This window comes from Zalophus californianus, chromosome 6 (genome assembly GCF_009762305.2).
Source record: "Zalophus californianus isolate mZalCal1 chromosome 6, mZalCal1.pri.v2, whole genome shotgun sequence".
In the NCBI taxonomy this organism is placed as follows: domain Eukaryota; kingdom Metazoa; phylum Chordata; class Mammalia; order Carnivora; family Otariidae; genus Zalophus; species Zalophus californianus.
This window is the reverse complement of record NC_045600.1, coordinates 142957300-144110732: the sequence shown is the minus strand read 5'-3', so window position 1 is coordinate 144110732 and position 1153433 is coordinate 142957300. Positions and strand designations below refer to the sequence as shown.

General features: G+C 45.2%; 8 protein-coding genes, 4 long non-coding RNA genes and 1 other non-coding gene across 32 annotated transcripts; 8 read left to right on the top strand and 5 right to left on the bottom strand.

Moving 5' to 3' along the window:
• The first annotated feature begins 66601 nt into the window (after positions 1–66601).
• On the top strand, positions 66602–70702 carry LOC113908655. The gene is made up of 3 exons (XR_003515570.2): positions 66602–66844; positions 70137–70236; positions 70526–70702. It is a non-coding gene; the product is annotated as an uncharacterized LOC113908655 (long non-coding RNA).
• Positions 70703–235121: 164419 nt separating this feature from the next.
• On the bottom strand, positions 235122–239389 carry MEX3B (mex-3 RNA binding family member B). Its single transcript, XM_027571367.2, has 2 exons — positions 238750–239389; positions 235122–237920 (listed from the first exon to the last, which is right to left on the bottom strand). Exons 1-2 carry the CDS (start codon positions 239042–239044, stop codon positions 236476–236478), a joined length of 1740 nt encoding a protein of 579 aa, XP_027427168.1. The 5' UTR covers positions 239045–239389; the 3' UTR covers positions 235122–236475.
• Positions 239390–241013: 1624 nt separating this feature from the next.
• On the top strand, positions 241014–242879 carry LOC113908808. Its single transcript, XR_003515596.1, has 3 exons — positions 241014–241132; positions 241686–241738; positions 242760–242879. It is a non-coding gene; the product is annotated as an uncharacterized LOC113908808 (long non-coding RNA).
• A 64463-nt stretch (positions 242880–307342) lies between these two features.
• Positions 307343–425987, bottom strand: EFL1 (elongation factor like GTPase 1). 4 transcript variants are annotated; one of them, XM_027571620.2, is made up of 20 exons: positions 425849–425987; positions 424980–425089; positions 422931–422998; positions 417860–417944; positions 407607–407740; positions 406295–406432; positions 404614–404828; positions 395551–395674; positions 394172–394248; positions 393341–393477; positions 392271–392393; positions 390225–390324; positions 384498–384649; positions 384083–384249; positions 378885–379023; positions 337453–337584; positions 335157–335304; positions 325063–326045; positions 315512–315696; positions 307343–307668 (listed from the first exon to the last, which is right to left on the bottom strand). In XM_027571620.2, the coding sequence occupies exons 2-20, from the start codon at positions 425068–425070 to the stop codon at positions 307480–307482; spliced, it is 3387 nt and encodes a 1128-aa protein (XP_027427421.1). In that variant the 5' UTR covers positions 425071–425089; positions 425849–425987; the 3' UTR covers positions 307343–307479. The 4 variants fall into 4 exon arrangements, with proteins under 4 accessions (XP_027427421.1, XP_027427422.1, XP_027427424.1 ...); XM_027571621.2 differs by having other exon boundaries at positions 425908–425984; XM_027571622.2 differs by lacking the exons at positions 307343–307668; positions 315512–315696 and adding an exon at positions 315730–316453.
• A 63-nt stretch (positions 425988–426050) lies between these two features.
• SAXO2 (stabilizer of axonemal microtubules 2) lies at positions 426051–444399 on the top strand. The gene is made up of 4 exons (XM_027571549.1): positions 426051–426184; positions 429803–429982; positions 435306–435508; positions 442489–444399. Exons 1-4 carry the CDS (start codon positions 426147–426149, stop codon positions 443430–443432), a joined length of 1365 nt encoding a protein of 454 aa, XP_027427350.1. The 5' UTR covers positions 426051–426146; the 3' UTR covers positions 443433–444399.
• Positions 444400–447827: 3428 nt separating this feature from the next.
• Positions 447828–447894, top strand: LOC113910780. Its single transcript, XR_003516266.1, has one exon. It is a non-coding gene; the product is annotated as a small nucleolar RNA SNORD49 (small nucleolar RNA).
• Positions 447895–453692: 5798 nt separating this feature from the next.
• On the bottom strand, positions 453693–822581 carry ADAMTSL3 (ADAMTS like 3). 4 transcript variants are annotated; one of them, XM_027571545.2, is made up of 30 exons: positions 822455–822581; positions 820923–821023; positions 757295–757414; positions 694346–694473; positions 661601–661646; positions 650785–651021; positions 639666–639792; positions 611550–611624; positions 604769–604926; positions 592638–592749; positions 587570–587708; positions 586457–586507; positions 585577–585781; positions 581602–581749; positions 579904–579988; positions 567071–567357; positions 556285–556414; positions 540788–540980; positions 540525–540704; positions 529343–529496; positions 515992–517063; positions 511022–511149; positions 508927–509055; positions 478627–478809; positions 476327–476443; positions 470438–470621; positions 466837–467041; positions 462226–462326; positions 456916–457147; positions 453693–455851 (listed from the first exon to the last, which is right to left on the bottom strand). In XM_027571545.2, the coding sequence occupies exons 2-30, from the start codon at positions 820989–820991 to the stop codon at positions 455813–455815; spliced, it is 5034 nt and encodes a 1677-aa protein (XP_027427346.2). In that variant the 5' UTR covers positions 820992–821023; positions 822455–822581; the 3' UTR covers positions 453693–455812. The 4 variants fall into 4 exon arrangements, with proteins under 4 accessions (XP_027427346.2, XP_027427344.2, XP_027427347.2 ...); XM_027571543.2 differs by lacking the exon at positions 453693–455851 and having other exon boundaries at positions 456686–457147; XM_027571546.2 differs by lacking the exons at positions 453693–455851; positions 476327–476443 and having other exon boundaries at positions 456686–457147.
• On the top strand, positions 821847–823283 carry LOC118357077 (translation initiation factor IF-2-like). The gene has a single exon (XM_035728078.1). The coding sequence runs from the start codon at positions 821847–821849 to the stop codon at positions 823281–823283; it is 1437 nt and encodes a 478-aa protein (XP_035583971.1).
• A 1235-nt stretch (positions 823284–824518) lies between these two features.
• LOC118357076 (60S ribosomal protein L32-like) lies at positions 824519–830880 on the top strand. Its single transcript, XM_035728077.1, has 2 exons — positions 824519–824547; positions 830490–830880. The coding sequence occupies exons 1-2, from the start codon at positions 824519–824521 to the stop codon at positions 830878–830880; spliced, it is 420 nt and encodes a 139-aa protein (XP_035583970.1).
• A 2664-nt stretch (positions 830881–833544) lies between these two features.
• On the bottom strand, positions 833545–988935 carry SH3GL3 (SH3 domain containing GRB2 like 3, endophilin A3). Of its 10 annotated transcripts, none has more exons than XR_004820148.1 (10): positions 988739–988935; positions 890677–890745; positions 884924–884996; positions 882285–882428; positions 879671–879804; positions 875881–876039; positions 867165–867268; positions 865904–866013; positions 834589–834763; positions 833545–833683 (listed from the first exon to the last, which is right to left on the bottom strand). XR_004820148.1 is itself a non-coding variant. In XM_027571930.2 (10 exons), the coding sequence occupies exons 3-10, from the start codon at positions 890683–890685 to the stop codon at positions 840697–840699; spliced, it is 939 nt and encodes a 312-aa protein (XP_027427731.1). In that variant the 5' UTR covers positions 890686–890745; positions 972951–973026; positions 988739–988913; the 3' UTR covers positions 840226–840696. The 10 variants fall into 10 exon arrangements, 5 of the variants coding, with proteins under 5 accessions (XP_027427730.1, XP_027427731.1, XP_027427728.1 ...); XR_004820149.1 differs by lacking the exon at positions 833545–833683 and adding an exon at positions 849139–849337 and having other exon boundaries at positions 834745–834763; XR_003515913.2 differs by lacking the exons at positions 833545–833683; positions 834589–834763 and adding exons at positions 839671–839802; positions 849139–849337.
• LOC113910093 lies at positions 988235–1095938 on the top strand. Of its 2 annotated transcripts, XR_003515917.2 has the most exons (4): positions 988235–988396; positions 1037381–1037613; positions 1081542–1081648; positions 1095772–1095938. It is a non-coding gene; the product is annotated as an uncharacterized LOC113910093 (long non-coding RNA). The 2 variants fall into 2 exon arrangements; XR_003515916.2 differs by lacking the exons at positions 1081542–1081648; positions 1095772–1095938 and adding an exon at positions 1052334–1052502.
• A 20009-nt stretch (positions 1095939–1115947) lies between these two features.
• Positions 1115948–1143032, top strand: BNC1 (basonuclin 1). Its single transcript, XM_027572213.2, has 5 exons — positions 1115948–1116087; positions 1131053–1131152; positions 1132507–1132742; positions 1134543–1136404; positions 1140837–1143032. Exons 1-5 carry the CDS (start codon positions 1116079–1116081, stop codon positions 1141516–1141518), a joined length of 2889 nt encoding a protein of 962 aa, XP_027428014.1. The 5' UTR covers positions 1115948–1116078; the 3' UTR covers positions 1141519–1143032.
• LOC113910248 lies at positions 1117170–1131020 on the bottom strand. 4 transcript variants are annotated; one of them, XR_003515979.2, is made up of 4 exons: positions 1130785–1131020; positions 1130013–1130306; positions 1125364–1125472; positions 1117170–1117967 (listed from the first exon to the last, which is right to left on the bottom strand). It is a non-coding gene; the product is annotated as an uncharacterized LOC113910248 (long non-coding RNA). The 4 variants fall into 4 exon arrangements; XR_003515981.2 differs by lacking the exon at positions 1117170–1117967 and adding an exon at positions 1123856–1124432; XR_003515980.2 differs by lacking the exons at positions 1117170–1117967; positions 1125364–1125472 and adding an exon at positions 1127230–1128094.
• Positions 1143033–1153433: the final 10401 nt, after the last annotated feature.

Sequence of the window (1153433 nt, the reverse complement as noted above, 5' to 3'; positions counted from 1 at the left end):
CTCCATTTCTTCCAGCTATTCTTGGAAGTCAGATTTGAATAATGAAATGGCACATCCATGAAAGGGCTTTTAGTTCGGTTTCTCGATCTCAGACAAGAAGATGCATCTGCCCCACAACTAGGCCCATCAGTTGAATAAAAGCAAGGTTTAAAATTGGCAGTGGGGATCTGGGATGTAAACAGGGTTAGAGGGGTTACAAGGAAGTTCAGGTGGTTGAGGGGATTGGGATGTGGTGCAGACGTGGTCTCTTTTTCATTTCTTGGCTTGGGTTCGAGTGGCTTTGGGTGGACCAGACAGGAGGGGTGACCCACTCCCAGTGTTAGAGATGTCCCCGCCCCCTTTTAGGCATCTGTCACATAAACCTTTGGGCTGCCTGCCTCTCTGCAGTGACGTAAGCTGAATTGTGTCACTCCCCAAATTCATGTGTCGGGGTCCTGACTCTGAGTAGCTCAGAATGTGAATTGTTTGGAAATAAGGTCATTACAGGTACAGTTCATTGAGATGAGGTCATACTGGAGTTGGACTCTTAATCCAATGCTGGGGCTCTTTATAAAAAGAGGAAATCTGGACACAGAGGCGCACGCAGGGAGAACGCCATGTGACAACGAGAGCAGGGGTCAGGCTGATGAGTCCACTAGCTAAGGAACCCCAGCAGAACCACAAGAGAAGATGGCCAAACGTGGCCAGCAAATTGCCAGAGGCTGAGAGAGAGAGAGAGAGGCACGGGGCAGAGTCTTCCTCATGCCCTCAGAAAAGACCACCTGTGCCCCCACCCGGACTGCCCGCCAGCTTCTGGTCGCCAAACTGTGAGCCAGGCTCCATTGGAGGCAGCCAGAGTGGGATGCTGTTACCACAGTCCTTGAGAGGCAGCGGGGAATCGAGGTGGTGGCCAAGTGACAGGTGATTCTTGCCAGAGTCATCCTCCAGCCTCCCCACCCCACCCAGCTGTTCCTCAGGAGGCTTCGACTCCCCGCTCAGCTCAGACACTTAAGCCTCCACCCCTTCCCCTCTCCAGCAGGTAGGAAGGAAGCTAGTTTACATTTCAGCAAGTCCCAGGGGAAGTTTTCCAGGAATTTTTGCTACACGGCTGGTGGTAAACTCCTTTAAAATGTCATGACATGTTGGGGGATGGAAGGCTGCCTACCTTGGTTCCTTCTACTCTGCACCTGGGGGACCTGGGGTCTCTACACCCCTCACAAGGAAGGCTGGTTCCAGTTGGATGCACATTAGCAGCATCTGGGAGCTTCAACCAACAAAACAAAACACCAGAATCTGGGGCCCCAGCCCAGAATCTCTGGTCAGGGGCGCTCGGCCATCATCCCCCAGGTGATCTCTTACCAGCCCAGGCTGAGAGCCTCCGGGCCAGAAGGAAGAGCGGAGCAGCCTGCAAGCCGAGGAGTGTGGGAGGGTGAGGACCCAGCATCGGACTCCCGCAGGACTCGGCGGTCATGTCACGGAAGGAGGGACATGGGGACCCCGAAGGGTTCTTCCACGCTGGGCAGTGACATAGTCACATTTGCATCGTTGAAAATTATGTTAGCAGCGACCCAGAGGATGTTTTGGAAAGAGGCGGTAAGGGAGGCATGGAGACCAGTGAGAGGCTCTTGTGTGGTCCAGGTTAGTGGCAGGGAGGACCATCACGGGAGCAGTGCCAAGGGGTCCTAGCCGCATGCACTTAAACTGAACGAACATGACAGCTTTGACCGGACTGTAGACAGAAGTTGGTTTGGAGATTGAGAGACGGTCGAGTCCAAAGTGAAGCCCCGTGTGTGTGTCTGGTGGTGACACTGGGATGGGTAGGGAGCCCGGGAAGCATCCCAGCTCTGTTCCAGGAGGAGGCTGGAACTCAAGGGAGCACACGAGGCTGAGGTGGACTTTTGGAGGCTGTCACCATTTCTTGAGAAGGGGTTGAGACCAACCTTGGGAGCACCAAGGTTTAAAGGGAGTAGGGGAATGAGCAACATCGGAGCCAAGGGCGTCACAAGACAACAGGAGGCGAAGGCAGGAGGCCTTGCTTGTCAGGGGCTGCAGAGGAGATGGCTTCCAGCAGAGCAACCACGGGGCTGGGAAGGAGTTTCGGTGGATCGGTGGGGAGGAGGAGGCAGAAGAGAAAGGATCAAGGAGCTGGGCGGTGGGGCATGCCAACCGAGAGGAGCTACTTTTATAACAGTAATGTGCCTAACACCTGTGTAGAGGGCTTAATTGTGGAAACATACACATAACAGAAAAGTCACCATTTTAATCGTCTTAAGGTACACGAATCCGTGGTATTTAGGACACTTACCATGTGGCACAATCACCACCACTAGTCCCAGAGCTAAAATAAACTTCCCAATAAATGTCCAGTCCCCAAAATAGACTCATTTCCCCCTTCTCCCCAGCCCCTGGCAATCGCCAGTCTTCTGTTTCTATGAATTTGCCTATTCTGAATATTCTGAATATTTCATACCAACGCGGTAGCATAGCTGATGTCTGTCACGTAGCATGAGAACTTCCCGTATCGTCAAGTCAATCCGTGTTGTAGTGTGTGTAAGTACTTCCTTTTTTATGAATGAATAACATTTCATTTTGTGGATGTACGACATTTTGCCTGTGCATTCATCAATCTGTGGGTAATTGGGTTGCTCTGCATAGAGTTTTAAAATTTACCAATTACCATCTCAGTCCAGGTTCTCTGAAAGGCAGATGCCCTAATGGGATTAAATATGCAAGGATTTCATCAGTTGAGTCACCTGTGAGGAAAAGTGGGGAAGGCTGGGGGCGGGGGCACCGTGCAAGCCTCTGACCCATTGGGGAGGGGAGGGGAGGGGAAGGGTGCATAGCGATGTCCTTGGCCCCAGCCAGTCCAAGGGAGACTCAGAGAGGCTGTCAGAGACTCTGCAAGCCAAAGTCAGATGTCCAGGACTTGTGTCCGCCATGAACGTTGGACCCTGGGAGCAATGGCTGGGCACAAACCAGCAGTGACTTCAGAGCCGGGCGGCTGAGGCCCTTGGCTGAGGTTGATAGTTGATATTATGATTACTATCCATATTGTAGAGCTCCAGAAAATAGAATCCTAGAGAGAGTCTTGGCCAATATCAATCAGCCTGGAAGTGGTAAAACTAATTATTTAGGTTTTTTTTTAATCTCTGTTTTCCCCAAAATATCTTCAAATATTTGTAGCATCTGACCCCTCATCTCTGTTCTCAGTCCTGTTGCCATTCTCAAGTCCTCTGGGTTCATCATCCAGACCATAGGTCTGAGAAGTCTTCCTGCCTTCACTGCTTTCCCACAGATGGCCCTCCACCTCCCTGCTTAAAACACTTTGATGGGTCTCTGTTCTTATAAAATGGAACCTAACTCTTTGGCACGATTTGCAAAACCCCCAGGCCTCATCTCCTGCTCCCGTTTCCAATGCTGTGAGCTCATCAGCTGTGTCTCCATATCCTTCAACATGCTCCGCAGCCGGCTGCACGGAGCCACCCTGTGTCCCCCAAAGGTCCCTGGCTCCCTCAGACCCCTCCTTGCCTTATGCTCTCTCTGCTCCTCACAAGTCCCCTCTCCATTCCTTTGATCTTAGAACTTCTACTCATCCTTCAAGACACAGTTGTTCTGATGTCCAGGTCAGAATTAGTGTTTCTTGGCAACACTCCACAAATGGGATGAGCATTTATAACTCTGCATTTAATTAATCGGCTGGCTGTTTGTCCCCAAGAATGTGGATTCCGGGAGGGCGGGGACTGAATCTGATTCATCTCCACTTTCCCTGCACAAACGGCAGCTCCTGGCACACAGTCACTGGTTAATCAATGTTTATAAGCCACCCAGTTAGATCAAGGAAACCCTATCACAGATCAAAGCCTTGCTTTTCAGTGGGTAGAACCTCACGATCTCTCACCTGAGCTTGGTGGTGGAAGCCAGTGTACTTAGCTTGTAAGGAGAGAAGTGTGTTGGAGTTGGAGGAAATCAAGGGGTAGATGACCTACCAACATCTCCCCAGCCCCCTCCCCAGTAATCTTGAGCCTTCAACTGGAGATTCAGAACATGGGAACAAAGGAAGTGGTTTTCTTCAATCACTCAAGACACATTTAAAAATAAAAAGAGCAAGTTCCCCTAATATCTCGTCAGTTCCTACCTGGAGTAGCCTGAGGGAATGGATTTCTGATTCTATGGAAAGCACAATGCTTGAAACATGCAAATGCCAGAAAAGGCTAAGGCTTTTAGTTTTGATCCATGGAAAGGAATGATAAACAGGAATAAGTTCTATTAATCTCACATCAAAGTGAATCGCAACTCCTCCTTCTCAATAGCAAATAGCATGGCCATTTCTTGACTTGTTTCGGTGGAGTCAGCCCAACGCTCTCTCTTTAAAAAAAAAAAAAAGGCAGAAATTTGATCTTACAGAGCACTCTGGCAGGAATATTAAACTGCTCTCCCCACTTCCTTTCCACAACTGGAATCAAAACTACCTTTCATCCCTCTGGTATGCAGAGCCCAGAGCCTCCTGTGCAGGATGAAGTCTGCTCAGAAACGAATGTGGTGCTGGGCAGGGTTGCAAGGAGCTCCAGGACAGTGAATGTGTGAGTTGGAGAAGCAGCCTATAAATTGGCGTGTCCCCCCCCCCCCCCCCGGCTCAGAGGAAGCAAAATCATAATTGGGTCACTCTCCTTCAAGACCTTCCTTCCAAGTACAAATGCATGGTGGGTGAGAAGCCCAGAGGACAAAGCCGGCAACCGGCAGGTCAGGAAGAGAAGGGAGTGGGGAGAGAAGCAGGGACCTAACCCCAGTTCAGATGCCCCTGCCCCCTGTCCGCCCCCTGTCTGCTCCCCGGCCGGCCACGGCCAGCCATGTTTCCCGTGCTCACCAGTTGCACGCGGAAAAGCTGGCTGGGTGGACAGAAAGGCCTTCCCTGCCCGGGAGCCCTTCAAACACCTGTGCCTGGAAAAGTAGGAGTCCTGCTGATGGGTCAGGTCTCAGGAAGCCACAGGAAGCCCCTTCTGAATTCCCTGCTGACTCCAGTCTGTTTCAAACTTCCTGCTCCTCGGAAGTGGGATGTGCTCTGCACCCAGGTGTTCCCTTTTCCACTTTTACTTTTTCCCATTTAAACAACCACGTCTTTACCCACAAACATCCCCGTCTACCTCTGGGACCTACTTCGGTCTGGGGTAGGTACCCAAACGGTGTTAAGCTGTGGGGCCATGAAAAGCCCCACTATGACCTCCTGAGGGGTCTCAGCTTCCTCAAAAACAAGACGCAGGGTCCCCAAAGTTGGAACACTTTGAAGTCAATCCTTACCTGGGGAGCTGTGGCCTCGCCACCAAGCTCAACTGCTCCTCCCGTGTCCTCCTTATGGGGCTCTGCTCCCGCATCCTGCCACCTGCTACCTTCAAACATGGTTTCTCCTGTTTCAGCCTGGACACAGCCGGCTCTATTGTTTCTCCTCAGCACAGATGTCTGCATTTTTCACAGAGGCTCTTCAAACACCAAGAGAGAATAAAATTAGAACAAGTACGGATGATGCAAAAAGGAAAAACCTCTATCACTTACAAGGCTGTCCTGGCCACCAGGTACAGAGTACATGCCATCCTCGTGTGATACATGGTAAGAATGAGAGATGTTAAGTACCGGGCTGCCCACCCCTCCTTCCTCTCTTCTCAGAATATCTACCCTCTTCGGGGCAAACTCTCTCCCTCTCCTCTTCAACGTGCAGTAAGACCTGCTATGGACTAGTGGTTCAAAGCATGGCTTCAGGTCAGAATTCCCTGGATTCTAATCCCAACTTTGCAACTTACCTTGGACAAGTCTCTGACCTCTCTGTGCCTAGTTCTACATCCCCAGAATAGGGGTGATCTTAAGAGTACCTCCGTCATTGGGGCGCCTGGGTGGCTTAGTCGTTAAGCATCTGCCTTCGGCTCAGGTCATGATCCAGGGTCCTGGGATCGAGCCCCGCATCAGGCTCCCTGCTCAGTAGGAAGCCTGTTTCTCCCTCTCCCGCTCCCCCTCCCCCTGCTTGTGTTCCCTCTCTCGCTGTCTCTGTCAAATAAATAAACAAAATCTTTAAAAAAAAAAAAAAAGAGTAGCTCCGTCATGGATTGCCTCCTAGTGTTGTGATGAGGAGTAAAAGTTTATATGAGTAAATGTTTGGAATATTAACAGCCATGGAGGAAGTGCTGTATGGCTATTTTGACCCTGGAGGGGACAGCCTATCATGGCACCCACCTCCTTGGTGACAGTTGATCACCTAGAGGGTGCACACGCCACTCATGTGGCTAATTAAGGTCTACCTCTTGTGTTTTTCTCAGTGGATCTGGGTCAGGAGAATCAGTCTCACTAGGGTTGGAGGGGGGCAACATTTTGAGATGTGAGGTGCAGGAGCTTTTTGCAAGGTGGGTTGAGTGCTGCTGGCAGAGCAAACTCAAGAAGAGGAAAAAGTTACAAGAGGAGCATCCCCAGCAGCCTGGTTGGGGATGTGAGTCTTCATGAAAACTAGTGGCTACCAATTCCATGCAAATGCCCAGGACACAATCAAGTCTTTTATTTTGGCAAATAAAGAAAATACCAAGCAAATTTACACTTAATTCATACTTAGCTCTAGGGGAAATGTCTATTAAACTTACAGTTATCCATAGTTACTACAGAGCATCGACTACAACAAGAAGAGTAGTTAGTGGGTGTTGTTCTGTTCACACATGGCTTTCTCATTGATATAATATACACAGAAGAATTAGATATGCACCCAAATCCCCAACTTCACAATGGTGTCAGTAATACAAACACACATCCTGCCAGTCTCTATATGTCTCTGTGTGTCTCGTGGGTGTGTGTATTTAGAATACTCTGGGAATGAGGAATCCTGGCTCCACCACTAATGTGTAAAGCCCGGGACAAATTCAGGATTTGAGAGCATCATTTAGCCTTTTTTTCTTTTTATAGTCACAGAACTCAACCAGTGCGGTGGAAAAAGCTTGCAAGTAGAAGGGCATGAGACACAAAGGCTTCTAAACCAGTTCTGCCTTATGCTTACACTCGCTATGTGACCTCAGACAAATTACTGCCCTAGATGGCCTCACCTTCAAAATAGGAATAATAACCTCTGTCCATCTTGTTGGGTTGGAAGGATCTGATGAATTAGTATATGCAAACTACATGTGCTTTATAAGTACGGGATGACACCATCACCATCATCACCACCACCACCACCACCATCATTTATTCTTGGCCATTGTGGTGGGCATCCCAATAAGTGGGATGGGTCTAAAGCAGAGTGTCTCAACCTGGGTACTACTGACATTCTGGGCTATTGTGGGGTCCTGTCCTGTGCATTATAAGATGTTTAGCACCAACCTGGTTCTGATGCCTGTAGGATTCCCTTCCAGTTGGGATAACCAAAAATGTCTCCGGACATTTCCAAGTATCCCTTCGGGGTAAAATCACCCCTGATCGGCAACCAGTGGCCTAAGGGGCAAGACCCGTCTTCCCATGAGATGAAAGAAGGAGAGAGGAAAGAGCGAAGCTCTTTGAGCAGTATGGTGACTACTGTTCTTTGAACATCTGAATAGGACTCCAACGAGACATCCGCACCTGTGTCCCATTGCTTCTGGAGTACCGTTTTGCTCCTTTTCCCAAACATTCTTCCTCTGAATTGGAAGTCATCAGCCTGCTAGTGTTTGACTCCAGATGTTTGTCCCAGAAAGCCCACCTTTTTTTACATTAACTCCCCCGCCCTTTGCATGGAGAGTGCACCATCCCCTTTAACCTCTGCTGATCTTCCCAGTAAACTGGAATGAGGAATCTGAGGATATTGTAGAGGGATGCCTGGCTTGGGGCAAGGCCATCGGTGGTAACTCTGGTATCCATTCACCTGGGAAGGATGCAACTCAGAGAGTAGCCAGGAGAACCCACCTTTTGTGTAATGCCACCCAGCAGCAGGTCACCACCCACCCTTCCCCAAAGCCACGTGGGGAAACTCAGCCCCGAGCACCATGGAGTGCTCCTTGATTTGTGTCCTGCTTGGTCCTCTCCCATGAGATGGGTGCCCTCTAAAAGAGGCCAGCCATGTCTTTGCCTCTGGGAGTGTTGTCAGTTGTGTTCCATCTTGTCTAGATTCCTAAAGCTGATGTTGCAGAGTTGCCCCTGCTCCTTGCGACCACGCTGGCCCAGCTGCAGAGGCCAGGTGCCCCTTGTTCCAGCCCCAGGAATGTTTACCTGATCTCACTCCTCAGCCTGGCTCTGGAGCCCCACCAGAGGCTGAGCCCTGTATGCCGTTCTAGCCCCTTGCCAGGGAGGGGAGACAGGGGCTCTGCAACACTTGAATAAGCATACAGGATTTGAGGGGCACCTGGGTGGCACACTCAGTTGAAGGTCTGACTCTTGGTTTCAACTCAGGTCGTGATCTCAGGGTCGTGAGATCGAGCCCCGTATCGGGCTCCATGCTCAGCGAGATGTCTGCTTGAGACTCTCTCTCCCTCTCCCTCGGCTTTTCCCCTCCCTGCCCCCCGGCTCTATCTCACTCTCTCAAATAAATAAATAAATCTTAAAAAAAAAAAAAAGAGGGATGCCTGGGTGGCTCAGTTGGTTAAGCGTCTGCCTTTGGCTCGGGTGGGATGGAGTCCCGCCTTGGGCTCCTTGCTCAGCAGGGAGCTGCTTCCCCCTCTGCCTTCTGCTCCCCAAGCTTGTGTGCGTGCGCTCTCTCTCTATATATATGACACATAAATAAATAAATAAAATCTTAAAAAAAAGAATAAAGGATTTGAAAAATTTAAGCACCCAGACACACAATTCCATCTCTCAACAAATCAGCCAGTTTCTTTTTTCTCTATTCCTGTCTAACCCTTGTTTAGACCCAAACATAGCTTGCACACTTACTAAGGTATAAATATAATGATGTGTCCTGCTTTTCTATAGTTAATATCATATCATAAGTATTTACCACTTTGCTTTAAAAATTACCATTTTAATGACCACCTAAGCTTCCATAGAGTGGTTATAAAATTCCTTAGTTAACCATTTTTCTGAGGTCTAGTCTTTTTCTTTTTTCCCTGTTAAAGTTAATTCCACAATTAACATTCAATATCTTCCAGAATTCAGAATTTTTTTTCTTCTAAATTATTTCCTTGGGACACATCCCCAGAAACAGAGTTGAGTTCAAGGATGCACATGTTTATATGACTTTGGTACAGCTGATTGCCCGAAGGGTTGTCCCAGTGACCTTGGCATGAGCAATGTCGGAGTAATTATTTTACCACATCCATGCCATTATTTGTACTTTTTAAAAATGGTATCAGATTATTTATCATTGTTTTTGCCAGCATCTCTTTGATTACCATTAAAGGCAAGCATTTCCCCAATGTGAATTTTGTAATTCCATCAAAGAGTTCGTGGAAGGGACAGAGGAGGGGATTTATGTCCTAAGTTCGGCTACAATCCACCCAAAATCCCACATTAAATGTACAAATGTTCTGTCCAAAGCCTTCCTTGGGCTCACCGCTATCCGTAGGTTTGTGGTTGCTGTGTTGCTCACCCTCTCACCTCATCCTCCCTTGCAATGCCTCCTTGCTGCCATCTTTCTCTTCTCGTGGAACCTCAAACCCCTCATGCTTTTACCTCCCAGAACAGCTCAGCTTTGCTCAAACCCATACAGGTGCAAACACCCCAAAGTTAAAGAACCAGCAGACATAGAAGACAGCGACCGTGTGTGAGGCTTCAGCTCAGCGCCCGTGGGGTTACCCCCTTCACAATAGAATTTATTGCTGATACTTCTGGACAAATAGGCAGCTGTCCAAGGAATTCTGGTGGAGAAAATGTTCTGTATCTCATCCTAAGCTTCCGTCACGGAAGATTACCTGAGTGTAATACGTCTTGGTCACACCCGGAGAACCGGTACCAGGCTTCTGAGAGATCTGACCATGCTTTCCTTCTTTGAGATAACAAAAACATCAACTATCACCATAGCATTAGCTAGCTCTTCTATAGCTCATCATACAGGCTAGGGGCGGTGCTAAGCATTTCACATTTATTAACCCACTTAACCGCCACTGGAAGCGTATGGATTAAGTATGAGAATTATGCCCAGTACACAGGTGAGGGAACTGAGGCACAAACCTCACCCAGAGCTGGAGTCCATTCCTAGACTCTCTGTGTGTCCGTGCGAGTTTTGCTGGACGCCGGGCCCAGGCGGTGGAGGAGCGTAGCACGTGGGGCCATGCAGCCCCTCCGACTTCTCGCTCGATCCACACCCGGGCTGGCTCTGTGGTCAGCTCCTCATGCAAGGCCATGTTCCAAAACACAGTGGGCTCCCATTCTGGGAGACAGGCTCCTCGAAACATGCTAACGTCCCGTTTCTCTCTGTTGGCCAGGGTTAAGATCAGAGTGAATGTGGTTGGATAATGGATCTTAGTCAATTCTGCACAGCAGTCGTGTTTTGCTGCTCCTAATGCACCCTTAAAAATCAATCCCATTGGCATTAATAGAATGTTCTCATTAAAAATATATGAGACATGCTGAGTGGCATATGAATGGAAAATAAACTTTATGAAATGAAGTCAGGGACTGTGCGGAGTCCATTCTTTCCTGACTTCTCTTTTTCTCCAAACTCTCAGGCCCTCACTCTGATGACTGCTGATTAATTACTAGTTATTTGTGCAAAATTAGCAGCATCACTGTCTAAGTGACAGCACTGTATATCAGAAAGGACAGTAGCCATGGGGTGGAATCTCAGCTGTACCACCTGGGGCAGGTCCCTCAGCATCTCTGAGCTTTGTGCTTCTCTGCTATGAAACGCAGATGGCCGAACCTCTCCTCACTGCCCTCCAGGCTCTCAGAAACCTGCATGAGGCCGTGGATGTCCCAGATCGGCCTCCACCCTCACTAACTTTGGGCTTTTCATAGGTGACACACCTGGGCGAACCGCAGTTTCCTTGTCAGTCATCTGTGGATGACAGAATGGGGTTGAGTGGGGGAATAAGGGAGGAATGGGTGTGGATGTAGTTTGCAAACCCGAGGGCGCTGTGTTTGCATAATAAATGTGTCCCCTCCTGGGAACTTGACAAATCAAAACTAACGACTAAGGAAAGGATGGAGATCCTCAGTTCTTATGGTATAGCTTTTTTTTTTTTTGCATCCTAAAGGTGGTGTGCTGGTTGCCCTACACCATTCTTTCCTCCCCCGTTGAGAGATTGTGGAGAGGCTCACCGTTTGTCCCCAAGGCGACTCAGAGGAGGACCCGCCTCAGGACGTTCCACCTCGATGGCCCAACGTTAAAGGTAAATTAGTGCAATGTGAGCATACCACATGAGTTTCTGGTGGCTTATTCATACCGCAGGGCCGTCCAAGCTAGCGTAAGCTCTGACATTTTGGGTCCTCTCTTGGAGGAGAAGAGAAGCAGGGCTGGGCCAGGAAAGCCTGAGGCATGATGGGGGTCTGATGAAATCCCCTCCCACAACAGCGCCTTTCTTGGAGGGGAAATAATGCTCCCCACATGCCCCGAAAGAAGGACAGGTCTTAATTCCCAGTGAATATGCTCCTTTACATGCAGAATGGAACTTGGCCTGACTCCAGGAGAGATGGCCAGGTCAGCACCAGGGTGCAGCAGGATTCAAGGGGCAGGAGGTGAAGGGAGAAATCCTAGACTGCACACTCATGGCGCAGGCAGCTGGAGGGGATGACGGAGAGCACGGCCTGGGGAACACGAAAGCCCTTCATGGGATGGGGAACCAGGTGAAGGCCTCCTTATGACGGGGTTTCCAATCGAAACATCACACAAGCAGCAGGTCTGATTGCATAGGAAAGTCAGCAAGGGGCTCTGTGAAGGGGTTTGCCCGTTGTGAGGATGTTCAGCCCACAGATTGCTCTGCAGAGGCCCAGCAGGTTATGAAAGAGCATCTCATGGTGCTCCTGCACATCCCCACTGGGTGAACCTCAAGCGCCTTGAACCTTCCTGTGAGTGGTCAGCCCAGGCCTCCAACGTGCAATGGCAGCTCATCCATGCAGAGCTCATTACCGCAACACACGAGGTGCTACACGAACACCATCCAGAGATTAATTGGCTGTTAAAATCCGATTGCTTGGAGCTCCCTGGTTGAAAGTTTGAAGAGGTTAATGCCATCAGTGGGCTGCTCTGATGGCACTTTTTATAGCCGACCCGGCTGAGGACGGGGTGCTCACAGGCGCCCCTGCCACCCAAAAGAGGTGATTTGCTGCACCAATTACAGACCATGTTTTTCTAAAGCTTACCTTGGTTCTGGGTTTTCCCAAGTTGTAATCACATGAAACTGCATGAGATATTTGATAAAACAACTGGTTGTAAACCACTTGCAATTTGGTGACTTCCAGAGCTTATCACACTGGATGCCTAAGGCAATTTTTTACATGAATGCATGTGATATTTTTTCCATCACTTTATAGGTTCATTTTGGAAGTTCGGCAAGCAAATGTTTTATTCATTAGTTCATCATTCATACTATTTTCCGCAACAATCTCTGTAACGCCATTTATCAACCTATAATGCACTACTCTAAAATCCCAACGTTTTCCTCGTACCTATGCAGAAACCAACAAGAAATAATGCATCCTGTCGTCAGATTTTGCAAAAGTACTAACATGTTTTGAAAACTTGACCAAACGGCCATTTTTACATAAAATTTATTTTAGAATTTAATATTTTGCTCAAAAGTAAAAGAAACCTTACTTATAACTTATTTTTCTTATATTTATGGCAAATTATTGGCTTAGAGAAGGTCAGAAGACAAGCTTTCTCAACCCACAAGTTTTACCACCTTAGTCTATATCCTGAAGAAAGGGCAAGTGGGCATACCAGAGAATTCATCAACTTTATGAAAAGGAAGAATCTATGCCAAAGAAACTGGGGAAAACCACAGTTAGAAACAAAAATATGACAAACTTTCCTGTTTCCTTGGTTTCTTATATGTTAATAATTTACCTTATTGTGTCTTACGCTACAGAATATTGCCAAATGGTATTATGGTGGAATAGTATTATGTAGTTACATTGCTACATCATTTTGAAACTAATAATTCAATGTTTAAAGGAAAAGACATTGAATGTCTAAATATAGGCATGATGGGCTCTTTGAAAGCCAAAAATGTGTTTTCCAGCTTTTCAAACTAGAAATGATATAGCCAGGGAAGCCTCTTTCACGGCTGGAGACGTGTACTCCATAACGAGAAGACTAATAAAACCGTGTTAAGCCAGCATGCTGAATGCCTGCTGGAGGAAGTCAGTCAACGAAATCATGGTGATGCTACTTTGTGGTAAGATCAATGATGACATTAACAAATTTGATTGTTTTTTTTTTAATTTTGTATAATGAAATATGTCGACATTTAGGAAAGCTGCATAACTCAATGAACCAATACTTTCCAAATTACCAATACATGACATTACAAAACCATGAGCAAACAATTCATTCAAAGAATAAGATAAACCAACAGGTCTTAATGTAACAGAAGACAAAAAGTTCATTGCTGTGATTTCAGACTCCACATAGCAAACGATTTTTAAGAAACCTCCACTTGTTGAATTTTGGCATATTATCAAAGAAGAATATCCACAATTGCCTGAAAAAGCTATGAAAATACTCTGCCCATTTCCAAGTACTTACCTGCGTGGGGTCAGGTTTTCTTCATAGGCTTTAACCCAGACAACATGTGGCTGTAGACAGCACACTGAGTCAGATGTAGGAATGACGCAGTGTTCAATAAGCTGGATGGTAGAGAGATTTGCAGCAATTGTTCTTAGAGCCAAAATTAGTGTTTGTTCTCTCACTTCTTGGGAGACTCCAATTCTCTCTGCCCCCAGATATCACCTCTACTGGTCCCCAGGGCTTGCCTAGCAGAATGACCCAAACCCCAGCTCCTGAGAAGTCCGAGCTCTCGGTAATCACACTTCTCGGGCTGGATGGCTGCACAGTTTGGTTCAAAGCCACAGTTGGCCAAGGCAGCACCTAGACGAACCCAAATGGATCCCATGAGTTTTACACCCCTTCCCCGACCCCTGCTACGTAACCAGGGCTGTACTGCCAAAGAGGGAAAAAAAGAGAGAGAGAGAAAGACACACAGAGAGACTTGTAAAAATGTAAACGAATACCTCTCTCCTTTCCAATAATTTGTTTTGGAAAACGTAGCCATTTTTTATAAAAATTATGTTGTTTATGTTAACAGGTGATGGTCACCTGGCATTTATTTTTAAATGATTTAGCAAATAAATACTTTAAATTGTTCCCAGTTTTAATCTCAAATAGGTGAATATCAGTAGGTATAACACACATAAAACAAGAATTCTTTGAAGTCCTCAATACTGTTCAAAAATGCAAGGGAGTCTGGAAACCAAAAATTTTAAGAACATTTGATCTGAAAGAGTAAACACATTAGAATAGTCAAGTTTTTGAAAAGGAAGAGTAAGAAAGAGGAATTTTTCCTTCTCGGATTTTAAACCACATTATAATATAAATTGGGGCACCTGGGTGGCTCACTGGCTCAGTGGGTTGAGCATCCAACTCTTGATTTCAGTTCAGTTCATGTGATCTCAAGGTCGTGGAATCGAGCCCCAAGAAGAGCTCCATGCTCAGTGGGGGGATCTGCTTGGGATTCTCTCTCTTCCTCTGTCCCTTCCCCCCGCTCCGCTCTCACTCTCTCTCTCTCTCAAATAAATAAATAAATATTTAAAAAAAATAAAAAATAATATAAAGCCACAGGTTGAGGCTGGCAACAGAAAACACATATTTGGTCCAGAATACATGTATAAATATCCAGTGAATGATAAAAGTAGCATTTCAAATCAGGGGATGGAAGTAAAGATTATGTAATAATTATTTATTATTTTTAAATCCTCTAAAGAGGTACAAGACAAAAATAAAATATAGAGAAAATATCTGTAATATGTTTTAAAAAATATTAATAATACAGTTCATTGTCAGGAGCTCCCAATAATTAATAAGCAAAAAGAGAATCACAGGATTAAGCAGATAATGGGCTAATTCACAAAATATGTTTTTCAAAGGCCTAATAAACACATGGAAAAATGTCTTTCTCATTAGCAACAAAGAAACAGAAGAGTTAAAATCAGATTTTTCATTTTTGTTGACTGTATTAGCAGAGAAATGTACTCTCTAGTCCTGGGAACAATTTGGGGGAAATAAGCACTTTGATCATTATACTCAGGACTTAATCGGTTCATTTTTTCTGGAGTAGTCTTGGTCAATCTGCAACAAATTACTTTAAAATGTGCCTATTTCTTGACCAGGAACTTTCATTTTGGAGAATTCACACTGCCGACGGAATCCAGCAAAGGCACAGAGACTGTGTAGAAGAATGTTCTTCAAACATTGTTTTTATTTTTTTTAAAGATTTTATTTATTTATTTGAGAGAGAGAGCGCACATGAGAGGGGGGAGGGTCAGAGGGAGAAGCAGACTCCCCACCGAGCAGGGAGCCCGACGCGGGACTCGATCCCGGGACTCCAGGATCATGACCTGAGCCGAAGGCAGTCGCTCAACCAACTGAGCCACCCAGGCGCCCCTAAACATTGTTTTTATTAGAGAGAAATTAAACCATCCTAATAATCTGTCATTAGCAAGGGGTCATGTCAATAAAACATGGTGTAACCTTACCATGACACACTGTGCAGTCACTAACAATGACAAGGACTTGGGGAAAGATGCCCGTGACAAATCACAGGCTGAAAATAGTGGATTATAAGTTAACATGTACAGTACGAACACTTGTGCGGGGGGCGTTGCCCGTATTCACCAGTATGTGGTCTTCCTCGTCTTCGGGGTGAGCAGAAAGTCCTATTTTTCAGTTTCACTGAAGTTAAGTGGAATCATAGGACCAGTTCTGGCCAAGAAAATGTGTGCAGAGAAGTGACTTGTTTCATTTCTGGGCTGAGGCAGTAAAAAGCTGATGCTGGTTGTCCAGTCCCCTTTCCCCTCCTGCAGCAACCAAGAAGGCCATGTGGGCCAGACAGTGTGGTCACAAGACGAGAGTCTCTGTTAGCTTGGCTCACAGAGTGGCTGAGTCGAACAGAGCCCCTGCCAATCTGTGTTGGAAAAGTATGAGGAATAAATCTTTGTTTTAATAAGCCACTGAGAATCCAGAGTTAATTTATTGCTGCAGCAAAACTTAGCCAAGATGAGTAATATGCTATTTTTTTTAAAATAAAATCACAACAAAAGGAATGTGTGGGGTGCTTGGTAAAATATCTGGAAAATTGTATTCCCAAAGTTAAATTGTGACTTTCTCTGGGTGATCTATTTTCATAGCTGTAATTTAATCTGCATTTTTTTCCTTGAACTTTCTACAGTACACATGTATAATCAGAAACACTGAAGCTGTTTCCATTTTGGAAAATGAAAAGTACATTGATAATATCTCAGGGAGAATTCTCTGGTCATTTGAGGGCTTACTTCTGTCTCCTCACATTCAGCTGTTATTAGGGGAAGATAAGAACCGCCAAGTCTGCGTTTCTCAATAAACAGGCATATCTGTTTTAGGCGACAGTGCGTTTTCCTTTTGGAAGGGGACCCAGAGGGGCCAGCGTGGAAATGAAACGTAAGATCGTCAAAGTAGGTGGATGTCAGGTGATCAGGCCCTGAACACAGAGCTACAGAAGGAAGGACCTTGAAAGGGACAGGGACCTGCCAAGATCTGTGAACCCAGCCGAGTAAGTTAAGGTTCTGTTTGCTCATGTTTGTTCACAGAATGTTATTCTGGGACAGAGGACCAGGAAAAGCCATATATATATATATATATATTTTTTTTTTTTTTTTTTTTTTTCAGGACAGGAAAGAAAGGCAGGGACATTGGTGCCATTTCATGAGGAACACTAACCCTTGCTCACGTGTCTGTGCTCCCGGTTCCTCTACACTTCCTATCACTTCATCTTGCTCGTGGCTTCTCACGGCCAAGGCAGGAAGAGCTGAGGAAGCTACGTCCCAGGAGAGCGAGGGCCTAGGACGCCCCTGTTCCCGGGCGCAGGACGGAGGCGGCGTTTGAGGGGAGGCTGGGAGAGGGGAGTCTGCGTGTCGTGTGTAGTTTACTCTCCCCCACGGACGGGCAGTTTTCAGTTTCTGGAATCTTTAGAATTTCCCAGTGTTAACCGTCTATACAGGCAACAGTTTTTGGACAGGAACAAACAATCAATTAACATCTAAGAGCCTTTGTAGGAGGCGGGAGCTGAGGCGACAGCCCCAAACCCATCCCGCTTTGCTTGTCTCCGAGATGCTGGAGCAGGACCTCTGCAGATCACATTTCTGCTCGGCCGACTGCTTCCAGCTGGGTCCGGCAGTCGGGGTGCTGGAGGGAGGCTGGAGGGAGGCCAGAGGGAGGCTGGGGGACGGGGAGGCTGACGGGAGGCTGACAGGAGGCTGGGGGGAGGCTGGCGGGATGGAGGAATGAGACAGTTTGGAAGAGCGAGGCAGGCTGTCAGGTAAGACACAGGACACCCAGATACATTTCAATTTCAGCTCAATAACCGGTCATTGTTAACTACAAGGAGGTGCCCGATCTTGCATGAGCAATCCATCCTAAAAAAAAATTCTCTGTCGCTGATCTGCAATTGGAACTTGGGCATTCTGTGTTTTTGTTTGTGAAATCTGACAACCCTCAGAGGAAGCATGCATTAGTCCCTGCTCCTCCCCGGATTCTTCTTCACCCCGACAGCTGCAGGGCGTTCCAGGAGAAGCGGCTGAACTCGCTGCCCAGTTTGTCCAGCCCTTGTTCGCAGAACCAGCCAATTTCACACCCTCAGTGATGCCAACACCCACTGGCCAGTGTCCCCTCATCCGAAGTCTGGGTGCCAGTGCCGCAGACCCTCCTTCAAGTCCAGAGACACTGGCCCCAGCCAGGCAGTGCCCCCTTGCAGAAACCTGCTTTAACTCTGAGAAAATTTCCACTTCTTTCCTCTGTCCCCGTCGCCTTAGGGATGGCAGTTGCTACTTCTTAAGACATGCATATTTTACTTTGGCCTTTTCAGTTCTTCAGTAACTAATGAGCAATTCTTCATAGTAAATTTTCTCTGTTAAAATGAGTGGTGTGCTTTTTCTTTGGATTGGGCTTGCCTGATGCATCCGCTCTGTAGCTAATCGTGGTGCACGTATAGCGAGGGACAGGGGAAGTCGAATAGTGGCGGTGTTGTTGTCAGGTAGGGGGGAAGGTGGGCGGTTGTCTGGACTCTACTAGGGCTGGGGGAATGGGATGCCAGGGAACTAGCCTTGGAGGAAACCCGCTGTAGGGAGTATCATGCAGAAGGTCTATAGAACGGCCCAACCAGAGAGCAAGAATGACTGTATTGCAGGGGCTGGTACCAAAGTGAAGAGAAGTTGACACTAGAACGTGGCCCCGGATTCTACAAAGATGTAGACATGAACATGAATGGCAAGAAGGAGGAACACGAATGATCAGGGGTCCAAATGTGGACCTGGGGAGCATGCAAGAGCAAGCTTTCCCCCTTTCCGGCAGGAGCTACAGCAGCGAGCAGGAACGAGACCGGCATCGGAATCACCCAGAGCCCAAGTTCCATGGAAGCCCCGGGGGGCAGACGCAGCTAAGGAAAGCACTGGAATGCATAGACATTCCCAGGGGGCAAGGGGGAGCAGAGAACAAAGGAGGGGTCTGGGCGGCACAAGGTGGGGCACACAGCACTGGGAACGCTGACTTGGGTCAGCATCTGCCACACTGGGCTGCAGAGGGTTGTGGTAGGTTTCTTTCCTGTGCTTTTCAAAGACCAGCGGCAACAGGAAGGCCCACCATGTTACTCACTAGTCCCTTGTTGGTCAGTCCCCACGAGGAGGTAAAAAGGGGCCTGCCCGTAGCCTGGGGCAGGTGCTCATCCGCTCTCCTGCTGGCAGAGCGCCGCACCCTCCCAAGGCGGCGGTACTCACTTCCATTGCTGCTGTTAACAGGTTACCGCAAACTCAGTGGCTTAATCATCTTGTGGTTCTGGACGTCAGAATTCCAATGTGGCTCTTGCTGGCCCAAAATCAAGGTGTCGGCAGGACTGGGTTCCTTCTGGAAGATCTGGGGGACAATCTGCTCTCCTGCCTTTCTCTTCAGATCGCATAAACCTTTTGCCTTTTCCAGCTTCTAAAGGCTGCGCCTGTTCCCTGGCTCATCATGCACATCACTCTGACCCTCCGCTTCTGTGGTCACGTCTCAGACGCTCCTACTTCCCTTGTGACGTGGGCTCTCCCCAGTAATCCAGGCTAATCTCCCATCTCAAGACACGTAACTTTAGTCACGTATGCAAAATCCTCCGTTCAAGATAAGGTAACATATTCACAGGGTCCAGGAATTAGGGTGCAGACAACTTTGGGGGCCATTACTCTGCCTTCCGCAGGTGCCAGAACAGAGTTTCAAGTGTACCAGTCCCTTTGACTATTCGGGGTGGATGGGGTGCGGGGATGACTCACCTGTTTATAGTCCTAATGACCTCCAGTGGGGAGACTGCGGTCCCCTGTGGGTCTGTGCTGGGCGCCAGGAGGGGTGGCAATGAAGAAAGTGAGGACGGCTGGCTGAGGTCTCCACCGGCATGCTCGGAGCAGGTCACATGAACAGGGACAGTAGGGGCATCCTTCCCAGTGTAACCAGTTCCCCTGACCCACTGGACTGCACCCATCCGTTTTAGCCTCTAACCCTAGAGGACTCCAGGTAAGTAGCGAACGGAAGAGAAGGTGACAAGAGGAACAGGGACAAGCTGCAGGGAGGTGAGGCGGACAGAATGCCCTCGGGTGCTGCTGCCACCCGAGCCCTCACGAGATCTCGCCCCAGAGGACAGACGTCTTCCCGTAGAGGACCGGCCAGGATGGGAGCCAGTTGGCAGTACTGTACCCATAGAAGTTTTATTTGTGACTTAACAGCCAGGACTTCTGTTCCAGAGCACCTGCCAAGTTGGCCAGCAAGAGAGGTTTTCTGAATATGCGAGGCCAGAAAAAGCAACCTCAATTTGCTCACATGACCCCTCGTCTGACAGGTTTAAGAAACACCAGAAGTTAATTATCTGAACCTAATTTCCCAACTGGAGTAATAAAGAAACAGAGATGTTAGTTAGCGGTTCCTGTGCAGCATCTGGAACGAGAGGCCTGGAAGACAAACCCGTCCCCAGGCCAGGCCGGCCCTGGCCACCACTTCATCCGTGCGAGACTTCTAGGCACATGGCTCAGGAGGCAGGCCAACAGTTGCATAAGCAAAAAAGTACATAAAGTGGCCAAGTGGTCACCTTTCATAACACATCTCTGGCCTCCTGGGAGACATCTTATTGTCACTCATGGTAGGCTCTCCAGGTCTCTCTGGTACTTGACCTGTTACTGTGTCCCTCCCCTACTGGCACCGTGCTTGTCTCTGGAGCATTGCAAACACGGGAGGGAGCCGTCCCTGCCCCGGACCCACAGCCAGGGAGCCGGCGGGTGTGAGTTGTCAGGAGTCTGAAGCGAAGACGTCACATGTTGCAAAGAGCCGAGACAGTTCAAGGGGACTGGGGGAGCACAACTCTCCGTCGGGGGACAGGGGCTGTTTCCCAGAGCACGGAGAGTCTGTGCTGAGCCCCGAGGGACACAGAGGTGGAAGGAAGAACAAGGGGTAGACACGGCAGGGCTTTTTCTGGGGGGACAATTGGGTTACAATTTATAAGAGTTCATAAAGGGCAATGGAGAGGAAAAGGAAGCAAAGTGGAACAGCGTATATGATTCTTGCTTTCAGGAACCTGAAGTCTTAAATGCAAACATGTAGCAACAAAGCCATAAAACAATGGGCAGGGGAGGGGGTTAGGGAGGGACAGGTGTCAGGATCTGGGTTTGGAAGGAAGTATGTGGAGTGTGACTCCGATTTCTGGGCATGTTGGCAGCCTGAGCCCAGCTTTCGGGGCATCCCCAAAGTCTATGAATGGGCGATGGTTTTAAGACCCAAAAAGTTCCAGAAGGCTGACAGGTGCCTCGGGGCTCCATTGTCGTCAAAGGGAGGAACAGGGACAAGCTGCAGGGAGGTGAGGCGGACAGAACGCCCTCGGGTGCTGCTGCCACCTGAGCCCTCACCAGATCTCGCCCCAGAGGACAGACGTCCTAAGAACTGCTCTTGATTGCACTGACAGGGAGATAAGAAAGGCTCCTGAGTATCCGCCGCTGCGGAGTCAGGGGCACCCGGAGGCAGATGCTTTGCTTGGCTGGTTCCACGTTTTCTCCAGTGGCCTTCAGCGTGTCTTCCCAGACGGCAAGGCTGGAAAGCTAAAAGCAATCCCCATCTTCTCTTGCAGCCCGGGCTCCCCATGTACATCAAGCTGCAGATAAGGGCAAGAGCTGATCTGGAAACCAAGTCAAGTAGGAGCGACGCCGATGGGTAAGCGGGCAGGAGGACCAGGGAGGTGTCCATCCTGCTGCTATGGACAGTGACCACGGGGCCTGGGGGAGGGGGTCCCACGGGGGCTCTCACTGGGCAAGAACAGCAGCTCCCCTCAAGCCCTGTGCTACAGTGCGGCTTTAGGAATCTGCTCTGGACACTCCGTCTCCAGTCTGTTCCTTAAGCCCCTCCAGTATCTGGTAAGCTGTAGGATACCGTGAGACTTAGCTCTTTCTGCTTACAGGAGCTCTAGGAGATTCTGCTTTCTGCCACAGAATCCTAACTCAGAGGAGCTAGGAAGGTCTTGTGTTAGCAAAAGGCATCCCAGGTGTTGGCACCTGAGATCTCAAAGCAAGGCCGAATAATGGTCCCCAAAGATGCCCACACCCCAATCTTCAGAACCCATGAATATGTTACCTTGCACAGTAGGGCAAATCAAGGATCTTAATAGGGATTGTCCACGTGGGGACATGATGTCACCACAAGGTCCTCGTAAGAGAAGCACAGAAGGGTCAGAGTCAGAGAAGCTGTGATGACAGAGCAGGCGGGAAGGATGCAGGGCCAAGCCTCTAGAGACAGGGAGTCTCCAAGAGGTACCCGGCCCTGCTGACACCTTGATTTCAGCCCCATAAGACTCAGGACCTCCAGGACTATAGGTGGAAAAAATGTACTGCTCTAAACCACTACATGTGTGGCAATGAGTCCCAGTAGTGATGGAAATTCGTACAGTGTCATTAAGGACCCCCTGCCCCCACTGCCGTGGCTGCTGAGAAAAGCCAGAGTAACCCTACGGAGCAGTTCTTAGGTGACAGATGACCACCGACTGGGGGGCTTAAAACAATCAAAATGTATTCTCTCACCATTCCAGGGGGCAGAACTGGGAAATCCACACTCCTTCTGCAGGCTCGAGGGCAGAGTCTGTTTCTTGCTCTTCCAGCTCCTGGTGGCTCCTGGTGTTCCGGGCTTGTGGGCGCATCCCGCCAACCTCTGTCTCCACGGTCGTCTTGTTGTCCCCTCTTCTCTGTGTCTGTGTCAGGCTGACACTCCCCCTGCATCTCTCATGAGGTAGGACTGCTCCTAAGGATACGTGGGATTGTGTTCAGAGCCTACACAGATAATCTGGGATAAACACCTCCCTGAAGATCTTTCATTTAATCCCACCTTTGACCACATAAGGTGATAGTCATAGGTTCCAAGGATTGGGATGGGAACACCCATCCCACCACTGCCCCCTGGCAGGAGGCAGGTCCCCTCCTGGATCTACGAGAGGGTGGCCCGGTGACACTGGAGTGGATGGGCCCCCCAGGGGTCTGGCTCTGAGAATTCCTTCAAAGGCGGCCCTGGCTCTTCAGGGATCCCTCTGGGGCCCCCTCACTGTTGTCCAGCCCATGCCCTGTGGGGAATGTCGGGCAGGATGTCGGGCAGCAACAATGGGATTTTAGAAGAGAGAGAGCAGGGCTTGGGCTGTCTTGGCTACACCTCCCGCTGAAATCCTGAGAAATCCCTTTAATTCATAGTCAGGGCTCCTCAGAAGTCCAGCAGTGACCCACCTTGAACACTCAAGAAGTTCTAAGACTGAAAAGCTATCAACAGACCCGGAGAAACCGGATGGAGGTGACTTCCTGACACGTTCTCATGGAAACCAACCTCCAGGGGTGACGGAAACTCTCCAGCAGATTGGTGGGTGCCAGGGGCAGAGAGAAGGGGGGACAGGGGGTGACTGCCTGTGGGTACGGAGTTTCCCTTTGGGGTGACGACATGTTCTGGAACCAGATGGGGGTGATGGTTGCACGGCATCGTGAATGTACTAAATGCTTAAAATGGTTTAAATGGTCAATATTAGTTTAAGTGCATTTTATCACAATAAAATCCTCTCGTGGCTGGGTTGGAGCAAAACAGATCAATGGCCTTGACCTTCTGCATCCCTCTAGACACCACTCAAAAGTGGGGCTATATTAAGCATCCCCCGAGCCAGCCCAGTGTAAAGAGCCATTGCCTGGGGGAGCCTCGGACTGGGCACTGAGCAGCGGGCAAGGCTGCCCAGACCACCCGTCCGCAGGGGCAACACCTGCTGAAGGACCACGCCTCAATTCACGGAAGAACCCTTGAGTCCCAGAGGCTCACACCTTGATAATCCCCGTTCCTCTGCTCGCAGGGAGGCACTGCAAGTAAATAAGAAGGGACAGAAACAGGAAACACGTGTGTGTTGCCCCCCTAACTCTGCAGGGGGCTGTGGGGGTGGATGAGCTGCCAAGCAGCTGTTCTCCTCTTGCCGGTTCTCTGAGCAGCTACGGGGAGTGTCCGGGGACAACGGCCGTGCTCCCTGGTGCTCGGCTCGGCTGAGCAAGGTCTGCGGTGACAGTTGTGCCGACAACTCAGGAGCTGAGCCCGGGGCCGGGCCTTCTGCTCCTTGCTCAGTCCTCCCAGGCAGCCTTCCTTCTGCCCTTCGAGGGTGACCCAGCCTCCCATCCACTTTATAGGAACTAGAGCCTCAAGCAGTGAAGCGCTGTGTCTACGGACTCACGCAGAAAGAGTTCCAGAACCGGTCTGACTCCAGAGACTGCACTCTGAATATTGCAGGAGGATGAGATGCAGAGAGAGAGAATGGTTGCGCCTCATGCTGCCTTTAGGGAAAAAATAAAAGCCTTTGCTTTTTTTTTTTTTTTTTTAGACGATACAGCTCCTCTTGCTCCCGGCTAACCTGCGTGCAGGTGAGAGAGGGAAGGAAGTCTTGGGGAATGTGTCCTCCCCTCGCACGGCTGGAGAGACTTCAGAGCAACCAGACTCAGAAGGCCAAAGCCCAGTGCAGACTGTTATGTCGGAGGTCCCCAGGGTGTCGGGTCATTGTGCCCCAGGGTTTAGTGCTGGGGGGAGGGGGCCGGCCGGAGACCCCCAGAGGACCAGGAAACAAGGGAAGGACTTGAGAGGTGCCCAGCAGGAGGCTGCTATAAAAATAATAGTTTTTTTCTTTTTCTTTGGACTCTGGGAAGAGACACTTTTGGAACGTTTTATTAAAGTGATCATAAATCATAAATCACAAATCATAAGCGCACGGACTGATGAACTTTCACCAACAGGACACATTCATGGCGCCAGAAGCCCATGCAAGCAATGGCAGGGCCAGCACTGCAGACCTCACCTCTGCGCCCCTTTCCTGCGCGGTCCTCCTTCCCACGAGGGTCATCTGCCTTGCACCGCATCACCAGAGATGACTGTCGTCTGTGTTTGAACTGCCTGTGAATAGAATCACGCGCTAAATACTCGTGTGTGGCCCTCTTCCGCCCGGCACTACTTTTGGAAGCTTCGTCCATATTGCTGGGTGTGGTTTAGGTTTCGTTTATTCATTCTCGTCAAGGGATAGTATCTATTTCGTGTTGTGAATGGATCTACCCATTCTACTGCTGATGGACTTTTGGGTGTTTTCCACCCCGGGGGCGAGTATAAATACTGCTGCCATGAACATTCTTCTGTAAGTATTTTGGTAGAGTCTTGTATGCATTTTAGAAAATCGTATTTTAGTATCTAGTTTTAAGTGTACTTTTCTCCCAACTGCACGTCACAGCTTCATCTCCAAACCTATAGTGAGGTGTTCTGTATCTATATCATCTATATCTGCATCTGTAAAGTTCAAAACCTAGAGGCAGAGATGAAATAAAACTAAAATCCTAGATGTCCATCCCCAGTAGAACAGATAAGTGCACATTGGTACATTCCCCAAATGCAATTCGATGTTGCGTGATGGGATGTGGAAGGGGGCAGTTAAGGGTTGGGAAAATAAAGAGAATGAGACCTAACAACTCGGTTGCCCCTCCCTGAGACTCCCACGGCTATGGCCGCATCACCTGAGGGAATGAATGGGCGTCTCGGAGTTGCAGGCAGCTGCTGACAGCAGTTTCCGTGTATCGGCGGAGACGGTGCAGGTCCCCAGGTCCAAGCTCGACCACACTCCCTCAGAGTTTACCTGCGTGCATCCTTCTCTCCTTCACTCTGATTTTGTGGTTTGGTTACACAACCTTCCCCTTCCATGTAAACCACGTGTGATGTGTGCTGCTGAGGAAGTGTCCTCGGGGATAAGCAGAGACACATTTTCCGGAGCAGAGTGAGCCTGAGATAATCATGAAAAAGCCTAAGAGAACACATGCTTAAGTGCATCTGAGTGAACACAGGAGGGAGAGGAACAGAGACAGACAGACAGACAGACAGACAGGAGAGAGAGAGAGAGGGAGGCTATCCAATCAAACAGAGCTGGCAGATCTTGAAAATGAGAGGCAGACGGTTGTCTCCAAACCCTTAGAAAAGACTGAGTCATAGGCTTAGTGGGAGGTGCCAAGCGTGGCCGTCCCTGGACCTTGCAAGTGCAGAGGACCGGGAGGGAAATACCTGTGTGTATTTGTCAGCCTATTCCCGTTCCAACTTCTGCATTGGGGAAACTCGTGAAGCGCATGCAAGAATCCTGCAATATAAATGAGAGATTCTGTTTCCAAATCAAAAGCTGGGAGAGAGAGACACTATAGGGTTTGAAAAACAAAAGTTGAAAAATTCTCTCGGAGCATCTCCCAGCTCTGTGAAAACACACATTAATATTGATGCCTTTCCAAAAATAAATGTTTGTGAACAAAAATCTCTTCCCAAAGGAAGTCAGCCAAAATTGCTTCATTTCGGATAATTTTCCATATTTCCTCCAAAGTTTCCGTAACTCACTAAGATCCGTCGTGAGAAGGAAATAAAGAACATTGTTTCCCAGGAATACGTTTCAACAAAGACCTCCACTTGGAGACAGTGTGGGGACCACAGTGAGCTCGCTGGAGGTGTTTCGGTTGCTCTCACCAAGATCGGCATCACCGCGTGCGGCAGAACACCAACCGCAGAGAACACCTCCCACAGTGTCACATGCTCCCATCCCTTGCGGGGAAGACAGGTGATTCACTGCAAAGAACATCCTCATCTTTGACACCGGTGGGTTAAGAAGTTCTGAAGGTCAGCCTAAACTGAGTCTTCTCCAATGTAACCAGTGTATTTTTCTTTTCTTTTCTTTTCTTTTTTTTTTTTTTTTATGTTTGTCTTTAATCTGCTTCCCAGGCACCTTGCCTGAGATTTCCCCAGCATGTTTCATTGTACAGGAACTTCCGTCCGTGGGCTGTGGAGACCGTCGGGGACCAGCATGGGGACTGAATGGTCCCGCCATGGGGACAGCAAGATGATGAGCTAGAGCTGCAGAAGCCGCCGGCCTGATCCTGCTGCCCTAGAGATAGGATGAAGCACCTGCAAACCAAAAGCAAATAACATTCGAAATAGAACTGGAGCCACATGATATTAGAAATGAAACAGTTATACATCAATACCACTGAGATGTCACAGTGTCATCTAGAAGTCACGAGTCTGTGCAGACTGAAGGTGACCATTCACACCAAAGAGAGAAGGAAAAGCAACCTTCTCTTCATCATAATAGCACCGAGAGAATGTCGGCCACCGAGCGCCCGTACCGAGGCAGGTGCACATACTGGCTGCCTGATACAGCAAACCCACGTTCACGGCCGCCTGTGCCAGGCACTGTGGCTTGTGCTGGACGCCCGGAGGGGAACCATGCAGACCAAGCCGTGCCCTTGTGGGGAGACGGATCATAAGGGCGATGGAAACCCAACAGAGCGGGTTCGCGGGAGGCTCAGCGTTGGGTGGAGTCAGTGAGGTCCTTTCCAAGGGGGTGACATTTGAGGAGGGTAGGGCTGAAGCACGGGAAGGAGGAAGGAAGCTCTGGGTACAAGACTGACAATGGACACATGCTGACAATTCACGTGGTGATAAAACAAAAGGTATTTTTAAGGTTTCCATTTTGCCAGAATTCAAATACCTGCACATCGGAATAACAATAACCCTGTTAAGCCACCAAATTTTAAAAATTTGTATTACTCCGTGCTGGGGAAGAGGTAGGAAGTTGACATTTCCACGATGGCTTTTTTGGCAATACCTACCAAGATTCAAGAAAACTGTATCGTCTGGTCCCCGCATTCTACTTCTAGAAATTTAAACATGAAAAAAATACAGTCCCCATACGTAGTCTATGAGGACGTTTGGTGCTGGAGCACGGAGGGCCAGGGATTGCCACACATGCATAGACAACAGACTCAGTGAGGATACACTCAGGGCCACGGCTGGCATATTTGGAAGGGGGGTGGGGTCGAAAATGGCCCTTTTATTTCATTTTTTGTGTTATGATCTACTTCCCATTCTTCCTTCTTTAGAGTCTCCTATTTGTGAATAACCTCCCACCCCCCAACAAATGTTCAAGAAAAATTGGCCTGGACTCAGAGAGTCCGAGTAAGAACTTGGTTTGCACTACCCGACGTCTGAGCAGGCTAGCTGGGAAGGTCTAGCTGTACGTGCTAGGTGCTTCTGTGGACAGAGGGGCTTCAGTCGCGGGCAGTCGGAGGGCCCGAGGCGAGTGCCCCATTCTGTACGTCGTCATCCGACAGGCAGAAATCTCAGACTGATGGCAGTGAAGGGATGTTGCAGGGAAGTGATTATGTGACATGGGAATTTGGATTTATCAGAAAGGATTGGAGACATGAGGAGGGATTTGGTATAAGGAAGGAATGCCTCCTCCATCTGCCGGGGAAACTGTTGGAGTGTAAAGGTCAGAAAAAATATAGGAAACGTCCGGGGCTGCGGAGCCTGGGCCTGGGACCAGAGAGGCAAGCTTCATCGGGGATGTCCTCAACCCCAAGAACTGGCTCAGCTGCAGAGAACCAAGGCTTGGTGTTCGTGGACTGAAGAACACTTCGGCTGTGTCGAGCACTTACAAACCACGTGTTACTCCAAGTCCCATGGTTAATGACCTCAAAGGAAAGACAAATATTTGAATCATTCCTAAAAGGAAAGAAGCAAAACAATGAAGAAAATGAAAGAAAAAAAGAATGGCCCCTTGCTCTGACCATGTCTGATCTTGAAAAAAATCCCTTAACCTCTCTGGATCCCAATTTCTCCTCCTACACAACAGGTAGGGTAGCAGGTAGACTTTGCAGGCTGTAGGGGGAGGTTTTAGACTAACTCTCAGCAGGTGTAGACCAGAACTGCTGATGCCTTACTTTTGTCCCACAAACGAGCACCGAAGTTTCGTACACATGCGTTCATCTGAACGGGGGCTGAACTTGAGTGGAAAATTTATACCAGAGTCTTCCTGTCCTCACCACCCTTTGGTGATGTCCCATCCGAAGAAAAATAGAACTACAAGTGAGGGGGCAGGCCTGTGTACCAGCTGCCTTCTGGAGGGTGGGGAACCGCCCCTGGCTTTAGCAGCAGAGACGACTCGGATGCCTGGGTGGTGATTGGTAACAGTTCTGAAACACGGCTCTGTGTGTTGGAGCAGAAGCTCTAGGGTCATCTGGAGGTACCTGCTGCTCCCTCATCATTCGTCATTGGTTCCCAGGTCCCAGAGACTCGCACCTGATAGTGGGCCACTGAGACCGTGAGGGGGACATGGGGTGGGGGTGTGTGGCAGGTTAGAAGGACGGAGGGGGCGGGGCCCTGGAGATGGAGAAGTAGCTGGTCTGTACCTTGCAGGGGGAGGCGAAGCTGGGCTAGAAGGGAGGGGTGAATGAGGGAGGAACCAGGTTTGTTACTTCGACTGTGGGCAGAAGTGCAGCCGGCTCTAGAGAGGGCACCTCCGTTGAGAAATTAACATCTTTAGCGTGGATGCAAATGTTGCTGAAGGCAAAGATGGAGTAAGCATTTGGCGAAGAAGCTGGAATTTTGGTAGAAAATGTGCTCACAGAGACGGGAGTACCAGAGGGTCTGATGTAGAGGATTGGAAGGCTCTTCGGGGAAAGGTCAAGATAGGAAGCAGGAAGCAGGAGAGTGGGGGAAAGGTGAGCTAGGGGCTCAGATTTGGGATGGTGGCCAGGAACACATGGAATTAGCAAGCCTCATGGTCGTGAAAAGATTGGTGATTAAAATTTTATTTTGGAAGGATCTGAGCTTCTATGAACCATATCCTAGGTGCTGAAAACGTATTTATTCCGCGAATTTTCTCATCTGGACCTTTATAATAGTCTTTTAATGAAACTTTTAAATCTCCAGTTGTAACCTCTGGGCAAGTCCAGCCTCCATACTCTCACTAGAATTATCTTCCTAAAATATGGACCAAGGACCTGTCCCTCCCCTGTTGGAATACTTCATCAGCTCCCCAGCCTATTAGGGAAAAGATACAAATAACTTCAAACACGTCATTGAAAGCCCAGCACAATCTGACCTATCTGACGTCACCCACCCTGCCTGGCCCCCCATGTTCCCTCTCATCATGCCAGTCACACAGGGCTCCCCGCACTGGGGAGGGCTGGGATATGGGTGAGCATTCGGGTTCAAAGCCAGTTTGCATGCGTTGGGTTGGAACCCCAGTGTCATGACATACGGAGACTGACCATCCCTTAGCCCTTCGCACATTCCTGAAGTGGAATGATAGTAGTGGGTCATCATGAGGGTTTAATAAGTTCTTGCAGGCCCCGTCCTTAGATCACGGGCTTGAACCGAGTATGTGCTCAATAGATGTTAGTGATTCTAGAACAAGTGTTCACCTTTCCCGTGATGCTGAACCATCCTCTTAGTAGGAAATGTTCCTCCTGCCTTCCCCATCTCAAAATCCCTTGTCTCCTCTCAAATCCCAGCTCAAATATCACTGCTTTGAAGCTTTTAGAGCTTTTTCCTTTTCCTATTTTCCAAGTTAAAATTAATCACTGACTTCGTGCTCCCATGAGATTTATCCAGACCCAATTAGAGCAATAACAGCATTTTATTTAAATGAACTGCTTCATGCAGCTTTACCTAGAGCAAACCAAGAGCGGGCCTCCCCCTCCACTAAGGGCCACGTGCAGATTTGAACTCCGCAGCGTTTGATACTCAAGCAGTGAGAAGGCAATGTGCATATTGCTTTCATTCACCTGCACGCCCCGCGTGTCTAAATACAGTGCTCAGCCCTTAGCACGTGCTCAGTAAAGGTCTTTTGGGTCCAGTAGAATGGAATGGAGTAGGAATGAAGGGAATTGAATACAGTTATGTTTCGAGGGTAGAGAGACACCCACCACCCAGAGCCCTGAATGCAAGTAACATTATCACAAGGTTTAACTATTTTGAAGGAAAACTCTAAACCGAACCACTACTAATATGAACAACTAACATGCATTTTAATGAGCAACAGAGAGCTTACAATATCCCACTGCACTAGCCAGCAATATGTCCCTTTTCTTGCCAGTAATAATTTCAATGGGGAAAGTATCCGCAAGTATTTCTAGCTCGCTTTAATGTTATTAAAAGTACCAGTGTAACCTAGCAACCACCAAGACACAGATATTAAAACAGACACTTTATAATATATTCCAGTACTTTGCCATCCATTTAGCATAAATGTCTGCATTCTAATAATTCCTGATTTCTTACTTGTAAGAATAATTTTATGCCATTTCCCTTACTATCTGTTTCAAGGCCCTAGGCCCTCCCTGTTTTGACTGATCTACTCAGATGTGATGTGTGCCGAAGAACGAGTTAGTTAAAAAAAGAAAAAGAAAAAAAAAGTAAGGAAGCAAAGAGCACCTTGAAGGCAGGGCAGGTTATGTGAAGGAATACTTGACTGGGTCGCAAGGTGTGACTTGGACTTCCTCTTTCTAAACCCCAACAGTTTGCTTTGTTAGCAGTGCAAAGGCATCGTTTTGGCTGCAAATTCATTGTCTCGTTGTGCAAAGAGTCACAGAGACCCTGGTGTAAAATGCCGTAGGTCAATGTAGATTTTGGTGTGGGGATCTTCCATGCAACTGATCCATGAGACACAAATAACAGAATCCTAGAACTGAGGCTCAGAAGAAGTCTTGAGAGCCACCTCTGCCACACTCCCACATGCCTCTGACAAGCAGGCACCCATGCTGCTCTAAAGCTTTGGCCATAGACCACACCGGCAGGGTTCTGTGCTACCAAAAGGAGCCTGAGACCCAGACTAAGGGTGGGCGGGGAGGACATGGAAGCCCCATTTTTGGGAAAAGCTTGGCTGTGAGTGTAAGAAAGTACACCGAGCCATCATCAAGATCCTTTTGAAGCTCCACAGGGATGGTAGTAGATAGCTGCGGTCTTCCATGGTGAAAGAAGATGGGGAGATCGATGGTACTAGAGAAAGGACACACAAATGTGTGTATAAAGCCTGGAAGGTGCAAAGCAGGGGTGACTGTAGTCAGTGAAGCTCACACAGGTCAAAAGGAGTAAGAATATCTCTTGCTAGGTACTGAGAGGAGAGGAACACACCTGTTAGAACTACTAAATGGATCGAGTAAAGTTACAGGGTACAAAACCAGTATAAACATCAGCTGCATTTCTACATACTGATAACAAATAATCAGAAATAGAAATTACAAAAACAATATCATCTACAAATGCATCAAACTTAGGGATAAGTTTCACCAAGGAGGTGAAAGACCTGTACGTTGAAAACTCTAAGACATTGGTGAACGAAATGAAAGAAGACACACGTAAATGGAAAGAGATTCCATGCTCACGTGCCGGGAGAGTGAAAATTGTTAAAGCATCCACACTGCTCAAAGCCATCTACAGATTCAGTGAGACACCCATCAAAATTTCAATGGCATTCTTCATGGAAACGGAAGAAATAATCCTAAGGTTTGTATGGAACCAGAAAAGACCCACTACCGAAAGCAATCTTGAGAAAGAAGAACAGAGCTGGAGGGGTCACAATCCAGATTTCAAGATATACAAAAAAGCTATGATAATCAAAACAGTATGGCACGGGCATTAAAAACAGACACATAGATTAATGGAATAAAATAAAGAGCATAGAAAGAATCCCATGCGTATAAACAGGAGTGGGGAGGGGCATAAAATAGCTGAAGATGAAGGTACATTTCTAAGTTTTTTTGTTTGTTTGTTTACTTGATCTTGATGAAGCTATTCCTCCCTGCCAGGCACTGTCCAAGGAACTGGGGATACAACACAATTCCCTGTGCCGAGTGGCAAGGAGAAGGTCAGAAATGGAAAATCGCATTTGCAATGAGAAGTAAAGCCAAGTGTGAAAGCAGGAGATCAAGAGGAGGGATCATCTGTGCCTCAGTCACAAGGATTTCCAAGAGGAAGTGGCATGTAGTTGTGATAAGGAGGACAGATGGTTGACGTTATCAGTAAGTAGGCTGCAGGCGTTTTCTGACCACATTTTTTTCTTTGCAAAACGAAGAAGGATCAAACTGAGGAAGCACACATAAGCTCGAGCGGACGAGGAACAGCCGAGAGTGCGATCTGGTCGCTAAAGCAGTCAGACAACATCTCTGGCATCTTCTGCCTCAGCACAGAGTCCCTTCCTTGCTCCATTCCAGAGGTCATGTTTTAAGAGCATGTTCTGATAGAGGACAACTTCCAGAAGAAGGTGAGCAGGTGGAGGGCCTACAAGGAGTGTCTCAGAAAGTGTGGTGAGCTCGGTGGAGCAACAGGTGTGGAGATGAAGCTTGACGGTGGCCGAGTGAGGGTACGAGTCCTTCTCACAAACCTTCCAGGGACACGTTAGTGGGGGGTGGCTCCATCAGTTTCCCAGTGTTTTTCCAAATTAAGTCAAGGGGTAACTGTCCCTCCCACCCCTGCTGCTGCAGGAGCCCTGGCCCCTGGACGTGGGCAAAGGCCCCATTTAAATACAGTGAAGAGTCCCAGGCTCTGCTTGTCTCCTCTCACTCTTGAGCTCTACCTCCTTCTTCGAACCCCGTGTCCTACCCTGTCCCGTCGGCTCTGCAGCTGTCCAGCTGGGCTGCAGGAGGAGATGGAATGGGGAGCAGCAGCTGGGCCGAAAGTGAGAATCTGGCAGAGAGAGCACGGGATCAAGATTCCCTCCAGAATGAGAAAGCCATTTGGCTACCTACCTCACTGTCCTCTCCTCCCCTGCCTCATGACTGAGAACAAATGGGACCCTGACTGTTTCCTGGAAAAAATGCCGCCTGCCAAACCCAGCACCATCTGTCGTATGCCCCAAGATCGGTTCCACCGTGCTGATAGCGCTGGCTCACGTCCTGGATGGCGGGTGTTGCCTAAATGCCTAGGCTATGAGGGAGGTGGGAGTGGAAGGGAGGTACGACCCAACGGGTAGGCAACTCATACTGGATGCGACCAAAGCCATCATAAATTGGGGGGGGGGGTGGCATCTAGAAGGATCTCACATCTGTTGAGCAAACACGAAGGAAAATCAACAGAAAACGCTAGCACAGAATAGAACCAAGGGCCCGGTGCTTCACAGAGATGATCTCGACACCGGTACACGTTGGCACTGAGTTCAGGAGATCGTGGAACGACTGTTGTAAAGACCTGGGGGTGTTTGCGGCTCGTCTTCCCCAGCCTGTGGTGCCTCAGCTTCCGTTCCAGAGCCAGAGGCGGGGTGAATAATTCGCAAGCACCCGAGGAAGCAGGTGGCATCTTCCACCACGGTCCTAAGACCCCCACTCGGCTTCTCCTAGACGATATCGTGCAGGAGGGACACAGATGTGTCACTGTGAGTCCTCCTGCCTCACGTTCTCTCATTGTCAGGGCTGCCGCCCCCTGCAGACAGATCGGGGAGGAATGAATCCTGCAAGGCTTTGACCATTTGGCTGCGAGCTTGAGCCTCAGCCGAGGATCGAGCGGTGTTTCCTGCTGGACTTGTCAACCAGTGGGTTGATTTGGCCTGTAACGTGGGACCCATCGTCCTTGATGTTGGGGAGCCAAGACGCCTGCGGAGGAGGGCAGGTAAAAAGGCGGGGAACATTTGAAGACCCTGGAAAAGCACCCTCCACCTTCTCTAAACCAGAATTCTCTAGAGCTGTCACTGTTAGACGAGCTGAGCCTGAATCAGAGTCGCCCGGGGGGTGTGTTGCACCATCGACTGCCAGGGGCCTGCTCGGCGGTGCGCCTGAGAATCCACGTTTCTGGTGAGCTACCAGGTGGGCCTGATGATGCCACCCCTAGCAAAATGGGCTGCCCTGGCCTGGCTCCTGGGCTGGAGGCAGAACTGGGACCAATGCGCTATTTCACTTTGGGTTCCCCTGAGACAAAGAAGGGTTCGTGGGCAAGCAGGGTAACAGGTGGTCCCTGCCACAGTGGTGGGGGGTCGGGAAGTGAGCCGAGGAAGGGGAGGAATCCACAGAGGGCACCCAGTGAGGCCACTGACCCCATTGGGCGTCTAAATCTTCCTCTTGCGGGAGAACTAGGAAACCAGGTGGCACATGTCTCCGCATTACTCCTCTTTGGGAGAGAAGCTAGGGAGAGGGGCAGGCAGGAACTCCCCCAAGCCACTAACTGAGGGCTGCTCTGGGACTGGGAGGTCCTTAGCACATTCATCCTGCCATCGGGGTGGCTGACAGACTCTGCCCAGCTTGTCTGATGGGATCCCAACAGGACGCCGGCAGCACAGGCTGCAGAGAGAACCAGGCAGGTGGCTGCCGGCAGCACGACCAACAACCCTCCCTGCCATCTCGCTAGTCCGCCGTCCACGGACCTGCCTCCAGAGCCCGTGCATCCTCTCCAGCAGAAACTGGCCACCCCTCTGTCAGCAGGACCAACATCTCTCCTGGATGGTAGGTGAATCTCAGAGGGTTAAGGGAACACTGAGGGTGTTGTCAGGGAGAGGGCATCTTTCAGGGCCCCCCTCGAGGAGAGGGTCCTGATGACACCTCCTACAGACCACTTCCCATCACCCATGTCATGGCGTTAGCTCAGACCCTGACAGTTCCTCACCTGTAAGTGTCACCTTAGCACCCTAACTTACGGATCAGGTCCTTGCCTGAGGCTTCAATCATCTCCTGGTCTCTTTTGCTAAAATCCTTAATAGGACATCCCGTCCATCAAACCACTCTCTCTCTTCCCAACCCTACACCCTCCTCTGTTCCTAACCCTACATCTTCCCCTGTCCCCGCAGAAGCCAAAGCCATCATCGCATGTGGAGCTCCTTAAAGTGCTACAAATAAAAAACATTGTTTTACACTCAGGAGTCTTTGCAAATTCTGTTCTCCTTTCCTAAGGCATGCATCCTTACTTTCCCACCTCCCAGCATTTACTCTGCTGGAATGCAAAGCTTTGGAACAACGCGCCGGATCACGCTCTATTTCCTGGGCTGAGACCCCAGTGTTTTTAGTGCTTATTAAACGCTCGGTTCTTTGCTTTTCCCAGGTCTGGCAGTGGGGAGCACCTTCTAGCCTTCCTTCTTGACAGTGCCACCTAGTGCCACAGCGAGGTAGCACCATTGCTGGGGTGGCCTCCCCCTCCACTTGTGAGCTGCTCAGGTTGGGGGCTCGCCACTGGCACTGGCCATGTTGGGGACCGCTGATTTCATACAGACAGCCCCGCTCCCCCTGCTCCTTTCTATTTTTATTGGAGAAGGAGGGGAAAAAAAACGGCATCATTGGTGTTTTATAATTGGAAACATGACCTATATATTCTTGGCTGCCCCAACCTTTCTTAGAAGGGGGGGAAAAAGTGAAATTTAATTTCGGGAACTAGGGCTTTTCTAATCTGTGTACTCGGCATTCCTGCCTCCAGGTTAATTAAGGACAATGAGATGTGGCCGACAGAAAACAATGTGGGAAGGAGGCAGAGAAGTTAGAAGTACAAAGCTTCCAAGAGGAAACCGAAGAACATGATCCGTGCCTACAGCAGTACCCGGAGCTTTAAATAGCTGCATTGATTAACTTGGGATTTCTGTCATCGGAACACAGCCTTGGGAAAGGGGAGCTGCTGGTGGCCCTGGGAAGCCAATCTAGCTGCTCTGTCCTGGCCCGTGAGATATGGAGATCCCGGTCAGCGCCTCCTTCAGATGCCCGTGAGCAGGTAACTTAGAATCCAAGTGGAAGGACCCAGCCTCCCAGCTTCTGCATGGCTCTGGATCCGAGAAAAGTCCAGGCCCCAGATAAGTGAGACCCCCTGACCCTTCCCCCTTCCCCACCTCTCTCCCCTGTTCCCATCTTGATGTTGTTGTCTCATAGGCCTCTTGGGCGCTCATCATCTGCTCCTATTTGTCTTCAGTGTGGACGCTCAGCCTTACCCAATCCCTGAGCCAGGGAGAGACTCTGGCCTGGCACCCCCAGAGGGGGTCTGTCCCAGCCCAGGTCCCAGCATCCCTCACATCAGCTCCTGGTGCTGGGGATTCACCAAGCGAAAACTTTCCTCTGCGCCCCCGTGTATCGACTTCCAGGCATTCGCCCTGGTCAGACGGGAGCCAGTCCCGACCAATCGGAGGCATGATCCTCACAAAATGCCTGCCACTCCCAGTCCGTGAAAGACACTGAGGCAGAAGGGGCCAGATCTGGCCACCATGAACACGGCGTCCTCTGCCATCACTGACTGCTTTCAGATTCTTACAGGTTCCAGCTCCAGCCTTGGGACTTAGCACCTCAGTGGTCTCGGAAATGTCACTCCCTAGGTTTGCATCTGTCTCTACAATCATCCACCCTCCTGCCGCCGTGGTGGCGTAGATCCGCGACCTTAGCTACAAGGTAACCCACTGGAGAAAGGGAGGGACAAAATGGGTGGTTTGGAATGACAATCCTTCCTGCATGCCCGGCAGGTTCCCAATTCCATACTCTGATCACAGGACCCCTCTAACGTGGGAACTGTCCTCCCTAACTTCCAGTAATTCTTTTGGAACCTCCAGCCAAGTGCTCCACCCGGTCCTCCACAGCCCACGGAGGTGCGGCACGTGACTGGGAGTGGGCTTATCAGGCACGGTTCTCCCTGGACAACGTCACCCCAAAAGAGCCAATCCAAAACATTTGCAAATTGGGGACAACTGGCTACTGTTTCTTCTTTGCCTGTGGATTGAGGATTCTCAGGATTACAGACACAAGGCTGTTGATGAGCATTTTCTCAGCCCCATGGAGAAAGATGAGTGAAAATGAGAGCCAGCTCAGACAAGGCAGAGACACAGAGGGGAGGAAAGGACCCCCCTCTTCATTTTCACAGATCTACCCCATTTCTCCCATATATTTCCCAGCGAACCCACCACAACCACCACACGCTCCCACTCCTACCACCCAATTTGTTTCTGGCCAAGCCAGTTTGAAGTCGTTTTTATCACTTGAATCTAAAAGTGTCCCGAGTCGTACTCCTTGCGAATCCTTTGCTCTCTCGGTGTCGGAAACACATATACCATTACTTTTCAAAGCCTCCGTTCCCTTCATGGCACAGGACTTGCGTTTTTTGGACTTTCTGTCGGCCTCCATGTGCCTTGGGTTCTTCCAGCCCTTTTAGGTTTCCTCGGCCTAGTGACAAACACCAAACACACTCACACTCCCAAGAAATATAGTCCCAAGGCCGTATCCAACTGTGCTATCTTTATGCGGGGGCAGTGTCCAAGCACACAGGGAAATGGAAGGATGGGGCACCCCAAGCCCCAACACTGCCAAAGAGAAATGAAGCCCGCCTTCCCAGAGAGTGTCTGAACCCAACATAGACCTCCAGAAAACAAATAGTCCGGTAGACTAATCAACGTGATTAATCCCGAATGGGCTGTGGAAATGTTCGGATGGACTGAGCTGTGTGTCTAGCCTAAGGAAAGTTGCAAGGGTGTCTTACGCACGGACGTTGTTTATGCCAGCTATGAAATCCCACTGCCCCTGCTTTTTGAAAGCTCCTAATGCCATAGGTTGTGAGAGGCTCATGCCATTTTCACACCCTAAAATAAACTCCCAAATACAATAACTTCACACCTTCATTATTCTGCAGATAACCACATCCAGTTTATACATGTCATTTGGCAAAGCCACGAAGACCAAGGGGGAAAAAAATGCCCCTAAAGAATAATCTTTTCTAAGCCAATCCTGGAAAAAAAATCTTAGTGCTTTTTGGAATACAACATACAAAATGCAATTTCATTTTTCCATTTTTTTTCCCCCAGGTTTCAAGTGGCAGAAGCAATCTGATGGGCTTATAGGTTCCGTATGTAGGTCACTGGCACATTTGCATGTCCTCCCAAGAGTCATTTTCCATGGGATTTTTGCTCGGGGAGTGAACATATCTAAAATTGAAACTCTCTTTGGTGAGGCTGGTATTCGAGTGGGAAAAAATAGAGAACGGCTCCCAAGGCGTGCTAACAATGTTGGTTCTGTTTCAAAGTGTGCTCAGTCTGGTGAAAATGACAGGGATGGCCACCTAACCTGCCTAAGTATCAAGCAGCCAAAACTGTATTTGGAAAAAAAAAAAAAAAAAAGATGGTGGTGTCATTTGTAATTCACATGTGCCCTTTCTAGATTTATGCCCAAAGGCATCTTGTCATCCATTGTTTGGCCAGTGCCTCTTGGAGACATTTTTCTGTGATTATTTCCATGCCTTTCCACAGCAGCATCTGGTGCTCGGATGGTGATGCCCAAGAAGAGAATTATCGAGGATGCATATCCAGAAAGTCATGGAATCTGAGTTCTCAAAATGAGAAGTGACAAAAGCCAAGGAAGGACATGGGATGATGTGTTTCCAATTCTGTATTTAGAAATATATTCATCTACTCAGTTACTGAAGCTGTGACAGAAACTGCTTTTCGATTTGCCTTTGAGCTTCGCTCTGCTACCATCCAACAGAGGGTTAACTGGATAAATTTCACTGACTGTTCCCTCAACGAGCAGGTTGTCCTAACACAATCTACGGAGGAGGTTGACAGAGTCTGACGTGCTTGCTCTATGTCTTCCATCTGGTTTGTTTTCCTGACCCGGCAGAGGAGAGCCAGGGACCGGGGCAGCATGGTGACCTTCAGGAGGAGCTCCAGGCACTCCTTCCTCCCAGTCCTCCGCTGGTTCCCTCCCTCTCCGTAGAAGAGACGCCATCACGGTCAAAAACTCTGTTGTTTCCAGCTACTAATAGCTGGTGAAGCCAAGAATAGAGATAGATTATCTCTGCTAAACACAGCATAGCACCATCTTGCCCTCCTTGATCCCAGACGTGGTCACCCAGGACGTGGGAACACCCCCTCCCCCACCGTATCAGGATGCAGGTGGAGCCCAGGGGGACAGAATCTGGATGTGGTGGCGGAATTCAGTGCTCTGCTTTCCTTCAGCTGCCCCGCGAGCCCTGGGAGTGGCGAGCTGAGAGGAGAGCCTGGGGAAATGCTCCCGTGGCATTTTTCTTGGCTCTAGCTGAGGCCTAAAGTTAGAGGAGGGCGCATCAGCCCAGCCCAGCCCACCTCAGTAGGGCGAGCCCCAGGCCATTGTGAGGTGCCGGCCCCTGAGCTACCGGCCACCCCTGGGCCTGGCCTGATGCAGGGGGGCAGATCCTGCATAGCTGCTCCCCGGGGTCTCAACGGACAAATTCCACCAGTCTCCGATCATAGAGCCATTTACTCAACAAAGCATTCCTGGGCCCTGTGACGGGTGCTGGGGAAACAATGGCGATCAAGGAACGACCCTGCTGTAAGGTAGCACATAGCGTAGCGCGGACAGAGCCGTCTGACAGACACTTAGGTTCCAGGGTGACCCACACAAGCACCGCCCAGAGACACCCCACGTAATGAGGCAGCCGCTCCTGGCCACACAAACAAGACTCCGAGGATGGGCTGAGGGGCGAGCAGGAGCCCACAGTGTGGGAGGAGCTAGACGAGCAGTACATTTTTGAAAATACAAGGCAGGTAAGAAAGAGAGTTTTTCCAGGGAAGAATTATTGGCTATTTCTGTACGGCTGGAGCACAAGACCCAGCAGAAGACAACAGGAGGTGAAAAAGATTGGCCGGGCCTTTATCGTGGAGGTCCTCGTACATCACTCACTCATTCATTCAGCACGTATTTCTTGCACACATTCTTGGCGCCCGGCACTGCTCTAGGCGCTGGGAATGCAGCAGTGAGCAAAGCGCACTGGTCCTGATTTCCTGCCGTGCTCGGTCTAGCGAGCAAGCAAATGACCAGACGAGGCCAGCCCTGTGAAAAGCAGTCACGCTCGACAGGGAGGTAGGAGAGATGGAGTGTGCTACTTTACATGCATGTGCAGGGAGCCCTGAATGGCAACTGGACAGAGAGCTGAAGGAAGTGACCAAGCGGTCCCGGGGTCAGGGCAGTCACAGATCTCGAATGCGCACTCGGTACCCCCGGGCCGCATCATCGCAAGTTGCTGGGCGGATGCTCGATTCATGCTTCACAGCTATCCTTCTAGATCCTTCCCAGCCCCAGGAGCCCCGTACGAGCTGACCTGCTGTTCCTCAAAGCAGATGACATCACTTTCCCTCAGCGCAGAGTAAGCAGAGGCCCCTGGACCCAGCCTCTGTCCTCTGTCCCTACAACTACAGTCCCTTCTGTTCACCCAGCTGACATCCACCGAACTCACTCAGCTGCTGGATGAAGACAACTGACCCAAGCGTTTGGTGAACTTATCCCAACTCCTTATTTATCAACAATGCTCTTAACCACTTCAACACTGACTGTGAACAGCTGTAAGAATGCTCATTCTTTATTCCTGATAATGAAATGCAATTTTCTATTAAATATTTCATTAGCAGAGGGGCACCTGAGTGGCTCAGATGGTTAAGCGTCTGCCTTTGGCTCAGGTCATGGTCCCAGGGTCCTGGGATCGAGCCCCACATCGGGCTCCTGGCTCAGCGGGGAGCCTGCTTCTCCCTCTGCCTCTCTCCCTGCTCGTGCTCTCTCTCTCTCTCTCTCTCTCTGTATTTCTGTGTCTCAAATGAATAAATAAAATCTTTAAAAAATATATTTCATTAGCAGAAACCCACGAGGCAGCATTTTGTGGGAGAACTTTTCAGTTGATACTTTTAGAACCAATTTGAAATCCTTCTTAATGTCCTGTTGCTGTTTTTACAAATGTTTTAGCATTTTTAGGATTTTTCATCCTTCTTTCACAATTCCACACTTACCGTTTAACAGATGCGGAATCTGAGGTACAAACGTACAGCCCACGACAGTCGTTTCCCTGAAAATTCACATTCTTTCCCCCCTGATTTGAGTATTGTCTGATTTTTCTGCAAACTATTAACAAGTCAACACATCCAAATTGTTCCTTATTGAAATGAAAATGTAAACATTTAGCAACATGTTTGCAGTTAATTCTGATTTCTTTAACATTTGTTTCATTTAGTTCATCCTTAAAAATTTAATTGCTAGGAATATATACAAGGCTGATTTAAGGGATTAGCAAAACGATACTCATGCGTGAAGCTTTTAGAAAGAGAAAAATGGGGCGCCTGGGTGGCTCAGTTGGTTAAGCGACTGCCTTCGGCTCGGGTCATGATCCTGGGGTCCTGGGATCGAGCCCCACATCGGGCTCCCCCTGCTCTGTGGGGAGCCTGCTTCTCCCTCTGCCTGCCACTCCCCCTGCTTGTGCTCACTCTCTCTCTGTCTCTGTCAAATAAATAAATAAAATCTTTAAAAAAAGAAAGAAAAATGCATTCAAACACATCAGAAAGCAATCAGAAGTAACAAAGGAAATCCTATTACATTTACAATACAGAAGTTTAAGTTACAGAAAAATAGTACTTTATATGGAAAATGTTCATCTGTAGTGATTTCTCTTTGGCCAAACTTTTAGAAATTTAGAATTTGCTTGACAGTTTCTTAAGCAGGGGTAGGGGGGAGAACAATTTTAGATTAGTTCCCAATGAGAAAATGTTATTATATAATCAGTACCCCAAAATGAACATTTCTGCCAGAGCTATTAAAACAGTTACATTAAGGCTTCTAAACTGCAAATCTACAATTGGTAAGCACGATAAGCTGAGTGAGTTGGTTTTTTGATGAATTGAATCCTGACTAATTGGATCTTTGAGAATTAACTTTTGGCCATATAGCCTGACTTTGAAAGAGCCAGTGCCTCTCACCCTGGGGAGTCTGTCTCCATAACCCACTTCCCGCGGGCAGTTGGTCTCTGGGCTGGTTGGGTTCTTTTCTGTCCACTCCTACTGGTACTTCCAATTAGATCATAAATCTTAGCCAAATCCATAGCCCTTGAAGGATCTGTGGCTTCGGCTTCCCTGTTAAGACAGGATGTGACTGGGATCATGAGCTGCACCAACATCTTAGCTACCGTGGAGTTCCCTCCCATTAATGCTCCCATATATCACTCTGCTGCGATCAGGACCTCTTCTTTCTGTCATCTTATAATGCAGAGGAAGCCTCGGGACGTCGGTTGAAACACTGACTTCTATCTTCGAGTGGGTCACGAGCCCAGACACCATCCCTCTCCTATCAAGTGCCTAATACTCTTGATACCTCCTCAATCCTGGCATTTTTGTTTTGAGCACAATTATTCTTCACTTTACCTTGAGACTGTCATCCCAGGTTCACAAAGGAGAACCAGAGGATTTCCCTGAAATTACAAAAACTCTCTCTGCCATCAGCTTAGGAGAAGGACAACATAAGGTAGAGAAAAAGGCACTGAGCTAACAGCCAGGAGACCCAGCCCCACCCACATGCTGCTCATTGCGGACACTGATGCACACAGTTCCACTTCTTGGAACCTCAGCATTTAGCACCGTCCAGCCAGGGGTGGGAGCTAAGTGGTCCCTGCAGCCTCTTTTGGTGGGAACTCTTTGGGATTCTCATAAACATAGAACTTCTGTCCATATCCAGAAAAATGAGGCATCCACCCCATAAACCACTCTTAGCTGAATCATTGACAATCCAGTTATCTCACAAAATCCTGTATTTGGATTTTGGACTAATTAACAAAGATCCCTCTCCCAGAAAATCCACACTTTGAGAACTGAGATAGCAAAGCCAAGGAGAAGGTGTCAGCCATCTGCAGTCCCATAAGGCTCCATCCCAGATTCTGTTCTGTTGTAAACAAATCAAGCCCCCCCCCCCGCCGTCCCGTGCTCTGTCTTCTTTTATAACACAGAGACAATTATACTCATCCTCTGTATTAGAAAAGGAAAATATGTTTACCAACGTATTAAAGCTCAAGTAGTCCTTCTCTCCTCACATAGAAGGGTCTCTCAGTCTCAGGACTACTGACAATTTGGGTTAGATAATCCTTAGCCATGCAGGACTGTCCCATGTGTAGGCTGTTCGGCAGCATCCTGGGCTCCACCCGCTAGATGCAGGACGAACCCCACCCCCCAGGTATGACAATCTCCAGATTTGTCGAATAGAACCTGGGGGCAAAACAACCCTACCTGTGAACCAACCAGTTAGGTGGTAAAACTAAGATATAAATCTAAAATGTAGATAAATGATTTAGTAGATTGTGTTAGTGATCTACAGATGCTAATGTCGTTTGATGTCTGGAAATTAAGAATCTTCAGGCCAGAGAACAGCACACTGACTAAGCAGACTCAGGAAGGAGATGAACCTCGCTTTGAATCCTGCTTCCCAACCTAGGAGCTGAGAGAGCTTGGGCAGACAACATGACTCCTCTGAGCTTCCATTTCCTCACCTGTAGGATGCAGTTGTTGGGAGGATTAAACGTGAGCATTTAGGTACTTACCATAATGGTGACTTTTGATAGCACAGCGACACCTACTGACAAAGTTTTGTGTTGCCACTCAGCTCTGCTAGAACTTTTTTATTTTTTTAATCCAGGTTAGTCAGTGTTCTATTAGTTTCAGGTGTACCATATAGTGATTCAACAATTCTGCACATTACTCAGTGCTCATCATGACAAGTGCCCTCCTTAATCCCCATCACCTATTTCACCTATATTCCCCCCACGCCCCTCCCCTCCGGTGACCATCAGTACGTTCTCTGTTAAGAGTCTGCTTTGGGATTCTCTCTCTCTCTTTTTTTCTTGTTTGTTCATTTATTTTTCTTTCTTAAATTCCACATATGAGTAAAATGAGCACCTATCGTGTGTGTATACCAGGTACTATGCTGAGTGCTGGAGCTATAAAAACAAAGCAAACCAAATCCTTTCCCTCAAGTTTCCCATTCACTACTGGGGAAGGCAAGACAGTTGATTGCTAGTCTCAATGCAATCGAGTCAGTGTGCTATACATATGCAGGGCACAACAGTCCAGAGTCAGAGGAGTATCTCAAGGAGCCCTACAGAGAGTCACAGTCTATTGGGGTAAGAGAAATGAGACCACAAACGACCTAAACAGTACACTTTGTACTGAGCAGAGATATATGAGGAGAGGCTAACATTGCCCCAGAGAATCACAGAATGGCTTTTCAGGGGAGGTGATAGGTAATGTAACACGGCCTCTAAGAATAAACTGTTTAGAGATTACTGTAATGTTATTTTTGATATTTCTTGGAAATGTTAAGAAAGATGAGAAAACAATATCTACCAATGATGAGGTATTATTATTTTTTGAGTATAGTTGACACACAATGTTATATTAATTTCAAGTGTACTATGTAGCGATTTGACAAGTTTATACATAATGTTATGTTCACCACAAATATAGCTATAATCTGTCCCAATTCATCATTATTACAATATCATTGACCAAATTCCTTAAACTCTGCTTTTTATTATCATGACTTATTCATTCCATACCCGGAAGACTGTACCTTCCACTCCCCTTCACCCCTTTTGCCTAAACCCCCACCCTCCCTCCCCTCTGGCAACCATCAGTTTATTCTCTGTATTTTAGTTCTGATTCTGCTTTTTATTTTTTTAGATTCCATTTATGAGTGAAATCATATGGTCTTTGTCTTTCTCAGTCTGACTTATTTCATTTAGCATTACACTCTAGCTCCAACCATGTTGTTGCAAATGGCAAGATCTCATTCTTTTTTATGGCTGATATTCCATTACATGCATTATACCTACATATATATGTATATATGTACACACCATATATGTGTATATGTGTGTGTGTATATAATATATATTATATATACGATATATAATATCACATCTTCCTTATCCACTCACCTATTGATGGACACTTGGATTGCTTCCATGGCTTGGCTATTGTAGACAATACTGCTATACACATTGGGGTGCATACATCCCTTCAAATTAGTATTTTCATATTCTTTGGGTAAATACCTAGTAGTGCAATTACTGGATTGTAGAGTTGTTCTATTTTTGATTTTTTAAGGAATACCCAGACTGTTGCCCATGGTGACTGCACCAGTTTGCATTCCCACCAGCACTGCACGAGGGTTCCTTTTTCTCCACATCCCTGACAATACTTGTTGTTTGTTGTGGTTTTTGATTTTAGCCATTCTGACAGGTGTGAGGTGATATCTCATCATGGTTTTGATTTGCATTTCCGTGATAATGAATGATATTGAGCATCTTTTCATGTGTCTGTTGACTATCTGTATGTCTTCTTTGGAAGAATGTCTATTCCACCCATCTTAATTGGATTACTTGTTTTTTGTGTGTATGTTGGCTTATATGAATTCTTTATGTATTTTGGATATTGACCCCTTATTGGATATATCGTTCGTGAATATATTCTCCCATTCAATAGGTTGTCTTTTTGTTTTGTTGATACAAAATCTTTTTGTTTTGATGTAGTCCCAAAAGTTTATTTTTGCTTTTGTTTCCTTTGTCTCAGGAGACATATCTAGAAAAATGTTGCTAAGGCCAATGTCAGAGAAGTTGCCACCTGTGCTCTCTTCTAGGATTTTAACATTTCTTACACAACCAGGTTAGTGGTGATAAACTCCTTTATCTTTTGTTTGTCTGGGAAACTCTATCTCTCCTTCAAATCTGAATAATAACCTTGCCTGGTAAAATATTCTTGGTTGTAGGTTTTTACCTTTTGGCTCTTTGAATATATCACATCACTCCTTTCTGGCCTGCAAAGTTTCTGCTGAAAAACCAGCTGTAAGCTTTATCAGTTTTTCCCTCTAGGTAACTTTTTGTTTTTCTCCTGTTGCTTTCAGGATTCTCTCTTTATCTTTAACATTTGACATTTTAATTATTATGTGCTGTGGTGTGGACCTCCTTGGGTTCCTCTTGTTTGGAACTCTCTGTGCTTCTTGGACTTGGATGTCTATTTCCCTCCATAGTTAGGGATGTTTTCAGCTGTTTTTTCCTTAAATAAGTTTTCTACACCTCTCTCTCTTCTTCTTCTGGGGCCCTTATAATGCTAATGTTTGTTCATTTGATGTTGTCCAAAGATTTATTAATCCATCTTCAGTTTTTAAAAATTCTTTTCTCTTTGTGCTCTTCAGCTTGTATGCTTTCTATTACCTTGTCTTCCAGATTGTTGGTACGTTCTTCTGCCTCCTCTAATCTACTATTGATTCCCCCTAGTGTGTGTTTCACTTCAGTTATTGTATTCTTCAGCTTTGATCGATTGTTTTTAATATTTTCTATCTCTTTATTGAAAGTCTCACTGAGTTCTATTCTTTCTCCAGCCTGGAGAGTATCTTTACAAGCATTACTTTAAATTCTTTACCAGGTATATTGCTTTTCTCTGTTTCATTTCATTCATTTCCTGAGGTTTTTTTCTTGTTCTTTGTTTTGGAGACTATTCCTCTGTCTTCCCATTTTGCTTGACTTTCTGCATTTGTTTCTATGGACTAAGGGACACGGCTAGTTCTCCCAAAGTTGAAGGAGTGGTCTTGTGTATGGTGTCCCCTGTGTAGATGGTGTGTGCTTGCTGACTTCTGTTGGCTGGCTGCAACTGTGGCTGTAGAGGCTAGTTACTCTTTTAAATCATGCCTTTTTACAGAAAGAATGGAGGAAAATATAATAATAAAAGAAAAAAGAAAGTAAGAAAAGAAAAGAAGGGGGAAAAAAGAGAACAAGAAAGAAAAGAAAAATCCAAGAAGAAAAAACTAAAAACAAGACAGGACAAATTTTAAAAGTAAATAAAACAGTAAACATTAAAAAACAAAACAAGGGGCGCCTGGGTGGTTCAGCTGGTTAAGTGTCTGCCTTCAGCTCAGGTCATGATCCCGGGGTCCTGACATTGAGTCCTGCATCAGGCTTCCTGCTCAATGGGGAGTCTGCTTCTCCCTCTGCCTCTGCCCCCTCCCCTCTCATGCTCTCTCTCTAATAAATAAATAAAATATTTTTAAATAAAATAAAATAAAAACAAAACACAAAACCACAGCTTAACCGGGGCTGATATGGGCTTCAGGACCCTGGGCCCGCTGGAGTCATGAGCTCACCAAGGTGATTGAACCCAGCATTATGGTGTCCAGACCCTGCTCCAGTCCAGGTTTCCAGGCGGGGTGAGAACCTACACCCTGTGGTTCTCCAGTGCCTCTGACCTGCAGAGCATTCCTGTAACTCCTCTGTTCTAGTTCTAGAGTTCTAGTGTTGTCTCTTTATATGCTAGCTGTTCCTTTAAACCGTGGGGTTTTTTCTGTGCCCAGGGACAGAGGGATCTGTCCCCAGTCCCTCAGTACCATCCTTACTGCCATTGGCAGCTTCAGGGTGGAAGTTCCCTACGTGTCTCTGGCTGTTCTCTTGCCACTATCTGTCTTTGGTTGTCCAGTAGCTGTTCAGTCAGCCCTCAGTTCTTCTTCAGGAAGAATTGTTCTGCTAATAAGTGCAATTTGGTGTGTTCTGTGGAGGAGGTGAGTTCAGAGTCTTCCGATGCCGCCATCTTGAACTGGAACCAATGATGGAGTGTTATGATTAGGGCTCATGGGGATATGGAGTCACATGGGGAGTCACTTTGTCACTGTGCAAACATTCTCTGTTCCAAAGTGTCTGGGTTTGAGACATACTCTGGTATCGTAAAGACCTGATAAGACAAAGCAGCACTATCAGGATAATGATCAAAGCTTAAGTGACCAGCCTTTTTCAGAGTTCACTTGTACTTAGACTTTCTAGAGAAGTAAGAACAGGTTGCCTCATCCTGCCATTCTTTCATTCAGAGCGCCTCTACTGGACGATGTTGGTCTCAAGTCACCTCAAAGATGTTGACCTTCTTCATGCCTACCTGTTGTCTTTAGCTCTGCACTGACTTGTGGCACAATCAGCTGTGGCCAGCATCATGGGGTTGGTTTCAGTCAAGGCATATGGCACAGGCCAAGGTAATAAAGGAAATAAAAATGTGCTTCGGATCACTGTATGGCAGAAACTTCGAAGTATATTGGCCAGACCAGTACCTCAATTTACATGCTAGTTTTGTAGTAGTTTGTAACATGTTCCTTGTGTAATAAATGACCACCAGTTGAGTGGATCAGCACAATGGAAATTTGTTCTCTCATATTCTGGAGAATTCTAATATCAAGGTGTCAGTGGACCATCTTCTCTTCAGTGAGGAAGAACCTGCCCTTGATTCTTCCTAGCTTCTGGTGGCTCCTGGAAATCACTGGCATCCTTGGCTAGTACAGTGATATCACTCCACATTCTACTTGCATCTTCACACTGTCCCCTTGTGTGTCTATGTTTCTTCTCTTCCCGTAAAGACACCAGTCACTAGATGTAGGGCCCACCCTCGCCCAGTATCTCATCTCAATCCTTAACTGGTAATATCTGCCAAGACCCTATTTGCAAATAAGATTACATTCTGAGGTTCAGGGCAGATATGAATATTTGGAGGATAGTATTTCAACCCATTACAAGCTGTAGGATTATCAGCTATTGTTGCCCAACTATCCTTTCAACCTTTGATGCAAGTGTGAATTTATTAAGAAGTTGGCTGGTCTTTTTCAAAAGAAAAAAGTAAAGAAGCTGCTTTGAAGGGTCGAGGGGAAGTCTTCACAGTCATGCATATAAATCTGGAAGAGCCGTGGTTCATCTTGGCTTGAAGGACAAGCTAGATTTCTGAAGGGGAATGTGGGCAGGGATGGACCATTTTGCAAAAAGGGAACAACATCAGCCAAGGTGAAAAAGCAGATTTAGCCATCCAGGAAATAAGGGAGAAGCAAGAACACTATCCTTAAATGTGAGCCTTTTGGTTAGGTGAACAAGGAGTTATTTGGAGTGTCATGACTTTTTTTAAGATTTTGTTTATTTATTTGACAGAGAGAGAGCACATACAAGCAGGGGGGGCTACAGAGGGAGAGGGAGAAGCAGGCCCCCCTTGAGCAGGGAACCTGATGCAGGACTCGATCCCAAGACCCTGAGATCATGACCTGAGCCGAAGGCATACGCTTAACCAACTGATCCACCCAGGTGCCCTGGGGGTCATGACTTTTTAAAAAAATATATTACCATTCTTTGTAGATTTTGTATATTGCAAATATCCTCCCCAGAGTTATGAACTGTATTTTAACTTTTCTATCAATATCTTCTAACAAAGAGAAACACTAAATGTTAGTACAGAAGAAAGTTTCTGTCTTCTCCTTTATTGTCTGTGCTTTTCTCTCACTCAAGAATCCCTTTCAACTCCAATATCAGAAATATTTTACTGCATTTATTATTGACTTTTTTTATACACTTAGGTCTCTATCATTCACCCTATCATTGATTTTTCTTTAAGGTATGAGGTAAGGACCTGACTTCATTGATTTGGAGGAGTTGACGTTGTACAAATGAATATGGCATGGCTCTTTAACCAAATCATCTCCGCTGGCTTATCAAGTATTTCCTAACAGTTTCTTGTCATGCGTGGACAAGAAGATATACAAGAATGTTCACTGCAATATTTTTCATACTAGTCAACGAAATGTCCCTTAAGAATAAAATGAGCAAATAACTTTCAGTGTATTTATACAGCCATGAATATAACTGCATGGGAGCACACATATCAGCAAGGGATATCTGAAAATTACCGTGTTGAGAGAAAATAAAAAGTTTGAGGATGATATTTTTTTTAAAGATTTATTTATTTATTTGAAAGAGAGAGAATGAGAGAGAGAGAGAGCACATGAGAGGGGGGAGGGTCAGAGGGAGAAGCAGACGCCCCGACGAGCAGGGAGCCCGATGCGGGACTCGATCCCGGGACTCCAGGATCATGACCTGAGCCGAAGGCAGTCGCTTAACCAACTGAGCCACCCAGGCGCCCGAGGATGATATTTTTTAAAACCACTTAATATATGTACTGGCATAAAATGCGCAAAAGAATTCCATATGTTTAATATGTAGTAATAGCATAGAAACTTCCCTGAGAATGATAGACTCCATTATGGAGTGACCGTTGGGCAGCAAGAAAAGGAACAGAATCAAGGAGGTGAACATGGGGCACGGGGCATTCAGCTTCATTTCTAGCTGCAAAGGTTTTCATTTAAAAACAGACCAGCAACAAAAACGGGTGGCGATACGGCGTGTTGTCCTAGAACCGAGTAGTACGTAACTGAGTGGGGAGTACTTGGGTGTTCATTACAGCGTGGTCTATCCAGTGATTGTCAAACTTTCTGACTGTGACCCACCGTAAGGAAACAATTATTTTACACTGTGTTACATGCACATACATGTGCATGCACACACACACGGAACTGAAACCAGATTTCTATGAAAAAAGTTTACATTTACTAAATTGATGCACTCTTCCATTTCCATCTCCTTTATTCCGTTTCTTTTCTTAAAAAAAAAAATACCACCTGCGCTTGAAAAGCCCTGGCTTATAGTTTTGCATGGTTGAAATATTTTAAAATTAAGAAATATCAGTCCTGACAACTATTTTAATTGGATGAAAGGACCGTTCACCTGAAAGGAGTACTGCTCGTGCACTCTCAACATTCAGGGCATGCTTGGTCAGAAAACAGTGATGTGCCATGGTTTCCAAAGTCTGCTTAGCCACGAAGCCCTTTTGACAAATTCAATGCAAAGAAAGTAAAAACGTGTTACCCTGAGTAACAGTGCCAGGCTCTTCCTCAGGGAGGGAACAGTGGTTCTTGGAAAACTAATGCATGCCTGGAGTGGAAGGTGAGCCTCTAAGGCCCGGCTCCAAGCTTCGAAGGCAGACAGGATGCTCCGCACAACTGAGGGGGAGAATTTGGAACTGCCAGCAAGTCCTGCAGGGATGGGGTGAGGAGCAGGGTTGGGAAGGCAGCAGGGAACCCCAAGATGGCAGAGAACTGTGATGGGCAGGACGTGCCCGCCGCCCTGGAACCATTCTCCAGAAAAGTCTGTTAAGTTCATGAATGTCTGGTATATCGGAAATGGTTGTTGTTATAGAAGCCAAAGGGCCTTTGTCATACCAGGGCTGACTTGGCATGGCAGAGTAGCCCAAGAGAACTCCAAATCCCAAGAGACAATGGAGGCCAAAGGAACATCAGCCTCCCTTGGACTGAACAGAAATCGGAAGAAAGGTTTGGGTTTCCACTGGGTGACAAAGGGAGGGATCCAACACCATTTCAAAACCAAAGGGCAGGGAATTCTGTGGACGGATATTAGGTCATGGTGGCATCTCAATACATAAAACAGATAAAAACGGGGTTGCTCGACTGAAGTAGGCAGGGGTGAGGGATATGGGGGTCAAGGGAATGGGGGATGGGGGGACATTCAGTGGAGCCTGTGCCCTCAACCTCCCTCTGCAACTGTGGGACCTCTGGAAAATGCCGTGTGCAGCCCATTTTATAGATTAGGAAACAGAGGCCCAGAGCAGTAAAGTCACTAGCCCAAGGTGACCCAATTAAGAAAGCAGTCTGGTCTCCCGGCACCCAGTTCAGACTCTGTCCATGACCACGTGGCACTTGTTTGGGTGACTTACTTCAGCACGTTAATTGGGTAGAACCAATAAGATCAGAGCCTTGAGAGAGTAAAACACAGGGCATCTCATTTGGGCATCGGTACGTAGGAGTTGGAAAGGAGTGAGGAATGGGACGTCCTATGGGGAGAAACTGAATGACATGCACGGCAAGGAACAAAAAAATCCAAACAGGCAGGCAAGTCTTAGCTTCTAAAGAATTTGCACAGGGCTGAACTGTCCGCGTGAGGAAGGTCGGTGGGAGCGTGTCAGGCTCAGGCAGCGAGTGTCCCTGTAAGGCTTCAGGACAAATGGCCTCCTCTCAGCTTCTCCTAATGAGCCCATGGGAGGATTTACGGTTGTTAAAGAAACTGCTGAAACAGATCAAAAGATATATATTGTGCCAAGACACCAACAATTTGCCTCGGTTTAATTTCCACCTTGTGCCTTCCTGCCTGTTTTTATCAGGCCCACGGTGAAGCCTCTCGAAGAGAGCAAAGCCAAGGGACAATGGCTTCTACGCCCTTCCCAGCTGCTTCCCCCCCCCCCCCCCCCGACTGCCTGAAAGGAGAGCGGCATGCAGAGCAGACAGCTCCCAGGAGGCACACTCGTCATCCGGCTTTTGGGTGGTTTTTTGCAGACTCCGAGCTCCGAAGGTTACAGTGGGCTCGGGTGAGAGCGGAGCCGGGAACAAGGGCAGGGAAGCGGAGTCCGCTCTTGCGGGCACAATGTCACAGCCTGGTGTTATAAGCAGTCACAGCCACACCTCAAGCACACACGTCTCTAAGGAGAGCGGGCACATGTGCACGGCCAGAGGCTGAGTTCGAATTCTGGGTGGCGCAGCCGTTAAGAGATCCTCCAGACGCCGCATGGAGGTGTGCCCCGCGTGCCCCGTCCACGGGAGAGAGCATCCCACGGAGTCATTTGTCACCGTGCACCTTTACGCCCGGCCCCGCTCCGGACAGTCCCGACAGAGTCTGGCCCCTGGCACTGCATTCTGAAAACCACCGAACCCTATTGTGTCTGTCAGCCTCAGCCGGGGGAGCGAGTCGAATCTGGCAGATCAGCCAAAGGTTCATGAGGTGAGGGTGCCCCAAAAGCCACCTGCTCCCGAACCCCAGGCTTCAGCCAGAAGGATTCTGAGCAGGCAGACTAGGCTATGAAAAAGCACTCTCTGGGAGAAGCAGGTTTCCTACGGAGTCCTCTGTGTGTCATCCCAGGGGAAGCCCGGGGCCGGAACAGTGAGGAACCAAGCTACTCTTGGCTCAGGTCACCACTCTCGGTGGTGGACACTGGCGCGGGGACAGTGACAGTGGTCCGGCAGCCTTCCCCTCCACTGCTGGACCTTTTCCAGCTCTCTTCTTCACGTGGAAAAGCCAGCAGAATGGTCTTGAGGCAGAAGGGTGTGACAGGGAGCTCCCTGACCTGTGTCCACAAGCCCTGAGGAGGTCTCTGCCAGACTGCCCTCCCCACAGTGACCATGGTCATGCCACACTTTGTCTCCTCATGATCCCATCACGGAGCCCGGGATGGTCCTGTCCTCCCCTTGCGTGAAAGTATCGCTCAAGATGAGGGGTGTGTGGGTTTCCCAGCTCGCTACCATGTGTGCCCGCAGTCACCGATCCTCTTCTGACCAAAGCCAAGGCGAAGGTGGCAGGTGGCGGGTGGCTCCGAGGTTTAAACAGAGCTGGGCAAACCCCAGGCCCCCAGAATCCTTGGGCTCCATTTTTAAAATTATTTCCCTATTTCTTTCTTCATATTCTCTTTTGAAAGAAACACACTGTCGAATTGTAGTCTCTTCTTTTTTTCTTTCCAAGTTTTTGTTTAAATTTCAGTTCGCTAACGTAGAGTGGAATACTAGTTCAAGTAAAGAACGTTGTAACTCATCACCAACATACAACACCCAGCGCTCATCAGGACAAGCTCCCCTTGAATCCCCATTTCACGTGCTCCCCTGCCCACCTCCCCAACTTATGGTCAACATGTTAATATTGGTAGGAAAAGCTCTCCATCATTACTCCTTTTGTCTTCTTACCAGTTTACTTTGTCAGTTGAACTTTGTAATCATGCAACAGTATCCCCCAAGTTGACCTTTCAGATTTCCATGGGTGACACGAAGAATTTATAAATTTATCTGGGGACTATGGACATAGAGAGCATAGTCTTTCCAATTGTTCATCAAGTATTCCTTCCAATTGATGAGTCATTTTTTTATGTCCTTTGTTACAGCTTTGTTGTTCTCTTTAAATAAATGCTGCATATTTCTTATTTAATTTATTCCTGGGTGTATTTTTTTTTTTTTTACTGTTGTTATTTTGAATGAGAATTTCTCCTTTATATATCCAAACTGGTTGTTTTCAGTCCACAGGGAAGTTATCAATTACTGTATTTTTATGTTAAAAGTAGCCCCCTTATTAATTCTTTTATTTCAGATACATTTTCACTTTATTTACTTGGGTCTTCCCAGAGATAGAAAACATCATCTATAAATAATAATTTTGCCTCCCCCTCTTCAATGTCTCTGTCCCTTCTTACATTTGGACTTCCCTAGCAGCAAATATACCCATAAAAATATTGAATAACAGGGGCGCCCGGGTGGCTCAGTCGTTGAGCATCTGCCTTCGGCTCAGGGCATGATCCCAGGGTCCTGGGACGGAGCCCCGCATCAGGTTCCCTGCTCAGTGGGGAGCCTGCTTCTCCCTCTCCCACTCCCCCTGCTTGTGTTCCCTCTCTCGCTGTGTCTCTCTCTGTCAAATAAATAAATAAAATCTTTAAAAAAATTATTGAATAACAGCGTTGATAGCAATATTTTTCACCAGCATTTAAGAAATGTTACTATGCTTAGAACATGCTAAACTCTGCAAAGCATTTACATGCTGTTGGGGACGGAATGTCGGTGTTCCCCAAAAATCGTATGTTGAAATCCTAACTCCAATGTGATGGCATTGGGGGCGGGGCCTTTGGGACCTGACTGACTAGGTCATGAGGGTGGAGCTTGAGTTAATGAGGATTATGATCTACTAAAAGAGACCCCAGAGAGCTCTCACCCTTTCCACCACGTGAGGACCAGTGAGAAAATGGCCAGCTATGAACCAAGAAATGGACCCTCACCAGACACTGGATCTATTGGTGCCTTGACTTGGACTTCCCAGCCTCCAGAACTTGAGAAATAAATATTGTTATTTGAGCCACACAATCTATGGTGTTTTTGTTGTAGCAGCCTGGACAGGCTAAGACACATACCTTATTTTATTTATCCTTCAAAATAGCATTACAAAGTAGGAGAAGATACTGAGCCTCCTATTCTCAGTATTTCCATCAGCAAAATGGGAGTAACAGCATTCCCACACCACAGGGTTATTGTAGAGACTGATGGTCTACAAGATCCTAGTCTAATTTCTCACACAGCAAGCTTCTGTGATGATAGCTGTTAACTCAACATCATGAACTACTGTTATTTTATCATTTTAGCAATGGAACAAGAGAATGAGACTTGGAGAAATTGAGATCCACCCAGCTAGGAGGTGCTAGAATTAAGACCTAGACCCCTATCCGTTTAATTCTCAGATCTATGCTTTTGCCCCTTACTTTTCCTCATTTGAAGGAACTTTTCTTGTGTTTCGAGGTTAAGGACGATAGGCAAATTACCTTTCAACTTCTAGTCAATGAAAAACATTTTGTGAGGAATTATTACCAAATTTGTATCAGGGGCACTTCCAGGTATTAAAATGATCAGATAGTTTTTCTCTTCTAATCTACTAACGAATTAATTTTATGGTGTTATTTCCTCACATTGAACCATCCTTGCATTTCTGAAATCAACTCCACTTAGCGATGGTCATACTACTCTTTTAACATAGCAGTGGAAGGCTAAATTTAATTCACACCCATTGATTTATTTTCCAATGTAAGACAAGTCCCTCACTTTTTTTTTTGCTTTTAGATTTCAAGTACTTTGTTTAAGACATGTCTCTCAGAAACAGCATATAATGGAATTGCATTTTTATTGATTTAAGGTATTTTATATTTAACACAAGTATTTAACCCAATTACATTTTGTGGGTGGCCTTACTTCTGCCAACCCTATTTCCTTATTTCTGCCCTTGCTTGTTGTTTCCTGTGCCATATTTTTCACTGATTTTTCCTCATGTGGCAATTTAGAAAGAAGTTATAAAACCTCACAAGCACTTATATTTTGGTTTTTCTTTCAATATACTTAATATAGCATGACATTCTGTTCCTTTCATGCCATGACTTCTATATGCTTGAGTTCTTTGTTTTGATTTATCTCACAATGGCCTGGTGTGTATCTTTAAGTAAAGATTTGGGGGAAGACTATGAGGATGGTATATTTTTTTTTAAGAGCTGACAAGTCTGAAAACGTCTTTTGCCTGTACTCATAAATTTAGCTGTGAATAGAATTTTTGGATCATGGCATTTTAAATTCAAAAGTCTATCTTTCTCACCTCACTGTTTTCTGTCTTTGACTTAGGGTCACCTCTCACTTTATTTACATCTCTGCTGTAGCAATTCCTACGTTATATGATGACATATCTCTTTGTGTGATACCACGCTACTAGAAAATGAGCTCTCAAGGACTACGACTTTATCTTACGGATCTTTGGTTCTCTAAGACCTATCACCACACCCAGGACATGGTAGGTTCTTAACAAAGGTTACTTTAATTGAGGGATATGAAAGTGAATGTGCTTCACCAATTATAATGTTCTGCATAAATAAAAAGGCAAGACCATCATCAAAGCTCTTCAGTATCCATGAAGATTACAGGGCATTATGTTTAAAAGCCTTTCTATTTAGGTTAATATTATTTTAATTCTGTTTGCTGATTAATTGATTTTGTAGGTAAGAGTATGGCTGACACTAATGGTAGAATCTAGAAAAGGAAATTTCTGCCTCCCAGGGCTTTGTGGGTAAAGGCTGTGACTTCTCAATCAGAGATTTGATCATTGGGAATAACCATTTAATGAAGACAAATTGGTTAGATTTGAAAATAGCCTGGAAGAGAAGCAACAATAAAAGAAAGCTGCCATCCCGTTACAATGGGTTCAGTCACCAGAAAAGCTCGAACATCCTAACGCCGGCACAGGACAGGTGAGCATGTACCTGGGACAGGTACCTGGGACAGCCATGCGTCTTTCCTAAGGTAGTACAGCAGGGTGCACAGACAAGTTTCAGAGTTTGACAAACTTAGACATGAATGTCACCTAACTGTTTGGGGATTATACCATGTATCAAGATTCTACCCTCAGGTTTCCTCAAATGTAAGATTGTAATAATGCACCTATCTCTTAGAAGTCTTATTAGATTGAACTATTGTAAGGTATTTAAAGGACGAAGCATGGGACCTGAAAAAATTGTTATGTGCACAATTAATATAAATCCCATTCCCTTGTCACATATGCACGGGTCTTAAATAGGGACACCAATTAATGAGTAATTCAAGTTTAGGAGTTGTTCAGCGGTCATGAAGGGTATTTTGCATGGCCATTTGTCACTAATACCTACTCAGTGAGCAGCAAAGCATTACTGTTTAGGGCTTGGCATAGTGCCATAAAATTGTAGATATTTAGTAGAATTACTTTTTTAAAATATCATCTTTGCTATTTGGTTTTTTAAAGCATGTTGGAAGAACTCCATACCTCAGATTGGTCCCAGACTCCAAAAGACCTAGATAAGCTTCAGTTTCGATAAAGTTGATTTCAGAACGAGCATTGAACGGCCCCCTTTTCTAAACTCATTGCTGGAACAAGAGCAAAATATTGGGTAAAATGTTCTTTTGGTGTTACAAGATGTAAAAGAAGGGGGGCCCTAAAATATGCAAATAACATCCACATAAATTTTCGAAAAAAAACTAATTGTTGAGTGAGTAGCCCAACTGGCAAAAAAAAAAAAAAAGCCCCAAAATAAAGAATGCCAAAACAGACAATATTGTTCAACACTGATGGTGTAGAGCAAATAAGTCAGGAAAACTTGTAGTGATCTCTAAATAATTGTTAACGTGACAATGGAACTTAGTGTAAATGCCAAAAAGCATCTCCAGAAAAAAAGGGTGATCATTTAAATATCAGTAATATTTACTAGATTTATATTCTTTGTTTGATTATTTGACTTAATATGAATAATAAATATATTGAATAGTCTAAAGTCTTAGATATCCCCCCAAAAAAACATACAAACAAAACAAGCAGTTATACAAAGGGCAAGGATGAAGTGACTGTGATACATTTCTCCCCAAAAAAGCAATAAATTTTTTTCATTCTTGTTTTTGATAGAAAGATATCAACTCAATATATTTTTATCTTAAAGTAACTAGAGTAGAGTAAAAAGAAATTGTATATTTTGGGAAATCTAGAAGGAAAAAAGATCAATAAAATTTGAACAAAATACTCACGTAAGACGTAGGGAAAGCCATAGTAAAGAAATCAAGGAAACAAAAATAAAAAATGTCAAACAATTAAAATCAAGCCCGTCTATGACCACAGTAAGTAGGAACATACTGAGTGCAATTAAGAAGTCAACATCTCTAATATTGAGTCAAATAAGAAAGTTCAACTTTGCTGTTTGGAAGAGACAATTTTATTTCTAATAACATATATCAGATAAAAGCAAAAGGATTAGTGAAAAGGTACCAGGAAACATTAAAAAGGAAAGCAATATTATTATCAAACTAAGAAAAATTCTAAACAAATAACATTTCATAACGATAAACGTAAACCACAATGAATGCATAATAACTAAGAAATTTGATGCTTCATATAATGAAACTACATAAAGCCATGAAACTACATAAAGCCAATCTACTAGATGATGATGCTTCATATAATGAAACTACATAAAGCCATGAAACTACATAAAGCCATGAAACTACATAAAGCCAATCTACTAGAAATAGAAGAACAAGCTTACAGAATAACAACCACAGAGGAAGAGTTTCATCCACATCTCTTGTATTTGAAGGTCAAGTTGACCAAACTCAGTTGATGATAGAGAATATTCTGATAACAAAACCAACGAACTTCTTCAATAGCCACAAATGCTTGAACTCTGGCATCCCAACCCAGAATACATATTCATCTCGAATATTTTTAGCATATTTACAAAAATCCATTTCATGTCAGAACTCAAAAACCCAACAATTGCAAAGAACAAAAATTACACATCACGTTGTTTTGTGACAATTTTTAAAATCCCTCTTTGAACAAAGAGGTTGAGAACAAAAGCGTATCCAAAGAAAGCTGCACGCTTGGGGATTTAAAAATACTTTTTAAAATTTAAAAAGTTTAAAATATGTTTTAACTTTGATATAAAAAAGGAAATAATGGCCCCACTCTGAAATGATGCTTTTCCTAATCACAAGAAGCACCTCATGGGCTAGCAGCCGCCGGGCGGGCCTCCCGCTGTTCCACACTCTCCCCGGGGACCAGAGGGCGGAGGTCTCTCCCACCAACACCCCATCGCCACCTGTGTTCCCACTTTTCCCTCCCTGCCTGCTTGGGGTCTCCAGGGTAGGAAGGCAAAGGACATGTTTTCTTCTCAACACTTACTGAAATTACTTTGACATTTTCTCCCCCCCCAGTTCAGAGTCTTTATTTTGGAAGCTTGGCTCTTGATGTATTCTTTCAAAACTCTTGTTTGGACCCTCCAGCCGAACAGTGCCTCTTTCATTTTCCACCTTTTACTGTTATCCCTTTCCTGAGGCTGCAGGCTTTAAATGCCATAGCCATGAATGAACTGAGTCCCAGAAGGGCAAGAGTAAAAGGAAATTTTAGAGAAAGCTGAGGTAAAAATGACAATATAAAATATAATTTTTATTTTGCAATATAAGTATAATCTTGTTTAAAAAAAAAAGAATTTTACCTGCCACATCACATACCCATGAAAACTAGGTCAATCTTCACTTAGGAATATGGATGTAAATCTTTAAGTAAAATTTAACAAATAAAATCCAGAACTATGTTTAAAAAAAAAAAAACAGATTTGCCAGAAACTGGCAAAATGTTGGTAATTGTTGAAGTTAGGCATGAGAGTTCATTATGTTCATCTCCCTACTTTTGTTTTTTTTAAGATTTTATTTATTTATTTTTGAGAGAGAGAGAGAGAGGGAGAGAGAATGATCGGGGGAGGGGCAGAGGGACAAGCAAACTCCCCGCTGAGCAGGGAGCCCAACAGGGACTCTAGATCCCAGGACCCTGGGATCATGACCTGAGCTGAAGGCAGACGCTTAACCAACTGAGCCACCCAGGTGCACCTACTTTTGTTTGTTTTTGAAAATTCCTGTAATAAAATGATTTTTTAAGCAAACTTGCACATCATGTCAAAGTAGACTTTATTCCATCACATTCAAAAATAGTTCAATATTAGGAAATCTATTTCTACAGTTTATCATCACATCAAAGCAAGGGGGAAAATTTGATAATATTAAATATCCATTCCTGAAAAAAGCTTTTAGTCAACTAGGAAAAATGTGATATTGTGTCAAAATGATTTTAAGGAAATATTTCAAGCTAGCAGATGTCTTATTTACAAATAGTTGCAAGCGCTTATATAGGATTTATGACATGCCAGTCTCTACTCAAGTACTTTACATATATGAATGCATCTGATTTTCCCAATATCTCTGTGAGAAACATACCATTGCCGTTCCCACTTTGCAGGTGCTGGAACCAAGAACAGAGGGGTTAAGTAACTTGCCTGAGTTCACCCAACTAATCAGTAGAGGTGCAAACACATAGTTTGGTTCCAGAATCGGTCTCCCCACTAGTGTTTGGTGCCTCTCTAGGATATGTTCACGTATGGTGAAACTCAGAAGAATTTATCATCTGTACTGGGACCACATCTAAGTTGTCATGATCATCACAGCTATTCAATATTGATCTGAAAGCTCTAGTAACTCCATAACATGAGGAAAAAAACGAAAAAGAAATGTATAAATATTACAAAGAAACTGACCAAATTACTGTATTTGAAAATTTAAAAAAAAAATTAAAAAAATAATTACCAAATTACCCTTATTTGAAAATTAAAAAAAAAATAATTGCTCTAGGAAATTTAAGATAATTCACGGGAAAACTATTAAAACACATAGGTATATACGAAATAAATAACACACCCAAGAAAGTTTTTTTCCTCTACTCCAGAAATATTTAGTTAGAAAACAGTGAAAAATAGATTCCCTTTGGAAAAGCAAGAAAAAATCTAAAATGCCTAGAAGTAAACATAACAATATGTATAAACATAACAATATGTATGCCGTGCCTGAATGAAGAAAAACACAGATTTTTATTTAATAACATACAATTAGACTTTAAAAATTAAGACATATTCCATATCCCTGGATGTGAAGTTTCCACATGGCAAAGATATTAATTTCCAAAAATCAATTGGTAACGATGATACAATCCCAATTATAACCCCAATGCTATGATCTAAATTGCTTCCTCCCAAAATTCATAACTTGAAGTCTTAACAAGGAAAAGATTCCCCCTCTCTCTGCCTCTGTGTGCAAGCCAGAAAGAGGGTCCTTATAGGAACCAACCATTTTGGACTTGATCTTGGATATGCAGCCTCCAGAACTGTAAGAGAATAAATTTCTGTGTTTAAATCAGCCAGTGTGTTCTGTAGTGTTCTGTTATGGTGGTCCAAGCTGACTCATACACCCAATAAAGGTTTTGGGGGATTTTGGGGGTAAATATTTAATAAAATTGTTCTAAGTTCATCCAAAAGACTAACCTCTTAAAAGTAATATTCTAGAAAAGCAACATTTGGCAAATCTCATCATATAGCCAATTCCACCAAAAGCCATCAATGGGTGTTAACACTAGTGGGTGAAAGTTTGATGAGTTATGGGATATTTATTGAATTTCAAAAGATCTCCCCACGTGATGCTTATTAATTACAAAGGGGAAATAACAACTTCATAGTGGAGAAACCAGGCAAACCCACCTTCACTAAGTTACCTAAGTATAATCAGTAGTAATAGGACCAATGGATCTGATGTGTCACCCAATACGAGAAGAACACAGCCTCCCTTCTGTGATATTCTTGCCCCAGGCTACATACTCTGAGTCTCATCGTGAGGAAACACCCGATAAATCCCAACAGAAGGTCAATCTGCAACATGGTTGGCCTGCTCTTTTCAAAAAAGTGAAGTTCATGAAAGGCAAGGAAATATTGAGAAATGACTCAAAAGAAATAAAGAAGACCAAGGAGAGAGGACACCTGAATGCCGTGCGTGATCTGAGATTTTCTTTTGCTATAAAACACATTATTGGGCAATTGACAACATTTGAACAAAGTCTATAGTTTAGCTAGTATTATGGGCTCAGCGTTGCTCTCCCAACTCTGGCCATCATGCATTGGTTGCATAAGGGAATTCCCTTATTTTCAGGAAAATACACATGCAAGTACTCAGGGCAAAGGGCTTCCTGTCTATAACTTACGCTCAGTGAAGCAGAAAAATGGTGGGTGTGTGTGTGTGTGTGTGTGTGCGCGCCTAAGAAGAAGGCCCAAGAATTGAGATTCAATCTCGAAATCACAAACCCTCAAGATTTCAGGATTAGAAAAGGACAGTAAAACTGCTTCGTGGATTCTTTCAGCAATGTTTCCAACAAGGGGCACTCAGAGTATGTGTGCCCCTAACATACAAACACTGACAGGCAGCCATTAATAATGAAAATATGTATAATTAATTAAATGCTGTCATGACAGGTGCTATGCTAAGCCCTTTGCACACATTACCTCACTGTACTCCAACAACAACCTCAAGAGTTAGACTCTGTGATTTCCAGTTTAAAGAAATAGAAACAAGGGATGCCTGGGTGGCTCAGTCAGTTAAGCGTCTGCCTTTGGCTCAGGTCATGATCTCCAGGTCCTGGGATCGAACCCCGCATTGGGCTTTCTGCTTAGTGGGGAGTCTGCTTCTCACTCTCTCTCTCTCTCAAATAAATAAAATCTTGAAAAAAAAGAAAAGAAATAGAAAAAAAACCCAAAGAGGTGAAGAAATTTGTCCGAGATCCCAGAGCTAGCCAGGTGGGAGAACCAGACCCTCCGTGTTGTCATTGTATTAAAGCTTCACCAGGATTCTCTCTGTGCCCGCTAGCCACAGCTCTTCTCCCCGGGGCACCTCTAATCACGGTTGGCACACAGTGCAGGAAGACCCTGGTCACAGGCGGGGGCCAGATCACAGAGGAGCTAGAAGTTTGGAGGACACTGAAGCTTTGGATAGAGAAAGAAAATCCAAGGGAAGTGTATCACGAATGAAATGATCTGAAGGAAAGGGAAGGGTGTCCATCTGGGAGGTGGAAGTCGAATGAGAGGCTGGCCTCTGAGAGGGAAGGCCGGTGCCCCCGTGGGGGTGTCCAGGAGTCCCAGTCCCTGTGAACAGTGTTGTCAACTCACAGAAGTGGGCCCAGCAATCACAGGAAAAAGACCCCCCAGTTTCTCAGAGAATCAAGACTTGGGAGAAAAGTATCGTAACCTGGAAGCACGCTGTGGGGTGAGAAGCACAGAGATTCACTGAATGCCTGTGCACTCTGGGCACATAGTGCAAGCTCTCTGAACTTCAGTTTCTCTAGCTCTACAATGCGGATAGTGATTATTACTTCTGAGCACTGGCTAAAGATCAAATAGTTAACATGTAAAATGTTCAGCACGCAGTAGGTACCTATGAATATTAGCTGTTTTCCTTCTTCCTTCCTACGACGAAAGAAGAGCATCTCCAAGGGCCTCCAAGAGGACATCGCATTGGGAAGGAATTCCTACAAGCATGGAGGAAGGGGATAGATCATTTGAGCCCCATCAAGCTACAGAACAACAGCAGGCCTTCAGCCGGATGAAGGCTCCGGAGGCTGACCACACAGCCAGCCCGGCATCCAGGCCGTCCTTGCTACCTTCAGTCAAGGAGCGCCCTTCTCTCCCCTGCGCTCGGCCACGTGCTTCCCGCTTTGCTTTGCTTTATTATTTTTTGTGAGTTTGCATCACGTCCCACCTAGCCCAGAACCGGTCCTGCCCCGGGAAGCCTTGGCTGTGAATCCTGATCATGGCTATCAGAACTGGAGCAGCCTCACTACACAAATAGGAAAACCGAAGCCCTTCAGGGGGAGGGTCTAGCCAGAGGTCGTAGGGACCGGACACAGACACGGTGACTTCGGGACTCCCTCCAGGAGAGGGGGTAACTTCGGAGGGTAAAGTCCAAGCTTCCCATCGGTCACAGAGTGGGGACCGAGAAAAAGTTCCCAGGAGGAGAACATCAGGATCTGCAGGCGAGCTGACCCCTGGAGAGAGGCAGACTCGCATACCACACGTGGGATGTAGTCTAAGCCCAGCACGGAGAGCCCACGGGCCGGGGACTCGGTTATTCACCGTGGTTCTCCTCCAGTCATACTGTGTCGTGCTGCCAAACTATGCTGGGCTTCCTGTTCCAGTTTTGGAGAATGTCTCCTGGCTCTTTCAAACTAATTTCCAACCAGGAAGCTCCTTCCTCTTTCCAGAGAACAGAACAAGGCACATGCCAAAAAATGAACGGCAAACAGAAAAGGGTAAAGAAATGGCAAAGACAAGAAGGTGGATCCCTTAGTCCTTACGTTATTCATTAAGCATTTAGGTGGTGCTCCCCCATGGAGCCACGTGTACTGTGGGTGCGGGCCACAGACCCGCAGCACCAGCGTTTCTGGGGGAAGTTTTAGGGCCTGGGTGCAGCCCTCCTGCCTATGATGTCTCATGATGAGGCTGGGCGTCTGTGTTTTAACAGCTCTCCAGGGGATTCTGTGCCCCCCGAAGTTTGAGACCACTGCAGCAGAGGACGTAAGGCAGTGCCAAGAGAACTCTGTGGAAAATCCACCCAACAGAAGGACAGGCTCGACTGCAGCATGGCTTTGGAAAGGTCAGCCCAGGAGGCGGGCTGGATATGCTCTCCCCTGTGCCTCCACCCCGATAAAAAAAGATATAAAGAAAAGTAGGCAATTGTCATGCCTTGCATGTAAATTGCCTTCTATGGCAGGCTTTCTTTTTTTTAATTAGGTAGGTTATGTCTTGTGAATTCATTTTCAATTATTTCGAAATGAGCTTGATCCAGTTATTTCCAGAGTGCTAAATGCAGCAACTGTAGATGTTCTCATACAATCGTGGTCAAGGGACTCTGCCTTCTGTACCCACATAGTTGTCGCAGTACTGAACCTCCCCGGGCAAATCCGCAAATTGCCAAAGTCGGAGGCGAGTTGAAGATGCGGTGAACACATCCGTATATCATAAAACCTGTGTGTCCCAAGTGAGAAACCCAGTCGATACTGAGTCTTTAAAATAGCCTTTAATTCTGCCAAAAGAATAAGCATGCCTAATTGCATGTCCAATTCAGGTAATTGTTACAACTTGCCCATTATAAATCACTATTCTGTAGCATAAAAATCATCATTAAAAAGCCTCCAGGTTTTCAAAAAATCAGCACTCTATGTGTGACCTGATAGAAGGACTATAAAAGTTGACAGAGAGGTGAGACAAGATGCCATCAGTGAGGTAGAAAAGAAACAGAGGTAGCCGAGCTGGTGCTCCTCGTGTGTCCTGGGGGAGCAGGACGTCCTCTGCTGCAGTGGTCTCAAACTTCGGGGGGCACAGAAGCCCCTGGAGAGCTGTTAAAACACAGACGCCCAGGCCTGATTCTTTTGTGGTCCTCGAGTTGCACTTTGCAATGAATTGGGATCGAGTTAAGCAATGTTTGTAAAAAGCTTTGATGAAGCCTCTACTGCTCTATAGCCATTAGGAAATTTCAACTGTTGATTATTTTGCAGGAAGCTAAGAGTCTAGCCTTTCCAGAAAAAGGGAGGATGGGAAGGGAACGTGGTTGGATGTGAAGTTCTAGAGTCTCAGGGCATGGAGCTGCCTCACATGGATCAACTCTTGACTTTGCAGGGAGCTGACTGAGAGGCGGCAAGACGAAGTGGCTCGCCTGAGGTCGCAAAGACTGAGGAAGCAGTGACCCACCCCCCACTCCCCGTGCAGGTATGCACCCCCCCCCCCATGGGCACCTGCGGAGCGACAGGTAACACATTTGAGAGTTTTAATTTCAGGGTCAGAGCACATTGCTGCCTTACCTTTTCAGCAACACTCGTGGCCCAAAAGATAATTTTCCAGATAAATGAGTCTAGCCCTTTTTAAGCACCAGATTTTGAAGCACTTTGGGGATGAAAATGTTTCTAAAATAAGCTAATCTCCCACACCACTTTCCGAAACAGAGAATGCTGACTAGTAAGTCCGCGAGGCAGAATTGCAGCCCCCGAGAGGTGTCTCTATCCTAATGCGTCAGCGTGCCCCCCGTGGCCTCCAGGGGCTTTGCAGAGTAAGTTAAGGCTCTGGAGAGGGAAGGTTATCCTGGATGACGTGGGTGGGCCCCGCGTCATCTCACCAGGGCCCCCACAAGCCGGAGGCAGGAGGCTCAGGGCGGGAGGAGGAGGGGCTGACAGCCACAGCAGATGGAGTGATGATGGGGCAGGACATCTCGAGAGGAAGTTCTGTCCACGCCGGGAGGTCACATGTGAAAGGGAGGTTTCCGAGGCAGAGCGAGAGTTGCCTGGAAGATCCGTCAAGGCTGAGGAAGCGAGGTGTGAAAAGGCACTGTTTGGGGGAAGTGTGGGACTGACCCCAGGACTCAGCCCAGTGACCAGTGGGGCCGCGTGAAGAAGAGCAAGGTGCCCGTCAAAACCCCGCGTGGGGTCCGCTCACGCTCACGCTCACAGAGCAACTTGGTAACGAGGGACTGTGTTCCAACAGCCACCGGCAAACGGGAGAGTCTGATTACCGGATCTGATTTTGAAGTGGTCCGTGTGCCATGTGGTAGAGGACAGATTGAAGAGGGGGGTGGAGCAGCGGGTGGGCCATGTGGAAGAGTGACGATGGTGAAAGCGTGGTGGCCCTGCGGAGGGAGAGTGGGGGCAGAGTTGAGTGATCCCAAGACAGCACCATCCCCAGGCCTGTGACTGAGTGGGTGTGGAGACGGGGGAGAGACGGTGGATCAAGAACACCTCCGGGCCCCTCGTTGCAACAGCTCACCAGAGAGGAACGACGTCATTTGCAAACAGGCAATGCTGTACCTGAAGAAGGTTGGTCCTCTGGGAGGGAGGATGGGCTCTGGCCACACTGCGTTTAAAAGTTCCACATCCATCAGAATGGTAATGGATGAGTAAGATGGTCTAGGCTCCTGATGGCATGCTCTGCAGCGTTTATAAAGAGGGAATTCTATGGAAAGATGAGGAATATTCTCCAACTATATAGTTAAATGGGGGGGGGAGTATAGCTCAGAGAGGACAGTGTGCCACCATTTTGGTTTTGAAAAATGTGTGTGTGTGCACTTGGTCACTGATATAAGGACAGAAACTGGAGAATATAAAATAAACTAGTAGTAGGGACTATCTCTAGGGGAGACATTGGAGGTTCCGGGGGGGGGGACAGGAAGCATTTTCATTGTATAATTTTGTGCCTCTTAACTGTTTTGACATGTGCACATATTAGCTATTCATTTAAATTGAATTTCAAATAAACACATAAATAGATGCAAAATGTGTATCTTCCTAAAAGAATGGAGGGCATGAGGTAAAGCCAGGAAAGCAAATAGAAGACAAAGGAGTGACAATATCACACAAATTAGAATTCCTGACGAAGACTTTTAAGCAGATAAAAGAGGTTATTTTATGCTGACGAAAGATACTGTGCAGAATTAATAGATAATTACCCTGAAACTTTATGTACTAAATATCATAGCCTGAAGCATATGGAATTTTAAAACTCAAAAATATGAAGATAAATTGGCAAAACTAAAATCACAAAGGGCAATCTAAATATAGCTCTTTTTAACTGATAGAGAATAAAAACACAGGAAATAAAGAAATCAAACGGTTGAAGTTAAAGTATTATTTACAGAAAATAAGGAACTTTGTAACTTACACTCTATTCCTCACTTTCAAATAAATATGGAACGTTTACAAAAGAAAAAAAGAAAGAAAGAAATTATCTGCTAGGGCAAAATGAAATCTACAAGAAATTCCCCAAAGTAAAAACTATACAGGATTCATTCCCTCCCCATAATGCAGCAAAATTAGCAATTAATATTTGGAAAGCAACCATTTGGAAATTTAAAAACCATCTCTGAGAGAAACCTAAATTGTAATCACATGTTGTTTAGAAAGAAACAGCAGTGACATAGAGAAACATTGCTTATCAAACCCAGTGGGGCATGACTAAGATTGTACTCAGCACATCAATAGCCTTAAAAGATTTCGTTATTTAAAAGAAGGAAATAATGACAAAATGAATAAACCCAAATCAAACTCAGAAAGCTCAATGAAAGCAAGAAAAAAATCCAAGTGTCCACATGCAACACACACACACACACACACACACACACACACACACACACACACACGGGTGAGGGGGTTGGGGAGTTCCGTGTTTACACAGCTGGTAAAACTTTTAACAGTATTGGTTAATCACCAATATACTTTAGTATGTTGATGCTCTGGAATTTTTTACGTCCAGACAGACTGTTTAACTTCCTACAACTCCATTGAGAAGCACAGCGATGGTGTCCTCTTACCCTAGAGATGAAAATATAATTTGGGATAATTTTTACAGAGATACATTTGTAAAGACTTAGAATTTAATTGCTAATTTGACTTCTGGGTAATTGTTCAGAAGGCATAATCCTAGAGATGTGATAAAGGATCTCCGCAAGAATGATTTTGACTGGGAAGGTCGGAAAACTTCCAACGTGCAACAATGGGAGACCAATGATTCGATTTCTGAATCATCACACGGTTGTGTCCTATGTAACCCCTTAAATCCGTGTGGAGGATTCATTTATGGTTAGGTGGGGACAGCGGCTCAGAAACATGACACGCAGAGCCCCATTTTTGTAAAATGCCTCGGCTACTCTGAAAAATAAAACTTCCCTGAAAAAAACAGAGATTCCCAAGTACAGTCACCGGTGACATTAGGAGACCTGGTTCCTGGTTCTAACTCTACTTTAGCGCCGTGACTTCCCTGCACTCACAATCAGGGGGAAATCGTCTCCTCGGGTACAACATGACTTGGGAAAAATTACTTTCCCCCCTGGGCCTGTCTCCTCATCTGAAGGGATTGATTAAAATGATCCCTTCCAGGCCGAAAATACGACTCTTTTATTCGAGGCGTTCACGATAATAAAATCCTCTTGGGTACGTCGTGTAAATTCAGATCTAAGGCCCTGCATTCCGTGAGTGACTGTTTTGTGCAAGTCCCCAGGGCAGGGACGGGACCCAGGGCCCTGGGGGGACTCCCCGAATCCCCTCAGTAAACCGACTGCCACCTTGCAGCAAAGGCAGAAAGCGAAGAATGCCAATGTGCCAAGCCACCTCCATGCTAGTGAGTTTTATCCTGCAGACAAAGCCGGGACAAAATAAGAGTTCGGCTCATTTCATGTCACAGTTTTAAGGGCCCCTGTTGGTTCCCCTCCTCAACTTTCAGGTTATTTTCATCCTGCCCACAGCTAATGATTGCGGCTTCCCAGGGTACACGGTGCGAGACCTGCGCCGGGATCTGTTCCCTTCACCAGCAATGTCCTATCGCTCTCTAAGAATAAGCATTTCTAGAATCTTAATTAAAGCTCCTAAGACGCAAAACACATTGGATTGTTTTTTTCTGTTTTCCTTTCCCTTCCTTTTTTTTTTTCCCTCCATTTCCTCACTTCTTGGCTCACGATTCAGTTTTCAGTTTCCAGTGCCTCCACGTCGTGTTGTACCCGAGGAGACGATTTCCCCCTGATTGTGAGTGTGGGGAAGTCACGGCGCCTCCTCCCGCGGGGGCAGCAGAGACATTCCTTCCCCCAGGCCCCTCGCTCACTGCGGGTGGGGAACTGGGCGTTGGAGGCGGGGCGCTGGGCCCCACCTGCGGCATGGGACCACGCACGAGTCACTGCTACCCCAGCCTCAATTTTGCATCTGTTATAAAACCCAGAAAGGAGGTGAAGAGGGAGGGAAGTTGCTCCCCAGTCGCCAGCTGGAAATGCCCGGTCTGGTAAGGGCTGTCCCTGCAGACTTGTCTGCGGGTCACTCGTTTACATGGTAGCACAGCTCTGTCACATTAGGAGACCTGGTTCCTGGTACCAAGTGTACATGAAGCAGCTACTGTGAACGGAACCTCCGCTTGTCCCTGGACATGTGACACAAGTGTGCACCTCCATCAGAGCCCGACGGATGTGAGGTCCCATGAACCTTCTTCCTTCCAGGCCTGGGGAAGTGAAGTGAAGTGAAGACTCATCCCCCCGCCACAATCCTACCCCAGACAGAAGCAATGCCTCAGCACCTTGCGTACAACTCTCTTCCAGGACTCAATATGCCTTCTTATAATGATGTATTTCAGTGTCCATCATTGGCAACCAACCTTGTGCTCGCTGAAGGCAAGAAGCCTGGGCCCTGAGGTTAGACCTGCTGCGCTCGGTGCAGACGAACAAATGAGCCAGGTAGGAATGCAGGACATGCGTGATCTGGGTGGTGTCTCCAACCTGTAGGGCTCCCCCGTGAGAAGCGCAGCACTCAGTGGGAGGGACAGGCCTCGGGCTGGGAGCAGACAGCGTGGTTTTGTGGGAGAGACAGAGTTAGGCGGAGCTCACTCTGAGGCTGAGGCCGGGAGAGGCGCTCAGGGAGGGATCTGCCTCTCCTAGTGTCCGCCCCCCCCAGCCGGAGTTTAGCTGGAACAGTATCAGAGGTGGGTGTAGCCAAGATGCAACCCAGGTCTCCTTTCTCCCCAAGATATAGGCAAATTCTTATGGAACTTCAAATCATGAGGCTTGTGGAAGATGGAAAACACTCGTTGGGAAACTCAGGAGGTTCCAACGCCAGGACCACCTCCCCCTCCCGATGCCGGCTACACATGCCCTGCCTAGGTTTGTCACCATGTTGACCCAGACATGACACGGCTCCCCCCCATGTGAGACCACAGCTGCCCCCCACCAGGCACAGGACCACAGGTGAAGGTGGCCGAGGATCTGGGGGCGGGGCGACACAAGTGATGTGCTCGGTGACACGGGAACCCCGGAGCGCGCTGTAAGATCTCCCACTCTGCCCCTTCTCCGAAGCCTCTGTCAGGCCCACGGGGACACCAAGCCACGTCTAACTCTGCACACGTCTTTCCTCACCGCTCGTCCTGGCTCCTTCCACGAGGCCTCACTCCCTCCTCGTGGGTCCTCCCGCTCTCTCCCACACTAAGCCTCCAGCCCCCCGGAAGCTGGGTCCAGAAAGCAGCCGTTCCCTCTCCTTCCTTCTGTGGTTTGAGCCACTGCCGGCCTCCCGGCGGCCCATCACAGACATTCCTGAGCAAAGGAAGAAGTGTGCGGCCTGCCGTCCTTCGTGTTCAATGGCACCTGCCAGAAGGCAGCCTCCTGGCCGGGGCGAGAGCCAGCCAAGGGCACGGTCCACACAGTGCTCATCTCAGAAGGCTTGGACATCGGCGTCGGGAGCATGTTCACCGGGCAGTTCGGCGGAGGACACCGAATGGCACAATGCAGGGTCTTTTCCTTCAGTCTCCCTGAGATATCTGGAAGCGTGACAGGGAGGCCATGAGGGCCCTCTTTTTCTAGGCTCTGTTATATTTCTTGAGGCCAGACCGGTGGGGTTGGGGGGAGCAAGGTTCCCTGAGACTGCTACAAGCAAGGGAAGACCGGAGGGAATTTAGAACAAAGTTGGCTTTCCTTTTTGCTTGTCTGTGGGAGTGAAAATAACATCTAAAAATCTCATCATGAGGCACTGGCTGAGCAGAAAAGCATCCCTTCCGCCTCAGGCCCAACTATGAGCCCAGCAGCAGCGCCACCGGGGTGGGGCGGGGGCGAGGGGCCTCAGTCCAGAGAACGGTGCACTTTGCACTTCACACCGGTGGGGGCTCTCTGCTCCGGGGCCTCGCACTTAAACATAGACTTCTGCATGAGCCACTCCACCTCGTTTTTGTTTTAATCCATTTTCTAAGCTAATGTAGTGTTTTCAGTATGATTCCACAGTGTCTTGGCATAGGAGAGACCATGATGTCATATTTGAACTATTCATTATGATTCTAATATGTGAGGGGAAATGGCCAATTCTTCTCTGGCTCTGTGTGTGATGACAATATGAACATTCTCTATCCAGTTAAGAGCAAATCAAGATGCAAAAGACCTATCATTTCCCAAAGAGGGCTGTAGCCGACAGCCCTCATAAATTAGGAGTTGCTTCCTTGGAGGTTATATAAACTTGGTAATTATTTTTAGGAGTAGATAACTGTGATCTGATTGAGGGGCCCTACCGACAGAAAAGAGGGAAAGAGACAACCAAAGAGGAAAATTGAATACGGCTTGGGCACGTTGATTCTGTGTTTATTCTCAGAAGGGAGGGAGGAGAGAAGAGAGGGGCCAGAGGAACGGAGAGGAAGCTACCTTCCATGTGGGCTCTTTCACAAATGGGTCCCTCGAGTCATAGACATTCGGTTCTGGAAGAAACTGAGGCACAGAGATGCGAGGTAACTTAGCCCAATCTCGCCAGTGAGTTACGCCAGAATGAGGGTGAGGAAGCGTGTCTTCCAGGGTCCCATCCAGTGCATGAGTCCTTGGAGCTGTGTGTCTCAGGAGTGCATCAACCGGGGTTGGCCTGCCTAGTTTCTACTGGAACTTCTGTAAGAGAGCTGCCTTTTGGAGATCAGTTCAGGCTTGGGCTTTCTGCCACCACCTAACACAACCCCAGGAGAGAATTAGTCCTCAGGAGCAGTGAGGGGCTGAGAAGGGTTTCGGAATGCAGGATCAGAAGGTCAGGCTCCGAGCTCAGACCTCCCTGCCCTTTGCTCAGTGAGGCTCGGGCCCCTCCTCAAGATGAATGAGCCCATCACACCTGCCCAGTCTGCCCCACAGAGTTAAGGGTGGGTCGAGCAAGATGAGGAAGGGAGAAATGCTCATCAGTTGTAAAGCATAAAATAAGCAAGCGCTGTGATTAGGAGGATCATGATGGTGGAGATCTTCCAAAAGAATGTAAGAGTAAGAGCCCACAGACTTTCCGGTCTTCTGTGCTTGAGGCTCTGCTCCCGAGGGAAGAAGGGGGCCGGGGACCAAATGCTCTCCCACAAGGGAGACAAAGGACCCAGGAACGTGGATGGGGCAACATTCTCAGCCGGGATGCCAGGAACTTCCCTGAGGTGGATGCTGCCTGCTCCATGCCCAGCTTCGGGGCGGTCAAACTCCAGAAACCACATGCACGGTGCGACCCCAGCTCACTCAAGTTCAAAATCACCACAAAAGGCAAAACCACATAGCGTCAGCTTTTACCTTGCCAGTCTCAGCTGAACAGATGTCACACATCTAACTCATTTTCTTAGGGCTGGAACGGGCTGGGGTCTCCCTAGTGGGGCCCCGGTTGCAATAGTTAGCTGGTATTTTGGCCTATGTTGTCCAAAAACGTACACGTCTTCAAAGACTGGAATCATAGCCAGGCAGTTTAGATGCTCAGAGTCCCAGCCCCTGGAGACTAGATGGGCAGAGAGGGCAGGAAGTCACTTTTCTCATCCCGTGGACTCAGGGAAGGAACTCATTCAGGAGAAGGATGGGCAAAGTTCCCTCCAGCACTTAGAGTCTCTCTGTCTCTTCCATCTCCTCCCAAGGTTATAACTAAGTTAGCATGTGGGAGGTGCCTTGTCTGAACAAACGCTGGAGCTCTGGACCAGTCTCAGCAGATCTCTCCCCCCACCGTGCTTACCACTGAGGTCCCTCAGGCCCCAGAACGTGCACCACAAACAGGCTCAGTCAGTGGGGCCAGGCCTAGTCGGGTGGAGCACCTGACTGGCCTCGCTTGGGATCCTGTTCACCTTTGTGGACAGGGCCCCCCCGAGAGCCAGCGGGGAGCCTCCCACCTCAGACCCTGAAAGGGTCCCGAGACAGAGCTCATGTCGTACTCTCGGCAAAGGACCAAGAACCGTGTATTGGAAATAACTCCAGTCCGAGGCCCCTTCTCCTCTTTCCTTGGCCCTGCAGACATATGTTATCTAGCCTGGGGAAGATTCCTCACCTTTCCAGGGTCTGTAAATTGGGAAGATTGGCCTAGATGAGCTCCAAGCACCTCTCCTCTCTGACACCCTACCTGGACCAATGATGATGTGCTGATATACAGTGTCACCAGACGCTTTCCACAGACACTCAGGGCTGGACACACCCATCTCTAGTAACACAGCGCTCAGGCTCCAGAACTTCCTTAAAGCATCACTCTGCAGCCCCAGATTAAAAAATACAGGAATGAGACATGGCTGCCTCCGAAGTCCAAAGTGGGGGGTTTGGGGTGCTGCGTCACTATTGAATGCCGGGCCCCTGGTTTATTTTAGTTAACAAGTACTTAGGCAGCACCGATGTTGCCCGACATTGTTCTAAGCGCTTTGTAAACAGTAATTCTCTTGGTCCTGGTTGCAGCCTTATTATGCCCACTTTCCTGACAAGAAAGCCAAGGCACAAAGAAATGAAGAAACTTGCCTAGGAGCATACTGCTAATAAGTAAGGGCTCCTTCACATACTTGCTCAGGGTTTAACATGATTAGCGTTCCCACCAACGGGGAGAGGGATGGGAACCAAAATCTCCAGGGAGGAGCGTTAAGAAGGCTGGGAAGTAGGCCCAGGCTTTATGACCCTCAAGCTCATGCTTTCCCCACTTCCATAGCATTTCGCACAGTACTGGCTGCCAGAAGACATTAATAGGTATTTTGCCAAGACGTGAAAAGGAGATGTAGGTGGGGCTTGAAGTTTAGCAGGTCCCTTTGCTGTAAGTTTTTTCAGAGCCTTTACTCTGAATAATACTATTAATCAATTAATCAATCATTGATTATTATCTATTTAATCATCAATTATTTTTATTTGTTATTATATAACTGCTAATCAATTATTCATTATGTAACAATAATGACTATACAATTATTAATTAACATTTATTAGTGTTATCAATTAATTAACAGTCAGTAATAATTAGTATAATGAATTCATTATTATTAATGCTACTAAGACTTTTTAACCTAATAATCATTGTGAATCTCCCAGGGAGGTGATAGAATGCAACTTCTGTCAGACATGTTTGACAATGGGGCCCTTTTCTCGAGGAGTACCCCAAGGGATGAAAGCCCTAACAAACACACTTTGGAGACACCAGCGGAATACGGCAGAAAGTTGACATGTACGCGTTACAACCTCGGATGTGACTACCCACTTCCTCCCCTTCCGAACTCAGGCATTACATGACCCTCCCCTTTCCTAAGCACGTCTAACTCACCCCTTGGTGTTATGTGTGAACACACCTGCCTCCCCTCCACTACTAGGGGATAAACTCCTTAAGATAGAGCCCTCTCTGGTTTATCTGTGATCTTCACAGTGATGAGCACAGTGTCTTGCTCATAGTTGAATGAACGAATGAATGAATGAATGAACGAACGAAATGTTCATTCCATTTTAAAATCATTTCCATATGAGAACACCAGAAACCTGCATCCCAAGAAAAGAAAGAAAACTAAAACTGAGAGCATCCTTGGGGAGTTGGATTTCTAGGGTGGCAATGCGGTGAAAACTAGGCTGGTTCTCCCAAGAGAGTTAGCTCTCTGGTAACAGAAACGGGAGAGAGAGAAGAGCAAAAGCAGCTGCAAGATTACCCAACTTTTAGAGCCAGAGGGACATTGAAGACATACCTGCCTGAGTCTGATGTTTTATAGGTGGGGAAACAGAGGCACAGAGTGATGTCCTCCAAGGCCAAAAACTATCATCCCCAGAATTTAATAATGCTATCAAGGCTGTAAATCCAAAGAATCATGCAAAATTGACCTCCTGAAATTAGTTCTAAGGAAATGGCATTATCGGTAGGCAGGGAAAAAATCAATTTCTTATTAGATTCTCTTCCTATTTGGAAATAGGATGGGGCCATCTAATGTGGAAGGGCCAAGGGGCGATTGTCCTGTCAGTCCTGAACTGAGCTCCCAGCACCCTCCCCTCCCCCACCCCTTCTCCCAGAGCTCGGATCCAGGCTGTCTAACCGGACAGTGGCCCCTGAATGCTAAACCCTGGGTTTCTACGCCTCACACCAAGTCTGCAAAGCATAACGTTCACAGTGGAGAAAGTGCAATTTCCGCGGCTTGCCCATCAGCGGGCCTGCTCAACGCATCCTTTTTCATCAATCTTGGTAACAGTTGAAGTAAAACTCGTGTTTTTTTATGCAGGTCTAAAATAAATGAGCAGCAGCTGATTTCCTCGGCCTGGTACAAAACTGCAGCCATGAAAGATGAAAAGGAACAAAGCCATTGGGCCAGGAGTTTTTTTGTGGTTTCCTGTGAAATATCATGTTCCCTCCACATGTCCTGGAGTTCTCGCAGTGCTTACTGCAAGAAACCTCAGTCAGACGCGGGCTGCCGCTCAAATCTGGGGCCTTGTCTAAACCCTACACACGAGGGAGCTCGGGGGACAGCTCTCTTCGAGTTCTTCTAAGGTCAACGGTATTTGTTTGTAGATAGGAATGTCTGCTGAGAACAGGCTACAAACAAGTGGGAATTCCCACACTCTGTTCTCTGGAAAAAGCCATAAATGCTGCAGTAGCTCCATCAAATTTAACAATTTATTGCAACACCTATCGGAACAATTTGGGCACACTTTTATGGCTCAGTGGAGGGTTGACCTACATGGGCAGATATGGACCAAAATAGAGAGAAGGGCCACATGGGGAAAAAAAAAAAACCTAGATCTCTATAAGCAAGAACAAATGGCAAGTAGAATTTCTAATGTCTCCGTATAGGAGAGGCACGGTCTGCATTTTATTAAATACTTTTATCTATATTAAATCCGTTCATTCATCTTATCTTATTCAATCCTCACAAGGCTGGCGGTGGTAGTTAATGGTAGTTGCCCCGAGGTACAGCTGCTAAGACTCAGGGAAGTTAAAGAAAGCACCCAAGGTCACCCTGGGGCTGACAGAGTCAGGTTTAGGGCAAGACTGGACTTCTTCCTCTGTCCGATCAATCCACACAACTCTGGGTAGAGCCTCCTGACTTGCACACAACACTGATGGGATCCCGCCACACTTAAACATGCCATTCGGGTGCCCTGCCAGAGACAGAGACAAAATTCTCCCTTAGGGATCCCATCATCGGAGGAGCTATTCCTGGCTTGGCGGGCTTGCTGCTGCGGCGTGTGGGAGCGACCGCCAGGGGCACCATGGTCACCGGAGTAGAACCACAGGACAGAGGCAGGCAGGTCCTGCGGTACACGGTTCCATTCAAGTGCATTGTAAACAACTCTGTTTTAATAGCAGAGCGTGGCTATTATTAACCTCTATTGCTCTGTCCAGACGTGGAATCAAAATTTAGAGAAAAACAGCAACATGCAATTTAATCATTTCCATATTAATATCCAGCTACCAGCAACTGGCATTCAGTCCATCCTTGACCGTCTCCCACACTAAACTAGAACACAGTCGTGCAGGGTGGCACCTGTCAGGGACGTAGGCACAGCTCTGGCGGTGGCCCCGTTTCTTGGCCACTGCCATCCTGCCCGGCTCCATCCCAGGTGGTGAAAGCCTTTTGCCCTGACAGCCCCAGCACAGCCCATGCCCTGAGCCAGACTCGACTGAGTGTTTGGGAGCCTTGCTGTGTCCTTGGATGTGGACTGCCAAGAGTTTTGCTGCTGTGGATCCATGCGAGCAGGCATGTGCCCGCGCGTGCGCACGCGCACACACACACACACACGCACACACACACACACACACACACACACTTCAAAGGAGTGAGACCACAATATATGGGGAATCAAATAGGTCATGAAAACAGGACCCCAGTTTCTTCCCCAGGATGAATGGGAAATGAAACAATTCTAAAGAGACCAGAGCAGAGACTTTACTTCCGCTGGATGGAAAGCCTGGGTTAGCTAAGCTTCTGATCGGGGACTGTCCGTAAGTGAGTCTTAGCATAACCACATTTCAAAGAATATAAGACACTCTAGCTTGAACTAAATATCATTATTTGATATATCAGTTTAAGGAAAAAAAAAAAAACACTTCCAATTAAGCTATGACATGCCTTCAATGTTAAGAGACATCCTAATTTCAGAATTCTGAAATGTGGGGGGAAAAAGTCTTAGAAGTGATAAAATAGCCCATGCTTATTTTGTAGATGGGGTACAGAAGGAGGGAAGGAGGAGGCCCAGCAAGGGGAGCTGATTTACTCAAGGTCACACACTCATATGAACTTGGGATGCAAATCCAATTGTATCCGATTCCAATGTCAGGAGTCTTTCTACGTGCTCTACCCACTGACTTCAACCTTTCAGACAACAAGGCCTTCTAGTACCAACCAGAGTCCTTAGGGCCTTGTGCATTCCAGAGCTGACCACCAACATGGGGACCAGCATCGCGGCAGGGCCATTAACCCTGGACCATGCCTGGGTTTGCCGCCTCCTGGCTGCCTGTTCGCTGAGGTCTCACTACACCTACTGCTTGAAGTCCCCAGCAAGTCTGCGTTCTAAAGCAGCAATGCCAGGGGGATAGATGCTGGAGGTTTTGGTTTTGTTTTTCTGACACAACAGACCAGAATTCTCAATAGAGGAGCATTCTTGGTATTTGGGGCCAGATAATTCTTTGTTGTGGGGGCCTGTCCTGTGCAACTGTAGGAGGTTCAGCAACATCCCTGTCGTCTGCCCGCCAGACGTCAGTAGCAGTCCCCACATGGTGACAACCAAAAGTGTCTTCAGACATTACCCAACGTCCCCGGGGAAGGGGTGGAAGGCAAAAGCACCCCCCCCCTTGAGAATCACCACCGTAGACCTTTATTAGTCTACTTAATCAGTCTCTTCTTGATTTAAAATATTTTTCCAGGCATCTCTTTGGCATCCTCATTAGCTTTCAGAGTACTACCTTGCCTCTGGCCCCATCACAAATGGGAAAGAGAAAGGAAGGGAACAGTAGATTCCAAGTGTGCTATAAATCCATGTGCCCATATTTTCTAGGAAAACAGAACAAGGGCAGTGTTAAAAAAGAAAAAAGTTCTTCTCTCTTCCCATCAAGTATTTTGTCAACAGCACATTATTGGGTAAGTCGATGGGTTGTAACCCACTTGGGAAGGGTTGACCTGCAGCTTTCACAGCGTGACACTAACAGCTTCTAAACACAATCTAGCTTTTATTTCTTGAACGTAATCTTCGCGAACGCAATTAGGCACACATAACCAGTTTTTAAAGTGGAAGACAGGGATTTGCCAACGAGGTACCCTCCCAGTTACGTGGATTTGAGTTCAAATGTGTCTCCTCCCTTCCATTTCTACCTTCAGTAACTCAACTGGTCTACCCGGCACTGAGATCTAAGTCTAAACTGAAGCCAGAGTCCTAGTGGCTTGATTTAGAGTCTAGGGAGTTAATTCTCTTAGGATAAGATTTGAGATATCCGCCCAGTTCTCATTTCCTGCCTTTTAAGTGAATCTCTGAAGCATGGATTTAGGGATAAGTCTAAATAGTCTTTGGATAGTTTTAATGATTATTAGTTTGTATTATCTTTTTCATCAACTGCCGAGAGGCACATGGAATGTTGTTAAAACTCTACGGTAAGGCTAAACTCGCGCGTGAGATGTTGGAGACAAGGATGCAGCCAGAAAATAGAGGCTTACCCCGGCTTTGCATATATTGTATTTTTGTCTGTGGCTATGCAAATTACCCCACAAAATTATAAAGAAAGTACAGCTGAGGTCCAGGAAAGTAAGAAAATAAATATGTAGTGTGGGAAGAGTGTTTTTATTAAGCAGAAAAAAAATAAGTTCTTGACCCATTTATTCCTTCATTCATCCATCGATTATTCATTATAAAAATATTTATTAAGCTGCTACTTTGGGCCAGGCAGGAACAGAGGAGATAATAGAAGCAATTCAGACAGGATGTCAGAAAGCATATGTCAAGCTGGGGAAACAGACAAATAAGAGGCACTATTGAGTCGAGCGATCATTGCAATGTGAAAAATAGACACAGTGTTGTGCGTTAAGAAGTATTCATCTTCCAGGGGAAATGAGGAAGGGCAGGGAGGTCCCGTGGAGGCAGCGATTTTTAGGTTGAAACTGGAAGGGAGAGTAACTCCTACCATCACAGCTCAGTGATCAGGAGGATGTAGAGCATTCCATGCAGAGAGGACTTCAAGCCAGAGATAGTTGGAGGTTGACAGGAACGGAGATACATGCTAACATTATGTCTTCATCTTTTAAATACAGGAAGCTTGAGGTTCAGAGCAGACATGGCCCTGTATGTCACCAGCAGAGCTAGAACCTAACTATCAGCTCAACTCTCTTGATTCAACCTCCAGGGTTTGCCTCCACGCAGCCCGAACGACTAGCTAGCTGATTCCTTCTGATGCAAGCATTGCTGCTTTCATTTAACCATTTAGACAACCTCTGTGTGTTCCTGATGATAAAAAATGGAATGGGACCAGTCTTAGACTCTGCCTCCAAGGACCTTGTAGCAAGTCATTATAATAAAATACAATATAAAATATAAAAATAATTTTGCTAAGTCCAAGAAGAGGGGTGTGACACCACACGCTGGAGGGCACGTGGAGCAGAAGAGACCCTCATTCGTTACTGGTGGGAATGCAAAATGGTGCAGCAATTTGGTGCTCCTTCGTATTTACCTAAAGGAGTTGAAAACTTCAGTCCACACAAAAACATGCACACAGGTGTTTATAGCAGCTTTATTCATAATCACCGAAACTTGGAAGCAACCAAGATGTCCTTCTGTAGGTGAGCAGATAAATACACTGTGGTCCATCCAGACAACGGAATATCATTCAGCACTAAAAAAGAAATAAGTAGCAAGCCATGAAAAGACACGGAGAAACCTTAAATGCATATTACTAAGTGAGAGAGGCCAGTCCGAAAAGGCCACATACTGTATGACTCCACCTACATGACATTCTGGAAAAGACAAATCTGTGGAGACAGTTAAAAGATCGTCAGTTGACAGAGATGAGAGGGATAAACAGAGCACGGAAGATTTGAGCAATGAAACGTTTCTGTAGGACACGATCGTATTGGACACACATCACTGTGCATCTGTGAAAACTCATAGAATGTATGTCAGTGAGACTGAGCCCCTGTGTGAACTGTGGACTCGGGTGATAATGATGTACCAGGGCAGGCTCATCGCTGTAACAAAAGTCCCACTCTGGTGGGGGTGTTGATGTTGGGGGAGCCTGTGGGGGAGGGGAGGGTGTATCTGGGGAAATCCTGTACTTTCTGTTCAATTTCACTGTGGATCTTAAACAGCCCCCAAAAGAAAGTCTGCTTTAAAAAATTAAAAATAAAAGAGATGTGCACATGTGAAGAGCACATTTGAAGGGAGTTGAGAAAGTATATTCGTTATGAGGGAACAAGCTACTGGAATGAGGAGATCCCCAAAACTCAGTGGCTTAGAGAACAGTAAAATTTCATTCTCTCACTTAGCGCTTGCAGATGAGCACTTCTGGCGGCTCTGCCCCCGCAGCCACACCTCCCCAGGCGTCTTGTCACTCACAGGGCCCAAGGTGCTTAGAGTCATCCGTCCTCGTCCCTCCCTCCAGAAGTGAGACAGCACCTTCGCTCACATGCAGCCAGAGAGACGGAGCAAGAGGCCTCACCTGGGTGCAAAAGGGGTTCTGGGGAGTGCAGCCCTGGCCTGGACAGCCATGGGCCCAGCTGTACACCTGCCACAAGGGAAAAGAGAAAGTGGAATTTGGAGGATAGTTTGTGATCTCCAGCACCAAAGGGGGTGCAATGACATAAAACATAAATGTGGTAGCTCTCTACTCCCCAGAGATCTTGCACTGTTAGATAACCCCAAACCAAGCCCCACAGTCTCCGAAGCATCTCCTAGTCATGATTTCCCGAGCACGGCATGCTACCTGGAGTGGCAGGCCAACCCGTTACCCCTCTGGGCTGTGTCTGCCCAGACCCGGAAAGGCAGTTGTGTTCGGAGTCAGACGGAGGCAAGACAGAGAGAGCCTCAGAGATCATGGAGCCCATTGGTTGGACTCTTCAGAAAGGGAAACTGACCCCCAGAGAAGCTAAGTAGCCCGTCCAAGTCACCTCCATGTATAGGCAGGAAAGAGGAACGCTCCTTCTACACCCGACAATGAGCTTCTGTTTTTTCCTTACCTGTCTCCCTCAGGGAGTCATGGAGTAAAATCCCTGAGAAGGAAGGTCAGTTTGTCCCCAAAGGTAGCTAAAGCATCGTGTGTGATACTTCAGAAGGTTGGGCTTTCCGTCGCCAACCAGTGGGCGGTGCCTAGCGAGCCGAGTGAAGGGCAGGGAAGATTGCCGCGTCCCACAATCACAAACCAGATCTCTCCAAACTTTGTCATTCCCTCCCACCTCAAGGACTTTGCAATCTCCACACCCCTCTGATGGTCTCTCCTTGAATTCACTTAATTTTTTCTTAGTCAAATACAATGATTCTAAAAAGAAACTATACATCCCTCCTGCCATAAGTGGAAACCGGTATCATTTCTCTTAAATGGAAAGTAAATATGAAAATAAATAACCATTCGTTTAAAAAGATACTCACCTGTGTACTGCTTAGAATGGTCTCGCCTGTCATCAGTGGGACACACAGAGGGAAATGTGTCCTACACCGTAGGATGAAGCAAATATTATCTGTTCAGCTTGAAGAACGTGTAGGGATGTGAAAGCCTGGGCTCACCTTTGCCAGGCTGGAGGAATTTCTGAAGACTGAGGAGCTGTGTCACCATGGGGTACACACAACATGCACGTCTTAGAAAGGTGACAGATCCCCATTTCTAGGACGTCTGGCCTTGGCCAAGACCTGTTGCAAACATGCCCTGGAGCCTGAGTTCCATGGGGGAGAGTCCAGGTCCCAAATGCAAGGCCAACATCTGGGAGTTCATTTGTCTAATCCCCGTGCGTTCAATGACTGGGCGGAAACAAGTGTAACGAAGAGGGGTGGGTGGTGTTGCAGTAAAGCAACATCCGGCTCCAGCATTTGTCTTAGGGGGACAGCTGGGTTCACCTGGGGAAAAAGTCTTGGTAAATGTTTGGAGTCGAAGATGATTGAGGGGTCCGAGTGGACCCTCAACTGCCCGGGGGAAGGAAAGCCATGCTTAGTGATCCAGAGAGGGAAGCAGAGGAGAAGGGAGGAGTAGAGCCAGAGAGGAGGAAGGTGAGGAGCACATGAAGAACCCCCTCCCTGCCGTTACCCACCCCAAAGTGACCCAGAGACCGCTATGAACCTGCCACCTGCAGCCTGTGGTCCTTCTGAGGCCACCTCCTTGCATGGGGCAGGCTGAGAGCTTTCAGGACACCTGTCCCTAGCTTCCGGTGATTTCCTGAATGCCCCTGGAGTGACTGATGCCTGTCCAGGCACAGTGGGGACAAGGTGCCTGCCGGGGCTCAGGGAGGGTGGTTGCCGCGTGTTCCCGCAGAATCAAGCTGTGTTTCCTTTCACACCTCCTCCTGTATTCCTTAAACTCCGTACCTACCTCAGTGTCCTAGTTGTAAAATGGGTACAATAATATTGTGCTCTCTTTTCCTATATTAGATAGGAAATGTGAACTGTCTAATAAGAACTTCCTGAATTTCTTTCCCCTTGCCCCTCAAGCAACACGTCTACCCCCATCTTTATTGTTTCCCTGTGTCACGAAACAGTGAGCTGCCCTGGCCTGGGCTGATGGGGTCCCCTGGCCTCTGACCCATGTCTCCTCTCCTCCTCCCCTTCCTCCTCCCCCCTCCTCCCTCCCCCCTCCTCCCCCTCTGTCTTCCCTCCTTCCTCCCCCTCCTCCCCCCTCCTTCCTCCCCCTCCTCCCTCGGCCCTCCTCCCCCGGCCCTCCTCCCCCTCTGTTTTCCCTCTCCTCCCCCTCCTCCCACTCCCCCTCCTTCCTCCCCCTCCTCCTCCCCCCTCCTCCCCCCTCTCCTGCCCCTCCTTTCCTTCATGACTGTCGGCAGCCACACCACCACCATCACCACCAATCTCATTTGCCTTCTCTCCTTTCAGCTTTCACTCCAACAAGCCCCTCCCCCCTCTTGCTCTTATCTTCAGCTGACTCTCTACTGACTCCTTCACATTCCCCATAAATACGCGGGGTTACTTCCCATGCCCAGGGAAACACCTTCCCTCAAGCCCGCCCTTTCCCTGTGGCTACTCCTCAGCCTCCCTGCCTCCCTCCACTACCAAATTCGTACCAGAGTAGCGCACAGACTGCAGCCCCCTGCTCTCCCCCTGTCACTGGTGGACCCCCTGCAGTGGGGACAGAGCCCTGACAGCTCCGGACGGTCTGACGACCACTCGTCTCATCCCTCCGCAGCACCCATCGGTCACACCAAGGGCATGCGTGGAGGCTTCCTGTGGCCACGCACCATCAGTCCTTGCGCTAATGCTTCATGTGCATTTGGATCAATGTCTCCCAAGCTGTGAATCAAACTCAAGCTCTCTTTCGGAGCTGTGGACCAGTCCGGTGGGATAGGCACCCCAAATTCATCCAGACCCCGACAGACCTCCTTGGTGAAATCCCATGGCTGGAGGTCTCCCGCCTACCCCTCTGGAGCCATCGGTGACCCTTCTCACCCTCCCCCTGCTCGGAGCTTCCACAGGCTCCGTGCCTCTGCCTTCCAACTGTCTGGCCAGGGGAGGGCCCTGGCAGAAAACTGGAGAGAGAGGAGAGAGGGAAAGGTGCTGATTCCTCAGCTGCCTTCTGCTGGGGCCACCTGGGTGGGCTGTGTCCAGTTGTCTCTGTCCCTCTACGGAGGGTCCCGGCTCCCGCCAGAAAGACCTTCCCAGCAGACCACCCCATGGATTCCAGCAACTTCTCCCTTCACCCATCTCCTTCAGGCCTGAGGAGGTCACAGCTCCACTGATGTAGCCCCAGGACAGTGCACGGCCCCTGGGCCTCTGTCTACACCTCCCAAAGAGCCTCTCTGCCTGTCTTCTCACACTGGCCAGAGTGAGCGTGTCGACTCTTCCACCAAAATGATGTGTGACACATGCCTCCCCCATTCTCTGTTCCATTCAGTGGAGGGAAACCAAGACTGACCCTTTACCTTTTACCCTTCCCCCTTACGCCTCCCACCAGGAAGCCTAGGCCCTTTCCCCTCAGAGACACGGCCCCCGGACCCAGACGCCCTTCTGAATGCCTGTTCTCCCTTAGCTCACCGCTCCACACTTCGGTCCTCCCTCCCACATCAGCACAGAGGTGTTTCTAAAATGGCAGTCTGACCATTTCAGTCCCGTGTAAAAACGTCCCCACGGTCTGGGGGTTGAAGACAGAAACTACAGTCTCTGCAGGGGTTTGTACAAAGACAAGTCTCTTTGAAAACTGTAAGCAAATGACTGCCGGGAGGTTTGGAGAATTTCTACCCCAGCACATATGCACCCTTACCTAGAGACACATGCAGTGATGTTTCCCCAAATGTCTCCATGTCATTATGCAGTGGTTTCATGTGCCTAGGCACATCCGATCTCTAACATCTAGCCCCGATCATAACAGCATCTTTCATCTTTCCCAGGTCTGTGAGCGAAAATACGTAACAAATCTAAAACAGAGGGAAAATGTTTGCATCCTATCCAACAAATAAAAAACACACTTAATTTTGCTGAGCAAGTGACAATGGCCGTAAAGCAATGCAGCTTAAAGTGTCCAATAATCCTATTTGACTCTGCTTGGAGTGAAGCTTTCATTTTGTGATAATTTTGGTGCAAACCTCCGATGAATAATGCACACCAGAAAATAAGTAACCCCCAGGCCTGGTTCAGATGCCAGTGGCCACGGAGCACTACAGCAAGGGTGTGAGGCTGTGAGGCTGCCACTTCTCAGCAGGATGGAACGACATCAACCAATTAGGAAGAAGACTCCTGAGCCACTTTGTTCTCCACAGAGCAAACAGAGCTGAAGGTTTTAATTCCCTGGGAGCCAGAATCTTCCACGACAGAGCCTCGCATAATTTCTTATTTAGGGAGGTTTAAAGAGATTTGCACTGGGGTATTTAATCCAAAACCCTGGAACTGTCCCAGCAGTGGGTATAGATTAGAGGACAGTTGACTTCACACATTGATATTCAAAATAGAAAGTTGCTATTCTTCAAAAGTGGCAGAGAGATGGGTGAGTGACAGCATCCAACACCAGCTGTGAGGGGCAGGGACCTCCCTCTCTCACAACCTTTGGGATTCTGCAGCTCTTGGCAAGGCGGTTAACAGAGGACTCCCCCCACCCCCGCCCACCCCTCAGCTGCTGGATGCCCAGCACTTTGCAAAATCAACCACAGACCTTTCAGGAAAGTCCCTCTATTGTGTCCCTCCCTCCCTCTTCTCTCTAGCACTCTCTCTCTCTGGGCTACCTTTCCTGTTCTGTTTCATTGGATTTTCATGCCGCAGACTAGGGATGTTTGCACTTGGCAGTGAGCCGACAGTCATAAAATCCAAGAAGGCTTGTTTATTTATAAGAATTCTGCAGTTGGGGTAAGTTCAGTAGAATGTTTCAATTTAAAGTAAGCAAGAACCATTGGGTAATCCATCACCAATTTACATTTTCCATTGAGAGGACACCATTTATCACTATCTGCAGATAGCCACACATTCCCTCTCAGTGTTTGCCAAGTCAAATCCCCAGCCAGTGAATGCTAGACAGCCCTGAAAGGAAGTGAATACATAAATCAAATTTGGAGGTTTTGTAGACAACATGCAGAGAGCTATAGGAGATGCCCATGGAACTTGGAAAGAAGGTGACCCCTGATGTCCAAAGTTAGAAGAATAGACTCCATGCTTTTTATACAGCCCCAAACAGAAGTGTTTCACTGCCAAGAGACATTCTGTAAGGTGTAGTGGATGAGACCTTAGAAAGCCCACGTCTAAGCTGTGCTCACGGAGGGTGGTGTCAAGGAGGCAGGAATAATTGATATCAAAGGAGGCTGGCAATATGCTCTGTTGTAGGAACATGGTGTGAACAGAGGAGAACGGACAGCATCCAGATGAAAAGGGGGCCCAAAGAACAACAGGGTGTGAGTCGCTCCAAGAGCACAAATCCTGGCTTCTGTTTGAGAGACCAATAGATGAAAATCCAGTTATAGAAACCCCAGCTAAGTAATGTGCCGCATAACTGGTGCGTGTCTGGACAGCCAGATAGCTCAGTCTCATCCCTCTTGCTTCTCTGTATCAACTCTGAAAAAGTGATGGCTTCTGTTTTCACTCCATAATCCCCACCCACCCACCTCATCCAAATCTACCCACCATAAATCCACACTACCTAATTGTGGAGGTACACAATCTATCCAAAATCTATCCCTCACAATGGGATAGATCATGGCCAAGTACTTACAACAGAATGGAGAAGAAAAGCAGAGGCATGGCCAATGCCTAGACTCACCTTGGCACTGGAATAGAACACATCACAATATTAACAGGAGTAATCCCAGGCACAACTCTGATTGTTCTCTTCATGTTCCAAATATTACTGTGACAGTTAGTGAGAAAAATCACAATATTTAAAAGCATGGCAAGCAAAAAATAATAAAATAAAGGTCCAGGAAGCAGTTTAAAAGGGGGTTGGCATTTAGTGGTACAGGAGGAAAAATCCTATGATGACAGATGGGTAGAGCCCAGAAGCAAGGTATCCCAAAAGATGTTCAAGTATGTGCAAAATTAAATATCAACAGATATAGGTCTCAGTCAATGGACTTAGGGTTGAGCATAGCCCTAATTCAGAGGAGGAAAAGTGAAAGAGACAAGGCAAGACCCTAGTTCTAATTAGTCATGGAGATACAAAGCAGGAGTCCTGAATAGGAAACAGAAAAAGATTTTGAGATGAAATAATGGTAGTGAGAACTAAGATATTCAAAGATAAGGGGAAGAAAACACTGGGCACCCAATGTGGGATGCCAGGTCCTGATGAGTAATGGCAGTGATAGAAGATGTGTCATTTGTGTAGGGAAGGAAAACTAATTTCCTCCCTCCCCTTCTGAATTCTTGGCTGAGATCTCTGTAATAAAAGATGAACAAGAGACAAACAGAAGTCTATTGATATGTATGCCTCCTGCACACATGGGAGACACCCACGGACAAATGAGTAACTCAAAGCGGCAGCTGAGAACTCTGGCTTTTATAACATCTTCACCCAAGACCGGTACATCTGTGGAGAAGCGACAGGAAAAAGGAAAGCAGTTTTAGGCTTCCAAGTGTGGAGATACAGGCTGGTGAGCAAAATTTATTATGTGGATTCCTCTGGTGCCATCTCCAGGCTGATAGGGTCTGTAGTTGTCGCTGGTGATTAACTTTTATCTTTCCTGATTGAGAGGAGAGGAGAGACACCTTCATCAATTTATGTCCTGCTTCAAGGAAAACAGGAAGAGGGCAGGGAACTTTTCTTTTATCTGCTTCTTCTCAATTACCCTCAGTTCAAAATAATCCTTATGCCAAAGTGGCATATTTTGGGGTGGCATATGTGCTACCCTTCATCTGCCTTAATGATTTCAGTTAATTTTTATGTAACAAGCAACCACAAAATCTCAGTGGCATAGAAAAGTATGTATCTATGTAACTCACATATGTGGATCAACCAAAAGTCAACTGATGTAGTCTGGTCTCAGCCAGGTGGCTCTCCTGGTCTCAGTAAGCCCCCTCACACAAGTGCAGATCAGCTGGGGATTATTAATGTAGGCTCAGCTCAGCTGGGGTGTTGGGCTGGTATTGCTCTACGCCACATGTTCTCCTCTCCTCACCAGTGGGCTAGCCCAGGCTTGTTCTGCTTATAGTGAAAGAGACATACCAGAAAGCAAGCCCACTGCAAAAGTGCATTTTAAATGTTTGGCACAGCAAGCCCACTAACATGCCACTGGCTCAGAAAAGTGACAGCCACACCCAGCATGAAATGGGCAGAGAAGCACACTTCACCCCTGGAGACGGAGAGGAGGGGGCAGCCATGGGAGACATGAATATCTCTGAACAGCAATCCACTAGCCCACAGGTTTCCAAACACAATAAATTCAGAAACTAGGAGAAATGAACGGGAAGACGCAGAAGGCCCAAGAACATGGCCAGGTCTGATTATCGCCACTTTGTCAGACAAACCACAGGTTCCCAACCTGTCCTCCAAGACAATAGCAGACACAAGTCAGGTTTTGATACTTATTTTTTCTTCCCACAGCTGAGGCCACATGAGCCCCATCTGCACATTCAGCTCTGCCCTGCAGGCTTGCCGCAGAGAGAATTTACAAGCTAGCCTCCCTCTCACAATTTGAACCTCCATGGTAATCCTATGAGGCACACTGCTCAGCTGTCACTGTCCAAATGGTTGGCCCATTTCCCAGAAATGATTATTCTTTAAGTGTGGAGTAGGGATACATTTTTTTTTAAATCAATTAAAGGTCAAGTATGAATAGAAACCAACATAAGGACTTGGGACCAGGATGACAGTGATTAGTGCTGGAGAAGTACTTCAACACACTTGTTCAACTCAAAACACTTCCTGGTGATAAAGTAGAGAAATAGGTGAGCCAGATGATGTCACTCAGGTCAAAATGAAACAAAAATCTGCATGGCCCAGAAGTGAAACACAATCCCAAAGTAATGAACCGGAATGGGGGAACTTCAAGGTCTGGGACCCAAAGGAAGAGGGAGGTGTCTGAGAGCTCAGCCCCCGTGGGGGTGACAGGGATAAAACCTGCCATAAGAAATGAGATAAGAAAGAGTCAAGGGACTGTGTGAAGTGAAGGGCTCCCCACCACACTCCAAAGGAGGCTGGAAAAAGTGGCAAGTGGCTTTACCCCCAAAGCTGTTATTGCCTAGGACGTAGTAGAGTCACAGAGGTCTGGGCACAATGAAGAGAGACAGAAATGCCTGGCTATGTGTCTGGGTCTGTGGTATCCTCCATAACACAACCAACCTGGAGCCTCCTTGAAGCCAATATGAGATGGTGTTATGCCAGGAGCCAAGGGGTCCAGGGAGATGGGGATCATGGAGGGCAGCAGAAACACATCAAGACCATTCAACAGATAGAAGGAAAGTGTGAACCATACAAATGAGACCAAACTAAAACTAAATTACTTCTCAGGATTAGCTTTCAAAACAAGGAACAACAAAACTGAAGGGCCAAGAAGAACATCCACATCAGAGCACAACCTGGTGCAGTTTGGGGGCCCTGGCAGAGTGAGAGGGCACCCACCTGAGGGGTGGGGTCAGCCCAGCACCATGTGTGAGAACAGAGAACGGAGGGACAGAAACAAAGAGAACACCTGGGTAGGGAACAGGTTCCTGGTGGTGGTGGGAGGCTAGCTACACACAGAGGCATTCGTCAAGTAAGTACATATGTCGAGGATTAATGGGAGCCCGGTTTCTCACATCGGGAAAGGAACTTGTAAGTATGAGAGGAGAAAAAACTATAATGAGTAACACTGTGTGTTAACTGTACTTTAAATAAATAAACAAACAAATGAGTGAATAAAATGGAAAAAAAAACCTGGAAGAAATCCTCTAATGTTGTTTGGGGTTGGAATTGAAGGTGTAGGTGTGAACTCATGCTTTTCAATGCATGTAAATAGGCAGAGAAATAAATACAAATGTAAATGCTTACAGATCCATAGATCTGTAGATCTATATCTGCATCTAGAACCCCTACCTGAAACCCCAGGAGCCAAGTTTCCTTGGAGAAATGACTGGTTTCATGACCAAGGCAGGAGAGATACCATGAGCCTGGAGCATGTTGTTATGCTAGGAAGTAGGACGTACTCACTGAATGGCACAGGACCCAGGTTGAAGGGGCTCCTACTGCCCCATGATGACAACCTTTGGGCATCACAATAAGCAACAATAGTAATGATTACAACCAACTGAATAAAATAAAAAGCCGTGAGCCTATGCCGATATAAATGTGTCATTGAATGAACTGAGTTTGCAAAGCAATGAAGCATAGCTTCCAAGGACCACCCCTCAGAATACTTATGAATTACAAAGAGTAAAAGAATAACTTTTCAGTCTAAAATTCCAGCTGCCACCACCTTTATTAAGTGACTAAAGTAAACATCATCAGCCATGGGATGGATTCCAGTGGGGCACCGCCTGATAGGATGCAGTGAAGTGAGCACTGCGTAACTGTTACCACATTCCTATCCAAAGAGCACAACCTGAGTCTCATGAAGAAACTTTACATAAGTGCAAATGTGTCAGGAAATGCTGAGGACCTGCTCCAGAGGAAACTAAGGAGGCATAACAAGTAAACATACAACATAATTCTGGACTGGAATCTTTTATTATAAGGGAGCTAAATGAGATAATTGATGGAACCGTAGGGAATCTGATGATTGGATTGTAGGAATGGCTATTTCCTGTGATGTAAATGTCCTGATTTTTGTAGCTGTCCTGTGTACTGACCTGTGTCATTACCACCGTTTTGTCTTTTCTAGATTGTTCTGTAATTGGCACCATGCATATGGAGCCTTTTCAAAGTGGCTTCTTCCACTTCATAATATGCATTTAAGGTTTCTCTGTGTCTTTTTGTGGCTTGATAGCTCCTTTTTTTCTCTATTTTTTATTTTTATTGTTATTTTTTCATTTGGTTATGTATTTTTATTGTTGGCTTTTTTCCCCAAGCTTTACTGAAATCAGTGGTTGGCAGGGGTTTGAGGGGAGGGGAGATTGAGTGAGGGAGTGCAGAGGGTTTTTAAGGGCAGTAAAATTGATCAATGTGATACTATAATAGCAGACACATGTCATTACACATTTGTCCAAATCCACAGAATGCACAACACTATGCGTGAGCCCTAGCGGTAGGCTCTATGGGCTTGGGTGATAAAGACGTTTCAACGTAGTTTCATCATTTGTAGCAAATGTACCCGCTGGTGGGGAATGCTTGTAGTAGGGAAGGCTGTGGTGTATGGGAACAGAGACTATGTGGGAAATCTCTATAGTTCTGCTCAGTTTTGCCGTGAACCTGAAAATGCTCTGAAAAATAAAGTCTATTTTTTTAAAAGACAAATATTTCCAGACCAGTTTAAAAAAAAAATTATGTGCTGCTTCTAAGGGACTTTAAAATACAGTTACAAAAGGTTAAAAGTAAAGGATATAAAAACATAAAGCATGCAAATATTAGCCCATATGAGGCTCTCACAGCTATATTAATATCAGACCACGTAGACTTTAAGGCAGGAAGCATGATTAGAAATAAAGAGGGAGCATTCCATAATGAGAAAAGAATCAACCCACCAGAAAGATTTTACCATTTACATGCACCAAGTAAAAGGGCCTCAAAACATATGAGGCAAAAAAGAATCCTAAACCCCAACATCATTTATAAGATTATACCTTTCAAACAAGTGGGGGAAAAAATCAAAGAAAGTAACACAACTACATTTGATCAATTAACTAAATAGCAATATTTTTTTTTCAAGCAACACAGCTTTCCAAATCTGTATTGCCTTTGGCAATGTTCCTTGGTTTTATTTCTGGCCTAGCAGTCTTTAAAGTTATGCTTGCTGTAACTCATGGCCATCTAGCTATATTTTGACAATAGAGGCTTTTGGAGTATTTCATTCACTGTGGAGCTAGAAGCAGAAGCCCCCTTCACAGCTCTTGTCACAGCTAAAATTTCACATTCCTACTGTGATTATTTGATTAGTATCTGTGTTTCCCACTGCCCCTGTAAATTCCATCAGAGCTGAAGACCATGCTGGCTTTTGCTCACTGGTGTCTGTGCCTAGCACCATGATCAGCATGTAATATAAAAAATGTGATCTTGCAGAATTCAGAGCGCTGTGAATTCTGCAAGACTGTTGAATCACAGATCTGTACCTCTGAAACAAATAATACAATATACGTTAAAAAAGAAGAAGAAGAAGAAAAGAAGAAGAAGAAGAAGAAGAAGAAGAAGATAGCAGGAGGGAAGAATGAAGGGGAGTAAGTCGGAGGGGGAGACGAACCATGAGAGACGATGGACTCTGAAAAACAAACTGAGGGTTCTAGAGGGGAGGTGGGTGGGGGGATGGGTTAGCCCGGTGATGGGTATTAAAGAGGGCACATTCTGCATGGAGCACTGGGTGTTATTTGCAAACAGTGAATCATGGAACACTACATCAAAAACTAATGATGTAGTGTATGGGGATTAACATAACAAAAATTAAAAAAATAAATAAATAAAAAATGTGATCTTTGCCTTCAAGAAATTTAGCAGAGAAGGCAGTTATTAAACAAAGAATAATACAAAGTAAACTAAATCTACATAGGCTGAGTGATACAAAGAAGATCTACAGCTTGCCAGGAAGTGCCTAGAAAGGGAGAAGACCCAGTCCTGAAGATCAAAGTTGACTGGTATCTAAATGGAACAGCTCTCAGGGGCACAACTCATGCCTAAGACGCTGCATTCTGCTGAGGATAAACCAAGCACAGGCCACGTTTAGGAGTCAAACCCTCCATTACCCTGGTGGGATGGGACCACTTTGCCTCAAGCCCAAGGAGGCCAAACTTCCATGGCCCATGCCCGGGTCGTGCCTCGCCATGTCAAAACTGGATTAGCAGTCTAGCCTTTGGAACCACTCTCCTGTAAGAGCAGTCATACACAGACAGGAGTTTTCCACAAGTTGAAAAGGGCTTTTTGGCATTTGAAGTTTCATAGTTCTCTGAGTTGGCCAATTTTAATATTTACAGGTTTTGAAATCTGACTGGGGTTGAACCTCCACTCTACCATTTCCTGTGTAATTTTGGTCAAATTGCTTAAGTCCCAAAGCTTTGGGTTCCCTTCTGAAAAATGGAATGAGAATGGCACGTTGACTCATGAAGACTAAATGAGACAAGATGGGTCACGTGCTCAAAAGGGCTCATACCCTCCTGCTCAGCACCGGCCCCAGGTTTCCAGCACGTGGAAACACCTGCTACTTGTCACATGGATGAGTGCCTTGTAGTTCCATAGGCCTCCATGAATATATTCTGAGCTTTGATTCTCCTATCCACTCTCATTAGATATAAAGACATCTCTTACATATCTGTAAGACTGTATCTCTTACGGTCTTCAATATTTATCCCTGTAAACTCCCATGAAGTATAACCATATGCAGACCTTTTACCATTCAGAGCTTTGTCCATAATGCCTCAATGTATGAGGCCAGGAGGGACGGGAGAGGAGGTACACCATGCATAATCTGCTCTCCAAGTCCAAGAAGGCAGAATGTGAGCAATTATTTCATCCGGCTTCATAAAGTTCACCCAGGCAACATCATCAGTTGTATTTCACAGACTTGGATTCTCATTTCAAGTAGGAAAAAAAACAGTAGAGTACAGCATGGTGACGTAGTTAACAGCCCTGTATTAATGTACTTGAAAGTTGCTAAGAGAGTAGATTCTAAATGTTCTCATCATTTTTTAAAAAGGTAATTAATTAAGTGAGGTGACAGAGGTGTTAACTAATCTTATTGTAGTCACTGTTTCACAATATGTGTCAAATCATCACAGTGTACATACACCTCAAACCTAAACTTACACTATATATCAATTATATCTCCATAATCCTGGGGGGACAGTAGTAAAGACAGGATGATAATCCTAAAATACCAGTTCATGGTAGCTCATCAATTATTGAAGGAAGTTAGAAAGCACATATGGATTGAAGGATGGATGGATGGATGGATGGATGCACAGGTGGATGATGGATGGGTGAGTAGATGCACGGGTGGATGGATGGATGGATGGATGGATTGACAGATGGATGGACGGATGCATGGGTGGATGGATGGATGGATGGATGGATGGATGCATGGGTGGATGGATGGATGGATGGATGGATGGATGGGTGGATAGATGGTTGGGGATGGATGAGGTTGGAAAATATTTACAGATAAAAACAAATTTTTCCGTGTGAAAATGATGCACTTAGGCCTATACTGGGGGAGGCTTACAAAACGTATAATACAGATTAGGGACTCAGGAGTTTAGGATCTCGAGAATAAGGAAAAAAAAAAAAAACCTGGCCAGCGGTTTGCACTGCCACTGCCTGCCTGTGCTGCAAGACCATTTCTACGGAGCAGCGTGTTGTTGCAGTAACAGACAGTTTGTCCAAGCACTAAGGAGAAATGACCTCTAGAAACACGTCACTGACCTGCACAAGAAGGCCAACTGTGTCTCCTTTCATTCAGAGTGGATGGGGGAGGAAATCAGGAGAAATGACTTCAAAGAGTATTACAAAGTGACAACTCACCCTACATGATCAGGTACCACATAGGAAACATAATTCATGACCTCCGTGTGTGTGAAATGGAAGTCAGGAGGTGACACCAGCCATCTCTCTATGTGATATAATAGTTCAAATACCTCGATCCTTCTTACGGGACAGACATTTCCCACACATTCCTGCGGCACAGGACTGTGGAGAAGCAAATCCTTTAAAACCATTTGGGGATTGTGGGTACATCAGATGCCTGTGTGCAAGCAATATCTTAAAATGTGAAGTTCAGCAATGAGATAAACCCATCAGAACAGGTTCAACAAAGACCACAGCCTATTTATCCATGCTTAAATTATTTTGACACCTTGGTGAAATACCCATACATCTCTTTTCCAAGTGCCTACGATTCTAAATAACACTAATGTTAAAGAAAGAAAATACACTCTGTGGTTCTTCCCTCTTCCACGCCCCGCCCCACTAGCGCAGGGTTGTAACCACAGTGGTCTATCCACCCTGCCCCCACAAACATCATACATACATTCGCACACCCAAACATGCCCAAATAATCTGGGGAAACCCTGGAAATTTCACACACATATTTACAGAATATCCCATATGTCACCATGTGCCATCTGCTGAGTGTACCCAGATGCACCAGCACCCATGAAGAAGAACGTTTGCTCCCCGCCGACTGTGCTGCATGCTTGTATCTGTTTATGCCCCAGTGTCTTGTGGAGTTTGGATTGAACCAGCACTCCACATGCCACCCAGCACTCCGTTGAGTGAATCCAGCAGAGGCTGGGGGACAAGTCTAAGTAAAAATACAGCAGGCTTGACTCAGAATGGTCCTTCCTCAGTGACGACTCAGTTTTTGTTACTTGGCCAAGACTGTCCTCTTTCTTTAAATCTGATTCTCTTCCCTTAGGGTGCATTCTGTGCCAGGGGCCTCCTCGATGCCTCACGCCCATCAGTTCGCCCTGGCCCACCCTGTAGTCCCTGGACCAACAGCGGCGTGTTTGAACCCTAGTGATGGGCACGCCACTGAGGCTCAAAGTGGGACTTACTATCCATTGTCAGCGTCATCTTCAACACTTGCTTTAAAATTAGGAAAGAAAAAAATAATAATGAATTGTTTGGGGCTGCACTCTTAGTCCTGAAGGTATTTAAAAAATACCTCTTGTGGAAAGAACAAATGTTTCTGAAACCCAAAATAGACAAATTGCACTGGCCTACTTTTCAACAAGTCCTAGCAAGACCCCCACCATAAAAACTTCCAGTTCTATTTTGGTCTTAACCAAACTAGGAAAGTGTTGAGGTTTGGTTTGCAATTTTCCACTGGTCAAAGGAGACCACTTTCTTAAATCACAGCCTTGAGGCATTGGCACCTATATGACTGTCCTGTGCTCCGAGTCCTCCCATCACCCACCCCCACCCCACCCCCAGAGAAGAAGGGTTGCAAGTGATCCCTCTGCCCGTGGCTAATAAATTTATCATCGAAAAGAAAAGTATCTTTGTTGGTAGGATCAATGGCTTTCCTAATGAAAAGCACATTTCCATACATGTTCCTAACAAGGTCTCACAGAGGGCCTGTGAACGCCTCAGCCGCAGCCTGCGCCTCTTTCAAAGCTAACTGCTTCCAGGTGCTCGGAGAACAGGACTCGGGCTTAGTGAGCCATTTGCAACCTAGTGCCTGAGTGTCTTTGTTCTTGCAAGTGTAAAGTTTCTCTCATTCTCCATTTTATGGCCAGAGGTTTCTGGGTTGCGTAACACCCAATAAGAGAGCACCAAAGGGCTTAGTTTTATTGTTTTGTGTTTTCCTGACTATATGTTTTATTCAGCTAATGTGTGCCGGAGAGGCAGGGAGTAACAGCTCAATTATACCACCACGCTCTTCCTCTTCTCCAAGAGCCCAGCGACCCAGCACACTTTTATGACATCCACATGCAGATGGTAAGAAAAGGAAGGAACAAAAGAGGAGGCAAGGCGCTCTGGTGTAAGGGTGCAAGCTGGAACTGCTCCCTTCCCTAGTGATCCTTCAAGGCCAAGAGCTCTCCAAAGACTAGCAATTTGTTCCCACAGTGGTCATGGTGTAAGCCACCCGGTCCCTTCCTGGGGGCAGAATGCCACTGCTTTTTGGAGAAGAGCCAGGGGAAGGCTTCTCCCCATTTAGAGGACTGGGGGCCCTCGGATTGCAACATGAGCGTCCCCCAAACCCTGAGCCATTCATCCACACTTGCAATTCAGTGACATTTCAGCCAAGTGGGGAGGAGCTCAGGCACAGCCCCTTAGATTTTGCTTTAATAATGTTCGTGACATTTTATTTTTATTTTTATTTTTTGAATAAAAATATTTTATTTTTTTAATTTTATTTTATTATGTTATGTTAGTCACCATACAATACATCATTAGTTTTTGATGTAGTGATCCATGATTCGTTGTCTTCGTATAACACCCAGTATTTGTGACATTATAAAGTAATTTATAAGAGGTCATATAACCAAAGCTTTAGAATCAGAGAGCGAGCGACCAGAGTTCAAATCCACGCTCTGCCACTTCCTCTCTCTGTGAACTTAACAAATCACTCAATTTTTCTCAGCATCAGTTTCTTCAACTGGAAAATGGGAATAATGTTACCCGCCTCGGGGTTGCTGCGAGTATTTAATGGGATAATTAGAAAGCACGTAGCAGATCACTGAATGCACATCAACTGGTAGCAGGTTTCCTTTTGTACAGTTACAAGTCAAGTGCACTCAATTTTTGTAGTTTGCTGGTTGTCATTTGTTGCATGAAAAACGTTTTGGTGGTTTTATACATCTTCATACCATGATATTCACTGAGTAGAAATACCATAATGTTTTAGGAATTTCCTTGCTGTTAAAGATTTCCCCAATATCTATGTAAATAATGCACAAATGTATCTATTTCTGCATAAGTTTGTCAGCATTAATGACTATGTCCTTAAAATAGATCAATAGATGAGGACTTACAACAATAGCCAAACTGTGGAAAGAGCCAAGATGTCCGTCGACAGATGAATGGATAAAGAAGCAGTGGTATATATACACAATGGAATATTATGCAGCCATCAAAAGGAATGAGATCTTGCCATTTGCAACGACGTGGATGGAACTGGAGGGTGTTATGCTGAGTGAAATAAGTCAATCAGAGAAAGACATGTATCATATGACCTCACTGATAGGAGGAATTCTTAATCTTAGGAAACAAACTGAGGGTTGCGGGAGTGGTGGGGGGTGGGAGGGATGGGGTGGCCGGGTGACAGACATTGGGGAGGGTATGTGCTACGGTGAGCGCTGTGAATTGTGCAGGACTGTTGAATCACAGATCTGTACTTCTGAAACAAATAATGCAATATATGTTAAGAAAAAAAAAGAAGAAGAAGAAGATAGCAGGAGGGGAAGAATGAAGGGGAGTAGATCGGAGGTGGAGACGAACCATGAGAGACGATGGACTCTGAAAAACAAACTGAGGGTTCTAGAGGGGAGGGGTGGGGGGATGGGTTAGCCTGGTGATGGGTATTAAAGAGGGCACGTTCTGCGTGGAGCACTGGGTGTTATGCACAAACAATGAATCATGGAACACTGCATCAAGAACTAATGATGTCATGTACGGTGATTAACATAACAATAAAAAATTATTAAAAAAATAGATGAGAACTTACAGGATCAAAAGATAGGAACATTTTTAAGACTCAATACTATTGCTCAATTATTTCCCAAAAAGTTCCCCTTACATTTCCCAGCGACACTAATAAAGTCTCATATTGCCCATCAGAAATGGGAAGAACTATTCCAAATTTGACTTCTTTAATGAAAGATTCATATTTGGGTATAAAGTTCACATTCCCCTCTCCATAGCAAAGAAATGGGAAATAATGGTAAATATGCAGCTAACAAGAATTACCAAGAAAATTGGAAGAAAGTTGAAATTGAGTTGTCTGAATATTTTCTTAATTCTCCACACTGCATTTCCAAACACAATCTCAGTGGCACAAAACTATTGTTTTCTACCTTTTACAGTCCATATGTTTTTGTCCTAAAGTAGAAAGAGTTAAAAGCTAAGACATCCAGCCACTTTGTGGAGTCTTTAGTACTCAGTAGGTAGAACGCTGTGCCCAATTAGTGAATTCTGAGCAACTCGAAGGTTGTGTAGGACACTGTCTTCCATGGGGCCCTTAGTGTAAGGCTAGCACCTCTGTGCAGGAGGGTTTATAGATGACCCATCTCCACATTCTTATTTTTGCAAGTGAGCAAACTGGAAGGAAAAAAATGCAAGGAATCTCACCAGTTAGCCAGCTAGTAAGGGGAGAACTAGGGCCACCCACAAGCAAAGCTTGAGCCATGCTGTCTCTCTCGACAATGAGCATCCACATTACCACCAGATGGTAAAGCATTCCTAGAGTTGGCCCAGTTCTCAAATCTAGTAATACCTAAAGGACACATCTTGGTGAGAACTGAGAAATGGGCCCTAGTGAAGAAAAGCAGGAAACCATTAGTCCACATGTTAGGATAATATATGACTCAGTTGTGTTTAACCAACAGGTGTTCAGCACAGAAGTTGAGCGAGTTAACCAAAGTCCCATGTTCAGGGGCCTGCTCAACACTCTCTTCGTTTACCCCACATTAGACCCCCTGCCTCCTCCATGCAGATAAGAGATGGAAAGGACTGTTTTCCAATGGAGTGAAGACCCTCAGGCCATCCCTGCCAGGCAAACTCTTGCTGCACAAAGCCAGGAAGGACAGGCTCTGCTGTCTGTGATGGCTCAGTGGTCTAGCAGACCCATAGCCAAATTGAGCCGGCAGCCTGTTTTCATATGGCCTGTGAGCTAAAAACGATTTTTACCTTTTTTTGAATCGTTGGTTAAAAAAACAAAACAGAAGAATATGCAACACAGACCATATGGCCCACAAAGCCTAAAATACTTATTATCTGGCCCTTCACAGAAAAACTTTGCCAACCCCGCTCTATATGACATCTCAGTACTGATTTATCAAGCATACTTTCAAGGCTCTGACTATATTTTTACGCCCAAAATTCTCCCTTGTCTGTCAGAACACCTCTTCTCAAATATTGTAAAGGGTGATATTTGGAAACAGCATGTCCGGTGAGAGGAGTGCTGCTTTCAGAGTCAAAGGGGCCTGAGCTTGAAGCAGCGCCTCCATCATCTGTGAGGTGTTAGACCTTTGGGGAGATTGCTTTACTTGTGGGAATCATGATTATTTCACCTTCAAAGTGGGGGAAATATCAGTGACCACCTCACAGGGCTCTACGGAGGAGCCAATGAAATTTTCTATATATAGTTAAATAACAAAAATAAGCTGAGTACATTTGAAGATCTGATTGGCTTTATTCAGTGCCTATGAATTGGGTAACATCCCTTCTAGTTAGGAGAAAAGAGCTCTGATGAGCCAGACAAAATGAAAGGTTTTTAAAGGTGGGGGCGGGGTGCACCTGGGTGGCTCAGTTGGTTAAGCATCTGCCTTTAGCTTAGGTCATGATCGCAGGGTCCTGGGATCGAGCCCCCACATTTGGGTCCCTGCTCAGTGGGGAGTCTGCTTCTCCCTCGCCCTCTGCCCCTCCCCACCATTTGTGTTCTCTCATGAATAAATAAAATCTTCAATATAAGTAAATAAATAAATAAAGGCAGAGAGGAGATAGGACACAGAAATCATAAACCAAAAAAAAAAAAAAAGAAATATTTTGGACAAGGTCACCTTCTTTTAGGAGACAAAAGTGTCTATTAGGTGGATTACCTCATGGATGCTAACCAGGAAATTCTAGACTGACTGGTTAATATTACATTCCTGGGGAAGGTGGAAACGGCAATTAGGTTAGATGGTAAATTTTGGTTTGGTCATGTGGGGCTTAGCACAAGTGACTCTATTTTGGGCCCATTGTTTCTTTTTAACTATACATATTGTTTATATATATGGTTTTATAACTGTATATGTCTATACATATACATACACACATATATATACGTTATAACCTAGAAGTTATATTATATTTATATTAAAATAATACTTATATTTACATATATATTTTAATATATATCATATATATATAAAGCTTTTTATAACCTATAAAGACCTACACAGATAAAGAAAGGTATTTTTACTCATAATATTGAATCCAAAATGACATTTTTTTTACATGTTCCCATTTTTTAAAATATGTCTTTGAGTATTTTTTAATTGAGGTATAATTGACATACAGCCCTATAGTAGTTTCAGCTGTACAACATAATGCTTCAATATTTGTATATGTTGCAAAATGATCACCCCAATAATCTAATTAACATCCATCACCATACATAGTTACAGTGTTTTTTCTTATGACGAGAACTTTTAAGATCTACTCTCTTAGCAAATATGCAATACAGCATTAACTGTAGTCGCTATGAGATATTACATTACATCCTCATGACTTATTTATTTAATCACTGCAAATTTGCACCTTTTGACCCCCTTCACTCATTTCTTTCACCCCTTTCTTTATTAAAGTAATAAAAAGCCTACTCATTTTTATTTTCACATCACCTATAATGACTTATCCTTGGAACTGAAAACGTGTAAGGAAGGCAAAGTTACCAAAGGGTGCATATTTTGGCAAAACTCAAACATATCCCTACGGTGTTGAGCCCATGGACAAATTAAAGGTAACCGTGGCAAGGGGGGGAGAGTAGAGAGAGAGAGACTACAAAGTCCCTGGGATAATTACCACTTACTGATTCACCAACTCATGTAACAAATGAGCTTTGTATCTCGTAGAATTAAATTAGGCTCTAAACAATGACTAGCACGTAGGGATTTGTTCTTTTCTTATAACAAGAACTGACAGAAGATGGCCACTCGGGCCCTTGTGTGTGTTCCAGCTCTGTTACCTGTGGCCATCTGCCTTTCATGCGCACGGTCACAGGATGGCTATCTCCAACATCTGCATCACATTCATGGAAAGGCAGAGGGCACAAAGCCAAGGTTCCTGCCAGCTGAGCTTTCCCTTTTAAAAAGAAGCCCACCCTGGGATCTCAGAATACATCACATGCACTCCTGCTTCTAGGAAGGAGATGTACTTGTCCCTGTTCCTCCTGCTAAGTACAACAAAAAACCTTGGACATTGTATTTAAAATAAATATAAGAGGACTCTGAAACATGAACAGAAGAAGACAGACCAGCTGGGGACCTCAGGACTCCAGGAACAAAACAGTGGTGAGGTCCCTGGGTTTTCTTTTCACCTTATGTAGTCCAGATTTGGAGCCAAAGAGGTTGGCAACGAGGAAACTCCAAAAGGCACAGACAGTAAAGCTCCAAGAAAGCCTTTTCTCTCTTGACAAAGAATCGGGGAAGTGGGAGCTTAGAAAAACAGAAATCTTTTAGACAGCAACCTCTCTCCTCCAGCCAAATACCACAGAAAAATCGGTGCACCTCCCCACAGGGTTGTAACAAGGCGTCCCAACACACACACACACACACACACACACACACACACACACACACACACTTGTACACACACACACACACTCCAGATGGTGTCAGAGACAGCCAAGTGAGGAGCCGTAAACCGTCATGATGACTGGTCGTGCACTCCAACTCCAAGGTGTCAGAGGGGACCAGGTGGGGACCCAAAACTGCCATGCTCGTCTGACAGTAAGGAGGAGCCCTCCACAACCAAGGGGTGTCATCAGAGGTAGTGGGGGACCCCGAACCCCTTCCTTCACCTGACTGTAACAAGAAGTCCCCCCATCCCTGTCAGAATGGTGTCGAGAAAAGACAACCGAAGCAGAATTAAATAAGACCCGAAGCCTTGTACCGTGGTTATACAAAAATGTCCAGGCCTCCATCACAAGTCATTTGTCATACCAACACCCAGGAATATCTCCACATGAATTTAAGAAAAGCAAAAACAAAAACAGACAATCAAGATGTGTCAACTCTGACATGAAAGAGATTTTAGGATTATCTGACAGAGTATATTTTTTATTTTTTTTAATTTTTTTTAAGATTTTATTCATTTATTTGACAGAGCACAAGCAGAGGGAGCTCAGGCAGAGGGAGAAGCAGTCCCCCCACTGAGTAGGGATCATGATGCAGAACTCAATCCCAGGACCCTGGGATCATGACCTAAGCCAAAGGCAGATGCTTAATCAACTGAGCCACCCAGGCGCCCCCGACAGAGAACTTAAAGCATGATAAAAATGTTTCGACAAGTATTTAGGAACACACTTGAAACAGATGAAAAATAGAAAATGGCAGCAAAGAAATGGAAAGTCCCAGCAGAAGACATCTCCCCAGCCAGAGCAGGTCGCGCGGTGAACCCTGGCACAAGGGTGGCTGAGAAGACATTTGAGCTCCACAGCATCCTGCGCAGAGGGCAGGGAGGGAAAACAGAGTTTGTGAGTGGTTGGGAACAAGCAATCTATAGTGTCTTCTAGAAACTTCTTGCATAATATGTTTGCAGCCTACTGCTTTACTCACCAGAGTTAGCTTTTTCTATGTATTTTTGGCCCCTTCCTTTTGGTGCCTGTTGTGTAAGTGCGAGCATGTGGCCCTAATCCCTTGTGAGGACGACAATAAGTAAACGAATGATTCCTTCAAGACTGAGTGGTGATTGATGATTATCGATAAGTGGTGTCTGGAGAGAAAGACTGTGAAGATTGGAAGACTTCTACTTGCACACTGGTATTTTAATTATTGATTTTAAGTGAGCTGTAAACAGGTTAATATTTCAGGGGAAATATAAAAAGGTTTTTTGAAATCGCTGTAATATGCTGTGTGTTTTCCATGACAGTAGATGCCATAACAAACCTCCTTTTTCCAAAGTGACTTTGAAACACATGCACTCAAACAAGTTAATGTTCCCCCGACTGAATGTTTTTGCCGGGAACGACATCACAAGCCAACGTGGATGGAGAAGGAGGGACCACCGAGGCAGAGGCCAGAAGCTTTCCACTGTGGGAGATATGCACGATGGCAGCTCATTAAAACAAAACAAATGGGGCCCCTGGGTGGCTCAGTCATTAAGCATCTGCCTTCAGCTCAGGTCATGATCCCAGGGCCCTGGGATTGAGCCCCATGTCGGGCTCCCTGCTCAGCAGGAAGCCTGCTTCTCCCTCTGGTTGTACTCTCTTTCTCTTTGTCTGTCTCTGTCTCTTAAATGAATAAATAAAAATCTTTAAAACAAAACAAACAAAAAGGTGCTCTGCATGACTAATAGTTAACCAAAGGAGTGGGGGCTGGGTGGCGAATGAGAACACAGCTGAATATTTCTAAGAACCGAAGGTGCCCCATGGTTCAAGGCTAAAGCCCCAGTTACATGGTGTGACATTCTGTTCCAGGAGCAGAGTGAGGTAGGGCTTAGTGCAAGAAGGCTGCTCATTAAAAAAAAAAAAAAAAAAAAAATCTAAAATAATAAAGGATGCAGTGAAAATCGTTCACTGATGACATATCTTATTAGGTCCTGTGTTAATGTGTCTTCAAAAGTTTTATTCCAAGAAAGATGCATTTCTAATATATGGTGCTTGTAATGCATGAGGTGGGGCAGACAGGTGCTGCAGAGGGAAAGGTCCATAAAGGAGGGAAATCAGGCAAGAGTTTTTCTGTGGAAAAGAAAAGAAAACTAGAAAGACAGGTAGTGGAGAGAGACTTCTAGAAGGGGAAGTAACAGGGTTGGACGCGGGTGACCAGGCTCCGAGTCCAGGGGCATTCCCGTCTGCCTCTGGTCTTCCAGAGTCTGGCCATACCATGTGGGTGGGAAAGGCCAGAGCAACCAGTCTGTTCCCTGCTTGGGTGGTAATGCTGAGAGCCAAGGAGAGCTGGGGGCCTGCGTGCGAGTCCCAGAAACAACCGCCAGCGCCAGAAGCATTAATAGGAATAGTCTAAGGACTCTCGTGTGAATGAACAGGTTCCAACCGTCTTCTTTCAAGATTTAAATGCCCCGGAGAAAGCACCTAAGCAGCCTTGTGCGGGTCAGGTTCCCACCTGCTCCCTAGGGCTCCTGCTTTTACAATCCCACTATGGATAAGAAAAACTAGAGGAGTGCTGGCCAAAGATGAGGCCACTGATGCCGACAGGTATGTGGTACTCCAGCAGAAGTCTCAGATGGGTGGGTCAGTTCTGGGAAAGCTCAAATCCCAAAGTGTTTATTGGTCAGCGGGGTTAGAAATGAAGAGTAGAGGGAGCAGGGACCGATCCCCCTCAGGGACAGGCGGAAGCAGGTGCTGTGTGCTTTCTGGGCACCCCATCTCCTGTCCTTATAACAACCCAGTGAGTAGAGTACTAACATTTACCCCTTTTACAGATGAGGAAAGTGAGCTTCAGCGCAGTCAAGGGATGTCCCTAAGACCACACAAGAGTAAAGAAAGGAGGAAGGGCGAAGCCAGAAAGCTAGCTCTCCTGCCCGAGTCCTGGAGTTCACAAGTCCAAGAGCAAACGCGCAAACCCAAGTGTACATTCACCCCCACAGTCCCTCAGGCTGCCTGGAGCCACTATTTCTAGGTAGGATTTCTTCTCAGAGAACAGAAGTGCTTCTGCTGCTAAATGCACAACAAACAAAACTTTGTTCAAACCTCTGATGTAGGTAAACAGACCAGAGATTTCCAGATTCTAGCCCGTGAAGACGTGTGAGACATCGTTGAGAGAGTCAACAGTGTATGGCTGAAATGTATGGGCAGAAAAACTTCTCGGACAATAAATACAGTAACAGAAAATGGTTCCAGCAAGCATTTAATGCCATCACGGCAGAAGAAAAAAATATGCAATTGGTTAAACTTCCATGTTAATTCCTTACAGTTTGGTCATTGCTACAGTGTCATTGGGCATAGTTCAGCTTTTGGTCCTGAGCTTGGTAATGTGTATCATTTAAAGTCAAAACTTTTAAAGACAGGGTCAAAATTAGAGCTAGTTTTAATAAAAAGCCTGGAAACTATTACATGTCATCTTGATGCTTTAAACTATATATTTAATGTTTTAGTTCTTGTATCAATTATTGGTATGAAATGTTATTTTATATTTCATATATAGGTATATGAAATATATTTATAATATAAATATAAATAAATACATATTATAAATATATAATATAAATATGAAATATATTTATATATAAAAAATAGTGTTATTTGGCACTTTTCTTCAACTCAGTGCACCCAAACTATATTCTTTAGTCCTCGCATTAATTGGAACTATCCCACCATATCTGATTCTATGCGCAGGAGCTCTATTCTCTTAACAATGACAGTATTCAATTTAAAAGTCTCTACTATATTATTGCATATGCTGTAATTTGTGCCCGAAAGCTTTTGTTAATATTTCTACAAACTGTGATTCTTTTATGTGGGTTTCATCATACCACAGATCTCTAAAAGCTGAAGTATATGTCGTTGTCTCCCTCCCTTTATTAAACAATTCAGCTTTCAGAGTTAGTGTTTCTCACTTCGTGTGACACAGAGTGGTCCACACACAGCCTCAGGGGGAAGGGGCATGGGGAACCACAGGTCTGTGACCCTTGCATTTTCCTTCTGGAGTCTCTGTGACCATTTCTAAATATATGATGCAGAAGAGGACACATGACTGAGGACCAGGGACCCAGGCCCGAGAAAACCATCCCCGTGGCTGTGCTCCTAAGGCCTCAGTCACTTCCTCTGTGAAATGGGGATAATGATTCTCAACTACATGGTTAAGAAAAATGTTGAAGCATGTTCGGCAGGATTCTTCACAGGTGACAAGGCAATGTGACATGCTTGCTCTTATACAAAGGATTAGATAATCCTTTGGAGAGGTAGCTAAGAACATAGGTTCACACTCTGCCTCCACTTTTAACAGCATCGTGACTTTGGGCAAGTTACTTAGCTGTTTTCAACCTCTACTTCTGCATTTCTGAAATGAAGATTATAATAATGTACACATTTTGTTAGAGAATTAGGTGGGTAAAGACTAGAAAGGACGTCCAGGAACACGTGGTGCAGGCTAAGTGCTCAACTGAAGGTCAACTATCACCACCATTGTTTTTATACCTGTTGTGCTCCTAGGGATGAGGTGCTGAGTGGCAGATGCCACGGTGGCCGCATTGGATTTCCATCCCACCCCGCTCCTCATAGGTCTCCCGAGTCAAAGTCTGAAAGCTAAAAACACCTCCCAGACTCTGTTAGGCTAGAGTCCTACATGGTTTTGGCCACACCATCCAGATGAATTTACAAGTGGGGAGAGAGGCAAGGTTCAAGGTGCTCATTTTCCCAGGGCCAAGTTAAGCAGAAGAGTGTCATTCCAGAGCAGGAAGCTGTGGTAGAAACTTCTAGACTGGGCAGCTTCCTGACCAGGTAGAGGAGGACTCTCCCTTGTTGGTTCAGTTCAGTGGTGTGGTTTTTGGAGATGTTCCAAGAAGCTCAAATCTCTTCCATGCTCCCTCTGATGTTGTGAACTATATCTTGTTTTTCTAGACCAAGTGGAGAGGACTCTGTTGTCTGCAACTGAGAGGCTCATCAATGTGGAGGGTCCAAGTCACATGCCCTAAGTCATTAGCATAAACCATAGAACACAAGGTTTACAACTCCAGTGTTAGTGCTCATTCTACCATGTCACAGGAAGAAGAAAATCACCCAACTTCATCTAAATACCTTGATTAAGTCTATAAAACATGATTATGTCTCTAAAACCTGGGAACTGTACTAGGTCCTCGGAAGGAGTCTGAGTTCATTTGTAACTGAAGGAATCATCCTCAAGGAACTTGTAATCAGCGGAAGAGACCAAACAGAAGCAAATAATGTGTGATGTAAGTGTTTTCGTAAAAACAAATATTGTACAGAAGCAACAGGACGGAGAAAGCAACTATCTCCGGAAACAACAGTGTGAGTTTCTCAGGCGAGGAGGCCAGAGTGGGTGGCTGAAGATGCAGTAATTGTAGGCAAGGGAGGAGCATTTGCAGGGGCGCAAAGGGCACGCCCATTCATGGCATTTTCAGGATTGTTTTAATATTCAGATAAAAACAAATATAACTTTATTTCACAATTGGGTTCCTTTAGAATCATTTTACTCCATAGCTGTTTTGAACCCTCTTGGTTGGGGTATTTATTCCAGGGGACTCAAACAATTAACATAGAAACCCTAGGCTATGAATTAGCCAAATAAATGCATACGGCTATGAAGTGCTTAGGCTTATTTAATCACATTAATATGACTCTTGTTCCCTTTGAACACCAGAGGCCATTGTGAACCCTACTTGTGAAGAGATTATGTTCAGCCCACGAGTATTCCTGAGTTCTTACGATGTGCCATGTGCTGTGCTGGACCAGGAACACAAGATCTTTGCACCGGACAGACAGACATCCTAAGATGGATGCGGAAGGAGCATTTTAAGTTTTCTTAAATATCCATTCACCATTAATAGGAAGAAAACATGAGTAACTTCCCCTCCACATTCCTTTGCTTGTGCCCAGGTCTTTGGACAGCTATTATTCCAAATAACCCTCATATAACCCTCCTATCATCCCCAGCTCCTGGGGTAAACATTTCAATGGCTAACAGGCTGCTCATCCTTCCTTGTCTAACGTCTTCTCTACTTGCCCCCAACTCTTAAGCATCTCTCAAAAGTTTCCTTTGGTTTCCCTGCCCTACTGCTTACACCCATCTCTTACTTAAGATCTCAGAGAATCCCACAGCTTGTTGTGGTGGAAATAATAAAGAAATGGGAGTCGGGAGTTCTGGACCTGATACCCCCACTCTGGGACCCATAACCCCAAGTGGAGATGACCTGCCATATCCCTCTGGTGCCAACAACTTGGATGCTTGTGCCTTTTCAGGCCAAGGAAGTTTCTCTTAGATGCAGATATGATTATGTTTGTTGAAGATAATTGAGATGGAGCATGAGAGATAGAATATTTGTTTCTTAAACTTGTTCATAACCAAGTGAGATTGGAGTTCCTCTACCTCTCATCTAAGGAATTTAGGGGGAAAGTGGAAAAAAAAACCAGACACATTCTGAAAATTTTCATTACAGTAGCATCTGGTGGTCAACTAGATGGAATAAATTATATGTGCAACTCCTATAGAATAAACAACAAAAAAATTTTGATAACTATGAGTAACAAAACATAAATGTAATTTTATAATTTGGCCAGCTGGCTTTTACAGGCTTCTGTCATTATCTTGAGAAGTAGAACATTTTTCAGATCTAAAGCTGGAAAACACAGGCTGATATTAAATTACATGTACAATCTGGACATCATGATTTCCAGGGACTGATGAGGACAGGGAAGTGGTCAGAAAATCTGGTTCTGCTTCTGGTTCTGGTTCCTGATGCCTTCCTACTCAGTGAATAATTTCAGGTAAGCCACCCAAAGACTTTAAATTCATGTCAACCCTAATTACAGGGCCTTCGTGGGGCTCAGCAGAGACCATGAGAATGAGAGCATACTGTAAGCTGTAAAGCTCTGTACTTCCTTGGGAATTTCCTATTGTCCAACAATCCTGAACCTTCATGTTTTCTCATGTACTTAAAAGGAACCTTAAAACATGACTTCCCATTGTTCCAGATATCGAGCTAGGTGCTTTAAATACATTTTAATTCTTACAACAACCCTCCTCTTCCCCATCTTACAGGTGAGGAAACAGAGATTCAGAGAGACAAAGTAAGTTGTCCAGCTTCCCACTAGTCAGTAAAAGCAGAGCCATGACTCCAACCCAGACCTAGCTGACTCTAGAACAACTAGAGGTTGTTTGGTCTATGAAGATACCTTCATAGGATATTCAACAGAATAAAACATGAGGATTCTTGATCAATTTCCAAGCAGTAAAGAAAGCAAGAGCTATTATTTATCTACAAGTGGTGCAGCTTTCTGGCATCTTCCCAGACTGCACGTTCCCATCATCTTCTCAACTCATACAGAAAGTCACCGTTATTTCCACTTGGGCTCGGGTATCGTGGGTGCTACTCTTGCTGGGTATCACAGGGAGACTGCAATATTATGGCCTCTTAAGAATGCTCTCCCCATTCCCATGCCTGGTCTGTCACACTGGTTTGGGATCTTCAGATCCCTAGGTTTTTCCCACATGAGACATCTCCCACAAGCACAGACTTGGCAGAGTGGTACGTAGTTGGTAAGTAGGTGGAGAGAGTCAAGAATGGTCAGACTGAACAAAGAGAAGCCAGGGAAAGCCAAGGGCTAACATAACCAGGCTTCCTCCTTAACAAGTATGTCCCCAGGCTGTCCCCATATCCCAGGTCCTAGAGAGGATAAAAATTATACTCCGTACCAGTCTCTGCTCTCGGGGGGTTTACCCTCAAGTACTAGAGGTAAGACAGATATGTGATTGCTCTTTAAATAATGCAGCAGATTTCTGGGTAGGTAATACATCTCATTTCTATAGAAGTGAATACATGGTTTTAAAGGTGTGGTAAACAGAAGATGAAATTTGCTTTATAAACTGCTAAACAGCAGCTTGCATGGGCCAGGGAGTTGGACTGACACACATATTTATGCCTGGTTCAAAATCCAGGGCAAGGATTTACAGCTGCTCTTACAGATTCGAGTGTGGTGTAAGTCCAGTACCACGTCCCATTCATACCACAGAAAGCAGGCAGCTGTAGCCAGGGGGAAATCCAGCCTTCATAACTTTCAGTGTTGCTAATTCTTTCCCAGAATGCTAGGAGTCTATATAGGTTTGAGCGGAGAGAAAAGAGAAAAAAAATCTTATTTCTAGAATCATAGTGTCCTTGGCCCTATTGGAATGTTTGTAGGGAATATGATAGAATGCCTACTGGCGACTCTCATTGCACAGGTGAGTAAACTGAGGCTGTTGGAGAACAGATGGCTTGTCAAAGTCACACAGCTAAAGGTGAGGGCTAGAACATTCTGATTTCAAGTGGCCTGAAAGCAGTTTCTGTCAAATGGAAGAGAGAGTCAAATGGAAGAGAGAGTTCGTATTTGGTCTTACCCTTTTAATGATCGGCAGCAGCAGGAGAGCTAAGCCAGCCAGGAGAGACTCCTAACCATGAAAGCGCACTTGGAAGTTTGCCTGAGCAAAGAAGACAGTCACAGTATTAATGAGATCTGAGGCTCTTCCTGCCACTGAGATTCCATCACTGAAGGTGGGTTTGGCTGAGCAGGCAGTGGAGAGAGGATGAACATGGTGGGTCAGGAGGCTGGATTTCCATGTTACACGGAGGCAGAGCATTCAGAAAGCCTGTCCCCTGCCCCCTGAAAAGGCAGACCAGGTGCCTCCCGATCCCACAGAAGAGGATGGAAGACAGCGCAGGAGCGGTTTGTGTCGGTTGTTACTTGCTGAATTTGGCAAGGTCTTACAGGAAAGAGCGACACTCAGGAATGATGTGGCTGGTTTTTAGGCACAAATGAAAGAGAACAGAAAGATGTCAGGTATTTGCAACAGTGAGCAGTGAAAAAGCCAAATCCTTCTAGACCCTGCGCAGCACAAGATGGGGACTGGAAAAGCCTTTGAGTGGCAAAAACAAAACAAAACAAAACAAAAAACCCGGTGAAAGGTGTCAGGGGACTCGAGTGGCCCCAGGCACCGATGGCACTAAGGGTGTGTCCTTCTTGAGTGTGGCTTTCCATAGAAGGGAGGTAGCTGCCTGACGCAGAGTGTGTAGGGACAGGGGAGCAAGGAAACCAAGACTGAAATTGAGGGGAGGGGGGTTGGTAGCACATAGCACTGAATGAAAATAAAGAAATCAGAAGTCTTCCAAGTTCTAAAGGGAATTATAAATTGCTAAAGAAACTCCATTAAAAAAAAAAAGGGTTCTGACTGTTCACCATAATGCTTGTGCTTGGGGGGGGGGGGGGAGGGCGGGTGAAGGGCAGCAGAAGCTGTATAGCTCCCAAAGAAGGCATTCGCCTGCACACTCCCTTCCCGCACGGTCAAGGAAAAGTCTTCTGGGGAGGCAGCCAGGGGCCAGGGGTGGCAAGGCTCTAGCAGCCTTTCCCAACTGGGTCCCCCTCCAGGACAGAATTAAGCCCAGAAGCCCCAGAGCAGACCTTGTGAGCACTGAATTAACTCCTTCCCCACAAATGTAGAATAGTTCTAGGTACTTACCAACCTTAGGAGAATAGGAGTAGCCACTCAAATCATTTTCTATCTGGCTTTATTCTCTCATGGAACCCCAGTTGAGAAAGGATTCCAGGGAGTTCCTTCTAGAAAACCAAACTGCTGTCTCATTAGGAAACTTTCTCCAAGGCCAAGGCAGGAGGCTTCAGGATTCCATGGCCGAGAGGGACCAGAAGCTGCTATGTGGAAAATGAGCATTCCTGAATCACACTGATGGGTGTGGACATGCACTCAACACTTTCTGGGGGTTAATTTAAAAGGCCTTTAAAAATGCACATCGTTTTTACCCCAGCCTTCCCACTTTTAGAATTGCATCTGCAGGAGATAATTGCAGATTCCTGCAAAGATGTTCACTGAAATTTTCGTCATGGAGTCAATTTCTTTCCGTGGGAACTTGGATATGCAAGAAGTATCAGTATCACTTTATAACTTTCAAATTAAAATGAAGAGAACAGCATCCACACCCAATCATGCCAGGAAGGTGGGAAATTAATCTTGGCTGTTTGGGGAGATTCCTCTCCCCAGAGTCTCCAGTCAAAGGAATCAGGAATCTTACATTGAGCCCAGTCTTGGTGGAGATGGAGGGTTTCTTTGTCCAAGCTGGCAGAGCCTCTTCTGGTCATGCCCCTCTGCTTCCAAGCCTTGCTGGGGGATGGGGGCACTTGCCAAGGCGGAGAGCCCCCTGCCCAATGCCAGCCCCCCAGCCACCATTCCCTAGCCAGGCACACATTCTGTGCCCCCCCCCATTTATAAACCCCAGCTCCTCCCCAGACAAAGCCACTTTGCATAATCCCCTCAATGAAGTGAAACTTACCCAAACAAAAGCATCTTCACGCCCGCCCCTGCCGCTAAGGAGCTCAGGCTTTTGGTTTCCCTTTAAAAAAGAGGGAGAGCGAAAACCGAAAATCCAACCCAGGGAGAAGGGGTACAAAGAACCCGCACCCCTTCATATTCTTCTACAAAGGGGAAACAAAACGTCAAATTTTCTTTGTCACTACTCCGCACCCGGAGGACAGCAGAGCTATTGGGGGAAAAACTGAACCATTTGCAACGCGAGGGCATTCGGTTCATTACAGTCTATCCAGTGTAAGGAATACCATGCGTGGAGGCAAACACGGATATAGAAGCTTTAACTACAGGAAAATGTTATTAAAAAACAGGCTTTTTTTTTAAAGGGGTAGGAAAGTTGAAACCCAGGTGGCACGGAAGTGCTTAAACACTGTCCCCACTTCTATAAACCCAAAGTCTGAGGGTACGTGTGTGGATGAAGAGCCAAGCTGCGTAAAGCCGTGCCATGTGCAATACGCATGTCTCCTGTCCTTTCGCTTGCGTGTCTGTCCTACCGTCTTTATAACCACATGTGGGGTGTGCGTGACCAAGCGTTTGGAAAGACGCTGGGTGCCTCCGCGGCCCCCCTCTCCCCTTCCCCGCCTGGTTAGGCTCTGGCAGCTACTCTCAGCCCACTAACTGCGACCCCGCAAGAGCAGGGCCCACGTCCCGTGAATCATCCTTGAAAACATTCTTTAGGGGCCTTAAAGGCATTGTTGGGCCTTCCGTCCGTCAGTTAGTATTGAGGATGGGCCTGAGTCTGGGCTTCCCGCGGACGGAAGGGTGGGCGGGCAGCAAAGGCTCCATCGGAGAGGAGGACCTGGACCTGGACGGGGGAGGAGGTGCGGAGGGAGACAGGGGCTCGCTTCTCCCAAAAGAAGCAGTGAAATACGTGGAAGGGCCGGGGCTTGGATCCTGGCGCGTACACCATAAATAAATAAAGGCCTGATTCATAGTGTCGAGTTGTGCTGCGGCTTTTTTAAAGGAGGGTCAGGTTGGACATCTAGTGTCTCTGTGTCCCCGAATTCATCTCGCTCTGCGTTAACCTGTGACTCCTCAGGGGGCATCAAGGGATCTTTAGTGCCAAACCAAAGGAAAGGTCTCTGAAGTACGGTCCCGGGAAATGAAGGTTGGAAGGGCACCCCGGGGCCTCAGATGGACTCCGCCACCGACGAGCCCCAGGGGCTTTGGGTGAGACATCAGCCTTCCACGTCTACCCCGGACGTGAAGAGGTCCAGGCCGGGCTGCACCATGCCTGTCAGGGTCAGCGGCAGGAAGCCCTGAAAGTGCCCAGATCTCCAGGAACCCCCAAGGGGACACTAGGGCCGCTCCTGTCTGTGTGTGGGTACGATTTCTCTTCTATCGTTTGGTGAGTGCTTTTCCTCCGCGGAGCAGCCGCAGAGAAACTCAATATGGCGCGGGAGGGGCGCCTCAGGCCAGGCCGGGACGCCCCCCAGGACCCTGCCGGGGTCAGCCCCGTGCGGCTCCACCAACTGTCTCCTCAGAAAGGTTAGCACCTGCTGTTTGGGTGTTAAACATGGGTTCCTGAGAAGGACAGCAAAAAATGAGAATGGAGAGAGGGAGAGAAGGGAGAAGAAGGGGGAGGAGCGAGCGAGCCCGCGGTCTTCGGCAACGAGAGAACACCGGGCTGTCATGACTTCCATGGGTCCCTTCACCGTAAAGAAATCTCAAAAATTGTATTTTACAACTGCATTGATATAAACACAAATATAATCTAGCCTTGATTATATTCATTGCCTTTCTTATAAGTTTAAATGAAATTAAGACATTTCTAAGGGCCCCTAGAAGCATCCCGGTTCCAGACACTGGGCCTGCTCCGGCCGGATGGGGAAGGCGACCGCGAGCCCCCCTGCCTCTGCTGGGTATCCACGGCGGGCTCCTTCTGGAACAGGCTCAGGCCTGCTCTGACCTCAAGCTTGGTGCAAATGTCCTAAAAGAGGGATCTAGTTTTTCAAAATCAGAGGGATGAAAAGTTAGACATAGCGTTCTGTAGGAATTTTTAGGGTCTCAATGGAAGAACATGATCACAGAAACAGTAAATAAACTCGAATTACACGTTCCCTCTTCTTCGCGGCTCGATCCCTTCACCATCATAAAGAGAAAAGTAGGCAAATAAATAAATCATAGTTTGGAAGAAATTAGCAGATCGTTATTGTGTGATTTTGCTTGGTTTCAGCAAAGTGTGGTTGACATTCTTTCTATGGGGAATAGGCAATTAGTGCACAGCGGAGACCAGAGGGAGAGGCTCATGATAAAAATAAAATAAACATGTGACCCAGGCACCATGAGGGAAGCAGCCCAGCCGCATATCGTCACAGTCGGGGCTTTCTTCAATGGCGTGTGCTCATTCCATGTCTAACACACCAAGCGAGCTAGAGGTCTCAGAAAAGCCCCCTTCAAGAACTAGGGGCCGACCATGGAAGATCAAAATTAAGGAGAAACCTGGCGAAAGAAAGGGGCAAAGCAAGAGCAGGGATGGATGGGGCCATTGGAATGTCAGGGTGGACCCGGGAGCTCGGTCCCCATGGTGTGCGTTACTTGGGCCAAAGGAGAGCATGGACAGTCTTCTGAAGGAAGTGGACGCAGGATATACAACTCCCCGGCCTCTGCTGGGGGGGGGGGGGCAGGGGCTGACGAGCATCGCCAGGGGGGCCCTGGAACAGGTGGGCTTTTAGCATGACCCAAGGTCGCCAGGTGACCTTGGGCGAGTCACGTCAGCTCCCAGTGCCTCTGTTTCCAAACCTGTAAATTTCAATTCAAATAACGACATGCTTTTCCGGGTTTTCGTGGAGATAAAGTGACAGCATGTGTGGACACTACCCACTTAGAATAGGAACTCACTGATGGTTTGCCATTATTAGTCATGAATCTTAATATATCACGGTCAGGACTTTTAGGCAGCTCCAGGGACGACTATGGAGACATGATGTGGCAGGGTTAAGTCTTGGCTATGAGGGGCTCCCTCTGAAGAGCCGTGTTTTTAAGATTTAGGGGATTCAAAGGAGAATGGGATTGGTGAAGACCCATTAGGTTTAGTGACTGTTCTGTCCCTGTCTCTCTCTGTGTCACACACACACACGTGCACATGCATACACACATGTGCTTCAGCACACACATTCACATGCATGCACGTGCACACATGGATAAGCACACACGCACACACATGCATGCACACACATGCACACATGTGCTTCAGCACACACATTCACGTGCATCACGTGCACACATGGATAAGCACACACACATGCATGCACACACAATCACATGCACATATGTGCACACATGCACACATGGCTAAGCACACACGAACACACATGCATGCACACACGTGCCTCAGCACACACATTCACATGCATACACACGCACACATGGATAAGCACACACGTACACACATGCATGCACACACATGCACACATGTAAGTATACACATGCACACATACGTGTGTGTGCACATACTCACACGGGCACGCACATGCACACACAGGCACACACATGCACAATTACTTCATGCAAGTTCTTCTTTGCTTCATTCAGGAGACACAACCTCATGTAACCCCTATGTAGATATAACCACTCACTACTGGCTCTCCCCGTTCTGGAAGCCTTCCCAGAACCCACGGCCTTCTGCACTGACACCATGCCCACCAACCCCACGCCCTTCCCTCAGTCCTGAGGACCCTCCAGCCAGCTCTGAGCTCCAGAGCAGTGACTCTGTGCACACGTGAGTAAAAAGAAACTGAAGACCTGGCTCAGCTCAGGGCGGGCGTGCAGCTGGGTAGGAGAGGGACACTCTGAACAATCTTCAGGACCCCTGTGACAGGCCAAGGCAGCATCCTCAGAAGCCAGCCCTGCTGAGTTACTGCTGTCCCCCCCAACATGTCTAACCTCCACACCCCTCCAGGAGCTGTGACGAGATAAAACAGCATTCATGGGTCTCTCTGCCACCATCCGTACTAGATTTGCCTCCTAGGTGCCAACCTGTGGGGGTTCACACAAGTTTACAGCTAGATGTTTAATTTCGTCTTAGAAAAAAATAGCAATTTCTTTTTTCTTTTTTTAAAGTTAGCCACCTTTTTATTTTTCCCTTCATCACCTTCCCAGGGCTGGCCCTTAACCCTGCTTTTCCACACTCTTTTCATTGTGAGGCTCCCACTAAAACCTGTGAGGCTCCCACTAAAACCTGTGAGGCTCCCACTAAAAGTCGACTGCATGCTTACTGTGTGCTAGGCATCATGCTAAGCATGTAATAGGCATTATATTTCTTATGGCATTTACACATGATGAAAACCAGGCTCAGAGAGGTTAAGTTACTTGCCCCATGTCACACAGCAGGTATTATTTTACCCAAAACTCAAGGCTGTCTGACCGCAGAGCCCATGCTTGGGAGTACCAACCCTATGCTAGTTGGTAAGAGTCAAGGCAGGAAATGTAGAAACAGGTGTGCTGTTGACCAAGTCCATAAATATAAATAAAGCACACACTAGGTTAATTTAAATAAATGAAGGTGTATCATGATAGGACTAACTTACACCAGGTTTACCACAGAACAGCCTCACAGAGCCCAGGCAAATCGCATGCTGATACAGACACCAGATGCAAGCCACGCAGGCAGGCTTGGCTCTCCGAGCTTAGCCTGATGGAGTCTTCAGTCTGAAAATGAACAAGCAGGTCCATGGCTGAAAAGGCCATGGCATCAGATAAAGGTAAGTGTGATGGGCAAAACTTGGGATGTGGGCAAACTTTGAGAATTGGTATCATCTGATAAACAGGGCTGGGCTCAGTGTCTCAAGTGCGGTAGAACTCTGGACTGCAGGGCGTCCATCTGGGGTCCATGGGAAGCCCGGGTTTGGGCTGCAGTCCAGGCACCGGTGAGGCTGGGTGAAACCTGAAGATCCCCGGTATTGGGGCAGGGGTGTTCTAGACTCGAGCATGGCTCTGCTCTTCTCTGTGAGGGAGCAGCTGGGGAGCATTTCCAGAGGACCATGGTCCACACCAGCCACCGGTCTCCCTTGCTCCCCTCTCCTTGTCTGGCCAGTGGCACCATCTTTTTTTTTTTTCCTTTGTGTACACATTTAGTTTTATTGCAACAAAGCAACTTGTACACTTTTAACGTTTAAAACTGAGCATCATCTTTCCTTTCCAGTGAAACAAAAAGAAAATTTAAAAATAAACAGGAACAAAATTACAATAGAGAATGTCAATTCCAAATAAGATCCTACAGGTTCTGCTGATTCTCCCATCGAGTGGCAGGGCTCAAGTCATCATTAGGAGAGAGTTTTATTTTAAAACTGTCATCTTAAACTGCAAGGATGTCCATTAAACATCACAATTAAACACGCCAAAGGAGAAGCCATGTTGTCAAAATGCCCACTTAACCCACCCAAACATCTCAAACCCACCCTTTGCTGCCCTTCTATAACCCCATTTTTTAAAGTTTTTTTTCTTTTTTTTTTAAACAAGAGAAAGTAGACGGGTACATGTTGGTAAATGCTAACTGTCCATATTCACATAGAGACACAGTGTGATCTCTGAGTCCAATATACAGAGAAAGGAGGAAAAAAGCTAGACTTCTGTGCACTACTACACAGGGGCCTAGCACCCTCCAGCTTCCAGCAGAGCCAAGGGAGCAGAAGGTTTTTCTTTTTTCCCGCAGAGCGCGGTGGTGGTGATTCCATAAAGTTTTTGTTGAGACAGGAAGGGATAAAAATGAATTTGGAACAGAAAGGGGTAGAGATTCTTTTCCCACTGTATTCTGCTCAAGGTATTTCCCCCCAAAATAAGTTGAGAACCATGGTATAAAGGGAGAGAAAAGAGACTTCAAAAAACAGGGCGAATGAGCACAAGAGGAGAAAAAAAAAAAAAGACAGCAACTTGCTGACTGAAGAAAATTAAAAAAAGGAAGGTTGGAATCCATCAGTGTTCCATTAGTCTTCTTCACCTTCATCCTCATCTCCTTCTTCATCAATGTCTTCCAATCCTTCTTCTTCTTCATCATCATCATCTTCTTCTTCTTCTTCCCCTTCTTCATCATCCGTATCGGGAACCAAGTAGTAGGAGGGGAGGCGGCGGCGGGCGGGCAGGCGGCTCGGCTCCCTCACTCACACTCCGCGGTCCGACTGGCTGCTCGCTCTCCCCAGTGGCACCATCTTAAGCTACGTTCCACCCCACCCCCACCCCCAGCCCCAGGGCACCAGCAAACCCTCAGTTCTCAGGAGAGGCCAAAGGGACCAGTCCATCCCTGGGGCTCCCACCTATCAGTTTTCTCCCAAGACTCTTTAACCAGTCTTTAAAAGGTTTGCACTTGTCCTCTTTCAAGGGTATGACTGTAAGAAGCCCTTCCTCTCTTTCCCCAATTCCTTTCTATGGAACACTGACCCCAGCGAACCTCAGGCCTCCTGGCTCCATGACCTGCGGTGGCCTCCATGGTCTTGGCTCAAATCTCTCCAGCCTTTGGGAGGGAGGCTTTCCCTCTCCCCTGAATGTCTGGGATTCTCCATTGCGACTGGACATGGCTTCCCCACAGCCTCTTGAGACAGACAAGCAGCTGTATACGGTCCCCAAGTGACTTCCAGTCTGTGGACCACACTTGGAGTCAGAGATCCTGGGCTCTGGGCCCTGGCCCTGCCCCACAGGTTGGGATCCCACGCACCCTCTGTCCTCAGTTTCCATCTGTACGGTCCAGGAGCTCAAGGAGACTGCATACTGCTCCAGCTGCCACAGGGCCCTGCAGAGCTCCTGGGGCTCCGAGGGACTTCGCCCCCTCCCCAGCCTTCTGTGTCGGTTTTTACTGCCTCTGATTTCATTTGAAGAAGGGTCTCTACCATGTTAGAGTTTGAAAGCCACCGGACCATCTGGCCACTCGCGCCCCTTCCAGCTGTGGCTGCCCATCCTTCTGCGACAACTCCTTCCAATCAGTAATTGCTGGCACCAGGTGTGGGGGCCCCGCGGGCGCAGGCTGGCTCAGACTGGTTTCCCTGTGGCCCCCCGCCAGGAGCCCGCACAACCTCCGCACTGTTGGGGCAGTGTCCCCGAGGGACACTCTGGTCAGCGCTCCAGACGATGGACAACAGCTGGCCAGATGCTGGTGGCAATTTCATGCTCCTGGTGGCTCATCCTTTCCCCCGCCCCCCTCCAGTCACCCAGGCCACGGAGCCAAGGCCAACCTCCTTATGGCGCATGGAGCCTCGGCAAAGCTCGAGAAGCCAGGAGGCTTCCCGAGGCTGCCAGAAATAGCCACTGCAGCCCAGGGAGGGAGGGGGGAGCCTGGACCAGCATCCAGCTCGCAGCTTCAGCCTCACATGGCCTGACAGCTCCAGGAACACGCTGACCATGGCCAGAGTCACTCCCTGTTGTCCTCAGCCTGGTTCAGGCTGGAAGTCTGGCTGAGGACAGCGGTGTCTGCTGGTGGCTTCTCTCCTGTGGGGGGGGGGGGGAAGGCTCCGGCTCAGCTTCAGATTCTACCTGCTCACTTGCTTGGCCTCAAGCAGACCTGCATTCCGACGAGATGCATGTGAGTCTTGGTTCTCTGGCTTACTGACTAGAGGGCTGTGAGACTTCGCTCAGTCTCTTGAGTTCCGTTCCCTCATCTGTAAAGTGGAGGGCAGAGCACCCACCTCACTGGGCTGCTTGAGGATCTCCTGAGCCCCTGTTGGAGCACAGCACGATGCCTGCGCTCGGTATTGCTTTCTTATCCCTACACTTGTTAATGAGATATGAGCCTCTGGTGCTGTTGAAAACTGCAGTCTCTTCTCACGTGCATGCTTGGGAAGAATCTATCACTGAAATGTTTATCACAGAATGCAGGCGACCTCATGACCCAGTCCACCTACAATTCCATGTCTGTCCCGTACGAGCTGAATAACCTTGATCAATCTTTAAATTGAAGGAATTGGGGTAGGTCCAGGGTTCTCAAACCTCAGCAGGTGTCAGCTTTGAAACATAGATTTCTGGGCCCCACCCACAGAGCTTTTAATTCAGAAGGTCTGAGTTGGAGCCTGGGAATCTACATTTCTGAGAAGGTCCCAGGTGCTGCCAAAGCTGCTGGTCGAGGACATATTTTAAATACTGACTCTTCATGTCCTTTCCAATTCAAGTGTTTTATGTTTTATATATTTATATTTCCTCCAATTATATTTTAAATATTTCTATTTTATGCTTTTTTTAGGATTTTATGTTCTAAGTCAACCTGAGGTCTTGACCAAGGTGGGTTTCCAGGAAAGCACCATAATAGAATGGTGAAGCGCTGACAATGCAAGTTCAAGAGCTTTTGGAATCCTGGCCGCTTGTAGAGGTATGTATGTGTGCCCGTGGAAAAATGACTCACCCTCTTGCTACAGTGTTCTAATCTGTAAAATGGGGATAATAATTGTACCCTACCTTACGTAATTTGGGGTGGAGAGTGGTGGTTGTCCGCTTGGACCCCTACCACAGGACATCTGTTTTGTGCCCCACCCCACAATATGGATCATAAGTGGTCAAAGCCAGTTACATTCTCTTTCTCCAGAAACTGCTGGGGAGGAAGGGGGCAGGACACAATTCTGTAGAGAGCCTGCTGGGGACTTCTGGGGAAGACGATCATCCCCCGTCAGTGACGAGAACTTCTCAGACGAAAGTTCTATTTTCCTGTCCCTTTATGCTCTTCTGCTTGGGATGCTGTCCTGTGGAGATGTATCCTGGAGCTGCTGCAGCCACTCTGCAGTCATGAGGCCATCCACCACTGACTCACTGAAGACGGTAGAATGGAAAGACAGAAAGGACCCGGGTTCTTGAGGGGGTCTTTCAGTTACTGAGCCAACTCTCGGTCCATTAATCTCCAGACTCTTGTTCGTAAGAGGCCACACTGATGAGCACTTACTACATTCACTATGTGGTAGATACGATGTTCTATCGGATGATACATCTGAGGCAGATGGTTGCACAGTGCCTGATCATAGTATATACTCAGTAAATGTTAGTTCTTGGAAATTATAAAAAAAAAAATCCCAATTTTTTCCTGTGGGTAATATCCTCTTTCATTTTCAGTAAAATCTCTAGGTCAAGGGAGATTTTTTGAGAGACAGCGTACATTCACTCTCTACCACTTTTGCCCTGGAGGACATTCATTATACAAGATGCATATAGAGTCCTGTCCTTAAAGATATTACACTCTAAGGAGGGAAAACAAACTAACATTCCAGGGGACAAGTTGAGTCCTATAATTTATTAGGCACAGTATTAAGAGAAGCAGTGTAGGTATTTTTAAATTTTGATTCATAAATAAAAGTAATATAGGTAAGTGGCTTAAAAACTTTAACACTACGGAAAAATATAAAATGAAAAGTATGAGTGTTTTTTTGCTACACTTCTCTGACATTGTTTATAATTTCTTATATATTTGATCAGGAAAAAAATGACGCATGTACCAACATTTCACCCTACAGACGATTATGAGTTTTATTGAGATTTAATTCACATGTCCTACAATTCATCCATTTAAAATATACAATTCAAAATATACTCGCAGAATTGTGCAACTTAGGCTGCAATTTTAGAATGTTTTCATTGCCCCCCCCCAAAAAAACCCACACCCATAGCGGTTACCCTGCAGACTCCCTCTCCACAGCCCCTGGCAACCACTTACCTACATTCTGTCTCTGTGGATGTGCCTACTACGGATCTTTCATATAAACGGAATCATACAATATGTGGCCTTTTGTGTCTGGCTTCCTTCACTGAACATGTTTTCGAGATTCATCCAGCTCGCAGCATGTACCCGTACTTCGTTCCTTTTTATTGCTGAATGATATTCCAGTTGATGCACATTTGGATTATTTCCATCCAGGGCTGTTATGAATAATCCTGTAATGAGCATTCAAACCCACAAGCTTTTTTAAAAATTTCAGAAAGGGTTCAATCTTACTTTTCTTCACAGTTCATTTGTCACTTAAAAATCCACTTCAGAGATCCTTATATACAGATTGCTGGGTAGAAAAATAAGTGCATTGTAAATTTGATAAATGCAATGAGGAGATGGGGTTTGTAGGGGGGAGAAGCCACCTTTTATTTTGAATGAGGCAAATTTATAGAAAAGACAGCTGGGGCGCTTGAGTGGCTCAGTCAGTTCAGCATCTGCCTTCGGCTCAGGTGATGATCCCCGGGGTTCTGGGTTTGAACCCCACATCCGGGTCTCCCTCTCTCACTCCTCCGGCTTGTGCTCTCTCTCTCTCTCTCTCTGACAAATAAATAAAATCTGAAAGAACAAGGAAGGAAGGAACAACTGAGAATGGATGATGGTATAGATAAGGTTAAATGCTATTATCACCCACTTTTGCAAATATGGTAGGTAGCTTCTCTTGATATCCCTGGCCTCACTTCTTAACAAAAAAAATAAATAAAACGAAAAAATTGAACAAAACAAAGCAAAGCAAACCAAACCAAACAAAAAACCACCGACGATCAGTGACTGTCAGATGACGTGGAATTGACAGGTGCACCTGCAAGCCTCTGGCAGTGCTGGCCCCAAGCTCACGGCACAGCCGTCTCCGCCCACCACCCCTCGTCGCCCTCTGCCATCCTCCTTTCTCCCCAGCCCCTCTCTCCCCAGCCCCTCTCTCCCCAGCCCAGTCCTCCATCCGTCCTCCAGATCTCACATGCCTAGTGCTTGGGTACCGCCTGTTTTCTTTATGAACGAGTCCACGATGTTTCCCCGGTGTGTTGCTCTTTCACCACCGTGCAGCCAGGAATGCTGGGCGAGGCGTCAGGCTGAGGAGAGCTGGTAAGAAAAGGGAAGGGCAAGGCCCTATATTTCCCCATTGTTACCTGTTAGTAAGGTAACTGGAATGGTAGCCTGCTCATCTTGCCCACCCTCGGGCAAACCTCAGGCAAAATAGTGCAGGATCTTCTTACTGCCTACTTTAGCACCCCATCGCTGTGTTTTTCCTAAGTCTGAATTGGTTGCTATATTTGTAAGAATTCATTACTGAACTATTCCACCTGGCGACCCAATCAGACTGGCAGCAGAGGAAGGCTGATTTTACAAAAACCCATCTGTCCTCATTAATCTGGGTAATGACGTGCAGAACCCCAGCCCGATACCCTGGAAGTCAGCATGAGGGTCCCTGTGCAGGAGACAGTGGGAGGGTGACACGGCTGTATACTGCCTCCCTCTTTGATCTGCAAGAGCCACATCAGAGCAATGACAGCCCGAGGTCCAAACACAGCCCAGCAGACAAATCATTAGCTGGTGTCACAGGGGACAGGACCAGTTCCTGTCGAAATTCAAGTTTGGCCCTGTCTCCAAACACACAGGGGACTTAAGCACTCCTTCCCCTCCTCCACCATTGCCATCTACCACCCTCTCTGAGACTTGAAAAAATCCTCTAGCTTTTTTAAAATGCAGTTTTAGAACATCGTGGAGGTTTGGAAATAAAAAATACAGATTCATGTGCTGCAAGCTTTGTCATCATCCTCACCGACCAGCCCCTATCCAGAATCTAAATCCCGAAATTATCCCATGGGCTGACAGGATTAGGGTCTAGCTGGCATGCACACCTGCCATGTGCTCACTTGCAGGTGAGCTGGCGCTACTTCTTCCCAATACCTAAGATGCTCCCTGCACAGCTCTCCTGCACCACCTGAGCCCCCATCCACCACCAACCCAGACTTGGAACTGTGAAGGGCAAACCCGGATGGTTTCAGTGGGAGCAGCTGATCGTCTGGAGTAAGGGTTCATGCTAATATCTAAATGTCCAGATGCCCGATGGACTCTCTTCTTGAAGGTCCCATGGGTCATTGACTCCACTTGTCTAGAACTGAACTCATTCTTTCCTCTCCCATCATCCAAATGAAGTTCTCCTCCCTTTACATTCTGGAACCACTCCCCTCAGTTCATTTTCTCCGAACTGGAGCGTCCCACTCTGCTTCTCCCTTTCCTGTAAGGGAGACCACTGGATGGGCTTCCAAGCTATGACGGCGACCTGGCAATTTCCCTCCCTATATCAATCCCTACCAAGTTCCGCCCTTCATCCATCGAATTAGCCCGCATACTTTTTTCTCTTGTACCCACTATTAGTTACTGCTGTCTCCAACCTCCAGTACAATAAAACAAAACAAACGAAACAAGAAATAAGATATTAAAATACATTAATATTGGAAAGGAAGAGGAAAAACGTCATGATTCTCATATGATAGGATTGCTTCCTCTAAGTCCAAAGCCAACCACTTAGCCATTCCGCTAGGAAGAGAGTTCAGCAATACCCCAGACACAGGACAAAGAAACAAAAAATTCTGTATCTGTCCCATAAACGGGCAAAAACCAAGTAGAAAATATAACAAAGTCATTGCCTCCCCAAAAGCAACAAAAATATAAATATTTAGGAATTACTATCACACAAGAAGCACACAAGACTCAGATGAAAACTGCAACACTTTGAAGAAACAAAAGAATACTATGTTATTCTTAGATAGGAAGAAGCAGTGCAAAGACGATAATTTATCCCCTGAATTAATCCATGAGTTCAATTTAATCCCAATAAAAATCACCACCAAAATTTATCACAGAATTGGGGTTGTTTGACAATTCTGCGAAAGGTCATATAAGTCTAAAATTCATAGTGAAGAACAAATATGCATGAATAATGAAGAAAGTCCTGAAAATAAGAACAATTTGGCAGATGTAATTCTATTAGAATCTGAAATATGTTACAAAGTTAGAGTAATGTGTGTCTTTTTGTGACTGCAGCAAAATACAAAGAGATTAGAGGAACAAAATGATGACTCCAGAGACGCAACAATATAGAAACTTAGTTTATGACATTTACCGGAGAGCGAAGGGGTTAGAGATGGCAGACGAAATCATTGATGCCATATGGAAAAACATACGGATTCAACCTTACCTCATATTACACATAAGACTAAAGATAGAGCAATAAATCAAGTGCAAAAATCAAAGCTCTAAAAGAAAAGATACAAGAATATTTGTGTACTCTTAGGATGGGGAAAGCCTTCTTCAGAAGACAAAGCAATCCGTAAGCCATAACATATAAGGCTAATTTAGCCACTATAAAAATTAAAACTTCATATAAAAAAACACAGCTAACAAAGTTATGAGATAATTTACATACTGGAAGAAAAAAAGTTGCAACAGGAGAGTGTAGGGGGCATGGTATGAGCTAGGAGCTGAGGCAGACCATGGAGGACCTCAAGGGCCATCTTGTGGAATTTTGACTGAGGAGAATTGGACAACCAATTCTACTGGACACAGAGGGTTACACACCAGATGGTGACATGCCTGGGACTTACATTCAGAAAGATCATTCTGCTACAGGATGGAGAGTGGATGGGAGTTCAGCTGTGGTGGATGTGGGCAGACCAATTACAAAGGCTTCTAGCACAGTGGTCCAGGCATGAAGTGATGACCAGGATTGGGATGGAAATGGACAGGAATGGATACCTTGGAGAGACATGCAAGAGCCAAGGGAACAGCTCATGGCCATGGACTGTCATGGGCTCAGAGGTGAGGGAGACAGGAGTGTCAGGAATTACTGATAGGTGTCAAGCTTATGTAATTGGAATGGTGGTGGGTCCTGCAGGGAGACAGGAAACAGAAGGAGATGCTTGGAAGAAAAGCCAAAGTTTCAGTTTTGGATGAGTTAGCTTAGGAGAGGTTCGAGACCTCAGTGCCAAGCATCTGTGTCCCACGGGTCCTGGTTCCCAGGGCAATAGGAAAATAGGACAACAGTGTGGAGAGGTGAAGATGTGGGATCTGGGGGTGGGGGGGGCGGAGTGCACAGGGGAAAGGGGACGCTCACACCAGGAGTGGCACACCTCTTCTTCCCCCACACGGAGATACTTCGGGTCCCTCTGACTGAATCCGTGGAGAGTCTCAGGACCTAGGGGAGTCTGCAGTCAGGACGGGCTACCCGGATCCCAGGTCGTACCAGCATGAAAATCATGACAGTGGGATTCCAAGTAAACGTTTCATTCTTCTTCTTGCTCATAACTTCCAGATTTTGTCTAATATTCTTGTATTATTTCATTAGGAGGCTAAAGAATCAAGATAGATGAATTTTTTAGAAAATATGCCTTCCAGAGGAAAAAAGATGGGAAAGTGAAGATGGGAGATGATTATTTTTCTTTTTGAATCTCTTTAATGCTTACAGTGTTTTAAAGAATGGTAACATTTGGGAGGAAACACAGAGTGGAGACCACCAGTGCCTTGGGGCGTGGGGCGTGCATGATTCTGCAGGGACAGGAGAGGGGGAGGGAGAAAGAGCCCCAGGAGGGGCAGGACAGAAAAAAACCACTAACACACACTTTAAAACTAGTGACAAACCATAGGGGGTTTCTCACCTCAAAGTAAGTGAGAATGTCATTTCTTAACAAAAATATCTTCTAAAAAAAAATTGCAGTGTTGCTCCTGTTCTGTTTATCAGAATCACCCAATGCTGTTTCCAGTTTGGAGTCCTTCATATTTAAACTTAACAAAGTCGTTGAAATTAAGTAAAATTCTTCCTTTCCTCTGCCAATTATTTTTTTTTTACCTGTACCTAGTAATATAAATGCTCAAAAAGTATTTGTTATTGACTGACTAACTCTGATTCTTGGCACTGTGGGATTTGAACAGAAATGCCCCAACACTTCCTCAAGTGTATCCAGGGTTACTGGTCCAGCACAGGCTGCCCCAGGTCAGTTCTGCTGAGAGCCAGATTCCCTCCAGGTAGAGATTTGTGCCTTTTGCTCCTTTCCAACCCTTCCTTGTCCCTCTGAAATCCCTCTCGGTGGTGCTCTGAGCTTCATTTCAGGGTGTGAGTGAGCAGATTCTCTGACATCTGCTTCCTGAATGTGAGTCTGGTGCCTCATTTCCATCTCCAGCAGTCTAAAATTAGATGACATCACTGGGAAGACATTCATCCCAAGAAAAACCATCCATCCAGCAACATGGACTCAACTCCAGCTACCGTTCTTAGAAACAGCATCCAACCTGGACGAAAGGCGGGGAGGGGCAAGGATCGCCCTGGGAACTGGGGCACGTAAGTGGTTCAGGGTACCACCCTTCCCCAGAAGGGAGCCTGGGACCTTTGTCACAAGGAAGTTCCCTTCCACCTTCACAGAGCCCGAGTCCTGTCCAAATTTGGGTTTAGAGACCTTAATGTTCACAACAGAGCAAAATACAAAATCTGAAGCTGCGTTAGTACCTTCTCTCTAATTAGAAACTGCAAGAAAGCAGCCCATTGTAACAACATTAGAAACATCCTTTCTCTGACCCACATGAACAATACATACAGATGTGTGTGTCTATGTCCATGTGCAGCTCTAGCTATAGATATAAACATACATCAACTGAGTAAAGAAACCAGTCTCATTTGCTTTTTTCTCTCTAATCAAGATGCATTTTTTGGAGCCTGCATTCAATTCCAATTAAGGGATGCTTTTAGACCTTTTATAGAGGAACAACTATATTTAACATCACCATTCCCTCTAAATAGTAATTGGATTTTACAAGGTATGAAGCTTTTAAAGGTACCTTGAGTCTCCAAACCTTCTCTATGCCACTCCTGAGCCAAGTTGGCTGAGCTCAAAGTACAAATGCCCCAGCAGGAGCTTCCCAGGAACCAAAGAACCTGCATTCTACCTCTGAGGGTAGAAACCAGAACCATGCACAGAGGCTTTTGGCTCATTTGCACCTCCAAGGGAGTAAGCAATTCCTTTAAAAAAAAAAAAAGTAATTTGAGGTAATTGGCTCACTGACTTTTTTAAGAATTCAGAATTAGGCTTTAAACATGATGACTGTAAAGAAGAGGGAGGACAAATATGCATTCAGAAACATGTTTTATATATATATATTATATATATATATTCTGTTGGAAATATATATATATATTCTGCTGGAAAAAACATCAGCTAGAAAAAAAAAAGGACTTTTGCAGTATCCATTGAGATTAAGCATGTTTTTCATCTCAGTCTGCTTTTATGGCAACAAATCAAAATTTTCCCAATGTCACAAAACAGTGATGCCAACTTCAAATAAGTCAGAATGAAACTAATGTGTCAACAGGATGTATTAAAAAAAAAATAATAACCCTTCAGGCATCCTCTTCTCCTGGAATGAATGAGCCTGCCCTTATTACAACCTAGACATCTGCTAGCACCCTCATCATTTTCCTCCACATGGTATTCAAACTTGATGGACAAAAAGCATCAAAATAGGTTTACTGGAGCCTCAGAAGATGGCAGAGTAGGAAGTACCAGGGATCTGTCTCTCCACCTAGACAATTGCACTGGCAGACTCTGTCAGAACTATTTTGGAATTCTGGAATTCATTGATGTCTTGCAACTTCCAGAGGAAGGTTTAGACAGTAATATGTGGTTAGTTTCTGCCAGTTTCAGCTCTTAGTTCACCAGCAGTGCCCAGCCCCACCCCAGCCCCATGGCAGGCACCTATGCACCTGTTCCTGCAGCGGTTGGCATGAAGTGTGTGTGAGTCAGAGTGGACAATAAGGACCTTGTCCTGAAAAAAATCAGGTATCTATGTTCTGATCACTGATTGCCTCTTCTGATCATGGAGGTGCAGACACAGAAGCAGGCAACCATTTTTACATTCCCGCCAGTCATTGTTGCAAGCTCCTCCCCCTGCAGTTGAAGTGACTTCCAGGGGATTTAAAAGGCTGGCATACTTTTTCCCCATTCAGTTTTCTCTTTTTCCCCTTTAGGAAACTGGCATTCAAGAACAGGTCATTCAAAAGCAACTGCATATACAGAGGAAACTCACTGTACATGACCAGGGAAAGGTTTAGGCTAGAAAAGACCCAAGAAGACCTTGAGTTTATACATCAGGCTGATCCTTAGCACAGAACCCACAACAATCGAAAAATAAACTGAAAAAAAGACCAAAAACCCCCAGAAAATTCTGGGGAAGAGAAAGTATTTAACTGACTTTCAGACTTACCACAATATCAGATCTAAATGTCCAGTTTTCAACAAAAAATCAAAAGGCATACCAAGAAAAAAAAAAAGGAAATTATGGTCCACTCAAAGGAAAAAAATAAACCATCAGAAACTGTTTCAGAGAGAGGTGCCTAGTGCCTCAGTTAGTTAAGCATCCAACTCTTGGTTTCAGCTCAGCTCATGACCTCAGGGTCATGAGATTGAGCTCTGCTTCAGGCTCTGTGCTCAGTGCAAAGTCTCCTTGAGATTCTCTCTCCTCTTCCTCTCCCTCTGCCCTTCCCCCGCACCACTCATGCATGCATGCATGTACACTCTCTCTAAAATAAATAAAACCTAAAAAACAAAGAAACCATTTCAGAGAAAGACCAGATGACTCACCAAGCAGACAAAGATTTAAAACAACTATCTTAGAGAACAACAGGAAAATGTGGAGCGAATTAAGAAAATTATGTATGAACAAAATGCAAATATTAATAGAAATAGAAAATCTACAAGGAAATGAAAAAGAAATTCTAGAAAGCCTAGAGCTGAAAAGTACAATAACTGAAATGAAATACTCACTAGAGGTATTCAAAGGCAGAGTGAGTAGGCAGAAGAAAGAATCAGTGAACTTAGAACAATTGAAATTATTGAGTCTGAGGAACAGAAAGAGAAAGGATTGGAGAAAAGGAAACAGAATATAAGGGACCTATAGGACACCATCAAGTAGACCAGCATATTCATTGCAGGAGTCCCAGAAGGAGATGAGAGCGAAAAGGGTAGAGAGATTATTTGAAAATAATGGCCAAAAACTTCCCAAGTTTCATTGAAGACATGAATACAAAATCAAGAAGTTCAGTAAATTCCAAGTAGGATAAATCAAAGAGACCCACATCAAGACATACTATAATCAAACTATCAAAAGACAAAAACGAAATGAAAATCTTGAAAGCAGCAAGAGAGAAGTAACTCATCACATACAAGGGATACTGTATAAGATTATGAGCAGATTTCTCATCAGAAATTTTGGAGGTAGAAGACAGCGAGCCAATGTTTTCCAAGTGCTAAAAGGAAAAAAATAGCCAACCAAGAATCTTATCTGGCAAAATTTCCTTCAAAAGCGAGGGAGAAATTAAGACATTCACACCTAACTACCAAAAACTGAAAGAGTTTGGTACCACTAAGTCTGTCCTGCAAGAAATACTAAAGGTAGTTCATCAGGTTGAAATCAAAGGACACTAGATAATAACTTGAAGTCATATGAAGAAATAAAGATTTTAGTAGAGGTAAATACATGGGCAATGATAAAAACTAGTATTGTTGTAACAATGATTTGTAACTTTAGTTTTTGTTTTCTATGTGATTTAAGACATATTAAACAAATTATTAGTTTGTGTTTTTGGACACAATTTATAGACATGTGACTTTATGACATCAATAACTCAAAGGGGTTAGGATGGATCTTAGAGGAGCTGAGCTTTTGTATGTCACTGAAGTTAAGCTGGTATAAATTCAAGTTAGAGTGCTATAACTTTAGGATGTTAACTATACTCCTCCCCACTGTAACCACAAAAAACCTAGTTATAGAATACACACAAAAGGAAATGATAAGAGAACTAAAATGTTTCACTATAAAAAAATCAACTAAGAAGACAAAAATGCAAGGGGAAGGACAAAAAAGTGATAAGGCATACAGAAGCAAATAGCGAAATGACAAAAGTCTCTCCTTATTACTAACTACTTTAAATGTAAATGGGTTAAACTCTCTAATCAAAAGGCAGAGATTGGCAGAACGAATGAAAAAAGCAAGATCCAGCTAGATGTTGTCTATAAGAGACTCATTTTAGGTCTAAAGACACAAACAGGTTGGAAATGAAAGGATGGAAAAAGATACTCCATGCAGATAATAACCTAAAGAAAGCAGAGATAGCGATACTAACATGACACATAATAGACTTTAAATCAAAAAAGGTGCCAAGAAACAGTGACAGACATTATATATCAATAGAAGTTTCAATATAGTGAAACAATGCAACAGTTATTTACACACTAGTAACAGACCATCAAAATATTTGAAGAAAAAATGGACAGAATCAAAGGGAGAAACAAACAGTTTTACAGTAACCATTGGAGATTTCAATGCCTCACTCACAATAATGGACAGAACAACCAGACAGAAGTAAGGAAACAGAGGACTTACATAATACAGCAAACCAGCTATGTCTAACAGACATGTGCACAACACTCCACCCAAGAGCAACACAAACATTCTTCTCAGGTGCACATGGGACATTCTCCAGGATAGGTCATATGTCAAGCCACAAAATAAGTCTCAATAGGGTTAGACATTATACAAAGTCTTTTCTCCAACCACAATAAGATGAACTTAAAAATCAATAACAGAAGACAACTGGAAAATCCACAGATTTGTGCAAATTAAACAACACACTCTTAATCAACAAATGGATCAAAGAAGAAATCACAAGGGAGGATAGAAAACTCACAAGGTTAGAAATAGAATTACCATATGATGCAGCAATTCCACTTCTGGATGTGCACCCAAAAGAATTGAAAGCGGGGTCTCGAAGAGTTGTTTGCACACCGTGTTCCTAGCAGCATTTTTCACGAGAGCCAAAAGATGGAAGCCACTCAAGTGTACACCAACAGATGAGTGGATAAACAAAATATGGTACATACATACAATAGAATATTTTCAACCTTAAAAAGGAAGGAAATTCTGACACATACTACAACATGGATGAACCTTGAGGATATTATGCTAAGTGAAATAACTCAGTCACAAAAAAACAAATACTGTATGATTCCATTTATCAGAAGTACACAGAGTCATCAAATGCACACAGACAGTAAGTAGGATGGTGATTGCCAACGTCTGGGGGAGAAGGAGTGGGGAGTTATTGTTTAATGGGTGTAGAGTTTCAGTCTGGTTGCATGACAATCTGAATGTATTTAATTCCACTGAACAGCACATTTAAAAACAGGTAAGATGGCAAAATTTTTGTTACACGTACTTTACCACAATAAAAAAAAAATGGTGTTGGCCAAACTCACAGAGCTTATGAACCTAATTCCATACTCTCCCACAATTCCATTTTCTCCTCATCTACATTTAGTCTTAGGCTGGATTTCATTACCTAGAAGTATTGCACCTGAAAGACATTCCCCCCTCCCGTTTTACCAAGGTCCATTCTCTGTGGAATGCATTGTTCAGGGGCTAAGAGAACTGGCTCTTGGAGCTGGGTTGCCTTGGTTTGAATCCCAGCTCTGCAACTCACTAGCTGGATGATGTTAAGTAACTTATTTATCTTCTCTGTGCCCTCAATTTCCTATTTGTAAAATGGAGATCATAACAGTCCTTATCTAAGAGAGTAGTTTTAAGGATTAAATGTTGAACTGTATGAATTCCCAGCGCATGTTAGGTGCTCCATTGTGACCATCATTCCATTAAAACAAGCATTTTCTAGGAAATCAATCAGGCCCCATGGATTCTATATTCTTTTGTTTTCCACTGTACTATTTGTTTCCTAGTCTTTTAAGTGGTCTCCCTTCTCCAGTCTTGGATCTTTCCAACCCATTTTCCATCTCCAAGCTAAGGGAATTTTTCCGAAAGACACATCTGACCATGCCTCTCCCCTGCCTAAAGATCTAGCCCCTGCCAGCTCCCTGAACATTCTTCTACACTCCAGTTGCACTGAACTGCTTGTGGTTCCCTGAGTTTGCTTTTGTCATTTCATACTGTGGTGTTTTGTCCACACAGCTCCCCCTCCTGGGAAGTCCTTCCATGCTTGGTCCACCTGGAAAACCCATTCATCTTTTCAAGCACAGCTTTACAGTCACTTTTCCGTGAAGTGTTCCCTTGGCCTCTTGGCATTGGATCACAGCAACCGTAACACTTGAGTGCACTTACTTGTCTCCATCTGGCAGGAGCTGATGCTTATTCCACCTCATGTTGCCGGCACCCAGCAAGATCCTGGCTCAGGACAAACAAACAATATGGAACGAATGGACCTACTGTGCATCAGCAGGCAAGGAGAAGTAAGTCATGATACATCTGCTCTCAAGGAACTTGGAGTTATTAAGGTTAGAGGTAATGCCAGCCAATAGTTCAGGAGAGACTCCAACCAATGTGCAGTTAAATGTTTCATAAGGGGTGCAGATGAAGTCTCACCTTCAAAATGAGGTCATCACTTGCAGAGATTTTAGAAACATTAAAAGAGCAGCCAGTATCTATTGAGCACAACAATTGCCTGTCAAGGACCATGATAATTGTGTTAAAGGCATTATGTCATTTAAGCCTCATTAATTTATTAAATCATCAGTTTGCGCAGGTAGAAATCAGATACTTATATTGCACATAATTGAGTTTATACCAGGAAGTTCCCAGTTACTCCATTCATTTTCTGCTCATGTAAGTATCTGTCAATTTGTATTTATTGACCCTGTCACAGAAGGAATGCAAAGAGGCGGGAAAAAAAATAGTTAAAATAACCTTTGATCCCTCAACAAGACAATGGTTTCAAAAACTAAGCTTTAAATAAATAAAACAGGAGGAAAAAGAATCTTAACTCCAAACATTTATTTACTTATCAGAGGCAAGCACAGCAAACTTACAGACCATATAGCGTTTTACCATAAACTGTGGAACGCAGATATGAAATCAGAGAAATCTCTGCCACAAGGAGAGCGGGGAATTCCACTCCTTCTCGCCCGTGGAATGTGGGAAGGAGAGAGATGCGTCAAGAGGTGAGTCATGGATGCTGGTGAACTCACCAACTTCTAGGATGAAACCTGGAGGCAGAGGGCCAAAGTCTTTAGATGGGTTTTAAAGAATTCAAGAATACTGTGCCTAGTGGTCCATTTCCCTGAACATAGCTTGAGGAAAGTTGCAGCACTAGAAAAAGCCCTACATTTTGCTGGACAACACACCTTAAATGGCATAGAATGGGAATGCAGCCCTGAGCAGGGCAGCCATAATTTCCCAACCATGAAGGGGATCTGGAAGTTCCGTGTGCCTCAGAGAAGTTCCCAGGGGGATCCTGGACAGAAAGACTGCAAAAAATGAGCCTTGGGGTCAATGAAAAATGGCCCAGACCATAGTCTTCAGCTTTGGGTACTCATGCAAATTTTCAGAGTTCCACAGGACCGACCCAGCACATCTGAGTGGACATTATGCCGTGATCCAGGTAGAGGACAAGGCCAGCCACCCAGCAGAGGAATCAGTCAGGACACAAGAGTCAGCAAAAGGTCCTGCACTCACATAGACACAAAATGACCCCTCACTTCCCCAGGGCCATCAGATTTGTAACACCCTCACTGTAAGGCGGCCCAAATCTTTGGGGGACAAGTAAGAGGAGAGAGACAAAATCTGAATGACTGCTCACTTTCCAAAAAGGATTAGTCCATTCATTCTAAAAATACTAAGTTCCTACCCCATGTAAATCAATGCCATAGACACTGGAAATACAGCAGTGAACCACATAGGCAAAAATCCTGCACTCACAGATCTTGCATTCTATTAGATAAGACATACATATCACGGAGCACCTGGGTGGCTCAGTCAGTTAAGCGTGACTCCTGATTTCAGCTCAGGTCATGATCTCAGGGTTGTGAGATCAAGCCCCACTTTGGGCTCCATGCTGGGCATGGAGCCGGCTTAAAATTCTCTCCCTTCTCTCCCTCTGACCCTCCCCTCCCAGCTCATTCTTTCTCTCTCTCTCTCTCTCAAAAAAAAAAAAAAAAGAATACAAATAAACAGGACAATACATCTTATAACAGAGGGGCATGCTGAACTTAGATGCTAAGGAAGAGCTTGGGGAGTGTGTTGTTGCTGTTTCACGTAGAGTGATCAAGGAAGACCTCAATGATAAGGTGGAAAATGAGGAGAGATCTGATATTTTAAGTAGTGAGTCACAAGAATGCTTGAGAGAAGGCTCCAGATAGAGGAGACAGCAGGTGCAAAGGTCCTGCACTAAGAATATGTTATGGGTGTTTAAAAAAAAATCAAGGAGGCCAGTTGTGTCTAGAACAAGCAGGGCAAGAAAAACAGTGGTCAGAAAAGAGCAAGGGGCCAAATTGTATAGGCCTTATGAGCTTTCATAAGAACTTTGGGTTTTATTCTGAGAGAAAAGTGAAGGAATTGATAGGTTTTGAGCAGAGGACTGACGTGATCTGACTTGTATTGTGAACGAATCACCTCTTGGCTAAGGAACAAAGAGGTTATAACTTCCTAACTAATAGAAGGGAAGGAATGGGAAAAAAAACAGATAAAGAAAGATGGTAAATATGTAATAAAGTGATTGATATGATTAAATGCACACCTCAGTAAATCGCAAACAGTATAAATGGACTAAACTCAGGAAGGAAGGATAAAATAATTCAGCTGCAGGTTATTTAAAAGACATATGTCTTAAACATGAGGACACGGAAATTTGAAAATAAAAGATGAAAAAAAGACAAAAGAAGAAAAGGTTAACCAAAAAAAGATTGACAAAACTGACTTCAAAACTAAAAGCTGCACTAAAGATTAAGAAAACCATAGATGATTGAAGATTCTGTTCATCCGTAAGATATTCAAACTCTGGTGCCCTCAGTGCTTTGCAGATGCATGGAATCCCCTAGAGGAGCAAACATCCGTGCTAAAGGCTCGGGGAACCCCATCAATGACATTACAAGGGAGAAGACCAAAGCACCGTAGAAGACGACCAGGAATATAAGGGAAGGGACAAAGATTATTGACTAAAAACATCCAACTATCATGGCTCTTCATAGGCGACATCCAAAACTAAAGATACAGTAAGATTGAAAGTAAAAAGATGACACTTAGAATAGCACCTAAAAATATAAGAACATAGGAACAATACTAGCAAAAGTTGGACAAGTCCTGGATGGGATAAATTGCAAGGCTTTAACGGAAGGTTTTTCCTAAAACTTAATGATTGCAGAAAAACCCCATATTCTTGAATAGGAAGACAACATTTTAAGTATCAGTTCTCCCCCAAATTATCCATAAAGTCAATGCAACACACAACCGAAATCCAAGCAGATTTTTTAAATAAGTTGACAGCTGATTCTAAAACTTACATGGAAAAGTTAAAGATCAAAGAAGAGGCAAAACACAACTGAAGAAGAAGCTGAAGCCAACAGGCTTGTGTCAAGATGTGTTATTAACCTGAGTAACTAATACAGTAGGGAATCAGTCAGAGTAGTCACGTAAATGAGGAGAAAATCCTAGAGAGTCTAGAGATAGATCCACATCTATGTGAAACTTACTATAAGACCAAGTTGGCATTGCCTATCAGGAGAAAAAAAGAGGTGTACTTTTCAAAGAATGGTGCAGAGACAACTGGTATCCATGCGGGAAAAAAAAAAATCAAATTGGATACTCACACCACATCATACATAAAAATCAACTCCAAGTGGACTAAAAAAAAAAAATTCCAGGTGATTATGAAAGGAAAACTATAAAACTTTCAGAAGACAGCATATATGATTACCTCTGGGACTTGAGGATAAATACGGATTTCTTAAAATATAAAACTCACAAATAGAAGCATAAAATATTTAAAATTCAGCTACGTTAAAATTAAGGACTTCTATTTTCTATGTGACTGAAATTTTCTATAACAAGATATTTTTAATGTAAGAACTTCTACTAATCAAAAAACACAATAAAGATAGCAAAAAATGCCATGAATTAAATGAAACCTTTAATTTAGTTAAATTATGAAGGATTAATATACAAAACACATAAAGAGCTTTCCTGAACCAATTAATAAAAACACAAACAATCCAAGAGAAAATGAGTAAAAAGAGTAATGTCAGAAAGAGAAAATGCTAGTGGACCATAAGCATATGTTCAACTCCATTAGTTTCATTAGGCATTAGGGAAATGATGATTGAAACCACAATGAGAAACCTTCTCATGGCCATCCAACTGGTGAAAATTGAAAAGTTGAACAATATAAACTGTTGGGGAGGATACAATGCAACTAACAGAATCTAAATCCACTCCTGGTAGAAGAGAAAATTACTGTAAACACTTTGGTAAACAGTTTGGCATCCTCTAATAAAGTTAAACATGTATGTATCCTGTGACCCACACATTCGTCTGCCATGACCATATATTGAGTAATCCTTACACATATACATCAGATCGTTCTCAACAGCAACTGTTTACAGCAAGGCTTTTTTATTTTCTGTAAAGGGCCAAATGATAAATATTTTATTCTTCATAGTCCATCCAGCAACTATTCAACCCTGCCAGAGTAGCAGCAAACCAATCATTAGATAATACGTAAACAAATGAACACAGCTGCATTCTAATCGAATGTTTTTGATGGACACTGATTTTTTTTAAGATTTTGGTTATTTATTTTGAGAGAGAGAGAGAGAGCATGACCAGAGGGGAGAGGGAGAAGCAGACTCCCCACTGAGCAGGGACCCCCCCATGCGGGACTCCATCCCATGACTCTAGAACCATGACCTGAGCCAAAAGCAGATGCTTAACCGACTGAGCCACCCAGGCACCCGATGCTGAATTTCTAATTTTGTATATTCACGTGCCATGAAATACTATACTTGTTTTGATTTTTTCTTGCTGTTTAAAAATAAAAAACTCTTTTTATGTTGAAGGCCCCACAGAATCAGGTGGATTTGACCCACAGGATACATTTTTCCCTGCCTTTGGCTATAATGTAAAAAACTTTAAAAAAGGAAAAGAAAAAGAGAAATAGAGGTGTCCATCAACAGACAAATAGCAGAATACGTTGCAACATATACACAACAGATGGGGAAATACCTCTGTGGAAGGAAGGAGAGGAGGCTGGAAGAAGTCGGGAAGAGCCAGACTGCAGTGAAGGAATGGGCCAGAAGTCTGGGTGGAGGCACCCCAGAATGCCATGCAGGCATGAAAAGGAGCTTCAGGGAGTCCTTGAGCCAGAGTTGGCCCACAGAGGCCCTGTCTCCCAGCCCAGGTCTACCTTGGTACCCTTACCTGAGGTCGATCCTTGGTGTGGGCAGTGAGTCATTGCTGGTGAGCAGCATGTGGGAAGTGGCCTTGGCACTAACACTCTTGAATTTCAGACCCCACCAGCGAAGCCCTGGGTCGGTTATGTTCCCTGCAGAAAGACACCCAAGGCACTGTCATGGCCACCATTATCACACAAAGCACACATCCCACTCACGTGAAGTTCTAAAACAGGTGAGACTAAACACTGTTTGGTTTGTCCATTTACACATAGGGACTGAAACACAAAGATAGACAAAAGAGTGATCAACATAAACTCAGGATAGTGATTTGCCCCCCACTCCGCGCAGGGGGTTGGTGAGTAAGTGGGGAATTACTCAGCATTAGGGCCACTGGACTGGATGGAGGGCATACGGGTTTACACTTTATTATTAGTCACTAACTGCCCACGGATGTTTTATTTATTCTTTTGTATGTATGACATGTTGCCCAATAATTTTTATCGAAAAACATATTTCGCATATTGAAGTAGTGGTGTGTGTACATATTCAACCACGCCGCGAGGATAAAGGCTCTCCACTTGGCTGCTGTCAGCTTTATAGATCATGAATGTCAAGCCACCTGGCTCGATACCTCAGAGCTCTTTCCCTCCCTTCCCTCCTGGAAGTCTTCAGCACCAGTCTGCATCTGGTCAAGTTCTTCTAGAAGATGGTTCCTCTGTTTTTACTGAGGTCAGTCAATGGAATTACATCACTGCTGTTCAGAGGGGTCTGGAAGAGCAGTCTGCCCTACTTTCTCTTTCCTCTCATTCCTGGAGAAGGGGCAGCACAAAGGTTCATTCATTTCTGCCCCTTTCTTGATCAGTACTCACAGGTGAGAGGGAACCCGTCAACAATAGACCAGGCTCTACCGGTAAAATGCTCCATGTCACTCTAAAATTCAGGAGCATATCCTGTACTCACACCATGCTTTATATTCCCCACCAGCTTAGTTCATTCTAATTATCACTAAGTGACTCTGCATTGGAGTAGTAGTTAAGACTCTTGGCTTAAAAGAGGATTTGAGATAGAAACTTGATAATGTCGAGGAGAAATTTTCCATTCCTACTTCATTATTATTCTTTGGTAATTGAATTTAAATTTTAACAAATGCCATTTTGGTGACTCTTGATATTTTTCTTTGGACCTATGGATATATATTATAGTAAAATTTTTCTAACATCAAATCATTATTGCATTCCAGGAACATTGTTAACTGGGTCTTGAATTCATCTTAATTTAACAGAATGCTGGTCTCAATTTGCTAGTGTTACATTCTGGACTTCTTGCCTATTTTCGTAACTCAAATTGGACCATAATTTTTTGTGGGTAGAGGGAGCGGGTCATGTCCATTCTGTTACCAGAGCTATTAACAAATGAATAAGGGAAATTTCCATGTATTTCCTTTCTCTGTTTCTTATACATTCAAACAAATCTAACCATTAAACAAAATTAACCATCTACACCAGGTGCCCACATCCTTCTTTAAGGGTAAGTTTTGGCATCTCTGGAAATCAGTCCTCGATTATTCTCTCTTTCAAAAGTTTCCCCTTCTAATGTAAATTTTTATGGCTATATTTTCCTTAAAATTAGTCTATATTTTAAAATGTTCAAATTTATTTCCTTAATTACACAGAAAAATTCTCTATATTTTTTATTTCTCCCTTCACAAAAAACATTAAAGAGAGATCAGATTAATTTCTTTATAACCTCCATTGTTTATTGACTTTTAATTGTTAATCTGGGGCTAATATTATTCTTTCCCCCTGCTTCCATGAGATTTAATCTGCCTTTCCTTTCCTAACCTGGATCCCATCTTTGAGAGCGTCCCTCATCCTCAAACCCAACAGTTACTCTGTTTTTGAGCCATCGTTCTCTCCCCATTCCTGCTTTCATGGTGTCTCTACAGCAGATATGGGGGACTCTCGTTTTTACTGTTTTCTAGGATGTTTGAAATCACAAATTTAGGTTCAGTATTTTTTTTAGTGGACTTCAGTTATTTCCCATGTGATTGAAGTTTGCAATCACAGAAAATGAACTATATAATTTCCCCCCTTTGAAATGTATTAAGACTTTCTTTGTGATCTAATTGCGTTTTGTAGTTGTTCAATGCACTCTTACCAAAGGGCACTCAACTATGAGTAAGGTATAAATTTCAGTTTGGTCTACGTAATTACACTTAGTAATGTTGTTATCCAGATTCTTTGTACTCTCACCTAGCTGGAGCTGCTGGGTCTTTCAGAGGTGTAAGAAACTATGGCGAAGTCGCTCTCCTCTGCTGGCCTTTCTAAGTTTTCTTCTTGACTACCTTATACAAAAATATCTTGTCATGTATGTCAATGACATGCTACTCATCACAGGCATATTCTGACCCTTATGTTCATAGGGTGCCCTGTACTTTTTGTCAAAATAAAATGATCTCCATCAATTGTAAATGCTTTTGTACTTTTAATTCTTAATTACATAGTCCTAACATAGGAGGCTTTTATTCAAGGTTTTTGCTTTTTGGTTTCTTTGTTTACCTGAACAAAGAATTTAAGATTTATTAGCTCAAGATTTTTCTTTTAATCTTCCTATTTTTCTTTTTTTTCCTTTTTCCCTTTCTTCTGATAGTCTTTTACGAATGACATATAATAAGATTTTGTTTGCTATCTTTTCATCCCAGACTAAGATTAATGTTCTGTTTGACTACCTTAATGTTCTTATGTGTGTTGTCATGGATAATATGTTTTTTTTATTTATTTTTTTTAAAGATTGTATTTATTTATTTGAGAGAGAGAGAATGAGAGATAGAGAGCACGAGAGGGAAGAGAGTCAGAGGGAGAAGCAGACTCCCCGCCGAGCAGGGAGCCCAATGTGGGACTCGATCCCGGGACTCCAGGATCATGACCTGAGCCGAAGGCAGTCGCTTAACCAACTGAGCCACCCAGGTGCCCTTGGATAATACGTTTGATCTTAATTATGTTCATCTTGTTTCATGCTTTTGGGATTTGAGAGAATTTTTTATTGTTCTTTTTGTTGTTGTTGTTATACTTTCATTTACTTCTGCCTTCTGTGGTGATATTAACATTGGTCGTTTTTAAAACTTAGACTAGTGAGTACCCTGAAGTCTTATAAAAGTCTTACTTGAAAACATATTACTGTCATGATCAAAATCAAAAATAAAATCTCTTTGTCCTGCTCCTGTGTGAGATGAACACCCAGTGCACACTTCTTTGTCCCTGTTGCCTACCTTCTTCCCAGTTTTGTTACCTTATATTTGGGATTTTCAGAAACGTGTTATAATTAAATCATAACTTTTACATCATATTCGCTCTGTTTTCCTGCACTTAGCTTACAAAGTATACATAAGACAAAAACAATTCCATCTTTCTCCTTTAATTCTCCAAGTTGGTCCTTCCGTACTGGAAGAACCCCACTTTTACTCATTTTGAACCATTTCTTGGCCACCTTAACTGCTCTGTGGAGTCATAGTCCTCAAAAAGAATGTGTAGGTATTTTACATTATGGCCCTTCCAGTCTCCCTCCCCTTTCCCCAAAAAGAGAAAAGATAAGGTCTCACGGATGCCCTTCATATATGAAAACTTTTGCTGATATAAAATTTGGAGGCTAAAAGGTTTTCGTTTCAAAACACTAATGTGGAAAAGTCTATGGCAAGCCTGAATATAAATAGAATCAACTTCTTTTTATGTTCTTACTCCCTACCTAGATGGAATATACAAAGGCGCCACCACACAGGATGTGCTGGTCTTTCCTTTGTTTAATTGTACCGAATGTGTGCTTCTTCAGGTTCAGATGCTTTCTTGCACCTGTTCATTTCTGCTGCTTTCCCTCCCCGTGGCCATGCTCTTCTGCAGGGGTCCTGTTACCCACCTGTGGTTCCCCTTGCCACATCGTGCTCCATGCCATCCTCACTGCTCTCTTTCTTTCTTTGTGCTCTTTTCCAAACTTTGAGAGCTTTTCTCAATCCGATTCAGTATCACTTTCCAAATGGTTCTAGCCATTGAAAACAATTGCAAACAAAATCTCAGATGCCCAAATTATAAAGAATTATTTTAAAGGAAAAAAAGGATCAAAATTAGCTGCTCTGGTTGGTGTGAGCCTAGAGGGCCCTGGGCCACATGCCTTATCACCTGTTGACCCCCCCATGCCAGCAGCTGGGACACTCCCTGGTGGCTGTAGCATGCGCGGTTTGAAAAACACCGATCTGCATTTCTCATGAAATTTTCTGTAGTGTTAGCTTGCTTCCCTACTACCTTCGCTGTTGGTTTTGATTCAACGACTTCATTTTTAATGCAAAACACTACATTTTGTATATTAGGTTCATTCTAAACGTCCCAAGGCTGTGTACCCGACTCCTTCGTATACCTATAACCTTACAAAGCTTACATTCCACCTTTAACTGGCAACACAGGCCAAAAATTTTAAAAGAAGTCAGATCTATTAACATTTGGAGCAGTTTCAATAGCACATTTGGCATTCATTGATGGTAGGTCTCTTTGAAAAGCCGAAAGAGTAAAGAAGGAACCTAATTTATCATTTTCTTTTCGCTAACAAAGGCTAAATATACATTTAAAAAACAAATTTTGAACTCCTGAAAACATCTGTCTTGGGGTGGGAGGGGTGCAGGATGTAGATTCAGCCCCAGGAACCACATAAATTGAAAAGGAATGCAATATTCTGTGCACTTTTTGTTGGTTTTTGCATCCAGATCTGTTATAACCATTTTAAAAAGTAATTAAATTCCAGTTTTCTTAAAAGCTTTCCTTATCACAATAATCTCCCTTTTCATGAAAGCCTATTGCGTTCTCATCTCATCTGTGACTTCCTGAAGTTTATTGTGCTCAAGTCAGACATTTTCTAAAAGTTTTCTGCTCTTTCCCATAATAAATTTTTTCCAAAGTACACTGTTCCTCAGACTCTTGAGTCCCTGGTTCTCTCTCTTCTTCACTCAATCCTTTGATCGGGGGGAGATCTCAAGCTTGATATTTGTTCATAAAAAGTGCGTGTGGTTTGGTTTAGTCTCCACCCCCATCTATCTGCCTCCATGGAGCTTCACATCTCAGCCCATTCCCAGCCAACTCTCCTGTGAGCTGCAATTTACCCAACCTAAGGAAGGATCTGCCCGGTCAGCTTTCTGGTCTCAAGTGGCACATAACTTATTTCCTCATCCAAGACACAGAACGAAGAACAGAACCTTCTGTTTGCACTAATCCCACAATTTCCCAGTTGCCGAACTCATGTTTCTCCATTAGTATATTGGGATTGTAGTCCAAGAGTGGGTTGGGAGAGAGAGAGGCTATAATGGACAAAGAATTTCCTGTGACCTCTTTTCCCCTATATGGCCTTACTCTGTTCCTTGGAGCTTCCTCTCAGTTCTGTGAAGTAGACATTTCTCTTGGCTTCTAGTAAGCCATTAAATAATATTTCTGGTTCCCAGCTTTGGTGGAAATCTGAATCTCCTTCTATATTTTCACAATTATGTCAGAGGGAAGGTGGGGGAGGGTAAATGGAGAGTGTCTAGTTTCCTGCCATCATAACCCACAAACTAGCATGGTAACTCAAGTACACGAGGCCACCGATCCAGCCTGCAATATTCCCGAAATCATTCGGAACGATTGCTAGTATCCAGAGTGAAATTTGACCCGTTAGCATGAAGAAGGCGGTGGAGGACTTGTGTGTATATTTGTGCATGGAATGTAGACACGTGCATGTGTATACATGACATGGGGTGCTAAACCAATCAAGGGATGGACACATATAAAGTTAAAACGGAAACAGAAAAATGTAACAGAATTTAAAATCGGAGAGTTTGTATACTAATTTCTGGAATTTCCTCATGGCAACAGTTAAATGTCATTTATTTTATCTCCCCTCTGGACTCCAATCTACTTGGTGCATGGCCTCGCCAGGGGTTTTTGAGGGTTAGCTACTCGGTATCCACTCCCATCCTAACAGTACCCAATTTTAGCTAAGCTCTTGACATCTTTACAAAGCCCTTGTACTTTGGGGGAAGTTGACCCCACACTCGGTGCCCTGGGTGGATCCTGATTGGTCTAATCCTGTAAGAGCCCTACTACCTCCCACAGGGCTAATTCAGATAAGTGGCCTAAACCAACTGCATCTGGCTTTCCCTAGCCTCAGCAACTGGTCTAAACTTAGCAGACAACCCAGTGAGATGAGAGGAGGTTTGCGGAGAAATTCTAGGAAAGAGATGCTTTTTCCTAAGGTCACCAATATCAAACCTGGAACGGTGACCACAACTTAGCAAACATGAAGAAGTCACCCCAAAGCTAAACACGACACTGCATAAAGCTGAACAGAAACAAGAAAAGCGGCTGGGTCCTTGAGAAACTGTAGTGACTAAAGTAATCCCATCCTCAGATCACCCTACCCTGAAAATCTTCCATTCATGAACCATAAACCATGGCTTGATATAGTTCAAGCCAGTTTGAGTTGGTTTTTTCATTATCTCCAAACAAAGAATCCCAACGAACTCAGGGGCTGGGGGTCATGTTCCCTTCTATATCTCTTACCTCAAACCTGATGTCGCCTGTTCTGCTCTCTCGGTTTCCCAAACAGTTAGCCTTACAGGAAGCAAACGCCCAAATGGTTCAGAGAAGCCAGTGGTGGAAGTCAGCACTGGTTATCTGTCATCTGTGCTGGGCTGAACCAGGCCACTGACCCCGCTCAGAGGACAGCCTCATGAACAATGAAATCGTGGTGGGTTTTTATTTTATGGCACAAATGTCATCATCAGTTGAGACCATAGTCACTCTGAGAGCAAGAGCACCTGCTTTACTTTGGACAGCTGTCAAAAGTTCTCTCCAGAGCATCATTGGTGGGAAATTGGGTTGTCTCATAGAAAATGAGTTAAGTGATCTGATAAGTGAAAAGTTCCTGAGTGGACACTGCATTCCAAATGTTCTATGAAAGATGGCGCAGGAAACATGGCCTTCTGGAAAATCACTGAACCCTGCCTAACTATATAAATATCCCCTCTTGCAATGCCCACAGTAACCTAATAAAAGTTCATTGAGTTAATTGTCCACAAAGTGTAGGCCTTATCACACAGGTGTTGTGAGAAGAAAAGAACAAGAAATGGTCAACTCCATCAGAAGTAACACAAACTGGTGAAGTGACCACCAAGGATGACCTCATGGTAGATCACAGGAGACACATGGTCAGAAAACTTGGTTCAAGCCATGGTCTCGCTTGACCATTTTCTAGCTGGTGTGGTTGTGGATGGTAATTTCTATTCTTCCTCCATGCTGTGGTTTCCAAAGAACCATAGGGAATTTGAGAGGAAGTTTCAATGGCAGCATGAGTTAGACTCAGTTCTAGGCTCTGGGTGACAGACAGGGTGAATACAGCCCTGAAGGGAACTCTCCTTCAGAAGAAATGAGCATTCAGAAACTTCCTGGTGATAGGGAAATTTCAATGAACAGCACTTTGCTTTTCCATACACCTTGCCCAACTAGATTCCTATTAAGATAACAAATGGGAAACAAATTTAAGGAGATGAGTATTGTAAACACGCGGAACCGTGACCGTTCAGTGTTTTGTGATAGAGGCTATTACAACTACTCGGGAAAACATAGTATTAGGTCCTGACCTCAAATCATTCTTCAAAATAAATTACAGATTTACTTTACATTATACAAAATACCTTATAATAAATTAAATGAACAAATAGGAGAAAATATAGACATATATTTTTCTACTCCTATAACGGATAAATGCTACTTTATACATAAGAGAAAATGAAGATTTGCTAAGAGAGAAAAGACTGATAAGCACCAGTATGTTTAAAAAGAACTGTTATATTTCATCTATGAAATTTTTTAACTTTTAAATAGCTCTAAACTTGGGATTGATGACATCATGAAATCATTTTCAGACATGTAGTCATTTCGAAGTACTTCTCACTCCTTACACATGCCCAGATTTGGTTATAACTATTCATAACTGTCGTTGCTTCCACAGAGTCTGTTCACTATTTGTACTATGTGCCCAAGTAGTATAATGGAAGGTAGAAAAAAGTTACCAAATTTTCAAAGCACAGTAAGGCTGGCATGACCAGTCAACACACCCAGCAGGCCTGTAGTTGAGGGGTGTTGAACATTGGAGACCTCCTACGGACTTTATTTAGGGTGCCCGGTGGCTCAGTTGGGTAAGCCTCTCAACTCTTGATTTCGGCTCAGGTCATGATCTTAGGGTTGTGAGATCAAACACTGCCTTGAGCTCTGCGCTCAGCATGGAGTCTACTTAAGATTCTCTCTCCCTTTCTCTCTGCCCCCCACACATTCTCTCTCTCTCTGTCTCTCTTTTCTCCCTAAAAATAAATAAATAAAAGCAATTAATAACCAAACTGAAGTTCTCTCTTTAAGAAAGCTTCTCTCTCTCCCTGTCCCTCTGCCCCCCTCTCTTGCCTCTCTAAAATAATAATAATAATAAATAAAAAGAATTGCTTAACTTCAGTGATGTGATTCATTTAAAGAAAACATAAAGTCATGAGTTAATTCAAATAAAAGTGACAACATAAAAACTTGCAGATTCAGCAGAGGGTAGATAACAACTTTGAAGAAAATCATAAAGATATTTGTGGTGCATGTTTTTCTTTTTTTTAACTGTAACATCACCAATCGGCTTTGATGGTACAGAGGATGACACTGTGTGGGAAACCACAGATATCAATGAAAACCTTTAGAGTCTTGTAAAAAATACAACTTTCAAAACTGACACTAAGAAGAAATAGAAAATTAGGATATTCTTGTATCTATGAAAGAAATTGAATCCGTAATTTTAAACCCTCCCACAAAGAAAACTCCAAACTCAGCTTCAACAATAAATTCTTCCAAATAATTTTTAAAGAACTATTTGACACGAACTTTTCCAGAGAATAAGAAAAAGCGGGAATATTTTCCATCTCTTTTATTCTCTATCCAGGATATCTTTGGTTCCAAACCCTTAAAATATATATGCATATCTATATCTATATCAAGAAAAGTCTAGTCCACTCTCCCTCATGAATATACATCAAAAGTTAAAATTAAAAAAATCAAAAACAAAATATTAGCAAATCAAATCCAGTGATATATTAGAAAGAAAATTAATAAGGATCAACCAGACTGGATTTATTTCAAGAATGCAACTTGGTTTAACATTTAAAACTCAATCACCAGATTAACATAAATATGAAGAAAACCATTTTTCTCAAATAAATGGAAAAAAACACATTCGGGAAATTAATCACGCATTCATGACTTAAAAAAAATGATAGCAAATTGGGAACAAAAAGAAACTTTTTAAATATGATAAAAGGAACCTACAAAATAAATATACAGTAAACATAACTAATGGTGAAATATGGAAATGCACGTACCTAAGTTTGGGAATGAGATAGATGCCACCATCACAACTTTTATTCAACATTGCTTTGGATATCCTAGTTAATACAAATAAACAAAGCAAGAAAAAATAAATAGAAGTTCAAAGCATTGGAGAATATTTGGAAATAATTATCACTATGCACACATGATGTAACATCCAAATAATCTGCAGCTAAGAAGTGAAAGACTTTTTTTTAATTTTTTTATTGTTATGTTAATCACCATATATTACATCATTTGTTTTGGTGTAGTGTTCCATGATTCATTGTTTGTTCATAACACCCAGTGCTCCACGCAGAACGTGCCCTCTTTAATACCCATCACCGGGCTAACCCATCCCCCCACCCCCTCCCCTCTAGAACCCTCAGTTTGTTTTTCAGAGTCCATCGTCTCTCATGGTTCATCTCCCCCTCTGACTTACTCCCCTTCATTCTTCCTCTCCTGCTATCTTCTTCTTCTTCTTTTTTTTTTTCTTAAAATATGTTGCGTTATTTGTTTCAGAAGTACAGATCTGTGATTCAACAGTCTTGCACAATTCACAGCGCTCACCATAGCACATATCTTCCCCAATGTCTATCACCCAGCCACCCCATCCCTCCCACCCCCACCACTCCAGCAACCCTCAGTTTATTCCTGAGATTAAGAATTCCTCATATCAGTGAGGTCATATGATACATGTCTTTCTCTGATTGACTTATTAAGAAGTGAAAGACTTTTATACAGAAAACAATAAAATGTTACTGAGCGGAATTTTGGAAAGACCTAATTAATTGGAGGAATACACCATGTCCACCGATTTGAAGACTCAATATTATAAGGATGTCAGTTCACCTAAATTTAGCTGTAGAGTCAATGGTCAATGTAGTCTTAAGCAACTTCTTGCAGATCTTGTAGAAATTGATGAGCTGCTTCTAAAATCTGCATGGACCTGCAGAAGGGTCACCAACATCAAACTTAAAGACAAAAAACAATTTTAAATGAGTTGCACTTCCAGATAGGATAACTTGTTATAAAGCTCCAATAATTAAGGCTGTGTGTGCTGGCACAAAACTAGACAAAAGAACTAATGGAACTGGATTGAGAGTCCAGAAATACATATATATGTTCACATAAATTACGACAAAAAGACAATCTTGGAACACATTGAGGAAAGGGTGATGTTTTTCAATAAATGGTGCCAAGTCAATACACTATCCAGAAAAATAAAGAATATCTGAATTCCTAACATTTACCATAAAGAAAAATCAATTCTACAGGGATCATGGACCCAAATGTAATAGGTAGAACAATAAAGCTTCTAGATAGTAGCATAGAAGAACACAAGCTCCACAGACAGCCCACCATTAAAAAAAAAAAAAAAACATAAAGAAAAAGAAGGATAATTGAACTTCATTAAATTAAGAATTCCTATTTATCAAAAGACACTGTTAAAGAGTGAGAGTCAAGTCAATGAGTGGGAGAAGAGGGATTTTAGCCAGCATATATAAAGAACACTTATATATCGATTTTAAAAGAGAGAGACAACAGTCCACCCCAGACAACAGTCTTGAACAGGAACACCAGAGTGCCTACTACATGACTCCATTTATAATAAACTCAAAAAGAGGCAAAACCAAAATGTACAGTGAGAGAAGTCAGAATGGTGTTTGCCTTGAGAGGTAGATCATGATGAAGGCACAAGAAAGGTGTCTGGGCTGCAGCTAATGTTCTATTTCTGATCTGGGTGCTGGTTACACAATGGCTTGCCCAAATTGGTCCAGGAAGTGGAAGAAGGATTTCAAACCCGCGTATACCCGACTTCAATGTCCTGTCAATTATATTCTTTTAATACATGGGTCTATGTCGTGGTGATAAGGAGGTCGACTTCAAAATGGGTATGAGTAGGAAAATGTTCAAATGATCTCTCCTTTATTTTTTTATACATTTTTTATTATGTTCAGTTAGCCAACATATAGTACACCGTTTTTTTAAATTTTTTATTATGTTAATCACCATACATTACATCATTAGTTTTTGATGTAGTGTTCAACGATTCATTAGTTGAGTACAACACCCAGCGTTCTCCTTTTATCATCCTTTTGGTGAGCGAAATCACAGAACCATGATTGGGAACCCACTGCCACCTAGTGGCACCTTGCCCTAATTGCAGGATCAGCTATTTTGGACATGACCCCACCTCCAAGTGTGCCAATTCAAAACAGAAAGATGACAGCAAAAAGTTGTTCAGTCTCCCGGCACACACCCAGTAATTCTTCCTCAAGCAATGATTTATAGAAACCAATCATCTTTCTCATATCACTTCATCCTAGTAATATAAATATTCCATATTCCATCTTTATGCAATACTCGTAAAAATAATAAGAATGTTACCTACCAATTGTTGGACAGTTACTACATGCCAGACATTGCTGTATCAGTCTTTTTGCATGGATACATGTCATTAACTTGTCATAGCAATTCAATGAGGAGTCTACTACTAGGATACCCATTTTAGAAATGGGTAAACTGAGACATGCTGAGATTTCCCAGGGGTCAACAGAGATACTAAATAATCAAGTTGGGATTGTAATCCAAGTGTGTAGGATTCCAGATGTCCTGCTCTCCTATTTCCCAAGCATGCAAATTGGACGTTTTTTCTCCTCGGAGTAGGGAATCCAGAGATGAGTATTCCAGGGCTCAAGGACCATGAGCAAATCACTTTACTTCTCAGGGACTCTGTTTTCTTATCTGCGAATGAAAAGTCTTGCCCAGATGATCTCTGAGGCTTCTTCCAACCCCATCACCTAATAGCTCCTGAACACAGAAGAAAGGCATTAGTCTAAGTCACTTGCAATATGTTTTTGCAGTTTGGTACAACTATTTTTAGACCATCACAGAATAAGAGCTCATTTCATGGAGCCAGTCACAAATTTCTCACAATCTTTGGGGGAAATCCAGGCTTGAGGGATTCTAGTGCTTAATGAGATGATGTAATGCAGGAAAATATATAGCTGCAAGAAAATTTTATTAGTGTGAGTAAATGTACATTTTCAAGTGAATTACAAGACCTTAAGAAGTAAATGTATATGCCCCGTGGGGAAGATCACCTAAGACTCTAAAACAGAGCATGTAGTGTTCATTTTCAGGCATTCTGAGAACCTCTGCAGATGTGAATAAAAAGGAAATTTGTGCAGAAACTTTAACCCTAGAAAGAAAAACAAATGACCTCAGAAAAATATCTTCAATTAAGCAAATGGAGGACACCCTGTGACAGGTGCAATTGTCAGATAAAGGGGCTTTATAATGCAACATGAGTTAATATATTCATTGGGCACAAATACATTTATAAACCTGTTGATGTGAAATATCTACAGGATTAGCAATGTTTAAGACTAATACATGAAACTGGTCTGGCATTCAAATGGTGAGACATGAACCCTCCAGTTCAACATGCCTATTTTTCAAAAAAAAGCACGTTGGTTCATGCAAATACAAGAAGTAACATTCCGGGTCACATAAATTTCTTGAAGTGTTTCTAAATTGTCACATACCTATAATAGGTTCAACGCATGCATCATAGCAGAATTCAATCCCAGGATGTCGACTTCAGAATTTACAACTGTGACAGACTGTTAGTGAATGGGAAATGTGGTTCTTTCCATTATGATTTCAATAGCTAACCTCAGATGAATAAAATAATAGAGGTAAGGCATTGCACAATGAGAAAGGTGCCCCAGGGAGATGCTCTTTTGTCCTGCCTTACTGTATCCCTGCAGAGGTGCTCCTGCTATTTTTCAGTCGTTAAACAGAAATTTACCAGTGTGTAAGATACGAATAAATTCAGAGACTAAACATCTTAGGGAATACCACTCACCGATGCCTTCAAAACTAACAGAGAAATTAAGGGACCACAGCCTTGACGGGACTAAAGCAACAGACTCATCCCCCACCTCGTTCCTGGCATGCAAAGGGCCATACGGACACATTCACAGAGGAAGGGGCAGGAGGGCAGAGAAGGCAAAACTGTGCATGCGTCCGACAGACCCAAGTGTTGATGCCTCCAAATGCGGCCTGAGGGCTCCTCTGCCCAATGCTCCTCTGCCCAATGCTCCTCTGCCCAATGCTCCTCTGCCCAATGCTCCTCTGCCCGTTTTAATCCTGCTAATTACCTTCTCAAGCCGTCCTCCAAAGCCAAGTTCCAGGTTTGCTTTCCCCAGGAAGTCATTTTGACTCTAGTAGCCCACGGGGATCTCCCCTTTCTCTGAACGTCTGCAGGATTTGCAATGGGAAGTACACGGTTTGTTCCTCGAACACAAAATGCCCCGATTTCAAAGGAAATCTGATTATTTTGCAAGACATTGCTCTTCATGCACAAGAAATATTTTGCATTTCTGGTGTGTCTTTTCCTAGACACAGAGCATGGATCTTGACTTCCAAGCTGCTGAGCAGGTTTGGGGGTGGTAGGGACGGATGGAGACTGTGCTGAGTTTGAATCCGAGCGCCCTCACTTACAAGTCATTAATTTTTCTGAGACGCAACTTTTTTGTCTGAAAAAACCAATGGGATGAGGATATCTCTACTGCAAACACAGTATGGCAACTGAATGAGACAAGTCATGTGAATGCACTCAGTATGGCATACAGCAAACTTTAGGCCTTCCACACGCGCTTGATTCCTTCCTCTATTGGAACCTAAAATGCAGGGAGGGGGGTGAAGGCAAAATAACCCCCCTCCCTCCAAGATGTAACGCTATCAAATTCTAAAACAAATAGCCTGGTATTTAAATAACTCATTGGAAGATGACTTTGAAAAAGTCAAGCTTTTTGTGTGAAACCTTTGTTTTGCAGGGTCAACCCTCAGTCCATAAAAACCCTGTAATCGGGGAGAGAGCAGGATGGTGTTCTATGAAGGCAAAATAGAGGTGCCATGACCCCACAGAGTCAAGGACTTACCAGAACAGTGCAATTCTCTTATAAGCCAAGATCCTTGACAGCCACACTGTCTCTCTGTAATTATTTATAAAATGCCTGCAGATCATGATGGTGCTTCAGCCTTCCCTGTATCCCTGGTGGCCCTTCCCTGCCATGCGGGGTCCCCCTTGCAGCAGGCACGGCACGGGGCCGTCAGACAAGACATTGCACGGAACTCTCAGGGTCCTACATCAGAGAACTCACTCACCAAGGCAGCTTCCACTGGCCCTGTTTGCACAGTTCCTGGGACAGAGATCTAAACTTGCATAGGCAAAGTAAGACTAATAAAACAGGGTCGGTAGAGGTAGTGTGCATCACAACAGAGATGGACCGAGTGGAGTCTGGAGACTGCACTTTCTCCACACGTCTGGATTCTGCTTCTCCCTGGACAGGGACCTCACCTTCTCCTTCTCCAGGTGGCCTTCCTCCTGTGCCCCCTCCAGCTACCATCTGGCTTCCCTTTCTTCCTTGGTGGTCAGATTCCTCGACAAGTTCGTCCCCGCAAGATGGCTCCGTGTTCTCCTCTCCCACTCCCTCCCCTAACCACCCCAGACTCGTCCTACCACTGCATTCCGAAAATGCTCTCCTTCCGGTCACCGACAACCTCCGACTTGTCCACCCTAACCGCATTTTTAGTCTTGGGCCTCTTGGGCTGCTCTCTTTCTCCTTCCGTGGCAGCCCCTTCTTGGAGTCTTTGCTTGGCTCCCTTTCCTCTAATCCAACTCTTAAATTTTGTTCTTTCCCAAGGTTACATCCTCAGCTCTCTTCCATTCCCACCCAATTGTCTTGGGTTGACACAGTCACATTCTTAGCTTTAATGACCACCTTTAAGTGATGACTCTATTTCCAACCCAGATCTTTCCTTTGAATTCCAGATCTCTAACTCTATTTTTTCCCCAGTGTCCAAAGGCACCTGGAAATCTACGTGTCCAAACTGAACTCAGCATCTTCCCCCATTCTCCTAAAGCTTGTTCCCCGTTTTTTCTGAATGGCACCATTCTTCCCTCCTGGTCCCCAGCTAGACACCTGATAACCACCCTCAGCAACCAATCCAGTTAGCCCCCGGGTCCTATTCATCTCTAGCTTATATTCGACAATGCCTTAGCTTATATTTGACAATACCAAAAGCCCTTGTCCTTTTCCCCTGAAGCACCAGAGAAATAGCCTCTAAATGATGGTGCTCGTCTCCAGTCTCCCCTTCCCATCTCTTTTCAGTCCAATCTCAAAACTCCTTCAAGCATGCACTCTCTAAAATATAACATAACTGTGATCGTGTTACTCACCCACCTTCGCTTAAAGTGCTACCAATTGTCCTCAGCATCATGTGTAGGAGAAAAACATCTGTCATGATCTGGCCCATGCCGCCTCCCCCAGCCTCCTCCCCCTCCTGAGCTCTCACCATCTGGGGCCTCACCGGCTCTGCAGGGCTGTCTGTCCAGCTAGGGCCCGCACTCCCACCTCTGCAACGTGGCCTGAGATGCTTCCCTTGACCAGGTGTTTTCCTCCTTGTTTGCCTAGAATGTTCCTACTTATCCTTCAGATCTCACGCTAAAGATTGTATTAGTGTCCTGGGGTTGCCACGACACAGTACCACTAACCGGCTGGCTCCAACACATGAAATTGATGGTCTCTCATTTCTAGAGGCTGGAAGTCCAAAGTCAAGGGGTTGGCAGGAATGGAATGGGGGAGTCTGGTTCCTCTGTCCTCGCCTTTGGCAGCCTCTGCTCTTCCCTGGTTTGAAGATAGCAGTCTGTGTCCTCACGTGCTCTTCCCCGATGCATGTGTCTCTCTGTGTCCCCTACTATAAGGGCACGGTCATATTGGATCAGGGCCCACCCCTGGTGACCTTAACTTGTCGTTTTCACCTGAAAATGTGCAAAGACCTTCTTTCCAAATCAGGTCATATTCACAGGCTCTGAGGGTTAGGACTGCAACATATTTTGGGGAGACATGATTCAACCCACAATAGCCATTATTATGTCAAATACCCTTTCTTCTTTCCGCTTAGAATTTTACCCCATAAGCACTTCCCCCACAAAGCTTTAGGCACTCCTTCACCCAATAATTAACAGGCCAAAACTGAGAAGAAGACCAGGATCCAGAGAGGTGATCCAGCCCCACTGGCCACTTGCCCTTGTGGAGAAACAGAACTATTCATTTCGGGACCTTCTGGGCCAAGGGCCAAGGGACAGAAGTGACAGCCAAGGGCCACCAGACATGAAGAGCCTGCTGGAGCCCTTCCACACCCCACATTGTACCACAGTGATGAGAAACGACAGCTACGGGGTAAGAGTGAAGCAGAAGGGCACTGGACTCCCCACGCCCAGCCCAGCAATGCATGGAGGGTGGCTTTGGTTCTGAACCGCAAAGGGAGGGAGGAAAATCTATTCCCAAGAAACAGTAAACTGATGTTAGATGCCACACAGAATTGTAGCCCAGATCTGCATCACCAAAGCCAGCTGGAAGCACCTATGCATCCAAGAAGCACATGGACATGGTGCCAAAAATGAAATGACTGGTGGATGAAAGACAGCATCTTTAGAATGAAAAACAATTCAAATCAAAACCATGTAATATTGATACAAACACAATGCCTTTTTTTTTTAAGAAAGCAAGTGGATGGAAAACTCTTTCGGGTTTTTGGCTTAACACCTTTAAAACTGATATTCTAACATATCATGTTTGTTATTAAAATCATACATAATGAAAATTCTTCGTTCCTCTGACATCTGGTTAAATTTCTTCACTTCCTTTTTGCTCTTTTTTTTTTTTTTTTAATAAAACCGCTTGGGCTTTTTGGGGGCAGGAGGTGTTAAGGGCATTGTTGGAGAGAATTTTATTGCCTCAAATCCGGAGATGGTGAAAACACGAGAAAGCTCCGACTTTTCACAACATGACAGTCAAAACAATTCTCAGGGGTGAGTCTGACCATGGAGGAGCCAGGTGCTGCGTCCATGGCCTCGGAACGTTTAAAACCCCTTCCTCAGCTGGACATGACAGTACAGGGTCATCCTCTCTTATAAGAAGGCAGGGGTTCAGTGAGATAGCAGGATGGCGGTCAAATCAAATGAGGCATTTCCGAGCTTGAAAGGCCTTAGAAATCAGGGTTCTGCGGAAGCTTAAGCAGCTCCTTCTTTCTGTATGTAGGGTGTGCGAACCTGCTAGCGAGCTGTTTGCCCAGGTGGGTGGAGCCAGGGCGGACAGCTCACGGGACAGCTCAGGAAGTGGGTCCAGTGCTCGGACAAGGGTTGAGGCAGGTCTTAAGCTCTGGGGTCCCCAAAGGGGATAAGCCTCTCCTGAGCACACTCAGGCTGAGTATTTTGCTGAGCACTAGCTGAGAGAAAGAAAAACATCCTTACCTCCTCAAAAATTCAGACCCGCACAGATCTAGAAGTAGCGTGTCAGAAACTAAATGGCTACATTTATATATATATATGTGTATATATATATATATATATATATATAGCTAGCAAAGACTTTGTAAGTGAAAAAAAATTGGAGCTATTGCAGGTAAAAAGCTCAAAAGCTGAGTCTAGAGCCCAGGTATAAGGACGCACCGTTCTGACACAGGACGTGTGGCCTATGGAAAGGGGTAACGGGTGGGAGCGGTGTGGGAGTGAATCAGAACCAAGACGATTCAGAGAAATGAGAAGACAGAGGGGGGCCCAGGAGGGGCCTAGGCCCCTGCCCACTGTTCCCTACAGATATTCTGCACTTCAGACCCGCCAGTGCAGGAGATGAGCTGTGGTGAAGACAGGTGCACCTAGCCTCGCTCTGAAGGCGCCAGGCAGGTAAGCATGGGTAAGCACGGGTAAACCCATCCTCCCTCAATGAGGCTCATTCCTTCCTGCGTCTCCCCATGGGGCACCTCCGCCGCTCTGGGTCTCCACGTCCTCATTTATACAACCAACGGGCTGGACGATATTGCTTGCGTGGTCCCTTCCGCAGGCCATTTGCTCGAGCTTCCAAACTGGGCCTCATCGGGCTACGGTCAAATGTTGGCCGAGCTGTGTCCCTTCTGGAGGCTCTAGAGGAGGATCCTTTCCTTCCCTTTACCAGCTTCCAGAAGGCCCCCCTGTAGTCCTTACTCTTCGTCCTTCTTCCAGCAACGCTGGGCTGGGTCCTTCTCACACGGCCGTTGCTTGGATTCTCTCCTTGCATTTCCTTTCCCATTTCTGTGGATTCTTATGCTTACTTCGGGCCCACCCCGATAATCCAGGATAATCTGCCTGTCATAAGGTCATCTGATTCCATTAGGGTCACCTTAATTCTAACCTTAATTCCCTTTTGCCACTTAACCCATTACATCACAGATTCTGGGGATTAGAACACAGGCATCTTTGGGAGACAGGGCGGTGGGGGGGGGGTCATTATTCTGCCTACCACACCAATAACACTAAATTCTGTTTCTATGATAATCACCTTCCCTGTGCCTTACCTCCCCTTAACCTACCTAGGGCCCGAGAGGCGAGTGCCATTGGAATAAGGGATAAATACTTGGACTTCTGAACACCCTGATCATGGTAAAGCCGAGAAAGGGGCCCATGAGCTACTTGTTAACATGTTTCGTTTACGGCACCCCATTTGTTATCCCTTCCGTAGGAGAAAACCAAGATTCGGGTCATTTAATGAACATGGCTAGTCAGCGGTGCAGGAGGAATTCAAATCACCTTTCCCGTGCATCACCTCCCTGTAACCTACCTAGCGCCATCAGGACGGACCAGAGTTTACGCTCTTTTGCCTACGTTAGTCCTTTCGCAACCGACCAGCCCTTGACCTACGCGTGTTCCTGATGATTTTTCAAAATATAAATAAGGGAATGTTATGGCTGAATACATACTCCATTCAAAAGACTGTCCTCTCTTCCAGGCTTTCGATCTTCCTGACTTCTGGTTTTAAAATGATTTCTGGTTCGGAGAATGCTGGCTACGGAAAACAAGGTTTTCTGGGGTCCTAGGGACCTGATCTTTGGTGTCGGCGCCACTGCCTACTGACCCGCCCTGAGCCTGTCTGCCTCCCTCTGAAATGAGGACGATCGGGTGGGTCTCCGAGCTGTTCCAGGGGCTGAGGTAAGACACAGGGCCCAGCGCGGCGCCTCGGATGGCTGCTGGTGGGAACTGGCTCAGGCTGCTACCTTTGCAGAGCCAGCCAATCACCGGCCTCCCTCCCTCACTTGACACAAATGCCTCCCGCCTCCCACTCCCAGGCCTCCTCCTGGTCTTGACCTGCCGGTGGCTCACCCAGCATCGTCACCCAGCGTCTCAGACTCACCACATCCCAAGCGGAACCCTCCTCTGCCCCCAACTCTGCTTTTCTCGACTGTTCTTTGTTTCTATGCAGGACACACATCCAACTTCCCGGCGCCCAGGCCAGTAACTTAGGAGACTTCTTTGACTCGCTTTTTCCCCCTAAAGGACCAGTCCCTGCCTCGGTGACACCTCATTCTTCCACCCCACACAGGTGGGATGCCCATGGCCGCCCGTCCCCTGCTTCTCCGCCCCGGTTACGATGCTGGAGCTCTCTTCAGTCCCCTCCCCTGTTCCAGATGCCTCCCGAGTGACGTCCAGACTCCTTTGTCTCATCCTCAAATGCCTTGCAAGCTCACAGTAGCTTTCCTGGGCTCCTCTCTTTCTTACCCCTTCTTACCACATCCTGAACTCCAGCCGAATTACCAAAGGTCTGCTCTCTGCCTCACCGCCCCCACCGTGGCTGCCTGGCTCCCTCTCCTGCCTATGCTCCTCCTTCCACAAAATCGCCCTGGGTCTTGAGAAGACATCCCCGGAGGATGCTCCCTGCCCGGGCCCTTGCAACCTCCAGGAGAGTCCCACCTATAAAGAAGCTTTCCTTTCTTGTCAGCCAGAAGACTGCTCAGTTTAGTCATTGGTGTCCATCAGTCATCAGCATAAAGCTGGATGACTATGATACGTTACTTTGAATGTCATCCTCAAAGCTCTATTTGAAATACAAATATGTAAACTGTAAAATGGGTTTAGTTATGTATTCATGAAGAACAGATGCTCCCTTGTGCCTGGCAACCCAGCGCCGTGGTACCTGGCTCTTCTCAAGAGAGTTAGGACCACACCCACTTATTCTGTAAAACGGGAGGCCCAGTGGCTCACTCAGTGGCAGCTACTTCTCCAGCACCCACCAAGATCCAGTGACAAAAGTATCACCTCTTCCCTGACTCGATGAGAAAGAGCCAGTTTCCTGGGGCTCCCCTGGGCCGGGGAATCACCACCAGGATCCTCCTCTTTCTTCCCCACCAGGATGAGGGAAGACAGGAGGTGGCATTAAGTTTCTCCCATATGCACAGCACCACACTGTGAGTCTGTGTTTTCTCTGGGGACCTGCTGATTTAGAGGAAAAAGAAGCAATGTCTAGCTCCCCTCCTCAATCTAGAAAGCGAGTCCTTAACGAGGTGGCAAGTCCTTCCCTTTCTGCCACCCCATGTGCTCACAGCTCCATCTCCATCAGGCACCAGTAAGGGGGCCTGGTTTTAGAAACCTCTCCCATGTCCCTTTTCTCAGCCAGCTCTCCTGCTGCCCCTTCCAGTCCGGTATCCATGGAGCCGAGGAGGCACTGAAATTCTGGGTGCCGCCCCGGGCACACCCCATCACAGCCTCCAGGAGCAGGGCCAGGCATCTGTGCTTTGTATGTCCTGGGGCTGCCTGATTTCTAAGTTGGCATGAGGACAAGAGTCCCATAACCATGTCTTGAATTACAATATTAACTCCCCTCCTGAGTGACTTCTAGCCCCTCTCCCTTGAGGATGCTTGACCCCTAACACTGACACTCACGTACCCAGAATCCTCCCCATGCTTGTGATGGTCACAGACTCACCCCTTCCCTGGAGCTGCCCCACCAGACATTTGAAGCCTCCACTAGAGATTATAGTGCACGACCAGCTCAGTTCCCCTGAAGCTTGAGGAATTCCAGAATCCTCTTCATGTGGCTTGCCTGATGGGAACGGGCAACATTATCATGTCTTATAAGGCTCCGTGCATTAGCAAACGAAATGAACTCTGCTCTACCTTGAGAACTAAGTTGACGTGGACAAAGAGACATTAGTTGTTGAGACCAAATTCAATAAACTAAATTCATAAATCAAAACAAAGCCTTTAGATCCTTTCGCTCTATTTTTCTCAAGTTATTTCTTTACTATTGTATTTCAGACTCCTACTTCTGACGCCCCTCCTTCGCTGCAGATCAATCTGTTCATTTTTTTTTTTTAAACTCTACCTGCATCTATTAAATGCCAGGAATGATGGCTCTGAACCAATAAATGCCTCTTACCCTGTCATTCATTTCTATAAGGAAATCGGCTGTAAATTGAGTTTGCTTCACACCCCATACCTCGTTCCATTCAGCTGCCTCTGTTTTTCCTGATGTAAATACTTTGCAAAAAAAACTAAAAGAGTCTCAAATCTTTTGCTACTTGACTTTAGTATTATTAGCAGCTTATCAAAGAATTCCCAACTTTCTCCATGTGCTCTTTTTAAATACTTCGTCTTCTTATTCAGTGTGATTATATTTCGCCTTGGGAACAAAACCTTTGATACACTGGCTCACACCCATCTTCGGGGGTATGGATGTGCTGGTGAGAAACAGTCATAGTGGGAAGCCTGCCGTTCACCCTCTCCTGGTTGCATCCTCAGCACTGGGAGGAGGACACCAAATATCTTAGGATTCTGGCGTAAGCATCAGCAGGACATTCCTGGGGCCCCCTGGGGAAGGCTGCTCATTTTTTAGCTCAGGGTGGAGAATGGCCACTTGGTGCCATTAAAGCAGGGACATGCTGCCCAGAAAAAAACGTAGGCACCAGAAAAATGTGACCAAGAGGGAAGGACTAAAATTCTTCGAGCTGCTGTGATATGCTGAGCATCTCCTGCTTCACCTTCCAACACCAAGAGAAAAACAGGAGAGAACAAATCTCAAACTTGCAGTTTGCCAGAAAAGTTATTATTGCCCAAGTCTGTGCGAAATGAAGACCCTCACATCCCAAAGGCCCGTTAGCTCCACCTTTATGTTCTAGAGGGTGGGTGAGGCCCAGGGACGTGCTGGTGCTCGCAGGGAGATGATGAAGAAGGTGCGGGGCATGGGGTGAGAGTCACGTCAAAGTGAAGGAGGGCTGGAGGTTAGGGACGCACGTTGGCTGCCTAGCACTGCATGAAAAAGGGCCCTGGAACTCAGGGACCACAAACAGCAATCTTTATAGTGTGGCAGGTTCTGTTCGCCAGGAATCTGGACGTCAGCAGGGATTTCATTACCTGAGGGCTTGACTGGTTCTCATGCTCACTCAGGAGCTGTCCGCGGGCATGAATGGTTGGGGGCTCAGGAACAGAGCGAGGGCAGAGAATTTTGCGGTGCGCATTACTTGGCCATAAAAACACGATTTTTACATTCTCATACCCTTGCTTGCAAACATTTCGCCGTGTCAGAGTGTCCACTCCTTCAGACGCATTTATAATCGCATGTAACTCCAGCGATCCATGCTTCTGCCTTGGTGCAGGCTTGCAAATCACCTTACGTCTGGGTGCTCAAAGCCAAGGAGCAACTGTATCAACTTACTGGAAAGGTCTTACAGGTCATGAGCATTCGGGAGGGTAGGGAGGTGCCCAAAGCTAAGTTCACTGCCCTCAGACTGACCCTAAGCCTGCACCGGCTGGAGCAAATCCAACACAACGTGTCAAAGGTGTGTGTGCTTTTACCTATGGGTCCTGTGTATTAAATTCAGATAATTTTGTAGCAAGAGATAGCTTTGTCCCTGCAAAGGCTCCCTAACTCCATCGCAGATAAAAATAAGCAAAGCTGCTGACAGCCTTCAGTGGCAGCATATGATTTGGTCTCTGAGACGTACAAAGTGTTTTAATTAAAGGTTGTCTAAAAATACAGAACGTTTCCACAACCACATCTGCCATTAACTCTTTTGACATTCTGGCGGCATGAAGCCCCAGAACATTCTTGACATATTAAAAAGACTGCAAGCGTGCCTGCACACTGCACCCACAAACCAAACCAATGGCCGTTGGCAACCGCAAGAGTCACCGGGCGCCGCGCGGCCCGCTGCAATTTGTTCCTACAACTGGGGAGGCAGGCTCGGAGATTGGGAGGCATTTTGCTGAATGACTTTACGAGAGGGGAAGTGACGACGTCGGTGCCCACAAGGCCAGTCCGGGGAAAATGGCCTTTTATTCCAGTCGGTCACCAACTATTCCTGTGACTTGGAAGAAGTCAATCCGCCGCTGTGGTCCCCAGGTTGTTAGATCAATAATAATAACAATGGGTATGGAGCAAAACAATGTGGCCCGAGGAGTGTGCAAAGTGCTTTGCACGGAGGATACACCTGAACCCCACTTGTTCCCGTAAGACAGATCCTGTGATCATCTGGCTCATTTACACCTTATCTGTTGACGGATAAATCCGTCCTCTGAGAGGTGATGAAGGGTCGTGGGAAAGAGCATCTACGTGGAAGGAGAGGTCCAGAAGCTAGCTGTGTCCTTTACCAGCTGAGCGATCTCAAGTTGACCGCTTAGCCTCTCTGTGCCTCAGTTTTTCCCACCTGGAAAATGTGGGTCATAGCAGTAGCTACCTGACAGGCTTGTTACTATGAATTGAATAAGGTGGGTAGCTTGGTACATAGTAAGTGTGGTCAAATAATCTGGTCTGGTTTGAACCAGACCTTTCCTGGAAAAAAAGAGGGGGGCTGGGGAGTTAGATTCCTGATTAGTCAGGGAGAGGGAAGGAAAAAAAAGTGCTTCATGAATGGCCTCTGTCCAGATGCGTCTCTAGAGCCTCCCACCGGAGGCAGAAAGGGGCAAAGAGCCTCAGGGCTGTCGCAGCAAAGGCGAGATACCTGGAGGACAGAGCAGAGCCTCCCGCAGAATCAGCTGCTGCTGGAGACACTTCACTGAATGGTAGCAAAACCTGCCAAGTGTACTGTAACGAAGGCCACGTTCACTGTAGGGCAGAAGTCAGCATAATTCATGCAGAATTCCAAGCTGCTGGTACCAATTAGGCCCAGTCATGAGACGCCCTTCCTCTTTCCCTGTAATCTCTGCAGCAACCTTGTAAATAATCCCTCAAGCCCCATGAGCCGAAATCCAGCTTTTTCTCCTGACCCGCAGATGGAAGCATCGATGCATGAATAAAATCTTTGTGCTTTTATTCCTTCTACACCTCAAATACTCTTCCCTACAAATGAGAGGCTGCCACATATATTCTCGGGGCTGCTGAGGGTAGCATAGGAGTTCTACTCTTTGAGACAGTAGGTTGAAAAGTCTCCACACACAGGAACTCACCTCATCTATCTTTGCAGAAATAACCAAAGATGAAGCTTTCATGTTTCAGAATGTAGGGAGCGAAGTGAGAAGTGTTGGTTATTGAGGGAAGAAAGGTTCAAGTGGATGATGAGAGAAAGAGCCCCTGGCAGCTGGGGGGGTCATGAGTAGAAAGAATGTCTGTGAGGAACAGGATACTGTTCAGGGAATTGAAAGGGAGGGGAGCAAGAGATGCGACGTCAAGGAGAATTTTCGGCTGAGCCTCGGTTCATGGGAGCGGTTGCCGCATTTGTGGGGGATGCTCAGAGAGGGAGCCAGGGGAGAGGATTTTTAAGAAGTGTTGCTGGGCTTTAATCATGCCTCCCTCCTGTCCTGCCCTCGGAGATTTTTCAAGAGACTAATTCAAAACTGGCAGTGACTTTCAATGTTACTATTCTGAGGGACTTTTAATTCTTTTAATCGATACTATACCAAGATGCAGCCACAGAGAGCCCCGGTTACACTGAGGTTATGTGTACAAAACACACCAGCTTCAGGGGAACATTGACCCCAGGATTTTTTAGTTCTGAGAACACAAGATCCAGGCAAATGTTGGTTAAGCAATAGTGTTTGTGCCACATGCCCATAAGAAAAATGCTCCTTTTCGACTCTGAGGTGCCCACGACCAACATTAGGAATGGCCTGGAAGGCGGACTGCGCGGGTAAAATGTCAGGGTGGGCACGAATCTCCTGCATTTGTCAGGAAGCAGCTGGCTTCCAGCAAACCTACGTGGGTCCAGACCCACCTGGCTCTCTTCAGTTACTGTTATTATAGATCTCTTATACCCGGAGGCCGGGAAAAGACAACTACCCATCAGACAATAAGACAAGGTCACTTACCAGACACAAGAGCGTGCTGTGATTTTAAGTCACCGGGAAGGTGCTGCCCCAGGGACCATGCATTTCTTCCATCACTCAAGGAAGGATCGAATGAGGTAGCTTTCCTCTCCTTCACAGCATTTCTTCAGCTCCCCTGCACTCTCAAACCCCCTACACTGGTTTGGGGGCCCATCATTCCAACAATGACGTCCACAAACCCTGCTGATGCTGGGTCTTCCTCTAAAAGGCTCTGCAGCAGGTTTCAGGACGGGTGACACTCGTCACCTGCACCCTTGGGTTTCCATGAGGCCACTCGGCCTTCAGTGCCTGTCCCGGTGCGCTGGCTGTGCCTTCCGTCCCACTGGACAGGCCTCCATGCCTCTGCGTTTCATTTTTTTCTCCAGGACTCAATGCTGGGCTCTCTACTTATGACCCTGTGTCCCTCCCTGAGTGGTCACATCAGTGCCCAAGGCTCCGCTACCATCGAAACTGTCAGGGCTTCCCCCAGAGCTCAGAAGAGCCTGTCTGATTGCAACATTGTAAATCTGCACTCGCGTATCTCAGAGATCATTCACATGCAGTGTGCCCCAAACTGGACACGTTATCTCCCCTTCAAACGTTCCTCCTCTCAGTAAATACCCCAAATAACAGAATGAGAGCAAACACACGCTCTCTCCCACGCCCTCGGCACCGCGCTACACATATAATAAATGACGTCTGTCAGTCTCTTACTTTGCAGAGGAATTCTAAGGGTTGGTACCTCATTAGCCGTATTTCACAAATAAAGAAACTAAGGAACTGAGAAGTTAGATTATTCCACCGTGAGTAAGTGGTGGAGCCTCCGTCTACATGGTTGTCCCACCAGAAACGGGGGACACATCACCCCCCCCCTCACCGAGAAGCCCCGGGCCAACTCATCAGCCAGTTCTGCATATTTTTGCTTCTAAATAGGTGTTTCTTTTCTCCAGTCTCTATCTTTGCGACCACCTGCCACGATTCCTCGCTGACTTGCCTGAGATTGCCTGTCCCTCCTCCTCTCCCACCTCCTGCTCATCTCCAACACGTTCCCCACACGGCAGCCAAAATGACACTTTTAAAATCCCCTCACCTAAGCCTTTAATATCCGCCCACTGCTTTTAGACTCAAGACCGAATTCCTAATGAGCCCCTGCAACGCTCCTCCAGGTCTGTGGCGCGCTACCCCCCGCCAGCCCTCCCTTCCTGTCCTGAGGGCTGCAGTCACCCTGTTCTATCAGGTTCTCGGCATCCTGCTTCCTCCTTCTTTTACCCAGGCTCTTCCCTGTGCCTGGAAGGTTCTTTACCCCCTCCCTACCCTACCTAGTCAACACCCACCCATTCTTCAGATCTGAGACCAAATTCACTGTTTTCGAGAAAATTCCCTGCCCCAGAGCCCTGTGTTCTCTTCTTCACGGCACGAATCTCGCTTGGGCATCTGATTCATGGTTTGATCGATGTCTGTGTCCCTCACTGGTCAGCAAGGTCCTTGAAGACAACAATCAACGTCTGTTCTGTTCACCACTGCGTCCTCCTGTGACCAGCGCAAAGCCTGGCAAGTAACTGGCACTCGTGGATGTGTGTTGGGTGGAAGGATGAATGGAGAGATGGGTGGATGGATGGATGGATGGATGGTTGGATGGTTGAATGGTTAGATGGCTGGATGGCTGGCTGGCTGGCTGGATGGTTGGATGGTGGATGGACAGATGGACGGACGATGGACACATGGATGGACGGACAGATGGATGACTGAATGAAAAGGGACAATCGAAAGCCCAACCTACCTGCACCTGTTTTTTTGTTCTCCACATTTATCTAAAAGATGATCTTTTTTTTTTCTTTGCACACTCAGCCATGTCTTCAGCATGCTGCGTGGGTGTTAAGTACCAGAAGTCAAGTGATTCCTATAAACCTAAAAAGAGGCCAGCTGCCAGACTCATGAGAACAATGAATAAAACTGGAGAGGAAAGCAGAGTTCTAATCTCAGCAGGAGACAGTGCAGAGGGTGTGAACCCAACGTCTGGAGACGTGCCTCCACTCACAGCTCTGTCACACATTAGCCATGTGACCCTGGAGAAGTCTCTTTGCTTTCTTAGTTTCTCCAAATGCTATTAAAAAAAAAAAAGTCAGAGATACGATGCTGTCTTTATCTCTCAGGGTCCTTACCGGCTTATTAATGACTCTCAGCTTATTTCAATTATAGTATTTGAATTCTTCACATAGAGGAGGATTTCACATAGGATACAAAAGGGAGGTTTAAAATTAGAAAATCCATATAAGAACTAAGTATGGCTTTGAAATTTCATTTGGCATTGTTTCCAGACCAGGTACTAGCAGTGTTTTGCTGCATTTTAAATAGCAATTTAAATGTTCTGCTTTTATTCACTATGGTCATTTATTTGCTGCTCTGTAGGACTTGAGATGAACATTGAAGAAGTCATGTTTATTTCATTAGTAGAATTATTAATTTCTCCTTATCATGAATGCTGCCAAGGAAAGTCATTTTATGCACTGTAGTTCAGGGCTGCAGCGTATCATCTATGTGTCAATCATCAGAACACATTTTCTTTGGGAAAAAAGTAAACTCTAAGCACAACAAATTGAGCTTCATCTTCTTTTTATAATAACTGAATTCTATTTGTGCACTTTCCAGACATTAGCTCTGAAAGGGAAGAAAAGCAAGCTTCAGATCTGTTAAGTCTAATTAAGGTAAGTACAGTGGATGCGATGGAGTGAGACCCAGACCACCAGGACATGTCAGGACATTTTCTGTCGAAGTGTAAATAAACACGTCCACTTTGCCATTAATAACAGCAATGGAAGGGCACTAAAAAGCTTGGCTGACATGAATAAAGATGAAGTTATGAATACTTAATGACCAAATGCCCCAGTTAAGACAGACAGACCTGGAATAGTGGGTCCAAGTGCATGTGAATTTCCAGCCGGTGAGGGAAGAACCTGTAAGTTTCACAGTAATGCTGAGCTTCAAATGTGTGAGTTCCATAAACTCATTCTCCAGCAAGACTTTTAGGTTTATTTTAGATTTGGTATTTTAAATGTAGGAGGGAAGCGATGCTTATGAATGGTAGATACAGTGTTCCTTTGTCAGGGGGTGGGTGAATATGGTTGACGAGAAGCCAAGTTGGAGATTTAAATAAACACAATCCTCTTTTATATAAGGGTTAACTCAAGAAGTACAGTTTTTCAAACCTATGTAAGTGTTTATATCCAGAAAGTAAATAAGGGTTTTTATCTAAGGGGGAGAAAAAGAGATGCAGGTGGTAACCACATTTTGGTTAGGGCTCCGGCAAGCTTGCAGGTTGGGGAACGATTTTATAAGCATTAGCTGGGAGCTCCTGGGCAAGTCGCTTCCCCTCTCTGAAATTGGTTTTCCTAGCTATGCACTTTATGCTGAGATGGAAGTCCTCCAAAGTCCCTTTAGCTGGAATATTCTAGGATGCTATAAAATCATCCTCATAATTTCAAAGAAGCATGAGTTGAGTTTTTTTCTGTGCCTGAATTTTCATAAATGAAAATTTGCCTTCTGATTTGTCCATGGGCACCTTGTAAGTTTGGTGGCTGAATGTCATTCCAGACCACTTGATCAACCATATGGCGTTCAATCATTAATTCAAACATTTATTGAGCGCCATATATCTTGTGGTTAGCAAGTGTCGGGAGCTACCTAACTAAAAACAAAGCCATGGGATGAATGCGCTCATTTGAACTTGGTCCCCGGGGAGGCCCTCTCTGTCCAGCAGGTGCTTCCATCAACTATCTCTACTTCACGGTTTTCTAACTGTATTGGTGTTCTGTTTCCAGTATTAATCTATGTACTTAAAATAAGTTTTATATCTGTCTATGCCTTTTTTATCATACCAGACTGGACAGATTTTCAACAAACTTAAGAGAGAATTTTGGGAATGGTCAACTGCACATTATGGAGTACCTGGCATCCTTGAAATGTACTTGAATGGCCTGTAAGTATGTCTGAGAGATAGGTCCTCTCCTGAGCCAGCCAAACCTGAGATTTAATAGGACGTCCTAGTACCTGCCACTTGGGAAACAAATACTGGTTTCAAGTATTGGTTCCAAACTTCAGGAATTGATTTACAATGAAGCTCTTTCTCAGTGAGTAGCTCCATGTATCCTGATACAGGCAAGGTATAGCAGCAATTTACTTATTTTAAAATGATGGATGATTCTGGGGTGGCTGGGTGGCTCAGACGGTTAAGCGTCTGCCTTCAGCTCAGGTCATGATCCCAGGGTCCTGGGATTGAGCCCCACATCGGGGTCCTGGCTCAGCGGGGAGCCTGCTTCTCCCTCTGCCTCTCTCCCTGCCTCTCTCCTTGCTCATGCTCTCTCTCTCTCTCTCTCTCTCTCTCTCTTTTTCTGTATCTCTGTGTCTCAAATGAATAAATAAGTAAATAAAAATGATGGATGATTCTCCCACATAACACTGGAGGAGTCAAGTAATACGAAAGTGATTTACTTAACTCCATATGTATTCTATATTTATATAATTATAAAGCAAACATTTGTATGGGTGTTATGTACAAAGCAGAGGATTAGCAATGCACTAAATATGATCCCTACCCTTCAGCATTTAAGCTAATTAGGAGAGGGAAGATATCGACATAAATAAGTACTATAGACATTCAGTTTCATTCAGAGTAATGATAGCTTTGCCCCTTCAATCTCTTTGAAATCACCCAAAACAGCAAAGAAAATATAAACATAAAGGCAAAGTCCAGAGTAACAGGAAGAAACCAAAACATGCACATCTCAGACAGAAGCCCTTAAAACATAATCCTCCTAAATAATGACTTGACTAGATGCTCTCATCTGAAATGATGAGTCAAGTGCAGGAGCCAGTTCAAGGCACCCTTCTGGATTTAGGACAAAAAAGAAGCTAAGAAGGCACGAAGAAATCAGTAATCGCACAGACACACACCCGTGGGGATGCAAACGCACACACATCCACACACGCAACATATTTGCAGGAAGTAGCTTATTGTGGAAGAATAGTGAAGGAAAAATCATCTGCATTGAAAGCAGCCTACTTCTGCCAGGCTCTGGTGACCAGGTAAAAGTCTGAATCCTAAATGAACTCATTCACATGTACAAACCTGAGAAATGAGGAACTAGGGAGAGTTCCCACTAGCCTGAAACCGTCCTCGGTCCTCCCCCACTGAAATTTTCTGAAAATAGATGGTCCAGGAAAAAAAAATTCCTCATATTCAAAATTGAGTAGGAATTTTTTAAAAATTTATACAGAGATGCCCCAAAAAGTGAGTAAAAAAACAAGGACGTTAAATGACAAAAAAAAAAAAAAAAATGCTCACTTGAAAAAAATGTTGCCGTAAGCAGGTGATAATTGTGATCCAGGATATGGTCATGAATTTTCAGAACTTAAACAATCAAAACTATCAAACAAGAGCACAAAGTAGGAACAAAGAACTAGAAAAGCCATGAGAAAATAATACAAGGAAATAATATTGTAACTGGCAGAACTCAGAAAAGAAGTAAAACAGAGAAAGAAAATCATGACCTAAACGAAGATTATACGGGAAGCGGCAGAAGGGAGAAAAGAAACTGCTGGAAACACAGTAATGCATGTAAAGCACAACAGTGAGAAAAACATTCAGTTGGAAATGAAAACAATCAAAAATTTAAAACAATATTTTCATTTTAACTGAAAAACAGACAAGTCATATGCTATATAGTTAAAATTGTCACAGAAGCAGAAAACTTAAATAAGGGGCAACATTAAAAGTAAATCTAAAAATATAAACAGAAAAAGCCTTGAATCTACTACAACTGGAAGGGCGTGTTGTTTCCTCAGCCAGAGAAGGGGCTTGGGGACAGGAGTCAAGTGATACAAAATGAACATCGATACATACTCTGGTAAAATTGCTTGACTTTATAGACAAATCATTATTTTGCCCAACCTGATAAAAAGATCAAGTCACCTATTAGGGAGAAAGGAAAAAAATCAGGTGGCCTCAGATTTCCCTACAGCAATACTCAACCTAAGAGGAACACTAGTAAAATAATACCTATGAAGTTCTCAAAGAATGCAATGTGGGGCAAGGAAGTGAAACACAGCCAAGCTGTCATTCACATATAAAAGTTATAGATGAATTTATTTCCTATGAGACCTTTCTGAGGAAGCTACTAGAAGAGACAAGTGACAAATGGAGAAACTACATTGAAATAACAGGTATTGGACATTTAATCCACTTAACTGTTGGACTACAACTAAAGAAAATACAGAGATTAGGGGCGCCTGGGTGGCTCAGATGGTTAAGCATCTGCCTTCGGCTCAGGTCATGATCCCAGGGTCCTGGGATCGAGTCCCGCATCGGGCTCCCTGCTCAGCAGGGAGTCTGCTTCTCCCTCTGCCTCTGCCTCTGCCTCTGCCTCTCTCTCTCTCTCTCTCTCTCTCTCTCTCTCTGACTTTCATGAATAAATAAATAAAACATTAAAAAAGAAAAGAAAAGAAAAGATTATGGCTCCATAAGCAAAGGTAAATGGTATACACCCTGACAATATAAAAGATAATAAAACAATGAGATTTGGAGAAGAGGAAAAGAAAGGAAGTTATAGACTATACTAATTTCTTCATCAGTTATAAGCTGGAAAATCAAAAAATAGGGCACCTGGGTGGCTCAGTTGGTTAGGCAACTACCTTCGGCTCAGGTCATGATCCTGGAGTCCCGGGATCGAGTCCCGTGTCGGGCTCCCTGCTCAGCAGGGAGTCTGCTTCTCCCTCTGACCATCTTCCCTCTCGTGCTCTCTCTCTACCATTCTTTCTCTCTCTCTCTCAATAAATAAATAAAAATCTTTAAAAAAAAACAAAAAATAGAACTAATAGAGTTATAAGTATAAAAGCAATAAAAGCCAACACTATGAAAAAGAATATAATCCAATAAAATAAATGAAGAAGAGGATGGAAAAGATGGAAGAAATACACTGGTTTCAATATTGCGCATAGAAACAGAAAATTGAAGATTATCACTGGAAAGTAACAACTAGAGAACACAAGTATAGAACTTCCAAATTATGAGGAAAAAATACAAACACAGAACAAAAACAATAACTATAAATAATATACCCACAGAGCTTATATAGGAAAAGACTTTTTTCAAAAAGCATTAAAAACAGAAATTAATATGTAATATTATGACAGAACAAGTCAAAGTCTGCCTATCTGTCATATTAGTAATGGTGTGGTGAAATATACTTATTCAAAGAAAAAAATCCAAACAAGTACTTGCATAATGGTTAAAAAGAACAAAGCACTCTCACAATTCCAGCCCCTCTTTTTGCAAAAATTGACAAACTGACCCTAAAATTGATATGGGAATGCAAGGGACCCAGAATAGCCAAACCAATCTTGAAAAAAGTAATTAAAGGACTCACAGTTTCTGATCTCAACATTTATTATAATCAACAGAGTATGATACTGGCATAAAGGTAGAAATAAAGATCAATGAAATAAAACTGACAGTTCAGAAATTGCCTGCCACTGATCAGTTTTATGGTCAATTGATTTTTGGAAAGGGTGCCAAGACAATTCAATGAGGAAAGACTAATCTTTTCAACAAATGATGCTGGGACCAAGTGTATATCCACATGCAAATAAATGAAGTTAGACCCCTACCTCACACCATATACAAAAATTAACTGCAAATGGGCCAGACCCAAATGTAAGAGTTAAAACAACAAACACTCTGAGAAAAAACATAGGAGTAAATCTTTGTGACCTCGGATTAAGCAATGGTTTCTTAGATATGACACCAAAAGCACAAGAAACAAACGAAAAATAAATAAATTTGACTTCATCAAAGGGGGAAGACATTGTGCTTCACAGGACAACATCAAGAAAGTGAAAAGGTAATCCACAGAATGGGAGAAAGTATTTGCAAATGTTTGTAAACATCTGTTAAGGGACTTGTATCAAGAATTTATGAGGAACTTTTAACAACTAAATGATAAAAAGACAACCCACATTTTTAAATGGGCAAATGATTTGAGATTTGAATAGATATTTCTTCAAAGAAGATCTACAAATGGCCCATAAGCACATGAAAAGATGCTCTGCATCATTAGGCATTGGAGAAATGCAAATCAAAGCCACAATGAGAAACCACTTCATGCCCACTGGGATGGTTTTAATCAAAAAGATTGACAATAACAACTGTTGGCAAGGACGTGGGGAAATTGGAACCCTCTTAACATTGCTGGTGGGAATGTAAAATGGGGCAGCCACTTTGAAAAAGAGTTTGGCAGTTCCTCAAAAAGTTAAATATAGAGTTATCATTTGACCTAGCAGTTCTACTCCTAGGTATGTATCCCAGAGAAACAAAAACGTATGTCCTATCAAAACTTGTACAGAAATGTTAATAGTGGCATTATTCCTAAAAGTCAACAAGTGGAAATTACTCAAATTCCCATCACCTGATGAACTGATAAACAAGTTGTGCCATATCCACATGGTGGACTATTATCCAGACATACAAACAAATGAAGAACTTATAGGCATAACAACGTGGATAAACCTTGAAAACATTATGGTGAATGAAAGAAACTCGACACAAAAAGCCACATGTTGTGGGATTCTATTTCTATGAAATATCCAGAACAGGCAAATCCAGAGAGACAGAAAGAGTATTCATCATTGCTGGGGCCTGGGAGGAGGAAGGAATAGGGAGTGAGTGCTGAAAGGAATAGGGGTTCTTTTGGGGGTGATGAAAATATTCTGAAAGTAGAGCATGTCGATGGTTGCCCAACTCGGTGACTATACATGAAGCCACTGGATTGAACACGTGGAAAGAGTAAGCTCTATGGTAGGGAAGGCATCCAACTTTTCATTCTATGCTCTTGTGCTTTTTGGTGTTTGCACTATGTGCAGATATTACAACTGTTAAAATAGTAAGAATTCAATAACTCATTATAAGGAAGAGTGTAATCCCCAGCATATAGGAGAGATCGACAAAACGTTACCCACAAAAAGATGGCAGGGGAGGATTCAAGGTGAAAAGGTAACTCAATATAAGCCTGCAAAGATTTGCTGACTTCATTTGATGAGAGTCAAGGACATTTTAAAAGGACAGAAGAACTAATAGAGCAAAGGGGTAAAGATTCCCTGGGCTGTATTTGTGTCAGGTCGAAGTGTGGGACGTTATAGATGAGGCAGGTCTTGGAAAAGTAAGCATGTCAATTGTCACTACTAAAAATTGCAATGACATTTAACAACTGCTCTATTACTCACTTAAATAAGGAAGGAAAAGAATAGGCAAAACTGGGGCACCTGGGTGGCTCAGTTGGTTAAGCAACTGCCTTCAGCTCAGATCATGATCCTGGAGTCCCGGGATTGAGTCCCACATCGGGCTCCCTGCTCAGCAGGGAGTCTGCTTCTCCCTCTGACCCTCACAATCTCTCTATCTCATTCTCTCTCTCAAATAAATAAATAAAATCTTCAAAAAAAAAAAAAAGAATAGGCAAAACTATGTACCAAGCATTGTCTTTAATGTGTAAGCGTACTATATTGAACATCAAAAGTAATGATTATCCTTGTTCAATGCTTTCTATCACATGTTACATTTCAGAGAAAAGCTGTAAATATGAAACCAGAGGCCTCTGATTCTCTCCCAATTCCTCCCTTCCTCCTTGTCCAGCCTCCTTGCCTTCCATACTTTTGATCTACCTGAAAGAAGGAAGGAAGGAAGGAAAGAAAGAAGAAAGGAAGGAAGAAACTTCCAAAGCCCATATGTGTGGGAAGACCTCAGAACTCAGCACCATTCCCCCTGCATCAGAGTGTAACTACTGGTCAAGGCCTTAGCAGAGTTCTGGGGCACCAAGGGCTGAGAGACAACAGCAAATTCATCCAGAGCTGCTGCCTCCATCCATCAGCAGGTGTAGACAACATAACCATTGCAGAAAGTGTCACGCAATCCTCTTACCATCATTTTCATTACGCATGCTATCACACTTGGGAGCATTAAGATTTTCTGCCAAGGGCTGAAACGGGACCTTAGAGGTGCATTCTTGCACTCCCGAATCCAAGACTGTACAATTTACATCTGTTAAAATGTTCATGTCCTTCGATCCATCATTCCTATGCTAGATATTTTGTCTTAGAAAAATATTGGTGTCTGTGTAAAATAATTCATATATGAAGATGTCTGTTGCACCATTGTTTGCACAAAACCAGAAAAAACTAAATGCCCATTACTATGGAGATGATTAGCCAAGTTGTGATGCATCCATATTATGAAGAACAACATGGCATTTAAAAAGAATGATCTGGGGCACCTGGGTGGTTCAGTTGGTTAAGCGACTGCCTTCGGCTCAAGTCATGATCCCAGAGTCCTGGGATCAAGCCCTGCATGGGGTTCCTTGCTCAGCAGGGAGTCTGCTTCTCCCTCTGCCTGCCGCTCCCCCTGCTTGTGCTCTCTCTCGCTCTCTCTGACGAATAAATAAATAAAATCTTTTTTAAAAATAAAATAAAATAAATAAAAAGAATGATCTGGATCTACATATACTCACACGGAAATCTTTCCAAGACATATCAACAAAGGAAAAAAATCAAGCCTCAGAAACATGTGTACAGTGAGATGTTTATTCAAAACATCTCTATACATATAAGACTCTATAGATATAAGAATATAAATGTACCAGAAAAGGAATGAAAGAATTCATATCCCATTGATAATGGTTGCCAAGGGTAAAGAGATTGGGAAAATAATTGAAATTTAAGTATTTGATTTCTTCTTTATTGTTTGAGTTTTTTTTTTTACAACCAAATAGCTTTCTGTATTATTTGTGTCATAAAAAACAATAGTAACCCACTGACTTTGCAAAAAATTTTTAAAAAGACAAAATACACAAGGAAGACATTTAAATTAATCCTCTTGCTCTGAAATATCTACAATTAATATTTGAATACGTTTTCTTCCAGCATCCCGTGGACCTTTTTATTATAAAGTGTTCAAGGGATTTAAAACTTCAAAATGCCCAGCACAGAGCATAAGCTGACAATGGAGGGCAAGGGTTGTAGCCTCAAGTTACATTTCTATTAAAAACCAACCCAACGCTGCATGTGCACAGCCATTACAAGGAAGTTTTAAAAACCGATATCAAAGAAAATAAGAGAAGTGAAATGCCCCAAGACCCAAAACAGACTCTACCGTGGGCTTTTGATTGCTGCAGCCTCTACATCATACATTTTAAAATATCCTGCAATTGTGTTGGGTCGCTTTTATAATTCAAATAGATCTTGATCATCTTTTGAGTTCTTTGAGGAGCCAAATGTTTTAAAAATGAAATCTTACACCTGTTTATAATAGTTCTCATCTGCACTATAACCTCTACAAAGAAACACATACAATTCCTCAACACCCCAAACCACGGTCTAACAAACATGCCTGTGCTGGGATATGAGAGAGGTCTCTAACAACCACGAGGCCAAGGGAGGTGAGCTGAGAAAAATACCACCGCACCTCAGAGGAAAGCCAGTGATAAATCCTGCTTTATAACTGTTCCCGCCTGGGAAACACAGATGGGATGTCTTACTTCTCTCACTGTTTGCTTCAAAGAGACAAGGCCTATACCAAACTCATAATTAGGCAGTGCTATGGGGGCATTTTCTTGGTGACTACTGGAGTGTGAGCACCATCACCACCCAACCTGGTATGGAGGAGTCCCCATGAGTAGCACTTCCTGGGGAAAGACAGAGAAATCCCGGAACTAGATGCTGGGTGTTGTGTTTCTTAATTCCTCTACTAGTTCAGCATATCAGAGAGTAGACGTCATTGTGTTTCAACAGAGGAGAGTTGAAACAGGCAAAGGGGAAGGAGGTGAAATAAAGGGAAAAAAAACATAGAAGAAGAGTAAAAATCCTTGTTGGAGAGAGTAAATGCAAAAATTGATGGTGCAGAAAATGGAATCAATATAGTGGAAAAAAACTAGAGAGTTATGCTCAGACTTAAAAGAAAGGGATGGACAGACTAAAATGATACTAAAATGATAATAGATAAAATGATGTACAGAAGATAGTGGAACAATGCTCTGACATATACATGATTGAGATTCCTGAATAACACACCACACTAAATAAGAAAATAATTACCGAAAACATAGTAAGAGAAAGTTTCTATTAGATCAGTCATTCTCAAAACGTGGTCTGCAGACTTTTGGGGGTCCCAGGACACTTTCAAACTTGAAACAATTTTCATAATAATAATGACATTATTTGCTCCTTTTCAGGGAGTTGTTATTTGCATTGACTGCACAAGAGCAATGGTGGGTAAAACTCTAATGCCCAAGCTTCAGAAAGCACCAGAGCAGTGGAATCAAACTAAATTACTAGCCATCATATTCTTTTCCCCTATGCATTTGTTTTTTTTTTTTTTAATGCCAGTTTCATTTAAGAATGTCTTTGCTCCAACAGTACAAGTAGTAACATTATGAAATCCTGGCCCTTCTATATTCTGAGCATTACACTATGGTAATGAGCCTCCAAGACATCCCAGTGGTGTGCACCTCCCAGTTCACACCCTCATCTAGTCTCCCCCATCGAATAGGGACCATTTTGTAACCAAAAGTATATGGCAGAAATAACGGTATGTAACTTCCAAAGCTAAGTCATGAAGATATATTGCCTTCCTCCTTGCTGTCCTAGATCCCTCCCTCTGGGGAGGCAGCGGCCATGTTGTGAAGACACACAAGAAGCCCTCTAGACTGGTCCTCATGGAGAGAAATTGAAGTCTACTGCCAGTAACCAGCATTGACCAGCCAGGCATGTGAGTGAGCCATCTTGGAAATGGATCTTTCCACCCCAGTCAAGCTTCAGATGATGCAGTCCCAGCCAACATCTCGACTGCAACTTCATGAGAGCATCTGAGCCAGAATCACCAAGTGAGGCTTGTCCTAGACTCCTGACCCATAGCGACTGTGTGAGATAATAAATGTTTATGTTTGTGTTCAGCCGCTAAGTCTGCGGATAATTTGCTATACCCTCATAGACAGGCAGGAAGCCCCGTGCCACCTGGAGAAACACAATGAATGCTCCAAGAGAGTTGCTGGCTGCGCTAGTCACTTCTTTTCACAGAATAGCATTTTTACTGAATAAGTAACTGATACATTAGAGTTACTCAGAAGCAGGCACGTGGCAGACTTGTTCTCAAAAATGAGCAAAGAGAACCTATCACTTCCAGGACAACTGACAGCATTGGTTGCCAGTGATAAAATTTGGACTTCTAGACGGAAATTCGAGTTTTGAGAGATTTATATCTGCCACTGTGAGTCTGACAGTTTGCTGACACATTAAGTCTTTTCTGATGAGATAGTAGCCAACTAATTAATGTGATTTTTTAATATGGTATAATGAAATGTGTCCGCATTTGGAAGATCTATAATACTCAGCAAATTAACATTTTCCAAATGACCAATGCATGATATCACAAACGATCCATTTGAAATGCAAGATAGACCAGCGGGTTTTAATGTAACCAGGGATGAAGAGCTCATTGATATAGTTTCAGAGTCCACATTGGCGCTCACCTTTAAGGAACTACCACTTGCCAAGTTTTGCCATAGTATCAAAGAAAATATCCATAAATAACCAAAAAGTCTCTAAAACTACTCCTCTCTTCACCAACTACATAACCATGTGTCACTGGATTTTCTTCACCTACTTCAATAGAAACAACATAATGCAGCAAAGTGGGTGAAGAAGCAAATCTGAGAATTTACCTGATTTTTAGTTACTCCCACTTAAAGAGATTTGCAAAAATACAAGGCAATGCCTCTCTTCTCATTGAATTTCATTTCGTTCTTGAAAATATAGATAGTCTTCATAAAAGTGTGCTGTTTACGCCAAGATTGAATGAGTTTATGATTATATTTTGGATTAATGAATATTTTTTAATTCTCAGTTTTTTAATTTGTAATATGGCAAATGATTGATAAATATATACCGCATGAACAAAAGTTTGCAGGAGAAGGTCCTCAGAAATTGTTAAATCTGAGACCAAAAAAGTTTGAGAACTGCATTACATATGGAAGAAGACGTGTGTGCCTGGTTGAAGGGGTTGCCTTTCTGTGATTCAGAATCAGTTGGGTCATGCCGTGGGATCACAGTGGCTTACAGCAAGAAAGGTTTATTTCTTGCTCGCACTGGGGGTTCCTGATGACACAGCAGCTACGTAGGAAACTTCCAGTCATCATGACTGATGGAAAGGAGGGCCTGGCAAAGCATGAGTGGGTCTCACAACTCCCGCCTGGAAGGAACACATGTCCTTGAGTGAGGCAAGTCATAAGGACGCACCTGACCTGAAGAAAGGCAGACACTTCTTCCTGCATGGGCACCAAGTACAAGAGTTGTGATAGAGTATATGACCCCACATCCCAGACAAAAGTCCAATGAAGGGATCGACACCCTACATATATGGCTTTAACATCAGGAATAAAGAAAATCAGGCCAGTACACATGCAGAGAGAGAAAAGGTTACCTAAAAAAGGAAATAAAGTCACTCTGGCTTCAATCTTTTCTGCAACTCTGAATGCCAAAAGACAATGGATTAAAAACCACAGAGATGTAAGGATTAAACGATGTGACCCAAGAATTATCTTGGTCAGGTTTCAAGGCAACAGAAACCCCTCTGAGATGTTTAAGGGCTCCGAAATCCACCACCCTTGACTGCAAATCTCAAAGGCATTTTCCAGCTGACTGAGAAAGGAGCAATAGGAAGAGCCGAGAAATGGGAAAACCATGTTGTAAATGAAATGGTGGTGAACCCGAAAACCACTTAAACGGAGAAGAGACTAAACGCTTATCATAAATCTGGTCATAAAATGGAAGGCAAATAACAAAATTATTCTTGCAGAGGAAGTACTGTATAAGAAGTAAAACTTTAATAATATCAATCAAGATCTAAAATTTCAGATAATAGAAACAAAGATTAGCAAGTGGGAATATGATGAAGTAAAGTTTTTAAATTTCTATTTCTGAAACCAGATATTACTTCCTTTTTGAGTCTGGTATTTGGTGAAGCATAGGCTGAGAGTTTCTAAAAATTTAATCTTAATTAGTCAGAGAAACCAAAATTACAGATATAAATGCAGATATTCATAGATCTATAACTATATATTTTTTCAAATGATATAAAAAGATAAAAATAATAAAGCCATTTATAAGGAAACAAAAGAAAAGTTTTAAAACAGTAAAAAAGGGGGGGAGGGCCAGATATGATCAATTATGATGATGTTTGAAACTCAGCCAAGCTCTTCCCATTAGAGTGATTCTCTAATGGGAAATTAAACGTGCTGTTTATAAAAGGCATTCCTAAAATACGGTAGAAAAAATTAAAAGGGAAATAAGGAGCAAAGTATATCAAGCAAAAACAAAGTCAAGGTATCAATTTACTCTACACAAAATAAAGTTCAAGAAAATAAAAAAACACAACAGACTACAGAGATGGTTATTTTATCCTGATAAAAATCACAATTTACAATGAAAAAGTAACCACAATGAATTTTTATGTGTTGAATAACCTTGTGTCCACGTACCTGTAGGAAGTATAAAGTAAGAGGAAAAACGAATACAAACGGAAAAATGACGGAAAGACCAGGGTCAGACCGTGATGAATCAGGAAGGTACAAACTAAATAAGGACAGAGAAACAGTAGTACAATTTTTAAATTAATATATAAAAGAACAGGAGAATTTGATACTTGGACTCCATCTTATCTAAAATTCATGAAACATAAAATTGATCATATCACTGGCCCGAAAAATAAGTTCAGTAAATTTCAAACAGCAGGAGTTACATGGGCCGGGAGGCGGAGCAAGATGGCGGAGGAGTAGGAGACCTAGATTTTGTCTGGTCTCAGGAATACAGCTGAATAGGGATCAAACCATTCTGAACACCTACGAACTCAACAGGAGATCGAACAGGAGAGTAGCAACAACTCTCTGAACAGAGAAGCGACCACTTACTGGAAGGTAGGACGTGCGGAGAAGTGAATCCGAGGCGATATTCGGGAGGATAGACGGCGGGGGAGGGGCCTCCGCCGGCCGCTTCTGGCAAGTGCTAGAGCTGCGGAGCACAAAATCGGACCTTTTAAAAGTTGGCTCGGCGGAGGGACGTCGCTGCAGTGGCTAAGCGGGGGGTGGAATCCTCCCGGGACAGTGTGGTCTCAGGACCCTCGGGGTCACAGAGAGACCGGGGGTGCCTGAGTGCGGCAGAGCTCCCAGGTATCAGAGCAGGGAAGCCGGCTGCAGAGACGGAGCAGAGTCGCGGGCTCTCAGCTCGGGGTGGCCATAAACTGTGATCCGCGGCCCAGTCGGGGCACGGCTCCCCCAGCAGGGACCCAACAAGCAGCAGATCCGGGGAGACTCCCCTTCCTTCCCGGGGAGGAGCGGTGCGGGAACACACTGCAGGGATCTGCTGGGTTTGGAGACTCCGAGCGGGGTCGGGTGCCAGAGATAGAAACGCTCGGTCACAGGCCAGGTGAGCACGGAGTGCGGCCAGAGACCGGGGACACGGGAGTGACTGCTTTTCTCTGGGTGCGCACTGAGGAGTGGGGCCCCGAGTTCTCGGCTCCTCCGGGCAGAGACTGGGAGGCCGCCATTTTCGCCCTGGTCCTCCAAAGCTGTACCGAGAGCTTGCAGGGAACAAAAGCTCCTGAGAGCAAACCCGAGCAGCTTCCTTAGCCCGGACCGACAAGGGCGGGGCAATTCCGCCTCCGGCAAAGGCATTTGGAAACCACAGCAACAGGCCCCTCCCCCAGAAGATCAGCACAAACAGCCAGCAAGCCAAGACCAAGTTGATCGATCAAGGAGAATAGGAGAACTCCAGCGCTAGGGGAATACTGCACATAGATTCATGCCTTCTTTTTTTTTTTTTTTTTTTTTTTTTTTTTTTTTTTACCATGATTCATTATTTCATCAAAGTTAATTTTTGTTGACTTTTTTTATTTTTCTTTTTCCCTTTTTCAACCAACATCTTATAAATCCCTTTTTTTTAAAAAAAAAACATTTTTTATTTTTTTTTCATTTTTAGAGTCATATTTTATCCCTTCATAGTAGTTATCCTTGTTTTTGGCATATATATATAAGTTGTTCTCTCTTTAAAATTTTGAGGTACAGTTTCTTCTAACAGATCAAAATATACCCTAAACCACTAGTGTATGGCTTTGTTCTAGTCTCCTGCCTGATCACATTCTCTCCCTTTTTCCTTTTTTTTTTTCCTTAAATCTTCTTTCTTTTTTCAAACAACTTATCTTACCAAGTCCTTTTATAAAATCTTTTATAATTTTCATCTTTACAGTCATCTTCCATCCCTTCATTGTATCAACCCTTATTTTGTACATATATGTCTTTCTTCCTTTAAAATTTTAGGAGGCACTTTTTCTAACAGACCAAAAGACGCCCAAAATCTAGTGTGTGGCACTGATCTATGCACTAGCCTGATCATATTTGATCATATTCTGCCTTTTTTGAATTGTTTTGTTTTTGTTTTTATCTTTTTTTCTTTTTTTTTTTCTTTTTCTCTTTCTTTTTTCTTTCTTTCCCTTTCTTTTCCCCTGGTTTCAGGTCTTTTCTGATTTGCATACAGTATATTTGCTGGGGACGTTGTAAACCTGTTAGCTTTTTGTTCTCTCATTCATCTATTCTCCTCTGGACAAAATGACAAGACGAAAGAAATCACCTCAGCAAAAAGAACAAGAGGTAGTACCGTCAGCCAGGGACCTACTCAATACGGACATTAGTACGATGTCGGACCTAGAGTTCAGAATCATGACTTTAAAGATACTAGCTGGGCTTGAAAAAAGCGTGGAAGTTATTAGAGAAACCCTTTCTGGAGAAATAAAAGAACTAAAATCTAACCAAATCGAAATCAAAAAGGCTATTGATGAGGTGCAATCAAAAATGGGGGCACTAAATGCTAGGATAAATGAGGCAGAAGAGAGAATCAGTGATATAGAAGACCAAATGATGGAAAATAAAGAGGCTGAGAAAAAGAGAGAGAAACAACTACAGGATCACGAGGGCAGAATTCGAGAGATAAGTGATACGATAAGACGAAACAACATTAGAATAATTGGGATCCCAGAAGAAGAAGAGAGAGAGAGAGGGGCAGAAGGTATATTGGAGCAAATTATAGCAGAGAACTTCCCTAATGTGAGGAAGGAAACAGGCATTAAAATCCAGGAGGCACAGAGAACCCCTCTCAAAATCAATAAAAATAGGTCAACACCCCGACATCTAATAGTAAAACTTACGAGTCTCAGAGACAAAGAGAAAATCCTGAAAGCAGCTCGGGAGAAGAGATATGTAACCTACAATGGTAGAAACATTAGATTGGCAACAGACCTATCCACAGAGACCTGGCAGGCCAGAAAGGACTGGCAAGATATCTTCAGAGCACTAAACGAGAAAAATATGCAGCCAAGAATACTATATCCAGCTAGGCTATCATTGAAAATAGAAGGAGAGATAAAAAGCTTCCAGAACAAACAAAAACTAAAGGAATTTGCAAACACGAAACCAGCCCTCCAAGAAATATTGAGAGGGGTCCTCTAAGCAAAGAGAGAACCTAAAAGCAGCAAAGAACAGAAACGAACACAGACAACAGACAGTTAACAGTCACCTTACAGGTAATACAATGGCACTAAATTCATACCTTTCAATAGTTACCCTGAATGTAAATGGGCTAAATGCCCCAATCAAAAGACACAGGCTATCAGATTGGATTAAAAAACAAGACCCATCAATATGCTGTCTACAAGAGACTCATTTTACACCCAAAGACACCCCCAGATTGAAAGTGAGGGGGTGGAAGACCATTTACCATGCTAATGGACACCAAAAGAAAGCTGGGGTGGCAATCCTTATATCAGACAAACTAGATTTTAAAACAAAGACTGTAATAAGAGATGAGGAAGGACACTATATCCTACTTAAAGGGTCTATCCAACAAGAAGATCTAACAATTGTAAATATCTATGCCCCGAACATGGGAGCGGCCAATTATATAAGGCAATTAATAACAAAAGCAAAGAAACACATTGACAACAATACAATAATAGTGGGGGACTTTAACACCCCCCTGACTGAAATGGACAGATCATCTAAGCAAAAGATCAACAAGGAAATAAAGACTTTAAATGACACACTGGACCAAATGGACTTCACAGACATATTCAGAACATTCCATCCCAAAGCAAAGGAATACACATTCTTCTCTAGTGCCCATGGAACATTCTCCAGAATTGATCACATCCTAGGTCACAAATCAGGTCTCAATCGGTACCAAAAGATTGGGATCATTCCCTGCATATTTTCAGACCACAATGCTTTGAAACTAGAACTCAACCACAAGAGGAAAGTCGGAAAGAACTCAAATACATGGAGGCTAAAGAGCATCCTACTAAAGAATGAATGGGTCAACCAAGAAATTAAAGAAGAATTAAAAAAATTCATGGAAACCAATGAAAATGAAAACACAACTGTTCAAAATCTTTGGGATACAGCAAAAGCAGTCCTGAGAGGAAAGTATATAGCAATACAAGCCTTTCTCAAGAAACAAGAAAGGTCTCAAATACACAACCTAACCCTACACCTAAAGGAGCTGGAGAAAGAACAGCAAAGAAAGCCTAAACCCAGCAGGAGAAGAGAAATCATAAAGATCAGAGCAGAAATCAATGAACTAGAAATCAAAAGAACAGTAGAACAGATCAACGAAACTAGGAGCTGGTTCTTTGAAAGAATTAACAAGATTGATAAACCCCTGGCCAGACTGATCAAAAAGAAAAGAGAAATGACCCAAATCAACAAAATCATGAATGAAAGAGGAGAGATCACAACCAACACCAAAGAAATACAAACAATTATAAGAACATATTATGAGCAACTCTATGCCAGCAAATTAGATAACCTGGAAGAAATGGGTGCATTCCTAGAGATGTATCAACTACCAAAATTGAACCAGGAAGAAATAGAAAACCTGAACAGACCTATAACCACTAAGGAAATTGAAACAGTCATCAAAAATCTCCCAAGAAACAAAAGCCCAGGGCCAGATGGCTTCCCAGGGGAATTCTATCAGACATTTAAAGAAGAATTAATACCTATTCTTCTGAAATTGTTCCAAAAAATAGAAATGGAAGGGAAACTTCCAAACTCATTTTATGAGGCCAGCATTACCTTGATCCCAAAACCAGACAAAGACCCCATCAAAAAAGAGAATTACAGACCAATATCCTTGATGAACATGGATGCAAAAATTCTCACCAAAATACTAGCCAATAGGATCCAACAGTACATTAAAAGGATTATTCACCACGACCAAGTGGGATTTATTCCTGGGCTGCAAGGCTGGTTCAACATCCGCAAATCAATCAACGTGATACAATACATTAACAAAAGAAAGAACAAGAATCATATGATCCTCTCAATAGATGCAGAAAAAGCATTTGACAAAGTACAACATCCTTTCTTGATCAAAACTCTTCAGAGTATAGGGATAGAGGGTACATACCTCAATATCATAAAAGCCATCTATGAAAAACCTACAGCGAATATCATTCTCAATGGGGAAAGGCTGAGAGCTTTTCCCCTAAGGTCAGGAACGCGGCAGGGATGTCCACTCTCACCACTGCTATTCAACATAGTATTAGAAGTCCTAGCCACAGCAATCAGACAACAAAAAGAAATCAAAGGCATCCAAATCGGCAAAGAGGAAGTCAAACTCTCACTCTTTGCAGATGATATGATACTGTATGTGGAAAACCCAAAAGACTCCACCCCAAAACTGCTAGAACTCATACAGGAATTCAGTAAAGTAGCAGGATATAAAATCAATGCACAGAAATCAGTGGCATTCATATACACCAACAACAAGACAGAAGAGAGACAAATCAAGGAGTCGATCCCATTTACAATTGCACCCAAAACCATTAGATACCTAGGAATAAATCTAACCAAAGAGGCAAAGGATCTGTACACAGAAAACTATAAAATACTCAGGAAAGAAATTGAAGAAGACACAAAGAAATGGAAAAACGTTCCATGCTCATGGATTGGGAGAATCAACATTGTGAAGATGTCAATGCTACCTAGAGCAATCTACACATTCAATGCAATCCCCATCAAAATACCATCCACTTTTTTCAAAGAAATGGAACAAATAATCCTAAAATTTGTATGGAACCAGAAGAGACCCAGAATAGCCAGAGGAATACTGAAAAAGAAAAGCAAAGCTGGCGGCATCACAATTCCGGACTTCCAGCTCTATTACAAAGCTGTCATCATCAAGACAGTATGGTACTGGCACAAAAACAGACACATAGATCAATGGAACAGAATCGAGAGCCCAGAAATGGACCCTCAACTCTATGGTCAACTTATTTTTGACAAAGCAGGAAAGAATGTCCAATGGCAAAAAGACAGTCTCTTCAACAAATGGTGTTGGGAAAATTGGACAGCCACATGCAGAAGAATGAAACTGGACCATTTCCTTACACCACACACAAAAATAGACTCCAAATGGTTGAAAGACCTAAACGTGAGACAGGAGTCCATCCAAATCCTAAAGGAGAACACAGGTAGCAACCTTTTCGACCTTAGCCGCAGCAACTTCTTCCTAGAAACATCGCCAAAGGCACGGGAAGCCAGGGCAAAAATGAACTATTGGGATTTTATCAAGATAAAAAGCTTCTGCACAGCAAAAGAAACAGTCCACAAAACCAAAAGACAACCGACAGAATGGGAGAAAATATTTGCAAATGACATATCAGATAAAGGGCTAGTATCCAAAATTTATAAAGAACTTATCAAACTCAACACCCAAAGAACAAATAATCCAATCAAGAAATGGGCAGAAGACATGAACAGACATTTCTCCAAAGAAGACATCCAAATGGCCAACAGGCACATGAAAAAGTGCTCAACATCGCTTGGCATCAGGGAAATCCAAATCAAAACCTCAATGAGATACCACCTCACACCCGTCAGAATGGCTAAAATGAACAAGTCAGGGAACGACAGATGTTGGCGGGGATGTGGAGAAAGGGGAACCCTCCTACACTGTTGGTGGGAATGCAAGCTGGTGCAACCCCTCTGGAAAACAGTATGGAGGTTCCTCAAACAGTTGAAATTAGAGCTACCGTTCGATCCAGCAATTGCACTACTGGGTATTTACCACAAAGATACAAATGTAGGGACCCGAAGGGGTACGTGTACCCCAATGTTTATAGCAGCAATGTCCACCATAGCCAAACTGTGGAAAGAGCCAAGATGCCCATCGACAGATGAATGGATAAAGAAGAAGTGGTATATATACACAATGGAATATTATGCAGCCATCAAAAGGAATGAGATCTTGCCATTTGCAACGACGTGGATGGAACTGGAGGGTGTTATGCTGAGTGAAATAAGTCAATCAGAGAAAGACATGTATCACATGACCTCACTGATATGAGGAATTCTTAATCTCAGGAAAGAAACTGAGTGTTACTGGAGTGGTGGGGGGTGGGAGGGATGGGGTGGCTGGGTGATAGACATTGGGGAGGGTATGTGCTACGGTGAGCGCTGTGAATTGTGCAAGACTGTTGAATCACAGATCTGTACTTCTGAAACAAATAACGCAACATATTTTCAGAAAAAAGAAAAAGAAGATAACAGGAGAGGAAGAAAAGGGGAGTATGTCAGAGGGGGAAACGAACCATGAGAGATGATGGACTCTGAAAAACAAACTGAGGGTTCTAGAGGGGAGGGGGGTGGGGGGATGGGTTAGCCTGGTGATGGGTATTGAGGAGGGCACGTTCTGCATGGAGCACTGGGTGTTATGAACAAACAATGAATCATGGAACACTGCACCAAAAACTAATGATGTAATATATGGTGATTAACATAACAATAAAAAATTAAAAAAAAAAAAAAAAAAAAAGAGGAGTTACATGGGCCATATTTGCATATAAAGCTTCCATGAGATTAAAAATTAATTTTTAAAAAGGGGGAAATTTGACTGAGTGCCATGTAAAAAAGAATATCAAGGTATTATTAAAAGAAGAAATCAAGAATGGCTTATATTTTAGAAAATCAATTAATATAATTCATAATATCAGTAGTTCATAAAGAAAAATGAATCTCTTATTTTTTAAATGTGGAACTTGATAAAAATAAAATTACACTTCTGACATCAAAAATATATATATATTCTTAGCTAATTGAGAAAAGGAACATGGTTTATTCACATTATTTTTTAAATGCCTACTTTAATGAAAGAAAAAAATATCACCACTTATGGCAAAACTCTAGAAAAGTGAGGACCAAGACAAGCATATGCATTTCCCCCCGCAAAGAGATTGCCTATTCAACTAGCCAAAAAAGTATATAAAAAATTAAATATAATTGTTATATGAGAAAGCAATTCCACCTCTAGATATGTACCCGAAAGAATGCAAGAGAGAGTCAAACTGATCCTGTCACCAATTTCTCACTAAGGCCAAAAGGTAGAAACAACCTAAGTGTTTATAAATCAACCGATGAATGGCTAAACGAAATGCTCTCTACAGACACTGGAACACGATTCAGCCATAGAAAGGAATGAAATTCTCACCTATCCACAACACAGGTGAAGCTTGAAAACATGCAGAATAAAGTACACCAGACACTAAAGGTCAAAAATCGTGTGAGCAACTATATGACCTCAGAGGTTACCAGCTGTGGGCGGGAAGGAGAAATGGGGACTTTTTGTTTAGCACTTCTGTCTGGGATAACGAAAAAGTTCTGGAAATGTATGGTGATGGTGGTCTCACAACACAGTGAATCTACTCAGTGTCACTGAGTTATACACCTAAATAGGGTTTAAATGGCAAATTTTATGTTATGTATATTATACCACAATAACAAATGCAAAGAGAAATTAAATCTAGAAAAAGAAAAATATAATCACTGCCTATAGCTTAAGCTATTATAATGGTATACCTGGAAAATAAAGAAAAATAAACTGAAAAATTACTAGAATACACTAGAGTTTAATAAAGAGACTAATTACAAAATAAATAAACAAAATCTAATAATTTCCCATATACCAATACTTACAAATTTACATATAAAGTATAATTTATAGTACTTATAAAATGTATTAAAAGTAAAGATTCCAGTTTTAAGAAAAAGTTAAAAATATAAAATACTTAGGAAAAAAAACCTAAAACATCTTGTAAGAAGAAAGTTATAAGCTTTATTGAATGACTTAAAAAGAACATCTGAAAAATGGACAGACATATCATGTCCCCAAATGGGAGGGCTTGATATTGTAAACATGTCGATTATCACCAAATTAATCAAGAAGTATACCTAGGGGCATCTGGATGGCTCAGTCGGTTAAGCATCTGCCTTCGGCTCAGGTCATGATCCCAGGGTCCTGGGATCGAGTCCTGGGATCGAGTCCTGCATCTGGTTCCTTGCCCAGTGGGGAGCCTGCTTCTCCCTCAGCCTCTGCTCTTGTTCTCGCTCTCTCTTGAATAAATAAATCTTTAGGAAAAAAAAAAAAAAAGAAGTACAACTAAATCTCTATCAGAACTTTTCACTTAAAAAAAATTCACAAATGCATCTGGAAGAATAAACATATTAAAATCACTAAGAAAAGAAAAGGTAACAACAATCTAAAATATGTTACTAGTACTGAGATGTGCCCATTGGCCGATTCATTTCACATGTATGTAATAAAAAGCACCCAGCACACACTATGTGCCCTGTGCTAAGACACAGTGATGAACAAGACAGACAAGGTCCCTGCCCTCATGGGCCAGTGGGCAGAGGGCATTTAGCAAATCTGGCGAGAATACACTTAACTCTTTTCCCTCCACCTGTCCTAGGTTCACTGGTTGTGGCTCTGCTACTCAGACTGCAGAAAGACAAACTGACAAGAGAAAAACAGCGTGTTAACCCGTGCATCCTGCACACTCTAAGTGGGTGAACTCAGTGCCGAGGAGCTTGGAGGGGTGGTCACAACGTGAGGTTTATATGGCATTTTAACAAAGAATAATAAATTGGCAGAAAAGTGGCAAGATAAAGGAAAAGGGGTCTAGGCATTTAGGGGCAGCACACTGTGGGAAGGTAGACATATGGGGAAAACTAATAGAAAGTGAGCGTTGCTTCTGCTTCGGTGAGGTATGGGCTGGGCTGATAGGTGTCTGGAGTCCTGGGGAGCTCTGCCCTTCCCGGGACAGGAAAGGGAGACACCTTTGCAAACTCACTCCCCACTTTGAGGCAAGGAGGGGGAAAAAAGCTTTTCTTGTGTCTGCTTCTTCTCAGTTGCCTTCGGCTCAAAATAACCTTCATGCTGAAGTAGATACTTGGGTGGCGGATTTTGACGCCGAGGGGAAGGTGGGGAGAGTTGCAGTGAACCCCGTGAAGGAGAGAAGCAGGATAAAATGCGCGGAGCTGACCCAAAGGGGATCATCCCCCAGGAAAGACAGTCAGGGACCCGGAAGGTCGATCATGTAACAGCGGAGACTTAGAGTGGGGAGTTAGCTGCGAGGAAAGCCTGCTGAGAGCGTTCCCCCAGAGGGAACAGTTCCCCCAGAGGGAACAGTGTGCACAAAGGTCCTGAAACAGGAGGGTTCAGGGGCGTTTGCGCGGCAGCTGGCCAGAGGAGGGGGGATGGAGAGCTGTCCACGGAGGATTGGTCAGCAAGAGATTTTAGCAAGAGATTCTCTTTGGGTAAGGAGTGTATTTTACCATGGTAAGGTACTTCGGTAAGGATTTTATTTTATTTGGATGAAAAGGACAGATTTGAAAGACGAGGTGGCACGATCAAACGCATACCCAGAAAGCATCAGTCTAGCTGCTGTGTGAAGAATGTGGGGGCACAGGGAATACTTGGGGTACTCAGGTGACACAGGAAGAAGCCAGTGATGGCTTGTCCAACCCAGGTGACAGAGGGGATGGAGAAAATTAACTTGTGGTATGGGACAGGAGAAAGTTCTCCAGAACAGACCTGAACATACACAGAAACTGACTACATGATAAATAATAGTGTTTCAAATCAGTGAAGAAAGAATAAATTACACAACAAATAATTTCGAGAGGGTAAGCTCTTCCTTTGGGTAAAAATTCAGTCACGACCCTACCTCCAGTCTTACACCAAAATGAATTTGACATAATTGAAAATGTCAGCGGGATGCGTGGCTTCGCCATTGCTTTAGGGAGGGGGACAAATGTATCACCGGAATTTTCAGTCCTTTAGAACAACACGCAAGACTTTGAATTTGTGAAATCGCGAAAGGAAAGGGACCAGACAAGAAAATGAAAATTGCCACCTTGTCGTCTTTCCCTGGGCTCCTTTTGGCTCTTTCTCAGATTCTCCTTTCTTTCGATGACTTAGACAGCATTGAGGGATGCTAACCAGCTGTTTGGGAGAATGTCCCTCAATTTTGATTTGTCTGTTACTCTCATGACTAGACTGGGATTCTTGTTTGGGGAGGAAGAGCACGGAGGTGAAGGGCTACTTGCAACATATCGAATCATGGCATCCTGTCAACGTGACTTCTCATGCTCACCAGGGATCACCTGGCTGAGGTCCTGTTTGTCAGGTTTCCCCACTGTGAAGTCCCTCCTTCTCCCTGGCTCCGGGCGGTCCTCTTGGGAAGGAAGTGACTCCATGCAGCCTGTGCGTAGGGAGTGGGGAGTTAGGCTCCACCTCCGTGGTTGCCCAGGGTCCCACATCATTTGTTTGGAATTCCTCTGCGTGGGAGATCTGTCTACTCTCCTCCATGTATTTATTTATCCAATCATTATTTATATCAGTACGGACTTGTGGATATTTATTTTATACTTGGGCTTCTAATCTAAATACTACTTTATTTATTTAGTTGCTCAAATTGTTCCCTCTTTGGCCACTGGGAGCTCTTCCATGGTCTCTGGGACCTTTGACACTTTCCATCGCTTTCTTTTTTGAGCACTTCCTTACTCACGGGCACTGCAAGAGGCTTCCAGGCTCATCTTCTATATTTCCTGTGCCAGACCTAAAATCAGTCACTTCCCCAAGGATCCTTGGTCCCTGTAGTTGGAGAACTGAATTCAAAACCAAGATCCAGATACCAGGTGTTAATTACTTTTTTTACAAATCTGATATGATTCAGTGCTGTCAAGGATGTGTTAAGAAAAAAAAAAAGACAACTGGCACTTTCATCCATTACTGATGAAGGAGCAAATGATACAATTTTTCTGGGAAAGTAAATTTTCAATGTGTATACAGCCTTAAGACTTTTTACACAAATTTTGATATTGTTTTCTCACATTTGACGCTCTATCTTAAGTGCAAAGATTTTCTGCCATATTATGTATGATAGCACAATATTAGAAAAGCCAAAGAACGTGGAAATGATGAAATAAAAGAATAAGAATAAATTATTCGTATATGATGACTAGGGAAATAAATAGATACATACGCACACGGGTCTTGTGGGGGAATGGTTTTCATGTGAACAAGAAACAGTAACATTGTGTGTGTGTGTGTGTGTGTGTGTTTGTATTGAAATATATAATTTGTTTATAAGGAAACATCTTTTAAAATGGAAGGAAAATTTCTAAAATATTAGTAGTGATGGCACCTGAATGACAGGATTATGTCATTTTTATTCTGTTTCTTCATATTTTTTCTCTTTTTCCAATATTCTTTTAAAAGCTCGTACTTATAAAAAACTGAACATAAAGTGTTTTTATCACCTTAAATAGCTATGTAAAGTGGACGTCTAAGCGATTCCTGTTGGCTGTTTGGGTTTCGTGGACGAGTGGTTTTCATCTTCACCGAGTGACGCCATGGTTTTTTGGCAGTAGGTTCCTCATCAGCAAGAGGGGAGGAGGGCCTTACAGGGAGATGAATGTACTGTCCCCAAATCACACAGCAGATTTTTAGCAATACTTGAACTGCACACAGCAAGGGACTCTGGTGTGAGACTGGACTAAAGGCCAGGTGCCAGAACCCTCTGGATTGATTTGCTCTGTCCCTGTTCTCTTGGCCATGCTAACTCCTGAGAAACACACCTTCCTGCGTCATTGGGAGGACCAGGGAAAAGAGCCGACAAGCCTCAAAGTAGCACGGGGAGCAGAGCATGTTGAGATTACAAAGTCAAGCGAACTTGGCTTTCGGATGTTGGCGAGGCGGGTAATTAATTCACGCGGGACTTAGAGTTCTGGATTTGTTTTTCTCTTAGGCGAATCTGGGTTTGTTTTGGTGGAGAAGTCACTAATAATTTTGTGTTGTCTTCCCCAGCTACAGAGCTAGGTCACGTGACTCAAAGTTTTACCAAAAGCAGCACTTTTATTCTGTAAAGTTGCCAAGGCAACACCAACTGCTTATGGCATCATGTGACGGAGGGGACACAGACTGATTTTAGAAGCCTAAAATTATCACTCAATCTGCTCACCAAAATCCTGAAACAGCCAAGATGGCCCCAAGCCCAAGGAAAAGCTTCATAAATACTGCCCTGTATAAATGATGATGCTGATGAATTATGTATTGTTCTCTGAAGTCTGGTACCACAGCTTCAAATCACATACTAAAAACATACTCAAGACCAACATATGCTGGACATGCAGGACACACCTGCTAATCTGTTACCCATTACAGTTTCCCCAATACCACAAGGGATAAAAATAATTTTTTAGTTTTTGTTAAATGGACTTGAAAAATTAAAACCTATTTTTATTTAAGTTAATTATATCTCAAATAGTTCTCATTCAAGATATGCTGAAGATGAAGAATAAGAATGATACTTTTCGACTGGAATATATAATTACATAGTAAGTGAGAATATATATATATGTATGTATGTATATACACACAGTAATTGTTTCAACATTTTTATGATAATAAACAACAGTACATGGACCCTGATAGGAGTCTAAATTGTAGAGTTTCCCAGAGAGAATGAATTACATGGACAGATTCCAGAGAGGTATAACCTAATTCTAAATTGATCATTTGTCAGGCATTTAGAGGCAGGGAAACTGGTCTCAACCTCTCCTCATCCCCTCTTAGAGAACAGATAAATTAGAACAGAAAGTAAAAACCGGACTCACTGCAAAATGCAATACTTGATCATATCATGTTACCCAAGCTTTACACTTTTTGTTCTCAAACCACTCACTTTGAAATTAGATGGTTGCATTGAAGGGTATGCTTTTGCTGACAAAACGGGTAAGATTATTGTTGAGGGAAAATATACAGAGGATAGATATTTCTTGTAAACAGAAAGACTCCTTGGCTCTTTATATTTAATTTTGCAAAGACGAATAATTGACCACTCACTGTGTGCAAGAGCGTGCTGGGCTCTATGGGGAATGACAAGATGAACACAATATCCTTTCCTCCAAGAATATGAGATAAAGGGACAAATAAGTAGACCAAGATAAAAAGAAGTAAAACTGAAAGCAACAGGACTATTGGATTGCAGGAAAGGCGAAGTTCTCTCTGGCAGGAAGGACCAGGAGGGCTTCATGGAGAAAGTCATATTTGGAACTGAGCTTGCAGGATGAGGAAGACTTTAAATTGAGTGGGGAATAGCATGCCGAGGCAGAGACGCAGGTGGGCGAAAGTGGAGGAAGTAAGTGAGGAGCTCGGGTGGAAAGCAAAGAGGAAAAATACATTCAGGAAGTTGTTGGAAGAGAGTCTAAGGGTAAAACAGAGGTGGGACCAGGTCCTGGAGGAAGCTGAGCATCATTCTGAGGTTCTGGACTTTATTCTGAGAACAAACACAAGTGCTGATGACTTGGGGGTGCAAGACTGACGTGTACACTAAGAAGACTAATTTGGAGACTGTCCGCTGAAGGAAGGCAAACCCAGAGGAGTGGGAGTCGTGTTTTGGGGCTCGTAGAAGTCATGTAGGTGGGAGGCACTGGGGATGGGGACTGGGTAAGTGGATGAGGAGGCAGATGGCCTTAAGATGCACGTGGGGGGTGCCTGGCGGGACCTGTGGCCCGCTGGGTGCATGGGGGAGGAAGGGGGTGCTCGTAGACAACACCAGTGCGTGTTCTAGGAAGACAAGCAGCTCCCTGACCTCCCTTCCAGCTGGAGTCTGGCTTTGTCTCTTGAGCTTCTTCTCCTTCCCTCCCTTCTATGGAGGGTTGTGTGAGCATGTGTGCCCAGTGTGCATGTCCCTGCGTCTGTCTGATCAGAGCCAGAAGGAGAGAAAGAGACGCAGATGTGGGAAGGCTAGGTCATTGTCAGAGAGTCTAGAAGAGAATCTAGATCATGGCGGGCGCCCGAGAGAATCGGGGACAGAAAGTGAATACAAAAGCGGGCGTCCCAACTTTGATCCCTTTAATGCATGACAGAATGAAGAACCGATTCATTTTAAATGATTTTTTCCCTGATGATGTTTAAATCCTGGAGGCCAGACTCCAGAATTGAAACCTAGGGATCACGGCTCCAAGAGGGCTGCACGCATCACGGACCGTGGTTGGTTTGGTTTGGTTCTGAGGATGGCAAGGAAGGAAGAGATTTTCAATTTAATTCATTACTTTTCCTGTTAAAGGTAAAGGCCTAAGTACCAACGTCCAGGAGGCATCATCATCGTGAAGTGACTGCCCTGTGATCCGTGACTGTTGTCGAAATGGGCTTGTTCACTCGCCACTAACCGCAGGTGGCTTCAGTAAATACAGTGAATAAGTAAAAATTCAGATCCTCAGTGTAGCTGCAAGAGTAGCTCTTAGAATATTTTAATCTGCTATAAACTGTGCGTGTGCATTATAACATCACACCTGCATCTAAGTCCAGATTATGAAGATACACACAGTACTTTGTAAGTCATCTTATCAAACAATTAAATTAGATTTTTGGTGCCCAATTTAACCAAACTTCTCTGAGTGATCATTTAAACTGTATGAATGTGAGGTTTGATAGGTATGTGTCATTTTAAAGGTAATTCAATTTCACTTTGGAGAATTTTTAAAAATATGGAAAGGTAGAAAAAAGCTATCTTTTGCCCAACCCCCAAGTAACAACTGTTTCCATGTTGATACAGTTTTTTTAATGTTTTCTTCTCCACATAGATTTCCTGGTCGTTTTATATAGCCCAAATTATAGTTTATGTGTAAATTTGTATCACTTAATACGAGTATTTCCAGGTCATTATAAAATCTCCATAGTTATTATTTTCACAGGTAAATAACATTCCATCAGATCAGTATGCCATGATTATTTAATTATTCCTCTATCATTGAAACTTCAGGTACCTGATACTTTTGCTAAAAGAGGAACATCTCGTTGTATATTTTTTTCCTGCTTAGGTTTTTCCCTTGAAATGTGTTCTCAGAAGCAGGATTGCTCATTTAAGCGTAATTGTATTTTAATCAGAATAGCCTCACCCGATGTATAAATTCAGCATCTCCCATTTCTCACAGGGAGAAGAACAAACAGTCGTGGCATTTCACGTGGCAAGCTTGCAAAGAGAGCATGCTTTTCTCTTTTTCTGGTTTTCTGTCAGGCACACAGGGTCAAAAAGCAGGAAGGGTAAACTAAGGCTGGTGTCAGATGAACTGTCCCACTGGAGAGGTGATTAGACACTACAGAGAAGTATGTGAAGCCCACTTACTTGTTCCCCGTCCTTGGGCCCTGACTCTGGGTCTCTGGTCCCTCCACCCAGGTGTGATGGACACTTGCTAACGCCTGTCTGAAACGCGGCATCAGCCTCCCCTGTCTGGGGCTCTGGGTCCTGCCCCTCAGAGCCCCAGAATCATGGAGAAAAGCCATAGCGCCTAGACTCTGATCTAATGACAACATCACTATGGGTCTCTCCCCGACAAAACACATTCTACAGTTCACTTAAACAAAGTCGGTTCTCTTGGTTGAAGATTTTCTCAGGTCTTGGTGGTGCTCTCTTACTCTGTGAACTCCCAAATGGGAAATAAAGTACATAGCATTTTCCAAACTTAGTTGCCTACAAAAGCCTTTTTCCAAGGACTTCTTTTTTTTAAATTTTATTTTATTATGTTATGTTAATCACCATACATTACATCATTAGTTTTTGATGTAGTGTTCCATGATTCATTGTTTGTGTGTAACACCCAGTGCTCCATTCAGTACGTGCCCTAAGATGTGGTGTGTATATACACACACACACACACACACATATATATATATATACACACACAATGGAATATCATGCAGCCATCAAAAAACCCCCACAAAATCTTGCCATTCGCAATGACGTGGATGGAACTGGAAGGTATTATGCTGAATGAAATAAGTCAATCAGAGAAAGACATGTATCATATGACCTCACCGATATGAGGAATTCTTAATCTCAGGAAACAAACCGAGGGTTGCTGGAGTGGTGGGGGGTGGGAGGGATGGGGTGGCTGGGTGATAGACATTGGGGAGCGTATGTGCTATGGTGAGCGCTGTGAATTGTGCAAGACTGTTGAATCACAGACCTGTACCTCTGAAACAAATAATGCAATATATGTTAAGAAAAAAGAAAAAGAAGATAGCCGGAGGGGAAGAATGAAGAGGGGGAAACTGGAGGGGGAGACTAACCGTGAGAGACGATGGACTCTGAAAAACAAACTGAGGGTTCTAGAGGGGAGGGGGTGGGGGGATGGGGTGGCTGGGTGATAGACATTGGGGAGGGTATGTGCTACGGTGAGCGCTGTGAATTCCAAGGACTTCTTAAAGGTCTACTGATGGATGGTAAAAATGTTAGGAAACAATACTATGAAATGTGCCTCACATTACTGCTTCCTCCCTCCGTACCCAACCTCCTCCGCCCAGACATTCCTCTGAAATGTGGGACGTCACCCTCCAGCAAAGCACGGTGTTAGCACTTTTGAAAATAAGTGAGGAGGTGGTCACTGCTCCCCGCATTTTATATCCCTTGTGTAAATACAAATTAACCAATTTCTTGTCTTCAAACCACTTTTCTAACAGTGTCTTTGTTCAATAATTTGTGCTCTAGAAAACATATATGTACTTAGGAAGATTATATGGCGTGCACCATGAGCAGCGTATCTTTACATTGAGCTGGCTGAACTCACCTCGAGATCATCAACCATTCATTATGGGGCGGGGGGGGGGGGTGGGGGGTGTGGCGAGTAAAGAAAGGAAACCACATGTTAAACATCCCTGGACGCAAAACTCCAGAATAATCTGGGTTTAGGCTAAAATATAGACTTCAGGGATTGGGATGAAAATGAGAACCTGAGGACATACAGCAGTTTTAATACCGTATTTAGTAGGTTAGTATTCAGAAGCTAGGTTGTACACCGCCTTGGCAGGCAGTAAACATATTTCTTCTTTGGGAAACCAGGTCATAATTGTCCAACATGGATAAAATAAAAGTGTTCGCTGAGCATCTCTCTTAGACTTTCTGCTTAATTAAAGAACATACTATATTCAAATATTTCTGAGACACTACAAATACCATCTTGCGTAAGATGTAAACTTTCCTGGTTACACATCATGGAAATGAACTTTTGACTCAGATCATCCCCAGCTATGGCCAATGTGTTTAGGGTAAATCTTCATTTACAGAAAGAGCCATAATTTTGAGCCGAAATTATGTATAGAAGTCGTCACTCCAATTTGCCTAGTTTTGCTGGAAACTCTACATGAAATATGAGGCTGTGGACTAGGAGCTAGAGCTTTGCCTCTTCTGCCGGCATGACACCCACAACAAGGCAGCCGTAGACAATGGCCTCAGACACCAGCTTTCCAGGGTCTGGATGGAGCCAAGATGTGTGTGCATGCCTAGTACCAAGTGGAGTCCAGCCTCCTCCCAAAATTGGAACCCTCTGTATACAAAACACACTGGCTTCCAGGAACTAATTGATAGAAAGCTTAAGCATTCAGTGAAATAATACAAACAACTATAGCTTGAAAAGTAGGGTAGCCAAAGCTCCAGACTATAGATCATAATGTATTCAAATGAGTCAACCCAGAGCTCCAGCTCTTGGACTCTAGAGAATGAGACAGGTTTCTATATGCTAGGACGTCACTGCTGACAAGTAAAGAAACAGAAGGAGTGTGAATGACCTGCAAAACAGAGCCCAAGAGGACTTGGATCCAGGGAGGACTTCCCAGGAATCCAGGCCTTCCTAGGAGACAGTCTGCTTCTCTCTCTCTCTTTTCAGAGCCATCTTAACCACAAGTCCTCTGGCTAACTACCTCACCCTGCTGCTCCGTCCTTAACATCAGCTACATTCTGAGTGCAACCACGGTTGGCTTTTGACCACCATGGATTCTAGCCAGGGGGTTCCTGAAGACACCAGGGGTTGTCAGAGACAAGCTTTCCCACTCTCTGACCATAAATTGATGGTTTCACTACTCTCACTGAGCTGCCCAGGCTCAGAACCTAGGAGTCGATTCCAGAATTCCCATGTCCCTCCTCCCCAAATATAATTACTCATCCAACTTTGAAACTCTCTGTACTGTCCTCCATTCCCCCCAACACACACCACTTAGTACACTCCTGAGTTTTCTTGAAAATGTGTCTTGTCACACTAGACGCTGAGATTCATGAGGGTCAGGGCTACATCTACTTCCTATTCCTAACTCTGTCCCCGGTTATCGTGCCTGGCTCACAGTCGATGCCTGGGCATGTTTGGTGGAGGGAATATGACCCAGCCAGTTGCTCTGTTCCATGTGTTTCTTCCCTTGCTTTATATCCTTGCCAACGCCATCATCTTTCAACTAAGACTCAATAATACAATGATTAAATTTTGGATAGTGAATGCTGTGAAGAAAATAATGTGTAATAAGAAGACTGAGGCAGGCCATGATATCACAGACAAAACAAAGATGTCTCTGAGCAGAGGTACAAATGATGAGGAGAGAACTATGTGACTGCCTGGGAGGCAGGGGAAACATTCCAGAGGGAAACAAAAGTGAAGGTAAAGGCCCTGAGTTAGGAATAATGGCATCCTGCTTGAGGGAGAGCGAGAGGACCAACACAGCTAGAGCACCATTAACCTGGAGAAGAAAAGCTGGAGATGAGGTTGAAGAAGTAGCAGGGACTAGATCATGCCCTAGGTACGTCAAGAAATGTGGATCTTATTCACGTGCAATGGGAAACCATAGCATGGATTTAACTAAGGCATTTAAGTCACCTAAATTAAGTCATTTAAGTCAAAAAATCATGCTGAATGCTGTGTGCAGAGTGGGTTGAAGGGGGACAAGAACAGACAAAAGAGACCTGTGCAAGCATTTACGCAGAAATGTAGGAAAGAGATGGTTGCGGATTGTTCTTGGGGAGAAGTTGAGGGAATAAGTAGTGGTTAGATACCATATATATTTCAAAGACAGAACCAAAAGAATGTGCTACTGGGGTGCCTGGGTGGCTCAGTCAGTTAAGTGTCTGCCTTCGGCTCAGGTCATGATCCCAGGGTCCCGGGATCGAGCCCCACATCGGGCTCCCTGCTCCGCGGGAAGCCTGCTTCTCCCTCTCCCACTGCCCCTGCTTGTGTTCCCTCTCTCGCTGTCTTTCTCTCTGTCCAATAAATAAATAAAATCTTAAAAAAAAAAAAAAAGAATGTGCTGGTAGATTGGATGTGGCTGATGAGGAAATCTGAGGAGCCAGGGAGGCACCTGGGCCCTGGATCTTGGGTGAATGGTGAGCTGGGGGAGGAGCAAGTTTGCAAGGTGGAGACAGAAGTCACAGGAAGAGAATTTGTTGGGGTTAAAGTGAAAATATCACGTGAGCAATTGGTATGCAGCTAGAGCTTAAACAAGAGGACTGGGATGGGGACATCAGTTTGGGAGTCAATCGTATGTAGAATGTATCCAGATCTGTAGGATGGGTGAGTTCAATGAGCCATGTGTTTTACTGTCATGAGCTTCCCTTTGGCCAGGAGCCATGCAAGTACATAATGCCCTAATGAGATTGTCTCAACACCTTCAAACATTTGACTTTTACATCTACCTCATGACCCTTAAGGGGATCATTAAACTTTAAGGACTACGTAGAGAAAACAGGGGGAGAAGTGAAAGGCAGAAGAAGTTCAGGAACTCACTTGGCCCCCAGGGAGGCAACACCAGAACACACCGTCTACACCAAGAAATGGTAACAAAAGTCAGGGAAACTCTCCAGCAAGTGTGACTCCAAGTTGTTTCAGCAGCAGCAACAAGAGCAATGAACAAAGGCTGGAGATGTGGAGCCAGAGGTGAGTCAAGCACATCCCCCCAGAGCCTCTGCCTCCACCAATCTCTTAGTCTAGGGATAGCTGGTCTCCAGAGACCTCCTCCATTCAGACCCTTGGGGACATTTATCAGCAGAATGGTTTTCTTCAAGCACAGCCAGCCCTGGGAGGCCCCAGTACAAGAACTCCAACGAGGGTGCTGGCAAGCTCAGCTCCAGGTTTGGCCATGCCCTTCCCCCCAAAGGGCACGCTTCTTTATCTGCAGACCCCTTTGGGTGACCTCTATGTCTGTACCTACTGCTCCCTACCGTGAGACTTCAATCCCAAGTTAGGGCTGACCAACTGGATGAGAACCATCATAGCATGGGGACATTTCTGAATTCACAGAAGAGTCAACCCACTGAAATGTCCTGCTGATCCCTAAGGGGAACCATGAAAAACTGAAGAAAACAGTTTGTTTGTGTAATTCATTCACACTGCTGCCCCAAATTATAAGTTATTCTTTTTTTTTTTTTTTTCGCTGTAGATCGGTGTTTCTCAGTCTTTAACATCAGAATCGTCTGAAGGGCTTGTTAGAACAAGGACTGAGCCCCACCTCCAGAGTCTCTGGTCTGCTAGGTGTGAATCGAGACCCAAGAATTTGCATTCCTAACAAGTCCCCAGGTGATGCTGTTGTTGCTGACGTGTGGTCCGTGTTTTGAGAACCACTACCGTGGAATATTCCATTGTGCAACCATCCCGCAATTTATTTACACTTTCTACTGCCTGTGGACATCTGGGTTGTTTTCACTTCGGGGCCACTATAAATAATGATTCTGTGAATCTTCTTGTCCACCACATTTGTTCACATATGTAACGCGTTTCTGTTGGGTCCCTAGGAATTGCTGGGTCATACCACATGTGTGTGTTCAGCGTTAGGAGATACTGCCAAGTTTTCCAAAGTAGTTGTAACTAATTTACACTCTCAGGAGCAATAAATATTTGCGAGTTCTTGTAATGCACAGCATTCCCACCAACATTTAGGCTTGCGAAGCTTTTAAGTCTCTGCCAATCTGTTGACTGTGTATGTGGTTTTCATTGTGGTTTTAATTTTCCTTTCCCTGATGACTAATGAGGTGGAGGCCTTTTAATATGTTTATTGGGCATTAGGTTTTCTTTTTAGATGAAGTGCCTCATCAAGATTTTGCCCGTTTTTCTAACTGATTTGAATGAGTTCTTTATACATTTTAGATACTAGCTCTTTGTCACATGTGTTGCAAACATTTTCTTCCATTGTGCAGCTTGTCTTTAATCTTGATGGTGCCTTCTTGTGAATAGCATCTCTTGATTTTCATGGCGTCTGTTTTATGGAGTCTCAAACTATCTGCGGTGAAAGACCCCCCCTCCCAATCAACGGGGGACTGATACTTTTAGAAATTACAACATGATGATTCCATAAACATATAATTTTTTAAAAGCACTCGAAAAACTTTAAGCATTTTTATGATCAAGAAATGTGTTCAGGAGACCCTCCCCTCATCCCTAAGCCTCACCCAATCTTCTGAGGATTTTGTATGCAAGAATGAAGCGAGACTTGGGAATCAGAGTTTTGTACTTATCAATTGACCCTTAAACAGAACACCATCCAAGTGCCAAGCTTTTTATCATTCAGTAAAAGTCACAATAGACATCTTAGCCTACTTACTCCCAAATATTCCTGCACCCATTCTTTTTTTTTTTTTAAGATTTTATTTATTTATTTGACGGAGAGAAAGAGCTAGCACACACAAGTAGGGGGAGCGGCAGGTAAAGGGAGAAACGGGCTCCCTGCTCATGACCTGAGCAGAAGGCAGAGGCTTCACAACTAAGCCACCCAGGCACCGCCTCCCCACCCCCCCACCCCCGCACCCCTGCACCCATTCTTGACCTTCACTGTATTTCTGTCCTCATTCATGAGCCTCCAGTCTCCTTGAAGCGCAGAGATGGTTAAAGTCCTGGATGTGATTAAGTCATCTGTACACATGATATATAGTGATAAAAAAATTATTATGGTTTTAAAATCATGTCCCCCCCAAAATTTTTAATTAAAAATAAATTTAAAAAATTAAAATAATTATGGTTTTAAAATCATGCCCCCCAAAATTCAAAAAAAATAATAAATTTAAAAAATGAAAATAAAATAAAATCATGTCCAATGTCCCCAGAAATTTTTTTAAATCAGAGTCCTAATGTCAAGTAGACTAGCTGGGTGGCATGCTCATAATATAGTTTGATTGTAGCAAAACATTTAAAAGCTTTCCTATAGGATATAATGATAGATAAAATGGTACAGTGAGAACAGGAAGATTACACCATTAAGTCCTAGAAAAGGGAATGTTTGAGCAATATTATTATATAAAAGAAATTAAAAGGTAAAGACTGATTTAATTGATATGATCCTTATTTTCTTCTCTGTGAAGAAGACTTTTTTTTTAAAAGATTTTATTTATTTATTTGACAGAGAGCGAGAGAGGGAACACAAACAGGGGGAGTGAGAGAGGGAGAAGCAGGCTTCCCGCGGAGCAGGGAGCCCGATGCGGGGCTCGATCCCAGGACCCTGGGATCATGACCTGAGCCAAAGGCAGACGCTTAAGGACTGTGCCACCCAGGCGCCCCTCTGTGAAGAAGACTGAAAAAATAATTATGTGGTTCCCGCCTGTCACTGTTTCTGTGCCTATCCATCTCGGATTGTGAGCCACTTAAGAGCAGGAGTTAGATCTCCTTGTTCATCTCTGCAGTGGGTTTTTTTGTAGAAATCTTTAACAGATTTAAAAAGTTTCCTTTCATTCCTAATTTGTTAAAAGTTTACCGTAAATGAATGCTTGTGTACATGTTTTTCCTACACCTCTTGAAATGATCGTGTGGTTTTCTGCTTGAATCAGGAACCATGGCCGCATGTTCCAATAGACTTTCTCTTCTGAGGCTCTTGAGGTGCATCCGGTTTGTCATGATGTAGCATCACGTCTACACATAGCTGGATTCCGCTTGCTAATGCTTTGTTCGTCAGTTCACGAGCAAAACTGGCCAGAAGTTTTCTTCTCTCTTACTGTCCTTGTCCTGTTTCGATATCAGTGTTACACTTGCTTCATTAAACAAGTGGGAGGAAATTCCTTTTTTTTTTTCTATTTTATGGAGTATTTTATGTGAGTCTAAAACTGTATATCCCTCCAATTTTAGGATATGTGCTGCTAAAGCGAGCACTAAAACTGTATATCCCTGAATTATTTATTAGAACCTGCCTCTAAAGACTCTAGACTCAAGGGCGCCTGGGTGGTCCAGTCAGGTAGGTGTCTGCCTTCGGCTCAGGTCATGATCCCAGGGTCCTGGGATGGAGCCCCACATCAGGCTCCCTGCTCGGTGGGCTGCTTCTCCCTCTCCTTCTGCCCCTTCACCCCACTTATGCTCTCTCTCACTCTTTCAAATAAATTAAAAAAAAAAAAAAACCTGTTTAAAAAAAAAAGACTCTAGACTCCGGTATTTCTTTTTGGGAAAACTTTAACTACAAATTACTTTCTTTAATGATTACAGTGAAAACCGTGCCTTCTGTTTTTCTTGAGTCAACTTGGATAAGTTATATTTTTCTAGGAATCTGTCCATTGATACCTAAGTTCTAAAAAAATGGGGCACAGGGTGCCTGGGTGGCTCAGTCGTTAAGTGTCTGCCTTCGGCTCAGGTCATGATCCCAGGGTCCTGGGATTGGGACCCGCATCGGGCTCCCTGCTCGGCGGAGAGCCTGCTTCTGCCTCTCCCACTCCCCCCTGCTTGTGTTCCCTCTCTCGCTGTGTCTCTCTCTGCCAAATAAATAAATAAATTAATCTTTAAAAAAATAAATTAATTAAAAAATGGGGCACAAAGTTATCTGTAATAGTGTCTCATTACGTGTTAATCTCTGCAGCGTGTACAACTCTGTTCCTTTCTCTCTCTGGTATGCTTTATTTGAGCTTTCTTATTTTCTTCATAAATACTGCCAAGGCTTTATCCATATTATTAATCTTTTCAAACAATGAACTCTGCCTTTGTTTACTCTCTTTATTGTCCCCCTTCCTCTTCTATTTAAATAATTTTTATCCTACCGTTAACATTTTCTTTCAGGGGGGTTATTTTGTTTTTATTTTTTTAATTTACTTAGAATCACTCAAGTCATTACTTAGGCCTTTCTTCTGTTCTTGCAGAAATAATTAAGGCTTTACGTTTCCCTCTACCAAATTTAGCTGCAAGTCAAGTTCACTTATTCTGCCTTTTTGTTCTTGGCCAACCCCAAATACATTCGATTTTCCATTATGATTTCCTCTTTGACCTCTGAATTCCTTAGAAGTGTTTTGAATTTCCAAATGGATGACATTTTTTAGTGCTTTTTCGATACTGATTTTTGAATTTAATTTTTGTTAACGTCCAAGAATGCGAGCTTATGGTGCCCATCCTTAAAAATGTGCTGGCTCTTATACGCAACCAATGAATCGTTGAACACTACATCAGAAACAAATGATGTACTATATGTTGGCTAACTGAACATAATAATAAAAAATAAATAAATAAATTTTTTAAAAATGTGCTGGCTTTTATGATCTAGTATCACATTGTCCAATACGTAACCACTAGCCACAATGGCTATTTAAATATAAATCCATTACAATTGAATAAAATTTAAAATCCGGTTTCTTTAATGCACTGGCCATATTTCTGTTGCTCAGTGGCCACCACACCAGACTGCAAATACGGAACACTTCCATCACTGCATGAAGTTGTGTTGGATGGCTCTGGCATGGTGTGGGCTTAGTTCTTCTAAAGAGGCCGTGTGTGCTTGAGAAGAGTGTGACTGGTGCAGTTGTGGGATACAGGTTCTTCCACACACAAATCCGATCGTGTTGTACCGACTACTGGAGAAGTGTGCTAAAATCTCCCATGATGGTGGCGAGTTTGTTTACTGCTCCATGAAGTTCTGTCAAGTTTCATTTTACATACTTTGAGGTTATATCATTACAGGCATGCAAGATCAGAATTGTGACATCTTCCTTGTGACTTGCATGATTTAATTTTCAGGTGTTGATCTTCTGTGTCTCCAGTGACATTTTTTACCTGAATATCTATTTGGTCTGATATGGTTACACCTGGATATGGTTTGTCTAATAGAGCTGTCCCTTTATATGGTTCATGTTTACCTGGGGTATCTTTTCCCATTCCTTTACTTTTCAACTGTGTACTTTACTTTCACTGTGTCTTTTAAGCAAATAATGACTGATCTGTTCTTTTTAAGTCCCGGGTGACAATATTTATCTTATAACTGGATGGTTTATGTCATTAACATACATTGAAATTAATGATAGATTAGATTTATTTCTACCATTTTATTTTGTGTGCTTTATACTTTTCTTGCCCTTTCACTTTCTTTGATTTATGTATTATTATTTTTCCTTTCTTGCTGTGTTGTAGAATAGTCAAGTTGCTTTCTTCTTTACTATGTTGAAGGTTTTGCACTCAGTGCCTACCTTGTGGTGGTTTCTCTAGAACTTGTAACATCCACATGTACCTTAGTAAAATCTTATGTTAATCAGTATCCCACGTCTTGAAGAGATTATATTTTTACTCTGATTAATCCCATCCTGACCAATGCAGTTTATGTCCAGTACTTTGGGTTTCACCTTGTCTTTATTTAAATCAGGTGTTATTTTAGTTAAATGGTTAATGATTGTTTTGCCCTGATCATTCTTAATTCCTACATTTTCTTGTCTTTGGGCTTCCGAAGAGTTCTACTTTCTTGTTAATTTAGCATTTGAAGGGTTTTTATGTACATGTGTGAGCTGACAGGAGTCACTCATTTAATGAAGATCTTTTTTATTAAAGCCTAGGGGCTCATGATTTGGGGAGCCTTCCTTGTAGCTTGAAAGAGACATTTCAACCCAAGAGAATATTTATGGAGACTGTGAATGAGCACAGTTCAAGAAGTTTTAGAGACACCCCTGGAAAATTCATCACAAACATGTGCACAGCCCTCCAAGTGTGAGTAAGACTTGTCACCTGCATTACTTCCTGAGGAAAGTATAATGATAACCTGCAGTATTCAGATGAAGAAAATGTGTCTTAGATTACGGATGATCCCCAAAGCTTGAGAGAAAGATCTGGAACATGAATCCAGATCTTCTGGCTGTGAACCCTTCGGGCTGTGCTCCACCCCTCCACTCGCTTGTCCATCATAGGTTGTTGAGACCAGAGTTGGAGATCCTCCAGCAGTCGTGTCCGTTTAATGTTGACAGCAAAGAGGGGAGATCTCTGCCATGGGGAGTGAGGGATGGATGAGTAGAAACTGAAGAGAGAGTAACACGTTGGAGTTTGTTTTGTTTTGTTCAAAACACTGTGATTATTCTCCTAATGTCCAATCGTAAGTGCTTGCTCTCGCTTGATTGCTGTCCAAATCTCCAGATGTCTTGTAAGACAGATGCTCCAGCATGTCAAACATTTGGCCCCTTTAAGATGACAACGTATGGTTCCTGAAACACTCAATTACCAAAAATAATTGTGCTGTACTTAATAAATCCTCAGTGATGCAGCAAGCATGTGGGCAAGGCAGTATGGTAGATGTCATACAGCAAGAATAATGACAACAGATGTGCTACTACCGAGTCCTCTCTGGGACAGCCACTCCCGTTTCCTACTCCCTGTTTCAAGATTAAAAAGTGGAGCTCATTAATGAATGGTCTGGCCTTACAGGAAAAAATATACATTCTATGATCTCGCCAAGTGCCCCTGCCAGAGTTCCCAAGACAACCCCTGTCCACCCTTGGAATTCCAGGCTCTTCTGTATACTTTAGTCATCATGGACTCTTCGGAAGGCTTCACTTTCCCTCCAGCTCTCTCCTGCCATGTCAAGAGTCTTTAACTCTCATTTTAAAAATGGCATCAGATTGACAAATGTTTAATTCTAGAACCCCTTTCTATCCCTCATCCGTGTAACTGTGTGACTCTCCTGCATCACCTTACATCTCATCCAAAAGAAGGAAGTCACTGACCCTGGTGACTTCCTCAGGGCTGCCCAGAGCCTCTGGCTTTATGCTACAGCAGAGGCCCGAGCTTCTTCTGTCTGCCCTGTAAGCCAACTCAGCCCCAAAGACCACACATTCCTGAGACCCAAGTAGTCTCCCATCCCTTGCTTCTTCCAGTTTCAGGGCTTTCCTGCTTTGACCACTGCTGGAACCTCATCTTCTAGGTTCAAATCTCAGAGGCAGTCAGGCAGCCCTAAGAGAGCCACTGAAGAGAATTCGACCATGTGCCATGTCTGTGTCTACCATGAGCTTCCAGCAAAGACTCCCCCATCCAGGGAGCTATCCCCTCCTAGAGCCCGCATTGCCATGGTGGTTCCCAGGTCTAGAAAGACTGAGTGAGCAAGGAGAGATATCCTGATCCAGCTTCTCCATGAGCAAGTAACAGGTGTGGTTTCCTCTGCTCTGACCCATCATAGTCTTTTTTTTTTTTTTTTTAATCCTCAGCAAACTGGATTCAGTTTTGGGTCTCCAACCTCTGGGTTCCTCTGCCTTAGACACTATGGACAACCATTAATACAAGTGGAAACGACTGGTGATCACCATCTCATGTTTCTCTGTGTGACACCCATGCAGCATTCCCAAGAAAAAGGTGTTCGAATCCTATAAAACTGGAAGTGGTCTCTGAAACACAGAATGATGTTTAACAGGCTTGGCAAAAATCTCACAATGAGGTCTTCCAGAATCGAACTCTGAGTCTCCCCGACTCAACTCTTCTCTCTTCTTTTACTCACTAGAGCCAGAGGCAGCTTGAAGCTGCAGAGTACTGAGTGTGGGAGCCCCCGCTGGGACTGAGGCATAGTTGGGAAAAAGACAAAGTAGAAAAGAAAGCACTAGCCACAGAGAATTTGCTCATAGATGGGGGGGTGCTTGATCCCCCTGCATATTGCTCATCAGCCTTCATCTTTAACTCTGCCCCACTCTCTTTGAGTACCTCATCTCCAGTTCCATTAAGAAAACTGCCTCCTGCCACCCAACCACCAATGACATTATTTCCTCACCCATCACTCATCCTTACTGCATTTCATTCTTCCTGATCATCACTATTCTCCACGCTGGTGCCTTTGAGATCACCCCCTCCACCTCCTTGGAAACAGTCTTCATCAGTCTTTACCTCCCTGCCCTATATCTGAAATCTCTCTCTCCCAGCACTTTCCCTTCGGTAAATAAGCATGCTTGTCTCCCCCATTCTTTTTCAAAATCCCTACCTTAACCCTGTGTGGTAGACAGAATAATGCCCCCTCTGCCCCGAACACGTCCATATTCTAATCCCAGGAACCCATGAACATGTTATGTTACGTGGCAAAAGAGACTTTGCAGGCGTGATTAAGTGAAGTATCTCGAGATAGGGAATTCATCTGGATTATCTGGGTGGGCCCAGAGTAAATCGTAAGGGTCCTTATAAGAGGAATGCAGAAGGATCAGAGCAAGAGAAGGAGATATGACAATAAAACACAGGTCAGAGGGATGCCATTGGTGGAAGGGGAGCATGAGCCCAGGAATACAAACAATCTCTACCAGGTTAGGGGCAAGGAAGAGATTCTCTAGAATCTTCAAAAGGAGTGAAGTCCTGCCAACAGCTTGATTTTAGCCTATGAGAACTATTTTCCAACTTCTAACCTCCACAACTATAAGATAATAATTTTTTGGTTGTTTTCAGTCACTAAGTTTCTGCAATTTGCTACAGCAGCAATGGGAAGCTTATACACCCTGCATCCTCCTTTAGCTAACCTTCAAGACGTTCTTCTCTCTCATCCAAACTGGCTCCCCTTCTTTTCCCATTAACCCCTCAAATCACTGTAATCTCTTCTCAGAGAGAAACACCCGAGGTATTTTCCCACCAATTCCCATTCTGGAACATTCCCGTATCTAGAACATAGTCTCTTTGTCTCCGTCTCAGAGCACTGGCTCTAACTCAAGAAGATAATCCTTAAGATCTTCTGTAAAACAAAACCTGTTGCCTCAGACCCTGGTTGCCTTGAACATTGTTTGCTCATGCATAAGAAATTCTCCACTACTTTAGTGGGTCTTCTCTTCTCTGTGGTTGAAAATATTTTCCGTCTGTGTGGATTTCTTGGAAGAAAGGGTAACATGGAAACACCTAATTAAGGGTATTTTACTCATTGTTTGTATCCCTTCAAATTCCCCCATGCCCTCTGTCAGCTCTGGCCCCTCACCCTGGTCCCGCCACTCCACCACACCTTCCCCCCAGACAAGACTGCCTTTCTGGAGCCCTCCTCTAGCTGGTCTCCCATTGCCCGTTGGAATCCTGCCCCTCTCCAAACTCACAGCATGGCTCCCTTCATCCTCCTGAGGACTTCAACCAGCAGGTGAGGTCTTGGCTCCCCTCCCTTCTTCAGACCTGTCCTGGTGTCTAAGGTCAGCTGTTCTGTCTTTCCCCTGTGCACCTGCTCCCGGGCCCCACACCATCAGTGCCATCTGCATGGGTGAGGAAGATGGTACACTGAAATGTCTTTAATGTCACTGAATGGAAACTACTATCAAGAAGACCCAAATCCACTCTCTACTGTCTGCTCTGTGGATGGAAGGGTCTGGGTGAGTTTTCCCTAGGCAGGTCCCTCTGTTGAGGAGAGCTGGCTACCTCATGTCTCTGCCTCGGCAAAGTTGTCCCGTTTGGCCTACTTTCTTCTTGCACACATCTCTTGTGGCATCTAGTTTTCTCAGCTTGGCTGATGTGTGAAGCTACCACATCTCAGACTTTTTTCTGTTTGAACTCCCAAGTTCTGAGACAAAGTGTCTTGACTCCAGCTCTTCCTTGAAGGAGACTCGGCCGCTGAAACTGTCCTACACCCCACACCAGCATCCTCCAGGATGGCCTTCGTGTGTGAAACACACAGCAGCCGGCCACCCGGCAGAAGCCCCGGGGTCTCTGCCTGGGCCTCTCTTCCTTTTCCTTCCTTATGGACAAGCTCACGTATTTCAGCCACTACCTCCTCCTCAAAAGGCCTGATGCGATTGACAAAGAACCGCAACCAACAAACAAGAGCAAGCTTTCGAGGATAAAATTCTGACTGCCAAAATGCGTTTTTAAATTCTTAGTGGAAGGGTGGGAAGATAAAAGTGGGAAACCCTCCTAGACAGATGCATCGAGTCGAGAAGGTCAAAAAATCGACATATAAATTTCAGAAAGATGTACTAGCACAGGGAGAATCCTATTCAAAATTGAAAGAAAACTTCTGCAGCTAAAGAGAACACTGACCTTCAGATTAAAAGACACCCTCGAAGAGCTGGATGCTGGAGAAAGGATTCAAACCCAGACACATCCCCGTGAGGTTTCAGAACCTCAGAATGAAGCAGACGGTCCTTAAACTCCCAGACGCTAGAGAAGGAAAAGCAGGTCACTTAAAAAGAAACAAAAATTGAACAGGATCCTCCTCAGTGATCCTGGATGACCTATGACAACAGAACACCCTGTTCTCTGGATGAAACAGTGCCTTCCAGAAGCTCAAGTAACTGAGGGGTCAGAAGAAATGAGATTCAGGAAACAGTCGCTGCAACCCAGCAGAGCAAGGAGGCGCTATCCCCTGTGACACTAAGGCACCAGACCTGGAAGGCAGCCGTTGCCGAGGCCAACAGGCTGGCTGAAACTCAGCAACATAATCAAGTCAGGGGTCTCACATCCAGCCCCAGAGTAGCGATTGCTCGCATAGGACAGAGAGGCACCAAAGATGGTGGTGGTAGAGAAACGCCATCCCCGCTCCCAGGGGTCACAGTCTAGGCCAAAGGAAACAAGCTAGGGTGGGCCCCAGCCTCCCATCCAGATACATAGTGTAACCGTCCCCTGGCTCCATGACAGAGCTGCAGCTCCTTGGCAGCGTGGTGAAGCCACATGTGACTCAGTTGCCCCACGACTGGGAGTCCAGTAGGAAAAGGGGATTCGAGGAACGACACTCCCATTCCACCCCATGGCCCATCCTTCTGCTTTCCAAACCAGCTTGCTTGCTTGCGTCCTCCAGCACCCCTGCCCCCCTGAAGGGCAGCCACAGGCAAGAGATCAGTGCCACCACTTTGGTCTGGGCCCCTCTGGACTGGGCTGGGCTGGGCAGAATTTCCCCCAGAGCCTGGCCTGTGGGCGGCCTCTTGACTGAGGCAGACGCCCCCCTATTTGCTATCCTTTTTGATTTCTGATCAAAACAGAATGGAGGTGTGGCAAAATGGAGAAAGTAACTCGATATGTGTATATGATAAAACTGCCATTTTACCCCAAGTTAGAAGGAGCTGAGAGATTGAACAGAGAAAGAAAGAAAACTGGAAGTTAATTGCTACTTGACAACAGAATAAGGAACTGAGAGAATGCCTTGCATTCTTGATTATCAGTCCTCCCTGAATTACAAAATAAACAGGATAAAACCGTATTTTCTCTATGCGGACTGAAGTGTGGCATTAAGAGGCTCTGGTAATTAAATTTAATTGGAGCCAGATTTATAAAACAGACTGTGGGCTGTTGGGGGCGAGGCCTGGGCACCATCCGCCTTCCTCTGTGCGTAAATGCTGGCTATTGTACTCGACACCGTGATATAGTATACGCAACAGAATTTAGAAATAATTGCCTCACAGAAGGATCAAAATGGGGTCTTCTACTGATAATTATAAGATTTTTGTAAGTAAATCACGGCCGGATGGACTTCTTTGTAAGGGACAGCATTCCACAGCAGGTTTGATATTTAAACGCTAGGGATAGTATTTTTGTTAGGACTCTTAGAAAATTAGGCATAAAAAGCTGTTTCCCCTCGCCAACCCAGCCCAAGGCCAGCACTCTGGATCCGTGCAAAGTCAAACTGCTTCTCTCTAAACGCATCCCCTGCCGGCTTTCAGACAGACCTCCCTCCAGGCAGACAGACGGCACTGTGTGGGAGAAGCTGGAGGCTGGTCCCATGGTCAAAAACAGCACTTTTGGAGCAGGGGGTGCCTTTCTGAGACGGCAGCAGGGAGCACGGACCAGAAGTAAAGACGGGGACAAGTTCCTGGTGACAGCGTTAAGTGCCAAGACCGTGTGGGAACAAAGGAGAAGGCAGTGGGGTCGAGGTGGCAGCTTGGGGAAGGAGAAAGGGAAGTAAGAGCAAAGGGAAAAGCAAGCACGTGGAGAGAAGCGTGCGAGGAGTGAAGCCGGCCAAGGCAATGGGGCCGCCAGTTACCCGTCACGCCCTGGTCAGAGCACGGGGAAAGATGGAGGAGCTGGTGTGCGGGGAGCGGAATGGACACTCAGCTCCCTGTTTCCAGCCCCAAGTATTCCTTGACACAGGGATGACGTCATATCCATTTTCACCCACATAGCGGCACTGTCAACATCTTGGACAGAACACAGTAAGACGGATCATTCCAGAACTACCATTTAACTGAGCAGTTCCTATGGGCCACGCCCTCTGCCCATGTTCTTATTTCATTGAGTCCTCATCAGTAGTTTGTGAGAAACAGATTGTTTGCCCTCCTGTTATGAATGGGAAAAATAAATCTGAGGGCAATGAAATCATTTTCTTCATGGCCCAACATGCAGTGACGTTTGTGCATCTGGAACGTCCTTGTCCTTAACAAGAATAAAACCCAAAGAATCGCACGGTGCTCTCAAAGTCTGCAAGCAGCCTAACAAATCTTATCTCGTTTGTTTTATAAACACTTACCTAGTGAAACAAGCAGGTCATTTATTAGTACTCTAGTCGGAAAAACGAATAAACTGGGTTGAAAATTGAAGTCACACAGCCTGGGAAAAGCGCCAGAACTGTGGCCACAGCCAGACCTCCTGAGTCCCCGACTGGTGAGTTTCCAAGCCCCTTCCAGGTTACGGGGAAGAGCTGGGATCTATTCTCGAATGGAAGCGAGGGGGATTCTCCAAGGAGCAAAGGAGCAACAACGAGTGGGGAAAAACATACATTTTCCCTTATTATTGTATTAGGTCAGGTAGCCTTGACCGATGGAACAGATAAACTCCCACATCTCAGCAGGGTAACAGAAGATTATTTCTCATATATAAAAAATAATTTATATATAATTTTATATGTGTTTAAGGTACATTTAGAACGTACATATATAAAGAAGATGTCAGAGTATAGATGTACGGAGGCAACTGTTTTGACAGAGCTCAACTCTCAGCGGCGAGAAGAGGATGCTCTGGCGAAGGGCTCCTCAGACAATTCCAGTTTCCGAGAAACCCTCTGCCCACCCCGGAAATGCCAGGCTCCCCAGCCTTGTACTTCTGGGCCTCGGGACTCTCCTGCTTGATCTTTAGGGGCACCCAGCCATCTGCCTGTCCTTCCTCCTCTTCTCCCAAGCAAGCCGTCTCTGGCACACCGAAGAGTTCAAAGTCGCCAGCCGACAGGTGACCGCACAGGGGTTTCCTTATGCTCGCTCCTCCCAGCCTCATTCGAAACCAGTGCCTTCCAAGATGGTCAGTCTCCTCAAGCTACTTTCATTCCATTCTCAAGGCCAAGGTCACTGACAAGGAAAGCTCCAGATTCCCCGGGGCATTGGACAACGATGGCCGGGGCGTTCTTTACCCACCTGCTAGGCTGAAGCCAACCCAAGGGGATACACGTCCCTACCCTTTCCTCTAAGTTCCAGATGGTTCCCTTGCCCCAGCACATAGCCAACCTCCCCTCTCCCTCATTCCTGCAGGCACAGCTTCCTTGTAGACACCACGTCTCAGAACTGATCAAGCCATCACCCCCAACGAGAAGTTCAGCCACATGTATGATCCACTTAATGTCTAAAGCCGGCCAAACCCACAAAATGTGCCCAGTCATCAGTAGCCCTTCCTCCCCCAGAAGCACCTTGGGGTTCCCTGTGGGGCAGTTTAGGGATGACCCCATCAGGGCAGAGCCCCGGGACTGATGAGGTCATCTGAGGAGGCTCCTTCTTTGCTGCGGCTCAGCTTGCTGATCCTGGGCTTTTGTGGTGACAAGCTGAGACCGTTCATGTGTCTCTGGAACTGGTCGGTAAGCTCCTCCCCCTCCGGGGCTCACCTTTGCCTCAGTGCCCAGAGGATGATCAGAACTGCAGCTGAAAGCAAAGGGCCACCGCAGTGAGCCTCCCACCCAGTCCCTGCTTCCGCTTGTCTGGCACCTGCAGCCTTGGGAAGCCAGCAAGAGAACCCGGATGGAGCCCAGCAGGAACCCCATGTGCAAAGAGGCATTCACCCTCTAGTTAATTAACTAATTCACCTGATCAGTCCACAAACATATGCCAATGCCTTCTCTCTGCCAGTTCCCTTGCTGGGAACTCACGGTCTCTCCTCCCGGACCTCATCCCAGGGGATTTTCCTACCAGGAGTCTCTCGGTCCATCCCCACACCATCTCTTTGAGCAAAGAGTCTGGAGGGCCCCTTCACAGTGTATTGGGCACCAGTCAGAGATTGAAATGGGAGTGGATTTTCTCCCCCAGAGGTATGGGTGAAGGAGATCTAAAAAACAATCCCCTTCAAGCCAAATGGCCTTGGACTCTATACATTCAAATTTCTTCATGAATCACGGGCTCTCCTCAACCCTTTGCATGGCTCTCAGGAGCCTGATTCTGCTCCCGGCTTGGAGGTTGCTAGGAGGGAAGGGGAGCACGGTGGTATTTAGACGAACGGACGAAAACTCATATGCTCTGCCCAGAAAAATGTCTCTGTGGCCGGGTGGCAATTCTTGGTCTTCGTATTGCAGGGAACTGGGTCAAAGGTCACACACACACACACACACACACACACACACACACACACACACACACTGCTGATGGGCCTGGTGCCTCTCCCCTCCCCGCCCACCTGCCCGTGACGCACAGGAGTCTCTCTTCCACGTAATAGTGAGGTTCATACCATGTGCCAAGCCCTATTTTCCAGATAAGGCTCTGGTCCCACCTCTCCTGTCCTGGGAATGGGTGTCCTTCTAAGGTCAGCTATTCTGAGCCTCCTGCCAGAGCACCTGCTCCTGGGGCCAGTCCTGCTGGGCAATCGGGAGTGGGGGGGGGGGGGCAGATTCAAAGGCCTCTGATGAGAAGCCTCGAAAATACCCCACTTCACTGGTTTCCCTTCCGGAGGTGAAGAGCCTTATCTTCAGTCTCAGTCTTGGAGCAGGGGCTTCCTTTTCTTCCTTGCACACCCCTTGCTCATTTGCATCCTGCCCAACTGTTTTTCCAGCCTGCACAGCTGCTGTCGGCTCACCCCACTGCTCTTGCAAGACTGGACATGTTTCTCTCTTTGCCTTCTCTTCCCTCATGGTAACAGACCAAGCAACAGAAGCCCCCGAGAGTAACCAGCCGGTCCAGCTGGGGTCACCGCCCGGGGCCTGTCCCCCTCCACTTACCCAGGGACAAAGCTCTGCCGGGTCAGGTTCCATCTCATCTTTAAGGGTTCCATTGGAACTGCCCCGGGGGATCTTGTGTTAATGTTGCCCATTGGAGAGCAAATTCTGTTCTGTCCTGCAAGCTCAAAGGCTTGGAGGGGGGAAGGGGGTCTGCAGTAGGGGAAAACATGGTCTCTGCTTCCCATCAACTGCCTCCTCCTTTTGGGTTTTCCACCAGCTTTCCCAAGGTCCCACAGGTCCAGCTGGTTGGCCTTGAAGAGGACCCCCTCCTCAGCTGCCCACCAGCCTGCCCTAGACCTGGTGGGATTCTTTGTTTGAAGGATCTAGCCAAGAATACCTCTCCTCTTCTACTGATGAAAACCATGAGGTCTCTGGATCCCCGCCTTATCTATAACTTAAGGAATTCTTAGCCAGGAGCAATTTTTACACATGCACACACACACACACACACACACACACACACACACACACACACACTCCCCACCAAGGAACATTGGCAATGTCTGGAGACATTCTTGGTTGTCAAACGGGGGTGGAGAGATGCTCCTGGCATCTGGTGGGCGGAGGCCAAGCATGCCACTAAACATCTCACAGGGCACAGGACCAGGACGGCCCCTCAACCAAGATGGCCTGTCCCAAGATGTCAATAGTGGCCAGTTTGAGAATCCTGGCCCTAAGGGTTTGGTATCAAGCGATCCTTAAGGTTCTTTCCAGCCTAACAGTCTCCAAAACCTATCAACTTCTTCCCATTCCCGTCCCAGAGATTTACCCATTTCAAGTTCTGAGTCCCAAGTGCTGGCAGTGACTATCCAATGGAGTGAGTAATTTCAAATAGACTAATAACAGTAATGCCTAACAAAAAATTTGTATTCACCTTAAAGATAACTCGTTTGTGTACACTGTGGCATATTTTTTATCTGTAGAGTACCTACCCATTTAATTTTTTTTTTTAAGTCTCTCCAATTTTTTTAGAGGACATGTTGGGGACACTTTTTTTCAAATATTTGTTTGTTGAATATTGGATGAAGAAGTCCCTGGAGACTTTGAAAAACAGTTTTTACCAAACCTTCATAATGCAGTTTTATCTCAATGGAGGAACATGTGATTTTTCCTTAGAATGATGTAGTTTAAGTGGAGGAAATATCGACCTCGTTAAAGGTAAGGCATTTTACATCAGCAAATGTATTTAAGGAACGAAAATGAATCTTATCTTTCCGTGAAGGTTTCTACAAGATTTCCCGATAGAGAGGTGTTCTCCTTGGCCCTGACAATGCCACGGCACGTTATCTACAGACTGGAAAGTCAGGAAATTGCCTTTCTCTACACATTTGCCTCTCTAGTCAAAATTCTTGAATTCAGATTAACCTCTAGAGTGAAGTCAAATCGTTGACATCTACTGTGTCTGAAAACTTGGAAGTCAGAAACCAGTTCCTCAGCCGAACGCAGGGCCCAGGGAACTGAAAGGGAAGAAGAGATCAGGAAAGTATGTGTGTGTGGCCATGGTGGCCTCGTCCAGGAGTGTGGCTGTGTCCGGGGAGGAGGGGCGGTGGCCGGACGGGGGGGCATCCAAGGTGGGGAGAAGGAGGAAGAGGGAAGGAAACAGCCGGAAGGGAAAGACAAGGAGGAGGGCGGGAGGGCTGCTCAAGCACATTATCGCGCCACGTGCGCCCCCTCATGCTATAACAGATTGCCACAGAATAGTTTAAAAATAACAAAATTTTATTATCTTATAGTTCTGGAGGTCAGATGTCCAAAATAGGTCTCACTGGACTACAGTCAAGGTGTCAGCAAGGCGGTGTTCCTTCTGAAGCCTCTAGAAAAGAATCTGTTTCCTTGCCTTTTTTAGCTCTTAGAGACCACCCACATTCCTTGGCTTAAGACGCCTTCCTCCATCTTCAAAGCCAGTGAGCGCACCCCTCCAGCTTCCCCTTCTGTCATCGGTCCTCCTCCGTTAACTCTCCTGCATCCTTATTTCCCCCAGAAGGACCCCTGTGATTACATTGGGCCCACCCAGGAAATCGAGGATGATCTCCCCTTCTCAGGGTCCTTAGCTTCGTCACATCTGCAAAGTCCCTTCTGCCACATAAGGATCACATAGTCAGAGGCTCCGGGGATTAGGTTGTGAACATCTTCAAGGAGCCACGTTTCTGTCCATTGCCCCCCAACGCTGAGTCTTTAGCCTGTGAAGCAGGTCCTACCATAGTGAAGAGGACCAGGTGGAACCCTCTGGAAGTGGAGCCCTCTGGAAATGCTCCCCTGGTAGTCCATGAGAAACAATATGAAATATGGTATCCAGGGAAAATTCCAGAGATTGGTGACATCTTTAATGATCTCGGGGATACAGCGTTGGAGACCTTATTGTACCTCAGTTCAATTTACCAGTATGGATCCTCCAAAAACCAGACGGACCCTAGGGCATAACTAGAGACTCCCACAAGCTCAGTTAAGTAGTAACCTCAGTTGCAACCGCCCTGCAGACCATGGAATTATTGCTAGGACAAACTAATAAAACTTTGGGTACAAAGTATGCTGCCACTGATTTGGCAAATTCATTTTTTTCTATTCCAACCAGAAAAGAAGATCTGAAACAGTTTGCATTCCTAAGCATCAGACAACAGTATTAATTTGCAGTTTGCCTTAGGGCGATGTTAACTCTCCTGCTCTCTATCGAAAGGTAGTCTAAAGAGATGTGAAGCCCCCGGACATCCCACAGAGCAGCACACTGATCCCTCGCATTGATGACATTGTGCTGATCAGTCAGGATGAACAGAGCTGGTGAGTACTCCAGAGGCCTTGGTAAGACACTTGCTGTCCAAAGGTGGGAAATAAATCCCACAAAGATTCAGGTACCTGTTCCTTTGATAAATTTTTAGGAGTCAAGATGTCAGGGAAATACTGGGATTTTACCTCCAAAGTAAAAGACAGATTGCTACACCTTGCATTGCCTACCCTAAAGAAGGAAGATTGGCCTTTCAGGGCTCCGCATCTAGAAGTACTGCTCTTATCCACATACTAGTTGACACAGAAGGCTGACAGCTTCAAGTGCAACCCAGGGCAGAAAAGAGATTTGTGCAGTCTTGTCACATGAGCCAGACAATCTGGCAGACCATGTGATGTTGGTGGTGTCCGGGGTAGCAGAGGGTGTGGTGTGGAGTTCATTGCAAAGGCCCATGGGAAAAATCATAAGCAGGTCCCGGGGTACTGAATCGAGGCCCCATCATCCACAGCAGAGACTTATGTGACTTTCAAGAAATAGCTCATGTTGTGTGATTAGGGCCTAGTAGAGACAGAATGCTTGATCATGGAGCATCAAATGAACATGTGTCCATAGATGTCCATTACGGGCTGGGTTCTCTAAGTCATAAAGTCAGATGGGCTCACTAGTCCATTGCTAATTGAAAACGATGAATCCAAGACTGATCTCACAGGACCAAAAGGCACACGAAAGCTGCAGGAATGGGAAGCCCAGATGCCCAAGCCACCCACCACAATTTTCTCAGCTCATGTGGGACCAACTGAAGGAGGAGAAAAGGTCTAAGCTTGGTTTACTGCTGGGTCAGCTTGGGATGTGGGTATAAGCTGAAAATAGAGAGGAGCTGCATTCTTGCCATATTCAGGGTGGTCCTGAAAGACAAGTGAGAGGGAGGAAATCTTCCCCGTGGATGAGCTGCCTACCTGGCAATCGACTTCGTGTGAAGGAGAAGTGGTCAAGAGGAAAACATCCAAACTCCCGAGCAAGGGCCAGTGGTCTGTGTAGCTGGTACGGGGCCCAAAAGGAAGAGACTGGAAGGTTGAAGACAAGGAAATCTGTGGTAGAGGCACGTAGAGGAATGTGGGAAATGGGCACAGTATGTGGTGAGTTTTTATCACCCATTACCACCCACCAGAAAGCATCCACCATGGAAGAGATGGTGACAACCAGCTAGACGAAATGACTTGGCCAGTTGGCTTTCACCAGCCTTTGTCATTGGCCACCCCAGAACTGGCCCCGTGGGCGCAGGAGTGGAGCAGCAGAGGCCACGCATGGTCCTGACGGCGTGGACTCTCACTGACCACGGCCAGTGTAGTCGCGGCCATGTCCGAATGTTCAGCCTGCATCCACGGAGTTCAGTGCTAAGCATAGGAAGCCTCACTACTCCTTGAGGAGACCAACAGGCACAGAGCGGCAAGTTGGCTATTGTGAACCCCTCCATCCTCAAAGGGATGACTGCTCATCCTCTCTCTAGGCCTCAGGTCCTATTTCCTGCCATAAACCAAGCCTTACTCAGCTCGGGTGGATCGATTAAAACTCCCTGCCTGATGACCTCAGCCTTCACCCTGACTTTGGCAAATTCCTGGCCCATCCAGTCTCAGCTCTTAAAGTAGCTCTATTGCCATTTGTCCCATATTTATCTCCCCCACCCCCCTTCATCCTTTATATTTTGTTCAAGATGACACTGTGCGCAGCTAAAAATATCTGATTTCCCGACCCCGGGAACAGTTCTGGCCAGTGAGAGAGAGAGTCCCTGAATGAAAGGGCAGACGCTCACCAGGAAAATGTCTCTTTATGGTCCCCTTTGCGCTTTCACTGGGCCTTCCCCTCTCTCTTCACGCAAGGACTACAGGAAAGAGGGCTGGGGAGGCAGCAGCTACCTCAGCATCCCGAGGCACCAAGCACACAACACCGTGGACAGAGCAGTGGTCCCTGGTTGTGTCTCTGAGCCAGCAGACCAGCCCTGACCCACCTATTCTGGAGCTGTCTAGATGTAAATCCAGTCAAACTGGGCTTCAGCCACTATGGGAAGTCTTAAAGTCTGAATTCTGTCCCCCGAAAAAATGTACGTGGTGGTCTTAACCCCCAGCATCTCACAACATGACTTGATTAGGAGACACAGGTCCTTACAGAGGTAATCAATGGGTGGGCCCCAGTCCAATATGACTGGTGTCCTTGTAAAAGGGGGAGAGTTGAACATAGAGACACACATAGAGGGAAGACACAGGGGCAGACAGCCACCTACACACCAAGGACAGAGAGCTGGAATGGGTTTTTCCTCCCAGCCCTCAGAAGGAACCAGCCCTGCTGGCACCTTGATTTCTGCCCTCGTACCTCCAGAACCCCAAGACAGTGAATTTCTGTTGTGTAAGCCACTCAGCGTGGGGGGCTTTGTCAACCCTAGCAGAGCGATACAAAAGGGTTTTCTGTAATTAAAAATGGACGTATATTCCCCTATGATGCAGCCAGGCAGCCTCTGGCTCCGCTCCTCCCCAGCACTTACCCCACACATGACCTCAGCAATCAGCTGCGGTCGTGCAACATTCGGAAAAATCTCCCCGCTCTGGATGACTGATTGGTCACTGAGCTATAGGGATGGCCACTAAGTGGTACTTAAATGTAAGGAGCCGGTAAGAACCGCCAGGGAGATCCTTAGAGGTCTTAGCAAGAGGCTGGGGTTTAGTTCCTCCCTGTTACTCGGGGCATCCAGTTCCTAACGGCTCAACCTGCAAAAGGACTGCCGGTGGCCATGAAGTTGTCAGAACCCGATCCCATAAGCACCACGTGGGGATGTGTTTTTGCATTCCTCTCGTCCTGTGCCTCCAACCCTGCAGACTTCCCTATTTTGAGAAGCTCCTAAGTTTGACTGATTATCTCTGGAGGTGGGTTTGGATGACACTCTACCCATTAAGGAAGGATTAATTGGGTTGCCCTGGAAGGGACTTCATTCTGGTTTCCAAATTTAATATATGGCCAAGTTCCACCAAGAACCTGCAAGGCCTGGCTCACTCACTCTCTTAGAGTGAGCTGCTTGGCAGCTCCCACCTTACTAAGCAGAGGGCAAGATATTTAGGCAATAAATTCAAAATCCCACCCCTTCCACCACTTACTCAGTCCCAAACTTCTCATAAATGTTTGAGTGAAATTTAAGGTGGTGTTTCTCCCTCCATGGAAAATATAGATTGGAGGTTTTCATTCATTTTGATCTCATCTTTGGAGTGGGGTTGCTGGGATCTGAGTGGCACGCACTCCTCGATGTATATTAATGAAGACTGAGCTCTTGAAATTAAACTTTTATGACAACAACACACTGATGTACATGCTCATACAAGAGAAGATCTAAAATACCGCTACTAATAATACATGGATCTTAAAAGCTTCCTGGTAACAATTGTTGGTCTTTGATATTTAATTAACATGAAGCCAGAGCCAGTGTAAGATATGCTGTTTAGCAAATCCTTACAGTAATAAAATAGTAATGCATGTATTTACTATTACTATATATACATCCTAGATGTCATTTGGATACAGTTAGCAATTCTTTTTTTGTTCTCATATGTCACATTCAGCGAGTCTGGGGGTCACATATGCTCCCATTAGATGTGCCTGCTTACACGTGACATTGTGAGCTGTTCTTACCTAAAGCACTTGGAACAGAGTCTAAATCAAGCTTCTCCATCATGCAGCATTTCTAGGGTATTTATTCCACGTGTTTTAACCTCGTTTCAACATGCTGCATTTCAGCGTTCTCCCCGAAAACACACGCTTCCTAGTTTTCACCCTTCCTCGTAATTCTCATCTGTTGATTATTTGCATCTCATACATTTACATGCTTAGTCTTCCATCCCATCTTTGGGTTCTCTTCTAAAGTGTTAAATTGTCTCTTCTGGCTTCCACAGCTTAGCCCTACTTCAGAAAACCTCCAGGCCAATTTTTAGAATCTACACTTCTACACTTCTTAAAAATCTTCAGCCTTTGACTCTGTAAATAAAAACAAGATTTTTATTGTAAAAACCACACTGATTCTCTGTGGTAAGTTTAAAGTCGTTGACGATTGTTTCACCTGAAACGTCAAATGTCTAAACTTAATTTCAGAAAAAAAAATGGAATCAATGAATGCTCAGCAATGTACTCATTCCTATAAACAGAATGTATGTCCCTGTCTCCTATGATTATCAGTATGTGTATAAACCAGCAAGGGAGGTTTTCAGATAATCTAACTGTATATTCATTGGTTAGAACAGTTATGTAGAAACCACACTCAGAAGAAAGCTGGGAAACATTTTTAAGCTACACACACACACACACACACACACACACACACGACTTTGAGTGAAATAAGCAAGCACATGGGGCTCTTTGGAGACAATCACCTCTTTCTAATGACTGTCTGGGCTCCACTTCCAAATGCATAGTTTGCCTAAGGATAGAAATGGACCTTGTAAGTATACATAATCAAGATAAACCTCACGCAGGTTGTTTCGAGTCGTACACAAACCATGTCCCCCTGCTGAAGAGCAGTTCTTTCCTTATTTGAAGTCATCCCCAGCCCAGGTGGCCCTTCCCTGGGGCTCTCCTCAGCTCTCCGGTGAGCCTGTGAATAGAGGTGGGGAAGGTCTGATTTCTCAGCACGGTCAGCATACAACTAGGCACACGCACGTACGAACGCTTTCTTTTTCCCAGATGGGCTTTTTCCCTATCTGCCCACCCCTGGTGGGAAGAATTCTGTGATAAAAATATATATAAAAGAGGGACATGACTTAGAACAACAGAGTTCATAGAGACAGGCAGGAGCACTACGGTCACGAGAAGCAGGCGAGGGAAGTAATAAGGAGTTTCCATGTGGGCAGGTGAAAAAGTTCTGGAGATGGACCTTACTGATGGTCGCATAACAGTGTGAATGTGCTTAATGCCACTGAACTGGACATTTACAAATGATTAAAATGGTAAGTTTGGGGCTATGTATATTTTACCACGGTTTGTGTTGTTGTTGTTGTTGTTGTTGTTAAACATATGAAAAGAGGGACATATTAGTAAAATCACACCTAGACATTATGCCGTGAGAAGCTGTCGATATTAGATCTGATTGTCTCGCGGATGCTCCTCTCTGTAGACTCAGACAGGCTTACACTCTCTCCTAAGCACAGTGCCAGTGTACCTCCCACAAGGAGGAGGTAGTAGTACTGCGAGGACTTGAAGCTTCTGCACGGCGAAGGGAAACAACCAACAAAACTACAGGGCAGCCTACAGGATGTCGCATCTGCACATGACAGATCCAAGAAAGGGTTAGTATCCAAAATATATAAAGAACTTACAAAACGTAACACCCCAAAAGCAAAGAACCCGATTAATACATGGGCAGAAGACACAAACAAACATTTCTCCAAAGAAGATATCCAGGTGGCCAACAGACTCATGAAAAAGTGCTCAACAGCCCTCATCATCAGGGAAATGCAAATCAAAAATGCAGTGAGATATCACACCTCCCACCAGTCAGAATGGCTAAAATCAACAACACAAGAAACAACAGGTGTTGGCGAGGATGCAGAGAAAGGGGAACCCTCCTACACTGTTGGTGGGAATGCAAACTGGGGCAGCCACTCTGGAAAACAGAACGGAGGTTCCTCAAAAAGTTAAAAATAGAGCTACCCTGTGATCCAGCAATTGCACTACTAGGTATTTACCCCAAAATACAAAAACACTTATTCAAAGGGATACATGCACCCCGATGTTTGTAGCAGCATTATCTACGATAGCCAAACTATGGGAGCAGACCGAGTGTCCATCGACAGACGAATGGATGAAGAAGATGTGGTATATATACACAAGGGAATATTACTCAGCCATAGAAAAGAATGGAATTTTGCCTTTTGCCATTTGCCATTTGCCATAGCACGGATGGAACTAGAGAGCATTATGCGCAGTGAAACAAGCCAGTCGGAGAAAGACAAATACCATTTGATTTCACACATATGTGGAATTTGAGAAACAAAACAAATGAGCAAAGGGGGGAAAAGAGAGAGAGACAAAACAAGAAATGGTCTCTTAAGTACAGGGAACACACGGCTGGTGACCAGAGGGGAGGGGGTGAGGCTGTGGGGAAAACAGGGGGTGGGGGTGAGGGAGGGCACCTGTGATGAGCACCGGGTGATGTGTGGAAGTGTTGAATTGTACTTGCACACCTGAACCGAATATGACATTGTGTGTTAACTATGCTGGAATTAAAGTGAATAAGTAAAAGTTAATCATTTGAGAAGAGAAAAAGAACCGCTATAGGAGAAAGAGCTAGAAAACTGCTAGAGAAAGAACTTTACATCCCTCCTCTAGGATGGAGATGAACCCATCACGAGAGGACAGCACTACAGAGAATACGGAGAAGACCACGGCAGAGGAGCACAGGGGAGCATAAGCCGGTGGGGGGAGACCCGCGCCCCCATCTGACGTGGTCTCTGTACCGAGTGAAGGCGACTCCGTGAGAAACGTCAGGAAGCGGAGTGCAGCCCTTGTACCCCGAGTCCCTGCAGCCCCACTCACCATAGTCCGGATGCAGAACAACCTCCGCGTCCACCGACAGATGAGTGGATAAAGAAAATGGAGAGTCTGTGTATACAACGGAATAGTATTTAGCCTTATAAAAGAAGGACATCCAGTCATCTGCAACAAAACAGACAGACCTGGGGGACATCATGCTAAGTGACATAAGCCAGACACAGAAGGACACATACTGCATGATCTCACATATAAGTGCAATCGGAAATAGTCAAGCTCATAGAAGCAGAGAGTAGACAGTGACTAGAAGGGGGAGGAGAGGGTCAAACGGTGCAGGAGCTCAGTCATGTAAGACAGGACTGTAAGCAGAGCGCTGTTAGCTAGCAATACCACGTCGTAGACTTCCAGTCTTGTGCAAGGTTGGATTTTATACTGTGTTCTTATTACTACTACTACAAATGGTACAGGCAGGAGGAGACCTTGGGACATGATGGATATGTTTATGGTCTTAATGGTGGTGATGGTTTCACAGGTATACACTTATCCCCAAACTCACTGAATTAAATACACTAAATATGTACGTAAAAATGCATATGTACTGCATTTTATGTCAATCATACCTCAATGAAATGGTTTCCTTTTTTTTTTTTTTTTTTTAACAGAGAAGAAGAGAGTGAGTGCAGGGGTGGGGGAACGGGCAGAGGGAGGGGGAGAGACAATCCCAAGCGGGCTCCACACTGAGCATGGAGCCCAACGCGGGGATCCATCCCACACCCTGAGATCATGACCCGGGCTGAAATTGAGAGTCAGAGGTTTAACCGCCTGAACCACCCAGGTGCGCCAGTAAAGTGGTTTCCGAAAAAAGTGTTCGACAGCCTCTTCTGCACTTCCCATTCATTTATGGTTTCTAATCCCCGCCCTACTCTTCCCCAGCAAGGCCTAAGGTGTTTGGAAAAACAACATGCCTTACCGCGACCTTCTCCAGCTAGCCAGTGGCCAGAGCCCATGACGGGGACTCTCCTGGGGTCCTCACCGCATCGGCCACACGCCAGCAGCAGGTGTGATGGAGCTTGGACGATCTGGGTGAGCGCTGAATAGAGAATGCACCGGCAGTGGGACCAGGCTGTCCAGAAAGCGAATGCACACAAGGAGGTCCCCCCACTCTGAGTCACTGGAGCTAAAGATGAGCGGGCCCAAAGCACAGGATTTCCTGAAAATCCGAAGCCCTCGAGCTGGGTAGCACGGAAGTGAGAACATTCGGGGTGTCATAGCCAGGATCTTCAAATTTCCGATGGGTTGGCTGTCAGGCAAAAGAGAAATTTGACTTGGTCTATAAAGTGAAAGCTGCTGGGAGAAGTTTGGACTTTTGGCTCTAGGCAAAGACCAACTTTCTCACAGGTGGACCTGCCCAGAGGCACAAGAAGGATGACTTCCATGGCCCCAAAACTCTTCCAGGAAACGGTGGGTGGAGGAGGCGACTCCAGCATTGGGGGAGGTACTGTTTCAACAAGACTACATTTCCGCTCCCTTCTTGCACCAGCTCCTGCTATGCCCAGAAGCCCCTCATTAATTATTTCCCTCCTTCCCAATCCAGCTGCTGTCTCCCTGGCCCAGAACCCTCACCACCTCCATCTTGGGTCATCTTGATCTTTCTTTCCCGTCCTGCCTACGACCAGCACTTACATCTTCCTAAAATAGCATGTTCCTTAAAAGGAGCCCCTCTGTGCAAAGGCCCATTCCCAAACACATCCCATGTAGATGTTTCTCTCTACCTTTCAAGTCCTCGAGAACCTCTCCCCACGGCCATGAGGCAATAAACGCTCTTCCAGTGGACCTTCCTTTCTCTGCCTCACCAGACTGCCACCTGGATCTTTGTTTTTTTAAAACAACGCATTTCCTAGGCAGAGGGGAAAGTCCAGGCAAAGGCTCAAATATGTAAAAACATGAGATGTATTCAGGAAACTGCAGGCAAAAGCATTTGCTCTAAAACTCTATGACCCTCCATTCAGTCGCCCCTCAAACATCTTCATTCCTCTATGCTGAATAACGGGGTGACCCAGCCTCCGAGACTTCGAGTCCCCACATCACCCTGGCCCTCCCCACTGCCTGGGGTCCCCTCTGCCACCACACTGTCAACTCTAGGAGGTGGAACCACACGAAATTGCCATTGTTGGGGCTCCAGAAGGTCCAACATCAGCGATTTCACATGACTCCGTCGAGCACGTTTGCAAGGCCCTTTCAAACTCTCTCCTCTCCTCTGGTTATCCCAGATGCTCTTCACAGTTCTCACACTGAGCCATCTGCCTCCTCCAGGATCAGGGCCATGGCTCCTCACCAGTGCCCCCGGCCTCTCCTGGCTCCGTCCCAGTCCATCCGGCTCATGGTTACCGGAAAGCAGTATGAAAACTGTATCCCCTAAATGCTTGCAAGACACACCCCAAAACTCCCAACCAGGCCTTCCAGGCCTTCTACAATCTACACGTGACCTGCTTTTGCAAACGTACCTTCTACTGTTCAGTTCAGCAGGAGCCTTCCCTGGAGGGGTCCTGGACCTCACCCAGCCCAGTGGCTCCCAAACCTGGCTTCCTGTCAGAATCCCAGGAGCTGCTACTTCATCAGTCTGTTGATCAATCAACCCGGCTTTATGGCCATTCATATACGGGCTTACAATGCCTAGCACTTCAAAATATTTTTAAATTAGGAGACTATTCTTTTGAACAGTTTTAGGTTCACAGCAAAGTTTAGCAAGAAGGTACAGGGAGTTAGGGGTTCCTGGCTGGCTAAGTCAGTAAAGCCCACGGTTCTCAACCTCGGGTTTGAGTTTGAGCCCCACATTGGGTGTAGAGATGCCTTAAAAAATAAAGTCTTTAGAGGCACCTGAGTGGCTCAGTCGGTTAAGCGTCTGCCTTCGGCTCAGGTCATGATCCCAGGGTCCTGGGATCGAGCCCCGCATCGGGCTCCCTGCTCAGCAGTGAGTCTGTTTCTTCCTCTCCCTCTGCCCCTCTGCCTGTTTGTGCACTCACTCGCTCTCTCTCTCAAATAAATAAAATAATTTTTGAAAATAAAAAATAAAGACTTTAAAGAAGAAAATATCCAGAGAGCCTCTCACATACGCCCTCCCTCACACACACACACAGCTTCCCCTCTATCGATATCCCACATCAGTGTGATGTCTTACAGTCAATGAACCGACACCGACACATCATCAACTAAAGAAAAATATTTTTGAATGGATAATACTTATTGTTTAAAGAGATGCAAACACTACAAAAGGATATACAGCCCCTGATTCCTGATCCCCGTTCTCCCTCCTCAGAGATATAGTCTCCATATACAAAATCACACTTGCATGTATGTCTCCATATACGATTTCAATATAAATGTCACATACTATATGTATGATAATGCATCTTAATTTTTTCTCTTAATAATATATATTGGAGATTGTTTAACATCAGTGCACATTAAAAGGCTTCCTTCTTTTCCACAGCAACCTGCAGGGTTGTCCAAGGTATGTATTTACATCTTGAACTAATCACCCCCTACTGATGCACGTAGGGACTTTGTTCAACTGCAGACTCCCAGGCTCCTCACAAAGGTATTGATTTGCAAGGGGTGGATCCGGGAGTTGTTATCTTATACGACTTTTCCATGTTCCTCTCATGTAGGCATCTCAAGGGACAAAGCAGTTTACAGAACAGGAAGTGCGGAGGAAGGAGCCCATCCGGGAGGTCCCCCATGTAGGTGTGGCTGTGATAAGTAACCCCAAATATCAGAGTCCTGCCTGTAGGGAGCTTCCCAGCGATGATTTTCTTGCAGGGCCGTGCCCTGCTATTGAAGTGCCTCCTGAGTTATAAAGGAATGTTAAGGCAATGCCATCATGGTTTTAATGCGGAATGGGTTTTACTGAACTCTAAGTCCCTGGGTGGTAGGGTGAGGTATTTTCAGTAAGCGGTATATTAAATGTACTCATAACACATTGGAGTCACTTCTGGATATTCTGTAAAAGCAGATTTCCACCTATCTGCTCAGGGTGCAGTTAGCAAGATCTTGGTTTCCAGACATCTCTAGTCTCTACTTCAACAATGACTCCCTGTCGGGCAGGGCATTTAAGCTCTGTCTCCTGGGCTGTCGAAGGAGGACGATAGGGGAGTCCGGGTGGCTCAGTCCTTAAGCGTCTGCCTTCGGCTCAGGTCATGATCCCGGGGTCCCGGGATCGAGCCCCGCGTCGGGCTCCCTGCTCGGACAGGGAGCCTGCTTCTCCCTCTCCCGCTCCCCCTGCTCATGTTCCCTCTCCCACTCCCCCTGCTTGTGTTCCCTCTCCCACTCCCCCTGCTTGTGTTCCCTCTCCCACTCCCCCTGCTTGTGTTCCCTCTCTCGCTGTGTCTCTCTCTGTCAAATAAATAAATAAAATCTTAAAAAAAAAAAAGGAGGACAATAATGATATCCACATTATCTACCTCCTCAGGGGATTGCCGTGAGGTCATTTAAATAAAAGCATTTTGGAAAGTGTAACGTCTCCCGTACAAAATAAAATAATGGCATTGTATCATTTTTAAAGATACATTTTCCATCAAAATGTTTCAGTGTGGAAGATTCAGCCCAGGCAAAACTAACACCACACATGCATCCCACTTTGAATTTTTCACATTATTTTTGACCTATGAAAATAATGTAATTATATGGTAGAGAAAACCCTAAAGATCATGAGGATAGAAAATGAAAAAAAAATCCATTTATCAAACATAGGGATTAATAGATAGTAACAGATAGCCCTTCCATAAGCCACACATTATCCTAAGTGCTCCTCTGGGCAACCCTTTGTTAATAGTAATAACATTACTATTATTTTCCCCATTTCATAGATGATAAAACTGAGGCATAGAGAAGTTCAGTCACTTTCCCAAGTTACACAGAGTGGCAGAGCCCGCGCTCTGTTGTCAGCCCCAAATATCCATCTTATTCTCCAAGGATGACCACTGTTCAACAGTTAATTGCCTATCTGTATAGTCTTCTATTTCTGCATCTCAAATTGCCCTAAAACTTGGACACTTAACACAAAGTGCATTTATCGTCTCACGGTTGCTGTGGTTCGGGAATCAGCGTTTGGCTTAGCCGGGAATCTCTGACAAGCTCTCTGCCAGGTTGTAGGAGACGTGCTGGCCAGAGCTGTGGTCTCGTCTCAAGAGTCAACCTAGGGAGTCTCTGCTTCCAAGCTCATTCTCATGGTTGTAGGCTGGTCTCAATTCCTGACAGGCTCCTGGGCCGAGAACCTCAGTTCCTCGTGGCCAGAGACTTCCCCGATGGGTTTCTCACCCCGCGGACCTCTCTCTCTCAGGGCTGCCTCGGGACGTGGCTCCATCTGGAGTGAACCATCTGAGAGTTTGGAGCCTACATAGAAGCCACGGTCTTTTTATAACCTAACTTCAGCAGTCACATCCCATCCCTTGTGCCGTTCTGTTCATTAGAAGCAGTCACATCCCATCCCGTGTTCTGTTCATCAGAAGCAAGTCACAAAGTCAAACCATTACTCGAGGGGAAGGACTATCCAGGGAGTGACCATCGGGAGGTGGGGATCACTGAGGACCGGCTGAAAGGCTGCCTATCACGGTAGCCTTGGAAACTTTTCTATGCATGCAAAACTTGGCTTTTTCAAAAAGCCTATCTTTTGCATTTTGCCTTTGCAGATATCAAGGTGGTCTTCCCATTTATTGTAACGTGTAGAATTCCACTATGCGCAGGCTATAGAACTGAATGAACAAATGCCCTGTTGATGGGCATGTAGGTTATTTCAAGTAAAACAGCCTTTTCGCACTAATTTTCCAAGTGTGGACTGAGTACCCTTGTGGGTGTTGGGGGCTCAGAGATGGAAGGGCGAGACTCCCGCCCTCTAGACATACTCAACCTAGTGGGGCAGAAAGACAAGTCAACACACAATTGTGTCATCGTGGAAGGAGGTACAGGGTGCCCTGAAGCCCAAAAGAGGGGCTCAGCATGTCTGACCCTTCCAGAAGGAAGTGAGCTACCTCTCTTCCCCCAGACGAGCAACTGAGTCACAGACCTGCTCTTTGTTTCACCCACACCTCCTGAAGACCTATGCTCCAGATGGAACGACACTCCAGACTCACGGGGTGAGCAGCCCCTCACCTCTCCTACCGGGTCAGGCCACGCCCAGATCCTACAAGCCCCCACCAATGCCCTAGAAAAGGAAGCCAATTTGAGAAAACAGACAAAGACCTTCACATTCTGGAAACCAAACAATTGCTTACAGTTTACTTTTCAGTCAGGTGTTTGGCATCTTTTTGTCACTGTCTAAATAAATTAGTTCTGGTGACGTTTTTATGGAGTTTTTTGTTTGTTTGTTTTTTTTTTTTTTTGGTGTACCTAGGAAGAATATGTTACAGAATTAGCTTAATGTTCACCATTCGATTGGTCACAAAACAGCCAAGAAAGCACAAGGCTTTGGGAAACACATGCCAGAAAGGTCCTTGTGCACAATACGGCGATCTTCGTGTTCTTGGTTCCCCTCAGCAGCATGCGCGTGTGGCCTGGAGTCGCGATGGCAGCCAGGCCCTGGCTCCATCTCTCAGATCAATTACACTTATCAATAAGAAAGAACCATCATCATTGCCATGCTTGACTACTGTGTGATGAATGAGTGCTCACTTTTTCTGAAAATAACCTCCCATAAAAGCCATTTTTCTGAAGCGGTCAAGATAGGAGCTTTGGATTCAGATAGGCCCAGGGTGGAATCCGAGTCCAGTGTTTACTGACTGTGTGGCCTTAGGTAGGTCATTTAACTGCTCAATAGCTCAGTCTCCTTGTCTTTGAAATGGGTTTACTCATACCCACCCTGTTGGGCTGAGTGGGCACAAGACAGCTCGATAAACTGTCACAATCGTGTAAGGGATGCCTAACTCCCCCTGCCCCACTTTCTCCTTCCTGGAAAGCAGCGGGGCTTTAACAGTGGGGGAGAGCCTTTAGCACCTTAAGCATCATCGGTGGTGGCAAGGTCAGGTTTTGACTGGATTCAGGGGAGGTGCGAAGGCAAAGAGTGGGCAACACTCAGCATTAGAAGGGCCCTTGTTCCCGAGCCGACAACGGAACGACCTTCTGAAGGTGAGAGTGATGGAAGCCAATACAAATTCTACCTCTTCCCACGCTACCTTGTCCCCATTAAGCTTTCAGGACAGCTACTACCAGCACCCCACTGGCCTGCAGGATCCAGACCCCCGGGGGGGGGGCAAATTTGTCCATACTCCCTGGAAAGACAAGCCTTCAGAGATAACATCTCTGGCTCACCTCACCTCTGAAAGCCACTGACGATAAGGAACCTTTTCCCAAGAGCCAACTGTGGCAGGATGAGGGGGACCGGGGAAGTAGGGAAAGGGGAAGAGCTGTTGGCACCAGATCCATGCCCAGAATTCTCCACAAAATGATTTCAGCCTCACCAGGCAGGAAGGGCACAAGCCGGAGTGAGAAAACCCAGGTTTGTGTTTGCACCGGACTGCATTTTGAGTATTTGCAAACTCAGGCCCAGTAGAACGTCAGGGGTGCCTCCCGCATGGCTCGTGGTAAGGAGCACGGGAGAGAATGGGAGAGAAGGTGCTGGGAACACTCCATGTGAGCAGTATCACTATTAATCGGGTGCAATCTACGCCTCTTTAGTGAATAGAGGAGTTCTTTAATTCTGCGCCGCCCCCTCCCCCCCCGCCGGCCCATGCATCAGCCGTGGCCTCCCCCACCATATTCCTGATATCGCTGGGGCTACCTGGGGAGTAGATAATCCCAGAACACGGCCGAGGGTCAATCTTTATGCATTTAAATGTCAGAAGAATATCACCAACTTCACTGCAGCGAACAAACAGCAGGGAAGATACATTTGCTTTGTCTACATCGGGGTTTCTCAAACCTTGGGCAGCATAATTCCTTGCTGTGCCTTGTAGGATGTTTAAGAGCATCCCTGGCCACTACCCCCTAGACACCAGGAGCACCAACCCCAGTTGTCATACCCAAAAATGTCCCCAGAGACTGCCTAAATTGGGGGGGTGCAAAGTCACCCCCAGTTGAATACTACTAGTGTACATAAAGAAATGAGTGCGGGGGTGGGGGAGATGTCAGTTCCCCGGCGTTTTGTTGCTGCAGAAAGATTTCGGAGGGGTATAAAAGCAGAAAGGGACGGTGGTGACAGTCTCAGGGCATGAATGCGTCATCTCTCACCTCTCCAGCAGGAGGGCTGTCACCTCCACAGCCCGTGGCCACCTCCACGCTTGTCATTTGGGGGATCTGGGGAATGGTACAGAAGGCGTGCCTTGGATCAAAAGCTAATGCCATCCAATACCACTAGCATTTTCTACGTCCTGTGCTGGTGACAAGGGTCTGCCCTGCGGGGAAAACCAGTGGTTTAAAAGAAAGAAGGCTCTTTCTCCTAAGAAACCGACGTTTATTAATAATACGTCCCCAAACCTCACGTCAACAAAGGGAACCTCTCACTGCAAAGACATACAGGCCATCCAAGGGGATGTCAGCAGCCTCAAGATCTGATCATTTTTTTTCCCCAGAGTAGCATATGGACCACAAGATCTCTCTCCGTGTAGGAGCCCATGAGAAACTCAAGTCAAGGCTTTTGTTTTTTGCTTGCCTTCTCTGTAATCATTCTGCTAAAGCAGAAAAGCAAAGTTACATTGCTAAAGAAGTTAAGTGTAAAAAGGATCTTGGTTCTGTTCTAAGCATTTCCGAATGGCTAACAGGAAAGGTGAAATTGGACTACAATATCGCGGCTCGCCAGGCCTCGGCCAACCTCCAGTCCTTGAGGGAGAAGAAAGGGGGTAAACACCGTCTGGGAACGCTCCAGAGTTGGAGATGATGCCAGAAATTTCCCAAGTTGGGCCACTCCTTTTTCCCTTCCCACCCCAAATTCCAGCCTCCTGCCTTTGCACGGCAGCATTTAAACCAAACAAATCAGGAGCTACGGTGTGACTAAATTTATGGACAAACAAAAATTAATACAAAAGGAAAAGAGGGACCACCACCAATATAGGTTGTAAGCCCACTGTTTGGACTCACCTGCTAAATGCTACCCATCAGCACAGATTAAAACAAAAGCCTGCCACATTCCGGGCAGACACTGCTCTCCAGGGGCAGCTCAGCTGGAAAGTTTGCTGGAAATTCAGTGGCATGCGCTGGTCATTTCTAAATACTCTCTAGAAGACAAGAGTTCAGGTCAAGTGAAAGCACGTGGCTCCATCACTTGACAAAACCCCACAGTCAGGGAACAGGTGTGGCCTGCCAAAAGCAAACAAAAACTTCCCTCAAACAACAACAAACAGTTAACACCCTCAGCCTGTCAACACCAATTAGCCAGCCCTCCCAGCAGAAGCCTCTTAAGACCGGATTCTGAAATCCAGCTAGGTCCTCTGCAAGCAGAAATGGTCATCGCGTGGCTTCCCCCAAGGAAGTGACCCTCAGTGGAAACTTAAACCAGCAGGCACAGCCCTTAGGCCCCCTCTACTCCTAAGGGGCCCCGCTGGGTGGGATCCTAACTTTGCTGGACCCCAGGCACTTTTCCTTTTCCTGGGTTTCTTCCTGCATAATAATGTTGATATTAGAATTGATTTTTGATATAATTTTAAATACTTTAATATTTTATTCTCTTAGTGTTTCAGGCAGACTTTAATTAATAGGTTCTTGTGGACCTGAAAAATTAAAACATTTCCTTTGAATAATTTCATTTCCTTTGGGTTTTCTTTCTTCTAATTTTAAGAGAAATTAAACATTTTCCAGCCCCCCTCCTGCCCCCCACCGGGAGGTTATCATGGGTCCTAGGCACTGGGCCCACTGTGTCTCAGGGAGAAGCCAGCCCTGATTCAGTAGGAATGTGCAATTTTTAAAAAATACTGTTACCCATGGTCTATACAACCACCTCAACACAACTCTGGCCTATCCTTGAAAGCCCATTCTATCGATAAAATACTGACATAAAATGCCTGGGACGTATATACATTTTCACTCGTCTCTTAAGAGTGACTTACACAGGTGGACTCCAAGGGGCTTAAAACAAAAAAACAAAAACAACTCAGCACACAAGATAGATTTTCTTCAATATTTTATTTATATAGAAATACTTAAAAAATGAAGTAGCACCATTACTTAAGTTTTACCTTTATTATGTAGAACTTTAAATGTCAGAAAAATAAAACTCTTGATACAATTTCAAATCTTGTCTCAGCAAATATAATATTAGTATTTGACCATGAGGTTAAAGGCCCTTTATCATAAAATAAAATATACTTTGTTTTTTAAACTTTGCTCAGTAAAGTACATTTAAGCTCAAGTAACATCACCTACATATACATAAACAAGTGGTAAACAAATGTATTAAAATAGAAATACTAAAACTATAGTGGCCCAACAGAATTTTTGTAGCTTGCACTGAATTCTATTTATACAAATGTTAGAAAGCATCAACAGTTCCTTTTGACATGTTTATACATTTCCGTGGTTTTTTTTGTAATAATATAGAATAAAATATGCTTTATATCACTGAATAGAAAATATGCTGGGTGAAGCATTTCTAGAAGATTTGTCTGAACCTATAAAATCTCCATCCCAACAGAATACTGTTCAAAACATTACACATTTTATGGTTTTGTAATTCCGTCACAACTGTGTGGTTATTAAAATAATACAGTGTTCTTTGCCATAAGGCCATACTAAAATAAAAAGATTTAACCCAGCTACAAAAAAGTTCACTGAACTTAAATTAAAATACTTGTAAACATCTTTGCAATATGAAATATAATTTTTCAAGTCAAAAAAGAATAAAATACTTCAATCTGTATTAATGCAATTTCTCTTTAAAACTTTTAAACGTTTTTAATATATAAGAGATATGTTACAGTTTGTTTAACTTTTTATAAAGCTGCAGTACCCTGGCCCTTCTGCAACATTCAAAAAGGATCCACTGTGTTCTATAATAAGCATCGTAGGAACCCAGCCACAAAGGGGAACACACTAAAACAGTCCACACATCCCATAAGCACTATTATTATCATCTTCATCATAATAATTATTGTTCATTTTTTTTCCTACTTTAAGAAAATGGAAAACTTGTGGGGTTTTCTTCTTTTGGAAGCTTCCTATGAAGTACAGTGTAAAAACTATCATTACTAGAATGTCGCCGTTCCTATTATTTATAGAGCATGCATTTCAGGTGGTTTCGGGGGTTTCCCAGGCTATAGTACTCTTGATGCAGGTATCCTGGCAAGTTCCTTTGTTTAAAAATTAAAATTAAAAAAAAAAAAAAACGAGCGGATACTACAGCTTTCCAAGCTCCTCTGGGATCTCAGAGTGTGAGCAGGGGTGGGGGAGGAGAAGGTGGAGCACCACGGCGTCCGGCGGGCGGGAGCGGGACTGGCGGGGGGGGGGGGGGGTGCTGAGGCTGGAGGGAAGGGGAGGGGGCCTCCCTGCCCCCGCGGGGTGCGCGCAGGCGCGCGCTGGCTTCAGGAAAAGATGCGGATGGCCTGAGTGACCGCGGTGTGGCAGACCGGGCACTCGGGCTCGCTCTTCTCGCAGATGCGGTTGGCGCACTCCATGCAGAAGAGGTTGTGGCCGCAGGGCACCAGCGCGGCGATCACTTCGCTCTCGAAGCACACGGAGCAGTCGCGGCTGCCCTTCCGCCGCAACCCCGACGACGACGACGACGAGCTGGAGGAGGAGCTGGACGACGACGAGGAGCCGGAGGTGTCCGACGGCTGCAGGCCGGGCAGCTGCGCCCCCAGCCCGTTGGCATAGGCGGCGTAGGTCAGGCCGCCTCCGCCCGGGTCGCTGCGCACCCGGCGAGCCAGGTGGTGCTCGCCCGCCCCCGGCGCCATGTGCAAGGGCGGGGACAGGCGCGGGCAGCTCGCGCCCGGGTGCAGCCGGCGGTGCACCAGCAGCCCCAGGTTGGCATTGGAGGGCGCGCCGGCGCCGGGGAACACCACCGAGGACGACGAGGCGGACGAAGACGCGGAGGACGAGCAGGAAGAGGACACGGGCGCTGCAGGTCCGCCTCCGGGTGAGCGCTCGAACTGAGCCCAGAGCAGCGGCGCCCCCGGCGGGGGAGCGGGAGCCGGGTCGAAGGTGGGCTGCAGCTCGGGACAGCCGTCGGGGGAAGGCACGGAAGCTTCCCCCGCCGCGTAGGTGTATCCGTTGCCGTTGTTGTTGTTGTTTCCGTTGTGGGCAAAGCTGAGCGCGGGGCTGGGGGGGCTGTAGTCCGCCAGGCGCGGGGTGGCTGCTGTGCTGCCGCTGGTCCCCCCGCCGAAGTAAGAGTCCGTGGAGGCGCTGCCAAGGGAGCTGGAGCTGTCGTTGCGGTAGCTAGAGAAGGGCTTGCGGCCGGGGGTGGGCGTGATGCTGGGGGTGGGCTTGCTCCAGAGGCTGCCTGGGCCGGACCCGCCGGACCCGTGATGCAGCTCAAAGCCCACATCCGTGCCGTTAGCGTGGAAGTCGTTCTCATCTGTGAGCTCGATGATACCGCCGGTGCGCAGGGCGATGTGCGCCTCGATCTCTTCGCGAGCTCGGTCTACGTTCTCAGGCATGCCGGTCACCTCGAACACCGGCTCCTTGTCGCGGCTGGGCGTCACGATGTACGTGTGCGTCTGTTGTTGGATGCGCTTGATCGTGGCGCCCTTGGGCCCCACCACGAGCCCCACCACGCGATAGGGCACCCGCACCTGGATAGTGGTCTGTCCGGGCAGGTTGGGCGGCCCGGGCACTGCGCCGTTGAGCGCCGTGTTCTTATTCCGCGAGGCGCGGATCATGGAGAAGTGCTCCGCGGCAGAGATGATCTCCCTCCGAGCCATGGCCACATCCTCCTTCCTGCCCGTCACAACAAAGACAGGCTCCTCCCCGCGAACCGGGGTCTTGATGTAAGTATTGGTCTTCGCCCGCAGCGCTTTGATTTTACAACCTGGGAGCCAGGGTGCAGGGGAGGGAGTGGGAGAGAGAGACAGACACGCCCATTATCCCGGGGTAACCGCGGAGACCTGGGACCTCCCGCGTCCAGGGCTGAGGGACGGCAGGACACGCTTTGGGCGGAAAGGGGGCGGCTCCCTCACTGACCCTGGGCCACGCCACGGGCTGGGAAGCGGGTTCCACCCGCGAGGCGCTCGAGGAACAGCCCATTGGCTGCCCAGCCCTCCCCCAGTGACTGCAGTCGTCCCGAGCAAACCCGAGAATCCCAGAAAAAGTCAGCCGGGGAGATGCCGCTAGGATCCAGCGGGGCGCGCCGTCCGCCCTGAAGACGCGGCGAAGGGGTTCGGGGAAGAGGGACGGAGCCGCGATCCCCCCAGAACTGGGGGACTGAGGGGAAGGGGGGGCAGTCCCGGGACCCATTGTTCCTCCTCTGGGCTCCATTCCGCTTTGCAGAAATCCAGAATCCTCCTCCCATCCGATGCTCACTCCTCCTCCTCCTCCCCCTCCCAAAGGACCGATCAAAGGCCCCCTCCCCCAAGCATCTTATATTTAAATTCTATTTCCCGGGGTGGGCTGGGTGGGGGGCGCTAGGGGAGAAGGCAGTGATTTTAGCAGGATAAAGTGCATCCCGCCGTGGCAGCGGCGCGGCTCCGGGAGACAGCCTGCCTGCACTTTCTTTGTCTGGGGCGCCGGCCCCTCGCGCGGCTCTTCCTCTCTCCTTAAGGCTCGCGGGCGCCGCGGATCCCGAACCCTCTCGCGCCCTCCCCGCGGGGCGGTGGTCCGAGACCCTCTCCCCTCCAGCTCCCCATCTCCGCCGGACCCACCTTGCCGCCCCACGATCTCGGCGACGTGTTCGGAACTGGGCACCGGCACGCACTCGGTCATGTTCACGCTCTTCTTGCGCGGCTCACTGTCGTACAGAGAGGCGCCCTCGTCACTGTCCAGCCCCAGCAGGGAGAGCTGATCGAGCGCGAGCTGCAGGGCTCTTTGGTCATCCAGGGTCTCTCCCCCGCCGCCGCCGCCGCCGCCGCCGCCGCCGCTGCCGCCGCCACCGCCGCCGCCTCCCCCTCCGCCGCCGCTGCCGTTGCGCTCCAGGTCTGCAAACAGGGAGCTGGGCATCGCTCGGCCGTGCGCGCCGCGCCCCCGCCGGCCCTCGGCTCGGCGGCGAGAAGCTGCGGCCACAAAGGCAGCCGGGAAGCGAGTGGTCAGGGGCGGGGAGGCCGGCAGGCTGCAGAGGGCTCCGTTGCTCCTTTCTCGGCGCCGGGAGGAGTGGGTCGCTCGGTGCGGTCCGCGCCGGGCAGTGGCTGCAGGAGCCCCCGCCTGGGTCCCCACCCCAGATCTGCCGCCGGGTGGGGTGGGGGCAGAGCTCGAGCGGCAGCCGCGCGTGCCCCCCGAGTGCCCGGCTGGCTGGCCACAATGCCGAGCGAGAAGCGAGCAGGCGAGCGACAGCAGCGTTTCTTTAAGGAGCCCCTCCCCGGCTCCTCCACTCCCTCCCTCCCGCCCGCCCGCCCTCACTCAGCGCTTTTTCCTCCTCTCCTCCCCGCCTCTTGACTGAGCCTCTGCAGCCAGACGGCTCCGGAGGGGGACGAGGGAGGCGCAACGTCACCGGCGGGAGCTGACACTACAATGCTACTGACACTATCGCTGGGGGAGGCGATTGGCGCGCGCCGGGCCGGGGGCGGGCGGAGGCCGCGGTCAGGGCGAGCCGAGAGCGAGCGCCCCCCACCCCCGCGCCCGCCGCAGCCCGCCCCGTCCTCCTCGCGGCCGCGCCCCTCCCCCGCCGCCGCTAACGCCTCTCTTTGTTGTCTAATGCGGGACCGGCAGGCTCGGGACACTCGCGCGTTACCTATCGGCCGAGGACAGTCTGTCCCCAGCTCTCCTCCCTCGCCTGATGGAGAAGAGAAAACGCGCCCAACTCTGAGGCCAGCGGCCCGGCTCTAAGAGAGCGGTCCTGAGAAAGTCCCGTTAGCGTCCCCAAATAAACCACTCCTAGAGCCCACGGGGCCACTGGGAGAAGGGTCTATTGTCTGCCCAACAGGGCGGTCCGAACCCTCGGACTGGGAAAAGCGGAACTCGAGGTCCCGGTGCGCACGGGCAAAGTGGCTCCTGGCGCGGACTGCCCACCTGCGCGGGAGCGCAGGAGACACAAAGGCATAGGCCCGCCCGCATCGCTCCTCGCGCGCGCGCGCGCGCGCCCACAGCTCTGCCCCTCTCGGGCAGCACTTTGTCCAACTGGCCCTGAAACTGCAGCGGGGCCAGCCAGAACCCCGCCGCAGCGCGGGCCTGGCCCACCCTGCGGCCAGCGACCTCCGCAATGTGCGGCGCGGGGGTCCTGCACAGGCCCCCGCGCGCCTGCCGAAACCCCGCGGGCGCTGACTCGTGCACGAGCGCCGCGCCGCCACCGCGGGGACGCCAGCCATGGCTCCGGCGGGCGGTGCGGGCGTGCGCGCGCCGCCGTCCCGTCCCTCCCCGCCCCGCGGTCGGGCATGCGCGGTGCGCGCGGGGAGCGGGCGGGCCCTTTAAGGCGGGCACGGCGCAGCGCGCGCCGGCCCCTCCCGCGGCCCCGCCCCGACGGGAGGTGTGCGCCCGCCGCCCCGCCGCTCTTTGTGCGCTTCTCCGGGTGGGGTTGGCGGCGGAGGGAGGGCGCGCCCGGACCGGCCGGCGGGGACGGCGAGCTGCGCCCCCTCCCGGATCTCCCGGAGCCGCCTACGAGCGCGCGAGAAGAAAGGAGGCTTTGAGGGCCGGGCCGGGGCACGCCGCCGCCCCGTCCCCCTGCGCTCGGCCCCGCGGCGCCGCCACCCGGTCCGATGCCCCCTCGGGCCCCGCGCGTGCTCCTCTCCTTTGTTCCCGGCGCCCCCGGGCTCGCCGCGCCCCCGCGCCCGGCCTGCCGGGCCGCTCCGCGAGGCGGCCGTGGCTGCGGTTTGCCGAGAGCGCCGGCGTCCGCCCGGCGGGACGCCCGCCCGGGACAATGGGGCCATGTGGCCGCCGCCGCGCGGACGGGCTCACTCGGGGGACCTGGAGGTTACGCGGGGTGAGCTCGGGGCGCGCAGGCAGAGGCTCCCTGGTGCTTGCTCCCTGCGTGACCCCGGGAAGAGAGCGAGCGCCCGGGCCTCGGTGTGCCCTGCGTGAAATGGGGGAAATCGTACCTGCCCTGGCCACCTCGTGGGTTCGGAGAATTGACTGTGACAGTAGACGCGAGCGCGCTCGGTAATCAGGCAGTTAGGCAAACGCCTTTACTTTGGAGAACAGGAAGGTGTTCCCTTCTTGCTCACCTGGAGCTGTCTTGGGGAAGAGGTGCTGATTATTTCCTTGGGGAAATGAGGCTTCGAAGCCACTTAGAGTGCTTATTTCCTCAGGATGTTTATGTCAGCTTCCCTGACTCTGGGTGTGTGTTTCTTCAAAGGGAATGATGGATGGGGTGGGGGAGGGTGCTATAAGTCCTCCGAGAGAGCCACCACCTAGAACTCCAGTGGAGAATTCTTGTGTTTTTTGACCTGGTTTATGGACTCAAGTCCCACTAATCTGTGAATGAGGAGGGAGTGCCTTGAGGTTGGAGGTTCTGGGAGGAGAGGGTCCTGGCTGGTCCAGGCGCCTCAGTCGGGGCCTGTAAATAAGGAGGGCAGGCAGGAAAAGCACTCCAAAGGCCTGGCCGTTGCATCTTGCCAACACAACAGGCTTGTTGCTGGCCTCTCCGCTCTGTTTCTAGGAATGTATTAGCCTCCCGATTGGGCCAACTGAGGTTTCTTTTTTCACATAACAGGATGGAAGTAAAGTTGTTGCCCAGGGGTCACTGCTGGGGAGGCCTGGACACAGGTAAATGGGGGCCTTCCTCCTGGGGTGGCTTGTGCTAGGGAACAGGACTGCACACACATCCTCCCCCTGCCATCTGCAGTGCTGGGGTTTCAGATGGGTTAAATCAGAAATTTGTTTAGAGGACTGCATGCTTCAGAGTCCCCGTGGTCCTCGGGTCAGTCCCAGGAAGGTGAAGGTGACACTTTGCTGAGGTGGCAGGTGTCTTTCTCCCCTACCGGATCATGAAGGCAGGAACTGTCCATAATTACACATACCTGGTGAAATCACACATTGAAGCCCACATGGAGGATGAGCTACAACTCTGGTCCTGGGACTTCTTGAAAAGCTGCTAACCCCCCAGGTGCCCATGACATTCCTTGTAGCCTGGGTCACACTCCATAGACCAGAATGCTTCGGGAAAACCGATGCAAAGATGGGATCGTTTTCTGAAGACACCCACAAGACTGAGGGCCCTCCCAAGAGTCTGGGCGGGAGGGTGGTGGTCATGGTAGCAGGTGGTCAGGTAGCACCTTTGACAGAGTGGATTCCCAGTCGAGCCCTGCTTCGGTGTTCCTGTCCTGTGTAGAGGCCAGTATCCAGCTTCCCTTCTACCTCAGGGGGTTGTTTTAGCAGAGGGATAATGATGGTGAAAGCGAACTCAGTGTAAATTACAAAGTACTATGCAAACGTGTGGGTAGATTGGTGCTTTACCTGCAGCCACTTCTTATCTTCTGGACCTGTACCCAGTGCTGACTGGTCAGGGTATTTTCTGACACTTGAATGCTATTATAAAAGTAACAATCTGGAAAAATTCTCAATGAATGGCTTTAATAAGCCTAGACGTGATAAAACTTGCAAAGTCCAGTTCTGTTTCTAAGTAGATAATACAACCCAACTCCATAGTTTTTGGCTAGACTTTCCCAGGCTCCTTTAGGACCCCAGCGCTTAACTACTTTTCCTGATATGGGACATGTTCCCTAAGGACTTACCCAATGTGGCCATATAATTATTATTATTATTATTATTATTATTATTATTTTAGCACTCACAACAGCCAAGTGAGCCTACCTCGTACTTGCTTCCAGAGGACTCGAACCGTTTTGCACACATCTTGCTTACTTCTGCAAACTGAAGAGCTGGCAAAAGCAGCTACAGTCCTCATGGGAAAACAAGCACACTTTCGGTCAACTCACTTCACATTACTGAGTACCTACGTACTTTATTATAAGCACCCGGGAAAGTGCTGATGATACAGAAATGAACACAGCGGAGGTGGGGAGGTCCTTTCCCCTGGAACCCTGTTCATGTCCAAAGCTGGTTAGGCAGCAGGGGATGACTACCCAGGCAGTAGTGAGTCTGCCTGGACTCCGGGGAAGGCTTCCCAGAGGCGGGGACGTTTGTGTTGTGCTTTCAGAAACGAGGTGGGAGAATTCATTGAGACTTGTACCTCGTGTGGCGCGTGGTATCTGGTAGGAACTCGATCAGTGTTTATTAAATGAATGAGCGAGCCAGGCTGAAAAGGCTCCAGGTATAATTTTCTTAAGTATGCATGTGAACAACCGTCTCTGGGAAGCAGCTCAAATGACTCCAGCCACAACTCCCTGACTTTGAGTAATCACAGGAGGTATTTATCAAGCACCCGGTGTGCGCCAGGCAGCTTACCAAATGCTTTACAACGCGCTATCCTGTGTAAGCCTCCAAACCACTGAAGTCAGTACTTCTCTTGGCCCCATTTTGCAGATGAAGGGAAGTTAAGTCGCTTGCCCAAACAGGCAGATTGGCCTTGAAGCAGGTGAAGCTCAAGCTTTTGGGCCCTTCCACGCAGGATCACATGTTTTAGTAACATTTTCAAGAGTAAAGTTTTTCTTCTTTCCCTTAAGGAGGACCCCAACACTGATGTGACCTTCAGGCCTAATAAATTTTAGTCACTGTTGCGCCCAAGGTCACACAGCTGATAAACGGTACCCAAGCCTGTGATCATAAGCACCCCAAGTTCCTTCCCACCTCTGGACTGTGGATTCCCCAGCTGGAAGCTGGAAGCTGGAAGCTGGAAGCGTTTCCGGCCCCAGGCCCACCGCAGGACTCTAATGATCACATGTGTGAGGGCCCAGCAAAGCATCTTGGTTTTTGATGTCCTGTTCAGTCTTTGTATTGTTAACGTATATGTCACATGGAACACATAAAACACACACGTTTTTAAGAATATTTTAATAATATGGGAAATGCTCTCCTTATGTTGAATGAACAAAAAAAGGAGCTAAGAGGTGTGTGTGTTACTAAACACTCAGGAAGCATCAGGAGAAGCAAATGAATTAGGCTGGAAAGCAATACATCAAAATCTTCACAATGGTTATTTAAGTAGTGGGCCCACATTTTATTTTCACTGTTCCCCGTGTTTCAAGTTCTGAACATACATCTTTATTCAATTAGTCTTTAAAAGTAATACATGCTTAGTTTAAAAGTTAAATAGTGTCAAAAGGCTTAGTAAAATAAAAGCACCCATACCTGCTGTAAGTAGAAGGAGGAAGGAAAAAGAAACCTAAAGCGAATCCTAGCACACATTTATATTTATTAAAGCTTTTGGAATTATGAGAGTAGAGAGGGAGGAAGTTTCATAAATTTTATAAAACGGGCCTTTAAAAGTCGCTTGACTTCTAAAATTTAGAAGTTTAAATTTTAAACTTCTAAAATTTAATCATTTACTTAATCACTAATAACCATTCTGCAGTATCAGAGAGGAATAAGAACAAAAAGTGATTTAAAAATCTCTCAGATACACAGGAATTCAAGGAGCCTGGAAGCTCACTGATCTTCGGGAAGGAGGTGCCTTTCTTCTTCTTACGCAGACATGAAAAAAATCAGTGGAATTGGGGCATATTTGCAGTTGAATCCCCCCCAATTTGCCCCAAACTCTCAGATGGAGCCCCTGCCTATGAACTGACAAAAGCCACAGGCTGCAAGAACCTCGGGATGTCCGCGCGGGTGTGGTCCCAGACCTCCATCTGGCAGGGAGCACGCTGAGGGCCAGAATAGGAAGTGGCTGAGCCGTTGGCAAATCCTCCTTGATGGTGAGTCTGGGCTGAGGATCCAGGGTCCCGACTTCCAAGGGAAGTGCTCATTCCCACTGATGTAAGGGGATGGGCGCTGCCCGTAATGAGCCACTGTGTGTGTCATGGGTCAGTGAGGGGGGGCGGGGGGCTCAGATTGGCTGCTGTCCAACCTAAAAGGCACACGACAACTGCCCCCCAAATCTAGGTAGTGGGGAATAAGGAAGGGGCAGTCATGCAAGGGTATCTAACGGACGGTGGTCTTACTTCCCTGGCTCCGGCCTCCTGTCCCTGAAATCAAACGACGCCTGGTGCCCCTTACAAAGTGATAGAGCAGAAGTATTTAAAGCTCCAATCTCTTTCAACATCTTGTATGGCCACACCCTCTCTGTTCCCGTAACTTTTTTAAAAAGTAAGAAATACCTTTGTAACCTAAAGAATTTGTGTTTTAAGCATCAACCTCTGAAAGTGAAGATGCTAATTAATGAAATACAGCTGTGATGTTGTCACGACTAACTCCAAACCACTAGCCTGTTTAACTTCACGATAAAAATTATTTCTTCCCTATGCGTTTCAGTTCAAAAAATAAATAATATTTATTTATTTATAATGTATTTATAAATATGATTTATAATAAAAAATAAAAAATTGTGTCAACTGAGCTGTTAATGTGTTAGCTAATAATAGAATCATTTTTGTTGCGCTAATAAAACAAAGCTACAATTTTATTAAAATTCTGCTGTCGTCACTGTAGTAACGTGTGTGTGCACCTATGTAGAGAAGACACATTGCCTCTGACAGGTAAGGAAATACCAGAGCAAGAATGCCTTTGAGGAAGCGTGATCACCAGTCAACCCAACTAAAGAACTCAAATAGAGGCCAGGATGTGAATTCCATATCTCAGAACAAAAGAAAGAAGGTGTGGTCTTCAGCAGGAAAAATTTTTTTTTAAAGATTTTATTTATTTATTCATGAGAGACACAGAGAGAGAGCGCGAGGGAGAGGCAGAGGGAGAAGCAGGCTCCCAAGGAGCAGGGAGCCCGACGCGGGACTCGATCCCAGGACCCTGGGATCATGACCTGAGCCGAAGGCAGACGCTTAACCATCTGAGCCACCCAGGCGCCCTTCAGCAGGAAAATTTTGAAGACACATTATAAGTGGAGAGTATAAGATCAAACAAGCAGCCATATCCAGAAAACAGATACTCACTGGTTGGTTAAGAACAGAGATGAGGGGGCGGCACGCCCCCCCTGGATAGAGGTGGGTTCTCAGGTAGGACTTCACCTTGTGGAGGTCCCGCCGTGGTCCCTGCCCCGTCTGAGAGCTGCTGGCCCTGCCTCATTTTTGAGACCTTGAGCATATATGTGTCTTTGCTTCCTGTGCTCAGCTTCCTCGTCTATAAAATGGGTGCTTCCATCACCTGCGTCCCTGGGCTGATGTGCAGAGTGACGCACGGCACGTACGGTCACCTGCGCCGCTCATGCAACGGACAAGAAGCTCTCCGGAAAAGAAGACAAGGGGCAGCCCTTGCCCTCTGCTGTGTTCAGCCGTACTGGGCAGCTGTAAGAAATAAAAACCGCGCACCCTGGCACCAGAAGAGAGCTAGATCATTGGAACGATCTTACAGGTTTAGAAACAAACCCAAATGGAAGGGTACTGATTCTGTGACAAAAGTAGAAATGCAAATGAATGGGGTCAGAAATCATCCCCAAGAGGATGCTGAGGTGACTGGCTTTTTGGAAACACTGTATTAAGTTGGACCTTTTCCTGCCTCACAGCATAGACTCAAGTAAGTTCCAGGGGGGTTAAGGAGTTCAGCTTGAAAAATGAAATCATAAAAGAACTAAATGGGAACAGGTGGCTGTTTTGAGTAGGAGAGTAGGAGATTTTTGAGTAGGAGAAAGGCTTTCTGAGCTTGACCCTAACAGTGGTAATCATTTAGGGAAAGACTCTTGTTGACAAAGAAACTGTACTGCAGGAAAAAATCCTACACAGGAGGCCTCCCCGGATGTGATGTACCAGTGGTGACCTTGGGGGATACACAGATAAGCCCCCGATATGTTTATTGTAAATAAAATATATTTATTTTAATTGTATTATAAAATCATATTAGTATATCAAACCTTGGAATTCACTGATACCGATGCAAGGAAGAAGCTGAAGTTGGTATGTAGTTCTTTATTTCTTTTATTTTTTTAATTTATTTTTAAAAGATCTTATTTATTTATTTGAGAGAGAGCATGAGCTGGGTGAGGGGCACAGGGAGAAGCAGACTCCCTGCTGAGCAGGTTGCCCGACGTGGGGCTCGATCCCAGGACCCCAGGATCATGACCTGAGGCAAAGGCAGACGCCCAACCGACTGAGCCACCCAGGCGCCACACTTTTTTTTTTTTTTTAATACCTTTATTGAGAAATAATCAAGATACAAAACCCTGGACATATTTAATGTTTACGATTTGATGGATTTGCACACAGGCACGTGCCTGTGAGCCCATTACCACAATCAAGGCGGTAGACCTACCCATCACCCTCAGAAGTTTCCTGGTGTCCCTTTTTCGTGTGTGTGATGAGAACACCGACATGAGAGCTGGTCTCTTAGGTTTCAAAGTATACAATTCGGTGGTGGTAACTACAGGGGTTCTGGGCTGTGGCGGAAATCTGGAACTTACTCATCGTGTGTAACTGACGCTTCAGGCCAATTGAACATCTCCCCATTGTCTCGTCCTCCTGGACCCCGGAACCACCACTCAACTCTGCTTCTGGGTCTGACCGTGCTCAGGTAAGTGGAGTCATGTGGTATTTGTTCCACTCCGTGTGGCGTCCTCCACGTTGTCACAAACACCAGGATTCCCTCCCTTTTGTAAGCCTGGCACCCTGTTTAATGTGTATACCACCGTCTCTCCATCCAGTCTTCTGTCTGTGGACGTTTGGTTGTGTCTGTATCTCAGCTATGGTGAATGACGCTGCCGTGAATACGGGGGTGCAGCCACGTCTTCGAGAACGTGACTGTGAGTTACACCCAGAAAGGGGACGGCTGGATCCCGTGGCAGCTCCACTCTGGGGCTCCACACTGTTTTCCACAGCAGCTGTACCTTTTATGTATCTGCCAACAGTGCACAAGGGTTCCGATTTCTCCACAGGACTGCCAACGCTTTGCTCTGTTTGGTTTGCTTTATAATAGCTGTCCCGACGGGTGCGAGGTGGGATCTCATTGTGCTTTAGATTTGCATTTCCCTGATGATGTGTGGCTGTGGAGCATCTTTTCGTGTGCCTCTTGGCCATGTGGATGTTCTTTGGAGAAATGTCTCTTCGAGTCATTTGCCCATTTTTTAATCTGGTCTTGGCAATGAAGTCACAAGACACCAAAAGCAGAGTCAACAAAAGCAAACAAGTGGGACTCCATCGAACTCAAAGCCTCTGCACAGCAAAGGAGTCATCCACAGAATGCGAAGGCCACCTGCAGAGTGGGAGAAGATCTTTGCAAACCACATATCTGATAAGGGATTACGATCCAAAATATTAGGAAGTTATACAACTCAATCCAAAAAAACAGACCCCAACATAGTAACTCCATTGAAAAATGGGCAAAGAACTTAAAAAAAACATTTCTCCCTCTTAATCGTTATGCTACAGGGCCAGCAGAATTTTAGAACCACACACACACACGCACACACACACACACACACACACACACACACACTAACATTTGCTCACATACTATATATCTAAATATTTAAAGCTTATAAGTCAAGGTACCAGGTGTTGTATAAAATATGTTCTGTCCTCCTACCCAGACAAAGAGACCTTCATAATGAGCTGGAAGGCCAGGTTAGAATGCAGAACCCTCAGCCGCCGTGGGGTTCTGCCCTGCACCTCGGCCAGGACCCATGCCTCCCACCCCCCCGCTTTCTGTCCTGTGCTCCGGGCTCCATCCCACACCAGGACGGGGTCTCGAGCACACGTGTGTAGATGCCCCAGCCCCGCCCACACCCTGCCCTGTGAACAGTCACTCCCTGAGACATACCTTGGGCCCAAGGGCACACACATTTTCGGTGGAAGACGTAAGGGACTGTCGGGAGAGGCCCACACAGACCCTAAGAACGGGCGGGTCCCACTGTGACCTCATATTCTGGGGCGAGGCACAGCCAGGGGGCAGCAAGAGTGGGCCCCTCAAAAGCATGGGGCCCAGGGCAGGAGCCTTTCTTGTCTGGCACATAAAATGACTCCAAAAAAAAAAAAATATATATATATATATATAACTATTTGGTCTCCTTGCTTCCGTTCCTGTTCCTTGCTCCCCCTGCCTGCCTTCCTCTCTTGCTTCCCTCCTTTCCTTCCCGCTCTACGCGAGCATTCGGAGAGCACCCTGGGTGCCAGGCACCGCCTGGGCCCGAGGGTTCAAGGGTAGTCGGGACAGATGCTCTCAGGTGGCATACAAGGTAATGAGGAGACTAGCATTGATCCCACACAAATACATGTCTAATTACAGACTGGGACAAGTGCACTGACAGATAAGCATGTGTTGATTTGTTGGCTGCCTTTGATTTAAGGTTTCCTGCTGAGACAGGGAGGAATGTAAATCTGTTTTTCTCTTAAAGCCAGGGGCCTTACATAGTTTCACAAACCTTCAGAATGGATGCATTTCATACAGCTACCCAGGGCTGGGTATGCTTCCGACACACATGTAAGCTCACTAAATCAACTCTACTGCTTAATGTCTGTAGTAAAACTTTACCCAAAATGTCAGAGGCACGCATTCCTGCAGGGTTACAAAGCCAACTGCCCAGTGATAGAAGGTAGGGGTTTCCCTAGGCAGCCCCCATGCCAAATTCTTATGGAAATGCAGAAGCGTCCTGTGGAAGAGGGTCTCCGAGCTCTTAGAGACCCATTTTCCCTCCTGATGTCCCTGCACCACGCACTAGAAGAAATGAGATGGGGTGAAGGATGCCTGTCCTTCCAATTACCCTACTCTAGATGATTCTAGGAAGTGAACCCTCACGGCGAGGGGGACGGGCAGCAGTCACCTTAAAGCTAGACAGAAGCTCGGCCCTTACTTTCATGCGACTGTTAAAATCCTCCACGTGTATTTTGGCAGAGAAGACCTAAAAACATGTTATTTTTAAACAGCTTTTGTATTGAGGGACAGAATCCTGGAAGGAAAATCCACTCGTGCCCTTAACATGGGCTATGTGTATTTCTGATCGCCTGTTGATCTCCTATCTTCTCGCCCATGGTTTGCATGGTTTCTGGTAAGGAATAAAGAAATCCCCATGAAATGTACCTTGGGAAAGGAACCATTATATCTTTACCATACTTGAGGGTCAGTTAGATAAACATTCCCCAAGAGGCAAGGCGGCTTATCTTCCCCTTCTCCTTCTCCCTTGCCCCAGACTGAACATGCCAGCTTTTTAAAAATTTTCATCTCCTGCAGAGGAAAATCTTATTTTTAAAATTGGTTTTATACACACACACACACACACACGTCTTCCTGCGCTTACTTTCCTTTCTCAGGTTTGGGGCAGGTGCACCAGGCTGTAGGGCGTCCGTGGGAACTGGCGCACACTGGGGTGGGCTTCTTGCCCCTCACTAGGGTGTCTTCTGTGGCCCGACAGTCTCTCAGGGTGCACGAGGGGCCGGCCTGGATCCTGTGAATGAGCTGACCCCCGCCCCCTGCCCTGTCCCCCAAGGATGGTTGTGTCCTGCTCTGGAATTTCCCACTGGGATGCGTTTCCTCGAAGTCACAAACCTCAAGGCAACTCTAGGTTTAGGGAGGTTTTTTGCCTGGGACTTGGCAGAATTGGGGCAGAAATCAGAGCTCAGAAAGGAACGAGGACATGGCTGAGGAAGGGAGACTGTCTTGTCTGCAGAGCGTCTTTGACCCTATGAGCCTGAGCAGGGAGTGAGGGCCGAGGAGGTAACCAGCTTGGTCCAGGCTAAGGCAGAGGGGGATAGAAACCCAAGTCCTCGTGAAGCTTCTGGAGTGTTCTAGGACTTAACCCCCAACCCACCACCACCACCGGCTCCACCGACCACCTGTCTTCCCATCATTGCATCCTCACTCAGCTCTCAGGACGAAGCACTTCCTCAGCCCGTGGCTTTGTTCCCACACCAGATGTGTACAACCTCCCGCAAGGCCTCTGTGTGCTCGTTCCTGGGACGAGGGTGCTACGCGGGCCCCCTTCACAGCGCTGTTGCTTTCTCCGGGCGCTCCCCCCCCCCTCCCCGCGCCTCGCACACGGAGAGAGCTCGGTCCACGCTGTCTCCCTCCCCACTCCTACCTCCCAACACAGCTCTCCACAGCTCCCTCCCCAGCGCCCTCTTTTAAACATTATTTTCCGCACCTAATCTTGCTCATCCTATTAGGGCTCCACACAGATGCCAGTCCCCAGGGAAGCCTCCCAAAACCAACCCCTTTTCAGCTTCCAGCCCAGAGTGAGGGTCTCCCATGCACACCCCTCTCCTTTAGCCCGATGTTGAGGTCCTTGGGGCGCTTTTTCCCTCCCCTGCTGAGCTGCACGTTTGTTTGGAAAATCCCAGTTGCACTGTCTTCTGTGTTACCTCAGAAAGGACTTAACCTCTGTGTTTCCATGTCCACCTTTGGAGAATGGGGCGATATCCATTTATCGCAGTATGTGCACGGAGTTTGCAGAGGGGCTACAGAAAACGCTACACGCAGGGCGCCTGGGGGGCTCTGTCTGCGGCTCAGGTCATAGTCCCAGGGTCCTGGGATCCAGCCCAACATCGGGCTCCCTGCTCGGCGGGAAGCCTGTTTCTCCCTCCGGATTCCCCTCCTGCTTCTGCTGTCTCTCTCTCTCTCTCTCTCTCTCTCTCTCTCAAATAAAGAAATTAGAACAAGTGCTACATGCAAACATGCAGCGCGGTCCCTGGTGCAAGGCTGCGGTGTCACATCGCAGATGCTCAGAAGGCGTGCGTGGGCACTGAAAGGGCAGCCAAGGTGTCACAGGGCCGAGCGGCGGGCCCCGGGAGGAGGTCTGAGGTGGTAGGTGCCCCGTGTTGCAGGGGTGAATGGAGCCAGCAGATGCGAGGGCCACAGAGAGCAGTGACTGTCCCCACTCATGGCAGGCGAGCTCACAGCCACACAGATGCCACTGTGCGCCTGGCCCCGCAGCCCGGAGGGGGGCCTCCGCAACTGCAGGCCCCACTGTTCCCGAGGGGCGGCATCTGCGGCCGGAGCCCCCACACCATATGTGCGGCCGCCCCAGCACGTGCCGGGTGGCTGCTCGAGGTACAGGCGCCGCTGTGTGCTGCCCCTGGCCCATCTGCAGGGGGCCCCTCTGCAGGGGGGGGCCTCTCCCAGGACTGGGCCAGCTGAGCTCCGAACAGACTCAAGACACACACACAGGGAAGGAACACCAGCCCCCGCAAGTCAGTCCCAAGGAGCTCCGTCCTCCAAGGGGCGCTCACGGCCTCCCTGCCCTGCGCCCTGTGTCTCAGAGAGAAACGGGCCTCGCGCCTGTTGTCTGGGGGGTTCATCTGTTCCAAGGTCAGCGGTCTTCTTTTTCTTTAGCTTTTCATGATTTCAAACTTGTAGGAACGGTAGAAAGAACATGCGTATGTTCTTTACCCAGATTGCTCTATTGTTCACATTTATGCCGTTTGCTTTATCGCGGTCTCTCCCTCTCTCTCTCCCCCATTTGTTTGTGTATATGTCACACACACACACACTTATTTTCTGAAACCGCTGAGAGTCAGCGAGCACGCCGCGGGCCCCCACCCTGGAACACCCCATCGCGCGCCCCCCCAGGACCGGGATCGTGTCTCACACACCCCCCTGCTGTGACCCACTCCGTGCCTTCCACGCGGACAACCTTTCATCCGGTCCACCTCCTACTCTGATGCTGTCCATCACAGTCAGCACCTTCTCTGTTCAAAGATGAAAGAATCAAAAAGATGAACGTCTCAGAGACTGAGTAGAGTCATATGTATTTTAAAATGCTCGTCTTTTGGAGTAAATTCTCAAGCGCCACCCCCCCCCCCCCGCCACACACACACAGCTGACCATGCTTTAAGCAGCCCACCTTGGTGTGCTTTATACGCTTTCATGTGTCCACCGTCTCGGTGAAGAACTCCTGCCGAGCCCCGTGTCTGCTGGGTAGGCCGTGTCCCAGGTGTTCTAGGAAGGGAGCCTCAGGGAACGAGGCGCACAAGGCGTGCAAAGCCGGATTCATTCTTTCAGCAGCTAGCCCTCGAGCCGTCCCCTGGGCTGGGCATCGAAGGTACAAACAGGAAAGCTGACCTCCGCCCCCCTTTGGTGTTACTTTGCAGGTAAGAGCTCAGACTTAGAGGTAGGACAAGCCTGGGTTCTATTTGCCAGACGAGAGCAGATTACTGAGCGCTGAGCCTCAGTTTCTTGAGCTGCGCAACGGGGGTCCTAGCGAAAGCCGAGAACAGCTGTCCCGCACCAGCCCTGTCCCTGCGCGGAAGCACTCACTAAGTGCCGACCAGCGTGCTTTTGGGGGGAGAGCAGGGAAGAATCCCCAGGTTGCTATAATGGTAGGCGAGGGCCCAAAGGACCCCCCGAGAGGAAGGCCATCTTGCAGGTGCAGTCAGAGGTGTCTTCGGAGCAGGCATTTGAACCCAGAGAGGAAGGCGACTTTTCCACTGATGGGTGGGAGTCTGGAGGCTGCAGGAGGGGGAGGGAGAGGAAGGGGAGGCAGTCCATATTCCTCGCAGAGGGAACTGCACGTGCGAGGCACAGGGAACCAAGAGGCTACAGATGCTTCGCGGTGCTGGCCTTGGAGCCAAGGGCTGGGCCAGGAGGAAGGGAGGCTGGAAGGTCCCGCAGACGCGCCGGCACAAGCGATGGGCAGAGATGCTTCCTTCAAACCACTGCCCGCTAAGAGAGCCAGCCACCCCTCGTCCTCCTCTGGTCACTGCGACCTGGGGCGTCAGCAGGTGCTAATGCCTCCCTTTAAGAGCCCAAGATAGCCAGACGCTTTTTCTGACTATAAAATTAATAATGCTCACCATCGATGGTTTGGAAAATATTTTTTAAGTCTCTTTTCACACTTTCAGTTAAGAAACTCTCCCTCCATAATAGCTTTGTTCTCTGGCCTGTCAAATTAATTAAAAGGCCGGTTAGCTGAGTATTCAGTCACAGGGCGCCGGGCAGGCCCCCCCTTCCCCCTCCCTTCCTATTACTTGTTAGCGCCAGAAGCCACCTGCAACGTCCCAGCACCCCTTCTCGCCCAGGGGGGACGTGTCCCGGTGTGGAATGCTGCGTGCTGGTTTCCCTAAAGGCGGCCCATTTTGGACGCAATGGATTTTGCTGAATGTACAACCCCTAGCTTTGAAATAAGATCCCATTCGCTGTGGTTCTTAAGCGGAAGCTAGGGGCAGGCAGCGGAACCACCAGGAGCCACCCCTCCCCTCTCCCCTCTCCCCTCTCCCCTCCGGCTTCTGGAGCATTGCAGGGACTGGGGGGCCGGGCCTGTGTTTGGGCCTCCAGCTCCCCAGGTGATGTTGGTTAAGAACCTCTCTGTCCCAGGGTGTTTGTTTCCTGCCTCACACTCAGTGGAGAGGGACCCCAGGGGGAGCTGGAGTCCCCTCATTAGAACTCCACTCACCCCAGCGTGCCTGTAAATAGCCCCATCCCCTGAAGCTCTTAAAACACAGCTGACTTCCAGAAAGTAAGTGCTGGTCCCTGCTCTGGCAGGAACAGATCTGCGGGGGAAGGGGCGCTCGCTCTCTAACCCAGCCTCCACCCTGGCTGGGGCAGCAGTGAGGGAAACCGGAAACGGCACCAAGCAGAGATCTGATGCTCCCGGGTTACCTGTCCCGTTCGCGTTCTCTCTTTAACAAAATCAGGCTTCTGTTTTTCTGGCTTAGAAAATGTTCTCTTACACAAGGGCTGACGAAGGGGCTGTGTTTCACCACACAAAGGGCTTTCCGCTGAGAGCTCCTAAGAGCAGAGTGGAGGCTCCCGGAGCGCGGGAAATCTGGTTCTGTTTATAACCTCGGGTTTTATACAAACTCTGGGAGAACACAGGTTACGCGGTGGGGGCGGGGGCAGCTGCTGCAGATGTGGCCTGAGGGCCCCCAACAGCGCACCTGGGTCAGGGCAGGGGTGCGGATTACGAGCCATGCGCACTCTGCCCAACCTCGAACACTCGAACATGGCCAGGCCTCCCTGGTGTACGTGCATATCTCTCCCTGCCCCTTTCTCCCGACGCTGTGAGAAATTAGGGTAAAATTCAACCCCTTCCTGAGAAGCACTGACTGTCTTCTTAAGCGGACTTAGAAGGAAAGCCATCATTCTCTCCCGGCCTGTTTCTGTGATGTTTGTTGTTTGTGGAACAGCACCCCGTTCAGTCCAGCTTGAAAACACACCCACACCCACACCCACCACAGGGAAGCGTGTTGGAAGGACCCAAGGGCAGGAAATACAGCCTGGTCTCGTGGGCAGGCTGCAGGGACAGACGGCGGCTCAGTCTGTCCGTCCCTCTGGGGCCGCCGGGTCCCTGGCCTTCTCTGCATTTCTGCTTCTTTCTCTCACACACCACCTCTCTCTGCTTCTGTTCATGTAGCTTCCCAGGCCAAATACCTGACGGAAGCTTCCAGAGTCTCTGAGTTTATTGTAGGGACAGTCTGGTTCAGTATGAGTCCCCTTAGCCGCCGCCAAGTGGGAGCAGGTCCAGCAGGGTCCCGGGGTCGGCCCCCCCAGCACGCACCCCCACCGTGTCACCGTGTCACCTCACCCCAACTCTGTGTTCCATAAACATGCACACTTCTCCGCTACCTCTGACTTCTCGGGCCACATGGCAAGCGTCGCTGGACAAATCTGCTGTTTCTGTCCCCCTGGCATCATCGACTGCTCTCCTCCTTCAAGCTCCAGAACCCCCGTTTGCCTTTTGGAAATAGCCCCCACCCCACACCGTCCGCCTGGTTCAGGTGAGGCTGCCACGTCCCACTCCGCCCACCTGTCTGGGCAGCGCATCACTGCGGGTCAAGTTCAGAGCACAAGCATGTGAGCCAAGGAGAGTCTCATCTAGAACTTTCTGCTGGGCCTGTCAGGAAAGGATTTTCCTCCTCCTGCTGGAGCTACCAGCGTAGGCCTGGAGCTGCCCATGGCCATCTTGGTTCGCCCCTAAAGTGAAGCCAGCACGGATAAAAAGCAGAGCCGAGAAACAGAAACAAATGATGGACAACGCGGTCTGAGGAATTCAATCTAAACACATCTGAAGCACGTGGACCCCCAAACTCCCTTTTCTGCTTAAGCCAATTTTGAGTTGCACTGAAGTTCACTTTCCCAGGAGTGACCCTGGCTGGGCACAGGGTGCCCCAGGAAGACCCTCCCGAGGGCTGAATTACTTGTAGAACCGCAACTCGTTGACTTCCTAATTTCTGAAAGCGCTTTGCACGGTGCACGTATGTGAGCAAATCTCCAGTTTGGGCTCTGCTCTGAGAATTCTGGCATCCGAGGCTCTTTTAAAGACTCAGACGTCAGGGATAATATAAATATGTCACTGGTGGGAATGAGAGTTTGGAAGGACAATGGACAGAACGTTAAGGACCTAGAGGATTCAACAAACAAAAAGAACACTTGCCGGCACATCAGCAGGTCAGGGGGCCTGTGCTGCAGCGGGAGCCCTTCCTCTCCGCCAGTGCGCAGCGGATCCTCTCACCAAGGCTGAGTGCGGCTGCACCAGTCCCTCCAGAGCACCCGCGCATCTTCCCTATTGCCCACGTGGGGCCCTGGGCCCAGGTCATCCAGCCAGTGTGCCCCCCGGCAGGACCAGCAGGTCTCGGGGTCACAGCCACTACCCCATGCCAATAAACCTCCCTTCCAAAGTCTGCAGTGCTAAGTGCCAGGATGAGGAGAGCACTGGAAAGCGTAGCTCATTCCCAGTCTGCTCCTCCTAAGTCCCAGCTCTGCTGCATCCTGTAATCTGACCCAGCCGGCATGCCCCCTGGGGGGACCCTGGGGGCATGACCTCAAGGTTCTCTGGCGCAGCAACCTCTCTTCTTAACAGCACTCTAGCAACCTGTTTAATTTGGGAAGTTGAAAAGCACCAAAGATGAACTACACAAAGATAACTCTAAGGAAATAAGCACCAGCCCCTCTTTGTCAGGGTTTTGAGGACCCGGGCAGCATTCTTAGCCTGGAATAACCAATCAGGATCAAGAGAGACTTAAACCATTTCTGGTGTTTGAGGACTCCAGTATGTTTTTTGGTACAAGGAAGAACATCCATATTAAATGTTTACATCAACGAACGATAGTACAATATTAATCATGCTGGTTCCCAACAATGATAGGATCTATGAAAAAAGCATCATAGTAGCTGGGGCGCCCCGGTGGCTCAGTTGGTTAAGCATCTGCCCTCGGCTCGGGTCATGACCCCAGGGTCCTGGGATCGTGCCCCGCACCGGGCTCCCTGCTCCGCGGGAAGCCTGCTTCTCCCTCTCCCACTCCCCCTGCTTGTGTTCCCTCTCTCGCTGTGTCTCTCTCTCTGTCAAATAAATAAATAAAATCTTAAAAAAAAAATTCGAAATTTCTTAGGTGAAAAATACATCTGCAGGATTTGGATGAGGCCAGGTGTTTCTTGTTCAATATCTCAAGCCCAGGATGATGTGTTAATTTGAAGGAAATGACATTGGACGTGTATCAAACTCAGTTGCTTTGATTGAGCAAGACACAACAGTTAAAAATAAGGATATCAGAGGGCAACTGGGTGGCTCCACCGTTAAGCGTCTGCCTTCGGCTCAGGTCACGATCCCGGGGTCCTGGGATCAAGCCCCTCATCGGGCTCCCTGCTCGGCGGGGAGCCTGCTTCTCCCTCTGCCTGAGCTCCCCCTGCTTGTGCTCTGTCTCTAATAAATAAATAAGATCTTTTTTTAAAAAAGCATCCTAGTACATTAGAAGCAATACAGGCCAGTCATGATACACAGGCACAGAAACGTGAGATGGACTTTTTTCCCGATCCTATTGGTGTATCTCTGTGACTACATTTATAGCCTCATTTGCAGATAACCCCAAGTCTAAATTTGAGGCTCCTCCTGAACGGTAGGCCAAGTCACAGGGCCCTCTCTCCCCATCCTGGGCCTCTGTCCTGGTCTGACATCCGCACTGAGCCCGGCTGTGGGGATCCCGGCTTCTGGAGGCCCGCGTGCTCCCTCCACGCCGGGGCCGTGGTTCACCGCAGGGGACCCCCCTACCCGGTCTGCAGGTACCAGGAGGGAACTCTTTTCTGCCCCACTCTGCAGACTGCAGGGACCGCTCTGCACATTGATTAACGGTTCCTGCTCCTACTGTTTCTACCCTCCTGCCAAATCCATGTGACACACTCTTTCCTTCGAAACTGCAGAGTGGCGAGCACCAGCCAGCTAACAGACACGGCGCGAAGGAGCTGAGCGGCCCCCCGGGAGCCCCCCGCCCCGCGAAGGAGACAGGCACAGAACGAGATCACTCCACCCAGTTCGATGGGGGCGGGGGGGTGGCGCTTTTCTTCAGTTTCTTGTTCGCTTACTTGCACTCTTCATCTCCCCACCAGACTCTAAGCTCCAAGAAGGTAGATGGTGTTTGTTTTGTTCTATCTCCTCCTCTCCCACAGCACAGAGTAGATGCCCAATAAATATCTGTTGACTTGACAGATACCTGGCGCGCTTTCCTATCCTGTTACTGCATGTGACATTTTCGGTGCTGTGGCAAGTATCAGTACAATTACATTATCTTTGTAAACGTCAGCTTCCGGGACATCATGGCGCGTCTCACTTTATTTCCTCTGTCAGTGTTTTCCAAATTTGACTGAAGATCAGAATTGCCTGAAGTGTCTTTCTGAAACACGGATTCCTGGGCAGCACCCCAGGCCCCTGAATCACAGTCTCCCACGGAGAGGGCCACGGTCGGCGTTAGTAACCACGCGGCAAGTGCGCGAGTGGGGACATTCCAAATTCTAACTAGTTTATCAGGGATTACTTCACCTGCTGCTAGTTAGGTGATTCTAGAAAGTCTGCTCTTCGGTGGACGGTATGATCTCCGGAGCGTGTAGGTCACGGGTGTATTACTGGGCCCCGTGCAGCACACGGCTTCCCCTCAGGCCTGCTGGCTTGGGCGGGGCGGGGCGGGGCACCTGCTGACCTCGGCCTCCACCGTGACCGCCCTCGCCACCCCCCCGGACTTCGCCGTCTTATAACTGACTCCGAATCTCCTCGCTTTATTTCGCGCTGTTTGATTCCTCCTGAGGCTGAACGTTTTCCTGTTCGTATACTAATCACATTTTCTCTTCGGGGAATTTTCTCACCCTGCTTTTTGCCTGTTTAATTCTTGGTCCCTTCAGGTTTCCTATCTAGTTTCTACGAATTCTCTATATACAAGATAGCAACTGCGTGTCTCTCGTATTTACTGCAAACACTTTTCCCCTCGAACACGAGAGCTACGCATGCACACCCTCTCTCTCTCCGGGAACATTGACCTGTCTGTGTGGGCTGGTGGCCTGGCCCGGAGCCACAGAGAGGGCGGTGGGAGTTGGCAGCAATAATGACATTGAAGGCCCGAGCCTCGAAGATCAAATAGGAAGAAAGTATGAAAGAGAAGAAGTACAACGACCCAAGGCCCCCACCATGCAGAAGTCGGGGCAGAGGGAGACCGGCCGGAGAGGCAGGAGTGAGGCCAGTGGCCTTGGGGGTCACAGACGCCAAGGGGGTAAGGTGCAAGGAAGACGGGGTTCCAGGAAGAGTTCGTGTCCTAGGGTGGGCGGCCTTGGCTTTTCCTTCTATTTGTTGCATGGTTCGCTTGGTGGGTTTCACATTTAACTGCTTCAATCTGTCTGGGATGTCTGTAGGGAAGCCGTGCAAGGTGCGCCTTGACCGCCTCCAGCCTCGAGACAAAGGGGCTCTAGCCTCCTCCTCTGGAGGTGCCATCCACTTTCTCCAGCCTCACAGACCAAGGGCTAGAGGGGGAAGACAGAATGGAAACTGTTGTTTCCCTCCATGTCATGAGGATGTGGTTTCCGGGACGGGCCCAGCTGTCTATCTCCCCCATCGGGATTAGAAGTTTGAGGTTTACTTTGGATGCTTAAAATTAAGGCGGAATTAGGGAGAAGAGCCTTGCCCAACCGCAGTAAACTATTTTTAAAATCACTTTCCATTACTTGTGATGCAAAGTTATGGCTTTGTAGTTATAGTTGAGGAAACTGAGTCGCAGCATCACATGAGTTGCCTGGAAATGTCATGACTAGGAAGAAGTGGAATTGGGAGAAAACCCCCACATCCACCCATTCTCCAGCGCCCCAGGCCTCCTGGAAGCCACAAGAGCAAGACTGAGGGACCTTGTCACTTCTCTCTAGCTTGAAGGGACATCTCTGGTCACGCATTTCAGGCATTGTCTCAGGGAGACACAGATCTGAGGCAGGAGAGAAGGTCTGACAGGCATTCGGCTCAGGTGCTCTCGCGGCTTTCTGAGTAAATATGTTCTGCTTTCTTGAATGAGACGGGGACTCCTCCAGGGGCGGATCCTCCTGTGGGGCAAGAGCGGGGCTCCGTTCATTCCAGCCAGGCCAGCGGCTTGCACACCGTCATCTGTTCCCTGACCTCGGACTCAGCAAGGCTGGCAGACTTTAGCCGGTATTGGGGTGCAATCCCCCACAGACAGAGCGAGAATATAGTTAAGGTAGAGCAAAGTGGGGGCAAGAAAAGATGCTTAGACAACAATTTGACATTTTAGAAAGACAAGGCATTGTCACGGAGGAAATTAACCTTGTTGAACTTGCGTGTACTTAGAGTTTGGTATGGTTTCGCATTTTGAATCACACAGCGGTGTGAGGTGGGAAGGGCACAGTCCTGTGGTAGCAGACTATGTCTCTGAATAGCTTCACCATCTCTGTCTTAACACATCCTCCTCTGGGGTATCAGGTTGGGTTTGCTGTTGTTTTTTTCCAGTGTCATCTATAATGCAGTGCCCATAGCTCTTTTATTCTGCTAAACGTTCCCCCTTTATTTTCTTCGGAGAGATTCTAAGGAGAGGATCAAAGCAGAGCAATACTCAGATCGGGCAACAGGGGCACCTGCAGCCCCCTTCTGGCTGCATCCTTCCCCGTAGGAGGAGGAGCCCCCAGGCCAACAGAACATGCCCACTTGGAGTCCACAACCCCCTTCCAGGGACGTGGGACCCCCACAAGTCCTGCCCAGTGGCCCCAGCTCATCTCCAGACCTGCTTCTGGATCTTTCCTCCTGACGCCCAGTCTCACCAGCAGTGGGCATGGATGTGGACCTGAGGGGCGGCCAAGGGGCGCTGGGGCAGCAAAGTTTGTGCCTGTGAGCCGGGCTGTCCGCACACAGCTGCGCGAGGTCCCTCCCCATGCCGGACAGACCCAGGAACCGGGAGAATGGGTGTGGGGCCAGCGCCCGGCACCCCCCATGATGTCACACTCCAATGTGGGACCTGGAGCTGTCCGAGCACCTGACACTTGAGCCTGGCCTTCTAGGTGCTGTGCCAGTATACGTGTCAAGGAAGGAGGACAGGTAAGGGTTCGTGACCTTAGTACTCTCAGCTCGTGAGGCACAGGTGAGGCTCCAGTCCTGCTCTTCCTGGGCACCGTGCGAGTCATCAGGAGTCCTGGATGAGGGGTTGTGACCGTGTTTACAGTCTCCTGCTGTGCCTGCGCGGCCATGCTGCCCTTCCCAACAACCGCACTGGTTTACAACCGGTGCGCGTGTGGGCTTCATCCCGCTCGCCCATCCTGCTCGCCCATCATGCTGCGGCTGCCAGCGTCCACTCGGTAGGAGTGGAGCGATCTGCCCACATTGTTTTACTCTGCACTCTTTGATCACCTGCGTGAGTGATAATAAAAACCACCATCTACTGAGCCCTCACTGTACGCGGGGCCCTAAGATAATACACTCTGCCCGCACTCCCTCATTTATTCCTCCCTGCAGTCCTTTGATCTCTCGGGACCCTAAAGGTCAGAGGAATAAAGGAACATGTCCAACACTGCAGGTAGTAATCAGTGCCGAGGACCTGTCCACATGGTTTCTTCTCCCGTCTCGGACCCTCCTTCCTGCCTCAACCGGCTCTGGCTCTACCTCCGTCCCTGGCGGTCACCGCTCTGCTCCAGTCGCTCCCAATGCGCTTGCTCTGGACGCTTCCCAGAAGCGGAATCCTACCCGCTGGGCCCCTCTGGGCCTGGCTCCTTCCACGGCCTCCCGTTCCTGAGGCTCCGCCGTGGTGGCAGCACCGTGTTCCCTTTATGGCGGCCACGGGCTACATTTTCGTGCTACGTGGTCTTCCGTCTGGACGGCCAAAAACGTTTCTTCTAAGTTACGACGCTTTTGATGAATTGCTAAAGGAGGAAGGGCAGAGGGTTGTCTGCAGGTGGTAGATGGCCCGCGTCCACCTAAACCGCTTTCTTCCCTGACTTCTGCGTTCTCGGTGATCGGAAAGCCGCTGGGCTACCGGAAAGCACGTTTCTATCCACCTTAGCTGGTTGGTTAACGGGCTTGTGGATGGTACCAAAACAGAGAAAAGTGTTTTTATGGTTTCCAGGAGTTAATGAAAAGCCACAAAGGGGGCAAAAGGGAGGCTTGTCTAGAGACGGAGCTTCCAGGTTCCTTCTAAAAATGAGCGCCAAGGTGCAGGATTTCAGAAATAACCACTGCACACATCGGTGGACACCACCTCTTTGGCGAAGTGTCTCCGAATGCCCTTCAGACGCGGAACTCTGCACACCTTCCCGAGGGCTACTTTGCGCACACCTTCTACGCCCACCAGACCCGTCTCCTTCCTGGTCCTTTGCCCCAGAGAGACAGCACGCTCTCTGCAGGTGCCGCAGGGCTGGGACCTCTGGGCTGCACGTCTTCAGCTCTGCACCTGGCCAGTGGAGCCAGCTCCGAGAATGTCTCCTGAGTAACAGGTGAGCGAGAGAGTAGGTGAGCAAACGAAGTGGAACCATAGCTCTGCGGTGCAGCACCACGCCGTCCAACCCCGTCGCTGCCGGCCACGCGTGGCCACTTACATTAACGCTCATCAACATGAAATGATTGATTAAAGGCCCAGCGCCTGTGTCACGCTGTCCACACCGCTGGTGCTCAGTAGCCACACGCGGCTGGTGGCCACCGCCCTGGACAACATACATTACAGAACATCCCTACCACCACAGAAAGTGCCCTTGGGCAGGCGGATCCAAACTCCTGTCTCTGTTACACACCCACCCACATGCAGACACAGAGGACCGCAGGGACGGGGAGGGTCATCTCACCCCGACGATTCAGCTGAGTCCCTGCCAGATGTGTAGGGCATCCAGATACGTAGCGGGAAAGAGAAGGTTCTGGAGAGAGTTTGTTCAGGGGATGCGTTTGTTCCTAGATACCTTCCACTCCCTCCTCGGAGCCCTGCTGGGGATCAAAACTCGGGGGGAGAGCCCACGGCCGTGATGTTAGGCCATTTCACGCCTTCCCCAGACGATCAGCCTTTCATCGTATTCCCATTACTCCGTGCTTTCGATTTGTGAGGGGAAAGCCCTATGTCTCACGTGATAAGTGCTCTTTATTTATTTAGGGCTGGGAAGGGGCCATAAGCAGACGGTCAGCGTGCAGCGAGCGATAACCACAAACACCTTCCTGGAGAGTCCGCGTGGCGCATGCACGTTCCCTGCCGATTCCAAAACACCCTTTGTCGGGCAGTGTTTGCACAGAGGTCTTCAAGTGTGCTGTGCTCCTGTCTCTGGAGCTTGAGCTCAAGCCCGGCTCATCAGTCACCCACGGAGGGTCCCCTCCTTTCGGGGGACACGTCTGACTCCAGCCCCTCAAGCCAGGGAGCACTGTGCTCAGACCTCCCCGTTCCTTTTTTGGAAACAATAAGCAATGATTACTGTGTGGGATGGGGAAATCCCTGGGGGCAATAACTGGATGTTTCATAAAAATTCATGGCAGCCCATGGTCTTCCTGGCAGCAGCTTCTGTGAATGGAAGTCTTCACAGGAAAAAGATCTTGGAATTCCACTCAACACAGATACCCCGGAAGCCAAGAATGGCCACAATCTTAGGCTGGAACCTCCATGTCAAGAGAGCGGCTCACTATGCTTTGGCACTGGGAAGAGCACACAGTAGGGGTGGGGGAACACGTTTGGGAGGCCTCGGGGGCCTTGGAGGGCCTCTAGGCCTGAGGAAGGTGGCAAAGATGGTGAGGAACCGTTGTCTTGGCTACAGAAACCATATTAGCTGAGATTTCTCTGGACAGAAGAACGAGGCTTCAAAATAAGCCATTGAGCTGAGATTATGATGAGGTGGATCTCACCCAAGATGGATGAAATCAGGCAACAAAAAAATGTATCCGGTACCAAAAAATGTATTTGTCCAAGTCAGTGCCCAAGCGTTTCTGATCTCCACAAGCTCGTTATAAGGCAACTGACATGACTAGAATATTGAAAATAAGATTGTAAATGCTCCTGAAGGGTAAGGGGTGAGTGGGAGTGACTAAGAGCGCACGCCGTGCCTGAGCTCGTCAGCTGCACCCAGACAACGCTGGACACCAGCGCTGCCCCCAGGGACCACCGTCAGAAGGGGTTCAGAGCGCGATGCGGACGCTATGTGCTGGGCGTGCCGCGTCTGGGCAAGAGCGCTGGGAACACTGATGGGTCTCTACAGATCTTTAAAGGGTCCCTCCTCGAGGAGAGAGCAGATAAACAATTTTACTTATACAGTTACTTGTTCTGAACAGGGAGCTGAGCAGAGAAAAGGGACGTTCCCACTCTTTTCTCATTACCCCGGGGGGCCGTGCTGGGGGTGAAAGCTGCTTATTAAACGTCAAGGTCAAGGGCGCTACTTGTAAGTGGTAGCACTGGGACTTAAACCTGCACCTGTTAGACACCCCAGTCCCCTTCCTCCAGGAAGTCCCCCCTGACGATGCCAGGAGCCCCCTGACCTCTGCCCTCGCTCTCAGATGTCATCTTTCCTCTCGGGGCCCTCCCTGGGACCTCTTCTCCCCACTGTCCACAGAACCCACACGCCCACGTGGTTCCAGTGATCATGTCTCCCCGCGGGCGAGTCCCACCTGACACACCTGACACCCGCCGACCCACTTGCCCAGCCCCATACCACCCCTTGACCCCGTGTGCCGCTGTGTGACCCGTTTCCCCTCTCGCTCTGGAGAACGACTGAACGAATCAACCAGTTATATCCTGGGCGCCTACTAGGCTCAGGGTGGGCTGGGGGTGTTCAGAAAACAACCCACACAAACAAAAAAATACCCAGAAATCGACATTTGATTGTTCAACAGTAGACTCTGCACAACCGGCTAGCACGGGGGGACAGTGAGGGTCGGCGGGGATCGGTGGGGGTCGGCGGAGGCCGGTGGGGGCCGGCGGGCATGTCCAGGGCGGTGTTCTGGAAGAGCCCGAGCGGCAGGCGACATGGGGAGGGCACTCCCGGCAGAGTCACTTTGGACACGGAGGGTGTAAAACTCCAGGCACGGGGCCTGCGCTGCTCAGACATGTCAGCACGTGGGGGTGGCTCAAAGGTGATGGCAAAGGTCAAACTGTCAGCTAACAATGAGCACGGGAGACGGACAGGGGTCGGCCCTCAGCACACGGCGCAAGCCCTCAGGCCTGTTCATGATTAAGCCTGGTTATTAGAGCAAGAGCGTGGACACTTTGGGGAGGGAATCTGGACAGTCGCGGTTGATCAGAGGTAGACGGGATGCCCTCTGATCCGGCAGTGCTCCCTAGGACGGTGCCCTACAGAAGCCCATCCTGCATCTCATCGCTCAGCACATTGTTAATTTGTTTTTTTAACAGTGGGACACTGGAGACATGCTAATGTTTTTTGATAAGGAATTATTTGACAAATTACCAAACATCCATACAATGGACTATGATAGAGGGGACAAAGGAATGCGTTAAACATACATGTGTCAACACGGAGAGACTGCACTTTCTTTAGCTGTAGACTAGGACATATACAGGACTGTCTCATGCTGCCTGTGCGTGTGTGTGTGTGTGTGTGTGTGTGTGTGTGTGTGTGTGTGTGTGTGTGTCTGCCCAGGGAAAGGTCGGAAAGTATATGCCTGGTTGTACATAAGGGTTGACCCTACACCTGGGAAGGTAGAGAGTGCTTCTGGATTGCTTAAAAGGTTCACAGCACACATGAAAACTTCTGTAATTTAAAACATTTTTTGAATGAAACTATTAGAAAGAAGACGTTGACCTATAATTAGATGAACTAAAATCTAATTAAATATCTGCTCCATTCCTTCTCCAAGGGCCCCCAACCAAAGGGACAGATGTGCAGGCAGGAACCATGCAGGTGAGGCCATGCACCTGGTGCTCCCGCTGCCGGCCTGCAGGGAGGGGCGAGCGGGGCGAGGTCCTGCCGCCCCAGCTAAAGGGGCCAATGCCCATCCTGGGGGACTTAGGAGCCCTGTCAGATCCGTGTCTTGTCCATTCGCAGACCGTGTCCATGTCAGTGACTGTTCTCACACACACGCATGCACATACATGCACATGTGCACACATGTCCCAGGCCTTCAGCAGGAGCCCCCTGTTTCTCCAGCCAGCATCATTCTGGGGGCCCTGCTTCTCACTTGTGCTGGAAGCTTCCATTCGATCCCTGCGCAGGAGCCCGCATCAGCATCAGTGTCCAGAGGGGCAGCGCGGTGGAAACGTACGACCACGCGTGCTGGAGCAGTGCTACGGACCTGAGCAAGTGCACACACGTCCTAACACCCCTGGCGTCAGTCACTGCCTGTCTTGACCCCGGAGAAACACCTGGGCCTCTCTCGACAACGCCTTCCTTGCAGCTTCTTCCTGAATGCACAGACGGGCCTCGCAGCATCGGCCTGGGGACTTAGTTGGCCCAGTCTGTGTCGGGAAGGCTGCGGTCTGCACGGGTGCTCCTCACGCCTGAGCCCAGGCCTCTCCTAACGGAGCCCTCACGGCGAAATGAGAGGGGTCAGCGGAAGCACACTGGACACCACACACCAGCTCCCCCAATTAGGAAATATCCACTTTAGTCTTTGTGTCCCTGCTTCATTCACTCTTAACTCTGCTCCTCCTGCGTCGATACCTCCTTTCCGTGTCATGGCCTCTTTCTAGATTCTTCTACACACTTGAATGGCTTTTAAGGAACAATTCAGCAAAACCTTTCAAAAGCAGACAAAGAGAAAAGGCCTCAAACCCTCACGGACTGAAGTCACCCATGGTGTCAGAACTTCGATCTGGTTCCAAAGTCACCCCAGCTGACGGGAGCTCAAAGGCTCGCTGACCATTCACTAGTCCCTGACGCTGACCCCCCAGAGCTGCTCCATGAACCTCCTCAGGACACACACCACCCTCTTGCGTGAGGTCACAAAACTCCACTTCTTCGGTAGGAGAAAATGCGGGGGACACCGGTTGAGCACAGAACACAGGATGTCAGAGCAGAGAGGGGAAGAACAAATCTCGGAGAACCTGGACATGTGGAAAGACCAGGAGACCAAAGCCCCAGAAAAGCCTGTGTGGAACGGCTGTAAGAACACCCCTCCAACGGGTCCCACAACACAGTGCCCACAAGTACTGATGGCACAAACACTTGCCTCCCCAACCCAGTGTCACTCACCTCCCTGCACATGAGCCCCTGGAATCTTGAGCTGTAGCTCTCATAGTTCACACCCTTTTAGAGCTCGCTCTGCAGCAAGCGGGTGTGTTTAAAATGTGGCCAAGGGTGGAAGTGAGTACAAAGGCTTCTGAGCAGCCCAAATGAAACCCTGTTCACCCACAAAAGCGTGTTACTCACCCATATTCAGAAGCAAGCCTCTCCAGCTCACTCAGAGCCTGTGTGCTCTTACTTAGCATGCAAATCTAACAAGACCAGATGTGCAGCTTCTAAACTAACAGCAGATCAGAGGTAACAAACTAGAAGTAGATAGAGGAACGTACCAATAAGCAACAGAAAGTGACACCTGACAGGCTGGAAGGTCCTACAGGGAAAGACAGTAAACAAGGAGTGGGTGCAAAATCTGGGCCATTACATTGGAAGACAAATAGCCTTACATCTTTCAAGGTCCTGAGCCTGAATACCAAGCCCCTCCCCTGTGCCAGGCTCTTTGCTAGTAAATTAGCTAGCCATTGCTTTTGGCCACTAGTTACAGGAACCCAAAATAAAACTGGTTGAACTAAGCGGGGGGAGGGAGGTGTTTTTCTTCCATATACCAAGAAACCCAGAGATAGGGAGTCAAAGACAGATGGCTCTTGATTTCCTTGGTAACCTTCGCCATTCTTAGCATGTGGCTTCTAGCCTCGGAGTCACTTCATGATCACAAGATGACTGCCGCAATTCCAGTCATCACATCCACATTCCAGTCAGCAGGGAGGAAGAAAGGCACACTTTGCACCTGAATCGACCTCTTTGAAACCGCTTTCATGGAAGCTTTACCCGATTTTGCTTATATCTCACCGACCATCCCAATGTGCAAGGAGAATGGGAAATGAAGCTTTCCACTATGGCTCCTGACAAACACAGAGTTTCGGGTAGTAAGGACGAAATGAGAAAGAGGTGTTGGGAAGATAAATGTCACAGCCGGGGGGCACCCGAGCGTTGCAGAGATTCAGACACAACTCCGCCTTCAAGGAGCCCAGGCTTCAGGAGGATCCTTTCCTTCCAAAATGGTTAAAATAATATGTCTTGAGACATAAACTTTCATCTTGATGAACAGACTCCATAATTTAGGGCAACATTTCCCCAGAAGATTCTAGACTGTGGAGAATTTTGCTGAGATTGTTTGTTTGCTTTAATTCCATAAGAATCACATTTCTGCCTATGAAATCCACTTGGGCCCTGCCCCTGTCCACCAGCATTTAGACTCCTCATAACTCTGTGGCAGGAGCCGGGAGAGGCTTTTGCTAACAGCAAATGGCCACAGAGTTCCTCAGGCAGGTAGACGCAGAAGGCCTGTACTTCCGTCTGTCCCCTCCCTACTCCGTCGGGCTGATCCCAGGATAATTCAGGTTGCGGGTATCATGGCTGCGATTCTTCTTCCATGGCACCTCTATCATGAGACAAATCTGCCACGAGAAGCGGAAAGCCCTCTGACCATGCATCATGTGGCGGCAATTCCAGACACAGGAGGGAGGCACTTTTAGATTTCATTTTGAGCAAATCTGATGTTTTCTTAGATAAAGCGAATGTGCTAAACTCCGATGGTTTTCTGCCTGTGGGGAGCAGGTGAATGTGAAGCTGGTTTCTTCCATTCCTGCGCTGGCCAGGGATGGGGATCTGCCCTGACTATGCTAGGAACCTCCTCCCTGAGCCGGGTCCGTGGGGGTGAGCGCTGCACTCCGGCACCTGCCACCTCTGCCTCAGCTCAGGCTCTACCTGCCCTCTCACATGCATAGGGCCGACCTGTAGGCTCAGCGACAGGTAGGAGTGCTGGGGTGGGGTGGCCCTGAGGGACTGGAGCCCCACAGGTGGCCTTGGGGACCGTGGAGCAGTGGGGGCTGGGGCACAGGAGGAGCACGTGCAGGGTCCAACCAGATGCGCGACAACCTCAAGAAGGAGTTGCACATCGATGCAGGTGCACCCGACCCTGCTGGCACTCACTCGGCATTAACTGAGAGCATTCCTTCTGCTGGGTGCCCACCAGGCACCATGACCTGTCCCCACCAAGTCCCTGCCCCCATGAAGTAGAAGGTACAAGGACGGCACTGGGGGAGTCCAAGGAGAAGCCCCCCCAAGTAGGATTGATGGGCACAGAAGTTTTTCTGGAAGAGGTTTGCCCAAACTGAGTTCCAAGGAGGGACAGGGAAAGCAGAGTGGGGAGCAGGGCTGGTGGGGCCCCCCGCGCTGGTCCAGGGCAGGTGCAAGTGAGGCGGGACAGGGCTGGCTGGGGAAGGCGACAGGCCGGGATGGTGGAGGCAGGATGCTCGGGCCCCCACGGGCTGTAGGCAAGGAAGGGCAGGGACCTACATGGCCGGGTGGAGGGCGGCTCGGAATGGGTGTTCCTGGCGGTCAGACGGCGGGTGGGCCAGGCAGGGGCAGAGGTCAGCCTGCTGGACATAAATCCAGAACCGCTGGGGAGGGATGGCCTGCTCTGGGGACTGGTGACCTCCTCCCAGCTTCACGTCCTGTTCGGAGAGAGTCTGACAGAGTGAGATGTTCGGTGCGTCAGCCATGGCACCTCCCTCTGATCGGCTCGAGCCTGGAGCAGGCTGTCCCTGTGACGATACGTGTGCAGTTCCCCCTCGAGAGCATCAAGTGCCACAAGAAGGGACGGGGACCCTCCAAGGGAGAGGGGCCTTTTCACGGAGTCACCACTGGCAACTGGGACGCGTCATTTGCAAACACATTCTTCAGAAACCCCTGACGGGTAAGTGCTAGGTAGAATTAGGGATCAGAGATGGAGAGGGGCTCGCGCAAGCTGACCCAGCCAATCGGCGACAGACGCGGAACCAGGCTCCAAGAGCGGCGAGGCAGGCTTGCCAGGTGGTTAGACAAAGACCAGTCAAGGCTCAGATCCCGGCCCCACTGCTCGCCAACCTCCCCGAGCCTCTGCTTTGTCATCTGTGGACGGAGGGTAAGTGATTCCACCTTCTCACAGGCACGTGGTGAGACTCGAGTGGGATCATGCAAACCCGCAACATACTTTACCCCGCGCCTGGCGCATGGAGCCACTCCGTGACTGTGCTTACTTAATAAAGCAACTAGTGGGCCCCGTCTCCTGGTGAATCTGAGAGCACGACATGAGCCCGTTGGTGGAACGTGGATTTCCACGGAGCGTTTTCCTTCCCCATGCCCAGCATCCAAAAAGCTGAGTTCATCCTCCCTCTGGAGCTAACTGCAAGCCAGGCTCTAATCCACCACTGGAGCGAGGGGGAGAATTCCTGCCCTCCTGCTGGACCTGACTTACACCTGGGACAGCATCCGACCCTCCAGGCAGAAGCAAGCCAGGTTCCGCCGTGCACCCGCTGGGCTCAGCCACAAGCGGCCACGCTCAGCCACTTTCTGCACCGCCTCCTCCAGGAGTCGGACCCTGTGGAGTCCGGCCCAGGGCCCATAGCCCTGGCCCCAGGCTGGGGCACAGGCCGGGCAGGTGGGAGGGGCCTGGTGACGGGGGTGGGGGGGCCAGCGTGTCTTTGGGCTCTGCCTTCTGCAGAGCCAGCGCCAAGGTGGGCAGAAGATCTGACTCAGCTCGGCTTCATCTGTGTCCTCGGTCACATGTTTGTGGTCCAGACCACAGGCCTCAGTGACAATGACGTTTGACCATGAGCAACACAGCACACAACCGCGCCATTCCAGTTCTGGGAGGGTCCCACAGTTCTTCAAATCGTGTTCATGTGGTGGCTACGGACCAGACACTCCTACTTCTAAGTTCAAATGCAGTCTTTTCTTAAAAAAAAAAAAAAAAAAAACTGCCACAATTCAAATTGAACTTTGTTTCTATAAAAAGGAAAAAAAAAAGTAGTACTTTTTCAAAAAACCATAGCCCAAACTGGAACATTTAAATATGAGACTGATACATAAATATGCATACCCTCTCATAAAAATAGAGCGGTTTAGGTTTGTGTTATTTTTTTCCCATTGTTGAATGTCATTGAAAACCCACCAAAAGCCGTCCTGCGGTGAGTAAAATCGGCTCCACGCTGGTCACACCTCCCCCCTGCTCACAGCAGACAATTTCTAACGGCGGCAGCGGGGGGCGGGGCAGTCAGACCTCAGAGCCACATACGGGGCCACGGTAGGTTGTCACAGAAGCTACCCACAGTCGTGCCTGCCCGTTATGTGGCGGGAGGTGCACTTCCAAACCCCCACGCACGCGGAACTGGAGGCTGGGTGCTGGCCTGTCGGTGCCAAGGGGCGCCCACAGCAGCGTCCTGCCGCGGGGAGCCAAGGGTGGGGGTCTGCGTCCACTCAGGGCCGCTCCAGGCGGAGGTGGGGGTCTGCACCACGCAGGGGAAGGCTTGGGCTCCTGTCCCGCGCCCCTCTGTGTGCGTCTCCCCAGCGCTCTGCCTGCCCAGGTCACTGTGCAGAGACCCGGATGGCCACCTGGCCCGGGGGGGGGGGGAGGTGCACAGGAGTGACTGAATGAACACATGCCACCCCCCCCCCCAGGAAGGGGCGGCGCAGTCACGGGCCAGTTGTGGCAAATAGCTGGACCCGCGTGGCCAGCTGAGGCATAGGACCAGGAATAGCCAAGAGTGGGGATGAAGAAAAAAAAGAAGAAGAAGAAGAGAGCATCTTGTGCCATAAAGACAGTGATGGAAGGCACAGCACGCCCACAGACGGGGTTTGTCAAAGGGCCAGGAGCCCAGCGACGGGAGCTGGAGAAACAAAATCAATAAGGGAGCACTGGATCATACACCGAAGTATAAAATAAGTCCCCCCGGGTCCATGCTGGTATAAATAGACAATCGAAGAGATTCATAAAGGAGAGAAGAGACAACTCTCCCACGCAGAACGCCAAGTAATTTCAGCAGGTTGTCTGCCCTCGAGCAGGCGGAGGGCTCTGCACCCCGAAGTGTGCGCTGTGCCCTTGCTTCCATCAAAGACCACGGGTGGGAAGAGAGGCAAGGGGGAGGGACCTCTTGGGTCGGGAGGAACTGGACCCAGTCTCCTCGGCCAGAGGATCCGGGCCAATGTCGCAGCCAACGTCCCGCTGACTGTGTGCACGGCGGCCCCTGCTGGGATCTGGTGAGAGTGGGGCTTCACCCCGGGGCCCCTCCTCCCCAAAACCCGGAGCCCTGCTCTAATCGTGGGCAACGCAGCAGAGAGGGTCCCCTGGAGGGGCGTCCCACAAAACACCTAACTCCCCAGGACAGCCACGCTCGTCGAAAACAAGGAGAGTCTGAGACCGCAGCACAGCCCAGAGGAGCCCGGGGAGACGGGACGCCTCAGGTCACGTGGGGCCCGCGTGGGACCTTGACCGTGAGGTAAAAACCGAGGACGTCTGAACAAACTGCGGACTTCAGTTTATGATAATGGACCGATATCGTTCCGTTAATTCTGACAAACATCCCCTACTGGTTAGGTGAAACAATGACAACATAGGAAAAATTTTGTAGGGGGACTGGGAGAGTACATGGAAACTCTCCATACCGTCCACTTGATTTTCCTGTAAAGATAAAACTGGTCTGTTTAAAAAAAAAAATGGAGCCCGTTAATTTAACAAAGGAGGAGGAGGAGCCAAGAGAATTCTTAGCGCATGCCTGCATACAGGGGAGCCCCGAGGGAGGGCGCGGTCAGTACCGGAGGTGGGGAGGCCCCGATGAGGGCCGCGGGGCATCCCCGCACACCCAGGTCTGTGGGGAGGTGGGCCGACTTCCAAGGGCGGCAGTCAGGGGAAGGAGCCCCTGTCAGCGACCGGGCTGTCCGGGTGCCTGGAATTCAACATCAGCACATGAAGTGGGGAATTCCGGGCTCGTTAAACCCAACTCTGTAAAGGAAGGCCATTTCTGTGCTATATATGAGCATGATAGCCTTCTAAGGAAGAGGCACCCTCTCCTATAAAGACCCCTTGTTCTGCCAAACACTTCTACGGCTTCGGCTATGTCAGAGATGAGTTCAGAAGGGGACGGAAGGGGGAGAGGGAGTGAAGAGAGAGGAGAGTGGGCTCCGTGGCAGAGGCCGAGGGCTACCTGGGGTGAAAGGGTGGCTGGGCCAAAAGGACTTTTCTAACAGGAATGTCAAAGGTGAGGCTGTAAGTTGTCTGCACGCAGCTCCGCGGCGAGAGCTCCTTGGTGACCCACCACTCGCCTGCAGAAGTTCTGCTGAAGCAATGGCCTGGGACATCCTGGGCTGCTTCACTGGCAGAGAAACAAGGCTGAGTGTCTGTCTGGCTATCACTCAAGCAGACATAAGGAAGCACCTGCAAGGCACGGGGCAGGAGACAAAAATACAGTCGATGTGGGAAGCTGGCTGTGGGAGCGACTCCCCCCCCCCCACCCCCCCGCGCAGAGATCTCGGAGAGAGTGGAGATTTCCATACATCCTTCCCGGGAGGGTCTGCGTGGAACAGGGACATGGGCCAGCATCTCCCGGGGATGCCAGGAGCCGGGAGATGCCAGCTGACATGTGGGCTGCAGAACTCTACTCAGCGCTGGAGAACTTGCAGAGGTGGCCTGGTCCCTGTGACCAGGAAGGCCGGTGTGCCACGTCCGAGCCAGTGTGCCCGGGGCCTTCCTGGGGGAGACAGGGGCCCAGAGCTTATAGACGGCAAGTTCTCAATCCAGAGCCGCACCTCCCAGGTCCTCGGCACACCCCTCGCTGGACAGCCAGACTCAAAGAACGTGCGGGCCGAGCACGCCGACAGACACAGAGCATGGTGCCGGGCCGTTCCCTCCATCTGGGTGTGTGTGTTTGCTCCACGGCTGACAATCAGCTCTCATGGGTAACAACGAGCACACCATTCACTAATTAGCACCCCCCGGGAAACATCTGTTTTTCTTCTTTCTGGTGGGTATTTGGAAATAGAAATCACTGTAGAGCTAAACTGAGTGAGTGCGTGTGTTGGCGGGTGGGGGAGTGGCGTGGCGGCGAGGCAGCCAAGAGCAGCTCAATTTAAAATCTCCCCCTCCACCCGCCTCTCACCGCCTGGCCCAGGACAACTGGCGCTGGGGTGGTTCCTGTTGTCGGGAGCCGCGGAAGGGCTGGGGTGCACGCTGATGCTCCCAAGCTGCGGCGAGGTGTATCTGGCGGCAGAGGGCTCTGGGAAAGAAGGAGCCTTAGAGCATCAGGGGTGGACTTGGAGGGGCCGACGGCCGGACAAGGAGGCCGAGGAGGATCCAGAGCCAGCCCTCAAGGTACAGTGGGAATGAAAGTGGACAGGGATTAGGGGAGAGGGTCCCCAGGGGGCAGAGAAAGGGGGCATTTGGGGTGCTCGGAGCCAAGCACAAACCCAGGTATGGTCTCACTGCCCCCAGCGTGCCCCGCGGGCCAGGATCTGGGTCACACTTGGAGCTCAGGCCCTTTCTCCTCTCCAGTAGAACACCCCCCGGACTCCCGCTCACGCATGTGCAGGACGCCTGGCCAGCACCCGGTCTGGCAGCCATGCAGTGGTCAGCAGGAGGGCCACGTTCAGGCCCACTGAGATCTCTCCTGAACCCTAATTCTGTCATCTCATCTGGCCCTCAGGGAAAATGAACTCTTTCCACTGACAGTCACAGAGAACCTCCACCACTAGAATAAGCGCTTATAGAAGTGCCCCCAACTTCCAACTCCCAAGCAAGGAGAGGCCCTGGGGTTGCACATTGCTGTGGATGCCAGCCACTGGCCGCCAGTCCCACAGCTCTGGGCAGGTCTCACTTAGCAAGGCTGCTCCCAGCCCCGTGTTCCTGACTGTCACCTGCACGCACAGTGCCCAGCCCAGCCCTGGCCCAGGGGGTCTCCACCAACCTGCACGCACAGTGCCCAGCCCTGGCCCAGGGGGTCTCCGCCAACCTGCATGCACAGTGCCCAGCCCTGGCCCAGGGGGTCTCCGCCAACCTGCACACACAGCGCCCAGCCCAGCCCTGACCTGGGGGTTCTCCACCAACCTGCACGCACGGCGCCCAGCCCTGGCCCAGGGGGTCTCCACCAACCTGCACGCACGGCGCCCAGTCCAGCCCTGGCCCGGGGGTCTCCACCAACCTGCATACACAGCGCCCAGCCCAGCCCTGGCCCAGGGGGTCTCCACCAACCTGCACACACAGCGCCCAGTCCAGCCCTGGCCCAGGGGGTCTCCACCAACCTGCACGCACAGTGCCCAGCCCTGGCCCAGGGGGTCTCCACCAACCTGCACGCACAGTGCCCAGCCCTGGCCCAGGGGGTCTCCGCCAACCTGCACACACAGCGCCCAGCCCAGCCCTGACCCGGGGGTTCTCCACCAACCTGCACGCACGGCGCCCAGTCCAGCCCTGGCCCGGGGGTCTCCACCAACCTGCATACACAGCGCCCAGCCCAGCCCTGGCCCAGGGGGTCTCCACCAACCTGCACACACAGCGCCCAGTCCAGCCCTGGCCCAGGGGGTCTCCACCAACCTGCACGCACGGCGCCCAGCCCTGGCCCAGGGGGTCTCCACCAACCTGCACGCACGGCGCCCAGTCCAGCCCTGGCCCGGGGGTCTCCACCAACCTGCATACACAGCGCCCAGCCCAGCCCTGGCCCAGGGGGTCTCCACCAACCTGCACACACAGCGCCCAGTCCAGCCCTGGCCCAGGGGGTCTCCACCAACCTGCACGCACAGTGCCCAGCCCTGACCCAGGGGGTCTCCACCAACCTGCACACACAGCACCCAGTCCAGCCCTGGCCCAGGGGGTCTCCGCCAACCTGCACACACAGCGCGCAGTGCTGGCCCAGGGGGTCTCCACCAATCTAACAGCTCAACGTGTTCATTACTCTTCCCAGGCCCTGGGTCAGGCTACTTTCTTGCCTTTCCCATCCTAAAAACACAAAACCCTAACGGACCATCAGAAATTGATGGCTAGGGTTCTGGTGCCCATTGCCACTCACTCCCCCCACCAAACCCAAGCACTTAATGTTTGGGTTGGGGTTGGCAATAAGGAAAGCTCAGGCACTAGGAATACAACTGCTGGTCTCTGACTACAGTATACACTATCTCTTATAAATAAGAGGTAACATGTAATGTGTAGTAATACAAACATATATGTAGCATATACTATATACTGTGTGATGTATAATATAGAACACACTATATGTATGTGTCTCAACACATAGCAATGGGTATTAGTATGATTACTATCATTTTAATACAGTCAAATATATTATACCACTTGTCTTTGCAAGACAAATCTTTCTATAACAAGAGGAATTCACTTCCTGTTGGGTCGATTACTGTGTGCTTCACTCACGGTGGGGAAGTTCTAAAGTTCTCATCCCGGGGCGGGGGTGGGGGGGAGAGAAGGAAATTCCCTTAGGTTTTCCCAACCCTCATGCCAATTACATTGCAAGACCCGGCTTGCACACGTGAGCCGTGGATGGCAGGCCAGGGGAAGGGGTGGCACACACAGACCGGTGAATCCAGGCCCACTGTGCTCTCTCACAGCCTGGCCCGGCCAGTGGGACGGATGCAAGGTCGTGGAGCCCACAGCCCACGGCGCCAGTCCTGCTCTCTGCCTCAAGCACCAGTCTCCCTTCCTGCCACCGCCTGAAGCTCCCTGTGTCTCCGAAATTTTCCAACACTGAGGAGTGAGGGCACTAGGCATTGCCGATTTCCTTCGATTTCAAAGGAAAATTTCCAGACATCCTCAGAAGCAAAAAAAAGAGGAGTTTTAGACATGATCCCAATCCTGTGGTTAGAAAAAGTATTGAAGAGTTAAGAACATAAGGAAAAAATTCTGACCGTTGAGTGTCCATCAGTCCTAGCGAGAGGGGGGAGAAAAGCAGCCGTGCCCGTGGAAACCAGCAGGCAGACTGCCCAGCCGGGAGTGCCCACGAAGGGGCCGGGCCCCGACATCCATTCCTGCTCTGAGCCTGAAGCGTCCAGGCTCTCCTTCCCCAGGACCCACATGTCCATATGGATGTACCCGCAGGCAGTCCATGTTAGCGCTGGGAACTACTAGGGACAAGTGTCCCTAGTTCCCCAAACACCCAGGGAAAGGGAGCCGAAGGGAGATGAGGAGAAAGACACCCAGCCATCGCTCATCCCTCACAGAGGCCAGTCCAATCCAGGGAGGACGTGCAGGGACCCAGGGGGGGCCCGCTACTGACCTTGACTCAGAAAGTCAATGGGAGCCCAGGGCTGAGGCGGGCAAGCGAATCTTCACCCCACGGAGCCTCGCCTGCTGTCCTGTAAACAGCTTTTTGTAGCATTTGCGCTATAAAGATCACCTATGTCCATAAATACACGTCTACAATATCATGCTTAAGGGCACTCTAGTGTATGGATGTGTCATATTCTATGTCATCAATCCCCTAATCCCAGACTTTTGGGATTTTTCTCTAGTTTTTCACCACAACATACAGTGTTGCCCAGTCTCATGAAAACACCTTTGTCCATTGGTCTATTTCCTTAGGACAAACTTCAGATGGAAATGTTGGATAGGCACACTGATAAGGCTAAATTTTATTTATTTATTTAAAGATTTTATTTATTTGAGAGAGAGAGAGAGAGAGAGAGAATGAGTGGGGGCAGAGGCAGAGGGAGAAGCAGGCTCCTCGCTGAGCAGGGAGCCCGACGCGGGGCCCCATCCCAGGACCCCGGGATCATGACCTGAGCCGGAGGCCGACGCTCAACCGACGGAGCCACCCGGGCGCCCGCGGCTAAATTGTAAAGACTGCTGTATTGCTACATCCTTTCCAGAAAAGGTGCAGCCTCTCTCAATCCCACCAAGTACACAGGAGAATGCCTGTTTCTCCCTATTCTCCCCAAATGAGATTTACCATTGCGAAATGCTCGCCAGAGCCTTTCAAGAGTCAGTAGATACATATCCTTTGATACATTAATTCCTCTTTCACACGTGTACAGTTACATGAACAAAGACAGGACGGAGCGGTGTGAATCACAAGCTGTGCGTGCTGTAGGGGCCTTGGAGCCGAGGGCTGAGTGGTATCCCCACCCAGCCTCGTGGGCCTGTCCTCCTGCCTCCTTGCATCGGCGTCTTAGGACCACTGTTCGTGTGACGGGTTTCCTAACAGCAGTGTTTCCCTGAAATCCCACAGCTACTCCTTGCCCATGGCTGCTTTCCCAGGACAACCACCCTTGGGGGCTTTGACCCCACTGTCCCTTAACCTGCCCGTCAGACCTGACGGCTGGCAACTGGATCTTTCCGAAAAGCAACTTTTAACAGCTCATACCATGGCTCAAAGCCAAAAAAGATTCTGAAGCCACCTTGCAGGCCGCCCAGCATGGGGCTCTCCCGTCCCCTAACCCTCACCCCGGCCCTCATCCCCCGTCCTCAAGGCCAGCATTTCACAAGGCATCATCTGGCTTGTGCATGAAACCACACCTGTAAACAGCCTCTGCCCTCCTCTTCCCCCTTCCCCCGCATGGAGACCCTGCTGCCCGCCTCCGTTTGGGGAGAGACCTGGAATATTCAGAGAACATGAGGATCTGATGCGGGGAGGAAAGGGGAGACACCAGAGATCCAGAAAAAAGCAGAGATCCAGCTATGGGTGGAACTGGCCTCCCTTTCCTTGAAGTGACCCAGAAGTGATCTTTGTCCGCTCGGCCCCATTTCAAATTTCATTTCCTCATTCTGTCGGAGAGTCCAACAACTAGGAACCCATGGAGAGGGATCACAGAAGTGCTACTTCCCAGCGGGGTAAGGTAGCCAGGAATGAAGTCAATGGTTCAATCAGCTTTCTCTCCTTCAAACCCTCGGCTGCCATCACGCGTGCTGGGTGCGTGTGTGATGGGAGGAAGGGCGAGGACTACCATGTGGTGTGGGGGAGGCCCAGGCAGTACCATGCGGGGGTGGGCGGGGTGGGGGTGAGCGGTGGGTAAGGTTAAGCCTCTGGGACAGAGGGAAGGAGCCCCAAAATGGAACAAGTGCACAGACAGGGAATCAAAAAAGATGTCAAAACGCATTTTGCTTCAACACTTGACTTGTCTGGGTCACATATGGATCCAGGGTGGAAAAGGAAATGCTTCTTGTGCTCCTCTTTTCTCTCTTTCCTCCCAGCCCTCACCCCATGCCTTTTCTTCCCCAGCTCTATTGAGATACTGTGGACATGTAATGCTGTGTAAGTTTATGGTGTACGATTTGATGAATCGATACACATGCATGTTGTAAAATGCTTACCACAATAAGGTGAGTCAGCACCTCCTTCACCTCACATAATTACCATTTGGTTGTTTCGGTGAGAACGTTTAAAATCTCTCTGCTCCTGTGAGTTCAGCTCTTCTAGATTCCACACATACATCCGATCATACAGTGTTTGTCTTCCTCTGACTTACCCCCCCGCCTTAGTACAATGCCCTCTACGTCCACCCCTGTCGACAAATGGCGGGATTTCTTCCTTCATGATATAATAATAATACATAGCATATCTCACACTTCTTTATCCATTCATCCCTAAATTTAGGGTGTTCCGTCTCTCGGCTGTTGCCAAGAGCACTGCAGTGAACATGGGAATGCACGCATTCTTTTTTTTTAATTTATTTTTTAAGAGATTCTTTTTTTTCTTTACATTTTTTATTGTTATGTTAATTCACCATACATTACATCATTAGTTTTGGATGTAGTGTTCCATGATTCATTGTTTGTGCATAACACCCAGAGCTCCATGCAGTACGTGCCCTCTTTAATACCCATCACCAGGCTAACCCATCCCCCACCCCCCTCCCCTCTAGAACCCTCAGTTTGTTTTTCAGTCCATCATCTCTCATGGTTCGTCTCCCCCTCCGATTTACTCCCCGTCATTCTTCCCCTCCTGCTATCTTTTTTTTTCTTAACATATATTGCATTATTTGTTTCAGAGGTACAGATCTGTGATTCAACAGTCTTGCACAATTCACAGCGCTCACCATAGCACATACCCTCCCCAATGTCTATCACCCAGCCACCCCATCCCTCCCAGCCCCCACCACTCCAGCAACCCTCAGTTTGTTCCTGAGATTAAGAATTCCTCATATCAGTGAGGTCATATGATACATGTCTTTCTCTGATTGACTTATTTCACTCAGCATAACACCCTCCAGTTCTATCCACGTCATTGCAAATGGCAATATCTCATTCCTTTTGATGGCTGCATAATATTCCATTGTGTGTGTATATATATATATATATATATATATATATATATATATGTATATGCCACATCTTCTTTATCCATTCATCTGTCAGTGGACATCTTGGCTCTTTCCACAGTTTGGCTATTGTGGACATTGCTGCTATAAACATCGGGGTGCACGTACCCCTTCGGATCCCTACATTTGTATCTGGGGTAAATACCCAGTAGTGCAATTGCTGGATCGTATGGTAGCTCTATTTTCAACTGTTTGAGGAACCTCCATACTGTTTTCCAGAGTGGTTGCACCAGTTTGCATTCCCACCAACAGTGTAGGAAGGTTCCCCTTTCTCCACAACCCCGCCAACACCTGTCGTTTCCTGACTTGTTAATTTTAGCCATTCTGACTGGTGTGAGGTGGTATCTCATGGAAGTTTTGATTTGGATTTCCCTGATGCCGAGCTATGTTAAGCACTTTTTCATGTGTCTGTTGGCCATTTGGATGTCTTCTTTGGAAAAATGTCTGTTCATGTCTTCTGCCCATTTCTTGATTGGATTATTTGTTCTTTGGGTGTTGAGTTGGATAAGTTCTTTATAGATTTTGGATACTAGCTCTTTATCTGATAGGTCATTTGCAAATATCTTCTCCCATTCTGTCGGTTGTCTTTTGATTTTATGGACTGTTTCTTTTGCTGTGCAAAAGCTTTTTATCTTGATGAAGTCCCAATAGTTCATTTCTGCCCTTGCTTCCCTTGCCTTTGGCGATGTTTCTAGGAAGAAGTTGCTGCGGTTGAGGTCGAAGAGGTTGCTGCCTGTGTTCTCCTTTAGGATTTTGATGGACTCCTGTCTCACATTGAGGTCTTTCAGCCATTTGGAGTCTATTTTTGTGTGTGGTGTAAGGAAATGGTCCAGTTTCCTTCTTCTGCATGTGGCTGTCCAATTTTCCCAACACCGTTTGTTGAAGAGACTGTCTTTTTTCCACTGGATGGAATGCACGCATTCTTTCAAGTTCGTGTTTTCATTTTCTTCAAATAAATACCCAGAAGTGGAATTGCTGGATCGTAGGGGAGTTCTATTTTAATTTCTTGAGGACCCTCCGTACTGTTTCTCGAGCTTGCATTCCCACCAGCAGTGTGACGGGATTCCTGTTCTCCTCATCCTCACCAACACCTGCTGTCTCGTTTTGATTCTAGCCACATCCTAATGGGTGCAAGGTGGTATCTCATGGTTTTGATTTGCTTTTCTCTGCTTAGTCTTGTTGAGCACCTTTTCACGTACTTGTCGATCACTTACATGTCTTCTTTGGGAAAATGTCTATTCAGATCCTTTACCCGTGTTTTAATCAGATTTTTATTTTTTTGCTATTGAGTTGTAGGAGTTCCTCAACTATTTTAGAAATTAACCTCTTATCAGAGAGATGGTTTACACACATTGTCCCCCATTTGGTAGGCTGCCTTTTCATTTTGTTGATAGTTTCCTTTGTTGTGTAGACACTTTTCAGTTTGATGTAGTCCCACTTACTTGTTTTTGCTTTCATTTCTTATGCTTTTTGTGTCATTTCCAAATCATCGTGGCCAAGACCAGTGTCAAGAAGCTTTCTTCCTATGTTTTCTTCTAGGAGTTTTATACTTTCACATCTTACATTTATTTATTTATGTCATAAAGATTTATTTGAGAGAGAGAGAGAGCACCTGCAACCAGGGGGAGGGGCAGAGGGAGAGGGAATCTCAAGCAGACTCCCTGCTGAGCATGGAGCCCAACACAGGGCTCAGTTCCAAGACTCTGAGATCGTGACCTGAACCAAAATCAAGAGTCAGGTGCTTAACCAATGGAGCCACCCAGGTGCCCCACACATCTTACATTTAATCCCTTAATCCATTTCAAGTTAATTTTTGTGAGTGGTATAGGACACCACATTAATAGAATGAAAGATAAAAATCATATGATCATCTCAATAGAAGCAGAAATAGCATTTGACAAAATTCAACATCTTTTCATGATAAATACTCTCAACAGAGTGGGTAGAGAAGGAACTCATCTAAACATATTAAAGGCCATATACAGCAAGCCCACGGTTAACATCACACTCAGTGGTGACGTGTTGAAAGCTCTCTAGAACAGGACAAGGATGTCTACTCTCATCACTCCTACTCAACACAGTACTGCAAGTCCTGGCCAGAGCAATATAAGCAAGAAAAAGAAATAAAAGGCATCTAAATCAGAAAGGAAGAAGGAAAATTGACTGTTTGTGGATGACATGATCTTACACGAAGAAAATACTAAAGACTCCACCAAATAGCTGTTAGAACTAATAAATTCAGTAAAGCTTCAGGATACAAAATCAACACACAAGAATCAGTTGTGTTTCTATATGCTAACAATGAACCACCTGAAAAAGAAATAAAGAAAACAATCCCACTTACAATAGCATCAAAAACAATAAAATAGGGCGCCTGGGTGGCTCAGTCGGTTGAGCATCTGCCTTTCTTAGGTCCTGATCCCAGGGACCTGGGATCAAGCTCCGCACCAGGCTCCCTGCTCAGTGGAGAGCCTGCTTCTCCCTCTCCCTCTGCTGTTCCCCCTGCTTGTGTGATCTCTCTGTCAAATAAATAAATAAAAAATTTTTAAAATACTTAGGAATAAATTTAACCAAGCAGTGAGAGATCTCTACACTAAACTCTGTAAGACACTGATGAAAGAAATTGAAGAAGACACAAATAAATGGAAAGATATCCAGTGCACATGGATTGGAAGAGTTAATATTGTTAAGTTACCCACACTACCCAAAGCAATCTATAGATCTGACATGCCCAAGGGCATTTTTCACACAGATGGAACAAGCCATCCTAAAACTCCTATGGAACCACAAAAGATCCTAAATACCCAAAGCATCTCAAGAAAGAACAAAGCTGGAGAGGCATCCCACTTTCTGATTTCAAATATGCTGCAAAGCTAGAGTCATCGAACAGGCTGGTACCGGCACAAAAACAGACAGCTAGATCCCTGGAACAGGAGAGAGAGCCCAGAAATAAATTCTTGCATATCTGGTCAACTAACACATGATAAAGGAACCAAGAACACTCAATGGGGAAGAGACAGTCTCTTCAATAAATGGCTCTAGGGAACTGGTTATCCACATGCAAAAGGACAAGATGGGACTCCTGTCTGGCTGCGCCCCCAGCAGAGAAAGGCAGCTGCAGAGATCAGCCCTGCAACCCTGGCTGGCCCTGCCCCTCGACCCCAGGGGGCGGAGGCACTGGTGTGGTCACCGCAGAACTCTCTCAAGACAAGCAAAGGAATTTTCCAGCCCATGACCAAGTGCTCTTTTCCCAAGTGGGGCGGTGTGTGTGTGGGGGGGTGACACGATGCTTTATGATGTGGAGAGTGAAGCCACAGATTTTTTTTTTTTTTTTTTTAACCATCGCTTCAAGCACTTGAATTTGTCCTCACCGGCACAAAAAGGGCTAGAGTCATTTGAATTCAGTTCTAAGGCTGCATTTCTGGAAGGGAAAACAGGGAGCCTTTTAGGAGAGTGGTCCCACTTTATTGCAGAAGAGGAACCTGGAGTGCAGAGCGTTGAAATGACCTGCCACAGGTTGCAGAGCCGGGAACACATGAAGCCCGGACCAGGTCCCAAGGCTCCTGACCCCGGAGTCCGTGGTCCTAGCCCTGCGCCAGCCTGGAAGGACCCCAGAACCGTGCCAACAACAGGGGCCCTGTGACTCTGCTGCCACTGTCCCCAGCTTCAGCCTCAGACCAGAAGAGCCCATGTCCCAGGAAGCCAAGGCAACTAAACTTGCAGGGACCCCCAAGGCTCTGCAATGCGAATGTGTAAATGTGTGTTTGTTTTCTCAGAAAGGATCCCCTCAAGTACGAGTTTCAGACCCCAGGAAACTTGATCCACCTCGGCTGACCAAAAGCATCTCCATTTCAACTTCAAAACCCCCTCTGACGGGACTGTCTTTGGCACGAGGGACACAGGAGCCCGAGCAAATATGGGCAGGGCTCTGCAGACAGAGGGAGCTTCCCCGGAGCAGCTCGAAGGACCCCTGACCTCTGAGCAGCCAGTGTGCAAACACGGCCTAGAAGGTCTCCTCCCTAAATCCCTTCCTTCCTAACTGGGGCGGGGCCGGGATGCTTTCCCACCTTCATTTAGGACTTCCCATAGACTCAGAACCCCATCTGCATGACCTGTGCCCCTGGTGACCTCCTCCCTCCAAGCCATGCGCTCACAGGACCAGAAGCTTCACAACAGAAGCTTCAGAAGAGTCAAACGGGCCACGGAAAGAGGGCCGGGGACGGGAGGGTTATATCGAAAGAGAGGAAGACATGTCTAAAGAGGTGGAGGTTGGAGGTCGCCGCGTGTTGTAGACACTAGGACTAATCAGGGGTGACTGGACATCCAAAAATAAGGCGGGAAGACTAACTGGTTTGGGGAAAATACTCAGGCACAGACTAGACAAGACGTGGTGAGTATACAGAATGGGTGGGGGGGGGTGTGGGAGGAATGACTTGGGTGGAAGGTGGCTCCGTGCACTGAGGTGGGAAATGCTGGAAGAGGAACCCAGTTTTGGGGGGGCGGCGCGCTGGGAGGAGGGGAGTGTGGAGTCCGTGTCGGACATTTCGACTTTGTGGGACTTCGGTAGGTACTGGGACGAAGTGCCTACTGGGTGAGGGCCCAGAGCAGTGCCTGCTGTGGACAGCAGGCCGGGTGGGGAAGCCCCCTTCAAGGCCGCCTGGAGAGCTCACCCAGGGACCCTTGGGGGAGTGGCCCTCGGGCTCCAGCAACCAGCGGGGTGAGGGGTCCCGGCCCACAGGGGAGTGTCAGCAGACCAGGCAGGTGAGAGCACCATGCTCTCAGGTGGAGGAGAGAGAGACATTTTAATCTGGGCCAGAGTTTTTTTAACATTTACAGGTGACTGGGAAGTTTTTAGATCTTCCTGAGATGACATCAAGGACCCGAAAGGAACGCACAGCTGCAGTTGGGATTTTTGTCTTTTTAAGGCAGTTCCAGGACCCCGCTGAGTTCAAAGGGCTCGATGAACCAGTTATGCCGTTATAGATGTTTACAGCGGACAGTTTTAGAAAACAACTCGTCTGCAGAAAGATGGAAATAAAAATCAAGCATGAGCCCCCCCACCGAAGAAAAAGTATTATTGATGTTTTGGGGGATACCATTCCAGTCTCTACTGTACCTCTTGTCGCTTGTAATCCTGATGTCATTTGAACTTGCAGAAAAGTCGCAACAACAGTGTGAGGAGCTCCCACATGCTCTCACCTTCTTCTGTCTCCGGGCACATGGAGACGGGTGTACAGACAGAATTGCTGGTATAATGTTAAATATATTCAGGTGATTGTGAATGTTAAGATAATGATTTCAGCAATATACTTCTGCATTATAGACAGAGGTTTATTTTCGGAACCATTTGAGAATAAGCTGGAGGTCCGCTTACCCCTGAATATTTCCATGTCTGTTTCCCAAGAGAACCACAGTACCAATACCAATACAAATATCTATCAGTATCCAGCCCACAGTCCATATTCAGATGACATCCATTGTCCTAATACTGTTCTGCACAGCAACTCGGTTTCCTGACTCAGCAGCCAGGCCAGGGGCCTTGGCACTTTTGAAGAACACAGGCCAGTTACTCTATAGGCTGTCCTGCACTCAGGGGTTACGTGATGTTTCCTCGCGGTTCAGGTTATGTATCTTGGGGTACAGACACCCCAGAAGGAATGTGTGTTCCCAGTACATCCTATCAGGATGCACAGGAAATGGGCTTATCCTATTCTCAGTGATGTTAACATTCATCACCGGGTGAAGGTCAGATGTTCTCGAGGAAAACTGGCATTACACTGGATATGCTGTATTATAAACTGCTTTTTCACTGAACAACCTATTACAAATGTTCAGTATATTGGGGCTCCTGGGTGGCTCAGTCGTTAAGCGTCTGCCTTCGGCTCAGGCCATGATCCCACGGTGCTGGGATCGAGCCCCGCATCGGGCTCCCTGCTCCGCGGGAAGCCTGCCTCTCCCTCTGCCACTCCCCCCTCCCCCGCTGGTGTTCCCTCTCTCGCTGTGTCTCTGTCAAATAAATAAATAAAATCTTAAAAAAAAAAAATGTTTGGTATATTTTAAATCTTCTTACAAGGCACCATTTTAACAGATACATAGTTGTTTTCCATTATATGCACATCATATTTACTTATTACAATTCCTATTTTTTGCCAAATTTTTGCTAACACTAGCAATATGATGCGTTACATTTTAAAAATTTTTATGTACATCAAAGATAAGTTCCTGAGGGTAAGTTCCTAGAACTGAAACTAACAATCAAGGGTTATACATACTTTTAAGGCTAAAAAGTGCCATTAAAAGGGCCTTGTCCTCAAAAGCATTTACACCCCTCGTCACAGCACAGCAACGTGCCCCCTCACTATCCCCCTCCCTACAGTAGTCCCAACAGAGGGTTTTGTCACTTTCCAAAATCCTCTCTTGCTCCAGTTTCTCCTTCTTTAGTTAGAAAATTTGAACTTTTTTCCATTTATTTTGGGCCATTTGTGCAACTTCTTTTCTTCAGCTTCCTAATCACACCCTTTGCTAGTTTTTCTGCTGAGTTTTCATCTTTTGTCATAATATGAGTTCTTGTTGTTAGTATTGTATGAACGATTTGTAAATTTGGTTTTGAGTTCTTGTTTTTTTTTTTTCCCCTTAGCATGTGTTTCTCTAAACTTCCAAACAGCGTTTCCATTACTCTATTTGTAAATAGAATACATTTGTACTCGTATTCATAATTTTTTTTTTTACACATTTGTAAATACAGTTGTAAGTCATCGCTCTGCTGGTGATTAATGTGTGGTGCTACGTCTTCTGGGTAAAAAGCAGGGCCTGGAAGCATTACCATCTGTGGTTAAGATCATCAGCTTCGGGGTCAGGCTGACCTGGTGTCAAGTCCTGTCTCCACGGGGTGACTCTGGGTGGGTCTTTCATTTTCTCATGTGTAAAGGAGGAGATAATAGCAGGGCTTGGGTGAAGATTATCTGAGAGAGTGTGTGAAGTGCCTGTTCCCTGGCGCTCAGCCAATGTGGGGCTTTGTGGCTGTTGGGTTACTGTAACCCAGACTCCTGAGGACCGCATCCAGGGCCTCGGAGTGTCCGGGACGGTATAGGAAGACAGTGAGCTGCTTCTGGGACGAGGAGTGTGGCCTTGACAGAGGTGCACGGGAGGGCCAGCACGGAGCCTTGTTCTGCCTCTGACGTTGGCCGGCCCCGAACCCTTCCAGGCTTGAAGTCAGAGCATCTGGGGGGATGAGCGGCTGTCTCTCAGGGTTCACCTTTCTATGCGGCACAGATGTCTGTCCCTTGGTGACATTCACCAGCTACTTACGGTCCGTGGGTGTACATCCGCCGGCCACTGGCTTGGAGTCTTAACCTGAGTCAGCCCCCGAGGGAATGACAGACTTAGGAAAGCACTGAGCCCAGCGCCTGGCACAGGGTACAGGTACACAGCCAATGCAAACCACTTCCTTTCCTCCTCCTCCCTCCACCCCTCCTCCCTCCCCCCTCCTCCCTGCACTCGCCGGGGACTGGAGACGACAGGGCGGATGACAGGGCGGATGGCGTGGAAGAAGCACGAGTTAGCAGCCTGGTGCCCGCTGTGGGGCGCCACGCAAGCTGGGAACCCCCGGAACTTCTCTCTCCTCCTCAAAAAATGAGTTTGGGGGACAACTTGCCCTCAGAGGGCCATTTCCCAAATCCAACATTCTGTAATTCTATCATATGGGGATTTCGCATAATTGCCTATCCCTGAAAGCTCACACTCTTGAGCTATCTGTCCGCCTATAGGAACCAGCACGGGAGACAGGCGCTGCCCGAGGAAGGAAAGCACCGGTGCGTTTGGGAGGCCTTCTGAGACCCTCTACCCCTCGGGACCTGACCTGCTTTGCAGGCGCCCCCCCCCCACCCGGGGCGAAGCGCCCCTGCCGAAGAAGCTCCCATCTGTCCGTGCCCCCTGGAAGCCCCTTGGCTTCTCGCTCAGCTGTACGAGCTAGTTCTTCCGCAGACCCCAGCTGCGCAGATTTCGGTAAAAGGACTGAATTCTTCCCAGCCTCACGAGGCAAATCTAAAGGAAACAATGTGAGACCTGCACAGACAAGAGCACGCTCAGCAGCACCACGGTGTCATCCCCCAGACGAATCGTAACATGTCAGAACTTGGGAAACGGCCCAGGAGTGGCCCACGCTCCCAATGGGGGCAATTTGGTCCTGTGGTCCAGCAGAGAAAAAAAACCCAAAGTTTCTAATTACCTAGCCACAGGCCTGTATTTTGATGTAAAAGAGAGGAAATAGCTAAGCTCTCTCCTAGTCGGAGGCACGCTAGAGTCAAGAGAAAAGCCTTGTGCCCAGACCACGGCTGGCTGCTGGCCGAGGCAGCCCCCCAGGTGCTGCTCCTCAGATGAACCTCCGGGAGCCGCCAGCCACCCCGTTCATCCTCTGCAGGGGCATAGGCAGCAATGTCCTCCTCAAAACGTACCCCCCCCTTGGGTGTCCTTTCCCACACACATCTGTTGTGGGAGGGAGGGCCCAGGGTCAGGAAGATCAAGTCACAATCCCTGCTTAGGCAGCAATAAACGAAATGACCGCTCATCCACACCAGGGCATTTCTCACCTGGTCTCCCATTCCCCCACCACTCCGTGCTTCCAGAGCCCCGACCCGTCCTTTATGCCCTCCGAGCGTCCCCTGTGGCCGTGAGGTCAGCGAAGAGCTCGTCCACTATTGGGCTGCAACAGCAGAATCAAGCTTCAATCCTCAGATTTTTAAGGAACCACTAATGTCCCATCTCAAGAATTTGTCAGAAGCCTCTCAACACGGGCAGCGTGGCCTGCGAGGATGCTTCCTAAGAATGGCATTTCTGCTTGGGAAATGCTTGGCTGTGTCTGTCTCCCTTAGTATCACTCTGAGCTGCAGGTGCTCCCCACTGAGCGGCAGGATTTGCCCAACTGCCCGGAAGGGAAGGGACGAAACTCTGTGGTATTTCCTGTCCATGTTGTGGGAGCAACTAGCACACTCCTCGCCCCCTGACAACACTCACAGAAACACACGTGCCCTGCTCCCAGCCTGCCCGGGGTTTACTAGTCATTCCGTTTGCTTTCAGGACGTATAGTCAGGAGGGTGGAGTACAGACAGTGCGGCCCAGTCAAGAGGCAAGGAAAAGAAATCTGGAAGAGGGAATGAAGGATCCTCTCTTGCTGGGGTTGGCTTGCGTCTCAAGACCATTGACACTTGATATAAGCATTCATTTGACTTTTGTCCTATCTCAACAATGACAAATCCTAAAAAAATAAATAAATAAAAACAAGTTTATCACAAAGTATAAAAAGAAAAAAAAAGCACTACCGTATGTGGCTCTGGTATCTCCCCGTCCCACAGCCTCATCACACCATCCCCATCCCTGGCCCTAATTCCGTTCCCTCCGCTGGGCCACCCCGGGGCTGCTCTCTCATGGCTCCTGAGCTCCTCTCCTGACAAAACACCATCCGGTCTTGAAGAGGGGAACCTGATCACCTGAACTGATGTGGAAAAGGGCAGAGAGTCTGTGTACAGAGAAAAAGAGGAGACTTGAAAGAGGGGGAGAAAGGGTGAGGGAGTCCAAGGCCAACCAGAGCTGGACTCCGAGACCAAGGAACAGACAGACACACAGGCACTCCGGGGCAGCCCGGCGATGGGAGAGCTGGGAAGAGCAGAGCTCACAGGCACAGGGGTCAGGGAGCTGTCCAGTGCTCCTCTGACCATCTGCAAAGGGCCCTAGGAAAGACCTGGACAGAGATTTCAACACTTGACCCCTCCCCCCAATATCCTTGTTTCTCGTTCAAGACCCTCATCATAAGCCACCTCCGGGAAGTCTACCACGGAACGTCCTGGTGACCTCCCGGTCTGAGCTCCTGTCCCATCTCAGGGCCTGGGGCCATCGTCTCTCGGGAGTGACCCCGGGTTTGGTGGGCTCAGGCTGAGGGAGGTTTTGTGAATCCTGGCCGGCTGCTGGGACAGAATGCCACAGATGGGGCAGCTCGGGTGACAGTGTGCCCCTTGGGATTCTGGAGGCCGGGAGGTCTAGCATCCAGGTGTCTGGTGAGGCCTGCTTCCCGGCTGTGTCCCCATATGGGGACCCTCCCCCATGAGCCCTCTGGAGTCTCTGTTAAAAGGGCACTAACCCCATTCCTGGGGGCTCCACCCTGGGGAACCCCATCTCCTCCCAAGGGCGCCGCCTCAGGGCCATCCCACCAGGAACTAGGTTTCAACCTAGGAATCTGGGGTACACAGCACGCTCCCTGCTGTCTACACAGGCGAGCTAACCTCGGTTCCCCTCCCGCCGTGGAGGCGGGAATAACAGGACTAACGGCTCACGTGCGCACCTGACTCAGTGCTCCCCGAACCCGCGCTGCAGGCGTGCGATGCCCCTTCTACAGATGGGGCACGAGCAGCTCAGGCAGGTTAAGTGCCCCAAGCCCATCCAGCTCGCAAGTGTCCACATCAGGATCCTGACGCTGAACTCTCCGCCCCCAGAGGCCAATTCCTAACCACTGCCTGGAGAACAGAGCCGCCCCGCATCCACGTCCCGGTGCGACAGAGGAAGATGCCCAGGTTCTCAGCGATGCAAGCGGTGGTCAGACCCCGAGCTTACGCCATCGCTGATTGGTGGAGCTGGAATAAGCGATCCCACCCCTTGGCTCCCCATTGGCTGGTTTGTCGCTGCACCCTCCTCTTCCGGTCCCACCCCGAGAGGCCGGCCCAAGGTTCGAGAGCTTTGATTGGATGGGCAGGGAGGGGCAGGGCCGTGTTGCCACACACGCCCACCCATGGGGGCGCGGCAGCCGGGAGCCCCGCCCCGTGGCGGCGGCAGGTGGGGAGGTTTGTCCTGCACTTTCCCCAGGTTCTGTGCTCGAAGTCCCGCATCGGGAGACCCCCTCAGCCCATGGATCACCCAAGCGGGGCCTGAACCTGAGCCGTTCCTGCCCTGACCTGTGGCCATCCAGTGAGAAACCAAGGGGTGGCCCAGCCGGCCCTGCAGCCGTCCGGCTCCGAGCATGCGGCCGCGGCCCTCCCAGGCTGGCCAGCAGGTGCTTGCACCCATCCGTCGTCGTCGGCCCCTGGGGACCCTGAAGCCGGAAGCTGCTCCGGGGCCCCTGCGGCGCCTCCAGGCCAGAGCTGGACTGGGCCTCCTGGGCCAAATCGCCCACCTTGCTTGGCACGACACGCAGCTGTCCTTAATTTCATCACGTGCATCCTGCTTCTGAGGCAGTGGGTTCTCGAAGTGGAGTCCCTGAGGACTTGTTGAGCATGCAGATCCCCTGGCCCCACCCCAGACTCACTGAATCAGGAACCCTGGGGCTGGGGCCACTCTGCGTTTTAATAAGTCCTACAGGTGATTCTGGGGAGGGGTCCAGTTTAAGAATTTCCAACACTGAACCTTACTTCCCTGGTCCAGCATGGGGCCGGCAGTCACGGGAATGAGGTATCCTCCCCAAGCTCTCAGCATCCAGAGCCTGGCCTAGCTGGAGGGAGTGGAGGCAGGGAGCTGATTGTCCGAAGGACACGTCTATGTAATCATCACCCTCCGAGGTAGAGTGGAGAATGCTGGGGCAACACTGCAAAGGTGTGAAGGAGGTGGTTAAAACCAGATGGAGAGGGGAGGGGAGAAAGCAGGCAGAGGGTGGAGACTGTTTCTAGAGATCACGCTCCAGCCCAGCCAGGCAGGTCCCTGCCTGGTTCACTCTGTGCTTCTAGAGCTCCCAAAGCAGCCGTCTTCAGGAACAGTGTCACCGGAACAAAGTGAGCACCGGGAAAAATTCCTGAGAGCAGTTTGCCCCAAAAGATCAATATTTAATTTCTAATGAGCAACTTTCGATGAGATCCTCAGTCTCACTGCTGCCCCATCACTCACCTACACCCACGCAGGCCTTCTGCTCCAGCCAGCGGCTGCATCCAGCTGATTTTATGGCCTTGATAACCTGGGCACCTGACCCACTACTGCATTAAGACAGAGGCCTTAAGACAGTGGTCGGCCTGGCAGGGCCCCAACCTGGGCAGTTTTGCCCTGCGGGAAATATTTGACAATGTCCGGAGACATTTTTGCTACTGGCATCTAGTGGGTAGAGACCAGGATGATGTCAAACATCCTACTGTGCATGGGATGGAGGGCCCCCTGCCCAACAAAAGTTAACTGCACACACACACACACACACACACACACACACACACCTGCACAGCACTCATCACCTACAATCTAAACTCTACGAATGATTTAGAGCCATGCACACCCTGGGCCGCCTGCCGTTCTGCTTTTGTCCCTCTCTCCCTCCAGTCTCTGAGCTGCAGTCCCTGTCCCAGTGACTCTCAAACCGGACTCTGCACCAGAGCCTCCTGGAGGACTTGTTCCAACACAGGTTCCTGGGCTCTGGCCCCAGTGTTTGAGTCTATAGGTCTGGACCTGGGCTGCAGAATTTGCATTTTTTTCCAGGCGATGCTGCTGCTGCTCCTCTCGGGACCACACTCCGAGAACTGCTATAGTACACCAACCTCTCTTCACCTCTGGTCCTGCCTGCAGGCTGCTGCTTCTGCCCTTGTGCACCCGTCAGGGTCCAGCTCGGTCGCCAGCCCTCCAAGCCTTCTCTGATGCCCAAGTGGAAAGAATGTTTCCGCCTTGGCCGCTCTCAGCTCTGTGGGTCTCTCTGCGGCTACTTTTTCCATTGACAGCTATTTTAATACATGCCTTGCCAGGCAGGAATGCTCAAAAGTTAGTCGTTGGAAGACAGTGTAATCAAAAAGATCATTTACAAAGATGTGGGCAGGATTAAGGGAAATTAACGAGGATGGTGAAGACCCCCAGGGCAACAGCTGCTGGAAGCCAGGACTACCCCAAGGCACAAGGCTGGAGTCAGGAGAGGGTCACTTGACCGGAACTATGGCCTTGGGAAGTGGAGCACACAGCTTCCATCCCTGCACTGAAATCCCAGGGTGTAGGGTCCATCTCATCTCAGAATCACCTCCTGGATCCAAGAGAAGCCCAGGCCTTGCCTAACATGGTAAGTTATTAATAAATATTTGGTGGATGAATCTTTCATCATTAGCTAGTGAGCATGTCTGGTGATTAATTTTCAGACGTTTTATGGAATTTAGCCGCTCAACGAAGTTTTGGAGAATATTCTAAGAATGTTCATAGCTCCGCAGGAAAACCGGCCAGTGGAGGCCCTCATGATGCGGCTGGGAAAACCAGCTCATCGTATTTCCCAGCTCTGTCCACCACTTTCTCACTTATGCATCACTTTACCTTCAAGACAGAGAATATGAAGGAGGGATGTATCAGGCCTGTGGAAGAAGGAGAATTTTCTCAGGTTTTCAAGCAATCAAAGAAAACACAAAGGAACTGAATTAACAGCAGAGATACTAATGTTTTATAAGTGAAGTACAACCAAACCAAATGTAAAGGGAGAAAATTGACTACAAAATATATTTGTTTGTTTGTTTGATGATTTTACTTATTTATTTATTTATTTAGAGAAAGAGAGAGAGAACGTGCAAGCACGGGGAGGGGCAGAGGGAGAGAATCTCAGGCAGACTCTGTGCTGAGCTCATGGAGTCCGACGTGGGGCTTCATCTAACCACCCAGAGATCCTGACCTGACCCGAAATCAAGAGTCAGACGCTTAACCCACTGAGCCACTGAGGCGCCCCAAAACATTTACATTAGAAGTGATGATGGGTTCAAATCTATGCAATTCTTGCAAATATGACCAGAAAACAACTAGAGCTTGAGAGAGAGAGAGAGAAGTGGTCTTTATTCTAACACGACCAGCTACCATTTACTGAGCACTTGCTATGTGCTAGGAGCTGTGCTAAGTGCTTTATATATTTTGTCTCATTTAATTCCCACAACTAGCGTGTGACCTACATACTCTTATGGTTTCCATTTTTACAGGGGTTAAAACTAAAGTACTGGGAGGCCACCTTAGTGTCCCAGGTTCTCATAGCTGGTAAAAGACAGAGTCAGAATTTAAATCCCGATCTGCCTAATTAAATCCAATTCCCACCAGCAAATAGTAAAAAGTCAAAACACTTGGATCAGGGACAGAGTAGAATCCCACTGAAGCCCTGGGCTGGTGTGCCTCGGGATACCGGACCCAGACGGGTAAGCACAGCCGTGACTGTTTGCTCCCAAGCTCGCTGACCTGACATGGCTGGGCCTAGAGGCGACAGATGTTGATTTGCAGATATTGAACAGGTGGAGAGTTTCAGAAGCAAGGTGGAGGACTTTAGCCTTGGTCCCTTCCCGGGCGGGGGTTCGGGGGGGGGGGGGGGGGGGAAGGCCTGGGGCCGGTGCGGGGGGAGGCGTCGTGTGCGCCCCTGCTGGCAACTGTGGGAACTGCAAGAGGCTTTCTGCCGTCTGCTGTCTTGCCTCCTTCTGGATGCGGAGCAGGAGTTGAGGGCTTCCTCTGTCCTCCCTTTGCTTGATGTCACCTCTGTGTTCTAGAGGAAGCAGCGTGCCGTGGCCCTGGGATCCCAGCTCTGCCGCTCACGCAATTCCTAACTCAGGCCAGCCACTGACACACTCCTTTCCCAGCTCTGCAAGCGCGAGCCGCGGCCCCCCAGCCCTACCCTGGAGCCCGCACAGCGAGTGCTCGGGAAGGGCCTCGCACTTAACAGGGACTCGCTAAGTATTTGGTTTTTACCTTTCCCTGATTTTTATCCTTCCAACAAATTAGCGGGGGAAACACTTCTGTCCGGTCTTCATTTTATAGGATAAGGCTCAGATTGTTTGGGGGATTAACCACTCACATTTCTCTTATAGGGCCACACGGCTGGAGCCAGCAAGAGCCCGGCAGGGGCAGGCAGGGCAATATGGCAGGGCTCCACCAGAGGGGAGCTGAGAGCCGGGATGCAGGGGCTGGGCCGGGTCTGCATCCAGGGAGGAAGAACCCACAGGCACACAGAGGCTCCGGGAGGCCCTTCCAGGCTCCGTCACTGCAAACTGACAGGGTCTAGGAGTTATGATCGGGCGTCACCAAACCGAAGACCCCAGAGGCAGAGATCTCGGTGAGGGCGAGCCCGGGATGGCTCTTCAGTTAAAGAGGAAGCAGTTCTACAGGGTCCAGAAGGAACCCTCTCAGAAGGGGGCATAAGAACAACTATTCATCAAATGTGCTGTTATAGTAAGGGTATTATTTGGGGCATTGTAAACCAATATACTCTCATCTGTGGTAATATCTAGTGCCAAACCCAGCAGGTGCAAGTCATGGCGTGTGTTCCGGGATGTGGGGAAAATCCCCCTAGATACCCTGTGGGGTTTAGGGCCTGGGCAGGGACAAGGAAACTCTTCCAGACAGGAAGAGGAAACAGAACTCCCACTATTTCCTCTCGATGGGCCAGGGAAGGGCAGGAGAAGCGGTGGGTAGGACCCATGTGTCCTCACTTCCCCAGGACGTGGTGGGAGTCGCTGGGAAATGGGCTGAGGCTAGTGCCCTGCCTTTGGGTCACGACTTTGGGAAGAGTCTTCCTCGCAGGGAGCTCTTCACATTGGCATGGAACAGTCACATCGAGTGGACAGAGAGGCTCAGTGTGGGAAGGGAGAGCCGAGGCCCGAGGTAGGGCTGCCCCGCTCTGCCTCGGCCAGCAGGAGACCAGAGAGCCAGCGCATAAGAACCTCAGGTTGAGATGCAGGGACCTGGCCTGGTAAGGGGTGGAGGGGACCCCCCCACAAAGGCCACAGAGGGCACATCTTAGGAGGGGTCAGGTGGAAGGTGTGTCTGACTCTCAGCAGCCATGCAGAACGGTGGAGAGCTGGGGTGGGGGCAAGTCAGCCATCAACACAGAAAACAAACTTCAAGTTGATCACCATTCCCGGCAGACAGAAGCCGAAGTAGCCCATGGACCAAGCATCCTCATCTATGCCTCTACCTTCCTGGCCGGTTCCCGCTCCCATCCTCCCTCAGAGCAGCCGCACTGGCCTCCCCACAGCTGCCATGCTGCCTCCAGCTGAGCCGCAGGGCCTTTGCACATCCCTCTCCTCCCCTCACTGGGCTCCGTAGCTCTTCCTGCTCAGTCACTTGCCCCCTTCCATACTCTCTTTTATAGCACTTGTCATTTTTATTCGCTTGCAACTTTACACTTATCTTGGGGTCTCCTTGCCTAACAACTGCCTCCCCCACACATTATAAGCAAACTAGAGGTATCACACCAATTTAGAGTCAAATACTTCAATTTGCGTCTCTAGAAAATAAGGACACTGCCCTGCTGAACGAAAATACTGTTACCACACCTCACAAGATGAACCCTAATTTATCACCTTATACTCAGGCTGCATTCAGATTTCCCCAAGAGTCTCCAGAATGTCTCCTGTGCTGGGTCCCCTGGGCCCAGGATCCAATGAAAGTGCTCACATGGAGCAGCGTGTTTTGAAAACCATCTCAAATGTCATAATTCAGACCATATGTTTACCAACGTGGAGCAGGGAGAGTGCCAGACGCCTCCCATTCACATCCCCGCAACCCCGGCCCCTTTTCAAAGCTGCCTTGCCCTGGACGGGCGTGTGTGTCCAGGAACGAGCAGCTCCATGGACCCCGCCCCCTGCCCCGGACGTTCCAGAAGCCCAAGGCAGCCGCACCGAGGGGCCACGGCTCACACTCGAGAGGAGCAGACCCATGAGCCACAGGGAAAGTATTTTCTTTCTCAAAAGGATGCCAAAGCCTGCCTGGGAAATCCTGCCCCCACCCAGGACGGCACTGCCCCCAGGCCGGTCCCGGGAGGCGGCTCCGGGGCGACCCTTGAAAAGCCATCCGCTTGGGCAGCAAAGTCCGTCCCGCGTTCTGGGCCACAGTGCGAACAGGCGTTGTGTCCCCACGCCGTGTGGGGGAAGGGCTGGGGCGTACCCATGAGCTGGAGGTGCCTGTGACAATTTTTTCCCTGTGTATCTTGATGGGCATTTTGTGGTTTTCACACTGTCTTGGGAGAAATAGGCCTGGGGTTCGTAGGACCCCACTGGGGGCCAGATACTCCTGTGAGCTGTCGGCTGTTGAGCGACAGGCCTGGCCCGTCCCCCCGGGATATGCCAGTGGTATCTGCAGACACTGCCAAGTGTCCCCCGGGTGCCAACACCATCCTCAGTGGAGAATGCCTCTTCTAGGTCTGACACAAGGGACTGGTTTGAAGAGCCAGGAAAGTTCCAGAACCAAGTGCGGGAGCTAAGAGTTTCGAGCTTTGGGAGAACCTCAAACCAGGCATTTCAGCGGTGCTCCGTGCTGGGCGGCGGGGGAAGGGGGGGGGGCGCCTGCTCACTGCTGGAGGGAGACACACGGCGGCCGCCCGGCCAGGACCACCCGGGCCCCGGGGTCCCTCCCTCTGTGCCCGAGCCTGGCCTCAGTGTCGCTAGGAAGCAACACTGTCGCCGAGAGGACCGATGGGGCATGTCCCTCCTAGAACTGCAGGACTGTGACTCCTTCCTGGAGGACCCCCCCACGGCACCCACTCCCCCGCTCTTCCCCCTTCCCTCTCCCACCTCGCCCCACCCTCGGTCTGGGCCTAGGCCTCTGCCCCCTCAACCCCCACGCTGACCTCAACTCGAACGGCCCCTACCATGCTTGTTGCTGTCACCCCCTTCCCTCAGGTCCCCAGAGGGCGGCATCACAGAGGCTGACATGAGACCCCAAGGGCCTGGCTCTGAATCTGGCCTTGGCTGATGCAGCTCCAGGCCCTCTCAGCTGGAAGCACAGGGGACACGGGAGATGTGCGAAAGCCCCAGCACGGTACCCGCAGGCACTCCCAGGGGGCCCGGTGGGATGTGCCCCCTCCTCCTCCCTGTTCCCCTGCCGGGGTGGTGAGGGCGGACAGCCCACTGAGGAGAAGGGGTGATGAGGCAGGCCTGCTCACTCTGCTGGGGGCGCAGGGGGATGCCCCCCGTGGCCTCCAGAGCAGAGGGCTCACCCGGCCTGGCCTGGCCCTGCCCAGGGGTCCCTTTCTCAGTAGAGGCTTTTCTGACCCTCAGGAGGTCAGGGCCTGGGGCCTAAAGTCTTTCCCTCAAAGGCACTTGCCCAAGATGGCTGGCACGCCTTCCTCCCCGGTCCGGGACGTTCCGTTTCACTCACCAGTGCCTCCCGAGCACCTGCCACGCACCTGGGACACGGCTGGACCTCAGTACCTGTTTCTTAGCTGAACGAATCTCACTCCCGATCCTTCATTCTCAGTGGACCACCTCCCTCTCCCTCTCTGCCCACAGCCCACGGCCCACCCCACACTGAAGAGTCCACGAGAGGCAGACTCACTCTCGGTCCCCTTCACCACACGCCCAGCCGAGCCCTCACGTCAGAAACGGGCACAGGTCCTGCAGGGTCGCCTGGCCAGCCTGGGAGCGCACCAGGCTTGGGGGAGGGGGGGGCGGGGCAGATGCAACTGGATTGGGTGAATTTCTTGGAAACGAATGTGTTTCTTGTGAAGTACATGAAATGTAACGTTCCTGTGCATCTCACTTGGTCTTCTTGGTCTGACTGAGTGCACCCAGCCTCTCTGGCTGTTCTGTGACCCGCCAGACCAGCAAGCGGGCGCCCCGCGGGGGGTGAGGTGGGGTGGGGGAGGGCAAAGTCTCGGGGGTCCGCCGGCCCGAGAGCCTGAGGCTCCGTTCCGCCACCAGTTAGCTGCTGACCTTTAGGAGCCTAAGCTCCGTGAGCCTTAGACTGGCATCTATAAATGGAGGTGTAACCAGTACATACCCCGTTCAATTAGGGGGTGGCCTGGCATGGTGTTCGGGAGCATGCGGCCTCGGGCCCGGGCTGGACCCCCAGCTCTGCCAGTTGTGGGGCCTGGGGCAGCTGGTTCATCTCTCTGCACCTAGGTTCCCTCACCTGGAAGACAAGTATCTGCCGCAGACAATCGTCACGAGGCGGGAGAACGCCTGGCACAGAGTAAATGATTAATGGTTCTGGAGGATTAGTTGTAAATTGCTTGGCACAGTGCCCAGCCCCTAAGGGGCCGTTACCGTAATGAGCTCCCTGGCTTGCCAGGGCGTTTGGAGTCAGCCTCTTGTGCCGTGCCTGGGAGTACAGCTCGTCCTCCACCTGCTCAGCCCCTTGATCTAGCTGTCTCAGCCACAGGTACCTCCAAAATCCGAGACAGCCGAGCTGAACAGCCAGTGTCTGCAGCAGGAATGATGGTTTTCGCCTCCAGTCTTCAAAGTCCAGCTGTGTAGATGGACATAAACAGAGAGAAACTAAGAGTGACATGATCGGCGATGCTGGACTGTCCTTGATTCCACGTGTGACCGTACGTTTCAGTCGACAATGAGACGTTGTGAGTAGGGGCAGGTTTGGCCGGATATTTTCCTATTTGGCAAAACGTGGTAGCGCTCTGGTCATGACCCACAGGGAAAGGAGGTGAGGCCTCCCCTGGGCCGCTCTGGATCCAAGCATCCGTGCCACCTACCGCCTCTCATCACCTCCATGACTCGGAGCACCGGAGAGCAGATTCCAGTTGTCAACCGTGAGCAGTAGGCACCCGAGAAGCTCACAGGGCCTTCCCGGATAGAAGAGCACTGCGATGAAGCATCTCAGGTCCCCCCGATTCAAACTGCCGGCATGCCAACATCTGTGTGATGTTCGAGCGAGGTCCTTCGCCAGTCTGCTCAGTTTCCGCATCGATCAGAAGGCACTATCTGGGAAGCACGGTGTTTAACTGGGCTAATCATGGAACGTGCTCGGATGGAGTCTGGCACACGGTAGGAGCTCAAAAACTAGTATTTCTTCTCCTAACTTCTGGTATTGTCGTAAAAATGCTGAATCATCTTGGGAAGGAGTAAGTATATTATGAACGAGACAGGCACCGATCTCGGAAAGAATCCCCACGATGCTCAGTAGCCTCAGTGCCGCCTGTGCAGAACCAGGAACAGTGTGAGGGCATCTGTGCTCTGAGACCCGTATTTCTGGCACATAAATAATGTAAAAACCCAGAGGGAAGGTGACCAAGGGTCGCTGCATCCAGTGAAAGAATTAGTAATCAGTGTGTGTGTGTGTGTGTGTGTGTGTGTGTGTGTGTGTGTGTCTGTGTGTCCCAGAGCCTGTAAGATTTGGAAAATGTACCATTTATATACAAGGGGAGCTGCAACCGGCCAGACCACTGCGGAGGAACAGAAGGACCCCAATCCCTCTGCTTGCCTGAGACTCTTGGCTCTTGGAAAGGGGCCCCCGATTTTTCCTTGAAGTTCCCTGGGAGCATCTCCAAGGTGGGGTGTCCACGGTATGGAAGTGACGCCACGCTCCTAGAGCCCAGTGTACTGAGCCTGAACGGCGTTCTGGGCAGCAGGGGAGAGGTGTCTTCGCTCTCTCCCACAACGCCCTTCGCATTAGGAGGGAGGGGGGTGCACTGCCCTCTTCCCCAGGGCCTGGGAGATCTAGCAAGGCAGCTTCTTCCGGGTTTACTCACAACCTGCAATGGGGTCATGGGAGGCTGGTCCAGGAGACACATTGGAAGAGCAGATCCTGGGTGGACTCAGAGCTGCTCCTTTCCTTGCCACGGTCTGGGGCGGTGGTCCCTAAGCCACAGAATGCGTGAGAAGCGCTAGAAAGACGGACGGGGCCACCCCCACGTTCTGATTTGGTAGGTCTCGGGTGGGCCTGGGAATTCGCATTTCTGACTTCTTCCCAGGGGAGGCTGCTGCTGGTCGGGGGCCCGCTCCAGGCCTTCGTTACCGAAGTAAAGTGTCTGCCCAGACCCTCCTTCTAGAACAGGAATCTTGGGGGCTGGGACATGTGCATCTAAGTCACCTCAGTTACCCCCCTGCTTGCAGATGCTGGGAGCTTGGTGACGAGTCAGCAGCCGGCTGGGGGCGGGGGACCTGGATATGGTGTGCACGTGTGCAATTCTGGGAAGCCGGCAAAGGGGCTGGGGTGTGCAGGGGGGACACGGGGCGTGCCGCCTGAGCGGGATCTACAGCTGTGGGTTCTCAGATGTGCTCTGCTGACCCCCTCGGAGTTGCGTGGAGTCTGCCAGGAGCTGCAGTGTGCTCCTGGGGTCAGGCTGGGGGCCTCTCTTCCTCCCTCCTGCCTGCCATCTGCCTGCTTTCACACTGGAACTTGCACACTGGGTTTCTTCTGGAGAGAGCACTCTGGTTAAAAGGAGGTCAGAAGACCCCAGGGCTGGGTGGACTCCACACGTGCGCACTTTAGGCCGAGCAGACCGTGCCCTTAGGTTTCCTTACAGAGAAGAGGTACACCCGGGAAGCAGAACAGGACCGAGGCTGTGCAGCCAGGCCTTGAGCGACCAGGCCTCAGGACGGGGCGTGCCGCCTGGCCATGTCAGGGTCCCAGGAGGCCCGAGGACCCTGCCTCAGAAGTTGGGCACAGAGCTCTGGTGGCTTCCCAGCCCCTCCACCTCCTACGGACTCTCAAGGGCTCCTGTCTTCCCCTCCGTGCCTCTCCCAGCTGGCTCCAATCTCCAGAGTCCCTTTCAAGTTCCAGAGAGACCCTACGTCCTTGACCTGCGGGTGCAGACACGGGGCTAGGAACGGCCCCACTCCCCAGACAGGTGCATCCTGGCCCTTTCCCTTAACAGACACTGTAGGGGGCGGGGGGTGGGGCGGGCGCACGCGCCCGGGGTTGCCCTGTCTGTGGGGTGCCCCGGCATCGGACTGGCCCCGCCTGAGGTCACGGCCGATCTAGTGCGTTCGACTCGGCCTTCGAGGTGCTCCGTACAGCGCCAACCACATCCCTCCCCAACACTCCCACTTCACAGCAGACGCCGAGCCACTCAAGCCCCTGGCAACCAGGCCACGGTGCCCCGAGTGACCGGCCAGGACGACCGAAGAAGCTGTTTCAGCTCCTAGAATTACCTTTTTCTGAGCATCAAAGGAATACCTGTGGGATTTGCAGCGGAAAACCTTGACAGAAAATCACAGCGCAGAAAGAAAAGGCCCTCTGTAATGAGGGCCACAGAGGGAAGAGACCGAGCAGGTCTGTCGCTGGGTCTCCAGGTTTTTTCTGAGCGCTAACAATGTACATGAACATCATAAATACGTGATCAAAGTGGATTCAGGCAAAGTAGAGAATCTTGGGATTTCATGCCCTTAAAGGTCTTCAAACGTCCAGGGGTGGCTGTCGGTGACCCCGCTGGTCTCTGGAGCCACTGCTGATGTAAGCAGGTCTTCACCATGGATGCTGGGATTCCTCCCTCTGGGGGCTGTCACACACACAGCCTCGTGCGGATGTTTCTGTGGGAGAAGTTTCTAGAAAGATGCCCGGGCTACATGTATGCCCACTGTACCTTCTAGCGCGGATTCCCAAACTGGGCGCGGCCATTTCTCAAAGCTACTTGTCCGGGTCAGTCCGCAGCGGCCAGGGGAGGGCTGTTTCCCTCTGGCGCCCCGTCTTCAAGCCTCACCTGGCTGCCGGCTGCGGACTCCATGCAAGCCGCCATCACCACGTCGTACCCCACGTAATGGCTGTGGTTGGGGGGGCGGGAGGGGGGTCTCCTCAGAAGCTCGGAGTATGAGGAGGCAGACCCAGCTATTTGTAGGGGATTCTAAGGGACGTTCTGGTGGAGAAACATATAAAAAGGCAGCAAACACAATTGGCTGAGTAACAGGAGGAGGTAATAATTTTGAGTCCACGGGTGACGGCCATTTGAACCCAGCCCAAAGCCAGGCCTCAGGGACACCTACCTGGTCCTGCGGTGAGCTGGGTGCCAGGGAGCTGATTTACTCAAGACTCCATAAAGCCCCGGGACATGAAGGCCCACTGCTTTGAGACCTTTCCAACAGGACGACACAAAGAGGGAAAGACAGAAGAAAATAAAGAAAATCCAGCTGTCTGGGGCCGGCAGGAGCATGGCCCCGTGAATGGCGGCGGCGGCGGTGGGCAGGGGCCTGGGGCCCCAGAGAACATGGGTCTGACTCTGGGCCTGAGCGAGACCGCCCCAGGAGCCCCCTGCAGTGTTGGCCAGGGGGAAGCTGCTGGTGAGCAGGGCCATCGGCCCAGGGCTCCCGTTGGGCAGGGAGGACAAGGGCTCCGTGAGGAAGGCTCTGTGCACATGACCTCAGGAATATCCACCTTTTCTGGGGGAAGGGAACCAGCTCTTAAAGAGAGAAGGCCCGGGACAGTCTCAGATGTCAGGGTGCTTCTGCCGGGTTCGGAGAATTATTTGACCAGTAAGCACCACATTTTCTGTATCCAACTCCATTCCAAATGCTAACCGCTATTTATTTGGAAGGGCTGAGTGGGGACGGGGGGTGGCAATTTTAAAAGCACCCCAAAGCTGCTGCAAACAGCTAAATGAATTCACCTCCAGGTGACATTCTCAAAACATGAAGTTGTTTTCATAAAAGAAAACGACTTTGGAAAAGGTAGCACATAAAAAGTGTGCATTGTCAGGGATTTGATGTGACGGGGAGAACAGAAAAAGTCCCCAGCTCTGAATTTTCTAGATACACTTAAAAAAAATAAAAGGGGAGTAAACATTCATAACTGGACCTCTTATAAGGTCACTTTTTTTTCCCCCTAGAATTAGGGCAAATAAAAAAAGAAACATCTAAATCTGATGTTCAAACAACTCTGTCGAGCATGATCCAACCCTCGCTCCTTAAAAGCACATTTATAAGTGCCCCAGATGCCCCGACTGGTTCCTCCCTTTCTTTGCTCCTGCTGGGCCTGAAAGGCCCAGAGCTCCTTCCTCCGTCCAGCAGTGTTCTGTCCAGAGTGAATGTGGATGCTCTTTCTCAAATCAAACAAACTTTTTGCTTGGTTCTATCCTATGACCTTTCATGTCCCAATCTTAAAATAACAGCATACACATGTGGAAAGACTTAAGAATTTTTTTTTTGAAATGATCATTAGGATTTTATTACATCATAAACTCAGCCTATAAATTTTCTACAACTAATCGCTGAAAAGAGAGCATGATTTTTTTCTTTGTATCTCTATTTTTAACTTTATTATTATTTTTAAGACTTAAGAACTTCTCTGTTATAAGGTGGAAGCTCATCTCAGCCAGACCCAGAGACCTGGCAGAGATATGCAAAGCCTACAGGCTAATGAAGTAATCCCCGAACCAAAAGCTTGCACCTTGAGGGGCTGAGGTAGGTGAGCCCAGGGAGGGACTTGGGTGGAGTATGACCGCCTGGCCCTCTGGAATTTCCTTAGGAATGCCAGGTCCAGAGGGTGGGGACGTGTGGGTTGGAAGAGACTCTATCCCCTCCTCACGATCAAGCCTCCTTCCAGCCCCAGGCCAGGAGTACCCAAGTAGGGAGAAGCCTGGACCCTTCATTTCGGCCCTTCTCGGGAAGCCCTCGCCCCCATGCCCAGCTCCTCTGGTAGGAACTACTCTGTCTCTCTCGAGTCTGCAGCACGGGGCTCCACTGGGAAGGCAGAGACACGGTCGGGGGGGCACCTTCCCATCTCATTCCCGGGTCACCAGGAGATGCTTAGTGTTGCAGGCTCTGGGTGCGGAACAGGACCAAAACAAAGGCTTGGTGCCCCCCCTGTTCTGGTTCCCATGCTTTGATTGGCCTTTTAGGATCTGATCTAAATTCTTGGCTTTTATCATTAATCTTATCTTTTTTTTTGGGGGGGGGTCTGGCTTGAAAGCTTAAAAATGCTCTTTGCTTTAAAAAAAAAAGGGGGGGGGGTTAATTTGACTGCTCCACAATGGAACACCTTCTAATTCCCAGATTCGATCGTCTATTCCCCTGGAGGGCTCTGGCTCTGGGACGAGCTGCCTGTGGCCGTGAGCCTTATTTGTTAGTTGTAAGACAGGAGAGGAGGGAGATTCCCCATCCGGGTCCCTATGCTCAGTTCCAAGTGCACAAGTTCACCTCATTTCTGAAATCAGTTATTTTTCTAAACTTACAAGCCATAAACTGAGCCATTATATGATTTTGAAACTTGGACACTGTTAGTAGCTTTCCCTACGAGGTTGGAGACACAGAATATAAATGTCATAAACATAAAGATGCCCTGAGTCCTTCCCTCTGCCACACTGAGGCTTCAGCTTCTACTGATGATCCCAACTCAAATCAGGCAACAATCCCTGGAGCCGGTTTGTGATGCCCTGGAGACAGGGCTGACCAAGGGGCGTACCTGAGTGAGAAATGGGACCATGGGCTGTGCACTTTGCTCTTCCCAGGCCCTACTGGATTTCCTTATTCCCACTCCATCCAACATGTGTGAGAATCAAGTAATTCTGTGTGTCTGTACGTGTGTGCGCGTGGGTGTGCACTCTTCTACACGTGTGTGTGTGTGTGTGTGTGTGTGTGTGTGTTTATACAGTGTCCCAAGGACCATAATGGGATCTGGGTATGTTGCTTCAGGTCTATGAAAACTCTGACCCAAGAAGCCTGTCCCTTCTCCCCTTCTCTCCCCTGGCCCGCTGGGGCCCCACGGTTGGCGGGGAAAACGCACTCTGCTGATTTCGTCTGAGCAGAAGGACGGCTGCCCCTGGACCTCCAGAAGTGAGGGTCCTGGTTTTGTGGCTCCCTACCCCCAGCCGTCCTCATGGCCGCCGAGGCCCATCTACAAATGAGGGTGAGAAACCAGTGCAACCACGAGAGTGAACAGGAAGAGGCGAACTCCCACCGCGGCAGGGTGTGGGCAAGGCGCTGGGACACGGACACAGCCGGACGGGGTTTCAGTGACTGGGGTCCCACCATGCATCGCACGGGGGCAGGGGGGCAGGCCAGATGACTCACATGGCGGCTTAACTTATCCCTTGGCCAGCCTCTCCCCGGGGACTTTACTGCTCATGACCGTCTCCCTCAAACACGGAGAAAGGAGGCGACCTGTCAGCGCGGCACGCCTCGGCGCCCACACCCGCACATCTGGCGGGGCCGACAGAACTGCAGAAAGAGCTCCGAGTCTTCCGGGTTGCGCCTCTTCTATTACACGCAGCGGGTGCTGATAAAGGGTAGGGTCTAAGAATACTCTTTACGGCACATCTGGCATCGTGAAGGATGTTATTTACAAATGCTATAAATCGACATGTCAGCTTTTCCTGCACTATCAAAGTTTTCAAGATAAGCCAGGACATGGAGTAACTCTCCTAAGTTAATTCAAACATCGGTACCTCTTAAGCTTAAACAGATAGTCAACTACCTGGTCACGTTTTCTTCAACGTCTGGGTCAATCAGACTCGCCCAGCTATTCCAGCGCTTGACCCTTAAAGATAAAATCTGTAACTTATATTAAGACCTAGTTTATTGACCTAGTTTATGGGGGAAAAAAAAAACATGGCATTTCGAAAACAAAGTCTGGCCTGATCATTTTATGTGTTTTGAAAAAGAATCCTTCCATTTAAGTAGCTATAAAAATTACTAGTCCAACATCGAAAATTACAAAATCTATTTTTGGCTGAATCGCATTTGCTCCTTATATGGAGAGCTCCCTGAAGGACGCAGCCGAGGAGATTTAAGAAAAATATTTGCAATAAAGGCAATGATCTCGTCACATGGGCTAATACCCTTTAAGACTAAGAGGAAGCAGCCAAGGAAATTGCAGAAATTATTTTTTTCTTCTAAAGAAAGGGTATAGGGCATAACTGTCCTTAACACCTAGTTGAACATGGGCAATGTGATTCCGGAGGGGATGTGAAGACAGAGGGTGAGGCCAGCAGCACCCGGACAGGACACTGTTTGGCCAGACGGACCAACCGGAAGAAGGTCGCTGTGACCGTGCCTGGGTCAAGCAGCTAAAAGGTAGGTGGTCTCTCGAGCATGTGGTCTCCTCCAAATGATGGAAGGATTCCACGCTGTGAGGCAGGCGCGAACCGTGAGCTACATTCACGTGGAGAATCCGGACAGCAGCGTGACGCCGGGCAGAGGTGTGGCTGCTCACCATGAAGGTTGCTGTCCCGGCAAGGCACCCAGCTCACTGCTAGGGGGTCACACACTGGGTGGGGACAAGTCTCTGCTGCGTCGTTTGTAACGTCTCCCCGCATACCAGAATCAATCAAAAAAACACTTTGGAAACATGTTCTCTGACACCCTCTTCAAAATATTTATAAGGATCAGCTTTATTGAAAGTGAACGCGCAGAGAGAAGGCGGCATGGAGGAGTCTCTCCAGGATCAAACCCTGGCACAGGAAGATAGGAACGCGCCGGCAGTGGAAGTTACTTGTTTTTGCTGAGGGTTCTCTGCTTTTCTGCGTGCTCCACGATCTTCTCCTCCACGTACAGACCCTTCCTCTTGCGCACCGCATTCATGTACTTCCGGGCCTGGTTCTCGGAATCAGCCTTTTCCCCGAAATGCAAGTACTCCTCCTCGGTGGTCGGCACCCAGAAGGGGTCGCTGGGAATGATCTTGGAAGAGAAGGGGACAGAACATGCTGGATCAGGCAACTGCCCTTTCATTTCAGGTGGTCTATCAGTCTTAGCTGAAGGATAACAGTGAAGCCATGAACAGCTTCCTAGAAATGGTAATGAGAATGAAGCCTCGCAGGAGGTGAGAACGAAGAGAAGCGGGATCAGCAGAGCTGGTAACACAACGCCCCAGAGCAGTCACTTCACACTAAGGAACTAGGGAAACTCTTCATTTTGAATAATGCCATAAAAAATCCCTTTCACTTGGATATATATCTGGGTACTGGTGTCTTTTCATCGGTTTTGCCTTTGTCCCAGCAAAGACTGACACGTGTAAGCCTATTCTTGACGACTCAGCCTTTTGCTCCAAAACTCAGAGCTGTGCCTGGTGAGCCGGACCGCTTGGCTCACATATTTTGCCCGGACGAGAGGCAGACGCAGGCACCTCCTTCCCTCTTTCCTCTGGGCCCACGGCTGTTCGCCACCCCGCCAGCGAGGAAGACGAGTCCAGGGGCGGGCACGCTGAGGACACTTTCCCTCTGAGGCTGCAGCTGGGGGGAGGGACGGAGAGGCCCGAGCTCGGGCGGGGGAAAGCAGCCAAGGTGGAGGGGGCTCCATCGCTCTGTGATGACCAGCAGCCAGGTCATGGTGTCCACGGAAGTGCTGACCTGGGACACGGACTCTCCTGACTTCCAGGACGGGACAGAAGGGTGGGGGGACAGTTTCCACTACGGACGGTTTCCCTCAGGCAGAGAAAGCTCCCCGAGCCCCACACGCGTAGCCTCTCTCTGCCTCCTCAGCCCAGAATCTGACTGGTGAGCGTGAGAGGTGGAAACAGACTTGGGGAGCGTGGCCTCTTCCTCCCCCTGAAGCTGCCCCCGGAGGCACACGGCCTGCCCTGTCCCTGTGTGCTCTTGACAGCGGCCACCCGCCCAGGGCTCCTGCCAGTCCAGCAGGTCTCCTTCTGGAGCGCGGTACCCGGCGCTCAGTACGGCCCACAGTCAACACCACATTCTCCACGGTCAGCTTCACCAGCAATGAAGGTGAGAGTCTGACATTAATGTGCCTGATGCTTTTTGTTGTTTTCTCTCGTTTCTCAGTTAGGGGAAGGGGGGGTGGTATTTATTAAGTGGCCTCAAATCCTACACTTTTCAATTTAAAATACAGAAATGAAAGAAAAATATATTTTAAAATAGTTACTCTTCCATTTACAGTTGTACCAAAAGCCCTAAATGACCTAGGAATAAACCTAACCAAAGAGGTAAAGGAGTTTCAAAAGATCTCATTTTGTGTGGGCCTCGGGCATGGCCTTCTGAGGTTTGCTCAGCTTGCTGGCCAATACTCTAGAAACTACAGAACACTTAGTGTAGAAGTGGAGGAAGACACAAAGAGATGAGAAAACGTTCCACGCTCATGGACTGGAAGAACAAATATTGTGAAAGGGTCTACGCTACCCAGAACAATCTACACATTCAATGCAATTCCTATTAAAATACCATCGACATTTTTCACAGAGCTGGAACAAATCATCCTAAAATTTGTATGGAACCAGAAAAGACCCCGAATAGCCAGAGGAATGTTGAAAAAGAAAAGCAAAGCTGGCGGCATCACAATTCCGGACTTCCAGCTCTATTACAAAGCTGTCATCATCAAGACAGTATGGTACTGGCACAGAAACAGACACATAGATCAATGGAACAGAATCGAGAGCCCAGAAATGGACCCTCAACTCTACGGTCAACTCATCTTTGACAAAGCAGGAAAGAATGTCCAATGGAAAAAAAGACAGTCTCTTCAACAAACGGTGTTGGGAAAAGTGGACAGCCACATGCACAAGAATGAAACTGGACCATTTCCTTACACCACACACAAAAATAGACTCCAAATGGTTGAAAGACCTAAACGTGAGACAGGAGTCCATCCAAATCCTAAAGGAGAACACAGGCAGCAACCTCTTCGACCCTGGCTGCAGCAACCCCTTGCTAGACACATCGCCAAAAGGCCAGGGAGGATGGAGAAGGCACTGCGGATCGGAGGCCCCCTCCCCCCTCCCTCCCCCACAACCACACAAGCCCCCTCCTCACGGGCAAGGGGAGGCAGCTGGGGAATGGAACAGTCACCTGGGCAGTCATCCACAAAGACTGTCTACACTGCAGAAGACTAGTTTTAAGCTGGTTACTGCTGCCCTCCCCTATCCCCCTGGACAATAAACCCATCACAGAATGTAAAGAAGCTATACATTCTTAGCAGGTCTGAGGAGCAGCGGCGAGTGAGTTGTTAATCCTGCTAAAAAAGTGACAGATTTTATAAATAGCAAGAAATGAGCTACTAGTTGAGAGACACTAGACTCAGACTGGCCAACTTAAGACCAGAGTCCTTCTTTCAAAATTATAAGACCAAAAGTTTCAAAAGATATCATTTTGTGTGGGCCTCAGGCATGGCCTTCTGAGGTTTGCTCAGCTTGCTGGCCAAGACTCCAGGGCCTTCTGCACTCACCTCCATCTGCTGGAGGCCTCCTCCGGAGACCTGCTCCAGACCACCCCTCCCGTGGGCTCAGGTGCCCACACTGTCCTGTGCCCTACAGAACAGCATCCTCAAGGCATCAGTTTGGAAGAAAAGATGCTGTTTTCTAACCGGTTTACCCAGAATTCATCTGCCCACGGTGAGAATGGTGTTTTGCAATCCCACAGCCTGAAGGGAATGGCATTTTCGAGTTCATGGGAAGGCAGGCACCCAAGAAGAAGAAGAAGAAAGAAAAGGGAAAAAGAGCCTGGAAGGAAAGAGCCTGGGGAGCTCCATGTCCGTCCCGTGCCCAGCTACCACCAGGATTACGGCTGGCAGGTGGGAAACACTTGCTGGGCGCTACTGTGATCCTAACAGAGTGCTCCTCACCGCGGGTGAACCCTGGTCCGCCCCGCGGGGTGGGCTCAGGGTCACGCAGCCAATCCCGAGCTCGCGCTGATACGCGTGTACCACGGCACTGGCTGGGATATTTTTCTTTCTGTGCCTGTTATTAGCTCCTTTTCTTCCTTTTTCATAGAAGGGGCAAAACATAGAAAGAGAAATTATGGGATTGCTGACTTCAAAGGTTTCCTCGTGGAAAATGCCTGTAATCTTATCTCCTCTATTTTTTGAAGCACTTTCTCTCAAAAGCTCTTGATTGTAAATTATATGGTATGATAGAACACAAATGAAAGAAAGTGCCTTGGAGTGAGAAGCCAGATCTCAACAACTGCGTTATTTCTAAACCTAGCTATGGGGGGAAAACCAAGACAGCCAGAAACGATCAGATCAATGACATTTAATTATAACATCGTTTTCAACTTTCAAAGATGTGACGCTTTTGGGAAGAGGACCAGGACAGGTGGCAGGGGATGACAGAGGACAGCACCAAATTCTTGACTGTGTTCTTCTTTAAAGTTATTAAGAGACTGTTAATAACAAACTAATGAAGCCAGAAAGTATTTAAAAAAAAAAACAACACTATTATTAAGTATGTAACCTTGCTGGCCTTTTTTTTTAATTGAGAAAGGAGACTGAAAAAAACCACTGTGGCTTTTCCACATTAACAAAAACTGCCCATTCGGTAAAAACTTGATGTTGTTATACTAGCTGTTCCTAAATACCCATTCTCAGATGGCACTGGCTGATAGGTGTTTCGGGAGGGCATCCTTAGGCTCGGGACGAGGGGGCTCACTTCTGTGAAGAGCCAGAGAGAAAACAGTTTAGACGGCAGGCCGCACGGCCTCTGGGGCAACCACTCTGCTCTGCGTGAAAGCTGCCACAGGGAACATGCACATGAGCAGGTAGGGCTACATGCCAGTGGATTTTATTTACCAAAGCAGGTCAGGGGCCATACTTTGCTGACTCCTGATCTAGTCAAAGACGACGTTTCCCAACCTCCTTGTTAGAGGAGAGCATGATCAAATGTGACCATAGACTGGTTACGGGCAATGGGACATGTGCGAAACCCCATTCGTGTCCCTGCAGGGAGGGAGCATACCTCCCTCTTCCTGGCTGCAATGCTGGGATACCGAGGTAAAGTCGGGGGCAGAAGCCACGTGCGGAGAAAGGCAACAAACCAGAGGAGCCTGGGCTCCTGCCCGTGAGCCCCCACCATCCCTGGCTGCTGCCCCAGATGCAAAAGAGACACTCTGCCTTATCTGAGCCACTTTACTCCAAGATCCTTTTCACAGAGCAGCCTACCTGCCTATTTGCAATTAGGAAATAATGAAAACTTGACAGATTGTTTTAAAATGCATTTTATAAATCCACTGTCAGGGTTAAGTCCGACTGTAAGGTGATGGTGTATTTCTCACAAACAACAGACTATATGAATTCAAACATACAATTCCTCCAATCATGATGCCATTACACCTGCTGTGAAGACCTGCTTTGGATCTTGTGTGCAGAGAACCCCAGGGATCACTAACAACACTCTCTGTTCTGATCAAACACAGGATAACCCGGTCTCGTCAACAGTGCAGGTCAAGGCCATCGTCCTGCGATGGACGACTCGTCATCTCTAACATATTCCGAAGTGTGAGCTGCAGGTTCTAGGGGTAGTCTTCCACAATGGCGGCACCGATGAAGAAAGTGTCGCTGCTTCAAAGTGGGATAAATTCCTTTTCGGTTCTAAATATCGTTTAGCCGCATTACCCTGTAATCACACGTCTGGTCCCTAAACCACGTGGCAGAGGACTGTCATGATGTGTTTCCTTAAGAACATCACGAAAACGTATTTACATTACAGACGTGGTTCCTCAGAAGTTGCTTTGATAAATCCATTCCTTCTATTTCTCACTGGTGTGTGTTCTTATGTACAAGCTGAGTGCCAAAAAACAAAACCGAAAAGGTCAAAGTGTGGATAAGGGGGAAATTACTACCCACTTCCGTTCGGAAATGAACCAATTAAGGTAAATGTTTTAGAGCTCCTGTTTTCTACATAATGAAATGAAGAAATGACATCTATTCAGATATAAACCGATAAAACCACCAAAACTTCATTTAGTTTCTAGACAAAGACACAAAATGCAAGAAAAATTTCACAGTAAATCTCTGTTAGGATGAAGACTGTATTGACAAAAAAAAAAAAAGGAACGTAAATGAGAACAACAGTAACTGTGGTTCCATCGAGCTTTAAGAATGTGAGTTCTTTTAAGGAGAAGCAGACTCACACGTGTGAGTCCTGGATTAGCAGCTTCACTTGTCTCAATTCAGGTGACAGGAACTGCCCAACTACAATCTGCCCCATCAAGTGTGTTTCTCTCAAGTGTCACCTTTCTTTACTCTGCTGATTGACTTGACGATAAAATTCATTTTAAAAAGGAGGGTCTCCCAAGGGGAACCCTCCTACACTGTTGGTGGGAATGCAAACTGGTACAGCCACTCTGGAAAACAGTATGGAGGGTCCTCAAAAAGTTAAAAAGAGAGATACCCTACGACCCAGCAATTGTACTACTGGCTATTTACCCCAAAGACACAGATGTAGTGATGCGAAGGGGCACCTGCACCCCAATGTTTATAGTAGCAATGTCCACAATAGCCAAACTGTGGAAAGAGCCTAGAAGTCCATGAACAGATGAATGGGTAAAGAAGATGTGGTTCGTATATACAATGGAATATTACTCACCATCAAAAAAAATGAAATCTTGCCATTTGCAACAACTTGGATGGAACTAGAGAGTATTATGCTGAGTGAAATAAGTCAATCAGAGAAAGACAAGAGTCATATGATCTCACTGATGTGAGGAATTTGAGAAACAAGACATAAGCGGATCTTAGGGGAAGGGAGGGAAAAATGAAACAAGACAAAAGCAGACAGGGAGACAAACCATAACAGACTCTTAATCTCAGGAAACAAACTGAGGGTTGCTGGAGTGGTGGGGGGTGGGAGGGATGGGGTGGCTGGGTGATGGACATTGGGGAAGGTATGTGCTATGGTGAGCGCTGTGAATTGTGCAAGACTGTTGAATCACAGACCTGTACCCCTGAAACTAATAATACATATGTTAATTAAAAAAAAAAAAAAAAGAGGTTCTCCCTCACTTACCACACTCCCCTTTGTGACCTGCGTTGAAACAGGACCCATCTGGCTGATGGAGGTGAGAGAAATAGGGGAGGGGGTTTGGCTGGAGCGGTGCTGAAGGAAGAGCCCGGGACGGGCCGCGGGGGCTGAGAGCAAGCCCAGGTGAGTGCACACCAACTATGGCCCACAGCATCGGCCACCAGGCCACCTACTCCACACGCTTTATCTGTGAAGTTATTTCTATTCCCCGTAAAGTGACAACAGAAACTGCTTTCTAACACCAGCCTTTCTACTTACATCCAGTAGTTAAAAAATTCTACTCCGGACCCGAGGCCGTGACTGGAAACCTAACAGCGGCTCCTGGCCTGTGACCTGCACTCGTCCCTCGCCGCTCCTCCCAGCAGCGCGAGCCTCTGGTCTCAGCTCTGCACGGGTCCCCCTTCAGGGACGCTTCAGGAAGCCTGCTCTGACCTCCCCACCCGCCCCGGGTTACTACTTTCCCTCAAGTGAAAAAAGCAATGTGTTCACGATCGACGTTCGCAGTGTCGATTATGGGTAAGGTTTGCTCTTCACCTAACTGTACCTACACTGACAGTGAGGTGTTCTCGTGAGCCACTTCATCCCACAACATGGGAAAGCCAGAGAAACCCTGAGCCCCCACAACGGGGACTGCAGATGAGGTGACGCAAAGGAACTGAAAGCTGTCCCTGGCAAGAAGCAGACCTGTCCCCTCTAAACACAAGTATTTCCCCCCCGGAAGAAAAGTTCCTGACAGTTTCACTTCCAAAAATGTCTGTGATTTTCCTTTAAAAATCTATCTTCGAGTGTTGGAGAGGATGTGGAGGAAGGGAAACCCTCTTACACTGCTGGTGGGAGTGCAAACTGGTACAGACACTCTGGAAAATAATATGGAGGGTCCTCAAGATGTTAAAAATAGAGCTACCCTATGACCCAGCAATTACACTACTAGATGTAGTGAAAAGAAGGGGCACCTGCACCCCCATGTTCATAGCAGTAATGTCCACAATAGCCAAACTGTGGAAAGAGCCGAGATGCCCTTCAACAGATGAATGGATAAAGAAGATGTGGCCCATATATATAATGGAATATTACTCAGCCATCAGAAAGGATGAATACCCAACTTTTACATCAACATGGATGGGACTGGAGGAGACTGTGCTAAGTGAAATAAGTCAAGCAGAGAAAGAAAGTTTCACTCATATGTGGAACGTGATAGTGCAGAGGACCACAGGTGAAGGGAGGGAAAACTGAATGGGAAGAAATCAGAGAGAGAGACGAACCATGAGAGACTCTGGGAAACAAACTGAGGGTCACAAAAGGGAGGGGGTGGGGGGATGGGGTGGCTGGGTGATGGGTATTAAGGAGGGCACGTGTGGTGATGAGCACTGGTGTTATACACAACTAATGAATCGTTGAACACTACCTCAAAAACTTATGATGTACCATATGCTGGCTGGCTGATTATAATAAAAAAATAAAAAAAAAGTTGCATTCTATACAGGAAAAAAAAATCTTTGAAAGGAAACATAGGATTGAATGTTCTGAGTCTTAAATTTTACATGCAGTAAAAAGAAAGAATGAATACATGCGTGTGTGTGTGTATTACAGGCCACCTGTGACCCAAGGATCATTCACTCTGGATGAAAAACAGCCGCACGCTTTCTCCTGCGCCATCGGCGGAGCAGAGCCCCAGGAAGGCGACCCGGCGCAGGAAGCCCTGTCTGCGCGGCCTGCTGTCGAGGGCAGGCAGCACATGGGGACCCGAGGGGCGGGGAAGGGGATCCGGGCTGTTACCTCCCAATGGCTGAACACCAGCTGCGGGCTGGCCAGACCACTCGTCCGCTTCCTGATCTCATCTGCAAAGCCGAAACTCTCGGCGACAGGCAGCACGGCCTTGATGGTGAACATGTCTGTTCCTTCTTTCATTTCTTCTTGAAGCACTCGGCCTTCTCTCTTTGACAAGACAGCATACACCCGACCTGCAAAGCCATACCGCTTTTCAATTCGTTGAGCTGCTACATGTCTAGAGCCACACAAAGACCTGATTACTCACGCCCCCGGAACAATCTACTAGTGAGTAACTTTGTTACCAACCAGCTGTGTTTACAAAAGCATGAACACTTTTTTTTTAAGTATTTAAAAGTACAACTATAAAAAGTTAGAGATATAAAGGTAACAAAAAGTGAAACCAGCCCAAGCGGCATGACCCAAAGGGCGATCCCCCCAACACGGCATGAGAAGGGGGAGACTTTGCAAAGAACCTTCTGATACAATGTCGCCCATGAGCAGTCTCTGGGCATGAAATCCAGTGAGATGAGTGTGACTGGGCTTTGTAAATATTAAAATATCTTAATAACTATGAGACGTTATTAATACGATGGTGATAGTGTAAGGCTACCTGGGCCTAGGAAGCAAGCAACTGGCACAGTGACATTTTTATTTCAAAAATGAAAACCACACACATAGAAATGCATGCTCATGTTTTTAAAAACTGCTAATATGTAAGTGGCAGAAGTATTTTATTTCCCTGAAAACAGATGGTCTTTGGCATCTTTAACGTCTGTTAACAATGTCTCCCGCCACATCACAGGAACACCAGCAAATCCTCTTGGCTAATACTTGTATTCCGTCCTTCGGCCCAAGGCTGCCTGATGCTCAGAAGGGAGAGGTCTTCCCCGGGGCTCCTGTAGGAGCACCTCGGGGCACAAGTCTTTCAACCGGTAAGCAGGACAGACTCTGCAAAGAACAGAGACCGAGCATCACACACAGCTGTGAGGAACCGGCTGGGGCCAGCAGACACTCTGATTAAAGCCTCCCATTTTACCTACCACTCAGAAAAAGTGGTTTTAAGGGTGTAACTGATCTGGGAACACCTTATCCTTAAAGGTTTACAACGCTGTGGCTGAGCAGGGTGGTTCTCTCCTCTGAGCACCAGCACAGGCCCTGGCTCTCCCTTCCTGGCTGCCAGGGGGATGACCCGGGGTGCCTGGCCCACCCAGAGCTACTTGTTTCCAACGAGAAACTGAGAACCCAGAGCCAGCCTTCTGACTGTGAACTTCTCCGACTGAGATTTCCCCCTGGTGGTGGGGATCAGGAAGGACCAAGGCAAACAAAAGGCAGGAAGCCCATTGTGTCCTGTGGCGGCCTTAGGAATAAAAAAAACCCTAAAAACGCTAATGGGTCTTTCTCATCTCCAGGTTTAGCTGAAAAATCAAACAAACCACAATTCTGTTAGTGCTGAACAGCACAGCCTTCCCCCTACTCTCCCCCACCAGCTCCCACACTTTCTGGCCCTTCCGTTTCCTGAGTGCTCAGATTCTCACTTCGTCAACACCTGGGCTCTACTGCTGGCCCGGGCTCAAGTGGAACTGCTCTGTTGACCTGTCACCGTCACTTTCAGATGGCAAATGTCCTTTTCCCATCCTCTCATGATTTCTGTGTAGCTGCAAAGCTACTGACCCATGCCGCTGACGGCTCTCCCCAGCGTCAGCATCACCCACCTCAGACCCCGGCCCTATTCAGGGACCGACGTCCCCCCACGACCACTCGCTGAGGCTCCGTTCGCTTCTCTGAACTCTCCCTGCGGAGACCTGATTCGTTTACCATTTGTGTGCATTCAACACGGAGGCCAGGCCCGAGGGGCTGAGACTGTCCCTACGCCCAGGCCCCCCACACTGTCACCCTCCAGCCCCACGCTGATCACAGAGCCAGGGCACCCCCACCGTGCAAATCCAGCACGCCTGAGATGAAACACCGTCCCGCCCGCTGTCCACACTAGAAGTCTGCGTTACGGAAACAGAAGAGAGGGTCAGAAGGGAACGGAAGGGTCACCAAGATCCACCAGAGAGAGACTGTGCTGGCCCTGCTCCAGCTCACCTCCTCCAGTGTGGTACAGGCCGTGTCAGGGCCCCCCTCCCCACTGGGCCACTTCCCAGCCCCAAATCTGCTCCCCTCTAGTTTTGTTAGCTCCAGTTTCTATCACACGGGACAGTGTTGCCCCTTTGGCTCAGACCAGCCTGCAAGCTCCTCGAGGACGGCTACCTGGCTTTCTCTTCTCCGCCCTGAACACCCTCCATCTTTCCGTGACAGGCCCTTCACTCCCTGTTCCATCCTGACCCTTTCCTATCTGCGCCACCATGACCTGCTCACCCGGCCCTTGGGCATGGGGTGCCCAGAACTGCACACACCAATCTGGGGACGGTATGGAAGCTTATGAGACAAGCACAAGGACAGTCTGTCTCCTAGAGGCCGTATGTATCTGCCTCAGATTCCCAGCAGGAGAGAAAACCGTACTACAAGAGCCAGCGTGTGTGAACAAGTAACCTTGACCCAGCCAGCTCATTCTAGGAAAAGCTTCAGGTGGTTTGCAGAAGTAAATACGAAACAGCAGGGGGGTGGCGAGGAGATCTACTGAGTGACTGGAGCGGAGACCGCAAGGTGTGGACCAGCAGGGATGAGCCCCGGCTGTGCTGCAGGGGCCCCAGCTCCTCCCCTTCCTTCGGGGATCACGCCGGCGGGATCGGATCAATAACTTCAATGGAGGCTGAATGTAATTAATCGTGTAATTTTGAGCCATGCAATTTTAATTCCACTAAAACTAAATCCTAAAACTGGGGCACAGTGATGGATCACCGAACAGAGGAAAACAGCCATAAATAGAACCTTCCAAATACACGTGGCTTTCATGACAAGTGCACCCAATGCCTCGACCCTCTAAACCCGCCACCGCTCTGAGATGTTATGGCAGCCACACCCGGGAGGCCTTGCAAGCATGTGGCCTCTGCGAATACTCCAACTCCCCTTCAGCACGACGTCGACTCCATTATACCTCAGTCATCTGTCCCTGTGTCCAAAGATCACGTGTGCCCCGCTGTACTGTGTGCGAGGCACCAAGAGGCAAGCACCCATCAGGGGAAAAATGGCAACAAAAAGGTTAATCAATAGGGGCGCCTGGGTGGCTCAGTCGTTAAGCGTCTGCCTTCGGCTCAGGTCAGGATCCCGGGGTCCTGGGATCGAGTCCCGCGTCGGGCTCCCTGCTCAGCGGGGGGTCTGCTTCTCCCTCTCCCCCTGCTCGTGATCTCTCTCTCTGTCTCAAATAAAAAAAAAAAATGTTTTAATAAAAAAAAGTTAATCGATGGAAACAGGTTGGTCAGGGCTGGTCTTTGAATGACTTCACCATAAACACCCCAGCCCAAATTCAAGGCCCTCTGGGGCTGCGGCAGTGACCCAGGACGTCCAGCTCCAGGACTGCCAGACCCGACAGCACACAGACTGAGCGTCCAGCCAAGCAGGAGCGCTCACCGCGGCGGCACACATCTGAGGTCCTCCCACTCCGCGCGTGCGCGCGCGGTCCTCCAACCCACAGCGCGCCTCGTCTCACTGCACAGTCACATCCTTTTCATGAGTTAAAGCCCGTTCAGAATCACCTGCTCCACTGAGTCTTCCATGGGATCCCGAGATCAAAACCATCTCTTCACCATCTGAACCTAATTTGCTCTTGGATGGCATTATACACTCTCCTATGTGTATTTTCTCCTTCTGTAACAGGGCAGGAAGACTGGTCTGTACGCTCCACAATCGTTCAAGCTGGACGTTTGGCAATTAAAGGTATGATTTTTTTTTTTTTTTCCAGAATTTAGGATAGGAAGCAGCTGTTCAGAGCAATGTTTTCTCTTACAGTAAACAAACAGGAAACAATGCGAACTTCCAATTTGGGGATGATGGGAAATAAATTATAGCATAACAAGTTGATGGGATGTTATGCAGAGGTTAAAATGAAATCCGTGAATACTAAGTAGCCAAATGGAAGCAGCTTATAAAATAAATGTAAAAAGCAAAACATCACACTCCTTCTACCATACGGTTACAGCTATGCAAAGTGTACTATTATAGACAAAGATTGTAAAACAAAGTGGAAAACAACACACTGATTTCCAAGGAGGAAGATTTTTCTTTTATCTTGTGGTTTCTGTTATTGCTGGTAACCCTTGTGGTGTAACTTCAGTGAAAACACACACGCCGGGAAATCGGTGGGCACTTCTGATTCTTATAAATCAGGTCACACTAACCCCTTTCCCTTTTGTTGCAGAGTGAGCCGACTGCTAAATCAAGCAGATGTGGTTGACAGGATGCAGATGGGCCTCCACCAAATGTGAGCTCCAGTGTGTTGTGGACACGGCGGGGAATGTGGGCTCTTCTACAGAGGAACTCAGCCCCGAGTCTGCAGGAAGTGCATGTCAACAAGTTGTCCCCCACCCGCAGCAAGATGGGTTAGCACCCTGACTGCAGCTCTGTGTCCTTATGATGGTCACCAGCAACCCACGGGTTCAGAAGGCATGATGATCACATCCAAAGTTGACAGGAGGCTGGAAGGCTAATTAACACTCTGGGACAGAGTCAAGACCACTAGGTAAGGACCCACATCCAACAAGACACAGGCTCCTGTGAGTAAATGCAAGGTCGCATGGTTGGCTTCACCCAACCCACCGTCCAGGGTTAGAGGTGACGCTGAGCAGAAGCTCCTATAAAACCAAGTGGGGACGAGTCCTCTAAGCCCCGTCGTGGTCTTCAGTGCTGGGCTACAGAGAGAGCCAATTCCACATTTAGCTGCTCTAACGCCAAATTATTCCATCCATCACAGCCCGTTTCAAAGAACTATCCCTTTCAAAAAGGCTACCCTGTTTCGAATTTTGCTAATCCCAATTTCTCAAAAAATTTCACTGGAAGACCATATCTGTTCACTGGATTCAACCGTGTTGCGCTTTCTGTTCCACATAATTAGGCTTTGTCACCTAACTCATCTCTCAAAGCAGGAATTATGCTTAACACAGTGTAGGCATCTATACACGTCCATACATTTTTGTTGAAATGAATTATGAGATGCTGAGGAAACGTAAAAAGAACCCAGCGTTTGGAAGAGAAGAGGTTTTTAGAAGTAAACAGTGACTTACTGAGACTGTTTCTGATATGTTAAGGCACGTATGTTCTCACAACGCGAGTGAGCATTTGTCTCTATGGGTAAAAACATAGGGAGGACTGCAGTAGCCGACGCGTGATTTAAAACTCTAGAGCTAGCAGAAAAAGTTCTTTTTCGTACGTGAAGTTGTTGCCAAAGATAAAAACCATGAGAAGCCAAGAATGAAAGAAGCTGCCAGGTTAGAAGAGGGAATATAAAGACAGACAGCTGAAAAACACAAACGAATTTCACTGTCCAAAGTTCAAAGTTATAGGCAAAGGCGCCTGGGTGGTTGAGTCGGTTGAGCGTCCGACTCTTGATTTTGGCTCAGGTCAGGATCTCAGGGTCGTGAGATCGAGTCCCACGTCGGGCTCTGCACTGAGCATGGAGTCTGCTTGAGATTCTCTCTCTTCCTCTCCCTGTGCCCCTCCGGCTCATGCTCTCTCTCAAGTAAATAAATAACATTTAAAAAAAAAAATCTAAAAAAAAAAAAGTTAAAGGCAACTTTCATGGGTAAAAAATGAGAACAGAACCACACCTTTAAGAAAGCAGAGTTTATAGGTGAAGAAGGCCTTTTCTTGGGATCATTTCCCTAGGTACAGTGATTCTGAGATGACTATTTTTCCGCAAAATGTCCTAAACGGATCATAAGTAATTCTATCCGTTTACAGAAGGATTTCTTGTTTTAATGGTCTGTGTAGAAAGAATTAAATTTTTAAAAGAGACTAAGGACACTCATTTTGCTAAATAAAAAAGACTTGAACTTGTCTTTTTACTTGTGCCCATTCCTGGAGAATTTAGAGCACCTGCCAGCAAAGCCTGGAAGATCCCTAAATATCTAGGCAGGGAAGCAAAAGGCCTTGGGAACAGAGAGTCTCCTCGTTTCTTGTTCCAGATGAAGGCGGTGATCCAGAAAGAAGAGGGAAAATACAGAAAGTCGGCAGCTGGCCGTACTGACCTTGGGTACTCGAACGTGGCCATCATTACCAAAGAACCTCTCAAAGCACTGAGAAAACGGACCTAAGAGGAGACTCTCACCTCTAAGCAGCTTCACACTGATGAGGACTTCATTCTAATTCAGGAGGAACAATTCCAGACCATATTGAAACACAGTTTCTTTGTAAGGTGGAGGGTGTGCGGCCAGTAGGCTGCAGAAATGATTAAGAAGGACGGCCAGTGGCCACAGTACAGAGGCCGTGCACTCACCAACCCACACACACAGGTACCACGTGGCGGGGTCAGAGGCCCAGCACCGCGCACTGGGCACCGGGAGCAGGCCAGGCAAAGACTGACTCTGCTCCTAAGAGAGGAGGACAAATAACCCCGACGATCGAGATCCGTAGCTCTTCCTACAAATGCCAGAACGGAGTGGGACGGCCAGGTGGAGAGAGCCAAAGGACAGGGTCACAGTGATATTTCGAGGGACTGTCCGAGGGCTGCCTGGTCACGTGCAGGGTCCTGGTGGTGATTTCCTAAAGGAAATGGGAAAGCGGGCACGGAGCACTGACTCAACAGGGATGACTCAACAGTCTGCCTGCAGTGTCGGGCTGATAAATGCCAACAGCTGATCCTGGCTTCATGTGGTACGTGGGACATTTGTCTTCTCAGAAAGCAAAGGACAAATGCCACTCCCAACGATAATGTAGGAGAGCCGGCAATTTGGGGAGGAGATGGGTTCCCATTACTCTCCCAGGAAGGCAGGAGAGGGAAGGACAGGCACAGATGTAGGGGGACCCCAGACTTTCGGAAGGATCATTTCAACCACATAAAGGAGAAAAAACAGAACAAGTTTTAGGAAAACAAACTCTAAGATAAAACTCCTTTCAGGAGTAACAAGAGTCTGAAATAACCACCACAAATGGTCCCAATGAGAGAAGGAGGAGGAGAGATCCTCCCCATCCCCAAAATACAACAGTAGCTCCAAAATAAACCTGTTCGGTCAAGAAGGGTATACTGCTGCGTCCTCATTCTGTTCTAATAGGACACGCACAGTGGACGGAAGAAGAAAAGGTGCATCAGGAGGGCGTCCGGGGTGTTAAGCTGAGCCTGCCAAAAAAAAAGGGCCAACTAACGACACCAGAAAGGGTCTTCTCCATTAGCTTCCAAGCAAGGATGAGACATGCCCACAATATGGAGAAACGTGTGCAGTGTCAATACAGAAGAGCTGGAAGGCAGGGCTTCCTAGTATGTGTGTCCTGCACTGTCCTCAGTGAGGAGAAACGGGGACAGCCTGTGGCGGGGGAATGAACACAGGAGAGAGAACACTCGAGTTCGAGAGAGCCAAGAAGCTGAGGAGCAGGTAGCTGGCCTCCTACACAGGGTCCGTCTCTGGGGCTGGAGTCGTATCTCACGGTCCTTAAGAAACTTGTCCTTTTGAGAAATTATGGATAATCTCTGCCAACAAATGAACTTCTGGGGGGATCAAAACCCTGGATTCTAGAAACTACAGACTCTGAAGCCATATGCTAATTTCCTGCAGAGTTTTAAGAAAATGTTAAAGATTTGTACATATTTATACAAGTATGATTTAGGCCTTTGGAAATGCGTGGACTTTCTAACACAACATCTTATCAACCTACACTTAGTTCTTCTTCTATATGGTTGGTACCTTGATCATCAGGGGAAATCTACAGATATGAAGGAGCTTAACTTCATCAAAACATTCAATTCACTGCTTACAGAGTTTCAGTTCTCACCAGACAAGAAAAGACACATAAAAAAATGAGAAAAGAATCAGTGTGTTAAGATTGTGGTACTGAGACTTCTTTTTCTTGGCATTAAAAAAAAACAAACAAAAAACAACCAAACCTTCCTGTACTATTGTGTTTCTGTATAAAAGCTAAGGGAAACAAGGAACTGTATAGATCTAGTTTACTTGTGTATAAATTTAGGAGTTCATGGGACTACGTAATTTCTATGGTCTAGTCAATCACCAAAATTTGGATTCTGCTTTCTGGGGAGGAAGTGGGAAAACATAACTTATTTTAAAAAAAGAAATGATGTTGATCCTGACTCCCTGTGAGTCAATGACAGGATGCAGTTGCTGCTTGAAGTGGGGTGCTGAGCAAGTAAAGTACGCCCTGAAGAACAGCAACAGAACAGCGGGAGGGCACAAAAGATCCCATCATGAAAACACAGCCGACGGCTCTGGAGAGTTTTCTGCTGGACATACACTAGAGAACAAACGTGCTCCTCAGGCATGTGCTGTGCCACAGCTTGTAGGGGGACGGATGGTGGCACACGTGGCCAGAAACCAGCAGGACACAAGACATTTGCCCAAGAGAGGCAACACGATGCCTCATCGTGAACAGGCTGTGAGCTGCCCATCAACAGAGGTATTCGGGTTGAGGTGGCATCTGTCAGGCTCTTCTTCATGGTTCCCTGATTCTAACTCCACCTCTGCCTTCGTGAATTATGAAAGTTTTTGGGGAAAGTGGAGAACATACAGGAATGGTCCTGATTGGTTTCCTCAAACTAATCTATGGATTCCATGAGCTGCGAATGATATGCTGCATCCAAATAAGGCTGAGACACACTGTACACTACAGGTCACCCCCGCAGATGTTCAAGCACGCAAGGCTCTGGGCGGTCCCGCATCACCACGTCCGCGTGGCTGTTTAGCCCAGCTATTTCCGAAACGCTGCCACGGACGCTCCGTCCCTACCCTAGGAGCCCTGCTCTGGAGGCAGGCCTGAATTTCTTTTGGGAAAAAAAACCCAACAATTTAGATATCTGCTTTTAGGCATAAATTGGCAAAAGAACCTTACGACTTCCTTCTTACAGGTGAAGAAAAGAAGTCTCAGTGAGAAGGATTACCTGTCAAAAGTCAAAACAGCTACTAAACGCCAGGGCTACGAGTCTCCAGGGATCCCAGAGGATCTCCTTCTCTCTGGAGACAGAAATCAAGAGTAGTATTTGCTGTAATGGTGAGTGACGAATAAAGCCCCCAATAATCTTCTTCTGCAGGGACCCAGAATTTACCGAAGCCCTTTTGTGTTAGGTGTGCAAGAATGTCACCGTCCTCTGATCATTTCCAGAAAGGCTCTGGTTACCTAGACCAATACGGTTACTCACTTGAGAAAGAGAATGCCACGCAGGTTTGGGTGGGAACACGTATGGGTGGTTTACACCTCACTTGCCAGATCTCTCATTACAGAAAAGAGTCTATTTGCTGCAAACGAAAAGACCTTTGGTAATCAAGTTGCGTCCCACCACCACCCCCCCGTCATGATTTTAATATTTAAGGCGCCTGGCTTTCAAAGATCTTAGTTCTTTAGTAAACTAGCTGATGACGTAGCTTCTGTAAAAAAATATTAAGTGCGCTTGAGTTTTCTGACTCCGAGACCTCACTGTCACCCCTGGCGTTTCTCACTGTCCTCGCCCTTCTTACCAAGAACATCACTGGTGGTCATGATGTCACACGTGTACATGGCTGCCATCAGACGCTGAGGTTTCACCTGCAGGGCGTAGCGACACGCCTCCTTCATGGTGGCGATGAGCTGTCCTGAGAAGGGTCCGTAGCAGTCAGTGAGCGAAGCCTCCCCTTTCTGGGAAGTCTTCTTCTCCAAGGGCTCAGAGCTGCCGTCTTGGAACCCCGGGTTTTCGCCTCCACCGGAACAAGCTTCCTCTTCCCCTTGTTCGTCCTGCACCACATCCCTTTGCTCTTCACTGTGTTTATCACTTGCCCCTTGTTCCTCAAATTTACTTAGGTCCCATTTTTCCAGAACAAAACAGACACCCATGAGAGGTTCCTCACACATGGGGCCAGAGAGGGTTGCTAGCTGGAAACCACTCACGATGCTGTTGCCCAAATCTCGGTATCTACTGGCCTCTTTTGAAGCTTTGATGGCTGGGCCTGTCCATACTGAGTCCTGAAAGTCTTCGCTTTTATTAACTAATATGTTGGGCCCGCATTTTCTTGGGCCAAATGACCAGATTTGGTCAACAGTGTTCCTCCATTTTCTCCCTGTTAGGTATTGCTCTAGTTTTCCTTTGAATTCGTAAATTTTCTCTTGGGTCTTCTGGTGGATCATCTGAGTATGTCTGTCCTCATTCAAAGAGGATGTCAACTGCTCCATAGAACGAATCAAATCACTGTTTTCTTCCAGAATCTGTGTGACTTCTTCCGGAAGGGGCAAGGCTCGAACACTGAGTGTGGCAAGCTTATTGGGGGTTGTTATGGTGATGAGCCCATCAGAGTCAACTTGGATTCCTTCAGGGATTTTGCTCTGATCTTCTTTTGTTTGGTGGATAACTGCAACTTTTTGTTGTTTGCCTATTTCTTCATTGACCATGTCGACTTTTGGGGGTTTTGTGATTGTTTCTCTGAATGGAATAATGGGTTCAGAAACACTGATTTGAATCTTTGCAAACCTACAGACAAATGCAAGAGAAATAACAAGGTTATAATAAATAACATCAAAACTCCCATACAGAAATGTCACACAACAGAGATTCTACAAAAACACAGAAACATAAAAGTGATTTTTCTAAGAAAGATCGGTACTGTACGTTATATCAGAATTCAAAGACCACTTTCATTTTGGTTTGAAAGGACCACCTCTAATAGGAACATACCTTCAGGGAGTTCTTTGCATATATAGGAATTTCACTGCTTTGTTCACGCTCAAAAAAACAAAATAAACCAACTATTTAGATAAAAATGTTTTGAGTGGAAAATAAGTATTTTAATAAGATCTGACATATGAATTCTTTAAAATACTATTTGCCAATTTAAGAACCTAGAGAAGACAAGCTCCATGATTATAACAAAGAATCAAGAACTTCAGGACATCTAGTCAAGTGCTGACAATGTATTTGGCTTCAATAATGAGGCTCACAGCGAGGCAAGGATGATGCAGGAGTGTGTCTGAGCTACACTTTCCAAAAGAACTTCCTGCTATGATGGAGATGTTCTGTATGCACTGTGATTGCTGGGCACCTGAAATGTGGCTAGTATAATGGGGAAGCTTTAATTATTTAATTAAATTTCAATAGGCACACATAGCGACTGAGCATGTGATATGTGGCTGGTGTGGCTCAGGAACTGAAGTTTTAATTTTACTTAACTTTAATGTGAAATAGCCACACGTGGCCCCTGGCTACTGTAATTGTACACGGGTTTTGAACCTCGGACCGTCCAGTACCATGTTTGGAAAGCCCCTTTTCCACATGTTATCAGGTTTAATTTCTTTTTTTTCTTTAGAAAAAAAATTTTAAAGATTTTACTTTTTATTTATTTGATAGAGAGAGAGAGAGAGAGAGAGTAGGGGGAGGAGCACAGGAAGAGGGACAGACTCCACACTGAGCACAATGTGGGGCTTGATCCAATGACACAGAGGTCATGACCTGAGCCGATACCAAGAGTTGGACACTTAACCGACTGAGCCACCAGGTACCCCTCAGGTTTAGTTTCATGCTGCATTTTCTTCCTAATGAATTATGAGTTCACAGAGGGCAGATCTGAGGAAATTGGTGTGGACTGATTGTGAGGACCAGGAAACCATGCAATCTTTCTCTTATTTTCTGTCTAGTTCACTCCCAGGTAATACCAAGGCTCTGGTCTGCTCCATGTCTGCCATTAGCAATGGGGATGGACACATGTCTGAATGTGGACATACAAGTATGTGTGTTCACATGTACACTTTATATGAGATTTTGGGACAGTGGAACAATGCTCTTCTCTGAGAAATGTTACTCAGTAAGGGCACCAAATACTAAAAGTTTCTGAAATGCTTACATTTGATTCTAGATTTGTTTCTGGTTTCTGTAGAACATTCTGTGGATCTGGACAGGTATTTGGTTTATTTGATTTTATTCTTTTTGATTAAATTTGAAAACTCAGTAACTACATGGTTTTCTAAAAAATAGCATGTTACCAAAACTGGTAAAATTGAACCTAATTGATTTTAGAATATGGCACCTGAACAGACCATAATGTGTGGAAGAAAATAACATGAATAAACATTATTTCCAAGAAAGGTTTTGGTTTTGCCAGTAAGTGTGTTCACTTTCAAGGATTAGCATATCTGAATGCTGTTTCAGTTCACTGCTATTATTGTTACAGAATATACAAGATGGATGTTTTCTTGACATTGTATTAATTTAAAATATACTCTGTGAGGGGTGCCTGAGTGGCTCAGTCAGTTAAGCAGCTGGCTCTTGATTTCAACTCAGGTCTGGATCTTAGGGTTGTGAGATCGAGCCCTGTGTTGGGCTTCGCATTAATAGTGGAGCCTGCTTGGGATTCTCTCTCTCCCTCTCTCTCTAAAAAAAAATCTAAAATAAATATAAAACAAATATATGCTTTGTGAAATAGGTGATGGGGATTAAGAATACACTTACCATGATGAGCACTGGGTAATGTATAGAACTGCTGAACTAACAATGCTGGAATTAAAAAAAAACTTAATAAAAAAAGCACTACTTTATTCAGGGTATTGTGACTAATCACAAAAGTGATCACTAAAGTCATCAGCGACATGCATTTGGTGCCCACTATGTACACGGGGACATGCCCTACACATTTTTATGTATTACAAAAATAGTAATAAAATATACTTTATTTAATACCTGAACTTGACAAAGACAGCATACACAGATAAACCTGCAGTTCAATCTTACTTAAGAATTCAGATATAAAATCTACAATTACAATGAGAAAAAAAGGATATATGTGTATTTTTTCTTTTTACTAGTCACTTATTACATATGAGACACTGTGCTAAGTGTTCTATACGCATTACATTTTTAGTATTATCCTCATTTTCTAGAGGAGAAAACCAGGTAAGAAAGATTAAGTCACACCCCCAAAGTCACAGAGTTCGTCAGCGGAGAAGCCAGGACTCAAATTTAGGTCTGACCTCAGAATCCATTCTTCTTCCGGTTATGCTATACTGAAAAATTAAACAGCACATCAAAGGAATACTTCACCGCAACACTAAGTAGCTTTTATTGCAGGGTATAAAAATTTATTTGTATTAAGAGATCTGTTAAAATAATATAGCACATTAAAAATGTCAAATAAAGTAATCCATCTATGTAACCATCTGTAAAACTGCTTAGCATTCAATAAAATTTAATACCCTTTCCTGATTTTTTAAAAAAGGAAAGCATTTAGAAATCTCAGAAGTAGGAAAATATTTTTAAATTATCGTTATTTTGAGAAAATATGCTCATATTCTTAGAAACTCAAGAAAATCACCTGCCGAGCTACTGAAATGATGAGTGAATACATCTACGACATCGGCCCCCTTTCCTCGAATTGTCAGGTAAAAAGGGCTGTGCGTCTTACCAGCCCTTCAACTTTCTGAGGGTCCCAAGAAGTTCCCTACAATAACCACTTACAAGAAGAATGAAAACCACTCCACGCCATGGAAGTGGGAATGTTCACATGACTGTCACACCTGCAAAGCACCTCGGGACCGAAGGCTATTCAAATCCCGGGAATGCAGAGCCTGCCATTACTTCCAGAGAATGCAGGAGGCTCAGACTCCCCCAGCAACCTCCCGTGGCTTCCTGCCATCCCTGAGCACCAGCACCGGGAAATCCTGCTGTCTCTGACCAGCCCTTCCACCCGTGAGACCTGGACATGAAGAACCTTGGCAGTCTCTCTGGCCGGGACACGACAGGCTGTCTCCTACCTCCCGCTCCCGCATGTAACGTAGTCCTGAACGTAACGTAGTCCTGAAGGTGTGTGACAGTTGGAAAGGAAGCTTACAGGTTAGAAGGCAGGTTCTCTTCCACGAGAGCTAAAAAAACCTCTAGAATTTCTAGAATACTCTTCATGTAGGTATAACTGTAAAATTTTATAGGATAGATGACAAAACAAAAATCAATTGACCCGTGACTGACCGCACAGTGAACACCCATGAAAGCAGCCACTCCAGTCAACACTACGAGCCCTCAGGAGGACCCATCAGGCCTTCCCCCAAGCCCACCCTGACTTTGACTGTAGTCCTTTCTTTAAAATTCTTATCCCCTAAACCTGTACCCCCTGCACGCTACAGCTCAGTCAGGTCTGCTTTTGTACTGTGTATATCAACCCCAACCAACCTTGTTTCTTCAGTTGGGTTCTTTGGCTCAGTATTATGTTGTGAGATTTCTCCATGTTTGAATGGCTAGCTTGTTCACTGAGGTTACTCTACAGAATTGCATGCTAAGACTATATCATAATTTATTTATTTATCCACTATACTGTTTGAGTTGTTTCCAGTTTGGGTCTATTAAAACGCCTGTTGCGATGAATATTCATGGCACACACTTGTTAAACTTTGTGTGAAGTATCTTTAGAAACGGGAGTAGATTTGCCAAGCCACAGAAAGTACAGGAAGTACCTACCCCCTACCTGAGTAGGTAGCATGGAATTGTATTCCAAAGCAGTTGCGCCAATTCCCATTCTCACTAGTTATGTAGGTGAATTCCTACTGCCTATCTCTGCCACCATCTGATACTGTCACTTTTAAATTTGAACCACTCTGGTGGATACATAGAGGTATCTCACTTTGGTTTTAATTTCCTTTCATTAATTAAAAGTTGAATATCTTTTCATATATTTATTAGTCTCAGGCTTCTGTTATGTAAAGCACCTGTCCAAATCTTCGTTCCATTTTCTAGGATTGTTGGCTCTCATTACTTGTAGGAATTCTTTATATATTGGAGCTTTAAGTCCTTTGTTTATTATACATTTTACAAATGTGCTCTCTGACCCCAATGCTTGCCTTCTTACTCTTCACAGTGTCTTCCAATGATTAAACTTGACTCTGTCATTCATGCTTTGAACACCCTATTTAAGAAGCTTTGCCCTATCCCGAGGTCTCAAAGATATTCTCCTCTATTATCTTCTAGGTACTTTCTGATTTTTGCCCTCCACACTTTACAATGCACCTGGAATAAATCGCTGAGTTCAGGATGAGGTAGAGGCTTTCAAGACAGAGGTCCGAGCTGCCAGAACCATCTGCAGAGAGGCCAGTCCTGCCCACTGTTCCACTGGCCCCCTTTACTTTTTTTTTTTAAAGATTTTATTTATTTATTCGAGGCAGAGGCAGGCTCTGTGTGGAGCAGGGAGCCCGATGCAGGACTCGATCCCAGGACCCTGGGATCATGACGTGAGCTGAAGGCAGATGCCTAACCGACTGAGCCACCCAGGCGCCCCGCTCCCCTTACTTCTGTGCTCTCTGCACGAGTCCACTCATCCGTCTATCCTTACGTCAACAGCACATAGCCAACTTCTGTAGCTTTAAAATAGGTTTTGATTTCCAGTGCAGTAAGAACTTCTACCTTGTTCTACTTTCTTAACGGGTTTTAGTCATTACTGGCCCTTTGCATTTCCACACAAATTTGCCGAGCTCTGCAAACATATAGTTAACAGGATTTTGACTGGGACTGCTCTGAATGTATAATCACTTTGGGAAAAGGTGACATCATTTTAATACTAAATTTTTTAAAGCAATACACAACACAACCTTCTTTTGTGTTTTATAGTTTTTGCACAGAGGGCCTATAAATGAATACATTTTATTCCTGGATATTTGATATTTTTGTTACTGTAAATGGTCACCTTAAAATAATTTTCATTTTATGTTTATTAATGGTATACAGAAATGAAATCCATTTTGCTTGCATATTAATCTTGAATAGAGCAACTCTGCTGAATTTACTTACTAAACAGTTTCCATAGATTCTTCTGGATTATTAGTCCACAATCATATCATGTGCAAAAGGTGATGGTATTAATTTTTCCTTTTCGAAAAACTAATTTTATTATTTTTTATTCTTTATAATGCTGCCCAAGACCAATAGTACAATGTTCCACAGAACCTGTAACAGGGGGTAGGCACCCTTGTCTTACTTCTGATCACAAAAGAAAGCTTTCAAAAATTTCACCCAGTGAGTACATGTTTGCTATAGTTATTCTGAAGATACTCTTTATCTGTTTAAGGAAATTCCCTTCTAGTCCTAGTTTGCTAAGAGTTTTGATCATGCATGAATACTGAATTTTATTAAATGCTTTTCCTTTGTCCACTGAGATGATTTCTCTCCTTTTCCTGTTAATCTGGTAAAGGTACATTGATATATTTTTTAATTTTTAAAATTTGTATTACGTTAGTCACCATACATCATTAGTTTTTGATGTAGTGATCCACGATTCATTGTTTTCATGTAACACCCAATGCTCCATGCAGTACGTGCCGCCCTCCTTAATACCCAACACCGGGCTAACCAATCTCCCCACCCCCCTCCCCTCTAAAACCCTCAGTTTGTTTCTCAGAATCCATAGTCTCTCATGGTTCATCTCCCCCTCCGATTTCCCTCCTTCATTTTTCCCTTCCTTCTCCTAATGATATATTTTTTTAAATATATCATTCCCTTCGTTTTTCCTTTCATTTTCATTCCTAGTCAGGCACGAACTGGGTCCTGATGGACCTGTCCACTATCCTCTCCCACACTTGGTCCAGCGGACTTCCCAGCTAACTGTCCATTCAAGTGGAATAGAGGATTCTTCCCTACGTGGGCTCCAGGTTTTCTCTCTGACATGGGACAGACAATATTGTGCTTGAACATGAGGTCATTTCTCTACTGCACCAGGCCACAATGCATTGGAAATTATTTTTGTTTTGTGTTGAAAGGGGAAGGTGTCCTCACTTTTAGAAACTAGAATTTTTAGGAAAAGCAAATAACAAGCACTTCAGAATTCATCAAGTATCTTATTAAAGCAGTATATATTTTTTGAAAAGCAAATAGATTTCTGCTTTTGTTAGCCTCATTCAATGTAAGTCTAAATTATTTTCAGGTATTTGGATAAGGGTATTTTCTAAAAAGGTTTACACAGAGTAGTTTCCAAAATAAACTGATTTATTAAAATATTTTAATGCCACATTAAGGGCATAATAAAAACTAATTTTATTATGAACTATAGTTTTTTTCTCCTGGGATAAAAAAGTACCCATAATGAAAGCCATTAGGAAAAAATGAAAAAGACTAAACAAAGATACAAATAAGCAGTAATCAATTAAAATCAATTTTAGGTTTATGGGAAAACATTATTTGAAATGTAATTCTAAGTGCCAAAAAGCATCTTTTTAAAGAGGAGTTAATGGCCTGAGAAATGTAAGGTTATTTAACATGGATTTTAATTGGCAGCAGAGTGTGACAAGAGAAAATAATTTAGTTCAAAGACCGAAAAACGAACATAACATTTCAATAGTTTTTTAAAAATCCTCTTGAGAGCTGTTATTATCTTAAAATATACCTTAAGATTTATCCAATTAGCATTATTCTCTAACCAATATTGTAACCTTCAGAAATTGTAAGAAATGGTATCAAACATTGAGGAAACGAAAGATCTGCCTTCCAGTTTTGTACTAATCATGCCTATAAAAACATTTAAAGGAGGAATAAGCCACATCATTTTAGGCTGAAGAACAGAGCTGAGAAAACTCCCCCTCTGGCAGGAGCTTCTACAACATCCCCAAGGATGGCACCGCAGGGCACCTGTTCTCATGCTATTCCATTATGAGCAGTAGTGCGAGGACCGTGGTGGGAGGCCCGTGGCGGGAGGCCCGTGGCACGAGTACTGTGGCGGGAGGACTGTGGCACGAGGACTGTGTGGGAGGACCGTGGCCGGAGGACTACGGAGGGAGGACTGCGGCGGAGGACAGTGGCATGAGTACTGCGGCGGGAGGACCGTTGCACGAGTATTGTGGCGGGAGGCCCGTGGCACGAGTACTGCGGCGGGAGGACCGTGGCATGAGTACTGCGGCGGGAGGACTGTGGCACGAGTACTGTGGTGGGAGGACTGTAGCACGAGGACTGTGTGGGAGGACTGTGGCCAGAGGACTACGGGGGGAGGACTGCGGCGGGAGGACCGTGTCATGAGTACTGCGGCGGGAGGACTGTAGCACGAGGACTGTGTGGGAGGACTGTGGCCAGAGGACTACGGGGGGAGGACTGCGGCGGGAGAACCGTGTCATGAGTACTGCGGCGGGAGGACTGTGGCACGAGTACTGTGGCGGGAGGACTGTAGCACGAGGACTGTGTGGGAGGACTGTGGCCGGAGGACTACGGGGGGAGGACTGTGGCGGGAGGAGCGTGTCATGAATACTGTGGCGGGAGGACCGTGGCATGAGTATTGTGGCACAAGTACTGTGGCAGTAGGACTGTGGCATGAGTACTGCGGCGGGAGGACCGTGGCATGAGTATTGTGGCACAAGTACTGCGGCAGTAGGACTGCGGCACGAGTACTGCGGTGGGAGTACTGTGGTATGAGTACTACGGAGGGAGGACTGTGGCACGAGTACTGCGGTGGGAGGACCGTGGCACGAGTACTGCGGTGGGAGGATTATGGCACGAGTACTGCGGCGGGAGGACTACGGCAGCAGTATCTTCACAGTAGTAATAGTTGGTCGGACCAGTACCAACGTGACTGACTCGTCATAAGGATTAAATGAGACAGTGTTTAACACAGTGACTGGCATGTAATAATAATTATGTTGATTATTTATAATTAATACAGTCCCCCAAAATTTTAAAAATAAGAGGAAGGAAGGCCATTACAAGGCAATTCATCAAAGAAGAAAAATGAATGGCCAAATAAACACAGAAAGAAATGTTTCAGTATCATTAGTTACAAACACAGAAAATGTGTTTATTCACAATGAACACCTGTTAGTTGTCTTCCAGACTGGGTAAATTTTTTTAAAATGATAATATACAGGGTTGGCTACATATGAGAAAAGAAGCATTTTCAAAGACCTTCTCCCACTTACAGAGTGAATTGTACCGGCCTTTCTTAAGGACGATATAGATCGTGAGCCTACAAAACACGCCAGCAATGTATGGCAGCTGGTGAGCCCGAAGCTTATGGTAACCAAATAACCAGAGCTGCTCCCATGCAGGCGTCCATGTACGCGGGACTACGCACAGCACAGGCTGCGGGTTTGTGGGCCCGACCGTCTCGGACATGATCTCCGTGTGGTAAGTGCCTCTTTTCATCCTTCTGTATTTTCCTAATTGCTATGATAAACACACATTAGCTTGGGAATAAAGAGAAATGTTACTGACAAAACATGATCTGGGATGCCTACTTTATGACAGGTCCCATCACCAGGATGGAGAAATGGAAAGATTTCCCGAAGGTGTACCTTGTGGAGACGACATGAGGAAGGACAGAAGTCAGTCCCAGTCGCTCTAAGCTCACAACATAGGACTCTGTTCTGTTGACATGCGTGTGCGTATGCTCACAGGAAGATACTCACATGTGAAGCTATTGTATGACTCAAGCTTGAAAATGTAAAATTATTCAAGTACAGAAGTAAAGTGTCAGTCATTAAAAACAATCTATGATCCAACAGCACAGTAACAGTTCATGCTTGAATTGAGGGCCTTTCATTTTTCTCCAAAAACTAGCCATGTATGTCCAGTGGAACTCAGAATCCACTGGACACACCGACCCCCCAGCCCCACCCCCGACTACCACCAACCTACCTGTCTTTCAAGTCATCCAGGCATCGCTGAAGGTGGACCTCCCCCGCCGTGACTAAAACGTGCTCTCCCGTTTCTTGAATTAAAATCTGGACACAGGGGTCAGCCTGGTTTAACAGCTTCATTCCTTTGACGAGCTGAGGCATTTCACCTAGGTTAACAAGATGAAGGCTGATTTTCATCTTGCTTAAAGATGAAAACCTGCTTAAAAATCTACCAAATGATCTGATAAAGATAAGAAATCAACATCTTTTAATAATATAAGAAAAATTGAGATCATGACAAATACTTACCATCGGGATTTCAAGGAAACCTTTGTATATAAACTGCTAACTGGATTTTAAAGTGGACCCTGTGATCTAGCAAAGGCAGCCCATGAAGCACACAGTACATCCACCCAGTGGCTCTCGGGGGCAGGAGCACTGGGAAGTCTGGGTCCAAGAGGGTGGCCACCCCAGCGGTCAGCATCCACGGCAGACACAGCATCCACGGAGAGAGGGGCTCCGCCCCACAGTAAGGAGGGGCACGAGGGACCAGGGCAGAGTAAACTCACAGTAACTACCCCTTGAGGGCTCACAGGAGTGAGCACAGCGTTAGAAGTACTCCCAGGCATTCTCAGTGTGCACTGAGATGGACCTTGTAGCAACAGCAAGAAGACAGAACAGTGCGTATAAAATTCAGACACGGACATGTGGGAACACGGGCTGCAGTAATACAGGCAAGAACACGCACGGTAAATCTAGCAAAAGCAATATATCTGGTGGGAAAAAGGAGCAATGCTCTTTTTAAAATTATGAAGAGAACTGGGTGCTCCTTCTCAATCATTTTAGTTTATTTTTTACAAAGTTCAGAACATTCTAATGAAAGAGACATGAGGAAAACTCTTGGCATCCAGATGGATCATCCTAAGTCATTCTATTATTGCATCGCCTCATTTAAGGAGAGGAAATCACCCTTACTGAGCGTCTGCTACGGGATGGGCCGGGGCTGGGCACCAGGTCCCTGTGCTCCTGCCACCACAACGCAGGGAAGTCACTTCGGCTGCCCATTAGGGCCAGTGGCACACAGCCGCCAGAGTTCAAAGACTATAAATTTCTATGAAAACATCATGGTCTGAATGATCAATTATTTCCTTACTCTCTGTTTTTTAAACATTTAGATCTAAATGGAATAGAGAAGAACTGAGTCCTACTAGAAAGGCCTAAGAATGAGCTACAGTTGCCAGACTCAAACGTCACAACTCCAATTAAACTTCCTTGTCCTGTACACACACGGGCCGGAGGCAGCTGACAGCGGCCAGAGCCAGGCCGGCAGTGGAAGAGAAGAGCAAACCAGGAGGGCCCAGAGAGGAAGCCGGCGTTAGAGAGAACAAGGTAAATCCATGCAGCCACCCCGCACTGTGGTCCACAATGGCGGCCCCGAAAGGACGCTCAGCTCCGGGTCCCCACGAAGATGGCTGCTCACCAGGACTGAGCCCAAAGGTCACAGAGGCGGTCCTCTGAGTGTCTGCTCTAGGAGCCCAGGGAGCCTCACTGCTAAGGCCATCTGGTGGAACATGAGGCCGAGACAGGCTTTCGGAAGGCCCCAGCTCTGGGGCGAGGAGGGGTATGCGTGTGCAAGGGCAACGGGACCGTCCTCCATTTTGGCAGAGAACTACCATCTGACAGCGTTTGTCCTCTGGGTCCCTGGGAGCACAGTCTGGAGATTCTGCACTGACCTGCCAGCGAGCACTGGGAACACGGGTTAGCGAGGTCACGGGGAGCTAAATACAAGGGTTACTGAGGACCGGTCAGGCAAATGGTGTACACCAAAGACGAAGCACTAGTTATTACATGATCTGCCATATGCGGGTGGGGCAGGGAATGCTTTCTAAACAGGCCAGAAATGCTCTGTGTCCAGATAATCTACACAGTTCAGGGAAGAGCATATGACAGATTCTGGAGCAAGAAGCGTGGGCCAAGATTCTGAAACAATTGCATAAAACATGAGCTTTGCTGAGGCACCACCCATGCCAGGGTTGTGGGGGTGCAGAGATGCCCTTGTCTCTGCCCTGAAGAAGGATCCAGGTTTCCCAGGGAGAAGGTGCCTAAATATACCATGCTCCTAAGGCAGAGGTCAGACTCCCTTTGGTGAGCGGGTGGCATGCAGGGCCTCATGGCGGGAAGATCACTCCTATTACACACCCGAATGAAAATCCACAGCACACTGTTGAAGCAAATAGTGAGGAACCAAGTACGAAATGCACACATTTACAAGGTGTCATGAACATCACAGGCTTTTAAAAACAAAGTTGTCTTACTTGGGTGTTTCGGTTCAACAGCAACCCTCACAATAGGGGTAGCCTCGAAGTTGAGCGGTATAAATGGCGGGCAAGATGGCATGCTACACAGGGTCGCCGACTTGAGCACGAAGTCTTGAAGGCCCCCTATACCTGCAGGAAGGAAAAGATCTGTGCGGTCAATAAAGGGTGATCAGTTTGGAAATGACATTAGGAAAATAAGACCATCAACCCAGCATATGGGTCAGGGAGGAGACACACTTAAAAATGTGGCAAGGAACGAGGCCGACCAGCACCCCTGGATGCTATTCAATTGCTGTTAAAAAGACAAGAATTCTGTGGGCTACTGTTTTCAAGATGCACAAATCACGTAGTTACATCAAACTCGGCTAACACATCCCTAACTTTGATCACAGAAGTGATCATGTCCAGATACATACATCTGAAAATACTAATTATTTCTAATTGTAGCTCTTAGTTTTTAAAATACATTAATTTGATGAAGATGAATCTCTACAGAAATAGTCTCTTTTCCCAAATACTTGCATAGGGCTCAAGGGCATTTAGAGACTTCAAGTTTGAGGCTGCTACAGGGTACCTGACCCAAGTCACCCTTCATACCACCCCAATTTTAGAAGAGGACATCGGCCCCCTTCCCACCCCCTCCCACCGCCCTCCCCACTTCAGGCTCCCGGAGATGGCTGCCTAAGACCCTCCAGGAGGGCATCGGTCTTTGAGCAGATGGGAGCACAGGAGAGCTAAAGGAGCGCGCTGAGCCTCACATCCACAGTAAGAGCAGACATCGTTCTAGAAGAAATCGAGTTACACACACAAGGCCATTTTTGTGCTTCTGGGCTAAGGTAAAGATTGGGAAGGGCACGGAAGGGCAGGCCATCCGCTGAAGGGGAAGAGGGCACAGGGGACAGGGGCGGGGACATTCGATCAGCATTCCAGTCTCCATTTTGAGCTCAGAAACGAAGGGAAGGAAGCAAGGAAAGGAAGCTGCTGTCTTTGGTTGACACCCTGATGTGAAGGGACCGGGGTGACGGATGCCACACAACCCAACGTTCTGCCTGGGAGGGGAACTGAAACAGAAGTTTCCGGCACGCAAGCTCAGGAGGCGGTGGCAAGGCCTCTTGGTGGACTGCACAGTGTGGACAGACCTCCATCGTCCCCTGCTGAACACCTCCAGAATTCACCACCTGATGCCTTAAGGGAGAGCTCCAAGCACAAGGAAATCTTCCTTCCATCACGTGGACACCGGTCTTCACCCCATGGCTACACATGCCCTGTCTGGCTCCCCAGAGGACCTCACAAGATGTGCCTCCACATTCACCGACCACCCTCGGGATTTTGAAGGTATCTGTCAGATCCTCTGAAGCCTTTTCTGCCTCACACTAAACATCATTAGCTCAACATGATTTCTAGACCTTTCTTGTGCAGGGGACCCTCCCCAGACTGAGGTTTCCAAGGTACTAAATTTAGTCCCTGTACATCTGTGTATTTATCTGGTCAAGGTGTAACTTTCTTTTCTTTCTTTTTAAAATTTATTTAATTAAATTAGTTTATTTATTTGTCAGAGAGAGAGAGAGACAGAGAAAGAGCACAAGTAGGGGCAAAGGGAGAAGCAGACTCCCCGCTGAGCAAGGAGCCCGATGCGGGACTCGATCCCAGGACCCTGGGATCATGACCTGAGCCGAAGGCAGACGCTTAACTGAGCCACCCAGGCATCCCAAGGTGTAACTTTCTTATCACTGTGCCTCTTGGCCCAGCACCCAGAAAGGTCTACACCGGCCCCAGCTTCTTGCTACCTCCCCCGACTGGTTAAACAACGATGGAACAGATCTGGGTCTGCCCCAGTTCCCACCAAGTCTACTGGGAATAACATCATCTCCCCTGAGGCCAGACCCTGCATTCCCGCTGGCCAGCGCACATGTCCTTCCTGCACACACGGCCTGTGGTCTTTAATGGAACGAGAGAGGCCAGGCCTTCCTCTGTATCACCAGGGATGTGGACTGCAGATGGTCAGCATATTGTGAAGGCTTGTCTGTCTGGATGTCTGGGCTGCACTCTGTTACTCAAATTACAAAATCTATTCTTGCTGCTTAGATATGTCCAGATTTATGAACATGACTATAATTCCCCAAAAAACAGAAAAGAGAAAAGTCAATACCACAGTATTCCTAGTCAAGATTAAGAATTTATAGAAGAAGCAATGTTCCAAAGATAGTAAAAAAATATCCACCACCTGTATTATGTGTCACCATTTTTACTTATTTTAAAATACAATCTTAAAATCTAGGAAAGGGACCATTAAGGTTATTTGGGCAAAGCACAAAAAAAAAAAAAAAAAGATTTAAAAATCACTTTGAGAATTTCTTGAAATACTACCAGATAATTATTGAGTGTACAACCTGATATTTATGCAAAAACACAGTTTAAAAGAAGCTTTTTGTTTTCAAATGATATCAAGTACAATTTTGAAAAAATAAAAGTATACCCAGAATCACACCATCCTAAGACTGTCACTGTTTTCATTTTGATGTATTTCCCTCTTGCCCTGCCCCCACAGGCACACATAATTTACCGTTACAATGTCCATACAATTTTTTTATCCTTTCTCTTTTACTTCTGTTGTTCTGGTCACAGTGATAGCAATTATGTAGGAACACTTTCTTCACAGAAAGGACATCTGCTAAGGCATTTTTCAACTGGGGCTCAGGGGGGTAAAGGACATGTTCCCTCAAGAGAATCATTTCAGAATTTCTGGGACAGAACAAGTAACAGTTCGGGAAAAAAAAAAATCAGAAATTAGCATGCCATCAATTTGGCTGAAGGACTAAAGAGAGGACAAGCTTTTTTTTGGGGGGGGTAATGTTTATCACAAAAAAGGCATATGATCTCAATACAAGAGAGAGGGAGAAAACAGGCTGAGGAAGCAGGAACATGGGGTACCACCCAGAAAGCTAGCTTGTTTCTATACGAACATCGGTAAGTATTGTCTGGTTGAAGAGAAATGATCCAAGTCCTCTCTGGTCCTAACTCTTCCCCCCACAAGCACACTTATATATGTGAGTGTGGAACTCTGGCTCCCAGGCTGGGGTGACAGGTAACCACACAAGAAACCGCTGAGCCCCCGCACCGTGTCCGCAGGCCCTCGCCGGGCCGGCCACCACCCCCTTCAAAGTCTTCTTCCTCAAAGAGCAGCATTGTACAAGCACTGTCAGGACCCAATTTTTTCCCAGGCTCTCTCTAATTCCCTTTAGAAAGTATTCCAGAAACAATATCAAGAAGCATCTTTTACGGTCTGAGACTGGAAATACGGAGGCTGAGAGATGGACGGGCCCTTTGCTGACAATGTTCTTCTACTCTGAGCAACTCCCCACATGCAAAGCTGAATGAGTCTAGGACAAGGTCACATGGGTGGGCAGGAAGACGGTGAAACTGTCACAGAATTCTAACACTGCTTCCTGTGGACCGAATGCACTGCCCATCTGGACAGAGAACAGCAATACTATCTTCAGGGAAGTCTGGATGCTGAAGTGCACTTTCATTGCTGGTATAAAAATGGTACTGGAATTAAAAAAAAGAAAAAACACTTTGTGGGGAAACATGTTAATGCTCTAGCTAGAATATGGTCTCCTAACCTCCACGGTTTCATTTCAAGCCAACTTTAACATTACTGCTCAAGAACCATCAACTTGTTCCTCTTAATCTGTTTAATCCACCTGAGTTAACAGCTTCCTTTAAATCACCGAAGTAAGTGCAAGTTATACAGCAAGGATGCCTACAGAGCCTCAGGCCTGTGAGAACAGTGAACATGACCTCAGAAGGGACATGAGGATTCAGACCCTTGAACAACAGACCCGCTGAGCCCTGAACAACACATGCTTTTGACCCTGCGCAGTTAAAAATCCGTGTGGGACTCTGACTTTCCCCCCAAACTTAAATACTCACAGCCTGCCATGGACCAGAAGCCTTACTGATAACATGAATAGCTGATTAGCACATATTTTGTGTGTTATATTCTACACTGCATTCTTACAATAGAGTGGGCCAGAGAAAAGGTCATTAAGAAAATCATAAAAGAAAATATATTTACAGTACTGTACTTCATTTACTGAAAAAAAATCCACATATAAGTGGACCCACAAAGTTCAAACACGTGTCGTTCTAGGATCAACTGGATAAAAAAAAAAAAAAAAAAAAATTAAGTACAGGTTTCCAGGGCGGTGCGAATCTAGGGAACCACTGGTTTTGGAAGACCATCTTCTAATCTAGGTTCGTCTGTCTTTGGATGCCAAAGAAGCCCATATCCTCTGCCTAAAGTTTCATGCCATTATTCTGTATCTTTCAGCGAAACTCAGATTCCTCTCCCTTTGACTCAGCTACAGAGATGGTATCACAGAGGATCCATGCACTTTATAACTTGTCACGGAGGTAGGTAGGCAGGTAGGTACATGAATATAAAATATGATCAAAGGCCTTTTCCAGGCCTCCTTGGCTAATGTAATAAATAGCTTCAAAGTGGACCAATATTGCTTAGCCAAGGTTTTCAGAGGATTGGTCAAGTTTCCCCAGGACGCTAAGCAAGTCTATTAAATCAACTGCCCTTTAGCTTCTTGGTGTTACGAGAGGCCCCTGGGAAAAATCTTACAACAGTGACATCACCGGGTCAGAATTTCTTCTTCTCGTAGGGACAGATGGAGCTGATAACCAGTTAATAATAGTTCTTCGGCAAGTTACATCAAGACCGGGGGACCTTATTCTCAGAGGAGACTACAGTAAGGAGAAAAAGGAATACCTGAGGAATAAAAATACCTTTTTTAGAGATGTGGAGGCTTGCTGTCTTTGTCTATATTAGAGAACAGGCAGAAGCGTGCCCTGCAGTGTCCTGCACCAGGGAGAAGTGATAACTGGGTGTCACAATGGAGTCTCAGTTTATGCCCCAAGAAACAATCCTGAGGGAGCCAGACCACCTCCACTCCTGCAGGAACAGACTGACACCATAGGGCCTGGCTCCCACCCTGGGGAATGACACGGGCAGGGAGGTCTAGGATTAAAGTAATGCAAGAAGGGGCGCCTGGTGACTCAGCCAGTTGGGCGTCTGCCTTCGGCTCAGGTCATGATCCCAGGGTCCTGGGATCAGGCCCCGCATCGGGCTCCCTGCTCGGCGGGGAGTCTGCTTCTCCCTCTCCCCCCACCCCACTCGTGTTTTCTCTGTCTTTAATAAATGAATAAAATCTTAAAATAGTGGAAGAAATTCCATCTCAGGCCTGGAAGTGGAACAGATCACTACATGCTGCCTGATACCCTATCTCTGAGCAAATAAAAAGGCAGTCAGTTAAAAAAAAAAAAAAAAAAAAAGCCCTTAAGTTATCTCTTGGTGTGTCAAACCGGGACGAAAAGGACCTCCAGAGGCTAGCCTAGGGGAAAGGAAGCGGCACGGAATTAATGCATTACAAAAGAATGTTTCCTACTGGAGCAGAAACCGAGTGGAAGGGCTGACGAGAAGGAAGGGGGTGGTGGGGAGAGGAACCCCAGCCTGGGCCCCAGCGTGTTCCGGGGGCTGGCGGCGTGCAGGGGGCCCGCGGCAGAGGGACAACAGCGAGGGGGGGGCGGTGCAGACAGGAGGCTGCCGGGGACACACACAGGGCCTTAGGGGACTCGAGCGCCACGTCGCGCCCGGACTTTCCATGGAGGGCGGTTGCGGGCGAACTAGACCCGAAGCGGAGCCAGCAGCCTTGGCAGTGACCCTGGAGCCGGGAAGCAGAGACGAGGCTAAGATCCAGATTTCAGATCCGGATTTCAGACGTGGACAGCTAAGCAGAGGATTACCTGTTCAAAGCATTTCTCTACCCTTCCTTCAGGTTCCTAAATGTCCCCGTCATTCGTGTACGTTCTTTATGGGATAAATATTGTGATTCATCATATTTTTCCCTCCAGACTCTAGTTTCTCTTTTCATTTTGTGCCTATTTTTTCTCTCTAGTACCTTTTCTGAGCCTTTTTTTGTTTGCGATCTAAGCTTAAAAGCTTAGAAAGTTATGCTTTCAAAAAACTAATGAATATTTATTCAACTTTCTGTACTTTTTTTGATGACTTTGTTTTAAGGGCAGGGGCACAAAGGCACTTCGTGAAGTTTTTTCAATGAACACGTGAACATGAGCACAGTTCTGTCCTCAAAGCTTAACATCTGGAGAGGGACAAAGGCAGATAAATAGTCAGTGACAAGACACTGTGACAAACATCACAAGGAGAGAAGCACGAGGTTTGTTCATGCGAGAGAGAAAGAAGCTGCCCGGGCGTGGGGGACAACTGTGCAGGTGTGGTGGGAGGCGACTCCAGCGTGGGGGACACGGCATCACTGGAGGCCCAGGGAGGGACCGGTCACCACTGCAGAGGCCCTGTGGGCAAGCAGGACTGCAGACCATTTTCAGCCCACTATTTCCACTTCTCGGGGACCCTGCCTGGTGTTTATGGTAGTTGTTGTTTTATTAATAAAGTTGGTGACCAATTCGGGGTTTTTTTTGGTATATGGTATGAACTGCTTAATTTTTTTTATATATGCTATTAACTGGTTAACTGTAAAGAAGGTTATAATAACTTCCTTTGAGGCATAAAATTCATATTCATAGATCCATGTATGAGCTTTGTATCCTGGCCCGCTGACCTACATTTATATTTTACATAGTAATACAGTTTTATGGGATGCTCCTCTGAGATACGTTTCAACTCAAATGGTTTAAGTAAAGCACAAAATGCCTAGTACAGTTTAAAACAACATTGGAAATGTTTTCAGGTTAAAAGAAAGAAAAGAGATACGACTTTACACAACCAGGAAGTTATAACCAGATTTCTTTTTATGTTTACACTCGAAATATTTCCAATTAAAGGCAGGAGGCAGAGTCACATCTGGATGAAATGGCAACTTCGTCACAGGCGCACAACAGATCCTGGTTGAAATGATCCAGGGAAGAAGACGGAGGACAACGTGGATGCACATGAGGCCAGAGAAGAGTGCCCCAAGCTCTGCGCTGCGGATCACATTAAAGACAAATAAGCAAGGGTCCGTTCCTAACTCCTTTCTTGGGAAAGTAACACAACTGAAGGAAAACAAATGTACAGACAGCGTAGCAACGGCGGTGTGCCTGATTACACGGCAGAGAAAACGCGCAAAGAGCCCAGAACCACGTATGTGGGAACCCGGATGTGACCGAGGGGCGGCACGGGGGTAAGGAGGGGCCACTGGGAGAACATCACTGAGAAATTAGCTAATGATATGGAAACGATAATATGCATACCTCTACCATGCAGCACGTAGAATAATGGACTTCACAGGGATCGAAGACCGGGGTGAAACATAAAAACTGAAAGCACAAATCACAAGATGACACACTGAAGACTGGTAACTATTACTGTATTATAAGAACTGCATCACAAAAATGCCCAAAATGAAAAGTTACCAAATGTTTTCAATGTTTAAAAGACAAAGGATTAGTAAGCATAATATATAAAGAACTAGTAGAAATCAATGAGAAAGACAACCCACTAGTAACACAGGTGAAGAACATCAGCAGTTCCAAGAGGTGACTGAAAGAAAAGGAAGCCCTGATCAGTCAGAAATCATATAAAAAAGAATCTTAATCTAAATAATAACAAGGTAAATGCAAATTAAGGCAAAGAGGTGGTATTTAACACCAGTACAAGTGGCGTTAAGTCTGAAGAGAACACGGGTTTGGTAAAGAGGTGCAGAAAAAGTAGGTCTTCTGCACTGGAGACAGAAATGATGGTCATGACCTCTTGGGAGAACAAGTGTAGACATTCGGCAAAGTACGCCTGGACTGTGCAACTTGCCAGTCTGGCTTCCTGTTGTATACCGCCCACAGTGCTGGCAACAGGCAAAGTGGTGCGCCCGCAGCATCCCACAAGCTGTGATACGACTCTAGGGGCACACATTTAGGTGATCAGGTCTCTCCTGGGGGCACTTCTGGCTGGGGTCTACTGCTGGCATTCAGAGGGCAGGGCCGGGGCCCAGGGGTCTTGCAATGTGTGCAAACGTCCCCCTCAAAGGATTCCCCAGGTCGCACAGCTTCTGAGTGTTCTGCTGGATAAACCTGTTTCTAATGACCTGAGCTTAAATCTAACTCCCTTTTAATTACAAAGTACCTTCTTCACAATTTAATATACATTGAGTTTTCAGGACTTCTGTTCTGAAAATGAGCTGTTCACCATGTTATCGACAGCCACTTGGGGCCTCTGAGTCATCAGTACCATATATCTGCATCAAGCCGCACCTGCTCCCGGTGATTGCGAGTTGCTGACTTGATGATGCCATCAGTAGGGTAAGCCGGAGCATTTGCATGCCGCAATGTACTAAATTTCATTGCTGATCACTTCTCTTTTATTTATCCTCCTATCAGAGCAAAGGGAACTGTATTGATGTTTTTGAAATTAGGTAAGCAGGTATTATTTTATCTTTGAATTTCATTTCTAGGTGGATGCTCATTACATTATATGCTATTTTTATGATCATAAAAAAATTTTTTTAACCAGAAGACTAAAAAAAAACCCCAAACCAGCCTTCAGTTGCTTCTGTGCCTTGAATGCTTGCATTGTTTCACCATACAGCAATAAACCCTGCAATTACCCTGCATATGTGTTACATCTGCATTAGCCAGTTGATGCCCTAGACACTGAAACTATGCTCTCACCCCTGGACCGCCGACTTGGATTTCCCTGGTGCCTGGTATCCGCTGAGGGAGTTTTGGATTCCTATCTGATGGGGAGCTGGAATGCTTCTTGAGGTTAATCAAGGTTCTGAGAGTGAGCCATCTGAATAGCCCTGGACTGAAAGCCCTGTTCCCTCTTAGTTCCACAAAGACCCTAATCTCCAGATCCCCTCACAGGCCATCCTGGCATTAGATGTGGGCCTGCGTCACCTGACCCCATCACTGTGTCCTCTACCAATCATGATGATCACTTTTCCAATGGTTAATATTTTCTTCAAAGTCAATTTAGTAATTACAGAATTTAGAGGGTCCTACAGTACCTTATAACCTCATATATCATGATTTATTTAAGAGTAGAGAGCAAAACAGTTGGTGAAGGAAAATTTCATATAATTCCTGTGCGTTTTAGATTTATGTCAACAAATATCTGTTGACCACTTAGGTTTACAGGTCTGTGCTGGCCACCATGGAGGGGATGGAAACGAAGACCAAGACCCTACATTCGGTTTTCTCGCATTTTGCTACTGTAAGTGCCCCTAGAGCATTCTGAAAGCTCACATTATTGCTGATAGTTTATTCAGTCCCTGAGCCTTGGAGTTTGAGATGTCTGAGACTACTGCCATGTGTCCACATCCTGATGAAGCATGGTTACTATGGCACAGGTACAACTCATTGATACCTGAAGAAAGGTAATGCCTAAGAAGAAAAGAAACAATACTAGAATGTTAACTAGATTTTAAGCAAACATAGGTCATCCTAATGCAAGCCAGTTACTTTTGCCAGTTCATGGAGCTTTCAAAGCCTTGTTCCCGTGGATAGATCACCTCATAGATGAATGAAAGAAGAATATATCACTTTAAATATTAGTGAGGCTTACATTATTGTAGTAGTGGGCTTTAATTTTATAATAAATGAAAGCAGTTGGTAGTACTGGTATGGTATCAACTCCCCTAATAAAGGACCAAGGAATCGGTACTAGAGACTGGATTGATGGGAGACTCAGCTTAAAAAGAAGTAAAAGCAAGTAAAGACAGGGCCCAAAACTGATACATCCATTCTCATTTGCTGCCCTCTTCTAAAATGACAGGTCAATAAAATCTCTACAGGGTAGCAGTTTTCATCACTGTAAGAAAGAACATCCTAAATGTCTAGCAATATGCTAAACACACTGCATCTGGCAATAAAATACCATACTACAAATCGAATTTTGAAGACTACTGAGACACAGATAAAGTAGAATATAAAATTCTATGCAGCAAAGATAATATGAATAGAAGAGAAATATAACTAAAAATGAAAATTGTAATAGTATCAGCACTGAAATTATGAATGATTATTTTAAAATAAAAAACATTGTAATTTTACCATGAAAAGTTATTAGACACAAGCTACAAGAACTTTGGAGGTGTTTTTTTGTTTTCTTAAGAGCTGTCATTACCAGAATCAAATGAACATAAACCCTATAAACTGATTTACAGCAGAGGGCACCGCTGTGCCATGAGGATCTGGTAATGACTCAGTCACTGGCATACCCGTGCTGGAAGAGACGATCCATCTGACTCCCACCTCATACCATCTTACAACCAATTTCAGATGGGTCACAAGTCTCAATCTCATAAACAGAACGAAAAAGCTTATAGAAGAATAACACAGAACTTCTTATGACTTTGGAGCAAGTGGATTTCTGAAATAGGACACAAAAAGCAGTAATCATAAAAAAAACTGGTAAGTATTACACTATATTAAAATTTAAAACTGTGGTTCAACAAAAGACACTGTTAGAGCACAGAAGGTAACTCCCCAAGTAGGAAGAAATATCTATAAATACAGCCAGCCAGGGACTTTAATGCAGAATATATAAAGAATGCATACAAATCAATACAAAAGGCAGAGAACCTTAAAAAAAGTGGACAAACACTTAACAGGCATTTCATAAGTGAGCAAAAATCAATGGTCAATAAATAAATGAAAAGGAATTTAAATTCACAAGTCATCAGGGAAACCAATATAAGACACTACTCCACAAACACACGAGAATGGCTCAGCAAGAAACAAAACAGTCATTGGCAAAGGTATGGAGCAACTGGAATCTCCAGCGAGCTCCTAGTGGAAGCAGAAGCTGGTACATTCACTAAGGTTGTACGTACGCCCACCCGACAACATAGCAACTTCCTTTCCAACAGAGGTGTGTTCAAATATTCAGGAAAAGACATGCATGGGAATAATCAAAGCAACGATATTCCTAACAGCCACACACTGGAACTGAACTCAACACCCGCCAACAGAAGAGCGGATATATACTGTTGTAGTCATGGTAAACACAACGAGAATGGACACGGGTGACTCTCATCGCCAGCGTGCCCGACACTCGAGGACATTCTCTACGATCTGGCTTCACGGGGCTTAACAACAGGTGAAATGAAATCTATGATGCGAGAAGCCAGGACGGCGACATCCTTGGGGGTGGGGGTGGCAGGGGCAGTAACTGGAGGGGCGCTTGGCTTCTGGGATGCTGGTTATGTTCCATTTCTAAATCTGGATGCTAGCACACTGGCACATGTGCAGTTTAGGGCCCTCTATCAAGCTGTGGCTTAAGATTTGCACACTTTTCTGTCTATGATGCATCCATAAAGATTTACTTTAAAATGTTAAATGACATAAATTACAGGCTACTCTAGGTGCTTCTGAGTCTTTTGCAGATGCCATAATTCAACTGATAAAGATAAACCATTTCAGAGCCTTCACAAAGGAACTGGCAGCCGGGAGAAAGAACACATGGCTTGTTGCCTTGTCCCTCTCTTCCCGCCACATCATCCAATGACAAATGAAATGAGTCTTCCGGTGCAACATCCTTACGCGGATTCTTCTGAACAGTCTGTCCTTGAGCAAATCACTTCCTTATTCCAATCAAAGCAGCCAGCCTCCTCCTGGCTGCAGGCATCTGTCTACCCTCTGGCTCCTGACACTGCGGTTCGTTCAGAGGTTGGTCCTTTTAGATTCCCATTGGTAGATGCTCAGAATGGCTTTGAAAACTATTCTTTGGTTTTTGGTCTGTTTCATTTTGGGGGGAAACAAAACATTCTTAGCAAACATCACACACTTCTCTACTGCTGCCTTTATCTATTCATAAAAAACATCCAATACATTACCCAAAGAATTTCTGAGCATCTCCTTCCGCTCTTACCAGCTACCAATGCTGAAATCTGGCCACCATTAGAGTTAAGATGATCTTACTTACATCATGGGAAGCATTTCTTTGGCTCTAAGAGAAACAGAAAAAGTGCTGCAAAAAGTAGGTCAACAAAATAACATGAGAGTCATTTCAAGTTATTTCCATCATATGGTCCACGGTGGCCTTGTGTATGGGGGTCTCTGGACAAAGACACCAGCAATACCACTGTGAGGTAAGACTATCACTTCTAACTGACCCTGAATAGGAGACCCACAAAAAGGGATGTCAGGAGAACCTCCTTTCGTCTACCAGAGCCCCTGGTGTGTTTTCTCAATCAACCACAAATGTCTTTCTGATTTATTTATTTTTTTAAAAGATTTTATTTATTTTTTGACAGAGAGAGAGAGACAGCGAGAGAGCGAACACAAGCGGGGGAGTGGGAGAGGGAGAAGCAGGCTCCCCACTGAGCAGAGAGCCCGATGCGGGGCTCGATCCCAGGACCCTGGGATCATGACCTGAGCCGAAGGCAGACGCTTAACAACTGAGCCATTTCTGATTTATTAACGGGCCCTGCCCCTAGTGAAACCTGTTACAAACCAGAAAATTCCAGTGCACCGCAATGCAGAAATGCTGGAGCATCTGTGATGCTCCAGCCTTCCTGGGACGGACTTACGCAAACCATTCTCAGGCCTTCCTGCCCATGAGCGGGGTCAGATTAGCCATAACCAGATCCCATTGGCAGGTTTCTGTTCCATTCATAAATGGCTCACTCTACAGAAACTCAACACCCGATTTTGTCCTGAATTTAATGGACTTTGATAAAACGATCTCCAGGTGACCAACAAGATTCGAGTTAATTTGTATTTCTGCATGTTGCATTCAAGTCCAGGAAAGCAATTTTTAAAGCCTCCGAATATCATTTCAGATATAGTTTGTGACTATTCTTGACCACGGGAAGGAAATGACATATTGCTTTATGTCAGCTTTTTGATGCCCATCCAGATCTAGCATCCTCCCTGACAACACAGAAAGTCACAAGGAATCACACAACACGCAGCCGTAGAAGCAGAAGGACCTCAGCAGCCTATGTGCTTCCAAACAACCCACTGCAGTGTGGAGCGTCGTCCATAGCATCCCGAGGATGGGGTGCTCACAGCAGCCCGCGTCCCTGCCGAGGAGCAGGACTTCTAGCTTGTTTGAGCGCATGCAGGAGTCCACGGCTTCATCATGAACACGCAGCTCGTGACACACACACAGCTGTTACACATGTGAGCGCGTGTAGGGTTCACGGCTTCATCATGAACATCCAGGGCATCACACACACACACACACACACACGCACACACACGGATGTTCCATTGCCTCCTCGTTTCGGGCTCTCCCTGGCTTCTCCTGTTGTATTCAGATCACATTCCTTCTTAGCAACGCCACTGCCTCTACTTTTCCCTTCTGGAGTAACACTAGCTTTTCCATACTGGACAGCTAGTTATCGCATCCTTCCCAGCACCTCTGTCTTCATAACCCCTCCTGGAAACATCCAATTCCCTCCATTCCTGGGCCCATTTCTGGGTGGCTTGTTCGTGTGAACAGGTGTTCAGCTTGTGTTGAGCACAGGTCCACCAGGAGCGAAGGGTCTGAGATGGCTTCTCTCCCATGAAGCACAGGCAGCTCACAAGGGAGCAGCTTCCCGCAAGGGTCACCCGTGTCCGAAGGATTATTCTGTCATGAAAGGCAAGGACCGAGTCCATCCAGAGGTGGCAGAAGAGGATGGCAAGCCACCTGAAGGCCTATTTTGCGGGTATGAAGGACAAGGAGCCAAGACGTGGTGCAAAGTGAGGCTTAACGAACAGAGCAGTCAGCCAGCCAAGGCCGGGCAGGCACACATGCGGGAGGGGGTCGGGCACCCACCCCTGCGTCCGTGCTGCAGCTCCCAGGCCTAGGGCAGCTGTAAAGGGCATGGGCCATAAAGGCACTGGGGAGGTCTGCGGGTGGAAAGGGTCAGCCGGCGGGAGAGAGGGCCTGGTGCGGCCATGTGAGCCCATGTCAGGTTGGCGGGGGAAGCCACAGCACCAAGTCCCGGCAATCTTACTGGAGCAGCTGAATTCGAAGTGAGGAGCGAAAAGGATCCATTCCTCAAATGCGGGGAGAAACAAAGGCTAATGACCACATTTTGTAATGATTTTGCCCCTAACATCAACTTTGTTTTCTTTAGTGACGCCAAGCGCTGCCTATGCCTGGGTGTGCGCCCGCTTCTTGGGGCACAGGGGGTGAAGATCGATTTGGCAGCGAGGCTTGTTGCTCTGCAGTGCTCACTGGTTCCTTCAGCAAGTTCGTGTCACCACGCTGCAAGGATCACGCCACCCACGAGGGCACCCTGCCCCGTGAGCAGTCACCGGCCCTGGTCCCTGCTCTCCCAAGCCGGTGGCGCTGACCCCCCGGATGGCAGCAGAGACCAGCTGAGGAGAGCAGGTCTGGTGAGGCACCCGCCCTCCCTAAATCTGATAGAAGGAGCTGGAAGACATGCAATCATAACAAAGGTTCTAAGGATGGTCCAGGAAAATTTATTCTGTGGCTCTGAGGCGCTGAATTTCTAGCCATTTTGAATATTATCACTGGGTTTACAATAGGCCCTGTGTTCTCTGTTTGTGAACAGGGTCAGTTGGCAGCTGGTTACATTTCTGAGGGAGTTAAAACAAAACCAAGCACAGGATTCCCTAAAAAGTGCAAAGCACCGGGAAGCCTGCCCAGAAGAATAATGTCAGGTTATCTTATGAGCCCAAGAGCAGAAGACTCCACCGGTGCGTATTATTAATGAAGGGCTCACCTTTCAGGGCAGCTAGAGCCAGCCGTGCCCCCTCCCCTGGGGCCTGGCTTACTTGCTGTGGGGCTGTGGCACTCCAGGACCACAGAGGTGAGGAGAGACAGGAAGCAGGACAGAACAGAGGCCAAGAAAAGTGACTCAGTCTTCTGGCTGTCATGAGAATCAGCAGTGAATAATTCTTTTTAATCCAGAGATTTGGCCTCTGATGTTGTTAGGAAAGTCATCGTTACAAACGTCTACCCTGGGAAGGCCGGCTGCTAGACCGCCACGTAGAAGGTCTGCAGCTGAGACCTACACACGGGATTCTGAGCAGCCAGTGTAACTCCTGGTACCCACGGGAGCAGAAGCTCGAGGAAGGTTCAAACCACGGCTGGTGACACACACTCACACCAATCTCACGGAGCGATGCAAGAGCATGAATTAGTTTCAAAAAAGTTACCGAACAGTGGGAAAGACAACATGCTGCCATCAGGTTGGTTGGGAACCCCTAGAGCTCATCCCCCGAGGAGGAGGGGTTAATTACCCCAGTGAGCCTCTCCTGAGAAGGAACTGTACTTCCACTGCTCTGAAGGCACACTTCACATTCAATCAGGGTGCAGCTAAACCCCCCGCAGAGCCAACCCCCATCAGAAACGAAGCCCACGTTCTGACATGGGGTGGGCAGTAACTGGCCAGGCCGTGGCCCATACACCCTCCCCCAAGGCCTCCTCCAGCCCTGCATGTCCATCCTGTGGTTTTGGGAATCCCACCCCCCCCACCCAGCCTTTTGGGAAAAAGGGAAGCTAAGTAGATTGTAAGGAAGAGAATGAATATTCTTAACTCCCTAATTCCTCAGAGGTTGACAGATACAGGATTTTTGGACAAAATGAGGTGAAACTATCTATTGCCAGAATATGTGTATCATGAAAACAAGGAAATGCGAGGTCTTCTCCGGTGAGGACTCTGGGTGGAGAGCGAGTTAGAGCGGGCTGGAGGAGTCCACCGCTGGACGAGAACGAGTTTGAGCGGACTGGAGGAGTCCACCGCTGGACGAGACCGAGTTAGAGCGGGCTGGAGGAGTCCACCGCTGGACGAGACCGAGTTAGAGCGGGCTGGGAGGAGTCCACCGCTGGACGAGAACGAGTTAGAGCGGGCTGGAGGAGTCCACCGCTGGACGAGACCGAGTTAGAGCGGGCTGGAGGAGTCCACCGCTGGACGAGACCGAGTTAGAGCGGGCTGGAGGAGTCCACCGCTGGACGAGACCGAGTTAGAGCGGGCTGGAGGAGTCCACCGCTGGACGAGACCGAGTTAGAGCGGGCTGGGAGGAGTCCACCGCTGGACGAGAACGAGTTAGAGCGGGCTGGAGGAGTCCACCGCTGGACGAGACCGAGTTAGAGCGGGCTGGAGGAGTCCACCGCTAGACGAGACCGAGTTAGAGCGGGCTGGAGGAGTCCACCGCTGGACGAGACCGAGTTAGAGCGGGCTGGAGGAGTCCACCGCTGGACGAGAACAAGTTAGAGTGGGCTGGAGGAGGAGTCCACCGCTGGACGAGACCGAGTTAGAGCGAGCTGGAGGAGGAGTCCACCGCTGGACGAGACCGAGTTAGAGCGGGCTGGAGGAGGAGTCCACCGCTGGACTGAAAAAGTCAGGAGACCCTTATGTCTCAGAAGGTGCTGACATGGAGCAGATGCTTCAGGGAGGAAAAGAAAACGGTCTCTAAGTTGGCCAGCACAGTGACCTCTGTCAGACAGAGCCAGTGTGAGTTCTGCTGCCGGGACGGACAGACTCCCAGACAGACGGACTCCCAGCACACGCCTGCCCCGCCCAGAAGATGTGGGACTCCCAGGAGTGCTGAGTGCTTGTCCCTGGTCTCCCAACCTAGACGGAGTTGGGACATCAGGCCACCTCGTTTCAGAAATAAAGACTCGAAGCTAAAATTACATGTGTACCTCACAGGGGAGGCCTAGGTAAAAAGTCAGGTGGATGAAAAGTGAGACAGGGACACGCTCTTGTTTCTGTGCGCCCCACACTGGGCGCCCACGAGGGGGTGTTCGTCAGAGAAGGCAGAGGCCAGAACTCTTCTCTACATGCCACCGTTCCGCTTGATTCACCACAATGTGTGTATTCTCAAATGAAAAGAGACAGAAATGAAGTAAAGAAAGTTAAAGAACAACAAAAAAATTTCAATTACCTAAGAAATTAGGGGGAAAAAAAAACAAAGGAAGAAGTACATCTTTGCCTATAAGTTTGAAAAACTTCTCTATGGCAAAAATAAAAGTTAAAAGGCAAACCAAAAATTATAAAAAATTATATAAAGTATATCTCGGAACAAAGATAAAGAGCCTCCACACATAAAAAGCTTTTTACTAATAAATAAGAAAATGAGTAAAATATAGCCAAATTTAAAAATGGAGCCACAGAAGCAATTCCAAAGAAGCAACCCAAGGGGCCAACTTACATGCAGTGTTTCACCTCACTGATCATAAAATACACGCAAATTTCATTTAAATTTGTGTGTTTAAATTTGCATTTTAATTCATTTAAATTTGCAAATTTAAATGAAAACACAGTACCATTCAGTACTGGGATATATGCAGGACTCTCTAACCTAATATTCTCAGAAGAATGGACAGTATTCTCTTAAACATCTCTATGCATATCACTCTATTCCCACGCTTTCCTAATGCACATTTGCTTTCCCCTCTCCTCCAGGAGGAATTTATCCTTAGACTGATCTCTTCAAAAACATCTGCTATATATCAATTCCAGTGTATTAGTATCATCCAATTTTCCTGGTTATTCATTTCCTCGGTGTAATCATTCGCTGATTTTTTTTTTTTTCCTCATGAAATAATAAAAGCAGAAGCTAGTTTTTTATACTCAGAGTTTCAGAACCACATCTCTAGGGTTTGGTATGTAGAATCTTACTTTTGTCAACTTCAGAATCCATGTCGGCACCCCCCCTTTCTACCGTCAGATAATATCCATAAAATGCAGGGCACTAGGCAATAGGGGGAAAGGCCATTAACAGAACACAAAAATATTCTAAAGCGCTATCCTGTATTGTCTGGCTCTCTAGCAAAGCCCAGCAGGAAAGTACATTCTCTTTACATAAGAAGTCAAAGGAAATTCTGCTTTAGCAGCTGAACAGCCAATCAGGCTGAACTGAACCATTTCCAATTATTAGACGATCCAGTTTCACTGCACTTTGCTATTGCCAGAGGCACCACACACTTACTTTTGGATCTTTTTTTGAGTATTTATTACCTTTAATTTTGATAATCTAGCTTGATTATAAATTATACAATTTATTTATTTGTATTTAAATTTTGTTAGTTGACGTACAGCGCGGTATTGGTTTCTGGAGTAGAATTCGGTGATTCATCACAACTGCCCTCCTTGATGCCCATCCCCCATCGAGCCCATCCCCTACCCACCTTCCTCACAATTTAGCTTCTAATAATGGCTGAGTTTAACAACTGGTTAGCAAAATTCACTTAACACTTGGCTCTCATGAGCCTGGCAGTTTCCTTTTTCCACATCTTGCAGGGCCTGTGACACATTTTCCAGACTTGAGCTTTCTCTTCCAACTTTCTGGAGGCTCCTGTTCTTGCAGAAGTGACCTTCAGGGTGCTTGCGTCGTCTTTGACGAGGGAGGCTCATGCTGCTCTTAGGTGCAAGGCCCTGCGGCCGACACCCCACAGTGCTGTGGGGCTAATCCCCCTAATTCAGGGGCTCACTGGGGTGCCCTTCTGAGCACTCCCCTGGGACCCCAGCCTGCAGTGATTTTAGCTACTTTCTAGAGCGATGCTGTTTACCGTTCCCTTCAACCCCGGGCTCCCCAATCACCCTACCCTTAGGATATTTCGTTGAACCTTCTTGTGTGAGCTATTTTTGATCTATTTTAAGTGCATTTCACAAATGCTCTCTGTGACGTGTCACCTTACTGAGGAAGTTAGCAGGGGGTGACAAACACCACTGCCACCACAGTGGTTCTGTACGGAGGATGCACTTGCCCGTGAGCAAAGGAGCAAACACCGTGATGCACATTTAAAAGTTCAAGTTTCACTTTTTGATTCCAAGAGTAGGGGAAAAAATACTGTAAAATGGGTGTAACTTCCACGGACATTGTTTAAAATGAAATTCAAGTGTTTAAAATCAAGAGATTACTATACCCTGTAGATGCACGTTTACACCTTTGCTCTAAAAGTGACTTGAGAGGTTGTATTTTAATATGTAACTGGTGAGAATTATTTTGAGTAAGTTTTATTAATTGTGATTTTTAGTTTACTTTACAATATAAAACGGCCTTGCAGTTTATATTTGGGGGACTTAATCAAGATTTGGCCTATAACCTAGAATCCAGTTTTTAAATTTAATTTTCACATAGGGAACAATGTTTTCCATGCACCTACTGAATTAAGTTGATGTTCTAACGAGGGAAAGAGATGGACCCAGAGGGAGAGAGAACTCATGAATCACAGCTTTCTCTTCTTGGAATATTCTGGGGACAGGAAAAGCAGCCTGATGCTGACCTAATCTTTTTCTCGTGGGTACCCCTGCTTTCCACTATGTGGATGTTCTGAAATATATATATACATATATATACATTTTTATCCTTGAACTTCTTGAGATTTCCGATGAGGATATTATGGGGGGGGTCTTCTCTCTCGCACTCCTGCCCCCAGCCCCTCAACTGTGTCTGCCCCTTAGGGAACAGTTGTTCCCTGGAACACAGTGTGTTCAACTCGAGGATGCAAGTCCCTGGACGCTCTCCTCCCATGACTTCTTTCTGGTGTGAAGACACACACGCACGCGCGCGGGCGCAAGTCCGCACACACGTCCATTTATACTAAACTCGCTGAGTCTATTTCCCATGTGGCAGCTTTTCACCCAGAGTCTGAGTTCTGTTAGAGTTTCTGGAGAGCCTTCTTCTCATTCACGGACTCGGGTCCCCTCCGCCCCGGATCTGCTCCTCCACGGCTCTGTTTTTAAAATCCTACAGCCAGACGTGTCATTTCCAGTAATGTTTCTGTTCTCAGTTCATGTGTTTTTCTTGAGTATCTGCTCTGGCTCTTATCAGTGCTGTATCCTCCAAATCTCACCTGGGATAATAATTCCTTTTTCTAAGTTCCCTCCAGTTTCTTAGAAGTCTGTTTCAGCCAATCCTATTGCGTTTGTGGGCCAAACCGGTCTTTTTCCTTTGAAATGCTCTTTCTATAAGTCCAGTGGTTCTTCCGTGTTCACTGCAGGAGAGGGAAGCGTCTGTTTTGTGAGTGGTGGGGAGCCATGCCAGAGTACTCTGGTTTCTGTTTGAATCTTCAGTCTTCACAAAAAGAGGAGGGAAGGTCGGAGACGTACTGTAAGTTTGCCATCTGGGTGATATAATCATCTATATAGTATAGAAAGGGTTGGCAACCGAAATCAGAGCAGGGGGTTTTACTTTGTCTCAAATAATACTTGTTTTTATGTCTTGAGTAATATAAGCAATAATACTGGTTTAATAGGGGTAAGTGTGCATGCATGGGCGCACCTGATCTTTAACATCTGTGGAATTTTTTTTTTTTTTTTTTTTAAGTAGGCTTCACACCGGGAGCCCAACTACAGGGCTTGAACTCACAGCCCTGAGATCAAGACCTGAGCTGAGATCAGGGGTTGGACGCTTAAGGGACTGAGCCACCCAGGCGCCCCAATGTCTGTGGAACATTTTAAAAAGGGACATTAGATCACAAGTAAAATCTGAATAAAGTCCCACAAAATATATACTGCACAGCTATTATTTTATTTTCTGATTCTCCTTGGATTTTTTCCATCTTAGTTTGCATCCCTACTACTGTGATTGAAAAAGGATTTTCTACAATGAAAATTATTTAAAATTCATTTCCACCACCTTAGGTATTTAAGGAAAACTGACAGTTTTTTTCACCCTGCATTCTCCCCCTGGCCACATCCAGAGCTTTCCTATACATATTACTCGTTTATTCACATCTCAGTCAATTATATATACTCATTGTAAAGAAGAAGAAAAACAACAACAGAATGGAAATCTTTGAGGTTGCTAATTTCTAAGATTACCTAAAGCACTGAAGTTTTCTTTTATGGAAAAGCAAGTTTAAAGTTTCATCATTCAAATGCAAGCCTATCTAAAACACCTGGAAATGATTTCAAAGTTTTCAAAGTCACTATTCTAATAGGTATTACTTCCAACCTAACCATTACTGGCCTTTGAAATATAGAAGCTAAGAGCAGACTGGGCAGATCAAATACTACAGATAAAAGCACTCTGAAAAGCGTACAGTGCTATAAAAACATAAGGTGGTAGTATTAAAAATGGATTTGGACATGAAATCCCAAACTCATTCATTTCAACGATTCCCTTAAACCTTGGACAAGGGCAGAGAACAGTGAGACTTTAGTCCAGACCCGGTTCTGCATCTCACTGGGGTCATGCCGGGCCAGTCAACTCCAGTCAAATTACACCCCGTCCCTACGTGATTAGAAACAAACAGGTTTTGGTCAAGTGCCCTGGGTTTTCAAACCCATCACACTCACTTTCTTGGAGGACTTTTGCAAATTACGTGATCAAATTTGAAAGTAACTTTTCAGGAGCTGCGTGTGGTCTTTCTGACAAAGAAGAGCTCTGTATTTGTGGCAAAGTGACAATTTCTGGCTGTAACTAATTCGATGGTGATAAAATCATCGCAAGGAAAATGGACGTGGAATACCAGCCGTAAGAAATCTCCAACTAACACACAACGTGTTAGCTGAAGGAAATTTATAGTATCACGCTCATCCACCCAGGAATACACAGCTGAGCGTCAGCCGAAGCTATGCAGGAAAGAGCTGCTGAAGGTAAAAAATAATGGGATTTTTTAGCATCTGCTGAGGAAAAAAAAAAAGGCTAGGCACGCTGCCTCTGAAAGTAACAAATGCAGTAAGTAAGACCAGGTGTGGAAACGTCCGGAACCTACTAAAATAATTAAAATACAAGCAGATGTACCATCCTGTGCTTTAGGAATTACAGAAACTAGAGCTATTCATAAATAATTACTAGCAATCATCGTGGTCAGATCCTGCTGCTCTGTGCCTAACAAGGGGCTTTCATATACATTTCCTTCTCTGGGTTTCACAACTCCATAAGGTGCGAAGTCCTCGTGTGAATCAATAAAGAAATTAATAACAGTAGTGAATGTGAAACTGTGTCAGAAGGGAATGTGGTAAATTATACACAACTGTAGTGCACAATCCCTCCTGACACTGAGGGTCAAGAACTATCTGCTGAACTGCACCAAAGTCATCACAGATTCAATGCCAAGTTCACAAAACAAAGGAAAGAGCCAAAAATTGTGTGTGTGTCTGTGTGTTGTATAAGGAAAACCTATGGAAGGATACATCCTAATTTGTTACCAATGGTAACATCAGAGGAGTGCCTGCAGACATGATGCTACTATGTTTTGACATTTCTGTATTATTCAGATATTTATATCAGCCCGTGCTACCTGTGAGATCCAAATAAGTGAAATCAAAATAAAACTGTATCAGTTAAATTTGCCAACAAATAATGGGTATTACTTTCAAAACAGGAAACAATTCAAATTTTACACACACACACACACACACACACACACTCACACACTCACACATTTTAATAAAAGTGAAAACACCCTTGGATTTGCTCTGGTTTGTGACCACTGGATCCTGAAAATGGAACAGTGAACTTAATGACCAAATATCCACACTTGCTGGAGGGAAAAAAAAAATACAGATTCAACTATCTGTACATTTACTGAGCAACAATCATCATGATTTAAACAGTTACGTAATGACTCAGGACTTAGAGACTATCTGTACTCAATTTATCTACAGCCTTCCTTCTGTACTCAATTATATCCCCTCCTAGCTTGGCAGATAAGCAACCCTCACACTTTGAACACAAAGTCAAAGATTACTGTACTTTCTCATTGTCAAGGTTCTTATTCAAGAGTCTACGTGCAGCATTATTACACATAAAAACAGCTGTGTCTGTCCATATTCTGCCTAAATCTGGAGGCACTCAGCTAGAGTAAGATTCAGCAAAACCTTTAAAAGAACTAATTTTTTTTTTTTTGGTGGTATAAAAATGCCTATCAAAGTACAAGGAATATTTTGCAAATTAAATTCTTTAAAAGGGTGTTCTTCCCTCCTCTGGCTCATAACTGATTAAGTGTTACCAAATACACTTAACTTTCAAATTAAGCCTCAAACCCATTCTTTAGAAATTACTTTACCAAGTAATTAGTGCCCAGATGTGACATACCCAGCCTGAAAAGGCTGTGGCTCAGTCACTTGAATATGCCCACAAAAATCTGTGGCCTCTTCCACTGTCTCCTTGCACGGCCTTCCAACTACCATCCCACGAGGCCTCCCCCACCCTCCTTGGCCTCGAGAAAAGCATTGGCACCCACACTCCTGGCATTCGCGGTAGCCAAACCAATCTGCTCTCCGCTTGGGCACTGGAAAGCTCCTTTGTCTTGGTATTTAGGAGCAGTGTAATCTCTGCAAATGAACTCTAACTGAGAACGAGTTTACTGAGGACTTCTTTGGGAGTCCCTAGGTAACAGAACAAGGTAAGTGGCATCTCTTCCACGGCCAGGTTTGGTCAGTGGTGTTGTGGGGCTCACTGGACCCTCAGCTGCAGCTCAACCCGGCTTCTTCATCCACGGGACCTTACACTAATCTCAGACCAGACTGAACTTCACCTTTCATTCCACGTGGCCAAACTGTTTCCCCCAAGATTCATTCCAGAAACTTTTCTTTAGCTCTTACCTAGTTCAGGGCATATTACCAGACACTGTCAGAGACAAAGATGAGGCAGGTGCCATCCTGAAAGAATTTATAGTCTCCGTCTTAAATTGGTGGGATATGACGAATAGCATTTTGGAGTTGACTCTTATGTTTAAAGACTAATTTGAAAAACATAAAAGTCGGGGCGCCTGCTGGCTCAGTCGCTAAGCGTCTGCCTTCGGCTCAGGTCATGATCTCAGGGTCCTGGGATCGAGCCCCGCGTCGGGCTCTGCAGGGAGCCAGCTTCTCCCTCTGCCTCTGCCTTTCTCTCTCTCTGCCTCTCATGAATAAATAAAAAAAATTAAAAAAAAAAATCTTTAAAAAATAAAAACATAGGGCGCCTGGGTGGCTCAGTCGGTTGAGCGACTGCCTTCGGCTCAGGTCATGATCCTGGAGTCCCGGGATTGAGTCCCACATCGGGCTCCCTGCTCAGCGGGGAGTCTGCTTCTCCCTCTGACCCTCCCCTCTCTTGTGCTCTCTGTCTCTCTCTCTCTCCAATAAATAAATAAAATCTTTAAAAAAAATAAAATAAAATAAATAAAAAATAAAAACATAAAAGGCAATGATTTATGGAATTAAAAATAGAATATGCCTTCCAAAACATTAAGGAATCCAACAATACACAAAAGTATAGTAAAAAAAATGCACAAAAGACACAAAAGTATCGTAAAAAAAAATGCACAAAAGAAACATTAAGATCAAAGCATAAAATAATCAAGAACAAATACTTCAGTCATAACTAGAGTGGACCACAGAATTCAGCTTCCAAACTAGGATTTTCAGGAGTGAAAGAGGTCACAACACCTTCTTCAAGACAAAAGGCATAAACCAGGGCGCCCTGGACAAGCCACGCTGGGGGGTCTCAGTCAATATAAAAATAAACAGCTCACTCGACCAGGGAAGGGAGATGGAGTCATGGGCTCCAGCACTCACCTTTCCTGCCCACATCCCTCCCCACCACAGTCCTGCTTTCAGAATCTGAAAGTCAGAGAGGCATACAAAACAAAACGGAAAACAAAAAAGGATTCACACACACAAAAATATTCCGCGATGTTTGCAAAGAACAAAGCTACAGACTGGTTACATTTAGAACTAAATTTAAATTTGGTCATAATGTGAATTTTGCAAATAGTAGGCTTTTTTAAAGACACTTGTATATTTTAACACAGGGTTAACACACCTGGTTTCAGTTTTAAACTTGTCTAACCTCATAAAGGGAACTGTTTTCCAAATTTAGTATCTAAATAACTATGAATATATTAGACTTTTATGGGCCAAACAAATCCAGAAAACTCTCAGTTACTCAAAAAGTGAAGCTATTTTGAAAGATCTGAGTAAGATCAAGGTTCTATTCCTTGTAATCTCTTACAGCTAGGAGATTTCAGGCTGTGGATGTCACATCTGGGCAGACTCATGTATCTACATATGAAAGACACCCCACAACGCACGCGCATACACTCAGCCTAGTTGACCTCACATTCTGCACCTCTCAACTGACCTCGGCTCTTAGGACAAACCAATTTCTGAGAACACAGTGAACATCAGAAGCAACACAAAGAAGCAGACCAGACACATGGCTGGTGGCCACAGGCTGAAACTCAAGCACCCAGTAAGCTGGGCCCTCACACTTCCTTCCTCCCTCCCTCCCTTCCTCCCTTCCTCTCTCTCTCTCTCTTTCTTTCTTTCAAGATTTTATTTATTTATATTAGAGAGAGAGAGAGAGCACAAGCTGGGGGGGCGGCAGGCAGAGGGAGAGGGAGAAGCAGGGAGCCTGATGTGGGGCTCGATCCCAGGACCCTGAGATCATGACCTGAGCCAAAGGCAGACGCTTAACCGACTGAGCCACCCAGGCACCCCTCCATCCACTCTCCCTTTCTGATCTGTGGTACCTCAGTTTTCCCATATATACACCAGAAGGAATGCCAGCAAACCAAAGAATGACTGTAACAATATGTCCTAGGATTTCCAGACTCTCTTCTTCCACTGGCTCAAAATTCCATTCCATCCCTGTGCTTGGAAGGAGCACCTGGAGGGGAGTACACACGTGTCTGTCCACTCACCCACACCCACACTGTGCCCTGGAAATGCACCCCCTCTGGGTGACAGGCCCAAGAAACAAATGTTCTAAGACAGATGTATTAAAGCGGTATAGGAACTCAAAGGATGTATCTCCCGGAGCACCTGGAGAAGGCTTCAGAGAGGGGGGCATTTGAGCTGGGTTTCATGTCTGCACTCACCAGGCAGCACGGAGAAAAGGAACAGCAGGAGAGAAGACAGCCTGTGCTGACACGAGCAGGGAGCAAAGCCCTGCTGTGCACACTGCTGGTGGGAATGCACACCGTGCAGCCGCTGGGGAGAAACATGTAGAGTCCTCAAAGAACACGAATGGAGCTACCATCTGACTCGCTGGTCCTGCTTCTGGGTACATAGCCAGAGGAAATGAAAACAGGATCTCAAGGACGTATCTACACCCCCATGTTCACTGCAGCATTATTCACATTATAAGACATGGAAACAACCTAAGTGCCCATCAACGGGTGAACGGACAAAGAAGTTGTGGAAAGCGTGTGTGTGTGTGTGTGTGTGTGTGTGTGTGTGTGTGTGTGTGTGTGTGTGTGTGTGTGTGTGTGTGTGTGTGTGTGTGTGTGTGTGTGTGTGTGTGTGTGTGTGTGTATGTAATATTATAATGGGATAATAACAGAATATTATTCAGCTGTAAGAAAGAAGGAAACCCTGCCATTTGCCGTAACATGGATAAGATATGCTGAGATAAGTCAGACAGGGAAAGACAAACACTGCATGAATGAGCTCACTTATATACGGAATCTGAAAACGCCAAACTCAGAGACAGTAAAATGCTGGTTACCAGAGGCTGGGGGCTGGCAGAATCTAGGGGCGATGCTGTTGATGGGTACAGACTTGAAACTAGCGGATAAATATGCCCTGCAGATCTAATGCAAGTACCGTGATTCCAGAAACAAAATGGTATTATAAACTTCAAAACTACATGTTCCCACCACAGAAATGATTAATTATGTAATGTGATAAAGACATAAGCTAATGTTACAGTGGCAATCATGTTGCAATATATAAATAATTCAAACACAATGTACACCTTAAATTTAGACTATGTTATATGTTAATTATGTCTCAATAAAAATAAATTCTTAACAATCCTAATGTATTCAGGAGTGGTGAGAGCAGAAGCACAGGGTCTGAGGAGGGGGAAGCAGACAGACAGCGAAGGGTCTATGAGGCATGCACACAAAGCAAGTCTAGGCTGCTGGGAGGAAGTATAAGGGGCCACTAGAAAATACTGCTCCCTGGGGACGGGAGTCTCACTAGCTCACCTCTGTATACGGTGCCTCTTTCTAAACTAGGTAAAACTGACAAATTCTCATTGGTCAGCTTCTCTCTTCTCCCTTTTAGAGGAGCCAGGCTACTTCCCCTCCTGTCCTTCCCTACAGTTTTCTCCCTTATAAAAGGAAAGACTGGATCCCAGTTTCAAGTCTCCTCAACCAAGCTCAGAAAAGACTAAGTCTCTCTGAGTCTCAGATTCCTCTTTTATAAAAGGACTAGACTACAGAAGGATGAAGTTCAAGGACTCCACAGGCAGAATGTCACAAATCACAGCATTTTTGCATGGCCAAAATCAGAGGGAGGGAGGAGAACCTGGTGGAAGGATTTAAAATAATCTCAGCTACACAACTGTACAGGAAACAAAATCCAGCTAAAAAGGGGTGGCTGGGACAGTGTTATTTGTCCTAAGTCCAACTTCCCCGTCTCCATTTTCTCATCGGCAAAACAAAGATGATAAATTTACTACTTCCATAAGCAAACATAAATGAAATCTGGCATGCAGTAGGTGCTCAGTAAATGCTAGTTAAGTTGCTTGAGACATCGTTCATGTACATTTATAAATGGGGCATCTCTGTGTATCAATTACCAAAAGATATGCAAATATAAACTGTTTAGAAAATGAAATGACAGTGGTCATTTTGAAAAAACTGAAGGCTCGTGGCTTTGAAGAGAAACAACTATTCTGCAATAAATCTACTAATTGCTGCTTCTGTAGAAACCTGAAAGAAATAAAAGCCCTTATCTTACTCCCACCCCCAGGGGAGAGGGGCTTTGTCTTTGATTTTCAAAGCATATCTGATTTCTTGCTGCTTTTACAGAGTCAAATAGTAAGATGCATTTAGCTCCAACAGTGAAGGAAAAGCAACTCTTGCTTCAAATGTGCGCTGGAACTGGCAGACCCAAATCCTTTGAAATATGACCGTCAATGCATTCATGTGCCGAGCTGCTGTAAATTAACAAACAGTCATCTGGGAGACATAAAACAAAACCAGGGACGATATGCTGCTAATTGCACGGGAGATCAGGATATTAGTGAGGTTTTCTATTCTGCTTCATTGCCTACTAACCAGCATATATTTTCGTAATAATGCTTCTTCCAAGTAGAAACAACCTAAGGAGTCATAACTCAATTTGTAAAATGAAGAGGAAAAAAGGAGAAAAAAAATATACAACTGAAACGATGCCTTTGGTATCTGGAAGAGAGGTGGAAGGGCAAGAGAAAGAAAGCAAGAAAGCAAGAGTGAGCAGGCACCAAAATGAATTTCAGTGACAGCTATGAAATTGGTCCTCAGGCTCCAACAGCAAGCTGCAACTACAATCAACTTTGCTATTTTAATGACTCAGATATCTCTAAACCTCCATTAATAAAAAAATCCCTGCCCACCATGTGCAGGACCCGGGGCTGGGCAACAGCGCACCGTTTACAGCCCCCACACAGACACATGCCGCTTGTGTTCACACCCTTCAGTCCAACGCAGCACAGAACCTACTCCGCACGCACACACCCTTCACCCGACCGCTTGGTACTTTTTATAAACACAGTTAACAGTCACAAGTTTCGCATGCGGGCTCTGGCCGAGTAGGGGCTCAGGCGCGCGCTCAGACACCCGCCTTGTTCCTCTGGCCTAACGCAGGATGGAAATCCATGGAAAGGCTGCCCCCTTGTGCGTAGCTCGCTGCAGCTGCGGCCCCTGCTGGAGCCGGAACAACCAGCTCCGGTCCCAGGATGGATGGACGGCTTCGGGAGAGCAGACGTAACCCACTCAGCCTCAGCCAGATATCAACGCTGGTGTAAATAAGGGTCAGAGAAGGTGTCAATGCTTCTGACTTGGCTCAAGTCCGAGAAAGCCATTCTGGACCTCTTGGGGCCCAGTCCTTGTGCATCCAACCAGGATGAAGGCTGCCTTTTAAAGCGCTTGGTTATGATAAGAAGAGCTCTCGGGGGCCGGGGGGGGGGGGAGGTCCCTAACTTGTCTGCCAAATGGCACCTGGACCTCTGGCTTTCTGAATGTTACCTAGAGCAATCCACAGAGAGAGAGAGGAGAGCAAAGAGAATACTGCGCCCAGCAAAGCAACTGAAACGGATGGAAAACCCAGTTCTAGGACAGTGGGGATGGCTCATGGAAAAGCAGCTAAGAGAGAAGCAAAGGCCGTAAGACATCACCTGACACAACCTTATTTTATTTGGATACAGATCCATAGATTCGGGTCCATAGACATGGCCAACTTGCCAGAGGTCTCAACCAACAAACCCAGGGCTGTTTAGTTTGGGAGCAAAACTGTGAAAGCTCTATAAATAATTTGGAAGATTAATGTAAGCACCCAGCATGAAAAATCTAACCTAATACAGAGTCAGATGTATAGCAAACACGAAATGCGTGAATGTAAGAGAATGATTATAGTCTACGAAAATAAGCAAAGGTTTATCTTTTCAGAGCAAATAGTTCACTACACATCAAAAAAAAAAATGTATCTTATTTTTCTTTTGAGAGACTCTGGATCCTGAGAAAGAAAGACTTATCAGAGACCCTGATACCCCTTCCTCCCTTCCCCAAATCCCTCCAACCCAAACCTCAAGTGAAATGTCCAAAGAAAGGTAAAAAGTATGGAAAATCGATGTCAACACAGAAAAAGGTCTCATCCAAATGCTTGGTCCAATCCAAATCTAAACTTTGAAAAATGGAACTAGATTACAGGTCACCCAGGCATACTAGAATTAACTTGTGCCACTAGGAGAGAAACTCTTCTCCCCAGAAGTTAAACATAAGAGATACTGGACCTCAGCAATATCCAGAAGTCCCTGTTTCAGGTAAGACCCTGGGGCAGAAAGACTAATTCTGGCAACTGGCAGCTGGCTCAGTTTGAGACAAGTAGGCCTGGGGCCCACAACACAAGACCCTGTGTAAAAATGGAAAGGGCTTCTTATCTGAAGAGGCCAGTACTGATATGATTTTAATTGTTTATATGATTTGGTAATAAAGTTAGGAAACCGATACAATGCAGTGCTGGGTATAAATCACAGCCCCTTCCTTAGCTCCATGTTACTAGAAAAGGCTCAAGAGGACAAAGATGTCAATTCTCCCCAAATGAACTTATAAATTCACACAAATAAAATGAGTTCCTTTTATAGGAGCAGGTGTACTTACAGCTAGAAGATTGGAAGAAAACATTACACTGGTAACACCTACAATCATCAACCCTATGAATGTAATTTACCTATTTTTCTATATTATTGAGTTTTATAGTAAAAGTGATCATGATTCATTTTTAGATTTTATTTATTTGAGAGAGAGTGATTGAGAGAGAGAGAAAGCAGGGGCAGAGGGAGAAAGCAGACTCCCCGCTGAGGAGGGAGCGAGATGCGGGACTTGATCCCAGGACCCCGGGACCATGACCTCGGCTGAAGGGAGACGTTTAACCAACTGAGCCACTCAGGAGCCCCCATGATTCACTTTTGTAAATAAAATGTCTTAATATAAATATTTAATGTACTGGAATGAAATAAAATGATCTCAAGTTCACATGGAAGAATAAATGTCCAAGAACAGCCAAAAACTTATTGAAAAAAAGTGATAAAATGAGATTAACAAAGAGTCGTTGAAACCATCAAAACCAAACAACACAGAATGGCAAATACATCAGAACAGAAAACAGAGCCCAATAACAGACTACAGTATTAGTGGAAATTTAACGACAGAAGTGGCAGTAAAACTCAGGGGTAGGTAAGGTTTATTTCATAAACCATGCTGGCACATGACTGTGCATCTGGGAAAAAAAACCAAACCTGAGTATGTAGTTACAGGTAAGCTGTAGTCCCCTGCCCTAGAAGAGCTTAAATGAGCACACGGGATTTACAGAACATGAAACATCCAAAAAGCAATATAAGAAAGAGTACAAAGGATCTGGTAGAGAAGACGGTGAATGGAGAAGAAAGGCAGGAAAGTGTCAGCGGAGCCGAGTCTCTCAACATCACGCCTCTGAGAATACCACACAAATAACAAGTAGGGACAGACAAGCTCTCTAGACCATGAGGCAGTGGGGTCCTGCCCTGCCGGGGGAGCACCCTCAGCTCACAATCCAGGAAAGGATTCAAACAGCTCCTGGGGGCAACAGTGGCCTTACAGAGCGGAGGACAGTGCTATCCGCATGGCTGGACCAAGGCAAAGAGAAAGAGCTGAGACTCAGAATCTCTCTGCTTCTCTAACATCAAGCAGCCTCCTGCTTCTCAGCCCAGGATGTAGCAGTGAGCCTCCCAGATACCTGGGTCACACCGAGGGGAGGAAGAAGCGATTCATCTCAGTGTACTGCAGGAGAGAAACAAAGACCTTCCAAGTGATAACATCTCCTTGGCTCTGGGGTCCTGCAAGATCTTATCACATTAAAAAATAAAAAAGGTTACTGTCCTGATACCCTTTAATGAGAAATGTTCAGACCAAGAGGAGATTCTGCTCTCAGCCATGAAATTCCAGAATATTTATAATGAAAAGAAGATGTGTCTACTATTCTAAAGAAACGTCTTCCCCTTAAGGGATTCTTCTCTCAAACCAGCTGGTGTCAAGAGCTAGGATGGAAGAAGCTAAGTACCCAGCTACAAACGGACAGAAACTTCCTTCTCTAGCAAAAGGTAAAGTGACTCTCCTGCCCCATCTACAAAACTGGAAAAAGGCCACAGTCCTGTTTTATTCCAGGGCAGAACCCAGGTGCTTTCAGCTCCCGTGGCTCTTAATACAATTACAGAGGTCTAAGGAGTTCCCTGGCAGATGACAGCTTAAAAAATTCATATATTTCTTTTTATTTTAAGGAAACAAATTATACTGCAATCCTGTGGAATGCTTGGTATTTATGAATCACTATTTTTGTCAGAATATTATTTCAGAAGAATATATACTCATCTTAATAGTTAATAACTTCTTGAAAAAAAAAAAGAAATAAAGAATTCAAATCTTAACTGAATCTACCGCACACAGCTCATGGACAAAACATGGCCTGGCCTCTCAGGGAAGAATCAGTTCCTTCTGCGTTCTGTGTTCAAGCTTGCACACATGCTTCTCAGTAGAAAATTCTTGACCTCTCTCAACCTGCAAGACATAGCCTCTCCCCCTCCCAAACGCCTACATCTGGAGTCAGGCTCCGATCTAAAGCTGGGAGTGGAGCTCCAACATCAATGCTGACCATTCAGTAGCTTCAAGGATTCAGCCCTTCTGCCTTGCCTCTCTGGAAAACCAACTCCCTAACATCTCTGCTACCTGGAGCTTTCTCTTGGAGAAGCTAAGAGAAGCGTCGACTCTTTCTGAGTAACTAGGAATAAGACAGAGAGTAAAGAAGTAGTTTCAGTCACAGCCAGAACATCTAATTTCTTTTCTACATATCCTGCTGGAAGACATTTTTCAGATGGGCTTCACTACAACAAGGGAAGCACCAAAACGTTTATGATGGCCTACCTGGACTTTTTCATTAGATAAAAGAACTGCTTTAAATAAATGACAGATTAGAAAAATGTTCTTTAGGTCTTCATAATTAAGTGCTTCACTTAGGATTTATTTTCTTTATATGTGTGACTTTTGCCAGTCAATTAATATTTCCCATGGAAATCAATGGTAATAACCTCGTTACTTAATTAACATTTTTCCCTTTGATATTTTTAGAAACAAAATAAAGGCCACCATCCCAGAGCCTTCTGTTATCCTCATCTGCAAGATGGAACTAAGGATCAGAGAGGTTAAGCACCCCACCTAAGGCTACAAAGCTAAAAACTGCTCAGTGGAATGTAACCCAGAGTACCCTATCCCCAACCCATACACTTCCCATTTCGCAACTCAGTCCTCAGGGGACAAGTTCTATAAGGCAGCACCAATGACGTCAAGTAAAGATATTAACACCATCTTTCCTCCTAATTCAAAAATATATGAGAAGACATTCAAGATATGAAAAGCTCAAAAAGAAAAACAGAACAGACACTACAGGCCCACTAGTCATCTGAAGAAAGAAGACATTCCCCATATTAGGGTACTCCTCCCTCCTCAACCGAATCATCTCTCCAAGGAGCTACTACCTTGAACTTGCAGTTTACCTTTCCCTGCATTATTTATTATATATGGATCTGTCCCTCAACAATACACAGTATTTATGTGTTTTTAACCTCTATATAAATGCTTGGCAACTCGTTTGTTGTTTAAATCCACTGTATTTGTGAGCCTGACCCCAGCCAATACGTTCAGTGTTGTGGAGTCATTCACTTTCATTCGGGTATAATATTCTTCCTGAGTATGACTGCGCCATAATTTACCCATCCATTCTGCTGTCCATGGATATTTAGACAGTTACCAATTTTTTTTTTTTTTTTTGCCACCATAAACAGTGCTATTATGAACATCCTCGTACCTGTCTCCTTGTTTAGAGCAGACTTAAAAGCTTCTCTGATATATATACCTACAAGTGGAGCTGTTGCATCTCGGAGTCACATATTCAATTTAGGGGTATAAGAGAGCGTATTTTTCGGGCTTTGTGACAATCAGTTGATTGTCTACTGGAAAAAAATCAAATTTCACCTTGTCAACAAGAAGACTATAGTATCAATCATCAAGGACATCTTCCCAACCTTCATTAAACCATTTACAAAAGTCAAATGATTTCCCCATTCTGTCATGCATTAAAAATACCAAGAAGGTCAAATCTGCTATCTTGTCAGTGCCATTTAACAATAAAAAAAGGAAATGTCCTCTTTCAAGATGGTGGGGAAGAAAATCCCCATCAAATAATCCTTTGTTCTCGCATAATGTCTAGAGAGGCAATGAGCTTATTAACAGACAATTCTTAGGTTACAAACCTGTAATAATCTTCAAAAGAAGTTATATAGTTACAACCGGTTACTTCATTCGGTGAAAAAAGGATGAACAGTCACACCTTAACTGATGTAATAAGCATTTTGCGAAACCATATGCTAACAATTCCGTGTGAGGCCACAGACAAGTGGCCATAGGCCGGGTGGCGCTGTGAGGGCTGAAAGGACCCACAGCTTGCTGCATTTCTAATGTGCGGCTGCAGTCCTCTGGTTGGGAGGTACACAGAAAAACACAATGATAAAGAAAACAATGTATAAAACTCTAAAGAAATCCAGACAAGGTTATATGAAGATTCAGGCCATAAACACATTCATTTGAAAAATAGAAAAAAAGTGAACCAATTCTTCTAAACAAATAAGTGAAATAAAGCAATATATGATATATAGGAGGTAAGGCTTCTTAAGGATGCTAAATTAATGTATTAAGAACCTGTAATAGATGAGGAATCGATTAATGATAGAAGTAAAAATACAATGTAACAAACAACCAAGTAAGACTGATGAAGAGAAAAGGAAAAAAGAAAAAAACATTAACATAGAAACAAAGAAGGTGAAATAACATGGGTACAGAGGGAGACAAACCTCTCAGCTTGCTCTATAGATGATTACAACCTTCACAAGCCTCAGTTTTCCCATTTGTAAAATGCATCTGTTTCACTTGGCAGGGAGGAAATCAGATACTTACCCATAAATACACAGAAGTTCCCAGCACACAGTAAGCACTAACAGATGCTCATTTTTCATGTCATTATTATAATCAATATCGATACTAGTATCCATTCAAATGAACTAAATAACCAATCTGAAATGCATGATTCCCTACGACAGCATGAAGTACCAAAATCAACGTAAGGAAGAGTAAAAAAAAAAAAAAAAAAAAAAAAAAAAAAAAACAACTGAAAGGGAGAATAACAATTGATAAAACTAACAAATCACAACCTTGACAACCAACCAGGTAGAGTTGGTTTCATGGGTGTTAATATCAAATTGCTTAAGGACCAGAAAATTCTAGTGCCATTTAAACTGTCCCATAAAACAGAAACAGTGAAAACTGTCCCTAATTTGTTATTCATTTCACGTAGCCAGTGGAATGCTGTTACCTATAATTCATGAATATAAAATAAATATGTATATAAAAAATGCAGATCAGCCAAACTTATAAACACATTACATAAAAAGCCACCAACAAATTGAATTCATTGCTCTATTAACATACTGAAATACATTCAACAGTTGCTTACTCCAGGAATATGTGACTCATTGATATTAAGAAATGTGTTACTGAGATTCATGGCATAAAATGGCTCAAAAAAGAAAGAACATCTATTGCCTGAAAGGTATGGAAAAGACCATTTGATAAAAGTCAACATCTATCTGCATTTAAAAAATTAATCTAGTAAATAGAATCAGTCGTTGTAGTCACTGTATTGTTATAAAGACCACGCAGATCAAATCTCCTATATAATCCAGAATAACGTCTGTAAGAATTCCTACAACGTCAGGAATGAGACCCCACTACTGCACCACCATTTAACACTGTCCTGGGAGTTACAGCAAATGTACTGAAACAAAAAGCTCTAAATATAAGAGAAGAGATCATCTCTAGGGGAAATACGTACAGGTTAGAAAACACAGGAAACATGATTATTTTTGTATTAAATATATACTACTCAGCTGTATACTTAAACATGGTTAAGATGGTAAATTTTACATTATTATATTTTGTACCACAATTTAAGAAACAATATGCTCATATGTGCATATAAAGAGAGTGGTGGTCACCCCTACGGGAAGAGAGAACTCTTACTCAGCCTATCCTGCATTTCTCAAATGTACCTATATTATGGCCTACACGATACTGAAAATTATCTTTTAAAGAGTACTTAAAACATAACAGCATTCATAAAGAAGAACTATAACATCAAAATAAAATAGACAAACTTACATAATAAAGAACAAAGCAAGAAAACAGAAACTGAGAATTGAGAAAGACAATAAACCAGATCGAAAGAATCAAACATTTTCTGTCTCTAGCCCAGATGATTTTACAAGTGAACTGTTTCCAAACTTTCAAAGAGAAGGTAATTATCACAGCCTATAGAAATTTCCCTAGAACAGCACTGTCCCAGTATGGCAGCCACTAGGGACGCGTGGTTACTGAGCACTTGAAATGTGACTAGCGCATCTGACGGAGTCAACTTTTAATGCTGTTTGGTCCCAGCCTATGTAAATAAGCACATATGGCCAGTGGCTACCATTACACAGCCCAGCTCTCGAGGGTGGAAGAGAGGACGCTTCCCCATTTTGGAAATACCAAGAAAATAAAGGCCAACTTACTTAGTATCCAAGAGAAATCTGGACAAAATGCTAGTAAATAGAACCGATGGTGTACCACAAGAATGTGCAATGATTAAGTGCTGTTTTTTTTTTTTCTTTCCTTCTAGGGAATGGAAGGACAACTGAATAATCAGGAAATAATTAAATATAATCCATGATATCAATTACAGCAAGCAGAAATGCTCTATAACTTTGTCTTAGATGCTGGGAACACATAAATAAAATTCAGTATCTATCCTGGTTTAAAAAAAAAAGCAGCATACTTTGCTAGCATGACATATTAGAGATATGAACAACCGGCAGCAGTAAACCCGAAGCTAAAACAAGTGTTTTCATTAAAGTTAGGAAGGAACCAGACATAACAGAACAGCTGTAATGAGCACCTATCATATTTCTATAGGCAATTTAAAAATAAGAAACAAGGCACATTATAAGGACACAATAAAATCACTATCATCTGTAAAAAAAAATTATTAAAACCAGCTGAAAATTAATCCTAGGAATTGACTAATAAGGCTACTATTTACTGATTAAAATAGATTCCAAGTAAAATGTTGATAAGGTGTATTTTTAAAAGAAATTCATATGACATAATAAAAAAAACCTACAAAAAAAAAAGAGAAAAGAAATTCACTAGTAAGTGAATTCAATGTACCACTAAGACTTAAGAGTCACAAACTGTTGAGATTTCCTTGGCAACACAGAATCAAATCTGCGCGTAATGCCAAAGGTTCTGACTCCTCAAGTTCCCCACACGACTAAGGACAGACAGACGGGCAGACGGACACACACACACCCTTCATTCAATCTCCACTGACTTCCATCACCCAGCAACCCACCGTGGCAGAACTAAAACCAGCTCAGAAAAAAGCTAATTAATGTTATTTTCCTCCTGTTGTGAAAAGAGGAGTATCACGTTTCCTCTTATAATATGGCCTTGAAACGTTAAAGACTTAAACACATGGAAGAGTTCTGAAAGTGTATAAGAAAAGGCTAAAGATTTGGAATCCTAATTCAATTTCCCCTCACATTTTAATAGGAGCCTGTAGCAAACGTTTATTTTTAGAGACGTTCTTGGTAGGGGCTGAACAAAGGGCTATTGTGTGTTAAACACGGGGAGGTCTCTCTGGTCCCATCTATCGGAGCTTTTTAAACATCAGGTTGGAATTAAATGATTTTAAACTTTAAATCAACTATTTCCAGACCACAAACTCTATTCCACACTTATCAGTCAATGTAAGTTCTCCAAGTGAGTTATAACAGAGTTCAAATGTGAACTCTACATCTTCCAAGTGCCAATAAAGGAACTTTCCTTTGGACTTTGCCTATATGCACTGACTTGTTAAAAAAATGCCATAGAAGTTTTCATTTCCTTCTCCAACAGAAATTTTCATCTGCATTTGATCAATCCGACTCGGCATCATCACTGATGAAAAGCACATGGGTATCAGTCATATCATTCTCTATTATGTTCTTATTAAACAGGAATTACAACCTTTTCTCTAAATTAACAAGAGCAAAATAGACAGGATTTATAGGCCTGCCCTGATTGCTATAAACTCTGTTATGTCTTAATTTGTAATATGTGTCCTGTCATGGGCCTGCTAAAATAGAAGAGAAAACAAGAAATTATCTATGGTTCATGGTGTGGTCATTTTAAAACACGTTCAGAAGTTCTTTGACATGTCTTCCATCAAAAGGTGGAGTCCATCTCCTCCCTCCAAATACGGGCCGGTCGTGGTGACTCACTTCTGCTACGGAGTGAGGTCGGAGCCAGGGGAGGCTAGGTCCTAAAGCTGACAGAGTTTCTCCGGGCTCGTCCTCCTGGATGCTGCCCTGCAGAGCCCAGCACCGCACTGGGAGGACACCAAGCCGCCCTATGGGGAAGCCACGTGTTCAGGCCCCAGTCCCACCCCCAGCTAGCCAGCAGCAGCCTCCCCACGAGGAAGTGAAAGGAGCCTCCTCTAAGTCCGGCACCCAGGCCCGGCGCTCCCCAGCCGACACCACGAGGCACAGAGACCAGGTGTCCCCCCAAACCATGCCCAAACCGCAGACTCATGAAAAACTACAAGCCGTCTTTGTTTTAAGGCGCCAGGCTTCGGTGCTTTGTTACGCAGCAACAATAAGTGGAACGTGTACATCAATTCGACCGGATTCAGCCATCATCTTACTTTTTTTTAACTTCAAATCTCCCCAAGAAGACAAACCGACAAGCATACAAAACCCAGCTGGGCTGCGTGCCTGCTCTGGGGCAACTCACGGGGCAACCTGGTGGCGGGGGTGCCGTTCCCCCAGCCTGCTCCTCTCCGCTGCTGGAAACGCACTCCTAGCTTTGGGAAGTTCCTTATTAAACACCCGGCTTATGAAACTGCTGCTCCTGAGACAGGTGCTCCACGTTTTTAATCAACAAACAAGTGGAATTTGCCTGAAAGTGTTGTCCTGACTCTAGTGCTGGTAACGAGGTTCAAGATGTCCCCATGCAGCCACTTAAATGGGTTATCAACCCATCCAAGTAACCTTATCAGAAATTCACTGCCCCTCAATGGACACTAGAAAGGGAAATATCCTAATTACTTGAAATAACATTTTTTTCTCTAAGAAGCACAAGCCTGAAAAGTTAAACCTGGAAGGGACCTGAGAGATCCTCTAGTTTAGGATTTTTTTCTACCAGTGAAAAACTGACATAATCCATGAGAGACCTTCATGACACAAGTACTAAGAATTTTTACCTCGCTCCATCATCACTGAAATGTCAACCCACCATAATATGATGGCAACTTGAAACTTCAATTCCATTCATATCTTAAAACAAAATGTACAAAATATAATTTTGTGTACATTTTATAGCTATAGCAATAAAATGTCCTCCATATGATGCTATTTAATATTCCATCCTTAAAGTTTAGAATGTATGATAAATATAACAGTATGTGATAAATATAATAAAAGAAGTCCTGAGAGTCTTCGGGAGTCTTCCTTAAAAAAACAAAGAGTCTTCCTTAAAAAAAAATTTTAAAGTGGCTATTCTATTTTTACCACAAGAAATGTTAGCAATCACTGCTCTAGTCCAAATCATTTGGGGAAGCTGAAGTCCAGAAAGGTTACACAGCCAGCCCGAGGCCATACAACTAGTTAGTGGCAAAACTATGACCAGAATTTTGGTATACTTATGTTTTCCAGTCCTGCATGGGGCTCAATTGGATCTGGATTAATAAAAGGAAAACAATTATGTTAGTTTCAATTCAAAAGGCAAATCAAAGTGGTTGGCTGGATTCCCACCCCTTCAAGGTTACATTCGTAATCCTCCTCGTGGACTATCTTCCTCCTTAACATGAAGAAACAGAATCGCCAGCAGGGCCCCAGGCAGGGCCAGGCCTGGGCGGGAGGAACGCGGCTGGCAGTGTGGATCGGCCAGTTGAAGGCTCCTCACAACCCAGGATCCCTTGCCTTACCTGCAGAGGCCGTCCCTCGCCTCTCCTGCAACTAGGGCTGGCCATGTGACAGAAGTCACAAACAATGAGAATACAGAGAGAGACGTCACTAAGTGAGCATTTCTTCCCAAATGAAAACAGAAGTGCTGTGAGAAGCCCTTTGGCCCTTGTGCCCTCTTCTTGCCAGGACTGTGCGTGAGATTCCTGGAGGTCCCAAAGCTGTCGTGGTTCCCTGGGGGCAAAGGCCGTACGCTGAGCACTGCAAACAATCAGACAGAAGGAACCGGCCCCCTGAGGTCGCAGGAGAGCCATCACTCCAGCCCTGGACTATCTATCCTCCAGCTTCCTGTTGAGTGAAATTCAAAACTCCGCAGTTGGTTTTTGGTTACCTGCAGCTAAACACAACCTAACTCCTATGCAAAATAAATCTGGCTTTCCTCTTCCGTCCACTTAGTCCCGAAGTGGTGTGTCCATCTGTGTTGTTTCTAGACAGCTAAATTTGGTGAACAAACATTTCATCACCTGCACCATCACCCCAGCTCCTACCAAGCACCCCACCATTATTTTGAGATAGCAGTAAACGGAAATGAAGGCACACCTCTTTTCTCCAAGAGGAAGACAGCTTACAAAGGTCTCCTGCAGCAGATGGTGGGCAGAGGGCTGCCCTGGGTGGCAGATGAAAGACAGATGGTTTTCCTCCTTATAAACTGCAGAATCTCAGCCCTGGACAGCACGTGGAGATCCAGAAACCATTGCTTGTCAAGTCCCCAGCCTCTACCGGGGAAAGACTGCCAACACTGGTCTTAGTTGGAGGAAACAGGACAAAAACCTTTCACTCTACAAACGCCTTCTCTTTCACTTGAGGGTTGACCTTAGAGATGTTCTGCCTTACCTTCCATTTAAGAAACAAAGTGGACTGAGTCTGAGCAAAACAGTAATCTTATAACCAAAACTAGAGTATTTTCCATTCTTCACTCCCATGTCCTTCCTGATAAAGTATTTTGTTGGCTATGGCAGCTCAGAGTTCTATCAACTGTCAAGGTTCAATGGCATTTGTTAAAGGAATGGAAGAGAATGGGTAACAGTGATGAAAAGCTAGGAATTCTACTAATTCCATGGCTCTCCACCAAAAAATAAAAAATAAAAAGAATTATAAACTAAAAAAAAGAATGGATATCTGTGAGGGAGTGGCAAAATGCTTAGGCAAATTTCTTGGACTCAGGTTCACAAAATCCAAACAAATCATTAGCTGTTCTGGACCAGTAGTCTAGACCATTTCTCGAAAACATAAAGAGAATTCCCAGCCCAAGCAATCACCCAAGAAATAGCTTTAGAGCTGACAAACACCCTAAGGGTTCAGAAACCGGCAGTACAGGGGATACGGCATCCCATAGCACACACGGGGTTCCTGTGATGCTCCAAATGCAATTCCTCAATCTGAGACTTCCCGGGTTGCATTAAGGACCTCAAAAAGTGAATTCTGCACACAGAAGCAGAAGCCAATAAACATTATGGGGTTGACAAACAGTATTTATGGACGTAAGCTGATTACTACTGGTAAAGCAACATTCAATGGGTTAAAAATATTGGAAGAAATCACATCAGAATTCACATCAGAATAGTTTCCAGTAATTTAGAACCGAAGTGTCTCACTCATCAGACTTTTATGTGAGCAGGAATTCCCCTTCTTGCTCCCAACCAAATGGCACCCCCACTTAAAACAGAGCATTCGCAAATTACTTAAGCAGTGCTTTTTAAAACAGAACTACTGTAACTCACAGCAAGTTACCGATCCACATGCTAATTGCTCAAAGGTGGTATGTTAAAATCTAAGGACACCAGAAAAAAAATAACCACACTAAAAGAGATCAAAGTCATTTCCTTCTAAGAGTTCATGTGTTGGGTGAGCTCTGAGAACAGAGTGCAGGTATGGAGATATGGGGCACAGTGCCGCCTTACCTAGCACATTTCCTGGAGGTACCTCCTCTAGGCCTTCCAGCTCCCTGCCCATCAGAAGATACAGGTTTTCTAGGGTGCAGCACGCCATGTGGGGGACCGGGGGAAGGTCATCGAGTGGAGCGGAGAAGCCTAATGGCACCTGGGCAAAGAAAAATGGTTGAAGAGAAGTTAGGAGGCATTAACTACAGACATTACTTAGAATCTATACAGTTATTCCTATTCAGAGGTGAGATGGTACAGTCACACTTCATGTAAACCTGAAATATGGAAATTTGAAATGGTATGAAATAAAATATGAAGTAGTGAAACTTCTCAAATACTGAAAAACTGTCAAGAATTCAACAGTCATAAGCTTTTTTATTCTAAGATTTTATTTATTTGAGAGAGAGAGAATGAGAGAGAGAGAGAGAGAGAGAGCATGAGAGGGGGGAGGGTCAGAGGGAGAAGCAGACTCCCCGCTGAGCAGTGAGCCCAATGCGGGACTCGATCCCGGGACTCCAGGATCATGACCTGAGCCGCAGGCAGTCGCTTAACCAACTGAGCCACCCAGGCGCCCCAACAGTCATAAGCTTTATGGCTCAGGAATACGAATCCGCTGTGACCTGTACCACCATATTAGCCAATAAACACACCCCCCCACGGCCTCCTGCCAGTATTTATGTGAACCACGCCACACACCAGTTCTGGTGACAACTGTGCTATGATTATTACTATCCTCACTTCAAATTGTTTCAATCTTATTATAATGCCCTTGGAGCTTTCAGCAAGAACAGGTGCTAGTGTTGAGCTACACATAAAAATGACTTTGGAAGAGTAGTCAGATGTGATAAAAATGCCATGAAAATGGCCAAGCCACAGCTATTATATGCTTATGTTGGTAATCTGGAAGGGAGCACGCTGTGAAATGCTGGGGACACTGATGAGAAGACCGAACACAAACACGGCAAAAATTTGCTGCCAGGATAACAGGTTTATGAGCTCATCTCCTGTCGTATTCATTCTTACAGACATACCGTCTCAAAGTATGTACGTTTTGCCAAGAATTATTCAAGATGTTGAAAAGTATTCACGGTATTTCCTTGAATTATTCAGCAACCTCCATATAAATGCAAGTGCCCTGAAAACTTGTTTTTGGTGCCCCTGGGTCCAAGGCACTACGGTACCACTATCTGTGAAGTGGGAAAAACGTGAAGTTACAGCACATATAAACATAACTAACATCATGGAGCGAGTGACCAAAAAGCACTAGAGGCAAGTAAATTCATGAAAGCCCAGAGGAGGGAGAAGCTACTGTGTTGGGGTAGACTTGGAAACCCCATGAGAACGTTGGCCTTGCAGGCACATGCCACATTTAAATGTGCATGTTCTGACTCAGAGCCAACTCCGCAGGGGTAGCTCTAAAGACACACTGGGAAGACATACAAAACAGAAGGATGAAACAGGGAGAAACAGAATTATCCACAGATAATATGATCACCCACTCAAACCACACGTAAACTATAATTAGTTAAGACAATTTAGCAAGGTAGCTAGACACAAGGACAGTAACACAACAGTTAGCTGTCTATATCAGCAAGAGAAAAAAATATTTTTTTGAACAGTAACTTTTGGAGTAGCAACAAAATATAAGATAGCTAGGAATAAGTCTAACAAAAGTGATTAAAATGGAGGAAATTATAAAACTTTAATGAAAAACACTAAAAATAACCTAAATAGATATGCCTAATAGTCTCATAGATCCTGTATTGCAAAATGTCGATTCACACTAAATACATGGGCTGATTTAAAGCAATCAGAGTCTCAATGGAGCTCTTCACGGAACCTGACAAGGGGACTAAAAACTTACATGGAAGAGTAAAGAGGAGTAAGCAAGGCACTCACCAAAAAAAAAAAAAAAGGTATAGGACATGGCCTTTTAAATATCAAAATATTTAGAAGGGAAGTCAGCACTGAATAGAGACAGTGATAGAGAACAGGAAAAATGAAGTCTAACAGTTGAGGAACAGACCAATTCACATATGAAATTTGATTTATGACAGAGCCGGCAGAGCAGTGGGCAGAAATGGGAGTATTCACTGAATGGTGTTGGAACAGTTGGAACAACCGGTATTTGTATGGGGGACAAAAATAAGATTGGATCCCTTCTTCGTATCATATATAAACATTGAATTAAACATTTAAACATAGAAAGGCAAAACTTTAAACTTTAGAAGAAAACATAGGTGAAAATTTTGCCTTTGAAACAGTCATAATTTTAATTTTCTTAAATGAGATACAAAAGGCAAAACCCATAATGGAAAAGACTGATAAATTCAACTACATTAATATTAAGAATTTCTGTACATTAAAAGATACTAAATAGAAAATGTGACAAGTCCCAAACTAGAGAATAATCTGCAAAACTTAAAAGTGACAAGGAATTAGTATCCAGGTTATACAAAGAACATCTAAAAACCCGTATCAAAAAATATGTGTAGGGCGCCTGGGTGGCTCAGTCGGTTAAGCGACTGCCTTCGGCTCAGGTCACGATCCTGGAGTCCCAGGATCGAGTCCCACATCGGGCTCCCTGCTCAGCAGGGAGTCTGCTTCTTCCTCTGACCCTCTTCCGTCTCGTGTTCTCTATCTCTCATTCTCTCTCTCTCAAAATAAATAAATAAAATCTTTAAAAAAAAAAAAATGTGTATATAATACAAGTGAAAAATAGGCAAATGACCCAAAGATATCATCACAGGAAAAGACATGAATGACCAATAAGCATATTAAAAGAGTAATAAGGAAAAAGTAAAATAAAACCTCTTGAAAAGACCATACCATATGCATCTGATTGGCAAAAATTAAAATCCTGACCATAACAAATTCTGGTGAGGCTGCAGAACACTGGAATTGTTAGGCACCCCTGCTGGGAGTGTAAATGAACAACTACTTTGGAGGACAGTCTGGAATTGACCAGGTAAGCCGAAGATACACATACTCTATTACCCAGACAATTTCACTAAGGGTGGATTACCTAGAATTTCGTGCAAACGTGCACAAGGAAATATGTACAAAAATATTCAAGATATCATTGTTTAGATTAGCAGAAAATGAAAGGACCCAAATACATAATAACAGGAAAATGGAAAAATAAAATGTTTGTTTATATAATGGAATACTATGCAGCAACAAACAATGAAAGCACAGAAATAGACATCAATGTGGATTAATCTCACAACGTTAGGTAAAAACAGTGAGTTGTAGAAGAATAACTACAGGAAGATTCCATTAATACCAAGTTCAAAAATAATGCAGCCTTTCACAGTGCACATATAAGTGGTAAAACAGACTAAAGGTAGCCCCCTATAGCTTCTGCTTCCTGTTCATGCCTTCACGCAATCCCCTCCCCCTGGGTGTGAGGGGGACCCGTAGCTTACTTCTCATCAATGGCATACAGCAAAGGCGGCGGGATGTCACTCTCATGATTACGGAACATCACGCAAGACTGTCTTGCGAATACATTCAGCCTGGACCCTCTTGCTGGCTTGAAGGAGTGCAGCCAAGCTGGGAAAGTCCACAGGATAGGAAAGCGCAGGCTGCTTCTAGGAGCTGAGGGCAGCTGACAGCCGGAAAGAATGTGGAGCCCTCAGCCCCACAGGTACCAGGATATGAACCCTGCCAACAACCTAGGTGAACCTGGAGACAGATCCTTTCCCAAATGAGCCTCCAGAAGGCACACAACCTGGTCAACACTCTGGTTGCAGCTTTGTGAGACACCAGGCCAGACCGGCTAAGCCATGCTTGGGCTCCCCGCCCACAGAAACTGTGAGATGATACAATGTGTATCGTTGGCTAAATTTGTAGTGGTTGGTAATATGCAGCCACAGAAAAGTAACCTAAGGGATGAACACTCAAGTCCAGTAAGGTTTATGTCTGGGGTATGGTGTATGTAATATAGTCCCCTTATTTTTAAAGCAGGTTGGAATTAGGTTTTATGGGGCCCCGACCTCTGGAGTACAGAGTCATCTGTGCCATCAATTCATTTCATCGCTGCTCCTCGAGTCTTGACACACGAGAAGTGATTTCAACCTCTAGGCCCACGAGAGCAAAGATACACTATGTAAAGAAGACAAATCGGAACGCTCGTGGAATTTATAACGCCCAATAAATCAGTACTACATTAAGTAACAATTTCTTACTCATCTTGACAGTTGAGAGAAAAAGGAAAAAAATTAGCCACCATTTGACCCTTCCCGATAAATAACAAACTATCAGCCATGTCTGAACCGAGGTGTTAAGATGTGCATAACTGGGTTTATACATGCCATCACAGCCCCCATAAAATAGAGCCCCAGGCACAACTGCGGTGCTCCCGCCTGCCGAAGCAGAACACGCCACCCCGCGGGGCAGCGGGGCCACCACCCAGCAGCGTGATCTCCGAGGATTAAACTGCTAAAACTGGTGGAATAAGCATTCAAGGCAAGTTGATGGCGGGCCCTCTCCAACGCCGCCCCGTCACTTGCCGCCAAATCCAGTAGCTTCTCTGGTTTCCCTTCAAGGAGAGGAGCTTGTGCTCTCCTCGGGACACAGCATGTCCAAGTTCTTACTCACAGCTCCTTGCTGATTGTGACTCACTCTCTGGACTTCTGGCACCTCCGTCATCCAACGACCGTTGTAACGTAACTATTACGTATATACCTTGCTTATGAACCTACGTGCTGAGGGAGCGGGAGCCTGTGGTTTCTTTCTTGCCCTTTGGCTCAGGTGTATTTAGATGCTGGCTGTTCACCTGCTTCCAGACCTTCCTGATCAATTTCTGGGATCCATCTACCATGCAACTAGGCCTGTCACCTGCTCTCTGCCCAGGCCTTTGGCCTGTGCCACCCAGTTTTTGGATCTCCGTGTTTCCTGAAGATCTGCCACTGCCCTGGCTCCAGCATGGCAGCTCTTCCTACCAGTTCTTTTCTCTGGCCCTCAAAAGCCTTGTAATTGGTTAGATAAGGCCTGAAAACTGAGTTCATATCCTGGTTTAGTTTTCCAAAACCCTACTAAGTGAGATAAATTTACCAAATGTCCCCAAAGCAACATAAGAGGAGATACATGGAATCATCTGAATGTGCCTATCTAGAGACAAAATAAATCTACCAATAAGGTAAATCTCAACCAATCTGAAAAGATGTAAGAACCTTGGAACGATATACTAATGTTTTACTTCCAATTCTTACCCGCCGCAAAAACTCAACAGGACTGTATTTGGGCCCCAGGACAAAAATTTTCTTTCCTCTTCGAGCCACACCACTGAACACGCGAGCAAATGCAATAAAAGACTCTTGGTTGTTTCCTTCCTGGGGCACAGATTTAAGGGTCATACTCTCCACCTGATGCTCATCACCTGCCAGAAACAAAAGGATAATGAGTGCCAACAACGCTCTCTCTAATCCAGGACGCGCCTAGAAATAAAGGGAACAGTGAATACGATCCATTTGGCCCAGTTTTAGGGAAGAAACACCAAGAACGACGGAATACTGATAAAAGCTACACTTAAAGGCAAGCTCAAGAGCTAGAGGAAGAGTGTCCTAAGTTAAGTAAATGCCCAATAAATCAGTACTGTGCGCCAAAACCCATTTAGGAAAGCTGTACCTTTGGGCTCTTCTCCCTTTGGGCTTGTGTCAAGGGCACTCCCGTCCTGGGGGGGTTCCGTGCGTGCCTGCCCCTGCGTTGCTGCGCGCTTCTCCGCATGCCTCTGTCTTGCACGCTCTCGCCTCTGAGCAATTTCTTCCTGAGTGAGAGGTCTACAGGAGGTCACAGATATGTTAACTTCTGGCAACACCAAGCATCTCTCAGTCGTTGGAGCAGGGAAACGTCAACGATTAACGTGGCTGGATAAGGAGGACGGGTCCCAGGTCCCTTCCAGGCGAAAGGTCTCTGCCAGCTCTCCCCCTAGCTGTGGCGGCAGAAGAGAAGGCCTCTCAGGCTTTCTCTAGAACGCTCTGTCCCCAGCTATTCGGAGCTTCTGGAGCGGCATGAGAGAGCCCATGTCCCCACACAGAGCCATCTACAAAAGCATGGAGCCTTTCTGGAATGCCCACATTCCTTCTGGGTGAGGCGACCAGAAGGGAAGGGAGGGAAACGAATGGCTGATACCAGGGCTCAGAGCACCCCCGTGGAGAAGCAAGCGTTAAGACCCCAATAGGAAATGGAGGTTTTCTCCACAAGCACAAAAATATATCTGCATGAAGAACCGGGGTCCAAGAGGAAGGGTTCACGGTCAGGCTGAATGATGGCGACTCAGCGGGACTAAAAGGTCACATGGTGTTAGACCCCAGCACCACTACAGAAAAGGCAGAGTGTGGGTGTGTCTGTGTGTTTGCTGGGGGGTTAGTCTTGGTTGGAGTGGGGTAGGGGATTCAGCCGTTCTTCCTAAAGAGTTATCCTCAAGTCTAACAGGCCACAAAAAAGGCACAGCTTTAATAACAAAAGTCTTGACAAAACGGGAGCGCTAAGTTGAATAAAAATGGGCATTCTGTTTGGGAGTTTAAGTTTGGAAGGCAGAAACCACGCAGGTATATTAATTCCCAGGATGTGGCTCCTTTCCCACGTGTAGGCCTTCCTAAACCCACCAGCATGCACAACCCCAACACCAAGCAAGACCAACGGCTGCCCTGACGTCAGCAGCACTGGGGCATCGCAGCCCGGCAACTCTGGGACCGAGCATCAGGATACTCAGGCGAATTCTCTGGTCCTAATTCTATGCTCCAGCTCTGGAAGCTGAGCTCCTCGGTCTGGTCCTGTCGCCCTGTGCCTCCCTCCTGCTGTCCCTCACCTTTGGCACTATCATTTCTGCTTTTCTCCCTGATCTCTGACTTGACACCTGACAAGTAACCTCATCCCCACTGTGCCATGCGGGGCTGTGTCCCAGGACACAGGAACCTGAGAGACTGATCTTTGAGAACAGCTTGGCCAGGTGCCGTGAGGCAACCCACACTGCTGGCGCTGGAGGTGCCCACTTCCCCTGCAAGAGACCAGCTCCCCTCTCCTGGAAGCTCCAAGCATTAGAGGCCCTTTCAAGTATGGGATGAAATCTGCTTCCTTGAAATTTCTTGCCACAGCTGCAGGCTGTGCTCTGGATCAACAGCCAACAAATCCACTTCTCCCTCTCCTTGCGATAGCCTGCGCTCGGGCCCTTCCCCTCACCCTGCTCTGCTCCAGGCCCAACACTCCAGCTGCCCCTTCAATCAACCCCGTGTATCTATAGACTTTAAACCCGCTTACCAGAATATCTGCAAAGTGCAAGTTAAACTATAAATGCAGGATGTAATATTATCATTAGAACAGGGAGGGAAAAAAAAATGAGACACTTGTTTGCACATGAAGAGAAAGTCTCTTTCAATGGGCTTATCACTAGGATCTTGACATGGTCTTAATCACTTTACATAATTATAGTACAGACTTACTACAACAGTTAAATGAAATAGATGCTATCATCCCTATTTTACAATGAGAAAGCAGAGGCTTAGGAAATTTAACCTCACCTAAAGTCACTGGAAAATAAATGGAGGAGCCAAAACTCAAATCCAGATCTGACTCCAAACCTAATGCTCATTATCCCTAGGATGTCTCCCACTGAGAAGGAATTAAAGATGATAAAATCATCATCACATTAAGTAAATCATTTTAACTTTGGTTAAGAAAGATACATATTTATTCACATAAATTACATCCTCATTCCGCCTAAATTCATGACATGGTCTGGAATAAGTTAGCATTTATATTCATCAAGTTAGCATGAACCGTAACAAGGCTTGCTGCCCGTCCAGCACTCATCCACCCATCCAAGGGATGCCGCGCCTGTGCCTGGCACTGCTGTGGGCTGGGGGTGGTGGCACAGGGAAAGGGAGCAGACAGCCAGACAGAAACCACAAGGATTTATATGAGGTACCCACTGCGTACCCTGCGTTTGTGGAGAATAAAGAGGACTGATCTACAAGAAAACAGAGCTCTACCAGCCAAGGCACCGCTGTGGGTGATGAGTCCTTCAGGCTGTAGTTGAACTAACACTTCCTGCACCAGAGACGAAGGGGACCAGAGGTGAGTGTGTTGACTGGAAGGCTGGGGAAGTGAATGAGGAGGGGAAGGAGAAGAGGCAAGGACGCACATCCATCCAGCCTCTGGATTCCAGGCGGAGTGCTCACGCGCTGCTCGGTGTGGAACAGGCCGGAAGCCTGCCCACAGCCTGCCATCAGAGGCAGCAGGGATGGTGCGAAGCGACAGACCCAGAAAAGCGGCTTCTGTGTGAAGACCGCATCTTGTTCCTAGAAGGAGCTCGTTCTCAAGAAGGAAGCAAAAGCAACGCACGGACCCGGGGACGCAGTGGGAGAGACCTGCCTGAAAACTCAATAAAATGTTCCCTAACAGGCAGTTAGACCAAGTACATACTCCTAAGGATCTGTGATAAACTACAACTGAGAACAGCAAAAACAAAGGCCCCGAATCTAAAACGTGGGATGGCTGCTGGCCTAGATTTAGGGGTGGGCGCTGAAAAGCCACACCGGGTGGAACTTCCCAGAACACTTGGTGAGAAGCCGAGGAGCAGCAGCTGTTCCACACTGGCCGGTGTCCGCTCACCAGCCGTACAAAATGGTGAAAGAAACCACTTACTATGTTTTGGGGGTCAAACCCAACTCCACCAGGAAGAACTGGCCCTGGGGCACCACCCTGATACCCTGACATGAACCCAAATGAAGAAGTTTAAACAGATTTCTCAAGCTCACAAAGTGCTCTCTGATGCAGAGAAAAGGGACAGAGGGGGAGAATATGACAAAGCAGGAGAGGCAAGTAAAGAAGGCGGAGCTGGTGGAGGTGCTGTTCCCCCAGGGACATCTCTGCAATGCCTTTTGGAGGACGAGGAAGGGAGCAGAGAGAAAGGAGCGGTAAAAATGTTGTGCATCAGCTCTCAGTAACCTTAGAGGGCTGACACAACGGTGCAACAGGAAAACGAGCTCTGCCGAAGAGCAAACACGAGGGCAGGGGAGGTAAGGCGGAGCGGCGGCGTGCTGTCCCGAGGGCAGAGGCACTGGACTGCAAGGAAGAATTCCTAAGGTGGAACCTGGAGTGGCTCAGCAAATTCGGTCTGTGTGCAGAGTGCCAGGGCCAGGGGGACGGGTCAGTGCCAAAGACAGATGGAAAAGCTGCAATGGAAGATTCTAGAAGTGCGCACTGACCAAGTTATGAAAGGTGGTCAAAAGAAAACATTCCAGGTGAAGGGGACCAAGAAGCAGGAGCGCAGCCAGGAGACACTACCGCTGTTTCTGTTAGTATCCAAAGGACCGTGCCGATTTTACTCAGCGAGGAGGCCTTGCCGTGTGTGTGGACATACAGCTGGCTGACACACTGTGCACTTTCAAGGCCAGTCTCTGCTCCTGACGACCGAACCCCAGACATCACCCCTCACCCAGGCCATACCGTCAAGCACGGACATGTCCCGTGTGTGCTAAATGAAGTCATGCCTGTTCATTGTAGACCACGTGGAAAGGGTCGCCTAGTCACTGGATTTAAGGTAAACTGTCCTGAGAATGGCTTTCTTTCTCCTGATAAATACTCTTTGCTGGAAAAACCCCTACCTGAGAGGAAGGAGGTAGATGAGACTGAAGAAATGGGGCAGCCAGACTCAGTGGCCTTGTTGCCACTGCTACAATGACACACGCGCGTCATCCTGGGACGGTGCTCAGTGTCAGAACTCTCAATGGGGCCGCGGAATAACCCTCACTGCTGGCCCTTTATATGCAGTGGCTGCATGAAGGACTGTAATCAGAGCTCCCGACTCACTACTCTGCTCTTATCTGACAGAGAGAGAGAAAGAGAGAGAGAGAGACAGAGAGCGCACAAGCAGGGGGAGTGGCAGAGGGAAAGCAGGCTTCCCGAGCAGGGAGCCCGATGCGGGGCTGATCCCAGGACTCCGGGATCATAACCTGAGCCGAAGGCAGACGCTTAATGACTGAGCCACCCAGGCGCCCCTCCCTACTGCTTTTGTTTCAATATTCAACGACAGCGCTGTTTTCAAAGTTAAATGAAGAGTAAACTCAAATGTAAAAGCTGGAAAAATGAAAAGAGAAAAAGAAAGACAAGCCACACTGGATGAGCAAGGCCAGGTTCCACGCAGTGAACGGACAAGTCCCGGGTTTGAACATGGTGGCCTCCTTCCAGCTCCATGACCTGGAGCCCCTAACTTACCTTTTCCATCACAGGTAAAACGGAAACCCTGACTACTTCCCACTCGGGAAGTGCTGTCAGATCTCAACGGCCCATGGACACTGAGATACGAATACTGTCTGAGCTCCGCGGATGGCAGCCAGTGGTCAGTGTCACCACTGTTATTCTTTGTAAGACAGAAGAATAAGATTTAAGATGCCCCCGAGGTACCGGACATTCTTTTTTTTTAAAGATTTTATTTATTTATTTATTTGAGAGAGAGAATGACAGAGAGGAGAGAGAGAGAGCATGAGAGGGGGAGGGTCAGAGGGAGAAGCAGACTCCCCGCTGAGCAGAGAGCCCGATGTGGGACTCGATCCTGGGACTCCAGGATCATGACCTGAGCCGAAGGCAGTCGCTTAACCAACCGAGCCACCCAGGCGCCTGGTACCGGACATTCTTAAGAAGTACTATTTACATTATTTCTCTCGGGTTACTCAAAAAATCCTTACGAAGAACATCCAGAGTAGATGTGGGTCCTACAGAAGAGGAGCTTCGAGGCACCCACATCAAGTTTTCGCTCCAGACACCAAGATCCCAGTGTAGGATGGACGGCACACGGATTGGCAAAGCCAGAGCCCGGAGCAGGGGGACCAGCCAGGAGGCTGCAGCTGTAATTCCTGCAGGAACCGATCAGGATCTGAACGGGGAGGTAGTGGAGCCGAGGAGGGGAACACACATGGAAAACCCAAATGATGGAGAAGAGATTCTCTGAGACACAGGAAACGTGAGAAATAACCCATCTCCCAGAGGCACCAGGCCCCACCCCGACCCACACCCATCAGCAGACACACTCACATGGTCCTAAGTCTCCACTGAGGTCGGCAAGGCAGGCTTGGAAAAGAACGTGCCGTATGCTCAATACAAATGAACTGTGGCTACTCCTATTACTCTTCTCCTTGAATTTACATCAACTCAAATCAATCGCCCTGGAGCTGATTTCAACAACTCTCTCCCCCAGAGGGGTCACAGGAAGACTGCGCCGTGCACACGGGGGTGCCCCATACCCATCCCGGTGTGAGGAGAAAACCGTCTGCACACTCCCACCCACACCGCTTCTGCACCGCCACCAAACGCACACCATTTCCCTGGCCCGGCCCAACCTCCCCCTATCCTTACCTGGGCTTATTCTGGGGCAGGGCCTTGGCATCGACGGCGAACATTTTGGAAACAAAGATAATAACTGGAGCAGTGTCCTCGCTTCCACATTTCATGAAAGCTACACAAATAGGAAGGAAAAAGGTCACTCGCTTTTCCCATGACCAGAAAGGCAGACTTCTAAAACACAAGATGTTTAGAACACGGCGTCACCTCAATGCATAAGCGGCCTATAATCTTTTACAACAATAAAATTCTCTTTAGAAAAGTATAAAATCGCTAGAACACAGTAGAGCAAGAGCAAGCAGAACTGGCCGAAATGGGGAAAGAAAGGCAAAATGAGCAGGGCAGGGGGAGGGCTGGGTGCTGAAGCCGCCAACGGGGCTACCCCCCCCCCATAAGCCCTCAGAGATCCTGCCCAATATCCACAGCAGAAGGGGTAAAACTGAGAAATGCTAAGTCAACAGTCAACAAGGCAGCTTATTAATAAAATACATACAAGTGACACAAGTTAGAAAACAGACAAGGATACCTCATCATGCCAGTAACAAAATACTTAGAAATAAAGACTCAATATTATAAAGATGTCAATTTTCCCTAAATCTATATATACTAACACAATTTCACATCAACATGTTGGCATTTTTCTTCATCTTCCTGGAGGTATATACAAAACCAGTGATGAGTGTTTTTGGGTTGTTTGTTTTTTTTTTTTTCTTAAAAAATCACCCCCCCACCAAAATAATGTGCACATAAATGAAAGAATTCAACAGTAACATTGAAACAAGAGCAACACAGCAGGAAGTCAGAAGCAAGGGCACAGCAGATGTCTTGCCAGGGACGTGGGTACAAGGGGTGAGGAGCAGCGTGGCCTGCCCGGACTCCCTGTCCTGGGACCACTCTGGCTGCACAAGGGAGCGAGCACCAAGGGAAACAGAGAGCAGAGGTGGGCACTGGGTGAAAAGCTGTACTGACACTCAGGTGAGAGACCATGGTGGCTTGGCCCCAGGACACAGAAGTAGAAATGCTGGGAAGAAGCCGAATTCTGCACAGATTTCGAGGCGAGAACACGAGGATGTACAAATGGATTGGACGCAGGGGTGTGAGTGAACAGGAGCGCCACGGACGACTCCGAGCTTTCTGGAGTGAGCAAATGAAAGGACGGAGTCTCCTCTGACTGAGCTGGGAAGAACCAGGAGAAGCAGGTTGAGGGAGAAGGGAAGAAGCCTGGCGGGGGGGTATCTTAGGGCTCGCGTGCTTCTCAGAGACCCGAGCAGGGGGAGGGGCGGCGGGTACCCGAGGCTGGAGCTGAGCGGGGCAGACAGGCTCAGAGACACGGGTGTGGGAGTCATGAGCAGACTGCTGCCGCGGCAAGCCTTGAGGTGGGTGACATGGCCAGGGGAGGGAATGCAGGCCCTGCTCGGGTCCGCCCACAGTGACAAGGAGACGAGAGGGAGAGAGGGACGAGCAACAGACACGAGGAGTGCGCAGCCAGAAGAGGAGCCGGGGGAGCGCAGGAAGGAGCGGCCGGCTGTGGCCAACGCTAGTGACAGGTCTAGTCGATGATTTAACAAAGGACAGTCAACAGGGGCCCTGGGAACTGCAGACAAGTGGTTTTGGGGATGGAGGTTGCAAATTCAACAGAACGGGAGGAAAAGCGGAGACGGTAAGTACATGCAGATAGATGAAGTTCTTGGAGGCTTGTAGAGCCTGGAGTGGGCGGTTCCCCTCTTGTGGGGAGCAGTGGGCGGCCCAGCCCCGGAACCCCCTTCCACGGTCCCCAGGGACCCGGCCATGGTGCTGACACAGCAGCTCACGGACACATTCTTGGCTGTGCAGGGGCTGGGACACAAGGTCACTGGGGGCTTCTGAGACGAGATCAGGGCAGAAGGCAGGGGGCTCAGAGCCTCTGGTCTCCCACCCCAGTGGCGAACAAAACGGCTCTAGCAACACTAAAACTCTGGCGAAATGGCCTTTTGTAAACTGGCATTTGGCAAACTGGTCTAGAACAGCCTTGACTTAGGATGGTCCAAACTACGGCCCCTGCCGAGGTCCCCTTCACCTCACCTGCTTTCAGGGCCTGGGTTTCGGGCGGAAGAGAGTCAAACGTCTGCGATCCTGTGCACATCAGTCTCTCCACCCTCTCGGCTGTCATATCCAGGGGGCTGGGAAGCTTCTGACACACCATCGCTGACGTCTGCTGTTAAGGACTCACAACCTCGAACACGTGCCCTCCAGCAAGGCAACAGATTCCCAGCGCACACAAAATACCGAGGTGACAGTGTCGGTCTCTACAGAAAACACCCAGGCTGGGAAACACTATGCACCACATCTCACAATACAGACATGCTTTCAGGGAGTTCAGGGACTCGCTGGAGCCCAGGAAGGACCCCTACCACGGTGTTCTGGGACACTGATGGCCCAGGGCACAAGAGAGCACGGCACCGCTTAGTAGCTTGGCCTCCTGAGACCCTCAAGTGCTACCACTTTTTCCCACAGTTCTGGTCTATCTAAACTCCTATAAAACGACCATCAGCCACTAGCAAGGATACCAAGACGTCCCCTACCAGAGCCCGTGTCACCGCAGGGCTGAGATGCCACAGCGGGCCCACACCCAGGACACTGTGCCCACAGCCCTCCACGTGGGGACTGCGTGGGACACGCACGTCAATGAAAAGAAGACAGTTTAAATGCGCCTATAAAATTATCTAAATGTGAACCATCTCAGATCAAGTCCTCTGGGAACCACTAAGATGATAGGAAATATCAATCAGCTAAGAAAATATGGCACTGAAATGAAACCCTGATCCAACATAACCATCTAAATTATCGACTTACACGTAAATCTTAGTAAAATAAAATCTTTTGTTTTCACAGACTATTGAACAAAAATAAAAAGATGCCTCTTCTTTCTTGAAGGAACATGTATCTGAATTGGTATCAGTAAGAGCACAAATGAGTATCAGAATGTTCATTTGTAAAAGCAGTGAGTACAGTTTCAGAGTAGCATACTAACTAACCACAGAAAACTGACTTCGGGTGGAAATGTGTTCTCTCCAAAGGATTTCCTGATTGCCAGTAACATGCTGTTTCCTCCTGCTTTGTCTGAACTGTTACTGCATCAAGACAAAGGATACCCAGTACAGCATGGGAGATGGGCAGCCACTGGCTACAGATGGCATTGATCTGAACTTTAGGGTCTGAATGTCGTGCCTCCCGGGCTCCAATTTTCAATCCTAAGGAAGTCACTATTTTATCAATTTTTTCTCTGTCCCTGTAGTAAGCATACAAGGGGGGGGGAGGTCACACACAGACAGGAAGGGGCAGATGGGAGAAGGAGCTCCACATTTTTCGACACACTTCCTCCCAATGTACCTCCTCTACAAGAAAATGAACATGTTTGGGGGGGGGCTCCCACCAGGGTCTGCACTCCCTCCCTTTCTGGGGCCCCAGGGGGGCCCAGGGCTCCCAGGGGGGCACCATCCCAGGCCCCTGAGGCGAGTTGCGGTGACCGGTGAAGCAGCCTGACCTATGAGTGCTCACAGTCATAACTCCAACTCTGGAAGAACTTTGAAAGTAAATTTACTGAAGCAAACTTTCTTTTCCACTTGTATCAGGCAAGGGTGTTCCCAAGTTCCCCATTAATGATACTGGATATCCAACACCCTTTCTACTGCAAGTACCGTTTTATTTAAGCTGGGTCTGTAAAAACAAAGATCCGGTGCTTCTATCCATCCATCTGTCCCCTCCTGTGGGCACTCTAAAACCCTCAGTGCTGTCCCTCCTGCTACCCTTGACCGAGGTTACACACACTGCTTTCCACTGTTTCCAGGCCCTGCGATCAACTGGCCTGCAAAGGCTCTGCTCACTTCCTGGGTCTGTCTCCGCTTTCTGAAGCGTGACTCATCACACGGGAAGGTGAGGCAGATTATACCACCCAAAGACAAACAATTTTATGGCAGTCTTACTTTTTCAAAACAGCATCATACAAACTCCATATATTCTCCAGGATCAGCTGCACAAATAAAGGTTTCCTTCCTTTTGCCTGTAAAACAGAACATGTGCACTTAACTTTCTGAATATTTAACAGGTACCTTACATATTCACCCTTGACGTGTTTTGTGAACAGTATGTCTCATTTCCTACCAGAAAATGTTTACTGAACAGTAAAGTCGTGGGAAATGGTTGTAACGAATTCGCTCAACAGCCAATAAGGTGCATTTGGTAACAAACCACTGCTGTCTTCCTCTAGAGGCCAGGGGTTGTGACAAATGAGACCAACTGCAGGGCATGTCGCTGCAACTGCCCCACGTCTCCCATCAAAGGAGTACACGACACCCAGGCTGAGCGCTAAGAAGTCACGCTGCGTGTACAGGTCCCTTCCGCAGACTTCTTCTAAACAATGTTCTTAAACGTGAAAACCGTTCACCTTCAAGGAAGAGGATAGTAAAAAACAGAAAAAAACTACCATTTCTCTGACCAAACCATACACAAAGTAACAGCACCTTGAGAAGGAAACCGTCGCACGCACGTGAGACGGGATACACACAGGCGCCCCCTTTCCAACCATCGCCTGGTTACAGGTGGAAGAAGGGGATACAGGCCACAGAGCTGGGAAGTGGTGGAGCCACGATGCACACACACACTCGGGACTCTCAGCCCGGCTCTTTGCCACCTCACTACACTGGCTCCTTCTTAAGGAGCTTTTTGAAAGGCTTTTAATGGCAAGGGAAGATGCTCACGACATGATGTCAAGCAAAAAAACAGTTATGTTAGTATATAAACAGTATAAGCTCAACTGAGGGATGGATCCTAAAAGAATGAAAAAAATTAAAACCACAGCATCAGCTGTGTTGGCTTTTTTTTTCTTATGGCTTTATATTTACAAATATTTTCTAAAAGGAATCTATATGCTCCTCCATGAGAATAAATTTATAAAATCCTGAATTTTACATTAAAAAAAACAACAGGAGCAGGCCTGGTGACCAGCATTCAGTGAGAGAAGCCTGAGCTGAGCCTAGGAACACAGCGTGCTCGGAAAGAGCCATCTCTTTACAGTGAAAGGGTGTGACACAAAAGCAGGATGCAAACATGTGTCTTCAAGTGCACAGGGTCTGAGATTTTTGCTCCTCTTAAAAAAAGTAGAAACAAACAAAAAGCAGTTCCTTGTTCCCTTATTTAAAGAACTCCATTTAAGCAATACTTGGAAGTAAGACACATGACCGTGAACCCTCACGAACTGAGCCACTTTAACCAAAGCCAAATTACATCTATTAAACGTGCTACAGTACAGTCTGAATGGGGCAGGAATGTGAGCGACACACAAAAGGGACATATGCCACATCACCTGATCCACCTTCATGATCTTCTTGGCCTTCATACTGATGTAATAATCTCCCCACAAGGTTTTCAAAAGAACTTCCTTTTTGATGCCAATTTTTTGACTGTAGATTTTGGCAAAGTGCTCAACTCTGAAAGAAAAGCAAGTGTTGGTGTTACGAGTAACAGCAGTAAGTATGAGTGTTTCTGTGTCAGGTACCGTTCAGAGTGCTCTGAATGCACTACTAGACACCCTCATTTCAACCATCCGAAGGGCTGGCACTCATTACCTCCCCATGATCCAGAAAAAGCTACACACACCAAGATATTACGTAGGTAATATGTGAGGCTGGGACCAAACCCAAGCAGTCCGGCTCCGGAGCCCGTGTTCTTGTCCGATGGCTCTACGTTCCTACAGATTAGAATCCATGCTATCGCTCCCTTCCTTAACTCTGCATGTGCAAAACGAGGCAAGGGGAACAAGGGCCAAGGAGATGCAGGCTCCAACTGCCCTACACAACTCGCCAGCAAGAAACTTCGTTTCGGCCTGTCAGGGCTATAGGGGCCTGGTGCTCACAAAGGAAAAAAACGCCAGAGCCAGAGCCTGCCAGAAAAAGGTTTCTTAGCCTCCTGGATTCCACAGGAAACATACGCACACTTGGAGAGAAACCAGTTAGCACCAGTCTGCTCTACCACAAACCCCAGCCACAGGACAACAGGTCACCTGACACATTGGCATGGGGCAGGTAGCATCTGTGCCGTCAGGACCTAGGACCCAGGAAAACCTCCTTTCGCAGGGATGAGCACATTTCATGTAAGGCGTGAGTCCACCTCTCAAAAGTACCAGCATCTGGAAGATGCCTGCTATTTTGTCCACTGCACAGATGCCAAAGGTAACGTACTCTGGACAAGTTTTTACCTATCAGTCGGCAAGTGCGGTATGGCCCGAATCCAGGGTTAACTACGACCCCGTCCGATGAGCTGATATTCTCACAGCAACAAAGCCTGGTGGGAGCAAGAGGAAGCTAGAGCCCTGCAAGTTCATTGCTGTGGTCGGAAGCAGAGAAGTGAACAGCAGGCTGCAACTCAGCACCAAAGCAGGCACCACAGAAAGTGCTGGAGGTAAGTATCCAGCGTCCCCTCTCACTGAGGACGAAGGGAGAGAACACACCCAACCAGGAATCAAAGTCCAAATTCTGCAGTCACAGGCTACTGGCATTCCAGGGCCGGCCTCGAGAGGCCAGGACCTCAGAGCGACTCGCTGTCATCAGCTGTATTTCCCCATTTGATCCCACAATGATTTGTTCAGGTGGGTTTGTTTTTTTTAATTTTCCAAAATTTTAGTTTCTATTGTAATTTTGTTTATATTTATTATACATACAAATTATGTATGCTTCCTACATACATTACATTATGATTAACTTATAACTGTCACAGTTTTGAAGGAGGGGATCCCTTCTCTTGCACAAATTCTCAGCTCAGTCCGCAGACCGACAGCTTCTGCCTTGGAGGGCTGACAGGAGCACGACCGCTCTCCCTCCCACTCCACAGGCTACTCCACAAGTCAGGTCCGTGGCCGGTTGTGCACAGTGCCCATGCCTCAAGGAAGAAACAGACTCTTGCTGCCTGATCCAGGAACCAGTAAAGAGAGCCGGGCCTCCTCCCAGGCTTCTTGCGGTGAAGCATGCCCAGAGCAAGGCACAGAAGCTCCTTCCAGATGCAAGTCAGCAGACCGCATCTCCCTGCCGGCTTCTACTTCTAAACCCCTGGTTCTGCCAGGCACGGTGCCATCCTCCATGCAGACTTGCAGATCCATTCCAGGACCTATGGGAGGGGGACAACAGAGGGCAGGCACTGTGGCCGGAGGTCCAGGCACATTCTCCAACCCAACCTTATCTGTGAGGCCTCACCTCCACCTGGATGCTTGTGAGGGCCCCAGTGAATACAGCAGACGCTTTGAGTGACATATGGTTAAGTTGGGTCTATTCTTACATGGCTAAAACTGAGGGTAATGACCGAGTGATTAGCACATCAAACTTCCAATATTTTCATATTTTGTATTTTTTGAAATTGCATTTTTTTGCCTGATATAAGACCAATTTTTTGTATATCCTTCACTGGCACTTAAATTCTGACTTTAATTATACTGTTCAGATGGTTTATGTTTTTATATGACCTGTTAACAATCTGACTGATATAAAATCTTCCCCCAACCATACAGATTTCTACTTATACTTCTATTTTTGCCTCATGCACTTTGTTATGATCACTGATACAGAGTTAATCTCTGTCCATTATCCATTAACAAGGATTCTTATACCACAATATATTTCTAAAGAATCTGCATTGTGGGGCACCTGGGTGGCTCAGTTGGTTAAGCGACTGCCTTCGGCTCGGGTCATGATCCTGGAGTCCCGGGATCAAGTCCCGCATCGGGCTCCCTGCTCAGCGGGGAGTCCTGCTTCTCCCTCTGACCTTCGCCCTCTCATGTGCTCTCTCTCATTCTCGCTCTCAAATAAATAAAATCTTTTTAAAAAAAAATAAATAAATAAAAAATAAAAAATAAAAAATCTGCATTGTTCATCAATACTGACAAACTGACTTTCTTTTTGCTCACATTTGACTGACATATTGAGCCAAAGCTTTGGTACTTACCCTCCAGCTATTATGCTTTCTGTTTATCTTCTCAGGTAGCAAACCTTTGGATTTTTTTTTTTTTTTAATGGAATTTTGTATCGTAACTGTTCTGGAAATGTGGATTTCTAGAATGATTTTCTGCTCATGCTTCCAAGACTTTTTTAAATGTTGATTTGTGGTACCCAGACTTTTGTATTTTCTTGGTCTTATACAACACTGTGTCAGATACATGTCCTGTTTTTAATGATAAGTGGTAAATTTAGAGGTTTCTACACTCAAACCTCTATCAGAATCATAAGTGATAGGCACAGAAATCTTCCAAAATCTTGGTTTTTACCCTTTCCATTCTTTTTCATCCCAGAGTTCCCATAAAACTTGCCTAACATCAACCCTTCCCCCCGCTATTGCTTCATGCTTTTTGTCTGTCATTAGTTAGTTGTAATTTTAAAACTATGACAATTTCTCCGTTCTTGGATTCTGTTTTAATTCACTTCCTCCACAGAGTACCTTCAAACGGGATTCTCAGAAAGACCTGCAGACCTACTGACCCATCCATCCTGGCCTATCTTCCTGAAGGACAATGTGGCCAAGGGGAGGTGATGGGGTATCCTTGTGCGTCCAAGCCGCCCAGCGGGCCGCCGTGAACAGCAGGAGCCGAAAACACTGGTGTACAAAGACAAACGGACCTGCTCTAGGGAGGACTCCTGGCCCTGTTTTATAGGGTTGGGAACTCAGCTGCACTTATCTACAACCGAGCTGGACTCTGACCTATCCGAGTCAGCAGATTCTCCTGGATTCACATCTGCAACAGGACAGACTGAGGCCGTATACCCCGGTTCAGCCTCATGTCACACTCCTTCAACCTGTCCCCCGGTGAGAGTTTCAACCATCCTCCAAATTCTGAAATGTGCTCCTTTCCCACCTTTTGGGACACAGGAGTTGCCCCCTTTCCCTAGTCACGACCCATCAGAGGGAGGCCGGCAGAAATACACCTCTGGCGCTTTCATTCCACCAGCTCCCATAAATGAACGTGTCCACTTGTCGACAACAGGCACTGTTTGGCAGGATCCTAAATGCGACCCTGCTTAACCCAGGGCATTCACTCACTGACAGCATATCAAAGTGTCCAGGGTTGTGAGGATCCCGAAACCATCTGTGCAAGCCTCTCCCCATCCCTTCTCCTTCCACAATAAACTGACACCAATTTCTGAGATTCAGACTAAAAATCGCCCGGAACGTTCAATGATTTCTAGAAATCATTCCCGGCAAAGAATAAGCCCCCCACCCTGTGGCTCACGAGCAAAATGCTGACAGGTTAGGAAACTAACAGGCCTGACCGAGTCATATGACAGAATGAATCACTGTACTTTGTAGCTCAAAGAAATTCTCAGAAATCATCTAAGCCCAACATTCTTAGTGTTCGGGTGAGGACACTGAGGCCCAAAATGGTGCCCATGGCCTCATAAGCCGTGCGGAAAAAGGGCACATTCTCTGCCGGTTGGTAGTTTCTATTTTTGTTATATGTCCACTCTCTGAATTTCAGTAGGACCTTCACGGGCACCCAGTGGACGATAGTCTCTATAACTGATGACAAACCAACAAGGAGAAACCACGCTATTATAATTTATTATCCTGTCAAGGCAAAATCTGTCCGGTCCAAAGGGAGTGAAGGTCAAGCTCCTTTAAAAAAAGGAGGGCCGAACAGCTAAGACTGCTTGGGCCCCGCAGGCCATGCACGCTGCTCAATTTCTGATCCCGTCTTCTCTCCTGTTTGCAAACTGACAAATGTTTCTTGAACAGGCTCTGTTTGCCCCTGGCGCATTATGTCTGGTTCTGCTACCCCTGCTCTATATGCAAGACTCAGCCCACGGCCACGGCCAAGTGAATGCCGCCGTAGTCCCACAGCTGTTCGTCCGAGCTCCAGACATTTTTCACTAAGTAATAATTCTTTAATTGTATTTGGGTTTTCTGATTTTACAAGTCAGTAATGGTTGTGTTCAGAAACATAAATCAAATGCCCATCACATTCTAAACCCGGACGTCACAGTCCATGGCCCACATGTACATATCCAGAAGGGCGCCACCAGAAGAAACAAGGGTCCCTGGATCCCAGAGTAGAAGCCCCACAGTCAGAAAGCATAAACTTCAGTGTCAAGTGGACCTTAAACGCAGTATCAGCTCCTCTGCTTCATGGCTGAGTGATGTTAAACAGCTGCTGAATGTCTCTGAGCCTTGGATAATTCATAAGAGTATCTATTTAAAAGGACTGTCTTAAGAACTCAATGAAATAATTTAAGCAAAGCAACCAGCTTAACATTTAGCATGGGTACACCCGAATAAAGTTAGTTTCTCTCCATACTATCTTCTGCTAGTGCAGACAGTAAAAGTTAATAGAAATGTATTTGCTCACATATGCACAAATAACCTCCAGAGTATACAAGAAACGGCCAGGATGCACTAGTTTCCTGTAGGGAAATGAATTGAAAACCCAAGAGACAGGGTGGGAGACTTTTCATGGTCTCCCATGGATACATTTTTGTACCTTTTGAATTTTAAATTTATTCAAAGAATAAAGTTCTAAACAAATCATTTTACATAAAATCTACAAAGAGATGCAAGACTGGTTCAACATTCAAAAAGCAATCAATGTAATCCACTATACTAACAAGTTAATGAAGAAAAAACCTATGATTATATTAACCGATGCAGAAAACGCATTTGACAAAATTTGACACCCCTCCATAAAAATGACTCTGAGAAAAAAAGGAATACAGGGGAACTTCCTCAAATTGATAAAGAACATTGAAAAATAACCTACAGCTAACCTTATACTTAATGGTGAAAGACTCAGTACTTTCCCTCTAAGATCAGAACAAGGCCAGGATGTCCACTCTCCCTGCTCTTTAACAGTCCTGGAAGCTCCTGGCAGAGCAATAAGTCAAGAAGAGGAAAAAAAGTGGCAAAGTAAAGGAGGGATACAGTAGCCCCTGTCAGCAGGTGGCATGACTGACTTGTAGAAAATGCCAAGGAATCCACAAAGAACTCTAGTAAGTGAATTCAGCAAGGTCACAGTATACAAGATCGACATACAAAAACCAATTAACTGTATTTCCAAAAGGTAGAATGAATATGTGAGCACCAAGATTAAAAATATAATACCATTTCTAATTGATCAGAAACAATGAAAAATTAGGTGCAAGTCCAATATAATACGTACAGGGCTTTATGTTGAAAACTACAAAATGTTAATGAAAGAAATCAAAGAAGATCTTTAAAAAATTGAGAAACACAGTGTTCATGGATTAGAGAGGTACAATGTAGCAAAGATGTCAATTCTCAAATTGATACAGAAGTTTCCCCAATGCTTTTTCAGTAAAAACCCTAGCAACATTTTTTTTGCAGATATAGACAAAGATTATTATAAAATGTACATAGAGGGGTGCCGGGTGGCTCAGTTGGTTGAGCGTCTGCCTTCGGCTCAGGTCATGATCCCAGGGTCCTGGGACCGAGCCCCGCGTCAGGCTCCTTCCTCAGCAGGAAGCCTGCTTCTCCCTCTCCCTCTGCTGCTCCCCCTGCTTGTGTTCTATCTTTGTCAAATAAATAAATAAAATCTTAAAAATAAAATAAAATAAAATGTACATAGAGACGGACAGACCCTTGAACAGCTTAAATAATCTCCAAAAAGAGGAATGTGGGCTGAAAACAATCTACCCACTCTCAAGACTTGTTAGATACTTATAGTAATCAAGACTGTGTGGTACTGGTGGAAAGACAGCCACACAGATCGAGGAAATAGAAATAGAACACTCAGAAATAGATCCACACAGGTATCCAACTGATGTCCCAACGGATTTTGACAAAGGTACACAAGCAATCCAGTGGGGGAGGTATAATGGTGCTGGAGTAACTGGACATCTGTAGCCCAAAAAAGAACCTTGACCCAAGTCTCTCATTGTATACAGAAAATTAACTCAGAATGGATCACAGACTTAAATGTAGAAAGTAAAACTATTAAACTTTTAGAAAAAACTATGAGAGAAAATCACCAGGAGAGAAAATACTAGCCATACGGGATTCTTAGATTTGACTTTAAAGGCATAATTTATAGGGGCGCCTGGGTGGTGCAGTCGGTTAAGCGCCTGACTCTTGGTTTCAGCTCAGGTGATCTCATGGGTAGTGAGATGGAGCCCCGCACTGGGAATCTGTGCTCCGCCCGAAGTCGGCTTGAGTTTCTCTCTCTCTCCCTCTGCTCCTCCCCCCCCAAAGGCTCTCTCTCTGAAGTAAAAATAAATAAAGCCACCCAAATTCTGCTCTATGAAAGACATTGTTAAAGGATGAAACATCAAACTATAGACTAAAAGAAACTATTTATAAAACACATATGAGACAAAGGACTAGAACCTAGAAGGTAAAAAGAACTCTCAAAATTCAACAGTAAAAAAACCAAACAATACAATTAGAAAATGGGCAAAGGACTACACAGCAAAGGAGATCATCAACAAAATGAAAAGGCAATTTATGGGATGGGAGAAAATATTTCCAAAACCTATATCTGAAAAGGGATTAATAACTAAAATATATAAAGGGCTCATACAACTCAACAGCAAAAAAAAAAAAAAAAACAAAAAAACAAAGAATGCAATTAAAAATGGGCAGAGGAACTGAAGAGACATTTGTCCAAAGAAGATGTACACATGGCCCATAGACGCATGAGATGCTCAACATCACTCAGCATCAGGGAAATGCCAATCCAGCCATAACCAGATATCACCCTACATTTGTCAGAATGGCCACTATCAAAAAGACAAGGACTAACAAGTGTTGGCGAGGATGTGGCCACAGACAACCCTCGTGCCCCGCTGTGGGATGGAATTGGTGCAGCCAGGGATGGAAAAGGGTATGGAGGCTCCCTGAAAAATGAAGAATACAACTACCATAGGATTGGGTAATTCCACTTCTGGGTATTTATCCGGGGGGGAAAAAAAAAAGAACTTGAAAAGATATATGTAACCCCCGGTTCACTGCAACATCATTTACAATAGCTAAGACATGGAAGCAACCTAAGTGTCCATCAAGAGATGAACGGACAAAGATGTGTACCATATATAATATATCCTATCACATATATACATATATCATATGCATATCATATAATCATATATATAATCTGTGGAATCAAAAAACAAAAAAACAAAACCAACACAAGAGCCTCACAGATACAGGGAACAGTGGTTGCCAGAAGCAGAGGTGGGGGACGAAATGGGTGAAGGGAGTCAAAAGGTACACACTGACTTACAAAATAAGTTAACTCAGAGGATGTCATGTACAGCACATCACAGAACAGTTAAATACAGTACAGTATATTTGAAAGCTGCTCAGAGGGTAAATCTTCGAAGTCCTTATTACAGGAAACAAACTTGTTCTGTACCAGCATATGGAAAACTACACTTAGCATGGTGGTCATTTCACAGTCTATATAAATGAAGAATTATTCTGTTCTACACTTGAAACTAATACAATGTTCCATGCTATTCCTACCTCAGTGAAAAATGAAAGAGAAAAGGAAAGAAAATGAGGCAAGGACACGAAGAGACGTCTCACCCGAGGACACACAGGGCAAATGGGCACAGGAAACGATGTTCCACAGTGCTAGCGGTCAGGAAAATGCAATTAAGACCACAACAGCGTAACAATACACACCTGTCGGAATGGCTAAAAGAAAGCGACACCACTACATAGCAGTGATGATGTGGAGAGACTAGATCACCCCCACATTGCGGGTGGGGATGTATAATGGCGCCTCTTCTGGAAAACCAACACACTAAACCTACGACTGCCAAATGACCCAGGAGGCACACTCCCACGCACTCATCCTGGAGAAATGAGAACTTATGTTCACAGAAAAACCTGTACGTGGATGTTTGTGGTAGCGTCATTCACAACAGCCCCAAACTGGGAAAACCCCGGATGTTGTTCAAGCTCGAACAGCACCCACCCCAGGGAATACTGCTCAGCCACAGAAAGGAACCAACAGCTGATACATGCAACAACTGAGTTACTTCTCTAGAGAATTCCACTGCCTGAAAACAAGCCAATCCAGAAAAGGTTACATAATGTGTGATTCTGTTTTTATAACATTGTCAAGATGACAAATTATGCAAACGGAGGACACCTGTGACTCCAGGGGTTAAGGGGGAGCAGGGTGGCTATATTAGGGAAGGATCTTCGCTGGGATGGACAGTATCAATGTCAATATTCTGGCCGTGATATTGTGCTCCAGCTTTGCAAGATGTTACCGCTGGGGGGTACTGGGCAAACGGTACAAGAGAACTCTATTCTTTCTTACAACTCTGTATCAATCAATCATTATCTCAACAATAAAAAGTTTCATTAAAGAAATCATTTGTATACACAGTCCATGCGAAGAGATCGAAGGAGATCCGAACAGACTTACCCAAAGCCCCACCCATCTATTGCACTCGTAAACACCACATTGCCCTGATCCGGAGAGAAGTAGAGGTGAGAATCATCCGTGTCCTCCAAGCCAGTGCTCCAGTCATACACTTGCTCTCCTGGGTCAGTATTTGGATTCACTTGGGATTCAGTCTCTCTCTCTGCTCTTTCTTCTAGGACTTTGGAAGTAAAAAGAGTTCCTGTGAGTGCATTAATCTAGGAGAGAGGGTAAAATGGCAGAGCGTCACTAGATGTTTAGTACACTGTGGTGGGAGATGCGCTGTCTAGAATCATCAGTCAGTTTGGGCTCCATGGATGGAGGTGATATTTACAACAATAATTAACAGACATGTTATCAACCCATTCCTTCCAAACCCAGCAAGACTAAATTGTATGGCTTCTGTGAGGTCGTTTTGTGACCCGAGGGAGTGGCATCCAAACACGGGGCCTGGCGTCACTAGGAACTCACGACTCCACGATCCTAGTTCAGAGCCTGAGCCCGCTCCCTTGCCAGTTCTCACACCTGGACTTGTCACCACTCTCCTCGGGCCCTTTTCCTGCCTCAGCTATTTCCCTCCCAAGTGACCTTATTTCCTACCACAGAGAGAAGATGGAACCTATTATTCAGAAACCCTGCAAGCTCCCGGGATTCCAACCGATCAGCCCGGATCTGTCTGCAAACACCGCTGGTCCCTCTCCTTCTGCCTCCCTGGTGCCCTTCTTTGTCTGGCTCTATAGGGAACTAGATCCATCGATCGATCCACGCTTTCTCGCTGCTCTACTTTGATCCCTTCCTCCCTTTGGCAAATAACTATTCTCAACTGGTCTCATCAGTGGTAACCCCCTGTCCTGAAGAAAGTCCAGACCTCCACACGTGACACACGATGTTCCCCGTAATGGAAGCCCTATATTCCCTCCTACTCCCTCCTCCTGCTTCCCATGACCCCATTCTTCAGCGACAGCAAGTCACACGTACCTCTTTGAATGAAACATCCTACTATGCTTTTTCCTGCACTTACTTTGCATATCTTATTCCTTCTCTCCTAAATGCCCCGGCCATAACTCCCGACCTTTTTCCATCTCGAGGCTTCTGTCCCATGACTCTTCCTAACTCTCCTCTCTCTGACCCGGTCTGGGTGAGGCAGCCCTCATTCACGTTCTCCAACCACACCCGCGCCTTCTCGCTGCTCTCAAGGGTCCCTTTAAAGGTCTCCCCACCACACTTCGACATCTTTGAAGACAGGGACTCTGACCTATCGGGACATTCACACTCCCCAGCACACAGTGGACATCCCAGAATTCATTTATTCAACATATAGTTATGTAAATGTCTGCTGGGCAAATACATAAATGGTTGGGCAAAATGTCATCTAAAGGCAGGTCATAAAAAAAAAAAAACCAAGAGCCTCCTAATATTGCTGCACTTTAGAACAAACTCTAAGCTTGTTGCAAGAGTGCTTCAAAACCTACTACCCAAGCTTTGTAGTCAAGGATGCTTCCGGTGGACGGAGGGGACTCCTGAGGGGATGCCAGCCCCACTGTCCCTGCTGTAGTACGTGATGACTCCAACACACGGCAATCCTACATCCTAAAGATGCGAATTTCTGTGGCAACTTAACAGCTTCCTTACAACTCTTCTTGGAGCCCCGATTTTTAAAACACTGAAGTAAAGAATGAGATACCTGCTCTAAAATATTCTTGAGGTGAGAATAGGCTTCCTGCGGGGTGAATTTCAGTTCCACTATCAAGCGATCTATCTTATTGATCACCAAAACTGGACGGATGTTTTCAAGCCAGGCTTGTCGCAGAACGGCTTGTGTCTGAAAACAGGGAAATGTAAAACTCACAATTTGAAATAAAGCACATGAGAAAATCCCAATTCGTAATCCGCTCATTTCCATACTCTTGTATCACAACAGCTGCTCCCCCAAACACTCATGAAGTCTACATCACAGAAGGAAAGAACAACAGACAAGAAACTGCCCTTGCCTTTATGGAACTGACTATTTAAGAAGGATAAATAAAATTGTGCAGCGTCTACTGAATAATGAGAAAAAAAACAAATGCTCATGTTGCCAAAACACAGGCCAGAAAACCAGAGCATCCCCAGGAAGGCCCCACGTGCAACTTGCTGCCCCACCCCCACAGTTAACCTCTGTTCTGCTCTTCCGGAGTCAGGTGTACTAAGGACGCTTATCTTGTCAGGACAGAGACTAAGGCTGTGCTTCCTGGGCTGGGGGACCGATGCCCTCAGGGGAAACCAGAAGGGAGGTGGCAGGACAGTTACAGCACAACCTCTTGGAATTATCAAATTCTGTCCATTTGAGTAATTTAAAGCTTTTCTCATTCTTTTTAAAAAATACTACAACAAACAAGGGTATGTTAAGAAGTGGGATACAAAGGTGACATTTTTTGAGATAAAACATAAGGCCTCCAAACAAGTCCTTATAAGAACCGAGCTTGGAGAGCCACTCCAAGGTCCACGCCCAGCACATCACCCTGGTGAACTTTTCCACCTTTGGAGCAAAGGAGAAACACTAGCCTGAGGGCACAGAGGAGAGAGAGAGAGAAGGGGTGGGGGGCAGGAGTGGGTGTGTAGGTGGACAGAGGCGTGAGCGTAGCCTGAGAAGCCAACAGAAAAGAATTTCCCGTAGGGATGAACTGGCTCAGTATCGTGCCATCAACCACTTCCCCCAGTTCAGAATCCTCCCCAAATTCAGCATCTCCCCAACTCTGGCCGAGTCCCACTCTGAGAGGGCATCACAGATGCTTCCAGGTTCTTAAAGGTAAAGTCATCCTCGCCAAGATCCCTTCTGGGCGTGGGTGACTTAATGCCATCACAGACTGGAACATTATGGAATGAAACGTAAAACCAACTTTCTGACTGTCGGGGAACCATCTAAAATGGCACAGAGCCATCAGCGGCCAGTCCCTCCTGTTTTCCCCGCCTTCTTTATTTGACCTGTTACGTATTTCCACATTACGACCTATTACCTGTGGACAGACTCCTTCCACGGCATCAACCACGATGATGCACCCATCACAAATGCGGACAGCTGTGGAGACTTCCGAGGAGAAGTCCACATGTCCTGGAGAGTCTATCAGATTAATCAGGTACTCCTCGTTATCTAAAATGGAATTTGAAAACACACATTTTCAGTTGTGCAGGTACATGACATTCTCCCGGAGGTGTTCTAGAATAAGAAAGGTGCTAAGAAATGACTGAATAAAGCTAAAGAAGCCAAAAAGCTCAATCAACAGCTGTCGTTCCAACTTAGGAATTCCCACTGATGGAACTATTGATTCCAAGGAACATCTATAGAAAACATTGAGGATTTTATTATTCCCAAAGTTACCACTTCCTAAGAGCTTACTGTGAGCCAGGCACTGTGCTAAACACTTTTCATGTGCTAATCACACATGTCTTCCTGAATCCATACAGTAACCCTACAAGATAAATGTTACTATTTCACTCTATAGATTCCAAGTGGAGACTAAAAGAAACCAATACCAGGGCATAAAAGCTGTTCACAGGGGGCCAAAACGGGAAATGCCAATTTAAAAAGACACAAAGCACTTGGCCACTACTGTCCTACAAGCTCTCGGAGAGCGGGGTGTGAACCTGAGATTTAGATTCAATTTTCCAAAAATTTAAGGAGGAGTTACTATGTGCCAAGCAATGTGCTCTGTGCTCACACACAGATTGCACCTCCTTCCAGCCTCTTGACAAACAGGAGTATTGAGCTTTTAGTAGGATGATAACTCATGCAGAGTTGTCCCAAGCACTGAAAGCCCCACATCCCATCAAACCCCAAAGTCAGTCCCACATCCCATTAACTCCTAGGTCAGTCCCAGACAAGCCAGAACAATGAGCCACCCTAGGTTACAAAGACTTCACGCTGGAACATAATGAAAGAAACCATGCAGAAGAATAGTAATTCATTAGATGTCTACACTCATTCCCCATTTGCTAAACCTGATACGGTTCTTTTTTTTTTTTAAGATTTTTTATTTGAGAGAGAGAGCAAGCAAACAAGAACATGAGTAGGGGGAGATGGGCAAAGGCAGAGAGAGAAGCAGGCTTCCCGCCGAGCAGGGAGCCCAATGCGGGGCTCGATCCCAGGACCCTGGGATCATGACCTGAATTGGAGGCAGGCGCTTAACTGACTGAGCCACCCGGGCGTCGCCACAGTTCTCTTTTAAAGGCAAAGCAACCACCGAACACGCTCAGACTCCCCCACATACTTTACTTCTGCTCTTCCTCCTAACTCAGTGTTTTTCTACTTCCGTGTGCTGAAGAGCTACTCCAGGGCCCGAGGGCTGGATATTACACACGTTGCAGGCCATTTAGAGGATTTGCCCAGTGCCCTGAACCAGCTGACGACTTGCCTCACTCCCTAGCTGACAGTGATACTGAGCAAGCACCACATATTTGTGGACTCCGCCTGGCACCACGCTAAGCATTTTGCAGACACTGGGTCGTGTTTACTAGCAACCACCCTTTACAGTTGTTAGTACCATTAGCACAATTTCACAGAGCAGAAAAACTAGGGCACAGAAAAGTTAAATATCTTCCTTGAGTACATCTAACCAGAACCTGACTCCAAGGTAAACTGCCTAAGATCAAACAATTCAAAACGGTAGAGTAGAAGTTCAAACCCAATCTAACTCCAAAGACATACCTTTGACCACACCACTCAAGATGGCATCAAGTTCATCCCATGTGCTGAGAGTCCACTTGGGGTGAATTTCTAAACAACTAGGTTAAGGATTCAAAAGTGCACCAGGGCTCAGTGGGAGAGAGTGCCACCAATGAGTGATGGGCTGCTTCTTACACACCACCAACCTGTCCCAGGTCTTCTCGTGCAAGTTGAGTTACAAGGAATCCTGGCTCTGCTGCACCCACCGGGGAAGGCTCCAACCAGACAGAGGACTGTGGACATCTCCAAAGAAAACCAAAGACGTCAAAGACCCAGGGCCCTGGGACGGTGGCCCCTGGGCCTCAGTGGAGCTTTTTATTGTCAGGGCTCACAGCACCCTTTGGGATAAGCCCAAGCTCTCTACCAAATAAGGCAAAGGAAAATGAGCAGCACTAGCAGGGTCTAAGGTCCTATCAGCTCCCATCACGTAAAACAGAAGCTGTGAGATTCCTAAAATCTCTCCACATTTTCCTAGCCTAACCCTTCATAGATAAACATGCCCCCAAAGGGAAGAGATGTATGCAATGTCACACAAGGAGCCAGCCAGAAACACACCCAGGTCGGTCTAATGACCTTAGTCACTTCCTATAGAGGTCCTAGATTCCTTTATACTTTGCAGCTGGGGAAACAACACTTGCTCGCTCATTTGGATGAAGTCCAAGTGTGGAGAACTGTAAGCGCTCTCCCACCCTGCCTGACAACAGCCAGGCCTGAGACAGAACTTCCAGAGCCTGTGTCTGCTGTCAGGTCCCTTACAGAATTTAAAAATGCATCCACAGAGAAACTCCGGGCTTCCTACATAACAGTGCTCTTGCCTTTTACTGGGGTTACAGACCTTTTAGATGACATTCAGAAAAACAAATACACCTACCTACCAATCCACCTATCTATCTATCCACCTACCTACCCTCCCCTAATTATGCACCCAATTCCAGACCCCTTGAAATTTATTCAAGGACAGCAAGTTCAGATCCCAAAGACAACAGAAAGCTAGAGATATATCAAGTGTTTTCACCTGCAAATAGGCAACATAAAAAATAAGACTGCGTGACCAAAAACCTTTGGGAAATGCGGGGCGGGGGGGGGCGGGGTTCGGGGTGAGGAAGAGGCTCAGAACACACGTATGTACTAAAGGCTCAGAGAAGCTCTGTAATAAAGAAGCCTGACTTCTCAAATGTACCTGACGAGAGAAAGGCTTTGGGCCGTGGTCACCCACACAGCTGAGAAGCACAGAGCTCAGCACACAACCGGTCTCTGACTTTCAATGACTTTTTTTATCTTCACTCTTTCCAAGTAACTTCAAAACTAAATTTCAAAGGTAGGGAAAAGAAGTCCAATATCCATCAGAGGAAAAAAAAAAAAAAAAGCCCATAAACCCAACTCTTCTGCTGTCTTCAGCCACGCCGTGCCTCTTTAAGACTTGTTTCCCTGAATGCCATCTACCACCGTTTGTGTGTGTGAGCATCAAACACACACACACAAATAAAAAAAACAAAAAAAAAAACAAAATAAATGGGTGTGGGGCTGATCACGTTAGATATTATGACTCCTGTTAAAGGAAATTTTCACTTCTAGGCATGCTAAATGACTTTTCTGATTTGCCACACGGTCCTAAAGGCGCATATGGACTGACTCCTGCTAGCGCATTAAGCCATACTTCCCAGGCATTCCAAAACACACCTCTTCATTTCAGGGACTGCTCTAATCGGCAGAGCGCCAATCCATTTTATTTTTTTTTCCCATGTTCCAGGAGCCTGAGGAAAAGAAAAAGCTGGAAGTCCTGAAGTTAATCATGGCAGGTATCTTGCAGACAGTTTCTGCTCACGGGGAGTTATGGGAAAATCGTCCCTCCCATGCCCGTGAGTCCTCCAGGCTTAGGGTGCCACGGGTAATTGCCTCACGGAAGGTGCACATCTGTCACCAGTGCCTGCCAAGGTCTCCTTTGTGAAGAGGAAAACTTCACAAGGTCATGTTCAATTTCCGAAACACGGAAGACGTTCGCTAGCACACACACACAAAGCTGATGGGAGACAACGTGCCTTCAAACAAAGGGAGATGTCCATCCACTCGTGGACGAAGATCCGCACCTCATGTGAGTGTCTCTTCTGTTTTGGCATGTTAGGAGAACACTATATCTCACGACAATGGTATCAGGAACACGGACAAAACCCAAGCCACGTGAGAACACGTTCCCTGGCACATGACTTACAGAACATGCAACACTTATGGACAAAAGTTAGGCCCCAACTAAATGGTAACCACAGGAGTTGTCACAGGAAGTTTCCACAGGAAATACCACTATCATCCCTTTCTATTTTAAAGTAGTATGTAAGATTATAGTAAATCAACTGATATGGTTCATTATTTCAGGGAACTGAAATAATGATACATTTTATCTCCTATTTGCCAACACAGGTAACGGGTCTCTGCAGGGGAACCGAGTGGGTCTTCGTGAGAAGGCTGTTACAAGAGGAGGTTGTGGGCGGTTGATCCTGATGGTAGGAATGTCAGGAGTGAGGTGGTCTAGAGAGGAGTGAGACAATGGCCTACAACCAACCATGAACAGCAAACAAATGAAGTTTTCTTGCTGCATGGCCCCGTCCCGAAGTCCTCTCCAGACCCTCGCCCCGACGTGAAACAAAGGAGACCACACGTGGGCCACCTCTGACTACGGCTGACCTCACCGGCTTGTGGTTTTTCTCGGCGTGCCCATCCATGCCAGCCACTTGGTACTGGGGCCACACCCTGAACTCTGACATCGCTAGGAACCTCGCCACCTTTGAAATCCTGCTGCGTGGGTAGGAAATCTAGCAATTACATGACTACACTGTCTTGACCTTTCTACTTACTGGCATTTTTGCCTGTAAGGATAAAATAAGAACCAGAATAAAGAAGCCTTGTCTAAAAAAAAAAAGGGTTGATGTTCATTTCTTGGAACCTACGTCTTCCAAACCTTGGCAACCTGCTTAGAATCTGTTTACTTCAACCCCGAGGGAAAGTCAGAGACTGAGGGCTATCTTTCATTCAATTTCATACGGGCTGTACGTGTCACTACCGGAAGGCACAGGTGCCACTGTCAGAGCCGCTGCAAGAGTGAACGCAGCATGCCCCGACCAAGACGGGGCAGGGGGACGTGGAGCTGGAAGGATGAATGAGCATCTGTTTTCACAATGAGACAGACTGGAGTGAGCAGCCTTAAAAGCTAATGGTCAAGTTGTCAGTGAAGATACAGGAGAGAAGAAACTCAGCAGGAGCCAAGTCCCGAGCACACGTCTGTCAGTAGCCCTGAGGACCAGCCAAGACCCCAGCCCAGGAAAAGGAAGAAGTGTAGCGCTAGCTCTGTCCATGGTTACAGCTCTGCTCGGAGAAATGACAGAAGGCAAAGAAACTGAGGCCCTCGGAGGGACTGGCAGTGACATGACCGATCCGGGCGGTCAGAGGCGGGCAGTGAATGCAGGATGCGGACGGGGCTCAAGGAGCGGGAGAACTTGATGAAGTCCAAGAATGGGTACTTCACCCCACAGGTGAGAGAGTAGGAGGATCGAAGACTCTGGGGAAGGGAGTAGTCCAACCTGAGATGTCAAAGACGGGCAGTTCCAGACGATGCTGACAACCAGAAAGGAGCCGTGACAGAGAGCGGGTGAAGAAGTGGAGATCTACCCACTGCCACTGTTGAGAGGCCACGTCGGTGGAGGGTTCGTTGTCAGGAATGGTAAAACCTACCTTGGCAGATTTGGGTAAGAAGGAAAATTACGGGTCAGGCGCTAACGTCGCTAATGGGTTTGCACCATCCTCGGGAGCTGATGACGACAAGAAAGAGGCTAACAGGCCGTATGAATCTCAAAAGAAAGGGGGGTTTTAAAACAGGGCTGGAAGAATGAAGCTTTGAAGTAGAAGCAGGGGATGAAGAGAATGGCAACCCCATGTCTTAACCCAGAGACGGATGGAGCAAGGCAGAATGAGTCCAAGGAGAGCAGTGTCCTGGGAAAACAGCCAGGCCAGCAGCGGAGGAGAGAACATCAACAAAAAGACGCTGAGGATGGAGAGATGCTTGTTTACCTTGGAACCTTTGCAGAGTACATTTTGGGAAGGAAGGGAATAGCAGGAGGTTGAGGGAGGGTCTTAACATCACAGAGAAACATGGGGAAGAGACGGCTAGGGAGGCTCCCATCTTGGGTGGTGACCAAGAACAGCCCGGATGTGGGCAATGCTGGCTGCAAGATGTCTCTAAGCAGCCCCAGCAATCCCTCGTGGACAGGAGAGAGGCACGCTTCAGGAGCCATCGGCCATGGTCTGGGCTGACCGACCTCCAGGAGACTGCTGGTCCCAGTGAACAAGCTGGAAACGGAATCATCTGGTTCCCAGGACCACTGCCACACGCTAACGCCTCTCTCTGTGGGAAAGTTTCTGAAACTCCCTGAACTCCACTGTGTGTGCGTAAAAGGAGAGTAGTATCCATGTCTCAGGGTTGCTGTGAGGAGTACCCGTGAAATCATGTGTACGAGGCACTCGGCTTAGAACCAAACCAACATGCACCCATTTTCTTACACCCAGCATCAACAGAATGCTTCACAGAGAAAAGCGTTATCTTAAGAGAAAGAAGTCTGACCTTTAGCCAAGTAAGGGACAGACGATGGAACCACCACCCCGCCCCCCGACTCCTAGCCTGTCCCATAAATAGGACAATAATTGGGACCGTGGGTTACTGTTCACATTTCCAGAGGGAAAAGGAAGCTACCGCATCTCAGTAAGAAAGGCTTTCCAGCACATGCTGGCCTGGTGTGAATGTGGGTGGCACGACTCGGTCTCCCACTGACCCGTCTCTGCACATTAAGACCAGAGAGCCTGCAGAGAGCCTGTCCTTGGCCTCCAAGCTCCACTCGGTGGCCTTGTGGATGAACGCTGAGTGTCTCACTGAACCGGGCTGTTAGCTGGCCTGTGAGCCTCACATCACAAACCGGAAGCCTCTAAGTTAAAGCCTGCTGCAATTCTTCCATGGGGGGTTTCACAAATTTGTAAAGAAGTTGCCAACAGCTTAAAAATTGGAGGATTTTACCAAAAGCCCGAAGCCAACTTTTCTTGAAAAAGCAGATTCCCACATAACATCAGTCAGCTGGAGCAGAATGGCATCTACCCCGACCTGGGGGTATTGGGGTGTATTTCAGGGGTGGATACAATTAATTCACTGTCTAGCCTGCCTTGCTCAGGTAGAGGTATTGATACCAACACCACGTCAAAAACTAATAATATACGACTTAATGGTCACATGTGACCGGTGCTGTAAGAAGTAGTTAATGATTTGGGGAAAAATTAAGTTAGACACTTACCTCACAGCTTGTGTGCATGCGCACGCACACACATAAAATTATGGCTGGATCAGATGTAAAAACCGAAAACACAATGTGGTAAAACTAGGGGTGGTTTTTATTTCATTCTTGTGTTTTACTGCATATTCTATAATATGCTGAATTTTCTATAATACATACAAATTTGTAAATGAATTTAGAATTTTTAAAAAGATGAAGTAGAATGAACATTTCAGAAGTTCTGCAACAGTAATATTTATTCACAGGTATAAAGAATGGCTACACAGTAGAAATGGCAGCAATATGCCCTGAGACTATTCGAAGAATACTCTATGAATTTCAAATTATTTGACCCATTTAAAGACATTTCTCTCATCTTTATCTGAATTCTGGGCTAAAGGATTCAAAGGAATTACATACCCTTAGGATTTTTTTATAGAATGTACAATGTATAGTATTTCCTAACTCTTGAAATGACTAGATAAATGGATGGTATCCCTGCGGGAAGGACAAAGGGAGGTAAGAAATAGGGAAATAACAAGGTTTAACAACATGGTCCCAACATTTGTAGCAAATTTTGGTCACAATTGTAAAGATGAGAGGCTCCATTTTCTCAAGGAAGAACCGGGTCCCTGGAAAATGTGAAGTATCACCTTCTACAATATAACTGGGTTTTCCACACCATTTCAATAACATACCTGGGTTTTGTAAGCATGTTTACTTTAAACTAGGAAAATGCCCTCTCTTTTAATCCAAATAAGGATTTGAAAAAAACTTTTGGAAGCCAGTTAAATCAAGAGTCAGAACCAGAGCAGACTGAATTAACATTGAGTGCAAAGATTCTTACCACAGAGGTTATTTGGAAGGGGGCAGGAAGGAGGGGAAGACACAGGGAAATAAAAATCACCTGTGGAGTTTCTTCAACCAACAGGCTTCCCTTCCCCGGGAGGAGGTCCCCTTCAGACTGCCCCACCTTCACAGCAGGAATACCCTCTCGCAGAGAATCCGTACTGAGATACAGACGAGAATGCTGTCTTATCTTGGAGGCGCTCGGACAGCATGTGCCTCACTCAGCACCTCCAACTTCTATCCCCATTTTGTACGTAGGGAAAAGAAGACTCTGCACCAATCATCAGGTGTAGCAACTGCCTACGCCCAAGCCCCCTCTAGGCAGTCATGCGCACAGAGAGACACATTTGATCCTCTATGACTCCACTCCAATCACCACTCAACACGCTAGGAGGCGACCGTCCAACCCAAGGGTGGCCAATCCATAGGTGCAACCTCTGCCAGGGCCCAGCATAAAAAGATAAGCTAGGACACATCTTGCTCCTGAGACTGTGTGATCAGAAACACAAGACAAAGCAGCAGTAAGCAATGGAAATAGGGTGAAAAAACAGAAGTTGAGATGAGAGGTCAGGGCAAAGTGAGTTTGTGAAGATGGGGACACTAAGAGTAGGCAAAAGCTACGAAAGAGAGAAAAGGCTTACGGGGTAACAGAGACAAAGACAGAGGATGAGACCCAGGGATGATAAGAGTGGAGTTCCAGAGAGAAGACCCGTTAACTTGTACTAATGGTCTCTAGGGCCACCTTGGATCCAGAATCAACACCCGGCTTCAATTTCTATGAGATGTCACTCGATGTTCCTGTTTTTTTGGTTTTCATGAATACTGTCTCCAATATCGTGATACTCATAATCTTTCAATAAGCCATCCCACCTCAGCACAAGCGAGCTAAAGTCTTGGTTCTGTGCAGTCAAGAAAGCATATCTAAAACAACCTGAGAGCGAGATGCCCAAGGTCAGGGGTCAACAAAGCAGAGGTTAGACCATTCAATCCCCAGGGTCCTATAGCCATTCTACTACAACACCACGCCAGGGAGACAAGTGAATTGGAATGGGTGTTATGTGATATAAAGTAAACCTTAATAAAATGTTTAAAAAGGGGTTGGCAGAACTGGAGACCAAATTCAGAGGCAACAACTAAAACAGACATCTAGAGGAATCGTCAAATAAAAACAGACTAAAGAGTGTGGAGAGGAAGGTACAAATCTCTTGAAGTCTATAAAAAATAAGGGGAGATAGTAAATAAACTGACCCATGCCACACAACGAGGACATACCCTTTAAAATGAGAGGTAGTTTTAAAAAGATAAGGCATTACTTTAAATATTAAACATTAGGAATTCATTGAGAATACCTAAGAGCTTCAAAACTGGTTTAGTACAAAAATATTTTGCAGACTGACGTTAAAGGGACTAGAGCTGCGCCTCAGGCAGAAGGCCCCCTGGTGCCAGGGCCGGACACAGGGCACTGGGAAAGATGAGCCACAGATCAGTCGCATAGGGAAATGAAACACATCTTTATTATTTTCTTCTAATTATAAAAAGGCACATTTTGTGTAAAGTTTCCAAAGAGTACAAAAATAAATATTTTAGAAAATGTAAGTTTCATATAACTCAGCCCCTGGAGATAACGGATGTTAAGGTTTTAGTGTGCATCCTTCCAGACATCTCTGTCTACACACATAGTATTTTATTACCAAAACACACTCTTACCGTACAAGCATTTACTCTGCGACTTGCTTTTTGTCTCAACATATTTTTCCTATATTATCACATATAGATCCAACAGGTGTTTGAAGAGCCGTATGCTTATCACGGGAAGGAAGTATCAGTGCACTTGACCATTTTCCAAAGACAGACATAAAGGTTGTTGGCATTTTTTTTAACTAATACAAACTTTCTGGTGAACATCACTGAATATATATCTCACATACTTGTAAGACTATTTCTGTCACGTAAATTCCTGTAAGTATTACCGTGGAATGACATCCTGACTTGGGGAAAGCAAGCTGTAATGATTATGGCAACCCAATTAAGAAAGATTCTAAATCCAACACTGAGGCCATAGGACAGATTAAGGATCCAGCCAGGAGATGGAACACTAAGGCTGAGCCAGCAAAGTCCTGAGACTCTTGACCGTCCTTGTGAAGAAATCCATACAATCGCCTGGGTGGATGGGGGGCAGGTGTGAACTGCCCGTTCTTCTGCCCTCAAGCCAGTCAGAGGTCCCCATCTGCATCCAAGTCTGGACAGCCTGTCTCTGACAACAGATCATCTGGAGGCCAGGATGAAATGTGTGGAATGTAAAGCAAAGAAACTGAGGCATACAATTAATTCAGAAAGAGAAAGAAGGACACTGAAGATACAAAACTATTTTTTCTTTAAAACACAGATTTACCTTTCGCATAATGTAGTGAAATGGCACTGGATTTCATAGTGATCCCTCGAACCTGTTCATCTTCTCTGCTGTCCATGTACCTTAACTGTAAAAATGCAACAAAAGCATCCTTACTTCCCAATGAATTAAAAAGTCAACATTAAAATGGACCGAGTTGGACTTTTGCTTTAAACACACAATTTTTAAACTAAAAGCCCTCTGTATTTGTTACAAGTGGGGAAGGATTGGAGAACTTTCTGAATGTATTCCAATACCACACACCCTCCCCAGAGTGCTGCTCATTCACATGTGGGCCGTGAATGACTGGGTACTCCGTGAACAAGTCACAGGAAGTAGCATGCGGAGGAATCCCTTCTGCACATCCAGAACAGAGCCTGTCTTTCCCTACTCCTAGGCTATTCGACAAAGTCCCAGCAAAGATTGAAACAGAAGGTGTCTAGAAGCATGAGGAGCCTTCACTCCTTTCCCCAAATCATCAGATTTTAAACACGTTTTTTAAAAAAAAGAACGGTATGGTGGAAGGTATTTCTAATGTGACCAGTTAGCTGATGGCTTTTATCAGTGTTTATATCACAAACAATGGCCCACACCTCGTTCTCTGGGCTCCGCAGCGCATCGGCACTGACTGAGCCACCATTCCCCTGCACCCCCTCGGCCCTGCACGCCTCACTAACTTCCTTCCTTCCTCTCCAGGACCGCCGTCGCTTGCCCTGCCTTACTTCTCTCCACTGTGTCTCCTTTGAAAAATTCTTCACCTTTACATTGACTCACTTCTTTCATTCAAATGTTGCGGGAATAACTTACTGACCTGGGACTGCCACATTCACTCATCCCACATCAACTTAATCTGCCGACAGCCTTCCATTCCCGCAGCTCTGGCAAAACCAAACTCCTAAAAGCTACAGCGACCTCTGGCCAAACACAATCATCCTAACCTTCCATCTTCCTGATTTCAGTGTGGCATCAGACAGACATAGCTTCTGACCCTTGCGTGCGGGTGTGGACACACGCACGTGTGAGATTCTTCTAGGAGTCTGCAATCTCCTAGCTCCCTTCCTAGCTCTCCTGAGATGGTACTGCTGGTTCCCCTTCACCTCTCTGACCTCTGAGGCCTTCCTCCAAAGTCTTCGTCGCTGGTCATTCTTCTACATGTGTTTTTAAGCACTGAGTTGATACAAAACATATATACAGCAAAAAGAATAATACAGTGAACACCTGTGTGGGTGCCATCCTATTTAAGAAAGAAAAAGATTTATGTTACTTTTGACGTCCCCCTGTGCCCCTGGCTCAGAGGTAACTACTATCCTAAATTTTACCTTGTTCATTCACTTGCTTTCGTTGTAAGTTTTAAAAATGAGTGTACCACCAAGCAATATGTCATTTAGAGTTGCAGGTTTTAGGCTCTATACGAATGGAATCATACTCTACATACATACATACATACACACACACACACACACACATATATGGTACCGTCACTTTGTCTCTGCTCAATATCATATTCCTGAGATTTGTCCAATAGGATATTGATGGGCAGACATAGTCATCATTCACTCATTTCCATTACTGTAGGATTCCACTACACAAAGCCACCACACCTTATTCATCCATGCTGTTTGTGATGGGAAAGGTGGATGGATTCTAGTTTTTTAAACTATCACTGAGCTGTCATTAACAGATGAATGTCTGTCTCTTGGTAGACTACCTAGAAGTGGAATTTCTGAGATATTAAATGCACACATCTTCAATGTTACTAGCTATTTCCACATTGTTTTCCGAAGAGACTGAACTGTCCCACGCTTTGAAGAGTGAATTAGAGCCTCTCCTGCCAGACCTCAGCAACACCTGAAATGGTCAGGCAATTTTTCAAATCAGATGGATGATAATATTTTTCTAACTTACATCTCTCCAATTATCAGTGGGGTTGAGGAACCTTCTATGAGTTTACCCTGAGTTTCCTGTTCAAGATGTTCGTCCATCTTTTTAATGGTTGTGTTATAGATTTATTCTGTTTTGGATAAGAGTTATTTATAATCGCTGAATATTAGCCCTTAGTCAATTATGTGTCATTATTTCCCCCAGTTACCAGGCTTGTCTTTTCACTTTCTTTATGGTGTCTCCTGAAAAATAGATGTTCTTAGTTTTAATGTAGTTGAGTTGATCAAACTTACATAATGGTATGTACTTCTTTGTCTTATATAAGAAATCTTCTCTTAAGGTCATAGAAGTATTGTCCTGTATTATTTTCTACAAATTTTATAATTTTGCCTCTCACATATAAGTATTTTAATTACGTGCTACTGGTTTTTGTGTGCAGTGTTAGGTAGAGGTCCAACTTTATTTATTTTCCATATAGATAACCAACTGTCCAAGGACAACGCATAGAGAGGCTCATCTTTTCCCTACAGATCAGAAATGCCAGCTCTGTGATAAATCAGGATCCCTGTTTCTAGGCCTGCTATTCTGGGCCATGTCAATTTTATCCCTCAGCCAACTGCAAACCACAAGCTATCGTAGATTCATAGTAAGTCCTGCCATCCGGTAAGACACATTGCACACCCTACTCTTCTTCAGACATGTCTTTACAGACAAGTCATTACTGGCCCTTTGTTCTGCATGATTTTAGAATCAGCATATCAAATTCAAATTTTAAAAAACTTGAAATTTTTTACAAGAACTGCTTACAGGTCAACATGAAAGAAAACTGTCATTTTAAAAATACTGAGTCCAGCAATCTGTGAGCATGTACTTACGTTTTCCCCAATATCTCACAGGGACATGTTTTGTGCTATATAAGTGCTCTATTATATGTTCTGCTTATTGCTCATGTATACTCTTTTCAATGGCTTTTGTATCCTGAAGGCTGCTAAATTCTTATTAATATCCTAGCAATTTATCTGTATACTCTTCTGCGTTTTCTACAAAGTCATACCACCCTTTCTAAAACTCCTATTTTTCTTTTTCGCTTTGTGGTTGCCGCAGAACCTCCAGGGCAGTGACAGCAGAAGCGGGAACACAATGAGCAGAAGGGGGAAGGAGCTGCCCTTGCCTTATTCCTGAATATAAATGCAAAAATGTCAACACTGCATCATTACGGGTGCAGGATTTTTTGTAAATACTCCATATCACAGTGCAGAAATTCCCTTCTATGCCTACTTCGCTAAGAGGTATTATCAAAAAGGAGGCTGAATTCTCTTTTCTGCATCTACTGAAATGATCATGACATTCCTACCTTTAATCTGTTAACATGATGAAATGACATATTAAACCAATCTTAAATTCTTTGCGATAAACTCTATTTAGCTATGAAAAACTAGCTCTTTATACAATTCCAGATTCTGCTTCTTAATAATGGCTCTAACTTTTGCATCTCCCATCACACGGCTGTTATGGCATTGTCCCGTCCTGTATTATTACTCTCGCCCACTTCGGGAATCAAGGTGGGGGGCTGGAGAGTACTCCCTGCTTCCTCCCCGCTGTGTTCTGGAATGGATGAGCAGAACTGAGAACATTTGTTCCCTGAATGTGTGCTAGAACAAGAGAGTTAAACCATCTGGACCTTGTGGAAAGATTTTTGCCAACAAATTCCATTTCTGGAATGCCTATTTTCTCTCTCTTCCTGACCCCACCGTGGTGGGTCCCAGCTCCCCATCTCTAAGCCTGTTGCTGGGCTGCTGCCCATCTTGTCCCACCCCCACCTTCCCATCCCTGCAGCACTTTCTCCCCTAGCAGGCTGCACTTCTCCTCGCCTTTCTTCTTGATCAATTTCGCTAGATATTTATCACTCATGTTAAAAGATGACCAGAAATTGTCTGTATTGCTAATATTTTTTAATAGAATTATCTTTCTGGAGAAATTTTAAGTTCAAAGAACAACTGATCGGAGAGTACAGAGGCTCTCAACCACCACCCCCAACACACTCACAAGCAGTTTCCCTGTTATTCACACCTTGTGTTAGTGCGAGTGCAGTACACTTTACACTTAATGAACCCCTATCAATGCATCTTTATGAACTGAAGTCCCTAGTTCACGTTAGGGCTCACTCTTTACATGTGTAATGACCTGTGTCCACCTTTACCGTATCATAGGTATTGGTTATAACAATCTTTTCCAAGAACTGACTTCAGCTTCATTGATCTTTTTTATAAAATATTTGTTTTCTACTTCGCTAACGTGTGCTTCATTATTTCCATCTACTTACTTTAGGGCTATTGCACTTTTCAAACTTCTCAGGTAGAGAAAACACAAGCGGTTCCTTATTTCACTCAGTCTGGTTTCCTCGGTCCCTCTGCGTGGCACCTCAGGTCAGTCCTCACGCCACCTGCCTCCAATGTGCGAGTCTGAAACCAGTCTCCTATAGCTACTTTCCTATTCATTTCTGCTTCTCTACCTCCTCTCCTCTCCGTTCCCAGTCACCTGACAAATTCTGCTGATTGTGTCCTAAATTCATTAAGGGAAGGGACATCTCCATTTCTCTATTGCCAGTAACTTATTCCACATCCTTTCACTCAGAGCTGGAAACACATCTCTTTAACTGCATTTCCTAAAACACTGTTTTCCATCATGACACTCAAGACTTTGGAAGTCCTCCTTTGGTACTCAAGTTAGCCTTCAAGTTCGTCTATGATCCAGTACCCTCTCTCCACCAGCGCGTTTTCCTCTCCCAGTAGTCTCTAGGCAAATGTTCCACTCAAATCAAGCATAACACACAACTTAACCTTGATCCCCATTATCCATCTTATGCCCCCACCTGACAGTTTCTCCACCTTCTCTTCAAACCACATAACCCATCCCCATGAAGAATCTCGTCCTCTGTGGAATGTTCCACAATTGTGCCAGGCTATCACTGGACTTGTCGCAAAAACTCATTTTTGCATTTGTAACATATTCATATAAAGCAATGTAAAAATAACTTTTTCTCAACATCTATTTTTTTTTTGCTAACTAGATAAGCAGCTTCTTAGACACATAAACTGCACTTTACACTCTTTTAGGATCACTAAGAACACATGACATTGTAGACAGCTAATACTTACCGAAAGGCAACAAGTATTCATCAAATAGAACTTACCTTACCCGCCAGGCGGCTGGAGATGACCCCATTGCTAGACAGAAGACAGTCAGTCAGAGTAGTTTTTCCTGTTAAAATAACAATTTTCATTCAAATCTATTTTTTTTCTAAACAGGAAGGGAGATATACCGCACCTACAGAGTTAACTTCTGACTATGAGAACTGGTTTTGCAAAGATTTCCTATTTACCTATACAGAGTGAAGCAAGACCTAATGAGCATTTAGACTTCTGAACAGAATACCATCTGGAAGGACACAGACTCTGCTGCTCAAAGTGCTGTAATTTCTATTTCCACCCCGAGGGATCTCATCACCCTCACCTGAAAAGTTGTCAAGTGACTTCCCCCCGCCCCCAGGATAGTTGTTTTTTGTTTTTTTTTTTAAACAGAGGCATCATGTATAGAGTCAAATGCAGACTCCTAGGTAATGAGATAAACCAACATGCCAATGAAAAGACAGAACATCTGATAAACGATACATAGTTAGTAAAATCTGTTCTACAAGAATTTGACTTAGTTCATCATAATTATTAATCATCTGATATCTGAAATAGTGACCATGCTATTAACTTACACTCTTGATAGCTTAGAATGACAAAAGGAGAGCAAAGCACTCATTTTTGTCTCTGAATGGCATACTGGGTAAAACACCACCGAAAAACAGAACATAATCTTCTGCCATATTTCCTCAAGTACAGCCCTGGCTGGTATTTGCCAGTTAAACTGTCTTAAGAAAAACTTAGCAAAGAAATTCAGGAGATTTACCCTTAGCTCCTACTGTGAGGGCATCAGCTACACTGCAGCTACTCCCAAAGTTACCTAGAATCCAAACATAAAGCTAGAGAGCTACTATGTAATAAAAAAGTCTTTGTAGACTCAAGTACACACTCACAGTTTCACACAAGGTTTTATGGAGTCTACACGATTTGGAGTGGCAGATAAGTTTGTTTAAAGAGTGCTGCTTTTACAGTTACTGCAGCTGGGCTGAAGTAGCAAAAGGAGGGTCTTTTCTTTAAGACAAGTAAGTCTAGAACACTCTGGGAACTTCAGCAAAGCCATGGAATCTGTAATAGTACAAACCAGAAGGCAATCATGGGGGCACTGAAGAGCTGTAATAATGTGCTGTCCACTTGGCATGGACATCTTGTGTGTCCGCACAATCCTAGGGCGACACTTCCCTACGATCCAGTGGAGTAGAACTCATTATCACTACGGCAAGCATGTACCCCCTGGAGTGTTAAGTGCCCAGAAAGCGCGATCTTTCTGCACTCTGGCTGCATCCCTAGGACCAGACACCATGTGATTTAATTCACAAAGCAAAAGAACAAATACTTTTGCCAAACCTGTCCTCAAAATGTGAGCAGTCATTATAAAAACTCAAGGGGGGCAGAGGGTCAGTGATGGATCTGTACATACCACTCCCTCTCCGCTGGCTTCACCGACACAGTGATCTACCACTTCTCCTTCTCCCAGTTCCCACACCACTGCCCTCAGCTACTACCTCCGGGGCAATAGCCCCCTCACTAACCTCCTATCTGCCTTTCAGTGCACATGAACACGTCCACCAGACTGATCTTTCTAACGTGCTGATTACAACAGCCCTGCTTTGTTTTGTTCTCCCAGTGGCTCCCTACTACCTCATAATAAATATTAATGATCATCTTCACAATAAAGCGTGTACTAGCCAAGGGCTTCTCATTATCACCCTGATCCACGCTCAGCGGGGAGTCTACCTGAGATTCCCTCTCTCCCTCTGCCCCTACCCTTGCTCTGCACTCGCTCGCTCGAGCTGTCTCTCAAATCAATCAATAAAATCTTAAAAAATAATAAAGTTAAAAACAATGATATACACTATATAGAAGAACGCTAATCACTAGGTAGCTGTGGTCATTTCAAATGCTTTATGGCGAGCGTCTCTAACATTAAACTTCTAAAGACATACTTGCTTCTTAGCAAGCATGTCTCAACTTCCACAGCTTGGCTTTGCTGACACATGTGGAGACACACCCCCTTAACTACTGAAAATAACCCATTTAGAAAGGCTTCTTACCATGGTCAACGTGAGCCAAAACGCAGATGTTCCTGATGTTAGCAGTGTTTTTCTGCAGGTGAATCATCTTATCCAAACTATTGAGCACCATGATCCCTTATTTCCTGTGACTAAAAATTAGGTACGTGTCACACATGGCACACGCGCTAAAGATCAGGGCCTAACATCTTTTTCCCCCCGTAACGTGGGGAGCTGACAGGACGTGTCAGGTCCCTTAAGCTAAGAACCCAGGGAATGTCTGTTGAAGGGGACACACCCACCCGGGCCCAAGTCCCGTCTGAGCAGTGGAGCAGATACCACAGCACGCCTGTATCATGCAGCTCGCTCACCCTCCGGGACCCGACGGCCGCGAGGCATCCCGCAGCTCGCCGGGGCGGGAACACCGGTAACTGCCACCAGACAGGCCTTAACCGGGCAATTGTCTGCCGTGTAAGAAGGGTCGTCCGCAGGACGGAGGGAAGACGCTGACACCTCCCCCTTCCGCTCCTCGATCTTTCCCCACTGCCCTGACGCTGGCACTGTCGCTCGCGCTCACTCAAGACCAAACTCCCGGCTCCACCACCGCCCACCGCGCCAGAATAAAGTTCCGGCTCACATGCTCCCTAACCAAGCAGGTGCGCTACGGCGCTTTGGAAAGGAAGGAAAGCACCCACTGCACAGTCCCTTCCCCTCCCTGGGGCCCCGCATTCGCTGTCTCCAGGACACAGGCGGCGGTCCCCGGCCCCCGGGTGGACCCGACGGCTCCGGGCGGCGGCCGCTCCCAGCCCGAGCTCGCCCCGGCACCTCCGGCCCGCCGGCGACCCGAGTCCCCGCTGCCGCCCGGAGCCCTCCGAGGAGGACGCCAGCCGCCAGCGTGGACCCGCACTCACCGGCTGGGGCCGCCCCGCCCGTCCAGCTCAGTCCCACTCGGCCCCGGTCAGCCACTTGCCGGGCCACGCTGCACGCGTCGCAGGCGCCCACTTCCCTGCGGTCCCGGACGCGCGCGCGCCGGGGGGGCGGGGCTGGCGGCCGCACGACCTCTGACCCGCGCGCGTCTCTGACGCGCCGGAAGCCGGCGCTGCGTCGGTCTCCCGGGCGCCCGAGGTTGCCATGACGACCGCCGGCGCGGCGACCCCGCGAAGCCGCAGGTGCTGAGGGCCGGCTGGGCGGCCGCAGACCGCCGAGAACATGAGGAGCTGGTGTCTGTGTCAGATCTGCACCTGCGGGTAAGGGACGGCCAGCGTGGCGGCGGGCCGGGCGCGGGGTGGCCGGAGCCCCGTCGTGGTCGCCCCCGAGGTGAAGGGACACGGACGCTCGCTCCGCAACACCCCCTACCCCCTCACTTCCCGGCTGCCGGGCTCGACATTTCGTGCTCTTAGACTCCCTGGCCAGGTGCAAAGTGAGCGCCGTCCCGCCGGGCGGAGGATACGAGCGCAGTAGCGGCCGGTCCTCAGGCTGCCCGGGAGTGGGATCGGATCCCACTGGGAGAGTGGATGCCCCCAACACCTCAGGGAAAGAGGAAGGCATAGGAATAACGACGCTGTGCAAATCCATGAGCTTTCAACCCGTGCTACGCTTTCTTCCACCTGCAGCTGTCCATCCAAGCCCGACCGTGTCCCCGGTCCTCTCCGGGCAGTGCCCCCGCTGTGCATGCAAGCCCGACCGTGTCCCCGGTCCCCTCCGGGCAGTGCCCCCGCTGTCCATCCAAGCCCGACCGTGTCCCCGGTCCCCTCCGGGCAGTGCCCCCGCTGTCCATCCAAGCCCGACCGTGTCCCCGGTCCCCTCCGGGCAGTGCCCCCGCTGTCCATCCAAGCCCGACCGTGTCCCCGGTCCCCTCCGGGCAGTGCCCCCGCTGTCCATCCAAGCCCGACCGTGTCCCCGGTCCCCTCCGGGCAGTGCCCCCGCTGTCCATCCAAGCCCGACCGTGTCCCCGGTCCCCTCCGGGCAGTGCCCCCGCTGTCCATCCAAGCCCGACCGTGTCCCCGGTCCTCTCCGGGCAGTGCCCCCGCTGTGCATGCAAGCCCGACCGTGTCCCCGGTCCCCTCCGGGCAGTGCCCCCGCTGTCCATCCAAGCCCGACCGTGTCCCCGGTCCCCTCCGGGCAGTGCCCCCGCTGTCCATCCAAGCCCGACCGTGTCCCCGGTCCCCTCCGGGCAGTGCCCCCGCTGTGCATGCAAGCCCGACCGTGTCCCCGGTCCCCTCCGGGCAGTGCCCCCGCTGTCCATCCAAGCCCGACCGTGTCCCCGGTCCCCTCCGGGCAGTGCCCCCGCTGTCCATCCAAGCCCGACCGTGTCCCCGGTCCCCTCCGGGCAGTGCCCCCGCTGTCCATCCAAGCCCGACCGTGTCCCCGGTCCCCTCCGGGCAGTGCCCCCGCTGTCCATCCAAGCCCGACCGTGTCCCCGGTCCCCTCCGGGCAGTGCCCCCGCTGTCCATCCAAGCCCGACCGTGTCCCCGGTCCCCTCCGGGCAGTGCCCCCGCTGTCCATCCAAGCCCGACCGTGTCCCCGGTCCTCTCCGGGCAGTGCCCCCGCTGTGCATGCAAGCCCGACCGTGTCCCCGGTCCCCTCCGGGCAGTGCCCCCGCTGTCCATCCAAGCCCGACCGTGTCCCCGGTCCCCTCCGGGCAGTGCCCCCGCTGTGCATCCAAGCCCGACCGTGTCCCCGGTCCCCTCCGGGCAGTGCCCCCGCTGTGCATGCAAGCCCGACCGTGTCCCCGGTCCCCTCCGGGCAGTGCCCCCGCTGTCCATCCAAGCCCGACCGTGTCCCCGGTCCCCTCCGGGCAGTGCCCCCGCTGTCCATCCAAGCCCGACCGTGTCCCCGGTCCCCTCCGGGCAGTGCCCCCGCTGTCCATCCAAGCCCGACCGTGTCCCCGGTCCCCTCCGGGCAGTGCCCCCGCTGTCCATCCAAGCCCGACCGTGTCCCCGGTCCCCTCCGGGCAGTGCCCCCTTAGGGATCTGCCTGACTGAGAAGGGAGTAGCCTCCACCCTGAAACCCAGAATTGGTCTGTGAGTCCTGCCTAACAACTTCCCACCCCCTGTAAACACAGTCTTCTCTCTCAGCTTCATTGTTGGCCCAGGGATTAAATCACTGCTAAATAAATATTAGGAGCATGTCGATTCCACGGAATGAATGACCATGTAACAGTGGGAAGTGAGTGGAATGGTATCAGTCAAATCTGTCATGTTTATGTTAGGATCTGAAAGTTGGCCATTTAAGCAGATAAATCAAGATGTTCAAAGCTCAAAGAAAAATTAAAAAACAGATGTAGCCTCCAGAAAAACTAAGAAGCAGAGATCATCAGAAAGTTGTTTCTAGAGACAAGAAACGTTGGGACAGGAGACTTTGGCTTTCCTTTATAAGCTTTTCGGTATTTGTTTTGTTACAATGTGAATGTATGTCTTTGCTGGAAAATAAAACAGAACAACGAGAAATTTCAAAGCTTCGACTTGATTCTTGTAACTTAGTGCACCCATATCAGAACCTCCATGCATGACCTATGTACCTGCCCCTGATTTTCCCAAGAGACCATGTGTGGTACTAAGTCAACTTCAGCACTTTCCCAAAGCCTCCATTGTCAGCCAATAATCCCAAATCTCTCAACTCCTCTGATTTTGAATTTTCCTGAATAGCCTTTGAAACCACCTCTTCACTCTTCTCTGCGTTACAGTGCTTCCTGCTGTCCAGCAACCTCCAAGCAGAGCAGCTGATCTCTCTTACGTTCTTCCTGGGGGTTCACGGAGTCCAGATATCCTAGCCGGTTCTGATTTCATCTACAGAGCATATGCGTTTTCCTCAAATTCAGCTTTCCTTGGGCTTGTATTATTAGCCCTCGCACATAGCCCGGGTCCCCAGATGACATCGGACCCGAGAAACTGACCTCATATTTCAGCATTGTGGGATGTTACTTTTTTGTTGTTTGCTTGGGTTTTTCTGTCTGTTTTGTTAAGGGCTTTTTTCTGATTATGAAATGAATATACAGGAGGCATGGTATGAAAATGCAAGGCAAAAAACATAGAATATAGTGAAAATCCCTCATAATCCTAGTCCCCACAAATAAAAATGTTCCTTAAGACTTGTTTTACAAGTCCTTTAAAAGGGAAGAGAGAGAAACAGAGCCTACCATACATACTCTTCTACAACCCGCTTTTTCAGTGTTTACAATTTCTGCATCTTGCAGTCGCCACACCTAGAGATCAACCCCATTCTCTGTAACCACTGTGTGCTATCAGCTTATGTGATATATTGGTCAGGGTTCTTCGTTATGGAGTTAAGGAGTGGTTCCGAGGCCTACCGCTCGGCTGCAGATTCCCAGTTGTTGGCAGGGAACCACTCCTTACCGCCAAGGTCAGGGAGCTGCCAGTCAGGAAGCCACCTTGCAAACCTGAATGCTGCCTGACAACTGCTGGCTCCAGCCTCTCGGTGCCTCTCCCACGATCCTGCCAGCAACAGGGCTGGGCTCTGCCTCTCTCCCTAGGTAGTGCTCTCTGATTCCGAGTATCATGTGAACATCCAGCAGGTGAAAGCTAAATTGAGTGTGGAACCTGCCTGAAAGGGGCCTGGTAGATGTGCCTGTGAGCTTTTTCAGCTTCTTAGTATAAGGAGACCCACTAAATCTTTGTCAGAGGAAAACCAGAGTTTCCACCATAGAGGATATATCATAATTTTCTCTTGTTTTGGTAAACACCATTGCAGAATAAACAGAAGGTGTTTTGTGTTTGTTTTTTAGTAAGGTTGCTTTTAAATTTAGAGATTCTATGTTTTTTGAAGGTCTCTCTGATGAAGATGCAATTATCATAAAATATTTTTGGAAGTCAAAATAATCTTTCAGTTTATTTGTGTTTGCACAGGCGACATCACTGTCCACATGGAACCACAAGGATTTATGAAAATTCTGGTGTATCTTGCCCCACCACTGAATATTTGGAAAAATATCCTACCTATGGCAATGTTCTTCCACCTCAGAGTCTGAAACCCAAGCAAGAATTTCGAGCATGCCGTGGTAAAATGGAAGGAATAACAACATTTAAGTAAATATTAAGAAACTAACTGCTTTACTTACTTCTCTTCCAACTCTTCTGGTCTTAATAAAGTTTTTTAACTATTTAAAGTGAACTATTAAGTTGATCGAAGTTGAACCAATTCAGGAAGCAAGGAACTAGTTGAATCACAGCTTGAGAAAAACAGAAAGATGAAAATTAAGTTAGAATGACAGAAACTAAGAAAGAAAAGGGGAAATAAAAAGTTTTACTGATTTTTTTTTTAACCACTTAAAATCTCTTATGTCTGTCTGCTTTCCACTGTCACCTCCAACTAGAGGAATACAGGACCTTCCTGTTTTTTCTGTATCTACTCTAGTTTTTACATCTCTGATCTGTTTCCTATACTTTAGCCTGCAGAGATGATCTTTTTAAAATGCAGTTCTAATCCTATCACCTCGTTGCTTAAAATACTTATACTTTCCCCACTGTATTTAATATACACTAAAATCCCTCCATGGTTTGGTCCCTAATTCCTTCTCTAATTTATTTTCAATGTACTTTTTAATGCTCACATCCCATAGGACATTTCTCATTTCTTTTTTTTTTTTTTTTGAAGATTTTATTTATTTGACAGAGAGAGAGGGAGAGAGGGAATACAAGCAGGGGGAGTGGGAGAGGGACAAGCAGGGGGAGTGGGAGAGGGAGAAGCAGGCCTCCAGGCTGAGCGGGGAGCCCAGTGCAGGGCTCGATCCCAGGACCCTGGGACCATGACCTGAGCCGAAGGCAGACGCTTAACAACTGAGCCACCCAGGCGCCCCTGGACATTTCTCATTTCTTGAAAATATCAGGATTCCCTTGTCACAGAGCCTTCCAGTATACTATTTTACTTACTTGGAAATTTCTCTCCCTTTTACCCCAGTTAATTCCTGTGTAACCTATAGATCTCAACTCAGTTATCACTCCGAGAGCCTCTGACACGTGTGTATCCAGTTCTCAGGCTGGGTAAAAATCCCCTATGTAAGCCCTCAGAGCATCTTCCTGTTATTTATCATAGATCCATTTCAGAGGCCCGTGCAAGCAGGGATTGTGTCTATTCTTATTTTGGCATTCTATTTCCAGAAACCTAGCATGATGCCTGCTAGCATGTAGGAGGCACTCAATATTTATTCAGGGGATGATAGACCAAAAAAAAAAAAAAAAAAAAAAAATTCCTCCTAAGCCTTAACTCCTCATTTAGGCTTAGCTTTAAAAAAAAAAAAAAATGTATCTTTGTCAATGGGTTAATTCTTTTCTTTATTCTCTTAATGTGCATACCATACTCAATGTACAATCTTAGATGTTAAGTATAAAAGGATCTATAAATAGAGGTTTCTGCTTTCAAGGAATGCCTCAGATTTCTATAATTTGGGTTTTTAAAAATGCTCTACAATTTAATTTGCTGTGTTATCCATTTTCATATCATTTTAGATAGAGCTCGTTCTACTTGCATGAACAAAGGTTGAAACCTTCAAACTTTGAGTCCAATACTTCTACCTTTAACATTTCAGGCAACCCTTGCAGTAATAGAGCTCAGTGACTCTCTTGACTTTTGTGGGTGTGTGGCTCTTCCACAGATTTGAAAATCTTCCATAGTCCTCAGACTTGGTATGCTTTAGAATCATCCAGAAGGGTTAAAATTGCAGATTCCAGAGTTCCACCTAAAACAGTCAATAGATAATGGAGTGGATCCCAGGAATCTGCATTTTAACCACCATTGCTGGTCATTCTGTTGCCATAGATTCAATGAAATGGGTCAAGTACTGCACTGATCCCTGGGCGTGACGTGGGACGTAAAGAAGGACTGTGCCCCACTGTGGCTTTTACAGCCTTGTGGGAATGGCAGTTGAAAAGCAGAAACACGGATAAATAAACAAGATACAGATTAAAGCAAATGAGATGAAGACATTGAACGACTGAGAGCAAATGGGAGTGGTTGCTCTTTTTTCTTCGCCTTAGCGTTCATTCTTCCTCGATGCCTTAATAATTCAGAGTGGAGATTTGAAATAAATTCCACAATATGCATTTTGTTGAATAAAGATTTTGCATTTAACTAGTTCTGAATGTTAAAATTGGGGAAGTATATCCTGCCATATCTTTCTTTAAAAAGGCAATTGCTTTTCAATTCTGGGTTTGTCAGTTGACTTGTTCAAGTATCCCTATATAGTAAAAAAAAAAAACAAAAAAACAAAAACAAAACACAAACCCAAAAAACAACCAGCCAACCAAACACACAAAAAACAGGAAGAAAAAGATGTCCCAACTCCCAAAAGGTCAGAATATGCCAGTAAAACTAAAATTTCCATTTCTCAAATCACATCTCAAATTACATCTTTACATCATTACTACACTAAGTAAAACACTGCATCTTTTCTTTGTATTTTGACTGGGGAACTAGCAGTATTTCCAAGAGCCTTATGCCGGGGGTTTAGAACCCTTCCTTCACTCCCTCATGTCAACTGTATTGACTAAGCAGCAAAAAGCCGATGTACCTGTACAGAGAATAAAGGGTCATCCTATACTTTTCTAGAATAGAGGACGAGACTGTAAAAAGCAGATGTCTGGACGTGCTTAAGACTTTGGACCCTTTATAGCAGGACGGTTGCCGTACAGTCCGAGGACTGCCAGAGTCGGCGAGGAGTCTGCCCTGGAAGTATGCTTATGGACATGTCCTATGTTTGGGGACATATCCAACGACTAAGAGTGTATTTACCCATTATCACTTCTCCATAGAAAGCTGCTTTGGGTTTGGAGGTACACTTTCTAACATTTAACTAATCTAACTAGAGAAACTAAGACTTCAAGCCTTTCTCTCTGTCCTCTCCCCGATTCTTCCACTCCCTGATTGCATTTTAGCCTATGTCCCTCTAGCTGGTATTTGGGAAGAGCAAGGAACAACTCAGATGTCTTGAGAATAAGAGGTATGTGATTGCTACTATTTATCTGTTAAGTAATACTTAGTAAGCGCTTGGTAGGTGTCAGGCACTGGGGTATAGCGGTGAGCGGAAACAGTCGCCATCTCTGTGCCCACAGATGCTGCCGTCCAGTGAAGGCGGCAGCGCACCGCTCAGAATAAGTACAAGATCGCAGCAGGGATACAGTCCGTGAGGGACAGGCACAAGGGGCCTTGAGAGCCAGAATAAGAGGTTTGATTTTATCAGGGAAATGAGAAGAATGAGTGAAATCCTGAAGGATGTGAAGCAATTCAGTGGATGAAGTAGGTAAGGAAATGCAGTGCAGACAGAGCAGCATGCAGCCGGCAGGAGCAGGGAGAGGAGGCGAGCAGGAGGCGAGCAAGATCAAGTTTCTTCTAGCGGCTGGTGAAGGAGCCACGTGGGGCCTCTGGGCCACGTGTGCTGTTTTCTGCGTCCTTAGAGCAGTAAGAGGCCACTGACGGTTTCGTTTCTTTCTCATTTGTCTGCCTGCTTGCTTGTTTTCTGAGGGGGTGTAAAAGGGGGCTAATTAAGGAGGAGGCTAGACAGCTCAGGGCAGGAATGACTTGATCAAATTTACATGTGAAAGGATCGCTTTGGGTGCCACGTGAGGAAAGGCGGGGAGAAGCTAGAATGAGGGGAGGAAGATACAGGAGTTTAGGAATTGTTGAATTGATTTGAATAAGCTATCGTGGGAGCTTGGACCTGTTGCGGTAATGACAGGAGATCTGAGAGAGAGTTAGGAGGTGGAAATGACAGGAGTTGATGAAGCAGCAGCCGCAGGAGGGAGCTGCGGTGAGAAGGGTGAGGGCTGGGTCTCCGCTGCTAAAGGATGGTATGCTCTTCACTACGATGGGGCGCCAGCGAACAGACCAGATCTGTTGGGGGCATGTTAAGTCTTGAGGTCCCGTTGGCAATACAGGTCGGGAGCTCAGAGAAGGGTCTGAGCTGAGCTATAAATTGGTGGGTCATTTCTATTTCAGTGGTAATTGAAGCTGTGGGAGTAGGGCTGTCTTCAGGGGTGAGCACCGCAGGAGAAGAGGGACGTGTGCGGGCCCCAGTGTTGAGAAACCCCCAGCATTTAATGGCCGAGGAGAGGGGGGACGAAGCTGCATCAGAGACCGAGGAGAAACCAGCAGGAAGGCAGGAGGAGAGAGTCTCCTGGAGACAGAGGGAGTGGGCCATGATGCCCATCAAGTAAGAGGAGGACTACAGACTCCGTCACAGAGAAGCCACTGTGACCCGTCGGGCAGTGCTGGAGCCCGGCTTGACGGGGGTGGATGGGAGTGAGGAAGAGGAGCCAACAAGCCTAAGAAATTGTATCATGAGTAGAAGGGATTCGGTGAGGTTTTGGGGTTTTGGAGCTTATGGACATAAATAGAAAATAGTGATTAATACAAGATGGCTTACACCAATAAAGCGAGTGACACTGTCCGTAGAGTTCAGAAGAAAAAAAGCAGTTTTGAAGATGTGTAGTCATAATAGTAATGGCTGACATGTTGCCCTTACTGTGTACCAAGCTCTCTCACACGTGTGCGTGCGTGTGTGCATGTATGTGCACCAGTCCTTGAGACAACCCTATGAGCTAGATGACATGATTGTCCTAGTTTATATATAAGGAAACTAGGGCCTGGACAGGGCAACTAAGCTGCCCAAGGTCACACATCCAATGCATGACAGAGCCAGGATTTGGACCCAGGCAGTCTGGTCACTCTGGCTCTGTCATCTGCACCCCACCAGACAGCCCCAGTGTCTACAGCACCATTTCTGCCACAGAATGTTATATAATGCCCAGGGTGGCTAGACTGCGATATGCGGCTCTCATCCACGACAAGGGCGTCTCGGGATCCAAAGACGAGTAAGAATCACATCCATACTATGAATGTGATTTATGACTGAAGGCCAGAGTTTAGACATTAATTATTTATTTAACTGGTTCTTTATAATAAGCAGGAAGACAGCATGATTTCCGTAAGAGGAAAGCACGCCCAAAGAGCTTAGTCTTTAAGTAGGATGCCTAAGGATTTTGACAAAGTAGACCCACGGGATATATTTAAAATTTTTTCTTAGACTCATTAAATCTTTCACATAAGATTTCCTTCCAGGTTAGAAAAAAAATCAGTTACTTAAAGATTTTATTTATGTAAGATCCAATCAACTGAAGATCCACATCATAATGATGTTTGAAAACTAGAATTTTTGACATATTGCTTAAGATGTTAGTCACTGGGTAGGACATAAAAGAATTAAATTATTTCTCTCAAGTAGTTTATTAACTATCACCATTTTAATATCTTCTTAGACTTTTCAACTGAAATAAACCTTGAAAATTTCAATACTGCATTAGAAAAATTAGAAATAAAGGAACCTGTGAGGCTATGTTTCAAACTTCTATATTTCAGATCGGATTATCGTCCTTACGAGATAGTCAAACAGCCTCGCCATGTACCAGAAGAATACAAACCAAAACAGGGGGAGATTGATCTTGACACTACCTACAAACGAGACTTTAATTCTTACAAAGTGCAGCCTGTGGCCATAGTCCGGCCTTTGGAGAGACAACAAGTTAAACAAGGGAAGGTGGACACTGTCCCAACCTATAAAGGTAACTTGCCATTTCAAAAATGAAGGAGCCAAAAAATTAAAGCTCACTTCCATCCAACATCAAATCGTAATTTGGTGTGTTGCCAAACTTAGCTCCCATGGCTTAGGAAAACTTGTTTGCCTTTGGTCAAAGTAGTACTACATAGTGGAAAAAAAAGACCATTTGCCTGATTGAGCGTTCAAATTTAGCCACTTAATTCATTTTCTCTACCTAAAAACATATACAGCTGACCTAAAACAATGTGGTTTGAACTGTGTGGACCCACGTATGTGTAGATTCTTTTTGATAAATACAGTCCAGTCCTGTAAATGTGTTTTCTCTTCCTTATGATTTTCTTTTCTCTAGCTTACACTATTGTAAGAATACAGCATGTGATACATAGAACATACAAAATATATGTTGACTGTTATGCTATTTTTAAGGTTTCTGGTCAACAATAGGCCATTTGGTAGTTTTGGGAAGTAAAAATTATGTACAGATTTTTGACTGCACAGAGGTGCAGTGCCCCTAACCTCTGTGTTGTTCAAAGGGTCAACCATAAAAACAAAGGATGTCACTGAACAATCATTATGTCACACTTGGCACATCATGCCACATTTAGTTGGCACCATTCCTTTCTTTCCATTCCAGAATGAGTTGAAACTCTACTGAGTGTACTGGAGTCAAAGAAGGTCAAATAAATAGCAACCCTCTTTACCATTTAAGTTCTGAACCAACTGATAAAGCAAAAGAGTTAGCAAGTGGAGAACCAAATACTCCCTTTCTAGTGATAAAGAGGCTAGGGTAAAGGATAAAGCAGATGCTTCCCGATACTGAACTCAGAAAAAAAACAGGCTTATCCACCCAGTGACAGTGTTGGACCACCACTTAGGAGACCAGCTCCTCTAGGACTTCCAGCATGGAAGAAGTGTGAGAATACCTTCTCCCTGTTGGCAACTGACTTGGACAAGTAAGGGGCTGGACAGTGTATGGCTAGTTTCTTTCCAAAAATCAACCTGATTTTAAAATACTCTATTGCTTTTGGGGAGTGGAGTCGTTTTTTAAAAGGCTATCTTGTTACTGCGTATCATTTCTATATTATTTTTTGTTAATAATATAATTGCATATTTAAGTTTATATCCTTTTTATTATGTGATATGGCTGAGTGGTTTGTCCTCATATAAAACCCTTTTGTAAAAGTGATGTCACCCACAATAAAAGCAGCAGTTTAAAGTTTAAATAGACAATAGCTGAACACATATGTATTCTTCAAATACCATAAGTAAATATATGTTTACCAGTACGCTATGATCTATAAGTAGGGAGGTCAGGAGCACTGTACTTTCATCTTTTTGGCTGTGAGCATGTAAGATGCTACACAAGGACCAAAGTTTTAAGACAATGCGTATGGTAAACAAGTATACTGTCATAATGCAATATAGCATATAGCAATCACAGATCTGTATCTACTGGTATGCAGAGGTCATATACTACCATAACAATTTTACATAAAATATATTTGGTGAAAACAACGGGGTCTTTTAACAACCATAGTAGGAATTTCTTTTCTTTTTTGTCCTACAAGATCTATCAAAAAGTATCAGTAATATTGATAGTCCCCCATGCTGTGACGATTACACATCACACACACACACACACACACACACACACACACACACACACACACACACACACACACACTAGTTCTAGCTTCTCATTACCTGGGTTTCCTGTAGCTTTCCGTACTTCCACCCCCATAATCCAATGTTGAGGATTCCTGGGACCCCTCTGGTTTTCTCGCTTCTGACCTTTCCTAGTGAGGAAAGGTTATCTTTGTATTTCCAGGTGTGGGAGCATGAGGCAATAAATACTAAGGGCCAAGGCAGTCCTCATTCTGTGTGATGACTGTACTGCAGGTTTTGTAGATAACTATTTACGGACAGGTCTGTAGCTGATGAGAAATCGCAATGAGAAGAGACTCTCTCACTATCCACCGAGAATCAGAGAACCAAGGAAAGACAGAGAGGGGATATGATAAAGAAAAAGGAAGAGAAAACCCTGTAGGGCTGTGACGAGAAGGGTAACATCTAGATTCCAGAGACGCAGTTCTATGAGACAGGTTACTCTTAGACAGAAATGTATCTGCTCCCAGCAGCCTCAGGTTAGAAAGTCATTTATACTGAAATGTAGATGATTAAAATAGGCCAGCACTGGACTTGGTACATGTCTTAAGGATTACTCTGTTCTGTGCTAGGCACTGTAGGGAATACAGAGATCTGAACTGAGCGTGGTTGTTAACAGATACTTTATGGTTGAGGAGAAAAAGCAATAGTAGCAGAAAAAATTAAATAGCCATACGAGAAATAAATAATATGTGTTATCACTAGGGAGGAGGATAATTCACTAGAAAATTAATGGAACAAGTCATGTTTCACAAATTTAGACTGAGCAAGACTGAGCAAAATTCAGGCCAGCCTGGGAACGTATTGGAGAGCAGTAAGTACTGATCTATAGGAAAGGGAGGGACATCACAAAAACGAGGATGAAATAAGCACAAACACATAGAGCCAGAAAAATAAAGGGGTTGTTCTGTAAACATCAGAGGATTTCAGGAAGTGAGAGATTGGGGTGTAATTCTATATATGTAGGTAAAGATCAGATTGTGAAGCATCAATTACCAGACTGAGGTCCTTAATAGTTTTCTCGTAGCTGCTAAAAACGCTTCAGTTCTGTCTCCAGGAAGGATATAGTAAATGGCAGAAGGCCATTATTTCCACTGCAATAGCTAAAAATATGTATACATTTTTAAAGTGTAAAACATCTCTTTAATGGCATTGGACAGCTGTGGAAGCAAATAGCTAAAATTGCAGAGATGGAGGAGGCCTTCCTGGGTGAGCTAAGAGAACCAACTGTTTACTTCCCCGGGAGCATTTGTCACACCTTGGCCTAGGCTGAAAACGGAGCTTGGCATAAGCAGAGAGACTCTACTGGGTGAAGGGAAACCAGTGAAGCACCTGATATGTGGATTGGTATAACAAATTGGAATCCATTAGTCCTCCAGATGTATGGCTGGTTTTCCTTGTGGGATGTTTGCTGAATGTGTAGGGGGTATGATGGGCTAGGAGACTGGGCCAGAAAGATCCCACAGCTGTACTTGGGAGTAAGTGCTTAGGAGATAAAGTCCCACAGAAAGAGGGCTGTACCACAAACATACCACAATTCTTGTCCTTGTAACTGGAGGAGGATTATGTCTAACTAAAAATGCCTCTGAGCACCAGCCTAGCTCAATTCCTGATTGGATTAGGGTGATTTGCCTAAATTGGAAAGACCAAGCTTTCTCCTGTTGAAAATAACATTGATTTTATTGTCTATGGTTTACTTATACATGACACCCAGCATTTGGTAAAATATGGGACCTATGAAGAGTCAGGAAATATCTGGAGAAATGATGGTCAAGAAATTTCCAAATCTGATGAATGGGTCAGGCCACAGATTTAAGAAACTTAACAAATCCCGAAATAGATAAATACAAAGAATACCACACTTAGGCAACTATCACCAAACTTCCAAAAACCAAGTGAAGGTGAATTCTCAAAAGTAGTAAGAGAAAAACTACACATTACTTATGAAAAGAAAAATTAGAAATATACCTAACTTTTCACCTAAAGCCATGGAACCCAGAAGATAATGCAATGACATCTTTAAAGTGTTGAAAGGGAAAGAAAAAAAAAAAAAAAAAAAACCAAACTCCTAGAAATTCAAACCCAATGAATCCCAGAATTTTATGTCTAGTGAAAATATCCTTCAAAAAATAGGGCAAAATAAAAATGTTTCCAGGAACAAACAAACAAAAACCCCAGAGATTTTGTTAGTAACCAACCCATACTACAAAAAGTAGTAAAGGAAGTTCTTCAGGTTGAAAGAAAATGATTCCAGAGGGCAGCATGAAATGCAAGAAGGAATGAAGCACACAGAAAGGGTAACTTTGTCGATAAATATAAGAGAATATTGACTTCTTAAAGTCACAATAATAATTATGTATTTTTACATAAATATAGAAGTAAAATATAATAGCACAAAAGACAGGAGGGGGTAAATGGAATTACACTGTTGAAAGTTTCTTCCACTGCTCTAGAGTGGTAAAAATATCAATTTAAGTTCAAGTAGGCCAAAAAGATCCCCTAATAAGTAAAAAATGTCTTTTTATTCTAAAAATAGGGAAAGTTTTAATTAAAATGCTAACAGAGAAAATGGAGTAATAAACATACCCTGTATCCAAAAGAAGGCAGAAAATAAGGGGTAAGGGAACAAAGAACATGTGGGAACAGTCAAAAGCAAATAGCAATACAGTCAACTTAAACTCAACTAGATCATTCATTACATTAAATATAAATGAACTAAAAATTTCAATAAAACTCCAACACTGATTATTCAGTTGAAGCATACAAAGTTTCAATTTACCTCTTGAAATAGAGATGTCAAGTAGGAAGATATATATCTGGGTTTGGTGTTCGAACGGAAGTCTGGAATGGAGATTCAACCTCTGGAAGTCATCAGCTTATAGGCAGTATTACTATCATGGGAGTTGTTTGATGATATGTAGATTGAGAAAGAAATGCCCGTGATGGAGCCCCCTGGCTTTATAAAAGTTGCCTCCAAGTCCTCGGTGCCATGATGCCACAGGGAACAGGTTACAAGGTACCAAGGAAGAGAACCAACATGTGCACCTCAGGGCTTTTGTCCTCAAAAGAGGAACCTAGAACAGCTCACTTTATAAGGATGGGGACGGAGCTCTGCATGCAGACGTTCATGGTGAGCAAACACATGCAGACACCTCCTGGGGTTAAAGCTGTTCAGAAGATAACATACTTGCTAACTAGATTTTAGTGGTTAGAAACTGTGGTTAGAAGTCAAAAGAATGAGCAGAGGAAATGGAATTGCCTTTATCTAACCAGGACAATACCACAGTTGCCAGATGGCCAGACTGCATTGTTAGATGTGCATGACATTATGTTTGCCTCTTCTAGAAGTGTCATAAGACACTAAAAACAGATGATATGAATAAAGATGATGATGTTTTAAAGGTATCACTAGAATGTTATTAATAAGTATTCCAGAATGAACAAATAATCAATATTCCAGGCATATGAGCATAGGCATGTGTATAAAAGGAAAATCAATTTTCTGCAGTTATCTGGAACCGATATTCACGGTAACGTGTGCTGTCAAAACTTGTGTCTCAGTCTCCAAATTTTTGCTTCCTCTTTGAAAACCAAAGCTGGCTTGATAAGGGAGAATTACTCTCTTCTATTTATTTTCTCTCATGAAATTAATATTTTTCCTCAGTTGTTTTGGCAGCAAGGTGGAACTTTAGGCCTTTAATAGCACCCTGTGATTTCCTTTTAGTTTCTGAAAATAGTATTATAATTTTATACTTCAGGTTGCAAATAACAGAGATTCCTTCACGGTGCCTCAAGCAAAAGAGAGTTCGTGGTAAAGGCTTCCTCTGTACTGGTGGTAGTGGAAAGCTGTCGGGGTCAGAGGAAGCTTGAGGGAAGAGTTACTCCCCCCGCCTCCCTCTCTGCAAGAGCCCCATGGTTTCTCTTACAGCATCTAGTCTGATTGCTATTCCACTACCTGGGCTCCTCTGCCTATTTATATCACTTCTTTTACCCGACAGGTGGATTTTTGAAGTCTTCACCTTACCGCAGCTCTCCAATTCCACTTCATGGCATCCTTTTAGATTCATCTCCTGCTTTTATCTGGCTCCATATTTTCAAATTTGGGTTCACAAGAACAAGAATGGCTTACCCAGCTCATCTCTTCTTGCCAGGCTGTTTCATCTGCCTCTACTGGCCTAAAGACTGTCTGCTTTGGGGCCAGGCATCCACTCTCATCCAAACATCAGTAGCTTGATGAGGTAGAGGTAACCCTTTGGTCCACAACTTGGCCATTGGGGCAGAAATGTCTGTGAATGAGGAACTGTTCTCTCCAAAGGAGGTGTCCACATAAAAAGCATTTGAGTTTTGGCCTTTCCAATAGACATTACGTGGACTTTAGTCTAGTCTCTAATACATTATCTTGCATAACTTCTGTCTTTTGTAAATTAATCTTGGCTATACATCTTTTTGGGTGAAGTCAATTCCACAGTATTTCTTAGCTTTCTACCTTTCTCATCTAGAAATAAAAAAACTAAATAACCCTTGGTTGAAATATAAGTACTTCAGTTTTCCATCCACAGTCTAGGTATGCCACAAGAAGCAGAATGAAGGTATTTAACCGTAAATCTCAGACTTAGCTCTGAAGTTCCCTTCTAAATTCTACATACAAGTTCTGGTATGTTTTGAAAGCACTCAGTTCAGGCCTCTGGCCTCTAGATGGCACTCTGTCTTTTGGTGATACCTTGAAGTCCATTTTCTGAGAAGCTAAAGTTAAGGCAATCATCTTTCTGAGACAGTACAAGTTACTCTGTATGTTTGCTCAGGGAGTCCGGCAGGCTTTCCCACAGTATAGTGGAGTTGAAATTCTCCTTTGAGGAGTCCCTCCAAGGCAAAGAATAATACCCGCATCACTGTGCCCACACATCAGGGCCTTTGATTTTATGTTACTCCCTAGATTTTATGGTTTACTTTAGCATTTCATGAGTTATGGTGAAAATCCCAACCAGTTCTTGGAAAACACAATCATAATCTCCTAAACTCGGTCTTTACCCAAAACACAGGCTTTCAAAAACTATCAACAATCCAAGCTCAGATATTCCATTCCCTTGTGGTGTATTCAGGTAAATCTAGAAGTACAAAGTTATATGTACTAAAGTGGGCAGAGGAAGGTGGATATGAAGAAAACACAAATCAGGGGAAGCTGAGCAAATTCAGACTTGATTAATGCTCAGATTTCTGAAGGAAATGGGAGGACGTCTGGCAATGAGAGAAGTCAGTCATGATTTTTAGAAGAAGGTGGTTTTCTTCAGTATTTTAAATGCTCTCTTTTTTATTTTCAAGATGATTATAGAGCCTGGGACACTCAGAAAATTGACCTTTATAAGCCTGAACAAACTTATCATCCCCCCACTGTGAAATTTGGAAATTCAACTACATTTCAGGATGACTATGTTCCTCAGGAGATAAAGCCTAGGCAAAGCTTTAAACCCAGCCCTGTAGTCAAACGTTCTACAGTCCCTTTTAATGGTGAGACAAGCCATCGCCTTGATTATGTACCTTATCAGCTAGAACTCAAGTTTGCAAGGCCAAAAGAAGTGTACAAGCCAACCAACCAACCCTTTGAGGATCTCACAACTCACCGATACGACTTTCAGGGTCTTGTTGGCGAAACTGCAAAAATCTGCAGACCTCCATACACCAGAGTGACCCAAAATGCTCATTTTGAAGGAAGCACGGAATTCCGTGAAAGCTTTCAACCTTGGGAAATCCCACCACCCAAAGTCAAGAAAGCACAAGAATATGTCCCGCCTACAGGTACCATGCAGCTGAGCAGCACAAGCCATCTCGACTATGTTCCCTATCAGACCAGACGTGTCAGTCCCATCAGGCCAGTTGATCAAAGAAGAAATAACAATTTTCCTTTTCAAGGAAAAAGCACCACAAAGGAAGATTTTCCAGCCTGGGAATGCTGTCGTCAAGGTCTTATTAAGCAGCAGCAGCAGATTCCCAACCCATCTGGAAAATTTGATGGTTGGAGCACTTTCAGGTCTCACTACGTGCCACATGAGCTGATCCCGACGGAGAGCTGCAAACCAGTACATGCTCTGTTTAAGAGTTCGGCTCCATTCGATGACACAACCATGTACTCTACAGAGTACACACCAAAGAAACAGGAAATCTGCCCGGCTAGCTATCCTTCTCCTCCAGGGTATATCTTTGAAAGTACAAATTCTCAAGGCCATAAATTCTTCCGCAAGGTTACGCCCACAGTGGAGGCCTTCTAATCATCAAATCATGTTTAAAATGAAGCTAACAGATATTGGTTTTCTAAGGGCAAAGGCAGGCTTTTTTAGGGGGGGGAGGGGAAGAGGGAGAGAGAGACTCTTAAACAGGTTCCAAGTCCAGCACAGAGCCCGATGTGGGGTTTGATCTCACAATCCTGAGATCATGACCTGAGTTGAAATCAAGAATTGGACGCTTGACCGACTGGGCCACCCAGGCGCCCCAAAGCCAATTTTTTATAATCAAAATAACTTATGGGAGAGCTAAAACAAATCATTTTTAAATCTGTAAAAATTGATTTGGAAAATTAATTATAGGAAATAAGGGCCTTAAAATCCATTTTGTATTGATCCTTTACCAAGATTGTTCTTTAAGATGCTGTTCTGAACGCTGAATCATGGACATTCCCATCTGAACTACTTTAATTCCCAACCTACTCTTTGGTTGCTTCTCTCCAATCTCTTATCATTTATACCTATGTTTTTAATTATGGCAACTACACAGTTACTTACCTACCAGTTGTCATGTATCAGGTGCCTTAGGACTGTCTAGCATGTGTCTGAAAATGATGCATGGATTCCTCATCCAAGACAATGGTCTTCATTTCCTCAGACTTCAGAGCATCTACGCAGTGCACTGTGGTTGGTGGTGCTGAGGGCAGTTGCACTGCTCCTCACCACGTTCACGTTCATAAGAGGAACTATGGTGTGACAAGCAAAGGCTCTGTGGGCTGGGAATCAAGGCTCTGAGTTTGGGTTCCAATGATATCACCCTAGGCCAACGATTTGAGTCTTTGAGCCCCAGTGTCTTCATTTGTAAAAGGACACTTGCTCTGCTCAGTTCACAAATATTGTTTTGAGCATCAGATCATATGATTCATTGTAACCTGAAAACAAAAGTGCTAAACAAATGTCAGGGATTCTTAATAAGTCCCTTAATCTCGTTTTGTACCTGTTTTCTCCTTTTTCAAATTAGGGTAATTAACCTACTCAATACTCATTTTCTGGCCTGAGGCAAGAATTGTAAAATGACCGATTTTGCTTTGAGCTTATGAGTAGTAGTTCGATTCCTGAGAAGAGTCTTGTCCTCCACAACCACAAGCACCTGAGAGCTCGCTACAGAGAATGGGAGCTTGGATTCAGAGAAGAACGTGGTTGGAAAGACAGTACTTACAGGAAGGAAAAAGGTATTGTTACAGTAGTTTTAGGAATGACCGACAGTTCTGAAGAATCTTCAGGGTAACCCTGGGTAAGGATGCACCTAATGGCCACGCCCAGAGTTTCAGAAGCAGGGGCAGGCTCCTGGTGGGGCATAATTGTGTCCTTCTCTAGTGTGAGCTAAGTGCTAAGAGGCGGTGGGAAGAATGATGCCAGGAAGTGAAGTAGGAAGAACACGTTGCATTTATAAATGCTGAAAATGTCCTAATGAATCAAACTCCTATTGTTTCTTTTTCTTTAATAAATGATTGCATTATGGGGAGTAGCTTGTTTTTATTTACATTTGTATTAGTGAAAATTATGATGTGTAGAATTTTATATCCATGCAACACTAATAAAGCATTGATAAAATGAATGAATTTTCATGAAATAATTTCTGTACCAAATTTTCTCTGGAAAAGGGAGCTTTTTGTTTTTTAATTTTTTAGTGTTATGTTAATCACCATACATTACATCATTAGTTTCTGATGTAGGGTTCCATGATTCATTGTTTGTGCATAACACCCAGGGCTCCACGCAGAACGTGCCCTCCTTAATACCCATCACCAGGCTAACCCATCCCCCCACCCCCCCTCCCCTCTAGAACCCTGTTTGTTTTTCAGAGTCCATCGTCTCTCATGGTCCATCTCCCCCTCCGATTTCCCCCCCTTCATTCTTCCCCTCCTGCTATCTTCTTCTTCTTCTTCTTTTTTCTTAACATATATTGCATTATTTGTTTCAGAAGTACAGATCCGTGATTCATCAGTCTTGCACAATTCACAGCGCTCACCATACACATACCCTCCCCAGTGTCTGTCACCCAGCCACCCCATCCCTCCCACCCCCCACCACTCCAGCAACCCTCAGTTTGTTTCCTGAGATTAAGAATTCCTCATATCACTGAGGTCATATGATACATGTCTTTCTCTGATTGACTTATTTCACTCAGCATAACACCCTCCAGTTCCATCCACGTCGTTGCAAATGGCAAGATCTCATTCCTTTTGATGGCTGCATAATATTCCATTGTGTATATATACCACATCTTCTTTATCCATTCATCTGCCGATGGACATCTTGGCTCTTTCCACAGTTTGGCTAGTGTGGACACTGCTGCTATAAACATTGGGGTGCACGTCCCCTTTCGGATCCCTACATTTGTATCTTTGGGGTAAATACCCAGTAGTGCAATTGCTGGATCGTATGGTAGCTCTATTTTCAACTTTTTGAGGAACCTCCATACTGTTTTCCAGAGTGGCTGCACCAGCTTGCATTCCCACCAACAGTGTAGGAGGGTTCTGGAAAAGGGAGCTTTTTAACTAAAGTCTTATCTAGGTTAACGTGTATATAACTAGATACTCTTATATTTTCAATAGAAAACATTATTGTATACTCAAAAGGAAACAGTAGGGAGTATGGTAATGCTCTCAACCTGGCCCATTTTCTGAGGCTGGACATTCAAATCCCTCTGCAATCTGATGCGGGTAGTCTCCTCCCTAGACAAAGGTTACCCGTAGTAAGATGTATCCTGGGGTTTCCCGAGGCAATGTGACTTGAGCTGAAGGCACAAAGATGAATAATGGTGTGTCCCTAAAACACTCAATATAACAGGTGTGACTAAGAGACTGGAACAGGGTGTACATGGCCCACTTAGCCTGGGAGTTCAGGAAAAGCTTCCTTAAGGAGAGGACAGTTGAACTGAATCTTGAGGGGTAAGTAGGAACTTGCCAGATCAAGGAAAGCAGGGAGGTGGGAACAACATGAACACAGGTACAGAGGGATCTGTAGCTCTGGGCAACACTTAGAGAGTTCCAGATGTGGTGGAAAGCCAGCACGCCCTGATTCATGGCCTTTTCAGGTCTCTTGGAATATGTACTGTGCAGGAACACACACACACACACACACACACACACACACGGCCTTTTCAGGTCTCTTGGAATATGTACTGTGCAGGAACACACACACACACACACACACACCACTGTAGCAGCCCTGGAACATATATGTACTGTGCAGGAACACACACACACACACACACACACACACACACACACACACACACACACACACACACACACACACACACACACCACTGTAGCAGCCCTGGAACCCAGTACTGTTTAAAAACCTGCCAGATTCTAGAAGGAATTTTCACTAAGCCAAACTGGGCTGAATCCGATGAAGAAAGGAGGATAATTCAGAGGGGAAAGGCAGGAGGAAACTCCCCGCCTCCCCGCCCCATCCCATGTCCACCTGTCTCTCTGCGTATCCTTGTAGAAAATAAGCCCCACAGACTCAGAAACTAGAAAGAAAGGCTTTGTGGTTTATAAAAACTGCACGGGCAATGCTAAGAGTGAACCCTGAGGCAAACTAGGGACTTTGGACGATTCGGATGTGCCGGTCGTAGATTCACAGATTGTAACAGACGTGCCGCTCCGGTGGGGGCTGCGCCCGGTGCAGGGTGCTGCGCATGGTGGGGGGCCCGCACCCGGTGGGGGGGGCTGCATCCGGGGAGGGGGGGCCAGCGCGTGTCGGGAGGCAGAGGGCACAGGGCAGCTCTGTACCTGCAAGTCCATTTCGATGTGAACCTAAACCGTTCTAAGAAGAAGACTATTAACAAAAACTGGAGGGCAGGAAGAGAGGAGGGGCGCGTTCACCCGTCAGAGGTCGGGAACCCGCTGCCACAGCTTAGTACATCAGATTTACAGACTCTATTTTGTATGAAACCACTACCTAAGGCGCTGCCTGAAGGGAGGAGCCTCCTAATACAAAGGCTAGAGGAGCCGCCTGCCCAGCCCTCCGGGAGGGAGAAGGTGAACCTTGTAATCCTAAATTAGCAAACTTCAAGAAGGCTGTTGCAAAAGAGGGCTGATAATATGCTTCTGAAGGCGTCACCGTGGCCAACAAAACATGAGGAATCTTTCATTCTCTTAAGGCTTCAGCTGTTTTCCCTCTCCACTCAATGCTGTCTTATGGGGATGTGCAGATTTTCACCCTGTGTCACCCCTCCCCAAGCTACCCAGGAACACAGCACGCGGTTTGATAGCTGCTCTGGGGGGGGGGGGGGAGGCGGGCCTGTCGCCACCACCTCCAACATCCCCAGCGATGCTCCTCTATTTGTAGCCTTTACGGAACTATCACAGTTCACAAGGACAGGGGGCTGGCAGAGGCTTAGTCCCAGCAAATATTTAAAGATGCTGAGTCCATGATTAAATCACGAATAGGAAGTGCCCTCAGCAGTGATAACTGACGATGAACCTGGCTGATGGCAAAAAGAAGGAAGGAAGGAAGGAAGGAAGGAGGGAGGGAAGAAAAGATGCTGAGTGTAGAAGAGCAGTGGGGACGGCATCTTCTAAAACTAGCCTATGTGACCTTGCACAGATTATTTCCCCTCTCTGAACCTGTTTCTTCATCTACAAAATAGACTTCAAAGGATGTGTATCTGGAATATTTAAAGAATATTTAAAACTCAAGAACAGGGAAAAAACAGGGTAAAAATCTATCCAGGTACTTCACCGAAGAATGTATCTATAGATGGTGTATTAGTTTGCTAGGGCTCCAATGACAAAGTACCCCAGGCTGGGGGGCTTAGACCACAGTACGCTCCCGCGGCTCTGGAGGCTGGAAGTCTGAGATCAAGGTGTCGGCAAAGTCGGCTCCTTCTGAGGGCTGGGAGGGAGAACCTGTTCTCTTCCTCTCTTCCAGCTTCTGGAGTTTTGCCAGCAATCTCCTGTTGCCCGGCTCATACATTTCTGCCGTTGCCTTCACATGGGATGCGCCCTGTGTGCAAGCATCTGTGTCCAAATCTCCCCTTTTAATATGCCTGCCAGCCATGCTGGAGTTCACAGCCATGGGACTTGCCCTAAGCTACCCTAGGGATCCCATCCTAACTGGATTATCTGCAAAGGCCCTATTTCCAAATAAGGTCATATTCTGGGAGTTAGAAACTTTTTGAAGGGGGGACATAATTCAACCCACAAGAGATGGAAATAAGCGCGCAAAAAGGTAATATCATTAGTCATTAGGGAAATTCAAATTAAAACTACAATGAGACATCACAACATACCTATCAGAATGGCTATTTAAAAAATTTTTTTGTTATGTTAATCCCCATATATCATTAGTTTTGGATGTAGTGTTCCATGATTCATTGTTTGTGCATAACACCCAGTGCTCCACGCAGAACGTGACCTCTTTAATACCCATCACCAGGCTAAGCCATCCCCCCACCCCCCCCTCCCCTCTAGAACCCTCAGTTTGTTTCTCAGAGTCCATCGTCTCTCATGGTTCGTCTCCCCCTCCGATGTCCCCCCTTCATTCTCCCCCTCCTGCTATCTTTTTTTTTTTTCTTAACATATATTGCATTATTTGTTTCAGAGGTACAGATCTGTGATTCAACACTCTTGCACAGTTCACAGCGCTCACCATACACATACCCTCCCCAATGTCTATCACCCAGCCACCCCATCCCTCCCACCCCCCACCACTCCAGCAACCCTCAGTTTGTTTCCTGAGGTTAAGAACTCCTCATATCCGTGAGGTCATCTGATACATACAAAAGATAACACACACACACAAACCTGACCATCCAGGCAGTTTGGAAAATTGCTTGACAGTTTGTAAGGGTAAACGTACACATACATCTCACAAGGCCACAGAGAAACAGGACGAGGGAATTTTAGGGGGGGATGGAAGGGTTGTGTAGGAAACTGTGTTGGTAAGCAACTCTCTGGACTTGTCGTAACTCTTAGAACCGGAAACCACAGGGTCAATTTTACTGCCCGTAACATTACAGACACCATCCCCCAGGACGCGGGGAGAACCCGGGAAGCAATGCAGACCGTGACGGCGAGTCTAAGCGTACTACCAGTGAGTCACATAACCACACAGAGGAGGCTGGGAGGAGAGGGAGGACCCAAGTAATTTTGGGAAAGAGTGTTCTGACTGAACTCTCTAAAGCTATAGATAAAAAGCATCTTACACAAACGCTGTAATCCAGCTGCTAAATTGTTTTTCTGTCACAGGGTTATGGGAAACCGAGAAAATGTATGGTAGATCAGGAGAGCCAGGCTTCTCACTGTCACAGAAAGAAGCTACAAATAAGAAAAAGGTATTGACTATAGTAAGGACCCTACGGTGTGGATTGACGTGAGGTTTCAGGATGAATTCACAGATGCAGAAATAAATAGATGTGTGTGTGTGCATGCATGGGTCGGTATACATGCAATCAATCTAAGAAGCCTCCCAATGGGCAAAGCTGGAATGATCTGAGCAACAAAATAATGACAGTTTGGATTTTAACTCAAAGTGTGTATATATATATATGTTTGGATTTTAACTCAAACAAAGTATATATATATATATATATATATATATGTATATGTGTGTGTGTGTGTATATATATATATATCCTGGAGTCCATACTGCTATAAATAAATAAATGGGAGAGAAGACGCAACTCTTCCTTACAGGATTCCAATTAGCAAAAGTACAAGGAATGAAGAAAACAGAAACTCACCGTTGGAACATCATCATGATAATTATTGTAGGCACACCCCAGAGGATGCTATAAAATTAGGGGACAAAATTTTAAGGAGAAACAGAATATTTGCACAGTCTCTAAGTATTGCCTCCAAAATACGTATATATTAATTACTAAGAGGAAAATACTAACTTAGAGAAGCAACCTGGCAGAAGCCACCTTAACCAAGGATCAAGGTAAACACCACCAGTAAGAGGACATACTGACACCATGTTCCCCCTGGTATTGCTCAGTCAGAAGGGCAACAATGCCTAACCTTACTCTAATCGTGAGAAAATATCAGATCATCTCAAAGAGAGGGACACTCAAAAAATCCCTGGCCAGTGTCGTGGTCAAAATTGCCATGGTCGTGAAAGACAAGAAAATTGAAGCATCACAGTTTGGAGCCTTCAAGAGGCATGGTATTGCGGGACCCTGGGCAGAACAAAGGACAATAGGGGGAAAATGGTGAAATCCCAATAAAGTCTGCAGTTAATAGGGTTGTACCAATGTCGATTTCTTGTTGTTGTTGTTTTTTTAAGTTTTTATTTAAATTCCAGTTCACATACAGTGTAATCTTAGTTTCAGGTGTACAACACTTCCATACCTCACCCAGTGCTCATCAGAACAAGTGCCCTCCTTCATCCCCAGCACCTGTTTCCCCCATCCCCCACCCACCTCCCCTCTGGTCACCAGCCCTGTGTTCTCTAGCGTTAAGAGTCTGTTTCTGGGCTTGCCTCCCGCTCTCCCTCTTTTTTTGTCCTTTGCTCACTTGTTTGTTTCTTAAATTCCACATATGAGTGAGATCATACGGTATTTGGCTTTCTCTGATTGGCATTTCACTTAGCATAATACTCTCTAGCTCCATCCATGTTATTGCAAGTGGCAGGATTTCATTCTTTATTTATGGCTGAATAATATTCCATTATATATATATATATATATGATACACCTTCTTTATCCATTCATCAGTCCATGGACACTTGGGCTGTTTCCATAATTTGGCTATTGTAGATAACGGTACTATAAACATTGGGGTGATGTGCCCCCTTTGAATCAGTATTTCTGTATTCTTTGGGTAAATACCTAGTAGTACATTTGCTGGATCATAGGATAGTTCTAATTTTAACTTTCTGAGGAACCTTTGTGCTATTTTCCATGGTGGCTGCACCAGTTGCATTCCCACCAGCAGTGCAAAAGTGTTCCCCTTTCTCTACACCCTCGCCAGCATTTATTGTTTCTTGTGTTGCTGATTTTAGCCATTCTGACCGCTGTGAAGTGTGATATCTCACTGTAGTTTTGATTTGCATCTCCCTGATGATGAGTGATGTTGAGCATATTTTCATGTGTCTGTTGGCTATCTGGATGTCTTCTCTGGAGAAATGTCTGTTCGTTTCTTCTGACCATTTTGTAATTGCACTATTCATTTTTGGGGTGTTGAGTTTTTATAAGTTCTTTATATATTTTGGATACTAACCCTTTATCAGATATGTCATAGGCAAATATCTTCTCCTATTGCACAGGTTGCCTTTTAGTTTTGTTGATTATTTCCTTCGCTGTGCAAAAACTTTTTATTTTGATGAAGTCCCATTAATTTATTTTTGCTTTTGTTTCCCTTACCTCAGGAGACAGATCTAGAAAGAAGTTGCTATGGCCAACATCGAAGAAGTTACTGCCTATGTTCTCTTCTAGGATTTTAATAGTTTTAGGTGTCTTATTTAGGTCTTTAATCCATTTTCAGTTTATTTTTGTGTCTGGTGTAAGAAAGTGGTCCAGTTTCACTCTTCTGCATGTGGCTGTCCAGTTTTCCCAACACCATTTATTGAAGAGACTCTCTTTTTTCCATTGGATATTCTTTCCTACTTTGTGGAAGATGAGTTGGCCACAGAGTCGAGGGTCCAATTCTGGGTTTTCTGTTCTGTTTCATTAATCTATGTGTCTATTCTTGTGCCAGTAGTAACTTCTGAGTTTTAATCACTGTATTTGGCTACGTAACATGTTAAGGTTAAGTTAGGTGAAGGGTATACCAGAATTCCCTGTGGTGCTTTTGTAACTCTTCCATATATCTTAGTCACCTCAGTATAAGCAGCTTAAAAAAATAGTTTGACTTGTTCTGCCTGGCTCATTAGGTTTGTCTTTTCAAATCTAGCCATCCATCCACCATCTATCGATAAATTTACTTATAATTTTTGAGGTCCCATTCTGCACAGCTGACAATATGTTAGATGCCAGGGACTGGATGATGCTCACGCCTTGGCAGAGCTCCGGGTCCAGTAAAGAGCTGCAGAATGCCACCCACAGCTTGACAAGGGGAACCGTCCTGAACTGAGGAGCCGTGCTGGAATCCCTGCCCTGAGGAAACCTTTCCTCTCTTTGTACTTGGGAATTAGGGCTTGTTGCAAACTTCTCCTATCCTTTGTTATTACGAAGAAAAGCCTGGGGATAATCTCTCCTTATATTTTCCTAGAATGACTTTTTCACCTTTTTCCTAGTTGATATGTAAGAAATAGAGTATTTGGGTATTTACTCCATCACACTGTACACGAGAGGACCCAAGCCTTACATTAGTGCCTAGAGAGGAGAATCTGGATTTTTCAGTATTCTTGCATAGTTACTGAAGATCATGAAGTATTTCAGACTGCCAAGAAAATAGTGGGGAGTTCCTAGGGAAATTTCTCCAAGTTAGAAATGACATCTCCCATATTTCCCCTCTCTCGGCAATGTTCTCCACTCCTTGTAACCCACGTAGGCCTTAGTTTGAGAGAGGGGGAGAGAGAGAGAGAGAGAGAGAGAGAGGAGAGAGAGAACAAAAGGGAAGAAAAAAGAGAAAAGAGGAAGGAGGGAGGGAGGGAAGGGAAAGAAAGAGAGAGAAAGAGAAAGAAAAGGAAGGGAGGGAGGCAGGGAGGGAAGGTAAAACTACACTTTTAGACACATCTGAGGCGTTCGACTGCTTATCTCCCATGTGGCTCACCCTCATGAGGTTAACAGTCTCACAAGGAACTGTACAATGATTGATTTTTTTTCAACAAATGACCTTAGAAACTCCAAGGCCCAAGACAAACGGAGGGGAATCTCAAGTTCAATGACATGGAAGTTGTCTGTAAAGACTCGCTGTCAATCTTGAAGCATTATACACATGGTTGGAACACAGAGGAAGGGCTTACTCACCAACTGCTGCCAAAACGTCTTTAGGCGCAGACATCTCAAGGCAGGCCCTAAACTCCTCCTGAGGGCCCCAGCTAGTACCTCCTGCTCTCCTACTAGGACCTGCTTCTACGCCTGTCTCAGGCTGTCCATCTGGGACTCCCTTCCAGCCCCTCTGTCCTTGACATTAACTACAGTCCCCAGGGTGTAAACGACCGGGACAGGGGAGTCAGAGGGAATCTCTGAGTGATCTGCCCTGAACCTCCTCTCCCACACATCACAGGACAGGCCAGCGAGCCATCAGGTCTGCTCCTGGCCTCCCAAGGAGGCAGCCAAGGTGACAGTGGCCCAGGCTTCCAGCAATGACACAAATAAGCCACCCACATTCATGCGGATGCCACTAAATAATCAAAGTAAATTTATTTCTGAATGACTTAAGGGTCATGAAAGAAACATTAACTCTTATATTATAGAAACAGTAGTAAAATACAGTACACAGGAATGTCACTTGAACAATACCAAGACGAAAGTACAATAGCAAATGAAAGATAGCGACTTGAACTTTAAACACAGAGGTGAAGCAATTTAATAGGAAATTTTGTTGATAAGAAAAAAAAATATATGTCCCACGTCTTTATTACATACTGTACAAAATAAAATATTGCACCTTTAAGTCATATAATAAATATATACAAAGACTAGTTTACAAATGATCTTTCTTTTAATTTAAAAACCTTCCACAATCAAGTGTGACTGATGATTAACACCCCACGGGCTGTGTGTGCCCTTCACGTCCCCCTCCGTCCCGGCCACCAAACCCTCCGCGTACAGTAGTGCTCATTGTCAGTGTCAGTGAGGCTGAAGTTAGAACATGACAGCTGGTGCTCAGAACATATGGCGGAGAGACTCAGACAAATCCAAAGCCCCAACGTGCTGTTTGCTTCTTCGTGATCAGGGACTTGGTCCAGCACCACCTGCTTCAGGTGCTGCCGTGGCCAACGGGCTGTCGGCAGCATGTGCGCAGGCAGCTAGAATGCTGACCGAGGAAGGATGGCCGCATCCTTGGGTCGTGTGCCATTGAAAGTCATAACCAGTGGGATGTTAGGGGAAGGACTCCAGAACCGAATGAGCGTCAGAACGTCACAATTTCACGCAAGCCCCAGACTCCTTCAGCAGAAACAATTCACTCCCAATTTACCCTCCACCCGGACACGGCACCATCACCAGCACTGACCCCAGTCTGAATGTGACCCAACGCAACCCAACTTGGCCTTCTCGCTAACCGCCAACATCAACTCTCGCCTTAACCCTAACATAACCTTCCACTCTCCCCTCACCCGGTCCTAAAACTAAAGTGAACCCTAAACTTACTCACCAAATCCTAACTCTGACCCCCGGCCCTCCTGTAACTTCTAGCCTAACCCACATTCACTTTGGATTTACCGACAAATCGGTCTGAATTAAAACAATTATTCACGGTAAACAATTCTTTTCAACCACCATGTTTCCTATTTAGATGACTTTCTCATAATCTTCAGGATTATAAGAAACAAAAATCCTGAAACAAAATATCCTCAGGAGTACTATTTTATGCGTAAATTAGGTCTAACAAGGCTTCGATTTTCTGCGTGTGTGCAAGAGAATAGGGCTTAGGAAAATTTCATTCACAGCTCTTAAGAGAAAGCTTTGAATACACTTCAAAATCAGTAGAAAAGGTGGACTTTCCCTCTCCTTTGATTTCCGAAACGCCTCATCTGGTCACAGGTAGATCCCCATGGTTGTGAAAATGGCAGCAACATGTAGTTTGTGCCTTGCCCCCAGGTGCTGTAAGAGCAAGAACAAGATGCCACCGCCCCCCTCCTCGCCCCCAGGGTCCTCGGATCAGTCAGTGCAGTGACCCCGTCCAGAACGATGGCCTCTTCTCCACAGACCAGACTTAAGGACCCATAAAAATGCACTAGCGCCCTTCACACCATCTTAACAACTACTGGCCAGAGCTTCTAAAGTGTAGCTGCCTTACAAACCTGTTGAAACCCCAAAACTCGAGAGAAGAGGAAGTCATCGGCGGCTGCGTGTCCCTCGTGTCTTCAGGGCGTCCTACCCTCCGCGGGTCTACCTGTCACAGGACAAGCAGCCTGTGACAACACACTGGGGATCTGGGCGGTTTCCTGATTAGAAGGACATGGGGAGGGTGCCAAGGGCAAGGGCACGCCTGCTACCGTGTTTCTGATGGTCCCGGAATAGACCACCTCAAAGAGCTGGGATTGAAAATGGGCCACGGGGAAGGCAATAGGACGACGTCCCACCAGCGGTGAGTTGGCACCGACCCCCGGAGGCGGGATCTAGAGTTCTAAGAGAAATCACACGTTTCTGAACCAGCTACGTGGGGGAAGAGAGCTTCTACACGTTTTGGCTCTGTCTTCACAGCAGCGTTACGACCCCCGGCCACAGGCTTACCCTTCTTGACAAGACTGGCAGCACCTCTGTTTGTAGAGATCTAGCGAACACAAACTGAGATGCTTTACAAACATACAGTAGTGAGCCGTGTCTGAGCAGTGTCCTGCCAAAAAGAAAAAAAAAAAAAACAGACATCCATCGAACACACAGCTCATTAGAGACAGAGTTAAAAAACATTAAAAAATAAAAAGAAAAAAAACCTTTGAGTTTATGACAAGCCTACACTGCAATCCCAGAGTGAGCTGCAGAAACTGGGCTTGGATTTGTGGCCCAGGGAATACAGTCGGGGGCACCGGGACAGCGCCGGGTGGGGACGGCTGGCAGCTGTACTTGTGGGCAGCCCAGCATCACCGAGAGAGCTCTTCAATCACTACGTCTTACACCTGAAACTGTTGCAATGTTGTGCGTCAGCCGGACTCAAATAAAAAAACATTGACAAGCAACCCCACTAGGCTTGGGTTAGAGGCACGGCCCTGCCCCTGAGCCAGAAGCACCCGGGGCTCACTTCTCAGCCAGGCCAAGTGGCCTCGCCCTGCTCTCCGGGGCCCACACTCCTCCTCGCAGTGCTGGGGCGAGGACCCCTTGGAAAACTGGTAAAAGCGACGGACCTGCTCCCTAGCAAAATATATTTATGATGAAGTTTTGTAAAAATAAGATAACAATTATAATATACATAAACATATAAAATATATGTGTATATGAACATATAGATTATAATTAATATATATATATCATAATAATAATATAAACACCTATGTCAAAGTTTTATTAAGGAGGGCATGTGGGGTGATGAGCCCGGGGTGTTTTACGCAACTCGTGAACCGCTGAACACTACATCAAAAACTAATGATGGACTATATGCTGGCTAATTGGACATAATAATAAATTTAAAAAAATAGTAACAGGAAAAACAGAAAAGAATCCCTATCGCAGCAGACGAGACCTCCCTCTGGGCAGAAGGGGACTCCGTCATGGTCAGTGCCGCCGACACCCAGCTGATTCTACTGTTCTTCTCGAAAGAATGCTGAGGCCCACCCACAGCGAGGCTGCTCATCTCCTAACGTCCCAGGATGTCACCTGCGTCCCGAATGGCCGGTCAGCCATGACACCAGCAAGGTGAGCGCCCCCGGGGTCTGGCTGGGGCAGGGCTGCCGCCAGTGACGGTACCTGCGAGGGGTACGTACTGTCACAGGAAGGCCCAAGGCAGTGCCGCCAGGAAGCCGGTTTCTTTTTCGGCACACAGTGTCTCTCCACCACGGGTCTGCAGCTCCTCGTGCGGACACAGTCGACTTTCCGAGACTGGAAGCCCCGGCCGCAGGCTGCCGTGCAGGGCCTCCAGGGGCCTGTGCGCCAACACGTGTCACAAGCCCCCGACGAGCAGTTCCTCCTCAAGGTGGGTCTGAAAGAGAAAAAAAGGAAAAAACAAGGGAAAAAACAAACAGTGGAAAACGGGAGAAGCAGGGTGTCACTTCTTGCTGGCATGAGCCTTCCAGCAAACTCTGTTTTCGATACTCTAAAGTCTTCCCGATTAGGACCCTATTCGTCAGGTGTGTGATGTGCACGGCGCGTGGTTGGTGGCGCAGTCATGACAAGGACAGGCAAGCAAACCACATGTTTCCACTCACTTTCCACATCGAGTCAAGACATGCACCCCGAAGGATGCACTGTCCTGATAAGCTGAAGCAGGTCAGTTTAGGCAAGGAAGAGAGGAATAGCTCACAATCAGCCACTTCAGATTTGCTAACAAACATTCAGTCGTGTTTATCGAAGCACCCGGGGTAGATTCGGGTATGAGAGTAAACGTGTGTGCGAGTGAGCTCATCTGCTAAGGGACGGCACTCTAACAGAGTTAGGCCACACCATGACTCACAGTCAGAGTCAATAAAGACTGTTTGGGGACAGGGATCTATCTCTGGTTCCTCACCCTTTCAAACAGAACAGAGTTCTGACTTTGCGCCCTCTGACTTTGGAAGATATCTAGCCTGGAGGAGAGAGCCAGCTTGGTGGACCCACTTTGGGGTAAATGCCCTTGTTCCCTGTGGCAGGGGCCCTGGGAGATATCTCCGTACTGCCCGGGACTGTCTCCCACCGCACAGGCGGCTGAGAGCCCTAGCTTCACCAAGCTGCTTCAATAACTGTCTTTCTTCCAGGAATTTGGAAGTTGCCGGAACAAGACCTGTCAACATGAAGGCTGGAGCAGTGCTGGCCATACTCTGCCACATGGGCCAGAGAACGAGAAAAAAAAATTCAGGAAAATAACAAAGAAGGAAGCAAAACAGAGAGAACTGCAGAGACCAGAGGGAACCCCCCCCCCCCCCCCCGTGACTTCTCATTTCTTGGTCACAGTCCTTCCTGCGGTCTGATGGCATTCTCCCTTTGGATTCTCGGGGCATTTTTGTATTCCTGTAAGAGGCTCCTTACCAGCACACATGATCTATAAGGAGTGTAGGAACACCCCTGGAAATACAGTAAGCTGGAGAAAACGGTGATAACCTGACCTGCTCCAGGGAGAAGTTATCACAAACAGTTGGAAGCAGTACTCTGAGTAGCCAGTAGGGGGAGACTCCATCAAAAGGTTTATTTGAACAACAGGGTCACACCAAACTATAGGATTTTACAAAGAAGAGGAGGGTAGCTTATTAATTACAGGGCTTTTGTTTTCCCCAGTGGGTATGAATCCTAGCGGCCAAAAGTGTAGTTGCTTGGGACAACCGAGCATAGACCCAGTACTCCTCAGCCACCCCCCCCCATGCAGAGATGAGCTCTTTCTACTGAAGAAAAACAAAAATGGAATATTCACAGAATACACAAAAAATGTATTTTAAAAGGATACCAAATTGTTGTGCACAAGTGTTGGGTGGTCCTGTCTTAATAAGAAATCACACCCACCTTTTATGCATGTCATTCCGAGTCAACTTTGTTTCCAGCCCAAAGGACCCTAACTAACACGGCTACCTTCTGCTCTGATGGAAGGCAGGGCCAGTGGGAAGTCAGAAGGAGCCCCAGAGCTTATGAAAGAGGAGAGGACACAGGGAGCTAGAGACCAAGGCCGCAGCTGCAGATCCAGAGGCTGGTCATTGAGGACCTAGTGAAAGAAATGTCGGTTGGTCCAGCACAGAGCATCCCACGTCCTCCTGGCCAGGGACAGGGCTGGGACGGGGACACCGCAGCTAGGGGGACACAGTCTGGACACTGGCACTATGCACACATGTGCATGCCTGGCTCACATGCTCTCCCATCTAAAACATGAAAGCGGATATGGTGCCAAAAAGCACAAAGTCCCTGTTTCTACCAGTCTTCCCCAATGTCTCATCGCTGTTCAGTCGAGCTCCTCTTTTCTACCTCAGACCACCCCTTTCCCCATCAGCCAGATGCAACCACGGACTCCAGCGGACAGATTCCGAGCCTGACCGGCATCCCAAGGGCCCTGCAGCTTTAAAGAGATGCAGATGGCCAGGCTCCACTCCCAGAGATACCCGTTCATGCAGTCCCAGGCAAGGCCCGAGAATCCCAGAAAATTGTGAGGAATCACCGCTTTGGAAGCAAACTCCCTGTGTCTTGGAAGCGCCGCCTCGGGGCCCCGAGCTGTATGCGCGCTGTGCTCCTCGGCTAATTCACACCCCCTCCGTCACTCTTCCACGCCCCCCCAGGCCCCTCCCAGGGAATCTTCCTTCTTCTATTTCTTTTAAACATTTCGATGTTTTCAGTTCATCTCCTTTTCTTTTTTTTTTAAAGATTTTATTTATTGATTTGAGCGAGAGCTGGAACACAAGCGGGGGGCAGGGGCAGAGGCGGAGGGAGAAGCAGGCTCCCCGCCGAGCAGGGAGCCCGAGGTGGGGCTCGATCCCAGGGCCCTGGGACCATGACCTGAGCCGAAGGCAGATGCTTAACAAACTGAGCCACCCAGGCGCCCCCACATCTCTTTCTCTAAAGCCCCGTTTGGCCATCTACTGAGCCTCCTGAGAGACCCTTCCATGCTTCTATCCTCTCCACTATATTTCTGCTTCTTGTTTTCACTGCCAGTGGTTGGAAAGCACGTGGCACGTCCAGTGTGGGTCCTGAAGGAAGGACACCGTGGCTGGGACGCCAAGAGTGAGGGGGTATGAGGTTTGGGATGCGGCTGTGAAGGGAGGGAAGAGGGGCACCTGGGTGGCTCAGTCAGTTGAGTGTGTGAATCTTGATTTCAGCTGAGGTGGTGGTCTTGGGGTTGGTTGTGGGATCGAGCCCTGTGTCTGGCTCCTCGCTCAACAGGGAGTCTGTTTGAGATTCTCTCTCCCTCTGCCTCTCCCTCTCCCCCATGGTTTCCCTCTCTCTCTAATCTCTCTTCTCCAAAAATAAATAAATAAATTCTTTAAAAAATAAATAAATAAAGGGAGGGAAGTGTTGACCGTGCGGTGTTTTCTAGGTCACGTTACAGACTTTGGTCACCCTTCTTCCAAAGAGCAAGGGAGGTTTCTAAAGTGGTGGTGGTGGTATAATCAGATTTGATTTTGGAAAGGACCGCTCAGGCTGGGATGGCTTGGCGATAGGCAATCGTGGTAGAGATGGAAAAAAAGTAGATGGGTTTGAGAAAATATTACAAGGAGCCAAAAGGGATATAAAAAGTTATCAGAGGGGCACCTGGGTGGCTCAGTCGGTTGAGCGTCTGGCTCTCGATTTGGGCTCAGGTCATGAGATCAGGGCCGTGAGACTGAACCCTGTGTTGGGCTCCACGCTGAGTGGGGAATCTGCTTAGTATTCTCTCTCACCCTCTGTCTCCGCCCCTCCCCTCTGCTTGCGAGCACGTGCATGTGCTCTCTGTCTTTCTCACTCTCTCTAAAAAAAACAAGTAATCAGAAAAGTACAAATTACAATAGGATGTAATTTTTCACACAGGAGATGGGCAAAATTTTTAAAGACTGAAAACCCATATAATGTTCATGAAAAGGCTAAATGTCCATCAGCAATGGAATGAGGTAATCGTGTTAAATACAACAATGAAAAAGAGCAAAGTGAATCTTAGGTACTAAGATGGGGAAAAAGTCTATAATGTATTGATAAGGACAAAAAGCAAGTTTTGGAAAAGTACATCAGGTATGTTAAAAAAGAAGGCTCGGTCTGACCCTCTTCCCTCTCGTGCTCTCTATCTCTCATTCTCTCTCTCTCAAATAAATAAATAAAATCTTAAAAAAAAAAAAAAAAAAGAAGGCTCGGTCCACGTACGCATTTGCGGCGGAAGTCTATCTCTGAGAATGCAAAGTGAAACATCTGGGGTGATCCGTATGCGTCTGTGTGTGGTCTCTACCCTCTCAGCAAAAGACAAAACTAGGCTGTCTGTGGAGAAGGAGGGCAGCAGTTCCATTTTCCACTTGAGGAAAATAGTTCTGGCTTGAGTTGTGTTGTGGGGAATAGGAAACACAGAAGACTCTACATTGCCAAACCCTACGGAAGGCTCAAAATGGAAACTGAACCAACTGTCAGGGTCATCTCGTTTTCTCTGGCAACACTCGGGGTGGGGAGGAGGGAAAGGGAGCCATGTTTCGAACATCTTCTATGACCCAGGTTGCTTAGGTGCTTTCACACTAAGCCAACTACTCGAAAGCTCCCAACCATAATGTTATGTGGACGGTAATACCCCGTTTTGCAGATCAGGGGGCTGGCTAGCCTGGGTCACACAGGAAGAGTGTGGGAGAATTCCACATTCCCTCATTAGTGTGCTTTCTGGCTCTCTCCCCGCATCCCGCTGGCTGGGGCGCGCTCCTCTGGGACGGTGGAGTCGCCAGGCCGAAGGAGCCCGGGTCTCGGGGTGACCTCATGGAACAACACTCCTCTACCCCAAACCGAGCACCGGCACTGACTTGTACACAAGAGAAAAGCAAACTCTTTTTGAGTTTAAGCCCCTTTGCAAGGTAAAAGCTTGTTTCTAGGGGCGCCTGGGGGGCTCAGTCGTCGAGCGTCTGCCTTCAGCTCTGGTCATGATCCCAGGGTCCTGGGATCGAGCCCCGCATCGGGCTCCCTGCTCCGCTGCGAGTTTGCTTCTCCCTCTCCTTCTATGCTCTCTCTCTCTCAAGTAAATAAATAAAATCTTAAAACACACACACACACACACACACACACACACACACACACACACACACAGTTTCTAGACAGAGGAATACAGCAATCCACTGAAAACATTAGGAAGATTTAATCTGTAAACTTAAATATCATTAGGCTTGACCAGCTTTGCGTATAGAGGGAAAAATATCTGTCCTCAGTGCTACTCTTTTTTTGTCTTTGGGGTGTCCCTCTCTAAATATGTTAAATGTCCAAATAATTTGTAATTATAATAGTGCATATTAATTAATATTTCAGTACAATGTATACTGTCGAGGATGGTACTATAAGAAATCACTGGATAGGAACTGTCAGTTGTGAAAGGCAGGGGACGGGAGAAGTCATTCCACTTTCAGGCAGCCCCCGACTGAGGCAAGAGAGGGTTCTGGGCCGAGTCAGTACCTCCTTCTGTCATCGCAGCGGGGGTCAGAGCTGTTGCGATGCTGGCAAACCGCATGCTGCTGCTGCATCCTCCCAGTGCGACCCAGGCAACGAGCCGGACACTGGAACAGAAGCGCAAAGCGGCATAAACAACCTGCGAGCTCGCGGGTGCTGCGCTACCAAGGTCATGCACTGTGGGGGGGTGCCGGTGGTCCCCAGGGCAAGTCGGGGAGGACGGGAGTGCAGCTCTGACGACAGACAGCCCTCCCTCAGGGCCAGGAAGGTACCTGAGCATCTTCCTCCTCCTCCTCCTCCTCCCCCGGCCCCCCCCCGAGACTTAGACCATCTCTGGGGAAAAGGGAAAAGAACGGCGCCAGTCTGTAACTGACAGGGCTTCGGTCCAGAACCGACATTGCTTAAAACCATAAGCAACTGCCAACTTTGGGTTTTCCTGCTCTGAGCAAAAGTGGAGGCCTGGGAGTTAAGGTGAGTTCAATTATAGAAAAAAATCTTTTTCTGACATGGGGTTCTTATATTTTCATGGAGTCATAATACATACTAATTTTTCCTTATCCTCTGTTTAATGCTTGAAAAGGCCTTTCCCATCACACTGGTTCTATTTTCATTCACCTTCCCGGTCACGTCCTTCGTAGCACAAAAGCTTTTAATTTTTACATTGCCCAATGTATCTGTTGTTGTAGCTTGTGCTTTTGGTGTCACATCTAAAAAACCATTTCCTAACCCGAGGCATGACGATTTATGTCTACATTTCTTCCAAGAGCTTTATAGTTTTAGCTCTTAAATTTAGGTCTTTGATCCACTATGAGTTAATTTTTTGCATATGGCCTAAGCTAGGGTCCAACTCCATTTTTCTGTGTGGGTGGATATCCAGTTGTCCAGCACCATTTGTCAAAGAGATTATTCTTTCTCCAATGAGTGGTCTTCTCACCCTTGTATGAAACCAACTGACACAGATCTAGAAATTTCTCTCTCGACCTTAAATTCTATTCCAGCGACCTATATGTCTACCCCCTGTCAGCACCACGCTGTCTTAGTTACTACAGCTCTGTAGTAAGTTTGGAAACCAACAAGTTGGAGCCCTCCAGCCTTGTTCTTTTTTCAAGATTGATTTGGTCATTCTGGGTCCTTTATATCTCCATATGAACTTTAGGACCAGCTTGTCAGTTTCTGCAGAGAATCCAGCTGGGATTTTTACAGGGATTGTGCTGAATCTGTAGCTCGATTAGGAAAGCGTGATCAGCTTAACGTTAAGTGTTCTGATCCATAAATATGGGATGTCTTTCCATTCATTTAGACCTTCTCTAATTTCCTTAAAAACCTATTGTAGTTTAACACTGTTTTTTTTTTAAACCATTCTTCTGTTATGGTTAAATACCATTGAACTTTAAACCCACTTAACACGGGTCTGTCCTCTCATTTCACTGCATGACTCAGGGCTACTCCTGCACTAACACTATATTATTTTACTTACCTCAGATAACACCAGCTAAAGAAGGTCTGTCCACCCCTCTAGAAGTTGTCTCTCCTAAAAATTTCCTGTGTTCATCTGTTCTCCCATATGAATGTCAGAATTACCTTAAGTTCCAAAAAAAAGAATTCTGCCGCAGTCTTTGTTGGAATTCCGTTACGTGTTTCAGTTCATTTAGGGAAGCAGACATCTTTACAGCACGGAGAGTACCTTTATTTGTCCTACTTTTTCCTTTACGTGTTTCAACAATGTGTTCTATTTCTCTTTACGGGTTCTGTTTTGGTTAATTTTATGTGTCAGCTTGGCTAGGCCATGGTGTGCCCAGATACTTGGCCAAGCAGTATTCCAAGTGCTTCTGGGAGGATGTTTCTGGAAGAGATTAACATTTAAATCCCTACCCGAGGGAAAGCAGATTGTTCCCTCTAATGTGGGTGGGCCTCACCCAATCAGTTGATGGGCTGAATAGGCCCCCAAAAAGGAAGAGGGCAGTCCTCCCCAAGTAAAAGGGAATTCCTCCTGACTGACTGTCTTTGAACCGGGATATTGGCTTTTTCCTGCTTTTGGACTTGAACTGAAACACTGGCTCTTCCTGGGTCTGTAGCCTGTTGGCTTCTGAGCTGGAATGACACACTCAGCCGTCCTGGAACTTCCAGCTTCCTGACTCACCCTGCAGCTCTTGGGACTTGTCAACCTCCATAACTGCATTAACTCATTAACTCATGCACACACACACACACACACACACACACACACACACACACACACACACCCCACACCCTATTTGGTTCTGTTTCCCTGGAGGACCCTGGCTAAGGCAGATATATAGCTTTTGGTCCTGAGAAAGGGGTGCTACTATAACAAATATCTAAAACTGTGGCTCTGGAACTGGGTGATGGGTAGAGGTTGGAAGAGTTTTGAGGTACATGCCAGGAAAAGCTAGACTACCTTGAAGGGCACGTTGTTAGAAATGCGAACATTTAAGAGGACTCTGATGAGGTTTCAGGTGGAAGTAAGGAACACGCTTACTGGGAACTGTAGGAAAGGCGATCGCCATTCTCAAATGGCAAAAACTTGGGGCACTTGGGTGGCTCAGTCGGTTGAGCTTCCAGCTCTTGGTTTCAGCTCAGATCATGATCTCGGGGTCATGAGATCGAGCCCCAAGTTGGGCTCTGTGCTCACTGGGGAGTCTGCTTGAGCTTCCCTCTCCCTCTGCTCCCCCTGCCCCACTCATGCTCTTCCTCTCTCTAATAAATAAATAAATCTCAAAAAAAATAAAATGGCAAAAACTTGGCCGAACTGTGTTCTAGTGTTTTTTTGGGCGACAGAACTTGCAAGTGATGAAACTGCATATTTCACTGGGGACATTTCTAAGCCGAGTGTTCAGGGTACCACCTGGCTTCCCCTTAGGGCTTCCAGCAGAATGTGAGTGGACAGATAAACTGCAGGAATCATTAAACAAAAAGGAATCATAACTGGAGGATTCGGAAAATTCTCAGTCCATCCATATTTCAAAGAATGAGAAAGTATGTTCTGGAAGGAACACGAACGGCGTGGCTGGACAATCACTCCATAAGGAGATTCCCCATGGAGTTAACCAGCCATCCCAGCGGAAGCCAGGAACAGAGACAGGGCTGTGCCAGGAGAGACACTGGAGGGACCCAGTTAAGGAAGGCTTTAGAAACTGTGGATTCTACAGGACGGGATAAAGCCGTTCAGCTGCAAACGCGCTTTATCCTTCAGGAAGGGGGAAGAACGACCCCGGATTCAGAGCTCACCAGGGATGCCACTCCCAGGACAGGCCCCGGGGGAGGGGGAGGCTGTTTCCTCGATTTCCGTGGGCCCCGCCGTCCCTGCCTAGTGCCTCAGGGGCAGGGCCACTCCAGAGAGCCACGTGGGGAAGGCTGCTGTCTAGGGCCATGGGGGCAAGCCGCTGGCCTGGTGGGTCTGGAGGGCAGAGTGTCAGGCCGAAGACGATTATTCTCCAAGTGTGAGGATCTAATGGAATTAGTCCTGCTAGATTTTGGACTTGACTGGGACCCACCGCCCATTTCCTCTTCTGATTTCTCTGGTTTGGAAAGGGAACGTCTGTCCTCTGCTTGTCACATCACTGTATTTTGGAAGTATGCAACTTGTCTGCCTTCACAGGTTCGCAGGGAGAGAGGAGTTCTGCATCAGGACGGCTCACTTCTTACCCATTCCTAATTTAGATGACATGCGGTGAGACTTCGGATTTGAATTGAGGACAGAGTGGGTCAAGACTTCTAAGGGTATTGGGATGGGATGAATGTACTTTGTACACAGGAAGGACATGAATTCAGGGGAGGGGGGCAGATGGCGGAATGTTATGGACCAAACTGTGTCCCCTCAAAATTTGTATGTGGTAGCCCTAACCCCCAGTGTGACTGTATTTGGGGACAGGTTCTATAAGGAGGTATTAACAGTGAAATGAAGTCCTAAGGGTGAGGCCTTAAGCTGCTAGGAATAGTGTCCTTACAAGAAGAGGAAGAGACACCAGAAGTCTCTCTCTCTCTCTCTCTCAATCTCTCTCTCTGCACAGAGAAGAGCCCATGTGAGGACCCAGTGAGAAGGCAGCTGTCTTTAAGAGGGAAAGTGAGGTCTTACAAAACCAACCCTGACAGAACCTTGACCTTGGACTTCCAGCCTCCAGAATGGTGAGAAAATAAACTTTTGCTCTCCGCGGCACCCAGTCTGTGGTATTTTGTTATGGGGCAGCCCTAGTTGACTAATGAGGTTCCTAGACATTTCTTTAAACTGTTTTTTCCCAAATATTTTTTATTTATAAGGTTGTTCAAGGTGGCCTTTGGGATACGGGCTACGAGACTTTTGTGCGCATAATTACTAATGCTCTTCTGCCCCTTTTCTCGAAGTCTGGTCTTACTCGTTCTGCCCCAGACCAGCCAATCTTGGAACTTCTGTCACTGAGCTACTCTATTCAAAGACTCCAACTTTGGTTTACCTTTAGATTGGAAGACAGAGACACCGTGATTTCCAAATCTAATTCCTTGAGGTCAGACACATCCATTCACTTCAGAGATCAATCAGATGTTTCCCCCAAAATTAAAAAAAAAACAAAAACATGTATGATTACATTACTGTCAAAGCACTAGATTTGTCCACTGTACCTGGCCTCCTGGCTCAACGACCCACTGGCCACAAGGATGACCGGAACATGGCCTTCTTCCCAGAGGCCTCTCTCTGGGAGCACACGCTCTTGGAGACATCACCTGCACGGTGCCGTTGGCTTTGGCGCGTTTGCAGGTCACTTGCCGACTGTGGAACCCTTCACCGCAAGACACAGAGCACTCAGACCACGCGCTCGTGAACCACCTGGGAATAAAAACTACAGCAGCTTAGTGAGGACTGGAATGTCAGCCCCTGCAGGGAGTGTCTTGAACATCGATCCTAACATTGTGTCCCTCTGGGGGCCGTCACATGTCTCGAGGGGAATGAACCGCAGCGCCAAAACTCCAGGCTCTCTTCTCAGATTTCCTTTTTGTTCAGGGGAGTGACAGAATTACCCGGGAGAGACAAGGAACACAGGGGTGGGGTCGGGCCATCTGCAAGGATATGAGAGCTGGCACTTGCGGGCCCCAGAGAGCACAGCTAGGGGAAAATTAGGTGGAAATTTCAAAAAGGTGGATTGCAGCTCACTGAAGCCGAAGGGAAGAAAACATTTTTAAAGCACCTATGTGGGCGCCTGGGTGGCTCAGTTGGTTAAGTGACTGCCTTTGGCTCAGGTCATGATCCTGGAGTCCCGGGATCGAGTCCCACATCGGGCTCCCTGCTCAGCGGGGAGTCTGCTTCTCCCTCGGACCCTACCCCTTCTTGGGCTCTCTCTATCTCACTCTCTCTCTCTCTCTCTCAAATAAATAAATCTTTAAAAAAAAAAATAAAGCACCTATGTGCTATTTGCTCTGGGAGATATTTACATGTTATTCCCATTCTTTGTAGGGAAGAAACCAATGTCCAAAGGGGTAAATACGTCGGTTACGGTCACATAACCACAAGCCAACAGAGCTGGGGTGGACACTGGGTTTATCTGACCCTAAGTTCCCACTTTCAAGACAGAGAACACTTGGAGCTGGACACCTTTGGGATACCGAGTGCTCTATCACGGAGGATGTTCAAGCTCTGCTGGGATCCTACCGAGCAGGGGCTCCTAACCTGAGCTCTAGGGTGCTCCAAGAGACCGCAGACCTGGACGGGCAAAGAATTACCTCTTCGTTGTCACTGAGCTACAAGTGAAATGTAGTGTTCCTTTAGTTATAAAAATGTCAGCCACAAAATACAGTAGTATTAGCACTGTCTGTGATTTTGTTACCAATGGAAAGCATAGATATTTTTACATGACCTTACAATTGTGGCAGGCATCTCAAAAAGTTATTTATATTTATCACCACTTCAAAATTAATGTACTGCTCGATATTAGTGCATTAGCAGAGAGGCAGATCTATTACCGTATCATCATTTTTCAAATGATGATGCTGTATTTCAGTGTTACTGGTTTCATGATCGAATGTATTCTATTTTACAGATTTAAAACCCTCATCCTGAGAAGGGATCCCCAGGCTTCTCCAGACAACCAGAGGCATCCACAGCATACAGAGATGAAGGACCCTCAGTGCAAGAGCCCTAGGGTTACAAGACCTCAAGGTGTCTCTCAAAGGTGTGACAGTAGATGGCCGCTTATCCTAGGCACGTGCACAGCTGGAGAATATGTAATAAACACGGCGGCTGATACCTTTGTTTCCATTTTGTAAGAATCAAGAATTGGCATAACCAACTCCCCCGAGTTACTGTAGCATCATTTCGCTGCTTCTTGAGGGACAGATGACTCGGCGCAAGACCTTCCTCCGAAGCACAGGATGGGTACCGAGAGACACGTCAGCCACCGACGGCCACAGCCCTGCGAGAACATGCTCCCAGGTATCTGCTTTGTTTGCCAGTGTGACCCTGTCTCCCACTCCTCTCCAAGGCCCAGATCAGCAGATTAGTGTGGGCATTTGAGCGAGGGCAGCGAACTCTCTAATGAAGTATCCAGCTCACAGTCGTGCTCCAGAAATGCTACTGTTATTATTATTTTTTCTTTTCTTTTCTTTTACTGGGGATTATGGTGCCATTTGGTCAGTTACCTGCTAGGGATTCTGTGATTCAATCATTCATTCATTCACTCCACACATATCTGTGGAGGGTGCATAATGGGGGCAGACATTGTGCTAAGTGCTGGGAATAAAGTGTTCTGCAAACAGCTGTGGATTTACCCTCCTGGGCTGGACAGTCTAGTGTGAGACACACCATGGTAAGAGCTATGAACACGAATGATAACAAAATATGAAACACATACAGCACAGGGGCCTGGCTGAGCTTGGAGGGGAAGGTTAGGGATGGTTTCCCTGAAAAGAAATGAACAGAAATAACTGAGTGGAAAGAGAGGGGAACAGTGTTCTAGGCAGAGGGAACAGTGTGTGCAAAGACTCTGAGCTGGGAGAAAGACACATCTCAGAGACAAAAAGACAGCATGGAGTGGAGATCAGATAACCAGGCTGGGACAGAACAGCAGCCTGCGGCACAAGCACAGAGGGACTTCTGTCCTCTCGCTCCAGTATGCAGTCAGGCAGCAAATACTCACTGAGCCCTAGTGTGTGTTAGGCATTGGTTTAGACACCAGGGTGAACAAAATGAGTGAGACAGACATGCTCCCAGCGCTAGGGATTTTTGGCTTTTGTCCTAAGAACCACGAGAAGTGTTTGAAGGGTTTGAAACAAAGAGGCATCTCGGCCAATTTGTGCTTTAAAGACGATTCTGTTTATACATGGGACGAGCACTCACTCTAGGGAGGGAGACAGGAATCAGGAGGATCCCGGAGCCATCCACACGAGGAACCTAATGGCGTGAGCTCCCGGGGGAACGGAGGAACTGGGCAAGAACGGAGGGAAGTGAGAGAAACAGGGGCGTCTGGGATGCAGTCACTGGCTCTGGAGGCCTGGGGGCGGACCAGGTTTGGTGGAGATCCTGGGTTTGATTTTGGACATTTTTTTTTTTAAAGATTTTATTTATTTAATTGACAGAGAGACAGAGAGAGACAGCGAGAGAGGGAACACAAGCAGGGGGAGCGGGAGAGGGAGAAGCAGGCTTCCCGCCGAGCAGGGAGCCCGATGCGGGGCTCGATCCCAGGACCCTGGCATCATGACCTGAGCCGAAGGCAGTTGCTTAACCAACTGAGCCACCCAGGCGCCCCTGATTTTGGACATTTTTAAATTATTGATTTCTATCTATTACCTAGAAAGGTTATGAATGGTTTTGACCTCTGGGGTGGAATCCAAGGAATGGCATTTTGAACAGGACCTCCAGTGATGCTGGCCCACTGCGCTATCTCGAGGCAAACCCACAGGACCAGCTCTACTAAGGACCAGATAGCCCCATGAGTGTAGGAAACAGATGTGGGCAGCGGTCAAGAGTGGAGGCTCTGAACACAGATCATCTCGATTTGAATTCTGGCCCTCGTAACTGGGTGGCTTCAGGGTGCTTTCCCACCTGTGAAATAGGAAGCTAACAACACGTACCTCCAAGGTGATGGTGAAGTGGTCCACGTAAGCGCTTAGCAGAATGCCCGATGCAGAGTACATGCTAAACACATCACAGTGATTGCCCTGGGAAATCCAAATTACCATGCCTTCTAACCCAAGCAAAAACCTGGTACTGATACAGAGTGACTGCACATACCTGGAGGGGCAGTCCTGGATGTTACAGGGCTGAAACCCAGCCAGCGGCTTCGGGAGGTTTTGGCAAAGGGCCTCACTCACTTCCTGCCCGTTGGCCATCACACACCGGGGTCTCTGGACGCGGGCTCCCAAGTGGCCGCAGGTGGCAGAACAATGCGTCCAGTTACCGAGCTCCCAAAAAGGCTCTGCAGAAAGGAAATGAAATGTCATGACAGCCCTGAATGAGATATGATGATGGGGCTGTGGGAGGGACATGGCCACAGACCACCAGGAGCTGTTTTCCGGTTGGCTGCCCAACTGCTTCTTTGAGAAGCACTTGGAGAGTACGCTGTCACCTAGTGGAAGGCCTCCTTTACATTTCACGTTTCCTCCACTGACTTATTGTCCTCACTGGTAGGAATGGTGGCCAGCTTGGGGCCCTTGGACCACAGCCTGGGAGAGGTGCTATTGGAGGCCAGCTGGACTTGCCAGAAAAATCCCAGAAAGAGGGAGGAGGTGCTCCGTGCAGCGGGCTGGCTCCTCGGCATTCTCCAAGCAGGGCCAAGAGGACGAGAGAGGAGGATGTCTCCGGGGGATGCTCTCACCGGTTCTATTTCTCAAATGTGGGCCAGGCGGAGAAATAAAAGACCATTTAGCAGGGACCAGGGATTAAGTAGTCAGGTTAAAAATGAATTTCATTCCATTCTTACTTTTCCATTAATTCTTATCTAAACTTCAGCTTACTCCTGGAACTGCATAAATAATTTGTCACGGAGACATCTGGAAGGGTAAAAATGAGAGTTTCCTTTAGCAAAGTTGAAGCTGACCACCTCCAGTAATTATGGCTTTTTAATTTTAGTCTTCATTCCAAACAGCCCTTCCCTTCCTTTTTGACACTTGGTAAAAAGATGAGGTACAATACAATGATGACAGATTTGTGTGTGACCACAGAAGGTGCCAGATTTTCCCGTCACAATCACAAGTAATTGATAGCTACCAGCTGTGTCCACAGACTCCCTCACAGAGCAGAGCAATGTCTTTAACTTATTGTTTTCCAGATTTTCCTTCTGATTTTTGAATTTTTGTCTTAAGTTGCATATGGCATCCTCTGCAAAGTAGAACTGTACATATTTTTAGTTGGGCCCCCAGGATTACAGTTTATTTGAAACAATTTTTTAAAATAGCTGGGTTTATGGACAACTTCCCAGGTGAGGGGTACTGAATTTTAGATACTTGGCCATCAGCTTTTCCCCTAATCCTTATGGCCATCCTGTGAATTAGACCAGTTTTATTTGCAGAAGTGGGAAAAAGCTAAGTGACTTGCTCAAGGTCCTTCATCTAGAACCCAAGACTGTCAAACTCCACATCTAACTCCTTCTATGATGCCATACTTCACAAAGACACCTTGACACTCCAAGGCAGAAAACACACACATTTCTTTAAAAACATGTGTGGTTTTTGTTTTAACTGAGGTGCCATTCACATACAATAAAATGTTCAGAAATCCGGTGTGCAGTTTTATGAGTTTTCACACTTGTATGTACTTTTGTAACCATGATCCACAGCAAGATATAAAACACTTCATCTCCCAAAAAGTTTCCTCCTAATCTAATTAAAGATCAACTTTAATCTTTAATTAAATTATTTTAATCAATTATTTTAATCAATTCCCCTCCCCCACCCAGGCAATTCCTTGTTCATTTCCATCAGTACCCACGATTAGTGTCACCTGCTCTTGGCTTTCATTCACGTACTCCTTTGCACTTGCTTCACATAACATTTTTGAGATTCGCCGGTATTGCTGTGCATAGCCCATTCTCTTTTATTGCTGAATAATATTCCATCATATGAATATACCATAGTTCATCTATTCTCCTTTTGGTGGCCATTAGGAAGTGAAGGCTGCTATGAACATTCTTGTACAAATATTTTTGTGAACAAGTTTTCACTTTTCTTGGGTAAATACCTGTGAGTGGAATTGCTGGGTCAAAGGTAGGCGCATGCTTAGCCTTCTTAGAAACTACCACACAGTTTTCCAGAGTGGTTGTACCAGATTACACTCTTACCACCAATGCATATGGGTTCCAGTAGCTTCACATCCTTAACCAAATCTGGCGTTGTCAGTCTTAGTTTTCACCATTCTAGTAAGTGTGGAATCCTATCTCTTTGTGGGTTTAATTGTCATTTCCCTGATGCCATCTGTATATCTTCTTTTGTGAACCGTCTGTGCAAGTGTTTTGCCTGTTTTGTGGGGGCGGGGGAGGGGAGACTTCGTTGTTGACTTGTAAGAGTTCTTTATATACTCTAGATATAAGTTCCTCAACAGACATATGTTCAGCCAATCTTCTTCCCAGCCTATGGGTAACCATCCATTTGCTCTCTGTATTTAAGAGTATGTTTTATCTTTTTTCTTTTTTTGTTAATTTGTTCCTTGAATTACATATGTGTGTGAGATCATATGGTATTTGTCTTTCTCTGTCTGACTTATTTCACTTAGCATTATACCCTCTAGGTCCATCCACGCTGTTGCAAATGGCGAGATTTCATTCTTTTTTATGGCTGAGTAATATTCCATTGTGTGTGTGTGTGTGTGTGTGTGTGTGTGTGTGTGTGTGTGTGTGTGTGTGTGTATCACATCTTCTTTATCCATTCATCTATTGATGGACACTTGGGTTGCTTCCATATCCTGGCTATTGTAAATAATGCTGGTATAAACATAGAGGTGCATATTTCTTTTCAAACCGTATTTTCATTTTCTTTGGATGAATACCCAATAATGGAATTACTGGACCATACGGTAGTTCTATTTTTAAAGTTTTTGAGGAAGCTCCATGGTGTTTTCCATGGTGGCTGTACCAATTTACCAATATTCCCACCAATAGTACACAAAAGTTTCTTTTTCTCCACATCCTCGCCAATACTTGCTATTTCTTGTCTTTTTGAGTCTAGCCATTCTGACAGGTGTGCAGTGATACCTCATTGTGGTTTCCATTTCCCTAATGATGAGTGATGTTGAGAATCTTTTCATGTGTCTGTTGGCCATCTGTATGTCTTCCTTGGAAAAATGTCTGCTCAGGTCCTCTGCCCATTTTAATCAGGTTATTTGTTATTTTGGTGCTGAGTTGTGTAAGTTCTTTATATATTTTGCATATTAACCCTTTATCAGATATGTCATCTGCGAATATCTTCTCCCATTCAGTAGGTTGTCTTTTTGTTTTGTTGATTGTTTCCTTCACTGTGCAGATGCTTTTCATTTTGATGTAGTCCTAATAGTTTATTTTTGATTTTGTTTCCCTTGCCCGAGGATACATATCTTGAAAAATGTTTCTACAGGCAGTGTCAGAGAGACAACTGCCTGTGCTCTCTTCTAGGATTTTTATGGTTTCAGGTTTCACAATTAGGTCTTTAATACATTTTGAGTTCATTTTTGTGTATAGGATAAGAACGTGGGAGAGTTTCATTCTTTGCATTGTATGATCCTGGCACAAAAACAGACAGCTGGATCAACAGAACGGAACAGAAAACCCAGAAATAAATCCATGCTTCTATGGTCAATTATCTTATGACAAAGGAAACCAGAATATACAATGGGGAAAAGACAGTCTCTTCAACCAATGGTGCTGGGGAAACAGGAATAAACTCTAGTCTTTACCTTGACCTTCAAAGTTCTGAATGATATGGTCCTTAGCCACCTTCCAACTTCATTTCATACCCCCCCCCCCATCTCTCCCCCGTGGTGCTCCCATCACATGAATTTTCTTTGTGTTTCTTGACCACATTAGGCTTGTTCCCACTTGATGGTCCTTGCATTCACTATTCCCTCTGCCAGAAATGCTCCTTCCTCATCCTTGTGCATGGATGGCTCTATCTCATTGTTTAGGTCTGGGCTCAACTATCACCTCCTTAGATGGCTTGTCCTGACTTTCTTCTCCAAAGTGGCCGCATGCACTCACTGTGCTATCACCCTATTTCGTTTCCTTCATAGCACTTACCACGGGGAAATATATGTTTGTTTCCTTGTTTATTGTCCATCTCTCCTGCTGGAATGCCAAGTCCATGAGGGTGGGGAGCTCTTCTGTCCTGCCCACTGCTGGGACAGGGCATGTTATAGATTAGGTACTCAAGAAGTATTTGTTCAATTAATAAAGGAGTCTCTTTGAAATGCTAAGGTAGGGATCCATTGAAGGTTTGGCATATTCCAGAATGTGTACACGTGTATGCGCAGGTGTGTGTGTGTGTGTGTGTGTGTGTGTGTGTGTGTGTGTGTAGGAGGTGGTCAAACAAGAAAGGTAGTGTTGATAAACCAAATGTTTAAATATTCCAAAGGCTTCAACTTTTCCAGCAGTTTCAGCCTCATGAATATCCAATTTTTAAATTAATTGATTTGAGGGAGTTCCTTGATTTCATGTTCCCTTCCACATGGAACTCCTATCTGCCTTTGCACATCTGTTTCTCTGCCTGGAATGTTCTTCTTCCTCTTCCCAGAACACACATCACGGCCCACGTGAAAACGGGGTTGCCTTCTCCAGAGAGAGGTGGGCCCTTTCCTTAGTGCTGCCAGTGGACTTGGTCATCCTTCTATACCAGCACTTGCCGTCCGGCTTCAAAATACCTGTTTACATGACTGCCTCTCTGTAGAGACTATGAGCTTCCCAAGGGCTAGCTCACCTCTGTACCCCCAGCCTGGCAAAAGTAAGCACTGGGCAAACACTTGGTGGACGTTGCCATAGACTGAATGTTTGTGTCTCTCCAAAATTCGTATGTCAAATCCTAACATTCAATGAAATGGTCTTAGGAGGCGGGGCCCTCAGGGGGTGAGGAGGTCATGAAGGTGGAGCCCCCATGAATGCAAGTGGGCCCTCACCAGACGCCTGATCTGCTGGTGCCCAGATCTTGGGCTTTGCAGCCTCCAGAACTGAGGGCAATACATGTATGTTGTTGCTAAGCCACCCAGTCTATGCTTTTTGTTATAGTAGCCCAAACAGACTAAGACAAAGGCTGAATGAATGGATAATAGTGCATTTTATAATGGTAGTGTTATGTCTGACAGAGGAGAAGAAATACATAAATACTCCTGGAGAATGAAGTCATAAATAACATGAGCTGGACTGTTTGATTGGTGGCCCAACACTATTTTCCTCTTCTATGCTCTCCCTACATCTGAGAAGGTGGGAGCCTAGAATTTCTAGAATCCCTACCTGCAGAGTTTTCCTTTGGGATATGTTCTGCAAAGGAGAGGTATTTGCTCAAGATTTAAAAGGTCGAAATGATGTAGCCAGTATTGTTCCTGTATAGGAGGTATAATAAAGCATGAAATCTAATAGGAGCTTCTCTGCATCCTTCTGTGACTTACTCACTTTTGAGCTACAAGAATCTGAGGTCATCAGTACCTTTTCCCTGTGATTCCAGCATTTCTGATTTTCTTAACTCTACCTCTCTCCCTTGGCCTCCTAAAGAGTTTTGCTAGCTTGAAAAACTTAGATTAGGTTCTCCTGACCAAACAGCAATGCATAACAAAGTTAATAAGTATAGGGGAAAAAACTTAGGAAAAGAGAAAAATGAAAGAATTGGTTCCAGAACTCAGCAAATCTTCCCTCTGTGAATATTTGCCAAGTTGGCAATAGTTTTAAAACTGGAAAACCAATCCCTGTTTTATCACAAATAATGATGCACATTTGGGATATGGGCTCTGCAGGCTTCCTCAGGAGTGATTTCTTTTTCAAAAATGTTTCAATATGGAAGGAACAAGTTGAACCACAGAAGACCGAGGGCAAGGGAAAAGCTGGCCAAATGCCTAGGAATAATTTTACTTATTGAGAAGTGTAAAACATGGAGTCTTGTAGCTAAATAAATCCTTTTCCCTGCACATGCCTCACAAATGGCAAATCCCTAAAAAGTCAGAATCTCTGACCTGGAGGTCGGGGTTCTCCTGTTGGGTCATTGCTGTTGGTTCCAGCGTTGGATGCCTGGAGCATATGATTTTTATAGTCCTTGGGAAATATGCTTTTACTGTCCAAACGTCTTTGTTCTGAGAAAAAAAAGAAAAAAGAAAAAAGGAGCCCTTGTTTTCCAGTTAAACAATCTCTAATTCTTGTCCCAGCTTGGGTGTTCTTAAAGAAGGCAACTACTAGGAAGTCAGCTCTTTCCAAAGAAATGCTCTGTCCTGGATGCTCAGGCTCACACAGATCTGGGAGTTACATGTGGGTTTGGGTGTGTGGGTGCTAGAGGGGTCTAGTTAGAGCAACTCTGCTAACATGTGGTATCTGTGCATGTTTTCAGAGTTTATACCTTAATAAGATGGGAAAAAACAGATTCACCAAAATTCCAGAAGGGATGGAGGAGGCCGCTGAGAACAGTAGAGCTCTTCCACTCAACAGGAGCCTTGGCAGCAGGAGAATGAGTGAGGTTTCACAGAGGACCTCATGTGGTGGGGAGTGTGGGCTTTCAGGAAGACCGTGAAGCTCTAAGAGCAGTGTGGTGGAAGAATGCCGTGCATTGTGTCATGTAAGACATTCTTGATTCCTCAATTTAAGCAAAGTCATGAGCTGCTTAGTGGGAGGTACTCCCGAGAGAAGAGGTGTGCGGGGCGAGGCTGAGATGGTCATGCAGCTTCAGGAGTGGAGACGAGCAGAAGCAAGGAATAAGGCTGGCACTTCTCAGAGCATGGGGAAGGCATTCAAGAATCAGACAGGCTTGGCCAAGCCCGTGAGTTGAAAATCTTCCATTCCAAGATCCTAGAAGACCACGGGGGCTCTTTGGGAAGGGCCACACGGAGGTACGGCAGAGCCTTCCTGATCAGCACTGATGGTCCAGGAGGGGTAGTATGAAGAACGCTCAAAGAGAAGGCTATATACTTGGGCTCCAGGAAAACTTTCTGTGAGTTTTAGGTCTCCTCATTCATGCAGTGGGATTAAAAATGACTGCCCCAACCCTGTGCTCTTGTAAATATCAGAGGAGTTAATGAACACTGAAGTGTTTTGTGCATGACAACTGTTCTAACTCCCCACATTGGCATCTCCCACCTGTGCATGTCCCTGGGCATCTCTAACTGCCAACAAGAAAAGCCATGGAGAAGGCTCTTTTCCATCATCCTCTTGATTCCGCAGTGGATGCTATAATAACCTCATACCAGGTCTGGCAACAACTCAATTTCATTCATTTGTGAAACACTTATTTAACACTGATTACACCTGTGTTAGGTGCCTGAGCTATAAAGAAGAATAACAAATGATCCCTAATGTCCATGTGATTGACTTCTGTCATCAACTCTCAATTGGTTCCAAACCCTGATGGGAAAGAGGAGTATCATTTACTGAGTCCTAAAACCTCAACAATTTAAAGCCCATTTTGATGACAAAAATTTGTTAACTCCAGAAATTATCCCTACAGATAGCAGAAACAGCAGAAGCAGCTTGTCATCCTGGGCCAAGGGGCACACTGTAATGAGCTTCTCCAAATGACATTACTGACCCAACTCTAAGGTGTCTTAAGACTCAATTGATTAGTATTTATTGAGTACCTACTGTGTGCCTTATACTGTATTATATCTTCAGGACTGCAAAAAAAAAAAAATTCACACATGGTCTCTATAATTAAAGGACCTGCAATTAAGCTGAGGAAACATAAGTAAAAGAGGAAACAATCGGAGAGCAATGTGTGTTTGGACTTAATCAGACACCAGGTGGTTCGACCAGAGAAAAGAGGTCAAATGAAATCCAGGGGGTTCCCACAGGAGAGAGGAATTCTTCTGTAAGAGACAAAAGTTGGCCCTACATTTCTCTTCTTTGGAGAGCAGTGTGCCTGGAGGTGATACTTCCATGGAAACAGCATGTGGGCGGGGGAGTCTGTTGGATCACAGGGCAGGAAACCATGTTCACTAGAACAGAGCTCACTGCTAGCTTGGACTGGGGGTCGGGGTCAGCAGATAAGCAAATACAGAGGCAGAACATGAAGGGTCTTGATTCTGAGCAGAAGACCATATGCCAGTGTAGGTTCTTGGGCAGAGAAGTATTAGCAAGAAAATCACAGCCTTCTCAGAGAAGACCTGGGTAGGACGAAATGCCAGCTTTAGTGCTCGTTTCTATGTGGAAGGCACGGTTAAAACCATCCAATGTCCATCTTGTTTACTCCTCGGCTCCAGGATTGACAGAACGGGGGCCTGCTTTGTGCACATTACAGGAAGCACTTGAACCCGAAGAATTTGACACTTACCCAGCAGGTGCAGCACAGACGTTGCCACTGCCTTTCCAAGAGCATTGGAAGCTGTGCAGACATAGGTTCCTTCATGTTCAAGGGAAACATTCTGCAACAACAGGGATCCATTGAAAAGCAAGGAAACATTGTCACTCAGAGATCCTCCTCTCTTCAACCAAGTTATATTAGGCTGAGGGACACCTTTGGAATAAAAACAAATATGACAAAGGCAAATTCCTTTAAGAATAGGGCCACAGAACCATATGACAAATACCATTTAGCATCCTGACCACAAGTTAGCGAATGGGCTTAATTACATATAATAGGACAGATGGCTACTTCTGTTTCCATAGATCCTCTACGGCAGGTAGGGGATTCCATCAAAGCAAAGGGCTTTGGTCTATGATGCACCTGCCTGGGGTATGTATGTAAGTCAAGAGGAGCCAAAGAGGGTGGGGTAGCTCCATATCAGAAAAAAAGAAGAAACACAAAGCTGAGTGGGGGGAGCAGGGCAGTGGTTGGAAAGGAGGAGCTGGAAGCAGAGACAGAGAGAAATGCCCAGTGCCGAGTTATCACAAAGAAGTCTCCGGAAAGCAGAACTATCTAAGGCAAATCTTTAAGTTACTTGCTGCGCATGGGCAACAAAATGTCCCTCCTTCAGAAAAAGTATTAAATATTTAGGGGAAAAAAAAACTTGTTCATTGCTAGTTTAGTAAAAGAAGATAATTTCAGGGAACACGAAGTGTTGAGTTTCCAGTCTGGGTTGATGTAGCGAGGTGCAGAGACCACAAGCAACACCTCTGGACACAGGGTGGAGCACGAGAAACAAAGAATTTCTCCCCTGCCCCGATCTTGAGAAGTCTTAGCATCTTGCTGGGATATGAAATGCAAAACTCAGAGGAACGTCTCTTGGTTCTGAAGAGCTGGGGCAGCCTCAGATGATCCTGAGATCCAGCTACAGGTAAGTGGTTTTGGCGACGTGCTCTCCCCTCAGTGCTCTGCTTGGAGAGAATGTGCAGGCGTGGTGAGGCTTTCTGCCAAAACCAGGTGTCACCGCTATCAACACAACATTTTCAATGCCCCTTATCATAGGCAAAACGCCTGCCCCACGAAGGTCTGGTTAGCTCCAGCTTACAGCCGAGGAAGACAGCCAAGTCAACGCTAGGCTGGAACCTAAATACCCAGACAAGTGCTAATCACATGTACATATGCCTTTCTAGTCACTTCTACAAACACGTACACACAGAGGGGTCAAACTTTCCTAAGGTTGCCAGCTAGTAAACATCGGAGCCAAGATTCACACCCACACGGTTTATCCCAGAACTGACCTCCTAACCACAGTGTAGGTAGGTCTTGCATATTTCTTGATAAACTTATTCCTACATACCTTATAGTGTTTATTGCCAAAGTCAGCAGACTTTTAAAAATATATTTTATGGTTGTTTATTGCTAACAATAAAACTATTGGGAAGCTATGAATACTTGCACATTTCTCTTGTATTGCCATCTTACTGAACTTCATTACATCTGACCCTTGAACAATGTGGGGGCTAAGCATGCCGACTCCTCTCCCCCACACAGTCAGAATTCCATATGTAAGTTTTGACTCCCCCCAAACTTAACTACTAACAGCCTGCTGTTCAACAGAAGTCTTACCAATAGCATAAACAGTCACCTACACGTATTTTGTGTGTTATATGTATTATACGCTGTATTCTTACACTAAAGTCAGCTAGAGAAAAAATGTTATTAAGAAAACCATAAGGAAGAGAAAATGCATTTACAGGACTGTACTTATAAAACAAATCCACTTAAAGGTGGGCCTAGATAGTTCAAGCTTGTGTCATTCAAGGTCAACTGTATTTTGAATAGTTTTCAATTGATTTTTTTTTTTCAAAGGTACAAAACCAGATGTGCCTGGATGGCTCAGCCAGTTAAGCATCTAACTCTTCATTTCAGCTCAGGTCATGATCTCAGAGTCGTGAGATCGAGCCCTGTGTTGGGCTCTGCACTGGGCATGGAGCCTGCTTAAGGTTTTCTCTCTCTCCCCCCACCTCTGCACTTTCCCTGATGCTCATGCTCCCTAAACAAACAAACAAACAAAAAAAAAATACATACATACATAAAAATTTAAAAAATAAAAGGCAAACAATCATATCTACACATAGTGATAATTTTATCTCTTCTTTTCAAATATTTATACCTATTATTTCTAATTATTGCATAGCATTGACTAATGTCTTTAAAACAGTGCTGAATAAGGACAGTTACAAGAAACTTATCTGTCTTATTTCCAACTTTAAAGGGAATATTACTAAAGCTCCCTCCCTGAAGCATGATATTTGCTTTTGGTTTCTGATAGTTGTTGTCAAATCAAAGAAATTTCCTTTTATTTCTAGCTTACATGGAAATTTCTAAGTCCCTGAGTTGATACTGAGTGTATTTTAATTTTCTGATTTTAAAATTAAAATATTTAAAGCTATTAATTTTCTTTTGAATACAGCTTTGGCTATATATCTTGTATTTTGACATGCAATCCAATTATCACCATTAATTAGTTCATTCAAAAAATGTTTCTGAAGTGCCTACTCTATGTGATGCTCAATGCTGGGACTAAGGATCTGATGGTGAACTAAGTTCCTCAAGAAATTTAACAGAAAAAGAAACTTAATTTTAAGGTAGGGCTTTGAGGGAAATAGGTGATTGCAATAAAAGGAGATGAGGGCTTATGATAAAGGTGAACACTGGATGCCATCACATAGAAGCTGCATTTAACACAGACTGAAGAGATGGAGAGCCCCACATGAAGGAACACCTCAGCTTATACCTTAGGACAAGGAGGAACATGTCAAGGGAAGGGGACAGCAGTGGTGGGGAGACAGTTTTAGGCCCAAGGAAGAGTGGGCATTAAGTCTTAGACACAAAGTAAAACAGAGTGCCTTTGGGGAATCATGGAAGTTTATTATGACGAGCTTAAAGTACATGGAGGAGAAGTGAGGAAAGATGTGATGAGAGGCGAGAAGATGTCCATCAAATGCAAATTTATTATCCATAGTAAGGAATTTGGTTGAATTTATTTTAAGGAAAATGGGAAACAATGTAATTATTTTAAATGATCTGAAAATATCAGATTGGTGCTTTAGAAGTATCAGCCTGCGTGACTCAGTCAGTTAAGCATCCGACTCTTGATTTTGGCTCAGGTCATGATCTCAGCGTTGTGAGATCAAGCCCTGCATTGGGCTCCACGCTGGGTGTGGAGCCTGCTTAAGATTCTCTCTCTCTCTCTTCTCCTGCCCCTCCTCCCTGCTTGCACTCTAACTCCCTCTCTTAAAGAAAGAAAGAAAGAAAGAAAGAAAGAAAGAAAGAAAGAAAGAAAGAAAGAAAGAGAAAGGAAGGAAAGAGAAGAAAGAAAGAAAGAAGGAGGAAGGAAGGAAGGAAAGAAAGAAAGAAGGAAGGAAGAAAAAAAGAAAGAAAGAAGAAAGGAAAGAAAGAAAGAAAGAAAGAAGAACAAAGGAAGGAAGGAAGGAAAGAAGGAAAGAAAGAAAGAAAGAAGAAAGAAGGAAGGAAGGAAGGAAAGAAAGAAGGAAGAAAGGAAGGAAGGAAGGAAGGAAGGAAAGAAAGAAGGAAGGAAGAAAAAAAGAAAGAAAGAAGAACAAAGGAAGGAAGGAAGGAAAGAAAGAAAGAAAAAGAAAGAAGGAAGGAAGAAAAGAAAGAAGAAAGAAAGAAAGAAAGAAGGAAGGAAGGAAAGAAGGAAAGCAGGAAAGAAAGAAAGAAAGAAAGAAAGAAAGAAAGAAAGAAAGACAGAAAGAAAGAAAGAAAGAAAGAAAGAAAGAAAAAGAAGAAAGGAAGGAAGGAAGGAAGGAAGGAAGGAAAGAAAGAAAGAGAAAGAAAGAAAGAAAGAAAGAAAGAAAGAAAAAGAAAGAAAGAAGAAAGGAAGGAAGGAAGAAAGAGAAAGAGAGAGAGAGGGAGGGAGGATGGAAGGAAGGAAGGAAAATTAATTAATTAGTTAGTTTCAGCCTGGATGTGATGTAAGACAAGGAAGACAGGGACATGGGTCAGGAGGACCAGTTGGGTGGTTACAAAAGCAACTGAGGTGAGACACAAAGGTGGGACAGTGGAGGCAGGAGCAGTGGGTCTAGAGAGACACAGGAGGAAAAAACCAACAGGACACAGTGATTGACTTTACATGGGGAAGTGAAGGAGAGAAGGACTTAAGGATGACATGCAGATAGATGGTGGTGCCATTAACGGAAACAGGGAAAACCCAGAGGAAGAGCAGATCTGCACGGAGGACGTGAGAAATGACTGTAAGTGTGTTGAGACAGAGGTAGCTAAATGACATCCAAAATCAACTGCCTGGATTTGGAACCCAGGAGAAATGTCTAAACTGGAGATACAAGTATTAACATAGAAATGATGATTGAAATCATGAAATTAAATGAGGTGATTACAGGGGAATGCATGGAATGAGCACAGCGGAGGGTTCAGGATAAAATCTGTGGGACAAAAGGATTTTCGGCATAGTTGGTAACCGCATCTGATTTCCTCTTTGATTCGCATCCCACTTGGGAAGGAATTTTAAAATTTTCAACTTGTTGGTAATTTTAATCACCTGACCTTTTGCAAGGGAGTTGTGCCTTTAGTGCATTGTAATCAGAAAATGCAGTCCAAACAACTTCTGTTTCTTGAAATTTATAAGGTATATTTGTGGCCTAATATGCAATTGCTTTTTTTGGTAAATGTTCTGTGCATACTTGAAAAGAAGGTATATTATTTCTTTTTAGGGTATAAAGTTCAAATACTTACAATAATTAAGTCTTACTATATTCTTTTAGTATGTGTCCTTATTAACTTGCTTCTCCTTGAGTTCTCCTGTCCAGAAAAAAGTGCTCCAGTCTACTATGTTTATCAATTTTTCCTTGTGTTTTTCCGATTTTTGTTTTTATGTATTATAGCTTATCTAGCAATGACAGTTCATGTTGATGACAGTTTACTGTGGATTTTTTTTAATAGGTGTCTTTTTATCCTTTTTTAGGGTCTTTAAACCCTGTCTTGCCTGATTTTACTTTTGTGACTGCTAGTTATTCTGTTTTCTTCTGCTTAATACATTTTTGTACAATTTTTACAATTTTCTGTATAACTCTATTTTGGAAGTGTCTCTTGTAATAGTGTATCATTAGGTTTTATTTGGAAACCCAATCTAAGGGCCTTTGCTTTTAACAGCAATGTTAACCCTATTAATATTTAGTGTGATTACAGATATGTCTGGGTTTACCTTGTCATTGTTCTATACCTTCTGATTTTATGGGCCTCTGACTTTTGGTTCTCCTTTCTTTGTTCCCTTTTGTCTTGTAAAGTAGAAATTAAATGCTGTATTTTAAGTTCCAATAATGTTACAATTTACTTAAAAAAATAACCTAGTTGACAGCAATTTAGCAAAATCTTCCAAAATTATAATTGTATTTACCCTCTAAAGAGTAATCCCCTTTCCTAGGAATTAATGCTATCAACACACCTGCATACAAATGTTCTATTTATGCAGTTATATAAAAGCAAAAGATTGAAAACAAGTCACATATCCAACAATATTAACTTAGAGTATATCAATGCAATGAAATATTGATGATGAACTCAAATTACTGAAAGAAAAAAGTGGCCAACCAATAATATACCTAGCAAAACTGTCCTTTAGAATTGAAAGAGGAATAAAGACTTTTCCAGATAAACAAAAGCTGAGTGAGTTCATCATCATCAGACCAGCCTCACAAGAAATGCTAGAGAGTTCTGCAAGTTGAAATGAAAGAGCAGAAAACAATAACACAAAAGCATATGAAAGTATAAAACTCATCAGAAAAGGTAAATATGGGCCTTTGACTTCTTATGGGCCTTTTATGGGCCTCTGACTTTTGGTTCTCCTTTCTTTGTTCCCTTTTGTCTTGTAAAGTAGAAATTAAATGCTGTATTTTAAGTTCCAATGATGTTACAATTTACTTAAAAAATAAACTAGTTGACAGCAATTTAGCAAAATCAAAATAAGTACAGAATACTATAATACTGTAATGGAGCTGTATAAATCACTTTTAACTCTAGTATAAAAGTTAGAAGACAAAGGAGTAAGATATAAATATGAAAATTTGTTAATGGATACTCAATGTAAAAACGTGTGAAGTGTGACATAGTAACATAAAGTGGGAAGACAGGTACAAAGTGTAGAGTTTTTGTATTAGATTGAAGTTATGTTATCACCTTAAAATAGTCAATTATAAATATTAGATGATTTATGTAACCCCACAGTAACCACACAAAAAATACCTATAGTAGATATGCAAAAGAAAAGAAAAAAAAAAAAAAAACCCAAAGCATGTCGCTGTTAGAAAAATCAACAAATCACAAAAGAAGATGGAAAGAGAGGAAAAGAGACAAAAGGACCACAAATAAGATAGAAAAAAATTAACAAAGTGGCAATACTAAATTCTTACCTATCAATAATTACTTTAAACATAAATGCATTAAGCTCTTCAATCAAAAAAGACAGAGTGGCTGAATTGATTTAAAGAAAAGCTCCAACTATATGCTGCCTACAAAGACTCTCTTTAGAATTACAGACATACACAGACTGAGAGTGAAGGGATGGGAAAATATATTCCATGCAAATGGTAACCAAATGAGAGCAGGGGTATCTGTACTTACATTGGACAAAATAACATCAAGTCAAAAACTGTTACAAGATATAAAGATGGTATATATTGATAACAGAGTCAATTCTTCAGGAAGATATAACAATCATAAATATATATGCACTTAATATCAGAGCACCTCAATATATAAAGTAAACATTGATAGATCTATAAAGAGAAACAGATAGCAATACAATAATAGTAGGGGACTTCAATATCCCACTTTCAACAATGGATAGTATGTCCACACAGAAAATTAATAAGGAAACAGTGGACCTGAACTACACTATTAACCAAAGAGACCTAACAGACAGACATAGAACATTCCACCCACCGGTAGCATAATATACATTCTTCTCAAGCCCAGATGAAACACTCTCCAAGACAGATCACATATTAGGCCACAAAACAAGTCTTAACAAATTTAAGAAGGCTGAAACCACACCAAGTATCTTTTCTAACCACAATGGAATAAAACTAGGAATCTGTACCAAAAGGAAAATTAGAAAATTCAGATATGTGGAAATTAACCAAGACACCCTTGAGCAACCATTGAGTCAAAGAAGAAATCAGAAGGGAAATTAGAAAATACCTAATACAAATGAAAATGAACATACAACATAGCAAACCTGTGGGATACAACAAAAGCAGTACTAGAAAGGAAGTTTATGGCAATAAATGCCAATGTTACAAAAGAAGGAAGATCTCAGACAACCTTTAGCCTTCAAGGAACTAGAAAGAGATGAACAAACTAACCCCCAAATTAGAAGGAAGGTGAAAAAAAAAAGATTAGAATACAAATAAGCAAAATAAGGAATAGAAAACCAATAGAAAATGTTAACATAAATAAGAGCTGGTTTTTTTTGAAAAGATAAACTAAACTGACAAACCTTTATCTAAGCTCACTAAAAAATCATTAAGAGGATTCAAATAAATAAAGAGACATTCAGTCTGATAACACAGAGGGCACCTGGGTGGCTCAGTCAGTTAAGCATATACCTTTCGGCTCAGGTCGTGATCTCAGGGTCCTGGGATCGAGTCCTGCATCTGGCTCCCTGTCCATCAAGGAGTTTGCTTCGCCCTTACCAAACTCTGCCCCTCCCCCTGCTTGTGCGCTCTCTCTCTCTCTCTCTCTCTCAAATAAATAAATAAAATCTTAAAAAAAAAAAAAAGACTGATGACGCAGAAACCAAAAGGATCACAAGAGACTATTCTGGATAATTACACACCAAATCTAGAAGAAATGGATGTATTTACAGAAACATACAAACTACCAAGACTGAATCATAAAGAAACAGAAAAGTTCAACAGATGTGAATAATGTACAAGAAAATTGAATCAGTAATCCAAAACCTTCCAACAAACCAAAGTCTTGGACCAGATGACTTCACTGGTGAATTATACCAAACTTTTAAAGAAGAATTAATACAATCCTTCCTAAATTCTTCCAAAGCATTTAAGAGGAAGAAATAACTTCTAAACTCATTTTACGAGGTCAGCATTGCTCTGATACCAAAGCTGGAAAAAAAAACACTATAAGAAAAGAGAACTACAGGTCAACATCTCTGATGAACACAAATGCAAAAATACTCGAAAAAAATACTAGCAAACTGAATTCAACAACACATGAAAAGGATCATCTAACATCACCAACTGGGATTTATCCCTGGGACACATGTGAATTAATTAATGTGACAGACCACATTAACAGAATGAAGGATAAAAACCACATGATCATTTCAAAATATTTTATATATATATATATATATATATATAATAAAATGGATTAAAGACAAACATAAGACTTGATACTATAAAACTCTGAGAAGAAAACACAGGAGAAAAACTCCTTGACATTGGTCTGGCAATGATTTCCTGGATCACCAGAAGCATAATCAACAGAAACAAAAATAGACAAGTGGGACTAAATCAAACTAAAAAGTTTCTGCACGGCAAAGGAAACAAAATATAAAGGCAACCTACAGAATCCGAGAAAATATTTGTAAGCCATTTATCTAATAAGAGGTCAATACCCAGAATATAGAAGGAACTCCTACAGCTCAATGGCAAATAAACAAATAATCCAATTTTAAGATGGGCAAAGGACTTGAACAGACATTTCTCCAAAGGCATAAAGGCAGACAACAGGTGTGTGAGAAGATGCTCCACCTCACTCGGCATCAGGGCAATCAGAAGCACAAGGAGGTAGAACCTCACACTGGTTACGATGGCTATGATTGAAAACACAAAAGATGACAAGTGCTGGTGAGATTGTGCAGAAACTGGAACCCTCCTACCCTGTTGGTAGAAATGTAAAATAGTACAGCTGTTTTGGAAAGTAGTATGGAGGTTCCTCAAAAAATTGAAAAAAAATTTGAACTACCATGTGATCCAGCAATCCCACTTCTGGATGCAGTATATATCCAACAGAATTGAAACTGGATCCCAAACGGTCTCTGCGCTCCCACATTCACTGTGGCATTGTTCCAATAGCCAAGATAAGAAAACAACCCGAATATGTATTGACAGGTGAATGGATGAAGAAAACATGGTAGATACATACAGTGGACTACTCTACAGCCTTAAAAAAGGACATTCTGCCATTTGTGACAATATGGATGAACCTAGAAAACATGCTAACTGTAACAAGCCAGTCACAGAAGGGCAAATACAACATGCTTCCTCTCAAATGACAAAAATAGTCAGGTTCACAGAAGCGGAGAGAATGGTGGTTACCATGGGCCGGGGGGAAGGAGAAATGGAGAAGCATGGTTCAATTGTATTAAGTTTCAGCTAATACAGGGTGAATGTGTTCTAGAGATCTGCCATACAGCAGAGCACCTATTGTCAATACTGAATTACGTACCTAAAAGTGTGTTGAGAGTAGATCTCATGTTAAGTGTTCTTACCACAAAAAAAGGGGTACACAGGGTAAATTTTGGAGGTGATGGATATGTGTATTACCTTGACTGTGAGGACTGTTAATGAGTGTATGCATGTATCCAACCTCATCAAATTATATATATTAAATATATGCAATTTTTTGAATCTCATATTTCAACGACACTGTTTAGAAAAAAAGAGATGTTCTCAGCTGAAAAATACAAGGTATAGAATGGTATGTTGAATATACTAACTTTTATATAAGAAAGAGAAAAATAAGTATTCATGCTTGCACAGAGAATCTCTGCAAGGATATGTAAGAATCTAATGAGGGTGTTTACCTGGGTGTGCGGGGTACAGGTGCACGGGGAGGGTGAACAGGGGAGTGGGAACAGGGGACTTTCCATTGTATGAGGTCCTCTGAATGCCTTACCTGCCTCCAAATTTTAAAAAGTTAGTTAAAAAACACAAGTGACATCTCCTAGATCCCCGATTCTCCTTCTAGGATAAGGAAAGGTGAAGTCTTCCTTCCCACATCTTTCTCCCACCCTTTTTTCTTTTCCTCTGACATAAAATGGGATTTGGAATTCAGGTCATTTTACATTATTACTTTTCATTATATATCTTCTTTAAAAGATTTTTTTTTTGAGATTTGCAATCTATTTCTAAGTCACTAAAATAAACTCTTAGATTCTGTATTTAAATTGATCCAAATGTTTTATTATGATTGCTTTCATACTGCAATGTCTCTGTGATCATAATTAAGATGCATTTCTTGCTTGACAAGGCAGCATTTGGGGAGTATTTTCCCCCACAAAAGTAGGTCAGTGGGTAGGATGGATTAGGAATACTTGAGTGGGCAAGAACCTTTTCTCTTCTCCTCACCAAGCAGCAGCTCAGCTTCCAACAGAATTGGAGTGTTGCAATGCACTTTCCTGCACACTGCTCATGCCACCCGTGGTCACCTGGGCTTTCACACTGTGATCGAGTCTGAGGCAAGCGGATTTTTTATTGTCTTTTAAGTAATCTGTTGTTGTTTCCTTTTTTCTTTTTGGATTCCTGCAGGATTTATTCATGATCAAAATTTTCAAAACTTTTGCCAGGATATGATCAGGAGATAGTATTACCTGCTCATCAATTTTGCCTGGAACACTCCGGGGCATCCCGTCTGTAAACTAGTCGCTGTTCCATTCAGTAAAACTTTCTCCTCTTCTCTCTCTCTCCTCTCTCTTTAAGTTCTGTGTCTGCTCCGTTTGCTCCATTCTCTTGCTCAGGATCACCATTTAGGTGGTTAATCTCTCCCCTCCATGTCCATCACGCAGGTGTCATTGTTTTTAGCTCTCTGCTCTTTTCCTCGGCATTCTGCAAGCAATTCTGAGCTTGCTCCTTTCCTTTTATTTTGAGTGTTTTATTTTCTGCTTCTAATATTGGCTTTATTTCTCATTGTTTTTTAAAACTCTTTCCAGCGCTATTTTTATTTCTACCTCTCTTCTACCTGGTTTTCCCCCAGCTTTACTGAAATATAATGGACATATAACATTGTGCACATAGGGCGTGCAACATGTTGGTATGAGGCACTTGTATGTTGCAAAATGACTGCCACCATCACCTTCATTACCTAACACCCAAATCATGTCACATGTTACCATTTCTTTTTTTGAGGTAAGTACATTTAAGATCTACTCTCTTAGCAACTTTCAGTTAAATTAACAAACAAATTAACAGTTTGGTTTTTTTTTTTATCTTTGTTTTCCTCTTTCTTTTCTAGAGTTCTGGGGAGACACAACACATACACTACCTAACATTTACTCTTTTGATACAGTGGATGCTCTTCATGTGCCTCTTGAGTGTTCAACATCATTTTTTGCTGCAGCATTTTTGCTGCATAATCAGAGTTCTAATGAGCAGAAATTCCTCGTGGACTCATCCAGTTCCAAATGGACACTTTGGCTCCCAGTGCTGTTGATGTTTTGCATCTTTTGCACACCTTATTATTATTTCAAATGTAACATGAGGAGGGGCAGATTTTCTGCCTAAAGACCACAGTAGTGAATTTGTGGTTTCCTGAAGGTCTTAGACCATATTGCTCAAAACTAACAAGAGTAAGGGCAAGAGACTGCGTTACACTATCTCTTGGGGTCCCCCTCAGCTGTAAGATATGCGTGAGATCAATTCATTCATTCATCCACTCACCCTTCCCTTTATGTATTTGTTCAACTCATGTTTTTTATGTGCCTTCCATGACCAGAACTCTTTTAGAGCATCATTCCTGCATTCATCTCAGGCCTCCCCAGTAGGCTGTGAGGACAGCATCTGGCAGCAAAAATAAATATATGAATATTTGACAAATGCATAAATGAGTTGAACAAGGGAATGGATCTACTAGAAGAAAATCATTATATCTCAATGATACCTCAGCATGACTTTTTGGTTATTCATGGCAATGTCCTCTTCCAAACAGAGAAGGTAATAAAATACAGACTCTGTGGTGAAATATTCATACCTTCATACATAATTATTTTGGGATCCATGGTAATTTAATGAAGGGCTGTATTAGCTAGGAAGAAAATAACCTCCTTCAGTATTTTGATTAAAAAATGAAAATCATTTCAAACATCTCTTTAAACACTTCACCAGCCTCCATATATGATATGTGAATTTAAATTATTTACTAAATCAAGGAGATTCCTTTAAGAGCTCCTATTGAGTAAATCGTAAGTGACTAAGCATTTTTGAAAGCAATACATAAGTTTGAAAACATTATTTTTTTTTAAAGATTTTATTTATCTGACAGAGAGAGAGAGACATAGCAAGAGAGGGAACACAAGCAGGGGGAGTGGGAGAGGGAGAAGCAGGCTTCCCGCCGAGCAGGGAGCCCGATGCGGGGCTCGATCCCAGGACCCTGGGACCATGACCTGAGCCACCCAGGCGCCCCTGAAAACATTATAATTCAAGGATCTTAACTGATTCAGACTTACCTCCTATAATTAGTCTAAATAAATGGGGTTTTTCTCAAGTTTTAAAACCTCTTCCAGAGAGAGACCCTGAAATATTTCAGATGCATTGGCTTCTTCGTTAGGCCTCCACGGTAAAAAGCATGTAAGCAACAATGCCGTCAATTCTAATTTGAAAGGTTTACTTAAGTCCTTTAGCCAGGCTGAGCAAGCCACGTGGGGCTCTCATTCAGAGGGAAGGTCCAGCAGGTGCCTTGGCCCAGAAGCAGGCTCTTCACATGGAGTCCAGTAACCTCAGCTGGGTCCACAGATGAAGTCAAGGTTCCATGACCTTTTCGCTAACTCTAGCTGACATTCAGCATTTCCATCAACTATGAGCATAAGCAACAAACCAAGGTGGCAGTATTTTTGACTCTGCTGCTAGTGGAAACCACAGATAAATATTTCCATTTCACATGACCATCATTACGGATATCTCAAAATACCTTTTATGCCTCCACTACTTCAAAATTTATGGTGGTTATTGGACCTGATGCTAGATTTTGAATTGAGGGCATTATTGGAAAGAAGCACTTCTATTATTAGATCACACTTTTGATTTATTAACATTTTCATATCTGGATTTTGATAACTGGTTTTCTTTATAATATGATGTATTTTATTTTCTGCATTTGAAAATACTCTTCTGAGAAGCAGCCCCATAGGCTTCCTCAGCACACTCCTGCTACTTTGGAGGAGCACGAAAGAACACTGGGGTCGCAGAGATGGTAGTGAGGGAGGTGCAGTAGGAGACAAGGGCAGAGGAGAGGCAGGTGGGGAGGGGGCTCAGATCACAGCCCTGCAGGTCACTGGGAAGATTTGGCTTTTATTCTACAGACTTTGAGGAATGACATGAGGTCTTCTGAAGAACTGCTTTGATAGCCTGAACAGATCGCAGGGCACAAGGGCAGAGATGGGGGGACCAGGGAGGAGGCTGTTGTCACAATCCACCCGAGACATGATGGTGGCATGGACCGGTGCGGTAGCAATGGAAGTGGTGAGACATGGTCAGATTCTGGATATATTTTGAAGGCGGAAGTATTTCGAAGAATCTGACAGAGGAATGGGGGGGGGCTGACAGAGGGGTGTGTAAGAGAGAAACACAGATCAAAAATGGCCCAAGCACCTGAAATAATGGCATCGCCATTCTCTAAGATAAGAAAGTCTATGAGAGCAGCCCATTTGGGAGCAAAACTCAGGAGTTCAGTTTAAATTTGTTAGGTGTGAAACATCTGATAGTCATAGGGAGAAGCTGGGGAGGCACTTGGATCTGTTCACCTAGAGCTTAGAGGAGAGGTCTGGGCTGGAAATACCAGCTTGGGAGTTGCCGGCATATCGATGACATTTGAATCCTGGAGCACAGATGAGGCTCACAAGGGACTGAGGACCGCTAGAGAACGGAAACTGTCTGGGACCGGCCCTGGGGCACTCCACCATACAGACCGGAGAGGTGAGGCGAAGCCAGACCGGGGGGCTGGAAAGGAACAGGTGACAGCGGGAGCAGAGAAGAAAGTATTTCCAGGAGGAGGGAATAAGCAATTGTCAAAACACAATCACTGTCAGCCAACAACAGGTGCTGGTGAGGACGTGGAGAAAGAGGAACCCTCGTGCCCTGTGGGTGGGAAGGCAGACTGGGGCAGCCACTGCGGAAAACAGGATGGAAGTCCCTCAAAAAATTAAAAATAGAACTGCCATAGGATCCAGCAATTCCACTACTGGGAATTTACCCAAAGAATATGAAAACACTAATTCAAAGGGCTACATGCACCCCGATGTTTCTAGCAGCATTGTCTACAACAGCCAAATTATGGAAGCAGTCCAAGTGGCCATCAATAGATGAATGGATAAAGAGGTAATGTACATATGATTATTACTCAGCCATAGAAAAGAATGAAATCTTGCCATTTGCAACAACTTGGACGGAGCTAGAGAGTATTATGCTAAGTGAATAAGTCAGGCAGAGAAAGAAAAATACCATGTGATTTCACTTATATGTGTTTAAGAAACAAATGAATAAAGATTAAAAAAGAGAGAGAGAGACAAACCAAAAAGCAGACCCTTAACTAGAGAACAAGCTGGTGGTCGCCGGAGGGGAGGTGGGTAGGGGGCTCGGGGGGAGATAGGTGAAGGGAATGAAGAGCACACTGGTCACGATGAGCACCAAGTAATGTATAGAATTGTTGAGTCACTATATTGTACACCTGAGATTAATACAACACTTAAAAAAACAAAACTGATGGTCCTCCTGGACCTGCGCTGTCAGCATGGCCCCCACATGTCTCAAACCCTGCACGTCCCAGACCAATGCCATCACCACCACCCCCAACATTACAGGGCCCCCTCCAGCCGGCGGTCACCCACCTCGGAGCCTCAGAGCCACTCCTGGCTCCTGCCTTCTTCTTCTCCACGGGTAATTTGCCACCAAGTTTGTAAAAGTCATTTCTAATGTAGAACTCCCTTGGGTCCTGTCTGCTCTTCCCCGTGGCCACCATAATTCTTCCCTTAATTACTGAAACAACCTCTCGGCTGGCTTCCCTCCTTCCAAACCACCTCTTCGTGTGAGGTCAGAGGGAGCAAAGCACTGGCCCCTGCCCCCCTTCAGAAGCACATGGCCCTGGCAGTGCCCGCCTGGGCCGCCTGGCTCTAACCACACTCCCGGCCCCACCTCCCGCCCCTCCGGCCACGTCCCTCCTGCCACGGTCTGCACACCGCAGTCAGCTCAGTGTCCTGTCAACAAGCCCGCGCAGCCCGCCCTCTGTCCTTACTCATGTACCCACTCGGATAGAGTGTTCCCACCTTCTCATCTGGGTCCAGTCCTCTTCATGGAAAGCGCCTCTGCCACTGAGTTGCTTGTATTCCCCTCCCAGGTTCTACAGAGTCTTATTCAGACACTGTTGTGTTTGCCACATTGTATCGTGGTCAGTACAACAGCTTTCTGGGACACAGCAGGTGTTCCGCAAGTCGGCTGAGTTGAAAGTATTCATGGCTCTCGAGTGGATGTGTATGTCCCTCCCCTGTTCCCCACTACCAAATCCGTATGTGGAAGCCCTCACCCCCAGTGTGATGATATTTGGACCTAGGACTTTTGGAAGGTAATTAGGTTCAAAGGAGGTCATGAGGGTGGGGCCCTCGTGATGGGATTAGTGCCCTTTATAAGAAGAGGAAGCAACCAGAACCCCTCTCCTCTTCCCCCTCCCCCCTTTCCATCATGTGCAGAAGCAGTGAGAAGATGCTCTTTGTGAGCCAGGGAGGGACCCTCACCAGACATCAAGGCTTCTGGCACCTTGATCTTGGACTTCCTAACCACCGTAACTGTGAGAAAGAGATGGCTGTGGTTAAAGCCCCCTATCCATGGTCTTTTATCAGCCTGAGCCTTATCAGAGGAGGATTTGGCTTTGGGGGTGTGGCCTGTTATGGGACTCACCTGCCCTCAGGGCCTCGTGGTACACATTTTTGTTTAAAAAGAAAAAAAAGCTCCCCAACATGATTGTTTTTAGTCCATTTTGGTCACTAGTTATTCTGAGGCACAGGTTATGTCCTAGATGCTTTAAGTCCCCTGTGCCTTTGCTTATATCACTTTGTGTAGGGGACAACATAAATGCTACTCAGACCACCCTCCTCCCCCCACCCCAAACCCCCTACCCTTTCAATTAGTCACGAATTTATTCATCGAGTGAGTGTCCTGTAAGTGCCTACTGTGTGCCAGTACCCTGCCGGGTCCTGGGATCTTAGCCTCGCTGAAGGCTGAGCATCAGCTTCTTCTGCCTTTAGGCTTTCAGGGAGGGTAAGACTTCCCTCAGGAGGCAGTCTCTTTCCCTCATGAGCTTCCTCTGGGCTGAGACAAGCATCCATACCTCAGGAGCCCCCACGCAGTGCCTTACACACAGCAGGCTTGTTGAAGTAAATTCAATAGAACCTACAGGTTGGAGAAATGGTTTTGTTCTATACAACTCCGGCTGTCTTCTAAAGAGGTTGGATGTTTTTCCTTCAGGACATCTTGCAAGATTTTGATGCATGCGTTTGTAGGCAAGAGCCACATAACAGGGAGGAAGAATGTGAAGTTCCTACGGCAATCCTAGGGGTTGGAGTAAGTAGAGGGAGGATGGGAGAGAGAACAGGGAGCAGAGGAGTCAGGTGATGGGATGCCTTTCCCACGAGCCCTCAATCTCCAGCCTTGCTTTAAAAAGTTGCCAAATGCCTGGTACTAATGGATGTCTTGCTATGAGTAGAGACCAGTCAAGGAACTGAGTTTTGTATCCCAGTTGACCGAGGGCAGGAGAGACAGCATATGAGGTCAGTGCAAGAGGCAGTCAGAGGCAGAGCGCCCAGGCCAAGGTAAGCCCCCAAGAACTGTCAGAAGTCAGTTCCAGAAGCCTTCCGAATTCCCAATATCTGGAACTGACAGGGGTCAGAGATAACTCCACTTAAATCTCAACCTCAGAGTGGCAAGGGTATGACAGTGAGTTTATACACATGGTGACATTCCACATATACCAGAAAGTTCAGAGAAGAAAACAGAACTTGGCAAGTTTGGAGATGCGAAAGGAGACAGGAAGGTCTCCGGTGTGGAGGGAGGAGGAGGGAAGGTCTCCACCGCAACTCGGCACCTAGAAGCATCATTACACGTGCGAACATTTTCTCAGAACAGAAGAAGCCAGAGGAATTCGGATGGGATTCTTCACACTGCTGTTCTTTATGGCCTTTCAAAATAACAAGTGTTTGCTCTGCTGGAACAGCCACACGATGTCAGAAATAGTTTAAACTTATTTATCTAACCTCAAAGACAGGCTATTTCCCCCAAGACACGGAGCTCTGAAATAGCCAACGTTCTGTTTCCACAATGCTGGAATAGTTTTTGGAAGGCAAATGTGGAAAAAAAAAAGTTCAGATCTGGAGGGCTGTAAAGCATGTGTTGCAGAAAGCCTGCACTTCTGGGTGTCTTTAAAATAATCACTGTTTAGAAACAGATATCCTTCATCCTTGAAAGGCCCATGAAACATTCCATACTGCAGAATCCTTGGATGATTCCAGACTGCTCTAAAAGCCTGGATTTTTTTTTTATTTTTTTATTGTTATGTTAATCACCATACATTACATCATTAGTTTTTTTTTTTGGTGCAGTGTTCCATGATTCATTGTTTGTTCATAACACCCAGTGCCCCACGCAGAACGTGCCCTCCTCAATACCCATCACCAGGCTAACCCATTCCCCCTACCCCCCTCCCCTCTAGAACCCTCACTTTGTTTTTCAGAGTCCATCGTCTCTCATGGTTCGTCTCCCCCTCTGACATACTCCCCCAAAAGGCTGGATTTTTATATCAGTGTGTCGCATATATTATCCCTGTATGTTTTTGTTCATTTCTTTGTTTCCTCCAGCTACTCAACACTCATACAATATTCTGTATTTTTTTTTCCACACACATGACAATTGAAAGTTGAAGCTACCATTAGTTACCTCCAGGAGCTCTGAAGAAATGGTGGTGTCAATTTATAGGATAAGAGGCAAATTGAACACGGTGTAGACAAACCACAAGGGGAGTCATTACTAACAAATGAAACAAACAAGAGCTCACAGTTGCAGTGTCAGAGGAAAAAAAGAAAACCTCACCATTACCAGCACAAAGAGTATATACTGTCCTTGAAAGTGGGGTCAGTCTTCACAAGGTAGTAAATGTTGTACGAAATGTTCCCATTCTGAGTTAACTACATACCCTTCTGTTCTTTCTGGCAATATCTACTCTATGCTTTTTGGATATAAAGACCATCCATCTATGATGCCATATCTAGAACTTCCTCCAAGTATGAGGCTACGGCTTTTACCAACCACAGAACTCTCTTGAATAGCTGCTGAAGTACTTTCTCTTTTCTAACACAATGATGTTAACAGATTGACATAATCAGGTCCCCAAGCAATTTGATCTGAGGAATTAGAAACACTCTGGGTCACAGCATCTATCCCCAATTCCATATTTAAGAGTCTTTCCCCAGAGGCTTTTAAAATGTTTCTTCTGACAGGGAGCAATGTTGTCAACAAGTCTTCTCCTGGTGTGGTCATCCCTGACTTCTGCTTTGCTTGGGACTGGACACTTCTCATCACATCTCATGAGAGCTACACAGTCCACTGCTGGATATTATCCTCCAGGGCCTTGTTCATAGGCTATAAAGGGCCCATGAGAGTTAGGCCACATATGACCTCTACACCAAAACCCTCCAGTGGTTCCTTGAAGAATAAGACTCAAAGTCAGAGCTGGTGCAAATCAAGCATAGTGATGCATGCTGAAGCTATACAAGTGGCATATACCATTCACTCCCGTACGTAGAATTCTGGAACAACAGCTCAAATGAGGACAACCTTGGACTTTCTGGAGACCCTTTCTGATCAACAGCAATTTTGATAACTGATCAATGTAACATGGGGATTCAGATGAACAAATAGCTATGATACGGTCCTCAAAGGCTACACTGGAAAGTATTGTCTATTTGGAAGTCATGCACCATGGCCTTCAAGTTGGTCCTGCTGCTGTCACCAGCAAACCCAAACCAACAGTGGGGCCCCTGAGGTGACATCCCAAGGCTGGGCTGACTCCACACAAGGCTCCCTTTCCACCTCCCTCAAGGTTCTGGCTCTTTGCTTGTTTTTCCAAGCTGCCCCCACTTACCCTATAAAATGGCTCCTTTCTCCTTAGGAATGGTTGGGAGTAAGATTCTGTTTTCCTAGCTCCAAAGCTTATACTCTTCTGGGAGGATAAAGGCAAAAAAGCCCTTTCAATTTATGGGTACCAAAGGCGAACAAGCACTCATCCTCCAGCCTTGGGGACCTCACTGTTTCCCAAACTGTGTAATGCTAAGATTTTCTATGTGCTCTTCTCTCTTCTGCAGATTATTTGCTATTCTCTTTTACCACTTGGAAAATTTCTGCTCATTCTTTTTTTTTTTTTTAAGCTTTTATTTATTTGAGAGACAGAGAGAATGAGTGGTGGGGAATGGCAGAGGGAGAGGGAGAAGCAGACTCCCTGCTGAGCAAGAAGCCCAACGCAGGGCTCAACTGAAGGACCTGGAGATCATGACCTGAGCTGAAGGCAGACACTTCACCGACTGAGCCACCCAGGGGCCCCAGTTTCTGCTCATTCTTAAAGATCCATTGTAGGCCCTCTCTTCCCTGACCCTGTCTGATGCTGAAGCTGACTCCTTCTCTGTGGACCTTTGGACACTGAGGGCTCAGCTATTGACAGGCCTGACTCCACCTTCAGAATGAGCCCAGAGCGTGGATGCAGGCCCTGCCACGTAGCCACCTTGCCCTTTACTCCTTGTTACCCACTGTTTCCTGAGGATGTCTCTCATTTTGAAATAACATTTGCGATAGGTCCCAGGAGACTCTTTGGCCACACTTACTGGCTAATGCATTGGTTCTTAACTTTGGATACACATCAGAATTGCCTTGGGGACTTAAAAAACACAACAACATTCTCAGGCCATACTACAGATAAATTAAGTCAGATTCTCTGGGGTAGGGTGGGTGGGGTGGGAGGTAATATCCAGGCCTGTCCATAATAAAATGACTTTAGTATACCATGTGTCAGTCACGAAAATGAATACATGGCTGTTGCATTATCAAATACATAACCAGGGTGAACAAATGTAAAGATAAATGAAATCAATGAAAAGATTAAAAAAAAAAAAAACAACACAAAAAAGAGAGAGGCACCTAAGCCCGGATGTTAATACAGATACTGAAATTCTATTCAGGTCCCATGGTATTTTCCCCACAAGAAGTATTTTTTTCCGTCACCGGGTCCTGAATGCTTTGTGTAGACTATACCAAGAAGCCCTCATGCTTTTTTATTTCTGGGAGCTGAATTCCAACAAGATTTTCTCTCTCTCAGTCGGCACCCTGTGCGGGCCCCATGGGCCCTACTCTAGGAAGGCACAGTTGGGGCAAAGGAGTGAGAGCAGATGGATGGGTCGCTGGAGGGCTTTCACGAATTCCATGTGTTTTATACAATAGGTATTCCTCCAGCCCCCACAGCTAACCTGTGCCCTCTGTCACTGTCTGCGGGTCTCACAGCATGCACAGTGAGAAGCTGAGACTCCTGGGGGACAGAGAGCAAGGGAGAGCCTTTCTTAGTGCATAAGTAGGTGGGGTAAGTAGGTTGGATGTTGGCTCCTGCTGGCTTTTAAGAAAAGCCTCCCAACTGTTTACTGGCAAATCTCATACAGGTCTGGAAAACTCAGCCCTAGCCACTCTGGCTCATGCTCCCACAGTCTTCTGAGGAACCAGGAGAACACGGGGCCAGCCTAGAGCCACCACACAGGGGCTCATGGAATTGAAGCAACTTATTTCTTTAGAAACCTGGGCTTCAAGAGAATACCTGAAGTCTGAAAGCAAAGAGGATGAACCAACCCAGTTCCTGCCTCCTGGATCACCTCAGGTCTGTCGTACACAGATCAACAGGCTCCAACAGGACCAAGTCAGGGCCATTTTATTGACCTTAAAATTTAGGTGGCTTTAATGGGTCTTCACGTCAGAAATGTGGTAATGAAAAAAAGCCAGGAGGTGAAAGCTATTTTAAATCTGAAATAAGATATAATTGTAGCAAGGTTATATGTTATTTTGGGACCAGAAACTTGCCAACGGATCATAGGCACTACTCCAGTGTTCCAATCGGTGACTCTCAAACACTGTTAGTAGTAGAACCAATTTAGGAGAAAGTCCAATTTACAACACTATAAAACATGGAGGTCTTCTAGTTGAACTGTACGTTGGGGGAGAGGGTAGGTAAGAGAGAAAGGTAAGATTGGTGTCCTTGACAGGCTCCATGGAATCTACAGTTTGAAAACCACTGGCTGATCTGCTGGTCTACCGATGGTAGACAGAAGAAAGGTTGTTTGTGGACCGGGAAGGAGTTGGGCCCAGGAGGTGGGATCACGTGATAAGAGGCCTTATGGGTCAGCCTGTCTTCATCATGTGAAAGAGTGAAGATTAACGTGAGGCTGGAGGTCTGTGAGGTCTGGGGGACGCAGAGACACAGTGCTGGGGCTGAAGACAGAAGTGGGGTGTAGACACTTGAGGATGAAAACAGTGTTGTTGATAACAGGACCAAACCACAACAGCTGTGGTCTGGAGGCTTGAAGACGCGGCATGACTCAGTATCTGCAGACATACACACCCAAGCGTGAGGCTTTTCACAAGAAGTATGAAATTTGATAGGTTCTAGAATAGCCCTGTTTTTCATCTTACATATTCAGCTACCTTATTCTAACATTTCTCGCTCCTTCCTGATTGTGTGGAGACTCATGTTTTCTCCACATGGGAAACTGACGTGGATTAAAGAGGACAAAATCAGCGCTCAAGGAGCGCTGGGAATAGAGCTTCAGCAGGTCGTCAAAGAACAGAAAACGGTTTTACAAATGAGTCTTTTTAATCCCCTAACTCAGTAATCCAAATCTGAACACAACGAGGTCTGGGGCAAGCCTATCAAGGTTTAGGTGAGGGAGTGGGGAGTCATTACCAGACAGCCCACGATTTGCCACGTCCCTCCCCGTCGCTGCAGTAACAGCGAGAGCCCGTGTCTGGGTGGGACCTCCGTCAGCCCGGGCGCTGACCCAGCTCGCTCAGGCAGACCCCTGACCTAACCCTGGCCGGCCTCCTCATGTACTCTCCCTGGACCCTCCATCTCACACCATGGGGCACTTCTGCAGGCGACGGTGGGGCCTGCTTGTTGCCTATACCTGAGCCTCTGACCCTTGTCCCCAAGCTGTGGTACTTCCTAATTCCCCCATCAGGCCTCTATTTTGACACCCTGCTCTCTGGTTAGCACTCTGGGGTTCCCATTCCTCTGTCTCGATACCAGATTCTGTCCCTCTGGTGTCTTTCCATGTGTCTCCCCGTGTTCGACTCAATTGTTATCTGCCAACACTCTGGGCTGACCTGGGGACACCTATGTCCCAGATCTTCAATTAACGACACATCGGTTGCTAAATGCCAGATAGGCCTTCTCTCCCTCTTGGACAGAACAGAAGCATTTAACATCTTGAGTAACTGGTCCAACAATCCAATCAATGACTGTAATACAATTCCACTGATTTCAATTTATGGCTCTCTGTAGTTTCTTTCCCCTCTAATATTTCATCCACCCTGTAGGCAGAATGCTCTTTCTAAAACACAGATCAGCTCACACCACTACCCTGCTTAAAATTTTTCTTGCCTTCCCAATGCCAATGAAATGAAGTCCAAGGGTTTTAGCCTGACATTAAATGCCCTTCACAATCTGGTCCCAACTTATACTTCCAAAGCCCCCCTTCCCACTCTCCTTCACACACTCTGTTTTAAGTCACACGGATCTGACTGTGGTTTTGCAAATAAGCCAGGAGCTTTTGCATTTCTGTGCTTTTGCATATTATGCTGTTTCTTCTGCTTCAAATGGCTTCCTTTTTGTTCCAAGTGGCCTAGTTGTAACATCATCTGTCCTGTAAACCTCTAATCCTTCAGAAGCCTTAACTATTCTCTCGTAGGTATCTGATGCACTTCATAAACACTTAGATTTCTGCATCTGTTATATCATAGTTTCCTTGTCTGTAAAGCTGCAAATTACCAGGTCTTATTCATCTCTGTACTAAAGAACTAGATTGGGTTTAGCAGATGCTTAGTGAATGCTTGCTGAACGGATGGAAAAATGCATGGAATTTTCAATCACCCATGATTGATTGTTTGGTTGAATATGGCATTAAGAGAGGAGGATGCTGGGAAGATTTCTGTATCACAGGCAGAAGTAGGAAAAACAAGGGATGGGTAGCCTTCTTGAGCAGGAGAAAAGGTTTTAAATATATTTAAAAAGAATTTTAGCAAGTTTAAAGATTGTATATGGTTTAAGCAAGAGGTAAGCATAATATAGAAGAGGGAATACATTTCAAAAAGCGCAGGTTGAGAAAGATAAATTAGTTTTAATATGGTCCAAAGCAACAAAATATTTAGTTCACAAAATAGGAACAAGCAGATGATCCCCAGGTTTTCTTTTTAAGTATTCTGAAAATTATATGCAAAATTTTGTGGGTAAATGTATTTTTCTGGAGCAATGGTTCTTTTTTTTTTGGAGAGGATCAAAGAAATTTGTGATTTAAAGATGTTACATCACTACCATCGAACTCCACACTACATATAAACTGATGGTTGATGGGGGAAAATAATTGTCAGAGAGATGAGCTATGTATAGGAATTTAACCACAAAATTTTGCTGCACCACAAAAATGTTCTTAAAATCCTCCCCTATAAGGGAAATTATTAAACCCAGTTAAAAAAAAAAAAAAGGAGCCAGTAATTCCATTAGCCATCAACAAAACTTTAGGTATACTCCACAGCATTTTAATCCTAAAAAAAAAAAAATCCCATGATTAAGAAAATACTTTTAAATTTATGTCATACGTTCTGACAACCATCTCTTAGACATGAAAGGCTTTCCTTCCCTCTACGCATGTTGCAGAGCACCAAGCACCCCACCGCCCCCTGGGCACACTGGCTTCCTGCCACCTGCTTGTCCATACTCGGTGGGGGGTTAATCCTGTAACTTCTACCTACTTGTTTCCCTATCCTTTCCTATCGCTGGGCAGCATAACAGTGAGAGGGATGGAGGGCTTAAACCCACACCACTGGCAAGTTTCACTTTCTAGAAGGTAATTTGTGATATGCATTTTGAGTTCTAGAAATTGTAATGCCTTATGTTATAAAAATATTGAGTGACCTGTGGCCCAGTCACTCCAATCCTGTTAATCTGTTTTAAAAAACTAATCTCAACAACACAAAGAAGTTATATGCACAAAAATGTTCCTTACACCGCTAGACGTAACTGTAAAGAGAATAAGCAGCTTAAGTTTCCCTAAATAAGAGAATGGCTTAGTCGTGCTACATTCATAGAATTTGTACGGCAATTAAATGATATTTATGATTTTTTTTTTTAGCACCATGAGAAAATTCTTTGACTTAATGAGAAAAGGTTACAGGAATGTGAAAAAGTAGAAACGCTGGTTGTGTCTTGGTGATATTTTGGGACTTTCTTTGCTTCTTAATACTTTGCTATGCTTTCTAATGATTTTACAATGAGATGGGTTACTTTTTATAATGAGACAAGAAAACAGAAAAAAAAAGGCGAGGCCTTCAGAGCAGAAGGAGTGCTGGCTCCAGCCCTTCCATGGACTGGGTTCGTCACTTTGGTCAGGTCTCCCCTCTCTGGGTCTTGTTTTCAAAACATAACGGTGGGACGCATGGATTTCAAAGGTCGCTCAGTATGCAACTCCCAAGACCAACACCTGGATGGTTTCCATCCAAGGCCATCCAAGTTGCTTCAAATCACCCTCTGGATTTACTGCCCTCCAGTTAACTCGTGTTTCCTTAAACATCAGCTTTTAAATCAAGGAAAGACGTTTTTCAAATCATCAAATTCCAGTTTCACCACATCACAGATTCTTACATTCTTTGGTTCCTTCCTTTTCATCATAACTCTAGTGTCTGAGTCATAATATAGGTAAATGGGTTTTTCATGGGCTGGTGTTCCAGCTCCAAGTAACTCCTTGATAGGGACATCATATCTACCTTTTTTTTTTTTTCCATTAAACATTTTTTTTTCATTGAAGTAGGGTTGATATATAATATTAAGTTAGTTTCAGGTGTATATCATAAGGATTCAACAATTATACACATTATGAAATGCTCACTACAATAAACGCATTATATTATTGACCATATATCCTGTGCTGTACTTCTCATCCCCACGACCTCTTTACTTTATAACTGGAACTTTGCACCTATTCACCCCCTTCAACCATGTCAACTGTCCCCCCGTCCATTTCCCCTTTGGCTATCTAGAGAGAGATTTTCTTTCTGGGTTCCCTCTCAGTCTCCCTGATATTGGGTGAAAACACTTGTTGGCACTCAGTTCTAACCCAGACTGGGCAGATATCTTAGCTCAAGCATTTTTCCTACTTTTACTTCCATTTGTCCCAGACTCCTACAAGAGACCAGGTGGCCAGCATAGAATTTTAGGGCTGGTCATCAGCCTCTAATCCCTTACTCTGGAACAAAAACCCTGGGCGAAGGTGAATCTGTGACAGGCCCAATGTCTCACAGCGAGGCAGAGGCAAGGGCTGGGAGGGGAACTGGAAAAAAAAAAAAAAAAGCAGTATAACAGGTAACCACAGGTCTACCACGCAAAATTAGTGCCCATTCACACTGGACTCTATTTGCTTTAGTTCTTGGTTAAGCACTAAAGTATCACAGCTAGGCTAACATTCCTTCCCCACACTTCTCCTTTTCTCCCGGGCGTCTGGGAGTACCAACCATCCTGCCACCGGGGTCCATCCTTCCCGTGAATATCTGCGTATTTTTGCCATCGACTTACACACTGATAAATAGTATCGATGACTGCCTTGTAGGTTTTAAAACCTTGTAGCATTATCCTCTTGTGGGTATTCGGATTGCAGATTGCGATTTTAATGAGATACAATTTATGTACTGTACAATTCACCCTTCCAAGGGTACAATTCGGTGATTTCTTTTCTTTTTTTTTTTTTAAAGATTTTATTTATCTATTTGATAGAGACACAGCGAGAGAGGGAACACAAGCAGGGGGAGTGGGAGAGGGAGAAGCAGGCTTCCCGCCGAGCAGGGAGCTGATTTCTTTAGCCCACTCATAAAGCCGTGCAACCATCCCTACTCTGTAATTCATAACGTTCTCATCCCCCCCAAAGACATGTATGCCCGTTAGTCATCCCGCCCGTTTTCCAGGCTCTTAGTCACCGGCAGCCTCTTATCTGTCTCTGCGGATTTGTCTGTCCTAGACATTTCATGGAAATTTAATTACACAATATGTGATCTGTTGTGTCTGGCTTCTTTCACTAACTGTAATTTTTCAAGATCCATCCGTGTTTTAGCATGGATCAGTTCTTCATTCCTTTTTATGGCCAAAGAAAATTCCATTGCACGGATATGCTACATTTTGTTTATCCACTCATCAGTGACGGGCTCGGAAGTCATTCCTACTCTTTGCCATGGGCCTCTCTGCACACGTTTTTGTGGGGATGTGTGTTCTCATTTGTCTGGGGCATATACACTTAGAAGTGGAATTGCTGGCTTTCACTTTTGGGGGAACCGTCAGACTGTTTTCCAAAGCAACTGCACAATCTTAGATTCCTACCCGCATGGCAAGAGGGTTCTGTCTTCTCTACTTTCTCCACACTTCTATTACCTGTCTTTCTGATTACAGGTGTCACAGTGTAGAAAGTGGCATCTCATTACTGGACATTGTGTACAACTGCTGAATCGCTAAACTCTACCTTTGAAACTAATAATACACTATACGTTAACCAACTGATTTTAATAAAATTTAAAAAAAGAAAAGAAAGTGGCATCTCACTGGGGTTCTGACTTACATTTCCCTGATGACTAAGGATGTTGAGCATCTTTTTATGGGCATATTGGTCATTTGTACATTTTTTAGAGAGATTCCACTCAGATCATTTGTCTGTTTTAAATGAGGTTGTCTTTTTATTGCTGAGTTCTAAGAGTTCCTTTTATATTTTGGACACTCTTCCCAAATGTATGATTTGCCGGAAATTTTCACTCATTCTGTGGGTTTTCCTTATACTTCCCTGACAGTGTCCTTTGCAGAACAAAAGTTTTTCAGTTTGAAGAAGCCCATTCATCCACTTGTTCTTTTTGGTGCTTATGCCCCAGCTAAGAAATTACTGCTTGGGGCACCTGGGTGGCTCAGTCAGTTAAGTGTCAAACTTGATTTCGACTCAGGTCATGGTCTCAGGGTCATGAGATCGAGCCCCACATCAGGCTCCATGATGAGCGTGGAGCCTGCTTAAGATTCTCTCTCTCCTTCTCCCTCTGCCCCTCTTCCTGCTAGCATTCATGCTCTCTCTCTCAAATAAATAAAATTTTTTAAAGACATATGGGGTGCCTGGGTGGCTCAGTAGGTTAAGCATCTGCCTTTGGCTCAGGTCATGATCCCAGAGTCCTGGGATCGAGTCCCGCATCAGGCTCCTTGCTCAGCGGGGAGTCTGCTTCTCCCTCTGCCTACTGCTCCCCCTGCTTGTGCTCTCTCTGTCTCTCTGACAAATAAAATCTTAAAAAAAAAGAAAATTATAAAATAAATGATGTTCTTACTAAGCATTAACACTAAAAAAAAAACAACCCACTATTAAGATTTATCAGTCATTTCTCTCAGATGAGCTTTCCCTTCTTACCAGAAGGTGGCAGAGAGGATGCAGCTTAAACTCTTCTTCCCGCATTTTTAAAAGAAAAAAAAAAATTTTTTAAAGAGCAAAGCAAAAAATTCTTGCAACTGAAAACTTCTAACTTTTAAACATACAGATTTGCAGGTTCTATCATGTAATACAGTTATGAGAAATATCACCTAAGAGAGACCAGAGACAATCACTTTTGATACCCACACGAATTAAATAAAACATATTTGGCCATACCAAAAAACTATGAATCTGTCTAAAAGGTATGAATAGATGAGCTCATTATAGTTACTGGAAAATATTTTAAGGGCAACTGAAAAATAAAAGACAAATTTATACATGCCGCCAATTCACAGAAATAATCTCCATGTGCAATATGAAAATATAATTTTATGACGCTCGTTCGAGTCTCTACCACCTTCGTCTATAAGTGAAGGGCTGGATTAGATGAAACCCAAAGTCCCTCCTTTCACTAACGTTAGTGGTACATTTCCCACTGCCGAGACGAGGGCAGGAAGGTCCCATACGAGCTAGTGACAGAACCGTCTCTGAGACCCATTTTCTGACCCTTCCCCAACTTCCCCATCTGTCTTTAAGAAGACAGATCTCCAGAAAAAGCTACATTCGTATGGCCTTTGCCCATAAGAAAACACAGTCCAGGTTTATTTAAAATGGCACATAAACTCAAAATGAGACGGGTTTGAGAAGAAAGGGTCCTGCTGAATCCCTGGGGAGCTAGTCCACAGGGGACGGCCGCCAGGTAAGCAAACAGCCAATGGGGCCGCGTCTGGCAGGAGGAAGGAGGGAGCAAGGAGGCAGAGGGCCCCCAACACCGAGCTCCCTTCAGGCCCCCAGGGAGCAGCGGTGGGGGGGTGGGCACAAGGGGCTGCCAGAGTCAGAGGGAGGTCAGAGATGGCCCGCGTGCTCACGGGGCCTGGCGCACAGAATAAAACCCAGACGCGTTTAATGGTCTTTGCTGGAGGCTTCCCTCACAAAAGCAGTTGCCACCGAATCCAGCCGCTGACTTATGACGGCAAATAATACACTACAATCCTTTCAAGGGCTCATCCCCCCACCCCCCAGAATGCCTGATTTTAAACTCTTGTGGAAGTAAGAAATGTAGAAATAATGTTAAAAGTTGGGGTTTCTCTTCATAGAAGTCAGATCTATTTTGCAGAATCCTCTGCAGGTGTAGGGCTCTAGAAACCCTAGCCCTTTGTGGCTTGGCAGCTGCAAAGTTCCGTTCTGCTTTTCTCCTCGGCGTGGCCCGGGAATGTGGGCCCCGTTCTGTAATGGTAGGTAGCGCTTTGCCAGAAAACTCACATACTTGTGGGTGGAGTCAGTTGGGAGGCTGGAGGGATTTTGCAAGTCTGTGAAGGCCAAACACTGCAGGGACTTCCAAGGGGTGAAAAATAATACCTTGGGGGTTAGCAAATTTCCACTGCTCGTGGAGCCAAAGGTGCAGCTCTGGAAACATGGCAAGAAACGGACCATTACAGGGAGTGAGTGCCTGGAAGGTGGATGGAGGTGTCCTGGGCTCTCTTCGCTACATGTGCGGTCACTGTGTCACTGAGAGCAGCGTGAGGGCTCCCCGGGTCACCCTGCTCACCCAGGCCACGGCCAAGGTAAGATCCATCCAAGTGGCTGCAACTTACAGGGGCCCCATTAGCTGGAAACCAGGGAGACTCAGACGTCCCGGAAGTGAATCAATGCACGGTAAATCACGGGTATACGCTCTGTCCCCTTAAAATAGATCTTAATTGTGAAGAGGTCCCAAGGCTCCCTGAGAAACTGATCAAAGTTAATCACACAGCACCCCTGACCCCATAAAATGGACATGTGTGCAGGCTATAATGTTGATCTCAGTTTAGAGATGCGTGGGCCCAGGTTAAGGCAGAAGAATCGGAGCAAGAATGGCCTGACATTAAGGCAAGGTCGGACTGAAAGTGTTATTTCTATTAAAGAAAGCAGTCAGTTAGAAAGAAGGCTTCTCTGCCATGGCGAACAAAGCGGAACGAGCCACTGAGGCACAGACTGGTTATGCTTGGCTTAGGACAGTCCAGGATAGAGACAGTGTGGGCTGGGAGACCTCGAGATTCCCACCTCCAGACCTGGTTTTGCCTAGCACAGGCTTTGCCCAGCTGCAGGACACCTCCAACAGTTTCCAGCAAACCCCCTCGCTGACGCTCTGCTCACCAGGCAACCACAGGACTAGAAGTTGGCTTGTTGTGTAGGTCTGCCCACAGCAACAGTGTCCTGGTCACGCCTGAGCACGCCAGCGTGCGAGGCAGTCATAGTCCTCACGGGAAATGGAGACATGGGCATTTTGTTTTACACCCTGGTCCCTTGAATTGGTCTCACCCTTGAGAGACAGATCCACTCACACTTGAGTGAGACTCAAGATTGTTAAGCCAGTCAGGCTGAGGTCTAAGATGCCAAACTGAGAGCTGCCATCTCTTGCAACACTGGGCTGGCCCATGCTCCCTGCTCCCTGCCCCCTCCCCCGCAGAAACACCCAGACTTGCCTTTTACAGGACATCGGATTGTCACATCGGCTTGCAGGGCTGCCCCCACGACGCCTCCAACCACGACCGACAGATGGCTGTGTTCCAGTCTGCTGATATTTCTTTCGATAGACAAGATGGCAGGCGCCTCTTCATTGAAAGGGAGCAGGAAACTCTGTTAGGTTCAGGCTTTTGCGCTGGTAAACCATGCCACATCTGGTAAACTTGGTAGAGCTCACTAAGAGCAGGGGCAGAGTCGGGCTCTCTCTGTCTCCCTCATGGTGCCCCATTAGGACCGGCACATACACGGCCCGGGGGGTGCTTAGTGCCCAGATGGACAGGCGGACAGACGGATGGATGAATGCATTCAAAGAGATACCCATGGGGTGTGCTGCAACAACCATAGATAGGCTATGAGGTTGTTCTGGTTTATAACCACAACTGAGGATAAATCCCTCTTTGATAAATTGAAAAAGAAGGAATTCAGAAGTTCGTAAGAAGCCAAGAAGGCAGGGCAGGGTATCCCCTGGATGAACTAAAGCGGGGTCCAATACACCAGGGGCTTGGGACCCGCTGACTCTTTCTCTGGAAGGAACACTCGAAACAAACCTGCCTAAAACTTGCATGGAAAAATAATAATAGCAACAAAGTCACAGAGAATCAAGAACCTAATCAAGGGCTTTTTATTTCCCTGGATTTTGAGAAACGTAGACTTTCAACAGATTCATTCGTTAACTCACTCAGGAAATATACTCTGTGCCTGAGATGAACGACAGGAATACAAAGTTGGAAAACAGCCATTCTTGCCCTCAAGCAACTCCGGTTGGTGGGAGACACCAAACCACAGGGGCTGGTGGCTGCTGAGACAGAAGGAGGTGCTGGTTGCCCAGAGGTCGCTCAATAGCACGTGAGCGTCAAGGAAGGCCACATCCCGGAAAGGGTGCTGATAGGACATCCCTCTACGGAGGATGGAGGACGACCTCCATAATGGCCTTCCCTACTCCACCATTAGCACCTGAGCTGCTGGAGGGTGAGGGCTGTTTTATCACCTATGCATAGTGCATGCAAAACGAATGCATTTCAGTGGACTCTTTGGTATCCACGTATTCAGGGGCTAGAGGACGTGCTGTACCAGCTCTCTCAGGAGTCTGGATTGTCCTGGATGGGCTTAAGGGGAGACTCGTGAGCCCCAAGGGGGCCTGCCATTCCTCCCAGGAATTCCCGAACCTTGGGACTGACATTTTCTGGGAGGGGGCTGATGCTCACAGGAGGGTCGACGCACAGAAAATCAAGGCCTGGAGGCCCTACCTTGGGAATGCAGCCAGGGGAGGAGCTCAAGCCATACAGGTTCAAGAGCTTTTAAAAATCACCTGGTCCAACCTTCTCAATGTGCAGATAGATATGAGGTACCCGCCACCAAGGTCAATGCTCAGTTGTCCCGAATGCTGGATTCTCATCCTTGGTATTGCTCCCCTCCTCTTAGTCTCCGTGAGCCACAGATCCCAGAAACCACAGAGCAAAGAGCTGGAGGAGGGAGCTCTTGGTTTGCTTTTAACCCCAGAACAGGAGCTTGCCACAAGGAAGCAAGGAAGCGTTGCTTACCACCTAAAAGCATTCCTTCATAATTAAGCACATTTTCATGTTAAAATGACACCACCTCCCTCCTGGGAAGAAAGGCACTAATTTACAGTCACAACCTCCTAAGAGTGTGATAGGTATGCCTTTGGAGGTAGACAGCCCTCTTTAGAGGATAATTATTCTCTCGCATTGGCGGGTGGCACTTAAAAAAACGAGAAGCCTATACTATCCATGCTGCCGGGGAAACTGTCTCATTAATTCCCGGTTCTCGGAAGGTGAGCTCTAAGGCAGATGTTTTCAAGATCTGGTCCACAGGCCAGCAGCATCGGTATGACTTGGGACCATGTTAAAAATGCAAACTCTTGGACTCCGATCCCAGACCTACTGAGTCAGAAGCTCCAGGAATGGGGTCTAGAAATCTGTGTTCTGACCACCCCCTTACCCTCGGGTGTTCCTGCTGCTTCACGCTGACATTTGGGAACTGCTGCTCTAGGGAACCCCAAACCAGGCATTCCGGGGTTTCAACAACGGGCATTACCTGCGTAGAGCACAGGAGAACTCTCCACGTCTGAACCGAGATGGTTAGCTACAGAGCATCCATACGTTCCTTGTTCCTTCTTTGTAGGGTTCCGTATTTGCATTTTTCCCATTCCGGCCAAGATTATCCTGTAGAACAGTTAGAAAGGGGTGAATTCACGTGACGTACTTCACTGCTCTGGGTCCACAGCATGTCTCAGGGAAAAGAAGACTGCAAAATTAGACCCTGGGTTGGCAAGGATCCCGCCCATAAGACTGGAGGGTGGAAAAGTCTTCCTCCTGCGCTTGAGCTCAGAGACATGGTAGCTGGACAGTGCTTGGAGAGCCAGTCTTCCTGCCTCACTTTGCATGAGAAGAGACTTTTCTGGATGGACTCAATGCTTACTCTACCACATTTTCAAAAAGACAAACAAGCAAGCATCAGCTGGCAGGATGTTAACCCCTCATTTTGTGTCCAAATCCTTCCTCACGAACAGCAGGTATGGATGTTTCTTTCAGTTTGGATTTTCACACCGGAAGTGAGCGGGTCGTTAGTTAATGCTGCTTGACTCTAGCTGTTAGCTCACCATGACTGTACAAAAAAGTCACTGGGGCAACAGTGCTAAGGCTGTGTTATACTGGACTTGGAGCAGGCTGTTCCGAATCGGGGCTGACCTGTATGAGTGCCATATGGTTTCCCCATTACTGATCGCCATAAACACCTGCAGGTAAATAGCACAAGAACCAGAGTTGTTCAGGTGTATCCTGACGGATGAGGTCATTATTCAGGGAAGAGGAAAGGATGCTTGTTCTGCTTTTCTTTTAATTTTTTCTTAACGATCTGAAGCTGCTTCTCGATCACCTGGACCAGTGGTCCGTATACTGTTTTCTTCCCTGCCGCCTCCTGCTTTCCAGATCTTAGCCATACGGACTATTCTGACCGCTAAATGCTGTGTGTTTCTTCATGAACTGAGCTGGGGCCACTTCTCCATTTCCTGTCACTTCATGTTGCTCACCCTACGCTCTAGCCGTAATGAGCCTCTAACAGTTTCCAGAACATTCTATGATCTTTCATCACCCCGAGCGTTTGCATATGTTGTTCACTGTATTTGCAATGCCCCCCCCCATTCTGGCAAACTCTGACTTACCCACTGAATCCTGGATCAAATATAATTTTCCCTGTAAAGCCTTCCCCAGTACTCCTAGAGGTATCTTCTCCCCCTCTGGGCTCCTTCTGCTCTGGTTCATATATTTATTTGATGAAATATCTATTTCTTCCCACCAGATTGTGATCTTTTCAAAAGCAGGGACCAAATCTTATTCACAGCTGTGCGTCGACTGTGCCTAACACAGTGCATTCTGTATAGAAAGTTCTCAGAAACCTCCAGCGACTAAACGTACGAACGGTCAGAATACAACAGAATCATGGTGCAGCGTGTGTGTGCCAGCAGGACGCAAGCCCCTGTGCAACACACATAGGAAATACACAAAAGTGGGCAGAAATACAGCTGCGGAATTGCCCGGACCAAAAACAGGAGTACGACAGACCTAGCTATTAGCAGGGTCAGCCTCCACGCTAACACCTGGCGTCTAAAATCTAAAACCCCTAATAAGGAATAGCTGATTAAGAACAAGAATAGAACGAGTAACTGCATTTGAAAAATAAATACACTAAAACGTTTTCTTCAATTATTTCATATACATGTTTATATGATTTAGCAATCCTCTAGCAATCTCTTTGTTCTGTAGGTCTCAACAGCACAGAGAGAAATCACGTGAACCTTACTTCTGAAGGAGCCGTCCCGGAATCTAGCCTGGGTCAGTCCCTGGGCTGGAGAACAGCAGGTAGGGTCCCATAAGGGATGTGACCTCGGTCTCTGCTGGACGACTTTATTCTTGACAAAGCTGATGTTTCCACAGCCATCAGCCCCAGGGAATCCACCCACAGTCCGCCCTTCCTGGCTGAGATTTCTTACCCAGCTAGCATCCAAACGCCTACACCCCTACACGCTTTCTTCTCACTGGATAGAAGCTCTCAGAAACGTAATTCCATTTCGGAGTTACTTTGACTGAAAAGACATGTGAGATTCAGAAAAAATGTATCTAAAGGTGAGAACATTTGTTTCATCAAGGAAATGAAATGTAAGAGGAACAAATTAATTAGGTAAGTTTGAGGAAGAAAACGGAAATAAGAGTGGATCTTATTTTTTTTTTATTAACAACTTAAAAACTTTTAACAGCCATATGGGACTGCTTCGGTATCAAACAGCTGATCCCTAAAGTATGCAGAAACACATTTGGACCGGATGTACCGTGTCAAAACCTTTCTTCATATGACCTCCAGGAGTCTCAGGCTTAGAAGCTAATGTTAATTCCATGCGATCAAGTCAAACTATTTGAAATCAACTCTGTAACAAACATTTACTTAAACTGGCCATGCTCTACCACACCCCTGCCCTACAGATCCAACCACAGGTGAAGTGATCACTTCAACTTGTTCAGCCTCTGCTTCTTATAAAATGAAAATTGCTGAGCCGTCCTCAAAGGGCGGTCCAGGGACCCCCAAAGGTTCGGGAGGTCAAAGCAATTTTCATAATAATGCTAAGCCATTATTTGCCTTTCTTGCTGTGTTGACCTTTACACGGATAGCAAAAGCATTGGCAGGTACAATTCTGGGGTCCACGTGTACCAGGAGTCCCCATGTTCTTGGCCACCACGCACTTGCCACAGAAACAAAAATGCATTTCCCTTACGAATGTCCTTACTGAGGCATGAGATTTAACCGGTTTTACTAAATCTCAACCCTTAAATATGTATATGTTTAATATTCTGTATATAGAACAGGAAGTAAACACAAAGTGCTACATGTCTGATTTGCTAGCTGAACGAGCTGGTTTTGTTTTGTTTTGTTTTTCAGGGAATACGATTTTTACTTGAAAGAACGGCTAACAAATTATAATCATTCAGATTGGGGTATATGGCAGCAATTTTTTAAAAAACTTAACTAAAAGGAGCTGGCCCATTCAAGGAAAACAACAGACGGTGTTTAATTTTCAAAAACTTCCACGCAAAAATTAAAATTTTGGAAAATTAGTATCCTCCATTGTGAGCTTCACAGCTATGTGTGTTCTTTACATCGTCTAAGGAAACGGGCCAACACTGGGGAGATCGGTGTAACTCGGGGAGCTAATACTTTCCAAATGACCAGTGTGTGATATTATAAAACCATGTGTAGATAAAAGAGCCATTGAAAGTGCAAGATAAGGCAATATTTCGCTGTAAGGGAGTACCAAAATTTCATCAATATGGCTTTAAAGTCCACATTCCAGCTGACCTTTCAGAAGTTACCACTGGGCCAGGTTTAGTGTAGTCGTAAAGAATAGCCATGATTAACCGAAAAGGCTATGAAAATGTCCCTCTTTTTCCAACTCCCATAGCTGGATGAGGCCAAATTTTCTCTATCAACTTTAGTTAAAACAACATATCACACCAGATTTAACGGAGAAGCATTTATGAGAATCCAGCTGTGTTTCATTACGCCAGACATTAAGGAGATTTGCAAAGATATAAAACAGTGCCATTGTTATCAGTAATTTTCCCTAAATATTGCTTCTTCAAAAATTGTTATTTATGAAACATGTGATGGGCTTATTGTTATTTCTAAATGGATTCATAAATAGATATGTTAAGTGTTTTATGTTTTAATTTCTAATATGGTAAGTATTGATAGCTATAACTCACATTAATGAAAGCTCTTTAGGCTTCTCAGGGAAGATTTTAAAGTTTTTTGGTTCAAAAGGGTCCTAAGGCCAAAAGTTTTGCGAACTGCTAAGCTAGTTGATCTGGAAGGTTTATTCCACTGGGAAAACAACTTTACACTCTTCTGTTCAGAGTTCCGGGGCCAAAAATGAAAAAGTTAAGTTTGTTCTACCTTTTCACTCTAAGGTACAGCCTAATAATTTATTATAAAAAATTGGAGTTTTACCTAGATTTCTTCTGCCGTTTCACATATTAGGCTCAAATGCACTAAAAGACATGATAAAAATAAAATTTGCATTTTTAAAGTACAATATGGTCTGCAAAGCAATATAACATCTGCTGTTCTGTTTCTCTTAACAATCCCTAGAGGCAGCTTGAGCTCTCTGAATGCAAACTAAAAGAAAGCAAAGAATCTCCAGTCCTGTGTGTACAAACAGCAAGATTTAAGAGACTGAAGAATGCAAAAATGAATTAATATTTGTTAGTCCCTATTTTATGTGAAATGAATGAAATGTGCTATCTTTGTACTGACATGGAGATCATAGTAAAAATATGACTTAATATCGTGTTGTGAACATCTCAAAAACTTTGATCCTTATTTTTGGATTTTATGACATAACACACTGCATGATACAGAAAAGTGCTTCAGATACTCAATCTTTCTACTAAGGCTGTTATTTGTGTGATATCCAAACATCCCTGGCGGTGTTCAGGAAATATGGTCCCTGGTTCCGGATGGCCGTGAATTAGTCTTGGGATTCTGTCTCTCAGTGACCTCATCAGAAAACTATTAATCTCTGCCCTGCCAACTCTCGGGGCCAACGTGAGCTCCAAAGAGATACCACATCTCCCAGGTACAGAAGGGCACCGTAAATAAATTCTGATTTGGGATTACTGCAAGGATGATTACTTTTTTGAGGCCTTATATGGATTTTGTTTTTAAATAATGTTAAGTGCTCGGCAAAGAGAGAGGCTATACATGCTTAAACTCAGTCTGACTGTACCCAGTCTCGGTAATGAAGGGGATGGTAGGGTAGGGTTTAATTTTTAAAATTCCAGTGCATATCTGAAAAACACATCCCAGTTTTTTTTGTTTTTTTTTTTTAGTCTCTTTCCTAAAGAATCCTGTTGGAAACACATTCTCAGGAGAAGGAATTTGAAAGTCTTTTCAAGAAAACTGGAATGCCCATTAAGAAGGTATGACACAGTGAACACTATTCTCCTTTTACTTACTTTTCTGAGGGTTGCAACAAGGCCCCATCCTTGGTCCATGTATACGTGGCCTGACTGGGGGTAACGAGCTCACACAGTATGTTGATGACCTCTGTCCTTTCTGTAATGTACACTGTATTTCCAATCCTTGAATTTATTGTTTTATTAAAGGAAATCGAGGTGGGCTGGCTTTGCCTCATGAGAACAGGTCTCTTCGGCTTGAAGGTCAGCTTGCCTGAGTTCTCCACATCCGAGATTTGAGGCATCCTTCTCGTTTCCCCCCTCAGCCGTGCGGGGGGAGGCACCCCTTCCTGGACGCCCCTCCACGGCTCGCGGGCTGGCTGCACCTTGGTTAACTCGGCCACCAGCTGATAGATCACCTGGGACGCGAGGTCATCACTGACCTCTCCGGTTTCCATGAGCTGACTCATGTTTCTCATCAGCTCATCAAACTGGGCCATATCCATGCTATATGCTCCGTGTTTAACTGCTGCTTCAAACTGCTTGTTCTTCAACTCCCAGAAGTTGGTGTTGCCTGCAGAATTCCTGCATGGGCCCAACAGAGCCCTCAAGAAAGGCTGCTTAGCAGTTTGGCCGTCCTCCGGAGAAAGCTCATTTTTGTTACCCCATAGCTGCCTCATTTTCTGCCACGTGGCTCCCAAGCTATTGGCTTCCTTGGGGTCCATCCCCGGATACTCCCGCACGTGCTCCCCGAGCACTGGGGGCGCAATGAGCCGGTTGTCTGTGCCGATGAGCTTGAGAACTGCGGTTTCCTGCGCAGAGCCGGCCACGCAGCGGTACGTGCCGATATCCGGGGCCGCGAGGCTGTGGATTTTTAGGGAGCCCGACTTGGTGATGCCAAGCCGTTTGGAGTTCTGCAGACAATGGCCATCCTTCTCCCACTGGATCAGGGATTTCTGGAATCGTCGTACTGGGCATTTGATAATCACCGATGTGTTGGGCAGCAAATAGGCTCTGCTACCCACGGTCAGGTTAATGCGCTTCTCTTCCCTCGTCTGAATGTAGACCCTCTGGACACCGAGGATCTGGGGCCCCTGCTCCCCAGGTTTTGTCTTTGGCTCTGGTTTGATTTCTGCAGGCGGAAAAAAGAAAGAAAATACAAACAAATATCTCAATAATATAAGCTTTCTGACAGTAGTCTTCCAAGGCTGATGCAAGTCAACAAATGTGTATTTTTTTCCTCTTTTAAAACAGCTGACAGTATATACAATGGAATATTACTCAGCCACCAGGAAGGATGAATACCTGCCATTTACATCAACGTGGAATAAATCAGAGAAAAACAATTCTCATATGGTTTCACTCATGTGGAATATAAGAAATCGCACAGAGGATCATAGGGGAAGGGAGGGGGAACTGGGAAGAAATCAGAGAGGGAGCGAAACCATGAGAGACTCTGGACCTCCGGGAAACAAACAGAGGGTGGTGGAAAGGGAGCTGGGTGGGGGGATGGGGCGACTGGGGGATGGGCATGAAGGAGGGCACGTGAAGTGATGAGCGCTGGGTGTTACAGGCAACTGATGAATCACTGAACACTACATCTGCAATTAATGATGTACTGTATGGTGGCTAGTTGAATTTAAATTAAAAAAAGGAAAAAAAAACAGCTGACAATGAAAAGATAAATAACGGTATGCCATATATCCACAGACTGAGGTAAATTTCACAACTATCTAGTACTTTCGCAGTGAAGAATGGAAATTTGAATGAGTGGCATACAATGTATAAATTATTTTGCAAAGCCCTGGCTTGGGGAGATGTGAGGTGAAGGGTTTGTATTAGTAAGGGGGTGTCTGATATTTCAGACCTCCACCACCCACGTTCGAACCATTGCCTAACCATAACATGTCTGTACTGTGGGATAGAGGCCCCAAATATCAGCTACCTCCTTACTGATACGGCTCGGCCAGAGGCACATCAGCCCTGCAGGAGAAAGCAGCAGTGGGGAAGTGAGCGAATGCAGCTGAAGGATCTGGAGGTGAGGACAAGGGGGCTAAAGGCAGCAGATAACTGGAGCAAGTCAGTCAGAGCAGCAGGGCCTGAAGAAGTGTGTGAGCTCGGAAGAAAAGGGAGAACAGGCACTTCGAAGCCAGACAAACCTGAGGTTGGATCTTAGCTCTGCCCCTCGGACAAGTCACCTGATCTCTCTGAGCCTCAGTTTTCCCACCTAGGAAATTCGGGTGATGCTAGTGACTTCATCAGGGGAGTGTGAAAGTTTGGTGGGACGTTTATACCAAATGCATGGCATAGTAGTGGGTACATGATACGTTCTCATGCACGACCTCAGTGACCCCGAGTGCTGACAGAGGGCAGTCCGAGAGAGAGTGAGAGAAGTGAGAGATGGGGCTGGCTCTAGCTTGTTCCTGGACGTGGGCTCTAGTGAATGGCCTCGGCCCAAAGAGGATACACCTTAGGTCTCTCCTTTGGAAGAGGAACCTGCCGGAAGGTCTTGCTGTGTTCCGGGGTGATTCTGAAGGGAGGGAGGCACAGTGTGGGTGGAAACCTGGTTCCTCTTTGATGATACCCTTAGGTCCATAGGGACATGGAGGACCTAGAAGCAGCAGGGCGTGAGAGAAGAGAGACTGGACTCCTGTGGAACGTATTGCTAGATTCAGAAGGTCATGGGCTCAGGGGCCTCATTACCTTGGAGGATCCCGGTTACAGGTCCTCTGGGTTGAAGCACTTCCAGGGACACACTAGGAGAAGAAGCAGACTGAGTCTCCACTTAGACGGCCCTCTCAGACCCGAGGCAGTAGCTATGGTGGGTCTACTGATACCCTGTTTTTCCAGAATAACTCCTGGCATCCTCTTGGGTGGCTCATGAGCCCCACAGGGTCTAGCTGCTTGCTGGGGTGCGGTGGTACCAGTGCATTCAGGAAAACAACAGGGGTGAACCCATAATTTCTACGGTAGATGTTCTTAGTGAAGGACACGCATAATGAGTTTGTGTGCAGATCCCACAGAGGTTTGATTGGTAGGTCAGGACTATTGTCCTGGGTTCTGCCCTTGGATGTTCCTCGGCTCACCTCTAAGTGGAGCTGGACGACCTGCCACACACAACGCGCTTCCCTGTTAAACACAGTCTCTGCGGAGGATGCCAAGCTCACCCCCGCCAGCCGAGGCATACAGATTTTCTTTCAGTTGGCAGCATAGGATGTGGAACGTACTGTTGCACGTTCAAAAGCAGGAAGAAAATGTATGAATTCGTTGGTAAATGCACAGTTTATCCATTATTATAGGCAGAGATGCCATCCGAAATACTTAGCAATGTGCACAGCAAGGGTGTGCAGACAGAGGCTATTTACCAACCATTTGGGAAGTATGTCCATATTTTTTTTTTCTTTTTGAGAGAGAGAGAAAGAGAGAGAGAATCTTAAGCAGGCTCCGCACTGATGCAGGGCTCTATCTCACAACCCTGAGATCATGACCTGAGCTGAAATCAAGAGTCGGATGCTTAACCGATGAGCCGGCCAGGCGCCCCAAGTATGTCCATATGTTAACAACCAGTAAGTGGAGGTTCAATATAAACTAAAGTCTCAAATTTCGCTGCCTGTTAGAAGCACCTGTATTATTATTTGTTCATCTCAATGCCCTAGGACCCATCCCCAGAAACTGTGACCTAAGGGGTACAGCCTGGGCACTGAAATTTGGTTAAGATCACCGGGTGCCTGCAATATGCAGCAAAGTTTGAGAACCCCTGCCCCCGAGCGTACCTCTGGATTCAACCAAGTCAGCAGAGAAAGGCATTCCTGACCCCATTTCCTTTACTGAAAGGCAACATGATGGGATGTCGCCGATCAAGAGAGAAGACAGAGTAAGAAATCAGCATCTGTGTTCCCTGTGCAAACCCTACCAAAGTCTGTACAGCACGTAGTGTCTTCTGGAAGAAGACGGAAGGAGGGTTTCTTTCTGGCCTCAGCCTCAGGGATCGTCATACCCTGAGTAATTAGCTCGTCTCCTATGCATGCCAAACTGTGTCTCTGACCAGGCTGCTGCTTCAAGATCGCTGTCACGTTGGCAAGTTTAGAGCCTAATCTGTGCCCACAGACAAGAGGAGTGTACAACTCAAGACAGAATCATGTATTCGCCTCATTCGTTTTCCTTTCTCGTTCCTTACCTACTTCTAATTTTACTCACCTGGTTGCATCTCGTGAATGCTTCTAAGTGGCCGATCACTGTCACAAGGCAGGGTATGTGTGCCTGCATGTACATGTACACACGTGAGCACAGTGTCTACACAGATGTGTGCACATCTCCCTATACAGAGTTCTCACGGTTATTTATAAGGATCTATTTGAACACCCTGTCTGGTCATTGGTCCCTCGGTGTCCGACAATGGAAAGATGGATAACTTCAAATCACAACACCAACTGGGCCAAACTCAGGTTTTTGAAATCGTGCAACTGAGGCATGTGAAGAGACAGGCTCTTTCAGGGTAGCCATGATGCGAAGGATGAGGTTCATAGCTGGAGTGTTCCTGCACTTAACCGGGATGTGGAAGCCCACGTGGGCAATGCAGTACACCAGTCTAGCTGAATGGTTCAGGCTGGGGATGATCTGAGGCCGGTATAGGCCCACACAGCATCCCGATGACCCAGAAGCAGCCACGGATGTGGGTTCTAATTAACTTAAGTCCACTGGTAGCCAGATGTTCCTCAGTTAAGCCCGAGGCTTAAACTAGATGGGGCCCTGACTCGATCCAAGGCAGCCTGGAAAGTCTAAAGGTGATGGGAAGTATTCAGCCTTGGTGAGGAAGCTGCCCAAGGGGCTGGGTGAGCCACATGCGAGGCCATCTGCTCCCTCTGGCTGCATGCCCATTCGTTGGAAGGTCAGCCCTGTGACCCCGGCTGGCTCGGTTCCCAACCCTGCTTTCACAAGTGCTCATGCTGGGTACAGAGCAGGTGAGCTAGCAGGTGTGCCTGGGGAGTGATCTGTGATTCAGGCTCTGCCAGGCTGCCAGGTTCCACAGCGTGGACCAATTCTTCTCTTGGGACTCCTGTGGGCTCCTTTGGAGAAGTGCCCGGAGCATGACACCATTGGACACAGTTCTTAGGCAAGAACTGGTCTGGTTTCGGGTGACTGCCTCCTTCTGCCCCTAGACAATGCCCCCAGACTACAACAGTGGCTAAGCCTGATCAGGGAGGGCATCATCTACCGTGCAGAGTGTGGTCAAGTCCCTATGGCATCCTCCTGAAGGGGCCACGGGCCCGTGCAAGGGTACCGACCCATCCCTCCACCTCTCCCGCTGTGCTGGATGTGAGAAATGCCACATCGTCTGGCTTTTCTAGAAAACGCAAAGATCTCTCTTCTAGAGATCTTCCTTCTGGGCCTCTGGGCCAGCCTGCCCTACCCAACAGAGGCCAGCCCTGGGCACCTGGGGCTGTTTACTGCGATTGCATCTCAGCTCCTTGCTTGTTCGTGTCTTGCCTTAATTCCAGTCCTGTCCCTGCCATACCTCTAAGCCTTGGTGCCAGGCCAGCTTTCTGCCCCATGCCATCTGGGCTGCATATTTACACTTGGTCTCACCAGCATGGGCCTCCAGCCACGCCCGAACGGGCTTCAGCGGCGATGCGGCCGCTAAGCCTTCCTAGAATCCGGCTGCACCCGGCTGCAATGCCAGCGCCATCAGAACCCACCCCTGAGTGTGGCTGCTGGGCTGGCGCTGGCCCCCAAGCCCTCCTCTGGCACTGAAGAGCCGGCAAGCTCATCTGGAGCTCAGTCAAGACTGGGCACGTTGGACTCTCTCCAGATTCCTCTGAGGGTGGAAGCACGGGCGGGAGCCAAGGGTGGGGGCAGGGGTGCTGCGGGTAGGACTCGCTAAATGAGCTGTGATGTCCCGGCCGCCCCAGGGAAGCCGGCTACCGTAAATGCCACATCAGCCTGACAATGGCTTCTGTTTATTGCCTCTCTCGGGCACTGGGCACTTTCCAACCGAACGCCGCTGGGCTTCTACTTGCAGCTCCCTGCTAAACGCTCTCTGGGAAAGGCCACCCGTGGTCCGTCCCCCCTGGTGACAAATACAAAGTCTCCCTTCCGAGTTCTTACATGGCCATTCTAGGACATGTGGCACCTTTAAGCACTCACTTCCCGAAGAAGTCCCTCTGCTCAAGTGTGTTACCCCTCACCGGGTCCCTTCCAGCCACTGCCCACTGACGCTGCTCAGCACGTCGTTGCTGCCCCCCTGCGCTCGGCTACTTTCTCTTTGTGCTCTGACCTTCTCCTCGGATGACCTTGCAGGTGTAATGAGCAGCTCAGAGCTGTCTAGCTTATCTGGTCTACTTGATCTGCTCTGGTCTATCAGTTCTGGTCTATTAGTCTAGTTTATCTAGCCTAGTTTATCTGGTCTAGTTTACCCGGTCTAGTTTATGAAGTCTAATTTATCTGTCTAGTTTACCTAGTCTAGTTTAGTCGAATTTATCAAGTCTAGTTTATCTAGTCTAGTTTATCTGCCTAGTTTATCTGCCTAGTTTATCTAGTCTAGTTTATCTGTCTAGATAATCTGGCCTAGTTTATCTGTCTAGATTATCTGGTCTAGTTTATCATTCTAGTTTACCTGGTCTAGTTTATCTGTGTACTTTATCTGGTCTAGTTTATCAGGTCTAGTTTACCTGGTCCAGTTTATCCGGTCTAGTTTATCTAATCTAGTTTATCTGTCTAGATTATCTGGTCTAGTTTATCTGGTCCAGTTTATCTGGCCTAGATTATCTAGTCTAGTTTATCTGTCTAGATTATCTGGTCTAGTTTATCTTATCTAGTTAATCTGGTCTAGTTGATCTTATCTAGTTTATCTGGTCCAGTTTATCTGGTCTAGTTTACCTGGTCTAGTCTATCTTGTCTAGTTTTCCTGGTCAAGTTTACCAGGTCAAGTTTATCTGTCTAGTTTATTTGATCCAGTTTATCTAGTCCACTTTACCTGGTCCAGTTTATCTGGCCTAGTTTATCTAGTCTAGTTTATCTGTCTCGTTTATTAAGTCTAATTTATCTGTCTAGTTTATCTAGTTTATCTGATCTGATCAAATTTATCAAGTCTAGTTTATCTATGTAGTTTATCTAGTCTAGTTTATCTGTCTAGTTTATCTAGTCTACTTTAACTGCCTAGTTTATCTAGTCTGTTTATCTGTCTAGTTTACCTGGCCTACTTTACCTGGACTAGTTTATCATTCTAGTTTATCTGTCTAGATTATCTGGACTAGTTTATCAGGTCGAGTTTATCTAGTCTAGTTTATCTGTCTAGCCTGGACCTCCCTCTGGGGCTCCAGACCTAATTATCCACTGCTTATCTGAAATCTCTTCTTGGCACTTCAAGTTTAAAATATTATAATCTAAACACATTATGTCTGCCTCCCACCCCATCCCAAGTACCCTCCTCTTCCTGTATTCCCTGAATTAATGGCATCACTTTCTCCCAATTACCCCAAGCCAGAAAGTAGAAAGCCATCATGATTCCTCCCTGTCCAGCGGTGTGCTGGCCCTACCTCTCACTGGCTCTCAGGTCAGTGAGATTGTGAGTACCCATCCCCAACTGTGCCTTCAACCATGTCGCATGGGTCACCTGAAGCTGGCCATCACGGGGGTACTTGCACCACAGAAATCAGCAAAGATGACACATAGTAGCTACCCTCCCTCCGCACCACCCCTCTGCCCCAGAACTGGTTGTTAAACACTTACAAGCACCGCCGACCCTGCCCGTCAGCTCCCAGCTCCAGGTACTTAGGCGGGATATCCGAAACACTGTGAGAACCCACCGCCATGCTCTCTCACCTAGATATTGCCACAGCCCCTTACCCAGACTCCCAGCCTGCACCCTTGCATTTATCCAATATATCTGTATAGCTGTCAGAGCAAATACACCAAAATAAAATCTGACTGTGTCATCTCCTTCTTGGATAAAATCTAAACCCCTTAGAGACGATGGACTCTGAGACACAAACTGAGGGTTCTAGAGGGGAGGGGGTGGGGGGATGGGTTAGCCTGCTGATGGGTATTAAAGAGGGCACGTTCTGCGTGGAGCACTGGGGGTTATGCACAAACAAGGAACCATGGAACACTGCATCACAAACTAATGATGTCATGTATGGGGATTAACATAACAATAAAAAATTAAAGGGAAAAAAATAAAATCTAAACCCCTTAACATGGAGTCCTAATATCCTCTACAACTAAATTCTCAAGCTTTCTCTTTTGTCATAAACTTGAACCTATGTCCTAATCCTGTGGTATTTCTGGCGGTTTCCCCGGATATAGGACTCCATTTGACACCCTCTACCTTTGTCCACACTGCCCTCTTCTCCCAGATTCCCGTGTTCTCCTCCACGTGAGCCTGGAGAATGGACACTTATCTTCCAGAACTCTGCCCAGGGCATCCTCCTCTGAAACTTTTCCTGACCTCCCCCTCCCCAGTGGCATCGGCCACTGCCTTCTGCATCCTATCATGGCACCCATGGCACTTACTATTCTCGTTTGTTTATATGATTCTCTCCCTTTGAACTCTGAGATCTTAGAAAGAAGAGAATGCATCTTTTCCGTTTTTGTATCATAACACCTAAAACACAGTAGCACTTGATGAATGACTGCAGAAAGAATTAATAAGGAAATAGCATCATCTGACACTGAAAACTATGTAGGTCTAGGAAGAGAGATTGTCTCTACCCTTAGGGCACAGCATAGCGCCTGATAGAGAGTAAAGTCTCACTCCTTACTGACTGGATAAATGAATGAATGACTCAAGTGTATGCCCTTGGATGCTGCAGGACAAATGATACCATCCCAAGAGGGGTGCTGCCAGGGTGGGCCTGTGCCTCCCCGGGTTTCCAAGGGCTGCAGCTATGTTGGGTGGGGGGGTGTCACTGGAAGCTGAGAAGCTACAGGGAGAGTGGAGGCAGGGGGGCTATATTCTCTCCTGAAGTCCAAGGTGTGTGTAGGAGGTGGGAGAGCTAACGAGGCAGATACGGGGTTGGAACCAAGAGGGAGATCAAGAGCCGCAGAGAAGTAAGTGTGTTCAAGATAACCCTGGCAAGGGGACGAGGCATATCTTTTCTTGACATTTCAATCACATAGGGCATGCCTGGGTGCCTCCCCTCCCTCAGCCATCTTGATCTCAGCACTTTGACAAAAAATAATAATTCTTCACCAAAACTCAGGAAACCTAAAAGCCTAGGGCTATAATTTTAAAAAATCTAAAATCAAACACTACATTTCTGTTATTATTTATTTTTCTTCAGATCCCTAATTAGAAACCACGACAGGTAGGGATGCCTGGGCAGCAGAGTCGGTTGAGTGTCCAACTCTTGGTTTAGGCTCAGGTCTGATCTCAGGGTCATGAGATCAAGGCCTACGTCGGACTCCACACTCAGCATGGAGTCTGCTTGTGCTTCTCTCCCTCTCCCTCTGCCTTTCCCCCGTGCGTTCACTTGCTCTCTCTCTCTCAAATACATCTTAAAAATAAACAAAAAGCCAAGACAGATAGACTTCTAACAGCAATATGAGGACAATCCAAGTGTGACATATTTGAAAAGCATTTCTATGGGTATAAGTCGTTGTGATAAGCACTTCTGGGGCCTATGTGGAGAAAAGTCCAGGGCTACTGTGAACCTACCCCATACAAGCTCCCGCCCTCGTGGGACACAAGATGCAGCACAAGTTGCTCTAGGCCATTTTATTCTATCTTAAAGCTATAATAGGAATTAAAAGGATGGCATTAAAAATAACTAATATTTTTGAGGCTTTAGCACAGGACTGGGATTGTTTCTAAGCACTTTATAGGTATTATTTCTCAGAACAATTCTATGAGGTAGATTCAATGACTATTCCCATTTTACAGAGGAGAAAATTGAGGCTGGCAGAGCTTAAGTAACTTGCCCGATGTCACAGGATGAGGGATTGGAACTGGGATTGTCACTCAAGTGAGCGAGCTTAACCACAAGGTTATATTACCTTCCAGAGACTAATACAGCTAAGAAAGATTATTGGGGAAAGCAGGGTTAGTGCTGGTCTTTCAGGAATAAGAAGAACGTCAGTCACTAGACATGGCGGGAGAAAGACTTCAAGCAGGGGTCAACGTCTGCCGTGGGCGAAGGCAGGGAATGGAGGAGAGACTCAGGCAGGGGCAGAACTGGACCCTGAGGTGCTCAAGACATCTCAGCCGCCTGCCCTCCACCCCACTCCGCATCAAAATCGTCGAAATGAAGACCAGCAAAATTCACTCCTCCAAAGAGGATGGGTTTTACTTAAACCTGAGGCACCAGTTAGAACACTTATCTAGAAGTGGAGGCTTGAGAGCACAAGATCACAGCACAAGTGGACTTGGTCTTTCTTGTGTTCAGACCCCCTTCAATAATGCAGGGGTCAGGCGCACAATGAAGACCATACATTTCCAGTCTGGAGAGCAGATGGGGCAGGCAGAAGTGAGGTGAAGGGGAAAGGAAAGCCAGAGGACATGCTATATAGGCCTTGATAGTCCCAGTGGAATAAAAGACAAGTGCACCAACAGAGAAAGGGAGTCACTGGGTGTTATTTGCAAACAATGAATCGTGGAACACTACATCAAAAACTAATGATGTACTGCATGGCGACTAACATAACATAATAAAATTAAATTAAAAAAAAAACGACAGAGAAAGGGAATCAGAGCTACTATGGGATAGACAGCTACTATGGTGAATTTTTAGAGGATTCTTAGGAAATAGGGAAAAACAAATACCCAGGTAAAGCAGATAGCATGAATACGAAGGACGTCTAATCAGCATGGTGATATTATTTCCTTCAGTGAATCCTAGTAGCTCGGGCCAGGGAACCAAAAGCCAAACGAATATCACCTGAAAAGTCGTACCAGGATTGAAGTGAGCAGGTGATCAAGGCAGGGGTTGAAGGAAGGGCAAGAATATCTACAGCGAGGCTTTCACCAAACAAGAGGAGCAAGATGGGGGTGGGGGAGCGAGAGCAGGAAGCTACTTCTGAGGGCCACGTCTGAGCAAGTGTAAGGGGGGACCATGCCAGGGTGACGGGGCAGGGAAGTCAACGATGGTAGGAGATAGGGATATCGGGATGTTAGAAAGTTCAAGGACATGGATGTTGGTTGTCGGCAAGAAGAACGGGCCTGGTGGTAGTGTGTGCTGGAAAAAGGCAGCTGGTGTCTGTAGGTCTGCACGTGATGCACTAGAAGGTGTACGGAGGGCAGTGTTAGCACTGAATGCATGACAGTGGTGGGGACGTGGTGTGAGACAGCAGGGCTCCGGAGGATGGGTGAATGCCACGTGTGTCACTTGGCTCTGTGATATGGCAGTGGGGAGAAGAGGAAGCCACGTCACAGTGCAAAGGGAGCAGCCACATTTCAGCAAGCGAAGGCCACTGAGCAAAGGTGATGGTGTGAGCCAGGCTACAGCGGGAATGGAGGCCCAGCTCGGCGTGATATGGCAGGGCTGGGAGTAGGCGTTCCCCTCTCTTCTCTGCTTCCATGACCCACACGTTTGGCAAGCTACGGAATGGGGTGCGGAAAGAAGAAATATTACTGGCTTTTTTCTTGTTTTTTTTTTTTTTTTTTTTGCACTCCCTAAAGCTTATACTTTTACTCTATTCTCCGCTGCATGCTGTAATAGTTTATAATTTCATCTGCACCATGTTGCATACTCTAACAACCACGATGTATTTCTGTACGCTATTCTGTGATTATTTTAGAGGAAGTTCCAGTACTCCTTTAATCTCACTCTCCTCGAAGGCAGTTTATCACATTTTTTTCTGATAAAAATCAGACAGATAAGCATTTTGAAGCATGACATGGTGCCATATGCCACAGACATTCTTGAATTCCAGGACACAAGGAAACTTGGAATCTCACATTTTTGGAATCTCAAGATTTTGGAAATGTGTTCTAGAAGAATTCCGAGGGAAAAAAGTTGATGTTGTCCATAAATGAGCATAAAGAGGCGGCTAAGAGCATGGACTCAGGCATCAGACAGACCTGTGGTCAAACAGACCAAGGTGTCCAACTGGCAGCTACGGAACTTTGGTCAAATCTCGTACATTCTCTAAGTCTTGGGTTTCTTGTCTCTAAATGAGGATAATATCTGTCTCACAGATTGCTGGGCACTGAAGGACCTAAAGCATGCAAGGAGCTCCACACAATAAATGCAATAAATAGCCCAAAAAATGCTACTGCTTTTTTTTAAACTTATAACTGTTTTTTTTTTTCTTTGTTTTATGAGCTTCTCCAGGGAAGTTTTTGGTAAATTTGGACTTTATATCTCAGGTTTTTTTTTTCCTTAAGCAGCATTAACATAATAGTTCATTTTCTGATTTTTGTTTACTTACCATAAGCTCAGGAGAGTACCTGAGGTACTTAATAGGTGAATTCACTTTACGACGAATAATTAAAGACTGTGAACAAGAAAGCTGGAGACAGGCCCAGAGGCTGTGCAATCCTAGTACGCCTTTCCCCTATCTCCGAACCCCACCTCCCCCCACTACTCTGCTGCCCTATTTTCTTTCTTTTTTTTTTTAAGATTTTATTTATTTATTTGAGAGACAGAGATTGAGTACAAGCGGGGTAGAGGGAGAGGGAGAAGCAGACTCCCTGCTGAGCAGCGAGCCCTCCATGGGGCTCAATCCCAGGACCCCAGGATCATGATGTGAGCAGACACTTAACCGACTGACCCACCCAGGTGCCCCTCTGCTGCCTTATTTTCATGTGTTGTCACCCACCCTCCTACATGAAACACACGTGTGTATGTGCAAACATATATTCTGTTATGTATACTGAAAATACAGAGGAGTCCAACATGCATATTAGCTTCTGGATATAATGAAGTCATACTATTAACTCTTTATACTAAGTTTGTTATTTAGAATTAATTGAAGAAGTGCCCAAACTACCATTTAAAAAAAAAAAAACAATGATAATTTATGTTTTCATCCTTGCTGGTTTTAGATTATACACAAGAACAGATACCTGAATACTTAAAAATACTTAGCTCTTCTACTCTTACTGGAATGGATCCAAATGCATCACTGGCGAAGTAAACTGGAAAGTAGTCCAGCTTCACTTCTACAAGAAATACTCCTGAATTGTTAGTGGAAGAAATCGTGGCCACGTGAAGGATAGAAGGAAGTATAAGTGCAAGTGAGGAAGACTAACAGATGCATTTGTTAAGTTGGGTGGACATTTCTTAACATTGACTTTCCTCCGAACGGTATCTTGTATTCAACATTATACCGGTGGTTGCTTCAAACGATTCTGGGTTCTTCTTGAACTACTTTACCTACAGATTAGGAACGTGCTGCTTTATGGGAAACACAGCCATCAGGACGAGAGGGACAGAATGAACATACCCGATAAGCATGGTCTGTACATACTTACTATCGCACGCGGGCATCTGGCAAGATCTTACAAGAGGCGGCCCTGGAAGGTCTCGGCACATCATCTCACTGAGGGGAACACGCTGGCCTTTGGCCGTCAGCCTCTGACACACCTGCTTTCTTCGCTGGGTTCCAACACCGCAACTGACAGAACACTGCAACGAGAATTGTGCACCCGTCACATGGAGCGTCCGCAGACAACGCGGCCAACAGCCAGGGCTCCGGCGGCACCAGAGCGGTCCCACGTGTGGCTGCGCCAGTACGTGAGCCATTTCCTAGTCTTGAACCCCTATTTCTTATTGATAATTTATTTCTTTAATTCAAGTACACATGACAAACAGTGTTACATTAGCTTCAGGTGTAGAACACAGTGATTGGCCAAGTCTCTGCGGTACTCGGTGCTCACTGCAGTCAGACCCATCACCACACAACATCATTACGGTATTACTGACTGTATCCCCCACACTGTGCTTTTCATCCCCGTGACTTGTTTTTTTTTTTTTACTTATCTTTTATAATACAGGGAGTTCCCTCCCTTCCTTCCTCCTCTCTGAGACAGTAATTAATTTCCATTAATTTACTGTCATGGGGATTTTTTGACAGTGTAATTGATATCTGATTTATTTTTTAGCTGTTTATTTATACAGTAAGATGATTGCGCTAAAGAAAAAGAAAAAAGATACACACCCATGACCAAGACTTCAAGAAACAGAAAAGTATTAAAGGAAAGTTTTTTAAAAACCACTCAAATTACATAAAATAACACTAGTATTTGATCATCAGTGGCTGCATAACATTGATAGTTGATAATCATTGTGTGTACATGCAATTTTAATTTTAAAATGTAATGCAGTTTTATTAGGTATATTAGAAAAAAGGGAACTAAAGTAGAATTAAAGGAGCTGTTGAAGATCTGAGGCTTTTTTTTCTGCCATAACAATTCCCTAAAGAACCCTGTTACGTTAATGAAGAAAATTGAAGAAACCAACAGGAGATTTATTATTTTTTTTATTATTTTTTTAATTTTTAAAATTTTTTGTTATGTTAATCACCATACATTACATCATTAGTTTTGGATGTAGTGTTCCATGATTCATTGTTTGTGCATAACACCCAGTGCTCCACGCAGAACGTGCCCTCTTTAATACCCATCACCAGGCTAACCCATCCCCCCACCCGCCTCCCCTCTAGAACCCTCAGTTTGTTTTTCAGAGTCCATCGTCTCTCATGGTTCGTCTCCACCTCTAGTTCCCCCCCTTCATGCTCCCCCTCCTGCTATCTTTTTTTTTCTCTTAACATATATTGCATTATTTGTTTCAGAGGTACAGATGCTAAGAAGGACGAGCACATGAGACCATTCAGTTCTCCCACCCCTGCCCCAAAACCTCCAGTTAGCCTCCATGATACCATTTAGGTGATGCTGGGATTTCTAATATTTATGGTCTGTTCTGAGATGTGATTGCTGATTAGTCTTAACCCTGTACATGAATGAACTCATTACTCATTTTCCATCTTTTTCATCAGTGTCTGTGTTTACGCTGAGTCATCTTGGCCCTGCAGGTTTTTGGCGATGGGTTTACAGACACGTATTCTCTGACCACCTCTCTATTGCTTTTTTTTTTCATTTTATTTTTTTATTTTTAATTTTTTATTTAAATTCAATTTAATTAACATATAGTGTATTATTAATTTCAAAGGTAGAGTTCAGAGATTCAGCAGTCTTACATAACACCCAGTGCTCATTACATCCTGTGCCCTCCCCAGTGCCCATCACCCGGTTACCCCAACCTCCCACCCACCTTCTCTCTAGCAACGCTGTTTCCTATGATTAAGAGTCTCTTATAGTTTGTCTCCCTCTCTGATTTCATCTTGTTTTATTTTTCACTCACTTCCCCTATGCTCTTCTGTTTCTTAAATTCCACATATGACTGAGATCATATGGTAATTGTCTGACTGACTTATTTTGCTTAGCATAATCCCTCTAGTGCCATCCATGTCATTGCAAATGATAAGATTTCATTTTTTGATAGCTGAGTAATATTCCATTGCGTATATATACCACCCCTTCTTTCCTCCATTCAGTGGACATCTGGGTTCTTTCCATAGTTTGGCTATTGTGGACACTGCCGCTATAAACATTGGGGTGCAGGTGCCCCTTTGGATCACTATGTTTGTATTCTTCGGATAAATACCCAGCAGTACAGTTGCTGGGTCATAGGGTAGCTCTAATTTCAACTGTTTGAGGAACCTCCATACTGTTTTCCAGAGGGGCTGCAGCAGCTCGCATTCCCACCAGCAGTGTAGGAGGGTTCCCCTTTCTCTGCATCCTCGCCAACATCTGTTGTTTCTTGTGTTGTTGATTTTAGACATTCTGACAGGTGTGAGGTGGGATCTCTCTGTGGTTTTGATTTGTCATTTTCCTGATGCCTTCCTACACGAAGAACACCAAGAAGAGCAGATACTTGGGTCAGACTTTCTTTCCCTTTGAACCATGTGGACCCTGTTCCACTGTCTTCGTGGATGCTACCGTGAAGATGCGCGTGGCCAAACAGGCAGTTTCTGCTGTGTATCTGTTTGCCCTTTCTGCCCAGAGATCTGCAGGCTCTTTCTTTACCCATGAAGTCCTGCACCGCAGGCAAGACTATGTCGCACTGGGTCATATTTTCTTGGTACGTGGTATGCTGTTATGATGTAGAGACCAAAGCTTTTATCAAAGAAAGTTTTTATTATTATTTGTTATTCATAAATTCCCCTTTATTATCTCTGAATATTTTTCTCTTTCATTTTCTGTGCCATCTGTTCTGTCCTTTCACAAACACCAGTGCGCTCAGGTCGATCTCCTCTGTCTCCCACAGCCGTCACCGCCTCTGAAGAGCAGCGCGCATCTGTGCTCTTTTCCTACACAGTAGGTGCAGGCTTCCAGCCTGCACACAACTCCATCTTCTGTTTTTTCTTTAATTTTGTTGTTGTTTGTAATCTATGGTTTTTTTGTTTTGTTTGTTTGTTTGTTTGCCTCTGACTGTTCCAGTTGTCTTCTCCTTTTGTTGACTTACAATCTCTTTTCGAGCTCAAACCTCATTTTGAAGCTACTTTCCCATCAGACACCATGACCACACTTTCCTCGGGAATACGAGCCTATTTGTTGGAACTGTTCCCTGGGTAGTAGCTCTGTGATGTTACTGTCACTCCTCTGACTCTTGCTTGCTCTTCCCTTCCCTGCAACCCGGCTTCCTCCTTCTCCTTCTCTGTGGCCCCGTCCACCTGGTGTTGCTGCAGAGGTTTTCTGCTAGAACTCCGAGTACAGCTGTATGCGAACAGCATGGGCAGGGGTGAGCTAGGGCACCTCACAGCTCTTGTGTGCAACCCTCCGGCACCACATTTTTGTGTCTGTTGCCCACGTCTGTTTGGCTCTTGGCATCCGAGGGGCCGGTGTGACTCAGAGAAGAGCCTCTTCCAAAACTGGCTCCCTGGGGACTAATGCAGCAACTGCTGTCCCTTCTTCCCCCCCACTTCATCCCTGGCAGCCTTCCTTGGCTAGGAGGCCTGTGGGTGCCATGTCTCCTTCGGCACCACCTGCCCCATGGCTCTGCGGGGACATTCTCGGGGCAGCTCACGGTCTAGCCCTCGTCTGCCCTCTGTAACCAGAGGACCATGGATGGGCCTTGGTGGACTGTCGCCCATCGTCCGAGGGAGATCTACTCTGCACTCAGCGCCGGATGGATACTTGCCAGCTCCCAGCCTTCGCTCTCACTTTGGCCTGGATTTTATGGTCTTTGGCAGGTGTGTTCCATGATTTATAGTTTGGGATTCTGGCCATTTCATTGTTTACTGAAGACAGAGTGTTCCCTCTCTTCCATTCTTCTTGTGGGTTTTTTGTTGGGTTTCAAAGGAAAGGAATGGAATTTTTTAAAAAAATCTTTATTGTCGTCTTTAACAGAAAGCCCTAAACTACTCATATTTTTCAGGACAGAGAAAAGCTCTGGGTAAGCTTTTGAACAAATAACTTCAAATTACCATTTACCAAATTATGGTTTATGTTTTTTAACCAAGTCAAAGCATCATCTAGGAGTTTCCCATGTAATAATTAATCAACTCCTTTTTTCATTTTAAAGATGTATTTATTTATTTATTAGAGAGAGAGAGGGAAGGGGAGGGGCAGAGGGAGAGAGAGAGAATCTCAAGCAGATTCCCTGCTGAGCGCAGAGCCCAACATGGGGCTCTATCCCAGAACCTGGAGATCATGACCTGAGCCAAAATTAAGAGTCAGCCACGCAACCAAGCCACCCAGGCGTCCCAAAAATTAACGTCAACTTTTTAACTTTGCTTCATATAACAGTGAGTTACATAATTGCCACTCTCCACTCATAAGCCATTTCTAATGATAAATATATGATTTTTTTCTCCCCATGATGGATGGCAGCATCATTTGTAAACCCCTTCTCTGGATGGAGGTCTTACATGACCTTGTGTCACCTAAGTTTAAAGTTAGGGTGCCATTAGAGAATGTTCCCACCTCAGAAAGAAAGGAAATGACCAAATCAGTGCCATTAATTACAATTCACAAAGCAGCAACCTTATCCAACATGTCTACTATTTATTCTACAGAAATCTGGTTGATTCCTTTGGAAGAGCTCAGGGGAACAAGATACCCTAAGTTTTTGCAACTTTGCAACAATTTGTCTGTGACCTTTACACTTGAAGGTCACCTTGGCAGGGTATAATATCCTTGGCTCACATTTTCCTTCTTGTAGTATATTAAATATCTTGTTCCATTGCTTTCTAGTATGAAGTGGTCTTGTAGAGTAGTCTGATGCTAATCCAATTTTCTTGCCCTAGTAAGTGACTGGGTCTTTTTGCATACCCAAACACATTCCTTTATCTTTAAAATCCAGTACTTTAGCAGAAGATGTCTCGATATTGGCCATGGTGGGTCCATTCTCCCAGGGCTGTGGTGTGCCCTTTCAATATTGTGAATTGTGTTACATGGTGATTTTATTTACAGTCTCGTTCCACTGTTTTGGTTTTCTTTTCTTGGGACTCTAATAATACTTATACGTTGAACTTTTTTTTCTCTTTCGTATCTCTTATTTTTACTTAAATTCCTTCTATTATTCTTTATTTTCAATTTCCTCCTTTCTTTCATTTCTCTTATTACACTTCTTTCTAGTTTCCTCTCCACTTGCGAAGTTTTCCTGTAAGCTGTCTGGTTCTCTCCTGAACCATATCAGCTCCTTCTGCTCACATCCCCATTATCTATTCAACCTCATTTCTGGGCTTTTCTGTTTCCGATTTGTCTCTATGTCTTTCTTCATTTCTTTTAGCTCATTTCAAAAGAGTAAGTTATATATTCATCTGCCAACTTTTCATGACATTGCTATGTTATTGACACTTTTATCTTAAAGTTTCTTTGTATGGGGCTTGCTGATGCTCCTATTTAAATAACTTATTTTTTCCTGAACTTTTAGGAAAGTGTAAGGAGGTGGCAGTGTTTCAAGCTGTCTTCACTGTTCCTTCTTCTGATGTTGAGAAGAAGTATTAAACAGTTACGCCACAGTCCTGAGATTCATATCTTCTGGACTCTTCCGCTCCCAGGGTCTGAGCATCCCTTCCCTTCCCCTCCGTGTCCTTTCTCAGCTTGGATTATGGTTGTGGCAGGTCAGCCGGGGATTCCTTCAGCTATTATGGATGTGCATTCCCCTGGTGTTCTCCAGTCTTCTTAAGGCCCCCATGGGTCCGCATGATCTTCCTCATACTCAACCATGGCCTGGGACCCAGCATCCTCTCTCGGCGTCACCGATGGGTCTCAGACCCCGAGGTAGAAATGTATCATTGACTTCTGTGTTCCCTGGCTCTTGGCCTGCTCTTACCTTCTTTCTGTTGGCCTAGCTGCTAAACTTACAGCTTCTGCCCAGTTTCCTCTATGGCGCATGATTTGGCCTCACCCACATGTATCACTTGTGTTAAAGTGGCTATCTGTGTTTTTTCTTTCCTCTGGCAATCCTAATTGCTCCTTTTGCGTGTTTTTTTAATCGAAGGATAGTTGACAGACAATATGATATTCGTTTCAGATGTACAACAGAGTAATTAGACAACTCTACATACATTACCAAATGCTCCCCGCAATACGTGGAGTCACCTTCTGTCACCACAAAAAGTCATTATGATATTATTGACACTATTCCCTGTGCTGTGCTTTTCATCCTTGTGACTTAATTGACTTTGTAACTGGAAGTTTGTCACTCTTCATTCCCTTCACCATGAAGGATCTGGGGATATTCCACAACCAGTCGCCATCGTGATTTCGCTTCACTGAAAGCCTCCTACTTTCAAAGGAACTGCTAGTGACAACATACGCTCATATATCCCGGTATTCATTTTTCCATGGCTTCAACTACTGCTTAAATGCTGACGCTTCCCAAAATTAACTTTAGTGCAGATCTCTCCTGAGCTGTAATTCCTTACTGATGCCTTGATAGGCCCTCAAACTACACACACCTCAAAATAGACTCATTCTGTCTCCCTTTCAAGTCACCTCCCAAATGTGTTTTTCCTTCCCCAATTCATTTTAAAAAAGAATGCCTGCTCTATCCATTGACCACACTCCGCTTTTTTGCTTCTTTCTTATGAGTTCAGTCACCAAATCTGCCCGCAACATCTGCTAACCATCGCCCACTACTATCTACCATTCTCTACCCAGCTGCTTCCTTATTTTCCTTGGTTATATTCCAAACTCCTCTAAAAAGCTCTCCCAGGCTTTGGTTCCTCCCCTCATAACACACCGTTCACACAGAACCGTGTGCCTAAAAATGCTGCATTTCACTTCCCTATTCAGAAAACTTCCTCAGTGTCCTCAGCCACTGCAGGGACCTGAAGTCCTTCCCGGTCTGACTGATGGAGAGGACTCCATCTCATCCTTCTGCTTCTCTACTGCATCCTCATCTGCAGCTGCGGAAGACTGACAAGCTCGCCCCCTATGCCTGTGTGTGTGCTCCTGTCACTGCCTGGACACCCTTGGTCTCCTTTCCACCCAGCCTGCACTCAACCCTGAGGACCCAACTCTACGGCTGCATCTTCTGCAGCATTTCCCTGCGACCCACGCAGATGCAGACGTCTCCCCTCGATTTCCACTCAGTTCTGTAGACGGGAGCCCTTTAATGGGCTTGTTACATAATTTTTTGTGTCTGCCTCATTAAACTGTGAGCTCACTGAAGATCAAATTCTTGGCTGACTTGGGTCCTGAGGGCCTGGGGTAGTCAACACAGCAGTGTTTGGGCAGTGTCTGCTGGTGACATGACTGAGCACATGGGGCTGTGGCAACAGGCATGTTCAGTTTAGAAGAAGCTTTTAGAAGTCTCTTTATTTTAGTCAACAAGTGTTTACCGAGCACCAAGTGGGATATATAGATGCAGAGATGGTCCTTCCCCTGTGGCAGTTTTAATCTAGTCAAGAAAATAAGGCATATCCGTGTGTGTGTGTGTGTGTACTATTTTAAATAAGTGGAAACAGGGGCACCTGGTTGGCTCAGTCAGTTGAGCGTCTGCCTTTGGCTCGGGTCATGATCCCAGAGTCCTGGGATCGAGCCCCACATCGCTCCCTGCTCAGCGGAGAACCTGCTTCTCCCTCTCCCTCTGCCTGCCGCTCAGCCTACTTGTGCTCTCTCTCTATCTCTCTGTCAAATAAATAAATAAAATCTTTTAAAAAAATAAGTGGAAACAGAGAGAAGTGCATGGACTTGTATACACTGGGTATATTTCAGATGAGTCAAAATGTACGAGTAAACTGTCATCTGGAGTCTAAAAAGACATTATTATTCAAGTAGAAGAGTGGTTATCTACAGAATTATTAATATTAAGAAATTCATAATTAATACTACATAATAAAAAGTAAAAGGAAGATTTTAGAATAAACCTGGAGAGCTGGAATACTCTTTTATTCATAGAAGGAATACCTAATGCATTTGGATCAATCACCTTGGATCAAGACCAAACTAACCCTGCAGGATAATGATTGATAGAATGGATTTTCAGCTAGAGATATTTCCTAGCTTTACCAACCATCAGTTATGAAGATAAAACTAAAAAACACCTTAGAGAAGCCCAACCGAGATTCAGACTTTGTGAAAAGGAGTCCAGACATTGGAACTTCCTGAGATCATTTCCATTGTAAGTAACCATCAATACGCTGAAACTGTCTTATCGATAGGATTGTGTGTGTGTGTGTGTGTGTGTGTGTGTGTGTGTGTGACCCTTTCATACAGTGGTGTGCTGGTAAACACTTCACAAATTCTTGGGGAGAGAGCACTGACTATATTTGCCAACTTCTGTGGTGTGAATGCTCCCATCATGGCTGATTTCAAGCTATTAACCTGATGTCACTGAGCATGAGGTAGGAGATCACAGTTGGTTCTTGCAAGCTGGTACGGATGGGCTCCAACATACTATCATTTTCATGAGTCATTTAGTAAGCCTATTGAAAATCAGAATGCCATATTTATAAATCCATGTGTCCAGGACATATCTTGAGCTGTTCTTTGTAAGAATTTCTTATTAAAGAGATCTTCTCCTTTTTACTTAGCATATGGATAAATTTCAAGAATTGAAGAGTTAGCAGGTGTCAGAAACTGAACACGGGAGCTGAGGAAGTCAGAGATGATCATAAGTGTTGGAAAAATGGTGGTGTACTGACAGAGACAGGGAGTGAGGTGGGGAGCCAGTTGGGAATGAAGAGGTTGTCTCTTTGCTTTCCCCGGTTGAAGACGCATCCTATTTGGAGAGCTGGGGGCACTGTATTGAACAGAAGTTAGACATTGTTCCTGCAGATAGAGAATTATCTATAGAAGTCAGAGAAGAGGTCAGGACACAGAGGCAGCTATGGAGGAAAAATGCAGTGATACACATCAAATACCTGGTCAGATATTGAGTTTTTTGGAGATCTGGAGGAAGACAAACCAATTGACAAGATGTAGTTAAGTAAATAGGAAAAATAAAAAACATCAAGAAACATCGTGAAGGAGAATGGTGAAGGTAGACAAAATGGTCAACTACTCCATCAAAGCCAAGAGAGTAAAGAATGAGGAGCGAGGGAAGCCTGGGTGGCTCAGTCATTAAGCATCTGCCTTCGGCTCAGCTCATGATCCCAGGGTCCTGGGATCGAGCCCTGCATCGGGCTCCCTGCTCTGCAGGAAGCCTGCTTCTCCCTCTCCCACTCCTCCTGCTTGTGTTCCCGCTCTTGTGTGTCTCTCTCTGTCAAATAAATAAAATCTTAAAAAAAAAAAAGAATGAGGAACAATTTTACTGGATTTCCATCAGGGAACAGGGCTACAAAACAGGCTGAAAGGGGTCTGTGGATCACAGAAATCCACCATTTGGGAAGACTGCCCCATATGCGTCAATGCTCCCTTCTTAGAACTTGAAATGCAGTGTAAGAATCAAAGGCTTCTTCTTGCCCAAAACTCAGTTCAGATCTAAAAACTAATGAGCCAATGAATGAACAAAGCCCAAACATGCCATGAATAGAGCTAGTGTCGGGAAGGGGGACTATTCCAGCTGCAGGCTGAGAGGTCTGGCTCGGTGAAAACTGGGAATTCTGGCACGGCTCCTCAGCCTCTCTCTGTCCAGGGTTAGTGGCCAGTTGTAACGCAGAGAGGCCTGATCCAGAACCACAAGATGGATGGCTGCCCCCAAGCGAGCCAGCCTGGGGCAGAAGGACTAGTGTGGCAGAAACCTTTGGAGAGGGTGGCAGTGTGGCATCAGAACCTCTGCCAGAACAAAGCAATTCTGCAATGAAAGGAAATTTCAACAAATAGGGGAAAAGCTGAACCCAGTAGGAAACCCAGTGTGTGTGCCTGACTGGACCTGAGTCTGCATGTTGGCTTTTAGTTTCACAGGCTGAGGCTGGCTCTGCCTTCCTGAGCGTGCATGCACGCCCACCCTGCCTCCTGGACGAAGGTTTTCTAGAGATGCAGCTTTGGCTGGGAATGGGGAAGATGTCTTGACTGTGCTTGGGCTGATCTCTCGGGGGTGACCACCAGATTGCTCAGTGGTAGCCTAGGAAACCAACTTGCCTGAGTTCCAACCCAGCTCACATGGGCAACCTTCTCTTCTGTCTCCTCTTGTTTCTCCTTGCAAAAAGCCTTTTTTTTTTTTTTAAAGGTTTATTTATTTATTTTAGGGAGAGAGAGAGAGAGAGAGAGAGCACAACTGGAAGGGGCAGAGGGAGAGAGAGAATCTCAAGTAGACTCCCCACTGAGCATGGAGCCCAACACAGGGCTCGATCTCACAACCCTGAGATCATGACCTGAGCAGAAACTGACAGTTGGATGCTTAACCGACTGAGCCACCCAGGCTCCCCGACCCGCAAAAATGCTCCTAATTAATGATTTGCTTGTCCTTGTTAGCAGGCTTGAGCTTTTCTAAAGATCATCACTTCAACAACACTTTGCATTTCCCCTGACTTTGCAAAGAATCTTGGGGAAGAATATTTACCTGTTCAGAGCTTGGGAGAGCTCCAGGACCTGTCAGCGATCTCATGGCCACTGGCCACAAGGATACTCTGAGCCAGACAGGAAAACCAGACACATACTCAGGAAGTAGCTTCCCACTGAAGTACAGTAAAAAATTGGGTCATTGTGAGTTAAAGCTGGGAAATGCTTCATGATTTTAGGGGATGAAAGATTTCACAGAAGAGGGAAGCTCAGACCTGGATCCAGGATTTGAGAGCAAGGACAAGAGTGAAGACACAAAGGTAAGCTGGGGCAGACATGGTTAACAGTGTTACTTTGATGATACATAGTCAGCAACTGCAAATTCATCGTTCACAGAAAGAATGGAGAGGGCCGGAAGCACCATCACTCTCCACTCTAAAAGGCCAGTGAGAAGACATGGCCATGACGTCTGCTTCCAGAGCCCTTGTAGGACTGTAGGATGAGATGAGCACAGCGGGGTTTGACCATGCCCAGCACTGAATGCAGGGCTCGGGGAAGTCCAGGAATGCCAGAAAGCGCCCTTTCCTATTTGTCGAGATGATTTCTGATGTCAGCTTGCCTCTCTACCCCCACTGGGGACCCCCAGGTTATATACCCCAACCACATGCTTCTGGATCATCTTGCGGAGGACATATTTAGAGTCTGAAGCAAAGACGGGGCAAAAAAGAGGAGGAACCATGAGGTGGGCAATGGCCCTTACCTTTGACCAGTCTCCCACAGTGATATGTGGAGGGCAGTCTGTCCTGGCACAGGACTTATGGGAAGATGCCTTGGGTCCTTGGCACAATTCATCAGAGAGATTCAAAAAGCTGCCATCAGTTAACAGCTGCCGACAGGTGACTCTTCGATTGTGAGTTCCCCCTCCACACGTCCTGGAACACTGAGAAGGTGGAAGGAGGGGGATCAGGGCTCTTGCAGCCACGAGTGTGGCGGGCAATGGGGGCCCCAGGCCTGCCATATTACCTGCTGCCATTCTTCAATGTGCCAGCTAGGAGGGCAGTCAAACTGATTGCACGCTTGTAGGGCATGTGGCTTCTCGTCTCCACATTCCTCAGCGGGGGCCGGGGACTCCCCAGAGTGCAGGCAGTATACCTCTCGGGTCTGGATTCCCACACCACAGGTAGCTGAGCAGGGGCCCCAAGAGCCGGTATGCCACCTGTACCAAAACACAACAGGGCAAGTCGAAGTGTCCCATGAGACCTCGTGCAACGGTCAGAGCATACACAATTTCAAGTTCTCGGGACGTCCAGACTTCTCACTCCATGTGCAGACCCGAGAGCCACAGCATCCCCACTACTAGATGCGATGAAAATACAAAACGTAATGTTTAAAGAAATGTTGATAAGTGTTTAAAGGTTCTACCCATTTGGGAAAGCCCAGAGTACAAAAGAAGCAGATTTCTCCCCATTCTAGCATACCACCATCTATCCATAATAAAGGCTTGGGTTTTGTTTTGAATAGAGCCCCAAGGCAAGCATGATTTATATGGGTGTCAAAAGAAATTTTAAATGCTTAGAAGCACACTTCAGGAAATTTTCAGGGCACCTGGATTCATTATTTGGAATATCCCTAAGAAAATTCTTCTCTGTTAGGATTGGATTTATAACACGTGTATATATAATGTGATTCCTTTCCAATAAGATCTTGGAAAAATCAGGTTTTCTCATGAAACATCTGTAAAAATGAAAAACCAGGGCAAGCTGCTTTTGATACATATTTCCAAATTGCATTCAAGGAAGATTCTCTCAATTCACACTCCCAGCAGAAGCATGTGAGAGCGCCTGGCTTCCTACCCCTATACCAATACTGGACCATATCCCTGCCCATCTGATGGGTGCAAATTTGTACATTATAGTTATCTTAATTTGTGGGTATGTAATTAGTGAACATGGATTTCTAACCAGTTACTGTAGAGCTATATCATGAGGAAACAAGTTTAAAATGCTTAAAATTGACACAAAAGGATGTTTGCTCCAAGACAGTTTGTAATAGCAAAAAAAAAAGAATTAAATTTTACAAAATGGAAGGAAATAATCAAAATGTTCTACAATAAAGGGTAAAATAAATAATTGTATATTCATACAGTATAATGCTAGCAGCCATTAAAAAACAAAGTAGAAGTATAGTTACTGACACAAATAAATTTGGTATTTTTTATTAGAAAACATAAAAAATACCTTATGATATTGTTTTATGCATTTATAAATGCAGAAAAAAGGTCTGCATAATTACACATCCAAATGTTAACAGTGATGATCTCTAAATGATAGGATTTTTATTTTCTTCATTCTTGCCAGTATTTTCCCCTGATTTTTCTTAAAATAAACACTCATTATTAGAAAAAGTTAGTTCTTTGAAAAAAAAATAGTGTTAGTCTCAAGGTGATTTTCAGCTTTTCTGATTTCTTATTTTCCATAATAAACATGTTTTGCTTGTGCAAATAAGAGGAAAAATAAAAAATGAAAAATATTTGAGACAAATATAATGGGACAAAAATACTAAAATTTTTACTTATGAAGACAAAGGTTCACAATGAGGATATAATAATCATACAAGTATGAAGACTGAGCAAAAAGCATAAATACGTATGAAGTACAGCTCTTAGATATAAGAAAAATGGAAGGATAAGTAATAAAAATTTCTAAAGGTTATAAAATACTTCTCTAAGCCCCTGGTATATAAAGAAGGCAAACCTTAATAAGAATAGAGAAAATTGGGGCACCTGGGCGGGCTCAGTTGGTTAAGGGTCAGGTCATGATCTCAGGATCATGAGGTGAAGCCCCACGTCGGGCTCTGCAGTCAATGGGGATTCGCTCTCTCCCTCTCCCTCTGTCTCTACTCCCTCCTGTGTTTTTTTTCTCTCTCTCAAATAAATAAATCTTTAAAAAAATAATGTAGAAAACTAACGCATTTGAACAGCTTGATTAAATAAATAACTTTTTAGGAAATTACAGAAGTTCTATTCAAGAAAGGGACTAGATCCTGTTAACTTTGTGGTTGAGTTCCCACAAATTTCCAAGAAACAGGTGAATTCCCCATGTCATTTTAAAAGTTCCAAAGTGAAAAAGAAGATTAAAATATTTTAATGCATCATGAAGGTAGGAAAAACCTTGAGCACAAAATCTGACAAATATATATAAAAAGTTTTTTGCATATAATTATATAGTCTAAACCCTAAATAAAAGAGAAGTATAAATCCTAAGTAAAACAGAAGCAAGTTAATCAAAGGATTAAAATACTACATAGTATAAGCTATGGACTGAATGGTTATATCCCTCCCCAAATTATTATTATGTTGAGGTCCTAATCTCCAGTGTGATGGTATTTGGAGACTGGGACTTTAGGAGGTAATTAGGGTTAGATAAGGTCGTGAAGGTAGGACCCTCATGATGGGATTAGTGCCCTTATCAGAAAAGAAACCAGAGAGCTTGCTCTCTCTTTCTGCCAATAAGAGGACACAGAGAGAAGGCAGCTGTCTGCAAGCCAGAAAGAGAGCTCTCATCAGAAACTGCGCCCTCCTGGCACCTTGATCTTGGACTCTTCAGCCTCCAGAACTGTAAGAAAATAAATTTTGTTGCTTTATCTACCCAATCTATGATATTTTGTTATCACCAGTTGAGCTGATTAATAAGGTATGTTTTCTGACCATGGTGGAACTGTATTAGGACAATCACCAAATATTTAAAAGTTATGCAATAATCATCTAAATTACTCATGGGTCAAAGGAGAAACCACAATGGAAATAAACAGCTCTTCTTAAATGCAGGTTACTAAAAATATGAAGTGCGAAAATCTGTGGAATGCAGTTAAAGCCATGATTATAAGGAAATCAATAGCCTTAAATGAATTTTTTTACAATATTTTTTACAATATCTACAATGTGTAAAAAGAAATGCTGAAAATCATAATCTAAGTATCCATTTCAAGCAGTTAAAAAATACAGTAAATTAAACCAAAAAAAGTAGAAAAGAGGAACAAAATATATGAGAACAGATATGAATGAACCCAAAAATAAAACAAAAGTTGCCTCTTCAAAAGACTAATAAAATTGATAAATTCATGGTGATTTATGAAGAACAAAAAATATGAACCATAAATTACCACATCAAGAATTAAAGAGAGAATCTCAAAGGCATTAAAAATAAAGAGTTTAGGGGCCCCTGGGTGGCTCAGTCGTTACGCGTCTGCCTTCGGCTCAGGTCATGATCCCAGGGTCTTGGGATCGAGCCCCGCATCGGGTTCCCTGCTCTGCGGGAAGCCTGCTTCGCTTCTCCCTCTCCCTCTCCCCCTGCTTGTGTTCTCTCTCTCACTGTGTCTCTGTCAAATAAATAAATAAAATCTTAAAAAAAAAAAAATAAAGAGTTTATGTGTGTGATAAAAATCACTATATGTCAATAAATTTAAAAATTTACATAGACTGAAAATATTCCTAAAAAAACCAACTTATCAAAACTAACACATAAATGTAGAAAAATCTGACTAGTCCTATATCTATTAAATTAAATTTGTAATTTAAAATATTTATTTTTATTTTTTTAAGATTTTATTTATTTATTTGATAGAGAGAGACACAGCGAGAGAGGGAACACAAGCAGGGGGAGTGAGAGAGGGAGAAGCAGGCTTCCCGCCGAGCAGGGAGCCCGATGTGGGGCTCGATCCCAGGACCCTGGGATCATGACCTGAGCCGAAGGCAGACACTTAATGACTGAGCCACCCAGGCATCTCTTGAGCCTACTTATTGAGCCAAACTATCATATAATATTCTGGGAGGGGTTCTGCAATATTTCACCTGGGAGGAGAGCCTAAAGGAAATAATATGAAACCTAGTTATGATTTGAGGATGTTGGGGAGAGGTATTCATTCAAGTAAGCAGAAAACCCCCAGATAGGAACATATAACTCCCATTCAATATAAGCTTGCAAATCAAAGGGTCCAAGGAGAGAGAAAAAAAAAAATAATGACATGAAGATAGCAAACACACAACATATGAGAGAATTCTCCCCTGAAGAAATAGAAATAACAACAGCACTACTTGTATAGCATGTTCTATTTCCCACATTTGGTTTTAATATAATACTCACATTATCTTCATAATGTCTGAAAAAAATCTGTAACATAACTATGTGGGTTTTTTTATTCTTAGGGACTAATAGTGATCCAGGAAATAGCAGATTGGGTGCATGTGCTTACTTCTGTTCCCTTCCATCCACCCCCCCCAAAAAAAATTACCCAATAAAAAGACAGGAAAGGGATAAAGGTGGTATTAAACAAAGGCATATAACCACAAAAACAAAGAGACTGTGAGAGATGCAGTTGATTTTATAAGCTGGAGAGAAGATGGAAAGTGATGTTTAATTTAGCAGCCTGGAGAAATCTGGAAACTAAGCTAAGAGTTTGGAAAGTCCAAAAGCAAGACGCCATGAAACAATCAGACACAACATATTTCTAAAAGTGGGGTATAGCTGAAGTTAAAATAGACTCACTGAAAGTCTATATTAACCTGAAATCCTTTTGTGTCTCTTAGGCATGCAGGAGATTTATTCTCCCACACCCAGCAGAAAACTGAGGGGTTACTTAAGGACTTAAGGAATAGCAAAAAGTGGGAGACTGTACTAGGAATGGGGATTAAGTGAGGGTCTATGTATTGTCAGGTGAGACCGCCAGACTTCTTCCCCGACTTGGCTGAGAGAAAACACTTCCAATCAGACTTGCATCCCTTTCCCACTCTCAAACAAAAGGTTGGAGAACTCCTCACCAGAAATGTTAACTAGCTTGAGAGCAAAAAAACAAATTCAGGTCTCCCTGTGAAACAGCCCATCCAGATCACTCTAGAGTGAAACCTACCACTCAACAAATTCTGTCCATATACACAGGGCTTCCAATCTGCTTTTGGGTACACTATTCTTAAACGAGTAGATAGTCAAGGAACATAAAATATTTAATGAAAACACCTAAGAAAAAAAGAAACAAAAACAGGTATATGGGAGAAAACAGACACACTGCAAGGTACCAAAGAGAATAGAATAAAACTAATATAAAATAAAATAAAATTTCATAATTCATATTCTCAAGAAACAGAAGGTATTGTATTCATGAGATGAAAACAGGATGTTATTAAGAAAGGTACTAGGAACCTACAGAGAACCAAAAAAGACTCTTGTAAATTAAAAATGACTAAATAAAAATGTAACAAATCAGTTGAAAAACAGAAGTAAAGAAAACTCTCAAAAAGTTAGGGATAAAAGAAATGCAAAATAGGGTCAGTTCAGAATGTTGAACATTATACATGGGAGGTTCATTTAAAAAGCAGAAAAGAATAACTCAAGAAAATTTCCCAAAATGGAAAGAAGTGTTTGGATTTTAAAGCCCCTCCCTATTTCCCAGCACAAAAGATAAAAATGAACTAAACCAAAGCATGTAACGTTGTTCCACTGTCTTCCAGAGGGAACAAAACAAGTTTGTATAGAGGATGAGGGATCTAGGTGGCAAAGCAATTCTCAACAATGGCACTGAAAGTTAGAATTTGGTGACTGGAGCAATACTTTAAAAATGCTTTTTGGGGGGAAAATGATATGGAACCTTGAAATCTATACAAGACAAAACATCAAAGTGGAATAAAACATTTCCAGATATTCAAGAGCAAAAAATTTAATCCCCAGTTTTCTTGGGAAGCTCTTGGACTTATGTGCTACAACACTGGGGTTCAGGTGCCCTTTCAGGTCACTACATTTGTATCTTTGGGGTAAATACCCAGTAGTGCAATTGCTGGGTCATAGGGTAGCTCTATCTTCAACTTCTTGAGGACGCTCCATACTGTTTTCCAGAGTGGCTGCAACAGCTTGCATTCTTAAAGGGCCTATTTCATTAGTAGCTCTAGAGTTAATCAAAATCATTTCCATTTCACAAATAATCTAACAGGCTTAAAGACTCTAATCACCACCCTCCCCCCAAACTTTACCAGGCTTTGTTGTCCGATATTTATTTCTTTTTTCACACCCATAAATCAGATATCATTATTGATTTACACAGTCAGTGACTTTCTTTTAGATTAAGTATCTTTACAATGTACTTTGCTCATCATTCATTCTTATATTCATGTATCTTTCTTCCAGGATCAGTTTCCTGCTTAATGAATATGCTCTTCTTAAAAATTATCTTTAGTGAGAGTTTGGTGATAATAAAGTCTCCTGGTTTTGTTCACCTAGAACGTCTAATGCAAGAGTAGTTACCATTTTTTGACTACTATGTTCTAAGCTCTTTTGTAAGTAATTTACATATATAATATGTATATTTATATATTTATATCATATGTATATAGGTATATACTACTGCAATGTGAAAATATCCTGTTTCACTAAGTATGTAATACTAGGCTGACAGTTATTTCCTTTGAACGATTTCAAGATAATATCCCTTATTGCCAATGAGAAGAAAACTCTTAATTTTGCGGCTACTTTTCCTCTTGTAGATCTTTTCTCTCTGGTTGTTTTTGAGATATTTTCTTTGCCTTTGGAGTTCTCAGACTCAACTATCATGTGTTTAAGTGTTTATTTCTTTTTATTTTTCCTGCTTGGGATTTGTTGTGGCTCCAGATTCTTAGGATTCATATTTTTCATTAATTATGAAATATTCTCAGTCATCTCTTTGAGTATTACCTCTGTTTTTTTCTTCAGCTCCATTTAGATATATTTTACACCCTCTCAATATTTCCTCTGTCTCTTTTACCTCTGGGTGTGTATTTTACATACCTCGTTTGCTCTCTGTGCTTTATTCTGGATAATTTCTTCAGATCTCTCTTCCAGTTCACCTGTTTACCCCGGTCCATAACTTTGAAGTTTCGATGATTATTTTTTTAACTTCCTGATATTCTATTAGGTTAAACCATATGAAATTGCTAATAAGGGACCTTTTTGATTGATAAAATTGGAAATTCCATATAGTGCAACCTAATATTTGGTTCATTAAAAAAAAAAATCTTCCAGGTATTTTTGATAGTTTGTTATTCCTAGGTTAGGTTTTCAATTCCCTGTCTTATATCTTTAAATATTTTAAATAAACTTACTTTATATTCGTACCTGATAATTCCAATATCTGAGGCCCTGTATATCTGATTTGGGTTTTCTCCCCCACTGATTCTCACACATTGTTTCTTCATGAATTTTTCTTTTTAATTTGTTGTTGTTGTTGTTGTTGTGAGATCACTAATTAGGTCTTTGTGGGAATTTTAAGTTTGGAGGAGAAGACACATTCTTCCACAAAGGGTGTGCATTAACTCTTGTCAAGAGCAATGTGAATTAATTTTTCAGATCGCACTGTCAGAGTGAATATGAACCTCATTCCTACATAAAGGGCTATTTGTGGCTTTTAAATTCTCAGAGGAGTCTTTTTTTATCAAGGTATGACTGATATGTAAACAGTTGTATATATTAAATGTGTACAACTCAATGAGTTTGGGAATAAGTCCACCTGTGAAACCATCCACACCATCAAGGCCATAAACACATCCATTCTCTCCCAAAGTCTCCCTCCACCCCTATTCTTATTCTTATTCTTTAGCATCATCATCGTTATCATTATTATTATTCTGGGTGTGGTAAGAACACCTAACATAAGATCTACCCTCTTACCAAATTTGAAGTATACAAAAACACAGTATTGTTGTTAGCTATAAGCATTATGCTATACAGTAGATCTCCAGAACTGAACTCATCTTGTATAACTGTAACGTTGCACCCTTTGACCATCACCTCCCACTTCCCCTCCTCCCGGCCCCTAGCAGCCATCTTTCTACTCTCTGCTCCTGTAAATTTGACTACTTTAGAGTCCACATATAAGTGAGATCACACAGCATTTTTCTGTGTCTGGCTTCTTTCACTTAGCATAATGCAGGGGAGGCTTTTTTAATTCCTTCCACTCAGAGGCAAAGCCAAGACAGATAAATTTCCTTGAGATCTGCTTTTTTGGGGTGGGTATTTTTTCCAATTTGTCTTTTCACTGAGGTAGATCCTGGCTTCATATGGGAATCTCCATTCCATTCCTTATTTCCTGGAGTTCCGAGGACTTGTTTGTTTCCAGAAAGAAACTGTTAAAGCCAAAGGACTAGATTAGTGGGATTGCCAAATGTCCCCCATGGAAGCACTAACTTTAACACAAGTTCACCACGCTAGATTCACGCTATATAGCTCTTCCTTTCTTTCTGCCTTCCTTCCTTTTCTCTTTCTTTCTTTTTCTTTCTTTGTTTCTCTCACTTCTGAGGATTTATCTTACTTTCTAACAAGCTTAGTTTTACATTTCAAGTTGTTTTAGACATATTTTACTCAGTATTTTAGAATCTTTTAATATAAGGGCCTTCAGTATATCTAGTCCACCACTTGGCTAAAAATGGACATTCAACATTCACATACTCAAAATGATATTTTAGCAAGTTTCGCTCTAGGTTGATCATGATTTCCCCGTAGTACTCTAAAGATAGAATTTCTTTGCTTTTGGGGAACTTCAGTTGTTAATAAGTTGTTAGTAGTTGATATGTCTTTCAGGTCTTGTAGCTCTTAGGATTTTCTTATCATCTCTGACTTTCTGCAGTTTTGTTTTATGTATCTAAGTGGGATGTGTTTTCATTTATTTTTCTTGATACTAGGAGTAGACATTTTTTTAAGTTTTAGCAAACAATTCATTTGATATCTTGTTTCTCTGCCATTACCTCCATATTTCTTACTTTTCTTCTCTTTTCCCCAAATCTTCAACTTTCTGTGCTTTCATTCTTTTGACTTCCTCAGCACAACCTTCAAGGTAACAATTCTTTCTTCAAGTGTCTGTAGTTTACTTATTTTTCACTGGCTTTTAAAATTTCTAAGTTGTATAATTGGTTCTTTTTAAGACTCACCTATTGGGACTATATTTCTGCCTCCGTTTCGTAATTTCCAGTTCTTTACATGGATAGTATTTGCCAATTTATATCACCAACGATCTCAGTAACACAGTCTTTTCTCAGACTGCTCTTGTATTTTGATTTCATCTGGAATGAATTCAGCTTTCAACTGCTGACTCTGTTGACTATCTTCATTAGTATTAGGTTTGTTCATGTGCTCTGGAGTTTCATTTTGCGGGCTCCATTTGGTTTCTCTCTCCCCACCTCCCTTTGTCCTTTTCTCTGACTCTTCACCCTCCCTGTCTACAGTGTTGTTTGCTTCCATCTAGCCCTCCAGTGCCTCCAGTCCAGAACCAAGTCTCATATGGACAGCATGGCACAAGAGCACTCTAAGGACACTGACGATCCAGTCACCGAGCCAACGTGCAATTTGGGGCTGTATCGTTGTGTCTGTCCTCCGTCTCCCCAGGCAAGTAGGCTCATCTACACAATGGCTTCGCGTTGTGATCGGCAGCAGCTCTTTCCTGCTTCCATTCCAAGGAGCAATGAGTATGGGTCCTCTCTAAGCAGTCAAAAGGACGATGTTCAGGCCCTACCCTCTACGGAACTGAACTCTCATGTGCCCTGACTGCTTTGGGGCCTCAAGTCCACAAGAACCACAGGTCTGTTTCCACTCACCACTTCACACTTCCTTTCCTTTCCTGGCCCAGATAGTTCTTTGCATGATATTGCCTTGGGTATGCTGTTTTAATTCCCCTGCTCTTATACGGCATCTACCATTGATCTGTATTTGGAGCAGAATGTAAAATTAAAACACCAGCCTAATTGGAAGCCTACTAATTAGTTAGATTGTAACTGATTATATCTAAGTTTCCAGTAGCTTTTGAGGTGAGGGAAATCACCAACAGTAGAAATATACATCATATTTTGATGGTAATCGAGCTATATGGATAAATAATTAAAAGGATGCTGTTTCACTATCAATTCAGCTTAAATATATAATTTATTTGGAGTGACTTCTGGATAATCACCTTTCAAGAAAGCATATAGCTAGAAGAATCCATCAGAGGCACAAGGGACTGGAAATGAAACCACTGTTATTCAAGAAATGGGGAACTGTTTCTTCTTAACAGACAAAAGACTACAGAATTTTTTAAAATTCAAGAACTGGGTAACAAGTAGGTAGAGAAACACATCACTCTTGCCTCTTGCTTTCTGACTTCCCTCCCTAGCAGTGCTGACTACTGTCAGAGAAGAAAGCTCTCCTCAGACGAGTGGGGCCATTATGTAACCCTGCATGTTTCTACAAGCTGCTGGCTCTCTCCTGGAAAAAGCAAACTCCATAAATAGCAGACACTCAGCAGTTATAGCATAGACCAGGGGGGAGTAACCCCATAAGAGCAAATAAACATATAACACCCCACCTTGGAGAGTCCAGGCTAATACATCAAATGCATTTGCCTTTGGGTAAATAAAGATCAATTGACTGTCCAACCCAATCTCAGTGGTAAGTTTCACCCTGGGGTGATATTTTACTGCTATTGCCCTTGGAGTCAGTAAATATTTGTGTGGAAAATATTATGCAACACCCTGTTCCTGTTATTCCTACACCACTGGTTTCTAGAACCTAAAACATTTTTGTAAACTTACCTTTACTTTGGCACCAACCCTTTGTCTCAGCTGGGTTTTTTCCAATATAATTCTCAACCTTTGAAAAGTTTATTAAATTTGCAATTTTGAAACGAGGAAGAGTATTTCCCTTCACATAAAAACAGACTCTTAATTTTGCAAAGTGGCCAAGACATAGTGCATGCTCTATTATTCCTAGCTTGGAAGGAAGCTCTGTGGGCAGGACGGTGTTGGAGAAGATAATGTGCAATCATTCTTGCTGAGGCCCAGCGATCCCAGGACAGGGATGCTGCTGTACCCGGGACAGGTCGGCACGCTTCCCTCAGCCGCCTTAAGAAACAGGGTCCAGACTTGCTACTAAATCTTGCTCCGGTTTGGTGAGCAAAGGAAGGGCAGCACTGCAGACTGAACTCAACCCTGCCATGGCCTCCTGGGCAGGTCAAGGGAAGGCTACTGTTCTTAGAACTGAAATGACCCTGAGCATTTGCAACTACTCATGAGTAGACAGGAGGATCCCCGCAGAAAGACTGGGCATAGTTCTGAAGACATGAGTAAAAAACTGCAACTCGAAAGCACCCTTTAACAGCAAAAGGTTGGAGTTGATAGGAACTTGCTGGCCACAAAGTCCAGCATTTTCTGTCATTACTCAGATGAAGAGGCCCAGAGGGCTAAGGCACCTGCCTGAAATTCCTGGAGGGGTCAGAGCTGGGGCGCCACCCCATGCCCCTGACCCACTCCCAGTCCTCTCTCAACTACGAAGAGTTCCCCTCTATCAAGGGTCTCAGCATAGGGTCCTATTTCACATTCTGTTGGACTTCATTATACCACTAAGAAGTGATCGCTTTTCGGGGAGAGATTTAACTTGTCTTATGGTAGAAAAGGGCTCCAGACAGCAGGCATGGTATGTGCAAAGTCCCAAAGGCATGAATGAACATGAGAGTGGGTCACGGTGGAAATTTATCATGGCTGCAGGGCACGTTCCTCATGGCATGTGCATGCACGCATGTGCATGCACGTGCGTGTGCACGTGCCTGTGCAGAGGGTCGTAGTGACAGGAGATGTGGTTCAGGAACCTAAAAGCAGGGGCACAAAGGACTTTATAGGCTGTTACAGTCTGAACTATTTCCCCACGAAAGTTGGTGAAGCCCTGACTCCTAGTACCTATAAATGTGATCTTATTTGGAAACAGGGCCTTTGCAGATGATCAATTTAGATGAGGTCATTAGAAAGGGCCCCAATCCTGGAGATGAACCATGAGACACTGTGGACTCTGAAACACCCCACTGAGGGCTCTAGAAGGGAGGGGTTGGGAGGATGGGTTAGCCTGGTGATGGGTATTAAAGAGGGCACATTCTGCGTGGGGCACTGGGTGTTATGCGCAAACAATGAATCATGGAACACTACATCAAAAACTAATGATGTAATGTATGGTGATTAACATAACGTAATAAAAAAAATAAAAAAATAAAGAACAGCAAAAAAAAAAAAAAAAAAGAAAGAAAGAAAGAAAGGGCCCCAATCCAATATAAATGGTATCCTTACAAAAAGGGAACATTTGGACAAAGGGGCAAACAGAAGGAAGACAACATGGAAACATGGGGAGAACAGCATCCACAAGCCATGGAACGCCTACCAACAGCTGGGAAAGAGACCTGGACCAGGTTCTCGCTCCCTGTCTCAGAAGGAGCCAACCCTTCCCCGCCCCTTGATCTCAGACTCCCAGCCTCCAGAACAGAGACAATAAACTTCTATTGTTGAAGCCACCTGGTACTTTGTGACAGCAGGCCCAGGAAACTCACACGCATGCTAGAGTAAGGAACATGGATTGTGATCCACAGGTAAGGAAAGTTACTGGAGGGTTTTATGTGAGAGCTTCACACGGTCACCGCAATTTAGGAAGCTCTCTGTAGGACATACCTGTGCATATGGATCAGAGCAAGGAAACACAAGGGGTGGGCGTTTATTTAGCAACTGTCGAAACAGTTCATACAAAATACCTCTCCGTTCAGGTCGCAGCAGTTAGGAATGGCTGGGGCAGATTGCTAAGAGGTTGAGAGACAAAGCGTCACAAATCGCGAACATGTGATCAGAAGAGAAATGAAACCAGAAAAAGCCACAGTGCAAAGCCACTCGAAGAAGGGACTCAGATTCTATTATGAATAAAATAAATAGTGGAGAAATGTATGATTTGGACTTCATCTTAAAAAGTTAAAGGGCACCTGGGTGGCTCAGTTGGTTAAGCGACTGCCTTCGGCTCAGGTCATGATCCTGGAGTCCCGGGATGGAGTTTCGCATGGGGCTCCCTGCTCAGCAGAGAGTCTGCTTCTCCCTCTGGCCCTCACCCCTCTCATGCTCTCTCTCTCAAGTAAATAAATATAATCTTGAAAAAAAAAAGAATGCCTTAAAAAATTAAACTAAAAATGATGAAATCGAGTTATTTACCTTACACTGAACATAATGTAGGTGGTAATGGCGACTGGGTGTGCTCATTCTTGGAGTGAAGAAAGAATGGATTGTTTTGCATTTTCTCTCTCTCTCTCTTTTTTTTTTTCTGAAAAAATTATATGATGACCCACTACGGCTGTCTTCACTTTCAGGGCTAGATCAGAACAGGGTTGTTTTTGCAAAAGCAAAGCCGAGTTTCTCCATTGTCCTCGGCCCCCTCAGTCCCCTGCTGGGCAAATTCCTCTCACTTGAAGCACACTTTGTGTTGGCACCTGTGTCCATTTTCCGTTTAAGTGCCACTTGTGCCCATGTCCTCATTTGTCAATGACTTGGGCTAGAAAGAAAAGACACAACTGGGTGAAGACTAGCTTTCTGTTGATAGGGAATAAGATTTGAAACTAGAAATAAAGCACACTCCCAATTTAGGGGTGACAGTTTCTTCTTTTCAGTCCTCTTTGTTTATGGCTACAGAACTACATGCTTAGCCAAACTGTAGTCACCATTTAGAGTTTGTATAAATTCCAAACCATCTCATTTATAGTCCGCTTTCTAGAAAGAGAGTGCCGGCTAGTGTCGAGAAAGGGGAGGTGGTGCATGATTCCCACTTCATGGGAAAACATGTTGGGAGAGTAAACTATGTTTCCCCTTGCTGTGTTTCCCCTTGTCCCTCACCCCGGTTCAGACAGGTAGCCATCTGCTCCCATCTACAAAGCCTCAGGGGCGGGGTATGTCAGGGAAGAAAAATAGAAACCCTGGCTTTTCCAAAAATATCTTGAGTCAGTGGTTCTAGTATTAGAATAAGAAACAACTGAGAAACCCAGATAAGTATTTAGATTACGAGGGCTTGCTTGTACACTTAACGGAACTGCCATTTCTCCAAAGATAAAAGGGACACACCAAGTAGCTATACACTCAGCATTACACCCGTATGATCGATGCTTTTGGAAAGTTCTGGACACACTTGACAAAGCGGGCAGCCTAAGCCGAGGTTAGATCAAACCTCCCTAAAAACCCCTCCTGTATGTCTCTTCTGTAATCTTGGATCATTCTGGAATGCAGTAAGCATGTGGGGGGGGGGGGTGGGGCAGGGAGGGAAGTAGATTTCCCTGTGCTGTTCCCAGGCCTAGGTCCTAACTGCTGCTCAGCGGAGCCCAGCAAGACGGCTCTAATGCAAGTCAAGAAGTCCCTGGGATCTCCTGAGCCTATAACTGAAGTCAGCAATGTGGTCATGGATATAAAACACTGTGCCTGCCTCATTGGAGGGGGTGCCCTCACCAAGGTGAAGCGCACATTGGAGCCGGTCTCCACCAGAGACTGTGCGGGTTGGAGAAGCAGACTCGGAAGAAAAGGGCCCATCTGCAGGATGGGGAGGGTGGATTCCGAGGGTGGATGAGCTTATTCCACACCCACCCCCACCTCCCTCAGACCACCAGGGCAGGACTTTTTACATCATGGCCAACATATTTCACAGAATCAAAATCAGAAGGGTCGAGAGAATTCCAGAACCAAACTTATTTCCTGAATAAACATAAAATACACCTGTCCTTACTCCAGTATGGCCGGAGGGACACAATAATCTTCCTCAGTGACTTAGGAGTCCCAGATGTTGCGAACTTGACTTTAGAGAATAAAGGTACCTCGTTAGATGGGCTATGTGACTACCAAGAGGCAATTAAGAGATTCTGACAAAGAGAGAGGGGAGCAGACTGGGAATGAGAGCTATATTTTTGGCAACTGATTCGCGATGGAAGTGTGATCAAGACAACAAAGGTAAAGGAGTGAAGAAAGAAAAAATTGGCGGTTGGATTCTGGAGGCTCTTAGGTTAGAAACCAACGAAGCTGAGTCATAATCCTCTGCAGGCAGCAACGCCCAGGGATAGAAGAATGTGGGGAAAATCTACGCTCCCTTCCAATAAAATTCCCCAGGATCTTAAAAGGACTTAAGCAAGGAAGCTGATTAACTTTTAGGGACAACCTTTCAGACCAAGAAGACCAAAAATAAGTCGGCCTCATCTATTCATGCGGGCCTGTAACACTGCACCCCTCAGTCTGAGACCTAAGGCAAGTCAGTGGGAAGCGTGATAATACACAGTGTGTATGTAACAAGTAGGACATCCGCTCAATCATTCAACAAATATGGACTGAGCACCAACTGCGTACTCGTGCTAACTCTACCTCTGATCCTGTGCTCTCTGATGTGGCCTGAGGCAAAGAAGTGCCCTTGAGGAGATAGGAGAAAGAGAACAGAACTGCAGACCCTGTGGTTTTGCAAGCACAGACCAGCTGATGTTCATTCACAAGAGCCAGGGTAAACGGGATTCCTTCTCAACACGCAGTATCTGCGCACCCAGCAGGAATCTGGCTGGAGCATAATGTGAATGGAGAAGAGAGAATGCCTACCTAAGCTAGGTGGTTTACCTTGGGTGGAGGCACAAGCCTCTATGCACATGTGGGCCTCTCTGCAGGAGAGGGTGTTACCATTCGACACAGCATCCTGGGAGCACGGGATGGCACATACCTGGGTGGGCAGGGCTCCATGTTGCAAGACTGGCTCATTGCTGGAGGACGGTGGACCATATCACACAAGGTATCACTGACTGTCTGCTGGGTCTGGGTGTGCAAGCACACTGCTATGGCTTCTTGATGGCCTGGAGGTTGGAGAGAGAAAAAAATGCAAATGACGTAGAATAACTTACTGTGGGGGAAAAAACAGGGTCTCGGAACTCCTTAAGCCACCGTCCTTTGACTCTACTGCTTGGCTACAGGCTGATTTCAGGGTGCACATGGGAGCAAACCACTTTGCATTTTTCAAAGTCTTCCCATTTTTAATATTCTCCCCACTGCCCTCCCTGCCCAAATGCACTTACACTGAAACACGAGAAAGCACCCCGACTCCCCATCTACTTTCAGGCGTACCTACATTCCAAAGCACTCAAAGTCCCCTCAGCTGAACCATCAAAGTGTTCCTCCCAAACATATACCATAGTTTCCCAAGAGGAATTTTCCTATCAGCTGCTAAAGAGTAACATTTTTTTCTATGTCACCGCATATGTGTTAATTTTGACGTGGAACCCTTATTAAAATTTTCATTATGGTGTGAGTTGCTGTTCACTATTACTGTAATTAGTAATATTTCCACTGCTAGCCAAAACAACAGCAATACCTCCCATTGGCGGAGGGCTTTGGCATGTACAAAGTGCTTTCAACTGTACCATCTGGGCCCACCATAACCTTGCGAGGTCCGAAGAATGGTACTATCCTCTCCATTTTATTAATTTAATAATGAGGACACTGAGGTTTAGAGAGAAATTAAGACAGCAAGAAAAGGGGTAGATTCAAAACTAAAAATTAGATTTCCTATCTCCTAAGCCAGAGCTCTGTTTTTGTCCTGCAGGGATCCCAAAATGCAATACAGTCAACCAGCTTCCCAAAGCAGGGACTGCTTCTTGGGCAAATAGAAACGCTTCCATGGGCTAATCTTTCCTTTGTCTGGCCCCAAAGCCCACATCTCAACCACTATTCTTCATCTATTGAGACAAAAAGAATTATTGGCAAATCAGAACTGAACAAAATATAAATCAAACTCTGGATGAAAAAAATCACATAAAAATTGTAACAGCAACTTGACTCTGCTATTCGAAATATGCAAATGTATTCAGTTTCATGCAAGAATGTGTGTTCCATTATGTTAGAAGACTGTGGTTCTTTTTCCAAATGCCATGTTTCAATTCATCCATTTTATGATATTTTACAGAATGCAGAATAGGCCAAAAGGATATATAAAATATACATTGGTGATGTTCAGTTCTTTCCACTAAATTTTCTCCTGCTTTCTTCAGTTGAATTCTTATGTTCCTGGCCATGGTAGGATGCAGTCTTCAATCTCCATGGATCTCCCATGAACTTTTTTTTTTTTTAAATAAATACTGGCTAACTTGAGATACGAAGGGGACACGGCTACCGTTGAATTACCAGTTCCCATTTGCAAATGTCAGACTTCCTTACGGACTTCATAGGGGCCCAGATGCTCATTTTCTAGCACGGCTGTGTTTCTTTTTCATCAAAGTCCAGTTATCTTTCACATGTATTTTTAATTTGTAATCAAAATTCTGTAGAAAATATACACAGAGACTATTCTGGAATGTTTTCTGGGGACACAGTGGGTAGGTCTTAAAGGTCTAAAGTGATCTCATTTAACCATTTGGATGAAGTGCTAAAACACTCGTGAGAAATTCTCTGTCTTAAAGCAAGCATAGTCAAAGGAATGTAAAAAATTAATAGATGGCTTAGGATACTTATTGGGGTAAAATGTATTTTCTAAAGATGGGCACAACAATATCTTCCACCGCACATACTCAACCTATGAGAAGAATTTAACACTTTTCACTTCCAGAGGCTTGACAAAACCTTTATCTTCAAAAGTAGAAGTAAAAAATGTAAGTTTACTTCATCTTATACTTAGCAAAATTTGGGTGATAATTGTGATGCATTTAGGAGCTATAAAATAAAGGAAGCATTAAAATTTCAGTATAATTTTTCTAATCAATTCCTTTGGTAGCATGAGGCAACATCCCTCAATCCACATTTGACTTCTACAATGTCATAATAAGAGGGTCTTTTGGGGGACAGAAATAATATTCAAAGCCTTCACCAAGAAATGAATTAATGATTGGGGGGGGGAAGGACTCAAAAAAGGGAAGCAGAGCCAATTAACACGTTTCCTTTTGTTGGCTTAAGGTTGGCATGAGTTGGGTTTCTTGCATGCAAGTCCTGAGTAATTCAACATGCCAAATAACATCACACACACACACACACACACACACACACACACACACACACACACACACACACACACACGCACCCAGTAAGAAATACCTGGAGCAATGAAGAACATCTAGCCAGAGCCTTTAAAGTGCTCTGTCCAGTATTTAATACATCAAGTTGTAAAATCAATATGAAAAAATAAATTGAATAAGAAAAGTATGTTGATTTAATAACCGAAGAGCCTTGGGCCCTAGAAAGAGACATTAATATGCTCTTGGAGCACCAATGGAACATTAACAAAAACTCATCCTCTATTAGTCCTTAAAGTAAACTGCAATAAGTTCCAAAAGCCAGAAATCCTGCAGGTCACATTCTCTGACCACAACAGAGTCCAACTGTAAACAAATTATAAACAATTACATCCCCAAGTCTAACCATTAGACTATTCCACAAGCCATTACCTATATAACTGCTTGCTCAGAAAGACTGAATGGATCCCACATTATTTGTGGCCAGAAAAAAAGAGAAGAGAGAGGCTTAAAGCAACCCAAGACCAGATGAACAATGCGTAATAATAATATCAATACTGTCCTGAAGTGGATGGCTTTTTTTTCCCCAAGAAAACCTAAATTAGGGAAATTACTTGGAAATTAAGATCTTGAATACAACAATAAGCAGGAGGGGTGGGGCTTGAAAATTATGTCAAAGATCCAGCCACGATGCTCTCCCCTAAATCCTGCCCCCAAAAGGGGAAAACAAGAATGGGTAGGAACCAATGCTTTCAAACTTTTTAAAAAGATAATATCCATGATATGAACTGTTTCTTAAAATGTGTTATTTATTGATTTGAGAGACAGAGCATGCATGAGCGGGTGTGGGGGAGGAGGGGCAGGGGGAGAAGGGCAGAGAGAAGCAGGCTCCCCGCTAAGCAGGGAGCCCGACATGGGGCTTGGTCCCAGGACTCTGAGATCATGACCTGAGCTTAAATCAAGAGTCAGATGCTTAACCGACGGAGCCACCCAGGCGCCCCATGATATAAACTATTTAAGACTGTTGAAAGGTGTGGAAAACTCCAGTCATGTTACAAAACTACCATAACCCTGATAATGAAATCTACAGAAGAAGAAACAACCATATCGACTTCATACCGTGCTGCCTTGTACAATGCGATATCACAGATACAAGCCCAGGGCCATATTGCAAAGAACAGTTAATCCATTTTCCTTTCTCTCAGCTGATAAGCCACTATGAATGAGAGGATGCTGCTCTCAAATCCCAGGTCATGAAAAAGAGGGAAAGCATGATATGCTCTGGGTCGGGAGAAGTGCCAAAGAACAGCATCATTCTTAGAGTTCAAATGCAAGGGTTACAGCACTGCAGACAGGTGAGTGCTTTTTAGCACCCAGTTGAAGACACAGCTGGTAAAGATTAAGGACTGTTGAAACCATTTGGCCGCATGAAGGGCATCATAAACATTGCTGGAGCCTGAGAGGAAGTGACCAATTATATCAAGAGTGGCTAGAAGAAATTACAGCTAGAGACCTGTCATGACTCGGAGAGATCTGAAGACAACACAACAGCGATTGCTAACCTTCCGTGTCGGGAACACATCTCCGTGGGGAGTATGCTAACATGATCCCACGGTGGACCTCGGTTTCGGTCCCACTTCCCCCTTTGTAGGAAGGCATGCTCGGAGTCCGCCACGTGAAATGGAAGAGGCCTACGTGCAGCAATATCATTCACACGTCACGAAATCCAATACTAGCATATTGTAGTCAGCTGTTTAAGAAGAGAATATTACACCGTGACCTCAAACATCTCTGCATTCACTCCCCAAATCACTCACACACAAATATTCATGCATGTGTACACACACACACACACACACACACACACACACACGAAACAACCAGGAACTTCCTGCCGTCACGCATACAGACCCACGGCCTCTCACACGCATCCTGGCCTTTTCCCGGCCTATTTTTATTAGGAGCAGCCTCTTCCACAGCTGAAGACCAATCTCTACCACTGTGTGTTGGCTTTCACTCCTTTCCACCTTCCCAGGAAATCTGTTGATTACTTTAGCTTTTGATTTCATTCCGGAGCTTTCTCACTTCCTTGTAAATGTACCCAAGCCACTCAGTCATTGAACAACACAACACACACACACAACCCATAATACCTTCTAGCCTCTTCCCTCTCTCTCTCTTCTTTATCACAGACAAATTGTGCCACAAAAATATCTATTCATCTCCACGTTGTCACCTGTCACTCCTTCCTCCATCCTTTCAAACCTGACATCCATATCTAACACTCCAATGGATGGACTCTTCAAGTCATCAGTGGCCACCCATTCTCTTCCTGGAGATTCTCATCCATCCATGCCCCGGCTTCAATTCTCTCCATACACAGATGATTCATAAATGTGTATTTCCAGCCTAGATCTTTGCACTTTGCCTCAGGTTCACACGTGCAACGGCCTACTTAGCATCTCTATTTGGAAGTCCAGAGGCATGTTAAAGTTACTACAACCAGACCTGAACTCGTGATTTCCTTGTGCCCAACTGGATCTCCAGTGAACACTCATCATCTCAGGATAGAATCCAGGACTCAGACTGGCCACCTCACTCCCGCTCACGCCCCCTCCACCCATAGGCTTTCACCTTCTACACATTTCTCCAAGGCATCTGCTATACTCCATCTCCAGCATCCTTACCACTGAAGGCCCAGCCCTCGCCTGGATGAGACAATGACTTCTCAAGACGTCCTCCCTTACATCTGCTCTTATCCCTTCCACACCTTTTTTTTTTTTTCAATACAGCTGGGCTCCCCTTTTTGAAATAAATAAAAGTTTGATCATGTAACTCGCACTTTGATTCTTTGAATGGCTTCCCCCCTGGATCTTGGGATAAAGAACCAAGTCAGCTTTGCCTGTAAGGCATTAGTCGGCCCCTGCCTTCCTCTCTAGCGTCAGCTCACCATCTTCCTGAGTACTCCAGCCGCACCTGCCTTCTTCATTCGCGAGATGGACCATGCACCTGGTACCCAAGGGCTTTGTACCTGCTCTTCCTTCTGCTGGGAATTCTCTCTGTGACCCGCCCCCCCCAATCCCCTCCTTTGCTGAATTAATTCCTCAACTTTCAGATTTAAGTTCAAGAGCAATCATTTTTAGGGAAGCTTCCCCTTACTTCCCGAACTAGGTCAATTTCCTCCTATTATATGCCTTGAGAGCACCATGTATCTCTTTTGCTATAACCAGCTGTGATTTACATATATGTGTGTGATTATGAGATCAGTGCATTTCCCTCACCAAGTGTGAGTCACTATCACTCAACCCAGTGCCTACAGCAAAGAAACATGCAACAAATTTGTACAATGTTTTTGAACGAAACAACAGAGAGATTCCTGCTACTATCAGGACAAAGGCAAGGTTGGCATTGCCCACATTCCTTATTATTGTGTTTGTGATTCTAGATGATGCAATGAGATATAAAACTTACATAAGATAAATAAATGTGAAAGGAAAAAATGAAACCATCATTAATTATAGATGATTATTTTACTTAGAGAATTCGTAAGAATGGACTTAAAAATGAGTAGATGTTTTAAGGGGCTCAGAAAATCAAATTTTTAAAAGAGAAAAAATGGGAGCATTATAAGAAGAACGCCCTATTATTATTCTATGATAAAATAATCATCCCACTAACACTTATTATAGACCACGTGCCAAGCACTGTGATTAAGCACTTCTCCTACATCATCTTGTTAAATAAGCACATTCAATCCTTCCGTTGACCCTCGTGAAGTAGGGATGGCTCTTCTCATTTGACAAAAATGAGCCCCTACAAACTTATGTAAGTGGCCCGAAGAGAGTGAAGAGAGTGGCAGAGCTAGGGTTCAAAGTGCGGTCAGGCTTCAAAATCCACGCATCTGCTACTAGCTTGCGCTACTAGAAAATACCAAGGTAAAAATGAAAGGTCGTAAGTGCAACAAATAAAATAAAATACAAAGAAACTCCGGTGAGGACTGTTTAGGATGCAGTAAATTACAGAACCTTAGCAGGGGGTCTTGGAAAGGTAAGGGTATCTTCCAGGATGTCTGTGTGTACAGGCATGCGCATGCACGTGCACACATGTGCCCCCTGGAAGCTGGAAATTCAATATGTCTGCATTCTTCATGCTTTCGGGAATTAAAAAAGAATTCTCTGTTGCCACTCCAGTATGAAAGCAGACCTAGGAAAGGTTCTCAAGTATCAGCCATTACAACGAATAGATTTATTTTGATTTTCTGTATGATGTGAAGATAAGTTAGAAGATACAAATACACAGATTATCAGGGCACGACCAAAGGTTTATCTTTTCAGAAATCTGTAATTTGTATATATTATTTTTCTATCAGAAACAGGAATGTTGGGGAAATAACTAGGTGCCTGGGGAAATTCTATTTTCCTGTGGTATTCAGTTACAGCAGACCAGGGTGAGGGTTAAAATCGACATTCATAACTACACATAAGTGGACTCATAGAGGCTGAGCCTCCAAAAGCACATTAAAATGGATCACAGAGAGGCAAGTATCCCTGCGTGTAAGTAGTACCATCAAGACAGTAAAGGCAAATAACCAAAGCTGTGGTCCACCAAGTCAAGGATGGTGTCCTATTCATTTTATATCCTAATACTGAGCTCAGAACCCAGAGCCATGGAGTCTAGGACAGAGCAGACATGCAGTTCCCTGCCTTTAGAGAGGATTTTGGTTTCAAGCATTAGGCCTTCAGTTTTACAGAATTTAGTGATCCATTTAAAAGGAAAATTTAAGCTTGAGCCCACAAAGTTAAAAACATTACTTTTTGCCAAGTTAGAAAGCTTATTGTAGGCACTTCAACCAACTCTCTCTAAAGGGTGAGAATTATTTTCTGTTTTGGACTGTGTGACAGCCTCTGAGCCTCAGTTTCCCTAACTGTAAAATTTGGGTTCATGGATATCCAAGGTTCATTTAAATGATATTATTCTAGGATTAAACAATATAATAATACACCTTCACAAGGCTAAATTGCTGTTTAACTCGCTATTGAAAGATTTCCAAGTTGATCTCTGTTAAAATTTGTAAAATGGGTTCCAGATTCACAAGAGGATGTCAGAAAGTAAATGGGCACCTTCCCATCAACCATCTGAATGGTGAATTGCACTTCTGACATGTTCAAGGCAGTTCCCCTTCTCACAGCACACCCAAAGGGCCACAACGCCAATAAGGATAAACTCAATTAGCGAAGTTTCACAAAACTTGTATGTTTTAAATGGATTAAAAACTCATTCTACTACTCCGAGGTAGATACCCAAGAGAAATGGAAAAAAATATGCCCATATAAAAATATAACACCTGAATGATCATAGCAGTACTACTCACAACACCTAACACATGCAAATAATCCAAACTTCCAACTGATGAATGGATAAATAAAATGTGGTATATCCATACAATGGAATAGTATTCAACATAAAAAGGAATGAAGTACTGATTCACGCTACACCATGGATGAACTTCACCTGGAAACATTACACTAAGTGAAAGAATACAGTGACAAAGGACCACCTATTATGTGATTCCATTTATATGAAATGGCCAGAATAGACAGAAAGTAGATTAGTGGGCTGCCAGGGGCTGCCACTGGTCGGGAAAATGGGGGTTTGAGGAAAAATGGGGAATGACTGCTTAAGGGTACAGGATTCTTTGGGGGGTAAGTGTTCTAACATTGATTGTGATGATGGCTGCACAACTTTGTGAATATACTAAAATCCACCAAAGTGTATAGTTCAAATACATAAATTGTATGGTATGTGAATTACATTTCAATAAAGCTATTACCAAAAAAAAAAACAAAAGAAAAAGAAAGTCATTCCCATGGGTTCAGCTATCCTGGAGGTGGACTCTAGGGCCACCTTGGTACACAATACAATAGCAGATTCTAACATTTTTGACATCAAGCTTCAAAGATGAGGTCTATTAGACTCTGCCAACTGAATCAGAATTAACCTGGTCATCTTTCCTTGGGCAACTCCAACTGCTCTGTTAGTTCCAAGGACCTAACATGTCATGCTTTCCCAAATCGAGGGGGAATTTTCCAGTCAGGGAAAGAACTAAAATCAAGGATGACAGAGTACTAGACAAAATAGCAATTCTACCAAAGTCAACATTCAAAAGCTTGAGGGGTGCCTGGGTGACTCGGTTAAGTGTCTGACTCTTGATTTTGGCTCAGGTCGGGATTTCAGGATGTGAGGTCAGGGTCTGCATTGGGCTCTGTGCTCAGTTTAGAGTCTGCTTGAGATTCTCTCCCTCTGCCCCTCTCCCAGGATCTCTCTCTCTCTCTCTCACTCTCTCCAAAATAAATAAAAAACCTTTAAAAAAAAAAAAAAAGCTTGAGATTAACAGATTTGAGGATGCACAAGCAATAGTAGGATTTGTTTCTGCTCTCATAATAAAAGACAAAGCTCCAGGCTTCTGGTGAAACTGCAGGAATGCGGTAGTTTAGAAGTGGTACAGACAGCTGACACTTCACAGTAATGTAGTAGAAAGTTCCAGACATCTATAATCACAGCTGAATAGGGGACCATTTCTCATCACAGCAACTAGCTCTAGAGGGATTCTCCAGAATCATCAAGAAAGTATCAGTTTCTGTTATCGCCAAGGGCATGTCAAAAGGGGAAGGGAGGGAAAAATAAAACAAGATGAAATCAGGGAGGGAGACAAACCATAAGAGACTCTTAACTCTAGGAAACAAACTGAGGGTTGCTGGAGGGGAGGGGGGTGGGAGGGATGGGGTAACTGGGCGATGGGCATTAAGGAGGGCCTGTGATGGAATGAGCACTGGCTGTTAATGCAACTGATCAAACACGAAACTCCACCTCTAAAACTAATAATACAATATATGCTAATTAATTGAATTTTATTTATTTATTTTTATTATGTTCAGCTAGCCACCGTATAGTACATCATTGGTTTTTGATGTAGTGTCCAACGATTCATTAGTTGCGTACGTATAACACCCAGTGCTCAACACAACACGTGCCCTCCTTAATACCCATCACCCGGCTACCCCGTCCATTGATTGAATTTTAATTAAAAAAAAAAAAAAAATTCAGGTTTCCAAGCTACAACATGGGCAGTGTCCAGGGTCCTGAACTCAGAGGGCACAGGAGTGAAGTTCCGGGCCGCAGCACAGCTGCAGCTGAGATTATGCGCCCTGGCAGCAAATTAGGGTCCTGGGGAATAAGAAAATCTCACTTCCTGGCTAGCTGGGTAGGCTTCTAAAAACCAGGGCGAAGCAAGTAAGAGAGCAGAGAGAATGCGGGAGTAGGTAAGGGTTCTTTTCTTAAATTCTAGGTGCATAAGTCCATATGAAAGGCAGCAGTTGCTTTGCTGAAGCCTGGGGTAAAGCATATGTCACTCCACCTGGGTCAACTGCAGGCCAGCAATGTTAGAGAACAGGTGCCTGTGTCAGGACAGGTGGGTCTCGAGGTTGAATTAGGACAGGAGAAAGACAAATACCATCAGGTCTTAGAGACCAGATGGGAAGGACTGGGAATTTACTTAAGAGCCTGGGGGACAAAGGGTGAGGGGCTCAGGCACAGTGATGGGACCTTGAGCTCCAAGACCTGATAGGGAGGTCCAAGTACTGGGCTCAGGACCACCAAGAGGAGTGGAGCATGCACTTGACCCAGCTGCGTTCTAAGGCAGCAGCTCCTTGTATTCTTCCCACCGCTGTCTGGGACTGAAGTCAGCACACATTTAGTCACCAAGTTTTGCCACAACCACCGGAGTCCATGGGTAGGGTGTCAGGAGCCCTGGAGTCCTGATCGGATGGGCCCCCTTCACATCAGCAGAAGATCTAGCTTTCCAATTATTTCTATTTCCTTCCAAAAAAGAGAGCCCTGGAGAATGACTATCTGGACTCCAGCTCTCTACTCATCCACTCCCTTTTGGATTCCGGAATGCTTAATAATCCTGGGGCCAACTTCTACCCTACTGAGGCCCCGTGACCATATTAGCACTTCCTAATCCTAACAGGTCCACTGCCTATGCACGTGACTCCACATGTATACACGTAAACCGTAGTCATCAGTGTGTTCTAGCCCAACGTGCGGGTATGAGCCTGACTATATTCTGAGGATGACTCTTGACAGAGTGCCATCAGATGATCTCACTTTGTAACACTGATTTATGGGCAAGACTGCCTCGACTTACCTGTTCTGCGTTTCCCTATTTATTCCATATTACTCAGCGGCCTCTTTCCCCATCTCATTTATTCAGATGCTAGGCCAAAGGAATGTACTAAATTTTTGGCCATGATATTATCCCACTATCCTTTATCTTCCTAGAAAATAATCATAATGGACAAGAAAGAAAGAAATGGCAAGGTTTTCAGTTATCCAAATGATGTCACCTCCTTTAGACTTTTCTAACTTGTGTATTTGGCTTGAATGATTTAGTGATTTCTCAAACCATTAGCAGCACAAGATGAGACTGTCCCCCGAGCTAGAATCAAGTACCTCCCAAGCATGTGGCCGTGCAAGGGGTGAACCCAGCATACTCCCAGTGGTAAGTCATCCTGCTGTCCTCCTGGAGAGAGACGTCCAGCTCGCGGGAGGCAGGGCCCTCGCTGCATGGCTTGAGGAGGCAAGGCCGCTCGGTGGGCAGCTCGGGGCCTTCACACTCTTCCTCAGGCAGCTCAGTCTCCGTCTGCGTGAACGTGAGGAGCACGCGACACTTCACCTCTCGGACCTGGACGCCCGGCCCGCATGTGGTGCTGCAGGCTGACCAGGGCTCCGGAATGAACCTATGGAAAATCGGGGCGGGGAGAGGACACGCAACCATTACATTTGGGCCACAGAGGAGTGACAAGAATTCTCTGAAGCGAAAAAGTAACTTTATTCAGAGGGAATTCAGAACATTTGAAATGCCATATTTTTACTGATGCTCAATTATGTCACCAACAAATTTTCAAATCTTATTAACAACAGAATTTTCCCTAGAGATATACTGAACGTTTGCAACCATTTTATAACTCAAGTTCTGTGCTAGGACCTTTGCATGATATCATTAAAACTAGGGGGCGCCTGGGTGGCTCAGCTGGTTAAGCGTCCGACTCTTGATTTCGGCTCAGGCCGTGATCTCAGGGTCGTGAGATTGAGTCCCGCACCTGGCTGCAGAGACTTAGCTTAGTCTACTTCTCTCTCTCTCCCTCTCCCTCTGCCCCTCCTGGCACACTGTCTCTCATTCTCTCTCTCTCTCAAATAAATAAATCTTTAAAAACATATATAATTGATTTTTTTAATTTGGTAATAAAGAAATTCCATGGTGAAAATTTCTAATCTGATTTCTTTTATAATATGGAGATTTTTCACCAATTTTTATTTATCTAATCTTTATCAGGCTTACCCTTTAACTGGCAGGGTTTTATTCAACCCTCAATATTTAGGCGCTAAGCTACAGGACAACAAATGTTTTTGGCAGAAAACATAGATGAAGCTTACATATTCTTTTCTATTTACATAAATACACTGAACATCTTCTTGAAAATACCTTAGGTATTCCACAATCTAGCTGAATAAAGTATTTATTTCTGATCCTGAATTATTATCCACTGAATCAGAGGTTGTCCACCTACAGTCTACAGGTCAATTCCAGCCCACCTATTTCTCTACAGCCTACTAGCTAAGAATGATTTTGATGGTTTTAAATGGATCGCGTGGGGTGGGAAAAAAGGGTAACATTTTTGTGAATGGCATAAATTCTGTTTGCTTTTGTGCTACATGGCAGAGCTGGGTATCTGCAACAGAGACTGTTTGGCCAGCAAAGCCTAAAATATTTAATGTCGGGGCCTTTGCAGAAGATGTTTGCTGATTCCTGCACTGAATTTAAAAGCATAGATTCAGGAAGGACACAGGTATTCGAGATATCCTGAAGCAACACTTACATCATGAGACACTCCCAAGTGCGAGACAAGGAAGAGCTCAGTAATAGAATAAGTCTGGGGAACTGTGGGTGCTGTCCTGTTAAATGGGTTAATTTACTACAAAACCCTCCCGAAGACTATATGATATATGAACGCACACCATAAACGCTATGAGGGAATATGGTGTGCATCATTTCCTACGCTTAAGTGGATACAGACCCCTATGCACAGGGTAATGTACTAAGTCACTTCAGAAAATGATTAAGATGTAGTTCCAAGGCTTAATGTTCAAAATCTCAGAAAGATAGGGTAATAAGGGTCTCTCCGAGTCCTCCAATCTTCTCTCCACAGACAACACATCATCACAGTTGTCCGAAACAGTACATTCCACTCAGCAGAATACAACACCATTGCTATGCATGAGCCCAGGAAAGAACTACCAGTAAACCCCCCAAATTTTGTTTATTGTGTTGAAAACTGTTAGCGGAAAACTCCTTCTCTCCCTCTCCTAGCCCTCCTATGCCAGGAGGGGGCTTGCCCGACCTCCCAGGATGGAGGAGTTACTGGAATAATATTTGCACAATGCTCTTTTCTTCCCTTGATGTTTTCCCCAGTAGAACCAGAAAGCATCCAACTCTTGATTTCGGCTCAGGTCATGATCTCAGGGTCGTGGGATCAAGCCCCGAGTTGGGCTCTGTGCTGGGCGTGGAACCTGCTTAAGAGTCTCCCTCTCCCTCTGCCCTTCCCCTAAAATAAATAAATAAATCTTTAAAAAAAATTTAAGACAAGGAATCCATACAATGTAATAATATGAGGTCAATTAAAAGAAGGAGGTAGGTATGGGGCACCTGGATGGCGTAGTCGGTTGAGCGTCTGACTCTTGGTCTCAGCTCAGGGCATGATCTCAGGGTCGTGAGATCGAGCCCTGCATCGGGCTCCACACTCAACAGGGAGTCTGCTTGAGATTCTCTCTCTCCCTCTCTCTCTGTCTCTCTCTGTCCCTACAAGCCTGATGAGGGAGAGGGAGACTCCTAAGCAGGCTCCACGTGCTCGCTCTCTCTCTCCACTCACTCGCTCTCTAAAATAAAGTATTTTTTAAGGGTGCGGGTCTATATTAATTGAGCAGGAATGGCCTCCTCTTAGAGACAGTTAAATGAAGTAAGTACGGGGTAGTTCATATACTATGATCTTCTGTCTAAATACACTCAGGTATACATAGGCATAGGTAGTGTATATATTATATAATTGTGTATCTATAGCACAAACGTCTACATACGTTGGTTCCTGTATGATTCCTCTTTTCCGGAAGTGATTCCATGTGTCAGGGTCTAGAGTGTAAAGGGGGGGCTTCCACTTCTTATTTGTAGCTTGAAAAGGTTTGAATTTTCTAACCTTGTGTGTACTGTACTTTTACGGTCACTACTTTTCTCCTTTCCCTTCTCCTTAGGAATAAAAACTTAAAATTTGGGATTTTGCTTTAATGAGAAGTAGGTTTTTTTCATTCAGGCTGGACTCCTGGGTCTCCTGTGATCCAGAACCCTGACAGAATACGGGGCAGGAAAGAGGGCTCACCTCATTTCCCAACAGGGCAAAAGATGGTTTGCGTCCAGTGCTTTCCTAAGGCGACTGGGATGTTTCAAGTTGGTTTTCAGAGGTCCTTTTAAGCGTCCTCTTAAAAAACAGATCTGAGGGCTGTCCAGATTAGCCATGAGTGATTTCAGAGGGAAAAAGAAAAGCTATGGTAACTCAAACTTTAGGCATAAACTAGCAGATTTTCTTCTGCGGATTTAAAAAAATTTTCAAATTTATTATTGCTTATTTATTTATTTTAAAGATTTGATTTATTCATTTGACAGAGAGAGGGAGAACACAAGCACAGTAAGGGGCAGTGGGAGAGGGAGAAGCAGGCTCCCCACTGAGCAGGGAGCCTGATGTGGGGCTCAATCCCAGGACCCTGGGATCATGAAGTCAGATGCTTAACTGACTGAGCCACCCAGGGGCTCCTATTATTGTTTAAACAAAAGATATTACAGTGTTCATACAGTTCTGAGTCTTGTTTTGTTTTTCCCTCACAGAAAAAAAATTTTAAGGATAGAAAAAGGAAGAGAGCCGCATGAAAACATCTGAAGCACCATGTCTGCACAAAACACAACCAGAGAAACAGAGCACGTTCCCTACATCTGCGCTTGGCAGAAGAACTTAGAATAGCACCTCCCTACCATGAGAGTTTAGACACAAGATGATAAAACGACAGAATAAAATGGGAAACTAGGGAGCTAAAGATATAAACTGTGAAGCTTAAGGACATGATTCCTAGTCTCATCGGGAATTCAGAACCTGGAAAACACAGAAGAATCAAGGCTGATGATCAGATTGATGACACAGGCAGGACTTGACAGTGCTGAGAGAGAGAAGAGAAGCTTCTGGAGCAATCGGAGGGGTGAAAGGGAAGGACAGGCTGCAGAGAGGACTGTCTGGGGTGATGGAAGTGCTCAGTATCATGCCCAAGGCTGCGGCCGTAGGGCTCTTTCCACCTCTTAAAAGCTCATCCTTTAAATAGACATGGTTTACTGTATGTAAATCACACCTCTCCAAAACGGACTTTTTAAATTTTTAAATTTTTATTTTTTTAAAGATTTATTTATTTATTTGAGAGAGAGAGAGAGCATGAGCACGGGGAGGGGCAGAAGGAGAGGGAGAGAATCTCAAGCAGACTCTGCACTGAGTGTGGAGCTGGACGTGGGACTCGATCTCACAACCCTGAGATCATGACCTGAGCCAAAATCAAAAGTCAGACACTTAACTGACTGAGCCACCCAGACGCCCCCAAAATGGACTTTTTAAAATGGCCGTTTTTAGAGACAAAGTGAGAGAGAATCTAAAGAATCTGATACTGAAGTTACCTGGATTCTTCAAGTAGGGGTTCCAATCCATGACAAACAGAAAAAGTGTTCAAAAATAAAATATGTGAAAAAGGATTAAAAACTGCCTAAAACACAGCTTGGAAAGGCACAGTGTCTTCCAGGAAAAAAAGTGATAAAAAATGATTATCATAAAAACCTAGAGTGTTAGGCAGAATAGTGGCCACCCCAAAGACGCTCACACCCTAGTCCCCAGGATTTATGAATATGTTGTATTGCATGACACAAGAAATTTTGCAGATGTGGTTAAGGTTATGGACCTCAAGATAAGGAGACTGCCCTAGCAGGATAATCTAATCACACAAGGCCTTAAAAACAGAGAAGCCTCTCTGGCTGGAGTCTGAGAGATGCAGGAAAAGAGCAAGAGAGATTCAGAGCGTGAAGGGCACTCAACCCACCATTGCTGGCTCGGAGATGGAAGGGCCCAGGAGCCAAGGAATGCAGGCAGCCTCTGGAAGTTGCGAACAACTCCTGGAGCCAGCAAGGAAGTGGAGGTTTCAATTCCACGACTGCATGGAACTGAATTCTGCCAACTACCCGAATGAGCCTGGAAGCACATCCTCCCCCAGGGACCCCAGAGAGGCGCTCAGGCTCTTGATTTTGGCTCGGTGGGACCCAATGCAGGGGAACGGGCAACAATCTGCTGGGCTCTTCACCTCTAGAATTGATCTGGCAAATGTGTATTAAACCACTTGGTTTGCAGTGAATTTTCACAGCAGCCAAAGCAATTTAAAAGGTTTGAATTTTCTAACCTGGCTAACACTTTTTTAAAAAAATCAGGAACTTTGAAATAGGTTGGTAATAAAGCAAGCTATGTCAACACACTCATTTTGAAGATGGAGACATCAATAGAAATGGGATGTTTAGGGACGCCTGGGTGTCTCAGTCAGTTAACTGTCTGCCTTCAGCTCAGGTCATGGTCCCAGGGTCCTGGGATCGAGCCCCACATCGGGCTCTCAGCTCATCGGGGAGTCTGCTTCTCTCTCTCTCTCTCTCTCTCCCCTTCCCCCTGCTTGTGCTCACAGTCTCTCTCTCTCTTTTATATATCTTTAATATATTATAAATAAATGAAATCTGAAGTATAAGGAATAACAAAACAGGATAAGAAAAGGTAAAAGACCAGTAAAAATTTTTGGGAAGAAGAGATGAAGTTATTCTTTGATGATGACTTGATAACTATGGGAAACAGTAAAGTTAATTGAAGATCTTTAGAAAAAAAAAATCAGAGTTCAATAAAATAGTCCCTACCTATCTATCTATCCTAAAATTACCACGTTTCCCAGAATTCAGCCAACACTCACCACGCTAAGAACGGTACATGTATTATTTGAATATAATTTTCACAACCTTTTGAACAAGTACCGTTTTTTCCCAACATTACAGATGAAAAAACAACTGAAGCTTGAAACATGTAAGAAAATTGAGTTGGTGAATAAAAAGTTTGTAAGAAAGTACAGGCCACTTGATTAAAACCACAAAATACGATAGGGGGTTCTAACCGCAGAGACCGGAATAACCAGCGAGAACAGCACATGCCTCCGAATGGAAAGATTCCAAGTTGTAAAATGTTTGTTTCCCCCCCCTTAATTATTTTAGCAAATGAATACGGTTCTGATCCAATTTTGGGGAGGCTGGAAACAGACAAGACAACTCTCAAGTTGTTATGGGAGGTTAGGTGAGGACAGTCAGGAGCATGTTTAAAAGGAATAACAATTATACTGCCCATGCACAGTCTGAGAGAAAAAAAGGACTAAAAAGTTACAGTAACTCCAATACTACGGGGCTGGCAATGGGGTACCTGTTTGCACAGTGAAGGCACTGTGAAATCAGAGTGGGCAGGACAAATTATTGTCGGATAGTGCTGGGCAACTCGTTAATTATTGGGGAGAGACACCACATATCACATTCCCCATGGATCAAAGTTACATGTACACCATGAAAACATGAAAAGTATAGTTGACCCTTGAACTGCTCAGGGTTTTGGGGCACCGACCCCCTCCTCATTCCCTGCCCACAGTCAGAAAACCACGTGTAACTTCTGACTCCCCGAACTCATAACCAACAGCCTACTGTTGCCTTGCCCATAACGTACACAGTCTTCACACCTATTTTGTATGTTATACTTCTGACATACTGTCTTCTTACAATAAAGTAAGCTGGAGAGAAGAAATGTTAAGAAAATCATAAGGAAGAGAGAATACATTTATAGCGCCACACTGCAGAAATCCACGTGTAAGTGGACCCACCGCAGTTCAAACCCGTGTTGCTCAAGAGTCAACTGTATTAGAAAGCAGGATTTTTTTAAAAAACAAAAAGGTCGTTTCCCCATGTTGATGAATGTGTGGGAAAGAGGGTGGGCTCCGGGACTGCCATAGACAGGCAAACACACACTGACTTTTTGGAATGAAATTTGACCATAGAAATTCGATGCCTTTGATGTGCTTATCTTCCGTACCAGAAATTCCACCCCAGCAGATATGTCCTATCTAGACAGAGATGTGCAATTTGAGACTGGCTGCAGTTTTTGTTTTTGTTTTTTTTTTATCATAGTTAATGATCAGCAACAAGTTGCAGAGAGCCAGAAAGATCTTTCTAAAATGTAATCATGATGACATCACTTGTTAAAACCCTCCCACTGCCTCCACATGAAGTCCAAGCTCCTTAGTGAACCACGAAGACCTCCAAGACATGCTTTTGTTTCCAGCCACATCCTTGCTGCCTCACGCTCTAGCCTCCAGGCCCCTCTCCACACTCAGTATGTCAGCAGCCAGGCATGGCCACGTGGACCAGTTGGCTGGCATGCAATCCCAAATACTTGACATTTTGCTCGCCTGACACCCGTGTACATCTCAAGACCTTAGTTCATGCACCATCTCTCCCAAGAAGCTCTCCCTGACCCCTAAACCTCACAGTACGGTAATATAACAACTAAATTCTCTTGTCTACCTTATTAGACCAACCTAAGGATGGGCAAAGCTTGAATTCAAGTCACTTAACATTAAACTGGAGCTCCTTCTAGAATCACATGCCAGAGAATCACTGTCCACCACTTAACAGCTCTGAAATGCTGGACAATGCCCTAATCTTTCTGTGCCTTGGTATCTTCACCCCTAAAGTGAGGTTAATGATAACACCTCCTCATGGGGTGTTGGAATCAAATTGGTGGAATTAAATGAGTCAATCCACATAGACCCTGGCACAAATGAAATTCTCAATATTAGCTGTTAGGACCACCGTGAGAAAAACAGATGTCTGGAAGAAGACATGATTTGGTTTTAGCAAATACAGCTTCCAAAAAAATAGCAGGGAAGAAAACATCCAAAGTGCTCTAACCCTGTCCTGTTTCCTTGGTTTTCACATACGAAAAATGGGAAAAGGGCAACACAGCTGCAGAAACATCTCGCACCCCAAAGAAACGAGGACGTCTCCAGGGAAGATCTTTTAAAAACGACGGATGCACCGTATCAACCGTCAACACATTCCACAGCTGGAAGCTTTGAAAGGTCAACACTGCAGTTCTCTTGGCATAGCTTTATAAGCTATAATTTTTATTTTCCTAATTGAAAAAAAAAAAAAAAAGCTTTTGAACATCCGCTCCCTGCGTAAATTCAGAGCTCAGGCCATGGTAAACCACAGAGGCAGAAATATTTATCTTCTCCAGGCAGGTTTGGCAGGCTTTCCTCGAGGGATCTGAAATATAGCTACGTTCCCCCTTCTCCATCATTGTCAACAAGCAAGCATCCCCAAACCACAAAAGACAGCGGTTACAGAAGGATGAACTGGAAGCTGAGGTATGTTGCGGTTTTGTTTGGAAATCGAGGGAATGAAGAGAGTCAGAAGTGGTGGGAGGAAACTATAAACTTCACACTAGGCAGCCAGGAACAGGCCAGCATCCGCCAGCAGCGTGAATTACAAAGGAAAATTGCACAGAGACCACAGAAGGAGAGGGGGAGGGAAGAAGCAGGGAGGAGGCAGCCTCGAGGGCCGAGGGCCGGGAACAGGTGCAGGGGGCTCCGGCTCCCATCCTGGAGAGAAAGGGGTGGTGTCTTCCAGGAGGAAAGGGCGTATTGGCTTTGCTTGGAGATTAAGGAGAGGAGGAAACCAGCAGCAGCAAAGGCAGGTGGGCTGACAGAAAGAGCAGGTTTGGAATGAATACAGGGCCTGAACCCACTGGAGCTCACATGATATTGCCCCTTCCAATTCAATACAATGAACAGGATTTTCAGACTGTGAAAGGGATCCTACAGACGGCCCGATCCAGTGGTTCCCAAACTTGGATGCACCTTCCCAAGTCACCTGGGATACTTGCTAAAAATGCAGGCGACAAATTCCTAGAGATGGAAAGCAGAAGAGGGGGGCAGGGGGCTAGCGGGAGGGGCGGGGGGGCACTGGGGAGCTAGTGCTTCACGGGGACAGAGTCTCTGCTGGGGAAGATGAAGCAGCTCCGGAGGGGGGGCAGCGCTGGCTGCCCAACCAGGTCAGCGCACTTCATGCCACGGAACCGTACCCTTAAAAATGGTTAAAACGGTCATTTTTGAAAACGCAGCACATCTGACATACAACAGTCTATCAGTCTCAGGGGCACACCAGAGCGAGCTGGTAGTTTTAGACATTACGAAATGATCCCCACGATAGGTGCGTCGTCACCATCTGTCACCATGGAAAGTGATGAAATATTGACGGTAGTCCCTATGCTGCACTTTTCATCCCCGTGATTGATTTATTTTATAACTGGAAGCCTGTACTTCTTCATCCCCCTGCACCTATTCTGTTATGGATATTGTACCACAAAACAATAAACAAATAAAAGGTATCTGGCAGAGTCAAAAAAAAAAAAATGCTAGGGACGAAGCACGCCCTCCCCCACCCACCCAGAGTCTGCCCCTGGGGCCCAGAGATCTGCATTTCAGGAGTGCCACAGGTGATTCTGATGGAAGTGACCTGAAGACCAGACTTTAAAATGGTATTGTGGTTATTAAAGAAGGAGGAGGAGAAGGAGGAGAATAGAAGAAGTGCTTCTTCCTTAGAGACACATCCTGTGAGGTTTACAGATGAAATGCTCTGCTGTCTGGAGTCTGGCTTCCGTGTTGGTGGCAGAGACGGAACGAGAGCGACCTGCTAACTGACAACTACTGAAGCCGGATGATGGATACATGGGGGTTCATTATACTGTCCTCTCCTCTTTTATATAAGCTTGAAATTTTCTATAATAAAAACAGCTTTTAAAAAGAAAAAAAAAAAAGCCTTCGCCAGGTGGCCCCCGTTCCCAACAGAGAAGGGAGCGTGACTGAAAGACTGGTGGGACAAGCAAGCCTCGGGGCGGAAGGGCAGAGCCTGAGGAGTGCTGCCGGCGGTATGGCAACAGCCTTGTGTGGGGACCCACGGCAGCTACACGTGCGCTGAGCACAGCAAAATGTAGAAACTTGCAGAATCACTGTGTCGTACGCCTGAAACCAAAGTGACATTGCGTCAGCTGTCCTCGGATAAAAACATTATTAATGGCGGGGGGGGGGCGGTGAGTGGCAGCCTCCTGTAGGGGACACACAACCAGCAGTTTACGGCAGCTGCAGCATCCCACTCAAGGCAAAGCAAGGAAGCGCTCAGGGAGGATGCTGGGAGCCCTGAAGGGTTGATGCCCCCCGCGAAGTCTGGTTGGCCTTGGGGGTGAGTGCAAATCTCTGGCTGATGGGGAACCATATTCTCAATGTTGGAAAGAAAGACTCAGATTTGTGCCTTAGCTAGACTTGTCCAGAAGCTGTGGGATGGGTGGGTTTGAGGGGACCGAGTGGGAAGCGAATCAGAAGGCTGTTTCTAGTGTCCCGGGAAGTGAGCTCAGGACCTGGACAGGATGGTAGTAGGAACAGAGCAAAGGAGCTGGAATGGAGACAGATTTTAGTGGATAGGATCAGCAGGACCAGTAGTTAGCTACATATAAGGGAAGAATGAGAGACAGGCAAGAATGACCCCAGACTTGTGGTTTGGGGAACTAGACAGCAACCCCATTAACCAAGAGAGGACATACAGGAGGAGTTGCAGTTACAATCTAGTTGTGTTCTGGGGACAGAAGATCCAAGTAGGATGCATCGTTCTAGACTGAGAACTCTATAACCTTCCTCGCGTGACAACTACACACTCCCTTCGGCTGTCTCAAATCTCCTTCTTTCCACGGGTTCCTTCCCTTACGGAATCACAGGAGATCACAGCGGGGAGAAGGTTCTGGTAGTATTGAGCCTAACACCCTTCCTGTACACTTGGGAGGTGTAGACATGTTAACTGACTTGTCTACAATCTTTACTATTTTTTAATATATTTAAGGCCATCCTGGGGCGCCTGGGTGGCTCACTTGGTTAAGCGACTGCCTTGGGCTCAGGTCATGATCCCAGGGTCCTGGGATGGGGCCCCACGTCGGACTCCCTCCTCAGCAGGGGACCTGTTTCTCCCTCTCCCTCTGCCGCTCTCCTGCTCTCTCTCTGCCAAATAAATAAATAAAATCTTAAAATATATATATAAGGCCATCCTAACTTCATATAAAAAATAACAAAAATCAAACATCCATAGAACCACTTCTTTCCATCAGCTTCCCTACCAATCTGTACTCCTTCTTTAGTACTCAAATACCCACTCCTTCTAATTGGGAATTCATGTCTTAAATCTCTGAAATGTTTACATCTCTATGATACTACTGGAATATATGATACTACTCTACAATTGGAATGATACTACTCTACAATTAACTGGAAAAGACTCTCTTGCCCATTTAGATAGCGTTTTCCCCGTCTGCATCATTTTTCCTTGACTTTCTAAGAGATCTGCACCCCTCCTTAAACTCTTTACGGCCTTCGTCTTTCCAACCACGGTCCTTCCTTGGGTCTCCTTCTCCCTCTGCTCACTACTCCTTCTCCTGCATCACCCACTTCTTGCAACACCACCCCCCTCCTCTAGGTCACCAAACTACAGTCATGAGCTCTCTCTTTAGTCAGTTACTCTGGGGTCATTCACCTCACAGCATCTACAGTTTCTTCTGGGTTCACTTCAAAGCCTGCCACTAGTCCATGTGGAAAAGTTCTGCGCATGTCCTAAGGGGGATACGCCAATTCTCTTGGCCTGTATCACCAGAGGCATGGTGCCTTCTCAAAGAGGAGTAATCCACATTCCCCTGGGGCTCACTGGGCTAGACTCCAGTTGGATGGGACATTGACAAATGAGCATGTTCTGAAACCAGCAATGAGGTTGGTAAGGGATCTAAAAGCAAAACATGAAAACCACTGGAAAAGGCTAAGAGTGATGAGCTTGGGAAAGACCACACTCTTGGGATCCAGCTTTCCTCAAATTTGTGAAAACCTGTCACATGGAATGAGGCATCGACATGGGTTTGTTTTTTTTTTTTTCTCTTTCAGAAAGCAGAAATTTGAAGGAGGTGTGTTTAGCTCAACCAAAGAAAAATCCTGCATATAAGTCAGGTTGTTCAACAGAAGAATGAGCTGTCTCTCAATGCAGGGAGCTCTGCATATCACCAAAGGAATTGACGAAGAATATGGCCAGTCTCCTGCCTGCTCTGAGCGGGAGACTGGCCATATTACCTTATTACCTTTGAGATCCCTTTTCCTACAACACTCTGTGAATGCTCTCTTGGTAAACAGCCTGTCAGCACCACAGACTTGACGTGTCTGACAGGGAATCGGCTGTCCTGTCCAATTACTTGAGTCTGTCATTGGTGCTGTCATTCTTCTAGACTCCTGGCTGAAAAATCTCAGAGCACCTTTGATTCCTTGCTCTCTTTAGGTCCCTATCCCTCTGCAACCAGAGGTTTCTTTGATTTGCTTTTGAATCTCAATTTCCACTGACACCATTACACTCTGGATTTGCCAAATCACATGTGGATAGAAGTCACTGGATTTTTGAGTTGGAATGGACCCTGGAGAGGTCAAGTCCAGCGTGCTTCATTTATAGGATGAGACATAGAAAGATTAAAGACTTGTCTAAGGTCACATAATTAAAAGTAGTGGTTCTAGGCTCCAAGATAAGTAGCGCCATATTCTTCCTATTGCTCCATGCCATAGCAGCTCTGGGATTTCTCCTTATAATTACTCAGGTCACCCTGATGCATTTCAATGAAACGGGTTTTATAGAGATTGGCCGTGTCTTAACCATGGGATGATTGACTGACTGATTGATTTTATATAATATTGTCATGGTCCTTGGTCAAATCATATGTGTTAATACAGATCTAGGAATTATCCCCAATCTCTTAATTGTAGCAGACCACTGGGTCTGCTTTGAGTTAACAAACACTGTTCTTTTATGTGCTTCTCACAAATACTGCCAAAGTGGGACTGCTGAATTGCGAAAGAGAGAAGAATTCTAGCCAGCTCAAGCTCTCTAGAGTCTGAGAATTCAGGTCATTTGGATTTGAAATGTATCACTGTACTCCAATGAGTACAAAAATTACATATATCATGTTAACTGGCTATGCCCTGATTACTCCCATAAAAGGTCCTGGACTCACGTTGGTTCTTCTGTTGCTATTCTGGTCTCTTCTAGTTCTTGTGCTTGTTTCAGCCAAGGTAACTTAGCTTCCACTGGACTTTTTTCTAAGAAAAAAGGAACATAAACAACAAGCTTAAGGGAGTTGGATACATGATCATTGTTTGCTGAATGTTTCATCAATAAAGCAGTCATACTTTGCAAATGCAAGCTGAGTCTTTTAGCACATGAAGCAGCTTCTGGGGTGAACCAGACATTTCTGTCATATATTTTTTTAATTAACACATTATCCAAATACAACCAGATGATCCCATAGCACAGTTGAACACGTTCTCCAAGCAAACATTAAAACGCCTTTTATTTTAAAAAATGCCTTTCATAAACCAAAACCTGTCTCTGTTGTTTACATATTAAAGCTCAACCATATCAGCTTGCTTTCTTACTTCAACCATATCAGCTTACTTTCTTCCATATCAGTTTGCTTTCTTTTGCCACAAATTCTTGTTGCCCATGAATAAAGAAATCACTAGAGAAAATCAAATAACATAAATGTTTGGAAAGTTGGGAGGAGGGGAATCTGTGTTCTGATTTACTTAAATTTTTATTGTTGTAGTTGCTGAGGGAGCTCATTACCAATTATAACCATCACGCAGGAGCAAGATGCATGCCCCTTTCTGTCCTTTTAAGCCTCCTAAGACATGAAGAAAGAAACACTAGTTATGAAATAAGAAAGGAAATCATTTTTGTACTGCTGTGGGGAAATCGCAGACACCAAGAATATGGCTATGAGAGCCCATCAAGTGCACCAGGAAGGAGAAAAGACTTCACTGGTGAAAGTTCTATAACTGGGATTTGTCCCTTCCACGGCAACCAGTGATTTTTCTGGAAGGCAGACACAGTAAATAAATATTTGTTCAGTGGCTCATTGTAAGGCTATTTGTATGGACAATGAACCCAGAAATAATGAAGGAGAATTTTACTATACTTTCTAAGATATGAAAAGACTTCTTGACCCTAACAGGTGAGAATAATCCCTCTTTCATTTCCAGAGAGGAAATAACTTGTCTAAGGGTTGGAAACAGCTCACTAAAATAGATGGCAATAATCCTGTGTAGAGAGGAACGTATATCTGAGAGATGATGTCAAGACTTCCTGTTCATGGATGCTACCCATTTCTGCTAATTCATGTGGAACAAATAGGAACAACAAAAACAAACTCTAAAAGCATCTCTCAGTCTAGACTGGGAGCTGAAAGTCTTTGTTCATTCCGTAGTAGGCAACAGGACACACGACGAAGAACACGTATAAAATACTGTCGGAACAAGGAACGAGAACCCTGGGGGAAATTTCCTGCTCCTCTTTCTCTTTATCCTTCTGCTTTTCTACCCCCATGTCGCCTTTTTCTCCTCCTGTTCACCCTACTTCTTTTTCTCCAAAACAGGGATTAGATCAAATTATTCTATGTCCACCAAGAAATGTTAGCATAAGCCCGGATGCATAGGAGCCACTCTATGTGCACTGAGTCAGTAGGAGCTCAGTTCACCCCACCCCCATCACTGAATCACATCGGTCCAGCTTCTTTACCCAGGTGGACGGGTCTATTGCCATCTGTGGGTGACACCAATTTTTAAGAAAGTAAGTTGAATGGAAATGCTTTAATATTCGAATGAGAGCCAGAAAACACCATTTGATTTCACTTCCACATGCACTACAAACTTACCTTTTGGTTTATAACATGGGATGGGAATGATACATTCTTCTTTGATGTGTAACTTCAGCTGCGGGTTGCAGCCCCCAACGTGCTGTCCACGGTGGTTGATACACAGAACGACGCGGTAACGTAACCCTCGGCCGCAAGTCACCGTGCACTTCAAAGAAGAAATGAGAAGCCCGTGAAATTCTTGCTCATGAACAGATCCACAAAGGTACTGACGACTCATGCCAAGGAGAGCCACTCATTGGAATGAATACTAAACACAAACGACCACCTGACAACCATGTAAAGAAAGGGGTAGAAGTTGATTTCCTGTGATTCTTATGTTTCAGGGCCCCTCCCTCGCAAGGCCTCCTTCCAATTCTCAATTTGAAAAGTATTTCAGTTGAGGTCACAGCACAAGAAAAACTGAAATGCCCTGAAATCTTTCTGCTCAAATATGAAAGAAACTTGATATAAGTTCTCAAATTTGATTAAAATTTTTTATGACATTATCCAAAACAACTTGTGAGAATGAAAAAGAAAAACTTTTTTAAACTGTCAATTCAAAACTCAAATTCTGATCAATCACGCTAGAGGATTATCTTTCTATTCTGTCTGTAGAAATCTATCTTACGAAACTGTGATCATATGAAGAGGTCGCCAAAGAGTATTCAGCCAAAATGGTTAGGAAAAAATACTACAGACATGTCAGGCAGTTAAAATTAATAAAATATTTTCCTGTCTTTTTATGAATTTTCATGTGAAGTCTCTGTTGTATTTTTTTTCTTGCATTATTTATCATGATTGGAAGCCACTTTTGCCGATGAATGGAGTCTTTTCATGTCATGAAAATCTAGGATATCTTTTCAATTTATCTACATATGTTGGTGAGTATATATGTGAATATGTATGTGGGTTTTTCTTATTAACAGACTTTATTTTTAGGACCATTTTATATTTACAGGAAAATTGAGCAGACAGACAGAGTTCTGATATGCCCCCACCCCTCCCTGCAGCTCCCCCTATTACTTACATCTTGCATTAGCGTGGTACAATTATTATAATTGACGAACCAATACTGATGCGTTATTATTAACTGAAGTCCAGAGTTCACATTAGGGTCATTGTCAATTTTTAAAAATTTGTGATTTCTTGCAATTTCTTTGATTATTCTAAACAAAAATTCACTTCGATACCCAATATGTTGCATTCTTTCTTCTTCAAGAGTCATTCCCAAAGTGTATAAACTTCAGGCCTCACCAATTCTGGATCCATCCGTGAGAGGGGCTGAGAACCCTTGGACATCCACTAAGGGACAGGCACTGCCCTGCAGGTGTTACCTCACTAACTGCCCCACACACCTGCAGCTCACTAGCATCCCTCCCATTTGACAGAGGAGCAAACAGCCCGCTATCAAAGGACCTTGCTCAAGGTCACAGAATTCCCAAGAGGCAGAGTGGTATTCCATCCCAGAGCCTCCTGTTGCCAAAACCATACCTTTGCCACTGATTCATCAAACTCAAAGATTCGTTCTTAAGCCTGTAGACGTTTTCTACATGATCTCAGACAAGTTTCACAGGATGCAGGGGCCTTTTCGACAAATTCACGTCTCCAGAAAAGGAATATCAGTAGAGAGCAAAGAGGTGGTCAGCAGAGGGGAGGGGAATGGGGGATGAGGGGAGGGGAATGAAGGAGGGAACTTACAATGGGCACTGAGTGAGGTACAGAAGTGTTGAGTCACTATATTGTACTCCTGAAACTAATACAGTGCTGTATGTTAACTATCCTGGAATTTAAAAAAATAAGGATTAAACAAAAAAAAAAAAGAACATCAGGAAACATCTGATTTCATCTTGCCACTCTTAGGACCACCGAACAAATATTCTAACGAACTGAGTGAGGTTTGAGACTAGACCCTATTTCTGGGAAACTGACTCGCCGACCCCAAGATTTATCGACTTGAAATATACGTGACACTGAGAGGCTGTTTCATCTCGGTCAAGAAAGAAAGAAAACTTCTGCCCCAAGGGAAAGAAGATGGTATGATTACAAGGTATAACTATATCAGAATTGGTCAGTCCAAAGAGTATTGTCTCCTTCTTCGTAGCCTCCTCAGGAAGCTGGACATTTACCCCAACAATGGGGTCAGTATTTACATTTCCAGAACTCCACTCTGGAACAGAATTTATCCTTAATGGAAGCTAATTCTTGTTACTGAGAATGTATTTGATTTTTGAAAAGAAATGAAAAGTATCAAGAGCCAAGAAAGGTAAATGGGATGATTTGGGTAACAACCCTCTATTTTGAAATTATGAGTGACGATAAAGTCATGATATTGAAGAGGGTGTGGGGTGGTGGATTAGGAGAAGGAAGGGAAAAATGAAGGCAGTGGGGAATAGGGGGGAGAGATGAACCATGAGAGACTATGGACTCTGAGAAACAAACAGGGTTTTGGGAGGGGGGAGACTGGTTAGCCCGGTGATGGGTATCAAGGAGGGCACGTACTACATGGAGCACTGGGCGTTATACGAAAACAATGGAGCGTGGATCACCACGTCAAAAACCAATGATGTATTATATGGTGACTAACATAACATAATAAAATTTAAAAAAATAATAAAAAAAGAAAAAAAAAGAAAGCTCTAAAGCCAACACAAAACATATGGATGAGACTTCTAAGAGCCGAAAACGAGCTCTGCAGATTAGAGAAGTAAAAATGTTGATTTCTGATGATAGATCACGACGTGATTTTTGGAACATAACTCAGGAGTTCAAGAACTGGATAATCCTTTTTTAAAGATTTTATTTATTTATTTGAGAGCGAGAGAGAGACAGCAGAAGCAGGGGGAGCGGCAGAGGAAGAGAGAGAAGCAGACTCCCTGCTGAGCAAGGAGTCCGATGCAGGACTCGATCCCAGGACCCTGAGATCATGACCTGAGCTGAGGGCAGATGCTTGACTGACTGAGCCCCCCAGGCGCCCCCCGAACAATCTCGCTATAATAAAATCCGCCCATCTCAGTCTACTTATTTATGTGAACAAGTTCTCCCGGTGTGTACATGCAAAACAAAACAAACCAAGAAATCTGCAGTAAAAATTAAGAATAAAATTACTGCTGAACCCATGTCTTATTCTGGTAACGGACTATTTTTTCAAGCCCCCGTCATTTTCTAGAAAGATTGCTTTCAATTGAAAATTTACTTTATATGTGTAAAACTGTTTACCAAAATTTAAAATCTATGTTGTTTTGATAATAACAACCCAGGGGAATATTTCTAATACTTAGAGCCTTATGGCGACAGGAAATTAAAATAAATTCATTCTCAAAGAAAATAAAATTAACTAATTTCAATCACTATACATATTTTCTTGGAGAAAAGTAGAATAGCGTAATCAATAAAAGACTATAAAGCATAAAGTTACATTATATTAGGATAAATTTCTATGGGGAGAGTGGATTGAAAGTTCAAGTTCAAGGGGCAAAAATGCAAACTATCCAAATTGTTCAAGAAGAGCTTCTCTATGTATTTTTTAAGGGAAAGATGGCAAGGGTAGAAATCAGTATGGCATTTACATTCTGCTGGACACATTTTTTTAGGTGTCGTAACACTTTTATTTTAAAAAATGCCTGCACTCACAACATATTAGAAATGACATTCTTTGATACTTTTTATTTAAACTTATACAAAAATTTTAGACGTTGGGGTGCCTGGGTGGCTCAGGTCATGATCTCAGGGTCATGGGATCAAACCCCGCAGCAGGCTCTGCACTCAGCCCGGAGTCTGCTTCTCCCTGTCCCTCTGCTCCTCCCCGCTCCTCTCAAATAAATGAATAAATAAAATCTTTAAAAAAATTTTAGATGTCAACCCAAATATATGGGAAGGGGTATATAACTTTGCAAACATCTTTTAGGGGGTATGTGAAAAAAGGATCGATAACACCCAGCCAGCGTTCATTAAAATCTGAGATTTAATGACAAGTGTCCTGTCCTCAAATCTTACCTGAGACCACTCCATGGCGATCCACTTGGGGCAGTCGAACAGGTTGCAGGTCTGCATGACCTTGGGTTTGGGCGCATACATGCACTTCCACTCCTCCACCTGCAGAATCTCCCCGTGCATGGACTCCTCCACACACACGAAGCTCCGTCTCTGAATCCCACCTCCGCAAGACACCGAGCACGCGGTCCAAGGATTATGTTCCCAGCTCAAAAGCAAACAAATAAAAACACATTATTTATGTGTCATTTGCTTGTCTGTTTCAAACTTGCAAAGGGGAGAGAGGCCAGCTGTGGTTCAGCGGAAAGCACGCAGGACTTGGAGTCATGAGACTTTCGTCGTGACTGCCACACAATCTATAGTCACAGGGTGCTTCACGCCTCTGTCCCTGAGGCTACTATCAGGAGGGAATGCGACATCTTCCCTCGTGCCCCTGCCCAGGGCCATTCTGAGAATCTCACTGGTTAACATAGAGAGTGTGAAAGCATTCTTTAAACCGTCTCTCCACTATAAATACTAACAGACAATACTACTAGAGAATCAAAGAAACTGAAGGTCAGAAAGTAGTCATCTGGGCATCAAAAGGGGATTCAAATCTCTGACCAACTGCAATGCCTGAGCTCCCTTTCTCATGGCCAGTCATCCAAGCTGTGCTTGATACCCCCAGTGACAGGAGACATCGCTGTTGGAGGGGGCGCATTCCACCTAATTCTTCGACAGATCTTCCTTACTATGGAGTTGAAGTCTGCTTTCCCTTAGCTCTCTGCAAAGAATCTAATATCTATCCCTCTTACATTTTAGATTATTGCTACACATAGGATACACTTCCTTGCAAACTACTTAGAGCAAACTGCGGAATGGAAAAGGCAAACACGTGACTCACCGAGGGAGAGGTTGGAAGTGGTCGTAGGGCATGATCTCTTTAAACCCGTCGCTACAAGTGAAATCATTGTGACAATGTCATTTCTCAATCAATTAACATATTTATTAATTTGACCACTATGGATTTGACGTCCCCAAAGACAGAGCTCTTTCACACTGAAAACTAAATACGCATGGGGTTGTAAACTCTTCCCAAAAACTCAGCCACCATCTTTTTGGTTTTCAGGAACATCTCTGGCACACGCCATCCCCAGGTCTATGAAAATTCAGAAACTAGTGGTATGTATTAGCCAAAGGAAAGAGTGTCTCTTAATTTAGATAAATCTATGTTTTTATCATCTAAAAATTTTTTTGATATAATGATATTAACACGCTATCATATTAGTAGAATCTTCAGAGAAACATTTTATTTCACAGAGTTTGTCCTTTGAAAAGGTCTCTATGAATAATTACGTTCACCTGGGATTACAGGAAATGGGCAGCTCAGTGATAGGAAATGAAATCTACTGAGAGCACTTCCTTTTCCACTAGCACACTTCTGCCGCAGCCAGCTGGCAGATGTCTGGGGGATTCTGGGACCTGATATTGTGCTGTTATTTTAAGATACTGTAGTAAAGCCAGGAAACTTCTCCAGGCAATCCAAGTCAGCAGGTACTAAATTATGCAATGGGACCGTTTATGCATAGCTTTTCTGCTTTGGCATTAAAACTTTTCACTTCCTTGCACAATGCATTATTTATACCGAATTTAACGTGAACACTTCAAAAGTCAAAACGTGGTCATGGGTGACCCAGTTTAAAAGTGAAAATGGTGAGTCAAGATATTTATGACTAGCAGATGGACAAGACCTCGTACTTGGACGAGGAGACCTTTCCTATTGGGTGTGCAGGATATACTCAAAGAGCGTCATGACGAAGAGCAAATCTCCGAGTGCAGGCACGCACCGCCAGACAGGAGAGCGCTGGACCACGTGAGCTGGGTGACAAATGCAGGTAAGGGCCACCAGCGTGTGTTCAAGGTCACGTGGTGCAAATGTCACTCTGCAAAGACTGATGGGTCTGGGCCACACTTGATTTGTTTCTTTAGAGTAAAAACTATGGGTGATGATGCAAACCTCGATGGGCAAGGGTCCATGCTGCATTCCTTCAGTTTGGGTTTTGGCTTCACGTTTTCCGGGTAGTAATGGCAGTAATGGTCAGGAACCACCCTCTTCAAGCGGATATCCACACACTCAGCAGAGTTGAGCTGATAACCTAACGGAAAGAGAAAAGGCAAGTCTGACTACTGCATGGCGGCGTTTTCACGTGGCAGTGATCCCTTGCCACGCCCCCTTTTCCCCCCCTTAAGAAACTTAACTCAGTGGTTCTCATCCCTGGCTACTCAATGGAACCACTGGGAGCTTCTGGCACACACCAATGCCTGGGTCCCTTTGTGATTCAATTAAGCCAGAAACGCTGTGGCTAGGTCCAGGAAATTGGCTTTTTTTTTTTTTCCCTAATGATCTTCAGGTTCTTCGAAGATGACTAAAATGTGTGGCCAAGATCGGGAATGATTACTTGAACTGATTGTGGAGGTCTTAGCACTTTTAACGAGAAAGTTACAGCAGCCTCCTTTTACAGAACGCCTGATCCTTGGGGCCGAAGGTCACTCACTGGCCCATGTCCTCACTGTGCCCCTGGCACCGAGCCAGACGCCCTCTTCTTTCCTCACGCTTCCCCTCTCTGCCCATCCTTTCCCCCATCTGGGTTCCCCCAGAGACACCTGTTCATCGGTTATATGTTCTTCAATATGCCTCTGCCTCGTGTAACGTTGTTTGTGTGTATCTGTTTTAACCAAATAGGTATTTAAAATCTTGTTCTATTTTCTGCTTCTCTCACTCAACATTACATTATTGAGAGCAACCCATGTGCCAGGTTGGTGCTTGCTCCCACCGCATAATATCCCGTTGCAAGCATATGCCACGTTTTACTCTCTTGCTGTCCTGGGGAACCCAGGGCACCTCTGAGGCCAACAGACCTCCTTAACTGGGGAAGTAAGCACCGTCTCTACAGGGAGGAACAAAACCCGTCCCCTCTACCGGCCCCTGCCTCAAAAGCCTTCAGAGGAAAAGTGATGAAGACTCACTTCCGATTCTATTAAATTCAAATTGCCGTCGCTGAGGAAAAGTGTACATTCCAAATGGGGGAGTGCTGTAAATTTAAAAAAACGCACAAAATGATGCTTCTATTTCCTGAAAGATCTGATTCCAGGTTTCCTGTCACTACATAAGTGTCATGTTAAGTTAAAAAAAAAAAAAAGGCAATTTTTCAAAACCAGAATGAGTTCTTCAGGAAAAAAATTAAAAAAGCCCAAAGCTAAGTTCTCAGCCTCAGCCAATTGGTCTAAAGCTCTAAAAATACATTTAGGGGCCTGATTGTCAAGAGGAATCTGATTTTATAAACCACTAGACAGCTTTCTGCAAGCCACGGCATGGATGTAAGCTGAGTGCAGAAGGACAGACTGGTATGCATTATAAAAAGCAAGGATGAAACCGCAAGAACGAAAATCCAAATGGAGTCAATAAAATGTTATTCGGTGCCAGTATCTGCCAGAGAGTCTACAATATCAGATGGCAGTGGCGATCCTGGAACTTTCTCCAGACTGATCTTAAGAGTCCCATATAGATGATTGCAGGCAAGACCAGGAAAGTCCGTCCGAGTACCTTCGGGAGCAGGGAACTCACCTGATTATCCAAAAACTCAGAAATGGCATTTACACAAATCATGTACACTCGATTACTAATATAATTAAATTCTGGTAATGCTTTCCTTGTGGGTTTTTATGTGTGTCTTTTTATTTCCTCCAACACAAGTAGAGAAGGAGATTACAGCTCCTTGAATCAAAGAAAAACCTTTGTTCTAAATGGAAACATACTTCTAGGAGACCAAAAAAAAAAGCATACAGGTGTTTATAATTTAAGGAGAGACAATTAATTTTCCTCTTTAATTTTATGGCAGTACCAAGATAACTAAAAGCAAAGGAAATACGGCAGATTGCCTTCCTATACTATGAACAAATGTGTTGAAATTCTGCCAGTGGGCACAAAATGGCAGGCTGCAAGGGGTCCCCCACAAGCAGTGTGAAGTCTCCCTTCTGTTCTGACAACCACTCTCTGGCGGGCGGTCTGACTGCTAGGTGCTCCCATTTACGGTTCCAGCCGGGCTGACTCTGTCTTTCCTTCAGCACCCAAGTATGAGACACACCTGTGTTCCTCCCAAGAATTTAACCAACCGAACTAAGCCGAATCCCATTATGAATGTCCCTCCCAGAGTGGAAAGCTTCTCTTTTCTCTTATGTGTCTACATGGGAAAGACTCTCTGAATAATGCGGTGAGAGTTAGCGAATACACTAAAAAGAAAGAAATGTTGGCTTTCCTGCTGATTAAGAATAAAAAGAGCCCCACCGGCTCTTTGCTTTTATGTTGGGGTCCATGAGAGACTCCGTCTGCCCTGGAGCCATGGCCCACCTGACTTTAAGGTGGTGGGATTCTGCTTCTGGATATATAATGCATATGTAAGGAGCTCTAGGTATGTCCCACTCACCCTTGAGAGCTTTCTACTATTAGCACTGAGTCATGTCTGTATCTCATAACACATCCCCAGGGAATGCCAGAAGGGGAGACAGCCAGAACGCTGTAGATTATGCAGAGGCATTTTTAACAAAATTCAGGTTTGCCTAGACTCTGACATAACAGGTGTTTCCCGAGCACCCACCAATGCCAGGCACCGTACTAGGCTCCTCGGCATGTGTCCTGTCATTTTGTCCCCCAACAATGCTGCGGGGGGCGGGGATCGTCCTGTTTTATGGATGAGCAGACTGAGGCTCAGAGCCAAGTAGTGGCAAAGCCAAGAAGGGAGTCCAGGTCCCGGAACCTGAGCTCTGGGACCACACCGCCTCTTGATGTAAATGTCCTCATGCAATTTTTAGAGAACACTTTTGGCCAAAATGAACCTGAGGCCCAGGTCTGGAGAGACTCACGGAATTGATGCAGATCACGGTCTTGATTCCAAATGCTGTTTGACCTCAGCGTTCAACGAGATCAAATGTGTTGTAAGAATTGCCTTGCGGTCACCGTTACAAGATCAGTGACCCAAAGCTCTGAAGGAGTTTCTGCCTGGGAGCAATGCTTATCATGTTCAACAAAACACGTTCTCACTTTCAGGGAGAATCAAGAATAGACTGAGGCCTGGCAGGGACTTAAAGATGATCTCCAGCATTTTGTTTCTGTCATATTTATTTTTGTGACTATGTTCAATTTATGGCAAAGACATCATAGTTTACCACTTTGAGGGCCTCATATTAGATCCTTTTTTGTGAATATGTTTAATTATTTAAAAGGTCCATTTAAAGAAAAAACTGGAAGTAAATAATAGTGTAGGCGTAACACAGATATGGCAAAAGCAGCAAGGTTAAAACAGCTACAGCTGATATCCAAAGACATTGCTTTAGGGAGCAGTGGTTCTTAAGCTTGAACATGTACCATAATCTCCTGGAGGGACAGGCCCCACTCACAGAGTTTTGGATTCAGTACGTCCAGGGTGGGGCCCAAGAATCTGCATCTCCAGCAAGTTCCCACGTGATGCGGCTGCTGGTCCAGGGAACCCACTTTGAGAACCACTGTTGTAGGATCATAATCTCGTGGTCTATTGCCCACGCCTGGTCCAAGAAGGACAAACCGGAAAGGTTAACTTTTTACCTTGTTTCTAGAGCCCCATTCAACCCCCAGACTATTTCTCTTCCATTCTCGGCAACACAAGCTCCTTCTGGGGTCTGGGCTACTCGGTGCTCCCCACGAAAGCACCTGCCTCCTGCTTTCATTGGGAGCCGAAATCGCAGGTTTCGGTCTGACATACATATGCACGGGAACCTGACCCTGGCTGAGGATAAAACTGAGGAGCCCTCCTTGATAAGCCTGTGGTTTAGAGGAGAAGAGGCAGCAGAAACCACACTCAGTTTTGTGGCTCTCTGAACAAGCTCATATTCAATAGTCCTGCAGGGAAGAAATGGTTTGGGGCTGGACTGACTTGGGCTGGGCTGCAGGAGGAGGATTTATTGTAGTCCTTCAAACACAACCCTACTGAGCCTGCATGCCCTGACCTGCTCCCGGGGTGGTAGACGGTTCTTGGGAGACACAAGGGCAGAGCCATCTAGAGCATGGGGCTCTGGCATCAGATGGACCTGAAGCCAGCTCCTAGCCGTGCTGTTTGCTCACTGAGCACACGGGAGTCCATTGTTTACCCTTTCTACGTTTCCACTGCTCATACATAAAAACAGTCCTGAAAAGAGATCTTTCTTAAGGTTGTTTGGAAGAATAAACATGAAGATGAGTGCCCCAGCCCATGGCTTGATACATGTGAATGCCCGGCACTGTTGTCTGGTGTTTTTAGGGGAAGTATCAGCATTAAGTCTCTCTAGCAATTCTAGTAACTGTGGTTCTTGGGTTGGCACTTATAGAACCATTTACCTTCAGTTTAAAACTTCAGTTCAATAAAAGAGAATTATCTCCACGGAGGCTCTGGTAGCCTCCTCATTTCCTCCAGATACTTTCTCCATGTTAAACAGACGATGATCCTCCACCTGAGCCTGCAAATATGTGTAGTACGTGTGTGGAGCCCTGGGTTACACTTGGCCCACAGCCTTCCTGAACCATCTGTGAAATCCTTGAACGAAGCAAACAGTAATCAGGACTTCCCCTCACCACTTAGCAGCTACCCTTTCTCTCTCTGCTAAGTTCTGCTCTGGCACCTGAGGGAGGACAGGAGAAATCTAAACATTAGAACCAACACATCCATGACCTCGGTCAGACTGGGCAAGTGACGTGGCCCCGCTGTTTTTCAGGTTCTCCATGAAAATTAAACATAATACATGATTTAAAGACAAAACAAGAAAGGCCAGAACTCATGTAAACACGTATCCAGCTGTTTGCTAGAAATAAAAGGTGTTTTCCAAATCCCGTTTTCATCTGTCTTCAGGAATAAAGCCAAACGCGCATTCGGGAACACCACCGCATTCCAGCCACTGAATAAGATGCCGTGTGATTACACATCCCCAATCACCACGCCAGTTGTAAAGTCAGCTTCAAAAAACACAAGTATGTCATTTCTAACTCTGAGCCCGAAGCATACACGCAGTCTGTGTCTCACCTCCTCCACATGTTACAGTGCAGGGAAAGAAGTCGGTTTGTCTCCACTGATGACTGATCGGCTGGTAGAAGAAGAACTGGACCACACTGTCCTTGGCCACTGTGTACCTGGTCTGGACAGAGAGAACTGCGATCACGTGTCTGCATACAAGGAGCCAGCGCTTCCCGCACCTTTCCAAAGGCGATGAATCTATTTCAGTGATGCAGACAATCACATACCGATCACAACAAACTGTGGCACATGAAGATTCCAAAAATTGTAACATGTGATAACATTTCATTAAGGTTTGTCATACATGGGGGCACAGAAGATCTTCAACCAGCCTCCCTGGAGTCATCTTTCCAGATGATTCCATGCCTGGGAGTGAGTTCTCACATGTGTCAGGTGGACTTGTTTGTTTGTGTAACTTCTTTTTTCTACCTGATACATCTGATTTTAATTTCCATGGGACCCGGTACTGAGCCAGTCTGGGTTTATTGGCAACATAGCACATAATTGGGATTCTTACACTTTCAGTAATAACATCTTGAAGTAAAGCCTTCCAAAAAGGTCTTCTGAAAGCACAACTGCAGAAACTCAAACATACACAATTACATGGTGTGTACACATGAGTGCTCCAGCATCGAACTAAGGAGGAGGGGCACCACTGCGTGTGAGCAGGCAGAGGGAAGAGGGGATGGACCCCCGAGGGACCACACTCAAGCAGCAAGTTCTCCCCCCCACTTCTCTCTTTTCTTCCCTCCTGACTGAACAAATGAATGACCTGATGGAAACTCCCAGAATGCAACCAAAAGAGAAAAAGAAAGAGGAAAAGAAGTTGAGTTCATGCAGGATCAATCCAGAAATGCCAACACACATACGGAGTTCAAGCTGGAGACACAGAGGAAATAATGAAGAGGTGATATTTGATGATATAATTGCTGAGAATTTCCTAGACCTTGCGAAAGACAGGAGTACTCAATTCAAAAATGTTCAGCAAGTTCTGAGCAGACATTTTTTACAAAGTACAACAGCCAGGATAAAGAAAAATCTTAAGTTATTGGAAAGGAAAAAATATGATTAACCTACAAAGCGGTGAGAATCAGATTGGCATCAGATTTCTCTCAGGAAACACTGGATGCAAAAAAGCACAATCATACCTTCAAAGTGATGAGGAACAATAACTTTTTATCTACAATAACAATTCCATGTTATTAACCAACAATCAAAGATCAATTATCAATCTATGAATGATCTATGATCAAATTATCATCATAGTCAGTGAAATAAAGATATTTTCAGACACAATATGATGGAAACTTGACCACTTGAGACCCTCACTGGAAAAAAAAAAAGAGAGAGAGAGAGAAACTAAAAGGTACTGAACAAGAACTAATGTAAAAGCAGAAGAAGGTAGTGGACGCAAGAAGCAGTAATGATGAAATCACTCAGTAAAGCTTATTCATAAATGTAAATACAAGTTGACTGAAAAATAATATTTTGATGTATCTGATCATAAAACAGTATAAAAACCCCAGCAGGAGATGTGTCGTTGGGGAGGAGAGGCAGGGACGGGCGGGAGGGTAGGAGCCAAGCTGTCACCGAGGCAGAGACACGTGCAAAGGGTTTTTCTCTGGCGATGAAAGAATGCCTCTGATGAGTCCTGCCGGTGAGAATAAGTGAAAACACTGCCTAAAATAGTTTTTTTAATGTATGTGAAGGCACCAGAGAACTACCATACTAGTGAGTATTTGCAGGGCCAAGATCCCAGACACAAAGGAAGCCCAGAGAGGTGAGCATAACATTTGGCACCACCTTTGGCACCACGTTGCTACTCAAGGCATTTTCCATCATGCAAGAGTGGTGACTGAGCGGCTGAGAAGCTGAGCAGACCTGTCATCAGACTCGTGTGGCTGAGAGCAAACCCTGGAGCTCAAGATCCACCAAAGCTGAGGCGGTACCAAAAAATGCCCCTGGCGCCCAACTGAGACCCCAAAAAGCTCTATCCTAGGAAAAAGTGCTAACTGGAAGTTGACCAATTTTCAAAGGGACTGAAGACCAGGTTCAGATCATTTCAATTCCTTGATGGCTGAAGGTAACTGGCTGCTAACCTATTCTACCAGAAGCAGAAATTAATCCAGTCTCAAATTTTATCTATAATCTTTCATCTACTATATATAGAAAAACTTAAAAATAACCAGGCACACAAAAAAGATAAAATTTAATAACAACCAAAAAAGGTGGAGTACTAGACTATAAATGGAATTACAGAACATCCAGGTATTGGCACCACCTGAAAGAAATTTAAACACCTGGGTATATCACCACTGCCCCCTGCAACTCTAGCTTTGGCTTCGGATGGTGTTTCACGATACTCCATACCAGTCCCAGGGTCTTAAAACATCAGGGTTAGCACATGGCTCGCTCCCAGGGTTCTGTTTTTTAGAGAGCCTGGGCTAAGATACGATGGTTAAAATGCTTAAGAAACTAAATGACAAGACAGAGAATTTCACTAGAAACAAAGAAGCTACAATAAAAATAAAGTGGCAGGGGCACCTGGGTGGTTCAGTTGGTTAAGCATCTGCCTTCAGGTCAGGTCATGATCCCAGAGTCCTGGGATCTAGCCCTGAGTCGGGCTCCCTGCCCCTCTCCCTCTCCCCTCCCCCTGCTCATGTGCATTTGCGCTCTCTCTTTCAAATAATAAAATAAATAAAATCTTTAATAAATAAATAAATAGATGAATAAATAAATGAATAAAATGGCAATTCTAGAAGTATGAAGCACAATAATTTAAATCAGTATCTCAGTGGATAGACTTGACTGTGGATTAGACTGGAGTTCAGCAAATATTTTCATAAAGAACCATATAGCAAACATCATAGTTTTCAGGCCATATTGTCCCCATGGCAGTTCTTTAATTGTCTAATATAGTGCAAACGCAGCCACAATCTGTAAACAAATGGTTGTGGCTATGTCCCAATAAAACTCCACTTACAAAAAGTAGGTCATTAACTTGCTGGCCAAGATCTGCTGGCCCCTGGATTACACACACTTGAAGAGAGAATCAGTAAATGGACAGAAAAGAAGGAAGTAGAAAGTAGACATGAGAGATAAAGGTATAAACATAGTCCCAGAAAAAGAGAACACAGAGAATGGGATAGAAACTGTATCTGCAGAGGCAATAAATGAGAATCTTCCAAAATTGGTGGTGGATATCAAGCCAGAGTTGTGAAGCATCAGGAACCTCAAGAAGAAGAAAGCCACTAATTACATCACAATCAAATTGATGAAAACCAAAACCAAAGAGAAAACACTTAAAAGCAGACAAAGAAAAAGACACATTACCATCTAAGGCATAAAAATAAGACTGACAGCTAACTTCTCTACAGAATTAATGGAAGCCAGAAGACACTGGAGAGCTACCTTAGAAATGCTGAAAGAAAATCGTTTCAGAATGGTAAAACAGTCACGTCACTAGAAGAGGTAATGACTCTAAATGTTAATGTACTTAACAACCTAGCCTCAAAGATAAATAATTCAAAATTAACAAGAATAGAAAAATATTAGACGAAAGTACAGTCACAGTGGCAGTTTTACCGTATCTCTTATGGTAACTACTAGAATGAGCAGACAAAAACCAGTAGGCTATTATTTTTAATAAAACCATTAATAACAACATGATCAATGTGACATATGAATACTGCCCAACAACAAGAGATGATGCATCATATCTTCTAATATTTGCTATGTTCTGAGCCACCAATTAAGTTTCAACAGATTTCAAAAAAATTGATATAATATAGAGTATGTTCTTTGACTACAGTGGAATTAAGCTATGAAATAATAATAAGATTACTGGAAAATTTCTACATACTTGGATAAAACACTTCTCAATATTCCATAAATCAAAGATTATACCGCTATGAAAATTACAACACAATTTAACTGAATGATGAGGGATATACCATAACTATGGACTGGAAAAATTAGTATTGGAAAGTTTTCAGTTCTCTCCAAACTGATAGAGAAATTCAATACAATTCCAATCAAAATCCAAAAGAATTTTATAAAAATTGACAGGCACACTTAAAAGTTTGATATGAAAATGCAAGGAGTCAAGAATATCAAAGATCATCTTCAAGAACAAAGGGGGAAAATTTACAGAAGTAAATATCTGTTTTAATGCTGCAGTAACTAAGTCACCAAGGATACTGCACAGACAGATCAATAAAACAAAAGAGAGTCCAGGAACAGACCCACACACATACGGTTTGGGTTTTAAGACAAATGGGGAAAGGACTGTCTTTTCCCCTAATGGTGCTGGGTCAATTGGATAGTCATGTGGAAAAAGAGAATGATTCTACTTCACAACATGTGCAAAAATCAACTCCAGGTAGATTGTAGCTCATAATATGACAGGTAAAACAATAAGTCTTCCAGAAGCAAACACAGAAGAATAGTTTCACGACCGTGAATGAGGCAGATTTCCTAGCATACAAATACAAATAGTCTAAGCATAAAATTAAAAACTGATAGCTTACACTACAACAACATTAAGAGCTTCTGTATGGGAAAACTGAAAACATATAACAGAGAAAAAAAAAGATTGAAAATAAAATGCATTAAGAACTGAGCTCTAGAAGCTAAAAATACAAAACCGAAATAAGTTCATGTGAAGATAAAGGAAAGAAACAAAAATAAAAATTTACATAAATTGAATAGTTTTTAAACTCTGAGTTAATCAGACAAAAATCTGGTTCTTAGATGCCTCAGAGACAAATCTTTGGATGATTTGAACAAAACAAATATTGGACAAGGAACCAACGGAAGAGACATAGTTACAGGTAAAATGATTTTTTATGATAAGGCAATACTATGATTACATTTGAAAAGTCTGAAAGAATTAGATGAACTGGATACTTCCCTAGCAAAATATAAATTTCACAACTGGTTCAAAATTAAAACCCTAAATAAATCAATAAGCCTAAGAGGGACTGAAATGGTTTGCTGAGTCCCACCCATTATCACCAAAAAAAAAAAAAAAAAACAAAAAAAGGAAAAAAAAGAGGAAGAGAAAGAAAGAAAAGGCATTAAACCCAGATGTTTTCCATAAAGAGATGACCTTATTGGAGCAGATGCATTTAATTGCTGACCAATATCCACTTCCCTTTCCCATCCTGCCAAAGGCTCACTTTTATTCCGGTGTTCATTCTTTCCCCATGTGTCTTCCATAACGCCTGACTGTCCCATGTGATCATGGCAGGCACAGCTGCCTCACCAGGTGTGGGCCCCAAGAGAATGAGAATGCATCTCTCACTCATACAACCGCAGAGAGTGTACCTGATCGGCAGTGCCCATCCCAGGTCCAGCTCTCTGTGGGCTGCTCCTGCCCAGGGGATCTGAAGCAGGCCATTTCCTCAGAGACACTGTGTCATACGATAGATGACTCTGGCTCAGGGCCTCCCCTGCAGCGTTGCTGAATTCTCTAGAACCGCTCTCCAATCTAAGACATTCCCAACCCAACTGGCCTTCCATCCCTCTCTCCTCCACTTGTGGTCAGAGCTTCCCTGCAGCTGGACGGCTCTCCAGGCCTCTCTCAGCTCCATCTTGCCTCTTCCTCGAGGGCATCCCGCTCCTAAATGTCTCACATATCTAATCCTGTCTTGGCATCTGCTTTTTGAAGCACCCAGAAGGACTAATGCCCAGGGAATGGTTTAGAGTGAGCATGTGACCCAAGTCTTGTCAACAAGAGGTGATAAAAGGTCTGCTGTGGAGCTCTTGAGAAAAAATTTTCCGGCTGGGAAGGTTCACAAGAAATAAAAATCTAATGGGCTTCTGGACATTGTCTTCTCTGCATGGTAGCCTTCTACTCCAAATGTAGGGCAATGACAAGCCAATTTACCTTTTTAGAAGTTGGCATATAACACTGCATCCCTTTGGGTAATGCTCTATCAGGTGGGGAAACAGCCAGCCTTTCAGCTGTCCCGTCCTTCAGACCGATCTCCTCCATGGTGGTTTTCCCCCTAGGACATGAGAGTCCAGAAAGGGGGTATGGCTTGGATCCGAGTGTGAAGGTCTTCATCCGGTCCTTGGGCCCACAGCTGTGTTCCTTGTCCCTCTAGCCACTGGAAGGACCGCAGGGAGCTTCAGAACCAGTGAACTCAGCCGTGTTCTTTGCTGGCCGGTGGAGGGTGGATTCCTTTGGTGACTGGCCCATTCCACATTCTGCTTGTGCTGCAGGTTCTCTGTGGTGTGCCTGTGACTCCTGCCTGCTCCCTGGCCTGACTTAGAGCTCCTTCCCCAGGGAGATCATATGCTTTCCTGTCCAAGCCAGGATGATTTTGAGAGTGAAAGGAAAGAATTAAGCCAGGGCCACAAGCATAAAATGGGTCCTCTATGAACAAACTAGGACATATGGAAACTCTACCTTTACCTCTCCGCTACAGGGTCATTTTGCCCCCACCATGTCAGCCCCTCCAAATTTGGCCAGCAAAGAGCACAGGGAATTTTCCAGATACCTTCCATGCCACGTGGGGGCTGAGGGAGCCTCCAGGGAGCTGAACTCACATTCAACCCATGGCTAAACATTTCAGGACATTAAAGCCAATTTCATTCTGAGATGGCTTCCTCAGGTTATTGCCTATGGAAGTAGATACCATACGGGGCATTTTCCTCTTGGAGTTCTAGATGAAAAGTGGAGCAAAAGCTCCTTTTCTGCCTTTGCTTTAAACCTAGTTTATATGATTCCCTGCTCTGGAGAGTGACCACTGTCATGACATGTGTCTCACTGCCTTGGCTCTTCCTATCTCCTTGCACATCCTTGCTGAGCTCCCTCACTACAGGGCACGCTCCTCCTGAACACACGGTGCTGAAGACACGAAGTCCACAGCGCAGCCTTATGGGGGAACGGGCATCCCCTCCATACTGGAGAAGAAACACTTAGACTTAGTCTCCGAGCTTGGCCCTTGACATCGATGGAGCTGAATCAATTTAGAAAAAGTCTTATTTCTCTCCATCAGTCTGATTCTCAAGACAAAAGTCTAAACTAAAGACGAAGAGGAGAAGGAGAATGGGGGAAGAAGAAGGAGAAGGAGATGGAGGAGAAGATGAAGATGGAGAAGGAGGAGGAGGAGGAGGAGATGGAGGAGAAGATGAAGATGGAGAAGGAGGAGGAGGAGAAGGAGATGGAGGAGAAGATGGAGATGGAGAAGGAGGAGGAGGAGATGGAGGAGAAGATGAAGATGGAGGAGAAGAAGGAGGAGAAGGAGGAGAAGATGAAGATGAAGAAGAAGAAGGAGGAGATGGAGGAGAAGATGAAGATGGAGAGGAAGAAGGAGATGGAGGAGAAGATGAAGATGGAGAAGAAGGAGGAGAAGGAGATGGAGGAGAAGATGAAGATGGAGAAGAAGGAGGAGAAGGAGATGGAGGAGAAGATGAAGATGGAGAAGAAGAAGGAGGAGGAGGAGATGGAGGAGAAGATGAAGATGGAGAAGAAGGAGGAGAAGGAGATGGAGGAGAAGATGAAGATGGAGAAGAAGAAGGAGGAGAAGGAGATGGAGGAGAAGATGAAGATGGAGAAGAAGGAGAAGAAGAAGATCCTACCTTAATAATCAAAAGTTGAACATAAATGTGTATATCCGGTTTACACATATAATTTAGCTGGGAATTCTGGTAACTACTAGAACAGTATTTGAACTGCTTTCACCAAGAAACTTCCCTCAACAGCCCACATGACAGCAAATATCAAGTGAGATTTCAAAAGTCTCTGCCTCTGTGGTTAGCGGCAAACGCTCAGGTTGAAGGGAACTCTGAGGCACGATGAAATAGGTCAATTTGCTTTTCTGTTAGGTACTCTTATGGGTTGAATTGTGCCCCCCCTCCAAAAGAAATGCTTACATTTTAACCCACGGTCCCTCAGAATATAATCTTAGTTAGAAATAGGGTCTTCGCAGATCCAGTCAAGGTAAGGTGAGGTCATTAGGGTGGGTCCAATCTAATAGGACTGGTGTCCTCAGAAAAAAGGGAAATTTGGTGCAGAGGCAGACGTGCACAGACAGAAGCCAGTGTCAAGGCTGAGGCAGAATGCCTGAGGACACAAGCAGCTGGGGGGCGAGGCATGAAACAGACTCTCCCTCAGCCCTCAGAAGGAACCAGTCCTGCCGACACCTTGATCTTGGACTTGCAGCGTCCAGAGCCGTGAGTCAGCAATTGTCTACGGTCTGTCGTTGAAGTCACCCAGCTGAGGGTGCCTTTACAGTGGCCTCGGGAAACTGATACAGGCACCAACCCTAAAAACCGGGTCTTGCTGTGTTCCTGTGAAGGTGTAAGTTCAGTCACCATCTGTACCACCTGGCAAGGCTACAGCCCGTTCTTTGAGATAAAGGAAAACAGGCAGATTCAAACCCTCGCATCCCTGGATCAGTGAGATGCGCTATGGTAACCGCCCAGAAAGAAAAGAGAGATTGTGTGAGGAGAGAACGTAACATGTACCTAGAGCTGAGGTTGAGGGAAACGGAAGGCAGAGGCTTGCCTCGCTGAACACAAGTGGAAAGACCAATCAGAAAACAGTTTCCTACAGACACACAAAATATCCGACCGGGAGAAAGATGAGAGACAACTGGAACACAAAGGAAGATTTCAGACCGTGAGGAAGAGGAACTTTATTCTCTCCCTGAAGATGGATATGTTGTGAAAGAGAGGGAAAGCTACCAGCAGAGTTAAAAATAGTGAACCATGGAAAGAGATGTCTTTACCAAAGCCATTTCATTTTATTCTCATGGGCATATACTTAAAATTGATATTCACAAGCATCTACTTGCAGATGCAGATGTTCAGTAAATTCTCACTGAACAGATAGTGTCTATCATACCCTCCAATCAACAGGGCATACGGCACGAGGGACTTGATCAAGACTCTCTACTGCTACCTGGTGGCAGCATACACACATTTAAAAAGAGAAATAAGAATACTTCAGGGGCTCTCACGCAAAATACCGTGACTCCATAGTGCTGTGACAGAGGTCATCCGTGAGAATAGATCATTCGGGAAAACAAGAATCTACAACGAGAAACCCACTGGGAAGAAAAAAAAATGCCATTTTCAAGAATGGTCCAATCATGAAAATATAGCTTCTGAAAAAGTTGGAGAAAAATTTTTGTCTCACTGGTGCAGTGAATTGCTAGGCTTTACAATCTGAACAATCACCATAAACAAATCTAACATCCCACTGATGTCTTCAGAAGTCATTCACGATGTCAGAAGACAGTGGTTTTCAACAGTGTGTTTATTAAAAGTCCATGAAGTAAGGTCTAATCTATGACCGAATGAAAGAGTGTGCCTCAGTATCCCTCGGGGCACCCATGACTGTGCTACGTTAGCACTGGGCAGGCAGACCTGGTCTCCGTTCTGCAGCCTCAGGTTGAAGGCAGGGGTCCCATTTTTAGACCAACTGCTTTTGGTTGATGAAAATGGAAAGAGATACAGCAAGACACATGGCTGACCATCATCAGTGACCTGACCGGCACTTTTAACCTCCCGCTCAAAGTACGGCCATGACTTGATTGTGTGATGAGCCACGAAGACGTGAGTGGAAGTGAAGGTCCCCACCTTAGCAACAACACAGGCTGGGTCATACTACAGAGCTCCCAGCAAAAAAAAAAAAAAAGAGAGAGAGAGAGAGAGAAAGAAAAATAACCGATGGAAAAGTATATTTCCTAGAAACCCACATTATTTGGACAAGCTTATAAGTCAGGGAAAAAACAACATCAGAGTCATTCTTGCTTCATCACAGTGTCTGATTTTGCCAAATTCTCTCCCACCAAGTGCACAGTACATTTGTGAAAGCAAACGGACGTAGGCACGAGAATCAGGCTTTAGTCCTGCGTGAGTCAGACAGTTGTATGGAACACCTTCTTTGATGGATATATATTTTTTAAAAACCTTTCAGTCAAGAGAGATTAAAAGCTTCCCGGGGGCTGAAGTGAAAGCCCAGGATTGTTTATTAAATCTGAGGAAACCAGAACCCACAGTGGAAAATAGAAGACAGTACTAATTCGGACTTGGGCAACATGCTCCTGGAATGTATTCTGTTCAGAGGTGAACACGTCATTTGGACAAGAAAGTGTACAATAATTTTTAAGTATGCAAGTGATATAGGAAACTGTATTCCTCTCTTTAAGAATTGTTTTAAGTATTGGAATATTCTAAATAAAGCTAAGATCACTCCCCCAAAGCACCAAACCCTTCTAAGAGAAGCATCGTTTTCTCATGTTTTCAGTTTGGGGTATATCCAAATCTTAAAAAAAATGTGTAAACACACACCTGCAGAAATATACAGTTTGTGTGTGTGTATGTGTGTGTGTGTGTGTGTTACTACTTGGAAATCAAATGGGAAAACCCTAAAAGGAACAAAACAAGTGAAGATCACATGCATAACAATGCACCAGAGAGAAAGAAGGAAAGACAGATGACAACTTTGGCTTCCCAAAGTCTTTTGCAATGCTATCATCCAAGAATAACACTAGGTAGATGCTTTAAGGGTCTGACACAGAAGTCACTTAAGTGTCTACGAATGGCAGGTAATGTCTGAATGACAACCTCAACATCTATGAACTGACACTCGTGCCTCCAATGTTAGGAAGACAATAGGGAGCGGTGTGGACCATGGCACATGAGACAGTGTGCCCCGATGGGAGGTAGCCAACTGCTACTATGACCACGGGTAAGCTAGTAGTCAGATCTTCCCATTTTTGATGAAAAGCAGGAAAAGAATCCCGGCATTTTTATGTTACAATCCTTGATTTTTAAAGGTTGACCATTTAAAACTCAAAATTTCAGCCCAACCATGCTGTGCAGCTCATCACTTGGCTGGCCACGCTGCAGGCTGAATTGGGAGCACGGGACAGGGGTCTGGGACCAGGAACATCCTTTGACAAACGAATATGTGGCACGCAGACAGTTCTTTTTGAAGGCATTGGGTCTTTGCACAGGTAAATCTATTCCTGGCAATAAGGGCTACTTGCTTTCCTCCATTTCCATTTGGAAGGAGTTTCCAAAAAGGGATGGGACAAAACGACCCACTGAAACACCTTTTCCTTTTCTTATGTCTGAAGTATTTTGAATTTTATCAAAACTTTCCCACTCTGTCACCTTGGAGATATATCGGCCACTACACTTCATGTCCACTGACTGAGGGAAAGACGGGATTCCCCCGGGGAGGGGACGTAGGCTCACGGTTACCCACAAGAGGTTCTTAGAAGGGTCCCTTGTGACAGTGGCCAACAAGAGCGCGGGATGAGACACAACTGAGGAAACAAGGAGGGGAAGGGCCGGGGCTCTGTCTTCTCTGCTGTGCTCTGCAGGGACAGAGAGCGCGTGCAGAGCGCACGGCACCGGCTTAAGATGGGGAGCATTTCACCACGGACCATCTTCACCGAACTCCGTCTAGAGGTTCAAAACTGAACACGACCAAGGGGCGCCTGGGTGGCTCAGTCGTTAAGCATCTGCCTTCCGCTCAGGTCATGATCCCAAGGTCCTGAGATCGAGCCCTGCGTCGGGGCTCCCTGCTCCGCGGAGAGCCTGCTTCTCCCTCTCCCACTCCCCCTGCTTCTGTTCCCTCTCTCACTGTCTCTCTCCCTGTCAAAAATTTAAAAAAAATCTGGGCGCCTGGGTGGCTCAGTTGGTTAAGCGACTGCCTTCGGCTCGGGTCATGATCCTGGAGTCCCGGGATCGAGTCCCGCATGGGGCTCCCTGCTCAGCAGGGAGTCTGCTTCTCCCTCTGACCCTCTTCCCTCTCGTGCTCTCTCTCTCTCTCTATCTCATTCTCTCTCTCAAATAAATAATATAAAAAAAATTTTTTTAAATCTTCCAAAAAATAAATAAATAAAACTGAACACGACCGAAGTCTACAAATGCGAAAACAATCTCGCCCCTGTAAAAGTGAAGTCTGTTTCTTAATTAGTGGGGTTGAGGAGCAGACACTGGAGAGAGATGAACAATGTTTAGGAACCCACTGCCACATCGGAAATATCAGTGATACAGGCTCAGTGCAGAAATAATTACTGATGACTTTCTCCAGAACACACTCAATGTTTTGGAAATTCAAGACATGCCGAGCTTCGGAGGCAGGACGCTGATGAAGAGGCTCATCCTACCTTGAAGATGAAATCAGCCATCAGAGGTCCTGGAATCTTAAAGGTCTGCCTCTCTGAGCCCCTCTGAAATTCAACTGTGGTGTTTTCTATGACGAAAACTCCCGGGCTATTAAAGCTGTGTTCTCTTTTGCTTCCTTGAAGTGTTTTTGATTCAATAACTAAAATTTAAAAAGAGAATTTAAATGACAGGGCTGTCTTAAAAGCATTCTATTCCAAAATATAATTCACTACATATATCAGTGTATGATATCACCATGATAACAAGATATCCACCTAGTTTACATTGACTCAGTTTGGTGGAATACATATGTAAGCTTTTTAGTTGTCCACAGCTAAAGTGGTTAGGTCCTAACTTCATTGGTTAGGTCCAATTAGGTCTATTCAACTCTCTGGAGCCCTTTCTACAATAAGGGGAAAGAGAAACTGTCTCTTTCTTCAGATTTTTTCATGATGCCGCTATTATTCAAGGTAAAGATATGTTACTCATTTTATCATCCATTGAGAAGATCTTAAACCCAGTCTTTTATTTAGACAAAATCACCATGAATTTTGAATTTGCTTTTTTAAAAATAAACTTTTTGCATTGAAATAATCAGAGATTCAGAGGAAGGTGCCAAAATAGTAGAGAGGTCCTATATACTGTTTATCCAGTTTTACCCAAAGGAATGGTTACATCTTATGTAACTAGAGTACAATATCAAGGCCAGGAAATTGCCATTGGTACAATGTGAGCATTTGTACCACATTCAACAGCATCTATCACACATCACCGCGATCGAGATAGAGAAATACTACATCACCGCAAAGATCTCTGTCCTGCATGTTATCGCTTTATTCACATTTGCTTTTATATGAACAGAAGGGCTTTTAGATCTCCTACAGAAAAAAGTCCACAGTTCAACCCCTACTTTATTTAAATGATTTTCCTTTCCTCCCTTTTTTTCCCTTTTATTTTGTAAATATCACCATCCTTAGTGGACCTGATCTGAGGTTGAGAGAGGAAATTTTTGTGTAAAAAAAACAAACAAGGCTAGGGGTTGAGGCACCTGCCTTTCTGACCCCAGCTCTATCTCTAAACCTTGGGTTTTCACTGCCTCATTTCTAAAATGTGGTGTCAGAGCAGACACTCCTACAGGTCTTCTACTCTGAAACCTACACTTGGATTTATGGATATTCAATGGTTCTTTGACCACCTTGAACAAAGGACACAACAGAACCCGAACCCCAGGAAAGCTGATAAAGCACAACAAAACCGTCTGGCACTGGGGGCTGCCATCTGCACGTGGCTATGCTTGGCTATTTTCCTTTGACTGCACTCTGCCCCTGGAGCATCTGCAGGAATCCAAGCGTCCTGGACAGACTGTGTAACAGGCATGAGGAGACATCCCTGATTATGCCTGACAGGCAGGCTGGGAACTTTTCTGGGAAAACTCAAAGGCTGGACATGAGCTCCTTGATCTGCAGGAGTCATTAACGGTCGAAGAATTCTGCTGGCTACTCTCAGGCACACAAAACCCCAACCATGTTGGCCCTGATCTCCATGACCGCAGATTTTTGGAAAGTGTGAGATTAAATTCATCTCCTAGTTCCAATGAAGATATAAAGCTGAGTGTTATAAAGTGAGCTGTCAGTAAAAATGAGATGGGGAGCTGCAGATGGTAAGAAGGCCCTCTCCTGGGTGGATTATCCCTCTAAAGGAAAGGAGGAGACGTAGCGAGCGTTCCAGCCGCATCATGACACAGAGTGAAGCTGGACAAAATCCACCCTGACAGAAGGCCTGCAAAACACTGAGCTCCTAGCCTGAGGTTCAGCCTGAAATGAGCTGACTAAATTCAAATAGTGTTCTGTGCTGGGGTTGTGATTGCCCGGCATTAGCCTTCTGGACCACAGTGTCCCGAGGGCCGTCGGGCTGCAGAGCTATGGCGGGATGTCAGAATCTGGGAGGAAGGGAAGACCAGTAGGACAGCCACCCTCTAAAACCAAAGGCCAGCATTTCTGTTAGTCTGGTCCTGGTGTTTTGTGTTTTGGTGTCAAGTCTATTCCATTACTTGGACAGCGTCCAAGCCTTTAGTGGCAAGGACATGAGAACATAAGAATTATCCAAGTCCAATACCCAATTATCCATATGCTTATGAGAAAATGTCTTCATTGCAATGATTTAAAAAAGCTTCCAGCTCTGTAGGTCACGAACACCCGTTGCATATATAGGAGGTGGAAGGCAGAGGCTCTGACCTCTCTTGTATAACAGAGTCAGAAGTGGGTGGATAAAGACAGGGGGAGTGATTTGATGAAGGTGGAGTTCATTGATACAAATGATTCTGACAACTGGACTGACAAAGCCAGTGTGATAAATCTCCGGGTGAGGCAGGGGCCAGTGGAGCTTTTCAAAAGTTGTCATTTTTTGCAGATGGTAAATTTGCTTCTCTTTAGTGCCTATGCCTCTTAAAATAAGTGACAGACAGGGTTGGTGAAAACCAACAATTTAGATGATGCATTGACTTACAAATACATTTTTAAGTTTCATTGCTTTCTAGCATTCCACTGTATTCGACTGCAGCCCTATGTTGTGTTAAAGTATAATTCATGGCTCGTGAGATCAGCACACAGGATCCTTGAGCTCTCAGAGCCTTCCCGGATCCCTCTGTGGTTTCTGCAGCAAGAGAGCTCCTGCTGGATGGAGAACCCCGGAAGCCCGTAAACACACCCACCACTACGGAAAGCAGAGGGTACGGGCCTTCATCCCCGCTATCCACTGCTGACTTCTTTCTCCTCCTTAGGCCCTCTTAAATCCCCCAAATCTTCACAACTCGAGTCTATAATGGTGCCTTTAAATATTCTGATCCATCCCAGTTGTTAATAAAATAAATGATAACTATAAAGACGATGGAGGTGTCTTGGTGCTTCTAGTGGAAGGAGGAGTGCCAGTCCAGGCTTCCTTCAGAAGAGGCAGCCTCCTGTTAACCATCCTGGAAAGGTCTCCTTACAATCTAAGGCCACAGAAGTATCGCTAGGTAAACACATAACACGCGTTCAGCACAGTGAAGTCACTTATAAATACACCAAACTGAGGCTTAGAGTCGAGTGATATTTAACGGTGCATGCACATGTGATCCAACATCCACATCCTTTGGGCAGTAGGCATCTATGTTTATATTTTTAGAGTTGACCCTTGAACAACATGGGTTTGAACTGGGCAGGTCCTCTGAGAGAGGGATTTTTTTTTTTCCCCTAAACACAGTCCAGTCTTGTAAATGTATCTCTCTTCCTTATGACCTTCTTAATCACATTTTCTTCTCTCTAGCTTACTTGATTTGAAGAATATTGTGTATAATACAAATAACATACAACATACGTGTCAACTGACTGTTTATGTTGTCAGTAAGGCTTCTGCTCAACAGTAGGCTGTTAGCAGTTAAGTTCTGGGATGGAGTCAGGACGCCTGCGTGGTTCAGTTGGTTAAGTGTCTGCCTCCGGCTCAGGTCATGATCCCAGGGTCCTGGGATCGAGCCCCATGTTGGGCTCCCCGCTCAGCGGAGAGTCTGCTTCCCCCTCTGCCCCTCCCCCTGCGCACACATACGCGCACGGTCTCCCTCTCAAATAAATAAATAAAATCTATTAAAAAAAGGTTTTGGGGGATTCAGAAGTTTCATACACATTCTCCACTGTGCAGGAATCAGCACCCCTAAGCCCCACATTGTTCAAGGGTCAACTGTATATGTCTGTATATGGTCATCAACAGGACTTTAGAGGACAAGAAAAACCCCAGAACAACAACAAAACGATTCTCCCTATCAATAAGGGAGTTTTCAGTTAATGGTGTCTTGGCTTCTCAAGTCTATTGCAATCAAACGCATTTAATCCTAATGTGTTGCTACAATAAAATCTCTTTTGCAGGAATCCTGTTAGGGCTTCAATTTTTGAAGTTTTAGGGAAATTTGGGACTAGGCAATTGGGATAATGCTGGGGCGAGGCGTGGGACAGGACTGGAAATTTAGGATCTACACCCCTCTAGGCAATATGTAAGATAGACATTCCATTCCACGGCAAAGAGACTGACATTAACATTACTGGGTGTTCTCGGTTCTTCATTATATAGCCTTTTGGAGGGTTGTAATTAATACAGATCTCAAAAGAATGATTTATTACAGCAAAGTAAGCTTTATTTCAGGAATATATCTTTGTTTCAAATAAAAAAATTAAGAAAACAGTTGTATAAATCAAGAAAATAAAACCATTTCTATATGTAGATATTCGGAAATGTTAACTAAACCCTTTGGAAATGAAGCCAGTTCTATTCATCAGCAGAGAAGGATAACTTTCGGGAACCCTTCCAGAGCCAACTCCAAGACGGTTGAGTGGAGAAATATTCCAAGCAACAGTCTGTCACCTTTGGAGAAATGGGAGCATTTTTGAGCCCTGTTCTTGGAACAGTGCCAGTTTTGAGTATAAAGTTATGTTTAATATGCCAGAACATATTTGCATGTAAATGAATATTTTGCCTTTAAGTATTCATCTTTGCTTATTCTGTTTAGTGTCTATGTATTTTGATTTTGGAACTTACAAACCTAGTTTTGGAGCTGAATTTTTGGGAATTGCCTTTAGCATCCTGAGAAAATTGGGCCCAGTCACTGAATATTTTTTTAAACATCTTTCTGATATGCCATAAAATTCACGTGCCATAAAATTCGCCCATTTATAACACAGTTTAACGATTTCAGTATATTCACAGAGTTGTGAAAAACATCACATCACCATGATCTAAGTTTAGAACATTTTTGTCATCCCCAAAAGAAACCCTATAGCCACTAGCAGTCATGCCCCCATCTCCCCACCAACCCGACTTCCCCCAGCCCCAGGCAACCACCAAGCTACTTTCTGTCCATAGATTTGCTTTTTCTGGACATGTCATATAAATGGAATCACATGTGGCCTTTTGCATCTGGCTTCTTTCACACAGCATCATGTTTTCAAGGACCATTCATGTGGTAGAATGTGTCGTGCTCCATTCTCTGCTTTAGCTAAATAATATTCTACATATGTCATATTTTATTTATCCATCCATCAGCTGATGGACATTTGGGTTGTTTTCACCTTATGGTTATCATGAATAACGCTACTAGTATGATTCAGCGCTTTGTATTTTTGAATCCCAAACTGTATGTTCCAATGTGATTCCCTCAAATGATTCACAAAATTTGGATCTGAATGTTTTTTACCTGTTTTCAAAAATCAAGGATAAAGGTTTACTCTCATCAAGAGCTATAGGCTTTAAGCCATTTTAAAATGCTGAGAAAATGTTTTGATGTTTCCTTACAGAGAAAGCCTTGAATACAGTGACCCTTACAGGACTGTAAACATTTTAGTTAAAAAAAAAATTGGTCACACCTTTTAGTCATAATTGATAAAATAAAGGGTAAAAGAAAATAAAAGACTTTCAAACAATGGTTCACCCTTACTGCCCCAAAGATATTCTCTTGCTTCTCTGATTGAGATTATAATGTACTACAGAATTTCTTGTTTTTTCAAGATTTTAATCTACATTATTGGTGATCTTAAACATTTTTACTTAAATGTTTTGACATAAACTTTTCTCAAAGAACATTTCTGGTTGGAATATTACTACTGAATTCAAAATGTACAAATACACACACACACACACACACACACACACACACACACACACACACACACTTAAAAGCTACCAAAAACATGATGCTTGTGGCCCAGAGAAAATTTTACAAGTCAAAAATCTAGGATGGTGGCTCAGAAAAAAAAGGGGGGTGGGCAATCTGTGTAGCACTTTGATCCATTGGACCTTGATTTGTGTAGCTTTAAAATAGTTATAAGTACTGTTTTGCACTTTTATGGAAAGAGATGGCTGAACTCAGTAAGGTTCTTCAAGGCCAGGGAACCAGTCCTGGCAAAGACACATTCACCTATGAAAAAGACTAAGAAAGTCCTGTCTCTGGCCACAGGGAGACCTTGGGAAAGAAACAGACAAACTCCGCTATTTCCTGTTCTGTTAGGTCCTAAGAGATCAAAAAACAAAGAGGAGATGCCACCTGACTTTGGCCAAAGAAACAATATTTAGTGTCAATCTTCTATCATTTCAAACTCCGTATTCTGGGAAACCAGTGCTTATTTTCGCTGCCCCTGGACCTGAAGTTGCGATGTGTTGGTAACAAAGCTTATACTTTTCGGGCGCCCGGGTGGCTCAGTCGTTAAGCGTCTGCCTTCGGCTCAGGTCATGATCCCAGAGTCCTGGGATCGAGTCCCACATCGGGCTCCCTGCTCAGCGGGAAGCCTGCTTCTCCCTCTCCCACTCCCCCTGCTTGTGTTCCTGCTCTCACTGTCTCTCTCTGTCAAATAAATAAATAAAATCTTTAAAAAAAAAAAAACAAAGCTTATACTTTTCAGCTATAATCACTGATACGGTTCTGTGTTTTAAAAAAATTTATTTTTGTCCCAAACTTTTGAAATCTCCAGAAAACTCTTGAATACTATTCTACTCTCCCCATAAAAATAGTTTATTTCCCATACAACTTGATTTCCTCTCCCACAGGGAGACTAATCCCAAACCGGTATATTTCCAAACACTGGGGCATGAGAACAGAAAAATTCAGGGTATTGATCATTCCCTAGTGATACAGATGATTTCACGATGGTTGGCAAAATCCTTGAGATATTTTCCTACCTACCCATTAACACAAAGAAAGATTTTTCTTGTTGGCTAAATAAACTATCAGGAAATAAAAACATGTCAGGATTAAATTGTACTTACAAAGATGCGCTGGTCCTTTCACTGTAATTCTTACACTCCGACTTCCCAGAGGGACAGCAATTACATTTTCTTCCCCTAAGAAAGAATGCGCGACAAATGTAGTGAAACTTATGCCCGAAAGGCCTATCAACATAAGCAAGTCAATCAGAACGGAAGCATTTGCAAAGGGTTCTTTACCTACACTTCACCTCAGAGTCAAGAAATCTCTGGAAAGCACCTACTGTGTGTATAAGGCATATTCATACTACTCATAATTTCACTTAAAAGCATTTTTAAAAAAAATTAAAGAAAAGTTTAAAATGAATTCCCTGGCCTACCATCTCAATTGCCTTCCTCCCCCAGCCCTCAACTGCATGCTTTGATGGGGAGTTGGGGGGGGGCCCTCAAACTAGGGCCCCGGGGCCAAGTCTGGCCACACCCATTCACTTAAGGCTGCTTTACCCTACCCAAAGGTAGAGTTGAGTAGTTGTAACCAAGACAACAGGGCTCAGAAAGCCTAATCTATTTACTATCTAGTCCTACACAGAAAAATGTTTGACGATCCCTGGCCTAGATCATTATCTTGGGGCAATCCTAGTCTTCAGAGAGGTTTTTCCTTTCCTGCTTTTACAAGTTCTGAAATTAATTTTCATGGCTGCATAATAATCTAGACTCATATATAAAATTTTACCCCAGTAGTCCCCAATTTGAACATTAAGCCTGTTACTAAATGGTATTAGCATATTATCAATGATATGAATTACTTCAAGCAGATGTTTTTGTTTAACTTAGAACAAATTTTCTGGATAAATTCTGGGGCGAAATTGTTGGATCAAAGGATGTTAGTATGTTTGCTGACTTGTTTATAAGTTTTTATTAGATAAAAATATGTTTATTATTGAAAATTTAAAAATGCAAATAAGCAAGAAGATAAAATAAAACTATTTCTAATCCTGCTGCCCAGAGAGCATCACTTCTAACATTCAGATAAATATTCTTTCCAAATTTTCCGTTTGTTCCTAACATACATACATGCAAAATACCTGCATACATGCAAAATATATACATGCATACATACATGCAAAAAAACAAAACAATGGACACTATTTAAATGTCCACCATTATAGGAGAGCTGAAACAAACAATTATATTTCTGTACTAAAGAATACCCTATGTCTGGTAAAAGTAATGATAAGAAGCTATAGGACTTGAGCGCCTGGGTGGCTCAGTTGGTTAAGCAACTGCCTTCGGCTCAGGTCATGATCCTGGAGTCCCAGGATCAAGTCCCGCATCGGGCTCCCTGCTCCACAGGGGGGCTGCTTCTCCCTCTGACCCTCCCCCCTCTCATGTGCTCTCTCTCTCTCTCTCATTCTCTCTCTCAAATAAATAAAATCTTTATAAAAAAAAAAAGAAGCTATAGGACTTGATGTGAAAAGAAAGCCAACATACATACTGATGAATAAAAAAGGAAGTTAAAAAGCGATATATATGGGCAATGATTTCTTGGATATGATACCAAAAAGCACAGTTAACACATGAAAAAATAAATTACCTAGACTACATCATAATTAAACTTTTGTGCATCATAGGATACGATCAACAGAGTAAAAAAGCAACCCATGAAATGGGAGAAAATATTTACAAATCACGTATCAGATAAAGGGTTAATATCCAGAACATATAAAGAACTTGTATAACTCAACAATAATAGCAACAACCAACCAACCCAAAGTAAAAATGAGCAAAGGACTTGAACAGACATTTCTCTCAACAGAATATACAAATGGTCAATAAGTGCATAAAAACATGCTCAACATCACTAGTTTTTAGGGAAATGCAAATAAAACCATAATGAGATCCCACTTCACATCTATTAGGATGGCCATTATCAAAAAAACAAAACAAAAAATAATCCTCAGGATGAGGAGAAATTGGAATGCTTGTGAACCACTGGTGGGAATATAAAATAGTTCAACCACTATGGAAAACAATTCCTCAAAATATTATATACAGAATTACCATATGATTCAGCAATTCCACATCTGGGTTTATACCCAAAAGAATTGAAAGCAGAGATTCAAAGAGATATTTGTATACCCGTGTTCATAGCATTATTTACAATAGTCAAAAGGTGGAAACAACCCAAGTGTCCATCAACAGATGAGTGGAAAGCTATCATGTGGGACATATATACAATGGAACATTATTAAGCCTTAAAAAGGGGAAATTCTGACACATGCTATGCAATAGGGATGAACCACAAAGATGTTATGCTAAGTGAAATAAGTCAGTCACAAAAGGGTAAATACTGTGTAATTTCATTTGTATGAACAGTCAAGTTCATAGAGACAGAAAGTAGAGTGGTGGTTGCCAGGGCTTGGGGTAGGAGACAATGGAGAGTTCTTGTTTGTTTAGTGGGTACAGATTTCAGCTTTGCAAGATGAAAAAACCTGGAGACAGACTGTGGTAATGGTTGCATATCAATGTGAATGTATTTAATGCTGCTGAACTATACACTGATTAACATGGTAAATTGTATGTTACGCATATTTTACCACATTAAAAAAATGCATGAGGCATAAACTCATTATAAAGTACGTGTTTAATATTGCATTTTCATGTGTATGTTATTTATAGCTGTATTTATATTATATTATATTATATATATTTATATTGCTATAAATATATACATGTATATAATACTTCATATTGTGTGTAAATGCATTGAATAACATTATATACACATAATAATATGAAAATGCATAGCAGTATGCAAATGCCTATCAGTAAATAACAGAGTGGGATTTTAATTATTTAATCCTTTAAATTCATGGAAGAGTTTTCACCAAATCTTTGACAGCAGTTACCTCTTAGAAAAGAAATGAAAGTTCTAGGAATGAGTGAAGAAGAACATAGTTCTGTATTTTTTGTTTGGTATAGTGACAATGTACTGATGAGTTACTTTTCAAATACAATGTTCAAAAGCTAAAAACATTTTTTACAAAAGAAGATAGAAAATGAAAAAAAAAAAAAAAAAAGGATCAGGGCCCAAAAGTTTTACTGGATGAGTTTTGCTAAATCTTAAGTAACATGTAAGCACATAAAAAGAAGACTGAAAGGTTCTCAGAAATGTACAATTAAAATAACTCAGATACCCAAACCAAACACAGAGAGCACAAAAATTAACAGATGAACCACATCTTAATTATGACTATGGATATATAAAAATAATAAATAAAATACAGCAAATTAATTCCAGAATTCTATCATAAGAATTATACATCATGAGTAAACAGAATATATTCTAAAAGTGAATTACTGACAACATAAAACTTGTTAATGTAACTGGTTATATTAACAGATCAAAGAAGGTAAACATTATGATCATTTAAATGAAAAAGGTGTCTGATACAATTCAGTATACATTATGATAAGATTCCTATTAAAGCCAGGGATAGAAAGAAACATCCCCAATTTGATAAAGAGTAAGAAGCCATGAGCACACTTCATGGTGAAACTCAATGATAGAATTACTTCCACCACAGTAACAAAGCAAGCATTATCATCATCATCTTTTCCATGCTCTTCTGGAGATCCTTATGCTATTCAATGTAATTAGAAAATAAATAACTTATAGGAATATATGTTAGAAAGAAAAAATTTTAAATACCATTATTTGTAATTGTCAAGTAAAACTTCAAGAAGAAAAAATCTATTACAGGCCAATAACCCTGATGAATATAGATGCAAAAATTCTCAGTTAAATAGTAGCAAACCAAATTCAATAGCACATTAAAATGATCATTCACCATAATCAAGTGGGATTTACTTCCTGGGATGCAAGAATGGTTCAACATATACAAATCAATCAATGTGATACATCACATTAATAGAATGAAAGAAAATCCTATGATTATCTCTATAAAAACAGAAAAAGCATTTGACAAACTTCAACATCCACTCATGATAAAAACTCTTAGCAAATTAGGCATAGAACAAATGTATCTCAACATAATAAAGGTAATATATAACAAGCTCATAGCCAGCATCATAGTGAATGGTGAAAGGTTGAAAGCTTTTCCTCTAAGATCAGGAACAGAAAAAGATGCCCATTCTCACCACTTCTATTCAACACAGTACTGGAAGACCTATCTAGAGCAATAAGGCAAGAAAAAGAAATAAAAGATGCCAGAATTGGAAAAGAAGTAGTAAAAATGTCTCTATTTGCAAATGACATGATTTTCTATAAAGCTGACCCTTGAACAATGCAGAGGTTAGGGGCATCAACCACTCATGCCATCAAAAATCTGCATGTAACTTCCCCCAAAACTTAACTGCTAATAGCCTACTATTGACCAGAAGCCTTACAGATAACACAATGAATACATATTTTATATGTTATATGTATTATACACTGTATTCTTACAATAAAGTAAGCTGATGAATACATATTTTATTTTATATGTTATATGTATTATACACCGTATTCTTACAATAAAGTAAGCTGATGAATACATATTTTATATGTTGTATGTATTATACACTGTATTTTTACAATAAAGTAAGCTAAAGAAAAGAAAATGTTTTCAAGAAAGTCATAGGGAAAAGAAAATACATTTACAGTACTGGATTGTATTTATCAAAAATAAAAATCCACATATAAGTAGACCCATGCAGTTCAAACTCATTGTTGTTCAAGAGTCAACTGTATAGAAAATCCTAGAGTTAACATAAGATTAACATACAAATATCAGCAGCATTTCTATACACTAACAATAAATCTTTTGGGAAAAAAAGTAAAGAAATTGATCCCATTTACAATAGCATCAAAACAATACTTAGGGACAAATCTAATGAAGGAGGTGAAAGATCTCTACTCTGAAAACTGCAAGACAGTGATGAAGGAAATTGAAGAAGATACATACAAATATAAACGTATCTTATGATATCTTATGTTCATGGTTTGGAAGAATTAATATTGTTAAAATATCAATACTACCGAAGGCCATCTATAAATTTGATGGAATCCCTATTAAGTTTCTAATAACATTTTTCACAGAAGTAGAAAAATACTCTTAAAATTTACATGGAACTACAAAAGACTCCAAATAGACAAAGAAATCCTGAGAAGGAATAACAAAGCAGGAGGCATCAAACTTCTTGTTTTCAAGCTATACTTGAAAAGCTACAGTTATTAAAACATGTGGAATGTTGGGGCACCTGGGCAGCACAGTCAGCTGAGTGTCCAACTGGCAGTTTCAACTCAGGTTGTGATCTCAGGGTCATGAGATCCAGCCCCCGCCCACCTTTCCCATCAGGCTCTGTGCTCAGACTCTCTTTCCCTCTGCCCCTCCCCCATCGAGCTCGCTCGCTCCCTCTCTCTCAAATAAGTAAATCTTTTTTTTTAAAGTGTAGTATGTCATAACAAAAACAAAAAAATAGACCAATGGAAAAGTATCAAGAGCCCAGAAATAAATCCAAGCACATACAGTCAACTAATATTTGACAAGGGAGCCAAGAATACTCAAAGGAGAAAAAACAGTCTCTTCAATAAATATGCTGGAATAATTGGATTCTCACATGTAAAAGAATAAAACTGGACCCATATCTTACACCACTCACAAAAATTAACTTGAAATAGCTTAAAGACTTAAATGTAAATATCTGAAACCATGTAACTCCTAGAAGAAAACATAGGAATACAATCTCTTTGACATGGGTCTTGGTAATGATTTTTTTGATATAACACCTAAAGCTCAAGCAACAAAATAAAAGATAAACAAATGGGACTACATCAAACTAAAAAGTTTTTTTGCACGGCAAAAGAAACCACCAACAAAGTGAAAAGACAACCTATGGAATGGAAAAAAATATATGCAAAGCATGTATCTGATAAGGGGTTAATATCCAAAATTTAGAACAAACTCATACAACTCAATAGCAAAACAAACAAAAACCCCAATTTAAAATGGGCAAAGGACCTGCATAGTCATATAGCCAAAGAAGATATACCAAAGGCCGATAGGTACATGAAAAGATTCACAACATTACGAGCCATTAGGGAAATGCAAATTAGAACTACAATGAGATATCACCTCATGCACGTTAGAATGGCCATAATCAAAAAGACAAGAGATAACAAATGGTGGCATGGATTTGGATAGAAGGAAACTTTTGTGCACTGTTGATGGGATTATAAATTGGAACACCCACTGTGGAAAACAGTATGGAGTATCTCCAAAAAACGAAAACTAGAGCAATTCTATGATCTAGCAATTCCACTTCAGGGAATATAACCAAAGGAAATGAAAATACTAACAAAAAGATGTCTGCACCTGCATGTTCATAGGCATTATTTACAATAGCCAAGACATGGAAACAACCTAAGAGTCCATCAATGAATGAAAAGATATAAGTTGTGGTATATATGTATACAATAGAATATTATTCAGCCATTAAAAACTGAGAAAATCCTACCATCTGCAAGAACATGGATGGACCTCAAAGGCATTATGCTAAGAAAAATAAGTCAGCTGTAGAAAAACAAAAACTGTATGATTTCACTCATATGTGGAATATAAAAACAAAACAAAACAAAAACAAACTCATAGAAAAACAAATCAGACCAGTGGTTACCAGAGGCAGAGCGTGGGGGAAGAAGATGTTGGAAGAAAGTGATTGAAAGGTACAAATTTCCAGTTATAAGACAAAAAGCCTAGGGATGTAATGTACAACAGGATGACTACAGCTAACAGTGATGTATAATATATAGGAGAAATTTTCTCATCACAAGGATAATTTTTTTTCCTTATTCTTTCTCTTCTTTCTTTTCTTTTAATTGTATCTATATGAGAAGATGGATGTTAGCTGAACCTACTATGGTACTCATTTCACAATATATGTAAGTCAAACCATCGTATTTTATGCCTAAAACCTATACAGTGATGTTCGTCATTTATTTTTCAATAAAACTAGGGGAAAAAACTATAAACTCCAAAAAAAGTTCAGTAAGTATTCTGATATTAAATAAACTGCTTTTGTGCATTCTAACTAATATTTAATTGTATACTTTAACTGTATTTTATAACTAACATATATCATACTTACATAAATGTTAATATATTAATATACAATATCACATATATATACATACACTCTAATATTTATTCTTAGTCTATCGCCTGAAAATCCAATAAATATTAACCAACTCAAAAAGAATGAACATTCTTGCATCCATGTGGTGCCTCCAAATACCATTTCCCACTAAAAAGAACCAGGGCTCCTTTAAGGAAATGGTTCAATCCAGGTCTGGGTCAGAAAAGGAACTAGCTAATCTTAGAATTTTGCTATGGAATAATAAAAGGGAGCTCTCAAAGATATGAATCATGTGCACTGAACTGAAGTTATGTGAAAGGACTTCAGAGTCAACATAAAGAGTATCCAATTGGGCAAAAATGTGACAATTTGAACATTAATAAGAATAATAACTGCAAAGAAGTGAATCACATGAAATATGTTTAAATCCTTAAGTCCTTAATAACACTGGAAAAAAAATCACTGGTCACATTCTGAGGATGCTACAAACCAGCTCATTGTTTTGAAAACTGATAAATAAAGACAAAAGAATAATGCATTTACCATGCCTTTCTACACAAATTGTACTTCAGGGAAACCAAACAGTTGATGAGGTGAAGTTTTTCTTTACAGAAGTACCCAAGCTGATAAGTGAAGGACTGATATATTATCATCATTTAAACATTAAGTATCCATAGCTATAGCATCACAGTAAGACAGAAAGCCATACATTATGTATCTCCTAATATGATGCATTAGGAAGTACATAACACCTACTTTAAAGTATTCTTACCGAAACAAACAAACAAACAAACACACACATCTGATTATGATCAAGCTTTCATATCTAACAACCCACTAATAGGAAATGTAGGGTACAAAGGAAAATACTAAACCACATCATGGAAATGTAACGAGAAAAATATAGATTATGGGAAAATCTGTAAGACAAATGAGCAGCTTCCTTAACAAATAAATATCAAGGGGGAAAAAGGACATACTTATAATTAAAAACAAATTAAGAAACATAATTAAGGATAAAAAGAGAGGAGGACGTACTTATAATTTAAAAAAAGAGTTAAGAGACATAACATACAAATGCAACATACAAATCTTATTTAGAGACTAACTTGAATAAGCAAGCAAAACTGACGGAGTAAGGAACTCTGAAAACCACTCCTTCATGAAAACATGCACACACAAAAATGGCCAGAATCAACATTTTCAAAATTCTGGAAATTAACTAAGGCTTGCAGCAATCTGGGCAGAATTTATTCAAGAAAAACACTGGGTAAGAACAACAAATTTTATGGCATTTTAAATTGCCTAGTCCCATATCCCCCATTCTCAGCCTCCACTGTAACCTTGAAAACCAACATCCCATAGTCATTGTGAAAATCAGCAGCCTGGAAGATGCTGCAGGGGTGGATTATGGTTGGAGCTCCTTCAAAGCTCCAATTCTCAACTGTCTTTATTTGACCTGAACGATGGTTCCTTGGAAGACCTCACTCACAAAGCTGTCTTTATTTTGCCTACCTAGGAGCTTGCCCAGTACAAACAGCCTTCTCCCGAGGGGCACTTGTCCAAAACAATCAGAGGCAGTTGTTTAACATTGAGGCTGCCCAAGGTGGTAGATAACAGTTGAAGAAAACAAGCTATCCAAAAAGCTTAAAAGGAAAAGCTGGAGAATAGAGATGTCCACAGGGGGCTTTGAAAAGTGCCAACACACCCCTGGGAATCTAGAAGGCCACACATATGTGGAGGGCTGTGTGCATGCTCAGGGCTGTGTCCATACTCAGAGAAGACATGAGAAGGCCCTAAATTCTCACCTCTGGCTGACCCTGAGACTCTGCAACAAGCAGGAAGTGAAGGCTATAAGAGAGTTGTCAACTGCCTGGTTGAGTGTTGAACTGTGCCTTAACACACACACAGAGCCCCTTAGTAAAGACTTATTGATTTTAGACATTTTAAGTCATTAGCTGACCACTAAACCAACTGAGCAGAGACTTTAGTAGTTACACGTGACAAAGAATACAGACTTTACAAAATTGGTTAAAAAAATTACTTAACACACAGGAGCAACAAACAATAACAAACTCTGGTTGTCGGGGGAGAATTTGACTTCCAGATATGCAACATTATATTTAAAATGCCCAATTTTCAACAAAAAGTTACAAGACCTACAAAAGAACAAGAAAGTATGGCCCATACATGGGAACAATAAAAGCAACCAACAGAAACTGTCTCTGAGTAAGCCCAGAGTTGGAATTTTAGACAAAAGCTTTAAATAAACTACACTAAATATGCTCAAAGAACTAAAGGAAACCATATTTAATCTGAACAAGTAAACTATAAGATAATATTTATGAGATGATCTCAGAAAAATGAACACAGACTGGATATTTGATGACATTAAGGGATTATTGTTAATTTTTAGATGTAATAAGGGCTTTGTGATTATGTTTTTAAAAAGAGTCTTTATTTAGAATAAAGGTCTAAGATTTAAACTTATACTCTAGGCAAATATACACAAAAATAAAACAGGAATCATACATGATTGCCACGCAAAGTTTAACTCAAGGCGAAAATACACTAAATAAAGGAAGATCACTTCATAATAATCTAGGGAATAATTCAGCTATCATGACCTTCATATATGCTTTAGATAAATGGTACTAAAACACATGAAGCAAAACTATCAGAGGGAAAGGAAAAATGGGAGAAAATGTCTATTATTAATAAGACAATAATAATAATATCCTTTCAATTCTTGAAGGATATATGAGAAGGTATTTCATAGAAAATTAAAAATAACTCATAAACATAAGAAAATGCTCAGAGTCATGGAAAATTAATAAAAATACACTTAAAAGTTTTAATCTATCCTTTTAGCAAATTATAAAGACTGACAATATCCCACATTGGAAAAACTGAAGAAAACAGTTGTTAGAACTACGAGTGGGAGTGTAATTGGCAACACGTTTGTGAAAGGCAATTTGGCAATATCAACCAAAAATTGTATTGTGCATCCCAATTGATTCTGCAACTGCCTTTCCCAGAACTTTTCCTACAGAAAAAAAATCTTATAATTGTGCAGATAGATGTTTAACATACTTTACATACATAAAATCACAACTCTTTACAATGTTCACTGCAGCATTTTTGAAATAATAATGGGCATTGGAAACCACATAAACATTTATGAATGGAGGGTTTGTTAAATATATGTTGACATATCCATCAGAAAGACTGAGGCAGTCTACGTATACCAACATAGAAGTAGGTCCACGATATAGTGTGAGGTGACAAAAATGATGAAGGGTCGTTAATATAGCATGTATATTCATAGACACATACACCATCATGTCACTAATGCTTCTCTGAGGTTTAGGAATATGAATGATTTTTGTGTTGTTCCTTATGAATTTTCTGTATTTTCCAAATTTTATATAATAAAAATGTATTGATTTTATTCTACAATGTTATTTTTAAAATTTGCTCAGTTAATTGTCCAATGGCTTCAGATTTTAAGACAGCATTTATAATATTAGAGGGTGACAAGGATCTCCAAGTAGAGTCAGAGTGACTGCAATTCTTAAAAAGCTGAGGCTGGCCAACACGTTAAGGACAGTAACCAAAAATATGCACTTCACTGGTATTATTTAAGGTAGAAGAGTAAAAAATATTATATTGATGAATGACACAGAGTACAGACAACTTGTTGACTTTTTATTTGTGTCTGACTTCTCTGTCAAGAAATACTTCTATTTAAAAGTACTAAAAACTTACCAAATCACTGCTGTACACCTAAAACTAATATAACATTGTATGTTAACTACACTAAATTAAAAAAATTAATAATAAATACCAAAGTAGCACATTATAATTATCTGAAAATTTGCTTCCAAAACCTTGTTCAGAACTCTCTAATAAAATTCTGGTGATGACTACTGTTAACACTGCTATATGGTACATTTAAAAGTGGCTAAGAGAATAGATTCTAAAAATTTCCTTGGTATAATTCACTAGTTATTCCTGATTTAAAAAAAAAAAAAACAACTCTGTAAATAAAAGAAAACAAATGTTTGTTACATGATTTTAAAATGCCAGTAAAGGGACGCCTGGGTGGCTCAGTCAGTTAAGCATCTGACTCTTGATCTCAGCTCAGGTCTCAATCTTGGGGTTGTGAGTTCAATGCTGCATCAGGCTCCATGCCAGTGTGGAGCCTACTTAAAAAAGAATGCCAGTAATATGATTAATATATTTTATGCTTAAATATTAGAAATACTGCTACTTAAATAGGGAAATTAGGAATGTTAATTACCATCATTTGATTTAGGATCTTTAGGAAGACTAGCCAAAGTAACTGGGCAAGAAAAAAAAATAGTCTAAGCATTAGAAATCAGGAGGAAATTAATACATGCATACCTCATTTTATTGCCCTTTGCGGATACTGCTTTTTTTTTTTCTTTTTTCTCCCTTCCTTCCTTCCTTCTTTCCAAATTAAAGGTTTGTGGCACCCTGCATCCAGCAAGTCTATTGGCACCATTTATCCAACAGTATTTGCTCACTTGTGTGTCACATTTTGGTAATTCTCACAATATTTTAAACTTTCTCATTATTATTATTATATTTGTTATGGTAATCTGTGATCAATGATTATGACTCACTAAAGGCTCAAATAATGGTTAACATTTTTAGCAATAAAATATTTTTTAAATTAAGGTATATACATTTTTTAGATATAATGCTATTGCATACTTCATAAACTACAGTATAGTGTAAACATAACTTTGAAATGCACTGAGAAACTGAAAAGTCATTTGACTCACTTTATTGTGACATTCACTTTATTGCAGTGATCTGGAGCTGAACCTCCAATATCTCCTAGGTGTGCCTATGTTCAAAAGTTAGTAGCTTTCAGAAATACCAACAATAATCAGAAAACATAATGGAAGAAAATATCCCATTTGCAATGGCAAGAAAAAAAGATGGAATACCTTGGAATAAACTTTTTAAGAATGAGCATGAGCTACAAAAAGAAAACTTTAAATGTCTTTCTAGACATAAAAATGCTTTGAGAAAATGAAAAGGCAAAGATTAATTCATTTGACATAAAACTTAAAATTGTTGAAGACAGAAAAAATTACAATTATAGACAGTTTCCTTAATATACAAAAAGTGTTTACAAGTGAATAAGAAAAAAAAAAACACACAAATTTTCAAGAAAATTGGCCAAATGCTTGAAAAATAGTTCAAAGGAAAAAGAATTAAAATGACAAGAAGCTTATGAAAAGATGCCCAACTCACTGGTAATCACAGAAATGCAGGTTGAAAACAAGATACATTTCATTTTTTTCTATTAGTAAAAATCATAATGCTCTCATAAATTTTAATTTGTGAAGATAGCAGTAAATGTTATTGGAGGAAAAATTACCAGTATCTTTGAAAAATAAAAACATATAATCAAAGATAAACATGTATAAATGTGAACAAGCATAGCAAAACTAAGAAAAAACCCTAAATGTTCATTAATATGGGTCTGGTTAAATAAATCATGGCATGTTTTTCTAGGTCAACATTTTAAGAAGATAAAGTAGACTTTTGAGAATGAAGAGGCCACAAAGCTCAGTGATAAAATTAAGTTGTGACAAAAATTATATGTAATTATCAATTCTGTTACAGCCCTCAAATGCATAAATGTGTGGAAGGTCTGTGTTATGTTATGCACTGACACTACAGCCCAAGCTTGTAAAGATTTTGAAAGAGTGCTAAGCCCAAGTGATGTGTCCAAATAGGTTTTCATCAGCTCGGGAAAGCATTCCAATGCACATGCATTTTCAAAACAAATTTGTATTATGTATATGACATGCTACATGTTTACTGCAGAAAATTTAGAATATCCAGGCAAAGAAAATAAGCAAGTCATGAATGAATCACAATGCCAGTATGTTATCCTATTAGTGTGTTTTCTTCTTGGGGTGGGGGAAATGATTGAGTATGTATAATATATATTAATAATTTATAATGGTAACATTAAGGATTTTTAAAAAAAATACAAAAAGGCACAGAAGGATAGAAAGTAGAAGGTAAAAGTTATCCCCTATGACTTCACAAACTTCAAACCAATTCCATTTAGAGGTATAATTATTGATAGTTGCTTATATTACAGATATTTGCTGTGTGTGTGTGTGTGTGTGTGTGTGTGTGTGTCTGTGTGTCTGTTTCAACCATCACCCATTGACGGTTACACAGTCAAGTGAAACGTCTCAGACCAGAACCCATGGCATTTGATTTTAGACAGAATGCTCAAATCTGGGAACAAATGTTCTTCTGTGTAAAAGGCAACGAATTCCCAGCTGTCCATAGTATTAACCTTGGAGAGAAATGGACATTGTAGGGCAGCTGGGCAAGGCGTGGAATGAGGGGCAACCTATAAGGGACCACCGTAAAGGATTTAATGTCCTTAGAATTATAGGAAAAGAAACCTATACGACACCGCGTTAAATGTCTTCTCCTCCTAAAGTGCAATCCCCTCCTGTTTCTGTAACTCTCCCATACAGTTTGATATGTCAAGTCTCCCTGATACTTTTATAGGGCGGTACCTCCCACAAGCACCTGGAGAACTTGTTAAAACACAGATTCCCGCCCCGCCCATAGACATCCTAACCCAGAAGTTCAGGGTGGACCCCAAGAATCTGCCGATCCTAGCAGCCTCCCAGGAGGTGCTGATTCTGCGTGCTTGTGAGTCCTGCTTTGCATAGCACTGATTCTGGGAGCGCATAGGGAGGGAAAACTCCGGGTCATAATGACAGTAAGGGACGACGGCTCCACAGTCAACAAACTTGTCAGCATTTCCTCACCGCCCTGCGGGAAATGGCAGAGCTCTGCCTCTGACCAGAAATGCAGTGAGAACTCTAGCAAGACAGAGGATTTTGAGGTGGGAGGGACCAGCAGTACTAAAGTCTCTACAGCAGTAAAAACTGTTACTGGGTTTTGTAAAAGCATTTTATTAAGTAGTGGGCACAGAAGGCTATTGTTTAAAAAAAAAAAAATGATGCTGAAGGAGTAGAGAGACAGGAAGTACGTACAGTTTGTCCAAACTCTGTCGGTAAAGGTAGGGAGAAGATTAGGGTGGCAGCTAAAGATGTGGAGAATTTAAAATACATATATTTTAATATATAATTCACACACAAGTCTTAAAATTATACTTCCTTGATATCACTCATCGTCAGGGAAGCGCAAATTAAAACCACAGTGAGGTACCACCTCACACCTGTCAGAATGGCTAAAATCAAAAACAGCAAATAACAAGGGTTAGGGACGACATGGAGAAACGGGAACCCTCACGCCCTGTGGGTGGGAATGCAAACTGGTGCAGCCACTGTGGAAAACAGTAGGGAGATTCCTTAAAAAATTAAGGGTAGAACTACCATATAATCCACTAATTCCACTACTGGGTATTTACCCAAAGAAAATGAAAATACTAATTCGAAAAGATATATACACTCCTAGGTTTACTGCAGCTTTATTTAGAATAGCCAAGATATGGAAGCAACCTAAGTGTCCACTGGCTGATGGAAGGATAAAGAAGATGTGAGATATATATATATATGTTTACATATATATATATATATACATATGATACACATACACACACACATACACACACACACACTGGAATATATTTCCACCATGAAAAAGAATGAAATCTTGCCATTTGCAACAACACGGATGGAGCTAGAGAGTATTATGCTAAGCAAAGTAAGTCAGAGAAAGACAAATACTATATGATCTGACTCATATGTGGGATTTAAGAAACAAATGAACAAACAAAGAAAAAAAAAGAGACCAAGACAACCAACCAACCAACTCAGACTCTAAAATACAGAGAACACACCGGCAGTCAGCAGAGGGGAGGTGGGTGGGGGGTGGGTGAAAGAGGTGAAGGGGATGGAGAGTACACTTACGGTGATGAGCACTGAGAAATGTATGGAATTGTTGAACCACTATATCGTACACCTGTAGCTAATATAACACTGTATGTTAATTACACTTAGATAAAAAAAAAATTATACTTGTATTTAAGATGGAAGAAATCTGGGATCTCTTCTAACCCTGATGGGAAAGGAAGAGAGGGAGAGATGGAGAAGAGGGGATGATGGGTGGAGTGGGATCTCTGAGGAAGCAGAGGGGCTGGAGTCCAGGACACAGATGGGGAGATTAATTAGCCTTGGAAAGGAAGACACACACTTGTGCCTCTGCAACAGGAGGGAGAAAGGAATGGCTGCGAGCAGCCTCAGGGCGAGGTCTCTTCTGGTGGTGTCTGTTTCACTGAGATTTTTTTTCACAATCTTCTTTGGAGTCTAGCACAGAATCAGTTTTTATAAATGGTCCATAGCTGCTTAAAAAGACAGTATATTCCCTCAAAATACAATGTTCAGTCATATCTGTTAATGTAACAATAATTATACTGTGCAGACCCTACATGTAATTTTTACTGACTTAAATGTATCAAAGTTTCTCACAGCAGTTTTACTTCTCGCCATTTTTCTTATACTTTTTTTCTTTATATATTTCGATGCAATGGTATTTGCATGCAAATTTTTAAGACTGATTTCTTCATCATCGATGGATATAAAATACTCATCTTTGTTTTTGGTGTTTTTTTTTTCTTTTTGCCTGAAATTCCACTAGCTTTGATATAAATACTACTATCATGCTTTGTCTGTCTTGTCAATTACAATGGGCCACTTTTAAATCCCAAATAGCCTCCTGGTCAATTCCCCTTCAGTCTGGAGCTACCCAGAACTAGAGACCCTGATGGACGGAGGAACCAGTTGTAAATATCATGGGAACAGTGTGCTACTTGGCCTCCAGGACAAGCTAAGTATAGACCACTTAAAGTCTCCTATCTCAAGTTTGCAAAAGAGGCCACCAATCAGATCTGACTCTGAGGCTGCTTTAAGATATACTTTCTAATGGTGTAGACTCCAGTGGCTGAGAACATAGCACCTGGAGGAAAGGCTCCTTCTCTGTCCCATTCTACAGTGTTGATGGCAACAGGTCCCTGTCCTTGAAAACTCAGATTTGAGGGTGGTGGTGGTGGGTATTGGTTCCGGCTGAACACTTTCGGTGTTTCAACTATTCCAAAACTTTTTAGTTGAAATTTGGGGTAAGAGATCTCTGATACTGCTACTCACTGGGCCATTCTCCAGGGACTTCTTCTTGTCACATGTTAAACGTCATCTGCATTACTGTTACTCTACAGACTACCTGAAAATGCAATATGGATGGGTGACTAAGATCATAGATGCTGGAGCCAGACAACCTGGCTTGGAATACCAGCACTGCCCCTTACAATTGCTGTGTGACCTTGGGAAAGTTTCTTACCTTCTCTGAGCCTCAGTTACATCTGTAAAATGAGGATAATAGGTATACTTGTTTCAAGGGGGTCTTGAGAGGGTTCAAATGAGGTAATATATGCACAGGGCTTAGATGGGAACTTAACCACCAGTAGGGCTGGGTTAGTGTAAGTTATTCAAACCTCACTGAGCACCTGCTATGCCCCCAAGAATGATGCCAGGTAACTTCAGATAAATCCCACCTCCTTTATTCTAATAAAAACCCTTTCCTACAAGTAAGAAAACTGGATTTTTTTTTCACATTTAAATGACTTTCCCAAGATCACAGAGTTCCAAGGCAGTAGAGTCGAGGCTAGAACCAAAAGCTACACTCTTAACCTTAACTTCTACTGTGAGACCGGGTCATAACCGTGTAAACCCAAACTCACTCAACAGAAGAACGTTCATTACAGACTTCCATTTTATGGGTTTCACTTGTTTGATTTTGCAATCATGGGGCTGACATAAGGATCCATTAAGTTTGCTTCCACGGACTTCCCTCCCACACATAAATGCTCAAATCCAGCTGTTCCATCATATTTTTTCTATGTCTCATTTCCTGCTGCAGATCACAGTTTTGCTAAGTAGCAAGATGTACAGGAAGTAAACTGTCCACACAATATTAACTAATCAATAAACATCAGTTTCAGCCCAAAAGGACTGTAATTTATATCAGATTGTTTATTTTCACTATAATGTCCAACTAGAACTACACCAACCTAAATATATCCATTCCATGGTATTACAAGAAAAGAGAAGCTTTACTCTCCCTTTGACAGGCTCATTCCCACTCTCCCATTACTGGTTTTTGTTTTTCAATTTTTAAAATTTGGTCGGTTGGGTTTTTTTGCTGAATAAAACTTTCCGTCAAGCATTTTCCACATTACTTTCTTGACCCTGCATTTACTTTTCCTTTCTGTTCTTTAGGTGAAAACACACACACACACACACACACACACACACACACACACACACACACACACACACACTCCCTGCCCCCCACTCTCCATTCCCAAGGAACAAGGGAGTGGTTTTTTTTTTTTATTTTTTTAAAGCTTTTATTTATTTCTTTGACAGAGAGAGACACAGCGAGACAGGGAACACAAGCAGGGGGAGTGGGAGAGGGAGAAGCAGGCCTCCAGCCGAGCAGAGAGCCTGATGCGGGGCTCGACCCCAGGACCCCGGGATCATGACCTGAGCTGAAGGCAGATGCCTAATGACTAAGCCACCCAGACGCCCCCCCAAGGAGTGTTTTTAAAAAGAAAGGAAGGTTATCTCAATAAATGCTAATGTGAACAATAATAACAACCTTATGGAAACACTGGAAAGAACACTGATTTTCCTTTAAAATGAGACAGTGGCTGTGAAAGCATTTTGTAAGCTGAGAAACAACAGTGTTTGTGAATGTGCTCATGTGCTCATCACCGCTTCATGTCATTTACGCCAGAAGGAGGTGGTCTGTGGGACACTGTGCAGAGTGGGGGGCTGATGACTTTTCAAAGTTGAGTACTCAGTTTTGATCAAGTTCACCTGTCGCTCTGTGCATAGAGGAGGGGACTGTGGGAGGCGAGGGAAGGGAAAGTCAGTGTATGGAGACACCCGTCCCGCAGCTGGAGGACTGTCCATGCTGCCTTCCGTAGCCAGAGGTGGGACAAATGACACACGCCAATGAGCAAAGACAGGGAAAGTCAAACTCAGAAATTGACAGCCACTTCTTAAAAGTAGAGAAGGGACACGCCAGGGATTTGATTTGGTGAGAGCAACCAGCTGCAAGCTGAAAACTGGTTTCCATACCTACACCTGCCCTGCTACAACATCCCACGGTCCTGCCCTGAGCTAATTCCACACTATATCATGGGAATCAATTATTGCTGAATCCGCATCTGAGCATCCCCAGCCATCAGCTCTTGGGTCTATTCAGAAGCATCTGCTCCCAACCTGGAGCTCTGTTTCTTTACTGGCCTAAAATGCCTTTACCTCAAAAGAGCATGGTAACAGGCAGGGTGCCTAAGAATGTACACTTCCATGCTCATTTCCAGGACTGGCTTTGAACAGCATACAGTAGGGGGGCTTTGTTACACACAAGCAGCAAGAGAGAACTTTCTGTCCAGATGTTCCCCAGCATTGTAGTGTAACTTGCTTCTCTGCCCTTTATACTGCATCTCCGAAATCAAGAGCCCAGTGAGGATTAAATGTCCATTGGCCTTCTGACTCTATAGTGGGAAGTAGGGGTTCAGAATATGTCACCCCGGATATGCCACTTTGGCATACTGATTGTTTTGAATTAAAAGTACTTGAGAAATAGCAGGTGCAATAGCAAGGACACTCTGTCCCTCCTTTGTCCACTTGAAAGCAGAAGATAAATCCCCATACCAGGGAGCATAGAAGGCATCTTTATCACCAGACACAGGAATTTAGAGCCGAGGAGGCTTCATGAACAAGCCTTATTACTACTTCACCATTTACCACCCACAGCCCAAACCCCTTGTCTTGTCAATTCTTCACAAATTTATCATTTCTTTGTTTGAAAGGTATAAAAGCTTCCTGCTTTGGCCACTTCTTTGAGTCTCATCTCTGGGGGGCTCCCATACATACGTACATCATTCAATTTCTTTTCTCCTGTTAATCTGTCTTTTTCTTACTGGGGGCTGTCAGCCAAGAACCTAGAAAGGTAGAGGGAAAATGACCTTTCCTCCACTACAGGGCCATCAGAGGCTGAAAAGCAGAGGTATTCACCAAAGGCACATATCAGAGTCACCTGGAAAATTTGGTGACAGATTTATCCCCCAAAATTCTAGGGTAGGGCTTGAGGACTAGAACAGAGAACAAGCCCTCCAGGTGGTCCTGATGTGCATGCTGGATTTGGGACCACGGGGCCAGGCTCTGAGAGGGGGAACCATGGGCAGGTGGGTTGAGGTAGCCCTTGCACAACTTCTGGTTCCATTTTTTGCTACCTTTGCTCTGACCCCATCTCTCTAGGTCTCCATGGACACTTCACCTCTTGCTCATCTTGGAAGACAGCTCAGGAGGGTGGTGCAGCACATGGACTCTGAAGTCAGATCAGCTTGAGCACTTACTTGCCGTAAGGCTTTGAATGAGGCATTTCATTTCAGGGAGCCCCTTTGTCACTGTCCCGTTTGTCAAAGGGGAGGCCATAATAGGACCTACTCTGTAGGGTTATGGTGAAGAGTCAATCACATCATACGTAAAAGCACTCAGCACAGTGCCTGGTACATATGCACAGAGCCTAGGGATGCCACTGTTATTACCATCCTGATTATTATTATCGTTAAGAATCCCCAAGCTCTCATCTGGTTAGTAGATGTCAGGTCTCCTGGGTGACTCCAGGTGGGACAGGGCTTGGCTGCCAATAGACTGCTTCTGCTTTTAATTCACATGGGCATCTGGTCTAAGTGGGTTCTTCAGTCCTGTTCCAATCAAGCCAATACACCTTTACAGAGAACATACCAGGTGTCAGGTATTGGGCCAGGTGTGAAAGGCCCTTGATGAGTTCACATGCTCTTGAGGGGGTCAGCGTACAAACAAAACCCCTCCCATGCAGGTGGCGATGGTAGCATGTAGAAGATACCCAAGCAGTGGTTCATGGGAGATAAGAGGAGACTTCACACCAACTCACTTTTCTGGCACATAAAAAATTTCCCAGGCCCTTTAAGAATAAAGGTAAGCCACCTCTGTTAAGCATTTTCATTAAAGCATCAGAAAAGGTCTTTATATAAGATCCTGGTCTTATTTCTCTGACCTCCATACAATCCCAAGATCTGTGTTTTTCAAAACAAGAAATAAATTACAGATATACTTAATAAGCTTTCAGAGCTAGAAGAGGTTTTGGAAATCATCCATGCTAACACTCTTAGTATACAGATGAAAAAGCCAAGGCCCCTGTGATCCCACCTAAGATCACAGATAGTTAGTGGCCAAGCTGAGGTTATTACCCCAGTCTCTGGCTTCCAGTGCAATTCTGTTGCACAACATGATTTAGTCCCAGTGAAACCATAATAGGAAGCCGAATCATCTCTAGCAAAGGCCTGTATTCATTCGTTCAGCATCTACTGAGCTCCTGTGACATGCTCTATAAAGGCCAAGCAGGAAGTAAACAGAAAAGAGAAGAGTCAACTGTGGATTAGTAGACTGGGCGGAGAAAGCCTCCTTGAGGAGGTGACCCTTGAGCTTGAGGTGGAGAAAGACGCAACCGTGTTAAGAGCTGAGGGAGGTGAGGGAGGTGTATGCCAGGTCTAGGGATTGGTCAGTGCAAAAGCCCATGGGGGGAGGGGGAAGGGCACTCGGCACTCTAGAATCTTCCAGATAGTGAGACTGGAGCCTAGTGCATGAGGGCCAAAATGGCGCACACGACATAACTAGAGCCAGCCATGACCAAGACTTTGAAGGTCATGGAAAGGGTATGGATTTTAGCATAAGTATAAAGGCAACTCATGAATGAGGTTTTAAGCTGGGGAGTTAATGGTCAGTCTGGCTACTCTGTGAAAAACAGACTCCACGGCACTCCCTCTTAATGGAGCCAGCACGTCATTTTGCTCAAGTGTGAGCGAGCTAGGAAGAGAAGGAACACGGGGCCCTAGATGTTCAGCATCAGGATCTTTCCTCTACGTTGTGCTCTCTCTCACTGAATTAAACAGGGGGAAATTTCTCATTAAAATTAACAGGGTGTTGGACTTGAATATTCCTTGGCCACACAGACTTCTGGTACAGGAATATAATTGATCAGAGATCTGCCCTTGAAGGAAGAACGGGGAGGCAGAGAGAGATGATGGGAGCAGACAGTCTATGTACCACGTTACAGCTGATGCAGTCTTCCCTGTTACGGAAGGAGTTCAGGGTATGGACTATTTTTGGAAGTGACAGTCAAAGGAAAAATGGCCTGTGTATGAAGAGAAAATGTCACAATAATAACCCTCCAGGCCCAGGATTCTATTTCTGTCAGGAGTACTGAGCGAGGGATGTTTGGTAAGAGGGTGTGGTCATCTTAAAATGTCAAAGTCCAGTGAAATGCTGGGGTTCCGGGTCGGCCTTGGGCATCCCTGTATGAACAGGCTTAGTTGCTACCAGGTAAAAATGCACAAAGAGCCCAGAGCAGACCAGCTGAGCTTGTTTATTCGCCTTATGCATGTGCACCCTTATGTGGATAAGGCCAAAATAGTGGGGGCACCCGGCTGGCTCAGTTGGTTAAGTGTCCAACTCTTGATCTCAGCTCAGGTCTTGATCTCAGGGTCGTAAATTCAAGCCCCACATTGGGCTCCACACTGGGTGTGGCATCTACTTAAAAATATGTATATAAAGGACAAACCTGGAAACACAGTAGAGTCCCTAAGTGCCAAATCAAGACTCCACGTAGATGTGCTTGCTTCTTTGTTGCTGTGTTTAGAGTTTTCTCTCTTTAAAAATCGAGTGGCCTCTACTTCCCTGTTCCAACACCAAAGCTATTTATGCCATTGTTGGTTCAGTCTCTCCCCCTCTCCTGCAGAACAGGAAATTTGTGTGTTTTATCTGGATTAATTTCAGATTTTTCTCATAGCAAAATTTGGCTCCCAGCACTAGGACCTTGAACCTGCCTGGCTGCCTGGTGGAACTGATAATCCGGGAGCAACCCTGAGCACTTTATCCAGAGCCAGGCTGTGCCAATGGCGTCCCGTGGCCATGGCCTGCCTCAGCGTGAGCCCCAAGGCAGGCAGGAATGATTGCTTGGCAAGGTGAGGACGTAGGAGCTTTGTGGACTCTGCAGGCCCGGTGATGCGCACTCGGGGAGAGAGACATGGCTTGGTTTCCCACATTTCTTTCACACAAAGCATGATTATAGGGAAGTGCTTCCATATGGCCCACGGAAAATCCCAGCCAACAACGGCTGTGGCGAGCCAGTTTCAGAGCAGTAACAGACATGAAGGGGCTGTACTGAAAATCCAGGATGAGAAGCAGCGTGTTTTCAACGCAGGCAGGATCTGCTAATGTCAGCCGGAGCCCAAGCACATACATACGGGGCCTGGTGACGACGGGCCAGCAGTCCCCCTCTCACCATGTCACCTCACCTGCCGGACGCTGCCATCGCCCTTTCTTCGTGGAAATTAATCAAAAGGATTAGATTTTTAGGGGTTTGTGACCTGGAATGTCCTGAACTGGCACAGGGGTCTGAGACGCCCTCAAAAAAATCAGAATGGCAAATTTGGGCCTTATGGGTACTATGTATTTCCAGGAAAATGGAGGGAAAATGCAAAATTTTCAATAGATTCTCAAAAGGACCTATAATCCAAAAAGTGAAAATCAACGTGTGTGTGTGTGAGAGAGAGAGACACATGGAGAGAATCTGATCTACCTTTCCAGGAGCACAAAACTGTGAAATACAACCAGGCCCCTTCCAGCCAACACCCGACCCCAACCGTCCCTTCCCATTTCAGGGCCTCCTCAGCACACTTCCCCAGAAAGACTGGTTTCTTGACCCAATTTCACTCAGCTTCTCCCCTGGTTCAATTAGAAGTATCTCCATTTCTAATCTCTGTTGGACCCTGACAAGATGACGTTTATTTCTGATGAGACTTCCAGGCTTTTTAAAGCCAACACTAACTCTAGGCGCATCCCCAACACCCAAGCTGGTGATTATGTTCCCCCTTCTGGTCTTCTCATCCAAAAGCCGACCTGAATTAACTCTTTACAGTCCAGCCTGACTCTTCACGGTCTTCCCTGGAGCTGCAACTTTCCTCCACCGTTAGTTTCTCCCCTAATTCACTCTTCCTTGACACCTCTGACAAGGTTTTCCTCCATACTCTCTTAAAAACAAGACCCAGATTGACAGACTGTTGACTTAGACTTCTGTTTACAAATATCCACATTGACATGGAATGTATGTAAAAGGTGCGACACCCTTCAGTACCATACCAAAGGATCCATACCTTATTAATCCTGACAATACCTCTACAAAGGCAGTACTATTGCTGTTTCCAGCATCAGTGAGAAAACCAAAATACACATAGAAGTTAAAAAAAAAAAAAAAAAGAACTTGCTCTGCTTACATAGCCGTAAGCAACAGACCCCATATTTCAACCCTGGCCCCAGAGCCCAATTTCTTAGCCACTTTCCTATAGTGCCTTTCCTAATTGGTTATGAGAGATGTTTCTTAACATCTCTGGTCCTCAGTCTCCTCATCTCTCAAATGGGCTTGACAAGAGCAAAACTACAATGGAAGGGGGTTGGTGGAATTAAGTGATACTCTGTGCCTGAAGAGAACTCTGGGAATGGTTAAGCACTGTATCGATGTTAGTAATACCAGAGAGGGTGGAATGCTGTATACTTGCTTCCCCACCTCCTTAGAAGCCAGCATGTGCATGCCATGTCAATCCCCTGTTCTGGGTGAAGAGGCGGAACTCCCCGGGGAGGACTTCCCTTCCTGAATAAAGGGTAGAGCATTCAAGGAATGTCTTCGGCACCACCATCTTTATCGTCTGGGTATCGATGGGTGCAAATGTTTTAACAGTGACTTTGGAACTGCAGAGAGGAAAGCCATCTTCTAAGGATGATCAAGGAGAGAGAGAGGGGAGCCCGGGTCCTTAAAGACATAGCAGAACAGCTTCCCCAACCTTGACTGCCTCCTGCAGACTGCCCCGCATTTGTAAGTTGAACTTTCCATGATTTGTAGTGGAATGCATCCCTCACTGGTGCACCACCGCTTAAGGCCAGCTCCTTCACGAACAAACCTCTAAGAATTCCTGGTTTCCAATCTCAGGTAGCCCTCGCAGCGATTCCTCTACCTTTTCCTGTGTTTGATGAGTTCCTTCCCCTCCTTTCTTTGATGGGGACACTCTCAAGTCTCTGAGAGCCCTCACACTTACACAGCTGACTCTTACGTCTTAATGAATAGTACATACACACACAAAAAGCCAATATGCTGGAACACTGCTCATTTCTCACTGTGTTCTCCATGGTGCCCGTAGAGTCATCCAGCTGCTGACATGGTGTGGGTGTGTAGCCTCCTTCTGTCCCAGACCAATCTTTCCTTCCACCTAGTCTCACCTTCTGCTCCCTCCTCAACCCGCTGCAATCAGGCTTTGGCTTCAGCCTGAAATTCATGGAGACCACTCCTGTCAAGGTCACAGATGGGTCTTCAAGTTGCCAAAGAGTACATTCTGGACTCTTATTCCAATCTGTACCACAGCAGCAGTTCGCATGGTTGATCATTACCCCCTTTTTGGAATTACTCACTCCTCTGGCTTCCATGCCCCTGCTTTTGCTAAGTTCTGCGTTTACCTACTCTTTTCATTTCCTCTCATTCAGATTCCCTTAAATTTCTCCACTGGCTAAATGCCTTGATTTTGGATGCTCCCCACGATGCATTTCTGGGCCTCCTGATATATTCTACACACTCTCTTTGGGTGGACCTACCTAACTTAGCTTACCACCAATAAGGGGATTTTGCCACCAGCCAAAAATGAACTGCCATATTTCAGATCCAACCTTCAACCACAAACAAAATATAATCAACATCTGTTTAAAGGTATCAGAAAGGTACCAAGACATTTAATACTTAGGGAGGGCAAATTTCCCAAGAGAAGGAAAAATCCAAGGAGCTGAGCCCTGAACTTTGGTATGGGACCCCTCTTCGTGAACCCCTCACCCAAGGGAACAGCAAACATATCCACTCTGCCACTCAAGTTGGAGTGCTGGCATCATCCTCTTTCTTGGCTCTCGTGGTCTTCATCCCAAGCATTATCAAACTCTGCAGGTTCTACCCACCAGAGATCTCTCTGATCTGTTCTTTCCTCTACCTCTCCCACCACGCTCCCTAGACTAGGGCCTCACGATTTCAAACACCTTTGAGTATTTTTTTAAAAAGCTTCCCCTTTGGACTCCTTGCCTCCAGGCTCACCTCACAGGGAGTCTAGCCTCCACCTGCTGCCAGAATTATTTTACTAAAACACAGACAGAACCACGTCAATCCCCTGCCTGGACTTGCATGAGTGACTCCACTTAACATGATGTGTGCAGCACAACAATGAGGGCATCCATGGTTGCCTGCAGAATGCCATCTGTCTCATCCTCCACCCTATCCAGGGTGGAAAAGGATTCAGGCCCGAATGACATGTTAATAGTTTCTCAAAGATGCCAGGACTTTCCTTTAGTGTCACACCATGAACTTCGTGTTTCCTCCACCTGGAAAACCCTCCCCACCCTCTACCCCTCCCATGGTGCTCTCCCCATTTGGAGAGAATAAGTAAAATCCCTATTTCATAAGTTACGTCAAGATAAATTCAAATGGGGGCGCCTGGGTGACTCAGTCATTAAGCATCTGCCTTCGGCTCAGGTCATGATCTCGGGGTCCTGGGATCGAGCCCCGCATCGGGCTCCCTGCTCAGCAGGAAGCCTGCTTCTCCCTCTCCCACTCCCCCTGCTTGTGTTCCCTCTCTCGCTGTGTCTCTCTCTGTCAAATAAATAAATAAAATCTTTTAAAAAAGAAGATAAATTCAAATGAACAGATTTTAAAGGAGGAAAACAAAACCATAAAAGTGCTGACAGAAAACACACAGGAATAATTTTTTCCCTTTCAGGCAGGGGGCCGCCAACTACAACCTGAGGGTCAAATTCAGCCTACTGCCTATTTCTGTAAATAAAGTCTGGGTTGTTTTTTTTTTTTTTAATTTCTGTATGCCTTATATTTTTCCCCTCCATTACTACATTCTTTTGAGTTTAACTCACTTTTTATAAGCCTTTTGATTCCATTCTCATTTCTTTTTCTGTATATTTTGGATATATATTTATATACTTCTTTTAGATGTTTAGATATTGCTTATTTAAATACCATACAGATCACAGTTAATCTCTTGAATTTATAACAAGTCTAGTTTTTTTGGTCAGAATTAAAATATATATATATATATATACATATATATATATATATTTTTTACTTTAAAAAATGGAAAAAGGAAAGCTTCAAAACCAGAGTGTGCTATTTTGTTATGAATGTCTCATGTGCATTCTAAGTACTGAAAAGCAAGCCTTTTTCCCAAAGGACAATGTTACTCGGACAGATGGACTGTAATTACAAAAGAAGGCTTTGAAACATAAAGGTGCTCGTGACAACTAGCAGAGAGAGGAAGTCCTGGCGAGGACACAGAGCAGTGAGCAGGTGCTTGGGGAAGGCTCCAGGAGGTGAAGGATGTGGCCCCAGGTCTGCGGTCAATGTCTAGCTGACCACCTGGACGCCAAAGGGGGTTAGAACACCCCTGGCAGGATTCAAGAAGAGGGCATCCCTGCAGCCTCCAGAAAAGCCACAGTTGTGGCTCCCGAGTGGGTGGGTGTGCCCCTCCAGACTCCAGCCAGGTCCCCTCGGGAGGACTTGCTTGCTGACACGTAGTAAGAAGCCTCGGCTAACAGCACCCACAACAGGGGAGGTCCAGTATGACCAGCCACGCTTGCATGAGGTATTTTTGGAAGGGTCCTTGCTACCACTTTGAGGTTTGAGGTCCCTCAGATGCACACCACCCATGCAGCTCTGCTTCACAGCATCACAGGCGTGGCCTTCGCCCTCCATGCTCTCACTTGCTTCTGCACCAGCTTGCTCTGGCAGAACCTCTTCTCCCCCGGGATGCTCACTAAGGAAGTGATAACATAACAGACTCGCCCGTGGGTCACCAGCCGCACCTCCTTCAGTCAGTAACAGGTGACAGACGCCTCTCAACCTCTGGCCCCTTCCCATCATGGCTGCTCGCTGCCACGGTCGCCTTTGGGACTTGGGGTACCTCTTGTCACCACTCCCCAGTTTCCGTGGCTGACGTCCACAGCAAGTCTAGCTTGAATGGATACAGCTGTACATAAAATTTTATTGGAACACAGTGATGCCCATTGTTCTCAAGTCATCTGTAGGTGCCTTGGTGCTGCAAGAGCAGTGCTGAATCGTTGAAACTGGAAATTTATGTCCTGTAAGGCCCTAAAATACTTACTCTCTCGCCCTTTACCCAAAATGTTTACTGACCCCCAAATCAAAGGATTAAAAAAGGCAGATAACCACTAAAAGAGAAAAATGAAAATTTCTGAGCATATGAAACTTAGAAACCAACGACCCTAAAAACACAAACAATATTGAAAGTCAAGTACCAAACAGAGATCCATGTTTAAAAGACGTATCACCAAAAAATGGAAAAGTAAAAGTAAAATAAAATAGTATAACAGACAAAAGGTTAACACTCAGGATGTAATAGAAGCTCACAACGGTGGGGAAAAGACCAACGTCCACACAGAAAAACGAGTAAGTGACTTCAGTAGCTGACTGAAAGATGAGAAGGTAGAGAGGGGCAAGAATTACATGACAAGATGTTCTACCTTGTTAGCAAGCAAGGGAGGCAACTAAAAAGTTATGATTTCATGCTTTACCTTAAAAAAATGGCAAATATTTTTTAAAAACTCGTCATACTCTGTATCGGTCACGATTCAAAGAAACAGGTGGTCTTGGAAAAAACAATGGAACCAAAAATGTGACAGACACATGGAAGAAATCTGACTTTTGGAAAACTGGCCCACAGTGCTTTGCCACGAGAAAAGCTGAGCGTCGGGAAGCCAGTACTCCGGGACCAGCGGGGTGTGGAGCACGGTCTGCCCGGTGGGGGGCAGGGGGGGTCCATATCACAGTGGGGTTCAAACCTACTTTTTTCCGGAGAAACGTGCGACTTCGATTGTCCCCGCACAAGCCTGCAGGTGGAGCTGTCACCAGCACAGACGCCGCAGTTGTCCTCCTGGGCGCTGCTCCCCAGGTGCCGGTCACAGCCCACAACCTGCGGACAGAAGCAGGTGTCAGGAGCCCAGAAGGGCCGAGGCTGCAGGCTGCAGGGCCCTCGGGCAGCCCCCCCCACCCCCACCCCCGGAGGGTGTGAGCCTGCTCCAGTTCACCACATGCCTCTCTTTTGTGCAGACAGTTTCACTCTATGAGTGACAGAAAGCCTCACAGTGCCTGGCTGAGAGGACTCTCACCATGGCCCCAGGCTCCTTAAAACAGAGGAACTGAAGCTGTCCCTCCCTTTACATTTTTATTTCTGTTTTCATGTGTAGTCATATATTTTTGTGTATATGAAATGAACGGAGCATTACAGATACTCTTTGCTCTGCCCCCTCTCTCCCCACGCCTCCTCTCTCCTCGGGCCCCTCTGCTGGAGTCGAGGAATATCCTTCTGGGCCACGGTTTTACCTTCAACATTTTTTATTTTTTAATTTAAATACAACTTAGTTAACATTTAGTTTATTATTAGTTTCAGGGGTAGAATATAGTGATTCATCAGTTGCATATAACACCCAGTGCTCATCACATCACGTGCCCCCCTTAATGCCCATCACCCGTTACCCCATCCCCCCATCTCCTCCCCTCCAACGACCCTCAGTTTGTTCCCTAGAGTTAAGAGTCTTGGGGCGCCTGGGTGGCTCAGTCGTTAAGTGCTGCCTTCAGCTCAGGTCATGATCTCAGGGTCCTGGGATCGAGCCCCGCATGAGGCTCCCTGCTCAGTGGGGAGCCTGCTTCTCCCTCTCCCACTCCCCCTGCTTGTGTGCCTTCCCTCGCTGTGTCTCTCTCTGTCAAATAAATAAATTAAATAAATAAATAAAATCTTTAAAAAAAAAAAAAGAGTCTCTTACGGTTTGCCTCCCTCTGTTTCCATCTTATTTTATTTTTCTTTGCCTTCCCCTATGTTCATCTGTTTTGTTTCCTAAATTCCACATATGAGTGAAATCATATGGTATTTGTCTTTCTCTAACTGACTTATTTCACTTCACATAATACACTCTGGTTCATCCATGTCATTGCAAATGGCAAGATTTCATTCTTTTTGATGGCTGAGTCATATTCCTCTGTGTGTGTGTGTGTGTGTGTGTGTGTGTGTGTGTGTGTGTGTTGCCTCTTCTTTATCCATTCATCTGTCGATGGACATCTGGGCTCTTTGTAAACCATTTCTGAAATGCGGAGAGGAATGAATGGGAGAGATGTCTCATAGCATACGCCTAAACTGCTACCTTTCAGTCCTTTGTGAGTTATTTTTGTGAGTTACCTGTGTGTGCATATGTGTGTGCGTCTTTACCAGATGGTGAGCTTCCGTCTATGAGGACAAGGGCTAGGCACATTTCTTTTTACTGTACAAATACATCTTCTATATGATGCGTGCCCACTCACCATATTAACTGGTGAGAGAGTTTATCTCTACCTCCCTGTATCACTCAACTTTATTTGCATTTCTATACCTGGTGTTTAAGTGCAGGGACTCTGGAGGCAGGCAGCCTCTCTGCTTGGCCCTTCCAACGTTTTCAAGATGGCAGATGGCCAACAGTTCAAACTCTCAGAGATCCATCTTCCTCAAGACTAACACACCGATAATAATATATACTTCACATAGGGTCTAGTAAGGATAAAATGAGAAAATGTATGTAAAAACTCTTAGTACAGGGATTAGAACATGATAAAGGGCTCAGTAAAAAAGGCCCCTTCTATCATCTCTGTTTTTCATTTTGTTCTCACTCCTGGGCACAGCCCCTACATCTCAGTGCGGGTTGCTGCGGAATCACTGCATCCAAGGTGTTGAAGAGAGAATAAAACTGGAGGGAGTTGAAACCACACCTACAGACTATTCTTTCCGAAATTTTGGTGCTGAAGGGAAGGAGAAAGACCAAATAAAAGCTTCAGGGAGAGGCAGGGAAAGTTCCAAAGAAGTTTAAGGAAAAGCCCGTGATTAAAGATATTTTTAAGTTCACAAAGGGCTGTCATGAAGAAAGGGTTTACATTTTTTCCTTGTATTTCCAAATGGTGAAAACTACAGGTTTAAGCATAAGTTTAGTTCAATATCAGAAAGTTGGAAAAGTCAGAGTTATCCAACAACGAGTATTCAACCATGAGCTAGGTAGGAGACTTCCTGGCGGGAAAACCGGGGCGGGATTACATTCTCTGAGGAGTCGCTAAATCCAAAGACTTGTGAGATCTTTTCATCCTGATTATATAATTTTATAAAGGTGATAATGAAATACTACCACTAATAGTTTATTTTTACTGAATGCCCACCATGTGTCTGGCATTATGCCAAGCACATCACACACTTCATTGAATCTTCACAGCAACCTGAGGACACAGGTGATATCTTCTGTCTCTATTTTACAAATAAGGCACTTGAATGTCAGTGAGGCTAAATGACTCTCCAGCATCACACAGCTAGTAAATGGTGTCAGTAATAGCCGGGAAAACCCAGGTCGGCTGACACCAGAATCTTAACACCATGCTACACCTTCCTCACCTTTAGTAGCAGCAGACGGACCGCAAAGAACTGAGTCACACAGGCAATTATATCAATATTTACAAGTACATGTGGAACAAATTAAGAGTGATTGATTTTGGAAACACACTTGCATGGTTGGGATTCAATCAATGAGTAACTTGTGTTCATGCAACTTTCTCCAAGGGGAGTAATTCTACCATTAAGTTATAGAAACCCTGTTCCCGAGCCAAGCTCTGTCCTCACAATTCATGTCCCTGAGCGCTCTGCATTTCATGAGAATGAGAATCACCCTCTATCTGGTCATCCAGAAAGGGTGTGGGTTTAGGAGCTAGGATGGGCTTGTTTTGAAGAACGTTTAGGGCCTTGTAAGACATTAGGCAAGCAAACACCTCCCTCAGCACTTAATTTGTTTCAGAATTTTGTTCCAAGTGACAGTTCATCCAAATCTTACAGCCAAAAAAAAAACAGTGAAAACATCACAGAAAAACAATATCTGAGAAGAAGCTCTGGTTGCCTTGTGATTCATAGGGTCTAAGTCAGAACTACCCTTGAAACTGAGGGACTACTGAATTTGGGCTCTCAGATCTCATCGTAATTCATAATAAGCAACTTTTGAAAAGCTGCCTGAGGTGTTTTCAACCTCTGTGACATCTCCTGAAGTCAAGATTTCTAATTGTAATGATTTAAAAAACCACTAATCGATAGAACATGTCAATAAATTTATTAACAACTATTGAGTAACCAATTTTTATATAGGCAGGCGCTACGGGGTATAATTTAACAAGACAAGGCTCATATCCTACAGTGCAGTTAATGAGACAAGTCACACAAGATATCAGACTTAAACAAATATTTAAAATACATAAGCAGTGCTTTTGGGAATAAATACTCCTACGTAAATCATCACTTCAGCTAAGGACCATTTCACCATTTCTATATACGAATTCCTAATTGGCTAAAAGAACATAGTATTTAAATAAGTGGAATCGGGATGCCTGGGTGGCTCAGTCAGTTAAGCATCTGCCTTTGGCTCAGGTCATGATCCCGGGGTCCTGGGATCAAGCCCTGCATCAGGTGCCCTGCTCAGTGGGGAGTCTGCTCTCCCTCTCCCTCTGACCCTCCCCTGGCTCATGCACTCTCGTGCTCTCTCCCTCTCTCACTCTCTCTCTCAAGTAAATAAATAAAATCTTTAAAGAAATAAATAAATGTCATCACTCCATGTTAAGCCACATATCTTTCTAGGTAAGTCTAATTTAATCCTTCTAGAACCAATTTTTTGAGTCAACTTCTGTTGGAGATTCTTGAAAACTGGATTCTACCGTAGAAAAAACTCTAGGTTCCTGCCTTGAAAATCAGAGTATATGGAGCTCTGGTGGTCATTAGAGATGTTCTAAAATACGGAGCTTCTCCTCTCAGCCTGTGGAAGGACTCTATGTCCCCATCCCCTTCTAATTAAGTGTGGTCTTGACTGTCTTGGGCCAATGAAATAGGAGTCTAAGTGCTGGTGTAAGAAGCTTCCCCGTAAGAAGCTTTAAGGATCAGCGTAGGAGTCAGGAACTCCCCTTCTTACCACTGTTATGTAAACCATGTTCAAATAAAACCTCTCTCAGTCTGATCTCTTGACATTCAAAGAGCAGAGACCCCTGCTGACAAACGGTGGGCAAGTCGCATTAGCAAGAAGTAACCTTTAATTGTTTTAAGCCACTGAGCTGTGGCGGTTGTCAGTTACTGCAGGAAAGCCTGGCCGGTGTCAGAAAGAGCACAATTTAACCCACGAACAAGGCAAGGTCATTAACAGCAAGGTGTTATTTTCAATGGGACATTTCACGTCAAAATCCAGACTTCTGGCTTCTGTTGACAAACAGAAACTCTGATGTGTTTATGCGTAGATGCCCGCTTCACAATGAACAGATACATATTCTCCAGGCCCCAACAGCCCTCGTGCTCAGCATGACCACACCCGAGCACTTTCTGTCTCTGAGAGTCTGTCTGGGCATGACGGTGCTGTGTGCGCAGGACCCACCTAGCATCCTGGCTGTCCTTTGCCAGAACCGCATCTCACTTCCTGTTCCAAACTTCAACCGCACTTCGGGCGACACGGAAAGTACAAGTATCATCGGTATGGTGCAGTGGTTAGGAAAACAGATTCTAGGGTCCGGTTGCCTGGGTCCAAACTCCAGCTACCCCCCTTTCTAGCTGTGCAATGCAGGAGAACTCCTTAGCCTCTTCCAAACTCATTTCCAAGTGGGGATGATGACGGTACCTACCTCACACATAGGAGTAGCTAACATAGCCAAGTGCTTTAGACAATGCCTGACACTCACTAAACACTCAGTGGATGTTCGTTGCTGTTCATTTTACTCTAACTACAAAGTGGCTTCTTCATCTAACCTGCTGTCAGGGAATTCAATAAGCATGAACAATAAATCAGACTTTGCTCTGAAGACGTGCTTCCAACCAGGCCCTGTTTCTCATAAAAATCAGACCTGCAAAGCAGAAGCAAATTTCATTCAGTGAGTGTCAACGTCTTATTCTGCCCGCCGTGCTCAGATTCACAAAAAGTTGTCCCCAGGAGCCCGGTGACTGCTCATTTAAGTGAGCAGACCATAAACACACTTGCAAAAATGTTGTGTGGTCTGTGCCAAGTGAACATCAGGGCTCAGTTCGCTCATCCAGAGGCAAGCAGCGAGAATCCCACAGTTAATTCTCTCCCATCCTACTGACCACTGATGGCCACGGCCACATTTTACAAGACGGGGAATGTGCGTGAACATTATCCTGTTGAAGGAAAAATCTGAATTCTCCTGGGTGCCCCGGTCATTTCTGAAGAAACGGCATACAATTCCTTTCACCCAAATAGCCTTGCCGAAAGAGCACTCAGCTTTTGGCAGCCAGGGTATCACCTGTTACTGCCCAAAGAATGGGCTTACCCATCAGCATCATGAAAACATGATAGAAAGCACACTTTTTTAAAATGAATGAATTCAGTACATTTTCCCTGCAAGCCCCATCAAGCCTTGGAAACTACTGGAGCCAACTCGGCCTCTGAGATCACGAATATGAAGAGGGGCCTGTGGTCACAAGCACAAGAAGGAACCAGGAAAAGGGAGCCAGTGCTGACTGCAGGCCTCCGGTGTGACAGTGACTGGGCTGGACTCATGGAATGTCGTTCGCGAAAGAACAAGTTTAAAATAGAACCTACCAGGAGAACAATACCTCTTTTTTTTTTTTACCTACCGGAAAGACCAAGGCTGAGAGATGGTAGGAATGAATACCACAGGAAATGAGTACATCCATGTACACCAAATGAGTGTCCGCTCCAACCATGTCACTGAGACAGCTCAAGCTGAGATCGCCGGTGGGATTTGTTTGGGCCAAATGAGGCAAGCCTATTTCCCTTCTTATCTCTCCTGATCCCTCCGAAGTATCGGACACTGCTGACTTTTCTTCTTAAACACTCACCCACACTTAACTTGGTTTTCTCTTACTTTGCTATTCTATAGAAGTTCTGCCCCATCAAGTGCACCCCTTCCAAAACTTGCTCCTAAAATGGCGGGGCCAGGACTCTGTCATTGGAAATCTGCTCTTCTTATTCAGTCTTTCCAAGGCCATCTATTAGCTTTAACCATGTGACGACCCCCAGATCTATGTGTCTCATTTAGAATTCTCTCCTAAGCTCTAAATGTGTGTATCAACTTTGATATTCACAGGTACATCAAGCTCACCATCTTTTCCCCCATATACTCGGTCCTCACCCAGTATTTTCTGTCTTGAGGAATCACCTCATTACCTACTTAGTCATCATGTCAGAAATCCAGGATTCATTCTGAACTTCTTTCTCACTCCCCACATCCAATAACAATCCAGTCCGAAAAGATCTTCTTCATTAACCTCTATAATTTGTCATCCCGTCTCCACCCAGCCTACCCTGTATACCCTAAACTCTTGTTAACCCACCCCTGACCTTCTATTGTTTGGCCAGACCCTGTCCTCTCCAAATAATCTGCCACATTGCCACTTGAGTGATCTTTCTAAAGACAATCCCAACTGACCTATTCCTTGTAAGATTCTTCAGTGACTCCTATTGCAACTTTCAGAATGTTAATGATTGGTTTCCACCTATGCCTGTAACCTCAACTTCTAGCATTATCCCACAGGTATTTTTCACCTCAATTCTACAGAGTCACAGATCCTTAAATACATCTACTGTTACATCTCTTCACCAGTGCTATTCACTCTGCTTGTGATTCCCTTTCTCATCCTAGTTTCTGTAACTACTACTCAACTTTTCAAAACCTCAAATGTCAAAACATTACCTTGTCCAGAATATTCTTCTTCAGCCCAAACTAAATTATTTTTAATAATAATTCTTTTTAATTATGCAAGCAACACATACTCCTTGTCAAAAACTTGGAAAACAAAAAAGCATGATTCCACTGACAAGTGATTCGCTTTTATTATCCTTTAGAGGAAGAGCCCAAAAGTGAACTGGTATAAAGAGAAACCACTAGCAACATATGAAACGGAAGAATGAAGTAGTAAGCCTTGACCTTTGGGAAGACTAGTCAATAGCAAGCATCAAATAAGATGGTTCAAGAGTAGGAGAGAAAGGAAGAGAGACTGGCTAGGCCACAAAGGGAGATTGGCTAGTCTAGTCTTGGGGTAAAAAGGTGAAAGTGAAAGGGGAAAAAAACAGTAAAATATGAGAGATACGATGGAGGTAGCAGGATACAGGGCATATGTGAGCAAATACATTGATGACAGTATGAATTCAGGAAGGTGACACTGAGAATTCTGGTGCCAGAAATAGAAATGAATAGGAATAGCAGTTGGAATAACTCGTGGATCTGGGAAGAACAATACTAATTTATTTGAGGCAGAGAAAGGAGCATGCTGAATTGGCAAAATTTGTGGAATCTCCCAGAATGGACATCAAACTGAGCAATAAATGCAGGACCAGAGGCTGAGATAAAATAAAAGAGGGACCAAAATATGTGAATAACCTCTGCATTTGCAAGTGGATAAGACTCATTTGTTCAACCAGTTTTTACTGAGGACCCTCTACGGGGCCAGACATGGTAGGCATTTGGGGGTATGGTAGTGAGCAATATGTGTGATTCCTGTCCTTAAAGAACTTACATTCCAGTGTGGGAGAATGTCATAATCAAATTATCACACAAATAAATATGTAATTATGAAATACTATCAGTGCAGTTTAAAAGGTAGTATAACATAACCAGGAGGACTAATTTAGGTAGAGTAATCCCAGAAGACCTCTTAAGGAAGTGATATTAAGCTGAGAGCATAAAGACAGTAAGAGTAGCTAAGAGCATTAGGTAGAAGGCAGCAGGGACAGTATGTGTAAGAGCTTTCTGGCACTTTGCAGAACTGGAAAAACAGCACAAAAGGGGGAAGAGTGAAATCTCTGAGGAGAGGTCAGCAGAAGCTCCCCAAATCAAAAATCGAAAAGAAAAAAAGACTGGACAAAACAAAACAAAACAAAACGAAAGAACATCCAAGAACTGTGGGACAACTACAAAAGGTGTGGCCTGAGTGTAGTGGGAATACCAGAAGAAGAAAGAGAGAAAGGAACAGAAGTATTTCAAGCAATAATGACTGAGAATCTCCCCCCAATTAATATCAGACACAAGTCCATAGGACCAGGAGGCTCAAAGAAGACCAAGAAAGGTAAATGCCAAAAAGACCACATGTAGGCATATCATATTCAAATTGCAAAAAATCAAAGATAAAAAAAATCTGGAAAGAAGCCAGAGGAATAAAACACCTTACCTATAGAGGAGCAAAGACAAGAATTACATCTGACTTCTCCTTAGGAAACATGCAAGCAAGAAGACAGTGGAGTGAAATATTTAAAGTGCTGAGAGAAAAAAAGCCACCAGCCCAGAATTCTGTACTCTATGAAATTCTCCTTCAAAAGTGAAAGAGAAATCAAGACTTTCTCAGGCAAACAAAAATTGAGGGAAGTTTTTTGCTAGTGGACCTAGTTCTTCAGAGTAGGAAAATGATATGGGTCAAAAATGTGGATCTATATAAAGAAAGGAAGTGCGCTGGAAAATGAATAAAGGAAAATAAAATAAAAACATTAATTTTTCTTATTCTTAATAGATCTAAAAGATTATAGTTTATCAAAATGATAGTAGTAACAATGTATTCAATTGTGTGTGCTTATATATGTGTATTTGTGTAAATATATGCTTACATACACTTACGCATAAGTGAAATAGATGATAGCAATGATACAAGGGTTATAGGGAGAAATCAGGATTTTGGTGTTACTTTTACTTTGCTGCTTGTATTTTCACTATACCCATGAAGCAGTATAGTGTTATTTGAAAGTAAATTTGGACTAGTTATAAATGTATACTGCAATCTGTAGGGCAAAAACAAAAAGTATAACTGATGTATTAAATAAGGAAAGAAAATGCAATCATATAAAATGCTCGATTAAAACTGCAAAAACCAGAACAGTGAACAAAAAAAAAAAAAAAAAAGGAATATAGAACAAGGGTAACAAATAGAAAACAGTAACAAATACGGTAAATAATCACTTTAAACATCACTGACCTAAATGTACCAATTAAAAGACAAAGATTGTCAGAGTGGATCAAAAAACAAGCTCCAATTATCCACTGTCTACAAGAATCCCTTTTTTAAAGGATAAGCAAAATGTGGTACATCCAGACAATGGAATATTAGTAATAAAAAGATATGAGCTACCAGGTTATGCAAAGACATGGAGGATACTTAAATGCATACTACTAAGTGAAAGAAGTCAATCTGAAAAGCATACATACTCTATGATTTCAACTATATGACATCCTGAAAAAGGTAAAACTATGGAGACAAGAAAAAGATCGGTGCTTGCCAGGGCTTACTTGGCGACGATGAATAGGCAAAACAGAGAGGACTCTCATGGCAGTGAAACTACTTTGTAAGATACTCTGCTGGTATAAACAGCCAACAAACATTTGTCAAAACCCACAGAATACACGTCACCAAGAGTAAACACAGACTTTGGGAGATAATGATGTGTCAATGTAGGTTCATTGATCAAAACAAATGTACCACTCTGGTGCAGGATTTTAATAGCAGACAAGTTTACACATATGAAGGGGCGGGGGATAGACTGGAATTCTCTGTACCTTCTACTCAATTTTGCCGTGAATCTAGAAAATTAAGTCTATTTTTTAAAAGGGTGGGGGTCCAGGAAGAGCCTGGAAAGGCAAGAAAGGATGGTGGATTTCACCATCAGTGCAATGATAAGTCATCGAGGGATTAGGTTTTAAAGCTATCACTTTGGCTGCTGTGTGGAAAATGGACCTGAGAGGAATAATGGTGGAAGCTGAGAGATCAGGAGAGGAGGCTAGCCATGCAGTTTAGGTCGGAGTTGATGAAGGCTTAGACCAAAAAAGAAGTCATGCAAACAGAAAAGAATGGGTGATTAAAAAAAAAAAAAAAGACTTTTGAATACAGAATAACAATGGATTAGATGAGTGTGTTGAAAGAGGAGAATCAAGAAGGACTCCAGAATTTTGCAGTGAGCAACTGGAGGCCATTTTCTAGATGAGCAGATGGAGGAAGGAGAAGCTACTTTGAAGAGCAAGATCATGGTTCACCTTCGACCGTGTGACATCTGAGATGGCTGGTAGTGCCCGACACTTGGTAGGTGGTTGGGGTGTTGCTCTTATTCATACTGTTTTTGTTATGAGCATAACAGGGTACGGAATACTAGACATAATTCTTTTAAAATATTTTTCTAGAGATTAAGGGAATGGGGGTGGAATCTCATAATTTCCCTGCCATCCCCCCCATACTATCTCAGCCTCCCGTCCCAGTGCCCTGAACTCTCATACCCACTGCAAGCTGGGGGAGGGCGTGGGGTTCTATGTCTCAGTTCCATGCATCACAGCTTTGCAAACTCCACCCTGAAAAATCCGCTGGAATGCACTCATGCTAATTTTTTAGTAAGTAAGTCACTGCTCCCAAAGACCCAAAACAATAAATTAATTTTAATAAAACAGTAAGTTGTTAAAAGGCTCAAAGAACCTATTGACGTTACCCTTCCAAAGTTGTGGTTCTCTAAATGGGGCCCTGGACCAGCAGCACCAGCATCTCTCATGAACTTGTTAGAAATGTAAATTATCAGGCTCCAGCCCAGATCTACTGGATCAGAAACTCTGGGGGTGGGGGCCCAGCCCCCTGTGTTTTAACAAGTCCTTCAGGTGATTCTGATGCCCTTTCAAGTTGGAGCACCAATGACCTAGACTAGGAATAAGATGTCCTCTACTGCAATCTTTTGAGTCTACCTGGACAAAGTTTACGATATTTTAAATAAATAAAACATAATTTGAAGGTGAGTGATACTCTCTACCATATTTTTTTACATGACAAGTATCAAAGGCAATATTTCATCCGCATAAAGAAGAAAGAGAGTCTCAGTAAGGAGAGTGGGCGTGGCACATGCTGGACCCGGGGGTATGGGAAGCAGGTGTGGCTTACCTGACAAATTCCACTGATGCACATGTCCAGGGAATCTGTGCTGCAGCGAGTTCCATCCAGGACCTTGGGTGCCAGCTCCACTACCAGGTTCTGTCCCCGTGCATGGCACTTGAGCGCACAGGGGGCCGCAGGATCGTTATACCGGGGAAGCCATTCATAATAACGCCCCTGATACTGGACGTCATTGTAGGCGGAGCACTGCTGGGCTCTGAAGTCCTCCGCGTCCGGAGGGCAGTCCTGCGAGCAGAGGAGAAGGGCCACACGCGCATCACTCAGGGAGATCAGCCACCCAAAGGCTGAACAAGTTTACAAGAGTCTCACGAGACCAGACCCCACCACCGGCCTCTCACCTTGGAGTCACCTCATTTCTCCACCCTATTTAAATGCTCTCTTTTAACCATCTTGCTTTTAATTCTTCCAGGGGACCCAGGTCTTTATAGGGGATATTAATTATCATCCATGCCTTCAAGAACCATTTCAATGGGAAGGATTACTTGCCCCCACTTTCACCCCAAATTCGCCGTGCTTTGTGAGAACCTGTGTTTGTTTCTTTGTTTCTGTTTCTGTGATTGTTAATTCATGTACCCTCCTTCCCTGGTTTGGGCTCCCAGCCACTGCTTTCCTGGAACCAAGTGCCTGCCTTCAACCCACTGGAGGATGTGGAAAGACAGAACGGAGCTCTTTCAAACTCCGTCTACCACAACAGCAAGGAAATTCTAAGTAAATGCTCTAGGGAGTTCTCATAATAATAGTAAAAAGTGTGCAAGTGTTGATGACTCAGAAATCTTTTTACTTAATTACTAATCCCTCCCATCTCATATTTCCAAAGCCAGATGCTGGCTGACAAAAGGTTACTTTATTCTTCAGAGTTGGGTAAAAACTTCCTAATTGATGGGAATTAATTAATTCTATACCAACTTCCCAATGAAAGAAAACAGACACAGAAAGGCAATAAATTATTTTGTATTTCTTTCTTATTACAAAAGTAATCAATGGTCCTTATAAAACCTTTGGGAAATAGTTTCTATAAAAAAAAAAAAGAATAAAAGACAAAGATTCATGTACCTAAATCTTTACACAAATCCTTGATGATTTCCCCAAAACGAATTTCTGGCAATAAACTTTCTGAGAAAAAGGGTGTGTTTCATGAGCTTTTCAAAATATTGCCAAATTGCCCTCCAGGAATTTCCCTCCTTATTATCACCAGGCTTCCTTAAGTTCCCTTTTTCTCAATCTCTCTTCTCACTTAACATTTTTCTATCATGTTAAATAGAATTTCATTAATTTACATTTCCTTTCATAGGTTTGATCGCTTTCACATATATTTGCTTTTTGTATTAAGTCTTCAAAAATTTCTTGTTTTCTGTCCTTCATTTATCTATTGGAATGTTTGCCTTTTTACTATTTTTAACAGATAAGACTATCAGCCTTCCTAATGAAGTTATTAACTCTTTGCCATCTGTACTGGAAATATTTTCCCCATTTGATTTTGGCTTGGTTGCTTTGCGAAGTCAAGAAGATTTATATTTCCAGGTAGTCAGCTCTATTAATATTTCCTTTTAAGGCTTCTTCCCTCATTAATAAGTTTAGAAATGCTTTTTCTACCCTGCCTAAGAACAAATAAATACTGAAATGTATTTTTCTATCTCTTTTAGAGTTTAGCAATTATATTTAACACTTTTTTTTAAGATTTTTATTTATTTATTTGACAGAGAGAGACACAGCGAGAGAGGGAACACAAGCAGGGGGAGTGGGAGAGGGAGAAGCAGGCTTCCTGCAGAGCAGGGAGCCCGATACGGGGCTTGATCCCAGGACCCCGGGCTCATGACCTGAGCCAAAGGCAGACGCCCAACGACTGAGCTACCCAGGTGCCCCTATTTAACACTCTGTTACACTGGGAATTTATTTTGATGTGTGCTGCAAGGTAGAAACCTAACATTATTTTTTCTACAAATAATTATTATTACATTATCAGCCAGAATCTTAAAATATAATTTCTTTCATTTCTCCCCTTTTTACTACTTAACTTTTGTATCTTGCTGTGTTTATGCTACTGGCCTTTATAATCTGCCTCAAATCCTTTTTGGAAGTAGGTAGGGAAGACATAAAATATAAGAAATAAACATCCCCCTGGGATTAGCTGTATTAGTTTGTGGTGAATTGTTCCAAAATCTTTAACTGCATCCACATTTTTCTTGTTTCAGAAAGATCAAACCTTAACCCAGGTCACACCTACGGAAGAAAGAGTTGAACTAAAGACTGAAACTGGTTGACGTTTCTCTCTTGAAATGAGGACTATTTTCCGTCCAGCCCCAGGGAGGATCATCAGTTGATAACATTGTATGGCGTCTTCATCCCTTAACCACGGCTAGTTTTCTCTGTAACTGACTCTTTGAACCCCAAGCCAAGGAGTGTAAAAGAGCAGAGTGAAAACAGCTTCCCTGACATTAGGCTCACTGATGTGGCCAGCATGCTCTAGGGACCGAAATTTCTTGCTGTCTGACCCCTGACTGCCTTAAACTCCAGAAACCAAAGATGTTTCACAAAATTAACAAGGTTTAATTAACAGACAGCCAAGGATGCCAGCCTACACTGAGTCCCTGCTGAAAGGGTGGCCAGGTTTGGACACAGGACCCGGCCTCCTTGGCTATAGCTGATTATCAGAGGCAAGCACCTGGTCCACACCAGGACAGTCTTTCCCAGGAATTTGGAATTGCAATAGAAGAGCTGAGGACTCCATCTGTCTGAGACTGAGCTAACCATCTCTTTCACGAGATGCCTGTTGAAGCAAAACAAGCCAGTTCTCACAGCAAAGATGAATGAATTAGACACGAAAGAAGGAACAATGACAAACCATGTATTTCAATAAGATTATGTAACTTGGGCTTCTCACTTTCTGATTCCTGGGTCCAGGCCCTCAAGGTGTGCTGATGCCCAAAGTCCATTAAATATCCACACATCAATCCAGTGAATCCCATTTTTCTTGAGCTATTTTGAGTGGGCTTCTGTTCCTGGGAAATGATGATCCCGATGAAGACACCCTTGTATCTGGACAATGCTTTCCTGTTTACAAGGGACATTCCCTTTGAGGTAGGTGGGTCAGAATTATTGTGACCCTCATTTTATAAACAGAGGAAACTGTGGTCCTCAAAGTCTTCAGTCACTAGCCCAAAGACACCCAGCTAGACTATGACAGAGCCAAGACTGATTCTCAAAGTAACAAATGTTCCATTATATGATACCACTTTCTAGTAATCTTGCAAGACATGGAGGGCTTACGTTAAGCACTTTCATTTACTTGGCATTCTTCCAGTGTCAACACTAAGCCTGTCTAGTCGGCTTCTGCTGGGTCCCCTGCGCTGGCTCAAGACAATCTAGGGATTCTTGTGTCTTAAACAGTTAGTTGACATTTAGGAAGCTTGAATACCAAACATTTTTCTGCTTCCCTTTCCCTGAGAAGCATTTCCTCGTATCAGTTAAGACAACACATTTGTTAAATACACTTTGTGGGCTTCGCCTAGGTTACCTGCTGTGGAGAACATAAAACAAGAATATAATCCACCACTTTCAGGTCAAGAGCCTGCTATCTTATTGGAGATGCAGCACCTACTGCATGAAATACACTGGCACAATGGGTTACTGTTTGTATTTATAGATTCACAAGGCTTTGCAGTGAAAGAAATAAAATTGTTGTCCAAGTGTTAAATTCAAAATTGATTAAGCGGCAGGGTGCCTGGGTGGCTCAGTCAGTTAAGCCTCTGACTCTTGACTTAAGCTCAGGTCAATGATCTCAGGGTCCTGGGATGGAGCCCAGCGTCCGGCTCCATGCTCAGCGGGGAGTCTGCTTGGAATTCTCTCTCACTCTCTCGGTACCTCCCCCTCCTGCATTCTGTCTCTAAAGTGAATAAATAAAAATCTAAAAAAAAAAAATGGATTAAGGGGTGTTAATAAGGAAAGAATAGATCCTAGATCAGGAAGACTGGACTTAGGAGGGGGCAGCCAGTCTGAAAAGCAGAGGAAGGAGGAGGCGGACAGAGGTCAGGGGAAGGAGGACACACTAGTACCCATTAAAGGACCATGCCGATGGACCATTTCCTTACACCACACACAAAAATAGACTCCAAATCGTTGAAAGACCTCAACGTGAGACAGGAGTCCATCAAAATCCTAAAGGAGAACACAGGTAGCAACCTTTTCGACCTTAGCCGCAGCAACTTCTTCCTAGAAACATCACCAAAGGCAAGGGAAGCAAGGGCAAAAATGAACTATTGGGATTTCATCAAGATAAAAAGCTTTTGCACAGCAAAAGAAACAGTCCACAAAACCAAAAGACAACCGACAGAATGGGAGAAGATATTTGCAAATGACAGATCAGATAAAGGGCTAGTATCCAAAATCTATAAAGAACTTCCCAAACTCAACACCCAAAGAACAAATAATCCAATCAAGAAATGGGCAGAAGACATGAACAGACATTTCTCCAAAGAAGACATCCAAATGGCCAACAGGCACATGAAAAAGTGCTCAACATCGCTCGGCATCAGGGAAATCCAAATCAAAACCTCAATGAGATACCACCTCACACCCGTCAGAATGGCTAAAATTAACAAGTCAGGGAACGACAGATGTTGGCGGGGATGCGGAGAAAGGGGAACCCTCCTACACTGTTGGTGGGAATGCAAGCTGGTGCAACCCCTCTGGAAAACAGTATGGAGGTTCCTCAAACAGTTGAAATTAGAGCTACCGTTCGATCCAGCAATTGCACTACTGGGTATTTACCCCAAAGATACAAATGTTGGGGCCCCAAGGGGTACGTGTACCCCAATGTTTATAGCAGCAATGTCCACCATAGCCAAACTGTGGAAAGAGCCAAGATGCCCATTGACAGATGAATGGATAAAGAAGAGGTGGTATATATACACAATGGAATATTATGCAGCCGTCAAAAGGAATGAGATCTTGCCATTTGCAACGACGTGGATGGAACTGGAGGGTGTTATGCTGAGTGAAATAAGTCAATCAGAGAAAGACATGTATCATATGACCTCACTGATATGAGGAATTCTTAATCTCAGGAAAGAAACTGAGTGTTACTGGAGTGGTTGGGGGTGGGAGGGAGGGGGTGGCTGGGTGATAGACATTGGGGAGGGTATGTGCTACGGTGAGCGCTGTGAATTGTGCAAGACTGTTGAATCACAGATCTGTACTTCTGAAGCAAATAACGCAACATATTTTAAGAAAAAAGAAAAAGAAGAAGATAACAGGAGAGAAAGAAAAGGGGAGTATGTCAGAGGGGGAGACGAACCATGAGAGACGATGGACTCTGAAAAACAAACTGAGGGTTCTAGAGGGGAGGAGGGTGGGAGGATGGGTTAGCCTGGTGATGGGTATTGAGGAGGGCACGTTCTGCGTGGAGCACTGGGTGTTATGAACAAACAATGAATCATGGAACACTGCACCAAAAACTAATGATGTAATATATGGTGATTAACATAACAATAAAAAATTAAAAAAAAAAAAAAGGACCATGCCGAAGACAGAGACCTTGTCTCCTTCCTCGAGCCATGAGGATACGCAAACCATTCTCACGGACAACTTAGGGAGAAAGGCCAGGACACGGAGATCACCTAATAAACAGAGCGTTTTTACGCATAAGAGAGACCATTAGCTAAGGGATGATGTATATAATAGGACTGAACCAAGCTTTTATATGGGTTATATATTCAGGTCATTCTTCCCAGATAACCAGCGAGTAGAGACTTAGGAGAAATATGATTTCTACTGTAAGCAAATTTAAAATTTTTACTTTATCTTCATATCCAAGTTGTACTATGCGTTAAATTTTGGGATCCTCTAATATAACCAGTGCCAAAATGTCTAGCATGAAAACAAGTTACTGAGAGTAGCCATTATAAGAAGACAGTTAGCAAATGGTGCCTCATGGAAAAGTGATGTTTCAGATGAGATTTAAGGGACGGACTGCTGTGGACAGTCCGTAGGACAACTGTAGGAAAGAACACAAAGAACAGAGACACAGCAGAAATGAAGTCAGTAGCGATGAGGGACAGGGACCAGGCATGGCCAGCAAAGGTGAAAGTTTGTGAGCTGACACAAGTCAGGGGAATTAAAAGCAACGAGGATCCACAGAGGGGACTGAAAGCGTGGCACTTCAGGAGGACCTCTGTGATGGCAGCATGGATTGGGGTAGGAACAGTGACAGTGGAAAGTAAAGAACACCTCCAAGAGGAAACTGCCAGAAACTAGCCATCCATAGGATCCATGGCATGAAGAGTCTTTCAAGGGTCACACCAAATGTTGTCTCTTCTGGAAAGCCATCAGGGACCCCACTGTGCAGAATTAACCATTGCTCCCTCTGTGCTCACATAAAAATATGTTCATGCTGCAAAAATACTCTGACCAAATCAGGATATACTTGTTTTTAAAGGTATTTTCCCTTTGCTCTCTTCCAGCCCTGCCTTTGATCCCATAAACCCTGGCATTAAAAAAATGAGTAGTCAGTGAATTCAAGTAGTAGAACTCCTTGCTGACAGGCATGGCTTCCCTTGGAAAGTCTCCACTTGCTCTGGGAGATGACTGATAAGGAAAATTCTTAACTGAGGCCTCAGGGGCCCGGCCCTGACCGTCAGGGTCTTTGCTGAGCGCTGACTGGAGGGTTATCTCTGAAGATGGCAGATACCATGGATGAGGGGCTGCTCCAGCCCAAAGCCCCATTTTCCCCAACAGAATGACCCCAGGGAGAGCTGTGGAAGCAAAGCCTGATGTCGCAGGGAGGGCAGTGTGGTCCTCATTGCCTGGCCGCGCCTCCCAGTCCTACACACCAGGAGGGGGATTTCTTCCTCTCTGCCCTCCGAATGTGTATCCCCATCACATCCACACTTCCTAACAAAAGGACATTCGATCCTTCCTTGAGTGCCTGGAGCCTATTTTTCTCAGGTATCTTCTGCTGAGGTGGGCAGAGATCAGAAATGGGGCGGTCAAGGTCTGTCTGCGTCAAGCCTGACCCTCCCGTTTCGGGGGCCCCCTCCCCCCACCTCGGGCCACTGGCATGGAAGGCCCATGGCCGTGGAGGACTTCCTTTCCGTGACTTCCCTTCTGTTGCCTCTCCTGTCCCTGACTTCGGTCCCTTGCCAACTGTGAATATTCAGAAGGTCTGTCCTAGAGCTCCTGGGGTTGGCGATTCTATAACGGTATCTGAAAGGGGGATGTCCCTGCAATTGCCCCCACGAGTCATGTGCTCATGAGTTGGGGGGGAGCAGCCATGTTTGGGACTACTATCTGTACTGTCATCAATCATCTAACAAAGCTCCAGACCTTTCAGGCTCCTTTCCAAGAGACAGTCTGGTGTAGCACAGTGGGTAGAAGCCTGCACTCCAGAGCCTGGAGCCCGACTACCTGGGGTCTAGTTCAGCTCTGTGCCCTCGGGCGCATTTCCTACATTTCCTCCTGTGTAAGAGCGGAAATAAGGGGCATCTGGGTGGCTCAGTCGGTTGAGCATCTGACTCTTGATTTTTGGCTCAAGTGATGATCTCAGGGTTGCGGGATCGAGCCCTGCATTGGGCTCTGCGCTCAGCACAGAGTCTGCTTGAGATTCTCTCTCTCTCTTCCTCTGCCCCTCCCCTGCTCTTTCAAATAAATAAATGTTTTTTAAAAAGTGGAAATAAAAATAATATCTACTTTGTAGAGATATTATGAGGATTAAATCAGTTTATTCACGGGTAGGCACTTAGAACAATGTCTAGCATTCAGGAAGCAGTGGATACATGTGATCTGTTGTTGTTATTATTATTATTATTATTATTATTATTACTGAGTTTGGTTAAGAGTTCAAAAGCTGGCACATACAGATACAAGCTCTGTGGTTTTGAGGCCGAGAGCCTGAGCCTTCAGATAATCATGTGGAGGAATAGAAAGAAGTAGAAGCGACCTCTGGGATGGGAGGGAATGGTAGTTCTCTGGGGTCCCCCAACAGTGACCTCTGTTCCTCCATGGAGCAGACTTCCCTGATCGCCACAACAGTGAGGTCCCTCGGGGGGGAACAGAGGATCTTGCAGCCCCATCGGATGGGCTCCCATGCCCCTGGAAATATAGGTGTAGGCATCTCTGAATACAAGGCAAATCTCCCTCATAAGAGTGCCTCATCTTGGAATCACTAAAGGCAACTTCCTTCAGGAGAGTGGGTGATGGGCCCCATTTCCGGGGAAAAGGGAAACCGCTGACTGTTAAGGGGGCATGGCCTGTCTCCCACGGGGACACTGAATGGCCATGAGAAGCAACAGCAGGGGTGCACTGAGGGGACCTCACGTCTCTCCCCAGTGGAGGGAGGTTGCAGACTGGTCCCGCCTCCTGCCCTCTGCACCACCCTGGGTAGCAGGGAGGGGGAGATCTCAAAAGGGTGATTCTAAACCCCAATTAATAAAGCAGGAAGCAACTCAAGAAAAGACGTGACTATCTTTGTACCCTAAGTTCATGTGGTTACATCCACTCAGGGTGCCTGACGTCCTGGGTATGTTTCTATGGTATATTCCCAGGAACACACTGTGTTCTCTCTCCTGGAAAGACCACCAGCCCTGCTGCACAGATCCACTCCAATCTGCGGGAGGGCTTGAGGATGCACAGCAGCAGGGCCTGGCACATGGAGGTGGAGGGGTTTCCCGAGTGCTACAGCTCTGAAAGACCTGCCATGACCCCTCTTATTTCCCTGAAAGAAATTTTGTTAAAAACTCTGAGTTTGCAATGGCAAGCATAGCGATTAATGCCACATTCTTATGAAATCTCTCTAAGGACCCCAACTCTGAGAGCTAGAAAGGGCAACTTTCATGTTGCGGTCCTCCCCACTGGTCACCACCTTCTAAACCTCTATGCCTCACCAGCCTAGAGGTGGTAAAGGTTTCTGCAGGATCCTCGAAGAGGGGACTTCACGTAGAGACAACAGGTCTTCCCAAGACCCACGGAGCCTCAGGGGCCTGGGATCTTCACTCAAGTGCACCCAAGTCCTAACCATTGCACCTAGTATGCGCTGATTTTAGTAGATTACATTGTATGCCTACACTGTATGACTCAACACTCCTAGACCCTCTTAACACTTGTGTTGAAGAAAGGTGCCTTTTTGGAATTAGGGAGAGCAGAAACACACACACACACACACACACACACACACACACACACACACACACACACACACACACACACACACACACACACACACACACATCCAAGAATGAAATCTCAAACGGCAACACTTTGATCTGGGCATTCCCCTAGATAGTTTCAGAGTCCTGCTGGCTAGGATACTGTTGTGTAATTTATTGTTGAATGGCTGCAAGGAATTTGTGGTAATTTGTTAAAGCAGCACTTTATAAAGAGGGAAAAAAAAACTAAAAACAAACAACAACAACAAAACAAAACAAAACAAAAATATGCACCCAGGCAAAATGTAGTAGATTAACCCTCAGGTTACTAATGCATTCATGTGCTTGCATGGGAAAACAAAGCCAGACTGTGTTTGTAACTAAATGTCTGATCTGCGCTCAAATCAATCTCTCTGCCTCCCGCACCCCCACCCGGACCTCAGCTCATTTAATTAAGCATCACGCACATGTGTCCCCCAAGTCCTCGGCCCTCCAGCCGGTCAGAGAACATGTGAAATCTATTTGCTTTGTGGCCCCAAATTCCTCCAAGGACATGGTGGATACCAATCTGTCTGCCCCAGGGCTGAGTGATATTGGAGTCTGAATGCCCAATAAATAGGTACCCACACTTCCCACTTGATTCTGAAACCAGTTGAGAGAGAAAGACAAACACTTCTGCTTCATCACTGATAAAAACAGACTGAAAACACGGCTGAGCCCTGTGGTCAGAAGGTCTGGCTCACACTATCCACTCACTGTTGCCCAGGCTTGGCAGGGCTGCCCTCCCGGGACAAGTCTGGCTCTGCGGGAATAAAGACCCTCAGACAGGACTTCTGTCTTATACCGGCCCAGAACAAGAGGGACAGAGCCCAAGTGAGTGAAACTTTTGAAATAAATTAATTACAACCAAGGGAGAAGAAATGGATTAAAAAAAAAATCTAAATCTCACTTAGATTTCCAGATTCTAATAATTTCCTTCTTATTCGCATCATTTTGATTTGGGTCTATATCACGAACAAGGGACATGTTTTAAGTGGAAAATAGGACGGATTCCTTCTGATATTTATTTTGCATTTTCAGATCTGTAAAGCAAAAGGTTTGAATTTTTTTAGTGCTCATCATTGTAGAACAAGAGAGAGGTTTACAAACCTGTCCCTACGTACAATTTCCTTGAATCACCAATAGAGCACTCTTAAACACATCTTGCAGTGGGCAGGACAGGTGGTTTGTGGCAGGAAAAACAGCAGTAGACCAGTTAAAGCCTGTGCTCTTCCTTTGTGACCGGTGGAAACCAATTTTATCCCAGGGCCCCTCATTTGCAAAAGAGAAATAACCACACCTCGTCTGCCTGTATCTCAGAGACAGTGTGGGGATCCGGTGACATACCGTGCGTAAAGCACTTTCAACTTTGAAGGCACTTACAGGTATCAGGTATTGTTTCTACGAATTCAGAAATTATTAAATATTTACCAAATCGGTTTATAAATGTGAAATGGCCTAAAAAGGTAGTACACAAGGAAGGTGTGAGATACACAAAATCTGTTGTCAAAAAAATGTTTCAATTTTCCTCAAAGGGTACCAAGGGGCCATTAGCTTTACAGTACACATAATCTTCCAACTTAACACATGAACATTATTAGATTATAGATTTTTATTGCAGAACTTACATGATTGCTGCAGGTCTTGTATCGAATATTCTGTCCTTCACAATTCCTAGGGAAGGGAGGGAGGGAGGAAGGAAGGAAGGAAGGGAGGGAGGGAGGGAGGGAGGGGGGAAGGAGGGAGGGAGGGAGGGAGGGGGAGGGGGGAGGGGGGAGGCGGGAAGAGAGGCAGGTCAATACAAGGTGATACTGATAAAACTATTATTAGTCCACGTTACCTCAGAGATTCAAAGCTTAAATTCTAAGAAATAACATTCAAGAATCAGGAGGGCAAAAATCTCATGAAAGTGTCACTTTAAATAGAGAGTGAATTCTTTAGTTGAATTATATGTAATGACATTACTTACGCGCAGTTTTTACCCTGGGAGCCATATAACCACTGAAATAAATGTATAACGTGTGTGCATACTTGTGGGTTTTTTTCTGTGAAAAAGAATAGGAAACTACGGGTAGACGCATTCATGCACCATGGCCCTCACTCCCTGAAGGAACCTAAGTTGGCTGGGCTCTCCATGACCTCCTTCTGTAATTGATACAACGGTCTCTGTTAGACATTTGCTTGAGGCAGCGCTTCTACAATTTATTCCAACTATTGGTCTTACTGAATGGAAGCTACAAAATAGTGTGCAGGTGACTTTCTGGGGAGGCTGGTGCTATAGGGTCTGAAGTCATCTACGGGCTTGAGAATCCTCCGGGAATGACCGCCACGAACCCTATCCTCCCCTCCCCGCCACTGGGTCTAGAACCCTGCCCCTCCTCCTCTAGGCAGATTCTTCCTTTGGATGCTTGAGATTCCATCTGCCAGGTACTTTCCTCCATCAGTGCTTGCTGCTTCATAGTTCATATTAACTCCTTAAAGTTAGCTGGCCTGCCCATGGTACCTTTCTCAACTTTTCAATTACACATTCTTACCTTTGGTTTTCCTGGTCAGTTCAATGGCAGATTTGCAGCAAAGAAAGCTAAACACAGGCTTAACCCAACATCTTGCATTGAAAGTCAGTTGATACTATTTCAATGTTTTAAAATATTTAGTCCTAGAAGAATAGAAATTTTTTTAATTTTTAAAAAAATTTTTTAAAGATTTTATTTATTTGAGAGAGAGAGAGGGAGAGATCACAAGCAGGGGGTAAGGGGCAGAGGGAGTGGGAGAAGCAGGCTCCCCACTGAGCAAGGAGCCTGATGCAGGTCTCTAACCCAGGACTCTGGGATCATGACCTGAGCCGAAGGCAGACGCTTAACCGACTGAGCCACCCAGGCGCCGCAAGAAAAGAAATTTTTAAGAAGTGAATCTGAGTGCGGGCACCTGAGTGCGACTGTACGTGGGTAGCTCAGTTGGTTAAGCATCCGATTCTTGATTTTGACTCAGGTCACGATCTCAGGGTCCTGAGATGGAGCCCTGTGCTGGGCTCACTGCTCAGCCGGGAGTCTGCTTGAGATTTTCTCTTTTACTCTCCCTCTGCCCCTCTCTAAAAAAAGAAAAGTGGATCTGAGTGGATCTGATTTTTGGCTGGTATGGTTTAAATAGGAGCCTCTATGAAATAACTGACAATCTATTTCAGTAATATGCAATTCATTGCACATATTTGCTGATGATTCCATTTTTATTGATTACAAAAAGAGTAAGCGAAAACTAATAATATGCCAAGAAGTACAAAGGAGACTAATCAATCTTTCAAAATCCCATCACCAAGACCTTCACTCTCAATATTTTGGCATTTAATGATCCAGCGTTTCTGCATGACTTACAGATGTGAAACCATACTACTAATTCAACTTCGTATTAGTTTTAATCTAATATAACAAGTAGTCCCCCCATTTTATTACTAATTCTTTGGAGAAATTGTTTTAATAACTATATAATAGTCCATTATACAGACATTACATTTTTTGTAGGTCTGAATTTAAATTTTAATTGTGATAAAATACACATAACATAAATTTACCATCTTAACCATTTTTAGATACACAATCCAGCATTAAGTATATCCACATTGCTGTAGAAACATGACATTTTATGGTTATTTATGCTGCCTCCATTTTCCCCATGCTTTTTAAATTTACATACAGTAAAATCCACTCTTTCGGGGGTGTACAATTTTATGAATTTTGACAGACCCATCCTCCACATGACCAATTTTCTTTTAACGGTGTGATTATTTTGTATTTTGTCATGTCTGACACTTTATGATGCTGCTTTCCGCTTTTTCTTTCTTTGCAATCATTCTCAAACTCAGACTTTTCCATTTTCATCTCATACCATACCTTCTTCCTGTCTGTTCAAATTGTAGCACATACCCCTAATGGGATTAAGGAGACAGGCATATGGGAGGAAGAACTTTGGGGGTGAAAACAAAAAACAAAACAAAACAAAAAAAACAGCATTACAGATAATGCTTTCCAAGCATTATCTGCTTGGAAATGATAGTTACATTTCTGAACTTAAAGGCAGACAAGGTATCCAATCAGTGGCCCCTGTTTAACACAATTGTCATGACTTGTGGATTAGAACATCTTCCCAGATGCTAGCGTAGTAATAGGTTGACCCAGTCTTAGCATTTTGTAACACTGCCTATTTCCTCTTCTTGTGTCTTGTCATAGGTACACGACTCTGAAATTTATTAAACTTTCGATGAGGCTACATCAAACTTGAAACATCCAAGAAGCACCAAACTGGGAGGCTGGCGGGGCAAACGGTATTAGGGTGGAGAAGTCTCTCTCTTGGTTGAGGGTTAGTGATGCTCTTCTCCTGGAAGACAGAGTTATGCCAGTGGACAAGGTCATGTACTTACACAACTTATTTCAGTGTGCTTTTATTTGAGGGGAAAAAAAAAAAGAAGAAAATAAATTACAGAAAAAGTGAAAGGGGTAACTTAAAGTACTCTGTTTAATTTTAGAAAGGCCCCAACTGAGGAAAGCAGCTAATAGGTTAGGGAAGTGATAACCAAAAGCTTTTGTACCACACTGACTTAGAACCCTAAAAGGCTTTTAATTCTACTGTCCAGAGAGCAGGCAAATTGCAAAGACACATGTTAAGACAGTATTTGAATTGAAATACTGATATACAAAAAACAAACAAAATGTAGAAACCTACAAAGAAAGACATTTTCTTTAAAAGTGTTCTGGAACTTCAGAAAAAAAAATGATTTCAGATGCATTGTTACCAACTGTGTAACTTTAGCTGTTTAAATGAAAAGCAAAACTACTTTTGTAGGGGCACCTGGGTGGTTCAGTCAGGTAAGCATCTGCCTTCAGCTCAGGTCATGATCCCAGGGTCCTGGGATCGAGCCCCACATCGGGCTCGATCCCAGGGTCCTGGGATCGAGCCCCACATCGGGCTCCCTGCTCGGCGGGGAGCCTGCTTCTCCCTCTCCTCCCTGCTTGTGTTCTCTCTCTTGCTGTCTCTGTCACTATCTGTCTCTCTCTCTCAAATAAATAAAATCTTTAAAAAAAAAAAAAAGAAAAGAAAATCTACTTTTGTAAAAAGAAATTTAAAACTAAAAGGAAAACATATCCTTGAACACAGTTTATGGCTGTGTCTCAGGTCTGCTGGTATAGACCACACAGTCATGGTCTACACCCCACTGCCATCTGCTATGCCCCGATTGTAAGCCTAGCATCCAGGAGGCACAAGCTTCTGTCTTAACTGATGAGCCTGGAAATCGAAACCTACGACATGAGGATATCTCCACGACCGATCCCACTACAAGTGCAGCAAAGTGATATGGAAAGAGCATTTTACTGCATGAACTCTCAAAATAGAAAGTACCATTCTGGACTCATTCCTTCTCCAGCAACTTCTTATGGTGAACCTACTAAGTACCAGTTCATACTATTGAGACTATCTCTCAATTCCCCTAACAAATCAGTAGTAAGATTTTTTTTTTTTTAACCCAACCATCTGGCCAAGATTTTTAACGTTCTACTTCACTTCAGCCCAACACACAGTAAACTCACTGACTGGTCTCTATTGATGTGGTATGCCTTGGTTACAATTTAGTATGAAAATGAATGACCACTTTATGAAACAGGCACAAAATGAAATTCAAGTTATTTTAAAGTTAAGGACACTGGAGTCCTAATTCCCCAAGCAGGAACCTGCCAGCTTATTCTGGAAATAATTCCTTTGGCCCGAAGCAACTGAGCTGCAGAAATAATTACTTCCAAGTTTTTAATTTCATTCTAATTATTATATGCAAAAGCTAATGGTTATCAGGAGTATATGAAAATTCAAGAACATCATTTCACAATTATGTATTTTCTATCCATTACAACATTCATAACACCCTGAAACTGGAGATTTTTGAAGCCATAAATTTATGAATATATAAAAAACATATGTTGATTCCACATGAGGATACATTAAAAACATTAATAAAATTTCCCTGGAGTTCACAGCAGCATAATTTATTACATTCATTTGATGATATATTGACTCAAATACTAGTGTCTTAAAGACTGAGAAGCATGTGTTTTGAAGAATAAAAATATATTAATTTTTTAAATAGTAGTTAACTTAAACCTGTTTCCCATGGTTGGCAGTTGACTAGTATATCGAGTTACAAATTCCTGCATGAGAGACATTCTGGCTGGGTTATGCTCTGCAGTGCAAAAGCACTGACTGTGAATTTAAATATAATCAAATCCTGAAATAACATTATCCGCAAAGAAATAAATGAGCAAAATAGCTGCATTCATCCCCTCCCCTAAATCATGAATTTAAATAAGCACCTTGATAAAAAGAGAAGGCACTGAAATGCTTTCAAAAGCTTTGGGATGGTGCTTTGTTTGATTTTATACGTAACCACCTCCATCTTCCTTCTTCAAGAGAAATGGGCCACAGAGCTCCGTATTTATGAATATTTAACAAGTCTCTAAGGCTCTCCTAGCATAAAGAGACCTGATAAGCTTTCCAAGGGAAGTCGGTTTCCTTCTTAAGAATCTCAGAGTACTTTCAAAATGACAGTAAAGTTCTTAATATGGGAGGGGGTCAGGAATGATTAAAGTTTGAGGCTGCCCAAAAGGTGGGGAGCAGGGATGAGCTGAACCATTAATGCAGCTGCTGCCCTTCTTTTGAATTAATCTAATTCAATTTTTATGCAGAGACATGATGTTACTGTCTCTGTTTCTCATCAGAGACACAGAGTGAGTGGAGGTGCCATAGGCCTGGCCCCATGCCAGGAACCAAACCGGAGACAGGACATATATCACCATACATTCATCTGACTAAAAATACAAGACATACTATTTTCTCATTTAATTTTTTTAATACTTGATTAGGATCTTTTCTAACCTGATATATTTGTTCAAATTAGCTGAGCTCAGGGAGTAAACAAATTTGGAGATTCTCAGGCCTAAGAGCAAATTTTAGAAGACAGGTTAAGATTTGTGCATAAACAGACTAAAAAACACTGAAGTCCTAAAAAACTGAAAAAAAAAAATTAAGCAAGTACTACTTCGGGATGAACATTTGAAATAGAGTAGCAATATGTATAACTGAATTGTTTTTGTGTTCTTACAAGTATTCTTTTATGAAATGTTTTAAGTCCACAAAAAAAGTAAAAATGACACAAACTACATATACCCACTAGAAAGCCTCATCATTTCTTAAAGTTTTCTTTGGAATTATTTTTAAGAAACCTATCATGACAAATAGGGTGCAAGTCCCCGGCCAAACCCCCTCAATCCTATTGCCTTGCCTCCCTCTGCAGAGGTAACTAAGTAGATGGTATCATAGGGTGCATGACCTTCCACAGCTTGATTTTTTAAATTTGTATCAACACTATGTTTTTGAGAACATCCATGTTGATAGACCCAACTTGAATTCATTTTGGTTCCATAGGAACCCAATGTATAAATACACCACCCTGTATTTATCAATTCTTTTTTTTAAAGATTTTATTTATTTATTTGAGAGAGAGAGAATGAGAGAGAGAGAGCACATGAGAGGGGGGAGGGTCAGAGGGAGAAGCAGGCTCCCTGCAGACTCCCCACCGAGCAGGGAGCCTGTTGTGGGACTCGATCCCGGGACTCCAGGATCATGACCTGAGCCGAAGGCAGTCGCTTAACCAACTGAGCCACCCAGGTGCCCTATCAATTCTTTTTTTTTTTTTTAAGATTTTATTTATTTGGCAGAGAGACAGTGAGACACAGAACACAAGCAGGGGGAGTGGGAGAGGGAGAAGCAGACTCCCCGTTGAGCAGGGAGCCCCACGAGTGGCTTGATCCCAGGACCCTGGGATCATGACCTGAGCCGAAGGCAGATGCTTAATGACTGAGCCACCCACGTGCCCCAATTCTTTTTCTTTTTTATTGGCCAATTTTCCTAAAGTTTATGAAGATTCTGCAATAAACAATCTTACACAATCCCCTTAGGTATATCTGCATGCATTTCTCTGGGATATATAGCTGGGAGGGACTGTTCTGCTGTGGGCACTTACACCTTCACTATGACTAGATGTTTACAAACTGCTCTCTAAAGCAAGAGTACCAATTTTCACCCCCATTCGTAGCGCAGGAAGGTTCTTATTTTCACACATGTAGGTCAATACTTGGCATTTTGAAATGTTTTAAGTTTCTCCCCAATCTGAAGAATATAAAATATCTCACTTCGTATTCTTTCATGTCTTTTTGTGAATGAGGTTAATATTGCCATTTGTTTTTGATTATGCAGGTTTCCCTTCTGTGGATTTCCTGTCCCTATTCCTTCTTCATTTTTCTACAAGTTTGTTTTTGCTTTTGTTTTTTGTTGTTGTTTTTGCTTTTGTTTTACTGGTATGTAGAAGTTACTTAGATATTTCAGATATTAAGCCCTTATGGTCTATATTCACTGTCAAGAGTCTCCCACTCTAGGCTTTTCTTTTGGTTTATAGTATATTTTTATGATATAAAATTGTGTAGTGGACTTGAATTTATCAATATTTTCCTTTAAATCTTGTATCTCTCAAATTGTGTAGTGGACTTGAATTTATCAATATTTTCCTTAAACTCTTTGTATCTTAGTTAAGGAATAATCCACTACCCAGAGATCATAAAGACATCTCTGGTATTTTCTTCTAAATGTTTTCAAGCTTTGCTTTTCATAAGTAGCCTTTAATGCACCTAGAATGTATTCCTTATGTGTATTGACATTTTCTAATATTTTCCATTTGGATATCAAAAATCATACCTGAGCCCCACATACTGAAGATCCACCCTTTCTCTAAAAAAATTTAGTGCCACCTCTAATATATTTCAAATGCTCATATATACATGTTTTTGTTTCTTGGATCTCCATTTTGCTACATTGGTCTCTTATTTGTCCCCATGCTACTGTGGTAGTTAAATTTCTTAAATTTCAGTGTCTGGGCAAGTTACCCATTTTGTTGTTTGAAAAACTGTTTTCATTACCTTTGCATTTCCATATGATTCTTAGAACTGGAATTACACTTAATTTAAAGATTAATTTGGTGGGAAATGTATTTTTATGATGTTGTGACTTCCTATTTATGTTCATAGTATATCTCACCATTTATTTAGGTGAGATTTTAAATCTTTCATAAAGGTCTTGTACAGCTACTGAATATTTTACAAGGCACCTCATATTTTGTTAGTAGTGTAAATGGCATCTTTATGAAATTTTGCTTTCTCAGTTCTTGCTACCATATAAGAATACAGTTGTTATCTGTGCATCAATCTTGTTTACAGTACTAGGACTCTTATTAGTCCTATTTTTTTATGTGTAGATATTCTTAGATTATATCTTAGACAATCAGGTAGTCTCTGAATCCTGAGAACTTTATTTTTTCCTTTCTAATTCTTATACTTTGTATTTCTTTTTCTCGCCTGATAATACTGACTTAGGGCCTCAAAAACAATAACAAATTTAAACAATGACAGCAGGCATTCTTATTTTATACCTAATATCAGAGAAAATGCATGATATTTTGCTATAGAGGATGGTATCTACTATAAATTAAAAGAGTACACCTCTATTTCTAGTTTGCTAAATTTTTCTTTTCAATTATGAAAAAAATGTATCAATGTAGATAACTGTAATTTGTCTCTCTTATGTCATCAGTGCTGTGCCTGATGGTGCTTACTCATGGCAAATATTTCCTTTTGTATTATGTATCTTAGGATTGCAACCTAATCTTAAATAAAGGATCTACTGGTAGGAATAGGAATCCCATAGAGCCTGCCTTGGTGGTGTGTCCCTCCACATCTTTCCTTACTGCCAGTAGCCTCAGAGCTCTCAAGGGTTACAAGACCACTTTTGATATTCATTTCTCAGCTCAAAGCTTCCACAATCATATGGGACATATACATTCAACTCAGTATGTACAATATATGTAAATCAATATACATGTACCTCAAACCCTTAGAACAGGTCCATTGTTCCCAAGTGGAAACTTTTTTTAATTCAGTGTTGAGACCAAGAATTTAAAATTTTCTACGCTGGTATGTGGTTTTGTTTTTGTTTTGTTTTATTTTGTTTTTTTGGTCCCAGTCCATCTGTTTAGGAAACACATGGACTTCAAAGGTCCTGCCTTTATATTATGGTTGGAGTTCCTATGCTGTGCCTCATATACACTCAAGACTTGATCTGTTGTGATTATGAAGGAATTAAAACTCAACAGCCCGAGTTCTGGATACCAAGAGATTCCCTCTCCATTCCCCAGACAGGCACAGAATCAGGTATGCACTTCTTGGTCTGGTATTCAGTTACCTCTTTGTTTTTTTGGCTCTGTGCATTCCCTTTAATTTCTTCTAGGTTCACCTATACTTTTTTATTAAGGCTTGTTAATGCTGTGGAGTTTTTTTTTTAATCCAATTAACATACAGTGTTAGATTAGTTTCAGATATACAATATAGTGATTCAACAATTCTATACATTACTCAATGCTCATCACGAGGAGTGTACTCTTGACCCCCTTTACATATTTCACCCCCCCCCCACCCTCCTCACCTCCAGCAACCACCAGTTTGTTCTCTGTATTTAAGAGTCTAGGGTTTGGGTTTGTTTTTTGTTTTTTGTTTTTTTTTTTTTTTTGGTCTCTTTTTTCTTTCTCTGTTTTGTTTCTTATATTCCATATATGAATGAAATCTTATGGTATTTGTCTTTCTCTGATTGCCTTATTTCACTTAGCATTATACCCTCTTGTCCCATCCATGTTGTTGCAAATGGCAATATTTCATTCTTTTTTACGGCTGAGTAACAGTCCATTGTGTACATATACCACAGCTTCTATAACCATTTGTCTATAGATGGACATTTGGGTTTTTTCCATATCTTGGCTATTGTAAATAATGCTACAACAAAGCGTGCATATTTCTTTTTGAATTTCTGTTTCCATTTTCTTTGGGTAAATACCAAGTATGGAATTACTAGATCACATGGTAATTCTATTTTTAAATTTTTGAGGAACCTCCATACTGTTTTCCACAGTGGCTGCACCAATTTGCATTCCCACATCAGCCATAGATATGTCTCCTCTGGCAAGGGAAATAAAAGCAAAATTAAACTAGTGGGACTGCAACAACAAAAAAAGCTTTTGCAGGCAAACCAAACCATCAACAAACCAAAACGGGGATCTACTTAATAATAGAAGATATTTGCAAATGATATATCCAATAAGAGGTTTATTCCAAAATATATAAAGAACTTATACAACTCAACACCAAAAAAGGAAATAATCCAATTAAAAATGGGCACAGGACCTGAATAGACATTTTTCCAGAGAAGACAAAGAGATGGCTGACACATTGAAAAGATGCTCGGAAGGGGGCGGAGCAAGATGGCGGAGGAGTAGGAGACCTGGATTTCGTCTGGTCTCAGGAATTCAGCTGAAGAGGGATCAAACCATTCTGAACACCTACGAACTCAACAGGAGACCAAAGAAGAGAGTAGCAACAACTCTCTGAACAGAGAAGCGACCACTTACTGGAAGGTAGGACGTGCGGAGAAGTGAATCCGAGGCGATATTCGGGAGGATAGACGGCGGGGGAGGGGGCCTCCGTCGGCCGCTTCTGGCAAGTGCTAGAGCCGCGGAGCACAAAATCGGACCTTTTAGAAGCCGGCTCCGCCGAGGGACGTCGCTCCAGTGGCTAAGTGGGGGGTGGAACCCTCGCGGGACAGTGTGGTCTCAGGACCCTCGGGGTCACAGAAAGACCAGGGGTGCCTGAGTGCGGCAGAGCTCCCAGGTATCGGAGCAGGGAAGCCGGCTGCAGAGACGGAGCCGAGGCGCGGGCTCTCAGCTCGGGGTTCCCATAAACTGTGATCTGCGGCCCAGTCGGGCCACTGCTCCTCCAGCAGGGACCCAACAAGCGGCAGAGCTGGGGAGACTCCCCTTCCTCCCCCGGGAGGAGCGGCATGGGAGCACACCGCAGGGATCTGCTGGGTTTGGAGACTCCACACGGGGTCGGGTGCCGGAGATAGAAACGCTCGGTCACAGGCCGGGTGAGCACGGAGTGCGGCCGGAGACCGGGGACACGGGAGTGACTGCTTTTCTCTGGGGGCGCACTGAGGAGCGGGGCCCCGAGTTCTCAGCTCCTCCGGGTGGAGATTGGGAGGCCACCATTTTCACCCTGGTCCTCCAAAGCTGTACCGAGAGCTTGCAGGGAACAAAACCTCCTGAGATCAAACCTGAGCAGCTTGCTTAGCCCGGACCGACAAGGGCGGGGCAATTCCGCCTCCGGCAAAGACATTTGGGAACCACGGCAACAGGCCCCTCCCCCAGAAGATCAGCACGAACAGCCAGCAAGGCAAGACCAAGGTTACTGAACAAGGAGAACGGGAGAACTCCAGCGCTAGGGGAATACTGCACATAGAATTCACGGCTTTTTTACCATGATTCATTAGTTTTTCAAAGTTAATATTTTTAACTGTTTTTTTTAATTTTTCTTTTTCCCTTTTTCAACCAACAACTTATCAATCCCTTTTTTAAAAAAAACACTTTATTTTTCATTTTTAGAGTCATATTTTATCCCTTCATAGTAGTTACCCTTATTTTTGGCATATATATATAAGTTGTTCTTTCTTTAAAATTTTGATATACACTTTCCTCTAACAGACCAAAATATACCCTAAATCACTAGTGTATGGCTTTGTTCTAGTCTCCTGCCTGATCACAGTCTCTCCCATTTTTTCCTTTTCTTTTTTTTTTTTTGAAATCTTCTTCTTTCTTCTTTCAAACAACTTCTTATCAATTCCGTTTATAAAACCTTTTATAATTTTCATCTTTACAGTCATCTTCCATCCCTTCATTGTATCAACCCTTATTTTGTACATATATAAGTCTTTCTTCCATTAAAATTTTAGGAGGCACTTTCTTCTAACAGACCAAAATACAACCAAAATCTAGTGTGTGGCACTGATCTATGCACTAGCCTGATCATATTTGATCATATTCTGTTTTTTATTTGTTTTGTTCTGTTTTTGTTTGTTTTTCTCTTTTTCTTTTTCTTTTTTTTTCTCTTTCTTTTTTCTTTCTTTCCCTTCCTTTTCCCCTGGTTTCAGGTCTTTTCTGATTTGTATAGAGTATATTTGCTGGGGACGTTGTTAACCTGTTAGCATTTTGTTCTCTCATTCATCCATTCTCCTCTGGACAAAATGACAAGACGAAAAAAATCACCTCAGCAAAAAGAACAAGAGGTAGTACCGTCAGCCAGGGACATTCTCAATATGGACATTAGTACAATGTCAGACCTAGAGTTCAGAATCATGACTTTAAAGATACTAGCTGGGCTTGAAAAAACAGTGGAAGTTATTAGAGAAACCCTTTCTGGAGAAATAAAAGAACTAAAATCTAACCAAGTCGAAATCAAAAAGGCTATTGATGAGGTGCAATCAAAAATGGGGGCACTAACTGCTAGGATAAATGAGGCAGAAGAGAGAATCACCAATATAGAAGACCAAATGATGGAGAATAAAGAGGCTGAGAAAAAGAGAGAGAAACAACTACAGGATCACGAGGGCAGAATTCGAGAGATAAGCGATACGATAAGACGAAACAAAATTAGAATAATTGGGATCCCAGAAGAAGAAGAAAGAGAGAGAGGGGCAGAAGGTATATTGGAGCAAATTATAGCAGAGAACTTCCCTAATGTGGGGAAGGAAACAGGCATCAAAATCCAGGAGGCACAGAGAACCCCTCTCAAAATCAATAAAAATAGGTCAACACCTTGACATCTAATAGTACAACTTATGAGTCTCAGAGACAAAGAGAAAATCCTGAAAGCACCTCGGGAGAAGACATATGGAACCTACAATGGTAGAAACACTAGATTGGCAACAGACCTATCCACAGAGACCTGGCAGGCCAGAAAGGACTGGCATGATATCTTCAGAGCACTAAACGAGAAAAATATGCACCCAAGAATACTATATCCAGCTAGGCTGTCCTTAAAAATACAAGGAGAGATCAAAAGCTTCCAGAACAAACAAAAACTAAAGGAATTTGCAGACACAAAACCAGCCCTAAAAGAAATATTGAAAGGGGTCCTCTAAGCAAAGAGAGAGCCTAAAAGCAGCATAGACCAGAAAGGAACACAGACAATATACAGTCACAGTCACCTTACAGGCAATACAATGACACTAAATTCATATCTTTCAATAGTTACCCTGAATGTAAATGGGCTAAATGCCCCAACCAAAAGACGCAGGCTATCAGACTGGATTAAAAAACAAGACCCATCAATACGCTGTCTGCAAGAGACTCATTTTAGACCCAAAGACACCCCCACACTGAAAGTGAGGGGGTAGAAAACAATTTACCATGCTAATGGACACCAAAAGAAAGCTGGGGTGGCAATTCTTCTATCAGACAAATTAGATTTTAAAACAAAGACTGTAATAAGAGATGAAGAAGGACACTATATCCTACTTAACGGGTCTATCCAACAAGAAGATCTAACAATTGTAAATATCTATGCCCCTAACGTGGGAGCAGCCAATTATATAAGGCAATTAATAACAAAAGCAAAGAAACACATTGACAACAATACAATAATAGTGGGGGAATTTAACACTCCCCTCACTGAAATGGACAGATCATCTAAGCAAAAGATCAACAAGGAAATAAAGACTTTAAACGACACACTGGACCAAATGGACTTCACAGACATATTCAGAACATTCCATCCCAAAGCAACAGAATACACATTCTTCTCTAGTGCCCGTGGAACATTCTCCAGAATTGATCACATCCTAGGTCACAAATCAGGTCTCAACCGATACCAAAAGATTGGGATTATTCCCTGCATATTTTCAGACCACAGTGCTTCGAAACCAGAACTGAATCACAAGAGGAAAGTCGGAAAGAACTCAAATCCATGGAGGCTAAAGAGCATCCTACGAAAGAATGAATGGGTCAACCAGGAAATTAAAGAAGAATTAAAAAAATTCATGGAAACCAATGAAAATGAAAACACAACTGTTCAAAATCTTTGGGATACAGCAAAGGCAGTCCTGAGAGGAAAGTATATAGCAATACAAGCCTTTCTCAAGAAACAAGAAAGGTCTCAAATACACAACCTAATCCTACACCTGAAGGATCCGGAGAAAAAACAGCAAATAAAGCCTAAACCCAGCAGGAGAAGACAAATAATAAAGATCAGAGCAGAAATCAATGAACTAGAAACCAAAAGCACAGTAGAACAGATCAACGAAACTAGGAGCTGGTTCTTTGAAAGAATTAACAAGATTGATAAACCCCTGGCCAGACTTATCAAAAAGAAAAGAGAAAGGACCCAAATCAACAAAATCATGAATGAAAGAGGAGAGATCACAACCAACACCAAAGAAATACAAACAATTATAAGAACATATTATGAGCAACTCTATGCCAGCAAATTGATAACCTGGAAGAAATGCGTGCATTCCTAGAGATGTATCAACTACCAAAACTGAACCAGGAAGAAATAGAAAACCTGAACAGACCTATAACCACTAAGGAAATCGAAGCAGTCATCAAAAATCTCCCAACAGACAAAAGCCCAGGACCAGATGGCTTCCCAGGGGAATTCTACCAAACATTTCAAGAATTAATAACTATTCTCCTGAAACTGCTCCAAAAAATAGAAATGGAAGGAAGATTTCCAAACTCATTTTATGAGGCCACCATTACCTTGATCCCCAAACCAGACAAAGACCCCATCAAAAAGGAGAATTACAGACCAATATCCTTGATGAACATGGATGCAAAAATTCTCACCAAAACACTAGCCAATAGGATCCAAAGGTACATTAAAAGGATTATTCACCATGACCAAGTGGGATTTATCCCTGGGCTGCAAGGTTGGTTCAACATCCTCAAATCAACCAACGTGATACAATACATTAACAAAAGAAAGAACAAGAGCAGATGCAGAAAAAGCATTTGACAAAGTACAGCATCCTTTCTTGATCATAACTCTTCAGAGTATAGGGATAGAGGGTACATACCTCAATATCATAAAAGCCATCTATGAAAAACCTACAGCCAATATCATTCTCGATGGGGAAAAGCTGAGAGCTTTTCCCCTAAGGTCAGGACCGTGGCAGGGATGTCCACTCTCACCACTGCTCTTCAACATAGTATTAGAAGTCCTAGTCACAGCAATCAGACAACAAAAAGAAATCAAAGGCATCCAAATCGGCAAAGAGGAAGTCAAACTCTCACTCTTTGCAGATGATAGGATACTGTATGTGGAAAACCCAAAAGATTCCACCCCAAAACTGCTAGAACTCCTACAGGAATTCAGTAAAGTGGCAGGCTATAAAATCAGTGCACAGAAATCAGTGGCATTCCTATACACCAACAACAAGAGAGAAGAGAGACAAATCAAGGAGTGAATCCCATTTACAATTGCACCCAAAACCATAAGATACCTAGGAATAAATTTAACCAAAGAGGCAAAGGATCTGTACTCAGAAAACTATAAAATACTCATGAAAGAAATTGAAGAAGACACAAAGAAATGGAAAAACGTTCCATGCTCATGGATTGGAAGAACAAACATTGTGAAGATGTCAATGCTACCTAGAGCAATCTACACATTCAAGGCAATCCCCATCACAATTCCACCCACTGTTTTCAAAGAAATGGAACAAATAATCCTAAAATTTGTATGGAACCAGAAAAGACCCCGAATAGCCAGAGGGATGTTGAAAAAGAAAAGCAAAGCTGGCGGCATCACAATTCCGGACTTCCAGCTCTATTACAAAGCTGTCATCATCAAGACAGTATGGTACTGGCACAAAAACAGACACATAGATCAATGGAACAGAGTAGAGAGCCCAGACATGAACCCTCTACTCTATGGTCAACTAATCTTTGACAAAGCAGGAAAGCATGTCCAATGGAATAAAGACGGTCTCTTCAACAAATGGTGTTCGGAAAATTGGACAGCCACATGCAGAAGAATGAAACTGGACCATTTCCTTACACCACACACAAAAATAGACTCCAAATGGTTGAAAGACCTAAACGTGAGACAGGAGTCCATCAAAATCCTAAAGGAGAACACAGGCAGCAACCTCTTCGACCTCAGCCGCAGCAACTTCTTCCTAGAAACATCGCCAAAGGCAACGGAAGCAAGGGCAAAAATGAACTATTGGGATTTCATCAAGATAAAAAGCTTTTGCACAGCAAAAGAAACAGTCCACAAAACCAAAAGACAACCGACAGAATGGGAGAAATTATTTGCAAATGACATATCTGATAAAGGGCTAGTATCCTAAATCTATAAAGAACTTATCAAACTCAAAACCCAAAGAACAAATAATCCAATCAAGAAATGGGCAGAAGACATGAACAGACATTTTTCCAAAGGAGACATCCAAATGGCCAACAGACACATGAAAAAGTGCTCAACATCGCTCGGCATCAGGGAAATCCAAATCAAAACCTCAATGAGATACCACCTCACACCAGTCAGAATGGCTAGAATTAAGTCAGGAAACGACAGATGTTGGCGGGGATGCGGAGAAAGGGGAACCCTCCTACACTGTTGGTGGCAATGCAAGCTGGTGCAACCCCTCTGGAAAACAGTATGGAGGTTCCTCAAACAGTTGAAAATAGAGCTACCACATGATCCAGCAATTGCACTACTGGGTATTTACCCCAAAGATACAAATGTAGGGATCCGAAGGGGTACGTGCACCCCGATGTTTATAGCAGCAATGTCCACAAGCCAAACTGTGGAAAGAGCCAAGATGTCCATCGACAGATGAATGGATAAAGAAGAAGTGGTATATATACACAATAGAATATTACGCAGCCATAAAAGGAATGAGATCTTGCCATTTGCAACGACATGGATGGAACTGGAGGGTGTTATGCTGAGTGAAATAAGTCAATCAGAGAAAGACATGTATCATATGACCTCGCTGATATGAGGAATTTTTAACCTCAGGAAACAAACTGAGGGTTGTTGGAGTGGTGGGGGGTGGGAGGGATGGGGTGGCTGGGTGATAGACATTGGGTAGGGTATGTGCTATGGTGAGCGCTGTGAATTGTGCAGGACTGTTGAATCACAGATCTGTACTTCTGAAACAAATAATGCAATATATGTTAAGAAAAAAAAAAAGAAGAAGATAACCGGAGGGGAAGAATGAAGGGGAGTAAGTCAGAGGGGGAGACGAACCATGAGAGACGATGGACTCTGAAAAACAAACTGAGGTTTCTAGAGGGGAGGGAGATGGGGGGATGGGTTAGCCTGGTGATGGGTATTAAAGAGGGCACGTTCTGCGTGGAGCACTGGGTGTTATGCACAAACAATGAATCATGGAACACTACATCCAAAACTAATGATGTAATGTATGGTGATTAACATAACAATAAAAAAATTTAAAAAGAAAGAAAAGATGCTCAACATGACTAATCATCAGGGAAATGCAAATTAAAGTCATAATGAGGTATCACTTTACACCTATCAGAATGGCTAAAATCAAAACACAAGAAATAGGTGTTGGCGAGGATGTGAAGATAAAGGAAGCTTCATGCACAGTTGGTGAGAAGACTTTATTTTTTAAAGCAGTTTAGGTTCACAGGGGAAGGTTCAGAGAGCTCCCATATGCTCCCTTCCCCCACACATGCATAGCCTCCCCCATTATCAACATCCCCAACAGAGTGGTACCTTTGTTACAATTGATGTATCTACAATGACACATCATGATCACCCAAAGTCCACAGATTACATTACTGTTAATTCTTGGTGTTGAACATCCAGTAGGTTTGAACAAATGTATAACAACATGTGTCCATCATTATAATATAATACAGAGTATTTTCACTGCCATAAAAATCCTCTGTGCCTTGCCTTTTCAGCCCTTCCCTACCCTAACACCTGACAACCACATTCTCTGGAGTTTTATCTTTTCCAAAATGTCATGTAGTTGGAATCACAGTGTACAGCCCTTTCAGATTGGTTTCTTTCACTTAGGGATGCATTTAAGGTTCCTCCATGTCTTTCCATGGATTAATAGCCATTTCTTTTTAGCGATAACTCATATTCCATTGTCTGGATGGACCACGGTTTATTTATCCATTCACCTACTAAGGACATCTTAGTTGCTTCCAAGACTTGGCAACTATGAATGAAGCTGCTGTAGACATCCATGTGCAGGTTTTTGTGTGGCTATTAGTTCTGGACTCCCTTGGGTAAATACCAAGGAGTGCCACTGCTGACTAGTGTGGTAAGAATGTTAAACATACTGCTAAACTATGTTCCAAGGTGGCTGCACCATTTTGCACTCCCACCAGCAATGAATGAGAGCTCCTGCTATTCCACATCCTCACCAGCATGTGGTGTGGTAAGGGTTCCAGATTTTTTACCTCTAATAGAAATGCAGTGGTAACTTGTTGTTTAATTTGCATTTCTCTGACAACATACGATGTGCAATGTCTTTCCATATGATCATTTGCCATCTCTATATCGTCTTTGGTGCAGTACCTGTAAAGGGCTTTGACCCATTTTTTAATTAGGCTGTCCATTTTCTTATCATTAAACTTTAATAGATCTTTGTATATTCCTTTATCAGATATGTCTTTTGCAAATATTTTCTCCCAGTCTGAGGTTTGTCTTCTCATTCTCTTGACATTGTCTTTTGCAGAGCGGAAGCTTTTAATTTTAATGAAGTGTCCTTGGTGGTGTATCTAAAAAGTCATTGTCATTGCCACACTCAAGGCCATCTGTGTTTTCTCCCACGTTATCTTCTAGACTTATATAGTTTCATGTTTTACATTTATGCCTATGATCCATTTTGAGTTAACTGTTATGAATCATGCAAATCTGGGTCTAAATTTTTTTTTTGGCATGTAAATGTGCTGTTGTTCCAGTACCCTATGTTGAAGAGACCATCTTTGCTCCATTGTGTTGCTTTTGCTCCTTTGTCAAAGATCAGGTGACTATATTCACGTGGGTCTATTTCTGGGCTCTCTATTCTATTCCATTGATCTATTTGTCTGTTCTTTCACCGATATCATATTGTCTTCATTACTGTAGCTTTATAGTAAGTCTAGATATCAAATAGTGTCAATCCTCCAACTGTGTCCTTCTTCAATCTTGTGTTGGCTATTCTGGGTCTGTCTCTCCACATAAATTTTAGAATCAGTTTGTCAATATCTTACAAAATAACTTGCTGGGCTTTTGACTGGGATTTCATTGAATTTATAGAACCAAGCTGGGAGGAACTGACATCTGGACAATATTGAGTCTTTCTGTCCATGGACATGGAATATCTCTTCATTCAGCTTTATTATTTTTAAAAAGTTTTATGTTCTACTTTACCTGGCATTTCTAGGTATTTTTTCCTAATTAATTTAAATCTTTTATTTAAAAATAATTATAAATCCCATGCATTTCTAAAAAAATAATGAAAAGAGATCCCATATACACTTGACGTTACTTCCCTCAATGGTAACATCTTGCAAAAGTAGAGTATGATGACAGAATCAGGATACTGACATTAATATGGTCAAAATACAGAACATTTTAATCACCACAAGGATCTCTCAAGTTAACCTTTTATAGCTGTACCTTCTTTCTTTCCACCCTCACCTCCACCTTAATACCTGGCAACTACGAATCTGTTCTCCAATTCTTTAATTTTTGTCATTTTAAGAATACTGTAGTTGGTAACATTTGGAGAATGGCTTTTTTACCTCTGCAATCTCTGTGTTGATTCATTCTGGTTGTTGCATATATCAGTGGTCTTTTCCTTTTATTGCTGTGTTGCACTCCATGGTACGGAAGTACCACAGTTTAACCATTCACTCACCAAAGGGCATCTGAGTTACCTTCACTTTTTGGATATTACGGGTAAAGCTGCTATAAAAATTCACATACAAGTTTTAGAGTAAACAAAATATTCATATCATTTCTCTGGTATAAATGCCCAGGAGTACAACTACCGGGTTGTATGTTTACTTTTTAAAGAAACTGTCTGTTTTTCAGAGTGACTATACCATTTTATATTCCCACCACCAATATATGAGTGATCTGGTCTCTCTGCATCCTTGCCTGCATTTCATATTGTCATGATTTTTTTTTAGCCAAGCTAAGTATGTAATGATATCTCATTGTGATATTAATTTGCACTTCCCTAATACACAGTGATGGTAAGCATCTTTTTTATGTGCTCATTTGCCATATATCTATCTTCTTTACTGAAGCATCTGTTTATGTCTTTTGTTCATTTTCTAACTGGATTATCTGGTTTTTAATTATTGATTTTTAAGATTTATTAATTTAGATACTAGTCCTTTGCCAGATATGTGGTTTGCAGATATATATTTTCCCATTGATCTATGTGTTCATCCCTCTGCCAATACCACAGCTTTGATTAGTAGCTATATATAATAAACCTTTATATCAGGTAGACTGATTCCTTCTACTCCATTATTTTTTTTTCAAGATTGTTTTAGCTATTCTAGGGTCTATGCCTTCCCATATAAATTTTAGAATAATATTGTTTTAGAATAATTATTTTAGAATAATCTACAAAAAAATACTGCTAGAATTTTGAGCGAAATTGGGTTTAACCTATAAATCAATCTGGGGAGAACTGAGCTCTTTCCCATGTTGACTCATCCAATCCATGAACACACTTGTCTCTATTAATTTAGATCTTTGATTTTTTCATCAGCACTTCGCAGTGCTCAGCATACAAGTTCTGTAAACGTTTTGTTAGATTTACACCTAAGTATTTAACTTCTTTTGAGTAATTATAAATAGTATTATGTTTTTAATTTCAGTTTCTATGTGCTCATCACTAACAAGAGAAATAAAACAAATTTGTGAATGTTTGTTTCGCATCCTGTGACCTTGCCAAACTCACTTTTTTAGTTCTAGGGGTTATTTTGTAGATTCCTTGGGATTTTCTACATTGAGAAATGTTCCACATTGACAAATAAGGACAGTTTCATTTCTTCTTTTGGATTGGTATGTCTTTTATTTTCTTGCCTTATTGCATTGGGTTGAACCAGAGTGGTAAAAATAGACCTATTACTGATCTTAAGGAGAAACCATAACTATATCATATATTTTTAACTATAGGTTTTCAGATATTTTTTATGAAGCTGAGGAAGTTCCCTTCCATTTCTATTTTTCTGAGAGTTCCTCATCATGAATCAGTGTTGACTTTTCTTAAAAACTTTTTATGCATCAATTGATATGATCCTATGAATTTTTTCTTCTTTAGCTTGATAACTGAGTAGATTTACAGTGACTGACTTTCAAATACTGAACCAGCCTTACATCCCTGAAATCAACCCCACTTGGTCAGAGTATATAACTCTTCTTATAGATTTCTGAATATTATTTGATAGCATTTTATTAATAATTTTTACATCTATATTTATGTGGAATATTGGTCTGTAGTTTTATTTTTGTATAGTTTTATCTGGTTTTGATATCAGACTAATACTATATTCATAAAATGAATAGGGAAGTATTCTCTCCTCTTCTGTTTTCCGGAAAAAAATTGTTTGGAATTGGCGCAAATTCTTCTTAAATACTTGGTAGAATTCACCAGTAAAACAATCTTGGCCTGAAGATTGTTTGGGGGTCAAGAGTTTTTATATTATGAATTCAATTTCCATAGTAGTTATGGAGCTACGTATCTTCTTCATATTAAGGATATGTTTGGATTTCATAGACCAAAGAAAGTAAGTCCAAAGACAGCAGTGGGGAATTTTTAAAAGCAATTCAGTTTGCTCTGCAGAATTCACAAAAGTCTCCAGAAGAGGCACATGAGATATTTCTGGAAATGGGATAAAGTTGGGGCCAAAAACAGTAAAACTGGTTGAAAGTCTGCCTAAGGAGCAGTTAGACTCCCAGCTCCCTTTCCTTACTTTGGCAAAACACTGCACATTATTATCTAAAGAGGGGAAGACAAAAAGTCTCCAGACTGAGAGATAACTTGGTTCAATTAAGGGCAAAGGTACCATACTGAAAATAGGGATTAAATAAAAAAATTCATATATTTAGAGCTGAGACCCCAGCTTTCAGCTCCACTTGGTTCCTAGACTGTTGGAATCAAAAGATCCTTGTCTGACAAGTCAGAGCAGCCCAAAATAAAACACCTAGGACATCATCAGGCAATGAGAAAGATGAACCACACCCCTACAATCAAGCTCACAACACTTTTTCTTAAATATGAATACACAAGGATCACCAGAAATCTTAGAAAAGTCTCTAACATGAGACGTAATGACAAACATGAAATCAAAAACAGTAATTTGGAAGGAACGAAGACTATGTGAGTAAAAGAAAACTTCCTCCTCAAAAAGTCTATTTATATGCTCGGAGATAAAAGAAAACATACTACATCCGGAGAACAGGGACAGAATGCTGTTGTTGTTGTTGTTGTTTAATTCAAGGAATAAAAAAAAATCTCAGAAAAGGTAAACAGAGAAATATATACATACAGTACTTAGCAAGCTAGAAAATAATAAGTTTAGGTAAATTTCCCAGAAAATAGGGCAAATGGACAAAGAGAAGAAAATAAAAAGTCTAATATCTGAATAATAAGAGTTTCAACAAAAGAGAATAGAGAAAAAATGAAGAGAAGAAATCATCAAAGAAATAACTCATGTCTTAAAGGAGTAAATTTTCATAGTGAGAGAGTCCATGGTGAGTATAATACAGTGGGTGAGAACAGACCCACACCAAGACATAGCATTATGAAATTTCAGAAAAATGGGAGCAGACAAATGCTTTTATAGACATCCAGAGAGGAGGAAAAAAGGATAGGAAATCAGAATGCCTTCAGATTTCACAATAACACCACTCTGTATTGGAAGACAGTGACACTTGAAGATAAATGCCTTTGAGTTTCTAAGGAAAAATCATTTCTACATAATTCTGTACCTGGAAAACCATCCTTCAACTTTGAGAGTAAAATAAAGACATTTTCAGATATCCAGGAAGCTCCTGAAAAATGTTCTCCATAAAACGAAGAGGAAGTTATGAGAAGAAAAAAAGAGAGGTGATTAGGGAACAGGAGGTCGAACCCAGGAGAGAGGTAAATGACATACACAGGATGGCAGTAAGATGAGACTCAGGATGCCCTGAGTTCCTAGCTAGAGAGCAGCTAGTTCAACGTAAGGCAGTTAGGAATTCTCCAGGAAAGAAGTCTAAGACACGACGAAAGAGAATGAAAATTAGAAAAATTTGTGAAAATTAGAATAGCTAATTTTTTTTGAATTAGTGATAAAATGTAGAAAACTAAGAAAGCAAGCAAACAAATGAAGAGCCTATTATGGATTCTAGAGGAAAGAAAAATATACTCAGGAAAGGAAAAACAATCATACTATATTACATGACTCAGCTGTGAGTAGTATAAGGATCACAGTCATAATAATTTAAACATTGAACAGTGGTCTAGCCAAAGTTGCATATGACCCTAGGATGAGGAACTAAAAGTAAGAGAGAGAGTATTTGCATGTGTGTATGTGTGCGCGCGTGCTAAAATCCTCATCTCCCAAAGTACGAATCTAATAGATAATGCTTACAACTGAACAATCAAGAAGTTGCAACATAAGCTTTAGAAATTTAGAATAAATACAAAAACAGTTACCCCTGGGGAATGAAATGATGGCAAGTAGGGGATCCAGAGACTTTTCACCTCCAGCCTCGTTGAGCTATTTGGCTCTTCAAACTATATACATGTACCTCTTTGAAAAAAAGAAAGAAACATGCAAAAACTTTTTTTAAAAATCCATATTCCCCAATTTAGCTTTCAATATTCTTCACAAAATGGCCAATGCTTACCTATCTCATGGACCTATACTATAGTCAAGCAGGCTTCTCTTTAATCAATGCCAGGATTTATTAATTCATTTACTTATTTATAAAATAAAATTTGCTAAATTTCCAACATATGTCAGTAGTAACATTGAACATAAGGAGATGAAAGACACAGTCTATGCCACCTAAATTTGGTCTCAGTCGTGGAAACAGAAAAATAAAAGAACACAGTGAAATAAACACTCTTATAAAAATATTCACAAGATCCCATGGAAACATGGAAGAGTTGCACATAACCTAGTAAAGGGTAAGAATTGCCAACAAGTGCTTAAAGGAAGAAATGAGGATTCAGAAGAGTTTTCAAGGTCAACTATGTGTCAACCAGAAAAAGGGGGAAAGGAAGCTGTAGTCAGAAGGAAGAGTTGATAGTGACCAAAAAATGCAAGTTGATAGTGAGCACACATTCAATTACCCATTCAATTAACACTGTTTGGGTGCAAATCACATGTTAGATACTATGTTAGACCTTGGAGTGGTGAAATCTTTGACCTTTTCCTAAAAGGACTCCTATTTTGCCAACAATTTTAAAAAGCACAAAAGAGGAACATCAAAGTTATACCAAGGTGTCAAGATAGGTTTCCTAAATGAGGGTGACCTTGCAAAATCAGTAAGAATTAGCCAGGTATCATACTAAGAAAAAAAAAAAAAAAGACCCAAAAGCACACAAGATACAATGCAGATGATTAAGACAGTAGACACAGAAAAGGGTCAGGTTTAATGTGAAGGAAAGAATGTAAGGTAAGAAATGTGCCATAGGAGCATTTTAAAACTTCATTAGAAGTCAGTAAATTGACCTCTCTCTCTCTCTCTCTCTCACACACACACACACACACACACACACACAAATTCAAGTAGCAAAGATCTTTAAAAATCACCCCCAAATATACAGAAAAAGACAAAAGAGATGAAAGTGATTGGAGAGAACACAATAGAACTGGAAGGCAGACAGAAGTAACTGATGTTCATGCAGGCCAAAACAAAGGGGCAAGGACCAACAGTGAATGACACAATAGAAGAAAAGTTTTCCTACAATAAATAAGAATCGAAATCTGCACAACAAAGTATAGCTACTATGTGTCAGGGACAAATAAATTTTTTAAAACACTGAGAGCTAGGGGCGCCTGGGTGGCTCAGTCGGTTAAGCGTCTGCCTTCAGCTCAGGTCATGATCCCAGGCTCCTGGGATCAAGCCCCGCATTGGGGCTCCCTGCTCAGCGGGAAGCCTGCTTCTCCCTCTCCCGCTCCCCCTGCTTGTGTTCCCTCTCTCGCTGTCTCTCTGTCAAATAAATAAATAAAATCTTTTAAAAAAAATAAATAAAAGACTGAGAGGTAGACACAACCTTATAAAATTCTTGACTTGATGAAAAAAATTAAGTCTTCTGTAGGCTGCCACACAGAACAAATAGGTTATCTACAAATGAACAAAAAAACCTCACCCTGGCCTAAGCGCTCTGTGAGCAGCCACAGTATATATACCGAACATGACGGACAAAGAACCTCTGGGTCTTGAGGAGGAAAATTTCTGTCTCAGGAATTTTATACCTAAATAAGCCACTCACTGTTTATGTGTGAAGGCAAGAGAAAGACATTTTCAGATATATAAGGACTCATAAAGTATAAGACCCACAGCTTTTTCCTGAAATTAAAAAGGCTATAAAGCCCTGCTGCTTGAAGTGTGGTCTATGGACAAGCAGCATTGACATCACCTGGGAATTTGTTAGAAATGAAAGTTCTTGGGCCCCACTCCAGACCTACTGAATCAAAGTTTATATTTTAACAAGATCCCTAGGTGATTCATAGGCACATTAAAATTCCAGAAGCACAGCTCAAACCATATCCCTGCCAACGAAGTGATGATTCAAAATGAAGAACTAAGAAGACTGATAATGAGCACTGAAATCATGTACGCACACATACACAACGAAGTTTCAACAAAGGTCTGAAATAGGATTATAAAAGAAAAGATACAAAGGAAAATGTGAGTATAAAATCTCAAACAATAATAAAACCTAAGAAGTGGAAATGAAGAGGAAAAGCATAAAATATTCATCATCTTGCATTGGAGCAATCAGAAGAAACTATTTTATTATTGGCATTGGCATTGATAGTTATAAAGTAATTATTAAAATATGGCTTTCAAACATCTTCAATTTAATCATCAGTTAAAAAAAACCCAGATCATATATATAATTTCCAAATTACCAGAGGTAAAATTTCAGAGAAAAACATAAAAGAAAAAAGATTTTAAATAGAAATAGTAATCTGAGCACATATATTGAACTCCTTCCCCCATACAAATGCATACTGAAATGATCAACCAGGTACGTTAATAAGTGGACCTCTCTATATCATACCTGGAAATCCAAAGAGGCTAGACACGACCCAGGAACTTTGAGATATAGTGTAAGCAAGTCTGAATTAAAGGGAGTGTATAAATATACTACTCACTGTACACACAAGGGAAGCCTGCCTTTGAAGTAAGCAAAAGAGATCAGTAGGAGAACCTACCAATACCCAGCCAATTAAAGTGGACAATGGAGCCACAATTCCCGGCAATTAATAGCATGGGGGTGGCTAGCATAAGACAAAAATGTAAAGGCATATAAGATCCCACTGCATGTGGGTCCCTGTGAAATCTCAGTGCCTACATGGGCTACGCTACTCTGGAAGGCTTACATACAGGATAGGTACTGCAGAAACTATCTCCAAATAGAGGAAAGCCACAATCATAGAAAAGAAATTCGTTTAGCAGAAAGGCAAATTCCTTCCCATGAATGCCTTCAATTGTGCTTCCTGTTGACCTCCCAGCATGGAGATACTGACCCAAAGCTGCAGTAGACCCAGAGCAGTGATTCTCACCCAGGCAGAGGGCATTTTTCCCATGGAGATCCAGAACTGAATTAACAAGGGACTTGATCAAATACTGACTCTAATCCAGACCCCTGGTATTTGGAGTATAAGGACTTGGAGATACACACACACACACACACACACACACACACACACACACACACACACACACGTACACATAGACTTTTTTTTAAAGGTTTATTTATTTATTAGAGAGAGAGAGAGCAGGAGGAGGGGGAGAGGGAGAGAGCATCTTAAGCAGACTCCATGCTGAGTCCAAAGCCCAACATGGAGCTTGATCTCATGATCTCAGGATCATGACCTGAGCTGAAACCAAGAGTCAGACACTTAACCAACCACACCACCCAAGCACCCCACATATATACATATTTTTTTTTTTTAAAAATTAGCTCTTATTGCTTAAATGGAAGCTTTGACCATCAACTGTTTGCAGCCAAGTCTTTCCTAATATATGTATTTTGGGCAATAAACTTCCTTGTAAGGATGGATTAAGGTACATCTTCCAAGTTTTGATATAGATGATCCCTCTTTATTTCTGATAATGCTTCCTTCCTTCATTTCTACTTTGACACCAGTATGGCTTCACCAATTTCCTTTTAATTAGTGTCACATGTTATAGCTTCTTCCTACACTTTTATTTTCAGGTGTTCTTACAGGTAACATTTGTCTCTAGTAAACAGCGTGTGATTTTTGTTTTATCCTCTAACAAATTGTATCTTTTAACTAGACTACATAGTCCATAAACATCTAATGTAACAACCGATATATCTGGGGGTTCAAATCTACCATCTTACCATTTCTTTTCTATTTTCACACTCACTCTACTTCCATTTCCTCTCCTTGAGTTTTCTCTTTCGTGAGTTATTAGGAATTAATTATTTTATCATTATTCTACTTCTCTCTATGATAGTTGGTTGTTAGTTATATAATTTTCTATTATGCTTTTAATGGTAACCCTAAAAATGACAACATCTATCCTTGACTTTGAAAAGTCAAATGTAAGTTAGTTACTTTTATGATTTTCTGGGCAATTCAAAAACCTTAGATCATTTTAACTCCACTTGCCCCCTTCCCAAATTTCATGTCATGGTTTCCTTCTCTTTTTAATTCTACATATACTTAAATCCCACAAAACTTACTATTATTGCTTTAAGTGGTTAATAGTCATTTACATTTCTGTTCTCAATTGCTCTTCATTTCCTCCCGCATTTCCATTCTCCATATGGGAACATCTTCCTTCTACCTGAAGAAATCCTGTTAAAATCTTTTAACACAATTCTGAAGTTTTTGTTTGTCTGAAAACATCTTTATTTCATCTTCACATGTGAAGGCTATTTTTCCTAGGTAGAGAATTCTATTGTAATAGTTATTTTCATTCAAGATGTTAAACAGGTTGTTTCATTATCTTCTAATGAGAATTTATCAGTCAACCTTATTTTTGCTCCTTTGAAGATATCTTTTCTCTGCAGCTTCTTTTAAGATTTTGCTATAATGTGTTTATGTACATTTATTCTGTTTGGGGTTTGCTGAGCTTCTTGAATTTGTGGCTTAACATCTCCAGAGCAGTAACTTTTAGAAGTTTTGGAAAATTCTTGGCTACTATCTCTTCAAATAGTGCTTCTACTCTATTCCCTATCTCTTTTCCTTTTAGGACTCCAATTGCACATGCTTTAGACTTTTTCACCTTATACCATATACCCTTTATTCCATTTCCTGTGTTTTTTTCCCTCTATAATTTAGCCAGGATAGTTCTGCAAACCTATACTCTCTTCTGCTATTTCTAATCTACTGTTAACAGCATCTATTTAGTTCTTCATTTTAGTTATCATAGGCTTCTGTTCTCAAATTTCCATTTCATTCTCTTTTATGGATTCCAGTTCTCTGGTAAAATCCTGTATTTTGTCATCTAGTCTTATAAACATATTTATTACAGGGTTTTTGTTTTGTTGTTGTTGTTTTTCACACACAGATCTAACAGCTCCAGTACCTGTTTCTATTGCCTGTTTTTTCTCTTGATCCTATCTCATGGTAAGACCGGTAACGTTTTATTAAATTATGAGCTTGATCTATGAAAATCTGTATAATCCCTGGTTGATGTCATCTTCCATCAGGGTATTTTAGGGTTTTCTTTTTTAAAGCTTCTTGGAGGCAGTTGAAATAGCAACACATTTTATCACTCAAACTAGGGTTGAGCTCATTCAAAACTGGGTTTCAGTCTTAATAACATCTAGTCTATTTAGGACTGTTGTTTTTTTTTTCCTTTCTCCTAGGGTATAGTCCTTCAGGAATACCAATGTAGCACCTGAGGTGTCTACCAGGGCTTTGAACACCAATTTTTATGTTCCAGGACCATGAGACTGTCAATAAATCTGCTTAGCTTCTCAACCTCTTTGTAACTGCTTTCTCCTTGGCCTCTCTGCCTTTCACTGCTTAAGAATCAGTGAATGCCTGGATGAAAAGCATAGCTCAGGTAAAATCACTTTTCTGCATATCGCTTCCTTCAGGGATCTTAGAATCTCACGTTCTAAGTCCATGACTATGTTTACTTCTCAATTTCTGGTTCCTAGTTGACCATCACTGAGCTGTTAATATCTTCAATCATTTTTATTAATCCAAAGAGAAGTGAGACAAATAAGAGCAAAAGAGTGGATTTTCATAAAGCTAAATGAATTCAATTTAAAGACAGGTTTTTAAATCTAAGAGTACATCCTACCTTTAGATGTTGAAATGACAAGATTCTGATTCTAATTCTTTTTTGAAAAGTCTGTGATGGTAGACCACAGTTGAATTTTGTTTGTTCATTTTTATTTTTGTCCTTATTTGACTAAATAATTGACAATCTATATTAATTCCAAATAGGCCTTTTTTTTTTAATTTTACTAGTGTGTGAAATTCAAAAGTCTAAGAATCAGATTCTTTACCCTGGCCCACAAATCCACCTTCTTCTTCAATATTGGCCCATTCTGCTGTCTCACTTGTCTGGGGTTCTCCTGGCATAAAAGCCTCTTTTCATTTCCTGCTCTAGCACCTTTATATATGCTTCTCCCACACTCTGAATTTTTTGTTCCATAACTCTCCCCTATAAGAACTATGAGAGCAGACTCTGTGTTAGTTTAATTCACAACTGTTAAACTCCTTGCATATATTAAGGCATCAAAAGGGTCTGGTGAGAAGATATTTGCAAATGACATATCAGATAAAGGGTTAGCATCCAAAATATATAAAGAACTTATACAACTCAACACCAAAAAACTCCCCAAATAATCCAATTAAAAATGGGCAGAAGACATGAAGAGACATTTCTCCAAAGAAGACCTACAGATGGCCAACAGACACATTAAAGATGCCCAATATCACTCATCATCATCAGGGAAATACAAATCAAAACCACAGTGAGATATCACATCATACCTGTCAGAATGGCTAAAATTAAAAACACAAAAAACAACAAATGTTGGCAAGGATGTGGGAAAAAAGGAACCCTCATGCACTGTTGGCAGGAATGCAAACTGGTAGAGCCACCATGGAAAACAGTATGATTTTTTTTTTAATTGAAAATAGAACTACCAAAAGATCCAGTAATTCCATAGTGGGTATTTACCCAAAGAAAATGAAAACACTAATTTAAAAAGATACATGCACCCCTATGTGTATAGCAGCATTATTTACAACAGCCAAATTATGGAAGCAGCCCAAGTGCCCACAACAGATGAATAGATAAAGAAGATGTGCTCACAATAGAGTATTAGCCGGCCATAAAAAAGAATGAAATCTTGCCATTTGCAACAACCTGGATGGATCTAGAGAGTATAATGCTAAGTGAAATAAGTTAGAGAAAAACAAATACCATTTAGGAGACAAAACAAACAAAGAAAACAAGAAACAAACCAAAAAAACAGACTCTTAAGTATAGAGAACAAACTGATGGTCACCAGAAAGGAGGTGGGTGGGGGCATGGGAGAAACAGGTGAAGGAGATTAAGAATACACTTATAATGATGAGCACGGAGTAGTGTACAGAATTGCTGAGTCACTACACTATACATCTGAAACTAATCTAACCTGTATGTTAACTATACTAGAAGATGACAGATGATAGAGATAGATAGATAGATAGATAGATAGATAGATAGATAGATAGATAGATAGATGGCTTTATTTTTAAAAGGGTCTGGTGCTGAAGACACCTCAGTAGAGAATTATAAAGAGGAAGGATTTCTGAAGATTTCTTTGAGAAATGTGTGCTATGAGCCTACTTTTCACTCTGCCCCACCAAGAAAGAAAAGGGATGAGGGCTTCAATCTGCTAACTCCAAATCAAGGGGATGAAATTTTAGGGACATGACTTAAAGAGTTCAATCCGTGTCTCCTGCAGTTGGTTGGTGGCTAGTTCATACCTGAGAAATTTAAGGGCAGAGAGTTTGGTCACAGTGCCTGTGTATGAAGAGTAGGTATTGCTGCAATGAATCCCAGCACTTCAAGAGTTTGTTTAGCAAAGTTCACAGGAGGGTTTCTGGTGAGCCAGAGGCGGGCCACATGCAAAACAGGCAGCATAGAGCTGTCTTAGGAACCTGCCAAGATGACCACTGAGGGGTGAGTAGACATCAACAGGGGGACACCTGGAGTATGCCTAGTTGTCCGAGAGTTAAGGAAAGAACGGTATTACCAAGACAGGATTGTGAACAGCACATTTCAAGGTCACTGCTGGCAAGACATGCCAAGGGACTGGGAGAAAAGAGGAAATAGTGCTTCAGAGAAATCCATCAAAGTGTTCACAACAGAAGGAGACAGCTTTAAACATCTGCCAAACCACAGAGCACCGAGACATGCTCACTAACATCAAGACAGACCTCCTCCTACTGCTGCTCTCCTCATGCCCATATTGCCCTTCCTGATTAGGTGCAGAACAGACAGAAGCACCTTAGCAACTTCCTTCCTTATCCGAAGTGTTTAATGATCAGCTGACCCCCAGTCAGGAAAGAGAAGATGCACATTCATACACACACTAAAATAGATCACTTAGCAAAATCATATTCCAGACAAAATCAAAGTTATTTTTTAATTAACAAAATAACCAATAAATATGTAAGCACTTTGGTTGCATGACAAAATGACAAAAGTGGTCATTCATGGTCTTCAATATATTCATCCAATTCTTTTTAACAAATATAAGTACATACTATTAAAAAAAAAGACAAACACAAATAAACCCCACTCCTTTTCCAACTGAACCCCACCACCGATTGCAAATTATTCAGACTCCTCAGATTTGGAGGCCACAGAGTGGTGCTAAAGTCCTACCTTCCGGACACCAGACTCTATGCTGGAAACTTCTCCCCCAAGTGACTGAAGAGCAGTGGGAAATATCTTATTCCACACATGAGAAGTCCCTCCCTGAACCTTGCCCACAGGCACACGGCCCTCCTACTGTAGGCTTCACTGGGATCAATACATGCCAGTACAGCATAATATCCTGTCATCCTTCCACACAGCATGACACACTTAGAGTAAGAGGGTCTTCATTTCCTCCCCAAGGTAACAATATAGGGGAAGCAGGTATACCAATTTTGTCTATGCAAGAATAATCCCTGGATTCAGTTGTGCAACCATTCACTTAGAGCCCAGTGCCCTGAGTTGAAACTCAGCCTGGGGTAATGTCACCAGCAGCGCCTCCAACAGCCTCCCCCTGCTGTCCTGCAGTGAACTAAGAGTCCTCCTTCTCAAGGCCACATCACAATCTCCCAACTGTCCCACCGCACACTGTCTCAAAGAAACTGGAGGATGTATGTGGTCACTCTTTAATATCCCATAAAACAGTGACACCAATGAATCCCAACATGAGCTAGACAAAATATGTTCTCCCTGAATTTCTGATCTATACCTTGACACTCTTCAGGAATAATCAACTTACCCTTTTGCTTTACAATATCCCAAATCTGAAGACAGCTGCCATGATCCTGGAGCCTTCCTTTTGTCCAGAACCAGGACATCAGGTTTCATCAACCTGGGGCTCTGTCTTACCTGACAGCAAAGGTAAATTCTTGGCTGGGATTTAAACTGCCCTATGAAGGATTACCTCAAATTGTCCCAAAAGCAATGACAGGTGTGAGCTTCTTACAAACTTATGGGTTTTTTAAGAAGCAGATCTTACATTTTAACACATTATTTAATATAAGCGTACCTAAGATGTGAAAACAGAACTTGCATTACCTTCTTAATCGATGGGTTGCTCAGAGAAAGTGAACAAGAAATGAACTCAAATTGAAATAATTCAAGGGTAGAACCCGGAAGACTTGAGCCATTATCCCTAGTCTTGACAATTTGGGGCAAGTGACTTAACATGCCAGTCTTCCCTCCTGCAAAGCTTAAAGTGTCTAGTGCCCCAGGCTCCTTTGAGCTGGGAGTCTCATGTGGATGGACTATGACCACACTCATGAAAATGGGGCCGTTACTATTTAAATATGGTAACTTGAGGATGACTAATATTTATATATAGCAGATGTCATATCACCATCCTAGTACCCTTCCAAAGCCTAGAAGCCAAGCTGTCTCCCCAGACCCACCCTTCAAAGGCACTGACATCCATGGAGAAGAGCAGGTAAAACCACCACTTACCTCCCAGTCAAGCACCTCCGAAGAGAGTACGATGCCCCTCCCCCGCAAGTCCTCGAGCAGTCGCTCCAGCTGCCCCAAGCATCCCAGTTGCTGTCTTTGTCTTCATCGGAACGAGTGTTTCTTGAGGTCTAGAATGAGAAAAAACACAATAAATTATAGACAAATTTGCAAGAACTATCCCCAAGCTTCTCCAGTTTTTCCAGAGTCTTATTCTAAACTGTTCACAGAGGAGAAGGTTGCCTACAGATGCTTTGCTTTGGATTGGCTACATTAAGCGCGCACGCACACACACACACAGTTTTATATGGAAACTAGTGTCACATAAGTACCCTTCCACTTTATGAAGGTTTTGTCCGGGCAGCTTCTAAGCTCAGTTTTAAATCTGAGATTTTATCATTCCAAAATTTAACTAGGCTAAGTTATGTTTTATAACCTATGCAGCAGGGTCCCAGCACGCACCTAAAACTTCTCACCACTGAAATCCTGGCTTGCCCTTCTGTCAGACAGATGGGCGCTAGCTCCAAGGAAATTATTTTGCATGAGATTTGTGGAATCTCCTGAAAAGGGCTCCATCCCAAGAAAACAAAGTAATTAAAGCCTTGGGGATCCAAGAAAATAGAGAAGGGTACACCAATTAAACCACCTAATTAATTTGATTTAATTAGTCTTCTGGAATGGCCACCATTGACTTATGTTGGGATACTTTAGGGAAAAGAGGAGGACAGGTATATGTTAAAAATATACAGACAGATATAGATGTAGATATGAGAAGAAATGATGTGTACTACTTACATAAAATTATAAAACTTCACTAAAGGGCCTAGAGTGGGAGAAACGTACATAGTCCTAAATGGGTAGACTCAAAACTATAAAATGTTAATTCTCTCCAAATTAACTTATAAATTTATAACAACTCCAATCAAACTCCCCAAGGGAATTTTTTTTGAACCCAACAAAATGATTCCAAAGTTCATCTGGTGGAGTGAAAGTCTACAAGAGCCAAGAAAAAAACTGTAAAAGAAGGGAAATTGGAGGGAAATTGCCTCAATTAAGGGTAGAGAGCTGGCATAGCGATAAACAGTGAAAATATACTAAATTAAAAAAAAAAAAAAGAGTCCAGAAATAGACCCAAGTATAAGGAGGTAGGATGGAACCACAAGTCAGTGTGATGAATGTTTTTAAAAACAAAACAAAAACCAGGGCACCTGGGTGGCTCAGTTGGTTAGGTGTCTGACTCCTGGTTTTGGCTCAGGTCATGATCTCAGAGTCATGAGATCGAGCCTCACGTCAGGGTCCATGCTCAGTGTAGAGTCTGCTTGAGAGTGTCTCTCTGCCTCTCCCCCCACCGAAATAAATAAATTTTTTAAAAAAATAGATGACTTTTTCACAAAATACACCAAAATGATTTCCAGATATATTAGAAATTTTTATTAAAAGCACTGAGACCATAAAATAGTAGAAAAATTATAGATTAACAGTCTATAGACTTGACATAGGCAAGACTGTCCTAGATAGGTCAACAAAGGTAGAAGCTATAAAGGAAAAGACTAGGAGATTTCCATTAAATTTCCATTTTATTTACATTAAAATAAAAACACACACAACATTTGCTATCTCTTCACCCTTTGGATAAAGGTGCAGGGATCTGAGTGTACACACAAAATGCATACCACAAGGACAAGCATTATGGGCTGGAAGGAGCAACCTGCCTCTGAGAACAGAGGATGTAGGCTAGGAGCAAATGTTGTCCATGACAGAAGGGATGCAAGCTGAATGTTGTAGAGCTCCTCCACCCTCATAAAAATTCTGAAGCCAATATGACAAAATGTTACATCTGATGAAGCCAAGGGGCCCTATAACAGATGTTAGTTTTATCCGAACTTGCATTTTTTTAAATATCTTTTTCAAAAATAATTTTTTTGAAGGAGGGGGTAAAAGACAATTCTTAGAGCACAGGGGAAATCTGCATCACTTTTCATACAGGTAACCATGTATGTGCATTTAGAAAGGAGGGAGTTAATTTAAAATGTTCACCATGGCAACTTCCAGGTTCAAGGACTCTGAGTGATTTTATCTTCTTTTGTTTTTGTTTCTCTGCACTTTGCAAAAAGAAAAAAATTTTAAAGAAAACACTTTAATTCTTGAATTAAATATTTGTAAGCAAGCAAACAAAGACCACATTCACACACAGAAAAGTTCAAGTCAGAGAGAATTTAACAGGGAAGCTGCAAGTCAGAGAACAGGAACGTTTATGAAGGAAACCCTAATACTAATAAAACCACAGAGAACGGCTGAACTAGATATTACACGGGCTTCCTTAAGCCCTTAGGCCATTTTACCTCATCCAACCAAAAAGATTTTTTTTTTAAATTAAGAGGGGGATCTGTAGAAAGTACTTTCAAAAGTGAAATGGAATAATGAACCAAGGAGGGATTTTTCAATCATTTCCACCCAAGACTCACCGGTCAATGGGTTTCATGGCTTCTTGCCAAACTACCTATTTATAGCACAGTGCATGGTCCTGCTTGAGGCAATACTGTAGGAACAGTCAAGCTAAAGGAAGGGATAAATATCTGGCAACTGATCAAATCTGTCATCAGGAATAAGGGCTAATTAAACCCATACTATTTACTGTTCTAATTAGATCACTGTTCAGTTCAATTTTCTACACGAAATGTCACCAAATGGAACTGCGTCCTGTCTATAACATAATATAAAATAAAGTTTTAATTCATAAAAAAACACACAAATTGCACTTTAATACATTCATCTGGACTTCTGGGTTGGTAAGTCCAAATCATTTAAGTAAATGTTTAAAATATACACAGCTGAAATTGATTTTTCATTTTGTCACCCGATCTACCGATAGGTTGAATGTGAGAAGTTGAAAAACATCATCATATATATTTTTAAATGAAAGTTGAGAGTTCTTTACAATATTGCTTTAATTTGTTTTTATTCCCACTATCCCATCTGTTCGGTTTATAGTTAGAGTCGGGTTTCTTTCCATAACTTCTCCACCTTTACTTACAAAAAAAAAAAGAATCTTGATTCTAAAATAACTAAAATAGGCATGTTATAAATGCAGGCATTTGGTTTCTCTGGTTGGGTTGGTGAGATATTTCCCCCCCTAAGAAAAGAGAGAAAATTGCATCTCAAGAGGGGCCCCTCGAGTTTTTCTCCTGCCCTTGACCGTGAAGATGAAGATGGGATTTTATTTTGAAACCCTGCTGCCGCCTTCTGCCAGCTGGTCTTCCCTGCCCCCTTCTCACGGACGCTTCTTTACCCAAAGACCAGCAGTAATATCCCCAACATGCACGGGTTCTTGCCTCTCCCCGCTGATGCCAGTAGCATGGAGCGAGGACAGACGGTCAGAGAAAAGCCCCGTGGTGGCAGAAGAAAGCACGACCAGGGCGATACTACACATGTATATTTGTACGTTCTTCCTGATGGTGACACAGCAGCGCCTTTCTGGACCACACCTCTTCCCAGAGCAGGGGACCGCCAGTCTCCATCAGCTTCTGCTAAGAACCCTGCCCTAGCTTGCCCTTCAACAGTCCCAGCTCGTCCATGAATATGTACTCTGAACACACTTAAGTTTGCACGTGTTTAATCTTAAAATGTAGTGTCAAGAATACAACACTGTATCTGAGAATAACACATACCACGCATTGCCCCACACTCCAGGGTTCTTCTGATAACATCTGAGTTTCCTCTTTCCCTCCCTCCTTCCTTTCCTCCCTTCCTCCCTTCTCTCCCTTCCTTCCTCCCTTCTTTCCTTCTCTCCCATCTTCCTTCCTTCCTTCCTTCCCTTCCTCGCTCCTCCCTCCCTCCCCCTCCCTCCTCCCTCTCTTTTTTCCTTCCTTCCTTCCTCCCTCCCTACCTTTTTTCTTTCCTTCTCTCCCTCCTTCCTTCCCTTCCTCCCTTCCTTCCCTTCCTCCCTTCCTTCCCTTCCTCCCTCCTCCCCTCCCTCCTCCCTCTTTTCTCCTCCCTCCCTCCCTCCCTTCCTCCCTCCCTTCCTTCCTCCCTCCCTCCCTTCCTCCCTCCCTTCTTCCCTTCTTCCCTTCCTTCCTCCCTCCCTCCCTCCCTCCCTTCCTCCCTCCCTCTCTTCCTCCCTTCCTCCCTCCCTCTCTTCCTCCCTTCCTCCCTCCCTCTCTCCCTCCCTTCCCTCCTTCCTTCCTTCTCAGGCACACCATTTCTTGGATCCCATCACGGAGGCCATATCACATAATGGTTGAAAGCTATGTGACCCTGGATACATTTCTTAACCTTTCTCAAACTCATCTATAAAATGGAGATGATAACCTTCACCACAGCAGGATTTAAATAAAATAACACATATATAACAAATCACACATCCTCTCAATAAATGTAATGAGTGAATGTCTCAGTACGTTCAACATAACATCTTTCCCAAAGCAGCGACAGTAGAGCCAGCTCTCTCCCGTTTTTACTTTATGCAAGACTTAACATGAATCACTACTGAATTTCCTCTTGTTGGTTTTGGCCCAGAGTGCTGGCCTGTTGAGATCCGTTTGAATCCCGATCCTGTCACCCGTCTATGAGCCACTTCGCTTGGCTTTGCAGCTTCCCTGTTCCCTGATAAACGTGCTGGACATAATTCCCGAATCTTACAGAATTCCATTAATGCATATTTCTGCTTTTATTTTTAAGTAGTAAGCAGACCATCATGCCAAATAAGCAGCCAACTAATCAGACCTGGAATCTGTGGACACAGTTTAGTGTTACAATCAAAATATGGAATAATGCCTATCACCATCATCAAATGCTAGGGGGCAGAAGAAGCTGAGGGGAGGGAAGGAACCAGCCATTCAGGGGCCCAGATCAAGCAGGTGGGGTCTATGTTCTTGAGCTGTGGGGTGGCAGGGAGCCTCCCAGGACAAGAGGTATTTGGCAGCCCCACTTTGGCCAGCCCCAGCCCTGAAATCCAGGGACAATAAAAGCTGGCTGATGGGTATCAGCTCGATGTCTGGCCCAAAGGTGACTCTGAAGAGCCAAATTCTAGGCTTGTCAGCTGGGTACAACTGAACCCAGTTCCCTCTTCATGAGCATCTCCATAAGCTGTCTTAATTATTTAAATTCCATGTTATTAGTACTTTATACGTTGTTATCTGAACCCTATTTATAGGTCTTCTCCCCCAAGTCTCAGTCAACCAACATCATGTCACGCCGTGACCTCGCCTCGGTGGGGAGGAAAATCTGAAGGAGCCGCTCGTGCACAAAGCATCTGCTACTGATGCACAGACCGAGCACTGCTTGCCTGTCCTTTTCCTACAGTCATTCTAACCTCAACAAACCCTCGAGCTGCGTCCCACCAGCCCCATTTGACAGGTGAGGAACCGTCACGTCAGGTGTGGGGGGAGCCTCTTTCTGTCTGACCCTGACAAGCCTGCGTGTTCTTCGCTGATGCCCTCCTGCACTTGTGACCAGGAATCCAGCAAAGCCAGCAGCCAACCTATCGTCACTGGCAGGGGGCAATTTGCATCTTGGATGGAATGCACCTGCTGCTGATTCACCTGACCACAACATTCTCCCGGCATCTCAAAGCGGACTTCTCCTTTTTCCTCTCTTTACATTGCAAGCAGAGCTACGCTTCTGTTTTTCAGGTGCATTTGGCTGTATCTAGGTTATTACACGAGGGATACCCATTCTTTGACTGATGCTCACGACCCAGACACATTTGTGAATTTCCCTACACAGGAACAAAAACCAAGGGCTTCTGAAGTTCACGAATTGGTGCCCCAGGGAGGACTGCCCTGGACGGGCTGCAAGACAGCCAGCAGCAGGTGACAGGCGCTGAAGGGACGTGGTGACAAACAATCAGCCGTCGGGCCTTGACAGCGACAGACACAGGGCCCCAGAGCAAGAAGACGCTGACACAGAAGCACCTGCCACCTGGTTAGGAGAGCCTCGTTAGGGATGCACCCTTTCCAAGGACACATCAGTTCTGCTGGAGGTGCAGGTGGGCCCTCACGCATCCCAAACAACCCCTCTCCTGAGATGCGATCGCAGGTGGGGTCTCACTCTTGGTTCATCTCTTTTTTGTAACCATGATGGAATCGGATGCTTTTCTAGTCTCTTCCCTTTGCTCATGTACAGTTCCCACTTTTATACAATGAACATGTACAGTTTATGCAATAAAACACCCAATAAAAGTTCTTTTTTTTTTTAAGGAGAAAAAAAAACACTAAAAGAAAACCTATGGAAACACATTTAGAGAAGCAAAATGCACTTTTTGCTGTTTGGTTAAAACTACCAGCCTTAAAGATCTCTTAGGAAATCATATTTTCCTAAGTTAAGTTCTAGTTGGGGAATATTTTTGGATGAAAAATTCAAAAGAGATATTGTTTACTCATTATATAATAGGACTGGAAAAAGCCAAGAATATTGTAGGAATAAGTGTGTTCACAATCTCATAAAGACTCGAGGACTCCTTGCCTTTCTTGGATCCTCATGCATAAATCAAATCATAAAATATTTTCCTCGCAAGTTCTTAAATCTGTGACTTATAATGAATAGTACAGTTCTACCAGTCTTGCAAAAATGTTAGTAATTAAACACAGATTTCACATATAAGGTCACTTATTGGAAATGCTATATTAACAGCTCCATATGAAAAACAACCCAAAATAAAGTAAGTTCCACTGGGATATTACTTCCCAGACATCAAATAAATGTTCATTCCAGTGTTACCACAAAGGTTATTTAAGGAGATCACAAACGACCCAGACTTTGTTGACAGTAAATACATTATTTCAGGTTAATATGACCTTACAGCCTTTAACAACAAAAAATTTAAAAATATATGCATTTGGTAAATGACATAAAAATGTCACTCAAGCTGTCACACAAACTCAACAATCCAATTCAACCAGAATATATTAAATGCAGACATATCTACAGATGTGCGCAAGGCACTATTGAGAGATGCTCCAGACCGCTGGATCTTACCTCTCCCATGTCAGTTCATTGCTCCTCTACTGAAAAGTGTATACAGTAGTCCCCCTTATCCATGGGGGATACGCTCCAAGACCCCCAGTGGAAGCCTCAAACCACAAATAGTACTGAACCCTATATATATATATGATGTTTTTTCCTATACATACATACCTATGATAAAGTTTAATTTATACACTAGGCACAGTAAGAGATGAACAATGGGAAGCCTGGGTAGCTCAGTTGGTTAAGCGTCCAACTTTTGATTTTGGCTCAGGTCATGATCTCAGGGTCATGAGATCGAGCCCCATGGCAGGCTCCACGCTCAGTACGGAGTCTGCCTGAGATTCTCTCTCTCTCCCTCTCTCTCTGCCCCTTCCCCCACTCACGTGCTCTCTCTAAAATAAATAAAATCTTAAAAAAAAGGGAGAGATGAACAATAACTCATAATAAAATAGAATGATTATAACAATATATGGAACAGAAATTATGTGAATGCGGTTTCCCTCAAAATATCATGTTGTTCTCACCTCCCCGTCCTCTTGTGAGGATGTGTGATGGCACAAAGTCTATGTGAGGAGATAAAGTAAGTGAAGGACATGGTCATGTGACGGAGCATTAGCTTGCTAGTGACCTCCTGACATTGGGTCAGAAGGAGGATCGTCTCCCTCAGGACTGTGGTTGACCTCCAGTAACTGAAACCATGATAAGGAAGATGCCTGGCTATCCACAACTCATGACCCTGATGGTCAATGGCCTCCAGGATTTGGTTGACCCTCTCCAACAATGTGGTCCTGGTTATTTTACCGCCTTCTTAAAACCCTTTACAGATCCCTCAGGACACAGGTTCTATACCTCTTGGCTCTCTGTGACCTGTTCTGCCTCATTCTCCAGCTCCCTTTCTCCAGCTCGGGCTCACACTAACTACATTCCACATCCAAGCACATCATGGCTCAGACTGTTCCCCAAACACAAACACATCTGCCAAGCCCTGCTTCCCATGGCAAACTCCAGAGCGGCACAAAGACCCTCCTCCTGTGGCAGCGCTCTCTGCAGGAGACCAGCAAGTGGAGAGCCAGGCAGGCCCAGCTTCCTTGAGCCCGGGGTAGGTATAGTCCGGGAGAGCTTCTGAAGAAGACTCTTCCTCCTGGATTCTTCCTGCTGGTCCCAACACCTGGGAGGCTGCCCCCAGTTCGGGGATTCCTCACCTCATCTAGTGCCCTTCCTGAGTTAGCCAGGCATGGACTGACCTGATGATGTGCTTTCTACCTACTCATCCATACCCTCTATGCAAACTACTAATTTGGGGGTTAGCTGAACCTCTTGTTCTAGTAAAAGAAAAGTCTCCCACAATTGTTATGAAGATGTCCCAAATCATGGCAACTAAGGTTTTCTCCAAGTCCAGATGAAGGAACACCAACAAAACATTTCCAGACTTCTGAGAGTGAGGCCGACCTTCTGTATACATCAATCCAGTCCACTGTGTTAGGGAGGAGACCTAGGACCCAGTGGGACACAGAGGGAAGATTCAGATGGGGACCATTTAAGGAGCATTCTAAAAACACAAGATTGAGGGGGCGGAGCAAGATGGCGGAGGAGTAGGAGACCTGGATTTCATCTGGTCTCAGGAATTCAGCTGAATAGGGATCAAACCATTCTGAACACCTACAAACTCGACAGGAGATCGAAGAGAAGAATATCAACAACTCTCTGAACAGAAAAGCAACCACTTACTGGAAGGTAGGACGTGCGGAGAAGTGAATCCGGGGTGATATTCGGGAGGATAGACGGCAGGGGAGGGGGCCTCTGTCGGCTGCTTTTGGCAAGTGCTAGAGCCGCGGAGCACAAAATCAGAACTTTTAGAAGCCGGCTCCGCTGAGGGACGTCGCTCCAGTGGCTAAACGGGGGGTGGAACCCTCGCGGGACAGTGTGGTCTCAGGACTCTCGGGGTCACAGAAGGACCGGGGGTGCCTGAGTGCAGCAGAGCTCCCAGGGATCGGAGGGGGCTCGGGGTGGCCATAAACTGTGATCCGCGGCCCAGTCGGGCCACTGCTCCTCCAGCAGGGACCCAACAAGCGGCAGAGCCGGGGAGACTCCCCTCCCTCCCCCGGGAGGAGCGGCGCGGGAGCGCACCGCAGGGATCTGCTGGGTTTGGAGACTCCACACGGGGTCGGGTGCCAGAGATAGAAACGCTCGGTCACAGGCCGGGTGAGCGCGGAGTGCGGCCGGAGACCGGGGACATGGGAGTGACTGACTGCTTTTCTCTGGGGGCGCACTGAGGAGCGGGGCCCCGAGTTCTCGGCTCCTCTGGGTGGAGATTGGGAGGCCACCATTTTAACTCTCGTCCTCCAAAGCTGTACCGAGAGCTTGCAGGGAACAAAATCTCCTGAGAGCAAACCCGAGCAGGTTCCTTAGCCCAGACCTGCAAGGGCGGGGCACTTCCGCCTCCGGCAAAGACATTTGGGAACCACGGCAACAGGCCCCTCCCCCAGAAGATCAGCACGAACAGCCAGCAAGCCAAGACCAAGTTTACCCATCAATGAGAACGGGAGAACTCCAGCACTAGGGGAATACTGCACATAGAATTCACGGCTTTTTCACCATGATTCATTAGTTTTTCAAAGTTAATTTTTTAACTTTTTTTTTATTTTTCTTTTTCCCTTTTTCACCACCATCTTATCAATCCCTTTTTGAAAAAAAATTTTTATTTCTCATTTTTAGAGTCATTCTATCCCTTCATAATAGATACCCTTATTTTTGGCATACATATATATAAGTTGTTCTCTCTTAAAAATTTTGAGATACAGTTTCTTCTAACAGATCAAAATATACCCTAAATCACTAGTGGATGGCTTTGTTCTAGTCTCCTGCCTGATCACATTCTCTCCCTTTTTTTTTCTTTTTTTTTAAATCTTCTTCTTTCTTTTTCAAACAACTTATCTTCTCAATTCCTTTTATAAAATCTTTTATACTTTTCATCTTTACAGTCATCTTCCATCCCTTCATTGTATCAACCCTTATTTTGTACATATATAAGTCTTTCTTCCTTTAAAATTTTAGGAGATACTTTCTTCTAACAGACCAAAATACACCCAAAATCTAGTGTGTGGCACTGATCTATGCACTAGCTTACTAGCTTGATCATATTTGATCATATTATGTTTTTTATTTGTTTTGTTCTGCTTTTGTTTTTTTTATCTTTTTCTTTTTTTTTTCTCTTTCTTTTTTCTTTCCTTCCCTTTCTTTTCCCCTGGCTTCAGGTCTTTTCTGATTTGTTTAGAGTACATTTGCTGGGGACGTTGTTACCCTGTTAGCACTTTGTTCTCTCATTCATCTATTCTCCTCTGGAAAAAATGACAAGACGACAAAAATCACCTCAGCAAAAAGAACAAGAAGTAGTACCGTCTGCCAGGGACCTACTCAAGAGGGACATTAGCACGATGTCGAACCTAGAGTTCAGAATCACGATTTTAAAGATAATAGCTGGGCTTGAAAAAAGCATGGAAGTTATGAGAGAAACCCTTCCTAGAGAAATAAAAGAACTAAAATCTAACCAAATCGAAATCAAAAAGGCTATTAATGCAGTGCAATCAAAAATGGGGACACTAACTGCTAGGATGAATGAGTCAGAAGAGAGAATCGGCGATATAGAAGACCAAATGATGGAAAATAAAGAAGCTGAGAAAAAGAGAGATAAACAACTACTGGATCAAAAGGGCAGAATTCGAGAGATAAGCGATATGATAAAACGAAACAAAATTAGAATAATTGGGATCCCAGAAGAAGAAGGGAGAGAGGGGCAGAAGGTATATTGGAGCAAATTATAGCAGAGAACTTCCCTAATGTGGGGAAGAAAACAGGTATCAAAATGCAGGAGGCACAGAGAACCCCTCTCAAAATCAATAAAAATAGGTCAACACCCTGACCTCTAATAGTAAAACTTATGAGTCTAAGAGACAAAGAAAAAATCCTGAAAGCAGCTTGGGAGAAGAGATATGCAACCTATAATGGTAGAAACATTAGATTGGCAACAGACCTATCCACAGAGACCTGGCAGGCCAGAAAGAACTGGCATGATATCTTCAGAGCACTAAACGAGAAGAATATGCAGCCAAGAATACTATATCCAGCTAGGCTGTCCTTAAAAATAGAAGGAGAGATCAAAAGCTTCCAGGACAAACAAAAACTAAAGGAATTTGCAAACACAAAACCAGCCCTAAAAAAATATTGAAAGGGGTCCTCTAAGCAAAGAGAGTGTAAAAGCAGCATAGACCAGAAAGGAACACAGACAATATACAGTCACAGTCACCTTACAGGCAATACAATGGCACTAAATTCATATCTTTCAATAGTTACCCTGAATGTAAATGGGCTAAATGCCCCAATCAAAAGACACAGGCTATCAGATTGGATTAAAAAACAAGACCCAGGGCGCCTGGGTGGCTCAGTTGGTTAAGCCACTGCCTTCGGCTCAGGTCATGATCCTGGAGTCCTGGGATTGAGTCCCGCATCGGGCTCCCTGCTCGGCAGGGAGTCTGCTTCTCCCTCTGACCCTTTCCCCTCTCATGTGCTCTCTCTCTCTCATTCTTTCTCTCAAATAAATAAATAAAATCTTTAAATAAATAAATAAATGAATGAATAAAACAAGACCCATCGATATACTGTCTGCAAGAGACTCATTTTAGACCCAAGACACCCACAGATTGAAAGTGAGGGGGTGGAAAACCATTTACCATGCTAATGGACACCAAAAGAAAGCTGGGGGGGCAATCCTTATATCAGACAAATTAGATTTTAAAACAAAGACTGTAATAAGAGATGAGGAAGGACACTATATCCTAATTAAAGGGTCTATCCAACAAGAAGATCTAACAATTGTAAATATCTATGCCCCGAACATGGGAGCAGTCAATTATATAAGCCAATTAACAACAAAAGCAAAGAAACACATCAACAACAATACAATAATAGTGGGGGACTTTAACACCCCCCTAACTGAAATGGACAGATCATCTAAGCAAAAGATCGACAAGGAAATAAAGACTTTAAACGACACACTGGACCAAATGGACTTCACAGACATATTCAGAACATTCCATCCCAAAGCAACAGAATACACATTCTTCTCTAGTGCCCATGGAACATTCTCCAGAATAGATCACATCCTAGGTCACAAATCAGGTCTCAACCAGTACCAAAAGATTGGGATTATTCCCTGCATGTTTTCAGACCACAGTGCCTTGAAACTAGAACTCAATCACAAGAGGAAAGTCAGAAAGAACTCAAATCCATGGAGGCTAAAGAGCATCCTACGAAAGAATGAATGGGTCAACCAGGAAATTAAAGAAGAATTAAAAAAATTCATGGAAAGCAATGAAAATGAAAACACAACTGTTCAAAATCTTTGGGATACAGCAAAGGCAGTCCTGAGAGGAAAGTATATAGCAATACAAGCCTTTCTCAAGAAACAAGAAAGGTCTCAAATACACAACCTAACCCTACACCTGAAGGAGCTGGAGAAAGAACAGCAAATAAAGCCTAAACCCAGCAGGGGAAGACAAATAATAAAGATCAGAGCAGAAATCAATGAAATAGAAACCAAAAGCACAGTAGAACAGATTAACGAAACTAGGAGCTGGTTCTTTGAAAGAATTAACAAGATTGATAAACCCCTGGCCAGACTGATCAAAAAGAAAAGAGAAATGACCCAAATCAACAAAACCATGAATGAAAGAGGAGAGATCACAACCAACACCAAAGAAATACAAACAATTATAAGAACATATTATGAGCAACTCTATGCCAGCAAAATGATAACCTGGAAGAAATGCGTGCGTTCCTAGAGATGTATCAACTACCAAAACTGAACCAGGAAGAAATAGAAAACCTGAACAGACCTATAACCACTAAGGAAATTGAAGCAGTCATCAAAAATCTCCCAACAAACAAAAGCCCAGGACCAGATGGCTTCCCAGGGGAATTCTACCAAACATTTCAAGAAGAATTAATACCTATTCTTCTGAAACTGTTCCAAAAAATAGAAATGGAAGGAAAACTTCCAAACTCATTTTATGAGGCCACCATTACCTTGATCCCCAAACCAGACAAAGACCCCATCAAAAAGGAGAATTACAGACCAATATCCTTGATGAACATGGATGCAAAAATTCTCACCAAAATACTAGCCAATAGGATCCAACAGTACATTAAAAGGATTATTCACCATGGCCAAGTGGGATTTATCCCTGGGCTGCAAGGTTGGTTCAACATCCGCAAATCAATCAACGTGATACAATACATTAACAAAAGAAAGAACAAGAGTCATATGATCCTCTCAATAGATGCAGAAAAAGCATTTGACAAACTACAGCATCCTTTCTTGATCAAAACTCTTCAGAGTATAGGGATAGAGGGTACATACCTCAATATCATAAAAGCCATCTACGAAAAACCTACAGCCAATATCATTCTCGATGGGGAAAAGCTGAGAGCTTTCCCCCTAAGGTCAAGAACGCGGCAGGGATGTCCACTCTCACCACTGCTCTTCAACATAGTATTAGAAGTCCTAGTCACAGCAATCAGACAACAAAAAGAAATCAAAGGCATCCAAATCGGCAAAGAGGAAGTCAAACTCTCACTCTTTGCAGATGATATGATACTTTATGTGGAAAACCCAAAAGACTCCACCCCAAAACTGCTAGAACTCATACAGGAATTCAGTAAAGTGGCAGGATATAAAATCAATGCACAGAAATCAGTGGCATTCCTATACACCAACAACAAGACAGAAGAGAGACAAATTAAGGAGTGAATCCCATTTACAATTGCACCCAAAACCATAAAATGCCTAGGAATAAATATAACCAAAGAGGCAAAGGATCTGTACTCAGAAAACTATAAAATACTCATGAAAGAAATTGAAGAAGACACAAAGAAATGGGAAAATGTTCCCTGCTCATGGATTGGAAGAACAAACATTGTGATGTCAATGCTACCTAGAGCAATCTACACATTCAATGCAATCCCCATCAAAATACCATCCACTTTTTTCAAAGAAATGGAACAAATAATCCTAAAATTTGTATGGAACCAGAAAAGACCCCGAATAGCCAGAGAGATGTTGAAAAAGGAAAGCAAAGCTGGCGGCATCACAATTCCGGACTTCCAGCTCTATTAGAAAGCTGTCATCATCAAGATAGTATGGTACTGGCACAAAAACAGACACATAGATCAATGGAACAGAATAGAGAGCCCAGACATGGACCCTCTACTCTATGGTCAACTAATCTTTGACAAAGCAGGAAAGCATGTCCAATGGAATAAAGACGGTCTCTTCAACAAATGGTGTTGGGAAAATTGGACAGCCACATGCAGAAGAATGAAACTGGACCATTTCCTTACACCACACACAAAAATAGACTCCAAATGGTTGAAAGACCTAAACGTGAGACAGGAGTCCATCAAAATCCTAAAGGAGAACACAGGCAGCAACCTCTTCGACCTCAGCCACAGCAACTTCTTCCTAGAAACATCGCCAAAGGCAACGGAAGCAAGGGCAAAAATGAACTATTGGGATTTCATCAAGATAAAAAGCTTTTGCACAGCAAAAGAAACAGTCCACAAAACCAAAAGACAACCGACAGAATGGGAGAAAATATTTGCAAATGACATATCAGATAAAGGGCTAGTATCCAAAATCTATAAAGAACTTCCCAAACTCAACACCCAAAGAACAAATAATCCAATCAAGAAATGGGCAGAAGACATGAACAGACATTTGTCCAAAGAAGACATCCAAACGGCCAACAGACACATGAAAAAGTGCTCAACATCGCTCGGCATCAGGGAAATCCAAATCAAAACCTCCATGAGATACCACCTCACGCCAGTCAGAATGGCTAGAATTAACAAGTCAGGAAACGACAGATGTTGGCGGGGATGCGGAGAAAGGGGAACCCTCCTACACTGTTGGTGGCAATGCAAGTTAGTGCAGCCACTCTGGAAAACAGTCTGGAGGTTCCTCAAACAGTTGAAAATAGAGGTACCATACGATCCAGCAATTGCAGTACTGGGTATTTACCCCAAAGATACAAATGTAGGGATCCGAAGGGGTACGTGCACCCCGATGTTTATAGCAGCAATGTCCACAATAGCCAAACTGCAGAAAGAGCCAAGATGTCCTTCGACAGATGAATGGATAAAGAAGAGGTGGTATATATACACAACGGAATATTATGCAGCCATCAAAAGGAATGAGATCTTGCCATTTGCAACGACGTGGATGGAACTGGAGGGTGTTATGCTGAGTGAAATAAGTCAATCAGAGAAAGACATGTATCATATGACCTCACTGATAGGAGGAATTCTTAATCTCAGGAAACAAACTGTTGCTGGAGTGATGGGGGGTGGGAGGGATGGGGTGGCTGGGTGATAGACATTGGGGAGGGTATGTGCTATGGCGAGTGCTGTGAATTGTGCAAGACTGTTGAATCACAGATCTGTACCTCTGAAACAAATAATGCAATATATGTTAAGAAAAAAAAAGAAGATAGCAGGAGGGGGAGAATGAAGGGGGCGGAAATCAGAGGGGTGACCAACCATGAGAGACGATGGACTCTGAAAAACAAACTGAGGTTTCTAGAGGGGAGGGAGGTGGGGGGATGGGTTAGCCTGGTGATGGGTATTAAAGAGGGCACGTTCTGCGTGGAGCACTGGGTGTTATGCACAAACAATGAATCATGGAACACCACATCCAAAATTAATGATGTAATGTATGGTGATTAACATAACAATAAAAATTTTTTTAAAAAACACACGATTTACTAAGGAGCAGACAGGGCAAAGGGAAAGCACAGGGCTGACGCGGCCCTCTGCCCCCCGGCCCCAAGCTGGTACCAGGCAGGGTCTGTGAGTGCAATGATTCACACTGTCTGCCTGGGTTTTGCGTGCGAGATGGAGCAAGGGCAGCTTTGTGTAAAGGCTGCCTGACAGGCACCAAGGCCGTGGCTGAGAATTACAGCTCACATCAACCCTACAATGAGAGCCGCGGAAGCAAATACACTGCTCTCCTGCCTGTCTCCAACGCCCTGCAGTGCTCAGCGGAGCCAGGGGACATGGGAGAGTACTGACGCAGTCCGCACAGCCCGACTCCTAGGTGCAGCAACGACGTGGATGGAACTGGAGGGTGTTATGCTGAGCGAAATAAGTCAATCAGAGAAAGACATGTATCATATGACCTCACTGATAGGAGGAATTCTTAATCTCAGGAAACAAACTGAGGGTTGCTGGAGTGGTGGGGGGTGGGAGGGATGGGGTGGCTGGGTGATAGACATTGGGGAGGGTATGTGCTACGGTGAGCGCTGTGAATTGTATAAGACTGATGAATCACAGACCTGTACCTCTGAAGCAAATAATACATTACATGTAAAAAAAAAAAAAAAAAGAAGAAGAAGCTAACAGGAGGGGAAGAATGAAGGGGGGGAAATCAGAGGGGGAGACGAACCATGAGAGATGATGGACTCTGAAAAACAAACTGAGGGTTCTAGAGGGGAGGGGGGTGGGGGGATGTGTTGGCCTGGTGATGGGTATTAAAGAGGGCACGTTCTGCGTGGAGCACTGGGTGTTTTGCACAAACAAGGAATCATGGAACGCTACATCAAAAACTAATGATGTAATATATGGTGATTAACATAACAATAAAAAATTTAAACAATAAAATTTTCTAGTACCTTTAAAAGATTTAATAAAAAGGTAAAATTAAAAAAAAAAAAAAAAGACAGACGCTGAACAGACTGAGCCACCCAGGTGCCCCATAAAAGGTGTTTCTAGGGTTAAAGGAAGCTGGGAGATGCATGAAGAAATGAAGAGTCAAAATAGCAATGGCTAATGTGGGTAAATCTAAATAAAGAGCAACTACATAAAACAGCAATTACAATGGCTTTTGGGGTTTAAAATACGTATATGTAATTAAGCTATGTGACAACAATGGTGTATGAGTCAGAAGAGTGGTGGATAACATTCAATATCCTGAGATCCTTGCACCACCTAGGAAGAAGATAAAAGGACAAATTTATAACTGACTTTCATAAGTCAAGGATACATGTTTTGGTCTCTAGTGTTACCACGAAAAGAAGAGAAAAGAGTTATAATTTCCAAATTAATAGATGAGAAAACATACATTAAGGACACATATTCAGTCAATCCAAAAGAAAGCAAAATGGAGAGTAAAAACATAGATAAGAAGAATACAATTTAAAAGCCCATAGTAAAATGAAAGATTTAAGTGCAAATATATCAATAATTGCAATAAATCCAAATAGAATAAATGTGCCAATTAAAAGATCGTCAGGGTGAAATTTGAAAATTCAATTATATTCTGTTTAAAAGAGACATTCTTTATTTTTTTTTAAGAGGGGGGTGCAGAGGGAGAGGGAGAGAATCTTAAGCAGGCTCCTTCCCCGCAATCCCAGATTTCAAGATATACTACAAAGCTATAGTAATCGGAACAGCATGGTCCCAGCACAAAAGCACAAACATAGATCAATGAAACAGAATAGAGAGTCCAGAAATGAACCCACAATTATACAGTCAATTACTCTTTGACAAAGAAAAAAGAATATCTAATGCAAAAAAGACAGTCTCTTCAACAAATGGTTGGGAAAACTGGACAGCCTCATGCAAAAGAATGAAACTACACCACTTTATAACACCATACACAAAAGTAAACTAAAAATGGATTAAAGACCGGGATGCCTGGGTGGCTCAGTCGGTTAAGCGTCTGCCTTTGGCTCAGGTCATGATCCCAGGGTCCTGGGATGGAGTCACACATTGGGCTCCTTGCTCAGCAGGGAGCCTGCTTCCCCCTCTGCCGGCCGTTCCCCCTGCTCATTCTTTCTCCCCTCTCTGTCTGTCAAACAAATAAATAAAATCTTTTAAAAAATGGATTAAAGACCTAAATGTGAGACCTGAAACCATAAAATTCCTAGTAGAAAATATAGGAAATTTGTAATTTTAAACATACATATTTGAAAAGAAGAAAGTTGAAAAAAATCAATGATCTCAAATTATCTCAAGGCATTAGGAAAATGGCAGCAAATGAAACCCACAGAAAGTAGAAGGAAAATAATAAAGATGTGAACAGCAATTATGAATTAGAAAACAAAAATAGAAAAAAATAGGGTCAACAAATCGAAACACTGGTTTACTATAAAGACAAAATTGATAAAGTTCCTTGGCAAGACTATCGAAGAAAGAAGAGAAAGAAAAGTCACAACAATCAACCCCAAGAATGAAATGTGGAGCATCATTACAGAGCCTGAAGGCACTAAAAAAAAGAGGATGGACGATAATATATGCACACTAATATATTTCAAACTTTAGATGCAGGCCCAGCTCCCTTGCCTTGAGGCAAGACCAATTCTGCAAGGTGATGTATGCTCCAGAGCTCCCGGCAGACCAAGGCGGAGGCTGGGACTCTACCTGAAATCCCACTTTTGCTGTGCTCCTTCCTTTTCCCTTCCCTGTCTTGCTTTTCCCACTCCCTTATTAGACTCCACTAGAAATACTTCCCAAATAAATCACTTGGACATGAATCCTCATCTCAGCTCTGCTTCTCAGAACCCTATCCAAGGGCACCTGGGTGGCTCAATCGTTAAGCGTCTGCCTTCGGCTCAGGTCATGATCTCAGGGTCCTGGGATCGAGCCCCACATCAGGCTCCCTACTCGGCGGGAAGCCTGCTTCTCCCTCTCCCACTCCCCCTGCTTGTGTTCCTGCTCTCGCTCTCTCGCTCTGTCAAATTAATAAATAAAAATTAAAAATCTTAAAAAAAATGAATATTCTTTAAAAAAAAAAGAACCCTACCCAAGAGATTTCTTAAACTATATACATGTAAAATACTGATTAAAAAAATACTGTGACCCAAATATGGCAAACCATTAATATTAGTTAATTCTGGGTGGTGGGTACACATGAGTCTGTTATGTTAGTCTCTGCATTTTTTTTCTTCAGATTTTTGTTCCCTAATTGATGAAAAGGGGGGAACGCTCCTTAGAGGATGTCGATAGGGAGAAATTCTGAGGCATTCATGCAGTAAAAGCAAGTTGCCTGAAAGGGGAAAAGTCTGCCTTCTCCACAGCAACACTTCATGACAGAAGACCAGGGAAGCAATACTTACAGAATTAAAAAAAAAAAAAAAAAGTACCATCCAAGAAGATATTACACTCAGCCAAGACATATTCGAGAATAAAGGCACTTCATCAAAATTTAAAACTTTGATGCATCAAAGGACACTATTAACAGAGTAAAAAGATAATACACAGAAAGGGAGGAAATATTTATAAATTATATATCATATAAGGGATTGACATCCAGAATATATTAAGAACAGCTCAACAACCAAAAAAAAAAAAAAAAAAAAAAAAACCACCCAATTAAAAACTGGGCAAAAGGAAATAAGTCATTCAGAGAAAGACAATATATGATCTCGGGGCACCTGGGTGGCTCGGTCATTAAGCATCTGCCTTCGGCTCAGGTCATGATCTCAGGGTCCTGGGATCGAGCCCCACATCAGGCTCCCTACTCGGCTGGAAGCCTGCTTCTCCCTCTCCCACTCCCCCTGCTTGTGTTCCCTCTCTCACTGTGTCTCTCTCTGTCAAATAAATAAAATCTTTAAAAAAAATCGTATGATCTCACTCATATGGGGAATTTAAGAAACAAAACAAAGGATCATAGGGGAAGGGAGGGAAAAGTAAAACAAGACGGAATCAGAGAGGGAGACAAACCATAAGAGACTCTTAACCACACGAAACAAACTGAGGGTCGCTGGAGGGGAGGGGGTGGGGGCTGGGGTAACTGGATGATGGGCATTAAGGAGGGCACGTGATGGAATGAGCACTGGGTGTTATATAAGACTGATGAATCACCGAACTCCACCTCTGAAACCAATAATACACTATACGTTAATTAATTGAATTTAAATAAAAGATTTTAAAAATAAATAAAATAAAATAAATAAAAATTGGGCAAAGGACATGAATCAACATTTCTCCAAAGACGATATACAGATGGCCAATAAACACAAGAAAAGATGCTCAACGTCACTCATCATTAGGGAAAAAAGGAGAACCACAATGAGATACCACCTTGTACCCATAGAATGACTGGTATTTTTTTATAAAACCAGAAAAAGAAACAAACAAAAAAAAAGTTTGGAAGAGGATGTGGAAAAATGGGAACACTTGTACTTTGCTGGTGGGAAATCAGATAGAATTACCATGGGATCCAGCAATCCTATTTCTGGGTCTATATCCAGGAGAACTGAAAGCAGGGACTCAAACAGATATTTGTACTCCTGTGTCCATAGCAGCATTATTCAAAACAGCCAGAAGACAGAAACAACCCAGATGTCCATGGACGCACGACTGGGTAAACAAAACTTGATATATCTGTACAATGGAATATTATTTGGCCTTAAAAAGAAATGAAATTCCGGCACATGCTACAACATGGATGCAGCCTGAAGACCATTATACTTAGCGAAATAAGCCAGACCAAAAAAATAAATAAAAAAAAGACAAATACTGTATGATTCCACTTATGAAGTACGAATAGACAATTCATAGAGACAGAAAGTGGAATGGTGGTTGCCAGGGTCTGGGACGGGGAAGGAAAGAATGGGGAAATGTTTTTTTAATGGGGACAGGCTTCTAGTTTTATAAGATGAAAAAGTTCTGGGGATGGGGCTGGTTCCATAATGATGTGAATATACTTAAAGCCACTGCACTAGACACTTAAAAATGGTTGAGATGGTGAATTTTAGGTCATGTATATTTTATAATAAAATAGAAAGAATAAAGGCAACACTAACATTTTCAAGTGTTTTAAAAAAAAAAAAAAGCTCAGAAAATGGAGCCTTTCCTTAAAAAGTCGATGAAGAAATCTAGCCAAGAGATGATTCAAAATTTTAAAAAACAGGATAGTAGAAGTCATATAAAAGGAATGGTGGTGAGTCTTTAATCCACATAAATAAACAACAGGAACGTTAAGGTTGTACGACCGAACATATACTATATTAAACTAATAAAACTATAATAAAAATTGGGAGGTGAATGGAGGAAAGTCATAGGAAAGTTAAGTAATATGGTCTGAAATTTAATCATGAAGTTTTTAAACACAGTAACTCCAAAGTCCTCATGTTGCTCATAATCTCATTCTTAGGAATGTCTCTGAGGACATGATTTATCCTTCTGTGAAGCATTCAGCCCAGGTTTTGCACGTCCTTCACTTCATTTCTTTGTCATCTATTAAATTCACAGAAATTAAATATTTCTAATTTAAAATGGCATACATCATGTGATAGTGTTTCTAGAGAACTACACCAATTTATTTGTCCTATGCAAAATCCTATTTGTATATGTGCTTGAAAATGTCCAGAAATGCTATTTACCAAGTGCAAACACTAGTTATCTCCAGAAAGTGGGATAGGGGTGATTTGTAGTTTTCTTTGTAGATTTCTATACTGCTGGATTTTTTTTTAATACAAGCATAAATTTTTTTAATGTCAATTATTCTGATACATTAATAAATCCAACCTGCATCCAAAGAAGTTGTCCCATTGTGGCTTCAAAACCCAAGGCAATTCAGGGTCTTGATGGCGAGTGCTTGCCAAGCAGCCTGTACCAGGGGCTGGCATTCCTGTAAGCGGTATTTATGAAAACTGCCTCAGGGCATCTCAAGGCTGATGGAACAAAGGCCTGCAGTCAGATGTTACAGATTATTAACTTGCAGGTCCACACATTGCAACAAATGTTCTGGAACGTTACTTCTCTTCCCGGCAGCTTTGCCCCCAAGGGAACACCTGAATATTTTGGGGTATTGAAACTAAGGCAAGGAGGGTGCGAGGGGTGGGGGCCAGGGAGGCTGCTAAACAATCTTCGGTGCCCAGGACAGCCCCTTACCACACAGAATGATCTGACCCAAAATGCTAACAGTGGTGAGATAGAGAAATGCATTCTAGAAGAATGCATGTCCACACAACCAAGATTCTTTATGCTGGTAATGACTTACACTGGTTAAAGTGAAAAGAATTCTTTTATAAACAATGTAACAACAAAGCATCATTAAAATCCTCAACCTTTAGATAGTCTTACAATGCAAACAGCTTTACTTGCCCTCACCACAATGGAGCAAAGTACCCTGCATTTACATGATGCTTCTTACAATTTTTTTATTTTATTTTTTAAAGATTTTATTTATTTGACACAGAGAGAGTGTGAGAGAGTACAAGCAGAGGGAGGGGGAGTGGGAGAGGGAGAAGCAAGCTCCCGCCAAGCTCCCGCTGAGCAGGGAGCCAGACATGGGGCTTGATCCCAGGACCCTGGGATCATGACCTGAGCCAAAGGCAGACACTTAACCAACTGAGCCACCCAGGCGCCCCCTCCTTACTATTTTAAAGTAGGTCCGTGTAAGCTACTTTATATACTTTCTTGCCCTACATTAAGAACTGCAAAATAGTCTTCAGAAGCTCTTAATTTCAACATACCTCAAACCATATTCAAAGCATTCATATTTGACAATCCACAGTGGTCTTTTCTTTCCAAGGAAAAAATAAGCATAGATTTTCAAGTTTAATGATACCGTTTTAAAAAATTCTTTTTTGACTTTTCTCAGTGATTTCCTTCCATCCACGGTTAGCCATTTCACACAGAAAAACAGAGGTTTTGTGCCAACAACTCATCAAGAATATTACCCAGACCACATTTTAGGGGCATAGGCTTTAAACAAACTCCCACAAGAAATATTATTTGACAGCTACAAAAGTCAGTCATGAAAGAAGCCAGCATGTTGTTTTTATCTCACTCCTTCTGGGATTGGTGGCGGTCTGCATGCTCTGGGCCGCCCATGGGTGGCATGTTACCCCAGGTAAAGAGAGAAACCGGGACATTCTGCACATCCATGGCTGGAAGACCTGACAGCAAACTCATAATTCGTTGACTAAAAATGGCAGGAGCGTCTCCCTGGTTAAATGACAATGGCCTTGTGTAGGTCATTGCTAAATGGCTGATGTTCAGATCCACTTGAGTTTTCCAGAGTTAGCCAGGGTTTTTGCAGGTTTAGCAAGCTAAAGATTCACCAGGCCTGATTTAGTCACTGCCCTCAAGAAGATTAATCTAGTTACAAGAGAAAGGAAAACACATGATTTCAAGGGGATGCGAAGTGCTCAGAGAGAAAGGACAAAAACCCTCAGTGTGGGAAGTGAGGAGTGTTTCCTGAGAAGGTGTTACTTGAGCCGAATCTTGGTGGATGAGCAGGAGTTTATGAAACCCTACCAGTGAGCCAACCCGTGGAAGGAGCCGAGATACCCTTCAACAGATGAATGGATAAAGAAGAGGTGGTTCATATATACAGTGGAATATTGATCAGCCATCAGAAAGAATGAATAACTAGCATTTACATCGAGATGGACAGAACTGGAGGGTATTATGCTAAGTGAAATAAGTCAATCAGAGAAAGGTAATTCTCATATGGTTTCACTCATATGTGGAATATAAGAAAGAGTGCAGAGGATCATAGGGGAAGGGAGGGAAAACTGAATGGGAAAAAATCAGAGAGGGAGACAAACCATGAGAGACTCTTGACTCCAGGAACCAAACTGAGGGCTGCGGAAAGGGAGCTGGGTGCGGGAATGGGGCGACTGGGGGATGGGCATTAAGGAGGGCACGGGATGTGATGAGCGCTGGGTGTTATATGCAACTGATGAATCTTTGAACACTACACCAAAAACTAATGCTGTACTGTATGTTGGCTCATTGAATCTAAGTAAAATAATAAAAAAAAAGAAACCCTACCCGTGAACATCTAGGCAGAGTCTCTATAATTCATGCGGAAAGGAGGAGATATTTGTATAAATTCTAGTGGGTTGTACATAAAGTAATCAAAGGAATAGGGTCACTTGTAGAGATCTGTATCACGTAAGTTAGATTTTTATCTACCTCATAATATGATCGTAACCTTAACACCAGCCACATTGCAAGCACTTGCTGTGCACCCAGGTGGTTACTGGCTACTGCATTAGTGCAAATATAAAAAATTTCCATAATTACAGAAAGTTCTATTAGACATCAATGGTATAAATGACTGTTGGAAATATGGTCACAAAGTCAAACAAAGCCAAAAATTTTCTTGGAGAAGAAAACTTATATGTCTGTATGTGCACATACACACATACACATATGATACAACCTTACATTAAGTCAATCGTTTCTTTGATTTAATCATGTCTGTGATTAACTTAAAAATATCCAGTTGGATATGGGGGCGCCTGGTGGCTCAGTCGTTAAGCGTCTGCCTTCAGCTCAGGTCATGATCTCAGGGTCCTGGGATCGAGCCCCGCATCTGGCTCCCCGCTCAGCGGGAAGCCTGCTTCTCCCTCTCCCACTCCCCCTGCTTGTGTTCCCGCTCTTGCTGTGTCTCTTTCTGTCAAATAAATAAATAAAATCTTTAAAAAAAAAATCCAGTGGGTATTTTTAATAGAACTTAAACTTTCAAAATCTCCAGAGACAAGGAATTCAAGCAAAATATGGTCTGTAGAGAAAAGTACCAAAAAATAAAGAAATATACCAAAAATTGAGCCGTACCCAAAAAATATGAATGTGATAAAGGAATAAAGCAAAAAATAACAGAAAGGAGAGTAAGCATAAACAAAACAGAGCATTTTTCATTTCTTTATATTCTGTGTCGTGGATTCAGTTTTCACAACATTCTGTCCATCACACTATCAACATCCTGCTATTACATCATTTGTTTACATATTTGCCTTAACTTTTAAGCCTTTTTCATCTCATCTTGTTATATTCATATACTCAATGTTTTCTTCAATTTCATCATAGCCAAAGCAAATGTAATTTAAACCATATTTGTTTTCCTGCAATAAATTACCTTCTAAATATTCCTTTTTACCTCTTGTAGGATATAGTTGTATGTTAGGATACAGCATCTTTTCACATTTCTCGCGTTATTGTTGTTGGTTTTCATTCACTGTACAAGGAGAGATCTGTTCTAGGTTGGTGTTTGCTCCAAAATGTCGTAGGACAGACTCTTGTTGGGTAGATAGATTCTCGCTTCCCATGGGGACACTAGAGGCACAGTCCTTCCAACTAGGGTTGGCTGATGCTTGTGGAGCAGGTATTGAATCAAGACTGAGATTAGTACCAAAGAGACAATCTCACCTCTGCAATTTCTCCTCTGCATTTATTACAGTTGCTGCTTCTGAGAATGAGGTTTCCATGTGGAGTTTTCTATTCATACCAGTGAGTTTCCTGGCACAGCTGCTCACCTTCTTAGAAGGGACCCGAAATGTCAGGGAAAATCCACACGGGAGAAAAAGCACAAACGCCCAGAGCTTTATGTTTGGTGTGGCCCTGCTTATGCTTGATTTTGCCTGGGCGGAGCTTCCAAATATTGTTAACCCCCAGCGGCCCAGCCAACAAGGCTCCAAGCAGAACCACAGCTGTCCCCCTGCCGTTCGAGACTCAACTTCAAGTCCACTATAAATTTGCCTCTGCTTCTAAACTACTGGATGACCTCCAACACTTGGTTAAGTCAGCATATTGGGTTTTTTCCTTTTCCCATGATAATATAAAACGCCAAAATCTTAATGACCTTGAAATAAATATTCATCACCGACTCAAAGCTGCAACCCCACCTCACCTGGTCACCTGAGTCCACTGAGCTTTCATTCTCCAGAGCACACCTCCATGTCATTTCCTCAGAGGAACCTCCCTGACTTCAGCCTATAATTAGTCTCCGTCCTAACCTGCAGTTTTGCTTTCCACGGTTTCAGTGACCCCGCTCAACCGTGGTCCGGATGCAGGTGATCCTCAGAAGGTCAGTGGTAGCCTAATGCTATGTCCCCACGCCCACGTCCCCCACCTCACGTCATCTTATCAGGTCGGCACCGTATCATTTCATAAGGAGGGTGAGTGCCTAGTTGGAGAGGGAGAACACATTCACATAACTTTCATTACAGTATATTGTTTCATTGTATATTGTTACATTGTTCTATTTTATTATTGTTGTTGTCAGTTTCTTACTGTGCCTAATTTATACATTAGACTTCATCATAGGTATATATGTATAGGAAAATACATAGTAAAAATGGGGCTCAGTATAACCCTATGCAAGGTTTCAGGTGTCCACTGAGTCTTAGAATGTATACCCTATAGATAAGGGGCAGGGGGTCTACTGTATATAGCAAACCATGTGATTATCTGATTAATGTCTGTCTCATCAACTGGACTGCAAGCTCCACAAAATCTGGTATTTGATCTAGTTTTATCTTTATCTGCCAGTGTATCGCCAGCACTTAGCATAGTACCTGACATACAAAAGGCACTTAATAAAACTATTTACTAAATGAATGCGTGAATTAGTAATTTTGCTAATGAACAAACACATGCATAGAGTTAATACTTTCAATAATAAATGTGTATGGATAAAAATTCATGTTTTGAGATAATGAATCAAGAAATTAAAAATTCCTCCAACATGGAAAAAATTTCCCTATGGACCATTTTGAAAGCGAAGGGGGCCAGAGTCGTGATCTGTGAGTTTATCTTTTTTTATTGTCTTATCTTTATTCCCTAAATTAGCTTTTGATTCTGGTCACGACACCAAGCTATGCCACAGAGCCCACAAGGGAGAAAGAAACATATCCCACCCAAGTCCTCAACGAGTATGGGCTCACACTGGCTAGTTTCTTTATTGCCAGTGTTAATCCTCTTTTCATTACTATTTAAGCAGAAGCTTAGGTGAAGACATTCCACCTCTGTGCAATAAGGGAAGCTAATTCTGACTTCCGTGGAGCTGGGTTGAGTTACCGGATATGTTATAATTGATTAAGAAACAAACCCCTCAGGCTTGTGATAGCTGATACATGATTCTGGTTCAGCTTGAATCCATAATCCACTGGCTTCAAAATCTGTGTAGAAATGGGATCTGGAAGGCCATGAGTGTGGAAGAAGCAATTTGCCGACAATAGCCCAACCAAAGCTTCCAGAAGGCTGATTTTACACTAAACTAGCCTTCGGCACCTTTCTCAACACAATTAAGGAACACAAATTGATAGATAACTTTAATGTAGAATCAAAAGAGGTTAGAGCTGGAAAGGGACTTTCGGGCTTATCATTTTTACAGATGGTGAAACAGAAGCCCGGAAGCAAAGCTACACAGTCGATTCAGTGAAAGCGGGCTTGGATGAGAGCTCTACTTTCTGCTTGCAACCCAGGACTCTGGTCACTACCCCCAATCCCCGCCTTCACCAATGACTAGTCTACGGCCATTCCCACCTTCCACATGTTGCCACTACTGTGTACCCTACACATCTAAGCTGGATGTGTCCCTTTAAAACATAGTTTCACATCTGTCACACTCACCTACTGCTCAAACTATTTAGTCCATTCCTGACATCTACGGGACAAAGTTGGAAGTCTTTGGCTTGGCAGGCGAGACAACCCACCTTCTGCCTCCTCCCAGCACGCCCATCACCTCCTGCTGTTTCCATGCAGTGACAGCCACTACCACTGACCATCGTCCTGGCTACATATATGTTTGCTTATGCCCCTCTCGCTGTGGTGATGCATGGGGCGGGGGTGCCCAGAATCCCTGCCAATGAAGCTCCTGTTGCCCTCAGTTGCAAGACCTTGTTATCAAAGAGCTGTCAGCCATCAGCCTTTTCAGAAGTGAGATGCTGCAGAAAGGCATCTCTCTGGGATCATATCCAGATGCAGCCTCCATCCAACGACTAAGCCAAACGGAGGTATAAGGGCCCGGCCCTCTCAGTGCAACTTGGGACAACTGTAAAGGCTTCACTTGCTCCAGACCTCCTTGTGGGGTGGGTTGAGGCTGCATTTGGGTTGGCACTACAGCTCAACGTCCCCCTCTGCCTGTCTTCCCCCTCCTTCATCCCTCCCTTCCAACCTTCTCCACCATGGGTGCCCATCCCAAATAAACATCCTGCATGCTGAACTGTCTTCAGAGTCTGCTCCCCGGAAAACCCAGCAGGCAACACTCCCTGCCCCAAAATGCCTTCCTCCATTCTCTTTCACAGTCTGTTCCCCAGGCCACTCCTCTTCGGAAGTTCTGCAGCACATATAGACCATTTCACTTATTTTATATCAATATGAACCACCCACCCCATACTATTAATTACTTCATAGGTACATGGCGTCAAAAGCGTTCACTGTGCTTTACACCCATTTGTATCCACAAGACCTAGCACGGAAGTGGGTGATGCATGCACGGTAACAATGTTGATGCTAATGAAGATGTAACAAATTTCTAATGCACATAATCCATAGACTATAGCTCCCTGAGAGCAGAGGACTGCTCTCCCCCCAGGTTCTTTATAACAGGCACTGAAGAGAACAAAGGACAGTAGGTTTACTTTTGCCTTCTTAGCCATGGGAGAGTAGGTGAGGAGAGAAAGGAAAGCGGAAGAAATGTTTTGCTGAAGGGGAATGACATACAAGGAATGTTGGACAAGGTCTTTTCTCCACGCCTGAATGACTCCGGAAGACACTAAGCAGACACCTGTCGAGCGCTGCCACTCTGGGGCCAGCACATCTGCTTCTGCCAGACGCCATGGCTGCCCTTGTCCATCTAGAATGAGCCACATTGTGAAGCAGTAGCCACTTCTCCGCCCTTAAACAGCCAAGCCAAACCATTCCTTTTGTTTTCTTCTTATGGAAAACCATAGATGCTTGGGAGACATGGGTTTGTCTTATTGAAAACAAGACTGGATACAGTGACTCTTAGGAAGTAGACCAAAAATCAACAAAAACCCACCATGAGCAGTTAGAGCCATGGCTTGAATTCTGTGACATGTGAGCATGTTCTGAAGAGGAACAAGAAATCTCACCCTCCAGGGAAAACTCAAAAGCCGGATACCGCCCTCCAGCGAGGGGCACTCCACTTACTGCTCTGAATGGCAAGGGGCACGGCATCCAGCCCTCGTCCTACAGGTGCAGACAGATCTGGCTGGGTACCTGACGGGAAATCGAATGAGGGGGTAATGGAAAAACTTACTGAAAACACTTCTCTTGCCAGAGCAGACACCGTCCGAGGTGGGGACACAAGTACTGCCTTGAGGGGCCAGATAATGAAATGTTGTTTCAACACTCTTTCCAAGTGAGGAAAGAGGAAGTGAAAGATGAATGGCAGAACAAAAGCAAAACAGGAACAGGACACAAGGGGAGGGTCAAGGAAGCAGGAAACCTCAGGAATGGTTAGAACTGGCTCTCGGCGGAATGGATTTCAGGAGCTTGCAGCAAGAGGGCAGCCCAACACTTCCTTATATAATATGTAATTTCCAAATGACACCTAGACCACCACATTCTCTGGGCAGCGTCCTCCGAAACCCAATCTAACCTGTCACTTCTGTTAGCTTTGGACATTTTCTTGGTGTCCAAACAGATAAATAATGAGGCAGTTCCAGAGTCCTTTTATTTCCCCCCAGCAAATCTATGACAAAAATCTTTGCCTTACGTTCCCGCAAATTAATCATTCCATCAGAATGACAGAGAAGGAAATTTCCTATTCTACTTCACTTGGAGCAAAATGAGAAACTACTTCAAACCTGAGGTGTACTGTTTTCACCTAAAGCTAGCTTCGTCCTGCGACCGTCATTGTAAATACCATGCATGTTACCCAGTGTCCTTCATAAAATGACCCTGGCTTTCAGCTTAATAGTCAGGGGCGTCAGGGGCATGGGCTTAAGAATGAATTAGACCTAGGTTGATGTACTGTCGCCCAAGAATTGGTGATTTGGGTCCAATCATTTAGCCCGTGAAACCTGAACTTCTCCATGCGTACAACAAATGCAGGATTTGTGTCAGACACTAATACTTGACCCTTGACATCCATACCTTTCTTCTTTTTCGCCGACAGAATCCCAGGTGGTGACAGTCTTCTTCCCACTTTCCAGCCTCCCTTGCATTCTGGGTGGCCATGCGACCCAGTTCTGGTCAATGATACATAAGAAGATAATTGTTCTGCGTGCTCTGAGCAAACATTGCTTTTTTTTTTATTAATGGGACATATGTGGTTCTACCCCTCTTCTCTCACTCTTTCCTCCCAGGACCTTAGCATGGTCCGGGCAGCTGCAACAGCCAGCTCACAACGACAAGAGGATCAGCCAGTGCACTGAGTCCAGGCAACAGAAAGGCAAAGTGGATCTCTGATGGTGTCACCAAGCTATGGCACCAGCCCTATTTAAGTAACTATTGGTATGGCATTATGTTCTCCCAGCTAAAAATACTCACCTGATATAGAGGCTGTTGTGAAGATTAAAAAAGATTTTATTTTAAAGTCATTTGGTGAAGCACTGGCACCTCCTAGGTCTGTCCGACTCCAAAGCTTGCCCTCCTTCCATGACAGCAGGCTACCATAAAATTTACACTGATCTGTAACATATATTGCCCAATGGCATAACCCAAGTGTCACTCTATGTACTTTTTATTCATGTATTAATGCAAATACCTTTATATAATAAACAAACATACCCTTTTGACATTACACAAATGGCTTCTCTAGAAAGACCTATGTGGGGGGGGGGGGGGGGGCGCCTGGGTGGCTCAGTCGTTAAGCATCTGCCTTCGGCTCAGGTCATGATCCCAGAGTCCTGGGATGGAGCCCCACATAGGGCTCCCTGTTCCGCGGGAGGCCTGCTTCTCCCTCTCCCACTCCCCCTGCTTGTGTTCCCTCTCTCGCTGTCTCTCTGTCAAATAAATAAATAAAATCTTAAAGAAAGAAAGAAAGAAAGAAAGGCATACATGGGAAATCCCAAGCACTAAAGTCTTGCAGACAAACCACTCATTCTACCTCACACAAGGTGAGAATGGAGAAAATCATGGAATCGGAAGTATGTCAATTTGAACAAGAATATTTTGGGTGTCCTTGGCCAATATTAAGTCATGGATGTGGTTTAATCTTTCTTATATTGCAATGGTCCACTTTTCTAGGACAATTAGAGTGAACTGTGCCACATAAAATGAACTTTCCACATAAAGAAAGTTTGCCCCTTTAGGTATTATTTGCATTGAAGAAATATTTTCTTGTTAAATCTATTATTGTTATAAGCATCAATTATGACACTAGATTAAAATATAGCACTTTTAATATTCTCACTTGATCTCCTCATACAACTATTATAAAGCTGTCTATTATATCTTAAGGCACAATGTTAGACTCTAGTAACTCACACCTACCTTTTATTAGTTCCTCCACCTTCCCTGAATGGCATTTCATAATGTCAAAACCATTACAAATATAGATGCTTGTGCAGGGAAAAAAAAAAGAGTACACCACTCAAAAGGCAAGGGGAAAGCACATTTTTTAAAATATTTGTTAAAATCAAAAAGAAGTAATGTTAGATTCCTGTTTTTGCTCATTTAAATTCAAGGCAAATGGACACAACGGTAGAAGAAATAAAAATGGAATGATTAGGTAATCAATTCTTACCAAAAGGGAGTGGATACAGACGAAGCTAAAATATAAGGACAGTTGTAATATCACAGGAGATTTAAAATGAATATTAGTGGTAGCAAGCAGAAAATAAAGTACATAAATCTGAATCCCATAAGGAACAGGAAATATTAAAGCTTCTCTCAGAATGCAGAAGAAAAGGATAAGAAAATTAAAACAAGATAAGAAATAATACTTGTGGCAATCAAAGAACAGCGTCAACAAATAACCAGTGTTTTTTATTGTAACAGAAAGAAATTTTCTGAAGTCAGATCACACCGAGACTACAGAGATCCATTTCAGGCAAAATCATTGAAAAGAAATCCTCAAAATAACACATCCAGGCAAAATTTCTGCAAAGATTTATCTTATAAGCTTCCAGACAGGAAAAACATAAGTGATTACAAACTGAGAAAAATCATAGTTGCCAAGGATTATTTTATTGTTTTTATCTGTTATTCTACTTTGTTATTCCTAATTTTGTGTTTTAACATGAGGCTTCTTTTAATTTTTAATTTTAATTATTTTCCAAATAACTTATACTCACAGATCTTATTTCCTCCTTGCTCCAAAAATCATTGGCTTAGGAGACAGGCTTACATCAACTTAGAAATGGCTAGATCTACATAATTTCATCTTTTGTTATACACATCTAATTTTAATTGCACTGTGTTAGGAAATGAGGTATACATATCTCTTACTATGGAAAACTTACTGATTTTTCCTTGTGAACTAATATGTGGTAATTTTTTGGCGCTTTCTATGTTTTTTTTAAAGAAAATATGTTTTCTATTTGGAAAGCATTGAGTCCAATATAAATCCATTAGATCAACTGTGTTGAGTATATTTCAACTTTTATCTTGCTGATTTCACCTTTTAGTTCCAACAGTTTTGGAGTTTTCTTAAATGTTTGGATTGATCATAATTTCTTCGAATAATTATAATTCTGTCTCTTTCTTTATAGTCTTTATACCACTTATTGCCTTTTCTTTTCTTATTGCATTGGCTGAGTATTCTAACATAATACTTAAAATTATTGTATGATTCTATTATCCCCTTCTTCATTTCAATAGGATGTTTTAACACTAAGTATCATGCTGATTGATAATACTCATTAAGAAATGTTCCTTACAGTACCACTATGCTTAAAAATTTCTTTATTAGTATTCTACGTTGAATTTTGCCATAGGCCTTCATGACATAGTGAGGCAGTTCTACAATCTGCTAATGATTGAATTTTTAATCTGAAATGACTGCAGTTTAAACTATTCCTTCACCCTAAGAAAAATCACATGTGATTGTGATGTATTAACCTGAAAAGAGAAAAAAAGCTGCTAGATTCCATTAATTAATATTTTATTTAGGATTTCAGCATTTGGTTCATGAGATTGGAATATAATCTTCTTTCTCTGGATTATCTTTGATGTTTTGGTATCCATAACATACTAGCCTTTTAGAGAGCTTTCTAGCTTTTTCTAGGCTCTAGACAGTTTATATTATAGAAAAAAACATAGTCCCTTGAATGGTTGTTAGAATTCATGTGGAAAAATTTCTTGGCCTGATGTCTTTCTAAGTAATAGACAGCTGGTTGCTTTTTCAACCTTTTCTATAAATATTGGTCTATTTATGTTTTCTATTATTTATTTTAGAAATTTGGGTTTTATATTGAAATTATCTATTGTATCTAATTTTTCAATTTTGTTATTAATTATACATAGGAGAGGTTGTGTGGCCTATGGAGTTCACTGATAGTTTATCCTCTAGATTTGGGCTCCCTGTCTCCCCTAGTGGTCGCTGGCTTCCTGGAGCATGAGCCTAATTCTCTGGCCCATGTTTCACTTACTGCTACCTAGGAGAAAATATTATTACGATGTACTGATCAGCTCAAACAGGGCACACCCCACTCTTTTCCCACCCCCTTTTTATCTGTTAATTCTACCTTAGGACTTCCACAGAATGGCTTCCGTCACAGAATTTCTCTTGAATATATTCTGGGCTACAGTTTCCTACAGTCTATAGGAACTACCTTTTTATTTTAGTACTTCCTTAGAATTCCTAGTTTGTTGGTACGACTTCCTCTTCTTTTCCAGGGTTATCATTGAGTTCTTGTTCTTTACAAATCTTTGAGGTCATTTCATGACATTTGCAACATGTCATAAAGTGAATGCAAAATTATTAGCCACCATCTTGATCTAAAGTGTCATGTACTGTCTTAAATTTCTTGTAAAAATGCCTACTATTTCCTTTGACACGGGGGTCTAATATTTTAAATATAAACATATAATCATTAAATATTCTACATACTCCATGGTACAGCTAATCACTTGGGAGGACCTAAATGCCAAGACTGATGGAAAATCCAATGGAATACCAGCAGAATTTCTAAGGAATGGAAGAGCAGCTTTCCCCTATTTATGAACACTAGCTTATTACCGAGGATGGTATGTTGGATAAACCTGAGGAAAAGTTTTTGCCAATATTGCTAATGTGTGCCTTAGCAATACAGAGTATTACGTTTAGTCAACTTTGCTTCCTCCTGTCCTAAGGATGGCTATTGCAGATCAAGTCAAAATCAAGTATTTGTCCCTTGTTTTCGCCATATGCAGAGCTACCCCAAATCCCTTCTGCCCAGGGATTAGGTCAAGGTATGAGGGACTGAGGCACTTTCCAAATTCCCTGGTAACCCATTTCTAGGCAAAGATTCCCTCAAATTCTACAGTATGTGTCTTTAAGGTGAGCCTTCCCCTCTAGTCACCAGCAGGTTATGGAAAACCTAAACCCATCTAATTTATGAAGTAGCTGTTGTCACAAATATTGCTCAAGCAGCAAAACAAACCCATCTACTTTTAGTTATTGAGATGCCAAAAATAAATAAAAACATGTCTTAGCTTATTAAAAATCTCCCACTGACCACAAAAATGTCCTTATAAATACTTCTAAGATTCTTAAAGAAGCTTCTAGAACATAATCATTAAAGATATAAATCTGGTAAGAAAGGTTAAGGAAACCCATCATTGGAATTTTTTTTCAAAGCCAAGTATCCTGATCTTTGTGGACTACAGGCTACTTACTTATAAAAATCAGTAGCTTTTTCATCTTAAAATAAGCAATAGCTGGTTTTGCTCCTGAGAAACCCTGTTAGTTGATCATCTTATGGACCCTGTGAATTATGTAACTGATTGGTTTTCTCCCTCCAAGTCAGCTGCTGGAAAGCTCAGAATCGAACCTGCTCCCATCCTCTAGTAAGTACGTAGAGCTCTGTGGTGTGCATCTTTAGTGCAGTCTTATTCCCGGCTTCATCATGTGCCTTCCTCCTTGTCTTTGTCATCTTCACACGGTTTCTTTGTCAGATTTTCAAGCTCTTTACAGGCTACCTTGTTTAAAATGAGATATGACTTTTTTAAAAAATAAAAACTCCCATTCTGACATGTTTGCATAGCGAGGCTACCTCATAGAGTTTTAGTGTCCTTGAGATAGACTAGGGTAACTACAGCGAGAGCTCAGAACACAGCATAATCAGATCAGAAAACCAGTACTAGGAGTACAGGCTCCCCACCTTCTGGAGGTTTCCTAAGAGGAGCTGGATGACCTCATAGCAGAGATGCAACATCAAGCAGGACACCTCTTACCTTCCCCGCTAGCTGAAGAGTTTAGAAAAAAGATGTTTCCACCCTCTGCAGCCATCGTTCCCAAGGTGAGATAGGAATTACCTGGGGGCAGGCTGAGCCCGATGCTCCGTGGGGGTCTGAAAAGGAGACTCACTTCTCCTTCGCTCCAACGATGACCTGTGCCTGCATGGTTTAGAGGAGAAATGTTCTGCTTCCTTTATGCCTGGTGTCCGTATCTATAAACCATGAGACTATTTGCTGAGCATCTCCTCCGCCCCCCAAAAGGGCCCCACTTGTACCTGAGCTAGCAGGTGTAAGTCAGCAGAGACAGCTCATCACAAAAGGTGCTGCGATGCTAAAGAGTTACAGCTACTGGGTCATGGAACTCCAATATGACCAGCTCCAGGGACAGGAAACCAGGACTCCATCCCTTGCTTTCCTAGCTCTGTTCTGGTTATGCCCACACCAGCTTAGTGACAGTTTGAGGATGGAAAAAACATATATATATTTTTTAGAGATTAACAAAATGTCATTGTTTGAAATTATTCTTCTCAGCGTCATTAACTGTGGAATAAGTCTCTACAAATCCAGATTAGCATAATAGTGACTCAGTAAAAATCCTTACAATTGCCGTATTCACTCATATCCCCTAAACCCAAGAGGGAATTTTCTTTTTTTTTTTCCTTGCATGCAAACTGCAAAATATATGTCGAAGACTTTTTTCCCTCTAAAGAACCCACACAGATGCATCATAAATTGTTGCCATAAAAATTACTATCTGGACTTAATGTTATGAGTTCATACTTTGTATTTTATAGTTAAACTGTTTCAAGCTGTAGAGAATTATTATAAAACAAAAAAATTAACAATTTCTGTTTCAGAGACTCATTATTCCCTTTATGCTAGGAGGCTCAGCACACTTTCCTCTGGTTTGAATACCAGCCTTTAATTAAATGTCCGCCTGCAACGTCTATTCCTCATATACCATTCCAGATGTCTATCCAGCGGGAAGGAGTCCCTGGGCTGTTTTGTGGTTGATGTCCGAGTCACTTTCCTGCATTTGCTGGGCACTGAGCCAAATAAATGATCTAAAGCATTCAAAATAGATGCCAAAATTAATAAATTTTTACTCGTATGAAATTCAGGACCGTGCACCCTGTTTTATGAAGTATGAGTGCTGTCAACAAACAAGAGGGGATTTTTAAATAAAGTCATCCCCCTGTAAATTTAATCAACACCATTGCTCCCAACAGCAAGACAGCTTCCATCAGACAAAACTTGGCAAGTATGGCACTGTCGTTTGAAAGATTTGCACGAAAATGTGGTATATTACAGAGCAAATTATTTTCCAAGCCTCTAGACCCACAGACTTTTTCTGGTGAGTTAGAATGACATTAAACCCACCCATATAACGTGTGCAGCCCATAAAAATGCCAAAAGACAATGAACTTAGCACCGGTCCCAGAGCTGTAATCACGCTTAGAAGCCATGACTCAGTCTCTCCCACCACCATCCGTACCTAATCTGTGGACACCCGCCATGATACTCTCCTGTCACAGTGTCGTATTAACATTCGTTTTGTCCACTCATTGTCCCTGCTGGACTGTGGACCAGTTGGAAACAGAAACTGTCTTGTTACTCATTTTCCCCCCCGGAGAGCTGGTGTATAGTAGGTGCTCACCTTGCTTGACTGAATGAAAGATTCCGTTCATTTTTGTGTAGGAGGGTGTAAGGAGACATTTTACATTTCCCATTTCACTCTTGTGATTACACCCAGACGGTCAATTTAATGAAACACAGAAAAGGGAATGATGTGGCAGGTTGTAATAAATACCAGTTCAGGAATTCTTTACCAGTATGCTTCCCGATACAATGCAGTATTGTGCTCTTTCCAAGGGCCATAATTTATCCAGCCCGTTTTGACAGATTCTAATGAACCAAATGTCACCGACGACAATATCCATTACCTGTGCTCACTGTAGCCTGACAGGAATTGTATTCAGAGTGACACCATCTCCAAAGCTAAAGAAACATACCCCTTCCACACAAAGCAAGATAAACAGGCATGTGTGATGTTCTGATGAAAATCCAACCCTATATGAGAAGTAGAAAGATAATCTAGCCACAAACGAGGAAAGTTCAATAAATTCCATGAAATGTCAATGGAATACAAATGGCGGTTCTATGGAATATAATCCACCGGTTAAAACAGAGCTGAACGTTGTTTATACAACTTCTAATACAGTCCGAGAGTATTTCTTGTGATCCAAACTCATCAATAAATGTAGATAAATGCAGAAGCAATTCCCCTGGCATATATTGTGCCCATTATTATTCAAACAGGACAGAATTTTCTGGGAAAATCCATTTTTAAGGAATCACGTCGATCCCAACCTGTTCCTTTAAATCCCAGTTATACTCAGGTATGTTTTGATCTGACAAAGGAAGCATCTGTTAGATAAAATACAGTGATGACGCGTTTATCTGACACCATTAGGGAAATTAGTTATTTTCCAAGTAATAAAGGATGCTCCTCCCAAACATCATTTTTAGTTTAACTCTTTTTAAATGGAAAGCATACATGACAGCCTTTAGACAGAGGACCTGGACCATAATGTAACACCTTCTTGGTACTCGGGATCATTTCTGGGAACACCCATTATTGTAAAAGCAATGGGTAAGTTTGTTGTGGTTTTTTATTTTTTTTCTTGTTATGTTAATCACCATACATCATTAGTTTTTGATGTAGTGTTCCATGATTCATTGTTTGTGCATAACACCCAGTGCTCCACACAGAACGTGCCCTCTTTAATACCCATCACCAGGCTAACCCATCCCCCCACCCCCCTCCCCTCTAGAACCCTCAGTTTGTTTTTCAGAGTCCATCGTCTCTCATGGTTCGTCTAAGTTTGTTGTGTTTTTCAGTGTTCCCACCCACTAGGCTTCTGAGTCCCTGAGGCTAGTTTTGCTTTGCTCTGAAACTGCTGTGGTTTCTTTGACCCCCGTCTCCAAGCCAGCTTCTGACTGCCCTTTCTCCCTTCCTTCTTCCTTGCCACTTGGTGCGACCTGGGTACCACCCCACAGAGGATCCTCCAGTCTCAGTCTGTCTTGGTTCACCATTCCAGGCTTTGTAAGTCATTTCAAATTCAACCCTGCTGGCTTTACTCCTGGAGTCCCCACCTATAAACATCCCTTGTTTTGGCACATTGTAGGTGGCCAAGGCTCCTGGTCTTGTCCTCTAGCACCTCCTCTGGGCAATCGCTCATGAGCAACCCAGTACCTTCTATGAAGTTCCATGTCATCTTTATTTTTTTCAAAGATTTTATTTATTTATTTGAGAGAGAGGGAAAGAGAGTGAGCAGAGGGAGGGGCAAAAGGAGAGGGAGAAACAGACTCCCCACTGAACAGGGAGCCTGATGCAAGACTCCATCCCTGGACCCCAGGGATCACCTGAGCCGAAGACTCAGCATGGAGTCTGCTTGTGGATTCTCTCTGCCCATCGGCCCCTCCCCACCACGCTCTCTCTCTTTCTCTCAAATAAATAATCTAAAATAAAATAAAATAAGTATTTAGTCCTGGATGTCTACTCCACCATCCTTTCTATTTATTAAAATTGCCCCCAACCTTCATGGGGGTTGGTCACTTCTCCTGAGTCCTCATCACCACTTAGAGTATTTATCATGTTTATCGTGTTTTCGTGATCAACATATTAGATCCACACTTGTAGAAAATCTGAGAAATACATTTAAAAGAAAACGTAAAACATTCATAATTCCACAGTCCAAAGACAACCACTGATAACATTTTGAGGTGTTTCTTGATGTTTTCTTTCTGTCCACATACGAATAAAATCAGAGACTTGTATGATTTTATGAACTGATCTTTTAACTTATGGATATTATATTAACATTCCCCCATATTGTTTCAAAAGTGTAAATGCAATAAAAATTTGTAATATTCCATCTTAGAAATCCCATAATTTACTCAGGCATTTCTTTATAGTTTAAAATTTGGACTGTTTCTGGTTTTCATATATTATAAATAATGATGAGATTAATCAATTTTTTGCATAAAGCATTTTGTTTTGCTTAAATTTTCCCTTGAGAAATTCCCAAGAGAGAGAAGCGACCACTTACTGGAAGGTAGGACGTGCGGAGAAGTGAATCCGAGGCGATATTCGGGAGGATAGACGGCGGGGGAGGGGGCCTCCGTCGGCCGCTTCTGGCAAGTGCTAGAGCCGCGGAGCACAAAATCGGACCTTTTAAAAGTTGGCTCGGCGGAGGGACGTCGCTGCAGTGGCTAAGCGGGGGGTGGAATCCTCCCGGGACAGTGTGGTCTCAGGACCCTTGGGGTCACAGAGAGACCGGGGGTGCCTGAGTGCGGCAGAGCTCCCAGGGATCGGAGCGGGGAAGCCGGCTGCAGAGACGGAGCCGAGGCGCGGGCTCTCAGCTCGGGGTTGCCACAAACTGTGATCTGCGGCCCAGTCGGGGCACGGCTCCCCCAGCAGGGACCCAACAAGCAGCAGATCCGGGGAGACTCCCCTTCCTTCCCGGGGAGGAGCGGTGCGGGAGCGCACTGCAGGGATCTGCTGGGTTTGGAGACTCCGAGCGGGGTCGGGTGCCAGAGATAGAAATGCTCGGTCACAGGCCGGGTGAGCACGGAGTGCGGCCGGAGACCGGGGACACGGGAGTGACTGCTTTTCTCTGAGGGCACACCGAGGAGCGGGCCCCGAGTTCTCGGCTCCTCCGGGCGGAGACTGGGAGGCCGCCATTTTCGCCCTGGTCCTCCAAAGCTGTACCGAGAGCTTGCAGGGAACAAAAGCTCCTGAGAGCAAACTGGAGCAGCTTCCTTAGCCCGGACGGACAAGGGCGGGGCAATTCCGCCTCCGGCAAAGGCATTTGGAAACCACAGCAACAGGCCCCTCCCCCAGAAGATCAGCACAAACAGCCAGCAAGCCAAGACCAAGTTGATCGATCAAGGAGAATAGGAGAACTCCAGCGCTAGGGGAATACTGCACATAGATTCATGCCTTCTTTTTTTTTTTTTTTTTTTTTTTTTTTTACCATGATTCATTATTTCATCAAAGTTAATTTTTGTTGACTTTTTTTATTTTTCTTTTTCCCTTTTTCAACCAACATCTTATAAATCCCTTTTTTTAAAAAAAAAAAAAAACATTTTTTATTTTTTTTTCATTTTTAGAGTCATATTTTATCCCTTCATAGTAGTTATCCTTGTTTTTGGCATATATATATAAGTTGTTCTCTCTTTAAAATTTTGAGGTACAGTTTCTTCTAACAGATCAAAATATACCCTAAACCACTAGTGTATGGCTTTGTTCTAGTCTCCTGCCTGATCACATTCTCTCCCTTTTTCCTTTTTTTTTTCCTTAAATCTTCTTTCTTTTTTCAAACAACTTATCTTACCAAGTCCTTTTATAAAATCTTTTATAATTTTCATCTTTACAGTCATCTTCCATCCCTTCATTGTATCAACCCTTATTTTGTACATATATGTCTTTCTTCCTTTAAAATTTTAGGAGGCACTTTTTCTAACAGACCAAAATACGCCCAAAATCTAGTGTGTGGCACTGATCTATGCACTAGCCTGATCATATTTGATCATATTCTGCCTTTTTTGAATTGTTTTGTTTTTGTTTTTATCTTTTTTTTCTTTTTTTTTTTCTTTTTCTCTTTCTTTTTTCTTTCTTTCCCTTTCTTTTCCCCTGGTTTCAGGTCTTTTCTGATTTGCATACAGTATATTTGCTGGGGACGTTGTAAACCTGTTAGCCTTTTGTTCTCTCATTCATCTATTCTCCTCTGGACAAAATGACAAGACGAAAGAAATCACCTCAGCAAAAAGAACAAGAGGTAGTACCGTCAGCCAGGGACCTACTCAATACGGACATTAGTACGATGTCGGACCTAGAGTTCAGAATCATGACTTTAAAGATACTAGCTGGGCTTGAAAAAAGCGTGGAAGTTATTAGAGAAACCCTTTCTGGAGAAATAAAAGAACTAAAATCTAACCAAATCGAAATCAAAAAGGCTATTGATGAGGTGCAATCAAAAATGGGGGCACTAAATGCTAGGATAAATGAGGCAGAAGAGAGAATCAGTGATATAGAAGACCAAATGATGGAAAATAAAGAGGCTGAGAAAAAGAGAGAGAAACAACTACAGGATCACGAGGGCAGAATTCGAGAGATAAGTGATACGATAAGACGAAACAACATTAGAATAATTGGGATCCCAGAAGAAGAAGAGAGAGAGAGAGGGGCAGAAGGTATATTGGAGCAAATTATAGCAGAGAACTTCCCTAATGTGAGGAAGGAAACAGGCATTAAAATCCAGGAGGCACAGAGAACCCCTCTCAAAATCAATAAAAATAGGTCAACACCCCGACATCTAATAGTAAAACTTACGAGTCTCAGAGACAAAGAGAAAATCCTGAAAGCAGCTCGGGAGAAGAGATATGTAACCTACAATGGTAGAAACATTAGATTGGCAACAGACCTATCCACAGAGACCTGGCAGGCCAGAAAGGACTGGCATGATATCTTCAGAGCACTAAACGAGAAAAATATGCAGCCAAGAATACTATATCCAGCTAGGCTATCATTGAAAATAGAAGGAGAGATAAAAAGCTTCCAGAACAAACAAAAACTAAAGGAATTTGCAAACACGAAACCAGCCCTCCAAGAAATATTGAGAGGGGTCCTCTAAGCAAAGAGAGAACCTAAAAGCAGCAAAGAACAGAAACGAACACAGACAACAGACAGTTAACAGTCACCTTACAGGTAATACAATGGCACTAAATTCATACCTTTCAATAGTTACCCTGAATGTAAATGGGCTAAATGCCCCAATCAAAAGACACAGGCTATCAGATTGGATTAAAAAACAAGACCCATCAATATGCTGTCTACAAGAGACTCATTTTACACCCAAAGACACCCCCAGATTGAAAGTGAGGGGGTGGAAGACCATTTACCATGCTAATGGACACCAAAAGAAAGCTGGGGTGGCAATCCTTATATCAGACAAACTAGATTTTAAAACAAAGACTGTAATAAGAGATGAGGAAGGACACTATATCCTACTTAAAGGGTCTATCCAACAAGAAGATCTAACAATTGTAAATATCTATGCCCCGAACATGGGAGCGGCCAATTATATAAGGCAATTAATAACAAAAGCAAAGAAACACATTGACAACAATACAATAATAGTGGGGGACTTTAACACCCCCCTGACTGAAATGGACAGATCATCTAAGCAAAAGATCAACAAGGAAATAAAGACTTTAAATGACACACTGGACCAAATGGACTTCACAGACATATTCAGAACATTCCATCCCAAAGCAAAGGAATACACATTCTTCTCTAGTGCCCATGGAACATTCTCCAGAATTGATCACATCCTAGGTCACAAATCAGGTCTCAATCGGTACCAAAAGATTGGGATCATTCCCTGCATATTTTCAGACCACAATGCTTTGAAACTAGAACTCAACCACAAGAGGAAAGTCGGAAAGAACTCAAATACATGGAGGCTAAAGAGCATCCTACTAAAGAATGAATGGGTCAACCAAGAAATTAAAGAAGAATTAAAAAAAATCATGGAAACCAATGAAAATGAAAACACAACTGTTCAAAATCTTTGGGATACAGCAAAAGCAGTCCTGAGAGGAAAGTATATAGCAATACAAGCCTTTCTCAAGAAACAAGAAAGGTCTCAAATACACAACCTAACCCTACACCTAAAGGAGCTGGAGAAAGAACAGCAAAGAAAGCCTAAACCCAGCAGGAGAAGAGAAATCATAAAGATCAGAGCAGAAATCAATGAACTAGAAAGCAAAAGAACAGTAGAACAGATCAACGAAACTAGGAGCTGGTTCTTTGAAAGAATTAACAAGATTGATAAACCCCTGGCCAGACTGATCAAAAAGAAAAGAGAAATGACCCAAATCAACAAAATCATGAATGAAAGAGGAGAGATCACAAGCAACACCAAAGAAATACAAACAATTATAAGAACATATTATGAGCAACTCTATGCCAGCAAATTAGATAACCTGGAAGAAATGGGTGCATTCCTAGAGATGTATCAACTACCAAAATTGAACCAGGAAGAAATAGAAAACCTGAACAGACCTATAACCACTAAGGAAATTGAAACAGTCATCAAAAATCTCCCAAGAAACAAAAGCCCAGGGCCAGATGGCTTCCCAGGGGAATTCTATCAGACATTTAAAGAAGAATTAATACCTATTCTTCTGAAATTGTTCCAAAAAATAGAAATGGAAGGGAAACTTCCAAACTCATTTTATGAGGCCAGCATTACCTTGATCCCAAAACCAGACAAAGACCCCATCAAAAAAGAGAATTACAGACCAATATCCTTGATGAACATGGATGCAAAAATTCTCACCAAAATACTAGCCAATAGGATCCAACAGTACATTAAAAGGATTATTCACCACGACCAAGTGGGATTTATTCCTGGGCTGCAAGGCTGGTTCAACATCCGCAAATCAATCAACGTGATACAATACATTAACAAAAGAAAGAACAAGAATCATATGATCCTCTCAATAGATGCAGAAAAAGCATTTGACAAAGTACAACATCCTTTCTTGATCAAAACTCTTCAGAGTATAGGGATAGAGGGTACATACCTCAATATCATAAAAGCCATCTATGAAAAACCTACAGCGAATATCATTCTCAATGGGGAAAGGCTGAGAGCTTTTCCCCTAAGGTCAGGAACGCGGCAGGGATGTCCACTCTCACCACTGCTATTCAACATAGTATTAGAAGTCCTAGCCACAGCAATCAGACAACAAAAAGAAATCAAAGGCATCCAAATCGGCAAAGAGGAAGTCAAACTCTCACTCTTTGCAGATGATATGATACTGTATGTGGAAAACCCAAAAGACTCCACCCCAAAACTGCTAGAACTCATACAGGAATTCAGTAAAGTAGCAGGATATAAAATCAATGCACAGAAATCAGTGGCATTCCTATACACCAACAACAAGACAGAAGAGAGACAAATCAAGGAGTCGATCCCATTTACAATTGCACCCAAAACCATTAGATACCTAGGAATAAATCTAACCAAAGAGGCAAAGGATCTGTACACAGAAAACTATAAAATACTCAGGAAAGAAATTGAAGAAGACACAAAGAAATGGAAAAACGTTCCATGCTCATGGATTGGGAGAATCAACATTGTGAAGATGTCAATGCTACCTAGAGCAATCTACACATTCAATGCAATCCCCATCAAAATACCATCCACTTTTTTCAAAGAAATGGAACAAATAATCCTAAAATTTGTATGGAACCAGAAGAGACCCAGAATAGCCAGAGGAATACTGAAAAAGAAAAGCAAAGCTGGCGGCATCACAATTCCGGACTTCCAGCTCTATTACAAAGCTGTCATCATCAAGACAGTATGGTACTGGCACAAAAACAGACACATAGATCAATGGAACAGAATCGAGAGCCCAGAAATGGACCCTCAACTCTATGGTCAACTTATTTTTGACAAAGCAGGAAAGAATGTCCAATGGCAAAAAGACAGTCTCTTCAACAAATGGTGTTGGGAAAATTGGACAGCCACATGCAGAAGAATGAAACTGGACCATTTCCTTACACCACACACAAAAATAGACTCCAAATGGTTGAAAGACCTAAACGTGAGACAGGAGTCCATCCAAATCCTAAAGGAGAACACAGGTAGCAACCTTTTCGACCTTAGCCGCAGCAACTTCTTCCTAGAAACATTGCCAAAGGCACGGGAAGCCAGGGCAAAAATGAACTATTGGGATTTCATCAAGATAAAAAGCTTCTGCACAGCAAAAGAAACAGTCCACAAAACCAAAAGACAACCGACAGAATGGGAGAAAATATTTGCAAATGACATATCAGATAAAGGGCTAGTATCCAAAATTTATAAAGAACTTATCAAACTCAACACCCAAAGAACAAATAATCCAATCAAGAAATGGGCAGAAGACATGAACAGACATTTCTCCAAAGAAGACATCCAAATGGCCAACAGGCACATGAAAAAGTGCTCAACATCGCTTGGCATCAGGGAAATCCAAATCAAAACCTCAATGAGATACCACCTCACACCCGTCAGAATGGCTAAAATTAACAAGTCAGGGAACGACAGATGTTGGCGGGGATGTGGAGAAAGGGGAACCCTCCTACACTGTTGGTGGGAATGCAAGCTGGTGCAACCCCTCTGGAAAACAGTATGGAGGTTCCTCAAACAGTTGAAATTAGAGCTACCGTTCGATCCAGCAATTGCACTACTGGGTATTTACCCCAAAGATACAAATGTAGGGACCCGAAGGGGTACGTGTACCCCAATGTTTATAGCAGCAATGTCCACCATAGCCAAACTGTGGAAAGAGCCAAGATGCCCATCGACAGATGAATGGATAAAGAAGATGTGGTATATATACACAATGGAATATTATGCAGCCATCAAAAGGAATGAGATCTTGCCATTTGCAACGACGTGGATGGAACTGGAGGGTGTTATGCTGAGTGAAATAAGTCAATCAGAGAAAGACATGTATCACATGACCTCACTGATATGAGGAATTCTTAATCTCAGGAAAGAAACTGAGTGTTACTGGAGTGGTTGGGGGTGGGAGGGATGGGGTGGCTGGGTGATAGACATTGGGGAGGGTATGTGCTATGGTGAGCGCTGTGAATTGTGCAAGACTGTTGAATCACAGATCTGTACTTCTGAAACAAATAACGCAACATATTTTCAGAAAAAAGAAAAAGAAGATAACAGGAGAGGAAGAAAAGGGGAGTATGTCAGAGGGGGAAACGAACCATGAGAGATGATGGACTCTGAAAAACAAACTGAGGGTTCTAGAGGGGAGGAGGGTGGGGGGATGGGTTAGCCTGGTGATGGGTATTGAGGAGGGCACGTTCTGCATGGAGCACTGGGTGTTATGAACAAACAATGAATCATGGAACACTGCACCAAAAACTAATGATGTAATATATGGTGATTAACATAACAATAAAAAATTAAAAAAAAAAAAAAAAAAGAGAAATTCCCAAGAAAGACATTCTGCTGGATCAAAAAGTAAAGATATTTTTGAGGCTCTTAATACATGTTGCAAAACTTCTTATCAAAAGCCCTGTCCTTATGATTATTCAGGAGCACCTTATATACCTAATCTCTCCCACCACAAAAACCACCACTGGGTTTTCATACTTTCTTCTCTTTAAAGTAATGCTAGGGGTAAAAAATGCTATTTGGTCATTGTTTGAATTTACGTTTTATCAAGGATAAGCTGGATCTCTCCATAGAACTGCTAACCACTTGCTTTCCTAATGGAGGAAAAATTATTTTCCTTTAAAATATTCATCTACTATCTTTAATTTTTCTTGCCTATCTGGAAGTCTTTATTTTATATAGTGAGCATTTTAACATAAGTTCTATTATGTGTTATTTTTCTTTAACTTTCCATTTGAATGTTTTTCGACAAATATCCATTTTAAGTCTTCTAAGTAAGTAGTCCAACCCATCGATACATTTCATTTTTCATTCATTGTAAGTTTCTTATTGTAATTTTGAGAAATTTGAGAAACTTCTACTTTTATGACCTTTTTATATTTTTATGGTTTAATTTTTATTTAACTCTTCAATCCATCTGGAATTTATTTTGGCATATGGTAAAGGTTTAAATTAACTTTCTCTAAATAGTTAACCAATTGTTCCAATACCACTTGTTGAATATATTAAGTGCTTACATTTACTGAAAGTATTTGAGGTAATCTGTTCACTTCTCAACAGAGATTGTAGTTACATTATAACTTTGGAGATAGTCTCACTTTTGTTAGTTCCTACAGAGTGTGTAATTGTATTTTTCATTTCCATATTTGATCAATAATTGTTATAGAAGATTTTAACATTTCTAAATGTTTATAGTTTTTAGCTTAAAACATCTTCCCTAATGTTATTCATATTACTTAGACTCAGAGAGTGTGGCCTGTATTAATTTCCGTACCTAAATTTTTTCTATTTCTGCATTTCCTAAATTCTGAGATGCCACTTCTCATTTTTTTTTTTTCAATTTTTGAAATGAGAATGCAATGCATCTTACAATCAACATCCTTAGTGATAGTCTGGGATTTTTTTTTTTTTTTGCACAAGCTTTTGGTAAATCAAAGATGTCTTACCACATCTAATTTCCTCTCCTCTTCCGTCTCTCTCCTCTCTGTTTTGAGTACAAAGGTTAGCCCTCTGATATCTATACAACATAGCTACAGTCTCCTTCTCATAAAATTGATCTCCCTGTCCTTTCCCTGTATGACTGACCGGCTGATATTTGTTTTCTCTGCTTCGATTTCCTGCTGAATCCAGAATGCTTGATCCCTCCTGCATCTTGATTTCATTTGAAACGAGGCCTTTCCTTTGTGGGTCTTTGTTCACCTCAGGCCCCCTGAGAGTCTAAGCAGTTTCACAGGGGCAACATCTTCTAAAAAACAAGCAAGGGTCCTAGGTTTCTTAGTTTTTGTTTTGTTTTGTTTTGTTTTGTTTTAAGATTTTATTTATTTGACAGAGAGAAAGACAGCCAGAGAGGGAACACAAGCAGGGGGAGTGGGAGGGGGAGAAGCAGGCTTCCCGCGGAGCAGGGAGCCCGATGCGGGGCTCGATCCCAGGACCCTGGGATCATGACCTGAGCCGAAGGCAGACGCTTAACGACGGAGCCACCCAGGTGCCCCCGTTTCTTAGTTTTCTTGTAAATCTATTCTGCAGGAAGACAACCCTAAGAGTGTTTCGAGAATTGGAGGTCCCCTTCCCTCAAACCATAAAACCTTTTCGTAGGTTCTCTGATATCTCTTGTTTATACTTCTTTAAGAGGTTAATCTATCTGGAATTGGATAATAACTGAGTAGCTGAATTGGGGGTTGGGGAGGGGGATCTCTCAGAGACCCTTGGGGAAAGGGACCTTATTCACCTAAATCCTTTACTAAGGGATCTATGAGTCTGAATCGCCTGTGTATGCATATGGACAATGTGACGGTTGGGTCCAACCCCACTAAATGCTCATGAATGATAAGGCCCACCAGGTGTTTAATGATACTGCTGATCAGACGAACTCTGGTTGTTGGAAACGAGCTTTCCTATGGTGTGTGGCAAGAGTTGACCTAATACATGTAGCATATAGCCATTAAGACCACACATGGCAGACAAAGACAAAGCTGAATGTCAAGGCAACCTCCCAGCTATGCCAAACTGTTCCAATCCCAGGTCCGGTCCACTTTGCTGAATTGAAGAGTATATACGCTGCATCTAAATAAATTAAAACATTAAATATATATATATATATATATATATATAAATTGCTAACTAAACTGTACAGAAAAAAAATTGTCTATACTTATCTGAACCTAGGAAAGAACAAAGGTTTTCTACCATTAGTTTTTAGGCTTTTTTTCTTTTAAAGATTTTATTTATTTATTTGACAGAGAGAGAGAGAGAGAGAGCACAAGTAGGCAGAGTGGCAGGCAGATGGAGAGGGAGAAGCAGGCTCTCCGCTGGGCAGGGAGCCGGATGTGAGGCTCGATCCCAAGACCCCAGGATCATGACCTGAGCCGAAGGCAGATGCTTAACAGACTGAGCCACCCAGGCGCCCCAGTTTTTAGGCTCTTATTCTAATATTCTACAGTAAAATTTGGCAAGTTTAATGACGTATTTTTTTAATTAAAAAATACAAATGGAATACTTTAAGGCTGAAAACGGAGAAAAAACATGCTTTTAAAACATTTTAGCTAAAGGTTTACACTAAGTTCATGGCATTATAAATCCATGTCTTAAAATTGGCTGAATTTGGGACACTTACTTTATAAGAGCATTATCCTATAATGGGACAGGGAATTAAGCTGCTTTAAGTTAGAACACAAAATAGACTCAACTTGTAAAATATGCTAATGATAACACGGGTTTCACTGCCAATAGCAGGGCATGTTTTCTGTCATTAAAATATTTTAGTGCTTAACATAGCTATTCAGAATGTAATGCTCACTGACGCATTCTAACCTTTGTCAGTGCTGACAATCCAAAATACCTTTTGTCACCAACCTCTAAATCAGTACTTCTCAAACATGTTCTGGCATCAGAATGTGTGAAACATCATGGGATGCTTTTACAAGGCCCAATGGGATACTAATAAATTAAACTTTAATTTACTATACTTATAATTTGGGACAAAACTGAAAGCTAGTTCCTATCATATTTCAGTATGACAAAGAGATCAGGGGCCATTTAAGAAATATCTATAGAAGCATCTAATTGTGAAATGTTTTTCTATTTTTTTTCTTGAGAATTTAAGATCTTTTAAATTGTATTATTTAAAAGTGAACATGTTCTCCCTTGAGAAAGACCTGGGTTCGGTGAGGTCATTACCTCCTCCAGAGCTCAACTCCCTTACTAATAATGGAATGACACCACCTCGCAGGAACGTTGGGGTTTGTTTTCTTGTTGTTTGTTCAGTAATTGTTATTGTTTTTACTTTTTATTATGGAAATCTTCAAATGTAAATATAGACAGAATGGTATCATGAACGCCCAGCGTCACTCACTCGGCCCTACAATCAGCAACACAAGGCCAATTTTGACCCACCCACTACCCACCATGCTCCCCCAGTATTTCATGGCAAACGCAAAATATTGTGTCATTCCATCAGTAAATATTTTCATGTACATCTCTGAAAGATACCCTCTTTTTTAACACAATCACATTACTGTTTTCCCAGCTTAAAAATTAGCAACTGACAATAAAATGTTAATTTTCCGATTTTCTTATGTCATCAATGGTATTGTAATTCAGGTTAACTAGTTAGTTAGTTAGTTAGTTAGTTTCACTGAAGATCCAAATAAGACCCATATATTGCAAATGCTTGAGATGTCTTTTAAGTCTCATTTAATTATTTCAGTTCCCCAGCTTGTCCTTTCTTTCTTTTCCCCTTTACAATTTATTTGTTGAAGAAACTGGGTTGTTTGTCCTGTAAAGTTTCCCACCGTCTGGATTTTGGTGGTTGCAGAGCCATGACTTAATTGAACACATTTCTCTGAATACTGTATTCCTTGTAAATGGGTAGAAGGATCTGGAGCCTTGATTTTTTTTTGGAGGGGTGGGTAGGGACCACAGAGGGCAGGAGTACTCCATAGATGGTATTGTGTTCTTCATCAAGAGACACATAATGTTTAGTTGTCTCTCTTGTGATATTATTAGCAGCTGCTGCTATTCTATGCTTAGAACCATCATTTCACTGAGGGCTGCAAAATAGATGATATTCTCACTCTATCATCCTTTCCTTATTAGCTGGAGTATTTCTGTAAAGACAAATTTTCCTCATTTACCATTTGGTCACTCTGTGGTACAATTCATATAGAGAAGGCAAGATAAATATTTGGAGTTATTTCCCTTATTCATTTTCAATATCATGAGTTGATTTCTTAGCACCCACCAACATTAAGACATTTTAGTATCATTATTAATTTAAACATAGTTGATAAATTTAAATCCTTTGCAGTTTTTATTGTTATTGATGCCCAGATTGTCCCATTTTATGTTCATAAGAGTCTCTGCAAGTTGTCCCCTGAGCCCTTGTGATGAGGTTCTAGTAATCCAAAGTTAACCAAAGTTAATTACATGACGTTCCAGTCTAATTGTGCATATTTCTACCCCTGAGCCATTTTCCCATGAGTCCTGGGTTCCTTCTAAGTGGGAAATGATATTTAGAGACCATAATCTGGGCACGAGTGGTGCCGTTGCTGGTAAACTGGTCATTTGGTCACTGTTTTTAGTACTTTTCAGTGAGTGGGGCTAGAAAATACATACTATATTATTTTTATTTAAGATAAAATACCTCAGGGGTTCTTAACAGATACTTACAGTTCAACTTTAGGACTATTATGTTTTTCATTTCTCTTTCACATCTCTCTCTCGTTTCTCCCACACCAAGAATCTGGGTTCTCAAGAATACCAGAAATAAAAAAATGGATGATCACATTTTATTGTTCACTTGCTTTATCCCACATTACCCACAGAGCAGTCTCGGGTAGCATGACGAGTGCTGCCCCCTACAGTAAGATTACTGTAGAACATTTTATAATTTTATTTTTGGTTCTTTTTGTCCTCGGATATACCCGCATACAGTCAAACTAATATGTGTTAAAGTCACTTGGAATAATTCTTTTCTCTGTGTGGTTAATGCTACCAAATGAAAACACAGATTGTTTTTAGTTTTGTTACTTTTTATTTTTAGGGATTATACTTTTTAAATCTAATTTCATTCTATGATTTTATAAAATATTTGCAGGGTTCCAGAGTCAAATGAAAAATGTATGGGAAGAAGTTTGGCTCCCATCCTTCCCTGCTATACCTTATTCTCTCCCTTCCCATATATTAGCTCTTTGGGTTTTTTGTTTGGTTTGGTTTGGTTTGGTTTTTATCAACTCTTCACAAGTTTCATCTCAGGTAGTACAGGGGCCATGTTAATACTCTCTGTATTGTGAATTTTAGTATATGCACTCCTGCAGCAAACACAGAAGATTGTTTTGAGAAGCAACTGTAATTATAATGCCCATGCAATATGCACGTACATGGAGGTTACTTAAAGGACAGCTATCATCTTCGTCTTATTTGAAAAAGGAAGAGCCCCTTCTTCTCTGGTTTTCAAGATGGGAATTGCAGGAGGTACCCTGGAGACAATTCTATTTCACATTCTCACATCCCACACCCAGCACAGTGCCTGGCACACAACAGAGAGTCAGTCGCTATTTGCTGAGGTAACTACTGAATCAGAGCCTGAACACATAATTGCTCCTTTAGACGCTGCTGCTACCAGCTTGGATGTCAAACACCAAGACCTCAGGTCAAGGCATCTCATCTATTGTGGGAACAGTGTGTTCAGGATTAGGTTTGTAAATGGAGCACAGCTGTGCTTAATGCCTCTATTTAACACGTCGCTGCTCTATTCAATAGGTATATATTTCAGTGTGGCATAAACCTAATACAAAGGAAAAGCTTTGAGTCAAAAATCTTGTCTTTTCCTAATCAGAAAGGGAAGTCTGCTCAACCATTTTAAACTTTGCAGAATTGAAAACTTGTCAGCATTAACTCCCAGAGGAAAGGGCTCAAGAAAAGGCATCAGCTAAGTGGACTAGGAGTACTGTCCTTGGTGGCCTGCCATGTGGGAAGAGTGGAGAATTAGAAGCAGAGCAGCTGGTGTCCCCAAACAAACGATCTGATTCTCCAACCAAGCCTCTGGACTCACAGTGTTTGGAAGAAAGAAAGACTTTCCCCAGTTTCAGGTAGAGAGTAAAAAACAGAAATGAACACACATACACACAAGAAAAGAAATCAGGGTAGACTCTTTGTTATGACCAAGGAAAATTAACATTTTTGAAGAACTTATTTTACTCCTTCAGGAAAACTCAGAAATGAAGGTATCGTTAGAATTTCATCAAGTCGTCACCCCTGCAAACAGACCTTCTCTGCTCTGTGTCCACAGGAGACAGAGAAGTCACACAGGCTTGCTCCAGAATTGTTCTCAATTCAACAGAAGAAATAAGACATCCGTGTCAATAATTACAGATACAGATGAAACCGTGGGGCCACGAGCAAGGATGAGCTACTGTTCCCCCCAAGAGCAGGAAGTAACCACTCTAGGCTGAGGACCTCCCTGAGAGCTACCTGGAGGTGGATGGAGGAGATGCTACTGAAGCTGGGCATTGCAGGAACCACAGATGTTCAGTGGCGAGCTTAGCATGCCAAGGGGCTGGCACAGGCAAAGGTCTGGGAAAGGCAGGACATCCGTTTTGATCAGCGCACTGGGCACATGAAAAGAAATGGGGGATGAGAGAAGCCAGGTAGCCCAGGCCAAGCTGTGTAGGGACGTGAATGCTGTTCGGGGGTTGAGCTATCTCAGAGGAGGGAACATATGGGACCCACTTAAGGTTTCTGATAAGGGATGCAGCTTTCCGTAAGCCAATGTTCACTGTGCAACTACTATGTGCCAGCCTGTGAGTCAGATCTGAGAGTATGATGATAAAAAGACATAGCCCCTGCCCCTAAGGGGCTCAGAGCCTGTGGGGAGAGTCGGACGAGGAAATAATCACCGTGCTGGGGACCAAGGACAGGGAATCAGTGGAAGAACTTCCAAGGGGGTGAGGGAAGACTGAGGGGGAGAGTATTTAATTGGTTCAGCCCAGCTCTGGGAAGGGGGGTGTATGTTAGGTTACGCTCATTAATTTCTACATAACTCAAATCTGTTCATGTGAGCAGCCACATATTAACTTTCAGAAGCGAAAACCTGTCCAAAACAACTGTGCGTGTGCAGAGTGACAAAGAAATTGAAGCAGTTTCTGGGAAAAGGCAATATTAAAGGCCATCAGTCACTGTCCGGGACTATCACTGCTGACCCCAGGGACATGAGGCTCAGCAGAAAGTGCTCCAAACCTCAGATTCTGGACCATGTTTCCTTGGAACAGTTCATGATGCAGCAGCCCCACAGGCTTTGCTATTTGGAGAAATAAGTCACCCAGACTAGCACTAGAGATTCAAATTGACCAAGGGCCCTCTCTGACCACACCCACCTTCTTCTCTCCTCACTCCCTCCCTCGCCACCCAGGAAGGTCATGTTCTGCTCAGGAGGGAGGAAGTGATGTAAGAAAATAATTCCCAGGCACCTGGGTGGCTCAGTCGTTAAGCATCTGCCTTCGGCTCAGGTCATGATCCCGGGGTCCTGGGATCGAGCCCCACGTCGGGCTCCCTGCTCCGCGGGAAGCCCGCTTCTCCCTCTCCCACTCCCCCTGCCTGTGTTCCCTCTCTCGCTGTGTCTCTCTCTGTCAAATAAATAAATAAACTATTTAAAAAAAAAATAATGCTCTTGGGCGCCTGGGTGGCTCAGTCGTTAAGCGTCTGCCTCCGGCTCTCGTCATGATTCCAGGGTCCTGGGATCGAGCCCCGCGTCGGGCTCCCTGCTCCGCGGGAAGCCCGCTTCTCCCTCTCCCACTCCCCCTGCTTGTGTTCCCTCTCTCGCGGTGTCTCTCTCTGTCAAACAAATAAACAAACAAACAAACAAATAAATAAAAATAATTCCCGAGAAGCTAAAGGAAGGAGCCAGCCGGCAAGCAGACTGAGTCTCACCTGGGTAGGAAGTGAAGGTGAGGACGGCATCAGGGGACTTTCCTGACGAAGTAATAATTGAGCTGGAAGATAAACAAGGCTCAGCAGAAATGACATGGGAGGGGCAGGGGGTATAAGAAGCAGAGGGCGATGTTCCAAGAACCGGGACAGTTTGTGCAGAGCCTGCCGTTGGAGAAGAGCCACGTGAAAGGACATGCGAAAGCTTCATTAATAAAACCAGGCCTGGAAATCCACTGGAAGGCAGTGCCCAGAGGACATCCAAGTGGGGCACCCTGAACAGCTACACACGTGCCCCCTACTTGCCCTTGGAATGTCCTACCAAGCACGGTAGCCAGCAGCACCCCACCTCAGAGCTACCCAATCCCCTTCAGTCACCACAGCCCAAGAGTGGACAGTGAAGTCCAGGATGGAAATTTAGATGACCAACCGTCCCCGTTCACCTGGACCATCTCAGTCCTGACAAAACCAGGACGGATGGCCACCCTACAAAAGCTCCCATAAGGCTCATAATAACGGGGTTATAAAAGATAACTCAATATAGAGAGTAACACAACAGACCCTTTCAAGATACTTCTCCACCTGGCCCCAGGCATCCACACGGCAGCACCATTTTCCCACCATCCGAGCCCTCGAGGATGCCTTGGCTCCCCCAAGTCCAGATCCAAGAAAAATCCGGTCAGAGAGATAAAGCTCCACGTGGGAGCAGACGAAAGTGTCCACGGAATGACACAAGCCCCACAGAGCTCTAGTCCGTCACGAGCCTCCTTGCAAGCCATGCCTGCGCTTTTGTGATGTAGGCCAGAATTGGCCCAACAAAAGGAAACGTTTCCAAACTCCAAATAAGCCAATCAAAACATAATGCTTGAAATCCCTCATGATAGGGAATAAATTCCATTATTGCCTTTACACCCAGCCCTTCCAATTCCAGCTTGGACAGGACCAGCGATGTCTTTTCCTGCCTGACCTGGCTCTCTCTCCCCGGGCCAGCAAATCAACTCACCTTTGTTTTGTGGCTCTTTCAACCTCCGTTACTTCTGCTTCACAAAAGAAAGACAGGACATGGCTCCATCCAGCCTCCACCCGCCATTATTCCCCATCCTCGTGGCCATGCTGCAAGTCCAGTTCCCTGTCCTAAGCCCTGCACTTTCCCCAAGATGGCAGACACTCATGAAAGCACTCCCTTTGCTATGCCACAGTGGAATATAAGCCCTGGTGTGCGCTGCAGGGGAACACATGTTCGGTAGCAGAGAAGAGAGGTTGAGAGGTGAGCGCACTTGCTTTCATCCAAGGAGTGCGGATGACACAGTTAGGGTTGCTTGCAGTGACCTAGTCTCAAAGTGCTTGAAGATGGAGCATCTCTGAGCAGGGACTGGCCTGATGTCAGACAGAAGGGATGTCTGAGCACAGGCAGCAAGGGCTTTGTCAGGATGGGACCAGGCTCTGGGCACTCATGACTTGTAGGGGAAGCTGCATCAGGGACGGCTGATCTTCACCACCCTGTAGGCACCATTCAACTCACCCGGCGAAAGTGATTTAAAAAAAAATCACACAGTATCCCTGAAAAAGGAGTCCAGGAAGACAGCATTAGGAGAGGAAAGTGTCTGCATCCTTCAAAAGATGGATACTGAGTCTCCAATATCAGACCCTATTCTTTTATGCTTGAAAAATAGCTGATTTGCAGAAAGCTCAATGATAATGAAATTCAGAGTTTGCCTGTGCCAAAGCCGATCAGAACAGCACGTACTGCTGCATATACAATGGTCATGTATTTGCTCTGGGCCTGAACTGAGAACAGACTACACGTTATTCCACTTAACGTATTCTTGTCTTCTAACAGACCATGAGCTCGCTTTCTCATTAGATCGCTAAATCTTTGGAATATTTAAGGAGCATAACTACATTTGACCAAGATTACTCACTAACAAAGGAATGAGCTATTCAAGCTCAAATGGCGTGCTGCTTAAAAACATTATAAACACAGGCCAGAAACAACACAGAAACTCGCCTATCTGGAGAATACGTGAGCGCTCGTCTCAATCGGCGGGGGGGGTGGGGGGGAGCAGACAATACCCTATACGTTCAATGGCTATGTCCATCTTCCTCCACCAGAAATTTCAGAAGTTGGTATATACTTCCCAAGTTAAAAACTATTACATAAATAACTTGGAAATGTCAAGTGATATTTCTGAGGCCTGCCAACAGTTTAACCACAATGAAGCTCCTCGCCAAGATATTCATGAAAAGTTCAGAAGAAGTTACTTTGAGAAAGATGTACTCACAGCAAAGAGATTTCTTCTCCTTAGAAAAAAAATGCATAAATCAATAGTTACAATAAGGAAAGGGAAAATTAGGTTTGTCGTTAATAGTAGAAGAAAACAGACTTTTAAGAGAACTTTAGAAAATGAGACTACACAAAGACTTCATTATTAATATATGATTGTTACTACTAGTATTAAAAATTCATTCAAACATTTCTCTCATACTTTTCCTTGCCACAGATTAGATGTAAAAATGTCTTAACTGAGCTTAAGGGCAAAGAACAGACACTTGGCTTTGGTACCGCCTGGCTGTGTGATCTTGGGTAAGACCCTGTTCCTCTCTGGGGCTCAGATTCCTCACCTGAAAAAACAGAATCCCTGAACATCCTTCCAACTCTGACTTGCTACAATTCCAGATGCCTGTCAGGGCCACAGACCCAGTCCTCTGCCTCCCTGGCAATGGAAAGAGTAGAGAAAAAAACAAATTGGAGAGGCATTTGGAAAGGAGAAAGCACACAGATAGGCAGTCAGTGGCCCAGGGAAGGCAAGAGAAGAGTCAACTGTGACTCCAACCAGAGCGTCGTAATGCCTTGGGATTTTACAAAGACAGGATTTTATAAACATGGAATGAATCACGTAGGAGTCTGGATTTGACTTCAGGGACAGTAACTGCAATTCTTAAAAAGGACGCCTGTCTGAGGTGAGGCTGGGGCAGGGGGAGGTAGGTACTGGAAGAAGTCAGATTTTAATAAAAGCTAAACTGAGTAGGAGAAAGTAGCAGGAGACGATAAGAATTTGAACATCAAGTGGGCACTGAAAGCAACAGTAGACCCGAGTGCAGGTAACAGAGTTTCTAACTTGGAAAAAAACCTTGAATCCACTTAAACGTGGGCAGTAAGAGACAAAACGCATGCCAGATAAGGCAGGGGCTCCTTCTCTGGAGTCCAAGGGAGATAGAAGGTGACGGGGAGAAGGGATGATGGGTACCAACAGGTGTATGAGAACCTCTGCAACATGAAATCAAGGTGTTCTCTAACTGGCTGCAAGCTGACATCAGAATTTACCCTCGGTTAATTTTAGGAAAGTCAGAACCCACCACTAACCGAACACGCAGCCTTGTCCCGCATGCCTAAGTCCAAGTGATTAAAGTTTGGTTCTGCCTTTCGGTGTTCTGTAAGTCTAAAGCTGCTAAGGTAGACTTTATACCACCATGTACACAACAATGAACACGGGCGCTAATTTCTAAGTGTGCTTAACCTCCTTCTATCCCACTATGGCTGCCCCTAAGAGGAAGCGTATTCCAGCAAATCCACGTGGTCTGGGAAGACGCACCTTCCACATTTCCCTGCACCTAACAAACACCAAAAAAATAGAACACAAAAATAAAAGACTATTTGTGCAAAACAAGGAGTTTCACTAACATTTTTTTTTAAAGATTTTATTTATTTGAGAGAGAGAGCACGAGCTGGGGGTGGGGGTGCAGAGGGAGAGGGAGAAGCAGGCTCCCCACTGAGCAGGGAGCCCGAAGCGGGACTCGATCCCAGGACCCTGGGATCATGACCTGAGCCGAAGGCAGACGCTTAACCGACTGAGCCACCCAGACACCCTGAGTTTTGCTAACTTAAAAAAAAAAAGAAAGAAAGAAATGACTTCTAATCAAGAAAGGCTAAGCCTAGAACAGACTTTTACATCAGTCCCCATAATAAACTTCTGAGGCCCCAAGTTGAAAGCTTCAGTGAACTAGAGGTGGGGATGGAAAGACTCACCACCTTCTTTCCCAGAAAAAGACACAGGCCGAGAGTTGACTGCCTGCCCCCATAGGCTACGGAGCAAGAACAAACTGCAGAATTCAAGACTCTGCTTCCTAGAACTGGCCGACATTCAGCTGTTTGCTATGAACAGGTCCTCTGCGGGATCCACTCCAAAACCCACCATGAGAAAGGACAAAGCAATTTACCCCAGAGGCTGGCTGGCTATCAGGTCTTTGGACCACAAGCCCTTCTCTCGTTGTCCCAAACTAACACGTGTCTACTACCTTGTACGTCTGAAGCAACCAAATGTCAGGATGCTGCCCCTGTGGGGACACGTTCGCTAAACGGGAAGTCAGCACCATTTTAACTTGAGCTGCCATGTTCCACCCAGACTTTGAAAAAAACATCATTCCTAGTGCGACAGAGAATAGGAAATCCTTCCCTTGGGTCTACCAAGGTCTCCAAGACTCTGTTGACGCCAATGGTGGAAGCAGGATTTTTAGGAAAGGAGATAATCTTCTGGGTGATTCTCTTGAGAGAAGGAGCTAGGTGCCTGAGGTCAGAGTGCCATAGTCTTCGTTGTTTCAAACAACTGTCTGGGTGTCCTTGAGTTGGTCACTTGCACATGCAGAGTCTCTGGTTTTGTTTTGGTTTTTTTTTGACTCATAAAATGAGGCGTTTGGGCCAAGGTCTATACCAGCTGTAAAATTCTATGATTCTCTAAGTAACGGTTTACTGCATGGCTGGCAAGACTGCCTCGATCATCAGAATGATCCAATTAACACTCTGCAATGTAGGCTATTCCATCTGTAGTTTCAAAAAAAAAAAAAAAAAAAAAAAAAACACCAGACTGTTTCAGAGTGGGAGGCTTTCAGATCATGAAACCCGGTCACTTTGCTTTTCAAAACAAATGGAGAATCTGAGGTCCAAAGATGTTGAAAACCTTTGTTAAATTACAAGCTAATTAGTAGCAGAAGCAAGACGAAGGCTGTCTGACAGGTCCTGTTTGCACTGAGCCGTGCTGTTAACCCCGCCAGCTTCAGCCCTACCGTCGGCAGCAGCAGCTGCTTCGGCCCCTGCACCTTTTATGTGACTCGTTAAACCGCCTACATCACAACTGTGCTTTCCTGGCCTTGGGGTTATTAGTTTTCCAGACACCTAACCTAGGAGACATTGGAAGAGTGACCTGAAAGGTCTTCGCGAAAGTAGGCCAGGATAAAATACTCTAGAAAGTCCTACGAGCTCTGTTGAAGACAGCAAGTATCTCTCCTGCACCTGTTGGCTTCCGATTTTGCAGGCAGGAGAATCGTTGGCGGCCAGTCCCGAGCCTATAACTTCAGGAACCAGACGGCCCCCTCAACAGCACACTCTCTCTGTCTCTCTGGCTTCAGGTGGCTGCGCAAATCTGCAAAGGCCTCAGGTAGGTACCTGGCCCCGGGCGGCCACTCCCACAGACCTGGCCCTGTTTCTGGCCAGGCTGGGATCTGTGGATTCCAGCAGCCGCTGGAAGTGACAGGGCAACACCAGACAACTGTCCCCACTGCTCTCTGGATGTGGACTGCAGAGGGACAGCACTGAAAAACTTTTAGGGACACTCTGGGAACTTCCATGCGGGGAACAATGCCACATCCCACCCAGCCCGCTGCCTTGTCCAATCTCTCCGACATAACGCTGTCTGAGAGAGGCCAGACACCTATAGGTATGTGCGGTGCGACCCCATTTATGTAAAATCAAAGATATAAAGCACAACTAGGATAGTGACACAAGTCAGAAGGGGTGATACTTCTTCAGTGGGGACACAAGGAGCTTCCCAGGAGTTGGACATGCTCAGTTTCTTGATCTGGGTTTCTGTAGTCGGGTGATTCCAAACATAAAAAGGTATTTAAAAGTTCAGATATGTGTGTACTTTACTATACACATGCTAACGCTCCATAAAAAATTATTGTGTGAGGTCCCCGATGTCAGTGGAGAACACGCTTCTTCCTTTCCTTCAGCACAAGGATATCTGAGATTCTCTGAATGGGGTCTTTGTAAATCGTATGAGTCATAACAACAGCTAGATCACATGCTTACGTGCAGCAGGCCCTAGGCAGAGAGACTACACGAATGACCTCCTTTAATCCCTAAAGCATTTCCGGGTGGACACCATCCAGGTCTCCACCTCACACCGGAAGCATGAAGTCGCTTCAGGAAGTAAGGTGAAGCAGCGTGCCCAGCGTCACCCAGGAAGTCAAGCATCAGAACAGCGATTCAAAACCAACGCAGTCTGACTCCAGAGCTTGGGAGACAGAGAGAGAGAGAACACGAGCAGGGGGAGACGAAGGGCAGGAAGCAGGCTCCCCACTGAGCAGGGAGCCTGATGCGGGGCTCCATCCCAGGACCCTGGGACCATGACCTGAGCCGAAGGCAGACGCTTAACAACTGGAGCCACCCAGGCGTCCCCAGAGCCTCTGTTCTTAACTGATCTTCACATTTCGTTGTGTGCTGCAGGACCCGGGGATTTTTCAAGCTGGGTTTCCCTCTGCCTGAGAGGCTCCTGCCAGTACCACGTGGTCTGCACGCTCAGCATTAAGAGGAAAGAGGACCGAGGACTGGGGTGCCGGATTCTCTCTAGCGGAGCACGTTCTAGAGTTCGTTCAGGAGATACACCTAGTTGGGTACAAAGGCCTGTGTAGCCTGTTTTCTTTGCTTCTGCCAGTAGAAAGCAGGTGCTATTACTGACTTCCTATAGTCTGACCTGATTCCTTCCCCTTGAGAGAAACGCACAGTGGGGGCAACACACAATGTTTTCACATGCTGTTCGCTGGGGCTTTCTGGAACACCGTGTCTTAGGACAAGATTTCCACAGCGTGCCACACACTTTTAAGATCTGCTTTAGGCCTTTTGAAAAGGCTAAGGGGGCTTATTTTCCTCTTTTTCCAGCCTGCATATTGTTATTATATTAAACATAAATACAACGTATCCGTAGAACCTGGAGAAGGCATTAATCACTCTTTAATTAAACAGTACCTGGCTCATGATTTTCCAGACACCCTCTTTTATCCTCTACTGCCTTCTCAATTAGCTCCCTGAAGTTCTCACACAAAAACCTGTTGGATCATTGATTTCTCGATTAAAAGCCACCATAAATTACAGGCCCTATAAAAATCCACCGGGGAGAAGGGTAAAAAGCAACTTAATGATAGCTTAGACCCCATTAGCAGCCAGGCCCCAACGCCCATCGGAAGTGTTAACTGGGCTCCCCTACGTGAACGTGGGATGATCCCCTGCTGGCCCCTGCCCCCCACAGCAATGACTCACATACGCACTTTACAAGACACGTGGAAAACCGATTGCATGTTGAGATTTTTTGTTAAACAATCGGTCTCCTTTTACCACTGTTCCTGAGCACCTGGGTAGCTCCCTGCCCACAGCTGGGACCCGGGGTTCACAGCCTGCCCCTCACCCCAACCCCAGGTGCAGAGCCAAACGTCCCAAGTGCAGGCCATTCAGCAGCAGCCTGGCAGATGGAAATGAATGGGGCCTCCCCCCGAGCTGGGATGCAGGGTGCTGGGGTCAGACTGCCACTCCTGCCACCCTCGGCACCTGACTCGCCCTCCCTCGCGAGCCTGGTCACTCTCCCGCCTCGTGTTCAGCACTCTGCCTGCCCGGCCTGCTCCCCATTGTCACATCCCACATCTGTGCACGCTGCGACGGCAACCGTCCCAGAGCAGCTGCTGCCGAGAAGCACCACCCACTCCCTAACTAGCATGCTGCAATCAGGCCCGAACTTGCTATGTGGCCTTGACCACACAGAAGAGGACACCTCGGTCACTGGCCCATCTTGCTCTGCCCCATCGTGTGTCCCGAGAAGACATTCTCGCCCCGTTCCACATCTGCACCTGACCCTGCAGGTGCCAGGCTCTGCCAGGTCCACCCAAGGCCTCCATCACCTTCAGTCCCACCCGAACACCCCCTGAACTCCAGCCCCACTAGCTAGAAACCTCTGCATTTGGCAGAGTGGACATGCTCTGCTTCCAATGAGTGGTGAGTGATTTCAGAGACACGTACGACCCTTCACGCTGTTAAGGCGTCAACGTGAGCTGGGAGTGGAAGGGAGTCAGTCCTGAGTACCCAGCTTCCATGCCTCAGCCAAGCACAGCCTTGTTCTCAGCGAGCTGCCATGAAGGAACTGAAACACACACACACACACGTGCATGAGTGCGCGAGGAGGCACGCCTGCCCTGTTCCTTTCCGCAAAATGGGCAAAAAGATCAATGTTGGCACTGGTGAAAGAAAGGGAGTAAAGGCCAGGAGGGCAAAGAGAGGGAGGCTTAATCAGAAAACAGTACTCTTGGATAATTTCAGATAATAAATAAATAAATTTGGTGATCACTAAAATGAACGAATCTACCACAGATTTCCGATCAAAATAAGAAAAAGTGACTCAAGCCGACACCCCGACCCGAGCAATAACCACACACTGTGTAGGAAATGGTCTGTGCAAGCGTGGGCAGCCCAGAGGTCTTGGGATCCTTCCAGAGAGTCAATGGCTTATTGAACTAGTTGTGCCAAGGGGAAGAAAACATGATTATTTTGAAGCTGTTTTTGAGAAACCGTTTCCGGCCCACTGGTGGACGGCAAAGCCAAAGGGAGGCTCTTTCAGGAGGTTCTTACCTGGTCATCATAGCGGTATGTGAGGAACTGCTCCCCTGTTGTGTCTTCGAGAAAACTTCCCTGGGGGGAGAGTGCAAACTCAGGAAGGAAGTAGGCTCCGGGGGACTTCTCTGCTGTGGCCTGAAAGGTAAGGTCACCTGGTTACAAATAAGGCCCCGTGAGGACCCCCTGACAGGTAGTCCCTGAAGCAGGGTGATTCCCAGAGCACCCACCCGCTAACGGCTGTCCTCACCAGGGAAGTGACCTTGCTTAGTAAAGGCCAAGGTGAGACACACCAGGAGTCTCTGTGAGGCGCTGTTGGGCTAGGACACCCCACTGGTCCACCTCAAACTGGCGCACACATTATTGATTGCCTGACACCTGCCCCCTCCCCACTGCCCACAACCTTCCAGCGATTCAGCTACAGTACAGTTAACTTAAGGCCTGTTGTTGCAAATCCACTGTTTCTAGGACTCTCTTCCTTTCCCATCCTTCCCTCCTTCTTTCCTTCCTTCCTGTTTTTGTTTGGTGAAAGAGTGAGATACAAAATTTTTTCCGCACTTCAAAAGAAACGCATGTTCGCCGTAGAAAACTTTGAAGATACCGATGAACACAAAAGAAGATATAAATCACCCCATAAATCCCTCCAACCTATAATCACCACTTCTAATTGTTTCGGCATATTTCCTTTGAGACTTTTTTTTTCTCATAATGCTCTGGATGTTTATATAAAAATCCAAGATGAAATAAACATGGCTTTTACAGGAAGACTCCATTGGGTTCAAGGGAAGCCCATAAGCTAGCATCTGAATCATTAGATGTAAGCCCCGTTGTCAGGGTTAAGGGGAGTCAGGAAGGAGGACATCATTTCTTGGAGACTACGGGCGGGTCCAATGGCCCGGGGGACTTGCCGCCATCACTTGCCATCACCTCCAGCCCATCCAAGAAAAGGTGGAGTGTGCCGAGTGCTTATCATGATCCCCGCTTTGACTGGTTGACAAGGAGGAAAGAGATAAAGGAGATGGAGCCCCCACCCCGTGTACAGCCCCCCCTAGTCCGGGAACACAGATCAACAATTCTGCCTCCAACAGGATACCTCACTCCGCCTGCTTGGGAAGGAGTAAGAATCCAAGAAAGAGGCCACAGGTGCTACGCTGAGGAAAACACTCTGTGCAAACAGAAAGAGTGGGGAATAAAAGTACCCCTCAAATACCTCTGCTCCTCCAATGGTCACATTCTCAAACTGCAGCAGGAACTTTGGTTAAAGCAAAAGATCCATGTGAATGCTGCACTTTAAAAAGAGCAATCAGTAGGTGATAGCTTTGGGAAGGCACAGAGAACAGATAACTCTATGTTTTGGTTGGCACTAGACTGTTCCAAAAACTTCAGAAGTTTCTTATGAAATTTCATTCACACAAGGTTTTCAGCCCAGTGAGCAACAGGAGTCTTCCCAGAGCCATGCAGCCCCCCATCTCCCTTGCCTTCCTTCAGAGAGGCTTGCTAGAGTCTGGATTCCTCTGATCTGAAGTGAAGAAAACAGGACAATCACGCGCAAGAGTTCAGTGTGGTGAGCAGCGAGGCCTGCCTTGACACAGGCCTGTCACCTCACTGTGTTTGGGCAGGTTTTCTCTAGTATGCCGCCTTCTGTGGGGGCGGCTTTGCTCCATAAGTTACGGAGAGGGGGGGTCCCCTGCAGCTTGCCGCAGTGCCAGGGGGTCAAGAGTCTGGCAGGGAAGTCCGGCCAGGCCCCGTCAAAGGTGCAGAATGCGTCCATCACACCTGGCCAGCCGGCGCTCTGATGGTTGCTGAAGGCTATTGCCATAAGTTGCCTGGGAAGGAAAAGGGAGAGGAGCTAATACCACAGACCCCACAGAGACAACTGGCTCTCACATGTTTTAGTGCCGCTTTATGGATCTCAACATGAAACCCTAGAAAAAGCAAAAAATCTCCCCAGTGTTCATGTTTTCACTCCTTGGTGGTTATTTGCATAGGGGGGAAAAAATCACAGACTCTCTGGCTTGACTGTAGCTACAGCTGATCACCTTCCGCTTTCTGACCTGCTGTTCCAATGTGTAAATTTTAACAGGCTTAAAAAAAAAAAAAAAAAAAGTAAGACAGGAATGAAAATGTCCATGTGAAAGTATGAGGTGAACTTAATGATAAGATTTCTTACTTCTGTGTATATTTCCTAGGCAGTTTGAGTATGTATCAAAGTCCAGTTATTCTCACCAAAGACAAACACATCTAGGGAAACCTCAGGAAAATCCTACATGACCGCAAGACAACAATGGGTTTCATCTCAAGACAGTTCCTATAAACTGATCACCAACATGCCTAGCAAACGGTCCATAACATTTCATTGCTGTAGTTGTGATTTGCTTCTGTTGCTTTTAGAATTCGTAAAATCGCAATTTTAAATGCCTAAGGAGACTTGCCAGACACCACAGAGCAGAAGCCAGGCCTGGAGCCCATGAGCGACCATATGCAAAGACACAGATCCAGTTACAAAAGAGTGGGGGCTGGGAGCAGCCTAGGGTCGTCACCTGAAGACAGCTCCCTGAATACAGTGCTTTATATTTAGCTGACCACACATGCCACATGTATTTACTGAGCACCTACTATATGCCTGGAACCATTCTAAGAGCCATGGGTACGATGAGGAACAAGAAAGGTGAGGTCCTCAAATTTATGGAGGCTTCATTCTAATGGAGACCCAGAATAAGTAAATAAATTCGTAAACAAGAGAATTAAAGTTCTAAGTCATATAAAGGAAATCAATAGGGTGATATGGGGTAAGTTGAGTCTGCAGACAGGAGGGGTCAGTGAGGCTAATCCAGGTGGACGAGGAAGAGAGCAGAGAGAGAGGAGAATGGGAGGGGTAGGACATGCAGAGCACTGTGGGCCCAGGCAAGGGGTTAGAGAACCAGCAGGTATATCTCAAACCTTGACTGCTTCATGGAGAATGGGTCAGAAGGGGGCAGGAATGGAACCACAGAGACCAGCTGGAAGGCTATTGCACTAATCCAGGAGAGGAGGGACAATTCCTTGGACAAGGATGATGGTGGAGAAGGGGAGAACTGAACGGACGAGAAGCAGAACCTACAAGACTTGCTGATGGGTGAGAAGGGGTGAATCAAGGACAATTTCTGGGGTTTAGGCATGAGCAACAGGCTATAAAGGAAGGCCATGGATGGGCAGCCCTGGCAGGAAGAGAGGGCAGGGAGGCAATAATTCTGTTTGAGGCATGTGAAGTCTGAGATGCCTAGGAGACATCCATGCAGGGAGCTTGAGGCGGCCATCCATTTAATATGCAAGTCTGGAGCTCAGAAGGGCAGTCTAAGGCTGAAGACAGAGATTTTGGAAATCATCGTTGACATTTTCATACATACATACACTCACATGTTCACAGTCATCCCACCTGAAAGAACCCTCCCTAGAGAAAGAGTGTGACAAACTACAGGGCTTTGTCTGGGGCCCTCGATAATGCTAATGTCTGAAGGTAAGGAGAGAAGGAGCAAGCCCAAGAGGTTAAAACTGGTAATCACTTAGAGAAGAATAAACGAAAAAAGAGAAATACTGGGTCATGGAAGGATTCAGCATCAAAGAGAGGGGGCCGACTACCTTCAATGTCCCCGAGATATTGAATAAAAGGAGGCCGGAGAAGGGTCCACTGGGTGTGGCAACAAGGAGGTCATCGCTGACATCGACAAGATAGGTACAATGGAGTGGCAGGGAGCACGGTAATGGGTTTGGGGACCAGATGGGGGAAGACGAAGAGACCAGTAGAGGACACTTTGAACAAGGCAATGGTGAGAGGGAATATGGAAGTATGGGCAGAATTTTTAAAGATTGGAGAAATGGGAGCATGTGTGCTTGGTTATGGTAATCATCTAGCGGTAAGAGAGACCATGGAGGAGACGAGAGAGATAATCGCAGGAGTCGAGCCCTTGAGAAGACAGAGGAATGGGGTCCAAACTGCCCGCGGAGAGCCTGGCTTTCATAAAGATGATGGCCCTTAGTCCGTGTGTGTCTACACCACACCACACCCACCGGCAGACCCCTGACTTTGACCCTCCATCTTCCTTGTGCCTACTCCTAGACACCCCTCTCCAGGGTCCCAAGATCATCCACCTGTGTCCAGCACCCCACTTCCCAATTAAGCTTTCTTACCTCCCAGCTGGCTCTCTCCTGGGCCCCTCGGCAACGGCCCTACAGCCAGAAGAGCGGGCCGCCCGCATTTTCTCCCAAACCGCTGCCTTCTGCAGCAGGGTGGGACGGTCCTAAGCCTGCTGCGTGTGGACTCTTCTGAAGGTTCCTTTTGTCACACCACTGAACACTTCTCTGGGATCAGAGGATTCATGACTCTGTTTCCACACCATTAAAAACATCTACATTTAATTAGCTCCAGTGAGCTTGCTCTTCTCTGCTTAAATTCGGATGGGGGTAAAATGAGGCACGTTTGCCCTATGTCTGATTCCTGTCGCAGGCTTCTGCCTCTCCTCCCAGGCCCACTGAGGTGTTGCATTTCGGAGGAAGTTCCCTAAGGCTGAGAACAGCGTCTCTATCACGTCTGCCCGGCCCGCACCGCAGGCGTGTGGGCAATAAGGAAGGAAGACTGGTGGGCTGCACTACCTGACCTGGGCAGGACAGGGTGCTTCCGCAGCGACCCCACCTGTGCGGTTCTAGGTCACTAGTCCCTGGGCAACAGCAGGTTCTCTACCGTTAAACAATGAAGACTTTATACTTAGCTCTTTTTGTCAAAATCTTTACTCCTGAGTAAATTTCTGATCACTCAAGAGTTGATTCTAAAGCCCCGCTTGCAATCCAAGTCCTTTCCCTCGATAGCGGCAAGGGTGCACCAAGGTCACAGTGCACCACCATGGCTGTCTGAAATTTGAAAGTGCATGCTGTGGCATCCCACGATTATGAAAGCCCAGCACTTGAAAAGCCCCTCAGTCACCTAATCCGGTCTGTCTACCTCAAAATTCCTGCCAGATGCCCTACAGCCTCTACTTGAATACCTTTAGCGATGGGGAGCTCACTCCCTTAGAAGACAACGGGGATCTGTCAGAAACTAGCAAGTTCACAGACACCAAACTGGTCAGAAGTGGCCCACCGCTCCCCAGTTGAGGTCTGAGGTGCCCCAGCCGCCAGCACCGCTCTTCTAGCATCCTCTCCCACAGCCCCCCCGCCCCGCCCCTCCCTCCACAAACACATACATTCTAAGGTGAATTCCAGAGTCTGAGCCCAGTAAGCATCTGAGTCCCAGGATTACAGAATGCAAGAAACTTCAGAGACACTCGAATCCCCACCCCTCTCCTGGAGCAGGCATTTCTCCTGCAACACCTCCAACCGCCCAACAGAGGAGTCTTGAGAGGCCCTCTGGAGAGAAAGCTGGAGAAGAAGGCAATCAAGCTGTGAGGTGATATTTGTGAAAACGGTCTCATTTCATCTCATTTTGAGGTGGGTTCCGCTTGTCTCATTTCAAGACACAGGAGGGCAGGTGATTTGACCAGGGGCACGTGAGCTTCCAGCAGCTGAGTGCAAAGTCACCTCTGTTCCGTTCCCCTGCCTCCATCAGTGGGAAACAGTCTGAGAAGAACCGGGCCTTCCTTTGGGAGAACTGGCTGAGTTCACTGGTGGCTTCCGAAAGCAAGCGCCATGCCGGTAACAGGCCTCCGAGAACAAGCGCCGACATCCTCACCCAGATGGGAGCAGACTCCCTACGTGTCAGGGAGGTGGCGTGCTCGGCTCCTGGCAGGGTGAGGTGACCCAAGAGGTCAGGTCCTGGAGTAGCAAGAGTGGAAGGGAAGGCAGGGGGGAGGAAAGCTGGGCCAGGAAGTGTGCAATCTTCCCAGGGCACAGACCCAGGGCCCAGAGAGACGCTGCCAAAATGCATCATCCCCCCACCCCCACCCCCCAGCCCCTGTCCGCAGCTGCCGAGTCACCAGGGAAGGGGTCAGGAGGAATCCAAACGGCCCCTCCAGGGACCATGAATCTGAGACCTGGGGATGCAGCTGCATGTCCAGCTCCCGTTCCAGCTGAAGACTTTGACTCTGGCAGGAGGAAATAACCATATGATGCCAATTTGAGGACAAGATTTCAGTGTCCCAGGCCTCGATCTGTACCCCATAAGGATGGAGAATGCCTACCAGGACTGAGCAAAAGGCTTGGCTGATATAACGGAAGGAGAGAGAAACAGGGGCGAAGAGGGTGTCCCTATAGTAGAGAAGGGGGCCCCTTGTGCCTCGAAGGTCAGGCAGTGACCAGTTAAGAAAAAAATACAATGTGATCCCCACTGAAATTCAACAGGCCAGGTTACAGACTTCTCCCAGCTTGGTCTGAGCACACCCGTGGAGCACGCACCTCCCTCCAGAGTGTGAACGCAGCCAAACACCACCCTGCTAACCTCTACAGACTTGCGGTCAGTGAAGGCCACCCAGTCTTTTCTCCATGTGCCACCACAAAGCCATGTCTCTGCACGCTGAGAACGAGACTGCACTGAACCCCATCCTCTAGACCTGGCCCATCACTCCAGCCTGTCAAGACTTTGGATCCCAACTCTGTCTCCCAGTATACACATCACTGTCCGGTCACTGTATACATCAGCCCAAATTTGAGCAGCATGCCCTCTATCCGCATCCTTGCACCACCACGAATACTGAGCAGGAGCAGGGCTGAGACCTGGGTCCTTTACCAAGCCAAGAAGAGCCTGTCTCCAGGCTGACGGTGACTTTACCCAATCGCAGTCCCCTCATTTCAGATGTCCGCATGTTGGCCACTTGGGGATTCAAGAAACACCTTGCCAGATGCTTCACATCTGCAGTGACACAGACAAGGCATGAAGATGCGAGACAGAAGAACTGAGATCCCAAGAGATCTTAGTAGGTTGGGACAGAAGCTAAACGCATGAAGGCAAGGTCCAGAGGCACTAAGGAAGAACTCCTCCTCCTGACACCAGCGCTTAGCAGGCAACTGTTAAGGTTCCCATCTGGAACATTAATGCCCAGGAAGCCAATCTTGACTCATAGCAACCAAGATCCATAGGGGCGAATTCACTATATGGGTGCGAGGTTGGGACCACTCCTCCAAATGGTAATATTGGATGAGTCTAGAAGTGTGCCTCGCATGCAGAGCAGGCAGAACACACAGGTCCTGGGAACAGTCTGCAAGGACCATATTATCTGGAGGGTCCTGAGGGTCGTTCCTCCTGGCCTGGCTAGCACACAGAACCTTACAGTGTGCACTTGCCAGAGCCCATAGGGGAAAATCAAGTTAATCAATATTATTTAAAATCAGCATACCAACCACGTTTTTGCTCCCAAAAGTATGATGTGCATTTTGTCTCTTGAACCTGCAATGGTTGTTTAAGAATTAAAAAAAAAAAAAAAGCCCTTCCATTTGTTTTTTCAAGTAGGATGTCATCACTCCAAGACTTTTTACAATTTATATATGTGAAACCCATATGTATGTATAGCACACCCACACACATACACACACACACATATACTTTGGCAAGATTGGAAAAGTGGGCCAAAAGAAAATCAGTTTTCACGTTTTTTTTGTTAGTTTTTAAAAATTTATGCTAGGGATTTAAGATTTGTCTTCCCTATTTACCATCAACTAATTAATATGTTCTCTTGATACTGTTAGGTTGAAAGACTGAATATTTGGATAAATATCTAAGTATGCCTTGCCCAAAATACCATGTAGTTTCAAACTTCAGCTTCAACTCTGAGTCACATTTTCAAAAGAAATATGAGCGGCAGACCCTTCTGGATCCTTCCTAGAGCTGTGAGGTGGAGTGTGCCTTGTGGGCATGCATATTCAGAACGAGCTGTTCCACACAGAAGGTCCTTCCCTGAATTTGTCACATTAAGACTCTCTTTAGCAAACTGGAATTTGGATCCAATAAACTCATTCATAGTACTAGTCTGCCTGCCACTAAACATGTACTCTCTCTCTCATTTTCTCTCTTCCTCTCCTTCCCTCCCTTGTCCCCCTACACACACACACACACACACACACACACACACACACACACACACACACACACACACACTGGCGAACACATCTTTAATCAGCACCAAGAAGAACCAAGAGTCATGGGTGAAAAGACCTTGCTGGAACAGATTTCATCATTCAGTTTCCTGAAAAGAGAAAAGCTGAGAATGGAGTCGTAATACCTCCCTACATCTCTGAACCTTCTTCAGGGCTCAGCGCTGGGCTTTGTGCACGGAAGACATTCACCAATTCCCTTTCTTTCCCAGACAAAGCCGCATGGGTCGCCCCCGCCGCCCCCACAGAGCCCTGCATGACTGATGCCTGAATATTCTGTCCGCCACAGAGAGACCAAAACACTCTGGCTGAATATACCACACTGGCATTTCACAAGGGGGTTCTTTAAAAACTCCACTATTGCTCTGAATGGGGAGAGGAACGGAAGTCTTCCCCTGCCAATATACGCAATACAGATCCTTTTTTGCTGGACCCACCCCCCCCCAAAAAAATTTTACTTAAGAGTTCATTTTTCAAGACCTTGAAGTAAACTGACCCACTGGAACCAGCCTCAATTAGCAAAATGTCACATGGAAATAACTCTACCTTAAAATACCTCAGGGGAAAAACACTGAATATTGTATCCCCCGAACAGGGCTCTATTGGTAAAGAAAAAAACTAGATGGGTGGTCACCTCAAACCTGACTAGACGGCAAACTCACTAACCCAGGCTGTCCCTCTCCCCCCCAGTTCCTCCTCCTGGTCCGGTCCAACTGGGCAGGCAGCGCCCCAGAAGTCAGAAGTGGGGGCCCCCGGTTTCTGAGGACCCTGAGCTGCTGGTGAGGATGCTGTGAGCGGGAACCGTTCTGGGCCGTCTCTGCGACCTTCCCCCCACCACTCCGCGATGGGGCTTCAGGGCTCAGGGAGGAATACTCTCAGGCCCAGCGTGGGCACAGGAATCTGCACTTTGATCCGAAAGTGAAGGATGTATTTTTCCCACAGCCTCTGCACCACTAACACTCATGATTATCTCTCTGGCAGAGAAAAGACATCTTTGCTTTTTAAATCGAGTACAAACAAGCATTTTATTTTACCAAAGTGGTGGTGAGGGGAGATCCCCAGAGCCTGGTGTGTCCAAGCAACTCTTGGGTTTGTGGTACCTATCCGGTTACTCGGTCCACATGTGTTTATTAAGCACCTACTACACACCAAGGCTGTTTTTGACACGCAGAATTCAGCAGTCAACAAAACAGACTAGAATCCCTTTTCCCAAGGAGCTTACAGTCTTAACGAGGGGAAGCAGAAAATGAACAGAAGAGAGACGTAAAATGTATACTACATCACATGGGAAAAGAATTGGGAGAGGGGACAAATTGCAGTTCTAAACAGAGCGGTCAGCACGTGACATCATGAGCACTGGGCGTTATACACAACTAACGAATCATTGCACATTACATCAAAAACTAATGATGTATTATATTTTCGCTAACTGAATTTAAATTAAAAAAATAAAATAAACAGAGAGGTCAGGGTAGGCCCAGGTAGATCAAGGTGCCTTGTGGAATCACTTTTTTTTTTTCTTTTTCTGATTTTCCAAACTGACAAGTTGGAGCCTGCCATTTTTCTTGGATGTTTCGAAATGTCTGCATTGTCTGAGACCCCAGCTGGGATCCGCAGGGCTCTGGACCCATCTGCTCCTACCTACAGCAGCGGTGTGACCCTTTGCTCCTTGGCCCCGAGTGCCCCTCTGCCTTCACAGCCAACCAACTCCAGCCCGGCCAGGCCCCAGTGCTCCAGTGCTCCCCTCTGGTTGTTCCAACATCTCCTGCTCCCAGTGAGCCACAGCCCGACCTGCCCAGGCCCCAATAACACGAGCACAATAAAGGGTGCCGAAAACCCCACTCGTTGACAACTGATTACTTATGTGGGCATGCTCTCTCTCTGTTGTCAACCTCAGAGCCCATTCCTGGGTATCAAGCAAATCTGTGTGTGTACCTCATGCATGAATTTGCATTAACTCAGTAGCAAGAAAGAAATCAAGAAAGAAGAGAAGAAAGAGAAAGAAATAAAGTAAAGAAAAAGGGAAAGAAAAAAAAAAAAGCACTACCAGCTCTTCCTGATTTGGCAATGAGACACCACCCAACCTGACACAGTCCAGAAACACGCTGGGGACATATTCATGTTTATTCAAGATTTTTCTCACCCCCACAGCTTTATTTCTTTCAGGAAACAGCTCGTCTGTGTGGCTGAAATCATGCAGGCTTTCAAAATGCAGCCTTCCAAGAGAAGAAAAAGACAGAAATGTGCTGTTTGCACATACTCTGAAAAACATTTATATTCATCATAAGCCGGTTTGTTTTTCTAAGCTTAGCAGGGCAGGAAGTCTTCAGTACTAACACATCAGCAGAACTGCCAAATGTGCTGTGGGGATGCTCCTGCCTTTCGGAATTCTTAAACAAGCAAGACGATAGGAAGATAGTGATTTAGAGGCAGGGTGTCTTTGGTCCATGTGTATAAAGTGGCATCACGCTAATTTCCACAAACTACACAAAAACTGGAGGTTTTTCACATAAAATGCTAAGGACGTCTTGAAAACAAAAGGTGATGCTTTTATAAAATTAGGAGGCTAACGAGGCACCAGGGTGGCTAAGTCAGTTAAGCATCCGACTCTTGGTTTTGGCTCAGGTCGTGATCTCAGGGTCGTGAGATGGAGCCCCACGTTGGGCTCCACACTCAGAGGGGAGTCTGCTTGAGACTCTCTCCCTCTCTCTCTCTCTGCCCCTCTGCCTCTCCCCCTGCTCACATGTGCTCTGTTTCTCTCTCAAATAAATAAATCCTTTTTAAAAAATTAAGATGATAACATCCACCCCAGTGGTAACAGAGCCATACTGGAACCATAAATCAGCAGAAGAAATTATTACAAATGCATTACCTTTTGTTACAAAAGGAAAAGAGAGAGAGAGAGAGAAACTATAATCTTTGACCTAAGTGGGGTGTTGTTGAGATACAGGTTTATGTATTTAAGTTGATATATTTTAAGGTCCAGTTTGTTTCTTAATGATACATGGAGTGATAAGTCATTTCTTTTGAGTGCTTAAAACATCACCATACCATTCCATATTTGTTTGACATGAAAACACCACATCCTTCTCAGTCCTAAGTAAACATAGGATTAGTTTTACTAATGGCACCAGATACGTGGAGAATCACATTCATACACCAGCCACACTTGGAGACACTGGACACCTGTTATGATCGGTGATAGATGCTCAAGTTTAGAAAGGGGACTGGATTTGCAGCTGGGAGATCAGGCTCCAGCCCACCTCCACAGGAGACCGTGCAGTTCCTGGGACAGGCTTCCGGTCTCCAGGTCCTGCTCACCACATCGTTAAACAGGAGGACTGGCCTCAGTGAGCTCCAAAATTCCCCACAACTGGAGGAAAACCAGGCAAGGAGATGAAGGTGTGGTAATTTTGTTTGTTTACTGTATTTTGTAATTTATGAAAGGAATATTATTGGTATGACTTTAGAAAGCCTCCTGCACACACACACACACAAAATACCCAGCAGTCAAAGCAAAACTCTAGCATCCTTCTTAATGAGAGTCATTGCATTTTCTTAAACCAAAAGCAGGCCCAGGAGAGAAGAGCAGAGTGACTCCTTTAGTGACTCAAAGGCCCCTAAGATACAGCCTCATGAAGCCCAGCATTAAAAGAAAAACACAGAATAATTTCAGGATAAAAGAGTGAATGCTGTGGACACTAACCTTTTTCTCTGCGCCCCGCCGCCCCTGCCACTAGGGAGAGGGAGCTTACATAAGGTGCATTTGTGCCGTCCAAGACTCAGTTTCCTCACCTGTAAAATGGAGGTGAAAACCGTACACCTTCCCTAACTACTTAATAAAATAATGCAAATGGTGGTGCTCTTTAAATTGTTAGGAAGCTGCCCAGTGTCTATTACCACGATTGTTATTATCACAAAGTCCCCAAAACACGTTTTTAATGGAAGCATTAACACAAGCATGTCCCGAGTCCCTCCTCTTGTGCATGCACTGTGCTAGGCATCAGAGACCCCCACAAGGCACAGTCCATGCCCTTGGGAGCTCTCCGTCTTGGGCTGGGTGTGGGCTCAGAATGCTGTGGGAACATGTAAGAGGGACAAGGCGGAGGAGGAAGGAGGGAGGTCACAGAATGCATCGTGAACACAAGAGCCACCCCGCTGAGAGGCAAAGAACGAAGAGGAATTAGGATAATGGAGAGAAGAATGGGGGAACAGAGGCTTCTAGAATAACGCGGGCATGACAAACAGTGTGGACCAACCAGGAGACTGAAAAGAACAGGGCAGGTTGGATGTGGCCCTGTGTGGCTGGAGCACAGAAGAGGAGAGAAGCCGGAGGAAGCCGGAGGAAGCCGGAGGGGCAGGCGTGGGCTGGTGAAGGGGGTCTGGTGGCACAGATCCAGAAATCTGTGCTTTTCCTTGGGAAGCACTGGAGGGGTGTTAAGTAGACACGTGAGACTATGATTACGGAGACTGGATAGGAAGGGATGAGACAGAAGGCCAGGAGGCCAGCAGGCTACGATGATACCCAGCAGAGAACCAACGGTGGCCATGAGGACAAAGACGGGAATGAGCCCTAACAAGATAACGTATCTCAGAACTTAAGAAAACAATTACGCCAATGTGTTTCACATATTAGGGAGACATGAACATGTTTTAGAAACAAAAATCTAAATGATGAAAATGGACTCTTGGAAAAAAAAAAAAACGGAAAAACTCAATGGTCTTTAACCATTAAAAAAATAGATTCAGTATTTAACATTCTTCCCATGGAGGAAACAAGACATCTGGAAGGTTTTAGAGGTGAGCTCTACAAAACATTTGAAGTATAAATAATTCCAATCTTAACAACAAAAAAAATCTTTTAAAAAAGAGAAAAAGAGAAACCCTCGATAATTCATTTCATGAGATTATCACCTTGATAACAAAACCAGGCAAGAACGATGCAACAAAGAAATTACATCTCAACCTCACTCTTAAAATGAATGCAAAGTTCCTAAATAAAATATAAGCAAAATAAAGCTCACACTGTATAAAAAGAAACCATCCAGGGAAGGGCGGATCAATCAGTCGTGGCGTATTTGTGCCCTGGAACACAACAGAGCAGGAAAAAGGAATGATCTCAGCTTCACACATCGACAGAGATGAAATTTCAAACCACAACATGGAGCAGAATAGACACAGTATGATTTCATTTGTATACAATTCAGAAATGGTGCCACATAATCTGTGATTTAGAGATACAGACTCAAGAGGCTAGAGGCAATACAGACACAAAGTTCACTTTTTGCTGTGGTTACTTCTGAGCACACAGGAGGCTGTGACAGGAAAGGGACACACAAGTAGCTTCAGGGCTACTGATAATGTGGCATTTCATAAGCTCCATGGTGAGTACTGTTTATTACATCATTGTTCCTGGGCCATCTCCCGTGTGGTTGTGCAAGTCGGGTACTGCATACTGGCATATGGCCATCCTCCTTTAAAAATCATGTTATGGGAGGGCGCCTGGGTGGCTCAGTCGTTGGGCGTCGTCTGCCTTCGGCTCAGGTCATGATCCCAGGGTCCTGGGATCGAGCCCCGCATCGGGCTCCCTGCTCGGCGGGAAGCCTGCTTCTTCTCCCTCTCCCACTCCCCCTGCTTGTGTTCCCTCTCTTGCTGTGTCTCCCTCTTGTCAAATAAATAAAATCCTTTAAAAAAACTAAAAAAATAAAAACCATGTTATGCGGGCACCTGGGTGGCTCAGTCAGTTAAACAGCTGACTCTGGATTTTGGCTCAGGTCATGATCTCAGGGTCATGAGATCAAGCCCCATGTCACTCTCCATGCTCAGCAAGGAGTCTGCTTGAGATTCTCCCTCTCCCTCTGCCTCTGCTTCCCCCCCCCAAAAAACAACTCTTTTAAAAAATCATGTTATGAACTTAGAGTGGAAATCATTTCACAATACATGTAAGTCAAACCATGATGCTAAGCACCTTAAACCTATACAGTAATATGTCAGTTACATCTCAATAAAATTAGAAAAAAACATGTTATATAAATTGCCTTTATATATATTACCTATATTTATTATTTATAGATAATAAAAAAGTTTTAAGTTAGACTTTTCATATATGCATGTTTATATTTCCCACTTATATCAATGGGAAAGTGGTGACTCATTCAAGAAATTCTTCAGGACAACAGGTAAATTAGGAAGAAAAAAGGGCAAATTCAGATCCCTCCTCAATCAAGGCACCAAAATCAATTCCATGTGAAAACAAATATGAAGGCTAAAACATATATATATTATATTATACTATATTACACACAGTATAATACATGACATATCATATAGATATCACATATATATCCACTATTTTATAGAATCAAGAATCATGGAAGAAAAGTCTGCTATCCACCTGTCTTCCCATGTGAGTTACTTTTTCTTTCACCCAGAATTTGTGAACGTACATAGGCTAGCTGATGTAAGTAAATGTCTACAAATGTGGCTTCCTAAAAAGACTGTTTCTATTGACTTTCTTTCCGTGTGAGTGGGCCACACTTCCCTGTTGGTTTGTGTTGCACATTTTTTTGTTGAAAACTAGACATTTCAAAGACCAGAATGTGGCAACTCAGGAAAGCTTTCCATCTTGAACCTTAGAAGTCAGACACTTTACCAGAATATGGGTACGTCTCCGCTTGTGTCTTTTTGCACCGGTCCCGACTACGACCCTGACAGGCTCAGGCTGGTACTCATTCAAGGACGCTTTGTAGTCAGAGCTGCTTCACTGCAGCCTCCTCCCCAGCCACTCCTCTCCCTCCATCCCCTGCTGCTCCTGCTGCTGCTGTTTGCACACTAGGTGCCCCCCCCGCCCCCCATCTGCTCCCCGCGGCTCTCAGCACTTCCCTCGTGACCGGCACTTTGTGGTTCTCCACTGTGTTCCACGGTCTTCCGTCCCCTTGCATTGCTTTCAACTCCTCCACTGCATTTTTGCTCGGAAAGCCCCATTTCTTTTCAGCTTAAGAAAGCCGCTTGGGTGTGTGGTGGAAGCTCCTTGAGGACCCTTCCTGATTTGGGACTAAATGCGCCGTCTCTGTGCTCTCACGTACACGATGCTGCTCAAAGCTGCTCCGAGAGGCCACCATGTCAGCCACGGCAAGAAGCAGGCACGACCAAGGCCCCAGGAGGCCCCCAGAGAACCCGCTGGCTGTAAGCCCTCTCCTAGGACACCAGGAGAACTCCCCTCTGCCCCTAATCCCCATTCTCTTCCCAGACAGAGAAAAGCTCTGAGCCTTTATCCTAATGCACAGTCTCCATAGGAGCTGGTAGAGCCTGAATCCTCTCTCCAGACCGGCCTGCCTGTCAGCCCCAGAACCAACCCTTTACCAGAGGGGCGGCTGGCTTTAGATAGCTTTAGAGGGGAGAGTAGCATGAACCAATTCAATTTGCTATCACCATAGGACTGCATGACCTTAAATGATTCTGATATAGCAACTGTACAGAATAAAATAGATTTAATGCATATCAGATCTAGGTGTGGGAAAAATCTTCAGGAGCACATCAAAGGCAGAACCCATAAAAATATTTATAAAGTTAATACCAAAATTAAATTTTTAAATACAATTTAAAAGTAAATACCAAAAAATGAATAATCCAATTAACAAATGGGCAGAAGACATGAATAGACATTTTCCCAAAGAAGACATACGAATGACCAACAGACACATGAAAAGATGCTCAACATCACTCATCATCAGAGAAATACAAATCAAAACCACAAGGAGGTATCACTTCACACCTGTCAGAATGGCTAAAATCAACAACACAGGAAACAACAGGTGTTGGCAAGGATATGGAGAAAGGGGAACTCTCTTACACTGTTGGTGGGAATGCAAACTGGTGCAGCCGCTGTGGAAAACATTATGGAGGTTCCTCAAAAAGTTAAAAATACAACTACCCTACAACCCAGCAACTGCACTACTAGGTATTTACCCAAATATAAAAATACTAATTTGAAGGGATACATGCACCCTGATGTTTATAGCAGCATTATCTACAATAGTCAAATTATGGAAATAGCCCAAGTGTCCATCAATTGATGAATGGATAAAGAAAATGTGATATATATATATATATATCACAGACACACACACACTCTCTCTCTCTCAATGAAATATTACTTGGCCATCAAAAAGAATGAAATCTTGCCATCTGCAATGAAATGGATGGCACTAGACAGTATTATGCTCAGTGAAATAAGTCAGAGAAAGACAAATACCATATGATTTCACTCATATGTGGAATTTAAGAAATAAAACAAAGAAGCATAGAGGGAAAAAAAGAGGAAAATGAAGAAACAGACTCTTAACTATAAGGAACAAACTGCTGGTTACCAGAGGGGAGGTGGGTGGGGATGGGGAAAACAGGTGCTGGGGATGAGGAAGGGCACTTGTGCTGATGAGAGCCAGGTGTTGTATGGAAGTATCAGATCACTAACTGTACACCTGAAACTAATATTACCCTGTACGTGAACTAACTGGAATTTAAATAAAAACTTTTTAAAAATCCTTTCAAAGAAAAAAATTTTAAGTGAATAATAAAACATTAAAATATTTTAAACATAAGTAACACACAAAAGGTTACTAACTTCAGTGTATAATAATACTGTTTAAAAAATCAGCAAGAAGATGAGGAAGAGATTAATAGGAACACAGGCAAAGACATGAGTAGGAAACCCATAAAAGAAGACATGAACACAGCTATTAAACTTATGGATATCACTAGCAATAAAAAATAAATTTCAAACACTTATCAGATTGGCAAAGACTCTTTAAAATACTACCCACAGCCGGCAAGGGTCACAATTGAAACACACTGTAGCAAACTAGACTTTCAAATGTTTAAATTCAAATAAAGAACACACTGCAGGGAGGAGGAGCAAGACGGCGGAGGAGTAGGAGACCTGGATTTCGTCTGGTCTCAGGAATTCAGCTGAATAGGGATCAAACCATTCTGAACACCAACGAACTCAACAGGAGATCGAAGAAGAGAATAGCAACAACTCTCTGAACAGAAAAGCGACCACTTTCTGGAAGGTAGGACGTGCGGAGAAGTGAATCCGAGGCGATATTCGGGAGGATAGACGGCGGGGGAGGGGGCCTCCGTTGGCTGCTTTTGGCAAGTGCTAGAGCCGCGGAGCACAAAATCGGACCTTTTAGAAGCCGGCTCCGTGGAGGGACGTCGCTCCAGTGGCTAAGCAGGAGGTGGAACCGTCGCGGGACAGTGTGGTCTCCGGACCCTCGGGGTCACAGAAAGACCGGGGGTGCCTGAGTGCGGCAGAGCTCCCAGGTATCGGAGCGGGGAAGCCGGCTGCAGAGACGGAGCTGAGGCGCGGGCTCTCAGCTCGGGGTTGCCATAAACTGTGATCTGCGGCCAAGTTGGGCCACTACTCCTCCAGCAGGGACCCGACAAGCAGCAGAGCTGGGGAGACTCCCCTTCCTTCCCGGGGAAAAGCGGCGCAGAAAAGCACCACAGGGATCTGCTGGGTTTGGAGATTCCACACGCGGTCGGGTGCCAGAGATAGCAACGCTCGGTCACAGGCCGGGTGAGCACGGAGTGCGGCTGGAATCCGGGGAGACCGGAGTAACTGCTTTTCTCTGGGGGCGCACTGAGGAGCGGGGCCCCGAGTTCTCAGCTCCTCCGGGTGGAGATGGGGAGGCCATCATTTTTGCCCTGGTCCTCCAAAGCTGTACCGGGAGCTTGCAGGGAACAAAAGCTCCTGAGAGCAAACCCGAGCAGCTTCCTTAGCCCGGACCGACAAGGGCGGGGCAATTCCGCCTCCGGCAAAGACATTTGGGAACCACGGCAACAGGCCCCTCCCCCAGAAGATCACCACGAACAGTCAGCAAGCCAAGACCAAGTTCACCGATCAAGGAGAACGGGAGAACTCCAGCGCTAGGGGAATACTGCACATAGAATTTCATGGCTTTTTTTACCATGATTCATTAGTTCATCAAAGTTAATTTTTGTTAACTGTTTTTTATTTTTCTTTTTCCCTTTTTCAACCAACATCTTATCAATCCCTTTTTTAAAAAAAAAAACATTTTTTATTTTTCATTTTTAGAGTCATATTTTATCCCTTCATAGTAGATACCCTTATTTTTTGGCATATATATATAAGTTGTTCTCTCTTTAAAATTTTGAGATACAGTTTCTTCTAACAGATCAAAATATACCCCAAATCATTAGTGTAAGGCTTTGTTCTAGTCTCCTGCCTGATCACATTCTCTTCCTTTTTCCTTTTTTTTTCCTTCTTAAATCTTCTTTCTTTTTTCAAACAACTTCTTATCTTATCAAGTCCTTTTATAAAATCTTTTATAATTTTCATCTTTACAGTCATCTTCCATCCCTTCATTGTATCAACCCTTATGTTGTACATATATGTCTTTATTCCTTTAAAATTTTAGGAGGCACTTTTTTCTAACAGACCAAAATACGCCCAAAATCTAGTGTGTGGCACTGATCTATGCACTAGCCTGATCATATTTGATCATATTCTGCTTTTTTTGTATTGTTCTGTTTTTATCTTTTTTTCTTTTTTTTTTCTCTTTCTTTTTTCTTTCTTTCTTTTCCCCTGCTTTCAGGTCTTTTCTGATTTGTATACACTATATTTGCTGGAGACGTTGTAAACCTGTTAGCATTTTGTTCTCTCATTCATCTATTCTCCTCTGGACAAAATGACAAGACGAAAAAAATCACCTCACAAAAAGAACACGAGGTAGTGCCGTCAGCCAGGGACATACTCAATACGGGCATTAGTACGATGTCGGACCTAGAGTTCAGAATCATGACTTTAAAGATACTAGCTGGGCTTGAAAAAAGCGTGGAAGTTATTAGAGAAACCCTTTCTGGAGAAATAAAAGAAATAAAATCTAACCAAGTCGAAATCAAAAAGGCTATTGATGAGGTGCAATCAAAAAAGAGGGCCCTAACTGCTAGGATAAATGAGGCAAAAGAGAGAATCAGCGATATAGAAGACCAAATGATGGAAAATAAAGAGGCTGAGAAAAAGAGAGAAACAACTACAGGATCACGAGGGCAGAATTCGAGAGATAAGCGATACGATAAGACGAAACAACATTAGAATAATTGGGATCCCAGAAGAAGAAGAGACAGAGAGAGGGGCAGAAGGTATATTGGAGCAAAAAATAGCAGAGAACTTCCCTAATGTGAAGAAGGAAACAGACATCAAAATCCAGGAGGCACAGAGAACCCCTCTCAAAATCAATAATAATAGGTCAACGCTCCGACAACTAATACTAAAACTTACGAGTCTCAGAGACAAAGAGAAAATCCTGAAAGCAGCTCGGGAGAAGAGATATGTAACCTACAATGGTAGAAACATTAGATTGGCAACAGACCTATCCACAGAGACCTGGCAGGCCAGACAAGACTGGCAAGATATCTTCAGAGCACTAAACGAGAAAAATATGCAGCCAAGAATACTATATCAAGCTAGGCTGTCATTGAAAATAGAAGGAGAGATAAAAAGCTTCCAGAAAAAACAAAAACTAAAGGAATGTGCAAACACGAAAGCAGCCCTCCAAGAAATATTGAAAGGGGTCCTCTAAGCAAAGAGAGAGCCTAAAAGCAGCAAGATCAGAAAGGAACACAGACAAAATACAGTAACAGTCACCTTACAGGCAATACAATGGCACTAAATTCATGCCTTTCAATAGTTACCCTGAATGTAAATGGGCTAAATGCCCCAATCAAAAGACACAGGCTATCAGATTGGATTAAAAAACAAGACCCATCAATATGCTGTCTGCAAGAGACTCATTTTAGACCCAAAGACACAGCCAGATTGAAAGTGAGGGGGTGGAAAACCATTTACCATGCTAATGGACACCAAAAGAAAGCTGGGGTGGCAATCCTTATATCAGACAAACTAGATTTTAAAACAAAGACTGTAAGAAGAGATGAGGAAGGACACTCTATCCTACTTAAAGGGTCTATCCAACAAGAAGATCTAACAATTGTAAATATCTATGTCCCGAACATGGGAGCCACCAATTATATAAGCCAATTAATAACAAAAGCAAAGAAACACATTGACAACAATACAATAATAGTGGGGGACTTTAACACCCCCCTGATTGAAATGGACAGATCATCTAAGCAAAAGATCAACAAGGAAATAAAGACTTTAAACGACACACTGGACCAAATGGACTTCACAGACATATTCAGAACATTCCATCCCAAAGCAACAGAATACACATTCTTCTCTAGTGCCCATGGAACATTCTCCAGAATTGATCACATCCTAGGTCACAAATCAGGTCTCAACCAGTACCAAAAGATTGGGATCATTCCCTGCATATTTTCAGACCACAATGCTTTGAAACTAGAACTCAATCACAAGAGGAAAGTCGGAAAGAACTCAAGTACATGGAGGCTAAAGAGCATCCTACTAAAGAATGAATGGGTCAACCAGGAAATTAAAGAAGAATTAAAAAAATTCATGGAAACCAATGAAAATGAAAACAAAACTGTTCAAAATCTTTGGGATACAGCAAAGGCAGTCCTGAGAGGAAAGTATATAGCAATACAAGCCTTTCTCAACAAACAAGAAAGGTCTCAAATACACAACCTAACTCTACACCTAAAGGAGCTGGAGAAAGAACAGCAATAAAAGCCTAAACCCAGCAGGAGAAGAGAAATACTAAATATGAGAGCAGAAATCAATGAACTAGAAACCAAAAGAACAGTAGAACAGATCAACGAAACTAGGAGCTGGTTCTTTGAAAGAATTAACAAGATTGATAAACTCCTGGCCAGACTTATTAAAAAGAAAAGAGAAAGGACCCAAATCAACAAAATCATGAATGAAAGAGGAGAGATCACAACCAACACCAGAGAAATACAAACAATTATAAGAACATATTATGAGCAACTCTATGCCAGCAAATTAGATAACCTGGAAGAAATGGGTGCATTCCTAGAGATGTATCAACTACCAAAATTGAACCAGGAAGAAATAGAAAACCTGAACAGACCTATAACCACTAAGGAAATTGAAGCAGTCATCAAAAATCTCCCAAGAAACAAAAGCCCAGGGCCAGATGGCTTCCCAGGGGAATTCTATCAGACATTTCAAGAAGAATTAATACCTATTCTCCTGAAACTGTTCCAAAAAATAGAAATGGAAGGAAAACTTCCGAACTCATTTATGAGGCCAGCATTACCTTGATCCCAAAACCAGACAAACACCCCATCAAAAAGGAGAATACAGACCAATATCCTTGATGAACATGGATGCAAAAATTCTCACCAAAATACTAGCCAATAGGACCCAACAGTACATTCAAAGGATTCTTCACGACGACCAATTGGGATTTATCCCTGGGCTGCAAGGTTGGTTCAACATCCGCAAATCAATCAACGTGATAAAATACAGTAACAAAAGAAAGAACAAGAATCATATGATCCTCTCAATAGATGCAGAAAAAGCATTTGACAAAGTACAGCATCCTTTCTTGATCAAAACTCTTCAGAGTATAGGGATAGAGGGTACATACCTCAATATCATAAAAGCCATCTATGAAAAACCTACAGCCAATATCATTCTCAATGGGGGAAAGGCTGACAGCTTTTTCCCTAAGGTCAGGAACGCGGCAGGGATGTCCACTCTCACCACTGCTCTTCAACATAGTATTAGAAGTCCTAGCCACAGCAATCAGACAACAAAAAGAAATCAAAGGCATCCAAATCGGCAAAGAGGAAGTCAAACTCTCACTCTTTGCAGATGATATGATACTTTATGTGGAAAACCCAAAAGACTCCACCCCAAAACTGCTAGAACTCATACAGGAACTCAGTAAAGTAGCGGGATATAAAATCAATGCACAGAAATCAGTGGCATTCCTATACACCAACAACAAGAGAGAAGAGAGACAAATCAAGGAGTGAATCCCATTTACAATTGCACCCAAAACCATAAGATACCTAGGAATAAATCTAACCAAAGAGGCAAAGGATCTGTACTCAGAAAACTATAAAATACTCATGAAAGAAATTGAAGAGGACACAAAGAAATGGAAAAATGTTCCATGCTCATGGATTGGGAGAACCAACATTGTGAAAATGTCAATGCTACCTAGAGCAATCTTCACATTCAATGCAATCCCCATCAAAATACCATCCACTTTTTTCAAAGAAATGGAACAAATAATCCTAAAATTTCTATGGAACCAGAAGAGACCCCGAATAGCCAGAGGAATCTTGAAAAAGAAAAGCAAAGCTGGCGGCATCACAATTCCGGACTTCCAGCTCTATTACAAAGCTGTCATCATCAAGACAGTATGGTACTGGCACAAAAACAGACACATAGATCAATGGAACAGAATCGAGAGCCCAGAAATGGACCCTCAACTCTATGGTCAACTTATTTTTGATAAAGCAGGAAAGAATGTCCAATGGAAAAAAGACAGTCTCTTCAACAAATGGTGTTGGGAAAATTGGACAGCCACATGCAGAAGAATGAAACTGGACCATGTCCTTACACCACACACAAAAATAGACTCCAAATCGTTGAAAGACCTAAACGTGAGACAGGAGTCCATCAAAATCCTAAAGAAGAACACAGGTAGCAACCTCTTCGACCTCAGCCGCAGCACCTTCTTCCTAGAAACATCACCAAAGGCACGGGAAGCCAGGGCAAAAATGAACTATTGGGATTTCATCAAGATAAAAAGCTTTTGCACAGCAAAAGAAACAGTCCACAAAACCAAAAGACAACCGACAGAATGGGAGAAAATATTTGCAAATGACATATCAGATAAAGGGCTAGTATCCAAAATCTATAAAGAACTTATCAAACTCAACACCCAAAGAACAAATAATCCAATCAAGAAATGGGCAGAAGACATGAACAGACATTTTTCCAAAGAAGACATCCAAATGGCCAACAGGCACATGAAAAAGTGCTCAACATCGCTTGGCATCAGGGAAATCCAAATCAAAACCTCCATGAGATACCACCTCACACGAGTCAGAATGGCTAAAATTAACAAGTCAGGGAACGACAGATGTTGGCGGGGATATGGAGAAAGGGGAACACTCCTACACTGTTGGTGGGAATGCAAGTTAGTGCAGCCACTCTGGAAAACAGTCTGGAGGTTCCTCAAACAGTTGAAATTAGAGCTACCATACGATCCAGCAATTGCACTACTGGGTATTTACGACAAAGATACATATGTAGGGACCCGAAGAGGTACATGCACCCCAATGTTTATAGCAGCAATGTCCACAATAGCCAAACTGTGGAAAGAGCCAAGATGCCCATCAACAGATGAATGGATAAAGAAGAAGTGTTATATATACACAATGGAATATTATGCAGCCATCAAAAGGAATGAGATCTTGCCATTTGCAACGACGTGGATGGAACTGCAGGGTGTTATGCTGAGTGAAATAAGTCAATCAGAGAAAGACATGTATCATATGACCTCACTGATAGGAGGAATTCTTAATCTCAGGAAAGAAACTGAGGGTTACTGGAGTGGTTGGGGGTGGGAGGGATGGGGTGGCTAGGTGATGGACATTGGGGAGGGTATGTGCTACGGTGAGCGCTGTGAATTGTGCAAGACTGTTGAATCACAGATCTGTACTTCTGAAACAATGCAACATATTTTAAGAAAAAAGAAAAAGAAGAAGATAGCAGGAGAGGAAGAATGAAGGGGAGTAAGTCAGAGGGGGAGACGAACCATGAGAGATGATGGACTCCGAAAAACAAACTGAGGGTTCTAGAGGGGAGGAGGGTAGGGGGATGGGTTAGCCTGGTGATGGGTATTAAAGAGGGCACATTCTGCATGGAGCACTGGGTGTTATGAACAAACAATGAATCGTGGAACACTACATCAAAAACTAATGATGTAATATATGGTGATTAACATAACAATAAAAAATAAAAAAGGCTATAAATGACATGCAATCAAAAATGGAGGTTCTAACTCCTAGGATAAATGAGGCAGAAGAGAGAATTAGTGATATAGAAGACCAAATGATGGAAAATCAAAAAGAGAGATAAACAACTACTGGATCTCGAGGGCAGAATTCGAGGTAAGTGATACCATAAGAAGAAACAACATTAGAATAATTGGGATTCCAGAAGAAGAAGAAAGGGGGGGCAGAAGGTATACTGGAGCAAATTATAGCAGAGAACTTCCCTAATTTGGGGAAGGAAACAGGTATCAAAATCCAGGAGGCACAGAGAACCCCTCTCAAAATCAATAAAAATAGGTCAACACCCCGACATCTAATAGTAAAACTTACAAGTCTCAGAGACAAAGAGAAAATCCTGAAAGCAGCTCGGGAGAAGAGATCTGTAACCTACAATGGTAGAAACATTAGATTGGCAACAGACCTATCCACAGAGACCTGGCAGGCCAAAAAGGACTGGCATGATATCTTTAGAGCACTAAACGAGAAAAATATGCAGCCGAGAATACTATATCCAGCTAGGTTGTCATTGAAAATAGAAGGAGAGATAAAAAGCTTCCAGGACAAACAAAAACTAAAGGAATTGGCAAACACGAAACCAGCCCTCCAAGAAATATTGAAAGGGGTCCTCTAAGCAAAGAGAGAGCCTGAAAGCAGCAAAGATCAGAAAGGAACACAGACAACATACAGTAACAGTCACCTTACAGGCAATACAATGGCACTAAATTCATACCTTTCAATAGTTACCCTGAATGTAAATGGGCTCAATGCCCCAATCAAAAGACACAGGCTATCAAATTGGATAAAAAGAACAAGACCCATCGATATGCTGTCTGCAAGAGACTCATTTTAGACCCAAAGACACAGCCAGATTGAAAGTGAGGGGGTGGAAAACCATTTACCATGGTAATGGACACCAAAAGAAAGCTGGCGTGGCAATCCTTATATCAGACAAATTAGATTTTAAAACAGACTATAATAAGAAATGAGGAAGGACACTATATCCTACTTTAAGGGTCTATCCAACAAGAAGATCTAACAATTGTAAATACCTATGGCCCAACATGGGAGCAGGCAATTATATAAGCCAATTAATTAATAACAAAGGCAAAGAATCACATTGACAACAATACAATAATAGTGGGAGACTTTAACACCCCCCTCACTGAAATGGACAGATCATCTTAAAGACTTTAAATGACACACTGGACCAAATGGACTTCACAGACATATTCAGAACATTCCTTCCCAAAGCAACAGAATACACATTCTTCTCTAGTGCCCATGGAACATTCTCCAGAATAGATCACATCCTAGGTCACAAATCAGGTCTCAACGGGTACCAAAAGATTGGGATCCTTCTCTGCATATCTTCAGACCACAATGCTTTGAAACTAGAACTCAATCACAAGAGGAAAGTCAGAAAGAACTCAAATACATGGAGGCTAAAAAGCATCCTACGAAAGAATGAATGGGTCAACCAGGAAATTAAAGAGGAATTTAAACAATTCATGGAAACCAATGAAAATGAAAACACAACTGTTCAAAATCTTTGGGATGCAGCAAAGGCAGTCCTGAGTGGAAAGTATATGGTAATACAAGCCTTTCTCAAGAAACAAGAAAGGTCTCAAATACACAACCTAACCCTACACCTAAAGGAGCTGGAGAAAGAACACCAAATGAAGCCTAAATCCAGCAGGGGAAGAGAAATAATAAAGATCAGAGCAGAAATCAATGAACTAGAAACCAAAAGAACAGTAGAACAGATCAACGAAACTAGGAGCTGGTTCTTTGAAAGAATTCACAAGATTGATAAACCGCTGGCCAGACTGATCAAAAAGAAAAGAGAAATGACCCAAATAAATAAAATCATGAATGAAAGAGGAGAGATCACAACCAACACCAAAGAAATACAAACAATTATAAGAACGCCCCCAAATTACTAGAACTCATACAAGCAATTCAATAATGTGGCAGGATATAAAATCAATGCACAGAAATCAGTTGCTTTCTTATACACTACCAATGCAACTGTAGAAAGAGGAATTAAAGAAACGATCCCATTTACAATAGACCAAAAACCATAAGATACCTCGGAATAAAGCTAACCAAAGAGGTAAAGGATCTATACTCTAGGAACTACAGAACACTCATGAAAGAAATTGAAGAAGACACAACAAGATGGAAACATATTCCGTGCTCATGGATGGGAAGAATAAACATTGTTAAAATGTCTATGCTACCCAGAGCAATCTATACCTTCAATGCCATCCCGATCCAAATTCCAATGACATTTTTCAAAGTGCTAGAACAAACAATCCTAAAATTTGTATGGAATCAGAAAAGACCCCAAGAAATGTTGAAAAAGAAAAACAAAGCTGGGGGCATCACGCAGCCCGATTTCAAGTATATTACAAAGCAGTGATCACCAAGACAGCATGGTACTGGCACAAAAACAGACATATAGACCAATGGAACAGAATAGAGAACCCAGATATGGACCCTCAACTCTATGGTCAAATAATCTTCGACAAAGCAGGAAAAAATATGCAATGGATACAAGACAGTCTCTTCAATAAATGAAGAGATTAATTGATTGATTGACTGATTGACTGATTTATAAATGCTGGGAAAATTAGACAGCCCCATGCAGAAGAATGAAGCTCGACCATTCTCTAACACCATACACAAAGATAAAATGGATGAAAGACGTCAATGTGAGACAGGAATCCACAAAATCCTAGAGGAGAACATAGGCAGTAACCTCTTTGACATCGGCCACAGCAACTTCTTTCAAGATACATCTCCAAAAGCTAGTGAAACAAAAGCAAAAATGAACTTTTGGGACTTCATGAAGATAAAAAGCTTCTGCACAGCAAAGGAAACAGTCAACAAAACAAAGAGGCAACCCAGAGAATGGGAGAAGATGTTCGCAAATGACACTACAGATAAAGGGCTGGTATCCAAGATCTGTAAAGAACTTCTCAAACTCAACACCCAAAAAACAAATAATCAAGTCAAAAAATGGGCAGAAGATATGAAAAGACATTTCTCTGAAGACATACAAATGGCTAACAGACACATGAAAAAATGTTCATCATCATTAGCCATTAGGGAAATTCAAATCAAAACCACATTGAGATACCACCTTACACCAGTTAGAATGGCAAAAATGGACAGGGCAAGAAACAACAAATGTTGGAGAGGTTGTGGATAAAGGGGAACCCTCTTACACTGTTGGTGGGAATGCAAGTTGGTACAGCCACTTTGGAAAACAGTGTGGAGGTGCCTCCAAAAATTTAAAAATGGAGCTACCCTATGACCCAGCAATTGCACTCCTGGGTATTTACCCCAAAGATACAGATGTAGTGAAAAGAAGGGCCATATGCACCCCAATGTTCATAGCAGCAGTGTCCGTAATAGCCAGACTGTGGAAAGAGCCGAGATGCCCTTCAACAGATGAATGGATAAAGAAGATGTGGTCCATATATATAATGGAATATTACTCAGCCATCAGAAAGGATGAATACCCAACTTTTACATCAGCATGGATGGGACTGGAGGAGATTATGCTAAGTGAAATAAGTCAGGCAGAGAAAGTCAATTATCATATGGTTTCACTTATTTGTGGAACATAAGGAATAGCCTGGAGGACATTAGGAGAAGGAAGGGAAAAATGAAGGCGGGGGGAACCAGAGGGAGAAATGAACCATGAGAGACTGTGGATGCTGAGAAACAAACTGAGGGTTTTAGAGGGGAGGGGGTGGGGGGGATTGTTTAGCCCAGTGATGGGTATTAAGGAGGGCACGTGGGGGGGCGGAGCAAGATGGCGGAGGAGTAGGAGACCTAGATTTTGTCTGGTCTCAGGAATTCAGCTGAATAGGGATCAAACCATTCTGAACATCTACGAACTCAACAGGAGATCGAACAGGAGAGTAGCAACAACTCTCTGAACAGAGAAGCGACCACTTACTGGAAGGTAGGGCGTGCGGAGAAGTGAATCCGAGGCGATATTCGGGAGGATAGACGGCGGGGGAGGGGCCTCCGCCGGCCGCTTCTGGCAAGTGCTAGAGCCGCGGAGCACAAAATCGGACCTTTTAAAAGTTGGCTCGGCGGAGGGACGTCGCTGCAGTGGCTAAGCGGGGGGTGGAATCCTCCCGGGACAGTGTGGTCTCAGGACCCTTGGGGTCACAGAGAGACCGGGGGTGCCTGAGTGCGGCAGAGCTCCCAGGTATCGGAGCGGGGAAGCCGGCTGCAGAGACGGAGCAGAGTCGCGGGCTCTCAGCTCTGGGTTGCCACAAACTGTGATCTGCGGCCCAGTCGGGGCACGGCTCCCCCAGCAGGGACCCAACAAGCAGCAGATCCGGGGAGACTCCCCTTCCTTCCCGGGGAGGAGCGGTGCGGGAACGCACTGCAGGGATCTGCTGGGTTTGGAGACTCCGAGCGGGGTCGGGTGCCAGAGATAGCAACGCTTGATCACAGGCCGGGTGAGCACGGAGTGCGGCCAGAGACCGGGGACACGGGAGTGACTGCTTTTCTCTGGGGGCGCACTGAGGAGTGGGGCCCCGAGTTCTCGGCTCCTCCGGGCGGAGACTGGGAGGCCGCCATTTTCGCCCTGGTCCTCCAAAGCTGTACCGAGAGCTTGCAGGGAACAAAAGCTCCTGAGAGCAAACTGGAGCAGCTTCCTTAGCCCGGACCGACAAGGGCGGGGCAATTCCGCCTCCGGCAAAGACATTTGGAAACCACAGCAACAGGCCCCTCCCCCAGAAGATCAGCACAAACAGCCAGCAAGCCAAGACCAAGTTGATCGATCAAGGAGAATAGGCGAACTCCAGCGCTAGGGGAATACTGCACATAGGTTCATGGCTTCTTTTTTTTTTTTTTTTTTTACCATGATTCATTATTTCATCAAAGTTAATTTTTGTTGACTTTTTTTATTTTTCTTTTTCCCTTTTTCAACCAACATCTTATAAATCCCTTTTTTTAAAAAAAAAAAAAACATTTTTTATTTTTTTTTCATTTTTAGAGTCATATTTTATCCCTTCATAGTAGTTATCCTTGTTTTTGGCATATATATATAAGTTGTTCTCTCTTTAAAATTTTGAGGTACAGTTTCTTCTAACAGATCAAAATATACCCTAAACCACTAGTGTATGGCTTTGTTCTAGTCTCCTGCCTGATCACATTCTCTCCCTTTTTCCTTTTTTTTTTTTTCCTTAAATCTTCTTTCTTTTTTCAAACAACTTATCTTACCAAGTCCTTTTATAAAATCTTTTATAATTTTCATCTTTACAGTCATCTTCCATCCCTTCATTGTATCAACCCTTATTTTGTACATATATGTCTTTCTTCCTTTAAAATTTTAGGAGGCACTTTTTTCTAACAGACCAAAATACGCCCAAAATCTAGTGTGTGGCACTGATCTATGCACTAGCCTGATCATATTTGATCATATTCTGCCTTTTTTGAATTGTTTCGTTTTTGTTTTTATCTTTTTTTCTTTTTTTTTCTTTTTCTCTTTCTTTTTTCTTTCTTTCCCTTTCCTTTCCCCTGGTTTCAGGTCTTTTCTGATTTGTATACAGTATATTTGCTGGGGACGTTGTAAACCTGTTAGCCTTTTGTTCTCTCATTCATCTATTCTCCTCTGGACAAAATGACAAGACGAAAGAAATCACCTCAGCAAAAAGAACAAGAGGTAGTACCGTCTGCCAGGGACCTACTCAATACGGACATTAGTACGATGTCAGACCTAGAGTTCAGAATCATGACTTTAAAGATACTAGCTGGGCTTGAAAAAAGCGTGGAAGTTATTAGAGAAACCCTTTCTGGAGAAATAAAAGAACTAAAATCTAACCAAATCGAAATCAAAAAGGCTATTGATGAGGTGCAATCAAAAATGGGGGCACTGAATGCTAGGATAAATGAGGCAGAAGAGAGAATCAGCGATATAGAAGACCAAATGATGGAAAATAAAGAGGCTGAGAAAAAGAGAGAGAAACAACTACAGGATCACGAGGGCAGAATTCGAGAGATAAGTGATACGATAAGACGAAACAACATTAGAATAATTGGGATCCCAGAAGAAGAAGAGAGAGAGAGAGGGGCAGAAGGTATATTGGAGCAAATTATAGCAGAGAACTTCCCTAATGTGAGGAAGGAAACAGGCATCAAAATCCAGGAGGCACAGAGAACCCCTCTCAAAATCAATAAAAATAGGTCAACACCCCGACATCTAATAGTAAAACTTACGAGTCTCAGAGACAAAGAGAAAATCCTGAAAGCAGCTCGGGAGAAGAGATATGTAACCTACAATGGTAGAAACATTAGATTGGCAACAGACCTATCCACAGAGACCTGGCAGGCCAGAAAGGACTGGCAAGATATCTTCAGAGCACTAAACGAGAAAAATATGCAGCCAAGAATACTATATCCAGCTAGGCTATCATTGAAAATAGAAGGAGAGATAAAAAGCTTCCAGAACAAACAAAAACTAAAGGAATTTGCAAACACGAAACCAGCCCTCCAAGAAATATTGAGAGGGGTCCTCTAAGCAAAGAGAGAACCTAAAAGCAGCAAAGAGCAGAAACGAACACAGACAACAGACAGTTAACAGTCACCTTACAGGTAATACAATGGCACTAAATTCATACCTTTCAATAGTTACCCTGAATGTAAATGGGCTCAATGCCCCAATCAAAAGACACAGGCTATCAGATTGGATTAAAAAACAAGACCCATCCATATGCTGTCTGCAAGAGACTCATTTTACACCCAAAGACACCCCCAGATTGAAAGTGAGGGGGTGGAAAACCATTTACCATGCTAATGGACACCAAAAGAAAGCTGGGGTGGCAATCCTTATATCAGACAAACTAGATTTTAAAACAAAGACTGTAATAAGAGATGAGGAAGGACACTATATCCTACTTAAAGGGTCTATCCAACAAGAAGATCTAACAATTGTAAATATCTATGCCCCTAACATGGGAGCAGCCAATTATATAAGGCAATTAATAACAAAAGCAAAGAAACACATTGACAACAATACAATAATAGTGGGGGACTTTAACACCCCCCTGACTGAAATGGACAGATCATCTAAGCAAAAGATCAACAAGGAAATAAAGACTTTAAATGACACACTGGACCAAATGGACTTCACAGACATATTCAGAACATTCCATCCCAAAGCAACGGAATACACATTCTTCTCTAGTGCCCATGGAACATTCTCCAGAATTGATCACATCCTAGGTCACAAATCAGGTCTCAATCGGTACCAAAAGATTGGGATCATTCCCTGCATATTTTCAGACCACAATGCTTTGAAACTAGAACTCAACCACAAGAGGAAAGTCGGAAAGAACTCAAATACATGGAGGCTAAAGAGCATCCTACTAAAGAATGAATGGGTCAACCAAGAAATTAAAGAAGAATTAAAAAAATTCATGGAAACCAATGAAAATGAAAACACAACTGTTCAAAATCTTTGGGATACAGCAAAGGCAGTCCTGAGAGGAAAGTATGTAGCAATACAAGCCTTTCTCAAGAAACAAGAAAGGTCTCAAATACACAACCTAACCCTACACCTAAAGGAGCTGGAGAAAGAACAACAAAGAAAGCCTAAACCCAGCAGGAGAAGAGAAATCATAAAGATCAGAGCAGAAATCAATGAACTAGAAACCAAAAGAACAGTAGAACAGATCAACGAAACTAGGAGCTGGTTCTTTGAAAGAATTAACAAGATTGATAAACCCCTGGCCAGACTGATCAAAAAGAAAAGAGAAATGACCCAAATCAACAAAATCATGAATGAAAGAGGAGAGATCACAAGCAACACCAAAGAAATACAAACAATTATAAGAACATATTATGAGCAACTCTATGCCAGCAAATTAGATAACCTGGAAGAAATGGGTGCATTCCTAGAGAAGTATCAACTACCAAAATTGAACCAGGAAGAAATAGAAAACCTGAACAGACCTATAACCACTAAGGAAATTGAAACAGTCATAAAAAATCTCCCAAGAAACAAAAGCCCAGGGCCAGATGGCTTCCCAGGGGAATTCTATCAGACATTTCAAGAAGAATTAATACCTATTCTCCTGAAACTGTTCCAAAAAATAGAAATGGAAGGGAAACTTCCAAACTCATTTTATGAGGCCAGCATTACCTTGATCCCAAAACCAGACAAAGACCCCATCAAAAAAGAGAATTACAGACCAATATCCTTGATGAACATGGATGCAAAAATTCTCACCAAAATACTAGCCAATAGGATCCAACAGTACATTAAAAGGATTATTCACCACGACCAAGTGGGATTTATCCCTGGGCTGCAAGGCTGGTTCAACATCCGCAAATCAATCAACGTGATACAATACATTAACAAAAGAAAGAACAAGAATCATATGATCCTCTCAATAGATGCAGAAAAAGCATTTGACAAAGTACAACATCCTTTCTTGATCAAAACTCTTCAGAGTATAGGGATAGAGGGTACATACCTCAATATCATAAAAGCCATCTACGAAAAACCTACAGCGAATATCATTCTCAATGGGGAAAGGCTGAGAGCTTTTCCCCTAAGGTCAGGAACGCGGCAGGGATGTCCACTCTCACCACTGCTATTCAACATAGTATTAGAAGTCCTAGCCACAGCAATCAGACAACAAAAAGAAATCAAAGGCATCCAAATCGGCAAAGAGGAAGTCAAACTCTCACTCTTTGCAGATGATATGATACTGTATGTGGAAAACCCAAAAGACTCCACCCCAAAACTGCTAGAACTCATACAGGAATTCAGTAAAGTAGCAGGATATAAAATCAATGCACAGAAATCAGTGGCATTCCTATACACCAACAACAAGACAGAAGAGAGACAAATCAAGGAGTCGATCCCATTTACAATTGCACCCAAAACCATTAGATACCTAGGAATAAATCTAACCAAAGAGGCAAAGGATCTGTACTCAGAAAACTATAAAATACTGAGGAAAGAAATTGAAGAAGACACAAAGAAATGGAAAAACGTTCCATGCTCATGGATTGGGAGAATCAACATTGTGAAGATGTCAATGCTACCTAGAGCAATCTACACATTCAATGCAATCCCCATCAAAATACCATCCACTTTTTTCAAAGAAATGGAACAAATAATCCTAAAATTTGTATGGAACCAGAAGAGACCCAGAATAGCCAGAGGAATACTGAAAAAGAAAAGCAAAGCTGGCGGCATCACAATTCCGGACTTCCAGCTCTATTACAAAGCTGTCATCATCAAGACAGTATGGTACTGGCACAAAAACAGACACATAGATCAATGGAACAGAATTGAGAGCCCAGAAATGGACCCTCAACTCTATGGTCAACTTATATTTGACAAAGCAGGAAAGAATGTCCAATGGCAAAAAGACAGTCTCTTCAACAAATGGTGTTGGGAAAATTGGACAGCCACATGCAGAAGAATGAAACTGGACCATTTCCTTACACCACACACAAAAATAGACTCCAAATGGTTGAAAGACCTAAACGTGAGACAGGAGTCCATCCAAATCCTAAAGGAGAACACAGGTAGCAACCTTTTCGACCTTAGCCGCAGCAACTTCTTCCTAGAAACATCGCCAAAGGCACGGGAAGCCAGGGCAAAAATGAACTATTGGGATTTCATCAAGATAAAAAGCTTCTGCACAGCAAAAGAAACAGTCCACAAAACCAAAAGACAACCGACAGAATGGGAGAAAATATTTGCAAATGACATATCAGATAAAGGGCTAGTATCCAAAATCTATAAAGAACTTATCAAACTCAACACCCAAAGAACAAATAATCCAATCAAGAAATGGGCAGAAGACATGAACAGACATTTCTCCAAAGAAGACATCCAAATGGCCAACAGGCACATGAAAAAGTGCTCAACATCGCTTGGCATCAGGGAAATCCAAATCAAAACCTCCATGAGATACCACCTCACACCCGTCAGAATGGCTAAAATTAACAAGTCAGGGAACGACAGATGTTGGCGGGGATGTGGAGAAAGGGGAACCCTCCTACACTGTTGGTGGGAATGCAAGCTGGTGCGACCCCTCTGGAAAACAGTATGGAGGTTCCTCAAACAGTTGAAATTAGAGCTACCGTTCGATCCAGCAATAGCACTACTGGGTATTTACCACAAAGATACAAATGTAGGGACCCGAAGGGGTACGTGTACCCCAATGTTTATAGCAGCAATGTCCACCATAGCCAAACTGTGGAAAGAGCCAAGATGCCCATCGACAGATGAATGGATAAAGAAGATGTGGTATATATACACAATGGAATATTATGCAGCCATCAAAAGGAATGAGATCTTGCCATTTGCAACGACGTGGATGGAACTGGAGGGTGTTATGCTGAGTGAAATAAGTCAATCAGAGAAAGACATGTATCACATGACCTCACTGATATGAGGAATTCTTAATCTCAGGAAACAAACTGAGTGTTACTGGAGTGGTCGGGGGTGGGAGGGATGGGGTGGCTGGGTGATAGATATTGGGGAGGGTATGTGCTACGGTGAGCGCTGTGAATTGTGCAAGACTGTTGAATCACAGATCTGTACTTCTGAAACAAATAACGCAACATATTTTAAGAAAAAAGAAAAAGAAGAAGATAACAGAAGAGGAAGAAAAGGGGAGTATGTCAGAGGGGGAGACGAACCATGAGAGATGATGGACTCTGAAAAAGAAACTGAGGGTTCTAGAGGGGAGGGGGGTAGGGGGATGGGTTAGCCTGGTGATGGGTATTGAGGAGGGCACGTTCTGCATGGAGCACTGGGTGTTATGAACAAACAATGAATCATGGAACACTGCACCAAAAACTAATGATGTAATATATGGTGATTAACATAACAATAAAAATAAAAAAAATAAAAATAAAAAAAATAAAAAAAAATAAAAAAAAAATAAAATAAAAGGAAAGGAGGGCACGTACTGCAGGGAGCACTGGGTGTTATACAAAAACAATGGATCGTGGATCACCACATCAAAAACTAATGATGTATTGTATGGTGACTAACAATAAAATTTTTTAAAAAACAACAACAACAAAGAGGAGTCTTGTGAAAAAAAAAAAGATAAAAGAACATATTATGAGCAACTATAGGCCAGCAAATTAGATGATCTGGAAGAAATGGACGCATTCCTAGAGATCTATCAACTACCAAAACTAACCAGGAAGAAACAGAAAACCTGAACAGACCTATAACCACTAAGGAAATTGAAGCAGTCATCAAAAATCTCTCAACAAACAAAAGCCCAGGGCCAGATGGCTTCCCAGGGGAATTCTACCAAACATTTCAAGAAGAATAAATACCTATTCTTCTGAAACTGTTCCAAAAAATAAAAATGGAAGGAAAACTTCCAAACTCGTTTTATGAGGCCACCATTACCTTGATCCCCAAACCAGACAAAGACCCCATCAAAAAGGAGAATTACAGACCAATATTCTTGATGAACATGGATGCAAAAATTCTCACCAAAATACTAGCCAATAGGATCCAACAGTACATTCAAAGGATTATTCACCACGACCAAGTGGGATTTATCCCTGGGCTGCAAGGTTGGTTCAACATCCGCAAATCAATCAATGTGATACAATACATTAACAAAAGAAAGAACAAGAATCATATGATCCTCTCCATAGATGCAGAAAAAGCATTTGACAAAGTACAGCATCCTTTCTTGATCAAAACTCTTCAGAGTGTAGGGATAGAGGGTACATACCTCAACATCATAAAAGCCATCTATGAAAAACCTATAGCGAATATCATTCTCAATGGGGAAAAGCTGAGAGCTTTCCCCCTAAGGTCAGGAACGCGGCAGGGATGTCCACTCTCACCACTGCTCTTCAACATAGTATTAGAAGTCCTAGCCACAGCAATCAGACAACAAAAAGAAATCAAAGGCATCCAAATCGGCAAAGAGGAAGTCAAACTCTCACTCTTTGCAGATGATATGATACTTTATGTGGAAAACCCAAAAGACTCCACCCCAAAACTGCTAGAACTCATACAGGAATTCAGTAAAGTGGCAGGATATAAAATCAGTGCACAGAAATCAGTGGCATTCCTATACACCAACAACAAGACAGAAGAAAGAGAAATTAAGGAGTCGATCCCATTTACAATTGCACCCAAAACCATAAGATACCTAGGCATAAATCTAACCAAAGAGGCAAAGAATCTGTACTCAGAAAACTATAAAATACTCATGAAAGAAATTAAGGAAGACACAAAGAAATGGAAAAACATTCCATGGTCATGGATTGGAAGAACGAATATTGTGAAGCTGTCAATGCTACCTAGAGCAATCTACACATTCAATGCAATCCCTATCAAAACACCATCCACCTTTATCAAAGAAATGGCACAAATAATCCTAAAATTTGTATGGAACCAGAAAAGACCCCGAATAGCCAGAGGAATGTTGAAATAGAAAAGCAAAGCTGGCGGCATCACAATTCCAGACTTCAAGCTCTATTACAAAGCTGTCATCATTAAGACAGTATGGTACTGGCACAAAAACAGACACAAAGATCAATGGAACAGAATAGAGGGCCCAGAAATGGACCCTCAGCTCTATGGTCAACTCATCTTTGACAAAGCAGGAAAGAATGTCCAATGGAAAAAAGTCTCTTCAACAAATGGTGTTGGGAAAATTGGACAGCCACATGCAGAAGAATGAAACTGGACCATTTCCTTACACCACACACAAAAACAGACTCCAAATGGTTGAAAGACCTCCGTGTGAGACAGGAGTCCATCAAAATCCTAAAGGAGAACACAGGCAGCAACCTCTTCGACCTCAGCCACAGCAACTTCTTCATAGAAACATCGCCAAAGGCAAGGGAAGCAAGGGCACAAATGAACTATTGGGACCTCATCAAGATAAAAAGCTTTTGCACAGCAAAAGAAACAGTCCACAAAACCAAAAGACAACCGACAGAATGGTAGAAGATATTTGCAAATGACATATCAGATAAAGGGCTAGTATCCAAGATCTATAAAGAACTTAAACTCAACACCCAAAGAACAAATGATCCAATCAAGAAATGGGTAGAAAACATGAACAGACACTTTTCCAAAGAAGACATCCAAATGGCCAACAGACACATGGAAAAGTGCTCAACATCGCTCGGCAACAGGGAAATCCAAATCAAAACCTCAATGAGGTATCACCTCACACCAGTCAGAATGGCTAAAATTAACAAGTCAGGAAACAACAGATGTTGGCGGGGATGCAGAGAAAGGGGAACCCTCCAACACTGTTGGTGGGAATGCAAACTGGTGCAACCACTCTGGAAAACAGTATGGAGGTTCCTCAAAAAAAAAGTTGAAAATAGAGCTGCCCTACAATCCAGCAATTGCACTACTGTGTATTTACCCCAAAGGTACAAATGTAGGGATCCGAAGGGGAACGTGCCCTCCGATGTTTATAGCAGCAATTTCCACACTAGCCAAACTGTGGAAAGAGCCAAGACGTTCATCGACAGATGAATGGATAAAGAAGAGGTGGTATATATACACAATGGAATATTATGCAGCCATCAAAAGGAATGATCTTGCCATTCGCAATGACGTGGATGGAACTGGAGGGTATTATGCTGAGTGAAATAAGTCAATCAGAGAAAGACATGTATCATATGACCTCACTGATAGGAGGAATTCTTAATCTCAGGAAACAAACTGAGGGTTGCTGGAGTGGTGGGGGGTGGGAGGGATGGGGTGGCTGGGTGATAGACATTGGGGAGGGTATGTGCTATGGTGAGCGCTGTGAATTGTGTTAAGACTGTTGAATCACAGACCTGTACCTCTGAAACAAATAATATATTATATGTTAAAAAAAAAGAAAAAGAAGAAGATAGCAGGAGGGGAAGAATGAAGGGGGGGAAATCGGAGGGGGAGACGGACCATGAGAGACGATGGACTCTGAAAAACCATCTGAGGGTTCTAGAGGGGAGGGGGGTGGGGGGATGGGTTAGCCTGGTGACGGGTATTAAAGAAGGCACGATATGCATGGAGCACTAGGTGTTATACACAAATAATGAATCATGGAAGACTACATCAAAAACTAATGATGTAGTTTATGGTGATTAACACAACATAATAAAAAAGAAACCTTTCATCCAATTTAAAAAAAAAGAACACACTGCAAACTTCACTTTAAAAATCTGCCCCAAAAGTGCTGTCTCCCAAATATAATCTCAGAACAAATCCATGTTTAAAAGCTGAACTGGATAGGGGCGCCTGGGTGGCTCAGCTGGTTAGGCATCTGTCTTTGGCTCAGGTCATGATCCCGGGGTCCTGGAATCAGGCCCCGCATCAGGCTCCCTGCTCAGCGAGGAGACTGCTTCTCCCTCTGCCCCTCCCCCTGCTTGTGCTCTCTCTCTCTCTCTCTCTGTCAAATAAAATAAATAAAATCTTTAAACAGAAAAGCTGAACTGGATAAAACTACAATACCAGAGAGGATGCTGGGGACATAAAACACCTCAGCACAGCCGTGTATGCCTTCCTTCAGTACCGCTGAGCAGCAGGTCTATGCCAGACCACGTGGAGGCAACAACGACAGTGGTAAAAGTCCCAGACACAATTCTGCCCTCAAGGAATTTATATTCTCAAGAAAGTATCACAAGAACATTTCAGACCAATTTTACTAATTTTAAAATATGCAAATTATATGCTTGCTTGACCTCCCAATCTAAGAACTACCATTGAGGAATGGGGAAACATCACTCCAGACTACATAAATCATCACCTCCACCCTGGTTATCTCCCTGCAAGGAGAAGAGAACACAGAAAGTTAGCTGGGTGTGGTGTGCGCAATGCAGGAAAGATGGGACCCAAGGCATGCTGGTTCCCACCTCTTCCCAAGGAGTCCTGCTGTCCAATCCAGGAGCCACTGGGCAACGCGGCAACTGAGCATTCGAAACATGACCACAGCAGTCCCCCCAGGGGATGTCTGAAACCACAGATCGTACTAAACCCTAGACAGCCTATGTTTTCTCCTATCCATACCTGTCTACGATCAAGTTTGATGTATAAATCAGGCACAGTAAGAGATTGACAACCCAGAACCAGGAATAAAATAGAAACTGTAAAAATATACTATACTCAAAGTTAAGTGAATGTGGTCTCTCTGTCTCTCAAAATATCCTACTGCTCTGTATTAAGGCTTCTTCTTCTTGGGAGAATGCAAGATGACACAGAGGAGACTACATGAGGTGGGGGACGCAGGGACGGGGACATTGCGTCAGGCAGCTAGTGACCTTCTGAGGAAGCGTCAGAAGGAGGGTCACCTGCTTCAGGGCTGCAGGTGATCCCAGGTAACTGGAACTGTGGGAAAGGAAGCCGTGAATAAGGGGGACTACTGTGTTCTGAATTGAGTGTGGGAAATAAACACCTGACTTCAAATACTCCGTATGACAGAAGGCATGGTAAAGCACCTCAGTGAGAAATTTTTATACTGATTACATGTTGAAATGATAATACTTGGGAATTTGGGGTAAAATGAAATATATTGCTAAGACTGATCTTGTTTCTTTTCACTTCTTTTAACATGGGTCCAAGAAACTGTAAGGTGCCATCTGTGGCTCGTATTGCATTGCTATTGAACAACACGATACGGGGTTCTGGGGTAGTTCTTACTTCGCTGCAAGTTTTGAGAAGGAAGCCCCCTGGTCTAAAACAGGTGGGCGTCTCCAGTGCTCCGTATTCACCAAGATGCAGTCTTGGGGTCAAGACTAAGCACATGACAGGTTAAGGGGCTTCAGAAAGGAATAATCCAGGCCTCACAGCCCTGCAGACTCCATGCCTAAGGAGTCTCCACCCGCAGCTCAGTTATTGGCTCTGGTGAGAATGGCCATCAGTTGCAAATCAGCATGAAGGAGCTTAACTGCAAGAACACACCTCAAAAATCCCACATTCCAACGCCACAGTGAAGTCGAACCACTAGATTCAACGTGATTCTCAAACACGAAGTGAAGCAAGGGAGGTAAAGTACTATTATATGAGGGAGAAATCTTAAATGTTTTTCCAAACAGCAGAATGAGAAAACACAAATCAAAGAGGTAGAATAAATGGTCTCAGGCTGTCAAAGGCAAAGTCAGGTCTTCTGGATGTCTCAGGGCCAAGGCTGCTCCATAGGAGAGGCTCAAGTTTTGAATGTAATGGGGTGAATGTGGAAAAGGCCCCAGACTGGCAGGGACAAGGGACACTCTCCCGAACTCGGTGAGGGCCCAGGAGAAGCACAGAGTGCAGTGCTGGATGGACTGGGGGTCTGGCTGGATCGGACCAGAAGGCTTCAACAGGACCCATTCTCTACTTTTCACGTTATCTACTTGTCTCCCCAACTCAATATGAACGTCTTCCAAAGCAGAGAGTATGTCGTCAAATGAGTCCTCACAGTGTCCAGGGAGCTGCGCTAGACTGCGAGACCAAAGGGAAAGCAGACATAGACCCCAGGGAACGCGGGAGAAAAGTCAAATGTGAAGTCCAATGGGAGAGAAAAGACATGAATAGAAACAAGTTGGTTACCAGGTGGGACACAGTAAGGGAGAGCTTTATGGCAGGGAGAGGGCTGGGGAAGACTCTGAATGTTTTGCATCTTGAATTAAGAACAGGGGCAAGAGGAGAAAGGAATGAGCAGGGGAGGATGAGCAGAGGAAAGCATGAGCAATAGTTTGGCTTGACTAGGGCAAGGATACACAATCAGCCCACTGTTTGGAGGAAACAATGAGTCACGTACAAAGACGGCGAGAACTCAGAGATGTCTATCTTGAGGACCACAAATAGAAGGTCTGAGCAAGGATCTACTTACTTTCATTCTTCCCACTGATTTCCTCTTGGCTCAAAAGGATGACCGGTTTTATTGAGCCAATACCTGAATATGTGGCCTAAGTCCAAATATTTCCAAGTGAATTTCCTTGTACTCCCAAACCCCTGATAAATGAGGCAAGCTCTCAAGGCCTGCTTGGGATGTCTTCCTCTACCTCCACACCATGAAGGCAGTCTGGTCCACCTGACAACGGGCTGGGTAATGACCCAGTGAGAAAAGTGGATGGGAAGCAATCAGGATACATTTACATTTCTTTACAAGTTATAAACAACACATTTTTGTAACTAAAGAAATAAACATAGCTCACTTCTAAGAAAGCAAACAGTTTTAGGAAAGTCATTTGATGACATCTGCTCTCTGATGGAAAATTTAAGGAAAACAGCATGATTCAGGCCAAGCCAACAGAAAGCCAAATTAGCATTATTTAGACTACAGCACTATCATGCTTCCTTGTACAATAAACAAATACGGAATCTCTCTACCCTTTCACACCAATGTTCTCCAGCGACACCCCGAATGCTTCCTTCTTCCAACACACAGTCAGTAATCTCTTCCATACGTGGTGCCAACGGTAAGGAGGAGCTGTACTAGTAGGCTCCTCTGGCAGACCTAACATGTACGGAGGGAGAAGGGTAAAGTGGTTGGAATAGAAGAGCAAACAGTGAGGAAGCACAGAAAAAGAAGTAAAGGAAGATGTGCCTAAGGTAGTGGCAGGTACAGTGACTCAACCACTAGCCACTGGCACTGATGCCATAGGTTGTCCAGAGCAAGACATCAAGTGGACTAGAGGAGTGGGTCTAGTCCTAGTTCTGACCCTCACCTGTTCTGAGACCTTGGTTAGGTTGGTTTTGGGCTCCCCGATCGTTGGTGTTCTGTTCATCCTGCCCCTGAGTTTTTAAACACACCGGACCTACCACATATGACACCACAGGGAATGCAGAGAAGCCTGCTACAATGCTGAGCCCATCCCAAGAGCCACAGGGTCAAAATGTCAGCATTCGGGTAATGGAGGTGACCAAGTTCCCCTACCCAGAAACTGTCTAAAATTACCAAAGATAAACAGACCTTAGGAATATCAATACTTCTGAAGCATAGTCTTGAAATGATGCCAGTCATATGATATAAAGTCTAAGGATTTTTTTTTTTTATCAAGTATAGGCAGGACCACATAAAGAATAAGTCACTAAGGGCAGATTTTTAAATGTCCATTCTTAGGAAAGCGGTGCATAGGAACGTTATGGGAATAAGTAAGCAAAATTCTAGAATAACTTCTAGATGTGGAGGGTTTCCCAGCTGGAAACCATGACAAAGCACAGGGGAGGCAGGAACAACTTGAAGTCTCTAACCTTGCATCAAAGTCAAAGGTAGCAGGGAAAGCAAGGGGCCACATCAAAAGGAGTCTGTAGATAGGGCCATGATCCCAGTTCCCACAATCAGACCTTTATGGTGCTGGATGAATAAAGCTGCAATGAAAAAAAAAAAAAACCCATACGATCAAGAATGATATTTAAAGTATGTAACAACTAGTAAGTCAGAGGTACGAGCCAATCAGATGTCAGCTCTACCTACTGATATGGCCAGATTGGCAGGTACTTGCTTAACTCTTCCTACATCCGCTCCTCACAATCTTCAAGATGGATTTCTAGGGTACATGAGCAAACTAGGGGGGATCTATGGTAGCCATTAGTGCACATTCCCATCCCTTTGGAAGTTAGGTGTGGCCATGTGACTTATTTTGGCTAACAGAATGTAAGTGATTATGTGTCACTTCTATTCAGAAGCTTTAAAACTAGTTCCTGACTTGCCACATTTTCTATTTTCCTCTGCAATGTCAACCAGCAATGTTTCAGATAGCAACGGAACTGAGAAGAAATGTGACCAATATGCAATGAATGAGGAGAAAGTCTTCCATGTATTATGCTGCTGCAATTTTTTTGAATGTTACTGCAGCATGCTCTAGCCTATACTGACTGATACCAAGACAAATGTGCCTCACTGGTTTTGGGACTAATACATATGGTGACAGGGTCATTGCAAATGTTCATTCGAGGACAAGTGAATGGAATTAAACCAACTTGGAAACTACAAACATCTATAGCATAAAAAGAAATAACGTAACATGCAAGAGATAAATTTTCAGAAAAAAGTTTTATTCTAGGAAACAATTTTAGATAGCATTTGCTTTGAATATTTAAAGAAACTAAAGTAAATGTGAACTTTGAGAAACAAGAATAGGAAAGATGGGTTGGTAAAACAACAGTTTCAAATGAAAAAGAAGCCAGCATATGGAAATAATGTCTGAAAGCATTAGGTAGATTAAAGAGAGAAATTAATTATGGAAAATTGAGAGTCCGTGAAGTAGCAGACAAGCATGAGAATTGGGAAGGAAAAGAAAAATGCTAGAATTATAATAGAAGATGATAGGCAAGGAGAATAGACAAAGGAGATCCCATAAGGATAATTCATGTTCTTAAAGGAGACAACAGAAAAACTGGAACAGAAAAAGAAATGTAAAGATATACTGAAAGAAAACTCCCCAGTCCAAAGAAAATAGCTAAACCGTGTGGATCAAAATCAGAACCTAGTCATATCCTAGTGAAAATACTGAATTCCTCAAAGATAAAAAAAAAAATGCTGGATTATAAACAAAATGGTGTAGAGTCATGTGTCCCTACTCCCCCTGCTAAGTATAACTAAAAACCCTGGACATAATGAAGGAAACAATCATAACAAGCCTAGTGAAAATACTGAATTCCTCAAAGATCAAAAAAATGCTGGATTATAAACAAAACGTTGTAGACTCATGTGTCCCTACTCCCCCTGCTAAGTATAACTAAAAACCCTGGACATAATAAAGCAAACAGTCATAACAAGACTCAGAAAGGAGAAAAGAAGAGGTCTGATAGGCTAGGGACCTCAGGGCTTGAGGAACAAGATAGTAGTGCGTTCCCTGGGTTTTCCTTTTACGTTCCATATATTCTGGATAGCGTGCAGACAACTGCAACACAGAAAACCAGTAAGGAAAGACACCCACCCCGTAAAAGTCCCAGTAGAAGTTTATTCTCTCTAGTCAAAGGAGCAGGAGACAGCCCAGCAGGACAGAAATCCTTTTAACCATAACCACCTTGCCCTAGCCAAAGAGCATGGATAGACCCCCCCACCACCAGCAGTGCCAGCAAGGAATGAGTAGAATGAGTGGAGAGCCTGGCCTTCCACTTCTGGACTATCTCACTGGACAGTCTGGACATGCTACCTTCCCCTAGCTGACGGCCTGGTATCACCTGGTACAGACCAGGTGGGGATCCTGGACTCCCTTCCCTACCCCCCAGCAATAGTGGGCAGCCCAAGGTGACACTTCCCCCACTGATGCACATCACCTGCTGAGACCAAGTGGGGAGCCTGGACTCCCACCCCCCGCCCAGCAGGGGCAGGTGGCCTTCCTCCCCGTCCTAAGTAGAATGAGGGGGTGGGTCAGAGCTTAGAAGAGCTTAGATACCTTAGAAGGGTAGCTAGAGAAAGGGAATTTTTAAACTTGCATATAAAGTCCTAAGCAAACCCTTAACCTACCACAAATGAAACTGACCAGTATTAACAGTATAAAAGGTTTGGGACTTGAACCAGAGTGTGGAATATCACAGCACATAAATGAAGCAAACCAGAATACCACTGCAAGGGCTCTAAAAATTGAACTGTCATTATAATTATGGCCCACAAAAGCAGACAAGGACCTGCATGCTAAACTAAACAGGGTGACTATATGCTATAACAGAATATAGATTTAAGTAGATTCCAGAGTCTTATAATACCAAAAGTGTTTAGAATAAAAAAATTACTTGTTATACTAAGAACCAAACCAGGAAAATCACAACTTAAATGAGACAAGACAACCAACAGATGCCAACACTGAGATGACTCAGATGTCTGAATTATCTGACAAGGATATTAAAGCAGCCATCATAAAAATTCTTCAGTAACCAATTATGAATCCTCTTGAAACAAAATCACAAAAAAGAAATACAAGACATGACAAAGAAAGAAACAAATAGAAATTGCAGAACTGAAAATACAACAACTTAAATTTTAAACTCACCGGATGCAGTTTTTTAGCATATTGAGATGACAGAGCTTGAAGGAGAAGAGAAATAGTGTGGGGGGGGGGGAGTATATTTGAAGAAATAATGGCCAAAATTTTCCCAATTTGGGAAAAAGCATAAAGCCAAAGATCCATGAATCTGTATCCTTAAACAGAATAACCCCAAAGAAATACACAACAGGACACATAATCAAACATCTGAAATTTAAGGACAAACAAAAATTCAAAAATCAGCTAGAGAAAAACAATGCAGCGCCTACAGGGGAACAATCTGAAAGACAGTGGATTTCTCATCTGAAACCAAAGCAGTCAGAAGGAAGTAGCACATGTTTCAAGTGCTGAAAGATCAGTTAGACCAGAATTCTATACCCAGCAAAAATGCCCTTCAGGAATAAAAGGGAAATGAAAACATTCTCAGGTACAGGAAAATGAGGAATCTGTCACCAGAAGACCTGCCCTTAAAGAAAGGAAAAAAGAAGTGCTCCAGAGAGACGGAAAATGATAACAGAAAGAGGCTTGGGAATTTCAAGTAGGAAGAAAGAACCGAGTAATGGATAAAAATAGATAACGGAATAATGAGTTGTGTTTTTAAAAAAATTTTTTTTAAAAAATGTTAGACAGTTAAAACAAAAATTGTATCACCTGCTACGGCATTCGATGTACAAAAAGAACATATTTAAGACAGTTACCATATTAAAAGTGGGGAGGGGTAAAAGAACCTACATGGAGGTAAAGTTTCTATGTATCACTTGAGATATCACATATCATATGTGATAAGACAGAGCAATCACGATGTGGGGGGCAGGGAGAATCAAGAGACATTAAAAATCTCTATAAATAAATGAACATGGAGTTCTAAAAAATGTTCAAGTAGCCCACAGGAAGGCAAGAAAAGGGAAACAGAGGAAACAAAAAGAAAAAAAATAGCAGGCTAAAGTCCTAACATAACATATAATTGTAACATATCAATAATTACATTAAATGTAAATGATCAAAATACACCAAATACATCGGTATACCAGAGAAAGACTGGCAGAATGGACTAGAGACACACACACAGCTCAACTATATGCTCTCTATAAGAAACTCACTTCAGATATAATAGTATAGATCAGTTGAAAGTAAAAGAATACTAAAGTAAAGGGAAATTTTATATTATGTGAATATTATATTTAATGGCAGTTTTTAAAAAGGAGTGGCTACATTAATATCAGATAAACTCTAGAGCAAAGAAAAGTTCCAGGGACATAAAGGAACATTCCACTAAGCAAACACAGGAATTTTAAATGAGCATGCACCAAACAACAGAGCTTCAAAATACGTGAAGCAAGAACTGATAAAATTGAAAGGAAAAATGACAAATTCACAATTACAGTTGGGGATTTCAACACCCCTCCCTCAGCAATTGACTGAATAACTAGAGAGAAAATCAGCAAAGATAGAGAAGTAAACAATATCGTCAACCAACCAAACCTAATTGATTTTAAAGAACACTCCACCCAGCAACAGCAGAATAACATTCTTTTCACGTGCCAATGGAACAATCACCAAGAGAGGCCACATTCTGGGCCATAAAACAAACCTCAATAAAGCACACAGATTGAAAAGGAAGAAATAAAGCTATCCTTATTTGTAGATGACGTGACTGTTTAATCACCTCCAAGTCACCCCCCTGACAAGGGAGGGATTCTCCCTTGGGTTATAGGAATGGTCAGACACCTGACACCTGACGCTGAACTGATGAGACAGACAGCAGTTTATTAACCACATACTCCCAGCCCAGGAAAAGAGGGCACTGCATGCCATGCAGGGCCACATGGGGGTTTCACTTGGGAACAGAATAAACAAGCAAGGACAGAGGCGGGCAGGTAGTATCAAGACGTGGCCTCTGGTTCCTTAAGGAGGATGTGATTGGCTTGTTTGAATTCTGTAGTCTGGCAAGGAACTGAAACCCCCTTTCAGGTATAAGCAGGAACCTTGCCTGGTCCCCCAGATAAGGAAGGTTGTTTGGCTAGGGGACCATATCTATGGGAACAGAGTGGAGAAAGGAACCTGCAGTGAGGCCATTCTAGACCCTCCTGGTTTCACCAGACGTCAAGGCAGCCCACAATACTGGTCCTTAATTTTAGGCTTAATCCACATGGTCTATATACAGAATCCTAAGGAATACACACACACACACACACACACACACACACACACACACACACACACACCCTCCTAGAAATAATATATGAGTTTAGAGAGGCTACAGGGCACAAGAGCAATCCACAAAAATCAATTGTTTTCCTATGTATTAGCAACTAACATGTGGATAATGAAATGGAAACCCCAACACCATTTACAGCCATTCCAAAAAAGTACGAACTATTTAGGTACAAATCTAAGAGACATGTTCAAAATTTTACAAAACACTTACAAAAGAAGTCAAAATCTATGTAAACAATAAAAAGTCAGACCATGTTCATGGATTGGAAGACTCAACATAATTAAGATGTTAATCCTTCCTCAAACTGACCAATAGGTTTAACACAATTCCTATCAAAATTCCAGCAAGTGAGTTAAATAAGTCAATCAGAGAAAGACATGTATCATATGACCTCACTGATATGAGGAATTCTTAATCTCAGGAAACAAACTGAGGGTTGCTGGAGTGGTGGGGGGTGGGAGGGATGGGGTGGCTGGGTGACAGACATTGGGGAGGGTATGTGCTATGGTAAGCGCTGTGAATTGTGCAAGACTGTTGAATCACAGAGCTGTACCTCTGAAACAAATAATGCAATATATGTTAAGAAAAAAGAAGAGGGGCGCCTGGGTGGCTCATATGGTTAAGCGTCTGCCTTCGGCTCGGGTCATGATCCCAGCATCCTGGGATCGAGTCCCGCATCGGGCTCCCTGCTCCTTGGGAGCCTGCTTCTCCCTCTGCTTCTCTCTCTCTCTCTCATGAATAAATAAAAATCTTTAAAAAAAAAAAAAAGAAAAAATAAGAAGATAGCAGGAGGGGAAGAATGAAGGGGGGAAGTCGGAGGGGGAGACAAACCGTGAGACATGATGGACTCTGAAAAACAAACTGAGGGTTCTAGAGGGGAGGGGGTGGGGGGATGGATTAGCGTGGAGATGGGTATTAAAGAGGGCACGTTCTGCGTGGAGCACTGGGTGTTATGCACAAACAATGAATCATGGAACACTGCATCAAAAACTAACAATGTAATGTATGGTGACTAACATAACAATAAAGAATTTAAAGAAAAAGAACAACAACAAAAAAATTCCAGCAAGGTTTTTTTGTATATATAGACAAGCTTATCCAAAATTTATATGAAAATGCAAAGGAACTAGAATAACTTAAATAATCGTGATAAAGAAGAATAAAGTAGGAAGGAGCATTGTACTCAATTTCAATACTTGTTATATAGCTACAGTAACACAAGTAGTGTCTTATTGGTGGAGGGATAGACATATAGCTCAATGGAACAAAATATAGTCTGGAAGTAAACCCACACAGATATTCCCAATTGATTTCTGACAAAGGAGCAAAAGTAATTCAGCGGAAGAAGGAGAGTTTTTCCAACAAATGACGCGGGAGCCTTTGGATATCTATAGGCAAAAGTAAGCCTTAGCCTTAACCTCATACCTTATACAAAAATTAATTCAAAATGAAACACAAATTTAAACACAAAGTGTAAAAATATAAAACTTCTAGAAGAAAGCATGGGAGAAAATCTTCAGAACACAGAGCTGTGCGGAGTTCTTAGCCACACCACCAAACACCATGATCCACAAATGAAAAAAAGTGATAAACTGAACTTCATCAAAATTAAAAACTTTTGGTCTACAAAAGACCCTAATTAAGAGGCTTTTAAGAGATCAAGCTACAGACCAGGAGAAAATACTTGCAAACATACCCCACAGAGGGAATTCTAGCGTACCACAGAAGCTACAACTCCTTTGTATATAACTCAACTTACTACTAAAGAGAAAGCAGAGAAGAATCTCTGAATTCTAAATGCTGAACGCAGATTAGGACTACACATGCACTTCTACTGCCAACTCCGGTCTCGTAGTAATTTCCATTGAGCTCCTTCCTTCTTGATCTCATCAGGGATTGTCAGTCAGTAGATTGTTAATTGAATCTCGGAATGATGTGCTAATCCCACAGTCTTACATTAAAGAACAGAGCTCTGAGCTCAGTGAGTACTTCCACATGAGCTACAGAAAGATGCCCATGTCCTGGGTGCCATGTGTCTTTTGAAGGACAAGCTTCCCTTGGTTATTACTAGAATGGAAAAATCTGTTAATTCCCTCCAGGAAACCACTCAAGGGCTAGCCAAGGGAGAACTCTGGGAGCCAAGGCTGGCTTGAAACACCTGTGTCCTGGGGTGGGCACCAAAGTGGATCAGCAGGCAGCATAGAAAAAAATCAGAATGAGGCCAGAAAGGACAGAGACTCTGGCCTGTCACTCTCCAGGGATTCACCAACGCCCCACTGAGGAAGGACCGAGGGCTGCATCAGCACACCATCTGTGTTGCTGTGTGCACACACATGTGCATGAGCCTATTTATTAGTTTCATCAATTAGCTACGTAATAAACCATAGCTAGCTCATTCCACAGCATTGGGTTGGGCTCTTCCCTCCCCCCACCCCAAATCTTTCCATTGTCTGTTAAAGTGTCAGGTTGCTAAGTACGTTGCTAAGGACCTACCAGGCACCAGCAGTCAGCACCCAGGTACACAGTGGGCACGAGCCAGGTAAGCAGCCTCCTCACATCGGGGCCTGAACAGAACCCACCAGAGCATGGCCGCCTGCCACTCCACGCGTTCCTTCCCTACTCTGTGCACCGAAAGCTTTCCTGGCTCTCACAAGGGCAATTGCTAATGCATCCCAGAAAGTGTTTACAGAGTGTGCAGCATAAGTGCTCCACCCCCAAAGCAGTGAACATTGATGCCTGCCACATGCTGGACCTCCCAAGGATAGAAAGGAGGGTTTGAAGGTCAGCTCAAAGCCACTGGGCTTCCTCCAAGACGCAAGGCCACAAAGCCCAACCTGAAGCATGAGGCAAAGCATGAGACCTCGACCAGGGTCTGGGAAGGTCTTCTTTCATCAGAGGGCCATGGAGGAGGGAGTATTAAGGGCCATGGTTCCTGTGACCACTGCTCCATGGAAAGAAAGCTCTACATTTTACATGTAAAGTGTGCCTTGAAAGGAATTTGCTTTAACTAGCCACAGGGTATTGGACCTGCTTCAATCTGGCCATCCCACACATTTCCCCCTCTCTCCCCTCCCAACCCGAGCTTAGTATGACCAAAAGTTATTGCCAACAAATGGGCAACCTTCCTCCAGAAGGACAGCTATGCCCCTCACCCCTGGGCTGGCTTCTTACCATCAGTTCCTTCAATCTTCAGTCCCGGCAAATGGGCAATCATCCAAGCCAACAAACAGAAGCAAACAAGCAGAAGGCAGTCTTCACAAGCCCTACCTTCACCCCAGTGGAAAATTCTGACAGTGCTTTCTTCTTTCCAGACTCATCTGGAGTCCCAGAAGTCCAGATCCCACTGAGCAACCACAAGTTTTGCTCGTAATTTTATCCACACACACCCCTAACTTATGAGTACCTTATTTTTGGACTTTAACAGTATGGGCCCCTTTTTTTCATAAATTATAAACTCCTACTAGTTTATTCATTTTCTAACATAGCTTAATATGTACCCCTAAATGAGCTACATCAACCCTCAGAATTCCAGGCTCTGAAAACCAAGGTGGCCACTTCCATCTAGATTTAAGGGTGATGCAGTTTAAAATGAAACAGACAACATTTTTTAGTGAGTGTATGGTGACATGGGCAATCTCCCAGGGAAACTCATGGGAGTGTGAACTGGCACAAATGGGTAATTAAAATATTTGTGTACCAAAATGTTGAAGATTTCATTATGGATAATATTGGAAAAACTAAAAAAACAACCGGGAGGCCAAGATCATCAGCAAATGGGGAAGCAGAATTCAATTTTACCCAACAGCTGGACCCATTGTTCCTCTCAAGGAGAGAACTATCTCTGTTTATGAAAATAGCGAGACAAGCACTTGGAAGGGGGAACGGGGGGCTCCTGAAGACAAAGATCAGCAGGAGACAAGAAGAAAATAGGTCGACTGCTCCTCTCCAGGGCTCAGTAGGACTCAGTGTAGGGAGTGAGTTAACAGCAGATGAGAAGGATCAGAAGAAAGACAGGGGATAATAGAACAGCATCCCCTAATCCAGGGAATATAATTTATAGTCAACTACCCATGGAAATTTAGAAAAACGTCAAAATGTCAGCTATCCTTGCCACATTCGTGAAATTGAGCACTTCAAAAGTCAGCATTTCAAAACTTAAAATGTAAAGACTCTGTTCAGTGAAGAAAAAAGTCAGAAATGAAAGCAAAATTTTAAAAAATTTTGAAAAATGACAAAATACCTCCCTCTGCCCCACAACATTTTTAATTTTTGATGAAACAAAGTTTCTAGGGAAAGGTACATCACCAAAATTGATTAAAGACATAGGAGAAAACCTGAATAATCCAATAATCATATAGAAAGTAAAAAAAAAGCTGTCAGAGAATAGTCTCCCAAAAAAGGTTCTATGCCCCATTTACTAACAAGTTCTTTCACATCTTCAAGGAACAGGTTATTCCTGTGCTATTTAAGCTGACCCAGAAAAGAAAAGAAAATGATGGAAAATGCTCCAACACATTTTTTGAAGTTAACAAAAATCCTGATATAAAAACCTGAAAAATATAGTACTCACCAACATTACTTATGAATACAGATGTAGTAGTTTTCAACAAACTATTTGGAAACCAAATCCAGTTGAATATTAAAAAGATAATATATCATGGCCAAGTACGGTTAATGCTAGGAACACAAGGATAATTCAATATTAGGGATCCCATTAATATGATTCATTGTGTTAGTAGGTCAGGGAAGTCAAAGAATATGGTCATCTAGATCTCTCTGAAGAGCCCTGATAACCAAGCATGCTGGCTATTACAGCTTTATGTGTATACCACTGGCAACAGTCAGTTCAGCAGGGGAACATGACGCCCCAGGAGATCAGAGCTACTCTAGGTGATGGCCAGCCAGAATCTGGGAGCTGTGCTGGGAGTCTGTCTCATTTATCAACCCTCTCCCTCCAGCCAAGTATCACAGAATATGGAGGTCTATTAACCAGGGCAGTGTCTTCTCAAACTGTAAATATAGCCCATTAGTGGGTTATGAAATTAATCTATTGGGTTTTAACCAGCCATTTTTTTTCCATGGGATCAATTTGAATGGAATGGGTAAAAAAGCAATTATCGCAATGAATCCTTCATAGAAATGATAAGAATTGTTTCTTGAAACTTTTGTTCCAGTAACATGAATACATGTACACATATTGTAAAATGTACTTCTTCCTGGCTAGCTTTACATCGTTGAAGTGAAACTTTGCTACAATTTCCCAATTCAGTAATATTTGCTTCCGATGAGGGTGTAAGTGTAGTGATTAAAGGATGCTCTCCAGAGCTCTACTACCTTCACTGAAAAGCTTGGCATTGTGTCCACTGATTGATGAATGGATAAAGATGTCACACACACGCACACACATGCACGCACGCACTCCCTGGAATATTATTCAGCCATAAAAAAGAATGAATCTTTCCATTTGCAGTGACATGGACAGAGCTAGCGAGTATAATGCTAAGCAAAATAGGTCATTCAGATAAAGACAAATATCATATGATTTCACTCATATGTGGAATTTAAGAAACAAAACAAATGAACAAAGGGGGGGAGAGAGAGAGAGATGAACCAAGAAACAGACTTAAGTATAGAGAACAAACTGATGGCTACCAGTGGGGGGGCGGGGGGGTGGGGGGTGGAAGAAATAGGGGATGGGAATTAAGGAGGGCACCTGTCGTGATGAGCACTGGGTGATGTATGGAAGTGTTGAATCACTATATTGTACACCTGAAACTAATATCACACTGTATGTTAACTGGAGTTAAAATAAAAACTTTTAAAAAAAGAAAAGCCTGGATTTGCCAGATCAAATTAGAGTATTTGAAAATATTCACTCCTACCCCTACCCCCCCCACACACACAAACACATACCCACATAATCTCTATGGGAAGAGCACACTTGCCTACTCTAGTGATTTGGGGCTTGGCCTTTTAACTCTGCCCTGACTTCACAGTAGGTAAAGGTACTTCCCTACCCCCTGACCATGGCTTCAGCTATGTGAGTTGCTTTGGCCAATGGGATGTTAGCAAAAATGACTCAAGTAGAAGGCACAAGAAAGACCCTTGTGCATTTGGACCTATTCTCATGTGTGTCTGTTATCATCAAGAGAAGAACATACCCTGGCTAGTCGGCTAGCCTAACCAAGGAGGGTGAGAGACATATGGAGCAGAGCCCCATTACCAAAAAAAAAAAAAAAAAAAAAAAAATCCCTATCAGAACGGAACCCTCACAAGATCAATGAATACAATTTTAAAAATAGAAACATAAGCAAAAAATAAAAATAGAAACATAGGCAAATGTGGTCAATGAACATGTATAAACATGTATCACTAGATAAATTTCTCAAAACAACAGTCACAGATAAATGATCTCTCTTTCAAAAAGCTCAGGTGGAAATATAAAAGTATAAAGAAAACACTTGACAACAAAAAAGTGAGCTTAGAAAAAGAATGGCAAAAATTAAAAAATAAAAACATTACAAATTTGAAGCCCACACTAAAAAACCTTTCCTGAACACACAACACACACTTACGAAGAGAAAAAAACTGTTTACAACAAAATAATTTACATCACATCTAGATGAAAATTTAAGACAGAATAAAGAAGAAATCATGTTAGATATCATGGCAGACAAAGTGAGGACGTACAAGGGGAAAAAAATCAGTACTGGCCACAGAGTTCTCTTCAGTAATACTCAACGCCGAAAGGTCCAGAATCGATATTTACAAAGACCTCAGGAAAAAGGTGAGAAAAGTTTTCTTTAATTGTATCATTGAATTTTTTGTGCTTTGTTCTTTTTAAGAGATATTAACTATACGTACGTTGGATCCCCTCATCATTTTTCTATTATCATTTTTTTATTATTATTATGTTATGTTAATCACCATACATTACATCATTAGTTTTTGATGTAGTGTTCCATGATTCATTGTTTGTGCATAACACCCAGTGCTCCGTGCAGAACGTGCCCTCTTTAATACCCATCACCAGGCTAACCCATCCCCCCACCCCCCTCCCCTCTAGAACCCTCAGTTTGTTTCTCAGAGTCCATCGTCTCTCATGGTTCGTCTCCCCCTCCGATATCCCCCCCTTCATTCTTCCCCTCCTGCTATCTTCTTCTTTTTTTTTTTTTAATCATATAATGTATTATTTGTTTCAGAGGTACAGGTCTGTGATTCAACAGTCTTACACAATTCACAGGATGGAACTGGAGGATATCATTTATTTGTTTGTTTATATTTCATCTTGTAGAATACCCACTCTGTCTGGCACGTTCCCAGTTCCTTAGACATTGTGTCTGTGTCATTCCTCACAGGGCCAGCTGCTGCTGAAGAACAGCAGAAGGATGTGAGTACAAGACCGAATGAACTAGAGCAATCTGGCGCTTCAATTCTCCTTTGGCGTCTGGCTCATCCTCTTACTAACTAAGCTCTTTCCTTGTCTCTAGAGCAACATCTTTCTTTTATTGTCAACACTGGAAAGTCAATGAGGTCCACAGGAAGCCCCTTAACCCACAGCTCTTCGTTCTGGAAAGTACTGCTCCCTCTCCCCACCTTCTCCCCTTCACCTTCAGCAGCCTCTCTCTGCAGAAGGTCACCTTGAGCACCTAGACCAAAAAAACTGTGTCAACAATTTTCCCCTTCAACTTTGGGTTGCTTACCATTTTTGGTGTCAGGTAAGACCTCTTCGGGGACAATACCCACTTCTTTCGAGTCCCATCAGGGCCCCCAATTTCACTGTTCTTACCAGAAGTTTATTAGACAGGCACAATTTGTGACAGTCACCCTTAGGGAAATCTCTGTCCTGCTCCCAATCCAAGGAGACACATATCCACCTTCAGGATCCTCTCTCTCACATCTACGTTCAACAGTACTCAAAAAAAAAAATACTTCATAGTTTGTGTTGGGGGGCTAGTACCATTTCTTTATTTCACTGAAGATAAACTTGTTCTTTTTGTTGTTTGTCTTGTGTAGTTTTGAGCGAAAGAACTCTGGTAACTTCCCCATTATGCCAAATCCCTTTTTAAAAAAACAGGATTTTTGTTCTTGGAACTTGACCAAATCATTTGAAAGACCTTCTGGATTAGTCAAAACTATAATAATGAAGAGAGGTCTTGCCTTAATAGTTACTGAACACGCTACAAAGCTACAGGAAAGTAGCTTGTTTAAAAATATGGTATTAGCACAGGAAGAGACCAGCAGAATAAATAAATAAATACATTCTAAAATTAAAATGTTAATGATCTTTTAAAAAGACTAGAAGAAGACACATATAAGTATATATTTTCTCTCAGTATGATGTTATTTCTAAGCATGGGGCAGAGGCAAAGAGCTCTTAAATTAAGAGACTCCTAGAGTAGATGGCTTGAAAATTGTAAATGTCAGTGTATCCAAAACATAGATAAAAATAAAATATTCATGACAAAATGGGAAAATTATTTGCAACATATGAAAGACAAAAGGTTAATATTCTTTATATATAAAGAACAGAACACTTACAAATTAATAAAAAGTTCTCAATATAAAAAAATTGGCAAAAATAGGAATATAAAATCTGTTATACTATTTCTAATGTCTTAAGGAAACCTTACACAAAACCAGTAATAGAAATGGCCCAAAAGTATTTTTAAGAATCTCTCACTACTAAGACTTCCTTAAACCTTATATCGCCAACTACCGCAAAGTAAGCGTACACATTGAGAGAAGCTTTCTGAAAGAGAACCTGATAGTGTAAATTTAAGGTCCTAAAACTGCACACAGCTTTTGACCACCTCCCCAGATTATGTCTCAACTAATACATTTTCTAGAAATGTTTTCAAAGAAAATGATCACAAATGTGAGCAAGGACGGATATGCATGCATTTTTGTAGCAGCATTATTTGTAACAGCAAAAAACTGATCGACCTAAAGTTTTAGCAGTAAAGAATTACTTAATAAAAATGATGCAGTACTAGGAAGACCTTATATATTATTAGAGGAAAAATATTTAAGGACATATGGAAATATTCCTCACATTGTTAAATCTTTAAAAAATTATAATCAAAATACAGTATAATGACTTTTTTAAAGATGCATATATGTTAATATTCTAGGAAGAATATTAGGAATATATGTATACAACAAAATCCTAACAATTGGTAGAATTAAAGATTATTTTTGCATCTTTATCTTTCCATGCTTTCCACATTTTTTAATAAATATATTTTATGTTTTTAAAGCAGGAAAAACACACAATGGAAATTTGAAAAGAGAGTAAAGAGAATTTGAAGAGTCCTTTAATACTGTAAATGAGTTTTATTAATAAAATAGGTATTCTTCCTTTTTCTAAATTATTTTCAAAATAAAAGGCTACTATATTTATAAATGAAGACTTGGAGGACAAATGCATTTCTGAGTATTTGACCACAATAATTTATAGCATACATTGGCTGGAGCTGTTCAGTGATGACAAATTCCAGAAAGTAATGGCATAAAATACTTGGGAGAGGAAATTGCTTTATGCTTCCATGCTATTTATGGAAATTAGCATCTTTGTAAAAATAAACTGCAAGCAATCACAATCATAAACCTTGAAATGTGGTTTCTATAAGATGTTAGCTCCGGTGCTTTAAGATCCATTAGCAAGGCAGTGGGGGAACATGGCCCACTTTTCTGTTACGCAGCAATTACATATAAGTGGTTTTTTCCTCTTGTATCTTAAATCCTTTCTTTTCTCCTGGATGCTTCCCTGTGGAGTACATATATACTGAAATGTTCACCTTGCCCAGAACAACCTTGCTAATGACCCTGCTTCCGTCTCAAAGAGCATCACACATTTCCTTTCTCAGTGCCTCAGCTTCTGTAACCCACATCTTGCCCTGAAACTGCGCCTTCAAACATCACCATTTCACAAGATCAGGGTCAACTTTCACGTTCACTCGTCCCTAAAACTTGTTCAAAACCTGAAGGAATCTTCACTTCTTCCCTCTCTCTCATTCTCAACCCCACGGTAATCACTTGTCAGGATCTGCCTCCTCAGGTTCTAAAATGGTTTCCCTACTCACCCTCTTGCCTACGGCTAACTCCCACCCGTGCGCTCTTGTGAACTGAGTTGAAGGTCTCATTATTACCAGCCTGGACCAGGGCTAGCTGCCTTCCAAGTATCCTCTGCTCAAGGGCATCACCAGCGGTCCAGTGGAGATACCCTCATGGTGCCTCCCATCACCTCCTGAACACCCACAGGACTCCAGGCTGCCCCTTGAATAAAGTTCTCCTTATTATTGACTTACATAGCATGCTCGCTGAGGTCCTCTCCAGTATAACCACAAACTGCCTTTGCCCAACCTGATTTCATACCCCGTGCCGCCATGGACCTTACTCTTCAAACATATGGTATCCGTGGAAGCAGAGGGGTGGACACAGATTTAAGAAACGAGTTCTAAGATGGCACAAATACAAGTTAGTGACAGAATGGGTACAGGGCAGGGCAACAAAGAAGAATGCAGCTAGAGAGAGCCCAGGATTCTGGCTCAAATGACCAGGTGAGGGAGAATCTAAGCATTGAGATGGAGTTGGGGGCAGGGGGGATGACGACTTCCGTTTAGGAAGTATTGTGTTTGAGCCCCCACCCCCCATCGGGAGTAGCCCAGAGGAGGTGGCTAGTAGCTCCTGGATATGCTGATGTGCAGCTCTTGGAAGAGGCAGACAGAAGCCTATCAGAGATACGGGGCCTCTTCCATTTGGAGAGGTTTTTGAGTTTCGAAAAGAAAGAAAGGAAAACCAAAACAGACTTATCAAAATTGTGTTTTATTTCCAATGTTTATGTTTAGACGTTAGAGTAAAATAGAAGACATCTTTTTATCTTTTCAGTGTATGTAGAACCTTCCTGGAAGAGAACATTTCAAGGCGTGGATGACTATGAGATCTGGATCCCCCTGGTGATAAATCCCAGGCAGAAGCCGCTGGAAAGAAAACCAGAGGAGTGATGGGAGGTGCCTGGAGAGAGCGTGGGAAGAGAGAAAGAACAGGCCAAGTGCAGAACTCTGGAACTGAGCAGCTTTTTTAAAAAGCCAGAGATGGGAAGGTGAGAGAGGCAGAAAGAGAGAGGAGTCAGGTGTCACCTATGACAAACAAGGACAGGGCTCCCCTTCATCCTTCCACTGGATTTTCATGGGATCTACCCAGTGACTCCATCCTGCAGTTACAGACCTCAGGGGCAACTTGGTAATAAGGTGGACCCTGCCTCCAGGACAGGCTGAGGTCTTTCCACTCAGGCTCCTTCCTGAGCGTCCCACACAGTGTGGAATCTGCATCCAAAATCACTGTGGAGGGTGAGGTTACTCAGAGAGTACCTTTAAGACATAAAACCGAAAGCTCTGGAAGAACTCTACCTAGAGCAAAACTGGACGAAGAGAAAAAGGCCCACAAGGGTGTGTCAAATGTGTAGCAAAGCACAGCCAACTAAGGAAAAAGTTATTTTAAGGACTATTCAAATAAGTAACAAAGATGTGAGCATAAGATGTTCATTACAGGTGGCTGATGGCAAACACCAGTGAACGAACCATCCTAGAAACAACCGAAATGTCAAATGAAGAAATAATGTGCTTCAACAAATTATGGTATCATGGGATATCCATAAGAACAGTGAACATAGCCGTTTCACTCGTAACATATATACTGACATGTGAAGATATTCGCGATACACCGAAAACGATGTGTAGCAGTAACTGTAGCGTGATCCCATTTATCAGAACATAACACATGTATTTATATCATATTTATGCACAGAACAAGTCTGGAAGATTACACATGAAAACACTAATAGTTACTATCTGGGTGGGAGTAGCAAGGTCAATTTTCCATTTTGCTTCTCCTTCAATTAATCCAGATCTCCTCTTTTTCTACCATTGAAGTGTCTCTGTGCATAACTTACCCGCTAGTGGTCAGTGCTGCTAGACACGGAAGGTCAAGCTATGGCAAGGAGGTCAATCAGTTCACTGTCATTCTCCGAAACCTCTTGTCTAGCTGGGGGGCCAGCAGGAACAGGGTCACAGAGCTTGGCTGGGGAGTTCTGAAGATGGGGGATCACGCAGAGGAGAGTAAGGAGATGAGAAGCGGTTATACCAGGACCTCACCAGTGTGGCAGAACTCACTCTGTGACGAGGGACTACAAGTGTTGACCGCTGTCTAACCGCTGCTCACGCACGACCCAAGTCACTCGAGAGGACACCGACCTGGGCTGCCGTCTGAGTCCACCACCCGCCTTCTCCTACATCAGGAGAGTGGTTCTGAGGAGGTGGTGGATTTCTGCACCTCGTGACAACCGCCCACGCTTGGATTCTGCCTCCTGATATAAAGGGGATGGGGTGAAAGCTAAAAGGTCGGGACGAACGTCTGTGGTGTCAGAAGGGGGGAACCACTGCCGAGGCCAGAACCAACACCAGGACGAGAACTACGAAAACCAGCACCTGCACCAGGACGACAGCCACCCAGACAACACTGCCGTCAAGACCCGAGCCACCCAAATATCCAGAATCACCGAGACCAGAACCCCTCCCGATTCCAGAACTGAGGAAACCGGAACGATGGCTACAGACCGGAAATTACACCAAGACCAAAAACGATGCCAGAGAGAACCCCTGAGACCAGAACCACCAAGAACCACCTGAAACAGCAACCCTTAAAACTTCCGAGCAGAACCACTGAAATCGAATCACTGGGACCACAATTCCCAGCAACACTAGCCCTGGCCCTAAGCCTAGAGCTGGGGCGTCGAACTTTACGTCACAATACTCATCGGGCCCTTTGCCAGTGGGACCTTTCCCAGCGCCGAAACATTGGCCATCGGTGACGGAGAGGCGCCAAGCACCCCACATTCTAAAGAGAGTGACCAACATCAGGCAGACACCCGCCTCCGAGCAGGGAGTGGGGAACTGAAGGGGCCTGGCAGCCCGAGAGAGGAGGTGGCGTGGAGAATCCGATGCCTCCACTAGCCGCACAGCAAGGACGCGTGCATTTCCTTCGGATCGAGTGGACGACGCCAAAGGGAGTGGGGGCGTCTGTTTCTAACTGAAGTGTGGTTGACACACGATGCTACCGTCGTTTCGGCCGCACCACACGTGATGTGGCGAGTCTGTATGTGATGCTATGGATCAGGGTTTAAACCACCTTGCCGGTACCCCAGCCCACAGAGTTGCACACTGGGCAAGAGGAGCCCAGCTGCAACAGGCAGGCGGGGCTGCACCCCCTGCTCCAGCAAAGGGAGGTCCCTCAGAGCCCCCCGAGGAAGCCGCACATGCCACCTGAGGGCACGAGAGTCCGCCAGAGCCAGACGCACAGCGGCGTCCGCCAGAGAGAGGCATCCAGTTAAACAGGAAGCTCTCTGCTCTTGTCCCCGTTCCCTCTGCTGTTGCCAATGCCAGGACGGCTGGACCCGGAATAACTAAAAGGAAGAAGTGTCCCAGAGCCAGTCCTCACCGCTGGTTGAGGTGGGAAGAGAAGAGACCCCAGCACAACCCCGTTCCACATACCCGGAGCCCCGGGTCAGCCCTACACGACACAGAAGGGAGGGGAGATTTAAATCAAAGTGGGACATAAGCGAGAGCACGGAGGACCACAGGGGGAGGGAGGGAAGTCCGAAGGGGGAAAATCAGAGAGGGAGACAAACCATGAGAGACTCTGGACCCCAGGAAACAATCTGAGGGTTTCAGAGGGGAGGGGGCAACAGAGCGATGGGCATTGAGGAGGGCACGTGCTGTGATGAGCACTGGGTGATACATGCAACTGATGAATCCCTGAACACTACACCAAAAACTAATGATGGACTATACAGTGGCTAACTGAACATAATTAAAAACAAATAAATAAATCAAAGTGGGGAATCAAAATTTTAAACCGGACTGGACTTTTTTTTAAAGTGAAAAAAATGAAAGTGAATCCGCCCAGGATTTCGCTAAGGAAGGCAGCTGCCTTCTCGGGGAAGACCAGGGTCCCCAGGGAGAGGATCTGGAGCCACAGGGAGCTTCCAGGGCTCGTGACACAGGAAGGGTGAGGGAAAGAGCAAGCTCCTCCAGAAACGCTCAAGAACAAGCTAGAAAAACACAAGACTGCCGACCTCATGCTTTGCTCTGCAATCCATCACAGTTACTTGTGGTCAGTGAGTATAAGAGGTTAAGTTGTCTGCTGATGTATTAAAGGAAATCTAGCTTTTATTAAAGGAGTTGGCACACCCCCGCTCCCTGTGGCTCAGCCTCGTGCCTTTTAATTCTCTACCAGCCACCTAGTGGCAGCACGTACAAGGCAAGGGGAGAGAGACACTGAGGAACATCTGAAGGCGCCCAAACGCCAAAGTCCCAATATACCCCAGAGGGGCAGCTTTGAATCAAACCCAGGCTGATCCTAGGCAGACAACCACGTGTCCATCCCATGAGCAGGGTCTCAGGACTGACCGACCCTTCACTAGAACATTCTCCCACGACCCATGGGGAGACTGCCCTGGCCAATCCCCCTCACCTGCGGGAACTTCCCTGAGAAGATGGGGCCCCACCTCCTCCTCCGAGCTGGTGCAGCACCGTCTGTTCCGCTGATGCCTCCCGAGCGCCCCCTACGGTACCACAACAGAAACTACAGGCACCGCTCCAGTTTTAAACCACGATCAAGGCAGCGACCGCAGCGGAGAGCTCAAGTCCGTTGCATACGCCTTACGTGCAGACACTGTTTTGTTTTGTCTGCTCCTTTCTTCCACTTGCAGGGCATGAACTCCTCCAAACAATTCTATGAGGTAGCTCCCCCTCTCTACACATGCCGAAACCGATGCAGACGAGTTAGTGCGACAGGTCAGGAAGCAGGGGCGCTGGGATTCAAGCAGTGGGCAGTGTGGATGATAGTGTGGTCTGAACCCTCCTTTTACGATCTCCCGCGCACACTGCCCCATACAGGGAAAAAAAGCTGCCAGAGGCACACAGATATGGAAAAATCCAAAAGAGGTCACTGAGTGATTCAAGCTGGGCAAACACTGCCCTTGGCCAAAGGTCAACAGACTGCCTCAAAGCACATTTAAATTTTATAGGGTGCAAGAAGACAAAATGAAACGCGGAGCCTTGAAACCTCAGCCCCAGTTGACCAGCAATAAAGCCTGGTTCAGATCTGCTGATGGGACAGAAAAGCAAGTCTCCACCACCTGCCACCACACTGCACCTCACTGACTAGAGAAACCCTAAAATCACCCTGAAAATACTTAACAAAAGACATCTATTAGAATGTGCTTATGGAGCAGCGTCAATAAAATGGGATGATGGGGGAGAAACCGAACCTCGACAACCAGTTTTCATGAGCCACCGAAATCATGGGGCATTGGAGTTGGAAAAGGCTCAGAAACAGTGTCCAAGAAAGTGAACTGAGAGAGGCAGCCTGGTTAATCGATCCCATGGTGTGTGTCTTTATTCAAGTGTGCATCCTCACTGAACAGACATTAAAGCCCTTCCAGCCCATATGCCCAAGAAATTACGTCTGAAGAGAGGGGTTGCCTTGTTCTAATTCCCACAAGGGGCTGTCCTGGGCTAGCAGCAGCCCTGGCGACACGACACTAAGATGTGCTCCGCACCTTGAGACTGACCGAGGGCTAGAAACTGCTTGGCTAAATCCAGGCTGCAAACGCCTTTGTCTGGCTTTCAGTGCTTTCAAAACTGGGAGGTTTCATAGGAAATCTGGATGGTCCAGCTATCTTGACAAATTAGAAGATATGGCAATCCCGGGCTTGAGTTCCCACTTGGCAATGACCAGCTGGAGGTGAGTAGAGGCTGCTCTAACCACATAGAGCATGTGCCATCCACTTTGCTGCTGTCTCCACCACTCCCTATCGTCTCTCGGGCAATACTATCTTCACTCCTTTATTTCAGTCTGCCCTGTTGGCAAATAAGGATGCCAGAGATGAGCTGCCCCCTACCCAGGCTAGTGGGAAAGACAGCAGTCTAAAGAAAGGACTGCAAAATAGTGTGATATGTGTTGACGGAAGTAAACTCGGAATACTTACTTAGTTACTTAGTGGCTGAGCTAATGCCAGAACCTGGGCTCTGCCCCATTCATTGCGTCCTGGACTCTGGCAGCCTCACCTCTCCTGGGCACATGCAGATAGCCATTCTAGACTGAAAAGACAGGGTCCACCACATCCCCAAGTCATTGCTGGTACGTGGTATCCAAGGGGCATCCAGGCCCTGATCAGGACTCAGAGAGGGTCCAAGGAATTTGAATCATTCTTACAGCTAAGACAACCAGAAATACCGTTTGCTGGAGGTTAAGAGAGAAAATCAGATTCTCTTTGGTATAGGATTAACACAAATCATACCACATCTTAGGTGATCTACAATAATGTTCCTAAGCAAGCGGAGGGATGCCTGCCATTCTTCTTCTCCTCCATATTACCTGCAGGAGGGCAGAGTGCATGAAGACCATCCATATCAGCAGCCACCAGGAGCTCTGCCAGGAAGCCATGGGGTCCAGCCTCCTGGGGATCTCTCTTGAGCCTACAAAAGAAGAAAAAGTTGGTTTCCAACCTGCTCTGTGACCAGTGGCAGCACCCATTACTTAAGAGACCAATCAGAGGGAGGGATCCTGAGCCTCCCATAATGTCTTGAAAAGGTTTGTGTAGGTCCAGGATGTGGAGGGCAGATGGACCTGCCTCCCATGTGCAACCCACACCTCCAGCCCTTCAGAAGCTGAGACATCTCTGCACCAGCCACTTTCCAGCTCATGTGTCAGCAGCAGGGTGTGGCTACTGGCATCTTACTCAGGAAGCCAGCCTGGAGCCAAGGATTAGGGCACCTGCCAGCTTCTTCGACTTCAGGCAAAAATAAATCTAAGACCAACCAAGCCAGCCCAGAGAGGGGAAGGGACCTGCCTAAGGTCACACAGCAAGATGGTGACTGCTCTGGGACTGGAACGCATGTCTTGCGATAGTTCAAGGCTTTCCCCAGCAGATGACACCGTGTACTGTCCGAACCCCAGACCTGCAGCCGGAGGGGTCTGAGAGCTGAGTCTGGGGAGGTCCAGAGGGCACAGCCTCAGCGCCGGCCCAACACAACCTCCCAAAAGTAGGTGAGGGCGAACCACTGGAGGCCCCCGTGCGCCCAGGAGGGCCGCGGGGGGGGGGGGGGGGGGAGGGTTCTGCAGAGTTCTCCTGACAGCTTACGGGGAAATCAGTATGAGTCGAGACTGGAAAAGCCGAGGTCACACTCGCCTCTCGCTTCGCCTCGCGGGCGCCTTGGCGGAGCCGGTGTCCGGGGGCGGGTCGGTGGCTTCTCTCCATCTGGAGAAAGCATTAAGGGCCTGGCCTAATGCGATCCGCAAATGTGCTGCTGTTGCCGACCTGAGGCGGCGACTCTGGGCCGAAGGGAGGCGGCCGGTGCCGGGCCCCGGGACCGCGCGCCCCCCTCGCCGGCTCGCCCCGGCCGCCCCGGCGCACACCCCGCGGTCTGCCCGCCCGCTGCCCGCTGCCCGCCGCCCGGCGGTGGCTCCTGCGTCCGCGCGTCCCCGGCACCGTACGCTCGCTTTCCCCGCGGGCGCGTCGCCGCGGCCCCTGGCGCTCCAGGCTCCCGAGACCCACCGGCCAGGCGGCGGGACCTTCCGACGCTCACTGCTCCTGGCGGCTGTCAGTGCGTTTTCCGCCTGGGAAGCCCAACCCCGAAAGCCCCCACTCTCCGGGGTTCCCCCACAAGTGAGAGACACCCCCGCCCGCGGAGAGCCCCGCACGTCCCTCCCCGAATGCTCCAGGACCCCGCGGAGCGTGCGGACCCGAGGTCTCCGAGCCGCGGCGAGGGTCAGCGCCCGGGTCGTGGAAGACGCCGGACCAGCGAAGTAACCCCCTCCTGCTCGGCGGCCGCTGCCCCGAGTCTTACTCCCCCCGCCCCGGGGGGCCAGCCTTCCCGCGACCCCTGCGCGGAGCTCGCGACACCCACCTTGCGCCGTGGACGCGTCTGGGACGTGCAGCCCGGGCGGCGCGGGCCCGGCGCGCGCGGCGGAGAGGCGGGCGGGAGCGGCCCCGTCAACACCTCGTGCGGAATCCGGGACCAGAACGTTCCCCGACGCCGGCCTCCAGCCCGCGGCGCCGCAGTCGCTGCCGCCGCCGAGCAGTTAAATGGGGCTGGGACGGGGGCCGCCCCGCCTCTCCCGCCCCCTCCGGGCGCGGAGCGCAGCGCTGGCAGGGGCCCAGCGGCGGAGGGCGCGCGCCGCCACCTGCACCGCCCGGCAAGTGCACGGCGCGCCCGGCCGCCCGGCCGCCCTCCGCCCGAGCCGGGGGGCGCCGGGGCACGAGGGGAGCGCGTGAGGGGCCGGGCCCGGGCCGCTCGGAGCGCGCGGGGGCCTCGGCGACGGCGAGACGCGGCTGGAACGCTCCTCCGCCCGCTTCCTGGAAGCCACTCCTCGCCCTGGGCCGGCCGCCAGGCGTGGTGCCAAGAGCCGGGATTGCCGACGCCGCCACCGCCGGCAGGCGCGCTGGGGAGAGGCGGCCGCGGCCTCGCGAGCCAGCGCGGGGCGCCCCGCCTCAGTCGGAGCCGGGAGGAGGGCTGCCGTCGCCCCCCGCCGCCCCGAGCCTGCAGCCGCCCCCTCCCGGGCCGGACGCCGCCGCTGCTCGGGCTGGCCCAGCGGCCACACGGAGGGGTGCCCGGAGCCGCCGGTTCGTGCCCGCGGGCCTCAGGCGCCCGCGGCCGGTGCGGACCTAAGTGGAGTGCAGGGGGCGCCTCCAGGCCGGGTACCGGCAGCCACTTCGTGGGAGCTGGGCTTGTTTGAGCTGCGCGCACAATGGGGTGCCAGGCCCGAGGTTAAGGGTGAAGGGGTGTCAAGACCGGGGACAGGGATGACTTTCTTTGTGGACTTCTGGAAGTGAAGAGAATTTAGACGCAAAGTTTGTCCCTGGCTTTGGCCTAATCTCGGAGGTATAAAGGCAGGGGCCGGGGAATTGCTCAGAAAGGCTGCCCCCACCTTATGCCCCCACCTAAGTACGACCACAGGCATCATTTCCTTGGGTGCCGGTGTGTGCCAGCTAATCTTCACAACGCCCAGTGGCGTTGGTTAGGATCATTATTCCCATTTCACAGCGAGGAAGCTGAGGCCCAGGGAATAAGTACCTTGCACCCAGTGAGTTGCACAGCCCGGGATGAAGCCCGCCTCCTCCTCTCTCTAAAGTTCCTCTGCTGTTCATCCCCGAGGTCGCTCTCCTGCCTGTTCTGTAGTTGGTACATTCAGGTGGTGGTAGAGCAGAGGAGCTCGCCCTCCTCCCTGGTCTTACCTTCCCGGCCCTGGGGACGCCCCTGGCCAAGAGGAGGCTCTCCAGACTGTCTCCCCACTCCATGTGAAATGGCTAGAATCTCATGGGAAAAATGAGCAGAGCATACGCAGTGTGAAGGGGGCAGAAGAGCAGGGTGCAGGGGGAGACTACTCAGTCCAGGGTCGGGAGCGCTGGGCAGAACCACAAAGAATGCACCTACCTACAGTTCTCCATAGTTATGTTCTTACACAGTCAAGGGAACAATGACGTTGTGAATACTGAGCCTCTGAAATACAGAGTTAGGTCCCTGCCAGCCCCCGGTCCCGTCCGTCAACCAATCAAGACACAACTTCATTTTATCTGTGGTTCTCATTAAAACATACATTATCGCTTCATGGACATTGAACCCACCCACGGCCACCAGCAGTACAACTCCTGCCCTAACGCACCACATCCCGCCGAGGATATGCTAGCGAGCACTCCAGCACTGTTCTCCCGGGCCCTGTTAAACAGCGAAGTCACCAACAAAGAAGACAAAAATGTAGAAAGTGGTACTGCACAGACCCTAAAAGGACAACTTGTTTACAGTGTGAAAGCTGATGCCAGAAGGCAGAGGAGTGCCTCCCTGTTCCACCTTCGCTGGGAACGTGCGGAGCAGGTGATCCACAATTTCCACCCCTTTGCCAACTGACCATGAACTGCAAGTATTGATTTGCGAATTCCAAATAAATCTTTGCAAGGAGGTGAATTCACAAACATGGAAGCTGCAAGTAATGAGGACCGACCGTAGGTGCTTCTCATATCGGGGTAATAGTAGGGGGATAACAACAACATTTCAGAACATCCGTGGTGCACCAGGCACTGTTCCAGGCACTTCACACGTATTAACTCAGCCATCACACCAGCCTGTGGGGGAGGCGTTGTTTTTATTCCATTTTACCAATGAGGAGACTGATGTGGAGAGGTTGAACCGCACGTTCTTAGCAACTAGAATGTGCCAGTTTTCACGTCATTCATATTCCAAAACCAGCCCTGATGTTTCGTGGAGTCTATTGCAAGAAGCACATGAATATTCAAGATGAAATGGAGAATTCAAAGAGATATTATGCCCCATGCAGCTGGGGTGAGCTGAGCTGCCCGTGCCCGCAGTTCAGGAAGGCACCAAGAAGGCCTCTGGAGCAGAAGGTGTGCTGGGAACACTGGAGTCGCTCTGCTCCAGGTATTAATGCCCCCGCAGGACTTCCTGTCTCATTTTCCCCTGGGCACTCTTGATTCCAGAGCCGGCCTCCAGGGAGAGCCCCACGTCAAGTGTAGAGGCCAGGCTGAGCCTCTCTCTCCCACGGGCTACATCTCCTACCAGGCCAGCCCCTCAAGAAATAGTGGTCAGGAGTGAAAAAGAGAAGAGCAAACATTCCCAGCTCCCTGAGTGCAGTTCTGCCTTCCTGTTCCTCCAGCAGATCAAGCCATCCTGTTTGTGACTACAGCACTGTGAGTTAGGGTGACAAAGAGCCATGAAGGGCTGACTCCACCTAGGGAGGACCGGCAGGACCTCACAGGCCCTGTCCCCAGATTCTCACCTAACTACCCCCATTAGGACTCTGCTTCACCACTCTGCCCAAGTGTAGACCCAAAACCTTCCCTCAGTCACGCACCCACGCTCCCCTCTGCCCTGCACTCCCTCCACTCAGATCTGGCCAAAATGTTTAAACAAAAAAAAAATTTTTTTTAAAGATTTTATTTATTTATTCGACAGAGAGCACAAGCAGGCAGAGTGGCAGGCAGAGGGAGAGGGAGAAGCAGGCTTCCCGCCGAGCAGGGAGCCGGACGTGGGGCTCAATCCCAGGACCCCAGGATCATGACCCGAGCCGAAGGCAGCCGCTTAACCGACTGAGCCACCCAGGTGCCCCCATTGCCGAAGAAGTAGGAGAAGATGGGGGTGTGGGAAGAAGAGAAGGGAATGAACCCCCAAAAAGCCATCCTATTGGATTGGGCCACTGGGTGCAGAGATGCCCACCCAACCCATCTCTGAGGGCTCAGGCCCTAGACTACCTCTCCCCGCCCCAAGAGAATCCTCACCGCCTGAGGACAAGGGCAGCATCATCAACCCTGAGTGGTCTGAGAAACCGAGTTCCACTTCCTCCCAAGGATCCATCTTCCTGAGTTCCGGTTTCCATTACCAGTCACAGGATCTGCTTCTTCCCTGGAAGAGACTCAGGGATCCCCAGCTCTACTCCTAGCATAGCCTACTAACCCCAACGAGATAGGCAGACAAGCACAACAATGCAACATTTGTGTGAGAGGCGTGCACAGGGGAAGTTAATATCAATGGTGCTGGTGTGGGAGTAAGTGCATTTTACCCTAAGAGAGAGAGAGAGCATCCCTCCCGGGCATCAGCCGAATTTGTTCTTGATACAGAATTGTTCTTTCAGCTTGCAGGACTTCTGAGGTGGGTTTGGGAAGCACACCCAGGGAGATGACATTGGAGGCTTGGAGAAAAGTATTTGGGGGCAAATGCTATAGAAGTTGCCGTTGACTGTAATAGGCACCAATCATAGGCTGTCAGCCAAAGCCACCAGGAGATAAGAGGCAGGGACTGCTCGGTGAACACCGGGTCTGAGGGCTGTGAGGTTGTCGAGAGCATGCTCTTACAGGAAAAAAATGAAAGGGAGTAGAGAGCAGGACAGGAAACGGGGGAGAGCAGAGCAAACCTGGGGCCCAGGTGCAATCTCGCCTTTGCTTGATCCTTAGGGTCCCTGGAGTGGGAGCTTCACCACAGACTTGCCCAGTCTTAAGGCAACAGGCCTGGGTTGTGGTACCACATCAGTCAGTCCTCGCCTCCCCTAGAGTTGGGTGGTGGCGCGACATCCCAGGCAGCTCCCATAAACCAAAGACAGTGCTCCAGAGAAGCTCTCAGGCGTGAGCCCTTGGCAGACGTGCTCTCTTCAGCCGGGGGACGGGTGCACCTGCCAGTATTGGGGATCCGGACAGAGCGTCCACACTGACAGCATCGACTGCACATGATTTTTCAAGTCTCCTTAGCCCCATATGAGAAACACGCTCAGCTAGTGGTTATAGTTCTCCGCCTGTCCAGGGTGGGGCCCCTCTTTGGAATAGAAATTTGTTTTATTATAAAATGTGTTCAAGTCTTCTGCCTCCTCAGCAAAAAAAAAAAAAGCCCTTGGGAGGAGGGGTGACAGGAAGTGGTTCTACTTGGTGAGGGGCTCCGTGCTTTGGCACACCCTCATTCTTGGTGTCTCCTCTCATCCTGCACTGAGATCCCCAGAGAGCACCTCAGGGTGCCAGATTGGTGACTTCTTGGAGGGGCATGATTTCAAGTCAGGAGCTTAGGAATTAGGATTGCTGCAGCTCCAGAGCTCTGAGCCAATCAGAATCTCTGTCAGGATGAATGGATAAAGAAGATGTGGTGTATATATATATATATATATATATATATATATATATATATATATAATGGAATATTATGCAGCCATCAAAAGGAAGGAGATCTTGCCATTTGCAACGACGTGGGTGGAACTGGAGGGTGTTATGCTGAGTGAAATAAGTCAATCAGAGAAAGACATGTATCATGACCTCACTGATACGAGGAATTCTTAATCTCAGGAAACAAACTGAGGGTTGCTGAGTGGTGGGGGGTGGGAGGGATGGGGTGGCTGGATGATAGACATTGGGGAGCGTATGTGCTATGGTGAGCGCTGTGAATTGTGCAAGACTGTTGAATCACAGACCTGTACCTCTGAAACAAATAATGCAATACGTGTTACGAAAAAGAAAAAAGAAGAAGATAGCAGGAGGGGAAGAATGAGGGGGGGCATCGGAGGGGGAGACGAACCATGAGAGACGATGGACTCTGAAAAACAAACTGAGGGTCCTAGAGGGGAGAGGGATGGGAGGATGGGTTATCCTGGTGATGGGTATTAAAGAGGGCACGTTCTGCGTGGAGCACTGGGTGTTATATGCAAACAATGAATCATGGAACACTGCATCAAAAACTAATGATGTAATGTATGGTGATTAACAATAATAAAAAAATTTAAAGAAAAAAAGAATCTCTGTCAGGAGGGTGGGGTTGGACAGACTTTTCTGGAAAGCTTCAAATCCTTAGGGGTGTGATAAGGAGGGCGAGAGTCCCCTAAAGTGTTGGAAATGAACAGAGCTGGGATCTGATGACCTTCCATGCCTCAAACCAAGCCTGGTTCCCACATGGCCTCTAGGACTAGGAAGGTACTGACCTGACTTGGTTTTGTGTGTGATCTTATGCTCTGATAATCACACACACACACACACACACACACACACACACACACACACACACACACACACACACACACACACACGTCCAGAAAGACTCTACTGTGGAACAGGAGCAAAACACAGATGTCCTGGGATGAATGGATTTGCTAGTCCAGGGATGAATGGATTTGCTCCGCCCCTGACAACCCTTGTCCTCCCCCCAGAGGCGCAAGGTGAGCGGGGAACACTGAAACTATTATCAGGAAACACACTCCTGAGGTCCAGGATTGGCCACAAATTAGGGGATTTGGTGCAAGTCACTTCACCTCTCTGAGCATCAGCTTTCCCTGCTACATAGCAGGCAATAGATGCTTCCAGGGTAATGTCCAAAATTGTTTTTATACTCTGCTCATATAATATAGCAACAGCTTCCTAAACTATGACTTAGCCACATCAATCTGTGGCTCTAACCCCAACCAGAACAGAAAAGGCCTCTGAGTGTTCACCTGACATCAGATTTAAGCATATTATGTCTCAGCAAACACTTGGGTCTCACTCAAACTTTTGATTCTTTGTTTGCACATAGTTCCAACGTGTTTGTTCATCTGGCTTTCAAGAGTAACTTAGAGGCTCTAAATTTGAAAGGAAAAGAAAGCCTGCTAAGAAAAGGGATACTAACAGCAAAAAGTCACTATAGAAGAACAATAAAAGGCACAAGAGAAGTGGGAGAAAAAAACCCACCATAGTCTGGGACAGTTTTATTCCCCTCAGAAGGCCTGAGAAAATCACTATGTGATGCCACAGTACTGTGTTTGTGTTCACGTTCATGTTCACCAATCCAGATGATTTATGAGTGCATTTGTTAATCAGACTCTGCTTATGGATGTATCGAAGTACATGCTACATTTTAGAAAAACATTCACTCACAAAAGGGTTAAATTGAAGAAAAAGAAAACAAAACCAAGCACGATATATTCCTTTACCTCTTCACTCTTAGCTTTCTGAAAAATATCGCATCTAGAACGTCACCTCTGACAACTCTAGGAGACCAAGACTTTATTCTGGGATTGATCAATTTGCACAAAAAAGAACAGAGTGCTAAGTACTCTGTACACACTCTTTTTTTTTTCTGTACCCACTATTGTTTCAAATTGTGATAACAGTTTTCTTCCAAGTCGTCAAGAAGAACTTATTCCTTATGTCATATTGCACGTCACTTACCTTCCCCACAAAATGAGACCTGCCTGTTCAGTTGGCTTCCCCACATGTTCCTTACTCTGCCAGCTTGGCAATATTTGGGTTGGAAACACCTCTAAGAAATACTTGAAAAGTCTTTCTTCATATGTAAGTTCAACAAAAAACATTTCTACGTATTAAGTTTGCAAAACACACTTACTGTGGGATGGTTTTGATAGCCCATTAGGCACTTTTTTAAAGGTTTTATTTATTTATTTGACAGAGAGAGAGACAGTGAGAGAGGAAACATAAGCAGGGGCAGAGGGAGAGGGAGAAGCAAACTCCCTGCTGAGCAGAGAGCCCGACTCGAGGCTCGATCCCAGGACCCTGAGATCATGACCAGAGCCAAAGGCAGACGCTTAGCCAACTGAGCCATCCAGGTACCCCTCATCAGGTATTTTTATTCCTTCTTTACCAAGACGCAGGCAAAAATGTTACTAGGATGAGTGTGAAGAACCAATTTCCTTCAGATCCCACCATCCACAACCGGTCAGCTTCAGATCCGAAGAAAAATTCATTTCAATGCAGTGAAATGCCATGTATATTAAGTGACAATCTACTTTGTGCCAGGCATGGGCTAGGTCCTGGGAACCCAAGGGCATGATAAGATATTACTCCATCCCTGAAGGAGCAAATGAGATAGGGTATGAGAAATGTTCCCAGAGGTGTCAGAACAGAGAGCTATAAAAGAACTGGGTAGGATGGCAATTAATTCAGTCATGGGGGTGTTAGAGATTCTTAGGAGAAGTGATGTTCCAGTTGATAGCTAACGTTTACGAACAGGCACAGGATCTTCTTGTTTAAAATAAAATCGGAAATCTACTCTCCTTCTCTACTTTTCTCCAATGAAAACCAATCTACTATCCCAAATAGGCATTTTAGAATAATAAAAATGGCTGGGGTGGGGGTCAGATCTAGGAAAGAATAAGTAAATTCATCACATGCTCTAGAACAAATCCTATCTGACCATATAACACGCATGTGAGTTATGTGTGCATCTTAAGACTAATAAGGAATTGAGGGAACATTTAGAGTATCTGCAGTAGACATATCCTAACGGGCCCCCCCCCCCGCAGTGATCCTGTCTCCTGGTATTCACACCACTGTGTGATCCCCTCCCCTTGAGTGTGGACAGGACCTGTGACTTACTTCTAGCATTAAAATATGACAAAGGTCTCTCTTCCTTGATGCTGCGTGCAGAGGTGGCAGCCATCTCCTGCTTGGCATCATGGCCACCTCAGACCTCTGACGAAGCCCAAGATCATTAAAAAAAGGACCAAGAAGCTCATCCAGCACCAGTCAGACCCATATGTCAAAATTAAGCACCACTGGCAGAAACCCAAAGGCATTGACAATAGGGTACATAGAAGATTCGAGGGCCAGATCTTGATGCCCAACACTGGTTACAGGAGCAACAAGGAAACAGAGCACATGCCTCCCAGTGGTTTCCAGAAGTTCCTAGTCCACAGCATCAAGGAGCTTGAAGTGCTGCTGGTGTGCAACAAATCTTACTGTACAGAGATTGCTCACAGTGTCTCCCCCAAGAACCACAGAACCACTGTAGAAAGAGCAGCCCAGCTGGCCATCAGAGTCAGCAAGCCCAATGCCAGGCTGTGCAGCAAAAAAAAATGAATAGACAACTTGTGTGCCCATCATATTTGTGTTGATAAAACCATAAAACTACACACACACACACACACACACACACACACACACACACACACACACAAAGAATTTGACAAAGGCAATGGGACAGCACTTTTTTTATTATGTTATATAACACTGGAACTTCCCTCTTGCCAGGAGACTCCCTTGTTTGATATGATCAAGGGAGCCAATAATAGAGAGACCCATGTGGCAAGGCGCTAAGGACCTCCAGCAGAAAACCATCAAAAAACCTGAATTCTGCCATCAACCACATGAACTTGGCAGTGCATCCTTCCTCAGTCAAGCCTCAGATGAGACCTCAGCCCTGGCCGACCCTTTAACCGCAGTCTCGTGAAAGACTCTGAAACAGGGGATCCAGGTAAGCCCTGCCTACATTTCTGAAATACAGAAGCTGCAAGATACGTGTGTTGTTTTAGCCACCAGGTTTGTGATACTTTGTTACATAATAATAGATAATACAGGGTTGACAACTTTATTACAGTAAAAAATATAAAATAAAGAATTAAGGGGGTGCCTGGGTGGCTTAGTGGATTAAGCGTCTGACTCTTGATTTCAGCTCAGGTCATGATCTCAGGGTTGTGAGATCGAGTCCCACGTTGGGCTGGGTGTTGAGCCTGTTTAAGATTCTCTCTGTTCCTCTCCCTCTGCTCCCCCTCCACCACTCATGCTCTCTCTCCCTCTCTTAAAAAAAAAAAAAGAGAAAGAATTAAGAAATAGTTCATCTGTTACTTGTTCATCTCATTTCTCTCTTCCATACCAGCTGTGAAATGGGCTGGATATCACATCAGGTCCAGAACTAGAGATATGGATGCTCATTGACTTAGAACCAATCATCTAAACATAACTTCTTTTTATCACACAGGGAGATATGAAAATCTACATAAATAAACATTTTGATTTGATTTGAAAATCCAACTTAAAGGGATGGAACTTAGCTCTCATTTTAAGGATGCCAGTTAAAAGCCAGCTTCTAGAATACTGTTCCAGCTTTCAGAATCCTGAGGAAGAGGTTCCAGCCTAGCATTCCCATGCATTCCTCCACAAAAATAGGTCTGGGCAGGAATTATTCATGAAGAAGGTTTGGGTGTGAATTAAGATTTCCAGACAAAAAGGAAAACGTGCAAAGGCCCAAGGATGAAAGTCCCAATTTAACAACCACGTGCCTTTCAAATGTTTGGTGTGGCAGAGAAAATGTTGCACGTTCGCCACATCCCTTCCTATAGGCCTCCTCCTTGGAGGCTACAATTCCCAGCTTTCTGGCAGAGCCATGTGACTTATGCTGGCCAATGAAATAAGAGTGGAATTGCTGTGTAGCTCTTCCGAGTCAAGGCAGTGGAAAGCTCCCGCGGCTTCTCCAGTGCCTTTCTTCCCCTTGGGCAGTTAACACAGATGCTGTGTGTTGGCATGGTGAGCCACAAGTCAAAGGATCCCGGATTGCTGACCCATGAATTCATGGACGGATGGCTTGGAGAGTCAGCCACCCTACGCTGGGATTTGTATGAACAAGCAATTACCTTTTATCTGTTGAACCTCTGATGTTTTACAGTTATTTGTCGCTGTAGCATGAACCAGTCTATGCAGACGAATACATTTGGGGCACAAAGTGAAAATGGCATTTGCTCAAGTTCAATGGACAGAAAGTGGGCAGGGGTCAGGTTTGTGAAGGGCACACATGCTGCCATGCTATGGGGTTTTGGACTCTAAGCTCAAGGGCTTGCTTAGTATAATATCTGGCAGAGCCACGGCACGGTGAGATTGGAGTGATTACTCTGACTGTATGTTTAATAACCCAAGCGAGGGTCCTACCAGCATACCCCGGCACGAGCAGTCATGGACATAGGAGGAAATCGATGGATGTGACAGTTGTCAGAGAGAGAGGATTGGTATGACTTGGTGAATGACTTAAAAGGTAGGGGACCAGGGAGAGAGGAGTCAAGGCCAGCTCCCTGATTTTTGACGTGGACCCTGTGTCATCCACTAACATAGAGAACATAAGAGGCAGAGGAACATACTGGTTTCTGATTTTGATTTCTGCCTTTGTCTTCATCATTTGCTCGTATGGCTCGGAGGCTCAGGCTTGAAGCATGTTTTCTCAACTCTGTTCTTTTGCTCTTCCATTGTGAGCGTCAGCCTGAAAGGTATACGCAGAAGCCCCCGAGTCCTCCAAGGCAAGTGTGACATTCAATCCTAGCCTGGGTCCCTCGTTTACCATCAAAGCAAGAGTGGGACTTACACGGCATTCCCCATGAAATTGCTAAATGCTATTTCATTAAATATGTGCCAGAGCAGTGTACTTTTATTGTTGTTTTTGAAAACCAAGAAAGAAACCAAAAGACTGCATGAAATAAATGTTCCTCAGTTCATGTATGTAGTCAGGAAAACTGAGAACACAATGTCCTATGTTCTGCAAAGCATAAATAAAGAAATTGGAAAAGAAAATTAAAAAAGCAAAACAAAACAAAAACCCTGGTATTGACATGAAATTTCAGGTCAGGTAGAGACTTCTGATCCAAGAAGATGGTTTGAGCTCAATTTTTTTACTCAAACCACCTAACCATAACCACTAAATAGATATGACATAAAAGTCTACATTAGTACTGGAAACCGGGGAAGAAAATCATCCCCATAGCTGAGACACGGAGGGCTGATGACATACAGCAGTAGGCCTTGCTCTCCCAACAAGGGCCCTCATGACGAGGGAGAGAGCTACGCGCTGCCCACCTTCAATGTCGTCCTTCGGCTCTGCCGGGAAGGCAGGAAGACTGCTCTGGAAGTAAATGGGGTGACAAGCACAAAAGAAAAAGTAATGATGCAGGTTGGCAATATTGCTTTACCCCTCTGCCTTTAAAGATAGACTGATTCTGGAGCGCCTGGGTGGCTCAGTGGGTTAAGTATCTGCCTTTGGCTCAGGTCATGATCCCAGGGTCCTGGGATCGAGTCGGGCTCCCTGCCCAGCGGGGAATCTGCTTCTCCTTTTGCCCCTCCCCCCTGCTCATGCACGCTCTCTCTCTTGCTCTCTCTCTCTGTGTCACATCCTCGCTCTCTCTCTCAAATAAATAAATAAATAAATAAAATCTTTGAAAAAAAAAAGATGGACTGATTCTTTTTCTGCTCAATCAGCTGGGAGACTTCTCCTGGGTTTGGAAAGAATCAGAAGAATGTCTACTAATAAATTATATGCAGTGACCCAGAGAAGAAAGGATCCAGGGGGAGGGCAAAGGAGAGCAGTGTGCAGAGTTTGAGAGATGAGAAGACGTGGGGAGAGGTTGCTGGGGTGACCGGGGCTTTGGGGGAGAGAAAGAGCAGCTTGAAGAAGGCGGATGCACGTTGTCCAACACACTTCTGGATGTGAAACCATGCTGACGGGGAGCCTCAAGGCACAAGCACACGCTCCAGTTTTCTTTCCAGTAGTTGATTGGAAGTGGATTGTTGTCAACCCAGTGCCTGGAGCCAGGTTAGGGATGCTATCTGCCGGCCTTCTGCATGTGGGGGGGGGGGGGCGGGGTGGAGGGGTCTCCCCTGTGTGGTAGCTTCCTGACTGCCTCTTATCAGCCTCCTCCTTTAGCTTCCTCTTGGCTAGGTAGACCAGAGACCATGGTTTTAAAAAGTATTCAGTTTAAGGTTAAGCAAGAGGGGTCATCTTCCCAGCCAAGGTTCTGAGGGAACACTAACCCCTCCATCTTTGAAATCCCAAGAGTCACAGGGCCCCGGAGAAGGGTCATGTCCCGAGTTGCAGATGCACCAGGAGATCCAAGAGCGAGGCAGCCTTGTGTCCCCATCTCTCACCGTTCCTATGTCTCCGTGCCACAGTGATAAACGCATCCATATGGACTGGATAAATACGTAGCTGAAATAGGACAGAATGGTAGGAGAATAACCATCAGCTAGCTTAAAACTAGAAATAATACGGTAAGTGTGAGCGTGCAAGGAGCCTGTGAACAGCACCTGTTTCTCTGCCCAAATCTTGAGCAGCAAGCCAGAAGGGGAACGCATGGGCAGACCCCATCCCGCGGCTGCGGAGCATCTGTGCGCCCTCTGCAGGTGAGCTGCTCCCAGGAAGGGGAAGGGAGGGGCGTAGCTTATGTCTGCCCTGCCCCTCAGTCCCTTTTCCCAAACTCGCCCTCGGATTCTGCTTCCCTCTGGACCCAGGGCTCAGGAACTAGAGGACGTACAGAGGGTAGGAAAGTCACACTAACAGAGCTGCTTCTCGGTGGAGGAAATATCGAAGCAGAGAAGGAGGATCGGCCACCAGCCCCAACGCCGGCATTCCTGGGGGGTTCTTCTGTTAGTCTCTTGGGCTCAGCCCGTCTCAGAACACCACTGCCCGTCTTCATGAGGCCACTACTGTAATATCCCCATGGACAGGGCATATGTTCCCCTAGAGGACGTGAGTTAAAACAGTGCAAGAATTGAATTAACTCCAAGGCCACTCCATTAGCTTTCCGGGGCTGCTGTAACAATAATATGCTAACATAAATATGCCCCAAATCTGGATATAAAATTTCTTCCATTACCAAATTCCCAAGAGGAAATGACTATATTGTGCTCCGGTCCTGATGCTAGGCACGAGAGCTGCTGGTGACTCACCCCGGGCCCCTTGGTGGTTCTGAAAGTGTTATCGAGTCCCCCTCACAAAACCTGGGCTTTCCCCTGAAGACACAGTCAGCCTCCATGACGGTAGTCACGGCCAGTTCCTCATCTCCCTCGAAAAATGCAGATGCACAGGGATCCAGGTCTGCCTCCTGGGCAGATTTCCGGGGTCTGAGACCAGCATCTATTCCTGACCTTGTCCTTCTATGTTTTACCTGCCACATTTCCTAAAAACCCAACATTCCCATCAAATTTTGAATTTCACTCAGTGTATCACGTTCTATATCCCTTCCAATCGAGCTGAGTTGCCCTGCTAACCAGGTGAGTTACGAACTGTTGTTTGCCTGCAACACGGACACTTACGTGATGTAACCATAACACTGTCTGGCTTATAGGATTCTGTGGTTGTTTCAGAGAAATCTATGGAGGACCTAAGGAAAAGAATTCGTCAGACGAAGCGGTTGCCACGGACTTACCCTTGTAAGACTGCCCCCTGGAGGCAGCTGGGGGGATAGGTGGCCTGGCCGGACACCAGTAATCAGCTCCTTAAATCAAGTACTGATTTCTAAGTGCCTACGCTTCCATAGCAGAACGGACTTTTCCTATAGACCAAGGAATGACAAGAGGCAAATACCCAGGCATTTGCTCTCTCCAGGATGTTTTGGTTAGGCCAACAGCGTATTACAGGGTTTTTTGAGAGATCAAAAGTATAGCCAACATGAGGTGAGGTCGAAGCTGGTGTCCGGCCATTGGCACGTGCAGTGATGCCCGCGGCAGCTGTTGTTCCTCAGCTCAGACCCAGTGTTTTCATGAACACATGGGACTGAGGTCAGGCTGGCTCTCTCGGATTCACAAGACATCCCTGGAGCCCTAATCCACTTACCTGGGACCCATCCCGATCTACCATCCTCCTTCTCGAGCAGAAGTGCACTTCCGCGTAGGACACCGGAAACTAATCCAATTGCGCCTTTTCTCCCCATTTCCCTTCGATCCTACCTTTCTTAACATCCTAAATAGATGTCTAATCAATTTCTGATCTTGCCCCAGTGATGTGGACTTCAATATCCTGGACTAATCTATCACTCAGCACATCTTCGACGGCTTCGTTCTTATGTCTGGGGACGCGGTAACCTTGAGCAGATATTTAGAAGCCTCGGGACACAACCGTCCATGCCCATTGCCTATTTTCCTGTAGGTATGCAGCTCTAAACTACTGTTTCTTTTTCAGAAATGATCACTAGAACCTATTTGCTACAAATTAGGTTGTAAATGTCTTAGCCCTAGACCCCACATTTGCTCATGTCTCCGGGAAGATACCTTATTCAGTAGGCTATAATTCTAAGTCTCTTTGGTACCGGCCAAGGGCCGGTCCCTGATAATGACTAATGACGTTGAGTACCTTTTCAGGTGCTTATTGGGTATTTATATGCCCTCTTTTGTGAAGTGTCTCTTCAAATCTTTGGGCCATTTTTAACTGCTTATTATTGACTTGTGAGAATTCTTTACATAGTCTGAAAATAAGTCTATAGTCAGAGATAATATGTATTGGGACTATTTTCTTCCAGATATGTATTGTGAATACTTTCATCTGTGGTTTGTCTTTTTATTACTTTTTTAAATGGCGCTCTTAGATGAGCAGAAATTTAAAAAAAATTTTTTTTTTAAGTAGGCTCCATGCCCAGTGTGGAGCCCAATGCAGGGCTTGAACTCATAACCATGGATTAGGACCAGAGCCAAGATCAAGAGTCGGACATTTAACTGATTGAGCCACCCAGGCACCCCAGAAATTTTTTATTTTAATGAAGTCTAATTTATCAGTTTTGTTCTTGGGGTTAGTGCTTTATTCTGACCTAAGAAATTATGCCCACTTTCAGGTTATGAAGATATTTTCCTATGTCTTCTTCTTTTTTTAAAAGATTTATTTGAGAGAGAGAGAGAGAGAGAGAGAGAGAGAGAGAGCATGAGCAGGAGGAGGGGCAGAGAGAGAAGGAGAGAGAGAATCCCAGACTCCATGCCCAGCACAGAACCTGATGCAGGGCTCAATCCCATGACCCTGAGATCATGACCTGAGCTGAAACCCAGAGTCAGATGCTTAACCGACTGAGCCACCCAGGTGCCCTGAGAACAGAATTTTAACCATCTCTGTCCATTTATTAGATCTTCGATTTTTATATGCAAAGTCGTGTAGTTCTCAGTGTCAAGGTCTTGCATACCTTTTGTTCAAATACTTTCTTAGTATTTTGTACTTTCTGCTGCTCTTATAAATGACATTTTTTCATTATTAAACCTAACATTTAATAATTGCTTCCAGTAAATAGAAACATATTGATTTTTGTATGCTATCTCATGATCTTGATAAATTTGCAGTATACATATTATATATACTACTATATATGTTAATATATAAATATATATGTATTAGTTCTACATTTTTTGTAGATTAAGAATTTTTTACATATTCAATCTTGCTTTCTGCAGAAAAAAGAGTTTTATTTCTTGCTTTTCAATCTCTAGGCCATTTTTCTCCCTTGCTTTATTGTATGGTTATAAACTCATTTTAAAAACCGTTATAGGGCGCCTGGGTGGCTCAGTTGGTTAAGCGACTGCCTTCGGCTCAGGTCATGATCCTGGAGTCCTAGGATCGAGTCCCACATCGGGCTCCCTGCTCAGCAGGGAGTCTGCTTCTCCCTCTGACTCTCCTCCCTCTCATGCTGTCTCTCATTCTCTCTCTCAAATAAATAAATAAAATCTTTAAAAAAAACCGTTATAAAGGATATTTCTTATAAATACTCCATTTTCCCTTTTATATAGGTCTGTCTGGCCTTATGATAACATTGAGTCGTCTTTGAACCATGCTCATCTTCATTCCCCAGATAGAAATAAATACCTTTTCCCCATTCTCCCAGTTTCAATGAGGAGCGATTTTCTCCAAATAATCCTGGCTAGTTGAGTTACCGTGCTTGTGAATTTGGGTTAGGAACCGGGCCCAAGTATCAGAGCCCCTCCTCGGAAGCTGGCCTGCATGCGGGGAATGTGCATCCTTGACCGTTGGCAGCCACGGTTAAAGGCTCTGTCCCTCTAAGAGCAGGTGACGACAGTCCACCCCTCCCAGACTGGACTAGGTGAGTATGTCTGATCCCCTTGGGGCTCTGTTAGCAGATGCTTTTGCTCTCATCCTAAGCTACATATTCTGAATCAGCCTTTTATGACGCAGGTTACATACTGGCTCTTACCTGTTTTAACCCTTGAATAATGCCCCAATTTAGAACTCACAAGGGAAAGAGAGGAGCCATTTACTGAAACCTCACAAGACCCCCCACCCCGTCTATAACTGCAGTTACAGTTAGTGCAGTTACTGCAATTAGTTTATTTCCCAAACAAGATATGGAAGCATACTGCAGGCATTGGGAATGGCTCTGGACTTCTCTTTGACCAGTTTCAAATACGGCAGCTGGCGACGGAAAGCGGACGGAGTATAAAAAGCTACTTCGTGGGGCGCCTGGGTGGCTCAGATGGTTAAGCGTCTGCCTTCGGCTCAGGTCACGATGCCAGGGTCCTGGGATCGAGCCCCGCATCGGGCTCCCTGCTCGGCGGGAGGCCTGCCTCTCCCTCTCCCCCTCCCCCTGCTCGTGTTCCCTCTCTCGCTGTGTCTCTCTGTCAAATAAATAAAAAATCTTTAAAAAAAATAAAAAAATAAAAAGCTACTTCGTGAGTATGTGGGGGCAAACACATAGGATAAGAGGTAGCATGGGAGAGAGGTGAACACAGACACGGGAGGGAGACTCCCTAGGTCAGGAGCCCAGCTCTGGCATTTCGCGACCACGTGACCGTGGACGGATTACTCAGCCTTGCTGCATCTCAGTTCTCTTATCTGCAAAATGGGTTGTTATGAGGATTGAGTTTATTCATTTAAATGCTTACAGTAGCACCTGGCACATAGTAAGCACTCAATACATGTTAGTCATTAGTATTATTTTATTATGGACGCTATATATACAACTGCTTTAGAGGAGATGTCGGGGAAGGGAGCTGGTGGGAAAAGAAAGGAGGAAAAATGTCCAGCATGTTGTTGTGACTCTACTGATGTACCAAGGACCCAGAAGACTGAGAAGTCTGGTTTCGGTCACCTTAAACCAACCTGACCGCTGGGCATTTGTTACTAATGTCAGTGAAAAGCAAGGTCCCGCCAGGTGATCTCAGTGGGCACCTCAGCGGGCAGTGGGGTGCAGCTCAAACTCCGCCTCTCACACCACAGGCTCTTGGATCCTGGGCAAGCCGTCCGATGGGTCTCCGTCTCTGTGGAAGGAAAAAGGGTACCCGCCCCTATGAGTGCTGTGGCACCCCCCGGATCCAAGTACATGATGAGTGCATACTCCGAGCGAGGCCAGGGGCTGGCTCTCTGAACCCAAGCGGTCTTATTACCGTGCACTCAACCTGACTCCTGACCCTGCTCCCTCCTGAGCATGCCAACAGGACCTGCGTGAAATGCCTACCCAATAATGGGCAGCAGCAGAAGCTTGTGTTAAGCTCTCTTTAAATAAACCTGACAGTGCATGGAAGAGTCTTCTATCCCTGAATTGGAAGGAGGGTGTGCTGTGTTCGAATCAGGGAACAGTGAAGGCCCACTCTCAGACCTGCTGACTCAGGAAGAAGCATCCACACATCCACACTGGCGCTTAGAAGTCCATTCAACATCAAGAATAACCAAGGCTTTTTGCCAACATGGTATGGTGTGTCATATTTATTGGGCGATTCACAGTCAGCTAAAACATAAGGAAAGACCAGATGACATCAGAAATGTCAGGAAACAAAATATTTAGCATTTCTTAAGTTTCAAATTTTGCATTCCGTTGCCGCTGAGGAATATAAACGGGCAATTCATGGACATAACGGCAATTTATTTTTAGCAACAAGAAGCACATTCATTTATTCAACCGATGACTTTTAGGACAATAAGCAAAAAAAAAAAAAAGAAAGAAAAAGAAAAAAGAAAACTATAGTTTCATCATGTAGCTAAGACAGAAAATCATTTATACAAGTGAAACGGATACAAAATACATTATAAAGAGAACGCACGTACAAAAGTCATTAAGTTGGGTCCGAGAACAAGGATGTCACAGACACACTGAGACAACACCGGTGTGAATTCACTGCAGTTAGGAAGGTATGTCCGGAGTGTGAGTTACACATTTACTGAGGTAAAGGCACGATCACTTCAACATAATTAATGGGGAAGAACCCAGATTCCCCGTGTAGCAGCCCTTCGTACCAGTTTTCATCGATTTGATTGGTTAATGTAATGAGGTCCCCTTCTTTAAATCTGAGTTCTCCTTGGTTTTCTGGCTCAAAATCATAGAGACCACGACAGCAGGGCTGGTCCATGGGAACGTTAGAACCTGTCCACGTCAGATGGAGACAAAAAGTACGGGTCAACATGACACACTATCCCTGGAGGAGCGGGGAACCTGTCCACGTCAGATGGAGACAAAAAGTACGGGTCAACATGACACACTATCCCTGGAGGAGCGGGGAGCTGGAGAGGTCAGGAACAGCGGGCCCCCGCCTTCCTCCCCACAAGGCGGGCTGGACCCCGCTCCCCGGTGCTGGGCTCACGGTGTCTGCCCCAGCCTCCCCCAGCCAAAGGACACCCTCGCTGACTCCCTGGGCCCACGGCTTTTGGCTTTTCCCTTTGGTACTCCCTTCCTTCCGGAGGAGTCAGGCCCAGCCCACCTCCCTGAAAGCCCGGAGCCCGAGGGGGACACAGAATATTCCAAGGCCCAAGCCCCGCCCTCAGGGAGCTGCTGGTTTGTGTGCGGACACCGGACAATGCGTGTGCAACATTCCAAGGGCACAGATGAGGTGGAGAATCACTTAAATCACTTATATGGCTCAGAAGCTCAGAGCAGGGAGAAGCAGGAAAGGCCTGGGTGGTCGGGATGTCTTCCCGGAGCCGGTGACCAGGAGCTGGAATGAGGCAGGTGTGACACGGGAGATGGGCCAGCTAATCACAGCCCAGCCTCACGTGCTGGGCTTACTTACTCTATGAAGCCAGGCATTCTTGGAATAACGTTTTTCAAATAGTTATTTTTTAATTTCAAAGCTAAAACCTGGCAAGAGTAAGAAAGGGATGGAGGAGAGAAGGGAGGAAGGAGAGGGGGAAGGGAGGAGAAAAGTGTGCAAAACTGAGAAGTCAGATATAACCCACTAACCCAGAGCCAACCAATGTTAAATTAATGTTTTGGTGGACAAGCTTCCAGATGTCTTGGTGAACGCATCTGTGTATGTATTTACATAATATATTCTCATCAAAGAACATTCCTATACATATTATTGTGAATCTCTTTCCAGAATACTTTTAATTGCCCACCAGCCGTCAGCTCGCTCAGTATGACATAATTTCTTTAACCCACTTCCTATATCGCTGGATAGATAAGGTCCTTCCTTCCCTTCTCTCTCTCTCCCTCTCTCTCTCTCCTCTTCTTTTGCTTTTGTTCTCTTTAGGCTTTCCTAGAGAACTCTTTGAAAAACATCCTAATTCACGTTTATATACAAACATGCACAATCAGTACCTGAAGGTAAACTTCAGAAGGGGATTTACTATTCATAGGACACAAATTTTTCCAAGACTTTTAACTTTTACTGTCAATTTATTTGTCTATTGTTTTTTGCCTTAAAAGTTGTAGAAGCCCCTTAGAAAATGTCAAAAATATTTTTTATATTTATCATGTTTTCTTCCATTTGTTTTTGGAGCGTGTCCTGGGGATGGAGCAGGGAAGGGGGTTTCTGGCGCACATAGAAAACACATGCAGAAATTTTAATCAGCACAGTCAAGCTCATCCACCTAACCATCCCTATTTTCTCCTCCATATATATATATATGGAGAAGAAATATATATATATATGTGTGTATATATATATATATATATATATATATATATATATATATATATATATATTTTCAACTAAGTGCATCCCAGGAATGATTTAATTTTTTCATGTGAAAATTTTTACTCTTAATTCCATTGAGTTTTGGCAAACAGAGGCATTATTGATTTTTGACGATGCTGAAGCAGTTATCTCAAGACAACTTATCAAAGGATCCATTCTTCCTCCACTGACTTCAAATATTACTTCTATCTTCATCATATATTTAATGATCATGTTTACTTGGGTGTATTTCAGAATTTTCTATTTTTTCCACTGATGCATTTAGGTAACTGTAATGATGTATCATTTTAAATATTGTAGCTTTAAAGTAAGTGTTAATAATTCATAAGGTAAGTTCTTCACTTCCTATTCTCATGAAATCATTCCACCAGATAAGCTTCAGTATCAATGTATTGAGTTTCCCCCCATAAAAATCTCATTTGGGGGGCACCTGGCTGGCTCAATTGGTACAACATACAGCTCTTGATTTCGGGCGGTGAGTTTAAGCCCCACATTGGGCACAGAGATTACTTAAAAAAAAAAAAATCTCATTTTGGATCATATTTTTGATTTTAACTGGATCATATTTTTTTAATATTAAGATTAGTTTTATAATATTTTTTCCATAGATGTATTTATTTATTTGCGTAGGCAGGGGGAGAGGCAGAAGGAGAGAGAAAGTCCTCAAGCAGACTCCCCGCCTAGCGTGGAGCCTGACAAGGGGCTCGATCCCAGGACCCTGAGATCAGGACCTGAGCCGAAATCCAGAGTCAGCTGCTTAACTGCCTGAGCTACGCAGGCAGCCCTAGAATATTCTTAATGAGTGATGACCACCTCACCACTTACTCGTGGGTGATACCTTTATCCTAGAGCTAGACTGGGTTTGTTACCATTTAAGAATTTTGCATCTGTATTTTAAAAGTGAAATTACTCCCATTTTATATTCTGGTCAGGCTTTGATATCAGAGCATGTCAGCTTTATAAAATAGACCTTTTTTTCTATTTTCTAAAATCTTCGAGCTTGAAGATTTGAAAAAACTTGCCCCCAATTATCTTGGCTTATGGATTTCTGAATGTAGAATGCTTTCTCCGACAGTTTATGATAGTGACATAAGAGTGCCTGGGAAGGAGAGGGGGTCATCCCAGTCCAGGTCACCACAGCCTCTCACGGGGACAGGTGGCCTCAGTGGTTCTCATGATTCCAAGCCGAGGCAGGAGGATGAGGAGCCCGAGAGGCTACCCTGGCCAGGGGAGGTGATGCCCGACCCAGAGAGGTCAAGGGCATGGACCACTGGTGAGTTCAGAGCAGACACAAGTGTCCCAGGGAAGATGGAGCTGGAAGGAAGCCAAGCCCCACCCTACGAAGACCATGTACCCTGTCTACCCAGCAACCACCCCACGGGCAGAGGCCACCGCCAGAAGGCAGAACAGGCCATCCAGAAGGAGACCGGGGAGGCCTCCACACCACCCACAGCCAACTCTTCATGGCCCCATTTCTTTCGTCACGCCAGCAGAGCAAGGTCTGCAAAGGTGCGAGGCAGTGTCCCGGGGCAAGACCACGCCAGGTGCATGGTCCAAGTCCTTTAAGACGAGCTGCATCCCCACACAGGACTGAAATATCCGTGTACGTCATCTTACCTCTGCCATCCTATTTTATGCTTTCTGTTCCTACTGCCTTTTTCTGTGATTATGAAACATCCTTCTTTCTTTCTCTCTCCCGACTTTGAGAGTCGAAAGAAGTTCTGCTAAAGATTATGTTCCTCCCTCACCAAATCTTTCATGTCCCCGTAAAGAGAATATAAATTTGGGTGTTTCTCTGGTTGGTCAAGTGAGAAGCCCCTCCTGGGCAGCAAATCCCTGCGTGGGGCCCGTTTGTCTCTCTGACGGACGGGGAGGCCCTCCTTCAGTGCCAGCCCCGCTCCTGACCTTGCCAGCACTCTGTCCACACCCGGGTGGGAGTGGAAGCCAGGCACTCCTTCACTTGCGGGCTGTTTATCCGTGAAGTTCCCCAGTGGGGCTGAGATGGCCCCACTGTCTTCCTGTCACCGTGGCTCTCAACAGGGCGGCAGACTAAAAAGCCGGGGCCAATTAAATCAGAAGCTCTGGTGATGGGACCTGGGCCTCAGAATTCTTAAAATTTCTCAGGTCTCTCCAATGTCCAAGGGAGGGTGTAAATCACCCGCCGAACGGCCTTCCCTTCCCTCTGCTTTCTTCAGCCAGAGCTCGGGAATGTCGAGGAGTTTCAGCTGGTAGGGAAAGGAAGGAGACCCACCTCTCCCTCTCCGGGGAAGAAGCTCCTTCCCATGTGGTAACTTACAGGTAGGTGAGCCTTTTAGAACCTAAATTCACATGCACTATAGTCTCTAGAACGTATGTGATGTTTCTGGCATTTGGATGGCTCCTTCCATGACATACCTCCATCCCACCCCGACTTGGTATATTCCATTTGTGCTAATGATGGCCGTGGAAGGACTTCAACACGGAGGTCCAGTTCATTATCTTGAATTTGAACAGAACGACATCCAGTTGCTTCCGAGCACTGGGAAACTGAGTGTTTAGCATGCAGAACTTTTCATTTTCCTTTGGAAATGCAATGCCTAGCTGGGAGGGTTGGGGGTACTGAAAATCCATACCAACTTGGGCTGTTGAGTCAAAGTCAACTTTATTAACGAATACCTGTTTTAATGTGGTCTATAAAAGTGATTACTATCCTTTTAGCATGTCTTGCACTCCCAGCGCAGTGAAGAGGGAGATGGAGTCAGGTGCCAAACCACACAGTCATCTTGGAAAGCATTTCCATGAACGTGAAATATTAGTGCTATGAGGGTAATGGTGTTCTTCCATGGACCGTTCTCTTTTTGAAGAAGAGGCAGTGATACCTCCAAGAGGTCATAACAGCCCGGCCCCAGGACTAATGGCAAAGCCAGAACCAGACACCAGGGCTCCCAGCCTGGGATCTATCCTGCTGATGTCACCTCCTACATGATCTGTGATGCCACTAAGGGTTGCCAAGACATTTTATGGGCTATCACACTGACTACGGGTCTAACTACATCTATTCTTTCCTCCCATTGACTCTGCAAGCTACCTGCAGTGACTAAAATAAATGCTGAATGGCAGGCACGCACTCACCCTACCCACCAGCTACATGCACATCCGTGTGCACTCCCAGCACACACACTGAACAAATCAAGGAAAAGACACATTACTCACTTTGCACTTCATTTATTCTAGGCAAGGGACCACTGCCACATTGCCCACTTTGATTTTCTAAGAGCTGGAAAGCGACCAGCACTCATATCACACTCCATCAGCAAGTGAACCCAAAACATGGCGTCTCTCCCGAGAGGCGGTGGGGTGGCGTAATGATGCAGGCCAAAGTTCCTTGACTCAGGTAAGGCGTGAGCACCTGCCTCTCCGGCCACCTCTGCACGGCCCCCAGCACTGAACGCAGTTCCAACAACACAGGCCACCAGGTAAACCCGCACTGGCCAGAGCTCGGGCTGGCTGTCCTGAACTCTGCAATCAGGACGATATCCTGGAATAACACCCAGGATTGCATTTGTCAAGCTGGCTCATTTCTGCTGCCGGGGGCCTTCAGCCCAAGGAGCTGCGGCCTCCCTTACTTTAGGGAGAGAGGAGAGTCTGCACAAGAACAATGCAGTCAATGTTATAACTTCTAGGTTCCAAAATCATGCCGTTTCAGCTGCGAACTGGTGTCAAAGCCAAGGTTTACAGGCTTTCAGGCCCGTGCCAGAGCCAGGTAGGCTTTTAAGAGATTTAAGAGGCAGAGAGTGAGACAGACAGACAGGCTGACTTCTGGAGTCCAAGGAACCAGGATCTGAAGAACGCGGAGCATGGAAATTTTATTTCAAGCCGCGTAGAGGGAAGGGCTGTTTCCTGCCACCCGAGAAGACATACAAGCTCTTTCTAGAGGTGGGAAGGGGCTGGAGTGAGAAGAGGGTGGGCAAGAAGGTTGAAATGCTCCCCCGATTCCACCCCGGGGTAGGGGGGCGTTCTCAGGCCCCACTTCCCCCTGGAACTCTGGGAGTAGGCGGGTCCCCCAAGTGCTCTGAACCAACATGGTGGGGTGGTGTAATTATGCAGGGAGGGGCCTGAGGGAGCCACCCCTGGCTCCCCATGACCTGTGAACAAATCTCAAGTTCCCCGAGAAAGTGAGGAGGTGCTGGGGAGGGGGCAGCTGGACCAGAGATGGCCTGGGGGCAGGCACACAGGATGCAGAGACCCCACAAGCCAGAGCTAGAGGCTTGGACCACGGAGCCGGGCCTGGAGTGACAAGTTATCTCAGCTGTGTGAGCAGTTCAGACTCCTCGATTGCCACCGTGCCATCCGGGCAACGTCCCGACAGCCGGGCAACATCTTGGGGGAGAGGCGTGCAGAGGAGAGGGTCTGTGAGAAAGACCAACAGCCCTGACAGGGAGTCTCAATGGAACTGACTGGGTTTAAGTCTTAAATTGACCAAGTAATAAATGTATAGTCTACTTTCTCTTGAAAGAGACCGAGTTACCTTGAAATGGCAAGATTATGGTTTTTTTCCACCATTAGAAGAGATGGAAAAAAGATTAATTTTTTTTTCTTTTTCTTTTTTTTTTGGCCAACAGTAGAAATGGAAAAAAGATTAACTTGTTTCCGCCACTGGTCTAAATGGAGACTCATAAGCAAGTTCAGTTCACTTGAAGAGAAGTAAAGCTTCTGCCCCCCGAAGTGATCACGGAGGAAGTTTCCCTCTCCACAAGAGAGAAGAAGTCAGAGTCAGCATGGACGGAGCCCACAGAACCAGGCAGAACAGGCTGCATCTCCTCAGTGGGGTCTTGCACGCCAGACCAGACACAAACACCTGCATGGTGCCCGGGGGCCCAGTTTCCCACGATCGGAAGCCAGCACCTCCGCTGAAACCTTCCCGTAAGGAAAGATGGGTCCTACCCAGTGTCCCATCTTTGGGGACAACTCGTTCTTTTAGTCCCCTGGGGTCTTGCAGCTGTTGCCCCTTGACCGCCCGCGCACCTGGCTGGCCGATGAGGAGGCGCGTGCTGTCCGGTGTGACCCCACCCCCCCAGCCGCAGCCTGGGCCGCCCAGAAAGGACGCTGCCTCCACCCGCCCGCCCTAGCCGAGTGGCCCATGTTTATTTTCTCTTACTCCTGAGACCTGGCTTAACGTAACATGAGGGTGGAGGTGGGAAAAACACAGTCTTCCTTGTTAAAGCACCGAAACAAAGATTATTTTAACAGAGAAAAGGCAGTGTCCCTGTTGAATATTTATTATTCAAGTTCTGATCCACACCATTAGGAGAAAAAAAGAAACAAAGGAGACCAGAACACAAGAGTTTCAAGGGGGCTGGTTGAGTAAGTACTGCATCAGGAATGCACAGTGGGTAGGGAAATCATGTTCTCCCTAAAATATGCTTCCTTTCCCTCTTGGCAATAATGTGGCCCAGCTCCTAACAATATTGGGTCCCCTCTTACTATTTTTGCAACACTAAAATTCTGGGGAGTGCCCTCCCCACCCCACCTTCTGTTTCCCCAAGTCCCTGATGCAGAGGGCTACTCACTCATACAGAGATGCCTCACACATCTCATCCTGGTGGTGGCTCCATGGCCCTCAGCCCCCATCAGCAACAGGGATGACAACATAACCCTCAAAGCCAGGACAAAATTCTAAGTGCCTCACTGACATCAGTGGATTTACTTCGGTACCGTTATTCCCCCCAATTTGAGGGATGGAGAAATTAAGGCATATACAGGTTCAAAGCAGTTCAGCAACGAGGCTGAGACTTGACCTCCATCTGGGCCCAGAGTCTGCTCTTGATCTGAAAATCATTAGCTTGTGAGTTCATCCCCCCTCAGTTTCTGAGCCAACCCCAAGCCAGGGGTGGGGGTGAGGGTGGGGAGCGGGGTGTATCAGTTGGGCTTGGTGAGCCTGTGCATCCTCAGCTTGGCATGCTCTGGGAAGCTCCCAGGCCCTGGAATGCTCTTTGGGAGCATTCTCCCCTAAATCCTTCCCTGGTCCTCAAAGCTCTACCCAGGTCCCACATACTCTAGGCATGTCCTTTGGGTACTTATTCTCTGTCCTGTTTTCTTCTGCCTGAGCCCCTGTTTCAAAGTGAGCAGCTCAGGCTTCAATTAAAAAACAAACAAACAAACAACAACAACAAAAAAAACAAAGCAAATTACAGGAGTAGACTCGGGTGGTGCATCAGCCACCAGAGTAGATGTGGCATCTGATGGGCCTGGCGTTTCTGCAGCCCGGTCTACTCCTGTGCTCTCTCCCCCTTCCTTTGCCACACGCCGGGATCTGGGGGCCGGTTCTCCAGGGCTGGATTTCTCCTCCTGGCGCTGACTGCCGCGAACAGGGAGAGGCGGGGAGTGGTCGGCGCGACAGGGGGCATCCTTCTCTCGGTAGCATGAAAACATTGCCACTCTTTTGCTGGACTTGAACTTGGGTCCCTTTCAGACCCTCAAAGGAGCCCCCTGCTCACTCTTCTCTGCCGGCCCTGACTCTGGGGATTTCATTGCCTGGAGGGACCCGGGGCAGAGCATCCCCACTGAAAGGCAAGCTATGATGCCCCCTCACTCCCCCACTCCTGTTTTTTGGAAGGGAAAGGGGACAGAGTAGTGATTCATAAACTGTTGTCGACGTGCGTGCCTATCAGGGAACGAGGTATGGCGTCTGCAGAAGCTACTGACCTGAGGAGGCTCTTTGTCTTTTAGTAAATGCCCCAGACTGCTGTGCCTTTTGACTTTTTGTTCCTGCTGTTTTGTTTTTTTAGTCTTTCTCTTGCCTCCCTTGTCGCTGGGCTGCGACCTGTCACTTTTCTGCCGTCAGTGGGCCTTCCCGAAGCAGTCCCTCGGCCTTCCTAATCTGCTGCTTCCAGTCTGCTGTAGGCTAAGAAATCAGATATCCAGTTAGGTAACACGAACAGCCACCGTGGGGTGGGCTCTTGCTCGGTGGCAAGCACCGTGTGTGCCCAGCACCTCTGATCGACATGATCTTAGAATAACCCCGTGTGGTCAGGGTGATAATTCCTGTTCTCTCGAGGGGGAAACTGAGACCCAGAAGGAGGGAGTGAGAGCCAGGGCCTGGGCCTCCCTGCGACCCCACAGCCCACCTAATGGTGAGGCCGGCAGGTGACACCCATCTGGGCCGGGTAGGCTCACATTCTGCCCACTCCCCGCTCTGAAGTCTGAAAGTTCACGCCCCCGTGAGGCTGCCGAGGAGCAGAGAGGAAGTTTCCTGTTAACGGGTGGGGTTACCCCACCGGGAATGGGACCCAAGCCTCCCTCTGGAAGGAGACCTGGCTGTGCCTGCACCATAGGATGGCGGGGTAGTTCACCTCTTAACACACTGGGGCACAGAACGCATCCAAACTTTCCAATTTATTTCCGGTGCAGACTCCTCTCAGACACTCAATGAGTGCGTACTCCCTCCCAGCCAGGCACCCCGCTCAACCTATGAGATACCATCTTTTTTGAATTAGAATGAACATTTTTCGTTCAAATTGTAATTTCTCTTTTCCCAATCTAAAATCTCAAGCACTCGCAGAAAAATTCTTTGGAAGCTAAACACCTTCCCTTCAGCTGACCCAGACACAGAGCTGGTGCGGAATTGTGATAAACACCACGAAAACCATTTTGTTCACCACCTCTAACATGCTATTTTTGTCCACTGGTAATAAACTACATGGGAACTCCAGATCCCTGGTTTCTAACTCTGGATGAGGTCACCCCTGGGCCCTGATTTTCTTACCTGCAAATTGTATGCCTTAATCTGTGGTTAGTGCTACAGATTGAATATCTGCATCCCCTCCGAATTCGTACGTCGAAGCCCTAATCCCCAGGGCAGTGGCACGCGGGGCTCCGGGAAGGTGATTAGGTCATGAGGGTGACCCTCGTGAATGGAACAATGCTGCCACATCAGGACACAAGAAGATAGCCCTCCGAAAACCAGGAAGCAGACCCTCACCAGACACAGCATCTGGTGGCACTTTGATCTCGGGTCTCCCAGCCCCAGCACTGGGAGAAATAAGTGTTTGTTGGTCGAGCCCCCTGGTCTGTGGTATTCTGTTATAGCCGCCCAAGCTAACTACGACAAGTAAAGTAGCAAATTACTAAGAAAAGTCTAGCGGAAGTCTACAAACTGTCTTTCTAGAAACAGGAACACTTTATGTGTCCACAGGAGATGTGTTTTATTGAAATCCCTTGTCAGGGAAACTCAAGCTTCATCATTATACTGTAATCTATAAAAATAAGCATGTGTGATTTGTTTTACCCTGAATTCCAATCCTCCACAACTTACACAGGCTGCAGGAGATGGGTGTGAGCAGTAAGCTTTGCGCCCCCCCCTCCCCGCCTTGCACAGCCTTGCTTGTCCCAAGATGTTATCTCAAAAGCTTCCTGGGATCCCTAGGTCCCGTGTTTATGGGCTGTCTTTGGCGCTCCGAGTGAAGGGAGAGCAGAAGACACACGGTGGCCTTAATCAGAGGTGGCTTCCGGGCCAATGGCGTGGAGTTCAAGCTCACAGATGGGGTTTTTTTTTTTTTTTTAAGATTTTACTTATTTATTTGAAAGAGAGAATGAGATAGAGAGAGAGAGCATGAGAGGGGGGAGGGTCCGAGGGAGAAGCAGACTCCCCGCTGAGCAGGGAGCCCGATGCGGGACTCGATCCCAGGACTCCGGGATCATGACCTGAGCCGAAGGCAGTCGCTTAACCAACTGAGCCACCCAGGCGCCCTCACAGATGGGTTTTGTTTGGCCTGCTCCTTGCTCCATACAGTGTGGCTTGGTTACCAATATCTAAAAATCAGGAGATTGCACGTAAACAAATATATCATTTCTGGCTTCTCTTAAAACACCAGAAAGGCCGGCTCCTCTGGGCCCATATTCCTAGGCAACAAACAGCTGCACCTGACAGCCGGTGCCCCTTTGGACGGGGCAAGTATTCGGCACTTGGCTATAGACTCACCTCTTCCCTTTTGTGCACCTGTCGTGGAGGTCCGGTGACAGCCACCTGGTGCCAGGTCTGACCTGGCACTGCTCTCTTACGCTTCCCCAGTGTTTCTCAACCCCCTAATCTCACATTGGGGTTTACAGCTGGGGCCACACCCATGGGACAACTCCAGGGGGGTCATTCTTGTGGACTCAAACATAAAGTCCTCTGGGACTGTGCCCTATAACTGCCCTACGTGTTATCCCTGGAAACATCGACTTTTATACTATTTTTAAAAAACATAAGTATCTATATTAATATTTAGATGATGGCATTTCAAATTTTAGCCTAAAGACCAAATGCATCATCACTGCAGAGTATCAAAATTTTTAAATAGGCGGCATTTGAGATAATAAAATCATGCCATCATTTCAGCCATGTGGTATTAAAGTTCCCACTGCAAAATCAGAAGTTATGCCTTACGCTTTCCGAAAATTCTTTTTACAGACTGTTTAAAAGAATTACAGAAAGCCGGGACGCCTGGGTGGCTCAGTCGGTTAAGCGTCTGCCTTCGGCTCGGGTCATGATCCCAGGGTCCTGGGATCGAGTCCCAAGGAGCCCGCTTCTCCCTCTGCCTGCCTCTGTCTCTCTCTCTCTGATAAATAAATAAAATCTTCAAAAAAAAAAAAAAAAAAAGAATTACAGAAAGCCATTCCCGGCAGTGAGAAAGCCTTTCCCTCTAAAGCTTCCTTGGGATGAAAAATAAGAGAGGGACTCGTCCCCCTTCCTGAATTAGTGGCTGATGAGCAACGATAAGAATCATAGCTCACATTTCATCGATTTAAAGAAATATTTTTTTAAACAGAGAACATAAAAAATGTTCAATCTGTGCACTTCTCAAGTTTTTAAGTATGCTAAATACTCATAAAGTAGAACTGCAGCAGCCACAGCATTGAGAGGGGAAGAAACTTGCAATGTGTTCCGTCCAATCATTTCATTTAGGGACAAGTTCAAACCCGCCCAGAGAAGTTAAGAAACTCACCCAAAGTCACACAGCTAATGAGTACCAGATTCTGCGCTACACCGCAGGACTCCTGTTTCGTGGTTTCTCTCTTGTCAATAGCACTGACCGGCCCGCCGGCTGATAAGGTACAGAAATGCATACGGAGGGCGGGCTGGTGAGAGCAAAACAAACCAGAAAGCCATGGGAAGGAAAGAAGAAAAAGCAAGAAACCTGGCCACTGAGCAATCATTGCTGTCCCTGCTGAGTGAAAATTTTAATTTCCTCTTCGGAAATTTAGGTAAAAAAAAAAAAAATGCATATATTTCTATTTGCAAAGTGCTCATCTCCTTCAAGTTTCGAACTTCACACTTGACTTTTGAATAAATGTTTATTTCTAATGTAATCCCAGAGATTTTTGCTCTGACGAGGGGAACGACTCAGACTCTAGACATTATTTCCGAGCCCCCTTAGCAGTGTCAAGAACTTTATAAAAGTCTCTTTTACACCTGGAGGGAGTGAGAATGTCTTCATAGAAGCCATTTGAGAGATTTATTTTGCCTCGCTCTGAAATGCCCATAGCGTGCACTTGGAACCCACACGTGTTCACTACCCTCAGCCTTCCATATTTTCAAAGTCGACCGCAAGCTGGAGTGTATTAACCCTAAGTTGTAATTATATAAAGTGACACCCTCTTTAAGAACTTAAATGGGGGAAAAAAAAAACCTCATAAATAAAGGAGTTGATAAAAAATGCAAAGTATGCTTTTTCTAATTCCGTAAGTGACAATGAGGGGCCAGATGCCCATGAGCCGGTGCGGGGAAAACATGTGAGCCTAGGCTGCAAACTCCTCCACTATTTTCTTCAAAACCGAGGGTTTTCCGGGAACAACGCAGGCACACGTCTCAGTCTGGGGGACTTTTCTTGGCCCTGTCATCTCTTTGGGGACACGGGAGCAGCACATGCTGAGGAAGCGTGGTGACCCCACGCGCCTGGGCTTGGACGGGCTGTGCTTCCTCCAAGCCAGGGCTGAACTTGGTTCTGCCTGCAATCCATCATCTCAAGATGTGACCTCCACCACCGCCACCCCCTTCCCTGCTCCTGGCTCACTTTACTCTTTCTCTTCGGCAGCGAGAAGTGTATTATCAAAGATTCCATCTCAGTCCCACAATGGATTCTGCTTAATTGACCTGCATCCTTTCATCTCCCTCTTTTCTGTTTCTTTAGAAAGAAGGGATGAAGAAAATGTTCTTGGAATGCGTTCCTGGCACAGTCCCGTGAGCTTTGCTTTAAATTGTTAGTGAAATGCTTGACATTTTTCCTTTACTTTATAAACATTATGTGCAAATCAGTCAGAATCCTAATGGAAAGTAATTTCCCATTAATACAGGCTATAAAATGCCATTTTGTTTTGAAACCGTGCCCCAGAAACAAACAGTACAGGACCCCTTTACCCTCGCAAATTCCACCCACAAATCACCGCAGCCCGATGCTGGAGTCAGGGGCTAAAGCTACTGCCAAGGGCAATTTCAGAGAGGCCTCCTGGGAAGGACAGTGGTGGAGAGTCCAGCCATTGGACACAAAGCCTTCGGAAGAGCCGTCTTTTGCACATCTGTGATCTCTGGCTGACCATCGCTCTTCTAACAACTTAATCTGCCCAGGGACCTAGCTACTGGCCAAGGAGGAGGGGGCAAAAGCACTGACATGCACAGTCTGGATGGGAAAGCCAAAGAACTCACTGTCCTATCAGCATTTTAGATGCGGACTCCCTTTGCAACCACGTGCTGGCTACAGATTCCCTGCGATCAAGAATCTTGGAAATACATCATTCCCAATGCTCTTGGACATTTTAAATGTTCCCCAGTATTCCTTCTTAAGGATATAAAGTGTAAGATCCAGAAGGCAAAGGGTCCAGCTCTGCTACTTACGGCCTCTGTGGCCTTGAGAAAATCTCACTTAACCTCTATGAGCCTCCACTTACTCATCCGTAAAACGGGCGTAATAACCACATGAGAAATGTGTAGGAAGCCTTTAGTACATTAGCTGACCGGTAGTAAGTGCAACTGCTATATTACATTACAAAAATAACATTATTATTTGTTACTATTTTATTTTCTACTGTTACTACTTCCTTGCAACATTGTTATGGCCGTGAAATGAGATATATATATATATCATCATCAAATAATATATACCTGGCATATTTTTGGCACTCAAATGCTACGTCCTTATGCCCTTAAGAGATACTTTAGTTAAAACACTTCTTCACGGGCGCCTGGGTGGCTCAGTTGGTTGAGCGGCTGCCTTCGGCTCAGGTCATGATCCTGGAGTCCCGGGATCGAGTCCCGCATCGGGCTCCCTGCTCAGCAGGGAGTCTGCTTCTCCCTCGGACCCTCCCCCCATCTCATGTGCTTTCTCAAATAAATAAATAAAATCTTTAAAAAAAAAAAAAAAAAACACTTCTTCACTATTAATAGAGTGCCACACTTTCCACACTGCCAGTCTGAGAGGCCAAAGTTACTACCGTTACAGGTGGATGAGCACGCCCTTTGTCAAAGAAGAGCCGAGTTTTCCCTCGATGAGAGCATGGCAGCTTGGGAGCCGGACCCTCGGTTCCGGGGTCGGCTAGTGTGCTCCACTCAGATACAACAGAGTGCGGGGAGGGTGGGTGATGGGCTGCCTGGGGTTGGATGCATTTTCAAAGTTTTTACTTAGTTTGTCTTTCTATCCAGCTTCTTTCCAAACAGAAATTTTGAAGTGGCTTACAATAATACACATATTCAGAATATGGTGTTTCTGGACCAGAAGTCGAAAAGCAAAGCCACAAACACTAGGGAAACAATAGATTTTCATCTAAACAAGAGAACTTTTAAGAGTAAAAGGGGGGCATTATTAAAAACTAAACTAAAGCGACAGACACGGGACTGTCTTGGGGCAGTTCGCTTGCGCCTTTGCCAAGCAAATGAGCATACACAGTGGCCCTGACGTAAGGGGAGGAGAGGCGTGTGAGGCAGCTGCATGCATGTCAAAGGTCCCTGCGCTGGTCCTTCGCATCTGGCACTGAGCTTCCTGGGGGCCAGGAAAAACAGGGAACAAAATGTGGTGCACAGGGGCGCCTGGGTGGCTCAGTCGTTAAGCGTCTGCCTTCGGCTCAGGTCATGATCCCCAGGGCCCTGGGATCGAGCCCCACATCAGGCTCCCTGCTTGGTAGGAGGCCTGCTTCTCCCTCTCCCACTCCCCCTGCTGGTGTTCCCTCTCTCTCTCTCTGTCAAATAAATAAAATCTTAAAAAAAAATGTGGTGCACAATTTCTTTAAAGAAGGAAGTATACCTTTTCTTGAGGGCCATCAATTTTCCCATTATGAAATATACCTTTTATTCAGATATTAAAGAATATCTTGAAAACAGGAAAATATCACCCATAATCCTACTACCCTTTAACCTGGTCTACACGCAGATGTTGATTTGCAAAATTATCATCACACTATACTTACACCTTGGTGTCTTTCTTTTCCACTCAACCATCATACCACAAACATTTTTGTTTCTACATAATTTCCATGTGAATGCATTTGAAGAGCTGCATAATATCCCATTTGATGTACCATTATCTACTTAACCAGTATCCTACTATTGACAAATATATATAAACAAACACCGGTCATTAGGTTATTTTCACTTCTGACTTTTCATGTCTCTAGACAGCGCTGTAACAGATGGACAAATAGGCTATTGCTTAAATTACTTCCTTAGGATACATTTCTGGGAATGAAGCCACTGAGAATGCATAAATATTTTTATTAATTTCGATAGATACTGCTAAATTGATTTCCCAGTGAGTCACCCCAGGGCTCGGCAAACTATGTATGGCCTGAAGGCCAAATAAGGTTTTAATGGAACACAGCCTTGCCCATTCATTTTCAGATTGTCTGTGGCCGCTTCTAACTGAGTCACATGGCTACAATAGAGGCCCCAGAGCCCACGAAGCCTAAAGGATTTACCACTTGACCCCCGACAGAAGACATCTGCCAACTCCTAAGTTACCTTAATATGCATTCCCACTAGCAGTGTGGGCATGGGCGTGGGCCACACTCTAACGGAAACGAATTATGTGGGGCCCTACAGAGAGGTCAGTGCGAGACAGAACAGATGTTTTCTTCCTCAACAAACGTGTAGTAGATGTCTGCGGTAGAAGCCACAAGCTAACCACCAAAACCCAAGCTTGCTTTCTTCCCCAGGAATATGGACACAGGTAGGATGCGGCTCTCCAGCTTCCCTCCCGTCCCCAGCCTTTGCAGCCAGGTATGGCCATCACACTCTGCTCCTTCCAGGCTGGGAGTGGGAGTGATGTGAGCCACTTAGGGCTCATTTCCTAAAGAGGAATCTCCAGCCTGGGCTCCCACTCTTAATTTCTACCTGTTGAACCACTGTTTTTTGGAGTCTCTGTGGAACATTAACTACTCTTACCTAACACAACCTAGGGCCAGAGTGGGGTGTTCTCACCATCAAGTTTGGGGTGCTCACTTGGTGGGCAGCCAGTGATGAGGAAGCAGCAGGTATAACAGGCGTGAAAGCCGCTGACCCTCGTCAGGTCGTGGCAAAACATTTGGTGAAACTGTTGCCTATGATACCTTTGAAAGCATATTGCTTACCAGTAGCTCTAAAGAAAAAAGCTGGATAAAATAAAATGTTAGTGTACATGAGCCCTTCTTGGTGCATCCAGCAAATTATTATAAGAAAGACAAGAACTGCCTGGTTTGTAAGCAAAGATACAAGGGGAGAGAGAAAGATCAGAGGGGGGGTCCCAGCACGCTGAGAAAACCTAACCGCTTCTCTGTCCCAAAGAACGGAAGACAAGCCGGCTGTTATTCCAAATCATTCTGAGACTCTCTAAGCCAAATGAAAGACCCAGCTCTGCAGCAAAGATTAAAGGAAAGGCATCACCTCCCCACTCCCACTCACCTACTGATGGAGACGGCCTCGAGGGAGCCTCCGTACCGTAAGGAAGGCTAGGCAGGAAGAGGAAGAAAGAAGATGGACTTCAGAGCTCCATCTGAGGACGGGACCTGGGGTGCGGTTACCAGACCAGGCGCTGGAGATCGGAAGCGCAGTAGGTTTCTGAAGGCACCGTGTAAAAGGAAACACAAGCCTAACCTGAACACATCTGCATCCCTTCAGCCTTGACAGGGCCTCAAGGACCCCAGGCAACCGTTAAGGACAAGTCCCCCAGGGGGGCAGCTTTCCAAAGCCTACTTCCTCCAACGTGAAGTGAAGACACAGAAGATATGAAGGACTCCTGAGCAGGCAAATCTAGGGACCCCGGGGACAAAGGGCAAGGGAGGTCCCCTGCACCCTCCAGAGAGCAGAACCAGGGTCTAATCGAGGAGCCTCGATCATGGCCAAGGGGCCTTGCCATTCCTGTCCAGCAGAATTCCATCTCTCTACACACTAGCACCTGGCTGTGTGCTTCCCATTGGCCCTGCTATGGCTGCCCAACTAGAGACCGCATCCCCCAGCTCGGCCACCACCCATGGTCCTCTGATTCCGTTCTCATCCCTGCTTGTGAGACTATCACTTCCATCTTGCTGGCTTAAGAGGAAATGTCTAGCCTGGACCACTGTTCTTTCTCCCCTTCCTGCTGGCTGGCGTGGTGACGGCCAGGGCAACATGGAAGCCACATGATGAAGCTGGAAGAGCTGCCATCGGCCCAGGCCCGAGTGACTCCACGGACACTGGGAGCACCACCCATCGTGGACTGCTGCATGAGTGAGAAAATCCTATTTTGTTGAGCACTGGTTACACTTTGGGGTCTTTAAAAAAAAAAAAGACAGAAACTGGTATTAACCTAATACGATACAAAAGAACTCTCCAGGGTACTATGCCTGGGTGTGCTCTTGACAATATTTTAAGGAAGTCAGTTTTATTCAAATAACGGCAAAGATTTTTTTTTTGAGAGAGAAAAAGAGAGAGCAAATAACTTTAAATGAAATGTTACATCAAAGATGTAAATTGAAAACTAGTGCCACATGCCATAGAGACTGTAACCAGGAGACTAGTTATGATGGAAAATACACAATTTTTTTTTTTTTGAGAGAAAGAGCACGCGTGCGCGCAACTGGGGGAAGAGCAGAGGGAGAGGGAGAATCCTCAAGCAGACTCCACGTCCACTGTAGAGCCAGATGCAGGACTCAATCCCTCGACCCTGAGATCACCACCTGAGCCGAAATCAGAAGTCAGACACTTAACTGACTGAGCCACCCAGGCACCCCCAAAATAGACAATTTTATTAAATTCAAGCTGGGTACTCTTGCCTGCAAAAGGCTTTCAGGCCAAGGCCTATCTTCTCTGCTAAAATCTGACATTAAAAATATTCCAGTCCAAAACTGTGGCTTTACCTCCTTGAAATCAGAATGATGAAAAAATAATTGAGAAAAGAATAATTGTCCTATGATATAAGGTTCATTATGTCTATAGTCACTCGGCATCCAAAGCCACCTTGGGCAACAAACAGCAGAGAGACGCGTCCAGGGGGACACACACGCTGAAGGACCTGAGGGGGGTTCCTGCTGACACCACAGACTGAGTACAAGACTGCAGCCTTCCTTTCAATCTCGAATCACCATCAATTATAAAATAGGTATTTTTAAAATTTCCCAAGTGACATTGGGAAACAAGAATGAACACGCTGGCAGACCAGAAATCGTGAAGAATGTGAGAAATAGCTGGAAAGTGGATGCGGCAGATGGAAGAAATGAAGCCCAGAATGGTTCTCGAAGATGCTCCAGAAGCGGGCCCCGAGGACACCCAAAGCCTAGAGTTGGTATGGACTGGAAGCTGGATGACTGGCTGGCATTCTGGGAAAAGAACGGCCAGATGAGTCCTCCCATCCCAGGTCTCCACCAAGCACCGGGGAGCCCAGGCATCTGCCTCCAGGAAGGAGACATGAGGGCAGGGACCTGAACTACAAAGTCAGGGCAATGAGGACGCAAACACCCAGAAAACCAGAAACCAATGCACCTCCCTCAGCAGAGCATCGCTTATTCCCTCACAACCAGGGGAGGTGGGCAGTGGTAACAAGACACACACGTAGAAAGTATGATTAATATTCTTAGAGGGACATGAAGAATCTAATGACTTCTCAAACTGCACGTTAAAATTTAAAAATCCGACTATTGGTGTGATAAGCAGAGTAATAACCATCTCCCCACTCCCCACCCCAGATGTCCACACCCCAGAACCTGTGGATTCCTTCTTTATGTGGCAGAAGGGGATCTGCAGATGTGATTAAATTATAGATCTCGAGACGGAACGATAACTCTGAACGACGTGGGTGGGCCCAATTTTATCACCATGTAATCACAGGGGACCTTAGAAGAAGAAGGCAGGAGAGTGAGAGTCAGAGAAGGAGGTAGGACACTGCAAGCAGAAGTCAGACAGCTTGGAAGATGGTCCACTGCTGGCTTTGAACATGGGACGAGGGGCCACAAGCCAAAGAATGCAGGCAGCCTCTAGAAGGTGTGAGACAAGGTAATAGATTCTTCCCCAGAGCCTCTTGAAAAAACACCAACACCTTGATGTTAGGACTTCTAACCTCCAGAACCTTAAGACAGACAATAAATTTGTGTTATTTTAAGTTTATTCAATTGGAAAAAGAAATTCAATAGATGGGCTAAATAAATGAACGGGTACAAGGAAAAAAATACAGAAGGTGAAATTTTCTCAGAGAACAAAGTAAAAAGAACAAAAATCTAGAAAGCAAGAAGGAAAAGATGAGCCAAAGAGAACGAGACGGAAGTTTCAACATCTAATAGGATTTTAAAAAGAAAAAAATGAGAGAGAATAGATCAGGATACTTAAAGCATTAAAAAAAAAATTTCCCGTCATTAAAAACAGTATGAGTTATCAAATTTAACAATGAGAACAAAGGGAGGGGAGGGGCATATAACCGATCTTCCCATAATTCTGATAGAACTGCCATAATTCTGATAGAATTCTGATAGAACAGGAAGAGACAACTTCATAATTACAGTCAGAGATCTCAATACCCCTTGCCTGAAAACTAATAGAAAAGACTAGACAAAATATCTACAAGGTACAGGTAACTTGAACTATGTTATCAAACAATTTGACCAAATTGGCATTTGTAGAACCCTTCACCCAACAAGAACAGAATACATGTGCATTTCAAGCAAAGAACATTTACTAAGATGGATTGTATCCTGGGTCATAAAAAGGAAGTTTCAAAAAATTTTAAAGGGTACAAGTCATTTGGAGTATATTATCCAAGAAAAATGGAATGAATTGGAAATCTAAAACAGAAAGATAGGGAAAATCCCCCAAATATAGGAAACTAAATAACATACCTCAAAATAAACCATAGGTTAAAGAGGATATCAAACATGAAACTAGAAACTATTTTTAAGAGGATGAAAATGAAGGCAACATACCAAGATCTCTGGGGCACTGCTAAAGCAGTACTTCGAGGGAAAAACCAGCACTAAACACACAGATTAGGATGGAAGAAAGGACTCAGTGACCTCAGCCTCAACCTTAAGAAATTAGATGAAGAAGAGCAAATGAAATCCAAAGAAGAAATGAAATGATAAAGATCAAAGTGCAACTCAATGAACTAGAAAACAGTAAACAATAGAGAATCAATGCAACAGAAAACTGGTTGTTTGAGACTGATACATCTATACCCAGAGAAGACACAAATTTCCTATCAGAAAAGAGAGCAGTGACATCACTACAAGGTCTATATATAATCTTACAAGGAAAATAAGGGAATATATTAACAACTTTATCCCAATAAATCTGGCAACTTAGATGAAATGGACAAATGCCATGAAAGACACAAACTACCAAAACTCACTCAAAAAGAAACAGATAACCTCAATAGGCTCACATCTATAAGGAAATTTAATTTGTAATTAAAAACCTTTGCACAGGGAAATATTTTAAAGAGTAACTTTACAGAGAAAGCTGACAAATACTGCCTCAGCCAGGTGGTCAGCAAAAGCATCGATTACAATTAACATGAATAGTAATATTTCATGTTGATACCCTGAGAATGGCACTTGGCCTCTGTGGTCTTCCAATTTCATATCCCCAATTCCATATCACCAGTCTCATCATGAAAAAAAATATCAGACAAATCTCAACTGAGGGACATTCTACAAAATACCTGAACACTGGGGCGCCTGGGTGGCTCAGTCGTTAAGCGTCTGCCTTCGGCTCAGGTCATGATCCCAGGGTCTTGGGATCGAGCCCCACATCGGGCTCCCTGCTCTGCGGGAAGCCTGCTTCGCTTCTCCCTCTCCCACTCCCCCTGCTTGTGTTCCCTCTCTCACTGTGTCTCTCTCTGTCAAATAAATAAATAAAATCTTTAAAAAAAAAAAAAATACCTGAACACTGCTCCCCAGAGCTGCCAAGCTCTTAAAAACAAAGAAAGTCTTAGAAACCATCACAGCCAAGAGGAGTCTAAGCAGATATCATGACTAAATGTAATGCACTGTCTTGGATGGGATGTTGGAACAGAAAAAGGACATTAGGTAAAAATTAAGGAAATCTGAATAAAGTATAGACTTTAGTTAATAATAATGTAGCAATACAGGTTCACTAGATGTCCCAAACTCCTAAGATGTTAATAATAAGGGAAAAAAATAATAAGGGAACAGTTTTGCGTATATAGGAATGGTGCGTACTATCTCTGCAAATTTTCTATACATCTAAAACTATTCTAAAATTAACTGTCTTTAAAAAAAACTTTCTCACAAAGGGTTTATCCCATGAATATGATTGCTTTAATTAATTTAACAAAACTCACCTTGTTAACAAACTAAAAGAAAAAACATATTATCATTTCCATAGATGCCAAAAAAATTCATTCCTGATAAAAACTCTCAGCAAACTATGACTGGAAGGGAATTCAATCTGATAGAGAAGGCATCTATGAAAAACCTACAGCTAACATCGTACTTAATTATGAGATACAGAATGTTACCCTTCTCACATCAAAAACAAGGCAAGCAGGTCCACACCAACTATTCTATTCAACATTATACTGGAGGGTCTAGCAGGTACAAAAAGGCAAGAAAAACAAATAAAAGGCATCTTAACATCCAGTAAATCTTTATTTGTAGATGACATGATCATCTATATGGAAAAACTACAGGATCTACAAAAAAGCTGCTGAAACTAATAAGTGAATTTAGCAACATGGCAGGACACAAGGTGAATATATAAAAATCAACTGTATGTCCGTACATAGCAATAAAAAATCGGTCATTGAAATTTTATAAAAATGATGTTTAAAGTCATGAAAAATATGAAGTATTGAGAGACTGATTTAAAAGTGTATAAGACTTATCTGCTGAAAACAGCAAAACATGGCAGAGAGAAATTAAGAAAACTGATGTGGAAAATAGACTATGTTCAAGACTGGAAAACTCCATATTGTTAAGCTATAAATCCCCACTGAATTGATTCATAGATTCAACCTCAACCAAATCAAAATCTGAGCATGATCTCTTTTATAGAAATCAAAGAGCTCTGAAAAAGACCAACGTTAGAGGACTTAGCACCACCCAGCTTCAAGACTTAGGATGAAGCTAGAGTAACCAACAATAAAAAGTTGAATGACGATGGAAACGTAATGATAGTACACTGTGTGATACAGCTGTGAATATTATTTTAATGCTCATAACATTGTAAATATTGATACAGGATATAAAAATGGAAGTTACCGCTGCGGCTTCAGAACTGTTAAAAAACAAAAATGGACGTGCAGGAGACCGCCATGTAGAAACTGCAAACAGACCAAATTAGAAGAGATAGGAAACTAGTTTTCATGACTCTTCATCCCAACCTTATCTATGCTATAGATGGGTCAGGAGATGGAGATCAGAAAGGGTTTTTAGAGAAATTTCTGGAGAGCCTGAAGGGGGGGGTGTGTGTTTACGTTCTTCCTATTTCACATCAAGTCAAGGGAGACATTTAAAAAGACCCGTAAGAGGGGCGCCTGGGTGGCTCAGTCATTAAGCGTCTGCCTTCGGCTCAGGTCATGATCTCAGGGTCCTGGGATCGAGCCCCGCATCGGGCTCCCTGCTCCACTGGAAGCCTGCTTCTCCCTCTCCCACTCCCCCTGCTCGTGTTCCCTCTCTCACTGTGTCTTTCTCTGTCAAATAAACAAATAAAATCTACAAAATAAAAATAAAAAGACCTATAAGAGAGCTTGAAATATGTTCCCTGGAGTTTTAAGAACAGAAGTGGTAGATGGAAAAAGAGAGGAGAAGCCAAGTACAATCCCTTTGCTGACACCAGTCTTTGCCCTACAATAGGCCAGAGCTTGAGGAGGGGGAGCCCAGCTTCAAATCGAGATCCTGCATCCACACACTCAAGTGAGAGGAGGACTTACGTTACCCAAGAAGAGCCAGGTAAGTCACGGGGCTGCCCACGTCTTGACCAAGAAGTAGAGGCAATGACATTTAACACACCAGCGTGGAGTGGGGCCTTGTGCATGGTCAAAGTGATGGCGACAGGATGAAAACAGTGATTATGAGCAACTTGGAAGGAGGAAAGAGGAGGTGGGGAGAGAAGTACACGGGAGGCTGAGGGCAGGGAGCGCAGTCTTCACCTGCCATATCAGGAAACCACAGATAGCATCCCAAACCCAAAAATCAAGAACTAGCAATAGAAGCATATCATTTAGAACAATGGAGCTAAATACCACACAAAGAGCTGAAAGTGGGTTCTTCTGAGAGCAGGAAATGAAGATGGGGAGAGGGTAGAAAGGGAGACAGCTGCTTTTCATTAAAGGTCTGGTAGCACCATTTTCTTTTTAGAACTATAGACACAGATTAGTCCCATCATTTTTATTTTTTAACTGAAAAAGAAATCTTAAAGGATAGCAATAGTGTTGGAAGAAAATCCCACGGACAGGTGTGTTATGGAGAGGTAGTTTGAAATCCATGGGCAAATAAGTGAACTTCGACTTCAGCCTCATACAAAAATTAACTCAGAGTGGATCATGGGCTGAAATGTAAATGTGTACAACTCTGGGGAAAAAGCACAGGAGAACTTGTTCAGTCAGAGAAAGCTCAGACTTGACACCAAAAGCACGATCTTAAAAGGAAGAAATGAGAAATGACTTCACCACAATTAAAAACTTTTGATCTGTCAAAAACCCTGTTAGAAGAATAAAAAGAAGCTACAGAGTGAAAGAAAATATTTACAAACCACACCTTCGTCAAAGGACTTATATTCAGAATATATAAGGAACTCTAAAATCGCAACAATAGGGGCCCCTGGCTGGCTCAGTTAGAAGAGCATCTGACTCTTGAGCTCGAGGTCATGAGTTTAAGCCCCATGTTGGGTGCAGAGATCACTTAAATTACGAAAACTTAAAAAAATAAAAACGCAACAATAAACTGGGGAAGAAACCTATTAACATCCCCCTACGTAAAGAATGCGTATGAATCAATAAGGCAAAGTAAACAACCTAAAGGAAAAAGAATAAATTACACGAACACACAGTTCAGACCTAAGAAAATACAAATGGCAAACTGAACTACAGGGTGGGGGGAAAGTTCAGCTTCACTAGTTACCACAGAAAGGCAAAGTAAGATTGAATGCTCTTTTTAACCCATGAATGCTTAGCAAAAATGGAAGTCAAAAGACCCGGGTATGGGGAGACAGGCATTACTACATCAAGAGTAGGGTGCCCGTTTGGGAAGGTCATTTGGCAGTAGCTACTATCAGTTAACATATGCATTCACTCTAACTTAGCAATTTCACTTCCAAGGAAGACTTGCCCATCAGCACATGGAAGCAGATACAGTGTATTGCTTTTAGCAAACAACTGGAAACAACCGTAGGGTCCATTAACAGGGAAATGGTATAAATAATGAAAAGCTATGAAGCCATTAAAAACTAGGGGGACAGAGGTAGATCTATATGCATGACATGGGAATAACTCCAAGAGAAAGCAAACTGCAGAACACCACACCCGGTATGACCTTGTATTTGAAAAACAGAAAATAGTGCGAGAAACTACAGCACGACTTATACCAACTGAATGTTGTTTTTCTCCTTCAGATCATCTTATCCGAGGATGTATCTGTGTCATGCATCTAACGAGAAAATAATGATGCAGCACTTAAGACAGTGCCTAGCATCCAGCAGGTGCCCAACAAATGCTCGTTCAAACTTGTTTTTAAAAAAACTAGTGAAATATTTTGAACTCTTTCAAAATGTAAATACAGAGAACCAGGAAGCTCTCTGGTGCCCTGGCCAGGGTTTTAACATATCAGAAGGCAGTAAGTGGTGGAATTCTTCCTGGGGCTGGTTTTTGAAACTTGACGTAAGTATCCAAAACCAGGAAGCAGGAAAAGGAGCATTCCTGAGAGGAAAGGGGGGTGGCAATAACCAAACAACCAAAGAAAAAAATTCAGGGTCTCACAGCAAATACAGCAGTAAGCAAAGGCCCCCGTCCGGAGCACACTGAGCCCCACAGAATGATCATCCTACCTGCTGTCTTTGCCGATGAGGTGGTGGACACCCCATTGAGCTCACTAGGACTCCTTTTGATGGGCCGTGGCTTATACTCTCGTCTGGGGACACTGGATGCAGCTGATATTCTGAAACACACATTTTAAGATCATCAGATGAAGAAAGCCATGCTTCCAAATGTACGTTTGCACTGCCTTGGGGAGCCTACGAACTTGGGGGAGAGGTGGTGGTTGTGAACGGGGTAATTTTTACGCATTGGTTCCTAAGTAGCTCAAAGTGATAGGGGTGATATCTCCGGCATAGTTTTCCGCTATGCATTTGAAAGTGTGGGTCTCTCACAGAGTCTCTGTGGCCCCTGTCAGGTGCCGGGTTATACTGGGCGCCCAGCAACGTTAGCTGCCTTTTCTCCCCTTCTGCTCATGCAGAGAGAGAAATACACAAACGTGACCATGTGGGCACTGCATGCATGCCTCCCCCCTCCCCCCCGCAAAGAAGTGGATGCTTCAGAGACCGGCCACACCTGAGAATTCTGCCACTGATTTAAGCAAACATCCCTCCAAATGTATTCATTACCATCATCCCATGTAAAACGATATTCGGTTACCAAACCTGGTCAAGAATGGGGTAGGTGTTTTTAACCCACTATATTAATGAATAGGGTTACTGGGCCTACTACATGTGATATTACTAGTTTTCAGAGAAATATAGAATACATCATCATTAAAACCTAAGGGGAACAGCCATCTTCCTTTGATCATTCAGAAGGCATTTTTGACTCTTTCAGTACCTCTCTGAGTCAGTATTACAAACGTGGCCTGCTATCTGTACTGGTGAAATAGAAACACATCTTTTTTCCAGATATTTACACACTTTCTGCATATCATCGCACGCTTCTCCACATCCCTACACGTTGGCAAGGAGGTACATGCCATCACCACCCCGGCTTAAGCTCTCAAATCAGCAATGAAGCCGGGACAGCTCTGTCGGGTGAGCAGCTCCGTCGGGTTGCCCTGAACACAGGTCATGGAAAAGGGCTTTCATGAAACAAAAAAGGAAAAAAGCTGCCAGATTGCTTTTCCCAGCTCTGTCCCTTTGGCCAGGGCCATGTACTTATTACTTCAGTGCTATCGACACCCAACCATGAAAGCCAGCTAAGAAAATTCAAAACAGAATGGGGCGGTGGGAAGGGGCAGACGGAGGGACAGGCAGACAGAGGGACTGATTCAGATGGGAGTTTACTCTGCAGCCCTGGGCTGGCAGGGCACGTGAAGGCTCTTACCGCATCTGCAGATTGCTCTGTAACTCCTGCAGGATCTCCGTGGACTGTTTGTGATAGTCTAAAGCTGCCTCTATAAACACAGCCAACTGGCTGACTTGTTCTACCTGCAGCAAAAGTGGACAATTATCCCAAGGTCTGTGTAATATTCAGAGAGAGAGAGAGAGAGAGAGAGAGAGAGAGAGAGAGAGAGAGGCGAGACCAGCAACAAAGACCCAGCTTCGCAGGGAAGCCCCGCGTCTTCCTCGGCTCTGGTCCATTTCATTTCCTTACACTGCGTCATCATCACGCGGGTGGCAGTAGAAAGCTGTATATTCTGGAAAACCATGTTCAAATTTATTTGTGATTAAAATTTGGTTTAGCTCAATGGAAGCTGGTTTTCCCAATTAGATGACACCCTCAGGAGATTTTTGTGCTCTAAAGCTCATGGATCTGAACACAGAGATAAAGCTTTCCAATAACATGGGAAGCCAACACTGAGTAAATGAACCTCTTCCTCAGTGAAACGTCTCTTCGGGCATCTTCTAGCTAAGTCAAATCAGGGAGCTAAGTAAATTAAGCTGTTCTCACCTAAGAACGGAAACCAGGGGAGGGTGGGCACCAGGGCAAACACTTGCCAGCTCCCTGTGTCTCGCCGCTGTCCACACAAAATCATGGCCATGAAACGTAACAGCCGAAAGGAATGACCTCTACAGCCTCTTGTATCTCTCAGTCCCTTGAATCAAGACATTTATGAAGTGAATGACCAAATCTCAGTGGATGGAAAAACTAAAGTAGAAAAGTTCTATAACGTAAGAAAGGCTGGAAGACCAGGGGATGCGTGGATCGAGGAAGAGGCGTCCCCTGTGGGAGCTTCCCCCGCATCCCCCATGCGTCTGAACGGCTGCTCCAGAAAAGCGGGATTCATGACGCTGATGTCGGCAAGCCTCGGACGCAGGACCTCTGGGTTGAGGTGATAAGGACCCCCAGCAAGAGCCCCGTGACCTCCATATCTGGAGAAGGTCACAAACCAAAATCAATCCCCCCTCTTCCAAAGCTTCCCCAAAGCCTATGCATCATTCCCACGTGCTAAGCAGCTTGAGGGCGGAGTCTGCCCTGCTTATTCACCCCGTAAAAGCAACCATGGATTGGTCCACCTTCAAAGACCCAAGCTGCTTCCATTTGTTGCTACAGACCCTGCTTTGGCTGCCCTACACTCGCTTTCCCTATGCACGCATAAACACGGGCTCAGTGCACACCTAAGACACCCACGGCATTCCACTGGTGCCCCGCTGTGCTCCGCATCCAAACAAGGAAATCCCATCGTGTTACATTCGCTTTGCTGTGCCTGGGGCCAGAAAAGCACCAAGCCTAGCCTTAAATTTCCCAAAACCCAATAAACAAAATAAAGACAGCTGGCCCCTCAGAAATTCTAAGGATTTCTTAAGTTTCACCTCTCTGGCTTTCACGTTTAAACGAGTCCAGTGCCATGGCCCAACTCGACCACAGCAGAATCTGCCGAAGCAGGAACTGTGCTCCCCAGTGGGGCGGGAGCGGCGGGTCTGGTCCGATCTGTGTCACACCTCACTGCCTTCAGTAAAGTTAACTTCTATTTTAATCCCCACTTTGAGATATGTTTGACATTTCTCTTTTCAAAGGAGCAGTGAAAAAAATGAGTATTCCTGGAAACATACAGGGGGCGGGGAGGGAGGGAGAGAGGGAAAGAGCACCAGATCTCCTGTCTGCTTGGCTCAGACAAGTTATGTAATCTAGAGATGCATCTGTCACTATTCGTTGGATGGCTGACTTTGGGAAGGAAATGAATCCCAAGGCCCCTTGGGAGAGAACAGCGGTGCTGCATGGTGCCTGCATACAGTAGGTGCTCAATGCAAACTACCGGAGAGGCGGTACCGCAAAGTTCTTGCTGGCAGGGAAGCCACGTGGTGCCACAAGGGGCTTATGTGCCTCCCCGTGCCAGAAAACGGAGGCTTCCGGTTATTCCCGGGCCATAAGCAGCAAGGTGCGTGCGGGTGGTCTCTGCCTCCCAAACCCCAGGTAGGATTCAACACCTGGACAGGCAGAACCAAGGTAGCAATAAAGCCAGACCTCGCAAGTACCTGTCCGGAAGGTAAAGCGTTTCTTCCACTGGCCACACCACTCAATCTGCCAAATCCACCTGTTGATTCCAGGAAGGTCGCCTGGGATAAGACAGGTGTAACTCTACTTCCGGCTGAGACCAACACTGCCCCTCTCTGGTGGCACTTTGCGAGTGAAGTGTGACCACGCACCACATACACAGAGGTCCCGGCTCAGAGTAAAGTGCATTCACCGTCAGGGTGGGTCACACCTGGCCAGGTGCCTGAAGCAAGAAACTCAGACTTCCCAGTAAGCTATAGGAGAAGGAGGGAGGGTCCAGGTACGGGCCACGGTGCTGGCAGATGGTGGGGCGAGGACTAGGAAGCCACCCGGGGCAAAGGAACCAGAAAGAGCTTGTGGTGGAGAGAAAAATGGCCCCCAAAGACACCCAAGCCCATCTCCCCAAATCTGTGACTATGTCACCCTCCCGGGCAAAAGAGACTCTGTGGGTGTGACTGAGTTAAGGGTCTTGAACTAGAGGATGACCTGGGTTATCTGGGTGGCCCAGTGTCATCACAGGGTCCTAGAAGAGGGAGGCAGGAGGGTCAGAGTCGAAGAAGGAGGTACCTCGGGGGAGCAGAGGCAGAGCAAGAGGTGTGAAGATGCCTCATGCGGGCTTCACGGCCAATGGCACCCCACTCCACGCGTCCTCGCTCCCTCCCCTGGGGCAAGACTCGGTGTATCTCCGGGGTGTCGCCCGTGGACGCACTCTCCTTCAAAACCCTCTCGTCATGTGCAAACCAAGGGCTGATTATAAGCACATGAGGTTGTTGGGGGTACTGAGCCCTGGGGATGGAGGCAGAGCACGACGTCCCCATACTACTGTGGACTACAAATACAAGAAGTCCCCGGGCTGTGGCCCCAGGGACACTTGAATTGGACCTGAGCCACTGGGGTGACCTGCAGACCAAGTGCCAAGGATCTGGGCTGAACCCAAAGGCAGGATGGCTCCAAGGACTGCACCTTGTAGTAAGATTAGCACCCTGCAGAAGGTTATGGACACAGCAGCCAAGTAGGAGTCGGGCTGTGAGCTCTCCTCCTCAGACCCTTCAGCAACTAGTTACCACAGGACTGGTTAGCAGCCGGGTAAGTGGGTGGAGAGGCACACCCCGAAGACCACGGCACGAGGAGGGATGACAGGGATGTCAGTAGGTAACGCCCTGCACCCTCCAGATGCCTGGAATCTGCAGCGAGCCTGGCATGCAAGAATAAGGAAATGCACCTCTCCTGGAATGCGACAAGCCATGCCCTTTCACAACTGAAAATGGCATATTTCCAATGGAGAGAGCATCTTCGATCTGAATTGCGGTTATCCAAGTGATCTCTTGCTCCATGGTATCAAAGACCTCCACTCCTTCTGGACTCCCCGGAGAAGCTAGAGGAGTCCGATCTTAAACAGACGACTCTGCTAATGGGGCGAGAGCTTTACTCAGAGTTTCTGAGAAAGTCTGAGCAAGGCAATGAACTTAGTAGCCGAAATAACAGCCCCTTATGCTTCCATTCTCCACTTCAGATTCCCAAAGGGTTTCTGGCATGTAGTTGCTCACGTCGTGCCTGACATGTATAGGTCAAGGTGACTTTCCAGGGGCAAACAGCTGAGCAGAAGTGAAACCAGAATCAGATTTCAGGTGGTTCCCTCCTTGTTGGGTGTGCCTTTCCTTCCGCGAGCCCAGTTTTTCCTAATGTACCTTGTGCCACGTGTCACCAGTCCCTTGAAATGACAGCAATAATAACAATGATGTGGAAGGTCAAACAAGTTTGAGAAACTCCCCGGTGTGCCCTGCCTTAGGAATCTCTTCGAGACCAATTTTTCACATTATCATATAAAGACTGAAAAGTCTTGGATTCAAGAAAACCTGCTTAGTTTTGTCCGCGTGAGGGTTTGGCAAACTCATTGGAGCGTAGAGACATTATTAGTGCAACCTACTACAGCCTGTGGAATGAGTTTAGGAAAATGCCACCCCGGACCAAAGGAAAGAACCCAGGAATCTGCAATCCGGTAACCCCACTTATTGCAGAAGCCCACGGATGGAGGGAGGACCCGCAGGCAGGAGATGTGGACCAGGAGAGCTAGAGAAAAGTGCAGGTGTCTGGCCTCACGGGCCTGGAATGGGGATATTCTAGGTGCTCTCTCTGGCCCCTGCCAAAGTCAAAGACCTACATTCCATGATGTCAAGGGGTGAGGAATAGACTTCTCTGCAAAGACAGAAGGAGAGTGTTAACAGGTCATTCCCAAGAAATGGTGAAGGCGGGCAACCAACCTGTTCAATTTCCCGCACCCCTACCTCAGAGTGAATTGCGATGGGCACAGGGGCCCCTCTCCTAGGGGGAGCCCCGCCAGGCCTAACCCTCGGGGCTCCCGGGAAAGCTGGTGGACCAAAACACCTCCGGGCTTGCATCTGTGCACGGAATAATGAAGCTAACTCCACAAGCAAGAGGTGAAGAGACGCCCAAGGTCTCCAATCCAGCTCCGACTGACAAGACAGCCAAGGACTCCGGGGTGAGGCCAAAGGAGACTTCTCTTTGGTTCTCCCACTCACAGCTCTGCCAAACTCAGACAGGAAAATAGACGTCAGTTTCCTTGGGAATGTCGGAGTGACCGACTCGGGTCCCTCACACCACCCCTCCCTTCTTTCCACATCACAGGTACAGGGGTGCTCTGTCTGACTGAGGAGGTCGGGGGGCCCCCAACAACCAGGGTGTCTGCGCCCAGCACTGAACAGGCGATAGGTGGAGCCTGACTCTGAGGCCTGTGTTCTTTAAGAATGTGGGCTTGCCAAGATCTGCCTTTCTGCTCTGCCCGCCTCACTCCCACTACGGGTCCCAAGCTCTAGACTTCAGTCCTGGGGTAGGTAGTTAGAGTCCCATTGTGGGCCCAGGCCCAAGCTGCCCACATGGATTTCCAGAAAGTCCCATCCTCTGGGCGAGGGGCCAGTATGTGACCCTTGTTCAGCTGTCCCTGTTTGTTTCTCAGTTGGGAGAATTGAGATGTGAGGACAGATGAGCAACCAGTCCCTGGAAAGCCCCACAAATGGTCCGTTGGCCAGAAAATCCTAGGCAAGGGTTACATAATCTGCATTTGGAGATTGCAGAAAAAACAACTCTGTGCGTCTCAGTCGGGGCTCTCCTCAAACCAGGCAGATCTCTGGCGTTATCTGGTGAAGCTTTTCTTGTGTCTTAGCCATGGCTACAACATGTGAGGGCTGAACAAGATACCCCCCTCCCCGTTCCCTGGAGAGTGAGACTCTGGGGTTTGAACCATCAGTGCCAGGCAGAGATGGGCGGGTGGCGCCAGGCCACGGACACACCACCGCCCCCTTCATTCACACCACTCTGCTTACGTGACTCCTCCAGTCCCTCTTCACTCCTGCCGGGGAGGAGATCAGGGAACGTTCCTTAATTAGCAGGATGGCGTATTCTGCCCCCAAAGCCAGCTTTGCATGACCAGAGGCCCCATGTCTCAGAGTGTGTCTGGAGAGCCGAGCAGGGTGGCTTTGGTCAACTGAGAACAGAAGGAGCAGTCCTAGCTGGACATGCGTAGGTCTGTGCCATCCCCTCCAGCACCACTGCCCAGGAGGCCCATAGGGTATAACTACTGGGTGTTCTCATCAGTGGAAAGGGCGGCCCCTTGGTTCCAACCTGGCTTCTGCGTCCGTTCCTCACCTAGAACGCAAAGGGGTGGCCAGCTCTGCCTGACAGCCCCAAACCTCTAGCTCACGATGGTACCAGCATCTCCCACCTGTGTCTGGAGGAAGCGCCAGGCCCTCGGCTGTCTGCCACCACATCCCCGGGGAGCAGGCACGCACCTGGATGGTGGCAGGTGCCACTTCAGGTGCAAGCGCAGTCCAAGCCCCTGGACAAAGGCGGGGCCAACAGACCCACCGTGTTTACCTGGGAATTAAGACCCCAGCCATCTTTAGTGGCAGGATCGGTTCCTGGAAGAAACCCCAGCCGTCCTGAAGCATCACTCCTCCTCCTGAGCCTCCTCACCCAGAAAGACAGCAGCCAGAGATAGAAGGGGCCAAGTGGCAAAGGTTGGACAGGAGCTGGTGACGCACGGGGAGCAGGAAGTCAGGGTTCTGTGGGCTCCGGGGCCCTGGGGCTGGCCTGGGGGTAGAGAAGGGCAAGGGCGGGGCTGAGAGCTCCATGAAAGCGTCGCCCCCCCCCCCCGCACCGCTTCTTTGTCTTCCCCACCAGTCACCTGCCGCTGATCCCCAAACACCAACCACCTCCGCATCCGCCTATCAGGTCCGAGGGCTGAGGTGGAGAAGATTTTGTAGACTGTGCCTCATCCACAGGACTGCCAGACCACCCGGGTAGGACCCAGACACACCGACACAGAAAAGGTCAAGACAGCCCTTCTGGGTCTGATTGCTGTTGCCCCAAGAACAGAAGGCAAGCAGCCTTCTGGAGCCTACACGGCAACTTGCGAGCGTCCTCAACTATAAGCCCAGGAAGGGGGAATGGTGAAAGCAGGCGTGCCATGCTAGAGGGGCCGCCCCCAGCACCCCCTCAGGCTCCAGCATGAGTCACTCAGCACATGGCCCTTTGCCACTGTCACCATCATCCCCGTCATCACCACTAACCGCTTCGGCACTGCTATGGCCATGCCCGCAGGAATCAGCAGGCAGAGCACCCGGGTGAGCCCCGCGGTTAAAGACGAAACAAGGAGACGAGACCAGAGAAAGGGAAGGAGCCTAGGCGGCTCAAAAGTCCTTAGCCGTCGTCTGATCTCGGTCTCCTCCCACCTGCGTGGCTGGTTTCCAGGGGCTTTTGTCAGAGGGCAGAAGCAACAGGCCATCTGTGAAATGAGCCAGCACCACCTGTCGGAACTGAGGGAGCAACTCAGGCTCCCCAGAGGTGAACGGGGGTGCCCTCCACCCAGGACACCTCAGGGGACACACTGCAGTTCCCCTGCAGGGCTGGAGTTAAGACCTAGCTCTTACTCGTGCCGGGGCGGGGTGGGAGGCAGTCCATGCATTTGCGAATACGGTCACTGTCAGCCAAGGGACAAGTGACCGAGTTTCCATACGGAAGGGATCATTCCTGACTTCTGCTTGACCTTGAAGGGAAAACATGTCAATTGGGGGAACTGGCAGAGACAGAGAAACTGAAGGAGACCCCTAAGGAGGGCTTTGCAAAAAGCCCATCATCATCGTGCTTCATGAATGAAAAAGCACACAGGGCAGGCAGCCCGTGTGACACACGAGATTCAACCTCAGAGTTTAAATCCGCCACTACCAGGCGCAGGACCGGAAGGACGACGTTTGCCATGGCCTGGTAAGGATCAGACGCATCCGATACGTCACACTCCAAAACCACGTGCTGAATACTTCAAAAGATCAAATACGGCAATCTGAGACGAAACAAAACCAAAATTGCCGATGGCTTCGGGACAATTTCAAGAGAAAATCGATATTTTTAAGGGAAAATAAACAAATAATGGTTTATTATGGTTACACCTCTTCCCATTTCCCATAAGATGTAAAAAACCTGATAAACTATTGAAAGGAGAAGCATAATGGAGTGTACTTTTCAGCACTCAGGTTTCGTGGGTGTGGGGATTTTCAAATCATTTTCTCCAGGATCAGTGTCCTGTCAACACTGAACGTAATTCCCCCACACATCACCGCGGCAAATAAAAGCTGCTCAGTACATTTTGTTTGACTTAACTTGAAAATGCAAGACCCTGATATACCTTTTAATGAACCATTGGAAGTGGAACATGGTTTTGCAGATAAATAAATCCTCCAACTTGTCTCCACAGGTTTGAAAGGTCAACAAATAGGGTACAAAGCTAAGGCTGGGCCAAAACAGCACAGGGCACTGCCAAGGCCAAGTTTAGGACAGGGATGCCAGAGACACGCAGGTGGCAGAAGGCTCTTCCAATCGGGAAGCCACAAACACCGAAGGCCTCATCACCGAGGCAAAGGAGGGAAGCCTTCAGCCTCCATGATGCGCAGGAGGGGGTGACCATGCCTCTTCGGTACGTTGAATCTAGCTTCCCTTGGACAAATAAAATATAAGCGGGTAGGAATCACAGTATGACAGAATATTTTGCATTTCTGAGGGATCTGTGTCGAGGCCTTCACGATCCCCGAGCTCACGAGCGCCACCACGCAAGTACCGCCGAACAGTGCAGGTCATGCTCTGCTATCTGAACGTTCCCGATGACAAGTGAAGGCATCAGAGAGCTGCCCCTCCTCAAACATCTGCCTTACACGGTGCTTCTCTCAGTCTCAGCCAAACCGCAAAGACCACACGATACGGGCTTTCCATTCTCCCACAGAACCACCACGCTCTGGCCTCCAATACAAAGGCCGGTCCGCTATCTAACTCCGCAAACAACCCCCCTCCCCGGGGCCACCGGGAGGACACCTCGGGGGCAATCCTGGGATGAACAGGATTTCTCGAGACTGGAGGTCTGAGCTGGGGCTTGCCAAATGTCCGAAGCCATTTCTGAGGCAGGAGATAGATAATGGCTACAGAAAATTCTGGAAGCTTTTGTAAACTGAGGCTCCAGAGCTTCTCCACATGTTGGTCCTAGTCATATGTTCAATGTTTTTAATCACATTAAAGTCTCCTGTTTGGTTTAAATACTTACATCGTTTTCTAAAAAATTAAACATGCTTCTTTCAGCCAACTCCTTTGACTCTTCAAATTTTTCTACTGCTTGTCTGACTTCTTCATCTGGTATCTTACCTACTCGCTTCTTTTTATAATCATAATCCAGGCGGCGGCCTTCCAGCTTTTTCAGGTGGTGCTAAACAAGACAAAGGAGTCCTTCAGAGAACTGTACACTCAGAACACGGGGCAAAGAAACCTTTGTTGTTTCCGTGAAAATAGCCATTGCTTTGTGTCCGCCTACACTCTAGGGGCAAGGACACATCCTACATGTCTGCGTGCCCTCAGCATCCACTTGAGGCCACCTTTACTGCAGACCCTCAAGGAATATCTTTGTGTGAATGGATGGATGGGAGGGTGGGCGGGCGGATGGGTGGGTGGATGAGTGGGCAGGCGGATGGGTGGGTTAGCGGGTAGGTGGGTGGATGGATGGGTGGCTGGATGGGCAGGTGGGTGGGCGGGCAGATGGGTGGATGGATGGGTGGGTGGGCGGATGGGGGGGTTAGTGGGTAGGTGGGTGGCTGGATGGGCAGGTGGGTGGGTAAGCAGATGGGTGGGTGGATGGGTGGGCGGATGGGTGGGTTAGTGGGTAGGTGGGTGGATGGATGGGTGGCTGGATGGGCAGGTGGGTGGGTAGGCAGATGGGTGGATGGATGGGTGGGCGGGCGGATGGGTAGGTGGGTGTGTGGGTGGATGGATGGGTGGCTGAGTCGTTGGTTGGGTGGGTGGTTGATTGGGTGGGTGGGTTGGTGGGCAGCTGGGCGGCGGATGGAAGACGGGTGGATGGGTGGGTGGATGGATGGTTGGATGGATTGGTAGACGTGTGGGTGGGTGGATGGATGGCAGAGTGAATGAGTATCTATATGGAACATGAGGACACAGTATCAGCACTCAGATTCCATCTTCCAAAGTTCTTTATAGGACCCCTCATTTAAGCTCTTTTAATGTCCAGATAAGGTCCAACTAAATTACACCAAAAATAAGCACATTTCCTTTGGCACTACTGTCAAGTCCTAAGAGCTAGATTATAAAAGCAGAAATTTTTCTAGTAGCCCCTAGAATACTTATGCATATCCCATAAAGTTCCCAATTATAGAACACGTTCAATAAATGCCATCGATGAATATGTATACACAGAGTACAAACATTTACAACCTCTGAAAGGTGAGATTTCTTTAAAGAAAAATAGGATCTCTTTAACAAAATGTAACAACTGTAAATATTCGATCTGTCCACTCATGGAATGGGCTGCCTTGTGTGGTAGTAAACTCCCCATCACAGTCTGTGTTCAAGCAGAGGGATCCCGTGTCAGAAATGCTGGAGACAGCTCAGCTGTATAGGGCAAGGGAGAGGCCTGGAAGAGTTTACACCTGTAATCCTTGGAAAACAGGTATTTGCTATTGAATGTATCCACAAAACCAGCCCATCCCACTGAAGCATGCAGGTAACGTTACTATGCATTTCAGTGAACGGCACTGGTTCTACTTCCATAATGAACCGGCAAAAACAGCATACGGGATAAAAAGCCAGAAGCATCTTTCCTGTATGTTCTGTGACTCTGGACAAATCTGGCATTCCCTCTGGGCCTCTGTGTGTGGTTATAAAATGGGAATGGGGAGGGCCAGCCTGGCTGCTTATGGGCCAAGAAATGTTTGGAATCCATTAACCCTTTACAGGTATAAGTCAGCTGGTCTTAAATGAGCAGGTTCTCCACTCCCGGCGTCTGAAACACAGAAACACAGTGGAGACCGTGAACGCTTCTGAACAGACTCTGAACTCTTGATCATCGCATGACTGAGGTGTAGACTGAAGTGTAGGTTTACAGTGTTTCTGTATCAAACAGCAGCTGAGGAACGAGATGCCCCTTAGGATATTATTTTGTTGCACAGGGAAGGCCGACACTGAAGTACAGGTGTGTTCTGCACATTTGTCTGGTCCACACTTGTGTCCACAGCCAGCTCTCAAGCCGGTCCGGTGGAAGAGCTACGTTGCCCAGAGGACTCTGGGTTTTCCTCAAGGACAACAGCACAAGAAGAAACGGCGTATTACATATTTCAGCCAAGGGGGTCTCTGATTTTAAGGTTTTGCATTTGGGAAGGCTGTTCTGGTATCCCCACGTCCCCCAGAACGTCCCTTCTCCCCAGGTCATCTGCTCTTTGATAATTTGCAAGCACAAACCCCGTCCTGAGTCTGTGGTCCCACAAGTGAACAAAGCAGGACTCCTCACCCCGAGGCGCTTACTGCCCAACAACAGAGGAGTAGAAGCAGGGAGGCTCAAGGCACAGGGGAACACAGGAGCACCTGATCAAACCAGGAGAGAGCAAAGGCTTCCCAAAACAAAGAGCATCTGAGATCTGAGAGGTGAGTGACTAAGCCGGAAGGGGAGGGGAGGGGGAGAAAGTGAACAGAGCTATCCCCGGGGGCTGCAAGTATTGCAGAGAGGCTGGGCAGCACTGCGAAGGGGCCAGGGGCCAGACCCCAGAGGGAAGGAGAGGCCAGAGAATCAGGGCTAAGGTGGTGGATCTGGAAGCGGCCACCAGTGGGCAGCTCCGGAGGGTCTCCATCTAAGGCCACGCTGGGGGTGGTGTGGACAGTGCGCTGGAAGGGGCAAGGCGTGAGGCCTCGAGTCCAGGGCTGCAGAGCTCAAGCTTCTAGATGTTAATGCAAGAAGCCAAGAGCTAGAAAGGGAAGAACGGAGATTCAGGAGACAGGACAATGGCCATGGATGGCCGTGGCCTCCAGGGCCCAGTGGAGGCCTGGCTTCAGAGGGCAGGAAGGACACTGTTTCCCCGACACGGACGGGAAAGAGGACCCGGCAAGTGGGGGATGAAGGGCATACTAGGGAGCAGGGTTGCTGAATGTTCCAGGAGTCCCTGAATGGTTGCTTTTGGTTTTCATTCAACCTCCCTGACGTCCCCTCCACACCCTCTGGTTTCCGTGCAGATTCTAATGCCCATACAGGCATCTAGGACTTCCCGTTCGGGAAATCTGGAAGACGGCTCAAGTATTTGCCTTTGTCACATGTGATGCTGATGCTGCTGGTCCAGGGGTGCCCCCACAAGAACTGCTGGGCCTGAAGAAAGGAAATGGGACATCTCCCAGGTTCAAATGACTTCCAAGCTGGCCTGGGCTTGCATTCGGATCACTCCTGAAGGTGCCTGGAGGCAGGTCCTCAGGGCAGCTCCCTAAGAGGGTCAGAAGTCAGCACAGGCTGCCCCTCCAGAGTAGAAGTCCCGGCGGGGTAGAACCCTCAAGTCTGTTTTTGCACATATAAAAAAACACCATCAAGCAAGTGGCATGTGATCACCGACAGGTCCCTGAGAGCGCCCATGCGTGCTCTCCAAGGCCATTGCTAACAGTTTTCCAAATGTAAAATGTCAATTCCCAGATACTGATTTCCTTGAGAAGCAGTAACAAATCATGACTACGGGTCTGGTGCAAAGTGTCAAAAGATAGGACTACTACGGGATGCTTTTGATTACAAAAATTCTACTATGGAGTTATGGGGTCATTTTGTTAGGTGAGAAATGGTTGTGGAAATATGCATCTTTCATCTCGGCTTTCAGCTAGCTGGCTTCAATAAAATACAGAAGAAAGGGCTAAGAGGTTCTGGGCCTTTTTCCCAGTGAGCCAGGTAAATATGGATGATTCTTCCAGCACCCATGATAAGATGATGCTTTCACTGAATCCTTACAGAAGCATTCTAATGATTTTCAATATAGACATTATTTTAAGGAGCAATGGGTAGATTTATAGCCTGGAAGACTTACCCCAATCTCTTTTAGATCTTTGTCTTGGAGTAACTGAAGTGGGTCAATAAAAGTTTGCTTTACGTTAATATCAAGAGAGTCTTTCACCTCAGCCATTAGCTTCATGGATTCCCCAACTTCTATCAATGCATTGCCTTGAATAGAAAATGCAAATAAGAAAAGTTTCTTTAGCAGAGTCGTTGAGGATAATGGTGGTATTTATTTAATTCCTTCCCAAAAGTTTGTGGATGACGGTGCAAAAAGGTCCTCCCCCCGGGACTGGTGAATCCTGACTCAGAAAAAAAAAAAAAAGAAGTAGAAGAAGAACGCGAGAAAGAAAGTCTCCTTAAGGTCTGTATTTTCCTCTACCTTCTGTTTTCTCTCCACTATATAAAATAAAGGTTGGACGCTGAGAGAGACCAAAGCATTTCCCATTTTGGCCACTAGATGGGGATAAAGCTCCTCTTTAAAAACTGGTACAGGTATCCCCTGCTTTTCGAAAGTTCACGCTGAACCCCATCACCTTTACAAAAGACCTACATTAGTACTTGGTTTTGCTAACTGAAAAAAATTCAAAGAGGATTTTTGCTTTCACTAAAAAAAAAAAAAAGGCAAAATGAGAATAACATTCAGCCTTTGTTTTGCAGCAAGTTATTAGAGAGGTGATGTGTACCCCAAGTCATGAGAACAGCACACGGTACCCCAGCATCCAGCCGCCACGGCTTTGAGCTGTGTCTGTGAACATCTGTGCTCTGTCTCGACTTATTCTGTGCATGCACAAGCAAGACTAAGGTATGAGAAAAGCCTAGGAGAGGTTATTTTGGGGGTCTGGTAACACCCCCAAATTTTTCCACATAAATTAATAGTAATTTCTTCTTTGCTTTACACCATTTTGGTTTATAAAAGGACTCGTAGGAATGCTCTACTTTCAGAGAGCAGGGAAATTTCCAGTTTTGTGAACTGGCACCTAGGGTTCCTTAGAAGTTCGGGAACAAAATCCCTCTTTGTAAACTATAAAAGGATTCATTCATCAGGGCTAAGTATCAACCAAGAAAGGTTACAATAGAAATAAATGAAAAAAACCTCCTGTCAGTTTCTAGTTACTAGATCTTGAGGTCACTCACCATCTCCTTTAGATGGTTCTAAGACTCCTGACCCTTTCTGATGTCAAAGAAAGCCTGGCAGGGTCACACAGGACAGCCTTTCAGCAGGATGGGCAAGGTTTGCTCCTACAATGAGGCCTGGGCCAGCCACGCTCGGGCTTGGGCAGTGCTGGGCAACTTTTGCTGGATTAAGCCCTGGTATCTCGGTGCCAACTAATCCACAGGAATTTGCAAGCGGGAGTCCTGGTGGCTGAGCAGAACGAGGGCTGCAGTTTCTCTCAAGGGTATCTCTGGGACGTGATGCACCAGACCAAACTATTTTTCCTGTATTGGAGTTTTCCAAATTGACCTCATAAACATGTAGAGCATGGCATCTCTCAACTCTCAGGCTAGAAAAAGACCTTAAGAGGCAGCCCAACAATCTGCATTTCTAGTAAATTTTGACCTTCAAGTTGTTGCACCTACTAGTCCAGCCATGCACAGTTTATTCACCTGCAAAAAAGCGATAGCAGTGAAGACTCACCTCACTTTTTTAAAAATAAACGAGATAGTGCATGGTATAGGACCTCGCAAAATAGAAGTGGAAACTCTTATTCTAAACTATGGCTGGCCAGGACTCCATTCTGACCCACTGGTAGCTTCATTCCCCCTAAATGTCCTTAACTCACTCTCGAGTCCAAATCATTCCAAGATAAAGATGAGACATCCCTCCCCAGCCTGGGCACTCTTTCTTGCCCAATGGATCAGAAACGGAAGCTACTGTTTCTGACCCCTCTGCCACCAGGACCCACGCCCCGAAATGTCAAATTCGACTTTGACAGAAACATTTCCAAATATTTCTCTGGAGATTCCAAAAATTAATTCTGAATATTGGCCATCACTTCCATGGACCTGACATTCCTCCCCCTTGCTCAGGCTTAGTGCTACGGATGCCACAAGGACGTGGGGCTCAGCCTCCACCCATTGAGGCTTCTGCACTTCAAGAAGGTTCTACCATGTGGCCCCGAAAGGAAAGCACCCGATAGTACAGTCTCTTCCTCAGAACGGCAAGCAACCTATCCGCTCCTGATGCCCCCTGACATCAGCTCTCCTCAACACAAGTTCCCTTTCGTTGCTAGGGACCTGGGAAGCCATCAAACTGTCTGCCCATCCAGCCCCCTGCCCAGTCACCATGGCAGGGGCACTGCAGGACTGGCCTTGGCTGTGAGGCCCTGCCCGGCACCCTCACCTGTCCCCTCAACGAGTCTGCCTTCAGGATAAGGAATAGGCCATCTTGTCCACATTCACCCATGGAATAAAATAAAATTCACCTTCTATTGCTCTGAAAGATATTGTTACCCTCTGTGACTAATGAATGTTTTAGCAGGGAGTCTGCTTGAGGATTCTCTCTCCTTCTCCCTCTGCACCCCGCCCCCACCCTGCACTCTAAGTAAATAAATAAATGGTTAAAAAAAAAAAAAAAAAAGGTGGCATTGTGCATCTCGGCCGGGCAGGAGGTGCTTGCCGCTGATCCAGGCGCTGTGCACACTCACCGAACGCGGAGCCTTCGCCCAGCTCCTTCCCGTACTTCAGCATACAGTCGCCCAGCAAGCCTTCCGTCTGGGGGTAGCCGGTGGTTTTCACCTGTCCTCGAATCTTCGACACAGTGTTCAGCATTCCCAGCTTAGCTCTGTATGCTTAAAAACATTGTCATTTGTAATTCCTTAAAATGACAAGGCAGAGCCACAGGTCCGTCGCATTGAACAAATGACGGCAAAACAGAGGCCACCTGGTGTACAACCTGCAGGAGGCCTGGAGCGAGGGACAGGGCGGGGTGTGACAGACTCCGTCTCTCACAGGATTTCCTAGACTCTTTTACTGGGGGGGGGGGGGGGGGGGAGGTGCTAACCGCACCTCTGCACAGCCAGGATGGAACGCAGGGACGGTGCACGCTCCGTGGACTGCAAACACAGGACCTGGGCTACCCCAGCCCACGTGCAGGGTGATCTACTGAGAGGCCTGCCGTAGCCCATACCCCGAGTCAGGTGCAGACACCTGGACAGGCACTCCTTCCCGGGGCCCCATGGGTCACTAAGAACAGACCTGCTGAGGTGGATGTTTCAAACCACCATCGGACCGTGAACACCCTCCCCGTGCCCCAAGAATGTATTCCATCTGACTGTATCCAATATCGTGATGAAGGGCTGCTCATTCCTCTTAGGAAGCAGAGCCAATAGGAGGAAACGGATCCCCCCGCCCCCCACCCTCCAAGGGAACATGAGTCTGTGTGTGGATGGTCCCTTAGGGAAATAATGGGTGGCCACGCTCTTGAACTTCTTCTCTCCGACTCAGGCAAGGAGTGTTTACTGATCCCGGCTCTGTGGGACAGCCCATGCCAAGTACTGGGGCTCCAGAGAGACCCAGGCCGCACCGGCCCTAACGGATCTCAGGGTTTGGTACTACTAAGGCAGAATATGCAAGATGTACTTTGTAGATAAAGTTGGGGATGATGTCAGAAAAATGAAACCATAGCAATACTGCTAGATAAGGTTGGAAAGATGCCCCCAAAAAAGGCAGAAATCTTATCAATAAAGTGTGGAAGAGGAATGCTTATGGTCTATAACCAACAGATAAAAAGCAGGCAGGCTTGACCTAAACAGAAATTAAAACAGGACAAATCAGGAGATATCTATGGGAAAATATGACTATGAAGTGAATCCCAAGCTAAGGATTTGGGATTTTATCCTACAGGCCAGAGAGTGAATCACATACTAGGTTGTGGTGTTTGAGATAACTTTAGGAAGTAAGGGGAGAGACTTTTATTTTCTTTGGCTTTAATAATTACATGTTTGTTTTCATGTATTCTAGACCAGTGCCTCTCAAACTGTAATGCGCATACAGATCACCCAAGGATCCTGTTAAAATGCAAAGGCTGATTCAGGCAGTTTGAGCTGAGCCCAAGATTCTGCATTTCCCACAGTCTCTCAGGTAATGCTGGTCCTGCTTTAGCATTCCCCTGTGTCAGCCTTTTTGAAACTTGCCCACCTCAGCTTCGAAGCAGTTTTCCTCCCGGTCCCTGCACAAAATCTTCACTCTCCTACAAAACACACACACACACACACACACACACACACACACACACACACTCACACTCGGTTCCTCCTTCCCACTGTCAGGGTAGAAACCGGGAGGTACCAGGCATGTGACTGATAGACATTAAACTGGAAATAACCAGAGGCCTCTGTCCAAGGGGACACTTCCGTTGTTGGCCCACCCCACTCCTAACCCCTTCCAACGTCGATTCTTTGAGGATGGGATCTTGGTCCAACTTCGGAGTAACCCAGGATCCAGGAAAACCCTTCGCCAAGAGTAAGCTCTTGCTGAGTCATGTGCTGACTGATTTATCAGGAAAAGGAACTTACGTGGCTCATCTCAATCATTAAGGAAGCCAGGGAAGAGATACTATTTCTTACAGTTCTTAAAATTCTAATCATCTATACAATTCTAAAGACGTCTACACCCACCAACCTCCCTGGACATAATTTTGATAAAATTTATGTTTTTTTTAATTTTTACTGCCTAGATTTTCAGATGGTTGGGTCTGTGCTGATTGCTACAGCCAAGGGAATCACAGTCGCTATGTGCAAATACTAAATTCCTAAAAAGGAAAGGCAGTTTTGGAGATGCACAGAATTTGAGGCTTGGATGCCCTGCCCTGTGTCAGTTTCTGTACTTCACAACCCAGGAAAAACTCATCAAGGGGTATTGCTTCCCGACCTCGGAATTAAAATCCTACTGTGGAAGCAATTTCAAGTGAATATATCCTTTTGAGCAGGATGACAGAATTTTTTTTTCTAAAAGAGGAGATTCCTCAATAAGAAAACATATACAAAGCGCTTAGTGGCTCTCTGAAGCATCTCCTAAAAAAAGTCTTTGCTTAGCAGTGCCTTGCGGCTGAGCCCAAGCCTCCATCCAAATGACATCACTGTAGTTCACAGAATTGTCTACTAGAATTCACTGAAACTACCTCCGGTCCCTGAAGGCTTGACTTTAAAAAAAAACTGAATTTTATTATGTGGATGCAAAAGACATTGTTTCTAAATTATGTCAGCCATGTGTCAAGTAAACATGGGTTAGTGATCTGTGACAGTGAAAGAGCAAGGGACTATTTCAAGACATTTTTTAACTTTACCTGGATTTGGCTGAAGATATTCTGTGGCTTTCGAAATAATTTCTGCAACAGCTTTATTGGTAATGTCTATTTTCTTTAAAAGAAAAACACATAAAAATGTTGGTAAATGACACTGAATTCACAGAAAAAGAAAAGTAACATGCATTAATTTAATACACATTATTATGGTGATTTTAACCTAAATGAATTTTAGCATTTTGGGGGAGAAGCAATTAATTTCTCACTTTGATTTTGGGACAGCTCTTTCTCCCCATGATGATGGAGAACATTCATTTCTTTTCCTTTTTAACATCAAAGTGAGTATTCATGTAATATTTAGAAAACTTGGACAAGTCATTACGCTCCTCTAGATTACTAGATACACTTGAAGGTCTCTCAAACCAACACTAGGCATGTCTGAGCCAAACTTTCCTTATCTGCTGGGTCAACTTGATGTCTATACTCACATAAGGATGCCCTGATAATGATTCACATTAGAAACTACCACAGTAAATCAACAATGATTCATTCTCACTAGCATATCACTAACATAAACACCCATGTGTTCTGTCTGTCATTTGTTAAGACTGAATCTTTCCTTCCACAAAACCATTCCTGGACACTGGCTGCTGGTTAGCCAGACACCCGAATGTGAGAACAGACAATAAAGGTAAATATGCACATTACAATAGCTTTATTTCATACCATCAATAACCTGAAAGAAAATATAAGGGAAAAGGAGATCCCATTCATAAGAGCAATTTAAAAATACGCAACAATAAGAAACAAATATAATGAGAAATGTACAATAGCTATTTCAAAAACCATATTCCTAAATGGGAAAGTTTAATTGTACAAAGATGTAAATCCTCCCAAATTAACATGTAAAATTAATTCAAATCTCATCTCAATTTTAATTTTTTTTCTTTTCTTTGTTACAACTTGGCAAATAATGAAGTTAGGTTCATGCCTCACACTACCTACTGGATGACAAATATAGACCTAAAAACAAAGTGTAAAGGTACTAAATTATTCATGAGCGCATTTTGAAATATGGGGACGGGAAGACTCTTCTAAGCATGACCCAAAATCCAAATGTCATAAGTGAAAAGACTAAAATTCTGACCCTATAAAATTAAAGACTGAACAGTGAAAAGACATAGTACATGAAGTCCAACAAAAGTGGCAAAATTAAAGAGAAAGAAAACCGTACAAGGGACACGCGCTTAGTATCCATAATACACAGAACTCCCATTTAAAAAACAAAAAAATTAAAAAAAAAAGTCAACCCAACTAGAAGGGACAAGAACATAAACTGGCAATCCACAAACTAGGAAAAATACAAGTTCAAACACTTAACAAAATAGTCAGAAAAAAATGTAAATTAAAAAGGAGATACTTTCTGCTCACTAGATTGACCCCCCAATTTTTTTAATTGATTTGACCCAATATTAGGTATTATACAGATGTGGAGGAGCGGGCCCTTTCACACACGGAGTGCAAAACAGATACAACTTCTGGAGATCAAGGTAAAGGACCTACGAATGGGCCTATTAGTGCCACTCTCAGACTTCCAGGAATTTATCATCTGGAAACACGCCAGCAACGTGCAATGATGTAAAAGGATGTCTGACCATTTTATGTCGTATTAAAAATTGAAACCAACCTGAATGATAAGTGACAAGAGATTGACTGGACAAATCGTGAAACATCCAAATAAGGAAATACTCAAATCATCAGAGAGAAAATACGAGGAAGCTCCATACGTACTGGGAAGATGCCCACAGCGCATCGTCAGGGAAAGAGAGAAAGTCGTAGAGTGATTTGTAATACAAGAAATTCATTTTTGTAATTGAAAAAAACAACGATCTGGTCAGGGTCAGAAGCTTTCAACCAAGCTAGCTCAACCAGCCTGAAACTGTATGTGTTCCCCTTAGCTGAATGCCTAAATTCAGGGCCCCAGGAAGCTTTAAGCAACAGTACGTATATGATGAAGCAATGAATCACACCTGTATTACCGATGCCCACGTGCAGCTGTGTGTGAGGCGTGTGTGTGTATGTGCATCTGGCCTTGTGACCGGTTCTGTAAGGTCTGAACTCTCTTCATTGTGTTCGACGGTTTATGAAGATCGTTGAAATGTTTAAGAGAATAGGATCACCTAAATGTTTATGTTTTACTAGAGTTTCAAGAAATTTAAGTACTTAGGGAAACTCTGTTTTAAATTTGATGTGACGTTGAAGCGAATTCCATACGTCGCATTTGTGATTCTAGACATTTGAAATGTCTAAGGGAATCTGCTTAATTATGTAACTGGAGATAAATGTTTAAGGATTTGATCTGTTAAGCCTATGACTTAAGGGAACCTAAAATGAAGATTAACTGAAAATGATCATCGTTTTTACACCAAAATTACTAAATTTATAAATAAGATTCAGCAGTTCAGTTTAAGCTAAAGAAAAACGAGGTTTTAGATTTTAAACTTTCCTAAGTTTCATATTAATTAAGACACAGCTTAGAGTGTTCCTTTCCACGTATCCAACCTTCCTTAGACATGAAAAGCCACCAGGAAGCTAGGCATCATCTCTGAAGGGTGACAGTGAGATCTGTGGCAGGGGTACTTTCTACTTTAGATCCTTCTCTATCTTTTGGGGGGGAAAAGCCAAGAGACAAATGGCCAAAACTCACAGCCTAGTGTGCACAGACTAGAGCAGCTTCCAGAACATCCCCAGCAATCGAAACTGGGAACCGACTCCTTACAAAATGAAGGAGATGCCCACCATGTTGTCAGATATGGGCAATCAAGATCAACACTGAAAAAATAACCAATGTAGTTTAAAAACAAAACAAAAAATAAAACAAAGCCTCCCTTCTAGAAAACTGGGGATATTGTGGGCAGGGGGAGATGTTCAGGTTAACAAAATGCTATGCAATGTCCGCTGCAAACCATCAGGACAAACAGGAGAAAAGTACAGAGGTAAAAGTTATTTTTTGTAAAGTCTATTTGGTATGAAGGCATCTTTGTCCATTGATTAAATCTGGATTTTCCTTCAAATGTTGGCACCCTACCCCTGCAGTGCCCCCAAAGCCCATGCCACTGACTCTTCCAGGCCTCAGCCTGAGCTGGAGAGCTGCTAGCAGCCCTGGTTTCTGGTGGCTGTTCACAGTATTCTATTTTTTATTATTATTTTTAAAAAAGAATCCATACCAAAAAAAGGAAAGAATCCATACCTGTCACTATATCATCTTACTCCTTATGTAATTTATTTCTCCCTTTCTTTGTCATACTTGGTAGAGGTGGCTTTTTGGGAAAAAAAAAAAAGTTCTTGTTTTTATTCATTGATTCTACCTTTTTGTTGTTATTGTTTCCTATTTTATTAATCCCTCATTTATCTGTATTGATTCCTTCCTTCCATCTAAAGTGATTTAATTTGTTGTTATTTTCCTAGCTTCTTGGCTTAAGTGATTTATTCATTTTCTTCAAACATTTATTTTCTATTAAGTGTACTTAAGATGTAGCTATATACCAAAGGTTCTGATATATAGAATTCTGTCTCTCATAACTAAATGATTTTTTATTTTACTTTTCATTTCTTCTTTAAGAATAATTTTTACACATTTTAATATTTCCAAACATCCAGAATTGGGAAGGTATACCTTCCTTGTAATCCTTGTATTCTATGATTTTACACTGGGAATTTTTTTTTAGTTTCTTCTGGAGCCTAGCATATGATTCTTTTAATTGTTCTAAAGGGACTTAAAAAGAATACAGATTCTCAATTTGAGGAACGCAGATATCTATCTATTTATAATCAAAGCTATTAATCATATTTTATACTAATTGTCTATGAGCCAATCTATTACTGTCAACTTAATCTGTGATTTTATGAGAGGTATGTGAAATCTTCTACTCTGGACTTTGTCGATTTTCCATGTATTTCTGACAACTTTTACCTTATGTATTTAGATGCCATGTTATATGGTGCATAATGGTTCATAACTATCACAATTTTCTGACAGACTACATGACTGCATCCTTTTTTATAATTGTTTAAAAGATTCATTTATTTCGGGCAGAGAGTGCAAGCAGGGGGAGGGGCAGAGAGAGAAGGAGAGAGAGGATCCTCAAGCAGACTCCCGACTAAGTGCAGAGCCGGATGAGGGGCCCAATCCCAAGACCCTGAGATCATGACCTGAGCCGAAATGAAGAGTCAGATGCTTTAACCGACTGAGCCACCCAGGTGCCCCCCTTTTTATAACTTTTTCCATTTAGTGGGTTTTGGTGTGTGTTTTTGTTTTGTTTTGTTTTGTTGCAACAAATTTTACTTTGACATTACTATTGGTCCTCCACTTCCATATGGCTAGGATTTGTCATGGAATATCTCCATTCCTTTGTCATTTCTCTGTCATGTTTTAGGTAGATCTGATACTATCTAATTAATCTCTTCCAGAAAGTCCTTAAAATCCTGGTCACATATTAGGTATTTCCATGCTTTTCACTGCTGTAAGATAACAAATAGATTTTATTTTTATATTTCTTCTGTCATTCACTGGGGCTTTAGGAAGAAAAGGAAGTAAACAAGAGGGATCTCAGTCCACCAGCTGGAACTAAAATTGCTGAAATGTGTTTTTCAATTTAACATTTAAGCTGAATCATTTTGTTAGTAAGAAAGTTACACGTGATATCTTTATATACCAAGGGATTTTTAAAAGTAACTTCAGGTATGCCAATGATATTAAAAATATTTCCATGTTTTTCAATTTTCAGAAATTAAGTTTTTTCAAAAGCAAAACAAAATGAGCTTTTCCTCTCAAAGCATTAACATTTCTAGAAACTTAATAGCGCTCATCCAGAAAATAAGGAGCTCCCTGGAGGACAGTCTGGCCAGGGCCAGGGTATCCTGACAATAGGAACCCTCCAAGCCATAGCCAGGGATGGGACTTCCTCCCCCGCATCTGATGATAGCTCTACAACCTGCTATATACTGTATCCTTGATGCTACATCTGAGGAGAGATGCTTTGCTTTCTCCCTGCCCTCTCTCATCTGGGGAGTCTAGTTATTAAAACAAGGCTATGTTTAAAGGGCCCAAGACCAAGGGGAAGGCAACTGAGAAAGTTGGTAATTACTTGTGGTCCCAGTTCTACCTCCGCCTAGACCATTCCACAAAGCTGACCAGGAAACAGCTTAAGGGACAGAGATTCTACAATCTTCCTTAGGAGCATGTTACAATCATTTCTGTCACAAGCTCATCCTATTTTTCTAAATGCTTTCATAGACATTAATTTTTTTGCATAATTATCCCAGCATCCATGTGAAGCAAGCAGGGTGCACATTATCAAACTTGTGTCACCGGTCAGAAAAGATGAAAGAGCTTATCCAAGTTCACACTGCTAGTTCTAGTGACAGAACCCAGATAAACGTTATTTGGCACGCAGCTTCTGCAACACATGGGATCAGAGACAGAGTCTTCCACACAGTCAATCAATCTTTATGTATTTGAAGGACCTCATCCCAGGAATACATTTTGGTTTTCCAGATACATCATCACAATTACTTTGGTCTTTTCCTTGCAATGACTGTTTGCCAAGATTGACCATCTTTTGAGCATTGTGACTTTTGTCCACTAGAGGGAACCAACTAGCCATATTCCACCTCCACGTTAGAGGAGGGTCTTTACATCCCAGATTCCCACTAATATCCTTTACGTTATCAGTACATCTCCTATCACAACGAAAATCAAATTTGTGAAACAACTGACATTAACATGCTCTTACCCTCTCCATGTCAAGAAATTCATCATCTAGTTTCGTTCCTTCGACGCCACTTATTTTTTCACTGAATAGCTGCAGAAATAAACAGAAGTTAACTGCATTGTACAATGTTACCATAATTTCTGACTCCAATTATTACAAACAAAAACAAAAACTCATGTTCAGCTTGTTGCGTTTTTTTTTTTTTTTTTTTTTACTAAGTCCTCTAAAGAAAATTGTTGGAACGAGTAACTGAATCAAAGGACATGGGAATATGTATATTTCTCACTCACTCAACAGATATTAATTATGCACCTACTGTAGAAAGTACACAGTAGGTGTTCTAGTAGAAACACAGATAAATAAGAACCTTATCATCCAGGAACCTAGAGTTCAGCAGAAGAGTTAATACACGCACACTCAATTGAAATACAGGGGAGGAAAAATCTGAACAAAGTAGTGCTGGGTACAAATTATTGTAAACATACCAAGTAATAGGCATTTCAGTGATTCACAGGATTCTGGGAGCCCACAGTACAGGAGAGGAGGGGGCACATCAGGACCTGTCACCTACAAGGCTTGGCATTTGAACTGCCCATTTAAGGATAAGGGACATTTCAACAGGCAGCACTGAATGAGCCTCGCAGCATGAGGCAGCGCGGAAAAATACCCAGAGACAGCAACGTGTAGGATGGGGTTTTTCCACCTTGCCACTCTGGTATTTAGACCAGATAATTCTCTGTTGCGGGAGGCTGTCCTGTGCATTGTAGGATGCTTAACATCATCCCTGGCCTCTACCCACTCAATGCCCGCAGCACGCACATACCCACGCAGGGACAAGCAGAAACGTCTCCGGATGGTGAAGAATCACTGGTAGAGGGCAAATGTGTTCAAGCAACAGTAAGAAATTTGGTTTGACTACAAGGAATGGTGATCGAGGGAGAATGGAGGAAAATAAATGCTGAACATTAGAGAGGGCAGATCACACAAGTTCTCAAACGCCAAGCTAAAAGGTATGACTGAGAAGTCCCTAGATTGTTTGTCCAACACCGTGTAGTCAGAGAAACCTTTTAGCAAAGCAACTCTGGTTCCAGTGTGGGCTGCGTTAGAGAACAAGGAAGGAAAGTAAGTTAAATCGCTTTCTTTAGAAAAGTACATCATCGTAATTTGCCTATACCTTTAACATATTTATGCGACTTTAAAAAAATCAGCCGTACAGTGGGGGAGGGGTGTGCCATCAATTAATGGTCAAAGGACTGCAGGTTCTTTTATGTAAGCGTGACTTTCTGCTACTATTTACACTGTGAGGGCAAATACAGCATTACTCTTTAATAGGAGGAATGTAGGCGTAGACAATAGGTAACTTACATTCGAGGTGTGCGGAGGAATTACCTGGACAGAGTAGATAGGGGAAGAATACACAATGGCCGTGATTTTTTTATCTCCCCTGTAGCGATGTCTTTGCAGCTCCTCCTGGCCAGAGTTGGAGTTTACCTACCCCCCGCCCCCACCCCCCGCAGTGAATCCGGGCTGGACTTGACACTTGTTTTGAACTGCAGACAGAAGCGTAGGCCTTAGCAGATCTCGCATACTTTCAGTCATTCTCTTGAAACCCTGCTGCCACAATGTGAACAGGCCTGGGCTAATTTGCTGGGTGGTGAGAGACAAGTGGCCCAAACACCCCCCTCAGGACAACCAGGCAATGCCCAGGATCAGAGCCCCTGGTTGACCTGCAGCCAACTTCAGGCACGGGAGAAAGCCATGAAAACAGGAGTTGAATAGATGGTGGGTGTTTTACACGAAACATTGGAGTGCTTTGTTACTCAACCAAAGCTAGCTGATACACTACACAATAGGTCTTGGTTTTCAGGCTCAGTATAGATGTCAGAGGGGATTCTCCTAAAGCCCTGATACAAGGTATTAACCTTCCAACAGAAACAATGCAGAATCCCAGGGCCGCTCCAAACCAAGCAGTGTTTACACGGAAGTATCCATCAATAAGGTGTCCCCCCATCCCCGAACAAAAAAACACCTTTTTGTTCAGTCATGAAGCCATTTAAAATATTAGTTCTTAACTTTGGAGGTAATACTCCGAGACACCAATGAAAGTTACACAACCACACCCCAGGAAAAAACATTCATTTTGTTGCATGGTAGATTGCAAAAATGGCCACAATGCCTTGTAGCTCCTCCCACTAAGAGGTGCAGTCTATTTCTCTCCCCGGTGACTAACTTTTGTCAGTAGAATAGAGAGTAAGCAGCACCGCATGAGTACTGAGTTCAGGCCTTATAGGTATGTTATAGCAATAAAGCGGCCATGTAGACACTCCTGCTCCCCCTCTGAGCTCCGCTGTAACCATCTCCACATGAGTAAACCTGAGCTAGCATGCTGGAGAATGAAAGCCCACTCAGAGCAGAGATGAGCCTTCCAAGCTGAGTGCTCTCAGAGCACCAAACCTCCAGCTGACTTGGCAGCTGACCTCCGACAGATGAATAAGCTCAGCCCCCACTGAGATCAGCCAGACCAACAGACCTCCCCAGTGGGCCTGGCCCAAATTACAAACCCATAAAATTGTGAATAAATAGTTTTTGCTTTTGAGTCACTAAGTTTTGAGGTGGTTTGTTCTACAGCAAAAAAACTGATTGATACAGTTGCCTATAATTTCAGAGGGTTACCGTAACCCCTCTGCAGAAGCCCATGCCTAGATCCCTGTTTTAAAATACCCATTTGAAAAGCTCCTTAGCACTGATAGGCAGACCAGAAACGTCCTTAATTGGAATCCATTCTTACTGGTTCAGGTTATACCTGTTCTATTTTCAAAAAGCAGAATGTCTAATAGAAGGAGGAATGTTTCCACTTTTAAGAACAAAAAATAGTGAGATTAACATTCCTTTCTTGTTTGAAAAGAGACAATAATATAGGACGGTTTTCAACATGAATCACAGGGTAAGAGTCATGATCATTCTTCTGCTTTTTCTGAATTCCCCCAGTGAGGTTCAGTTGTTTTGAGAAAGTAAGTAATAAATATACATTTCATATCAGCTCCTTAGACCATCTGATGATATTTGATACTTCATCACTCAAAGAGTAAGGCTGAGCATCTATCTACTATGTACAAAGCACCACAATTAGTATATGGACATAAAGATGAAAAAGACAAGCATGATCCCTAAGGGTTCATGACCTCATTAAAGAGTTACAGAAACTGCAGTTCTATTTCTTGTAAGTGTTGGAAGCTAAATATAAATACTCAAGCTCCTACTTCTAGTGAAGATAACTAGATAAATTCAACTCTGATACACCCCCTCTGCTCTGAATGCATAGCAATGATAAATTAAATCTCCCAAAAAAAGGAACCATAAAGATAAGCAATGCTTTAAAAACAGAATCAACTTTTTTTTGTGGACCAGGAAAGGAAGAGAGAAACACAACACGATGGACAGGGTTGAAGTCTCGATTGTCCTGCTGTCTTGTCAGCCACAGGCTCTGGCAGCCAGCAGTCTGGCTCCTGTTGGGTAAAAAGGTATCTACAAGTTCCCCATGAGACAAGAGCCTGGAATCAGGCTCTGCTTAAATCCAGGGGACGGGAAGGAAAAGGAAGTTGGAAAAAACATCCATTTGCAAACCACTGTCTGAGGTTAGCACCCTCAGCAATCCACAGGTCCAGGGAGACTGGAGAGCAAAGAAGCAATCGGGTTACCCCCAGCTCTCTGGCTAGGTCAAGATGTCACCAATACCACCAGAGGGCAGAAACGACCCTTCGGCAGTGGGGCCTTGGGAAGCCAGGTGGAAGAATTCACAACCACTGGAGAAAAGTGAGCAAAGATGGGGTAAGAGTAACAAAAAGACACGCTCCCCCCAATAAAAATTAAGCATAGAAATCTAAATTTTAGGGCACAAGACTAAATCTAACACCAAGTAAGAAAGCCAACAAAATCATAAATCAAAATGTGAGTTCTGGTGAATATCATTTTATGAAACAATATGACAGAAACCTTATATGTATGCCTATGATATTACCAACATGATAAATGAAGGAATAACGTCTACTGATAAAGAGCAAACAATTACACAAAAGGGAAATTTTTTTAATTGCTATTAAAAATTAGACATCTTGGAAATAAAATACACATAGTCATGAAAACAAAAAATTTAATAAATGGGATAAACTCCAGACTGGGCACAATCAGAGAAAGAACTGGTAAACTAGAAAATATTACTAGGAAATGTATGGAAAGAGCAAAAAATTTTAAAGGAAAAAGACTTTTTTTAAAAAAGTATATGAAATACCAGTTAATCAGTTTGGAGGGTAAGATCTATCTGACGGGCGCTCCAGAAAAAAAAGGACACAATATAGAGACTCAGTATTTTAAGAGTTAATAGCTGTTTTTTTGTTTTTGTGGGGTTTTTGGGTTTTGGTTGTTTTTTGTTGTTGTTTTGTTTTGTTTTTTGTACAACTGAAAGAGGGTATGAGTCCACAGTTTAGAAGTATACTTAAATGCTAAGCAAGGTAAATATTAATTCACATGTCAAGGTTTCAAGAATAAACAATTCTAAAACTCCCACAGGGGAATAAAACAACAATTAGATTCACAGCAGATTTCTCTTCAGCAACAGCAGATTCCAGGAGGCAATGGAAGATCAGTTTGAAAGTGCTAAGAAATGTGAAAATCTAGAATTTTGTGTCTCCCTGAACTGTTAAGAAGAAAACAAAATAAAGACATATTCATTCAGAGCATCATAGTTTCTAATAAGAGGAATGTTAAAGTACTTCGTCAAGGAAATAAAAATTGATCCAAGATGGAAGGTATGAACTGCAAGAAACAACAGTGAGAACAGAAATTGATACACTAGAGTGGTAAGTGTAACTACTGATTAAAAACAAACAAGCAAAAACAAATATGTGAGTTCACAAAAGGCAACATTATAACCTTAAGCAAAAATAAGATGGGAGGGGGAGGGTGTTCAGTGGATATTCTGAGCACTGTAAGGTTCCTCCATGTTCAGGAGGAGGTGGGAAATGGACATCACTTTAAACATTGTTAAAACAATAGATAAGAATCTGTGTTATATAATTAATGGTAACTACTAAGAGCATAAAACAATAATATACATATAGTACTGTGCCATGTTATAACATATATGCATACCAGCACTTCGGTGGAAAATCACAAAACAGGACAAGAAAAAAGACTGGCAAGTGGGGGGTGGGGCAGAGAACAAAGGGTATTACAAATGGAAACCACAACATAAGACAACAATAAATCCAAATACATCAGTAATTATTACCCATATAAAAGATTAAATTCAAACATGTTAAAGGATAAATAAAGTGGATTTTTTAAAGTTTTTATTCTTTTTAGTAATCTCTACACCCAGTGGGGGGCTTGAACTCATGACCCCTAGGATCAAGAGTCATGTGCTTATAGAGTGAACCAGCCAGGTGTCCCCAGAGTGGATTTTTTAAATCCAGCTATATGCAGCTTCTAAGAGACACACCTGAAATATAATTGAAAATAAGTAGAAAAGTTATACCTACGAGGAAAATGCTGATAAAAAAAAAGTTGGTAACAATAGTATCAGACAAAAAAGACTTTAAGGAAAAGCACTAATAAGGGTAGAGAACTGATCTAATAATAGAAGGAGAAATCCACCAAAATACTGTTATAATAATGATCCACCTAACAGCACAGCTTCAAAAAACTAATAATAAAGCAAAAACTGAAAGAAATAATTGAAGTCCACAATCATAGCAGGAGATTTCAACACAACTCTATTAGAAAACTGACAGACCAAATGTGAATTAAAAAGAAAAAACTTGGAAGGAATATAGATGAGTTGAAGGACCAACCTTGATCAAATATGCATACATATACCTATCCCTCTAGCCAATAACTAGAAAAATGTATATTCTCTGTAAGTAAAAATAGAACACTAGAAAAACTGACCACTTACTATGGTCGCAAAATCAACACCATATAGAACATTTTTTTTTAATTTTACCATCATGCCACTAAATTAGAAATCAATAATAAAATATAAAGGTATAAAAATTTTGAATTTGGTCCTAAATAATAATGAATTAAAAAAGAAGCCCTAATAGGAATTATAACAATTTTTTAATTTAACAATGAAAATAGTATCCATGAAAACCTGTGTGGGATGCAGCAAAAGTGGTATTTTGAAATCAATGAATTACCTTAAATTCACCAACACGAAAAGCCACTTCAACTTAATGTTTCAAACATTAATGACACAAGGTCATTTGATCTAATTCACCAAGTATCTGAAGGTCTGACTACATATGCTATATACGCTATATGCTAGACATACTGAAATCATGCCACGGCTCACGGGCCCACTGAGAGGCAGAAGCCGATGGCCAGAACACAATGAGACAAGTACTCTTCCATAACACAGATGCAGAATTTGCTATTAGAACTCAGATGGAAGGAAGCAAATTATATGGATGAGGAGGTGCCAAGAATGCTCCAGAACAGAGCCTAGAAGGGTATGTGGAGAGCACCAAAGAGACCAGAAGAAGTGGCATTTCTGGCTGAGAGACCAGCATAAGCTAAGACATAACTTATTTAAAAAAGATATGAGGGCATTCGGGAAACCGCACAGTGATCAATAAGGGAAACGGATATGAAAGAGTGACCCCAAATGAACATGAATATACAAGCATATGGGCAGGGGCCAGTGCCTGAGGCTGAACTTAATCCCGCAAGCAGTGGAGACACGTTCAAGTAGGGGAGTGGTATGACCAGATCTGCCTTTCAGCCAGGAAGATCACCCCAGCGGCCCACAGAAGAACACACCAGACAGGCACCCGAGGGTGGACACAGAGCACCCACTAGGGTATCATAAGGGACACACACATGAAGAGGTAGACTGGGGAAGAGTATCAAAATTTCACTCTAAAACTCTGCTAACTACCTCCTTCAATGTCAAACGCAAGCTGCTCTCACCTATTCATCTGCCCTATCACAAACAGCGTGCCTGACCTGGGCTCACCAGACAGGAGCTGCAAATCTAAAATACAATGTGGCCAATCAGCATGGCTCGGGTAATCTTCCCCCTGGTGAAAAAGATTACGCCGCCTAAACCAGGCGTCTCTCAGGGGGCCCTGGTCCTAGAGTCAGAGACAGAAGCCTATCTGCCATTCTCCAATTTCATCAGTAACAGGAAAACAAAAAGCATTTTCAAAGACTACAACGGAGCACTGATGTAAAAGAAGTTTACTTGGGAAACAAAGGTTTTGCATTTGGCTTTTCAGCTATAGATGTGTCACGGGTTTTAGCGGTAAATGTTAACACAGCCTTGGCCTTCTTCTTGTGCAAATCCCTGTTTTCAAAGAAACCTTGGCTTCTCCACCTTCTTCCCTTTAATGAAGCAAGAAATTAAACAGCATGAGAGACAGAACCTAGAAGAAAATGTAAAAAAAGCAAAATTTATACCTCAGGATAAATTAGAAAGTGCTCCAGAACAGTATTTTCTAACAGGTGTGCTACAAAACGCTGGCTGCCCGGGCCAATGAACAGTCCCCTGGCCATGTAAGTCTGCAAACACTGGGATTAACAAAATTGGCAGAATTCTTTACCAGAACATTTTTTTTTTCAGAAACCTTAAAATGGAAACGGCATTGTGGATTTCCAAGGGGGTGCATATAAGATGTAGCATTTCCCACCCTTATTTGGCCATGGGAGATGGCTCATACGAGGAAAAAATCTCAGAGGAGATTTTGCAGAACTAGACTTTGAGAAGCCCTGCACCAAAAATGTCACCCTGTCTACTGACTCCCTGCGTTGTTGTTGTTGTTGTTGTTGTTGTTGTTGTTTTTATTTTCAGCCAATTAGCAGTCGTACTCTGCTTTTATCAGCCTGGAAAATATGGCAAGACTCAATTATAAATACAAATAACTAAGGTTCTTTGTAAGTTGTTAACATCGGGGTAAGACAAGTAAAGGTTAGAAGTGAGCTCTCTGTACTAGTTTTGTAACTTTTCGGAGTCTAAAATTATTTCAAAATTAAAATTAGAAAAAAAATCTCTGAAGGCTTCAGAAAGCAAGCAAAGCAGTCAGAATACGAGGAGCCAAAATCATGAAGAAGAAAAATGCACTGTGAAGAGCCATCCATTTACAGCTGCTTTTTGCCTTTGGGAAAATGTCTGCCTTACAACACAGCACGTAAAGGCTGAGCAGGAAGCACCAGCCTAGAACTTGCAGAAATCTCCCTGGACTGGGGAGAAGAAAACTGGACTGCACTGTAACCAAGGAAACCAACATATAAGAGGCCAAAATTCCAGGAACATAAAGAAGTGAATACAACAGGTTATGTGCAATTTCCTCTCAAGGCTTCTAACAATTCCTAAGCTGCACATACGCAAGGCAAGATGCTAAAATACCCGTATGAAGGGGCTGCTAGAAGGCTAAACATCTAAACAGAGACTTCTGTAGTATCACAGTGATCAAGAGACAAAATTGGAGTACAGGACTGTCTTCCTCATTATTTGTCAGAATAAAACTAAATCCCCCCTGGAGGAAGATAACATCACCCAGAACTACTACAAGTATTCACACACAGTATCTGCCATTAAAATAATAATAATAATAATAATAATAATAAAACATCTGGTATACCAGGAGACTGAACAACCACAACAAAAAACTGAAACTAAATTTTATTTTATTTATTTACTTTTTTAAATTAAGCTCTATGCCCATCATGGGGCTTGAACTCACAACTCCAAGATTAAGAGTCACATGCTTAACTGACTGAGCCAGCCAGGCGCCCCTGAAACTAAATCTTTGAAAAACATAATCTAATACATAATCCCAAACTGACATTAGAAATTATCTTCAAGATTGGGGCACCTGGGTGGCTTAGTCAATTAAGCATCTGCCTTCAGCTCAGGTCATGAACTCAGGGTCCTGGGATGGAGCCCCGCATTGGGCTCCCTGCTCAGCAGGAAGCCTGCTTCTCCCTCTTCCTCTGCCCCTCCCCTCCACTTGGGCTCACTCTCTCTCAAATAAATAAATAAAATATTTTTTAAAAAAGAAATTATCTTCAAGATAATTATGATTACCTATGTTCAAAAAATTAGATGACAAAGTTAAATTCCACTGGAAAACATTAAAAGAGAATAAATGGAAATGGGTAGATGAAAAATGCAGTAACTGAAATTCAGAATTCAACAGCTGGATTTAATAACAATTAGACGCTGAAAAAGAGAGGAATATGTGCAGTGGAGGTAAATCACTAGAGAGTAAGTTGAAACATAAAGGGAAAGAAGATTAAAAATGCACACAGAAAAGACATTATAAACATGTAAGACACAGTGGAAACACCTAACATATGTGTATTTTGGAGTTCCCGAATGAGGGGGACAGAGAAATTGAAAAAGAAGCAATATTTGAAGAGAAGATGGACAAGAATTGTTCAATATAGTCAAAAGACATCAAACTACAAATTAAAGCTCTTCTGTGACTCTCAAGCAGGATAAGTATGAAGAAACACATACCTAGAACAAGTCTTTTGTTGAAGACCAAAGACAGAAAAACTTATAAATCAGAGAAAAAAATACACCAAAAAAGCAACAAAAAGACTGTGAGCTGACAATGCTATAGAAGTCATGGCACAGCTACAAGACAGTGAAATCCCATTTTTTAAGTGCTGACAGAAATTATGTGCCAACCTAAAATTCCATTCTCAGTGAATATACCCTTCATAAAGGAAGGCAAAATTTAAAAAATATTCAGACAAAAGAATTGAGAGAATTTTTCATTGACAGACACACACCAGAGGAAGCACTACAGGGAGTTCTTCAAATAAAAGAAAAACATCCCTGATGGAAATAAGGAGATATGGCAAAAAAATGAAGAGAACTCTAGAAGGATAAATCAAAATGAATACTGACAGCTTAAAACGATTTCTTGTGAGGTTTTAAATATATGTGAAATTTTGGAAACATGAACACAATGGCACAAAGGCCACCACTAAAGAGGTAGAGATAAATTGTTAATGGGTTTTTTATTGCTTGGAAGTTTTAAAGTACTAATTTAAGAAAGACTCCACCACATAAAAATGCATGTTGTAATCTCTAGGGTTGCTTTTTAAATAATCATAAATATATAACAAGCAAGATGCTAGAGAAGAAAATGGAATAATAAAAATGATTAATTCAAAAGAAAGTAAAAGAAGGAGACTAAAGAAACAAGAATGGAACAAGTAAAAAATAATATAGCAGATTTAAATGCAAAAATATCAGTAATTACTTTAAATGTACATGGACTAAATATTTCAACCAAAAAAAAAAGCATCAGCCAAGATTATAAAATATTAAACTATATTATTTTCTGCCTATAAGAGATGCACATTAAATACGATAGGATAGGAAAATAAACAGAAAAGATATATTGGTCAAACACTAACTTCTACAACAACAAAAACTTTTGAGAAGCTAATACTAATATATAAAATATACTTTTAGAACAAAAACATTATTATTAGAATGAAGAATATTAAAGATGATAAAAGGTCAATTCAAAATTAAGAAATAAGAATCCTAAATCTGTACGCATTTAATAGCATAGCCTCAAAATGTATAAAGGAAAATCCTATAAAAATAGAAGTAAATGATTCCAAATATTTCAATTTTTTGAGACCGTTCTCAGTAACAAATAAAACAGACCCCTCCCCCAAAAAAGGAAACTCAGTACACTGACTTGACTCAAACAATCTAATTTACATATGGAGAAAACGACGGCAAACAGCACAGAATAACAACGGTCCTCAAGTAGACATGGCCCATTTACCAAAACAGACCATTCACTGACTCATGAAGCATGTCACCAACAATTTCATCCAGAGTATGTTCTCCGACCACAGTGAAATTAATATAGAAATCCATACCTGAAAAATTTTCCAAATTCTTTGAAAACTGAACAATACATCTAAATAACCTGAATCAAATGTGCAGTTGCTAGAGAGATGAAGAAATACTTATAAGTGAGCAATACCAAATACAGAAATATACTTAAGCTTCTGGGCTATAGCTAAAGCTGTTTCCTCGAGGAAATGTTAGAGCTCTAAATCACAAGTTCTCCAACTCTTACCTTTCAGGATCACTTTACTCTTAAAAATAATTTAGGACCCATACTTACACCATACATCAAAACAATTCCGAGGGCACCTGGGTGGCTCAGTCAGTGAAGCATCTTACTCTTGATCTCAGCTCAGGTCTTGATCTCAGGGTTGTGAGCTCAAGCCCCACATTGGGCTCCATGTGGAGCCCACTTAAAAATAAATAATCAAACAAACAATTCCTCATTGATCTTAAAATAAATGTGGAAGGACAAAGTTTAAAGATTCTATAAGATAACCTTACCTTGGAATAGGAGATAGCTCAACAAATTCCGCAACATTATAAACAAAAAGACTGATATATTGGGCCTCATTAAAAATAAGACTAAGAGAGTGAAAACTCAAGTCATAGAGTAGAAAAAGATATTTCAATACATCCACCGAAGAATCACATTCAGATATTAAGAATCCCTACAAGCCATTAAGAGGAAGGCAGCATACTGAATATTTTTTAGCATAGGCAAAAACCTTGTAGAGGCAACTTCACAAAGGGGGATACCCAAATAGGCAATAAACATACAAAAATATTTTCATCTCATTATCATCATGGAAACACACATTAAACCACAATGAGATGACACTTCATCACTACCAGAGTGGCTAAAATTATTTTATAACAACAATAATGCACGTTTCTCCAAGGGTTAATGGAGCAACTGGAACACTCATACACTCTTGGTGAGGTTTACATTGGCACCATGACTTGGGAAAACAGTCTGGCAGAATCTATGATTATTGAATATATAAAAAGCTATACTCTGTGACTCATTCATTCCACTCCTAGGTATAGACCCAGAAGAAATTCCCTTATATGTAACCAAAATTCATATACAAGCAACATTACTCATAATAACCAAAAACTAGTAACAACCTAAATGTCGATTAATAATAGAGTAAATAAATAAATTGCAGCTATTTCTATAATGCAATTCTCTATCACAATTAAGACGGAACACATGCAACACATGGGTAGATTTCAAATGCAACACTGAACAAGCTCATGCTGTATAAGTTTGATTATATAAAGTTCAAAAATAAAAAGGAACATCCAGTACTATTTCATTCATATAAAATTTAAAAACAGGATTGTAGGAGATCTCAATAATCCACTCTCAGCAATAGACAGATCATCAAAGCAGAAAATCAACAAAGAAACAAGAGCTTTGAATGACACGCTGGACCAGACGGACCTCATAGATATATACAGAACATTCCACCCTAAAACAACAGAATACTCATTCTTCTCGAGCGCACACAAAACTTTCTCCAAAACAGACCACATACTGGGTCACAAATCAGGTCTCAACCGATAACAAAAGATAGAGATTATTCCCTGCATATTCTCAAACCATAATGTTTTAAAACTGAATGCAATCACAAGAAAAAACTTGGAAGAAATTCAAACACTTGGAAGCTAAAGACCACTCTGTTCAACGTTTGGGTCAACCAAGAAATCAATTCATGGAAACCAATGAGAACAAAAACATATTGGTCCAAAATCTATGGGATACTGAAAAGGCGGTCCGAAGGGGGAAATACATAGCCATCCACGCCTCACTCAAAAAAAACAGAAAAATCCGAGAGGCGGAGCAAGATGGCGGAGGAGTAGGAGACCTGGATTTCGTCTGGTCTCAGGAACTCAGCTGGATAGGGATCAAACCATTCTGAACACCTACGAACTCAACAGGAGATCGAAGAGGAGAGTAGCAACAACTCTCTGAACAGAGAAGCGACCACTTTCTGGAAGGTAGGACGTGCGGAGAAGTGAATCCGAGGCGATATTCGGGAGGATAGACAGCGGCGGAGGGGGCCTCGTCGGCCACTTCTGGCAAGTGCTAGAGCCGCGGAGCACAAAATCGGAACTTTGAGAAGTCGGCTCCGCTGAGGGACGTCGCTGCAGTGGCTAAGCGGGGTGTGGAACCCTCGCGGGACAGTGTGGTCTCAGGACCCTCGGGGTCACAGAAAGACCGGGGGTGCCTGAGTGCGGCAGAGCTCCCAGGTATCGGAGCGGGGAAGCCGGCTGCAGAGACGGAGCAGAGTCGCGGGCTCTCAGCTTGGGGTGGCCATAAACTGTGATCCGCGGCCCAGTCGGGCCACTGCTCCTCCAGCAGGGACCCAACAGGTGGCAGATCCGGGGAGACTCCCCTTCCTCCCCCAGGAGGAGCGGCGCGGGAGCGCACCGCAGGGATCTGCTGGGTTTGGAGACTCCACACGGGGTCGGGTGCCGGAGATAGAAACGCTCGGTCACAGGCCGGGTGAGCACGGAGTGCGGCCGGAGACCGGGGACACGGGAGGGACTGCTTTTCTCTGGGGGCGCACTGAGGAGCGGGGCCCCGAGTTCTAGGCTCCTCTGGGTGGAGATTGGGAGGCCACCATTTTCACCCTGGTCCTCCAAAGCTGTACCGAGAGCTTGCAGGGAACAAAAGCTCCTGAGAGCAAACCCGAGCAGCTTGCTTAGCCCGGACCGACAAGGGCGGGGCAATTCCGCCTCCGGCAAAGACATTTGGGAACCACGGCAACAGGCCCCTCCCTCAGAAGATCAGCACGAACAGCCAGCAAGCCAAGACCAAGTTTACCGATCAAGGAGAACGGGAGAACTCCAGCGCTAGGGGAATACTGCACATAGATTCATGGCTTTTTTACCATGATTCATTAGTTTTTCAATGTTAATTTTTTAACTTTTTCTTAATTTTCTTTTTCCCTTTTTCAACCACCATCTTATCAATCCCTTTTTTAAAAAAATTTTTTTTATTTTTCATTTTTAGAATATTTTATCCCTTCATAGTAGTTACCCTTATTTTTGGCATATATATATATAAGTTGTTTTCTCTTTAAAATTTTGAGATAGTTTCTTCTAACAGATCAAAATATACCCTAAATCACTAGTGTATGGCTTTGTTCTAGTCTCCTGCCTGATCACATTCTCTCTTTTTTTTTAATCTTCTTTATTTTTTCAAACAACTTCTTATCAATTCCTTTTATAAAATCTTTTATAATTTTCATATTTACAGTCATCTTCCACCCCTTCATTGTATCAACCCTTATTTTGTACATATATAAGTCTTTCTTCCTTTAAAATTTTAGGAGGCACTTTCTTCTAACAGACCAAAATACGCCCAAAATCTACTGTGTGGCACTGATCTATGCACTAGCCTGATCATATCTGATCATATTCTGTTTTTTGTTTTGTTCTGTTTTTGTTTTTATCTTTTTCTTTTTTTCTCTCACTCTTTTTTCTTTCTTTCCCTTTCTTTTCCCCTGGTTTCAGGTCTTTTCTGATTTGTATAGAGTATCTTTGCAGGGGACGTTGTTAACCTCTTAGCATTTTATTCTCTCATTCATCCATTCTCCTCTGGACAAAATGATAAGACGAAAGAAATCACCTCAGCAAAAAGAACAAGAGGTAGTACCGTCAGCCAGGGACCTACTCAATACGGACATTAGTACGATGTCGGACCTAGAGTTCAGAATCATGACTTTAAACACACTAGCTGGGCTTGAAAAAAGCGTGGAAGTTATTAGAGAAGCCCTTTCTAGAGAAATAAAAGAACTAAAAACTAACCAAGTCGAAATCAAAAACGCTATTCATGAGGTGCAATAAAAAATGGGGGCACTAACTGCTAGGATAAATGAGGCAGAAGAGAGAATCAGCGAAATAGAAGACCAAATGGTGGAAAATAAAGAGGTTGAGAAAAAGAGAGAGAAACAACTACAGGATCACGAGGGCAGAATTCGAGAGATAAGCGATACGATAAGATGAAACAACATTAGAATAATTGAGATCCCAGAAGAAGAAGAGAGAGAGAGGGGCAGAAGGTATATTGGAGAAAATTATACCAGAGAACTTCCCTAATGGGAGGAAGGAAACAGGCATCAAAATCCAGGAGGCACAGAGAATCCCTCTCAAAATCAATAAAAATAGGTCAACACCCCGACAGCTAATAGTACAACTTCCGAGTCTCAGAGACAAAGAGAAAATACTGAAAGCAGCTCGGGAGAAGAGATATGTAACCTACAATGGTAGAAATATTAGAATGGCAACAGACCTATCCACAGAGACCTGGCAGGCCAGAAAGGACTGGCATGATATCTTCAGAGCACTAAATGAGAAAAATATGCAGCCAAGAATACTATATCCAGCTAGGCTCTCATTGAAAATTGAAGGAGAGATAAAAAGCTTCCAGGACAAACAAACACTAAAGCAATTTGCAAACACGAAACCAGCCCTAAAAGAAATATTGAAAGGGGTCCTCTAAGCAGAGAGAGAGAGCCTAAAAGCAGCATAGATCAGAAAGGAACACAGACAATATACAGTCACAGTCACCTTACAGGCAATACAATGGCACTAAATTCATATCTTTCAATAGTTACCCTGAATGTAAAAGGGCTAAATGCCCCAATCAAAAGACAGAGGCTATCAGAATGGATGAAAAAACAAGACCCATTGATATGCTGTCTGCAGGAGACTCATTGTAGACCCAAAGACACCTCCACATTGAAAGTGAGGGGGTGGAAAACCATTTACCGTGCTAATGGACACCAAAAGAAAGCTGGAGTGGCAATTCTTCTATCAGACAAATTAGATTTTAAACCAAAGACTGTAAGAAGAGATGAGGAAGGACACTATATCCTACTTAAAGGGTCTATCCAACAAGAAGGTCTAACAATTGTAAATATCTATGCCCCTAACACAGGAGCAGCCAATTCTATAAGGCAATTAATAACAAAAGCGAAGAAACACATTGACAACAATACAATAATAGTGGGGGACTTTAACACCCCCCTCACTGAAGTGGGCAGATCATCTAAGCAAAAGATCAACAAGGAAATAAAGACTTTAAATGAAACACTGGACCAAATGGACTTCACAGACATGTTCAGAACATTCCAACCCAAAGCAACGGAATACACATTCTTCTCTAGTGCCCATGGAACATTCTCCAGAATAGATCACATCCTAGGTCACAAATCAGGTTTCAACCAGTACCAAAAGATTGGGATTATTCCCTGCATATTTTCAGACCACAATGCTTTGAAACTAGAACTCAGTCACAAGAGGAAAGTCGGAAAGAACTCAAATACATGGAGGCTAAAGAGCATCCTAGGAAAGAATGAATGGGTCAACCAGGAAATTAAAGAAGAATTTAAAAAAATTCATGGAAACCAATGAAAATGAAAACACAACTGTTCAAAATCTTTGGGATGCAGCAAAGGCAGTCCTGAGAGGAAAGTATATAGCAATACAAGCCTTTCTCAAGAAACAAGAAAGGTCTCAAATACACAACCTAACCGTACACCTAAAGGAGCTGGAGAAAGAACAGCAAATAAAGCCTAAACCCAGCAGGAGAAGAGAAATCATAAAGATCAGAGCAGAAATCAATGAACTAGAGACTAAAAGAACAGTAGAACAGATCAACAAAACTAGGAGCTGGTTCTTTGAAAGAATTCACAAGGTTGATAAACCCCTGGCGAGACTTATCAAAAAGAAAAGAGAAATGACCCAAATCAACAAAATCATGAATGAAAGAGCAGAGATCACAACCAACGCCAAAGAAATACAAACAATTAGAAGAACATATTATGAGCAACTCTATGCCAACAAATTAGATAACCTGGAAGAAATGGGTGCATTCCTAGAGATGTATCAGCTACCAAAATTGAACCAGGAAGAAATAGAAAACCTGAACAGACCTATAACCACTAAGGAAATTGAAGCAGTCATCAAAAATCTCCCAACAAACAAAAGCCCAGGGCCAGATCGCTTCCCAAGGGAATTCTACCAAACATTTCAAGAAGAATTAATACCTATTCTCCTGAAACTGTTCCAAAAAATAGAAATGGAAGGAAAACTTCCAAACTCATTTCATGAGGCCACCATTACCTTGATCCCAAAACCAGACAAAGACCCCATCAAAAAGGAGAATTACAGACCAATATCCTTGAGGAACATGGATGCAAAAATTCTCACCAAAATACTAACCAACAGAATCCATCAGTACATTAAAAGGATTATTCACCACGGCCAAGTGGGATTTATCCCTGGGCTGCAAGGTTGGTTCAACAGCCACAAATCAATCAACGTGATACAATACATTAACAAAAGAAAGAACAGGAATCACATGATCCTCTCAATAGATGCAGAAAAAGCATTTGACAAAGTACAGCATCCTTTCTTGATCAAAACTCTTCAGAGTATAGGGATAGAGGGTACATACCTCAACATCATAAAAGCCATCTATGAAAAACCTACAGCCAATATCATTCTCAATGGGGAAAAGCTGAGAGCTTTTCCCCTAAGGTCAGGAACGCGGCAGGGATGTCCACTCTCGCCACTGCTCTTCAACATAGCATTAGAAGTCCTAGCCACAGCAATCAGACAACAAAAAGAAATCAAAGGCATCCAAATTGGCAAAGAGGAAGTCAAACTCTCACTCTTTGCAGATGATATGATACTATATGTGGAAAACCCAAAAGACTCCACCCCAAAACTGCTAGAACTCATACAGGAATTCAGTAAAGTGGCAGGATATAAAATCAATGCACAGAAATCAGTGGCATTCCTAGACACCAACAACAAGAGAGAAGAGAGACAAATCAAGGAGTCGATCCCATTTACAATTGCACCCAAAACCATAAGATACCTAGGAATAAATTTAACCGAAGAGGCAAAGGATCTGTACTCAGAAAACTATAAAATACTCATGAAAGAAATTGAAGAAGACACAAAGAAATGGAAAAATGTTCCATGCTCATGGACTGGAAGAACAAACATTGTGAAGATGTCAACGCTACCTAGAGCAATCTACACATTCAATGCAATCCCCATCAAAATACCATCCACTTTTTTCAAAGACATGGAACAAATAATCCTAAAATTTGTATGGAACCAGAAGAGACCCCAAATAGCCAGAGGAATATTGAAAAAGAAAAGCAAAGCTGGCGGCATCACAATTCCGGACTTCCAGCTCTATTACAAAGCTGTCATCATCAAGACAGTATGGTACTGGCACAAAAACAGACACATAGATCAATGGAGCAGAATAGAGAGCCCAGACATGGACCCTCAACTCTATGTGGTCAACTAATCTTCGACAAAGCAGGAAAGAATGTCCAATGGAAAAAGAACAGTCTCTTTAACAAATGGTGTTGGGAAAATTAGACAGCCACATGCAGAAGAATGAAACTGGACCATTTCCTTACACCACACACAAAAATAGACTCCAAATCGTTGAAAGACCTAAACGTGAGACAGGAGTCCATCAAAATCCTAAAGGAGAACACAGGCAGCAACCTCTTCGACCTCAGCCACAGCAACTTCTTCCTAGAAACATCGCCAAAGACAAGGGAAGCAAGGACAAAAATGAACTATTGGGATTTCATCAAGATAAAAAGCTTTTGCACAGCAAAAGAAACAGTCCACAAAACCAAAAGACAACCGACAGAATGGGAGAAAATATTTGCAAATGACATATCAGATAAAGGGCTAGTATCCAAAATCTATAAAGAACTTACCAAACTCAACACCCAAAGAACAAATGATCCAATCAAGAAATGGGCAGACGAAATGAACAGACATTTTTCCAAAGAAGACATCCAAATGGCCAACAGAAAATGAAAAAGTGCTCAACATCGCTTGGCATCAGGGAAATCCAAATCAAAACCTCCATGAGATACCACCCGCCAGTCAGAATGACTAGAATTAACAAGTCAGGAAATGACAGATGTTGGCGGGGATGCGGAGAAAGGGGAACCCTCCTACACTGTTGGTGGGAATGCAAACTGGTGCAGCCACTCTGGAAAACAGTATGGAGGTTCCTCAAATAGTTGAAAATAGAGCTACCATACGATCCAGCAATTGCACTACTGGGTATTTACCACAAAGATACAAATGTAGGCATCCGAAGGGGTACGTACACCCCAATGTTTATAGCAGCAATGTCCACAATAGCCAAACTGCGGAAAGAGCCAAGATGTCCATCGACAGATGAATGGATAAAGAAGGGGTGGTATATATACACAATGGAATATTATGCAGCCATCAAGGAATGAGATCTTGCCATTTGCAACGACGTGGATGGAACTGGAGGGTGTTATGCTGAGTGAAATAAGTGAATCAGAGAAAGACATGTATCATATGACCTCACTGATATGAGGAATTCTTAATCTCAGGAAACAAACTGAGTGTTGCTGGAGTGGTGGGGGTTGGGAGGGATGGGGTGACTGGGTGATAGACATTGGGAAGGGTATGTGCTATGGTGAGTGCTGTGAATTGTGCAAGACTGTTGAATCACAGATCTGTACCTCTGAAACAAATAATGCAATATATGTTAAGAAAATAAAAAAGAAGAAGAAGATAGCAGGAGGGGAAGAATGAAGGGGAGTAAGTCGGAGGGGGAGACGAACCATGAGAGACAATGACTCTGAAAAACAAACTGAGGGCTCTAGAGGGGAGGGGGGTGGGGGGAGGGGTTAGCCTGGTGATGGGTATTAAAGAGGGCACATTCTGCGTGGAGCACTGGGTGTTATGCACAAACAATGAATCATGGAACACTACATCAAAAACTAATGATGTAATATATGGTGATTAACATAACAATAAAAAATTTAAAAAAACAGAAAAATCCCAAATTCACCAAGTAACTTTACACCTGAAAGAACTAGAGAAAAAGCAACAAACGATGCCTAAGCCGTGCATTAGAAGAGAAATAATTAAGATCAGAGTTGAGATCAATGAATTAGAAACCAGAAACACAGTAGATCAGATCAACGAAACTAGAAGCTGGTTCTTTGAAAGAATTAATAAGATCGATAAACCCCTGGCCAGACTTATCCAAAAGAAAAGAGAAAGGACCCAAATTAATAAAATTATGAATGAAAGGGGGAGAGATCACGACTGACACCACGGAAACAGAAACAATTATTAGAAATTATTATCAACAACTATATGCCAATAAATTAAGCAACCTGGAAGAAATGGATGCCTTCCTGGAAACCTATAAACTGTCAAGACTGAAACAGGAAGAAATTGACAACCTGAATAGGCCAATAACCAGTAACGAGATTGAAGCAGTGATCAAAATCCTCCCAAAAAACAAGAGTCCAGGGCCTGATGGATTCCCTGGGGAATCCTACCAAACATTCAAAGAAGAAATAATACCTCTTCTCCTGAAGCTGTTTCAAAAATAGAAACAGAAGGAAAGCTTCCAGACTCATTCTGAGGCCAGCATTACCTTAATCCCCAAACCGGGCAAAGACCCCATCAAAAAGGAGAATTTCAGACCAATATCCCTGATGAATATGGATTCCAAACTTCTCAACAAAATCCTAGCTAACGGGATCCGACAACTCATTAAAAGGATCATCCACCACGACCAAGTAGGATTTATCCCCGGGATGCAAGGGTGGTTCAACATTCACAAATCAATCAATGTGATAGAACACATTAATAAGAGGAGAGAGAAGAACCAGTCGGTTCTCTCAATTGATGCAGAAAAAGCATTTGACAAAATACAGCATCCTTTCCTGATTAAAACCCTTCAGAGCATAGGGATAGAGGGAACATTCCTCAAGTTCATAAAATCCATCTATGAAAAACTGACAGCAAATATCATCCTCAATGGGGAAAAGCTGAGAGCCTTTCCTTTAAGATCAGGAACATGACAAGGATGCCCCCTCTTGCCACTATTGTTCAATATAGTACTAGAAGTCCTAGTAACAGCAATCAGACAACAAAAAGAAATAAAAGGTGTTCAAACTGGCAAAGAACAAGTCAAACTCTCTCTTCGCAGATGACATGATACTTTATGTGAACAATCCAAAAGACTCCACCCCCAAATTACTAGAACTCGTACAGCAATTCAGTAATGTGGCAGGATATAAAATCAATACACAGAAAGCAGTTGCTTTCTTATACACTAACAATGCAACTGTAGAAAGAGAAATTAGAGAAACGATTCCATTTACGATAGCACCAAAAACCATAAGATACCTTGGAATAAGCCTAACCAAAAGGTAAAGGATCTATACTCTAGCAACTACAGAACACTCATGAAAAAAACTGAAGAAGACACAAAAAGACGGAAAAACATTCCACGCTCATGGATGGGAAGAATAAACATTGTTAAAATGTCTATGCTACCCAGAGCAATCTATACCTTCAATGCCTCCCGATCAAAGTTCCAATGACATTTTTCAAAGTGGGAACAAACAATCCTAAAATTTGTATGGAATCAGAAAAGACCCCAAATCGCCAAGGAAATGTTGAAAAAGAAAAACAAAGCTGGGGCATCACATTGCCCAATTTCAAGCTATACAAAGCCTTGATCACCAAGACAGCATGGTACTGGCACAAAAACAGACATATAGACCAATGGAACAGAATATAGAGCTCAGATATGGACCCTCAACTCTATGGTCAAATAATCTTCAACAACGCAGGAAAAAATATGCAATGGAAACAAGACAGTCTCTTCAATATATGGTGCCGGGAAAATTGGGCAGCTATATACAGAAGAATGAGACTCAACCATTCTCTAACACCATACACAAACACAAACTCAAAGGGGATGAAAGACCTCAATGTGAGACAGGAATCCATCAAAATCCTAGAGGAGAACATAGGCAGTAACCTCTTCGACGTCGGCCACAGAAACTTCTTTCAAGATACTATCATCTCCAAAGTCTAGTGAAACAAAAGCAAAAATGAACTTCTGAGACTTCATCAACATAAAAGCTTCTGCACAGCAAAGGAAACAGTCAACAAAACAAAGAGGCAACCCACAGAATGGGAGAAGATATTTGCAAATGACACTACAGACAAAGCGCTGATTTCCAAGATCTATGAAAAGAACTTCTCAAACTCAACACCCAAAAAACAAATAATCAAGTCAAAAAATGGGCAGAAGACATGAACAGACACTTCTCCAAAGAAGACATAGAAATGGCTAACAGACACATGAAAAAATGTTCATCATCATTAGCCATCAGTACCATTAGCCATCAAATTCAAATCCAAACCACACTGAGATACCACCTTACACCAGTTAGAATGGCAAAAAACGGACAGGGAAAGAAACAAATGTTGGAGAGGTTGTAGAGAAAGGGGAACCCTCTTACGGTGTTGGTGGGAATGCAAGTTGGTACAGCCACTTTGGAAAACAGTGTGGAGGTGCCTCCAAAAATTAAAAATAGAGCTACCCTATGGCCTGCAATTGCACTACTGAGTATTTACCTCAAAGACACAGATGTAGTGAAAAGAAGGCCATATGCACCCCAATGTTCATAGCAGCAATGTCTGCAAATGGCCAAACTGTGGAAAGAGCCAAGATGCCCTTCAACAGATGAATGGAAAAAGAAGATGTGGTCCATATATACAATGGAATACTACTCAGCCATCAGAAAGGATGAATACCCAACTTTTACATCTACATGGATGGGACTGGAGGAGATTATGCTAAGTGAAATAAGTCAAGCAGAGAAAGTCAATTATCATATGGTTTCACTTATTTGTGGAAAAGGAATAGCATGGAGGACATTAGGAGAAGGAAGGGAAAAATGAAGGGGGGGAAGTCTGAGTGGGGGATGAACCACGAGAGACTATGGACTCCGAGAAACAGACTGAGGGTTTTGGAGGGGAGGGGGGTGGGGGGATGGGTTAGCCCGGTGATGGGTATTAAGGAGGGTACGTACTGCCTGGAGCACAGAGTGTTCTACGAAAACAATGAATTGTGGATCACTACATCAAAAAATAATTATGTACGGTATGGTGACTAACATAATTAAATTTAATTTAATTTTAAAAAATTTAAAAACAGGAAAACTAATCCATGGTGATAAAAGTGTAGTAGTTACCTTGAAGTTACGGTAAAAGAGAGCTTTCTGGGATGCTAGTAATATTCTGTATCTAGAACTGGCTATGGGAATGTGTTCACTTTGTTTTAACAGATCACTTTGTTATAACAGATTTGTTACAACCTAAGACCCGTCACTTCCCTGTATATATGTTTTATTTGAGTAAAAAGTGTTTAACCATGCCCTCCCATAAACCCTGCCTTCAATGTTTTCAGTGTGTGCACACATCGTATTTATCATGATTTATTTGTCCCTAAGGAAGTTTAACGAACGATGCTGGCCTGTTTCTTCCGCTTCCATTTGAATAGTAGAAATAACGTTCATGTCTGACTATCCACATCTGGAAGTCTCTGTTCAGTAGAATCATGACTAAACCATATAGAATCTAATAATCTATATTCAAAAGACAAACAGCCCCAGGGGCTATTATGTGATGACTCTGTCCTCTGCAACCTAAATGCTACTTCACGTTTAATTATTACAGCAGCAGAATAAAGAAATTATTTAATCTCACCAAGAGGAAGTAAGTAGATAAAATACACCTAGGAGGCAGACACTGAATCAAGCTGGTGGGCCGAATACACACATCTTCCCCTCCACTGTACCAAATACCTTTAAATAAACTTGTAAACATACATAGAGAGAGAGAGAGAAGCGTATGACCATAGTAGGACTGAGAAACAAAAAAGGTGCTAGCAGCAGATCGTAAATGGTAAGAAATGCCTAGAAGACAGAAAGCAGATGGGATCAGAGAGCAGACCAATCCATACATAGATAGAAAACTGCTCCCAAGCTAAAAGTTCATGCAGTAGTCTCCACTTATCCACAAGGGTGCATTCCAAGACCCCCAGTGGATGCCTGAAACCACGGATAGTACCAAACCCTACAGATACCCTATGTTTTTTCCTATACATACATACCTATGATAAAATGTAACTTATACGCTAGGCACAGTAAGAATAATAACTGAGAATAAAACAGAACAATTACAATATATTGTCATAAAAGTTATGTGACTGTGGTTTCTGTCTCAAAATACCTTACTGTTCTGTACTCACCTTTCTTGGGATGACGTGAGATGACACAATGCCTACGGGAGGAGATGATGTGCAGTAAAGGATGTAGGCACTGTGACGTAGCATTAAGGCTATTACTGACCTTCTGACAATACGTCAGAAAGGAGGGACCATGGCTCACCACAGATAACTGAAATGACAGGTAACTAAAATCATGGATAGCAAACCACATGTAACTGAAACCACAGAAAGTGAAAGTGCAGATGGGGGTGGGGTGTGGGTTGGGGGGACTATTGTACAGAGAAATTCCAAGTCTAAATAGAGTAAACATACAAAAAATGGGAGTTAGCCCCTGGGAAATCCTCAGGAGATTCAATAAAAGAACTGTACATAAAGCAATAAGGGTCAATGGAGCCCCTCCAACCCCATTCCTGTGCCATCTTGGTTCGAATCCCTGCTCTACTGCTAACTAGAGAGTTAACTCCAGGCAAATTAGTGAAGCTCTCTGTGCCTCCAATTCCTCATCAGCAAAATATGGATAAAATAATAATAGCAACTGCCTCATCAGGGTTAACGTATAGGAAATATTTAGAATAACATCTGACATTGTTAAGTCTCATTAAACATTAGCCATTAATATTACCCACTGAAAAACAGGCAGCTAGGGTGTCTGTCCTGCACCTGCAATCTAGAGAGAGGGGACTACTCTAATCGGTGGGCCCCGAAGTGGGCATGAGGACCTGAGAGATGCTAGTAAAAGTCCTCCATTTCCAGAGTAAAACCCTTCTTTCCAGCCTTCCTGTCTGTGCCCTGTGGCCTGACCCTAGTATAAAGCCCACTGGTCACCACACCCACCCAACACTCAGTCCTTCCAGTAATAAAAGAAGACTGTTAGACAAATAGACGAAACCTAAGCCAACTACCTAAATGTTGGACCTAGTTCTACATTCTTATCAACTGATGGCCAGGAATCAGAAATTAAAGGAGAACTAAGAACATGAGGGAAAATGTCAAAGAAGAAACTTTAAAATGGCCCACAGGAAACAGAGGTGATGAAGGTATACAGGGGAACTTTTAAACTTCTCATTAATACCCACAGATAGGGCGCCTGGGTGGCTCAGTTGGTTAAGCGACTGCCTTCGGCTCAGGTCACGGTCCTGGAGTCCCGGGATCGAGTCCGGCATCGGGCTCCCTGCTCAGCGGGGAGTCTGCTTCTCCCTCTGACCCTCTTCCCTCTCGTGCTCTCTGTCTCTCATTCTCTCTCTCTCGAATAAATAAAATAAAATAAAATAAATAAAAAATCTGAAAGGAATATTCCTAAAAAAAAAAAAAAATACCCACAGATATATTTGAGAAGATAGTGTACGCATAAAACAAGAAAAGGCTCAGGGCCCCTGGGTGGCTCAGATGGTTAAGCGTCTGCCTTCGGCTCAGGTCATGATCCCAGGGTCCTGGGATCGAGTCCCGCATCGGGCTCCCTGCTAGGCGGGGAGCCTGCTTCTCCCTCTGCCTCTGCCTCTGCCTCTCTCTCTGACTCTCATGAATAAATAAATAAAATATTAAAAAAAAAAAAAAACAAGAAAAGGCTCCAGTGAAAAAGGAGCAATCAGAAGGGGGAAAAAAAAAAAAACTCAATAAAAAAGGGTGAACACACAATAGACAAAGCTGAAATATGAACTGCTTATTGGGAAGCAAGAGTCAAGGAAATGTGTCCCAAAATCCACACCAAAAATCAACAAGAGATGGGAAGTAGAAAGAAGTTTGGTCCAACCCCATCTTGGCTAAGTGTGCCCGGGACCACCCACCTTCTGAGCACCCCACCCACTCTATCAGGAAGACCTGTGTCCTCAGGCCAGGCATGACTTTGGGCTTCCTACAGAAGCTGATTCTGAATTGTGGGCCCACCAGGAGAAAAGGGGTTCCACCTGGAGTAAATGTTCCCAGTACATGCAGAGGCTGACTCCTCAGCCACATGCCTAGAAATTAGAGGCTATCATTGAGGCTGACTCCTCTCAGCCTAGGCATGGAGCTAAAACGAATCAGCCTCAGTGATAGCCTCTAATTTCTGAGTCTAGTACAATCTCTTCTACTTATTTTCTGCATACCCTAGCTTTTTCTCAGAAGAGATATCTATGATTTGGCCAAGGAGACAGTTTGCACTCTTTTGGGCAGAACTTCCTCCAAGTTGGTGACATATGGGTGGAGGACTTCCCTAGTTTCCAGCACTGATGCCGGTTTTATATTTCTTTGGCCATTTTCAAGAGGGATGTTGGATGAGATTGACTTTTCCCATAAATTTCATTGTTTCTTTTAAAGAAACTTTAAAAGTATGCCCACATGTATGCTCAATCCAACAATCATTAGTTGTAGAACTCTATGTGTCTGACCAAAAGTTTGATTGTCCCCTGTATCTGTGGTGTTTGATGTCTTTCAGAGCAAAATGTGGTCCTTCAGAATTTTCTTTGTTGAAGACCCTGCATAGTTAAGGCAGACTCTTTGGGGAATGTAACTGATCACCCTGTGCGTGGGGGCCAGACCACAGACAGACCCACATAGGAACCCAGGGTTCCACTGGGACTTGGAGAGGAAGTTACTCTTTTCCTTTCTTCCTTTGCTTTGATTTGTTCTGTTATGGTCCCTTTTCACTGACCTAAGTAGGTGAAGACCTCATAAGGACAGTGTCAAATAGCTCTTGAAGGGAGTTATAAAATCAGATGAGAGAATATGTTCTGAACCACATGAAACAGTGTGGCTGGAAAAATTACTTCATTCTCCTCAAGCCATCCTGTGCAACCTAGGAAAATTCCATCACCTTCCAGAGGAGGTCGGAAGTTGATGCTGAGAATGTTTTATTCCTAATGCTCACCAATAAATATCAGTTCTGAAGAGAGTTCTAGCACACATGGTACACCTGTGTTGTTGTTGTTTTAAGGAATAAGCAGGAACCCCTTGCTTTAAATTTCAAAATTGTATAACCAGGCCTTGACTGATGATAGCTCTTGTTTTTCATGTAGATGGTATTTTATAAAATTGAAAAAATAATGAGAAATACAAAATGTAAAACATGATCAAATCTTATTAAAATTTGACTTACAAGAATTAAGAAGCAAAGGTTCCCCTACTCCCTGATATAATCACTGTTAACAGTCTGGGACAATCCTTCCCACCTTTTTCCTAAGTTTAGACACACACACACACACACACACACACACACACACACAAGCACGCACGCACACATATTTCTGTTTACAAAAGTAACAGGTTATACATGTTTATCTGCAACCACTCCAGAGTAGAGACCTTTGCATTCTGGCATTCATTCAACAGAAAAAAAGTGGAGTGGCCTCTAGGTACCAAGCTACATACAACATTTGGATGTCAGTCTATTCCCTCCTCAATACTTGGGAGACACTGCAAGTTGTATTATTTTCTGGCACTTAATGTTGCTGAGAAAAGTCTGAGGGAAGGATCTTTTCTGACATTCATTTTTGGAACTCTTTATCTTAGCGAAAAAAATTAATTTCTTCTTTATAAAGTCAAGTGGCTTTTCCCCGTTGATTTTTCTTGGTCTTCATGGAGCCCCTCTGAGTTGCAGTATTGGGTCAACTCGTTTATGAATTCTTAAGCACCTACAGACAGAAGCAGAGGTCCAGAGTCCCTTGCCCTACGCCGACGTGAGAGACAGAGAGAAGAGAAGAGATACTGCTGTCCTGGGAAGTACCTGCACCTCCAAACTCAGGGCAGATCAAAGGCCAGCAAACCCCGGGGTCCGAAGTGGGGCCTGTGGTATTAAAGGGACCGTCCCCCAAAGGATCTTCAAACAGAGGGTCAGTGCCACCAGCAGTAAAAAAGTGCATTCATTGCGGGGGTCAAGCCGATACCAACCAGAGAGGCCCGGGAGCCAATGAGGCCCCTGTGAAGGCGTCAGGTCGGAACACCTGCCAGGCAGGAGCCAGAGCCATCTGCACGGTCAAAAACAACAAGCAGACACGCCCCTGCCTCACTGTCCCCTCCTCCCACCATACACTCTAAATCCTGAGGGCCAGCCGCCCTGGGAAGGAGACTCAGAGAGGACAACAGGGGCACACGCCCTCCCAGATGGCAAGCGGGGGGGGCTGAGGTCAGCCCCGGCCAGGGAAGGGGAGACGAGCGACTCCAGCCCCCCTTCCAGCTGTGGCGTTCACGTGGATTCGATCTGCGGGATCGCGTGGCCAGACTGACCCCGTGTTACAGGACTTCACACGGGGGACACATGGAGGCTGAGTGCGGACAGCTTTAAGGGAATACATTCCTGGATCCCCCAGCCTCTCTACATACTCCTTCCTACAGCCAATTTGTCTGAGAAGACTCCTGAAGCCACTTTACCAAAGAAAAGCACAGCCCCCCCCCCGCCCCCGTCCCCCAGCTCACGGGCACCCGCCAGGCCGAGGAAACCTCTATGGGGTCCACACCGACAGGACTCCCGCCTCCCGCCGTCTCACACGGAACTCGCACTGTTTCCCCACGCTCCCCTCTGGCCGCCTTACTTCTCAGAACAGCTTCTTCGGGAGCCTCAACGCAGACCATCCCCATCTTCCCACTTCCCGTTCACTTCTCACCCCCCTGGGGACAACCTCCCCCTCGCTAACGGCACCGGGTGTCACTCGAGGTGGCCACGCGCCCAGCCCAGGCAAAGGCTCACTACGCCACCAGTGCCAGCCCTGTCCTCCGCACCGCCCCCTCCCTGCCCAGCACTCCGCACAACCACAGCTCATCGTGTGACCCGTGAGGCCCGGCCAGACTGAGCAGAAGCCCCTGGGGTGGGGGCTTCTGGGAAACGCTGCCTAAACGGGATATACAGTGATATATCACCTGATAAAAAGGTGACGCTCTCCCTTCCTTCTTCCTACCAGGGACGTGACCCGTGGTGCCTGAGGCTGTGGAAGCCAGTGGAGACCAAGGAAACTGCAGAGATGCAGCCTTGGTAACCCCCACTAAGCTGCTGAACACCCCCAGCAGCCTCCCTCCTCTGGTCTCTGTGCTCTATGAGTAAGAGAGACCCAGATCTGTATGTGGTTGCAGTGACCTGCAGCCAAACTCATTCCTAAGTGATACCATTTATAATCTGGCTCCAATTAAAACTATGCTCCCCAGTGACCTTCTAATTTCTAAACCCCCAAAATAAATCTCAGCTCTTAGCTCACACGGCCTCTTTCAGTATTCTGACCCTACTGGCCATTCTCCGCTTGAAAGTATCCCTTTCCGGGGAGCCTGGGTGGCACAGTCCGTTAAGTGTCTGACTCTTGATTTCAGCTCAGGGTCATGGGATCAGGCCCCCACATCAGGCTCTGTGCTCAGTGTGGAGTCTGCTCCTCTCTCTCTCGCTCTCAAATAAATAAATAAAATCGACAAAGAAAATATCTCTTTCTTTGGCCTCTGTGGCCTGAGCATTCCCCCCTTACCCCCTAGATACTCCTTCATTACCTTTGTGATTTCCTTTTGTTCAACCCCGGCTACAGTCTTGGCCTTCTCCCTCTTTCTGGCCCTACATAATCTCCCCCAGTGATTTAATCAACTCCCATGGATTTATCAATCAGCCTACATATGCTGCTGACTTGGAAATCTGTCCCCTCCAGCCCAAACTACTCTCCTAAACTTCAATTATTTTCACACCCCAATTGCCTGCTAGACTCCTTCTTTAGATATTCCAAAGACACCCCAACGACACAATTTAAAAATTCACAAGCTCATCATTCCATTCTTCAAATCTACTTCTTGGCCCATATTCCTTTCTCAGTGGGTGAAAGCACCATTCACACAGTCGATAAAGTCTGGAATCTGAAAGTCGTTGCAGACATTATAGAAATTCTAAGGGACTCCCAGAAACCCAGAAGTGTGTGTGTGTGTGTGTGTGTGTGTGTGTGTGTGTGTGTGTGTGTGTGTCTCTCTCACATAAGTAAAAGTGAGCAACTGCAGAAATGCTACCGATCTGTCTTCCCTCTCATTCGTCCCACACGTGCGCCCCCGAATCCCACCATGTAACCAGCCACCAGTTCCTGTCCCTCCTACACCCCAAACAGCTCTTGAGTGCATTACTGTCTCTCCATCACCATGAATGCACCTCAGTCAGGCCATCATCATCTCATCCCTGAACTACTCCCCCCGGCTGCCAGTGAGGTATCCAAAACACCAACTAGGTAATGTTGCCCCCCCCCCCAGACTGTTGCCTTTAGAAGAAAACCCATACTCCTACACCGAGTGCACCATGCTCGCCACCATCTGCCACCCTACCGCTCTCCAGCCTCATTCACTGCCAAACCCATAAGCACCCCCCACACTCCTCCATTCCTGAACTCTGAGTCACACAGAAGCACCCTGTTCTTTCCTGCCTTTGTACATGGGGCTCCCGCTGCCTGCAAGGCTCTTCCCACCCAGCTCACCTTCAAGGCGCAGCTCAAGGGTCACTGCCATGTTCAGCCTGCCTCCTGATGAGACAGGGAAACTAAAGGGACCCCATGAAAAACTTGGGGGGGGGGTTGTTTCTTCTCCTGCTCTGTTCTTGCTAGGACCTAACCTCTGCCTTACACTTACCTTACAGAACAGAGAAGGTAGGTCCTTGTAAAGGTCAAGGAGTTGCTTTGGAGCCTTCCAGCACAACAGATAATACCTAAGGAGTGACCCAGCAGGGTCATCAGGAATGTTTTCCAAGACCAGCGACTCACCGAGATCCTGGCTCCGGGGCATAAGGGACTCGTGGGGGACACCCACTCATCTTTGTTCCTGGATGTCTGAGAAAATGCGTGCGCCAGCCCACAATCCTCAGCAAAAACCCCAGGTGCCAAGGAAAGGTGAGACTCACTCTCGTCTTCCTGAGTCTCCCGGATGCTCTGTCTACATCTGCACTCTCGCCACGGCTTCAATAAACTCTGCTCTCACTTTCTCTCAGCTCATGTTTTATTTCTATCCTGTGCAAAGCCAAGAGTCCTCTTGGCTGGTCCTGAGGGACTCCCTCTGGGTCCTCGGACCCAGCTGGCCTGCATCTCTGAGACCTAGCTGGGGGCCCCTCCTGTGGGTCCCCTCAATACAGTAAGTGCTAACACAGCCCTTATCCCCCGACCCTGAAGACTGTGATGTGTCAGCCCCTTGCAGTGACCTGTGAGATGCCTGGAAGCAGGACCAGACTGGGTCTGTCTTATTCCTCATGGGCTCTCCAGCGCCTGAAGAGGGCATACCAAATTGGAGGCCACTGACCACAGACTGCTCCCCAAAAATGTACCGAAGGGCATGTTAAGGATATTGTTTGAATTTCTGCAAGTGAGACTTTTCTCCAATAAAAGTCCTGGAAAACTGGGCCCTGAATGATAGCAAGGAAATAACCATAATGTCTCTAAAACATGTGCTCTCCTGGCCTGGAGACCCTCAGTGAAGTTAAAAAGATGAAAGAAAGCATCTCATCATACAGTTGCTAGATGATAAGAAAAGAAAAGAAAATCATGACTATTAACTGAAGGAAAGCAAACCTGTTGCTTCATTAACCTCCAGAAAGAGAAAAAAAAAGGAAAAAGCACAAAAATAGTAACATGATTTTATCTGGATCTCTGTACATGAGTTAATGGGATAGTTTTTTTTTTTTTAATTCTTCCTCTAAAAACAAAACAGCTGAACAGAAAGTCACACGTGAAAGGTATGAATCTACATGATTTCTCTCTGGAAATGGGAAGATACATCCTTCACAGCAAAACAACAAAGAATACAGATTCTTTTTTTTAAGGAAACAGCCAATAGGTTAGCCAACTTGTATGCATTGAAGCTTTTGGGAGAAAAGGCTGATTCACCCACCACCCTGCAAATAAAAACCTTTGGGGCCACAGAGGCCCCACAGGGCTCCCTAACTGTGCCCGTGGTCCATCGTCACCTGCTCTCACCCCCCCGTACCTCCCTAGGGCCCTAAGAAGAGCCAGACTTCAGTAAACCTCCGAAATAGGAAGAGAAGTCATCTGTGTAGTGTATTCACTTTCCATGGCCTTTGTCACACCCTCAGGCCTTTGCTGTTGGGTTAAATTTAACACTGCTCAACACCAACTAGGACCTTCCCTGTTCACGGCTGGACGGTCCTGGTGATCCCTGGGGGTCACTGTTGCTTTCACCAGCACACGGCTCCCGCGTATCAGGGAGGAGAATCTTCTCGAACTTCACATTCGGTGGTTTCTGGTGGTTTGAGGCCACTGAGACATGAGAAGAAGAATGGCCAAAACAAAACAAACTTACAAGTACTTTAGGCCACACCAGATGCATAAATTAAAGCCGGGTCTGCATCTAGAGAGGAAGGCCAGAATATTTCTGGGATTTCCTAAAAGCTCCCCAAAACGCAGAATGTGAGCTCATTCACAGCTCCAAAATTCAGGTTAGAAAACTCAGTGCTGCTGGGAATGGCTTGGGATCCACCCCCCATCACAGGGCACCCCCACAGAAGAACCAGGCTTGGGATCCACCCCCCATCAGGGGCACCCCTACAGAAGAGCGGGCTTGGGATCCATCCCCCATATCACAGGGCACCCCCAGAGAAGGGCCAGCTTGGGATCCACCCCCCATCACAGGGCACCCACAGAAGAACCAGACTTGGGATCCACCCCCCCATCAGGGGCACCCCCACAGAAGAGCCTGGCTCAGGATCCACCCCCCATCACAGGGCACCCCCACAAGAGAGCCAGGCTTGGGACCCACCCCCCATATCACAGGGCACCCCCACAAAAGAGCCAGGCTTGGGATCCACCCCTCATCACGGGGCACCCCCACACAAGAGCCGGGCTTGGGCAGGTGCCTGGGGTGTGCAATTCAGGACCGCTCTTCCCAGCTCTGCCCCAAGATGCTCCCCTCCTCTCCTGGGTGCCCACACTGCACCTCTCAGCAAACCCTCCCCTGGAGCCCTGCCCTTCCACACTCTTCCAAGGACAGGCACCTTAAAATACTCATGCGTTTCCACCGTGTCATTTTTTAGCTCAAGGCTAAAGGGCTAAAAAATCAAGTGAGCCACCACGGACGTGGTCGCAAAGGCACAGTAACAATAAAACGCACAATTGGTCTATTTTGAGGTGCTGATAAGAGAAAAGAAAGGGTAGAAATGAATATCTCATTCTTTCCCTTCCCACGAAAACTTCCGTGGCCTTGCTCAACACTTGACAGCCGCGCTTCCTCTCCAGGATGTGTCCCTGAAAACCTATGTGTAAATCTGGTTTTCATCATTCAAAACACATTTTAAATTCATTTCAGATGCTTTATTTAAAGGTGTCATCAAAGAATCCTTTGCTAAAATGAAAGGGTGTTCATGATGCAGACATCACCCTTATATCTCGTTGTCACGTAAATTCATACGTGGGTATACCAGCTCTTCTCAAAATACTGAACATCTCTATGATTTAAGGGAAAAGGTAGTTAAGCTTTTTAAAGAAACAGTTTGTCCATCGTTCTTGCTCTAGCCCACCCAGGCTTCTTCCTGGGGCCACACTGGTTTCCTTAGATACTTTACTCAGGAAGAGACCCTCATTCGGTGATCCCAAAGCAGACTGGAGAGCCTGCATATATACTCTGCCTCTTCTTGGCCAAACTGAGATTGATTCAGAAGGTTTAGGAATTTTGCTTTCAGCTGTAATGACAAAGCAAGGGAAGAAAATCTGTAGATCAAACTCAATTCGGGAGCCAAATTAGGGTGGTCACACTCGTGTGAGCACAGAACACGTGCAGTGCTGAGCCCGGTCCAACACGCTTGCAGACACAAGGCCAGCACATGCCTGCACCTGCTCCCCGCCCCCTCCCCGCCAGCCTATGCAGGGGGAGGCGGGGGAGATGCTGCAGTGTGTGTTGGCTGCATCAAACTTGCAGCAGATGTGGCTTGGGGGAGACCGTCCCCACAAGGTAACACTTTGGGGTCTGAGCTTTAAACTTATATCACGGTTGTTGCAGATGCTTTCTGTTACTATTGGAATAGGTAACACCCAAGATGAAAGGCACAAGAAGACCTTTCTGTTAGGACGGTCCCTCTTGCCCCCGCAAGGTCCTCTCGCTTTGAAAACGCTGGGGGCCTCAAATGGAGAAAAAAAGAAAAAAGAAAAGAAAATGCTGGGGGGCCTATGGGGTCTGGTTTCAGCTTTTCCCTCATCTCTTCTTACTCTCCTGGGAAATTCTGGACACTCTCAAAGGTTCGCCTACCACTAAACGCCCAAATTATTATCTCTAGCCCCAAATCAGTCTCCTGAGTTCCAGACCCACACATCCAGCCGCCCCCTGGAGGTCCAAGCCAACATGCCCACACCCATCACCTCCCTTGTCCCCTCGGCATCTGTCCCTCCCTAGCCACCCTTCCCAGACCGCACCAGCGGTCCAGGTGATCAGTAGAGGGGCTAGAACAAGACCTCACATGCTATGACTCCTAGCTTTGACCTCAAAAATGCACAAAAATCTCAAACCAATTCCACGTGCCTTTGAAAATAACCAGACCCAAACCCTGCTCCTTCTGTGCTTGGCCACACCGGCCTCCACTGGGCTCGGTGTGGGCACAGCCCCTGCCAGGAGCCACTCATTCATATGGACGGACCAGAGAGCCGGCCACCACCCCAGAAGGACCCACAGGCCACTGTCCCCGGGTCTAGCAACAAGACGAGCATTACGGGTTTTCATGTTGCTGTCGGATGTCCTCATCTAACGGTTGGCTAGTCCCAGTCTGTACGGGGGGTCTGCCTACGGTCTCTCGGCTCCAACCCCTGCAGTTATCCCTGCAACCAGGCGGCGCCAGGGCTGGGGCTCAGCAGTCCGTGCCGCTCAGGCTTCCAGCTATGTTCCGGCAGTGGAAAGAGGGAGGGGGGAAGAACCGCAGGGTTCCTGCTTCCAGCCTCCAGCAGTACCCTTCCTTCCTCCGTACCTGGAGTACGGGCGCCTGGCGTCCCGGCTCGAACCACCCCTGCAGGTGAGCACCACCCAGGCAGCCTCTTCTCTGGCCACTTAGGCTTTGTGCCAGCATCTCGTCCCTTCTGTCCCCCAACTCCTCTGCCCCCCAGGAAGCGGCTGCTTCCTCTAGTTACCAGTTTCTGGATTATTCCAGCCTCCATGTTAGTTCCTTCAGCCTTCCAACCCCCATATAATCAGAAATCCCTCTCACTGGAAATACTTGGCATGGTTTCTGTATCCTACCTGGACCCTGAGTTATGATAAGAAATCTCTTTTGCTCTATAGTTTGTTTACTTCTGTGACAGATTTTATGGTTTGCTCACAAAATATCTCTCTTTCCACTGCAGAAGTCTCGACAGGTGGTTACCATATATTCTGCCAAAGAGGCTGATTTTCGGACTGGAAAGGAAAGAACAAGTATCAGTAACAAGAAACCAAAACCTCAGAAACAGGCCAGCCGGACAGGCAGAGAATTCTGGGCCCACGATCCATATAACTCAACTTGCAGATGCTAAAGTCAACTTCATACTGAATATTGAGCAGGTGAAGAGAAATACAGGCCTATTTTAAATGTTTGCTTTTTCTCTGTACAGACACAAATACACTTTGAGATCTGATGAAGAAGACAACTCTACTTCCGACCCCTCTCTCTCTTTGGTCCCTGCCCCCCTCCTCCCCCCATCCAGAGAGTCCCGTCAGCCCCACGTCCAGAGGGTACAGGACCACCCGTCAGCCCTCCCACCTCTGCAGCAGAAACCCCAGCCCCACCCACCAGCACCGGCCCTGGGAAGACAGCCGGCCACTTTTCCAGCCCCCGGTGCAGGGATAACCGTATCAGTACGGGAAATGATGAATCTTACTCCTTTATGACACACAATTTAATAACAGATGGGTTCCACAGTTGGGAGAGTATTTTCCCTAGGTCTCTCATGTTTCTGCAGTTCTTGCAAGCAGAGCCTCTGCTCCCTTACTCAAGACAATCTTTTTAAGGATGTTTAGGTGACACCCAGTCCTAGAAGACACAGTGTTGCTCTCCAGGGAAATGGACGGGCTTATTTACTGTCCAGTATCATGAAGACAATGTCTTCCTCTGGAGCAGGGTCAGACAGGCTGTACTGCACATACAGAAGTCCCCTGGCCATCTTAATGTCTGTCCTGTGGGAATCTGGACCCAGGGCACTGGCACAAGAAAATACTGAAACTCTGGCTACTGTTATTGCCAAGAGAAATAAAGTCATCTGTCTCTGACCAAAGAGCTTATTTATGTCTTCTGCCAGCATTCACAAAACTGAGCTGGCTAACTTGTTAGCTTGCAAGCAGGGTAAAATTTCAGACTCTCTACAGTTCCTAACGTGCATTATGAAGTGTGAAAACAGAAACTATTAAGCCTCAGAAGACCAAATACATAGCTATATAATCTAGAATTGGGAAAGATGTCTTAAACAGAATCCATAAAAGCACTAACCACAGAGGGGAAAAAATAAATAAACCTGGCTATATTAAAACTAAGAACCTCCATTCATCAACAGACACTATTAAGAGCTTGAAGATGTCTGCAACAATAATATCAATACACAACTGACAAAAGCTTAGTTCCAGAATGAACACATATCCTTTTTGATTAAAAAAAAAAAAAAAACACACAGAAAATCCAATAGAAAAATGGGCAAAATACTCGAGGAGACCCTTCACAAAAGAGGAAATCCAAATGGTCAATAAACTTGCGCACAGGTGCTCAACCTCACTCAAAGGGAAATACAAAGCACTGTGAAAACCACCATGGAAAACCATTCTGGAAAACAGGTGGCATAATCTGGTAATGTACACGATATGACCCAACAATTCTACCCCTTAGATACATCCCCTAGAACACATGTCTGAGAATGTTCACATCAGCATATGCTGTAATAGCCAAACACTGAAAACAACCGGAAATCCACCAAGAGGAGAATGGATGAACAAATTATGGTATAGTTCGTGACAGACGAACTCAAGTGGGGCTGCTTATGTCAAGAGGTTTTAAGATGGAGCTTGGACGTGTTAAGGGTACGGGCCTTGGTCACATCCTCACCGGTGGAACCGTGAACTTTTGAACTGGGAAAGCTGCAAATATTCCAAGGACTTAGGCAGAGCACTGGCAACTTCCTCCAGTAAGAGATTCTGCTTAGTGACAGCCTTAGCAATCATTTTTCCTCAGTCAAAATGAGCTTTTTGCTGCCAGTGCAAATCAAAAATTGTCTGTAAACAACATGCAAACATTACCCTTTTGCTTTAAAAACCCCTGACTTTTGCTCCACGGTGGGACGCTATTTGGGTTGCTTACCCAAACTCGTATACCCCAAATTGCAATTCTTTGATTCCAGATGCGTGTCTTAGCTTCATTACTGCGTCCTGACAATTTTAGGGTCACGCGACATACAATGGTGTTCTATATCACAATAAAAACGAATGAACGGCATCTATACAGAACAACATGGACGGCTCTTAAAAAGTAAATGTCGAGTGAAAAGAAGTGAAACACAGAAGAAAATATACAACGTGACTTGGTTTTCATTAAGTTCAAAAACAGGTAAAAGTAACCCATAGTATTTAGGGATGCATACTCAGGTTGTACAACTATAAATAAATAAGTGGTTGCTACTACAGGTAAGACAGTGGTTACCAGATCGGATAGTAGTTACTTACAGGGGGAGAGGATATAACTCTAGAAGGGCAACATGCTTTCTGGGGCGCTAGCAAGGTTCTATTTCTTGGCTCTGACGGAGTTACACTACTATTCAATTTATAATAATCCAACAGTCTGTACATTTATGTTGTTTCGTGTCCTAAAAAAAAAACAAAAAAAACAAAAAAAACCCAAAAACACAGCATAGGAAACAAAAGCAAAAACAAGAAACAATACCCAGGTCAGGAAACTGAACACTGCCAGGAATCCAGAAGGCCCCCACATACCCTTTTGCAATACAACCTCCTCCCTCCTCTCAGATTACCACTGTCCTGCCTTTTACCCACTAAGTGTACTCTAGTGAATACTATGGTTCACCTCAGTCTGTTTTGATTTTTACACAAATGAGAATCAACTGAGTATCTGCATTTGGGTCTGAAAACTGTGGACAGATCAATTAATGATTGTGATGTATACGCTTCTTTCAATGCAACGGTATCTTCATAGAGAATTAAATATAGTTCAGCTGAAAGATAACAGGCTAGAACTTCACAAGTGTGTGAGAAGTCATGTCGAGAACATCAATTTCGATTCAGCGAAGCAACGTTATCCATGACATTAACTCAGTGGTGTTAACTTTAATTTTACTGGGTTGGCAGTTTTATTTGCATTTGATTTGAAATAACTTTGGACTTTATAGTTGCCCCAAAGCTATAAGCAAAAGTGAATACTTAACTTTTATGTTTATACATATTTAAGTAACAATATTCATAATCAAACTAAATTTAACTCAACACAAGGAGTCCCTCATAAAAAAGGGGTCCCGGCTTCACCCTGTGTAGGAATCAGCTTTCACACTTTCCCCTCCCACTCCCCCACCTGACCCCCTCCCAGGGGCCACAGCTTGCTCCCTAAAAACCAGGCGCCTCTCAAGCAAAACACTTTCCAAATCACCCATGACATCTCTGGGCGTGATGTCAGGTGCTCTGCCTGTTGGCTCTGGAACTCATTCCAGTTCCATTTGTCATACAGGTGATCAAAGCCGGGGACCAAATTAAGGCACAGGGAGCCAGCGAAGCGTGAAAATTGTTTATTTGGGTCAGGTGACAATTCTTTGAAATGCTAATGATGACAATCCATAGCTCATACTCAGGCGTCCCTACTGCTTAATTATGATCCCGCGGAGAAAAGCCCTCACCCCGTATATTTGTCTCCTACTGCAGCAGTAAAACATTACCCAAAACTTAGCAGCTTAAAACAACACAGAGTTGTTGTTGTAAGCTTGCAGTCCTGAAGGTGAGAAGTCTAAATGCGTCTCCTAGGGCCAAAATCAAGGTGTCGGCGGGGCTGGTTCCTCCTGGAGGCTCCAGGTGACAATGCGTTTCCCTGCCTTTCCTAGCTTCTAGAGGCTTCTGCATCCCTTGGCCCCTGGCCCCTCAATCACATCACCCCAGCCTCTGCCTTCCATGTTCACGCGTTCACATTACCTTCTCCTCTGTCCTGCCAGCATCTTGTAAGGACCCTGTGATTACATCAGACCCACCCAAGTAATCCAGGATAATCACCCCATCTCAAGATTTGATCTAATAAAAAATAATGTATTATACAATTTAATTTAATCACAGCTACAAAATTCCTTTGCCATATACAGTAACATTAACATTCACAGGTTCCGGGGATTAAGACAGGGACATTTTAAGAGGTCACACCCAGGGAGCAGAGGTCTGACCTATGACAGGGTCAAAAGAGGCACACAAACTCCTGACCTAAAATACCATCTGTTTCTCGGAGAGTGGATCCTAAACGCCTGTGGTACAAGAGATGTATGTGGTCTTTGTCCTAGGTTTCTGCAGAGAGCTCTGAAAACCTTTGGAAGTTCTTGAGTGATAGGAGCGTCTTTTGTCATTCATTCATAAGGACCCCCTTTAGAGCACAGCAGAGCTTATGCTAATGAAGTGACTTAGGGAGGGGTCTCGGGATGGGACTGGTCACCAGAAAGAGCAAGTGATCAGAGGGTTGGAACTTGTAGTCCAACCCCAAACCTCCAGGGGAGAATCAGTCACCAATGGCCAATGATGTAATCAATCGTGCCTACTACATAATGAAGCCTCCAAAATAACCCAAAAGGACAGGGTTCCGAGAGCTTCTGGGTCAGTGAACACAAGGAGATCTGGGGAGAGTGACGCACTCAGAGGGCGTGGAAGCTCCACACCCCGTCCCCATCCCTCGCCCTGTGCATCTCTTCCATCCGGCTGTTCCTGAGTTATGTCCTTTTCATAATAATAAACTGGGGATCTAATACGTACAGTGTTTCTCTGAATTCTGTGAGCCACTCTGGTAGATTAATCGAACCCAAGGGGGGAAACTCGGATGTCTAGCTACGAGTCAGAAGCACAGGCAACCTGGACTTGCAGCTGGTGTCAGAAGTAGGAGCGAGGGGGCCGTCTTGGGGGACGGAGCCCTTAACCTGCGGGATCCAGGTAGACGGTGTGAGGGCCGAGTTAACTGCTTGGTGGTGTTGGGAAAACTACCTTAATTACAACGCACTACTAGAAATTCTAAAACACACACACACACACACACACACACCCATTTTTGCAATTGTCTCATTCTTTTTCCCCAGAAAATAATTCAAAGAATTTGCTTTTGCTTTTTTTTTAAAATAATCTTTTTGAAATAAATGTCTGGCTTACAGAGAAGTTGCAAGAATATTACAAGGAATTCCCCAGTCCTACAGAGCTCCCCGATATCCTTCACCAATTCCCAAATGTTACTTCATTGGCTTCTCTATATGCTTCTCCCCTGCCTGCCGTTCCCCCTGCTCGTGCTTGCGCGCTCTCTCTCTCGCTCTCTCGCTCTGTGTCAAATAAATAAAATCTTAAAAAAAAAATTCCTTGCCATCACCAAGTAATTAACACCCTACAAGTTTAATGTTCAAAACCCTGATCTCATTCTGTGTCGATTAGACAGTTTCTTACAGCCCCCTCCTCTGCATGCGTCTGAACTCTGCTGTGACCAGTGGACCACTGGCGGGAGGGCGGCCGGGGAAGACGTCACAGATACACCCAGCAGTGGGAGACAGGTACGCAACAGGAAAAACACAACCTCTGTGCAGCCTGCCCTCCAGCTCATGACACAGTCCTTGAGGCCCACCTGAAGAGGAGGAGTATCTGGATTTGTCATAAGGCCCAACGCTAGGTAAGTTTCTCTAAAGAGGATTATTTTCAAATTGCTCTAGAAGGAAAAAAGACATAACCTTTTTAAAGATGTGAGAAGCAGGAAACACGCTGCTGGTGCTCCTTCACCTAGATAATGAGTATTTTCTGTGTTCTCTGCAGAATGACACCTTGTCTGGAGGGGGCTGGTGGAGAGAGAGACGGAGCGAGGTGACAGCCAGACAGGAGTGGGGAAGGATGATTACAGCGTGACTCGGGGGAGAGGGAGGGAAGGAGGCAGGGGGAAGAAAGAAGGGGGGGTGAAGTTCAGGGCCAACACAGAAGCACGGTCTGGCTTCCCTCACAGAAGCAGAGAGAGAAGATCTTTCTAAATCTAATCTGCAGGAAAACCAAAGCGAAGCAGCTTCCGTCAGAACCAGGAGCAGCTCTGCTGACGTCGGAAACAAGGACAGCATCGTGCTTTCGTGCTGCTACGAGAAAATTTTCTGGAACATAAGGCCCTAGGGGCTTCTGACTCTAAGAGTCGGGGAGACCTCAGAGAAGGCAAGAATTAGATTAATATTAAGTGAATGTAGAGCTGTTAAGACAACAAAGAGTATTAAACACATTTTACTCAAAGGTTTTTTTTAATCGCCTAAAGTATATAGCTCTATCTCTTAAACTGTTAAGTGGCTAATGCCAAGGCCCCTCATTACAGAAAGGGTCCCAGCCCTGGCTGTAAGGTTCCCTGGAGAGTTTTCAAAAATCCCCATTAATGGAGAGAAGCAGAGCGGGGCCAAGTCCCTTGAAGTAACAGGTGGCATTTGTCTCCCTGGGGAGGACCTGTCAGGGCCCGTCCCCGACCTCCTCACAGGACCCGGGTCTGAAGACCCCTGTACCATTGCTTTTCCACGTGGAAGTCCCAGAGCAGGGAGTGTGTCCTGCCGACACTATGCAGAACCACAGGATGATGACCGGCCCTCTGAGGGCCTGGCCCCCTGCAGGCCCAATATCACTCCAAGTGACAAGCTCCCCTCGTACCCTGGGGCCCCCTGTGAGCTTATACGTCTGCAACACTAAGGGACCACGCCACACCGGCCTGGTCCAAGGTAGGGGTGCTAGGAGAAAATCCCAGGGGTATTTTCTGGTAAAGACAAGGGTGTGGCTTCTCAGGAGCCAAGGTGAATTGAGGGGTTGGGGCAAAGAGATGCACAGGACATAGTGGGGATGGCAAAATGGGGCTGTTTCATCACGAGCCTGGAGACACTAATGGATGCTCACGAGCCCCAGAGAACAGGAGTTTGCAAACTTTGGGATTGTAAAGGCAGTAAATACCTATAGTAGTACTCATAATAATAAGACTAATTTAAAAAATTATATTTAATATATTATTATGATTTATATATAATAAAATATTTTATTAAAGACTTTCATGTATATTATCTAAAATAAGATAATAAATATAAAACATTACAATAATTATTAATAATTTACTATTACTATTATTGTTTCCAAACAACAAAATGTTTCTAACTTTTCATGTTCTTAGGAAGGGATTCTCCATCACTTTTCTTTTTTAACTATTGCTGTTTCATTTTAATAAGAACCTTTAAGTACCAAAATTATAAATAGAATCAAGTAAATTCAGATTTGATAGAAACTCACTTTTTTCCCCCATATTTGTCCTTATTTTCCTCATTTTGCTAAGGACCAGTGAACACTTCCGAGAAGGCCAGGAGTCCACACACGGAGCTGGAGAGCTGGTGTGAGGGGACACCAGGCATTCCTGCGAGCCCCGCTCCTGTTTGGAGTCCTGCAGGTGGCTCTCCAGAGCAGATGCCTCCCGCGGAGAGCAAGGCAAAGGCACAAACAGTGGGGTACCAGCGCCCCCCAGCATCCCTCACTCACTCTGCTCTTCTGACTGGCCGGTTCTCTTTTGGGAAAGCCTGCATGCCATCCTCCTGCTGAGTGGTGGACATGCTTTCTGTAGTCCTTTGCAGAGTCCGAGAAAGGATTAACTGATTGCTTCCCTCTTTTCACTTTGGCTGCTAGGAAGCTCAACATCAAATCTGAGGATGGAGGCGCCTGGGCGGCTCAGTCGGTGAAGCATCTGACTCTTGATTTTGGGTGGGGTCATGATCTTGGGGTCCTGGGACCAAGCCCTGTGTCGCACTCTGCGCTCAGTGAGGAGTCTGCTTATCCCTCTTCCTCTGCCCTTCCCCCCACTTTCCCTCTCTCTCTCTCAAATAAATAAAATGTTTTAAAAAAAAAAACTGACGATCAACAACAGCAACTCCCTGACTTATTTATAGGTGTATTTACATGTATATCTACTCCCACAGACCTCTTTCATAAGCCTTGACTTTACCACGATATATTTCTAGTTTCCCTGATCATGAGCCATGATTACCGTTAACATTTTACTTTTTAAATTTCTTACAAACTGCTTCAAATTCTATGTGGGAAAGAGAATATAAATTAAAAAAATTATAAAATTTTGCTAAAATTATAAAATTTTGCTAAAACAATTCGCTGATAGAGGACAGCTGAGGCAAACATAAGGCCTTTTATGTAATAACCAAACTACAAAGCAAAAGTCATTTATGCCACCATATTAGGCATTAGGGGTCAAACTTATATTAAGAAAAGCTATTTTTTTCCCTGAAAGATATAATATAGTGGGCCATCAGCTTCATTTAAAATTCACAGAGCTTCTAAACAATAAGAGGCACTTTTCTTTTCCAAGAACAAAGACGTTTTATTCATATGTGAATAAAGCAAAGATTCTTTCTATTCTATCTACATGAAGCAATTCTGCATTTCTATACAAAATGAGGTATTTTGCACCAGGCAGAGCCATATTACTGAATTGCTGTGCATTGTGGATGAAGTTGTCTGACTGCACATGCATTAATAACAAAAAGCACTTTGTATTACCAAAGAAGAAAAAAAATCCTTAAGCCTTCCATGACACTCTCTTCTGTTTTTCCTTCAGCATAAGGCCAATGGGCAAACCCATACATTAATGCATTCCCCTGGAACCTAGCACTGGGCATGCTCCAGAAGGATGGAGGAAGCATGTGGGCCCATAGCCAGAGGACCACGTAAAAGAAACGAGAAACCCCACCCCAAGTATTTCTAAGCACCGTTCTTGGTTGGAATTTTTTCCAAGGGTGTGATTTAAAATAGGTTTTGTGAGATTGAAGGTGGGAATGGAATCTCCCCAAAGCGTTTGCAAACTCCTTTAAGACAGCAAAAAAAATTGTTTCTACTTATTCTAGGGTTAAATCCCAGAATTATTCATATTTCTTGATAAATTTAGAAGGCATTATACAAATAGCATATTCTTTAAAGAACCTTGCCCTCTTTTCCTTCTCCAAAAGTTTAAATTCTCTTCTTAAAGTATAAATAGAGTTCTGAAATTTAACAAGAACCAACACTGACCAACTGACTAAATTTAACAGAAACCAAACTTTATCACGCCAATAAAATTGGATTTGAAATATGAAGTCCTCACTTTAAAAAACAAACTTCTTCATTACTCCCACTACTGAGCAACAAATTACTGAGCAGTTCCCATCTCCTGGGTGAATAGCTCGGTGAGAAGTGAGACGGCAGAAAGTAGACACTAATTGAAAGCTGAAATCCACAGATCCGCTGGTAGCAAAATACGAACTTCACCATTACCAGTCCTTGTTATGAGGGACTGAAGCCCAGTAACATCACCCCTGGGTTCTGATCTCAGCACACACAGGCCATGCCTCCTGCTTCTTCACCTCCGACACCGGTCAAGTGCCCTTCTCCTCTCTTCTCCACAGAGGATGAGGCTTGGGCACAACGGCCCATTCCACGGACAATCCCCCTCCGACTGCCCTCACTCTGTTGCGTATCCTTCCTAAGAAAAATGGGTACTTCTAAAATGTGTGCGTATTTTTAAAGCATACTAAAATGCTCCATGTGTATAAAAAAAAAAAAAAAAAAAAAAAAAAACATTGGGGCGCCCGGGTGGCTCAGTCTGTTAAGCATCTGCCTTCGCTCAGGTCATGATCTCAGGGTCCCGGGATCGAGCCCCGCGTCCAGCTCCTTGCACAGAGGGAAGCCTGCTTCTCCCTCTCCCTGTTGCTCCCCCTGCTTGTGCTCTCTCCTCACACACAAATAAATAAAGTCTTAAAAAAAAATATTCACTCCATAAAGGCATGCCAAGTGCTTAATTCACAGTAAGCTCCTGGGTGAGGTGCTTTTGCAATGACAGCCTCGAGGCTGCCCGGCTCCTACCTTTGCCCCTATAAAGTCTATTCTCATGCAGCAACCAGAATGTTCTTTTTAAAATTTAAATCCACCTTGTCCCTCCAATACTCCAGAAGCCTCCTCTTTTTAATCAGTGAAAGCCAGAGTCTTTGAAGTGAGGTCCCCCACCCACCCCCTGCCCCATGGACAGCCTTCCATCCCCCCTGACCACTCTCCTCTCCATCACCCCGCTCTGCTCCAGCCACCCTCCTCCCTGGTCCCCAAACTCCTCGGGGCACACTCCTGCCCCAGGCCTTGGCACAGGCTAGTCCCTCCGCCTAGCGCACACCTCCAGCAGACACCTGCACAGCCAACTTCCTCACCTCCAAGTCTTTGCTCAGATGTGCCCTCGTCAATGAGACCTATGCTCACCACCCTATTTTAAATGCAACTGCCCCCCAGTCACACCTTTAGTGATGCTATCCATCTTCCCTTCATTTTCTTTTTTCCATCATCCTTATAACTTTTGAACTTACCATAGAATACAGTCATCCGTTTTGTTCACAGAAACATTCCATGCACCTAGAAAAGTGTCTAGTACACATTTTCTTTTTTTTGAAGTAGGCTCCATGCCCAGTGGGAAGCCCAGCACAGGGCTTGAACTCACGACCCTGAGATGGAGACCTGAGCTGAGATCAAGAGTCAGACGCTCAACCGACTGAGCCATCCAGGCACCCCTCAATAAACATGCTGTTTTTGTTTTTAAGATTTTATTTATTTGACAGAGAGAGACACAGCGAGAGAGGGAACACAAGCAGGGGCAGTGGGAGAGGGAGAAGCAGGCTTCCCGCCGATCAGGGAGCCCGATGCGGGGCTCGATCCCAGGACCCTGGGATCACGACCTGAGCCGAAGGCAGATGCGTAATGACTGAGCTACTCAGGCGCCCCTGTTTTTTTTTCCTTTTTCCTTAAGATTTTATTTATTTATTTATTTATTTATTATTTATTTATTTATTTGACAGAGAGCAAGAGAGAGAGCAAGAGAAAGCACAAGCAGGGGGAGCAGGAAGCAGACGGAGAGGGAAAAGCAGGCTACCTGCTGAGCAGGGAGCTGCATGTGGGACTCGATCCCAGGACGCCAGGATCATGACCTGAGCCAAAGGCAGACACTTAACCAACTGAGCCACCCAGACGCCCCTCAATAAATATGTTTTGGATGAATGAATGAGTACCTGGAAGATCAAAGATGAATCACAAAAAAAAAAAATCCAAAAATCAATAAAAGATAACAATAAAGGTCATGAGTTAAAAATAATATATGTATGCAAAAACAGATCTTCAAATTTCAGTACTAACTGGTCAGGAAAACCATATTGTTTTACACAGAAGTATTTATATAAATAAAACCTACTCGGGTGAGGGCAGAGCTGGGATGGTGCTCAGCCTCTCAGCCAGCTCTCAGAAGCCCTTGATCTCCAAGGCAGAAGTGGCTGGAAAGCCAGATGTTAAAAAACACTCAGGAGAAAAGGGGTAAGTCACACCACCAGCAGAAGATATTAAGTACTTAGAACACTCTAGAAGAATTTGCCAGACCTCTACTGAAAGAAAACCTGCAAGACTTTACCGAGGGACATGAAAGAATTTGGAAGTACATGGTGAGACATGCCACGTTCATCAGGGGGAAGATTCAAAAGCCCAAACAAGTCCTTTTCCCACAGATCCATCTATAACGCAAGCCCGATGATGATTCTTATGTTCCTATTTTGAGAAAACTGACAAAAGGGTCCTAAGGCTCATCTTGAATAAAAATGCAAAATAAAAAATGTCAGGAATGCTGCGGAACACTAAGGAACAGGGACAGGTCTTACTAGAGATGGAGCACAGAGCTGTAGTCATTTTAAAAAGCAGGAAGCACCCAAATCAACAAAAATAACAGTGAACAAAACTGAAAGTTCAGGAATAAAGCCAATACTACATAGGCGTTTACAGTATAAATAGCACTTCAGATGGATAGAAAGAGGCCAAATTAGTAAGTAACCTCATGAACCGTATTTATGACACTGAGGAAATAAAAACACACTGCCTTCCTCGCAGAGTCAAAAAAATTCCTAGTGACCTAAATGGTTTAAATATTTTTAAAATGAAATGATAAAAATAAAACCACCACATATAGGTGAATATCTGTGTAATCTCAGAGCAGGAGGGCCTTTCTAAATATGATTTCCAAATCAGAAACTGTAATAGGAAAGACTAATAAAATGGACTACAAAAAATCCTACTACATTAAAATTTTTAAAAATCTTGTTATCAAAAGACATCATTCAGTCTTTGGAGAGTGAAAAAGACAAGGCACAGAGCAGGAAAAGATATATGCACAGCATATGACAGGAAAGAACTAGTATCTACCATATATAAAGAACTGCCACAAGTAAGAAGAAGACAACTTATAAAATGGACAAAATAGGGGCAGCACCTGGGTGGCTCAGTTGGTTAAGCATCTGCCTTCAGCTGAGGTCATGATTCCAGGGGCCTGGGATCGAGCCCCAGCTGAGCAGGGAGCCTACTTCTCCCTCTCACTCTGCCCCTCCTTGTTGCTCATGCTCTCTCCCTCTCAAATAAATAAAATATTTGAAAAAATAAAAATAAAACAATAAAATAAAATGGACAAGCATGGCACTAAAAAGAAAATTCAAGTGGCCAATAAATAAAGAGTTCTTAACCTCTTGGTCTCCAAGGAAATGTAAATTATAATCCCAATGAGGCATCACTACATAATGCAAAACACTGAAAGTCTGACAATACCAAATGTTAACAAGGATATGAAACAACGGGAGCTCTCATACCCTAAAGGTGGAAGTGTACATTGGTATAATCTGGCGTTATCTGGAAAGTGAAAGGAAAGGTGAAGATACCCACCCCCTCTAGCCGAGATACTGTACCATTAGGTGCACCTAGGAAAATCTAGGCAATGTGCCATGGGAAACGTGCCTAGAATACTCACAACAACCCTGTTAATGACAGCCCGTCACACTGGAAAACAATGCCAATGACCATCAACAAGAGAAAAGATACCTAGGTAAGTGGAGGATTTATATAACGGATTTCTAGACTGGAGATGAAATAATGAAACTACATGGATGAACTTATAAGCATGATATTGAAGACCAATTAAAAAATGTAGATGACCCCATGCATAAAAATTAAAAATCACATGCAATACTAAACTGTATTGTTTAGACACATGCACATAGGTGGGTAAAACTGTAATTATAAGCAAGGAAATCATTACTATAAAAAAATCAGAATAGGTATATTTGTTATCTATTGCTATGCAACAAATTACCCCAAAACTCAGCAACTTAACACTGCAAACATTTACTATCTCACACAGTTTCTGAAGCTCAGGAATCCAGAAGCGTCTTAGCTGGGTGGTCCTGGCTCAGAGTGTTATGAGGTTGCAGTAAAGCTGTCAGCTGGGGCTGCAGTCCCCTGAAGGCAGGAGGATATGCTACCTGGTTGTTGGCAGGCCTCTGTTACCCAAGGGCTTTTGGATTGAGGCCCTCAGTCCCTTGCTACCAGGGCCACTAAAAGAGCTGCCTGAGATGTGACAACTGGCTCCCCCCAGAATCATTCATCCATGAGAGAATGGGAGAGCCCAACATGGAAGCTGCAATCTTTGATAACCTAATCTGAGAATCGACATCCTATGATTTCTGCCATATTCTATTGGTCACATGGGACAACTGTGGGAACAGTGTGGGGGGACGTGAATCCCTGGAAGACAGAATCAATGGGGGCCACCTGTGAAACTGGCTATCACAATAGTAATTTCTTCTAGAGGATTGGAAGATTGTATCGGCACCTATGGGGAGCCTCCAGGAAGCTGGCAAGATTCTACTGCTTGCCCTGGTGGTGGAAGTCGCTCATCTCATACTTATTTGATAAACTGTACAGTTCTCTTCTCTGCACTCTCCAGTAGGTATGTTATACACCACAATAAAAACATTTTTTTAAAAGACTTCAAATTTCAAATGACCAGCTAGGAAGAACTTTTTGCCACGATTTAACAATCACGTGAAATAAATAAAGAATCCTTAAAAACCAATAAAAGACAAACACCAGAGTGTAAATAAACAGGCAGTTCATTTAAAGAATGAAAATTATGAATAAAAATATGAAAATATTCCACCTCAGAATTAAAGAAATGAAAATCACAATAATGATGTACCACCTTTGGCCCTGTGTATCTGTCAAGACAGAAAGAAAAGGGGCTTCTCTTACACCATTTGAGGGAACATTTTTCTGCAACTTAACTTGGCAATGCATAACAAGTCCTTAAAATATGCAATGCTGAGCCAGCAACTTTACCTCCAAAATAACTTTTTCCCTAAGAAATTGTCAAAAATGTGTCAGAGACAGGAGCATGTAGTCACTGACTACACGTTATTCCAGTTAGGAGCATGAATTGAAGTCAGCCTACAGGGACTGGAATCCCAGCTCAAACACTTATTTTGTACATTAGGCATATGAGTGGTGCCTCAATTTCCTCATCTGTAAACAGGAGATAGAGAACACCCCTCCCTAGGGCTGGTGGGAGGGTTAGGTGAAACCAAACATCTTACATTCATCACCTGGCACAGCACTCGATAAATTTTGCGTATTATTCTTAGCAAAACACTGGGAACAACTTTAATGTCCAACAATAAGAAACTGCTTCAATACATGACAGTATATCCACATTATGCAGCCACTAAAATTTATGATGTGGATCTGTATCTGTCACCGTATAAATATGGTCACAGCATATTGTTAGGTGAGAAAAGTAGGTTCGAAACCAGTATACGTTATTTTTATATGTTCACATACATATGTCAATGTGATAATATCGGATATACACCAAATATTAAGATTAACATAAATGCATGGTAATGAGATATGGATGCCTTTATTTTCTCTTTGCATTTTATAATTTTTCTTCAATGAAGTAGATGATGTGTGAAACAGATGATTAATTTAAAAATGAAATAATTCAAAGCATTAAACCCAGAAAAATCAGGAGGTATAAAAGTTCTCACCTAGAGGTTTGAAAAGTTAAGCACCCTATCACATTTTAGAGAGGGCTACATTTTTTAAGTACATGTATTTAACCTGAGCCCTTGAGTACAACAGTTGTAGCTCATACAACCTTGGATCACTCAGAGCCCTTGAAATTGAGGCCCAAATACAGGTGATTGTCGTTATTCACAGTAGTTATGTTCTAAAAGTCACCTGGAACAGGGAATTAGCAAATACTGAGCCAGTACTCCTAGGGGAAACACAGGTTAAGTTCCTACAAGCCTCTGCTCACATAAGCCTCTAACACAGATATTGGGAGCTCATCTGAATTTGCTTAGTGCTAAGATTTCAATGGGTGAACAGGCAAAGAATGTGAACAAGTTATACTAGGAGAAATACAATTAGCAAATGAACCTATGAGGAAACCTCGGGCCATTCATTCACTCACACTCATGTATTCATTCATGCATAGGTCACCTCCAATGGGCAGAGCCCCGTGCTCCAGGAGACAAAGACGTAGGTGTTACCCTATTCCTGAGCAGTGCAGGAGACAGGTGTATGGAGAAGGAGGGCCAACACAAAACTGAATCTGGCAAGCAGGCACAGTTGAATGCGAAGGCCATGGCCACCCCCTCTCCCCTACTGTGTGTTTTATACCTACAGTCCCATGCCACCCAGCAGCACGGCAATGGTTATGGACCTCACTCGCTCTGGGTAAGCAGAACTGTCAGATTTCTGAGGCAGCCCCAAGGAAGGCACCAAACATTTCTCTTGTAATCACATGCTCTGTAAATGCTCTACACCCTTAGCTCTGCAATTATGATCCGCTTTCCACTTCCACACAGTGGTGAAGGGAAAGCCTCCTCCCTCAGGAAAAGGTCATCCTGAAAGAGTAAATGAGACCCTCGGAGAGGCTCTAACTTAGACACATAGTTGTCGCTCAGTCTAAAAACATAACCACATCTGATGAGGATTTTAAATCATTCTCCAGATTAGAAATTTATGTTATTCCTAGAGAGAAATTTGGTCTCCGTTGGATCTGTGTGCATGTGAAATACTGCAATTAACATTATTAATAAAATCCTTATTTTTCTAATGAGTCATCGGGTTTCCTTCCTCTCCTACAAGCTATCCAGAAAGAGGCTGGTAAGTCTTCAAATGCAAAATACATTCTCACATGTCCAGGATGAGTAACAGATCCTGCACTCAAATAAGAAAATGAGTAAACTGACCTTTCAACGTCTCTTCCCCTTGTGATACCAATAATCCTACCCTGAATTCCACCTCTGTTTCAAGAATATTAAACAGGACCAAGATTAGCAAAGTGATTTTTTTTTTTAATTTGTAAGTCAGGGGGTGCCTGGGTGGCTCAGTCGTTAAGCGTCTGCCTTCAGCTCAGGTCATGATCCCGGGGTCCTGGGATCGAGCCCTGTGTCGGGCTCCCTGCTCAGCGGGGAGGGAGCCTGCATCTCCCTCTACCCCTCCCTCTGCTTGTGTTCCCTCTCTCATTGTCTCTCTCTGTCAATTAAATAAATAAAATCTTTAAAAAAAAAATTGTAAGTCAAGAGGAGAAAACCATATTAGGGCAAAAAGTACTCTTAAGATGCACTTTGTAAATATAAAAATTAGAGTTTATCTTAAGATATGAACTATGTCCTTCATAACTTGGGTTGCTTACAGTGTTAAGTATCAGGGAATGTAAAAATACAGGGTTTTTTCAGACAATAATTTCAAATTTCATCAATTTACTTTCACAAACTTCATAAAGTTGTCAACTGTGCCATAAACGGGGTGATAAGCTGTTGGCTTTCAAAGAACTACATAGCTCCTGCCTGTTTCTGACAAGCATACAACAACTTTGGAATATTGAAAAAAAAATCAGATGAAAACAACAAAAAGGTAATACTTTCTAGTCATTGACAGCTTAAACTAATCCCCCCCAAAGTACTAAGTTTCACAGACAGCGAGAGGACAAAGAAAAATATTCCAGAACTCACGACTAAGGGTATTGCTTAGCCTGTGTCTTCCAGAGAGCAGAGCTTGAAGCAAGGATTAACGTGCTGACAATCTGAGAGGCATAAGTGTCCCAATAAGACAGAGGGAGTGAGGTCCTAGGGAGACACTAGAGAGTATACAATAAAGTAAGTGATGGCACTGGCCACCTTCAGAACAAGCCGGGAGGAGGCAGCAGACCACCAAGCAGGCATGTCCACTCGGTACTTGAGACTTTCTCAGAAAAAGCTGTAAGAACAAGCTGCACCTCAGAGTAGCCCACAGAAGGGAGGAAGAAAAGGGAATTGATCTGTGTAGCTTCCTCCTATCATGTCCCATTGGTTAAGGTTCACCACAGAGAGCCAGGGACCTAACGCTTCTGGTTTCACCACCGAGCCCTCAGCAGCCACTCAAGAAGTCAGGCCTCACATCCTGCAGTGTGGCATTTTACCCAAGATCAAAAGTAGGGGGAGATTGGGTATTCGATAGGGCTCAGTATGTGTGGCTCAAAGGCCACATTGGCCCAGGGCTACACCTATGAACTCCAGCCTGCTTTGAGAGCTTTGCAAGTGGCCAGCAAAGGGTAGCAGTCAGGTGCTCAGGAAGGAGAGGGTCAAAGAAGTCAGCAAGGGAAAGAATCTGATGAGATGCTCGAGGCTGGTATTTAATACAGAATCTTTCCAAAAATAAAACTCCATCCAATTGTTTTAATGTTCTCAGCAATCACAATCCGCAATTTCCTCCTCGTTCATTCATTTATGCATACGTAATGAGTAGCAACCATGACCCAGGCCCAGCCTGTGTTAGGTTCCAGCAAAACAATAAGACAATTCCAATCCTCACAAATCTACTCAAGGAAACACATCATTCGCTAGACAAATGCTGATTGAGAGCCTAGCACGTGTCCTAGACCCTGCTCTGGGCCCGGAGAATCAATGATTAAGAGTCAATAAAATGACCACAAAATGGTAAACAATGAGAACTATACCAATTATAAACCTGAGTCAATGATTACCGATGTTTGAACTAGTGTTACTGCAACCTGAGTAAAATACAGGAAATCCATCAGTATACAGGGCATGAGAGCAAACAAATATACAAAACTTACACAACACAACAGGGCCTGGGCACAGAATGGGAAGATCTGAAAAGAATCCTAGACAATGAAACTAGAATCCAAGAGCCTAGCAGGTCCCTGATAATTTATAAGATGTGTTATTTCAGGAAGAGATACCAATCTGCTGAAAAATCAACATGTAGAATTGGACAAGACCCCACTGAAAGGAAATGGGGTTGGGAAGAACTGTTGACTGTTTATATGGCAGACACCTGATTCCAGTGAGGAGCATCCACTGAACAGATACCAGCTCAGATAATCGTTCTGGAAGGAGCCCCCCATTCTCAATCCAGGTCCCAATCTCCAACCAGTAACATGGAGCTTGACTGCATTTGGGTTCCCAATTCTGTAGGAGATCACAGCTGGCTTGGGATTATGGGATAAAGAAATCCCTGGTGTTAATGCTTCTGTGCTGGATATAATGATTAGTAAGGTACAATCATAGCAATAATGTTTGTAGGCATTTTTATGTGTCTGTCTACTGTTTATGGAGTTCTAAGCCTTATGAGAATTACACACACTGAACTTGTAGCTATATTTTAAAATGTTTAAGGGAAATTAGTCAATGGAATGTATAAATGGTATTGTTTGAAAGGTTTACTTGGTTTTTTTATTTAGCACAAATATTACTAGGTTTACAAATGAATTTACAAGATTTATAAGTTGTTTTTTAAAAGGTTAAATGGAGGGGCGCCTGGGTGGCTCGGTCAGCTAAGTGTCCAACTCTTGATTTCAGCTCAGGTCGTGATCTCAGAAGAGTGAGATCTAGCCCTGGGCTGGGCTCTGCACTCAGCGTAACTGGCTTGAGATGCTCTCGCTCTCTCTCCCTCTCCCTCTGCCCCTCCCCTAGCTCATGACATCCATCCATCCATCCATACATCCATACATAAAATATTTTTTAAAAAGTTTAAGGTAGAATCTGTTTTTACATTTATGACTTTAATGAATTAAATCCTGGATAAAATACTGGTCAGCATAAATCTCCCTTTTGGAGCCTTTAGACATTAAAGACCAAGGAACAAGAAAGACAGAGCTCCTGGATCACAACGGACCAGGTATGTACATTTATACCCATGTACCTGCTATAAGGACACTGGCAGTGGAGCAACCAACTTCCCCTAGTGGGGGATGGGGGGCAGCCAGGAAACAGCAAAAATGCCTAAAGGTGATGCTTCAGCAGGGTCTTGAAAGAAGAGAAGACAAATACCAGGTAGACAATGAAGGGAGACAAAGGGAAGCAGAGAGAGGAGTACGGGCATGGTCCAAAGGGGCAACCCAACCCAACTGCGGGTAGTTCTGGATGGTTAGAGCTGGGTCAGCAGACACAGGGCGAGGAAGGGCGGTCCTGGCAGCAACAGGAAGCTGTAGATGTTGACCCTGAGAGGCCACTGGAGGATTTTTAGTAGGGTGTGACATAATCAGATTAGTGTTTTAGAAAGATCCTTCTGGCAGGCTAGGGAAGATGGTCTGGAGAGGGAGGAAGCATAGGTGGGTGTATAAGCTATGTAGGTGACAGTCAGTGAGGCCGTCCCCTGAGGCAATGATGGGTATGGAGAGGGGCTAACAGATCTTAGGATACACAGAAGTAATCTCTACAGCATGTGAGTCCTGGAGAGATGTGGGTGTGGAGTGGGTACCCAGATGGGGCCAAGTAACTAAGGACAATCAAGAAATGTCGAATAAGGGACGCTTGGGTGGCTCAGTCAGTTAAGCATCTGCCTTCAGCTCAGGTTATGATCCCAAGGTCCTGGAATCGAGCCCCGCATCGGGCTCCTTGCTCATCGAGGAGCCTGCTTCTCCCTCTGCCTGCCGCTCCCCTCTGTGCTCTCCCTCCTTTCTCTCTCTCTCTCTCTCTCTGACAAGTGAATAAAATCTTTAAAAAAAAAAGAAAGAAATGTCAAACAAATAATGACTAGAATCATGGCAACAATAACATAATACATGGCTCTTTGCCCAAAGGTGAAGATCAGTTGCACAGTTTCTAGCAGTGGGAGTGATGCAAACGTTTGGGGGGCGGGGGGAGGGGGAGCACAATTTTGGACCGTGTGAGATGTGTGTGGGCCTTCCAGGTAGAGATGCCTAGGAAGGCCGTCTATGACTCAAGACAAATGTCAGGAGGCAGAAATACAGATTTGGGAATTCTCAGGAGGCAGTCACACGGGTTACCTTGAGAGTGGACGGGGTCACCCGTGGAATGTGAGCATGGCAAAAGGACCAAGGGGACTCAGGGCACACCCCCCGTGATCACGGAGCCGAAAGAGACTGACAAGGGAAGGCACAAAAGGCAGTGGACAGAGCGCTCAGAGTCTAAGCAGCGGAGCGGTGCCGTGAGAACCGCTGCGCGTGTTTCAGGAGGAGGTCGTCAAGGTGCACGACCAAGCAAACAGGATAAAGGCACACATGCCTGTTGGGTTCTCTTAGGAAGACCCCGGGGACCTGAACGGAAGCCTCTCCACAGAGAAAGTGGAAGGAAAGGCAGATGACATCGGGTAGAGGATGACAAGGAAGGGGAGGCTTTGTAATAGTCTGGCCGTGAAGAAAGGAGTGAGCCAGGACGGGCTGGAGGGAGACTGAGTCAAGGGAGGATTTACAGAAGAAGCAAACCTGACTAAGGGTCATGAAGACGGCGATGAAGATGAGGAGGAGAGGCCAGGACTGACGCCTGGAGATCTCAGGGCTGCAGTGGGTCGGGAAGCCATCGGGGGGCACAGTAAAGGATCAGTGACTCATCCTGAAGCTGAAGCCAGAGGTGTGGGATATCAGCACGGTCCCAAGATTCCCTCCAGCAGTGCCCAGCAGCCCCTGGGAGGAGAGCAGACAGACGGCGGGCTGTTCTGCGGCTCGAGACTTGCGGGAAGTATGTAAAGATGAGGCAGCGAGGGGCTCGCAGGGGGTCTGCGAGCCGGGGGCTGCTCTGAAGCAGAGCGAGGCAGGCAGGAAAGGAAGAGAAGCCATAAGATATCCAGCCTTGGGGAAAAAGCTTCAGGAAAAGAGGAGGGGCCGTCACGCTGCCAAGATAAATCAAAAATAGCAAGCTGAGAGGAACTTTCCTACGGATCTGGAATCACAGCTAAGGTCAAAGCCGAAGAGCAAAGGCTCCCACCCAATCCCACATTCTGAGAGTCACCAACAAGCTTCCAGCCACAGACAAAGCTTCCACCACCCCACACTTACCAAGAGATGCCAGCACTTGGCCCGGTCCCCAGCCACTGCCCCTCCTCCCGCCCAAACCCTCCACAAACCAAGACAGGGAGAGGACACGGAAGAGGAAGGGGGTGGCCAGCCTTGTGGCAAGAAGGGCCCTTCCGGGTGAGAGGAACACGGAGCACCTAGGCCAGACGGGCCGGGTTTCGAGTCCCAGAACTGCCAGTCGTAAGCTGTGGGACCTGGGCCATTTCGTATCCACTCTGGTCCTCATATCTCTCATCTATAAAATGACGATAATAATACCAACTTGATATGGTTGTCACAGGGATTAGATCAATTAAAATACTTAATGTGCTCAGAACTGCACTATGTAAGTATTAGCTAATTTTCTTATTTCTTCCCCTTCTCAAGGGAAACTGATGGGAGTGCCTTCCCTTCCCCAAAGCCAGGCAGGGGGCCTCCGAGAGAACCACCGACAAAGACTGGAGATGCCTTTGAGGAAGGAATACTGTTCTCCCCGGCCCTCAGAAGGTACAGAAGACTCCAGTAGTCCCCTGACTCAAGAAGGCACAAGGCAGGGAGCCATACCAGAGGAACCATGGGATTCTCCAGGCAGCTTCAAGGGTAAGCAACAGACACAGCACTGGAGGAAATGGGGGGATTTTATACCACTGATGAGACCAACGGGAGGCACTAGAACAAGGTTGCTCCCCCAGACCAAGGCCAGGGACCCTACACAACACACCATCCTCAGGTGGCAGACACCTAAGAACCTGGCCTCCCCCATTGTCCCCCTGCACCCAGCATAGGTGGCGGGCCGCTGGGGGGATGGGGAGGAGGTGCCTCAGAGCCTGAGCCCAGCCCCTCCTCCACTTAAGCAGCCGGGAGCCTGCCTCTAGCCACACTACAGGGGACAGGCCAAGTAGGAACTACGGAAATGGAAAGAGCTTAAAAACTGAGCATGGCAGGAAAGCTCTGGCTCTGTCCAAGGTACCCTCGGAGTCCTCCTCCACAGGAGGAGGATTCTCTCCAGCACGGTGGAAAACGGTGATTGATAAAAATAAAGCCAGTTTCCACTTAAGTACAGAGCTGAGACCTCTCAGAAAATAAGACAAATATAAAAGACCTTCAACCTCCATGTATGTTCTCCATGGCCACCCTCAACCCACCTGCTCCAGTGACCACGCCCATCAGAAACCAGCCCCACGGGGCACTGGTCCCAACCCCTCCAGTGGCTGATGGCTGCCATTCTGTCTGCTCCCCAAAGCCTGGAATACCCGTGATAAAACTTGGGCAGGGAGACCCACCCTCAACCTGGCCCATGTGTTCTGTTTTCAAGATTGGACTTCTGCCTTGGTTTCCTATGTTCCAATCTCATTCTGGAAAAGTCCACACCATTTGTCCAATGCCTGACAACAACCCTAGCTTTCTCAAACTCTCTCTCCCAGAGGACTGAACTCTTCTCTTACCGGATCCTCCCCTGACTGGGGTTTCCATCCTACCTCTTAGAATCATGGTGGCACAGCCCCCTTTTCTGCCCCTCCCCCATAACACCCCTGGAGTACTGCCAAGGCCAAAGTCATCACATCCTCCTGGGTATCCCCCTGGGGTTACTGACCACCACTCTAAAGGAGAAGCCCACCACCTGGCCTGACCCCCAGTCTCCAAGCCCACACCTCCCCACCCACCGCCTGGCAGCTCTGGAATGAATGTAACAGTCAAGACCACATGCCTTGCGGCGGGGGGGGGGGGGGGGGGGGGGGGCGGCCTGCAGATTAGAAAGTAGATTCAACAGGACCAGATGAATGGGTTGATTTTAGAGCAGAAGCTTATTGGATGGGATTTAAGATTTCAGGATGAAGCAGGTCTGAGTGCTATTAAAGTCTCCGGTCTGGCTACAGACACGCAGGGGGAGGAATGCAGGTTGCCAGTGTGAGCGGGGCCAAGAACGGAGATGCTCAGAACTCGCAAGCCCCTGACCCACTCAAACCAAAGCTGGCGTATCATGGCACCAACAGCGGAAGAGGGCAATTTCGCCACAGAGCAGAGGGGCCAGAAGGGTGATCATGTGCTTCATTTTAACATTCTATTTCAGAAAATTTTGAACATATCACCAAAGTAGACAGAACCGTGTGATGAACCGCCATGTAGCCATCACTCAAGTTCAACAAGTGCTGGAATTAGCCTTTATTCCACCCCTCTACTCCCCCCCCCCACCCCTGCTACTCCCCGGCCACTGGGTTATTTCAACGCAAATCCCAATACCTGCAAATCCTTCAGGCCATATCTCTAAGAGGACAGCACTCTTTTTTCAACATAACCAGAAATAATTTTCACACCAAAAATAATTCAACAATAATTCCTTAATATCTGACATCCAGCTGCTGATCCTATTTCCCCAATCGATTCCTGCCTTTTCACAGATCGTTTAAATTGGGATGCAGATAAGGTCTGCACGTTGCACTGGATGGAGATGCCTCTGTCTTAGTTCGGTTTCCCCTGGAAAAAGGCCCCGAAGAAATGACTTAAGCGCCAACAGTTTATCTGGGAGGTGGGAGAATAAGGGAAGGAGCCAGGGAAGAGAAGAAACCTGAGAAAGGGCGTGCGCCACGGGGACACACGGAGCGTGGTTCCTCTGGGCAAGTCTAGGAGAGAGCGTGGGGCACCCCTGTGGGGTGTCTCAGCCCCAGGAGGTGAGGAGGATGTTGGGGCATTTGTCCACTTCCCTGTCCATCACTGCCTGAGGCTGAGGGGCATCTCCGGGCCACTGATTCTCTGGTGCTCTGCTCTGCCCGCCAGGCATACTCTCTTGGGCGGAGAAAAGCCCTCAGGCAGAGGGTCCCCTGCATTCCCAGTGAGCCCACACACCAGGCCCAGGCCGTCCAGCTGGAAGTGCTTCTAACCTTCTCCTGTGAGTTTCCTTCATCTACATGTCCCTCCCCATCTTACTCTTGGCCATTGACTTACTAAAGCAATGTGTTATCTATCCCTTCTAATTCCCACATTCTAGATTTGGTAGACGGCCTCCCCGTGGTGGTGTTTCCTATGTTCCCCTTTCATATTTACTGTAAACTGAGTAGCTAGCAGATCCATCAAATCCTGAGTCTTAACTTCTGATGAGAAGACCCGTAGGTCAGGGAGGGCGTCTAACAATTACAGGTTGTCTCCCCTTCCATGGGTTGGTTTGGTGGCTTAATGCAACATATCCCCCCCAAGCAGGCCAACCTCCTCCCCATGCTGGAGGCCAGGCGAATACAAAGAGGACAAGTCAGGCTCTGCATCATCCAAACGCCTCGCTGGCTGATCCTGAGCCGGGTTTTCTCGTGACTCGTCACACACCTGAAGCTGTCACTTAGTCTCCCACTCCTTAGAGCACTTTTCAAATACAGAGCTCCCTCTGAAAGCAATTCACATACCAGAGCAGCACAAGCACCACGTGTATTCTGACTTTGAGTCTGGGAGGTGTGAATCTGTTCATGCCTGAGCCTCAACCAGTTCCAAAGCAGAGAGCCGGTCAGATCTTCTCTATCTGATCTACATCGTTTCACAAGAAAAGGTGGCCCGGCAGATTGTAATGCACACAGAGTGCCCGCTAAGGAAGCGGGCTCCTGAAGGAATGCAAAAGTTAAATTCAGAGAACGATCTAGTCCAATGCAGTGTTTCATGCAATACTGACAAGCTGAAGATGGTCGGCCACTGATGTTTGGGAAGGAGCTGCACTGTACTTCGGATGATTATCCAAGGTCATTTCTACTTGCCTCCAACTCACTCATTCCAGAAACACCCACCGACGGGGTGAGCTTAGGAACCATGCTGACCACCAGCGGGACAGGGTCTCTCTTGACCTCCGCCATGAGGTCAGTGCCTTCAACATCACCCCAGACCAACAACATTGCAGTCTGTACATCTTGAAGCCATCGGACACATGGATCTGTTTCACCCAATACACTCTGAGCCCAAACGTGTAGGTTTTCCCTCCACCAACAATCACTTCCCCAGCTGCTAACACCAACTAGTGCCCTACAATTCCATCCATTTCTGACACTAATGGCCTGGAGTTTATATCAGACTCCAAGATTTAAGGGCTCAGCCCTCACTTCAGATGCCAGTCCCAAGCATCGGGTTACCCATACTTCTGCCCGACCTGGCTACAAAGTTAGGAGATCCCACAGTCTCCTCCGCAGGTCTGATCATTTGCTAGAATGGCTCACAGATCTCAGGGAAGCTACTATTACTGACTAGTTATTCTAAGGCGTACAACTTAGGAGCAGCCTAACTGAGATGATGCATGGGGCAAAGAAGTGCAGTGGGCACACACAGAGCGTCCATGCACCACCCCCCGCCCCGTGGGCACACCACCCTCCCAGCACCTCGATGGGTTCTCCAAACCAGAAGCTCTCCAAACCTCTTCATTTAAGGGCTTTTATGGAGTTCTTTTTAGTCAGGTAGGCATGATTGATTAAGTCGTTGCTCATTGCTATTAACTCAGTCTCAAGCCCCTCTGCAGTCCCCTCCCCACCGAAGTCAAGAAGTCAAAGGGTAGGGCTCAGAGCTCCAACCCTCTCATCAGGCCTTGGTCTTTCTGGCAACCAACCCCACCGAAAGACATCTAGGGGTCCCCAGCCCCCACTCATCAATTAGCATATAAAAGACTTATCACTCAAGAGATTCCAAGGGTTTTAGGAGCTGTGTGTTAGGAACCAGGGACGAAGACCAAATATTTACCTTTTTTATTTTAACACTATGGGTACTGCTTATCTGATAACAGAATGTCCAACAAAGTCAAGTCATAAAGAAGCCTTGCTCTACAAAACACAGCCCCATTACACGTGCAGCCTGGTTCATTCTAGACTTGCCCTCACGCTGGAGCCCCCCGTTATTGGACACACACCTGGGACTTCTCAAAGGCAAGTACCCGGTCTTGCTTTTCTCTGCATCCCCAAGATCTGAGACCCAGCCCAGCACACATAAGTCCTTAGTCAATCATCATTCCCGCCAATGTAGCACTTCCCACATTCACCACAAAGGTCTCCAAGTCCAGGCACACCTTGGAGATATTTTGGGCTCGGTCCCAGACCGCTACGATAAAGTGAATACCGCAACACAGAGTGTCAAACACATCTTCTGGTTTCCCAGTGCACATAAAAATTATGTTTACACTACGCTGCAGTTATTAAGTGTGCAATAGCATTAGATCTTAAAAAATGTACAAAGTTTAATTAGAAGATACTTACCTGCTTAAAAATGCTAACCATCGCCTGCGCTTTCAGCGATCAGTGACTGTGGTATTCCACAATACCACCGTGGAAAGGAAGCAGCCTAGACCCCAGGGAAGGGCAGGCCAAATATCCAAGCGTAGAGACTTCTTGAGGGTCCCAACCTCATCCTACCTGAGGTTGGTTCTCACACAAGGTCAGCAGTCTCTTCCCAATCCCCTAGCAGACCTCTGTGAGCCATACAATCCTGTCCCCGGTGACCCCATTCCCATCCCCCCTGCCACAGAGACAGGGCTCAGATCCCTTTTATCTGTTTGTCCAGCTAGCTTGCTATCTCCTTCATCGCTTCAGACAATCCCCGCTAGACTCCACTGCCTACGGGAACAAACCTGTCCCACAGGCTGTTCTCTAATAGGCCTAATTCCCCTGCTTGATTTCAGCTGGAAAGCATATTTTGATACAGCCTCTTCATTTGAGAGGTAGAGACCCAGAGAGGTGCAGCGACTCTCCCAAGATCACACAGCACAGGGAGATTGGGATCTACAGCTGTTGTGCCCCTGGGCGAGGGCGACTGAATCATTCAATAGAAAAGGAGCCTTGGGTTCGTAGTTATGGAAGAATAATGTAGTCTGCAAATGCATACTGTTGTCCCCGGGCTATCAAACACTGGCTAAGGACTGGGTAATAGAAAATCAGTCACTGAAGAAGGGGCGTTGGAGTGAGGCCTCATCCCACCGAAGGAAGCAGCAGACATCAAAGGGAAGGACCCGCAGTTAACCCTGAACAGAGGAAATCTGAGGTGCTTTTTACCTTTTTCCTTCAGCTTTGCTGTGGGGCTTCAGTGTTCTTCACAGGGAGGTATGTATCACAATTAGGGAAAGTAGACCGATGAGCCTGATTCCTAGAGTCCCACTCAGAAGCCAGTCTCAGGTCCTGGGTGTCACACGAGAGTCACATCTGCCTGCAGAGTGCCGTTGGGAGAAGACTTCCCAAAGCCACAGTACAGACCAGCTGTTGGCACGCACCCCGCGTAGCGCGAGCAATGCTGCACTCCCTGGGCCCCCATGCATCCCTGGTGCACAGCATTAGAGCTTCAGAACTCACCAGAATTTCTAGCAAAAAGTCAACATGGGTCCCTCTGCGGGGAGGGTGGGGAGACCCGTGCCTGGATGCCAACTGAAGTCCCCATGAAAACGAATACAAGTTTGGTGGGAGGGTCTGGAAAAGGTAAGAATCCATGTATCACACAGCAAAATCAGAAGGCTCTTCTACTGACGGGAAGGAATCCAGGTCTACAGGCACTGACCAGCAAACATCAGCCACCAAAACCAAAGTGGCTGCAGGTGCGCCGCTGAGCACACAGTGCATGAGCTGTGCCCCATCAAAGGGAGCACACCTTTCCATCACGGACACTGTAGGTCTGTGTATTTATCACCCAGTTTTCCAGCACGTGGCAGTCAAAGACCTGCTCTAACAAATTTAGTATGGCACAACAGAGTCCTCACACATGGAAGGGAAGGGTCTTGAGGTCTAATTCATAAACGGAGCACCACAGGTGCTAGCAGTGACCCCACCAGCATCCTAACCTCACCAGCTGCTGGCACACAAAAGCCCCTCAGGATTCAAGCCAAGCCACACCCCCAGCCCGACACTGCTGGGGACCCCTTTCGGAAGAGATCGAGTCCCCCTGTCTCATCCGTAACTTGCATTCCTCATCCATCCTGAGCCTACAGCTCCTAGCAAGCGACCAGCAGGGTGAGCGATGCCCGCGCCAGCCGTACTCGTGGGCCTGTGGCCTCCTCACCTGGGAAGAGGACCTGCGGGAAGGTGCCCATTTTCACAGCAGGAAAGACTGACCAGGTCCTGCAAGAGCCAAAGTCCACCTTACCACTTGTCAGAAAACAGATGGGGAGGGGAAAAGAGAGAAATCAGGTCAGCCAAAAAGAGCTGCCCGGCTGGGCCATGGACCAGAAGGTCCCACTGGAGACAGCAGCCCGGCCCGCAGCCTGTCAGTGAGGACAGGGAGGCACTGTGAGCAAACAGTGTGGTGCGTCCGTGAGCCAACACCAGGCCCATTCATGAACAAGCAAATAGAAACACAACACGACTGAGGCCTAGGACCAGAATTCGAAGGATAAGAGCACAAAAATAGTTCCTCGAGGAATAAGAGCAAAGGCCTCATTGCACGTAGCTTTACTGCAGGAAAGAGGAGCATCTGCTGTGGGGCCACAATAGGAAACAAGGGCACAGTCCCCAAAAACAGACCACATACAAAATAGAAGAGGCAAATATGGCAAACAGAATGCAGGGATGGAAGGAGGGAGGCAGAGAAAATCAACACACTAGAGCCAAATAACAGGAAATGCGAGGCCCAGATGAACATGCTGAAAACCAGCATGAGGACAGAAGGTGGGACAGCTGGCCTGGGCACCTCAACACATGGATGTCAGAGGGAGAAAAGAACAAAAACAGGAAGGAAGGGAGGGAGGGAGGGAGGGAGGGAGGGAGGGAGGGAGGGAGGGAAGGAAGGAAGGAAGGAAGGAAATGGTAGAAGGGAACTCTTCTAGATCATGAGATTTAAGAGCAATTCCATTCATAGGCATATACCCGAAGAATTGAAAAGGTACTCAACTATTTATATATTGTATGTCTGAGTATTGCTGTGTCCTGAATGCTTCTGTCCCCACCCAAATTCATATGTGGAAGCACCAACCCCCAATGTGAATGGTATTTGGAGGTGGGGCCTTTGAGAGGTCATTACATTTAGATAAGGTCCTGATGGTGGGACACCCATGACAGGACTGATATCCTTCTATGATGTAGAAGAGTCGAGAGCTCTCTTTCCTCCACCTGAGGGCACAGCAAGATGATGACCAACCACAAGCCAGGAAGAGGGCTTTCCCCAGGAACTGAATCTTGGACTTTCTACCCAGGGACATTTAAGCCATCTGGTCAACGGTATTTTGTTATGCAGCCCAAGCTGAATAAGACAGATTTTGTTACCAAGAGGTGGGATGCTGCTGTAACAAATACCTAAAAATGTGGAAGCAACTTTGGAACTGGGTAGGGGTTGAGGCTCAATGGTGACAGGTGCCCACTGGAAATACGGATGTAAGGGCGATTCTCGTAAGAGCTCAGAAAGAAAAGAGATGCTTCTCTCTTCTTAGAGATAGAGAGATAATCATGACCAAAATGTGGAGAGAAGTAACAAAAGGAAACACCCTCTGGTGAGGCCTCAGATGGAAATGAGGAACATGTTCCTGGACACAGGGTGGTCTTCGGTGGACAGTGGTGAGAAATGTGCCCAAAGTTGCTGGCCTGTGTGAGGTCGCAGGCAGACCTATGAGCCATGAAAGTGGATGCTTAACTGAGAACATTTTTTTTTAAGATTTTATTTATTTATTGGAGACAGAGAGCACAAGCAGGGGGAGCAGCAGAGGCAGAGGGAGAAGCAAACTCCCCGCTGAGCAGGGAACCTGATGAGGGGCTCAATCCCAGGACCCTGGGATCACGACCTGAGCCGAAGGCAGATGCTCAACTCACTAAGCCACCCAGGCGCCGCTAGCTGAGGACGTGTCTAAGCAAAACATTGAAGGAGCAACTTGGTTTCTCCTGAGTACTTATCATAAAATGAAAATGAAATGAAAGAAGGGTGAAATTAATTGAAGAGCTCATTGTTAAGCAAAAAGGAAGCAGAATCTAAAGATCTGGAAAATTCTCAGCCTATCCTTACTGCAAAAAGAATGAAAAAGCTTGAAGAGATCACTAACAGTGTGGCTGAAGAGCCATTTAATAAGGAGATTAGCCTGAGTGTGAACCATGAACCTACTGAGCCGCCCAGCGGAAACACTGCCAGTCTGAACTGAAGGGGACTAAGGACAAAATGAAGGGATTTCTTAGATCCTACAGAACTAGGCCATAGAGCTATTTAGCTGTGAACATGCACTATTCTTCAAGACAAGCAAAGAATGATTCCAAAGGCCATGCAGAGTGATCAGGGCCAGGTCGTCAGTCTCAAAGTGGGGGCGGGGGGGGATGGTGGGGGCAGGTTCACTGCCTCAACAGGGCCAGGTGGCAGCCGTCCAGAGCCGTGGGTGCATGACGGGACCACCACCCCCGTGGGTACTGAAGGTGGGACCACCACCCAGGTGGGTCCCAAAGACAGAGAGCACTGAACCCAAGAGATTTATTCTTAAGGCTTAAGATCTAATGGTATTTGCCTTGCTAGGTTTTGGACACATGTAGAACCCAACCACCTCTTCCCTCCTTCTGATTTCTCCCTCTCGGAATGGCAACATCTATCCTGTGCCTGTCCCCCCACATAACTTCCCCGGTATCACAGGCTCACATATGGAGAGGAACTCTGCCTCAGGATGAAACTTACCTTGAGTTTGCCTTAGAGGATATTTAGAGAAAACTATGGACTTTAGCGTTGATGCTGGAATTAAGACTTTGGGGCTGTCGCAACGGAATGAATAGATTCTTGCACGCAAAAAGGGCGCACATTTGGGGGGACAAGGGAGCTGAATGTTATAGGCTGAATGTTTGTATTCCCCCCTCAAATTCGTATGTGGGAGCACTAGTCCCCAGTGTAGATGGTATTAGGATGTGGAACCTCTGGGAGGTAATCAGGTTTAAAGGAGGTCATGGGGGTGGGGCCCTCCCGATGGGATCAGTGCCCTTCTAAGAGGAAGAAAGGCCAGAGCTCATGCTCTTCACCACGTGAGGACACAGCCAGAAGATGGCCATCTGGAAGCCAGGAAAAAGATTCTCGCCAGGAACCCAATCTGCTGGCACCTTGGATTTTCCAGCCTCTAGAACTATGAGAAATAAGTGTTGCTTATGCCACCCAGTCTCTGGTATTTGGTTAGAGCAGCCCAAGCTAACTAAGCGAAGTATTCATAGCAGCACTCTTCCTTACAGGCACCGCCTCTGGCTGTTAGGAATGGATATGGATAAATGCAGTAAACAAACCGAGGTATACATGCAGCAATGGAAATATTATTCAGGCATAAAAAAGGAATAAAGCAGGAAAGGAGCAAGATGGCGGAGGAGGAGGAGACCTGGATTTCGTCTGGTCTCAGGGATTCAGCTGGATAGGGATCAAACCATTCTGAACACCGACGAACTCAACAGGAGATCGAAGAGGAGAGTAGCAACAACTCTCTGAACAGAGAAGCGACCACTTACTGGAAGGTAGGACGTGCGGAGAAGTGAATCCGAGGCGATATTCGGGAGGATAGACGGCGGGGGAGGGGCCTCCGTCGGCCGCTTCTGGCAAGTGATAGAGCCGCGGAGCACAAAATCGGACCTTTTAGAAGTCGGCTCCACGGAGGGACGTCGCTGCAGTGGCTAAGCGGGGGTGCAACCCTCGCGGGACAGTGGGGTCTCAGGACCCTCGGGGTCACAGAAAGACCGGGGGTGCCTGAGTGCAGCAGAGCTCCCAGGGATCGGAGCGGGGAAGCCGGCTGCAGAGACGGAGCCGAGGCGCGGGCTCCCAGCTCGGGGTGGCCATAAACTGTGATCCACGGCCCAGTCGGGCCACTGCTCCTCCAGCAGGGACCCAACAAGCGGCAGATCCGGGGAGACTCCCCTTCCTCCCCCGGGAGGAGCGGCGCGGGAGCACACCGCAGGGAGCTGCTGGGTTTGGAGACTCCACACGGGGTCGGGTGCCAGAGATAGAAACGCTCGGTCACAGGCCGGGTGAGCACGGAGTGCGGCCGGAGACCGGGGACACGGGACTGACTGCTGTTCTCTGGGGGCGCCCTGAGGAGCGGGGCCCCGAGTTCTCAGCTCCTCCGGGTGGAGATTGGGAGGCCGCCATTTTCACTGTCCTCCTCCAAAGCTGTACCGAGAGCTTGCAGGGAACAAAAGCTCCTGAGAGCAAACCCGAGCAGCTTGCTTAGCCCGGACCGACAAGGGCGGGGCACTTCCGCCTCCGGCAAAGACATTTGGGAACCACGGCAAGAGGCCCCTCCCCCAGAAGATCAGCACGAACAGCCAGCAAGCCAAGACCAAGTTTACCCATCAAGGAGAACGGGAGAACTCCAGCACTAGGGGAATACTGCACATAGATTCATGGCTTTTCTTACCATGATTCATTAGTTTTTCAAAGTAAATTTTTTAACTGTTTTTTTTTTTAAGATTTTTTATTTATTTATTTGAGAGAGAGAGAATGAGAGATAGAGAGCACGAGAGGGAGGAGGGTCAGAGGGAGAAGCAGACTCCCTGCTGAGCAGGGAGCCCGATGTGGGACTCGATCCAGGGACTCCAGGATCATGACCTGAGCCGAAGGCAGTCGCCCAACCAACTGAGCCACCCAGGCGCCCTAACTGTTTTTTATAATTTCTCTTTTTCCCTTTTTCAACCAACATCTTATCAATCCCTTTTTTTAAAAAAAACATTATTTTTCATTTTTGGAGTCATATTTTATCCCTTCATAGTAGTTACCCTTACTTTTGGCATATAAGTTGTTCTCTCTTTAAAATTTTGAGATACAGTTTTTTCTAACAGATCAAAATATACCCTAAATCACTAGTGTATGGCTTTGTTCTAGTCTCCTGCCTGATCACATTCTCTCCCCCTTTTTTTTTAAATCTTCTTCTTTCTTTTTTCAAACTTCTTATCATATCAATTCCTTTTATAAAATCTTTTATAATTTTCATCTTTACACTCATCTTCCATCCCTTCATTGTACCAACCCTTATTTTGTACATATATAAGTCTTTCTTCCTTTAAAATTTTAGGGGGCACTTTTTTCTAACAGACCAAAATACGCCCAAAATCTACTCTGTGGCACTGATCTATGCACTAGCCTGATCACATTTGATCATATTTGGGGTTTTTTTGTATTGTTCTGTTTTTGTTTTTAATCTTTTCGGGTTTTTTTTTTCTTTCTTTCTTTTTCTCTTTCTTTCCCTTTCTTTTCCCCTGGTTTCAGGTCTTTTCTGATTTGTATAGAGTATATTTGCTGGGGACGTTCTTAATCTGTTGGCATTTTGTTCTCTCATTCATCTATTCTCCTCTGGACAAAATGACAAGACGAAAAAAGTCACCTCAGCAAAAAGAACAAGAGATAGTACCGTCAGCCAAGGACCTACTCAATACGGACATTAGTATGATGTTGGACCTAGAGTTCAGAATCATGACTTTAAAGATACTAGCTGGGCTTGAAAAAAAGCATGGAAGTTACTAGAGAAACCCTTTCTGGAGAAATAAAAGAACTAAAATCTAACCAAGTCGAAATCAAAAAGGCTATTCATGAGGTGCAATCAAAAATGGGGGCACTAACTGCTAGGATAAATGAGGCAGAAGAGAGAATCAGCGATATAGAAGACCAAATGATGGAAAATAAAGAGGCTGAGAAAAAGAGAGAGAAACAACTACAGGATCACGAGGGCAGAATTCGAGAGATAAGCGATACGATAAGACGAAACATTAGAATAATTGGGATCCCAGAAGAAGAAGAAAGAGAGAGAGGGGCAGAAGGTATATTGGAGCAAATAATAGCAGAGAACTTCCCTAATGGGAGGAAGGAAACAGGCATCAAAATCCAGGAGGCACAGAGAACCCCTCTCAAAATCAATAAAAATAGGTCAACACCCCGACATCTAATAGTACAACTTCCGAGTCTCAGAGACAAAGAGAAAATCCTGAAAGCAGCTCGGGAGAAGAGATATGTAACCTACAATGGTAGAAACATTAGATTGGCAACAGACCTATCCACAGAGACCTGGCAGGCCAGAAAGGACTGGAATGATACCTTCAGAGCACTAAATGAGAAAAATATGCAGCCAAGAATACTATATCCAGCTAGGCTCTCACTGAAATTTGAAGGAGAGATAAAAAGCTTCCAGGACAAACAAAAACTAAAGGAATTTGCAAACACGAAAGCAGCCCTCCAAGAAATATTGAAAGGGGTCCTCTAAGCAAAGAGAGAGACTAAAAGCAGCACAGATCAGAAAGGAACAGAGACAATATACAGTAACAATCACCTTACAGGCAATACAATGGCACTGAATTCATTCCTTTCAATAGTTACCCTGAATGTAAATGGGCTAAATGCCCCAATAAAAAGACACAGGCTATCAGATTGGATTAAAAAACAAGACCCATCAATATGCTGTCTGCAAGAGACTCATTTTAGACCCAAAGACACCCGCAGATTGAAAGTGAGGGGGTGGAAAACCATTTACCATGTTAATGGACACCAAAAGAAAGCTGGGGTGGCAATCCTTATATCAGACAAATTAGATTTTAAAACAAAGACTGTAATAAGAGATGAGGAAGGACGCTATATCCTACTTAAAGGGTCTATCCAACAAGAAGATCTAACAATTGTAAATATCTATGCCCCGAACATGGGAGCAGCCAATTATATAAGGCAATTAATAACAAAAGCGAAGAAACACATTGACAGCAATACAATAATAGTGGGGGACTTTAACACCCCCCTGACCGAAATGGACAGATCATCTAAGCAAAAGATCAACAAGGAAATAAAGACTTTAAACGACACACTGGACCAAATGGACTTCACAGACATATTCAGAACATTCCATCCCAAAGCAACGGAATACACATTCTTCTCTAGTGCCCATGGAACATTCTCCAGAATTGACCACATCCTAGGTCACAAATCAGGTTTCAACCGGTACCAAAAGATTGGGATTATTCCCTGCATATTTTCAGACCACAGTGCTTTGAAACTAGAACTCAGTCACAAGAGGAAAGTTGGAAAGAACTCAAATGCATGGAGGCTAAAGAGCATCCTACTAAAGAATGAATGGGTCAGCCAGGAAATTAAAGAAGAATTAAAAAAATTCATGGAAACCAATGAAAATGAAAACACAACTGTTCAGAATCTTTGGGATACAGCAAAGGCAGTCCTGAGAGGAAAGTATATAGCAATACAAGCCTTTCTCAAGAAACAAGAAAGGTCTCAAATACACAACCTAACCGTACACCTAAAGGAGCTGGAGAAAGAACAGCAAATAAAGCCTAAACCCAGCAGGAGAAGAGAAATAATAAAGATCAGAGCAGAAATCAATGAACTAGAAACCAAAAGAACAGTAGAACAGATCAACAAAACTAGGAGCTGGTTCTTTGAAAGAATTCACAAGATTGATAAACCCCTGGCCAGATTTATCAAAAAGAAAAGAGAAATAACCCAAATCAACAAAATCATGAATGAAAGAGGAGAGATCACAACCAACGCCAAAGAAATACAAACAATTAGAAGAACATATTATGAGCAACTCTATGCCAGCAAATTAGATAACCTGGAAGAAATGGGTGCATTCCTAGAGATGTATCAACTACCAAAACTGAACCAGGAAGAAATAGAAAACCTGAACAGACCTATAACCACTAAGGAAATTGAAGGACTCATCAAAAATCTCCCAACAAACAAAAGCCCAGGGCCAGATGGCTTCCCAGGGGAATTCCATTAGACATTCAAAGAAGAATTAATACCTATTCTCCTGAAACTGTTCCAAAAAATAGAAATGGAAGGAAAACTTCCAAACTCATTTTATGAGGCCACCATTACCTTGATCCCCAAACCAGACAAAGACCCCATCAAAAAGGAGAATTACAGACCAATACCCTTGATGAACATGGATGCAAAAATTCTCACCAAAATACTAGCCAATAGGATCCAACAGTACATTAAAAGGATTATTCACCACGACCAAGTGGGATTTATCCCTGGGCTGCAAGGCTGGCTCAACATCCGCAAATCAATCAACGTGATACAATACATTAACAAAAGAAAGAACAAGAATCATATGATCCTCTCAATAGATGCAGAAAAAGCATTTGACAAAGTACAGCATCCTTTCTTGATCAAAACTCTTCAGAGTATAGGGATAGAGGATACATACCTCAACATCATAAAAGCCATCTATGAAAAACCTACAGCCAATATCATTCTCAATGGGGAAAAGCTGAGAGCTTTTCCCGTAAGGTCAGGAACGCGGCAGGGATGTCCACTCTCACCATTGCTATTCAACATAGTATTAGAAGACCTAGCCACAGCTATCAGACAACAAAAAGAAATCAAAGGCATCCAAATTGGCAAAGAGGAAGTCAAACTCTCACTCTTTGCAGATGATATGATACTGTATGTGGAAAACCCAAAAGACTCCAACCCAAAACTGCTAGAACTCATACAGGAATTCAGGAAAGTAGCAGGATATAAAATCAATGCACAGAAATCAGTGGCATTCCTATACACCAACAACAAGACAGAAGAGAGACAAATCAAGGAGTCGATCCCATTTACAATTGCACCCAAAACCATAAGATACCTAGGAATAAATTTAACCAAAGAGGCAAAGGATCTGTACTCAGAAAACTATAAAATACTCATGAAAGAAACTGAAGAAGACACAAAGAAATGGAAAAACGTTCCATGCTCATGGATTGGAAAGACAAACATTGTGAAGATGTCAGTGCTACCTAGAGCAATCTACACATTCAATGCAATCCCCATCAAAATACCATCCACTTTTTTCAAAGAAACGGAACAAATAATCCTAAAATTTGTATGGAACCAGAAGAGACCCCGAATACCCAGAGGAATACTGAAAAAGAAAAGCAAAGCTGGCGGCATCACAATTCCAGACTTCCAGCTCTATTACAAAGCTGTCATCATCAAGACAGTATGGTACTGGCACAAAAACAGACACATAGATCAATGGAACAGAATCGAGAGCCCAGACGTGGACCCTCAACTCTATGGTCAACTCATCTTTGACAAAGCAGGAAAGAATGTCCAATGGAAAAAAGACAGTCTCTTCAACAAATGGTGTTGGGAAAATTGGACAGCCACATGCAGAAAAATGAAACTGGACCATTTCCTTACACCACACACAAAAATAGACTCCAAATGGTTGAAAGACCTAAACGTGAGACAGGAGTCCATCAAAATCCTAAAGGAGAACACAGGCAGCAACCTCTTTGACCTCAGCCGCAGCAACTTCTTCCTAGAAACATCGCCAAAGGCAAGGGAAGCAAGGGCAAAAATGAACTATTGGGATTTCATCAAGATTAAAAGCTTTTGCACAGCAAAAGAAACAGTCCACAAAACCAAAAGACAACCGACAGGATGGGAGAAAATATTTGCAAATGACATATCAGATAAAGGGCTAGTATCCAAAATCTATAAAGAATTTATCAAACTCAATACCCAAAGAACAAATGATCCAATCAAGAAATGGGCAGACGAAATGAACAGACATTTTTCCAAAGACATCCAAATGGCCAACAGAAAATGAAAAAGTGCTCAACATCGCTCGGCATCAGGGAAATCCAAATCAAAACCTCCATGAGATACCACCTCACACCAGTCAGAATGGCTAAAATTAACAAGTCAGGAAACGACAGATGCTGGCGGGGATGCGGAGAAAGGGGAACCCTCCTACACTGTTGGTGGGAATGCAAGCTGGTGCAACCCCTCTGGAAAACAGTATGGAGGTTCCTCAAACAGTTGTAAATAGAGCTACCATACGATCCAGCAATTGCACTACTCGGTATTTACCACAAAGATACAAATGTAGGCATCCGAAGGGGTACGTGCACCCCAATGTTTATAGCAGCAATGTCCACAATAGCCAAACTGTGAAAAGAGCCAAGATGTCCATCGACAGATGAATGGATAAAGAAGAGGTGGTATATATACACAACAGAATATTATGCAGCCATCAAAAGGAATGAGATCTTGCCATTTGCAACGACGTGGATGGAACAGGAGGGTGTTATGCTGAGTGAAATAAGTCAATCAGAGAAAGACATGTATCATATGACCTCACTGATATGAGGAATTCTTAATCTCAGGAAACAAACTGAGTGTTGCTGAGTGGTGGGGGGGTGGGAGGGATGGGGTGGCTGGGTGATAGACATTGGGGAGGGTATGTGCTATGGTGAGCGCTGTGAATTGTGCAAGACTGTTGAATCACACATCTGTACTTCTGAAAAAATAATGCAAGATATGTTAGGAAAAAAGAAAAAGAAGAAGATAGCAGGAGGGGAAGAATGAAGGGGAGTAAGTCGGAGGGGGAGACGAACCATGAGAGACGATGGACTCTGAAAAACAAACTGAGGGTTCTAGAGGGGAGGGGGGTGGGGGAATGGGTTAGCCTGGTGATGGGTATTAAGGAGGGCACGTTCTGCGTGGAGCACTGGGTGTTATCCACAAACAACGAATCATGGAACATTACATCAAGAACTAATGATGTAATGTATGGTGATTAACATAACAATAAAATTAAAAAAAAAAAAGAACGACCAGGAAAACTCCACTGGAAAAAAAAAAAGGAATAAAGCATGGATACATGTCCCAACATGGATGAACTTCAAAAATATTATGGCCAATAAAAGCAGCAAGACACAGAAGGCCCTATAGGGCACAATTCCCTTTATATGAAATATCTAGAAAGCAGATCAGTGGTCACCAGGGCCTAGGGGCAGGAGGGGATGGGGAGGGTAACTGCATTAAAAGGTACGCAGTTGTATTTTGGAGGGGTAGAATGTTCTGGAACCGGCAGGTGGTTGCACAGCTGTGTGAATGTACGAGATGCCACTGAACTCTGTCACGTGACTCTCACTTCAACTTTTTTAAAAAGAGAGATTTAAGAGGCATAACAACTGAATGCAACATGCGGTCCTTGATCAGCCTGTGGTTTGTAGCGGCCGGCGAGAAAAGACATTTGGTCAATAAGGGAAGTCCCTGAACACAGGCTGGACATCGGATGATATAAAGAAGCGCGGCTGGGTGTGATCACCACAGCGCAGTTGAGCAGGAAGATGCCCTTACACCTCCGACGTGCACACCGCGCTGTTTGGGGATGAAATGTCATGATGTCCATTAAAATCGCTCAGGAAAGGGGCGCCTGGGTGGCTCAGTTGGTTAAGCATCTGCCTGCTCAGATCATGATCTCAGGGTCCTGGGATCGAGTCCCACGTCGGGCTCCCCGCTCAGCGGGGAGCTTGCTTCTCCCTCTGCCCCTCCCCCTGCTTGTTCTCTCTAATAAATAAAATTTTAAAAAATAGCTCAGAAAAGAAAGACGATGACTCAAGGCGGCAAAGTGTTCATTGTGAGTTGTTCATGATGTTCCATGTGAGACATACATGATGGGGTCGAGGTATTCGCTGTATTTCTCTCTTCAGTTTTCTGTATGTTTGAATTTCTTCATAATAAAAAGTTAAAAAAACAAAAAACAAAAAACAAAAAAACTCCCAGTCAAAATCCCAGCCAGTGATTTTGTAGATACCAACACTCTGAATCTCAAGTTTTCTATGGAGAGGCGAAAGTCCCAGAAGAGCCAACACAGTATTGGAGGACTGTTAGTACCTGACCTTAAAGATTTACTAGAATTTACAAAAGAGGAACGGCAGACGACAGCACATCTACGAAATCAACATACCAAATCCAAATACAACACGTGTTTACACTTATCACGATGGCTAAATTTAAAGAACAATCCAGTGTTGGCAGGGACATAACAAACCAGGTCCCTCTGAAACACCACTAAGTGACCAGATAAATTAGGATCACCCCTTTGTTTGGTGGGAAGTTGGAAACGACGATCCTCTTCTTTTAAAAAGAAAACTAACTCCTTCCCCACCTCAAATTCCAGGGGCCTTCTGGTGGCCTTCTGCAGTGTCTGTCTCAGGCAGAAAATAGCAAATCAGAGAGCACCACCTCTGCAAGACAGATTTAGCAAGAACAGCTTTCTTTCAACACACCTATTTCAAACCACATATTTCTCTGCACAGGTCAAAGGAGGTATTTCCTTCAGAAAAAAAAAAAAAAATCAATCCTTGAATCTTCAAGAACCTTCCTGCTAGGGTATGAACCTTAGGGTACGAAGCCCTGCCATCTAATGCACCATGTGCTCTTTCAGATGCATGATTAAAGAAAAGCATTGCATTGTTCCCTTTCTCCCGAATTTGAAATTTCAGTTCTTAAAGAATATGTTTGCCTGGTTCAATGGAACGTGGGTCAAAAACAAATAAATTAAGCCATTTCTGAAGTGAACTATATCAAAAGTAGTCATACACAGCTCTACCTAAGTGGGAGCTACTCTCTGTGATAGGAATTAGTTCCTTTGGGGCACCTGGGGGGCTCAGTGGGTTAAGCACCTGCCTTCAGCTCAGGTCATGATCTCAGGGTCCTGGGATTGAGCCCCACGTCAGGCTCCCTGCTCAGCGGAGAGCCTACTTCTCCCTCTCCCTCTCCCCCAGCTCATGCTCTTGCTTTCTCTCTCTCTCAGATAAATAAAATCTTTTTTAAAAATTTAGAAAAAGGAATTAGTTCCCTTAAGCCACACAGAACAAACAGCACAAACAGGCACCAGGAAAGACAGCATGTCCTAGTGAACATGCATTTCTAACATGGATTCCATCTCACCCATCATGAGAGGTCCCACAAGTGCTGTATGCTTTGAAAAAAGTTGCATCTCTGTGTGCCTCAGTTTCCCCACCTGTCAAACAGGGACACTAGCATCTTCTTAATAGAGCTGTTAGATTTGTAGGAGATAAAGCCTGTCAAGGATGCCTGACACATGGTTGTTGTTTTATTATTAGATAAAACAGTGAAAAAAATGGAGTTGTCGTCAATTATTCTAACAGTGTATGGGACGCCTGGGTGGCTCAGTCAGGTGAGCGTCTGACTCTTGATTTCAGCTCAGGACGTAATCTCCCGATCCTCGGATCAAGCCCCACATTGGGCTCTGCACTGGAGCCTGCTTGAGATTCTCTCTCTCCTTCTCCCTCTGCCCCTCCTAACCCCCTACCCCTCTCTAAAAAAATATATAAATCAATCAATCAATCAACAAACAGTGTAGACATATGAATTTATATTGACAGACTCCAAAGAAACAGAAAGATAAAAATAGTAGCATAAGGGGCACCTGGGTGGCTCAGTTGGTTAAGCGACTGCCTTCGGCTCAGGTCATGATCCTGGAGTCCCGGGATCGAGTCCCGCATCAGGCTCCCTGCTCAGCAGGGAGTCTGCTTCTCCCTCTGACTCTCCCCCCTCTCATGTGCTCTCTCTCTCTCTCACTCTTTCTCTCAAATAAATAAATAAATCTTTAAAAAAAAAATAGTAGCATAAGGGTGGTAGCATTAAAGGGGATTTTTTTAACTTAAATTTTTTCATTTGTATTGTAATAGTTTTAAAATAAAAATTAGAGAAATTATTTTCTTAATGATTTTATTTATTTATTTGACAGAGAGAGAGAGACAGCAAGAAAGGGAACACAAGCAGGGGGAGTGGGAGAGGGAGAAGCAGGCTTCCTGCTGAGCGGAGAGCCCAATGAGGGGCTCGATCCCAGGACCCTGGGATCATGACCTGAGCTGAAGGCAGATGCTTAAGGACTGAGCCACCCAGGCGCCCCAAAAATTGGAGAAATTATTTAGATGTCCAGAGAAACAGCTAAAACTTAATTTTCATTCAAAGGATTTTCATCTGACATCACAATGAACACGGTCAACTTAACTACACTGATAAAGATCCTGAAGGAACTCGAAGAATAACCGTATAATAATAAAAGCTAGTATTTAGTTAGCAATGACTACATGGCAAAGATCCTACCAGGCACCTTAAACCTATCCATTCAATTAACTCTCACCATAATTCTAGGAAGGAGGTCCTGTCATTACCTCCATTTCACAGATGGAAAAGCTAAGACATGATAAATGGCATCCCCACCATCACAGAGCCGGTGGCAAAGGCAACATTCGATGCTACAGGCAGAGAGAGGATGTGAGGGGTGCCCTGCCCGTGGCCCTGGGACTCACCTCTAGATGCTCAAGACTGTTTGCTGCAAGCCCCCGCCCCTTTTAGGTTGGGCTGTGTTTGTCTGTTTTCCCAGCTCCATGAACATCAGCCTGTGTGGCGGGCAAACACCCAGTAGTCAATGCTACTACGAGCAGCCCTCGGCCGAGGTACCCAGGCAGCGGGGAGAACACGCGGAGCCTCCTCCCTCTGGCTGGCCAACTCTCCAGCGGCTGCCATGCCGCCCTTGGGGTCCCTCCCCAGCATGACTGAACCCCAGGTGCCCTCAGACGTAACTAACTTGACAGCTCCCCCTTTACTGGCTTCTTTCTGCTCCCTCTCTTCCCCACTCCCCCCTGGTTTTCCTGGGATCACCTCGAAACCACCAACAACCCAAAAAAACTACCTCTCCAAGAAACTTTTGTTTCAAGGTCTGCCTATGGGGAACCCCAAACCAAGAAAACAAAATACACAGTCCAGCTACGTGACCCCACACCCCCAAACTACCCATCAGGCCATACTACCTACAATTTTAAATGAAACAACAGGGAATGTTCCTTCAGTGACAATCCCAAACGTGCTCTCCTATGAAGGATCCTGAAAATACGCACCTAGCCCTTACATCATCAACTGTTACGTGCAGACCTTAATATGCGCCGTATGGAAACATGTGGCATCATGGAGGGGCGGAGAGGAGCCGACAGACCGAAGCTGTCCCCAGAGGAGGCCTTCTGCGCCCCAAGGAGGCTCTGCTCTCCCTCGCTGGCTGGGCCTCCAGCGCTCCACTATGCTCTCTGTATTATGTGCCGAGGGTTGTAGCCTCCCCTCTGCAGTCAGAGTCAGTGCTCAGGGGGAGCTATGGCTGACCTACCTTTCCTGCCTGCTCCTAGGGAAACCAACAGCATTAACAGCGGTCCTCCAACAGGTGCTGCCCCTTCCATAAGGACGTTCTCCCAAGTCTTGTCTTCTCAGAGTGACCTGACCCCGTCCCACTAGCTTTCAGTTAAATGCCTTGGCCCTCCCTCCCCATCCATCCCCTGGACTCACACAGTCTCCTCACCCCCGACTCCCTACTCTCACGTCCCCAAAAGCCCTTAAGAGATCTAAGTGAGCAAATCAATAGCTTTATCAAAGAAAAAACATATCATGGATTATACTATATACCTTCTTTTGCCTAAGTCTATGGGGCTTTTGTTCTCAGAGAAGTCAAGTATTTGTTTCTTAACAATCTGTGCTGGCCTTCTGATATTACACTCCTCATTCTGATGACAAGCTCCGAAAAACTTTTCAATTATGGCAATTTCAGCTGACTTCCATTCCCAAAGAACCCCCTCTACATCTCCCAAGGAGAGTAAATACACCATATTTCTTTAAAATATGCATGTCTGGCAACTCAAAAGGGTACCATCTGGTTCACATAATTTCTGCATGAAGTTTTTGAAAAGCCTAAAGAACATACATGATCCACTCCTGCTGTAACAGAAGCCAAAACATTCCACTGCTATCGTACAAAGCAGCTCAGGTTAAGTGAGGCGAAGACTGGCCGTGTTCCTTGCAAGGGGGTACAATGATCAACTCCCTTAGAACACGGCTCACAAATTAAAATACACATATTTAATCAAAGTCACGCTAGAGAAGGAAGATAAACATGGAAATGACATCACCCTCAAGAATCATTTTTTAGCCCTGGGAAAAGTAGAGAACTGGCAAGAAAAGCAAATTGGGACTCTTACAAAACGACGCAAAGGAGAACGCAAAAGAAAGTCGGAATAATTAAAACAAGAAGGCAACAATGGTAGTGGAATGATCACTGTACCCCCTTGCAAGGAACACAAAAAAATGCCAAACAACCTGGACAGAAGACACTTCTTGAGTTCCCTAGCTCCCCATCCAAGTATATTACGGTCATTCTTCTCCACCACTCTCAACTTTAGGGAGGCGTTAGCACAGGTGACTTTGGGGTACGTGTGTCTCCTAAATTACACACTAAGAATGTATTTCCAGAGCGAAGTCCTTCCCAGGTCACCAGGATGAATCAGAATTGTTTAGTGATTGGAGAGCCCCCAAAAAATGCACAGCCCAATTGCAGATGCAGACAAAATGTTTTTGGGTCTTCAGAAATGTGCATACCGGCATACATAAATTCCCCAGACTTAGAGTTCAGATCCAAGGTTGGCAAACTCTTTCTGTAAAGGGCCAGACAGTAATAATTCAGGCTTTGTGCGCCAGGCTGTCACCAGTCACAATGATTCAACTCTGCCATTCCCAGGCAAACGTGGCCACAGACAACCTGTATACAAGCGAGCAGGGCTGTGTGCCAATAAACCTTTATTAATGGGCACGGAAATCCGAACTGTAGGTAATTACCACGTGTCACCAAATACTATTTTGCTTTTTGTTTTCTTCCGCTATTACAAAAATGTAAAAATCATTCTTAGCTCACAGGCCATACAAAAAAATAGGTGATGGGCTATATGGAGCCCACAGGCTATAGTTTGCCCACCCCTGGGTTAAAGCTTCTAGATAATATGGAGTCTAAATATAGGACATCTGTTTCAAATGAATGATGAAGACACCACCTTGAATTTATGCAAATATTAGAAATCATGAGGAAGAGAGTGGAGGACAGCAGTGGATTTATGTCACACAATGGTGACAAGGACAGTACTGTACGGTCTCAGAATCATGCAGGCCTCTCCCTGAATGCTCAGAGGACCACATTCCAGCTGCATAACCTTGAACAAGTTTTATTTAACCTTGCCCAGCCTTAGTTCCTTCCTCTGTAAAAGGGGGATAACAAAGTACCTTCTTGATAGAGTTATCATGAGGATGAAATAAGATCCTGCCTCTAAAAATACTTTGCACAGCACCCAGCATTTCTGCAAAATAAAGCTATTTAGTATTAGTCTTATCTGATAATACTCGTGGACAACTGATTGGCTGACTGCAAAACACTTTTCCTGGATACGAAGGTAAGATTTTTTAGAAATCTGGACTCCTCACTCATAAAAGCCAAAACTCCAAACATAGGAGACGCTTAACACAAAACTAATACAATGAAAGGAAATGTTAATTTTGGTACAACACCTCAGTTATCCAGCTATCGGGAATCTAGAAACCTCAAATTTCTGTAAAAGTTGTGAGCTCGAACTCATGAAGAAAGAATGAGCCATAAGCCATCATTTATTCACTCAACAAGCATCTCTGAAGACTTCTGTGTGAGAACAGTTTACAATATCGAGTAGGAAGGCCCAAGAAGTAACCAAAAGAATCGCCACATAATAAACATGACATTATCGATGTGTGTACATCAGGGCTCAGTGAGTTGTGCGTTGCGAGCAAGGGCTTTGGAAGAAAGAGGAAGAATACACAGAAGCCGGGTGAGCTGAGGTTCTGCAGGCTCAAGAGATGCCAGCGGAATCTCCTACAGAAGTAAAAGAAGAGGCAAAGGAGTGAATGGACCTGAGGCTGCTGGAGAGTAGAGACGGAGGGCTGCTAGAAGGCTGGGACCGCAGGAAAGGTCATCCCACACCACGTTAAGGAGTTGAGAGTCTACCCTTGGGCTCTGGGGACCCCTGGGGGAGCCCTGGGAGGGGAAAGGTAGGACCCTACTCCCTGTGAAGCAGGGGGATGTGGTGGGGATGGAAAGAGGGGGTGAACGGGAGGAATCTCTAGGAGGTAGAATCTACTACACAGGACTAGTGGCTGGATGTCGTTGAGGCTGGAAGCAACAACAAAAGTGAAGACCTAAAAATAGTCATGAAGCAGAAAATATGGTGGATTCCAGGAGAAACGGATGGTGTGGTCTGCTGGTTTACAATCACTGTGTGTCGGGGCGGGGGGGGGGGGGGTCGATGGATGCCAGCTTCAAAGCCAGAAACAGCTAAGAAACAAGAAGAAAAGGCAGCCAAGGAAAACACACTCATACGACACACTCCCAGGCCTGTGCAGAGACATGGGGAAGAACGGCCAACAGCCAAAGCAGCAGGTCACACCCTGTTGTAGCCCTCACTGAAGATGTCCCCCATGCTCCTTACGTAGTTCCTGGAAAACGTGCTACAGAAACCATCAAATGCATATAAATACACAGATTCAAATAGGATTTAATTTTTCACTTTACCCGTTTTTTTTTAATTATCATAGCACACAAAAATACTGCAAACCTTTTCTCCCTACCCCACAGAAGAATTTGTGTATCAGCCTGTGCGTTCATTCATTCGTTCTTGAGAAATCACGTTCATTTCTCACACACAGCAACACACACAGAGGCCCTCCTAATTGCTGAGTTCAAGCCCTCGCTGAAAGATGAGAAAGCTCCATGACCTTGAGAACACACCTTCACCTCTCTGGTACACAGAGGAGAACCCTGTGTACCAGATACCGGGATGCAGGCAGGAAGGAGGTCCAGGTGCTTCTCATGGGCTGTTCATCTTTTCTCATTTTTTAAAATTTTATTTATTTATTTGAGAGAGAAAGCCAGAGTGAGAATGAGCTGGGAGGAGGGACAGACAGAGAGGTACAGGCAGACTCCCCACTGAGCAGAGAGCCCAATGCCAGGCTGCATCCCAGGACCCTGGGATCATGACCTGAGCCGAAGGCAGACGCTTAACCGACTGAGCCATCCAGATGCCCCTCTCATTTGTTAACATGGTGGAAGCAGCAACTACTTTATCAGGTTGCTGTGAGGATTATGTACGTGTGTCAAGTACCTACTTAAGAGTCCGAGCAAACAAAAACACACTCGATACATGGACACTGATGAACAACCTCTGATACTGATCTCATTATTCCCTTTAGGGATGAGGAAATCAAACCCAAGGAGAGTTAAGTTACTCTTTCTCAAAGTCACACTTCCTGGCAAACACAGGAAACCTACTTCTCCCGACCCCAAATCCCACGATCTTTGGGTATTCCATGCTACCTGCACTTTGGTCCACCCCCCTCGTTCAGTACGCACGCTGGGGAGGTTGGCAGCTCCGCCATTTTGGCACAACCACTATTCAAAGACAGACCTCCAGCCTCTGCGCATCCAAGCTGTTTTACCAACATCAATACAGACTCAGCTCCTGGAAGTTCAGCTCCCAAACCCTGTAGAATGGAGTAGAATGAAGGCACATTTAATAGACTTGATTTAACAACTCCCACTCAAAGAGGGAATAAAAGACAAGAAAAAAGAAATTCCTTTATTCTCCCCAGTTGCACCCACTCTCACTACTGCTCCTTCAAAATAAAGCTGGGCCCCCATCTACTGCCCCCAGGACAGGACTCCAATGCTGAAAAGCAAGAGAAATAAATCAATTCTTGGCTTTTGAGCTTCTAAGGGCTCAAACCCTAGCTATCTATGGCCAAACCATGGGATTTTATACACCATTTACACTCTGAAATTTCTTCATTAGATGTTAACTATACAACATCACTCTTGGTCCAGGTGTCATCCCCTCATGTCTTAAAAAGACATGACCGTGTGCTTTGAACAACAACCATCTTTTCTTGGAAAAAGCACCTAGTCTAAGACATCAATTTGAATAGTAGGAATCCAGTAGGAATAAAATTCAAGGCTGTTGGTTAACTTTTTTAACACAAATGTTATGAGTTATAAAAAATGTACTGTCTGTTTTAAGACATAGGACTTTTACTTATGACTTGATGAGCACACCGAAAAGAGGTTTTACCTGCCTTAGAATATTCTAGAAACTACCTATTCTTGCATCCTCTTCTCAAAATATTCCTAAATAGGTCACCACAAGCAAAGTTCTAGCTCCAGCTCATTTCTTGCCAGTGTTTGCACAGTTGTGTGAGCTGCCCACTCATTGCAAAGTATGCCTTCTGCCACTATGCCCACTCGGCACTGTTGAATTTATACCATGACTAGACAGCTCTCTGCCCTGACACCTGATCATTCCGCAGCTCACACATCATGCCAGCCAAGCTCCTTTGGAAAGCCTAACACAGCAGTGAGCAAATGCTCAGTTCGGCTCCATCCAATGTGCCTTCCAACAAAGTTTCCAGGAACATCCCCAGACAAGAAGCCAAGAGCCGTCTTACCAGAAACCACGTTTAACTCCTAAGTAAGTACTGGCAACACCATGGGCAACCAGGAATCATCCTTCTACTATTCAAACCTGAGAAAAAAGCTGACCTGCAGATAAACCATTCAAGAAATATATGCTAGTCTAAGACCATTAAGGAAAAGTTGCTGATTATTAGTGGAGCATATTAATTTATCACACATGGTTTTCTTTTGACCTGCACAGCTTTTTAAAATTTTTAATAATTACCAATATTTTAAAAGTAGGAAACTGCATATAAAATGTAGATTTTGAACATTCCTCCCCATAAGTCAAGAGGATCTAAACAAACCACTGGTTGGAGTTAAACAGGAGAACATCCAGGTTCCAACTCACCATCCTCACTAGGTGCTGAATGTTTATTCAACGTCAGCAGATGGTTACTGAGCACCTAATATATGCCAGGCGGTGTTTAAAAGGTTTAGGAGGCCATAAGGGATAAACGGGGCAAGAAACTAACAGACAATTATATCCGCTAAGCGGGGACTTTAATTGGGTAACACAGACCACTTCTGTTTTAGGGAAGATGGAATGGGTACAGTTTTTCCTATTCCTCCCACTAACTGCCACTAAAACCTCTGGACATTATATAGAATATAAACGTAAGAAACCCTGAAAGGTGGAAAGAAGAAGGTGTACTAGCTAGAAATCTCAGGACCCAAGAAACGACACGGGGGTGAGTTTCCTGCAGTTTCTTTTTCCCCCATATACCCAAGACTTGGGGCTAAAGAAACCAGCAACCCAGAAATACTAACAGGTGCAAGGGGGAAAAAAGTCCCAGTAAAGACCCATCACTCTCTCTAGCCAAAGGACCAGGCAAGGGACAGCTTAGCAAGACAGAAAATGTTGAGAGAACAGAGAATAACCATTCTACTCCAGCTCTACTCAAACACTACAGAAAAAATGTGGCCCCACCCCCGCCCACACCAGCAAAGGATAAGTGGGGAGCCTAGACTTCCACCTTTCCCAGGCTATAATGAGGTGACCCAACCCTCACCGCCTCCTTACCCTGGGGTCGTGCCAGACAAGACCAAGTAGGGAGCCGGGACTTTCATCTCCACTGGCGAGTAACTACTCTCACCTTGCTCTCACCTTTGGTGTCAGCGGAGACTATGGAGAAAGCCTCGACTTCCACTTCTGCAAGGGCCAATGAGGTGCCCCACCCCTTGCTGCTGGGAGGCCTAGCAGAGAGTGAGGACTTTCACCACCGCCAAGTGGTAATGAGGCCACCCAGTCTCGTGGTGTTGGCTGAGGCCACTTGGGGAGCAGTAACAAGGCTCTTCTACCTGTCCCAGCCAAAAAGGTATCAGTGAAGGCCCAGAGGGGAGCCAGAACTCCCATTCTGAGTACCAAGACTCTGAGTGGGGGAAAGAGGGCATCCACCCCACTGAGAAGTAACAAGGCAGTGCCATCATCTTTCCCTGCCACAGCAGTGAAAGAGAAAGCCAGTAAAAAGAGGCAATTTAAATGAGATCTTGTCTTGGGGCACCTGGGTGGCTCAGTTGGTTGAGTATCTTGATTTTGGCTCAGGTCATGATCTCAGGGTTATGAGTTCAAGCCCTGTGTCAGGCTCCACACTGGGTGTAGAGGTTAGGATTCTCTCTTTCCCTCTCCCTCTGTCCCTCCCCCTGTGCCCACAATCTCTCCCTCTCTCTCTCTCTCTCTCTCTCTCTCTCTCAAGATAAATAAATAAATAAGATCTAGTCTTATAAAATAATATTTAAAATGCCCAGGTTTCAATTTTAAAAATCACCATCATGCCAAGCACCAGGAAGATTCAAAATTGAATGAGAAAAGAAAACAGATGTCAACATCAAGATGACAGAACAATCAAAATTATTGGACAGAGTTTAAATGAGCTGATAAGCAATTATGACAATGCTCAAAACTAATGAAAAAATAGAAAGTCTCAGTAAATAGAAAGTTTCAGCAAAGAAACAGATGATATAAAGAACAAAATAGAAATTATATACGAAAACTCAAGTTTAGAATATTATATGAAAAATATAGTAACTGAAAGAAAAAGATTCAACCTTCAACTCAACCACAGAATACAGGAGAAAACAATCAGTGACCTGGAAGGTAGAACAATAGAAATTACCCAATCTGAACAACCAAGAGGAAATAAACTGGGGGGTGAGGGAAGAACAGAGCTCAGGGACATGTGGGACTATAACAAAAGAGCTAACATTCATGTCATCAGGATCCTAAAAGGAGAAGAAAGAGGGCAGGGGTAAAAACAAACAAAGAAAAAAATCCAAAAACAAAAAACACACCACACTGGAAGAAATAAGGGCTGATGGGGCGGTTTGGGTGGTGCCAGTCGGTTAAGCATTTGCCCCTTGGTTTTGGCTCAGGTCGTGATCTCAGGGTGGTGGAATCAAGCCCCGTGTCAGGCTCCATACTCAGTGGGGAGTCTGCTTGAGATTTTCTGTCTCCCTCTCCCTCTGCCCCTCCCTGCCACGTTCTCTCTCTATATATATCTCTAATAAATACATAAATATTTAAAAAACTAAAAAAGAAAGAAGGCTGAAAACTTCTGAATTTGACAAAAGACATAAACCTACAGATTCAAGAAGCTAACTGAACTCCAAGCAGGATAAACCAAAAGAAACCCACACCAAAACAACATGGCCAAACTTCTAAAAACCAAAGAGAAAGAATCTTAAAAGCACTGAGAAAGAAATGATACTTAACGTGTAGAGGAAAACACCATCCAAATTATAGATTTTTCATCAGAAATCCCAGAGGTCAGAAGAAAGTGGCACGATATTCAGTGCTGAAAGAAAGGAGCGGTCCACCACGAATCCTATAACCAGAGGAGGTATCCTTCAGGACTGAAGGGGAAATCAAGACATTATCAGATGAATAAAAACTAAGAGAATTTGTTGCGAGCAGACCTATCCTAAAAACGGCTAGAGGGATTTCTCAAAACAGAAAGGAAATGATGAAAGAAGTAATCCTGGAACGTCAGGAAAGAGGGAAGAATAGAGTAAGCAAAACTATATGGTAATTAGTAGAGACTCCCCCTCTTGAGTTTTCTAAATTATATTTTATTACAAAAGCAGAATCACTGATGATTAAGTGATGAGGAGTAAGTCATAATCATAGGACACTGATGTGTTTCCAAACATATACAGAGGAAATATTCAACACAGAAGAAATATTAAACACAATTATATTATAAATGAAGAAGGATAATGGGACATAAAGGGAGATAAGTCTACATTTCACTAAAACTGCTAAAATGATGACACCAGTAGATTATGATAAGTTATGTAGATAGAACGTGATACCTAGAGCAGCCACTGAAAATGCTATACAAAGAGATACACTCAAAAACACTATAAAGTTGACCCTTGAACAACATGGGTCTAAAGTGCAGGGGTCCACCTGTATGCAGATTTTTTTTAAAGGGTTGACAGCAAAAGCCACAAAACGTTTATTTACAACTGTCCATCCCACTCTCCATGGGACCTAATCAAAGGAGACAGGTGCAGAGGCCAGACCTCCTGCCCTAAATGTGGGGTGGAGGCAGTTGGCAGGTCCCCCATAGATCCGAAACCAGACATGGATGCATGTCACCTAGTATACTGAGGGGGTGACTGGGTCTAGGGGACTCCCTGGCCCTCTCACCACCCGAGTCCTTCACACACCCAGGCTCCAGGGATGCACCAGGGCAGCCACAGACCTCAGTCCCTCCCCACCAGGTGCAGGAACCACCCCCCCCACCCCAGCCATACCATCTTCTCCATGCCTGCCCATCCAGGTGTGCCTGCAGCTGCCAACGGTCCCGGGCCGGTGGTACGCCTCCAGCAGATGGGGCAGGTATACTGCACCTCCAGGCCTATGCTGCTACCCACGGGCTGCTAATGCTGAGCTGAGGCCACAAGGCTACACGAGATCAGCATCTTGGGGCCACACTGGTGCCACCCTGTATCCCTCTCTCCCTCCTATACACTTTTTTTTTCAACAAATACACATACAACACTATAAACATATTTTCTCTTCCTTATGATTTCCTTAATAACATTTTCTTTTCTCTAGCTGATATTATTGTAAAACTACAGTTTTTAATACATTTAACATACAAAATATGTGTTAATCAACTAGGTGATTGGTAAGGCTTTTGGTCAACAGCAAGCTATTAGTAATTAGGTTTTAGGGGAGTCAAAACTTGTATGTGGGTTTTCAACTGTGGGGACATCCCTAACCCCAGCATTACTCGAGGGTCAACTGTATATAAATCAAAATGAAATTTTAAAAATCAAGTAACACACAGGAAAGCACGGAAGATAAGAAAACAAAACAAAACAAAACTCCCCCAAAAAATAATTAAATGGTATCCTTTAGCCCTAACATATAAATAATTACATTAAATGTAAGTGGTCTAAATACACCAATTCAAAGACTGGAAGATTGGATTAAAAAGCATGGCTTAACTATATGCTGTCTATAAGAAACTTCCTTCAAATATTGCAATATAGGCAGGTTAAAAGTAAATGAATAAAAAATTTATATCATACAAACATTAATCAAAAGAAAGCAGAATTGGCTATATTAATATCAGATAGAGGAGACTTCAGGGCAATGAATATTACCAGAGACAGAGAGGGACATTCTATAACGACAATGGATTTAAAAGGGTAAATCCACCAAGTAGACACAGCAACCCTAAATGTGTATGCACCAAACAGTGGAGCTGCAAATCATACAAAGCAAAAACTGATAGCAGTGGAAGAGGAAAGAGACAAATCTACAGTTCTATATATGAAGTCTTCTCCCAAAAATTAATAGTACTTGACAGAAAAATCAATAAGGATGTAGAAGAATCTGACACTGTTAACCTAATCAATACTTATAGAACACTCCACCCAACAACAGCAGATACACATTATTTTCAAGTACCCACAGAACATATACCATGTGTTCTGGCCATATCCTGAGCCAGAAAATAAACCTCAACCATTTTTTTTTTTAAATTGAAATCACACAGGGTGTGTTCTCTAATGACAATGGAATCAAACTAGAAACCAATAACAGGAGCATAACAGGAAAAATGCCAAGCACTTGGAGACTAAAATGCACAATTCTAAATAATCAATGGATCGAAGGGAAAATCTCAAGGGAAATCAACAAGTACACTGAACTGAATGAAAATTAAAATACAACATACCAAAATCAATGAGACACAACTAACACAGTGCTAAGAGGGAAACATATAGCACCAGTGCATATATCAGAAAAGAGGAGAAATCTCAAAATCAATGATCTGATTTCCCTCAAGAACACAGAAAAATAAAATAAATTTAGAAATAAACCAAAGCAAGCAGAGGAAGGAAATAAAGAGCAAAAATCAATGAAATTGAAAATAGCAAAAAACAACAGAGAAAATGAAACAAAGACCTGGTTCTTTGAAAAGATCAATAAAACTGACAAACCTCTAATAAGATTGACAAAGTAAAAGGGAGAAGACGCTAATTACCAATATCAGGAATGAAAGGGGGGACATTACTATGGACCCTAACTCTCCACACATAAAATTGATAACCTAAATGAAACGGACCAATTCCTTTAAAGACACAAACTAATAAAATTCCCGAATGAGAAACTTTTTTTAATGATTTTAAGTAACTCTACACCCAACATGGGACTCGAGCTCACAACCCCGAGATCAAGAGTCACGTGCTCTCCCGACTCAGCCAGCCAGGTGCCCCCCAAATGAGAAACTTCTAATCCCAGATGGTTTCGCTAAAAAATTCTACTAAATGTCTAAAAAACAATTAACACCAATTCTACACAGTCTCCTCCAGAAAACAGAATAAGAGAGAACACTTCCCAATTCATTTTATTAAGGCAGTATTACCTGACACCAAAACTACACAGACAAGGTTGCTTGGCTGGCTCAGTTACTAGAGTGTGCAACTCTTGATCTCAGGGTCATGAGTTCAAGCCCAACGTTGAACATAGAGCGTACTTAATAAAAAGACAAACAAACAAAATCCTACAGACAGTACCAAAAAATACCAACATCCCTCATGAACACAGACACAAAAAAAAAAATCCATGACAAAATATTAGCAAATAAATCCTATTCCTATAAATTTATTCTATATATTTAAAAATAAATATACACAATGACCAGGTGCATTTTATTCCAAGGACGCAGAGTTAGTTCAATTCTCAAAAATCAATTGATATAGTCCATCATATTAATACACTAATGAAAAACTATGGGATCATATCAACCGACGTAGAAAAAGCACTTGACAAAATTCAACACCCACTCATGATAAAAAAAAAAACTACTCAGAAAAGTAGAAATAGAGGGGAACTTCCCCAAAGGGATAAATAACATCTACAAAAATCCTACAACTAACATTGCAGTTAATAGTAAAAGACTGAATGGTTTCCCCTAGGATGGGGAACAAGGCAAGGATTACACTCTCACCATGTTTATCAAATAATGCTGAAGGTTCCAGCTAGTGTAATAAAGCAAGAAAAAGAAATTAAAGGTATACAGATTGGAAAGGAAGAAATACAACTGTCCTATTTTCAGACGACAAGACTGTTTACATAGAAAATCCCAGGGAATCTTAATTAAAAAAAAAAACCCTCCTAGAACAATTAAACATACAAAAATCAATATTTTTACACGCTAACAGTGAAGATATGGATATTAAAAATATAATACCTTTTACAATTGCTTTAAGAGAGCATGAAATACTTAGGTGCAAATTTACCAAAACATGTACAGGACTTGTGCTCTGAAAACTATAAAATGCCAAAGAAAGAAATCCAAGCGCAAATTACATGGAGGGACACACCGTGTCCACTGACTAGAAGACTCAGCACAGGGAAAATGTCAGTGCTCCCCAACCTGATACACAGGTGTAATGCAATTGCTTTCAAAATTTCAGAAAGATTTTTTTGTAGACACAGGAAAGATGATTCTAAAACTGAGACAAAGACACTAGAGTAGCTTAAAACAATTTTGAAAAAGACGACTAGCGTGGAAAGAATCAATCTGATGTCAAGACTTACCATATAGCTACAGTGATCGAGACTGGATTATGTTGACAAAGGAATGGACAAATACACACAGATGAACAGGAGAAAACAGAGAAGACACGAATATGCCCAGCTGATTTTGACAAAGGTACAAAAGCAATTCAGTGGATTTTCAACAAGTGTGAAGTGGATATCTACGGGCAAAAAAAAATTATCTCTGGCCTGAGTCTCATGCCTTATTTCAAAAATTAACTCAAGGGGCGCCCGGGTGGCTCAGTCGTTTAGCGTCTGCCTTCAGCTCAGGTCATGATCCCAGGGTCCTGGGATCGAGCCCCGCATCGGGCTCCCTGCTCCACGGGGAGCCTGCTTCTCCCTCTCCCACTCTCCCTGCTTGTGTTCCCTCTCTCGCTGCGTCTCTGTGAAATAAATAAAATTTTAAAGTAAAATAAAATAAAATAAATATTAACTCAAAACGTATTACAGACTTAAATGTAAAATATAAAACTTTTTAGAAAAAAAGCTGAAGAAAAAATCCTCAGGATCCAGGGCTAGGCAGAGTTCTTAGATCCTAATAAGCATGATCCATAAAGGAAGAAATTCTCAAACAGGACTTCATCAAAATTAAAAACTTTTGCTCTATGAAAGACCAGGTTAAGAGAATAAAAAGAAACCACAGACTGGAAGAAAACACTTGCAGACCACACGTCCAACAAAGGACTAGCATCCAAAATATATAAAGAACTCACAACAATTTTAAAAATCCTATTAAAAATGGGCTAAAGACAAGAAAAGACATTTCAGCTAAGAGGAGATACAGAAAGCCAATAAGCTGAGCACATGAAAAGTTGTTACAATTAGAGAAATACAAATAAAAACTACAATGAAATTAAAAATAAAATAGTAACAGTAAATGCTGAGGATGATGTGGAAAGATTGGAACCTTCACACATTACTAGCAGGAATGTACTATGGTACAGCCACTCTGGAAAACGAAGACAGTTTCTTAAAATACTAAACACGTGAACTACCATAAGATCCAACAATCGCAGTCCTGGGCATTTATCCTAGAAAAATGCAAACTTAAGTTCACATAAAAACCTGTACATAAGTATGTACAACAGCTATATTCGTAAGAGCCCCAACCTGGAAATAATTCCCATGTCCTTCAATAGGTAAGTGGTGATGGATCTGTTCTGTTGCCTAATTGTATCAGTTTACGTAGCTTGCTTGTGATTGTGAACTCTAGTTTTGCAAAATGTTACCGCTGGAGGAAACAAGCCATGTAAAGGGTACAGGGATCTGTATTTTTTCTCCCAATTGCTCGTGAATCTGTAACTATCTCAAAACAAAGCTTAATTTAAAAATACACGGGATTGGGCACCTGGGTGGCTCAGTCGTTGAGCGTCTGCCTTCGGCTCAGGTCATGATCCCGTGGTCCTGGGATCGAGCCCCGCATTGGGCTCCCTGCTCCGCGGGAAGCCTGCTTCTCCCTCTCCCACTCCCCCTGCTTGTGTTCCCTCTCTCGCTGTCTCTCTCTGTCAAATAAATAAAATCTTTAAAACAATAAAATTAAATAAAAATACACGGGATTATAAAGGAAACCAAGGACACTGAATACACTTGTCAAAATATTAAAATATTTGTGGTATGGTTTTCAAAAACGCCTGGGTAATGTGATAGCGAGGGCAGTCTATTTGAACTGGGTGGTGAGGGAAGGCTTCTCTGATGAGCACCCTGAATTCTGTGCTGTGATCCAAATGATGAGGAGACACCTTGCAAAGATCAAGAGACAAGGCAGGGCAGCTTGAGAGAGCAGCGACCACAAAAGCCCCGAGATAAGAAGACCTTAGCACATCAACAGAACGGATAGGTCAGTGTGTCTGATCACCAGCGGGGAGGGGGTGGCAAGTGAGATGCGGTTTCACAGGCCAGAGGAGGAGGAAGTCTGGGTTTTATTCTAAATGCCACTAGAAGCCACTGAAGAATTAAAGACTGGTAAGCAGAAGAAGGATACACGTCCGAGACACATTTTAAAAAAGAGCATCGTGACCACAGTGAGTAAATGGATTGTAGCCCATAGGAATAAAGGTCTGGGAACGGGGCGGGAGACTCCTGCAGCCGCATGGGGCAGGAGGCCAGGGTCAGGGCCAGGAGGAGAGTGGCAGCAGAGATAAGAGAAAGATGAACACATTAGCAGTTTGTTTTGAAAACAGAACCAAGAGGAAAGGCTTTCCGATGAACTTCCTTTCCAATGAGGGAAAGAAAAAAAAAAAAAAATCAAAGAGGAATCCCGGTTTTCGTTTTGTTTTACTTGAGCAGCTGAGCACACGGCGGTGTGGTTTACTGAGCTAGAGACCACCAGCAGAACAAGTTGGGGCAGAGAAAATCCAGAGTTCAAGTTTGTATATCTTAAGTTTGGGAGCCTTTTAAATATCCACGGGGAGAGGTGACCTATGAGTTTGTCAGGAGTCTGTATTCAGAAGGAGCATCTGGACTAGAAATACCATTTACAAAGGAATCAATGGAATCAATGTGTGGATTGTCTATATATCCCGTGACGCTGGAGAAGATACCTTGGCAGGGTGGAGGCTGAGACAAAGGGGAGGTGCCCAAGCCAGAACCCTGGGGCACTCCACAATGTCTGGGGGGTGAGGGTGGGAGGTCAGGAAGCAATAAAGGAGGCTGGGAAGAGGAAAAGCGAGCCAGTGCAGGATCTGCGAGTGCAGTATGGTCCTCGGAGTCACAGGCTGCTGAGAGTCAGGTGGGGAAGTGATCCCAAGATGTGGCAACTTGCGGGGGGGCGGGGGGGGGGTGAGTCATGCAAGACCTGGACCTCAGAGCCCACAGAGGCCAGCCAGCAGGAACCGGCTGGGAACAGGAGATGAGAAAGTAGAGATGGGGCAACAGATACTGTTCTCAATAAATTTTGCTGGGAAGGGGAGAGAGATAATAGGATGGGGTGAAGCAGGATCTCGACCGAGCAAGGGCTCTTCCCTATCTTTTTTCAAGATAGATGATAAGCGACAGTATGTCCATATAATGCGACATCCCTGAGAAGGAGAGGGGTGGGGTGTGGAGCCCAGTGGGGAGGTGGCCAGGTGCTTGTGTGTCCTTGTTACTCTAGGACAAACAGAGGGGCGCCCACGCATCAGCTGGCAGACCCCTCCAGGCCTTCAACTGTGGCCCAAAGGAAGACGGGGGATGAAGAGGTAGGGCTCCGCCATCAGGCTCAGGAGGGGGCACCCAAGTCATCAGGCCTGGAACCCCAGCAGCTTCTGCCCCTGACGGATGCTCTGAGCAGGCAAAGCAAGCACGAGGCGGCATCGGTCCGATGCCGGGGGGGACGTCACCACCATCCATCCCGTGGATGAGGAAGAAAGCTGGAAGATCACCGCTGGGGTGGTGTGCTGACAACAAGTGGACGTGACCCCGGGAATTGCAAGGCAAGAGCTCCCTGGGAAGGCATTTCACAGAACTCAACAGTTAGAATGGCAAGAGCACCTCCCTGATCCCGTCCCGAGCCTTCCCCCAGACCCTTGCCCCCACTCAACACTTCCCCAGGTTTCTACTGAAATGCAAAATCCAACCATCCACGTTTTGCTGGTGTGGAACCTCCAAAGTACATTCTCCTATTATTTAGCCAAATACGGTAGCAGCGTTGTCAGTTCCCTTCACGAGCCGTTTTGTTACCTGGGTAAAGCACGCCAATAACAGCTCCCCCAAATACACATGATTCCACACACACTTAACTTTGGGTAACATAACTTACATTCAATTGTTAATAAAGCTGAAAAATTAATCTGAAAAAAATAGCCAAAAACCAATATCCCTGCTTTTAAATACCTTTTTTAAAATCAAATTCCAAGCAAATGATACCCTAAATTACATTTACTTTAGAGAAAAAAAGTCACCAGGGGTAAGAAATGTTTGGATTATATTGTGTAAAAATCAAAATCAATTTGGCTCGGACATCTATTCTAGCGCCCTGACTTAAAATTAAAAAAAAAAAAAAAGCAAAGATTTAAAGATGAATTTATCAAGCCATCTATGTGGAAAGGAACAAGAATGTTTTAGCAGCATGTATTTTCTGATGCATCTCAGAGAAAAAAAATTAATCACCATGGATTTTGCAGAGTGCATTTTTATCTTTCTCTCTAATGAGACAGTGAAACAAGAGACGTTCATTGCCTCCCTAGAGATTCTCATAATTTACAAAGACTATCCTTCTCCGAAGTGTTTATCCATAAATGGTCAGTATGGGCAGCTGGTTGTCACACGAAAAATGTCTAGGCCCCTTATGACTGCTCATCATTTTTTCTGGTTAATACATTAGAAGACAAAGGGGTAGGGGAGTTACCCCCCCCCCCAAAAAAACTGTTTTAACATGAAACCTATAAGTGTCACCACCATCTAGGGTCATCATTATGTGGTTAGTTTGGAGACAAAAGAAGAAAAAGAGGAAAGATAAACTGCTCCCTAGACTTCCCTGGGATGGGGCACACGTCTTCTGGAAGTCCAGAGAGAAAGAACATGGCTCTTCGCGCAGCGTTCAGGTCAGAGTAAGTACAGGTGTGGCCTGAGCGTCCTGTTTCAATAATAACCACCATGTCAAGAAAACCACCATGAATTATGCCTTATGAAGCATAATTAATACAAATCAATGAGTGCTAACCCTAATGAAATTACTCTAAGCTGCATTTTTATTAATCGGGCACCATGTTTGATAAGAAACCACAAGGCCATCTTTAAGCTCTTTGTATTTATCTCTAATAATTCAAGCTATATCCCTACCAGTAGGAGGGTACATTTAAAAATCCTTTCAAGAGAAAAAAAAAAAAAGGAATTATGAACTAGGGACACTTAGGTTTCTAAGTCCCAAATGCTGAAGAAGAGAATTAACTAAACTTCGTGATCAACTCCACTTGTGCTCTCTCTCCTTAACTTTATTTCTCCCTCTTCTCTATCAGTCTCCACCGGCTGCCAAAATGAGGAATAATCCCTGGGGTTTACAGTTTTTCATTTTCTATAAAATAAGGGGATTTTTTTTTTTCTCCCTCAGAGATAAGTGAGGTACCAAGAAAGAAGAACCAGTTATCAGGAGGTTATAAGTTATTTTACCTTGTCTATTGTTGAGAAAAATCATTTGCAGTCACCATGGTTCTAGTTCCCTTATTTGTAAAAGATCCTTCCTACCTTATCATCTTTCTCTGAAATACTTTAAGTGAATTAAGAATTTCAGAACTGGGAGGTATATATTGAGATATAATCCACAGACCATACAATTCACCCATAAAGGTGAATTCCATGGCTTTTGGAATATTCACAGTTGTGCAATTTTAGAGGAGAGACATAGCTTCCAAATCCTCTAATCCAAGGTACAGACAAAACTAAGGTTTAGATGGGTTAAGTCACGTTCCCAAGGTCACAGAGCTGGTCAGTGGCACAGCCAGGCCTGGGTCCCTGGGAATTGTCAAGCCCCTGACATCATCTGGGTCTCCCTTTCCCCTGCCCTGGAAAGGTTCTATGTGAATTAAAACCTGCTGTTAAAATGTTGTCTGAGAAGAACAGCTGGCCTTTTTTTACTCTCATGCTCCCTCTTATATTAAACCCAGTCTAATTTCTCCACCAAATCTGCCCCATTGCAAGATTTCTTAGAGAGACTTCTATCTAGAACAGATAAAAACTTATCTACTGGGCACTTTGACCACAAAATGTGGTTTGTAAAGTGCAGACAGAATCTATGATTCCTTTCTTTTCCAACAGATGCACAAAAGACCTCAGCTCATGCAACAAAGATCTAAATGAGACCCACTCTCATTTTGTTCTTAAGGGACTGATTTACAGGTGGTTAATCTCAACAACCTCCTCACTAGCATGACCCTTCTCCAACACCAATAACCTCCTAAGACCTCAACCATTCACGCTGGCTAGTGCTCAGAAGCCAACTTGAATCACCCTTGAGCTTATGTCTCTGTCATCTCTGAGACGTGCTCCTAGGAAGTTCATACCAAATAAATGAAAATCTTCAAAAAAAGGTCAGTTCCTGGCCAGTACTGGGGAAGCCAGTGCGACAAGCACAGCCAGAGATTACTCCACACCCCTGGCTGCCCAAGCGAGGGGCGCTCTAGTTCTGAGCTCACAGCAGCACTTGCCCGAGGCTCCTACCTTTAAAGGTCCCCCACCCCGTTTCCATGACATTCTCTCTTCTCTCTCCTGCATTCTACCAGTTCTTTCCTTCCTGTGCTCCTCCACCCCCAAAAGTTTCCTTTATTCAATAAATATTTATTGAGTGGCCCCTGCTTATCAAGGACTGGGCTAAACATTGTCCCTAAATGTGGCTGCTCCCGAGAGTCTATATTTAAGCGCTTACATTTTTTAATGTCCATTTAGGGCTTAAATCCTAAAGTCTGTAGTTCCAGTCTTGGCCTCACCCCCTGAGACCCAGATCAGGGCATGCACCTGCCCCGAGGCCAGTGACATCTGAATGGCCCCAAACCCTTGAAAGGGCGCAGGGCCAGCGATGAGTGCACCCAGGCGGCCCCTCCTCCAGGACTCCTTATCACCCTGCAGAGCACCACTGTCCACCCAGTGTCCCCAACCAGAATCTGGGCATCACCCCGTTTCTTCATGGAAGGGGCGTGAGTGAGCGGACGGCAGTGTCCTCAGCCTGAGACTGAGACTAGAAGAGAATCCTCTCATTTCAGCTGCTTTCCAATTTGTGGCAGAAGCAGGCTTACGATCTCATAAATGTGGATTCTCAATGAAATCTGTCCACCTTGGTGCTAGCCAAATGGGGGGGGGGGGCGGCAGGTAGGGAGAGACAGAGCAACAAAACCAGGCTGCAGGTCTGGGACTGGCTAGTGTGAGCTCTGCCATGGCCAGAAGAGACTGCAATCTTGGAATACAAATTTGCTTGTCGTCAACACACACACTCAAGTACACACAAAAATTTCACGCCTCCCTGCCTGTTTTCCTGTTTCCCTCCGCTCAGAACGCCCTTCCCCCTTCCCTCCCCCCCCCCCCACCCCCCACCACAATTCCTGCTCCTACTTAATTCCCAAACGACGCGTCTCCTCCTCCGGGAAGCTTTCCCGGACGCCCCCACCGGGCTGTCTGCCGCGCTCTGCGCGTGAAGGTGCGTCTAACGCTGTTTGTTTACGTGTCTGCCGGCGTCTCCGCGCCAGACCGCTGCTCTCCAGGAGCAAGAGCCGGGCCGGCGCCGCTGGGACGGCACGCAGGCGAGGCACCGCCATGGGGAGCCCCGGCCCGAGGTCGCGGCGCGGTCCGGCGGGGTCCACCTCCAGGCGCGTGCGGGGCCCAGGATCTCCGGACCCGCCGCGAGGCTACAAGACGCGCCCCCGAAGGCTCCCAACCTCCAGGTAGGCGCCCGGCGGCCCCGGGGTCCCCGGCCCAGCGCGGGTAGGGGGGTGGCGCCGAGCGCAGCGCGCAGGCCTCCGCACGCCCCTCTCCCGCGCGCGAGCCCCTGCGGCCAGCCGCCTCTGCAGCCGGCCCACGGAAGCCCTCCGACAGACAGTGCTCAGGGCAGAGCGTGGGCCGGGGGCGGCGTGGGGCGGCCGGGGGGCGGCGGCGGAGGAGCAGGCAGCCCTCACGGCACCTCCACGGCCCAAGAGAGGCCCCTCGGGGCACCAGAGGCCTTAAACCTCGGGGGACCGCGGCCCCCTGGTGCCACCCCCATCCCGACCTCCCCCGTGACTCCCTACCTGGCTGGCTTTGTGGAACTGCTTCTTCAGCCCCGCCACCGACATCGCGACTGCGCCCGGCGTGGGGGGGGGGGGGTCTCCAGGCTTCGCCGGGCCGCGCGGCCGCGACGCTGGGGGAGCGGGCGCTGGGGCCGGTCCCCGCGCGGCTGGGCTCCGCCGGGCCCGCCTCCCACGGCCAGGGCCACGGCCACTGCCGCTGTCACACTCGCACACACGCGCGCACGCAGATGGCAACACGGCGTTCCAAAGCCCCTGCGCAGCCCATTGGCCGAGCCGCGGCGGTATGCAAATGAAGCCGCCGGGGCCGCCCACGCCTCATTGTTGCGTGGAGACCTGGGGGCCGAGCGGCCGGGAAGCGGGGCCTGGGAGCGCTGGGCTTTGGGGAGCTCCCGGGTCCGGGGGGCAGACTCACGCAGGGTTTCCTGCGGGCCAGGGGCGGTAGCAGGGCCACGGCTGGGGAGGGAGGGCGCACCTCTCGTGCTTCTGGGACTTGGTGCGAAACCTGCTTTTGCTCGCGGGCAACATCGCCTCTCTCAGGCGCAATTTGGGTAGGTGTCCGTTTTGAGGTAGGGACGCTCCCAAGTACGCCTAGGGAGACCGAAATGCGACCGGAGAGGGGACCTGCGGTAGGAGGGCAGCGAGGCTGTTTCTTCTTTACCCCGCGCGGTGCTCTGGGTGCAGTCTGCCCACATGACTGTGGCCTTCTAGAAGGACCAGCAGTTACTGGGTAATTTGCTGATAAATATGGTGCTCGCGAAGCCCACTGTCAACTGCTTGAACAGCAAGGGTCTCCAAGGAGCTGTGAACTGCGCGCTCCTTGCCGGGGCGGGGGGCGGGGGGCGGGGGGCGGGGGGGGGGGAGGGACGCACCACGCTCGGGACCCCGCCCCCTCGGTAATTCCTACCAGTTGCGTAGGTTATCGAGCGTCATTTCGCACAGCTGAGGCCCAGCACGGGGCCTGGAGCATCCGGTGCCTCCTTGTGCTAGAGCTGCGCCCACCAGGTCAGCATCTGCGCAGAACCCTGCCTCCAAAGGTCCCCAGGGCTCCGCAGACCTGCAACCCACTCTTAGCCACGTTAAACCCTGAAACAGTTTCCTCCTCCAAGCTCCCTCTGAGAGAAGCTCCTCTTTTCTGAGCCCTCAACAAGTCCCACCTGGGATGACCAAGAGCCATGGATTGCCCAGGACGCTTCCGCTTTACGCTTGCCGTTTCCTGGCATCCAGGCTTGGTGTCCTGCGTTTCTCCAGGAAAAAATCCTTTGCCATTAGCTCTGGACTCCCTTGTCCCTGACTTCATCCCAGTGAGGATTCGTGGGTAACTGCACCTCCCTGTACGTGTTTCCTCACTACCCCTTAGAGGGTGTGGGCAGGAGTGAGCAGAAGCATTCTTTCTACGGTAGGGCAGAAGGTGAACTGAGGGGAGGGAATGGAGATGGCCATCCCAAGGATTAATTAGTATGGGCTTGACTGGCCTACAGGTGGCTGTAGATAAGCCACAGATAAGTAACTGGAAGGTGTGAGGATGGGGGTAGCTGGATCAGAATAGCATGGCAAGGTGGCCTGTCCACACAACAGCTGAATCCCACTCAACAGCAGGCTCCACCCCAGGGGAACTGCACACTGAGGGCAGCTGGGTGCAGGGACTAAGGTTGGGGTCCCCTTTGTCCTGGTCTAGTCCAGTACATGCTCATCTGCCTTCTTTCTCCACATTCCAGAGGCTTAAATAGCACAGGTCTGAAGGAACTTGCCCCTAAACCAATCCACTCTGTGCCCTTTGGGAAGAGAGTGAATTTTTTAAACAATTTTTTGACATTTCTTCTGTGGTTGATGGTATATTCAAGTTTCCCACTCCAGTTAATGTTGGTAATTTATCTCTTAATTTAATCAGGTATACAGTTATACATCATATCTCGTTATTTTTAAACTTCAGAATCTTTCGTGTACATTTTTTCCTTTGTAAAAGTATTTGTGACCTTCATTTTTCAGTGATTAGACACATGAAAAGGTTTTCCAGTTTCATTGGTCTTTTAAAATGGTTCTTGAGCTTTGCATAGTGCTAATTAAAATGGCTCTTGTTTACTTATTGCCACAGATTTTTTTTCTATCATTAATTTCTTTCTCATATAGTGTTTCCTTCTGTTCTGCTCAGGAGATTGAAGTTATTAACAAAAGGAACTGGCCCTGTTTAATGTAAGCTGGAACAGGATGTAAGGGAGAAGGGTATCAGGTGGCCCAGAGATTCATGGCATAGGGTACCACGTGGGGGAATGAGCAGGAACAAGGAATTTCAGTGGTCAGATCCTTGGCATGTCCAGGGGCAGCTCATTGGGATGTGCTGGACGCTGAATGCTGGCTGTGGTTATCAGAATTAAGGCTAAGCTCTTCCCTGCTTCTTTCAGGCATTCAGGTGAGATCCAGAGTTCCAGGGGGAACGTCTGATTGGCTAATTCTAGATGCTGTGCCCAGGCTCTAGATGTCTAAGCTCCACACCATGGTGGATCTCCCTAATATAGGAAGCAGCTTTAGATCCTAGGCAGCCAAAAAAAAAAAAAAAATTATCTAAGAAGAGCAGCAACACAAAGGCCCACTAACCTTTATTTGGGGGCTCCTTAATCTCTTCAGTGGAATATGAAGTTTATATGTTTTCTTTTGTGTTTTATAATCAGCACATATAAGGCTATAAATTTTCTTCCTGAGTATGACTTTGGCCTCACACCTTGTTCTCCTTATGTGATATAGTTCTTCCGTTGGTTTTCTAAATAAATTCGTGATTGCAGTTTTAATGCCCTGTTTGATCTAAATGTTCAGGACTTTTTTTTTTTTAATCTTTTCTAGGTGTTTGGATCGCTTTTATTGTCTGTTAAATTCTAGACTTGTACTATTGTCAAATAACACATCCAAAAGATTTTTTTCATAGCCTGTTATATTAAATTTTATAAATGTACTATAGAGGTGACGTGTGTTATATTTTTACAGTACAGTTTTTTTTTCTTTAACTGTAATGGGAACACATGTTCCAGAAGGTCCTAGCTCGGAGTGAGATTTCAAACTCATGCTAACTAGAGCCACAGTGGCCTGTTCAGGGCTTGCCCTTTATGTCACCGTAGCCCCTCCGGTGACCTGAGGGCCCACAGCTCTCCAGTCTCTTTAGGGGAGGCGTATACAAATGTCTTGGGCTATTGGACCGAGTTGGCTACATGAGAAAAAAATCAAGAGGAGGGCCTTGAGGCACGCATAAGTGTTATTCTTTGGGCATTTGGTGATCCTCATGGGTCAATGACAAGAGGGATGCTGTAGTTATCTTGGCACTCTGGATAGGTGGCCCACGTTCTGGCAGAGGTTGGGGTGTTCTCCTGTTCCTTTCCCTGTGCTCCTTGGCTCTCACATCCCCTTGACCTTCCCTGGTGCCGAGTGCTATGCTAGCATGCATTAACATTTCTCTGTCTTGTGTTTAGGCCAGCTTTTTAATCTAGTATTTGCAGTCTTTGCATCTGGTTCTGCGGTGAGTGACTCACATCTCCCTGTGTGGAAGCCGGAGAGCCCTGGGTAGGGGTGGAGGGGGAGGGAAGCATACTGATTAATATCTAAAACAGGATGACATATCCCATTTTGTACCCCATAAATCAAGTCTTGTGGACGTATTCCTCCAGTGCTCTGTATCCTGATTTTTATTTGCCTTCACTTATGGAAGATGGAGAGCGGTAGTCTACAGTGTCTTGCTTACGTTTGGGAGTTGAACTGTCAATGTTTTTCAGTGCTATGGTATTCTGCCTATGTTTATAATTGTTGTGTCTTCCTTGTGGGTTGGAATGTTAGCCATAGAAGGTAACCTATTTTGTCCTGTTTATGGCTTTTTGTTTCTATTTTACTTTGTCACATATCAATCTGTGTATCCCTACTTTTTGTTTATATGTGTTTCATGTGTTTTAGCTGGTCTTTTTTTTTTTTTGTGGTCTCTTATCTAGCTTTATAGAGCTATAATTGATATATGACATTGTGTAAGGTTAGGATGTGCAATGTGATGATTCGATACACGTATAGATTGTGAAATGATCACGATGAGGTTAGTTACTGCTTCCATCGCTTCATATAATTATCTTTTTTTTTAATGGTGAGAACATTTAAGACCTACTCTCTTGGCAACTTCCAAGTATGCATTCTTTCCTTTTGACCTCTCAGTTTGTTTCAGGCATGTGTTCTTATAAACGGTAAAATTTAATTTTGTTTTGGGGCCAAAATAAGTCTTTGCCTTTTGTTAGAAAGATTTAAGGCATTCGCATTTATTAGGAAAAGGATAAATGTGGTCTTGGTTTTGTCACGTTATGGCATGTTATGGCATGGGTTTTTTTTTCCCCCCTTCAAGTATTTCCTTTTATCACTAGTATCTAATTGTTGACTCAGATTTTCTTTACTCTTTTGGAAATTATATGCCTCTCCAATTTTTACTCAACCAGTGGTTACCATTGTTCTATAAAATATATGAACTTATATTGTCTATCAACATCAATAATTAAACATTCTGTGGAAGCCATAGCCTGACTAGCATAAGCCATGGCTGGGGCACACGGCCAAGGTCTTCTTTGTCCCTCCTTTGACTTAGACCAGCTCATACTCTGGCCCTAGCAGTCTGAGAAAATCTCCAGCAAAGACCAGAGTCCAGTATGCTTCAGAGGAAACAGAATATCAACCAGGGTGAGACTGGGCTGCAAGGTGTTGGTTTTAAGTCAGGGAGGCAAAGATAAGGAGAAGACAATTTGAAATTTTGAGATAAAAGAATAGTGAAATTATTTTATATTCAAAATAAATGTTTTCATAAGTATGTATTTCCCATTAGATAATAACAAAGAAAATTTGGAAACTCTTGGAAAGGAAAAAGGAGGAGAATTTACCTTGGCGATCACCGTTGAAACAACTGCTCTTAATATTTGGGCATATTTTTCTTTTATAGTCTATTTCCTATGCAAAATTTAAACATACTGTCACAACTGTACAAACTATTTTCTTTGTTCTCTTAATTATGTGAGCATTTTATGTTTTTGTCTGGTCTTCACACATCGTTTTCATGACAACTTAATAGCCCATTATGTAGTCATATCTTTGAATTTGATTATTTTCTGTTATTACTCAATTTAAAAGTTCTTTCCCCAAATTGTTCATGATTTAAATAATGCTGCATTAAACATCTTTTTCCATATTAGGATTTCTTTCTGTATTTAGCAATAGTTCCTTAGACTAGATTCCCGGAAGTAAGATTAGTGCATGAAAGATGGGAACAGTTCTAAGTGCAAATAAATATATACTGCTCCCTGATCTGTAGTCATTAGAGGATAGTCTTATAAAAAGGGGTCAGTGAGGGGAAGGGGACAAAGAAACACGGATTTATATCTTCCAGTTGCCTTGCATTTTATGTCATTAAACATGTGACCTGGTACAAGCTCCAGATTACAGTTCTAGGCAGATCTTAAAGAGCTGAGTTCAAATCCCGGTGTCTTAAATAATCCTAAAATGTTAGGTTAACTGTGACCTCTCCATTTCCAGCTTTGTGTCTCTCTCTCTCTTTTTTTTCCTAAAGAAAGCTCTCACCCAGACCCCCTTCCGGAGGGGCATCCTGGATTGCTCATGCATGCACGGGCGTGGCTTTGGGCCACTCGGCTGCGTTTGTGCAGAAGGCCACGTATTCGGACAAACCAGACCTAGAGCGTTCTTCCCCCTCGGTTTACCATCCCCACGTACCTGGCTGCAGCAGGAAGTTGAGAGCATGGAGACTGTTTTTGCTTTCCTTGTAACTTCATAGGCCTTTTATTTTGTACATCTGGGAAAAATATGTGCCCACCGATGAGGTAACAGAGCGGACATGATGAATCCCAGATGCTGAACATGGCAGTTTGCCTTAAACGTGCAAGATCACAACTGGGGACAAATGTATAGATTTTCTTCTCTTAATTGTTTTACATGAAGCTAATGGAAAAGCAATTGATCAGTTCAAAAAAAGGCCAGAGAAATCCTTTCTCTGGGGGATGTAGTGGGGGAAAAAAAACTGAAGTGTGTTCATTTATGCAAAAATGAAATTGGGTGAAGGACACCATCTCAACGGTGAAAGCAAATATAATTAGTGAATCGATGCATATCAGAGTTATCTACATTACTCCATTATTCTGGGCTCTGTACACAGGTGGTTAGAATTCTGGGTCATGCTGCTATTCTAATTAGCCTTTGTTAATTACATAGGTGCCATTTTCATGTTCACACTTACCCCCAGAGGATTTCTCTTTCCCTTGTAATAAAGGGCTGCTCAGTTTGTGCTGGGGCGGAGGCATGTGAGCAGTGGCCGCGGCTTTTGTAAGCTACTGCTGCCACCTTGTGGTGGTCCTGAGAAGTGGCAGAAGTCACCCTTCAGGAACCGCGAGCATTTTAGACGGTGCTTTGTTCCCTGTCTGTTACTTATATGTCAAAGCTCTTAAGAAGCACCCTGTACCTCCAGCCATGTCACAGCAGCTCACGTGGATGGTGTTAAGATGCCGTGAGATCCCGGAGCACATCTGGGGCTTCAGTTAATAAAGAGCCTTCTTCTGGTTCTTACTGTAGGAATCTCCAGAAGGGCTGTTCCATCGCCGTGCGCTTAGCCAGAGAAGTATGAGAAAAACGAATAGGTCATGGTGTCATGGTACCAAAGGAGGAATGTCAAGAAAGAGAAGATGGCTATTGGAGCCAGTGGTCTCAATAGCAGCCCCCGGCATCCCAATTCCATTACGATCTGTCCCTTTTTATGTTCCCTCATAGCTCTTTCCTCTGCCTGATATGTTAAAAATGTCTATTTTAATTTTTTTTTAATTATCTCTCTCCGCCACCAGAACGAATAAAAACTCTAAGGCAGCACCGTCCAACAGAACTTCCTGTGATGATGGACATCTTCTGTATCTGTGCTGCCCAGTACTGACAACCACTAGCCAACTGTTGCTATCCAGCATTTTTAAAAAGTTGGCCACCGCCGTTCCCAGTCTTTCATTTTATTTCATTTTGATTAATTAAAATTAAAATGGCCGCCCGTGGCTACTGGCTACTGTGTTGGACAGCTGAGCTCGAGAAGGGCAAGAGATGATCCTGCCGTGTTTAGTGCGGCGCTCCCAGGGCCAGAAGAGCACCTGTGACCGAACCCAAATTCATTCATCTGCTCCATGTGCAGCAAAGACTGTCCCTGAAACATGGAGTCTGCAGCAAGGAAAGGGTTTCTTCTAGAGGCAGCCGAAGGAGGAGATGGGGGGTGGGGGGGGCAAGCCTCAAATGAAAGGCAAATGAGAATGGTGTGGGGGAAAAAGTAGCACGTGCACTTAGTACCAATAGGGTATGAGTTGCACTGACCCTTTGATTCCTGGTTTCCCACCTAGAGTGTCAGAGCTGCTCGAGAAATGTAAATATTCATTTAATGAATAAATGTTCCAAAGAGGGCAGATGAGGATCTAGATTAGCAAGAAGATCGGGGCGATGGTCAGGGACGAGTTGCGGTGGAAGTGGATGGCGTTGAGGGGCCAAGGAAATGTGATGTGTCGCTGTCCGCGTTGCGTATTCAAGGTCACGGGGGCAGTGGTCCAGCAGGCGCTGACTTCCAGGGACGGGTGTGAGTTCGCTATGCAGCCAAAGCCGGGAATCCTGCCAGGACGGTCAGCAGCTGGGAGCACAGGAAGCAAGGTTTTCCCAGGGGCGGGGTAGACAGGGAATTCCATCTGGTTATGACCTTGACCCTGACTAGCTCTCTCAGGAGACTTTGAGGTTGCTAGCAATGACCTCACAGGTGTTGTAGGAAGCTTTGTTAAATACGTGAGACCTTTTCCTCGGGATCGTTACTGCACGTGGCGTGATTCCTCTCCTGGGCACTGCTCAGGGTTGTAGAGAAGTCTGTGGCCCCTCTCTGGCCGGGAGATTCTGGCCCTAGACCTCATCAGCCCAAGCTTGCATGTGTTTCCCACCTGTCTCGACTCCAGGCCCCAACTGGGACTAATGCTCCAACTGCCCATTGTTTCCATTCCTCCTTGGGAAAAAAATCAAATTCCTTTTATAAAATGTGCCGAACGAATACATTAAAGGCACCAGTTCTCAGGATTTAGCAATAGTTATGGAACTGTAGATCACTGAATTATTCTAAGAGAACCCATAGAGAAGACACATTCAATTTTAAGAAAAGAATGTTTGTCACCCCACCCCTACCCCGGCCGGATCAGTCAGAAGGGTGTGTGATTCTTGATCTCAGGGCCGTGAGTTCGAGCCCCATGTTGGGTGTAGAGATTACTTAAATAAATAAAACTTAAAAAAAAAAAAAGAATGTTTGCTGGGCTATTAAAGAGTACTTTTGTCAACCTATTTTTCTATGAGCCCCCTTTTTTCTGGGGCAAAGTCAAGATTGACTTCCTATTTCTTATGTTTTACTGCCCTTGCAGGAAGAAACTGTGCTTCCCTTTAAGCGTAGGATTTTGCCGTGTTTACAAATGTAGCATGCACTTAGCATCTGGTATTTCAAGAATCTACCACTTGTCCTATATGTACCTCTAATCATAAAAGGAAGGTTTATACAGCATTACAGCGTCTGTCCCTGGCTTGATTTGTATTTTTTAAGTCAGTCCATTGCTGTTGTGATTATGGTCTATAGGGGGCAGTAGGGACCTCAGTGAAACAGCAGAACTTTAAGATCCTACCGTGGTCATATATGTGATTCCATAGCTCTCTGAAGCAGAGTTTCTCAGTCTGCAGTGTGCGCACGCATCCGCGGAATCTGGTTAGAATGCAGGCTGTGATTCCCTGGGTCTGCAGCAGGTCCCAAACCCTGCGATTCTGCATTTCTATCCAGCTCCCAGGTGATGCCAGCACTGCTGGTCCAGGGACCCCACTTTGAGTTGCAAGGTGGTAAATGACAGTCTTGTAGAGAGGCGGGATGCAGCTTTACTTACACACATTTGTCATATGGATAGTGAACATGCACGGCCCACAGCTCCTGTGTTGGATGAACTGGCTCGATTGGAAAGAGCTGAGTTTCCGGAAGGTCTTTCCCTTGACCCTGGGGGCGTGATTTTCTCTTTTGTGGCTCAGCGACTCTGTTGGTAAACTTCAGAAGCTAACATTATTTGTCATCACCTTGGCCCGGGGAGGTGTAGAATTCTGAGCCTGATTTTGCCAGATTTTACCCTAAGAGTAGAACATGCCCCCACCCCTGAAGCTTGGAACCGAAGTCCCCTTCCGTGGCACAGGCCCTAGGGGGCCCCTGAACATGCAAGGGGAGAGAGGTTCCGGTGGGACATGCCAGACCCACCGTGCTGTCCTGCAACCCTGTGAGATATGCACTATCTCCAGGTCAGGGAGGAGGAGACCAAGCTCAGAGATGAAGTGTCCCCCAGCAAGACGCAACTGACCCACCTCCCAAGCTTTGGCCTCAGAAGTCCACCCATTAGCCTGGAGAGAATCAGGACTTCCGTGTATTTGAAGATCCCTGCTCTAAGATCACGAGGGTTCGTTCATGTAACGCACATTTATTGAGCGCCTACTGTGTACTTGGCCTTATGCTGGGGGCTGGGCCAGCAGAGATGAATCAATTTGGCTTGTAGGAGCTGATATGTGAAGTACGTGGGCAGGTTTCCACGAAAAGTCCCATACGGTCGTAGGAAAAGCCAGAGTTTGTGAGCTGGCTGATACCTGTTGCTACCACTGACCCCTCAGGGTGCTTCCCCCCCCTGCCCTGAGCAAGATAATGCAGGAATATTCACTTGGTATGATATGCTGTGTATTTGGAGACTGGATTACTCTGTGCACTAATGTGACCCCTTATCTTACTGTATTGAGTTGTGGCTTTATTCTCCTCCACGAGAGTCTGAGCTGAAAAAAAAAAAAAAGGCTTAGTAAGCATATGCTGGATTGACTGGCACCCTTCCATCCTTGCAACTTTTCCTGACCCCTGACCTTTACCTGCCTGCACCCTCTGCCTTCCCATGCAGTTGAGTGGTGGAGATGGGTCCGGTGTGTACCCACCTGTCACCCATCGTCCTCACGGACTGTGAGCTCACCTGCATCAAGCTTCTGGAAGAAATGTGTCTCTCCACCCCTGTGCGCGTGCGCGCACACACACACACACACACACACACACTCTCTCTCTCTCTCTCTCTCTCTCTCTCTCTCTCTCTCTCTCTCTCTCTCTCTGACGACTATAGAACCCAACAAATTCTGTCATCCCACAACATTTGAGAAGTCAGTGACTTAAGATCTTACCTAATGGTTTTGAAGAACAGGAAGGCATTGACTTTAAAGTTCGTTTGGTTTTAGGCATACCTGATCTATGCTGTTAGAAATCAGGGTGCTGTTTCCCATTGGGAGCAGCCGACCCCGGAGGCTTCTGGGGACCACTCACGTTCTACTCTCATTCTTGGTGCAGCACACATAGAAGGCTTCACTTTGTGAAAAAATATTAAGCTGTCTTCTTAAAATATGTGCTCTTTCTAGATGCAAAAAAAAAAAATTGCATAAAGTTCATAACTTTCAGAGATCTTGACTACATGCAGCCACAGTTTTGAAAACCAGAATTAAATCATAGGGCTTAAGTCCTTGACGATGAACAAATGCCCCGAATTCTCTCCTTTGCAGAGCCATCACTTCTGCTGAAAAACAAAACAAATCACCAATTACCTAATCGTGGCCACCCCCATGCAACACATTTAAGGCTAAAAAAAACTTCAAAAACGGCCCGTCTTCTCTCTGTTTTCCATTCTGCTTTGCCCTCCCCCCACTGACACTTGCTGGATGATCTCACCTGATTTTTATATAGAAAATTGAGTCCATCTGGTGTTAGCTCCCTCCAGCCCCCTCATCTCCGCCTGAATATGAGCCCGGGAAGCCACGTTTTCCTCCGTCCTTCCCCCTGAGTGTGGGGGCAAGGAGCCGTCTCCCCTCTGCCTTTCTGCAGCTAACTCCCCCCAAGGTCGGCCCCTTCCCACAGGCAGCATTTGCCGGATGTCCCAGACCTGGCCCCCACTCACTCCCAAAGCCTTTAATTTCAGGGAAATAACTTGAGCTCCTTTTGTGCCCCTCCAGGACAGTGCTAGGACCCTCCCCTGAGATCTGTGAGGCCACCTTTCCTATATCTTGACCTTCGATTTTTTTTTTGTCTTGTATTTGCTAGTTTTCCAGACACATATGGGACTTAATTTTAAGGACCTTTGAAAATTTAGATGGGCAGGTTTTTGCATATAATCTAATTAAATGGACCAAAACACTTGAGTTTCTCTGAGTACCTAGAACCTCCTTGGCTCTCTAAACAGGGCACTTCACTGTGCAGCCTGAGAGTTGGAGGTCCAAGGGCTTGCCTTTCTCTCCTCCACAAGAGCCAGATCAAGAGTCTAGCAGGAAAGCACCAGGTAGCACCCAGTCTAGTTCCCAACCTGCTGGAGGGCCCCTGAGAAGCCTAATGAGCCTAAAACCCAAAGGGTCACTTCCCTAAGGATACATTTCTCCAAAATGTAAAATTGTATGATCTATTGTAGTTCAGATATGAAGTAGCCTCTGCTCTCCGGGTTGCCCCTATCCCCAATAGCATCTGTGCATTCCCATGGACACCTAACCTGGAGAGTGGAGTGTAAGCTTGCTTCTGCAGCTGGACACCTTGTCCAGGCCACAGCCTGCACAACTGTCCATAGAACACTTATCCACTCTTTCGGAGGTATTTTGGGTAACTTTTGACATCTTTCTGCTTCCTCTACTTTAAAAAAAATTCATTAAGTTTTTTATTTTAATTCCAGCATAGTTAACTTAGTGTTATATTAGTTTCAGGTGTACAGTCATGGTATTTGTCTCTCCCTGACTTATTTCACTTAGCCTAATACCCTTTAGGCCCATCCATGTTGTTGCAAATGACAAGATTTCTTTCTTTTTATAACTGAATAATATTCCATTGTATATATATATACACCACATCTTCTTTATCCGTTCATCTATCGATGGACACTTGGGCTGCTTCCATATCTTGGCTGTTGTAAATGATGCTGCTATAAACATAGGGGTGCATGTATCCCTTTGAATTAGTATTTTTGTATACTTTGGGTAAATACCCAGTACTGAAATTATTGGATCATACTGTAGTTCTATTTTTAACTTTTGAGGCATTGCCATACTGTTTTCCACAATGGCTGCGCCAATTTACTTTCCCACCAACAATGCACGAGTGTTCCTTATTCTCCACATCTTTGCCAACACCTGTTGTTTTTTGTGTTTTTGATTTTAGCCGTTCTGACAGGTGTGAGGTGATCGCTCATTGTAGGTTTGATTTGCATTTCCCTGATGATGAGTGAGGTTGAGCATCTTTTCATGTGTCTATTGTCCATCTGTATGTCTTTGGAGAAACGTCTGTTCATGTCTTCTGCCCATTTTTTAATTGAATTATTTGTTTTTTTAGGTGTTGCGTTGCATTAGTTTTTTATATATTTTGGATACTAACCCTTTATCAGATATGTTATGTGCAAATATCTTCTCCCATTCCATAGGTTACCTTTTAGTTCTGTTGATTGTTTCCTTTGCTGTGCAAAAGCTTTTTATCTTAATGAAGTCCCAGTAGTTTATTTGTGCTTTTGTTTCCCTTACCTCAGGAGACAGATCTAGAAAAATGTTGCTAGGGCCAATGTCAGATTACTGCCTGTGCTCTCTTCTAGGATTTTTATGGTTTCAGGTCTCACACTTAGGTCTTTAATCCATTTTGAGTTTATTTTTGTGTATGGTGTAACAAAGTGGTCTAGTCTTATTCTTTTGTATGTAACTGTCCTGTTTTTCCAACGCCATTTGTTGAAGAGACAGTCTTTTTCCCATTGCATATTCTTTCCTGCTTTGTCAAAGATTAATTGACCATATAATCATGGGTTTGTTTCTGGGCTTTCTATCCTGTTCCATTGATTTATGTGTCTGTTTTTGTGCCAGTATCATAGTGTTTTGATTACTACAGCTTTGTAGTATATTTCAGAATCTGGTATTGTGTTACCTCCAGCTTTGTTTTTCTTTTTCAAGATTGTTTTGGCTATTTGCAGTCTTTTGTGGTTTCATACAAATTTTGGGATTATTCTAGTTCTGTGAAAAATATTGTTGGTATTTTGATAGAGATTGCATTGAATCTGTAGATTGACAATATGTGTTCTTCCTATCCATGAGCATGGAATATCTTTCCATTTGTTTATGTCTTCATCAGTTTCTTTCATCAGAATTTTATAGTTTTCAGAGTACAGGTCTTTTATCTCCTAGGGTTACATTTATGCCTAGGTATTTTATTATTTTTGGTGTAAATGTAAATGGGATTGCTTTCTTATTTTTCTCTTTCTGTTGCTTCATTATGAGTGTATAGAAATGCAACGGATTTCTGTACATTGGTTTTATATCCTGCAACCTTACTGAATTCATTTATCATTTCTAGTAGCTAGTAATCTTTTGGTGGAGTCTTTATGGTTTTCTATATAGAATATGATGTCATCTGCAAATAGTGAAATTTTTACTTCTTCCTTATCAATTTGGAAGCCTTTGTTCCTTTTTCTTATTGCTGTGGCTAGGACTTCCTGGTTGAATAAAAGTGATGAGAGTAGACATCTTTGTTTTGTTCTTGATCTTAGGGGGAAAGCTCTCAGCTTTTCACCATTGAGTATGATGTTAACTGTGGGTTTTTCATATATGGACTTTGTTATGTTGAAGCATGTTCCCTCAAAACCTACTTCGTTGAGGGTTCTTTATCATGAATGGATGTTGTACTTTGTCAAATGCTTTTTCTGCATCTATTGAAATGATCATGTGGTTTTTATCCTCTCTCTTATTGATGCAGTTTATCACATTGATTGCTTTGTGAATATTGAACTATCCTTGCATCCTCGGAGTAAATCCCACTTGATCATGGTGAATGATTTTTTTAAATGTATTGTTGGATTTGGTTTGCTAATATTTTGAGGATTTTTTGCATCTATGCTCATCAGAGATATTTGCCTGTAATTCTTTTTTTTCTTTTTTACAGTGTCTTTATCTGGTTTTGGTACCAGGGTAATGCTGGCCTCATAGAATGAATTCAGAAGTTTTCCTTCCTCTTCTATTTTTTGAAATAGTTTGAGAAGAAAAAATATTAACTCTTCCTTAAATGTTTGGTGAAATTCACCCGTGGGGGCACCTGGGTGGCTCGGTCATTGGTCATGGTCCCAGGGTCCTGGGATCGAGCACCACATCGGGCTCCCTGCTCCACGGGAAGCCTGCTTCTCCCTCTCCCACTCCCCCTGCTTGTGTTCCCTCTCTCGCTGTGTCTCTCTCTGTCAAATAAGTAAATAAAATCTTTAAAAAAAAAAAATTCACCTGTGAAGCCATCTGGTCCTGGACTATTGTGTGTTGCTTAGTTTTTGATTCCTGATTCAATTTCATTGCTGGTAATTGGTCTATTCATATTTTCTATTTCTTCCTGATTCAATTTTGGGAAGTTATATGTTTTTAAGAATTCATCCATTTCTTCTAGATTATCCAATTTGTTGGCATATAATTTTTCATAGTATTTTCTTACTGTATTTCTGTGGTGTCAGTTACTTCTCCTCTTTCGTTTCTGATTTTGTTTATTTGAATCTCTCTTTCTTTCTCCATGAGTCTGTCTAAAGGTTTATCCATTTTGTTGATCTTTTCAACCAACCAGCTCCTGGTTTCACTGATCAGTTCTGTTGTTTTTTTAGTTTCTATTTCATTTATTTATGTTCTAATCCTTATTATTTCCTTCCTTCTACTGGTTTGGGGTTTGCTCATTCTTCTTTTTCTAGATCCTTTAGGTGTAAGTTTAGATCGTTTATTCAAAATTTTTCTTGCTTCTTGAGGTTGGCCTGTGTTGCTATAAACTTATCCCTTAGAACCACTCTTGCTGCATCTCAAAGATTTTGGAGGGCTGTGTTTTCATTTTCATTTGTCTCCATGTATTTTTTAATTTCTTCTTTGATTTCCTGGTTCACTATTTCATAGCATGTTATTTAGCCTCCATTTATTTGTGCTTTTTTCCAGATTTTTTCTTGTAGTTGATTTCTAGTTTCATAGCACTGTGATCCGAAAAGATGCATGATAGGACTTTGATTTTTTTAATTTGTTGAGACTTGTTTTGTGGTCTAATATGTAATCTGTTCTGGAGAGTGTTCCATGTGCACTTGAAAAGAATGTGTGTTCTGCTGTTTTACAATGGAATAGTCTAAATATATCTTTTAAATCCATCTGGTCCAATGTATCATTCAAAGCCACTATTCCCTTGTTGATTTTCTGTTTAGATGATCTGTCCATTAATGTTAGTGGGGTGTTAAAGTCCCCTACCATTGTTGTATTACTATCAATCACTTTCTTTATGTTGGTTATTAATTACTTTAAGTATTTGGGTGCTCCGAAGTTGAGGGCATAAATATTTACAATTATGATATCTTCTTGTTGGATTGTCTCCTTAATTATTTTATAGTTTCTTTGTCTCTTGTTACATTCTTTGTTTTAAAGTCTATTTTGTCCCATAAAAGTATTGCTACCCCAGCTGTCTTTTCACTTCCGTTTACATGATAAATGCTTTTCCATCCCTTCACTTTCAAACTACAGGTGTCTTTAGCTCTGAAATGAGTCTCTTGTAGGCAGCATATAGATGGGTCTTGTATTTTTATCCACTCCATCACCGTATGTCTTTTGATTCAGTGTTTACTTCATTTACATTGAAAGTAATTATTGATGAGTATGTATTTATTGCCATTTTGTTACTTGTTTTATGGTTGTTTTTGTAACAACCTGTCCCTTTCTCTGTCCCTTTCTTCCCTGCTCTCTCCTCTCTCACAATTAGTTGGCTTTCATTAGCAATATACTTGGATTCCTTTCTCTTTATGTTTGCATATCTATTACGGGTTTTTGATTTGTGGTTACCATTAGGTTTGTATATAACCTCTTCTGCATGTAGCAGTCTATATTAAGTTGGTGGTCCCTTAAGTTTGAATACATTCTTTATTCCTCTCCCTCCCATGTTTTAGGTATGTGGTGTCATATTTTACATCCTTTTATTTTGTGAGTCCCTTGATGATTTTTATAGATATATTTATTTTTACTGCTTTTGTGCTTCCTACTTTTCTTACTCCTGTTTATGGTCTTTCCTTTCCACTCAAAGAGCCCCCTTTGACATTTCTTGTAGGGCTGGTTTAGTGGTCATGAACTCTTAACTTTTGTTTGTCTGAGAAACTCTTTATCTCTCCTGCTAATCTGAATGATAGCCTAGCTGGATAGAGTATTCTTGGTTGCAGATTTTTTTTTCCTTTCGGCCCTGTGAAGACCACTCCCAACTGGCCTGCAAAGTTTTTTGCTGAAAAACCACCTGAAAGCCTTATGGGGTTTCCCTTATTTGTAACTGTTTTCTCTTGCTGCTTGTAAAATTCTCTCTTTATCATTACATTTTGCCATTTTAATGGCTACATTCCTGGTGTGGATCTCCTTGGGTTCATTTTATAGGGGGATCTCTGTGCTTCCTGGGTCTGGATTTCTGTTTTATTCCCCAGATTTGGGGATTTTTCAGCTACTATTTCTTCAAATAGATTTTCTGCCCTCTTTTCTTTGTCTTCTTCTGGGATCCTTATAATGCAAATGTTATTACTCTTGATAGAGTCATTGAGTTATCTAAGTCTGTTCTCATTTTGCATAATTTTTTTTCTTTCACCTGCTCAGTTTGAGTAACTTCCATTACTCTGTCCTCCAGGTCACTGATCCATTCTTCTGCTTCATCTAGTCTACTATTTATTCCATCCACTGTATTTTTTTAATTTATTTATTTGTCAGAGAGAGAGAACCCAAGCAGGGGCAGAGGCAGAGGGAGAAGCAGGCTCCTCACTGAGCAGGGAGCCCAATGCAGGACTCGATCCCAGGACTCTGGGATCATGACCTGAGCTGAAGGCAGACGCTTAGTCGACTGAGCCACCCAGGCATCCCCATTCAGTGTATTTTTTATTTCATTTATTGTGTTCTTTATCCCTGACTGGTTCTTTTTTAATCTCTTTGTTAAGGGTCTCACCAATGTCCTCCACTCTTTTCTCAAGTCCAGTGAGTATTTTTATGATCATTACTTAGAATTCTCTATCAGGCATATTACTTATCTCCATTTAACTTAGGTGTCTTGCTGTGGATTTTGTCCTGTTCTTTCATTTGGGACATATTCCCATGTCTCTTCATTTTGTCTAACTCTACTTTTAATCATATCAGTAACTATTTTTTAAGCATTCCTTCTAAGGATTCTTCAATTTTATTTTCATATTACTAGTGCATATTTAACAAATTGACAGAAATCTTGGATACCCAAAGTATCAGATTTGTGTTTTTGAAGTGTCTCAATTCCACTTTACCGTTTAAAAATGAGTTTTAAAGAGCTCAGTACACCATAGGGAATTATTAAGTAAATTATAACATATGGTGGATTTATGCCAAACTAGTAAGGCCTGCCCAGATGGGTAGAATGAAAAGAGGGAAGAGCCATAAGTGTATTAAGCTCCATTGAACTTAGTTTTAAAGCTAAACAAACAAATAGGGGCACCTGGGCGGCTCAGTCAGTTAAATATCTGCCTTCGGCTCAGGTCATGATCTCAGGGTCCCAAGATCCAGCCCCGCATCGGGCTCCCTGCTCAGCGAGGAGTCTGCTTCTCCCCCTCCCTCTGTTCCTCCCACTGCTTGTGCTGTCTCTCATTCACTCTTTCAAATAAATAAATAACTAAAATCTTTTTTAAAAATTTAAAGCTAAATAAATAAATGGGTTAGGGGGTCACAAAATACTGATTAATACGTCCAAAATTAATTGTTCACACTTAAGAAATATTTTTGTGGTTTTCTCTCCTCCATTCTCTTCCTAAAACCTGTGCCTTCCAAAGGTAGGATAATTGAAAAGAATGTTCACAATATAACCCAAGTCTGGGAGGAAGGCAGACACTCTTCTGGATAATAAAACACAGCAAATATGCCAACAGCACAAGGTATCTGACATATTTGAGATAATCCACCTGGAGACCAGATGACCGTAATGGCCTTTTTCTATCCCACCAGCAGGATCTGAGGCTCCCTCCACCCTGTTTCCAGCAAGGAGTCTGGGCAAACCAGAGAAATCTACTCCAAAAGCCTCATGCTGACTGATGAGGTACACCCAAGACCATAGACAGAGCAGCCATTTTAGGGAGAAAAGATGAGGGATAAAAGGGCCAGGGGTGGGGGTACTGGGTGGCCAGGAAGAGTGCTCAAGGGAGCTGTTTCTGCTCGTGCACAGAGCAGGATTTTTGCAGACTGAGAACAAGTGTGGAAGAAGATCCCAAGAAGACAACTAGATATGATTGTCTGTAGGGCACCCTAAAACTCTAGGAACAAAACCTGCTACTCATGAATGGTACATGCAGATGAACCGAGTAGATTGGTCCCCACCACCCCTTTGTACTCCAAACAGATTGAGGCTATCACTTGCACATATGGTTAAGAATTAATTGAAGGATGTTTTCAGCTGAACAAGGCAGACAACATTTATCTCCACCTCGTCCCAGAATCTCACAAAAGGACCCTAAAGGAATAAGAGAATGGGAAGAGATGAAAGAGCAGAGATGTCAACCAAATTTGGAGAAAGTGGACACAGTTGAAGAAATGGCACTGACTTGACCGAGCTGTGCCAGCAGAAATCTGACTGCTTGCAGAGGAAACAAAACTGCTAAAAACCTGGTTCCCAGTACAGAGGCCCGGGAAGGTTCAGGAACCAAGCCACAAGCCCCTTCACAGAGAGAGAATAGGGAGGTTTGCGGTGCAGGCAGAAAGCAGAACAGATGCAAATGTTGAATGAAAGGAAGACCTGGGACCCCAGATTCCAAGCCCAGCCCTCACGGCCACGGGAGTGAGCCTGCCTCTCTTTGCAGAAGGCAGGAGACTTAGTCCCCAGGGAGGCTGGACCAGAGACACTCTGGCTGAGTGTGAACCTCAGCTGACTGCAGGCTGAGGCCCCCTCCCTTCTCCCTCTCGTTCTGCAAATGCTGGCCCCAGGAGGGTGGGCTCAGAGGGGAAACCCCGCAGCTGATCGGTTAGGAGGCATGTTTGACTGCATGGAGCGTTCGTTCTTTTAGAATGTCTGGGGATGAATCAGGGATAAGTAATAGCTATAAAACTAAGTAAACAAAAAGTAAGGCAATGAATACAAAATAGTATAAGGGAAATAAAATCATAATACAGTGCATGTTCCAGCTGTGAACCTTTGCATAACCATAATGATTGCAATACAGAATATTAATTTGACAAAAAAATGATAGAACTAAATTGGGGAGATGGGGATGGGATATACGGTCATCTAAAACACAATAAAATTCGGAAATGGGAAGTCAAGAGGTGACTTCTAAGATGTTTAAAATCATAATTAGCAATATAAATGTGTTGTACAGAAATATCAAAGTTTAAAGAGAAACTGAAAACTTTAAAGCCCTTCTTGTGAGCAGCGGACATGGGAAACTGAAATCAAGGTTTCGGAAGACTGGGGCAGACCACTGCTAACTTTCTTATATGTCATGGAGTATTATTTGACTTTTAAAATTATGTACACATATTGCTTTAGTAAGAATTAACTTACATTTTTAGAAGGAATTTGCTGGACATTCTTTAGAATTAGGTGTGTGTGCCCTTGGTGGAAAGGGGTTCAGACCACCTCTTTGCTCCCCGTAATCACCGGCAGATGCATGGATTCCTTCCCCATATACGAGAGGAATTTGAAGAGATACAACATGGAGCTACCCTTGCAGCTGACCAGTAAGACTGATTTGCTCTGTCCGCTGCTCCATCCTTCCTTCCAACTTAAAGGCCATGGCTGTCCAGGATCATGGAACTGTGGTGTAGTGCCTTGATATGCCCATTTGAATTCCATAAAACTGCATCCAGAGGGGCCTCCCTGCCTTTGGCGGCTAAACAGAATGTTTGTTATGGAGTAAAAGTAGCCCAAACCCAAGAGGTAATGATATCTGTGACGCAGCTTCTAGAAGGGCACCCAGTTTGGGAATTGAATACGTCAACTGAGGACTGGGATCACACCTGATTTTGCACCATAGAAGATGCCTCCCAGACAGGCCTCCTAGAGGCTATGCCTGGGGAGGTGGCCCATAGAAACTGTGGATATCCCTTCCTCCTGTGGAGAATCACGAATGTTCTTAATGGTATCCAGAATGGTGAATCCTTTCCAGAAGGTTTTCAGTTTACTCTGTCTGGATCCAGCAGAGGAATCACTCTACCTATGGCAGCTCTAAACTTATGAAATGCATTTCTTCAGTAATAAGACTTGAAAGTCAAAATTATTCCTTGATCCGTGGGCTACAGAGTGGATGTTGTTAGGGGCATGAAACATCTCCGTTGGAGCTCTTGGGTGGCCAGATGCATTACCAGTAAACAGTAATATCTTGAATCTTTTTTTCTGACCAGTAAGTCTCAACAATGGGCTTAAAACATTCAGCAAATGTCGTAAGCAGATATGCTGTCATCCGGGCTTTGTTGTTCCATTGACAGAGCCCAGGCAGAGTGGATTTAGCATAATTCTTCGGGTCCCCAGGATTTTCAGAACGGTACATGAGCACAGGCTTCAGCTTAAAGTCAGCGTCTGCATTAGCCCCTAACGATAGAGTCAGCCCAACCTTTGAAGCTTTGTAGCCAGGCCCTGACCCTCCCTCTCGGGCTGTGAAAGTCCTAGATGGCATCATCTTCTGACAGAAGTCTGGTTGGTCCACACTGAAAATCCGTTGTGTAGTGGAACCACCTTCATGAATGATCTCCGCTAGAGCTTCCGGAGACCTCGCTGCTGCTTCTCCATCAGCCCTTGCTGCTTCACCTTGCAGTTTGATGTTGTGGAGACGGCGTCTTTCCTTAAACCTCACGAACCAACTCTGCTAGCTTCAGACTTGTCTTCTGCAGCTTCGTCCCCTCTCTCCGCCTTCACAGAACTGAAGAGAGTGAGGCCTTGCTCCGGATTAGGCTTTGGCTTAAGGGGATGTTGTGGCTGTTGGAGCTTCTGTCGAGACCACTAAAACTTTGTCCATATCAGCAGTAAGGCTGTTTCACTTTGTTATCATTCGTGGGTTCACTGGCATAGCACTTGTAATGTCCTTCCAGAACTCTTCCTTTGCATTCACAACTTGTCTGTTTGGGGCAAGCGGCCTGGCTTTCGGCTTATCTAGACTTTCAACACACCTTCCTCTCACTGAGCCTAATCATTTCTAGCTTTTGAAATGAGAGATGTGTGACTCTTCCTTTCACTTGGACACTTAGAGTACATTGTTGGGTTTGTTGATTGGCCTACTTTCAACACTCTTGTGTCTCAAGGATCAGAAAGGCCTGAGGCGGCGGGAACATCTTGTAGACGGAGCAGTCAGAACACACACAAAACAATTACATAACATCGAAAATCACTAGTCACAGATCACCATCGCATATATAATAAAAATGGAAAAGTTTAAAATATTGGGAGAATTACCAAAATGTGACCCAGAGACACAAAGTGAGCAAATGCTGTTGGAAAGATGGCGCCGATAGACGTGCTCGACACAGGGTTGTCACAAACCTTCGATTTGTAAAAACTGCAGTATCTGTGAAGCGTGACAAAGCAAAGCCCAACGAAACAAGGTGGGCCTGACTTCTACGCTGAAGTTGCCGAGAGAGTAAATTTCAGATATTCTCACCACAAAAAAAAGCACAGTTGATCCTTGAGCAACACAGGTTTTAACTGCATGGGTTCACTTATAGTGGATTGTTTTCAATAAATACAGTACTGTAAGTGTATTTGCTCTTCCTGATGATTTTCTTAATAACATTTTCTTTAGCCTACTTTGCTGTAGGAATACAGTATATAATACATATGACATACAAAACATGTGTTAATCAACTGTCAGGTTATCAGTAAGGCTTCCGGACAATAGTAGGCTATTACTCTGGTAAGTTTTGGGGAGTGAGAAGTTACATTCAGATTTTCAACGGCATGGAGGCTCAGTGCCCTTAACCCCGATGTTGTTCAGGGTCAAGTCCAATGGTAATTGTGTGATGTGTGCCTTAGCTAAGGCTGTGGTAGCAGCTAATTGTGTGTGTGTGCCTTAGCTAAGGCTGTGGTAGCAATCATTTTGCAATACATATGCGATGTATATATCAATACATTGCAATACATGTGTAATATATGTGCAATATATATGTATCAAATCATCACTTTGTCCACCTCAAATTTAACACAGTGTTCTATGTCAGCTATATCTCAACAAAACCTGAAAAGAATAAAACCATAATAAAAAAAAAAGGAAGTAGGAAATAGATCAGAAGAAGAAAAAGCTGCAGAGAAGGTTCGGGACCAGGTTGATGGGGTCCGTCACCCTGCAATGTAGTAAAATCTCAGCCCATTGTTCACGCCAACGCATTTGCTTCTAGTGTAACCTGGGTTACACTAGGTGAGTCTGGCAATGCTTAGGAGATTTGATCACTGAAAACAGTGAAGCAAAACCTGGGATTAGACTCTTCTTTAAAGAGATGAAAGTCTAGATACTCATTGAAACGCCATTGGAAGAGGCTCTGATAAAAATCTGCAGTGCTGAGCCAGCCCCCCTTGAAGTTGGTCGTGTGGCCCATGCCCTAGGATGGGGTGGCACAGCACTGTGAGCAGGTGACCGTGGGGAGGGGTACTGGCCCATGAGCTCTGAGGACCCCAGACTGTGATGTCCCCAACAAAGAGTGAGTGGAAGCGGGGAGTGCTCCTCGCTCAAATGTGCAACCACTCCCAGGAGACTCAGGGACCACCCCCCCACACACACACACACACCTTTTTAGATGGAACAGCAAGTCTGGCATTAGAAACTATAGTGAATTTTCTCAGCGATGGCACTGTGCTTTCCCTGCACTGTGTCAGGTTCCTGTCGCCTCAGGAATCCCTCAAGCCCTGCTTTTCCCATTTCAAGTGTTTTCTGTCATTTCCCTAAGAGAAATTTGATCAAGTAAGACATATAACCAATTGCCTTTCTATCAAGGATGCTCTTTGGGCACATGGGACAGTGCCAAAACATGCTAAAAAATGCCAAAATTCATTGAACCCAATTAGCATGCTCCTAAGGAGCACATGGGATCACCTATCAGGTTTGGGGAGATGATCCATTCCCTCCTGCAAGTGTTTCTGCCCCCCTGCTCTGCCCGTAGTAGCTGGGGCCCACTGGTTTCCCAGGGTAACTAGAGGAGACTGTTGGCCCGTACAACCTAGGACCACCGCGAGTGTTTAAGTCACCCCATTTTCTCCCTTAATGTTCCTCCACACCGATGCTGTCCAGCCCGATAGGGTCTAGGTAAGTCAGATGGGGTGAGTTAGCTGGGCAGGGAAGAGCCACTCTGTGAGCAACAACCATTGGCTTCCCAAGAGAATACCAGTCCTCTCCTAAGAAAGAGAGAGGCTGACTTCAAATGTGTACTTTCAGATTGCGGTAGCTGGTCCCTTTCATTCCAATTCTGAGTGTTCCCCTTTTAAGGCCCCCCAAGATACCCTGCACCAGGTCGATGGTGGTGCCTTAGCTTTGTCTTGGTTCTGACACCCGTGAAAGCTGATGAGATAAGAGAGAATACTCATTTTTTTTTTTTTTTTTGCTTCATGTATGTCCCCCAGTGACAGAGCTAAGATCTGAGGAACAGAGATTGGAAAGAGCCTCCCAGACAGAAGTGAGAGCATGTGCAAAGGCCCTGAGGCTGAGGAGAGGGCACAGACCTGAAAGAAAAGCAGGGTGCTGGGACAGCTCTGGAGTCAGAGGAAATGTGGTGTGACATGAGGCTGGAGTGGTAGGTGAGGCCAGACGGTACAGGGCCTTGTGGGTGCTGTTAGAGATCTGGGTCTGAATCCTAAAAATAGTGAGGAATCGAAATGTTTTTAAAGCAGTGAGCAGATGAGTGGCCTGGTCACGTTGGCTGCATTTGTGGAGGAGTTGTGGCATGGATAAGAGATCAGAGGGACACTGGTCCGGAGGTGGCATTTCAGACGTGAGGCACTGGGGGATGAGCTAGGGTCCTGGCAGATAGAAGGGGACGGACCGCAGAGACATCCTCACGCAACAGGGACATGACTGGGTGAGAGATGGAGCGAGGGAAGCAGGTCTCGGCAATGACCTAGCCTTCTGAGGCTGTCAGGAGCTCGGCTTCCCTCCTTCTCCCCCTGGGGGCGGGGGGGAGAATAGCCTCAGATGCTAAGCTCACGCTTGGGTTTTCCTTTACCTCCAAGATCTTGCCACAGTCATTATCCACGGCTCAGTTTGGGTCTCTGAGGCCTCACTCCGTCCAGTGTCTCTCGCTGTTCTCGGAGGGAGGCTTGGCCTCTCATTCGCCAAGGTGAGGATGCATAGTCTGAGTCTACCCCAGAGATTCTGATCCCCGCTCCTCCTCCCTCGAGGGGTCACTGGGTGGGAGCTGGGAGGCAAGAAATAACAACTTTGGCACTGTGCCAGAATCTAGAAAAATTACTTATTCCATCGTCTTTGTCATTATCCCTGAATTGCGCAGCACAAACCTACCATCCATTCCCCTTGCCCTTTCTGGCCTCATCCACTTCGAATGCATCTTTCCATACACTGATCTTGGTTTTTCTTGGTTTTTCTCATTTAATACAGATTTATTAAGTAGTTACTGTATGTCAGCGCTGTCTGAAGACACAACAGAGAACAGTGAACAGTCTGTCTCTCGTGGGGAGAGACAGACAATAAATTTATTTAACATTTTCATTGGCCGGCCTTGAAAATGCCCTGCAAGAAATAGCTTCATTCCCTCCGTGATTCATTCATTCACACGGATCCCTGTGCATTTGGAATCAAGTCCTTTTTGGTGAAGAAAGAAGGTAATTGGGATAGTTCTCATCCTTGGCGTTTTAGAGACCCAGAGAGGATTAAAAGGTGAATAAGATCATCTTCCAACCTCCATGGACAAATTCTTGACAATATGGATTATCTGTAGGAAATATTTTTACTGGCAGTCAAAAACAGTCGATAATAAAACCACCTGCCCACTGTTCCAAGACCCGCTCAGTCCCCCCTCTTCAAAATGTTATCCTGTTTGGAAATATGATATTTAAGGACCATCATTTATATATTAGTAATATTTTGAGGAAGTTTTGTAGTTTCCTCATGAACAGATTCAGATCTGAGGCGGTGGAGTTCCTTAGCGGGTATTTAGTGACCGTCTGGATTAACTGTCTACATTTGGGAAATATCACCGACATAATCAGGGCTGGCAGATGACTTGTGATATTATGTTCTATACAGAAAATAGAAAAGAATTCAGGGGCGCCTGGGTGGCTCAGTCCACTGAGCATCTGACTCTTGATTTTGGCTCAGGTCATGGTCTTGGGGGCGTAAGATCAAGCCTTGCGTTGGACTCCAGGCTCAGTGGGGAGTCTGTTGAAGAGACTCTCTCTCTCCCTCTGCCCTTGCCTCAACTTGTGCGCTCACTCTCTCTCTCTAAAAAAGAGCAATTCATTCTTCTTTGAGCATGCTCAATAGAAATGTGTTTTTTAAGTATCGATAGTTTAGAAATAACGCTTCAGCTTTAGAGCCTCGTGTTAATGCCCCGTCTGCAACTGCACGCGAGTCTCTTCAGTAACTCAGAGGGAGGGCCGGGGTGTTGCTGGGTGTTAGGTGGGGGACACGGAGGTGGCCTCCTAGCAGGCAACAGGCTGTCACTGGCGCTGGGGCTCAGGTAGAGGGTGAACCCGGGCTCAGGCAGCAGCACCTAGGTGGGCATGGGCTGGGGTGGCTGTTTTCTCTCCTTTGTCCTGGGGGGGAGCCTGCTGATGCCAGGACGGGGCCCCAGCAGGTGAGGGGCCTGGAGGCCAGAGCCGCATTAACTTGATCATCTGTCCACCGCCGCCACTACGGAACAGCAGAACTGACCTTCCTGTCTCCGAGGGCCTTCTGACGGTGCCCAGAATTCGGCTTTACCCTCGTCGGGTGCGGACATCGTTTGAAGGGCATGACTCTTAAACAGGAGGTTTAGAAATGAGGCGGCCGCTGGGGGGAAACGTCCAGACCCCTCCCAAGGGACATTTTGGAGGCAGTCGCCATCACTGAAACTCTGTTTTTAAGGACACAGTTTCATGGACACTGTCATCACGCGTAGAGGTATTTTCATCTCCTTTCGTCAACTATATCACTTCTTTGGAACATGAAATAACTTTTGAAACAGGGATGGCTGTAGCCAGAATCAATATTTTTCCCCGAGTTAAGCCTACTTCAGAGAACAGCGCATCTCGGCCAGTTTTGCTTGAATCCTGCTGGCGGGAGGACATCCCCTCCCCCACCCCCCTCCTCCCCCGACATGGTAGGATCTGTATTCTGGGCCACACTTCCTTGGATGGAAAACTAAAGAAATTTGACATCTTGTTCACTATATTCTTCTTTGAGGCTTTTTTCCCCCAGATTTCCTATATGTTCCTGGATAGAAACATACAGGCACTAGAAAATTTAGGGCTATTTTTTTCAAAGGTTATTAGTGTGGGCTTGGGGATAGGAAGGTGGGGGGGGCATCAATACCATGAGAAGGGAAATTGAGGCCCCAAGAGTCTTACTTGCTTCAGCCACGTCTCTACCCTCCGTTTGGTGTTACCAGACCCCAGCTGTACCCATCTCTCTACATTCTCTGCCACCTTTTTCTATTTCTCTCTCTCCTGCAAGAGAGAATTTAGCTATCACTCAAATTTAGAAGCAGTAAATTTTCCCTAATTATATGGTTTTAAAAATGAGCAAAGCAGAAATCCAAAGACAAACTGGGAAAACACTTGCAATTTATAGTACAAACAGTGGCCTTCTATGACTAATATAGCAAAACCCTAAAAATTGTACATACTAACAATACCCAAGTAGAAATATACTAACTTTAAAAAGATACCATTTGTAGCAACCACTGATCCTTTGGAGTGCCAGAGAAAGGCTGAGGCGTAGATACAGATGAGAAGAATCTGTGTGCTAGGCTTTGTCACTAGGCCCTTGTTATGAGCCAAAGAGTGTCCCCAGAATTCTTATATTGAAGTCCTAAATCCCGGTACCTGCAAACCTGACAGTCTTGGGAGGTAGATTCTTTAAGGAGGTAATTGAGTTATAATGAAGTCATTGTGGTGGGCCCTACTCCAGTGTGACTGGTGTCCTTTTAAGAAGAGGAAGTTTAGGGACCCCTGCCTGGGTGGCTCAGTCAGTTAAGGTCTGCCTGCAGCTCAGGTCATGATCTCAGGGTCCTGGGTTGGAGCCCCATGTCAGGCTCCCTGCTTGGTGGGAGCCTGCTTCTCCCTCTGCCTGCCGCTCCCCCTGTTTGTGCTCTCTCACTCACTCACACTTTCTGTCAAATAAATAAATAAAATATTTTTAAAAATTGTTTTAAAAATAAAAAAAGAAGAGGAAGTTTGGACACAGGCACGTGCCAAAGTTAGACCATGTGGAGACACAGAAGAGGACAGGGCCATCTACAGAGCAAGGAGAAGGCTTCGGAAGAAACCAAGCCTGCTTGCACCTTGATCTTGGACTTCCAGCTAGAAAAGACTTTCCAGGAGAAAATAAATTCCTGCTATTTATGCCCCAGCCTGTCATACATTGTTATGGCAGCCTGTGCAAACTAATACAGCCCTGAGGTCGCTCTCTGAGCAGAGAATCACAGAAGATTCTGTCTCATCTTCTGTCTTCATGATAGGAAGGAGCTGTAGCTGTGAGCACAGGCAGGCTTGGGGCCCCAGACTGATGGGTCCAGTGTGAGTCGGAGCTCCATCAGTAGACCAATCACCGGAGGCCAGGAGGGTGGTATAGAACGACTGGTTCAGGAGGCATCAAGAGCTCACTCTCAACACAGGTGCTTGCTGCCACTGACATGCCAACTTAAAGCCAGCCACGGATCCCCCGGAAAGTGCCCCACTTCCTGGCCTTCCAGAATGTTGCTCTGAGCAGAGCCATGGCATGAAAGATGAGGCCGACACTGACCAGTGGACTCCGAGAATCCAGAAGGACCCTGGACCCTCTTGGAAAACATCCGCATTCTTGGCAGTGGTTACACATTGAATTAATTGTCACGCTACTGATTTCTTGGTTGTCCTTTATTTTCTTTGTAGGTGAATTGAGCAGAGAGTCCTAGAAATTTAAGACAATAGCTCTCGGAGGGAAGTGAGAGACAAGCCGTGAGTTTCACAGATTTAAAGCTCTCGCTGGGGCTGCCTCTGTCTCTCGGCTCCCAGAAGAGAACTCTTCGCATGAGATGCAGAGTCAGCGTCAACACACGCACATCCCGTTTAGATGCTACCCAATCTAGGGGTCCTCGATTTGTGGAACAAAAATCACAAGTGCTTTGTCTTTATCCTTCTCTTGGTGCCATAATTTAACTGTGTTCCCTAAAAGAAAAGAGAAGTCAGAGTTACATCCCAAAACTTTGGCTTCTGCGTTCCACCACCAATTTAAAATTGGGCGCAAGAACCCTGTCTTCCCAGATTGTTGGCTCTTACAGGTTTCTCAGTTTCAAGGTTTTACTTGTAACTACTGGCATCTGAGCCTCACGTGGTCTGGTCATCCACTAGGATGGAGGGGAGGGGAGGGGCCTGAGATTGGGTCAACACAGCAGGTGGCCAGGCTCCAGGAGAGCAGCTAGGGCAGGTGAAGGTGCAGACAGGGGAGTGGGGGGCAGAGGGGGCAAGGAGTTAGGTCAGAGGACCCAGGGCTGAGACTTTGCAGGACCGTAGCCTGAACCAGGGTGGAGGTGAGGCATGCGGGTAACAGGCCTGGGGCAGCAGCAGCAAGCCTGTTTGGAGGTCCTGGACTGAGACTGCTATGCTGGCCTTCTGCATTTGGCAGTGTTTCTAGGAATGTCTCCATGGATTCCCCCATCATCCCCTGAATCTCCTTGGCTTGTTAAAAATACAGATTCCTCAGCTGCTCTTCATCCAGAGCCGCCTCCCGCCCCAGACCCACTGAATCAAAATCTGTAGGGTCGGTGCTCAAGAAAGCATTTTCGGAGCCCTGCACCATGATTTTTATAAACCTAGATTTTTACAATTTTACTAAAGTAGAGGCTCGTGCCTTCAGAGAGTTGGTAACTAGGTGCAAGTAGCTAGAGGGGCATTTTTGAGACCAGAAGAGCAATCAGGAGCCATATTTTTCCATCCTGGTAGATCTGGAAAGCTTTGCTGACAAACCCTCACCTCTTGCCCTAACCTTGGCCCTTCCACCCTGCCACTCCTGGTCTCCTCATACCTCTGCACTAAAGTTCAGCCTGACTCCTCCGTCCCGGAGTGCACATGTGAGGCAGGAGGTCCTCAAGCTCCCCTCCACTGAGCATAGGACTGAGAGGAAGATCACGGCCCCCAGCCGACCGGCCCAGAACGAGGCATCTCCACCATCCTTGGCTAGACCTCAACATGAGACCCAGCTCAGAGGGCTAGCTGCTTCGACGCCCATTCTTAGTGTCACTGCTAATGCTTTAGTGGACTGAGGTTTTGGCCCCAGTTGCTGGTGGTTGGGATTCTTCTTCCCTGAACCACCTCTGGAGACTCTGCCTGGTTACCCATTTTCTTTGGACTCCAACCAACCAGCCTTTTCACAGAGGTCTGCCTGGTGCCAAACCTAGCATCCTGCAGGTGCTAGGAGAATAGAAGGATGGACGGGTGGATGGATGGTCCCTTCCCTTCCATCTGGCCCCTCCTCCCGCCAAGTAGAGAAGTCATGTTGATCTAAGGTGAAGTCATAAGACCACAGATCTGTCTTGCTTCTTCTGTCACCCCAGGGCAGCCTCCGGTAAACCACTTCCATTAGAGGGTATGCATAGCTATGCAGCTAGAGACCACCAGCCCAGGTCTCCTGATAACAGATGGTGCCCACCAGCCCCCAAATCAGGGGTATTCCTTTTTTGGGTGGTCTACAGCGCCCATACTCAATAATCAATCAATTCCCTCTGCTGCCTCACTGTGATACCCCAAACGTAGCCTCACTCAGAGGCTCATTAAACTGCCAGACTGAAACTTTAGATCCAGCCACATGAAAAAAAAAAAAAAAAAAAAAATCACCCTAGTTGCAAACAGTATGCATTTGAAGGAGACCCAAAACACGCTAACTCAGTACAGCCTGGTCTCAGCTTCCCCATCCGTAAAACTAGGCCCAGTCCCCAGATCCCTCAGGATGGACCAGCAGCTCCCGATGCCAGGAAAATGCTTTCCCAATATCAGGTGAGCTGGACAAATGAGAGGTAATTTGACAAGCGAGCTGGCACGGGGCAGCCAGTCAGGTCAATGCAGAGTGCTCTAATGCACTTAAAAGCCCAGCGGCAAGCCCAGGCTGGGTGATAATGGCCTGAACCCCACCAGGGATTTCCCAAGTCTAACTTCCAGGCCTCATGGCCATGGTGCTCCATCTCCACTGGGCTCATTAAGGCCTGGCAGAGACAGCATCCGATGGAGGAGCTCACCCTGGCCTTGGTCTAGATTTATGGAGAAGAGAAGTTGCTAAGAAGGCGAAGTAGACATCAGCGGGGCTTCCCCCAGGATGATGAGGTCCCAGGGGCGTGAGGACCGTGAGATGCAAAGTGAACGTGGGTCAGTGCTGAGCTGTGCAGAGAGACAGGAGGTCGTTTGCTCACCGTGGGGCCCGGGTGCACTTCACTGTTCCAATCCTTAATTTCTTTGTCTGTAAGATAGAGCTGATACTGCCTATCCCAAAAGGTGGCTGTGAAAATGAATTGTAAAATGGCAGTATTGGGCCTGGCATGGAATGAATGGCCAAGAAACAGTAGCTGTTTTTATATTATGTTATATGTAATTATTGGTATCTTCTGCTACAGGGAAATATCCCCACAGGGGCCTGGCCCTGAAAAGTGAAAGTCTGTTGATCTTTCAGACCCAAAGACAGCCTAGCCCTGAATGGGATACATGCTCCTTCAGGGAAATCTACTGAGATGGGGATGTATCTGCCTACGGTGGTTATTGTTTCTATCAGCTCCCTCAAATAACCAGTCACTTCAGCCAGAATGTATGCAATTTATCTCCCCCCCCCTCCCCATTCCATAACGTTAGCATTTTCCCCACATCTACCCGTCCCTTTCCCACCAGTGCCACGCGCTACATTGGACCATCATACAGGGGAGCCATGGCCTGGGAAGCCTGCAAGTACAGAGGAGTCCACGCCTGTCTCCTGATCGCTCCTACTGCTTAACTCTCCCCAGAACCAGCATATGTACATAATATCCCCGTGTCCAAGCCGGAAAGACAGGTGCTAGCAGCTGGAGTCACAGTTTTTAGCTCAGTGAAAGAAGAGTAAAGAATTTCCACGGAGTAGAGCCATCCAACATGTACACATAGGCGTATGTGTATATACGCATACATACACTGTGAGAAAGAATTCAAGGGGTCACAGTCTAAATCTAGTCCGCTCCAAGCTCATACATCGTGAGACACATTATTGTTAAGACTTTAATCTTTCCAAAATTAATCTGTAAATTAATTCCAATCCAAATGCCAAAGGACAATTTTTGTTGAAAAATCGATTTTCGTTGAAAAATGATGAGTTCATTATAAACTGTATGTGGAAATGCAAAGGGCCAAGAATAGAGCAATCTTGAAAAAAGAAGAACAAAGACACACACTACCTGATTTCAAAATTTATTATAAAGCTACAGTAATCAAGAGAATGTGGTATTAGTAGAGGAATAAATAGATAGGTTAACGGCAGAGAATTGAACCCAGGCATAGGCCCACATATATAAAGACAATTGATTTTCAGCCCAGGCATCCAGGCGATCCAATGGGGAAAAAGAAAGTTTTTCAATAAATGGAGCTGATACAACAGGACAAACTTGCAGGAAAAAAAATGAACCTTGACCTCTGTCCCATACCACACACGAAAATTAATTTGAGATGGATTTATAGATTTAAACATAAAAGCTAAGACGGTGAAGCTTCTAGGATAAAAATAGGATGGGCAATGATTTTTTATGAAGGACACAAAAAGTACTAAATGTAGACAAAAGTTTTGATGAACTGGATGGTGTCCAAATCAAGATATTCTGCTTATCAAATGACACCGTTGAGAAAATTTAAAAAAAAGAACCACAGGCTGGAAGAATATAGTCACAATACCTATACGTGACCCCCCGGAAAACTTGTATTTAGACTATATGAAGAACTCCTACAAATCTATAATAAAAAGATAAAACAGTTGAATTAAAAATGGGCAAAACACTTCAACAGTTATTTTGCAAAAGAAGATACACAGATGACCAATAAGCCCAAGAAAAGATGTTCGTCATCCCTTGTCATCAGGGAAGTATGAGTTAAAACCATAGTGAAAAAAAAAATGAAAAAAAAAAATAAAATAAAATAAAATCATAGTGAGACACCCTCTCACATCCACTCTGATATAAGTAAATATATGCAGACAGCTCTTCCTTACACAGAGGGAAAATAATAAATGTAGGAGTAATAACTTTACGATCACCAGTGGATGCTAGAATTGATGAATAACCGGACATTTACATAATCTCAAAGGATCTCCCATAAATGGCTTATTAATTACAAAAGGAAAAACTAGACCTTTGCAGAGAAGAAGCTTGGTGGACACCTTCTTAACCAAGTGATCAATCCACATCACCAATATTGGGACAAACTGACATCATGTCCCTCCTAATATGACACAGAGACAAAGACCACAACGTCTCTCCTGCCTCCATGTCTGCCGAAAATGAAAAACCTGAATCTAATCATGAGGAAACACCAAACAGACTCAAATGGAGAGACATTCTATAAAATGACTGACCTGCACTCTTCAAAAACGTCAGAGTCCTAAAAGGCAAAAATAAGTAAAAAGACAGAGGAACCCTTCCAGATTTAAGAGGCTACAAGTTCAGGACAACCGAATGCCACAGATGATTCTGGACCGGATTCCGGAGCGGGAAAGAACAGGTATAAAGGACAGAATTGTGACAATTGAGCGCCTGACTCTTGACTTTGGCTCAGGTCACGAATTGGAAACCTCGAACTCGGACCCCGGATTGACAGTATTGTATCAGTGTTCACGTCCCAATGTATGATCATTACACTGTGACTCTAAGAGAATGTCCGTGTTCTCAGGAAATATGCACTCAGGTATTTAGGGATAAGGGGACCGTCATCGGTTTGAGCCGGTAAACCACTTTTGAGTAAGGAAAGCAACGACATTAGCTTATTCACGGACAGCAGAAAACTTGAAATATGTTTGAATTGAGACAAAATCCTTGGCAGCTCCCAATCCTGGTTTATCCTGTGATGTTTGAGCACAGATGAGTTTCTTTCCTGTGCTGCAGAAAACACGGTAAAAAAAAGCCATATAGCAAAAGCACACCCCCTGATGTCTGTCGGTGGAAGACTGGGCTTGTTACAGGCCCAGGCAGGGCTCCTGGACCAGACACCCCATCAGGGAGCCATCCCCACCCCGCGGCCCCACGTGCCCCTGTCCTGCAATCTGGACAGTGCAGGAGCCGGCTCTCCGAACTTCCCAGTTGCCTTTGACCGTGGATCCAAAAGATTGACAGCAGCCCACGTGGACTGACAGCAACGTTCTTTATGTTTTCTTAATACGTTTTCTCTACTCCTTGACTGTGTCCTCATGATTCTCAAAAGTAAGTGATTTTATCAGAGCCCGCTAGCACACAAAGTGTGACCAGGATCAACTCCATAATTCAACTGCAGGGCACGCCCGGGGCCCCAAGTCTCGTCTTCTTGCTTGTTCCAAGTTTTACAGCATGAATACAGCTTTCCTCCCTCATCCGTAGGAGGGTCCAACTTCATGATGTCGGGCACACATCCCATTTCAAGGAATCGTGGAGTATTGCCCCCCCTTTTTTTTAATTTTTCATGTGTTTTTTCCTTCTGCGCCAAGGTTTCTCAACTTTGACACTGTTGACATTTGGGGCTGGCTAATTCTTCACTGCGGCAGAGAACGGAAAGGGTTCTGCCCATTACAGGATGTTTAGCTTCTACCAGAAGCCCGCCACCCCCCCAGGTGTGACAACCATAAATGCCTCTACATAGAGCCAGACCTCCCCTTCAGGGCAAAAGTGCCTCTGGTTGAGAAACACTGTCCTGAACTGAAATCTTACAAAAGATTTCAAATATTTTATAACAGCTACCCTTTATAGCCAATCTGTTTTCTCCCAAATCAAGGCTTTTGTTTAAAAAAAAAAAAAAAAAAAAAGCTGGGTGAGGTGTAATCCCACTGTTCAGCTGTCTCCTCCAGCATCTATCTCCCTGTATTTGCAAATTGCAATGCCTCATTGATCCCTCCTTTCATAGGTTCCATTATCCATTCATATTTTGACTCTGAGAGATGTTTGCTCAAGTCACGTCCACTGTGTCTAATGGTCTCGGTGATTTAAAAGCTTCCTGCCAGGAGACATTTCCCACTATTGACTGTGGTCTTCTGGAAAAAGTGTGCTGCCTTTGCATGATATGGTTGGGTCTCCCGCCCTATTCCAAGCTTCAGGTGTCATCTTGTCTACAAACAAAGCAGTGGAACGTAAAGAGTTTGTATTCATTTGTTTGTGATTTTAGTCCCAGGGAGACGCCGACCCGACAGTTCTTCCTGATGCCGCAACAGGAAGTGGACTTCCGGGTAGAGAATAGCGGGGAGATTATTGTCCTATCCCCGTCCCCTCCCTTCCATTCTGAATGGGTTTTCTTTTCTTTCTTTTTCTTTTTTTTTTTAATGAGTTTTCTTTAAAATCATCGGGACACTTCTTAATTGCAGAAAGGTTTTGTGGTTCAAGTACTGTTTGGAAACCTACATTGCATTTTGCTCCTGGAAAGCCATTTTTTTTCCTTCTCTTGGAATAATTCTGCAAGATGGAAATGCTTCCGTGTGGTGGACGTTTGTCACCTCATTGTTGCTTAGGGAGGAAAAACGAATATACGCTCAGCAGCTAATCTGCCTGTGATCCTAAGTGACTTTTAGCAAAGACCTTTCCTCCGAGTCAACTGCTTCTCTTTCCATTCCTTCTACCAAAACTCCGTGACACGCTCTGTATGAAACAGAATCTCTGAGCATTCTGTGGTTCTCTCTGCAGAACACTGTTCAACTCCTATGCCATTCACTCTGCCATTCATGCAAACGGATTACTGAGAACAGGTAATGAAATAAGGCACAGGGTACAAGGTGGTATGTATGTCCTGCAAGATGCATCGGTTCAGTGTTTAGAGGGTTCACTGGCTTGAGGTTGCTCGTATTTTGGGGGGTCCTGAAATATTTCTTATCATGATCATCTGTCCTCAAAATATTAAGGCACAGTGTTGTGTCTTCAGCTGGTATGTAATGCTATTCACACTGAACACCACTTAATGAACAATGTCTTGTGGCCAAAAGACCGTCACTCTGCAGGCCCTGGCGACAGGCCAGTGTGGTGGGCACGCTGCCTCCCCGTCCTCACCTGCGGCAGCTTCCTGGGGCCACTAACGGCATAAAGCACAGAGCGGGTTTCATCAGAGATGCCTCTGGCATCTTCTTAATTTTTTCTTCCCACCTCATTAGAGAAATCCAGCACGAGTTAGTTCTAGCTGTCATATGAGGGGACTCAGAAGTCCGGGGTCTTCTCTAGGAGTTTGGCGGCCCCCCTCCGGCCCTGATGCGGGGTTTGGGGGCTCTCACGCTACAGGGAAGGCCACAGGGTGTCTGAGAAGCACACTGTAGCTGAGTGTGGTTTTTTGTGGGTTCGGGGTCGCCTCTCAGGTGGAGAATGCTGACAGTCCCCTATCACCCATTCTCTCCTTCCTTTTAGTGACAGGATTTCCTGAGTGTTGACTGAACACTTGACCACAGGGTTGGAGACAGCCTTCTCCAGCTTCCCCTGTGGCGGGGGGTGGACAGGTTCCCCTTTTCAGACAACACGTCTGAGAGGCACCGGGCTCTATGTCCAGCGTCACTGTGGACGCCTCTCTCCATCACCAAGTTCTGTCGATTTTACCTCAGTTTCCCTCAGAGACAACATCTATGTTCTTCAGCTCCACTGTTAGGTCGCTACACCAAGGCCCTGTGGTTCTTCCCCCAAACCCTATCAAGAGCCTCCTCACTGCACCCCCTTTGCCCATCATCTACCCCAAATCCGGCCTCCACATGGTTGGAAGAGTGTGCCTCTCAAAAGCCCAACTATCTCTACCACATCGGTGCCTCTGACACGTGCTAGGACTTTTCGGGCCTCCTTGGAGGAAGATGAAACCCCACCTGAAAGGTGGCACATGAGCCCGGCAGGCCCCCCGACGCCCCCTGCCAGCCCAGGCCCACACGCATGGCCCTGCTCCTTCTGGCTCGGGGAATGGCTACTCGCTCTTAGCTTTGCTCCTGGGAAAGCATTCCCTGACCATCTCGACAGGGCAAACATCCGCCCTGAAAGGCTCGGACCGTACCAGCTGCCCCCCCGTAGCTGGCAGGTCCTGCAGAATGCTCGTCCCTGTTGCAACTGTATGTTAGCTTAGGTGACTTTTTATTCAGATCTCTTCCAGAGAACAACAGCATCCACTAGAGCAGGGACTGTGTCTGTTCTTCCTCCTCTTTGTATCCACAGCACCTGGCTCGGGATTGGAAGGTCGTATCCAGGGTAGACCCACTTTCCCCACACCCACGCACTACTTCAGTTGAGACCAGCGTCGTCTCTCAGCCCCAGGGCCGAAGGAACTCGGTGTGGCTTGTTTGCACTTGCACCAACCAGAAGAGGGGCAGCGCCTGTGGAGGAGGAGGCTCTGGGGTATATGCCCATGGATGGAGCAGGATGGGGAAAGGGAGGACTCAAGACCTGTCATTTCCCACAAGATCCCTCAAGCCCAATGTCCTTACCGTTTTGTTTTGTTTTTTTTTTTTTAGAAAGAGAGAATGAGCAGGGAGGAGGGCAGAGGGAGAGAGAGAATCTTAAGCAGCCTCCATGCTCAGTAGAGCCCCGACCTGGGGCCCTATCCCACGACCCTGAGATCATGACGAGCCAAAATCAAGAGTCAGATGCTCAACCATCTGAGCCACCCAGGCGCCCCCCAGTGTCCGTATCTTGAGGCTTACAAGCGTCGTGCTCTAGTTCCTGACTGTTTTACAAGCTGCATTTCTCACTCTTCTTTTTTCTGCCTTCCATAGTCCCTCCCCAGTGCCACACTGTAGCCATAATGGACAAAGTGCCATCCCCTGGACTCCCCACGTTCCCTCCATCAGCTGCACCCCATCCTTTATCCGACTGACACTGACACTTCGTTGCCACTAGAAGCTGCCTCTTTAGAGAAGGTGAGGCTGGCTGGGTGCTTTCTCCTGTGCTCTCTAGAACCCCGTGCTGACCCTACTGTCACCAGCACCTTGCACCGCTACGTCCTTCCTGATTTCCATGTGCCCCACTAGATTACAAGCTCCTCGGTGGGGGGGCGGGGGGGCAGGTGGAGGTGTCTTAGTCACGGTCACACTCCCCAAACCTAGCACCAGGCAGTAAACCCTTGACATGCAGGCAAAGCTCAATACACATCGAATATATGCATAAGTAATAAGATGATTAAAGAAGCTCAGAGCAGGGCCCCTGGGTGGCTCAGTCAGTTAAGCGTCTGCCTTCAGGTCATGATGTCGGGGTCCTGGGATGGAGCCCCACGTCGGGCTCCCTGCTCAGCGGGGAGCCTGCTTCTCCCTCTGCCCCTCCCCCAACTCATTCTCTCTCTCAAATAAATAAATCTATTTTTAAAAAAGAAAGAAAGAAAGAAAAGAAGCTCAGAGCAACTAGCCAACTTTCTCAAGATCACGATACTAGGATTCAGATCTATTAAGCAAAGAATAGAGTCTGTCTGTTTTCTCACTCTGCTTCCCAAAAGTGAAAATGATGAAAACAAGGAGCCTGTTTGTAGGTGAGGGAGAGAGATTCTGGGAAAGCGGTTCCATTGGTTTCTCCCTTCCCAGAAATGACACCGATGGCCAGCATGACCCTTCCTTGGCCACGTGCCGCAAGCAGCCTTGAGTTGGAGCGGAGGAGATGGGGGCTACGTCGGACAGAGAACCTCAGACATCTCAGCTTCGAGGGCCCGTCCTAGATAATTCGTCCAGCCTCTGGCTCAGCACCTGCATCTCATCCCAGCACTTCTTGAGCACGCCCGTCTGTGCAGAGTTTGTGGGATACTTATTCCCCTTTTGAAAGAAAACAGTCCTGGGGAATTGTTGGGAAGTACTAACTTATTTTTATCCTATTGTGGACATACCTCTGTCAGTAAGATTTTTAATAATGAATACGTACGGGCACAGAGTGTATTTGCCTGCATTTGCAAGGCTGCTTTAAAATCCACAGATACCTATGCCTATTGGTGTTGGAATGTGAACGTGTTCTTCCTTTAGATATTTTAAAAGGTGAGACCGTCTGGCCTAAGAGTTTTCACAGTTTAATGCTATACTTCTAAGTGGATTTATGAAAAGTTACCTCAGAACTTTTGTTTCATTGCTGCTGTGAAAAGTGTGGGGTTTTATTTTAAAATTAGATCCTAAGGTTAATTTAAAGATTATGCCAAATGTATGTTCCAAATCCACTCACTCCATCCGACCTGCGGGAACACATCTGCTCTGCGTTCACCCCACCCGACTTCTGATGGTGGCATATGTCTGATTCCTTTGATTAAAGAGAAGAGTTTGTTGGGATGCCGTGTACAGTATATCAAAGGAGATCAGGCACCCGTCTGCAAGTCAGATGACAAAGGGAGCGATCAGGACTGGTTGGGCTGAACAGACGTCATGAAGAGTCAGCTCAGGGGAATGAGTCATGATTTGGAAGGGTGTTCGTTAGTGGTGGTTTTGGTCCCAGGGTCTGCAACGTTCAGCGAAGCAAGGTTATTTCCCAAGTATCCTTCTCTCCCTAGCACAGAATTCCAACCAACCTGTGCAACCAGCATGGCAAGGGAGATTTCGCAACATTTGGCAATAATTTTCCAAACTGAGATTTGCCCAGCTGTGCATGGATGGGTCTAGAGGAAGAAAGCACCTTACCTTTAATCAAAGCATGATGAAAAGCTATTGTTTCTGAAGAGCAAGGCTGCCCAAGAACATCGTTTCCTTTTTATTGGAATCAAAATATACGTTGTTTTCTGTATTTTTTTTTAAATTTCTAGAGTAACCGGCTTCCACATTAGGCCATCCCTTGTAGTTTCTGTACCTGAGATGTGGGCTGTCCATCTGGGTTTTCAGAGATGGGAACAGAAATGAGTGTGTGGAGCTACTTCCCAGATCATGAAACTCTCACTGCCGGAAGCATGGGGTATAGCCCAGCATCATGGGTTTCCTGTGAAAGGCCCCACCCCAGAGCTGCTGAACCAGAACCCACATTGTAACATCATGGTTCAGGCAAGTCAGACATCACATTCTTTTCTTTTCATAGCCTGATCATTTTTAAGAGAGAAAATTGTCACGTGGCAAGAAGCTAGTAGTCCCTATCCGTAGACACAAGACAGATTCCCTATTTCCTTCCTTTGTTCTTTTTTTTAATGTGGATTTTTTTTTCCAGCTCTCTGGATGTGTGATTGGCAAATAGAAATTATCTATATTTGCGTGTATCCAATCACCACACTGCACACCTTGAACTTCCACAATGTTATGTCAATTGTAGCTCAGTAAAGCTGGGCAAAGTTCTATCTATTCAGAGTTCCTCAAAATATATTTCAGTCTCTTCTTGCTCCACTCAACGATTATTGAACATCTACTATGTGGGGGGAAAAAAACTAAGTCCAACCAAGTGACAAAAGCAAAATCTATTTGTTCTGAACTAGATATAGAAAGGGAGTCAGTCACCGTCCCCTGCATCTGGGCAGAGACTCAAAAGCAGGCAGAGCAGGGAGCCAGCTTTCTAGTGGAAAAAGGGAAGGCTTCAGATGTGCCCTGATTTGGAGGCTGTTGGTGGGCTAACCAGAAGCGGGCATTCAGTGTGATTGGTTAGGGGTCACATTTGGCTTTCTCTGGTCAATCCTAAGTGGGAAACAAAGACAAAAATTAGGGAAGCTCTTCATTATTAGTGAAGTCCTGAATGATTGCTTTGCTGCTGGGATTGCTCCTGGAGACTGTAAGCTGGTCCCCTGCACGGCCGGCTTATGAAGGCAGGCCAGCTTCCTAGACTGATGACTGTAGGTAACATGCTTGGTTTTCTGGGCAGGCTGCTGCAGGATGTAAGGCGAAGGTCTGTTTTTATATTTGGTCTCATCCTTGTCTACATGCATGTTCAGTCTCTCAGGTATATCCCAGGGGCTTGGTGAAAAAGTGAGGTCTGCTCTCGGGGAGTTTGCTGTCTAGTAGTTACCGTTGTTATTAATTTAGAAAACTTCTTTTGATGCAATAAGACATGAAAAAGAAATGAGGAGTCAAGATTGGAATAAAAGTTTACCCGTATCATTATTTTCATGAAGCCTAATTGCAGTCTTTGGTGTTAGCATATGCGTTAAGGCGGACTTTAAGGCCAGTGGGTTGATAGTGGGGGCAAGAAGTAGCTCATTTTTTTTTTTTTTTTTTTTTTTTTGCTGAAATTATAGTCATTAGAATGTAACAGAGACCTCCTGCTTAGGTGGCATCCGCCAGGCCGGGTGAGACCTGACCCTCAGGAGTAATCAGTCTCTGAACATACCACAGTCCTGTGCACCCTAACCTGGCTCTGGGGGAGGGACTCCGTCCCATACGCAGGCACAAGCAAGACATGAGGAACCTGCAAAGATCACCCCAAAGCGTACATCTTAAAGATCCTCTCCATCCTCTTTTGGGGACTCTGTATACCTCTCTTTGCCATGGGGGCTGGTATAAGACACAGCCCCAAGAGTTGCCTTCTTGAGGCAGAGCCCCAGTGCAAGCATGGAAGGAAGAAGGATAGGTAACTCATCTTCCTCCTGTTCTCTAAAAAATCCGTACCTTACCTCCCCTCTCCTTAGAAGAAAGAAGGGCCATCTCTTAAAGTGTAAGCTGGCTTTGTGCTATGTGGACTCAGATGGTGGAGTTGGGAGGAGAGTCCCGAGGGACCTGTCACAGCTGACCCACTGCAGCATGAGCTCCCTCAGTAGCGATGTGCTCTCCATCCATGGGATGAAACGCTGGGTGACAACTTGCCGGGGCTGCCAGGGATGCTAGGGAGAGTGTGGGAGATCACGTGGTAATGTCCGCAACACCCGTCCCTTACCCACACCAGCGTGTTGATATGAATGCTCGAAGAGTGAGTTCTTTTTGGTCTAAGTCAACCAGAACAATCACAAATCCTTTGTCACTATGATGCCCTGAGCCAGTCAGCCCAGAGCATTCTCCAATGAGCTTGTGACTCAATTTAGTGCTCTGGGCTATAAGGTGACGCACTTCTGAAAAATGAAAAAGCTTATTCACCTTTCCAAGGGCACTTTAGGGAAGGAAACTCTCTGACCTTCTAAAGGGCACGGTGTGCACATGTGAAGCCAGGAGCTGCTGCAGCCATTTTGCCATCACGGGGGAGACCAGGTTTAGGATGAAGCTTTCAGAGAGGATGAAGTCAGAGCATAAAGACAGCAAGAAACACCATCCTTAATTTCCTCACTAAACTGCTGGATCATACCACCCGACTACTTCTGGTCTTCAGGTTCTAAAAGCCAGTAAATCCCTTTATTCTTTGAACTACTTTCAGTTGGGGTTTCTGTTTCTCAACCTTGAACAGAACTTACACAGAGGGACTGCCTTTCCTGGAAGAGAAACAGGTCAAGCTGACTTTTTTTTTTAAAGATTTTATTTATTCATTTGAGACACAGAGATACAGAGAGAGAGAGAGAGAAGCAGGCTCCCCACTGAGCCAGGAGCCCGATGCGGGGCTCGATCCCAGGACCCTGGGATCATGACCTGAGCCGAAGGCAGACACTTAACCATCTGAACCACCCAGGCGCCACAGGTCAAGTTGACTTCTGAGGCTGTTTCATACTTCTAAACATTTCACAGACAAGAAAAACATCCTCATCAGGGACTACTGCTGAGCAAACAAATTACATATTTAACTCTAAACTCAAGAAGCTAAAAGACAAATCTAGACTCTATGGGTTTAGGAGTGCTTCCTCCTCAAATATTGCATAAGGGATTGTATGGGGTCTGGGGAGCAGACAAAAAGAGGGAGCATCTTGGCTAAGGCCTGTGATAGTCAGTACTTAACAATATGCTTAATTTGCCTGGTATCTGACGCTGTCGTGACAATGCCCTATTTGCTTATAAATTTGGTTTTGTTTGGCAGCAACAGCCCTGCTGCCTCTCAGACGTATCAGCATCCCGGCCATAAAGGATGATTAAGGCCTCAGAAGGCCTAGGGTCTACTTTTCCCTAAATCTCGTAAGATGACCTCCCACTTCTGTAGGCAGCCTCCCCGTCGTGTGTGCTTTGCACACCAGGGTCCATGTCAGAGCCCTGCAGCAGACTGAAAAAATGTAAACTCTGGGGGCCAAGATAACTTTTTAAAATAAATAAAAATGAGCAAAGACATGATCGTCCACAGGGATATTTCCTCTTGGTCGTGGTTCTGTTACCTTCTCTGGCTGAGAGGGTGAGCTGAATCCTGAACCTGAGTGTGGACCTAAGTGGGCTTGTTAGGATTCCAGAAACACTGGGTCGTATTTCCGCCAGAGCGTGGGCAGGAGAGAGGGGTCGCTGTTTCTCTTACAAAGAGGAGGCCATGGCCCGCGGGAGTCGTGGGGTTGTCAGAAGACCTCCACCGTCACGGTAGGGAGGTGTCGAGATGACTTCGTAAACTGCACTTCTCAAGTCCATACTTGCAAGCAGGAACGAGAGAGGGGTGCTCTTCCTCTCTGATGGGGGAGCTGCCCCAAGCTGAGGACAGGGGTGGGCGGGCCTCCATGAGGGTTAGGGTTAGAGCCCTCGGTTCTGTGTGGGAGGGGCACGGGGTGGAGGAGATGCTCAGGACCCCGGGATGGTGGCGCACAGGGCTGGCAGGCTTCTGTGGATGCCTTCACCTGCCTGTCCCCCACCCCGTGACCTCCAATCACGCATCCCCACCTGACAGTCCCCAGAGCTGACTCTTCTTTCACAAAGCCTCAGATGCTGGGTGCTAGGATGTTTCTGATGAGTTAGTGACAGGCTGCCTCCGGCACCCTAGGCAAAGGCCAGGCCCTCTCCTCAAGGTGCATTTTCAGCTAAACCTTAGCCTCTCCCGTTATCTCCCTCCCCTGTTCCCCAGGGGCAGCTGTCTGCAGTGTAATGGCTTAGCATGATGCTTCGCATCCTCTTAAGGTCTCCAGAATGCCAGCCATTATTGGTGCTGTGGGTCTGCCCTTGCCACAGCTCTGCCAACACAGAACCTTGAAAGATCACGGAGAACCCGTTTCCACACGGATGGGTTTTCCCAAACATGCAGCCTTGACGCCTGTCAGTCACCTTCAACACCCGCCCCCTCCGCCCCACCTCTCCCACAGGCAGTAACTCACCAAAATGCAGCCTGGCAAAGGGCCCCAAGGACAGTGGTGTCACCCAGCCCCTTTCAAGGTTTCAGTGTTCTCCCTGCGCCCTGGCCACCGATCCTGTCTCTCCCTGGTGACTCTGATGAAGGAGAACGGCGGCTTGTACCCCTCGCCACACCTCCTGAGCCTGGGGTCGCACGCCGATTCCCTTCCCATAGAGTTCTGTTCGGGGGTCACATCTCATTCTCTTCCCTGGCAGCTGCTGTACCCAGAAGAGTGGTGGCCTCCAGGACCAGCCCCTCTCTCTGCTACGGGACCAGACGGCCTGTAACAAATGTGACCCAGGACCGGCGGCAAGGACAAGGGTCTTTCCTCTTTCCCCTTTAGTCACCTGAGTGACCGTGCGGTGCCTTTGGTTAACCAGGCGGGGAGGACACCCCGCAGGGCACAGAGACTGTGTCCCGAGGCAAAATGAGCTTGGACTCTGCCACACATGACGGCACCCAAGCGTTTGTGTTCACAGAAGGCTGCCGAGGCACAGATGAGCCCCTGTCGTGAGTCATGGGTAGACTTTCTGTAGGCGGTAATGCGTGTTGTTGCTTGGAACCGTGCGTGCCCGGGGAAATACTTCAGACATCATGTTGGCGCTTAGAAGCGTGGTCTCCAGGTCTCCCCTTCAGGTCCCCCCTTACGTCCCAAACAGGGCCATGGAGGAAGGGAGTGGGCACTGATCCCTTGCGTTCTAAGAGGTCTCCACCTGCGTTTGGTTAGAGAAGCTGATTTAGGACCACAAAGCCTTAAACGGAGAAAATACTCTCAATATGTGTCCTACAGGTGGGTTGGGGTGGGGAGGGTGGTTGATAAATAATACTCTTTTTTTTTCCCCCTCTCCCAAATATGGAACCAATTGATAAATATATGAGACATGTGAAACAGATGGATCGAGGTTTAAGCCATCAGCTTTATTATTAACGAGCTGATTGGAAAATGTGTCTTTAGACTCCCGGCCAAAAGGGCTTGCCAGCACTGGCTAGAAACGTGCCCCCCCCCGTGTTGCCCCTGGACAGATGTTGGGGGCAGATGAGGCGGGGAAGTTTCAGGTCAGTAATCGACGTATACTCACCCAGGATGTCGGCCTGGCACCTGCCCCAGCCGAGAGGAAAGGGAAGCAACAGGCTTTTGATAGATTCTTTCCTCCGCATGTGAACCAGTGTGTGTCCTCCTCCCCCCACAGAGAATCATAATGACTCTTCCACAAAGAGTTGTTAACATTTTGTACGTCAGGAGAGTCTACGGACTAACGAGGTCACTGGGCATAGTCGACGGGGTACAACAAGTCATGGGGCCCAAGGGCCGTAGGCACCGATGGCGCAACCCAACGGGCAGCTGGCCTCTTCTTTCCACACCTTGCAGGGCCAAGCCATCACTGGTGACCACAGCTCGGGGCGGGGGTCCTGGAGAGGTCCTGCGTGTGTGCCCGCCTGGAGACCTCTCCCAGCATGTCACTAAGGGTGCCGAAAACCCTGGGATGTGTGCTGCCCGTGCCTGGACCCTGCCTGTCGCTGTGCTCTGCTCACGTTACTCCGTCACCCGCGTCTCAGGTCCTTGGCTCACTGGTCACTTTCTCAGGAAGGCTCTGCCCTCACACGCTTACCCGCACCGCTCAAGCCTTTACCGTCCATGCCTGTAGATGTACGGTCCTTTCCTTTGGGACATCTACTGGGGATGTGGTCTTGTGCCTGTTGGTAGGATTCTTTGGTCAATGTCTGTTGGCCCCGATAGAACCATCAGCTTCAGGAGGACAGAGACTGTGTCTGCTTCTGCCTCCTTCTGTAACCCCAGCACCGTGGCCAGCACACAGAAGGGGCTCGAATATGGGAGCCTTGAATAAATGAAAAAGTGGATGATTTTCCTACCGCAGCAGAGAACAAAGATTGAAATCAGGGTAATCCACACTCCCCGTCTGTTGAAGCCCAGCAAGACTGAAAAGAATCACATGCAGGAGTGGTCAGGAACTTGAACTTGAACTCTCAAGGCACCACCAGGAGTCGAATCCTACTTTTCAGCCGTTGTTCGCAGTGTGACCTTCGGCGAATTACATAACCTGGCTTCCGGTTTCTTTTCCTGTTATCTGGGGACAATAAGAGGACCCACTTGACAAAGTTCTTGTGAGGACAAATCACACGTGTAGCGATTAAGACGCTGCCTGGCACAGAGTAAGGACTCAGCAAACGTTGGCGATTATTGTTCCTTGAAGAGGGAAGGTTGGTGGATAGAAGCTGAGAAAGATCCGATTGAAGTTATATTGATTCTTTAGCTGGAAGGGAAGGCTATCTGCTGGCGAGGCAGGAGGAGGGTGGGCACGGGATTTGAAAGGGCTGCTATAAGACCGGGCAGGGGAGGTGGCCTGACTGCAAGGCAAAGCTGGGGCCCTTGGCTGAATGCAGAGCAACACCAACCAGCAAAAGTGAGCAATTCCCCACTCGGCTCCCGGCAGCCGGAGGAGGAGCAGGGAGACAGGAAGATGGATCCGTGCAGGACTGAGGTTTTGTAGAGCAGAAATCTCAGAGTTAAAAGCAGGGCAGAGGCAGGATACTGGCAAGGAACATGACCTGGTACCTGTTTCGTCTGCGATAAAGGTGATGGTTCAAATAAGAAAGTAGAAGCATACCGTGACCTTGGCAAGTGGAAGGCATTCCCAAGCCCCACAACCAAGTCAGAAACCATCTTATTAGGGGACAAATGTAAAGGCTCTACAAGCCAAAATGTTTTCTGAAAATTAATTCTCCGAGTTCACACTGGGTACAGGATTTGGAATATGGGCAAAAAAAGGAGTGTGTCTTCAATATATGAAGTATACTTTCCAAACCACAAGAGAAGAAGGCGCTGAGGAAAACAGGACATATGTGTAGGCGTTTACAGAAGAAGAAATGCAAATGTCTAATTAAGCCTATGAAAAATCAAAGTATTCATCAGAGCAATCACATGGTAAATTTTGGAAAAATATAAGAGTGCTCAACCAATAAGGTTGGGGGGCAAAAAAAGAATGTTGGGAAAATTGGCCAAACTTGGAAAAAAAAAAAAAAGTTAATTAGATCCTCAATTTAACTCGGACATCCAAATAAAGGCAAGAAGAATTAAAGATTGAAATGTAAATGAGAAAATTATAAATGAGAGGGTATAGAAAATTCTGTTTTTTATATTCTTGATAAGGATAAAACTTTTCTTGCTGTAACACCAAGGTTGACAGTTTGGACTACATAAACATTTAAAATGTATATCAGGCCAAACAGACAAGCTCGAAGTTAAAAGACAAACAGGAAGGAAGTCTTCATAACACGACAAGCAAGGCCCTAATAATATTACATAAAGAGTTCCTAGAAGTCAGTGAGGAAAAGCTGAGCACATCAAGTAGAAAATGCTCCATGTCTGGGACTTCATAAGCATTCAGGAATAAAATAAATGATGCAAATAGGCAGTGTACACAAGAAGAACTGAAAACAGTGAAAAGATGCCTTGGTGACCCTTGCTAAAAATCAAAGTAATGGGAATCTAAACAGTTAAGGATGATCACTTGCAAGCTGACAAAGATTTTAAGAGATGGATAGTATCCAGTTTGGGTGAGGTTGTTGGGCGACAGGCATTCTCCTACTTTGTAGGTGGGAGTGTAAATTGAAACAACCTTTCTGGAAGACAACTTGCCAACACGTATCAAAGCCTTAAAAATGTGCATACCACCTGATTAGCAAGTATCTTCCTCGGAATTCGTCCTAAGAAACTCGTTTTGTGTGTGTGCATAGATTTGTTTCTCGGGCTGGTCATCACTGCTTTATTTTATGGCTAACAGTGGTAAGCCACCTTCGTGTTCAACAGAAGAACTGGTTACATAATTGTTGGCAGGCTTACAAAAAGGCATGCCAAACTACCATTAAAAAATAACGTAAAAGAACGTTTATTGACGTGAAGCGATCCACGGTATACTTGGAAGTGCATAAAGTAAATTACAAAGCAGTGTGTGTAATACAGAATGCAGAGTAGTTACCCATAGGGATCAGCTTACAGGGAATGTTTGTCAGTCTTTCCGTGGCTTCTCTGTATTGTCCACATTTTCTAAATAAACAAATACTGAGTTGTAATCACAAGACTCGCAGCAAGTGGTATTTTATGGGGGGGGGATAAATGATAAATATGAAGAATAAATTATCATTTGCTTAAACGTTCCAGTTCTCTCAGATCTCTGCAGCTTGTGGATACAAACAGGGACACGTCTTCAAAACTCATTCTGGTTTCGGTATCTCAGAACGTGTCTTGAGCCATTCACTCTTCCTGGCTGCCTTGAAGCCCAGCGAGGTTATTTCTGGGAGGAGGGAAGGGTGGTATCACAGATGCTCACCATCCTGAGCCCTGTCCGCCTCTTGCCACTGTGAAGCCACTTGAGGGCGCCCGTGACTGTGGCTCTGGGACCAAAGGGCCCTGTCGGGGCAGGACGCCTGCCCCAGGACACTGCGTCCTGGATCTCCAAACAGCAGGCCTGAGCGAGGCCCGGGGTGCCCGGTGTCCTCACACGCCGAGCCCCTTCCAGAGTGAAGAGAGGTCCCCCTTTCCCATTCTGGTGGCATTTTGACAGTCGGGCCCCCTTATCCCCCAGAATCACACACACACACACACACACACACACACACACACACACACACACACACACACACACACACACACACACACACACACACACACACACACACACACACACACACACACACACACACACACACACACACACACACACACACACACACACACACACACACACACACACCCCCCCCCCCCCGTCCACCCATGCCTTCAGCTCTTCTTTTAAGGAACCTGGCAGAGTCCTGGCCCTGCCCCTCCACTACAGCCTGCCGTTTCTGAGCCCATCTTATCCTCCCTCCCACAGGACACTGGCCCAGACCCCTCCCACCTCCCGGGGCCAGAAGTGACAGGCCACAGCCCCAGGGAAAGGCGCCTGATAAGCCCCTCACAGCTTTGACGGCGGACAGAGGTGTCGTGCATTCCTCTTGTGCACGGAGCACGTTGGAGAGGACGTGAGCGCACACCCAGGAACTTCCACCTGGGCTCCCATCCCAGCAGGGAGGGGTTTGTGTCCCCATCGTCTGACTAGGAGACGGATTTTGTGGCTAATGCCCACATTCTTAGCGTGAGTCACCTGATAATTCACCTTGTTGCTTGGGTCTTCGTTTCCCCAGAGATCCGGGTTCCCGCACCACCCACTCTGCCAAGCCCTGGGAGGCTGAAAGCTTGATGGGACACAGTGGGTTCACCGCTCAGGAAGGCGGCGCAGAGAACACCAGCATGGAACCGGCCCGCCCACCTGGCCTTGCTTTCTGCCACAGATGGTGGAACCCGCCTGCTCTCCAGCCATGACGAGGCCCGAGGCCAGGACCTGGCACTGCCTGGCAATGAATGCCTGAGGTATTTGGTGAGTCCGGGAGCCCACGGATGGGGTGGTGGGCGGGACCGTCTCCACTCAGTGTTTAAGGGACAGGAAATTCCTACCAGCAGGATGACCTCATGCTGACGGGGCTAGGGAGCGTCTGCCCGGGGGCTTAGTCTGGGAGAGGCACAGTGGCCTGTCCCAGGACGCACCGAGGCCACGGCCCGCGGGTTCCTCCCAGGAGGACGCAGGCAGGCCCTTTAGCATCCTGGAGGCTTAACCTCTTTGCAGACCCCAGAGCCTGACTCGGGCCTGCAGGCCACTGCCCATCCAAACCCTTCCTGCACCCCCTCCTGTGAGGTTTTCTGGGCCCTCCCATGGTGCCTAGGGCAACCCAGACCCCCACCCCCACATGGCTGCAAAACCAGCTCCTTCCCCTGGACCTGAGGGGTTCAGAGGATCTGCGTGCTCCCGGCCCTGTGGACAGGGTTACCAAAGGGATGGAGGCAGGGCAGGCTCCCTATGCAGGGCATGGAGGTGGGAGGTAGGAAGGGTGGCCTGGCAGCAGGAAGATTAGGCCCAAGACTGCCTGCTTTAGAATTGGGGGCTGGGGGAGAGCACAGATGCCTGTTCGGTGACATCTGGGTGACGCTGGGCACATGTCGGTAGCCATAGCTCACTCCCAGCCCTGCCCTGGACCTGTAACTCTGGAATCAGCAATCAGAACATGCCCAGCATGGGAACGTCCCTTCCTAAACAAGCGGGCTGAGCAGTGGGCAGACCGTGGCAGGGACTCCTGGGCCAGGGCCAAGGGCAGGGTTACACGCTCCAGGCAGAGGTGGCTCAGCCGGAGACATGCCATCGGTAGCGGAGCCCAGGGCTCTGGGCCCTGGAATTGTCCTCGGCGAGGCTGGGCACTCCTAGGAGAGGCTGTAGTGTGGCTCAGTCGGCCCTGCCTCCAGCTCTCCCTGCAGGCCACAGGTCATGGATAGGTGGGTGACCTCAATGTTTAAGGGCAGAGGCCTGCTGCAGTGCACATCTCCCTCCCCGCACCCCCAGGTGGGGCGGACACAGCGCTGGGTGCCCTGGTTGGTATGACCCAGAGTGACGAGCTTAGGGGGTCACATACCCTGTGTGGACCTGCATTGCTCATCCATGATCTCTCCCGAGGTGTAGCATGCATACACCTGATGGTCGGGGCTGATGATGGACGGATGCATTGGTGGAATGGGGGTGCTGCCTCTATCCAGGTCTGGGGGCGGTCTGCAAGCAGCCTCCTGTCTCATCCAGTCCTAAAGGGCAAACTCCCACCCCCGGTGTGGGACAGGGGGAGAATGGGTGAGCTCCAAGCCTGAGGTGCTCTGGCCCTCTAGAGGGACAGGGGAAGGTGAAGGCACTCTGGCTTGCCCTCAGAAGGAGCTCAGTTGAGGACTTAGAGTCACAGAAAAGTGGGAGTTGGAGCCTTGTCTCATACCCGACAAGGAGCCCTGTGCAGGTGATAGTTCAGCAGAGGGGGAGGTGACTTTTAAGCCTTCAGATTTTGTCTGTTCAGTACTTGCTTTTATTTATGGTTCTTCAGCTCTGTAGCCTGATGAACATAGGAGATAGAACTCTTAGGAGATACAAATCAATTTGACACCAAACACTGTAAGTGTCCCAGCATTGAGGAAAAACCAGGAGATGGGGGGTAGACACCTAGGCACATTGCCTGGGAAAGTATGTGCCTGTACCCCCTGGAGTGTCGGCTTCCTGGGGGAGGGCGGGGATCCTTACCTGCTTTTTTGTCTCCAGCAACTAAAATAGTGCCCGGCACATAGCAGACACCCCATACATACTTGGTGAATGAATGATGCAGGGAGGTGAACCCTAAGCCTGCCAGTGTGTACCTCATAGCCGAGCAACCCTTTTGCTGGGAACTGGTCCTGATTCAGCCCCGCCCTCTGCCGGTGTCACCCTCACCCATGACTCCAACTCCGCCGCTGGCTACCGCACAATGGGAGTGGCAGGTGTTGGGGAGGACACCGTGAATCAGACAGGATCTCTGCCCTCTGGGCACTCCCAGTCCAGGGCAGGAAATCGACAAGAAGAGAGACAGATGTCATCAGTGGGGTGATTGCCTGGGGAGAAGCCGTGTGTGTGCATGAGCAGGGAAGGCACAAGTGACAGGGGTGGGGTGAGCCCCAGGAGATTTCGCCGGTGCTAAGGAGCAGGACTTTTCGAGTCCCAGGCAGATCCAGGCTTGAATGCCGGCCCCACCCTGGAAGGACGCCGGGCAAGTGAACTTAACCTGTGCTTCCGTTTCTTGTCTACCAAGTGGACATGATGCCCTCCCCTAGCTCTGCGAGGATGGAATTGGGATAACTCATGTGAAATGCTCAGCCCAGGGCCAGATACAGAATAAGTGCTGGTGATGGTGTTGTTACTGTTAAGGTTTTAAAAAGGAGGTGACCTTTGAGCCGGGGTTTAAAGGAGGACAAGAAAAGAAAGGGTAGCTCTAGGTGACACCGAGTGAAGTTATGGTAACTAAGCAAGTCCATCCAGGAAAGTAAAGCTGGGAGAACATGTTCTTGACCTCTGCTTGCCCAGGAAGGAACTAGAAAAAATCTAAAGAGAAGAGTAAAGTGGGGCTGGATGGGCAATGGGAGACATTGGGAATAGCCACCTTGGGGGTGGGTGTAAGAACTGATGGGGTCTGTCAAGAATCCAGTTACAAGGCTGAATATGTGGTATTTTAATGGGCCAATCCACAACATTCCAGCCAGGAGTGAGAACCAAGGAGGCAAATGATCAGGCTGGACTCGAACTGGCCCTGGTCAGGTGGTAGAGAAGGGGACAGACCTAAGAGACAGAGCAAACTTCTGAGTGTCGTTAAAGAGAATGACCCATGCTTCCAGGACCTGGCACAGAGCCCGCCATGTGGGCGTTATCCCATAAACGGTCACGAAATTCATGAGTGAAAGAAGGAATACGTGAAACGAACCCACGTTCTAGCTTAGTGAAGAAAACACTGGAAAGCAGATCCAAGGGTCTTGTCATTGCCTCTTCAACCAATGTCCTCAGCCTATTTACTCCTGATAAAAGGACACCGGTGGGTCCTTGACCTCAGGGCAAGCACCATGGTCGGCAATCCTATTCTCTTCTGTTTGGGTCAATGTGACGTAAAGGAACTCTGGACCACAGCCCTTCTCAGTCAGTAGCTTTCTGTTTCTGCCGCTCTTCTTCCACCTTGAGCCGCTGATGTCAGAATACGATATCCCGCGCTACAGCAGCCCTGTTGTAACCCCAGGGAGACGAGCAATGGACACAACGCCAATGTGCTGAGGATGGTGGGGTATAAAAACAGAGCCTGGGTCTTTGATGGCATAGGCTGAGCTGCTGCACCGGTCCTGGGACTACTTAGCTCCGGACTTCTCGCTAGGTGACCAGTAAATGCCATTTTTGGATTAAGCCATTTGTGGCTTACTGTTCCTTGCAGCTGAATGCATCCTTAAGTGAGCAGGGCCACCATTTGAACAATTCACGCTGTGGCCTAGTGGAAGCGCCCCAGGAGTTGTGCAGTGTGGCCTCTTGTCAGCTGGGGAGGGGGCTGGTAGCCTGGAGAAGGGATCTGGAGATCTTGAGGATTTGGAAAAGTGAGTTGATAGGACCTGAAAAGACAAAAAGCCAACACTTGAAGCTGCTGCGTTCCCAGGACGCTCTTCCCAGGGGACTCTCCCCACCTCCACTCCTGTGCTTTTTCCTCCGCTGACCACCTGCAGGTTCTGCAGCTCAGCCAGCAGGAATGCAAGCCGATGTCATCCACCCCTCCTCACTCCAGCCCCCTTTGCCTAGAACTTGCCGTCCGCACTGGTCATTCTCTTGGAGTCTCCATCACCTGGCTTTAAGGGGGGTACCTCTCTTCCCCCCCCACCTTGCACATGGAGGAGGGAAAAGTATGGCCCAAGCATAACCAATCCCTTAAGGCCAGAAACCTTCTCGTGGGGCTCTTTCTATTGTGAGTGAGAAAGTAGGCAGCTCTCTGAGAATGGGATTGGTCCTTCTACCTCCCAGCAATCCTTGCTGATAGTGGCCGTTCTCACTGGAAGACCCTGGATCCTTTCTAGATTGAGTGGCTTCCTGACTTAACTGTAATTCCAAGGCAACCGGAAAATCCCTCTCTCATCCTGTTACTGCCTGATTACTCATCCTCTCCACCTGCATCCAGGTCCACGGGGCTGCACCGTCAGCCCCCTCTTTCTGCCAGATTGGAAAGCGTGCAAGTTGGAGGTGCAACTATACGGTATTTTCTGAGTCTTTAAGTCCTTAGGGCCAAATTTCTCTCATATATGTATTTACATATGTACATATACATCTGGGGTCCCTTGAGTACTTTAGAAAATTGATGCCCTGTTGGTCACTTTTGCCCAATTTTGGAACTGTTGCTGACTCTGTGTGTGTGTGTGTGTGTGCGCACGCATAATGGAAAAGTACTTTGCGATTGTCTTAACTTTATGAGGCCTAAGGTCTCCAGAGAGCCTAGAGCAACCCAGATGAGTAATGCAGTTCCGGTAGGAACAACTGAAATCCCAACCCCAGAGCAATTCTCCTAAGAGCACCCAGACCCGACTCACTCCATTCCTGCAGCATCTAGAAAGCTACTTTGCCACCACAGGGCTGACCCACCATTACATCATCAGGACCCAGCACAGTGAAGGGCACCCAGTGGGTCCTCGACAATTATTTAAGGAATGTATGAATATTGATATCAGGTTAATTTAGCAGGGTCAGAACTGGTGGTTAAATTTAGTTAAGATTCTTTGTTTTTTCTAGAGAGGTTGTGAACGACAGCTATAATAGTGTTGTAGATAGTGCCTGCTTTGACAAAGATAGCTAAAAATTCATTATTCAGGTCCATATAAAGAACTGCAAGCAAGTCAGGTAGGGCAGAAATTTAAAAGCACCTTAAGGACAGTTACGTTGGAGGTCAGTGGTGACCTGAGGTGGGCGATTTCTGGACACAGGTGAGAGGAAGTCAAATCACTGAGGTTTAAGGGGTATATGTGAGACCGGAAATGGAGAGAACCCAGGACAGGCAGTTCTTCGAAGAAGCTCCATCGTGAAGAAAGCAGGATCTCTCAGGGCGTTTTTCTACTACCCACTCTCCCCTCCCTTCTCCTCCCTGGCACCTGAAAGAACAGAAATAAAATCAGCTTATCCAGGCACACCCTGAAGAAACAGCAAATGTTGGTGAGCATGTGGAGAAAAAGGATCCCTCGTGCACTGTTGGTGGGAAGGCAAACTGGGGCAGCTCTTGTGGAAAACAGTATGGAGGTTCCTCAAAAAGTTAAAAATAGAACTACCCTACAATCCAGCAGTCGCACTACTAGATATTTACCCAAAGAATACAAAAACACTAATTCAAAGGGATACATGCACCCCGATGTTTAGGGCAGCATTGTCTACAGTAGCCAAATTATGGAAACAGACCAAGTGTCCATCAACTGATGAGTGGATAAAGAAGATATGGGGTGGGTGTGTGTGTGTGTAATGGAATATTACTCAGCCATAAAAAGGAATGAAATTTTGCCATTTGTAACCACAGGGTTGGATCTAGAGAGTATAAAGCTAAGTGAAGTAAGGCAGCCAGAGAAAGACAAATACTATATGATTTCACTCATACGTGGACTTTAAGAAACAAAACAAACTTGGAAAGAGAAAAAGACACAAACCAAGAAACAGACCTTTAACTCTAGAGAACAAACTGCTGGTCACCAGAGGGGAGGTGGGTGGGGGATGGGGATTTACAGAGTATACTTATGATGAGCACTGAGTAAAAGAATTGTTGAATCACCATCTTTGTACCCCTGAAACTAATACAACACTGTATGTTATTGATGCTGGAATTTTTTTAAATGCACCTGAAAAAGCATCCCAGGCCAACCTCTTCACCCCCAAGGACCTCCCAACAGAGGGAGCACACAGCATCAAAATACCATACTTTGTATTAAAACCCAAGTCCTTTGAAAGCCTTCTGTTTCCCATCTCCAAACAACCCCACCGAACGTTGGCTCAGAAACACAAGGCAAATGGCACTTAGCCTCTTGGCCCACAGGTGCCTTGAGACTCAGGTGATAGTTACAGAGGAAAAAGCATATGAAATATTACATATGCTCGAGGAGGGTTCCAGGAGCTCCTGAAGCCCACGGCGGGGTGTCGTGAATCTCAGATCTAGAACCTCTACACCAGGGGCTGGATGGTCGGCTAGGATCCATGACTCCAGAACAACTCGGGGGAGAGGGTGTCTCAGGTGCTACTTCAGGGACATCTTACTATACTTTGTCTGGGAGACTCCCGAGGAAACCCCTTCACTGCTTGACACAAAGACTAGGAAAGCCCCATCAAATTCACCAACTTACTCTGCTTTCCACTTTAAAATCCCGAGGGGTTCCCGATGGGCGGGGCAACTTGGGGAATTCCTTCCCAGTTGGACACAGGTGTGCCATGGCTCATCCCTCCTCTGCCCCCATCTGCTTGGCAAGGGGAGGGGAGATGAGGGAGGATTCCCTCGGGCCCCCAGCAGTGTGGGGTGGTGTCTGCTCTTCTGGCCGAAGGGGGCCTCCCTGACCGGCCAGGATGCCAGGAGTCCGCGCTGTGGTCCTGGGCAGAAGGATGCCCGCCGGCTGGAGGCTTCACACCTCCTGAGACCAAATGCGCTGGCATGCCCTCCCCTCCTCCAGAAGAAGGGGAGGTGGGCGCTCTAAGCCACACCTTCACCAGTTTGTTGCAAGGCTGTGGACCATGCAGCTCTACTTTAATTCCAGAATGAACCAGACTGAGGGTGGCCCCGGAGATCAGTGTTGACATGAAGATTTCTGCTCCCCGCCCTCCTTCTTGTTTCTTTTCTGTCCTCTCTTCAATCTAAACCTCCTTGTCTTTGGATCGACGGTTTCATGTCTGGCAGTGAAAGCCATCTGTAACATCTCCAGTAAGAAACAGAGGTTTTTGAAATCCCTAATTGGCTAAACACTAATATGGAAGGAACACAAAGACACACACAGCTAAGTGGAGGTGCATCCTGCTGGGCAGGTTGGATTTAATAGATCCATCCCTTAAACCATTAAATTCTCACCCAAACATGCAACGTAGTGACAGATCGCCTTAACCAGTCATCTTGCCTAATTCTTCCTGAGTCCCTCCTGGAACAGCCCAGCTCCGAGCCTGCAGGCTCCTGGGCTGTGACTCCATCCCTGTGCCAGGAGCTGTGTAATGAGGTGGCTGGAGGATGCAGGAAGGCCGACTGAGCGCCAGCTCTGACCACCCCCCCTCCCAGGAGGTGGCCGTGGTAGTTACTCCTCCGAGGGATGGTTGCGTCATGTGCCCGAGGGAGCGCCGAGCTGGCGGCGGGGGGCGGGTGACGTGGCATCCCCTCCACCTGGCACGTACCACAGTGCCCGGCATTCCGACAAGGCTCGAAGTGGATGGGATTTCGGAGATGGCAGGGGCTCGGGCGGAGCTGCTGGACCACCCAGGAGGCCGGCACGGGCATGCCGGTGCACCCGTGGGGCCGAGGCGGCGAGCGCGGCCCGGTGCGGGCAGATGTGTGTGGTTCTGGAAGGTGAGCGGCTCCTGCCGCTGCCGGGTCTCCGTGTGGTTTGCAGAGGGGCAAGGCCGACGGGGAGGCTGGGGGACAGAACTGCGAGGGCTTTGCCTCCAGCAGCGACTGCAGAAACCACACCTCAATTAGAGGGAAGGGTCTGGAATGTGAAAAGGTCAGGAACTTGGGGGAGACGCGGTTGTGTCATTCTGGAATGTACACAGCTGGGGCAGGGGCAGGCCCGGCGCAGTCCTGAGGCCTCTGAGTCAGGCGCAGCGAGGCTGGAATCCCAGCTTGACCACCCAGGGGAGGAGGGAGGCTGCCGGTCAGCCTCCTCATCCCAGGAGTGCGGGCGAAGGTCCCCACCTTGGGGAATCCCTGTGGGGCGTGCGCACAAGGCGCCAGGCCCAGGAACACGTGCCATGATCAGATGACATTAGCTCACAGTTAGTTCCCTTGGGCCGGGAGAGCAGATGCCAAACACGCGGACCAAACATAGTTTTAACCGTGGCCTTTTAAGGAACTGTTTCTTCAAAAAAGGAATTCCTGACCATCACATTTTGAACAACCCAGATGAGCACAAAGATGGGAGGCCTGTAAGGGAAGGTCTCTCCTCAGCTCAGGTGTTAAAAGCGCCTGGTGGCTCCATCGGTTAAGCCTCTGCCTTCAGCTCAGGTCATGCTCCCAGGGTCCTGGGATCGAGCCCCGGGTTGGGCTCTCTGCTCCGCGGGGAATCTGCTTGTCCCTTTCCCTCTGCCCCTCCTCGTGCTCTCTCTCTCAAATAAATAAATAAAATCTTAAAAAAAAAAGCCCATGTACCCCGAATGGAAGGGGGTCATCACCCAGGGAAAAACCAAATAGCCTTGCTCTCTGCTTCCTGACCACTCTCTGTCTTCGAAGCAAACTCACCCCCACCTGCTGCCCCGTCCCCCTGCTGTCTCCCCCCCCATCCGTTCAGTGATGCTTTCTGAGCACCTGCCAACTACACACCCCACTGCTTAGTTCCTCCAAAACCACCTGCGATCCGTCCACCCCCCCTTCCGCTGAGGCTGCCCTTCCCAGGTCCCAGAGGGACCCTCTAAGGGCTTCATGCGACCACCCCCCCCCATAGTTCTTACCTTCCGTGACCTGCAGCATCTCCATTCAATTGGAAAGCAGTTTTTATATCCCTGCTCTGTTCGGGGCACCAGAAATACTAGGGTGACGTTACATAGCTAACCACTTCCTCTTTGATTTCCTGGTTTTCCACAGTCCTTTTCTTTCTTCCTCTCATATCGTCTGCTGGCTCATCTTCCCCAATCGCTGTTTAAATGGGCTTCCATATTGACAGCCTTCTCGTGGCAGTTGGCAAGCTCCGTCCCAGAGAGCAGATGATCACGTCCAGCCCAGACCTCGCTCCCCAGCTGCGGATCCTCATTTCCTGCTTCCAACTGACATGTCCGGCTGGGATTCATGGGCACCTCCGATCCCGCCTGTCCAAAGCAGGCCTGTTTCGCATGGTCTGGGAGGCCCCCACATTGAAGCTCAGCATCAGGCTGCCCCCTGCCTCTCTGTTCTTTCTGTCCGTCCTTATCAGCTTCCTCCTGCCTGGGCATCTCAGCCCCCGGCCTCCCTGCCTGGAACATGCTTCTTCCCTCCGAATCTAGCTCCCATTGCTCATCCCCGCTGGCTCCCAGATCCCTGGCTGCATTGTTAGAATTACAGGCTTCTTGGGACCCACCTTGGACCTCCTGAACCAGAATCTTGGGGGAAGAGCGCTGCAGTTGTACATTTTTACAAAGCTCCCCAGTGATGACTGTGCACTCTGAAGAAGGAACAAAAAACGGGAGGCTGTATTCTAGACGCATTACAAGCAATAGTTGGCAGGATTTAGTGATTGTCTGGATATGGAATGTGAAGGAGAGGGAAGAAAGAAGACCCTTCCGACGGAATGCCAAGCTGGGAGAATGGCATCCCGGGGAATGAACGGCAGGGGCCCTGAACTGATTTTTCGTGGGTGAGCTAACACCTTCAGTTTGACCCGTCACGGAGCCCCCAGTGGGAAACGAATAAAAACATTGCTGAGGTACTTCCTGAAATTCATTCTTGGTTTAAATTCAGAATGATCTTTTATTCGTTTCCCTCTACCTAATGTTGAAACCCAAGTTGTCAACCCAAATGAAGGGATAAGACAGATGACCTTGAAGTAGTTGGGTCTGAGGCCGTGTTGACAAACAGAAGGGGGACGTATCGGGAGTCGAAGCGTGAGCTGAAAAGCACTTCTTAATTGGAGCTCAAACTTATCGGCACATCTCCTTCTCCAACCATTTTCTGAAACAATTATCCTAATTTATGTTTTTGAATTGCCAAGGGAATAGTTTATCCCTGAACTCCCACTTGCCAAAAATATTTAAGCCTCCTTGGAGAGTCTTTTGAAAATCGCCTCTTTTATTGTCACTGCTGTCTATTTGTATCTCCAAATACCGTAATACACCTTATCAATAAATCCTTTCTCTGCAGAATCAGTGCTGTGATCCCTGAGATGTAAGCCTATATCTTAATAAGAGAAAATGCATGTCCTAAGTGTTTATACTGTAAAGTTAATCCGTGGAGATCTGAACCTTGAAATTACAGTCCAGCCTTAACATGGTCTAGCGATACAGAAAATTATAACTGAATCCAAGTTTTGCAGTTGCTAACGAGAATGAGAGATAAACAAATACTAACCGAACCACTGATGATTAGAGATAACTCTGTTGTACCTAAGAAGTGTTTTCTGTTAACATTTGTGTTTCAGGACTCGGTGCTTTTATAGATAGGAAAGTATTTAAATTTGCTGTCACATTCCTTCATAGCCTTAAATCAGCAAAGCCCAGGCTTCTACCATGACTAGAACCAAATGTTATTTTCTAAAGAAAGGAGCTGCAGGATCAGGGAAGTGTCAGGCAATTCATCAGGAGGAAGGAGGACGAGATGCCAAGCCCTTAATGCTTTGGGGCATATTAGATGTTTAACCCTTTCCATAAAATAGAAAGGCTTTTTTTTTTTTTTAAATGAAGAAAACATTTCTGAATTCATGCTTTCTTCTCTGGGCAGACAGCATTTGGAGTCCTAAATTGGAATTTACCAACTAGAGATAGATCTTTAGAGCTGGGAAGCTAGTGCAGCACCTTCCTTCGCAGGTGGGCGTGTGGGGTGGGGAGCCCTGAGACCAGGTCTGTGGCAGAGCCAGGAGCACGTCCCCTGGCCCCGAGGTCCTCCTCCATGAGGCCACCTTCTGCAGCCTTCCACTTCCATGCCTAGCTTTTCACTAAACCATCGCCGTGCTTCCAACTCACGTGATTTCTAATGGGGATACCGTCATAATTAACTTGATGGCCTGTGCCCAAAGCCTGGAATAAAATATAGATGGTACCTGGCATTATGCTCCATCTAAAATTATTATTTTTTTTTACATTAAAGCAAGGATCTCACTGATGAACAGTTTTCATTTTGAAAATTTCAGTCACCTGTTGTGGGTATGGGTATATGATGTCACAACAGAGGTCGGGGTCAATTCGGTAAAGATACAAGAAGGACTTTCTATATGCAGGCCCCACTTGAAGATGTTGGAGGGGGGCAGAGGAAAGACATGGAACCAGCCTTCAGAGAATTCACCACCTAGCAAGAAGTCAGCCAGCCTGCCATATACTTACTGCGGCGGGTTAAGGACGTAAGGATAGAGGGGGTGGCTGCTGGAGCCAGCTGGCAGGAGCCCATGTCTTGCCGGCAAGCATGCATCTCGTCCCGGCTCTGACTTCAGCATCTTCACGCTGATAGCTTGAAATTGACAAATGCTATAAAAGCAGGTTCTGGGGAGTCTGTCGTTAAACACTTAACAGTGCAACATGGGATAGAAAATACCACAGAAGAGATGTGTTTTGAGGGATGAATAGGAGTTTGGTGGAGGGAGGGTCAGAGGAAGAAAAGTCATCTAGCCAGGAGGAATACGTGTCTCGGGGCATTGCATGTTTAGGAAATGCAAATAGATCCATGGTTTTCAAACTGTAATGTGCATCAGGATCACCTGGAGAGCTTGTGAAAACAGTGTGTTCATTGCTGGGCCCTGCCCTCGGACTTTCTGATTTAATACATCTGGGGTAAGGCCCAGGGAAGTGCGTTTCTAAGCCCAGGTGATGCTAATGCTGCTGGTCGGGAACAGAGGTAGATGATAGAACACCCCGTGCTCGCCAGAAACCCTGGATTTTTCTCTAGCTCCTCACCTTTCCGACTGTGGTCTGGGGCCCAGCAACAGCATCGGCATCACCTGGGAGCCGTTGTTCTAAAAACAGGAGCCACAGACCTCCCAGACCTGTTGAATCAGAATCTGCAATTTAAGATCCTTGGGCGATTCGTACCTGTTTAAATCTGGTAAGCGCTCTTCTTTGTAGCCCATGGGCTCTCGGGCCTCACCCTGAATTAGAATTACCCCGGGGGGAGATTTTCAAACATACTTATGCCCAGGCCCCATCTCCAGAGACTTGGATCTAACTGACTTAGGATCAGCCTGGGCCTGGGTGTCGTTTAAAATCCCCACAGCAGGTTCTGATGTGCAGCCGTGGCTGTGAACCTGGGCTCTAGCCACAACCTTTAGGTGGGAGAAGGGCTCCTTGTCGGGGCTGCCCTTGGGAATCTGCCATGGGGAGAGTTTGAAAACGTGGCCCCGAGGCTCCAAGGTCATCACTAACAGCTGAGGGGCTGGGGCAGGGACAGCCCGCCCTGCTCTCCACCGACCTGCCCTCTTCCCAGCCTGCTTCCTCCCGCTTCCCTCGGACGGACCTCCCGTTTGGCCTTTACTTTCTCTTTCTCACTCCCTCAATGATCTATATTAGCTAACGTGAAAAAGACTCTTCCCCACGAGCATGTCCTTTCCATATGCAAAGTACTTTAACATATAATCTCACTAGATAACATGAAAGGGGGACCGTTTAAAGGCCCTTCGATTTATCTAATAAGTTACCTGGCCCTGAGCTGTCATTTAAACTGACAGGTGAATTGAATGGATTGGATTTTTCTCTCTCTAATTCAAAACCAATACCAACTAGTGACTGAGAGGCTTTGTATTTGCGAATGGCCCTCGGCTGGCCCTCCTCCCCTTAGAACTTGACCCTAAACAGAAAAGTGAGTTGCTCACTCTGCAGCAGGGGACATGTCTATGCAGCACGCATTCTGAGAGCACACTTAGCATGTACACATTAGATTACATAGCCTTCTGGGACAGTTTGGCCAGTCCAAACAGCTTTGCCAACTAATAAAAGCCATTAGCACTGAACTTCAAAAGCATTAGGCTAAGTGAAAGAAGCCAGACACAAAAGACCACCTATTGTAGGATTCCATTTGTATGAAATGCCCATGGAGATAGAAGGTAAATTAGCTGTTACCTGGGGTTGGGGCTGGGGGGGTGGGGGGCAGAAACTGCAAATGCACACTGAGGAGTTTGTGTTGGAGGGGTAGAAACATTCTAAAATTAGATTATGGCTATGGTTGCACAATTCTATAAATATACCCCACACCATTGGATTGTCCCGTAAAATGGATGAATTCCATGGTATGTAAATCATACTTCAATAAAGCTCCTTAAAAAGTAACAACAAAACATTAGCATTCAGTATTTCTCCACCTGAGAATATGCTTTTCCACCTTCCTCCCCCTCTAAGAATATACGGTGAAGAGGAGAGAGCAAAACGATGTTAATACAGACTCATTTAAGAAAAAAAAAAATGTGTTTACATCACATGTAGTTCGAGAGCATGTTTATTTGCCTTAACGTACTGTTAGGTCTCGCAAGGCCAGGAGAAGAAGGAAAAGAAAAAGAAAAAAGAGGGAAGTTTAAAAAAAGAGAAGAAATAAGACCTATTTTATGTTGTTAAAAATAGCGGCTTGGGGAAGCTCCTGGCCCTGGGAGGGTGGGGGGCAGAGCTGCGGGAAAGGGTTAACCCCGCGGGTGCTGACATCTGGAGGGAGCGAGGGCGTTGGCAGAGCCCAGTCTGCCCGTACCAGTCTGTACAGGGGAGCTGTCCCGCCTGCTGATTTATCATTCCCTAATGTCACGGGGATGGGATGTTGAAATTGTGGCTAGAATGTGAAATACGAAAAACATGAAGATTATGATTTAGCGTCTGGGGAAGATCAGCGTTAGCTGGAGAACAGCTTGTAAATGGGAGGCATCCTTGGCAACTGCCTGTGGTTTTCAGGACTCAGGGCACTCGGGGAAAGCAGGCTGTCGGGATGGGGGCCACCAGAGTGTTCTTGTGCTGGAACAGACAGAAGCAAAGGTGGAATTCAAAAGGGCGAAACCGCCTCTGTGCTGGCCTTGGAGATCCTGCCGGCATTCGCCAGGAGGACCAGGGTAAAGTTTAATTAAACAGAGATCTGATGTTGAAGGATAAATAAAACCATGTGGGGTGTAAACAGCTTAAATCAGTGATTCAAATGACACCTGCGGGTGTCTAGACATGAGCTGCATCCTGATAATTTGTAGTCTCCGAGAAGTGCAGATGAGTAGGATAATATCCCCAAATTTTGCTCATTAAGAGAAATAATAGCTTGAATTTTAAGGAGGTGCTAAATAAGGGACCTGAGCGCTAGAATGGCTTTAACAGTTACACGTGGAGGGAAGGGTGAGTTCGCAAAAGAAACACAAAATTACGTGTGTGTATGTGTTGCAGGTGGGTGCAGTGGATGCCTTTCGTATCTGAGAAAAATTATTTGGAAAGAAAGAACAATTACTGAAGGGGCAAAATAAAAGTCCTATCATAAAGGGCCTAAAATCCACCGTCCCAAAAAAATAACCCCAAACACTATATATGTGTAAATCTTGCATCAAAAATGTGGAGGATGCCTCCTTCATGTGGCTTCTTTCTTCCTGACTAGATTTTACATATTGTGTTGGAGATTTTTGCTTTTCCCACTTGTCAGCATGCCCCCATTTCTGGGGGGGGGGGGCGGAATGCAGTTTCCACATTGTTGGTTATAGGAATGAGTGTTGACAACGTTCCCTCAATGCTTATGGTGTATTTTAATTACTTCCCGTCATACCGAATGCATCTGCAGTGTGGGTTGTAAGAATTGGCCTCGAGACATGGGTGTGCTACACTGACAGTTAAGTAGGACAGCCTGACTACTAAGTCTTCACTATTCATTCACTTGTTCATTCATTTGTTCGTTCATCCAGAACAGGCACGGCCCCAGGCACTGTACAGAAATGGACAAGTTGGACCCTGCCTTCAGAAAGCACCCAGTCTGCCCAGTGGAGCAACATGGAAAACCGTGTGTGTGTGTGTGTGTATGTGTGTGTGTGTGTTGCTCGGGAGGGCTTGTTCTGAACCCACTTTGCAACAATACATGGGGAAAATAATTATTAAGGAATACTTTTTCTGTCCGGCAAGACTGCGCGGTGGGACTTTGCCCAGAAATCAGTGGTTCCGACAACTGAGGGTAATCGCTCTTCAGAACCAATTAAAAAACTATGAAAAGAATGTTGGTTGGGAATCACCCTATACCATAGGGCTCGCTCCCCCCTGCCGTCCTTGATCTCATTGGGTCAGGCTGACCCTCAGTCACCTTGGCACAGGGAGCCGGGAGCCTACAGGTTTTTTGGTCTATTCATCATATATCATGGTTTTACGGTTATTGCTCTGTGATTTGAAGAAGGTCATCAGACCTCCCGAATTGTGCTTCTTTGTAAAAGGTTGGGGTAGAAGTTACAAGATGTTCTTCAAGGGCCTTTTCTAGTTCTGGTAGCGTACGTTTCATGTTGTGCCGTCACAACAGTCCCGCGTGCCTTGGCAGTGGAAGGCGGCGTGCCCGTGACCGTGTGGGACTCCTGCAGTCACACTGAGGCCCAGGGCCCCACACACAGTCTCAGGAGGAGGCCCCACAAAGCTCTTGGGGGTTTCTAGGGCATGAACCAGACAACATGGCCTCATGAGCTTAATAGGATCATCCTTTGGGGTTTGTTTTTTTCTTTTCTTTTTCTGTTTTTTTTTTCCTTTTTTTCTTTTCTTTTACTCTTTTTCTTTCTTTTTTTTTTGCTTGTTTATGTTTTTAGTGGTTGTCTGGATGATCGAAGTCCCTTAAATCTTACCTCTAGATGAGTGGACCGGAACTATGCATTTTCACACCTGCCAGAGTGCTCCTATTTCTGTGACAGAGGGAAATTTCCCCTCTCATGTGCCCCAAGCTTCCAGAACAATGGCACAGAACACAGGGTGCTTTCTTTGCATCATCTAGTCTCGTTTCATCCCCAAAACGGATGCCAAGGAATTCAGCAAACATTTGTAAGTGCCTGCACCGATCCAGGCCCCGAGTGGGGTGCTGGAGATGCAGAGAGGAAAAGCCTGTTCCTGCCAGGGTGAGCTCCGCCAGCGTCCACAGCCCCCTGGGAGAACATCGTCACAGAGCCCGTCAGCCTCGTGACATTTGCTCACAGATTTATATGTTTTCCCTCCAGATAAGGACCTAAACCCGAAATCCCACTGTCCTTCTATGAGGAAAGAAAACACGGTTGATATTGCCCCGATTCACGCCCTCTCCAGATATGTTGTGATCCAAGAGTGGCCATTGTTTTCTATCATAAATGTAATCCATGCTTACTGTAGAAATTTTGGAAAATACAGAAAAGGAGAAAGAAGGAACACCCATCAGCGTGAGTTGCCCCCCTGAAGAGGCAACCACTAGCAACATTTTGGCCTGTTTCCCTCCAGTCCGTATTCCACAAATACTGAGACCCTGTGCCAGGCACAGTGCTGGGTACCGGGACAAGGAAGGACTCGGTACAGCCGAGAGGCAGAGAAACCCTCGCTGAGTGTGCTGTCCTGGGAGCACCTGTGGGAGGGGCCTGACCTCAGGGCACTTGCTCAACCCTGGGTTTAGCAAAGGATTTCCAGCAGAAGAGATATGTAAGGCGAGACCGGAAGAATCAAGGGTAGTTGTGCAGGAGAGGGGAGGGGTGACCGTTGGGGTGGGGGCAGGCGTGAGTGAAATGTGGGTGTAGAATGGCTGTTGGGCAGAGGGCAGGGGCCCCCAGGAGCGGGGGTGACGGGAGATGCTGCTGGGCAGGTAAGCCAGGCCCTGCCGTGCAGAGTGCCTGTCTATTCTGTAGCTACAAGACTGGATCCTGCTTCTGTTTCTGATTTTGTTTTCAGACTTGATTCTGTAGCATAATCATGGTTCACATTATTATCCTCTATTTTATTTTATTTTTTATTAACATATAATGAATTATTTGTTTCAGGGGTACAGGTCTGTGATTCATCAGTCTTATACATTCACAGCGCTCACCATAGCACATACCCTCCCCAATGTCCATCACCTAGGACCCACTATTTTAATGGATACACAACATTCCCCCAATGGATGAGGCATCGTTTACTTAATTTAAAGGGAGAGAGAGAACTTGTTTTTCTGGGCTTCACATTCCCCTCCTAGTGCTCCAGGGTCTTCAGATAGTGGCAAATTGGAAAATTCTAAGTAGGGTTGATGTATTAACGTTCTTTTATTCCGAATCAGAATTTGAACGATCAACCAGTACCCACCACCTGACTTCTGGCTGCAGAGGTTAGACTCCCTTCCGGAAGTAGAATCAACATAGCTTTCATTCCCTCCACTAAATAATCCACACAAGCATCCTGAGAAAGATAAACTCACAGGACCAGTTTCTAGGGAGCACCAAGTCCCTCCTTCCTCCCTCTGCTGGGCTCCAAGCATGCCCACCTTCTTCCCCCTCCTCTGAAGAAATAGAAGATCAAAGTCCATTGACAATATAGCAACCTTTAAGTAAAGAAAAAGCTTGAGAAGGAGAAGAAAAATCTCAGTTCAAAAATAGTGTACGAAGAAACTCACTGCTTCATCCCTCTTAACCCCAAAGAAGCAACAAGCACTCATTCCTACATTCATTTATTCAGCAAGCACTTTGTTGTGAGGCTGCCTGGCCTCTGGGTCTGGAGTAGAGGGTGACACCTGTGTGGCCACTGCCTTGCAGACCTTACTGTTGACAAAGAGTCTGATGTTCAACAAAGAAACATCAATAAGCATTTATTTCCTACAGCGGTAGGTAGGTGCCGTGAAGGAAAACATAGTGAAGGAGAAAGCAGAGCGAAGCAGGGCCCATTTAGGGAACGGGAAGGAGGCTGTGAGGCCAGAGCACAGCGAGAGGGTGGGGGAAATGTTGGTTAGATGAACAAAAGAGATTTTCTCCTCTGTTCCTCTTTTCGTCCTTGGCACGGCCATAGACATCTTCTGAGAGACTTGGCCCATTTGGAAACCTAACAGGCTCATCTTCAGACTGGGTGGGCTTGGCATTGGGGTCGGGAAACAAGTCATGTCACCTTTAATTCATGCTGCTGCTTCCTTCCTTTGGTCTTTGAGGCCCTGAGGGTCGGTAACCTGGTGAGGAAGGCAGCCTTCAGGACTATTAAAATACTAAAAGCATACATGAATGAAGTTCTGTTTATATGCGTGCCATTTATGTGCAGCTCATTGATTTTCCTTCTGTTGATTGTTCTTAAAAAGTATCTCAAGACAGAACGCTCTCGTGAGCACAGAGGCTAGTATTAATGCTATATTCAACACCCGCAGATTCTCAGGAAAGTAAGGTTACCTTTAGACCATGTTATTGATTTATTCTGCCCATCCGCGTCAGTTGGAGCTCTTTCAGTTACAAGCTGGCTTGAGCAGAAAGGGAATTTGTTGGCGTATGTTCTGGATAGTCCTGGCAGAGTTAGGCTGTGGCCAGCACACCTTGGTGCCGGCAGGGTCTAAATGATCTATTTGACTCAGCCCGGCTCCGTTCTTGCAAGTGTGCTGATTCTGTTCTCGGACATCTCCCTTCGGGGTCAGAATCTCCTGCAGCTCAGTTTTATGCACCATGGTGGAAAGAGAGCTGAAGACCGTCAGTGCCCACCCTGGGAGCTGGGGAGGGAAGGGAGGCCCGCCCAAAGCACCAAGGCTGAGAGTAGGTGAGGCAGAGGGCCCATAGAAAGAGCAAGGTACTGGACTTCTTATTTAATCCAAGAAAGGGAAATAGGCCTAAGAGTCTCACCCTCCCCCCCCACAAAAGAATCACTATCCCTCAAACCTAACTTTTGATAGGACCCATTTATGTGACTTGATAGAAGGAAAATTTGCAGAGCAGAGGGGGCTGGAAAGCCAGCAAAGTCATCTAGTTTGATCGTCTTTCTTTTGGCAGGATCAAATCCAGATCTTTCCAGGCGCATGAAAGTGTGTAAATGTTTCCAGTCAAAGAATCAAGTCGTGGGCCCGAGCCTCTAATGATTCTAAACCTTACCGTCAGTCACCCCTGGACCCTCCTTCTGGCCAGGCCATCCACAGAGGAAGAAGCAGATTCTATTTTCATTTTCCCCGGGATAAATTCTGTTCTTTCCTGCTTCTAAGGCTTCAAATTCCACCATAACATTTTAGATTCACATCGTTTTATTGTTATGTCATCTGACTTCCTTCCTATGTTTCTTTCATCTTAATTCAGGTTTTGTGTCTTGAAAGCATTCCTGAATTTTATAGAGAGAATAAAGCAGATGCCATGTGAGATGTATTTTTTTTTGCAGTAAATATTTTTTCAGAAGTGTGTTCTTGCCCTCCCACCTCCTCCAAGTTCCTCAGCCTCTCCAAGCCTCCGTGTGCACATCTGTAAAATGGGCATAGCAATACTAAGCGGTGTCCTGGGGTTTCTTTGTGTGTGTGAGGACAAAACCACTTAGAACTTTGTCTCTGGCATTTAGTCACTTACGACAAATGTTAGCTGCTGCTGCTAGAAATATGATGATTAATTGTTATCATCATCAGTGTTTTATAGACTGCCCATAGACTCTCCTCCCCTTTGGGTATGTCTCACCCTTGCACCATCAGACTTTCCTTGAGACCTGTATCCCCACTCCCCACGAAACAAAAACAAAACCCGGGTTTCAGCCTTTCTTGAATCCTCCCTCCTGCCCCCTCGGCCTTGGTATTCTTATTTGGTTTAGTTCGCTATGTGATCTTAATACAGGGGATTGGTCAGTGGCCCAGCCACCCAGGGATATGGAGAGAGAGTGGGGATTCTTGCAAAGTACATGTTTCCACTACTAGGTTCTCCACCTGGGCCCTGGTCTTGGTGCATAAACAGCCCTCCCGTCGTGCTGTCGCTCGGAGCCTCTCCCTGGACCCGACCCTGGGCCCGCAACCCCATAACACCCGTGCCTCCAGGGGCCTGAGGCTGAATGAGGCCACCTTTGCAGCAGACCTTCCAGCTCAGCAGCCCTCAGATTTACCTGATTTGCCTCCAGGGGCTGCTGCAGGGACATTTGCTGTTTAGAAGGTACCTTCCCTCCCCACGTCCCCCATCCATCAAGCCTTGAGCTTAGTGCTGCTTCCAAGCCTGGGCCCCAGCCCTGCGTCTTCCTTTCCCTCCACCTTATGCCTCTTTAAAGATTTTATTTATTTATTTGAGAGAGAGAGAGAGAGAATGAGAGAGAGAACATGAGAGGGGAGAGGGTCAGAGGGAGAAGCAGACTCCCTGCTGAGCAGGGAGCCCGATGTGGGGCTTGATCCCGGGACTCCAGGATCATGACCTGAGCCGAAGGCAGTCGCTTAACCAACTGGGCCACCCAGGCGCCCCCACCTTATGCCTCTTTAAACTAGAAGACATTCACGATGTTCAGCATCTGCCCCAGGTCTCCCCTGAGGTTTGGCTCCTTTCTCGGGAACCTCGGTTGGTTATAGGTTGCATTTTTTTCATTTTGTACCATTTATTCTCAATCTAACAGAAACTCCTTGAAGTTTTCTGACGTTCGCTTGGCACTCTTACCCAGCTTCTAGCATGAACGCAGACTTCCCCCATTTTTACGGATCTTCCATAATGTAACAGGTGTGAAGAGGGGGCCTGGGTACCCGAAAAGCTGAGAGTGCTGTGTTTTGCTCCTTCAACCTGGAATCTTTCTTAAGTGAAGTATTGCAACTTTGAAATGCAGCCTCTCTCCCTGCTTGAGATTGGAAAGAGAGCACTATTTCATACTTTTTGCAAAATGTTTCGAGTATCGGAGCCTCAGTAAAATCCTGTTCCTGGCACCACGCAGGGGAAATGGGGAAAACAGCGATGAGCAAACCCCTCCTGGGGAAAAGAGTGAGTGGTTTCTCCGCAGTGATGTAGGGTCTGAGCACGCCAGGGCTTCTGAGCAAGGCTGCCATCAAGGGCTCTGACTTGCCCGCCCCATGGGCCAAAGCCTGCTGTAGCCCCAGCCGTTTACTATGCACAGACAAAAAAGGAAATTCATGAGCAGAGAGAATGTCAAGTGTAGAGCTGCTGCCAAGAAGCAGAGCCAGAATCTCCTGGCTCTCTCTGAGGCTTCTCCTTGGCCTGTCCTCATTCACGAGGGTGGAGCCCCACCAGGTAAACCAACCTGACCACCTCTCTGTGTGCAAGCCCATGGCTGGCTGATGGAAGCCTGTCCTTGCAAGGGTCATCTGTGGCTTCTCCTCGGCTAGAATGAGGATGCCCGTTGTCCCCAAGCCAGGTTTGCAGGGAAAGTTCCTGTCCTGTGCAGGCACACACTTTGCAGCTTCCTTGGGGAGTGGGGGGCGGGGGGGAGGGGTTGCATGGGGCTCTCTCCAAACCATGTCACCTTCTTTTCTTCTACAATCCCCAGCCAGCCAGCCAGCCTGCCGATGCTCTTTGCTGGAGAAGACTCTAGGAAGCCACGCAACTAGGATGGAGCTTCACAATATCCCTTAGGTCCCGAGCACAGACAGCGCCTCCTGACTTCAACTCAGAGCAGATTAGGACAGATGAGCATACCTTGCCCACCTTCAGGCTGGCCGTACTGTTTGCGGAGGTGGGCGCTGGAAGGGGGAAGGGCAATGTTTGCCAAGGCCTGTGATGGGCAGGAACTTCCAAAAGACAGGGTTGGAGCCCTGGGTCCTTTGTTAACCAGCAGTGTGCTTTCTCCCCGCCTCCAGGCTATCGTCTGCTCCAGAGTGAAATGGAGACTGGACGAGACAATGTCTCCAGCCCTTTACGGCTCTAAGAGATAGCACAGTGAACAGAAACTCAGACCACAGCTACCAAAAAGTCGCTGTTCCAAAGGGAGAGAGGGAAAGGAAGCACCACTGAAAGGTATCTTTCTCCTCCTGGGGCCATAGCATAATGCTTGGAAGTGATAGACATCTCTTCTCTCTTGTCGGAGGACCCTGGTGGAGTGAGCACCTCCTTTATGGTGCTGGGCGTGATCACAGAGCTGAACATCAGCATGGAGTCCTGGGTTCTCTTTGTTCCGGGAGAAAACCTGAAGTTTACTTAATTTACGTAAATTGAGGGACCATCCTTCACCTGCCACTATGTGTGAGGTACCACGTGGAAGATAACAGAGAAGTAGAAAATACAGTCTTCACCCTTAAGGTGATTTGTAGCTAATATGAGCTTCTTTTAGTTACTCAGTGCTCTTGTTTTTTCTTGTTTACTTCCAGGCCTTTGCACATGCTGTGCGCTCAGCCTGAAATGTTCTGTTTATCTCCATGCTAAGTACAGTTGTGCAGGTTGTAGACTGCATAATTCAAGATCTGTTTACACAGGTGTGAATGGTGCCCTCAGAAATGTGCAGTGTGCAACCTGTATGACTGCATAGCATGGCTTTGACTGTCATCTGTCCCCGTTTCTCCTATCTGGGGGTAGCTCATAGGCATCTCAGCTTTTGGCTTAGTCATTATATTTACTTTCTTTCTTTCTCTCTTTCTCTCTTTCTTTTTCTTTCTCTTCCTTCCTTCCTCCTTTCCTACTTCCCTCCCTCCCTTTCTTCCTGTCCCTCACATTTATTGAGCACCTACTATCGGACCTGAGCTAGGAGCTGGATTTAGAGTTGTAAAACAGATACGGTCCCTACCCTTGAAGCTTACCATTCTTGTGGAGTATTTATACTGCTCCTCTGTCTTCCCAGTCTGCACCCATGAATGCATCAGGTGCTTACTGACTGACTGACCGATGAATGGCTCTGACTTGGGGACCTTTGGCTCTAGAACACAGGGCCTCTGGTCTGGGCGGGGGAGGGGAGTCTGAGGAGGGCAGGAGGGGCTGAGGAGACCAACCTGAAGCTGACTGAGCTAGAGTGCCCCTCCTCCCAGCTTCCTGTCCTCGGGAGCACCCTGGGGCATTTGTGAAGCTCATTAGTGCAGCCATGATTAATACAAGGCCCAGAGCAGGACTTCCCCCTGCCAGGGAGGCTGCAAAGTTCCAGAACATCCCAGAGAGGAATGGAGCACCACCCAGGCCTGCCTCCCGGGGCTGCAAAACAATCCCTAATGAGTCCTCTCCAGGGGAGGGTGAAGTCACCTGCAAGGAGGCAGCTAAGCCTCAGGTGTTCTCCACAAGGCTTAAAATAGCCGGGCTCCCTCCACAAACACCTTCCAACACTGTTTAGGATGGCGAATGCCAGGAAACTAATGAATCTGAGCTTAGTGAATTAATTGTTGATGAAATAATATGAATAGTGTGCTTCCTGTTCATCAGTCTCTACAGAAATTAATTAGCCCCGCTTGGCAGCAAGCAGGATCAAATTTTCAACTTAATTTATGAATTTGGCCAAATTGTCTATGGGAAGCCTTGCCTGGAGGACCTTCCGTGGCTGCTTCGTGTCCGGACAGGCCTTGCCTTTCATAGAAGACATGACTGCTTTAAGAGCCCCAACAAGAGAAGAGAGTAGGATGGGGGGGGGGGGGGAAGCGGGGAGGTTCACGCTTTGATTGTGAGGCTCCAAGCAGCCTCCACGTTCCCACGTTGCTGCCTCAGCCTTCCCCTGCATACCGCTCACCCAGGGAAGGTCTGTTAGCTTCCTGAAGGGGGGATGGCTCAGCAATGGGGCTGACTTGGGATCTAATTATTCTGAGCTGTGTGCACTCTCTCAAATTGCAGGGTGATGTGAAAGAAAATACCATGAGAAGTGGTTTTTTTGTTGTTGTTGTTTTTGTTTTTGTTTTTTGTTTTTGTTTTTGACTATTGTAAAGTAGGAAGCAGGGCACCTCTTGGGCCTGGGAGACCCATCTGAGGACCTGGCTGTGTCATGAGGTGTGAATTAGCCTTGGTCCTGTCTGCCCCAGAATAGAGCCCAGAGGAACTCAGCTTTTGTCACCAGGGGGTGGGGGGGAGGGGGGCTCAGGCTCTGACTGCACCTGTTGCCTACAAGAATCCCAAGCAGCTTGCCCCCCGCCCCCCGGGCAGCTGAGAATCGGATGTAAACCTGGAAGCCGACTGCCAAATGATGCCAGTCTCTGAAACATTCCCTGGATGTGAATGCGTGTCTGTGTGTGTACATGCTCTTGTTCCTAAAACACCAGTTTCTCGGGGAAAAGCCTGTGAACCACTGAGTTAAAACATGCGTGGGGAGGATAAGGGGATGTGTTCCGAGCTAACGCGCAAACTTCTAGGCAGGCTCAGCAGTCAGGAAAGGACTAGAGCCCCCACGGTCATTTCCACTACTCAGAACGAGTCAGCGGTAGCCCAAGTCAACGGCTACGCGCTCGTCTAGGCATGGGAGATACGGCAGGAACCAGGCTCTCAAGGCCACGCTCCCATGAAGCTTATTTTCTATGATGAGCACCAGACACGAGCTATCAGCATCTGGTTTCTGATTTTGTTGAAGCTTAGACTTGTTAACATTTTATTATGGGCCACGTTACTGAATTCTGGGTTCCGGACTGGTTTCTGTTTTTAAAGCGAAAGGCACATTGCCTACGAGGCACAGACAGTGTCATCTCCCTTGCGCGTGTGGCTGTTTAAGTCCACATCTGTACAGGAGCTCTCAAATGTAGTCCCAACAGGGCGTGATCTTCCAAAGGGAGCCGGAATTGGCCACCATTTCCAGACGTAGGAAGCCAGGGGAGGAAGCCTGTTTGCCCATGACATTGGCTGACCATTTGTAGGTGTCCCTGAGAGGTTTGATTCTTGACTGAGAAGCGCATCAGATCAGGCTGTGCGGAAGGACTCACCTGTGCATCAGATCTGCTGCTACGGTCAGAAAAAGCCTATTCCGTGGAGTGTGTTGGAACCCGAGGGAGTGCCTACCTCCTCCCTGTAGGCGTTTGCAGCTGCAACCAGACTACCCTTCCCTTTAGGAATTTGTGATGTTATTACCAGCTCACTCTGTGACCTCAGGCTGTGTCTGCCCTTTGTTTACCTTTGTTCTCCAACTGCCAGGTATATAATTCCGCAGGTTCCCTCAGGTAGCTCCTTGGGAGAAGGTAGATTGCATAAACAAAGGTGTGTGTAGGGACAGCTCCAGCTCGAGAGCCGAGCGAGGCAATCGGATGTGCTAGAGAACCGAAGCATGGCCTCCCTTTAGCACGGCGTCCCCACTGCACCGAAGCACTGTTCCATATCGAGCGTCCTTTGCTTTGCTCATCCTTGACCTTTACCACCCGGGGCCTGTCTCCTGAACCACTTCTCCCCGCTTCTCAAACTAAATGCCGACCAGGCCCCGCTCACACGCTAGCCCACCTCTGTCGGGCTGCCCACACTGCTCTTGAAATGATCCCCTCTTGCAGATTTCCGGGTCCTCAGGGAATACCCGTGCATTCTTAATCTTTTTGTGTCCACTGTCATCTTCACACTGAAGAGAGACTCCATATGTGACTGCTCCACTCTGGGAACTTTTGAGGACAAATTACTGTTTATAGAATATGGTGAGATTGACTGCAAGAGGTCTTCATGTTAAGTCCGATTGTGCTGAGTAGCCTCAATTTTTTCTTTACTGAAAGCAAATAAGCAGTTACTCTCCTTGGTGCCCCAGCGCCCAGAAATGTGATCTAGTATGGTCTTTCCACCTTCCCTCTCCCTCATTCTTTCTGCTGTGTATATATTATCCAGCATAGAAGGAGGAGACCACAGTTGACCGTGAGAGTCGGGAGACCAGGGTTCAAATCCCAGCTGAGAGACCCTGCCCGATCTTCAGTTTGCTCAGTGCTGGACTAGAAACAACCGTATCTGTCTTGCCCACCTCCAGGACAGCTGTGAAAGTTCAGTGAGATGGTATAGGTGCAGGTGCTTTAAGATGGTCACCCCAGGGGCGCCTGGGTGGATCCAACTGTTGAGCATCCGACTCTTGGTTTCGGCTCAGGTCATGATCTTGGGGTCCTGAGATTGAGCCCGGTGTCAGGCTCTGCGCTCCGTGTGGAGTCTGCTGGAGATTGTCTCCCTCTCCCTCCGCTACTCCCCCTGCTTGTGCACACACACTGTCTCTCTCTCTAAAATATATAAAAGGGTCACCCCAGGGCGTTCACCGTGGGAGATTCTCCAAGCTGCACAGTGCAGCACGTGTGTGTCTGTCACACTGCGGTAAAGTTCTTTGCAATTAACCCTTTGTACAGACATTTCCAATTGTATTGTTATTAAACTGTTCATTGAGGGAAAAGATGAAAGAACACATTGAAGTTGGCTGTAGGTCATTAACACAGTCCTGAATAGATGTTGAGTTTATATGGGACCCAACCATTTCAGTGCCTAGGGACAGTTCCACATTTGGTTAATTATTACTTCATAATCTCAGTGTTTTAGCTTTACTGTGGTCAAATACAAAAGATCCACCTTTTGGTCATCTGGAGACTTGCACGGGAAGTAAAATGTAGGAGCTCTCTGTGGGAAAGTATGCGCTCTAGTGAAAGTGATTTCTCTTACTCATAGATATTTTTATCTTTGAAATAATGACTGGGATATAGGAGCTATTATACTTGGGTTGCAAAAATGAACTATTGGGACTTCATCAAGATAAAAAGCACAACCAAGGAAAGAGTCGACAAAACCAAAAGACAACCGACAGAATGGGAGAAGATATTTGCAAATGTCTTATCAGATAAAGGGCTAACATCCAAAATCGATAAAGAACTTATTAAACTCGGGAGGCCTGGGTGGCTCAGTCCATTAAGGTTTTGCCTTCGACTCAGGTCATGATCCCAGGGTTCTGGGATCAAGCCCCACATCAGGCTCCCTGCTTGGTGGGGAGTCTGCTTCTCCCTCTCCCGCTCCCCCTGCTTGTGCTCTCCCTCTCTCTCTCTCACTCTCTCTCTCTCAAATAAATTTAAAAAAATAACTTATCAAACTCAACACCCAAAGAACAAATAATCCAATCAAGCAGTGGGCAGAAGACATGAACAGACATTTCTCCAAAGAAGACATCCAAATGGCCAACAGACACATGAAAAAATGCTCAACATCCCTCGGCACCGGGGAAATACAGATCAAAACCTCCATGAGATACCACCTCACACCAGTCAGAATGGCTAAAATGAACAAGTCAGGAAACGACAGATGTTGGCGGGGATGCGGAGAAAGGGGAACCCTCCTACACTGTTGGTGGGAATGCAAGCTGGGGCAGCCACTCTGGAAAACAGTATGGAGGTTCCTCAAACAGTTGAAAATAGAGCTACCATACGATCCAGCAATTGCACTACTGGGTATTTACCCCAAAGATACAAATGTAGGGACCCGAAGGGGTACGTGCACCCCAATGTTCATAGCAGCAATGTCCACAATAGCCAAACTGTGGAAAGAGCCCAGATGTCCATCGACAGATGAATGGATAAAGAAGAAGTGGTATATATATAAAATGGAATACTACTCAGCCATCAAAAAAATGAAATCTTGCCATTTGCAATGATGTGGATAGAACTAGAGGGTATTATGCTGAACAAAATAAGTTAGAGAAAGACAGTTATCGTATGATCTCACTCGTGGAATTTCAGAAACAAAACAGAGGATCATAGGGGAAGAGAGGAAAAAATAAAACAAGATGATATCAGAGAGAGAGACAAACCATAAGAGAATCTTAATCATAGGAAACAAACTGAGGGTTGCTGGAGGGGAGGCAGGTGGAGGGATGGGGTCACTGGGTGATGGACATTGGGGAGGGCGTGTGATGTAATGAGCACTGGGTATTATATAAGACTGATGAATCACTGACCTCTACCTTTAAAAAAAAAGAATTTTAAATATATATATATAATTGTTTGGGTTTTATTAGTTTACCACCATATACTCAGTGCCTTGTAGAGGGCCTGACCATCTGTCCCCATTTGCTTGAGAACCAAGGGGGTTCGTGAGATGCGGGACTTGCATTGCTAACTCCAGGAATGTCCTGGGCAACCTGACAGGGTTGGTCACGCTGGCCAAACACGGAGGACGCTCATGTGTTCATGCATGGAAGGCAGACAGGCAAGGAAATCAGGAATAAATTTTGGTACCATGACACCCTCCTTTCCTGTAAATTTTCTAAAAACAGACACACAAGGACATATTATAAATGCTTCGGTGTTCACCGCTCTGCACTTGGAACACCGCGGTAGGATAAAGTGGCCTCGTACAAGGTGGCCAGTGCTTGGCAAACGCTGCAGGGCTGGGACCACGGACAGACGCACAGACGTCTTCAGGTGTCTTTAGATCCAGGCGTCCCAATTCTCTCCTCCTGACGGAAGGATTTAATTCGAAGAAAGAACCATAAACTGGGGAGAAGCTACTGTCAAAATCTCACTCCAGCCTTTACTGCTGCTCAGCTAGATTCCAAATGCTGAGTTGGGGATGGGTGTGGTTTTCTGGGCCAAAGGCACGTGGGGCTGGAAGAGGCCTTGCAGAGCCCACCAGCCCCTTCTTCCAGCAATGGGAGAAGTCAGTGGCAGGGCCCGTGTGGGACCACCCTCCGGCCTTCCTGTGCGGCAGGCGTCGCACCTCCCCTGCTGACGTTCCCTTTTATTTCACCCCTCTTGGCCTTCATGCCTTCCACCTAGGGCTTTTTGATCAAACTCTGAAACCACATGTTGGGTTTGAGGATTCCATGTGGCTCCAGGCATGGAAACCTACCTCTAGTCCAAAACCGATTGCCCCCACCTGACTCGACCCCCACCCCAACTCTCCTCAAAACTGGATACCGTCCAGGTCTAAGGAGGGTGGCTAAGAATAAACAGTACAAAAGTATTTCTTACCCCCTAATCTCCAACGACCAGCCTTGGTTTTCTTTACCCTAACTTAGGGGTAAACACTGAAGAACAACAAGACCCTACGAACTGGCTGCCCTCTGAACTTCGTCTTTGGCGTGACTGTGGGAACAGAAGCGAACGCAGTGGGGGGGACGTAAGGAACAAGGGGGTGCAAAGACCAGGGGATTCACATAGAAAACTAGTCTCAAAATCAAGAGATAGTAAACTCAAAATAACATGAGTAATGCATTAAAGGACACCGCGTGACCTGTGAGGGACTAAATGTCTGTGTCCCCCAAGTTGCGCACTGAAGCCCTAACCCCCGGTGTGACGGAATGGGGGCGGCCTTTGGGAGGTAACACCAGAGCTCTCTCCCCACCACGTGTGGGCTCAACCAGAAGGCGGCCATGTGCAGGCCAGAAAGAAACCCCTCACCAGACGCCAAGGCCCTCCCAGACCTTCAGCCTCCGAAAGTGTGAATGTCAGACTTTGGCCTCCAGCGCTGTGTAAGTCGCCCACCACAGAGCAGACTAGCAACCACCACACAATTCTTCCAGCATCCTGGCCTCTCAGCTCCTTGACCTCTTGTTTCCTGGGACCTTGGCCTCCATGGCTAAACCACCTAGGGCCATGGCCACACCCCGGGGCAGTGACACTCAGCCCTGACTGCACGTCAGACTCAGCTGGGAAGCCTGGCCTTCGCCACAGCCCACTAGAATCAGAATATTCCTCGAGGTGGATGGAAAAGTCCCAGGGGTACGGGATTCCACAGGGGTAAACCCACCGAAGTACATTCAAATCAATAAAAAGACAACCTCGTAGAAAAATGGGCAAAGCAGGGGCGCCTGGGTGGCTCAGTCGGTGAAGCGTCTGCCTTCGGCTCAGGTCATGATCCCAGGGTCCTGGGATCAAGTCCCATGTCGGGCACCCTGCTCAGTGGGGAGCCTGCTTCTCCCTCTCCCTCTCCCTCTGCCGCTCCCCCTGCTTGTGCTCCCTCGTTCTGTCAAATAAATAAATAAAATCTTTTTTAAAAAATGGGCAAACATATAAACAAGCAGAAATAGAAGATGTACAGATGGCTAATAAACATGTAGAGAAATGTTTAACCCGGCTAGGGGTCAGGGAAATGTAAAGATTTTTCTTCAAAGATTACTATTTTGGCGAAAATCAAAAAGACTGATAATATCTAGTGTTAGTAAAAGTGGAGGGCACGTGCTCATAAAATCTTCTAACATATATATCCTCAGATCCAGAAATGTCATTTCTGGTTAATGTGTCTTATAAAAACAATCACATAAGTAGACAGTTATTTACGCTCAAGTACACAAGGCTGGTTTTTATAGCACTATTTGCAACAGTGTAAAAATTTAGGAATTATAGGAGAGTTCAATAATTGTGGCACATGCACATAGGAAAAAGTATTCAGCTACCAAAAGAACAGGGAAGACGTGTAAGTACTAACCGTGGGAGATAAGTTTCTATACACATACATACGTATCAATCATAGGGAGGAAATAAAGCAAATTTCAGAATAATATGTATGGTATGATCTCATTCTTGTTCAAAAGCTCTTCTCAGTACACAGATACATTTACATCTGCATAGAAGACTGTCTTGAAGATCTTTTAACAGTAATTACCCCTAGGGAATTGGAAAGGAGCGTGGGGACTTTTGCCTTTTACTTTATATTTTGTGGCTGTTTTTACAATAAACACATGCACTATTTTTGTAATGTAAATAGTCTGGTGTGAGTTCAAACAGAAGCTGGGGCTGTTTCAGGACCATCTCTTTACCATCATTTACATTTTTAAAAAAAAATCTTTTCAGAGAATCTTCACAGCTAGGAGTATTTTGGGAAAGGGGACTGGTTTCTTCATGTTCTTTTTTAGAATTATTCTCAGATGTGGAAAAGATTGCTCTGCAGGTGATTCATTGCTGGTAGAGAAATTCCCAACCTGGCTATTTTGCCATCGATGTTTCTGTTATGGGGATGTTAGGAGACTCTTCTGTCATCAGAGAATGAGAAGGATAATGACAGTATACACGGGGCCAGACCTGGGGAGTAATGTAGGCATGCCACAGAGCTGGAGACACGTGTTCTAAGCGTAATGTTTCCCATGTCAGAGAGGATAAAGAGAATCCAGAGATGATGCTAGGGTAGTACACAGGTCTCGCCTCACAAACACCTCCCATCCATCCACTGTGATGTTTGGGGATAAGCTTGTGAAGAGCCTGAGGCCATATTGTGGCTCAAACTGGAAAGCTCTCCAGATCAACCGGTGACATCTGCGAGGATGCAGGAAGGGAGGGTGGAGACAGGCATGGTGAAATGCCCACAGGAAAGAAGCAAGAATGAAGAATGACGAAAGTTCATCACTTAGGGTGAAAAATGTGGTGTTTAATTCTTTTCCATTTTTCTCCATAAAGAACAAATAAACAAAGCACATTCCACTCTCATAACTCTTAGAGTTCACAATAGTAATCACATGACTTCTCTCCGACCATGCCGTCCAGCATCACGGTGTAGCTAGTCAGATACCTGAGTTCTTAAAACAGCCACGTGCAACTCGAAAACACCCACCTGAGCTAATATCGAATTCCGGTTCTCTTAATAAAGAGTTATTCAGAAATTCTCATTTACTGGCTGATGAAAATGCTTATGGCTCTCGGTGCCAACTTAAGCAATACGTATTATTTTTGCTGAGTCCAAACTGCAAAAGAAAGGATGGATTGGTTTTCCCCCAGAGAGCAGGAGATGGTGGTCTGGATGGGTACGGGAAGTTCCCTGTTCAAGAAAACATGTTCCATCTGTCGTACACCAGGTAGAATAACCTGGATGACAATTCAAAAGCCCTTAGAGTCAAACCTCAGTGCGGTCAATCCTTGCTGATGTCCGCACCTGGAGGAGTTTTGACTGGGTGAAGAAGCAAGAGAGGCTTCAGCCTACCCCTGTGGCCCCCTTGGCCGCCCCTTTCCTGCATTGCCCCTACACTCAAAGCGCCCCTCGCTCACCATCCCCAGACCTCGATGTCAGCTCCCTTTTGCATTCCCAGGCTTCCAGGTCTTGGCATATACTCTTCCCTCGGCCTAGAATTCCTTCTATTCTTTCTCTACTGCTCCTTCCTACTTCACTCAGCTTCTAAGCAAAGTCTGCCCTGATTCCCCCGAGTGTGCAGGACCCTATTAGGAAGCAAAACACTTACCTTGTTTTCCCCTAATTTTTTCTCCTGCTTCCCAGACACTTTCTTGGTGCCTCTGTTACACCCCTCATCACAGTTGGATTAACATGAGTAGCTGTGTGCAAAGAACACTTATCACCCCCTGCCCAGAGGGCAAGCTTCTCCATGGCAAGAGCGTGTCTCCATTCTTGTATCGTCCATGCACCTGCCTCTTCCTTATTACACTAGGTGTGGGCTGGTGCAATACCCATAGTGTTTCCTGATATGGTGGTAGGGGGCACTCTAAAATATATCCTCAGCAAATGCAAGGGGCCAGCTAGGGTTTGGTTTCTCTGTAATCAAAGAGGTCACAAGAGAAGCATTTTGACAGATTTAACTATGTGAGGGGGGGAAAAAAAACCAACCTTGGGAAATAAAATAGCATGGATTTTGAAAGAAAGCCATTTGAAAATACTTATGATAGACTCAATTTTGAAAATACAGACCTCTGTCAAATAAGTAGGTACACTGGCAATTTTTATAGGAAACAACGTTTTGGAACAAGTATGGAAAGCAACTCAGCTTAGGTAGATCGCTATTACAGTTAGGATTGCATAAGTTGTGGGTAAATACTAAGAAGATACAACCTCTTGCAGGCACCCAAGAGCTATGCAGACAGCTGACCTGAGGGGCCAAGACCCTGGCAAGAAGAGAAGGGTGGGAGAGATGAGTGTGAGAGGCACACTTTTCCCAGTCAGGCATCTGTCACCTGGAAGACAGCCGCCAAGGAGCTGTGAGCAGAGCAGAAAGCTGCAGAAGGGTGACTGGGAAGCTGAACAGAGCCTTCAGCAGCCTCGCAGGGATGGGCAGGAATGGGCAGGAATGAATATTCAGAGACCACCAAGCAGGACAAGCTGTGGTCAGCATCCTGGCTTTCATTTGGAGCTGGGGATAGACCAGCACTCACCAACGCTAAAGCCTGCCCAGTTTTGCCTCGTGGTAAGAGATATTAACATGGTTCTGGTAGTGGTAACTGATGATAAGTGGACAGAAGATAAGTAACAATGTGGAGAGATTTGGATAAAGTTGATCTCATTACACACAACACAACATACACACACAGTTTACCTAATACATGCAGAGGGCACACTCTTTTTAAGTGTACGTGGGAACATTTACCAAAACTGACCATATTCTGTTGGGTCAAAAGTTAACTCTCAGCAAATTTCAAAGTTTTTAAATTATACAGGATATGTTCTGAGATCACAGTAAATTACTGACACAGCAGTAATACATATATAACTTTAAAAAATCCCCAAACATTTGGAAATTAAGTAATATACTTCTAAATAACCCTAGGCCAAAGAAGAAATCACAATAGAAATTGTAAAATATTTTGAAGTAGATGCTAAGTGATATCTGACATCCCAGTGCATGGGATGCAGCTAATGCTGGTTTGGAAGGGAATTTATGGCTTTAAATGCATATATTAGGCGAGCAGGAGGTCAATTATTTGAGTGTTTATCTTGGGAAGTTGGAGAAAGAACCAAATTAAGGAAAGAATTCAGGTAAGAGCAGAAACTAGTGAAATAAAGAGCTGAAGGACAGTTGAGAGGGTCAGCAGAGCCCAAAATTGAGTCTGTGCAAAGAACAATAAAACTGATAAAACCTCGGCAATATTAATCAGGAAGAAAAAAGGCCCAAATAACCAATATCAAGAATGATAAAGGATACATCACTACAGTTCCCACGGGCATGAAAATTCTCAGCAAGGATACATGTCAGTCTAAAGATACATGAAAGAATGAATCATGAAACACTACATCAAAAACTAATGATGTACTACATGGTGACTAACATAACATAATAAAAATAAATAGGTAAAGAGACATGATAAAAATGCCAAATTTTAAGACATTTTCAATAGCAACAAAAATGGTAGGACTACATGAAGATTTTAACAGCTTTTATCCTCTCCTAAGAGGACATATATAAGTTTTAATTATATCTCATTGACCTTGACTTGATAAAATACTCAATACAATTCTCACAGCATATAATGTCTGGTAAACTTAGAATTTCGGCAGTTAGATTTTAAGAAAAATAGGAAATCCCCAGAATTATTCAATACAGGAGCCTGAGAAGCTCAAGGTTCTCTAACCTGGACCTCACCTTTAAGGTGGCTATGCCTGAAGATATTTAAGAGGTGGTAGAACCCCAAACTTCCACAGTCATCAATTAAACTGTCAGTACAGCCTTTTAAATTTTTGTATATATTTCTAGTGATAGCCCAAATGGCATTAAATCTTTACTGTGCTATGTGACTAATTCTGAACACCTCTGCAATTAGAACACAAAAGGAAACCCAGTTTGGATTTACAACCATTTAAAGAGCACTTGTCATGGATTATGTTTCCAAATTCTCATTAACCACTTTGTGACATTATGAATTACAACCCATTATCACACTGTTAATCTAAGTGTTTACCTTGCTGAGACAGTGAAGCGTTTTAGATCAGTAAGCATCCCTTGAATATTTTAAAATCTCACCCCCTTTGAGCACAAAGGGCTGAACTGGCTCCCATCTAGCTCTGTGCTTTTCTCTGTAGGGGCCCTGTTCTGCGGGAAACAAATATAGAAACTGAGATAAAAATAGGTGAGCAGTATGGTGGATCCATGTCGAGTGCCCTAGAGCAAGAACCCAGCCACAAGGTTTTAGTTCCAATATGTAATTCACTGAACTATACATGTAATTGACTTGTGACCTTGGGTAAGTCTCTTCCTCTTCTGGGCCTCGGTTTCCACCTCTGAGAATTGACAGTGATGGTCCAGGTGATCTCCGAGGGAGGGGCCTACCTGGGCTAAACATCAGGGCACATCCTCTGTTCGTGGAGGAAGCAGCAAGGACTCAGTCACTAGGGCTGGCCCCAGAGAGAAGGGGCACCCAAAGGTACCTTGTTGGGACCTAGGTGGACAGATTGGGGGATGTGGAAACAAGACCCTGCTTCCTTGTGTTTAAATGTGTTTATATACCATGCTGTGCAAGAATGTCATCAGGTCGCTCTAAAGGCCCCCACCACCCCCCACTTCTCTACTTGAGAATGCTGCGTCCAGTAGGTGAGGAGAGAATCTGTTTGCCCCATAGTCTGAGGGGTAGTTGTATAAGTCAGGGTTCTCCAAAGAAACAGAAGGTAGGTGTGTGTGTGTGTGTGTGTGTGTGTGTGTGTGTGTGTGTGTGTGTGTGTGTGTGTGTGTGTGTGTGTGTGTGGAGAGAGAGAGAGAGATAGAGAGATTTTAGGGAATTGGCTCACATAATTATGGAGGCTGACAAGTCCAAAATCCAACCCAAGGAAGACCCAAAGTTGTAGTTCAAGTTCAAAAGTCCATCTGCTGGCAGAATTCCTTCTTGCTCAGGGGCGGCTGGTCTCTCTGTTCTATGGAGGCCTTCAACTGATTAGATGAGGTCCACCCACATTATGGAGGGAAATAACATTTTACTGAAAGCCCACTGATTTAACTGCTAATCTCATCCAAAAACATTCTCACAGAACCATCCAGAATAAGATGTGACCACATACCAGAGCGCCATGGCCCATCTAACTGACACATGAAATTAACCACCACAAGTCCACCCCTTGTCAGCCTGGCACCCATCACATCTCATTAAAACATACTTCATCTCTGAATAAAGAGGGGACACATGATACAACTACCCTTCACACAACCAAAAACACACTAAACCTTTCCTCAGAAGAGGGTGCAAACTCCTCGAATGAGGTTTACTCTCGTCCTTGATACCTCCTATCTTAAATACTGTCATGTAAAGTTAGAAATACTTACACAATGTTATATGTCAACTATATCTCAATAAGGCTGGGAAACAGAATTTAGTACTTAAATACTATCCTATAAAGTCACTACATACATCTTATGTTACATGATATAGTCATAACAAAATAAGAAAGAAATACTCATTCCTGTAACTGGTTACATGGTCATAGCTTGTAGTTAAAACTACCTTCCTCCTCTACCCATTTCGTATGCCTTTGCTCTCCGCCAGCACCTCAGTTGGTCATGGTTCTTTATCTGGTGGGAAGACCCAGACCCTCATTCGTGAAGGGGCTGGGCCGTTAGTAGTCCTGCGTGGGTTGTCTTGTAGTTTTCCACTGACCTTAATTACAGGGCATGGTAATAGTAAGAGATGCGCTAGGAGATCTCCCGTGTTCCGGACACACTCTTCCTTCCTTTCATTGTGGGGTGGTGATTTCCCATTGGTGGTCAGAATCAATCACCCGAGCCAGCAAAGGAATTCCCTTCCTCATCTGTTGATTTAAAGGCAGGAGGAGCCCAAAGTAGCCATGTGGCAATTTTAACATCCACTCCAATGGAATCTTTGTTGTGTCTTCTTGGTGGAAGCATCCCTTCCTTTGCAACCAAGACGTCTAGGCCAAAAGAGCATAAGGCCGCAGGGACAGGAAGCAAAAATTTTGCTAGTGAGCTGCTAGGGGTAATAGTGACTGGAGCCACCCCCATTTCCATCCCTCAATTCCTGGACCCATGAATCCTGGCTGTGGGAGAAACAGCACCCTATACTGGACACTGATTCAGAGCATATATAGCCTTCTGGAGAACCTAGGACTTCACTGCACTGATACCGTACCTGAGTCTTTGAAAGGCCATTCCACTGTCTACCAAGCCAACTGCATCAGCATGGTGGGGAACACGGTAGGACCAGTGAGTCCCATGAGCATGGGCCGTCGCCACACTTCATATGCTCTGAAGTGAGTTCCTCGATCAGAAACAATGCAGTGTGACATGCCATGACGGTGCACAAGGCATCCTGTGAGTCCGTGGATGGCAGTGTTGACAGAAGTATTGCACTCAGGGAAGGCAGGTCTGGATCCAGAGGGAGCATCTAGTCCAGTAAGCACAGGATCTGCCGCCTACAGGAGAAGCTCCAAACGCTGACAGACACACAAGTGTCTGTCCATCCCGTTCCAGCCCCTGCCTCCTTCCCCATCCTCACCGGGCATTGCTCTCTCCCCCCAGATTCCCTGCTGGAGCCCCCCCAGAGATACTGCCTCTTTCCTGACTTTGCCATAGTCTCTAATAACCCTGGGCCTCCATCCGTCCACTCGTCGATCCATTTGTTCATATGTTCATTCTATCATTAAGGATCCCCGGGTGGGCGCAACAGCATGGTCTTCACAGAGAAGATGTGCTAAATAAGCTAACACATGAGCGCGTGATGGCTGCTAGGATAGGAGACATACAGCGGACGGGGGTGGGGAACAAAACACCTAATGCACGGGGTCCAGGGCGACTCCCTGAGAAGGAGGCATTTAAACCGAAAGCAGCTGAGCACACAGGTATCAGCCAGGTGAAGAAGTCAGAGGAGTGTTCTGCCGGGGCAGGGGGGGGCGGTGGTGCAGGATGTGTGAGACCCTGGGGGCAAGAGTGCTGTGACAAAGTTCCAGAAGCCAAAACAAGGGCAGCAAAACTGGAGTGGGAAGCGCCCGGGAGAGAGGGGATACCTGAGCCTGGGGAGGCGGGCATGGATCTTAGAGACGTCTAGTAGGAGCAATAGGAGAATTCGTGAATCACTGGCCATGGACGGTTGGGGGGTGTGCAAGAAAGTCTCCAGGTTTTTGGCTCAGACAACTCGGTAGAAAGCACTGCTGTAGCTCCGGAGATGTTCCCTGTTCACTCCGGAGCCCGGGAAGTATTTATTGACTCGATCAACGAGTGAATGGGAAAATGAGAATAGTTTGGGAGGAGGACGAGATGATGCGCTGGGTTTTGGATGCGGTGGGCTGCAGGCCGCTGGCGGATCAGAGGCCACTGTCGGTCCCTCGGGCCATTGCACGCGCGGGTCCGGGCTGCAGAGAGAGGTCCGGGCAGAGCCTCTGCTAGCTCTGTCCAGTGGGAATAACCGTGTCTCCCCTGCCTCCTGTCCCCGCGGAGAATCAAACGAGGGGAATCGTGGTGGTGCTTTGGAGACCGCCACGTGCTGGAGGGAAGAGTTTAGACTTGGAAGCAGACAGGCCTGGCTCGCATCTGAGCTTGCCTCTTTACAAGCCCTGTGACAGAGCCTTGGGTTTTCATGCACAGAATGGAGGTGATGCCCCCTCTCTCCTCCGGTTACCGTGAGGCAATACGGAGCTCTCTTTGTATCTGGTATAGTGAAAGGGCCCGAGATGTCAGCCATCCCTGTCATTGTCCTGCAGTGTCCTTAGTCCTGGCGTTTCTAAGTCCTTTGAGGAGGTGTCACTTTGAGTTTCTTTTCCCTCCGCCCAACTGAAGCGTCCCGTGTGGCATTCCCGCCACCTCCCGGGTCTGCCCACCTTGCTCCCTCCCGTTCTAGTAGAAAGTTCTGCTTTCTCCCTCCCATCACTAGACCCCAAACGTGGTAAAACCTGAGTTGGCTTCAGGTCAGCGTCCCCTGCAGCACCAAAGGCATTCAAAGCCCAGGTTCTAAAGCCAATAAGACTAGTTTCCAACACCCACCTTGTAGCTGGGTGACCCTGGGAACTCGTTGAACCTCTCTGAACCCGGGTTTCCTTATCTGTAAAACGAGACTACTGACGGTGCCCACCTCACAGGCTTGCAGGAAGGAACAAAGAAGACTGTGGGAAGGCCGTTTATCAGGGGATCTCAACTCCCTGGGGTGGGTAAACAAGGAATTGTTTTATTTACCGAAAACTTGCCATTAGGCATGTTCTGTCAAACCCCGTTTTCCTGTTGGGCAGTAGCGCCCTTGAGGGGATGTCCCTCTGGCTCTATAACTTCTCAGCTACTTCTTTGGTTCATCCTTTGTTGTTGTTATTGTTGTTGCTTCAAACAATCTTATTTCAATTTTTTAAGACTCCGTTTTGTTCACTGAGAAATGACCGATGCTGGAGCCAGCTGCCTGGGTTGGAATTCCAGCTCTGCACTCACTAGCTGAGAGCCGGGGGCAAGTTACTTAACCTCTCTGTGCCCCTAGTTTTGTCATCTGTTAAATGGGGATAATGACGGTGCCTACTCACAGGAGTGTTGCTACAATTAAAGCGTTAGGAGAGAGCCAAGCACGCAAAGTAAGCATTATGTAAGTTTTGCTATTATCATACCCAGTTCAGAGTTCCTCTCCTGCTCTCCCCGGGGCAAGGCTAGACCTGTGGTTTTGTCTGCTTGCAGTTCTGGTGGTCTCTGTCATCCTCCTCCCATCTTTCCACAACGAGGCCAGCGCTGGGGCCTAGAGGAAGACGTGGAAGACAGCTGTGTCCCGGCAAGGGAGACATCACTCCGACCCAGCAATCACACCGACCCAGCAATCACATGCCCGACGTGGCCCCAGAGGAGGGCTCCCTCCTGGGCATCTCCCAACGCCATCGATGGTCCCTTTCGACTCTGGGCCTGTATCTTCCTGCCCAGCTCACAGCATCCTGGTGCATATCTGACGCCCCACTCAGTGTGGTCCCTGGCTCTCAAATGCACCTACCCTCAGTAGGCTAACTCTTAGACCTGCGGGCACATGCAGAATCAATCTTATGCTGCAGCTGCGACAGAAACTCCAGGCCAGGGGCCAAGGGATGGGGAGGTGGGTCCTGCCCCCTCTCTACCCACAGCTCCCACCAAACAGCTCACCCCAGGGCTGTTCCACCACACTGTGGCCAGTGCTGTGACAAGCTGGTCAAGGGGCTTATGGGTCCCTGCGTGAGCCAGGTGTGTGTAAGAACCCCTACCCACCAATTCGACGGGGGTTTCCGCTGAGGCCCCTTTCCTTGGCTTCAAAGAGGGAAGCACCCCCACCTCCTGCTCTCCCAACAGGCCAGGTTGTGCTCCTCCAGGCCTTATAGCCAGTGTTGGGGGATTGGGGCTGGGGGAGGAGGGGCCGACACCCCCACTTTCTGCCAAAGTGGTTTCCCCAGCAGCCCTAGGCCATGGTTCTCCGACCTAGAAGGCATGCCCCTTGATACCCCTCCTTTCTTAGCTGCACCCTTCGCTTTACTAATCCGGGTACATGATACCTCACACTGTCCTATGATACATGATTATTAATTTTAAATAAAAGGGGGAGGAGTTACACATTGCTTTTAATGTGTATTTGAATAAGCAAGTGAACAAAAAACAAGCATATTACAAACCAGTATTATAAATACAGTAATAAAGTAATAAACTAAGTGGCAATAACTAATAGAGTAACAGGAAGATACAAAAATATGATAAATATAATAATTTTGTACATGATCTTTAAATAAAACCCTTTCTTTATCATTAAACACATGAGAACAAGCCGCCATACGAAGTCACTGTTTTTGTAGATGCACTGCCGTCAAATGCTGGCCACTCCGTATGGGCCAACCTAATGCTTACCCTCTACGGTGGGTCAGGTATTGTTTCAAAGGCTTCACAAATACTTGGGGAAGCCTCACGGATCCTAAGAGAAAAGCATCATTATGGCCGTCATGGCTGAAGCAACCAGGGCATAATTTCCTGCCGGAGAAACTCAGCAAAGTCACACCACTGGAAAGTACTAGAGCCTGAGTTCAAACCCACGGAGACTGGCTCCGGAGGTCAGGCCCCAAACCCAAGGCATTATTCTTCAAAAGTAGCACTCCGATGAGCAGTGAACTTCCAACCTACTCCTTTGCCACTTTTATTCCTAATTCGTGGACAGATGGTGGAGCCACACCCTGGAGGGCAGAGCCTCTAGGCTTAGCAGCAAACGGTGCCCCCGGGCAAAAGCAGCAAGGCACAGCTCTCCCGGGACAAGGGCAAACACGGTTAAGCAGATACAGTATCATTGCCCTCCAAGAACATCTTTCCTGTCCGTGTGCTCTTTGTCAGTTGTCCCATCAGGAAAATGGGCATGTACCCTATGCACGCAGAGCAGTGGCTGCAAGAACTAATTAGCGCCTGAAATGGGTGTCAAGATCCCCAGCTAGAGGTGCTATAATAGGGGCAAAGGATTCTCGCATGAATTCCGGTTTTGCATCCCATGGCCCGATCCTCTCAGGGCAGGAGGTGGTGCCCCGTCTTGTCGAGATCTGATCTCTCAACGCAACCATGTGTTTTCTTTCATCCAAATGACTGTGCTCATCTCAGGAGCAGCCTTTAATTTTCTTCTTGGAACCGAGGACCATCCTTACTTACAGCAACAAAAGGTCCCTAGGACGGTGAGGTAAGATTTGAATTAAGATACCTTGGCATATTCCACTCCCTGGCAATTAACGGGCAGGAGGTTTTCAGGAGCACCCACTCGGTTAAGAGCACCCTTTGTCTCATGACTGCCTAGCGTGCTGCCGTCGCGGTGGTTCGGCAGCCCCAGCGGCTGGCTCTCTGCAGGGTGATAAGCACGTGGACGTCGCCGCTGGGACCTCGGAGGGCGCAGCCTGATGGGGAAAGCCATATGGCTCTCAGACCTCATTCTGCGTCGCTGACATCAGATACGGAGGGGCTGGCTCTCCAGGCGGCCCTTTCTCCCGTGTCTTCCTGACCCTCACCTGCCTTTTGGCCACTGCTGTTCATTAGCATCTCTCCCGGGAGACGAGAGAAGGGGCAAGAAGAGCCAACTTTTGCTTGTCCGTTTGGCTCCTTGTCAGCAGCTCTGGTAAATGTGTAATCTGATGGAACCATGGTCCAAGATGAGAATTTGGACTCCTTCCCTCTCTCTGCCCCTTGCCAGGCATGTGAACTCCTGTTGAGGCTTCAAGTCCCAGCCTTCCCCAAGGCCCCCAGGCAAAGTCAGAAGTTAGTCACTCCCTCCCTGGCTCCTGAGCCCGTCTCCAGCACTGGGGAGCACTCAGCACACGGTGCGGGTGTTCCCCAGGCCCCGTCTGCAGGCCGGTGGGCAGGGGGCTCGTGGTCTTCCGTTAGCTCCAGCCCCACACGTCCTGGGTCCAGGGCTTGGCACAGGACTGGGATGTGAGAAATGTGTACTGAATGAACACACACACCCAAGTAGACCTTCTTTACCATTTCCTCAGAAAATCAAGAGTTAATGCTTTGAGGGTTTTTCCGGGTTTTTCCACACGTTTTCATTTGTTTGTTGTTTTTAAGAAAACTACATAAACTACATCGCAGAATTTCTAGAGTCCTTGATTCACCTCATTCATTCAACAAATGTTTGTTGACTACGTGTGATGTACCGGTGCCGTTTTAGGCGCTGGAGAAAGAGACAAACCCCTGCCCTTGGGATGCCCACATTCTAGGGACGGAACTCTTTCTCAGGTACTGACTCTCCCCCATAATTTCTGGCTTTATGTTCACCTCTCTAGTCCTTTTCCCTAAAGACAATGAACCATCTGAACCGTGTCCACCCCATAAGCAGAGATACCCAGGGTAGCCGTAGGCAAAATGGCAGGCACCTCTTTTTGCCCTTTTGGGGGCCCCCGAAAATCCATGCTGGTAAGTAAAAAGCTGTTTGGGAGACCAGATGTCAGGAGGAGGCAGCAACCTGGGACAGGTGACATGACAGGGAAGGCTCATCACCTCCTGCCCTAGGAAAGACTCGGGGGCCTTCTTGATGTCTGGGTCTGAGCAGGGAGGCAGAACAGGAGACTAACCCGCGTCCACTTCCGCCTGAGTCAGGTCTTTAAGGGGAAGAACGCTGAGTTTATCTAAAGTGCTGTGAATTCCCACAGCCTTCGGCAGACCCATATTCCAGCGTAAGCACAAAAACAAATTCTACAGCCAAGTGGATGACTGGTGATGAGCCACAGGTATGTATTATCACGACTGTTGCTCTCCCCGAGAATTCTCTCTGCGAGGGGAGAGGATCCGCCCCCCAGATGTGATGTTCAGCCAACTTTTTAGCAACGGCTTTTAGTGCTTGGTACTGACATAGGGACTGGCAGAGAGGTCGATTTGCACAGTCCAAGTGTGTACCGCTCACACCTAAGGGAAGGGGGATGTTACAGACGAGGCGGTCCCTCTGGGCTTGCCATTCTGAGGATCAGGTTTGAAGCAACCAGAGCCATGATTATAAAGGGAGATCTCTGTGTGGACAGGAAGGCAATCGTTTTTTGATGAGTCTGAGTGATGACTGAAGTCATTTTGGCTTTCCTGGTGTCTGGGTGGAAAGAGAACAGGTGCATGCCTTTGCCAAAAATGACAGCCTAAGAGTTCTGTGGACACCCTGGGAGACACAGTCCTTTTGTGCCATCTGTGAATTCCTCGGAGGCTGGGAGGTCTGCAGGGAAAAGCACTGGGGGGGGGGGGGGGGGGCGGGGGGGGCAAAGTTCTCCAAGGCCTGGTTTCTAAGCGGTCGGTGGGAACAACTGTTGAGAAATGTTTCTCCATCGCCCACGAGAACTACATACCAGGACTTCTGCTTCAGAGCAGTATTAGCTGCTGTTGGCCAACTGAGGGATCGTGGGCACACAGACGCTTTCTTTCGAAGCCTTCGGGCTTCCTCTACCGTGTCTCTGTCCTTGCCTTACGTCCGTCTCTTTCCAAGTGACATCACACGTGGCTGTGAGCAAGAACGCATGCCCATTTCCTCAGCTTTCGTTAGAGCCAGCAGGATTCCTGCAAAGGCTTTCTCAGTGAGTTTAGAACATTTGGCGAAAATCCACACTCAGGGCGTTCTATGAATGGTGGGGGGGTGGAGCAGGTGGGAGCCCTGTTGGGGAGGGGGTGCTGCTGCAGGCTGCCTGGGCCCCTGGGAAGCCAGACCAGGAGAGAGAGAACCTGGGGACGAGACATGGTTCCCCGAACGGCTTGCATGCAGCTGCATTCAAAATGACTCAAAATGACGCGGAGCTCGACGTGTGCACTCAGGCACCCGCGGGGCGCACAGGCGGGGACAGGGAGTTCCCGTCCCTCGGTGTTGTTCAAGTGCAGATGTTGCAGGCAGCCTCGGCACGGAGCTGACACGCATCCCACGGCATGACACCTGCGGCGCGCGGTTCTCAGGAAGGGCTGAGTGTGTGCATGAGGTCACTGAGCTCTGTAGCTGCCTAACCAGCCTCGGCCTGTGTCTTGGTGACACACATCTGCTGACTGGACGGCTCAGTGCCTCGCGCTGCAGGCTGACGGGTGGGCCATGCTTGAGAGCCTCCTGGCATGTGCCCCTGCCTGCATTTTTCACTCTTGACTGAAAGCATATGCTGTGCACAATCAGGACAGTGTTCGCATGCGGGTCCGAGGCGGCTTCCTACACATCTGGCTGAGGCCGGCTGAATCACTTCCCCCCGGGAGGGTAGCTGCCAGCCCCGTGACATCTGGAGAGTGGCAGGAAGTGTCTGGATTCATCCCAGAATGATTTTTATCTCCACATGCTTTTCCAATTTCATCAGGGCCTCCGTGCTACATTCCGAATGACATGTCCACATTTGCCACGGACAAGAATGACAGATGGAGAAAAATCATCTCTGACCCTTGAAAGCCGGTCATGTTCTATGAGGTAAGAGCTCCGGGGCACAGAAGGTGCTTCAGGAGCAGAGCCCAGAGATGGCTTGAAATATGTAAGTTACATAGGTATGTTGGAGCTTCTGGAAATAAAAGTCCCCCTTCCCAAACTACTGGTTTTTCGAAGCCATGGAAAGGGCATTTAAAATTTTCCTTTTTCTTTCGTGTTAAGGCATAACTTGCATCGAGTAAAATGCACAAATCTTGAATGTACACCTTGCTGACTGTTTAGTTTTTACACACGGACAAACCCCACAGTGCCACCCCCCAGACCAAGGGGTTAGGACACTCCCAGCTCTCCAGAAGGCTCCCTGTCCCCCTCCCTGTCAACAGCCCACCGTGCACGTCCCCACTGTCCTGGTCTCTCTATCACGGTCGAGTAGTGGGAAAGGCATTTTTATTTTGGGGTCTTGCTGCTTCACAAATACACACCATACACAAACAGCAGCAATTTTGTAAACTGCCATAAATTTGCACAGGGGACCCGAGTCAAGGTTCAGATTAAGGGATTTTGTGACACCCGCATGCCACGGCACCCAGAGCCGAGGTTTCACAATTGAGGAGGAAATGGTCCCGGAGGCAAACTTTGTCTCTGGCGATGGGGGAGAATTCTCTCGGCTTGTTCTCGCTTCTGAAGCCCTACTGGGGCCCGGCAACTGAGCTTGTGCACCCGTGAACGGACAGCCACACGCCCTCAGGGTCTCCCCGCTCTGAAGGACACCCAGGCCTCGGGCCCAGAGCCCCGGCTCTCCTCCTTACAGCGCCCCTCCTGGGTCTTCCTCCCTCCCGTCCAGGAATGAGGCCCTCGTTGGAGCTTGCTCCTCTCCGGAGAAAACGCTTAGTCAGACCCAGAGCTAGTTGCTGCAGGCCCCACACTGTCCTCAGGAAATACCACGAGAAAGGGCCGCAGGAGAGAGGATTAAACCCTTCTGAGTATTCCAGTGCCCCGTATCTCCGTTCTGCAACTGTCCTCGGTAGACTTTGCCCGGTCAGCTGCCCTGTCTCAGGAATAGCCATCACCCCGAGGACCTGCCCTGCGGGACACTGGCCCCGGCAGCATGGGCACACCTTTTCTGGAGGGCTGGGCTCTTTGCCACTCTACTTTCACGGTTAGATTTGAGGGCAACCACTTGGAAGGATCTTCAGTCACGTTTGGGGGGGGCAGGAGAAGGGGGCGCTGGGCACAAGAAAGCTAATGGAAGGGTCCAGAACAAGAGCCATTTTTGCCTGGATACGACACTGACCGTCAGTGGGACCTGGACGGGCCACAGCATCTCTGCCCTCTGTTCCCCATCTGCACGATGCAGGCCACTGATTTAAAAAAAAAAAAAAGACTAAAGGCAGAGCTGTTTTGCTTAGAGCAGAGGTGGGGGAGGCCCGCTGGGAATGTGGCTGCTAGCAATGTGGGCTTTTGAATGAGTGCTTTCCCTAGCTTCTCTGGCTGTAGAACAAGGAGCTGAATTTCCTTATGCTCCCCCGAGGGCCCTGGGTGTCTGGCCGTGCTGACGACAGGAGGCCCCTCAGCTATCCTAGAGAAGAGGTTCCTTCCATGAGCGCTCGGGGCAAAGGGCATGTCCGACGGGTCACCGCACCTGCACTCACAGGAGGACATGGACACGGTAGGACTCAGTAGATAACTTCGAAAACCCCCGCTAGGAGGGAGGCAAGATGCTCTTCCATGTGAGGAGGGTGGACTTTTCCTTCTTCGTGGCCAAGTTCACTGTCTGTGGAGTCCGACTGAGAGCACAGGGACGTCATACAGACTCCTGGTGTTTGGGGAGCTGGCGTTTCGGCAAAACTAGAGCACATCCCAGGAGAGAACACCCGGGGTGGGGGGGCTTCTTTGTCGCCGCATCGTGGGGCCCTCCCTGTCAGACCAATCAGCCCTTGCAGGCATCTGGTCAGCACAATGGGCTCGGGTCACTGGCCTGCAGTCCCCCTCTGAGAAGGCTCTTTTTCAGGACTGTCAAGATAGTAGGAAGAATTACTGTGTTTGGTCTTTTTCTCGATTGGCCTGGTGTCATCCAGGCACCTCCTATTACTGAGAATTGAATTCATCGCAGCTTCCAGAAGAATCAGCCAGCTGTGTACGTGTGTGTGTGTTCCTATAATGCGAATGCTCTACAACATGGGGCGTTCTGATGTCCACGTCCCCCTCTGCACACTGAGGCCCTCAGCTCTATGGGGGAGAGAACAGTCTCGCACGTGCTGTTTGAACCTTGTCTTCTTTTGTCCTCGCCTTGGATTTACTTCACCCAGGTGTCCTTTTCTGGATCCTATGTCGTGCCATATTCGACACAGATTGTATGGGGCGGTCCCCCCCGCCCCGTTCGTGTTGTCATAGCAATAGTGATGGCTGCATCTCTGTACCCGCAGGTGCTCAGAGTGTACACTGGAAGCACACCGTCATCAACACGATTCATGTAGCACTGGGTAGCCCTGTCCCACTGGCTACTGCACAGACCCTGCACACACAGTCCCGCACATGCCCCCTGTGTTGTGCCATGCACACCTTGCCCAGAAACTCTTCCCCTTCAGCAGTCCGCCTCCCTGACCGCCACCACGGCCAAGAGGGGTTTTTCGGTAAAGGGAACAATTTCCAGGCTGAGAACAACTTTTGAAAATGTCGGCCCCACCGTGCAGACAGCTTCAGTTTCAGCGAGTTCCTGTGGCAAGGCCTTTCCAGGAATTTGCTGCTTAACTATTTCACAGCCACACGGTGGGGACGGCTGTATTATTAAAATGCTCTGTCTGGGGCTGTCCCTCGCCCACCCGCATCCCTGGGGGTGTGGGACAGTGACTTGTACGTGCAAGAGATGTTCCGTGCATGAATGGATGAACTTGGCATCTTTGAACTTAAACCACGTCTCTATTTCCGACATACCCATCCTTGATAAAATAAGCTTGGGTTCAAAAGAAAGCTGCATCTGAAGTGAGGTCTCCTTACAGGAGAAAAAAGAAATTGCCATGCATGCATTTTAACAATGGGGATGCTGGAATGAAGATGTGTTTCCCACCCCTGAGATTCTTCAAATCATTTTTAATGAGGTGGGTTATCTATAAATAATGTCAACTTCTGTTACTCTCCTCCTCCCATTTCCTCCCCCCCTGAGATGTCCTTTTACCCACCCCATCCACAACTTTGAGTATCTAATTATGTCTATTATCCAAGACCCACATTCCAAGAAACCCCCCTTAATGTTCCTGACTCCCTTCATTAAAGTATCTCTGTGGCTTCTACAGAGTTCTGCCCTGAATTCCAGCCATGTGGATCCTCGCCCAACCCTCTTACTCTGTGCTCTGTGGAAAAACTGGAGAATAGGACCAGGCTCTCCCCCGAGGGATTTTTTTTTTTAATTAAGGTATAATTGATATATAACATTATCAAGAGCTTTGCACATGGTAGGCAGTCAGTGAATATGCAGGAATGAAAGGTTCCAGTGGGAACCCTTTTGTAATTCAGAAGTGATTCAGATTAACTTTTGGGAACACGGATTTCGATTATTACCACCTTCCATTTCCTCTTTTGCGTGTCCAAAAATTAAGCTATGGAAAGTAATCTGCACATTCACTTGTCAATCTTTACACATACATATCATAAAACTTATCTTTGCGGGTTCCTAGCTGGACGATTTGTAATAGCCCTAAGCTGGAAACCATCTAGATTTCCATCACTAGAAGAATGGATAATAAATTGTAGAATTTCACACAATAGAATACTACAGGGCAATTATAATGCGCAATCTACCACTATAGGCAACAATTTGGATATATCTCATTAACACAGTGTTGAGTAAAAGAAGCCAGGCACAAAAGAGTATAATCTCTTTTAGGTAAAGTACAATGAGAGGTAACACTAGTGTTTGCTATTAGAGGTCAAGATCGTGACTTCCCTCGGAAGCATAAGGACTGGAGGGGAACATGAGGGGAGGTTCTGGGGTGCCGATAGTAAGCCATTTCTTGATTTGGGTGCTGACTGTACAAGTTTTCAGTCTGTAAAGATTTACGGCATGTTTCACCTATGACACAGGTACGTTTCTCTGGGCATATCTCTGCCACCTGCACTGTCTCTGGAGAGACTCTGGCCTGGATCCTTCTTTCCATGTCAAGGATCCAAAGGTATCAGGAATTGGGGCACCCAGGTGGCTCAGTCAGTTGAGCATACAACCCTTGATACAACTCAGGTCGTGATCTCAGGGTCGTGAGATCGAGCCTTGCGTCGGGGTCCACGCTGGGCGTGGAGAGAGAGTTCCTCTCTCCCTCTCCCTCTACTGCTCATGCACTCTCGCTCTCTAAAAATACAAATAAATAAACAAAAGGTATCAGGCATCAAGCTCTGCCACAATGACAGTGTACGTGTGTATTAGTTATCTACTGCTGTGTAACAAATAACCCCCAAAACATAGTGGTTTTAAAGAGCAACTGTTTATCATCTTGGAGCTTCTGCAGGTCAGGAATCCAGGAGCAACTTAGCCAAGCAGTCCGACTCAGATTCTCCCATGAGGTTGCGGGCAAGATAGCAGGAGCTGCAGTCACCTGAAGGCTTACCTGGGTCTGTAGGCTCCACTTCTATTATGACTTAGTGGCATGCCTGTGGGAAGGAGGCCTCAGCTCCTCACCATGAGGCTCCCTCTGCGGATTGCTTGAGTGTCCTCACAATATGGCGGCTGGGTCCCCCAGAGCAAGTGAGAAGGAGTGCAAGGAACAGCCTCGGTGTTTTTTATCACTTAGTCTCAGAAGTCCCACTTCATCTTTCCTACCATATTCATCAGAAACGAGTCATGAAGTCCAGCCCACACTCAAGGGGAGGGAAATTAACGTCCACCTCTTCTTGAAGGAGAAATATCAAAGAATTTGTGGATATATTTTTAAAACCATCAAAGTCCATCTCCAAAACACAAATCATTTACATTCTTCCCATATGTAAAAGACAGTCATCCCCTCCCAAGGCCACCAAAATTCTTGCCCATGTGAGCATCAGCTCAAATCCCAGAGTTTCATTATCTGAATCAGGTTCAGGGGCAGATGAAGCTTCCTTGGGTATAGTCCTTGAATACACTTCCTCTCAGTCTGAGCTAAAGATACCAGTTATCTGCACCCCCCCCCCCCCGCCGCCGCCACAACACACACACCCAACATACAGTGATGGGACAGGCATGGGGCAACCACCATATAGATGCACCTGTTCGAAAGGGGTAAAAGAGGAGGCACCCCAAAGCCACTAGTGGGAGTGGTAGTGGTCCTGAAATGCAGCTGGACAAATGATGGAAGTTCCCTGACTAGGATTCAGTCCTGTATCTGCTCGGGAGTGAGTCTCATGGCTCTTGATTCTACCTCTGAGTATGTCTTCCTTTTCCACGAAAGGTGACATGTGTTTGCAGCTGCATGATTTTGTTTGCTCCTTGCCAATGGAATTCTGGGAGTCCAAAGACCTCTTTTCATCTTGTACTATCTCTTTACATTTCAGACTAAATGTGATTTTTCTTTTTTTTTTTTTTAAGTAGGCTCCATGCCCAACGTGGGGCTTGAACCCACAACCCTGAAATCAAGAGTCACATGCTCTACCTACTGATCGAGCCAGCCAGGCGCCCTGCCTCAAATGTGATTTTTTTAAACCAGAGTGAACCTGGGGTACACAGCCTCTCTCCTGAGACGCAGGCTCTGAAGTGAATGTGGTCCTCTATTTCAAACTGGTGTGTGGCCACCACACCCAACAATCTCTCAACCTGCCACTAACATGCCCATGAAAACTTAGGGAAATATATATTTTTTAATTCACATTGCTGAAAACTAAGACACCCCTTGCCCCAAGAAAAAGACAAAATCTCAGAGAAACCGATATTAAACAATAAGGTGGACAGAGAAAAAAATTCATAAACTTACTGTCATTTTTTAGCTCAGGGAATGATCTGGTTTCACATCTCAAAACAGAGACCAGCAGAAGAAAAGGAGGGGAGAGATCTGTAGCTTCCTTATCATCACCAGAAACCCAGGCAGCTAGCCCTCTACCTTTTGGGCACTATGCCTGCCCACCCACCCCAGCCAGTATGACCATCTCTACACGGAGAAGGGCCACCCTGGCAGAAGGAGGTCAGGCAAATAGTCACAGATACTGGATATCCTGAGATGTAGTCCCCACAAGTGAAGCGGTAGAGACAAAAGAACCTGGGTAGCAGGGCATGCTGGGAATTGTAGTTTTTGTTTTCTACAGCAATTCAGAGTATAAAAGAAACTCGCCCAAGCACAGGGAAATTATGATGAGCCCCAACACCAGCTAAAAGAGATGAACTTCTCAATAAAGTACAATTAAATACAAATGGGGACATCTTTTTCTTGAAGAGTATCTACATTTTGAAGAAGAACAAGAACAGGAACAAGAATCTGCATCTAAAACCCCCAGACTGAATCTATAAACAAGAGAAACAGAGGAGAGGAATATTTAAATATCAGCTGACTATCGACCCTAACAATGGAAGAAGTGTGGATGAAAGATTTTGGAAAACTAACAACTTATGAAATTAGAACCTGGATATATGTTTCAAAACACTAGACTTTGGCTGGAGGAATTCATACACCTAGAAAAGTCAAGAAAATGTTACAGTGTTACTAGCAGTTCTCAAACAAGTATGCATCAGAATGACCTGGAAAACCTGTTAAAACAGTTTGCTAAGCTCCACCCCCCCCGGCCCCCGCAAGAGGTTATAATTCAGTGGGTCTGGGTGAGACCTGAAAATTGGCATTTTGAACAAGTTCCCAGGTGATGTTGAAGGTCCTAGGACTCCACTTGAAGACCCACTGAGGTACTGGAAAGTGTATTATAAAATTACTATGATTGATGAATGGATAAAGAAAATGTATAGCCATACAATGGAAACTATAAAAAAGGAACAACATATTGATCCATCCTACAACATGGATGATGTTGGGAACATGATGTTAAGTGAAAGAAGCCAGACACAGAAGGCCACATAGTGTATGGTTTGTTTCTACGGTGGGTGATGAAAATGTTTAGGAATTAGACGGTGATGATAGTTGCACGACCTTGTGACTATGCTAAAAAACACTGAATTCCACATTTTAAAATGGTAAATTATATGGTATACAAACTAGATATCAATTTTTAAATGTAACCAGAAAGTTTACCAAAAGAAAATATAAGTGGCTCTCTACATATTCTTGGGGTAAAGATAGACACTAAAAATGAAAAGATCATAGATTTGACTCCATGTGTCTAAAAAAAAAAAAAAACTTGAAGCTAAATAGTAAACTTCAAAACACTATTTGCAACAACTATGGTAGCATCAACAACCTTACTCTTTCAGACTTCACAAATTATTACAAAAGAAAAAGACGAACACCTACAGAAAAGTGGACTAAAGAACTGGTAGTTCTTTTTTTTTTTTTTAAGATTTTACTTATTTATTCATGAGAGACAGAGGGGGAGAGAGAGAGAGAGAGAGAGAAGCAGGGGGAGAAGCAGGCTCCCCGATGCGGGACTCGATCCCAGGACCCTGGCATCACGACCTGAGCCGAAGGCAGACGCTTAACCATCTGAGCCACCCAGGTGCCCAAGAACTGGTAGTTCTTAAAAGCTGAAATACACATGGCTGGAAAATGTACTTAAAATAGTCAGTCTAAATACCTATCAAAAAATAGAAGTTACACTAAGATCACTAAGATACTTTTTTTGCCTAAAAAATTGGCAAAGAATTTTAAAAAACAATCTTTGGTAGGTGAGAGTCCAGACTTCCTGGAGCGGAGAGGGGCAATCTGGCAACGTGCATCTCAAACCTTTAAAGTGTATGTATCCTTAGGTATCTTTTGATCCTGCAACATCACTTACATGATTTTATACTAAAGAAATAGTTAAGGGGCACCTGGGTGTCTCAGTTAAGCTTCTGACTCTTGATTTTGGCTCAGGTCATGATCTCAGGATGTGAGATCGAGCCTTGCGTTGGCTCCGCGCTGAGCGTGGAGCCTGCTTGAGATTCTCTCTCTCCCTCTGCCCCTACCTCCCTCTAAAGAAAAAAGATAGAAAGAAATAGTTAAGAGTGCATCCAAGCAACTCTCCTTCAGGTGGTTGATCAACAACCCCGTTTAAGATTTCCGACATCAGAAAGAAAGGAGCTGTGTGTGAAACAGGGAGAGTTGTATTGAAAGATGGTCCAACTATCAGATGAAATGGTCCTCAGCCATTAAAAATGATGTTGTAGAATTAATATTTACTGCCATGGAAAGATGCTCATGATATACAGTCAAATGGAAAACACAGGTTACAAAATTATATATCTAGTGAGCCAAGTGTTTTTTTAAGCTCTGTCTGTGATATAAAAGATCCAGAAAGCCATACACCTGGGGTTACGGAAGGTGTCTCTGGGTGATGAGAGGAAGATGGGTTGTTTTTTTCTTTCAAGCTGCTTTCTTCTGAAAGTACTATGCAGTGCTTTTGTAATAAGGAAACGGTTTGCACCTTTCTAAAGTAATGTAATGTAAAATTCAAGGGGACACTCCATTTTCTGCGATGACACTCTGATGTACAGGAAATGGAAACCAGGAGCAAAGCGTAAAACTGCAGAATGAGGCAGAGATGCCGAGGGGCCCCACCCTTTCTGCTGTATTCTTGCAATAATATTCCCTCTGCTGTATTCATACCGTAAAAGTACACGATTCTGCTAACCAGAGGCACCCTGCTCTTGAGGAAACTCGGTAACTTCAAGGAGAAGGTGCTTCTTGAAGAACATCATACATTCTTAGAGAAATCTTTATTTCCCTCAATATTTTATCTGGGAGAGAATTCAGAGACCCCACATCACTGAGCAGGTAAGGACATCAGACTTGAACAGCTTAGTGGGGGCCGTCTTCATTAGCAAGAATAGCTATTTGCAGGCTCCACGCCAAGTGTGTTCCCTGTATTAACTTCCTTAATCCTAACGGCAACCCAATATGCTAGGTACTGTTATTATCCCCACTTTAGAATGAGAAACTGAGGCACAGAGAGATTAAGCCACTTCCCAAGCTCACAATATTCAAATCTAAACATTCTGGCTATCTGGCTATGGGCGCCTGGGTGGCTCAGTTGGTTAAGCGACTGCCTTCAGCTCAGGTCATGATCCTGGAGTCCCTGGATCGAGTCCCGCATTGGGCCCCCTTCTTGGCGGGGAGTCTGCTTCTCCCTCTGACCCTGCCCCCTCTCATGTGCTCTCTCTCTCTCATTCTCTCTCTCTCAAATAAATAAATAAAATCTTTAAACATTCTGGCTACGAAGTCTTTTTTTTAAGATTGTATTTAGTTGAGTGAGAGAGAGAGAGAGAGAGCATGCCAGCAAGGAGCAGAGGGAGAGGGAGAAGCAGACTCCCCATTGAGCAGGGAGCCCGATGTGGGGCTCCATCCCAGGACCCTGAGATCATGGTCTGAGCCAAAGGCAGACACTTAACCCACTGAGTGACCCACGTGCCCCTCTGGCTATAAAGTCCTGTAAGACTTTTTAGAGTCTCTTTAACAATAACTTTATACTTCTGGGTCCAAACAAACATCTTGCTATTGTTACTTGGGAAAGTTTCTTTACCTTCTCATCAGGCTATGATCACTCTTCCCAAGAGGGTCCGAGTAGTCCTAGAGATTTCTTGCCACTCCTGATCCTGAAGACACAGGGTTCCTTGGACTCCCCACCCCCCCCAGATCTCCTTCCCTGTTTCCCAACCCCATTGCCTCTTGGGTTCACATCTGGAGAGAAGATAGGGGTGGGCAACCCCTGGGTTGTTGGCGTGATGGATCCTCATAGCACCGTATCCTCAGGGGGGGTTAGGGTTTGCAAGTCATGCCCCAGTCCCTCCCGCCGGCGGCAGCATGCCAGGCACACGGAGATCCAGATCCTGTTCGAAACCGGAGGCATGGACAGTGCTCTTGAATTTTCAGGAAGTTATTTAGTTACAAATGGGGGAGCAGGGGAGGAGTCCACCTGGGTTGCATGGAATAAGGGACCATGTCGTCTCTAGAGAATTTTAAAACGAGAACTAAACTAGGTCTGCTTATTTGTTTGCCTTTGAATTGACACAAAGTCTGTTTTTTATCGTCTCCATGCACCGAACATTCTAAATAATGTCCGTGATAAAAGACACGATCTGGTGGACTGGACCTCTCCCACGGACACCCCCCCACCCGCCCACTCCACACACACACCTTGGCATACCACAGCTTTCATTCGCAGCTTTTCTTAGGTTCTGGTATTTTATTTGTGAGTCATTAACCCTCACTGGGTTCTTGGTACCCCAAGTGGTGGGAGAGGAGGATGGGTTGAGGGAGCTGGGTGATGGGAGGGAGGGAGGGGTTGAACTTGCCTTGAAACGCTGTCTCCCTCTCTTCCCCAGTGAAGGCTGTCTGGGAAACAGGAGCTGGGAAGCCAGGCACGGGGCCCAAATCCGACACTCCCCTGGGGGCAGACATTGTCCCCAACTTGGAGTCAGGCTCCTGCTGGGAATAGGGCGTGCCTTGGAGACCCAGCCCTGATGTCCCAGCTTCTACAAGACGTTCCCTGTGCCCCAAGGCAAAGTTAGTCACTTCCTTCTCCAGCTCCACAGCGCTCCTTTGTACACCCCTTTGTTAGAGCACTGGGCACACTGGAGCCCCCAGATCACCCCGCTCTGTAGGGACCTCCCTGAGGGCAAGCACTGACTTGTTCATCTTTGTTCCCTGGGTTCTACCCGGGGGGCGGGGGGGGGGGGGCTGACACCGAGCAGATGCTCAAAAAATGTTCAGTGACCCCAGAAACAGAATCCCACGCTGTCTTCATCTTTCCCCCCATGAAACGTGTCCGCTATCAGTCCGTGATTACTAGGGTCCGGGGTGAGGCATTACCCATTCACTCGTTCCTCGGAAGCTGGTTTATTTATTCTTATGCAATGATCATTATGGTAAGGCGCTCTTCCTGTCTCTTTACTGTCATTGATCTGAGGGGTTTCATTCATCGAAGACATTCAATGGCAAAGCTCATAGAGCAATAGCGACTCAGGGCCAAGCGCGGACGTTTCTGGAAGGAAATGCAGACATGCCGGAGGGAAGCGGCCGCGGTTCCTGCCGTCTGTGTCCCGGCCGTCCCGCCGAGGCCGGCGGCAATCAGGGCTTTGCCGGGGCCTCGGTGAAGGACAGGAACGGCTTCCCAACCACGGGTGGGGAGGAGCCGGGAGGGAAATGCGACGGGACGCGTTCAGCCTTGTCCGGGCCACACCCAGTTTAGTCAACGACTTCTGAACCCCGAGAACGTAAAGGAACACAGCGGAGCTTGGACCTAGGGCTTCGAAATAAAACTGCCAACCCGCTTCAGCAGCAAAGCACGAGCCCAGCCCTCTTCCAGGACGGCAGCGCCCCCGGCCGCCAGGACCGTCTGCAAAGGGAGAGGGGTCCTGCAGAACACCGCACAGGTCTGCGGAAGGGGCGCCCGGCCGCCCCATCTCCTTCCTCCCCCCCGCACAGAGGAACCCGCACGGTGGCTCCCACCCGAGCCGGGTCAGCAGGAATCCGCGCGAAGAACTTTCTGCCAAGATGAAATTCACCCTCCGTGGGCCTGTGCTGGGGCGGCATGTTAAAATACATTTTTCGAGGCACCTGAAATGTCAAAGCATGTAAAATAAATAAAAGCCAATTAACAGTCGCATCTGGGGGGGGAGACAGCGCTGGGTGGGGGGGGGGGAGAACGAGATGGAGGGGGAGGCCTTGGGAAGCACCCAGCTGATGGCTTTTGCAGCACTTCCCGAGGCCCAGCTTTCACCGATGCTCAGAACCTTCCGTGGCCTCTCCGGGAGTGTTCGCAAACCCATACCCCATGGGCCAAATCCAGCTCACAGCTGTGTTTCATTTGGCTCGAGGGGCGTGTTCTTTTTTAAAAGTTGAAAATCTGCTAATAGGACACGTGCTTTCCAGGCGACCGCAGTCCTCACTCCTCCCAAATGTCTTACAACAGGCTGGTCATGTGACCTGCGGGGCCGCCTCTGTGGGCATCCGGGTCTGTGACCCCTATGCTCTGGACCCTCAACCCTGGCTGCCCGTTGGACTATTCCGAGGGAGCTTTAGAAAATACCCATGTCTGGGTCCCACCCCTAGAGAATTTGCTTTAATCTACCTGGGCTACAGCCTGGACAGCAGTCTTAAAAGCTCCCCGGGTGACTCTAGTGTTCAGTGAAATTGGAGAGCCACTGCCCTTGACAGAGTCCTGACCCAGGCCACTTTCCACCAGGCACTGCTTATCTCCAGAGTGACCGGTTCTCTTGACCTAAGGCTGCGCCACCTGGTCATAGAAGCACCACCTCACCCAGACCCTTGAATCTGACCTTCTCTGAAAGGGGTCCAGGCCAAACTCCCCAAAGGATCCCTAATGACTTGGAAGGTAATGATCCCTTTTGAAATGATGACTTTAGGGCCACTTTTCTAGAGCTTTTAATAGTTGGTGACTTTAACCACAGGCACATTCAGAATCAATCAACCTATATTAGGCATGAAGCACTTTCTCATTTGACTCCTCATCTTAAGATCTATAACAACATCATGAAGGTATTACTGTCCCATTTTACAGGTGGGAAAATGGGGATACCTAGCCCTGGGGCCATAAAAGCCCTACTTGGTAACTCTGGCTACAGTTGAATTTATTTTAATAAACACTCAGTGTCTGTTAATGCAGTCTGCAGAGGGCTCTATTCCAGAACAGCCCTAACGATTGTTTACAGCCAGAATGTACTCTGAAGGGTCGGTGCCTGTGCCACAGTGGTTGGTAAGTGTTTGCACTTAGAATTAACGGACATATATTAGGCACCAGACACTTTGTCCGATCACTGCTGTTGCTAGATCCACAACAAAGGTGAACAAGGTGCGGCTGCCATGCTCGAAGGCTCATGCCTCGAGGGGAAAGTAGATGCTGCCATACTCACAACGGGGTATATTGCGCAACCGAAGAGGGTGTAAGCTGAGTGTGTGAGAGCATCAAGAGGGCAGCATATACTTCAACCTGCAAACACCAAGGAAGGCTCGCAGAGCAAGAGACATTTAGATCGGCACCTTGAAAGATGAGTAGGAGTTTCCCAGGCAGAGGAGGGGGAGAGTGGGTGGAGGTAACTTGCTAAGCAAAGGCATCGAGGCGCACCACGACCCCGCATGTTTGGAAAACTTGGCTTTGCGTCAGGAAAAGAATTCCAGATTCCCTTGAACGTCAGTTTATCCTGCTTACCTATAAACCTAATGGTTCTGAATGGCCTCGATAATTTTCTTCAGTATGTGACCCATTGAGGTGAGTTGCAGATGAGTTTCCCAGCTGCAAAGACGGAGCTTATGGCCACAGCATCTCTCTTCTGTTACCCAGCACCCCTCCTTTTCAAATAGCATTCCAGAAATCTAAAAGTGACCCTTATCTCCAGCAGAAAGTAATCTCTTCTCCTCTCTCACTGTATACATACATATACATACACATATATATAATATATATACATACACACACACACACACACACACATAATTAGCACACTGGCGTTGTTAATTACCTTACGTTGGCTAATTCCAATGGCAGCATAATTTTTAAAAATCTCAGGAAAAATATGGAAATCCCAGAAAAAGGAGCACACAGTGTAAACACTAATATTTGTGTTTGGGATATTTGCTTAAGCTCGTCTTGGGACAGTTAGAGCCCAAGTCATTCCACTGATCAATACACTCACATGGATGTCTGTCATTCCTCTTGGCCATGTCTCTTAAAATCCACACTCTGTCGCTTACCCTGGACATCTTTTTTTCAACGCTGTTGAATTCAGAAGTTACGGATTTTTATATTCAAGCCCCGTGAGTTATCTAAAGGCTTTTATTTGATCTAATTATGGCTCCACCTTCTAAAGTGAATGCATCCTCAGAAGTACCATTGCCTTGTCCGAGATCAGCCGAAATGTCTGTGCATGAGCCTGCACTTCTCCTTTCCACGTGCATGTGTGTTAGCCCGGAGCAATGTACATGACTTTGATATTCTTCAATATATGCAAGCTTAATTACAAACTTAGGGGCCTAAGGTAGGTCAGCCCTTCATTATCATTAATGAACCTTCTTCATCTGTACTGAGAGACCTCTAATTGGGCTTATTTCTTACAGTAGGCATGAAAGCATCCTTCAGAAGTATACTTCGCCAACCTATTTTGTGGGGTAAACCTGCTAATCCATGCAAGCTGGAGGACCCGCGGAAGATAAATAAATTTCATGACATGAGCTGGTTGAGGAAGCCACAATGAAAATCCACTATATCACAACATATACTTGGTTCATTAATCTGTAAGTAGAACCTGGCTTTAATTATTCATGATAATAGCCCTTAATATACTAGTTCGCCACAGCATATTTTGTATCAGTAATGGAGGTCTCTGTCCTTTACGAACTTATTACAACTGTCTGCTATTAAATCTTCATGGAGAGGTGGGGTAAGAGCCTGACCAGGGTTTTCATGGGAATGTCATGTTCGAAGCGTAATAACCAGGCTTTACTGTTCTGGAGAGACTTTCATCCTAAGGATCTCAAAGCACTTTACAAGGCTTCATTAGTGCCAGGAATACCCCGAAGGTACCCTGGTTTTACTATCTTTGTTTTATAGGTGAAGAAACAAGACCCAGGCTGGTGAAGTGACTTGCCCAAGGTCACAAAACAAATCAGCCGGACATCTTGCAGGGCTCAGGCAGGTTTAGGTGGTGACTGGTTTTCTCCCGAAGAAACCACTTGTGTGTCTTTTTGAGCTAAAGTCACCGTGGCCATGGCTTTCAGTGTGTGGGTGGCCCCCCACCCGGTACTCTGGCACATTCGAGGCACTTAACAGACCCTCAGTGCCTGCTGAAGGGAGAGACGAACAATCATCTTGCTGGTGCTTCCGACGATTCAAAATGCCTTGTGAGTTACTCAGACTCTTTTTTTTTCACAATTTCTGTCCCACTTGGTCTTGGGAAGTATGCTAAAGATGCCTCCGCTGTCACTTTCACATCACACTAAGCAGAAGTGAGTGTTTGCAGGGTTTTGCTCTTAGGAAGAGACAGAGAGAGATTTCCATCCCCCGTATTATAGGATATCAATAAAAGACCTTCGCTCAAGGTAGGCTCTGCTGTTGTTTTGGAGAGTTCTAGATAATTAAGTGGTAGGTTCTCCTGCTAAGTCCAGCTATACTTTCTAAACCCTCAGGCTTCAAGAAAATGGAGAAAGAGCTTTGAAAAAGGTATTTTTTTATGCCTAGTGACATGCAGACTGTGGATCCTACTTCGAGGTTGGGGAGGGTGGATCTTTTTTGTTTGTTTTGCTTTAAATGTGTGTATTTGAACCCAGCTCAGATTTACATTTAAGATATTTTTAAAAGCGTCCGCTCTCCCCGTTGTGTGGAATGCCAGGAAACGGGTTCATTCCACGAGGAATGAGCTTTCAGCTCTGTCCTTTGTGACAGATTCCAGAGCGTCTCTACCTTCAGGCAGGCGGGTCACCAGGCCGCTCCGGTGACCCCCCCTAACCTGTACCAGGCTGCCGGCAAGCACTCCTGTCAGCTCTGTTTACTCTGGCAAGACTGATGGCATCCAGGTGGATTTCCCAACCCCCCGCGCCTCCTCACTCCGCCCCCACCGCTCCTCTCCGACCCACAGCCCCGAGGCCTTTGCCAGTTGCAGAGATCCCCATGCAAACCTGGGCTTCTGGCTTAGCTTCTGAGGAGAGCAGGCCTGAGGCAGGGCGGCCACCTGAGTCCTCCACCCCCTCCACCCCCTCCCATCACCCCCTGCCCCGGCCCCAGCGTGTGTCCCCTGGCCTCTGGGAAAATGTGCCTTTGTGCTTGTCACTGCCCTGGCTTCTCCCTGGATAAAATCACTGGCCTGGGAGGGCTGTGCTGTTAGGCAGATAATCCTGTGAAGCCTCTGGGGGGCCTGGTCAGGAGATGTTCGGCTCAAGAATGTCAGGAGGAGATGGAAGGGTGCCGGAGATGGGCTCCCGGCTCGGGCCAAGGGTAAACAGGCTGTTTCCTGGTGCACGCAGCCTCGGCTCGGCCAGCTCCCCTGGGCTGGTGATTGCTGCTGACCTTCAGGACTCAGGATCACCATGACTGTTAGGTACTGAGGTGTTGTTAGGCTCTCCCAGACGTGGCGCTGAGCACTAGGGTCTCGACCACGAGTAAGGCTCCGTTCCCGAGGGAATGTGTGTGTGTGTGTGTGTGTGTGTGTGTGTGTGTGTGTGTGTGTGTGGAGGTGGGGAAGGAGGGGGGCAAGTTAAAAGGTAGGAAAGCAAACGCTAAACTCCATGCTACAGAATCCAGAAAGGGAGTGGAGAGGGTGTCCAAAGGCACAAAAGGGATGGGGACATGGGGGGTGGAAAGGAGAGCATACGTGACAGAAGAGCAGAGGTGTGTTCAGGGACCGTGGCAGAGGGATGTCTGGGGCAAGGGTTCACACGTGGGGGGAGTGGGGGGGCTGGGAGAAGAGGGTCTTGAGTGCCAGGCAGAGGGGTTATTCAGCAGGCAAAAAGAAAAATGTTCTGGAAGGATTAACTAGGAAAGTGGGAGACTGGCATGATCCAGGCGGTGTTCTAGAAAATTAATCTGGCATCAGTGTGTAGGTGGAAAGAGACTGAGAGCAGGAAGCCGGTTGAGGATAGGAACCCCCACATGATTTGATAAGGCCTGCTTAACCTGTTCACAGTCGAGAGCCTTCTTCAACCCCGGAGCCTCCACACCCTTCCATGGTGAACTTCACTCATCCCTCAGGTCTTGGCTTAAATGCCACTTCTTCTGGGGAGACCTCCCTGACTGACCCCACCTTAGGCAGGGCTCCCCAAAGCCCCCTTGCTTTGTCACAGTGACCTCATTGTGTTTTGTGTGTGGTTAAAACAACAAGGGCAAACACCACCTAACATAAAATTTACCATCTTCACTATTTAAATATGCGGCTCAGTCATGTTAAGTATAATCACCATTTTGTGCAACAAGCACCACCATCCATCTCCAGAACTCACTTATCTTGCAAAACTGAAATTCTGTATCCATCTACAGCTCCCCTTTTCCCTCTCGCCCAGCCCCTGGCCACCACCCTTCCGCTTTCCGTCTCTGTGAATTTGACTACCCTTAGGTACCTCATATAACAAGTGGAATCATACAGTACTTGTCTTTTAGTATAGCCAGCGTTTAGCTACTTCACTTAGTGTAATGTCCTCAAGGTTCATCCGTATGATAGCACGTGACAGGATTTCCAACCTTTGTAAGGTGAAATAATATTCCATTCCGTAAATATCCATAATAGGGAGAGAGAGAGAGAGAGAGAGAGAGAGAGAGATGGATGGATCATATTTTGTTTACCCATTCATCCATTCATGAAAATTTGCAGACTTTTTATTTTTAAATAAAATGGACTCTGATAGAATAAAACAGAATAAAAACAGGAGAGTGCATTCTTGTAATAAGGGTTTGTATTGAGTTGAGAGTCCCTTGTCAGAACGCCTATATAACAAGATTGGCAAGATGGGAAACAAAATTTAGGAACATGAAAACTCCCTCCTCTCTCTTGTGTAACAGTGCAAGCGTGCAGAGGGGGTATGGATGACTTTCTCACCTTAAACCACCAAAATGAGCAAAAGAGGAGTGAGAAGGTGCTACTTCTCCTGGCCACATTTTTGCAGGCGTTCCCCACCCTTGGCACTCTCTGTACGGCACTACGCACGGGCTGGCTGACTAGCTCCAGTCCTTCTACCTGCGTGATCCTAGAGGCGCTCACCAGATCAGAATGTAGTCTTCTGCGACTCAGCTTCCCTGGCCACTGGAGGCCCAATTGAGGAGCCACGAGTCTTTTGCCTCTCAATGTGCTTCCATTTTATGCTCCTAGCACCGCATATTAAACCCTGGACAGGAGTCCTTCCTTAAGAGCAGGACAGTTGTCTGAAAGATTTATACCTTGCAGCCACAAAGTGTAAGGAGGGACACACACACACACACACACACACACACGTGTATGTACACACACACACACACACGTACACACCTGCACGCACACCCTGGGGCCAAGGAAGCCAAGGGGAGAGGTTGCAATCATACCTTGGTGACTGTAGGATGGTAAGGAGAGGATATGGGGGTAACCGTCACCTCAAATCTTTTCCCTAGCCATCGGCAGGGACATCACCACTGCCTCCACCGTATTTTCCCTTTGTTCCGGCTGTTACACAGATGTGGAATGACGTAAGTGTGCACTGAGGTCCAGGGCCTCCGTGGATGCAGCGAGGTCCTCTGCTGACCTATGTCTGGCGCCCTTGATTGCTCGAAGGCCCCAGGACTGCACTGGACCGGGAGGAAAGTCATCAATAAATACCCCAGCCTGAGAGAACCAACCAAATCTGTATAAACAAGAACTGTGAGCTGGAACTAGCACTGGTAGTTGGTTAACATAATAGTCACATCCCTTGAGATACATCTACAGTTCAAAGATCCATAAGGCATTTAGGTGTAGATAAAAGCTGCGGTTGGGATGCTAATGTGTAATATGATTATGCTAATTTTCAATATAGGTGATAACATAGAAATTCAAAATTAAAGAACCGTATCTGACACTTGCTTGTTGTAGGTGAACTTTAAAATTGCTCCGGGAACTCAGAACACCTTACTGAGATGTAGAGACACCAAAGACATGAATTGATCCTGAACTTCCAATATAAATTAGACATTTAGAAGCGGGGGACTCAGTCAAAATAGGGTTAAGGTCATACTTTGAGTTCCTCTTTACCTCTACAGGTGACAATGAGAGATAAAATGTAAAAATGAAACACAACAAATGCATAGCCAAGCTCAAAAAGAAAACAAATACTTCCAAGGACTCTAAATTATTCAGAAATACTAGTTGACAAGTGGTAAACAAGGTTGATGGGTTCAAAAGTACCCCATGAGAGACAGGAGACCAAAGCCAGGATCGTTACAAAACAGCCCAGATTCAAACACTGAGCAGTGAGGTGGCTTCTCTCCAGCCCAGGATACCAGGTGGAGCTTCTCCCACATCCCTAGGTAGGTGGCTTCTTAAGAGCCAGAGGTCCAAGTGATAATCTTAGCATATTTTTTATCCTAAATGTGTTTATTGGAATGATTTCCCACTTGCCTTGATTCGGGGTGCTTTTAGTGCTGCTTCCTTATGAAGAAGCATCCTTCTGTAAGCCTTGCTTTCCCTCCTGTAGGCTGGAGGGAAACGTCATCAAAGTGACGTTAGAGGCAAGACGGATTCTGCAACAGAGTATTAGACCAACAGTGGAACACTCGCGAGCAGTATCAGAAGACAGAAGACTCACAGCGGAACAACATGGCCGATGTGCTAAAAGAAAAAAGGGATCTGTTCAGAATTCTAAAGTATCATTCACAAGTAAGAGCGAAAGAAAAGCTTTTTCAGCTTTGCAAAGTCAAAGCGCATTTGCCCTTCACAGATCCTCACCGAAAAGACTACCAAAGGACTTAATTCAGCAAGAAGAAAAGTGAACCCAGAGGGATGGCATGGAGTATGAACAAAGAAAGCCCAAATGAGGGGGGAAATATAATGGTCGGTGAACTGTGGACTGTAAATTTGGGTAGAAGTTATCTGAAGATGTTTAAGATAAGAAGGAAATGTTGTAACATGAGCCAACACAAAGAAATAATTCACCAGTATGAATAAGAAAACACTTGGTCTGCTCTAGATTTGCTCTGTTCAGCCATCCACCAGAAGTGGGCTGAGTAACCTGCACCTATTGATTGATTTATACTCCAGTCTTATTCCAAGAAAGATTTAGGTTAGCTAACTTGCAGCTATTCCTGGTCTTCATTTTCAGATCCAGGAACTTCCTAAGGGAGTCGTTGGCAGCCTTTTGGTTGAACCTTTGGCACTACTCCCAGGGAGAGCTCTCCATGTTCAAATGAATCATGGGATGTGGGTTGTTTTTTTTTTTGTTGTTTTGTTTTTTTAGAAATCCAGTCCCTCTAGTCTTCCAGACAAACACACTAAAGACTTTTAGAAAAACTCAAAGGAACATGGGACCTATGAAAAAATTCCGCAGCAACTGAAGAATGTGGAAGACCCCAAAGGAAAATCTTCCTCTTCACATAGGTTAACTTGAAGATAAAGCTGCTTTCTATTTCCAATGAGATAAAGGAATTCATTATACCAATAAACAGGTCAGCACAAAAAGAGAATGCCACAAAATTATACCCATAATAGCTGAGATTGGGTCTTCATTAAAAGTGGTAAGAGAGAATGAAAACTGCAGAGAAGCTCTTCATCCAAACAGATGATAATACGAAGAATTATATACCAAAAGCTGGATAAATCAATACAAAATGTTTTAAATGAAGCAAAAGAAGACAATATATATGAAGAACAGGACACTGACCTGACCACCAAACTGTGAATAAAACTTTCCTGATAAAGAAGGAACAGCTGAGGGGAGCCTGTGTGGCTCAGTTGGTTAAGCGACTGCCTTCGGCTCAGGTCATGATCCTGGAGTCCCGGGATCGAGTCCCACATCGGGCTCCCTGATCAGCAGGGGGTCTGCTTCTCCCTCTGAACCTCTTCCCTCTCATGCTATCTCTCATTCTCTCTCTCTCAAATCTCTATCTCTCATTCTCTCTCTCTCAAATCTCTATCTCTCATTCTCTCTCTCTCAAATCTCTATCTCTCATTCTCTCTCTCTCAAATAAATAAATAAAATCTTTAAAATAAATAAATAAACAGTTAAAATCTGTTTTTGGAAAAAAAAAAAAAAACAGAAGGAACAGCTGATTAAGAATAGGTTAGAGGCTCCTGGCTGGCTCGGTCCATGGGCATGTGACTCTTAATCTCAGGGTTGTGAGTTCAAGCACCGTGTTGGGCATGGAGCCTACTTTAAAATAAAAATTTAAAAGGAATAGGTTATAAAAGTTCCCAGAATTTGGCAGGGAAAAAAATTGACCTTGGAAATCAGGAGGACTTGCCTTATCCCAGATAAGATCAATAAAAAGGAAATAATACATATCCTCAAGTATTCTTAAACCTCAAGGGAAAAAAAACATTCAAAGGGGCTAAAATCAAGCTTGCTTTATATGTCTATTCTGCAATAGCCAACATTCAAATAGGAGAAACACCTATAGTCCAATAAGATGTAGATGTGACCCACGAGGATTTCACTTCTAGTCACGGGTTGTTCATATATAAGGGAAATTGAAAGACATTTTAAGATTTGCAGAGACTCAGAAACATCAGTAAGCTTAGTACTGTGTATGCAGATATTCTTCCAAAGTGTTCAAATCATTGGGCAGAATTAGTGAAGGAACAATTAATTGGGAAGTTACAATTACAAAAAAAATAGTGATTGTTACTGAAATTAAGTTATGGACTTAAGTATAAAAATCTACATTAGGTTTTTACAATGAACAGGGGGAAAGTGATACTGTTATCTAAATAACTGATACAGATATTGGAACAGAAGGAAAAACATTTTAAGAGAATAAAAAGAGGATGTTTTATATTGCAGTCTGCAGCTCCGAAGAGGACTCCCACAGACCCCTCCCCCGGGGTGTTCAGGTCTTTGTGAAATCTCCCTACCCTGCCGTGTGAGCCGGACACACTTCTGACAGAGTAGAGCAGAAGGGATGGAATGTCACCTCTGAGATTAGGTTCCAGAAAGACTCTGGCTTCCATCTTGCTCACCATGTCTTGTTCTCTTTTGCTTTCTCCCTTGCTTGCTCTGAGCAAAGCAGCACCGTGTTGAGCTGCCCCCATGGAGAGACCCACGTGGCAAGAAACTGTAACTCTGGCAAACAGCCAGCCAGGATCTGACGCCTGCCAACAGCCACATGAGTGAGCTTGGAAGTGGATCTTTTGAGGCCTGCCAATAGCCACATGGGTGAGCTTGGAAGCAAATGCTCCCCCAGTTAAGTTGACTGCAGTCTTACTGGAGACGTAAGACTGCGCCAGAGGACCCCCAGCTAAGCCATGGTCCCGAGACTAAATAGTTAGTTGTCTTAAGCCACCACATTTTAGGATAATGTGTTACATAGCAATATATAGCTATAATCTGATTAGATTTTCAACTTTAGAAGAACAGGAAAGGTAAGGAAAGAAGAGGGAGGCTCAGAAGGGCATAATATTTATTTTTTCCATGAAGGGGAGACAGGAGATACCAGCTTTGGTTGAGTACAGAACAGATGTTTGCAAAACGTTTCGAGAAAATTGTTGCTGGGGTGAACAATACATGAGGGGCTTCCAAGTAGCCAGAAGTAAACAGGGTTCCTTTCATATGTCAGCACAGAAACAGAGAGAAAGACTAAAGGAAGCACATCACGAAGAAATCTCTCAAGTCAGAACAAGGGTAGCGCTTAGATCGGGTGCTATTTTAGAGAGCCAGGATACTCAAGTTCGTTTAAAAAAGAGAATCCAACAATATAGACTTATTCCATAAACAAGCATCTCTTGAGTGCCTTCTGGGATACCTGGTGAGCTGGGCAGATTTCTATCTGATGGTGAATACAAATAAGCAATTGCAACACGGAATAGTAAGTGCAACAACCAGGAAAGTACAGAACATAAGAAAGCTGATTGATGGGACTCTTTCTGCCTTGGTATTGTTAACCCTTTCAGTTTGGGACTATCCACAGCTCAGCGCCCTCCTCCAAGTAGTGTTCAAGATTCCCAAGCGCTAACCCTAACACACACACACACACACACACACACACACACACACACACACACACACACACACAGGACTGCAATGAAAACTTTTAATGCACTGTTATTCGGTTGTAATTAAATAGAGCTTGCACGAGAAAAAGAATTCAAGAATAGAGAATATGGGTAATACAACTTTAAGGTAGAATTAGGGGATGATATTTTATAGGCAGAAACACAAATTATTTTTGACAAAGCCCTGTCAATAAATTCAAACAAGCAGAAATTACATCAGCCATAATCTCTGGTCATAGTGTCGTAAAGTAAGAAATCATAAGCTAAAGACAAAAATAAAAAAAGCCATCAATCAACTGGAAAGCCTTATGTAATATCTGGCTCACAGGAAAATAACATAAGAAGAGAGGGTTTAGAAAAAATGTTATGGAAATATTACACAAGAAGACACAGGAAATGTGACTAATGATATACCAGCGTTGAACTAACAGAATGAAATTATTTTTTGAAAGACTTTAGCATTCAATGTAAGCTGCTAGAAATAGAATGAGGGGCGCCTGGGTGGCTCAGTTGGTTAAGCGACTGCCTTCGGCTCAGGTCATGATCCTGGAGTCCCGGGATCGAGTCCCGCATCAGGCTCCCTGCTCAGCGGGGAGTCTGCTTCTCCCTCTGACCCTCTTCCCTCTCGTGCTCTCTCTCATTCTCTCTCTCTCAAATAAATAAATAAATAATCTTAAAAAAAAAAAAGATTTAAAAAAAAAAAAGAAATAGAATGAAAAAGAACTCCTAAGGAAAATAAGAGGAAGGAAATAATAAAGATGAAAGAAGCTGACTCTGAAGAAACAAATAACATGGACAAGATAGTGGCCAGTCCCTTAAGAGGAAAAAAAGAAAACACAACCAGAATTGAGACAATTGACATAGTGAAAGTGACAATGTATTTTAAAGTTATTATGTAATTGTACATAACTATGTGCGATGGGCTTTTAAAATAGCAATTAGGTGGACATTGCTCCCTAGAAGTAAATAAATAATTGAAGTAGAAGAAGCAGGAAACTCAGAAAGAAAAAAACAGTCGAAAAAACAGTTGTAAAAACAAAACCTCTACCCCCGTCACCAGGTATCAGGAAGAAGTGAGTAGAAAGGTGGATGCTGTCAAATCTTACAGAAGCAGATCACTTCCATGTTAGAAAAACTTTTCCGTGGCACTGGGGAAAATGGGCAGATACCAGCTGATTAAACAAAATAAGCATGTCTAAGGAGTCCAGACTTCTCTGACTTAATATACACCTACTACAGGCCAATTTCCTTTATGTAAATACAAAAACCTAAAATGGATGGAATGCCATGGGACATGGACTATACAGTCCTACATCATTTATTGGGTACCTATTGCTGGGTACGGGGGGGTCCTCCAACACCGTGCTAAACCCTGGGAAATCCTACGTCAGTAAGATACGGTCCCTGCCACCCAGGAGCTCATGGTCTCATGGAGAGGAGACACATTAAAAAAAAAAACAACAATAATTAAAATGTGTTACATGCAAATGAAATCATTCTCAGGGTGTAGCGTGGAGTGGGGACATCTAGCCCAGCAAGGAAAAGTTAAACAGGGGGCTCCGGCAAAGACTTCCCCAGAGGACAGTGTGCTTGAGCTAAGTCTCAAGGAAGAGTAGAAATTAGCCAAAAGGGAGATGTGGGGAGTGATGTTCTACCTCAGTGCGTGAGGCTATCCCAGGCACGGAGGCAGGCATTCTTAGAACAATCTATGCACCAAGATGGTCTATGCCTCCCGTTTCTCACGTTGATTTCATCGGGTCTAAACCAAAAGTGGCAGAGCACGAGGCATAAACAAAGCAGGTGGCTGTGGACAGAACTTGAGGCACATGGAAAGGGCAGATGGAGGAAGAGGAGCCCATGAAGGACATGGAATAATCGTGAGAGGAACAAAGAAAACCAGGAGCACAGGAGGTCACGGCAAGCAGGGAGACGGTGGTCCACAGAGACCAGTACGGGGCGGAGGGTGAGCAACGGAGGAAGGCCTGTTAGACTAGAGATGAAGGATCGAGATGGGAAGTGTAGATGAGTTTGAAAAGCTGGGGCAACAAGAAGAGAAAGTGGCCATGGTGTGAGATCAAGGGAATGTTCTGGGTTTGGCTTTCCAGGTTGTTTCAGATATTTGCTGCTGCATACCAAACCGCTCTAAAACTTAGGACTTAAATCAAGGATTTTTTTATTCCTCAGGATTCTGTGAATGAACACGGCAGCTCTTCCGCTGGTCTCCCCTGTGGTCACCCTTGGGGCTGTATACAGCTGGTGGGTCCCCTGCTTGGGAAGGTGGGGACACTAGGCTTCTCTGTCCGCAGAAAGTGGTCTCAGATCCTCTCTCCCAGAGTGGTCACTCATGCTCCAGGGCCTCTGCCACATGGCCATGCTCTCTAGCAGGACAGTCTAGACTTTCTTAGACGTGGTGGCCGGGCTCCCAAAGGGAATAATCCAAGAGAGATAAGCTCAGTATGCACACACTAGCCACGGTTCTGCTTGCACCACACCTGCTAACGACCTTTTAGCCAAAACGAATTACATGATCAAGCCTAGAGTCCACCTGGAAGGGGACTACTCAAGGGTGTGCACAGAGCGAGAACGGGGAGGGGAGATCTTATGGATACAATAGTCCAAATTCAGGGTGTTTTTTTCCCTTAATATGGGAGAGAGGTAAAACTGTTTGTAGGTGGAACCCAGACTAATTGAAAGGGAGGCATTGAAGACATAATCAAAAGAGATTCTTACTAATAGGGTCCCCAAGGCTGCGCTTGGCGAGAGGACGGAGAGGAACACCATCCTCTGAGACTGGGAGAAGGGAGATTAAAAAGGGGTCGGGGGGGTGTTTTGGTTAAATTGCTGAGGGGAGGAAAGGGGGGGTGTCCGTGGAAATGCGGCACTGGGGTAGAGACTTGACATGTGGCAACACCAACTCCACCGCCATCTTGCTTCTCCATCAACACTCAGTCTGCATGTTGAAGCCAAGGAGGACGATTATAGTATTGATCTGGGTTTAGAACTGGGTTGTTGGATGCTGCAGGAGGATAGTGGTGCCAGGGAATTGTGGGTTACTGGAGAGAGTTATCTGAATCATAGAAACAGGGTTCTGAGTCCGTTGGTCAGAAAGAGAGGCCAGGAGAGGACTGATCGAGCATAGAGCCAGGAAACTGGAAATCTAGGTTCAAAATACACTCAAGTGTGAGGGAAGATGTGAGAAAGAGAAGAGAAGGTGAAGCCCAAGGAGGGCCAAGGATTGTAGGGCTGGATAATGGGATGGACAGGCCACACGAACATGGACATCCAGGAATTAACGAAGGCCCCAGTGGGGCGCCAAGCTCTAAGCCAGTCCCCAGTGTCAGCAATGAGTGAAGGGGGGTGACAGGAAGGGACAGTCCCGCTGAGGGGCTGTTCGTGAAGGCAGAGACTGGGTCTGTTGTGTCCTCGGGCACCAGTACAGTGCCTGGCACCTAGAAGGCACTCAGTACTAATAGTTAGCTGTGGGATAAACAAATGACTCTAATCCTCAATTTACGGGTAAGAAAACTGGGGCTCCCAAAGGTTGAATGTGTTGCTCCAAGTTGCACCACTAGGGTTCAGCTAGCCAGAACTTCCTACCTCCTTACCAAACCACACTGTGGATTTCCTCCTCAACCCTCCAAGAGGTGGCTCATGATTTTATTATCTCAAAACTATTCAAATGGCATTTGTCATTCCTTGGGCACTGGGATGGAATATCCTGAAGTTGAATGAATACAGGGAGTGGTTTCATAAAAAAAAAAAAAAAAGAAATCTTCCTTGAGGCCTAGAGGGATTTACTCACTTATTGGAAATACATCACATGTATTTTCCAGGCACATCCAAGGAAGCTGGTCCTGTAACCATATCCTTGCCAGTGGGCCAACATTTCATTATTCTCTCTTCTTCTGCGGTCATGGTCTCATCTTCTTTGTTAAGACTCAGAAAATCAGGGAGAAATACATACACGCATGAGAGCTTGTCCACCCATAGTCACCATAGCGTTTTCCACAGACTCTGTAGGATTAAAGAAATTAATTAGCCTTCAGCCAAGCAGATCTGAGGCTGTTCAAGCCTTCCTATCATCCTTAAAGAAAAATGAAAACATCTCCCCAAAGGCTATTGTCCGTTATGGAATCCAACTTAAGAAGGAGGGTGGTGACATGCTCCTCTTTCCCACTGGACCAAAATTTCAAAGCTTCAAATGTGTGGTAAATCTAACCAAAGATAAAGATTTGCAGGTGTTTTTTGCATAAAAGCAAGAAGGGCAGATGTATCTGGAACGTGCTTCTAACCAAATGGGACATCTGCAATCCATTAGGGGGGTGTCCCGAAGAGAGAAAGTGAGAGGAGAGGTTCAAGCAGAAAGCCTGCTCTGTAGAAACACGAGCATGAAGATGCGTGTGGACCCAGCCGTCAGGATCTGAAGATCCTGGGCTTCCACAAAACATTACTTTCTAGGGGTAAACTCACATCTCTGCCAAATACCCCAGTTCCTTTTTTTTCTCTCCTCCTCTCAAGCTATCTTTGAAATGTCAGTGCCTTCTCTTTACTCAAGTACACCTACATGTTTTAGTGTTTAAGACTTGGCAGTCACCTCAGATAAAGAGAACATTCCCCTTGGAACGCGCAAGACTTTCCTTTCCCAACACTCATGAAGAACGACCCATGTCCTGACTCGGCTTCTTGCACTCCAGCAGAACAAAGCAAAATTGTCACCAGGGGCATTACTTGCGGGTTACTCACTGGCTGTTATACACCTTGCTTCAGACTCCCAAGGAAACCACTAGCTTTTATTAAAGTGTGTGTAGCAAAGCCTGTTGCAAAATACCCATGGCTGTGAACATGATGGGAAGGTGTGTAACTCCAGAATGGGCATGAAGAAAGTCACTGGATTTTGTTCATATCAAGGATCATTGCCCAGGGCTTGCTTTTGGCCTCCTTTTCACGGCCTGGCATTGAACTTCAGTGACTGGGCCCAAACAGAGTGTCACGTGGAACAAGGGGGCTCCTTGAATACGTTCCTTCACTGAGCACACCAGGTCTGCTTCCTGTGGAACGGCTCCTTCGTGCTTACTGGCCTTTTGATAAACCATTAGTGCTGGGGCCTTTTGTTAATGACTAAACTCCTGGTGACAGGGGAAAAAAAACAAAACAAAAAAAAAAAACCCGGCCTGTTGAAACTTGTGTTGTAATTTGAGGATTAAAAGCCACACCTCTGGGAAACATCAGTATCAAAGCTGATTCGGTGTCGAAGACAAGGTGTTAGAAGCCACAGTTTGACAAAGTGGATTTCCAAGTGCAGTTAGCAATTACATTTGTAGAAGTCCTCAATTATGCCATTTACAAGAAAGTACTTTTAAGAAGCTACAAGTCAGGAATGTGTTTTTAAATCTCTTCATTTATACATTTATAGGTAAAGCCCATATTTATGAAGCACCTACTGGTAAAGAACCCTGTGCTAGCTACCGTGAAAAGCAACAGAACTTACTCTCCAAAATATCAAAAGCCAAGGAAGAAAAGTCTCTTTGAAAATTAAAATATGTAGTCAGTGCATTTCTGGAAAATACTTAAGATCAAGGAGAAAATCATGACTCCAGCATCAACGTGCTCTGATTGGAAGAACCTCCTCACTTGGCCCAGGGTTTGTGGATTGAGGGCCTGTGTTAGAAGAGTGCCTCCTGACCCTCTTAATCACCAGTGTCATCTAAAAGTGAAAGAACAAAGTCTGTTATGCCAGAGGACACTTGGTATTTCATTTATCCTTCATCCCCAAATAATCTTACAGTAAAACTTAATGTAAGTTTCTGTATCAGTTGAGAACCTTTCTACTCACAAAATGAACAACAACAACAAAAATCTCACATTGGCTTAAATGGTAAAAATGATTTAATTGTTCACAGATTTAAAAGGCCAAAGGCTTCAGGCATGGTTTGATCAGGGCTTCAGCTGACTTTACCCGCAATTCTCTCAACTCTACTCAACTCCATGTGTCAGTTCCATTCCCTTTCTGATTTTCCTTTATCATCACAAGATGCTGCCAGGAACAATAGGGCTCACATGGCTTTTTTCTTCACAACTGTAGGAAAAGAACAACTTGGCTTCTCATGACCACCAAACAAAAGTCCTGAGCTTTGAGCTGATTGGGCCACTCTGGAGCCAATCTCTGTGGCCAGAAAATATCTGGGTGCTGATTAGTTTATGCATGGGTTACCTACACCAATCACCTGTGGGATTGAGGTTGGGTACCTCCCCAGAGGATGTGTGGCTTCTACCTGCTAGGGAAGGAATAGAACAGAGGTTTGAGGAGGCAATCCCAGCATAGTGTCTGCTACACACAGAGTCTGGATCACTAACTGATTTTTATTCACTATCAGATACAAGCTCTGTAAAGAGAAATCTATTTCCTCTATAAACTTGCTAAGTCAGATATTTAAAGATGGCTTTACTTTTTCAAAAACATAGCTAAATGGGTTAACTCTAAGTTTGTTTTTTCATAGCTCTCTTTCCCTGAAGAATACACTGAAAACCCCAAAGAAATGTTTTTGAAGTTTGATGTAAGTTAGTAATTGAGAATGATTTAAAATCTGTCCTCTAGCCCATCTTCCCTAGCCCTTTCTCCCCAATTTCCAAAAGCAACATGAAACCAAGTTGGAATTCTCTGTTACAGAAACCCAAATATTTTCTCCTAAGGTCTGGATAATGGGTCATTAAAGGTGCAGGAGGCGCCACGTTCCAAGGAATGACGAACCTGAAAATTTTCCTTCCAATGCATGTTCACCAGCCTCCCAAAACTTATCAAAGCAGCGCCTGTCCTGTCCTCATAAAACTCCCCCCAAATTCATCAGCTCCACATGCCAAGTGCCGGTTGCAGGGATGTTCAACAATACTTCTTCTACGCTTCAGTTGGAAATAGAGGCCCTTAAGTTCAGAGATGTAATTGGAGTAGTCTATCAAGTGTCCAGGGAGGAGTCCGTCTGTGACCATTTCCTCCCACCACCTTGGTGAGGAGAGAATGAGCTATTTAGAGGGAAGACCACAGCCTTGAGTGTAGAAAGACACGCCAAAACAACGGTAGCCAAACTTGCAATGCTTTCCCCCAAGCCTTCCAGTTGGAAGAAGCATCATGAGCTTTCACCTTGTCCAGGCGGGAAATGAGTATTCTTTCCTGGTTACAGAGGGCGCCCCAACCTGCATCCCGGGCACGGGCATTCAGGGAAGCCCCTTGGTAGAATCAGGCTTAGGTTTGTTTTGAGCTTGGAATTGACGATTGTATCTATCACTTCCTCACGGACATCCCCTCCTGGAGATCTGGCGGGCTGGGCTACCGTAAGCCACAGTGCAACGCGCGGTGCCTTCCTCTCTCTATTGCAGCAGGACGCGCAGGACACTTTGGTCCCTTCGACCCCTTCCACTGTGTGGAAGATGAAGGAGCAGGAACAGTCCTCTGCCACCAAAGTCCTGCACCACCTCTGGAATGGCTTCATCTCTCTCTCAATAGGAGCTAAGCAGCCCTGGGGCCGGAGGGAAGAACTTGCACAGCTGAGCCAGACCTGAGGCAGGCCAGCCTGCCCCCCAGCAGGCGGCTGGGGCTGGGGGCGGGGGGGGAGGGCAGCTTGGCCCCAACACTGCTTAGTCAGGCTCCCATGCTGAGCTGAGCTGCAGATGTGCCCAGACCTGCCACCACCAGGTGTCTGCGTCTGGGCCGGGAGGTGACGGCACAAATGAGACTCTTGCCTCCTGCTGTTTCCCAACACTGTCCCCAGAGGAATGTGGAAGACTCAGGCAAGGCCATCTTTCACGGCCTCTGACACAGCCATAGCTCTCCAGCCACCTGCCACGTCCAAAGCCTTGGCCCATCCTGTCACTTTGACCTCACACAGTGCTGCCCACAGCCCCAGGGCTGGCTCCTCCCCGAGCCACGGGGCAGCTACCCACCTGCTCTGCTCCAATACGAGGCTTTCATCACTAGTGCCCAAACCTCCCAAGCTAAAGGTGTTTCTTTTCTTTTTAATACAATGCTCCCATGATTAAAAATGCCCGTTGTTGTTGTTGTTGTTGTTGTTGTTGTTGTTGTTAAAAAAATCTTTTTTGATATTCACTTGTCCCCACTGGGGAAAAATTTCACACTTCCCAAGGAGAAGCTATTCTGTATTTAACGGAATTATTAATGACTAGAACAAGTCTTCCCCGAGTGTAAATATTGGAAAAGAACACCAGCCCATTAGTGGACTTTCGATGCAACACAAAAAGGTCGTTATTAATCTCTGTGTGGCTTCTGAGAATTCCATTTTAAGCTCAGGCAGGCTGTGAGCCATTTACCATCAAGACGTAATAGACACTCTACAGAAGTTCACTGCACACCTACTATGCACTAAGCCCAGGCCTCAGGAAGACCTCCCTGTACATAGCAGAAGGTGCAAATCAACAGCACATTGGCCAGATTCAGCCTGCAACCATATTTTGTTTGACTCACACCATATCTATCAAAAATTTGAATTAGTTGCCAACTTCTAAATATCAGAATATTTCCAGCTTCTCTTGAAAACTCAGGAAATCTGGCAAAACCGAGCTCACATTCCTGGCTAACAACTGCCCACTTCAGACAGGCACAGGCTCTCGGGTCACACGGCCCCCACCTGCCCTGCTTCCCTCCGACTCAACCTGCCCAGAGCCTGCAGCGTATGTCAGGGTGGGCAGTCACAGCACACCCCTCTACCCACCCGGCGAAAGGCCTCACTCAGACACAGAGCAACCCAACCTGGTCTCTCAGTTAAGAAGAGCTTGCTTCATGCCTCCAAAGAACAGCTCCCACAGTTTTTTTTCTGATTTTGTGTCTTCTCAGCTTTTCCTCTTTTTAATAAAGATTTTTTTTAAGTCCCTGGTAATGTAAAGTTCAGGGAAACATTCTGTTTTTAGTGCTAAGACAAGAATTGAACACAAAAGGAAAATGACAAGCTGGAAGCTCAGAAAGCAACAAGTGAGGGCTTCGAGAGCAGGATGGGCCCTCAGGGAGGCCCCCGTTGGCCAGATGAAGAGGCTGAGGCCTAGAGAAGGCGAAGGTCATGCCCAGGTCCCGCTACTGAGCGGTAGGAGAACAGAAGCTTGATCTGAACAGTCTTTACCCAGCCGGTGACATGTTCTTTTTACACGGAGGGGTGGTTTCTCTGTCCCAGCTTCTGCTTCTGTGTTTCCAAGGAATGGCAGAGAAGCCCACCAGATCTGGAAATAAATGTGAGGATTGATTTCACAAGTCGCACGGTAACCTCAGATACAGGATTCTAAATGAACCTGCAGGAAATTAATTGGCAATTTTCATCTAGACCTACCGATTCCCTAGATAGGGGTCAAAATTGTCATATTTGAAGAAACGTGTCTGTTGATCTTGATGGTGTGTGTTGGGAGAGGCGGCCTGTTTGGATGTTTTTCAAATTCCATATTGCCAAAATCTTCCTTGTGTTTTTAACCAGGAATAGAGTTAAACAGGTTCATCTTAATATTTGTTGCTAGTGGAAAATTTTGCTAAAGCAAATACAATAATTCAGTTGCAACTGACACGAAGATGCTGACCAAAGCTCTTCTATTGGACATATTCAAGGTACTAAAAGTGGACCACTGCCTGGGACTTCAAACATTTTGGTATATTTCTGATAAGCATATATGGCCATTCAATAATACTGCAGCCGAGAACTCCTGTGTAACAAACTTAATTCAAAAGCCAGCTTTATGTCCAGCAGAAAGGAGGGGAAGAGAGCAGCCTCTGTAGAACAGAGACGATCCTCCGTAGCTCCACCAGTCTTGGCCGGGGACACGGTTTCATGCCTACTTTTGTAGACAAGGACAGTGAGCCAAGAAAGCCGACTTCCTCGGCCAGTTTCCAATTGCTGGGAACTGGCCACACCTGGGTCGTTCTAACTCCAAACCCTGAGCTTTGTCGGCTACAGTGGCTCAGAGCACGGAAGCCACTGAGAGGAGCAAGGGGTTGGCGGGGCTGGGGAGACTTCTGAGAAGCCGTGACATTTGAGAAAGACCTTGAAGGATACTTTGTGTCACAATGGTTAGAGAAGAGAGGGGCACAAAGGCCTCAAGGCTGCACCCCGGCAGGGAGGGGGAAGTACACCGAAAAACGGAAGGTGAGGAGTTTAGGTTTGGAATTCACAAAGCAAAACTTCATAATAAAGTTTCCAGGTGAAAAAACATGAATCCTCCCCAACAACCTGAAAGACAGGCGGCCTCACACCTACAAGGAAGGGCCCCACACGGCAGACCAGGATACTTAGGTGGCCAGAAGCCCAGGAATGTGGGTCCAGCCTGTGGAGAGGCAGCAGGGCCCTCTGGACCCCAAAGAGCCGGCGGACCACACTTTCTTCCACGTTACACCCTGGCGGCCCCTTTCCCTGCGCTTCCCCTCAGAGGTCTGCGCCTTTCAGAGGCAGAACCAGGCGCCGCTGTCTGCCTGACTGCAATGCGTCTCTTCCTCCCAACTCACATCTTCTCCCCCAGCCCGAGATTAAGGACGGGTTTTGTTTCCTGCCCTAGGATCGACACCCGCAGCAAGGTAGGTAGAATAAACGGCAGCACGAGGAAGCAGGACCCCCCTCCCCCACCCAGTCGGGCCTTTAGAGAATCTTTTCAGGGAACTGAAAAGGGAGGGGAGAGAAGGCCTGATTCTGCTCAGGTTCCGTGTCTGCCCGCCCAGGGGCGTTAGAAGAGCCGCGTCCTGCCTCAGCAGCTGTGGGCGATCTCTGCCAGCTCCTCGGCGGGGTGAAGCCTCTGGGTTCTCAGGCCCAGGAAGCCGGTTCTCCCAAAGGCTCCGCCCCATCTGCTCCTGGGGGCCAAGCTCCTGTTCGGTTTTTCCAGGACATTTAACTTCCCTTTATCCTTAGCGCCCTATAGGAGAGGTAAAAATAGAACCCCATTTTACAACGGAAGCAACTGAGGCTCAGAGAGCAAAGTCACTTGTCCTGGGACAGCGGTACAGCTGGGACTGGAACTCCGAGCACAAAGGGAAAGGAGAGGGGGGGGCTTTCTGAGTTCTTAGAGCCTCCTGGGGACCCCCTTTCTCCACCTCCTGGGACACGTGCCCACACTTCCTCTGGAAATAAACTTTCTGGGGGCGAGGGTGGCGCAGCCCTCTCCTTGGCCGCGGTGGGACCCCGAGGGCGCCCCCAGGGTAGGTAGGGCGGCAGAATCATCCCCCGAGACCCGAGCCAGGGAACTTCAGAGCGTTTCGCCCTTCCCCGGGAGAGGCAAACACGGACACGTCTGTGTCTTTGCCGACAAGTGCCTTCAAGCCCGGCGGGGGCAGACACCTCCGCGCCGGCCGCCGGCGAGGTCTCCGCTGTCTGCGGGGGCACGGCCTCGCATCAGCTGCGCCGATTTAGTGCGTTCGCCGGCCGCCGGAGCAGGAGGCGCTTCCCGGGCGGCGCAGCAGCGCCCGCGGCCTCGGGCGACGCGGCGGCCCGGCGCGGGGTGGGGGGAGGGCGGGGCGGGGCGGAGGGGGCACCCCCCGGGGCGCCAGGGGGCGGGCGTGCGGGCACACGCGGTGCGCGGCGGGCGGGGGCGGTCACCGCGCCGCGCGGCCGGGGCGCCCGGGGAGCCGCCCACTTCGCCGCAGCGGGCCCCGACGGCCGAAGCTTGGATGCGGCGGCGCCGGCCGAGCCGGGGCGGACGCGGGGCGGCCGGGGCCGGGGACACGCGCCGGTAGTCCCGGCGCTGCAGCGGCCGCAGGATGGCCGAGGTAAGCGCGGCTCTCCCCCGGCGCGGGGGGCCCCCTCTGCGCGCTGGGCGGGGCGGGGGGTGGTCGGGGGCGCAGCTCTGGCCGGGCTCTGTCGGCAGCTGGGGGCGCGCCCCGGGCCAACCTCCCGAGGCCACCTGCGCGGCGGCGCGGCCTGGGGCGCTGGGACCCGTCGCCGCCCGACGTCCCTGAGCCGCAGGCGCGCGCGCGGACCAGGCGGGTTCCAGGCGTCCCCGGGACGGCCTGGGCGCGTCCGAGGCGCGGAGTCCGGGCGAGCCTCGGGGCGCCCTCCCGCCGGGACTCCGGGCTCGGGCGGCCGCGGCGAGCGCGCCTCCCCCGCACCCCTCCCGGCCCCTCGGCGCCTGCGGTGAAAGTCCGAGGTCGTTCGCACGGGCTTGAACAGCTGCTATTCACAACTGGCCGTCTTTCTCCCGGGGTTTTGTTTCTGGAGAACTAAGCGCGCGGTAACCTCCGGTCTGAGAGATGCGGAACGGGCGCGTAGTAGGGCCGGGGGCTCCGGATCTTTTGTGAAGCGCTGCGGAGCGCGGTGCGGACGGGTCGCTCGGAAAGCCCCCCGAGACGCGAGGGCGCGGAGAGTGCGCGGCCACAGGGATGCCAGCGCTGCAGCCGCCGAGCGCGCGGGTGGAAGCCAGACCGGCCCGCGGCCGGCCCCTCCGTCGTGTTCATTTACCTGCGAGTGCCCGGCGCCGCCCGGGGCGCCGGGCACCCGGGCCTACGCGCTCGGGGCTGGAACTCCGGCCGGGAAGGGGGCCGCGTCGGGTCGGCTCCCAGGGCCGGGGCTTGGGGGCTTGGGGGCTTGGGGGCTAGGGGGTGGGATGGGGGCGCCTCCTGTCCCCTGCCCCCTCGGGCGCCCCCCGCCAAACCCCAGCCCCGCGGTCGCCTGGCTTTGCATCAGCCCCTACGGATTTGTCAGCCAGATGTGACAAGATTGTGGAGAGGCGAGGGAAGGAGGAGATCTGATATTAATCAGTGCATAGCTCGGAGCCAAACTTTCTCAAATGCGGTGTAGGAACACGCTCTTCTCATTTAAGGCATCCCTTGTGGCTCTGGGGCTGCCACCGGTCCTAGTTTGACAGTTAAATGGAATGCCAACGAGCAGCCTTAATTGTAGGAGTAAAATTGTGTGTGTTGGGGGGGGGGTGTTAGACACTCTAAGGTTCAGTTATGCCCCTTAGTTTTATGGCCATGCTCACCGCAGTTCTCTGAAGACAGGGCATTTAAATCGGGCCAGACGCCTGGTCGCAGCCAGGCCTGTGCTGTTAACACTTAAGGGGCCTAGAAGAGGCCCAGTGTCCTGGGAATCCTTGTCAGTGAGTGAGTGTGAGAGTGTGTGTGCGCGTGTGTATGCAGGGGAAGACGTGCGTTCCTGCAGCTTTGGGCTGCTGACACAGCAGAGCTAGCAACATTTTTTTTTTAATATATTCTCATCAAAGTGACAAAGATTTCAGCTTGAAAGTGAATTGAAAACCAGCATTTGGCAGATCACCTTATTCCTTTTTTTCTGGCGCCTTTTCATTCCCAGTTTATCGTTTTAATTTGCAGAGTTCGTGGAACCTTTCTCTTAGACTCTTCACTTGCAAATGCGTGCTTATGTGTTAAAACTTTTGTTCAGTGGTAAATACCCTGGGTTCTCACAACTGAGAAGTTGTCCCTTCCCAAATCCGTTGATATATGTTATGAAAGCCTCATTTGTAGTGTTAATATGTCCAAATAGCATTTTCGTGTGGCGTGTAAAACAACACGACTTCACAAACACGACCAGTTGTCCAGGATTTGATTTTCGCTTTCAATGGGTGTGGAAAGATAACCACCACGTCTGCTATGATAAGTCTTGATAAATAACTTTATCCTTTCTGGCAGACCTAAAAGAATAAGATGTGAGTCATCATTTGATTTCTCATCCGATAGGTTTGCTAACTTGAATTTCACCAAGAAAGCATGAGGATTTCAACTCAGCTGTTGGTTTGAACGTGTTGGTGTTGCAGTTCAATGCCGAGGAAAGGTGGTGCGCTCTTCACTGAACGCAGGCACGGCTCGTGCTTTGGGAACTCATAATTATGTTCAGACATCTGCGTAATTTAATTTGGAAAATCATCTGTACCTGTAAATGCTATTGCATTCAGAATAGTAAGGATTGAGCCACACACCCCTCCTCCACTCAGAAAGTGGTTAGCTGGGAGGGGTTATGTAGCCCTTGATATTCGCTAGGATGAGCAGACCTCTGTCTGCTCTAGTTATAATTCACATTAGAAATATTAACCAACATGAAGTAATTCCCGTGGAAGCATAAGGTTTGCATAGAGCGTGATTTTTATTTATTCGTTCATTTTTACATCTCTGTCCTGAAACAGGTAGGCCCGCATCCCAGGCCCATATTCCATATTTCAGAACCATTAGCTTGGAAAGAAGAAAGATCCACACCAGTGGGTGAGAAAAACCATACAAGTTTCCCCATGGAACAACTAATAATTGTCTTTTAAGCATACCGTTATCATTTATGAATGTCTAGGGATAAATATAAACATTTTAAAAGTTCAGTTTGTCGGTAAAATTAAACCGCAGCATACGGGGTGAGGGGCAGAAGTGTCTTTTAGCCTTTGTATATGGCTTTAGAAGTTATTTTGACAGTGGCCATTAAAAAAGTTGCCCCGAAGGTTCCACAGGTAAATTACTTGCAGGAGGAGCATGTTTTACCCCAGGGTGAATTTTCACCTCTACAGATGTCACTTAGAGTGAGTTACTTTTGTCAGAAACAGCCCTGTTTAAAAAGAACTAGAAGTACCCCAGGTAAGATGAAATCTCATTGCTGAGCCACTCATTTTTTTTTTATATATCTAAAATCAAGATTTAGAGAACCAAGAAATTTTCTTTAATTACCTTACTCCAAATATCCTACTGTGGATTTTTTTAAATTGTATTTATTTATTTACCTATTTTATTTTTGATGTCTTATCTGAGAGATGTTAAAAGATAACTGGGTTCGGTGCAGAAGAGACATCTGGAAAGTTTTGTGGGTTTTTTTTTTTTCTTTTAAATTGGTTTCCACCTGAAAACCTTATTTCCTCTTATCTTGTCATTCTTTGAAGCACTTTTTCTTAATTCTGAAAATTCTCAGTTTCCGGTGTAGCCCCCTTTCTCTGCATAGACACATGCCTATTTTATCCCAAAAAGGGTAAATCAAAACAAAGAGCAGACCCGTTTTGCCTCAGTCCGATTTGGGGCCTTCTCAAACTTCATATACGTGTAGCAGGAAAAAGGGCTCTCGCCATTCTCGTCCACGCTTGGGTTCATTACTATAAAGCAGCCTAACACATCATAGGAGAAGTTTGCCTTGGGGGGATGATAATTTCACTCCGCTAACGTGGAAGGGAATGATTGTCTCAGTTAAGGAAAACTTTAATTCAGGCTACTAACTTTTTCTTGCATATGGTTGTATTTGCTTGTCTCCTCTTACAGATTACTGGTATGATCCTCCCACACACTCAAACAAACATCACAATTATTTTCCAGCCCTCCATCAGCTCCCAGAAGCCTTGTCCAGGTCTTGCAGCCCTCTGTTTCTTGCATTATTCATTACAAAGGTAAAGTTTTTATACGGACCCCTCAAACATTTCATGATGCAGCATGCCTTATTTTAAGGCAGGGATCAGGAGGGCATAACTCGCTAACTCTGGTCTTTTCTCTTTAAAAATTTCATTTTGAAAATCTAGGGCTGCTTTTATTTATTTATTTATTTATTTTTTACACTTAGTTCTTAAACTCTAGTTCTCCTTAAGTCCTTAAAAGAAACATCTGCAAAATTTTCCTTAGAAATGTTCACAATTTCATTATATTGCCGCGGTGGGCGCCATACGCAAAGTCGCATTGCCTGTGTGACTGGCCACCTTATCCTAAATTATCCTAAAGTATAAGTGTCTTTTTTTGTGTGTTGGTTTTTGTTTTTTATTCCCCCTGACTCTGTTGCGTTCAGAAGTTCCTGCACATTCAGTGAACATCCCTCCGTTTTTTGTTATCAAAGGTTTCTGAAGACTGCCTCTGAGGTCCTCCCAAATTTAGGTTATCAAGGAGGGAGAAAAAAATGTGTCCATGTCATTTATATTTTCGTATAGTTTTTTGTTATTGTTAGGTTGCCTTTTTTTTTTTTAATGAAGAAATATTGGTCTGGTTCGTAAGGTAACATTTGGATATTTTTCTACTTTTTGTGTTTTCTGTTTTCAGAACTAATAATTTTAAGAAAAAAGGGCACAGCTGTTAAATTATTTTGGCACAGAGTTTATACTTTGATTTATAGAGATCAAAAGAACAAGTATTTTCCCCCACCATCCTCTTTGAACTAAGCAACAAGAGAACAAGGCAAGGGTGTCCCGCATACTTTCTACTCACAGGTAGACTTGGCCCAACATCTGTGCCCTGGGTTCTACCTCCCCTCTGCTCCTCTTTCAGAACCAGACCCTTCTCCATGCTCTCTTTCTTCCTTAGCCTCTCTTCTCAGCCCCGTGCTTGCAGTGAGAAAGCAGACTCTGTTGTTTTTGTATTGCAAATGATGCCTACCTGGTTTGGGAGGCTTCCTGGGGCCCTTTTTTCAACTGTGCTCATGGTAAAGGGTGTCCCCTAGTTGTTGGGAATCCGGATGGTTCCATGAAGCCAACAGAGAGACGCCTGGCTGCCCATCTGGACAGCCCACGCCCATCTCACCCCATTGCCTCTCGAGGTGTGCTCCCCTGGCCCAGGGCAGAAACCTCTGGTCTGTGGCCGGGCCTCCTGGCCTTGACACACGGGGACGGGATGAGCCTAGGACCGTGGCATTTCCTGCACGCACTGAGGAGAGCACGCCTCCTCCGGCCTCATAGAGCGCCTAGAAAAATTAACCATAACTCTTTAATGTCATTAAATTCCCAATCCGTGTTCAAATGCCCTTGATTGTCTGGCAAGGCTTATTTAACCATTGATGGGTCCAAATCAAGATCCAGAGAAGATCCCTACAGCGTCTCTCTTCATCTGTCAGTTTACACTTTTTTCCCTGCAGTTTCTCTGTGGGAAAAGCTGGTCCATTTGTTCTGTTGAATGCTCCCCAGTCTGGATTAGCGATTGCTTCCTCACGGTATTGTTTACATTGTGGTTGTTCCTCTGTCCCTGTGTTTTCTGGACACCGGAGTTGACCGAGGGGCTTGATCTGATTCAGATTTGGATGCTCTCCACAAGAGCACACCGCCCACAGTAGTATATATCTTTCCATCCAGGGGCAAATAGCCTGGTCATCATCCTTTACATTAGGACTTGTGGAATTCTAATTCTTCATTCATTTATTCACTGGACGCTTCTGTAAAGGGAATCTCTGTCTCATCAGAGGTGTGGTTACCCTGAAATACAGTTGTGTAAAAAAGGTATATACTTGATTCTTTCCCTCTGTTTCCCAGTTTGGGGGACAATTCATTGGTTCCCTAAAGGCGGCCAATGAGCCTTTCTTTTGTCTTTAGTATCTTTTGAATTGCTAGATTTTAATATAGTGAGTGACTCACGCCAATTTTTGACGAGCCACATTCTCTGCTCTGCGCTTCTTGACTGGTCGAGTTGTATGGCTTTCTTCCCCAGTGAAGACACGAGCTCCCTTAGGGCAGACGCTGGGAGGCCCTCATCTTTGTGTCCCTAGGAGGCTCCCCACAATTACCAGTGCATAGAAGATGCTTTAAAAACAAAAACCACCAGCAACAACAAAAGCAATTTGTTAAATCAATTGGTACCGTTTTGTTGAACTGCTCGTGGAGGAAGATGGCATGAGGCCAGCGTCTGGTCTTGTGTCTCTCTCTAGGCCGCCTTCGGCCCGGCGCCACCTGCAGCCTCCCCCAAAAGGCCCTCATGGCTTCTCTCCTCTCCTCTTCCCCATTTTCCTTATTGCCCATCTGGCAAAGGGGGATGCTATTTTCAGAGTCCTAGTTAGACCTCTGTGGGTTTGTATATGTAAGGAAAACTTAAAAATTGAAAGAAGGCACAGAAAAATGAGAGAACAGGAGGTAGGGAGCAAAAAACATCCAATTCTCACAAAAGACATAAGAAGTTACAAAATGTGTGTAAGAGGTAGATGCCGAGCGGCCTGCAGAGCAGTCTGGTCGAGCCCTCCCTCCCTTGAATGATGCAGTGTCCTGAACCACGAAGCCTAGCCCTGCAGCCACAGTGAGAATGGGGTGAGGATTTCACTGTGGGAGAAACCAGGTCCTCACCCCGCAAGCTGAGGGTGGTCCTTTTAGAGGACGTTGTGTAGTATATATCCTGATTGGCAGTTTTTGATCTGCATTGTAGCCTTCCAAGACTCAAACATAATTAATGATTGTCTGTATCAACACTTAAAAATATAACTTGGAAAAACCTGAAGCAGCTTTATGCTAAAGGTTGGTGACTTAAAAAGTTATTTGTGATTTAGCAGATTGGCTCCTTTGATTTTAAGTCAGGGAATTATGATTCTTACCACTGAGAGTCTGGCACAGCCTTAGAATCTCACACTTAAGACATGACTACGGATTCTAAACTTGGCCTCAGTGATTTCTCCTCATTAGCCACTTTCCACATGAGTTTTTATGTGGCCCTCTCCATGGCCAGCAGGGCAGTCGGTGTGTAAATTAGGAACTACATCCTGCTGCTACTATAAGCTCCTAACAGTCACCGTCCTTTCCGTGCGGCCTTCCTTAGGGCATGACCTCCGAGTTGCCTCATGGTCACAAAATGGCATCTACAGTCCAGCCATCATATTCTTGTTCCAAGAAGGAGGAAGGACGACAAGCAAAGAAGTCTCGCCCCTGAGTCAGCTCCCATTTACAAGGAGCTTTCTGTAAAGCTCCACCTAGCAACTTCCACGTGCTTACCACTGGCCAGTGCTTAGTCACCCGGCCACCCACAGAGACTCAGAAAGGAAGATCCCACAAAAGGCTGTGGGGTGGGCATCTATAATTAGTGAGCACAGCGCCACTGCCTCATTCTTTCACTCACTCTTCTCTCAGCTAGTCCCAGTGGAGGACCCACAGAGTATCAGGCCCCCTGCTAGCTGCTGGGTGCTAGTTTAGGGTTCATGGGTTCCTTGCCTCTTTTAGGAATGATTCATTGTGTCGCAACATTTATGGAGGATTTTATAACAGGTATTTTTGGTAGCTCTGTCTGTGTGGAGTCAGACCACCAGAGCCCAGAGGACCCAAGAACCTTGGTGTGGGCCTTATCCAGCAACACTCCCATCGTACGGATAGTTCTTTTCAGCTCTTACCTGTATATCCTCATTAATATGGGTAATAGGCCTCTGAGGTCAGCAGAAACAGATACCCAGCCCTTTGTAGGCAAAGGCTCCAAGGCATGGAGCTGAAGGTTCTATGGCTTAATGGAAAGGAAGACCTAAGCCAGCTGAAGCCAGTTGTAGGTTTTACTGCCTCCCGGTGGAAGATGCTCAGTGAGGGGCAAGGAGCACAGGCTCCCCACCTCTGCATCCAGAGGGATTCTTTTTAACACAGGCAGATCAAACTCATTTCATATTTTTTTATAAAGGATTACTTAGGGGGCGCCTGGGTGGCTCAGTCGGTTAAGCGTCTGCCTTCAGCTCAGGTCATGATCCCGGGGTCCTGGGAACGAGTCCCGCATCGGGCTCCCTGCTTGGTGGGAAGCCTGCTTCTCCCTCTGCCAGTCCCCCTGCTTGTGCTCTCTCTCAGTCAAACAAATTAATTTTTTAAAAAAGGTTACTTAGAACAAAATCCAGACTCCTTGGCCTGTCCCACAAGATCCTATGCAGAGTGCTCTCTCCCACCTCTCTACCATTGACCTTACTAACTCACTCCGTCTACACTGACTCCTTTTCTGTTCCCTGGGCGCTCAGCCCCTTCGTGCCGCAGAGCCTTTGCACTGGCTATGCCCTCTGCCCTAAAACACTTCCTCCCTTCTCCGCTTCTTCCCCTGGCTCCTTGGTGTCCCTTGGATTCAGCTCAGCTCTTGCCTCTGCAAAAGTCTTCAACGATGACCTTATCTAAGGGGCACTTACTTATACCCTACCCCTCCATGCCGCCCAGTAAAATTGCCAGCATAGCTTTTGGTTTAGTTTATTCATAGCACTACCTTACTCTGAACTGGTACTGTTTATTGTTTATTTTCTGTCTCCTCTAGATTGTAAGCCCCTGGAGGGCAGGGACCTCGTTGGTCTTGTTCAACACTTTAACCCCAGAGTTTAGAACAGTGCCTGGCTCATTAACGTTCGGTTTCTATGTATTCATGTATTATAAGTGAAGTTTCTTTGCAGTGTGAAACTTCAATGTCCTTATCTGCAGAATGTGGATGATAATGCTTGACTCCCAGAGTTGCTGTAGGAATTAAATGAAACCATAAATGGTTAGCGCCAAATATTGATATTTCAAGATAGAACCTACCTCCAGTATCTGGATTAGAGACCACCCTGACAGCCTGTGAGTTCCTCAGCTTCCTCATCCACAAAATGGGGACAGTCATACCTGCCTCCCGGGAGGTGGTGATGAAGAAACGAGACAGTAAAGGGGTCTGCTTAGTGCAGTACCTCACACGCAGTGAAACGCTCAGGAAAGCTCACCAACTGTGTGACTTTGGGAAAATTACGAATCTTCCATAAATATAAGTTTCCTAAGAAGAATGCCCTCCTCACAGCCGCGTAGTGAGGGTCGAATGAGGACAGCTGTGAAGGCTTGCCACCACGTGAGAGGCCAGGTGCTGGAAGAACATCCAGTCTCACCATTGGACTCACAGTGTCCAGGAGAACTTTCTGTGATGGTGGGAGTGCTCTGTATGTCCACCGTCCAGTATGGTGGCCACGAAACCACGTGTGTCTGCTGAGCACTTGAAATGTGGCTGGTGTGACCAAAGAATTGAACTTTTCATTGTTTCATTTTTATTAATTTAAATTTAAATAGGCTGGGCGCCTGGGTGGCTCAGCCGGTTGAGCGTCGGCCTTCAGCTCAGGTCATGATCCCGGGGCCTATAATTTTTCTTCTTCCTCTTGCATTCTATCCCTGAGACTACCCCCCTGAATTTATCCTCAGGGATGGGAAAATATCTGCATGCGCTACAGATGAAATCAGCTTTAAAGTGGACAGTTTTTACTCTCAAGCTCAAGCATTCAAGTCCGGTCAGGCCTGCCCCACCCAGCCACGGATGTCTAGGCATTGACCCCGCTGTGTGTCTGGGCCGGCCACTGTCAGTATCTCCCCAAACGGAAGGTAGAGCAGGGGTGTCTGCAGAAGGAAGTGGGACCCTCGAGCCTACCTAAAAATGAGGTCATAACTTTCCATCCCACAGACTGCAAATCACGGACGCATCCATCACATACTAGGTGTGTCAGTAACTTCTGGATGAATGAAGGAGCAGATGACAGCTACAAAAAAAGCAAACCAGAATTTTGAATGTTGATTCGTAGCACATCAAAGTGACTAATAACAATTCGGAAATAGTCTGATTAAAATGAGTGCGTAAAAAGCAATAATCATGTCTTGATGAGTTCAGAATGTTGTAAACATCTGCTTTATGTTTCTGAAGAATGGAACAAGTATTAGGATTCCAGGGGAAAGGATGGAAGTTTTAAGAGTTTTCCATATTGATTTGCATGAGTACTTTTCGTCCTGTAATTAGAATTTTTTGGTTTGATTTCATTTTAGAAGTTTTAATTTGTCTTTAGATAATGGTGCTATAATTTTTACCACATCGTGGAATTCTGATATGGGTAGAAAAACTCAAGGGCCTTAATATTGGAAGTTTTCTGAGGCACTGTAATTAGCTTTTTTAGCTCATAAATAATTCCTCTGAGATTTATTTCCATGGATGTTTAATGAGCTTTATTAAGCCTTATTCAAATAGGTTCATATAGAGCCACATGAATATTTCTAATAAGACAGCATTCATACATTGAATTTATACATAAAGCTGCTTAAAATTCCGTCCCCAAACTAAAAGCTACAAAAACTGAATAGTCAGGTTCTGCCAGTGGGTCTCAACTGGAGGCAGTTTTGCCCCACGGGCATTTGGCAATGTCTGGGGAGGTTTTTGGTTTTCACAACTGGAAGAGGGAGGGGCGTTTCTGTGTTGTCTGATGGGTAGAGACCAGGGATGCTGCTAGTCATCGTACAATGCACAGGACAAGCACCGCAAAGAATTATGGGACTCAAGATGTCGAACATCCTGGAGTTGAAGAACCCTGAGTCAGGTGTCAAAGAGATACAGAAAAAGTGAGTTTCAATCTTAGGCTATGAAATGTGCTTGGGATTGTTTCCTCTGTAGTTTCGTTGAGCTGGGCCTGAGACGGACTCACCCAGAGCTTCCTGGGGTTTTGCCCGAGCGAGAGCCTTTTAAGCAAAATCTTCAGGGAAGCAAGAAGTGTGTGCTCCAGGACATCTTTCTGTGCTTGAAGCGGGTCCTATTGTCTGAATAAATGAATGTGCATTTACTCTGTGTTGTTCCAGCATCTTGCAAACAGTGAATGGCATCTTGAGGGACAGGGACCAAAATAAGAATTTTTTTCTTTTAAAAGTTTCCTTTAAAGCAGTCGTATTTATCAAAATGTAGGTTGTGAAAAATCCCAGAGGCTTAGTACGGAGTATGCTGGGAGCTGTTGAGAATAGAGATAGCCGGTTCCTGGGTCAGCTAGCGTTGAGAGTCACAGGGTTGTTTGAGAATCTGGACAGCATGTTAGGTGTGCTACCAACAATGGGACGTTCCTCTGGGGACTGCGTGTAATAGAACTTAAGCCAGTACTCGTTTTTATCTTTCCAGTCAAAGGATATTATATCATCATGTGCATAGGAATCTCGATGTATGTGTTCAGTATATAGGAGTAGAATCTCTATAACCAAAAGGCGAAATAATTTCTGGCACAGTATTTCTCAATCTTTTCTTCATTAGGAGACTAGATTTGTTTTTTTTCCTAATTGTGCCTCCCCCAGTGAAATTTTAGTACATACCATATACTGTGTTTCTGTTCATGTATATGTATCTGTGTTTTGTACATAAAGTGAATATTTTTTTTACCTCCCCCAAGAACTAGTTTTCACCCCATTGGAATGATACCACCCCTGATGAGAGTGCATGCATTATTACAGTAAGCAGTGGTTGTGACCACAGGGAGTTCTTTGTAGGATATTGTATGGCTTTACAAAGAACAAACATGTTTTCTCTTTTCTGATCCTTCTGAAAGGGATCAGGAAACACCGTTACATACCTCAGTTATGAGCAACCCTGTTCCTTCACCTGAAAATCTCATCTAGTTGCTCTGTTCAGGCCCATGGTAATCCGAAAGGAATCAGAAATAACTGTCACATCAAGGAGATTTTAGCCTGTATTTAAGCAGAGTCACTGATTGGGGTGGGGGACTTTATTTTTTAGAACACTTTTAGATACACAGCAAAACTGAAAGTAAAGATTTCCCATATACCCCTGTCCTCACACATGCATAGCCACCCATTCTCCACATCCCCCACCGGAGAGTTGTCACATGTGTGACAACTGATGAACCTACATGGACATGTTATCATCACCCAAAGTCCATGGTTTACCTTAGAATTCACTCTTGGTGTTGTACATCCTGTGGGTTTGGACAAATGTATAATGACACGTCTCTGTCATTATAGTATCATACGGAGTATTTTCACTGCCCTAAAAATCCTCTGTGTTCTACCTAACCCTGGCAAGCACTGTTCTTTTTACTGCCTCCATAGTTTTGCCTTTTCCAGAAGGTCCTATAGCTGCAATCATATAGTGTGTAGACTTTTTTCAGATTGACTTCTTCCACTTAGTAATATGTACTTAAGTTTCCTCCGTGTCTCTTCATGGCTTGGTGGCTCATGTCTTTTTAGCGCTGGGTAATATTCCAGTGTCTGGATGGACCACGGTGTACTTACCTATTCACCCACTGAAGGGCATGCTTCCAAGTTTTGGCAATCCTGAATAAAGCTGCTGGTATAAACATCCGCGAGCAGGTTTTTGCGTGGACATACGTTTTCAGCTCCTTTGGGTAAATACCAAGGAATGTGATTGCTGGGTTGTATGGTAAGAATATGTTTAGTTTTATAAGAAACCACCAAACTGTCTTCCAGAGTGGCTGCACCATTTTGCATTCCCACTACTAGTGAATGAGAGTCTCTGTTGCTCTCCTGATGAGCATTTGGTGTTATCAGGGTTCTGGGCTTTGGCCATTCTAATAGGTGTGTAGAGGACTGGTTGTTGTTTTTTTTTTTTCTTTTTTCAGTAATATTTCTATTGAGATATAATTTACTGACTATAAAATTCACCCTTACAAAGTCTATAACTGAGTGGTTTCAGTATATTCACAGAGTTGTGCAACCATCACTACTATGTAATTTTAGAACATCTTCACCTTAAAAAGCAACTCTGGTCAAAATTGAAAACATCTGTGCTTCAAAGGACACCATGAAGAAAGTGAAAAGATAATCCAAGGGCAGGAGAAAACATTTGCAAATCATCTGTTGAGGGACTTGTACTAAGCATATATAAAGAACTCTTACAACTCAATGCTAAAAGACAAAACAACCCAATTAAAAAATGAGCAAAGCATCCGAACAGATGTGTCCCCAGGGAAGACCTACAAATGGCCAATGAGCTCATGAAAAGATGCTGATCGCCATTAGCCATTGAGGAAATGCACATCAAAACCACAGTAAGATACCACTTCTTACCCACTAGTCTAGCTGTTTCAGGACAGACAGACAACAACAGTGTTGGGAAGGACGTGGAGAAATTGGAACCATCCTACGTTGCTGATGTGGATGCAGAAGAGTGCGCCACTTTGGAAAAACCATTTGATGGATTCTCAAGTTAAACAGAATTACTATACAATCCAGCAATTTTATTCCTAGGAAGACCTAGAAATGAATACCTATGCCCACCATAAACGTGTACACAGGGCTCCTTCTGCAGGTGATGGAAATGTTCTAAAATCAGATCGTGATGTTTGCACAACTCTGTGAATATACTAAAAATCATTGACTTGGATACTTTAAGTGGTTGAATTGTATGATATCTGAATTGTATCTCAATTTAAAGCTATTTTTTAAAAGATGAAAACAAAAATAATAATATTCTCCCCCCCCCCCCCCGCCCCGCACTGCCACCCATTAACCATCCCTCCTCACTCCTGCCCACTCCGCGCAGCCCTGGTAACTGCTAGGCTGCTTCCGGCCTCAGATTGACATCTTCTTGACATTTCATGCAAATGGAATCCTGCCACCTGTGACTTTTTTTCCTTGGTTTATTTATTTCACTGAGCGTGTTTTCAAGGTTCATACATGCTGTAGCATATGTCAGCACTTCATTCCTTTTTATGGCTAAGTAATATTCCATTACATGGATACGCCCCATTTTGTTTATCCATTCATCAGTTGGTGGACACTGGGGTTGTTTCCACTTTTTGACGACTATAAATAATGCAGCTATGCATTCGGGTACAAGCTTCTACGTGGGCCTGTGTTTTCATTCCTTTTGGGCGCATACCTAGGGGTGGAATTGCAGGGTCCTATGGTAACCCCATGTTTAACTTTTTGAGGAACTTCCAGACTGGTTTTCCAAAGTGAATGCACCATTTTACATTCCCACGGGCAACTGATTTTTAAGTGAAGACTAGTCACATACTCCTTAAAGTGAGTTTCCCAAGTCCTGGGACAGGGTGTACCCTTTCCTGTCCCCACACGAGGCCACAGAGTCCCTTAATTGACAGATGGAGGTCCCCCCCAAACACGCACACCCCAGTTCAGGGAGGCTCTTCTGGGAGCCTCCGTGATGCAGCTCCCAGGAGAGCTTTTTCTCAATAATACATCACATTCTTCAGACCTCCATCCCCTTTGGGGGAATTCATCTTAAAAATATAGGGGAAGCTTTGTTCTCAATACCGGAACTCAGCCGACACGTACCTTTGTGTATTCTCTTCAGCCGTGTGAACGTGAACGTGCAGCTGGGCGTGCACACGGGTCCGCCCGCCTGGCCGGGCCTCGGCAGCCACGCCACGCAACCCAGGGGGTGGAACCCGGGAGTCGTCCTGAGTGTGGTCGGCCTCGGCATGTCCTCCGTCTGTGTGGACTTTTAGCCTCAGCCCACGTGGGGGGATAACTGCGTCCACATTTGGATGATTCTCCGTTCAGCTCATTCTCTCTCACTTGTTCCAGAATGGTCCCCGTGTAACTTTGGGGGGCGACTGCTTTGGCCAACTTAAGAGATTGGTGAAAATGTGACTGTTCACCCTTTCTGTGCTCTTAATAACAAGCAAGGGGGCAGCTGGGTGGCTCAGTCGGTTGAGCATCTGCTTTCGGCTCAGGTCATGATCCCGGAGTTCTGGAATCACGCCGGGAGTCAGGCTCCCTGCTCAGTGGGAGTCTGCTTGTCCCTCTGCTTCTCCCCGTCCCCCCCACTTGTGTGCTCTATTTTTTCTATAAATATTTCACTTTGTTAAAGATTTTTATTTAGTTGTCAGGGGGAGAGTACACGCACACAAGCAGGGGGAGTGGCAGGCAGAGGGAGAAGCAGGCTGCGGGCTGAGCAAGGATCTCTACGTGGGGCTCCATCCCAGGACCCTGGGATCATGACCTGAGCCAAAGACAGACACTTAACCGACTGAGCCACCCATGCGCCCCCCCCTCTTTAATAAATGAATAACGTCTTTTTAAAAAAAATGAACAAGTAAGATACCTCCGTCCAGAATTTTCCCACGGAGCGTGGTGATGTTCCCTAGCCCCCCTGTCGCGCGCAGAGCCGCCGGGGGATGTGTTTGCCGTCCGCAGGCCCGGGGCCCGTTGCTCTTGGGTACGGGGTCCGGGGTCTCCCGCCTGCGTCTGGCACGGAGTGGGCGCACGTTGCCCCGTGGACGTTACCGAGCGGAGGCCCGCGCCCAGTCTTGCGAGCGCGGCCGGGCTTCCGCGCACCGCCCCGTGCTCGCGTGCCGCGTTCTCTCTTGCAGGCTATCGGCTGCACTCTGAACTGTAGCTGCCAGAGTTTCAAACCCGGGAAGATAAACCACCGCCAGTGTGAGCAGTGCAGACATGGATGGGTGGCCCATGGTAACTTTATTTTTCCTCCTCCTCCCTCGGCCTCTCGTGTCCCCTCTGAATGACTTAGAGTAATTCGGGAGCGGAGCTCATGCCTGAGAAGGACGGCCAACACGTGGGTGTCCCCGCTCTTGCCGGCTGACAGGCTGAGCGCTTTCGATATGGTCCCTTTTTGGAGCTTAACGGCGCTGCATGGTGGGTAGGGTCTTAGCCCCGCTCTGCAGACAGACAAACAGGTGCTTCGGGGTGCTCCTTCTGCAGCGACAGAAATGTCCTGCGTTGTCTAATGCAGTAGCCTCCAGGATTGCCGGGTAAAATGATTATTTTAGCCTGCGTATGTCCCAGTGAATATTTTTAGGATAAACCTATCCCACTTACTTCCTGTTTCTGTGAAATTCATGTTCACATTTCACCGGGCATCCTGTATTTTTTTTTTTTAACGGTTAAATAAGATACACTTTAAATTCCAGCCTAGAGAAATATCTTTTTTTTTTTTAGGTTTGGTTAATTCTTTTTTTTAATTTTATTTTATTATGTTATGTTAATCACCATACATTACATCATTAGTTTTTGATGTAGTGTTCCATGATTCATTGTTTGCTTATAACACCCAGTGCTCCATTCAATATGTGCCCTCTTTAATACCCATCACCAGGCTAACCCATCCCTCCACCCCCCTCCCCTCGAGAACCCTCAGTTTGTCCCCGTATTTTTATTTGCTGATCCCACACTTAGCCCCGTGTGGCTGCTGAATACTTGAAATGTGACTGGTGGGACTCTGAAGAACTGAATTTCTGATTTTGTTTAATTTAAGAAATAAAATAACTTAAGAAAGTAAAAATAATTCCATAAAATTAAAAATTTTCTAAATCTGCATAGCCGTGTGCACCTGAGGACTGTCGCATGGGATGGCATAGATTTTGGTGGCTTGACTGGCCAAGCCTGACAGCTAGGACGTGGCAGATGAGAGGGGACAAACCCAGATCCGTCCGATCCCCAGGCCCCAGCTCTTCACCAGCAGACCCCGTTCTGCCCGATTTTTCAGCCTTCTGATTAATGTGCCCTGCCACCTTTGTCTTTATCCCTTTTCCTTGCACCTGCCCTACATGGGGCTGTTTTTCACTCCTTAGGGACAGGGACGGGAGAAAAGAAGTCTCAGGCCAGTTCATTTTATTTTAGAAGTTCCTGTGAATAATGTAGAGCCTGATAGCTATTAGGATTGTGAACCATTTGCATATTCCTGTTTTGTTTTGTTTTTTTTTCTATCGGAAAACATAACAGAGCTGGCGCTAGCCCACCCCCGGGCAGTGTTTCTCTGAGAAGTAAAAATCTTTATAAAGGATGTTTCTTCGATTTGATTTTTCAGCTCTGAGCAAGCTGAGGATCCCCCCCGTGTATCCCACAAGCCAGGTGGAAATTGTCCAGTCCAATGTGGTGTTTGATATTAGCAGCCTCATGCTCTATGGGACCCAGGCCATCCCTGTTCGCCTGAAAATCCTACTGGACCGGCTCTTCAGTGTGCTGAAGCAAGATGAGGTGCTGCAGATCCTGCACGCCTTGGACTGGACCCTTCAGGATTACATCCGGGGATACGTGCTGCAGGTATGGGGAGCATGGCCACCGTTCTCCTGGAATGTCTTCTCCGATCCACGCGCATGTAACCAGTGTAACCCGGTTGCTCCAGCTGTGGGCGGGCATCCTTTCGTAATGGCTTAAACCCCCACCTGATGTTCTGGGAAGAATCTGGTGCTTTCCTCAATACCGGTGAAACTTCCAGACATGGGAGCATGGACATATTCTGTGATTTGGGTATCACTAAGCCGGCTCCTACTACAGTAAAGCCTTGGCCCTGGGTTACTATCCGCAGGCCACCTATGGACACAAGACTGAGGGTTTGGGGGTGAGAGGAGCGTATGTTCCAGAAGCACGTTGCAGAAGCTGGCCTTCCTTCCCAGGCTCCGTCACCTTCTGATGCGTCTGTGTTCTGGCTCCTGCTTGTTCTGTCACCCCTCGATTCCCCTTTGGTCTCTTCACGTGTTCTCTGCATCTCTCCCTTGTGCCTTTCACTCCTTCTCCCTCTCTGTTACCTTGCAGAGTAGTCTTAGGTCCTTCTAGGCCTTGTCATGGAGGTAGGCCCTCGTGTTTCATATCCACAGGCAAAGAACATAATTTCCTGGGACGAATTATATCATTTCTCTGACGTAGGGAGCGACGACAGCTTTTTTTTTTACCCCTTGACACTCTACTAGAAAATGTCAAAATTTCAGTGAAATGGGGGGATGAATATACTTCCAAGACTAACATACACTTAAGTCTTACCCCAGGTAGGCCATGTCATCATCAATGCAAGCACTTAGTCTTTTATCAACCTGGACACTCTTCCAGTAAATCTCTCAGGGTAGGTGAATTATCCCCATTTTCCAGTTGAAAAGCCAGAGGCTCAGAGTGCTTCTGAATCTTGGCCAACGTCATTCAGGTCGTAAGTGGCAGACCCAGGATTCGAACCTGTTTCTTTTTAACTCTGAAGCCCATGATCATCCTGTGGAGGCACGTTTGCTCACCTCGGGTGGATCCCCAGCAGGCTAGAAGCAACCTTTTATGTAGAGTAGCATTATGATCTTACATTATGACATAGATCAATATTTAATGATCCTAATAATCTTGCTTTCTAGTGTTAGGATTAAAAATATGGAATCAATTACCTTGAACCTCTAGTGCATCAAAAATTTATGACGTTACATCCCTCATCATCTTCAAAACTCTTCCATGCATTGTGAAAAATCTCAGTAGGCCATCAAATACATGTTCTGTGATAAAATATTTATTGTAGTTTTGGGAAAAGTTAGGCCTTGCTAGAGTTTGAAAGATCTCCAACACACCAGTGTAATTACGGCTCTGCTTTGTGAACACAGGCAGTAGATCGATAACGGGTTCATTTGTTTTCTGATGTTAGTTGCTGGGGAAGATTATTAACCTTGCAGCAAATAAATACTTGAGCTCTGTCTAGGTCTGACTGCTCCCTCCCTCCTTCTGAGATCAAGACGTCAAGACGTGACTATTGTTCAAACGATAACAGATTTTCGTTTTATAGTGGGGAAAAGTATGACACCGGATGCAAGACCACCAATTGGTTTGAAATAAGATGGAAAATAATCACCCAATTTCCCTTCGGCCGGAGTCCTAGCATTTTACTGCTCTCTTTTAGAGCACTGTTTACATTTGTGCAGTTTGTTTTCTGTGTAGGGTTTCTGGCCCAGGAGAGTAGCGTGAGTGGGGGGCTGCCCAGAGGGGGTGTCACCTTCTGATATGCGCGTGTGCTAGTGGAGGCCCCGACCGCGTGACTCTTTCTAGAGAAGAGGGTACAGAGTAGGAAATTAATTGCGCTTTACGATTCTGGTTTAGGATGCCTCAGGAAAGGTGCTGGATCACTGGAGCATCATGACCAGTGAGGAAGAGGTGGCCACCCTGCAGCAGTTCCTTCGCTTTGGGGAGACCAAGTCCATCGTGGAGCTCATGGCAATCCAAGAGAAAGAGGAGCAGTCCATCATCATCCCGCCGGCCGCGGCGAACGTGGACATCAGGGCGTTCATCGAGAGCTGCAGCCACAGGAGCGCCAGCCTCCCCGCCCCTGCGGACAAGGGGACCCCCAGCAGCCTGCACCCCTTTGAGAACCTCATAAACAACATGACTTTCATGCTGCCCTTCCAGTTCTTCAACCCCGTGCCCCCCACGCTGATAGGGTCGCTGCCCGAACACTACGTGCTGGAGCCGGGGCAGGACCAGAGTCAGGAGCCCAAACAGGAGATGCATGGACCCTTCGCTGGCGACGGCTTCTTAACCTCCAGTCCTGCGTCATTTCAGGCGGAAAAAGAGCCGTGTCTAAACTGCCCGGACACGGTTCCCAAAAAGGAAGATGGTGCCCCTTTAAGTGATTCCAGCTCCTACAACATTGTCACTAAGCTTGAAAGGACACAGTTGTCCCCCGAGGCCAAAGCGAGGCCCGAGAGGCACAGCCTGGGTGCCAAGAAGGGCCGCGTGTTCTGCACGGCGTGTGAGAAGACCTTCTACGACAAAGGCACGCTCAAGATCCACTACAACGCCGTCCACCTGAAGATCAAGCATAAGTGCACCATCGAAGGGTGTAACATGGTCTTCAGCTCCCTGAGGAGCCGGAACCGCCACAGCGCCAACCCCAACCCCCGGCTGCACATGCCCATGAACAGAAACAACAGGGACAGAGACCTGAGGAACAGCCTGCACCTGGCCGCCTCGGGGGGCTACGAGCGCCCGGGCTTCCCGGCCCCAGACTGCAGGCCCCTGCCTGGCTACGCGGCGTCCAGGGACGACCCGGGGGGCCAGCCGGCCTTCCCGAGCGTGGGGCAAAACGGGGTGCTTTTCCCCAACCTGAAGACGGTCCAGCCGGTCCTTCCTTTCTACCGCAGTCCGGCCACCCCCGCCGAGTTGGCCAACACCCCCGGCCTGCTCCCTTCCCTCCCTCTCTTGTCTTCTTCCATCCCGGAGCAGCTGGTTTCAAACGAAGGCCCGCTCGATGCCCTTCCCAAGAAGAAATCCCGCAAGTCCAGTATGCCCATCAAAATAGAGAAGGAGGCCACGGGGGTAGCCAATGACAAGAGGCACGCTCTCAGCTCAGACGAAGACGCGCCCCTGCGGGTGGCCAGCGATGACGAGCCCGAGGCCTACAGCCCCCGGTCATTGGACAGAGCACCTGGGGCGCGGCACGCACGGTCCGGGGGCCCGGGGGGGCCCCTCCCAGAGGGGGAGAGGGTCTGCCATCTAGACTCAGGGACGGAGTCAAGCGGAGCCATGAGCAGGACCCCCGAGCGGGCCACACGGCCCTCAGAGAGGGCGGCTGAGCAGAAGCCAGCCCTGACCGCGGTGCCACGGGAGCCGGAGGCTGGTGGCCGCGAGCCTCGCCTCACAGCCGGGACAGAGCCCTGTGTCCCCTTCCCTGACTACATCCACCTGCAGCAGCGCCTGCTGGCTGGCGGGCTTTTCAGCGCTCTGTCCGGCGGAGGAATGGCTTTTCCTTGTTTCGAGGACGTCAGGGAGCCGGAACCTGTGGGTCAGCACACGTTAGGGAGGCAGAAGGAAGACACTCGCTTCCAGTGTGACATCTGCAAGAAGACCTTCAAAAACGCTTGCGGTGTGAAAATGCACCACAAGAACATGCACGCCAAAGAAACACACGTGTGCACGGTGGAGGGCTGCAAAGCCACCTTCCCCTCACGCCGGAGCAGAGACAGGTAAGACACCTCTTGGCCATCATTTCTTCCAGAGCCATGATGCTGAAACTCCAGCACGCACCCGAATTACCGGGAGGGTTGTTAAGAACACATCCTTCTGAGCCCTGCCCATAGAATTTCTGCTTCTGCGGGTGTGGGATGAGGACTGAGGGTTTGTGTTTCTGGGTCCCCAGGCGATACTCTCCTGCCGTCCCAGGGACCACGGTTTGAGAAACACTGTTCTCTGCATCCGCATGCTTGAATTTTCAGTTCCAGACCTAAACTCGTTTGACCACAAAACCTGACCTGTGAAAGCACATGAGGCTATGGGTAGTCTTGTTTTTTGCTTTTTGTTTTTTTTAAATCTCTCTTTGTGTGGATTTTTAAAATTATACATTCAGTGCAGAAATACTCGTTGGATTTATTACGGGGACATGAACAAAATATTAGAGCTTATGCGTCTCTCTGCCTCTCTAAAGTCTGAGAAACCCTGAATTCGGAAATGTATCTGGCGCAGATGATTTGGGATAAGGAATTATGAACTAGTCTCACATGAAGGGGGGGGGTTAAAGCATCACGAAAGACAACAAAACTTGTCTGCTTTTCCATTTTATGATACGAAGCCCTTCAAATGAAGCGTTTTCTCTCATGTCCAGTTCACCAGCTACATTCGAAAGGAAGAACAACTGTGTGGTTGGAGAATGTTTCTTTATTAAGATATCAGAGAAGGGAGGCATTCATTAGCAGGTTACTTTGGGGGTTGTGATCTTGGTTGAAAGCTTGAGAAGTCTTTGGGCTGGGGGTATTCATGAGCCCCACACAGCGTCTCGCTGTTTGCCGAGCGCCCAGGCAGAGAGAGTCTGTCATCACTCTGGGACACAGCACTGGCCCTACTGTCTTGTGCTTTTCTTCATGAACTCAAGTCCCATCACCCCAGCCTGGGAAGGGGAGGACATGTATAACCCAGAGGTGACCCCAGGAGGCTTTAGGGGAAGGACTAGCTCTCAGTCGAAATGCAAAGCGAAATATACCAAATGGTTTGCAGAACAGTAAAATGTTATATTTGCTCAAAGGAGCTTGACTTGAAGCAGTTGGGCAAGAACATCCTCGCACTGAGCAAAGAGGGTAGAGCATGGGTGATATTAGTTAAAATTCCTGTTTCTGTTGCTGGCACATTGAACCAGACCACCAGGGTCCCCGGATTAGCAAAGCCGGCCTTCTCCTTCGTCCTCCAAGAGGAGGGTTTGTTCATGAATGAGCTCTATGTTGAAGAAGAGACAGTCCCATCAATCAGGTCATCCTTGATATTTACGATACTGTTCTGGCCTACGGTGTGCACTAAATTGGAAGGCATATTGAATTTAACATTCGCCTTTGTTTTATATTTATTTTTTCACATATTTAATATTTTCTTATATTCTGAGCTATTTGTAGACACAGGCCTCCTCACCCACCACAGGAAAGCATCTTGAATTCTAAATTTAGACTACTAATTCTGGTGGTGTAGAACTTGGAATGCATTTTACCTAGAACCTGATTGAAATGGCACCATTTTATTTTATTTTATTTTATATCTTTTTTAAGATTTTATTTATTTATTTTGACAGAGAGCAGGAACACAAGCAGGGGGAGCTCAGGCAGAGGGAGAAGCAGGCTCCCTGGCAGAGCAGGGAGCCCGATGCGGGACTCAACCCCAGGACCCTGGGATCATGACCCGAGCCGAAGGCAGGCGCTTAACCCACTGAGCTGCACAGGCGCCCCAAAATGGCACCATTTTAAAAAGAGCTTTGTGAACAGGGCTGGGGCCACCACCCTTTCTCTGGGCCAGCGATGAGAACTGTGTTGTCAGGACAGGTGTCCTCCCCTCTTGAAGCTGATGCCAACAGTAGTCAGTAGGACCCCGCAGGAAGGGACTGGGACAACGCCTGGATGCTTATTTAGCCAAAAAATATTTAAAAACCTTCTGTTAGGTGCTGTGGACACAGTCCCTGCTGACAAAGGCCAGTGGGGGAGACAGAGCAGTAAACAGGCGTTGACGGTTGATTGCAGCAGCTGCTATAATGGGAGAGGGAGGCTGCTGTGGGCACGTAGTGGGGCCCCTGACTAGGTTCTTCTGAGAAGTTAGGGAGGGCTTCCTGGAGGAAGAGGCATGACTAAACCAGCAGCTCTCAGAGGTTTTGGTCTCAGAACCCCTTTTACGAATTCTTAAAACCTCAGGGCCTTCAAGAACTTGAGTCTATTTGGGTTTATAAGTTATCTATGTTTACTGCATTAGAAACCAAAACTGAGAAAAAAATTAATATTTATTTCATCATTTACAATAATAAACCTATTATATGTTAACATACATAACATGAGAAACAAGGGGAAAAAAAACCTACATAACATGTCATGAAAAATAACCCCCGTTTTCCAGCACAAAAACTCCGTGAGAAGAGTGGTTTTGTCTTACATTTTTGCCAATCTCTGTAACGTCTGGCTTAGCAGAAAACAGTTGGTTTCTCACATCGGCTTCTGCCTTCAACCTGTTCCAGTACCACATGTCACGTAGCCTCTGGAAAACCACAGTAGGCTCATGAAGGAACGACAGTGGAAAAGATCACGTCTGAGTATCACGATGATGAGATGAGTTTTGACTTCAGGGCACCCCTGAAAAAAAGCTCAGGGACCACGAGGGGTGCCCAGACCCTACTTTGAGAACCACTGGCCTGACAAGGCCGGAACAGAGGAGGAAGAGGGGGTGGGGATGGGGATGCTCGGCATCAGCAGTCCTGAAAGCAACAGGAAGCCTGGCATGTAGCCAAGACGGTTTTGCAGTTGTGGTCGTCACTGGTTTTAGGAGACGTGGCACCTCGGGAAATGCACCTAACCCTCCAGGTCTTAAGGAGAAGGTTGGAGGATCCCACAGGTCTGCTCCTGGTGTTCCTGGGGGACTCAGGCCCAGAGCTTTGCTTTGTTGCCTCAGGGACCTTCCTGTGCAAGGTTCCGGTAAACGTGTCTGTCTGACTTTTTTTCCTACCACTTATGTGCCAGGACCTGCGTGTCAATCCAGCGTCTGGTTTTCTGCCGACACATACCTGCCCCTTCTACCCAGAACGCTGACATAATCACAGGGCAGAGCTGCTGTTGATAAGAGTTGTTTGCAGAGTGGGTGATCTGGGAGCACGGTTCTGATTATGTCCAGAAAAAAAAATGTGTAAGGGATAGAAGAGAGACGTCGAATAGCAGATTTGTTACGTTTTATGAAATAAGATTGAATTTCTGCCCACCCCACCCCCACGGTGTCTTTGGAGGTTTCAAAGAGAAAACTTGATTCTTAGTTATTTTGGTGGGGGTGTTTTTCACCTGGTGGTCCTGGCAGGCATTCTGATCTGTACGGGTGGTGGGGGAGGTATTTTCTCTGTTTGGAATCACTGTCCTATCACCTTTAAGCTCATACCCTTGCAGTAAGGGCTATTTTTGCCAGTCCGAAGTCAGCAGGGGATCTCTCAGTACGGCCAACATTGATTGACAAGTTACATCCAAATGATATTGTGTGAGCAAGAATGTGTCATAATGGGTACTCATTATCTGCCCTTCAGGAATAATCATTGGGTAGAAGATTGGTGGTGGGTTCAGTGCTGCATTTGCAAAACTCCTGTCTGGTTTATTGTGAAACGTTGCAAATATGAACTGAACTTAAATTCTCTCTCTCCCTCTCTCTCTCTCTCTCTCTCACACACACACATACACACACACACACACACACACACACACACACGCAATGTAATAGCCAATCACATTTTCTCACCTGTAGCACTTCTGCGGTCATGTGAGTGTGAATGCTGTAGACCCTGATGCCACATAGAAAATTTTAAATTTTCTAGTAACCACATTAAAAAAGTGTAAAAAGACACAGGTGAAATAAGTCTTAATAATGTATTTTGTTTCAGTCAGTCTATCCAGAATATTACCATTACTGTGTATGACGCAGCCACGTTTCAGGTGCTCACTCGTCCTGTGGGAGTAGCTACCCTACTGGACAGTGCCGCTCTAGAAGGTATTTCTTGGTTTCATTGCAGTGAAGTCCTCTGCTTAACTTACGGGGACAGGTGTTCTCTGGGATCCCCTGGTTCCAGAGTCCCAGGGGAATTGACCTACTTGGAGTAGGCTGGCCGTCCTCAGTAGATGAGGTGCGGGAAGTTACGTGTCCGTCACATGGTAGAAATTAAGAAGAACTACATATTCCCAGCTTCCAGACGGCCGGCTTTCCTGGTCAGTGCTAACTTCTGACAGGCAGTGAACAGCCCTGGGCCAGTGTCCACTGGACACACATTTCATCCCATACCCCCTATGGTCACTCCTTCCATGCCACAAGATTTTTCTAGTATCTACCTAGTGTCTCCACTCAGAGTGATGACTGTTTTTACAACAACAGCCCAACCCACCGCTAACCATGTTTTCACTCTTGTAGACACAGTTCAAACCTAAACCTCCACCAAAAAGTGTTGACCCAGAAAGCACTCGAGAGCCCCGAAGACCATTTCCATGCAGCTTACCTTCTGAAGGACGTGGCAAAGGAGACCTTCCAGGACGTGGCTTTCACGCAGCAAGCCTCCCAGACGTCTGTCATCTTCAAGGGAGCGAGTCGGATGGGCAGCCTGGTTTACCCGATAACCCAAGTCCACGGTGCCGGCCTGGAGAGCTACAACTCCGGTCTGCCAAGCGAGGGCACCATCTTGGATTTGAGCACTACCTCGAGCATGAAGTCAGAGAACAGCAACCATTCCTCTTGGGACTCAGACGGGGCCAGCGAGGAAGGCACCGTGCTCATGGAGGACAGCGATGGGAACTGTGACGGGCCGAACCTTGTGCCCGAGGAAGATGAGTACCCCATCTGTGTCCTGATGGAGAAGGCCGACCAGAGCCTCGCCAGCCTGCCTTCTGGGTTGCCCATCACGTGTCACCTCTGCCAAAAGACGTACAGTAATAAAGGGACCTTCAGGGCTCACTACAAAACCGTGCACCTCCGCCAGCCCCACAAATGCAAGATTCCGGGCTGCAACAGCACGTTCTCGTCTGTCCGCAGCCGGAACAGACACAGCCAGAATCCCAACCTGCATAAAAGCCTGGCCTCCTCTCCAAGTCACCTATAGTAACAAGGGGGTGGACCGAGTCTGTGAGGAGAAACATTTACCCTAATTCAGGAATAATAAGGGCTCTAATTTTGTTTAATACCGTTTGAGGCAAGCCGGGCAAAAAGGTCTTGGAGTAGACTTTCTCGGCTTGTGCGGCAGGATGAGGAAAGACAAGCCTTGTAGGAAGTCAACTTTAGGGGGCAGCCCTTCCTGTTATTTTTCTTAGCCCCAGGGGTTTTTCCCTGACATAACAAACACTGGCAGAAACACCAGTTTTTTCCCACATTTGTTTACACATTCCCCGGGAGCGCGCCAGGTCTGCAAACTGACCAGGGGGCCCAGGACCTTTGGGCAGCTGGAAGTGCAGGGTCAGCTGAGTGTCCCGGGGAAGCAGGCAGCCACCACGGGTGAGGAGCCAGGCCCCAAGATCACATTTTTTCAGTTCCTGCTTTTAACGAGTCTGAAATCCAGACTCAGGGTTGGGAGTAGGGCTTTTTGAGACTATGCCTCCGTTTGGAGAGGAGAGTTGCTCTTACTTTGTGTCTTCCCCTTCGGGGGTCTCATGGACCTTCCAGGAGCCCCCAGAGGAGGCAGGTGGGTTTCCAGCACACAGGAACGAGGATGTTACGAGGATGTCTGTGCTCGCTGTGTAGCAAGCGTTCAGGAAACATAGTGGTCTTCAATTTAATTTAAAATGACTTTGGTAATATTTAATTTGTGTTTGTTACGTGAGTCATTGGGGTGAGTGCAGACGCGTCACAGTGTGACCTCTGGGTCTCTGCTCGAGGGCAGAGCGAGGGCCGGCCTCAACTTGAGAGCGGCTGCCCGTTTCCATTCGGTGAACCTCGGAGTCTGGACATTTCGGTCCCCTGCGGAAGGAGTGCAGGACCATCTGTAAATACTCGGCCGAAGCGTTTAGAGAATGCGGTGCTGACCTTCAGTATCGCTGGGTCCCTCAGCCCTCATCCTTTTATACATGTGTAAGGTTAGGAGGAGTTTTTCCAATGTACCCGGTAGAAGAAAAGTAGGGCAAGACTGCCATACCATGCATCTTAATATTTAACTTATTCTGAAATATATTCCACACCATGGTACACATTTGCTATTGTGAAAAGGGAAGTTTCATCGGTCCTGTGAAAAGAGACCATCTCCTGAAATTCGGCATTTACGGTACTTGGGAGGGAGAAATTGACTTCTCGTCAAGACTTCAGGTGAACCGTCTTTTAAACTTACAGTGGATTTAAGTAATGAAAAACATCCTCAAAGAGAATTGGGGGTTATAAGAGAGATGATTCCTCCGGCCCCAGGGTAAAAAAAAAGCCAACAACCTGTTACGGATTGTTTCAGCGTTTGCTTTTTTTTTTTTTTCTTTTTTTTTTAATAAATGTGACGACACTTGGTCTTGGCTTAAAGTAAAGATGTATCTTTCCACTCTTTTGTTACCCAGCTGTTTATTATTCCAGTTTCCCCAAAGTGGAACGGTTTGTATACAAATGAGTTTTCTATGATTTAATAAAAATGTATGCCACACATTTCTGTTTAAAGAGGCAAACATTCGGAAGACCGGTTTTGTCAGATGCACGGCGTGTTGCGAGCACATTGCGGTCATTCACACGCACACGAAGGCGCTTGCGTGAATTTAGGGAGCTGGAAACCCAGGGTGGGCGCCGAACAGCATCGGGAAGTGCGGCCACGTGGAAACAGGGAGGGCAGGTTTTAATACGTTCCAGAGATGGGGAGTGGCTACTTGACGGGGAGGAGGGGCTGGCTATCAATTTATTATTAAGAAAAATACAAAACAAAGTGATGGTTGAAAAAATACTGTGCTGTCAAAGGTAAGTCTTCCAGGCAGTGCTGGAAGTCAAATGCAGTGAGCGATTTCTGCTGCTTTCTTTCTTAAACGTGCAGGGTTTGGGGTTTTGTTTTGTTTTTTTTTAACATTTTATTGTATTTATTTGAGAGGGAGAGTGAGGGAGAGCACATGAGCATGGGGAGGGGTGGAGGGAGAGGGAGAAGCAGGCTCCCCGCCGAGTGGGGACCCTGATGCGGGACTCGATCCCAGGACCCTGAGATCACGACCTGAGCTGAAGGCAGATTAAGTAACTGACTGAGCCACCCAGGTGCCCAGTTGCAGGGGGTTTTTTTAAGCCAGTTTTTATAATTAATCTTTTAACTTCCTCACCTCTCTTATCTGCCCTTCCAATACACAGATAAAAGCATGATCCCCTTGAAGGAAAAATAAGAAGAAAACAGAGAGACAAACCATAAGAGACTCTAGGAAACAAAGTGAGGGTCACTGGAGAAAGGGGTCGGTGGGGGGATGGAGTCACTGGGTGATGGGCATTAAGGAGGCCACGTGATGACGGGCGCCTGGGTGGCTCAGTTGGTTAAGCGACTGCCTTCGGCTCAGGTCATGATCCTGGAGTCCCGGGATCGAGTCCCACATCGGGCTCCCTGCTCAGCAGGGAGTCTGCTTCTCCCTCTGACCCTCTTCCCTCTCGTGCTCTCTATCTCTCATTCTCTCTCTCTCAGATGAATAAATAAAATCTTTAAAAAAAAAAAAAAAGGAGGCCACGTGATGGAATGAGCACTGGGTGTTATATGTAACTGATGAATCCCTGAACTCTACTTCTGAAACTAATAATACACTATATGTTAATTAAATTGAATTTAAATAATTAAAAAGAAAAAGCATGATCCCCTGTACCCTCCAGCCCCCCTGTCAGGAGAGGTCCGTGTCCCTGCTTCTTGGTGGGTTGAGAAGAAGAGGCAACCAGAGGGGGACATTCTCAACCTCCGGCACCTGTGCATGCCTGCCTGCTCGAGGCCAGGTCGCCTCCTGCCCGTACGACCACTGTAGCCTCCTGACTGGTCTGTCGTGTTCGCCTCCTAGAGCGGCCAGAGTGGTCCTTCCAAGATGTAACCAGACCACGTGGTGCCCCAGCTCAGAGCCCTGCAGTGGCTGCCGTTAGCAGTTAGGATAAAATCCAGAGACTCTCAAGGTCAACGAGGTCATACACCGCCCTCCCGCCCCTGCGACTTCTCCCTCCTCTTGCCCGCTAGCCTTTTTTTTTTTTTTTAAGATTTTATTTATTTAATTGACACAGAGAGAGAGAGACAGCGAGAGAGGGAACACAAGCAGGGGGAGGGTCAGGGGCAGAAGCAGGCTTCCCGCCGAGCAGGGAGCCCGATGCGGGGCTCGATCCCAGGACCCTGAGATCATGACCTGAGCTGAAGGCAGTCGCTTAACCAACTGAGCCACCCAGGCGCCCCTACCCCACTCGCCTTTCATGACAACCTTTGTGGGCTTTCTCTTCCCTCGTGGTAGCTACGGGAGCTGATTCACCTCCTGCTCTCAGAATTGGCTGGGAACCCTTCAGGGTCTCCCCCACTGGGCACCACCCCCCTGTCGATTTGTCTGCATGCCTGTCCCCCCGGGGTCTCCTCTGGCCCGACTCTGCTGTCGGACAGCTCTCCCCTCCCCCCCCCCCCCCCCCCCCGCACCGTGGTCTCCTTAGGCTGCACACTTCTCCCTGAGGCATCTGAGGTCCCCTAGCTCAGCCTCTCTGATTTCACCCATTTGTGCCTGTAGGTGGCTGTGTTCGTCTGAATCCCCCAGGAAGCGGATGCCAAAAGGGCTCAACGTGCAAGGGTTTTATTAAGAGAGAAAATACTATTGGAAACAGGAAGGGAGCTGGGGAAGGTGGGGGGAGCCGGCAGACGCAGGGCAGGTCTGACCCCCGAGGGAAGGACAGAGGGAGGGAAATTTGGGTGAAAGAATCCAAGACTGCCGTATAGTCTGCGTGGAAGGGTCAGCAAGGGCCCTGCGGCGGCTCTGACCGAGGTCAGCCATCAGAGCAGCCCCCCATCTCCCCAGAGTGGGTTCCCTGGGAATTAACCCCTGCCACACTCAGTCTGGCTGTGAGCAACCTGTGGGAAGCGTGGCCCAGAGCGCGGTACCTGGAGCCCTGGGCCAGATCCTCCCTTTGTGAAGTCCCTGTGTTCTGTTCAAGGTGGATTCGAACCTGTGTTTTTCTCTGGACTCAAAAGTAGTGTTCCTGCTCTCTCTGAAGGCTGGTGCCCTCAGTCAGCCTGCCGGCTGCCTCAAGGATGGCGTCCCTGCCGCTCTCCCGTCTCCCGCCCTTACCCACCCCGTCCTTTCTACCACTTCCGTCTCTAGCCTATGACTCTTGCAGGTCTCTCTCATCTTAATGATTGAAAGAAAGAAAAACGAGCTCTCTGGACCCCATGCCCCTGCTGGTGACTCTTTTTCCCTTCTCTCTGGAGAGGTGAGGTCCTTAGGATAGTAGATTGACCTCTCCCCAGATAGGCCTTGTCCACAGGACACGCGTGGCCCTGTGGTGTACCCTGGTCCCCCCTCACGCTCGTGCTCCCTGGGATGTCTCGTTCATCTCCACGACTCCAGCCATCTGTAGGCTGATGCCTCCTAAGTCTACACCTCCGGAGCTGCCCTCTTGACCAGCAGATGCCCACTGGATATCACAGAATTATCCACAACACCCCTGTCCAGCTCCACTGGGGCTCAACCCAATTTGTCATCCCCCCACCAATCAAACATTTTCCTCCTTTCGTTTCCTTGGATTGAGGTTCGAGGGAGCAGTGCCCTTACCTGGCCGACCCACAACGAGGCTCAAAGGACACGGTGCATGAAAAGCTCCCAGCACAGTGCCTGGCACGTAAGCGCCCACTACACGCTGGCTGTAAGCACCTTCACCATCATCATCATCATCACCACCACGACCCTGGACTTTTCCTTGATCCCACTCCTAGCAGCAACCACCAGTCGCCAAACTCCAGCGAGTCTGCCTGCCAGCAAATGCCCTCAGATCCGCCCCCTTTTTCATGCCGGTGGCCGGTGTCTGTCCAACGAGGCAGGTCCTCTACATCCCCCTTCCCCGAGGGCAGTGTAGCAGCCTCCCACTGTTACTGATCCCTCAGACCCACCCTCCGCACAGCAGCCCCAGGGAGCTCCACCACAGCACAGGGCGGACTGCTCCCCCCTTCCAGGCGCTTCCCGCTGCCCCCGTGAGGACGGGACCCCGCCAGGCTGGCCTCAGCCCAGCTGACCCCTGGGGTTGCCCCCCAGGCCCGGGCTTGTGTGTCCCCAAGGCCCTGTATCTGTCGCTTTCTTTCCAGGAGCCACCTCTGCAGTCTCTGACCCCTAACCCTCAGCCCTCCTCGGAGACCCAGGTCGCGGGCCCTCCCTTCCAGGAAGCCTCTGGTGACCTCCCTCTCCTCTGTCTCAGCGAGGAGTGAAGCGAGTCCTTCTGGGCACCCATGTGCTATGGGGGCTTTGCTCACAGATGTGCTTTACCCCACCCCCGGCCCTCATTTGGCAGCTTTGCTGTCAGCATTCACCCCTCACCAAGGGGCCTCCAGCTGCCGGTCAACAGATTGATCCAGAACCCACCTACTATGCGCCAGGTGCTGCTGAGCATACTGCGCTGAATGCAGTAGACACGGTGCATGCCCCTATGGGATTTAGAGCAACGGGGGCAGGTATTAAACCTAAATAAATAATGAATGAATGAATGCAGGTATTAAACCTAAATAAATAATGAATGAATGAATGAATAAATAAATAAATAAAAGGGTCAGGTATTAAACCTAAATTAATTAATTAATTAAAATAAAAATTATAGAAGCTTAATTTCCAGAAGAGAGAGGTGTCTATCTCCGATTTCTCTTGCTAGCACCCCTCCTGGTCAGGCCTGAGGGCACAGGGTCATGACCTCCCCATGACCTCTCCCTCTCAAGATTGGGCACTCTGGGTCTCCCTTCCAGCAGGGTGGCTACATAAATGTAACTTAACTGTAACAACTGTCGACTGCCAGCACATTGCTAAACCTTCAGCCTTGTGGGGTCATCCTTCTGTTTATATTCAAATTAAATAACCTGAACCTTCCCCCTCCCCACCCCCCCACCCCCGGCTCTTAACAAAACTGACCTTAGCAATCACTTTCTCCATCAACCTCTGAACAAGAGAAAGGCATGAGCCTTCCCGATGCTGAGCGCATACTTGCAAATCAACACAAGTTCAGCTGACAGCTGAAAACTGGCTGTTTCGCCCTAATCACAGGGATCTGATAGCAAGCTCTCAAACGCCCTTTACTCCCTAACCTAGCAGAGTTGACTCAAAGACCACGGAGAGGGCACATCCGTGGCCTTTTTGGTCTAGCGTAGGGTGTTTTTCCTAAGTGGCTAATCGACTCACACCCAGATTTTGTCTGATTTCTCAAAATCCCCCTCTGTTAGGAAAGTTTATGCATCCCTGATTCATTTTCTTTCTTTCCTTTTTTCACAGAGATAAAATTCACACAGCATAAAGCTTATTTAAAGTATACAATTCAGTAGGATTTCGTACACTCTGCTGTGTGCGCCTCTATCCAGTTCAGAACATTTCAGTCGCCCCAAAATAAAACCCCGTCCCCGGTCACAGTCACTCCCCATTTGTCTGCTAACTAATCTACCTTCCGCTCCGTGGATTTGGTTATTCTGGATATGTCCTGTAAATGGAATTGCACACCATGCGGTCTTCTTTCATTCAGCCGGATGTTCTCAAGGTTCGTCTGCCATGTAACATCCATCACTCCTTCTTGGGGCTCAGTAATAATCCACGGTATGGATATACCGCATCCATTTTAATTTGTCTTTCTGCTCAAATTGTTGATGTTGATGGCCAGGTGGGGTGTTTCCACTTTGGGGCCAATCATGAATAATGCCTCTATGGACATTGGTGTACAAGTTTTGGTATTGTGGACATATGTTTTCTGTTCACATGGGTATGTAAGAGTGGAATTTCTGGGTCATACGGTAATTCTGTTTGATGCCAGACTCTTCGAAGGTCACTGATTCTTTTTTTTTTTAAGATTTTATTTATTTATTTGACAGAGACAGCGAGAGCAGGAACACAAGCAGGGGGAGTGGGTGAGGGAGAAGCAGGCTTCCTGCCGAGCAGGGAGCCCGATGTGGGGCTCGATCCCAGGACCCTGGGATCATGACCTGAGCCGAAGGCAGACGCTTAACGACGGAGCCACCCAGGCGCCCCTAAAGGTCACTGATTCCTAAGCACAGTTGCACATTGGAATCCCCGAGGCATCTTTTTAAAGAACTGCTTCCTAGTCGTACCCTCAGAGGGTCTGATATAATCGGTCTGCTCGGTGACCATGTACAGAGAGTTTCGAAGCTCCCTGGGGGTTTCTCCCAGCCCAGGATGAGAATTTCTACTGATAGACAAAGGGGACTCACAGATGACATCATTAATCAATGACTCCTGAACTTGCCCTCTGAAGTCAGTTTTTTCAGACCTGCTTGATCATGAGAATCTTCTCAGGGTACTCTTTTAAGATTCAGATTCCGAGACCCCTGCCCTGGAGATGTCCTAAGTACTTAGTGGGCCTCGGGGCGGGGGAGCCTGGGAATCTGAAATTTCAACAGACACTTCGGGTCTAATGATCTGGTAAGTTTTGGAACCAGTATCTTGGATTCTTCTCAAAATGTGGGCGCCCACCAGCAGCTGCGGCAGCAGGTAGAGCTGTAAAAAATGCAAATTCTCACGATAGCTAAATCAGACTCTGCTTTTTCACCATCCCACGGTGACTGTAAGCACGCTAATATCTTAGAAGCACAGTGTTAGACTACTTATCTCAAGCAGTAGAGTCTGCAAGTAAGTGGCTCTCAAACTTGAGCATGCATTACATCATCTGAAAGGCTCATTAAAGCACGGGCTGTCCCTGGAGCTTGTGATTTGTAGGTCTGACGCAGGGCACCTGTCACAAGTCCCCTGGTGCCGCTGATGCACTTGGTCTGGGAACCACACTTTGAGAATCCCAGATCTAGAATCTAGACTAGCGTCTCTCGAACTTGGCACTGTTAACGTTCTGAGCCAGATAATTCTTTCTTGGGTAGGGCAGGGAGCTGTGCTGTGTATTACAAGATGTTCAGCTGCTTCTCAGACCCCCCCACCCACTAGATTCCAGGAGCACCCGCAAAATTGTGACAGCTAGTTATGTCTTCATACATTACCAAATACCCCCCCAGTGGGGTGGGTGACCAAAGAGCCCCCAGTTGAGAACCACTGGTCTAGAACATTCCTAAAAGGGAGGGGTCCTGTCTCTCATTCCATTCATGGGGAGAGCAGACTTGAGCCCTAGCTTGGGCATCCTCTCTCAGCCTCTCCTCCCAGATCCTGGGGCATTACAGAGGAGCCCGAGACCCCGTGGGGCAACGCCCTCGAACCAGGATTTCCTCAGCTGGGGAAATGATGCCGTGTTCCCGCCTCCCTGGCAGTGGTGAGGCTACGACAGAAATGTCTGAACCTCTGAACACCGGGTGCCCCTGTCACCCTCCCCTCCTCGTCCGGAGCTCCTGCTTTGCAAGGTAGGCTTTGTCTATTCATAAAAAGCAGATTTTCCAAGAAATTTTAACAGTGGCTTGAGGCAAATTACATAAAGAACTGAATGTCTACTGGTCACCTGATGTTTTAAACCTACACCCTAGGAATCTGTGTGATTGGTAAGCTCTACTTAGTCTGAATGTTGTACTTTCTTTTTTTTATAAGTATTTTTTTTAAGATTTTTTATTTATTTATTTGACAGAGAGACACAGCGAGAGAGGGAACACAAGCAGGGGGAGTGGGAGAGGGAGAAGCAGGCTTCCCGCAGAGCAGGGAGCCCGATGCGGGGCTCCATCCCAGGACCCTGGGATCATGACCTGAGCCGAAGGCAGACGATTAACGACCGAGCCACCCAGGCGCCCCTGAATGTTGTACTTTCTATATATTCTTTGCAGAGAGCTGGGAGTATTGAAGGGGGAAAAAAAGACATTTTTTAAAGAAGTTTCTTGGCTCTAGCATCTTCCTTGACACCGCTTCCCATTTCGGATTGTTGGGGAACAGTGCCCTCTGCTGGAATGTTCTGGTTATTGCGATTGCCGCTGAGCGCTAGCCTCGAGTCTTGCGGGACCCAGACAACTGTGTTTGGAAATACCCCTGGTGACCCACTCATGTCCTCCAGCTCCAGGGCTAGCTGAAAAGAGGACGTGTTTCCTGGAGTTGAGTGCCTCGGGCTAGGACGCTGGTCAGGGTAGGGTTCACACCGCCCCCCGCCCCCGGCACTCCCCATTAAAGAGAATGGTAGAGGTTGAGGGCGACCTCTTTCTTCACCCTGAACAGCACCCAGCACAAAGTAAGTGCTCCGTGTGTGTCTGTGTGTGTGTGATCGTGGCTCCCTCTGAAAACAATCTTGTGGCAACAAGCCCCATACCTTGTCAGATTCCAGTTATCTTAGTTATCTAAGAAGAAATTGTGTTTGGTCGGTAAAAATAAGCTCACTGGAATTGGCCAGTAAGGTTGGTGCGTGGAGCCTCCTTGGCTGGCTCCGTTGTACATTTTCCAAAGTTTAGCTTTTAAAATGTAAGCCTGGGGCGCCTGGGTGGCTCCGTCGGTTAAGCAGCTGACTCTTGATTTCAGCTCAGGTCATGATCTCAGGGTCGTGGGATCAAGCCCCGTGTCAGGCTCTACGCTCAGCAAGGCATCTGCTTGGGATTATCCCCTCCCCCTTTTGCCCCTCCCCCTGCTCTCTCTCTCTTTCAAATAAATAAATATATCTTCAAAAATTTTTTAAAATAAAATGTAAGCCTAAGGAAACGGTAGACGCCAGAGCCTATGAAGTGTGATTTAGACCCTATAAAGGTATTTATAGGTATTTATACCTTTATCTCTATTTTTTAAAATATTTTTTATTTTTTGGCAAATAAAAATTATATGTATTTAAGGTATACAATATGTTTTGATGTATGTATATGTCGTGAAATGATTTCCACAAACCAATTAACATATCCATCACCTTCCATGTTGCTCTTTAGTGTGTATGTGATGAGAACACTTGATACCTACTCTTAAGAGAATTTCAAATGTACAGGACATTATTACTAACTACAGTCACCACGCTTTACATTAGATTCCCAGAATGTATTCAACTTAAAACTAGAAGTCTGTGCCCTTTGATCAAAGTCTCCCTCTCCTCCGCCAACTCCAGTCCTCTGCTAACCATCGTTCTCCTCTGTTACTGTGAGTTCAGCTTTTGTTTTGTTTTGTTTTGTTTAGATTCCACAGATAAGTGAGCTCATAAAACATTTCTCTTTCTGTGTCTGATTTACTTCACTTTGTCCTTCAGTTTCATCCATGTTGTAAATGGCAGGATTTACTGCTTTTTAAAAAAGATTTCATTATTTATTTATTTGAGAAAGAACACGCACACAGAGTTGGGGGGCAGAGGCAGAGGGAGAAGCAGGCTCCCCACTGACCAGGGAGCCCGATGTAGGGCTCAATCCCAGGACTCTGGGATCACAACCCGAGAAGGCAGACGCTTAACCGACTGAGCCAGGTGCTCCTGATGTACTGCTTTTTTTGAGGCTGAGTGACAGTCCATTGTGTGTGTGCACCACATCTTCTTTATCCATTCCTCTGCCCATGGGCTCTTAGGTTGTTTCCAAGTCTTGGCTACTGTGAATGATGCTGCAGTGAACATGGGAGTGAAGATGCCTCTTTGAGATAGTGATTCTATCTCCCTCAGATCTATACCCAGAAGGAAGATTGCTAGATCACATGGTAATTGTATTCCTAACTTTTTGAGGAACCTCCATCCTGTTTTCTACAGGGGCTGCACCAGTTTGCATTCCCACCAACTGTGCACAAGTGTTCCCCTTTCTCCGCATCCTCAACGACTCTTGCTATCTTTTGAGTCTTTTTTTTTTTTATTTAAATTCAATTAAGCCAACATATCGTACATCATTCGGTTCAGATGTAGAGTTCAACAATGCATCAGTTGCATACAACACCCAGTGCTCTTCACATCGCGTGCCCTCCTTGGTGCCCATCCCCCAGTGACCCCGTCCCTCCACCACCCCCCCTCCCCTCCAGCGACCCTCAGTTTGTTTCCCACAGTTAAGAGTCTCATGGTTTTTCTGCCTCTCTGATGACTTCGCATTCAGTTTTCCCTCCGTTCCCCTATGATCCTCTGTCCTGTTTTATATTCCACATAGGAGTGAATTTTTTGAGGCTTTGATTATAGCAAAATCCTAACAGGTGTGAGGTGGTTTTGATTTGCGTTGCCCTGAGGAGGAGTGGTGTTGAGCACCTTTTCATATTCCTGCTGGCCGTTTGTATGTCTGCTTTGGAAAAATGTCTGTTCAGGTCCTTGGCCCATTTTTTTTTTTTAAGATTTTATTTGCTTATTTGAGAGAGAGAGAGAATGAGAGCTAGAGAGCACGAGAGGGAAGAGGGTCAGAGGGAGAAGCAGACTCCCTGTTGAGCAGGGAGCCCGACGCGGGACTCGATTCCGGGACTCCAGGATCATGACCTGAGCCGAAGGCAGTCGCTTAACCGACTGAGCCACCCAGGCGCCCCCCTTGGCCCATTTTTTAATCAGGTTTTTCATCTGGTTTTTTGTTGCCATTGAATTAGGAGTTCCTTATATTTTTTAATACTAACCCCTTATCAGATAGATGGCTTACAAATATTTTTCTCCCATTTCCTAGGTGGCCTTCTAATTTTGTTGATTGTTTGCTGTGTAGAATCTGTTTAGTTTGATGTAGTCCCGCTTGTTTATTTTTGCTTCTGTTTCCTGTGCTTTTGGCATCTATTCCGAAAAATCCTTGCCAAAACCAATGTCAAGGACATTTTATCCTGTGCTTTGTTCTAGGAGCTTAATGGTTTCAGGCCTTTTATTTACGTATGTAATTCATTAATTGTGTATTGTATACGAGTCTAATTTCATTCTTTTGCATGTGGCTGTCCAGTTTCCCCAACACCATTTACTGAAGAGACTGTCCTTTCCCCAGTGCATATTCTTGGCACCTTTGTCAAAAATTAGTTAACTGTATATGTGTGTTTCTGGGCTCTCTCTTCTGTT

Excerpts from the sequence above, each read along its gene's own strand:
- EFL1 (XM_027571620.2), bottom strand. The coding sequence starts at position 425,070 with ATGGTGCTCAATAGTTTGGATAAGATGATTCACCTGCAGAAAAACACT. Across the intron at positions 406,433-407,606 it reads TGGAAGGAGTCTGTCCACAG|ACACAAGCCGTTCTGCGACA; the intron begins GTAATAGGTCGT and ends CCCTGTTTTCAG. Across the intron at positions 307,669-315,511 it reads TGGTGTTCAGCCATTGGGAG|ATCATTCCCAGCGACCCCTT; the intron begins GTAACAGCCCGG and ends TTCTCTTCCAAG.
- BNC1 (XM_027572213.2), top strand. Across the intron at positions 1,132,743-1,134,542 it reads TCCGGGGATACGTGCTGCAG|GATGCCTCAGGAAAGGTGCT; the intron begins GTATGGGGAGCA and ends ATTCTGGTTTAG. Across the intron at positions 1,136,405-1,140,836 it reads TCACGCCGGAGCAGAGACAG|ACACAGTTCAAACCTAAACC; the intron begins GTAAGACACCTC and ends TCACTCTTGTAG.
- SH3GL3 (XM_027571927.2), bottom strand. The coding sequence starts at position 988,783 with ATGTCGGTGGCGGGGCTGAAGAAGCAGTTCCACAAAGCCAGCCAG. Across the intron at positions 882,429-884,923 it reads ATATCTTCAGCCAAATCCAG|CATACAGAGCTAAGCTGGGA; the intron begins GTAAAGTTAAAA and ends AATGTTTTTAAG. Across the intron at positions 866,014-867,164 it reads CAGAGCAATCTGCAGATGCG|AATATCAGCTGCATCCAGTG; the intron begins GTAAGAGCCTTC and ends TGTGTGTTTCAG.
- MEX3B (XM_027571367.2), bottom strand. The coding sequence starts at position 239,044 with ATGCCCAGCTCCCTGTTTGCAGACCTGGAGCGCAACGGCAGCGGCGGC. Across the intron at positions 237,921-238,749 it reads CGAGATCGTGGGGCGGCAAG|GTTGTAAAATCAAAGCGCTG; the intron begins GTGGGTCCGGCG and ends CCTGGCTCCCAG.
- LOC118357076 (XM_035728077.1), top strand. The coding sequence starts at position 824,519 with ATGGAAGCTGCAAGTAATGAGGACCGACC. Across the intron at positions 824,548-830,489 it reads GCAAGTAATGAGGACCGACC|ACCTCTGACGAAGCCCAAGA; the intron begins GTAGGTGCTTCT and ends TGGCCACCTCAG.
- SAXO2 (XM_027571549.1), top strand. The coding sequence starts at position 426,147 with ATGAGGAGCTGGTGTCTGTGTCAGATCTGCACCTGCGG. Across the intron at positions 429,983-435,305 it reads GAAGGAATAACAACATTTAA|ATCGGATTATCGTCCTTACG; the intron begins GTAAATATTAAG and ends TCTATATTTCAG. Across the intron at positions 435,509-442,488 it reads CACTGTCCCAACCTATAAAG|ATGATTATAGAGCCTGGGAC; the intron begins GTAACTTGCCAT and ends TTTATTTTCAAG.
- LOC118357077 (XM_035728078.1), top strand. The coding sequence starts at position 821,847 with ATGTGCTGCTGTTGCCGACCTGAGGCGGCGACTCTGGGCCGAAGGGAG.
- ADAMTSL3 (XM_027571543.2), bottom strand. The coding sequence starts at position 820,991 with ATGGCTTCCTGGCAGAGCTCCTGGTGGCTGCTGATATGGATGGTCTTC. Across the intron at positions 581,750-585,576 it reads TCGCCATGGAGTGGTCTCAG|TGCACGGTGACTTGCGGCCG; the intron begins GTAAGATTTGAG and ends TCTTCTTTGAAG. Across the intron at positions 457,148-462,225 it reads CGCTGCGATGACAGAAGGAG|ACCCACCTTGAGGAGGAACT; the intron begins GTACTGACTCGG and ends TTTCTCTTTCAG.